The sequence below is a fragment of the Natator depressus genome, chromosome 3 (assembly GCF_965152275.1).
Source record: "Natator depressus isolate rNatDep1 chromosome 3, rNatDep2.hap1, whole genome shotgun sequence".
Taxonomy (NCBI): domain Eukaryota; kingdom Metazoa; phylum Chordata; order Testudines; family Cheloniidae; genus Natator; species Natator depressus.
Window position 1 is genome coordinate 50,320,207 of NC_134236.1, and position 1,153,433 is coordinate 51,473,639.

At 40.8% G+C, this 1,153,433-nt stretch overlaps 2 protein-coding genes and 2 long non-coding RNA genes across 16 annotated transcripts; 3 read left to right on the plus strand and 1 right to left on the minus strand.

Annotated features, from left to right (window-relative positions):
- Window positions 1–33,737: 33,737 nt before the first annotated feature.
- Window positions 33,738–648,059, minus strand: KHDRBS2 (KH RNA binding domain containing, signal transduction associated 2). Of its 11 annotated transcripts, none has more exons than XR_012638769.1 (13): window positions 647,700–648,059; window positions 516,139–516,266; window positions 489,058–489,141; window positions 411,459–411,575; window positions 334,069–334,215; window positions 263,166–263,293; window positions 256,672–256,867; window positions 129,790–129,872; window positions 114,177–114,235; window positions 83,667–83,718; window positions 81,564–81,615; window positions 58,737–58,841; window positions 33,738–33,926 (listed from the first exon to the last, which is right to left on the minus strand). XR_012638769.1 is itself a non-coding variant. In XM_074947897.1 (12 exons), the coding sequence occupies exons 1-11, from the start codon at window positions 647,788–647,790 to the stop codon at window positions 81,591–81,593; spliced, it is 1,110 nt and encodes a 369-aa protein (XP_074803998.1). In that variant the 5' UTR covers window positions 647,791–648,059; the 3' UTR covers window positions 33,740–33,926; window positions 81,564–81,590. The 11 variants fall into 11 exon arrangements, 4 of the variants coding, with proteins under 4 accessions (XP_074803998.1, XP_074804000.1, XP_074803999.1 ...); XR_012638767.1 differs by having other exon boundaries at window positions 33,739–33,926; window positions 83,545–83,718; XR_012638772.1 differs by lacking the exon at window positions 334,069–334,215 and having other exon boundaries at window positions 83,545–83,718.
- Window positions 406,599–482,939, plus strand: LOC141984667 (uncharacterized). 2 transcript variants are annotated; one of them, XR_012638775.1, is made up of 11 exons: window positions 406,599–406,695; window positions 420,402–420,493; window positions 422,397–422,625; window positions 439,183–439,297; window positions 460,949–460,993; window positions 471,217–471,300; window positions 474,946–475,054; window positions 475,905–475,981; window positions 481,732–481,873; window positions 481,972–482,030; window positions 482,771–482,939. It is a non-coding gene; the product is annotated as an uncharacterized LOC141984667 (long non-coding RNA). The 2 variants fall into 2 exon arrangements; XR_012638774.1 differs by lacking the exons at window positions 460,949–460,993; window positions 471,217–471,300; window positions 474,946–475,054; ... (2 more) ...; window positions 481,972–482,030; window positions 482,771–482,939 and adding an exon at window positions 448,135–449,097.
- Window positions 484,243–499,280, plus strand: LOC141984668 (uncharacterized). The gene is made up of 3 exons (XR_012638776.1): window positions 484,243–484,376; window positions 485,290–485,464; window positions 499,178–499,280. It is a non-coding gene; the product is annotated as an uncharacterized LOC141984668 (long non-coding RNA).
- A 223,432-nt stretch (window positions 648,060–871,491) lies between the features above and the next one.
- On the plus strand, window positions 871,492–1,113,303 carry LOC141984669 (isoaspartyl peptidase/L-asparaginase-like). Of its 2 annotated transcripts, none has more exons than XM_074947901.1 (7): window positions 871,492–871,642; window positions 885,026–885,246; window positions 934,112–934,254; window positions 977,694–977,857; window positions 1,067,162–1,067,280; window positions 1,086,017–1,086,127; window positions 1,112,951–1,113,301. In XM_074947901.1, the coding sequence occupies exons 2-7, from the start codon at window positions 885,054–885,056 to the stop codon at window positions 1,113,163–1,113,165; spliced, it is 945 nt and encodes a 314-aa protein (XP_074804002.1). In that variant the 5' UTR covers window positions 871,492–871,642; window positions 885,026–885,053; the 3' UTR covers window positions 1,113,166–1,113,301. The 2 variants fall into 2 exon arrangements, with proteins under 2 accessions (XP_074804002.1, XP_074804003.1); XM_074947902.1 differs by lacking the exon at window positions 871,492–871,642 and adding an exon at window positions 872,205–872,407 and having other exon boundaries at window positions 1,112,951–1,113,303.
- The last annotated feature ends 40,130 nt before the right edge of the window (window positions 1,113,304–1,153,433 follow it).

The window sequence follows — 1,153,433 nt, forward strand, 5'->3', positions numbered from 1 at the left end:
CGCATGCTTTCGCCATAGTAGGGAAGCTTGTGTATGGGGTGTGACTCCTCTCTTCCTTGGTCCCAGCTGTCTAGGAAACTGTCCACTGTTCTTCACCCTGCTAGCTCAGCAGATTCTACAGTAAATTCAGCTGTCAAGGACTTTAAATATAAGTCAGCTCCATATCCATACACTGTTACTTTCACAGGTTTCAAAAGAGCACATTGGTAAGGAATAATTCTGATGTGGAGTATTAAATTCAGGAAGGTGAATTGAACTGACTTAACTTTCGTTCAAGGATACCTGCTCCTGACTCTTTATTACAAATGTACTGACAAGTTGACATAATATTCTTTCTGGGTTGTTTTTGTTTGTTTTACACAGAATGCCTGCTGACCTAAAATTGTTGTCTTTTCCTTTGTAATAAAATAATGTACATTTTTTTCTTTAGGACCTGCTTTTTTTATTTGTTTTACTGTTTTCTGGAGGATAGATTTCCAACAGTCTCTGAATGCAGAGGTAAATGCATCTTAACAAAGGCCACTCATTTTAATACCAACTTTCTGCAGCACTGCACAGTGTGTTTAATGATCCTTGAAAATTTCACTATTCTGTCTCATTAGTGTCTCTCCTAGGAGGAAGTGGTGGCAGTGTGGAAAAATTGTACATCTTGTAGATCTTGTACATCTTTGGTTGTACTATTGATTAAGCCAGTCATTGCAGTAACAGAAAACAGGACTGACATGAAAAAAAGATTTTTTTTCTTAAAGAATGTAAGGTCAATTGATATTAAATTTGTTTCCAGTAACCTCCTTCCCTTCCACCCCTTTTACTAACATGTTGCAATGTTGTTCTGACAATTAATATAAAGGATTCCTTTTTTTAACTGACTGAGGCTCGTTCTCCCCCAGAGTGATATTTTCCTTTAAAAAAAAAAAAGCTCATCACCGTGTCCATGCATTTCATGACTCTCTGTAGTCACCATGAAAATCTCTGCAATTGTGCCTTTGAAAATAAATGTTACCATGCTATCTGCAATACGGCATTTACTGTACTTAGTAGGGGAAATTGCACAGATGCATCCTTGTTACTGTTACCAGGCTTATGTTGGGGCCAATTCTACGCTGTTGAAGTCAATGGTAGTTTTCTCATTGATTTTAATGGGAGTAGGCACAAGTCCTTTAGGAGTGAAGTAGTTGTACTGTTAACCACTTGAGGATCCAGTACTTTGCTGCTAGCATGTAAGCAGTTATTGAAGTTGATTGAAACAGGATAGGGAGTTCTCTCTGAACAAGCCCAGGAGGAAGGAGGGGAGCTGCAGGGGAGGACTGCTTACCTAAGCCAGGGAGAGGAGCTGCCCACTGGTTTTAGCAGAAGAGGAGGAGGAGCTGTGCTCCGCTCCCCATTCATCGAGCCCCTTCAGTCAAGGGAATACATCATAACACTCTTTGTACTATTCCTTTCTAATCTCAAAGCCTAATTTCTGGGTGCTGATAAACATTAATCTTGCCTGCATTTCTGCAAAAATAATCATCTCATCTTTGCTTTTGGAAGGTGAGTGGACACCATCTGCCCGGAAGGAGCATCCTAGTCAAAGCAATGAGGTTCCATCTCTTCTGCTGCATGCTGTGAAATCATAGTGTGGAATTTCATCTTTCAAAAGACATTCAGATAGCTGCAGCCAGGGGTGCTGGAACAATTAGTATAGTGGCAGTGCTGAGAGCCACTGAACCAAACTGTAAACCCTGTATATGATGGAAACCACTTCAAGCCAGGGGGTTCCAGCACCTATGTCTGCAGCAAATTTTTCTGTTTCCTAGAAATGCAAAATAATGAAGTGGAAGAGGCAATGGACCACATGGTCTGAAGAACATAATGTTTCTTACAAATTATAATAATGCATTCTCATTCGTGCAACCTTTTAAGCCAATCCAATTTTTCTTGCACTTGAAACTCCATTGGTTCCTTCCAAAATACCTACAGCAGCTAGTAAAATTCTCTTTCTATGTTCTGATTTCCATTTTGAAATATCTTTCTTAGGAGAAGACTGTTTATGAAGCTGGCTGAAGAAACTCAGTAGTACTATCATCTGGTTATCCAGCAGATGTGGCTGCAGCAGCATTATGAGGCCTGTTCCCATCCATTTCACTATTGCCACTAAACAAATGGTCTGTCTAGAATCAGAGTCACCAATGTCTCTTAGGGAAAGAGAATCAATTGATATCACTATATTACTCTTGGAACTCGATCAGAAACGGACAATTTGCTTCTGATTGTGCAGAACACTGTAACTGTAGGCAATGAAATGCATAAGTTTCAACTAACTCATGGTAGACAGCAGATGGGACCAAGGAAATACTTCCTGATGAGATTTGTTTTTGAAAAAATGGAGAAAAAACTGACTGTTAATCTAGAGGTTCCTTTTCAACACCAATTTAATATCCATTTAATAATAGTAAATCAGACTGGAAACAAGGTGTAAATTTTTAACAGTGAGAATAATTAACCATTGGAATAACTTATGAAGACATGTGGTGGATTCTCCATCATTAACTATTTTTAAATCTTGGGATGATTTTCTAAAAGATATGATCTGGGAATTACTTTAGGGAAGTTCTCTGGCCTTTGTTACACAGGAGGTCAGACTAGATGATCATAATGTTCCCTTCTGGCCTTGGATCCTCTGAATCTATTGTTGCAATATCTTGATTAAATTTCAGGTTGTATCAATTATTCCTCAAACCAGTCTGAGCTAGTGAAATACTAATAATGCATAGGAAACAAAGACAGACAATGACCTCAAGCTAAAATTAGATAGTACTAGATCCGGAAAGACTTCAGTCTCATTTACATACTGAGTAAATAACACTGCATACTTAACACCATGTAACAGCTTTGCAGAAAATACTATATACCCTTGTGAATAAAAGCTTGTGAAAAGTACACCAACTACTTGGGGACCTGACAATCCACATTACACCATAATACACAGTATATCTGTGTATATATTTGTGTTTAACATTCCTGCACCACATACCACTAAAGAGACTTAAATGAAATTGCTATTGTTGATGCACTTGCAGAAGACCCAATGAACTCCAGTGGAAATTCCAGTCCCCTCTGTTATGGCATCCACAGCATAGAGGCCCAGCTTCATGTTTATCTGTGTACATTCTGAAGAAGAAGAATACTTCCTCATGTAGCTGTGTCCTTATCTGGCAATGCTGTCTGTTCCCTAGATTGAGCTAGTTGAGAAGTAGTTAACACAACTCAAGATTATATAATTGGATTCTTATTTTAAAAGTCATTATCACTGTAAATAGCAATGTCAGCATGGGTCATTGGGAATCAGTAAGCTCAATTTGGCTCGTTGGCAGCTGTAGAGTTACTGCTGGGAAACAGAAGAAACCAGCCATAGGAGAAGTAGTTCTTTCCTTAGGTCTGAGGAGGAGAGTAGAGCATTTCCCGATTCACTGCACCTATACACATTCCAGGACATGTCCCAAGGAAGAAAGATCAACTACTGCATATCTGTAGGCCTTTAGGGAGAGGAGAGAACAAGATCCAAGGGAAAGAAATCATGGGGATGGGGGTGTTCCTCTCTTACTGTGGACCCCTGGAGGACAATAGAAGGGAAGAACCCACAAATATGTGGGTTCTCTCCACTATCCATTAGCCTTGGAGTCAAGAGGAAATAATCACCTCTGAATTTTACAAGGCTCATTGCGGCAAACCTTGAACTTTACCAGGCTTGCTAGCCACAGTGATTTTGTGTTGATATATCCAATTCTGACTAGCCTATTTGGAATTGCAAGGATTGTGAAGAACCAATTCTGGGTCATTGGTGGCCAAGGAGCCAGTGTGGTCCTTTCGGGATCCAGGATTTTATGTAGGATTGTTTGGGGCTTGAGACCCTACTTAGACCGAGGGCCATCATTAAGGCTGCATGGTTCCCAAATGAGCCTCCCTCCCAAAGGCTTGGGTTGAGTTGGGGCAGCTACATAGGAGAGTTTTCTGTGCTCAGGCTGATCAGGAACTGTAGCTTTTGTAGCTCCCCAAAAAGCCGCTCAAACCTTTCAAGCAGATGTACTGGGGAGTCAAAAGGGGTAAGGATGGGAGCACTGAGGGGGCAGAGTTAAGGTAGTTTTGTTCTGGGTACATTAACTGCGAACTACCAGACTTGGAAATGTTCAGGTTTCTTGTAAGGCTCAAACTTCTGACTTTGTAAGGTGATTTTTTTATATCTAGATTTTTTGGGTAAGGACTTTTACCCTTCAGTTACTGGTATGTTCTTTCGGCATTAAATCCAGCCAGATGAAGCTTTTTGTCTGGGATATCAAACACTCTGCCTAAAAACTCCATAACCACTTGTGTAATTTGCATATTTACTTACCTATAAAACACAAATAAACAGTACAGAAATAAAAGTTAAATACAAATTAGGATTTAAGCCCATAAGCAAAGCACATTTGGTGTACTTGCATGGACTTTAATGACGGTTTGCCTATTATAGCTGAGATAACTTGGCTACTTAAATATTTTCAGCAGTTTTAAACTATAATATCTGCTTGTCCAAGAGAACAATACAAAGTCAAGTGTGATAGTCTGAAACAGGGAAAATGCAGTCGTTAATCTACCTCAAACAGACCTAATGATACATCTGCTGTTTCACTGGGAACACTTTTGTTACTGACAAAGGACACAATTGAGAGACTTAGGAACTCATGTCTAACTGACAGCAGTTGTGAGACTTTTTCAATGAGATCACAGGAACACAGATTTAAATAGAATCTCCCAGCTCTTAAATTAAGAAAATTAACACTGGTTATTTCCTCTCTTGGATAGTGCTGTAATTCAATGACTCAAATGTTATTTCAGCCAGTTTTATTTTAAGCTATATCTTAAACATAGCAAGTTCTTGCTAATAACACTTCTGTTATACCTTGTACGAATAAAGTTAATTACTCTAAAAGCCTGATCCAGTTTTCATTGAAGTCAATGGGAGTTTTGTCACTAAAGAGGATTTGATCCTCAGGGTGAAATTCTGGCCCCAGTGAAATCAAAGGGAGAACTCCCATTGACTTGAAGAGGGCTAGGATTTCACCCTAACAGCATAGCCAGTTTTCTCTGATCCAGGAGGGATTTTTTTTTCTTTTAAGGAATATTTTCAGTATAGAGTGAGCCCTATTAACTTGTAAACAATGCATAATTTCATTTTAGAAAGGGGTTACCAGGAGTCCTAAAAGATCTAACAGGTTAAACCCAAATGCCTATTCACATTCAAATCCACATATGTTACATTTCAGGATTATCTTTGTTGTCTGCTGTAATGTGAGTCTCCATGCTGTCTTCTATGTTCCCTTTTTGAGTATGCAAACAACATTATCCTGTTTGTCAGAAGAATGAAGTAAACTCGATTAGATTTGTTCTCCATCTGGGAGACGGAAATTAACTTTGAAAATGATTTAAATCACTAGCCTGGGAAGGGACTTTTGCCACTCTGAGTTCAATAGTGCAATTTGACAGAGCCCTCTGTCAGATTTCTAATGCATAATGTTAGGTGAAAGGGATGAAAATGCAGTAGACACTTTAGATTAGATTAGTTGAATTCCTGTACTGAGCTCATTTCATGTCTTTTTACAGTTCTATCAGACAGAATGATGGGCTGGCTAAACTAGAAGAGCTGGAGTGGAACTGGGGCAAATGCATAGGCCACTTTCCTCCCACCACTCTACCCTGCATCGGGGTAGAGACACTTAAAGTCTCTGCACACCTGGAGTTCAAGAGCTTTTGTAAGATGGTACTGTAGGTGCCATTAGCCTCTTTTGGTGCTGGAAAGGCTGGAGTTCTCAGGAACTATGGGCCTGAATTCCCTCAGCTGAGCCTGAGGCTAGTTAATGAACCCAGCTGGGCTGCAGCAGAAACTGATTGGCTGACCCACCGGATTGACTGCATTTAAGCTCAGCAACAGCACCAGGTTGCTGGCTACTCAAAGCTTATGTCCCTAGCTGCAATCAGCCCTGTGCCTATTGCTGCTGTAGACCTGTTCCTGCCTTGGTCCTAACCAGTTCTAGTGTGCTCCATCCCTGTGCCCTTGTTTGGTTCCTGACTCTGTCTCTGAACCTTGGCTCTGACTCCTGGTTCCTGACTCTGGCTCTGGCCCTTGGCTCTGGTGCCTGGTTCCCATTCATGGCTTTACCAACTAAAACAAGCCCCAGTTCTAATGACTGAACCAGCCTCCAGCTCTAACCACTTGGTCCGATTGCTCACACCCTGGCCCCGACAGTAGGACATTATTCCATCCCACCCCTGGCCAACAGATCTGAATCAGCATGAGAAAACAGGGGAGTGCATGTGTGATGCTAGCAGACCAGGTGCCAACTCTTTTCATTGTGGCTGACCATACGTACTGAGTCACTTCAGTAATGGCCGTGAAGTATGGTGGTATTCAGTATAGACACTCAGATTGCTATGCTTTCTTTGTCCGGTCTTACAACTAGCTGATAGTTTATCCATGAAGTCCCGAAGAAGCTCAGTTTTCACACATATCCCCATGCATTTGCATTTCTTAGCATTTATAGCTAATAAAGGCAAGATGTAACTAAAATCTTAGATGCTTTATAAAACTACTTTATGCGTAAAAGAAACATAATATATGAGAATAAGAATGATATACGAGTTTGCAACAATAAATTCTTTAAAGTGATCTGGGAGAATTGTACTGAAGGGCATTATAGAGTGATTGACGTCATCATTTTATGGATCAAAGGGTTGACAGGAAGAAGGTTGTAGGAGAAAAGGATTTGAAGATGATATCATCAATATTACAACAGTTAAAAGATGCAATGGCAGTATCTTACTGACCTGCTGCATTCAAAACACCGTGGACTGATTTGCTTGTTTCAACAGGATAAGGGAAAAGTTTGTGCGTATGTGCGTTCAGTGGTTAAGTGAATGTTCATATGCTCACACACACACAAATGATTACGTGCACACAGAGAGAGAGCACAAATGACTTGGAGAATCAAGAAGATACTTTTATGGTGAAGAGGAAACTTAAGGCTTAACCACTCTGCCCTGAAGTTCGGACTGCAAGGGTGTGAATAGCAGTGCACATCAAACTGCTGTGCTAGAACTCCCCCATATGGATGCTGCTGGGGTGAAATAAAAGGGTTCTTGGTTTGCATTAATGTAGTCATCTTCAACTACATTTGTGTTTGTGCTTGATAACATCCACTGGGGGGGAAAGGGGGAAGGAGAAGGGAGGGGGCAGACACAGCACGGTGGTGCACACTGCTATTCTTTTGTTCTCCAAACTGCAGAGCAATGTATACATGCTCTGAGTTTCAGAAGTCAGGAATAAAAACACTTTTCGTCTACTCTCTGGGGCATCTGCTCTCAAGATTAGTCCCAATATTGTTTTGCAAATAATATATTAAAGAAAATGTGAATTAAAATCTCTCTCAGGTATTTTGCTGGTCCTCCGCATTACAATAGTGTCTGAGCACTCCACAAGACCACTGTAGATAGAAAAGTACTAGTATCCCCATTTTACAGATGGGGAACTGAGGCACTAAGTGACTTGCCCACAGCCACAAAGGAAGTGTGGTAAAGCAGGAAATTGAACTCCTGTCTTTCAACTCCTAGGCTAGTGACCTACATCCTTTCTCTCTTATTCATGTCTTCTGAAGAGGCATCCATAGCAGCTCTGCAACCGTACCTTTGAGCTGTGTTGCACAGGGTGTTAAAATATGGTTGTGGTGATCAATGTTCCCTCTAATTTTTGACAGGCCGTGTGCGCAAAAAATTGCTTCTGTGCAAATTTTTGACAGGCCGTGTGCGCAAAAAATGGCTTCTGTGCAAATTGTGCTTCTCTGCAAATTTTTGTGCTTGCGGTGTTTCGCCGTGTGCGCGGGGTTTAGGATCTGTGTGCATGTGCACAGGTGCACAGCTTAGAGGGAACAGTGGTGCTGATGCTGAGTGTGTTCTGTCCCTTCATGCTGACTAATGCCATTGATAGCCTTCTCCACCTGGCCTGCATTTAATGTAGGTCTCACGTCAAGCAAGAAGTTACAGTGTATAGGAGTGGTGGTCATTTGGAGGGACTATGAGTAATAAACATGAGAATGCTTCAGCAATCAACCTCAGCCTGAACTCTTTAACCCAGAAAAGTTCCCATAAATCCAAGGTGCCTGGTACTTTTCTTCAAATACCGAACACCAGAATCACTCGTCTCACAGGTTATTTCTTGCTTCATCTCATTAGCCCTTTCTCACTTTCCCTGCATATGGTTTCCATGGTCATTATTGCGCTGCATTTTTATTGCTTATTAAATGTTTAAAAACTTTATATTTTATTTTTCACATTTAAAAATAAAATACGTTTTGCAATGGGCAAATCCCATCATTTTAGATTTTCTAGCCCCGTGAATTGCTTCTGATGCAGGAAGGCACTTCACAGAATGCCTGGGTTATACAGAAGCAGTGATACACTTGTACCACTAATAGGAATGTGACTGTAAGGTACACATTTTCAGGTTTGAACATTTAATATCCAAGCAGAGAAGCAGAAGGGCAAAAGATTTGGAGGCACGAACCGTATAAATTGTGGTCTTTCTTTTCAGAAGAAACGTGGAGGATAATCAAAATCTTCTGCTCTCATCAGGAAAAAGAGAAAATGGGTGATTCCCTCCCCCACCCTTTATGTGATTTGTATAGGGTACTGCTATATTGCTACTGCACAGAAGGCAGATCTACATGCTTACGTGCACGTGCACACAAACCCACAGAGGAATGTCACTTTATATGTTGGCTTTTGCTTAAAAGAAGGAATTTTAACCAAATTTGCAGACTGGGAGGAGGGGAAAATATTAAAGACATGATAAAGGAATAATCACTTTATGGCTGATTTGAGTCTTGAATATTTACTATGCTGCTGGTAGCAGCTCCCTTTGGGTCACTTGTTTACCAAGCCTGTTGAATTTATATGCCCTGACAGGGCACGGCTGAAAGAGCTGTAAGCAGAACATCAAATATGGCTGGAATATTTGCAACGGGGATTGTCAAACTTCATCCCATTAAAGCTGTGTCTTCCTTAACAGAGATGACTTTGAGGTACCTTTTCTGCTGAAATTATGTAGCACAGATATTTCAAAAGAAAGACACAGAGGATAAAAAGGACTTCACATATTGATGGAAAGGTTGACCCTTGCTCTCCAGATCATGTAGGGGTTTATTTCGGAACCAATTTCACTAAGCAGGGCTGCCATGCTGACACCCTGTCAGACCTCTTGCCATATTCTGCCATTTTTCCTCTTAATTTAGGCACAAAGATAAAAAAGCAGCCGGTTGGCTTTGAGGAGTATTTCAAAAGTAGTTTTGTGTCAATCATAATATAATTGACTACTAAGGGAAGGCAATATTTTACATGACTTCTTATCCACTTAGATTTCCGAAACACCGAATACAAATTATTGCCATTGTTCTATTTCACGATTAATTGTGCATGCCATCATTTGTGGTTGCACTTGATTAGAGCTGAACTGGGACGTGTGTAATATCTTTGTTGTCTCAAAGGATATACATAACCAGTTTCTCAAAACTACTCAGCACCCGTGGGACAATGGGAGCCGCTCATACTTAGCACTCTGGGTATCTGGCTTTGGGACCCAGTCTGCCTCCCATGAGGGTATAACATTTAATAGTGCCTAAATCTCAGATCCTTAAAGGTATGTAGTACATCTAAATACTGGTGAAGATCTGAGCCTAAGCGACTTAGGAGCCTAAATTTCATTGATTTTTAATGTGATCTAAGAGCCTCAGTCACTTGGTGCTTTTGAAAATTTTGTCTGAGTGCCCTCAATATGTTGGGAGTTGAGCACTTCTCTGGATTGAGTTCTTAAGTGCTACAGCAGCACAGTGAGGTGACCAAAGAAAGAGTGTTGTCAGCATCAATATCTATGATATTAACACGCTTCATATCACCAACAGATTGATTGTGCCTGGACTTCTCAGGTATACGAGGGCATAAGGGGAAGTAAGAACCTCCATGCAGAGTGTGGGTTATTTTAATCTCAGCAGGCACTGAGCAATTACTGCTCCCCTGCCCTGGAGCAGGAGGTCAGGGAGTGAATGGAATTGTGGCTCTGCCCACAACGTGCCAGCTGGCAGAACTGAGGGGAAGTTAACGGAAGCAAATTACTGCCCACTAGAAAATGTGTGTGTCTGTAGGGGAGGGAAATAAGGAAGGGAATTGGTTTCCTTAGCCACAGTTCTTTCCCTGGGATACTCCTGCTGCAACACAGCTACACATCATTCATTACTATTGCCTGTTTCCTTGTGGCAAAGTCTAGACCCAGAATGAGTCGTTCCATTCAAGAGGATAGCTGGTGTACAAATATATTATTTGCGGGGTAGACTTTGATTCTGGCTGGGGACCTGCACAGGGGCATAAGGGGCAGTAAGAACCCCTCTGTGGGGTACTCACATCTTTACTTCAGATGTACAAGGCTTAATAGGAGGTGTGCACCTGCTTGCTCTCCCCTGGAGAGGGTGGGTAGGGATGTCAGCGAATGGGGGTGAGGGATGTAATAGTTGGCAACTGGCTTAGATCGGCAATAGATTATTACTCTCCTAGAGCAAGGTGGGGAACAGGGAGGGAGTTGTGGCTACCTTGGGCACAATTCTTTCTCTGGCATGCTCCTGGAACAATACAGCAGTGTGTCTCCGTTTGCTATGAGCTGTGTCCTTGTGACACAGGGAACAGCTACATGTTGAGCTATGTGTACTAGCTAACATAGTAAAAATAGAAGTGTAGCTGCAAGTGACCAGTCAGGCTAGTCATTCAAGTGTCTACCTAGGGTCATGGACAGGATCAAACTCAGCCGGGTAGGCACTCCTGCCACTTGCACAGTCACAGCTATACTTATACTTTTAGCACTCTAGCTCGAGCAGAGCTAGTGCAGGTATGTCTACCAGACCTGGAAATCACATATCTAGCTCGAAATGCAGACCTACCCATAGTCTAGCCCAAGGTGGATATGGTGGCAGAATCAGGCCCTAAGTAAAGTACAGTACAGTATGTAATTTTACTAAAGAATAACAAATATTGATTGAAAAAATATTGATTTTTCCCCGTTTTCATATAGCTCTTCCAAGGCATGTATGAGTTTTTTTAATGCAGTCTTTAACTACAGTGCCCTGTCATTCAAGGTTTGTATGCTTCTGCTGTCAGTGCAACCAGCCCTTTAACTGAAACGAATGATAAATGCCCTATTATAACACTCAATTTTTCAAGGTTCTAAAAACTCTTGGTGAAATAATGAGATTTTAGAGACCCTTTATTTTTATGACATTTTTTAAAAAACTAAATCTGACTCAAAAAGTAATGCCATCAGCATACTGGGGAGCAGCAGACACAGTCCTAGTCTTAGAGAAAGGTTCCCAGCCTGCAATCACAAATAGGAAATAATGCATTGTTTCACTGTGTGCTTGAAAGTCTGCACATTTCACTTCTGATTCACCAAGATAGCTCAGAATCCAACGATCCGATACACTAGGATTCAAGCTGGTCTAAACTTAGTATACTAGAAACACACATGCACAGGAGAAAAAAAGATGGATCATGAAAAGATTGCAGGCATTGTTAAAAATGATCCATAACAAAGAATAGTTACCCAGTGCTGATACGACATGAAAGTCTAATGGTATTAGCATTTTTCCTTTATGCTTTATTAATGTCACATCACATTTAAATTCTACTAAGCATAGTAAGTAAAGTAGTTTATATCTAATATGAATTCAGACTGACACATTTAAAGGATCAAGCTGGAAAAGAAAATCACCCTGAGATACAGTACGTTAGCTATATGGAGTGCTGTGCACTGCTCTGATTATCCTGACAATTGAATGTCACTATTGCTCTGCTCACATATGGCTGAGAATGCATCTCTGTGACAATAAAATCATGCTTCCAGAAGGCACTTTGGAAATAACTGTTTAGATCGTTCCCAGTTGTTGTAGCTGTGTTGGTCCCAGGATATGAGAGAGAAAAGGTAGGTGAGGTAATATCTTTTATTGGACTAACTTCGACTGGTGAAAGTGTCAAGCTTTTCAGCTCCACAGAGTGACCTGAAGAAGAGTTCTATGGACCTTGTTTCTTTCACCAACCAACGCTGGACCAATAAAAGATATTACTTCACCCACATTGTCTCTCTAGATAGTTCAGTATATTTTTAACTTAAACTGCCCCACCCACACCCCTATATTATGTTTTTACAAGGGTACAAATGCAAACAGAGGAAACAAAAAGAAGGAATGGAAGACAAAAGTGTATGGATCACTTCATGTACCAGTTGTAGAGAGGCAAACAGGAAATGATATGCTTCTTATCCTTAACACTCAGAACAGGGTTTCACAATTTCAGGGATGGAAGTATGAAAGGTATATGCTATTTCAGATTCTCCACATAGTAATGTACATTAATGGCAACAAAATGCCTGATCTTGGCTTCAATGAAAGCTCAAAGGGATCAGTGTTACTCAGGAACAGGAACAAAATCTTAGTGTTATCTTTTATTAAGTATTATTATTATTGTATTTATTATTACTCTAGTGCATAGGGGCCCTAGTCAAGGCTCAGGACCCCATTGGTGTTGTACAAACAGAGAACAAAAAGACAGTCCCTACATGATGTGGTGTATCAGGCCCTTTGAGGCCCCCTGCTGGAGGCCTTGCAATCCTACCACACCCCGCCCCAGGGAAAAGCGGGAGAGGTGGGTCCTCCAGGCTGTCTAGAGAGGCTGCAGAGAAGCAGCCAATCAGAGCCTAGCAGGCTCATATAAAACGAGCTGCTGGACAAAGTAGATCAGTTGCTGGCTGGAGGGGTGAGGATGGCACTCCTGGCTAGGAGCAGTAGTTGTAATACGTGGCCAGAGCAGTTGCTGGCTGGAGCTAGAGGAGCAAGAAAGGTACTCCTGGCAGATGACTGGGACTCAAGCGAGACTTCAGCTGTGAGGTGAGTGTGAAGCTAAAAGTGCTGGAGCTAATAAGGGAAGTGGCCCAGGGAAATGCGGTAGCAAGTAGTTAAAGGGAAGCAGCTGCCACAGGTAGAGAGGCCTAAGCCCAGAGAAGGGAGCTTAACCAAGCCCAAAGAAGGGGGCAGAAGACCCTGAAGAGGTTTAATTGAACTGTGTTAACTGTAGAAGGGGGTTGAATTGAACTAGTGGCTCAGCTGAAGAGCTGGGGTCAGGAAGGTTCACTACAGACACAAAGAGTCACCAGAAAGGGGCCCTGTGGAACTGCGCCATAACAGAGCAGGTACCATTGGAAGCTAGCCCTGGAGGGGCTGAGGCTAATCAGGGTACTGTGGTAGGCCCTGTGAGACCAACTGAGAATCAAGCCCGGAGACAGGGATACAAACTGAGAAGTTACAGAGGACATCATGAAAGGCCCTGTTGGACTTGTACCCTAGAAGGGGTCTACTTTGTTTGTATATCTGCAAACTGTGTGTGACTCAGCCTGAGGACCAAGTCACTGAAAACCTGCTCAAGAAGTTTATCTTTTAACAAGGGTCACCACAAGCAGAGTAAAGCTGAGAGTGCAGGTGCAGACACACTAGGCCAGCCGGGCGCTCATGTGAGGTCACACCCTACTCAAAGAGCTTGCAATCCAAGCACAAGACAAGAGACAACAGATGGATACAGACAGATCGACAGGGGAGTATAAAAAATTAGTATGGCTGGCTGGAAAAGAGCATTTCCATTTAATAAAAAATCCTGAGGTTTTGAAATTTGTTTTCATTCCAATTAAGAATGAAAATGAGACCTGTCAAAAAATTTTCACAAAAAATGAGAGGCCCACCCGAGAATAGCCAAAAGCCTGGTGATTTGGGTACTCGCTGGGGATGTGTTCAAGCCCCTGCTTTGAATCAGACAGAACTGGGAGTTGAAGCTACGTCCAGCCCACATGTGTACCCTGACATATGGCTGCTGTAGGGAGTCTCCCTGAGGAACCTGTTGAAACTGATAAGATCTAACAATGACACAGTATCAGCATGATACAGTGGTCTATGATACAATACTTTAGTTGTCATATATTATATTTACTTGAACAGAGTTAGATATTATACAATGTGATCTAACTCCCCTAAAATATAAAGGGGGATGGACTGGATGGTTTAGTGGATTTGGTAATGACCTATAGGATCTGAACTTTTTTGGTTTATAAACAGACAGTGTTGTAAATAGTCAATGTGTTGCTTGGTGACCTACATGAAATGAATAGGTGGTCCCAGTGCAATTCATAATGGACAGATATCCACATTTCAAAAACCACCATCAGAAGTGGCCCTCTGACAGATGGTCTTTGCTCAGATCCCCAGTATTAAATAGGCAAAGAACCTGAACTACCTTTTCACCCCCATGGTGATCCTTCAAGGTCAGGCTGAAGCATATTATCAGGACAGTGAGGGGAAGCTTGCATTATCTCTTGCCCTTACTGTAGCTGGTCGGGGGACTTCATTCTCTAACACTGTCCACCCAGCACCCCAGCACAAACACTAAACTCTCTTAATTACTCCACCACACACATGTGCCACCCCATCCATCTCTTTCTGTCTCTCACGGACACATACACCCCCCTCAAATAATATCACAGCTGCTACCATTACAACCAGAAGTGTGCTATTCTGTTGAAGAATTTCAGATACTTTTAAAATTTAAACCACAGGACCAAATTTTCAAAATAGGTGCCTAAATTTAGGCATTCAAGTCCACTTAAGTGGTCAGATTTTTCAAAGCTGCTGAGCATGCAGTAGCCTCCAATAATTTATGTGGGAGTTGTGGTTGTTCAGGACTCATAATATGGGCGAGGAAACTAGGACACAATGGGTATAATGACTTTTTCATAAAACATTTGTTGCAGAGCCAGGAATACAGGAATAGAAACCAGATGTCCTGGCTCTCCCAGTCCTGTACTTTATCACTTGGGAAAGCAAGAAGGTATAAATAATTCCATGATATCAAGGGGTGGTTGTAAACATTCTAAAAAACCTGTTTTTGATGAAAAATTAGCTTTTTTCAATTAAACAACATTTTTCACGAAAAGTGTTTGTTTTCTTGAGGAAACTTTCTTTCTTTCTTTTTTTGGTTGAAAGAGTATCTTAAAAACAAAAATATTTTGATTTGGATATGCTGCCGTGATGTCTCATGGGAACTATAGTTCAGTTGCCTCATGTCACCATTCTCTTCTATGAGTGGGGCTCTCCAGGCAGAGAATCTCCCAGGATGCATTGTGGCCATGTGACTCCTATTATGTACCACCTCCCCTCCCCAAGAAGGGAGACTGTGGTGCATCATGGGAAATGTAATTGGCTCAGGGGGAGTGGCCTGCTGCAGAGAACTGGAACATGAGGCACCAGAGCAGCATGCTGGAATCAAAATATTTCAATTTTTGATTTTTCACCAAACATTTATTAAAGCGTGTGTGTATATAAAATAAAGCAAAGCGTGGCTGTCTTTAAGCACACACCATTCAAGTTCTGAATGGGAAGACACTTCATTTTTTTTTCCAATGGGAAAATAACTTCCAATGAACATGTATGGCACAAGGTGGGGAGTTAGACTGGATGGAGTCTCTAATGGCTGCATGCAATAAATAACCCTATTATCTATTGTGTATGATGCATTACCTACCCTAGACACAGTGTGATTAAATTGATTGCTTTAACTGTGACAATCTTGTCTTTTGCATGTTTGTCAGACCCCTAAAATTACTGGAGTGTATTTTCTTTTAAAAATCAGGTCTAGGAACACAGTACAGAATTCCTGATGATTGTTTAATTGCATGCTATTCCAAACCAGGAAAAGTCACTGTTTTATGGAGAACCATTGGAAGGCAGTAGAAGACCTCAAAAAGCAGGTTCCCTTTCAATCAGTGAGGTATCTTCTAAAGGGAAATGCTTAAGCCATGATCACTCATATTTTAAATTAATCTGGCTTAAACTCCAGGGTACTGTATGGAACAACCCTGTTCTTTCAGAATGCAATAAGTAAATGAACTGTTTTTTCCATTTTTAAATATTTGAATCTTTGATTTCTGTGTAACACCATCTTTTGACATCTGCACATTTCTAGCTGTTCCCATACTGACTAGAAATGTGAACACTCATTGAGAAGGAGCAGAATTCAAAATAAACCATAGAACTATGTATGTCTGAGTCTACATGCAGAGATATGAGAGCAATCGGCTGGGTAAGAATCCAGTCTGTGACAGACATTATGAAAAAAATACACTATAAAAACCCCAGAGTATTAGTAAGGAAAGTAGCAGTAATCCTATATCACAGGGGTGCCGGAGCACATCAAGGCTTTCCATTCACTTTCGTGCTTGGTGCACATACAGAAAACATCTAGAGAGTGGCATTGTGATGCATGCTTTTTGCAGATGTATTGCCAATGGGGGAGAGCAAAGAGAAAGTGGAAGAAGATTTAAAGACAGAGGTGCACACCTGAAAGAAATGCACGAAAATCAGCAATGAAACTGTGTATAGGGTCTGTAGATTTGATACCTTGCAGGAAGACAAGACTGGAGATCTGGGAGGGAGGGTAACCACTACAAAAGGTGCAGAAGTTCACGTACCTATGTAGGATAGTACAGGATAGTTGCAAACTCAATGATGAGCTTATAAGCAGAAGTGGAAAGACATCACTGGAGAATGCCTATCAAACTGAAAAGAAAGATCTGTAAGATGGTAATTAGGCCTATACTTTTGTATGGCTCTGAATGCTGGGCACTGATGAGTCAGGAGCTGATCTTGAATACAGTGGAAATGAAAATGTTAAGACTGATGCTTAGAATTACAAGGATGGACAATGTTCAAGATGAATTAATTAGAGGAAGTGTGAAGGTGATACCTGTTATTGAAAAGCTGAGGAAATCCAGGCTTAGATGGTTTAGGCATCTTTAAAAAAATGGAAGAATATAAGGGAAACAGGGTGTTACCCCTCCCCCCACTTCTAAGATCAATAGAATGGTTGGAAGACTCAAAACTAGATGTTATACAAAGGATTTGATTGGTTGTGGTGTTTACAAGGAACTGATTCAAGACCAACTGGAATGGAGAAGGACTTAAAGAGCCGACACCAAATAGATGGGACTAAAGCTAGAAGATGAAGATAGGGGTGTTGTGAAAATAAATGTTAAAGATTGCAAGCCACTCATATACTCCAGTAATGGGGGCTGTGTAAGTATTAAATAGAACATCACCAGGAGATGATAGAGTGGAATGAAGAGCCGTGAACTGTTAACACGTCAGGGACTGCCAGCTAACAGAGAGAAACAAATTGGAGACGTGTGTAGAAACTAGTTATGTTTGCACTGCAATAGGGATGCTTGATTACATGAGGCTAAAGTCTTTGTTTTGCATTTAGGGGGAAATCCTGGTCCCTCACACAACCAGAACAAACCTACTGCATGAGGGACCAATATGACTATGGGGTGGAGTCCTTCCCTTGAGCCAGAGCTAGGGGATGGTGAGCAGCACAGCAGGGTCACTGTTACTACAGCCTATGGCCTTCAGGGCTCTCCCTATCCAGGGCCACATGCAAGTCAAAAAATCTGCTCACCTCAATACCATTATTCATGGAGTGTGCTGCTGTGCTGTCTTCTCTGGTTTCTCAACATGCAAGGAGATGTGGTACCTCTTTGTATGGTTCCTTCAACATTCTTGGTGGTCGCAATGAATTATGGATCTTCCATCTTCCAGAGGGGAACAAGCCACCCTCACATCACCCTGACACAGTGGTGCAGTGGGGAACATAGTTATACTGTGGAAGGGTATCTGGACCAATTTCTTGCTGCTTTTTACTAAGGTAGAATGCAGCAGCTATCGGAGTAATATTAGGCAGGTGAGACTCCATGTTTTTGAAACATAATTCCATTTCAAATAATACTTTACTGTTTGTTGCTTGACAGGTCTAGCATCTTTCACTGAGATGCTTTAGTCAGAAGAGGGATTACATAAACCATGTGGTAAGCAGCTTGCTATTTAATACATAAAAAATTTTTGTTTAATGTTCAAGATCATCAGATAGCCTTAGTGACTTTTCTTTTGTTAACATAATGAACGTAAATTTAGCCATATCTTTTGGAGTGTTGGTAAAATTCTATTACAATCTATGAAAAATCAAACTTTGGAGAATATGGATTCTGTAGAACACAGCATTAGCCATTTATTTTACCTGGATTCACAGCTAAGATGAATCAAATTTATAATTCTATTTGATACCACAAGGTGTTTCGAATGCCACAGAGGAATGTGTGCAGAGGCCTGTTGAATTGTGTCGGGTGTGATGGCCTGGAGTTCACTCAGCCACCACCTCCAACCCGAACAGCAAAATTTTCCAATGTTTATGTTGAAAAAATGAAAACACTTAAGTGGTAATGGAGACATGGTCTATGTAAGCAAAACTATGTCACTTGGGGAAAACCACACACCTCTGAGCGACTTACATTTCACTAGTATATGTGGTAGAGTGCACAGTCCTATGTTGGAGGGAAACTTCTTCCACCAACATAGCTACCATCGCTCGTCGGGTGCTGTTTAATTATGTCAATGGGAGAGCCGTCTCCTGTGGGAATAGAGCAGTTACACGAGAGATTGTACCGCAGCACAGCTACATCGGTATAGCTGTGCCACTGTAAGCTCTCTAGTGTAGCTATAGCCTTAGATAATGGTCTCAAGAAAATATCAACAGTGAATTCTTAAAACCAGAGTGACTAGCCCAGCCCACATGTGAAAATCTGAAGAAATGCCACAAAAAATGGGACTTGCAAATGTTTGGGATTAAGAGCAGAAGGAAACTGTAAAAGCTGAGAGCAGATAACAGACATTAATAAAGCCCCAGTGGCTTGGGACTTTTCTGCTTGAGAGATCGCCTCTCTCTGAGTGCCAGATTGAAAAGGGGCTGGAAGCAGAGCATGCCCTGTCAGGGGCTCTCCATTCTGGAATAAACTCCACAAGCTATCCATAATAGCCCTGCTCTGTTGGCCTTCAGAGCATGCTGCAAGGCCCCTCTGTTTGCCCCAGCTGCTGTGGAGGTGAGGTTTAATAGAGGTTAGAGCTGCATGAGTGAGGGGCATTTGTATTTTATTGGAGGTGAGTTCTACAGGCTGTCAAGGGTAAGCTGCTATTTAATTTTATTTTCATTCTTGTAACTTGTGGTGGGAACACTTGGAACCATGGCTAAGTGCTCCTTTTATTGTTGTGTGTGTATATATATCCAAATAATAGAAATGGTTAAAAAAAGATTAGGAGGTTAAAAGCAATGGATACAGTAGACTGCTGGTCTCCCATTCTTCAATCTCCACCCTCCATGATTATCTCAAGGACATTTGATTACCACATCTGATTGGTTAACAACCTTGCAAAGTTTTAAGTATAATTTCAGAGTATTGAGACTCTCTATTGGAAACATGCTAGGAAATTGAATGTCACTGAAGTACCAACTCATAACAACGAAGGATGATTTCCTAATGGGTTGCTTTTTTTGTCATGGTTTTATTGATTACAATTGTATTTTAACTGATGGCAGGTGTACATAAGGCTTTGCTCAGACATGTTCCCTGTTTAACTGAAAAATATAATCACTTTCTAAGCATTAAAAATCAGTTGCTGGAAGTTAGTAAAAGTCAGGTTAGAAATAAGACACCTTTTTAACAATGAGGATAATTAACCACTTCAAGAGCTCAGCCAGGGAAGTAGTAAATCCTCATTGCTCTTTGGGGCAGATCCTCAGTTGATGGACGGTGTCATAGCTCCACTGGACAATTTACGATAGCTGATTGGCCTCAAACTTTAAATCAATAGTTGTTGCCTTTTTTCAAAGGCATGTTTTAGTTCAACCACAACTGGAGGGTTTTTTTAAATCAAATTTTCATAATTCTGAGTTTTGTTTTTCCTCTTTGTCCCCCTTTTCCCTTTTTTGTCCATAAAATCAATAGAATGATGACTTCCATGATTTTCTTTTTCCTTTTGGGAAAAGAGTCACAAAAGGAAACATGGAACTCAATTCTGCTGCTCAGTATTTTTTCAAAATGTACAGTGACAGAATTGCTGTTTTCACTTTCCCTTTAGTCTCTGTAGTGTTGCTAGTGTTAGAAAAGATTTGAGAAGTCATAGTGGAAAAAGGAAAGTGAGCATCATTCATTCTATTGCATTCAGTGCCCTTCCCACCCCCGCAAAAAAGAGCAAATCTGGTAGAAAAACTAAATCCATGGGTTTTTTTTTTACATTTCAGAATTATTTATGTAGTTGAAACAAAAAATTCAATTCAATACAAAATGAAAACTTCCCTTTTGTTTCACTTAGAAATTTTCTACAGGAAAAAATGATTGAATGACATTTTCCAACATTCCCACCCCCTCCCCCCCCGAAAATTAATTAATTTTTTAAAAATCCCTTTTAGGAGTCCCATTTTTTCAGCAGGAAAAGTTTTCTGTCAAAAAATTTCAGCCTTCTCTCGATACAGGAAATTTAAAAGCGGCACAGGGCTCTAAGCACCCTCATGGCAGGCAGGAAATCTCAAATTCTAATTTCTCTGCTATTGATTCTCTTTGTGGGTAAGGGTAACTTCCTGGGGTAAGATGCTCAACTTCTGTGTGTCATTTACCCTATCTGTAAAGTAGGGAAATTAATAATAATTAATTGCATAGAGAATGAATAACTGAGTGTGAGTAATATGCTATGAAGACAAAAAGTTCTATCCATTTTAGGAGCTAACATTATTATTGACTCATACCAGCATCATGTTAATGTAGGCTTGATCCTGCACAATATTAACTGGAGGGTTGTTCTAAATTGTGTTGACTGTAACACCTTCCAAGAGCTGTTTCAACAGCTGGGAATCACTGGAATGCAAGAGCATCTAGCCACACTCCTTTTTCCTCAGTCCCCAGCCCCAGAGTAGTGCAAAGCAGACTTGTGGGGGCCAAAGTGTAGCAGGGAAAAGGAAAAATGGCCACAATACAAGGAGAGTATGTGGGATGCCTCTATACCACATCAGTCCCTGGCTGTATTTTCCACCCCTTTAAACCATTAGCAGCTGGTGTGAAATCAGTCCCAAGTGCTAAGTTGGGGCATAGGGACCAGCCCTGCATACAGCCATAACAGGATCAGGGAGGGCATTGAGCTTTCAAGGCTTCTTATCATGCAAACTTCCCATTACTTTTGTGTGCAATTTGGGTTGGTTGAATACTGAGTCTGTCTGTTCATTGGTACCCATGGGGTTAGAATTAACGAGAGCTGAATTTCTTAACCGTGACATTTTTACAAGATGTTTGTAAGCAAATACTTCACACGGGTACATTCACAAGGCAATTATATCTTCCAGAGTGGCTAACTTAGTGGTTAAATCAAAATGAGTTTAGTACCTAGTCCTCACAAACAGCTGGGGCAATGTGCCTATTTCAAAGCTTGTGGCATTAGAGTTTCTCTATACGAGAACCAAAAACAATGACTCATATACGAGCTGTTTTTTCAGCTTACAGTGGTCATGACAACTATTTAAAGAGTCAAAATTTACCACACAGCATTAGCTGGGACTCCACACCAATTATTTCTTATTCAACAGAAAACTGCATTAGCCTGGAGACAAGGGGTGGGATCCAAAAGTGGGACTAAATGCCACTTTGTCTTTGAGTCCACCCAGATTCCACTCTTAGAGCTCATGCACACAAGATCAGATTCGCTTGAATCTGCACCTACACCCCTCACTCCCTCTTATTTACCATCAGGGATGATATAAGAGGTGGGGTTGATATCTGGTAAGATACAACCCACATTCTGTTCAGTTATGCTGTATGGAACTCATGGTGTCCACATTCCTTATTAGCAACTTGCTAATTTTGCTAGCTACCTTTTCACAATTTAAAAGTTCATTATAGGTAGCGTTTTGATAGGTTTTCTTTATTACTGTTAATTTAGTTAAGAATAATAAGGTTGCAACTCTCTTCAGGGTATTTCTTGTCTCCTACTGTACAAGGGGCATATACTCCCTGCATATCCGTCCTTTGTATAAGCATGTATCCTTGTTCATGCCTAAAATGATGGAGTTCCTGGGCTTCAAAATCTGTCTACCATATGATGCTGCCATACCCATCAGTGATGAGCATACTCATTGCCCTACAGTGCAGGTGATGGATATATTCTGGCTTGATGCTCAATCTGCTGTTCCTTTCCAAAGGACTTCAAGGACAATGAAGCACTGGGGGATACCACCTCCATGTTTTTTCTTGAAAAACAGCTGACCTGCGTTAGGCCTCTAACTCCAGAAGAGGGTTCACAGCTGTGACTCACAGAATGGGGGGGGCCCTAGGGTAGGAAATGGGTGTCTCAGGCCCAGAGTTAGGTCCCTAACTCCCTTTGTGTGGTGGGGCATAGGCCATACCCATCTCTTCAGCATTTCCTGTTGCCTAGCTTAGATGGCTCCCAGCTCAGTGTGCTGGTTTCTGTCAATCTCTTCCCCCACCAACCTCCCCACCCCCATGCATTGTATAGAGAGCCTGGGCACCTAACCAGGGTTGTGAATTGCACTTGGTAGCAGGGTGAATAAAAGTAAATTGCTGCAATGATTAGCTGAAATCCCTCTTGTACATCCCATTCCAGCTTGGTAGCTGTTGTGGCATGATATCCCCAGTAAAAAGTTATTCTAGCCTCTTAAATTTAATAATGGTAATGAATATACAATAAGAAAAAAGTAAATTGTGACCAACCCTATCTTTAAGAAACAGTAACTCATATTTTTAAAGTGTTAAGTGATGCTTTTACCATCGTATGCCCATTATTAGTTTGCTTATTTATCTTTAGTAATAAATAAATATCCAGGTAGAACTGCTGAATAACTAACCTAACAAATAAAACTTACAGTAACAATGGTAACCAAGCAACAACACTAAATATATCAAATGGAGATATTTCGCATCGGTCAGACAGGTGAAACTACAAAAGTCTCTCAGCTCCCTTTTTTTGCCCAAGAACATATCCTCATTCTCCCCCTCTCCTCCCCTAAAAACACATCAACTAGACATTAATATTAGAAGCAGCTGTGTGGCTGAAACTTGATGCATCACTTCTATTTAGCTAGGTTCCTATGTTGCCCTCTGTTGCCACAGTATCTTTCATTCGTTAATTAATTTTTCTTCACAACCGTTCTGTAATGTAGGTAAGTATAATTATCCCCATTTTTACAGATGTAGAAGTTAATTAGAGAAAATTAATCAGTATGGACCAGAAAGGAAAATTTCACCCAAAGTGTCATTTCCCACCTTGCAAGAGGTGTTTGCAAATATGCATCACAGAAGCAGAGCATAGATAACTGTCCAGGATGAACCCCAGCCTCTCATTTTATTATGAAGAGTAAGAAATGAAGATTCAGAATGAAAATTTCAAAAATGCCGAAGTCCCATTGACTGTCAATGGGCCGTAGGCTCCTAAGTCACTTAAGTACTTTAGAAAATATTGTCTTAATTGAAAGTACAATACATAATTAGGTAAATATGATTAGTGAAGTGTCATTGAACCTCATATTTGTTCATTTCCCAATTCTGTCATCCTTCACACAATATGGTGTAGTAAATCTTGATGTATTATTGAGTAATTGTGTCTGGCTCAAAAGTTGAAGGTGTTGACAAAGCCCTTATCTTGCTGTTACAGTAGTTAACAGTGATGTGTAGTCTATGGTTTCCATGAAGTTATGTTTGGTTTACTCCAATTGCAAACAGCCACACAACATACATTTTTATTGTTTAACACTCATAAAAATCGTTAAAGCATTTGAAACTTAAAAAGTAAAACTTCGTGTTAGCAGTTCCCTTATTCCTTTTAGCTTACGAAGTCTGTTTAAATTCTTTCCTGACAGCCTTTTAGATGGTATTTCCAGTGGTACTGAGAATGCCTTTGTTGGGAGAAAGAGCCATTTCAGGTGGTAGCGCTTCAGTCTGATTCCGTTTCATAAGACGTACACACAGGAAGAAAGAACAGCAAATGACAGAAAATGCATTTCTCTCGCTGAAGCTTTCTCACTTGCAGTATAACTGCTGAAAAAAGTCACAGGTGCAGCACATGGGACATGCCCTTATTAGCCACTCTAGACCCAGGCAAACCTTTACTAGAACCAGACTAACTCATTGCTCTTAGCTTGCTTTTCCTAGCAATTACCGCGGCCAGTGGGAGCTGCAATTGGCCGAACCTGCAGACACTGCAGGTAAACAAACTGTCCTCTCCTGCCAGCTGATTTCCCTGATGGGCCGCGTGCCAAACATTGCCGATCCCTGCTCTAGAGACATCCACTTTATTCTATTAATTTACTAAACATTGCTTTGGAAGCATGTGATTTCTCAGTCTGCTTTCTCAGCCACTCCACCCCTATGATCTATACCCCCAATGCCGCTGCAATCAGTGGGGGTACTGTCACTCATTTCAGTGGCAGCAAAATTGATCCTTTATACTGTTATCTCCCTGTCTCTTTCAGCTCTACTTAATGAGAATTCTTTTAGTTAAAGGCTAGAAGAAATTAGCTCAGTGTATATTTCTCTCGCACGTGCGTGAGATGTTCTCTCTAGTCTAATAGAGAGAGAACATTTAACAATCTTCCTCCCTCCTTCCCATTAGGCTAACAATTACACATTTTTTCCAGGATGGCTTGGGGAACACAGTCTTTCAGCTGGTGTTTTTTATTAACACTGAAGGTAGAAAAAGACTATAGGCTGATCTCAATTTCACATATATGGTGTAAATTAAAAAAAAAATCTGTTCAAGTCATTGGTGTTACATTGGTATAAAACCAATGGAAGTGGATCAGAATCCAGCCTCATGTATTTTTCAAGCCCTTGTAATTGTAAACTGGACACCATCAAATTAGGCCTGAATAAAGACAGGGAGTGGATGGGTCATTACACACACTAAAAACTATTTCCCCATGCTAATTTTTCCCCCCTACTGTTACTCTCACCTTGTCAACAGTTTGAAATGGGCCATCCTGATTACCATTATAAAAGTGATTTTTCCTCCTGCTGATAACAGCCCACTTTAATTGGATTTGTCTCATTGGAGTTGGTAAGGCAGCCCCCATCTTTTTGTGGGGTGGGGTGTGTGTATTCCTAATGTATTTTCCACTCCATGCCCATGAAAGCTTATGCCCAAATAAATGTTAGTCTCTAAGGTGTCACAAGTACTCCCCATAATTGTACATGTAATCTCACGATCTCTAATAAGAGGTAAGCTTCAGATATAATGCTGGATGCACATAATCATCAGACTCATTACAATTTTTCATCTCTTTATGATTTATAGTTGCCCTTTCAACACACTTTTCTGTCTATTTTTTTAAACTTACTTTTCTCACTTTCTTGTATACAAACATCATCATGTTCTTCAAGTTCAGAAGTTCTGGCCTCAACATACAGAAGCAGAATGCCCCTGGTTTTCTCAAGTCTACATTTCATTACAGAATGTAGAAATAACAAGCCTCAGTAACTTCTCTGTGCTCTAGCTGCTGAGGATAATTGCACTCAAATTTAACAACTATTTTAGTTCCTTTTATTATTTTTTTAAATCCTAAAGTCAGACCTGGCTGATCTGTGTTGTTTATCTGTTAGAACAGATATCTTTAAAAGTTAAATGATAAATAGAATAAGAGCAGTCTAGATTTCTGTATTCCAAAGGAAAATTAATTTTAAACACTGATTTGGACCATCTGAGGTTGTATAGAAATGGGTAAAGCTAATTTAACTAAAATGGAAACAGGTAAAACAGTAATTGCCTAAAATTCTATTAGTAGAAAGCACATGGCAGTGGGTTTAAGTTCACCTAACTAAGAAACTAGCAGTTTCATATATTGTAACAATACAGTCCTTTGAACTTTCATGTTGCATTCATCAAAGGATTTTAAAGCAGTATGAAATCATTCATTAAGCCTCACAGTGACTCTGTGAGTTAGACAAATCATATGGCATTATATGTTAAAGAAAGCACAGAGTCAAATAAGGTAAAAAAATCTGACATGAAACAAACTGTACCATTGAATCTCTATGGCTAGAATTTCTATGCTTGATTAAAGAATATAGCAGTAGGGATATCCTACTGACCTGACCAGGATGGTGACAGTGGTTGTGAAATGCTCAGGGAGGTTAGAGAGGCTACAAAAGTAGAAAATCAATGGGTGATTTAAACTACCCTACATTGACCAGGTAAATGTAATCCCAGGTTGTGATACAGAGAGAGAATTTCTAGACACCATTAATAACTACTTCTTGGAGCAGCTAGTCCTAGAATCCACAAGGGGGGAGACAATTCTTGATTTAGTCCTAAGTGGCACACAGGACCCGGTCCAAGAGGTAACTGTAGCTGAACCGTGGGGTAATAGTGACCATAATCTAATTAAATTTAACATCCTTGGGGGAGGGTTAAATGCCTGCAAGTAGCACAGGGATTATTCAAAAACATCAGACCAAATGTATATGGCAACTAAGAAAAGACAATAAGAGGACCAAAAAATGCCACTATGACTGAACAGCAGATTAATGGAGGCCATTAGAGGCAAAAAGGCATCCTTTAAAAATTGAAAGTCAAATCCCAGTGAGAATAATACGAAGGTGCATAAACTCTAGCAGGTTAAGTAAAAAGGCAGGCCAAGAAAGAATTTGAGAAGCAACTTGCTAAACACAGAAGAACTAACAGTTAGAATTTTTTTTAAGTACCCCAGAAGCAGGAACACTGCCAAACAGGCACTGGGGCCACTGGACAAGCAAGGTGTTAAGGAACATTCAAGGAAGACAAAGCCACTGCAGTAAAGCCAAGTGAATTATTTGCCTCCATCTTCACTGCAGAGGATGTGAGGGAGATATCCACTTCACAGCTACCCTTGTGGGTGAGAAATCTGAAGAACTGTCCTATGCTGATGTGTCTATAGAAGCGGTTTTAGAACAAATCAATAAATTAAACAGAAATAAGTCACCAGGACCAGGTTGTATTCTCCCAAGAGGTCTGAAGGAACTTAAATATGAAACTGCAGAAATACTAGTTGTAGTATGCAATCTATCACTGACACACACTTCTGTACCAGACAGCTGGAAGATAGCAAATGTAACTAACTTCAGTAGTGGGCAAATTGGTAGAAACTATAGTAAATAATAGAATTATCATCTCCATAGATAAACATAGTTTGTTGGGGGTAAGAGTCAACTCAGCTTTTGTAAAGGGAAATCAGGTCTATGGACAAGGCTGATGCAGTGGCTATAGTGTATTTGGACTTTGAGCAAGCCTTTGACAAGGCCCTTCAGAAAAGGCTCTTAAGGAAACTAAGTAGTCATGGGGTTACAAGAAAGGTCCTCTCATGGATCAGTAACTGGTTAAAAGACAGGAAACAATGGGGTAGGAATAAATGGTCAGTTTTCACAATGGAGAGATACTGAAACAGCAGGGTCAACATAGTCATGAACGATCTGGAAAAGGGCATGAGCGGTGAAGTGGCAAAGTTTGCAGATAATACAAAAATTATTCAAGGTAGTTCAGTCCAAAGCTGAGTGTTACAGAGGACTCTCAAAAAAATGGGTGATGGGGCAACAAAATGGGAGATGAAGCTCAACATTGATAAGTGCAAAATAATGCACACGGGAAAAATATAATCCCAACTGCACATATAGAATGATGGGTTCTAAATTAGCTGTCAACCCCTCATGAAAAAGATCTTGGCATCAGTGGGGATAGTTCTCTGAAAATTTAAGCTCAATGTACACAGCAATCAAAAAGGCTAACAGAATTTTAGGAACTATTAGGAAAGGGATAGAAAACAATACAGAAAATATAATGCCACTACATAAAGCCATGGTTTGCCCACTCCATGAATACTGTGTGCAGTTCTGGTAATCTTTCTCAAAAAAGGATATAGTGGAACTGGTAAAGATTCAGAGAGGGGCAACAAAAATCAAGGGTATGGCACAGCTTCCATACAAGGACAGACTATAAAGCGTAGGGCTGGTCAGTTTAGAAAAGAGATAACTAGGGTGGATATGAGAGAGGGCTATAAAATCATGAATGGGGTGGAAAAGGTAATGAGAAGTGTTATTTACCCTTTTCTACAATGCAAAAACCAGGGAGTCACCTGATGAAATGAATAGGCAGCAGGTTTAATACAGACAAGACACATGAATAGGCAGCAGGTTTAATACACACATTTCACAATTAAACCGTGGAACTCATTGCTATGGGATATTATAGCGGCCAAGAGTAAAACTGGGTTTTAAAAAAGAACTAGATAAGTTCATGGAGGATAGGTCTATCAGTAGCTATTAGCCAAGATTGTCAGGGATGCAAGCCCATGCACAGGGCAACCCTAAAGCTCTGAGAAGCCAGGAGAAGAAGACTGGGTGGATCATGCCACCTGCCCTGTGCCATAAATTCTCCCCTGTGGCTCTGGTACTGGCTACTATTGGTGGCAGGATTCTGGGCTAGATGAACCATTGGTCTGACCCAGTATGGCAGTTTGTAAACATTTGCTTGCTAAAAGCCACCCACACCAAGAGGCGAGTTGGGAAAAGAACTCAGGACTCTCGACTTTTCTTCTTTAACCACTAGAAAACATGCATTCTATTGACAAATAGGCCTTGTTTACACTTGCAATGGCATGTAGGGCATGTGTAGCTAGGTGCCGCAGGGAAAAGCAGGCTGTGTCCACACTCACTGTGGTGTATAGGGACATGTATCAGTGAAAGACTCCAGCAGCAGGACACTACAATACTAAAAAATAGCAGTGTAGATGTGAGAGACACTGCGTGGGAGTATAGCGAGCTGTGTAGGGTAGATTCTGGTATTGCTGTACTCTGCTCACGTTAGCAGTGCCTCACCATCTACGCTGCTAGGTAAACCCATGTTAGCTGGGCAGGCAGTGTCTGTACTCTACATGCCACCATAAGTGCAGACATACCCACAGTTTGAAAGAAAAAATGAGCAACTCCTAGATAATAACCCTGTAGAGCATTGGTTTAAAATGGAGTTTTTCCTTGCCTGCATAAAAAGTTGCTGTTTACCCCCATTACCACCTTATAAAAAATGTTGTTTAAAGAAATCCTCTCTTTTAATAGCTAAACCTGTCTGGTGCTCATGTTCTTCTGGTACAAATGAATGACAGCAACTATTTAGCAGTGTGGATTTTATTTATATCTTGTGCTTGCACAACTTCAGTTGCTTTATGGTCTAACTCTACAAGGCAGGTCTATCTAACCTGAATTTATTGGTGTGCAGAATAGTGACACCTCTATAGGGGGGTGTCATAAATATAAAGGGAAGGGTAAACACCTTTAAAATCCCTCCTGGCCAGAGGCAAAACCCTTTCACCTGTAAAGGGTTAAGAAGCTAAGATAACCTCGCTGGCACCTGACCAAAATGACCAATGGGGAGACAAGATACTTTCAAAAGCTGGAGGGAGGGAGAAACAAAGGGTCTGTCTGTGTGATGCTTTTGCCAGGGACAGAACAGGAATGGAGTCTTAGAACTTATTCTAGCTAGAGATGCGTTAGATTATGATTTCTTTAAATGGCTGAAAAAATAAGCTGTGCTGAATAGAATGGATATTCCAGTCTTTGTGTCTTTTTGTAACTTAAGGTTTTGCTTAGAGGGATTCTCTGTGTTTTGAATCTAATTACCCTGTAAGGTATTTACCATCCTGATTTTACAGAGGTGATTCTTTTTACTGTTTCTTCTATTAAAATTCTTCTTGTAAGAAACTGAATGCTTTTTTTCATTGTTCTTAAGATCCAAGGGTTTGGGTCTGTGGTCACCTATGCAAATTGGTGAGGATTTTTATCAAACCTTCCCCAGGAAGGGGGGTGCAAGGTTTTGGGGAGGATCTGGGGGGGAAAGACGTTTCCAAACAATGCTTTCTCAAAAATAAACCTGGTTGGACGTTTGGTGGTGGCAGTGGAAGTCCAAGGGCAAAAGGTAAAATAGTTTGTACCTTGGGGAAGTTTTAACCTAAGCTGGTAAAAGTAAGCTTAGGAGGTTTTTCATGAAGGTCCCCACATCTGTACCCTAGAGTTCAGAGTGGGGAAGGAACCTTGACAGGGGGGTACCATGCAGCTCACTGAAAAGAGAAGCTATTGGGTTGACCTTTTTTTTTTTGTGACTAAATGATTTTCTGAATGAATTTAGTGCTCATGAAAGGTGATGGATTGTTAGGCCTGGAGACTGAAATCTTCTATGTAGCTATAACATGGACAATCACAGTGTGAACTGTCTTACATCAGACCTGTCAAATTCACAGGTTGGACTCTGTCTTTTCAGACACATCTGTGAAAGAAAACCCCTCTTATTGGCTGTCTTCCATAATATCCAGCCTCCTGGGGAAGGCAGCCAATCAGAGCTGCTGTAATGTAGTTAGGGCCATCTTAGTTCCTCAGCATGTGCACCAGCCCATTCTCATTTTCCGCCTCCCCCCTGCAAGTGTAGAGCTGGGAGTTGAGTCTGCAACTCCAGCTGTTGGTCTCCCCTTCCAGGCTTTGACTGGGGACATGGGAAGAAAACCTTCAGGCCAAAGCAACTTGAAAAGGGGTAAGAATATGAAGGGAGAGAGTACCCCTCCACCTCATCCAATGGCAGAGGAACTAACAACCCTGTTCTATTTCCACAGATCAGAATTAGTGTAATTGGTGACAGTGTTGGGCTTTTTCCAGGCATCCCATGCACTCTACACCTCATTGCCCACACCAAGGGAGAGGAGCTGGAAGCCCTGCACTGTCACCATGTGTTCTAATTCACCCATCATTCATTTATGCAAATTTAAATCTACTGGCTTTTTGTTGGCCAGTGTTGGCAGGTAAGCTATAGGGTGCCAAGAAGGTGCCTCAACTCTGATGTAACGTACAAGGCAAGTAAAAAGACAGTGGGCCCAATCCTATATCAATTGAAATATATTGCTGAACTGCCACTGATTTCAGTGAGATTCTCTCTCTTCAGTGGAGCTTGCAATTCAGTCTCCGTGCTCATTCAGTCCCTGGCCTCTCTGCTGAGAATGTCAACAAATGTGCCAGTTAGTACTAGTTGGGGTGGTGATTTCTGTGATGTTGACACCTGTCCACTATGAACTGGACTGTGACCACCTCTGTATTTCCCATAGGATGCTGAACTGCTGGTAGTAATGGTGACAGATACATTAACTGCTGTGTGCACACTGGTAAATCAGACAGAATCTACTGTCTCTAAAAATGCCTTTGATGTCAAATTATTTTTACTTCTCTTTAATAATGCAACTGCTTTCCTTTCATGGATCGTTCGTGTATTTTCCAATTTATAGTTTATTTATACATAAAATACTAAATAACGGGTTGTGTGAGAGAAAAATACAAAACAAATGCACGTACATCCAAAGCTAGATTTGTGCACACAAAGGAGTACATTTTCAGTGAGGCCCACTATGCAGCCTCTCCTTGTGTGGGTTTGCAAAACAGTCTATTGTAGATTGGTCCATTTATTTCAGAATCCATTAAAAAGAAACCCTCCTTGTTTTAAAAAAGCTCAGTGGTTTATCATTTTCTGCTCCCTTACCAAACACCCTCCACTCACACATCACCTTCCTCTTTCTTCTCCTCTACCTCAGTCTTGCTCCTATTTTAACAGGAGACTCCCCCCACCCATCTCTTGTCATCTATGTATAACTAAGGAGTTCTGCTCATAAGAAATCATGTGATCCTCTTCCTTGGGGATTGTGTCTATGGTGTACATGTGACTATTCTGAGTGTTTTCAAAACATAAATGAGCCTTTATAACTTCTCATTTGCATGAGGTAACTAAACAGTGATGCCTCTGGTAGTCACAGTATTTCCTAGGAATTTCCTATGCTAAGCATAGTGAACTTTGGGTAATGCTACAAATGACAACAGTAATAATCTAATCACAAAGGCAAACATGAAAAGACTATAACAAACACCAAAAGAGTTACCTGATGTTCCATTCTGGTTTTGTTATAAATATTGCACTCCACTGTGTGACTATACAGCTAAATAATTTTTAAAATGCATAGCATGAAAAGTGTCCTATCGACAGCTGAAATTCTCCATCTAATCATATGCTTTAATGTTGTTTTGTCCCTCTCAAGGAAAAAAGGTATACAATGAAAACTATGATGATTTCTTAGTAGCATGTTTATATGCAGGCAGATATATTGGTACAAATTTCAAATGCAAGGAGGATGTTAATGGATTTGTGTTATAAAGATTTAATAACTCCACAAACAAGGTGTCATGCTATTTACTGTTTTGTATTGGCTGTATACCTGCATCCTCATATTAACAGTGGGCGCATAATAACAGAGGAGAGTTCAGTACAGCAATTTTAGTTTCATAACTAACAAGTTAGGTTAAGTTACAAAGAACCAGACATAATGCATTAAACTGCACTTTGCAGAATTTTTCTAGACACTAAGAAAACATTAATTTCTATAGGCACTAATGAAATGAACAGCCATTAGGGATTTTTATGTGTAGTTTTGCAAAATCTTTGAAGTTTCAGAATACACTGCGGATTGTGAATACATTCAAAAAGTATTCTACCTTATAGCTGAAAACAAAGGATGACAAATGCATTTGCAGTCTCTAATGGAAAAGGAAATCACCCAAAGAAAGGGGGAAAAAATCACTTTTTCTACTCAAGGCCTGGAAATTGTTTTTGGATCAAGTCACCTGATCTCCCTGCTTCCTTATCACTGAACTATGGCAGGTCAATCAGAGAGGACAAAATAATGTGTATGACTAGGGTGAAGCTCAAGTACCAGTGCAGGGTTGTTCACTTAAAACCAAAACATGAGAAACCAAAAATCTCCTGATGCTGTCATGTCCAAGCCACAAAACCTAACTGGCTTTCCTCAGCAAGATGTTGAACTTAAAAGTATCATGAAGATGGAATTTCTTCAGGCATATTTCCCTGAAAAATACATATACAAACATCACTTTGTCTTCTCTTAATTTCTACCTGACAGCTCTTGTGCAGGATCCACCCATACCAATAACACTAACAATATTTAAAAGCTAGTTATGGTTCGAAATAATTTAATGTTTTTGCATAACAGCTTTTAACATTGCTAACACCTCAACTGTAATTCTACACGTTGTATCAAACTCCTCAAATATCGATCTGGATAAGCAAAGGGTTTTTTGGCTAGTCAGCAAGAGCGCTGCTTTTCAAATGCCCACCTTTAATTTTAATTACATCATTTGCTCAATAATTAGAAATAGTCTTGGCCAAAAGAACCTTAAAGTTGTATTTAGGTGTTGAAAAATGTAATATTTCAAATTCTTATAGTTTAGCTTTTGTTTCCTCAGACCTGTAGTCCTAGAAGAAGAGTCTTCATGTGTGTGATGACTAAACTTGACACATCAGATCATGAGAGTTTCATATGTTTAGCAGTTTGTTACTAAGCTACTGGATGCACTGTAAATTCCTTTGCCTTAAAATGTCCCAATACTTTGAGGAAGGAGCAAATGTAAAACAGAGATGCAATCTGTGAACTAAAATGGGCATTGTGTGATTTCAGAAGGAAAATATTGAATTCTAAATGATATCTACTGTACATAGCTATAGATACAGATAAAATGCATTATACGAGTATGAACTCTTTGGTATAGTTTAGGTCTTTGACATACAAGTAGGATCCACATTTGGAAAATTACAACAGGAAGAGCTTTATTTCACAGCCTTGTTATAATCTTTGTCACAAAAAAGAAATAAAGTTGTTCCATTTTCAGCTCTTGATTAAAATTTTTTTTCACTGAAAAATAGTGCCATAGTATTACACTCATATATTCTTGGAATAATAAGGATGTAATGTCCCATTTTGACCTTTCAGAATGCTGCATTTTGATTTGCTTGTCATAACGTTTCTTCCAATGTTACAGTCTTATTAACCTGTGGAAAGAGAATGGAATGAGAGGCAGTTAAGATACAGAATACTGAGGAAGATCTAAGTAGTACAACACACTTGTGTAGTTCAAAGAACATAGCATACATTAATATTTTTGGTATTTCATCATTATTGCATCAGAGCCTAACAGGAATGCTGAAGTGGTACATATTTAAATCATCATGACAATTCAGAAACTGTAATCTGCATATCTTCAGAGCTTGTATCTGCCTGACGGGGTAGCTACTATAATCCGAAAGACTACATATTTTCAGTGTCTTTAGAAATATTTTAGAAAAGGAGGAATTAAAGTATTTTATCACAATTCCAAAAATAGATATTTCAATAAAAGTTATAGCGTATATGAGTGAGGGTCAGTTTCTGCCAGCCTTACAAAATGTCATAGAGTCTTAGGCCGGTCTACACTAGAAAATTAAGTCCGTTTAACTTCATCAATCCAGGGTCTGAAAAATCCACACATTGTTAAGCCGAACTAAGTCCCCAGGTAGACAGACCTAGCTATCGCCTTTTGGGGAGGTAGATTACTTATGCTGATGGTAGAATCCCTCCCAGCCGTGTAGGTAGTGTCTACATGGAAGTGCTACAGCAACCAGCTGCAGTGGCCCAGCTGACCTGCTGTTGTATGTTAAGTGTAGACAAACCCTTAGATTCATAGATTTTAAGACCAGAAGTGACCATTAATTATCATCTAGTCTGACCTTCTGCATAACATAAACTAAAGGACTTCTTGATAATTTCTGGATCAAGCCCATAACTTGTATTTGAGCTATCGCATATCTTTTAGAAATCTTGACTTATAGCCTGCAAGTGATGGGGAGTTTGAATTGTTAATGGTTAATAGCCCCTTTTGTGCCGTAATTTCTAGTCTGAATTTGTCTAGCTTCAGCTTCTCACCATTGGTTCTCATTATGCCCTTTTTGGTTGGATTACAGAACTGTCTGCTATCACAAATCTCTTCCACATCTAGGTACTTCCAGACTGTGATCAAGCTCTCAGCCTTCTCTTGGATAAACTAAATAGACTGAGCTTCTTTAGTCTCTCCCTATAAGGCATGTTTTCCATGTAGCTCTTTTCTGAAGCCTCTCCAATTATTCTACATCCTGTTTGAATTGTGGGCACCAGAACTGGAGATTGTATTCAGTAATGGTTTTACTAATGCCATACTTGGAATACCATCTCCCTATTCCTACTTGATATTCCCCCGCTTACACTTCCAAGAATTACATTTACCCTTTTCGCTAAAGCATTGCACTCGGACCACATGTTCAAGTTGTTATCTACCATGATGCCTTATTCCTTTTCAGAGTCACTGGTTTCTAAGATACTATTGAAGAAAGTGGGGCTACTCACAAAGTAAGATACTACTCAACATGAATAAAGTGGCAGAATCTGGCACTATTTATAATGCTTTCACTTCACCTGAGACTTCTTAGTATAAATAAAAATGTCAGCATTCTTCCCAATGTCAGTGTGATACCAATTCAAGCTACACCATGATAAAAACTTCTATGAGGACAATATTATCTACCTTAGATAAATGGCTTGTAACTTTCAATATGTCTTGCTTGTTTGCCTTAGCTGCTTTGTCTTGCAATCTGTGAATACGTGGACGTTTTCTAACAGATGGGAAAACTAAACACTTTAAGCTGAAGTGCTCATCCTTTTTACTGGATTGCAAGCATAGTAGCAAAATGTGGTTTCAAGTAATCTCTGACCTACAGACCACCATCTCTGGTGCTGACAATATACAATTAAATGTCCATTCAATAACACAATGCCCAGTTCAGCAATGGTCCTCTGTGAGCAAAACCTACATCAATGTAATTTTAAGGATGATTGCTAAGAGCTTGTGGTGACTATTGAGCCAATTTGTTGCGGAGCTTTTAGCTTACAATTGTTTTGAAAGGTTACACTCACCAGTACAATGAAAAATTAACACTGAAAACAAAGAAGCATGACATATATCTAAGGTGTGAGTTATTAAAATTCATACATTATTTCAAGTTACAGAGTTGTGTGACTACTTCCTACCTTTGGAAAATGTAGTTTGAATGTCAAAATGTCCATTTAGAAATTCTCATGATTTTTACATATTGGTGGAAATACATTTTTACTGATTCTTCAGCAACAAAGATAATAGGCCAGCAGTCCACATTCCAAGACCTAGCATTAACACTTTCTCTCATATACGACCGTTCACAGTTTTGTAGGTCAGTAAGGCTTAATTCACAAAACGACTAAGGTGCCTAACTGTCACTTTTGGCATCTAAATCAGGTCCCACTGGGGATTTACAAAACCCTTGTTGAGTTGCTGCTGAACACTGTAGGCACATACCACTGTAGCACCGACCTTTTGGAGGGGTAAAAGTTCCCATGGCGCCTGTGTTTCTGTCTCTGGGCATGCACACTGCAGCCCGGTGCCCAGATGCCTAAGCCCCAGATAGATGCATGAACAAGGGGAAATTGGAATTCTTCTGCCTAACTTGCCTATAGGGCCTACTCCAGCAACCATGCTCACACCTTGCCTTCCAGACTGGCCCCCCATAGATGAATTTACGCAAAACAGCCAGAGCAGAATGATGATGTTGCTCAATATTTTTAGCCCACAGGTTAGGGTACTCACCTGGGATGTGGACAACACCCTCAGTCCACCAGAGGGGGAAGAAGGGATTTGATCTGGGATAAGCCACCACTCATGAGAATACTCTAGCTATGGGATAAGAGATTTTCTGATGCGGGGCCTCCTCAATCTCGCCTGTTGAAGCAACAGGAGAGACCGAGAAGCCCCACTTCTGACTATCCCATAACCCAATGGTTCGAGCATTCACCTGAGAGGTGACAGATTCCAGTTAAAATCCTTTCTCCCCTTCAGCTGGAGGGGGTGCAGGTGACTTGAACTGGGGGGTCTCCCATGTTGCAAGTGAGTATCCTAATCACTGGGCTAAAAGTTCTGAGGGAGCCCCTGCCTGCCAAAATGGAATAGGCACCTGATGCCAAGAGTGGGTTTGCAGCTGAAACACCTGAATAGAGTGAGACTCCTATTTCTAAGAGAAGGGAGGGCTTAGCACACACCCTTCAGCTCAGCATCTCCAACTGGTTAGCTTAGCTGAGGTGCCACCTAGAATTCTGGGTTTCATTAATCCCATTCTGAGGCACCTCTCTCCCTCCATTCCATATAAGGAGTCCTGGTGAATACCAGTGATTTTCCAAGTGCCTAAAAGTTAGGTGTGGCAATGCTGAGTGTCACAAGTTAACCTAAGTTACTTTGTGAATCTAGCCTGAAGTGTTTTAAAAGCATACAGTAAGAATCTTTTTTTATTGCCTCTTATCAAAGCTAAACATACAACAGGAAACACTATATTGCTATAACACCATCTGCAAAACAACTGTGGACAATGAAAGAGGCAATTACATAATTTCGTTCATGTGATTTGCATCATTCCACAAATAGCAAAGGATGAACACAGCAATAGAGTGACAGGCAAGGACACTTGGATTCATCTTTAGACAAAGGATTAGGATCATCAAGAAAATCAATGAGTACAAGTTTTATGCAGAGTCCCTCTCAGATACATTCTCCTCTAGATGTACACATGTAGCTCCCGCTCCTACTGCAAACCCTATTATTATACCATATACAACCAAACACAGGTTTGTGAACAGTCTTTGCTCTCGCATCTATAGACATATAGCTATGAAGCCCAATCTGGTTGTTATTTTGTGACAACCTCTATCCCAGGATTTATTTTCACTTACCCCACTCACTGCTTATAATAACTGAGCTCTTGCCATTCAGACTGCAACACTCTTGGAACATGCTTAAGAAATCTCTATTCATTTTAATATGGGAATGGGGGCTTAAACAACTCATAGAATGTCAGTCAGCGAGGGTGATGGGTGAACATACTGAGGTATTTGTTGATGAGCTCGCCTTCTATGTCAGAGAAATATACAGAATAGTTGACTGGCTTGAATATTCACTTATTATTTAAAAAAAAAAAGGGAGAACATCAGGGTCCAGACACCCCAAGTGGAGAAAAAGAAATCTAAACCCCACAGAATAAGCAATTGCATCGGTTGTATACAATGTTATTATGTATAAATCTATATCAAGTAAGGTCTTTAACGAAAACTTTTAATGGTCTGAACTTGAAGGTCATTAGGAGATATGGATCCATGTTATAGTTAGGAATGTATGTATATGTGCAGAACATTGTAATTGTAACTAGGATGCAGCTGCATCATCACCTCACAATAGCGGGTGAAGTAATCAGGCAAGGAGGGACACCTCTCCAGCGAGTTGCTTACACAGAATTAATTGCAAGCACCTAGCATTGTAAAATCTAGTGAAAGACAATGGTGGACCATTAAAGTTAATGGAAAGACATTGAAACTGAAAAGAAAACCCCAGTCTTGGAAAACTAAGGAAGGAGGGAGTTTCCCCTGCTCTCTATAACCATGAATACCCGTAGTCTGAGAGATCAGGAAAAACCACCTCTAAAGTCTGTTAAAAGGGAAAAGGTGAAGTGAAGATGGTCCTGAAATTGAGGGCCAGCATCTAAGCAGGATGCTGTCTGTAAAACACTGGATCCCCTCCAGGACACAGGGCATGATGGGAAACTATACAGAGACAACAGGTAACTTGTATTAAATAAGGAAATTTAGTTAATATGGAAATGTAAAGCCTCAGATTGCATCTTTGTGTTTATTTTCTGTGTAACTTGTATGTGTTTGGTTTTCCTTACTATTTCATCTGTGAATCTATAATTTTCCTATTAAATAAACTTTGTTTATTTTTAGCCCAAGCAGGTCTCTGTTATGCAACTGTGTGAAGTGCATGTCACAAAGAAAACTGATAACTGGGGGCAGGTTTACTCCTTTAAGGATGACAAACCAGAGGGGAAAAGTCCAAGTGGCTGGTAGTTAAGAACTCAGGGAGATGGATTTGGGGGGACTTGGACCAGATGGGCTAGTGGGATGAACCTACAAGGAGTAACCTGGTGTACGGAAACCAGGATTGAAACCTTTATGCTTGTAAACTGGCTACAGCTGTCAGAGCCATAGCAGCATAGCCATGGGCGGTGGGTGAACCATGGGCTCGGGGAGGCTAGCCCCCAGCCAGGCACACCCCTTCCAACTGAGGCCCCGCCCCTTCTGCTCCCTTTACCCCCAAAGCCTAGAGGCCCCCCCCCCAGCTGCCAGGCTCCCCAGCCCTGAGTCGCCTGAGCGCCTCCAGCCCCCTCTCCCCCAACTCTGGGCAATGCGGCCCCAGTGCCAGAACCCCCCCCGCCCCAGTACTAGGCGGCCCCAACTGCCCTAGCCCCAGCCTCAGCAGGATTCCCTTCTTGGAAGAGGAGCAGCCTGCCTGGGAAATGGCCCAACTAGCTACAGGAGGGGGCCTGGAGTGGAGCGTGGCTGGGGCCACATGGGGCTGTTTGGGGAGGCACAGCCTTTCCCAGTCTATTATATGCGCCACCCATGAGCATAGCATTAAGGTACCCAAAGTTACAGTAACAGAACTCCTGACTGGTCTGGCTGATCCCAAAACATCACAGAGTGGCCTACTAGAACCTCCAGGAAGGGAAGAAACCTGTCTCTAGCACTCATCAGGGTTGGGGATGAAGGTGGAGAGTTAAAATCAGGAGCTCTTTTCTCCTGCCCATTCCTAGCTATGTTTTTAACATATTCCTTCCTGGTTATGTAACTGGAGCCCACACTAATCATGCTCTGCACCTAAGGGCAAGTGATGAACTCCAGGGTAAGGGAGGGAGTAACTCCTGTGGCTGTGCAGCTAAGCTGCAGCGACTGGATGGTCCACGGAAATGGGAGTACTAAACATGGGTTTTGATAAGCTCATTTACATTAAAAAAAAGAACAGGAGTACTTGTGGCACCTTAGAGACTAACAAATTTATTAGAGCATAAGTCTCTAAGGTGCCACAAGTACTCCTGTTCTTTTTGCGGATACAGATTAACACGGCTGCTACTTTGAAATCTCTCATTTATATTGCTTTCCTTCTCACCTGAACAACACAATACCACCTTGTGGCTATATTCTGTCAAATAGGATCATTAGTGACATTTTCTAAATTCTGAAATCACTTGACCGAGGACTTCGATAGTTTCTCTCTCTGTGTAATTATCTTATTTTGTTAACTCTTAATATGCCACATCAAATTAATAAGGAATGTAATAATCAGGCATGGACGCAATAGACATGTGTCTAGGACCACAGTGTCTGAAGTCAGGTAATTATGCCAGAATTTCTGCTTTCATTAAAAAACAAAAATTGTAAGCCCTCACTAAGGTTATAAAAAGCTTGAAAACTCATGCAGTGATGTCTGTCTGAGTCTGCAGACAGACTGAAACAGTAGCTCAGAGACAGACAAACTACCCATGAAGCTAAATGGAGTGTTAACTCCAAGATATGCTGCTAAGGGGAGCCCTGTCAATTCCACCCTAGGAAATGAACAAGGATTCTGTATGTGACAGGAGGAAAAAAGAGCAGCAGGCCTTGCTTGCTCACATGCAGCTAAACCCTTTCCATTAGGTCAATGATGGGGCCATCTCTGCTTCTCCAGAGTGGGGGAAGCAGGGATCCCTGCTCCACCACTGATGCTCTTCAGGGGATGGGGAGTCCTGCCACTATAATTCGAAATGCCGATGAGCCTTTGGCCCTAGGGCAGGGCTACAGTGGCAGAGCCATGAGGGACCCTTGTTATGATGCATGTAGATCCCTGGCTTGCCTTAATTTGGCCCTGATAACTATGCAAAAACATAAAAGTCTTCATTTTCAGAAGTGCTGAAACACCTGCAGTCAAGGACAGTTGTGGAAGCTCATCAGCTTTGCAAATCAGGACTTAAATATATGGAAAAAATAATTTTAACTTATATCACAGTATTTAATGAATGAACTTTGCTAAGATAAAGACTTCATCTCTAAAATGCATTGAAAAGGAAAACTTTGTCATGCAAAAATGTATTCCGTTTCCCATTTGGCACAACACAATTCAGTGTGCAGTGATGTGTATATATATACACACACATACACTGTCATATACTTTTACATCATTTCAGAGATACATTTTAAGAAGGTCAGCTTTTTTTATTTCTTCATGCAGTGGGAACAAAGTAACTCGCCATGACAAAAATCAGGCCACACATGAAATATTTGGAAGTGTAATCATACAATTGAGGGTCAAAATGTACTAGGGTAGAAACTATAAATACAAAAGCAATGAACCAAGTCAGTTCTAGCCTCAAGGTTTGATTCATGATGAAATATGTTTTGTTATTATTTCCTAAGATCTTATAGGTTTGAATAAAAGTGCACAAAAAAACTGGATTTCTCCTGAATGATAATAGTGTATGGATTACTTCAAATTATGAACATCAAAAATCATAACCACTGGAAACAGCTTTTTTCAGTGTTGAAAGCACCGCATACATGCCGAACAGATGAAATTTACACAGCTCATTATTTAACAATAGCAATAGCCATTTTACTTTATTGCTGGGTTAAACGGATGTCACATAAAATTGCACTGAATTTTGAAAATGGAAATTGGTGACTGTTAATGCTAGGACAGAAGGTATTTTTCATGCTGCCTAGGATTTCAGATTTCTTGGCCAGGAACAGAAAAGAAAAAAGCCAAAAATATATAGATTTTTGCATAGGTCAAATGTAATCATTGTTATAATTTGGGAACAACGTGGCTGTCCTACTAAACAGTTCTAGAGATTGAACATTCCCCCCATCTTGGTATGTATACTCCACTGAATAACAATGAATTACTTTTTGAACGACCCTTCCTTTCAACAGGACAGAAAGAATGGTTCCAGGACTCTATTTGTGCTTATGAATTGTGAGAACATGGAAATGAAAGTGTGAACAGGGTTTATGAATGCAATTAGCACATCACTGTTCATGTTTTCACTGCTTGATTTTTTTTTTTAATTTAATTTTTTTTTTTCATTTTGAAACTTGATTTTTAGGGTTAATTTGATGCAAGTGGACAAATCCTCCCCTTGCTTATACCCGTGCAACCCAACAGAAACCTGGCCCTGGGCACATGCACTGTATTAGAATAGCATGTAAGAAGCTTATAGCACCAGAATGCAAGAACTGACAGATTTATACTACATAACTAGTGTATGGTATCATGTCTAACAGCAGCTGTGAGTTTGGAGGACATAAATTCCAGGTCTGTGGGAAAAAAAGATATGGCAAAGTACTAAAGCCTGTTTATAACTTTATGTATATGAGTAGTCCTATTGACTTTACTGAGACTACTCACATACTCACAGTTATACATGTGCTTAAGCACTTGGCTGGGTCAGTGCAATCTATGTATTTTAAAAAGAAAAACCCTTTTATTTATGGAAAATACTATGGTACTAGCCTTGGTAGTTTGCAGATTCAGGACCCTAGAGCCTGATGCTAAACCTTTGAAGTCCATAACAATCTTTCCGTTGACTTCAGTGAGCTCTGGATTAGGCTCTAGGGTCCTGAATCTGCAAACTACCAGGCATAATACTGACTCTTGTGAATAGCAGCATTGGCTTTCAGTACAGTGTAAAGAACATGAGCCCTGCAAATAATGTCAAAAACTGAGAAAATATGAACATAACAAGGCCATATGGGCTCAGATCAACCATCAATATTCTGTGTTTTTATGTTTAACACAACAGAATTTTAGACACAAATTTTATAATCCTTGCTGCTGCGAGCAGTCCCATTGAAGCAGTACTCAGGAGAGGAAAGGTCTGCCTAGTTTTTTAAAAACACACTTTGTTTTATTGTTCACATACATTAACCTCCAAAACAAGTATAAGCAAATCTTATCATAATCTATATTTGTTACCTTTAAGGATCCTGTTGTGTTTCGTCAGCCTCTTATTATCTGTGATTTTTATGTTGTTCACGTTCCAAGAATGGTAACTATATATTATAATATGTACTTGATCCTGATACAAGGCTCCTTGTCATATTTTTTTCAAAGGATGTCTCATATTTTATTTCTTCATGCCATTATTATGTTGGGGTCGGAAATCTGTCCTTTTCCAAAGACAAGCTTCCACTTTTCTGGGTTTGCATAACTGAGCTCTTATTGTACATTGTGTCACCCATAAACACTTTATTGGAAAGACTCATTGAGGTGGCAGAAATTGTAGAGGAGAAGATTCTTGTACCAGCTGTTGGGAGACTATAAAGGAATAGTTAGGGTTAGCCCTAGGTGTTTGCCGTCCAGGGCAGAAAACAGGTTTGGTGCTCACCCCTCCACAATTTCCACAAATGGCTGACCAAAAATACACACCAAAACACAAGTGAGTGGCTGAGAGATGTGTCCTACCTCCCCGATGATGATTTGGCATCCCCCAGAAATTGGTGGCCAGAGCGACTGCCTGCCTCTGGGAACAGTAAGGCTGCCAGTATTAGTTGAGGCAGTGGAGATGTTGATATACTATCTAGAAAATATTAGACCCTTGCAGTACATTGAACATTGACATTTCTTTCTGCGTTTTTAAAACATTTCTTCTTGTCACTTTTTCCAAACAGAGCAGGTGTGTTGTCTGCAGGCCTCTTGACCAATTCAATCTTCCTGGGAAGCCTCAGCAAAAATAAGAGTCACCAAGATTTTTTAGTGGAGAAGTAGTGTAATTTTTTTTGGTAGTGCTCCCAGAAGGAAAAGTACTCTTCATACAGGATGGTGCCGTAATGATATTTGTAATACAGCTGGTCAGACAAGTTGTAGGAGGACTAGAAAAATTAGTTGATAGGGGCATATTATATACATCACTGTGTGTTCACATGTGGCATTCCACATCACTGTCAGCAGGGTTTTCAAGGTCTCTGTCATAAATATAAAGGGAAGGTAAACACCTTTAAAATCCCTCCTGGCCAGAGGGAAAATCCTTTCACCTGTAAAGGGTTAAGAAGCTAGGATAACCTCGCTGGCACCTGACCAAAATGACCAATGAGGAGACAAGATACTTTCAAAAGCAGGGAGGAGGGAGAAAAACAAAGGGTCTGTGTCTGTCTGTGTGATGCTTTTGTCGGGGACAGAACAGGAATGGAGTCTTAGAATTTAGTAAGTAATCTAGCTAGAGATGCGTTAGATTATGATTTCTTTAAATGGCTGAGAAATTAAGCCATGCTGAATAGAATGGATATTCCTGTCTGTGTGTCTTTTTGTAACTTAAGGTTTTGCTTAGAGGGATTCTCTATGTTTTGAATCTAATTACCCTATAAGGTATTTATCATCCTGATTTTACAGAGGTGATTCTTTTTACTGTTTCTTCTATTAAAATGTTTCTTTTCAAGAACTGAATGTTTTTTTCATTGTTCTAAGATCCAAGGGTTTGGGTCTGTGGTTATCTATGCCAATTGGTGAGGATTTTTACCAAACCTTCCCCAGGAAGTGGGGTGCAAGGGTTGGGAGGATTTTGGGGGGAAAGACGTTTCCAAACAACGCTTTCCTAATAAAAATAAACCCAGTTAGACGTTTGGTGGTGGCAGTGGAAGTCCAAGGGCACAGTGTAAAATAGTTTGTACCTTGGGGAAATTTTAAGGAAGTTTTAAGGAGGTTTTAGGAGGTTTTCATGCAGGTCCCCAAATCTGTACCCTACAGTTCAGAGTGGGGAAGGAACCTTGACAGTCTCATTCTACAATGATCATTCTTTCTCGATATTTGAATGGAGCAAGATTTGACCTCAAGTCATCTCTGGTTCTGCCTATAAGACTTTCTGAAACTCATCAGAGGGAATTCTTCTACTCTACCTGGTAGTGTCTTGTGGCCACCATTAACAAATCAGCATGTACAAGCAAGTACTGACAGGGGCCTCCTAAGTCGTACAGATATTCCTCTCAGTATAGGGAACTATGGGGCATCTGAGAAACCATGTGAGATAACTGTCAGTAAATACTGACAATTCAATGACATCCACTGAGGTTTATGGATAAATTGATCCTTTTTTGTTTCCATAAATTGTTTAAATCAGTTCCTTTTTTATTTGGATGGGTTCCCCATTTATTGCATGTATCATGTTTAATCTTCACTGACTTCAGTGAGGAGCCTTGGAGACTTCAATGAGTATGTACAGAAGTATACTACTACTGCATTCTGAGCATGCAACCCTATTTTAGCATGTGTTCTCCTCTCTATGCACCTGCACCTCCTGAAACGGTGCCTGATCCTCAATAGAGTGCATCATTCACTCCAGCACTGTCACACTAGAGCTGGCTAACACATGACTACATTCTGCCCAAAAGTTTGGTGTTCCATATCTATGGGAATGCTGCAAATGTGAGCTACGTTTTAAAACAAAAATAATTTCTGTGGCAGAGAGGGACAAAAACTGTGGAAAAAACCAAGAGCATAGGAACAAAGGATGTGACATACCATGTACCCAGCAAGTCCAGGATCTTGTCTCTCGAATAGTCATTATCTGATGCATTCAAGGAAGTTGAAAACTCCCATAATGCTTCGAGCCAATTGTGCAGTGCTGTGTGGGGAAGTGGGATAACCATGTGTAGGAGGAAGGATTCCTTCCTGATCTCTGTGGGTAATCAACATCTGACTTAAAAAGTGAACTTTGCATGGTATCTTCTATTCAGCTAGTGGTTAAACAGCCAGTCACCTATGAAACAATTTGCTGTCCTCTGTCCTTACTGAAGTAGGCAATTGTGCAGTACAATGGTAGCTGAAACTCTGTTTTGACAAATAGTGAATAATGCACATTGATAGGATTAATACTCATGTACAATACTGGGTTCTAAATTCACTGTAACCTCTCATGGCAAGTACTTAGGGGGGACTGAGGGATCATTGTGAATAACCAATGGAAACATCTGCTCGATGCACAACAGAGGTTCAAGACACAAACAAAATATTAAGTAAATATAATGAGATAGTATTATAATCTTATTATTTTCTATTTTATTGATCAATGGTCTGCCCTCAGCTTGTTAGCAGAATCTGTACAAACTTCCACTGACCTCTAAGGAAGAAGTTATATCATTGCTGAGAGCTTTTGAAAGGCCTACACCTCATCTCAAAACAGACATAGCAAAAGTAGAAGGTAGTCTGTGACAGGCAACAAAAATCATAAAATAGAATAGAATCCCACTGTCTGGGACACTCTATCGCGTATTCTGGGGAATTATAGAATTCATCACAGCCCACTACCCTGACAGTTCTTGTAGTCAGGGCATGAAGCTGTACTCCATTCAGGGAGTGTTAATCTTCCCACCATTACCTTTGGATGGGCTTGTTATGTTAGTTTTGTCCATTAACCCTTCATGATTGCAGTACTGAGGTGTGCTTTACATTTCTCATCTGCATAAGGCGTTACTATGGTTAACCAATTTGCTCTCTGTTGGTTTTCCGAAGAAAGATTTGAATATTCTACCACAGCCTTGGTTGTTTTTAACTTCTCCAACTAGGCTCTGTTCAGAGGCCCTAGCACCGGATTATCCATAGGCGTACATAATATAAAGTGGGAGCATATTTTAAATTGGGTCTGCAAGTAGTATTAATTAAAAATAGCCTTATCTGCCACTGTCATAAATATAAAGGGACGGGTAACCACCTTTCTCTATACAGAACTATAAAATCCCTCCTGGCCAGAGGCAAAACCCTTTCACCTGTAAAGGGTCAAGAACCTCGCTGGCACGTGACCATAATGACCAATGAGGAGACAAGATACTTTAAAATCTGGGGTGGGGGTGGGGGGGGAGAGGGACAAAGGGTCTGTCTGTCTGTGTGATGCTTTTGCCGGGACCAGGTCAGGAATGCTCTTCAGAACTTCTGTTAAGTTAGTAAGTAATCTAGCTAGAAATGCGTTAGATTTTCTTTTGTTTAATGGCTGGTAAAATAGCTGTGCTGAATGGAATGTATATTCCTGTTTTTGTGTCTTTTTGTAACTTAAGGTTTTGCCTGGAGGGATTCTCTATGTTTTGATTCTGATCACCCTGTAAGGTACTTACCATCCTGATTTTACAGAGGTGATTCTTTTACTTTTTCTTTAATTAAAATTCTCCTTTTAAGATCCCGATTGCTTTTTCATTGTTCTTAAGATACAAGGGTTTGGGTCTGTGTTCACCTATGCAAATTGGTGAGGATTTTTATCAAGCCTTCCCCAGGAAAGGGGGTGTAGGGCTTGGGGGATATTTTGGGGGGAAGATGTCTCCAAGTGGGCTCTTTCCCTGTTCTTTGTTTAACATGCTTGGTGGTGGCAGCATCGGGTTCAAGGACAAGGTAAAGTTTGTACCTTGAGGAAGTTTTTGACCTAAGCTGGTAAGAATAAGCTTAGGGGGGTCTTTCATGCAGGTCCCCACATATGTACCGTCGAGTTCAGAGTGGGGAAGGAACCTTGACAGCCACTGTCTTTACTTTTTCTCCTAAAGTGCCTTCCAATCTTAGGATTTGGAAAACTCTTTGACATATGCAGAGTCTTTAAGTAGGTATACAAGTTCTGCTATTCCAGGGTGATGCGTGTTGTTTACTTGTCCATCCTTATTTCCTGATTAGGTCCTGATATTGGCATTCTCAGGAACAATAGGAAAATGTCACTATTTCACTGTCATGCTCTGGTCTGATCTAGCATCAGTAGAGGTTCCTGATTTGATAGCATTTTCTCCTGGGTGATTCCTATCTCAATACAATGTTAAGGCTGACCCACAGCTGCTAGTTTTTGCAAGAAGTTCATCTGGTCTTAAAGGCTACGACTCTGCCCAGGTTTCAACTCATCAAATATTCCAAGGTCTTCACTGTGAGATAACTGTTAGTCCTGCAGCCTCCATCTGGGGAATTATGTGAGAGCGGCTGCCACAGCAACTGGGAAAGTCAAAGCCAGCTTCCAAATACTGAGCTGAAGTTGCTGCCTCCTGTATTGCTTCCCTCTAGCTACCTAGAGGCACAGCAGCTGCCCATTCCTCCTTGATCCCTTCCCCTGCTAGTCATTGCTCATTTGGAACTGGCAGTAAGATTTGCATGATAGAACCCCTAGGGAATGTGGGTGGTGCAGATAAGCTGCCCACGGACTGTATAACTGAGAGTTCTGCGTGGGGCCTGGGCAGACATTGTGTGGTAAAGGATGGGCATTCAGATGGGTGAAAGGAAAGATGCATGGAAAATGGAAAAGGCCCTTCTAAGATGGAGGAAAGTTGACAATTTTAATTGTGGGGGCCCATTCACATAAAGTTAAACCCTTCTGTGAGGAAACACCAAATGCAGTGCCCATTTCTCCACTGGCCAGCTCCCACACTCTTGTCATCATCCCCAGAGAAACAGTATCATTTCACAAGCCTCACTTTATGAAATGTTGGTATCTTGAGTTTTTTGAACATGACTGATGGAGCTCAGAGACTTTCAGAGGACACATAATATTTCAAGGAGTTTATGTAGGTAGATGGTTTCTAGGAGCAGTAATGGAGTCATCTTTATGCTCTGTTTTCAAATGGTCCCACTGGTTTATCAGCACTGCCCATGTTCCTCTCTGGTCTGTATGTGTACAATATTTTCACAGATGCAGTGTCAGTGCATAGTGCAGCTCAAAACAGAGATTCAGCACACAATGGAGAAGGGCCTGCTAAAGATGGTGGACAAGAGAGGGAAGGTAACCTCAGAAGGAAGGGGACAAAAGGGTGAAGGGGACTGCTGGAGGGCCAGGCACCCTCCTGAAAAGGAGATGGACTCAGCTGATCTGGGAAGTAGAAAAGAAGAGCTGATGACGATGGACGCCTCTTGATAGTGAGGAACAAATTGAACAGTGGGGAAGGTATATGACACTTTTCTAATCGATGGAGAGAGAGAGGCTGCAGGACTGTGAAGTTGCTTGCCAGGATAGATGGAGCAGCATCACCAGTGTGAAGCTGTTTGTCTGCATCATGGCACTAACAGAGGGCCTCTGTACATTGCTGCTCCTGTCACCACCAGCAAGGAGCCTGATATTCATGCAACCATTCCCTCCTGCCCCTCCCTCAGATGTTACTGAAAGAGTCCTCCAAGCATCCCCATCAGTGCTTCTCATGCTCCCATTATTTATCCACTTTGGTAACATCCTACAGCTCCTGAGCACACCCTTCTCCTGATTCACTCAAAGAAGCATCTCAAGGCCATTGAATTCCTCTCAGCCTATTAATTAATACTGACAAAGGTGCAGTTTTCACAGCTCATTGTAATACTCTCCTTATTCACAGCTTCAGTATAATTAACATTTTCTATCTGTAAGTGGGAGATTGGTCCGGCTATTGTGGGGAACTTCCTGACTTCTATATTACCCCAGTGGAATCGGATAGCAAAAGGATCTGAGTCCTTGCTCCAACTCCCTTTACCCAGATGCCTGCCTGACTTCAAAGACTCCTCTTCCACTTTCCCATCCAGCAGAGTCATTGTAACCCTGATAAGGCTGGGCCCAGGATTCCTCTTAACTGCCCGTCTCGGCTGGGTTGCTCAGGACAGAGGCTAGGTTGTCCCCACTCTGGGATACACTTTCCTTACTGGTCATTTCCCTGACCCAGTGATCTCTACATTGAGTTTAAATCAAACTAAATTTATTAAACAGCAACTGTAATGACATAAGGGAAAAATGGAAGAGGTTAAAAGATCCAGGAACCCTGCCTTAAGGACCCAGGGACACCATACACAATAGTCTCTGGAATTTAAGAAACCGTCACAGTCTATTCCTTACACCTCCCTGGCTTCCCTCCCAGGCCCTGGCTGTGCTGCATGGGTACTCACTGTACTCAGTTCCAGTATTACTTGCAGCATGGCAGGTTTCTGCTATGCCGGCTCCGGCCCCACGGCTCCCCACTGTAGCTCAGCCCTGGCTCACCATCAGCGTGGCTGGTATCTGCTGCTCTCTCTCTCCCTTACTCAGCCTTGGCAGCCCCAGCTCACAATGAGGATAGTCCCTGGGCTCTTGGCTCCCTCATTGGACTGCCTGCCATCTGTCTGACTTGGAGTGCTGGCCTCTCTCCACTGGTCCTGGAGACTGTCAGTCTCAGGACCCTGACTCCTATTTGGCCCTTCCTCTTTCTCCTGGTATTGGGAGGGGGCCAACCAAAAATCCATTAAGTTCCATTAAACGGCCAACAGCCCCCTTACACATCATTCAGCCCTGTTATATGTTGGACTTTACCTAAATGGATCCTGGACTTCAGAAAAAGCAGACTTTGACTCCCTCAGGAAACTGATGGGCAGGATCCCCTGGGAGAATAACATGAGGGGGAAAGGGGTCCAGGAGAGCTGGCTGTATTTTAAAGAATTCTTACTGAGGTTACAGGAACAAACCATCCTGATGTGTAGAAAGAATAGTAAATATGGCAGGCAACCAGCTTGGCTTAACAGTGAAATCCTTGCTGATCTTAAACACAAAAAAGACGCTTACAAGAAGTAGAAGATTGGACAAATGACCAGGGAAGAGTATAAAAATATTGCTCAGGCATGCAGGAGTGAATTCAGGAAGGCCAAATCACACTTGGAGTTGCAGCTAGCAAGAGATGTTAAGAGTAACATGAAGGGTTTCTTCAGATATGTTAGCAACAAGAAGAAAGTCAAGGAAAGTGTGGGCCCCTTACTGAATGAGGGAGGCAACCTAGTGACAAAGGATGTGGAAAAAGCTAATGTACTCAATGCTTTTTTGCCTCTGTCTTCACGAACAAGGTCAGCTCCCAGACTACTGCACTGGGCAGCACAGCATGGGGAGGAGGTGACCAGCCCTCTGTGGAGAAAGAAGTAGTTCAGGACTATTTAGAAAAGCTGGATGAGCACAAGTCCATGGGGCCGGATGCGTTGCATCCAAGAGTGCTAAAGGAGTTGGCGGATGTGATTGCAGAGCCATTGGCCATTATCTTTGAAAACTCATGGCGATGGGGAAAGGTCCCAGACAACTGGAAAAAGGCTGATGTAGGGTCCATCTGAAAAAAGGGAAGGAGGAGAAACGGGGGAACTACAGGCCAGTCAGCCACACCTCAGTCCCTGGAAAAATCATGGAGCAGGTCCTCAAGGAACCAATTCTGAAACACTTAGAGGAGAGGAAAGTGATCAGGAACAGTCAGCATGGATTCACCAAGGGCAAGTCATGCCTGACTAATCGAATTGCCTTCTGTGACGAGATACCTGGCTCTGTGGATGAGGGGAAAGCAGTGGACGTGTTGTTCCTTGACTTTAGCAAAGCTTTTGACACGGTCTCCCACAGTATTCTTGCCAGCAAGTTAAAGAAGTATGGGCTGGATGAATGGACGATAAGGTAGATAGAAAGCTGGCTAGATTGTTGGGCTCAACGGATAGTGATAAATGGCTCCATGTTTAGTTGGCAGCCGGTATCAAGTGGAGTGCCCCAAGGGTCAGTCCTGGGGCCGGTTTTGTTCAATATCTTCATAAATGATCTGGAGGATGGTGTGGATTGCACCCTCAGCAAGTTTGCAGATGACACTAAACTGGGAGGAGAGGTAGATATGCTGGAGGGTACGGAGAGGATACAGAGGGACCTAGACAAATTGGAGGATTGGGCCAAAAGAAATCTGATGAGGTTCAACAAGGACAAGTGCAGAGTCCTGCACTTAGGACGGAAGAATCCCATGCACTGCTACAGACTAGGGACCGAATGGCTCGGCAGCTGTTCTGCAGAAAAAGGACCTAGGGGTTACAGTGAATAAGAAGCTGGATATGAGTCAACAGTGTGCCCTTGTTGCCAAGAAGACCAATGGCATTTTGGGCTGAATAAGTAGGGGCATTGCCAGCAGATCGAGGGACGTGATTGTTCACCTCTATTCGACACTGATAAGGCCTCATCTGGAGTACTGTGGCTAGTTTTGGGCTCCACGCTACAAGAAGGATGTGAAAAAATTGGAAAATGTCCAGCAGAGGGCAACAGTAATGATTTGGGGACTGGAACACATGAGTTATGAGGAGAGGCTGAGGGAACTGGGATTGTTTAGTCTGCAGAAGAGAAGAAGAGGGGGGATTTGATAGCTGCTTTCAACTACCTGAAAGGGAGTTCCAAAGAGGATGGATCTAGACTGTTCTCAGTGGTAGCAGATGACAGAACATAGAGCAATGGTCTCAAGTTGCAGTGGGGAGGTTTAGGTTGGATATTAGGAAAAAATTTTTCACTAGGAGGTTGGTGAAGCACTGGAATGCGTTACCTAGGGAGGTGGTGAAATCTCCTTCCTTAGAAGTTTTTAAGGTCCGGCTTGACAAAGCCCTGGCTGGGATGATTTAGTTGGGGATTGGTCCTACTTTGAGCAGGGCATTGGACTAGATGACCTCCTGAGGTCCCTTCCAACCCTGATATTTTATGATTCTATGATTCTAAACATTAGACATATAGGGCTGTATCTCCCTGAAAGTACCAGCAGTCCTCCATGCTGCACAGACAGCCTATGCAGGAGCCCAGCCTATCCAGGAGAGCAGCCAACCACCACTGCAAGGTCAAAGAGGGAAAGCAAAAGCTCCACAGCAGGGATTTGCACAACATCCTGGAGAGAGAGGACAGCTCACATTTTAATGCCCCTTATACATCACAATGCTCTTCTCAAGGTCCTGTCCTCTGCTTCTGTCTGGGACAGTAGAGACAAAGGCCAAAGGTCATTTAGAGAGAGATATAACTCTCCTGTACAGTGAAGAGGATGTTGGCTCTCTAATTTCATAGTAATCAGGATTGGAGGGTATATGTGAAAGGGAAAGCTTTGCCTTGCCTTGGCATTCTAGTGCAGCTGTGTCTGCTGACATTGAGACTTCCTTAGTTGATCTGAGATCTCTCTCATTGAAGAAAAGGAGTACTTGTGGCACTTAGAGACTAACCAATTTATTTGAGCATAAGCTTTTGTGAGCTACAGCTCACTTTGCTCAAATAAATTTGTTAGTCTCTAAGGTGCCACAAGTACTCCTTTTCTTTTTGCGAATACAGACTAACACGGCTGTTACTCTGAAACCTCTCATTGAAGGATTATGATAGGGAACCCCATGAAAGGGAGTGTCCCCTCTTCCTAACCTGGTTACTAATATTTGAAGAGAGAGGGTGTGGATAGAAATCATGGCTGCATAGCCCCTCTGCATATCCTCGATGGATTCTGTTGTTTCTGAGCTGTAAGACAGAGATAAGTTCTTTGGCCTTTGAGGCCTTTTCAAATTACAGATAACAATAGAGAAGAACCCACCCCCTATAGTATTCCTTGAGGTTGGTATACAACAGAACCTTCATGTGGCCATCAAGTGTATAATATATCTGTACTGTGTTGCCTATTTCATATGAGATAGCATGGACAATGGAGGATAGGTCCATCAATGACTATTAGCCAGGATGGGAAGTGATGGTGTCGCTAGCCTCTGTTTGCCAGAAGCTAGAAATGGGAGACAGGGGATGGATCACTTGATGTTCATTTCCTCTGGTGCACCTAGCATTGACCACTGTTGGAAGACAGGATACCTTTGGCCTTACTGAGTATGGCCGTTCTTACCTTCTTATGATTTATATTCTATATGAAATGGTCAGTTCAATAGGAAATAATAATAAATAATATTATGTAAGAATGAGGGGATGCGGAGATCATGCTCAGCATGTCTCCTGATGTTAGTCTCAACTGGCAGCTGGGCTGGAGGAGTTAGTATTGGTGTCATGCTTTTGCAAGTAGTATCCATTAATAACATGATGTAGGCCCTTCAGCTGTGTAGCTGTGGAAGCTACATGGAGTTTCTGCAGGCCATGAGACATGAAGGCTCTTGTAATCTAAGGAAAGCCCTTTTGGATGTAATGGTGATTTTTTTTTACTGTAAGATTCCCCTGCTGAAACACTTACATTGCAGCTATATTTAGAAAAGGGTTTATATAAAAATTCATCATCTCACTCAAAAGTTCTATTCCCTCTGTGTATTCACCATCATATTTGATTCTTTAAATATTAGTGAGGTCTATAGTGGATTGTGGGGAGCATTCTGCCCTTTGCTCTTCCTCAAGTGAATCAGAATTGAATCAAACTCACTCTCTCTGAGTTGTATTGCTTTGTGTTCCTGATAGCACTACTCAGCCATCACAGCCAAGAGACAGCGAGTTGGATTCTATTTTGGCTGACTTGGGGAAAAGCAAAGGGCAGAATATGCCTGGAAGACCATTGTAGACCTCACTATGCAGATGTATGCACTTGGATGCTATGGGCTAGGTTCCACCTCTTAGAATATGTCTACACTACAAGCGCTAGGGCAGCACAGCTGCCGCATTGCAGTTATGCTGCTGTACCACTGTAGTTTACACATTCTACAATAAGGGAAGGGGTTTTTCGTTGCTTTTGGTAATCCACCCCATCATGAGGCAGTAGCTAGGTAAACATAAGAATTCATCTGTTGACTTAGTGGTGCCTATACCAGAGCTTAGGTTAGTGTAGCTGTGTCTCTCAGGGGTGTGAACTTTTTACACCCTGAGTGACATAATTAGATTGACCTAAGTGTAGACCAGGTCAAAGACACAACTCATAGTAAGGGGTGGGGAGTAGCTGTCATCCCAGTAGCATCCCAGGGAAAGAACTGTGATTCCTCCCTTGTTCCGTGGGTAGTATGTTGCTGCTGGCTTATAACAGCAGCAAATTACTATTCTCCACCATCCTACTGTGGTTCGGTGCTTCTGGCCATTCTCTTACTTAATCTGTCCACTTGCTCCACAGGAGGAACAAGCAGGAGTGCAGCACCCAGTAACCCCTCCATGCCCATATACAACAAGGTCTAGCTAAACTGGTAGAGGTGCAAGAAGTTGGTTCTCTTTCTCCCTTTCAGGGTATATCTACACTAGAAACACTACGGCACAGCTGCACCTCAGCAGCTGTACTGCTGTCAAGCTCTAGACACTCACTACAGAAACAGAAAGGGTTTTTCTGTCACTCTAGTAAATCCACCTTTCCAAGAGGCAGTAGCTAGGTAGAGAGAAGAATTCTTTCATTGACCTAGCGGTGTATACAGTGGGGCTTAGGTTAGCTTAATTACTTCACATAGGGCATGAATTTTTTCACAGCCCTGAGTGATGTAGGTAAACTGACCTAACTTTGTAGTTCAGACCAAGTACTAGACTACATGCCTGTGCAGAGGGGTAAGCCATAATCCATTCCTTGGGGTACTGTGTAAAACCCTAATACACTGAGCTACATAGATCATCAACAGAAGTGTCAACTCCATACTAGGTGACAGGTTTCAGAGTGGTAGCTGTGTTAGTCTGTATCAGCAAAAACAATGAGGAGTCCTTGTGGTACCTAAGAGACTAACAGATTTATTTGGGCGTAAGCTTTCGTGGGCTAGAACCCACTTCATCAGATGCATCAGATGAAGTAGGTTCTAGCCCACGAAAGCTTATGCACAAATAAATATGTTAGTCTCTAAAGTGCCACAAGGACTCCTCGTTGTTTTAACTCCACACTAGTTGCACATCCAAATTCTGCCATCAGAGGACCAGTACAATTTACTAAAGAGGTGTAATCAAGGGCATAGGTGTAACTGAGGGCAAAATATGAAGGGGATGGGATTGAACAAGTGTAAGGGAAAGGATTTGCTGGCCTGCAGAAGCATCACTATTGGTGTTGAGACATAAGCCACAAAGAACACAGTTTGATTTTCAGATTTCAGGTAGAGGTTACGGAGCTGGCAATTAGAAAACCAGCTTTTCATTGCGAAATGGATTAAATCTGAACTGGAGACACTGAAAGATAATAAACCTGATGCCTTTTTTAGAGTCACTTTTCACAGTAGAATTGTACTTAAATAGAACATATTGCCACTTTATAAACCACCACGTGGGAGAAATAATTGTATATCTTAGTAGTTTTGTATATTAGGAAGTCCTCGAATATACAAATACAGGATTATTTATCCTTAATTATTATGATAGCAAGAGAAGGGTTTTTGTTTGTTTGTTTTGTTGCTTTCAATATCCAGTGACCTACAAAGCTTGGATAAATGCCACTGTTCATTCACTAGAAGGCTTATAAACATCTGTGTTTGCTTCTGCAGGAGTGATAGCTGCCTGGAGATAACAAATCTGATGATTATTTCAGACATAGAGGATAAACAATACTCAAGATGATGCCTCTAAAGTGCCTGGCACACATTTACAAAAGATGCAGACGTTACCACTCTGTATCATATTCACTGTAACAACCAGAACAGACTCCAGAATGTAAATTCCACTGGAATAATACAGTGAATGGGGAGCAATTGAGAAAAAATGGGGGAGTAATTTCCTTTGTGAATCAGATTAGGTCCACTGTATTGCGATGTGAGGCATAAAGCTTTGTTAAATGGCATGTGACTATTTTATAGTTTCCCCCTCCCTCTTTCTCATGTGTATATTTAGAAATATTTACCTCTGTGGTTAACAGTGAAATCATTCAGCAGTGCACAATCTTATTCATTTATCTAGTCAATTCATTAAAAAGTAAGATAATTATAGGGGCATAAATTTGTCTTGCATCATTACCATTAACATTTAGGGAAGGTATAGTGTGGTGTCCAGGGAGTGGAAAATACACTCATGAAATATTGTATCCATTCACTGAAGATTAATAATAATAAAATCAGTTTACTCTCCATGTTTTAATTAATGCAGCATAATGTTAGGTTTTACTGCACAAGTTATTTTGAAATACTTGTACATGAAATATATTTTCGTATGTTTAGTCCTTCACCTGATATTCACTGATCTCTAACATCTGCATGTTCTGATACCACAAAGAAAAAAAATTACTGTTATTTCCTCAGCTGAGTCACTTTCAGGATGTTTCGAGGATGTCTAATAGATAAAGACATTACTTCACTATATGAATATGAATCTCTGAGACTTATCTCCTACTTTGAGTGACAACAAAAACTGTTCAAGTGTTTCTTATACTAAAAAGATTTCAAATCAAATATTTTAAACAGAGTAAGATTAATACCAAACTGTACATAGAGCTACTACATAAGTATAGTATAATATTGATGAATAACAACAGTAACATACATAAAAGGAAGAAAATACATTTAATTACATTTACGGTGCTGTGTATTGTCTTAAAGACACTGCCACTTTATCAAATCTTATCACAACTTATTCCCAATGTTACAAGATGACATTAATATATTCAAAAACTCACATTGGAACTATCTGCTTTTTTCGCTGATGACAAATCGCATACGACGTGTGGAAGAATACCCTGAGAAAGGTCTTCATGCTAAAATTCTCAGGAATTTAGCAACTTATTTAAAAAATAAGTTGCCAATTGTTTACAAAACAACAACATAGATCGAGTCCATTTGTGCAATGCCAAATCAGAGTCTATAGTCTGCATGAATATTTAGCAGAGGTGACATACATCTGCAGTCAGTCTAGTAATATAGTGCCTGTTTCTGCTGCCCTAACTCAGTTTGGACTGAATTCTCTGCTCATTGAAATTGGTGCTGTTCCATTGACATTAATGCTATAGTGCCAATTTATATCAGTAGGGAATCTGGCCCATTGAGTAGCATTTTAGTCCACTGGAAGTCCCATCAAATGTAATGTATGAGTAAGAAGTTGGTAAGAAAGGGTCAACAGTAAAAACCATATGTTTAATGCCCATTATTTATATACCAAGGGTCAAACCATGATCTTTGCAGAAGAAACTCGGAGGGTGGAGTTTCCTGCAATCATCTTGTTGGACGTTCAGGTGTTCCCTGTGTGGCAGGTAGTGCCTAGGGCTTTCCTAACCAATGGATGTTCTGAGATACATGGATAAATCTCCTCTAAGGATGGATGTGTTGGAATCTCCATCCTTAGAGGTTTTTAAGGCCCGGCTTGATAAAGCCCTGGCTGGGATGATTTAGTTGGTGCTGGTCCTGCTTTGAGCAGGGGGTTGGATGGACTAGATGACCTCCTGAAGTCTCTTCCAACCCCAATCTTCTATGATTCTGTAATTCTATGTGTATTCACCAATGCATTCATCATGACAGCAAGGCTGGCTCAGGAACTCTGTATGTCCTTCACTTATTCTGAGGATAGTGGCTTTCCTTTTGCACCCCCCTCAACCCTCCCACTCCCACAGCATAGAACCTTGAATCCAAGTAGATCATACATAGGGATTCCCCTTTGCTCAAAGGACTGGGGATAGGGATGACACCACATTGTCTCAACACTCTTTTTACAAAAACTGGGCCATTTTTGTGGGTCTTCCACTGTTGTAATCCCCTCTGCAGAAAATGAAGGGGAGGGAATGATCTCACCCCATATAAACTGCAGACCTAAGGTATATTGTAAGCAGTCGTGTTATACAATGAACACCTCTTTTATTCAGTCATGTTCCACTCATTGTTTAGAGAGAGTGTGCTATTGTGTTTAATTTGGTTATAAACTAGAAGACAGAGTCACACAAGAACTAGGGTTCTGGCAACCCAGCACACTGCCAAGCCAAGTACAGTCACTCTGGTCATGGAGTGGGAAAATGCAACTATGCAAGTGACTTGACATCTCCTAAAAGTAAGATGTTGATTTGATATCACACAGGCTATAAACAGTGGATCTTAACTTGAGGTTTCAGTAAATACGTATGTATGACAGCTGCCTTCCTTTAAAAACCAGTCAGTCACTAATATTCCTGGTGGACTACAGCATTTCTTAGGAGTGGCTTCCTCAATTATTAATATATCTGCTGCTAATTTTATCATGCAGAGTAGGAATTTGTCCCATCACTAAATATAAGGCAAGTTTAGTAGAAATATAGAAGTTGTCAGCACATGAGAGTCAACACGTTATTGCTATACTGCAGCCATTTATAACAAAACTAAAATGAGCACTCACTTGTTTGGCATTAATTTAATGTCCCACTTAGCTCCTATCAGATGCAAATAGCTGCTTCATCTGTTTAAGCATTTCTTTTCGTGCACATAATGAAGTGCTCTGTACCTGTCAAGTAAGCAGAATTCATAACTGAAATAAGAAATGGATGAGGAAATTCAGTGTCCTTGTTAAAAAATATTAAGCCTCCAAAGGGACAGTGTCAGATTTATTCCAGCCATTGGTTTCCTTTTATGAGGTTTACCTACCTGCCACCTCCCCCCTGCCCCCCATAGAGCCTTTTGAAACATGGCATGCCAAAGACATTGCTGAAAAGGCTATTAATTCAATGTATGGCAAAGTTAACAACAGCTGTAGTTGTCAAACATACTCAAAACAAAATAAATTAGCCAGCCAACCTCTTGTATTTAAGTGGTTTTTATATTCTGTGTTTTAGAAAAACAGTTTAATTTTAAACAGCATTCTAGTTATGATCAGCCTCTCTTGAGGAAGTTTTTTATGAGAATGAATGGAGATAATGACTACCATTAGTCTTTGCCATTAGCATAAAGCATGAGGAACTCTACAAAATTTATAACAGGCTATGACATGACTGTAAAAATATGACTTTCTAACACTTGCATATGCTTTTGACTACAGCTGGTTGCTATTTGGTGACGTTAAATCTAGTAATAGTATATTTGATAACATGTTCATCATCGGGTCTAATTGTTTCCACCACAGGATGTGAAGCTTTATGTCCTCTATCAACCAAAAACAAACAGTCATCCTGCTTAATGGCTGTTCAATTAATGTTTATGGTGCTACTTTTATACCCTGAGTTATCTGACAAATAAACTCCAAGAAGCAATTTAAGACCCTCTGAAGCTTAATGGGATCCCAACCAATATTAAAAATTACTACAAATTTCTATACAATCCCACACTTGCAGATGTGAAATGGGAGACATTTATCAGTGTTAGACATCTTTTCAAGGACAGCAGGATTAATTGTGAGAGGGAAAGGAAATCAGAATTGTAGAGACAGAAGGTCCGTGTAACTTCAGTTTGGTTAGCTTGAAATTGCTGATCTGACCTGGGCTAAAATGGAGAAGACCTGGTCAGATAAAGGTCAGCCTCAGTTCATCCCATTGCAGAGGATAATCCTCTAAAGCTGATTTGCCCTCTATAATCTGGATGCTCTCCACCTATTCAGAACTCTGCCTCCTTTGTATAAGAAACTGGATTGATTAAAAAGAAAAGAACAGTTCAATAACGGGTTTCTCTCCTGCCGCTTTGGTGCATATTAATTCATCTCTCTCCCTTTTGTAAAAAGCCTGTAGAGAGCAGTGTAAAATTACCGTAAATATGTTTTCACTGGAGAGCTGCCATTGTTCTAAATTATGAAAGTAAATGATTTCTGGTTTGTGCTGTTAATTGTATAGAGCAGTAATATATTCATCCAGCGCTTCCCATTTTAATTCAGGCTCCCTGATCTCTGGCTTCTAATGATGTATTACAAGTGTGTACTTCTCTGACACCTAGGTAATTAATCATTAATATTTCTCAGTCCCCCATAGTAGCTGGACACAATTAGACAAGAAAGAACAGACTTGAGGGGTGGTGAAAATTTATTTTCAGAAATCACACATATTTTCACACCATAAACTTTGCTCGACATCCACTGCTGCAAATATATTTTAATAGAACTGCTGTTATTGTGGCTCCCTTCCCAACCTCCTAGCAGTTTTAGTAGAGCAACATGAGGTTTATAAATAGGGAAAATGCAAGTTTAAAGGTTGTCAAGCCTTCCTGACAACTTCCCACCAGGAATGCAGCCGAGAAATGACAAACTTATCACCTGACTGGCTGATGTTTAAAGCTCACTGCTTTTGATTAAGCCGCAATGAGCCTTCCAGTTTGGAGTTCATTTTCCGTTTCATAAACACCACTTCACCAAAAATTATGCAGTTGATCTGATTTGAATCTGATTAGTTTAACACTACAGTTTTACTATTTGTAATAAATAAAGGTCACTTTCATGGTGTTACTGCACATTAAGAAACATTTTAGGAGGGTGGCAGACTTGTTTTTATTTCTCATGTATTATTGTTTGACACGTTTAAAAAACAATAGTGATATATTTTAACAATGTTGCTTGTATTTTACTTGCACAGTTGTTGTGTGTAACTATATATGTAGTCATATTCTGGTTCACCTCTGCTCTGGTGTGAGGACTAAGCAGTAAGCAATAGATCCCTTTAAGGGTACAGTGTTGTGACCTTGACAGGTGAGTTGACCTGATTGCTAGCAAGAAAGTCAGTGGTAAGCTTAGTAGCCAAGTTCTTTAATGGAAAGCCCCTGTATTAAATTGTATCGTGTAGACTTTGTGACTGATTCTTTCAACAACTTGCCCTGTAAAAGTGCAGCCACCACAGGGGACTGCAAGAAACACTGCATTACTATTTCAATACCATCTTACTTCGCAAGAGCAAATTCAAATACTCTGGGAAGCCCGATGCACTTTTATCTTTTGACATCCTCGCAGTTTTGTGTCCTCTTATATAAAATTATAGCCTCCATTGATCTGCATTGCAGGCTTCAGTGGTAAAAAGCATTTCATGTCTTTGGGCCACAATTTTCTCTGATTGGTCAGTTTAGAGACAGTTGAGAGGAATTGCACTTAATCAGAAATAAATTTTGAGTGGTGTTAGCCTGCTTATAAAAGTGATGCACTTTCTCTATAAAGGCTAAAAATCACATAGGGCGAACATGCACATTCAGGACTCTGACCTGAATGAGAGTTGAGTGCACAGTCCAAAGGCCAAATATGATCCTTGCTACACTGACATTAATACTCTAAACCCCTTTTATAAGCAGGAGTGTCTGCCCATCCAAATCTACGCGATGTTACTGAGCTGCATACAGAACCCCACACTGAGATATATGGGTAGGGCCCTACCAAATTCACGGCTGTGAAAAACATGTCATGGACCGTGAAATCTGGTGCCCTGCCACAGGCTCCTACCCTGCACAGGGTTCCAGCTGCTAATCATGGATGGGGATGGGGAGGGATGAGACTCTGTCTTCCCCTGCAGGTGCTGCTCCTAGGTTGGATCAGACCCACCTCCGGGATCTCCCCCAGATGCAGGAAGCTCTGCGGCTCCAGCTGTTTACTCCCCACAGGGGGAAGCTGCAGCTCCAGCTGTCAGCCCACCCACTCAGGCAGAAGACTACAGGGAAAACCAGACGTATGGTAACCCACTCCCCATACCTTATGACCCTCACTTCTGCACTGCTGCTGATGGTGGCACTGGCTTTAGAGCCTGGCGCCCCATTAGAGGCCTTCCTCTCCAGCTTCCCAGCTCTGGAGGCAGCACCTCTGCCAGCAGCAGGGCAGAAGTAAGGGTGGCAATCCCACAACCTTCCCCCCCCCGCCCAATAGCCTCGCAACCTCTCATTCTGACCATTTTTTGGGTTGGGACCCTCATAGTTACAACACCATGAAATTTCAGATGTAAACAGCTGAAAACATGAAATTGACTAATTTAAAAAAAAAAATCCTGGCAGTGAAATTGACCAAAATGGAGGTGAATTTGGTAGGGCCCTATACATGGGGAATTCTGTGTAAAGACTGATGTGAAGATATTGCTCTCATTGTTTTACATCTATCTATCTGTCTGCTTCCATGGCCACCATCATCTTATACGTGACAGCAGAAGCAAATACCAGTAGACTCAGAGAAATCAAGAAAGTTCAGTGTTCAGCACCTGGGTCATTGGGCCCTTTGTGACTAAAATTTTCAGTTAATAGTGTTTCAAATTATGTTGCTGGAAAATAGTGACATTAAAAATAATCTACCTGATAAAATCTAAAACATATACATGTTTAGAGTTCTTTACTAGGTCAGAATTATAGGATTCCAGTTTGCAAGGAGACAAGTGCCTTATTCTTACTGGAGGGACTACTATGATTATTGCAAATACTGAGGTTAATTAACTGCAGATACTTATTTAGGGCCCAGGTCATTCTCCAGCATATGCTGCTGTGCAGGAGCAGGTGGGGGACTTAAGAACTGAAATGGAGGCTCTTGTGTTCACCCCAGACCTTGGGTCCAGGCATGTTGGGGTAATCAGGTGTTGCATGCCTTGCGCTCCATCCTGGAGCCAGTTGTTAAAGACTGGACATACAGGGGTGTGTAGTTGGCAGAACCTGGCTCCATGCCCCAGTATACTCACCATCACTCACAGCCAATGTAGAGGACAAATTACTAGCCATTCAGGAGCAAAGTGGGCATAGAGATGAAATTGTGGCTTTTTGACAGATGCTGCACTCCACCCCATACAAAGGACAGATTATACATGCACATTCTAGTGCCTACTTACCTAAAACAGTTGGCAGTTTTTAAGGCTCACTGCCTGTCTCTGCTTTGAAAACTATAGATAAACAAATGAAAAGGTAGACATTACTATCAGGTAACTTGACCGTGACTGGGACCATTACGTGTGTTAGGTGCTGTACAAATAAATAGGAAGATGCAGTCACTAGCCTGAAGAATTTATCATCTACGAGCTTCATGTATACCACTCAGAAATTATACTGGAACTATAAAAGTTTTCCATAGTCACATGTGTGTTTATATAACACAATGATATTGCTGTTTGTCTCCCCTTTCCTCTGATACAATTCTGAAATATATTTCTTCAGGAAGAAATTGTGTAGAGTGTATCCAAAATATGGTGTCTGAAATTAGATATATATATAGGCATCCAAATAAGTGACTGTTGATTTTCAAAAGTGCTCAGCAATGAGCAGCTTCTACTGACTTCAACTGGGACCCCAGCACTTTTGAAAATCTGACCACTTATTTAGGTGCCTTAATATGAACCTGAGAGCCTAACTTCAGGCACCTATTTTTGAAATTCCTCTCCCAGGTAATTATATTTCCCTACCTCACAGAGGTGTTGCGAGGATAAATCTATTAAAGATTGTGAGGCACTCAGATGCTATGATTGTGGGGGCCAGTTAAGTATCTAAGTATCTAAGATATATAAAGTACCTAAAATATTTCATTAACATTTTTAATTACAGATTAAATGAACTTTCTTGATTTCTCTAAATCTACTGGTATGTGGCTTCTGCTGTCACATATAAGATGATGGTGGCCATGGAAGCAGGCAGGTAGATAGATTTAAAACAATGAGAACAATATCTTCACATCAGTCTTTACATAGAATTCCCCACGTATAGGGCCCCAACAAATCCTGAATGTGCATGCTCGCCCTATTCAATTTTTAACCTTTATAGAGAGAGTGCATCTTTATAAGCAGTCTGACAGCCACTGGGGAATCTTTCCATAAATCCTGGGATCTTACCACATAACAGCTCCAATGTGGTGCACTGTACAAATGACCTTACCCTTACTACCATGTAACAAAGGCAAAAATATTTTCTCTCAAATTTATTAAGAATTTCTTAAAATGTATTTTCTGTACCATTAAATTGTAAAAACTATTTTGTTTTCCTATTTAAAAGCTTCCACAGGTCTATCATGCTAAAAGAAATCCAAATGCTCAATACCCAACAGGAGCGGGCTAATTCCCTTGAAGCTACAATAACTTTACTGTTAGGTCGTTTTAAGAAGCATAATAGATAGGACACTGGACTGGGAGTGAGCAGATCTGGATTCTATTCCCAGCTCCATCAATGACCTCTTGTATGATTTGGGGCAAATAACTTTACCTTTCTTCCTCAATTTCCCATCTGTAAAATGGGAATAATAATATTTAGCTTTCTTAGAAAAGCAAGTTGTGTATATGTTGAAAATATAATATAGTAGAGCTTCATATTATTAAGAGTTTGTTTGTAATAGTAACATAATTTGTTACAATATGGGTAAATCGCTCAAAAGACTTCCAGATTTTCTGCCTTTACTGGAAGAAGGAATTTTGCAAAACTCATTCTGAGTTTTCCCAGTTTTGGAGATGTGATAAGTCTGAATAGATGTGAGGGCTTCTCCATGCTATCTGGACCTCAGGCACCTCCAAAAAACAGTTGAGGAGATTTCTGGTATAATGGCTACTTTCAAACAGTCAACATTTGCAAGTGGTTATCAAAGGTATTTCACTTATCCTAAATATAGGGAACCACTCTATTTCCTTCTCCTGGTTTGTGTGGGGATAATAAGAGAAGAGCATCTTGTTTTGTGCTTTGAGTCCTGGGTAAAGCCAGGAAATGCAGAGGTAAATGAATGTAAAAATAACTTTCTTTAGGATGTCATACTGGAGATGACTTCATAGGGCCAAAATCTGCCCTTGTATAGGCCACTTGACTCTGAATGTAGAATTTGGCCCAAATGTTGAGAAAACTAAAGGCCAGATCATTGTCCCCCAGTTGCAGAGAACAAACCCAGAAACACAGTGGCAATGTAGGGTTTACACTGTACATGAGGGCTAAGATACAGAAAGCCCATGGAGAGGGACTCTACACATTCCTATATCCCATGGAACTGAGCTCCATGTCAATTTTCTATGCATGGACACAAGGGAAAGATTTGTGGTTAGACTAGGGGAGTGGAGAGGGTATGGGCAATAACTCCATGTACAGGGTATTTGTGCTACTTCCATCTTTGTCCATCAACAGAAGCTGAAGGGTTGCTCCATGCTAGCTGCTGTCAGTTGAAGTTGAAAATGCTGTTCTTTGGCTCCATGCGCAGTTCCCTGAGTGCACAGCCTGTTTCCTCAGAGGGTTTGGTCCTAAATGATTACAAATTCAAGTCTCAATGTCCCGTCTAGCCCTGCATTTCAATGATTATATGAAAACCTTAGCACCTACATCTTTATACCACATATGATGTTAGATATGCATATTGCATAGAAAAAATCTACAAGTTGAAAGGTCAAACACTGGGAAGTTAGGAAATACTGGATTTAAGGTTACCAGTACAACTTGGAGTGTGTTCCCTTTTGTGGATGCATTATGATACACTGTTTAGTTACAGGATCACTTATTTTTTCCACAAGATCCAACTCATCCAACTCCCTGAATGAGTTGGCGGTATTGCTCTTTGTCCCCATCATTCAATGTGTGACTCCAACTCTTATTTACTGTATTCCAAGCAAACCCTACACAGATTATGGCACAGGCGCCAGCTTCCAATTTTCCCCAGGGGTGCTCAACCCGTACTCAGCTTCAGGCCCTGCTCCCACCCCTGCCCTGCCTCTTCCTGCCCTTGCTCTGCCTCTTCTCCACCTCTTTCTGCCCCCTCCCCTGAATGCACCCCATCCCCGCTCCTCCTGCTCCCTCCCAGGGCCTCCTGCACACTGCAGAACAGCTGATTGCAGCAGGCAGGAGGCGCTTGGAGGGAGGAAGAAGAGTTGATTGGCGGGGCAACTGGTGGGAGGGAGGTGCTGTGGGGTGGGAGGGAGCTTGGCTGATGGTGGGGGCTAAGCAACCGCTAATTTTTTTCCTTGGCTCCTCCAGCTTTGAAGCACCCATGGAGTTAGCGCCTCTGGAATATGGAATTATTCACCTCCTCCTGTGTTTTTTTATGGTACATTGCTGTAGTAGGAGATCTCACAAATGTTAATAAATATATTTTCACAATACCCTGGTGAAGTAAGAAGTTTTTTTTTTTTTTTGTTTTTAATTCTTTATCCTCTTGCACCATCAGGTGGATAGGGCATAGTTTCTGTCATTTATTTTGGTCTTGTGCTGGTCTGTTCAGGCTTCTAAGTGTCATATTAATGGATCCGGCTTCTTTCTCAATTGTTCTACATAATGTTTATCTAGGGTGCCCTTTTTTTCTCTTTGCAGATGGTATCCATGTTATCACTTGGCATGGCATGTTGGTAGCCTCCTTAATGTGTGTCCTAAATATGTCATTTGTCATCTTCTTATCATATTTGATACTCTAGATTGGGTTGCTCTATTTAGAATTTCTCATGCTGCAACAATCTCTTTCTAGTGACCTCTGAAGATCTTCTGCAGGCATTTACTTTGAAATAAACTGATCTTCTTATCAATTTCTGCTGTAGATTTTCATGACTCTGCTCCATAAAGGACAGAAGTGATGCTGTATTTGTATTTAGTATCGCGGGTGGCCGTGGTAGTCTGTTTGTCTGTATCTGTATTTGTATTTTTGTGGCAGTGCCAATCATGTTAATTTTCTAAATCTTACCAATTTTAAATTTGTTTGCTGCTTTTGGTATTCGTTACTTGACATCTAACATGGTGTCACTACCATTGCACATCTCCCTCCCTAGATAAGTAAAATGAATTACTTCTTCTTGTGTTTCTTCATCCACTCTAATGGTTACTTTTGGGACAGTGAAAGACATATTTTTTCTTCCCCTTGTGGATGAACAAACTAGCTTCTTTTTGTTGTATCTGCCAAAAGGCGGGTCTTTTCTTTTATTAGGTGATATATAGAACAGGACGATGTCATCAGCAAAAAATGAGGTCATCCAATTATACTTTATCATGTAACCATAAATTCCTCTGTTGCCTTCTGTGGTTACTTTCCTCATGACATACTCAATGACCTGTGCAAACAATAGTGCGAACATAACACACCCTTGCCTTATTCCAATTGTCACTGCAAAACATTGGCTAATGTCATCATCTCTGACTGCACATTTGGTATTATGATACAGATCCTTGATGATTCTAATTATTTTTGCTGGTATTCCATAGTATGCCATAATTCTCCAAAGACTGTCTCTGTGTATGCTGTCAAAGGCCTTCTTACGAGATTACAGTCAACATTTGCAAAATTCTCCCCTCATTTTGGATATCTCAAAGTTGTATCACTCAATGGGGGCCTGGTTTTTGAGTACCAAGCATTTTGAATAGCACCTTGTGTATTCAAAACACTACATAGATGCTACGTAATTAATTTTCACCACACTTCTATAAGCAGGGAGTAGTATTATCTCCATTGACTGCAGAAGCTGAAAGATAAATAACTTGCCCAAGACCACACAGTGAGTCAATGGTACAGCCAGGATTAAAACTTTTCACGTCCCAACCCTGTGCTCATTCCTCCAGACCACACTGCCTTACTTCCAAAGGTGCTGATCATTCACAGCTCACACTTCAGTTGCAGAAGCGAGCGCTCAAAAATTCTGAAAATCAGGCCACAAGTGTTTTGAGTTGGGTGCGCAGCAAATGACCACACAATTAGCAGCCCCACGTGAACATTTTGGTTTAAATGACTCATCCAGCATCACTTCAAAGCTTATGATAGAGACAGGGCTAGAATTCAGTTCTTTTTTGGGGGGAATACAACTGTATAAATCATAAGACCATCCTTTTTCTTCCTGCAGTTTCTTGATTTATCCTCTACACACCTTCAAAATTCAGTAACACATGAGGTAGGGAACCACAGACTACAACCTAATTTACTACACAACTCTGTCTCATTCCCTGTGCACTAGCCATCCTGTGCACTGAATGATACAGTGGTTCTGTGGAAAAATGGTAAGTGATCATGTAATTAAAGACTGTATCAAAATGAATGTGTATGAGAGGGCAAAATTAGGGTTACACAAACAATTTTAATTTTCGTATTTCCTGATTTCGGGTGTCTCACTTTACAACCTCAGTAATATTCTTTTAGCACAGTATTTTAATGTAATTTCTTAGGTTTAAAAAAACCAGTATAGTTTACTATGTGATACTTTAATACCTTCCCCTCCATCCACAATCAGGCAAGATTTTAGGCCTTTAACAGTGCACACAGACCTCTACTGTTTGAGATAAAGGATTAAGTGTAATAGCTAGCAGGAGGAGTAGGCTATTATCTTCTGTGGAATGCCCAGTTGAGCAGGATGCATCACACTGAAACAGTGAGTTACGTAACCATGAGTATCCTCAGTTTATAGACAGGACAGCTTAGTACTTACATTTAGCAGATTTACTCTGAAGACAGTATGGTTAAGTGGTTGAGTTAAAGATTGGGTTGTAGTCTCAACTTGTGTAACCTCTCAGTATAATGAGATGCCTTTCATAATAGTAAGGTCTGTGAAGGGCTCAATCTTATTTATACCAGTCAGTACAAGTAGTGAGATGCAAACTCATGGTCTTCTGGATCCTAACCTAGTGCTCCTTTCCATAGGTCAAAGGGAATTTGTATTGATGTGTGTGTGTGTGTGTGTGTGTGTGTGTGTGTGTGTGTGTGTGCGTGCGCGCGTGGTGTTCAGAGGTGGGGGAGGGTGGCGAAGAGGGAGGCAGAAGAGAAGAAGATTTCTGGGCAGGGCATGCACAGTACTGATGACATATTGAGGCATTTTAGCAGTGAGCTACTAATGGTAATGGTGAGTTTTGACAGCTCATAATTTGCCCAAACCTGAACAGAGCTTCATGAAAAATGTGAAAGGCACATCTGTGACACCAGGGGAATCACCCTGAAAAACTGAAAGTTTCTGCTGCAAACCAAAGAGGTGTTACAGATTTGCTTAAAAAATGGTTGGAAAACTTTTATAATAGATTGTGTTAGGCAAATTAAATATAAATATCACACACACAAAACTAAGTTACAAGACCATTATGAAGATTGCAAAGTCAAGCGCTCGCAAGTTAGGAAATTCCACAATTAAGGTTGCGCATGTAACCTTAATTTTTTAACCTGTAATTTTTTAATCCCAGGCTATTTTTTCCATAGGACCCTTGCCTCATTCAGTGCACAGGATGGACAAGTCTCAGTTACCCAATAGTTATTCAGTGTTTTGTTTTATCCTTATTGTTCAATGTGTGGTGGTAGGCTTTATTTACTGCATACTATTCAAATCCCACTCTGAAGATATAATTATTATTGGCCTCATGGTGTTTTCTATGGAGCTCACTCATGAGAGGATCTGAGTGCTTCACAAACATTAATTAATTTATTTTTATGAAACCCCCTCAGACGTGAGGGGGCGGTGGTAGTCCCGTTTTGCAGATGGGGAACTCAGGCACAGAGAGATTGAGGTCAAAATATCCACTAATTTTGGGGGCTCAATTTGTGACAACTGTTTTTCAGACGACTTAGCATTATATAGCACTTTGTATAATATGAACAGCACTTTATACAGCTCCTGCTGACTTCAGTTGCCATTGTGAATGCTCAGCACTTCTGCACCTCAGGATCTCAAGTTGGCATCCAGAAAATGAGGAACATACTATTAGTGACCGCCTGTGAAAAGTCTGATTTAAGTGACTTGGTTAACACCACACAGAAACTCGGTAGCAGAAGCAAGGATAGACTCCAATTTGTCAGGGCAGCAGTCAACTGCCTTAACTGGGGACAGTCCTTTCTCTTCCCGCAACCCTTTGCCTCCTTCACTACATCTTTTTCCATCCCCTGGAAAACTGCCTAAATTTGAGCAAGTTATAAGTCTTTGAAAAATTGCAGTTCCCAGTCAGTGGATACTTTGATTTTAACATCTAACATTTCTGAAGATTCCAACTTTTGCAACTAACTTTTGAGTCTTTGACTTTGCAACCTTAATAATGTGCTTTTAAACAGTTTTTGAGTGTATAGTTTTCTAGGTTTTTAAAAAAGCCAACTGAAAAAACAGAAAGTCTTTCATTTGGTATAACGTTGACACCTGCATGGGTCAGTAGCAGGGTTGGAACCTTTAGATCCATAACATGGACCTCTGCCACTTGAGTTATGGAGTAACTGATAACAGTAGTAGGTTGTCAGCTCTATGTGCACCAGTCATTATCAGTCTGGCTTCATAGATATTTGCTGACAGCAGAAGAATGGTGAATCTCAAGAATCTTGGGTTCCATTTCATGATCTAGAGGAGAGTGTTCTCTAGTGGGCACAGACTCTTCCACCTGTTTTCCTTGAGATTGACCCTTTCAGTCCCATCCCTTCCAAAGCTTCTCAGGCCCAGTCTTATGTCTTCTCAACCCTGGGTCCTTTTTGCCAGGCCATTCTCCTTGCTGACCCAGTTCCAGTCTCCACTCCTCAGGCTTCTCATCCCAGCTCCATCCTCCTTGCCCAGCCAGTTTCAGTCCCCACTTTCCCCTAACTCTTTAACTCCAGTCTCATTGTCCAGCCAGTCCCAGGTCACATGCATGGCTCCTCATGTGCTCTCCCCCTTCCTCCTGCTCACTGGCTCTTTGTTTCAGTCTCTTTATCCCAGACAGTCCCATTTCTTCCCCTGCACCCCAGCTCCTTGTCATGTCTGTCTCTTTTCCCCACCTTCCTCCCATTAATTCCTAGTCTCAGTCTCTCTGTTCAGGCAGCCCCCACCAGCTCCTTATCCGAGCTCAGTGTCCCTCTATGGCTCCCTGTCTCACTCTCCTTGCCAGACTAGTCCCAGTTCCTTCCCTCCAACTTCCAGTTGCAGTTTCACTCCCCTCACTCAAGTCCCGGTTGCACCAGATTCCTCGTCTCAGTCTGCTCCTTTCCCTCCCCCAGTCTGGTTTTTGTCTCCTCTGCATTCAGATCAGATGACTTCCTCTTCCATGCTGCCTGGGTGAAAGTGCGGGTGGGGGTGGTCATTGACAGCACAGAAGAGACAGGCTCCCTGCTCTCAGTTCCAGTGCCATGCCCATCCTGCTCCCCACTTCCCCCCATCAGCCTGGAGCAGTGACTTCAGGGAAAGTAACTCTGAGCCCTTGCAGTCCTGGGTTGGAGCATGTTCAGTTACTCAGTGGGGACGGCACATGTACAATGTAGTCAGCACTAGGAGCTGTGAGAGGCTTGAGCACACTTAGTGGGATGGAGTTCAACTCTCCCTCCTTGTTCTCAGAAACAAAGAAACCACTTGGCTGAAATTTCCCCCCTCCCGTCTGAGGCAGACACTTGACATGGAATATTTTAGCCCAAATGGTTAAAAGGTCCACAAAGTATCCGGCAACCTGAATAATAGGCCATGTTACCAGCCCCACCTATGATTTATTTTCAGCAAGAGTGAGAGAAGAGAACATATGATAGTGCATGGCAGTATATACTTTGTCTGCAAGAGTTTTGGATGGGAGCTATATTCAAAATGGGAAAAGCCAGCAGTGGGTCGCCTCAGACAAGTGCTAGTGCAATTTTTATGCAGGCACTACACTACATAAAACTACTTTTACTCATTTGAAAGGTATTGGGACTATTTTTTGTAAACTATCTGTTGTAAAGCAAGGTGCCTCAGTTACCATAAATTCAACTTTACAGGTCTCTGAAGGAAGGGAAAAATAACTAATACGTTTAAAAGTACCCCTAAAAATAACATTGCTAGCTCTAAAATGGTCACATCTGTGAAGTCTCATATTTTGAAACTTTCCAGGGTCAGATCTCATTGGGAAATAAGCAATGGGTAGTGTTGGGAAAGCAGGAGTCTCCTGTCCTTTCCAATGGTGTGGCACTCCCATTTCTTGCCTTCTAGGGTCATAAAGCATCAGACACATACCATGTGATTGGCAGTATAAAAGCCTAATTAAAATAGAATAGAAAAAAATATCAGTAAAAGCCTTTTGGATATAATTATATCCATGTGTAAGAGTTCAAGGTGCACATTTAAGCTGCAGTGCTGCAAGCTGCTCTGCCTGGGTATATCCCTGTGCATAAGTTCAGCTCCACTGAAATCCACGGGGTCCGTGTGGGTACAGCACACCTCCCTTTGTAGAACAGGCCTTAGCTGCCACAGTCAATTGCATTTCAAAGTTCATGCAGTGTTTCATTTTCTAAAACAGCTTCTCAGCCTGACCTCCACCTGCTGCGATGCAGCTAATTACATTCCATTACATGCCATTGACCTGGTCAGTGGGCTTAGGTAAGTCATTTAATTTCTCTGCTCCTAAGATTACCCATTTCTAAGATGAGGATTCTAATACTTACCTCCTTTGAAAAAGACGTTGAGATCTATGGATGAAAAGAGCTTTGTAAGAATGAAATGCTGCTGTATTGTTGTTTTTGTACTAGTCTGGCTCACATTCCAGCTGGTGACAAACTCCCGTATGTACACATCTTTTAGAAGCTTTCTTAATCTAGCACTTCACCTCTTTCATGGTGGCAGGTGGGTTCAGAAATATCGCTCACTGTGTTGTGTACAATGATGGCATCCACATCTGGATTCAAATATTTGTCCCAATATAATTTGGACAATGACTTTATTAACTAAAGAGAAATGTCTGAAGAAATGCTGTCTCATCTTATTAGCCCAAATTCTATACCAGTAAATGAAATCCTTATATAGTTTTAAATAATTCCACTGTTACTCTTATAAACAAGTAAAATTCACCTGTCCTTGGACAAAGGCTGAAAACGTAGGGTTTGGGGAGGGGACAGAATCCATTCCTCACTTCCATGGCCAAGCTGGGGATCATGGCTGTGGTACATCCCCTCCATAGCTTCTGGTCCAGGTAGAATAGTGGTGTCTGCCCATCTGCACCCCTAGGCTGGGTTTTGGGGCCATTACCACTCAGGTACGCCTTACACACTTGGGTAAATATCACCCATATTTAATATTTCTTGTGTATCTGAATGTGCTTTTTACAAGGTAAGAAGAAAAAGCATCACATAAGTGTCATTTCCCTTTTCTGGACAACAGCATAACTTCTCTGGGGTACAAATCTGATGGCTCTTGCAAAGCTGAGGCAAGTTGGGGACAGGGAACATAAGACATACTTACTATGGGGAACTTCTATGTCTTGTGCTATTCAGAAGGTCATACTTGATGATCACAATGATCCTTTCTGACCTTGGGAATCTAGGAATCTAAGTCAACTCATCTACTTGCATAGACTCTCAGGGACTACCCACAAGAGCAGTTTCTGACCGGGGAGCACAAGAATTGCTTCCCAGCCAGTGACTAAAAACACCCGAAAGACAACAGGGATGATCAGGGCAAGTTGTAGTCATAGTTGTTATCCCTCTCCACACACACACTGAACTGTGGAGTGGAGTTGGCACACTAGGGGATTTACCTGCCTCATCCTAACGGATGGCTCTGAGTGCACACTTCCCATGTGCAACTCTAGGCAAGAGTGCAAGCTCTCCCAGTACCCCTCCTGGGGCAGTGCTGCTCCATACTGCCCATGACACAGGCCTGAGGTAAAAATGCCACAGTCTTGTCCAAAATAATATTTTGGGATAAATTCTGAACTCCTTACCCCTTTGTTACTCAGGCAAAACTTTCACTGAACTCAGTGACTGAATAAAGATGTCAGCATTTGACCCTCCATCAACAAGGTAACTTTTACTAAATGGAATCCAAGCTGATAGAACAGTGGTTCTCAAACTTTTTTTGATGGGCCCTCCTTTGAAAATATTTCAGGCTGTGATGACCGCCCCTCCCCTCCAAAAGTGATGATTCCCGCATACCAGGCCACCCTTACTTCTGGCTGCTGCTGGGGGCAGCGGCGGCACTGCCTTCAGATTTGGGTGCCTGGCCAGCAGCTGCTGCTCTCCAGCTGCCCAGCTCTGAAGGCAGCGCAGAAGTAAGGGTGGCAATGCTGTGATCCCACTATTACAGCCTTGCGACCCCCTTTTGGGTCAGGACTCCCAGTTTGAGAAACACTGTGATAGAGCATTCTTCTCGCTTGTTTATAGCTTTACATCATGCACTCTAACACAGACATAAAAAAGATGTATAATATTCAAAATGTCATACAGAATAAGCAATAAGCTGTCCATTTAAAACACTATTACCATACTCTGTCTAGGTCTATATTTTATCAGCACTTCATTTGAATGAGAATATCCTTGATAATCTTTTGTAGCTGCTGTAGGTATTCAAAGGAATATGTTCCTTTGGGAAGCACAATAGAGACAGATCTGCATGTGACAGACCTTTCAACTGGATTTGATTGGTGGCAGCACAAAATTGTTATAAAGTCCAAGGAGAAACATAATGAATTAGTGGTTGGGCATCCAACACAGAATAGTAAGTGAATCCAGTGAACTCTGTTTTGTCTTTACAGTTTGGCCTGTTTACTCTGCAGAAATATCAGGGAAAATCCCAGAATGCTAAGAAAACCAAAATGCACAGCTCAGCTGTTTTGCTTTCAGAGTCTCTGATTGCTGTTGGGACACAATGTGTAATCCCCGAAATGTAAAGCAGAGTAATAAATGTAGCCACTGGTCTCCAGTAAATAAGCCATCTATCATCAGCTAACACATTCAGAACAGCATGCCAGCTATGATACAGTCAAGTAAGCTCATACTTGTAGGTTGTCTCCATTATTTGTCCTTAATGATAGCAATGTACTTTGATTAAGTTAGGAGTATTGTATAATGGTAATAGAATAATATATATAGCACTAATTTCAAAATAAAATTTGCTCTCATCAGGACGTTAAAACACTTTGAGGATTCTATCTGCATCGTTGTAAATTTAAATATTTCTAAAGGAAATCAAAACATTCTGACAGTGCCTATACAGCATCTTGGCAAGCCCTTCATGAATAAACAAGACTTTGTTTGTTTAATCACCTTTTGCAGCCTCTTTACCTCCATTTTTTCCTCTTAACACATGAATGCCTGCCTCATCCAAAGATAGCTTGAGTCTGAAATTGACCTTTGTTCTATAAATGAGAGTTCTGATTTACAGATTGAAATATGAAAGCCTGAAATTTCTTTCATGCTTATTGAATTTTAAGAATGTTTGTTTTCTTTGATACAATGGAATTTATATTCAAAAGGTGATTCAGTTGTTCTAGAAAATGAAGCATTCATGATTTTTCATAAGTACTGAGTAACCCATTTACTAATATTTATATGATCAAAATGGTCCTTTAAATAGTGATATGTTCTAAGTGGGGTTAAAATAATTATTGCTTCTCAATTTTAAATTCACATAGTCTCTTTATATTTCAGAAAGTGACTTTCATTCCACCACATACATGTTTTTAATAGATTTAGGGTAATACAAGACACATATTTCATTGCTTTGGAAACTTTTAATAAAATTATAGTAAATCAGTTAGGCAGATAGGGATCATCTAGGGTTTAGAAAAAAATGATAAAATTGTAACTATGTCACTATGGATATCCTCAGTTCATCTATGCATTTCTGCCTTTAGAAACCAGTTACCCTACAGAGTAGGTCCTCATTACAAAATGTATATACATTCAAAACCAAACTATGTAAAGTACTTCTAATCATTATTGTAATTTTTTCTGGACAGGAACTCTGACTTGTTTAATCTCTTTTGTGGTGCCAAGCCAAACATTACAGGGCCAGATCCAAAACCTATAGAAGAAGATGGAAAGCCTTCCATTGATTTCAAGAGGCTTTGGATCAGGTCCATAATTAATAACAACAATAGTGATTCTACGAATGAAATAAGATAATAAACCAGTGAACAATAGTTTTGGTGATTATCTGTAAAGCCCTAACTGGTCTGAGATAGTTACCTGAGCAACTTTTCTAAATCCATGGCCTACACTATGAAGATTGTCTGGGATGCTCTTGCTCACAGTACTTAGTTTCTAATTTTTTATGGCAAATTGTAGGGTATTCTCAGGTTTTCAATGAGCAGAGCAAACTTCAGAACACAATGTCAATCTCATCTTTCTATTTAGCATTCAGGTGATTGTCTTCTGGTTTTATTTTGGTTTGGCTTGTTAAAGGGGGCTGATATGTACTTTGTCTAATATTGCTGGTGACAGTTTTGGTAATGTGGATCTTTGTTTTTATGACAGCTTTTATAGCACATGTAATTTATATGTTTCTATTTTTTGTAATAAGTGTACCTAGTTGCTATGGCACGAGGCACTAAAACAAATTAACAAACATATTGTGCCTCTCCCAAAAACAAATATTATCACATCAAAAAAGTTCAGATTTATGTTTTGATATAATGAAAAAGACACTACTAAAAATTACTGACCTGCATTTAAGATAAATTTACCAAACCCTATCTCAGAATTTGCCAAATCTTTCAACCTATTCCTATCTGGAACCCACAATTGTATCTCTACATCCTCTTTAAAGAAATCAGGTGACATGTATGAAAAAGTCCTGTAGACTTTACTATCCTTTTATAGAATTATTGAATAACCGAGAATTCTACTGTAGGCATATAATTCTCTGTTCCATTCCATGGAATGGTCTAAAAGTAGTACAGAAAGAATATAATTATCTATTAAACTCTGTAGGGTGGTTAAAGTAACTTCCATAGAACTCTGATGCCTTTATTCTTCTTACACTTTGTATGGGATTTTTCCAGAACAGTAGTGATGCTGGGAGACGGTGCATTGCAAAAAAAAGCCTAATCCTGGAATCCCTGTTTATATTTCACATAATCTTGACTTTACTGATGCACAATTTTTTCCCTCTGCAGCAAAATCCAGACAGAAATACCCTCCAGAACGTCTGTACCTTATTGATTCACATTCCCTTTTCAGATCTCAACAAAACATTTTCTCTCCCATGCTTTTACCTCTAAATTTCAGTCTCTCATCCTGCCATTAATTTTTTAACTTTGCAATTGTATTATTCAACTTATCCAAGCCTTTTGACTACTGTCTATTAGCAAGACAACATGCAAAAGAAAATGATTCCATTATTGTACATGATTGATTGGTCCCTAGAAGCAACCTTCACTCACATGGCCCAAATTATTTTTTTCCACTGAATAAAACAAAACACTTCTTTCATTGTTCTTAACCTTATCATTTATTTGGACTATAATTCTGAAAGGTAGTTAATGTGCTTTTGCTAAAATATCAAGTCTTCTAATTGGATAGACCCATACAAACATACTAGTCTTGATCTTCAGTTATGGTAACTAAGTTGCTGTATTAAAATCCCAGATCCTCAGCCCCATGCCCAGCCTAAGTACTGGCTGGCTGGGCTTTGGGTTGCTGTATGGCTTTAAGAAGGGAAGGAATCTTTCGGCCCATGTTGCCAAGTCACTATTTAGTAGCTACTGCAGCTTTAAGGCTGCAACGGTCACCATGACTGTGACATGGCCCCTCTGCAGATAGGAAAATTTGCATAGTAGCAAATTCACGAGTCCAATCCTACTCCAGATGCTATGGAGCACAGTGCTTTGTCTCACATGGGGCATGAACCCCCTGTGTTGACCCCTAGTCCTACCACTTTCAACTTAATGGATACAAACATGTCCCATTGCAAGGACACACACTGCGTTAGTTTAGGAGGGGGTGGTATTTGATAAGGTGAAGTGGTTTGGGCAAGATCTGTGGGTGGACTTGGTATGACGAGTTCATTTTATATGCAAGTCACTCATTTTTGCTCATTTCAACATTGCTGTATTAGCTTATATTCAAGTATATAGGGGTAATTGTCCCCGCATTGTGGAATTAATTCAATCCAAACATTGAGAAATGTCTGATAGTGTAAGTGAAAGACCTGCTGATAGCATTATAGATATACTGTAATATTGTTTTCAAAGAAGCCTGGGAGCCCTCACAAACTAGCAGGAGGCGTGAGCTTCTTGAAGGTTCAGGCCCCATATACCATATTTCCTGAGTTACCGAATATATTAATATGAAGATCTAAAAGGTTCTCATTTTATTTCAGAATATAATGATGTAAGATGAGCTCTGATGGAAAAGGTATCGTTACATGAACCTCGCGGATTTTCCATGTTAAAACTGTTGCTATTCTAGGGACATGACTCAGTTTATCCCGTCAGCTCCAACGGCACAAGTCTGCAAAACCCAGGCTCTTGAATGCCTGGCCACAGAAAGTCCACCAAAAAGGAGGGCACAGGAGTGCAACCTTCCTGCAGCCTTTACTCTGCCAGAAATCTGTAGATGGTGATGCAACCCTGAAAGTGGGTAGGTCCTGCGTTGGCAAGCCAGAAGATACTCTGATTCATCCCAGGGAGCTTTTGCTGACAGTGATCAGACAGCACCCTGAACTGATTTTTAAAGCTGCCTCCTACCTTTGAAACAATTCACCCCTCAAGGTCACCTGCTTCTGAATGCACAAGTAGCAGTGAATCTCCTCCCATTGTAGTCTTAAAATTCTGTGTGTAACACTTCCAGTAATCACAGTTTTGCATCAATCCCACTGAATCTGTTCAAAGCAATTAATACTTGGAATACATCTTGCTTATGTTTACATTACAATAGTCTACCCAAGGAATCCCTAATGGACGAAACAAAGGTTTTTAACCAGGTGAACATGTACTGGATACTGCAAATCATGAAAGAAGAGCATTTTTACAAAGAAAGCAACTGTATGTTAAAAGAGAAAGCTATAAAAACAATATTCAACTTTGTATCATTTTGGGAATATTTTTGTATAGTTTTGTAAAATAACAGTCTAGAGTGACCAGGCATTTTTCTTTTAACTAGTCAGAATAAAAATGCAGTAATGTCTTTTTAAGATGAAACAATTCTGCACAATAAGTCAACTTTAACAAATAGCCTTCTAATGATTTCAATGGAAATTCCAATTTTCAGCCCTTGCTTCTCTTCCTGTGTATTAAACACGCTTAGTTTAGATGAGCAAAACTAGCTTTTTTGATATTATGAAGAAAACTAATCAGGGTTTGAATCCTGCTAACTAAAACTTGCCTGTTTGCTAACTAGCACTTCACAATCGATAAAATTGAACAGCAAAGCATCTACATATTTTCTGGTGATGACGGTTGATTTCAGAGCTGTAGAATCATGGCTGACCATAACATACACTGGATGTTTAATATGGAATGCAGAGTAGCTTGTCACATAAGCTTTCAAGATGGATGACAATTAGACTGAACATAGCCCCATGTAATGGTTTCATAAATTAGTTATAGGATGGATTCCTTATTAAGAAGATAAAGTTTGCTGGCTGTAAAACACATTGGGAATGTGAGAAGAAACAGTCTGTGATAATGATGAGTAAGAATGGTATGTAAACCTGTGATCTCAAGGTATTTTTTCATATTTTCTTTTAAAGAAATAAACAACTATTTCACCTTCTTTGGGGGGAGGGATGGCTCAGGGGTTTGAGCATTGGCCTGCTAAACCTTGTTGGGGGAGGCATAGCTCAGTGGTTTGAGCATTGGCCTGCTAAACCCAGGGTTGTGAGTTTAATCCTTGAGGGGGCCATTTAGGGATCTGGGGCAAAAATTGGGGATTGGTCCTGCTTTGAGCAGGGGGTTGGACTAGATGACCTCCTGAGGTCCCTTCCAACCCTGATATTCTATGAACTATTTGCATAAATATTTACACACACTGAATTATGCTATTTCCTTCCAAGTACTACACTGATTATTTTTGAACAAGTAGAATATTTTACAACAGAGCGTTGTCCTAAGGGCTCGATTCTGCAACTATTTTACTCAACACAAATAATGGTTGCAAAATTGGGCCCTGAGACAGTAATCTTAGGTGACACTATGCTTCTATCATACTGTATGTATTGGGCCACATACTCAAAGGAGCTACTCCAATTTGCCCCAAATAAAGATCTGACCTATTGCTGAGTAATTTAATTTACACTATTTGGGCCTGAATCTCAGTTACATTAAGGCCTGATCTATACACAGTTTTTGTATCGGTATAACTATTTTGGTGAGGAGTTTTATTTCTTTACCATAATAGTTATGTAGTACAACCCAAAATATATACACAGTTGTACCATATAAAGATGCTTTATACCAGTATAGCTTATTCCCTTTCTGGTAGGAGAATAAGCTAAACTGGTATAAAGCACCTTTTATACCAGTATATCTCCCTACACACCAAGGGGTTTGTATTGCTTTAACTATAACAGATAATTACAGCAATACAACTTTTGTGTGTAGACATGACCTAAGGTTGTGTTACACCACTCTGACACCAAAAAGAGGTCTTAAAATGGATGTACCTGTATTTCATGCCAACTTCTAAAGGTAAATAAGTATACATAAGAATGAAGCACTTTATTTATTATTAGTATAGAAAACAACCCATGTGATGTACAATCTGGTAAAAAAGGCCAAATCTTGATTGATTTACTTGCATAAATATTGAATACACTGAATACATTGAAATCAAAGAGACAACTCATGTGGGTTAAAATGAGAAGGATTTAGCCCAAAGTGCGGAACCATTTTACAAACCAGTTTAGACAAAAGTTCACCACTATTACACATATTAAGTTCAAAGCTGTTTGATGGGCACCTATATTTTTGTATTTTGTGTGTGATGAGGTTGAAAGTACCGGGTAGTTTGACAAAATCAGACCTGATGCAGAATTTATCTGATGTCTCCAACACAGATATTTTTCTTTCAGTGTAAACACTAAAAAATAAAAAATAAAAAATCTGAAGCCCATTTAACATTATTACCAAAATACTTATTTGCCTTTAAAAACATATTGACCAGAAAACCAGAGAAAACCAGGCATGCCATTTCAAGTTCCTAACATCAGCCATTATAAAGTATGACACTTAAATAGTTCCTAAGTAAAAGAACTAATAAACAAGCTCCATATCTTTCTGCACACTTCCTACTTTATCATAGAGGATAACTGTGCATATTTTGAAAAGCAATTTGTAAGCCAGGACTGTATCTTTTCACAAGGTAGTGCAGACCAGATGACTTGTTTACTTCCAAAATGTTCATATGTTTTTCATAAAGATGAGCTCCTGTCTTTAAAAGAATAAATTACAAAGTGTATAATGTTTATTTTAAAAACATTAGGTTCGGGAAATGACTTTGCAGATATCCCATATGCTGCCACTCATTTTTTCAGCAATCAAACAATTCTCTCAACATACAGAAGAGTATCACACAAAACAACAGCAAATTCTTTGGTGACATTATACCTTCACCAGCCTTTTATTTAAAATTGGAAAGAATTATTTATGTGAAGCTTCTACTTTAAAATGTTCATGAAAAGAAATACAGAAAAATATATACAATTATTGTCACAGAGGAAAATAGACTCAATTAAAAACAATCAGGTATGGCATAGCTTACCTGAACACTTCTCAATACATCTGCTGCTTAGCTGTCCATTGCCTGTGCGTCCCTGAAATAGCGAGACAGAACAAACTCAATGTAATCAATAGGTAACCTACTGAATCCACTGTAACAACATTTCAGATTCAAATGGCAGGACATATGCTTCACAAACTATTCAAAAAAGTTAGCATGCAACTCCAGCTGCAAGAGATTTTGTTCACAAACCGAACAGCAATAAGCCTGTCTTTGTTCTCATCAAAAAAGTAAACCAATCACATTGACAAAAAGCCACCTTAAACAAAAAAACTGTATTTAAAGGATTAACAGTTTTGGCATCCCTACCATCAAGTCTTCAGGTTTTTTTCATCAAAATTTAGGTTATATATTTGTTGTTAGCAAGAGTTGCATTACTATTATTGTTAATTTTAGTTCTGTTTATTACCTTCAGGGTTATATCTTGTAAAATAATTTTGTTGCCACTAGTTAATGTTAATTAGTTGTTTTAATATCCTATATACCTATTTGTTATGGTTTGGTAGGTTTACTTTTTTAACTATCAGTAACTTAATAACTGAGAATATTTAACATTACTGTTGCATACTCAAAATTACAGAGTTACTATTAGTGTTACCTGTTTAACGTTTAGTCATCCTTTGAGTCCTGCGACATATTTCCTTAATAATCATCAGCCATCAAGTCTGATAGTCTCAAAAGAAATATCAGCCCTCTAAACTGCCTTCAAGGGCGGTGATATTTAGCACTGAAAATTACAAATAAAGTTTTTGAAGTTGAATAGCAATAACTGGGCAGTGACACTGATGATTTGTTTGTCAAGACAGATTGTTATATACTATGCAAATGCAGTCAACGCACTCCTCTGAGTGAAAACAAGTATGTGAATCTATGCAATGCTTACATGTTGAATGGGATATTTAATGTGCGGGGAAACTCAAAGGTTGAAGAACTAGCATTTAGACAGTCTAACAGTGGTAAGTGGTAATCTTACCTCTTTAAACTCCATTACATTCTCACGAGAGACATGCTAATACAAACAAGTCAATCAGAGTTTGTGTTTAGCAAGATCAAGCTTAGAGGATAGTTTAAAATCCATTTATTGTTCTAAAGCAATTTTTTCCATTAACATGTTATACATTAGTGTTTACTAACCATGATTCATGTAACAGTTTAGTTTGTTAACTTTTAAATTATTTAACAACCATAAGTTATTAATACAACTTTTAAAGTCTTACACAAAATTCTTAAAACAAGCTTGGGTTCATTTTTGTAATTTTTATATATAAAACATTTTAGGCATCTCTTGAAAAAGAAATAAAGCAGGCATTTAAAGCTAGAAAACAAGTAATTCCAAATTTAGTTTGTTACAAAAGGTTTCAGCTTTATTGACAAATTATGGCAAACATATTTGACAAAATTATGGTTTCCTATTTAGAGAAGCTTACACATGGAACTTTATGTGATTTTTTTTAACAAATACAGGTTAAAACACTGAACAAATTCAGTTAGCTACATACATACAGTAGCTGCTTGTTTTCAACCCCATTAAAACAGCATTTAAAATTAAATTTACAAACTTAATATCGAACATCTTAATCTAACTAACATATATTAAAAAAGACAGGTTAAAACATCTTATCTACATCTTGATTACTGTCTGGTTCAAAATAAAAAAAACTCATATTACAGTCTTCTAGCAACCCTAAACAAAAACTCAGCCTTAGCTAGTATGTAGAGAGACTCAAGATCTGTAACAGCATCATGCTTTCTTTTTTTTAAGTTACACACAACAATGAATAACAACCAAGAGAACATCATCCTTCAAATGGTTTATAGACAATGCTTGCCAAAGATATTTTTTAAGTCCGTGTTATAAAATAATACTAATGCCAATGCCACTCCAATGTTATAGGAAATACAAGTAGTACACGGGGTAATCATGAGCAGTAATCCCTAGGATAGAAAAGAAATGGACTATTACTTGTCTTGTTGCTGTTTATGTGGAGACCACAGGCTATTAATTGTCTTTGAGTTGAGGTCACAGATGAGGAGGACCTTCAATATCTACCATAGGGGTGTTCCCTGTAACCCCCTCGGGCTGACCTTGGAGGTGGTGCCTTTAGGCTGGAACGGGTTGTGGCCCATTCTTCTTGTGCTAAAAACAGAAGAAGAGAACATTTTTTGTAAAAGACTAAATCTGAAAGAGCAAAAAGATATCAGAGGCAGTGACTGTCAAAGATCCCAAGGATCCTGCTTGTGTGTTTAACAAACACAAACTGAGGGTGGCTTTATCATCCATTGCTTTGTCCTTCCTAGCATCTTAAGAAGGTTTGGTTGTCCGCTTACAGAATTTGTAGTAAAGATTAGCATATCTCATTCCTTCACTTTCAGCAGAGTGTGAATATCCAGTTTACTGGTAATGCAGTCAGCTCTGGAAAAAACACAGCATTAGCCTACCAGCTCAGAACATATTCTATACAGAGCTTCTGACATCCTAAGATAAAGCACCAAAGGGAATAATATTTTATGCCGCTGATATGGAGATTAGGAGTTGAATCATAATTGAAATACATTTGATTTTCTACTTCCATTTTGGACCAAAAAGAGGGAAATGAAATAATGGAAGGAACAATACTCGGAAATGAGGCAAGTGCATTAAGCGAAGAAGCTCTACCTCCTAGCTGTTACTGTGGGTGGCAGCATTCCCATCAACTTCTGAATGAGTTTTGTTCTCATGACCGTGAAGTACACTGAAAAAGAACTAAGTTAATATGCTTAACCCTGGCAGACTGGAATGAGGATTGTGTTGGTCTATTATTATAAATCAGATGTGTACGAAAATTAGCTCTCCTATGGCAGCAGACATGAAAATGAGAGCCCAAGAGGATAAAAAAGAGGTATGTGCCAATGATTAAAGAACTAAGCTCAGACACAAAACCAGGAGCTCTAATCCCAAATCTCACACTCAGCAATTCAGCCAAGCTACATGCTAGTGCCTCCCTGTGGTGGATGTCCAGTGCAGGTACTCCATAGGGAATGGGTACAGTGGTTAAATAAAATGGATTGGAAAATGATTTAAAGGTGGCATTCTTTAAAGGAGTGGAGAAAGGGGGTTCAGGGCTCCCACGACTTGTCAACCCTTCTCCAGTATAGCCCCCCCCCAACCCTCAAACGGGGGGAAGTGTTGAGGTCTGAGCAACGGATTAGCTGGGACCTGAATGGGAAAGGGGGAGGGCTGACAGGGCCCTTGAGTATATGGAAATGGTGACAGAATTACCTGAACTGTAAAATTTTGTCTGCCAGGCATTCAAGGATGAAGTTGTGGCCTTCTTAAAACCACATCCAGTGCTCCTGTATTTCTTCTGATACAGCTGGAGAAAAGAGGACTTTTTGCTGGCACAGCCCTAGGTATAAATACCCACCCTGCTCTTCCCATTACCTGTGGCGGAGGGGATAAGTCCTCCTGCCAACCGAGTTTGGCTGAACTGCTTCCTGCCTCTTCCATGAAGCAAATTCCCTCTCTAGGGAGGAAGGGGCCTTAAAGGGGGCAACAACCCCTTTTCTTCTAATCTGCTGGCCAAGCCACCCTTGCAACTCTCTTTTCCTGTCAATCTGGACAAAGGGTTCCACCAGCTCTAAAACCTTAACATTTACAACACTGTGCTATCTGAGATACTACATCTGTGGCCTGTAAGCAGTAAATATAGCAGTATCCTTGAAACCACAGGATGGCTAATGTAGACTTTTTACTGACGATTATTGTGCTGATATTACATGTACATCGTGAAGATTAATATTTGTACTATTATAAGTGCTAGGAATTCTTGTGTCTGTTTTGGGGGAAAATTTGCATATTTGGACTTGCATAAGAAAATGGGCACCTGGAAAGAAAAGGCTGGAAAGAAGTTTGAAAGGAGAGTCTACGGTAGCTAAAAGGAAGCCAAAGGAAAAGATGGGTTGACATAATCAAGAAAAAGCCTTGAGAGCACAATAAAAAGCAGGGGAAAGGTAAATTGCAAAGAGTGGAGAAGTCTGGTATAGTTGTCTTAAAACAATTAATTGAGTGGTATCTCAAAATATATGCCCTTTACCCTAGCCTAAAGTGAGAGTATCTTTCTTCACTTACAAGACAGGCAATGTAATGATACAAATTGGACTATTCAATTCCATAAATTTTGACAGGGACCAGAAAATTATTTCATCTACTTAGGTTTAAAATTTAACTACTTCCATCTTTACAAATGTACATGCTTTATTTTTCATATATTTAGTATTATGCAAAATGTGTCTCCCTAAGAAGGCAGCCACTTAAAATGGATTTCCCTGGTCAAGACTGACAAAGTAATAGGATGATTCCCTGATTCTTCTCTTTATCTGCCCTGTTATGTGGAATTGGAGACATGTAGAGCACTGCTGAGTTCTCCAGACTCAATGTGGTAGGTAATGCTCACTTTCCCAGGATATAAGTGAGGTGGGATTGGCTCCTTTAGGCACACAAATCTAGTGTGTGGTGCTGAGCAATACTAAGAGGGGGACCCTAGCACCAGCAAAGCCTGGAGGAAAGGCTTGGGTTTGTGTTTCCTTTATTCTGTGTTAACTTGTTAAAAAAACCCAACCCCCCTCAACCCCCCCCCCAAAAAAAACAACAAGAAGGGGGTGAGTTGTGAAGCAACATATAATTTGTTAGCTGTTTTGGATCAGGGTAGAAACCCTACTTGTTCATGGATGATATGTACATAATTTTACTCTGTCGTGTAATATTCTAATTTAATTCCTAACAAGCTCAGTGGGGCCATTCTTAAGCTTTGTGGGACCCAAGATGGAGCTTTGAGGGGAATCTAACCATTTCTTTTTTGCCCACTTTCCCCCACTTCTAGAAGGGGGAGATGGGGATATGAGATGTCTAGTGAGTGCCTGGCCACAGAACTCACCAAATCATGAGTTGCCATGTTGAGCATGTATTCTTTGTGCCTTAGGTCCACCGTGAGCATTAAAGAATATGTAGTCATTTTGTTTCATTTTTTTAAAAATCACCAAAACATGAGACTAAAACTTTCTGTAGCAAGGAAGATACGTACAAACATTATAAAAGAAGATTAAAAAATCAAGAGGATATTAATAATAATTTTCCAGAAAGATAGCCATATTGTCTGAAATTTAGCGTGCTGTTTGATTTATAGAATGATACTCTTGAATTAAATATAAAGTAAAACTTTAAAATCTTCATCTCCATTTAGAAATGTCACAATTTTTCTTTTTTTAAACCAGGATGATTATAGTGGAAGGGAAAGAACCTTCTAGAACAGTCGGAGTGTTGAGGTAATGGTCCTGTATTTCAACTGGCTTCAGTTACTGTAGAATACTTGCTGAAGCTGTCTCCTCCATTCTTTCCTTTGATAGTTTATTCATGCACTTTATTTATGAAGGCGATAAAGTGACAAACAATCGAGTGAAACTAACATGTACAGAGAGTTCCATTCTGCCCTATGTCTTAAAAAACCCTGCATCAATAAAAAAACAAATAACTGGGAAAAGTAGTTGTATCTTTGCCTGCTTCCCAGGCCAGCAACATTTACACTATAAAATGCCCTTTTTCTTTGAAAAATCTTTTTTGCACATCTGGTGAGTCCAAGATGATGGTCAGATATGGTCAGTGTTCCAACCATACATAAAACCCTACATAGGATTGGATCTAGTGTGATTATGTCTACTCTTCACAGTAGAGTACCTCCTTCTGTCTGCTGAATCCATAATATGCTTCCTAGTCATTTCCTTACATTGCATAACATAGTAATCACAGTGAGGAAGGTGAGAGAAGTAATTTTGAACTGAAACTCTGTGGTCAACATACATATGATATGTGTATGCATGTTGCTAAACTGTGACTTGGCCTCCACTCCTACACAGGCAAAAAAGGGCCCACTTTACATCTCTAGATGGGTAATACCTGGTCCTTAGGCACGGGTGTGCAGGACAAGAGGGATGGTACAAGCCCACTTTACTGCCCAGTCAATTAATAGTTAATTGGCTAGAGCTGTGGGTATTGTAATTTACTGCGGATTAGAGCTGTGCAGGAACCAGAAGGGCCATTTTGCAGGAAATTTTGAAATATGTTTTCATTTTGAACTGGAACAAAAACAAGGAATTTTGAAACTGCCTGAAAAATGAATCAAAATATTTTGTTCCAATAAAATTGAAACACTTTGTTCCAGTTTCAATTTTAATATAAAACACAATAAAATTCTAAAATGCCATTTAGAACCAAAAATTGAAACATTCCATTCTGATAAAGTCAAAACAAAACATTTTATGAAATGCTTCATTTCAATTTGCTTTTGAAAATGAAATTTTATTGAACTTGACAAGTTGATATGGAAAGTTTTGATTTTGATGAGAGCATTTTCTGACAGAATAACATTCAACCAACTCTACTGTTGGGCAGGCCAGCAGCAAATTACCACCCCTCGGGAATAAGGAGGAAGCAGAGGAGGAATTGTGCCTCAGAGGGGTGTGAATTAATCAAAATGCCTCCCGGGACTACTTCTTGGTTGGTGCTTGAAGTCTCAGTCTAGTTCTTATGATTTTAAAATGTGTCTGAAACCAGCAAAGCTACTTGCATGATTTGTCCCCACATTGTCCCACTTTGTATGTGGATGAGAGCAGAATCAAGACCTACAAGTTTATTCTACCTGAAAACTATATCAGCTATAGAAAATTAGGAAAGTGTGATAAGAAAAGTGTAATACAATGTTTCTTTTTTAACAAGCACACAAATGGGAGGAAATTATAAAAGGGAAGAGTTATAATTATTTCTGTTAAGTGATATTTTCAGTATTAACAAGTCAACACATTAACTGCTTATTCATGTAATGTAAAATGCAATTCTCTAAAGAGGGCAACTCCATTGAAGTCAAATGGGTTGTCCTGCTTTCACCAGGGATGATTCACCAGGGATAATAGAATGTAGATGTGGAAAAATCTAATAGATCTCCAACTTCATTCCTCTGCAAGGGCAGCTTACAGTCCTCTGGATGAGGAAATTTCTTCCTGTTTTAAAGATCACCTTGTATCAAAAAAAGATCAGCTTTAGGAAATGTACATGAGCTAATTCTAATGTAAATGAACTACCACATATCTTATAGACTATAAATTGTTCTAACTTCTGTTTTAAAAAGAAAAACAATTCCTGAAGTTCAGAAAAGAATGCTTTGTAGTCATTTGTCTTTGAAGTTTGGCATGCAGAGCCTATTGTAGAGATCACTTGGTATCTTTTTAAAATTTCAAAAATATGAAAATGATATTTCATAAAATGTTCCACTCAGAACACATATGACAACTATTATTGCGCTTTTATTTTGCTAGGGACTACAAGCATTTCTGAAACATGAATCCAGTCTCTCATAAGAAGTCAGGTCACTCATCATTTTCACAGCTGATTAATCGGAACATCTAATCATAGCAGGATACTGCAATCACAAAGGTAAATTATATTTCAAAGGACCCAGAAGGAGCAATAATATGTAAAACTATTTAGCTTGACCTAAATAAGTGATCACATTTTTATTTTTAAAACATCACTGATGTTTGTGGTTAGTAAGTGAATAATTGGATAGCTCTAGAGTAAACACATAGGCAACAGAATTTGTAACGAAAATACGTTTTCTGAATAAGGAAACACAAAAGGTATGGAAACAAAAGTGAAGATATAAATGATGCCTTCTTATGAAAAAGAAATATAATGTTAGCATGACTTTTGCTTTTGAAAAATACAGTACTAAAGTATATCACATAGTCTACTATTCTTTCAGAAGGAATGACTTAGGGTTCTGTTGCACTTCCCATCCTTTCCTCCCCCTGAGATGTTCAGAATGTTCTTTTGTGGATTATCAAGGTTTTTATGGTCACACAATACCAAAGTTTACTGTGGAAAGCTATCACCTGGAGGGCTGAAGAAGTGGCAGACAATATGATATAAACCTAAATCCTCAGGTCTCTTACACCCGAAGGGGAATAGTTTCCTATATACTGAATTTAAAAGTACAGACTCTACATTTTGTTTCATAATACCCTTTGAAAATGGTATTTTGCTCTATATGTGCTGCGGCTTCAATTACCCTTTGCTGAAGTGTGAGTGCCTTTCCAGGGAAACCTTGGGGAGATGTAAGATGAAAAAAAGGAGAAGCAATTTATTTATATAAATAAAAATGACTAAAATAACAACAGGCACACTAGGTGCACAATACAAAGACAAAATAATAACATTTGCCCACCTCAGGGTTCCTCCAATACAGGAGAGAAATCTGCAGTCCTTTAGCCAGAGTTCACGTAGAATTAAAATGACATTGCATCACCCAGATGACTAGCTTATTTTTACTGGCAAACATTGTTCCTAGAGCAACTCTCTGCTGCTTTCTGTACTCACATCTGATTTTGGGAAAAGAGGAAAGTCCTAATTTGCAGCCCATGGCTCCCTGCTCCATCCCAGGTCACATCTTCTCATGGCAATTAAGAGTTATTCCCTAGCCTTCTACCTCCTTAAGGGAGTATAGCCGATTTTTGCCAGCCCACGTAGAGGGGAAAGTCATCTTTACCCTAAGATAGAGGAGGAACTCAGCTAGGGCCTATATATCATTAAAATGAATGACACCAATTTTTCTTGTTTGCTAGACCAAAATAATGAAATGTGCAGGCCGCATCTTAGTTGTACCCTATTGACAGCAATATCAAGTAGCAGGCTCAGAGTTGTAGGTGTTAAGAGAGCATGTCCTTGGGAAAAAGTAGCTAGCAACTGCTTTTGGTATGCCACCAGAAGCTTCCCTGTTGTACCTAGAGGGTCAGATTGTAGCCATTCCTGATGCTACAGACAACATTTCTATGCAAATCACACAAGGGATCTGGAACTAGAAGCCTAAACCTTCAGCTTGGAAACCACTTGAGCTCCAGTAGCTGTTAGTAGTTTCTTTCTTGCGGAAAGAGCCAGACACTAGGGGGGGGACATTACACACACTCACTGATCAACATTATGCCCATACATTACAAAGTGACATTCTCAGCCACTAGCTGAGCTTTAGCAGCAATACTGGCAGCCATCTTGGAGACAAACAAAGGAATGAACCTCTCAGTTTAACTCTGGACCTGAAAACCTAGAGGGGGAGAAGAGCAGACAAACCATCTAATCAAAGGTCTTGCCAGCGCAGAGCAGTTCTCTGTTGTAGATTGTATGGTTTGTGCGGCAATGACTGTCATTTTCCATATAGTTGTGCAGCATGTGGCATAATAGAGCTCCTCTCTGGTTGGCCTCTGTGTGCTATTACAATAAAAATGAAATACATTTTCCAGTGTTTTGTGCATTGGAGATTATTTTTCAGCTGCCTACATCTGAGGATCAGGAAGAGTTTCCCGATGTGCAGCCTAAATTTTACCTTTGTTAATTTCATCCCATAACTATAAGCTTTACCCTTTTTTACTTTCAATAGGATTTCTCACACTAGAAAGCACTATGTGTGGTAGTATCCCTAAGATGGAACCAAAACAGACTATTCCAGTACTTCCATTAGGTAACAATCCCATCCCAACTTTGCTGTGTATCAGCCATTTATTTATTTATTTATTTATTTATTTATTTATTTTCACAATCAGGGAGAATCACCCTAAGTGTTTTGTTCCTCTATATCAGAGGTGTGCAACCTGCAGCCCACGGGCTGCACGCAGCCCGTCGGGGTAATCTGCTCTTGGGCCACGAGACAGTTTGTTTACATTGACTGTCCACAGGCATGGCCACTCACAGCTCCCAGTGGCTGCGATTTGCTATTCCTGGCCAATGGGAGCTGAGGGAAGTGGCGCGGGACGGAGGAACATGCTGGCCACCTCTTCCCCGCAGCTCCCATTGGACAGGAACGGCAAACCATGGCCACTGGGAGCTGTGAGTGGCCGTTCCTGTGGATGGTCAGTGTAAACAAACTGCTTTGCGGCCCGCCAGCGGATTACCCTGATGGGCTGCATGCGGCCCGTCGGCCACAGGTTGCCCACCACTGCTCTATATGAATGTGTCCTTCCCCTCCATATTTCATTCTAGGGTTTTTTTTCTCTCCCCCCTCCCTTTACTCCAATCCAAATGCCTTTCTTTTTCTGCCCTTCAGAGACACAACAGGTAAATCCCACTGCAGGAAGAGCAGCACCTTTTCTCTCAATCAAGTTAATCCACCTAACACACCACAAGATATGCATTATCTCCAGTTTAAAGATGGGGAATAGGAAACAGAGAGGTGATATGCCTTGCTGTAAATCACACAGTGAGTTAAAGGAGATTTAGCATTAAAACTCACTCATTCCTGACTCCTGGTTCACTAGACAATATTTCCTCTTGCAATGTTGCCCAAGTGTTATACTAAATACTGAACACATTTTAATATCACACCTACATGAGCACTAAATGTGTTTCAGCATCAGAGTTAATGCAATGAGGTTTCTTTATCATAGGTCACCGTGACTGTCTCATTTAATGGCTAGCAAGTCAATAGCTTTGTGTTTGCCATCTAGGAAGGCAATAGGCATAAGATCTGGTGTCAGTAAAATAGATTGTGATCAGCAATCTAAGGATGTGAAACACACACACAATTATGACAGAGCAATGGTACAAAGGTACTAGCTCAGTCTCAAATGAATCAAACCAGTGATCTAATTTCAGCGCCTGGTTCAAAAACTGGCAACCAGCCGAAGGTGGAAACACCAGTTAGTCAACAAGCAAGTATGCAGTGCTCTTTCATGTGGGTCAGCGGCAAAATAAACATGGTATGTTCAGTATGAAAAGCACAGCATACTGTGCAGGTCACACAGGAAGGTAAGAGCACACAAAATAAATCAGTTATCTTCTATCTACACTAAAGTTCATACAGCATTTCAATTAGGCTGAGTCCATATTATTTCGCCAGTTGCATACTGTAAGTTTTGCCTTTCTTTCCCTTCTGGTTTACACTCACCCCTATACGCATTGTCCTACATTTCCATGACCTTCCTTCTGGCCCAGTATAACCACTGCTCTCAAATTAGATGGGGCCTCTTCCTTTCACCTCGGGTCTCTGCAGTACTAACAGTTTTCATTTTATTTTTAAATGTAGTTTATCTTTTAAATCCATATAAAGGGAAGTTATTAACAGCCGAGGTTCACACTACTGTTATATCTACGTTTTGAGGAGTGTGGAGCTACCCTGCTCGAGGTACTATAGGGCAATTCTGTATAATGGAGCAATTCTCATCCACCCTTCTTTATGATAGTAAGTGATTTTAAAGCAACAAAATGTTTCTGGGTGTTAAGAAAAACAAGCTGACCCACCATGTTGCCATTTCTCAAGGTCCCACAAGGAACCTCAAATTTAAATTATGGGTTTCACTATCAAAAATAAAAATAATGCCTGTGAAATGCCAGTAAAATCTGCATATTTCCATGTGCTAGTAGCTTGAAATATTTGAGCAATCTTGGTAAAATATTCTACTTTGATTATATTGATTCATCCAGACCCAGCAAGGGTCAAAGATTTTCTTCTGATGGGCTCCGTACCAACCATGTTGTTTTATGTACATGATACTACATCACCTACTGCACAGAACTGCACAGCTTCCTGAACCCCAGTTATAGATTCTGTAACTCACAACAGCCTGGTGTTGGGTAGCTCAGGTAGGGATTGTGCCTCAGAAGACACAGTGTGCTGGGGGAGCATGCACAATGTCTCTCTGGAGGGTGCAGCCAACCCTGTGCACCCAAGCTAGCTCTGCTGGCCATAGCATGGCCATGGTCTCTCACCCACCTTGTCTCATTTAGGGTAGATCAGGCACTAAGGCATCAGTTCCTACATTCTTTGGGGCATAGGGATTGTAACTGTCCCTGGTGTTTGCATGGTTGGATGCATTTGGGGGAAATGCTTTTGCATTCTTGCCAACTCTGTGCATCTGCACAAAGGCCAGGGTGCATCTAGCCCCTGTGGGGAGTCTTCCTGAATGGATCATTCTGATTCATAAAGGTCAGTTTTTATTATTACAATTGCATGGTAGTACAACTGAAAATGAGATCCTTTTTGTGATTTCCTTACTGTAATAAAAAGACATTCCCTAACAATGTGGCCTTTTCTAGTTAATTTTATGTTCAGATTTATTAAAAAAGAATACTAAAAAAAATACTTTATCGAACAGGGAGCTCAGAAGCAGAATACTGAAGTGACTTATTTCTCCCACAGCTTTCACATACACATCTACTTAGCTGCATCCCTGATATGCTCTCTTTTTAATATCTTCTTTTCTATGGGAGCCCACAAATGCTGCTACTTCTGGGAAGGAACAAGTTGCAGTTACCACTACAGGACATGAAATCTGGATTTGAAGCCAGATCTACTGGAATCTAGAGTTTTGATTCTGAGCCTTTCACATGTGTTCTGACACATAGTACATTCCAGAGTGAGGGGTAATTTGACTTGAAGGCCATATGGCACTCAGAAAAGAGGCTAGCATGATCTCCGTGACAGAATCACAAAGATAGGGGTCTGAAAAGGGAATGTGAGACAGTGGAGGTAGAAAACTTGTGGAAATGTTTTGACGATCACAAGAAGAGAGAGGCTATTAAAGGACAGTGTGGAAGTATATACTGGAGGGGGTGAATAGAAAACTTACAGAATCGAGATTATGGAACAGAAGAATAGAGCTAGTCAGAGATGTTGCGGCGGGAAGGAAGGGACAGGAGAAGAGAAGAGTGAGCTTGAAATCTTTCTACAGTACAGATAAACTATGGAGATGTATCCAAACTTCTGAGTACTCATGTGAACCTTAGACCTAGGTGCTCTAAAATTTTTGAGGTTTGCACATCAACAAACTGCCTAAAAACAGAGAGAGTTTGCCTGGCAAGACATTATTACTTCCTAAATGTATCACTTGTCTCTTGTGATTAAGATGGAGGTGTCAGTTGTAACTCTACTGTTAAGGTTGCTTAGAGATTTGCAGCTAAAGCAGAATTTCCATTTGCTGCTCTGCAGTGAATTTTCCAACGTTAACACCCGTACAAAAGAGATTATAACTGAATTTGTGATATATGTTTCATGCAGTGCGGAGGAAGAATCTGCCCATTCAGAATATTGAAAATCCATCATTTTTTAAATCTCATGTTTCTTTCGATCTCTTGAACATAACTTAAGTGTGATACTGTAAATGAACTGAGGCTGAGGCATACAAGATTACCAAACTGCTTAGACTGTCTGATGCTGCTCCCTCTGTATCTTATGCCCAGCCTAGCTTCCCTTCGGACAGACATACTAATCCTCATGCTCTGTCTGCCTCCTTGGTTACCTAGCTACAGCCTGCTAGCCCCCATCCTTAACTATCTCTGTGCCTTGCCTTCTTCATGGCTCACCACTCCAGCCTTCCTGAGACAAGTTAAGCTACAGCAGTGTGAGTCCCAGTCTGATGGACCTGGTAAGAGTTGTTGGACCAGGCCTCCCTCGTGGTGGTTTGAAGGAGAATTGTCCTGCATAGCAGAGTAACAAGATTCATTTTTCAGGTGACTTTGCCTGGAAGCCTTCCCTATTCCCTGCCCAGGTGAAGGGCTGGGAAAGGCTGAGAGAGCGGAGAAACAGAAGAAGACTTCTGGGCAATATTTCCTGACAAGGGAAGCTTGTCGCTAAGCTACAAAGGCAACTTCTCCATTTGAGGAACCTCAAGGTTCACCAGAGGACCCAACAGATTGTAAAAGTTCAATCAAAGAGGAACTTCAGCTGCTACAGGTTTAGATGTCCAAGGAAGGCTTGGGCAGAGGGAAGAGCATGGAGAAATGGAAACAGAAAAAGAATGAGGGGCTGCCAAGAGCTGTAGCCAGAGAACCAAAAAAGGAGGCAGGGGAGCATGGCTAGTGATGTGGTACATGCACAGGCTGAAGCGCTGAACTGTGGGGCCAGACTATTAGCAGGGAGTCCTGGGCAGCCCTTGCTCCCCTTGGTTGTTGGCAGCTCCTGTCCATCCTGACTCCATAACTTCCTGCACCATTGCCCAGCCTTTCTCCTCAGTCTCACCACTCTAGTCAATTCCTCCATCCTTGGCCCCTAATCACCATCCAGTTCTAATTTTCAGCTGTGATATTATCAATGCTACCAAAAGTCAGTGTTTAAAAGTTGAATGGAGGAAAGGAGTCAGAGAGCATAAATGGAAGACATTGATAGGTCCAGGGGGAAAGGGCATGGAAGAGGAGTTGCAGAAGACAGAGGGAATGGAGACCACAAGGGCAACAAAAGAATGGGATGGCAGCTTGAGGAGGTTTGGAAAGGGTCAAAGGAGGAAGCATAGGGGGAATGCAGGATTTAGGGGATAAGGCCGTGGGCTACAGAAGAAGAGTAGGATTTCAGAATGTGGGGGTCATGCTGCAGGGCTAAGAGGGAAATAAATTTCATTTTAGTGATTATGAAAAAAATAAGGAAATTTCCCCACATACAACTTTGTTAACTGAGAATTGAGGTTGTTGAAGGAATTTCTTATTAACAAAATTATTAAAAATCACCAGACGAGATCATCTTAATAGCCACACCTCCCAACTCACATACATTACCAACCATGCATCCCAATATCCAACAAGATTCCTCACCCCTACACAATCCCCTTTGCACTTCAGGTCTATAATAGGTCATTACTACCTAGAGGAAAATATGAGGTGAGACTTAAGGTTGTGTATCTGATTGTGTGTGGTTTTCAGAAACTGAATATACATACTGTAGGTAGCATGATGGAAATGTAAGAGAATTTGTTATAGTGCTGAGGAGTCTGAGTGTATTTTGGTATAAGGCATGTGTATTGCATTGGGTGTGGCTATTAATATTGTCTTGACTAGTGATTTTCTTGATTTTTAGTGATTACATTGATGGGAAATGCATTTGATCAATTATATGAATGAGTTAATGATGTTTTCCTGTGGGAATATGTATGAATTCATGAGCAGAGCCCTTTTAATTAAACTGGATACTTCTTTTAGTTTGCTGTAAGTTTAGTGTGAGTCAATATTTGGAACCCACTATTAAATGGGAAACTCAAGTTAATTGTCATTATCACTAGCTGCCACCATCCTTGGTTTTTGATCAATTGACAATTAAGTACAGTTTTAGTATTTCAGTACTGTTAGTGAAAATTCACATTGCCTCTTACCCATTATGTTAATTGGTTTTTGAATAAGCTTCCTGTATCTACTAGAGACATTGCTTCATTTATATATTGGCTCAGACACATGGTTAGGGATGATTTTGTGGTTAGTTGCTAGTATACTAGGCAGGAGAGGTATATTTTAGATCTATTGTTTCATTGCATGACTTATATTCAGAAATTTGATTTTAGTCTTGTTGGACAGTCTACCTGAAAAGAAACCTTAGTTTCTCTAAATGAACCCTTAGGATTTTATGACTCAAGCTCCCATTATTAGCTGCTAAGATGCAATCCTCCTATGTATCTATGTGCCTAAGTACCTCTGAGGATCTCAGGCTAAGTATGTACTCCCATAGCAAAGGGAAAATTATTTAAATAAAATTGTTGTTTTTATTTTGCTATTTAGTACCAAAGCAAGCTTAGGAGCATAGGACTTGCCATAGTAAATTAAATACGTGGTCCATCTAATCCAGTATCCGGAAGGTTCAGGGTCTTAGATATTTGTTGTTGTGAGTCTCTGATACTGTACATATTGGAGACATTCTTTTCTATTTTTCACTCAGCATTTCAAAACTTTGTAATGGAATTTTCCAGCATCATGGCTAATCCTTCCGCAAATGCAAACAGTCAACAAATATAAGTGATTCAAAGGCAGATTTTTTTAAGACATAGAGTAAAACTGTGTTACAATAAAAGAAACATGTATTAACTGCATCTAATTTGCATATGAAGATGTTATTTTCTAATTCAAATTTCAATTCTATTCATTGCTAATTACCAGCAATAATGGAGACATGAGCTGGCAATTTATTTAACTTCTCAATATTGCTTGCACAGTTTTCTATTCTGTTTTATTCTTCCAGGGTCAATTTCTGCAGGACAGGTGGCCAGGAAGAGATAAAATTGAGCTCTGGTGTTTAGACAGTTAAAAAGTATATGATAGTAATTAAGATCATGGTTTAATTTGATTGTGTGCAGTATTGTTGTAGCCATGTTGGTCCCAGGATATTAGAATGACATAGCAGGTGCGGTAATATCTTTTGTTGATGAGAGAGACAAACTTTTGAACTTACACAGAGCTCCATCCAAATATCCCAAGAGAACCTGCTTCAATACAGAAATAAAACGCGTTCCGACTAAACACCCCTAGATGTTCCCTCCCACCCAACATTTGAATCCACACGGGGCATCATGAAACAACTACAACCCAACAATGGGGATCCCATCCTGAAAGAAATGTTTCCTGAACCACATCTTCTGGCCTTCCAAGAACCCCCCAGTCTCTCCAAGCTCATCGTCAGAAGCAAGATCCCCACAGACCAGGACACACCAACTCAAAGCGGCCCCAGACTCTGCCAGAACAACAGATGCAAACCTTGAAGACATATCTCCACTGCTAAATGATGAACATCCCCACAACACACCTTTCAAGATCCAAGGGTCCTACACATGTGGTGTACCTCATAGTTGCAAATATTATTCATCACCATTTTTGACAATCCTCGTCAAACATCTCAGAACAAGAAATATTTTTGTAAAAATCAAAGTTTGTCTGTGGATAACTTGCAAACAGAAAAAAGGGTGAAATACATCAAATAAATTATTCTCTACAAATACTTCACCCAGTTACAGTATGGAGCAGAGAAAATACTGAGAAAAGGCTGGATTTGGGTGATGTTATATGCATTGAGGCTCCAGTTTTTATCTGTAAGTGACAGAACTTTCTTTGTTGTGTTAAAACTTCTATAGTAATTATACAGATTCTGTTACCTAAGTATGGTTTATTAAAACATAAAATTAGATTAGTTTGTCATATATAACTTGTAAAGGTTTCAGACCTTTACAAATAGCAGGAAATCTGTCATTAACAATGTGACACATCTGTTAAACTAAACTAAAATGTGTTGAGATGAGATTTAATTGTAGCATCTTGTTACCATAGTTTAATTACAATAATCATAATTTTCCTACAGTATGCTACAATGATGAGACACGCCATTAGCTGTGTTATTGTGAGATAAGTATGGACACAACAGCATGGGATTGATTTCCCCTTCACCTTATTTCCAGAAGAAATGAGCTTTCTATTAATGTGAGATTGTTCAATGTGATATGTTCAGTGACACTGTTGTCATGCCTGAAATAATGCAGATGTGTTATCACTATATACACCACCATATTACAGGAATATTTTTTCTTAGTTTCTCAAAATGTACAATTCTTAGAGTGAAAGGCAGTAAAATACTTGGTGTGAAATACTACATATGATAAGAATGGTTGGCATGATTAACTTATTCTTATACTGTCATATAAAAGTGATGTATAATTCAGGAATAATAGGAGAAATGGAAAGAGCCTCTTTCAATAAAAATTATTCTCTTTTCTTGTTATACATATTTCTATGCTGTACTATCATAATATATGTAAGTGCAAGTGGTTTTGGATATACACTAAGTTCAAAGAATATGACAGGTTTAAACATAGAACTTTTCAAAGAATTATAACTTAATTAAAACAGGGATTTGACAATTGACATTAACTTTAATATCATCCCCACAGTAGCCATCATATCTGAATTTAAAATGCTCTCACATTTCTTACAGATTTTAAAAATCATAACCTTACAATGTAACTGTGCAGAACACAATGCCATCCACAGCCTCAAAAACAATTCTGACATCATAATCAAAAAGGCTGACAAAGGAGGTGCTGTCGTCATCATGAATAGGTCGGAATATGAACAAGAGGCTGCTAGGCAGCTCTCCAACACCACTTTCTACAAGCCATTACCCTCTGATCCCACTGAGGGTTACCAAAAGAAACTACACCATTTGCTCAAGAAACTCCCTGAAAAAGCACAAGAACTAATCTGCACAGACACCCCCCTGGAACCCCGACCTGGGGTATTCTATCTGCTACCCAAGATCCATAAACCTGGAAATCCTGGATGCCCCATCATCTCAGGCATTGGCACCCTGACAGCAGGATTGTCTGGCTATGTAGACTCCCTCCTCAGGCCCTACGCTACCAGCACTCCCAGCTATCTTCGAGACACCACTGACTTCCTGAGGAAACTACAATCCATCGGTGATCTTCCTGAAAACACCATCCTGGCCACTATGGATGTAGAAACCCTTTACACCAACATTCCACACAAAGATGGACTACAAGGCGTCAGGAACAGTATCCCCAATAATGTCACGGCAAACCTGGTGGCTGAACTTTGTGACTTTGTCCTCACCCATAACTATTTCACATTTGGGGACAATGTATACCTTCAAACCAGCGGCACTGCTATGGGTACCCACACTATGCCAACATTTTTATGGCTGACTTAGAACAACTCTTCCTCAGCTCTCGTCCCCTAATGCCCCTACTCTACTTGCACTATATTGATGACATCTTCATCATCTGGACCCATGGAAAAGAAGCCCTTGAGGAATTCCACCATGATTTCAACAATTTCCATCCCACCATCAACCTCAGCCTTGACCAGTCCACACAAGAGATCCACTTCTTGGACACTATGGTGCTAATAAGCGATGGTCACATAAACACCACCCTATACCGGAAACCTACTGACCGCTATTCCTACCTACATGCCTCCAGCTTTCACCCAGATCACACCACGCGATCCATTGTCTACAGCCAAGCTCTATGATACAACCACATTTGCTCCAACCCCTCAGACAGAAACAAACACCTACAAGATCTCTATCAAGCATTCTTACAACTACAGTACCTACCTGCTGAAGTGAAGAAACAGATTGACAGAGCCAGAAGAGTACCCAGAAGTCACCTACTACAGGACAGGCCCAACAAAGAAAATAACAGAACGCCACTAGCCGTCACCTTCAGCCCCCAACTAAAACCTCTCCAACCCATCATCAAGGATCTACAACCTATCCTGAAGGACGACCCATCACTCTCACAGATCTTGGGAGACAGGCCAGTCTTTGCTTACAGACAGCCCCCCAACCTGAAGCAAATACTCACCAGCAACCACACACCACACAACAGAACCACTAACCCAGGAACCTATCCTTGCAACAAAGCCCATTGCCAACTCTGTCCACATATCTATTCAGGGGACACCATCACAGGGCCTAATCACATCAGCCACAGTATCAGAGGCTCGTTCACCTGCACCTCTACCAATGTGATATATGCCATCATGTGCCAGCAATGCCCCTCTGCCATGTACATTGGTCAAACTGGACAGTCTCTACGTAAAAGAATAAATGGACACAACTCAGATGTCAAGAATTATAACATTCCAAAACCAGTCGGAGAACACTTCAGTCTCTCTGGTCACTCGATTACAGACCTAAAAGTCGCAATATTACAACAAAAAGACTTCAAAAACAGACTCCAATGAGAGACTGCTGAATTGGAATTAATTTGCAAACTGGATACAGTTAACTTAGGCTTGAATAGAGACTGGGAGTGGATGGGTCATTACACAAAGTAAAACTATTTCCCCATGTTTATTTCCCCCTCCCCCACACTGTTCCTTAGGCGTTCTTGTCAGCTGCTGGAAATGGCCCACCTTGATTATCACTACAAAAGGTTTTCTCTCCCCCTCCCTCCCCCGCTCTCCTGCTGGTATTAGCTCATCTTAAGTGATCACTCTCCTTACAGTGTGTATGATAACACCCATTGTTTCATATTCTCTATGTATATCAATCTCCCCACTCTATTTTCCACTGAATGCATCGGATGAAGTGAGCTGTAGCTCACGAAAGCTGATGCTCAAATAAATTTGTTAGTCTCTAAGGTGCCACTAGTACTCCTTTTCTTTTTGCGAATACAGACTGACACGGCTGCTACTCTGAAACCTGTTAATAATAAATGTTTTCGAAGGGATATTAAACTGCATGTCTTAGGCTTAAACCAATCTTTAAATATTAGAGACCAGGACAAGACCTAATGTAGGAGTCAAGTTATCCAATGTTTCCCTACTTACACCTTCCTCTGAGGCTTACGGTAATGGCCCCTGGCAGAGAGAGGATATCAGATTAGATGGACCTTGAGTCCACTCCACTATGGCTGTTTCTATGTCTCTCCCTCAAGTTCAGTATAGCACTTTTTCTAGATTTATGTTGTATATGTACAGTGGAGGTAGCAAACAAAAGTTACTTTCCTCCATTCTTTTCTACTCTGGGTTCAGGTTTTTATACTCTACCAATCACCATAATATCTGATATCCTATGTTCTTATTTATTATTAATTATAATTCTGGATATTCTTGATTTCCATATCTATGTTCAATCACATTTTAAATCTTGCCAAGTTCTTGGCCTCAATGACTTCCTGTGACAATGGGTCCTCCACACTCTACTTATGTGCTTTTGAAAAAAATATTTCTTCTTGTTGTTTTTGAATTTTCTACCTTTAAATCCCATTCAATATCTCATGTTATGAGGCAGACAAAACAGAAGTTGCTAACCTGCCTTCTCTAAATCATTCATTATTTTGTATTCTTTTATCATGTTCCCTTTTAGTCATCTCCTTTCTAAGCACAGCTTAATGGTCTGCACAGGAGATTGGAAGCCAGGAACTCCTGCCTTCTCATGCTAACTCTAATACTGACACAGTCTGTCATCTTACACATGTCATTTAACCTCACTTCCTCAGTTTCTAGCCAGCCATCAAGGGAGTCCAAGAAACAGGGCGTCCAGGAGTCTTAAGGCTTGTGTATATGACAAATTAGTGCATGACAAGGTGGGGGCAGTGCTCCAGCATGCAGCACACTAAATGGCTGTGTGGACTCTGCTGCTGCGCACTAAAAGTTCACTAGTGCGCTTTCTGTACACTGTTTCAAAGATCAGTATGTAAAAGGGCATTAGAGAATCTTTAGCACACAGCAATAGGGTCCACATTGACAGCAAGTGCGCTGCACACTGAAGCTCTGTAGATTTATGCCCCAGCTTGCTGCACACTAACTTATCCTATAGATATGCGCTGAGTGGAATTAGGTACTGAACACTAAATCTATCAGCAGAAGTGGCAGTTAATTAATATACTGTAGCATATTCAAAAATATTGACCTACAAGTATACAGGATATTGCAAACAGGGGAGTTCTTGTGATATCAGGATTTCTTAACCATAGTATGCTCCATAGTATGTTCGGTTTGTAAACTAGGCAATATTCTAAATAATTAGGGCAAGATACTAGTGAAAATCAGCACAGCTCTATTGACTCCAAGAGAGCTACACTGAATTACATCAGCTGAGTCTCTTGCTTTTAGTCACCATCTAAGTTACAGTTATGAAGGGAAAGATCCCTGTGTTCCAACTACTTGCATTATCATATCTGCAACTTTCTAAAAAGATTATCATATTAGTTTGTTTGATTTCCTGCATTTGAACGCTTAAATGGAGATAGATTGGTAAAACACAGTGGCAAAAACCGTGGCACCACAAGCTAATTGAATTTCAGGATCAATGAATGACAATATCTGCATTACTGATGGAACTAAGCAGTGAATTTGGACTTGATACGGTTATTAGAACAAACTCATTATCTTTACAAAACGAATGCTAACAATTGATATTTTCTTTCAAAATTTACAAAATGTTTGTCTCTGTACCGTGAAACATGAGGTCAGTATGATTTCTTTGTGGCGTCATTTTGCTTTGATAATGGGATAGATTAATCAATTGTGGGCTTTGGTTTCACACTGGGATAGTGTGAAAGCATCTCAATGCATCTCAATGCAAATGGGAATGCTTATGTTCTCTAATGGAGTTGAAGGGAGATATCCAAATAGCATGATTTAAGGTACAGAATTCCTATTTTTCGTTATCCCATACACACTTTCATTTCACCTTATATTTCAGATCTATATATTCATTTTTTATTCTTCCTTGTTCAGCACAAGCTGTCGCCTTTACTCCAAATAAAGAATAAACATGTTTCTGTATCCTGCAAGTGCTGATTTGGTATATAAACAATGACTTTGCATGGGAATAGAATATTGCTGTCTATTTTAGCTGTCAGCCCTACAAACATTTGGTTACACAGTGTTGCTTCTACAGAACTTCGCTTAGCCAAACTAATCACACTTTAAAGTTCTCTTAATGAACTGTTGGCTGGGTAATCTTTACAAAAATAGACAATCAAATCATTTTGGCAGTATTTTGGAACTTTGATGTCTTACATCCAAAAGAATTATATTAAATATTTACATTTGTATTGTTTAATTAAAGATGGAATTATCCTAAAATTAAACAACCAATTCTTTACATGTGAACACTTAAAGCTAAATTGCAGTGGAAACGAAGCAGAATTATATGGCAACATGAGCAAATATGCACACACAAAAATACAAAAACCCTGAATAATTTTATTGTAATGAATACCTAAGTAGTTTTCATTTACTCTGATGTGTTCCTATGCCAAGAAAGTGTCTTCGATACTTGGTCCAAAATGAATGCGAGCCCAAGTGACAAAGATGTTAAGGGCTAGGTGGCGAGCAGCCCTGTGCAGATGTGTAGCAGGATGGATGGGGAGGCAATACACTTCTCCCTTACTCCCTAGTACTTCTACAAAGAGGGCAATCACCATTATAATGTCCTGGGGACTTTCCTTCTAGATTCCTATCCAGGACTGTCAAACAACTAAAGATGAAACTACCCCCAGAGAATGCACCCCAGGTTTTCTGATTAGTCCAGCTCGAGGGACAGGATTCTGGGCTATAAGTCAGTGCTTATGCAGTTCGGACATGATCAGTAAGCTTCACAGGTATAGGATTACCTACATATCATATCTCAGTGTCTTGATTGATTTAAGTGGCTACCTTTAGGGCAAAATAACAAGACTCGGAGAGAGAGGAGGAGCACAGGCTGCAGTAGGGGCTTTTCCCAGTGCATCATGACTGTCTCTGCTATAGTTATTCTGATTATGCTACTTCATTTTAAACCATACATTTTACTTTACTATGCTTATAATAAAACAAGTCATTAACTTCATGTTTTGCCAGACACCTTGCTGAAGGGCAACAGCACTAGAGGAGAAAATGCAAAATTATGTAATTATGGAAAACAATGGGTACACATGGAAATAGCATGTATTCATAAATTAATCCACTTGCATATTTAACTGTATGAAGTTCATTATAAAATATGAGCACCTGTATACAGTTAAAAAGACACTGTCACCCCGGTTTATGCTCCCAAATTTAGATCCAATCCTGCAAGTGCTGAGCACCTCTAGCTGAGTAATGAGTGCCTTAAACACTTAAGGGAATTAGTGGGAGGTGAAAGCACTCAGCATCTTGTGAAATGCATTTAGTAATTTGGGGGACTGAGCTCTTAGTTTTTTAAATGGTGTTTCCCCAAAAAGCTTTTCTTGTTAGTCTTATGGCAAGGTCCAATATATTTAAGTGAAAGGATTTCATCTGCATCAACTCCACAGTCAATCCAAAGAAGAGGAAGGGAAGCTCCCTAGAAAGAGAGAGACTGACAGTGGGAAAAGTTCTTCTTACATTGCTTTTGGAATTTAATAGGATGATATATCCCTGCTATCACATTATACAGGATGATAAAAAAACAAACAAACAACAACTACCTAAACTAAGACTATCATCATCTATGTGCAGAAAGAATAGCAAATATGGCAGGCGACCAGCTTGGCTTAACAGAGAAATCTTCGGTGAGCTTAAACACAAAAAGGAAGCTTACAAGAAGTGGAAACTTGGACACATGATTAGGGAGGAGTATAAAAATATTGCTTGAGAATGCAGGGGTGTAATCAGGAAGGCCAAAACACAACTGGAGTTGCAGGTAGCAAGGGATATGAAGGGTAACAAGAAGGGTTTCTACAGGTATGTTAGCAACAAGAAAAAGGTCAGTGAAAGTGTGGGACCTTTAATGAATGGGGGAGGCAACCTAGTGACAGATGATGTGGAAAAAGCTGAAGTACTCAATGCTTTTTTTGCTGCGGTCTTCACAGACAAGGTCGCTCTCACACTGCTGTCCTGGACAACACAATATGGGGAGGAGGTGAGCAGCCCTCAGTGGTGAAAGAACAGGTTAAAGACTATTTAGAAAAGTTGGACATGCACAAGTCCATGGGTCCAGATCTAATGAATCTGAGGGAGCTGAGGGAATTGGCTGATGTGATTGCTGAGCCATTGGCCATTATCTTGGAAAACTCGTGGTGATCGGGGGAGGTCCTGGATGACTGGAAAAAGGCATATATAGTGCCCATCTTTAAAAAAGGGAAGAAGGAGAACCCGGGGAACTACAGCCTCACCCCAGGCCCTGGAAAAATCATGGAGCAGGTCCTCAAGGAAACCATTTTGAAGCACTTGGAGGAGAGAAAGGTGATCAGGAATAGTCAACATGGATTCACCAAGGGCAAGTCATGCCTGACCAATCTGATTGCTTTCTATGATGAGATAACTGGCTCTGTGGATATGGGGAAAGCAGTGGATGTGATATATCTTGATTTTAGCAAAGCTTTTGGTATGGTCTCCCACAGTATTCTTGCCACCAAGTTAAAAAAGTATGGATTGGATGAATGGACTATAAGGTGGATAGAAAGCTGGCTAGATTGTCAGGCTCAATGGATGGATTGCACCTGCAGCAAGTTCACAGATGACACTAAGATGAGGGGAGAGGTAGATACACTGTAGGGTCGGGATAGGATCCAGAGTGACCTCGACAAATTGGAGGATTGAGCCAAAAGAAATCTGATGAGGTTCAGCAAGGACAAGTTCCGAGTCCTGCACTTAGGATGAAAGAATCCCATGCACTGCTACAGGCTGGGGACTGACTGGCTAAGCAGCAGTTCTGCAGAAAAGGACCTGGGGGTTACAGTGGATGAGAAGCTGGATATGAGTCAACAGTGTGCCCTTGTTGCCAAAAAGGCTAATGGCATATTGGGCTGCATTATTAGGAGCATTGCCAGCAGATTGAGGGAAGTGATTATTCCCCTATATTCGGCACTGGTGAGGCCACATTTGGAGCACTGTGTCTAGTTTTGGGCCCCCCACTACAGAAGGGATGTGGACAAATTGGAGAGAGTCCAGCGGAGGGCAATGAAAATGATCAGGGGGCTGGGGCACATGATTTACGAGGAGAGGCTGAGGGAACTGGGCTTGTGCTGTCTGCAGAAGAGAAGAGTGAGGAGGGATTTCATAGCAGCCTTCAACTACCTGAAGGGGGGTTCCAAAGAGGATGGAGCTCAGCTGTTCTCAGTGGTGGCAGATGACAGAACAAGGAGCAATGGTCTCAAGTTGCAGTGAGGGAGGTCTAGGTTGGATATTAGGAAACACTATTTCACTAGGAGGGTTGTGAAGCACTGGAATGGGTTACCTAGGGAGATGGGCAGAGACGGGCTCCATCTTACGAAGAGAGGGAAGAGCATCTTTGCGAGCAGGCTGGCTAACCTAGTAAGGAGGGCTTTAAACTAGGTTCACCGGGGGAAGGAGACCAAAGCCCTGAGGTAAGTGGGAAAACGGGATACCGGGAGGAAGCACAGGCAGGAACGTCTGTGAGGGGAGGGCTCCTGCCTCATACTGAGAACGAGGGGCGATCAGCAGGTTATCTCAAGTGCTTATATACGAATGCACAAAGCCTTGGAAACAAGCAGGGAGAACTGGAGGTCCTGGTGATGTCAGGGAATTATGACGTGATTGGAATAACAGAGACTTGGTGGGATAACTCACATGACCGGAGTACTGTCATGGATGGTTATAAACTGTTCAGGAAGGACAGGCAGGGCAGAAAAGGTGGGGGAGTAGCACTGTATGTAAGGGAGCAGTATGACTGCTCAGAGCTCCGGTACGAAACTGCAGAAAAACCTGAGTGTCTCTGGATTAAGTTTAGAAGTGTGAGCAACAAGAGTGATGTAGTGGTGGGAGTCTGCTATAGACCACCGGCTCAGGGGGATGAGGTGGATGAGGCTTTCTTCCGGCAACTCGCAGAAGTTACTAGATCGCACGCCCTGGTTCTCATGGGTGACTTCAATTTTCCTGATATTTGCTGGGAGAGCAATACAGCGGTGCATAGACAATCCAGGAAGTTTTTGGAAAGCGTAGGGGACAATTTCCTGGTGCAAGTGCTAGACGAGCCAACTAGGGGGGGGAGCTTTTCTTGACCTCCTGCTCACAAACAGGGAAGAATTAGTGGGGGAAGCAAAAGTGGATGGGAATCTGGGAGGCAGTGACCATGAGATGGTCGAGTTCAGGATCCTGACACAGGGAAGAAAGGTAAACAGCAGGATACGGACCCTGGACTTCAGGAAAGCAGACTTTGACTCCCTCAGGGAGCAGATGGGTAAGATCCCCTGGGGGACTAACATGAAGGGGAAAGGAGTCCAGGAGAGCTGGCTGTATTTCAAGGAATCCCTGTTGAGGTTACAGGGACAAACCATCCCGATGAGTCGAAAGAATAGTAAATATGGCAGGCGACCAGCTTGGCTTAATGGTGAAATCCTAGCGGATCTTAAACATAAAAAAGAAGCTTACAAGAAGTGGAAGGTTGGACATATGACCAGGGAAGAGTATAAAAATATTGCTCGGGCATGTAGGAATGAAATCAGGAGGGCCAAATCGCACCTGGAGCTGCAGCTAGCAAGAGATGTCAAGAGTAACAAGAAGGGTTTCTTCAGGTATGTTGGCAACAAGAAGAAAGCCAAGGAAAGTGTGGGCCCCTTACTGAATGAGGGAGGCAACCTAGTGACAGAGGATGTGGAAAAAGCTAATGTGCTCAATGCTTTTTTTGCCTCTGTCTTCACTAACAAGGACAGCTCCCAGACTGCTGCGCTGGGCATCGCAACATGGGGAGTAGATGGCCAGCCCTCTGTGGAGAAAGAGGTGGTTAGGGACTATTTAGAAAAGCTGGACGTGCACAAGTCCATGGGACCGGACGAGTTGCATCCGAGAGTGCTAAAGGAATTGGCGGATGTGATTGCAGAGCCATTGGCCATTATCTTTGAAAACTCGTGGCGAACGGGGGAAGTCCCAGATGACTGGAAAAAGGCTAATGTAGTGCCAATCTTTAAAAAAGGGAAGAAGGAGGATCCTGGGAACTACAGGCCAGTCAGCCTCACCTCAGTCCCCGGAAAAATCATGAAGCAGGTCCTCAAGGAATCAATCCTGAAGCACTTAGACGAGAGTAAAGTGATCAGGAACAGTCAGCATGGATTCACCAAGGAAAGGTCATGCCTGACTAATCTAATCGCCTTCTATGATGAGATAACTGATTCTGTGGATGAAGGGAAAGCAGTGGATGTATTGTTTCTTGACTTTAGCAAAGCTTTTGACACAGTCTCCCACAGTATTCTTGTCAGCAAGTTAAAGAAGTATGGGCTGGATGAATGTACTATAAGGTGGGTAGAAAGTTGGCTAGATTGTCGGGCTCAATGGGTAGTGATCAATGGCTCCATGTCTAGTTGGCAGCCGGTGTCAAGTGGAGTGCCCCAGGGGTCGGTCCTGGGGCCGGTTTTGTTCAATATCTTCATAAATGATCTGGAGGATGGTGTGGATTGCACTCTTAGCAAATTTGCGGATGATACTAAACTGGGAGGAGTGGTAGATACGTTGGAGGGCAGAGATAGGATACAGAGGGACCTGGACAAATTGGAGGATTGGGCCAAAAGAAACCTGATGAGGTTCAATAAGGATAAATGCAGGGTCCTGCACTTAGGACGGAAGAACCCAATGCACAGCTACAGACTAGGGACCGAATGGCTAGGCAGCAGTTCTGCGGAAAAGGACCTAGGGGTTATAGTGGACGAAAAGCTGGATATGAGTCAGCAGTGTGCCCTTGTTGCCAAGAAGGCCAATGGCATTTTGGGATGTATAAGTAGGGGCATAGCGAGCAGATCGAGGGACGTGTTCGTTCCCCTCTATTCGACATTGGTGAGGCCTCATCTGGAGTACTGTGTCCAGTTTTGGGCCCCACACTACAAGAAGGATGTGGATAAATTGGAGAGAGTCCAGCGAAGGGCAACAAAAATGATTAGGGGTCTGGAACACATGACTTATGAGGAGAGGCTGAGGGAACTGGGATTGTTTAGTCTGCGGAAGAGAAGAATGAGGGGGGATTTGATAGCTGCTTTCAACTACCTGAGAGGTGGTTCCAAAGAGGATGGTTCTAGACTATTCTCAGTGGTAGAAGATGACAGGACAAGGAGTAATGGTCTCAAGTTGCAGTTGGGGAGATTTCGGTTGGATATTAGGAAAAACTTTTTCACTAGGAGGGTGGTGAAACACTGGAATGCGTTACCTAGGGAGGGTGGTGAAACACTGGAATGCGTTACCTCTTCTTCCTTAGAAGTTTTTAAGGTCAGGCTTGACAAAGCCCTGGCTGGGATGATTTAATTGGGGATTGGTCCTGCTTTGAGCAGGGGGTTGGACTAGATGACCTCGTGAGGTCCCTTCCAACCCTGATATTCTATGATTCTATGATTCTATGGTGCAAACTCCATCCTTAGCGGTTTTTAAGGTCAGGCTTGACAAAGCCCTGGCTGGGATGATTTAGTTGGTGTTGGTCCTGCTTTGAGCAGGGGGTTAGACTAGATGACCTCCTGAGGTCTCTTCCAACCCTAATCTTCCATGATTCTATTCAAGTCAATAGTTTAAAGTGATTTCTGTAAAACCTGATTGGTTCTATTCCTGCTCAGTTCCATAGGACTTTTACATAGAGGCACATACTCTTTTCTATTTCAGTATTTTGCTTAAACATGCTCCCTTAATGCTTGCAACCCAAACAGGGAGTGCTGAATAAATTGAAAGAAGGAGCCACAGCCAGGCTCCACCACAGGTTCTTCTAGAGGGCATAGGAGAACCTATATTAGCCTACTCCAGGAGGAAGGAAAGGGTTCTGCTGTGCAGGAGCCCAGCTGGAAAGTTAAGAAGTCCATGCTAAGAGCTCTTATCTGGGGGACAAAGTGGTGCTGTAATGTTTTTAGAGTACTTTGAAAATCTAGAGAGCCCTATAGTACATATAAGTGCTATATAGTAATATTGTTATTATTTGCTGGAGTTTATATAGTGAGACTGAAGAATGAGAGGATTCTCACATTTTGAGGCTCATCAGCCATCCCCTGGAAAATTGACTAGGAAATGAGATTGTAAAATGCTGTGTGGGAGCAAGTATAGAGTGGAGGAAATGGCTGATAGGGCAAACTTAAGAAATCAGGAATCACATGGGCAGAGATGGGTAATCTAGGGGAAAAGACATATCTTGTGATGTTTACAAGGGATGACAAGGAAAGTGGGATGGGCTGTGAAGGGGTAAGGAAATGGAGATTTTCTAGGGGTTTTGAAGGGAGAAAAGGGATTAGGCATTATGGCTGGTGATCATGATTTGTCTATGTGGTGGTCTTAATCAGGGTGGGGGGAATTTAGTGTTACAGAAGAGTGGGCTAGAGAGAATGGAATAGATATGTTTGTGGAGGCACAAGAAGACATGAAGCTATCATTAGTTCCTGAGCTGGGGTGAAAGAGAGAGAGAGAAAAAAATAGTCTTGTCTTGTGTGAGGTGCTGCAAATATAGGGGAGGCTGAATTCACACAGTATTGGGGATTAGGAAATTTCATGGAAGATTACACAAACAGGGGTAGAGAATTGAGATCTACTGGACAATGAAGGGTATATGTTATGTAAGGATAGAGAATGAGGTGGAGCCTGACTGCTTGTGGATGGGGTGGGAAGTGTTTGAAATAATTGGGTGAGGAGAAGAGATATAGTGTGTGCACAAGAGAACAGTAATAAAAAAGATAAATGCAGAATACACATACATTGAGATTAACACAATCCATTTAAATCCTTGTTTCTTTAGGAAGAAGAAGAAAAGAGCGCACACAGAGGCTAACAGAGTGGTGCATGAGCAACATTATGAATGTACTAGTGCATGTGAACCAGCAGGAACCAGGATATAGATTAAAATGCTCTCCATTTTTAGGGGAAAAAAGTTGAAAAATGGTTTCTCTATTTTAAGTTTCTAGCATGTTGTTAATAAAACAGGTATAATAAGTAAAAGAGACTGGAGCAGGACTAGGACCAGGGAAGCAGCAAGAGCAGGGCTGGAGCCCAGCTAGGAACAGGGCTGGAGCAGGAGCAGGAGCAGGGCTAGGAACAGGGCTGGAGCAGGCTAAGGCCTGGGGAGTCTATTGCCACCGCTGGGCAGGAGAGAGTTCCAAGTTCTGGAGTGACATTGAGCACACTGAGCAGCTGTTCCTCCTGTGGGGCTTATACACCTGATCTGGGAGTCACACGACCTGCTCCTACCTTGTGGATTGGCTGGAGCCTAACACCGGAGTGACTCATAATCTTACAATAGTGATCTTATATGAGCAAGTTATGAACCTTAAGTAATTAGCCTTTTCAACAACCTGGATAGGAAAACAAGTACTATCATCCTCATTTTACAGACAAAGGAATGGCAGTAGAGTGGTGTCACTTGACCAAATCTACAGAGAGAGTCAGTGTCAGGAACAGGTTAAGAACTCAGGAGTAGCGGGCTCTCAATCCTGGGCTCACATCATTCTTCTCTGGGTTACTCAACCCTTTAGCACAGTGGTACCCAAACTTTTCCTGTTGTGCCCTCCCCTTACCAGTAAAGGTATCTGTCCACACACCCCTCCATAACTACACAGTTGGCTCAGCAGAGGCGCTTGGGCTGAATGCGGAGGTGGGGGCAAAACTGGGGAGGGCGGTGGAGCTGGGACCAGAGGAATAGTTGGCCTGGGGACAGAGAGGGAACGAGGGCAGAACTGGGCTGGGAGCAAAGCAGGGAGTGGAGCGGAGCTGGGGCTGGGGCCAGAGCTGGACTGAGGGCAGTGCAGGAGGCAGAGCATAGCTGGAGCTGGGGCTGGGCTGGGGGCAGAGTGGGGCTGGGTGGCGCTTCCTCCCTGCCCACCATGGGGGCTGACCTGGCAACGCACCCTCCCGAACGTTCCTCCATGCCCCCCATAGTTAGGGGACACTGCTTTTGCAGCATTTTTGGAAGAGATTATATTCTTTTTACTCAAGATGATAACAGCAAATAAATACACAAAAGAAACAAAACCAAGGGTAACTGACGTGCACACATCCATATGAATACACTAATATTATTATTTGTTTAGCACTGAAAATGTGCTTGACTGCACATTGTATAAAGCACATGTATCACAAATACTGATCACATACAAAAATAAGTTATTTCTGATTATGCAATGCAATTATTTTGACAATGTCCCTTAAGAAACCATGATTTCAGTTCAAATACAAAGGATGATTTCAGTTCAAATACAACTTTGCATTGCCCTAAAATTTGCTTCACAGCTGCATGAATAAAATTATCATGCGCTTGGAATTTTCATTTCCAGCATCATTCTCTTGTCTTGTTGTGTGTTTTGGAAAACACCATACACATTATTATAGTTAATAACTAATAATACATCAAATGTTATACTTTGAACATATTGGGCCACACCCTCATCTGGTGAGAATTAGCATGGCTCTGTTGACTTAATTCAAATTATGCTGATATACAACGTCTGAGATCAGGCTCATATCTTCCAACTGAGTGTAAAAAACTACTGCAAAACATTCAAGAGAAATAGAAGGAATGGATTTCAATGCACCATCTAAAGTAATATTTAATGCCTGATTCTGGACCAGGAACCCATTTACCCAAGTAAATGGGCCATGCACCGTGGAGTTCATTGGGCAACGCGGGAATGAATCCTTCTTCTAGGTCACAATGCTACAGCGAAGCTGCTGTGGCACTGGTACTGTAGTCTGAGAGAGGCTGCAGCAAACCCTGTGGCTATACCCTGTCCATCTCTCTGGGGAGCTTTTCTCATGATCTGTGCAGCCATGGAGCCATCAGAACTACCACTAACTTCCCAGGTGCACTGGGGAAGAGGGAACCCTTTTGGAGCAAAGGTGTCCTTTCTCCTCACATCCTCTTCCCCCCAGTTCCAGCATGTTCAGGCATTCTGTGACTGGGAAGTTTGGAGCAAGATTTGATCCATAGAAAGTTAAAAATTACATGGCATTTTGCAGTGAAGTATTTTAGAACTCTGGATTTTAATTGGAGTTGTTGGTACTATTATTCCAAGAATAAAAAAATCTTTTTGACTATGTTATACTTGTTGCTTGAGATAATGGATATGACAGCAGGAGAGACACAGTATTGTTGTCACATCAATAAGACTGACAACTGACACTGCAAAATATACTCAGGCACTAATCAGCAAGCTCACTGTTGCTGTTAAAATTGATCTATGTGATTAATTGCGTTTGAAATTTTGATCAAAATTGATCTGTTCAATTTTCTGGTCCCAGTTCCATAAGTTAAATCTTACCGCAGAATTACACAAATCAATTTAGTTTGGGCTTCTGTAAAAGCAGAGCAAAAAAGAAGGTAGAAGTAATTTTGGAGCTGTCAGTGACTGATTGGTTTTTTGATTTCACACTTTTACTTAAAATAGAACAGGCCTTACCGTAGCTGTCATAAGCATCTTCACTTGTTCCATGACCATAATCATAATATTCAGGCACACTGCAATAGATTCAGACAGCAAGAAATGTTACTATAATCAGAAGGAATCAACACAAAAGCTTAAATGGTAAACAAAAGTTAAAATATTATTACCTTTATATGCAAGCATAACACAGTCAAATGACACTGTGCAAATATAACCTGGAGGGGACATATTATATTTCTTATTTTCATTTATCTACTAATTTTAAAATAAAATCATTCCAAAAATATGTAAACATAGGAATTATTTTTCAAAGATGTGGCAGAAGATTAGAGATATAAATTCAATTCACAAGAACAAGGTGCAGTCTTATAATATCCTGCCCTAGGGTTTCCTTGTGGTTTAAAAGTTCATCAGAGCTTCAGCTCAGAAGAAGCACACTGTCCTCTGGAACCTTAGTAGGCCTTCTCCTTTCAATCCTTCCCTAAAGATTGAGGCCCTCCATTGACCAGGAGCCCTGTTCGTTTGCTAGATCCAAAAGGGAGCTTTAGGTTAGACTAAACTCAGGATTTTTAATCAAAAAATCTTTTCTTTGTCCTCTGGAGAATCCAGTTTGAATTAGTATATGCATGTCTCTCCAAGGCTGATAACTGAGGAAGTTTATTAGCATCCCTCTTCCTTAATAGAGAAGTACATACAACACACATACACAACTGCATTTTTAATACTGTGTACCTAAAAGGTGTTAACCTAATTCAGTAAGGTTTAACTTACTCAATAAAGCTTATCTTAATTCTACAAAGTTTGTTCAGGATATTACAGGATATTACAGCCTTGTGTACTGAACCTTAAGATGCTTGCTTTTACTGAGGACTTTGGCTGTTTTTTCCATTTTTCAATTACACTTCCTGCAAAAAGAAAAGGAGTACTTGTGGCACCTTAGAGACTAACCAATTTATTTGAGCATGAGCTTTCGTGAGCTACAGCTCACTTCATCGGATGCATCCGATGAAGTGAGCTGTAGCTCACGAAAGCTCATGCTCAAATAAATTGGTTAGTCTCTAAGGTGCCACAAGTACTCCTTTTCTTTTTGCGAATACAGACTAACACGGCTGTTACTCTGAAACCTGACTTCCTGCAAAGTTGGTCTGCCTACATTCCATACAAAGTGAAGGCCTGATTTTCCACAGCCTTATGGGTTTCTATGATTTTCTGTGACCTCCGTGAATTTTGCAGCCCTGGTGTGGCTGACCCCAGGACTGCCCCGCAGCTGGTCCCTGGCGCTGCCCTGGAGCAGTGGTCTGGGACCAGCGGCGGTGGCAGTAGGGCCCCGGGCTGCTCCCACCCCCCGCCCAGACCAGCGGTGGTGGCAGCTGCGTGGCCCCGGGCTGTCCCCCGCCTGGATCAGTGGTGGCAGCAACAGGACCCTGCTTTACCCCCGCCCGGACCAGTGACAGGGGACCCGGCTGCCCCCCGCCCGGACCAGCAGCAGTCTTCAGGAGTGTCTTCCTCCCAGCAGGTAAGATTTAGTCACAGATATTTTTAGCATAAGTCATGGACAGGTCACGGGGCTGTGACTTTTTGTTTACTTCCCATGACCTGCCCATGACTTTTACTAAAAATACCCATGACTAAAATGTAGCCTTAACGTTGGCAGTGATTTGCACCCAGTGCAAAGTAAGTGTAATAAGTTAATAAATGAATAGCAGATTTGTTTTTAGACCTAGTTTGCACAGACCTAGTATACAAAGTGCAAGGATGTGGAAAATCAGAGCTAGTTTCAAAACTACTGCTTGCCAGTTATTTGTTTGTTGATCAACAATGATCACGTATGGTCATAACAACAGGTTATCAAAAAATGAAGAGGCCATTTTAGATCATTGTTGCATGCTGCTAATTAATGATCTGCAGCTATTGTCTGTAATGGGCACCAGCATATCTGTGAAGCAAAAATGGTAAACCATAGTAACATGGAGATTGAATTAGTCACATTTTAGCTTTACTATTATTATTATTATTATTTATAATTCGTTTTCCAGTAACACCCTATGTGCCCCCAAATCAGGATCAATTCCCAGTTTGCTAGGCACTGCCAATGAAAGCCTACAATCTATCTATATTACTGAATTGTATTTCCCCCACCCTCAGTGAACTAAATACAAAATATCACATTTCCTGGTAAGTTTTTGGTTTTTGTTTGTTTTATTTGAACTTTTTCATTAAAGGCTCCATCTGATAGGCTCTCACAAAGATACCAAAACCTCCATGGTCACCTCAACATTATGATGACATTGCACCCCATAATGCTTTATGGAAATATGCTTATGAATGTATATATGACATAACTGGAATATGTTATATGCTACATATGCTGTGTAACATATCTCTGCAAAGGTTACAATCTACTGAATATATTCATCCTATTTGTATGCATGTATCATTTTTGTATTCAAAGCTACGAATATTGGCTGTGTACTTGTTTGATTTTAAGTAGCCTTAGTAAAGCATTTGGTCAGCTTCTTTAGAAAGGAATTTGCAAGTCAAGTGCCCAGTCAAGAAACACTTAACTGACAATGGATCTTGGAAGACTCTAATCCACATAAGAAGTCTTCCTAGAGATGTTCAAGATAGCATGTGGGCAATGGCTGCTGCCTGTAAAAACTGAGTCATGTATGGACATGTGACTTGCCCATGTGACGCCAAAACTCCATCTTGGAGCTGAATTTTGCATAGGAGAGAGGAGGGGGTCTCCACCCACAAGAGAAAGTCCATTTAAGCCCCTGGGAGACCCCACGCTTTTGTCTTCAGCTGGCTCAAGAAATAGCCTCTCCACCCCCAAAGGATACCTGAAAAAAACTGGAACAAAGGACAGCAATCACAGGGGAGTGAGTGATTGTTGGACCCAGACTAGAAGGAGACTAGTCTGTAAAATAAGCTTACTGGAACATCTCTGAGGGTGAGATTTCATCTGTAATCACTTTCTCACTGTATTGGGCATAGACTTGCATGTTTCATTTTATTTTGTTTGGTAATTTACTTTGTTCTGTCTGTTATTACTTGGAACCACTTAAATCCTACTTTTTGTATTTAATAAAATCACTTTTTACTTATTAATTAACCCAGAGTATGTATTGATACTTGGGGGTAGGGGGAACAGCTGTGCATATAAGCTTTATGCAGGGTAAAATGGATTTATTTAGGGTTTGGACCCCATTGGGAGCTGGGCATCTGAGTGTTGGAGACAGGAACACTTCTTAACCTGTTTTCAGTTAAGCCTGCAGCTGTTGGGGGAGGTGGTTTAGACCTGGGTCTGGGTTTGTAGCAGGCTAGAGTGTCTGGCTCAAACTGGCAAAGTTCTGAAGTTCCAAGCTGGCAGGGAAAACAGGTTAGAAGTAGTCTCAGCACATCAGTTGGCAGTTCCCAAGGGGTTTTCTGTGATCCAACCTGTCACTATTGCATTATTACTTTGGCTATTTTCCAGGAGATTTAAAAAAAAATATTGGTTAACATTTGAATCAGACACATATTTAACACTGCAGAAAAAAAATCCTATAAAGATAATAGAGTTGGGCAAATAATTTTTAACAATTATTTGCTTAGACACAATTTGACCATTGCTGTAGACAAAATGCCCATAATCGCATTTTGAATTTGTTGAATGCAATTCTTATTTATAATTGTTCCTGGAATAATTCTTAAGAAAAAATTCATGTACTATAGCTCTCTTGAGAACATTCATTGCAAGTATCTGATATTTGACATTGAAGCTGTTTCAAACAAACATGTTTGTTCCCTGACTGGCTAGGTAACATTTTTATAATCAGATTTCCAGTGCAAATACTAATGATTTTTTAATAAAAGTACATTTTCTATAAATATTCTGTAATATTTCCTAAAAAAAGTCACTGTTTCAGCAAGCAGGTTTTCAGGTGCTCAGATACCGCATTGATATGGACATATAAACACTTAGGACTGATGCTAAATATTCTAGAGCTGACCAGGCAGAATATAACTAATATTCTATTGAACATACTAGCCATGCTATATGGTTCTAGTGATTTGATTGGAAAGTTAAATGGAATCATGAGAGCATAACAAGAGTGATAAAACAGGGGGTTAAATAATCAGTCTTATCATATTCAGACTTCCTACAGTTTAGACCTAAAATATGCTCAAAACAGAGAGCTGACATGTCAGATATGGCAGATAACAGTATGAAAAATCTCATGTAATGTGATTTAAACAGCATAATTTTGACCTATTGACTGCATTTCTGAGGAAGAGGATGGGAATAGTGATGGAGTAGCAGAGTTAGGAAATAACAAAACAAACAAAAACAAAAAAAATCACCTCTTGCAATCTCCAGCTAATTGAAATAAATCATTTCCCTCCAATTCACTGTATAAAACAAGTGACTCTAATCTATACACTTTGGGGACCTAATCCAAAAGCCATTGAAGTTAGTGGAAAGACACCCATTTATTTCAAAGCTCATTGGATCAGGCCCTTGAATAGAAAATAGACAAACAAATATGAAGCCCGGCAAAATGTAACACCTGCAAGAACAGTTAAAATATCTTGCTTCTATACAATTATTTTACTTTGATTAATGGAGAATACCCACTCCATCATACACACTAATAAGGGAGTGAAGTCCTATTACAGTGAACATATGGAACTTCAATGGCTAATGAACAGAATTCAAAATGTTATTGTACAAACCAGTAATACAGGAAGCAAGCTGTATTATATTCTGTAGAGGAGGAGCAGTTTGTGATATAGTAAATATTTTATGTTTGTGAACACAATACTTGTTAACATAGCTCACTGAAAATGTCTAAATGGTATTTCAAATTCCATGTTAACTCACATTTAGACGGTATTTTGAGCAGTAGCTAAGTGAAGTAAATTCACTTCTTGACATGAACCCGACTTAAACTCTCATCTCCTGAGACAGGCTGCTGATTCATTAATCCACTCTATTGTAAACCGTGTTGAGTATACATTGCAGTCCATTAAATACATTGTTGACCATTGGCCCCTGAGCTGATCTTGGAGGGTTTATAGTTTGGGGTAAAATATAATTTATTTGCTAAGCATGCTTATAGGAATAATAATGGAAGTTATTGAAGCTGTAACACTAAGTAGGAAATCATTAATAATAGGGTTGCTAGGATAATATTAGCAATGCAAGAATTATAGGAAGTTGCTTGTGGTTAGCATAACTGATGAAAAGCAGCACTTAGTTGGTGACCCATAGTTGGGTCAACTATTTTTTGCCTTCTAGTGATAAGAGAACAGGCAACTGACCATGAACAGGTACACCACAAACTTTTAACATTTGACATAAAGAGTTTCAGGACTTTTTGCAATTTTGTTACAAGGCAGACCACATTGATGCAAATTACTTAGGTACTGGAAGCATAAATATAGTTAGCTAGAAAGACCTGTATGTAATAAGATGGGATGATATTGCTGATGCATATGGAAAAGGTGAGCTGATGTTGCCTGTGTCCATGTGGACTGAATAACCTATGGTTATACATGATTTGGAACTTTCCTTGCTTTCTTGGGTATGTCCATTTCTAGAACAGCATGTTGCCTGACCTGGGACCAGTCTCCTGATGTGCTCCACTTACCTTTTCTTCTCCCCTTGTTTCTAATTGTCTCCGTAAGATTGTAAGTATGCACAATGTAAGACTGCCAGTATGAACAGTACAGGAAACCACTCTACTGTATTTATCTTATTCTTATACTTATGTATATTGATTTTTCTATTATTTTAATTATATTTGTTTGAATTAACAAAAGCTTATAAAGTTTGTGTGTGTGCTTCACCAATTTTATCATCTTGATTAACTTCAACTAGTCACCTGAGAAAGGACCTTGTATTTGTGACAAGTGCATGTTATCCCAATAAAAAAATTATAATTCTAATAATTGATCAGGCTACGACATATATTTGTAAAAAATCATTTTCTAGTAACAATATTGAGAAAACCTGGACTGTAAAAAAGTGGCTGTCAAGGTTCCTTCCCCACTCTGAACTCTAGGGTACAGATGTGGGGACCTGCATGAAAACCTCCTAAGCTTACTTTTACCAGCTTAGGTTTAAACTTCCCCGAGGTACAAACTATTTTACCTTGTGCCCTTGGACTTTCGCTGCCACCACCAAATGTCTAACCGGTATATTACTAGGAAAGAGTCCATTTGGAAACGTCTTTCCCCCCAAAATCCTCCCAAACATTACATCCCCTTTCCTGGGGAAGGTTTGATAAAAAATCCTCACCAATTTGCATAGGTGACCACAGAACCAAACCCGTGGATCTTAAGAACAATGAAAAAACATTCAGTTTCTGAAAAGAAGGATTCACAAGAACTGAAATCTAAGGAGGAAGCTTTTAATTGGCTCTGAGGCTGTCGTTCAGACATTAAATAATATTTTGTTTCAGAAACAATACATTAAACCAGTTCTAAATTATAGTTTTGATTGACCTGGGTGATCTTTAGTTGGGATTTATAACCAAACAGACAGTGACATCTTTAGATCCCTTTTTAAGATTTATAAGGGTTGATTATTTGTTGTATTAATCAAATGTTTTAACTAAATTGGTAATTTAATTTCAATCCAGCACTTAGACTAACTTGTTGCTTTGACCCTGTTGCTCTTAATTTGACGGCTGCATTGTTTTAGTTCTCATGAATCCACACTTTATTGATAATATGGGTCAGCCACTCCAAGACGGAATCCCCCCCATGCTCAATCAGCTAAACAGCATGGCCATTGTTTAGCATACAGGCTGCTACTTTGTACCTCCTCAACAGTGACATCCTCTACATTATATGGCAGTGCGGTCACTGGACTCTTTGCATCCTCCTGGTGCTGCAATTAAGAAGGTCCTGAAAGTGTTCTTTCCATCTTCTCTGACATCCTGCCTTGGTGTTCAGCATGCTACCACTTTCTGGTGCTTTGTGGGTTCACCCATCATTCCCATATCAAGTCCATGCCTGTATGTTCTTCCTTTGAAATCAGTGTCAGAAAAAGGAGTCTGGTTGCAGCACAAAGCTCGAGCAGTTGCTCACAATTCTTGTTTGTGGTCGCATCCATAAAAAATGCCCAACACTTTCCAGCCAAGCTGTTTGAGCATACCAGTGTGGCATTGGCCCGCATCAGTTAACTAACACTGAGACACACTTGTATTCTTCCTGCTTCCTAGTATGGCCAGGCAAGAACCTTTGGTATAACTGCATTGGCATCTCCTATGGCTGAGTGCATTGCCACCATTCCTGTACCATCAAAAGGCTTGGTATATCAGTGCTTCCAGCTACCCAGTAAAGGGGGTTAAATCCCAGTGGCTCTTGAGGCTTTAGCCTCTTATTGAGGCTCAGTGTAATGACACACTGAATGTATCAGCAACTTAGCACCTGGGAGTCTTTCCTGGGAATCCCAAAGATTTGCACTTTGACACAAAGAAATAAAGCCTCAGCTTGACAGATTAGTGCTGGTAGAACATTTGCTGTATGGAAATGCTCCCTGCACTCCTTCACACTCAGCGTAAAAATGCTCATCGAATTGTGCGGTGTCTGTACCCTCCCCTTTGCGTCCTAAGACTTGAAACATCATCACTGACGGAATGATGTTAGTTATTACACTGTCTATTGGTACATCCCTTGAACTATTTATTGTCCATTAGCAAGATTTGAAGTTCCTTTAAAATTCTACTTTTATATAAATATCGTTATGTAGGACTTTCATCTCCACCCACCAACTGCAGCTCAGTGTTTTGTGATAAAAATGATTTTGGGATAAAAATGATGAGGTGATAAATTCGGAATCTACCTTTTGGAGGCTCATTTCTCTATTGTCCATTCTCTTTTCTGGAACAGCTGACCCTCTTTTACATTTAATGGGTGGGGGAGAGAATTTTTGTATATCTATATAATAAGAGGTATGGGAGGTCATGCTTTCTGCTATATGAAGAACTAGTTGAAAAATAGAGCTTGTTGAAAATGACAATGATTTTTTGAAAAAACAAACAAAAAAATGAAAAAAAATGTGCTTTCCACAAGTTTTGAGAATGAGCAACTTTTCATGAAGATATATATTTTTAAAATGTTTGCTTTAGAATTATTTTGCGGGGGGGGCAGGGATTGTTGTTCCTTTCTCCTTTCCCTCCTTTTCTCTTTTTCATTTTTCCATTTTGCCACTAAAAAGAGTGCAAAAAGGTAAAACAAAGAAGTAAAGAGAGAAGGAAAAAAATCAAAGCCAAAAAACTAAATTAATATTCAATTTTTTTGCAAAATAATATTTGAAAGTATTTTTGTGAAAACTTCAATAAAAAAGTTTTCGTTCTGAAAATTTCAAGAGATCTGAGAGAATATGCTGGGGCCACTGATGTACATTAAATTAGAGCATGCTTAGTGGGGCAGAGGCCTTGAGTCAGCTTACAGGTGCCTAAGAAGATCAAAAAACTTAAAATATAGGAGCGTTTTCCAACAGGACTCAGGCTGGAGCCATGAGATTCGGGAGTGATTCTTGATTAAAAGTATCATCAGAGTAGGATTATTACTAGAGCAGAAGGAATAATTTATTTGACAAATCTAACCTCTTTTTCTGCTCCTGGAGTATCTCCCCATATATTATTTCTTTGAATATATTTGTTATTCAGATATATTTTATTATTAATCATTTGTTTTGCAGTTGCAACCAAAGGTTCCAATCAGGATCAGGGCCCCAAGGTGCTAGGTCATGTATTATATTTTATACTATAAATTGATTGCAAATGTTTCAGTCTGAGCAGTGAGTGCAGTACACAATATTAATAATTTGGGGTGTGTTGCTTAATTGAGTGTTCTGATTAATCGTTTAGCTCCAATCCTGCAAACTTGCTTAAAGCTAAACATGTGAGTAGTCTCAATAGAGCCAAAATGTCAATGAATTACTCACATGTTTAAAGTTAAGCATGTGCATATGTGTTTGCAGGACATGGGCCCTCGTATCATTCTGTTCACTGACTGGATGAATGTACATGAATCTAATGTTTGGTTTCTAATAAAACTTGGTTCCTGACTATTCCCAGAAAATGAACACAAAATGACCACGGCCTAAGAACATACAAAAAAAAAATCAAGCAAATATCTATGGAAATTCTTTTGTCATTCATCTAGTTCTTGTTATTACCCTATTTTATAGAAAGGAAAACAGAGGATCTGATTCTGAGAGCTCCAGTTTGATAGTGTTCACAAGTGTAACAGGGAGAAATAATTCTCTCCACTGTAGAAATCAGTGGGTTAAATTCTATACCAGTAGTATACCTGAAGAGTACACAAGATAATCACAGTGGACCTTTCTGGCCCTCAAATCTATTAAATTCTGATCTTATGCTAACATAAATCAGGAGCAACTCAGTGGACTTAATGGAATTACACCAGTGTAAAAGTGGATGAGCTACAGAATTAGGTCCCAAGGTCACACAGTGAATCAGTGACATAGTCTGGAATAGAAACCTGTCTCCCATTTATATGCTATGACTACTGACACACTAATAACTGCTGCATCCCCCAAATATGCTCTCTCTCACATGCACACACACAAAACATGAGAGAAAATCATCATCAAGTTCTTTGGAGTTTTGTAGAAAATGATGGATTCTAACGATACAATTTGCCAGACAAATGGTCCATGATCGCTGTTCAATGATCCAGACGAGAGAGAGAGAGAGAGAGAGAGAGAGAATTTCTAGAACGGTACAATCTGCTCCAAAAATGTTATTAGTGGGACATCAGACATAAGAGTGGAGAACTATGAGGAAAAAAATGTTCCAAGAATTTTAGAGGATGCAAGTGATTTAGAAGACAAACTTTTTTCTACTTCAAAGCAACTCAATTTGATTCAGTTTTGCTCATTGAATCAAATAAATGAGAAGTGGCATTTGAAAACAGTTTCTGATGATGAATGCTGTAAGTGGATTGCAGTGAAGATACATAAAATGTCATCTTTTAGGCTTGCTGCTTTGATTGATTTCAATGGTTTGAAAATAAAATGCAGGGAAATCTTTATTTATGAACAGGTGAATATAAGCACAAAACCAACATAAAATACAGCATAGTATAAATACAATGCAGACTGGTTAAAATGGGGAGAGGGTTCAAGAGAGAAAAATTATAGAGAATATGGTATTTTACCAAGAACCATGCAACCACTCTCCCATCTGTTGCCTGGATTAGAGCTAGCTATATATTTTGTTATATGGTAATATTCAGAGATGCAAAAGTGATAGGCATATCTATGTGTCAGCAGGAGATATAAGAAAGAAGGACCCTGTTGCAGGAATTAGAGGTTATTCAAAGTACTATAGACCAGAATTGATACCTTTACTCCTGGGTACCTTAATCTGCAACTACTATGAAATAGAAAAGGAGTACTTGTGGCACCTTAGAGTCTAACACATTTATTTGAGCAAAAGCTTTTGTGAGCTACAGCTCACTTCATAGGCATAAATAAATGTGTTAGTCTCTAAGGTGCCACAAGTACTCCTTTTCTTTTTGCGACTACAGACTAACATGGATGCTACTCTGAAACCTGTTAGTATGAAACAGTAATTTATACCATGCAGCTAGTCACACTGAAAACACTGGGGCTAATCACAGAGTAAGGCACTATTCCACATAAGTAAGGGTATCAGATTTTGGCATTATGGATTTATTTCAACTTATTTTACAATCAGGGAAGATATCTATACCTATCTATACAGTTTACTGCTGAATGCAGTCAGGACATATACATCTGAATGGAATTTACTGAGGCTCTACAGTATGCACGGGAGTAAGCACCTGCAAATAATACTGAAAGTGTCTTGACAACAACTCCGTATCTTTTTCTTTTATGTCTTTTGAAAATATTTGCTCATCAATAATTTGGTAGGAAATTAAATCTGTTTGTGCTCTATTTCGTTTCTATACTTAGCATGTCTTCCACTTTAACAATAAAGAACTTGTACAGAAACAAAACCAAGCCCAAGTTTTTCTTTTGTGTTCATTGTGCCCAGTACAGGTACACTGCTGGTTACTTGTATTAAATGAAGAGAGATTTCCCTCCTTAAGTGGGAGGGGGATCCAGTGATGGAGTTTCTCAGTTCTGCTGTGTGGAGGTTGCCCTCAGAGTATTGCATCTGAGGATTGGAGAGGAAAAGGAAAAGGACATCTGGTCACGGAGCGGAAAAGGACATTTGGTCACAGAGCGGAAAAGGGAGTAAACATCTCGTCACACCTGCAGAGGACTCTGCAACACCAGAACATGTAGCAGACTTCCAGGCTTCCTCCACAAGACCACGTAAGTAGGTGGATAGGCAGCCAGGTGATGGTTTTCTGTTAAAATATCAGGGCAAGGGGAACTGATGGATTAGTGATGAGCTATGAGAAGATTTCCCCTCTATAGTGGACATCATTAAAAAGTCAAAATTTGCCAATAGCTACCTTCCAATGATACCTGTACTGTACTTTACATAGGGAAATACTGAGATATCTCCGCTACTACTGTGCCCTGTGATCTGCACTGGCTCCAAATCCATTTTTAGATGTTTGGATTGTAAATTTTGGGGGGCAGGGATGGTCTTTTTGTTCTACGTGCACAGCACCTAGCACAGGGAGGTCCTGATCCATGACTAGGGTTCCTAGCCATTATGGTAACATTGTTGTAATCATCTACATAGACATGGATGGCCTGTGACCTGGGTATTAATCACATAGATTTTCTCTGCTGTTGTGGCAGTTGTGATCAGCTGAATGGTCTTGGTGCTGCTCCATGGGATTCAACTCCTGAGGAAGAACAGCACTGGGACACTCTTGCTTCTGACATTCATTCCCTCTTGCAGTCTGCCAGAGCCTTGGCTTAGTAATGTGATGCAAGACACATTTTGTTCACTCTGTCCTTTCTGTCATTTTGGCCTGTGGTAGGGGAGTACCTACTTCATCCATGGACATGGATGCCAGAGGCAAGACTGACAAGATAGTTTTTGGCAACAGTTTTCGTTTAATTTTTGTAATATGCACCCAGATATTACAATGAGGGTCACAGGATATTGTTTAAGACTAAAAATAAAGCAATACCGACAGGCGTATTTCTTTAAGAAGGTGCTGTGTAGCTAGAACATAGTCTAAGTCCCCTGTGATGTGGCGATTGCTGTTTCTTCCTGTTTTTTAATGATTAGTACAATAAGTGGACATGTGTAATTGTGTTTTTGCTCTCTAGACACTCTGTTAAATATTTTGTTTCTAATTTGGTTTGTATTTTTAGCTAATTCTGCCTCATTGCTACATACATGAGAAGAAAGTTATAAGAAAAAGTTAATTTTATGCAGTATTGTGTAGAATTATCAGATAGATTATAATCTGAAGGATATGCACGCATTTCGGTGGCTGTATTAAAATATCTAAAAGAATAAGAGTTGATATCATCTCTATTATAAACTGTCCTGAAGGTAGAGACTTGGATCACTTAATATGTTTTGATTGCAATATGCAAAATATATGCAAACCAGCTGCTCAGCCCATTAATGATACATTCAAGAACATTCACTGTTCTAGTGCTGGAAATGTCAGATTCACTTGTAAATGTTCCTAATCAGGAGCAAGGAGAGCAGGGTGTGAAATAGTAGCCTGGTACACTCGCTCTACACCCCCTGGGAAGATGTAGCTAGTGTCTAGCCCCTTAAACCTGTTGGAGCAGGCCGGAGAATCCAACCCAGTATTTTTTTAATTTAATATTTCTTTAAAATTTCATTGAAAACTACTCCAGCACAAAACAGATATTGGGCCAGATTCTTCTCCCACTTAAACCCGTGTTAACTGGGGTAATTCCTCAAAAGCCAATGGGGCTGAGTGATGCAAAAGAGTGGAAAGCAGTTGGATTTTCCCAGCAGAGAACTCCTTGGTGTGTGGCAGCTCTCAACAGGTGCACAGGTAGTACAGCTGACTCGTGTGATGCACCCTCTGCTCAGCGGTGGTGCATGGTCACGGCCATAGCAACCCTTCAACCCTTCCTTACTAAAAATTAGTAAGTAACTGCAGGAGAATAGAATCATATTTGTATCTAGTGCCTCATTTTTCCATGGAAGGGTTATAGTTAATCTATATCTATGCTACCAGCATATGCAGCCACATTCTGCAGCTCTCATATGAATAGTCACACTGAAGTCACAGCTGGAGGACCGAGACTAGAATGTAAGGCAAAAGAACAGTGGCGATCCAATTCTACATCATTTAAATGAATGAGACTTTTGCCATGACTTCACTTCAGCAAGTTTGGGCCCTAAATGTATAGACTATTGAGTAGGAGACATATTTCTGTTCTAATGGATACATCTAAAAATGCTCTTTTGGTGTGACCGCATACAGTACATATGATAGGTGGCATGAACATAATTACATGAAAAGAATAACCAGGAAAAAAATCCCTCCTCAAATTCAATAATGTTGTAAATTTAATCTCTGTGCCTGAATGCAGTCTTTAGATTTACAATAGGCCTGAGTAATTAAATGAACTTGAGTCAGTTCTGCAGAAACTATTGCTGCTTGAATGAATAGTGCAAGCTATTAATATAATATAGTTATTAATATAGTTATTAATATTGTATTATTATAACATTTGTGTGGAATTAGAAAACACTTGCATCTTCATGGCAGTATACTTAATGCCACTGCAGGAGCATAGACATGGATATATAACTGCTGAAAAAACATCAGTTTTTGCGTTATATTTTTGTTATGAGTATTGATCAACAGAAGTCCAATGTGACTAGTCACATGAGACTACTGATAATTCAACTGCTGATATTAGGCGGAATTCTGTTAAATGAAAACGACAGCTGTCAATCTGAAGTTCTCTGATACTATACTTTTCATAGATAAATTCATATTAGCAATAACCCTACTGGAATTTACATATGTTATCAGATCTCTCAAAAAGTTTACAAGTTCAGGCACTTTTACACCATCATCCTTCAAGTTATGGGTTAATTTTTGCAACCCTTACATTGTGTAGTGCTTCACACTGCTAGTGGTCCCACTGAAGTCAGTGGGACTATATGTGGTATACAGGGAACTTGGATTCCTGACACCTTTAGCTCTTCAGGGCAGCCTCTTGGCTTACAGTTTTTCAAATGGTGGCTGTGAGAGGTAAGGATGCCTACATGTGGCCATATATGACATACAAAACAGAAACAAACAAACAATGTATTTATTGCTTAGGAACATAATATGTATTTTGAATCCTTTGCTGCTAGTTCACTTTTGTGAAAAATGTCTGCTAAACCTATGTTAATAAATATTAGTTTAGTTAACATAGTTATTTTGATTCCTTTTTAAGTCTTCTTTTTGATACAAGACATCTCTAGTGGTTGTAGCTTGAATATAATGCATTTTTTCTCATTAGTTTAATGTCGGTGGGCCTGGGGGGTGTATTTGCCTATGAACATGTAGCAAGTAATATACCACTACTTCTGAAGTGTGGTTAAAGTATACATGAAAGGGTAAGCATTCACATATTACAAAACCCTTTTAACAGCTTCACTGGTTCTACAACAAATACTTGCCAAAGGCATTGCCTTCTTATTCATCTCAAGTACCACTACAGCAGTTCTAGAGCTGAAGATGGTTCTAATGGGCATCTTCATCAGTGAAGTACTCAGCAGTGAACATGTTAACTTTAGGACCTGCAATCTCTGAAATGCATAACTCTCTACAGGAAAATTTGTTTGTTTGTTTGCCTGCTGGAAACCCCACTAATTAAGTAAGATTTTTATCTTTCCCTTCTTACGCCTTTATTTGTAATTCTGTAATCTGACCTCTATCCTTCCCGCAGCTCCCATTGGCCAGGAACAGCGAATCGCGGCCATTGGGAGCTGCGAGTGGCCATACCTGCAGATGCTCAAGTAAACAAAGTGTCTTGCGGCCCGACAGGGGCTTACCCTGAACAAGCTGCAAACCAAGTTTGGGAACCCCTGGGATAGAGGAAGGAAAGAGACCTGCTGGGTCACTGAGTCTAGTCCCCTGCTATCACAACCAACCGCATCATATAATCCTGTTAATAAATTAATCAAACTGTCTTAAAAGTAGATGGGTTGTTTGCCCTCAAACCTAAGGTTACAGACATAAAGTATTGCAGTTGTCTTTGTTAGTGTATGTTGACTAATCACAAGTGTTTACCACCATCATTGTTATTTACTACTTGTTTCTGGTAGAGCTCATGATGTGCTATGAGCTGTACAAACAGGAAGGAAAGTATGATATCTGCCTTGAAGACTTTACACTCTAGAACAAAAACTCAGAGAAACACAAGGTAGAGGAAAGGTATAATCACTTGGATTTGTTTTTAAAATTAGGCTAAAATTTGAAATGATTCTAGAAATGTATTTTTTTCTGTATTTTTTCCTTAATTCTGGTAATCTTGTATGTTAACTCTGGTAGCCTTTTTTGATGATATTTGATTATAAGTATTTCAAAAAATTATGCAGATGTTTTGAGGAATTGTTTGCTGTCAGAAAGTAAGATTTGAAATTCACATTATACAAAACGCATCGGAGAACAAAGGCTCGGTCATTTGAAAACACAATTTATAATTATGATTGCTTACCTCTGTGTTTGGGTGGCATAACTGTTATCATATGCCTCGTAGCTTGGGTCATCATATTCACCCCCATATCCATCATCATATCCCTATGGGAAAAATAATATACCCTATTTAGAAGATTGATAAATAAGGACGTATATTAGGCTGCAAAAATTATGTATTAATGTATAGATGCTATATTTTCACACAGGATTGTTTACATTATTATGCAGTCTATGAGACCAGAATTATACACCTAAACATGCTAACAATAAGCACATATGATGAAAGAATAAAGAAATAAATTATTAATTTGAGAAGTTAGTATATCCATTGATATAATGCAGTGCACTGTTGAAGGAACAGCTTCTCAACCAGGTTCATTTAGAATACTGACAGATGCTAATGAAGACAGTTGTTTTCTTAGGAATTCAATATTACAAAAGTTTTTGTAATTATTTATAGGTGAATTATAACCATTGAAATGAACAAATGGTGAAAAATATATTGATCTTAGAACACTGTTAAGAATGTTGTTATTGAGTATAAAACCATAACATTCAGTCCTTTTTAAAAAAAATATTTGTCTAGGTCTGGGCAAGAAGCCATGATAATGATCATTCTAAATAACCTTTATAACAAACACCTTCAGCTTTATTGAGCATTCCAGGCTTTTTCACAGTGTTGACAATATGACTTTCTATTACAAGTTCAATTACCAAAGTGTGTTCAGTGAAGAAAGAAAGAAAGAAAGAAAGAAAGAAAGAAAGAAAGAAAGAAAGATTACTTAGCACTAATTGTGGACATTCACTCTTATGGGAATCACCCACAGAAGCTATTGAGCTTCGGAAACCTTCCAGAAAAACAGTGCACCTTGGGACTGCACAAGCTTCACCCCCACGAAGCAACAAATGTTCAGAACCAAGGTTCTAATAGGCTGTGTGGTCCCCATACATCTCAGTTCTTTCTGCTAAAGCCCAGAATCCTATAAGAGTAGAACTCCAAAGGAGAGAGAGGAAGATGGACAAATATTGTGAATATATGGAAGCCACTCTTTCAAACAACTACATTTACTAGGAATTGACTGCATATTCTTTTTCTTATGTGGGATTCTAGCTATCAGTACAACACCTTGACTCCAGGAATGTGGGCTGATGAGTTGTAATTAATTTAGAAATGCATTCTCAAATTAATTGTCAGATGTAGATATCACGTGAAGAGAGGAGCCCTGAGTGAAGGTGTATATAGAGCACTCGATAGCAACCATGCAGTTTTCTATAATGGAAACCTTACTGGGGATAAACCATCAAAGCCACCTTAGTTTTAGTAGAATGAGCCCTAAGACCTTCCAGTATGGGTAGACTAGCCAAAGTGCAATGTGTTTCAGTATGTATCATTCATTTTGAATGGCTCTGCATGGAACTAGTATTTCATTTACTCTGATCTCTAATAGATACAAACGTTTTGGTGACTTCCTAAATATCTTAGTATTATTCAAATAAAAAGAGAACTCTTCACTTTCCTAATATGCAGGTTATAGAACTAAATTTCCCAAGGTAAGAATGAAGTTTTGGAATGAAACCTGGGGTATTAATGGTCTGGTATAGGTGGAACACCAACTACATAAAATTACCCCAGAGAGCCTGAAAACTAAGCATTGGCTTCTAGTGAAGAATGTGAATCACCAACGGCGCAGTTCCCTAGTCCTATGAACTGTCTAGGTAAACTTCTGAGCTGTCTTGGATGGTGCTGATGCTGAACCAGGCATCCCCAGAACACAAACTCTGAATCAGATGACTCAGATACATCTTCTAGACCAGAAGGAGACCTTCATTGGATCCCTCTGTTGAGCAATGGGTACTGTATAGAAGATGTTAGTTCATCACTGTTATGTTCATAGCCTACATGCAGACAAATTAGATAAAAGCATAAATTCCCTTGCTGGATGGCACACTACTTTATTTTTTAGAATTCAGAATGATAACACACAAGAATCCAAAACACACAGAGAGAAAACTGGCTGCTCCCTGAGTCAATGAAACTCAATTCACCCTACCTCACTTTAAGCTGGCTCTTTCATTACTGATTCTGATCGCACACTTTCCTACAGAGACCTCTTGCCTGCAAGCATAAGCAGGAAACCCGCTCCACAACCCTCAATACACCACCGTCAACACCGAGGGACTTGCACAGTCACCAAAGCAGGGAGAACCTCATGGAATCAGGACTGATATCACTAGAAGGGCCAAAAGCACCTTAAGAACCAAGAAAGCCAGAATCAAGACCAACCTAGAATCATGGCAATGATTCTTATTTCTCCTTTGGGACAGCAGTGAGTCCCCTCTTCTCTGAATTCTACTTCCTCTTACCGTTATACTTGAGGGCAAAGGACCACAGAAATGGAGGCTTCCACAAACATTGCGCCTGACCAAGCCCCCAGATATGAGGGAGGAAGCTCAGTACCAACAACAGTCTGCTAAACAAGAGGACTTCTTAGTGCTCTGACAGACTCCAGAACCAAAGAACCTGCAACTGCGGGACCAGCTGGTTCCTGCCTGGGAGGGACATCACTGGAGTCCCTGCAGTAAAGGTGTTCAAGCATTGGCAGACAAAAATGCAGAATGACTTGTAGCACTGAAGCAGCCCAGGAATCCGAATCAAAACATTTCGCCAACTTGGAGGCAGATGAAAAGGCTGCTCCTGGCAATGAAGTCTTCTGTTTCCTCATTTGTAAGGGCTTTGAAACAAATGAAAGCCTAATCTGTCCTTGGACAGATATGGGGCTCTGACTAGGTGGTGACTTATAGGACCTCAGTCATGAAGAAGGCTAGAAACCAAGCATGAACAGTAATTCCTAGGTAATGGTGTTCCTCAAGGTAGCACACATGTTCATCCAAATCCAGCAATATGGAAAAGATATGAAACACGCTACTGAAGTGTGGCTGTTTGGAGTAGTTATGGTGGCCTGGAGCTTAACTAGAGAAAATGTGGGAACCTAAATGGTGTAACAGCATAGAAATAACTTAAAATTCCTGGCACTACCTAAAAGCTCTCACTCTTTACCTAAAATGTCTAAACTATAACAAGATAACTGGAGATTTTTTGGTTAAAAAAACAAGAAACTTTTTCTAGGCATAGAGAAAAAGTTCCTACACCCACAGCTAGACATGAAAAGAAGGAACTGGATTAACTAGGGGAAACAGACAACAATGAGCAAAGCAAACTTGTCCTCTGCTCTCCACGCTGTCTTCCCATAGAATATTGAGTCAAGTTCAAGGTCTTGGTCGTCTCATCTTCAGATGCCCAGTGGTCTGGAAAAGCATATCTAAAAGATTACCTAAAATTCTGAGATTGAAGACTGTGGCTGACAACTCTACTCCTCAGGAGTTTCTACAGTAGGGGTAAAGCTTGTCTGTTCAGGAGACTGAATTTTCTCAGGGGAAAGTACAAGATTCTGGAATAAACTGACAGCAATTAAAGACTATAACAAACTTCACCACCTTGCACTTCAAGTGCAAGGCACACTTTTTTCGACCTGCCCTCTCTAATATAAACACAGAGCAACATGTACATTTAAATGCCCCCTGCAAAAATAAATTAAAAAATATGAAAAATAATCAAAACAAAACATTACATTGCACGCACAATTCTCCCTCTGAGAAGAGGATGAGAGAAAGAATGAACCACATGTGCTAGACATTAGTCACACTGCTTAATACATTACTGAAGACACTGAGATACTACAGTGATGAGGGCAGTATAAGAACCTATATAAAACAGAATAGATAAGGAAAGCATCTCAGTGCACTTGCCCACTGTATTAGAGGAAAGGTAAGGGAACAAATTATCTTACACTAATGCCTCAGGTGGTTCAATGCTCAGCACCAGTAGAGCAAAGAACAGTTAATACTTGACACTTCTGTAAATTCAAGTTACAGATTTGAACAGTCTCCCTAAAGGTTCAGAATATATCAATATGGGGCCGGTGGTTCAAACAGAACAACTGGAAAATAGGGATAAAACGTGTAAAGTTCCAACAATTCAAAAATAATATTTCTGGTTCAAGATTCTCACTCTACCTCATGCTATTTTTTTGGAAGTGAATTCTCACTTATTACCACACGTGTAACACATTATTAGCACCATTTCAAATAATTAAGTATAATGTAATAATTTCTAGTTTCTAGAACTCGTAAGGAACAAACTACTACTATCAAAGATACATTAAACTAAACAGGACAAAGCACCATGATATATATACACTGTAAAGCAGAAGCCTGCATTATTAGGGCAATAGAGTAAATGACTTAGGGGATTTCCAGAAAGATTCCCACTGATTTTGTAGTAACGTGTATGTATCTTGGAGGCAGGAACACAGGTTGCAGGAGGGAACAGTCTGAAGAAGGCACCAGAGAGCTAGTGTGGATGCACCTAGTTGGGATGTTAGCTGCACTTGCAGTATCTCTGTAAATAGTTCTCTTAATAAAGAGCCAGTTTAGTTTTACAGGTATGGAATCCTTTCACGTGATTACCCAATATGTGGTTACATGAAACAGATTTCAGTGGAATTTGGATCAGATATAATTCTATTAATTTAACCAACTTTTCTTTCAGAAATGCCTTTCACATTTCTGTTGCCTATATAAGTTCTCACAAACCATTTTAATTGATGTGTGTAATTGTCAGGTGGAATACTTCCCATACAAGGAGACACTGAGCCAGATCAGGGGTAGGTCAATTTATACTAGCTGAACATTTATTCTCTGGTATAATCACAGAGTATTAAAACACCTGTACAATATCTATAAACTGATAGAGTCAAACTGCATGGCTTCTGTAATGGAAAAAAGTCCTTCTCTGAACGATCAGAATTCTTTGAAAATGTTAATGAAATTGCAGGTAAGGAGGACCCAATAGACATAGTTCGTAGAATTCCAAAAGGCTTTTGATAAGGTTTGATTTTCAAGGCTCTCTGTGGGACTAGTTCTGGTTGCCTGAGAAACCATCCCTCCCTCCCTCCATGATCAGGCTCTCTTATGACAGCTGCATTCCACTGGAAAGATGATGCTATCATCTGGTAGGGGTAGGCTTGTGACTGTGGGAAAAATAACTTTCACACAAAATGGACCACAGCTAAGGAACTGATAGAACCAGCAGGAATAAGCATGACCACAAACTTCATCATATTCATAGCCAACTATAATAGTCACCTCTTCACCCCGGCTTTCCTACAACAGTACCCTCATTCTCACAGATTCACTCATTAAGTCTAAGCTTGCTTCTTGGGGACAGGGAAGAGAGAACATTTTCATTTATTAAAGTACTAGGATGTGCTCTGACACTACAGTGATCAGGAATATATAGACAGATATGGATACATATGCAAAGAAGAGAACAGAAATACACTTCTGAGATTGTATTGGGACTAGCAATGTTATTTGTAGTTATTAATGACTTTGAAGAGGAAGTGGATCATAATTAGGAGATTTAAATAAAAATCTGTTGCACATAGTGAATTCTAAGGAAGGGGATGAGAAAGTGCAGATGAATCTAAGAAATTGAGTAATAATAACATTTTACTTACCAAACCTTCCCCCATCTCCAAACACACACACAAATGTCTTTGAAGATTCTCAATACAATACATGAATTTAGTAACTGGGAATAACCAAACTTAACAACTAAGTATAGTGGATCTATACCCATAAGTACTTTAAAAACAATAAAGATAATAAGCGTAAAATATGGATAAACATAAAAACGGCAAGACAATGTAAGAATTGCAAAATCAGAGTAATAAGTTGTGGCCTTCATATCACCTTTAAAGAATAATTCTAAGAGTTGGAGTCCAGGGCACTTAGATAACAAGGTGGTAGGTGACTTAGAAATACGTACCATAAGTAAGGGCTACCTCCCCCAAAGACATTTTGTCCTATTAACAGAATCTTCCTTGTACTAGGTTTTAGTTGATCCACCATGTACCATACCACTGAGAAGAATATGTCCAAATACTGGGAGAAAACAAAACCCCAGAAAGGGCTAAAATTGAAATTGCAAACTGGTGTACCAGAGTGTAGTTTTCTATAAAATACTTGTGTGTGTACTGAGCTAAAATATAAAAAGGGGAGATGATGGTGAGACATCTTTGGAAGAATGTAAGAACTCTCAATACATTTTGGAGTCAACAAGAAGAGGTTTGCATGCTGTTTTTAAAAGAACAGTATGTGAAGGGTATGGAAAGACAGTTTAGAAAACCTGAACTCTTAGTCAAACATGCTTCCAGATTTAAAAAGAGTAATCTCTTTCTGCTGTATTTTATAGCATTTTAGGCACTTTTATATACACACACAGTATACATTTTAAACAAAGAATTTAATACTGTACACAGGAATGATGATTGTGAAGCTTGGTTGAGGTGGTGAAATCTGAGGGTGGAAGAGCGTGGGATATTTCCCAGGGAATGCCTTACTGCTAAATGATGAACTAGCACTTGGCTGAGCCCTCAAGGGTTAACACATTGTTGTTAATGTAGCCTCACACTCTATAAGGCAGCACGAGTGGAGCGGGGGAGACAGCATGGCAGACAGAGACAGAGACACACACTCTGTGTGTGAGAGAGAGTGAGATGCGCATTGTCCCTTTAAATACACTGACCCCACTCTAAATACATTGCCTTTTTAAGTAGATCAACAAGTTGAGACAGCAGCTGCTGCCAGCAAGCTCCCTCCATCCTGAGCCCTGTCGTGTCCCCGCCCAGCTCTATGGAGATGGGGTAAGCGGGGGGCAGGACCAGGGGGGAAGGGGACACCCTGACATTAGCGCACCCCCCCCCCCCGCCGGCAAAGCAAGCAGGAGGCTCCCGGGAGCAGCTCCAAGGCAGAGGGCAGGAGCAGCACATGGCAGTGGGGGGAGGGACAGCTGAACTGCCGGCAATTGATAGCCTGCTGGGTGGCTGCCCCGCAGGGAACTTAGGGGAGCGGGGAGCTGATGGGGGCTGCCAGTCCACCCTGGTTCCAAGCCCCCACCACCTAGCTGCAACGGGCTGCTCTTTTTACAAGCAGAGGACAAAGCAGGCGGCTGCCAAACATTATAAGGGAGCATTGTGCAACTTTAAATGAGCATGTTCTCTAATTGATCAGTAATGTAACAACAAAACAAAGTTAACCGGGATGACTTTAAGTGAGGAGTTACTGTACCAACTTTTCTTTCAAATTTTCATCGAGTTATTATGCTCTTTTTTAACCAAACAGAACAAAAAGTATGCAAAATGTGATTGACAGCATCATGCACATTTGTTTTGTATTTAACTGAAACTTTTCAATCAAGTTTTCAGAATCTTCATAGAATGGAGCCTACATTATTGAAAGTACATAAGTCTAACTCCAGTTATTGATATTCTTTATCATTGTTAGTGTTCTTGGACCACTCAATACTATATAACTCAATGACCATTGACATTCTTGAGCATCTTATATCCTCTGCTTTGGGCAGAATCTTTACATCTGTAATTATATTGAAATATCAATGTTATTGCTGTTGATATGCAAATGATATCCAGCTATGAATTACTTGACTGTTGAGATACCAAGATGTTCCTTACTGTTCATATACCTGCTTATACAACATACCAACATTCCTTATTTAAAATCTAATCTCTTAAATCTTAAGGCTGATTTTTTTTTGAAAGAGGTTTCAAAGCACTTTTTAGAAGAAGATGTTGCAAAAAGAGAAGTTTCTTCCTTTACTACTGTTCCTGGATCAGCAAATATGTAGTATCTTTTGTGTTATTTTCAAATACATGCAATAGGAGCAGTTTATTGAAACAATTATGTATATGAAACCATATAAAAACTGTATTTTATCCAGAACCACGTTATGAGAAGTTAGATTTGAAAATCTACCAAGAAAACACATGCACACGTAAGGGTTTCTTCTGTCAAAGCTGTGAATGAACTTAGTGTTCTTGAACATGAGGAACTAATGGCATGGGCTTGATCTAGGTACTGTGTGTGCTGGTGATGTGCAGTCTAAACTAGGTACTGTGTGTGCTGGTGATGTGCAGTCTATCACACACAGTTCAGCCCGCTTCCTTACTTCAGCCCTTCAAGGTCTAGTCACAGTTGAGCAGAAATTATCAAGCATGCTGAATTATACCAAAATGTATGGCTCTTTTTGCAAAGTGAAAAATGGAGACTATCATGAGATGACTAAACATTTTCACTCAGAACATAAACTGGATTTTAGGCCCTGATTCAGCCAAATACTTAAGTAGGTGAATAACTTTAAATATGTAAGTTTTTCCATTGACGCCCACTGGACTACTCAGATGTTTAAAATTACTCATGGTGCCTAGGTCCCTGGCTGAACCATAAGGCAGATTTTCTGAAGATGAAAGATTTGTGCACTAACACAGTGTTATTGACATTATATCCTAGTTATTATTTTCCTAAACTTTCATTTTTTTTATCTTGAAATGTTTCTTTTCCAAAACATCTCTAAAGTAAGGCTCCCATCTTAACCCATGTGAGGTCCCATTGAAATGAGTTGGGCTGTGCATGGCTGCAGAACTCTACCCAAGTGGAGCGAGTTGCAGGATTTGGGCCTAAGACATATTTTCAAACCCTAGGTAAGGATATCAGCGCTAATGAGGCCAAGTGATTTTCTTAGCAAGCTCCAAAATAGTAAACAAATATTCCTATTATATATGGCTTATATATTAGTTGTTTATTAAGTTATTTGACATCAATCATATTTTATAGTAACTACCAGTGTAGTGCTTAAGCAGTAATTCAACTAGTGTTTTCTTCCAAGACACTGATTCAGTATATAGCACATTGTTGTTTGCTGCTAATCACAGCTGAGTAAAGAGGAACCACAAAATTCCAAATGGCGCTATCTACTGTACAGGAATAAAGAACAAAGCACCCATATATTATATTCCAATGGACACAGACAATAGAGTATTAGAAAAGATATTTCCAGTATGATACTCTCTTATTCTGTACTCAAGCATTAGATCCAGTATAAAATTTCTTCTTAGTTTTAAAAGCTATGCAAAAGGATTTAACTTACCAAAAAAGATTTTCATTCTTTTAGAAGAATTACTGCTTAAAGGTCAAATCTAATTAAAAATAAACTATTTGTAATTATGATTGTAATGGAGTGACAAGCAAAATAGTGAAAATAATGGAATTTTATTGATTGAAAGTCATGACAGATAGCCTTGAAATTGATATTATTGCCTATAATTTTTGTATTTAGAGCATACAATCGCAGATATTAGAGACAGAAGAGAATTAGATTGCATATTCCAATCCTTTGCCAGGGTAAAATTGTTTCTTCCAGCCTATTTTCCAGGGCTTTGTCTAATCTAGTTTTAAATATTTCAAGCAGTAGGGATTCCACTATTTCACTATTCGACAGTCTAATAGATCTTGCTGTCAGGATACCTTTCCTAATTTCACCCCCTACTGCTAAATATGTCCCTTTGTGTCACCCTCAGGCCTTTACTTCCTTAGTGTTTACACCTTTCCAATATTTATTATTTATTCATTTAGATGTATACAAATATTAAAATGAGGCACCTATCCAAAACCCTCTGCACCCTGGGCACAAACAAAAATATTAAGAAGCAGGTAAGCTCATAACAGACAAAAAAATTCAACCCTCTACAGAAGTGTCATAAAACTCCTCACTTCTACACAGACTGACGCCCGGTCAAATCCCTCTGAGTTTGGGGCAACACTCTACTCCCAGACCCTTAAATCAAGGGAGATCCAGCACAAGTGCTTCCACTGAGGTACGGCATGAGGAAGGAGGAAGATTTAACGTGCCTTTTAGAGCTTTATTGGTCATAACCAACACATTAAACTCCATCTGGAAAGCACCAGGAAGCCTGTACAGATCACAGAGGTTTCACGTGATGTTGACAAGATACTCTGCTTACAAAGTGAGCCACTGAAGTCTGCATGAGATTTAATTTTTGAATGTCTTTAAGGTGCTGCCTCAAGGTGTCAAAGTTATGGTTCACGGCAGCCAGTTTGGCATGCAGAAGAAACCATCATAATCTTGTAACTGGGTGTGGATGGTACTAAATTTTCATGATCATCGAGCAGCAGTGGAGGATCTTTCAAAACCCCCAAAGGTAGTCAATAGGCGGACCGCTGGCCAAATCCGGACGTCCAGACACTTTTGAATGGACTCCAAAATCTTTTTATTTACTTATTATCAGCATCACTGTGGTTTTTTATTATTATTTTCTTCTCTGGAGTCTGGACCTTGACTACACCTTGACCAAGACATTTGTACCTTGACAAAAAATAATTGACTACTCCTTTCCCAGATTGTGACAAGCCACAAATGGGAGATGCAAACATTCAATTAAAGGTGGAGAAATCATCATTGCTATTTCTTCCCCTTGCTTTCACAGCTGACCAACATCACCTCAGATTTATCTAGATTTAGCTTCAACTCCAACTAGCTCTTATCTATTCCCCAAAATCTACCAGACACTGGACCAGGTGTTCAGTTGCATTAGCTGAGTTAAGTGCAATAGAAGTATGGAATTGTGTGAAAATTCTGCAGGCCATGCTTCCGAATTAACTCTCCTAATGCCCTACAATGAGCAGGAAGGGGGAAAAAATTAAACTTTTCAGACCACCACTGGAGAATACCCCTAAGAGAATATAAATAAGTGCCCCATCCCACACTCTTGGAATATTTAGCCAGGAGAGAATGGATCCACCCAACAGCAGTGCCGTCTTTTCCTTTCCACAGTCTGCAAGGAAGTTAACAACAGCTAATGATCAATGGCAGTGAAGGATGCAAATTAGTCTAATAATATCAGCATGGAAGCCTGATCTTTATCCATCACCAGAAGGAGATCTTCTGCCAATGCCACCTGTCCTGTAACCAGATTGACAAGGTTTAAGGATATATGGGGAAACTACGGGATCAGAGGGGTCTCTTGCCATATCCTCCTCTATAGTGTAGATCAAGTGTGGAAGAGGAGATAGATACTTGTCAGTAATTAACCACATTGTCCGGGTCAAGGGTTACTTACATAATTTGCCAATAATGCACAGCAGCTATCTGTAGATGTTTATTATGTCACATATTGTACAAGAACACAGAGGTGTTAAATATATAGAGCTGAGCAATTTTTTCAGACTAATAGTTTATTTGTTGAAAAATGCAGTTTCATTTTATCCAAAACTATTCATGAATTCAAGACAAATTCCCTGAATAGTTTCAACCAATTTTTTTTTTTTTGGGGGGGGGACTTAGGTCCCATGCATAAGACAACTGGAGGATGAGCTGCCGCCCTTAATAATCTTGATGAGGATACTCACAGGATGTGGGATACCTGGGTCATTTCCTCCTTCCTTCCTGTGGTGAAGGGATTTGAACTTGCCTCTCTCACATTTCGTGAAGCACCCAAATCACTGGGCTATGGGACATTCGAAGGCAGGGCTTCCTCAATCTCTACTGTGGAAACTATTCCACTTTGTATAAAAAATTAGTCATTGGATTATTTGATTCACCAACATTTTTTAGAATTTTTATGTTTCAGTTTGATCCAATCTGGTTTTTTTTTCAGAACTCCGAGCAAACCAAAAAAAAAAATCAACTTTTTTCATCCAGCTCTAATTAAATACTGTATTTCAAAATAAGAGGGTCAAACAGTTATGAGGATCTGCTTCGGACTGACTTCTCCCTAATTCCTTCTATTTATTTTGGCATATTTACCTGTTAGAAATTACCTAAATACTGTATTTAAGAATATTTTGAGACCCACCAATCCATTGATAATTATAGTCATACTAGCTTGCTCACTTTATCTTATACTCATTAATGCTATAGAACAAGTATCCTTTTAAATCAGCAGGATAGGGTTCTTTTCAGTGATATTAATATAGTAGAGAGAGAGAGAGAGAGAACTGTATTGGAATATAACAAATCTAAGCACAGCTGTGCCTATTACAGTAATCATACAGCCGATTTATTCGAAAGCATGGCATACACTGTTAAAATGAGTCAAGTTCTTACAGGAAACAGGTTTCTAACTTTCTTGCATTGTATGTAGTAGATTAATATATGTTTTTAACACCTTCAAAACTTATTCTTTTGTAATTGCAAAGCTTTTAGCCCTTTAGCTTACTCATATGAGTATGAGTGCAGAGGGTTTTGAGGCTGTTGTTAATGACAATGGACGCTACAAAGGGTGGAAGCCAGAAAGTGATGTTCATCATAATTCAAATCTCTGGATTTGAGCTCAATCTTTTGAGCTCTTCTTTTTAACAACCCTATTAGATAAACAGTGTCAAATGTGACAGCCTGACTGCCTTCTAAAAGAAAATGATGTTCAAAAATATCGTTCTTCAGCGATGGATGCTGAAGCGCAATTTAGACTGCAGAGATCATTCTTTTACTCATGCACTTGCAATGTCTTGTTTTTTATATGAATGAGTTTTGCTGTCATTCCTCAGACCTTCTCACTAATCCCCAAACCCGTTTAGCTATATACTTGACACTGAAAATGACTTTATGTGATTTCAGTCTTCAATAGTTTAATTTGTGAAGCACGCATAGTAAGTCAATCCCCATTAATCGTTCAAGGAAAAAACATGCACACGCACACGAGCAGAAACTTGTAACATCATAAATTCCTAGACACAACACATTTCTGTTGTCTCTCTTAGCTAGTTGGGAAAAATATTCTTTCATAAGAAGCCTTCTACTCTATCATCTGGTTGCACCCCCTGGTACTTTCGGTTATTATTTTTCTTTGTATACCATGAAAGATTTTTAACTTTAGCCTTTGGTTATTTTCTGTTGATGCAATTTTCAGCCCTCCCTTTGTACAGAGGGCTATTTGTACACAAGGCAGCAATATGTTTCAGCTAAATCCACTTAAGAAAAGGAAACAAAGCTAATGGAGCTGAAAGAACAAAAGTGGTTTGCTAATGATTAATTTTTTTCTAAACCCTATTTCAACATTTTACATTTGTGTACTTTACATTACCATTGCCGGTTATTATTTGTTTAGCTCCAACAATGTGCTTAGCACTGTGCAAGACATAAAAATAAAAATAGTGCCTACCCTTCAGACCTGGCATCCTTCAAAGCCCATTGAAGTCAATGGGAGTCTTTCCATTGACTTCAATGGGTTTTGGATCAGGCCCTCCAAGTCAAGCACAAAGAAGATACAATGTATGCTTTGGGGTGATGTTTATGTGAAGGGGGCGGGAGAGGAAGAAGTTGCAAAAATCAAGATGGGAGATATGGGTATGTACACACATTTTAGCCATCAACACAGAGAGGAAAGTTCAGTGAGCATTAGAACACTATCTGCAGAGCCGACCCGTGCCTGCCAATGGGGGAAGTGAGCATGCTCAGTACAAGCCAAGGAGCAAATCTGGGTGGGGAATGACGTGCTCTGCATGACCCCCGCCATGCATTACCTCTCACTGTCTGGATGTGAAGGGAGGAACTAAAGATGACCCCCTGGTTGCAAGCTTGAGTGGCAGAGGTTAAGGACATCACTAGCATTTTTAAAGCTTCCAAAGTGAACGCTTTTAAAAGAGGTAGTTCTTCATTGCCAACTTCTTAGAAATAGCAACCAATGAATTTTACATGACACTCAGAGATACTGGCAGCTTATAGTAGAATCAAGCTCTTAGAGGGACTCAGTGGGAGTCTTTCTATTTATTTCAGCAGGCACCGGATCAGACCTAAAATCTACATACTGCATGGTTTTGTAAATTCAGTGCCAAAAATGAAAAAGATAGGCAGAAGAAAGCTTGCATATGAAAATGTATTGGCTGTCTCCAACAATCAGGCTACTTACTGGGATGTGAGCTGAAAGGCAATTGATGGTTTCATTCATTCCAACCAAAGCAGCCTTGAGGCTAGTGATTCTCTGTTATAATTTTTTACGTAAGTTTAAGAGAAACCAAATCCTACCAGGCTCATGATATCATTTGTCATCTTTCAGCTCCTATCAAGCTGAGTCTATTGTCCTACAAAGGGGCTGTTGTATCATTATTTGGAAAATCTCGATCTGTTAATGCATCCAAGAAGGGAAAGGAAGAACGTTTAACTGTGATGATAATGGTCAACAGTACACATTTATCATGTTTCCCTTTCCCATTAAAGATGGCAGGATTGAGATTTCATCAAAAGTTCCCAGATTTCTAGATTCACTTCCTTTACCCAGAAACTAATGATCAAGGAAGATTTTTAACATGTTGCATGCATATTGAGCTGCATGTATACCATCAACATTAAATAGGTGCTAATGCTCTGATCCTCAAAGGTATCTAGATGACTAATCCTCCTTGGTTTCAATGGGAGTTGGGTGTCTAAATACCTTTGGGAATTGAGGGCTGAAGTGGTGAATGGGGATAACAATACTTACTTCCTTAGTAAAGTGCTTTGAGATCTCTGAATGAAAAGTGCTAGGTAAAAGGTAGGTATTATTATTAAACTCAGAATCAAACTGAACATTCTGAAAGACTAGAATCTTGCTAAGAATTATAACAAGTAATAAGCCCATCTGTAGCACTTTATATTGCAAAGTACTGTACAGACATCACCAAAATAATGCTAATGTGACTAATTAATTATTAGTGTTAGAATAAAGATCATGAGTTGCATCAGTGGCCACAAAAGCTGAACAGTTGACTTTTAAAGCGTGGTCAGATTTGCCAATTGGATTATGCTTTTCCCCCACCGTGGTACCATTTCATTCTGAACTGAAAGTAGAAGTGATGTGTGCATTTATAAGCACAATTTAGTTAAAATTAGAGCAGACAGACAACGCAGACTGAAAAAATCACTGCAGCAATTAAAGGCATTATTGCCCCCTCTGCTTTGACCCTCACAGAGCCAGAGAGTCTTAGAACTGAGAAGATCAAAGGTCTCGCTACATACTGGGATGTGGAGGCCCAAAGCACACACTTTGGATATTAGGGTGGGCAACATAAAATTTACCTGCTGGATGGCAAGAAAGCTAATGGTTTAATCAAGAAGAGACCCACACATACGCCAAAATCATGTCAAATGGCACAAGAAACTTTTCTTCTAGGAACAGGACTGAATTTAGTACCATATTCATCGCCTGGTACTTCAGTCTCTCCATGCTGTTGAAGCCATGTTACTGATCCAGGACTTTCTTTCTAGCAGGTGGCTCTAGAGTGGACTAGTTCAGGGACAAGGAGAACAGAAGATGAGTGGAGATGTTGTGGCAGATCCTCAGCTGGTATAAACTGTAGTCTGCGGAGCTACATTGATGTACATCAGCAGAGGATGTGTACCCTAGTATATGTCTGAGGAAGAAGCTGCTTTCTGTAGCGCTACTGATTCAAACTGGAATGGTGACCTGTTTATTTCCTTTCAAGAAGATTTGTTTCTCTATCGTAAGTAGTTACATGGCCCCCATTAGTGCAGTAACTGAACACCTTACAGTTTTTAATGTATTCACCCTCACAACAGTCCTCATGTGAGGTAGGGAAGTTCTATTAACTCCATTTTACAGATAATAATATCTAGTTCTTACATAGCACTTTTAATCAATATGTCTCAAAGTGTTTTATAAATGAGATGAGTATCATTATCCCCGTTTTAAAGAGGGGAAACATAAAGCACGAAGAGGTGAAGTTCCTCGTGAGGAACTGAGGCACAGACACTGAATATATTTCCTGAGGTCACAGAGGAAGGCTGAGGCAGAGCAAGGAACTGAACTCACCTCTTCCAAGTCCCAGGCTAGCGCTCCAAGCTCTGAAACATTCTTTCCCTGCACCTCTTGCAAGATTAGGTCAGAAAGCTCCTGCTCCCTTACATGGGAGTACAGAGGGGAGGAAATCCCAGGTCCTCCAATAAGCAGGCCAGGCACACTTGCTGCAAACTGTATAATCCCAAGCCAGTTTTGTGATGTTATGGCTCCTACATGGCACAGTTTATCTCTATCTCTTTCCTTGGAAGCAATCTCCCAAACAGTGAAACCCTGCAACCCCTTGCCATCCGCCACTGGGTTTCACCGAAGACACCTGAGGTGATAACCAGGGCTGTCAATTAATCACAATTAACTCACGCAATTAACTCAAAAACATTAATTGCAATTAGTCACCCTTTTAATCACGCTGTTAAATAATAGAATACCAATTGAAATTTATTAAATATTTCTGGATGTTCTTCTATATTTTCAAATATATTGATTTCAATTACAACACAGAATACAAAGTGTACAGTGCTCATTTTATAATACTTTTATTACAAATATTTGCACTGTAACAATTGATAAATAAAAGAAATAGTATTTTTCAATACACAAGTGCTGTAGTGTAATCTCTTTATCGTGAAAATGCAACTTACAAATGTAGATTTTTTTTGTTACATAATTGCACTCAAAAACAAAACAATGTAAAACTTTAGAGCCTACAAGTCCACTCAGCCCTACTTCTTGTTCAGCCACTCACTAAGACAAACAAACAAGTTTGTTTACTTTTACAGGACATAATGCTGCCGGCTTCTTATTTACAATGTCACCGGAAAGTGAGAACAGGCATTTGCATGGCACTTTTGTAGCTGTCATTGCAAGGTATTTACGTGCCAGATATGCTAAACATTCGTATGCCCCTTCATGCTTCGGCCACCATTCTAGAGGACATGCTTCCATGCTGATGACGCTCATTTAAAAAATATGCGTTAATTAAATTTGTGATTGAACTCCTTGGGAGAGAATTGTATGTCTCTTGCTCTGTTTTACCCACATCTGCCATATATTTCATGTTATAGCAGTCTCGGATGATGTCCCAGCACATGTTGTTCATGATAAGAAACTTTCACTGCAGATTTGAAAAAATCTGAGAGGGATGAGGTGTGGAGCATGCTTTCAGAAGTCTTAAAAGAGCAATAATCTGATGTGGAAACTACAGAACCCGAACCGCCAAAAGAGAAAATCAGCCTTCTGCTGGTTGCATCTGACTCAGATGATGAAAGTGAACATGCATCGGTCTGCACTGCTTTGGATCATTATCAAGCAGAACCGCTCATTAGCATGGCTGCATGTCTTCTGGAATGGTGGTCGAAGCATGAAGTCATAAATGAATTTTTAATGGATCTGACACATAAATATCTTGCGACGCCACCTACAACAGTGCCATGTGAACACCTGTTCTCACTTTCAGGTGACACTGTAAACAAGAAGCAGGCAGCATTATCTCCTGCAAATGTAAACAAACTTGTTTGAGTGACTGACTGAAGAAGAAGTAGGGCTGAGTGGACATGCAGGTTCTGAAGTTTCACATTGTTTTATTTTTGAATGCAATTTTTTTGGGTACATAATTCTACATTGTAAGTTCAACTTTCACGATAAAGATATTGCACTACAGTACTTGTATTAGGTGAACTGAAAAATACTATTTATTTTGTTTTTATAGCACAAATATTTTTAATCAAAAATAAATAAAAAGTGAGCACTGTACACTTTGTGTTCTGTGTTTTAATTGAAATCAATATATTTGAAAATGTAGAAAACATCCAAAAATATGTAAATAAATTGTATTCCATTATTGTTTAATGGTGCGATTAATCGCGATTAATTTTTTTAATCGCTTGACAGCCCTAGTGAAAACTGGAAGTCCAAGCTCATTTGCTCATGTTTATTAGAAGTTTGCAAACAATAAATAACACATTGTAACAAGAGCAAGTATCATGGGAAAGGACAAGAGTCTTGAGAAAAGACTTTAGAGGGAAACACTTTGGATGATCTCGAAAGAAATTGTTAGCTAAGATAACGTTGGAACAGAAGAGGAAAAGATTTATTCTAAAAAGAGCATCTGGAAATAAAATAAAATTTAAAATGCATAATTTGGGAAGTCAAAGAGCTTTGAGTTCCCAAAGGAGTTGGCGGATGTGATTGCAGAGCCATTGGCCATTATCTTTGAAAACTCATGGCGATCGGGGGAGACCCCAGATGACTGGAAAAAGGCTAATGTAGTGCCCATCTTTAAAAAAGGGAAGAAGGAGGATCCTGGGAACTACAGGCCAGTCAGCCTCACCTCAGTCCCTGGAAAAATCATGGAGCAGGTCCTCAAGGAATCAATTCTGAAGCACTTAGAGGAGAGGAAAGTGATCAGGAATAGTCAGCATGGATTCACCAAGGGCAAGTCATGCCTGACTAATCTAATTGCCTTCTATGATGAGAGAACTGGCTCTGTGGATGAGGGGAAAGCAGTGGGCATGTTGTTCCTTGACTTTAGCAAAGCTTTTGACACAGTCTCCCACAGTATTCTTGCCAGCAAGAAGTATGGGCTGGATGAATGGACGATAAGGTGGATAGAAAGCTGGCTAGATTGTCGGGCTCAATGGGTAGTGATCAATGGCTCCATGTCTAGTTGGCAGCCGGTATCAAGTGGAATACCCCAAGGGTCGGTCCTGGGGCCGGTTTTGTTCAATATCTTCATTAATGATCTGGAGGATGGTGTGGATTGCACCCTCAGCAAGTATGCAGATGACACTAAACTGGGAGAAGAGGTAGATACGCTGGAGGGTAGGGGTAGGATACAGAGGATTGGGCCAAAAGAAATCTGATGAGGTTCAACAAGGACAAATGCAGAGTCCTACACTTAGGACGGAAGAATCCCATGCACCGCTACAGACTAGGGACCGAATGGCTAGGCAGCAGTTCTGCAGAAAAGGACCTAGGGGTTACAGTGGACAAGAAGCTGGATATGAGTCAACAGTGTGCCCTTGTTGCCAAGAAGGCCAATGGCATTTTGTGCTGAATAAGTAGGGACATTGCCAGCAGATCGAGGGACGTGATTGTTCCCCTCTATTCAACACTGATAAGGCCTCATCTGGAGTACTGTGTTCAGTTTTGGGCCCCACACTACAAGAAGGATGTGGAAAAATTGGAAAACATCCAGTGGAGTACAACAAAAATGATTAGGGGTCTGGAACACATGACTTATGAGGAGAGGCTGAGGGAACTAGGATTGTTTAGTCTGCGGATGAGAAGAATGAGGGGGGATTTGATAGCTGCTTTCAACTACCTGAAAGGGGGTTCCAAAGAGGATGGATCTAGACTGTTCTCAGTGGTAGCAGATGACAGAACAAGGAGTAATGGTCTCAAGTTGCAGTGGGGGAGGTTTAGGTTGGATATTAGGAAAAACTTTTTCACTAGGAGGTTGGTGAACCACTGGAATGCATTACCTAGGGTGGTGGTGGAATCTCCTTCCTTTGAAGTTTTTAAGGTCAGGCTTGACAAAGCTCTGGCTGGGATGATTTAGTTGGGGATTGGTCCTGCTTTGAGCAGGGGGTTGGACTAGATGACCTCGTGAGGTCCCTTCCAACCCTGATATTCTATGATTCTATGATTCTTTTCATCCTCTGTTCATATTTTTATACATATATTTGGCCTTTTACCTTACTCTAGACCCAGACTTAGTAATAAGTGCAGGACTGATCTGCTAATACTTTGTATTTTAGTTAACTATAATAATCTGATAAGACAGAGTAGTGGTTTCTGTTATTTCCTGAAGCACATCCATACACCTGAATCAAAAAAGAAGTTGGAAACATTCTAGTCTCATACCATAACAAGAAAGTGGGAGTTCTTAAGCTTTCTGCCCTCTTGGTAGATTGTCGTTGTTATGCTGTCCTAGTTTTCTGATAAAACCTAAACCTAAACATCTTGGCAATTGAAAGGATTAAAATCGCAGTGCCTGAGACTAACAGCAAAAGTAGGAGAGGTAATTTTATATGTCCTGAATGGGGTTTCCCTCAACATTTTAGAATTTTTTATTTTAATATTTCATAAAATGTTCCCTCAGATGTTGCAATATGTTGTCGTCTCCCTTCAGCTGTTTCTTTCCAACATAAGAGGCGCCTGAAGAATGCAGCTATATTAGTACAAGCTCTTACTGAGCTGCAAAATTTATCATATATAATAATTAGCAAGAAGTAGCCACAGCTTTGCAATATGATTTTAGAGGCATTAAATTTAAAGTATTTTATACTTGTTATAAATTATTGGAAATGGCTATTCTTATCATAAAGGATTTCCAGTCTGGAAAAAAGCTGTTCAAGCCAAAGAAAGGAAGTTAAGACTGTTTGCACACAATATTTGTATGAAGGGTTCATTCACCTTTCAAACTTTTCCTCTAATTGTTTTGCTAAATCTGAGTGTGGAATTGTTTAAATTAAAGAGACAACAGTCTTTCTCCACCATCCGTTATTTTGCTTTCAAATTTTGTTTTTTCTCTTCTCTCTTTGGTGCTGTCCTTTGCTCATGGACTGGGATTTATAGAGCAAACAATGCCACAGTGGAAAGTAAGAAGAGATTTTTCTCTTTTAAAAATGTTGTTCCCGCCACCCCCAAACCAGTTACTATATATTCATTTCTTCCTGATGTGACAGGGTCAGGCCAGATGGCTACAGGAGAGTGGTGGAAGGTAGATACATTAGCCCCATATTAATCAGGTCCCTTTCCCCTGGGTAAGATAACAGGGACTATTCCAGAACAATCAGGAACCTGCTAGAACCAATTAAGGCAAGCAGGGTAATTAGGACACCTGGAGCCAATTAGGAAGCTACTAGAACCAATTAAGGCAGGTGGGCTAATCAGGGCACCTGGTTAAAAAGAAAGACCTCCTTTCAGTTAGGGAGAGGAACGTAAGGAGCTGGGAGTGAGAGGATGTGCTGCTGGAGGACTGAGGAATACAAACACCATCAGGCATGAAGAAGAAGGTCCTGCAGTGAGGACAAAGAAGGTGCTGGGGGGAAGTCATGGGGAAGTGGCCAAGGGAGTTGTAGCTGTCACTCAACTATTACAGGAAACACTGTAGACAGCTGCGATCCACAGGGCCCTGGGCTGGAACCTGGCATAGAGGGCGGGCTTGGATTCCCCCCATTTCCCCAACTCCCTATTTGACCCAAGAGGAGTTATATCAGAGGGGAAGGTCTCTGGCCTGTCCCCGACCCACTAGGTGAGACAACAGAGACTGCTCTCCTCCCTTTCCCTCAAGCTGGCCAGTGATGAGGTTCGCTGAATGAATGGCAAGTTTGAGCCAGTGGCAAAAGTGGCCAAATTGAGGGCTGCTGTGAACCTCTGATGCAAGCAAATCCACCAGAAAGCACAGGACCCGCCAAGGAGGAGGAGGAACTTTGTTACACTGAGTATATTTTCTCCATTTTCAGAAATTACCGCTGATTTTGTCCTTTTTGATCTCTTTGAGGGTTGTTCTATCCTTACTACTATGTCAGGGAGCTGGATGTATGAAAAGAGAAAGCAGTCTTCTGCATGGCTTATATCTTTCTCTCCTGGATTATTCATACCATGAAATGAACATACCAGTGATGATATAATCTCTGTATTTTTGTAATGTTAAAAGGAAACAACAAATAATGACATATTGGGTCTAATCCTGCTCCCACTGAAATCATTGGCAAACTAAGGAATCATAGAATCATCAGACTGGAAGGGACCTCGAGAGATCATTTAGTCCAGTCCCCTTCACTCATGGCAGGACTATTATCTAGACTAGTGGTGAGCAACCTGCAGCCCGCGATCCACATGCAGCCCAACAGGTTAATCCACTGGCGGGCCATGAGACAGTTTGTTTACATTGACCGTCCACAGGCACGGCCGCCCACAGCTCCCAGTGGCTGAAGTTCGCCATTCCTGGCCAATGGGAGCTGCGGGAAGCAGCATGGGACACAGTGACATGCTGACCGCTGCTTCCCGCAGCTTCCATTGGCCAGGAACGCCGAACCGCAGCACTGGGTGCTATGGGCAGCTGTGCCTGCAGATGGTCAATGTAAACAAACTGTCTCGTGACCCTCCAGGGGATTACACTGATGGGCCGTGTGCGGCCCATGGGCCGCAGGTTGCCCACCACTGATCTAGACCATCCCTAACAGGAGTTTGTCTCTAACCCACTTGTAAATATCTCCAGTGATGGAAATTCCACAAACTCAGAGCATTTCTCTAGTTTGTCCAGATTGGCACTATATTTACCCTTTTCCAGCCCTCTGGAATTTCTCCTATCTTCCATGAGTTTTCGAATATACTCACTAATGACTCAGATATCTCCTCAGTCAGCTCCTTGAGTATTCTAGGATGTATTTCATCAGGCCCCACTGACTTGAAGACATCTATTTTTTCTAAGTAATGTTCCCTATTTTAGCCTCTGATCTAACCTCATTTTCATTAGCATTTACTAGACATCCAATTGCTACTAATCTTTTTGGTGAAAACTGAAACAAAAAAGTCATTTAACACTTCTGCCACTTCCACATTTTCTGTTACTGTTCCCCCCTGCCTCGTTGAGTAACAGGCCTATCCTGTCCTTGGTCTTCCTCTTGATTCCAATATATTTGAGGTGTTTTCTTGTTACCCTTTATGTCTCTAGCTCGTTTAATCTCTTTTTGTGCCTTGGCCTCTCTAATTTTGTCCCTACATACTTGTGTTATTTCATTTGTTTATATCCATCCTTTGTAATTTGGCCTAGTTTCCACTTTTTGTAGGACTATTTTTTGAGTTTCAGATAATTGAAGATCTCCTGGTTAAGCTAGGATGGTCTTTTGCCATACTTCCTATCTTTCCTACACATAGTGAAATGCTCTTGTGCCCTTAATAATGTCTCTTTGAAAAACTGCCAACTCTTTTGAACTGTTTTGCCACTTAGACTTGCATCCCATTGGGTTTTACCTCCCAGCTCCCTGAGTTTGCTAAAGTCCATCTTCTTGAAATCCTTTGTCTTTATTGTGCTGCTCTCCCTCCTAGCATTCCTTAGAATCATGAACTCTACCATTTCATGATCACTTTCACCAAGCTGCCTTCCATTTTCAAATTCTCAACCAATTCATCACTATTTGCAAAATCAAATCAAGAATAGCCTCTCCCATAGTAGATTTTGTCGCCTTCTGAAATAAAAAAATGTCTCCAATACATTCTAAGAATTTGTTGGATAATCTGTGCCCTGCTGTCTTATTTTCCCAACAAATGTCTGGGTAGCTGAACTCCCCCGTCACCACCAAGTTCTGTGCTTTGGATGATTTTGACTTCATTGACTTCAGTGGAAGCTGAATTTGGCTTATCAGATTAACAAGCAGAATAAGAAATACACAGAGGAAAAAAGATCTGGGAGACTGCAAATGTAGAAATACATTCTGAAAAAGAACAAGAAACGATTTCCCTCTGTTTAAAAATTACATTGATTTTAGCTATGATAATATAACAGCATCTTCCAGTTGAGGATTTCAAAGGTGTTTTACAAACATTAATGAGTTAAGCTTTTTAACAAACCCATCAAATAGAAATATATCATTATCTCCAACATACAGATGGATAAAATATCGAAACAGAGGTTAAATAGTGTGCTTTAAATCATACAGTAAGTCTGTGTCAGAGCAGGGATTGAAACTCTGAGCTTCTTTGATCACAATACCAACATCTGCTCTAAATATTACTTGGGCTAGTTCTTGCTTTCATTAGCATCACTGGCAGTTTAGCTATTGATTTTAACAGGAGGAGTAGTCCTTTTGTGAATGTTTGACTAGGCATGCAATTCTATCATTAGGAAATCCTTCAACAATCCATGACTAGGAACTAGAGAATCATGATTTTTTTAAAAAAAAGTTTTAAAGTACCCTAGAACTTTACAAATAGTTCCAATATTTTGCAATGCAAGTTCTAAATTTGTTCAGAATACACTTTAACCATGTTGGGGAGGGGCTAAAAAGAGTGTGTTTTCAATCATGTTAGCTCGGTCAAGTTAACGTAATGTGACTGAAAAGCCCTGACAAGTTTCCCTCATAACCTACAACATGCCCAGCTATCACACCATCAAATGTGTTAGCCTGCACATTAACAGGGTTGCACATTCAGCTGTGTTACGCTATCTTGATTGAGCTGGGACAGCTGAAACACATCCCATTTTGCCTGTTAGGACATACACTTTTTGGATTCCATAAGTGTCTAACATTTCTTGTCTCCCCTTGAAACCCACACTTAATTTGCACTGACATTTATTGGCATTACACATTTATAATGAGAGAGGATAGAATTCTAAATACGATGACAAGAAGATGGAAAAAGTTGGTAGATACAACTAGTGATGCTTTTGCTGTCTATCAATCTGTCTCTGAGACCTGAGTGAATATTTCACAATGAATAATTTATCAGAAAGATTTAGTCTCTTTTTGCTTGTTGAAATTTGTGGGGAGACTGCAATGTTCACTATATGAAAATATTTGCAACATTTAAAAAATTATTTCTGCCATATGGATTGATTATGAACAGTTCTCTGAGAGTCTTCAGTGTTCACTCTTTCATCTGTATTATTTAATTGTAATTAGTCAGACAAGTCACACGTTCTATATTGGATGAGTGAACATGTACTTCAGACAGGAATATTTGCATATATGTCTTTACAATTCATTTTCTTTGAATATATATGCCAGTTAGAGTTGTCTGGAAAATTCAGTTTTTTCTCCACAAATTTTTTATGTTAAAAAATAAATCCCCTTTCCAAAAAAATTCTATTTCCCAAATTTCAGGTTTCCAGTGCAAATATACAAAATGACAATCATCATTTCATTTCAAGAAAAATATTTTAAAATTAAAATGATGGTTTCACTTCAGTTTAAACTGTCATTTCATTTTGGTTTTTGGAAAAACAGTTTTTTCACTTTTTCTGGATTAGGGGCTGCTCTCCCCTCCACCTTTTTTAACGTGGAAAATAGTACGGAAGAGTATAAAAGCAGGGTTTTCCCACTTTCAAAACACTTCCAAGCTTTTTCAGTGAAAATCAGGTTCAAACTAACAAAGGGAAAGTGAGGACAAAACCACAAAAATCCCCAAGCCAAAATGAAAAACTGAAACTTTCTGGTTTTGAAAAACTGAAACAAAATGGCATTTTAAGGTGAGACAGAACAAAAATTTTCATTTAGTTTAGATATGGTGATTCAAAATGAAATTTGTCTTTTAGCATTTTCCATTCAGAATATAGAGAAGTTTAATCAAAATCAGTTTTCTGTGGAAAATTATGACAGGAAAATTTTGGTCAGCTTTAATTAGTTTTAAGATAGCTCATGAAAAGTTAACTCAGGGGATGCAGATTACTTTTAAAATTGGAGCAAAGAAAAGCTTTTGAAGTATTCTCAGAACTTCACTTACTTACTACTACCCATGGAATCTCTCATTTCTAAAATCAAAGGCAATATGAATGGAACATTCTAGTTTTAGAAGAGCTGTTGTGTCTCTCTCCATAATGAGAGACAATGAAATTACATTCAAAAGACTCTGGACTGGTTAGGTAACCTAAGTACATTCAGGATGCCACATGAATTCAGTTCAGTTCAGATCAACTATGTAAAACAGTGGATATGGTAGCCCAGAAAAGAAAGTAGAAATTATAAATGGGGAAGTTATTTAACACATAGATTAGAAAAAAGAGGATCTAAAGAAATTTCCTAAAATGTCTGTTTGCTTTAAATTACACAGGATAACAAACCCATGTTAGTTTACAACAAATATCACTTTTAAGCACTTGCCATCAAAATATTAGCTGCTTGGCTGCTTATAGCTCTCATTGGAAAAAAAGAATACTAGTCCAACCACAGAGGAATGTTTTAAAAAAAATAGGAGCCAATTACACACCCAGCAAAATAGACAGAGGACTTAGACATTTTGTCTAATACTCAAAGTACATTCACTTGCAAGAAAACCAGGACACATCCAATTTTTATCGAATATTAACATTTGATAAAAAGAAAAGGAGTACTTGTGGCACCTTAGAGACTAATCAATTTATTTGAGCATAAGCTTTCGTGAGCTACAGCTCAAGTGTCTCTCAAGTGAGCTGTAGCTCACGAAAGCTTATGCTCAAATAAATTGGTTAGTCTCTAAGGTGCCACAAGTACTCCTTTTCTTTTTGCGAATACAGACTAACACGGGTGCTACTCTGAAATCTAACATTTGATAGACATGCCTGTCTATTAAATGTGTGCAATCAGAGATTTCATTCAATTTAATAAAATTGTTAAAACCAACATGTCAGAGGGGTTTTAATGATGGTCACTCTGTAATATAACACCCTGTTAAATAGAGAGATCTGATGATTCTGTTCTGGTATAATGTCTCTTTAATCAAACACTCACTATTGTAATGATTATTTTGTTTCTGACATTTACCTGGCAAGGATTTGTAAACTATGTTCATACTTCCTAAATAAATCAATCAATCGTAAACAAATAAAAAGTATCAGCGCTTACACCTTCCACAATGTGGTACCTTAGATATGCTAGTGCTTCACTGTGAGATAGATATCTCAGAGACTGTGGTATGGGGATTGTTACTGTTTTTAAAAGTTGAGTTTTTAGTGGGAATCCATGCGGGAGATTTCACATAACAATATGTATGGTAGTGGTAATAATTGTTAGTACTTACATCAGTCCTGATCCAAAGCCCACTGAAGTAACGGAGAAGTCTCCCACTGAGTTCAATGGGTTTTGGATTGGGTCCATAATGACTTCTGACTTCACCCGTTAATGTCTCTAAGCTATTTTGAATTCCCACAACATACCTGGGAAGTAGGAATCTGACCCAAATATTTTAAAACTATATGTGATTTTTCAACACTAAGGAATATAAGGTACGTAAGCAACATCTGTAGTCAGTTGGAATTGATATATCAGAGACGGATTAGTTCAATTTATTTATTTCTCAGGATTTTAGGAAATGTATACATATTTTGTTGGGAACAATCCAATGTTCAATCTCTTTTGTCTTTGCCATTATGTACAATGAAAACATCTTTGACAGTACATAGTATGGAACCAACAAAAACTGTTAAATCCAATATAAACCTTTTCTCTTTGACGTATATAGGGGACTAGAATCCTCTCGAAACTCATGGATTATATGCACATAATCCTTATCAGTGTTAATGTTATCCCAACTAAATCTCTGAAGATCAAGATTAAAATATATCCCTGAGTTCAGAAATGCTTCATTTTTCAAAATCACCTAGGTTGGTAAGTGGGATTTCCTTCAGATCCAACACTGTTACAAATAATGCAGTCAGCTTGTGCAGTATCATGGATGCTAGACAGATCTGTTTCACTGAGTTGAATCTTTATAGTTTAGGAACTGACTGGGTCACAGAATCTATTAGGGGGAAGAGTTTTTCCTCTTTGAAAGACCCCAGAAAGTGGTGATGAGTAACTGCTCCTCTTCTTAAAGATACCTCAGCTATAGAGTTCCATAGGATTCAACTTTATCACCTCTCTTGTGCAAATTTTGTGCAAGGTCACTATCAATTATTATCCATATGATACCATTACCCAGCTTTCTCCTTCTTGTCTAGGATTGATTATGTGATCTCCCTGCTATTCTTAGGAAATAGGCACTTCTGTGAAAAACAGCTGGCTAAAGCTCAGTCTCAGCAAGAGAGAGGATGATGACTAGCAGAAGGAAGCACTTTGAGGAACTGTCAGGAGCTGTGACTAGCCTCAAGGGCATCCACACTCACATTGTCAAGCTAGTCAAAAATCTCAGACTCATCTTTGCACCTGGAATTTCAGAAAGAAGTTTTAGCCAAAAATGCTCTCTCCCCTTTTTTGCTGGCTAAAAGTAAATCCTATCCTTTTGGATGAGGACTTACCTACAGTAAACAATGTGTTTCTCACATCCAAGTAAGATTACTGCAGCATGTTTTAAAATGGGTTTGTACCTGCAACAAACAGTTCCTGCTTTTGTCTAGCCTGTTTTCTAACTGTGTATGATGGGGTGGACTAGGGCCAGAGACTCCCGGCTGGAGGCCTCAGGTCCTGCCACACCCGTCCCAGGTAAGGAGCATGTCCTCCAAGCAGGTGAGAATGGCTGCAGGAGAAGCAGCCAATCAGGGGCCAGGAGGGCCCTATAAAAAGGAGCTACAGAGCCAGAGACAGGGCAGTTGCTGCTTGGAGCTAGAGAAGAAAGGACTGCATGCCTGGCTGGCTGAGGGAATTTCAGCACAACGGACAGCTAAGTGTGGGCAGGGAGCTGGGGAGCTAGAGGCTCCTGGCTAGCTGCTAGAACTGAGCCAAAGACAGTTTGCTAGCAGGGACTGGAAGAGCAATGAAGGAGCCTCTGCCTGGCTGCAGACCCTGAGTAGGGACTGAGCCTGGGGAGGGTTACAGGAAGATAGTGTCTTCAGGGAGGAAGTCCTGGGAAAACAGCCCCATACCAGGGCTTGGACTGGTTTACAGACTGCAGACACATCTAACCAGAGGGGTGCTCACGAGAGGTGGGTGCCAACCCTGTTACATTTGGTAACGGATGCAGGGATCCTTTGGACTGACCCCCTGATTAACAAGGGGCACAATTCTGAAAGAGGTGATCCACCTGTTGGTGGCAGGCCAACAACAGCAAGAGCAGCAGCAGTGCACCCAGACCGTGCTGATGCAATTAATGGAAAATGTGCAGATGCAACAGGAGGCCCAGTCTGCAGCACAGCAACGGTGGCAGGAGATCCACTTCAACCAGCAGGAGTAGATACAGAGGTGGTTGGTCACACCACACCTGAGAACCCAGTTGGTGATGGAACTGGTGGCCGTTTGGCTCTGCGTCTGGTGAAGCTCAGACCAGATGATGACCCTGAGGCCTTTCTCCAGACCTTTGAGTGGGTAACCAAGACAGCAGGCTGAAAAGAGTTGACTTGGACAGCCTGCATAGCACCGTTCCTGACGGGTGAGGCACAGGCGGCTTACTGAGTGATAAGCGATGAGCAGGCAAGTTCTGACCCTGTGGTGAAGGCAGCCATTTTGGATTGGCTAGGGCTGACTTCAGAGATGTACGGGCACTAGTTCCAGATGGAATTGTTTGCATGAGGGGCACGGCCTTGGGTATTGGCCCAGATGTTATGAGACCTGGTGACACTCTAGCTTTGCACAGAGACCAGCTAGGTGGAGAAGCTCCTGTATCAGGTGGTCCTAGAGCAATTCCTGAAAGTCCTGGGAGGGGCACAGAGCTGAGTTAGGCGTTTCCAGCTAGCCTCAGTGGGAGAAGCAGTCGAGTGAGCTGAAGCCTACTTTGAGGCTGAAGGAGAGGAACGGCCCAAGCTGTACAGTAAACTGAGAGGGATTCACCAGGGGGTGACCCCAGAAGGCTTGCAGGGGGAAAGACCCCAAAGGATTCTAAACTCAGGAAGTGCACCACAACAGCAAGGGGTTCAGAGAGCCTTGCAGCCTATGGGAGGTACTAGTGGGAAGGAGCTAGGAGACCTGGCAGTCTGCTACAGGTTTGGCCAGCCCAGGCATATTAAAAAGCACTGCCCAGTAATGAAATGTGACTACATGAACTGTTATTACAGTAGAACTAATCAGTGGGGGTCTACTTTGAAGGTCAGGGTGGTCCAACCATTGATAGTGACAATCAGACTGAGAGGAACTATGGTTAAGGGTGTGGTAGACTCAGGGTGTGGGTACACCTTGGTTTGGGAAGACCAGGTAAGGGCAACTGGCCTAGTCTGAGCCCACCTAGTACATGTCTCCTGTGTACATAGGGAGACCTGAGTCTACCCTACAGCAGATGATGGGCTGGAGGTACAAGGCCAGGGAGCTCGACTCCATGTTACTATGTTCAAGGATATGCCTTGGCCTGTAATCTTGGGGAGAGACTGGGTCATCTACTCAGACCTCATGTGGGAAGGACCCGGACAGTGACCCAGGACCGAGAGGGTCTAGGCCCAGATGGAAAAGAATGCAGAGGGGCTGGGAGCTAAGGTAAGGAGACCTCAGAAAAGAGCCAGCAGTGAGACCAGAAAACCTCAAATGTGAGGGACCCACTCAGAAAGTGCCATCTCCAGAGAGAAAGTTATTAGCCAGATGGTCTGGGTAGAGAAGGAATTGGCCTGGGTACAGGTGGAAGCCAAGGGAGAGAGAGGAACAATGCTTAGCCTTAGAGGAAGCATTGGCCCTGGCACAGAGGGAAAAGGGTCAGAGGGCCCAGCAGGATACAATAGAGACCTAGGCCCAGCAGGGTACAGTAGGGACCCAGACAGAGTTCAGGGTCCAGCGGAATACTGTGGGAACTCAAGCTAAAATACCCAGTGTGCTAACAAAAGGCAAAAGAGAAAGGCTGTGATAGAGAACAGGACCCTAGAATAGGGAGGGGAATAGTGCAGGCCAACTTTATAAGCTCCCTCCTAAGAGAGAATGACCTGCCGAAACACCTGGAAGCAGCAGAAAAGGAACTGGAGGATCTCAAGTTCAAGAATGAGCAGCTGACCAAAGAGCTCCAGTTCACCGTGGAGGAAAAAGAGTGCTTGCTCCACATGGTGTACAATTATGAGACACAATTAGAGGTTCGGTGTACAAAGACCCCAAAGCCCAGGAGGTGAAAGTGAGCTAAAGGACCATGAACACACACTCCAGGTAAGAAAGACCTGGGAGAGCAGACTCTGGACACCAGGGCAAATCCTGGTCAGAAGCTCTCCAGACAGTGAGTCCTGGGGGAGGGAGCTCTGATTGAAAGGGAAAGGACTAATACAGACTCTCAAGAGGCCAGAGTGAAAAGGACCCTGCTAGATCAGGGCACCAGAAGACTATAACTAATAGCCCTCCAGACAGAGAATTCTGGGAGGGGGAAGACCTGCTAATGTGGGGCAAAACAGGGTAAAATGGGAGAGTACCCTCTATAGAACTACAACCACAATCTTGTTGGGGAGGGGAGGATTGATGTTGTGTACTAGATCCAGAGGCCCCTGGCTGGAGGCCTCACCCATCCCAGGTAAGGAGCAGTGGAGAGGTCCTCCATGCAAGCGAGAGTGGCTGCTGGGGAATCAGGCAATCGGGCCCAGGAGAGCCCTATAAAAAGGAGCTACAGAGCCAGAGACAGGGCAGTTGCTGTTTGGAGCTGGAGAAGAAAGGACTGCACGCCTGGCTGGCTGAGAGAACTACAGCACAATGGGCAGCTAAGTGGGGGCAGAGACTGAGAGAGAGAGAGGCTCCTGGCTGGCTGCTAGGACTGAGCCAAAGACAGTTTGCTAGCAGAGACCAGGGGAGCAATGAAGGAGCTCCTGGCTGGCTGCGGACCCTGAATAGGGACTGATCCTGGGGAGGGCCACAGGAATATAGTGTCCCCAGGGAGGAAGCCTGGGATAAGGCCCCATACCAGGGCTGGAACGGGTTTAAAGACTGTGGACACACCCAACTGGAGGGGGCATTCACAAGAAGTGGGTGCCAACTGCATTACACTTGGGCAAACTTATGATAAAACTTCTTACTAATGTTTTCAACCCTATATTGGCTACCAGTTAAATTAAAGACATAATTCAAGATCCTTATCCTTATCTTCAAACCTTAAAAAAAGGGGATACCTGGCTATGACTAAGACCTCTTTTTCATATGGAGACCTCTTTTTCATATGGAGACCTCTTTTTCATATGGAGACTTTCATATGGAGACATCTGAGGAAGCTATCCAGCTAGGAAGAACTACTGTCACACCAACGACAGAGGAAGATACGGCTCTGTGACAGGGAGGACACTGGTTGCTGCTTACTTCTGGCAGCAGGCAGTTCTTCATCACTATGGTCAGTTGGCAGTAGGGGTGAAAAATCATTATGCTGCCCTGGCAACGAGGGGTGAGGAATCACCCCCATAGGTGGAGAAGGAGAAGCTCTGTACTTCCAAGACTGGAAGACTTGAGCCACCCCTCCTAGGAAAAAACATAGGGTGGTGATGGTTGGTGACTCCCTTCTGAGGGGGACGGAGGCACCCATTTGTCAACCTGACATGAAATCCCAGGAGGTGGTGCTCCCTGCCAGGGGCCCATATCTGAGATGTTATGGAGGGATTGTCGAGGATCATGCAGCCCTCTGACTACTACCCTATGCTACTCATCCATGGGGGCACTAATAATACTTGAAGTATGACCCTTAGTAGATCAAAAGTGACTACAGGGCTCTGGGAGTAAGGTTGAAGGTCTTGGGAAACAGGTGGTGTTCTCTTCAATCTTTCTGGCCAATGGTAGAGGCCCAGGCAAAGACAGATGCATCCTGGAGGTGGATGCCTGGCTGCCAGGAGGGTTTCAGCTTCATTGACCACACAATGCTGTTCTGGGAAGAAGGACTACTAAGCAGAGATGGGGTCCACCTATCAAGGAAGGGGAAGAGTATCTTTGGATACAATCTGGCTAATTAAGCAAGGAGGGCTTTCAACTAGGTTCAACGGGGACAGGAGACAAAAACCCACAGGTAAGTGAAAAACATGGAAACCTGGGAGAAGGGTCAAAATTTGGGGGAGCATGGGCCATTATAGCAGGGACAAGAGAGAGAGATGAGGGGAAATAAAATCCATATCTTAGATGTCTGTATACTAGTGCGAGAAGTATGGGGAATAAACAGGAAAAATTAGAAGTGCTAATGAATAAACAAAATTATGACATAGTTGGTGTGACGGGTTTAGTCATAGAGACCCCCTTAGGACTGTCACCTGACGTGCTGAAGTTACCTCTGAGCCAGTTTTCCCTGCCAGCTTGGGACTCTAGAACCCTGCCTGGGTCCTGTTTTCTTTAATATCTTCATAAATAATTTAGATAATGGCAGAGAGAGTGCACTTATAAAGTTTGCAGATGATGCCACACAGGGAAGGGCTGCAAGTGCTTTGGATGATAGGACTAATATTCAAAATGATCTGGACAAACTGGAGAAATGGTCTGAAGTAAACAGGATGAAATTCAATAAGGACAAATGCAAAGTACTACACTAAGGTTGGAACAATCAGTTGCACATACACAAAATGGGAAATGACTAAGGAGTACTGCGGAAAAGGATCTGGGGGGCTATAGTGGATCACAAGCTAAATATGAGTCAACAGTGTAACTCCATTGCAAAAAAAAAAAGTGAACATCATTCTGGGATGTATTAGCAGGAGTGTTGTAAGCAAAACACGAGAAGTAATTTTTCTGCTCAACTCCACACTGATTAGGCCTCAGCTAGAGTATTGTGTCCAGGTCTGGGCTCCACATTTCAGGAAAGATGTGGACAAACTGGAGGAAGTCCAAAGAAGAGCAACAAAAATGATTAAAGGTCTAGAAACATGACCCATGAAGAAAGATTGAAAAAGATGGGGTTTGTTTAGTCTGGAGGAGAGAAGACTGAGGGGTGACATGATTACAGTTTTCAAGTCCATAAAAAGTTATTACAAGGAGGCGGAAGAAAAAATGTTCTTGTTAACCTCTGAGGATAGGACAAGAAGCAATGGGCATCAAGGTTGCTTTAGGTTGGACATTAGGAAAAACTTCCTAACTGTCAGGGTAGTTAATCATTGAAATAAACAGCCTAGAGAGGTTGTGGTATGTTCATCACTGGAAGATTTTAAGAGCAGGTTAGACAAACACCTGGGATGGTCTAGATATGACTTAGTCCTGAAATGAGTGCAGGGGACTGGACTTGAGAGGTCCAAAGACAATTCCAGCAGTCCATCTCCAGCATGGATGTTGTGGGAGCCAAGGGCAAAGCATCCATTGTAGATGGCCCTCAAGCTGTGGAATTTGCTTCTGCTGGATATCAGGCTGATCTCAGGTCTTGCCACCTTCAGGGAACATTACAAGACCTCACTTTGGTCATAAACACTTTAGAAATTCATGTAATATTATAATCAACAAATAATAAATGAATACTTTTACTACTCAATCTAGATTAATTGTAAAGAAACATTATGTTTATAGAATTTTCTTCAGAATAATTATTTAAAATACATCTTTATAGTCAATACTAAATATATGTATATTTATAGCAAGAAGGCATGGATGTAGAAAACAGATGTTTGATTCTGTATAATAAAGATTAGAAGAAACAGAAACATGGATTCAGACTGAACTGCCATTGCTACAATGACGGTTTCAACAGAAACACCAAGCAATCAATTAGTCATGCAAGTGACACAGTGAAATGCGTTGGGGGAGGGATACCAATGTCACTGTTAGGAGAACCAAGATAATGGTCCTGCTACTATCTTCCTTATAGAAGTACAACTCCCATTCTAGTTATAAGGGCTGTCACAATCAGACTCAATGTGTTAATTGTGTGGGTTAGTAGGTCATTAAATCCAATTTCTTTTCCATATACTTTCTATAAATTTAGATGGCTTCCCCTTTTCAAATCTTTGTATTTGGTGCCAAGCTGGTCCGTAAGGCATTTGTTGTTCTCAATTATTAATCTGGGAGATGTTATGCTCCTTAGTGACTGCAGAGTCTGTGAAAACAATCTGATACTTTCCATTTTCAGTGCATGTTCAAATTGGGATTTTCCACATTGGGGATGGTGCTCAAAGGTGTCATAAATTAACTCCAATTTCTTTCTGTAGAATTTAGGAAGGGAGTCTGAAATAACAGCCTGGAGGAAAGGAATTCTTTGGAATCCAGCAGTTCAGGTTTGCCATGTCAAGGTGTGGAAAATGTATTTGAGATGAAAATATTGGAATCTATAAACTACAAGGAAAATAATAATGGAGTAAATTTTCTCTTGAGATACAAATGAAAAATGAAATAGAGAATGCCAAGAAAAATTGGGAAAACAACAAAAGACCAGTTCCTGATAATTATGCTCTCATTTGGAAAAGAACATAGTGATATTGTAAAGTTCTATGACAGTAAAAGCATCCAAGAGATTGGTGTGAAGCAGAAAAGGAGTGCATTATGCAAGGTATCTATGTTTTCTGGTGATATAAATAAAAAAAAATGTTCTTAAATTTGGATAGAAGCATAGCAACCACATATGGCTGGTACTCTTTCAGAATCCCTATGCTATTATGTAAAGCCAAAGTGCTGATAATATCTTTGTAGCTGTCAGATGAACTGTATACATTTATATTTTGATGCCAACTGTCATTTTCTGTCACACCCACAGGCAGCATGCAGTGAAAATGTTTACTAGAACATGTCTTTGTAGCAGTGCAACTTGCTGATATGTAATAAAATACAAGGAAGAGCCTTTGGAACACCAAATTTGGAGACATCAATTAATTCATCAGTAGCATAGGTGTGTGACAAATGACCACAAGCATTTCAATGATCAAGGAAGACTTGTTTAGGGTGGTACTAGGGATTATAATTAAGAATAGTTGGATAAAATTCAATTAAGGTTAATTTAAGTTTAAATATTAAGAGAAACTTTTTAATAGTGAAATTTATTATACAGCAGAATGATTTTTCCAAAGGAAGTGTGGAGAAACCATAGTGTTGGGATATTTAGTGTCCTACTGAACAAAGAGGAAACAATTATGCACAAGAAGAAGGCTTGACATAATAAGCTTTTCTGTCTCTAACTACTGTGATACTAAGATTCATTTAATTAAGACATCCTCACAAAAACACTCTCAGATTTTTTTAAAGTCTAGCCACACTTTTTTAAATTGCTCCATCATGATGCACTAGCCTAATGGTGCATTATACCTTGTTGTCATGCTAATTTATCTATATTAGTTTATGTAACAGAGAATATGCTGGCATTTAATTTTTTAAGGATTTTTTAACACGTTGGAAGGCATGGGTGTTTCAAAAGGGACCCTGGATAGAAGTACGTACTGTAGTATGTCGCATTATCCTTAATCTCTCCATGGTTTGTTTTTTTCTTGTTATGAAAATATCGTTTTGCTGCTATACATAATTTAAATCAGCACTCCAGGAAGGCAACTGGACACGAGGCAGCTTGTGTAAGATATATTTTACTTATGTTACTCTGAATGCTTTTGTACAATTACCATCACATCTTTCACACAGATCATTCATTCTTGGTCTCTTCTCATATGCCTCACAGAAAGTGAAGAATGAAGATGGAAAATATTGCAAGAGAAGGTATTAACATTCTGCTGCTTGTGCATGTGCTCTGATATAAGAAGATGTTGATGGGCAGGGCAGTGGTTTCACCCATACTCATGCTCTGTAATCTCAGGACATGTTTTATTGGGAATATAGTCACCTGATTTTAACAGATGATAAAGTTAATTTGATTCAGAAGACAGCAAAATAATAATAATAAAAAAACCCTACACCCCAAAATTCCTGCTAATATACTCTGGGAGCAAATTCCTTCCTGATAACAAATTTGGCAGTCAATTTCACCCTGCACAAATATCAACATAATCTTCTAATCCTATTTATACACTTAAGTACCAGTGACTTGCCATTTTCTACTGAATGTGAGTTATGTGTATTCTAGCTACTGGAGGGAACCTTCACATATGGACCTCTCCTCTTCTGTGATGGCCAAACAAACATGAAACAATGAACAAAAAGTAAGGAAAGAAGGACGCCAAAATGAACCACAATTATTTGTTGCCAGAAAACAGGAAAAAAAGACCACATACCTTAATTACTGACAACAAATCTTCAATTGCAGAAAATAATAAATTACGCCATAAAACCAGTACAAACATCTGCAAATGGCCTCTATTAAAATTGGCCTAAATTTTCAATCCATTCTAAGTTATCTTAAGTATTTTTATGCTGGAGGAGAATAAATTACTTGCTCCAGTGAAATCAGCAAAGACATATTTCCTGACTTCAAGTACAACATGTAAGCTATCAGGTACACTTATGGGAAAAGCAGTTCCAATTTTAATCAGTTTCTCCGTAAAATGGCAAAATCTTTGTCTGCAGTCTTGTTTCCTTTACATTGTACAAAACTGAAGAATTCTAGAACTCAAAAAGAAGACCTCAAATTTAATAAGCTTTAAAGACAGAAGAATAATTTTTAATTTAAGAAAGGACAGTGATTCTTGGCAATCACAAATTGCATAGTGTGGTCTGATCACAAATCTATCTAATTTGTACTTCCTTTGATACTACCATTTCTTTAAAATTATGACCAATATTGGTTATGCTCTACTTAGAATGTTAGAAAGGACAGCAACTTACAAATCTGATTCCTGAGTCAAAACGTTACCTATTGCTGGTAGAAGTAACATGTTAAGATTATTATAATTGAAGGAGATTACAGAACCCCCTTCCCCAGTTTATTTACTTGTACATCTGGCAGATGTTTGTGTAATGCCAGTCTCATAGTTTGCCTGTGTAGTCAGCTTACCCATTTGGTTGTGTGGATTTCTGACACTGCAAAACAGAAGAAAGCAATTTTTTTTAAAAAATCAGGAAAAATGGTGACTGTAAAGGCACAAAAAATGGCAAGTAGACTGCAGGCCAAGTGTAGTTCCTGAAGTTGATTTTCAAATTATATTTTGAAACTGGCTAGATGTCAAGTTTATTGTGTCCCTTTAATAGAGATAGAGGAAGTCTAGTTTGCAACTTTTAGACAAAGTAATAAATTGTTAACATAGCACATGTCCCATTAACAACCTTTCATCACTTCACTGCAGTCCAAAAAAGTTGTTGCTTGGTTTCAAGAGAGTCAAGTGTTTAATACTTTTGAAATACAAAAAAAAGTCCCTTTACTGCTATTCCTTCTTCCCATCATCTAGGGTCAACTAATCATGCTAGCATCCACCATCTTTCTCTGTCTGAGTCAGCACTAAACAGAGTCCACCTGTTTACCATCTTCTTTGATGCAATCCATTCATCATTTCCTTGCCTTCCTCTCTCTCTTACCTCCCTCTCATGCCATGCTATCTTAATCAGGTCTTCTTGATTCATCCTCTATATGTGTCTGAACGAGCAAAGTCATATTTCCTGGAATTTGTCAGCCACATCATTGATTTTGAGTTCCATCCTAATGCATTTATTTTAAAATGTGACTCTTCGTATAACTCTCTTTATAGTTTTGAAGACATCTAATCTCAAACAACTGTAGGTGATGAATCCACTATCTCTTTATCATCCATACTTCAGCACCATACAGGATTGTGGCGTGGGCCATTATCCTACACAGCTGGACTTTCAGTCTCAGTGGCATACATTTATCATACATGACACCTGAGCTATTATTCCACACACTTTCACACACCCAAGTTGTGTTTGTATCTCACATTCAAAAGCTTGCTGTTTTCTACATCCTAGCTACCAAGTTACCTGAACTTGTCAATGCGGTTTAATTAATTCCATTAATCTCTGTATCCAGTTCCCCATGGCACCTCTACTGACCCACATGACTTCAGTCTTCATTATATTCATTTTCATGCCATGCCTGATTAGCTGGTCATACTACTGGTTTACTGTTTTCTCTAGGCTTTCTTTTGAGGATGCCCTTATTGGTATGCGATACGCATATAGCAGCTTCTCACCTTTTCCCATTGAGATCTTCTTGCTGACATAATGCATCAATATGATAAGCAGCAAGCAGACTTAGGGTCAACGCCTGGTGCAATCACACTTTCACTTCACAGGGACTTGTTATTCTAAACCATATTTGGATCACTATTTTAGGTGACCTACAAATTTCCTCAGTACTGGTGTGAGCATCATTCTGCCCACTTTATCATGGGTGTTTTCTAGGTTTATAAAAGCCAAGAAGCTATTCTTTTGGTACTCTAGCCACTTCTCTATCACTTGTCAAATCACAAACAGGGCATCTGTGGTTCCTGTCCTTTCCTAAAACCAAACGGTCTTGTTCAAAGAGAACTTCCATCATTTGCCTAATCCTAGCATCCAAAATGTGTGCTAGTATCTTCATCCCATGTGATGCTAACTACACCTATCCATTGTTCCACCACTTAAGGGAAACCAGAAAGGGGTGTGAAAACAAATACAAAGAAGCAAAGCGAGCTGTTGAGTGGGCAGTGAAGAAGACCAAAGAATGTGCTAGATGATCTGTACACTGAACTTGCAAACTATCCACAGCTGGCTGGGAAAAAGATCTATAACACTGCAAAAATGGGTTGCAAAGGGAAGAAGGATAATATTGCAACATTATTTGTAGATGGTGACCAGGGAAGACTGCTAGTAACACCTGAACAAGCGAAGGAGAGGTGGAAACAATACTCTGAGAGTCTTTTAAATGGGGTAAACACCTTTTGGGTGCAGTTGCCCACATGTGAGCCAAATGTGGTGTCTGAGTCTGAAATAATGGAGGAACAGGTGAAAAATGCCATCCAGAAAATGAAGAACAGTAAGGCAGTGGGACCTGATGAAGTGACAGCAGACCTAGTGAAAGTTTTGGGTGAGAGAAGCATAAAATGGATGAGCAGAATGGTTAAAGTTGTACGGCGAGATAAGAGAATTCCCAAAGACTGGTGCAGGAACTTGTTTCCTGTTTTTTTCCAGACTAGCTGACCATGTGCACTAGAATAACTCTATTCTAGATGGACAATTTTCTTTTGAGCTCTGAGTCCACCCAAGCAGATAACCAGACTATGGGGACTGGCCCAGAATTGGGGACAGCCTGGGGTGTCCCACAGTGTCAGCCCCCTACTCTCAGAGTCCAAGCTCCAGCTGGGAGCAAGGAGCTCAGGAGCACTGAAAGCTGTGTCTCAAGCTGAGACTCTCAGGGCTTCCAGGGTGCCTGGCTCCCAGCTGGAAACCCTGAGAATCCTGGCTTCAGTCCCGGCCATGGCAGTCCACATGGTGAGGCTGTCGAGTCCGGATGCCCAGGCTTCATAGCAGCCCACCAGGCACACTGACAGGAAATCAGACAGATGTCCAATGCAACCCTGCCTGACAGACTGGTTTCCAGTGGAATCTTGTATGAGTTTTGTAGGAAGTTGGTCGAACCTGGTACATTTCATGTAACATTTTGGGTTTGATGAATCAGCATTTTCTGATAACCCCTTGTTTTGGAGGAAACAAAGTGCTATTTTACACCTCTTTTTCAAACACAAGAAAGTCACTGAAGAACAGCATTTCAGACTTAACTCTGAATTTCCTGACTTATTGTCATTTAAAGCTAGAACACTCTAAGTTTATTCTATGTTAATAGTATCTGTGTGCATATAAGTACCATTCAGCAAAGACCCCAATATTTCCTTAAAGCATAAGAAAACTAACTGTTCATATGCATGTTTGTTTGTATATAGCTGACGTCTAATTGTGAGATATTTATGTAGTATGTCAAAAATATCCCTGTCTTGTTTCTGCAACTGCATATTTTATGCAAATTTAATGTCCTCTTGTTCTCAAAGATAGACAGCCTGAGATCTAATTATGTCAAATGTTCTTGTATAATAAAATCAGACAATTTTACAATCTGTCTACCAACACAAGTTTCTTCCTTACTCTAATATGCTCAGGTGGAGGGAATTTCCAACTACAACAAGCTTTCTGCAACCAAAGTCACTAGATTATTTTCTGGACAAATTTACCCAGAGGTGTCTGACCCTGCCATGAGTGCCAGAGTAGGGGAAGTTGAATGTGTGTACTCCCACAGTAGACTCCAAATATCAATATTTCAGACAAAAGCAGGGAAGTATTTAAAGAAAAGAAAATATTAGTCCTGGCAGAAAAATGGCAACTGAGAAATTTACATTCTTGAGTTTGAAAATGGGCATTGTGATTAGTCAGAAAAAGGGCCTGATCTAGCAAAGTACTGACTTTTTCCCACGAGGAGTCCTGGTGAAGTCAACGGGAGTTGTTGGCATTCTGTATCTTGCAGGACTGAGCCTGAAAATGATCAGTGTGTCCTGGTGAGAAGTTTCGATTATATCTAATTGTTGTAAAACAGAGGAAGCAGTTCCTGTCGCTCAATGTTTTGTCCCATGTGTTTAAGATTAGGGAGACTGCCTGATGGGATTCGTTACAAGAAGATCTTAGAGGTTTGGATTCGAAAACTGTTACCTCTAAGGGGGTAGTGAAATCTTCCTGTTGTATCTGCATATAGTATGTATTGTAATCACCATTACATCAACCTATCAAGGCCTGTAGTGCTACTGCCCACTAAACATTTAAGTTCTGCTTAACTTTGCATTTAAAGGCCAAAAAATGTGCTAGTAGATTCCCAGGAAAAGTGGGAAGATGGTGGCGAACAGGGAGAAGACCCTTGTCTCTGCCCCTCTGGGCTCCCAACAACCCTGATGGTGGATCCTCTGGGAGGAGGGACAGAAAAAGAAAGCAAGGACCATGTCTGCCTCTCTGGGCTCCCAGTAGCCCAAGAGGTGGATTCTCCAGGATTAGGAAGGCAGAAGGAGGAAGCAGGTCCTTGTCTCTACCTCTCTGGCCTTCCAGCAGACTGTTTCATATAGTGGCTTTTAATGTTTAAATTATATCAAAAGTTAATGAGAGAAAAACACCCCATTAGTGTATTTCCCATTGATCGCAAGTCAGCTTTTGTGTCTCTGACAAATGTTTTTTGTTTCTTTTTTTAAAATAAAAAAAACCCTACAGATTGTTGTCAAACAATCAATATTTTCTCCAATTCTGGGAATGAGTCAAAACAAAAATAGATGAACACTACAGGGAAATTAGTAATACAGAAATGGTTGAAACTTACAAAGCAGAAATTGGATAAAGGAAAAGCTGCTGCATCCTCTTTGTCTAAGAGCCTCAAGGCTTTCTTTATAGGGCACAAGAGCTAAGATTAAATACCTGTTATCACTGTAAATGTGCCAAAACAAGGAAGCAAAACTAAATTTCTAGATGAGAGAAGTAGATGAAACATAATGCAGAGGAAATGTATGGAAATCATCTTCCAACAAATCTGCAATGAACACCCTCTCTTACCCTCCCACTGCCCTCCACATATGGTAGGAAACTAGATATACTGTATAGAGAAATGTGTTATAAACTATTGTGTTGGCTCAAACAAAATCTCGCCTTCTGAAATATCATGCTCATATATTCAAGCAAGCAGCATTAATCAGCTTTGTGAGAATACAGAAGAATTGCTCTTAAAACTCCTCAGCTAGTTCCAGTCATTAAACAGTAGAGTTTTTTTCAGTGTTTAAAGGTTATTTCAAATCTAACATGCTCACAGCTCTTCTAATTAGCCTGCTCAGCTATAGTACAGCTGTGAAAAAAAACAAAACAAAACAAAAAACCCTTAAGTATCCCTGCTCAAATCCTCAACTATCTCCTTTTTGAGGGATTCATGAAAAGCAAAATATCAGGTATTTCCAAGCCAATTGTTTGTACCCATGTTTCCCATATTTCTTCCCAACTTGTTACTAATATTGGAGTTGTTCTTAACAAGCAAGCTTGATATCATTTGATAAGTCAGCTCTGTCCTTGCCAGTGATGCGAGATTGAACTGAAAGCTAAAGCCAGACCACCGGTGGCTACAACCTTCTCAGAAATAATAGACTAAAAATGGTCAGGGCAGATCAATACTCATATCAATACATCAATATGTGTCCCTCTTAGGGAAAAAACCCATGCACTGCAGAAACGTATGTTGGTGATTCATTAGGTAGAGCTGAACTAAATGGAGCCAATGTCCAATATCATAGTGTTAGGAAACACTCTGCTTTTGGGAGACTCTTGGTTTTTGATGAAATGGTCCTGACCACTACCTTTGTTTTGTCCCCACACTGACATCTTTACCACCATCTAGTCTCATGTCTTTCTTCAGAATGAAATTTATTATGATCTCTTACTACAGGACCTGAGATAATTCAGCTTTTCAAAAGGTTTGTAGTCTTCTTCTGTAAGTGGGCACCCAGCACTCCTATCTTCCCTTGCTTATGTACACATGAACAAAAACAAGTCAACATATTTAGGCAAGAGTGAAAAATACATTGCTTAATTGGAATGCAGCAATGACATCTGTGTGTAACATCCTGGAATCAGGGTACTTGTTAAGCTCTATTTTTATCCATAATAGCCAATCTGCTCCACGATTAACTGACTTTTTATTTTATTAGATGATGATTTATAGATTTTCTGCAATTATTTTGATTATATAAGGTAATGTTCCAAGGCATTAAAAATCAATACATACAATCATACAATTCCCCTATGAAAGCAAGCAACCCTAAACCTTATAAAATCACAAAAGGAAGATTACTAAAGTAGAAATACCCATGAAAGAAACACCCATACATTAGGCAAATTTTTTCCATTAAAAAAGATGGCTAAAGGATTTTTTTCACTGACTGTTAATATATTTGGGACATCATGGGACCGTGGACACAAATGTAAAAGATTTAATTTCTTGTTAGTCTTGAATAAATTTCTATTATGCTTATGATTATTTAAGGCAGTTCAGCTGAGCTTTCTGCTTCTAGAAGGGAACATAAAAATTATGTGCATTTAAACCTACATCAGGTGGGCCTGACCCTACTGTATGACAAGCAGAGCATATCAGTAGTAGTAACCTAGTTACATATCACTTCCATTGCATAGTCTGGCAATACAGTTATAATTTCACATGATACCTTGCAAAAAACAGGGCTTTGGATCTACCTTCACACCCCCCGCCCCACTATGACCTGTGTTTATGTTGTTGCTACAAGAGCAGTAAAAGGAGGAAAGGGTGCATACTAGCAGAGAACCCTCGACACAGCACATACACACAACTTCTCCCAACACAAATTTGAAGTCAGCATCTGGAATATTTATTTAAAGCATCCTTGTACACTACCTCATCATATATTATTTATTTTTGAGGCCATGAACAGTCTCATCATTAGAACTGGTCAGAGAAACTTTTGATGGAACTATATTCCATTGGAATATGCAATTCTGTCAAAATCTAAATGCTCTGCAAAATCTGGTTGATCCCTGAAAATTCATTTCAGAAAAAAATGGGGGAGAATATCCAAGAAATATCTTGTCATGACATTTTGGGAATACAACCTTTCGACTTTTTGTGTCAGAATGACTTTTTGTTTGGAAATGTTATTTATTTTGTATTGCCAGATATACTATAATATAAAACAATATAAGAAAGTAAAAATTGAAGCAAAATGAAATCAAGTTTGTCAAAACAGCATGTTTCAATCAACCTGAAACAATTATATATTGGAATTTTCCTTTGTGGAGAATCTTGACATTTTTGGGGTTTTGTTCTGATTCAGAACAAAGCCACAATTTGAAATCTCAAAATACTTTGTGAAATGGAACTTCTGTCCTCTGCACAGCTCTATTCATTACCTTGCATCACAGCTCTCAAATCACAGCAGCACCGGTACAAGCAAATCTGGGAATTAAGGCTAGTGAGGTCCATACAGACTTTTAAATAAGGGTGGTTCTAATGATTGGGGCCACACACAGAAATCTGGATGTCTCCATCAGCATCCTCAATCCTCCCACACCCAGACTGCAAATATATATTTCAATTTTTAATATGAATGACTACTATGTTAGCTCCTCAGCATTCTTCAGGAGGAGAGTAATTCCCTCCTGCTGTTAGTAAACCTTTAAAAGACTGTCTATAGTTGGAAGACTCCTAAAGCTCTAATTATAAGCAGGAGAATGCTCTAATTTTTAAAGAATGATTTATTTATCTCATTTTTATTCATTTTGTATTTGCTGAATAATTTCTGCGTTTAATGCTTGGGCTGTGGTAAGTTCAATGTAAGTACTTGATATTTAAATTTCAAGCTGTTTTGCCTGGAAACATGGTATGTTTCCATTCCATAACTCTGTGAGTAACTTTTAAAAATAAGTTCAGTTACAAATTTCAAATTCATTTTCAGTGACCACTCTCCAATATTTGCTTAAATTTTACTGTTTTTTATTTATTTGTTTGTTTTCTGACTATTCCTGCTAGCAAGCTCATTTGCTGGAGTCTTTGAAGGAAACAAGAACAAAATGGGGCTAAGCACTGTTGAAGGGAATTTGTTTAAAAAGTTTAAACATTCATGAATTTTTTCATAGTGTGTCCCCCCCCCCCCCCCGCTGTAGATGCAATTCTGTTGATTTACTACCAATAAAAGTTCCAAACTGAAAGTTCTTTTGTCTGTTTCTCTTCTTTGCTGCATTGGCATACAACTTGTGTAACACAGCAGAGCATCAGGCCCAGAAAGTGGTTTGCAATCTGATCAGAACCCTAAGACACAATACTCTTCTGTGCACTCTGTCAGAAAGCTGGAGTGCCAGTGGCAGAACACTTGCTGTGTGTTTGATGGATTGCATCCTACAGAATATTACCATTCCTATGTAGTGGCTGTGTGTCAAGGCCAAGAAATTTTACATCTGCTCAGTAATAGCATCTGCAAAACACAGACCAGTGGAATTGTTCTGAGCTCCGGGAATTCTAATTAATCTGTTCTGGCTCAGCGTGATTCAGGTGTTCCTCAATGCATGAAAATATAAATTATTTCTAAGATAAAAACTTACAACTTCAGACAAAAAAAATCCTATTATAACAGCTCTATGGAAATATTATTGAGGCAGAAAGGAGAAATAAATGATCACTATAGCTTGGTTTTCACCTAATTTTGCTTATTGGGTTTTGGGCGTACTTGGGGAGTTGTGATCAGTCACTTGTGGAAAGAACCTGTCTACTTCATAGCTGAGTCAAATCAGCAGAGAGACCTTGCTTCAGTTATTGGGGAGGGCTGTCAATGCCTGTCTCTGGGAAGGCAAGCTAGAAGTCGTGCTTAAGGAAGTAGTAGTTAGGTCTTTGCTCTGAAAACTGTACTTGTCTATTAACAACTGTATCAACCCCCACCAGGTCACAAACCTCCCATTTTTCCCAAAGGTGCTAAGGAGCCTGCTTCAGCCACAGTTAGATTCAACAGATTTATTTGATCCCTATGAATCTAGGTTCAAGTCTTAATATAGTAGTAGGAAAGGAGAATGGGCTGTCAGTTTCCAACAATCTCCTTCCAGTGACTGACAAGGGTAAAGGGCCTGTTTTGTTCCTATTCGACCACTAGCTTTCAGTACCTCTGACTGATAAATTCCCTGTGGGATCATGGGTGGAATGGCTGGAATGATAGCTCTCTGGCTTTTCTCCTCCTCTCCAAAAGGTTGCACAGGACAGTGCTGTGTACTCGCTCTAACTTTCTGAAGTTCCTTGCATGTCTGGACTCCCCTTCTGTTCAATATGTATCTGAAGCCCCTAGAAAAGATTGCAAGACTTCGAGACGCACTGATCAGAACAAGGGAGGCTGTGAGGATACTGCCATTTAAGAATGTTTTATCTTTAGCTTCTGTATGGCACTTAAATATCATGGTAATAGTCACTTTAAAAATACCACAGATAGATGATGTCATCAATGTGCTGAAGATACTCAGCTCTGTCTTCTTTAAATTGGCTCCCAATTCTATAGTCTCAACATATCTCTACGTATCTCACAAGGACAGGGATCCAGCTGAGAATAAACTGGTTGATTAGACAGAAATGGTGTTTGATGGTAAGGGGAGGGAATTGGAGGAATGGTGGGTGCAGTGTCTGAACCATACACATGCCCCTACTGAATGGCAGCTTCAAACTTTCTTTCCTCATGGATTCTCAGATAACAACAGTGGTCACTAGTGCCTGTTATCATCTGTGGATCACCAAGAGAATTCTGTTGTTCCTATGTGGATCAATCAGTAGTTATTTGTGTCTCTGTCATCTCCATGCCTGATTACTACTCTGCCTAGAACTACCCATAAGGACCAGGCAGAAGCCCCTCCTGGTTTTTCAGGGCAACATGAACACTTAACATCTGTTGTTAGGTTTCTGTATTAGCTTTCTGTTTACAGTTCACAATATTGGCCAGTGAGTCCTGAATGATCTGTGACCTATGTATTTAATAGGAATTCTGTATGAATTACATGCTAATGCCTTCTCTGCTGTCATGATGGGTAAGACTGTCTTGGAGACTCTTGCGTAGCTTTCTACGTTTTAGCTGTTTAAGGCAACAAAGCAGAGCTTTCTCAGCTGACATCCCTCATCTTTCGAATTCACTCCACTTGGCAGCCCAAGTCTAGTGACCTTTAAGGACACTATGTAAGACTCACTTATTTTGTTTACTATTTGAGTGACTGATAGATTTTGTTTTTACAATTTGTTCCTGCCATTTTGTACTTTGACCTCTGCAACTGGAATGAGTAGCTGTCTTGGCAACTGAGACTGAAGAAATAAATAAAATAAATAAAGTGCACGTAATTATAATATACTGCATAGTGCTGTGACCTTAGTTTTTTCCCTTTAATTTTTTTTTAACTTCCATTTCTCTCCTCTTCCCTTGATCTTTCTGTTTGTTGCCACTCTTCTGGTACCTGCCTCTTCCTTTTACAAAGTTTTGGTACCAGGAAGTTAAGTTTAGATTCTAATGTTATCATACTGGGCTTTGGTACCAAATTGTTCAGGCACACATGGCCACTAATTGACTTTGATGGGAGCCACCTATTCGCACCTAAGGGCAGAATTTATTTCTTAGGAATAGGGGGAGAATCCATACTTTAATCTCAACTCACAAAAGTCAGATCTGGGTTCCACAGAAATTGTAGCCAGCCTACTTGACAGGATTAGTTGTTTTTCCTCTTATTACAGCAGCTCTAGGATGCTGCATGATTCTGAATCAATGCTAAATATCCCACAACAGGCATCTCATCAACTCAGCAGGTGTCCTATTCAAAGGAAATTTTATCTCCCATAATGTAGTTTTTCACTGATTCTTTTTTTCTCCTACAAACCTGCAGCAAAAATGATATTGTACAAATAATACTGTTAGATGGAGGGAAACAGCAAGTGGAAAACTTAATTTAGAACTGAAAATATAAATGTGCATAGTGCTGCATCTGAATTTTGGGATGAAAACTTAACTATTAGAATACAAGTCATCTATAATGTATAATCAAAAGAGCCCCCAACATGCAGTACTATACATTCTTTTCCATGCAGAGGGAAAATCTTTTCTCTCAGATCTGTACGATCGATCTCAGATCTGATAGTCTGCTTTCCCACTGATATCAGTGGAGTTCTGCACAGCTAGGGGGAGCAGAATATCAGAGATGAGATTCATCATGACCTAATTTAAGAATTTATCCAGTACCAGTAAATGACTGGATGCAGGAGATGTAGGAAAGTGTGTGTGTCTACACATACGCACACAAGTCTGGGGGGGCATATGTTCGTTGGGTGCAGAGCTCTTAGAAGTTCTAGAAAATAGGGGTATATATAGTCAGTGTAGACTTAATCAATTGCATTTGTTAATAATTAAATATATATTCAGCAGCTTTTCCCAAGAATTCAGTAATCTTAAATTCCAGAAAGTATTTTAAATTAGAAATTAACAAGACAAATTATTTAGGTCTAAATCCTGGCTCTAGATTATGTGATAGTTAAGGATATGGTATCTCCTTACTACCACTTTATTCAGCTACACAATGATCTGATCAATCTGCATGGTGGAACTAGGCATTGCAGGATTCTTTGAACTTGCAAAACCCTATCATAGCACACTGCCCATGGAAGCTGCAAATGGATTGTTATGTCTGACGCCAGCAGTTTCTATTCTATAGTTTTCTTGACAGCGTGGCGTGAATATATGAACAAATATATTCCACGTGCACACTATATGAGACGCATGTGAAAGTATAGATCAGGATTGAGTCTCAGATTGTATACTTCTGCCACAAAGCCTACAAGAAGTTAGCCAGCATATACTTGGCAGTTGAAGAAAGTTGATATTTATTCATTTATGTATTTGTAATATAAATTTGTATTTATGTATTTGTAATATAAAGGAAATGTATATAGATTTGACTATCTCCTTTTATCACATCCTGATTTGGACCACATAGTAATATTTATAACTTGTAGCTAAAAGCCTGTGCTGTTGGATGAATGTGGTAGTTGAGCCAAGTAATCTACCATCTTTGCAATCTCCCTCCGATAGCCATTGAAACTTTGCATACAAATAAGCTGTAAAGTAAGGGTAGTGATTGGTTGAGTCCCCTCTGATTTGTAAATTCAAAATGGCTGAGAATTAATTGGACAGGAACCTAGTGATGACTGAACCTGATACTCTGAACAGCTTGTAGCTGTTTTTATCTCTTCACACAGACTCAACAGACATTCTAGGCTTCAGAGTGACACACAGGGACAGCCCTGGAATCTTATTATATAGATAATTAACAATTTTAATGTACCACAATCCTTTAAATGAAAATATTATTATTACTAGATGATCCTTAAAGGACCCCCAGGCATTCACTCAACAACAAAAATAGTAGTTGACATCTATGAAATGGTATTAGCTGCAGGATCAATTTGGATTCAGTTTGAAAAATCAACTGACAATTTCAGTTATTGCAACTAATAGATATCCCTTACCCAACTGAGAGAACTGCAGGCCCTTGGGCCTACACTAGGAAAATACCCACAGTTTAATTAATGCTCTCCCATTTACCACTCTGATGTACCACTTGTTTCTTTTCAGCACAGAAAGATCAAGTATTGTACCTGCAAGTTTGCATATCAGTTGGCGGAGGGAGGCAGTGCAAAGCATGCTCTGATTTGCATTGTTGATTAATGCAGGAGCTAAGGGCTTATTCAGTTTCAGTTGGTGGTGATCCATTGTTTACAGGTTTAGGCAATTTGGGTACATTGTCTAATTCCTTCATTATCTTCCTCAGCCAGAACTCATATAGTACTCATGAGAGTGGTTTCTGATCTAAACACCACTGCAGTATGCAAACAAATATTTGGTAAATCCACTGACATTCCTGGCACTGGTATAATCAGGGATTTGTCAGCAAATAGCATTGCTGTGTTGACTGGGAGCAGGACAGTGTGGTTATAGTTAGTAAGTATTAGTGTCATTACTCCTAGTCCAACATATCACCTTAATCTACCCTTCTCTGATAGCCAGCAAAAGCACTGTGGGTTCTTAAATGACCTTTATCTGTGTATCATATGCTACATGTCGGAGCCTTGACCCTTGAAGTATCAGACGGCTGTTGCTCCCTTGGTTGGCTGATGTAAATAGAGAGCCTGTGGGGGAGGTTATTAGATTTACTGGCCAGACGAGATGGCAGAAAGTGAGCAACCACTCCATATGCAACCAGTGATGATTATGAGGTATTTACACACCACAACAAGCATCTGAGCAATGAGGTGGCATGGAAGGTCAGGATAATGTCCCTCAATAGATCACCCACATTACAGAAAGATTCTGACTGAGGAACAAGAAGGTGCTCAGAATTAAGGGCTTGAAGGACAAAGCCCTGCCTTTCTGACAGAGGCAGGTTTATATTAGACACACCATTTCAAAGATTGCAGAGCTGTTTGAAAAAAGCCAGAGTCAATAGCTCACATTTCAGACTTGGGAATGCATGGAGCTGAAATTGGGCACTGTGGTATATGCTCACTACTGCTTCCAATGACATTGCTGACCAACTCTTTAGGTCAGGAAACCTCCCCCAAAGTCCAATGGCTGCTTCTTTTGTCTTCTCAGGTGCAAAGAACGAGATGAACAGGGAGAGGGAGGAGGGGTGTCTGCCCCTCCTTTTTATTGTTTCAGTCCCTCTTTGAAAAGCATTTCCAGCTGAGAACCCCAAGAGACAGGAGGTCAGGTGGAGGAAGGGGATGTTATAATGTTTCTTTGCTAAATGCAGATCTCCAATTATAAACAATATACACCCAATATACATTTAGATTAAAGTTAACACACCTTAATTTAACAACTTAAGGAAACATGGTATAACAGGCTGAGATTGAATGTCATTACTAATTTAAATCCGTGGGGAGCAGTTTTTGGTGGTTTTTGGTGCGTAGGGCACCAAAATGGCTAGGTACAGCCCTGGTTACATCCACCTGTGAGGGAGGAGAAGGAGGAAGGAAGGCTGGTTATACTCTTTGAGACAGTATAGAGGTTTGGAACAAGAGTTTTCTGCTATAACTTTAAGAGGTAAGCACTTAGAGGAATAAGCAACATAAAAATAATTTTCTGTGGCAACACTGAGGTCCACTGTATTATTATCAATAATAATTAAACTGAAAGCTCCTGCTTTCCCAGTGACTGGCTACCATTCACCTCCTTAATCTCAAATTCCACTGCAAAGCCAGGCTTCCTAAGAACATAAGAGTCATGTCATGTGCCTGGATACTGTTCCAAGACAACCAGGAACTGTTTTGCATCACAGATGACTGATGCATTGGTGGAAAGGACCCCTTCTGTGCCCTGATGGCTGCCTCATTCCCTGATGGAACTCTGAGAAGAAACATGATAGTATCCAGGACTCTGCTATGTTAGAGAATTCTCATGATTTGCAGTTAATCCCAGAAAGTCCTTTAAGCAGGCAGAGATGGCTGACTGACTGACAGCTGTGGTCTTCCCAATGGTTTTCTGAAAAGATCTTGCTGCCAGGAGCCCAATGGTGCTGTCACATAAATCATCAAAGGTACAACATAACTGTACCATGTCTGACTCTCCAGATGTCATGTAATTCCTCAGAGACTCAGTATTATCTGTGTATCATATCTGTGCATTTAAATGCTTGACTACTGACCTATACATCCTTTTCTGGAGCTATGGCTGGGGTCTGTGCCATCCAGAATCTATGGGTCGCCTCCACCATGGTTCATCTTTTTCTCATCCTGAATTTGGCCTAAATGTGCACAGGAATCATACTGCTGATAAATGAACTGGCCAAAATCATGCTGTAAAGTGAAAGTCTGGTTTGAGGCGGCTCCCCTTGGGCCTGATCCAAAGCCCAGAGAAGTCCATGGGAACTTTTCTGTTGATTTCAGTGGGCTTTGGGATCAGGGGCCTTGTGTGTACACATAAAGGACAATTTCTGGCACAAATTCTTGGTGCTCAGTTACCAATTGCACCTAAATTCCCTTGAAATTTAATTGCAGCTACATTGCCTTCACTGCCGCTCTTATCCCTTCTGCCAGATGCAATTTTGGGTGTTTTCATTTCACTCTAGCAACTTCTGAAGGCACCTCTTTTACAAATGAGCTGTTGCTACTAAAGGTACTTGAAACCTTTCACAGCATATGCCAGGCCCCAATTTGATGGCTCAATGCTTTCAAGATATAGCTGTGTATTTTACACCCTTTCTGGGCAAAAATTATAAATATCTAGGGCCAAATTTTCAAAATGTTTCCTCCATTCCATTTTTACTGCATATACAGCACATGCATAGTGCTGTGGAAATTATTATAAACATAGAAAAAATGTGTGCAATAACTTAACATCTTCTACAATATCATAACATATTGGTCAGGGTTATCATGTATAAAATGAAATTAGCCCCCTTTTACTACATTACTGACATATGTTTATGAATAAACATTTTCTTAGATAATTCACAATGATTCTTTCAGTTAGCCTTTCGCGGGGGGGGGGGGGGGGAAGAAAGACTGAGTAAAGAGCAAATACCAAGTCATGTTGTAAGTGAGCCTCTTATTGCTACCTTCACGGAGATAAGAAGTCAAAAAGCACTAATACCTGACAAATGTTTTGCAGTCCTTTCATGTAGGCAGCCGTAAAGCAGGCATAATAAATCAATAGAACAAATTGTCAGGCTAGTAATGTGGCTTGTGTTGTGCTGCTTCTCATTAAATGCAGTGGCAATTGAAGAAAAGCTATTACTGAATCCAGCATTCTTAATGAGATGTGCTACCACAATTAGTTTGCTGCCCAGGTGTATACTCTGACATTTAGTTAGCCAAAAGCTAGAACAATTTTTCATGTGACAGAATTTAACAAAACAAATCTCACTAGGTAAGGACACTACTAAGCCATGGCAACTTTCTTGAAATAATTACTGTGTTTTTAAGATAAAAATGACCTTCAAAATTTAGCTTTGTTTTGGACATGTCTAGGGCTAATCAATAATAAAGTCCAAACCCAATGTTTTATTGATACTTAAACTAATGCATTTTGATAAATCCTTTCATTATCCCTTGCAAACCAACATCAAGTTCAAGTGGCATGCTGAGCAAATGTCAGTCTCTAAAAATTGGCTGACAAAATTTGATGAAGCTTATCTGACATACCACACTTAAGAATCTCTTATGACACACATCATCTCCTCAATCATTTAAAGGTTGGGAGTAAATATAACAGGCTATCATCATCCCATAACTTGGCTTAGAATTACATGTAATAGAAAAAGGGTGATTGAGTCACACACTGCACATTTGAGGATTTTTCCTCTGTAATGCATGTGCCCAGGAACATTTTTGTGAAACCATATGAATGAAAACATTTCATTGTGGTAATATTATTATTCATAGCCTGATGAAGATTTACTTTGGAAGTGTATAAAGCCTCTCATTCCTAGCTTATGTGAATTCTTCCCATCAGTCCGAACATTATGGGTGAACTGCTGGCCCTATTGAAGTCAGTGGTAATAGTCCCATTGATTTCAATGGGGTCAGGATTCTCCCCCATTTTTTAAATCAGCAGTAGACAGAAGGAAAGTCAATTCTCTACTTTATGAGAATTTTAAAAAATGTATGTAAAATAGCTTTAAAATATCCCTGTGGTTTGGAGTACAATTCTGGACAAAGTTTGACTTCTGAGTTAAAGATTCTCTGTACTAGACAGGCCCTGTCTCTTATTCTTTGCTTAGGGCTTACCTAGATGAATAGATGGCATACAGCAAGCTGGGCTGCAAATCTACATCACACTAGTCTGGGAGGACTCTGCCACTGCACACTAACAGTTCCATAATGCACTTTGACATTTTCCCATTTAAAGGTGGAATAGATCAAAGCACGTTAGAGAACTTTTAGTGCGTAGTACCAGGATCCACACGAAGAGTTAGTGTACAGCACGCTAATGAGCTATAGCTTTACACCCTAATTGGCCACACACTAACTGTTCATCTAGAGAGAAGCCCATAGAGAGCACATTGCAAACACTACCATGGCATAACAATAATTTAGTTTGCGTGGTCCCTTGCTTGCACAAAAAGATTTCACTGTAAGTTTCACTTAAGAGTCTGTTCTCCTTATAGGTTTATTTAAGTACTACTGAAGTCAATGGTAGTTACACACCTCTAGGAACAGAAGTAGCTTTAGGATTTTGTGTCATATAAGTCAATATATCTCCTGGATTCTTATATCACCAAATACATAGTCCTTCTTATGGCCACCAACATGCCTCAATAGAGCCAAAATTGGTTAATTTGGTAGAATATATTATAGCAAAAGAGAAAAGCAACATAAGAGAGTAACGAAAAATCACTTTCTATTTAGGGTTTAATCCTATGATGATGGAAGTTAATAGCAAAACTCCCATTGATTTCAACGGTGCGGCATTAGGCCTATAAAGAATTAGGAATATATTTAATAAAAGGGAGAAGCACTGCAAATGTTTATTTTCCTTGACTCTGAATCAATCCAACTCCAAACCTCTACCACCATGTCTTGGATTAAGGGAAAATAAAAGTTAAGTGGGTGAACAACTAAAAGGAAACATTTTTGCCCTGCATCCATTATTATCATGTTCAGGATGTCATAGAGAAAGGTAGAAAAGCTGGAGATGATGTTCAACCCCAAAAGAAACCAGTACAGTTGGTACTGTGAGCCTCTGGCATAGTAAAAAACTGTGGTCACATTTATTGTAGCATAAAGGAAGATACTTCAGTTATGCTACTAAGAAGCAATTAACTTTACTACAGGCAAGCTTTGAATAATGGTATATCACTGTGCACATGTTTTAGAAGCACCTTGAACCCTGCTGGTAAAATTAGCTTTCTGTAGATCTCACTAAAACCACAAAAATGGTAAATATCCCTGCTTCCTGAAACAGAAGTGGAGACCTCCCTAAACTATTCGCTCTACTGTTATGTAATGATGAATCTCAAAATATATATTTAGAAACAATGAAAAATGGGGTTGCACGTTGTGGTAGGTTTGGTGAACAACAGCTGGGACATAGAATCATAGAATATCAGGGTTGGAAGGGACCTCAGGAGGTCATCTAGTCCAACCCCCTGCTCAAAGCAGGACCGATCCCCGACTAAATCATCCCAGCCAGGGCTTTGTCAAGCTGGACCTTAAAAACTTCAAAGGAAGGAGATTCCACCACCTCCCTAGGTAATGCATTCCAGTGCTTCACCACCCTCCGAGTGAAAAAGTTTTTCCTAACATCCAACCTAACCCTCCCCCACTGCAATTTGAGACCATTACTCCTTGTTCTGTCATCTGCTACCACTGAGAACAGACTAGCTGCAGATACTACAGTGTAGGTGAGGAACTGCAAAATCTTAAAAATCCCCCTCAGTAGAGAGTGAGACAAAAGTCTCTGCCCAAGACAGACGAAGGCTGGGAACCAGAAGTCTAGAGTGGGTGTCTTTAAGGGACCATGAGGGGAGAATACAGGTGCAGTTGCCTTGAAACTGTGACAATCACAATGGGTAGAACTGGGATTACAAGAAAAAACAGTGTTATTTTCCACTTTTTCAAAGCTGCATCCACAAACCAAGCTCCACTTGAGGTGCCATTCACAATTGATTGTACCTATGTTCAAATACTTTAATGCATATTCTTGGTGAGCTTCACTGGGCTTGGCTTTCTATCTGTGTGGCTTAGATTAGGCTCTGTTGAACAGCTCTGGGTACAACCTTGATGCCCTATTGGGCTCTCTGGAATCGCCTCCTATGATGGGAGTTGGATGCCTCGCAGACCTGTTCCCCGCAACACATTTGGTTTGATGACTTTTCAGGTCAGATTGGGGGGGAAATGAATGGTTGGATTCTTCCAAGGGACATCCGTTTGTGACACCACAATGAGATGCCACTATCAGTAAATTTATGCAGATCTCCATAGTACAATTCTCCCTCTTCTTTCTCATGTACTTTGATCAGCAGTGAAATAGTTAACAATGCTGACATTTAAATTATCATTGAACACTTGAATCAACACCCCACTGAGAAAAATAAGAGTAGTTCATACTTCTGAGAATTACATTTCAGGCTATTTGCAAACTGAGGCAGGCATCACTACATCCATTTACACTCAGTTCACATTTTCAAGGTTTTCTTTGCAACCATAAGGAGCACAGACTTATTTTTAAAATGAAAGTTGAGATTCTGGAGCACTGGAGCGAAACTTCAAAACTGTGCTTACTGTGGGCTGCTCTTCACTACGGGGAGATCAACGCTGCTGCAATCGATGCAGCAGGGGTCGTTTTAGCGGGTTTAGTGAAGTCATGCTAAATCGACAGCAGAGCGCTCCCTGTTCGACCCCGTTACTCCAGCTCTCCAAGAAGAGTAAGGGAAGTCGACCAGAGAGCGTCTCCCATTGACGCAGCGCAGTGAAGACACCAGAGTAAGTCAACCTAAGCTATGTCAACTCCAGCTACATTATTCACATACTTGGAGTAGCATAACTTAGGTCGACTTACCCTCATAGTGAAGACAAGCCCTAAGTTCCCACAATCTGGCCCACATTAAACCATGGTATTGACTATTTGGTAATGTTTGGAAAATATCAAATTTTTAATGGCTTCTACAATACACCACTGCTGCGTAAATCAGCCTTATTCTGTTTTATGAAGTCTTTCTGAATAGATATTAGCTGATTCATCCAAAAATGTTGAGTCTATTACTGCTGAACATTGGTTCAATGCAGTCATATTTGATTTTATGCATCTGTGCATCAGCTAAGTATCTATACAAAAGAATTATTTCTGTGAACAGCTTATGAAGGTATTTCATAACAGTAATGAGACAATTTTCTTTGGCAGATAACAATTAGCTTGAGAATTTGACTTTTCCCAAAACACAGTGAGAACTGAAAACCAAATGAATCATTATTTTGCCATGAGAATTTAATGTTGGAGTCTTGGAAAGTAAGTGGAACTTGAAGTATTGCTTACTCTCACACAGTTTTCAAGAAGATTTACAAAACGTAAACTCCATGTTCAGATATCTTCTAAACCATGGGCCAAATTCATCTCTGATGTTACTCAATTTGCTTCAGTGAAATTACCAGAAGGATGATTTCCCACTGTATATACTTGCAAGTTTCATGTGGGTCTCGTCTTCTGTTTTATTTAAAAAAACAGACAAACAAAAAAATATTAAAAACTACTGAAGATGATGCCTTTCAGGATTAAAAATAAACAACAAAACACTAGCTGTTCCAGAAAAGTAGTAAGTAGCATGAAGTCATTCCTGACTATTCTTTGCTACCTGTGTAGAAATTCACAAACATCTCAATTCTTGTCAACTTTCTTTGTTTTTTGATTTGTAATTTACTGTATCAAACATCACATTAAGCATATTACTGAACAGCAACAGAATGCTGATTATGGAAAAAATAAATATGATATACCACTAGCTTGCAAAGGTATTGCAGGAACCTGGACAGAATTTTTTAAGCTGAAGGAAAGCTCTAAATAAAACCTTTGCCCTACTTCATAAATAAAAGAAAATAAATTGGAATTGAACAGATAAATAGTAATTCTTTTAGAAGGGTTCAGATAATAGGTGATGAGCAGCACAGAAATGCTTACAACTAATTACAATATTTAAATATATTTGGGTTGGAGATACTTTTTCATCTCACACAACTTCCTCTTTCGCACATTAAAAAAAGCAGCTGGGGGCAATTATCAGCTGTTAGCTATTATTTGTCAGCAAAAGAGACCAAGTCAAGGCTGTGGTTTTGTATGCAAAGCCCTGAAATCTCACCCCACTAACCTTTACATGGACTTACAACTCAGTGGTGCATAATAAGTACAGCCTCCACTTAATGAAGCTAGATCTTTATATTTTTTAACACTCCTTTGGAAAACCAATTAACTCTGGCTCTATTGAACAACCTGAACAGGAAATAAATCAAGTGTTAAATCATTGGTGAAGAGCCAAGACTTCCTGTAATTAGAGTACTGATATGCCCAGGGCTGACTATGTGGTGCTCAGTATAATAGACTGACAACTTCTACTGTCCAAAGCAGTATTTGTTATGTTCCCCTTGTTATACAGGTTAAAATCCATCAAAAATCCCATACTGAATTTATCTTTTGATTTTTTTGTTCACTTCTTGGTGATTTAGAAGAAGTACAATATCAGTTTTTAATCTGAAAAACTGAAGTAGCTCCTTGGTTTTGAATTATATTCAATCTAAACATTTTACTGGATACATACAGTCTGTTAGGTGGTAATATCATACATTTCCTCAAGAAACATTAACAGGTTCATTAATCATCAATGCAGTGTTTTCAAAGAAACTGGCATAATGTATTATGTCAGATGTTACAATGTGTTTGTTATGACGGATTGCTATTACATATTGCAATTATGCAAGTTTTTTCCACCCTTGGGACTCAAATTCAGCTAGAATGTTCAACACTTTTCATTTTTTTCATATTTCAGATATTTTATATGTATTATTACCCAAAATCCCAAAGCCCATTGCTACCCTCACTGACAAAGTTGAAATGGGAATACAGAATTGGATTTCTCTGCTTTGTTTCACTGCAAAACCAGATTCGACTGTTTCAGTGCACCCTTAAAAACAGTTAGTCATTCAAGGCTGAGAGTGAGAGTTAGGTCCTAAGTTTTTCTGCTACTGCTTTGAGCAAAACACTGGAATGTGTTACCTAGGGAGGTGGTAGAATCTCCTTCCTTAGAAGTTTTTAAGGTCAGGCTTGACAAAGCCCTGGCTGGGATGATTTAATTGGGGATTGGTCCTGCTTTGAGCAGGGGGTTGGACTAGATGACCTCCTGAGGTCCCTTCCAACCCTGATATTCTATGATTCTATGATTCATGATTCTATGATTCTACGAAAACTGTGAACTCCTTTGTGCTTCAGTTTACCATCCTGTAAAATGCACATACTGTAATAGTACCATAATACCTGCTGCATTGGGTCATTGTATGGCCTTGTGATTGTAACAAACTTTGAGAACCTCAAATAGAAGATTTCACCATCCAATATCTGAGTACTACCTTCTTGATCTTCTGACCTGTGTTCTCTATATGAAGGACAGCTCAGTCTTCTAGTGTTTGATTTTGAAAGATTAGCTATACTTTAGTCAATTATGATGAACATTTTTTACCCTATAAATCTTTCAGGGAGACACCACACTGCCCTGTCCCTTTTCCTTTCTCTCTCTCTGCCTCCCTGCTTTGCTTTCAGCATGTGGGGGTTGCTTCTTCTCTCTTCCCCTCCCCCTTCCTTCCTTCCTCATGGACATGCATGGGAAGGGGGACTCTCACATGCTGAAACTGTGGCCTAGGTTCCAGGACCTTTCCCACCCATGCTGCCAGGGGTGGGGGGAGAGTAGTGCTGCAGTTGGTGTTTGGATCCCATATGGTGATGGTGGGGGGCTTGATATAGTTTGCGGCCTAGGCAGGGTGACCAGTGTGGGCTCCCTATTTCAGCTCCACCCTGCCCACCTTTAATCTAATTGCTAGATCTCTGGTGATACTAGGTGCTATGCTGATTGTCAGTTTTGGGGTCTGGAAGGGATTTTTCCCCATATGAAAAAAATGGCAAACTTCCAAGTCAATGTTTCTTGGCAGGCTTGAGGGTGCAGAGGAGGCTTCACACTTAATCTCTGATTTATGTAGAGCAGGGTGATAGGTGCACAGTTGAGATCTGCACTGAAGCAACCCTGCCAGATAGTTTGGGGAGGGTTACCCGTTAGGTAAGTTTTAAATAAAGCTGCAGCCTCTGAATTTAACCATACTATGGTGTCTGCCTCTCACTGCTTCTGTGTCCACATCAGTGTTTCTTGGTATACATATGTTTCAACTTTAAAGCTAGCTGGAAACCTTAACTGGAGGGAATAAAGTTTTTTTGTGTTAATACATTCCCAGTCAGAGGCCACGGGACCCAGAAGCTGGGTTCTAGAGAACAGTACAAATTTAAATTCCTCTCGTAATGATGATATAGTACCTGCACTGAATATTTCAAGTATTAGAGCTAAAAGTTGGAGTGAATTAAATTTCATAAGAGCCAGCTGAACTATTCATTATGGATGATATTCATTACATATGCAGCATCCAATCTTGTAGACATGGCTGGGCATAAAGCTAAGTGTAAGAAATAGACTGCTGTCTATACACAGTAGTGTGAACTACGCTTGGTAGTAAGTGTTTATATATTATATATATCTTTACTCCCTGACCATTAATCCTACACTATGGGTTGGGGTTTAGGAACAGCTAGGATGTGTTCACAACCTCTAGGGATTTCCTCACACTGGGTTCCAGCCCAGTTAAACTGGCATTATGGCTGCTTTATATCGCTGAAGGAAGATTAAAGGAAACCAGGACCCAGGGCCCATCATGATATGGGCCATCTCATAGCTCTGTCCTTGTGTCTCACCCTCACTGGGAGAGGTGGTAGCAGCATGGTCTTCCTCTTTTCCCTGAGGCAGGAGCAGTAGCACGGGGAACCCTTCTCCTCTCATTCCACCCTAAGGAGTGGCAGCAGAGACCCTCTCAGGAATAGAAAGGGCAGAAGTAGGAGACCCCTTCCCCTTTCAGAGAGGCAGGGATAGCAGGAGAAAGGCCCTTTTAGTGCTCACCCCAGCAGAAAGTGGCATCTGCTTGGGTGTGCGGGTAAGGCTTTCTACACTCTTATTCTGGCACAAACACAGTTCTTGCTGGAGAGCAGTGGGTCTCAACATTAACATCTCAGTGAGAGTCCTGGAGCAGGTTACACTGCTCAGAGCCATTGTTTCAGGCTCTATGCAGACACAGGCAGATACCACTGCATCACTTAGGCTTGGGTTTCTGTTCTCAAGCTTTTCTTTGCAATCATGAGCAGTGGCGGATTAGGGGTTTGTGGGGCCCTGGGCCAGAGCAAGTGGTGACCCCACCCCACCCCTTCAGCCTGCAGCCCTCCCCAGCGCTCCTGCCATGGGCTTGCCCTGATCTGCCCACCCAGCATTCCTGCCAGGGAGCAGGGTTGGAGTGTAGGGCCTTCCCCTGGTGCCTGGCAGGAAAGCCGGGCAGGTGGAGTGGGGCAAGCCCCCACACCCTGACCCCACTCCCCAGCAGGAGCGCAGAGGAGGCGGAGCAGGTCAGGGTATGGGGATGCCCATTTTTCCAGGGGCTCCCCAATTGGCCAGACCCCTGGGTGTGGGGCACGTTGGCCCAGTGGCTAATCCAACACTGATCATGAGGGCTAGAAACTTAATTTTTCTTACTATTTTGGTATGATTCCGAGCAGCCATAGGATAGCTCTTACTTATGCCAGCTGAAGATCGGTAAAGCAGAGCTTCTCCCTGCTCCCACTCTGTTGTTTTGAAGGTGGGATGTTGCAAAAAAGATTTTTTTAAAACGATGATTAACACTTTTCCCCCTGTCCATTACATAAAAGCATCTTGTCTGAATAACCCCAAATCTGTTTCGAAAATAAAATATTTCTGGCCACAGACCACACATATAATGAGAATCTGAAAGCCTTTTATTTTGTGTTTGCAAAGGAGAGGACCAAATCATACTTTCAATGGAAAGCATCCCTTAAATGTCTGTAGTTATTATTACTTATACATATTTATATAGCACAGCCACTTAGCCTAGTACTTTAACGGGATTAAAAAAAAAACAAAAACATGGTCCTTGCCCTAAAGAATTTACAATCTATACTTAGTCAAATATGGAAAAATGAGATAACACATAAAAGTAGTAGTACATAAGGACATAGGCATTGCCACACTGGATCAGCCCCAAGGTCAATCCAGTCCATCATGCTGTCTCTGACAGTGGGTAGTACCAAATGCTTCAGAGTAAGGTGTAAAAACCCTGCAACAGGCAGCTGTGGGATGATTTGCCCCCCCCCCCCCCAAATTAGGTCTCATCCTGCTCTCTAATAATTAGAGACTGACTTAAGTCCTGGAGCATGAGTTTCACTGTTACGGGGCTGCTTGCTACTCTGTCCCGTTCCATGTGTCCCCTAGTGCATTCTTTCAGGTTTAGGCTTAATGCCCTTCTTTGTCCTGAGGTGGGATTTCACAATTCTTGGACTCTCAGCCTAGGATCTCGGTACAACACCCTATCTATGCCAATGGCTTATTGCTGTGCAGGTCTGACTGAACACCTGGATTTTTGTCCTTTGGGAGCTTGTTACCAGTGCTGGCTAGTGACAAAAAGCCTTCTTAAAACAAGTAGGTTTATTGACCAAGTGCAACAAAGCATTAGAGAAAATTATTTTAAAACAACAAAAGCCTGCATGTATGTTTAGACTTATCTAATATTATTCTTTACTAGAAGCAAATTTAGGACAAGTCTACAATAGTAGCACTGTACTCAGAAAAGTAGCAGAAGAAATTAGGACCTAGGCCCCACTACCCCTCATTTCACCCTGAGTGAAATAAGCTATGTCGGCAAAGTACAGTTTGGCTGAAATAACCATGTCTACATTGGAAGCTTTTGTTGGTACTCTTATGTTGGCCAGGGATCCCACCTCACATCCCTGACCTACTTAGCTATACCAGCAAAAGTTTGTAGAGTAGATCTGGCCTGAGACTTCTCTCTTGAGTTACAGGAACTGAACAGACCCAATTTGCTTTCTTTTACCAAGCCCTGGAGTTCCTGGGACTCAGCCTGGGGTCAGTTTATCTTCCAGAGACAGTTTCCTAGTCTGCTCCTCCTTTGCAGAGAAACACCCCTTTCTATGTATACCTGAGACTAATTTCCATACTCCTTAAATGCCTGTACAGGTCCTTGGTGTAAAATCCTTTTACCACAGCCTGGTTATTCTCAATTGACCAGCCGAGCCATCTAAGGTGATGCCCCCATGATGGTTGCTCCACTGGATAGCAATCAGATATTTTCATCAATCCCAAGCCCAGACGGGACCACTGTGACCAGTCTGATCTCTAGTATAACACAGGCCACAGAACTTTTCCAAAATAATTCCAAGAGCCTATCTTTTAGAAAACAAACTATCCAATCTTGATATAAAAATTGTCAGTGACATAAAAATTGTCAGGAGAATCCAGCGTGACTCTTGGTAAATTGTTCCAATGATCAGTCACTCTCACTTATCTAGCTTCAGTATCCAGCCATTGGATCTTGTTATACCTTTCTCTTCAAGATTGAATAGGCCATTATTAAATATTTGTTCCTCATATAGATACTTACAGACTGTAGGACTGTAAGTTCCACAGTCAACCTGTGGAACTGCTTGCCTGAGGAGGTTGTGAAGGCTAGGACTATAACAGGGTTTAAAAGAGAACTGGATAAATTCATGGAGGTTAAGTCCATTAATGGATATTAGCCAGGATGCGTAAGGAATGGTGTCTCTAGCCTCCGTTTGTCAGAGGGTGGAGATGGATGGCAGGAGAGAGATCACTAGATAATTACCTGTTAGGTTCAGTCCCTCAGAGGCACCTGGCATTGGCCACTGTTGGTGGACAGGATACTGGGCTGGATGGACCTTTGGTCTGAACCAGTATGGCCTTTCTTATGTTCTTAATCAAGGCACCCCATAACTTTCTATTTGTTAAGATAAATAGATTGAGCTCCTTGAGTCTATCATTATAATGCATGGAGTACTTGTGGCACCTTAGAGACTAACAAATTTATTTGAGCATAAGCATTATTTTGTGAACTACAGCTCACTTCATCGGATGCATTCAGTGGAAAATACAGTGGGGAGATTTATTTACACAGAGAACATGAAACAATGGGTGTTACCAAAAACACTGTAACAAGAGTGATCAGGTAAGGTGAGCTATTACCAGCAGGAGAGCGGGGGTGGGTGGGGGAGAACCTTTTGTAGTGATAATCAAGGTGTTGCAAGAACATGTGAGGAACAGTGTGTGTGTGTGTGGGGGAAATAAACATGGGGAAACAGTTTTATTTTGTGTAATGACACATTCACTCCCAGTCTTTATTCAAGCCTAAGTTAATTGTATCCAGTTTGCAAATTAATTCCAATTCAGCAGTCTCTCATTGGAGTCTGTTTTTGAAGTTTTTCTGTTGAAGAATTGCAACTTTTAGGTCTGTAATCGAGTGACAAAAGAGATTGAAGTGTTCTCCGACTGGTTTTTGAATGTTATAATTCTTGATGTCTGATTTGTGTCCATTTATTCTTTTACATAGAGACTGTCCAGTTTGGCCAATGTACATGGCAGAGGGGCACTGCTGGCATATGATGGCATATATCACATTGGTAGATGTGCAGGTGAACGAGCCTCTGATAGTGCGGCTGATGTGATTAGGCCCTATGATGGTGTCTCCTGAATAGATATGTGGACACAGTTGGCAATGGGCTTTGTTGCAAGGGTAGGTTCTGTTGCAAGTGGTTTTGTTGTGTGGTGTGTGGTTGCTGGTGAGTATTTGCTTCAGGTTCTCTGTGTATATAAATCTCCCCACTGTATTTTCCACTGAATGCATCCAATGAAGTGAGCTGTAGCTCACAAAAACTTATGCTCAAATAAATTTGTTAGTCTCTAAGGTGCCACAAGTACTCCTTTTCTTTTTGCGGATACAGACTAACACGGCTGCTACTCTGAAACCTGTCATTATAATGCATGTTGTCTAATTCTTTAATCATTCTTGTGGCTCTTCTCTGAACCTTCTCCAATTTATCAATATTCTTCTTGAATTGTAGACACAAGAACTGGATACAGCACTCCAGCAGCAATTGTGCCAGTATCAAAACCAGAGGTAAAATAACCTCTCGACTCCTACTTGAGATTCTCCTTTTTCTGCATCCAAGGATCGCATTAGCCCTTTTTGCCACAGCATTGCACCAGGAGATCATGTTCAGCTGACTATCCATCATGACCCCCAAATCTTTTTCAGTCATTGTTTCCAAGGATAGAGTCCCTGGTCATGTAAGTATGACCTACATTCTTCGTTCACATTCACATTTAGTCTTATTAAAATGCATATTGTTCGCTTGTGTCCAGCTTACCAAACAACCCAGATAGCTCTGTACCAGTAACCTGTCCTCTTCGTTATTTACCATTCCCACAATTATTTTGTCATATGCAACCTTTATCGGTCATATTTTTTTTCTTTTCTTCCAGATCATTAATAAAAATGCTAAATATCATAGGACCAAGGATGGGACCCCACTAGAAACACAACTGCTTGATGATGATTCCCTGTTCACAATTATATTTTGAGACCTATCAGTTAGCCATCTTTTAATCCATTGAATGTGTGCTATGTTAATATTATAGCTTTATATTTTTTAATCTTAGTGCCATGCAGTACCAATTCAAATGCCTTACAGAAGTCTAAGCGTATCACATCAACACTATTACTGTTATCAACCAAATTTGTAATCTCATAAAACAAAAAGATATCAAGTGTGGTTGATAAGATCTATTTTCCATGAACCATGTTTACTTGCATTAATTATATTACCCTCTTTTAATTGTTTATCAATAAACTCTCATATTAGCTGCTCCATTATTTTGCCCAGGATCGACTCAGGCCTATCGTTACCTGGGTCGTCCTGTAAATATTGGCATTAAATTAGCTTTCTTACAGTCTTCTGGAAGTTCCCTGGTGTTGCAAGATTTATTGTAAATCAACATTACTGGTCCAGAAAGCTTATCAGCATGCTCTTTTAAAACTCTTGGATGCAAGTTATGCATACCTGATCATTTCACAATGTCAAACTTTAGTAGCTGCTGTTTAACATTCTCCTGAGATACTAGTGGAGTGGAAAGGTATTACCATATGCTATGACTACATCATTGGTTTTTGCCCCAAATACAGAACAGAAATATTTATTGAACACTTCTGCCTTTTCTGCATTATTATTAATAATTCTACCTCTTTCATTTAGTAATGGACCAATCCGTTGTTAGGATTCTGTTTTGTTCCTAATATATTTTACTGCAAAGGATTTTTGGGGTCATCTAGTTAACAGCTGCCTGCTTGGAGCAGGATTTTTCTTTACATTAATACCTCAAGTGTTGAAGCCGATCATTCCTTATAATCCTCTACATGATGGTATCTCATTTATTTTCCTACATACAGCAACCTATTGCCTAATAGCCCTTGCTCATAGGAAATATTGTCTGTTGTTAAGCCTACACTTTGTATGCTTTAATTATATTTTTACAAAATATTCTCATTACAATGCCATTCTCTTATGTCAGGAAGAAATTCATGCTCTAATTCAGGGTGTGCTATATACTGCAAATTTCAGAAGAGATCAGACATTTCAAACATGGACCTGAACTTTTAGAATGATAAAAATAAGTATTAAATACATAAACTCTTCTTTTATAATCTTTTCTTCCAGTTTTTCTCATCCCTTCACATTTTTCTTATCTCATGTTTCCATCCCTATCTCTTCATTTCCCTAAATTCATTAACATGACCCCAAGAAGATCTCTTCATCTCTTTTTTCCCCCTTTTGTCATTCTGTAGGGATTGTGGTGGTTGTAAGTTTATTTTGTTGATAAGGTTGAGGGGGTTTTGTTATCTTTGTACCCCAGTCTCTTTGCTCTCTTGAAACATAAGAATAAAAAGTGTAAGCTAACATAGGTAGGACCCAGTAATGGACACTAGAGCTGTGTCTGAACCATAAATCAAGATCCAAAATCCCCCAGGTTTGGGGGGACTTCAGCTCTAGATCCAAACTTTGTGGATCAGACTCCCTTTACTTAATAATGTTGGGAGGACCACTCTCCAGGTGTGTCAACAGATATACCTCCTGCAGTTGTACACAACCAAATGTTTTCACACATCTGGCCTCTTTCTACCACCTATGCTCCAATGATATCTCAGAATGTGGATCCTTCATGAGCAGTCATTTCTTCTTGCACCTCTCTCACATTCCTAGGATGTACTTTCTGAAGGCAGGCTCCTCTAGGATGGTCTGGAGATGGCCTTTTATAGAATTCAGTGTTAGAACAAAATTTTCATTTTGAAAGAGAGGCCATTTTCTATTAAAAAAAAGTTTTGATGGGGATTTTCTGAGCCATCCCAAACAACTTGAATAAGGTGCCAAAATTGGGCCTAATGTAAATTTACAAGATGGAAACTAGAGGCTTTTTCATTGTTTATTAAAATTAACTTCCTCTGCTAGTATACTAAATATGGAATGGATTAATCATTTTCTGCATCACACATTTTGGATAATATATTTTTGCTACATGGGTTTAATTAATTCATCTTAGCAATATACTGTACATATAAATTGGATTTAGTGAGTTAACCCTATTAATAAATATTCCATCAGTTTGAGCAGTATCCCAGTCCCTGAATCCCTTCACTATCTCCCTGCATAGTTCCACATGGAGTCAAAATGCCTCATCGTCACTTTTTACTCTAGGCAGCTGTGCCTCTACTTTAATCCCTTCATGCCCCATTGCTATGAACCTCACAACTGGTGCTCTAGCCACCCTTGACAACTTGCTGCTTGCCTTGTCTCTTCCTCCACTCTTATACAGTATTTATTATTGTTCTTTACACCTGGAATTACATTCATTTTCTAGTGGCTCATTTCTAGGTCTTCTTTAAATCACTCCTGAAAAAACACTTCCACCTAGATTTTTACCCTTGACCTTTGCTTCTGTGTAGTCTACTCCTCACCTTTTACCCTACTTCATTCTCCATTAAGCACATGATCAGAATTTGTGAGATTCAATCGTCACGATATTATATAACTAGTATTAGCATTATTTTTTAAATCCTCATACCTCCTTTCCCTGCCTTGGGGGAGTGTTTAAACTAAAAGCTGGGAGAAAGCCAATAGAAGCTGAGGACCACATAGCAAGAACAGATACAGCTGTTAAAGATGTTGGTAATACAATAGTATCTGTGTATCTAACAACAGGTAGGACGGAAATTGCAACTGAACTAGAAGAGACACAGGAGAAGAACACAGAGGTATATTTTGTAAAATCAACAGGGTGTCAGATAAAGGAATTAAGTATAAAGAGGCATTTAGTAGAGAATAAAAACTATAAATGTCGATATGCAAATGCAAGAAATGTAAAAGCAAAAATAGGGAATTAGAAAGCTTTTCAGTGGACATGGATCTTAATATAATAGGAATTACAGAAACATGATAGAATGACAAAAATAGGATACTGTAGTACCAAGTTAGAAAATATATATGAAAGAGAAAGTAGACGAAAAATGTAAAAGCAGTAGCTCTATGTATTAGGAATTCCATACAATCTATCAAGAAAAAAAATTCTTAGTGGAGAGGTTCACAGATTGAATTTATAAGGATACAAATCCCAAACTGTAAGAATGTGAATGATAGTAGGACTATAATACCTGTCTCCTGATCAAGAAACAGAAATTGAATTTGCAACATTGAGAGATCAGACACAAAATCTAACAAAATGATAATAATGTGGGTCTTCAACGACCCACATATAAACTAATCTAATGGCACAACACAGCACAGGACAAAATTTAGAGAGAATTTCTTGACACTTCAAGTGATTACTTATTGGGACAGAAAGTTTTAGAGCACACAAGAACAAAATCAATTCTTGACTTACTTTTAAATTACACACACACACTAATTCAAGATGTGACAATAGCTGAACTCCTAAGTAATAACGGCCACAACATAATTAGGTTCAACATCCCAGGGGCAAATAGGGTTCCAAAAAGTGTCAGAGTGACACTAAACTTTAGAAAGGGGGATTTCAGTAAAATGAGAAATTTAATCAAAAATGTCCTAAAGTTAAAAGTTAAGGAAATAAAATCTTCAGAGGTGGCATGGATGCTACTTAAGAAAACCATGTACCATCAGTGGATGTGTACCACTCAACTAAAAGAGAACCAGGACAGCAAGGAGTAAACCAGTATGGTTCTCAGAAGCAAGAAGTCTGTGAAAGAATCCCTGGATCCAGGTATTAAAAGGAACAATTAAGGAAGAAAATAACATTTTTCAGAAGCTAAATGACTTCTTTGTATCAGTATTTATCATCAAGAATGTTGGAGATACCAACCCCAGACCTGTTCATTTTTAGTAATAAAGATGAGGTGCTTTCTGAGACTGAGGTATGAGAAGAAGAGGTGATGGAACACACTGATAATTTAAAAAGCAATAAAACACTGACTCCAAACAGTACATCCAAATGTTCTAAAAGATCTTAAGTATGAAGTTATTGAGCTATTTATAAAAAAATATGCAGTCTCTCATTAAAATACATCTACTGTTCCAGATGATTGGAGGATAGAAAATGTTATATGTACTGCTCTAAAAGTAATCCAAGGAATTATAGGCAGTAAATCTTACATCTGGTAAATTGATTGAAATAATAATAAAAACAGAATAACAAAGCACCTGAAAGATCATGATATGAAAGATTCTAATCAGTATGTTGCATGCAAGGTAAAATCATGTCTCTCTAATCGCTTAAGAATTCTTTGAACATGTCAATAAAGTAGTGGATAAAGGACAACCAGCTGACCTATTTAGATTTCCAGAAGGCCTTTGACAAGGTCCCACACTAAAGGCTACAAAAGTAGCTAAGTAGTCATGGGGGAAGAAGCAAAATATTGTCATGGATCAAAAACTGGCTGAAGGAAGAAAGCAAAGAGTAGTATTAAATAATCATGGCAAAAGGTTAACAGCATGGTGCCACAAGACTCCATACTAGGTCCTCTGTTGCTTAATATATTTATTAATGATCTGGAAAGGCAGGGGCTGGTGGTGAGTAGTGAGGTAGCAAAATCTGTTTACGACATGAGGTTATCTAGATTAGTGAAGACTAGAGTGGACTGTAAAGAAGTCAAGAGAGAACTAAACTAAGTAAGGCATTATCTGCACCAAAAACATAGGTCAACTTAACTGCATTGCTCAGGGCTGTGAAAATTTTCACACCCTGTGTGGATATTGTTAGGTTGACCTAACCCCCATAGTAGACATAGCTAAGTCGATGGAAGAATTCTTCTTATGACCTAGCTACCACCTCTTCAGGGAGTAGGTTTACTACCATGATAGAGAAAAACTCTGTCAATGTAGTGTCTACTCTACACTACATTGCTACAGCAGTGTAGCTGTACCAGTAGCACCGGCGTGCTCGCAGTGTAGAAATACCTTCAGTGGATAGCCAACATGGTGGCAAATTAAATTCAGTGTTGACAAATGCAAAGGAGTGTACAGTGGAGAAAAAAAATGGAACTCATACACATTTCCAGTTTCTAAATAAACTGTAGCAACTCCAAAAAGTGACCTGGACATCGCTGTAGACAGCTCGGTGAAGACCCCCTGTTTGATGTGCAGCTGCAGTCAGAAAAGCAAAGATGCTGGTAGAATGAATAATATTATAATCCTTTATATAAATAAACAGTGCAGCCTCATCTGGAATACTTCATGCAGTACTGGTCACTCCAGCTCAAAAAGGATATTGCAGAACCAGAGGGGATTCATAGAATGGCAACAAAGAATAATCAAGGGCATGGAAAAATTCCAATATGAAGAGAGATTGAAAAGACTGGGCTTATTTACTTTAGAAAAGAGACAAATATGAGGGCACTTGATGAAAGTATAAAGTTAAAGAATAGACTAGAGAAGAGAGATTGGGAACTTCTGATCTCCATCTCTCACAACATAAGAACCAGGTGACAATCAATGAAATTAAAATGTGGGAAAGTCAAAACCGATAAAAGGAAATACTTTTTTGCACAACATGTAATTAAACAATGGAATCTATTGCCGCAGGAAGGAGTTGAGGCCAAGAACTTAACAAGGTTCACAAAGGGATTGGAAATGTATATGAATATCAGGATTACCACAAGTTCTCATAATTAATGGTAATAAAATGCTGTGGAAGGTCTATTAAACCTCATTGATACAGATGCAGGGGTGCCTGCTGGAGAATGTGGATCTGTACCCCAAACTATTTTATGTATTGGATTTCTGAGGTGGTGTATTGGAATGCCAGAGTGAGAAGGCAGTTTCATCACACCTCCCCCTCATGCTCAGAGTCTGAGATTGCAAGCCATAAAAGCTGAATGATAACTTGGAATTGTTTGAGAACACTTTACTAGATGCCCCAAAAGCCACAACTGAGAAAGAAGGTGGTATTGGTTAAAAAAAAACAAAAAACCTGGTTTAGATGGTGTCATAAATATAAAGGGAAGGGTAAACCCCTTTAAAATCCCTCCTGGCCAGATGAAAAATCCTCTCACCTGTAAAGGGTTAAGAAGCTAAAGGTAACTTCACTGGCACCTGACCAAAATGACCAATGAGGAGACAAGATACTTTCAAAAGCTGGGAGGAGGGAGAGAAACAAAGGGTCTGTGTCTGTCGGTATGCTGCTTTTGCTGGGGATAGACCAGGAATGGAGTCTTAGAACTTTAGTGAGTAATCTAGCTAGGTATGTGTTAGATTATGATTTCTTTAAATGGCTGAGAAAAGAATTGTGCTGAATAGAATGACTATTTCTGTCTGTGTGTCTTTTTTGTAACTTAAGGTTTTGCCTAGAGGGATTCTCTATGTTTTGAATCTAATTACCCTGTAAGGTATCTTCCACCCTGATTTTACAGGGGTGATTCCTTTACTTCTATTTACTTCTATTTCTATTAAAAGCCTTCTTGTAAGAAAACTGAATGCTTTTTCATTGTTCTCAGATCCAAGGGTTTGGGTCTGTGGTCACCTATGCAAATTGGTGAGGATTTTTACCAAACCTTTCCCAGGAAGTGGGGTGCAAGGGTTGGGAGGATTTTGGGGGGAAAGACGTGTCCAAACTACGTTTCCCAGTAAACCCAGTTAGAGTTTGGTGGTGGCAGTGGATATTCCAAGGACAAAGGATAAAATTAATTTGTACCTTGGGGAAGTTTTAACCTAAGCTGGTAAAAGTAAGCTTAGGAGGTTTTCATGCAGGTCCCCACATCTGTACCCTAGAGTTCAGAGTGGGGGAGGAACCTTGACAGATGGGGAAGTAAATAAAATAAATAAATACATAAATAAGTAATATATATATATATATTATTTATATATATATATAACAATATATATATATATATATATATATTGTTTAAATATATATAACAAATGGAAGAAAGAGGAACTGGATAGTAATGAACATATAACAGAAGGTAGGAACTATAGAAAATCGATAAGAAAAAAGGGACACAAGGAGAAATCTATGGCCTGCAGAGTTGAGGACAATGTGGAGTAATGTAATATTCAGATTGAGTAAAGGCATTAGGCCCAAATCCACAAGATGACCTACCCCATTGGACTACAGGATATTTTAGAGTGACTCTCAATCTCCTCTGCTGAAGTTGTTCCACTGAAATTGGAATTCCAATATGTATTGGGCCAGAGGATGAATAGGAATGAATCTATAGTTCAGTGGTCTCGCCTGAGAGGTGGGAAACCCAGGTTTAAACCTCTTCTCTTCATCAGACAAGGTGTGCTTGTGTGCATAGGAGGATTGAACCATGGACTCCCACATGTTTGGTGAGTTCTCTAATCACTGTGTTGAAGGTTATAATGAAGACCACTCCTGGGCTTTTTTGTATAGAGTTAGGTGAGCTTTATGAATTGTGAGATAGGCAGGGCAATGCCTATCTTCACCTGGTTTGAGGAGCACTCTTGGGTTTAGAGCACCTACATTGAGGCATTATGTGCAGACCCAGTGGCAGAAACTTAGGCAGCTAAGGGATTTTTACAGCAAAAATGTAGGTGCCAAGGGACTTTAGGCACTTCTAGAGTTAGATGGAGGCTGAGCAGGGGTTTTGAGACTCTCATTTTAGAATTAGGGGCTTAAGTCCTTTTGTGGATCTGGGCCTTGGAACCTGGCTCTCAGTCTTAACTTGAAGTGTCATTTCCTTTATGGGTTTTAAGCCAATGATTTTTTTTTAATGAAGTGTTTTTTTCCCTTTCTGCGCATTATTACAGTAATATACAAAATGTTTAAAATGTAATTACTGAAGTTCCTACAGACCTTTTCTCAGCACGGACATCAGGATGTGCACCATTTGCTATTCAGCAGAGTCCTGACTTCTCAGTGTGAACACTATTGACACAACAGTCCATAAAAATGCTCTTGAAGAAATAATTGTTTATCATGTAATCATGTCATGTAATGATTGCCTATCATGGAGTTTTTAAATGAACATTTCATATTCAGTAGATCTTGTCAATTTTTTTCAAATACAAAACATTTCCACGAAAGTGTGGCCATTTTGAAAGAAACAAATGATTCACAAAAGCATGTTGCTTTTTTAAAAAAAATTCTGCTTTTTAAAAAGCTGTGATAGAAATCTTAAAATGAAATAATTTGGCCTATAACCTGCCAAAACTTCTAGAAAAGGTTTTTAATAACTTTCACTGTGTACCTATAAATTATCCATCCAAAAATCTTTTGCATAGAAATTGCAAATGTGGAGACAGAATAAAGTAAATGGAATTTTCTAACAAAATAAGGAATGACTAGAGGTAATGTATTGATTGTATATTACAATTTCATAATTACTTCATTTACTACCTATGTTTTAAAATGTAATTGAAGCCATTGCAGAATTTCCAGTCTACTGCACCAGAACCTCACAGAAATGAGGCATCTTCACAGAATTTAGGTCCACCTTAAAAAAGTATCAGGGGCCAGGTAATCTCAATCATATACCCAAAAGTCTACAAATTGTAGGATGTATTGGCTTGAAAGCAGACTAGTGGGAATGCTGCAATTAGCAGCAACTGCTAGTCTGCAAAAAGTGTGCACTTTGCTGCTGCATAGGAGTTGAGACAGAGTGCATTGTAGGGATGGACAGTTTTTCCAAAGAAAATGAAAATCTGACTATATTTCGTTACAATGGGAGCTGCAGTGGTCCTGAGTACTTTTGAAAATCTCTCTTGGTGTCTCCCAACATTGCCATGATGAATCTTGCCTGAGCTGACTGATCCTTCCGTAGAGTATGTATATGCTAGAAGCTCTGCTCCTTCAGCCAGGGCAGCATTTACCTCATTTATCTCTAATGAAAGAGAGGATTTACTTGCACAGACAGACACATCCGTCCTCAGCTGCATGCATGGTGGGCTTACACCTCAGTGAGCTGATGAGCAAGATGAATACTGCGTTATCATAGGCAGAAAAAAAATTCCTCTCCAACTCAACTATTCTTTTAAAAAAAGCCTTAACAAGACAAATAACTTATGTGCACTGGTAATAAAGAAAATTTTATACAATCATATTAATTCCTCCTTTCAATAAAGCAGATAATTTGAGTTTAGACTGTATCACTCTAGATTTAAAGTCCTGAAAATCATTCATATGGCCATGCAGAGTTCAAGGAAATATAAGTGGAATCAGAGGCAGTTCACATGATAACACTTTCAGGGAAATGCTACCTCAGATTTTACATCAGAATGTAGGCTTCTTAAATGCTCCTAAAAAAATGTAGACATTATAGTTGAGCTACACAAGAAGACATTGTTAAAAAAGGTGTTTTTTTAACCTTAAACATAGTTTGATTACAAGTAGATTCAGCAAGATTACAGTATTTATTTTTTGGGTAATGTCTTGCTATCAACACTATCATGGTAGTAATTTTATTAGTTAAATGGTTTTCAACATTGTCTCTGTGCAATGTACATTAACAGCAAACATGGTATGAAAATTAAAGTTAAGCGTCCTGATAAGCAGCCTGGAAAAGGAATACTATCTGCTTGTAAATAAACCCATTTTCCAATTCTATGTATCCTAAACTTCATAATTAACCTTTATCATGAGGCAGAAGTGTAACTCAAATGGGAATAAGCCCATTTTTATTAATCAGCAAAGTGACTTCACAAAGACATTTGTAATAATGTAGCTAATAAGACTATACTTCACATAGAAATGAGCATATTAAAGATGATCATTCATGATTACAACTAATTTCTGTATTGTATTTTCATGTATTGTATTCAGTATTGAAAACTGTAGAATTTAGAAATGAATAGTCAGATAATTTCATTTATCATATGCAAGTATGGCACAACATGTGAAGTAATCTAATTTTATAACGTTTACCATAACATTTCAGAAGCACAACCCTGATCTTTCTAAACTGAGTGGCAGTATGGACCATACAGTTAGGAATAACAAATAATTACACTAAGACAATTTATTAGCAGGCTGCACCCCATAGATCATATTTGCATATCCAGGGAAATGTAGTAAAAAAGAGGGCAATATTAAATATGCAAATCATTCAAAATACTTCTGTGTAAAATATTACAGAAACGTACACTTTGTTCCCAATTTAAATGCTGATACACAGGAATGATTCCTACTGATTTTAGTGGTAGGTTTGCCTGCATGATAACTATAGTATAAGGCTCTTAAAATGACAGTATAGGGATCTAAAGTCTAAACTACATGCAGCATACAGTTATGTTGAGTTTGTGAATTAGCATTAATCACAAGAGATCTTTTAGAATCTGTAGTGAAATTGGCTTTTGCATGACATATTTTAGGGTCAACAGGACCCTTGCTTAAAAAAGAAAATTAAATAAGATTAAATCCTATTACATAAACCTGCTTGCTTTATAATACTTTATTAAGAAGGGGTAAATAGGATTTATGCTAATCCACAGTTTTATATCCGTAATCCCATTTCTACAGTGCTTTATTACTTAGGCTTTACTATGAACTTGTGCAGTCTTTTCAACATTTTACTGAGTTTGTTAGACCTTTATGTAACAAAATAGCAAGGAAGATTGCTTGGATTAGGCATCTTTCAAGATCTATAGAATTACAATTTGTATGGTCTTTACTTGACACCAGAATGAGTGATCACTATTTGACAAAGACATGACAATTTGTTAGCACTGCTTGCTGGCCTGAGTGACACTTTTCCATTACCCATATTCTTCATCTTGGAGTCTTTTGAAAGCTTTGGCTTCTGATTAAATTCTAAAATGGGCAATTGCTGCAATCTCTATGTTTTAATATACAGGTATTAGAAATAGGTTTGAAGATGTTACTTCATCCTTGCATTTTGGAAGGCTGTTTTTAATACTATATGTTCAACTTTTATCATATATCCCCTTATTCAGAAATCTGTCTAATGTCACATGCATCAATCAATTACATGCTAATTTGCCTGACATTTGGTCAGAAGGCAACATACCATCCAAGTACAAATTCAACTAGACCCCAGCACATACTCTGCTTTCATTAATCATTCAAGGTTCTTGGACAAGACAGCTATTAAGAATACAAAAAGTCGCTACAAGGACAAACACAGCACCAGGCATCTTGGTATGAAAATTGCACTATATTCCTGCTAGAAAATATCCTGTTTTGCTTTTGAAAACTCTGATAATTTCAGCAAACACCCTTCCTTATGCAACTGCATGCACCATCGACCTAATTTCCAGGAGAACTGTATACGTTTTTTGAAGGGGGGAAGGAAGAATGACCCTACCTGAGGTATGCAAGAATTAATTCTCTTCCCTGTAACTAACCCAGATGAAGTGTACATATACACATACACTCCCTCTCCCCCAACGGCTTTTTTTACCTCAGTATTTCTTCTTTATCCACAGCAGTTCATGCACACGGTAAGCTACTGAACCTGCCACACAATGTAACATTACCCCACTTCTCTTGAAGACAGAAGGTCTGATTCTGATCACAATCAAAAACAACTTGCTTGAAGTCAATGAAGCTGCTTTGGTGTATGTATAACCAGTGTATGTGAAATTCCATTGACTTCCATGGAGTTACTCCTAATTCTCACTTGTGTAAGTCTGAAATTAGAATCAGGCACAGTTTCTCATCTCTACAACTCTCCCAGTCCCTGCTATTCGAAAGGCATAAAAGTCCTAACGCTGCCTCCACACTAATGTCTTTGCACTTGCTTTCAGTGTGATCTCAAGATGTTTCTTCACCTGTCATCTTAAACTAGGCCTTGCTGTCTGTCATCCTGAAGCCTTGTCAACCTTTTGATGCAGAATACTGCCAATCTCAGAAACTGAACAGCACTGAGGCAGTACTTGTAGGGGTAAACTCCAAGGAAAATTGAGGTGTGATGAAGAAAATGATGATGGTGATTCAGGGAATGGGACATTTTAAGTCAAAAAAGAACCAATTTCTCAGAATAGCGGTAGGGAGCATTGTACTGCTACTGGTCCCTTCTGTTAGACAGACTTTGGGGTCCTGATTTGTAAAGGTATTTAGGTGCCTAAAGATGTAGATAGGCACCTAAGTCCCACTAGGCACCTATCTGCATCTTCAGACACCTACAATTCTTTAAAAATCTGGTGTTTCATCATTAAAAAGCTCATGCATTTTCTGCAAATCTAGGGTTGTTAATCCTGGTGTCTGAACAAAATCGCAACTGTGTTATAAATTACCTAAATATCACCTAACTAAATTCCCCTTCAATTTCAGCTAGGTGTGGCAAGGGTTCTTAAACTTTTTCATAAATTTGTGGACCATATTTTAACAGAGACCTTGTCTGATATAATGCTTCCCAATATCAGTGTGACAACTACAGCCAGAGCTGTCCCTAGGGTACGGCGAATCAGGGTGACCGCCCTGGGCCCCATGCTTTGGGGGCCCCCATGCTTCGTGAGGAGGCAGTTGGGCGGGGGGGGGGAGAAGGAGTCCCCCTACCAACATCCCCCTCCCCCCCTGTGTGTCCTGCCTGCCGGCAGGCCCCACCAATCAGCACCTCTCCCCCCCTCCCAGTGCCTACTGCCAATCAGCTGTTTCATGGCATCTGGAGGCGCTGAGGGGGGAGGGGAAAGGAGCGAGGGTGCAGCATGCTCAGGGGAGGGGGTGGAACTGGTTGGGGAAGAGGCAGGTTGGAGGTGGGAAGAGGCTGGGTGGGGGCAGGGTGGGGGTAGGAACAGGTAGAGTGGGGTCGGGACCTGGGCGAAGCCAGGGGCAGCATCCCCTGGCAGATAGAAACTCAGTGCCTATGTCCCAGGCCCCAGACCCCCCTAGGGATTGCCCTGACTACAGCAATTGTTTACATGAGGAACTAATACTAGGAAAGTATATATTCTTAGCCTTTGACTTCCAGAAGCTGGGACTGGACAACAGGGGATGGATCACTCAGCAATTGCCATTTTCTATTCATTCTGAAGTATCTGGCACTGGCCACTATCAGAAGACAGGATACTGGGACAGATGAACCATTGGTCTCACCCAATATGGACATTCTTATGTGCTTTTAATTCATTCTAGCAGCTAGAAATCAGAAGGAGGAATCATCACTATTTAACCAGTCATCTCTTCATGAACCATCAGAAAATGTTGCATGGACCACTAAGAAACCCCGGAATATGGTATTTCTTTTGACGTCCTACCCTAACCTAAAGTACTAATGCTGCTCTGTCAGGAAACAGGTACCTGTTCTAGAGAGCTAGTACAGAGGCCTTGCTCACTGAGGATCCTGATGGACCTATAGATTTTGGGAGCAGAACTGCATCCTGCTTAAATATTAATTCAACCCCACATTCTCCATGGAATGATTTGGGAATAACTCCAGAATTGGGGCCTCATAGAGTTCTCCCTTCCCTGTCCCCACCCCTCTTAATTTTTACTTGGTCCTTACCTAAGAATATCCCTGGGATTTCACCTGAACAAGGGTCCAGTATTAGCTGCCTCCCTTTTATTTTTACATATTAAGATAGCAGCAGAATTTAAATTCTAGAACCACGAGTCACAAAGTTGGGAATAAACACAGGAACCTACAGTGATAATGTCATAGGGCCAGATTCTGACACCTTTACTCACAATGAGTAAGTAAATTCCAGCAGGGTAATCAGTTACCTATGTTCCTTACCCAATACCTAATACCGTACTAATATCTTACTCTCAGATTACGCCCATGAGTTCCGATGGGGTCATGCATGGAGTAAAATTTGATGCAAGGATGTCAGCATCTGGACCATAATCATGAAGTTACAAATAGTTAAAAATAAACAAACAAACCTTGTGATTTTACTATCCTATCACTGCAAAATTTCTGTCTTTGTTTACTACATAAAATATATTTCCTGTATTAATTTTTCAGTTAATGATAAATGTAGGTAGAATGCTTTTCTTCCTGACTTTAAGAAAATAATTTTATACTTCGATTTCAATCCCAAATGTTATGATATTACTGTAAAGCATTACAGGAGATTAGCAATGAAGGAGAAAATCTTTTTCATAACAATTATTTACAGTGCTAATAAATGTACAGTTATTAAATCAATCAAACAAATTCTGGTGGTCCAAATCAGGCACTTGTGTTCCTAACCATAGATAAGATAGATACTGCAGAGGCACAAATTATATTCTTCCACTTATCCTCTATATTGGGATATGCAACTTTGCTTCATGCCACTTGCATGTATCTTTGACTAGCAATTCCAGACTACAGTTGGCTCCTTTTGTGTTTGTTTTATTAAGAGAAATATACACGCTAAAAATAACTGCTTCAGCATTAGTTGTCTTCTATTTACAGTGGTGCTGTCTTCTTCTACAACCTTGCAGGTTCTCTTACTGAAAAGGCTACTACCATCATGACAGAATGCAACAAATGGCAACATCCAGGTATTACTACAAACTGTTCCACTATATTAGTGCTCCACCTAAAAACTAAAATCCATGAGATGGTGCAGATTTAAAATATATTACTTTATCACATACAGAGTGCTAAGAACGTAAATGATGTTTTACAGAATACATACAAAGGAGATCCTTACATCTATGTCAGACAAATAGGATATACATGACAACAGTGAATATGCAAGGAATGGACACAGTGCTAGTGAGGAGTTTAATAAAGGAAGGCATGTTTCATGAAAGAAATTTTAAAAAGAGAATTGAAATAAGGAAGGTTGGGCATTTGGTAAAAATCTTAAATTAATCCAGGGTAATTGTGGATAATAGACTTCCCCAAAAGACAGTCCTTTCTACCAGAGATGCCCAACTACAACTAATCAAACTGTGAATGGGGCCCCTCTGTCCACAGAAAATAATGATGCAAATGCATTTTCCAGTTGTCTACAATACTTAAAATGGATATTTAGCACATCGCTACTTATTAGTAAACTGAACGATATTCCTTAGTACGTAAATGATATTAAAATTAATATGCACATGCAGCGTGTACTCCAAATTCCTTTTAACCACTAATAAATACATCAGATGATGAGATGTTTACTTAAAAACACAGAGCCAACTTCTCATAAAATTTTAATTTTTTAATATCCACATGGAAGTTTATTTCCCCCCTACCGATTTTGTGTTTTTGATTTTGTAAGCATTTGGTTTATTATTCCAGTGTTTATAAAGAAATTGAAATGAACATTTTTTTCTTTTTAATACCACTAGCCACAACAATACAGAATGAACACTCAAAATAAGAGGTCTGTGGAAAAACGCACCTGAAGGTGGGAGGAATGTTTTCCATGCTTTTGGAGCCATGAAAAGCTCAAGACTCTAGAGGTTCATGGAGGATCAACTTCTCTCTGAGTGTAAGGGGCGCAATGTGTAACTACCTAATCACCCAGTACTCTATAGCTTATGGATAATTTGTATGTACCTGTACAAGACTTTGAAATTATTTTTTAATGAGCATTAATTGTTTTTACCACTGACCCATAGTTGTGAAAATGAAAAGCACAAAAATGTGAACATTTTCCTCATTTATATAGTTTATATATAAACATAGTCCCCTCCTGTCTTGCGGTATCTTACAGGGAATACAGTGCTATGCCATGTCTCCTTTACACCACTCCATCAGCACACAGGGGATTTAAAGCTACCATAAAGAGGCAGTTGGGGAATCTCACATAGGGAGATACCCATGTGTTGTGAAGCATGCATCTGGATGAGGGAAAAAAAATCTTCAAATGGTCTCTGCTCTATTGTCTTACAGAGGTGTCTGGAGTAAAATTTAAGCAGAATTTAAGAAAGAATCAATCATGCCATGTCAGTAAACCAAAATTTTGTATCTGTTTGCAAAGTACACTCAATTCTTTAAAAAATCATTGTGATTTTTTTTTCTAATCAAAAGATCACTAAGGGATCCAAGAGGAACCCTAAGCAAAAACAGTGTATATTCACATGATGGAGGAAAAAATGTGAAATTTAGGTTTTAAACTGGAAAATATTTTAGGCCAGTGTCAGGGAGGGGTTACTACCCGTAGATAAGCAGGTATGGCCCTCCCAACTCAAGGATGTTCTGAGATATCTATAAGGAAAATCGAGCAGATCTTGTAGGAGAAGGGAACATGCAGATCTCATGGCATTGTAGATGCACCAGGAAATTTCAACTTCCTTCAACTGGGAAGGGCCTGAATTGCAACTTGGGTCTTTCCCAGTATGCCAGGCTAATTTCCTTCTTTGACAAGGTCACTCGCCTAGAGGATGGGGGAAGCAATAAATATGGTGCATCTTGATTTTAGTAAGTACAATGTTGAATGTAAGACATGGGAGGTAATTATCACACTCTACTCGGCACTGGTGAAGCCTCAGTTGGACTACTCTGTCCAGTTCTGGGCACCCAACACCTTAGGAAAGATGTGGGCAGACTGGAGAGAGTCCAGATGAGAGCAATAAAAATGATAAAAAGTTTAGAAAACCTGACCTATGAAGAAAGGTTAAAAAAACTAGCCATGTTTAATCTTGAGAAAATAAGAGTGGAATGTGATAAGGGCTGTTATAAAGAGTACTGTGATCATGTGTTCTCCATGTCCACTGAAAGCAGGACAAGAGGTAATAGGCTTAATCCCCAGCAGTCGAGATTTAGGTTAGATATTAGTAAAAACTTTCTAACTACAAGGATAGTTATGCTCTGGAATAGTCTGCCAAGGCAGATTGTGGAATCTCCATCATTGGAGGTTTCTTAAAACTGGTTGGACAACACATGCCAGGGATGGTCTAGATTTATTTGGTCCTGTCACGGTGCAGGGGGCTGGATTTGGTGACTTCCTGAAGTCCCTTTGAGCCCCACATTTCTATGGTCTTATTCTTGGATTCTGCATCCCTCAGGAATCATGCTGCCATGGCTTCCCTGCCTTTGCCCAGACCCCCTTGCCCCCGCACTCCCCACAAGGAATTTGAGGGCATGGCATAGGCAGCCACCTAAATTAATGCTTTCAGTGTCAGATTTCAGTTATGAAAGAAAATCTCAGTAGGTTTGGAAGGGATTAATGCTTGTTAGAGCATAACAGACTGGCCATGCCCTCTCCCCATCCAGTCATTATTTACACACTTCTGTCTGGGAACAGGGCTTTCAGAACAGCCTGAGGAAGGGAAAGGATGCCTGGGTGGCTGAACTCCCTTCCTCTGACAAAACTTGGATCAAAGGAAAATGCTGATGCCTGATACCTGTGTAGTCAAATCACTTTGTAGTCAAATCCTTTTCATGAATCTCAGGTTTCCCATTTGCTAAATTAGGATAATAACACTGATTTACCTTCCTCACTTACTTAAATCAATTACAGTTGTAACATGCTTGGAAAATATAAAACACTATAAAACTGCAGGTTTATTTCCAGCTCACAGGTGGGATGGAAGGACTAACCAGTTAATATCTGTAGAGTACTTTGAAAACGTTAATGTGCTCTCTGGGATTGACTACCTTTTTGTTTAAGGATGTTTTACAGTGCTAGAATGCCATTGATTTCAATGGAGTTATTCCTAATTTATACCTATGTAAGTAAGCCCAGAATCAGGCTTTATATGTAGTAATTTATAACTTTTTCTTTGTGTTTTACATCAGATTCAGTCAAAATGAATCATATTTGTCATACAACCGGTTGAATTCTCAACAGATTTGCACTACATTACATCCATGAACCAACACAACACACGGTTATAATTTATACACCATTAATGGGCAATGGGGCAAAAGGCAATGGAGTGAGAGGATACACGTGACTGCAAACAGTGCCATAACTGTCCAGATCTCACTGGGATTTACAGATTTTGTTGTGAGTAGCTTCAAATTAAAGATAAAGAGAGTTTAGCAAAGATTGCAGTTGATATTAATATCTCAGAAGGGCATTAGCTGTGAATATATAAATATCAATACATTGATTGTTTGCCTGTGTCTATACTCTTGATTTGATTTGTAACTGGTATTATTTGATCGGTGTCTTTTTGTATGGTTCCTTATTTTTTACATAGTTAAATACAGTGACTCTTGATCTTGTAAAACAAACTAATATAAAACAGTGATTTAGTTTCATTACCGACAGCATCTCAGAGCATATTTCCCAAGACACTACTATATCACACTGCACATTACCTCAGTTGACAGCTTTGGGGTTGTGTTTTATTAAAATGTTAAAATATCAGCAATTTATCTTTTAACCATAAAACACATTGTATATGTGGTCAAAAAGTGGTCTCTGTAGAAAATGTTTTCATTCTGGGGGAAAAACACAATTTAACAGTTCTTTGATAGCACTCTTCTCCCAGCTATGGCCTCGTATTAAAAATCTAATAAAATCCAAAGTTTGAAGCTCTTTACTTCAAGGCTTAAGGACAATGTGGTCTGTCCAACCAAAAACAGATTCTGTGGCTACTAGCCTGTAGAAGCTCAACAGTTTTCCTGGACTATGCAGTGGCTATTACTTTGTCTCAAGAGGCAGGCCACATGTCAATTTCTGTATTCCTACATTCTAAGGCCAGGAGAGACCACTGTTAAAATCTAGTTTGACCTCTTGTATAACACAAGCCATTGAACTTCCCCCAAATAATTCCTGTTTGAACTAGAGCATATATTATAGAAATACATCTAATACTGATTTTAAAATTGCCAGTGAAGAATTCACCACATGTCTTGGTAAGTTGTTTCAGTGGTTAATTATCCTCACTGTTAACAAATTTGTAACTTATTTCCAGTTTGACTGTGTTTATCTTCAGCTTCCAGCCATAGGATCTTGTTGTACCTTTGTCTGCTGGACTGAAGAGCCATTATCCAATATCTGTTCCCCATGTAATTACTTATAGACTGTGATCAAGAAACCCTTAAACCTTCTTTTTGTTAAACTACATAAATTGAGCTCCTTGAGTCTAGCACTATAAGGCATGTTTTCTAATCCTTTAATCATTTTTGTGGCTCTTCTCTGAATCCCTTCCAATTTATCCTTCTTCAGTTATGGACACCAGAACTAGACATGGTATTGCAGTAGTGGTTGCACCAATGCAAAATACAGAGGCAAAATAACCTCCGTATACCTGTGATGAACTGGGGCAATATTGGTTCAACTTTTGAATTCTGATGGATAATGTGAAGTTGTATAATGAAAAACTGCTGGATGATGAGTGCCTATTTGTATGTAGATACATCACTGCTGACAGGCCTGTAGCAGATATGCACCAGACAGGGACAATGGGAAACACTTAGAATTGAGGATGGTACTTAAACCTCACAACAGGTTATGCTAAAAAAAAAAAAAAAAACAGAAAAAAAAACCCAGCTGTGTCCTTAGGAAAAAACTGTTTAACTGATTCCTGTGAAGTGGGGGAGTGAAGGTAGGAGCCATGGAAAGTTAGGAGAAAGAAAACAAAAGAGGCTAGGTGACCAGGAGGGGTTTAAAATAAAGACACACATAGGAACAGGGGCCAGACAGGAAGAAGATGTGCAGAACAGGAAAGACCAAGGTCAAATAAGCTGGATAAGGAGCTCCATGAGGGAAAGAGACCAGCCCACATTCAAAAGTCTGCATGAGGAGGAGACACCATAGCTGCCTGCCTTCCTGGACAATGATGATCCCTAAAAGAAAAGACGCCAAAGGGAAAAGTGTGGTAGAAAGGGACATGCATGCAATGTTTATTGTTTTATATGATCTGTTCTCTTCTGTCAACCTCCCTCAACTGCCCAAGTAATTCCAACTTTAGGCTCAACTTTCTTTCATACAATTTCTACCATGATAAGCAGGTGACTTCAGTGGAGTTAACTCCACATTTACCATGGTGATAGCAGAATCAGGCCCATGGCCTCCAGTCAACCCAGAAACCATTGATTTGATAGGGGGAAACTCCCAATCAAAACCACTAATCCACCATATCAGCCTTCTTAAAATTCCTTTTTTAGTCCCACCTCAGATATTCTGGCTTCAGTACACTGCTCTCTGATAGTGACTCAGGTGGAAATAGGTAGTGAACTGAAACCACCAATAGAGATTGGCTTAGTGCTCCTATGAACTGTTAACAAAACTAGTCTATACAAAATAAGCTAGTGTTAGCATTACCCTTTCCATCCTTTCCACAACCCCATTTATTTGTTTGGGTAGTCTTTAAATTTATAAACACTTTTGGGGCAGATTGTCTTTTAATGTTTATATGTATATCTATATACAGCTTAATATTATAGATCTCCAGAGAGATTGGGGCCCTTAGATACTTCTCTAGTACAATTAAATTAATAATGAAACTTTATGACAGTTTGGCTCATGCTAACAATTGTGGTGAATGCCAGATTGATGTCAGCCATGAAAGAAAATGTAAAATAGCTGTGTGACACAAAGCTGGAGACTCCCTGATTATTAATTTGATTACAAAGTTGTGAACCCTAGAGAAAGGGGTGCATCAGATTCCCTCCTACTTGCCACTCCCTATAACCAATTGTAATGGTGGAAATGGAGTTTCCTCACTTTGGTCATAGAGCCCTGAGTGGCTTCCCCTATAAATTGGTGGGGGCATAGGGTCCCACATCACATCTGGCAAATCCCCACTTATGTGAACTTCCCACTCCCTAGCATGCAGGTTTTTTTCTTTCTTTTCCAGGCTCTCTACAACAGATTTTTCTGTTGTGTGTACTCTTAAGACCAAGGCCAAGTTTTAACAGTTTTTGGAACATGGTGTTAAATGTGGTTTGTCTTTGTCATGTTCAGCGGCACCAGTTGCTAACACTCATTGTTAGGAATGGGTCATTTCTCTAGTGTAGATCAGGCCATAGTGACAAGTAGACATCTAGAAATAACTAATTGTTACAATAATAGAGAAGTTACATGGTAAGTTCTTCAAGGTAGGGTCTGTTGTATGTTTATACAGGATAAAGTTTTCAGAAGGGCCTAAGTTATTTTGGCGCCAAAATCCAATTCTCAAGGGCACCTAAATCATTTAGAAGATGTAATCCCATCAGATTTCTTAGGTGACTTAGGGGCTTTTGAAAATGGAACTTAGGCTCTTACAGCTTCATAGGTATTCCCAGGAAATTTGGGACCAAAGTCACTTAGGCACTTTTGAAAATGTTACCACACTGCCTAGTGCAGTGATGGGCAACCTGCGGGCCACACACGGCCCGTCAGGGTAATCCGCTGGCATGCCGTGAGACAATGTTTACATTGACCATCCTGCAGCTCCCACTGGCCAGGGTTCACCGTTCCCGGCCAATAGGAGCTGTGGGAAGCAGCATGGGCCACAGGGACATGCTGGCCGCCGCTTCCCATAGCTTCCATTGGCCGGGAATGGTGAACCAGGGCCACTGGGAGCTGCGGGTATCCGTACTGTGGATGGTCAATGTAAATACTGTCCCGTGGCCTGCCAGCGGATTACCTTGACGGGCTGCATGTGGCCCGCAGGCTGCAGGGTGCCCACCACTGGCCTAGTGAAATAGAGCTGGGGCCTCTAGCCAGGACCCCAATAATAATAAATAACAGTGGTGATATCACAGTTTTAATATGCTTATATTGGGATTCAAGGTTTTAGTTATCAAGATATATAAATTAAGGTTTTACTTCTCATACTTCTCATAAACTGATTTTTGTCATAATCCTGACACTTGGTATTGCTTGATTGCATACCACAAATTGACACATATATTGGAATGTACATGTACATTTCTTGAATTCAATATTTTTTTAAAATAGGAATTTGGTTACTTAGTAGTGTCTGCTTTTAGTTTTCAAGGTTGGGATTATTTAAAAATGACAAGTAAATGCAGTATTCAGTTTCCATTGCAGTTACATTTTCCCAGTTACATCATGAATCATTTACTACCATTGGCAATGAAATGCAGACTTAGTATAGTGGTATTTATTCTAAAACATGCTCATTTGGAGCAGTAATTGTTCTGCTACCAGGGCACAACCCTGTATAACATCCCTTTAACAGTTTTTTTATGAAGATGGAACTTTAATTTTTCCAGTAGCTACAAAGTGCAATGCATGAGTACCTTTCCTCATTTGTTTTTCTATCATGTATCACTACCCAGAGGCAATCATTAGCTAATTTGCTGATCTATGGTTGCAGTTTATGAGTGTTAAACAATACTGAACCATTGCAGTTTCTTTCTTAGCTCTATGCCTGAGGAAGAATGTCTGTCCTTTGTATTCTTAGCTATGTAAAGCAAATGTACCTCATCCTGTGTGTTCTTCATTTCTATGACATCTGAAATTGCTTTCTTATTACTTTCCTGTTTAATTTAACCTAAAGCATTGTTCACCTTGCTACCGTCTCCCAAAGCTGCTAGGACAAGCTATACTGTCACCTATCACTAAACAAGGTCAATATGTAATAGATATTACTTATGCAGTGTCCCAATAATACATGTGCTGAAAAGCAAATTGGTTACTGCTGGTTTTCTGATAGGACCCAGGATCCTAGCTGTGTGAGGCAGGTTTCAGTATACAATAAAGCACAAGAATCCACATTCAAAATCTGTTTAAAAAAATGAGAGTCTACCTATTACCTTTGCTTATTTGCCCTGAATAGTAACTCTGGAAATCATGGATGATTCAGAGATGAACCTGTTAAATGTGTCATTTATTTACTTATACTTTTATATTATACAAATGTAAAACATCAAAAATTATCATTTCAGCTTAGGTTTCCAAACAGAGCCACATTAACCTTTTCAGTTAAGATAGTTTTTTTCTACTTTGGTTATTCTGGAGAAATTTCCAGGGCCTGGATTTAAAAATGTGGGACATTTCTGAATATGACCCTATGTATTCAACTACAGCGGAAGAGAAAAGCCCAAACTGAGTTTCTCTGTAATTTCACTAATTTTATTAGAGATGTGCTTCTTTATACTAAGCATAATTTAGTTTATTTATGGCTCTTTTAAAATCTTTCTTAACCATTTTCACCCAGATCTTGATTATTCAGGGGTATTAGATACCTAACACCCACAAATTGATAACTGTTTGATTAAGCTAACTCAGGATCCATTAATAATCTTGCAGAATTTCAGCATGTTTATTCATAGAATTTATAATTAGAATAGTTTATAATTAAAATTAATCATACCCAGTGCAATGTAGTTCTCTGATTCAAATACTTTTCTTTCCTTTCTTGAACCAGCTCCCCATTCAAATGTTCACTATAAAATTACTCCACAGAGAAAATCTTATTGTTTGAATCTAGAATGCTAGCAGAAGCATTAGTAATCTTTAGCTAAGTTATTATCAAGCTATCACACTGTCGCAGAACATCTTCATTTTCAAAAATCTGGCAGTGGATGGATGTACTGCAGTTCTTATGCAAATCTAAAGGAAATAACTTTATATTGGTGACCAAGAGAAAAGCTACTGCTTTCAAGGTTTCTGATACAACTTCCAGCCCCATTATAGTGTTAGAAAAGGAGAATTGTTCAGTTTAGCCCTGCAATCAATAAGAAATTAAAACCCTAATTATTCTAATAGAGTATTTGAACATTTCTCTGGCATTCGTGCAAGCTAATACTCTGTAGTCTTCTCCTGGGAAAATTTCAGATTATAGGTGACCTGAATATGCCTTTTGTCATCCTGATTCTTTTTGGACCCAAGCCTGAACAGGAGTCTGTGCTGCCTGACCCTTATATCGACACAGAGTCTTTCAAAGACTGAAACGCTGTCTGTTGCGCGCACGCAGGCGGGGGGGGGGGGGGGGGGGAGAGAGGGAAGGGGGAGAGAAGGGAAGAGGGGTTATGTTTGGCAGACTTCAATATAGTAATTCCGAAGTCAGCAGATATCGGGCTTTGTGTTACCACAGCTGGAATTTTAGCTGATTCTTTCTGGTGTCCATATACAAATAGCTACTAATCAAGAAATCAATCAGAGATGACATGACTAAAAAGACTATAAGTGTGTACAATATTTTTAATTTTAGAGTAAACAAAGTGAAAACTCATCCAGAGTTTTCATTTATTATTTAAAATATAAACATATTAGATGATAGACACTGTAGCTTCGTCTGTTGCTTTCTTTGTATTCACAGCAAAAACTTGTATAACGGCAATCAGTGTTATAGATGACTAAATCATAAATTGAGGCTCTTCGAAGTACTTACTTGTATATAAAACAATATACTTTATATGCCTGATGCCTACTTCACCTTTATCTCTCCAAAATTGCTGTTTTGGTATGAACTTTGTCTCTGATGTAGTAGGAAATACAAAGAACTGTGGAAAATGTGATGATGACTCAAGATGTTGTTGCATAGGGGCCTGTGTATACACTATAGATAATACAATTGTAACCTGTGAATAACATGAGGCATACTATTCATATAGTTAGTTTATTCATGTCTACCTCTCCAAACATTAACCATTTCTAATGACGCATGTGGAACATGTGAGCATGAACATATATGGATTATAACAGTAAGTACCTAACGTTAATACATTATTGTAGGAATTGTGGAATATATTGCACAAAATATAAATAGATCAAATACTCAGATTTGTTTACAAATATTTTAAAATCCACCAAGCTAATCGTTAGCACAATATGTAATAGCTCAAGAGACACATGTTAAAGTATTATCTTAGGACTCTTGTACCCTCAAACACTGAAGATGGGAGCAGCATGACATTCTTAGTTTTTATAAAGGAAAAAAAGCACAAAGATCAGCAGAATCACACTTATTCATATTAGAGTTGATTTTGGCCCAAAGGGTGCTTACTGTAAGTAATCACAGCTGAAAAAACAAGAGAAGCAATGGAACTCATTTTCTCCAGTCATGATCCCTGCACTAGGAGCTGGAAGGGTCCGTAGAGTAGAACCACTAAGTCATCTCTACCCCAGCTGGGGATTCCTTCTATACTGGATAAATTCTCATAAGACCAATTAAATTGGCTTTCTGGCCCTTCTGCATTACCGAAATGATTCAAAGGTGCTGAAGGGGGACCAAGGATCTGGCCCACTCTCAGCATATTCATTAATATTGGATTTTAAATTCAAAAACAAATAGCTACTATTCAAACATATGCCTCAGAGGATTGTCCAGAAAATTGGTGCCATTTTAAATAAAGGTGGCCTTCATCCTAGCAAAAGGGCAATATGCAGAAAGAATAACTTCCCAAACTTTCTGTGCTATACTGCTGTATATTAAAATTATTGGGTCATGTTATCAAAGGTATGCACCAAAGCCACAGCTGTAAAACCGCAAATATGCATTTGCTATGCACATAAACAGCATGAAAAAAATAGTTATCTGTATAGACACAATTTGCATGTCTAGAAACCTTTGTGTGATGTGTTCTGTATGCTCATTCAGACATACAGTTTTAGTTACTGTAAAATGCTATGATAATTCATACAGAGCAATTGTATTGCTCATTAAACTGGGCTCATCTGAACAACATATGTTTTAATAGAGCCAAATGCTAGATAGGTTTCAGAGTAGCAGCTGTGTTAGTCTGTATTCGCAAAAAGAAAAGGAGTACTTGTGGCACCTTAGAGACTAACAAATTTATTTGAGCCTAAGCTTTCGTGAGCTACAGCTCACTTCATTGGATGCATTCAGTGGAATGCATCGGACAAAGTGAGCTGTAGCTCACGAAAGCTTAGGCTCCAATAAATTTGTTAGTCTCTGAGGTGCCACAAGTACTCCTTTTCTAAATGCTAGATAATACATCTAGGAGAAAAAGAATGTAGGATGGCTGACTGTATGCTGAGAAGCAGTGGCTCTGAAAAGGACTTAAGGGTCACTGTGGAAAACCGACTGAATATGAGCTCCGAGTGTGATGCTGTGGCTAGGGAAGATTATGTGATCCTTGAATGACTAAGCAGATAAGAATATTGAGTAGGAGAAGGGAAGTATGGTAGCAATTATGACTGTCAATGGCATTAGTGAGACCATTACTGCAATACCATGTCCAGTTCTGGTGCCCACTTCAAAAAGAATGTTGAAAAATAGTCTGTATTATACAGGAGGTCAGGCAAGATGATCACAATGATCTCTTTGTTCTGATGATTTTTTTTAACTTCACCATAAAATAGATATTTAGATATCTGTGTGCCTCTGTACCATGTGATGGGGAATAGTGCCCATCTGGGTCCACGGAGGCCCTGGGGTGATTGTGCCTTGGAGATCAGTGCTCCCAACTCAAAATTCTGTTTCTCTGTATCCTGTGATGGATTGTTATTGGGCTTAGCTGCATGTATCCCATACTCCAACTTTAAATTGAGAGTGCATATGTGGACCCACGGCCCAGCTACTCAGGGGTATTACAGATAGGGCATATTACACTAACCACTTTTGAAAAACAGAATAATGATCTGCAGGCTAAAAATGTGACAAGCTTCCAAAAGTTCTGACTTTCAAAGCCTTTAGGATCTGAAACACTGTAATATGCTTAGTATGTTGTCTTGAATGCTAATACATTCAAAATCCTCTATCAACTCACACCTGTTTCATAGCTTTGATGGTGTCTAAGCAGTGTAAACTATGATGTTTTTAGTAAGGGCAGATTTCTCCATATTTTGCAAACACCTGGTATACAATTTAGGAACAGGAGTTGAAAAATTAAATGCTAAGATAAATTGATCGCAAATGCACTTTAAACTTTGTCTGGAAATCCTGTATTTAACTTACAGAATATAAGGAAAGAATACAAATGTTCTGTCTAAGCCGGGGTAGGGGGGGAGGGGGAGACAGCCTGTAAATCTAGCCTATCATTAAGATAAGACAGAGAGGTATAGTAAATAATTTGAGTCAATCTAACTTAGAAATTTTCACTTAAGTTGACTTTAACTTAATATATGCTGGAAGCCTGAAATAAGAGTCATTTTTGCATATCCCTGAAAAATGACAGCTTTTTCTGACAAGAAAATGTATTTAATTTAATGATAACTCACGTGGGATGACATTGCATCGAGGAAGAAGAGATTTATTTTGAGGTTTTTAAATCTCACTGTAAAATTTGCATAAAAACTTTTTCTAAACAAATGCATTAGCTGTACTCATATAAAAAGAGAACAATCAACCTACTTAAAGAAAACACTATTTGATATCTTTCTGTAGAAGGAAATTTAATACAAATTACCACCTAAGTCCTGTTCCACTGAAGTCAGTGTTTTTTTCCCCACAATTTTCACACACACATGGTATTTTCAACAGTTCCTCCAAAATATAAACTATATAACATTGAAAACAAATGGAAAATGCACTAAGGGATACTCGGAAAAAAATGGGTATCTAACACAAATGCATCCTACTGTCCTTACAAGTAAAAATTAAAGAAAATCACCAACAAGTATTCCATGAAATATGAATAACAAATCTTACCCAAAAGAAAGTTTAACAGCAAAATATTCCAATTCCTAGAATTTTAACCTTGTGTCAACCAACATTTCATTCAATCCACAACTAAGTTTCATACTTAATATTAAACAAATATTTTTCATATATTAAAGTTATCCTAAAAACGACTTCATATACCCTTGCTTCGGATGACATACTTTGTCACTTATAAGTAGGATGGCCACCCCAAACTCATGCTGATGAAACCTATATTCCATACCATTATGCATCAGGGACGGTGAAATTGCCCTATTAGACAGATCAAAAGTCTGGTAGCTTCTTTTCTGAAAGTGGCAAGAACCAGATGCTTTAGAGGAAGATGCAAAGAACCCAACGTGATTAATTATAGAAGTAAGGAGTGGTACAGAGAAGATAAATCAGGTGCTCAACTCTTGTAAGAAAAGAAAAAAGGGACATGCAATCAAATTGATTTTTAAAGGATATTTTTTCACATAACCGACAGCTTGCTAGCAAAAAAGAAAGGAAAAAAAGGAATAGTTATTTATATGGATAACAAGAACATCCACAGTTACATTAGATAGAAAAGATTTATAAATGATATACACCCTTATTTGTTGGGGGCATAAACCAACTTAAGTAGTCTTCCTGTCCAGTCTAAATATTTTAATTCTCTCACTTTCCACTACAGAATCTTTTGGCCTAGCTTCTTTATTAAAAACAAAAATACACTTTTCTAAAATTTACTGTAACAGTGCTCGTTTTTCAATGATTTTTCTCCTATAGAATACAGAACATGTTTCTATTGTGGGCACTATTAATAGTGGAGCTGAAATATTTTTTCATTAAAAATTACTTTTTCTCAAAAAATTAGTGACATTGGGTCAGATATATAAAGCTATTCAGGTACGTAAAAATTAGATAGGTGCCTAGTGGAATTGACAAAAGTGCCTAAAGAGGTTAAGAGGTGAAGTCAATGGGAGTAAAGAGATTAACCTGCTTAGTAGTACTACTCCCCCATCTCTACAGCCTAATCTGTCCTTCATGTATAGTTTCTTTTCAGAAAATGCAGTATCCCAGTGATTTTTGTTATACATCATGTTTCAGTAACAACTATTCCCATTGAGTTCCTCTTCCATTGCTGCGCATGCTAGTTCATCTGTTTTTGCTTTAAAGCTTTATCACATTGATCTTTATTATTATTATTATTATTATTGAGCATGTCCCTATTCCTACTTAACCCCTTTATGTTGCATCCCTGTTACTTTTCTGAAATCCACAATTCTGACCTCATCCTATCTCTATTCAGGTCCCATGCTTTCCCAGTCAATATTTTTGTATTACCGACCTCCCTATCAAATGTATCCCTCAAAATCTGTCACCTTTCCCTGAGATTTAAATAAAATTTAAACTTTAAATAATTGCCTTAAACATTGTCAATTGTTCACGCTAGTCATAGGTTGAACCCACCACTTCTCTATAGGCTCTCCCTTCTGCAGAAAGTTTCCCAATGCATAATAAAGGTTTTTTTTTCCCTAATAAATCTAAATTTAGTTTCCAGAACCTCACTTCTATCTATTGCTATGCAACTGGTATCAATATGTCAATATGGCCTAGGAATATGGCAGCAGCAGCCTGTGCAGGGAATAATGTGGCTGTTGAGTTCCTTTTCTCTTCCTCTTCTCTGACTACACCTCCTGGTAGTGGGAGGAGATGAAGGCTGGCACTACAAGCAGAACAGCAGACATAAAATACAGTATTTTGGGGCTCCACACTGCTCTTATCTAAAAGCAGCCTACTTATCCTGTACTCCGGGGGGTGGGGTAGGGGGAGGAGAGGAATCAGCCCAGTGCAAATGGCCTATATAAGTCCCTGGGTACCATTAGCCCCTTGTTAAGAGTTTCAGTGGGACCAAGTAGTGCTTAGGGTCATGTATAGACCCTTTGCACTGGTGTGGATTTTACCCCTTACATATTTGTGACTGCAAATTTTAGGGCTGTTCACATTTCACTTATTCTGAATGCTTTATTAGATTGTATATTAAGTTAAAATAATATCAGACAAATAGCATACCATAACGTACTGTAAATAATGTATAACTACATTCAGGACTCATGTAGCTTTTTTTGGTGTGGTCAAATTTATATAATTTACAGTCGGGCACTGAAATGTGTATCTTGTGATTTCGCATCATAACTCATCACAACAAACAGCAGGGGAGCTGCTCACTCCTGCCTCCAGAACTACAGCTACTCCCTCATATGTGTTGCTAGTTGCTGGTTTGTACTAATGACTGAAAACGAGTCGACATTAATAGGAGACAAATATTGTAGAAATAAATAATGCTACAGTGAAAAAATCAAAATGGCAACTACAGGAAACTGTTACGTAACTGAAAGATTAGAGAGTAAATATGATTCTCAACTGTCCAAAAATGTTTAGAGATTTTTTTGTGCTCATTACTGCTAAAATTAGTAACAGTTTCAGGATGAGAGAGAGATTTTTGCACCCTTTCCGAACATGTTCAGACACTTGCCAAATCAGGTTAGTTTCATCATGCAGATTCCCTGGTTGTGTTTTTTGTGTCAGCATTGCTCCCTAGGTGACACCAGAACTGCCTGAATAGTGCAGATGTGCCATTTCGTTAAAAACAAATAATTGTCTTGAAATCCAGTGAGTTTCTGGGAGTTGCTTTCCATACCATAGAGCCAAAAGTTAATCATAGAATCATAGAATATCGGGGTTGGAAGGGACCTCAGGAGGTCATCTAGTCCAACCCCCTGCTCAAAGCAGGACCAATCCCCAATTAAATCATCCCATCCCATCCCATGTTTCACTGGGAAACACATCCCGAGTTTTCAAAGATAATGGCCAATGGCTCTGCAATCACATCCGCCAATTCCTTTAGCACTCTCGGATGCAACTCGTCCGGCCCCATGGACTTGTGCACGTCCAGCTTTTCTAAATAGTCCCTAACCACCTCTTTCTCCACAGAGGGCTGGCCATCTACTCCCCATGTTGCGATGCCCAGCGCAGCAGTCTGGGAGCTGTCCTTGTTAGTGAAGACAGAGGCAAAAAAAGCATTGAGCACATTAGCTTTTTCCACATCCTCTGTCACTAGGCTGCCTCCCTCATTCAGTAAGGGGCCCACACTTTCCTTGGCTTTCTTCTTGTTGCCAACATACCTGAAGAAACCCTTCTTGTTACTCTTGACATCTCTTGCTAGCTGCAGCTCCAGGTGCGATTTGGCCCTCCTGATTTCATTCCTACATGCCCGAGCAATATCTTTATACTCTTCCCTGGTCATATGTCCAACCTTCCACTTCTTGTAAGCTTCTTTTTTATGTTTAAGATCCGCTAGGATTTCACCATTAAGCCAAGCTGGTCGCCTGCCATATTTACTATTCTTTCGACTCATCGGGATGGTTTGTCCCTGTAACCTCAACAGGGATTCCTTGAAATACAGCCAGCTCTCCTGGATTCCTTTCCCCTTCATGTTAGTCCCCCAGGGGATCTTACCCATCTGCTCCCTGAGGGAGTCAAAGTCTGCTTTCCTGAAGTCCAGGGTCCGTATCCTGCTGCTTACCTTTCTTCCCTGTGTCAGGATCCTGAACTCGACCATCTCATGGTCACTGCCTCCCAGATTCCCATCCACTTTTGCTTCCCCCACTAATTCTTCCCTGTTTGTGAGCAGGAGGTCAAGAAAAGCTCCCCCCCTAGTTGGCTCGTCTAGCACTTGCACCAGGAAATTGTCCCCTACGCTTTCCAAAAACTTCCTGGATTGTCTATGCACCGCTGTATTGCTCTCCCAGCAAATATCAGGAAAATTAAAGTCACCCATGAGAACCAGGGCGTGCGATCTAGTAGCTTCTGCGAGTTGCCGGAAGAAAGCCTCATCTTATGCATTGGTCTGAAGAACAAGTCAAAAATATTTTATTTCACAATGGCCAGAGTTGGAAGGGGAGAGGATGCCGTTCTTGATGAATGGAAAACCAAGCAGGCACACAAGCTTTTTAAACTCCACGATAAACCAATAATAACCATCCATGATTATACAATATATATACTTAGAATTTCTTCAGGATTATAAGCCAAACAAATATGGTGAATTTGAATCACATGCTACAATAAGCAGATTCATTATTTGGTTCCTATAATATCCTTAAGAAAACTTTCTCGTTCCAACGTCTCATAAACTGGATCTTAAGTATTTGACTGAACTTTTTTATTGAACCTTTTAATCTAAGCAGTTTTAACATTTTCCTAGACAATGACAAATAGGCATTTTATTCAAGCTAATAACACAATGTTAGCATTTGTCAAAATACTGTATTGCATTACAAAGGCTATCAAAAGACTACAGGAAATGTTCCTGCATTTGTGAAATACTGTCCTATATATCTTCCTACTGTATTTTCCACTGCATGCATCCGATGAAGTGGGTTTTAGCCCACGAAAGCTTGTGCCCAAATAAATTTGTTCGTCTCTAAGTGCCACAAGTACTCCTTTTTTTTTTTGTCCTAGAAATATCCTGGCAGACATTCTATAGTTATAGACTATATATACAATCTATAACTATTTCATTTTCAAATAACCTGCTTTTATAGATTGCTGGTCAAATTCTGCCCTCAGTCATACCTGTGTAACCTGCCGAACTTGGGCCAGAGTTTGCCTATGTTTCTGGGCATTTAAAAAAATTAAATATCCTGGATAGTGTACTAAGATTTTTATCTTATCAAAGAACAATTTTCAGCTTTGTTCTATTTTTTTTACATTGTTAAAGCAAAGATGAAGGGGAAGGAAATTGGCAGCTGCATGGTGTACTTGTTCATATAAGACCTGACCCCTCAAAATACAGCGTGCCCAAACTGGCATTGAGTTTAAGTACACATCACCATATTGGGGCATATTCTTCATATACTTCAGAATGTAAAATGGAGATATACAGAATGAGGGATTGCACTAGAGGTCACCAGTTATGCTGATGACACCTAAAAACTTATTTAAGCAAATAAAGTGACCAGTAGGTTCTGCTGGGAAAGGACAGAGGTGTCTTCAAAGATATAAAAACAGAACTGAAGGCACGTATCTTTTTAGTATAGTCAGAATGATGAATATGTCTCCCTTAGAGTCTAATGCTGTGACATGCTGAGTGCTTTCAGCTCCCATTGAAATCACAAGGAGTTGACTATAGTCAATACTTTCTAGGATTAGGCCAATTCTTTCTGTTCACTGCTACCTTGCTTTTGTTGTTTCTCTCGATCCCCACCATTATCTTGTTTCTTCTCTCTTTGCACCATTATTCTTCCACACACTTTCTCTCATCTGGTGTCATGCACCTTCACCCTTGGTAGAGCTTGCCGTCTGACTGGACACTCCCCAGGCTATTGTGTTTGAAGCCCTTCAATCCAACTGCCTGGTCCTTGGAACTACCCATGATGCTTCCCCATAGCTTAAGTCCAGCCCTTCTTAGAACTCCAGAGGCATAGCACTCTGGGGTTACAGTTTAATTCTTCAGAATTAAATTGAATTCTTCCTGTGTGATTCTGTGAGTTCCATGAGTTTATATGTCCCTCTACCAACACCTGGTTTCTTTGCTCTGCTGCTAGGGATTTTCCACTCCACCTCCCTGTAGAGAAATTGGAGGGACTAACTTCTCTCAGCTTCAGCCAACCCATTTTATCCCAGGTATTCACTGATTAGGTGACCATCTAAGGTTTAATGACCAAATATTGTCCCTGGTCTGGCAAAGATGTGTTACAGCCCCTGTTAGCAAATGGTGTATTTCACATCCACATGTAGGCATTCCCTGATACAACAATATCACAATAACCATTTTGTAACATCAACCAGAATGATAAGTTGTACACAGACAGATTCCCCATATCACAGATGGGCTTTCAAATTATATTCCTGCCCTGCAATTTCATTTCTCCTTGAATTTCCCCACATCTGTGTGGCTCCCCTCTTTCTTTACTTTTGCCCATTTGCTTCCTCCTCTCTCGTAGCAATCCCTCTCAAAATGTGTCGGTCAACCTTCTCCTTCCCTTGCATACTTCCATCTTCTCCTACATTCTTTGTTCCCTTCATACTATTTCTCTCCCCCACCCCAAATAGTACCAAGTTATTACTATTTCTTAATCTGACTGAGCACTTGAGAACAATTCTGTTCTGGGAAAAAAGGTGTCCCAGTGCCTGCCCTGATATATATTCTTTTAATGTGCCTTTAGGTGTCAGAAAACAGTACCATATGTAATTTTTGTACGGATTCTTTCTATTTTTCTTCCCAAAACATAACTAACCATTTACCTCAGAAAAATCAATATTGTCTCAAAAAGCTGAAACAGTATGATTTTCCAGCGTGTCATCACCTATAAGACTCCAATACTGCCCTCCTGTAGATAATCCAATGTACAGCATCTGTAGTTTTTCAGACTGATTACACTGCAGAAGTAGTTTAGGTGGTTGAACAAGATATACATTATAGGTCTGTATAGAATGCCAAAGTATAGTTGGGAGCAAGGGTTGCTCATACAAATGACCTTTATTCTTTGCCTTCAGCACATAAAGACTTCAGAAGTCAGATAGGAGTTTATCCATCTTTTATCCTTTTGCTCCTTTTCTTTTATTATAGGTACTCATTTAGGGACCGGTTTTTCTATTGACTGCAATATGAGAAGGATAAGGCATCTGGCAGTGATGCTGATGTCTGTGAATTGATCACCTTAACATACTAAATGTTTTCACACAAAATGGGAGTCAACGGAAGACAACCCAGAGACTAGAATCTAGCAGTTTTTAAATCCATTGCTTAATGTTTTGGGGATCATTTTAATCTTTTCCCCCACTTTCATTTGCTCTCCACATCAACATATATCTTCCAGAAATTGGCAGTTTAAAACCATCTAAAAATGAATCTGTTGTACAGATTAAAGATAAACTTACTTCTCTTTTAGGATGCTACTGTTTAATTAGCTTAATTCTACATATGTTCCTATATATATGGTCTGGCGGTCAAGATGCTGGGGTGAGGCACAAGAATTCTGGGTTCAATTCTACAAACTTCGTGTGTCACCTGACATAAGACACCTATCCTCTCTAGCCTCGCTTCTACATCTGCAAAATGGGAATAATTAAACTGTTCAGGGCAGGAACTGTCTCTGACCATCAGTGGCAGATTAGCCAATGGGCCCTGTGCCCAGGGGACCTGGCCAATTGAGGGGCCTTGGAAAAATTGGCAGCCCCCCCAGCAGAAATCTGCCGCAGGGCAGCGGAAGCCATCAAGCCCCAACCCCACTCCCCAACAGAAGCACCGGGCGGGGAAGGGCAAGCCCCTGTGCCCCAACCCTAGTCCCCGGCAGGGGCAGCATGGGAAGCCCTAGCTCCTGGATTGGCTGCAGCCCTGGGACTGGAGGAACTCTGGCTGCCCTCTGTTGCCTCAGGGTTGGGGGAGCTCTCACTCCCTGCTCTGGCCCCGGAGCCCCGGTGTGGGGGGACAGAGCTTCTCTGGTCCTTGGTCCACAGTGAAGGCGCAGAAAGGAGCAAATCAGTTCGGGGGGCGCAGTATGGGGGTAAAATGGGGTGGAATTGTGGGTGGAACAGGGGTCGCAGGCAGAAGGTGCAGAACAGGGGCGAGACCACAGGCAGAAGGGGTGGGGAGGGGCCCCCCACTTGCTCTGGACCAGAGCCCCACGAAACCTTAATCCGCCTCTGCTGACCATGTATTTGCAAAGGACCTTGCTTCTCAGCTGGATCCTCAAGAAACTAACAAAATACAAATAATAACATCATCCTGCCCATCAGTGTGGTATTAGAATGCCTGACGAACACATGAAAGTGCAAAGAGAGGATAATAAGGTTAGGAATTTGTGCTTTTGTTGGAGAATTTATGTCTCCAGAATTTCCCTACATCTAAAATTTTACTTCAGTATAAATGACATGCATAAATCTATAGGAATATTCTGATATTAAATCAGGGGTAACTCATTTCACTATAGATGTCTCTTTCTTATAAGAGAGCTTCACCATATCTGAGCTTCACAGAGCCTCCAAAAGGTTCGGTTCAAGTTTGGATGTAAGAGCAAATGAAGGTTTAGAGAAAAAGGAACAGAACTGATCTGCCCATCCTTAGTGCAGACCAAAGATATGTCAAAAAATGTACATAAAATGCCTTTGGGCCTATTAAAGCCTATTGTTTCTTGAAGAACAGCCATGTATTATTTGAATTTAATTAATGCAAGAAAACCTCATTTAAACGTCAAATAAAACTATGCGAACAAACTGGATTTATATACTGCCTTGATGAGGCCCATAGCCCCTTGGCTCCCTTTGTGATGACTACACTGATAAAAACAAACCATATAGAAACAAGATACATATGAAATGTCATTGATCTTTCATTTGCTCTTTGTTGCATCCCATCCTCAATCACCAGCCTCTATGTTGTCCATTTAGAATATACTTTTTCAAGGCACAGATCTTGTCTTTAAATTTGTCTGTAAAACACATAGTACACACTAGGTGCTACATAAATAACATATTATAAAATTAATATAGCTCCTAGGGGGTTTCATAGGTGGGCAACAGAAAGGAAGATGAAAGTTCTGTTAGATTTTTTGGTGTTTTTTCTCTCTCAGTGTAAATTCCTTGCAAGCATTTTCAGTAGTCTCTCCTACATATTATGCTGAAAAGAGACTCTCCTCTAGGTGTTATGCTGAAAAGAGCAGAAGTATCTTTCTCATTCTACACTCATTCAGTGTCAAAGATGCCTGCAAACCACAAGCTATGTACATTGCACTGAGATTCATAGGCGACTCCTGTATCTGAAAGGCTTCATCTCTCAAAGCTTTAGATATAATGCACCAAGACTAAATGAGCCGCAAAAGTCACTAACTCTAATTAGGATGACAGGTGAAAAATTCTAAGGGAGGATGGATGAGGTGAAACAAAAGGTCAGTGAGATGGAGAATGTAGTATGACAAAATTATTCTTACTAACAAAAATGGCTTTTCAGTATAGTCAACAAGACTGAAAATAAATCCAGGTCAAGTATCTCAAGATCATCAACATCCCAGAAAGGGCAGCAAGTTGGGTGAATCAGCAGCATTTATACAGTAAGTGACTTTTGGATTTAATGGAAGGTGAGAGAACAATACTTACACTTTTATTTTTACTGCCAGAAAGTTCTAATGAATGAATAGTCCTGTGGCAATAGTGACTCTTATCTCTGTCTTAGTTGCATATTGGAAGCCTGAGTTTAAATATGCCAAACATGCTTCTTTGGTTTCTCTTGTGCATTTTCTCTATATGGATCATAAATACATGCTGATCATTATCCATATTTGGGATTATTTAACCAACAAGGTAAGTCTGTGCACTTAATGTAAATACACTATAAAACATAATCAATACGGTTTTCTTAGATAGCCTTCAGAAGAAGCACTGGTATGCAGAAGTACTTGAGGAACTGTAGAATTTGAAGATTTGAAGAAATTTGCGAGTAGAGAGAACTGGATATGCATTTATTGCACACACAACTGGTTATATATCTTATTACCTATTTGGCAATTAAAAATAGACTAAAATATTCAGTGACAATGATCTATTAGATTATCTAGTCCAATGAGATATTTTTCCTATTGTAAATATTTTTGTAATTTCGCTGAGCTGAATAATATATGTTACAACCTGCCCCCCACCCACACCCCCCGGATGAACTCTGACTCTGTTGGGAGTGGACTCAGTCAGTAGATCCCACATGCTTCTAGGCCCCCTCGATCTGTGTAGTGATTGATCACTGTACCTAGCTCTAGGTCTCTCAGGCACATTGCCAGATACAGACATCATGTCTGACCACCTTCTTGGGCAGTTGGACCCCATAGTCAAGCTGCATTAGACTCCAAAACCCGTGTCTCAGTCCTCCCACATTCCTCATGTATGCCTCCTAGGAGTTCAACCTTGCTGTGGGCACTCTGAGCTTCTTAATGTGCCAGGCAAGCAAAGAATACAGGCTTAGCAAGTTTCAGAGTAGCAGCCGTGTTAGTCTGTATTCGCAAAAAGAAAAGGAGTACTTGTGGCACCTTAGCGACTAACACATTTATTTGAGCATAAGCTTTCGTGAGCTACAGCTCACTTCATCGAATGCATTCATAGATGGGTTGGCCAGGGATTGAGAGACATTTTTCCACTGAATGCATCCAATGAAGTGAGCTGTAGCTCATGAAAGCTTATGCTCAAATAAATTTGTCAGGCTTAGCAAGGGAATTTTTAACCACAGGCCCTTTACACTTTAACAGTACTAGAACAATACAGATCTTTGGAAAATAAAAGACAGTCCTGCATGCACTCCCCCCTGCGTCTGATCTTGCCCCTTCAGGGAATCCCAGGTCAGTGTTCTTAAATTGGACAGCCCTTCCAGACTCTTTAGCTGGGTCTTCTTGCATGTGGGGATGCTTGCCCTTCTTTTGCAGAGAGACACCCCCCCCCACTTTAAATACAGTCTCTGACCCTCTTTTCCCCTGTATCCAGACTGAAAAATTCCAGTCCCTTCCCCCCAGTCCAGCTTCCATATATAGATGGGTTGTCCAGAGATTGAGAGACATTGGTTTAAGGCCATGGACTATTCTATACCAGCTTTTCAGACTCTGTCATTCAAATAAGTGTCAAGCCCCACTACAAAATGTATTGCAACCTCCACTGTGATGTAGAGCAGGAAGGTTACAATAGAAAGTGGAGCCCCTGAAAAGAAATGGAGTTCAGAAAACAAAATGGAGTTCACAGTCTGGCACTGACATACCCTCAATAGGTCACAGTATATAATACAAATAGATCAACAGCCTAATAAAAAAGTAGTTAATTCACAATATAATTTACTGAAAGACTAATGAAAAGTCTGCTCTTATTTCTAGATTATTAACCTCTACCAATTTTAACAGCAGCCACCATTATTTTAAAAGACAAGAGTCACTCTACACAGAGAATAAACTAGTTGAATATGGAACGTGCTAACGGACAGTGGCACTACACTCACAGGCTGAGTCGTCAAGAACCTGGTGACTTATTACTGTTGTACTATATGCCTCAATCATTGACACACTGGTCCACAAGCAGCCCCTCCCTTCCCATCTCCCATAAAGCTCTCATTGGTTTTGTGACACCCTGCACCACATGAAATAGAAACACAAGTGCCATTACCAGAAAACAAAAGGTTGAAATAGACAGATTGAAACTCAATCTATTTCCCCAAGGCTATGCTAAGGCCGTATTATAGGCAAAGAGAAGCTTCCTCTGAGCCTCCACAGAAGAAGCCAAATCCCACCCGAAGGAGTTGTCCCATGGTGGTAAACTGCTTCATTAACCATGATTGCCCAATTCATAGCAGATTGCTGCACCACAGTCTGTGAATAGCTGCCATCCTATTTAACTGCGAAGGCTTCTAAAACTTCATGGACCTGTTCCATTTATACTTGCCAACAAACTAACCAGCCTGCATCCCCGGAATTAAGTACATTTAATTCCCAAGAAATACTGGACAACATGAAGAATATTCAGCCCAAGACCTGCCTTTCCTGGCAGATGAAAGAGTTATGAATAACTAGTGCCACTCATTACTGAAATAACCAATGCCTTATTCATTGAAGGAATATTTCCTTCCTTCTTCAAACATATAATAATTCAAATAGCTCTGAAGAAACCTACCCTGGGTATATTAGTTCTAGCCAAATACCACCCAATATCAAACCTTCAGTACCTGAGCAAGCTTATAGATAACCTAGTCAGTGGCCAACTACAGTCACATCTAACCAAAGCAGATATGCTAGACTCAGTTCAACTTCTCTCACCTCTCAGCTGGACTACAACAAAGCAATATACCTGGGCACTAATTCATCAAATCTTAGAAAACTCCAACTAGTACGGAACATGCCTCCTCAGCAATACAGGCCATTGTGAGCACACCAAATCTGTCCTCCTCTCTTTAGACTGGCTTCAAGGTCTTTGTCCTTATCTTCAAGGTGCTCAATGGCCTAAAAGATCACCTGAAGTTCTCAGATCAGAACCGTAGTAATAACCCCCATTTCTTAGGCACAGCGGAACTTTCTATCATAAGAGTAAAGCTTGTCTGTGCAGGAGAGAACTGGGAGCCAGTCCCAGATTGTGGAATAAGCTGCTACAGGAAACCATCTCAAATCTCACCACATGTGACCTAAATTGAAAGTGCACTTCTTCATCCTTTCTTTCTCTAATATGAACATATAGCGGTGTATAGGAATTAAGAATAAAACCTATGAAAACTAAACACCACGCAGCCCATACAACTTTCCCTCTGAGGAAAGGATAACAGAAAGAATGAACCACATGTGACAGATGTTAGTCTAATTGTTTAAAGTATTACAGGAAGGAGCTCAGATACTGTGGGGATGATGGCATTATAAGAACCTCTATACAGCAGAATAGAGATAAGATAGGCTGTTACTTACATTGTAAATTCTTTAGGATGGGGGAAACTTTTTGTTCTGTGTTTGTACAGCACCTAGCACAATAGGATCCTGGTCCATGACTAGGGTTCCTAGGTACTATGGTAATATAAATAAATAAATAAATAAATAAATAAAATAATAATAATAGTTTACAGTGTAATCACTGAAGAGGAAGAAAGCTCTTTTGGTCTTCCCTGGGTAAATGATGATTTGGGCAGGATGTTGAAAAGTGTTTAAGTAATTTAGGCGCATAGTCCCATTTACTTTCAGTGTGGTCTACCTTCAACGAGCTCCTATATATTACACAGAAATAGGTTAATTCTTACAATATATTGTAGATGACTGATAGTGGGATTATTACTCATCCACACAAAGCATGACATGTGAAATCACATCATCTTATTATTGAGCGAAGAAATTATTGTCACATCCAGACACAATCATCATTGAAAGGCTGTCAGTTAGCTGTATAGGTTCACTTTATAACTTCTAGAATCGATAGAATATTATGTCATTAAATTCATGCAGTGCATGCTTCTTCAGCAGCAAAGCACAAGAGCAACTCATATGGTGACTGGCATGCTTTGAAATAATCTCTACATTCATGTTCTGTTCAACAAACTTCTTGCCTGAAAGATGTATGATGTGATTTCCCCTCCTTCCCCCCGTAATGAATATAACTCCTGAGTATTTGACCCCTTCAAGCTGCTTACACAAGTCTTGGTGTTGTACATTTATTTTCACTTGAACCTCTTCAAGGACTGTGAAGGATAAACAGCTGTAATCTTCTGAGTCAGTTTGTACTTTGGCTTGCTTTAGAGCAGCGTTTCCCAAACTTGGGATGCTGCTTGTTCAGGGAAAGCCCCTGGTGGGCCGAGCCCGTTTGTTTACCTGCCGCGTCCCCAGGTTCGGCCGATCGCAGCTCCCACTGGCTGCGGTTCGCCGCTGCAGGCCAATGGGGGCTGCGGGAAGCGGCGGCTGGTATGTCCCTCCGCCTGTGCTGCTTCCCGCAGCCCCCATTGGCCTGCAGCGGCGAACTGCGGCCAATGGGAGCTGCGATCAGCCGAACCTGCGGATGCAGCAGGTAAACAAACCGGCCGGGCCCGTTAGGGGCTTTCCCTGAACAAGCGGCATCCCAAGTTTGGGAAACACTGCTTTAGAGGTATTTCTCTTGCTAATTTAAACTCCCAGAAACATTATATCAATTATTATAGATCAATTACAGCTGCATTGCATTAATATATAGGCAATAAAATATTTATCACTGGCAGATTTCAATTGTCTAGTTTGTCTCACCAGAAGGACACTTGCTCACACTAACAGGGTTCCTTAAGATAATAGAGCCACACTTGCAAGTTAAGGAAGCACCTGGATCCTGGGGGAACTCTCTCTAGGAGAGGTTGAAAAATTAGTGTGAAGGTTACATCTTATATTCCAGAGACATTCTGGGTACATTACACAGCAATTAAACACCCACCGCTGGCCCAGGTCAGATGACTCGGGCTTGCAGGGCTTGGCCTGTGTAAAATTGCTGTGTAGATGGTTGGGCTCAGGCTTGGGCCTGAGATTTGGGATTCTGGGGGTGGGGAGATCCCAGAGCCCAGGCTCCAGCCTGAGCCCAAACATCTGCACAGCAATTTTCAGCCTCACAGCCCAAGCCCCACAAGCCTGAGTCAGTTGACCAGGGCTACCTGCATCATAGAATCATAGAATATCAGGGTTGGAAGGGACCTCAGGAGGTCATCTAGTCCAACCCCCTGCTCAAAGCAGGGCCAATCCCCAACTAAATCATTCCAGCTAGGGCTTTGTCAAAGGAAGGAGATTCCACCACCTCCCTAGATAACGCATTCCAGTGTTTCACCACCCTCCTAGTGAAAAAGTTTTTCCTACTATCCAACCTAAACCTCCCGCACTGCAAGTTGAGACCATTACTCCTTGTTCTGTCATCAGCTACCACTGAGAACAGTCTAGATCCATCCTCTTTGGAACCCCCTTTCAGGTAGATGAAAGCAGCTATCAAATCCCCCCTCATTCTTCTCTTCCGCAGGCTCAACAATCCCAGTTCCCTCAGCCTCTCCTCATAAGTCATGTGTTCCAGTCCCCTAATCATTTTTGTTGTCCTCCGCAGGACGTGTTCCAATTTTTCCACATCCTTCTTGTAGTGTGGGGCCCAAAACTGGACACAGTACTCCAGATGAGGCCACACCAGTGTCGAATAGAGGGGAACGATCATGTCCCTCGATCTGCTGGTAATGCCCCTACTTATTCAGCCCAAAATGCCATTGGCCTTCTTGGCAACAATGGCACACTGTTGACTCATATCCAGCTTTTCGTCCACTGTAACCCCTAGGTCCTTTTCTGCAGAACTGCTGCCGAGCCATTAGGTCCCTAGTCTGTAGTGGTGCATGGGATTTTCTGTCCTAAGTGCAGTACTCTGCACTTGTCCTTGTGGAACCTCATCAGATTACTTTTGGCCCAATCCTCTACTTTGTCTAGGTCCCTCTGTATCCTATCTCTACCCTCCAGCATATCTACCTCTCCTCCCAGTTTAGTGTCATCTGCAAACTTGCTGAGGGTGCAATCCACACCATCCTCCAGATCATTAAGGAAGATATTGAACAAAACCGGCCCCAGGACCGACCCTTGGGTCACTCCACTTGATACCGACTGCCAACTAGACATGGAGCCATTGATCAATACCTGTTGAGCCCGACAATCTAGCCAACTTTCTATCCACCTTATCGTCCATTCATCCAGCCCATACTTCTTTAACTTGCTGGCAAGAATACTGTGGGAGACAGTGTCAAAAGCTTTGCTAAAGTCAAGGAACAACATGTCCACTGCTTTCCCCACATCCACAGAGCCAGTTATCTCGTCATAGAAGGCAATTCGATTAGTCAGGCATGACTTGCCCTTGGTGAATCCATGCTGACTGTTCCTGATCACTTTCCTCTCCTCTAAGTGCTTCAGAATTGATTCCTTGAGGACCTGCTCCATGATTTTTCCAGGGACTGAGGTGAGGCTGACTGGCCTGCAGTTCCCAGGATCCTCCTTCTTCCCTTTTTTAAAGATGGGCACTACATTAGCCTTTTTCCAGTCGTCCGGGACTTCCATGCTGCAGATCTTTTACTCCAGTGTAGATGTACCCTCTGTGCACAGAACAAGCTGCTGCGCATTGCCCCCTTAGTTCTCTATCATATATTTGGAAAGGGCACTGTGATGTGGTGCCTACCCCACACAGGAATAGAAGGGGTTAATCGTGCCCTGCCCCAGAAGGGCAAGCAGGTCAGAGAGGCAGTGTGAAGCACAGCCAATCAGGGAGGAGTTGCAGGAAGCAACCAATTCAGGCCCAGCAAGCTCAGATAAAAGGGAGCTGAGGGTTGAGTAGGGGCAGTTGCTGCTGGGAGCCCAGTGGGTAAGGACTGCGCCCCTGGAGGGCTGAGAGAACTAAGCACCTTGGACAGAGCAGCTGCTAGCAGGGATCAGGGGAGTGAGAGGGAGCTCCTGGCTGGCTGCTTGGACTGAGCAGCTGAGTACCTTGAGGTAAGGGTGAAGAAGGTGCTAGGGCCGTGGGAAAGTGGCCCAGGGAAATATAGCAGCATTGAAGGAGATTACAGAGGAGCAGCAGGAGGCTGCTATTTAAAGGGTCCCTGGACTGAGCCCTGCAGTAGTGGGTGGGCCTGGGTCCCCCTCAATCGCCACTGGGGAAGTGACTGGACTGTTGGACAGAGATTACCCCCCCACATACCCCAGAAAGGGGAAACACAAATGATGACCTAGCCAGAGGGCTGAGTTGCAAAGAGGATACTGTGATTCTGGGAGCTGAGAGAGGAGCCGTAGGTGGGAGCAGAGATAGAGTGACGGTTTGCAGACCATGGACATGGGCACTGATCTCGAGCTAACTCCCAGCATGACCAGGAGGAGGCATCAGTCTAGCAATGAGGGCTGCAACCTGTGAGGGGCACATTGCCGATTCTCCCTTCCTCATAGCAATATCCAAGAGGAAATCTCTATCCATGGTTCTCCTGATTCTTTCATAAATATACACAATCTGTATATCACGAAAATCACGAAAGTTCATGCTCAAATAAATTTGTTAGTCTCTAAGGTGCCACAAATTCTCCTTTTCTTTTTACAATCTGTTTCTATTCACTTTTCATTTTTCACCGAGGGCTTGGAATCTGCCCCACCATTCCCAGCTACCAAAGGATTTTGAGACTATTGTAGGAAGGACTCAGAGATCACATTACGTTTTGGGCTGTGTGTGAGAGGCCCAACCAAAGGGTATCTCTGGAGCCAAGGCTTGACCCAGACCAGCAGAGTAATTTTCTTTGAAAAAGTAATTTGCTTACCTAGTCTCTAAGGTGCCACAAGTACTCCTTTTCTTTTTACCTAGAAGTGTAGCTGTTCACACTCACGTCTCCTCCTCATTTCTTAAAGTGCTGCTCTAGCTCTACAATGCTGTGTTCATGGATTTTCACCTCATTAAATTGCTTGTACCTCTAAATCCCTGCTCAGAAGATGGACTATAGACATGAGCAACATGCCAACTGTATACACACAATGTGTCGAATACCTAGGTTATACCTCTATAGTATTTGAGCATACAGCTCTACAGGGATAATGAGTACTGGGAAACTTATACGTTGTCTGATCTTATGTGTCCTTTGAGATTTCAGCAGTTTTTTAAAAATATTTTTCTAAATTTTATTTGTCTCTTTTATGCTTTCTTTCCTTACCCAGTGTTTTTGATTACTGAAGCTACTGCCCTGTTATTTGCTAATGCATTTGATGTTATTGTGAAAATCCTTTTTGAGTAAGAAAATCATGAAGAAGTCATGTAATTCTGTGCTTGTATCAGGCATCCTAAAATATAGTAAGCATAATAGAGAAGACACTTGGAGTTTAGAAATTTTGGTTAACAAAGGTATCCACAATTTTTTCATTCTCATTTTATAAGGACAAATAAGTCAGTATAATACAAGAAAAGTAAAATTCCTGTAGAAACACTTTCAAAGTTTAACCAGAACTTTTAGTAAATCAAGACCATTCACAAAAAACCCCAACATTATTATATGTCAGAATGCATCATTTTGAAGAGAGGGAAAATACCTGTGCAAGAATTAAAGCTATGCTTTAATCAAGACCATTCACAAAAAACCCCAACATTATTATATGTCAGAATGCATCATTTTGAAGAGAGGGAAAATACCTGTGCAAGAATTAAAGCTATGCTCCTGCCAAAGATAATTTTCTAGTTTCTAACTACACCCACTTAACATCTAATTAATTTAATATAAAGCATTCAGACACTCTCACAGTGGTAACAAGGATACATTGTGTGTAAGAACATCATGTCACCAAATACACACAACAAGATCTTCCCCCACTAGAGGAAGGAGTTAAGGAACATGTCAACAAAGTAGGGAAGTTATTACACACAATGACTCATTTTAGTCCTCGTTAGTTACTTTTATTCAGCAGAATTTACTTTAAGCAGTTTCTTGGATAGTATCAAGTAATCTGTCTGCTTACCTCTGGTGCCAGAATATATATGAGTTATGATCAAAGAAGAATGAATTTTGATAATTAGAAAATGAAGGCTTCAGTTCCTTAGCCACAATATTTTTTTTCAGAACACCACAGATTAATTGCTCACCTCTGTGGCTGGGCTGAGATCTGGGAGAAACAGCAGCTTGATCCCTTTAAAATCTATTTCTTTCCAAGCAGTATTTTGTCTCAAATCCCTCTGATCAGAAACAGTTATGATGGTACTTCCTACTTGGGAATTTTTATGAGCTTTCCTCCTAAGAACGTGGTAGGCTTTTCCAAGTAGATAGAATTTTCTTTTACATCTAGATTTAGAAATTTTGTCACAACATTTTCTATTAAAATAGGGGTAAAATTTGGAAAGAAAAAAACTCTACCTTTGGAGTACAAGGCTATGCCTACCTATATTTCCCAACAGTTTTGAGCATGGGGGTATACATAGCAGTGAGCATCAAAGTTCTGAACTTTAACTCCCATGTGTGGATGCTGCAGGTGTGGACCAAAAGGTTCCAAGTTCACATTCATGTAGTCTTGTTTGAAGAGGAGTACATTAACATGAACTAGGAACCTTTTAATTTGTGCCCACAGTATCCACGCACAGGAGTTACAGTCCAGCACTTTGGTGCACACTGCTGTTCACACCCACATAGCCTGAAATGCAGGGCAGTGTACATATGTCCTAAGTCCCATGTTCAATACTGACTTGGGCACTTAGGAGCCTAATTCCATTGAGATTCAGTGAGACATGGACTCCTAAGTGCCCAAGTCACTTTTGTGCCCAATGTGGATTCTGAGGTTGCAAATTAAAAGGCTCCTAGTTTGCATTAATGTAAACCTATTCAAACAAGCCTACATTAATATGAACTAGGAACCTTTCAGTTTGCGCCTGCAGTGTCCACACAGGATTTACAGCACAGCACTTTAACGTGAACTGCTGTTCACACACACCCCCCCTCCCAGTTTGAACTTCTGGGCAATGTAGACACAGCCTTAAGCTCCTAAATTATATGGGCTTTCCTCCCAAAATTTTACCTCTACTTTTATAGAAAGTTTTGTGACAAAAATTTTATATTTAGATGTAAAAAGATCCTAAGTCCCATGTCCAATACTGACTTGGGCACTTAGGAGCCTATGTCTCACTGAAAGTCAACAGAATTAGGCTTCTAAGTCTCCAAGTCACTTTTAAAATGGGATTTAGGAGCTTAAATTACTTAGGTGCTTTTGAAAATTTTACTCTAGGTCTGGATCACATTTCCTCTGGAGATTAGAATACTTACATTTGTGGATTTCAGTTGACTTTCTATATATTTTAACTGGTAGCCTAGAACTATGATGTCCTTTATTAGTAAAGATTTTGATGATGTATTTGTTTTACATCCACAATGTAAAATTGATCTCCTGGATTAGCTCCTTCAACTCAGTCTGAAATTATCTGTCTGTTTCCTACAAGTGGTTCACTGTGACTGGATCCAGATCTTTAGGAATCATGTAGTGACTGATTATGTTGTTCTTAAAATGGAATTTGTGTTGCTTTTGTAATCCATTTTATCAAGTACATGCATTGTATGAAATATATGAAAACTGAATACGTTTTATGTTTAAGATCTACATTAACAAGATTTTACATAAAATGCTGTTTCTGACGGATGATTTTAGCCACACTCATAGCTTACAATTTGTAAACGTGCTTTAGATAGAAAGGAAATAATTAACTTGAACTTTATTCACAAGACACACACCAATTATTTGTAATGGCAATTTAAAATCCTTGACATTCGGCCAATTCATCCCTGGTATGACTCAATTGAAGTGAATTTGAAGTGAGATGAACAGAGACCACCATGTTTCTTTGAACACATATACCTATATTTGTCAAGCTATGTAAATGCATATAGCCATGCATTTCTTATTAACTACAATAGAGAATCATGTGGGTAACCTTTACTATCATTTATATTACAGTATCATCCAAAATAAGCCAGACACATAAAAAGTACAGACACATAAAAAGACAAAATTGTTTGTACCAAAGCTCTTAATTTTTTTTAGAAAACAGAGAAATATACAAAGGGTGCGGGGGGGGAGGGGGGATATATACAAGAAAAAAGCAAAATATTGCATGCTGGCTGTTTGTTCTGTTTTGTATTAAATACAGATTTATGGTTTTATGACAAGTATGAGGGATGGTTGGGAGGGTGTGCGTTGGACTGTGAGATTTGCGTTGATTTGTGTGGGTGTGAATAAGACGTATGCTGTGGTGAGGGTTATTGTGTGTTTGGGGTTACTGTGTGTGCTGGCTGTCTTGATTTGTGTGTGGGTTGTTCTTGTATTGAATTATATGGGTGTTGAATCGACCTTTGAAGAACTGTGGCAGCTGGGCCAAGTAATCTGCCATCTGTGCAGATGCCCTCATATCACTAGTCATTACATCCAATGAAATCTTTGCACGCAAATAAGCTGTAGATTGAAGGTGGTGATTGGTGTCATTACCTCTGATATTACCATGGTCTAAGACAATTGGCATAGTTAGATACATATCTTACTGTTTTATTGTGTATGTATATATAAATATATTGTGTGCACACGCGCGTGCGCACACACACACACACACACTTGATCCCTTATTGACCCTCTAGCAAACCTTTTCCAGTTGGTTAATTTCTTATAGGCACCACAGTAGAAATGATTCTAGAGGAATCTGAATGGGGAACTGGTAGTGGTTTTACAGACCAACTCTGGGAAGGTGTTACTTGCGCAGAAGGTGGCATCATTGCAGGGCTGGCTTTACCATGGGGCAAACTGAGGCGGCCACCTCAGGTGCCAGACTGTGCAGGGGTGCACCAGTAGGACCCAGAGTGTAGAAAATTGTGTCTGCTGCTGGTGCATAGGTATTCTCTCTGCTCTAGATGCACAGAGACAGTGGAGTGCTGTGCTGGAGGAAGGAGGGCACAAGAGACATAACAGGCAGGCAGGAGAAAAGGTGAGAGGGAATAACAGAAAGCAGCAGGAGCTGCAGGGAGAGAGAGGAGGAGGAGCCTCTTAGGTACCTCTCTAGCACCCTCAGGAGCCTGGACTGATTAACACCAGCTTCTCAGGAGCTTCCTGTTTCCTGCTGCTTCCCTGAACCCACTTGAGGAGAACAGGCAGTCAACTGAAGTAGTAGGAGCCAATTAGGCCCTTAAGACACTGATATCTTCCCTCACTCAGGCCCTGCTACCAGCCTGCTCATTTGTCCCCTTCAATTGAGTATTGAGAGCCACTATAGCTGGCACAGAACAGCAGTCATGAGTGAAAGGAGAAAACGCCCCTCTGGGGCAGCATTCAGAAAAAGAAAGAAAGCAAAGGAAGCTTTTCTATCTAAGCAGGAAGGAGTTCTCCTGAGATACATAGACACAAATGTTCACGGTGAGCCTTCTGGCCCTAGTGAGGATGTGATCAGGAGATGCCTGATCTTCCAGTTAGTCAGAATGCAGGTGATCTGGCAGCTACTGCAGCATCCATATCTCCATCTCAAATGGATGTAACCATGCACATTCCTGAAGAAAAGTGTAGATCAGAGAAGAGTGTGGTGGAGGTGCAAGAAACAGCTGCTGCTGAGTTTAGTTCCTTAAGTCTCGATGATCCAGGACTGTGGACCCACTTGAGCAGTAGCCTGGGGGAATTCCTTGTACTGCATGGGCCACAGCAAGTGAAAAACTTCATATTCCCCGAAGACAATGAAAATAGAAGTTTCCATCCAACACATTACTGGTGTGAAATCCCCAATGGTGACGAAGTGGAGAGACCATGGCTTATGTACTCAAAAACCCAGAATGTTGCATACTGGTTTTGTTGCAAACTCTTCCAGTCTAATGTTCCAGCCACATTGGGTTCTACAGGAACAAAGGACTGGAAAAATCTGGCATGCCATGAGAAGGCAGCAAATCACCAGAGAGCATTCCACAGGTGGAAAGAGCTTGAGATGAGACTAAGGTTAAAGGTCACCATAGATGATCAGCATCAAGAGAAGATTGCATCAGAGTCTATTTACTGGCAAAATGTTCTGAAAAGGCTCATTGCCATTGTGAGAATGCTTGCTACCCACAACCTAGCACTGTGTGGCACTTCAGATCAGCTGTATGTGCCAAACAATGGAAATTTCCTTAAAATTGTGGCCCTGATGTCTGAGTTTGATGCTGTACTCCAGGAGCATGTCAGAAGAGTCACAACCTAAGGAATGTACACACACCACTACCTTGGAAAAACAATTCAAAATGAGATCATACAGTTACTGGCAACAAAAGTCAAACAGAAGATTGTGGCAAATCTGAAGTCAGCAAGATATTACTCTGTTATTCTGGACTGCACACCTGACATCAGCCATACAGAACAAATTACTTTAATGGTGCGTTTTGTAACAACAACAGAACCTAGTGAAAATGTCCCTGCAATGGTGACTGTCAGAGAGCATTTTCTAGAATTTATTGACATTGATACTACATGAGCTGGTATGACAAATGTGCTTCTTAAAAAGCTGGAAGATACAGGAATTGCAATAGCTGTCATAAGAGGTCAGGGCTACAATAATGGCGCCAACATGAGAGGAAAGAACAGAGGAGTGCAGACACAGATCTGAGTTAAACCCTTGAGCTTTTTTGTCCCATGCAGTTCTCATTCGTTGAACGTGGTGGTCAGTGATGCAGCATCAGCTTCTAGTGAGGCTGCTGAATTTTTTAATGTAATTCAAAGCATCTATGTAATTTTCTCTGCCTCAACTCATCGATGGTAAATTTTGAAGCAACATCTGGGAACATCCTCTCTGATACTGAAATCACTGAGTGCAACACAATGGGAAAGTCGAGTGGAGGCGATAAAGCCTATCAAACACCAAATTGGGAAGATAGATGATGCCATAGTTGCCATTATGGAGGTTAATGTTATGAACTGTTCATGGGAGAGGGAAATGGAATCACCAAAAACATACATAACTTCAAATTTCTGTGTGGCTTAGTGTTGTGGCATGACATACTATTTGAAATAAATGTTGTAAGCAAGAGACTCCAAGGTGTTGACCTTGATATATCTGGAGCAATGGAACAATTGGATAAAGCAAAGTCATACCTATAGTCTTACTGGTCAGATGAGGGATTTCAAAACATTCTGAAGAGTTCACAGAAATTGACAGAGAAACTTCGCACTGAAGCTATTTTCCCACCCATTCAAGAATACAAGAGTCACCGAAGAAGACGACATTTTGATTACGAGGCATGGGATAATCCCTAAGAGACCCCAAACAACATAAGATAAACCAAATTAAATCCACCTTAATTATGAATTACAGTATCTACACAGAGACTTGATGCAGTTTAATTAATCCACTTCAAATTCACACCTTTAGTTAATTCAGATTAATTTTACTGGATGTCCCTAAGAGACCCCAGCCCTGGCTGGGATGATTTAATTGGGGATCGGTCCTGCTTTGAGCAGGGGATTGGACTAGATGACTTCCTGAGGTCCCTTTCAACCCTGATATTCTATGATTCTATGATTCTAATTCAAAGTTGAATTCTTTAACCAGGTGCTAGATTGTGCAGTACAGTCAGTTGAATGTCTCATGCAACTCAAGGAACACACTAGTATATTTGGGATGTTGTATGATATTCCAAAAGTCCTCACTATACCTGAAGAAGACCTACACCAGCAATGCAGGGCACTAGAGACAGTGTTGACACATGATGATATTGATGCAAGTGATTTAGGTGATGAACTGAAAGCCCTTTCAAGGTACATTTCAGCGGGATCAATTCCAAAGGCTGTTATGGAATATAAGTGCACAAATAAGACGACCACCCTCTTTCCAAATGCTGATGTTGCTCTGCGCATACTTCTAACACTTGCTGTAACAGTTGCCAGTGGAGAACGCAGCTTCTCCAAGCTGAAGTTAATAAAAACACATCTACGCTCCACAATGACACAGGAGAGGCTGGTTAGCCTGGCAACCATCTCAATAGAGCATGAGCTGGCCTAGACTGTGGACCTTCAGCAGAAAGCAGTTCAAATCTTTGCAACAAGAAGGCGCAGAAAGCACCACTTTGATTATTCAAACAGATAAAAATGCCAGTGTTTACTATGCAGACAAGAAAAATTACATATGCTGTTCAGGCATTTGAAAGTTAAATGTTCCTTAAAATTTTTGAACAAGGCATTTTAAGTTGTTAGTTCTCCTTTTTTGGGGTAGGTAGCAGAGCAGTACCATGAGAGGAGTAGAACAGGAAGAAGGCAGAATTGAGACCTTTCAAAGTTTTGACCCAAGCGAGGGGCATGAGGGCGTCATTTGAGCTTCCTGTCAAAGGTGCCAAACTGTTGTGGGCCGGCCCTGAATGTCTACTTACATGAACAAATGTATATATTTACCAAAAATAATGGTCCCATATTTGAACTCTAAGAAAAATGTCTTCAGTATACAGTATAATGTTTGGAACTCTGAAGTGGAAAAGGATGTGTGTGTGTGAACACCATCATTCAAAATTAAAGTGACTTTAATTCAGTTTAGTTTAATTCACTTCCAAAGTAAATTAAGATAAACCAAATTAAATCCACCTTAATTATGAATTACAGTATCTACACAGAGACTTGATGCAGTTTAATTAATCCACTTCAAATTCACACCTTTAGTTAATTCAGATTAATTTTACTGGATGTCCCTGTGTAGGCAAGTCCTAAAACACAAGGATCAGAGACTAGAGAGTTTAGAGGAGTGCTAATTTGATATGGAACCTTCTACTTCAAGGCAGCTGTGTTCTCAGTCAAATCATTAACGTTTGACAGCCATTTGGTGAGAATTAGCTGATTTCCTAATGGATAAATGTTCTTATCACAGACCCTTATTGGACATTCTAGAAGAGTTCAAGGAGTGAATGAATGCAAAGATTAAAGATTGCCACTGAAGAACATTATTGGGAAAATAGGTCCAATTTTATGACCGATGAATTTCCTTACCTCTTATTTATTTCAGTGCTCAGTACTTTGCAGGGTTGGGCCCAGACATTAGTAATAATGACATGAAATTATTTTTGCTGTACCTCTTCTGGGAGATATAGAGAAAACTGTTTTCCATGGAGGTCAGTATGGCTCTATTCATCTGACAACATTCACTTACAAAATAAGAGAATTATCATCAAAATGCTATGTATTTTAAATGATATTAGCCATGTCTCAGCAATAGCAGCCATAGTGATGTTAGAATCTACTGAAATATTGGCCAACCATCTTCTCATCAGGTGAAAGAAATTCTGTGTGGAGGAAGAATATTTTTCCTCTCCAATCTTCCACTTTATTGCCTCAGAACCATTACCCTGAATCTTCCTCTTTTACTGATTACTCATGTCGCTAAGAGGCCTTCAGGTCAAATCTGAGGTGTTAAGGTTTATAACCAGATCAATTTTCAAAACATTTTTACTTCAATTCTAAAAGATACACTAAATCTGCAGCCCTTTTGTAAAATATAACAGCTCAGATTATTTTAGAAATGAACATACTTGAGAACCATATGAAACTAGTTATCTGACATTGGGTTTATAACATTTCTCGGAATGACACAAATACTTTAACACAAGCAATAAAGAGTGATGGAACTATGGAAGTTAAAGCTGAAAAAGACCCACCACATCATTCAGTCCTTCTCCTTGCAAATGCAGGATTGTTCTCTCCTGAACATTTTTTAGTGGTTTGCAGTCTAGTTTTAAAAGCCCCAGGTGATGGGACTTCTACCATTCTCTTTCAAAGTTATTATATTTATCCTAAATTCTCAGTCTTAATTCCATCCCATTGCTCCTATCTAAAATATACAATACTAAGGCTGCTCTATACGATTGAGTAAAATTAGATAGTACCAGCAAAAGTAGGTAGCTTTCTAAGGTGTTGGTAACATGAGATACACACACAAATATTAGGAGCTGAGCTCATTAATCATTTAGCAAGATTCTCACCCTACATAGGGCCTCTGTCAACTACCATTGAACAGTTACATTTGAAAAACAGACTTTTTTTGTTAGTATCCACCTGCATCTATGCTCAGTTGAACAGTGTGCTGAAGCACAGGCCTACCTTTCAATTAAAAAGGCAGGTGGGTCTTGAAATTAAAATAATCTGTTTCAACCCATCAAATATAATCACAGGAGAATGGCAGAGCAGCTTAAACATTTAAGTTTAAAGAACAGCAAGAACTCTTAGTTCCCGCCATACTTGAGCATATGGGACATGCATAAGCGAGATTATCTAACCTACTTTAATCAAACAGTTGTTCTTTCTCTCTATTTGTAAAGGACCAAGCACTTTCAGTATCCTCAGAAAATGACAACGTGCATCAATATCATTGGTACAAGGATGATACGCAGAAAATATAAATAACTGCCAAAAAGCTGAAAAGGAGAGCCAGTAAAGTTGTCTTGATGAAACCTTTTATTCCTTTAAAAACATTTTGTCTCCAACACTTTACATTTCTACTTTTTTCCAGACAGAGACAGACAGACACGATAGCCCTGAACCTGCAAGCATACCCCCGTGCCCATATAGTACCTCATTAACTTCAGTGGGGCTCCAGCGGGCATAAGAGCCTTTCCAAATGGATTAGCTGGCACGATCAGAGCATACATTTGACATAGATAAGACAGACAGGTGTGCATACATCTATGTCAACATATATGGATGTATTCTGAAATCTCGACCCACATAAACATTGTTATGTATGTGTGTGTTTGGGGGAGAGGTGGTGCATGTGTGTGTGAAAATTCAGACAATATTAGATTTTTCAGCTTGTTTTGTATGCCAGAAAATTTTTAGCATACTGTTAGTACAGAGAATGGGATTTCTGCACCCACAGTAGTAATACACTATACCCATCATTCTAAGTGCAAGACTATCTTTTAAATGCAACTGAAACCCACAGCTGCAAATGCATTACATACACTCAGAGAGAAAATTGACTACAGAAAAAATGCTATACTTATCAGGCCTTTTATTGGACCAAATATTCTTTCCTCTCTTTTGATTAGCCTGAGTGACCATTATGTTCATTTTTAGAGGCAATTGGCTAAAAGGCCTGTCAGCACTTTCTTTCATCAAACAATGAAGTAAATGTGTATTCTGTAACTCCTTTGCCTTCAATATATACTGGTAATTGGTTAAAATGGGGTTTGTTTCATAAGAAGCTTTTCCAAAGTTGTTAGATGACAACAAATCATGAACAAAACTCAGTGCCGAAGATATATGATCCATAAATGATAAAGACATTCCGTAAAAGTAAACAACCGTCTATGTTTAAAACATCCACTTCTTCTTAGATTTCTATATACCTACAGTACTCTTTTGAACAGTCCATAAGTGCTCTAATTCAATAGGATTCCTGAACTATAATTTATTGTATTAGTTGTATTAGTGTAGTGTATATGTTAATCTGCAGTAAATATTACTTATAAGTAAACATAAAACACAGAGCAGTAATACCCCATTAACTAGATGTGTAAGGAAGAACTGTGCGTACTTATATAATCAGCAATGTGGTTGTATTATATACTAGAACCTCACTTAAACTGCAATTTAATGAACTGGAAACCTGCCCTGAACATGAACATTTGGTTTGCAGTTCACTGAAGCACACACCAGTAAGATTCTGTTGATGTCGTGGTGTCAGGATTGGTGTGGGTGATGTCAAGCTTCAGTGATGGGCCTAGTCCCTTTTCTGGTTCTCTATAATGACCTGAAACAAGACTAAGGATCGCATAACTGTCTGGTGATGCTGGTACTCACTAGTCTGCAAGCATCAACAATCTACACTGGGTTTCCTTCATTATTGCAGATTAATGAGGTTCTACTGTGTGTGTCTGTGTCCTTTTTGGTTTCATTAACCTGGATAACCCTTAAGCTTTTATAGTCCAAAATTATGTTAACATTTTTAGTGGTGCTGCATGATCTAGAACCAGATGAAACATTTCAAAATGTTGTAAGAAACACTATTTGTGTGATTTTTCATCCCTAATGAAATAATTTACAAATGGATCTCTCTCAAGAAAGCCTGTTCACAATAGCCTTACAACTTTATTTCTTGAACAATGTTCAGATAAAGTTTGAAATGAACATCCTCATTTCTGGACCACCCAAGCTTTTGCAAGTAACCCTAACATAAAAAGCAGAAAACTGTCTGAGACAAAGTCGTGATAGTGTTTTGCCAATTAGTAGCCAAAAAATAGCTTTGTATACAGACTGTTTACTATCTGGGAAATTGCACAGTGATCAGTTGTTTGACAACTAATGGATATTGGAAAACTATTTTTGTTCATAACATCCTTATTAGCTATTTGGATTGTGTTTGGTCAACAAATGGTATATTATGTTATGTAGATGCATAGTATGTGTGTTTTTATACATGACTAAGTGAAGGCCAGATATTCTATTGAGATCTGCCCTTCATATAGATTTCTATACAAGAATATAAATATTTATTAGGCTGTTGCTGTATTAGCATTATTAGCCCTAAGTTATGTCTGGCAGGGGAAAAAATGAAATCCTTGAGCTAGAAATTTGGCATCTAATGTCTCAGTGAGGAAGGGTATTCATTTTGAAAAATATGGGTGGAAATAGTTAGGATTTCACTTTTAAAAATATTTTGAGTTCTTGTGGCAGGGATGTAGACATAAGATTATTACCGTATATAATTTTGTGACTGAAGTTTTGCTTATGAACTACAAATAATCATTAGTCTCAGATGAAGAAATTCACTGAACAAGGTCTATTTTAAAAAGGATGTTAAGGCTGTGACAGTTTCATGAAGGTGAAGATTCAGGTATCTATACTCAAATTAATTGACACCTTATTCCATGAGCAGTCCCATTGGCTTGTATTGTTAGTATATAGGCCTGTTTGTTAGTCTGGAATAGAATTTTGGGGTTGACTTTTGATACTCTATTATCCTTACTAACATATGTGAACAAAGAAAAAAGACACAGTATATTACATCTGCCCACAAGCAGATGGGGTGAAACGAGATAAGGAATAGAGCTAAAGTGTTACTGGCTATGGTGGGAGTATAATATACGAGCATACACTGGAAGGCTGCCTGACTCCTCTCTCAAATCCAGGTCAAGCAACCAGTTAGGAGGAGCAAGGGGGGATGGAGAGGAACGTATATGGAACACAAAAAGCCAAAGAAAACTCTGGCCTTGGCCAGAACACAACATCACTCCTTACCCTTCCCATGGGATACAAAAGAGGTGGTACCAAGCCCCCAAACTCATGACCCTCCAAAACCGAATATGACCAGAAGTTGTAAGGGCCCATGGACGTGCACTGTAGGTCGCACTAAGAAATATTTGGGCGCACTAAGAAAGAGGGGGTATAGAGAATGGGAACATTGGGAAAAGGCTCTGAGGTGTCAGAGCTATGGCTTGCTTGAAACTAACCCCAATAAACATTGCATTGCCTGCACTTTGGGCTTCGGGTCTTCTGTTTCTGTCTACATGAGAAGAACCACAGGAGGGATGAAGGGAAAGCTCCTAACAGTCATTTTTCTGTGTGATAAGGAAATTGGAATCTCAACCCAAACCAGGACATTACACAGTTCAGTATGAAACCTCTAATACTGCAGGTATTTAGACATCGATGGCTCACTGCTGAGCTGTAAAAAGAAAAGGAGTACTAGTGGCACCTTAGAGACGAACCAATTTATTACATTTTCTTTTTTTCTTAATTCTATTTTTATGTGGTTTTTTGTTTGTTTGTTTGAAGTGAATCTGTTACATCTGTCGGCCAAATTCTCCTTTCGGTTACACTGGTGTGAGTACAACTAACAAAACAATTTAGCTTGATCTCTTTACATCCATGAAACTATCACTCATAATGTTCTTCTAAAGTCCAACATATAGTCTTCCAGATGATATAATCATCACACTGTTTATTGCTATTACAGTAAAAATACAATTTGATTTTTCAAGTCACAGAAGATATTAGTTGAACATAGCTTAGCTCTTTAAGTGCCTTGGGCATAATAGCTAAACAACCCTATTTAATCAATATGCTGGTCAGCCATGCAGATTCCCTTGTCTAAAATTTCAGCTTTATTCAGGTAATCTTTGGTCTCAGTAGATTTTTCATCATTTTTAACAAGCCAGAATGGACACAGAAACAAATGGACTATAGAAAATGATAGTCTACAACTTGTAAAATAAATTCATATTTGTATATAACTGTGTTCAATCTTTTTCATTCTTTTAAATGTATTTGACTTGAAATATTTCTCCTCAACTGTCCTGACCCCACTTCCCATCAAAATCCATTGGGAATGTTGCAATTTACTTTAAAAGTGGGCAAGATCAGGCATAAATATCTCCATTTAATGCATTGGTTAAGGCACTGAGTTGGATACAAATGTTTAATGAAGTAAAGGTCTTTACACTCAGTTTCTATCCACATTCTAAGTTGTGGCAGATACATTGATTTCAATACCATAAAGGTTTTAGCTTAAATGTTAAGCAAAAGCCTCCACAAGCACAGTTTGGGAATCATAGTCACATAAGAATATTAGCTGTTCTTTTCAAATAATGTTAAAAGGTGACAATGTGTCCCCTATTGTTAGGCTATTCATTGCTTGTGCTGCTAGTGAATAAACAGTAGTATATTTGTTCCAGTTTGTCTGAAAACTATTGAAATACATAATTAACCATTAAAGCCTAGAGTAAACAGTTGAATGTGACATTTGCTTTCTTTCATTTTAAATAGCATGAACTGTGCATCACAGCGGAAGAACAGCGCAACATTAAAAGCATAATCTATCTCATTCCCTGTGGTTCTTTTTAGGGACTTTCTGAAAAGCATTGTTTTGCACTCACTCCAAAAGATAAACAAGCTATATCTTTTGTAGTTATCAAGAGATATGTTTACTTAGTTCTAAAGGTAAAAGGAAAGTAAGAATATTGACACCTAGGACATGTCTGCACCAGATTAAATTCAAGTAGGTGATCATGTTAAAGAATAAATTGCTTTCAGCCATTTGTTGGGTGTGCGGAAAGAACCTTACATGAGGCATATTTATTGTTTGGACAAGAGAACATTTTACAGGGGAGTCTGATATTCCACCATCTGATCCTTAAGGAGAGTGGAAACTTTGGTAGAGTAAATTAATTTTGTGCTTTCATTTCAGCTGAAATGGTGCATTAAGGACGTGATCCAACATACACTAAAGGTAATGGAAAGATTTCCACTGACTTCAATGGGCACTGGTTCTGATCCAACATATTGCGGACTCCTCCCAGTTTAGTCCAAGAGTGGAAATTGAAATCAAACTTGGATATCTTAAGATAAATTTAAGCCATGGATTTATTTAGCTTTGAAACTGAAATTGGCCAATGCTCCTAGCTTTTGGGGTGGGGGTGTGGGGGAAGTGATGAAGCAGGTTTCTCATTCTAGGTTTCAGTCAGAAATTGATTATAGCTCTTTACAAAACAAAAGGAAGAACAACAAGCATCTGCTGAGTGAAGGAAAACTAATACCACAGCTCCTAAATGGCTTCTGAATCACGGGAGGTAAAAGGCAGCTTCACAGTCAAATGCCTTTCACAATGTGACCTGAAGCCAACTATGAGTAGCCTCCAAAAGTCTCACCTTGTTTTTTAAATATTGTAAGATTGTTAATTTTACCATTATATTTCAGGCAGATGATAAAAACTGAAGGTTCAACCAAGCAATCTTAAGTGGCTTAATGAAAAAATGACAGGAATGCAATCCTGTCTCACAGGCTTCATCAGTAAAGGTGATGCTAAACAACTGAAGTACTCTCAGAGCTCATTTTTATTTGCCATCTCCTACAGGGTCACACTAAGAGAAATGCTGTAAGAGGTTGAGACAGAGTGCTGGTCAACAGCAGCTGATCTGGCACTCTGATCACAGTAACTTCAACTAATTGCCCCATGCATACCTGAATATGGGAACTATGACAAACTGATAGATTGAAGATGGGAGATGGACCTCTGCCAGGATAATGCTGTGTTCTATGGCAAAGTACCATAGTTAGATAACCTCTTGACACAATAATAGCAATCTGTCCTCACCTCTAGCCCCCGCTCCCCTTGGCTGTTCAGATAGAAGACTGCCACCATATTATCTGATGTGGCCAGCATTGTCTGACTGCAAATATCCAGAAGAAAGGCCATACATGCCTTGTATACAGCCCTGAGCACTAGAACATTAGTTTTCAAAGCCCTCTGCATTATAGACCCTAAGACTTGCTCTGTGAGATTGCTTATATTGGCCCCCCACCTGAAGGTGGAGGTCTCTGTGATTATGGTCCTTGAAGGTGAATTGGGACTGTGTGGGTCTCTTTTTGCACACATTGCTTTGGTCCTTCCACCAATCCAGTGACTGGAAGACCACGAGAAGGAGATGCACCATCTTATCCAGGTGGCGTTTGCCTGGGCAGTAGACCAAGGACAGCCAGGCCTGAAGCTGGTGGAAGTGGTGGTTTCTGTTGGCTGATGAACCTGCTAGCTGCCATAAGACCCAGTGACATGAGTCAGAATTGTGCTTGCATCAGAGGGAATGGCTATCTGTCATATCCAACAATGATATCATGGCATCTCCTGTGTTCTTGTGGCTGTATAGTCTGATCTGCGAGGAGAAAGGTCATGAACAGATATCACATAGGCTACGCTGTCACTTCACCATTTGCCCATTGTGTAGGACTTTCTATTTTATGATGCATGAATGCCTGTGTCTGAAGATTTTTAAATGTGAAGACCGTTGCTCAGATGCAATCTCACACTCCCAGTTGCTGCAATTGAAGACCAGTGGCAAAAAAGGTCACAACAACTGGCAACTTCATTAGCTGCAGTGGATAGCCATTGATGTCTGCTGTGCCTTGCCATGCCTTACATATTTCACAATATGTTGTTGCAGTGCCTTTCCTGCCCTTCAACCTAGAGGTCTCTTTCATCTGGTTGGACAAAGTAGACTTAGTATGCTGGGGAAAGACATTTCCCCTCATAGTTACCTTCTAACTGGTTTAGCCCGCCAGTAAAAGTGGTGTCCCAAGTTGTGGCTGCTGACACAAATAAGTAGCTACTTGGAGTCAGAGGTAAGAGCTAGATGGAAAGGGAAGACCAGTGAAAGTACTACTCAAAGAGTGCAATTGTTCTGACTTGGTACTATCTCTCTTTGTAGACCCCATACGCTGCCCTTTATATCCTCGGAATGCACGAGGAGAAGATGGGCACATGCACTGCCCTATTAGATACTGCAGACTAAAATATTCTCCCATGTGTGCACTGGATGTTCTCTCACCAATTGTGGAATATGTATATGTAGTAGCACACAAAGAACTGATCCTCATTTCTCACTTGCAATCAATATCATAGTCTTTCACTTTGACTGAAGGGGCTGTGGTTTATCTGGACTCTAAAAATGCATGAGATACTGGTAAATCGTTTTGACACTCTATTGATTTAGTGGGGGATTTGTATTGATTTAGTGGGGGATTGGTCCTGCTTTGAGCAAGGGATTGGACTAGATGACCTCCTGAGGTCGCTTCCAACCCTGATATTCTGTAATTCTATGATTCTATGACACTGAATATCTTTTACCACATTTCCTTCCTCTGATTTCAGAGATTTTCTAATTTCTGAATTGTCTATAAACTATGTTCTTATTGATTTACCTACTGATAGTTCTATATCACGACTATTGGATGGGGAAGAAATGTTCATATTACATTTTTAATTACTGTAGTTTAAAAAATCGGACATTATATTTGATAATACTTTCCCTCTATTTGAGTGTTTGTTGTTATCGTGATAGTTTCAGGTGGGAACATTAACAAGGATCATTTGAAAGACCTTATGTTTACAACATAATAATTTTCAATACCTTATTAAATATTTATTATGGCCTCAGTTTTCCTGATGATTGTTTGAATTTGCATGTGTCCTCCTTGTACCCATGATACTCTTAATTTTGAATACAAATAGAGAAAACAATAAACTATAAAAGAATGAAAGAATAGTAATCCAAAGCATAAAAAGTATACACAAAAAATTGCTATTTTTTCCACAAAGGTGCAGCCTTCTATTTTTTAAGAACTAACCTACAATAAATAATGTCTTTTATATGCTTTTTGGAATAAATATATTACTCATTTGTTAGGCACCCACCTTTCTTGTGTTATTTCAAAAGCCCACTTTGAAAGTTTAGGATAACTTTTTTTAGAATTATAAAAACTAGGCCAGATATGTTTTCAACTGGATTTCTTTTTTATATTTCTGGAAATCTGCATACATATTTAGAGTGCTATATGTATGCTATATCACCACACATTTTAAAAACACCTTTTGTCAAGAATTCCTAAGTGTTTTATGTATGTAAAATCATATAAGGGGGTAGAAGCAGCTCAACAAGACAAGTGAATGCATCTTTTTCATAGCACAAATTAAATGCTTAGACAACACTGAATATCAGTCTTCACAACACATGAGCCCAATCTTTTAAGAATATATTGATGAAATAACTTTGTGTGCTTTTCCCATCTCCATTCATTTATATTTAATTATTGCAAAGACATACGCCCATGAAAATATAAAGACAGCTGGGATAACTCAGCCTATTCCTGTCCATAGCTAATACTTGTAAAATTAAAAGATACCATCAAATGATTTCCAGTCACTTAAATCACAGTTTTTCATGCACAGTGTATAACCACCAGTGAAGGGTATGTGGTACAGAGTAGGCATTTATTGGACCTACCCAGTGTCCTCAAATACAGAGGTACCTGTAAGTTGCCAAAGCAGTTTGGCTCATATCAATTATCAAAATATATAGTTACTTACATATTCTTCATAGGCCTCATGTGCTGGAGGAGGGGGTGGTCTGTAGCCTGGGACCGCTGGAGTTCCCCTTGCTCGAGGGGTTGGAACGCCCCTAGCTACAGGAGGAACTGGGAGTGCTCCACGTGTCACTGGTGTCCCTCTAGGTGTTTGGGCACCTCGCCCAGGTGGGGGAGGAGGAATTGCACCCCCACGTCCTCTAAGAGAAACAAAGACGTGAAATTAATATATTGACATGTACTTGAGGTGAGGACATAATTGTTATCCAACCTTAAAGGCTCTTATTCTCTTATCACAGTTTAAACACACCACATACCACAAGCTTTTAGCAGCACCTGAGAGTTACACTGCTAAGAGCTTTTAGGATACATCTGAAAATGCCTCAAAAAGGAATATGTCAGTAGGTTTCATGAAAAGGTAATAAGTTGATAGGGCTGTGCAACCTTTGCACCTGATTCCCTTCTCGCTTACCCTGGTGCAAATCAGAAGTAATTTCATTACATACAGTGGAGTTGCACTGATGTCAAAATAGTGTGAGGAAAGAATGAGGCCTTTCACTTGCAGATCTCAAAGCACTTTACAGTGGTGGGGCATAATTATGATGCTCATTTTACTGCTGGGAAACTTGTCAAACAGAGGTTTAAGCCATATTGGGTATGTCTACATTTCAGTGTAAGCCTACAGTTAGAGGAACTCAAGCCAGTGAGTCAACAGTGTGCCCCTGTTGCCAAGAAGGCTAACAGGATTTTGGGCTGTATAAGTAGCGACATTGCCAGCAGATCAAGGGATGTGATCATTCCTCTCTATTCAACATTGGTGAGGCCTCATCTGGAGTACTGTGTCCATTCACAAGAAGGATGTGGAAAAACTGGAAAGAGTCCAGCGAAGGGCAACAAAAATGATTAGAGCACTCGACTTATGAGAAGAGGCTGAGGGAACTGGGATTGTTTAGTCTGCAGAAGAGAAGAATGAGGGGGGATTTGATAGCTGCTTTCAACTACCTGAAAGAGTGTTCCAAAGAGGATGGATCTAGACTGCTCTCAGTGGTACCAGATGACAGAACAAGGAGTGATGGTCTCAAGTTGCAGTGGGGGAGGTTTAGGTTGGATGTTAGGAAAAACTTTTTCACTAGGAGAGTGGTGAAGCACTGGAATGGGTTACCTAGGGAGGTGGTGGAATCTCCTTCCTTAGAGATTTTCAAGGTCAGGCTTGACAAAGCCCTGGCTGGGATGATTTGATTTGGGATCGGTCCTGCTTTGAGCAGGGGGTTGGACTAGATGACCTCCTGAGGTCCCTTCCAACACTGATATTCTATGATTCTATGACCCTGGGTTAGAGAACCCAGGGCTTGAGCATCTGGACTGATTACCAACCCAAGGGTTAACAATTTTCTAACCTAGGCCCAAACGCAGGGCTCCAGCCTCCACACAGCAGTATGTATACCTGAGTCCAACCAACCATATCCCTGACTTCCTAGTGCCCTCCTGAAATGTGGCTGCTCTACCCTGTGCTTGTGGTGGAGTGTGGGAAATCTTGACTGTCCGCCAAACTTACCTTCTCAGTCTTCTCTTCTCCAGATTAAACAAACACAATTTTTTCAAACTTCTCTCATAGGTCATGACCTTCAATCATTTTTGTTGCTCTTCTCTGGACTTTTTCCAGTTTGTCCACATGTTTCCTGAAATGTGGCACTCAGAACTGGACACAATAATTGAGTTGAGGCCTTGTCAGCATGGAGTAGAGTGGAAGATTTATGTCTCGTGTCTTGCTTACAACACTCCTAATGTATCCCAGAATGTGTTTGCTTTTTTTGCAATGATGTCACACTGTTGACTCATAGTTAGCTGGTGATCCACCAGGACCCTCAGATCCCTTTCTGCAGTACTCCTTCCTAGGCAGTCATTTCTCATTTTGTATATGTGTTACTGATTGCTCCATCCTAAGTGGAGCACTTTGCATTTGTCCTTATTGAATTTCATCCTTTTTACTTCAGACCATTTCTCTAGAAAGCTATTAGGTTGGTTTGCAAATGCTAAGTATCATTATTATAATACTTAGGTCTACACTTGAAAAATAATGTGGGGTGGGTGCTCAGCACTTCTAAAATTAGGCCATTACTATTTAGGTGTCTACAGGCCTGACCCAGCTCCAATGATGTCAACGGAGGCTTTTCCATTGACTTCAGTGGGGGACTAGATTGATCCCTAAATATGGATTTACATGTCTAACTCTAGGCATATACATTTGAAAATTTTGTCCTTAATCCCTGTGTAACTGTATACAAAGAATGTGTGATCCTAAAAAGTTACATCTCATGTGAGGCTCTATGTGTGATCCTAAAAGTCTACATCTCATGTAAGCCTGTTTTTCTACAAGTTTCTGCTGCTGATACTGTAGATTCTGAGTAGGTGTGACCTTTCTGCAATGATTTTACATGTTCTAGTCTACTGTGCTTTGCCAAATGACTTGAAGTCCAGCTATTTCATTTGCTGAAATATTTTTTAGAGTTATTCATTGAAAAAACTACCTTACAAAATACAATAGCATTTGTAGGATGTAAATTTGTTAAAGGAAGTCATGGGGCATTCATTGAAGTAAACAGAACTACACTAATTCATAGCAGTTGAGGATCTGGCCCCACATTTCAAATTTGCCATTTGTGTATTTTAATTTCTATTGCTGAAGGGATATTGCCCAAAATGTTATAATGTTTTTCATTTTTTAACTTGAATTCATTGTTTTCAATATTTTCTTCATAGTTTGAAAATGATTAAGCCATCCATGATGAATGGGTCGGAATTCTGGCCAAGGAGGAATAGAGAAGAACAATTACTTCACACCATTGAAATGAGATCGCTAAGGCAGAAGCTATGTAAGATAACTTATAGGCTATGCAGTGAAATGGTACAATACATCATCTAGGTAGCCCCCATCATGGAAAAGCTGTGGGAGTATCACCTGAGATGGTTGGGTCATGTGAGATGATGAGACATGGGATATGTTGGTCAGAGTACAAAATCTAGTAATCACGGGACGATGACTAGGAGGAAAACCAGAAAAAAGGTGGTTTGAGACACTGAAGGAGAATATGAACAAGGCCACTGATGGAAGACAGGATGCTGGGCTAGATGGACCATTGCCATTCTTATCTTCTTATATCTGTATGCTTGAAAGACAAAGAACATGAGTTGCCAACACCGACAAACAGGACATGGTGAAGGCAAAAAAGAAGTTTGAAAATGTTCTTATCCTTTCTGTTAGAGTCCTTTTCAATTTATCAGACATTGACTTCCTCCCCGCCCCACTTCATATTTTATAAAGTTAAAGCCAATATGGGTCTGCTCTATTTACTTCCTTGTTTGTGAATCAACAGGATCAATTATGTCAGCACTGCCCTGGGAATGGGGTTTGGTAGTCAACTTTTGGTTTCCTTTGTGTGACTTTGCAGTAACAATGTAAAAAATATTGCATAGACAGTAACTATTGTATTTCCAAAAATTTATTGACAGGATGGTGGACTTCTAAGCTGTATTTAAAGCCTGGAAAAATACCCCTCACCAGATTGCAGTAGTGGGGAAAGGTGAATTTTGCAAGTTAAACCATTTAACAATATCCTTTAAAATAACTGAAAATTCATGTCCTTTTTTCTGCCTCTTAGTCAAATCAAAGGAATACTATGAGAAGCAAGATCTTAATATGCTGATTTCACATTTTCAATGGCAGGGGCAAAAATCTGCAGAAAAAATGGTGGTGTTGTTTCCATATAATACAGGACAGAGAAGAGATATTGGAACAGTCCAGGAAGAGGTCAGATGGGGCATTCACCCTCCTCAGCAGACACATTCGCCCTCCTTGTCAGACACACAGAAGAACATAAATTGTTGCACAAAAGTCAACATGGCTTCTGTAAAGGAAGATCATGTCTTACTAATCTATGAGAGTTAATAATCTATTAGGGGGTCAACAAACATGTGGACAAGGAGGATCCAGTGGACATAGTATACTTAGATTTCCAGAAAGCCTTTGTCCCTCACCAAAGGCTCTTCTGTAAATTAAGTTGTCATGAGATAAGAGGGAAGATCCTTTCATGGACTGAGAACTGGTTAAAAGACAGGGAACAAAGGGAGGAATAAATGGTAAATTTTCAGAATGGAGAGTGGTAACTCGTGGTGTTCCCCAAGGGTCAATCCTAGGGCAAATCCTATTGAACTTATTCATAAATTATCTGGAGAAAGGGGTAAACAGTGAGGTGGCAAAGTCTGCAGATGATACTAAACTGCTCAAGATAGTTAAGACCAAAGCAGACTGTGAAGAACTTCAAAAAGTTCTCATAAAACTAAGAGATTGGGCAAGAAAATGGCAAACAAAATTTAATGTGGATAAATGTGAAGTAATGCACATTGGAAAAAAATAACCCCAACTATACATACAATATGATGGGGCTTAATTTAGCTACAACTGATCAGGAGAAAGATCTTGCAGTCATTGTGGATAGTTCTCTAAAGACATCCACACAGTGTGCAGCTGCAGTCAAAAAAGCAAGCGGGATGTTAGGAATCATTAAAAAAGAGATATAGAATAAGAAGGAGAATATCTTATTGCCCTTATATAAATCCATGGTATGCCCTCATCTTGAATAGTGCATACAGATGTGGTCCCCTTATCTCTACAAAGATATACTGGCATTAGAAAAGGTTCAGAAAAGGGCAACTTAAATGATTAGGGGTTTGGAACGGGTCCCATATGAGGAGAGATTAAAGAGGCTAGGACTTTTCAGCTTGGAAAAGAGGAGACTAAGGGGGGATATGATAGAGGTATATAAAATCATGAGTGGTGTGGAGAAAGTGAATAAGGAAAAGTTATTTACTTGTTCCCATAATATAAGAACTAGGGGGGTCACCAAATGAAATTAATGTGTAGCAGCTTTAAAACAAATAAAAGGAAGTTCTTCTTCACTCAGGGCACAGTCAACCTGTGGAACTCCTTGCCTGAGGAGGTTGTGAAGGCTAGGACTATAACAAGGTTTAAAAGAGAACTGGATAAATTCATGGAGGTTAAGTCCATTAATGGCTCTTAGCCAGGATGGGTAAGGAATGGTGTCCCTAGCCTCTGTTTGTCAGAGGGTAGAGATGGATGGCAGGAGAGAGAACACTAGATCATTACTTGTTAGGTTCACTCCCTCTGGGACACCTGGCATTGGCCACTGTTGGTAGACAGGATACTGGGCTGGATGGACCTTTGGTCTGACCAAGTATGGCCGTTCTTATGTTCTAAGAGGTCTGCTCTAATGGTACAGTATCCCAACTACAGTGATATGAGCTGGAGGAGGCAGACCTTAATAAATACAACGCTTTGAGAAAAAAATCAACATAATTTAGTATTTTATCATGTGTAAGAGTGTGCTAAGTGTCTCACAATATGGATATTTAAATGTGATCCCTCCCCCTAATGAACTGAAGGGAGAGTAACAAACAGTATGGGGACCTTTGGGGAACAAAGGACATGGACAACATAAATCAAATAAATGGATTAATGAATATTAGTCAACAACATGATGGATGCAGGAGGTTGAAGTTTCTTTTCTTTTCTTGCTTGCTTGTTTTTTAATTAAAAACAGACCTATATTAAGCTCCATCCAGAAATGAATTTATGTAGGTACAGGGGTCAACCTGGGTTAAAGTATTGCTTTAGATGGCTAATTTCCTGTGGGCTTAAGAGTGGAAGTGGGTCTTAAGGAGCAATACAAGTTAAAACATATAGTGGCCTTGTGAGCAAAGGCAGAGTGATATATAGTTACAGTGAAAACATGAAAATATCATAGAGAATCAGGTAACACTTGGAAGGATTGTGCAAGCCAGTGTAGGGCACAAATTTTAGCTAATCCAATTAGAACTGATACTATATACTGTAAATAACATTATTTGTTTAATAATGTTATCCTTTATGGAATTAACAATGCCTAACAATGTAGCACAGAATGTATTCATTTCATCCATTAGTGAATTTGCAGTGATAATGTCTCAGACCTTCCAATACAGATAAACAGCTCACACTGCAGTGTGTGTGTGTGTGTGTGTGTGTGTGTGCGCGCGCGCAAAGAGAGTCCTTCATTTTCCTCAATCTGGAGCAGGCTGTATAGTCTAATAAGGCTGCTCTGAGTTACACCTGCTGTCAATACCCCAAGATGATTATCTGTTAGTTGGGACTCAACAGGACTTAAGTTAGCTCCAGCCATGCTGCCTGTAATAGCGAAACTGACTCTGTCATTGGAGAAATCCCTTACCTTGGATGATTCTTCCACAACCAGATACACTGGCACAGCAAGACTCTGGCAGCATTATGGCCCTAACATCTGTGAATTGTGGGTCATAGACTTGGGACTGAAACAACCACATACCAGTGTTGAGGAGAAATATATTTTGGCTTACTGACTATGTTAATAATCAGATTATAACGAGCATGTGTGTTTCAACAGGCTGCATAAGAGAACAAAGTACCTTGATGGAGCTGCAGGTGGTACCCGGATTCCTCTTCCACGAATGCCCCGTCCACGTGCTGAATCTTCAGAACCATTCAAGTATGACAATTCTCTCAACTGCTCCTGACGGATTTCATCATTATAGTCCTGAAAGTTAGAAGACAGAACTGTCTGAAGTTTTGGTGTGTAGATTTGGCCTTCCTGTCAAACCATCCTAAACCTAAACTCTTTGTGGTCATACACCTTTGCACATGCAAATCACTTCTGTTGCAGTTTTCTGGCACTATCACGTGTGCTGAAATGATAGAAATTATATGTGCAACAACTACTTGTCCCTGATTTGTGTATATATCTGGGGGCTGTGCATGTAGCTTCTAATACTTGGGAGCATTGATGTAAATGTGTTCACAAAGTTACTTACACATTACTTATCACAGATTGTAAATCTGTATTTTGAGAGCTACGGCGTATGAAGGACAAATGTAAAAGGGTGTTCACATACTATGGTGCTGATCTCAAATAGTGTAGTGGCATAAAAAAATCTAGTAATATACATAATTTCTGGGGTATTTCTTAATTGCTTATTTTTAAAAATCCCTGTCTTCTACTATCTATTCCAAAACACAGACTCCATTTTGACATTATTCCCTGGCAAATTAAATTGGATCAACCTGACTGATAATTTAATCATGCCTACCAGTGAATGTAGGAGTATTAAGTTGAACCTCCACTTCCATACATCTTTACTTAATTTTTCTCCTGAGTAAAAACAGACTTTATGTTACTCCATATATCTTCTTAGCAGGAGAGCTAAATTGAGCTCTTTTTAGAGCACAGAAATGGCACTGCTAAGTAATAAACTCGTATCTCATGATACAAGGAAGACCCACTTAGCCGAAATCTTAGAGAACCAACTCCACAGCATTCCTAGCTTTTTCTGGATAGTAAGCAGATCAAATGAATTTCAGTTTTTACTGATACAATATTATATAACATGGCCATCACAGACATTTTTTATTTAGTCCACAGTATTTATTTTCTTAGTCTTAAGCAGAATTCCCTTTTTCTCTAACTCCCTTGCTTTTGTAGCTAACTCTTGTGCTTGCTGCTAAGGGTATAAAATTCTAATGCAGTTGCTGGCTTTCTGACAATAGAGTGTGCAACAGTTAATTAGTATTTCAAACATGAAAAGATTATTGAATTTCAACCCTCCAGTTTTTCCATCCTTGAGGAAGCAACTGATCTGACAAATAACAGCATTGACTGGCAGATGAGGATCAGAAAACACAGCCTGGAGTATACCACAAGTGACACTTCTTTTTAGCAGAGGTTAAAAAAAAATCCTCGCAGTCATTTGTGTACATAATTAGTACTCCATTCACTGACTGAGATCCACAAGCCAGCCAATAGACACATGGAACCAAGACTCTGCTCCTTCCCTACCCTTCCCCACACTAGCCTTGCATACCATCCAAGGAGGGAGTAAGCCATCCTGTAGCCCTCCTCTATTCCTGAGAGTTTGGAGCCAAGATCTAGGTAGTCTGCTTAGGGACATAAGGGGGATTCTTACTTCCTTGTAAGAGATTGTACCCCAGAACACAATCTAACACTAAATTTCCAGTGAGCAGCACTATAATAAAACATATTAATGGAATTCTAACTTTAAAGGAAAACATCCTTTTACTATTATTATTAAAATCAAGCCCAAATAATGGTTGGCAGGTGACACCATGCCCCAAATCTTATTGCACAGTGTTCCCTCATTATGTCATTAGTGGTATTGCACCAAAGCATCCTGCTAGATCAACCTGCTGTGCAGTAGATGGTCGGAAAACTACACATAGCATCCAACAGGTAACATTTACAGATATAACCAGACATCTTCCACTGTCTATTGAGTAATGTTATGCTAACCACTTGTGATGATGACAGTTTATTTCAACATTAAGACATCAACCTAGACTATTTGGTTTGCTCCTGAATTCCCAGAGAAGTGCTGAGGGGTCTCAAGCACAAACATGAATTAACCTTATCCAAAATAAAAGGCAAGTTGGGATGGAAGGAATGGAAAAGACAGTGAGGCAGGGAGGCTGACACATTCTGGGATACTGCTGAAAAGTATCCCTACCAAGAGACATAGCTGTGCAAAAACAAAGCTCCTCAACTCAACTGGTATCAAAACCTGTAGCTAATGTATTTGGAAGGATATCCTGAAAGAGAGTGATTTTAAAAGTTAGAAATTCTACAGAGATCATTTATCATGTGTGCCCTTTACAAAGCCTAATAAAAAATGTAATCTTCTAAACCTGAAGTCTGAAATTTTAGACTGTGATGCTTACTTCAACTCCCTCATTAAATAGGAATTTAGCACTGAATTAATCTTTCATAACTACTACATGAGTCCAGCTAGCAATAGAGTATCTGCTGAATATTTAATTGTAGCTGAGTTCAGTGCCTAGCATTTGAGGAAAAATTATGCTGCTGATGCATCAGATACACCTAATCCCAAGTGTATATACAAGAGTGAACACAAAATGTTGCACATAAGACATACCTGTACTGAACAAAGAATAATGAGGTATTTACATACTTTATATAGCATTTTAGAAAACCCTCACCCGCACATGAAAATAGACTCCCGAGTGATAGGTGTTTTGTCCGGTACTAGTCTTTTTTTCACTAATTGTGAAATCTCTTCTCTGATAATCTAATTTAATCTATATCTTTTCCTGACAGATCGATGTTGTTTATATCAGTAAAATATTACGGATGTCCAGTCACTCTGTCTCACTAAGAACGATAATAAGAGTACCATCTACTTTATGATAGAAATGATGGACATTTGCTTAAACACTAGACACCTGAATACTTAGGCTTCTACACGGGTACCTTGACTTTCAAAGGTGCTGAAAATTCCAGCACATTCAAAAGGACTCAGTATTTCTGTAAATCGGGCCACATAAATGTCTATATGTGGATTAACAGGAAAAAGACATGAATGTTTGATCACTGACTTTAGCAATCACTCACTCATGAAATATATGAACACAGTTGTCTAAAACTATCAAAATAATTTATTTGATAATCACATCACAGCTAAGAACATGTGAACCCATTTAAATTAAATAAGAACCAATCAAAGCATGTACCTAAAACTCAACCAAACATCTTTGAAGATTTAAAAAAAAAATCTTAGTAGATCTTGAAACTTGCACACTGAGAGGTTCCCCAAACCTCTCTTTTATTCATTCTGCACCTAATAAGATACTATTACTCACATTCACTACACAGCTAAATTAGCCAGGCATGCATGTGCAGTCTAGCCTACCTTTCACTATAAATATTGGTAAAACTAGACTAGCAAGCAGAGCTCTTGATTCTGCAAACACCTATCTACTAGTACCTAGCAGCCAAGTCACTTTACCTCTCTTAGCCTTATACTCTGTTGAAAAAAGTGTCTGAGAAATAATGCTTTGTACAGAGCTATTTCATCTTCAGATCTCAAAGGCCTTTACAAAATTAAGCATCAGTAGCCTCATTTTACAGCTGGCCTAAATATGGGGGTTTTAAACAATTTGTAAGAGAAGTATCGCAATCTAGTGTATTAGGTATAAGGGGAGCAAAATCACGAAGTCAGACTTAAATGTGAAGAGGCTGTCACTTCGCCACAATAAATTAAACACCTTCAGAGCCAGGAATAGAAATCTAGTCTTACATCTCCAAAAACACAGACCCCTATTGCACAAGCCAATAAAAAGCCCCTCTTAGCTACAGAATATTCTTTTGCAGCTTTATACAGCCAATAGAGAGCAACATGTTTACATACACGTTTAGTGACCAATTCTGTGTTATTCCATTCTTGTGCTCAGCAGAAAAATAGGAGAAAAAGGGAAAGATGGATTTGCACTGCCTATATTCCTAGGCTATGATGGGGCCTGCCAGCTTCCAGAATAACTTATAACAGCTTCAGGGCTCCATTGGATATTCCATTCAACTGTCTTAACCATTCTGTAGCTGAAGGAAGAAGGAACCAGCCCACCCTTGCCAATGGGTGCAGCCTGCATGTATGTGGCCTACATCTTCTAAATGGCCACAACAGCAAAGCAGGGAGTCACAAAGGCACCACATATAGTCATTAGCAGCACATCTGATCACTGCCCATCTGAAGTGATTGGGCTTTACATAAAGATGGTGTGGAAGGTAAAACCAGGGGGCTGTCACAAGATAGGCATTGGCTATGTTTGAAACTTGTTCTTGACATCAAGTAGGCCACCAGGTAGAGATATTGAGATTCCTTAGTGCAGGGGTTCTCAATCAAGAGTGCGTGTACACAGAGGTCTGCCAGAGGTACATCAATTCATCTAGATATTTGTCTAGTTTTACAACAGCCTGCATAAAAACCTCTAGCAAAGTCAGTACAAACTAAAATTTCATACAGACAATGACTTGTTTATGCTGCTCTATATACTATACACTGAAATGTAAGTACAATATTTATAATCCAATTGACTTATTTTATAATTATATGGTAAAAATGAGAAAGTAAGCAATATTTCAGTAATAGAGTGCTGTGACACTTCTGTATTTTTTTTGTCTGATTTTGTAAGTCAGTAGTTTTAAAGTGAGGTGAAACCTGGGGCACGCAAAACAAATCAGACTCCTGAAAGGGGTACAGTAGTCTGGAAAGGTTGAGAACCACTGGGGGAATTGTCCAAACAGGGTGTCTTGAGCAAAGATGGTGGCTCAGTGGATTAAACACATCCTTAAACAGAGATAGATATTGCATGTCTTGCTTTAAGGAACAAATTCTGCAGATAATAACTAACAAATTAGCTGACAGGAGCACTGTATCTAATTCCTACATAAAAGAAAGAAAATTTAATAAATATTAGATTCACTCAGCTCTAATACTAACATGTTCTGACATCTGTTGACAGGTCACTTAACGGACGCTGGTTAGGTTTAAAATTTTAATGTATATTCTTACTTTTTTTTTTTACTAACTCTGTGGAGAGAGAGACCCTGTTCTATCCCAGCTCTGGGAGGGGAGTGGGGGCAGTGTGATATAGCGGGGGCAGATACATTTGGGTTATATATAAGATCAGAATGGTCATACTGGGCAAGGGTCCATCTAGCCCAGCATCCTGTCTTCCAACAGTGGCCAATGCCAGGGGCTTCAGAGGGAATGAACAGAACAGGTAATCATCGAGTGATCCATCCCATCATCCACTCCCAGCTTCTGGCAATCAGAGGCTAGAGACACCCAGAACCTGGTGTTGCATCCCTGCCCGTCCAGGCTAATAGCCATTGATGGACCTATTTTCCATGAACGTATCTAGTTCTTTTTTGAACCCTGTTATAGTTTTGGTCTTCACAACATCCCCTGGCAAATAATTCCACAGGTTGACTGTGAAGAAAAACTTTCTTTTGTTTTAAATCTGCTGCCTATAAATTTCATTGGGTTACCCTAGTTCTTGTATTATATGAAGGAGTAAATAACATTTCCTTTTTCAATTTTTCCAAACCATTCATGATTTCATAGCCCTCAATCATATCCTCCCTTAGTCATCTGTTTTCCAAGCTGAAAAGTCCCAGTCTTTTTAATCTTTCCTCATACAGCAGCTGTTCCATACCCCTAATAATTTCTGTTGCCCTTCTCTGTATCTTTTCCAAATCCAATATAGATTTTTTCAGATGGGGTGACCAAATCTGCATGCAGTATTCAATATGTGGGCATATCATGGATTTATATAGAGACAATATGATATTTTCTGTCTTCTTATCTATCCCTTTCCTAATGATTCCCAATATTGTGTTACTCTTTTTGATTGCCATTTCACATTGAGTGGATGTTTTCAGAGAACTATCCACAACGACTCCAAGATCTCTTTCTTGACGGGTAACAGCTAATTTAGACCCCACCATTTTGTATGTATAGTTGGGATTATATTTTGCCATGTGCATTACTTTTGCATTTATCAACATTGAATTTCACCTGCCATTTTGTTGTTCAGTCACCGGTTTTGTTAGGTCCCTTTGTAACTCTTCGCAGTTTGCCTGGGACTTAACTATCTTGAGTAATTTTGAATCATCTGCAAATTTTGCCACCTCACCGTTTACCACTTTTTCTAGATCATTTATGAATATATTGAACAGCACTTGTCCTCGTACAGACCCCCGGGGGACACCACTATTTACCTCTCTCCATTGTGAAAACTGACCATTTTTTCCTCCCCTTTGTTTCCCATCTTTTAACTGGAGTGCCTGGCAATGCTTTCAGGATCATCTAAGGATCTTTAATTTAATGACAAGCCTTTTGTTATCTTAATCACCCTGCCCCTGTTTATAAAAAAAACTCCCTGTCCCAAGGGGGAAGCTGGGAGCACAGAACTCATCACATATCACACTCAAGCTGTGTTGCAGTTAAGAGCTCCATCTGAGGCTGAGGTGTGCACTGTGAGCAGACCTCTGGTATGAAATTCAGGGGGGCAAGAACCACCCCCCCATGGCAGTAAAGCAGGGGGAGTTGATATTGGACAGAACCAGCAGTCAGGCCAGGTTTGTTATGTCTCATGGTACCTGTTATACGCATGGTGTCACTAGGCTGCATGTCTACTAGTCTCAGGTGAAGAGAGCTATGCCACACTGGAGGAGCACAATACCAAATAATTGCACAAGGTAAGCTCAGAATGTCTTAGACTCTGCACATTGGCTCCTCACGTGGAACTGGCTAGTTTGCTGATCAGGTTGTTCCTTGTCTTTATTTTCAGTGAGGTTTTAGTAGGTGTTCCTTGAAAGTCAGGGTACAGTCCAGTTTAACAAATAGATACACAGGTATTTGGTCATGGTCCAGCTGTGTCCATTCACAAAGATGTTAAGATGTTTGTAGGCCTTCATGTGGCATAGATGGAAGCAACTGGAAACTTTTTGGTATTAGGTTTAAGTCTCCATCTTTTACAATAATGGGCCATCTTCATGTCAGCATCAGGACTTCTTCTACATGACTGAAATCCTGCTCCTGTACTGTTGAACAGATGTCTGTGTAAATAAAACTCCTCACAGTGGTGCAGGAAAGGCCACTTGTAAAGAGGTTGAAAAGTGTCAGTGCTAGAACTGAGCCCTGAGGCAGACCATTGTTCTTGGACTTCCAGGTGCTGTTTATTTGGAAGACAAAAACAAACAAACAAAATATGGAGCTGATGGCTTTTCAGCAATAGCTCCTACCAAAGTGGATTGTCATGGCTGTGGACCAATGACAGTTTGTAGGCCAGATTGTGTCATATGCAGCAGTAAAATCTAGGATTTCTGCATCTATCTCTGCCTGGACGGGAAGCCATTCTTGATGTAGGTGGTGAAATGCCAGCACTTATCACAGGTCTTATGGTTTTATCTAAAATCTGCTTGTTCTACTCTCAGGATATCATCAATTCAGTATATCAGTCCTACCTGTCCCACCATCTTTGGGTAAATCTCCTTCACTTCAGATGTGCAGTGATCAGACATCATGGGCAATTCTTTGAAGGCTAAGCCTTTCAATTAATCTGTACATGCAGCTTAGCAAAGAATATTCCCTTTAACTCCCTCTGTGGCCTTGGGGCCTCCTGTAGATAAGAGCTACAAAATTTGGAGTGCTGGAGTAGCTGACACCTCATGTATCCTTTATTTGTCACATGAAAGCACTGTACTGTTCAATTAACTGCAATGACAACTTAGAATTGGAGGAGAAGGTTAATTTATTTTACTTTGATTGCATTTACTTATTTTCCATAGTGCCCCAGCAGGGGAACCCACAACCACAGTCCAAAATCCCAAATCTGGAAGGTACAGGTGTGTATTCTAACTTTACTAGACTTCTGAACCTTTGGAAGGTAATATATTACAAAAAATTTGTCGGCACTAGCTTTTTTATTACATGTTAAAGTTTTAAGGGTACACCATTGACAAACTAGCAATGTTAAATTCAACCCTATCTTCACCTGAAGCATGAGATGAATGGACTTTTCATATGGTAAAGAATAAATGTTTTGATAGAACGGGATTTCATTTTCACAGAGCAACAAAATGTAATAAAAGCTTTATAAGACTGAATCACCTTTATACTTGATTTTTCCACATACAAATTCACATCTGTTTCTTTTGCAATAGAGATCAATTACATCATTTGGAATCAGCAGAGCTGCAATTGTTCAATACAACTTTACACTCCATGTCTTTAATAATAATTGAAGGCTCAAGATATAATATCCGATACTCTGTGGTTGAGATATCTCATCCAGCCAAAAAATGAATACAAAGTTCAGCAGAACTGTGGGAGCTGGTTTTAGCCCAACTTGCATGGTATCCAATAGTGGTAGCATATGACCTTAACAACACACAGAGAAGCTAAAAGTAGACAGCTGTTTTCATATCCCTAGACAAGACTCATGCTCTCTCAAGGCATATTTAATGTGTATGTCTGGTCTTTTGGTTACCTACACTCATGCCCATCTGTTAGAATGGCATTATGCCGATTCCCAGATTGGTCCAATTATTTTGCTAGAACATAGGTGCCAGGTAACGATGGATTTAGATGGACAGCCTGCAGAGCACCACAAATGATGATCCTTCTGCCAAATGTCCTCTTCTCTGACTGTCGTATCATATTAGTGCCACATGCCTCTGTACAGTTGATCATATATGTCAGCACTTATGTAAAAGCAGTTGGAGTACATGCAGACAAGTACTCCAAAAAATAGTCAAAAACATGAATATAAGCTCCTGAGCTCAGGACAAAAACTGCATTTCAACTACTAGGTGAAAGGGGCCTGGTCCTACCAAATTCACAGTCCATTTTTTGTAAATTTCATGGTCATCGCATTTTAAAAATATTGAATTTCAAGCTTTCAGATATTTACATTTTAAATTTCACAGTGTTGTAACAAACCATGAATATGTATCTAAAAACGACAAAATATAAACATGTAAACCCAATGATGACTCCCTCCCCAAAAGTGACAATCTCCCATATCTCTGGCTATCCAGTTCTGAAAGCAGTGCAGAAGTAAGGGTGGCAATACCACAACCACCCTACAATAACCTTGTTACCCCCTTTTGGGTCAGGAACCCCAGTTTGAGAAATGCTGCTCTAGGGTAAAAGTACACAAAACACCAGATTTCATGAGAGAGATCAGATTTCATGGTCAGTGACATGTTTTTCACGGCCATGAATTTGGTAGGGCCCTCGGCATAACCCACACTAATAAATATTGTGCCACTTCACACACAACACAAACAAAAAATAGTGAGTGTCTACCTGCTTACTGTCTGTCTGTGGGATAAAATTAAAGATCAAAACCACATAAAACAGACGATACACATCTCAGTCTCCATCAGAACGTGTTTTGACCAATGATTTTGCGCCTATAAATGCCTATCGGCAGAATGCAAGCAGATATAAGCCAGAGTCATGTATGCTTCATTTTGACAGCTGGGGGATTTGTCAGCTTGCCACAGACTGCACTAACTCTAGTGTGGATGTCGTTTTTCTCTTTAAGCATGCACAATTAAATATGCCTGGCATCGTCAGCACAGGACACCATACTTTACAGGCATCAAGGAAGGGAGAGGTGACATCTTGCTTCTCAGCAGTGAGAGGGAAATTGCCAATGTCTTGAATGCAAGTTCTGTGTGGGTATTTCCATGAAATTTGGTCCAGCAATATGAGATTAGTCATTGCTACAACAGAGCTAAAGGAGCCTCAAGGAGTACTGATATTCAAAATGATTAATTTTTAAACTAAATAATGCATTTAAATATCTGCTCAGAAGATTATTACAGTCAGGAAGTTTTTCCTAATGTCCAACCTAAACCTCCCTTGCTGTAATTAAAGCCCATTGCTTCTTGTGCTATCCTCAGAGGTTAAGGAGAACAATTTTTCACCCTCCTCCTTGTAAGAACCTTTTTATATACTTGAAAACTATACCCCCCCCCACCCCCCGCAGTCTTCTCTTCTCCAGACCAAACAAACCCAAGTTTTTCAATCTTTCCTCATAGGTCACGTTTTCCAGATCTTTAATAATTTTTGTTGCTCTCCTCTGGACTTTCTCCAATTTGTCCACACATTTCCTAAAATGTGGCACACAGAACTGGACACAATAATCCACTGAGGTCTTATAAGTGTGAAGTAGAGTAGAAGAATTACTTCTCGTGTCTTGCTTACAACTCTCCTGCTGATACTTCCCAGAATGATGTTCGCTTTTTTTGAAACAGTGTTTCACTGTAGACTCATATTTAGCTTCGGACTAGAACCCCCAGATCCCTTTACCATTTTGTATGTGTGCAATTGATTGTTCCTTCTTCAGTGGAATACTGTGCATTTGTCCTTATCGTTTTTCATCTTATTTATTTCAGACCATTTCTCCAGTTTGTCCAGATCATTTTGAATTTTAATCCTATCCTCCAAAGCACTTGCAATCCCTCCCAATTCGGTATTGTCCACAAACTTTATAAGTGTTCTCTCTATATGGCATTATCTAAATCATAGATGAAGATATGGAACCAAACCGGACCCAGAACTGATCCCTGTGGGACTCCAATCAATATGCCCTTCCAGCTTGACTGTGAACTACTGATTACTTTCTGGGAACAGTTTTCCAACTAGTTATGCAACCACCTTATAGTAGCTCCATCTAGGCTATATTCCCCTAGTTTGTTTATGAGAAGGTCATGCAAGACAATATTAAAAGCCTTACTAAAGTCAAAATATACCACATCTACCACTTCCCCACTATCCACAATGTTTGTTACTCTGTCAAAGAAAGCTATTAGGTTGATCTGACATGATTGGTTCTTGACAAATGCATACTGGCTCTTACTTTTCACCTTATCATCATCTAGGTGGTTGCAAATTGATTGCTATTCCCCTTTTTATAGACTGACACTATATTTGCCCTCTTCCAGTCCTCTGGAATCTCTCCTGCCTTCCATAAGTTTTCAAAGATCATTGCCAATGGCTCATTCATCTCCTCAGTGAGGTCCTTAAGTATTCTAAGATATATTTTAGCAGACCTGCCAACTTGAAGACATCTAACTTGTCTAAGTATTTTTTAACTTCTTTCCAGTTTTAGCCTCAGATCCTACCTCATTTTCACTGCATTCACTATGTTAGATGTTTGATCACTACTAACCTTTTTGGTGAAAACTGAAACAAAAAAGTCATTTAGCACTTCCGCCATTTCCACATTTTCTGTTATTGTCTTTCCCCCTTATTGAGTAACGGGCCTTCTCTGGCCTTGGTCTTCCTCTTGCTTCTACTGTATTGGTAGAATATTTTCATGTTACCCTTTATGTCTCTCACTAGTTTAATCTCATATTACATTTGAAAACCTTTCGGCAATCAAGATCAAATTTCAGAGATTCACCTCAGCTTTGCTCCATTTTTCACCTTTGCCCTCTCCACTTACCCACAGGCCCAAAGACACACATTGCCTTAGAGCTGACTTCTGAAGCTGACTTCAGCTCCTCCTGCTGATGGTTATATTGTGCCATCTAAGTCAGCCAGCCTCCCCAGTCACATAGCAGTTCTGGATTAACCATTAGGAACAAAAGGCCCGTGCCTAGGTCTGCCAGCTGTGGGATCATGTAAGGGCATCAATGATATTAATACAGAGTATGCTTGAAGGATGATGAGGCCATCTACTCCTAAAGGGGTTTTCAAGGAGCCCCCCCTCACTCCAGGTGCTCAGATATCCACCTGGACATAAGAGGCCCTATTATTCATCTTCCTGTGGCTATTGAGTGGGCCCAAGATGCTTCTGCTCCACAGATGGCTAGGGAGGGATGTGTGGCTACCACTGTTGCTCTTCAGATGGCTGATGAGAAGGTAGGTCCCAGATGCTGCAACTACTGTTAGATTAATATATCTTGAGGCCAGAAGTGGTCATCTAGTCTGACATCCTGCAAAACAGAGGCCCCAGAACCTTAGTCATTAATTCCTGCATCAAGCCTCTTGTTGAACTACAGTGCATGTTTCAGAATGACATCCTGTCTCATTTTAAAGACTACAAGTGATGGAAAAAATATCATATCATTGGTAATCTATTCCAATGGTTAATTATCAAATGTGTACTTTATTTCTAGTCTGAATTTTCCTAACTTCAACTAACAGAGATAAGAGACAAAAACGACATTTGAGAGACAATGAAAATAGGAAGAGGAGGAGGGAGAAATTCACAAATGTTAGGCCAGGAGTGATCATTGTGATCTCCTAGTATGGCTTCCTGCATAATACACCACTGAATTTCACTCAGTAATTTCTGCCTTGATCTGAACAATTTGTGACTGAAACTATAGGATCTCTGAGAGTGGAGACCTTAAAGATTTAGCTGACGGAAAAGACAGGGGTAAGCAAGGAAACTGGGACACCAAACCAAGGGATGTAAATTGAGCAGAGCTGTGGCTAGAGGAGCAGTGAGGTGATGACAGCACCTTACAACTTAAAAATATGATGTATGCTAGTTTGTCTGTATGTAGTCAACTGACTGTACAAGTATTTGTGATTTGTTTCCAGAGCATGTTATTCCATTTAAAAAAAAAAATATCAGTGCAGACCAGCTGGCTTCAACCAACTCTTTCTTCTTGTACTCCTACTCTCCATCTTTCATTTTTGACTCCTCACACAGAAGTCCCTTTCTTTATTCACATGCCTCCATTAGGCACACTTCTGTGAAGTCTTTTCATGATAACCCAGTTATGACAGGAACTGAATTATTTTAAGTATGTAAAATATAAATCCCAAACCCAACAGCAGACATGGAACAAAAGCAACTGATATACAACACCTATGCACCTTTTGTTTATTGTGTATTATTCTCCTTTCTTTCTTTTAATGGGACTTAGGTGCCTAACTCACTTTGGCACTTTTGAAAATCCCACTAGGGATTTAATTGCATCTTTATGTGCTTAAATACCTTTTAAAATATGGTCCTAAGTCACTTGGGTGCTTTTGAAAATTTTACCCCTAGTATCTTATCTGCCAATTTTACTGCAGCGTTTTTACTGTACTCTGAGCTGCTATTTCCAGAGCATTTCCCACAGTAATTCTATATCACTTCTTTGTTCAGTACGTGCTTTTTCTCTCTCTCACACATACACACTTTAAATTAATTAAGTAGAGGTGCAGAGTTTACAGAAGAGAGGGAAATAACCAATCAGGAATTGAGGATGAGTAAGAAAAAGCAGTGTCAACAAACAGAAATATTGGTTCTGGCTGATGCAGCAAAGATTGTTTGGACTGAAGTAAACAATTTAATAAGAGAAAAGTGATTTTTGCATATTGAAATACACCACCCATACAGTATGTGAAGTCAGCCAAATATTTCTTTTCCCTCTCCACAGATAATGCCTGTTAGAAAGGCCAATGAAACAATTCAGATTATTTCAGCTATCTACACACTGACTGAGAAAACTAAGGAAGGAAGCTGTGGTAGGCTGTGTTAACACCATACTTATCTAGTGCAAGAAGGATTTAATAGTCTCTCCTTGAAAAGGACTGAGACCATCCCATCTCCACAATACCTGTCAGTAATATCAAACCCAGGGAGAGGTTTCTCAAGGAGGGCATAGAAAAGGACAAAGTGGTCTTCTGACATGGGCTGCCTTGATGGAGGGATTTATATTGAGGCAGAAAGGACCTGATGGTGGACTGAGACACTAAATCTGGGGAGAAAGCTTAGACTGGACTTTGTTTTCTTATTGTCTTTTCCGACAAACAAATGAAAAAACACCACGCAGGAAGTCTGAGTTATCTTACATGGGGTACATGTTTTAGAGCAGTTACCTGTGCACAGAAGTAGTGCAGGGTTGAATTCTTGCACTGTATATTAACAGACAGCCAAGTCAAAGGCTATTCTGGATCATTTAGACAGTTGGCTTCTTGCGCAAGGGCCACCTTGTAGAGGCCTGAGCCCATTACAAGACACAATGGTAACAGTTTATACTAATGGTGTTAATAGTCATACATAGTAAAATTCAGAAATAATCCAGGTCTGATCAATAAAACCAAAGGTGGAGACCATTTTAGATTTAATGATCATCTAATCAGGTACAAAATGCTGGTCACTGTTTCTATAAAGGGCAATAGGGGCTCTTCTGCCAAATATGGAGTTTGCAGGATTGGGTCCTATTGCAGTAATAGTGTTCTGGATTTATCAGAGTAGATTTTGTAGAAATGCAAGCTGAGATAAAGAAAAATAGCTGGCATTTAAATAATAATACTGTTACTCCCTCTTCCGGCATTATGTTATCCTTTCTTCCAGGACCATTGCTGAGCAGTAGCAGATATTGGTGTCTTGCAGTCTACTTCCCAGTAGAGAAAAAATCAGAGACATAGGCTAGTCTACACCGGGGTGTGTGTGTGTGTGAGATCGATCTAAGTTACGCAACTTCAGCTATGTGAATAACATAGCTGAAGTCGACGTACTTAGATATACTCACCGCGGTGTCTTCACTGCAGTGAGTCAACAGCTGATGCTCCCCCGATTCCACATCTCACTCTGGGGGAATACCGGAACTGATGGGAGAGCGTTCAGTGGTCGATTTATCTCATCTAGACTAGACCCCTGCTGGATCGATCACTGCCCGTTGATCCTGCGAGTAATGTGGACAAGCCCATAGAGTCTGGTGTATTCAAAGTGTAATTTGTTTTATTTACCCACACACCAGTTCTGAAACAAGATGGTCAAACAGCTTGCAGGACAATCCTTTCTTCCAAGAATCTCAGTCCAGCACCAGTGCTTGGTTCCCAGGGAGTAACTGTCTGAAGATTCACTCTAATCAGAGACCAAGCCGGAGGTCATAGCTCCTCAACACAGAACAGTAACCGAAACTAACCGAAGCATCAGAGTCACATCTTCCCAAGAGCCAAAACATATTTGCATGCTAAGAAAAAGGACTTAGAAGACTATGTGTAACAATGGCAGCTGGTGACACCTGCCATAAGAATACACATGTAATCTACACCAGAAAAGTTAGAAGTATTTAAAAGCAGTTGGGTCAACTGCAGTCAGAATTAATTCCAGTAAAATTAAAAATGCAACAAACCAATGTAGTTCTATAGGAAAGTATGTGGAAGTATAAGCATGTCCCCTTATGTCCCAAGGTTCCATAGCCAAGGAATTTGCTGTGGAACCCAGCCCTTTGCAGAAAATTTTGCTCCATAATATTTAAGCTTCCATTCATGGTGGTGAAGATAACTTTGAAAATGTGAACTACGATTACACTGATACAGTGATGACTCTGCAGATAGACAGAAACAACAGCTCTGAAAGGTGGAAAACGCTCCTATTCATTTCAAATTGGGTGTTAATGCTGAAACCTAAAGAAACAAGGTAGGTGAGGTCATATTTTTATTGAACCATCTTCTGTTAGCGAAGAGACAAGCTTTCAGCTACCCCACAAGAACCTAAAGATGACAATTGAAGTGTCATCATGCTTAATTATTTCACTTGGATCATTTTGTCATAAAAATTCAGCTAAGATGCTTATCTAACAATCCTAAACTTTGTCTCAGGCACTCCCATGTGCAAAAAGCCCCAACTTCCATATCCTTCAGCTTCTCCCTGATAACTTTCATAAGAATGGTTTATAAAAAAATCAGCAAGATGCAAAAACCTGAAAATCTAGGGACTAACTAAAATATGCTTTAAAATATTGTGCAGCTGTGAGGCTCACAGATTAATCATTTACCATCAGCTGTAAATTTGTTGCTATTTACTTTCAAGTACTCTTTATTCTGGTACAATGTGAAAGCATTATAAATAAGAGGCCCAGCTAACCTTATCTATCGTGTTTCCTCTTTCTTTTTTCTCTTACATTCTAAGTGTTTATTTATTTGGTTTAAAATAAAGCAGCATAAAATAATGTGTTGCGTAGGTTTTAGACACTCTTGCCATTAATTAAAAAAATAATTTTAAAAGTTATTACAAAACATAACCCCGGCACATTTCCTGCCTATCATCAACATACCAACTAACTATCAGAAAAACATATTACATATCAAAATATCTCAACCCCCTTATGGTACCACAAAACCCTATGCAGTTGCTTCAGTTTCTCTAAATACCTGCTCAGATTGACTTTACACAATGTCTTTGGGGTCAACAAACTAAAAGGATTTAACATCAAAAGACAAAAGTGAAGTAAACTCCTAAATTGAGGAGCCCTTCTAGAGACCGTCTAATGGAGGACCAGTTTGAGCAACCCTGCTGATCCCTAGAGTGGTATTATAGCTTGGGGAGAGGGGTAGACTCTCAGCTGCCTGGCAATTAAGAGTTTTATGGGTCAACACCAAAATCTTAAATTTCAGAAACCAAAAAGCATCCTGTTCTGAGTCTGGAACACTTAAGTTACATGTTTGTATTCAGAAACTCCCTTAACAAGTGAACCACAGCATTCTGCACTAGATTGAGCTTCCAATTTAATTTACGGCAAGGTTGCCCAACCTAAAGCCCGCAGGCCGTCCACAGCCCACCAGAGCATTTTGTAAGGCCTGCCGGTTTAAAAACAATATACTGACAGCTGATTCATAAGCATTTTGTCATGTTTACATCATTTTAGTTTACACAAGTGTGTAAATAGGTTGTTTCTATGTACAGTATTGTCTATCTAAATGCATATGAAACAAGCTGCACCTAAAATATAAATCAATACAGTTGACTTTAAATCTTATAACAATATGTAGAATCTGTTTGGCCCACAGAAGGTTGTGCTTAGGTTTATGTGGCCCTCCTGTGTAATAAGGTTGGGCCCCAGTGTCTTAAGGTATAACTCCACGTATAGTACATGGGACAATACTGCAGTCTACAGGCTGACAGAAGCATGGTTCACAGTAGCAAGGTTTGCTTCCTTGAGGAACAGCTCCAGCCTCTTGGAGAGATGCAGATTGAAATAAGTAGCCCTGGTCACCACTGACTCTCTAGTTTACTCAGGATGTGTCTGATTCAGCAGCATACATTTTCCTTTAAATTCATTCTTGTCTCCTCAGACCTCCAGTTTATTTTCTTATGAAGGGAGTTAATTATCCATTGCCTGGTATTTTTATATACACAGTATGATAGAATATAAACAAAAGTGAAAAGAAATCATGATGATTTCAATATTGAATATTAAAGCTTCTATTTTGAAAGTAGATAAACAGATTTCCCCTGAGTAAAAGGAATATAAATATTACTCAGTGTTTTGCAATAGCTTCTGAGCAACATGCTTTAGGAGTTATATACATACACTAGCAACTGAAAGGACCCAGCTCGTAGAAAAGAGAGGAAGGATGGTCCATTGGTTAGAGTGCTAGCCTGGGGCTTCATGGAAACCTGATCCTCCACAGATTTCCTGTATGATCTTTGGCAAGTCCCTTAGCATCTCTCTGTACCTTGATTCCCCATCTGTAAAATGAGAATAGCAGCTCTTCCCTACCTCACAGGGGGTTTGAGAGGATAAATACAGTGTAGATTGTGGAGCACTCAGAAGCTATGGTAAGTGGGACCATATAAGTACTTAAGATAGAAAATCTGAAGGTCACAATTCTCCTTACAAAATATATATTAAACAAGAACACACATTATTTGTGGCAGGTTTTACTACTATGGCTAGAGCACAGGTCATGGTAATTTATAACTCAACCTGGTTACTCAGCTATTGTAATATGTACATTTCAACAGATTAATTTTTGAGACAGATGATTACTTGGTACATACAAAATATGAATTTTATTGTTCTTTTTTCTGGCAGCAAAGCAGACAAAGCTTATGTGACACCACAAAAAAGTAACAATAGCAGCTCTGTTTCTGGGACACAGATTTATTTCCTTTTCCCTTCTGCACTGATTGTAATTTGTTTCTAAATCACTTGGCAGTTTGTATATTATAAAAGAAAAACCCCTCTCGCTTGTAAATTGTTCACTTTAATTAAAAACAAATATATCGGCTTAAAAGGAAGGTATACTTAGGTATTTTTAGAATACACAGTTCCCATCAAAACACAATTATGTAGATTATTATTTTGAACAGAACTTATGAACAAAATTAGTGCTACTCTAGCCACTGCTTCCCTTCTTCAAATCCACAATTTTATTAGAAAATAAAGAATGCTCAGAATGTAGTAAACAAATCAACAATGAGACTTAGAAACTAGACTGTTTATTTCTTTTCTAGTTAGAGTCACAAGGAATTTTAGCATGTGAGTACACAGGACTCCTCCTTGCATAAACTTGGGTACATGCTTAAGGACACAGCTGAACTGTGGCTCCAGTGACAATTTTGTACTAGAGTGCTTATCAACATTTGCAGCTAGCCCTTTAGTAACTTCTCAGAGAACACATCCATTGAGTTCAATAGTTTTCCCTGAATAAGGAATTCAGAACTGCATTGATGATGAGGTGCCAATGAATTATAGCTTGGTTGAGAAGCAATATTTGCACTGTGGCTGACTCCAAGTACTACCTCTTCATATTTAAGTCAAACATGGTAGTTAGTGCTACTTGGTTTCTGTTGTTCAGTCATATAAATATTCTCAAAAATTATGAGTGGCTCTAGACCTTCTTATGTGGTGACTCCATTGCTGGAGGTCTGAAACCATGGTAGCTCATTCTATAAGATCCTCTACTAATCTCTTTGTGGATGAACAGTCCTTTTGATCCATCCAGAATACCACATCATCCATCCAATATTGTCTTTTTTTCTGCCTTATGTTCTTCTGCCATCAACTTTCCCTTCCAGTACACATAAACATGCATCACCTGCTGAACCTCTTAAAATGTATCCTGTACATCATTTTTTTTCTTTTAATAAAATCTCTAACTAGTGTTTGCTGAATTCCAATCATCTCCAATATTTTTTCATTGGTTACACAGTCTAGCCATGTTTTCAAAATTCTTCTATAACATGATCATTTGAAGGACTGAACATTCTTTATTATTTGAATTGTTTGAATGTCCATGTTTCACAGCTGTAATTTAACAGAGACCAAATGTAAGTTTCTATGAGGTCCTCAGATTTGTGTCCCTTCTCATCAGATGTTTAACCTTCCAGAATATCTCTTTTGCTCTTGATATTCTGGTGCTGACTTCTGCATCTGATCTTCCATCTTGATGCTTCCTAAAGAACAATAATTTCCCACTTGCTGTAAGGCTGTGTCATTCACTGGAATCTGGCATGTTTTCCTAGGATCCTTACATACCAGCACAATTACTATCTTTTCCACATTCAACTCTAGAACATATTTTTTCCATATACATATATAATCTCCACTAACTTCATCAGACCTTCTTCTGAATCCGGTAACAGCACAATGTCATCTCCATAGCTAATATTATTCATCCCATTTTCCATTCATTTTAATATCTTCTGTTTCTTCCATTAATTTAATCAAACACTCACTATAAACGCTGAATAAAGTTGGTGACATTGTACAACCTTGTCTCACTCCTCTCTGGATCCCTATTAGATTTTAATTTTCATATCCCATAATAATAGCCTTCTGATTCCAGTATAATTGTTTTATTATTCGGAGTTTGTATTCATCAATCCCTACAGAACATAACAAGTTGAGCAATTTGTTGTGGTAGATTCTGTCAAAGGTTTTCTGGAAGTCAATAAAACACAAGTATACTGTTTTCCCCATTTCAGTTGATCTTTCTAACATGAGCTTCAAGTTCATAATGGCGTTTATAATGCCTTTTTAACATTAGAAACAGTATTGTTGTTCACTTATTTCCTTATCAATCTTCACTTTTAATCATTCTTGAAAAACTTGCAAAGGTATCTTAGAGGCATGCGATAAAATGCTGATTGTTCTGCAGCCTTTACTATCCATAGTGTTAGCGGGGGGGAGGGGGGGGTTGTGGAGAATTGTATACACAGTGAGGTTGAAAAGTCTTCCAACAATTCTCCTGCCTCAACTATAGTCTTTATTTCCTTTGGCAGAGCTTTCAAGCCTTCATCCCCTATGCTTTTTAACAATTCTGCCAGTATTCCCTCAAAACCAGTGTTTTTTCATTTGGAAGTCTTTTTATTACTGACATGATTTTCTTCATCCATTATTGGTAGGCTTTCTTGATTGATCTCTAGTTGAGGTTTTTCAGGCCTATAACCACGATATAGCTCCTTGATGTATTCTTGCCAGCTCTCATTATTGTCTTTAGGTCCATCATATATTGTGTATTTTTGTCCTTAATGGTGGTATTAGTCACCTTTCCTCTGTAAGGCTCTTATTTTTTTGATATATCTCACTTTGTTTTTTCTCTTTATCCAACTCAGTTTCTTTGCATTTCTCATTCAGCCATTCAGACTTTAGTAATCTGCATTCATTCTTTATCATTTTATTTAGTCTTTAGTGTTCCTTTTTTTTCTATTGACAAACTTTCCTTCTTTCATCCATCAGCAGAATGATTTCATCTGTTGTTTATGGGTTTTTGTTAGCGATTAACTTCTTTTCTACATGTTTATCTGCAGCTTCATTGATGGAAACTTTCAGATGTTCTCAAGTCACATAGTCTTTGTTTTCATTAATGATCCGCAACATTTGTTGCTGGTAATGACTTTGTCCTCTAGATACTACAATTTTATTCTAACCTTCTATAAAGCCTGATCATGAAACTCCTAAATGTCACTGTGGAGTATATAGTAACTACTTTAAACTTTATGATTTCCAAGGATAATGTATTTTAGCCTTATAATATAAAATGTTTCAATACAAGAAACACAAATGTGACAAATCCTTAATTATTACAAGCTAGTAATTAACTCTAATTTATGCAATGTTTAGCCTGTTGATTTCTTGAATCAGGCGAGTCAGTATTGTTGGAGACTCTTCCCATTTCTCCAATTAATTCAAATAATTTACCCCTAAATTTAATTTTAAAAATAGATGCTGATTTCTCTAACTCTTCATCTCTAGCCTTTAAAGGCAAAGTTTGGTATTGCTCAGCTCTTCAAATCTTGACATTTATATTTCACAATCATCAGAAGAGAAAATTTAATTACACACTAAGAAGCAACAGTAATGTCATCTTCTTAGCTCTCCTACACAAATGAAAAGTTCTTTAAGTAGAATTTGACAGATTAAGTTGTTTGCCTTTTCCATATTTTAAATTCAATGATTTTAATGGCAATATAGTATGATGCTGTCTATAGACCAGTTTATACACCAAAATCAGGATAGCTATATGTTATCAACATTACATTGTGCATTTAAATTCCATTTACTGAGCAAAGCTAAAAAGCATTTATTATTTATAATAAAGATTTTAGCAAAGATGAATAATAGCGAGAGATAAGATGAAAATTGTTAAAGGATTCATAGCACCTGTAAGGTACTGAGCGCTATCAATTTCTATTGGCGTCAACAAATCTTACCTATATTACCTATGAGCAAACATATATTTCACTGAGGTGCAAGCCTTAGCCCCAGAACACTTACAGAGATAGAACATTCTGCTCCAATTCTTTTCCAGGGGAAAAGCCAGCTCTGGCCAGGCTAATTTATTGGAATTACAATGTTTCTTACCCAGAGTTCTACATACTGTGTTTTGTTGCTTGATTTGGAATTTGTTTATGGTTTTATTGTATGAATGGCAATAGATTGTTACTGTAACTATACTCATGAAAGGACATTCCAGGGTATATCTTGTGTAGGGTAATCAGTGGGTCAACACAGAGTTTACAGGTAGTGGACTCTGTGGGATTCAAGTTGAACAAGAGATAGGGGTTATGTCCCAGAGAAAAAGGACTCTGTCCAAGGATTCTGTTTTGTTCTAAATCCTTCAGATAGAGAATCTAAACCCTTTGTGAAGTGATTTTGTGGAGCTGGCTGAGCCAGGTGGGACTGGCAGTCACAGAGCTGACTTCACAGCAAGGACAGACCAGACCAGCAACTGCATAGCTGAAGTCACAGAATTGGATCAGGTAGTTGCATATAACAATGAGACTTGGAGGTTTAGACTTCTCTGGACTAGAGCAGACAAGTGTAAAACACCACTCCTTGATTCTCCAAAATACCAGTGTAACTAGACCTAAGTTTTAGGTGAGTGGGGATTGTTGTGTGGCTAAGTTCTGAACCTCAACACACTGAATTAATACTTGGAATAATACCGTTTAACATACTCCCAATATACTGCTTGGGTTTTGCTCATTTTCTTGTGTGCATGCACATCTATATTTACCTCTTTTGACCAATGAGGTTAGACAATGTTTGGCGTCTTGCAGGCTGTTTCCATTAGAAGCAGAAACTGATGATGAGTCAGATTTTTTTTGATGCAATCTTGTTTTATTTACCCAGAATGTACATACATTCCTGTTTCCCTGAACACAGTAGGGATCAAACAGCAGGACATAGTTAATTTGCTCATAGTTCCAAGCTTTTGTAAAGCCAAAAACTCATTTTCTCCTTGCTCTTTTGAAGGGCAATGCTAGAAGTGTTTCTGTGGCTGTCTCTGGGGCTTCCTTGCTGTGTTGTGTGCGCGCTTCTGTAGTGGTTCTGCTGCTTCTCTCTCACATGCAGCTCCATCAAACAATATCCAGCCCCCTACATTCTCATTCACACCCCAGAAAAAAACCTTCAGAATGCAAGGTTCAGCTCCTACTTCAGCCTTTCCTTGGCCTGTCTTTTGGGCAGTAGTTCCAATTGTTCAGCTATCTATTCCATAAAAGATCTTAATTGTTTAACCTGGATGAAAAACAGAAGTTACGACCAATAGCTTCAACTAGGTTTCACCCTAACCCCAGCATAACAATACACGTATTGTGCTTCTTTTGTTTGGTTTCTTTCCCTTGAACCTCAAATAGAAAGGTAATGTGGGGGCTCCATGCTCCCAAGGACTCCTCAGTGCTTGTGAGTGGAGAAGTACAACCTAGAAAGGTGACCAGGAAGGTTATATTTTAATTTTCCAGAAATAGGAATAAGGCTTTGGGTGGGAGTTTAAGTTATCTTCTTTATTTTTTTAAAAGGACCGCTAGATAGACTGAACCCACACCTTGTTTTTGCTACTGGCACCTGATAGAAGGGTTACAGGGCAAATCCTAATTTTGCAGCTTGGATACAGCTCTACTTGTTACTGTGTTCTAGAAAAAGAGCAAATGTATGTAATGAGGCAGACAGACTACTTGACTCAAGGGGCAATGTTCCGGTGAGCCATTGCTGCCACATGGATACTTATGGCACAATTACCAGTGCAGTCATTTGTTAATGGATAGAAGTTGACTTGAAATCACATTAGTGTGCTCTTGTTTCAAAAAAGCAGCCAGAATTTACGCTGAAATCTTATTTAAACTAATGAATGATATCACTACAATTGAAACCCATTTCCTCCAGTGTTAAAGGAAACCTTAAGTTTTAGAACATTAAAAACAAATTTTGGGCCATACGCATAATCACTATAAAAGCATGAAATTGAAATGATTCATCCCTTGTGATGAATTAAGCACTGCCAAAATATGGGATGAAGTCAATTGATCCATACAACAGGATCTGTGCAACTATCATCACACTCTCCTGCATACATAAATTAATTCTTATCTACAACATCATATCCACCTCCTTAAACTTACATTTAATCTTTATAGAATTCATGTTTCTTTCTGATTTAATATTTTCTTGCCATGAAAAGTTACATTTCAGAGTCAGATAGTAAAATACACTACACTAAGGATAGTTTAGTTTTTGACTCTGTCCTGCTTTTTAATAGAAAAGACAACACATATTTACAGCAATGTTTCCAAAGCAGAGTGCAGCAGATGTGCCTCCATAAGTGTGTGGCCACAAAAATCTGAAGACACACACATTTGCAGAGAAGTTTGCACCTATAAGACTGGTAATTTTATGTGCAATTGTGCACCTCTGAATGAAATTACTCTTTTTATATCTGCAAATGCAGACTTTTCAGTATGCCTATTATTCCCCCCTTTGAAAATCTGTTACATTTCTAATCTTTTCTCTACATGCTATACCGTTTTCTTTGCAATAGTTTCTAATGCAAATAAATGAAAAGTATTTTTTTTTCAGTTACAAGTTTATACAAATACACACTCAGGCACACTTAAACAAAGTACAGAATTTTGATTTATTTTAATGTTCTTTCTAGTTACCTAAACTGTGTGAAAGGAGAGCCATGCAAAGCTATTTATGCAATTCAAATGCAGGTACAAAATTGGAGGGTTCATATCAAAAAGCAAAGAAGTTGGTTAGTGTGTTGTTCTGAGCAAAACACTTTTTCTCTGAATATTGTGAAAAAAAATCACAAACCCAAATATGCTTAGGGGCTGAGGAGAGAAAGGCAGATTGAAAGGTAGAGAGTCAGGGTCCTCAGTCTCAGAAGCCATCCTGGAAAGCTTTTGACAATTTCACGTGCAGAAAGTGAAACTGAAAAGAGCCTATCAGACAGCAGGAAAACTGCACTTTGATTCTCCTCTTGGGAAAAAATCAAAATTTTCTGGCAAAATGGAAATTTTCCCACAGAAAACTTCAGTTTTGTGAAAAGGCCTTTTTTTGTCCGAAAATTATTCTGACAAAATTTCAGCCAGCTCTAATTGTAAATATTTTCAATACATAATATATTCTGCCAGAAGTTGTCTATACAAAATTCAACAGGTAACTTGCTATCTAAGTATAAAGTTAACAAAGCAGATCCCATAGATTAGTACAATACCAGGAACATGAAGCATGTTTAGAAGTCTAATGATATAATCTGGTTTTCATAGTAACCTACAAAAATCATTAGGAAAAGGCTCTCTTTTTTTCATAAAGGAGGATAGTTGGCTTTGTCTTGCAGTGCTGATAACTGATATGCTAGCTTAACTGCTCTATGTGCGAAACTGCTGCTTTGTCACATTATAATTCCCCCTCTCTGGATAGCTCCATGATTTGAATCGCTTGCTATTTAACAAGGAGTGCTGAGGTGGAAAATTCAATATATTACTCTGGCGGAAACTATGGTAGAGTCATCACCATTGATATTGCAAGCTGCCTTCTAAAACAGATGTTGGATAATGAATTTCCTGGATTAGGATAAAGTACTGAAACACTTACTGGAAGTTAACATAACAGACTCAAAAATAGCAGAAAGACATTTCTCTATTTAAGACATGAATGTGACTAAAACAGCCTTTTAAAACCAAGGATGAAGATTTAAATCAGACAATACCAGTGCTTCATAATTTAATGCAAATAAAAGCCTGATATAAAAATATAACTAATACACTCCATGTTCATCTGCCACAGACCAGTAAAATATAACATTTTGCCAGTTTTAATTTACAAAAGCTAATTGGTTTGGGGAGGTTCTGGACTAGTGTGTAGAGCCATGGATGCTGACTTCAGAGCCATGGGTTCTATTCTCAGCTCTGCCACTAGCCAGCGGGGTGACCTCGGGCAAATTACTTCACCCCTCAGTTTCCCCAGCTGTAAAATGGGGATAATAATGCTGTTCTCCTTTGTCAAGTGCTTTGCAATCTATTGATGAGAAGTGCTATATAAGAGCTAGGTATGATTACCTATGTCCTGTAGACTCATATGTGAAGTGAGGGTCTTTTACATTGAGGAATAAACAAGTTCTGTATTTTCTCCTATTAAATCTTGATAGGTTTTCTTTAAAGTACTGTACTCCATTGTAACCTTGCAGGTTCAGATGCTTCAGTTCCATACTATGGTGAACATGAACCACTACATTTAATTTGATTGTCAAATAAAGGAAGCTTCAGGCAAATCTTGACAGGATCAAAGATCCAGTCCAGATAACATTCAAAATAATGCACACGCTTACCTAAAGCACCTTAGCTTATTGGGTATGCAATACTGAGTAGGAAATCTTGCAGGAATAGATTCTCTCAAGTTTTGCTACTGTTCTTCCTACTTTTTGGTCTGGAAATACTGTGGCAACTACTTCTTGGGGTTATCTTTGTAAAGTATGAACCATTATTACTATAACTCATTAGTGGTATTACTACTACACATCTACCACTTGCCCAGACTGAAACCAAAAGTACAGGAGCACTTGAAAACTGAAAATTAGTGGTGATGGAAGAAAAGTTATTTACATACATTTGAACCTCAAATACAGTATGATTTAGGTTGCATTTGTGTTTTGGATAAAGGCAAAAGTCTTATTTTATCCCATTTGGTTGGCTAATTGCTAGCTGAAGTATCTGTAGTTTCACTCATGCAGAATTCATTCTTTAAAAGACATGGATTGTGTAAGATGAAATGTCCTCTGGGGGTTCTAAGCTACATTTGCCTTTAATTTTATTACGTCAGGAAGGAAATTTGAATGCTAGATCATTTCTGAGATGTACCTGTGCTCTTATTTATTAAAGTACCACAGTTATAATTTATACATGCCTAGATATTGTCTTGTGTAGAATTAGAGTATTGTGTATTTACTTTTCTAAATACTTAGAACAATAAAAGAAATAGTGTTTTTACAGGTGTTCAATACATCTCGGTCAAGATGGAAACAAAAAAGCTTGTTCTCCACAATATTACATTACAAAACGACATTAAAGGAATATGATTAAGGTTGCAAAGTCAAGCATTCAAAAGTTAGGAAATACCAGAATGAAGGTGCCTGGGCAACCTTAATTCAACCTCATTGTGTGTATGCATTATGACGCAATCTTTAACATGATTTTTTCCCACAGGGCCCCTACCTCATTCTGTGTAGAAAATGGACAATGCTCATTTAATGAGATGTTATTCAATGTTTTGGTTTCACCTCATTGTTCAATATGTGTCCCCAAGCCTTATTTACTGCCCACAATTTAATTTCCTCATGGGCTTTGCTATGGCACGCATCACTAAAGTATCTGGATGCTTCACAAATATTAATGACTACCTTCCCAACACCGCTGTGAGATCACTGGGTGGTCTGACCCCAGTTTACAGATGGGGAACTAAAGCAGAGAGAGATGAAAATCAAAAATATCCACTACTTTTGGCTACAGAATTTGAGATGCCCATGGCTTGTTTTTTTCTGAAAATTTTGCATTACATGCATTGCATGTAATTTTGCATTGCATTAACATTTCTATGTTCAAAGCGCAGCTCTGATTGACTTCAGTTACAGTCTTGAGGGTTCTAAACTTCTGGAAATCAGGTCCCAGAGTCTCAAGTCAGTCACACAGAAAATGAGGAACACGCAATTAGTGACCACCTGTGAAAAATTTAAGTGGCTTAAATGAAAAGGTTTACGTGATTTGTTTAGCTTCACATAGGAACTCTGGCAGAAGCAATGACAGAATTCAGTTCTCTAAGGCAGCATTCAACTCCCTTAACCATGGGAATCCCCTGCCTCACTCACTACGTTATGTCCAAATTTGGCCACAGATGAGACAGAGATCCGACAGACAAGTCTCTTTCATTACACAAACCAGATAAATCCTCAGACGAATCATCCTGTGCATTGAATGAGGCAGGTCGAAAAAGTTGTACGTGATCATGTAATTGAAGACTATCATAGTGCACAAAGGAAGCCAAATTAAGGTTGCACAAGCAACCTTCATTCTGGCATTTCCTAACTTCTGAATGTTTGTACTCTGAAACATAATTAATGTTCTTTCAACATAGATTTGTGTGTGTAGTCTCCGAGGCCAGATTTTTTAGCGCAGTTCCTTGAATATTAATTTGACCCCGAATAAGTAATGTCTGATAATGTAGTATGTTAACATTTTATTGTAACTTTGCCTCAAAAATTTTTAAAAAATGAGTAAAATGATTTAAAAAAATGGAAATTTCATTGTGTGACACCCACATGAGTCATCAGCAAGGTTCATGGTAATTGGACTTCTCTGAATTAATTCTTGCTTCATGTCCAATAACTGTAGTTGAACTAGAACATATAGTGTAGAAAAACATATGACTATTTAAAAATTTGCATTGATGGAGAAACCACTACAACCTTTCATAAATTGTTCCAATGGTTAATTATCCTCAATGTTAATTTGCACCCTATTTCTAACCTGATTTTGTCTAGCTTTAGCTTCTGACCACTGGATCTTGTTACACATGTGTCAGCTTGATTGAGGAGTCCTTTGTTATTAAATTTCTGTTCCCCATAGAGTTACAAATTACTGGGCTCAGTAAAGGGGTAACCAGATGAAACTGAATGGCCTTGGGTATACAGAAGTAGTAGGTGATCATCCCTTAAGTAGACCAGCACTAGAGTGAGATGAGACACACACTTTGCAGTGGGTTTCACGGTCATTTGCTGACAGCAGAGGAAAGGTGAGATTCAGGAGCCTTGAGTTCCATTCCTGGATCTGAAGCCACGCATGCACGAGTGGGCACAGATTCTTCTGTCCATTTCCTGCAAGTGTGACCCCTTCTGTCCCATCACTTTCAACCTGTCTTGTCTCTTCCCATCTCTGGCTTCTCATCCTAGTCCCATTCTCTTCCCTTAGCCAGTCCCAATATCTACTCCACAGGTTTCTCATCACAACCCCAGGCTCCTTGCCCAGTACGTCCTAGTCTCACTCTTCCAGAATATCCATCCCAGTCCCAGGCTCCATGCCCAGTTATTCCCAGTTCACCCTCCAACCCTCCAGTTCCTTGTACACAGTCTCCTTGCCCAGTCAGTCCCAGTTTTGCCCCTTTTCTATTTCTTTATCTAATCTGTCTCTCTTCTCCTTGGCCTCCAGCCATCTTGCCTTAACTAACATTTCCCATAACTAGTGGCTCCCAGTCCCAGTCTCCTTCCTCAAGCTCCTCATTCAATTTCTGTGTCTTTGCATTCCCCCCTCAAGGATGTTTGTCCAGTATCCCCCTGCTCCAACTCCCACTTCCCGCTCCATCCTCTGCCAGCTTCCAGTCCTAAGCCCAGCCACTCCTTTCCAAGATCCAGCTGTTGTCCCCTCTGTATTTGAATCAGGGCCAAGGGGAGGGTGGCAGAGTGTGTATGTGTGTGGGAAGGTTGGCGCTGAGAGAACAAGAGAGAAATCTCCCTGCTCTCTATTCAGGTGCCCAAACCTGGACCCACATCTGGCATGGCCCACAGCAACCCAGAGCTGCAATTGGTTGGAAAGTCCTTTTCAGCCCCATTCTGGAGAAGGCTTAGTGTGAAATGGCATCTCCAGGAATTTAGCTTTTAAAATCTAAAATATCTCTACCGAGCATGTGTGAACTCTGACTTTTGAAAATGGCTTTTAACTTGGCCAAGTTTGGGCAGTTTTTCAAAGGGATAGCAAAAGCACATTCCTGACACAAAGGCCAATCCTTGCCAAATTTCAAGTCCCTGCTACAAAGCATGACTTTTCAAAGAAAAGCTAGATGTTTCAGATAAAAGGTTGCCAGAATTTTTTAACATGGGATGGGCAAAATAATGTATTTTCCCCTAGTCACTTTCTCAGAAACGGCCCAACTGTTTTGACTGAAATGAAAAAAAAAAAAGAAAAGAAATAAAAGTCAGCATGAAGAAGACACCTGATATGGAAAATGTCAGCCTGAATAGTTAAGTTTTGGCAAAGTTATAAGCAACTTAAAAACAAGGTGTTATAATAGGAAGTGTTGGGGTGCTACCAGCTCTTACAAATTTTGAGTTTCCTAAGTAGTGGAATTACATTACTGGTCATGGAATCAGTAAATAAACTGGATTTCCAGTAATAACACCTTCATTCAGTTATAATGAGATCAAACCTAGAATACTATATTTAGTTCTGGGTACCTCAGTGCCAGTACATTAGACTAATTGGAAAGAATTAAAAGAAGAATAACAAAAAATACAAAACTGAAAAGAGAATGGAAGCAATAACCAATTATTTATTGGTTGGTTTGATGATTGGGACAACTGTTTATAGTATAGGAAGTTAGCATTCCTATCACACCAAGAGATCCCATATACCTACTATCTCAGATACAGCTTCCTGTATATCATGATATCACAGCTTTTGTTAAATGTTACCCTTGATAGAGTGACTAGTGTATATGAAGAATGCAATTAGAAATGAGGAACAAGAAATCATTTATAGTCGTACAAGGGGACATAATTAGAATTAAGAGTTTAAAACTGAGAAAACAATCACTTAGGTTGGTTAGTAAGAAAACATTTCTAACCATGATATTATTTTATTTCTCAAACGTATTCGCACATAGAGAATGGAGTTCTGTTTTCCCAGTGGTTTCTTTTGCCTTTAACTACAAGAAAAAGGCAAGTTATGTAGACAGAAAAAAATATATCTGTGGTAAACAATCCAGCTTGAACTATTTCAGCACATAGTAAGATGAATACTTTATTTTTATTTAGTTTTTTAAAATATCTTCACCTTTGAATTTGACATTTCCTAGCAGCTGGTTGCATTTAGGTCGTGAGGCAAAGATGTGGACTCGTTGCTCCTTCAGACAAACATTAACTTCCAGGAAAAGCCCTCCATGAGTTGGTATTGATTAATTATTATATACAATAGGAAAATAGTGTACATGATGGTTTACAATAGTAAAAGCTGCTAAACAAAGAACAAAATCTCTCCCTTAAACATTTTACCTCCAAAAGGCATGAGTGCACACAAAGTAATGCATTGCGATAAAATGTAACACCAACCATTGGATGTTGTCTCGATCAGGCTTGAAGTGATATGAAATAGGTTTCTCTAGTTTTATTGGAATGATAGAACTATTAAATTTCAGTAGATTTTTAAAATAACTTGCATAGCACATGGTTTCCCAGGAACAGTGGACACAATTCTCCAAGCATATAGGAATGTTTTCAAATGCAATGGGTTCTTCAAAGGAAAGCTGCAACTGGATGTAGACCCCACATTGAAACCTGTGTGCTTACTATGAAGGAACTTTCCTCTGGCATTATGCGATCCACTATGCAAGTAGCTTGCAAGTCTGTGTTCTCATAGCACCTGTAGAGGCCAGTACACTCTGGGTGAGCGGCATGACCAAAACAGTTCACTGCAGGTATTGATGAGATGAAGGACCAAAATCCAGCTACTAATGAGGAGAGACCTGATGCAGCCAGAAGATGGAGATCCTGCCAAAAGGAGATGGCCAACAATTGGAGAAAGCAAGCACTAGAGTACAACAGGTCAGTCAAGACCCTATTAGCCCTGGAGACAGACCTCCTGGGAGGAGCTAAGCATTAGAGAAACACCAGTAGTGGACTAAAGGAGTCATGAGGGTACAGTGGCACCCATGTCATATGAAGTGACTACCCAAGACGGTCAAATGATCTGAAGGAACAAGAGGCACTTACGAGGCAGCAGGCAACACCCAGCGATAGCCTACAGAGATACAGAGATCATCACAGAATGGAGAAACAGAACCATCCAAAGGCCACTCCTACAAGGGGGAGTTTGCTAGATTCAGACACAGGTGACAGGAAGACAGAGATAGTCTCAACAGACAACCATACCAGAAGTGACCTATCTCAAAGACTATGTAACCAGCTGAGTCTGTGTGGTAAAGAAGAAACTCCAACTTGGCTATGTGCTAGCAACCTCTGGCTGAAGCTACAAAGGGTGGGGGTGGGGGAGTTGAGTGTCAATTATTTGCTTTTAATATGTATATTGAAATGTTTGTAAAATAGGGGAAATGTATCATGATTTAGTTAAACTAGAATCAGAAGGCTAATGTTCCCTGGAGGGACTGTAATTGACAAGACACCGGTGGAACAGGGAACACAGGGAGCTAGGCTGAAAGCAACTCAGATGCATGGACAGAGCAGTCCACAGGATTTAATAGTTTCACTTGTTCAACTTAAACCACATTCAGCTTCACTTTTTGTGAAAGAAACAGTCTACATACAGACATCCTGCAAAATTAGCTGTGAGACTGAAAACTGCATCATGTGATGTGCACCTCCGCTTAGGAGCCGGACTTGCTTCTGGCTGCTTCCGGGCCACAGTGCGGAGTCAGGACAGGTAGGAAGCCTGCCTTAGCCCTCCCGCTGGGCCACTGACCGGGAGCCGCCTGAGGTAAGCCTGTACCCCAAACCTGAGCCTCAACCCTGCCCCAGCCCTGAGCCCCCCCAAACCTAGAGTCTCCTCTTGAATCCCAAACTCCTCATTCCCAGACCCACCCCACCCCAGATCCTGCACTGCCAACCCAGATCCCATACCTCCTCCCACACTCCAGCCCCCTGCCTCAACCCACATCCCCCTCCCACATTCAGAATCCCTTAGCCCCACCCCTCAGCCTGGAGCCCCCTCCTGCACCCCAAACCCTTAATCCCTGGCCCCACCACAGAGACTGCTCCCGCCAGATGGAGCACTCATCCCCCTGGACCCCAACCCCCCACCCCAGGCTAGAGCCCCCTCCCACACCCTGAACTCCTCTGCCCCACTCCCTAGCCTGTAGCCCCCTCGTGCACCCCAAACCACTCATCCCTGGCCCCACCCCAAAGCCCACATCCCCAGCCAGAGCCCTCATCCCCTTGTGCACCCCAACCCCTGCCCCAGCCTTGAACCCTCATTTCTGGCCCCACTCCAGGGCTCCCACCCCCAGTTACATCCCTCACCCACTCCCACATTCAAACCCCTACCCCAGCCCAGTGAGAGTGAGTGAGGGTGGGGGAAAGCGAGCCACCAAGGGAGGGGCCTCAGGGAAGGGGCAGGCTAGGGTGTTCGGTTTTGTGCAATTCGAATGTTGGCAATCCTACTGGTGCATAATTGATACCCAGTCTTGGAATGATGCCATCATCATGGAATGATGACTACAAGAAGTGAGGGGGAGGAAGTATTTAAAGAGTAACAGGGGAGTCCAGATTATAGTGGCCTGAGTAACCATAGGAACTTATCACAGTCATTGTTGTATCCCCATTTTGTCCCCTTCATTTGTCTGTTTATGACACTCATTTGTGTCACGTCAGTTTTAGCCAGTATGTTCTTCTGGTCAGGGATCTAACTGTAGGTGTTTCTTGGAGGCATTTAATAGATGCTCAGTACATAATAATACATTAATAATAGATACTTAAATGATAAAGAATTCAATGATGATACCAAGACTGCAAGCCTGAGTGATAGAAAGCATATTGTTGTTATCAGGGATAGAAAATGGAGGGAGAGGAAAGGATTCAGGAGCAAAGATAGTAAATTCAGATTTAGAAATATTGAACCAGATCCTCAACTGGTGTTACATCGGTTTTGCTCCTCTTAAGTCATGGCATTATATTGATTTACACCAACTGAGGATCCACTTGGTGGCAGCAGGAAACCCATGAAGAAATAGTGATAGGCAGAGATGTGAGAATGGAGAGTGTCAGATTAATTTTGGAATCAAGGACAGGAAGGTGACAGTTGAACCCCCCAGGAATGAATCGAACATACAAGCATAGAATGTAGTGGGAGAAGGAGTGGAAGAACTGGGAAGAAGGCATGTGAGAGAAGTGGGAAAAACTGAACAGAGGAGCCAGCCAGAGACTCCAGCCATTAGGAACAGAAACAAATTCATTCAGATTCTAAAGCCAGAAGGTACAACTTTGATCATCTAATCTGAGCTGCTGGATTACATAGCCCATAGAACTTCCCTTAAAATAATTCTTAGGGCATATCTTTTATGAGAACATTATATCTTGTAAGTGATGGAGAATCCACCACGACACTTGGTGAGCTGTTCCAATAGTTAATGAGCCTCACTGTAAATATAAAAAGTCATTTCCTATATGAATTTGTCTAGCTTTGAATTCCAGCCACTGTATCTTGTTATCCCTTTGCTTCTAGATTGAAGAGCCCATTATCAAGAATTTGTTCTCCATTCAGTTATTTATAGGCTGTGATAACAGAACCCCTTAACCTTCTCTTTGTTAAGATATATAGATTAAAGTTTTTGAGTCTAACTATAAGGCATGTCTTTTTTTCAATCCTTCAATCATTCTCATGGCTCTTCTCTAAACCTGCTCCAGTTTATCAACATCCTTTTTCAACTGTGGACTTGAGAACTGGATGAAGTATTCCAGCAGTGGTCACACCAGTGCCAAATACAGAAGTAATATAACCTCTCTACTCCTACCTGAGCTTCCTCTTCTTATGCATTCAAGGACTGCCTGAGCCTTTTTGGCCAAAATGTTGCACTGAGAGCTCATGTTCAGCTGATTATCCATGGTGACTTCCAAGACTTTTTCAGAGTTACTGCTTGCCAGGATAGAGTTTCCCTTCCTGTAAGCATGGCTTGAATTCTTTGTTCCTAGATGTATAACTTTATATTTGGTCATATAAAAACACATATGGTTTGCTTGTGCTCAACTTACCAAGCAATCCAATCATCCTGTACCAGTGAACTTTCTTCTTCATTATTTACCACTCCAGAAATCTTTGTCTCATCTGCAGACTTTATCAGTGATGATTTTACAGTTTCTTCCAGGTCATTGATAAAAATGTTAAATAATGTTGGGCGAAGAACTGATCCCTGTGGACCCCACTGGGAACACACACACACACACACAGTGATGATTCCCTATTTACAATTACATTTTGAGACCTATCAGTAGGCCAGTTTTTAATCCATTTAATGTGTGCCACGTAAATTGTATAGTGTGTGGTATCAAGTCAAAATATCTTATAGAAGACCAAGTATATTACAAAATGAAAAGGAGGACTTGTGGCACCTTAGAGACTAAAATTTATTTGAGCATAAGTTTTCGTGAGCTACAGCTCACTTCAAGCAGCCATTGGAAGGAAAGGGTAAAATGGAGCCCTGCTGGGGCTACCCTTCCCCCAGAACTCTTCTGGACCATACCAGCACAGGGGAGTTTCCCCCACATTCTGGGGGCACTAGGCCCCAGGTGATACCTCCCCTCTCACTGCCATCTGGCCTTAGGGGAAAACTGTAGAGAGGAACCAGCGAAAGACTCCTGCCAGTGAGAGCAGGGGCAGCAGCAATCAAACAGGGACTTTGGACTTTTAATTAGACTTTCTCTGCCTTGTTCTGATTGGCTGTTTGCTCCAACTCTGCCCCTTCCCCATCCTCACAGTTTCATCACAACAGGTTCACTCAACACCTGCCCTTGCATCATCTCCTTCCCTACATTGTCCTCCTACCCTCCCCTCTCTTTGGCTTCTCCCATCCATGAAAAACTAACATGACATTTGCTCACATCACATCGTTCACTGTGGTTGGGTGTTAGATCCCGTCTCCCATCCTGTGTTGGTCTTGCTTAGTTAAAATGTCAACTCTTCAGAGGAGGGGCCATTTACTACTCTGTCTGTATTCTGCCCAGCACAATGGGGCCCCATTCTTGGTTGGCTCTTACACACTACCATAATAAACATGATTAACAACACAGCTAGCACATTTCCCTAGGGAATGGGGAGATGGACAGGACAGAAGACAAAGAATTTAACATAAAATGTTAACTCTACTATCCTACAGAACTGAAGGAAGAATTATAACCCTGATGCTTCTATAGGCTAGTTCAAAACCATTTATATTGAAGATCAAACTATTCAATTCAATGGGCTCTCAGAAATAATCTGCACAGCATCTATATGTTTCATTACAATTAAGGAAATTTCTATAAGAGCAATTTAGACTGTGGAAAATCTTACTAGAATAATTTAGGCTGACCTGGAGGATATACTATAGGGAGTAACCCCACATTGTCAGAGAGATGGATTACATGACCTACTGTAAAAGGTCTTATTCACCTTTAGCTTCTAATAATTGTCTTGCTCCCTAGAATATTACAGTCCTATGTAAATCAGGTTAATATTTTTAGTACTTAGTAGTACGTTAGCAGTGTTTTTTTTTTTAAACATAGTAAAAGTGACTGGTTTACTCTGTGATATTATGGTCAGGGCTACTGTTGTACAAAATCCAGGCTCTCTAACATGACTTGATTGCTCATTCATCCAGATCTTTTAAATGTATTAGCCTGACAGGAAAGGTACTTTAAGGCTTTCAAAGGCAGAATTACTAAAATTCAGTATAGTGTAAATTACTGAACACTTTTATGTGATGTACATATCTACTGGGCACTGGCCATAAAGTGACCTTGGCAGAGATAGTTACAATCACATTTAAAATGTACAATTTAACGTGAAGCAAACAAAAAGGTATTTATCACATCAGCTTCTGCACAAGTAATCACTCTCTTTTTGATTTTTTGGCACCTAGTCAGTAAAGTTCACAAAAGTATCACAAAGGTTCTATAATTACAGTTATTATAGTCCAAATAGGTTAGCTACAGTAATGTAAAAACATTATCTCTACAACCACCCATGTACCATGTTCAATTGACAAAATAGTTTCTCATAAAGATTCCATATTATCCCATAGATGTCCCAGTGAGAATACTAGAGTGGGTGGCATCTTACAGGAAAAAAATATATTTTTATTGTAAGGATAGGGTTATACAGTATGTCCTGATGCTACAACATTGTCTGTTGCCCAGTTTATCTTTTAAAAAAGCCTCAGGAATTTAACACAATTTGGGAAGGGGGGTTATATGTTTTACTCCAAGGGTCCCACTGGAATATTCAGAGTAATATAAAAGATGTTGAGATGTTTGCCTTGTATGTATTGTACAGTAAAGACCTAACTGCCATCTACATCAAAGATTCCACTGTTTCTACATGCAGAGCCTCCTCATACAGCGTAAGCCTTGAGGAGGCCTATTGTATTGTCAAAATTAGTAGTGTATTTTGAACAAGAGGGCAACAAATACAGAAAAATTATGATTCATCCAGAAGTTAGAGTACATTGAGGTACAGTAGTGTAAATAGCAACTGAGCTAAATCCTTTTCTCATTTTTACCTGTGCAACCTTTGTGACCTCAATGCACTCACACAGCGTATAAGTATTTATACAGATTATTTTTGTCATTGATGATTGAACTTGAAGTGAGTCTTGTGCTACTTGCTCTCTAGTCTCCTTTTTTCACATTTTATCTGGCAGGTCATTGGCAACCAAGGTGATCTCTGGGGCCAGAAAGTGTGTGTACATGCATTCATGTGTACATGCACAATATTTTGAGTCTAATCATGACTATAGCTGGTCAAAACATTTTGAATTTTGAAATTTTTGAGAAAAGGGACACACCTTTCACAATATTTTTTGTGAAAAAAATGTCCTTTTATTGACCTCCTACAAAAAAGCAGCAGATCAGAAGTAGCTGTGCTGCTTAATGAATTCTTCTATTGATTGGGTTGATGGGCATGTTTTGATGTCAAATGTAAACAAAATCATATTGAATACATGTTTATTTGAATCCTCTCTGAATTTGTGTTGCTAAGGAATTTTACAGCTTAAAACCTCACTCTTCTTCTGGTAGTTCATCGGAATGGTTGTTTTGAAATGTGTTGAAATAATCAAATGTGTGCACTACATTAAACAGCAAAATTCTTGTTATTTAACTTGTCACTAACCCTAGAGATGTTCAATTGTAATTGCTGTCATCTCTCTCTCTCCTTTTTACCAGTGTTTGGCAAAGAGAACTGTCAAAATGCAAAACCAAAAAACCAAAACCAATTTAAAAAAAAAAACACCTAACACCTTAAAAGGCTACGATTCTGTGCCCATTTTAGTCTGGGGCAAAATATCCATGGACTTCAACATGAATAGAATCAAGCCCAAAATGGCCAATTTATTTTCCAGAATTTCTCCAAATGCTTCCTTAGTCTAGTGCTGTGACAAAGCCAGATAATGTACCAACTGATTTCAAAAGACTATGCTGCTACATTTGCTGATCCTCTGAAATAGTTTGTTTTTTTGTCCAGTGACACTGATGTCCTTCAGCATTTACGATATTTTAAAGAGCAAACTATTTATTAAACATTCATCTCAGCAAAATGCTTGTAAAGGTTCAATGTTCTTTCTTTTTCACAGAACCCATCATTTCTATTAACAAAGAGAAGAAAGCATATGACCCATGCATGGTGCAATAACAGAAACAACTTGCTGATGTTGCTTTTAAAGACACAGTTGTCATGACCTGTGACTATTTAGAGAACATAAGAACAGTCCAACATGTTGCACTCTTAAAAGCCATAACAAAATTAAGAGGTCCTGATCTTGAAGTTCTTTGTCAGTCAGAATACTGCTGTTCTCAAGCCTCGGTGGGTGGGTTTACTTGAGAGCCTGAGCTCCAGCCCATGCCACAACGTCCACCCTGCTATTTTTAGTGCGCTAGCTCAAGCCTTGCTAGTGCATGTCTGTCTACTCGGGCTGGGAGGCTCACTCCTAGTTGCAGTGTAGACATAGCCTAAGGGGATTTATGTGTTTTTGTGCGTACTGAGGTCAAAGAGAGTTCTGACCCTGTAGAGCAGTGGTTCTTAACCTGGGGTGCACGCACCCCCTGAGGGTGAAAGATGTCCTTTCTGGGGGTGCGAGACATGCCAGATTTTTTTAGAAGGTAAGTCATCGAAAACACAAATTAAGCACAGGCACGTAAGTACAACTACTTTGTTTCATCAAACCTATGTATTTATTAACATTATACATTTTTTAAACGATTACTGTAATATACAAACAAAAAATATATCTAGGTTTAAAGAACTGACCTACTTCAATGATTTTTGAAAAGGGGTACGAGAACATATTTTGAGAACCAAAGGGGTGCAGGCTGCAGTAAAGGTTAAGAAGCACTGCTGTAGAGCAATGCTGGATCCAGCCCTTAGAAACCATTGGCTAAATCAGTGGTCCTCAGTCTGAGGTTCACAAGCTGCAAGTGGCTCTTTAATGTGTCTTCTGCAGCTCTTTGCAGCACATAATATTAAAATGCTGTCTGATTTAATTAACAACCAATCAGGATGCTTTTACTATGTTATTAACCAATTAAGTTATCAACTTGCACTGAGTTATTAATTTATTATATATTCTACTATAGTAAATAAAACAATGAATTCACACTACTGTGGCTCTTTTGGGTAATGTTGATTGCTAATCTGGCTCCTGAATCACAGGTCTCAGTATCACTGGGCTAAATTATACTGTCACTTACACCAATGCATATGCAGAAAAATTACATTAGTCAACAGAGTTACTTTGGATTTGCAATGGTGTAAGTCAGAGGGAAATTTGGTCCTTTGTCTGAAGGAGAGGGGAAGGGCAAAGCTTAAGCCTTAGCAATAATGAATCACAACTCAAAGATCTAATTAAAATTTGGGGGGAAGAGAAAACCCTTTTAAGTTCAACAAGACTTAAGAAGAGTACTGTATATGAACAGAAGAAAAAGCAGAGAGAGAAGAAACCGATGGTGTTCAAAATATCACAAGTGAATAAGCAAGATAAGGAACAAAGTTGCCACAAAATCAAAAACTGTCAAATAAGTACCAAGAGTAACAAAGAGATACTCTGGCAGACTCAGACTCCACAGGCATCTCAGAGTGCCACCAGGCATATTACCGAGAAACACGGTTTGTTAGGATGGCATTGTTTTATAATGACTCCAGCAACACTTGCCAACCTATCTGCACTCTCTCCAGCTGCTATTTCTTGTCACTAACATCATCTGTCTTTAGGTTTTGTGGGGTCCTGTATGAAATCAGATCTGCAGGCCCACAAACAGATGTCCATGCTGCACACATCTTGGGGTCAGGGAGGAGAGTATTTCATAGCCAGTGGCAGTAGTGGTATAACTGCTGAATTTTCATCTGATTGCAGATGAGAGCAGGGAATAGCGGAGGTCCAGAACCTCCATGCAGTCATTGCCACTGTACATCACAATTCAATAAAAATAGAATTTTAGCATCTAACACCTGATAAACTACTGGAAAAAAAACCCATCTGTCTATCTTGAGGTTTTCTGGTTACTTTTCTCCTTGCCCATTTCTTTATGCATGCTCTGCCTTTTTCTTTATATCTTGGCTCGTTTTTTTTTTTTTGCAGAGTCCATGCTCTCCCATAGAGTAACTTTCCGTGAAAACTAAGTGTTTATTTATGTATGTAAAGCTTTCCATTGCTCTGGCTATAGGACATCTTTTTTCTGGATTGATATCTCCTATCTTTTCCCCTACTTTTCTATTTTTTACCTATATAAAAATGTGTGCTCCCTGCCTCTCAACCAGTATTACTTTTTACATTCTTTAACCCTTCATTCTTACTTTCCTCTCTTCCTTTTGTTCAACCTCTCTCATTTGTTAAACCTCTTCCACATCTTCCCTCCATTCCTTTGTCTGAGTCTCACACTATTCCCTTTTTCCTCACACATCTTCTCTTCATTCCCCTCCCCTCAGTCATTTTTCGCCAGTGTGTTATTCCCTGCTTATCTCTTCTCCATGTCATTCCTTTCCTTATGATGTATCTCCATTCCCTCATCCTTCCTTTCATTCTAATTCCACCTCCACCTTGGTCTAATATCTCCCTTCTACTCCATCCCTTGCTGACTTCAATCCCTCATCACTGTTGCCTCCTCTTTCCAAGCTCCATTGGCTCCTCTGCAGACCAGGGGAGGAGATTGGGAAAAGGAGCATTAAACTTCCTCTCCTGCTCACAGCACCTATGGCAGGGCAGGAAACTTTGAAGGAAAGTGTCCCAGGGTATGGATATTTTAAGGGTAGCCAGCGGAAACTGGTCCTAGGTCAGCCATGAGACCAAGTAAAGCAATACACATGACCAGGGCCAGCCTTAGCAGCCCTTCATTCAACAATTCATATTTAGAGTCAGAGTTTAAGGCCAGAAGGGACCAGCAGATCGTCTAGTCTGTCCTTCTGTATAACACAGGCCACACTCACCACCCAACACCTGCACACTAAACCCAGCAACCAAAATTAGACCAAGATATTATAGCCCAGGGGGACTAGACAATTATGTGCTGCAGTCAGAGAATAAGAGGGACTGAGGTGCATCAGTGCTCAAGGCCCCTGCAACAGCATGGAAAATGATTACATGAGATATACCCATTAATCCTGACAAGTGACCTGCACCCACATGCTGCAAAGGAAGATGACAAAAATCAAAACAACCAGGTCACTGCCAATCTAATTTGGTGAAAAATTCCTTCCTGACCCCACATATAGCGATCAGTTAGACCCTGAGCATGTGATTAATATTATTTTAATCATCTGCTGCAGTATTGTGTCTAGTATTTTTAGAGAGTCACTTATCCCCTCCTCCACTTTGCAAATACTACAGTCATTCCTTTTCTTTCAGTGTCCTCAGAACACTGTATTGTAATCAGATAATCTATTCAGTTTCTGCCCAGTGCTTTCTTCTGTACACTAAATAACAACTGTTTTCCCCATATACGGGATAAATGACCTGCCAGTATTCCACATGTAGCAAATTCTATGCCTTTGAGTTACAAACACATTTTAAGACGTTTGTTCTGCTTAATATAGCCATGTGTTTGTCATTCTTCATAGTTCTTACTCTTTGCTTACATTTTTTGCCCAGCCTGGCTTGTTTCATCGTTACTATCATCATTTGCAGAGTTATGTGGACATAGGACCTTCTTACTAAAGTCTGCCAATACATAGAATTAGTTTCATCAAGGATAAATAGTTTGATTAAGTTCATACCCTGAGTCAATGGCAGAGCTTGTATTGGAATTCACAAGTTCCTATCCTAATGCCTACTCCTGTCTAATTAACAGAAACCAGACTATTGGGTGGATTCATTTCCATGAAAAGATGTGAAACAGCATCTAACAAGTATAGCTCTAGTGCTGTTGGGCCTTGTAGCCAGGTTGAGTAGCTTATTTACACATGAATTCTGTGTGTGTAAGGAAGAAATCTATGACCCTTGAAGGATCAGCAGGAAAAAAATTGACACCAGATAGTTTCAGTGAGGAAAACCTGATGCTTGCTTTTCACAAACAGTGAAATGTGACTTCTTATGCAAAGCCCCTGAAATCATTAGAGACCAGTGGCTCAAAGGGAACTCTCAGAGCATCATGATAAATACATAGGCCCCTGGGGCATGGAGGAAGTTCATCTCTCAAACACAGCAGGAATCTGATAACAAGAGGTTGTGGGGCCAGTCGACCACCTCCAGCTATTTCATATTGAAAAATGCTGTCAAATGAATGTGGATGGGATTTGTTTTAAAACCAGACAGAGAAATGGGAAAAGGAGGAAGACAAGCAGTGTGAAGGTCCAGGCTCCAAGACAGCTCCAAGATATGCTTATTTACTTATTTTTTAGGTGTAAAGGTAAAAATTTCAAAAAATACCTATGTGACTTAGAAGTTTAAGTCCCATTTTTGTGAAAGCCAGGATGACATGAGAACACTGTAACTGAGACAGTAACACTCAAGAGGTCTGCCCATCATGTAACTAGAGAGTGGGATGTTGATTAGAAAGGAATGCAGGACCTTAGATCTAAGTGATAATTCATGACCAGATAATTCAGCCTGGTGGGGTTGTGCACGATCTCCCAATGGGATCAGTAGAGCACTGCAGGGAGCATGTCTCTTTGTGGTCGATTCTGAAACACAGAATCCTAGTGGATGGAAAAGGCAACTTGCACTAATGCAATTTTCTCTTTCTTGCTAATAAAGAAATGATGTGAATGACCACTTGAATCAACATCTCTGATTTGGATACAAGAATTGTGAAGGTCCTTGATGCATAATAGATACTGGATTTCCTGAACAACTGTTGAGTTGTTTGAGGAGACATCAAGTGCTCCTGGCTTCTAAGTGCTCCAGGCTTCACTGGTTTAAGTAAAGAGAACTGGAAGCATGTGGATATCCCATCTGAGTCAAAACAGGACTGTTCTGGGTTAGAGAACCGTGTGGATACCTGTCACAACCATATCATGTGAGATGCTATGTAATGATTATTTCAACGGGAATTCAGAATCTACTGATATTGTCTCATGGAGACAAGCCATGAGCATTCACGGCCACCACTATTCCACGCAGGGTTCAAAAATCTGATGACTGTCAAATTCTTTTTGCCTGTCTGGTTGTGTCCCAGAACCCTCCACAAGGTGTGCAGACTGAGATTAGCCATGGCAAACAAGGGTCCTATGTGTTCCAGTCCTCAGGTTGGAGATCAGCTGGAATCTGAGCAGTTTAGTTTGAATCCAAGTGATTCCACTGCTTGGCCAGTTTCTCAAATTTGTTTTTGGACACCTTTCACAGCAGTGTCCTTCATTAACTGAACACTCAGATAAGGGAACAAGCTTATACCCAGACTATGTAAACAGGCTGCAACTTCTTACCAATTGAATGGTGAGAACTAGCTCTGCTGATACCAGCTCATAGAGCAAAGCATTAAGGGCAAGTCTACACTAGAACTGGAGAAGCAATTTCCAGCTTGATGAGATATACCCATGCTAATTCTGATCAACCTAGTGCACTAAAAACAGAAGTGTAGCAGTAGTGATGCAGGCTGTGGTCAGGGCTAACTGCCCATAATCCTGCCTTGGGTTCCAGATGGGATCATGCTCTGGGCAGCTAGCCCATTCTGCTGCTTGTGCTGCCACAGCTACACTTCTTATTTTAGCATGATATGCTAATCAGAGCTAGTATGGGTATACCTCTTCAAACTGGAAATTACACCACCCAGCTCCAGTCTAGACATACCTGAAGTTGACAGAGCTGATTCTTTAAGACTAAACTAAGACATGTCTGGAGGTAGGAGAAAAACATTGGAAGTGGCAGGCATTCCCAACTTAGTAGGAAGTAAATCAGGCAGCAGAGACTATTACCCTCTCAGAATACAGGTCTAAGGGACAGGAGAGGACAATCACACTGACAGGAAATCATTCTCACCTTTTTGAAGACTGGACAACCATTATTTGAAGCAGCTTCTCCCTAATCAGACCGTGACAAGTGGAAACAAGTTGCTGAAAACAGTAGTGTCCTCCAGGCACATGGGAAACTGCCTTCGTGGAGTGAGTGCCCAAAGACAATGACCTTCATTCCATTCAAGCTGGTCAGATGAGAGAGTGCAGAGGTGGCCAGACACTTCTGTGGATCAGTGTTGTGGTTCTAGAAACCCAACACCAACCATCAGCAGTGCATCAATACAGGTCTTGTGGGTACGCAAGTGTCTGATGGCATTGGTCTATTGATATTAACGTTTTAGGAGCCCCAGAACCACCCACTTCTGGTGAATCAGAACGTAGGCACACCAAGCACCCCAGCACTTATCACGCATCAATCAGTGCACTTATACTGAGTCTCCAAAGGTAACAGCACCAGCTGCCACTGGCCAATCACCAATGAGGCTTGTGAGCTCCCCAAAGGAGCGGCAAACGATGCCTTAGCACTGAGCCTGTTTAACATCAGCAATAGTAAATAAATCGACACCAAGCTTCATTGTCACTAGCCATCTTTGATGCATTGTCAGACACAGAGGCAATGGCTCATAAGTCTCTCTTGTGCTGAAGTATCAAATGGAACTGACGTGATGCAATGCCATCTTAGTAATGCAGACAAGTCTGTAGTAATTTTATATCTGTAAAGCTCTAATGATAATGCATGTTCAAAATTAGTGTTGAGAACAAGACACTGGGTTATTTTTATGATTGTTGTTCTCATATTATCCATACTTTTTGTGCAATTAGAGGATATGTTGTAGGATAAAATGAGGTAGGCAAGAAGGTTCCTGGACTTCATCCCTCTTTGGTGGTTACTACTGCTTAATCTCTGACAGAATTAAATTTTATCCTTAGCTCAAAAATACATTGAAGAGAATACGCTGATGGCTTCAGAATGTAGTAATTACATGAAATGGCATGGATTTACAGAAAATCTTTCTGAGGATACTTTGTTCTCAGGATCTTCCACAAGGGACTGCATCTATTTGCATATTAATTAATTCAAACATTGCATGAAATAAAACTACCTGTTAAAGTATTAAGCATATTTTATTTTGAGTGAGTGAATGCAGTGAACCCTGGAAGGGTGAGAGCTCCATTCTGCTGGTGACTAGTGGCAAAAGAGACCTCAGAATGGGAATGTGCACTCTGGTGAAAGTAATTAAGCTAACTGCAACCAGTTAGGTACATTTAGAGGGAAATCTAAATTAATCCAATTGGTGTAATTTATACTTTCTTCCTGCCTCCTCAAAGTGCACTATATCCAGCATTGCCAACCCCAAACTTCAAAAATAAAAAGTAAGACCAAAAATAACCATGGCCTTGTTTTAAAAATCATGAGATTTAATTATATTATAATTGTGCCTTTATCCGTCTGTCTTCTGATGTTGTCCCCTTTTGGGGAAGCTCAATTTCCATGTGATCATTTCAGTATGAGGCCCATCATCATCATCACAGTAATAGCAGAGAGTAGCAAGGCAGAAGATAGTAGCAAGGCAGCTAATCAGGTTACTGAGTAGGTCATTGCTGTATGACATCAGATTGGTTTTCTCATAAAATTCTGAACATACAGATTTATGTACAAGCCAACCACAGGTTAACCAGGTCTGATGTTAGTTAATAAAACCTGAAACTACTCTCTGTGCCAGATTTCTTTTGGCATGAACATGGAGAAAAAAAAATTACACTGCATAATTTGTGCCAAGCTGCATAGCTTTGTAAACTAATTCTGAAAATGCAGTATGGCGTTTATGACAGCCATCTGTTGAGATCTCTTTCTTTCCTGCCCAAATGAAATTAAAATATTGGTAGACATTATTTCTACATGGAAATTGGAAACATTAATAGGATTGTTTAGGTTGCATAGGCTTTTATAATGTAATATATACAGTTACTTTATAAAATTATAAAATAAGTGTTACACATAAGAAATCTGCCTTTATATTATCTAACATTCTTGAAAAATCAAGTAAAGAGCTCTGGTCAAAATTGTAAAAGTATATTGGGCTGCATTAGTAGAAGCATTGCCAGCAGATAGAGGGAAGTGATTATTCCCCTCTATTCGGCACTGGTGAGGCCACATCTGGGGTACTGCATCCAGTTTTGGGCCTCCCACTACAAAAAGGAGGTGGACAAATTGGAGAGAGTTCCAAAGAGGATGAAGCTCGGCTCTTCTCAGTGGTGGCTGATGACAGAAGAAGGAGCAATGGTCTCAAGTTGCCGTGGGCGAGGTCTAGGTTGGATATTAAGAAAAACTATTTCACTAGGAGGGTGGTGAAGCACTGGAATGCGTTACCTATGGAGGTGGTGGAATCTCCATCCTTAGAGGTTTTTAAGACCCGGTTTGACAAAGCCCTGGCTGGGATAATTTAGTTGGGCTTGGTCCTGCTTTGAGCAAGGGGTTGTACGAGATGACCTCCTGAGGTCTCTTCCAACCCTAATCTTATATGATTCTATTAAATGGTTAAAGACACGTCATCCATCAAATTATTGGCAAATAAACTGTAGGAAAGAACCCTTCACTGACAGGGCAGACTAGGTACCCCTATAGCTCATTCCTATAATTAATTTCTATGATTCAAATTCTCACTGCAGTGTTCTGACAGCTACCAGCAACATTTTGAGAGGTACATAAATAGAAAATCATGGGGCAATTTCTGGGAACTTATAAGCCTTGCAGTCATTTTAAAGGGGACTCTCCAAAGTTTTCACAAATGTCTAAACGCGTACAAAAATGTGTACAGTTTAAGTAATGGTATATGTTCTTTTATTTTTTGCAAAATTCTTCAGTGGAACACCTTTTCAATAGTCTCAACATATGGCTTTAGAAGACTGTGATAGAAGGTCTTGCCATTCAAGACCTACCTAACCGAACTGTAACTGATGTGGTCTGAACAAACTCTTTGGGAAAATGGACCAAAGCACTGCAATTATCTTTAGAGGGCAATAACTTACTATAATGGGAAAACTTTAGCCCTCCAAAACTTGGAAATCATTCCAATGACAATACAGCTGACATTCTTTCTAAAAGTGCAAGATGTTAGTCTAGATACTGTTTCTGAATAGTATCAGAAAGTAGTGGATTAAATCTATTTCCCAACTACTTATCATTTAAAACAAACTGTTGAAGATATTCACAATATATTTCAAATATTTTTGCATCATTAAATATCTTTCTAGCATACATGGTAGAGGTAGCACTGCCATCCTAGACCCTCTCCAATATGGCTTCTGATTCTTGTGTTCAACTGAAAGTACTCTTGCAAAAGTCCAATGACTTCCTCTTATCCAAAATCTCAGCTAAAACTCCCACCTGGGCTCTCAACATCTCACATTTTGATCACTTCAACATCTTTTACTCTGCCCTTGACAAATGTAATCTTGCCCTGCTGATAACCATTCCGAATGCTGCTGAAAAGATCATTTTCCTAGTCAATTGCTTTGACCATGTAACCCCTCTTTGCACCAATCCACTGGCTTCCTCTCCTCTCTCATATCAAACATAAGCTACTTGTCTTCACCTTCAAGGCCCTTTCTAAGACAGCTCTATCATTTCATTCATACACTCATCCTTGTCAGAACCTCACATGGGAATTGCCATTACCTCCTACATAAATGGAAGATGAAGGACAGTCCAACATGCTAATGTGGAGAAGGCATCCAAACCATGGAACATCTAGTGAACTGCTGCTACTTATCATAGAATCATAGAAGATTAGGGTTGGAAGAGACCTTAGGAGGTCATCTAGTTCAACCCCTGCTCAAAGCAAGATTAACACCAACTAAATCATACCAGTCAGGGCTTTGTCAAGCCGGGATTTAGAGAACTGGATTATATCCCTGCCTCTACCACTGAGTCCCCATGTGATGCTGTGCAAAATCACCTAAGCAAAACTTTTCAATAGTGGACACTAACTGTATGCAACTCATTTGCTGGGTTCCCAACTTGAGACATCTAGGATTTGATTTGCAGAAGTGCTGAGTACTCACAATTGCACACTGAAGTCAATGGGAGCTGTGCTCTAAGTAAACAAAGTGCTATAAATGGTAAATTCTCTGAAGAATAAGGACATAGGTAAAATTGGGCCCCCAAAATTAATAGACACTTTTGACCTTAATCTCTGTGTCTCAGTCCCCACGCATTGCAGTCAAGAAAATACCATGTAAACTCAAAGGGAGTTGTCTGAAGATTAATAAATTAATGTTATATATATATATATATATATATATATATATATATAAGTATATATATGCTTCAGTGATGAAACCCTATAGGAAAGCCCATGAGTAAATTAATCATTCTGTACTCAGGAAGGGTTTGAATAATATGTAGTAAATAAGGGACAAGGCCACACATTGAACAATGAGGATAAAATATTCTTGGGGCCTTTAAATTTCAGCATCCTCCCAGCACTGCCCTATAAGCCACAGTACTGACAGAAATCTCTGCAGCATTGCATATTTCAGTCTTGCCCCAACATGTCCCTATGCCAGAGTTTAAAGATAGGCTCTTGGAAGGCAGCCTTACAGCTGTCTTCCGCAGTGCTTGTGCTGAGAAAAACCTCCACCAGCTGTAAATGGGGCTGTGATGGCTCCTCCACTCATGTTTCCATGTGGTGTACAGGGGCCAGAGCGGGGAGAAGGGAGTATCTCTACATCCTCCAAGAGTGATTGTCATCATTTGGAATCATGGCAAATAAATCCTTGTTGAAATCTGAATGGTTTTACACCTTGACTATTTATGATCATTCAAAAATAATAATGCTTAAAACTGAAATAAAATACAGTAACAATAATTTTTAACGCTGCTTAAAATGAATTATGACATCATAGACTACTGCCAGGTCCCAGTACTCCACCTCTGCTCCTCCTACAAATAATTTTTCTAATTGCCTCTTTTAAAGGCACACAGATTTGTTTCACAGGAACAATCCAGCACTGACAGAGGGAGTGGAGATTACACCTCTATCCCGATATAACGAGGTCCTCGGGAGCCAAAAAAATCTTACCGCGTTATATCAAACTTGCTTTGGCCTCGAGCATTTTCGTTATTAATAGTCACTTCCCGCCCCCTGACTGACCCCTCAGAATCCCCGACCCATCCAACCCCCGTCCCCTGACTGCCCTGACCACTATCCACACCCCCACCCCCTAACAGGCCCCCCGGGACTCCCACGCCCTATCCAAAGCCCTGTTCCTTGTCCCCTGACCGCCCCGCCCCCAGAACCATCTGAACCATCCAAGCCCCCCTGCTCCCTATCCCCTGACCACCACCCCCCAAGACTCTCTGCCCTTATCCAACCCCGGCCCTGCACCCTTAACACGCCACTCAGAGCAGCGTGTCGGAGCCAGACACTCTGATGCGCTGATCCACTGGAGTGCGCAGCCCCACCCCGCAGAGCACTGCTTTACTGCGTTATATACAAATTCGTGTTATGCTGGATTGCATTATATCAGGGTAGAGGTGTACCACTATGGGTCTTTCCCATCTCTAACCCCATGAAGTTATAGTTTGTGTTCGTTTTCATGCTGAGCAATTTTTTATCAGTCATATTGGTAAAAAAAACAACAATCTAATATCATCCAAATCAGGAACATTTCTAGGTTTCTTCCAAGCTCTCCTTGGATGCTTGAACTCCTGTAACATGCTTTCATAACTTCCCATTTGGGCTATTATATTTTATTCTTCGAAGGGATTTTCTGCTATTTCCCTCAAGTGTTTGCAATTATCACAGAACTTGGCAGGTAAAACACTCACAGGAGCCAGACCTCTGAACACATCTTCCAATGATGTTCTCTAGCTTCCAGGAAAGCAGTGAAGAAAGCCAATTTATATGAAATGTGTCTGAATAAGTAGCACCTCCTTACCAAATATATCTGATAACAATGGGACACATTTTCAATTGCTCTCGCTACAGCAAGTCACACACACATCAGTTTGAAAGGGTAACTTTTTTCATTTGTGTGCTAAGGTATTTACACACCTAATTGCAAAGTTGAAATGCCTATTTACATGTACAAAAGCTAAAAATCTACAAGTAAAGGGATGTATGTGCAATTTGTGTAAATTGTTTTTGAAAATTTGGCTCCGGTTGTCTACTGTTTCATATCTTCTGATATTTCCAACACCAGTTGTTACAATTATTAATGCTCCCAAACAAAGAAATGGGAGAATTAATTAAATTCTCTTTTGCCTCATGAATCACTAACAAAATTGTCAGCCAAGTTCTAAATGCAGAATCTATATTGCTGGGGATGGTGCAAGATGTACAAATACAGCTTGATTTGCTGTTCCCACTTAGATTTTGCAGTACTGGCAGTTTAAAAAAATGCTTTTGTCTTGTAAATTTAACAAGTTTGATATGTTGAGGGGGAATAAATAAGGAACTGATTTATTATTTACAGTGGAGTGTCAAATAACGTAATAAAAATAAGTATCAACCAGAGACCCTAGCCCGATCAGGCTTAAATTGTGCTAGGTTCTCTAGAAACAGATAGGGGCTTGAACCAGAGTCCACTAAAGTCAAGGGGAATCTTACTGTTAATCTCAGGTGCCCTGGCACCAGTTCCTTAATAAAAGACATTCTTTGACCTGAAAAGCTTAAGACTGTTTTGCTCACCTAAGGGCCAGATTCCGCCACCCTTTCTAACATTGAGTATTATAGTATCTTACTCTGTGAGTAGTCCCACCGATATGAGTGGAACTATTTGTGGAGTGAGAGAGGTACTTCTTAGCATTAGTACAAGTAACAAACTAGCCCTTATAGTGCATCTGTAAAACCTTGTTCCCTCTTTTTTGCTAGTGCTAATCAGAACATTTCAACGCAATTACATTTCAATGAAAAACAAATGTTCTAATTTTTACTTCCATTTACTGATTAGTTCTCTTTGCAACATGAAAATGTAGCATGAAAAATGTAACATGAAAATGAAAAAAGTTAATTTTCATCATCAATGTAAAGTTTTAACATAAATTTAGACAGGACAAAAGTTGAAGCAAAATCTTTTATCCGATTATTATGATACTGCTTACACAAAGATTCTCACTTGCACTTTCTGTCTAAACCAACCAACACATAAGCTATAAAAACTCCTTAATAAGACTTTGCTGGTTCTTCATTAAGGTTTGTCCCTGCCATTCTGGATTTGAATATGTATCAAGGTCAGTGGAACTGGAGCCAAAGGACCAATATTCCATAGAGGGTCTGCTATTGATGGGACACAAATGGAACAGGGAATTGCAGGGAGTTAGGCTGGAAGCAACTCAGCCACATGGACCGAGTAGGCCACAGGGTTTAATAGTTTTGCTTGTTCAACGTAAATTGCATTCAGCTTTACGCTTTGTGAATGACACCAAATTAACTTGAAACTAAGTAAAACTTCAAAGGTGTGAAACCATATAAACCAAAAATCAATGAGTTTTATCAAAACCTGTACAAACTGAAACCAGCAAGGTTTATGCAGATCTAAAATTATCTTGCTGTGCTAAAGGATTCTCCATATACATTTTTTAAAACATTTCTTTGCCCAGTTTACTCCAAGTGAATCTGACACGGAACTCACAGCATAAGAGACATAAAACCAAATTTCATTCTTAGCCCTGGTCTACACTAGGAGTTTAGGTCGAATTTAGCAGCGTTAAATCGATGTAAACCTGCACCCATCCACACGATGAAGCCCTTTTTTCGACTTAAAGGGCTCTTAAAATCGATTTCCTTAATCCACCTCTGACAAGTGGATTAGCGCTTAAATCGGCGTTGCCGGGTCGAATTTGTGGTACTGTGGAAGCAATTAGACGGTATTGGCCTCCGGGAGCTATCCCAGAGTGCTCTACTGTGACCGCTCTGGACAGCGCTCTCAACTTAGATGCACTGGCCAGGTAGACAGGAAAAGGCCCGCAAACATTTGAATTTCAATTTCCTGTTTGCATGGTCACCTGCAGCTTGCCACGCTGGCCAGAGCTCATCAGCAGAGGTGACCATGCAGAGCTCATCAGCAGAGGTGACCATGATGGAGTCCCAGAATCGCAAAAGAGCTCCAGCATGGACCGAACGGGAGGTACAGGATCTGATCGTTGTATGGGGAGAGGAATCCGTGCTATCAGAACTCCATTCCAGTTTTCGAAATGCCAAAACATTTGTCAAAATCTCCCAGGGCATGAAGGACAGAGGCCATAACAGAGACCCGAAGCAATGCCGCGTGAAACTTAAGGAGCTGAGGCAAGCCTACCAGAAAACCAGAGAGGTAAACGGCCACTCTGGGTCACAGCCCCAAACATGCCGCTTCTATGATGAGCTGCATGCCATTTTAGGGGGTTCAGCCACCACGACCCCAGCCGTGTTCTTTGACTCCTTCAATGGAGATGGAGGCAACACAGAAGCAGGTTTGGGGACGAGGAAGATGATGATGATGAAGTTGTAGATAGCTCACAGCAAGCAAGCGGAGAAACCGGTTTTCCCGACAGCCAGGAACTGTTTCTCACCCTGGACGTGGAGGCAGTCCCCCCCGGACCCACCCAAGGCTGCCTCCTGGACCCGCCAGGCGGAGAAGGGACCTCTGGTGAGTGTACCTTTTAAAATACTATACATGGTTTAAAAGCAAGCATGTGTAATGATTAATTTGCCCTGGCATTTGCAGCTCTCCTGGATGTACTCCCAAAGCCTTTCCAAAAGGTTTCTGGGGAGGGCAGCCTTATTCCACCCACCATGGTAGGACACTTTACCACACCAGGCCAGTACCACGTACTCGGGAATCATTGTAGAACAAAGCATTGCAGTGTTTGTTTGCTGGCATTCAAACAACATCCGTTCTGTATCTCTCTGTGTTATCCTCAGGAGAGTGATATCATTCATGGTCACCTGGTTGAAATAGGGTGCTTTTCTTAAGGGAACATGCAGAGGTGCCCGTTCCTGCTGGGCTGTTTGCCTGTGGCTGAACAGAAATGTTCCCTGCTGTTAGCCAGGGGAGGGGGGAGTGAGGGGCTAGCCACGTGGTGCGGGGAGGCAAAATGTGACCTTGGAACAAAAGCACATGTGCTGTGTATGTAATGTTAACAGCAAGGTTTACCGTGAAAGAGTGTAGCCATTGTTCTAGAAAATGTGTCTTTTTAAATACCACTGCCTCTTTTTCTCCACCAGCTGCATGTGTTTCAATGATCACAGGATCTTCTCATTCCCAGAGGCTAGTGAAGATCAGAAGGCGAAAAAAACGCACTCGTGATGAAATGTTCTCTGAGCTCATGGTGTCCTCCCACACTGACATAGCACAGACGACTGCGTGGAGGCAGACAATGTCAGAGTGCAGGAAACACAATATGACCGGGAGGAGAGGTGGCGGGCTGAAGAGAGTAATTGGTGGGCTGAAGAGAGAGCTGAAGCTCAAATGTGGCGGCAGCGTGATGAGAGGAGGCAGGATTCAATGCTGAGGATGCTGGAGGATCAAACCAATATGCTCCAGCGTATGGTTGAGCTGCAGGAAAGGCAGCATGAGCACAGACCGCTGCTACAGCCCCTGTGTAACCAACCACCCTCCTCCCCAAGTTCCATAGCCTCCTCACCCAGATGCCCAAGAACGCGATGGGGGGGCCTCCGGCCACTCCAGCACAGAGGATTGCCCAAGCAACAGAAGGCTGGCATTCAATAAGTTTTCAAGTTTTAAAGTGCTGTGTGGCCTTGTCCTTCCCTCCTCCACCACCCCTCCTGGTGCTTCTCTCCTCCACCATCCCTCCCGGGCTACCTTGGTAGTTATCCCCCTATTTGTGTGATGAATGAATAAAGAATGCATGAATGTGAAGCAACAATGACTTTATTGCCTCTGACAGCGGTGATCGAAGGGAGGAAGGGAGGGTGGTTAGCTTACAGGGAAGTAGAGTGGGTTTCATCATGGAGAAACAAACAGAACTTTCACACCGTAGCCTGTCCAGTCATGAAACTGGTTTTCAAAGCTTCTCTGATGCGCACCGCGCCCTCCTGTGCTCTTCTAACCGCCCTGGTGTCTGGCTGTGTGAAACCAGCAGCCAGGCGATTTGCCTCAACCTCCCACCCCACCATAAACGTCTCCCCCTTACTCTCACAGATATTATAGAGCGCAGAGCAAGCAGTAATAACAATGGGAATACTGGTTTCGCTGAGGTCTAACCGAGTCAGTAAACTGCACCAGCGCACTTTTAAACGTCCAAATGCACATTCTACCACCATTCTGCACTTGCTCAGCCTGTAGTTGAACAGCTCCTGACTACTGTCCAGGCTGTCTGTGTATGGCTTCATGAGCCATGGCATTAAGGGGTAGGCTGGGTCCCCAAGGATACATATAGGCATTTCAACATCCCCAACGGTTATTTTCTGGTCTGGGAATAAAGTCCCGTCTTGCAGCTTTTGAAACAGATCAGAGTTCCTGAAGACGCGAGCGTCATGTACCTTTCCCAGCCATTCCACGTTGATGTTGGTGAAACGTCCCTTGTGATCCACCAGTGCTTGCAGCACTATTGAAAAGTACCCCTTGCGGTTTATGTACTCGCCAGCTTGGTGCTCCGGTGCCAAGATAGGGATATGGGTTCCGTCTATGGCCCCACCACAGTTAGGGAATCCCATTGCAGCAAAGCCATCCACTATGACCTGCACATTTCCCAGGGTCACTACCCTTGATATCAGCAGATCTTTGATTGCGTTGGCTACTTGCATCACAGCAGCCCCCACAGTAGATTTGCCCACTCCAAATGATTCCCGACTGACCGGTAGCTGTCTGGCGTTGCAAGCTTCCACAGGGCTATCGCCACTCGCTTCTCAACTATGAGGGCTGCTCTCATCTTGGTATTCTTGCGCCTCAGGGCAGGGGAAAGTAAGTCACAAAGTTCCATAAAAGTGCCCTTACGCATGCGAAAGTTTCGCAACCACTGGGAATCGTCCCAGACCTGCAACACTATGCGGTCCCACCAGTCTGTGCTTGTTTCCCGAGCCCAGAATCGGCGTTCCACCGCATGAACCTGGCCCATTAGCACCATGATGCCCACATTGCCAGGGCCCCTGCTTTGAGAGAAGTCTGTGTCCATGTCCTCTTCACTCATGTTACCGCGCTGACATCACCTACTCGCCCGCTATCGCTTTGCCAGGTTCCAGTGCTGCATATACTGCTGGATAATGCGTGTGGTGTTTAATGTGCTCCTAATTGACAAAGTGATCTGAGCGGGCTCCATGCTTGCCGTGGTATGGCGTCTGCACAGAAAAAAGGCGCCGAACGATTGTCTGCCGTTGCCCTGATGGAGGGAGGGGCAACTGATGACATGGCTTACAGGGTTGGCTTACAGGGAATTAAAATCAACAAAGGGGGTGGCTTTGCGAGAAACTAAAGGCCCCCTCAAGGATAGAACTCAAAACTGGGTTTGGCAGGCCGTTGATTTCACAGAGGGAAGGAGGAGAAAATGAATACAAAACAAATCTGGTCTATTTCTTGTTTTGAGCCACTTCATCTATCTTTATACATCTTGCTGGCAACAGACTGTGCAGTACGACCGCTAGCTGTCATCATCTCCTGGGTGCTCGACAGAAGACGGTGCAGTATGACAACTAGCCATCATCTTCTGCTGGCTGGAGGTTAAAAGACAGTGCACTGCCAGTAGGACTGAATCACCACGAGACGAAACTTAAAAGGGAAATGACCTGGCTGAGTCACTCCCATGTTTGCCCAGGCGCCCGATTAAAAGAGCACCCAGGACTACATCGATGACGGCTACCAGTCATACCGCACTGTCTGCTGCCAAAAGGCAATTAATTGCTGCTGTGTAGCAATGCAGTACCACGTCTGACAGCACCCAGGAGACATACGGTGACGGTTTGCTGAGCGGGCTCCATGCTTGCCATGGTATGGCGTCTGCACAGGTAACTCAAGAAAAAAGGCGCAAAACGATTGTCTGACCCTGCTTTCACGGAGGGAGGGAGGGAACGGGGGCCTGACGATATGTACCCAGAACCATCCGTGACAATGTTTTAGCCCCATCAGGCATTGGGATCTCAACCCAGAATTCCAATGGGCAGTGGAGACTGCGGGAACCATGGGATAGCTACCCACAGTGCAACACTCAGGAAGTCGACGCTTGCCTCGGTACTGTGGAAGCAGTCCGCCGAGTTAATGCACTTAATGCACTTAGAGCATTTTCTGCGGGGACACACACACTCGAATATATAAAAACATTTCTAAAAAACCGACTTCTATAAATTCGACCTAATTTCATAGTGTAGACATACCCTGACAGGGGAATTTTTCAGTAGGAAAACACTTTCAATCTTTCATTTCCCAGCTGGTCGGAGATAATTATAATGTTATCAGAAGCTTTGTGTGATGGAATCTATTGTTAATGTTTTAACATCTCCCACAGTAAAAATTATGAAAACAATCATGCCAATGACATTCTCCTTCCTCTTCCACAACTTTTTTTTATATCTGATTAAAAGCCTAAATATAGATACATAAGCCACCCAGAAAAGACAAAATAAGCTATTATTCTTTCCTGCTTCTGTTTATTTTGTGATGGTTGAGAGTTGTTGGCTACCAGATTTACACAATAACCATCCCTTTGCTAAGTTTTAAAAGTGTAACATTTTAAGATGACAGGTCAAATCTTAATTCTGGGAGTAAAGGAATGTGCAGGCCTTTTTTTCCTGCAAATCAGGTCTCATCAGGTTAGCCTGACTGATCTTGGATGTCCCCTAGAGCTTGGATTTGTCAACAGTGCATGCTACAAGGCCCATTTTTCATAGTTTCACAGAGTTTAAGGACAGAAGGGACCATTAGTTCATCTAATTTGACTTCCTATATTTCACAGGCCATCCAGTTTCACCCAGAAACCTCTGCATTCAGCCGAACGACTTTAGTTGGACTAAAGTATTTCAGTCCTCATGAGACTTAACTATTGTGTGCCATGGACAGAGACCAGGAAAGAGCAAGGTTCAACATGCAGGGCCCCTGCAATACCAGGAAACAGATTAGGTAAAATATGACCAGGCGGTCCAGGCACAGGACGATACAGTCCCTGCTGATCTGCCTTAGAGGAAAATTCCTGCCTGATCGCTGTTGGAAAATGTCACAAGCATGGGTCACATATAGTGAATGAGTGTGGACGGGCCAGGATATGGCCTATGCTAAACGATCTGTCTGTGGCCTAGTCTTTGCTCGACATGTTGCCTTGCTAATTTGTCCTTATGTGAACTTGCTTAATAATGCTTATAGCTGCTGTGTAAGACAAAGGTGATGTTTTGAACATAGCATGTATCCAAGTTGGAGGATACTACATAGATAAGAGGAAGTTATCAGTACAATGGACATTCAAAATGTACTGCCAAAAGGAGATTAAGGAAAAACAGGAAATCCGCTAACAACGAGTAAGTGGTAGGTGGCCTGGTCAGCATGCATGATCCATGGTAATAAACCAATTAGAAAATAGATAACTACACTGAAATAGTGTGGACAGCAAAAGTTATATAAAAGAGAAGCTTGTGCATGCATATCGTTATGGTTATTATGCAAGTTATGGTTATATAATTGGATGGATATACATATGCCACAGTGGAAGAGGTTAGCTGGATCACCATAGGAGAAATCCATCATGACCATTATCCTTTTGTATATCTGCCATTCATTGCTTTAATAGTAATTGTAATCACAAGGCATGCTTTTGGTTCAAATAAAGGTTTGAATTAATAAACCTGAATGTCTCATCACTGAGTGTGATAGTTTTCCCCCAACATCCCAAATCTGGGGATAAGTTTGGCCCTGAACTTGTGAGCAAGATACACCATCCAAGCATCTAAGGAAGAAAATTATGTGTACCACCTCAGAGCACTGCTTCACTCGATCTGTTATCCCAGCTCCAGCTGTGGCCAATCTTTGGCCAAGCTTCAGAGGAAGGTGGAGATAAACTCAAAATATATCTAGACCAGTGTTTCCCAAACTTGGGACACCGCCTGTTCAGGGAAAGCCCCTGCTGGGCCGGGCTGGTTTCTTTATCTGCTGCGTCTGCAGTTTTGGCCGATCGTGGTTCCCACTGGCCGTGGTTCACCACTGCGGGCCAATGTGGGCTGTGGGAAGTGGCACGGGCCGAGGGACGTACCGGCCACCACTTCCCACAGCCCCCATTGGCCTGGAACGGAGAAACGCGGCCAGTGGGAGCCGTAATCGGCCAAACCTGTGGACACGGCAGGTAAACAAACCGGCCTGGGCCGCCAGGGGCTTTCCCTGAACAAGAGGCATCCCAAGTTTGGGAAACACTGATCTAGACAATTGGGCATTGGGGGGAAGTCCTTCCTGACCCCTGATGACCCCAGATGTTATAGGGATAATAGAAACATGGTGGAATAGTGGTCATGACGGGAGCACAGCTCTTCTTCAGAGCTCTGTGTAAGCGCCAAAGCTTGTCTCTCTCACCAACAGAAGTTGGTCCAGTCAAAGATATTACCTCACCAACCTTGTCTCTCTAACATTCTGGGACCAACATGGCTACAGCAACACTGCATACTTGTGGAGTTGTCATTTAGTGTTGTTTTGAATGTTGCCTTCACATTTGAAAGAGTGCCCGGAACATAGGATAGTCAATCAATATGAACTGAAATGAACTCCTCATTGCCTCCCTTCAGATTATTCCTCCTTGCAACCAATACCTTAGTTTTCCCTTACAGAGGGACCACAGAAGCTGGGGAGGGCCTTTCCCCTCCACTCTCTGACGTCGTTTTGTGGTAGCACAAGACTGGCAGAGGCGTAGTCTCAGGCTCTGCAGTTACTTCTGAGGGATTTTCTCCTCAAGCTTTTATTCAAGGGCCAATGGCTGAGTATCAATATTGCTTGTGAAGCATTAGCCAGCTGTAAGCATGAAGCTCTTCATGCTCAAGATTTGGTTAGACATGATTTGTACTGTAAGCACTTTGAGATCATCTAATGAAAAGCACTATAAAAGGACAACTATGGCAATTGGTAGTAACACACAGTGAATGCCATACTGTACTGCTGTATCACACGTGATAGATATAGATTTTTCATCTCTTCACCTCTGGCTTTTTTCACCAAACAACAAATTTTATTTTCTTGTGTTATTTATGGGATGTGAACCATTAGGGTCAAACAGCACTAGACATCACAGCTGCATGTTCGTTCACAGGCTTCAGGTAGGGAAGCATCTCAGTAGTGCTTTGTCAATAAGCTAAATCATGCCTTCCTAAATCAGCACAATGATGGAGGGCAATCTGTACTGAATATGTTCCAATTGTATTTCACTTGACACTGTAGAACAGCAGACAGATTTTCAAAGGTATTAGGTGCATGCAACTGCATAGCTGAAATCAAGACACTACAGTGATTTACATCAACTGCAGATCTAGCCTTGCCTTTGCATTACAATTGAAAAACCTTTAACTTTCCATCTGAAAAACAGGTAGAATGGAAACTCCTTTGATGAAAATAATCTACTAATGAGAACTCTTGGGCAAATCCTGATTGAGTTACTTATGTGAATGATCCAACTGATTTCAGTGTAAGTACTCATTTAAAAAAACCAAGACAAAATGTGATCCATTTATTTGCTGAGAGCAGTAAACAGAAACAAAGTCTTTTGAAAGGTATTTAAACAAAAAACAAGTCTAATGAAAATAGTTGTCCATGTTAATGCAAATAGTACCAGTGCACATCACTTAATCAGGACACGGTAAATTAGGAAATTTGGTTAAATGGAATGTGTCCTAGGGAGCAGAATTAAACCAAATGAGATTTAACTGGCAAAGGACAAAGGTTAATTGGGATGATAATTCCACTTAATTGGTACGCCCACAAGCAGCTAAAGTGGTCAATGATGCTCTGACCTGAATATGTCCTTTTCTCTCCTCAAAAAAGTTGTGCCAGTGCGAGTTCAGTAAATAAAACTGCTTTAATTCCACATCTTGGCATTAAAATAATGTTTAAAAGTTAACTCTCTTCAAATTGCCATCATCATATGGCACTTTTCAGAAATTAGGTGATGCTGGATTTTTCTAATCCAGTACATTTAATCTCAGAGTGAAAAAATATTACCATTAGTCTCCTATTAGTGGCAGAACTCTTTTACTTTTAATTCTTTACTAAGCCATCAGATTTGATGTTAACAAAGGAAAGAAATCTGATAAATTGTGAGAACCAGTTCTGGTACAAAATCCCCTTAATGTAAATCTTTACTTGGGATGATAAAACATCCCAAAGGGAATCCTAATTCAGAGAAAGTATTGAGGCGCATCTACAAAAGTATTATTAATTATTATTAGTCCTGTTTATTACTCCCTAATGGATACTTAAAACAAAAAATGTAGCCAACCGAGTATTGACAAGCCAATCAAGCTTTTGTAAGAGGTCTATATATTCCTGTCATGTGTGTTCTACCACTTCAAATGGAAAGGTATAAGGAGAAATAGCAAACCATTCACCAACTGTTTCCCAATTTAATAGGATGACATATGCATTTACTGAACTAAGGAAAAAGAACTGAATTGCATTCAACATGTAATCCAAAATAATTCCTTTAAATTAGAATGTAATTAATATTATGGCAGAAGGACCCAAGCAGGTGCTCAGCTAATCTGGACATGATTCAGAGACATTTTCCATTTGACACATGAAGTTACTTTTTAAAAAAGTGATGTTGGTATAGAACAGTCTGTGCCATCAAATAACATAAGCCTCAGTGTTCTAGTAGAAATAAGATGTCTGACCATGGGAAGAGATGAGCTCCTTGGGATGACTGATTAGCCAAGTGAAAACAAAGATCTCTTTAAGCAAACTGTAACATATCCACAGTGATTGAGACACAGATGGAGATGGTTAAGCCAGGCTCTCATGTAGGTAGGCAACAGCATGACAGGGACTCGTACAATTTAATAATGTGCATCATAGCAACACATTCAAAATACTGTATCAAAGCAGTCTGTCAAGCTTCCCATTGTACAAAACAAATTTCAGAGGCTTATACTGCCACTGTTTTAACTATACCTGGCTTCAATTGTAGCTCAGCACACAAGCTGTCACCTGGGATCCAGTTTTGTTTTATGGAATAGCATAAAGTTATTAACTGCCTTTCAAAACAAGGTATGAAGAGGAGTGTAAATGATCCAACACACTAGTGCTCTCTGTCTCTCATGTGTATACAGGGTATAAACTTCAGTAATTTTTAAAAAAATAGAACCAATTTAAGACATAGCACAAATCTCAATGAAAATCAAATTAAAAAAATATTGTAAATGTAGTTCCTTTCACTGATCTTAACAGATCATTTTGAGGATAATGTTTGGGCAAGACTATACCTGCCTTACCTCAAGAATGTATAGAGCTCTTAGGTCTGTCACCAAAATCTCAGGATTTTTGATGATGCCACGACAGCAGTGGTATGGATAGGATATCCACAAGTTTTGCAGCCATTGAAATGATGCTGAAATAGATTACGGACCAAGAGAGATGGGTCTTGTCCAGGCATGCCCAAAGAAGACAGTCCACACTGTTGTCCGTACTATCGTACGGAGAGGATGTATATGATTTAAGACATCAAATTTTTAATATTTCAATTTTTCAAGTTGCAGAGAAAGAGAGAGAAACTGGGATGGAGTGGTGCAGGTGGTAATAGTGCTGGAGTCATTCAAAAGGGAAATCTGAAGCTTTTCACTTTCCCAGATGTGGCAGAAATTAGCAGAGAATGCAAGATCCAGCTGACACTTCCAATGACAGGTGCATTCCCCACTTTTCTCCCAGTGTATGAATTGTCTTCCATGTATCTTTTTTTTTTACTATCTACCTGTGACCTTAAAAGCCCATTCACTTGAATCTGTGATTCTCTGTTCTTTGTTAATAAATTTATTCTCTTCTTACTTGAAATTCATGTCAGTGCTGTGATAGTAAGTAGCATGCACCTTCTCAATTCAATCAAGTAAGCTGCTGTGCACATACTGTCTCTTTGGAGGCACCACACTTGGTAATTAGTCTGAGTTTTCAATGACAGGAGATGGACACTACAGGGGGATGCTTCTGGGAAGTTGCGGAACGGAGGTACACCAAGTGTTAATCTGCAAAGGCAAAGAAAGGGCTGGCAGAGTCCTGAGGTTTGTCTAGGGTGACTAACAGACCGGAATGGGTGGGGGGAAGTGAACAGAGAGCTGCCACCCGGTTTAGCACCAGTATGTCTCTCTCCCCTACTAAAAGCAGGGGGGTAACTCTCACCTCCTGTCCTGGAAGTTACCCTCTCACAATCAGTTTATTTCCCGGCCTATTGCTATATTTAGTCCTACTCTTTCTATAATGTATTTCCTTCCCAGTCATTTTTTTGTTCACTTCAGTTCCCCTCTCCTCTCAAATGTGGGCTGACTCCCCTACCATTCCTCTGTGCTGTCTTCCCATGCCCCTCTTTATCAACTTGTTCCCTTCTTCATTTATCACTATAATTCTATCCCCTGATTCCTCTCATTTGTATCTTCCCACACCAAGTTATATGGTTTTACTTCTCTTCCTTCCTTTGTCATAAGGGTCTCCAACCATGGCCAAATCATGAGTCAAAGATCATCATCAGCTTCCACCTCTCCCCCCAGCCAACAGTGCTAGCGACAAAGTGTTCTCTACAGTGTTTCGTGCTATTTCTCTAGAAGAAGGAAGCATTATACAGACCAAGAAACTTGTGCTACTCCTGTCACCAGAGAGTGAGTAAAGAGCTCCCTCTTGACACCTCTTGTATCACTCAATTTTGTCCCAGGACTTTATTTGTGAAATGAATGTTGACTTCAGGTATACATGTGTGCTTGTTCAAATTCTCCACCATGGAAACACTCAAATCTGAGTACTGTGCTTATTTATCTAAAACACCTGGGCAACTGCGTCATGGTGGTTTGAACTGTATCACAAATCTGAGAAATAGGCAGACAGTCTACATAGTGTCAGATTCATAGATTTTAAAACCAAAAGGGACCACTAGATCATCTAGTCTAACTTGTATGGAATCATAGAATATCAGAGTTGGAAAGGACCTCAGGAGGTCATCCAGTCCAACCCCCTGCTCAAACCAGGGCCAATCCCCAATTTTTGCCCTAATCCCTAAATGGCCCCCTGAAGGATTGAACTCACAGCCCTGGGTTTAGCAGGCCAATGCTCAAAGCACTGAGCTACCCCTTGCTACCCTCCTAAGAGCTTCTAAATTTAGACAGCCACTAAATTTCATGTAGGCTATGAATATTACCTCTCTCCATTGTTAGAAACAAAGGCATTTCTTCTACTTCAGAAGCCTTCTAGACCTCTGCTGTTTACATACAAATTGTTGTACACTTCCCCTCATGAACATGAATCCTCCCCTCTGATAAGGGATATGAACAGATTCCAAATGTGTTCCCCACCCTCCCCTTACACTACCCAGTTCAGTTGAAATAATTGGCTTACTTTTTCCCCACTGTGGAAATGTGTGGGTCCCAGCTGCTCCCTGCCCCCCTCATTGAAGCAGGTGTGCAGGGTTACTGCCCTGGGAACTGCAGGGCACTAGTGGATGTGGGGCCAGCTGCAGACAGGGGCATGGGACAGGGCTAGCTGGAGGCAGGGGGCGCGGGGCTGGCTGCGGGCAGGGCAGGGGGGTGCGGGGCTGGCTGTGGGCAGGGCAGGGGGGTGCGGGGCTGGCTGTGGGCAGGGGCTGGCTGCAGGCAGGGCAGGGGGTGCGGCAGAGGCTGGCTGCGGGCAGGGCAGGGGGTGCGTGCGGCAGGGGTTGGCTGGATACAGGGCAGGGGGTGCGTGCGGCAGGGGCTGCTGCGGGTAGGGCAGGGGGTGCGTGCGGCAGGGGCTGGCTGCGGGTAGGGCAGGGGGTGCGGAGGTGGCTGGAGACAGGGGCTGGCTGCAGGCACGGGGTGCGGCAGGGGCTGGCTGCAGGCAGGGCACGGGGTGCGGCAGGGGCTGGCTGCAGGCAGGGCACGGGGTGCGGCAGGGGCTGGCTGCAGGCAGGGCACGGGGTGCGGCAGGGGCTGGCTGCAGGCAGGGCACGGGGTGCGGCAGGGGCTGGCTGCAGGCAGGGCACGGGGTGCGGCAGGGGCTGGCTGCAGGCAGGGGGTGCAGGGGTGGCTGGAGAAGGGGCTGGTGCGGGCGGGGGGTGCAGGGGTGGCTGGAGGCAGGGCAGTGGGTGCGGGCAGGGTGGTGGGTACTCACGGGGAGAGCAGCTCGGAGCAGCCCGAGCAGCAAGACGCAGCCCAGGCCCAGCAGAGCAGTTGGGGACCCACCAGGCAGCAGCGGGAGCCCGAGGGCCAGGGGAGCAGCAGCAACAGGGCTTGTGCCCAGGGCCACGCGGCAGCCCACATGGCTCCTGCAGCACAGCGCCCCCGGCTGCCGGAGGAGGAATTACATCACTTCCCGGCCGGAGCCCATCAAAGCCTCAGCGTCCCCTGCAGGGAAGCGGGTTAACAACCGGTTCGAAAACTGCTTCAAAATTTAACAACCAGTTTGCGTGAACCGGTGCGAATCAGCTCCAGCTCACCACTGCCCTTAGGCAGTACTAAGTTGCTGGAAGAATTCTGTCAACCTAGCCACTGCCTCTCAGGGAGGTGGATTAACCACAGCTATGGAAAAACCTCTCAAATCATGGTAGTGAGTGTCCACAATGAAGTGCTACAATGATGCAAGTGTATTCAGATGAACCTGGGATCATTCTCTCCTTGTATAACTAGATAAAAAAGTTATTTTTCAATATTGCCAACCCCCCACAATTTCATCTTAGGTCTCAAACTGTTTGGTGTTTTTCTTAAAGCCACAACTCCTGGAGCCATGTGATAAATGAAAGTTAAAATTCTCTTGTAAAGAAAGTTTCCAGCTCTCATTGTCTTGGAGAAAAAAATTGAAAATGTGACCCCTAACCTCCCCAGCAGCTCTTAAGTATTCCCCAGAATCCCTACAAAGGTGAGAGCCTGGTTTACAGTTTACTTCTTTAGGGACACATGATTGCAGAAGCCAATAGACACAGGCTGAGCAAAAGGTTTTTGACTCACATCCTCTATACTTAATAGACCATTTAGAAACACAACAAAACATTCTGAACACAATGCCCCACCCTTTATCTCACCCTTCCCTTGGGAGTTCTTGGGCAGGAGGGGTTCTTCTCTGCCCCATCAGGCTCCAGAAGCAGCTCCCCTCAGCATAAGATGGTAAAAATGGCCAACAAAAAAACCCAGTGTAGAGCTGCTCCTGCCCTGTTATAACCTTCCAATCTCCTCTGTCATATGACCTCCTGATTAGCCTCAACAGTTGAGCTCAGATCCCTTCCAGGTGATTTCATTGGCAGGTGAACTCTCCCCTGATAAATCAGTCCTCCTGGGTAGGAGCCAACTATTATTTAATGCTGTTCCATTTTAATGAAGAACATTTAAATTAACAATCCATTATTGTTAGTCCTAGTTCACTCTGTATCCCAAGGGATTACAGTCCAATATGGAGGTAAAAGGACAGAGAAGGCAGACAAACCCCACATTAAAAAATGGAGTTTGCAGTCTGACAGACACATATAAAGAGCCCCCAAACATCAAAGAGTTAATAAGGTGTACATAGACAGATACTTCAAATTGTCACAGTTCCACAGCTGATCATGGCTCATCTGACCTCTCCCGTTTCCATTATAGCTATATCTTATCACAGAGTGTACAAATCAAAACATAATGGAACATATTCTCCCCTCAGTAATTGCACAGAGGACTTGTGCAGGCAGGTGGGAGTTCTGTGCAAAAACAGAGAGAACATAGTCCTGTGAGATCAATTGCAAAATAAGACTTATCTACCTGTTATTCAAGGTTTGAAGAAGGCCAGATCAGAACACCCAAATGAGGGTTTTCAGAGCCATATGCTGGCCTCAATTCATTGTAAAATAAATTTAATATATGGTCCTTGAATCAGGTCCACAGTTTTAAACCCTTGTCAATCAGTAAACTAGTGAAGGTTGCAGACCTTTACGGTACAATGATTTGTTTAAAATTCCTGTTGGATGGAGTCCCAAAACACCACCTGCTTGTTGGCTTCAACGGGAACTAGCTTTTGCAATATCCAGTACCAATACACATTTTCTGTCTGCGAGTGTGGGGTGAAATCTTAGCTAGCAAAAGTTTTAATACTATAATTGGACAAGACTGAAGATGAAAATAAAGTGCCATTAAAGGAAAAACACACTTGTTTGTTAACTTTGAATCATGTAATATATAGATCATTTTAATGCTCTCTCTACTATCCCCACATCCAGTCTGTATTGTTTTGATTTCTCTATTTTTTTTCTACACTTATGTAAATATGAAGTCTCATTAAAAGCTTATGTTAAATTACCAAAACATCTTTTCATGTTACTGATGCAAACAGTCAATCATTCTGAGGACAATATTCCACTTAAATTTAAAGTAAAAAAATACCATAAGTAAGATGAAAGCTCATTTGTATTCTTTATCAGGTCACTGAGTAACTATAAATAAATGGGTAAGGTTCTTCTTTAAATCCTGTAATGGAATAATAGCTATTTGGTGCCACAATTAATTATATTTTATAAACACAGTATCATAAAACAAATTAAAGATATACAGTAAACAGGGAACAAAGAGGAAATTATCTAGTGCAAGCTTTTTGAGCACATACATTGTAACCAATCAGTTAATAACTGCTTTGTTGGTTATTATAAATCTGAAATGAAGCAGAGACAGGATAAATCTAATAACCAAGTGATAAAGTGTAGTCGTTACTTGTTGGTGTGATTATTGCTACTGTAAACCAAGTTCTAAACCTTCTGACTAGTCTGTTTTTTATATCTCCCCCAATACAGCTTTTAGCAGTGCTCAAAAATGCATCACATTTCTTATAAACAAATAAGTGCAGCTCACAATGTTAAGCTGTGCAGTATTTTAATATTTAAGACAGTATTTCACCAAAGTTTTATGTTATCATGACCACATTATTCTACCACCCTCCTTGTTCTCCTAGGACAGAGATATTTTGCATGGAGGTAGAACATAAGATGGGTGATTGAAATATAGATGTGTAAATCATCACAATAATTCAAGATTAAGATAGTAGTCACTTTTGTAAGTGGTATGTACAAGAAAAAATAAGCAAGCTAAATAAGGCTCCTGGCAGGACTATTATTGCAGTAAATTCTCTGCTGCTTATTTGTATTGTTTCAATAGGACCACTCACAGAGTATGATACTACTCACCATGAACAGGGGCTGCAGAATCTGGTCCATAGTTAAGGAAGTATTAGTATTTCCCTTCTTTACAGTAAATTTCTCTCTCTCACACCCCACCCCACACACCCTCATTATGTTAAACAAACATTAAGGTTGCAAAGTCAAGCACTGAAATTAGAAATGCCAGAATTAAGGTTGCTTGTGCATTATGATACTGTTTCTAATTACAAGATCACATACTAGTTTTTCTACAGTATTCCTGTCTCATTGGCTAGGTCTATACTATGAGCTAGTGGCGTGATTCCCAGCTCAGGCACATATTCTTGTGCTAGCTTGATGAGACCATGAGTCTGTATAATAGTGTGGCCACGGTAGCATGGGCAGCAGCAGGAGCACCACAATTTAGCCATGCCGAGTACATACTCCTGGAGTTCAGGCAGGTTTGTACTCAGCGCAGCTAAGCTGTGTGGCCACTGACTGTGCTAACTGCAGCTACGCTACTATTTAAAGTCTCAGTAGCTGTAATGGAACTAGCATAAGTACATGTATGTGAGCTGGAAATCACACCCCTTGCTCATCGTGTAGGCCTGTTCATTCGTTGCACAGAATAGACATGTTCAAGGGATGAATCAGTATTGTGTGGTAGAGGAAGCTATTGCCCATAGGACTCCTGCCTAATTGGTTGCAGAAGTTGGAAGGCGTGTAATGAATGAGGCAAGAGATTGTAGAATGAGAAAGGACGGTCTCATGGATAAAGGCATTTGAATGATGCCCTGGAGCCTTGTTCTCCCAAATGGCTTGCCTGTTTTGGTTAAAATTACAAACAAACAAACAAACATACAAAATCAGCTTGAGACAGACACCCAGCATGGAAAAATTCAGTCCAAATGGTTATAGTTTTGCAAAGTTATAAGCAACTGAAAATAGAATCTTGCAATAGGAAGTTTCAAGCAATCTTAATAGTAGGCAGTGCTATCAGACTCACCTACATTATAAACTCCTCCAAACCAGGGATTATTTTAACTATAAAAATTCACTCTCTGAAATTTGGCACATCTACATCATTTAGCTGCAGCTAAATTGTCATTCCAAGGTACATTGTCTATTTGTTGTTGCTGCATTGATATGCCCTGCAATATTTTATCAAGACTGAATTGCCAACAGGCAAATCAGTTGAAACTATAGTAAAGACCAAAATGATCAGACACAGATGAACACGATCTCTTGGGGAAGAGTCAATATGGCTTTTCCAAAGGGAAATCATGCCTTGACAATCTATTAAAATTCTTTGACAGTGTCAACAAGCGTGTGGACAAGGGTGATCCAGTATATATAGCGCTTAGAAAGACTGACAAGGTCCTACAACAAAAGCCCTTAAGCAAAGTAAGCAGTGATGGGTAAGACGGAGCGTCTTCTCATGGATTTGTGTCCTATCTTTTAACTAGTTACTACGTGTAGCAATAAATGTTCAGTTTTCAGAATGGAGAGGTAAATAGCAAGGTTCCCCCATCAATCTGTAATGTACCACTGTTCAACATATTAATAAAATTATCTGGAAACAGGGGGAAACAGTGAGCTGGCAAAATGTGCAGATTATACAAAGTTACTCAAGATAGTTAAGACCAAAGCTGACTGAAGAGTTACACAGTGATCTCACTAAACTGGATGACTGGGCAATAAAATGGCAGACAAAATTCAATGTTGATAACTGCAAAGTAATGCGTATTGGCGAACACAATCCCAACTATACATACAAAATGATGGGGTCTAAATTAGCTGTTACCGCTCAAGAAAGATATTGGAGTCACTATGCATAGTTCTCTGAACATATGCGCTCAATGTGCAGAGGCAGTCAAAAAAGCCAACAGAATGTTAGGAACCATTAGGAAAGGGATAAGTAATAAGACAGAAAATATAATGGTACTATGTAAATCCATGGTACACCCACACCTTGAATATTGCATGCAGTTCTGGTCATCCCATCTCAAAAAAAGATGCATTAGAACTGGAAAAGACAGAGAAAGGCAACAAAAGTGATTAAGGGTATGGAACAGCTTCATATGAGATGAGATTAAAAAGACAGGAACTGTTCAGTTTAGAAAAGAGAAAACAAGGGGCAGATATGACAGAGGTCTATAAAACCACGAGTGATCTCAAGGAAGTGTTATTTACCCCTTCACATAAACACAAGAACTAAGGGTCACCCAATGAAGTTGATAGGCAACAGGTTTAAAACTAACACTTCTTCACACAACATACAGTCAGCCTGGGGAACTCATTGCCAGTGACTGTTGTAAAGGCCAAAAGTACAACTGGGTTAAAAAATAATTAGATATGTTTATGGAGGACAGGTCCATTTATGGCTATTAGCTAAGATGGTCAGGGACACAACCCCATGCTTTAAGTCTCCCTTAACCGCTGACTGCCAGAAGATGGGACTGGACAATAGGGGATAGATCACACAATGATTGCTCTGTTCTGTTCATTCATCTGAAGCAACTAGCGCTAGCCACTATCAAAAGAAAGGATACTGAGCTAGATGGACCATTGGTCTGACCCATTATGACCGTACTTATATTCTTATTCAGTCCCCTTTATTGCATGATCAATCTGGAAACAAAATGTATGCTAATAAACTGTTTTCACTTCTCATGAATTTGTACCAGTATAAGAGCATGTAAAAGGTTATTTGATTTCATCATTTATATTTCCAAACTGGAAAAATAGTAGTGGGATGAGAACACTTCAATCTCTTTGGTCACTCGATTACAGACCGAAAAGTTGCAGTTCTTCAACAAAAAAAATTCAGGAACAGATGCCAACGAGAGACTGCTGAATTGGAATTAATTTGCAAACTGGATACAATTAACTTTGGCTTGAATAGAGACTGGGAGTGGATGGGTCATTACACAAAGTAAAACTATTTCCATATGTTTATTCCCCCCACCCCACACTGTTTCTCAGACGTTCTTGTCAACTGCTGGAAATGGCCCACCTTGGTTACCACTACAAAAGGTTCTCCCCCTCCCCACCCCCCCGCTCTCCTGCTGGTAACAGCTCACCTTAAGTGATCACTCTCGTTACAGTGTGTATTGTAACACCCATTGTTTCATGTTCTCTATGTATATAAATCTCTACACTGTATTTTCCACTGAATGCATCCGATGAAGTGAGCTGTAGCTCAGAAAAGCTTATTCTCAAATACATTTGTTAGTCTCTAAAGTGCCACAAGTACTCCTTTTCTTTCTGTATTCATTGCATTCAACAATATCTATGCCCTCAGATCAGACTAGACAAAACCCAGCTTTTCTGGTATGTAGCTCATGCCACAACACTGTTGCAAAATCATCATTAATGCAGATTATATATAAAGTAAAACCTTGAATATCAAAATGTCATGCGGTACAGTGAATACATTTGGACAACTGAAATTTAAAATAGTTGCAAAGAAATTAATAGGCAAAAAGGGACATAATTCTGGTTCAGATTGCAAGGAGTTTGGGTTAGCTGAAGTAGTTCTGTATAATACAAATATAAATGAAAGTGAGTTTCCTCCATCCCTTATTTGTCCTGCTACATAGTATTCTAGAATTTTGGGCCCCCGTTTCAGAAAGCACTTAAGCACACACTGGAGTCCTTTTCTGAATAGCGATGGTTTCTGAAATTCAAGCCTGAGTTAGGATTAGTCTTCTGAACTGCAGTAATATTGGAACTGATCAGAATTATTAGTGTAAACGCTGCCAAATAAAATGTTATTATTGTATTTTTAGTTTTGCATGTAAATTCAGAATCTTTTGTATAAAGACATTTATATAAAATGTAGCACATGTGAACAATGCCAGTACAAATATACAATACTCAAGGATCTTAGAGGCATATTTCTACACTGAGGTCCATGACCTATGATCATAAAAAAACAAAACAACCACACACACAGAAGATACTGAAGGAACAATTAGTGGATTGTTGGGCATCTCATAAAATGAATCTTCAGGAGATCAAATTGTTTCCTGAACCAGGTAGGATTTAAAGAATGAATGATTTCAATGTAGCAGAACTAGAGATAATTAGAAAAAAAAATGTTATGAGCCACTTACTGGAACAAGGAATTTTTTAATCTCTTCCAAGGCATGACTCATACGTGAATAAGCTTCCCCAGGTGGAGCAAACACTTCAATTAGAACATGAAGCTCGTCGCTCAAGTGTGAATATTTGGCTTCCCCACTTTTCCTTAGTTCTTCTTCCTGTGAAAAAGGTTATTTTTAGAAATAAGAATCTATTCATTTTGCATTGATTTAGCATTTACAGCTAATGTGACAGAAGGGCATAATCTAAGCAGACTTTCAAACGCTTTGAGAAATAAAAATCTAGAATGAGCCACTTGAAGGTTTAAAAATCACTTGAGTGTTTGAGTGATAAAAGCAGCATAATTATAATCTACAACAGATTGTAATCAGTACAGTGAAAAATGCTAAATACTTCAGAAATACTGAAATATCATTAACTGTAATGCAGAAACTGCATTAGGGAGACAGACAAGCTGTATGATCCTTCACTGTACAAAGGCTTTAAATCCACACATACTTTTACTATGGCCAGAATATTTTAAGATATGGAGATCTGAGTAATTTACTGAGTTCTCATCAAAACAGTGCTATAACTTTTCTGAAAATTGCATGGTATCATTCAGGAGAAGGATGTTTCAGTTGTTAAAGCTCTAGATTTGAAGTCAGGAGATCTGGGTGCTGTTCCCAGTTCTCCCATAGACATCCTGTGCAACTCTGGGCAAGTCGCTTAACCTCTCTGTGCCTCATTTTCTCCATCTGTAACATGGGGATAATAATTCTTTCCTACATCAGAGCAGTGTCGTGCGTCATAATTCAGTAGTGTTTGCGAAGTGCTTTGAGGTCCTTAGCTAGAGAGTGCAATACAAGAACAAATATCGCTACAATGCGCTCCATATAATTCACTGAAAAGATGCAAATTAATGGGCAATTTGTGATAAGGTTACCGCTTATTATGACAACATGATGGATAAGTTTGTCACTACTATAAAAATGCACTGTAAACAAATCTACTGATAAGCAATATTACAGTTGGGAAAGCAGGGACTCAGAAGAAAGGAAATTAAGAGTTAAGGCTGAAAGCTTAACTTTTAAATATATTTTTAGACAAAATCCTACCTACTTCTGTGCTAGACAAGTATATCCCCTTTTATAGATGGAGAAACAATGATAGAAAGAGAAGTTAAGTAACGTCCCCAAAGTCACACATTAAGTCATGGTAGCATGGGCTGAGGAAAGTGTGCTTCACTTGAGTTAAAATGTTATATTAACATGTATGTTTTAGAAATCACATAGCAAAATTTTCTCTTTGAAGTCTTGAGCATAGATCTGCAAGCTCAGTTCATGAAAATTAATATGAACTCAGCAGTATTTAGAAGAGTGAGTTTGTTCAATTGTTGCTGAAGAAATAAAAACAAAATCAAGCTGTCAAGAGGTATAATGCCCTCATACTGGTGTTTTGGTAGGTGAAGATTATATGGCATGTTTTAATTTTTAAGGTGAGGCTCTTCTTTATTTGCATATTATTAAAAGTGAACAAAGTCTTACAGAAAGGTATGTGAGAGTCCATCATGTGATAGAATTTCTCTTACACTAGATCAGAATTTTAGTGTCAGTGACATTAAAACTTTACCACTGAGATCCCATGTAAAAGTACACAGTCAATGAAAGTATATGAGACAGTCTGTTGTGAGATGTTACAATGAATTTCACCCATTGGAATAATTAGATATGAAGAATTTCAACAGAATTAGATTTTGCTATAAAAAAACATTATGAAACCATGCAGTAATTGTTTCAAACTTCAGTCCTATTTCTCTTTGATTCACAACAAAACAAAACACAAAAATTAAGTTCTCAGACTCTTTTAGGGAAAGTTACCAACACTCTTTGGAGTTTTAAAAATGAACTGGATTCTTTTCTAATGAAGTAAAGGGAAAATGTGTCTGGATCACTAAGTTTATTATAGCTTTGCACAGGTAAAAAACAAAATGGACTAATGTATTAATAACGATTTACTGTTGCATACCTCACTCAGCAAGTTTGATATGTGTTGTAGCATGGTAACATTGAGTGCTGAGAAGGATGAAACAATGGGATAAACTCAGAAACGATCTATTTGAACTCTTTATTTCAGACTCCTTCCCAGAAATTCAAAACTCACTGCCAGGCTGAGAGCCTTCTCCCAGCAGCAGCCTTTCTCACTAGTGAATTCTCAGGAGCAGCAGGGAGAAGATAGTGCTGTGCATCTCCTCCAGTGGTATCATCATCAATATTTCTTGCAGGGGCATGCAGGCCAGTTTCCTGGGTTGGGGGAGAGGGAAAGTGGCTGAATTTTCAAACGCACATCCAATCCCACATCAGGGATGGATGGCAGAAGTTTATACTTCTTTGGCCGTAGGAGGAGCAATAAAAGGAGAGGAAGTCATACAGCTCAGGGAAAAACAAGGCAGATTAGGAAATCACAACTTCTGCGAGCACCACGGCAACCTTGCTTCTACATTCATTGCATGAGACTAAGTGATTCAGGATTGAGCATATCCACACATATAACCATGTAGGAGGGACACAAAAGATGCCAAGAACAGCGGCACCACAAAGCCCAGCTGGGACAGAGGTTGTTGAATATTTTTTGCTAGGTCTATCTCATCATGATCTAGAGCAGTGTTTCCCAAACTTGGGATGCCGCTTGTTCAGGGAAAGCCCCTGGCAGGCCAGGCTGGTTTGTTTACCTGCCGCATCCACAGGTTCGGCCGATCATGGCTCCCACTGGCTGCGGTTTGCCGCTGCAGGCCAATGGGGGCTGTGGGAAGTGACGGCCGGTACGTCCCTCAGCCCACGCCACTTCCCACAGTCCCCATTGACCTGCAGCGGCGAACCGTAGCCAGTGGGAGCTGCAACTGATTTAGTCCATAGTATTTCACCCAGGAATTGGTGTAGTGGAGGGAATTATTCTTCCCTGTTTAAATGTATGCTGTTGAGCATAATAAACTCTAGTTCAGTCACAAGTTATCTTTTGAAAAGGTGTCCAATGTCAATTTAAAGACTTCAAGTGACAATGACTATCATTTCCCTTGATAAGCTGTTGCAATGATTAATTACTGTCACTGCTAGAAATTTGCCCCTTATTTCCAATTTAAATCTTTCTGGCTTCAATTTATGGTGCTGCAGAAGCAACTCCTAGTTAAGGTTAAAAACATTATCTAATTAATGAGTTGCAAAGTGCTTTGAAGATGAAAAGGACTATACAATTGCTACAGTAAGTAATATTAACTAAGCCAAATACCAATCCTACTCTAAGTTTTTTTTTTCTTTTCTTTGTTAAAAGCCTCTTTCTGCCTGAAGTTTGTCATGTGGAGACAAATAAGATTCAGGGGGATTAATCTGAGGTTTATTGAGAAAGTCAGCTAACTTTTTTTTAAAGAGCTACATCAAAATGGTGTAGCTAGGAACTTCAGATATGGAAGAAACATAGAGCACAGGAGTAGTGTGATATGGTTGAGAATGTACCATGGGGCTTATAAGCACCATGGAAATGTCAACATTTTGGAGTTTCATCAAGTCCCAAAGGAATTTATAAGTTTCTTCACCAGCTTTGTGGAGCTCATAAGTATTATGGAACTCACAGGTATCACCACCATTTTATACATGAGGAAACTCATACCAAAAGGTGGATTGACTTGTCAAAGCTATAAGGACCTACCGCACACACAAGACAGAGAAGAGCATAATGAACTATGAAAACATGCTAAGGAATGCAACAAATTGAGAAGCTGATAGAATACTTAGAGACATATAATGGTGGAGGCCAAGTCAAGTTTTTTGTGGAATCTTAACTCTTTTTCTATGAAATATATATAACAAAGTTCTCAAACATGTGTGCCAGAATTACAAGCCCAAATGCATACTTATGCATCTGCCTTTCAGAAGTCAGGGGAGCTCAGGGCACCTTATTTAAGTCACTACTAATTCATGTGGGGGTCCAACTTTGGCACCCAAGTCCAAGAATTTTGGCCTTGGATTTTTATTTTTTTAAGGTTTGATTTTGTTTATAAAATGTATTCAGTTACAAAAGTCTCAAGATTCCTGTGAACCATTTCCCCAACAAATGACTTTAAAAACAAAGTTAAATTAAAAATTCTCACCGCAAACAATATTTTACACACACACCCCTCCACCCCCCTACCCAGGGGTGGTATAGAAGGGAAGTGGGCTTCCTGGACACAGATCACTATCATCTCCGGCTATCATCTCCTTGATATTTAAGTCTGGAGAACATTAGCTCAGGTACCCCAGATTACACCAATTGCCCTGTTAGTGTGCAGGAACTGAGAGCAAGGCAATCTCTCAGACATGCTTAGTTATTTAATTCACCTGGGTATCTTTCTCCTTAACTCCTGTTCACAAATAGAAAGGTCCATTTTCTGCATAGTATTCATCAAGGAATTATAAATAAATACATATTTCTTATTTATTTATTTATTTATATACATATATCTATATATCTTTGTGGGGTTTGGATGAAAGCATAGTTGAGCCCACATTTCACATTGTGGCTGGCATCTATTAAAAAACTAAACAAAAAAACCCTCTTCCTGACTATATATCAGTGACGTCCAAGCTTTTCAGTCTGAAGCCTAAGCATGTTATTTCCAAAAGGTCAAGGGGCCACAATCAATACTTTGGGGCAGATTCTGTGGCACCCTCCATTCCCTTCGTGTGAAGGCAGCACAGACAGCTCTTATACATCTATCTCTGTGGCCTGCAGCACAGGGGTCATGTCAGGGTAAAACTGGTTGAAAGTGTTCAAAATTGGAAATTGTGTGACAAACATTTTCCCCTTTTAAAACCAGGTCCAGTCCAGGGCAGGAGGGAGAGTGGCTGGTGTGTGCTGCACTTGGCAGCTGACGTATGATCTCATGCAGGCCAGAAAATTGGTGCAAGTTAACTCAACCTAGGCTAAATTAGGCTGAAGCAGGGAACTAGAGAGCCATAACTAGGGTGACCATATTTCCCTAAACTGAAAATGGGACATGCAGGACTGGTGCGAGCCACCTCGTGTCACTGCTCGTCCACCATGAACATTTCTCCATGTCCCACAATTGAGCCAAGTAGCAGAGATGGGGGGTGTGGGAAGAGGAATGAGTATCGGCTGGGATCTGGGCAGCAAAACAGGGTGAGTACTTTGGAGCTCAGAGCCAGGTGGTGAAGCTATTGACTATGAGCCAGCTAGTGGGACATGCCAGAATAGCAAAGGGGCAGGAAGGAGATTCCAGGTAGCAGGAGGGACCAAGTTGACTGCAAAGAACAGCCCTGGAAGATGGGGGAAGGCCGCAATGCAGGGGCACCATTTCAGATTTTGGTATCGGGAGGGGGAAGAGGAGCGAGCAATAGGGGAGCATGTGTGGTCACTCTCGGCCAGTGGTACAAAACTCAGGGAGGGGGCAGGTGCCTCCCCACCACCCTCCCTAAATGGCACCCCTGCAGGGATCTGGCAGAAGTGGGTGACTAGAGCCAGACAGGTCTTGGTGGAGAGGGACTGGAAAGTGCTCTGGGGACTGGACCCAAAGGACGGTGGGTGGGGAGGACATGAGGCCAGGGTGGGGGCTCCGGGGCCTACTTGGAGTGGGAGGGAGCATGCTATGCTTGCTGCCCCAACACCAGCGGATTCTGTGGGACCCGGTCAGTCACTTACCAGCCGGGTGGCGCAGTAGGCTCCATGGCCCACGAGCCATGGCTCCATGGTCTGGCTGGAAAAGAGTTTGAATTAGGGCCTTGACTGCCCTGCCCTGTGATTGGGGTGTCACATGCTCATGCTGCAGCCCATCGCTCCCTGATTGGAGGGACATGGCATAGCAGAGACATCGGCCAGTCTCCTGTCCCGCCTCATCCCCCTCTCCCCAAATGTTGCTGCTCACCCTCCCTGAATGTTCCTCTATCCCGACCACCCGCCACTTTTTTAATCAGTTGGCAAAAGCTAATGGGACAAATGGCTAGTTTTGCCAAAAAAAGTTGGAACACCAGTGACAGGTCTTAAAAAGGGGACTGTCCCAGCCAAAACTGGATATTTGGTCAATGTAGCCATAACTGGTTGTTGGTTCTCCACATGTCCTCCTTTTACCAAGCTATCATAGGTGGCTATGTAGCAGAGGGGAGCTATTTTTCGTTAGGCGCTCTCCCAGGCTCAGGCAGAGCCAATAAAGCTCCTATCCTGCTCTCCTTGGGGACCCTGTAGCCTAGCAAGTCAGTCTCCTCCTTCCTCCTCATACCAATGAGGCTGATTCAAGCACTTCAGTTTAAAAATGGCAGGGCAGGGAATAGCTCAAAGAACACATTTTCAATTCTTAAACAATTGCAAGTTCAATCACAGTTTAGATCTTCAAGGACCACAAGTGGCCTGAGAGAGAAGATTGGACACCACTGCTATATTAGCTTTGCAAGATTCTTCTTTAAAAAATACAATTTACCCGACAAGTTCACCCAATATTATACTGCACATAGTAAACTAAAAGTTTCTGTTCCATTTTAGCTCCAGACAAACTTCTGTCTCAGTCACCACTGCAAAACGTGTTCCACATAGATGAGGGCCCTCCAAGCATGGGAAGGTAAACGAAGTTTCAGTCCAACAGAATAAAGAGCTGTGGAAGAGTATTGTTGCTGCACATTGCCAGTAGCTCTAAAACACTGGAACTTTTTTAAAAAAGTGAGACCCTGAAAACAAAGAAACAGCTCTGTAACAAAGTCCTGCCCTCTGTCAATACATTGGAATTATATATGGAAAAGATTGAAGTATACGTACAAAAAAAGGAGAGTAGCATTTTCTCTGAATTTGGCAAATACACATATTTAATTTCTATAGGAAAAATAAAATGTGGCAAGGGAAAAGACATCCCAGATATTAAAGATCATGCGTCTACTAATTTTGCATGTGAAATCATCTCACATTTTATTGGTGCTAATGAGGCCCATAAAACAGACAGACAAACAAAAAAAGACAAACTTCCCATAACCCCATTACTGAATGTATTGTGCTTCATTTGGTGTACAATAAAGGCAAAATGATTTCTGGAAAATACAGGATGCAAGGTCCAGACTTAGTTGGTATCTCCACATTCAAATAATTCACCAGCTCATGACAGATATTCAGTGACAAAACAGAAACAAACAAAAATCTATTAAAAGCTACGAAAGGACAAATTTAAGAAATTATTTTTAAAAACCAAAACAATACACTTAAGTGTCCTTTGGAAAGTTAAGGGTCCTAGACTAGAGCGTTAAAAAGAACTAATTTCTGCTTTCACTAGTGTAGTGCAGGACCAACAGATTCAGTAATGTTAAATGTTAGGAACATGTTAACAACTTGTTCCACTTTTCTTAGACTCTGACCACTAAATTCACATTGACTTTGACTGCCTTTGAATCAGATCATACACTGTTTAACCTGATTTCAAACTTGTATTAAATGCACTCATCTCTCTCCAGCTATATTTACTTATATCAAGAATAGACAAGTTCTCTTGTCTTTAACAAACTTGTCAATGTCTTTTTCACATGTTTAAAAGCTAGTCTCCTGCTTGATTAGGACCACAAACAGTCCCACAGAAGGCTAGAAGTTACTGCTAATAAGCTAGATAACAGTCCTAAAGCAATTAATGAAATTGCCAATTATTTATGATCAGAATTCATCTTGAAAATTAGTAGTAATAAACAGACATAATTTTACATCAGACATATTAGGAGACCCTGTAGATTAAAAAACAAAACAAAACAAAACAGAATCTTTCATTGTTGTCAAACGGAATTGTGATGGCTCTTCGGTACCCAAGGCTGAGTCATCTTGTTACCCCCTGCCTCCAGCATGAGGAAGACTTACATGTGCTTAACTGGGTGGCAGCTCCTTGACATCACCAGCCTGTTAGCCACCCAAGCACTCTCCTCTAGGCTATGCCAGCCCTTACTTTGCCTTTCAGGTTAACAGTAGGTGTACCCCAGATCCCAAACCTTTTTGTACTGTTCCCCTATAGCAGTGTTTCCCAAACTTGGGATGCCACTTGTTCAATGAAAGCCCCTGGCAGGCCGTGCCGGTTTGTTTACCTGCCGCGGCCGCAGGTTCGGCCGATCGCAGCTCCCACTGGTTGCAGTTCGCTGCTGCAGGCCAATGGGGGCTGTGGGAAGCTGTGCGGGCCGAGGGAAATAATGCCCTATAGTGTTCAGAAGTTTGGGTCCGCATATCTATTCAGGGGACATCATCATAGGACCTAATCACATCAGCCACACTATCAGAGGCTCGTTCACCTGCGCATCTACCAATGTGATATATGCCATCATGTGCCAGCAATGCCCCTCTGCCATGTACATTGGCCAAACTGGACAGTCTCTACGTAAAAGAATAAATGGACACAAATCAGACGTCAGGAATTACAATATTCAAAAACCAGTCGGAGAACACTTCAATCTCTTTGGTCACTCAATTACAGACCTAAAAGTGGCAATTCTTCAACAAAAAAACTTCAAAAACAGACTCCAAAGAGAGACTGCTGAATTGGAATTAATTTGCAAACTGTATACAATTAACTGAGGCTTGAATAAAGACCGGGAGTGGATGGGTCATTACACAAAGTAAAACTATTTCCCCATGTTTATTTTCACACTTACTGTTCTTGTCAACTGCTGGAAATGGCCCACCTTGATTATCACTACAAAAGGTTTCCCCCCTTCACTTCCCCCCCGCTCTCCTGCTGGTAATAGCTCACCTTTCCTGATCACTCTTGTTACAGTCTGTATGGTAACACCCATTCTTTCATGTTCTCTGTGTATATAAAATCTCCCCACTGTATTTTCCACTGTATGCATCCAATGAAGTGAGCTGTAGCTCACGAAAGCTTATGCTCAAATAAATTTGTTAGTCTCTAAGGTGCCACAAGTACTCCTTTTCTTTTTGCAGATACAGACTAACATGGCTGCTACTCTAAAAACTGCCCTGTAGTGTTCAGCCCCTTATCCACTGAACAGTCACAGAAATACCAGGTCTGCTGTCCCAAAGGAACAGTGAATACATCCATCCTGAGTTCAACCATAAAAGTTGGTTTCTTGCTTAATACCACAAGACAGATATATGTAGAGGGAAAACCAGAATAACTTCAAGACTCAAGAAATAATGAGTAAAGAAATAATGAGTAAAGAAATAAAGTAATGAGTAAAGAAATAATGAGTAAAGATATAATGAGTAAAGATAATTGAAACAATGAGTAAAGAAATAATGAGTAAAGATAATTGAAACAAAAAAGGTAACATATAAAACAAAGTCATAATACTCTTTCTAAAGACTAAATTTTACTGTTTAACCTCTTGTCTAAAGAAGTCTTATTTCACCAAGGCTGGTTCAGATTCATTTTCATACATGTAAATACACTGCCTGTTTACTTCCTAGGTGCAGGATGACAGGATGTCTTCTCAGTTCCCCAAATATAGTCCAGCAAGCCTTTGAAGATTTTTGCAAGATAAGGTTCTCTGCCCCTGCTGTGTGCACTTCATTTTTGGCTTCATATCTGTTGACTTCATATGTAATTGTGTCCCAATTGTGTTAGCTTACAGTGCTTAATTTACATACCGATAGAGAGCCAGACATAAGTGTCTTTTGTCTGACAGGAAACCTGTATCACAGCAGAGGTGGAGAAACAGAATCCAAGAGCATATTTTCAGTATATATATTCACACACACATACACACGTAACTCCTTACGTAGTAGATGTACATATATTTTCCAACAATATTAATGAGCAGTGTTACTTTGGCTTTCATTTAAGACCTCACATGAGATTCTTTGATGTACCAGAATGTACATACCAGAATCAGGATATTCTTCAACCCCCTTGCCAGTTGGCACTGAGGGGTTTGTGGGTCACAATAGCTATAATCTGTCTTCTTTAAGAATCAATACATACTACCCAAAAACAATAGACCTGAATTACTTGAAATACAAAACAGCTTTTCCAAAATGCATATGTCGAAGTTACCACAACAAACAATTTACAACATGTTTGGCATTTAAAACATCCAAAGAGAAATGTAAATAGACCTTATCAATATTCCAATATCCATAATTCCTTTCTATAAACTTCTGGTACTATGAAAATAACACAATTCTTTCCAAAACAAATTTTGAACATGCAACACTCAGGTTTTACTATCTTCCCATATCCAGAAATTGTATGAGATTAACAATGGGCATCGTGACTAGAAGTATATTGAATTACCTGAAAGAGAACATTTTGAAACTCTCATTCACAGGTCTGAATGAATGCCCTTTGTTGCCAAAGGTGAGATATCTTCCAAGGTGGAATGTACAGCAGTCCCATATTTTAAAAAAGGCAGACCTTTGGCATTAAGCCACAGCCATGCATTGTAAACAGTGTGGAAGCTGCACCACTTCTGAGGGAATTGCAGAAGGAACAGTTCCTGTCCAGGCTTCTCTATGGCACAATGGGAAATGCATAAGCAGTATGATCCCTGCTCCAATTGGGTGGATTATGCTTCCAGGGCCCAATTCAGCAAGTTGATTAAGCTCATGCTTAACTATAGACTTAACCAGTTTGAGGTTCTAATTCAGGAAAGCACCTATCCACGTGCTTAAGTCCCATTATAGGGAGAGAGATTTAAACATGCTCTTTAAATTAAGTGAATGCTTAGCCACCCTTCCTTATTAAGGATGCTCTCCTGAATAAGGCCCAAATCAAAGGGATTTGGATGTTGCAACACTAAGCTTTGCAGCACCTAACTTACAGGTGCCTAGCCACTCAGTGGAATCTTTTTTCAGAGTAGCAGCCGTGTTAGTCTGTATTCGCAAAAAGAAAAGGAGTACTTGTGGCACCTTAGAGACTAACACATTTATTTGAGCATAAGCTTTCGTGAGCTACAGCTCACTTCATTGGATGCATTCAGTGGAAAATACAGTGGGGAGATTTATATACATAGAGAACATGAAACAATGGGTGTTACCATACACACTGTAACGAGAGTGATCACTTAAGGTGAGCTATTACAAGCAGGAGAGCAGGGGGGCAAAAAGCCTTTTATAGTGATAATCAAGGTGGGCCATTTCCAGCAGTTGACAAGAACGTCTGAGGAACAGTGGGGGGTGGGGGGTGGGGAATAAACATGGGGAAATAGTTTTACTTTGTGGAATGACCCATCCACTCCCAGTCTCTGTTCAAGCCTAAGATAATTGTATCCAGTTTGCAAATTAATTCCAATTCAGTAGTCTCTTGTTGGAGTCTGTTTTTGAAGTTTTTTTGTTGAAGAATTGCAACTTTTAGGTCTGTAATCGAGTGATCAAAGAGATTGAAGTGTTCTGCGACTGGTTTTTGAATGTTATAATTCTTGACGTCTGATTTGTGTCCATTAATGCAGCCCATCAAGCTCCCTTTGGCCAGAGTGGAACGCCCCTTCCTACCCCTCTGACTCCAGCCAAGAACCAAGCTGCTCAAGCCCTGCAGCTTCTTTTATCTGAGTCTGCTGTGCTGTGTTTGGGTGCTTCCCTGCAGCCTTTCCAGGCAGGCCTGCAGAACCCATGTTCACTGCTCCTTTCCTGCGGTGGGGTGTGGTAGAACTGCAAGTCCTCCAGCAGGGGACCTCACCCCAAAGGGCCTCGATTGCCCATCACATACACAAAGTGTAATAGACTTATGAAGGTTCAGGGCTCATGAAAATAGATGAGGAATCTTTAAACACCAAACTTGTTTTGCTCATTGACAAGAGTTTGAATTTTGATATTAGAAGCCTCTCTTTAAAGGAAGAGATTGTTGCTCTGAAGCAGCAACAAAGAAAGAGACATCTCTCCTAATTGTCTCACTTGCTGGTTAATTACAACTATTTAAGCATTAAAATAAAAAAATAGTGTGACCGTGGGAGACAGTCAGTATTTTCAACTCAGGAAACTGGAAAGTTTGAAACAATCCATTCTAAAAGCTGAATCCAGAGAACCACATTCCTCTACACAAAGTGCACCCTGCTTGCTGCAGACCCAGTGGTGTATACCTATAGGAACATCTAGCACTACAGAATGTTTTTTCCCTAAAGAAACTTTTAATATTGTTATAAGTTGAGTTAAATCTTGTTGAAGCTGGTGGGTGTAACTGCCACCCTTCATTTAAGATAACAGATACAGTTTAGCTGATTTATGAAATAATAATGGCTCCAAACCAAAGAAAAGGTCATTCAGGGGCTTCTCTGGTATTGCTTTGGGGAAGCGGGGGAGTAGGTATGAGGAGACAAGCTGAGAGAAGCACACAACAGAAGGAAGCTACACACACAGCCCTAGCCAAGCATGATGTGGTACTGGATGAGAGAAGCTCAGAGGTTGTGAGCAGAGAAACTGTCTCCTGTTGTTTCATTACTCTTGCGTTCAACAGGACTTTGTACATTCCTTGTAAATAAAAAAGATTGCACAAAGGTCCCTGACTCCATAATCAATTTCTCCTACTGACTGGAACAACATAAAAGACCTCAATTTTTGGCTAGCTGCTCAGATCAAAAGGGGTAACAGTATTTTCAGTTATCTGCTAATTCATTACTAGTACCTTTATTACAGAACAGCAGTCATAATATAACCACATAAAGTTAAGGCAGCTATCTTTCAAATATAGAACTCATTTCTAATATTCTTGCCTGCTATGCTACACATTTGTTTAAAAAGGTACTTTTACTGATCAGTATTTAAATGAGCTGTATGTAGCATCTATAAGTGGCTCATCTAGCAAGAAGTGCAACACTTCAGCCACTTTGCTCATTATATTCCTGGATCAGTGTGGAGGCAATATATAAAACATTTCTCCAAAGGCTTATGTTTCCAATCATGAGCTCAGGAGTCACTTCGGCTGCAAAATATGGAGCTGCCCGACGGAGCAATATAGTCTATGCCTGTATTTGCAGCTTTATATCATTCTGTGCCAGTGGTTCTTCTGTCCTTCATGCATGACTGAACAACAATATTGTTGTGTTTCTGATGAGCCATGTGAAAGTGGCAAGGCCTTCAATCAAGGATCCACGACCAGAACAAGATGCAAAGCCTGGAACTGATCATCCTGTTTAACACAATTACTTTGCAACTGATCCATCCTTCTGTGATCAGATTCCCTCCATCCTGCCTTGTAGCCAAAGAGTGGGGAGGCTTTGTCTGGGTCAGCAGGAGAAAAAACACACTTGCCCCTTTAAGGATTGCCCACGCCTACCCTCTTGGGGGCACTCAGCCTCCTCATGGACTTGAGAAGGGGTGGTTTGTCTGTGGCTGTTTGGTTGTACAGAAGTGGGCAATGTAAGTCTGTCTGCTCGCACACACCCAAAGGGAGGGCATATAAATCCCTTCCTCTTCTGCATTGGGAGAATACCTTCCCCCTTTCCCCACCTCGGTATTAGAATAGGACTAGGTCTTTGGGGCTTTGCTATGGACATCCTGAAAGTCCCCTTTTGGGGCTAGGAAATAATTTTTTCTTCGTGGGCTGTTTTTTTTCATTTTCCTCTCAGCACCCAGGGACACAGAGAGTAGGTTAGGTTGTAAACTTCATTGTCACAACTTTGCAGGTGCCTAGTACATTCAGCAAGGGTCTGGTTCCATCAGAAACCTGAACTGGAAACAGATCAGGAGAAGGCATCCCCTAAAGAAGCTGGGAAGTGGAATTGAGGCTCCTAATGAATGATACAGCAAGGATCCAGTGTCTTTTCCCCAGCCCATTAATCTTCAGATGAAGGGAGGGTAATGGGATCCCTACAACATATCTGAGACCATATCCATGAGGAAAGGGATTGACAGTAGTTCTCCACCAGGTGGAACAGATTACAAAGGAAGGATGACCTGCACTGGACATTGGCAGATAGCTCCCAAATGTACTACTTACAGTTGCAGCCTAGTTAAACCACATTCTGGATGTCTTGACTTCCTATGGTGTCAAACCCAAGGCTTCCATGTCTTTGTGAATGCTGATTAATTTACAAGTAACTGATCAAAATATCAGCTCTTAAACTTGGATTGACCCAAGCCTTAAGCAGCTGTCAGTACTCATTACCTCATTCTGTAAACAAATAGTGGTGGTACACTATCGCCTTGACTACCAGAATACAGGAAACAATGGCAAATTGAAATACTGCAAAGGAATCTCATATTATCTCCTGAATATGTGAAGGAAAATGTTATTTTAAATAGTTAGAGATGAGTCAAATTCTTGAAATAGCTACTGATGGAGGGAACTCATCGTATAAAGAGTTCCTCCTTCTGGGATGTAGGGGAAGAGTTTTACTATCTTACAAACATTTTTTCCATTCAGCTAGGTTCTGCATACTATTTATGAAGAGTACAATATCACATACCAGTAGAAAGGTGTGAATTTTCTCTAAGTCCCTTCCCTACCTACCTACTTTTATGCTTATTTATGGAATAAATTCATAGAATCATAGAATATCAGGGCTGGAAGGGACCTCAGGAGGTCATCTAGTCCAACCCCCTGCTCAAAGCAGGACCAATCCCCAATTTTTGCCCCAGATCCCCTAAATGGCCCCCTCAAGGATTGAGCTCACAACCCTGGGTTTAGCAGGCCAATGCTCAAACCACTGAGCTATCCCTCCCCCCTCAGATTCAGATATCAGTGCCAGTACTGGATGTATCTTCATAAGTTGTCAGTATGCAGTATGGATTTATCAGACAAATATGTTGTAAAATGAGTTTAAGTTACTGTGTAATTTTATATCTGACTTCCACTTACCAAATGTGAATAAAATTGTTTGAAAAAACAGATTTGTCAAAGATCTCAAATAAAAGTGATAACTCACTTTTTTATGAGGGAAAAAATTGCAATTTGTTCATAGTTCACTATGATCTGTAAATGAATCTAAATGCAAACTCTGTAGCATGCTTATCAAATTTCTAATGCGTGATGACCAGACCAATTATATCAATTCACTAGAAAGCTCATTCTCAGTGTGACATTCTATACCTTGGGGAAGCATCCTGTAATCCCCATATTCCTGATTTATATATAATGATGATATTGCATATAAAACAAGTCATGTGAAGTACTGGGGAAAGGTTATGATCTGCTGAAAGTCCCTCTTCTCTCTACATATGTATATCATTAATGCATATGAAGTTATGAGAATTGTGTTGTATGGTTGTCACTAAAATATGCTGTGGATTTGGGAAGTACCCAGATACTAGCTCTCCAGAGACAATGACAAGGGAGGTAAACAATGCCTGGGTGGGTGCTGAACAGATTACTAGCCATTGTCCAGCAGAGAAGTTACAATTCAATGACTCACTTAAGGGGACACAGGGGGAGTATTGCTTCACCTTGTGTCTTTGCAATGCCCACCAGACATGCCTGGATGTGTGGTCTCCAAGCACATGGGACTAAAGGTATAAAACAGAGTATAGGGGACCCATGCGGAGCCTTTCTCCCTCCCCCACCAATGCTGCAATTAGCAACAAGGACACTCAGAAGACTGAAAACTCGAACAGAGGATACTGGCCCAGGTTTCAAGGGTGCAACCTGTGTACTATGAACAGCAATATCCTGTGGGGTGAGGAAAACTGCTTAATCTAGATGTTACTCAGTCTAATAGGGTTGAGAGTTTAGACTGAGTGCTCATATTTTATTTTATTTTGGTAACCACTCTGACTTTTGCCTACCACTTAAAATCTATCTTTTGTAGTTAATAAATTTGTTTAACTGTTTATCTTTGCCAGTGAGTTTGCCTCAAGTGTTTGGTAAGGGTGTTTGCTCAGGTTTACAAAGGCTGATGTACGTCCACTTCCCATTGATGAAGTGGTGAACAAATTAATAAATTTGCAATGCTGTATATTTCTGAGGTACAAGTCTGGGAGCTTGGGGGATTTGGCTGGTCCCTTTCTCTGAGATTCATGAGTGGCTCTGGGAGCATTCATGCACTCTAGCTGGGTGTGGGGTGCCACATGTATCTGGAGGGGCTTGCTGCTTGTCACTAGTAAAGCATTATGAGAGATAGCCCAAGCTGTAGAGTTTAAGGGGGCACAGCAGTCCCACAGACCCAGACTGCACCCAGGGGATCCTATCACACTCGGGACCCATTGGAAAACTGTTCCCAGAGAGTAGTTATCAGCTGTTCACAGTCATGCTGGAAGGGCATAATAAGTGGGGCCCTTCAGGGATCAGTTCTGTTCGATATCTTCATGAATGATTTAAATAATGGCATAAAGAGTAAGTACACTTATAACATTTGTGAATGATACCAAGCTGGGAGGGGTTGCAAGTGCTTTGAGGACAGGATTATAATACAAAATGATCTGGACAAACTAGAGAAATGGTGTGAGGTAAACAGGATGAAATTCTATAAGGACAAATGCAAAGTACTGCACGTAGGAAGGAACAATCAATTGCACACATACAAAATGGGAAATGACTGCCTAGGAATGAGTACTGCGGAAAGGGATCTGGAGGTCAGAGTGGACCACAAGCTAAATATGCGTCAACAGTGTAACACTGTTGCAAAAAGAGCAAACATCATTCTGGGATGTATTAGAAGGAGTGTTGTAAGCAAGACACAAGAAGTAATTCTTCCGCTCTACTCCACATTGATTAGGCCTCAGTTGGAGTATTGTTTCCAGTTCTGGGCACCACATTTCAGGAAAGATGTGGACAAATTGGAGAAAGTCCAGAGAAGAGCAACAACGATTAAAGGTTTAGAAAACATGACCTATGAGGGCAGATTGAAAAAAACTGGGTTTGTTTAGTCTGGAAAAGAGAAGACTGAGAGGGGACATGATAACAGGTTTCAAGTATGTAAAAGGTTGTTTCAAGGAGGAGGGAGAAAAGTTGTGTTTCTTAACCTCTGAGGGTAGGTCAAGAAGCAATAGGCTTAAACTGCAGCAAGGGAGGTTTAGGTTGGACATTAGGAAAAAATTCCTAACTGTCAGGGTAGTTAAGCACAGGAATAAATTGCCTAGGGAGGTTGTGAAATCTCCATCATTGTCTAACCTGCTCTTAAAAATCTCCAACCATCTAGGTCAGAGATGGCCTAGATAATACTTAATCGTGCCATGAATGCAGGGGACTGGACTAGATGACTTCTCGAGGTCCCTTCCAGTCCTATGATTCTATGTCCAAGGACCAGATGTTATGGACATTTCAGGTAAATATGCATACTTCTGTTTTCTTATGTGAATGAAACCTGAGCTCTGAGCCATGCAAGGTATGTCTCTCAATATCTTCTAAAATAGCACTTTGCACAAAATGAGACTCAAATAAGATCCAGGTGTAATTATAGGGAAACACTGCCTCCCAACTTTTACCCTAGAAGCATGGGGGAGGGGAAGATAATTTCTTTTTCTCCTTAACTATTGACTGCTGTACACAGGAGGGGAAGGGAAGAAAAAGAAAGTTTGAGGCAGCTTGGGAAGCAGCGTTCAGCAGACTCTCTCTCTGCACTCTTTGTGTTGCTGGCTGAGTACCAGCTGTTTACCTGAGCTGCTCTTCAGGAAGCTGCCCTTTGAGAGCCTCCAGTTTTTAGGAGACATTCTGTACTCCTGCAGCATTGTATGGAGGCTGTCACTGTGGCTGCTGAATAGTTCCCAAAAGGCATCTGGGTCATAGGAGCAGTTCTTTCCACATCCATAGCTTAAAGGGATGGGTGCTACAAGGGGGTGGGGCACCAGAGTGAGAACCGGTATGGAGGACAGATGCCAAGGGGGACTGATATTGAGGGAAAGGCAGGAAGAGGCTAGATTAGTTCCACACAGTCTATTTTATCTAAGAGAGGTGGGGGGAAAGTGTGTGGTATAGGACTGTGGGCAGGATTGGGTTGTCCGTGATGCTGAAGAGGAAAATCAAACACCCTCAACCCAAATTTTTAGGCAAAGTTATTCACTGATAAGGTCTAAGAAATACCAAGCAACTTTGCCCAAAGACAGATGATTGTCTTTGCCCAAAGATAGATGTGGGCAAAATGCACAAAAACCCAACATGTATTGAGAACTACTCCATGTCAGGCTTCGTCGGACCCACCCGCCATCTGGCCCAACAATGGAAGCAGGGAGAATTCACAGCAAAGAATGTACTGAGTACCAGTGTGCAAACAACTGATATAGGAAACATGAAAGCTAGGGATTTTCCTTGGAGAAAAAGCCGTATCAGGCCTTTTTCCATGGCCTGCTACGTTCATGCCGCCAGTCAGTACATTCATACTGGTTGCAGGTCACTTTTCTTCTGAAGACTCCTTAATAAGAACGAATCAAAGTTAGATTGGAGGAAATGAAGAGGAGTCATGCCTGGAAAACCCCAAAATCCTTCATCTGATTGGTTATTTATGTTATCTCTCTGCTCCAGAGGAAAGGGAGAAACCCATTGGCTGGACTGTAGCAGACAGTCACAGAAAATTTTAAATTATGACATTAAAATAATTTGATCAGTTCAAAACACAGAACAGTATTCTCCATGAAAGGATAAGTATCAGCAATCTCCAAAAAATCAGCTAATTTTACTGCACTAAAAATTAATATTCAATTTGTACTTGAGTTATCATCCAAATCATCCTTGGCAATTAAAAGCACTCTTCCAATTCCCTTTATGCTCCTAGATTTATGCAAAAAGACATAACCTTGTGCACAGACTCTGAGAATTGCAAAACTTTCATTATACAGTAGCCAAATCTTAGACAATCATAAAATATGCAGATTACATCAATTAAAGTGAAGGCCATGTAATGTTACCATCAGTCTGTCACAAATGTTTCTTCCATTGAAATGATTTCCCCAGTAAGCATTCTGACCTGCCTCCAGCTGAAAAGGAAATGATGTATTTGTTTTCTAAATGGTTAGTGTTTTAGTACCTCTGGTATCCCTTGTTGCTTATTTTCAGTACCAGTACAAATGAACATAAAACTGAATAGCAGCCCTTTCTATGTTAGACTTTCTATATTGCTTAGGGCCACAAGGCAAGAAGATTTTTTTTTTCTTTTGGTGTCCAGAAATCCTGAAACATATTAATTGATATTAAGTACTGAGTCCCCCATTCCCCTTCCCCCCCCTCCCAAAATACCCATAAATCAGTCAGGCTCCTAAAATGATTCAGGAGGACCTTTTGAAATTTTTACCCCAATTCTTCAAATCCTTCCCTGTAACAGCATGGCACCCACTTTTCACACGCATCCCTTCTGGTCGAGTACAACTGCAGTCTAAACAATCCTGGCCCTGGTATCAGGCCATAGCCCCTTGTTTTCCACTTGGAGGCAACGGTTTCACCCTCTCTGGGTCCTTCTGGCCCAGCTCTCCAGCTGGGCCACTAAGTAGATCAAATCCCCTTCTGGGAGTTTATGGTTGTCCAATTGTAGGCCACTTTCCCAGTGGCCTATGGGAGGACCCAGACCCATCCACTGCTCCATGTCCCAGCCCTGGGACTCTAAGAATAGCAGCCAAGCACCACAGTCTCCCTTTAACAAAACTGCAGCTCCCATTGACCAGGAACAGTGAACCGCGGCCACCGGAAGCTGTGGGGGGCTGTGCCTGCAGACGGTCAACGTAAACAAAATGTCTTCTAGCCCTCCAGTTGATTACCCTGATGGGCCATGTGCTGAAGGTTGCCAACCCTTGGGCTAACCCCGTGCAGCCTCCCTTCCTGATTGGCTGCTTCCAGTGCAGTCTCTCTAGGCAGTTTGATGGAATTAGCTTCACTGCTTCTCTTCTGGGACAGGTGTGGCAGGACCCTGAGGCCTCCAGCAGGGGGCATATGGGCCTAGTCCACCCAATCACACTCCCATTCTATGTATTCAAGGAATTAAGGGTTCCAGCCTTTAGCAGACACAATTGCACCAATAATGAATAAGACAAAAGGAACACACATTTGTAATACCAAAATTTAAAACTAAAAGGATAATTCTCATTGTCACATATAATGTGAGCCTGAGATGCACTCCATGGATGAATGAGCATTCACAGTGACTTTAAGGTATTAAGTGTTGGCATGATCATTCCCACAATGATTATACAAATTATACAAACATGCTACGTTGCTAAAAAAAATGCAGATTTTGCTATTCATCAAATCATGAAACAGATAATTCAATGTTTCATAATTCTTACTCATTTTGACCTCAGTCAGCTACCTCTATGTTTTGGCATGCACTTGATGTTGCTCATGCTGCAACCATTTGTGTGTGGCTGTTTTCAAATCCAAAACTGAACTGAGGTTTGCCTATTTGCTACACAGGACACAATAACTGCATGAAGTAAAAATGACCAAGTGATTTTTTCAGGTGAGATAATGATTTTATATATCATTTAATAAACACATTACCTACAAGAACAAGAATTGGTTGTGTAATGCTTTTAAAACCTAATGCAACTGGAACATTTTTAGTCAGAAATCCTAACACTGACAAAAGATTGGAGCCATTGGAGCCATGCTTGGCAAATCAAAAGACTGCCTAAACACCATTTCTGAAATTGTATAAAGGATTATAGCTATTATTTTAACCATTATGAATAAAGGCAAAAGCACTGGCATGAATCCGATACATAGTATATATCAATTTTGTCCTTCAAATACTTATTTGTGTTAACTGCTTTTATCTCAGCAATCTTCATGAAAATTGAACCATTTTATGAGATGATACACTGTTGGTGCCACAGTCAGGAGACAATGAGAAGAAAAACTAAGCAATCAGACATACTGTTGAGATGGTGCTATCACCAGTTTCAGACATGCTTTTCTGCCATGCAAAGCAACCTCAACTTTTATTACACTCAGAAACAGTTAGTGATTTCAAAGCCAATGTTGGATGACAGGTTCTTATATGATTTAAGAGGGATGTGTCTAAACTATCAGCGACTCTACATCTGCTTACACTTGCTTTTTACATAAGTTACAGATGGTATAGCAAAGATCAGGCTTCCAAACAAAAAACAAAAATACACCACAGAGATGATTTGATGTTGCTACATAAGAATCAGTCCCCTTAATTAAAGTTCCCAGTGACCTGTGGTATCATCTACATCCTATTACTAGTAGGAGATAGAGGATATTGTTCTGTTTCATTTCGTTCTCTCTATCTTTTTTTTCATAAGATGTGCATTATAAGCAACACATTTGGTGTAAAGTTATTTTCAATATTGGATTTTAGTTAGCTGTGCATGCCATTATCATGTTGCCTTTCACAATAGCACCTTGAATCTGATTCTGCCATAGGGCTTGTTACACTACAAAGACTTACTGGCAAAAGTCCTGCTGTTATAGAGCGGCCAACAGCTATTTCAGCAGAGTACATTCACATTTGGCTGCCTTTGTTAATGCAATGCATCATAAGAACAGCTATATAGAATGACAGCAATGGACCATCTTACCCAGTATCCTGTCTTCTGACAGTGGCCACTGCCAGATACTTCAGTGGGAATGAACAGAACAGGGCAATTATTATCTAGTCTCGACTTCTGGAAGTGAGAGGTTTCAGGATACCGAGAGTATGAAGTTGCATTTGCCAGAGACTGAGTCATAGGCAGTCTTGCCTAATGGTTGAGCAACAGTCTCGCCTACCAGTTAGAGCTGAATCCTGCCAGGATGGTGTCCTGGAGCAAAGGCAAAGGTCAGAGCCATACATCAGAAGCCAAAGTCATAGTCAGAAGGTGTAGCCAAGAGCTGGAGCCAGGAGTCAGAAGCCAAAGACAAAGGGCTAGCCAGAGTCACACTCAGGAGGCATAGCAAAGGGTCAGAGCTGAGAGTCATAAGACAGGACAGGTGGTGGGCAGGGGCAAGCTGGGGCTGGAGACAGACAGGAACAGGATCAAAAACAGCTGCAGGCAAGGAGCACATTGAACAGCCAGAAGACTGCTGCTGCTGTGACTGAGCTTACACATCAGCCTATTGACTCCGGCAGCCAACCAGGTGGTGCAGTCAATCAAACCCCTTCTATCAGGGTCAGCTTCACTCATTGGGTTGCCAGAAAACTGGCTTTGTGGCAAGCTGGCCCCTGACAGGTTCCTGACATTCTGTTAGCTTTTTTGACTGCCTCTGCACATTGAGCAGATATTTTCAGAGACCCCATCCTTTGCATGGATAGTTGGGATTATTGTCTCCAATGTGCATTACTTTGCACTCATCAACATTGAATTTCATCTGTCATTTTGTTGCCCAGCCATCCAGTTTTGTGAGATCTTTTTTATAACTCTTTGCAGTCAGCTTTGGACTTAACAATCATTATTTTTATATTGTCTGCAAACTTTGTCACCTCACTTTTTACTCTTTTTTTCCAGATCATTTATGAATATGTTGAACAACATCGGTATCAGTACAGATCCTTGGGGGACCCCACTACTTACCACTTTCCATTATGAAACCTGACCATTTATTCCTACACTTTGTTTCCTACCTTTTATGCAGCTATTGATCTATGAGAGGACCTTCCATCTTATCCACTGATTACTTAATTTTCTTAAGAGCCTTTGGTGAGGGACTTTCTCAAAGGCTTTCTGAAAGCCCATGTATGCTGTATCAACTGGTTACCCTTGTCCACCTGCTTAATGACCCATTCAACAAATTCTGATAGCCTGATTAGGCATGATCTCCCTTTACAAAAGCCATGTTGACTCTTCCTTGACATATCGTATTCATCTATATGTCTGATAATTCTGTTTTTTACTACAGTTTTAACCAATTTGCCTGGTACCGAAGTTAGGTTTACCAACCTGTAATTCTCAGGATTGCCTCTGGATCCATTTTTAAAAATTAGCATTACATTAGCAATCTTCCAGTCAATTGGTACAGAGGCTGCTTTAAGTAATAGGTGGCAGACCACAGTTAGTATTTCTGTAATTTCATATTTAAATTCCTTCAGAACCCTTGGTACTTATTACTGTTTAATTTATCAATTTGTTCCCAAACGTCCTCTGTTGACACCTCAATCTGGGACAGTTCTCAGATTTGTCACCTAAAAAGAATGGCTCAGGTTTGGAAATCTCCATTACATTCTCTGCAGTGAAGACTGGTGCAGAGATTTAATTTAGCTTCTCTGCAATGGCCTTATCTTCTTTGAGTGCTCTTTTGGCACCTTGAATGCCCAGTGATCCCACTGACTCTCTGGCAGGCTTTCTATTTCTGATGTACTTAAAAAAATCACTGTTAGTTTTTTGTGCCTTTTGCTAGTTGCTCTTCAAATTCTTGCTCCTTTTCCAACAGTGGCTCCAGCTGAAGCATGTTCTGCAGGGCAGGAGGGGTGGGGAAAGCTGGGTCCAGTACTGTCCTTTAACCCCTTCGGGCCCAGTGTGGGGTTTGTATAACCCATCACAGAGGATAGTTGAAAACCCGCATTATTATTAGTTTTTCTCTTTTTGTAGACTCTGTAATCTCACTGAGCATTTCAGTCACTGCCACCCTCCTGGTCAGTGGTTGGTAGTACATTCCTACTGCTATACTCTTATTATTCAAGCATGGAATTTCTATCCATAGACATTCTATGGTACAGATTGATTCATTTAAGATTTTTACTATATTTGACTCTATGTTTTCTTTCACATATAGTGCCTCTCCCCCAGCACAACCTATTCAGTCATTCCTATATATGTTGTACCCTGATATTACTGTGTCTTAATGATTACCATAATTCCACCAAGATTCTGTGATGCCTGTTATATTAATATCATCATTTAATACGAGGCATTCAAGTTTACCCATCTGAATATTTAGACTTCTAGTATTTTTTATATATATAAGCAATTACAAAATGTATCAGTATTTAGTTGTGTGTCTTCCAGTGATGGAATTGAATGGGACTCTTCTTTGTTTGTCTTCAGTTCCTACCTGTACTTTATCAACTTCTATTCTCTCCTCTTTACTAGGCTATTAAGGATCTCTATTAATTATTCCTCCTCTAAGGGATATGTCTGTCTGAACCATGTGCTCCTCCACACCTGTCAGCTTTCCCTCAGTCCTGAGTTTAAAAACTGTACAAACTTTTTAATTTTACATGCCAGCAATCTGGTTCTGTTTTGGTTTAGATGGAGCCCATCCTTCCTGGATAGGCTCCTCTTTTTCCAAAAGGTTCCCCAGTTCCTAATAAACCTAAACCCCTCCTCCCTATACCATTGTCTCATCAACACATTGAGACCCTGTAGTTTTGCCTGTCTAACTGGCCCTGCACACTGAACAGGAAGCATTTCAGAGAATATTACTATAGAGGTCCTGGACTTTAATCTGTGTTACCTAGCAGCCTATATTTGGCTGCAAGGTCCTCTCTCCTACCTATCCCTATGGTACTGGTATCTACATGTGCCATGATCAGTGGCTCCTCTCCAGCACTGCACATAAGTCTATTTAGACATCTCGAGAGGTACACAACCTTTGCACCTGGCAGGCAATTCACCATCAGTTCTTCCCATCATCACAAATCCAAATTCCTATATTTCTAATAATTGAATCACCCATTACTGTTACCTGTCTCTTCCTAATAGCTGGAGGCCCCTCCCCCAGAGGGGTATCCTCAGGGAGAGAGAATACACTGACATCATCTGGAAGGAGTGTTCCAACTATGGGACCACTTTCCTCTGCTCCAGTTTTATGTACTTCCCCATGATTTTCATCCTTTTCAACAGCACGGAGGATGTCAGACTGGGGGGTGGGAACACTCTATCATGTCCCTGAAAGTCACCTCTGTGTACCTCTTGGTCTCCCTTAGCAACTCCAGTTCAGCCATTCTGCTCTCAAGAGCTTGTACTAGGTCTCTGAGGGCCAGGAGCTGCTTGCACTGAATGTACACATATGCCACCTGCCCACATGGCAGGTAATTGTACATGATGCATTCAGTGCAATAAACTGGATAGTCCCCACAGTGTTGCTGAATTTCTGCCTGCATCATTTTCACTCTTGCAGAGGTTTTTGTTTGTTTGTTGTTTTGTTTGGTTACTGGCCAAAGTTTAGAACATGTTTGTTAGGTTGATCTGCTTCTCACACTTCCTTGCAAACCTCTCATTTGATGCTCTTCGGTTGTTTAGGAGCTGGCTTCTTAAACTCCTGTTCTCTTTGAGTTAGCCCTCCCCCTTGTCAAGGGATCCTAAAAGTATTAGGGATCAAAGGATAGCAGACTAGAGCCTCTCAGCCTAGCAAGCTGATTGGCTCAACACACAGCCCCCAAAACAAATGTCAAGCAAACAAGAACATGGCAGGCAAGCAAGCACAGAACAAACAAACTAACTAACAGACAGCAAACTCATCTTTTTTTTTTAGATTTCTACTGTGCCAAAAAAAAAAAAAAGCCCAAAAATCTCTCAGCACCATGGGTGCCTGGTGGCATTTTATAGATAAATAGAAGATGTGGTGCCTGCCCTACAGAGCTTAAAAATCTAGGTTATTGTGTATTACATCCAGGAGGAGTATTACACGCAGCAGTTTCCTTTAAAACCTATTTAAATTGCTTTATTGTATTGTGCTAAAGGAAGGGGAGAAGGGGGAGACCCCTTGATTTTGGAGGATTTCCAGCAACAACTTTTGAGAGCCCTGTTGTCTGCTGACTAGGAGGTCCTTAACTCACAGCACAGAGCCTCAAGAATGAGGTACAGAATGATTTGCTTTATTGATTATATCTGCACTGTGTGAGGATCCGTACAGTGCTCATTAATAGGGTCATGTAGTCACGCATCCTTCACCTGGAAAACTCCCTCGCAAAACTCCCTTGTTTGCCGCTTCTGTTTGGTTACATCCCCACAGAGCGGGACTATGAGTAGGCATCCGAGTGTCTCCCATGCCACCATCCAGTGCACTACCTCATGGGAAAATTTTGCAGTGTTGTGGGACACCAGCACTCCTCTCAGGGAATTTTGGGAGTTTGGGGTCAAGTTCTAACAGTTACCTCTGTTCCATCCCATAATGTACTCTTTTTTGTGCTGCCTTTTAAAATTCCCACTGTTCCCTCTGGTCCCTAATATCAGCTACTTTTTTTCTGAGTCTCTTGGCTCAACTCATTATCAGAAGCATGGATGCTGAATAGATCAGAGCAGCTCTCTTGTCTGTTTCAGAGACAGGGTGCCTGATTCTTTTGTATATACAGAACCAGGACAACTACCACAGCAGCAGGGAAACTGAGAATACGACAGATGGGTGGATGATGAAGACTGTGCGAGAAACTGGCCAGCTGCTGCAGGTATTCTATGACCAGCTGCACACTGTGGAGTAGCAGTACTGGGCCCATGAAATAAGCATCAAGTGGTAGGTTCATATTGTGGTGTAAACCTGGGATGACCCAGCAGTTGCTTCAGAATTTTGGAATGTGGAAAGCTACATTCCTGGACCTGTATGCTGAGCTCACCCCACCCCTCCAGCAGATGGATACCAAAATACATCGAACCAATTGTGCATTAGGGGAAAAATTCCCTCCTGACCCCAGCAGGTTACTGGCTAAAGTCATTGTCTTAATGCAGAACTGCAAGTGTTAGGAGCATATTAATGGCAATGCAGGCAATCCTGTCCTCCCCATGGAACAGAAAGGAAGGGATTCTTAGATTCAAAGACTGCAAGGCAGGAGGAGCCACCATGCAGACCAATCCTCCTCCCTACCTCCCCAAGCAGTAGAATTTCTCCTGGATTAACGTATATGTTTTAGGAAGATATTTAACCTTGTTTTAAAGTCTCCACGTGACGGTGAATCCACCACCTCCCAGGGAAGCTGTTACCCTCACTGCTGGGAAACGCCATCTTATTTCAAGGTTGAATTTGTTTCACTTCAACTACCAGCTACTGGATCTTGTTATGCCTTTGTCAGCACAGGTGAAAAACTCCTCGTCCCCTGCTCCCCTATCAAATCTCCTTTTCCAGGTGTGAGGCCCTATACACAGTGATCAAGTCACTTCCCAGCCTTCTCTTCCATAAGCTGATTGAATTGCTTACGCCTTGTTTTCTAGCCCGTGGATCATTTGTGAACTCTCTCCAGTATTTTCACATCCTTTCTGGAGTGTGGACACCAGAACTGGACATAATATTCCAGTAATCATTTTACAAATCATAGAATCATAAAATATCAGGGTTGGAAGGAACCTCAGAAGGTCATCGAGTCCAACCCCCTGCTCAAAGCAGGACCAATCCCCAATATAGGCTTAAGGTGTTGCATTGTTTCAATGAGAGGAAGTATTTCTTTTTTCCATTTTCAATGTGGTGAGTTACCTTTGATTTTTTAAAATTTTATTTTACTTTTTTCATGCAGAAAATATGTATTTTGAATGCATGAAAGGTATTTGCAACAATAGTGTTTGGGAATGCTTTTAGATTTTTTCCTGTTTCTTTCTGTTGGTTTTGCTTAGTACTGCCAGTGCATGATCTTAAAATAAACTACTTTAAAACAGAATTCCTTTGTTCCCTGCCTACAGGTGTTTGGCTGCCACTTTGAGGGAGGAGGTGAAGTTTCAGGAGTCATGGAGAAATCTTTTTAAAAAGGGGCATGCAGTAATGGAGATAACAAATTACCCCTACTCAAGTCCCTTTCCCCTTCCCTGGTGAGTTTCCCCTCTGGGTTCAGCTGGGTCTCAAAAGAGGTCTGGGCTGGCCATTGGCCCTGAGTCATCTATGTCCCCTTCCTCAATGAGCTCCTCATTAGCGTGCAGTAGTGGGGCACCGTCTTCCAGACATTGTGAGGTATCCACTGTCAGTGGCAGATAGTGGTGGGATCCGTACTCCCTAGAATGTCATAGCTGCAGCTATTATGTGGAGCTCTCTGGTGCACAGCATCAGATATTTCTTGTTGCCCATCTTTGCCTCTTGGTAAAACTTCTGTACTTCTCTCCTCTTTATTCAGCATTGGAACTCATCACCATTATACCCCAGCGTCTGCATCTCCTTTGAAATGTCCACAAAAACATCTTTATTCCTGTGGGAAATTCACAGCCTAACTGGAGCAGCAAACACTTTTTCTAATATCACTGTGATTTGATTTCCCCCAAAGGGCTAGTGGGTGGTATGAACACTGGTGGGGTAACCCTCAAGCACTGGAGACTGTGGTGTGATGATCTCAGCCCTGGTTTGATTTCTATATATCTGCAAAAATACATTGCCAGAATGTGCCAATTTTAAAAAAATCTGTTTTTTTTTCCCAAAGGGGCTGTATCTATGGGAACCCGTTGCTCAAATAGCCTCAAATTGGGGTCACTGACCAATCACTGCACCTCCATAAGGCACAAGGCCTCCCATTATCACAGCTTACATGGTGGGGGGAGTGTGGCTAAGTCCCCCCATTAAAGAATGCTCCCCCAGAATCTGGCTCACACAGGGGTTGTAGGGAAGGAGGGGTCAGACTTCCATAGATTGGTAGGGGCCCACCAGACTTTGGCACACACACAGGAGGGTAGGGTGCATAGTTTAGACACCCCGGGGAGACAGAGATCCCTCTCATGGGGGGAGAGGAGCTCAACCCCTCCCCCATCCAGAAAGGCAAGACTCCAAGAACCTGGCTGACAAGAGGGAGCACATGGTGGGTGTCAGACCTCATAGATACGCAGGGATGCCCAGATCCTGGCAAACAGACACACAGGGAAGGGAGTGGGGCTTGGACATCCACAAAGAGGCAAGGCCCCATTATCCCAGGTCACATGAGAGGTGGCAAGAAGGGAGGCTCAGACGACCCATAAAGGACAACTCCCTCAGAACTGGCTCCCATGGAAGGACCAGGTTGGGAGGTCAGACCTCCATAAATGGACAGGGGGCCTCAGATCCTGGCACACACACTGTGGGACAGAAAGTGGAGCTTACATACCCCTGGGGTATTTTCAAATAGCACTTTAAGTTGATTTCCCCAAAAGGGCTGGTGGGTGGTATTCACTCTGTTGGTGAAACCCTCAAGCACGGGAAATCCTGGTGCAATGACCTGAGCCCTGGTTTGATCTCTACCTGTAAGCAAAAAAAAAAAAAAAAAAAGCCATCCCCCTGAGGACTGTATATGTTGGTAGCCCCTTGCTCAAATGGCTTCAAATTTGGATCACTGGCTGTACTCCATGCTTCCATGAGGCTCACCAAATTTTAAGGCAATCCAATTAACTGTACAGATTTAAGAACACTTTGAAAAGTTGAGCTTCAAGCAGCAAGTGGGTCTGAAGTATAGCAGAGCTGTTGCTCTGCTATAATATTCTATCACGGTGCCAAAATATATAACCAGCAGCTTTCCTTTGCTTTATTGAAAGTACCTTCTATGTGCTCACAAGCTTCAGGTTTTTTTATGAAGCTTATATAGATAAGATAGGAATTAACTCCCCCCCACCCCACTGTTTTCCACGTAATAGGCAAAATATCTCTGAAAAGGCACCTGTAAAAGAAGTCTGAAGCAGGGGCACTGGAGGTGTAAAATTGTAAGCACAATTTTAGAGCCTGCCTATGGAAGTTTGTTGGGTCTGACTTTTGATAATTTATAGTAAAGTCAGAGCCTCAGGATTGAAGTCTGGAAAAAATGTATAATGCTTTATTAGGGATATCAAAATCAATTTTTGTGACTTAGAACTAATGAGGCTCAGCAGAGAACAGTTATCTCTTTAAAATTAATCTTTTCATCTTTTATTCTGGATTTTGGGATACTGCTCCATACTGTGTTGAAGAGCAAATGTATACCTTATTATTAATATTCATGATCCATGACAGTTTTTATTGCCCCAAGCTCTAAAGGCTTGATTCATAAAGGCACTTTGGCATGGCAACACTGAGGTACCTCTGCCTGCTTGGTATTCACAGCTGCAAACTCTCTCAAAATTAAGCACTGGCATCATTTTGTCAGGAAATGCGGGGGAGAGAAAGGTGGATGGCCAGGGGAGAAGAGAAGAGGAGAGGGGAGAGGAGGAGAGGGGCCATATATTGTTGGTAAGTAACTTTAATATTTTAAAAACAACAAGGAGTCCGGTGGCACCTTAAAGATGAACAGATTTATTTGGGCATAAGCTTTTGTGGATAAAAAAACCCACTTCTTCAGATGCCTGGAGTGAAAATTACAGATGCAGCCATAAATATCGAGTTTTTTCATGAAGTTGATAGATTTCCACTTCATATAGCTAAATTCAGTGCCTTGCATAGTGCCAAGTATCAGAGGGGTAGCCGTGTTAGTCTTTTAGTTAGTTTTTGTGGATACAGACTAACACGGCTACCCCTCTGATACCTGGCACCATGCAAGGCACTGAATTTAGCTGTATGAAGTGGGAATTCATCAACTTCATGAAAAAACTCAATATTTATGGCTGCATGTGTAATTTTCACTCCATGTATCTGAAGAAGAGGGGTTTTTTACCCATGAAAGCTTATGCCCAAATAAATCTGTTCATCTTTAAGGTGCCACTGGACTCCTCATTGTTTTTGTGGATACAGACTAACACGGCTATCCCTCTGATATTTAATATTTTATTAACATGTACACTCCTTAAACTTTCACTGAAAGATAAATAGATGCCAGTGCTGTCAATTCATGTATTTTATTTGCCTTGTCCCCTCCAAAATATAACAGAAATCAGGAATGTTCCTTTTAAATAAAAGTATTTACCATGTAACTTACTGTCCACTGAAAAAGAAAATATAGATGAATGATATTACCATAATTTTATTAAAATGAACAAATGGAGAAAAAGCAGAGACCAAAGCTCTACCAGGTTCTATAATTCATGCCTACAGTATCTACAGTACAGTACATGTATTAAGTATTTTTTCTTGCCCTTAATTATGCATATTGCAGTTTCTTGTATGTACTTTTTGTACCCGAATTTCCTTCAATTAAGTAAGTCACATTTTTTTTAGTTTCACTACCTTGATGACTATTGTTTATTCAGATTGCTTAATGATCAGAAGCTAGACTTTCTGTCCCCAGTTAGGCAAAATATTTTAAACATGTGCTTAATTGTAAGAAAATTTATAAGTTGCATTGACTTCAGTGAGACTTGAGAACATGCTTAGGGGAACTTTGCCGAACTGTGCCAAGTATTTTGCTTTTTTTTGGGTTTTCAAATGTTTATCCTGAGTTGCCATATCTATCAGGGTAAAGTTGATGGTTTGCCTCAATTAAAGCAAAACAAACATTTTAATTAACAGATTACAGATGACATATTAGTTTGAGTTTTATATGCTAGCTACATGAATATAAAACTCAATTATTATGCATTACAAGGTATAGTGCATTGGTGTGTAATAGTATAGGTGAGTTTACCAATTATGGGTTATGTTAGTAGTCTTTTCTCATGTGTTCAGTCCCACAAAACTCACTCATGGGAGTTTATAGGATCCAGATTCTGTGAAACACAACCCAGTGCTTTCTCCCACCATACAGTCCCGTGACTGGGTTTACTATTGGTCTCATATAGGATATTCCATCAGACTATCCCAGGCCTCAATGTTTCGAACACTCTCCAAAGTGGTGCGGGACCCATGTTCAAATCCTTTCTCCCACTCAGTCAGAGAGAATAATTGAACCTTGATCTCCCACATCCCTAATGTGTGCTCTAACCACTGGACTAAAAGTTACATGCTAATGATGGCAGATGCCACCACCTTCTTCTTCTCATGCCATCTGTGTGGCATGAGGCACCTTACTCATTCTCCCAAGAAACATCTTAGGTGTCTGTCCTGGAAAGCTGTGGATTGCATGTAGAAATAGGTGCCTCCCTTCAGCCTGGACTTAGGCACCATCTGTAGTAGGAAGAGAGCCTGAAACATAAGCCCTTGTATCAGAGGCCTGAGGCCTGGGCTAAAGAAGCGATCAGAATTTTGCTGATATAAAGCAAAATCAGGCTGTGAGCTAAAGGCAGGCCCTGCTCACAGAATCTGGCAAGAACAGGGCTGATATTGCAAAAACAACCCACATTCCTAAGAGGCGCTAGGCACAGAGCAGTCACGCAAACACATTTCAGAAGGGTGGTACCAGAACACCTTAATACCAACACATTCCCTAAAGATAACAGGAACACGCTGACCTATCCTAAAGATAAGGTCAGGATGACAGTGTAATGGATAGAGATATATAAGGTGATGGGTGATAACCGGCTACATCAGAGTGTGTCAACTAACTGTGTCTGAGCGGAAGTATGTAACTTGTTTGTATTAATATATAAAATGGAGCCTCGGGAGTGTCTCTGTTTAGCCTAAGGAGAAAGGGAAAGTCCTGCTGTTCACTGAGCTTGTCCATTGCTACAGACATACATATATTAGGGTCTGGTAGAGTCTGCGGGACACTAGTACTGTGCTTTGTCAACAATAAACCTGGCCTGGTACTTTTGTACCTTAATGGGTCTTGTGGTCATTGAGCGATTCACCCGAGGTCTACAGTGCCAACTATCTGTGCAGAGCTGGGACAGCACACCAGGAGACCACACATATGCAGCCAAATATCCAACCACACCATCTATGTGAGGGGGAGGGACTGAGAACACCCCTCTCTCACTGGCATCTCTCAGTGGCTAGTTTAGGTGGCTCCCTGCCGCGTATCCTGACCGTTGTGGATTACAGTCTTAGGTGCTTATTTCTCTCCATTAATTGTATGGAGAGCCGAGGCATCTAACTCAGGCTTTGTGGGTTGCATTGTTGTTCCTATGATTTTCTAGGTGCCTAACAGAGGTTAGGTGTTGCAGAACTGAGCATCATAATGCCTAATTCCCCTGGTGGATCCAGGCCTCAGCAATGGATCGTGGCTTTAGGCACAGCCCTGAACAATGGGTAGTTTATAAGCTGCTCCACTGCTGGAGTAGCCCTAAGAAGTACTGTAGCTCTGAGGCACCTTTTGAGGCACAATCCCCTCCCCTACCTTCCCTTCCTTCACTTTGCTCCAGGGAGAAAGTAATTTAATGCTGTCCTATTCCAGCAGCTGTGACAGTCCCTGTCTGACTTAGCTGTGCTAGCCAGCATGTTGGAGAAGTAGAACCTCCCCATTCAAGGTGGAAGGAAGCAGGTGCACAGCACCCGTTGTTTCCTGGTAGACCCTGCAGGGGTATCAGGACAGTTCTTACTCCCCTGCATAAGCACTGTAGTCCAAATCACAATATAATTTTATTATATTCTCCCTTCTCCCTTAGTTATCCCTTATCAATCTCATCACAGCATGAGGATAATGTTTTACAATGGGGGTATGAGGAAAAAATGTTAATATCTATGTACACTTGAAAGAAGAACAGTATTTAACTATTATGTGAGAAAACAAAGTTTCCTTTACACTCACCATTTCAAGGCTTCTCACTTAGTTTAGGGAATGCTTGTACTTGTACTGTTACTGGTTTTGTAACAGCATCAGGAATTTATAAACAAAGGAATGTTCTATGGATCACTTAAATTGGATCAAATGTTTTTTTTTCTCAAGCCTGCACTACCACACGCAGATCTAATTGGCCTGTTTACTTCCAAAAGTATACACCAAAGTTTATAACAAGGGGTTGCTTCAACTTGGAATTGAAGAACAATGAGTGTCTGATTCTGTAGAACAATAGCAACCTGGAAACTGCCCAGAGAAAATATTACATTTTAGTTGAGAGTGGCACTTTCAACATCCATCTCCACTCTCCCTTGTGAATATGGTTAATGAATTGAATTTCAACATATGAAAACCAAGATCCAAAAGCTGGTAGTCTAATATTTCTGAATTCTCAGTGGAGTTAGCCTAGCTAAACCCACATACCTAATGAGAAGAAGCAGCAAGAAATCTGGAATGGTGGCTAGAAGACTTTGAACTGGGATAACTGATGCAACTGTTAATAACTTTTATATGCCACAGACTGGTGGGAAATGAAAACATGAATATTTTCTTTTTTAATTTTTAAAGTTAAATACTTGTTAAAATTAGTGGAAATATTAGCACAAGAATTAACAAGTCTCGATCCACCTAAACATTAATTAGAGTAGATTGTGAGTGTACATGTCACTGTACAAAATGTTAATGTACTGAACAATTAACAGTTTCATTGCATCAAGGCATAAATTGGTACAATACACAATAAAATGGATACATTGATATACAATGTTGCAAAACTTTTTAATGCACCTGTAATTCTGTCTAGACAACACCCACCAATGTGATTCTTATATGAAAGAATTTTAATCCTAATAATAGAGATTGTGAGGTTTTTTCCATTTATTTTTATAACATGAAAGAAAAAGTCCACATAAATGGAAGTATTAATTATTTATTATTTTATTTGTATTATGGTAATATCTGAATTTGTTATCAGGATCCATTGTGCTGTACGAACACAAGTCCTGATCCTGCAAAAGCTTATTCTAATGATTAATTTTTATCATTTGAGAAGTACTTTTGAAGTCAGGGAGGCTACTCATGTGCAAAGTAAAATCTGCCTGTAAACCTTTGCAGGATCAGAACCATACATAAAAAAAGAGCTTAAGCAAAAACAAACAAATAAACAAACCATTACACACATTTTATACTTCTTCACTACCTTGTTACCAGAACACTCAGAAAAAGTACCAAATCACAGAAGAAAGAGAATCAAGGCAGACAATAGAGCATGCACCACAACCTTAACTCTGCCCTCTTTTCACCCTTTTGCCCACAGCTCATTCCCATATGTTTTTTCCCCATCATTAGTGATTGTGGATGTTTGGGGTAATGTTATTGTTGGGACAGGATAGGTACGTAAAGGATTGTGTGCAGAAGGATAGTTAAAGGAGCTGATGGAAGGCTGGCATCCCTAGCAGAGGGCAGAGGTTGCATTATGTGATCTTTGACATATGCTTGCTGTGGTAATGGCATGGTTTGTGCTTGTGGGGGTGAGGGGAGAAGCAGAGGATATGTGCTGATTTTATTTCCTTGCCTTTGTGTTAGGTGTGTTGTATGTGTGTGTAGCCACCCTAACTGCTCCACAACAAAATTTCTGTTTAACACATTTTTGGGGGTTGCATTAGTGGGCTGCAAGTGGATCTGTTTGGAAGGAGCACAGCTGCTGGCAGAGAACATTTTATTCAACACACAGAGGAAACCCTCATGTGACAACAGGTGCACATTAGCCCTTCTGTATTGCAGAATAAAATCTGGCAGAAGAATATAGGTCCGGAGGTAGAATATTTTATGTTCAACTGGCTCCCTTCAACGAATGATGCTTCCATGTGACCAGGCCCCATTAATCAAGCTTATGTGCTTTGCACATAAACTTTCACTTACAATGTTAAAAATGGTGCCTAAATCCAACCTTAAAAAAAAAAAACTGTTGCATGAGATCTATTTAGAATCTACCTCTCTACCAAGTTTTGTGCAGACATACAATGTTTTTAAAGAGATATTCATTAACAATGAAAGTAGGAATGCCAAGGAAAAATTTCACCCAGAGCCTAAATCCAAATCCAATGACTTCCTATTATATATGTATGAAGAGAAACCAAATAAAAACTACAGTGAAAATTCAAAAAGCACCCAGAACAAACTGCGTGAAACCTAATCGAATTGGCTACCTAGTTTTAGAGGAAAAACCCCCATGAATGGATGCTTCAGTTTAAACCTTTTTAAGATCAAAAGCCTAGCTATAGATGAAATTGCTACCTGGTGTCTCCATAATCAGTATTCCATAATTAATCAAAAGAACAAATCCCCAAATAAAAACCAAGCAGTATTTATATTGTAGAGTTCTTCCCTTGTTATATAGTGTAGCCTTTTATTTTATTTAAAGTGAATTTTTTAATGTGGGTTCGACTCTGGCAGCTACAGTTTTCAGCTTAACAGAGTGAAAGTCGCCTCTGCAACTTGCTACGGATTTAGAGTCACTAGGAACCCATAAAGACCAATGATAGTGACCACACATACATTTACAAATACAAGATCTAGTCTATTTTACAAGTTTTATTAAAATTACAATTAAAGTTATGATTACCCAAGCACACAGAAAGTCTATACAGACCTATGCACAAGTTACAAGTATAGTTATACTTACATCCTTAACAACAATATTAGAGTCTGATGGGTTCCTTAGGGATGGTTTCTGTTGGAGTTTTCCACAAGGAGATTAATTTTCCTGCTTTGGGCACCCTTTTATATACAGTGATTTTGTCTAGACCTATATTCTGCGCATGTACATGAAAGTGTTAACCCTTTCTTTCTTATTAGTTTGTGTTTCCTAGAAACATAAGAGACCCCAAATTCTATAGGCTGTGTAGGTTCTTATTAACATAGATGTACCACCTTTATCCGGTGGTTAAGACACATGTTGGAGATAATATTTGCTGTTACAGCATTTTATAATTTAAAATTTTATCTTTCTGTTAGACTTTTGCAATATTACCAGTTGATACCTCTTTTTCCATAATTTTAGGGCATTGGGTTATTTTTTGGTCATTGACTTGTTATTATTTCTTGTCTTAAAGGCCTAAAATAGCTAAGCTAAAATTTTGCACGCCTTAGCCTACAGGTTCTTGCAAATTAGCTTGTCTTACGTATGTCTAATACTTGATTATTCTTTCTACCTACTGCTCAGTCTTATACTTTTATAATCCTACAACTTAACTTTATATAACATACAATGTTTTTATATAATATAACATGTTAGTTAATTGTAACATCACACAATAAATGAGCAATAAACTAAAATCACTGGTTCGGTTTTCTGACCTGGAAGGTGCAGATCAAATAAATTGGTTAGTCTCTAAGGTGCCACAAGTACTCCTTTTCTTTTTGCAAATACAGACTAACACGGCTACTACTCTGAAACATGGTATTCTCAGACACTGAGACATTCTCTACAATGAGGCTTGTAGCAACCAGTATCCTTGTGACTCAGTAAGTGTCAGTTTTCAGGCCAACAAGAAATTGGGGAACAATTTGAAATGAATGATCTACTTTTCTCTGTTATGAACAGTCAGCAAACATTGAGGATTTTACAAATATGTTTGCTTTTTGCAGTTGCTTGATGAATATTTTCTTACCAAGAAAAAGAAAAGATAGATAAAGAGAAGGAGAAAAGAAGTATTATTTGTCCTCATTTTGCACATTTCAGTCTACGAATTAACTGCAAACTTTTCATCTGAAGTATTCACTTTTCATAATTTGGAATTTGAGCTATGTGACTGGTACCCATGTCACATGACTTTGTATCAGGATGACCCAAGCTTTATATCTTTATTCACTGAATAAGTAAGTCACTGGGGCTTTGATTCTTTCAATAAGCAGGGATAGGGCATTTTCCTTTCTTACTTTTACAAGGCAAGCCATTAATATTCCCACTGCCACATTATTTTTGGAGAATGTTGTTGATGCACATACACTAGAAAACAGTTTCTCATTCCTCAGACTTTACACTGGCATCATTATAAGCTATGGGGCCCCAGCATTGCACTAGTTGATGGAAAAATTAAGAAGCGTTCAAAAACGGTGTTATTTCTTTCCATTCCCCTGTGAACAGATGGGTATGAAGTTAAGAGTTTGTTAATATTGTCACATAACACTAGAGCAGTGGTTCCCAAACTGGGGTTTGTGAACCCCAGGGGGTTTGCAGAACATTACAGGGGTTCGCCAGAAAAATTTCGCTAACGGCAGCCAGAGGACCCCAGGCATTGGAGGCAGCAGGTGGGACCCAGTTGCAGGGCGGACAGTCCAGGGCAGTGTAGTTTGGGCTGGCAGCCCGAGCCCTGCCTCCGTCAGTGGGGCAGCTGGCAGCCCGAATCCCAGCGCTCCGCACAGAGCTGGCAGCCCGAGCCCCAGGGGAAGTGGGGCCGGGCAGTTGAGGCCAGCAGCCTGAGCCCTGCCCCCATCAGCGGGGGAGCTGGCAGCCCGAACGCCAGCACTCTGTGCGGGGCTGGCAGCCCGAGCCGCAGGGGGAGTGGGGCCAGGCAGTTTGGGCTGGCAGCCCGAGCCCTGCCCCCATCAGCAGGGGAGCCAGCAGCCCGAACCTCCGTGCTCCATGCGGGGCTGGCAGCCTGAGCCCCAGGGAGAGCGGGGCCGGGCAGTTGGGGCCAGCAGCCCAAGCCCCGGTGGTCAGAGGGACCTGCAGCCCAAGCTCAGTGGAGCTCAGTTGACCGGGGCGGTCAATGGGGTCCAGCAGCAGGAGCCCCATGGAGTGCAGAACCGGCAGCCCAGTCCCCGGCACGGGGTCAGTCGCCTGAGCCCTGTGGTGGGCAGGGCGGCAGCTGAGACCCCAGCTGCGCAGGTGGCAGTTCGGACTCCTGCCCCTGTCAGACAGGGGAAGTGGGCATCGAGGGCAGAGTGAGCAGGGGCCGCGCTGTACATGGGGGTGGTCCAAACTAATTTGTCCCTTGCAGGGTACCCTCGTAGGGACAGACCTCGTGGCGGAAGAAAAGCTGTTTGCGAGCGAAACCAGCCAGAAGCACATTGTAGCCAGTGTAGCAGTGTTAAGGTGGCTCAGTAATTGTCATTCTCTCTGGAGTGCTGTTTTGCTTCAGTGAGACTTGAGTGAATTGTCTCATTTTCTAGTTTGTTGCTTGTTAGCAGTCTCTCTGTGTTATTTTTATTAGAACTTTTGTACACAAGTTCAATGGATAAGTGGCTGAAAAAGGAAAGTGTAAAGACACAAGAATCAGCTAGTGTTTCCTCAAGTCCACACTGTGGAAAATCTAAGTCTAATGATCATGACAGTCCTGGAAAGTCACTTACAAAGAAAAGAAAACATGACAGTGATTTTATAAAATATGGCTTTACATGCATTGGTGATCGAGAACGTCCAAAACCACTGTGTGTGATTTGTGGTGATGTTCTAGCAAACAGCAGCCTCAAACCTTGTCTACTTCAGTGCCATTTAGAAACTAGGCATCCTGCACAACTCAACAAGCCTGTTGATTTTTTCAAGTGAAAATTAGCTGAGAGGAAAGTGACATTACCAGATTTATATCCAAAGCAAGTACTGATAATGAAAATGCACTTGAAGTGTCATACCATGTGAGCTACCAAGTAGCAAAAGCATCAGAAGCCCATACCATAGCAGAGAGCTTGATTGGTCCATGTATAAAAGACGTAATTCATTGCATGCTCGGAGAAAAGGCTGCAAAAAGGATTGACATGGTACCTTTGCACAATAATACGTTGTCACGAAGAATTAATGACATGTCAAATAATGTAGAGACCACAACTGTACATAGAGTGAAAAATAGTCCATATTATGCTATACAGTTGGATGAATCAACTGATGTAGCTAATCTAGCTTTTTGCTACTGTTTGTCCATTATGTGAATGAAGGTATGGTTGAAGAAGTCTTGTTGTTTTGTCGATCATTGGAAGAATGTACAACTGGAGAAGATATCGTCAATCTGACTAAAGCATATTTTCAAGAAAAGGAAATAGATTGGTCTCGTTGCCTAGGCATTTGCATTGATGGGGCCACATCAATAACGGGGAAGTATACTGGATTTGTAGCTCCAACAAAAAAGGTTGCATCAAAAGTCTCTTGAACTCATTGCAGCATCCATAGGCAAGCCCTCGCAACAAAATTCATGCCTGAGGGACTGAAGGAAGCGCTGGACAATGCAGTGAAAATGGTGAATTTCATAAAATCATGGCCAACAAATTCCAGAATATTTCACTTACTTTGTGAAGAAATGGGTAGGATACACAATTGTCTGTTGACCCCTACTGAAGTTAGATGGCTCTCACGGGGCAAAATCCTTGTGTGCTTGTTTGAGCTTAGAACAGAAATCCTGTTTTTTTTCAACAGCCACCCTTTTCACCTTGCCAGCTGTATGGAAAATAATGTCTGGCTCCAGAGCCTAGCTTATTTAGCCGATATTTTCTCAAGAATTAATGACCTAAATTTATCTCTTCAAGGCCTCAATATAAGAGTTTGCAATGTGCAAGAGTGAGTTGAATCCATGACAAAAAAAGTTGCAGTTCTGGGAAAGTTGTCTGGAAAACAATCAAACTGAGTGTTTCAGTAATCTTCATGACTTCCTGGCAGAACATAAACTTCAGTTGGATCAGTGCACTGAAACCAGTATAACTGCACACCTAAAAGGACTTAGCACAGCTTTCAGGGAATACTTTCCAGCTATGTCAGGTGATAATGACTGGATTCGCAACCCTTTTGATGATACCACTTTCACAACACAGATATTGAACACTGAGGAAAAAGAGAAATTGATTGAGATCTCCTCTGACTACGAACTGAAAAGGAGTTTCAGAAATCTGTCATTGATCAACTTTTGGCTGAGTTTAAGAAACGAGTACCCCCTTCTAGCAGAAAAAGCTGCTGCAGTTTTGTTACCCTTTTCAACAACATACTTATGTGAGAAAGCGTTTTCCTCGTACGCACATCTGAAAACCAAATACAGAAACAGACTTGATGCCAAACCAGACCTGAGACTCTATCTTTCTCCAGTGGTTCTGGACTTCCAAGAGCTATGCAGAGCAAAACAAGCGGATCCATCACACTGAGGAAATTTAAACTTAAATCCCTGGAAATATTCGTTTTTAGGAGGGGGTTCACGAGATTTCACAATTTAGTGAAAGGGGTTTGCGGGCTGTTAAAGTTTGGGAACCACTGCACTAGAGCAATCTTTAGGAGTCCATTCTAGGATTCAAAGGAAGTGATGTTAGGAAGGAACTTTTCCAGGTTTAACAAAGGCATTATGATATTAAATTTGTCCCAAAACTGAACCTGTTCAAAAATAAACTTTCACAGAAGATAAGATCAATAGAAAAAGTTACCATGAGTATTAAAAATATCCATTGAAACTTTTTTGAAAAAATAATAAAACTTCCCCATACTTTTTCCAGCATAATCATTGCAACATTGTGCTAATTCATGAAGGACTGAAAGTAAAACTCCCTGAAGACTAACCACAAACAAAAGTGAAACTGACTTGTCTAATCTCCCTACAATTTGAGAGCAAATAAGGAATACATTAGATTCTATCGTGTTTAATGTATATTCAACCTGACAGTGAACCTTTAAGTACAAATTCCAGTTGATGAAAAGAGTCCAAATAAGAACACAAATAGAAAAAAGTCCAACCCAAAACAAACAAAACTAAAACAAAACAAAACCAAAACTTTTTAGCAACCCAAAGCATTGTTTCATTCTACAGGTTCCTCAAGAGTGATAGGACCAGCATCACTATAAATACAATATATTACTAACTAAATTTTCCTCAGAAAATGAAGGAGCCTATAGACACAATATTCTTTGATTGAACCTTGTTTACTGTCTCTTCCAATCAAATTTCTATTCCCATGCTTCTCATAGAGTGATCAGCACTGAAGTTGATACATCAATACAGCGCATAAAAAGGGCTTGCATGACATCACATGCTTAAACATATTTCATCTTTAAAAATAAAAGAAAAATTAAGTAACTAGTAATTTGCTCATTCCATTATTCTGGATTAGAAAATTAGCAAAAAATAAATTGCAATTCTCAATGTCACCAATAGGGTCATACTAGCGATTTTTACAACAATGTATGTTACCTGTGTTGTAAAAAACAGTTTATCTCTAACAAAAAACCTTGACACTGAAAATATATAAATATTCTTTAATAACTGCAAAGTTAGTCCTTTTTCTAATTAGCTATAAAAAGCTACAAAATGAAAGCATACAACCTACACAATAATAATGAAATGCATGTATGTGGCTTGGCTAGATAAGTCATTTTTATTTCAGCAATAATTAAAAAAAAACAGGTTCAAACCAAAGGACATGATTAATCTTGTTGGAAAGATAAAATCTGGATCCTCAAATTAACATAGAAAAACATATCTCTGCACTGAAAATTAATAAAAAGGCACAATTCTGAATACTTTTGTTATTAATCCTAATAACAAATTCATTATAACTTCCATTGTGCAATTACTTTCTCAGGTCTAACTAATAAATGCATATATGCAAGTGGAGTTCCCATCCGGCTTAGAATTAAGTATATATTCTATGTAATGATACACTGTATAAATACATAACACATTTCAGCCCAAAGTTTCTCCCCAGGAATGACAGACAGTTCCCTTTGCCCCTGAGTGAGTCTCCAAACATTTTTATAATTGAGTTAGAAATAAATGAATCCACCTTCTCATAGGATTAAGCAATAATTACACTGCACCTTCATTTAGAATTCAAAAACATGATGATAAAATAACAACAGAGCATCCCTGCATTCTCTGGAGTGATCGTATCTGACACTTTGACTCAGATTCTGGAAGTCATATATGTCTGCACTGGGATAAAAAATCTGTGGCATGGCCACAGCTTGCCCACATCAGCTGACTTGAGCTTGTGGGGTTTGTGCTGCGGGGCTATAAAATTGCAGTGAAGATGTTCAGGCTTCGGATGGAGCCTGGACTCTGAGACCTCATGAAGGGGAGAGTTTCAGAACCTGGGCTTCAGCCCGAGCCTGAATGTCTAGATTGAGTTTTTTAGTTTTGCAGCCTGAGCCCTATGAGCCTGAGTCAGCTGACCCAGGCTCTGAGACTCAGTACTATGGGGTTTTTTATTGCAGAGTAAACATACCTGGACTGACATATCATACTCTCTGTGGGACAGTTCCTGTAGTAAAGCAGATCTGCTAGGAGGAGGAACCAGCCATAGTTGCAGAAGCCAGAATCTACAGTTGACAAATCCACAGATCATTAACCATCCCTATACAGGACTCGAACACTGTATCTTCCTAGCTCCAAACCTTATATTCTGACATAAAAACAGCAGCCAGACCTTGGGTGTGAAGGCCACCTCCTGAGTGCAAATATGGGCAGGGGGTTAGACATGGGTAGCAGCAGCAACTAGAAGTTAGCAGACACAACTTAAGACATTTACAGCACTGATCTCAATGGACTTCATGGAACACCTGTTAGTCTGTGTGCAACTGAGTTCTAATGCAGTAGCAACAGCAGAAAAGTTGCTGTGTGGAAAGAAGGCAAACATACCACATAACTAGTGGTTCTGATTCTCAGTTTTAACCAATAAACATCCATAAGACACCCCAATACAAAAAAAGGATATTGGTGTTTATCCAATAAACATTGGAAAAATACCACAAATTGTTACTTGCATCTGAGGGCTTGTCCTTGAGAGCAGTAATGCAAACTACTGGGTATGATTTCTGAAGCACCCTAATGTGTTGCTCATTAATTGGTTTAGTCACCTCTGGTGTGCGCTATAGGTTTCCTAGTGCACTTTATTGTAGTGCTGTTTGAAACAGTACTCCATTAAAGCACACAGAGACACATTACAAAGAGATTATTCATTACAGTATATACTACTATAAAGAGTAATATATATAAACATACAATACTCATTATAATATATGCAGAAAAAACCCTCAAAAACTGCAGATTTTTGGACATCTCCATAAAACTCAAAAATTACAAAAAATAAAACCTGAAAAATGAAATTAACACAACCCCCAAACCAGAAGCCCTCCCACATAACCATTTTTCTCCCCAACACCTGCCTCAAACTGCCAACTCTCCTAAACAGTGTGTAGGTGGAGGGAAGCATACAGGTTTAAGCCATTTATAAACTGGTTATTTTCTGGCTTCTCCATGTATGTATGAAGTTTCAAAGTCTCATGGCTAAAATATTCCTCTGGCTTTCTAAAAAAGTGACTCCACCAGTATTTGAGAGAGAGCAATTTGAAAATATTATATTTAAAATATTAGGACCAGAGCCGACTCCAGGCACCAGCTTTCCAAGCAGGTGCTTGGAGCGGCAATGAGAATGGGGTGGCAGTCTGTGACCTGCGGCGGCAATTCGGCGACAACTCCACCACTCTTTCCCTGCCACAGCTTTTGTGCGGCAGCCCTGCCGCTCTTCTGTGGGTGGCAGCAATTCAGCAGCAGCCCCGCAGCTGTTGCTGCGGTGGCAACTTGGCGGCGGCTGCTTGGGGCGGCAAAATTGGTAGAGCCACCCCTCATTAGGACTGTCAAAAGATTAAAAAAATTAATCATGATTAACCGCCCGATTAAAAAAAATAATCGTGATTAATCGCGTTGTTAAACAATAATAGAATACCATTTATTTAAATATTTTTGGATGTTTTCTACATTTTCAAATATATTGATTTCTATTACAACACAGAATACAATGTGTACAGTGCTCACTTCATATTTATTTTTTATTACAAATATTTGCACAGTAAAAACAAAAGAAATAGTATTTTTCAATTCACCTAATACAAGTATTGTAATGCAATCTCTTTATCATGAATGTTGAACTTACAAATGTAGAATTATGTACAAAAATACCCTGCATTCAAAAATAAAACAATGTAAAACTTTAGAGCCTACAAGTCCACTCAGTCCTACTTCTTGGTCAGTTAATCACTCAGACAAACAAGTTTGGTTACAATTTGCAGGAGATAATGCTGCCCAATTATTTTTTACAATGTTACCTGAAAATGAGAACAGGCTTTTGCATGACACCGTTGTAGCCGGCATCACATGATATTTACGTGCCAGATGCACTAAAGATTCACATGTCCCTTCATGCTTCAACCACCATTCCAGAGGACATGAATCCATGCTGATGATGGGTTCTGCTCGATAATGATCCAAAGCAGAGCAGACCAACGCATGTTCACTTTCATCATCCGAGTCAGATGCCACCAGCAGATGGCTGATTTTCTTTTTTGGTGGTTTGGGTTCTGTAGTTTCCACATCAGAGTGTTGCTCTTTTAAAACTTCTGAAAGCATGCTCCACATCTCATTCCTCTCAGATTTTGGAAGGCACTTCATATTCTTAAACCTTGGGTCAAGTGAGCTGTAGCTCACGAAAGCTTATGCTCAAATAAATTGGTTAGTCTCTAAGGTGCCACAAGTACTCCTTTTCTTTTTGCGAATACAGACTAACACGGCTGTTACTCTGAAACCAGCTATTTTTAGAAATCTCATATTGGTACTTTCTTTGCATTTTGTCAAATCTGCTGTGAAAGTATTCTTAAAATGAATGTGTGCTGGGTCATCATCCAAGACTGCTACATCATGAAATATATGGCAGAGTGCGGGTAAAATGGAGCAGGAGACATACAATTCTCTGCCAAGAAGTTCAGTCACAAATTTAATTAACACATTATTTTTTTAACGAGCATCATCAGTATGGAAGCATGTCCTCTGGAATGGTGGCCGAAGCATGAAGGGGCATATGAATATTTAGCATATCTGGCACATAAATACCTTGCAACACCAGCTATAAAAGTTCCATACGAATGCCTGGTCTCACTTCAAGGTGACATCGTAAATAAGAAACAGGCAGAAGTATCTTTTGTAAATGTAAACAAACGTGTTTGACTTAGCGATTGGCTGAACAAGAAGCAGGACTGAGTGGACTTCTAGGCTCTAAAGTTTTAGGTTTTTTTGTTTTTGAATGCAGTTATGTAACCAAAAAAATTCTACATTTGTAAGTTACACTTCCACAATAAAGAGATTGCACTACAGTACTTGTCTGAGGTGAATTGAAAAATACTATTTCTTTTATCATTTTTACAGTGCAAATATTTGTAATCCAAAATAATAATATAGTGTGAGCACTGTACACTTTGTATTCTGTGTTGTAATATAAATCAATATGTTTGAAAATGTAGAAAAAAATCCAAAAATACCCATTGAAATTTATTAAATATTCTATTGTTTAACAGTGTGATTAATTGTGATTATTTTTTTTTAATCACGATTAATTTTTGAGTTAATCATGTGAGTTAACTGCGATTAATCGACAGCCCTATAAAATGTGTATATTTAAAAATATAAGTACTTTTTAAGCACTTGGAAAAGACCAGCACATTCACCAATGAGAAGCTCTTAGTAACATAAATGGTTTCTTAAATTGCCTAAAAAGGATTTGATCAGTCAATGTGGAAAAAAAAAGGAAACAACAAATTAAGCTGCATAAACAATAATTAAGCAACACAATACTCCTTTTCGCAGGTTATTATATGCCTGGGTTCATTGTGAGCACCTAAGACAAAAGAAAAACTGTCTTCAGTACTCTCAAGGGGGAGAGAGTAGTATTTTTTTAAAGTAAAATAAAAGTAAATGTATCTTATCCTTAGCTTGACATTACTGATATCCATGTGACAGAAAAGCACCAATAATCTACTACAAATACCATTTGACCCCAGACTTTTGGCCTACAGATATTCCGTTACCTATTACATTTAAGTAGAACTGTGGGAATAATTTGTAATGAGTAATTAATTCACTGAGATTAGGCTTTTTTTTTTCTTCTGCTCCCGGGTTACCTTGGATTGTGATTTATTTGTTATTATTCATATTTGTTAGATTAATACAACAGCCTAAACCTGTAGGGAAGGCACAAGTCCCTCTCTCAGAGAAGTTGGTGTGAGCTGAGGTTAGGAATGAGCTGAAACCATAAAAGGGGTGGTGGTCCTGGGGATAAAGCAGTGGTATGTGAAGACCCCAGGACATTGTTACTTTAAGGACCTGGGATCAGGAGCTCTGCAGTATGGGCAGGGGGGCAGGGCTCCCTTATCTCTTAGCCAATCAGGTGGAGCTCTCAGATGAAGAGGAATATATATGCTGGCTTCCCTAGCAAAACAGGGTGTGTGCTGACAGAAGAAGGAAGCCAGAACTGGTAGGGTCGGCATCTGCTGGGCAGAATAAAGGGTCTGTGGTCAGAAGGAGCATTGGAGATAGGTACAAACTATGGGGTTGCTATGATGGGCCTTGTGTTTGGAAGACTGAGGACTATCTTGAATTACTTTGGGCTACTGACCCAGTTTCAGGGAAGGGCGGATGATTATTCTGAGAAAAAAACTACATATACAGCGCTCCTAAGAGGCCCAGAAGAGAGTGGGCAGATGGAGGGTGCTGAAGAAACACCTCTGGCCACAAGAGAGAGCCAGGCAAATGGCATACCTGCTATAATTAAAATCATTGCATATTTTATTTTGTGGGTTGATGGTGAATAGGTGAAATTTGAGCAGTATTGCTCAAAATCATAATGCATATTCTAGAGCTTACACCTAATTAACAAGATACTCTCATGTCTTTGTAGAATATTGCTCTCTCAAAATCCTTGCAGCATTTTACAGCCAAGCTAGATGTGACCCTCCTTTCATAGACAAGCATGATGCCAGTTTGTCTTCTAGGTGAAGGATTCAGTGTGCTTCTTTGTTCCCTAAGATCTACCAGTCCCACCAGTCTTTATTCATAAGCAGGACAGCCCTTGCTGTTTGTTTCATCCTGTAGACTTCCTCTTTTGTCCATTTTGCAATCTCTTATTTAGACTGTGGCTCAGTAGGTAAATAATGTGTGATCATGCGGAACTTCAGTTTGAGTAACATATACTGGACGTCTCATGCTACCAGTACTAAAACATCCTTGGAATTTCTACACCTTATAGATGACCATTTCCTAACTCAAAAAGTTGCAGCCAACATGGGGGAATTCCATCTTAGAATTTGCCCTAACAGATAAAGAGGACGTTATCAGAGAACTAAAAACTAATGATAGCTTAGGTAAACATGATCATAACATGATCACATTTATAATAGGAAAGCAGAATAAAGTCCAGACCAGAAATATATACTTGGTGCTTTACTAGGGCCAATTTCACAAAGCTAAAAACAAATGAGCCAAATCAGTCAGGAGGAAGAATTGAATCAGAAAAATGCAAATGATCATTGGGAACCATTTAAGAAAACCTTACTAGATGCCCCAAAAGCCACAATCCCACAACTGAGGAAGAAAGCTGTGCTGGATAAAACAACCTTGTTTAGAGGGGAAGTGATGGCAGGTGTAAAATATATACATATATAATAATGGGGAAAAGGGGAAGTTGATAGGAATGAATATAAATCAGAAGTTAGGAACTGTAGAAAATTGATAAGAAAAGCCAAGGGACACAAGGAGAAAATTATGGCTTGCAGAGTTAAGGATAATAAGAAGGAGGTTTTAAACTATATTAGGAACAAAAAGAATGTGGGCAATGGTATTAATCCATTACTAGGTGGAAATGGTAGAATTATCAATAATAATGTAGAAGACACAGAAGTTTTCAATGAATATTTCTGTTCTATATTTTGGGAAAAAACACATGATACAGTCTCATCATATGGTGATGATAACACTCTTCCCATCCCACAAGTATCACTGGAGGATGTTAAACATATGTTACTGAAGTCAGACATTTTTAAAATCAGGAGGTCCAGATAACTTGCTGAGAGAGTCCTGGAGGACTGGGGAAGTTCCAGAAGATTGGAAGATGGCTAATATTGTGCCTATTTTTAAAAAGGGGAAATGGGATGACCAGGTTAATTATAGGCATATCAGCCCAATAAAGACCCCAGCCAAGATAACAGAGTGGCTGATACGGGACTCAATTAATAAAGAACTAAGATGGTAATTTAATTAATACAAATTAATATGGGTTTATGGAACATAGATCCCGTCAAACTAACTTGATATATCCTTTGATGAGATTACAAGTTTGGCTGATAAAGGTAATGGTGTTGACGTAATGCACTTAGATTTCTGTAAGGCGTTTGACTTGGTGCCACACAACATTTTGATTAAAACTTGAAGGATATAACGTTAACCTGGCACACATTAAATGGATTGAAAACTGGCTAACTGATAGTTCTCAAAATGTAACTGTAAACAGGGAATCATCATCAAGTTGGCCTGTTTCCAGTGGGGTCCTGCAGTGATTGGTTCTTGGTCCTATGATATTTAAAATCTTTATCAGTGATCTGAAAGAAAACATAAAATAATCACTGATGAAGTTTGCAGACGACACAAAAACTGGGGTTGTGATAAATAATGAAGAGGACGGGTCACTGATTCAAAGAGATCTAATCATTTCGTAAACTGGGTGCAAGCAAACAATATGCATTTTAATATGGCTAAATGTAAATATATCCATCTAAGAACAAAGAGCGTAGGCCATGCTTACGGGATGGAGGACTCCATCCTGGGAAACAGTGACTGAAAAAGATTTGGGGATTGTAGTGGATAATCAGCTGAACATAAGCTCCTCCCAATGTGATGCTGTGGCCAAAGAGCTAATCAATCCTGGGATGCATTAACAGGTAGATCTTGGTTATGAATAGATTCTACCTCTGTATTTGGCACTGTTGCAACTTCTGCTGCAATACTGTGCCCGGTTCCAGTGCCCACAATTCAAAAAGGATGTTGATAAAATGGAGAGCCAAGAGAATGGTGAAGGGATTAGAAAATATGCCTTATAGTGATAGTCTCCAGGAGCTCAATCTATTTTGCTTAACAAAGAGAAGGTTAAGGGGGTGACTTAATTGCAGTCTATAAGTACCTGCACAGAGAACAAATATTTAATAATGGACTCTTCAGTCTAGCAGAGAAAGATATAACAAGATCCAACGACTGGAAGTAGAAGGTAGACAAATTCAGACTAGAAACAAGGTATACATTTTTAATGCTGAGAGTAATTAAGTACTCCTGAGGACATTCTGTGCCAAAAAATTAAAAATTCTGCAAACAATATTAAAATTCTGCAAATTTTGTCAAATGAATGTGGAGGCTCCAGCATAGCACTGGGGAGCCGAGGCCACTGGCTGCACAGAGGTGGGAGATCACTGTGCAGCTTCCCCAACCCCCGGCAACGAACTCAGCAGTGAGCCTGCACCCAAGCATGACATAGTGCAGGGTCCGGGTCTGCCCCAGAAACACCCCAGGGCCCTGCCCCTCCATGCCAGGTGCATCAGGCAGGCTCAGCAAGGCAAGATCCAAGTGTGGAGGGGCTTATTGTGGGGGGGATCCAGGTGTGGGTTGAAAGGGTTCTGTGCAGGGCAATCTGTGGGCGGGTGTCTCAGTGGAGGATCTGGGTGCTGTGGGCGGATCTAGATGCACAGGAGCTTGTTGGGGGATTCTGGGTGCAATGGTAATGGGACTCTGCAGTATGGCCCAGGTGAAGGTGGATGGGACTCAGCAGGGTGTGTGTGTCTGGGTGCAGGAGGAATAGAACTAGGCAAGTGGGGTCTGGGTGTGTTGGGGTTAGTGGGGGGTAAATATCCTGGGGGAGTGGGGCTCAGTGGGGCTCAGGTGCAGCTGGTTGGGGCTCGATGGGGTGGGGATCCGTGTGTGTGTGGCTCATTGGGATGGTTCAGTGTAGGTGTAGGGCAAGTGGGGCTCTTTGGGGTGGGGGGTTCTGAGTGCAGGGGAGTGAGGTTTGGTGGAAGGGTCTGAGTATGAGGGGGTCTGGATGTATAGGGGTTGGGCAGATGGGGGAACAGCTCCCTGTACAGGTATCCCTCCTCCTGCAGCTGAGGAGTGATGGGTGCAGCAAGCGGGTGAGGGGAGTTCGCAGAGTTTCCTGCAGCTGGGGGAGAAATCTGGGGGTGGGGCCAACTCATCCCTGGATGCCATGCAGGGGAAGAGGAAGTCCCGTCCTCCCCAGCTGAGCCGGGACTAGCAGCTGAGCCTGGTGCAGGGTAGGAGCCACCGGCCAGGTCTTCCCTATTCCTGCCCCCTGCCCCACAGTGATTTACCTCTCTGCTGGCTGCCCTGGGCACCCAAAACATAGTGCTGGGGAGGGTCACATGACCGTTTTTGTGGTTTTCTTTTGCTTCCTTGTCAGAAAGTCATTTTTTGTGGGGAAGCAAAGAAATCTGCAGGGGACATAAATTCTGCAGATGTGCAGAGACGCAGAATCCACAAGGAATAATTAACTACTAGAACAATTTATTCTCCATCACTCACAATTATTTTGGGGGGAGTTCATTGGCCTATGCTATATGGAAGGTCAGACCAGATGATCAGAATGGTCTCTTCGGGCCTTAGCATCTATTGATCTAGTTGTGATTGGCCACATGGTATTGTTTCTGTTCCCTAACTGGATGAACACACAAGCATTTTTGGCACATGCATGGGGAAACTTAAAAGTGGGTGTCTGTGAATATTGCTGGATGTGACTTAAATTTGTATTCTGTAAATCTTTTTTGCTAGTAAAAGTTGATTGCTCAAATACTACTGGCAAGCTAACACAGAAGGGGCATGATACAGCATGATAATTCATTCATTGTTTGCCTCTTCCCTATTAATTTTTGAGATATCCAATGCTATCCTCACCCTCTGCCCCTATGCAGCTCCCTGAAGCCTTACCCTCCTCGAAGGGAGGCATGAGTCAGAAACTCCTTACCCCTCTGTCCTGCTGCTACTAATCTTTATAGCAAGGTTGGGTGTGCTCCCAAATGATTATTTTTTACAAAAGAGAAGATATGAGATGCATGCATGTACAATTTTAAAAGAAGCGCAACATTTAAAAGATTATAATGTGCATTTTTATTTTTATAATATTTAAATAGGTTTTGTATGTTAATTAATGGACCTGTGAATGCACCAATCCTCAGATTCTATGCTTCTCTTCTGTTCCTTTGCAATGGCCAGGTGATTTGAAATCGTGACTCCCAAAGTGGGGGGAAAAAACATGAATATGAGAAAATCTAAATGGTAAAATATGTGGAGTATTTATGTAAATAGTGAAATGACCTTATGTAGTGGGACTACAGTCTAGCTGATAGGTGTGCATAAGAACAGTCAAGAAAATGCATGGACAGAGAGGAAAGCATGGAGTGGATATCTTCTGCCCCAAATTTGTCTCTGCCTAAAATCTGCGGGGAGGTTGCTCAGCGAGCTCTCCATGAGAGCAATCTTAGAGAAACACAGAAGAGTAGGGCCAAGAGTGCATGGCCAGAATATGTGTGCATCCTCATAATCAATAACTATAATACCCAACAGATTATTCATGTGTACAACATTTTTGGGGACTTTTATGTGATAAGCCAGAATTTGGTTCAGACTCTTAATGTACATCTTATTTAAGAGAGAACACCAGAGACTGGAATCTTCAATAGCTAATCGAATTATAGTTTTCATTTAAACCAAGGAGATTCAAAGCACATTCACTGGAACATTAAATCTGTGTTCCCTCTGTTCATTTCAGGGGGAAAGGATGCAGTCAAATCTTTATTTAATTTTTAAAAAATTATTTGTATAGTTTTGGTTATAGTTATAATCTTCACCAATGACTTACCCTGACAATTCCCCCATGCTACTGTGATTCTGTGTTTGATTCTTTTTAGGGCATGAATGCCATTGTGGAATTGTAGAATCATGTAAATGTGTGAAGGGTCTTTGTAGCAGATCTGCTAAATCCTATCATCATGACTTATTGTGGCAGCCTCTTGCTGCATTATAATAGTGTTATATAATCTTGATGCCTCAAGGAGGATTTCTTAAGGTGTTGACACCTTGGTTAATTAAGAGTGACTATGGTATGGACTGTAACATAATTACAGGATATCTTGGCATGATGCTTTTTCACAAACAACAAAGAAGTCGAATATTTATGTATGCAAATTAACTTCTCTCTCCATCTCTTTTGAGAGGGAGGGAGAGACCTTGGTGTGAATGGGTACACAGGTAAAGGATCTGGTATAATAGTATACAGAATATATCTATTCCTATTGTGTTTCCTCAGCTGGATTGCATGTATGAATGTGTGTACTTTTCTACCCAGATTTAAAGAGGAGAACTGTTCAGAAGTAAAGCAGGTCAGTTTTTTTCTTTTGAATATTTGGATTTTTTTTTATTATTTTGAGTTTTCAAGAAAATTGGATGTTCTGTACTCAGGACTGAGTAGATGGTGCTGTGCCTGAATGCTTCTATGATTGCTGGCTATTGTTTTTTCCATGATTAAAGCTGGGCAAAATATTCATATAATGAAATAGTTTGTTTAAAACAAAAATGTTAAATCTGCCAAAGGAGGCTGATAGTTTGGTGTCCAAATGACAGGGCTGGGAGCAGGAGGTCATGATTCTCTTCTTACCTCTGTCACAGATTGGCCATAATATATGTAGCATTTTTACAGCACTTTACCAATATTATTTTGTAATGAATGTGCTCCAAAGAGACATTAGCTGTCCCAAATCACTAAGCAAATTAGTATTAGGATTTGCACCTAGGGCTGCTGGTTCCCATGCCTAGGCCCATTCCTTTGTGCCACCATTGCCCCACAAGCAACTTGCTTAATGTTTCTGAACCTCAGTTTTCTATTCCATGAAATGAGGCTAATACATATGGCCGAGGACATCTCAAATCCTGTATATATTCAGATTGTACGTATAGTAAAAATCACTGTCTCCCATCCTACCTATAGGAAAATTGAGGCTTCAAGTACTTAAGTGCCTTTCCTGGGGTCAGTGTTGCCCAACAGAATAGGCACAGGTGGAATCAGAAGATATGACTTCTCACACTGCTTCTGGAGCTACCTTGCTGTATTGCTTTGGTAGTCACTTAAATTCTCTATGCTTAATCCAGCAGACCACATGCCTTCTGATCATCATCAGCACCACCCTCTTCTTCTCCAGCGTTTTCAACATTTACCAGTGTGAGGGTTTTTATGAAATGTTATAATCTTTCCTTAAAAGCCCTGATTGTTCATGAGTCTTTTCACATATAATAGTGAATTATAGCAATTGAGAAGTGATGCCCTCTTGACCAAACCAGATAACGCAACTTTGTATCTCTATATTTTAAAGCATGAAATGCTTGAAGGAACCATTATGTCCCAATATGCAACATAGTTTTAAATGGCGATATTTCAAGTTCTTCAATGAAACTACAAGCTCTGTGAATTAAATTGGGCTGTCTCTTCTTGCACAACCTTTGGCAGACAGCTTATCATGTGATTCTGACAGAGGAGTTCACAGAAGAATGACTCAGTGACTGCTATGAATCCTGAATAACTGCTGTGTCAGCTTTAATTGGAACGACACTTAATTTTATTGGATCTTGCTAACAAGACTACCATGGGCATGCAAAAAGTGTTTCTGAACACCGGCCGTGTGATCTACATTGCCCACTTTATCAGTCTTATTCTGGAAATGAACACTGACAGCTTATAAGAACTTGGCACAATGCTTTCTCTTTTAAAGAACTAGGCTGCTAGAGCCAAGTAATCAGAGAACAGCAAAGGGGTTTCAATCTCAACCAGAAAGACATCCTACCAATTCATATCCACCATGTATCCTGTAGACACACAAGAGCTCATAACTGAATACCACTGAATATTTGGCAAAATATTTACCCACGCTCAAAAAGCTGGTAAACAACATTTTATGCAAATTAAAACAAATCAAAAAAATCAACAGACTGAAAAGACTGGGAACACTACAGAATGGGATATTTAAGCCACACTGATGAAAGGACATGCAACACAGTCCATATGAATTCTAAACTCTGCAAGGAACTACAGTGGTCATTAATACTAAAAGGTCATAGCATAAGTTAAGGCTGTATCAGCTCCAGGTTACTTTGATTTTGGAGCCTCTTCTGAAGCAGGAAATAACAGGCTTGCAGAGGTTGATATATGTCCAGCAAGTCTACTGAGATAAAGAAATACATGTTTCTCTATTACAAAACATGCTGGTGAGCAATGAAAAATAGGAGAAATTGTATAGCAGGCTAAGCATTCTCACCGCTGTCTGACTGCTTTATCCACACCAAAACCACAGGCATGTGCAATCATGACAGTTGAAAAGCACCCAGATTAGAGAAACCCATTTATCCGTATCAATCTATACCAGTGGATTTCTGCATTTTCACAAACACGTACAGCAAAACCAAGTTGCCAGATTTAGCTAAGGTGGCCAAAAAATTAGTTTGCTCACTAGATACCACAAACACTGGTTTAGAGGTAGGAAAGAAGAGTGTGAACCAAAACCTTTAATCAGAACTCACCTGGACTTTGGGAAGTTTGGATTCAGTTCCAAACGTCATGGCTCTAATCAGTCTAATCAGTAATCAGAGCACATATTTCTACTACCCATGTTATGAAACACAGCCAGAAACAGGAGCTGGCATTACATTAGAAGAAGAAATTCAAATTTTCATTCTTTTCTAACATAGGTTATATACTGCAATCATGTCAGTGATAATGTTGGACCTTTTGTTAATCAGGCAGATTTGCTCATTGTTTATTTTATTATTGCTAGATCTGCTGTCAGTAACAATGCTACTTTATAAAGTTGTCTTTATGTCACCGTTATTTTATTAAGAGGCTGATTATATGATATTTGCTAAAGAACAATTTCTGTTTAATAATTTATATGAAAATCCACAAGAAAGTAAACTATCTTTCATACACTTATCCCATATTATCCTGAATATCTTACACTAGCCTACAATCTCTATATTCTGCAGAAAGGTGTCTGTCTCAATTTGTTTTTTTAGTATTGCCCCACATTGTTCAAAATTCCTTGGCACTGTCATTGTTCAGAAAGACATATCAAACATCTCTGGTTATCTGTGTCAAGCCTAAGCTATTGAGAGCACAGTATTTAAATTATGTATGCCTGAATTGATATTCTGCCAGCAACATTCAGGTGAAGTAGCCTAAAAATAACACGCCTCTATATTATTCTTTAAATATGATATTCAAGTTCATGCTGCTTTGGAGGAACAGAGAACTAATAAAAAGGGACCTAGAACAATTAGGAATATGGGCAGAAAATAATAATGAGTGTCACTAGGTGCTGTAGTTCTCGTTTGTACATGAACTTAAATATTAAGTACAGTTAAGCAATTTACTTACTAAATTTTAAGATGAACTGTCTGAAAATTATAATTAAGAATCAATTTTTACAACCTATCATTTTTTTTCATTCATTTTGGTGACTCATTTCCTTATAAAATACTTTCTCATATCTAGCTACCATAAGTTGCAAATGAATGGTTTTTCCTCCTATTTAATTCTCCCCCTTTTTTCCTCATGAAAAAAGCTCACTCCTTTGTATAAGTAGTGACTCTGACTTGAGCTGTCAAAATACAGCCAAAGGCAAACACCTGGATGGCATGCGAGTACATTCATGAATAAATTGGGCAAGATATTAAGAGGATAAAAAGTAATACTGGAAATCTTGATAACAACCTCAAAACTTAAGCAAAATTGGAAATTGTTCCCAGTCTGAGTGAACGGAAACACCTCATATCACTTGCTCTTCACTTTCAGCACTGTCTTGTGGCGAGGGCTCAGGACAATGATAATGGAGTTTGGAGTAAGAGGTATTCAGTTCTACTACCACAGACCCTGATCCTTAGCCACTGAAGAATGGGCCCATATTATAGGTCATATAAGGGTTGTGGTATGGAAAGAGGAAGCTTCCAAAAATGTGAGAAACTGCACTGACTTCCTTTTATAATATAAAAGAGCTTACCAGGGGGATGAGAATAAAGAATAGAAGCAAAAACCTTACAGTGAAATGCAAATTCAAACAATATAAATAATCCAAGAACCAAATTAATGACAGCAACAGTCCAGATATACCTTAATAAAGTAAACCCTAGCTTCAAGGAGGAGTGTTGGGGGAATTTCTGTCTGAAAGAGGGAGATACAGATTGCTCTAAGGCAAGAGACAAAGGGACAGTTCAAAATCTACCCCAGCTGCTCCCAGAGAGCCTGGAAGCAGTTTCAAGGAAGCGCCTGAGTAACTGGCTAAGAAGAAGCCATGAGGAAGAACAAATTCAAGGTGGCTGTGATGGAATGTTCACCCTACACCAGCCTCAGAAGGGTAAATGAGATGGAGAAGGGGGCCAATTAACTTGATAGGCCATACCATACTGGAACTGGGCTGGATATGCAACCCCTGATTGGGAATAGAGCCCAGGTAAGAAGGAAATGGTGGGGCTATGATAAAGCAAGGAAGTTGGCAGTGGAAGGAGGGACTATGGTGTGGAGGTCCTACACTCACTTTCTAGCTATAGAGCAGTAAAGGAGGAAACTAGGGGAAGAACAGAAGCTTTGGTGTCCTGGCCTGGCATAAAGGGCATACCCAGAAAAGGGTGGAGAAAGAGCCATACAGATGTGAAGAAGGAGAAGCCCAGGGCAACAGTATCTAGTTTTGGGACACTGCAGACCTTGTCTGCTGGTTCTAGGGTTCCCTCAGTCAGAACCTGGGGTAATGGGTGGGCCTGGGTTCCCCTGCCAACCACTGAGGAAGAGGCACAGACCAGATAGTGGAGAAGACTGCCTAAGATGATCATCCAGTAGGACTTTGGTACCCAGGAAGGGAAGAATTATAGTGACCTGGCCAGAGGGCCAAGTCACAGTGAGAGAGAGAGAGGTGGCGAGGCAGATGAATGAGTGGCTGAAGCGGGTGTCAGACATGAGTGGAGTTATTCCCCAGAGCAGCCAGGAGGAGGTGCCCCTAACTGGTGACCGTACCCCATGACAGTGGGGGTGCAGGAGTCTGCAGGCTGGTGAAGACACTGACAAGCAGGGCAAAGATAGAAGCAGCCCAGGGAATTTGCAAAGAGATTGAGGCTGGCACAGCAGAACCAGGGGGGCACAGGGGGCTCGGGCATGCACAATGGAAATATTATGGGGGCTGATCTATGTCTGCCCCCCACCCTCCTCAACCCCTGCTGATGCTCGAGCTCCCCCTGTGCCACTGGCGCCTTGGCACACACACCGATCCTCAAACCTCAGGCCCACGTTCAGGGCAATCCTTGCAGAAACCAACAAGGGAACAAGGGAGTTGTGGCGTATTCTCCATCGCTAGTAATTTTAAAATCAAGATTGGATGTTTTCTAAATGATATGCTCTAGGAGTTATTTTGGGGAAGTTCTATGGCCTGTGTTATGCAGGATGTCAGACTAGATGATAACTATGGTCTCTTCTGGCCTTGAGAATCTATCAAGGTGAGCTTCTCCCACCTCTGGATTGAAGGAAAATCCTCAGCTGCTTAAAACAGGGCCCCAGAGCTGGAACCTGGAGGAGAGGATAGGCCTCGGTTTCCCTACCTCTTCCCAGATCAAGATGGGAAGTACAGGTGTCTAGAGTGAAAGAGGCCAAGAGCTATGTGTTCCAGACAGCGGCCTAGGGCCAGCTTGGTGACCACTATACTTTGTGTTCTTTTATTTTGGACGTTTCTGTTAACTCTGCAAAAAGGGAAAGGAATGGACTGAGACGTGATCTGTCTGGAGGCCACAGAAGCAGCAAACCGTTTTGGAATCCGGATGAACAAGGGGGCAACAGAGTGATAGAACCCCACATCCCAACATGAGGGGCACTCTGATGGCAGTTGCACATCATAACAAGCATAGTAACTTCCCATTAAGGCCAAAATTCAGTGAGGCATGTGTTTAAAGTTAAGAACATGCTTAAGTTTCATTTAGGTGCTTTGTGAGATCAGGGTCTAGGTGTTGGGGGAAAATTAAGAGTCTTAATCCCAAACAATCTCAGCTAGTTAAATAGGATTCTTTCTAGTAGGGTTTTTTTGGTGGGTGGGGGAGGGTGGTGGGAAGAGGAGGGGAATGAGTAGATTGGCACCAGAGCAGGAAAAAAATAACTTAAAGGCAATACCAACTATGCCCCCAGGAACTGGGATTACATGGACATCAGCTGCACAAATGCGGCACTGTGGCCATCGGGGCTTTTCTTGCAGCCACAGCCTCCTGGCCTGTGACTTGGGGGGGCAGCACTCCCTCCCTGGTGCTCCTGGATGCACCATCTTGGTGCTGGTTTCTGGGGCTGCCAGGAGGGGACATCTGGGGCACAACGCTGGAGGAGCAGGCAACCGGTGAGTTCCCCATCTTCCCAGGGGTAGCAAGGCTCAGGTTTTTGGGCTTCAGTCCTGTGGTGGCTGGGCGACAGGCTCTGGCTGCGGGGCTTTGGGTGCCAGATCCTGGCTCTGGCTACACAGCGGCAGGCCCCAGGCTTCAGCCATGCGGCTTCAGGCTCCGTCCGCCAGCTGCAGGGCTTCAGGTTCCAGCTGCTTCCCCTGGCCCTAGCTGCTTCCCCCGGACTCTCACCCTCCACCCCCATCCATGGCTAAATTTGTCCCCAGGCTTGCCAGGGCTGAGTAAGTCAACTGTGAAAAGTTGTATGTTGTATGTTGATACTTGTATGTTTGTTAACATCACATTTCACAACAGACTTACTAGCCAGCAATAAATAAACTACAATGATTTGAATGTGTATATATGCATATTTATTTGCTTTTGCTAAAGTTAATTAAGTATTTTAGGGAAAAGTGTTAGGGCAGCAAACAGCGAGAGTTGGTAGCTGCACTTTGAGATCACCGAATAATTTGTCCTGAGAGCCCCTGCTCTAGGAAGACAGAATGCTCTAAGACAGAGGTATTAAATAGACAATGCACTGCCCCATGGTGGGATGTCTTTGGCATGCAGCTTTGACCTTCTTGCTCACATGCATTTCCAAATTGTAAATAAAGGCAGTGGATTTACACCAGCTGAGGAACTAGCCTTATGTGTGGATAAAATATTATGCCAATAAAAAAAGAAGGTTTGGAAAAAAAACCTGATAAAAGTAGGATGAAAAATAAACATGGGCCCAAGTCTCAACAGTAGGAACTAGACGTACATTTTGTTAAAGGCAGGGTGTCCTGCCCTGGGGTGATCAGCAATTTATGAAGAACAGGGCCAGCCACAACTTTCCACTTGACCTGAGCTTCACAATTTTTTTGATTTAATACTAGTACTAATATGTAGCTTTTGTAAAGCACTTTGAAGGTATTAACTAATTAATGCTCACAACACCCTCAAAGGTACCAGGTAAGTATTCTTATAATCATTTTAACAATGGGAAATCCAAGGCCCAGGGAAATGAAGTCACTTTTCCAAAGCCATGAGGCAGGTCACCAACTGGACCAGGACTAGAACTTGGGTTCCTACTGACTCCTATTTCTGAGTTCATACCAGACCTAAGGATTCAATTCAAGCCTATCGCCAGTAAAAATAATTGAAAAGAAAAAAAACAGATTTTCAAATATTGTCTGATCAGTGAAAAATATTTTGTTTTTTTTTCTATAGTCATATTCAAAAGAATGACTGTCCAAAGCTGCACTTTTCTAACTACTTTCTAGAAAATAAAATTAAAGCTCATGCTCCTATTTCCTTGAAAAGATTCTCATGTCACAATGTATGTAAAATTAATATTTCTCTTCTTCAGGGAAGATGCAAGGAAGTTATTTTTTTTCTAGTAATGTATGGCTACAAGCAGAAGTAAGAGACTGTGCACATTTTCTTTAAAACTGTTATTGAGAAACCACAAATTACTGCAGATTGCACCATAACTGTGCCAAGATGAAGTTATAGCTATAAGTTATATTGATTCTCATTGGATATATGAAGAAGGGACACTACAGTACAACAGTAATCAATCAGAAAAATAATCTAGAGGCTAATCAATGTCCCTGAATAAGAGAACATTAATCCCCGATGGAGATATTACAAACACAATAATATCTACCTTAGCTATCTAAATTCTACTCACCAGCTTCTCCTATTATGTTTATCAAGGAATCGAATTTCAGAGGGCTCCAAAGAGCTGTTGTTTCAAGTCTGATTTTTTTCATTATTCTATTTAATTGTGTGCACTGTAATTTAATTTAATTTAATGCTGTCTCTATTGTGGCAGTGCAAAATTTCTTGTAACAGTAACCCATTAAAGAATATTAAAAGTATTTATCATGGTCCTCAGGAGCACAGATAACATTATGCATGGAAAACTGGGATTTAACATAATTGCTGCAAATAATTCAAAACAGTCCTTTCTGTGTTTATCTATATGTAAAACAGCAAGAACAATAATCGTAAAACAAAACGCAGCAAGTTCAAAACTAGTCTTTATGGAGCCCCGTGCAGATAAATAAAATATTTTGGAATATAAATCACTAGTCTGCAGAAGTACAGATGGGAAAAGCCATCAGCAAGAAAGATCTACAGTCCCCAAAACTGCTCTAAGTCATCAAGTTCAGATACCTATGCTTTCTCTGTCTCTCAGGGTTTTTTTCCTCTCTCTCTCCCTCTGATACTGTTTCAGGCTTTTTTAAAAAAATAAAATAGAACTTATGACCTGCTCTAAAAACTCACATTGATTAGGCCCTTAGGGCTTGATCCTGCTCCTGTTCAAGTCAGTGGGAACAATCACCACTGGATTGAATAGAGGTAAGAATTTAATGCTGGTAGGAGGAAACAGATTGACCATGGTAGACATTAAAGCCAATGGTACGATGCTAGTTTACACCAGCTGAGAATCTGTCCCATCAGTTCCAAGTGGTCTGAAATTTGCAACAGCTTAGCACAGATCTGGATTTCAAAGCTCAAAATTCAGGAGAGTCTGAATCTGGCATTTTAATTCGCCCCACTGTGGGGCAAACTAGAGGAAAGTTGGATCTGGTTTATGCAGGGGCTCATCTCCAATTTAGAACTTATATGTCACTGTATATCAGATACATGTTGCTTTATTTATATATCTTGTGCTGTCAAACAAGGTTGACAACAAACAACAGAAGACCAGTGAAAATGCATGACTGTAAACATAGCCATGTGTTTCATGAAGCTCTTTTCAGGCCAACGTCTTACTGAGATGGAATTGTTACAGATAGGCAAAGCAAAAAATAAAGAGCATTTTACTCTCTAGAAAGCAACTATCACTTTCTCTCTCAAAAGAGCATCCTGACACTTCTTTGAGAACCTCCTTCTGCCCCACAAAATGCCTTCTTTGATGCTCCTTTAGAAACGCTGTCTTGATAAGCACACACCATTCATTGAACCTAGCAGGACATTGTGTTAGTAAAGTCATGTTAGTAAAGAGTTGCACCACACTTATGCCCGCTGTTGGTTGACCCAATATGTTTTCCCTTCATTTCCTTTTTTTAAGAAGTCTAGACTCTCATGGAATAGACTTCTAGTGAAGCATGAATTCCTAACTCTTTCTCACTGGGCCAGGGATATCTAACATTATTATATCTTATTATCTGAATGTGACTGACCTGAGCTTTATCAAATATTGCCTCATCTGCACTCAGTACCACTATAATAACAAGAAAGGGAATGGTGGAAGAGACACAAAGGGTTTTAATAGCAGAGAAAGAAATATGTGCACTAAGGGGGAAGAAAAAAAATAAGAAAATAAGATAGAACACTAAAGTACTCATGCCTTATTGTGATAGACGCAAGGAGTTCAATCTATTTAGCTGAACAAACAGAAAGTTAAGGGGTGACTTGATTATGGGCTAGAAGTAGCTACATGGGGAACAAATATTTGATGATGGGGTCTTCAGTCTAACAGAAAAAGGCATACAATGAGCCAATGGCTGGATACTGAAGCTAGACAAATTCAGACTAGAAATAAGATGTCAATTTTTAATAGTGAGAGTAATTAACCATTGGAACAATTTACCAAGAGTCATAGTGGATTCTCCAGCACTCACAATTTTTAAATCAAGATTGGATTTTTTTCCCTAAAAGCTACATTCTAGGAATCATTTTGTGGAAGTTCTGTGGCCTGTGTTATACAGGAAGTCAGACTAGATGATCACAATGGTTCCTTCTGGCCTTAGAATCTATGCATTCTACTTCTCACACTGGAAACTCCTTAGAGTTCCAGGAAAACCATAAAAGGCCATTCTTGAGGTATTTCATCAGTTTTTACTTAAAACAGAAAAAAACCCTGAAGAATCACCTCAGGACTTGGCCCCATGGAAGTAGTTTAATTTATCAGTATTAAAAAAGAAACCCAACAAGTAACCAGCCTTTTTTGGAAACAGCAATATGAGTCTCACATCTATACTGACAGAGCTGTGAAATATGAGAGTCTGTTCTAACATCAGATGCGAGGGAGGAGATGAAGACTTTTAATATCACCACTGTGTTGCACCAGTAATAAAATAGGGATCTTTCAGTGTCTGTTCAACGTCTGATGTAATTCTTTGAAGAGTGTCCCTTTAGAACAATGTAATTTTCTAAAGTACCAGCCCTCGAGTGTGTAATTCTTCAGAGAAGGTTCAGTTGCCCTCTTTGTTATTCAGTTTTGAAAATGCCATCATTAATAACATGGAAATATTATACTACTTCATGAATCAATTTAGCAGAAAATGTTTAAAGTGGTGCAGAGGGCTTAATCCCTATGACACATCTAGTGTCTAGCACTGCTCTCTCTCTCCCTCTCTCTCTCTCTCTCTCTCTGATATCTCTGTTGTTGCGTTCCCCCTCTCTGACTGTCACCTTGGCTCTTCCAGCACCACCCATCAGTCCACCTCCACCCTCTATCACTCAGACTTTCTGTGACTTCCAGTCCATCAGTGCTTGAACTTCTGCACCTAAACCAGACTGGTCTCCTTGTGTTGAAGCTAAATTGTCTCACCTGTCTTTCTGACATCTCCTTATGGATGTTTAGTTGTCAGCTGAAGCTCAACATAGCTAAAACAGAGTTCCTAATCTCTTCTCCTCTTCTCCCCCAAGTACTCCTTGCTACCTCCTTTCTTGATCATTGTGGACAACATCACCATCCTTGCCTGTCACTCAGGCCCTAAACCTGGGCATCATCTTAGACTCAGGTCTCTCTCTAGAATGTCACAGCCAGTCTGTTTATATCTTGTTGTTTTTTTATGCATGGCATCTCTAAGATATGGCCTTTCTATCCGTTCTCTGGCCTTGACATTGAAAACCTAGCCCTGATCACATCCATTCAGAATGCTTCTGCAATGATCATTTTCCTAGCTGTTGCTTTGATCACGTCATCCCTCTCTTTGCATCTCTCCACTGCCCCCCTTCCCTAACACGTAGATAAACTGCTTATCTTCATTTTCTAGGCCCTTCGTTAACTATTCCCACCCTATCATCTGTCATTTGCTTATAGAGATATTGACTCTCACCTCTGATGGGGCCTATGATGTCAGCCTCAATAACTTATTAAATTTTCTCCCATGCTGTCCCTCCAGATAGGGAAGAGCTCCCCGTAAACGTCTACAAAATGAACTCAGCATCCTCCTTCAAAACCCTCCTCAAAACTTGTTTCCCATGATGCTTACAAAACACTTCATAACGGTTAGTCTTCTGGTGTGCTCACACCACTGCCTATCATGACGGCCAATAAAGTCTCTTTGTTTCCTTGTAGTCCTCTATCTGTTAGTATCCACCTGGTAGATCTTGTCTAGTACTTAGACTGTAAACTCTTTAGGGCAGGAACTGTCTTTTTGTTCTGTGTTTTTACAGTACCTAGCATAATATAGCCCTGGTCCATGACTAGGGCTCCTAGACACTGTGGTAATACAGATAATAAATAATAATGATAATACCTTACTATCTCAGAGTTAATAGGCAAAAATCTACATTTTTCTTCTGAACTTCATCCTCCCACACAGTAAAATATTATGGGTGGAATTTTGTGTCCACTGAAGCCAATGGTAATCATAAGCAACCATAAGAACAGCTATACTGGGTCAGACCAATGGTCCATCTAGCACAGCATTCTGTCTTCCGACAGTGGCCAATTCCAGGTGCTTCAAAGGCAGTGAACAGAACAGGGCAATTATCAGGTGATCCATCACCTGTTGGTCAATCCTTGCATTTGGCAGTCAGAGGCTTAGGGACACCCAGAGCATGGTGTTGCATCCCTGACCATCTTGGCTAATATTCACTGATGGACCTATCCTTCATGAACTTATCTAAATCTTTTTTGAACCAGTTATAATTTTGGCCTTCACAACATCCCCGGCAAAAAGTTCCACGGGTTTTCCACCAGTCCTTTCTGCTTGACAGGGAAAGATTAAAAAAAGTGAACATGGTTAGCCCTGAGAGAGGGGACCCGATAATATTCTACAAGTATGATAAGGGCTTAAAAAGGGTTTATAAAGAGGACAGTGATCAATTGTTCTCCATGTCCACTGAAGGTAGAACAAGAAGTAATGGACTTAATCTGCAGCAAAAGAGATTTAGGTTAGATAGTAGGAAAAATCTTTCTAACTATAAGGGTGGATAAGCTTTGGCATAGGCATCCAAGCCAGGCTGTAGAATCCCCATATATGGAGATTTTAAAGAACAGGTTGTACAAACACCTGTCAGGGGTTGTCTAGGTTTAGTTGGTCCTCCCTGAAGATGGGGCCTGGGCTAGATGAACTCTCAAGGTCCCTGCCAGCTCTACATTTATGTGATTCTATGTTCAATCTGATAGCTTGGTGCCTAGCAGCTGCACTGCCACGCTACTGCTCTGCTAGTGGTTCTTCTGTGTGTAGGGTCATCTCTATCCTTGGTGGAGTGGGAAGTATTTGATTCATTAGGTGAAATGAAATATTTTACTCAGTTTGTCTCTTCTCTAATGAAAAGCCCCCATTTGTAATAAATTATTTAAACAGTACCTGAAACTGGAATAGGAAAGCAATTAAAAGTTAATTCAGTAACTGACAAAGACTTCACTCATGGACATGGAGCTTCCATAGTGAAATTCTATATTGCACTGCATGCTTATTCTCCAGTTTAAGAAAATAGTACTGGAGGGAGGGAGCGGGGGAGGGATTGGGGGAGCAGCTTCCAAACAACTTGAAGAAAAAAAATACATGAATATTTATAAACACTGGGTGAAATGAATTAAAAAAAATAAAGCGGACAAAATACAAATTAGAGCCAACAGAGTTTGTCTAATTAAAAGTAATTTATATTGAGGGGGCAATTAACCCAATGATATCCAGAGGATTTAACTCAAGTACTGTAATTACCATTTAAACTAAAACCTATGAATGAGAGCTCACTGGCCTGCGTGACAAGTTCTAACTAAGTAATTACAGATTTACTTCCAAATCCTGTCCTTCTGAAGTAAAAATCATGGATCAAGTGAAAGATTTTGGAATATCTGTGAATACTACTAAGGTGCTGGGAGCTGTTTTGTAATTTAACTTTTTGCCCTCTGTATTTTGGCTATTTATTTATTTAGATTTAAAATTCTTCACAAAAGAATGCCTACCCAGAGTTCTGAACACCCTTGACATATATTTAAACACACAGTAAAAGAGATTATGGTTGTAAAATAACTTTGTCCTTCTGCTCTGTCGCTCATGAAAACCTACCATAAATTGCATGTGGGTGCTGGGTGGTGTTGGTTGTTACCCGGGGTTCTTTCAACCCAAAGCTCTTGGTAACTTTTACTCTGTGCGAGGTGGTGTCAGGAAATAAATCAGGGGAAACACAGCTGTCCGACCAACAGATAGCTGGCACAAACAGGAAAACACAAGAATGCTTTCACTTAAAGCTAAACTTTACTTAGTCTCAAGTACTTATACACATGTCCGCAACAGGTTAGCTAAGCCTGCTGACTTGGCTAATTTACAGCCTGCTGACTTGGCAGCTTTTAGCAATAAGCCATAGTGGTTTCAGGCACTTGACTGGTTTGCCAAAGTCTCTCCATACAATTTCCCCACCTTTCACACAAGGGGGCCTTTACATGATCGCTGTCACAACTTTTCTGGATGCGCCTGAGTTGAGATCCAACGAAAGCTCAAGGCTCTCAGCCGAGACCGAGCAAATTATTATCTTGTTGGCATCCCATACTTAGCATACCAGCATAGCAATTGACAAGCGATCACCTTAGCCTCCTTTCCCAGTTGAGGGAGGAGCAACAAGTTCCATATGTTCCTTACCCGGGGGTACAAGTGCCGGTGGCAGTAACCACTGACTCATCTGTCGGGGGACTTGCAATTGCCAGATTTTGCACCATATCCAGCATGTCATTAGGCTGGTAACAAAAACCACTACTATTTGGCACCCCAAGATTACTATGATGGGGTGTAGGGCCAAATTCAGGATACCTGTGCCAGTGGGGAACCATCCCAATAACACTTCCCACCAGTGGTGTGACAGGTTCTGGTCAATTCTTGCAAATACCAATTTAATTTCATTGGCATTATGATACATGGTAACCATGACTCTGTACCCTTCCTATTTTGCAGTATGTAATTGGTTCTGTAAATCAGGGTGTATAAGCGATGTTTGTAAAGCAGATAAATCCATTCCAAGGGGCACAGGTTTTACAATAGAATACAAAGTATACGATACTTTTAACTGACTATATTTAAATTTGGGTACATGAAATTCGAAATCACATCCCCTAATTGCTATAATATGACAGAAACATTTATAGCATAACTTCATTTGTCTGCCAATACCTCTATGTTAGTAGCATCCAGCACTCCAGCTTCTAATCCAGTTCCACCCAAAGCAGTTCAATACATTTCTTGGGAGCCTTTTCTTTAGGTTACCCACCCCTCCTGGCTGCCAGGCAAAATCCAATAGCATTCAGTAGTTCACACTGAGATAGTATTAGGGCTGCTATACCGTCACTGGGCCTTTCTTTCCTTATATCCAATGTAATACAACACCCAGGTGCATTCAGCTGGGCTCGCATGCTGGAAGTTAACTAAGAAGTAAAAATTGGCAAGTCTTATTCTTTTAGTAACCCATATTTTTACATACCCTTTTTTCCCCTTGGTAATTTCACTTTGTGCTTTAAAAACTTTTTATGTCCATCCTTTTATTCCCACCAACAGATACACCTTGTGTCTCATGCATATTTTGCTTTTAAATGTGCCTTTACCACCTAAGGATGTTTCCCTGTTAACAGACTGGCATTTCTGAAATACAGTTAAAATGCTTGTTAATTCTTTTCTGCCTAATGTAGTATCTCCTTTCACAAATATCCTTGCTGATTGAATCATAGAATCATAGACTTTAAGGTCAGAAGGGACCATTATGATCGTGTAGTCTGATCTCTTGCACAACGCAGGCCACAGAATCACACCCACCCACTCCTGTAACAAACCCCAACCTATGTCTGAGCTACTGAAGTTCTCAAATCGTGGTTTAAAGACTTCAAGGTGCAGAGAATCCTCCAGCAAGTGACGCATGCCCCACACTGCAGAGGAAGGCGAAAAAACCCCCAGGGCCTCTCCCAATCTGCCCTGGAGGAAAATTCCTTCCCGACCCCATCTAACATCCCATCACAGGCCATTGGGCATATTTACCGCTAATAGTTAAAGATCAATTAATTGCCAAAATTAGGCTATCCCATCGTACCATCCCCTCCATAAACTTATCAAACTTAGTCTTGAAGCCAGATATGTCTTTTGCCCCCACTGCTCCCCTTGGAAGGCGGTTCCAGAACTTCATTCCTCTGATGGTTAGAAACCTTTGTCTAATTTCAAGTCTAAACTTCCTGATGGCCAGTTTATATCCATTTGTTCTTGTGTCCACATTGGTACTGAGCTTAAATAATTCCTCTCCCGCCCTGGTATTTATCCCTCTGATATATTTATAGAGAGCAATCATATCTCCCCTCAGCTTTCTTTTGGTTAGGCTAAACAAGCCAAGCTCTTTGAGTCTCCTTTCATAAGACAGGTTTTCCATTCCTTGGATCATCCTAGTAGCTCTTCTCTGTACCTGTTCCAGTTTGAATTCATCCTTCTTAAACATGGGAGACCAGAACTGAACACAATATTCCAGATGAGGTCTCACCAGTGCCTTGTATAACGGTACTAACGCCTCCTTATCTCTACTGGTAACACCTCCCCTGATGCATCCCAAGACCGTATTGCAGGCAAAACACAGGAATTACCACCATACTTTCCTGTGTTTTTGTTCTATAGGCAGGCCAGGTTTCAATGGCTCTTACCCTTTAAGGGTTTAGGGGAAATTATTCCACTATTCAGTTATTAAATTCATGAGGTGGTGTACCTCAGTTTTTCTTCTTATACAGCAGACCAAGTTTGTAATATTCTTTCTGCTGTGCTAAGCTTTAAGTGTATTCACAGGTAATAGCTGAGAAGTATCATTACCATATGACCTTAAAGGTTTTTTTTTAAAAAAAAAATCATACACACTATCCATTGTTACAGGGGTACTTATTAACATTAAATGTATCCCAATATTTAATATTAACATCAAATCTATTAAAAACTTCAGATTTCAGCACTGCATACACACACAAAAAGAATATTTTTCCTACTTAGGGTTAACCTGTCCCTCTCTTATTTTTAGGTTTGACTTCTTTTTCCACCTTCCTCTATCAGTAAGGTAATTTGCATTTTCACAAACACTTTCTCGCTTGCTTTTGGATCCAAAGCTATCAGCAGGTCAGAGACCCTCTCTTAAAAGGGGACACAATCAACTTCCACCTGAGTTTTGATTTCTTTTCACTTTCAACTTCTGCTTCCAAAACACACCGTGATCTGAAAAAGAAAACACAACTCTGGCTCCCTTTAGAGCCCAAATAGGATTTTAGTTAAGTAGCATGTTTTGTTTGCATTTCTTTTACCCCTTCTACTATATACATTGCACATGTCCTGGGAAAAATGCACATTCCTTTCATAGTTTAACTTCTATAACATTATATTAGCCATATCAATTTTTACATAAGGTGTAACAGTTTCTTTTGTGCTCACACAGTTTTCATGTACCTTTATCAAAGTGACAGTCTGATTACTCAGAGACACCTTAAGGCTCAGTGTTTCTAACGTTGCTTCTTTTTTTTTGTGCACCTCACCCCTGCTGTTGCTCCAGAGGGGCAGTGTCTTTTTTAACTTCTTATACTACAGCTCTTATCTGCTATTTTGTTACCCCCAAAAAAGGATCCAGAATTTCTCCCCATTCTCCTGGGTTTGACAGCCCTGTTGCAGCCAGGACTTTGGTCTTTTTAAAAAAATATTGAACTGTATAAAGCATTGAGGTACCTTAAGGGTTAAATGCTAAATACCAAAGCCAAACAACACTAGGCACCTTTGTCTGGCAAAAAAGTGTTTCTCAGTTTTGCAACTCTGAATGAAAGTTTCACATGGCTTTTTAGTGGTGTTATTTAAAACCAAACCAAACCAAAAATTTATCTTAAACCCACAAAATAGAGTTTCACAAGCCAAGAGCGCCAGCCTTGGTCCCAAACACTCCACACATTTACACAATATATCTATACACACACACACACACACAGATACAAGCATACTCTTCTGCCTCACATCCCTTACACTGCTTTAATTTTTACACAGATGTACATAGATTACATTGGTATATATCTGGGGTCAGGTAAGTTCCAGTAGAAACCCCTTTATGTTCTTTTGGCAAATTTGACTAAATTGTTCAGTCAAATGATTCAAAGCAGATTGTCTTTTTGCCTGGCTTATTTACAAACATTCCTTTGGAGAAGGGCCCATTTTTCCTTCAGAATGGCTGCAAAGAAACCAAGAATTCTTTTTCTATAACATTTTTTCTGTTAACATTTGTACAAGGTTCAACTGCTTAATTCCCTCCAGCCTCTGCAGAGTTAACTTCTCACTCTCTTTATCCATTGCCTGCCTGCTTGTCTGGGCCTGATCCTGTTTTCCTCCCTGAACTGCCCCTTCCCATGGGCACAGGCTTTGTCCCACTAACCATTTCACAAGGAGGGTGGGCTCCTCAACTAACCCCCACCCATCCTGGTCCCTTTTCTTTGTTCCCTTTCTTTCTTGTTGCTCTGGGGTGGTCATTCTGCCAGATAGGTAGCGACCCTTTCCGACAGAAGGCACAGGTACTTTGCTATTGTTTAATGTGTTAGACTTTATCAGTTCAGTCCAAAAGCCCTTAGGCTGCCTGCAGTGTCTCCACTGAATTCGTTACCAGCACAAAATTCTCTGTTACTCACACATTCAAGGGCACCCACCTTTATCCAGTTCCTAGGACTCCAGGTAAAAAGCACCTAACTTTACCTCTCTGTGGGCTCTGGGCTCTACTCCTCCATGGGCTCCAGGCAAGTACCCATTCCCTGTGGACTCAGAGCAAACTCTCTTTCCCTGTGGAATCTTTTGTGGGTTTACGGGGTCTTTTACCAGTGAAAGAGCCTTACACAGTAATATACTACATAACCTCTACTTCTTAACAATCACCAAAACAGAATGCACACACATACAGTGCTTACCACTCCCAATAAGACAGATGGACTTTTCCAGATGGCCAGTCAGAATCAGGTCCATCTGGGGGACTCCAGTTTCTGCACGGTGTCATTGGCAGAGTGTTAAGCTCTGGCAGCTCTGATCTTTGGGGCTGTGTCCTGGAGTTGGTTCCCTGTCTCTGGACATAATTTCTCCACTCGAGCAGGCAATCAGCCTGAGTTCTGAGTCCCACTAACGGAATGTATCCGTAAATTAACTCGTGAACTGCAACACGGGAACTTGTAGGGAGCGACCCCACCCTGCCGTCTTTTACCTCCTATTGCAATGGACAAACTACAAACTTTGTACCATCCATCTCCTTCCTCTCTACCAATCCTCGCTAGGGCCTCCAAATTCTGTTTGAATTCCCCGTACACTGGTGGCCTGTGATATACAGGAGGTCAGACCAGATAATCTGGTGATTCCTTCTCGCTTTAAAATCTATGGCCACATTAATACTCACTCTTTCTCCCCTGCTCCTACACATTTTCTATTTTCATTTTGCCTTGTTCATCACATTTATTGTTAACCTGGGATGACAACCTGTCCCCTCTCACCAATCGTGTCCATCAGTATAAATAGCATTATCCAAAGTACAGTCATATTTCTGGGTAAAGACCATGATCCCCAAGGATATTCTCACATGTTCCTGTGAAAGCTCATCCCAAACAACACTTATCAAAAATAAAAGATATTTTGATTTGGCTAAATATCACATAACTTGGGTGCTGGACTGTGCTTATTATTGTGAGCTTATTTGTACTCCTCTTATTATCATTATTTATTTGTTAAGCACCAATGATGTGCTCAAGACTACAAGACCAAATAAATGCAGTCCTTACTCCATGGAGCTTACAATTTCAAGTATACTCATCATCATTTACAAAATTAAAGGTTATGTAATAAAGCACTCAGTGAACATTCTAATGTTAGCATGGACATTTTAGTGTTCTCTCTGGCCCTAAAGAAACTGTCCAGCTACAGAACTAGTGCTGTCTCCTTACCATATCAGACAGGAAACCTGACTGGGGAAATGTTAGGTTTTGGTGCAGTTGGCTCCTAACCACCTTTTTCAATCATCTTACCCAAGAAGGGAGAGATGGAAGATGGGATGGTCATCAAGTAATTTTTACCAAATGATTGTCTCTTAAATACTGGCCAGACTATCACGTGTTTAAGCATTGTTTGCTACTCGTCCTCCCTGAGGGTAATGTAGACAACTTAGTGAGTTCTGGACCAAGGAAGACCCTATAGCTTCCTATGCCATCCATTCACATCTGGAATCATTCATATCCATTCTGTTCTCTCACATATGCTGTTCTGAAACAGTTAAACAATATGAAGTATACTTATCATTTATACAAGGTAATTATTATTAAAGGCTGTTACTCTATACATGAAAATGAAACCCGGGAAACATGGAAAGATCAGTCCAACCCAAAGATTGCACTCCGTTCTCTTTCCCTTCCCTTCTGCAACACCCTGTGATGGGGGAAAGGATTCCTTCACTAGACTAACCCAAAAAGTAAAAGACCTGGCAGTTGTACGGGGAGATTTTGGCAAACCAGTAAAGTGCCTGAAACCACTATGGCTTATTGCTAAAAGCAGCCAAGTCAGCAGGCCATAAAGTGGCCATGCAGCAAACTCAGTTTGATCAAGGCAAGAGGGGAGGGGGTTTTGAGTGCCACAGAAAGGGCAGCTTGACCCCGCATCCTTCCTGATAAGAATTGTGTCGAAGTTGCTGATACTTGCATTTTAGAAGAGCAGACTGTGCCCCAGGAATGTCTATTGGGGCCTCAAGGCTGCAAACTCTGGAAAAACCCACACCTGGTTAATCAATAATCAGAAGGAGCCTCTTGCTTGCCCATTGGAACTGCTTGCTTAACAAGTTTTCTTTAAGAGACATGTCATTTGATTACTAATGTATAAATAAGGGGGGAAAGTTTGAGGTAGTGGGACTCTTCAGGACTGGACTCTCCCTCTGAATACATCTTGTGTTCCCCACTGGCAGACGGGCTGCCGCTGTCCCACTCGAGACCCACACAGCTTCGGTAATTATCGAGGGTTGGGGGGTGTTTTACTAACCTGTTGCAGACGTGGGTAAGTGCTTGAGACTAGGTAAAGTTTAGCTTTAAGTGAAAACATTCTTGTGTTGTCCTGTTTGTGCCAGCCATCAAACCGTGTCTCCCCTGATTTATTTCCTGACACCACCTTGCATAGAGTAAAAGTTACAAAGAGCTGTGGGTTGAAAGAACCCCAGGTAACAGCGGTGGCCAAAGGTCTCCCTGAATCCTCTAGAGGGAACCAGTCCTCTCTTCTCACAGAATAGTTATTCCAACCCACAGGGGACACATCTGCAATTTGATAGAAAGGACTGGACTCAGCACAGGGGGTTGCAGTGTGTAGAAAAGAGGGTCCTCACTTATTGAACACATGAAAATAACTTTATTTCCATGTAGAAGTGTATGCTTAATAGCACATAATTGCTTGCTTTACATGCATTCTTTGCAGATTTAGCTCCTGAAAATAAAGTTTCAAGCAATTATTAACTCGGATAGCATTGTAAATCACGTACAAACTTTATGTGGATTGATGTCCCTCAATTGATTCTACTCATAATCAAATTCCTCTTATCTACTGATTTTTGTTTTCTTTCACAACCGTCTTCAATGAATTAGAAGAATGGGGAGGAAGAACAAAAAGATGGGCAATTTAATATGACTTTGTTTAATCTCATCACTATCAGTTCTGATGAATGAATTTGCATGTGTATAATACTATACTACTATAGGAGTGACAAGCTATAATGCTATCATGTGAGTCAGCAAAATAATGAGAGTTCTCAGGATGGAGAGCCTGTTATTTCAATCTGTCATAAGATCTCATTGGAAACTGGCTGTTCTCTTATGATGAACACAATTCATACTGATCAGTGCTGCATCAATTGTGTTAGGTAACACCTTCTGTAGTCAATTTAAAAATATATGCTGTTATTTAGATACTAAACATTTTGAAATTCAATGATTTAGAGTAGAGTCAACATTAAAATCAGAGTTCTGGGTAACCAGTCTCAGAGAAAAGTGTTTCTAAAAGACAAACTTACCTCCTGTGTTTCCAATGGTAATTGCAACTTCTTGTATCAACTGGAGCTATTTTAGTCCAGAACTATGCTACTCTGTCCCCTTAGGCTCAGGGCCGGCTCTAGGTTTTTTGCCGCCCCAAGCTCTGAGAGCGCAACTGCTGCCCAAGCAAAAAAAAAAGAAGGAAAGAAAAAAAAGGCTGGCCGGAACGCCGCCCCTGGAAATGTGCTGCCCCAAGCACATGCTTGCTTTGCTGGTGCCTAGAGCCAGTCCTGCTTAGGCTGCATCTATCACAGAAAATTGAACTGTTGCTAATTAAGCTGGTGGTATCAATTTAATCACAAAAGTGCAGGATATCCACTTTTGCCATGCTGATCTGGGTAAAGGACTGTTGCCCATTAATGCTCTGCTATACTGTTCCCGTAGCATTGCCCTCTGGGTGCTTATCCCACAGTTCCCAGCACAACTTCTGCGGTACACAGGGTACATTTGAAGCTGCTCACATTCTTCATTTTGAGTTTGTCTTATTGCCTACTTTAAATGGATTTGTCCTGCATGAGGAGTCACACATATATTGTGTGGGGTAGGGGCTACCCTTAGAGGCAGTCTGCCTGGTTGAGGTACAATGTTTTCTGATGCACTGGGGTTGTGCATGGCCACAGCAATACTCTATTACAGAGTGCAGTGTTTGTGCACAAACACCTCTAAGGACAGGGCGACACCCACAGGCTGATGAAGGAGCAGGATTTCTCCCTACCCACCCTTTCCAGTCCTTGCTACATGGTTGGTGATCATGTGGATGCAAAAAGCTTCTGTGGCATGATAAGACCACAGACACAGACGGAACGTCCAGCCAAAGCTTCTTAAGGACCTAGCTAGAGATTGATCTAGGTGGTGCTCAATCTGCAAGGAAGCTACATCCCTCTGGGATTTGCAACAGTGATGATGATGGCCCCTCCCAGTCTCATTTACTTTGGATAGTACCACTCTGGGCACTAGCCTTGTTATAGTCCTTGTGCCCTCTAAGTTCATGGGCTGTAACTGTGTAAAAGAGCTGGGGTGGAAAAGAAGAGCCTTCTTACTCAGGGCTAGGCACACTATGGTCCTTTGTTTGTAGCCTATGTTCATAATCAATTTCCAAATGTTATTCCCATCCTGCTCGGTATGTTTTCCTGCTTCTTATTCATTACTTCATTTGCATAAATCTCCCCACTGTCAAATCCTCCAATTTCTCATTCCTCCTCCATGCAAAATCCATAAAATTCTCTGACAACTCCATCATTTCAATATTTGTTTGTCATAGATGTTCATCCATTTGGAAAGAGCAAATCAGCAGATAAGTCCACTTGAAAATATGTGTCTAAGGACTTCAGAGCGGATACATTTTTCATCTTTTCCAACAGTCATATCACAAAAATTGTGTTCCCAGTTCTCTGATTCAGCCCAGCTGCAGCCAGCACAGGACTGGAGAAGACGAGGGCAAAGGCAGCTTTAATCTGGCCAGCCACTTTACCTGATGCACAGCTGCCCATACACCCAATGGATTATTCTAACAGCCAGGGATCAGGCAGCAGCAGTGGCACCCAGGCTGTGCCATCTATTGCTACGGACTGAGAGAAAGAGGTAGCATGCTTGAGATTACCCTTGCCTGGGGAATCCTTGGGGAGTTTGTTAAGCCTTGTTCTTGCCAACTATACCCAGAATCATGCAAAAAGTCAGAGACAAATCTAATGATAAATATTTAAGCTCAGTAAAAGTATGTTTTACTGCATAAAGGAAGCCAGTGGATGTTTTCCTCCAAGAAAGCTTGTTTGAAAATGGCAATTCCCCTCCCATCCTTTTCTGTGTAGCAAGGCTTAGGCTATTGTTTCTGTTCACAATAAAGTCCTCCCCCCCCTCAGTTTTCCAGGATCTGTCTCTGGCACATCCTGTCTGAGAGAACTACTTTGGCTATACAGTCACCATTAGTTGTCCCCACTTTCCTCTCATTGGATCCTGGTTGGGTGACCAAAAAGCAAACGTAAAAAATCAGGACAAGAGGTGAGGGTAATAGGTGCCTATATAAGGAAAAGCCCCCCAAATCGGGACTGTCCCTATAAAATTGGGACATCTGGTCACCCTAATCCTGGTAACAATGATTCATGTGTTTCAGGTAATTTTTTTATCTTTCATTCTAATTACTTGGGGATTTTGTTTTCTTTTCAGTCATTATGATAAGGTTAAACGGACAGTCACTTGCAATGACCTGTTTTATTAGAATTTTTTTATCACTACCATACTTTGAAACATCGTTTCTTACATCAGTCTCATGGAACTGAGTTTCCATGATGTCCATTCTCAATTCCAGAACATCTAAGGATTCTGTCTTGTTTTCCAAGGAGGAAGAGTACCTTGAATTTTGATTTTTCTGCAGTGCTCATAGAATCCAGCCCTTTGTGTTGTCTACTGCAGTTAGTAATGTCTAATATATCTTGTATTGTCAGATCAGATTCATGAGACAGGATAGGTGAGGAGGCTGCCTGTTTATGTCCAAACACTTCCTGATCTAACAGGCCTTTCACACACCTCTTTTCAGGTCATTCCTCCTCTTGGCAATAATAATCTGAATGGGTAGCTGGGAAAGGAGCTGGCAGACACAATACAAATGTACATTATTGCCACTTCAGCAGCATATGCATTTACTGATCTGGAGAGCAATTTTTTTACAGTACCAGAAGTAGGTTCAAGGATTATAAAATATTCTACTTGTCAATAACTGAAAATAAACTCTTTGATCTAATCAAACCATAAAAAAAGCCATAAAAACAAGATTGTCAAATAGATAATTAAAGTCCTTCAGTGACCAATATCTTAAAGAAATCTGTGGCAAATTGATATTCATTTTATGTGGGAAATTTGGCTTTAAATACTAGGGATAATATTATTCATAACAATAGCATTGTATTGGATGGTTCATCTCTTTGTTTGCTCATTTGTTTAATTTTGCCAATGGTCTGATAATACCAATGTGACTGGTGATGTGGAAAAAAATGAGTCACCAAAACCAAATAATGTCACTCATAAAAACAGTAGAATGCTGGTTCGTTTTTATTTTATCCTGGCCCTGTCATTTTAACTGCTGAAACAAATAGCACTGGTGACAGAGAGAGCCACTAAAATATATGTCAATGTAAAATATAGATCAGTGGAATGAACAGTTATTATTTGCTTGTCGAAGCAAGATCAGATGGTATGATGATAAGTTACGCTACAGTATACAGTCAGAGTTAAATAAATACATTCAGAGTTAAATAAAGTTGCTTTAGTTTTATAGGTTTCAGAGTCATCTTACAGAGGAGTGGCATAACAAAGTGGACATTCCAAACAGCAAGGATAAAACATGTGCCATATGGTGTGTTCCTTTCAGTGCTATTTAAAATTTTTCTTCCAGGATGTTGAAACTCTTTGTTTCAAATATGTCTTATCTAATGAATATTTAAAGGAGAAAAGGGCAACATTCCTAGACAAATATTAAACAGCATGGAGGACAAGAATAAAACTACACAAAGCACATTTACACATGTCCAAATTATAGCAGTAAGGTTCACAAACAAACCATTGCCAGAAGAAGATAGATGTAAGAATAGTTTTTAATTAGTAATTTTTTAATGTAAATTAGCCTTTTAAGAAGAGTCCACTATATATAACTTTATGTACACTTAATGTTATTTAAGATCAGAATTCATGTACAATACCTTAGCTTTATCCCTCATGGAACCTTTTCCCAGGATAGACATTTTTGCACCTGTCTCCTCCTGTAACCTCTTCAAGGAGTTTCCTCTTGGTCCAAGCAATTTCCCAACAAAATTGAACTAGAAAGTGAATAAAATATCTGGTTTTAGATAAAGATGAACTAAAGAGATGATGTTCAGAACGTGCAATAAATATTGGTAAGCAAGTTACTGGAGAAGGAAAGGATAACATATTGGCTTCAGTAAACATATGTTTCTAAAAGGATAATTTTCCTTTCTTTTAAAAAATATGATTTAGTTCTAGGGATTAAGTCCTGAGTATAAACAGGCTGTGTACCAAGCCTGGGGTTTGTGGGAGAACTTAGGCATCCTCCTCTCTAGGCCTAAAGACAGCAGAAGTATTCATGATTCCTGTGTTCTTCTTGTGTGTATGTTTGTAGGGGAGAACAACCAAAGGCTCATTGTAATCATAGATATACTGGAATCACTTCTATTACTCCCCTTACCCATCTCCCAAACTCCATGGCTGTTTGGGCACAGGGAAACCTGTGGATCTCTTCTCTCCTGCAAGTTGGTGATGTGGACTTGAGCCTGCCAATTCCATACAGTAGAACTGCACTTGCTGAGCCTGCTTTTCTCTGTTTTTGCCATGTTTGGGGTGCTCACTAAGGGGACAAAACTGCCCCCAAAACACAGTAATGTATGTGTGGGAAACTTCTTGAAGTTAGTGTACTGTACCCTGTGTATAACTTTTCACATAAAGAATCTGACACATCAGAAAAGGGCAGACAAATAAACAGTGACAAGTTTTTAAAGTGCTAGAAGTTTGAATAATAAGATGGGTGAACACAGTGCCTTGTGTTAAAGGAGGATATTGATATGATACGCATCACAGAAACCTGGTGGAGTGAGGACAATCAATGGGACACAATCATTCCAGAGTACAAAATATATCGGAAGGACAGAACACGTGGTGCGGGGGGTGGTGGTGAGCGGCACTGTATGTGAAAGAAAATGTAGAATCAAATGAAATAAAAATCTTAAATGAATCCACATGTTCCATAGAATCTCTATGGATAGTAATTCCATGTTCTAATAAGAATATAACAGTAGGGATCTACTATCGACCACCTGACCAGGATAGTGATAGTGATGATGAAATGCTAAGGGAGATTAGAGAGGCTATCAAAATAAAGAACTCAATAATAGTGGGGGATTTCAATTATCCCCATATTGACTGGTACATGTCACCTCAAGATGAAATGCAAAGACAAAATTTCTCAATACTTTAAATGACTGCTTCTTGGAGCAGCTGGTACAGAACCCACAAGAGGAGAGGCAACTCTCGATCTAGTCCTGAGTGGAGCGCAGGATCTGGTCCAAGAGGTAACTATAACAGGACCGCTTGGAAATAGTGACCATAATATAATAACATTTAACATTCTTGTGGTGGGAAGAACACCTCAACAGCCCAACACTGTGGCATTTAATTTCAGAAAGGGGAACTATGCAAAAATGAGGAGGTTAGTTAAACAGACATTAAAAGGTACAGTGACTAGAGCGAAATCTCTGCAAGCTGCACGGACACTTTTCAAAGACACCATAATAGAGGCTCAACTTAAATGTATACCCCCAAATTAAAAAACACAGTAAAAAAACTAAAAAAGAGCCACTGTGGCTTAACAACTATGTAAAAGAAGCAGTGAGAGATAAAAAGGCATCTTTTAAAAAGTGGAAGTCAAATCCTAGTGAGGTAAATAGAAAGGAGCATAAATACTGCCAAATTAAATGTAAAAATGTAATAAGAAAAGCCAAAAAGAAGTTTGAAGAACAGCTAGCCAAAAACTCAAAAGGTAATAACAAAATGTTTTTTAAGTACATCAGAAGCAGGAAGCCTGCTAAACAACCAGTGGGGCCCCTGGACGATCGAGATACAAAAGGAGCACTTAAAGACGATAAAGTCATCACAGAGAAACTAAATGAATTCTTTGCTTCATTCTTCATGGCTGAGGATGTTAGGGAGATTCCCAAACCGGAGGGAATCTTTTGCAGGTGACAAATCTGAGGAATTCTCACAGATTGAAGTGTCACTAGAGGAGGTTTTGGAATTAATTTAGAAACTTAACAGTAACAAGTCACCAGGACCAGATGGCATTCACCAAAGAGTTCTGAAAGAACTCAAATGTGAAATTGCGGAACTATTAACTATGGTTTGTAACCTGTCCTTTAAATCAGCTACTGTACCCAATGACTGGAAGATAGCTAATGTAACGCCAATATTTCAGAAGGGCTCTAGAGGTGATCCTGGCAATTACAGACCAGTAAGTCTAACATCAGTACCGGGCAAATTAGTTGAAACAATAGTAAAGAATAAAATTGTCAGACACATAGAAGAACATAAATTGTCTCGCAAAAGTCAACATGGCTTCTGTAAAGGGAGATCACGTCTTACTATCTATTAGAGTTCTTTGAGGGGGTCAACAAACATGTGGACAAGGGGGATCCCATGGACATAGTGTACATAGATTGCCAGAAAGCCTTTGACAAGGTCCCTTACCAAAGGCTCTTACGTAAATTAAAAGTTATCATGGGATAAGAGGGAAAATCCTTTCATGGATTGAGAACTGGTTAAAACATAGGGAACAAAGGGTAGGAATAAATGGTAAATTTTCAGAATGGAGAGGGGTAACTTGTGGTGTTCCCCAAGGGTCAGTCCTAGGACAAATCCTATTGAACTTATTCATAAATGATCTGGAGAAAGGGGTAAACAGTGAGGTGGCAAAGTTTGCAGATGATACTAAACTGCTCAAGATACTTAAGACCAAAGCAGACTGTGAAGAACTTCAAAAAGATCTCACAAAACTAAGTGATTGGGCAACAAAATGGCAAACAATATTTAATGTGGATAAATGTAAAGTAATGCACATTGGAAAAAATAACCCCAACTATACATACAATATGATGGGGGCTAATTTAGCTACAACTGATCAGGAGAAAGATCTTGCAGTCATCGTGGATAGTTCTCTGAAGACATCCACACAGTGTGCAGTGGCAGTCAAAAAAGCAAACGGGATGTTAGGAATCATTAAGACAATTATTAAGAGAATAAGACAGAGAATATCTTATTGCCCTTATATAAATCCATGGTACGCCCACATTCTGAATACTGCATACAGATGTGGTCCCCTCATCTCTACAAAGATATACTGGCATTAGAAAAGGTTCAGAAAAAGGCAACTAAAATGATTAGGGGTTTGGAACGGGTCCCATATGAGGAGAGATTAAAGAGGCTAGGACTTTTCAGCTTGGAAAAGAGGAGACTAAGGGGGGATATGATAGAGGTATATAAAATCATGAGTGGTGTGGAGAAAGTGAATAAGGAAAAGTTATTTACTTGTTCCCATAAATAAGAACTAGGGGTCACCAAACAAAATTAATGTGTAGCAGGTTTAAAACAAATAAAAGGAAGTTCTTCTTCACTCAGTGCACAGTCAACCTGTGGAACTCCTTGCCTGAGGAGGTTGTGAAGGCTAGGACTATAACAGGGTTTAAAAGAGAACTGGATAAATTCATGGAGGTTAAGTCCATTAATGGCTATTAGCCAGGATGGGTAAGGAACGGTGTCCCCAGCCTCTGTTTGTCAGAGGGTGGAGATGGATGGCAGGAGAGAGATCACTTGATCATTACCTGTTAGGTTCACTCCCTCTGGGGCACCTGGCATTGGCCACTGTTGGTAGACAGGATACTGTGCTGGATGGACCTTTGGCCTGACCCAGTATGGCCATTCTTATGTTCTTTTCCTTAACGTGTTTTGTGTTAAATTCAGCGGACAAATGGCAGAATGCCTCAGCCAGTGGCATGTTAATAGCTGGTTGTAAATTGGTCAGACAAAAATATGCAAATGACAGGGCAGCCTGACTTGTATCACTCTGGTATTCTTCCATAGAGCAAAAGGAATGTATCATAATCCCACTTAAAGAATCAAGTGGTAGAACGGGCAGGGTTGGAAGGAATATGGGAAATACAGCATGACAAAAGGAAAGAGAAACTTAGTATATGCTGAGGTGGTCCAAATGACCCTCAGATGACTAATAAGATGATGTAAACATCTCACCATATGATGTATACTCAAATCTCAGAGCACAACAGAATTTAGCCTCACAAAATACCTAGGAGATAGGGGGTATTCTTGTCTCTATTTTACACAAGAGAAAAATGATGCACAGATTAAGTGGCTTGCTCTACATCACAAGCTGTCTGTAGTCAACCCAAGTATAGAACCCAGGTAGCCTGAATCTCAGTCTTGTACTTTAACTATAGATCACGGATAGTTACACATAATAGCATAAGAGGTACTTGTGTAAATCACACACTATGGATGAATTTCTTTATCAAAAATATAAAGGGGAGGTGTTTTCTCTTAATATATAATCACTAGCATCACAGCCAAATTAAACACTTATGGAAAAACTCTGCTGTCAGCTAAATCTGTGTAGCTGATTTCAGCAGGGTTCACAGGTTTTATTGGAAGTAGAATTTGACCCCTAACATTAGTCACAGGAAACACATATATTGAACTTCCCCACAAAGAGAGCTCAGAGAACTGACAGAAAAGCTACACCCTTCATTTGTTTTGAAAGTCCATTCACTAGTCTAAGACCCTCTGATTGTAATGTAGTATTGGACACAGAGGTAGAATCCCGAAGGTTCAAACAAACCAGAGTGTATTACATATTACTCAGGAATCATAGTGCCTGGACTACACCCTGATCCAGATGGGTACACTTCTGGCCTGGAATGTGCCAATACCAGGTTTCTTAAAGGAACATTCCATTAGACTGCTAGCAAACCACATCACTTAGCAAACCTGACAGACTGTCTCTCTTCTCAAGAGTTTGTTCAACAGTTGAGAGGTGCTCAAGCTGGCACTCCCGTGGGATATGGAAGAGAGGACTGGTACTCTTAACGAGGGACCTCAACTTTGGAATTCACTCTGCTGATTGGCCTGAAACAACCCTAGTTGGTTGTTGACCTGTAGAGTATACTGCAAAGTCCAACTATTTGGGCAGGTGTCTGGGGAGGTCTGAGGCTCTGGTGGGAGTGTGGAAATAAGGAAATTTCAGTTTATGGACTAAAAAGAAAAAAGAAAAGGAGTACTTGTGGCACCTTAGAGACTAACCAGTTTATTTGAGCATGAGCTTTCGTGAGCTACAGCTCACTTCATCGGACTGGCTTTCTTTGTGAAGATTGTTGGCTTGCTGCCATTTGTGCCTTTGAGTTCCTTTTATATTTCTTTATTAAGGGGCCCTAGGGCCTGGGTTAGGTGTTCTTTTATTATGTTGCATGTTGAAATAAAAATAAAAATAAAACAAACATTGGTGACATAAGGAAGAAGGAATAGTAAGGACCCGGTTTCAAACCTAACACTGAAGTTTCTAGATATTGTTAAACAATATTTATCCATCAGACTATATCAGCTCCATACCTGTGTAAATATGCATTCAGGAAACATACAGGTTTGTATTATGGTTTTCCAAGACACAGCCCTGCTTATGCTGTGTGTGAAGTAAAAGCACACAAGCTCAAGTCCCTGTAGCTATCCTATCTGCTGAGCACAATGGCAGGCAAGATGACTGTGATGGTGTAACAGTGGGCACTCAGAAGAGGTTCTTATACGGCCTTTGTGAGCACAGCATAAATTTCTCCTGTGCTAGCTGCATCTCACAAGGCAGTACAGAAAGATAAGGTGTGACTATGCACTATTTCTCCCTTTTCAGGGTATCTACTGATGCTCAGGGAATTCAGTATGTGGTATAATGGCTGTCCTTGAACTGGTGCACAAATAGGGGGAGGGCACCCATGCAGGTCAGCCAAAATTTGGCCTTCTTTGTTGTCCGAATAGAAAGGAACTTCTTAGAAGAAGCATATAGATGATGACCATTTATATTTATGCACATTATAAACTGTCTAATAATTACCTGGAAATGTTATAGCCTAAGGGACTGATCCTGCAGAGATGAGTTGTAGGCTGCATAAAATATGTACATAGTGGATTTTACAGACTGGCATTACACTGCAAATAAGTATTAGGGCATGTTTAATTCCATCAACTATATGGTACCATGCAGGCAGATTTAATCCATGTCTTAGACACTCTCTTGAAACATGCATTATACAGTAAGCAATGTTTACAGTTAAATAACTTAATTGTTTTTAATGTGTGTTCCTTTGCCCCAAATTCCCAAATAGTCAAAGTACCATACCAGAAATTCTACTATACTGTTTTCAGTTTTTTGCAGCAGTCAAAAAAGCTAACAGAATGTTAGGTACCATTAGAAAAGTAATAGATAAGAAAATATCATAATGCCTCTATATAAACCCATCGTCTGCCCACATCTTGAATATTGTGTGCAGTTTTGGTTACTCCATCTCAAAAAAGATATATTAGAATTGGAAAAGGTACAGAGAAGGGCAACAAAAATTATTAGGAGTATGGAACAACCTCCATATGAGGAAAGATTAAAAAGAACTGGGACTGTACAGAGAGGACTAAAGGGGGATATGATAGAAGTCTAAAAAATCATGAATGGTGAGGAGCAATATAATAAGGAAGTGTTATTTACCCCTTCACATGGTATAAGAACCAGGGGTCACCCAATGAAATTAATAGGCAGCAGGTTTAAAACAAACAAAGGGAAGTACTTCTTCACACAACACACAGTCAACCTGTGGAACTTGTTGCCAGGGGATGTTGTGAAGGCCAAAAGTATAATTGGGTTCAAAAAAGAGGTCAAGAGATACCAAGATGGTCAGGGATGCAACCCCATGCTCTGGATATCGCTAAGCTGCTGACTGCCAGATGATGGGAGTGGATGACAGGGGATGGATCATGCAATAATAACCCTGTTCTGTTCATTACCTCTGAAGCACCTGGCATTGGCCACTGTCGGAAGACAGGATACTGGGCTAGATGGACCATTGGTCTGACCCAGTAGGGCTACTCTTATGTTCTTATTTTGTTATGAGAATACCATGCTGCTACATATAGCAGCTTTTCTGGCCCAACTCTGGCAATTGTGATGGGATAATCATAGTAGGTAATTAAGAAGTGTATCACCTCTTGATATGCATGCATGTCTCCTGTTGGTATAAAAGGCAATTTTGCAAACATATAAGGTCAAATCCTATTCATCCCCCAATACTCTGTAGCCATGTACAGCCCACTATATTGTGCAACCAGTGGAAGCCTGCACAGTAGGGGGAATACCTCCACCACACACACACACACACACACACTTTTCATACTAGAGCAGGTTTCTGTTTTAGGCAGGGAGATGGGGAAAGGGAGGGGCAATAAATAGTGAATCCATGCCGACAGGAAGTTCTGGAGATCTTGTATACCAGCAGAGGTATGAGGCTGCTGCCAGAGGCTACTGCACTCCTGAGACTACATCAACTTACAAGTCCTCTGATAAGAAGAATGCAATCTCCCATAGCACTCCCTTGCATGGGATCTCTTCTTCTGGGCTTTGAACAGTGACCAGGCTCTAGCCCATGAAAAGGAAAATAGACTCTAACTGAAACACTGCAAGGAGACCTAGGGCCAAATTTATACCTGGTGTAATTCTATTAAATCAACTGAATTACAGCAGAGACAAATTAGGTCCGAGCAACCAAAACAAGAGTCATTAAAACTGCAGTATCTCTAAAAGATTTACTTATGGCAAACATTTTATTATGCATTTTTTATCCTCAGAAATGCTGGGAAGCTCATATTTACAGTGTACTTGAAGAGGATGGTGCAATAATTGCCTGGTTATTTATTAGCTCGCATCAATCACCTAAATCTACAGTGAAAATACATTTTTGGCATAACTCCATGAAACAGATGGTCAGTGACTCTAGATAAACATCTTCCAGAGTACAAGTCCATACGGATATAACATACTATTCCCTCAGTCTTCATTTTAGCTATTTTCTGTCAGAATTTGGTAACAAGTTGTGCCATTTAAATAAATGAATATAAATGAGTCTTAGCATTAAAATAAATGTTCAGGTTACAAATAATTGAGTTTAGTCTCTGATGTATCTTTATTTAGGTAAATTGAATCAAGTCTTTCCCGAGGTACATTCCAATAGCTTTTTCTCTTACTCCAGCGGTTCTCAAACTTCATTGCACCACAACCCCCTTCTGACAACTAAAATTACCACACAACCTGAGGAGTGAGGGCCCACCTGAGGAGGGGCAAAAGCCAAAGCTTGAGCCCCACCACCCTGAGCAGAGGAGCCAAAGCCCAAGGGCTTCAGCCCCGGAAGGGGGCCTGAAGCCTGAGCCCCACCACCCAGGGCTTTAACCCTTGGGCTTCAGCTTTGACCCTGGGCAGTGGGGCTTGGGCTTGGGCTTTGGCCCCGGGTCCCATCAAGTCTAACACCAGCCCTGGCGACCCCATTAAAACCCAGTCCTGACGCACCTTGGGGTCTCAACCCACAGTTTGAGAACCCCTGCTCTAACCTATATATTAGCAGCTATGATTCTGCATTTTGGGGGCCAGATTCTGCCATTCTTATTCACATTGTATAACTACTTGTTGAATACTGTGATTAAAACCAACAGGGCTGTGTACAGCATCTTTTTTTTTAAATGAGAAATTGGCTTATCTGCCTGTGATAGGAGGGAGGGATGGGGATTCTGATTTTTCTATCAAGGATATTTTATACATGCTTTTTCTTGAAATGTTTCTGTATATTATTAAACTGTTGCCGTGTTTGACCACAGAAATGGCATTATTCCAGTGGTGGGTGAAAGGACATAATGCTTCCTGGAGCTGTCCAACATGCAGTGCATTGTGGCTTTTAGCCCCCACCATGGTTGGCCAGCTCAGCCTGCCAGTGCAGGAGGTCACAAGGCAGGGATGAATGGCTCAGCTTCCTTTTTGCACATTTCAGAACAGAGTCTCCTGTTGTCGCTGGCCCCCTATACATGGACACAGAAGGGCAGAAGTCTCCTGTACAACCTTGCACATCCATGCAAATAACAGGTATATCTGGGATTTATCATCACAATCCCATTTTTCACTTTCAGAAACTTTTTTGGGATGAAATTTGCCAGGCTTGGTCTCTGTCTCTAGGTGTCTTTTTATTAGTATTGGAGTAAAAAATAGCTGAGGTTTGACATTTGATCCAATATGCTTGATTTCATAATCACATTTTATCTTAAATACATATACGGACAGTACTATATCTAACTTTGCTGGAAACCCTGTATTATTTGAGAAATAGTATGTGATAATTTAATTAAAGACTATTACAGTTCACTTTTTTTTTTGCATTTCATTATTATTACTAATTATACTTGCAGCAGAACTTATGCAGAAATCTGAATGTTCAGAGCACTGTACAAATATTTTTATTTTATTATTCAGGTTGTGTACATAAAGCAAAGAATTATTTTAATTTGAATGACATATGCAAACTCATTAATATAGCTCTAAAGAGATGCTACCAGCTTGGAAAAAGCTTTCAAAAACATTTTATTTAGAACCAATTCTACTTACACTTTATATAATGCATTTTCTATATACTTCCTGCCAATTTTGTATTACTGAGGACATGCATGAAACTTTGATCTTGTTCCTTTAGATCTTAGTTTCCTGTACTACTTCAACAATTGCAATAACAAAATCTATAGTTTTAACAATTTTTCATGAGGCACTGACTGCTCTTTAATGACAAACTGTTCAGTAAGGCCTTAGTGTTTCTTATGAGGCTCTGTGCATCTTGAACTCACGCACTTTCCCTAGCATTTCCCTCGCCCTGAAAGTCATAGAATCATAGAATATCAGGGTTGGAAGGGACCTCAGGAGGTCATCTAGTCCAACCCCCTGCTCAAAGCAGAACCAATCCCCAGCTAAATCATCCTCAATCATAAGTCAAAACACATAACCATACAGTGAAATCCTACTGGGTTACAAATTCTGGCTGGTGCTGAGCACTTGCAACTCCAATTGAATTCAAATAGGACATTTGCCTGAGTAAGGACACAAGATTTGACCAGCAAAGTCAAGATTGCTTTAACAGATTTTTAAAAAAATAATATTTCATATATGTGTGAAGTCTATAAAGTAAATATATAAATAAGAAAAACGGAACATTAAACTTTAGCAAATTACATACAATAGAGTGTAGTACAAAATAAGAGAAAGTGGGAAAATCTCATGGTGGATCTATTGCTATTGTCTATGAGGTGAAATGTGCTTTTGCTATATTGCCATAAACAGGAATGACCCTAGATATTTTTCCAGCAAGGATAGAAAATGTTTTTGCCCTCCCCGTGTTGCCCTGAAGCAGCCGAGTGAAATAGGAGCATGGTGCCCCCTGGAAGCTGATACGCAGGGTGAATCCACCTGTTTGCTCACCCCTAGAACCAGCCCTGGCCATAGGCCCCAGCTAAGGGACAGCTCATAGTTGCATTGCCCCAAGAGCAGATGCAGAACTAGATTGTGTTGCAGTCTGGTCCCTAGTTCCCCCACTTGCTTTGGGGAAAGGGCACCAACCCTACACCTTGAAAAGATTGTTTCCACCAGTGTGCTGGCTCAGCTATGCTGGACAGCATATGGCATGGGTGAATACTGCCACTCCCCTCCCTTCCTGACTATTCACTGCCCACTTGTGTATGATGGGAAGTGGTTGACCCAGGCAGGCTGCTTTCCCCACACCCTACATTTGCAATACCAGTGCAGGAGACAAAGGGGGTTCCTTACATCCAGTTATTTACTTCAGTAGGGGAGTTAACATCTCACTTGATATTATTTTAACTGAATATCTATCTATATTCTGAATACATTCTGTCACTTGATGTGGAAATATATGATTTCTGTGAAGAATCAATCATTATTTGAAAATGCACATACAAGGAACATAATTTTTCCTTTGTCGTGACAGGGTATACCTGCCCTGCACTGGGCCAGAAGGGGTTAATGCCATACTATGGAGTGAGGAAGCCATGCCTCCTTTACCCTGCTCGGCATGCTCCAACTGGAACCACAGTATAAAAGGGAGCAGCTCAGCTCAGTCTGTCCTGACCAGGAAGTAGAGTGGACATGAATTGCAGTCTCCTGCCTGGGAGCTATCGGAGCCCCAGACCATGGATGCCAGGCCTGCTGATACCCAGGTGAATACCCCACTGTCTGTGGAAGCCCACAACGGGAAGGAGTTGTTGTGAACTTCACCTGCCAACTGCCTCGGGGAACAGAGGAACTGTGGGCTACGGAGCAGGGAGACAGACATTGTTCCAGTTGCAGTACTGGGAACAGAGGTAGCATGTTTCAGAAGTATCCCTGCTGACCCAGTGGCAGATACAGTTGCCGCTGATAGGGCCCTGGGTTAGGACCCAGTGGAGTAGGGAGTGCCCTGGTCACTCTATCTCAGACGCCACTCGTAAGTGGTGGCCCACCCCCCTCTGGCCACTACGCCATACTGCCATACGCTCAAGGGTGGTCCTAGTAACTCTGGCTGCTAGGTCATACTGCCCTGCACAGAAGGGCGATCCTCCTGACTTAGCCATTGTGTCATACTGAGCTACAGGGCCTCAGGACAAAGGTAGGCTACTAAGCTATACTTCATTGCACGGAAGGGTGGTCCTACTGGCTCTGGACGCTAGGCCTTACTGACCTGCATGGTAGGGCTGTCCTATTGACACTGGCCATTTGGCCATGATGTCCTGAATCTAAGGACAGCCTCTCTGACCATTAGGTCATACCGCCCTGGTGAGAAGAGTGGTTATTTGGCCTTGGCCATAGGATGATAACACGCCCAATGGGTAATGGGGTATACCTGCTCTGTAACAATTTTTTAATTTGGCAAATTGATTGCTTAAAATTATGCACTAATTGCCATTTGGATTAACTGCCCAATTGGATTACCAAAGCAGAATTTTTTTTTTTACCTCATTTGAGTGCAAAAGGATTTGAAAAACAGGGTGGGTTGCAGTTTGGTGGTTGATGGCATGCCTTCTAGACATGACATAGTTGTGCTTTAGTTAAGCCTGAGATGAGGCAGATACAACAATTATTCCAGGTCAATATCTGGAAGGAAGAACGAAGCATATTGTACATGACAAATGAGTGGGAGAACATGAGATGGAGCCAAAATGGCTAGGCACCCTATAGACAGAGATGAAAACATTGTGCCGGAAAGAAGACTTGCCACATAAACATCAATAATAGCCATAAAATGAAGTAAAAAGGCTGCTGCTCTAATACTGTGCAATGATGCCATAGCATTTTTCACTCGCAACTCTTTCTTTCAGAGAACAGGATTTGGCTCTCTTTGTAGAATAGGATTATAGAGTTTATCTCCAAAATGACATTACTGAATGCCTCAATTACATTTATTAACAAACCTATTTTTAACTTAATATTTACTTCATTTTGAGAACACTGCATTCAGCAGTTTTATGTACAGAAAGCAATCCAGTAACAGAGTGTGAAGGGGTCTGTAGACCCTGCCTGCATTGGAAGGACAATACATTAAAGGTGTGATTTTTTTAGAGCTGGTTTCAACAGAAATTGCACATGTTCAGCATCTCTAAAAAAATTATAATTTAGAATTGTTTCCCTAAACAAGAGACCAATCACGAGGTATAGTCTCTCACTGTAGGGATGCTGTGAGGGATGACACATGTTCCATCCAGGGATGACTGGTTTTGTCCTTAGGATAAAACTAATTAAATTGGGAGAGGCCAGTCACTCAGCATGGAAGGAAAGACTCTACCAGAAAACAAGAAAGATTTTTTCACACTCCTAACCAAAATGGCTATGTGGGGAAAACTTTTAAGTGTGGCCCAGCCTTGAGTGGCTCCATAATCAGGATAATGATTAACAGCTTGTAGCTCAAAATGTTCCTCACCAGTTTTCCTCATACATTGCAGGGGGGGAAATAACCTATGAGGGTAATATTCTACAATGAATCCATTGATATAAACAAGCACACACATAAACATTATGAGCATTTACAAAAAGAAAAGGAGTACTTGTGGCACCTTAGAGACTAACCAATTTATTTGAGCATAAGCTTTCGTGAGCTACAGCTCACTTCATCGGATGCATACTGTGGAAAGTGTAGAAGATCTTATTATATACACACAAAGCATGAAAAAATACCTCCTCCCACCCCACTCTCCTGCTGGTAATAGCCATCACTTTAGATAAGCTATTACCAGCAGGAGAGTGGGGTGGGAGGAGGTATTTTTTCATGCTTTGTGTGTATATAATAAGATCTTCTACACTTTCCACAGTATGCATCCGATGAAGTGAGCTGTAGCTCACGAAAGCTTATGCTCAAATAAATTGGTTAGTCTCTAAGGTGCCACAAGTACTCCTTTTCTTTTTGCGAATACAGACTAACACGACTGTTACTCTGAAACCTGAGCATTTACAGTAAACTATTTCTCCTGAATATATTGCAACGTGCTCTACCTTCTAAATCTACACCCCAGTTGTGTAAGCGTACGTTTAGACGTGTGCTAGCGAGGCTAAAGCTAGCATGCTAAAAACAGCAGTGTGCATGCTATGGCTCTGGCTGGAGCTCAGGCTCTCAAGCCTATGGCTCTCAAGCCTTGCATTTGTCAGTCTACAGATTTTGTGGGCATTGGAACACATGTTAAAAGAAACTTCCTTTTAAAAAAAATGTTCAAAGCGATTGGCAAAATGTATCTCTTTTTAACGAAATTGGGCGCAAAGTGAGAATTCACTCTGAAGCAGCCAATATGCTTTGCAAGCTCACCAGAATATTTCCGATAGTTTACTTTCAATAAAACACATCTTGCTTTTTAACCAGGTAGATTAAATTGCAGCAGAGTGACCAAAACAAGACAGAATATTCTGTTACTTATCTCCAAGATGAAAAACAAGGTATTTTTGACACATATAAGTATTTAGCAATGTTAGCACTTTAAAAATATATGGGTATATAATAAATGACCTTGCATTGAGGTGAGAATATACAATGCTAAACCTGCAACAAAATTGCATTCAGTAAATAACACAGATTTACACTGTCATAGCTGTGGCTTCCCCATTCAAAATTCCCCACAATAACTATTCCATGTGAAATGTATTTCTATATTCTTCTAATTATCTCCTTCCAAAAAATCACCATCAGAACCATCATGTGTTTTCAACATTAGAGTCAGATGAAAAACTGCCCTGTTAAAGTGGATTATTTTACTTAAATGTCACACAACATCAATCTCTTTAATCTTCATTTTAAGCATCTGGATTCACAGATATTTGCCTCAGATAACAATCTTTAATCTTTTAATCCTTCATGTCTTTTCTTATAAAACATAATGACATCCCATATTTTGCCAATATTTGTGCTTATGTCAGGGAACTGGTATATGCAAGTATAGTTTGCACTGCGACTTGTTAAATGGTTGTAGATGAGGAGTTTGAATCCTGCCCATTCCTATTCTTACATTTATGCCTATTTCAAGTTTAGAAAAGTGTTCAGATTAAAGGAAGCATAACCTGCTTTTTAGTCTGATTGTATCCCTTTGGCAAATCTAAGACAGATAAATTCCACTGACTCAAGTGAACCATGTGCCAGGTTATGCAAACTCCTATATTAGTCCTTACTCACTGTGACAGATCTCGGGATAGTCATGGCTGTGAGTTACCTTGTTACCTCCTACATCTAGCAAGAGGGAGTCTAGCTCATGGTGGCTGGACATAAGCTCCCTAACACCACCAGCCTTTCAGCCAATCAAGCACTCAGCTCTGGGCTATGCCAGCCCTTTCTTTGCTTTGCAGGTTAATAATAGGTGTGCTCCAGCCCCCAAGTCCACTTGAAGCATTCACCTGTGATGTGAAGACCATGGCTACTCACAGGAATCCCAGATCCTCTGCTCCCAAAGGAGCAATGCACCACAGTATACCAGTTTTACCTTAAATCACCACTCTTCTATAACACACAGGACTTGTGAGCACTTATAATGAAACAAAAGAAGGTCTGTTACAAGAAAGAATCAAGATTCCCCTAGAAACAAGAGAAACAGATGTTTATAATACAAAACAAGCTCATAAAATGAGAACTAGGAACTACACTTATTAATAGTTACCTTTTCTGTGTAATAAAGTAGATTCCCCCCACTCAAAGTTCAGTCTTTTGCAGAGCTGGCTGGCTTCTCAGGAGCCAATCTTTTATGAAACACCCCTGCTCAACAAGATGTCTCCTCAGTTAATGGACACAGAGGGTCTTTCTCTACCCTGTGATATGATGAATCAGTTTTTGGTCTTCATTCCCAGACAGGGCAATCCCCTGTCTCTTATAATGTAATATTATGTAACCTCCAAGTTGTTTTGATGTTTATAGGTTGTCTTTGATATTATCCCATCATAGATTCTCAAGACAAAATAAACCAAATATATCATACATATTAATATGTAACTTTAAATATTATATAACTTTTATGCAGATCATCTGTAAATTAGAAATAAGCAAATTCCAAGAGATTCAGGCTTGCTATTTATCTGCAAAGTCTAACGAATCTAGAACATTAATATAATCTGAAAACATTGTAACACTGCAGTGTAAATACCATCATATTATGACTCCAACTCAGTAAAGCCTCTATTCCATGAATGAAAATAAAATAGCAGAAGATCTTCTTATTGGCAAAAATAGTGCCAAATAATGAAGAGTCCTCTGCTCTAGGATGCCAAGCTGATGAGCAAGCAATGTCACCACAGAATTACCAAAGGAGCCCATCACTGGAGTGGAGAGGAGAGTACCAGCTACATAAAAATGTAAGAATGGTCATATTGGATGAAACTAATGGTCCACCTAGCCCAGTATCCTGTTTTTCTACAGTGGCCAGTGCCAGATGTTTCAGAGAGAATGAACAGAAAAACATCCACTGGCAATGAGTTCCACAGGTTGACTTTGTTGTGTAAAGAGGTACTTCCTTGTTTTGTTTTACACTAACTGACCATTAATTTCATTGGGTGACCCTTGGTTCTTCTGCTATGTGAAGGGGTAAATAACACTTCCTTATTCACTTTCCCTACACCATTCATGATTTTATAGACCTCAATCATATCCCACCTACCCTTAGTCCTCTCTTTTCCAAGCTGAACAGTCCCTGTCTTTTTAATTATCTTCATATGGAAGCTGTTCCATATTGCATATGATTTTTGTTGCCCTTCTTTTTACTTTTTCCAATTCTAATATATATTTTTGGAAATGGGACTGTCATAAATATAAAGGGAAGGACAACCACCTTTCTGTATACAGAACTGTAAAATCCCTCCTGGCCAGAGGCAAAACCCTTTCACCTGTAAAGGGTTAAGAAGCTAAGATAACCTCACTGGCACCTGACCAAAATGACCAATGAGGAGACAAGATACTTTCAAAGCTGGTGGGGTGGAGGCGGGGGGGAGGGGGGGGGGACAAAGGGTCTGTCTGTCTGTGTGATGCTTTTGCCGGGACCAGGTCAGGAATGCTCTTCAGAACTTCTGTTAAGTTAGTAAGTAATCTAGTTAGAAATGCGTTAGATTTCCTTTTGTTAAATGGCTGATAAAATAGGTTGTGCTGAATGGAATGTATATTCCTGTTTTTGTGTCTTTTTGTAACTTAAGGTTTTGCCTAGAAGGATTCTCTATGTTTTTGAATCTGATTACCCTGTAAGGTATTTACCATCCTGATTTTACAGAGGTGATTCTTTTACTTTTTCTTTCATTAAAATTCTTCTTTTAAGATCCTGATTGCTTTTTCATTGTTCTTAAGATCCAAGGGTTTGGGTCTGTGTTCACCTACGCAAATTGGTGAGGATTTTTATCGAGCCTTCCCCAGGAAAGGGGGTGTAGGGCTTGGGGGGATATTTTGGGGGGAAGATGTCTCCAAGTGGGCTCTTTCTCTGTTCTTTGTTTAACACGCTTGGTGGTGGCAGCATAGGGTTCAAAGACAAGGCAAAGTTTGTAGCTTGAGGAAGTTTTTAACCTAAGCTGGTAAGAATAAGCTTAGGGGGTCGTTCATGCAGGTCCCACATCTGTACCCTAGAGTTCAGAGTGGGGAAGGAACCTTGACATGGTGGCAGAGAGGTGGGATCATTTTAAGATTTTTTTTTTAGATAATTTTGAGATTTTTTTTTCAGATCTTTTTGAAGCAGAAGTACAGTAGGATTTTAAAAGGACATTTTTTTCCCTTTGGGCTGCTTGGAAGCAAGTTTTAACTAAAAGCAGTTAGAGTTTTTTTGTCTCTGCCTGGGGGCCAAAGCAGCAAGCATAACAAAGGGATTTGTCTTTTTTGAGCTGGAGTTTTCTCTTCCTCAAGGCAGGGTAGTTAACCTCCTGCAGGGAAATTCACAAGTTTTCACAGACCTGAAGAGGGTTGGGTTTTTTTAGCTAAGAGCAGCTAGTGGGTTTTTCTATCTATTTGCCTGGAGACAAAGGATTTTTCTGTAGGCTGAGAATAGCTATCAGAGAACATAGGTATCACATTATAGCACAAAAATTTTACAAGCCAGTTTTTTGTTTTTTTTTTAACTCTCGGGTGTAAAGTTAGTTAAAAACAGAGAGGCTAAGATGACAAAACCCAAGGCAGAAAAAGCCAAAGAGGCTGCCCACAGGAGAGAAATGGAAGCAAAGGAAAAAGAAATGGAGGCAAAGGAAAAGCATGCACTGGAGATGGAGAAGGCAAAGGCTCAGCAGAATAGCAATCCTTCTCCAGGTACCGCTTCACATCCCACCTACAAGGCAGGCGATGATACTGAGGCCTTCTTAGAAAACTTTGAAAGGGCCTGCCTTGGGTACAGCATCTCTACAGACCGATACATGGTAGAGCTGAGGCCACAGCTCAGTGGACCCTGAGCAGAGGTGGCGGCTGAAATGCCTAAGGAACACATGAACAAGTATGAACTGTTTAAAACGCAGGCGAGAGTCAGAATGGGGCTAACACCCGAGCATTCCTGTGGGTGTTTCAGAGCCCTAAGGTGGAAACCAGATGTGTCATTTACCCAACATGCCTACCACATTGTGAAAAATTGGGATGTCTGGATATCAGAAGCAAGTGTTAAATCTCCAGAAGAGTTGCCCTTCCTAATACAAATGGAGCAGTTCTTAGAGAGTGTTCCTGAGAAAATAGAAAGATACATCCTAGATGGGAAACCCAAAATTGTAATTGAGGCGGGGGAGATTGGAGCCAAATGGGTGGAGCTGGCAGAAAAGAAAAACACTGGTCGCAGTTGGAGCGGATACCAGAAGGGACAACCTCAGACCACACCCTACTACTGGGGGAAGCCCAAGGCCCCAACTACACCCCAAGGAACACTCCAGACACCTTATCGTCCTGCCACACTGTTCTCCAGCAACCCACCTCAGCCCAGTGACCCGTCAGCTGGACGATGTTTTAAATGTAATGAGCCAGGGCATATAAAGGCCAACAGCCCCAAGAACCCCAACAGATTACAATTTATTGCACCGGAATCACACCAGAGGTCCTCAGGCCCAGATATCTCCCAGATACCCTTGGAGAGGAGGGAAACTGTGAGTGTGGGCGGGAAGAAGGTCATCGCGTGGAGGGACACCGGAGCGCAAGTGTCGGCTACCCATGCTTCCTTAGTGGACCCCAATTTAATCGATCCAGAGATCCAAGTAACAATTCAACCCTTCAAGTCCAACTCTTTCAATTTGCCTAGAGCCAAGTTGACTGTTCAGTACAAGGGCTGGTCAGGAACATGGACTTTTGCAGTCTATGATGATTATCCCATCCCCATGCTGTTGGGGGAAGACTTGGCCAATCATGTGAAGCTAGCCAAGAGGGTGGGAATGGTCCCACGCAGCCAGGCTAAGCAAGCTGTCACGCCTAGCTCTGCTCCGGAAACTTGTACCAGGACCCGGTCAGAGGTAATGGAACCAGACCCCATGCCAACGTCTGCAACAGCAGTAGTGGATCCAGTCACAGAGACCCAGACAGAGCCAGTCCCCAAACCAAAACTGGTGGAATAGCCAGCACCAGAACCAGTACCAGCACTGCATCCAGTGCTTGCAACCTCAACACCAGAGGTACCCACCGAACGTGCACTGGCAGCAGCCCATAACCCTACACAAGAGGCTCAGCCGGAGCCTGAACCCCAAAATAGTGAAACAGCGGAAAGCGGTTCACAGTCAATGGAAGCAGCCCCATCCCCTACATCGCTTCCAGAGGGACCAAACATAGGTCCACAATCCAATGAGGAACTGATGTCTCCAGCATCAAGGGAACAGTTCCAGACCGAACAGGAAGCAGATGAAAGCCTCCAGAGAGCTTGGATGGCGGCACGGAGCAACCCACCACCTCTCAGCTCTTCTAATCGATCCAGGTTTGTTGTAGAAAGAGGACTTTTATACAAGGAAACTCTTTCTGGTGGACACGAGGAAGACTGGCATCCTCAGAGACAGTTGATAGTTCCAACTAAGTACTGGGAAAAGCTCTTGAGCTTAGCCCATGATCATCCTAGTGGCCATGCTGGGGTGAACAGGACCAAAGACCGTTTGGGGAGGTCATTCCACTGGGAGGGAATGGGCAAGGATGTTTCTGCCTATGTTCAGTCTTCTGAGGTGTGCCAAGGAGTGGGAAAACCCCAAGACCAGGTCAAAGCCCCTCTACAGCCACTCCCCATCACTGAGGTTCCATTTCAGCGAGTAGCTGTGGATATTCTGGGTCCTTTTCCGAAAAAGACACCCAGAGGAAAGCAGTACATACTGACTTTCATGGATTTTGCCACCCGATGGCCGGAAGCAGTAGCTCTAAGCAACACCAGGGCTAAAAGTGTGTGCCAGGCACTAACAGACATTTTTGCCAGGGTAGGTTGGCCCGCCGACATCCTCACAGATGCAGGAACTAATTTCCTGGCAGGAACTATGGAAAGTCTTTGGGAAGCTCATGGGGTGAATCACTTGGTTGCCACGCCTTACCACCATCAAACAAATGGCATGGTGGAGAAGTTTAATGGAACTTTGGGGGCCATGATACGAAAATTCGTAAATGAACACTCCAATGATTGGGACCTAGGGTTGCAGCAATTGCTCTTTGCCTACAGAGCTGTACCACATCCCAGTTTAGGGTTTTCACCATTTGAACTTGTATATGGCAGAGAGGTTAAGGGGCCATTACAGTTGGTGAAGCAGCAATGGGAGGGGTTTACACCTTCTCCAGGAACTAACATTCTGGACTTTGTAACAAACCTACAAAACACCCTCCGAACCTCTTTAGCCCTTGCAAAAGAAAACCTACAGGATGCTCAAAAAGAGCAAAAAGCCTGGTATGATAAACATGCCAGAGAGCGTTCCTTCAAAGTAGGGGACCAGGTCATGAACTTAAAGGTGCTCCAGGCGCCATAAAATGGAAGCATCATGGGAAGGTCCATTCACGGTCCAAGAGCGCCTGGGAGTTGTTAATTATCTCATAGCATTCCCCACCTCCAACCGAAAGCCTAAGATGTACCATATAAATTCTCTAAAGCCCTTTTATTCCAGAGAATTAAAGGTTTGTCAGTTTACAGCCCAGGGAGGAGATGACGCTGAGTGGCCTGAAGGTGTCTACTACGAAGGGAAAAGTGCTGGTGGTGTGGAAGAGGTGAACCTCTCCATGACCCTTGGGCGTATGCAGCGACAGCTCAAGGAACTGTGCACTAGCTATGCACTAATGTTCTCAGCCACCCCAGGACTGAGTGAACGGGCATACCACTCCATTGACACAGGTAATGTTCACCCAATTAAAGTTCAACCTTACCGGGTGTCTCCTCAAGCTAAAACTGCTATAGAACGGGAGATCCAGGGTATGTTACAGATGGGTGTAATCCACCACTCTGGCAGTGCATGTGCATCTCCAGTGGTTCTAGTTCCCAAACCAGATGGGGAGATACGTTTTTGCGTGGACTACCATAAGCTAAATGCTGTGACTTGCCCAGATAACTATCCAATGCCACGCACAGATGAACTATTAGAGAAACTGGGACGGGCCCAGTTCATCTCTACCTTGGACTTAACCAAGGGGTACTGGCAGGTACCGCTAGATGAATCCGCCAAGGAAAGGTCAGCCTTCACCGTACATGTAGGGCTGTATGAATTTAAGGTACTCCCTTTCGGGCTGCGGAATGCATCCGCCACCTTCCAAAGACTTGTAGATGGTCTCCTAGCGGGATTGGGAGAATATGCAGTCGCCTACCTTGATGATGTCGCTATATTTTTGGATTCGTGGGCAGAACACCTGGAACATCTACAAAAGGTCTTTGAGCACGTAAGGGAGGGAGGGCTAACTATTAAGGCTAAGAAGTGTCAAATAGGCCTAAACAGAGTGACTTACCTTGGACACCAGGTGGGCAAAGAACTATCAACCCCCTACAGGCCAAAGTGGATGCTATCCAAAAGTGGCCTGTCCCAAAGTCAAAGAAACAGGTCCAATTCTTCTTAGGCTTAGCCGGATATTGCAGGCAATTTTTACCGCAATACAGCCAAATCGCCACCCCACTGACAGACCTAACCAAAAAGAAACAGCCAAATGCAGTTCAGTGGACCAAAGAGTGTCAGAAGGCCTTTAACCAGCTTAAAACGACACTCATGTCTGACCCTGTGCTAAGGGCCCCAGACTTTGACAAACCGTTCCTAGTAACCACAGATGTGTCCGAGCGTGGTATGGGAGCAGTTTTAATGCAGGAAGGACCGGATCAAGAATTCCATCCTGTAGTGTTTCTCAGCAAGAAGCTGTCTGAGAGGGAAAGCAACTGGTCAGTCAGTGAAAAAGAATGTTATGCCATTGTCTACGCTCTGGAAAAGCTAAGCCCATACATTTGGGGATGGCGTTTCCACCTGCAAACCTACCATGCTGAGCTACAGTGGCTTCATACCACCACAGGAAATAACAAAAAACTTATTTGGTGGAGTTTAGCTCTCCAAGATTTTGATTTCGACATAAAACACATCTCAGTGGCTGATCCATTCTCCCATGAAATTTTCCCAGAATCAACTGGTTAAAATCGTCCTTGAGATGTGGAAAATATTGTTAGTCTTTATACACTTGGTAGTATATTTAGAGATGCATGTGTCTTATTAACTCTGTTTTCTCCTAGAGCTCCAGGAAGATATCACAGCCAGTGTTTCACCCTATCTATGATTTGGGGGGTGTATCATAAATATAAAGGGAAGGGTAACCTTTCTGTATAGAGAACTATAAAATCCCTCCTGGCCAGAGGCAAAACCCTTTCACCTGTAAAGGGTTAAGAAGCTAAGATAACCTCGCTGGCACCTGACCAAAATGACCAATGAGGAGACAAGATACTTTCAAAGCTGGTGGGGTGGAGGCGGGGGGGGGGGGGGGGACAAAGGGTCTGTCTGTCTGTGTGATGCTTTTGCCGGGACCAGATCAGGAATGCTCTTCAGAACTTCTGTTAAGTTAATAAGTAATCTAGCTAGAAATGCATTAGATTTCCTTTTGTTAAATGGCTGGTAAAATAGTTTGTGCTCAATGGAATGTATATTCCTGTTTTTGTGTCTTTTTGTAACTTAAGGTTTTGCCTAGAGGGATTCTCTATGTTTTTGAATCTGATTACCCTGTAAGATATTTACCATCCTGATTTTACAGAGGTGATTCTTTTACTTTTTCTTTCATTAAAATTCTTCTTTTAAGATCCTGATTGCTTTTTCATTGTTCTTAAGATCCAAGGGTTTGGGTCTGTGTTCACCTATGCAGATTGGTGAGGATTTTTATCAAGCCTTCCTAAGAAAGGGGGCTTGGGGGGATATTTTGGGGGGGAAGACGTCTCAAGTGGGCTCTTTCCCTGTTCTTTGTTTAACATGCTTGGTGGTGGCAGCATAGGGTGCAAGGACAAGGCAAAGTTCAGAGTGGGGAAGGAACCTTGACAGGGACAAACAGAACTGCATGCTGTATTCAAGGTGTGGGGGTACCACAGATTCATATAGTGGCATTATGATATTTACTGCCTCATTATCTATCCCTTTCCTAATGGTTCCTATCATTCTCTTCGCTTTTTTGACTGCCACTGCAGATTGAGTAAATGTTTTCAGAGAATTATCCACAATGATTCCAAGATCTCTTTCTTGAGTAGTAACAGCTGATTTAGACCCCATCATTTTGTATGTACTGTTGGGATTATGTTTTCTAATGTGCATTACTTTGCATTTATCAACACTGAATTTCATCAGCTATTTTGATGTCCAGTTACCCAGTTTGTGAGATCCCTTCATAACTCTTGGCAGTCAGCATTTGTTCTTAACTATCTTGAGTAACTTTGAATTGACTGGACACTTTGCCACCTCACTGTTTACCCCCTGTACCAGACCTCTTAAGAATATGTTAAATAGTGCTGTCTCAATACTGATCCTTGGGGGATCCTGCTATTTACCTCTCCCCACTGTGAAAATCAACCATTTATTCCCACCCTTTGTTTCCTATTTTTTAGCCAGTTACTGATCCATGAGAGGACCTTCACTCTTATCCGATGACTGCTTAATTTGCTTCAGAGACTTTAGTGAGGGACCTTGTGAAAAGCTTTCTGAAAACCCAAGTGTCATATTTTGTTGACACCCTCAAAGAAGTTGTAATAGATTGGTGAGCCATGATTCCCCTTTACAAAAGCCATGTTAACTCTTCTCCAATGTAATGTGTTCGTCTATGTGTCTGATAAGTCTGATCTTAATTTGACTAGTCCTGAAGTTAGGCTTACGAGCCTATAATTGCCAGAATTCTTCTGGAGCCTTTTTTAAAAAATGGTGCTACATTATCTACCCTCTAGTCATCTGGTGGAGAGGCTGATTTAAACGATAGGTTAAATACCACAGTTAGTCATTCTGCAATTTCATATCTGAGTTCCTTCAGAGCTCTTAGATGAATACTATCTGGTTCTGGTGACCTATTACTATTTATTTTATCAATTTGTTCCAAAACCTCCTCTATCAACATCTCAATCTGGAGCAGTTCCCCAGAGTTGTCACATAAAAAGAATGATTCAGATGTGGGAATCTCCCTCACATCCTCCGCAGTAAAGACCAATGCAAAGAATTCATTTAGCTTCTCTACAACAGCCTTGTCTTCCTTGGAATTTTTTTTAGCACCTTGATCATCCACTGGCCTCACTAATTGTTGGGTAGGCTTTCACCTTGTGATGGACTTAAAATATTTTTTGCTGTTAGTTTTTGTGTCCTTAAGTAATTGGTCTTCAAATTCTGTTTTGCCCTGCCTAATTACACTTTTACTCTTGACTTGCCAGAGTTTATGCTCCTTTCTAGTTTCCTCCCTAGGGTTTGACTTCTCATTTTTAAAGATGTCTTTTTGTCTCCTACTGCCTCTTTTACTCTGCTGTTTCACAATGGTGGGATTTTTCAGTCCTCTTACTTTTTTTTTTAATTTGCTGTGTACATTTAGTTTGAGCCTCTATTATGTTTCTTTTTTTAAAATCCATGCAGCTTGCAGGCATTTCCCGACTGTTCCTTTTAATTTCCCTTTATCTTAATTCCTCATTTTTGTGTAGTTTTCCTTTTTGACATTAAATGCTACTGTGGTGGTTTTCTTTAGTAATTTTGCCCTTACAAGGATGTTAAATTTAATTACATTATGGTTGACATAACTGAGTGGTTCAGCTATAGTCACCGCTTGAACCAGATCCTGTGCACACTTAGGAATAAATCAAGTTCTCTGCCCTTGTGGATTCCAGGACTAGCTGCTCCAGGGAGCAGTCATTAATGGTGTCTAGAAATTTTATCTCTGCATCCCATGCTGAGGTGACATGTACCCAGTCAACATGGGGATAGTTGAAATCCCCCATTATTATTGGGTTTTCTCTTTTTGTAGCCTCTTTAATCTCCCTGAGCATTTCACAATCACGGTCACCACCCTGGTCAGGCAGTCGGTAGTATATTCCTACTGCTATACTCTTAATATTCTGGCATGGAATTTCTATCTATAGGGATTCCATGGTACAGTTTGGGTCATTTAAGATTTTTACTATATTTAACTTCCTTTCACATATAGTGCCACTCTCCCAGCAGCACAGACTACTCTGTCATTCCTATATGTTTTGTGCCATGGTATTACCGTGTCCCATTCATTATCATTTTTTGCCCAAGTGGGAAGCAGCCTGGTAGCTTATGTTCTAAGGACAGTGCAGCGTCTTTTTGTTTGGCATTGTGACATCATGATGATGTGTCACAAACTTCATCATGTTGTCATATAAAATTCTCATAGTGTGATACAGCTTTATGATATTGAGATGTTATAGTCTGATGAACATATTTGCAATAGTTTTATTTAGATTGGCAGTTCAAACAGAGCTGGTTTGACAAAGTACTTCCCTCTACTCACCTAAAACCCAACCCTCTGGTCACCATGCTTACTGAAATCAAGAATGTCTGAAAAAGCATTTAATTTTACAACATCCAGTGGTGTGTAGCATGATTATCAATGAGATGTAACTCATGTTACAGCCAGTAAGTACGTGTCATAGTCAAACAGACAACATGTCACACTTCAATTTGAGTTATGACATAAAATGCTGCATCCTTTTCATGTTAGGCATAAACAATTTCCATTCTGGTGCTTTCTCTCAGACATAGTGGTCTGAAACAGATAAAATGAAAAAATATTTCAGGAATGTGCTTAGATTATATTCAGAGATTCATATGTGAGGACCTGATATTGTTTGGTTTTGGGGGATGACTCTATAAAAGATTAGACTTTCCATATGTGCACCTTTTCCCATCTCTGACAGTAATTGCATGAGATATTTTTCATTTAAATCCAGATTACCATATCTGAAAGATGGATGTAATCACATTTACTGTGTATAGGCAGTGGAGGAAGTTAATGGGCATTGCTTATTTCACCATGCATATAGAATACAATGAACAAACATTTCCCTCACATGCTTCGTTTAGCTAGTAGGATAAATGAATTGGTTGGAGAGCTAATACTATCCCACTTTTGGTCAAGCCATGACTCATTTTGCAGATCATTATGCAAAGACATGCCAAGGTAGTTGTTCTTACACATTTTTGGGGTGTAATGCTCTTCCAGACCTATCGCTCTGCACTCAGGCACTATTCAACTTACAAACTCACATTATTCTATTTTGGTGGTACAAACAAGAGTATCTGAGTTCAAAATTGGGTCATTCCTGTTTCTCCTTGGTTTGCTCATTAGAAATCCAAAGGTAAAAATATTTTATGAGTATCTGATAAAAATTATCTAAAAAGTTACTATTTTTCTTTTTCTTTCTAAATATGATTTCCAAGAATAGTAATGCAGGTAAACTCAGGAGCCTCCAAGTTCCTTGCATTCCTGCCCAGCATATACAATCCACAATTGAATTGAAATAAATGATTCATTACCAAAATGGCTTTTTTTAAAGCTAGTAATACTATTTCCCATGTTTCATTATTACTTTCCCATTAAGAAGCATTATGTGTATTCAGGACAAAACCCATTCAACATAACTGGGTGGAGGGGTTGGGGAAGTGGACGTAAGTTTTTTCATTTTTATCTATTTAATATACATCTTGTTATTTACGTTATCATTATAAGCTTCTGAGACATAATCATAAGCCTTCAGCTTCAGCTAGCTGGAAAATTCCTTAGTGATAATTTTTCTGGAAGGTTGCTACACTGTGATGAATAACTGATTATTACCAATACAAAAGCAGACTAATTTGTTCTTATATAATATAACAGGAGAGGGGAAAATGAACAGTTTCGACAAAAAGATAATAACTGGTTTAAAATTGTTTATAGCAGGGGATTTACAACAGGCATGCAAGAAAAATGACAAGAAATGTGTTAAATGACATAATTACTCTTAATTTGTATAATCTTAGCCCACTGTATACCCTAATGTTCTGGAAGAATATGTGCCATTAAAGAAGAAAAATGCATTTAATGTACTCTGCATTTCTACTTCTGTTCATGTAAAAGGTTTTTAAGTGCTTTGATGCAAAATGCCAAATGACATACTTCAGAGACAATCAATATTTTTTTCATTTGCTACTAAATGTGAACATGCTTGTGTGTCATTGCTGGTAGATTTGCACATAGATAAATAAGTCTCTTGTATTTTAAAATGATCTCCATCTCAGAACCTTTACTGTAATGTCTTATTTCTCTATAAGCAGAACACAGCCCCAGTTGACCTGCAAACTAAAGGTAATCAATGTGCCGGTGTCTCCTAGCAAAATTTAGTACAGCATATCTGAAAACAAATACTGTAAATCAGGGTCTAAGCAGCAACGACAGTTTATTATTAACCATAAATATCTGTCCACTGTACATAAAATGGTTCCCTATAACTCAAATTTCTCTGTGATGCTGGAAATTATAAACCAGAAAAGGAAAGCCTTATAGAATTTCACTAAGGAAAATATGTTGAGTTATTTTCTCTTAAAAGCAGGGTCCACTTTATCAGCTTTTTCATCTTATGCTGTATCATTAGCAATTTTAACACAATGAGCCAATTACTCTGAGCACCCACTTGTTTTTAAAATGAGCATGCTCAGCTAATCAGCTCAGTTTCCTTTTAGTTATAACTGAAAATCTAATCCCATTATATACGAAAAAAATCGCTCCTGGACCACCTGTTAGGTAGAAGATCCAAGTTCCAATCACAGATGACATTTTTTTCACTTACCAGGACTGTAGTGTCTCCAAGTTTCTGTAAATAAGTAACATTTGTGGCTTTGTTTTTCAGAACTGAAAATCCTTATCTACATTAATGGGAGCATCCTGCACCGATTTCTATACCAGATTTAACCAACATATGGCATGCAAAATACAGGCCAATGGTGGAGACCCAGTAAACCAAGGTGAGCTCCCAAAGAATTTGAAGTCTTCCTGGTGACCCTAATCCAGATCCAAGCAGTGTCATGTGGGTCTCTGGGAACAGAACTGAAGAGATAATTGGCAGGTATCCCCTTTTTACATGCTTGTCTAAAGATGAGCAAAGGGAGCTACAGCTCATCAATAAGTCAAGAAACTGAACCTTTCAGAGTAGGCTATATAGGTTGGATACTCAGCTGCAGCTGAACAGAGCCTGAAGATGAGGCGGCTGAGGAGGGATGTGCATTAGGGAGCCACACTCCTAGCACACCAGGTACTCTGGTATAGGATGTAGGATTGAGGCAGAAATCTCCATGAAGTTTTTTGGCAGAGATTTCTCTATAATTGTTCTGCCAAGGAATGGGGTTTGATACATGTAAAATGGTTCAGGGACCAGCCGCAAACTCTGCAGATACCCCGTGTATCCGCCAAATCACCTGGCACTGAGTAGCTAATTTTAATTTTACAAATACATATGGAGCCAAATAAAACTCTTAGTTATGCTAGCATAAATTCAAAGTAACTCTGTCAATTTCAGTGCAATTATTCAAGAGTCACAACAGTATAGGTGAGATCTGAATTTACCTCACATTTTTAAAATACCAGGATTTAAAACACATTTCACCCTATAATTAATCATTTTAATGGTGAGAAAGGATTATTATCTTTGATTCTTCCAGGTTTCTGGGCTGAGCTCAATAGGCACAGTTTTCTTTTAAAGGAAACATAAAATGAATTGGGGGGACGGGAAGGAAGGAACAAGCAAAGGACAATAATTTAAGCAATATTCTAGTATAGGGAATGGTAACCATTTCTAAAATCAAATGTAATGTTAATTACAGTGGACTGTTCCCCTCTCCAAATGCTGATTGTCAAAATCAATGCTCTCCTTTTGTCCACAAATTATATCAGGCTTAGGAGAGACAGGCAAAGCTTTTAATTGTAGCTTCATAGAATCATAGAATATCAGGGTTGGAAGGGACCTCAGGAGGTCATCTAGTCCAACCCCCTGCTCAAAGCAGGACCAATCCCCAATTAAATCATCCCAGCCAGGGCTTTGTCAATCCTGACCTTAAAAACTTCTAAGGAAGGAGATTCTACCACCTCTCTAGGTAACGCATTCCAGTGTTTCACCACCCTTCTAGTGAAAAAGTTTTTCCTAATATCCAACCTAAACCTCCCCCACTGCAACTTGAGACCATTACTCCTTGTCCTGTCATCTTCTACCACTGAGAATAGTCTAGAACCATCCTCTTTGGAACCACCTCTCAGGTAGTTGAAAGCAGCTATCAAATCCCCCCTCATTCTTCTCTTCTGCAGACTAAACAATCCCAGTTCCCTCAGCCTCTCCTCATAAGTCATGTGTTCCAGACCCCTAATCATTTTTGTTGCCCTTCGCTGGACTCTCTCCAATTTATCCACATCCTTCTTGTAGTGTGGGGCCCAAAACTGGACACAGTACTCCAGATGAGGCCTCACCAATGTCGAATAGAGGGGAACGATCACGTCCCTCGATCTGCTCGCTATGCCCCTACTTATACATCCCAAAATGCCATTGGCCTTCTTGGCAACAAGGGCACACTGCTGACTCATATCCAGCTTCTCGTCCACTGTAACCCCTAGGTCCTTTTCCGCAGAACTGCTGCCTAGCCATTCGGTAGCTAGTCTGTAGCTGTGCATTGGGTTCTTACGTCCTAAGTGCAGGACCCTGCACTTATCCTTATTGAACCTCATCAGGTTTCTTTTGGCCCAATCCTCCAATTTGTCTAGGTCCCTCTGTATCCTATCTCTGCCCTCCAGCATATCTACCACTCCTCCCAGTTTAGTATCATCCGCAAATTTGCTGAGAGTGCAATCCACACCATCCTCCAGATCATTTATGAAGATATTGAACAAAACCGGCCCCAGGACCGACCCCTGGGGCACTCCACTTGACACCGGCTGCCAACTAGACATGGAGCCATTGATCACTACCCATTGAGCCCGACAATCTAGCCAACTTTCTACCCACCTTATAGTACATTCATCCAGCCCATACTTCTTTAACTTGCTGACAAGAATACTGTGGGAGACCGTGTCAAAAGCTTTGCTACAGTCAAGAAACAATACATCCACTGCTTTCCCTTCATCCACAGAATCAGTAATCTCATCATTGAAGGCGATTAGATTAGTCAGGCATGACCTACCCTTGGTGAATCCATGCTGACTGTTCCTGATCACTTTCCTCTCGTGTAAGTGCTTCAGGATTGATTCCTTGAGGACCTGCTCCATGATTTTTCCGGGGACTGAGGTGAGGCTGACTGGCCTGTAGTTCCCAGGATCCTCCTTCTTCCCTTTTTTAAAGATTGGCAGTACATTAGCCTTTTTCCAGTCATCCGGGACTTCCCCCGTTCGCCACGAGTTTTCAAAGATAATGGCCAATGGCTCTGCAATCACATCCGCCAATTCCTTTAGCACTCTCGGATGCAACTCGTCCGGCCCCATGGACTTGTGCACGTCCAGCTTTTCTAAATAGTCCCTAACCACCTCTTTCTCCACAGAGGGCTGGCCATCTACTCCCCATGTTGCGATGCCCAGCGCAGCAGTCTGGGAGCTGTCCTTGTTAGTGAAGACAGAGGCAAAAAAAGCATTGAGCACATTAGCTTTTTCCACATCCTCTGTCACTAGGTTGCCTCCCTCATTCAATAAGGGGCCCACACTTTCCTTGGCTTTCTTCTTGTTGCCAACATACCTGAAGAAACCCTTCTTGTTACTCTTGACATCTCTTGCTAGCTGCAGCTCCAGGTGCGATTTGGCCCTCCTGATTTCATTCCTACATGCCCGAGCAATATTTTTATACTCTTCCCTGGTCATATGTCCAACCTTCCACTTCTTGTGAGCTTCTTTTTTATGTTTAAGATCTGCTAGGATTTCACCATTAAGCCAAGCTGGTCGCCTGCCATATTTACTATTCTTTCGACTCATCGGGATGGTTTGTCCCTGTAACCTCAACAGGGATTCCTTGAAATACAGCCAGCTCTCCTGGACTCCTTTCCCCTTCATGTTAGTCTTCCAACTGTAAAGGCTTGAAAGAAGTAGCAAAGCTACAGCAAGATGCAAGGACATCCCTGAAGAGCTCTCACCTTTCCAGGATCCCCGAACTCCAAGAACTCCCTGGCGTCCTGATACAGTTTTCCGTTGAACTACAAACAGATGGTAACCAAGCAGCTGTGCCTAGCACTTGAACTAAAATGAACAAAATGATGTTTTGAGAAACAAACAAAACAATCAAATAAACAGAGCAAAGGGGAAGAGGAGGTACAAATAAAGTAAGGCAGAAAGTAAGCAAAGATAAAGGACCAAAATAGAAAAAAATATAATTTAATTAATAAAAATATTTAAATAGCACATTGCATAAGGATAGCATGGGGAATACAGACCATTTAATAACTCCAGAATGTTTTTGGTGGGTAAAATTACCAATTTTTGCTTAAATATATGCAAACACAAGTGAAATCAACCTCTATAGCTATATTACTAGGAAGCTGCAAAGTACAAGAGTAGCTAAAATTTCTTAAGAGTGAGGTCTATTAAATTGGGAAGACCCATAATTGGGACCATTCAATATTAGACTGGACAAAATACTAGTAAATGCATTGTGGGAAACATCTTGCAATGGCAGGGGGTAAGCCAGAAAACCTAATAGGTCTTTTACACCTGCAAAGAGTTTCAAAATGTGTAACTCAACTCCCCACCTTGAAGCAAGTGGGTGCAGCATTGCCTTCACCCTCACAATGAACTATATACAATATCTGAGCTGGCACAAGGGATATTAATTTTTTTGCTAGTGTAAGCCAGCAGCAAATTAATATCCTCCTCTTCTGTGCCTCACAGAGCCCGTAGAAATCTGTATGCTACCCATACATAGGTCTTATGACTTTTGGTTCCTTAACGGAGGTGGTCGGAAAATGGAAAAAATGTTGGCAAATTTTAGTAATATATGGCAACTTTCAAAAATTTCTGATCAGCTCTATTCTTAAGGGGTCACCTTGATCTCTGCTGGATTCCTGAAATTATCTTGGTTCTAGAAGTCAGCTGCTGAAGCCTATAAAGATGCTCACCTGTGGAACTCCTTAGTTTTTACAGACCAGATATCCACACACTCTTTGGTTGCTTTCGAAACCCAAGAACAAGATGTGTTTATGGTCTGTGATTTTAATTAGGTTTCATTTTGATGAGATTAACTGTGATCGTCGGAAAGCTCTATGCGGACTCCGCATTAATAGGCAAAACATAATTTTTAAATATATTTGATAGGTAAAGAAGAGATTTTCCTTTCTTCTTTTCTCCCATAATTCCTACACAGGATCAGTTAATCATGCTATGCACTTTATAAAAGAGAGAAAAAGGATTTTTGCCAGTCCTTAAGCACTTTCATAAAACTGTAAAATGGGTGGGAAATCATTTTAAATAAAGATATTTGAAATAATTTGGATGGAGAAGGAAATAATTTAGACTTCCTCTCCCCGCCCCACCGGTCCTTCCTCCCAGATCAATGCCTCCTACATGATATCAAAACAAATACAAACAGCAGGTGCCAGAGCTAGGAGCAACCCGAGAAATTAAATTGCAATAAATCACTAAACCCAGGGGGTATTTCATCCAAGTTCATTCCTTCTGAACTGATGAATGAATGCTAACAAAAATATATAATTTGTTTTTAAAAACAGTTACTATACTAGAAGAATGCAAAATAGCCAGTGTTATATCTGTTTAAAAAACACACACACAAGCTAAGGTAAATCCCAGAAATTACATGGACCAGTAAATATTAACTCTTTGAAGTTTGAGAAAATTGTTGAATAGCATTACACAGTAACTAGATGATATATGATAGGAACAAACGAACATGATTTTGTGAAGGAAAAACATGCCTTTTTAAAATCTGTTGGATTAAATGAAAGATTCAAGGAAACGGGATAATTAACTTAATCTTTTTCAATGTGCTTGGTAAATTCTCTCTCAAGAGGCTATTAAGGAAACTTGGTAGCCACAGGCCGTGAGGTAAAATTTCCCATCATTGACTGAAAAGAGGTCAAGAGCTAGGAAGAGATGAATGGCGACAATTCAGTGTGCAGAAAAGTCAATACCAAGGTGTTCCATAGCTAGACAAGGAACATTCTCCCTTCTGTTACTCTTTGCATTCTTACACATAAAATCTTTGCACTCCCTTATTAAGAAGGGAGGGAAGAAATGTGCAATGGTAGTGCACACTGCATCCTTCCAAAAGATGGCACCTCTTTCACTGTGGCCTTGAATTCTAAGGGACCACAGAGGTATTTTGGCTGAGTAGGTCAGGATGCCTCTGGGGACTCCCATAGCTATGAGGACCTTCTGCTAATGCGGGCTCAGCCTTAAAAACACAATATAATGCTTAACTGGGAAGATGAAGTAAACAGTAAGAATGCAAAAATATGCAGTTTACACACAATTATTTAGTTAATCAAGATGAAGGACAATTTTGACGAGCTACAGACCTAACACAAATGAGCAATACAATGGCAAATGGAATCCAGCATAGACAACTGCAAGATACCCCACAGCAGAAGGAATTACCGGTATATAAATGACTTATATACAATGATGAATCTAAAGGCTTGATTCTGAAATGTGCTGAGCCTTCTGAGAAGTACTTACACTCCTTAGCTCCTACTCAACACTAAAGCTAAAGCCACTTCTAGCACCTCTCAGGGAGTGTTCATTATTTTGCAATATTGAGCTCTAACGTAGCTGTAGCATGTCAGAGAGAAAATATTATCTTTTGACATAAACAAAGCGTGGAAAATTTCAGACCTAACTGTGAATGTTCTGCAAAGTTTTGCAACCTTAACTATAGCAGGCACTACTTTTCCAACCATAATATTAGCCCGGATTTGTAATTGCTATTATACATTCACCAAATCATCTTAGTCTAAAAAAAAATCTGCCAACCATAATATTACCATAACCAACCATAATATTAGCCCGGATTTGTAATTGCTATTATACATTCACCAAATCATCTTAGTCTAAAAAAAAATCTGCAATATCACATATTTTATTGAAAAATAGGCATTTCTGCTATTAGCAATTGCAGTTTTAACTGCACTGTTCATTTTAGTATTTTAAATTAACATCATCACAGGGATGGAGACAGTACAATGAAAGCATATATATTGTGAGGCTTTCTTACAATGTTAGTGTAGTTTTTAAGAAGGAAATTTTATTTTAGTAAGCAATCTTAATGGAGCAGTGTGTGTATTTACAACTATGATATCTTAAATTTATCAGAATATGTCTTATCTATTTCAAATAGAGCATATTGTATTAAATACCTTATTAAATGTAATCTATTATAGAAACATAACTTTCATGACAAATCAAATTACTATAAATGTTTGCCTTTCCTTTCTAATAAAGGTAGGTGGTTCACTGTATTTGAAAAAAAAAACTTCCACTCCACATATATTAATGATGGTAGAGGAAAGAAAACCCACAACTAACTAAATAGCAAGCAATGCCAGCACCCAAACAAACAGCTAATGGTTAGGAAATCAGGTAATTTATTAAGAAGTAGTACATCCCTGTTGCTTATTAATTGTGCTCTTTACCGCTCTACTGGAGACTAGAGTTAAATTTCCATTCCCAATCCCTAATCCAAAAAGAATTGGTAGTGCTAAAAAGCCAGCATGCTCAGTGATCTCTCAGCCAATTAAGGAGAAGCATTAACAGCTTCTGAAGGATATTTTCATCTTGATTTTCACAGATAAATGAATAGAGAGTTCAAAGGACAGCCTCGGTAGTAGTAGGTGTAAAATGGGGGAAAAAAAGAGTTTATCCTGGTATCTTAGACGAAGACAAAGGAATCTCACAGGGAAAGAAGTCAGTTAATAAATTACAGTGCAGGCTTGTCAGCTGCTAAACAAGTGGCATTATGGGGGGAAAAAACTGCTAGCATGATCCTCCTTCAAGGTGCTGAGTGCCCTCAAGTCCAACTTAAGATAATGTATGTTGCAGGAACACAATATTTTTAACAGCATTGAGCTCTTAGTCTGCAACTGCCCTTGGTCCCTGCCCCAAATAGCTTACAATCTAAGTTTAAGACAAGAGATAACAGGCGGATACAGACACACAGACTGGAGAGTACAAGGAAACAATCAGGTCATATTGGTCATATGAGAGATAATGGTCTCAATACACTAGCAGCCTAACCTTTGTCAAATGTTTTGTAAGCATCATGGGAAAGGAGAGTTTTAAGGAGGGATTTGAAAGAAGACAATGAGTTAGTTTATGGGGAGTTACTCCCAAGCATGAGAGGCAGCATGAGAGACAGCCCAAAGGTCTTTGTTTGAAAATGTAACTACTGGGTGATGGAGGCTGACATCCTGCGAGCGTCAGAGGTGGGAGTCAACCTCTCTGTACTGAATGAATGATAAGGAGGATGGGATAGGTCATGAAGGGTCTTAAAAGTGAAGATAAGTGTTTTATGTTAATACGGCTGTCAGAGGGTTAGATTGTTAGTAGCTCTGCACAACTGCTCAAGGAGATGAAAGGGTAGAACTGTCCATTGTGCACTGTCGATTGTGCCCATATACAAAGGCTGGCATGTCATAAATATAAAGGGAAGGGTAAATCCCTTTAAAATCCCTCCTGGCCAGAGGAAAACTCCTCTCACCTGTAAAGGGTTAAGAAGCTAAAGGTAACCTCGCTGGCACCTGACCAAAATGACCAATGAGGAGACAAGATACTTTCAAAAGCTGGGAGGAGGGAGAGAAACAAAGGGTCTCTGTCTGTCTGTATGCTGCTTCTGTCGGGGATAGACCAGGAATGGAGTCTTAGAATTTTTAGTAAGTAATCTAGCTAGGTATGCGTTAGATTATGATTTCTTTAAATGGCTGAGAAAAGAATTGTGCTGAATAGAATGACTATTTCTGTCTGTGTATCTTTTTTGTAACTTAAGGTTTTGCCTAGAGGGATTCTCTATGTTTTGAATCTAATTACCCTGTAAGGTATCTACCATCCTGATTTTACAGAGGGGATTTCTTTACTTCTATTTACTCCTATTTCTTTTAAAAGTCTTCTTGTAAGAAAACTGAATGCTTTTTCATTGTTCTCAGATCCAAGGGTTTGGGTCTGTGGTCACCTATGCAAATTGATGAGGCTTTTTATCCAACATTTCCCAGGAAAGTGGGGGGTGCAAGTGTTGGGAGGATTGTTCATTGTTCTTAAGATCCAAGGGTCTGGGTCTGTAGTCACCTAGGCAAACTGGTGAGGCTTTTTACCAAACCTTGTCCAGGAAGTGGGGTGCAAGGTTTTGGGAAGTATTTGGGGGGAAAGACGTTTCCAAACAGCTCTTCCCCAGTAACCAGTATTAGTTTGGTGGTGGTAGCGGCCAATCCAAGGACAAAGGGTGGAATATTTTGTAGCTTGGGGAAGTTTTGACCTAAGCTGGTAAAGATAAGCTTAGGAGGTTTTCATGCAGGTCCCCACATCTGTACCCTAGCGTTCAGAGTGGGGGAGGAACCTTGACATGGCACAAGGAAGGTTAGCATCTATATTACTGCTTGTCCTCTTCGAGATTGTGGTGAGGGTAGGAGTTAGGACAGGTGAGGAGTGGATTAAAAAGGTAGCAGCACCATTCTCTCTAATGGTTCCAGAGGTATGGTGCCTACCTCAGGTTTAATTGTGAGTAAATCACGTTCCTTTGTGTGCAGTTTCTTAATCCCACCATTTAGCCCAGTATCTGTATCTAACGCTATATAAACTTTCAGTTCAATTTTTCTACCTGCATTTTATCTTTTTCTAGCTGCTCTCAAGAACAACTCTAACATCAGCAAAATAGAAGTCAGAGATGACCTGAGTACAAAATGGCTATTGAACTGAATTGAAAGCACACATTTCATACAGTGTTTTCTTAGCATAGTTATCACTATTATGAAAGCTACAACATGGAAATAAAATGCCTTATATCCAGGTAATGTAGTAAAACTATTCATAAATTGGAGGTAAATAGCTGTTGGGATGAACCTTTGTTTTAAGTCTTGCTGTTTAAGACATTAAAAAAATAAGTTAAGGGAAAATTAAAATGTTGTTACATGAGAATGACAATGCTGTATGCCCACATAACTATGAGTTCTTGAAAATAACTTTACAAACCCTTTGGTGAAACAATTTTGGGGGAGGTTTGAGAGGTAGCTGTATTACTCTGTATCAGCAGAAAGAACGAGGAGTACTTGTGGCACCTTAGAGACTAACAAATTTATTTGAGCATAAGCTTTCGTGGGCTAAAGCCCACTTCATCAGATGCATGCAGTGGAAAATACAGTAGATAGATAGAACATGAAAAAAATGGGGGTTGCCATACCAACTCTTAATGAGACCAATCGATTCAGGTGGGCTATTATCAGCAGGAAGAAAAAAAAACTTTTGTAGTGATAATCAGGATGGCCCATTTCAAACAGTTGACAAGAAGGTGTGAGTAACAGTAATTTTTTTGTAGTGAATAATGGGCTTTGTTATTTAGATAAATTGAGACTAGATGACAAGTCTTATTTATTTTAATACTGGTAAAAGCTAGTCAGTCTTTGCATGTGTAACCCACACACCTGCTGGTTCATATCTGATGGATGACTTACATTTCAGGTGAACATTGTTCTGACTTATTTATACCTACTATATGAATTCTCCTATTTGATATGTCTTAAAGTGAATGGTCCTAAAATCAAAAGTTGTAGTTTATTCTCTGCATCTCAGATCATAAATTAATGCTTTTGATTGTTAAATAATGATGTTTCCTACAAGATTTGACATAAGACAATCAAAAATATATAAAATAAATAAATAAAATAATAAAAAAATAAACTTTTGAAGAACATTTGTAACATCCCTCTCACAAACGTGTACATTAATTTAATTTTTTGGAGAAATTGGTAATTTTTGAAAACGGACTAAAAACCCAATATCTCTAACAGAAATGAGCTGAGCTATTATTTATTATTTCTATAGGAGCATAGGTATACATATCTCTTTAAATACATAAAAATATTGCATCCCATGACTCAAAAAGCCTAGAGTCTAAGTGAAAGGAAGTTCTATCCCTAAGATACAAAGACAGGCTTCCTTTTATTTAGAAAAAAACTTGCTGGACCTCATACTGAGCTGCATTTCAATCCCTTTGCACAGTATTGCTCTCGTGGCATAAAGGGGTTACAAAGCTGTTGGATATTTCAAGTTGGGATACAGTCACTTTGGGGGAGCCCCCATTTTGCTTCTGAGTGACCTCTTTGCAACTCCCAAAAAAGGAGACACGTGGGCAGTGTTCCCTCTAATTTTTCCCGCACATGTGCAGAATGAATGTTGTTATGTGCACCAATATGGAGGTGACGTGTGACATATCACCTCCATTATTGGTGCACATAACAAAATTCATGTGGTGGGGGTGGGGCTGAGGAGTTCAGAGTGTGGGAGGGAGCTCCGGGCTGGGGCAGAGGTTTGGATTTGGGGGTCAGGGCTCCAGCTGGGGTGGGGGCTCTGGGGTGGGACCAGGAATGAGGGGTTTGGGATGCAGGCTGCCCCAGTGCTAAGGTGGGGAGAGGGGACGCCCCACAACTGTGTCTCCCCACAGCAGCGTCTGGGCGGGGGGGGAGAAGTGCCTCTCCCAACTGAGGCAGCTCCGGAGCTGAGGCCGCAGGATACGTGCCCCTCCCCCAAGCCACGGCAAGGCTGGGCCGGGGAGAGGGCCGGGACAGGGGTGCCTCTCTCCCGTCCGTGGCAGGTCCAGCCCTGGGTTGGGGGTGGAGTGCCCTGCAACCATCCACGGCAAGTCCTGGCCGGGTGGGTTCCCTGAGCATCTGCACAGCTTAATAGGCGCTAACAGGGAATTTAGCATGTGGGTGTGAGGAGGAGGGGAAACTGGGCATAGTTGAAGCACATTATAATCTGGAAATCCTCAGCTGTCACATGGGCTCTGTGAGGCTGTTACCAGGTATTTTAGATTAGCCTTTGGGATGTTCCGAAGCTCACCGTGGCCAGGGCTGATGCAGAAAAAAGTCCAGGAACAGGGAACTGCAACTGAATGATTTGAAACTTCTCATCCCCCACCTGTGGCCAGCAGAGTTGGCACAGCTGAGACTCTGTCCCACTGTTTCTAAAATGAATAGTTTAAAAAAATAAAATAAAAGGATTCAGTTACGGGGGAAAATTGTGAGCCTGAACAAGTTTTGTGAACCTCTCCCCCAACCCACCCAAAATTAGAGAGATTTGCTAAACCATCTCCTCCAGGAGATTCAGTCATCTCTAGGTTAGATCATTTAAAATTCTATACTCCACCACCACCTATACACATAATATATTACAAAAAGTCTGAATGATCACTTTTCTTTTTGTTTGTTCCATGTTATTGATTCATTTTGAGAACCATGGAAAGGGGATCAGAGAAGAATTTAAAGTACTTCAAACTCCCTCTTTATTATATTTCTTCCTCTATTGTAACAATCGTTTTCTCTTAATACTAAGAGTTGTTTCATTCAGTAATGAAGTTCCAGTGTGTTTTATTACATTTTAAAATCAGCTAAAGAGCTACATGTGCTTTAAACTGGTGATATAAAAATGGAAGGGATACCAGATAACTATAAGAAAGTGTTTGATGGCTTTAGATGCCATTACTGTTCCAGGCAATCTGCTAGATCCTGAACTTTCAAATTTCCTAGCACCCTCAGCTCAGTAATAGTTGCCAGTTCCTAATGAAAGTTGAAGGTAGTCAGTAACTTGTGAGAGGTGTTCAGCATCTTACCAAGCATTTATTTAAGAATGCTCAAGACACATATACTAGAGCTTTCTATAACAGAGATTTATTAAAGGGACATCCAGGAAAAGAACTGCCACCACCACTGGTATGTGATGTTCCTGATATGTCCACTAAGGGACAATTCAGGGAGTAAAGTACTACACAACACAAGGCTGGATTATTAGGCCCTTAAGCCATTCTGCAGACTTCATGACCAATTCAGAGTCATGGCATTGGTGCATGATCCTCTATTTGTAAGACTAAGGACAAGCTATCACAATCATAGAAGAGGCAGGAGATTCTGTTTCTGAGTTTGGTGCAGACACAAAGTGGGAGGGTAAAGGTGTCTCTGAGGCAACCTGTGCCTCCATATTCTGTCCCTCGTTGGTACATGCCTTGCCCTCAGCAAAATTCAGAACTGCCTTACAGCTGGGTTTAAATTGTGTCACTTGTACCGGTTCACCCTAGGGGTCATTACATTAGCTAAGAATAGCTCAAGCATCTGCTTTGGCTATGCCTCCACCTTTTCTTGAGGCACTCGTTATGTAAATATTAATTTTTTGTTAGTTGATATCATAGTCTCGTGAGGCAATGCTTAGTTCAAAAATAAGGTATTTCATCCACAAAACAATGTAATTTAGTGAATTTAGTGAATTAAGTTCCACTCAAATCTTGAAGACAGCTATTTCAAAAAGTATATATTTTGTTTCTGCTGAGATGGTAGATTACATTTTTTCGTAATTAATCCAATCCCAGTGTTCACACTTTGCTCTTAATTAAGGCTGCCTAATTGCTAGCTTGTTGGTTCATTGAAGGAAGCTCACAATAATAAGGTATATATAATAAAATAATAAATAATAAAAATAAATAATAAAAAGGGTAGTTTACAATCCACCAGATTTTTTCCCTAATAAACAGCAGACACAAATGTTCTTTCATGGTTAGTTCAAGTACCTCTCTATTTTTAAAATTTGATGTCTGGTTATTCATATTTATTAGAGGTGAATATTGGTATTGCAACTCAGGTAGGAAAGGAGGCAAACCAAATCAAAATGAGCTCATAAAAAGACCCCAAAATAAATAAAATATTCACTAGATTCTGCATATTTATTCTATCAAAGAATCCAGCACTTTAGTTCCTCTGGGAAATTTTCATTGAAATAATGAATATCTTACAACACTTGCTAATATCGCCTGAGTTTTTAACTATGTGCATTTTTGATGGTCAATCCAATAAACTGCCTGTCTTCTACTATTTAATAATCAACTTAAATATTTTACAAAATGTATTTGTTCTTTTTGTTTAGGCTCCAGTCTGCTAGTACACACACCTACGTTAGTATTGATTTCTCAGTGGGGTCTGTGATGATGTATCCTGATGCAGAATTTTGGCCTTAAGTGGGGAAAAACAATTTGTGTAATTAAATAAACGTTGTATTTTCAGCAGCCTTCAAACAATACAAATATTTCATGAGTGGGATCTTGCATGCTGTATTGTTATTTGAAAATAGGGTGACCAGATAGCAACTGTGAAAAAACGGGACGGGGGCAAGGGGTAATAGGCGCCTAAAACAGGACTATCCCTTTTAAAACGGGATATCTGGTCACCCTATTTGAAAAGCAAGCAAAAATTAACAGGGCACGTCTATCATTTCTGTTTTGTGCTAAAGAATCACAATTTTAAACTGTATTTAGCTTCACTCATCAGTGAAGCACTTCACTAAGGTTCATAGCCTCATCTATGGAAATATTATTTACATTAGGCTGTCAGTTACTTCAGCCATTGCTCTCACCTTCTCCCCCTACAATCAAATGTTATTCTATTTATAGCCTTACCTCCCAGAAACACACTCCGGACTGCTCTACTCCTTTTTACAGAGTATTTTTCACTAGGAAGCATAGTTTGTTAGCTATCAAAATGTCTGTTTCTTCCTTGATGCAATTGGTATCAGTAGGGTCTAATAAGTATACATCTTCAAACCCTGCTCAGCAATGTCAACAGATAATGATTACTTGTGCTGCCATCTCAGAAGAACTAAAAAGATTTAGTGTACCATTAGATGAAACTAGCTTTAAATATCCAAGGTCATGTAAAAGATTTTGGATTTGTAGAGTCATAAAATATTTTGATTTTTTGTTACTGTAACACATTGAGACATAACCATATGAAAATACACTCAGTGGTATAATTAACCTATATTTACAGCTATATGATTAATTCTTTAAAAATAAAGTTAAGTAGGCTATACTGTACAGTGGACTGCTGCAGCAGCCTTTTAACTGCTTTTTGCTGACCTAAAGAGTAGTCTAGACATTTACTGAATGATTACCATGGTGTCCATATTAAAATAATCATATATCCCATTGTTGTTGTAAAATCGTGAAACAAAGCTTGCTGTTCTTAGCACCTCTTCAGATAATACCGTGTTTCAGGTTTTATGGGAGAATTTTTTTATAGTTCCCTATAAAATCAATTTTTTTTAAAAAAAAGAATTTGTTTATTCCTTCATAGAAATCAAGTAAAGGAGAGAACTATTTCCATGCAGTGGGAGCAGGTTTTCAGTTTAATTATAGTGGCACTATAGAACTGTTGATGCAGTTTTGACATTTCCATTATAAACTCTTATTTCCGGTTATAGTAGAATGGAATTGTCTCTGCCAATAAGGTCACAGAGACACTTACAGTTACTGATGTATAACTAATATTTTTCATGAATGCAAAAATCCTTGCACTAATTGGCTGAGAAGATCTGATCTGCATAATCTCTTACATATCTTTATCGATAACTATTGTGTGCAAATCCCTTAACTATGATTGGTTGACAGCCATTATTAGCCAATCACAGCATAATAATTTGCACAACCACTGTATGTTTATTTCGCAAGAAGTGCGGAACGAATATGTAAATCATTTTGCAGAGGCTGCTCTACTCTGTTCAGATCGGTTCATAGTTACACAGAGTGCCTGCTTTGTGCACACTACAGAGGAAACATTCCAAATTTCACATGAGAGAATAAAATACACAGAAAGCAAACAAACTGGGCTGTAAAATTGTTAAAGGACAATTTGCTGTTAATCAGAAACCAAATGAATGAGAGCTGCTGCTTTCCTCCTTCCTATACAACCTGTTGGCCATGGTCACTCCTCCCCTCTCCCCAGCACTTTCCCATACTTTTATAGTTGAGGAAGGCACTTGGGCCAAAAGGAGGATTCCATATTATGCTTGGGTCATAAATATAAAGGGGAGGGTAACCACCTTTCTTTATACAGTACTATAAAATCCGTCCTGGCCAGAGGCAAAATCCTTTAACCTGTAAAGGGTTCAGAAGTTAAGGAACCTCGCTGGCACCTGACCCAAAATGGCCAATGAGGGGACAAGATACTTTTAAATCTGGAGAGGGGGAAACAGGCTTTTGTCTGTTGGTCTGTGTGATACCTTTGCTGGGAACAAATCAAGGATGCAAGCTCTCCAACTCCTGTAAAGTTAGAAAGTAATCTAGATAGAAAATGCATTAGGTTTTCTTTGTTTTTTGGCTTGTAAATTCGCTGTGCTGGAGGAAATGTGTATTTCTGTTTTTGTGTCTTTTTGTAACTTAAGGTTTTGCCTAGAGGGATTCTCTATGTTTTGAATCTGACTGCCTGTAAGATGATCTTCCATTTTGATCTTACAGAGTTGTTCTCTTATCTTTGTTTTGTTGTTGTTGTTCTTATAATAAAGTTCTGATTTTTAAGAATCTGATTGAATTTTTTGGGTCTTAAAAATCCAAGGGGTTTGTGCTCATCTTGTTTATTCTCAATCCTCCCCAGGAAAGGGGGTGTAAGGGTTTGGGGGGATATTTTGGGGAAATAGGAACTCCAAGTGGTCCTTTTCCCTGGTTCTTTGTTAAAGCACTTGGTGGTGGCAGCGTTTTACTTAATCCAAGGGCAAAAACTTTGTGCCTTGGGGAAGTTTTAACCTAATCTGGTAGAAATAAGCTTAGGGGATCTTTCATGCGGGTCCCCACATCTGTGCCCTAGAGTTCAGAGTGGGTGAGCACTCTTCATCCTGAATGAGAGTGAGATCCTGTAGAAAATGTGTGTGATCACGTAATTACAGGCTGTAATTAAGGTTGCAAAGGCAACTTTAAATCTAGCTTTTATGCTACAGTCACAAAGGGACTTAGGTGCTAACTGCCTTTTTAGGAGTCTTTATCCAATATTTAGGCACCACTGACATTCACAAAACTACCAGCTATTTCTAACCCAGTAGTTGCCCTAAATTTCTATAGGCACTTAAGTTTCTGCCAATGGGCATCCATAAAACTGGCTAAGTCTTTATACCACCTCACAGCTGATGAGCTGTTTGGAGCCATAGCTCATTCCTAAGCTTCAGTTGGAGTCTCAAACTAGACATTTGCTGACTTCTTGCCTGATCCAGTAGGCATGCTCTGAGCACATGTACCCTGCACAAAGGATGGCTGTGGACAAGCAGATTGGAAATTTTGGAGGCTGGCTGGCATGTCTGTATGTCCTGGAATGACCAAGCCCAGTGACTAGGGCACTCATTCAGAATGTGGGAGACCCAGATTTGAATCCCCACTCTGCTTGATTTTGAGCAGAGACTTGTACCCAGGTCTCTTCTATACCAGATTAGTGCTCTGAACACCAGACTATCAGGTGTTCTAGCGCAGTGGTTCTCAAAGCCGGTCCACCGCTTGTTCAGGGAAAGCCCCTGGCGGGCCGGGCCTGTTTGTTTACCTGCCGCGTCTGCAGCTTCGGCCGATCGCAGCTCCCAGTGGCCATGGTTCACGGCTCCAGGCCAATGGGGGCTGCGGGAAGTGGCGCGGGCTGAGAGATGTGCTGGCCGCCCTTACTGCAACCCCCATTGGCCTGGAGCGATGAACTGCGGCCAGTGGGAGCCGCGATCGGCCGAACCTGTGGACGCAGCATGTAAATAAACCGGCCCGGCCTGCCAGAGGCTTTCCCTGAACAAGCGGCGGACCGGCTTTGAGAACCACTGTTCTAGGGTGGGTCTCTCTCAAATCTCTCCTGTTCAAGCTCTTCCACTTTGCGTAAATAACAATAAATATATTGAATGGAGCAGGAGCTTGAACCTGACTCCCCCACATCTCAAGTGCGTACCTGGACTGTAGAGCCACTCTCTCTTTCTGGTCTAATGAATCCAAATCAGGTAGAGGGATATGAAAACAGGTCTGACTCAGGCTGACACCAGTAGTTTCACACCAGTGCCAAATACAGAGGTAATATAACTTTCTTCTTCCTATCTAAGATTCCCGTTTATACATCCAATGATCACATTAGTCCTTTTGGCCACAGTGTTGCAGTGGGAGCTCATATGCAGCTGATTATGTACAATGACCCTCAAGCCTTTTTCTGACTCCACAGACCTCCACCATTAGAGCTTATAGTGTAACAGCAGTAGCAAACTTATACTATATTTGTACCAGCCACCTGAGGGGCATTGAGACATATATATTGCCAGTGGGTTTGACAGCTATTTGCTAGACAGACAAGAAATATCCGGGTTATGGAAAGCAGAGTTCTGTAGTGGTTTGGTTATAAACCCTTCTGCCCCAGCCCCCACAGTTTGTTTCTGTCTCCTGGGCCTATCTACTCTTCCCTGCACTGTGCCTCTCTCCACTTCCTGTGTTCCTAACCTGGCCCCAGTAACCTTCTGCATTCAAGTTAAACTGACTCTTACATGTTGCCTGGATGCCAGAGGTGGGGTCATTGAGACTATAGGAGAGACAGACTTCTATCTTGCCATTCCAGTACCTCACAACACAGCAGCTCCTGGTTATAAGAAAATGCAAATACAGGGAATGTCCTGCTCAGCCCCAGCATCACTGGGATGGAGCATGCTCAGTTGGCTAACAGGTAGCAGCTGTGAGGAGATGCTCATTGTAGATGGAATCTGCAGAGAATAATACTGCCAACCTTTAAGAAGCCTCTATTAGCATGTGCAAACTGAAATTTTCAGAGGCTTATAATTTGGCCAAATTTTGGTGGATTTTCATGGTGTGGGCAAAAAGTCCCTCCTGCCTAATTTCAATTTTAATTTTCCCCAAAATGAATGACGGTATTAGGGCTTCCCAATTAAACATTTGTGAGAATTTTTTAACATGAACAAACCAATGTATTTTTCCTTAGTTTCATGCTTGGAAATTTCTGAATGCTTTTGGCTGAAACATTCAAAACAATTCAGCCTAAGGAAGACAGGGAAATCGAAAAATTCAGCCTCAGAGGTTAAACTTTGGCAAAATTATGCACAACTGAAAACAGGTTCTCTTATTGTAAAGTGTTAGGCAAACCAAGCTATGGATTTATCAACCAGGTCTGACTATAATTCCTGTTGTTATAATTCATGACATTTCCCTATTTTTTTTTCCTCTTTTTCTGGTTGGGTGTGCGGGGGCATGGGTGGACCGGAGGGAGTATGGGAAGGTATGCAGCAGATGACCATTTTCTGTATGTTTTATTGTTTGATTGTTAACTCTGTCCATGACATAAAACTGCTATTGCTTTTTAAAGGTTAGAATGAACAATGTATTATGTTTCTGAATTGTATTTCATGTATCTGATTTAGCTCCTGATCCTGCAATCTGATATACACAGGGCTAGACCCTTAACCCTATATGAAGTCACATTAGAGTCAGTGGAGTTCTGTATACATGCAGACATGGGTTAGACTGCAGGATCAAGGCCTTAGAGTGTAAGTGCTTTGGGGAGGGATTATGCTTTCCTCTACATTGTAAAGAATATACTGACTGACTGCAATAAATGAATCATTCAGTGAAATAACATAACATGATATAATGGTATCTTTAAGGAAAACAAAAGGAAATTAAACACTTAAGATATGTTTAAATTAGTATTCAAGTTGAGGAAAAACCCCACAAAACATATTTGTGATTAAAATTACCCTTTATATATTCTCATCATGCCTGTGCTTATTATTTTGCAAAGGATCTCCTTGTACTGAACAATATTAAATGCTCCTAGAAAGACACTTATCAACACAACTTATATGCTGTATTTTGCAGCATTTATGTAGTATTAAAACTATAATCTCTTTCTAAAAAGACTTCCAAGGTACATATGATTATTCATTTATTTTTGTTTAACAACATGAGAAAACTGCAACAAATAAAGGGCGACTGAATTTATAGCACTCAGGGACAAAAAGACTACCTACATCAGCATATTACACAGAAAATGAAGGGTGTTATAATGACAGGTGAAGTACCTCGACACAATCGCATTATGCTGATACTCAAAAAGCTGTTGATTGCCCAGCCTCTGACGCTGGTAATACTGTACATTTGTGCATATGGGGATCATTTTGGATGAGAGGAAAACCAATTTTCACACTCCCAGAAAACAAATTACTCGTATAGCAGGTCACTACAGTTACAATGGCAATAGCTGTATGCAACTAGAGTACAGAAAGAGAATCTAACATAAAGAGATTAGATAGGAAGACTATCCTATCATTTTAATTAATATTTTCAAAAGAAATAATCTTTAAACAAAATATATGGAATAATTATAATTTATCATTTGTTTGTGCCTTAACACATTACAGTAAAACATGTGCATTTCTAACTTTCAACATTGTTTGGCTTATTCTAGTTTCATAACTGACAGTTAAGTATTTTGATACAGATTCTTAGTGATAAACAACAGAGACGGGAAACGGTTAGAATTTGCATTTGACTTCTTCGTACACAGAGAGTTATTTAGCTCAGTATCTTCATTTGAAAATCTTCAGTGTAATCATAAACAAACTGCAAAACCCGTAAGATCCCCCAAACGAACAGCCCTAAGTGCCTATCTGGAGTTCATTTCTAGACATGAAAAAAATTCAGAGAAACCAGATGAATAAGTCAAATTAATAAGCAAGAAATTCACCCTTATCATTCTCATATCCTGATTGCAGTAGTAGAATATTTTGTTTTGGATTTACTTAGCCATAAAAGAATACACACTTTTGATAGGAGCGAATGTAGGCATTTGGAGATTAAAGAAACAGAAAACATAACTTCCTGGTCTGAGGATTTCATTTTGAAGTGTGGACTCACAGGGTACACTTCAGATCAAAACATTTTTTTTTGGTAACCACACATTAAATGGCCTGTGTACGCAGCAACCCCTTCTATCAAGTTAAGGGAAAATAGTGTGGGTGTAGAGGGCTAGCACAAGGCCTATGTTGGGCTGAAATAGGATTTATGTGGGTCATAAGCACTGTGTCAGCACTCAACTCAGGGGTCTGAGTGCTTAATTTACCCTGAACTGTTTCTCTTGGAGGGAAGCAGTGAAAGCAATGTAAGAACTCTGGAAGCCTATTCTTTTCTGCAAAACAGTTTAGGAAGTCCCTCTGATTTAGAGTGCAATGAGACAATTTCAGTGTAAACCGGATTTAATGAAGGTGTCCTTTCTGGGATGGCATAACACTTAGGAACATATTTCCAGGTATCCACAGTTGGTGATTTGAGCCTAATTATGAAATATAGAGTTTAAAATTTAAATTGGGCCAGCATTCAGCTTTTCAGTGGGAGAACATTATGACCTAGAGGTTCCTGAAAAGTTTCAAGAGTCTTTCAAATCTCTGTGGGCAGCCAGAGGCTAGAGTAATACTTCAGAAAAGGCATGTCTACACTTACCGGTAGATCAGCACTGCTGCAATCGATGCAGCGAGTGTCGATTTAGCAAGTCTGGTGAAGACATGCTAAATTGATCCAAGAGCACTCTCCCATCGATTTGTGTACTCCACCTCTCCGAGAAGCATAACAGACGCTCTCCCATCGACACAGCACAGTGTAGCCACCACAATAAGTGGATCTAACTACTTCAACTTTAGTTATGTTATTCATGTAACTGAAGTTGCATAACTTAGATCAATTTACCGTGGTAGTGTAGACCAGCCCTAAGTCTCAGCTTGGGACCTTACTAGAGGTGTCTACTATTGTCAGGAATCTCAGACTGTACTCATGGGTTCAGAGTGCCCAATAGATGCCAAAACCAAGGATACAGCACTGCTGTTCAGACTAACAAAGCAAGAGTTGAAAAGTGAACTAGGATACAATATATAATACGATGTTTCCCAACCAGTCGGGTGCTACACTAGCTTAACAAATTGAATTTCCTGGGCATGCCAGCAGTGTCCAATTTCTGGTGTATGCTTTAACCTGAAATGGATCCTGGGTTGCTTCAAAGGCTATTCTTGGGGGAAATGAGCTTCTACAGAGCATCATGGTCCTACCCAGAGGTTCATTATTAAACACCAGCTCCATTACTAAAGACTGTATTAAGTTGAAAAACTCCCAATGATCAGAAAGGCAGAAAGATTGAGCCCTGAGATAAAGAAAAGTAGCCTCATGTACCATTCCCAAAATTCTGACATACCCAGTACTCATAAACATATTAGTGTTTGGCAACAATTGATCAAGTACTTAGCACCTGTTAGCTAATGATTAGATAAAACTTGGGAGGGAAACTAGCTTTCTTATTCTCATAAAGAACCTGTAGCATTCATAGAATCCCAGTTCAAATGGTAATCTATTTCCACATATGAGAGTCAACGCCAACTGGGACATCAGAATACGGAGGGTTGCAAACTCAACTTTTTGGGAAATGTCATTGCTGAACATTCAGAGGGTTTTGTCTCAGTCTGCTAGCAGACAGACTATCCCAACTGTCTGAACTGCTGTAGGAAAACAATAAGATAATAAAACCTGTTTTTGATGGTAATAATCCTAAAATCATTGCCATAACTGTGAGATTTTTCATTTAGTTTAATCTAGTAACACACACAATCTATTTGCTTCTTCAAAGCTGTTTCATAACTGCAGGAGGAACTCTGGAGCAGATGTGATAGTGGTAAGTTTTCAATGAGTTCTTATAGTATTGAATTTAATTCTGGTGCAAGGAGGTTAATTCAATACACATATTACATGTGTCTTTTTGTGTATAAGATGTTTGGTTTTATTATTGATATTGGACAGTCCACTGTGCTTAGTTTTCACTGGCTTAGAACTGCAACGTTTTGCCTGCAGCAGAAAATAAGCTGTTTCCAAAACTCTGTGAGGTCTTCCTGGTGGAGAGAGCTCCAGGAGCAGGAAACACATACTGCTGCTAAACTGAGGCCTGCTTGTGACTGAGGATGAGAGGGACTGGGAATGAACTGAAACCTCAGGGCCTGATGTACTGAAAGTTGCAGTGTTATTGGTTGAGCTACGAGGACTTTTCCTTCCTGGTAGACTGCCCTGAATCTGAGTCCAGTGTCCACACAGATTGGGAATGTGCATGCTAACCTAAAAGACATCGTTGAAAGAGGCAATTTTTAGTGAGCTGAGATACACAGTATAACCAAAGGGACTTAACTCTTACCAAGCAGAGTTAGAAGGCTGCAGTGAGGGTATTTCACAGTTTAAAACAACATTGCAAAAACGCTACAATGTCAGTTACTCTCTCCATTATATAAACAATGAACACATTCATGTGCAAGATAATAGGCACGTTAAATAAGTCAATGTAGAAAAAGTGATTTGGACTGCATCATCACACAACTAATCACTGACCACTGGCTGATAATTGCTGATAAATGTAAATATAATAGGCTCTTCTGATAAGACTCATTGCATCAAGGTTAGAGGTTCAGTGTGGTCAGACATTTTTACACTTAACCAACATTTTCTGCTGTGCTGAGTTTTAGGGTAGTGTATCATTTCCTGGAATATTGACAGAAAGTCCTTGGGGAACTGAAAGTAAATGTAAATGAAGAATACTGTTGTCCTGCATTTACCACAGTAAATATGTTTGTTCAAAGAAAAAGACAGCTTGTAGTAGAAGTAATGCCAGTTTGCTTGTACCAGTTACACTGGATTTATTGTTCAAGATAGTTCAAATATATGTGAAAGTCATCCCTCTAATATTGTGCAGGCCAGTGTGACCTTGGATTAGGGACCACTTGCAGTGAATACCAGCTGCACAAACAAAAGCAGTACAGAAGAAGTAGTATTACTTGGAAACCTAACTATTCACCTATTAAGGAATTGGTGTACCTTGATCATTGTGTTGGTACCTCTGCTTTTGACTCCTTTACCCACTGAACATTCCAGGATAGTGAAAATCTGTTTTATGTCAATTTGATAGTTACATTCTATCATTGTTCTTCCCACATGATGTGAAAAATCAGTTTTACATCAGGTCTTATAAACTAGCCTAATTGTAAATGTTTAAGGCTCACCTGTAGTACTCCTTTATAAGCAGTCTGTTTTATATATTTTCTCTTCATCAGCTGCAGTGTTAACAGCAGGTAGCAGAAAATTGACAGGATGAAGAATGTACTCACTAACAGGGAATTTACATATCCCTAGCTCATGCATCATCACAGCTTACACAAGTTTTAATGACTCTTCTGAACTGACAAGATGATGATTCTCCCACTCTATGGGACTAATCAGAACCAGTAAAATGCTTCAGTGACCAAAATTGGAGTGAAACTTGCATAAGTGGTTATCTTGCATTAAAGACAAATGGGGATACTGTAGGTTCATTTAGTTTCTCTCAATTACAATATCCATTGAAATAGAAATCCCTCTCACAGAAGGCAAGGCAGACATGTGGAATTCAAATGGAATAGGAAAAAAAAGTGGAAATAATCTAAGTGAAAAAGACACCTGAAATGTATACACTCTAAGTAGTGCATAGAACTGTCCTTCTGCTGCTGTTATCCTTTATTAACAAATAATATACATGATGAAATTTCCCAAGGAACAACAGCCTGTCTACACACTGTCTACAAATGAATAATTTGTGAATAAATCAAAATGATCTTGTGCCAGGTTCAAAATTAAACAAAGAGAGTCTGAATCTGTTACTGCTACAATAAATATTTCTAAACCAAAGCATCAGATTAGCACTGAAGATTAAAGATGGAAGATGTCATCTTTCTTTTTCTTTCAAAATAAAATACTATTTATATTTTCTGTGATTTCACCAAGAAAGGAACACAAAATAGGTTAAATTAACAGATGTCTCTAGAAACACAACACCTCATATGGTTTTGAAGGTCAGTGGCTGGCCAGTGGCCACCCAGTAGACTAATCTATCCAGAATAATAACCCAAAAAAACCAACCAACCAACCAACCAAACAAACAAACAAAAAAGCCTTTCTTCCTTCATCAGGCCTAATATAAATAAATAAAAGATCCATGCTCGGGAGTTGTGGATCTGTTCAGAGGATGGGAAATTCATGTAAATGAGCTCCTCCCTACGCAGATAATATATCTCCGTAGCCAAATCTTCCCCTTTCCTCTGGAACAGCTCATCTTAGAAAAGGCAAAGCTCCAAACCTCTGGTGCCTCCATGGGCCAGCACACTGGGCTGGTGATGTTTGGCTGACGACAGCCCTGGGGGACCACATATACTCAATCCATTCAGGCACATCCTGTGCAGACATTGGTGTGAGCTGCAGGTGTGGCTCAAGTGGGGCATACAGTCCTTACTGTGTCCACTAAAATTGTAGTAACAAATCTTGTAGTTATAAGTTTTGAAAATCTGTCACTTACCTTTTGAAAGTGTGACTATATATAGCTTGTATATAAAGCCATAAGATTTGATAGAATTAAAATGTACATATAATTGTCCTAATATCTCCCCACAAATTACCTCCTGCTCAAGTAGCATAACATTTTCCCTTTCCACAAACGTAGGAACAAATAAACTATCTACAAATCTTATAAATTAGCTCCAAGGCTTTTTTTCCCTGCATAATCCCTTATATACAAGCAAACAGAAGTTGACTCTTTGTCCTTAGAGAGTGTAGTATTTCTGACAAACAACACAGGGTTCTTTTTTAATCATCATGGAGTTATGTAGGAAAAAAAAACAGTAAATCCACACTGATTAAGTGGTGGGGAAATAAATTAGCTTAAGCAACTCCATAGCAATCCTTCCTTCAGGAGCATGTTTTTGTTTCCCAGTTTCTGCTCTCCCCTGTTTTTTTGTTACAAATCCTATGAGCACTGTCTAATTTTTTAAAACAAATCTTTTTTTTTTTTTTTTACAGATCTCCCTAGGCAAATTATTTTAATGGAATTTACTCAGATTTCAAAATAACAATTCCTGTTCAGCAACCAGACTGTAAGGGGTATTGTATTATAACAGCATAGAGGTCTAGCTCTCTCCTCCTCTGTGTGCCTAACTTGTATAGACACTGATAGAAATTATGTACCATATGGAGAGCAGAATAAACCTCACAATACACAACATAAGAAGAAACAGCAACAATATATTATTCTACAACCTGACATTCTTAATTATTTTTGGAGACTATAAAAATATTAGAGAGAGATATAGATGCACACAAACACAGACACAATGTGTGTGCATAGCTACCTATGTGACTGCAACATTAAAGATAACAAAAAGTAGGGAAATGCAAAAGATAAATGACCACCACAATATTAATGCATTCATCCTCTGTATCATCTTGGGGGACAAGAGAGTAGAGGGGTTGTTTTTTGGGCAGTGTCTTTTTGTGTGTGTCTGGAATATATATGTAACAACACAAATAATGACCATTATGCAACATATTTAAAAAGACATTACATATAAAATAGGAAGAAAACAGTTAATATCTTCTTGTAGGCTTGTATGCTTGACTCACATGTCCATGAGGCACGTGATCTTTTGCATTTCAATACTTTTGTGATATTAACTGTGCAACTAGAACATTACATTAATATGGTCTTTGATCCCAGGAAGTTTTATGTAATGAGATTACTCACGTTCATAAAGTTAAGCACAGGCATAAGTCTTTGCAGGATAGGAGCCATGTTAGTTAATTTCCAAGGTTTTGTGTGAATGAATGAATGAATGGTCACTTTGGAAAGCACAGGTATGTTTTCTTGTACCTCCTGTCTAGTGTCTCTATGAAGTATGCACTATTTTAACTGCATCATTAGTATATATACCAGTGGTGGGCAACATGCGGCCCGTCAGAGTAATCCGCTGGCAGGCCGCCAGACAATTTGTTTACAGTTGCCTGGCCGCCCACAGCTCCCAGTGGTCGCGGTTTGCGGTTCCCGGCCAATGAGAGCTGCAGGCAGCTGTGCAAATGTAAACAAATTGTCTGGTGGCCCGCCAGCGGATTACCCTGATGGGCCGTGTGCGGCCCCCGAGCCGCAGGTTGTCCACCACTGATATATATACACTTTATATAATACACATTTAACAGGGGCACTGGGTCATTGTTTACAAGAAATGTATCAATGCCTGAGGAGGTCAGCCTGGGATGACTTCTCCACTTAGGTAAAAGCATCATGAGGCTTTTGTGCCCTTTTCCAATGCACCTTGGAGAGAGGCCAAAGAGATAGCCGGAAATCTGAAGAAGAAAATACCAGTTTCCAAGCACAGAAAGTGATTGGGTGAAAATCAGGCTACAATACAGAAAAAATGGCAACCTTAACAACAGCACTCATTACTAGCTAGAGCTGACATCTAATTATATCCACCTAATCATTCATTTGGCTGGAAGATTGCAAAATGCCAGCTTTCCAAGGGTTAAATTTACTAAATTATGTTAATTATTTTAAAAAATTAAATGTAATCTCTCAAACAAAATGACATTTTGACAGTGAATACTTAACTTTCATTCCACATTTACACAATTTACTTTGTAACTGAGTAAAAGGTAAGGTTTGGAATAATTCAGTGACAGATATTTATGTGAAGAAATGGGCAAGAGTTTTGAGAAATTAGAGATGAAAAAAGCTATAACAACACAGGCCTTGATCTTGCCAAGTTCATGAGCATGGACAGACCACTGCACTAGCACAGAAACCCACTGATATGGGTGGTATGGGCTCTGGGAAGGAATATATGAGTTTGAAGGACCACGGCCAAAGAGACCGGCCCACTGAAAATGCAGGATATAGTTCCCCAACAGAGAATGTCTCAAATATTAATGTAATAAAAAACACCTGAACTTAGCTGAATAAGAAAAAAGAGATTTATGTTGTATGAGCACTAGTGTGTGTACCTACACAGATATGTTATATAAATGAATGCCTTGAGCCTTCAATATGTTTCATGAGAACAGATCTGTGAATCCACATGCAAAAAGCTGCAAGATTGGTCCTAACTATCATAACTGACTTAGTTACATGCAAAATATCCAAATCCCCCTCCCTTTAAAATATATTCTTGAAAAATAAAAATGAGGACCCAGATTCTTCCACATTTGTTGAGGAAAACATGTGCAAGTGAGAAAAGTGGAACTAGAAAGGCTGAAAGCAGATGCATACCACATGGACAAGAATCCATACCATTCACAGTTAAAGGAATAAGCATAATGGCAAAGTAGGGCATATAAGCAACTGCAAACTGGTTTAGCTGAAAACCATCACATCTGACACTAGAGAGGGGAATAAGAGTGTGCTATGGGCAGCCAACAGACAGAGAGAATGTATACATGACACAGTGAAGGCTATTTAGTGTATACAAAAAGGACAAAGACAACATCAGTTACGCAGGTTTGCTTCTATAAAGCTTTATAACTAGCAATGGGGTAAGAAGGTGAAATGTGATGGTGTGCAAAAGAAAAGACACCTCTGACTTTAGTAGAGCTATGCCAATTAATACCACCTGAGGATCTGGCCCCTCATATATAAGGTGCAGGTTTAAAACTTTAGGGCCAATTTCCAAAGTTATTTAGGTGCCTAACGATACAGATAAGTGCCTAGTGGCAGAATGCCAAGTTACACATCTAACTTGATTTTCAGATCTGCCTAAGTGAGTTAGGTGCCTATTCTGCTTAGGTGGTTTTAGAAATCCCACTAGGCACCTATCTCAATCTTTAGGTGCCTTAATACCTTTAAAAATCTGGCCCAAAGATGATATTGACACCTAATGAGGACAACAATAACATTACAAAGGACAGAATAAACTAGTGTGTGAGGTCCTAGGCAACAGGACGGACATGCGAGAAATTGCTAGACCAGCTCCTGTTAATGCTCATTTACTCCGTACAAAAGTTAAGTATAAAGCAGTACACCTCTGTGTGTGTTTTGAAGGCCTGACTATGTTGCAAACCAGCTCAGCTTACAATAGGTGCCCAAAAGAAAACTCCTATGTGTCTCTCAATATGAATAATAAATTCTAGCTTGTGGCCCTCATTTTTATTGTAATTCATTATTTTGTTTTTAAAGAGTACGGTGGCCCTGTTTAACAATGGCCATCTGAAGATGGTCAGGTGCCACTATTTCCATGGAGATACAGAGTGTCATGACATGATATGTAATATGTTGAGGCCACTTCCTCTTTGTGAAAAGAGACGAGAGTTTATGCCAGCCTCCATCTCAGTTGTTCATCTGGCTGTGGTATGGGTGGAGAGATGGCAGGCAGTGATTTTTCCAGATTCTAATTCCAAACCCTGTGTCGAGCAAGAGGTAATAAGAAAAAAAAGATATTGTGAAAAATCATGATACAAATCTTAGCAAGATTTAGGAAGAGTATAGATAGGCACTATGCTGAAGAAAGTGGTAAAAGCACCCCTGTACTATGGGCAGTGGCTCAAGAGTCACAGTTTAGCTATCCATTAGTCACAATTTAGCTATCCATTTCTTTCTAAATCTTTTGACTATATTTCAAGGTTTAACTGTTTTCAGTTCTGCATGTTAAAAGTTGCCATACTGCCATGCATATTGATTGCTGCAGCTTGTAGAGTACAGTGGTGTAAAGCTGGGGACAGGAAGGGCTGTTTCCATAACCCATGGCTTACTAAGTCTTCCTTACAGATAGCTTAAAATAATGACCATGGAAACAGCAAAAGCGTTTGATATTTGCATATCTTGTCATCCAGAAAGTTTAAAGCACTGTTTTTATAGGCTGCAGCTTTAAAGAAAACCTGAGAAAAAAGGAAAAGACACCGACATGCTTGGGGGCTTTAAGGACCCAGAAAAAGAACATGGAGTGGAATTAAAGTATAACCACTGTTCTTCTTCAGAGCACAATAACATGGGCATTAATTTTACAGGGGACACCTTGAGGGCAGATGGAGAGCTTCAGTCCATCAACTGTATCAATTTGACTGCAGTAGCAAATTCCCCACCTTGTTACCCTAAACAGATGGAAGTTTAGACCTTCTAAACTTTTTTTTTAACCTGTAATTTTAATCCAGTCAATACTAGTCTATGTTTCTTCTTTCATCTTGTCCTGGATATAGGATTCCCTATCACTTATTGAGAGGAAGTGTTTTCCAGAAGACCTAACCCAGCACAACATGAGGTTGCTAGATTCATAGTGTCAGGTGGCTTTTAAAAATACAAGTTAATAATTGATCAACTGTAGCATTAGAAAAAAGAATGGTTCACATTTAAATTGTCCTTTTTGGCAAATAATTTGTATACTGCCAAAACACCAACCAACCAGCCACCACAAAAACTTACAGAAGAACAGTATAACCCAGTAAATGGAACAGCATTCTTCTAAGGCTACGTCTATACTATGAGCTAGGGGTCTAATTCACAGCTCTCACAGACCTGTTGTCTTCGAGCTAGCACACTAAAAATAGAAGTACAACCACAGTGACATGGGCAGCTGCAGCAGCAGCACAAGCTAGCCATCTTGAGTACATACTCGCAAGATTCAGGCAAGTTTGTACTCATGACAACTATCCCATCCTACCACTGCTGCCGCCCTTTCTACCACTGCAGCACTATTTTTAGCATGCTAGCTTGATGAGAGCTAGCAGGAATACATCTAAGCAAGCTGGGAATCACCACCCTGCAGCTTCTAGCGTAGGTGCAACCTAAGAGAGAGTGGCCTTAGGCCCTGATTTAACAGTCTATCCCTATTCAGTAAAACACTTATACAAGTGTCTAATTTTAGTGTTCTTAAGTACATAGTTAAATGCTTTGCTGATGGGCTTAAGCATGGGATGGACTAAAGCATGTGCTTAAATACTTTTGCTGAACTAGATTCTTAGGGCCTGATCTAAAGCCTATTGAAATCAATGAGAGTGTTTTTTAAACCAAGCACAGTACAGTTCATGAGGCTGCATGTGCTTAATTAAGTCACTTTTCTGAACCCTTTATCCTAGGGAGGCTGTGCAATCAATTAGTCAACATAGGTAAATTAGAGAAGCTTGAGGTTTCTTCTAACTTGCTCCAGTGGCCGATGGAACTCAGAGGCTTATACTGAGCTAAGGATAAGCACAGCGCAGGGATAGCCTGGCCCTGCCTTCTATGCCCCACTGTGCGTAGCTCTGGTAGCATTAAAGGCACTTTGAGCTGGAAGCATAGTGCAAAGGGGCCATAGCATGGCACAGGATCTGCGATCATAATTTTAAAATACATTTTATAATTGGTTCCAAACTTCCCAGAATTTATTCCCCCCAGAGCTGAGATGCGCCTTGTGAAATTTCAGGGGCTCATTGTTTTTTAGGGAAAACGATAGGGAGTGGGGAAGGAGGGAAATTAGGTTTAACTATAGAGTTGCTGCATAATTAACTGTCAGGATATGAAATAATCCTGTCTGCCTGGAATAAAGGGAAAGAAGATATGAAGAGTTAGGTTAACTGTCCAGAGATTCCAGATTATATACGTCTATGTACATACTCCCACAAAGATATTACTTGTGTGGAGTACGGAGTCTAGTTACGAGATAACAAACCAAAGCACAGTTAATACAACTAACACTGGAAGAGAAGAAGGAGGATGAGGAAAAGAAGAACAACCACCACTTGATTGAATTTTTGAGACCAACACCATTTTATAATAATAATAGTAAGGCAGGTATCCTATAGTAAGACAAATATGGGACTTAGCTTTTAAAACCTAAGCCCACTGAACACTTAGAGCTTCAAAAAGTGACCATTCATTTTCTCTGATGTTCATTTGCAAAATCTTTACCTAATATATTCTCATTCACAATATTTCATTGACTTCCCAAGGATTTTATTATGCTTGCTGTTTCTAATCCATTGTTTTTTGTGATAAAGTCATTTTCCCATTAGGAAATGGACTAAAACTATCAAATCATTTCACATAGGCCACTGAACAGCTGCCAGGAAGTAATGACTTTCAGTTGCCTTTTTTGCTAGGTTTGTTTTCAAACCTGTGACCTGGAAGTGAAAGACTCTGTAGTCCCCTTTAAAACATCCAGTCTCTGCCATACTTGAACATTTCAATAATCAAATACCCTGAATAGCGTACTATCAACTAAGTGAAAATAAACTCCTTCACATGAAATGCAGGCAGCTAATTACTATTAACTGTTTCTTCCGGCATAAATAATAAATTATTGTAACTGAATTGTTGATGACTAGTTTACAGTATTAAAGTATAATGAAAAAAATACTGTTTCTATGTTCTTGCCACATAAACCTTGCATTCTTTGTGTTTTGTAAATCATATGAAGGATTATGCACAGTGCTGGCCAGCAAGTATTAAAGATCTGTTTAGTTTGGTTTGTTTATATACTGCACAGTGAATTGTGTTTGCATATACACTAACAACCTGACCTTTATCACCTATGCACCACCCAATATAAAAAGATTAATATAAAAGTAGAAACAATTTTTGAAGTTTGTACATTAGGTGACTATATACAACACAGTGCATTATTGCTTTGACTTATTTGTACTGTGTAATTACTATGCTGTACCTCAAAACATTAACAGGAGACAACTCATTCTCTTACAAGAATGATAAACACAATGTATTTGACTCTATCACCCATGATTAATAGGGTCTTTTTTATTCATGAAGTTAGATGTCAGACTCGACTGAAAAATGTGTATCATCTTAAATGTATTTATTCCAAAGCTTGGTAAAATTGCTCTACATTGCAACAGATGGATATAATAACAACCACATTTCACTGTTTTATGGATTAAAACAGAATGTATGTCAAATGATGACCTTAAACTTCCCGTGTTGAAAATTTCATTTAAAAATTGCCAAACAAAGTGGCTCCCAGAATAATCCATTATAAATGATTCATGTGAAATCTTCTACAGTTTCCAAACCATAATCCTGAAAAAATACATCCTTGAAGCTTCAAAATTATAAATGTTGGCATTCCTGTGCTCCAGGCTAACATCTTCGGTCCTGCCCATAGGAAGTGACTCCTGGGACTGCATACTGCTGCTGCTGTATGATGCTTTTCTGCTTTCTGGGTATACTTTCTCTCCTATTTTCTCCTCCTAGTTACATTTGGTTTATTTTAAGGCCTGTAAAATGCTTCTTTTTAAGACATATGATTTCTGTGTGATAACTGTTAGGAAATTTATATTAATGCTGACTTAATGTGGCTTTTAGAGACAACATGCTCCTCTTCTGAAATTTCTAAAATATTTTTCTGGGTCAGTGAGTGATTCTTTGAATTGATTTTGACCTAAGGAAGCACTTAGGTCATTTTTGTTTAAAAAATATCTCCCAAAAGTAGTGACCACTTTTGAAAGCTTTGTCCTTAATGTCTTCATAAGAGAGGCAAAAAAAAAAGAATAAGAAGGGAGCACTGTTAGAAAAATGCTCAACTGAAAAACTTCTCACAAAACCAAAGGGACAGTTAACAAGTGCAAAGAGATTATGAATTGATTCACAATTTCTGACTCCGTCCCTGATTGCATTCAAAGCCAATAGACTGGCGGATGAATCCATAGCTTTATCTAAATCTACTTCTGCTGTGACACCAAAAGTATTGTTTGAACCAGGGACCATGAAATCAATGGATATCAATGAGCATAACACCAGAGTAATGCAGCAGTGAATCAAGTCCCATATATTTCTGACATACAGGGCCTGCATGGAAGGTTTGATATTTCTGAATCAAAACTAGACCCAATGTCTGCTAAAATGTCACAATGAGTCAGCAGTGATTTTATTTTGAAAGAGATGGGGCGGAGAGTCATTTTAGAAACTGATAAACAATGCATCAAAGTACTTCTGGCTGTTTTAATCAAAGATAATTACATTTTTGCATAGAAAACTAGAAATTTTAGAAACTCATGCCAAAAGTTCTAATGTCTGGATACTGAACATACTTTCAACACCTGAAGGGGGAGACCTTTCAATTGAATTCTTCTTTGTTAGACTCACTGAATTATTTTGCTGTCTTTTCAAATATCAAAGATTTTAGAATTCCCAGAAATGGATCTACAATTTGTTTATTATTAAACTAAATCTTTGTCCTGGCACAAAGTATTTGCTTCTTCTTGTAGTCAAGAAAGAATCATGCTATGTGTGGTAGAATAAAGGGACACACAGTTCACACATACTTGAGAACATATATTCCAACATACTTCAAAAGTTATGCCAGACATGCTCTTGCTGCTTAGATCTGCTGCAGTTCTCTGTGCAAAACTGAAGTTATCTGTAGATCAAAAGCTGCACAAATACTACGACTGGGGTGACTGGAAAATATTTTAATGTTCTCTGACTTACCAAAAGTAAGCTTCTTCTGATGATAGTTCTGAAACTGGAATATCAGGCTTAGTACCAGATTTTGGAAAACAGAGCTTGTTAACAATTAAGGTCCCTATTCAGTATGTCACTTTAGTGCCCTCGTGGCCAAGATGGAGTCTGCTCGCAAGCAGCTCTGGCAAAGAAAAGGCATGTGCAAGAACGCAGCAGGAAAACCCCCTTCCACCCCGGGGACACCTGTTCCAAACCCCTGGAGTGAACACACGCACACCAGAATAATACAATGAATATAGGAAAGGGAAATACTTATTCACAGAGGGATGAATGGAGAAAAACCACAGAGCAGAAGATAGGGGGAGCAGTAAAACAAGGTTACATTCAACACGAGTTCCCACAGGCTCAGTCAATGGTTCAGTAACTCCCCACTTAACGTCCTCTCTCTTAATGTTGTTTCCATCTTACGTCCCTGCTCAATTACAGAACAAGCTCCATTTACAGTTGTACAATGCTTCGCTATAACATCGCTTGGGTGCCTGCTTTGTCCACAGCTGGCAGCCCCCTATCAGCTCCCTGGCGCCGCCCCCCCCAGCACCTCCCATCCGTCGGCGGACCCCGCAGATCAGCGCCTTCCCCCTCCACCACCCGCCTCCTGCCCGTGGCAATCAGCTGGCTTGCGGTGTTCAGGAGGCAGGGGAAGGAGGGGGAGACTGCATGCCGTGTCCTCGCTCCTCCCTCCTGAACGCCGCAAGCCAGGAGGCGGGGAGGGAGAGGGGAGGAGTGAGGACGCGGCATGCAGAGTAAAGGGGGGGAAGAAGAGGCGGGTTAAGGGTGGGGGCTTGGGGGAAAGGGTGGAGTGGGCGGGCCGAAGGTTGAGCCCACCACCGCCGGTGCTTGCAGAGTAGGGGAAGCTGCCGCTGCTGCTGCGCAACGTGCTTCTCCTAGCCTACGGCACCTTCAGCCTCTGTGCCTGCCTGATTGTCCCCAGTGCCAGGGGGCTGTGCCTGTGTGGGGTAAGGCGGGGGCACCTCCTAACTATAGTACTGTACTGTATGGCAAAAAAAAATTCCCTGGAACCTAACCCCCCCATTTACATACATTCTTATGGGGAAATTGGATTAGCTTAACATTGTTTCACTTAAAGCCGCATTTTTCAGGAACATAACTACAACGTTAAGTGAGAAGTTACTGTACACAGTCTGAAAGGGCAGACATTGAGCAATGCATCTGCACTCAGAGTTCAGGAGTCATGGGTAAAGTTCCAGTCTGGGAGTGAGTCGTGGGTGCTTCTGCTTATCTTTGGCGCCAGTAAACTTTCCCCAACAAACCACTCTGGTGCCGTCTTCTGCCATGCTCTCTGCAAACCCACACAGAGTGACAACCTCCCCACTTAACTAGCTAACAACTTCCCCTCCTTATTCCCAACGCAAAGTCGCAAGCCCCAGTACTCACAGCCCCACGCAGCTCTGGACAACAGAGCTTTGTCCTTCTCAGCACAGTGCTCCTCCTGGTTCCTGTCCTGGGGCTTTCCCAATCCCTGGCTTTGGGCAGGTTCTCCACTGCTTCTTTCACTCTGTGGGGGCCTGCTTGCTGTAGACCTTCTCTTCTGGAGCTCTCTCTCTCTCTCTCCACACTCCCAGCCCACAAACAGCACTTCCTCTTCATGGAAGAATCAGCACTTCCTTGCCAGCCCTCAGAAAAAAGTTTTAAAGGGGCCATGCTCTCTGCTCTCTGGTTACATGAAAAGACTTATGCACATGGTAAACTTTATGCAATGTGTATAGTGCCACTGGCATCAGTGACACTACCCACAGTATGTAAACTTAAGATGTGTGCATGTCTTTTGTAGGGTCTAACTCTTCAGTATAGCTTTTAGGCCATGTTTATATGTGAACTGTTAATTTTAAATGATCATCTGTAGTCCTGTTCTTTTCTCTTTTCCTAAGAGATTTAGAGATCTTATTCTGGCGAAAACTCAGACTTTACTATGATAAATTATTTTCTCAGTGATTTGATTTTTGTCACAAGGATATTTTTTCATCTGAAAATAATATATTTTAAAAATGTATATTGTCACGATTTCTCTATATAATCTAAATGTAATATTTGATAACTGAAAATAATATGTCATTTTTCTGTAGGTTAATTATACTGAGTAAATATCAATACAAATACAAACAAATAGTGCCATATCTATTTTGCCATAAAATCAGTAGGTGTCATTTTGGCCCTAACCCATCTATGCAGTACCTTACTACTCTCCATAGCAACAGAATCCTAAAACAGATTCTTCAGGAAAAGCTGTCCCTTCTCCCACTACCCCCAGAACATTCACAGAGCTGCTAAGTAGCACCCAAACTCTGTTCCTTTGCAGAAATGATACTTCATGGCTCTGTTTTTAGGACTTTGAAGATAACGTGAGAGAGGAACAGCACATGTGTTATGATGAGATGGATTTGAGAGAACTCCCAAAAGTAGCTGGCGGCCAGGAGCAGGACACTACCTTTCAGGGTAAAAATTCTCTGCCTGGGAAGTTTAGATGTGAGAGAAGCAAAATGGCCCAAGAGTGACAAATGTGTGTTACTTTTGTGAAGTTGCATGCGTCATTTGGAATTTTTAAATATCTCTTCTTGCAACTGCTTATTTGTGAACAAAATCTTGTTACCACTTTGCATTCAAAATTCCAGTTGATTACACAAGACATTCCAGATATGGAATAGCATACAATACGCAATAAAGTTATTAACTTGACACCAGGGAGAAACAATGGGCTCTACGGGAATATCTGATCTAGAATTCTATTATACCTGATTTTTCAGTTGTATGAGAGTTTTGCTTTTATGAGAACCTTTGGGGTATTAAACAATTTCAGACCAACTCCAATGACAGTTTAATTATGATAAAAATGATGAAAGTCTACAGACATATGTATGCAGGAAGTAGAGCTGTTTTGGCTCTGTTCTCTTTAACATTTTGCATGAAAAGTTTTTTGAGATATGTTAAACTATTTGGCCTCAGTTAAGCAAATCCCTTACCTAGATACTTAAGGCCTTTACTGATTAGAGATGGGATTACTCATGTGCTTAATTTAAATACACATTTAAGAGCTTTGCTCTTTTGAGGCCTTTTTGTATCATGGGTTTGATCCTGCTCCCAGTGAAATCAATGGAAAAAAATGTCACTGACTCCAATAAGAGCAGGATTGGGCCTGAGAATTTTTCTTATTCCCATCATAGAATTGTATTGTTCTGCACTGAAACTGAGCAACAGCAAGTACATAGAACTGTTTTGTTGTTTTTTCCTAGTTATTTATTTTAAGCTGTTCTTGTAAATTCTTCTCTCTCTGTGTTTTATGTTTTAGTGAACAGGAGCAGCAAACAGGGGAGTTTTGGTAGAGAGTTCTCCAGGTGAAGGAGGAGAGACTATGTGATCCTTGGGGTAAGTTTGTCTTTTAGTTTGTTTGTTCTGTGTTTGCAATGTTCTTGCTTGAAGACTATAGCATTATCTGTTTTGGGGGCTGTGTGCTAAACCAAGTGGCCTGATAGGATAGTGAGAGCTTACTACCGAGGCTCTAGACTACTATCCTTTGATCCCTAACCCCTATAGGGTCCCTTGACAAGGGGTCGGGGCTATCTCTGTGAGAACAGGGGTTTAAAAAGCCAGCTCCTAAGCTCACAGAGGGCAGCAAACAAGGGAGTTTTGTGAGGGAGTTTACAGAGGAAGTGTGAGAGGCCGATGTACCTAACAAACATGCTCTATCTAAACTTTGGCCAATAACCCCCACAAAAAAACAAATCAAACCAAACCAAACAACCTTCAAAAGTAAAAACAATACAGGAAGGAGTCCAGCAGCAGAGAGGAGGTTATACAGTTTATTGCACTGAATGCAGCATGTAAGATTACCTGCCTGTGGGCAGGTGGCATATGCGTGCATGTGGGTACAAACAGCTTGTGGGCCACAGAGATACAGTATGAGCTTTTGAGGCCAGAGTGGCTGAACTGGAGGAGAAAAGGGAGACACAGAGGTACACAAAGGATAATTTCAGGGTCACAGTAGTTAGTAGAGCAATCCTATCCCCATTCTGACAGCCGATGTGCTAGTAAGGAGAATGAAAGTCTAGGGGAAGGAGAGCATCAAGCTGGAGTGAAGGGAAACAATCCCAGAATTGGAACACTGCTTCCAGATGATGTCATGGTATCCCCTCATACTGAGGATACCTCTCCTGGGGACAGAACCCCAGTTATTAGGAACAGACAAGTAATAGTAATGGGAGATTTGATTATTAGAAATATGGTTAGTTGTGTTTGTGATGACTGAGAGAACCTCATCTGACTGGTGAATTGCCTGATAGGTGCAAAGGTTGTGGATCTCACGAGACATCTAGACAGACTTATGTGCAGTGCTGGGAAAGAGCCAGTGGCTGTGGTACATGCAGGTACCACTTTCATAGGGAAAGATATGAGAGAGGTCCTGGTGGCCAAGATTAGCTGCTACGTAAGAGACTAAAACCTCCATGGTAGCATTAGCTAAAATGCTTCCATTTCAATGTGTGAGGCCAGAAAGACAGACAATACTGCAGTGTCTCAATGTATGGATGAGACAATGGTGTAGGAAGGTGGTTTTAGATTTATTAGTAATTGGGGAACCTTTGGGAAAGGAAGAGCCTATACAGTAAGGATGGGCTCTGCCTAAACCAAAATGGAACCAGATTACTGCCATGTAAGATTAAAAAGGTTGTAGAGGATTTTTTAAACTAAGGGCTGAGGGAAAGCCAACAGGTGTGGAGGAGCACATGATTTGGGCAGAGACCTCCCTTAGGGATGAATTTATTAAAGGGGGATTTCTATATCTTAGTAAAGAGGAGAGGATAGAAGTTGGTGAAGTATAAGTAGTATAACGAGGGGGTCACCAAATGAAATTAAAAGACAGCAAGTTTAAAAGAAACTAAATGAATTATTTTTTCACACAACGCACAGTCAACCTATGGAACACCTTGTCAGAGGATGTTGTGAAAGCCAAGACTACAACAGGATTCAAAAAAGAACTAGATAAGTTCATGAAGGATAAGTCCATCAATGGCTATTAGCCAGGATAGGCAGGGATGATGTCCCAAACCTCTGTTTGCCAGGGGCTGGGAAAGGGAAACATCGACAGCTGTTGTATCACTTGATGATTACCTGTTCTATTAATTCCCTCTGGGGCACCTCACATTGGCCGCTATCAGAAGACAGGATACTGGGCTAGATGGATTGACCCAGTATGGCCATTCTTAAGTTCTTATGCTAGTGAGGAACAGTGAAATATAAATCAGCCCCACTGAAATATAACACATGAAGGTAAGGAACTGATTATTGACAAAATGTAAAAGTGCTTATATACAAATGCTAGAAGTTTAAATACTAAGATGGGTGAACTAATGTCCCTGGTATTGAATGAGGATATGGATGTAATATGCATTGCGGAAACTTGGCGGAATAAGGGTAATCAATGGGATATGATAATATCAGGGTACAAAATAAGTCAAATGACAGAGCTGATCATGCTGGTGTGGGTATGTCACTATATGTGAAAAAATCAGAGTCAAATATAGTAAAAGTCTTAAATGTATCAAACTCAACCACGGAATCCCTATGAATAGAAATTCCATGCTTGAACAAAAAGAGTATAGCAGCAGGAATATACGACCTGATAAGGTTGGTGACAGTGATTGTGGAATGCTCAGGCTGAAACGAGAGGCTACAGAAACAGAAAACCCAGTAATAATGGAGATTTTCAGCTACCCCCATTTTGACTGGATACACATCTCCTCGGGACAGGATGCAGAGATAAAATGTCTATACACCTTACATGATTGCTTCTTGAAGCAGCTTGTTCTGGAATCCACAAGGGGGAGGCAATTCTTGATTTAGTCCTACGTGGAGCACAGGTTCTAGTCCAAGCGGTGAATATAGCTGAAATACTCCATCATAGCAACCACAATGTAACTAAATTTAGCATCCTTGTAGGGCCAAAAATGCCAGAGAAACTCACCACAGTGGCATTGAACCTCAAAAGGGGGAACTACACAAAAATGAAGATGCTACTTAAACAGAAATTACAAAGAACAATCACAATGGTGAAACATCTGCAAAATGAATGGAGATTATTTAAAAACACCATAATAAAGGCTCAAACAAATATGTATCCCAAATAATTATTAATAGTAATCATCATAATCACCATCATCATCATAAAAACAGTAACTGTTTATAAGATAGGAAACAAAAGGTAGGAATAAATGGTCAGTTTTCTCAATAGTTAAATCCACAGCTGACTGCAAAGAGTTACAAAGGGACCTCACTACACTGGGTGACTGGACACCAAAATGGCAGATAAAAATCAATCATAATAGGTGCAAAGTAATGCACATTGGAAAAAATAGCCCCAACTATACATTCAATATGTTCAATATGTATAGTTCCATATGAACAGAGAGTCAAAAGGCTGAGATTGTTCAGCTTAGAAAAAAGATGACTAAGGGGGGGATATGGCAGAGGTCTCTAAAATCATGAATGGTGTGCAGAAAGTGAATAGGGAAGTGTTATTTACCTCTTCACACAACACAAAAACTAGAAATCAAATACAAATAATAGGCAGCAGGTTTAAAACAAATAAAAGGAAGTACTTCTTCACATAATACATAGCCAACCTGTGGAATTAGTTGGCAGGGGATGTTGTAAAGGATAAAAGTATAACTGGATTCAAAAAATAATTAGATGAGTTCATAGAGGATAGGTCCATAAATGGCTATGAGCCAAGATGGTGAGGGACACAACCCCATGCACTGAGTGTCCCTACACCTCCAGCTACCAGAAATTGGGACTGGATGATGGTCTGAATCACTCAACATTGACTTGTTCTGTTCATTCCCTCTGAAGCATCTGGCACTGGACACTATGCGGGACAAGATACTGATTTAGATGGACCATTGATCTGACCCAGTATGGCCATTCTAGAATTTATACTGCACAGCAGGGTTCTGTCTTTCCTGCACAGAATTAAAACAAGTGTTTCATGTAGCAGAGCACACACCATATTAGAGGCAACCACTGGGGGGAAAAAGTGCACCTAAACAAAAGAATAATTAGGAGTAAAGAACCTCTTGGCACAGGCCACCTGCATCACTGAAATCAATGTGGTTGGGAGAGCAGCTGTCGATGAGCTGTCACTCCTCTGGGCAAAGGCTTGACTCCAATCCCCAATGCACAAGTGTTGCCATGGAGGGGGAAGTAACTTGTGTCAGCAAAAGAGCTAGTACAGATTACTTTACCTCTGCAGCAAAAGAGGGAATCAGGAAGGAGATTGTAACTTCCAGAGTTTCAATCTGGTGCTGGCACAGCCCCTTTGTCTGGATGGATTGGACAGTTACAATCAAGCCCTTTATGTTTAAAAATGATTTTATAATGAACAATGCTTCATGTAAAATACATGTCCATCTGGAATAAAATCTTTACTACAGAAGAGCCTAACATGATATAGTTTCTAATTTGAATTCTTGATGGATACAAGGCAGTAATAGATGTCATTAAAGAGTTTCTGCTTTTCTCCTGCTAAATTCTATGTGTGCAACCTGTGGAGCCCTGAATAATACTGTGTATTTAATATGGTGTTGGGGCTCATTCAGTGATCTGCAGATCTTTTTCCTATGGGTCTTTGGAGAACAGGGCCTGATCCTGTATGTATCCTGTAAATTGCTGAGTACCCTCAACTGCCAATAATTTAAACTCACGAGAGTTCAGGAGTCTTGGCACCTTGCAGGAATTGGGCCTTGGGAGTTCAACTATCACCACTGTAGACAGCCTTATAGTGAGATTTAAAGAGCTCAATTTATTTAGTTTATCAAGATGAAATTTCAACTGTGACTTGATTAGGGTGGGTGAGTACCTTCATGAGGAGAAAATACTGGATACTAAAGGGCTTTAATCTAGTGGAGAAAAGCGTAACAAGAACAAGTGGCTGGAAGTTAAAACCAGACTCATTCAAGTTAGAAATAAAGGGGAAAAGTAACAATGAGGATGAATAACCATTGGAACAGACTGCCAAAATAAGTGGTGGACTCTCCAATTCTTCTTGTCTTCAAATCAAGACTGGATGCCTTCTTGGAAGATATGCTTTAGTCAAACACAATTGTTAGGCTCAATACATGGATAACTGGGTGAAATTCTTTGACCTTTGTTATCCAGGAGGTCAGAGTAGATGATCCAATGCTCCCTTCTGGCCCTAGAATCTATGAATCCAACCCTGCGTATGTTGAAGTTTTCATAGAATGAGGAGGAGGTAGGAGGGAGTGAAGAAGAGGAGTCATGCATAAGGCTAAGATTTTGTCATGTATATTTTTAGTGAAAGTAATGGGCAATAAAGAAAAATTCACTGAAGCCCATGACCTGTCCCTGATTTTACTAAAAATATCCATGATAAAATGGGAAGGGACTGGGCAGCTGCGGGGTGGCTGGGAGCTCTGGGTCCCCCACCACCCATGGGGGCTCAAATCTCCAAGGGTCCCCCTGCCACCAGCTGCAGAGTCCCACTGCCCCCTCACCAGTGGCGGGGAGCTGCGAGGGTCCTCCTGTCCCCCACAGCATCCGGGAGTTGTGGGGTACCCCCCTGCCTGCAGCAGCTGGGAGCTGCAGGGTACCTCCACTGACCATGGCGGCTGAGAGCTTGGGGGCCCACTGCCTCAGACAGCAGGGGTACCTTACAGCTCCCTGCCTCTGTGGGAGGAGGCGGAACCTGCGGCTCCCAGCCTCCAGAGCTGAAGTCATGGAGGTCTTTGGAAGTCACGGATTCCATGACTTCCGCGACCTCCGTGACAAAACTGTAGCCTTAGTCACGTATACTCCAACTTCAGAGTCTCTATATCTAGACCACCATCTCAAAACTCTACTGTTTCAGCGTAAGGTAACTGAGAAGAAGCCAGATGCTCTTACTAGGTCTCGTGTTGTTTTCAGTATAGAAAAAACAAACAAATGAAACAAACAAACAAACAAACAAACAAAACCTGTTGTTTCAAGTGCCCAGTATTAAAGATGCATATTAGTCTGGCAAAAATAAGAATAAACTGAAAAAACTGAAATGAACATTGACATTTTATATATTTTTTTCAACTCTTTGAAAAATTCTCTCATTTTTACAACTCTCTACCTTCCAGCCAGAAGTGAAAGAGCCAAAACACAGCAGGAGAGACTATTCTCAGAGTACCTCCAGCGTAAAGTATGGGAAATCTCTTTAGGTCATGTCTTCTTAAATGCTTTCCAGCCTAATTTTGCAGACCAAAAGGCTGCATACTTCAGGTAAGATTCTAGTATGCATTTTGATGTTATACTAACAATATGTATTTGTTATTATTACTACTACATTTTTTTTACCAGTTGTGTTTTGCATGAACCAGAAAGGAAACAAGAGGAACAGAAAAGAGAGGAACAGAGCATCATGAAGACAAAGTGTAAGGTAATCAAAATGGTTTCAAAATGATCAGGTTTTTTTTAAATGCATCTTTTGTTTTGAAAGCAAAGTGTAATTGTGTATACTGTAGCTTACAAATTACCCTAATACATTTTGATAATTAGGGTACAAAGGAATACCAGAGTTTCATTACAAATGTTTTATTATTGTTAGAATGACTTTTGCCATTAAAATATTTGTTCATAATATTTTATTGCGTTATCTCTTCATTGGTGTTATATTCTTAATCTGACCATTCAGATGTCAGTTGCCTTTGATAAATAGATACGGTTACCTCATTGTTTGCAGGAATCCCTAAGAATGCCCTACAATAGGAATATGCCAAATATTGTGGCTATCTTATCCATTTGTCTAAAGCAAAATTGGCAAGTTTTAAGAACAAACACTGTAATAAGGATGTAAATCAATTATTGTAGTGACATGCTGATTGAGACTGTGTACAGTCTAGGAGTGTGGGAGTCTATTGTTTAAGACATGACAGACTGCTCAGCTGCGTCATGAAAAAGCAGAGAATATCTATAGTGCTAATCAGTTGAGGGCCCTAAACTGAAGCTCATGAGAATTGTTGATTTCATCGGGGAAGATGATTATAAGACAAGTCATCTGAAAGAAATCCATCTGAAGCTGGGGATAGTGTATAAACTGCTCTTTTTTAGAAAGAGGTTTCTCACCTATATAGGTAAATAATGTTTTTGAGATATGTATTTCATTTACATATTTCACAGTGGGTGAGTGCACATCCAGTGAACATGCATTGGAAAATTTTCTAGTCAGCAGCACCTACTGGAGCGGTGCCCATGCCCTTCCTTTCCTTGTGCACTTCACCAGGGCATAAAAGCTCCACCACAGCTTTACCTCCATGACAGCCCATGACATCAGGACTCCAAAGCAGCAGGGAAGGTAGGTAGGTTGTAGACTATGTATATGAACTACACATCTTGAAGATCATCCATTACCGTACAGAGAAGTAACCTAAGTAACCTCTTTTCTCTTCTTTTGAGTAGTAGTCTGTGTACATATTCCACAGCTCGTGACACCCAAGCAGTAGCCCCCACTGGGGGCAGTTACAAAGCATCTGTGTAAATATGATTTTTAACCCACATCATCCAAATCTTGTATCTACCCATGCCATTTGCCCTAGCTTTGTGAATGTGTATGTGCATAGACAACCAGGTTGCTGCTCTGCAAATATCCTGGATAGGCAGGTTCACTACAGAAGCCAAAGAGATGGACTGTGCCTTGGTGGAGGGGGCATGTACTCTGCTTGGCAGTTGCCTGTCCAGTAGCCTGTAACATGACCTGATGAATTGGGAAATCCAGTTTGATATTCTTTGCATAGACATGGCTTGTCCTTCGATTCGCTGTGTAATCCAGAAACAGCCTGGGACATTTCCGAAAGGGTCTTATCCTGTCCAGGTAGAACAATATGATTTTGCTGATGTCCAGAGGTAAGGCAAAGAGCCATAGTTGCAAAGGAGGCATCTATCAGTTTTGAAAGGACAAGATTAAGGTCTTATGCTGAGGCCAGATCTTTGATCAACAGGTAAAATCTGAAGATGTCTGCCAGGAACCTCTTTGACATGGAGTGGGAGAAGATCAAGGACTGGCCAATTGGTGGGTGAATCATAAAATGGCTGCTAGGTAAACCCAAAGTAAGCTCAGTAAGAGACCAGAGTGCTTCTGGTGCAGTAGGTACTCCAGGACCTCCTGAATTCCTAAATGCATGGAGGAAATCCAGTGTTGTTGTGCCCATTTTGGAAACTTAGAGACATAGTGGAATTTTTTCTGCTACTAATAAGAATGTGCTGAACATTTCATAAGCAGACCAACTCTACTTGTGTCAACCAGCAAGCATCCACACCAGCAGGTGGGGGGAATTCAAGCTTAGGTGTAGCACCAATCCACCATTACAGACTAGAATGTCAAGGATCCAGGGTAGAGAGATTGGCAGTACTAGAGAGAGGTCATGGAGATTTCTGAACCATGTTTGCCTTGGCCATACCAGGCTTTCTGGCTTTCTCCCACTTGATCTTTCACAGCATCTTGGGCAGCAAGAGGGATGGATGAAATGCACAGAACAGCCCAACCATCCCTTGGAGGATAAGGCATCAAAAAGAGTCAAGACTGTGGCCTCCCATGAACAGAAGTTCAGTATGTTGGACATATGTTGTTCATTGCTGTCATGAAAGTTTTGTGTGGGCATCTTCCCATTGATGGAAGATGCCCTGAAGGATTTTCATGTGAAGCAACTACTCATGATTGTCACAGAAGTGCCTGCTCAGGCCATCTGTCTTCATACTGTTCACCCCAGGGAGATGGACCACTGACAAGGTAATGCAAAATCTCAGAGCTGGATGGCTTCCAGGCACAACACCTGCAACCTCCCCCTCCACACCTGTGTTTAGGTAGAAAAATGCTGATATAGTGTCTGATATCACCAAGACTGCCTGGCTGTGCATATCCAGAAGGAAGGTTACATATGCCCAGTATATGGCCCTGAGTTCTAGAATACTGATGTGTAAAGCCCTATCTGTAATGGATCACATGCCCTGAGCTGTGAGATCACCCATATGAGGCCATTATCCAAACATGGAGGTGCCAGTGATCATGGTTCTTGAGAGCAAACTGGGACTGTATGGGACCCCCTTGCAAACATTGCCCAGGTCCTTCCAGCAGTCAGGTGCCATCTATTTTCCCATTTGGACATCGGTGTCAGTGATGCTGAAGTCAGCCACAGGGGTTTTGCGATCTCCAATAGCCCCTTGTTGATTGGGATCACTACACATCTAGAATATCACGGAGTTTGTGTGGCATGTCCCACACATCCTCAGTAGGTATCTCTAAGGCTGCTGCTGCTCATCTCATGAGATCTTGAAATATCTTCTAGTCCTTAGGAGTGGCAGATGACTGATCTGAGCCATAGCATCATCTGGAAGTGATGAGGTTGTGGCCAGTGCTATCTGGAGCTCACCCTGGATCAGCTGCATCAGAGCAGCCCACTCCTGGCACAGACAGATCCAAACACTGGCACAGGGGTGACTGTCTGCGCCACAAGTATTGTGGAGAGGCTAATCCTGTTTGGTATTGGCTCCGGTGCTCAGGGAACTTTCCCTAAGTTTTGAGACAATATCTGACAGTCAGGTAGTCTTATGTGGCCTCAAAGTTTGATCTGGAGAGGGTGATTTTTGCCTTTTCTCCTTCGTAGACGTGCACTTTAACTCTGATCTGTCTCTGTGCTTCCCAGATGACAAAGCTGCAGGCCTGAAGGACCCTTCAGACATGGTCAGTGACAGAATGGATTGTAATGTGAGGGCATAAACACAATAAGCCATGCTGTAAGCAGCTCCTATAGAACTGCCTAACAAGGAAGTTCCACCATTTATTAAGATCCCTGCTGCAACACATCCTGGTCATCTCTGGTAAGTGTGGAGGTCCAGAAACTCATTATTTCACATCTCCCATTATTTATACATTTTATAAAGGATTAAACCTTAAATTATAAACCAATGTATGTACAGACAACAGTTCAAAATATACTTCAAATTCTATAAAACTATTTACAGTACTATGTCTCCTTAACAATTGCATTTAAATAATCCTGTGCAGTATTCTAAAGATCAGGTCTTTGAGGGTCTCTGATCAGTCTCCATACCATGTTCTCACTTCTGCTGAGTTTGTGTGTGGAGTTAGAGTTCCTTTCTTCATTTTACTGGAAAATATTGAAGATGAACCCAATTCCTCTAGCAAAGTCCTTTCAGAGTCTGCATTAGATAGGATCTGGGAGTTTCTGCCAAGTTTCAAACAGTGCCAAATGTCTTGGAGTGTTTGAGCCAAACTTTCCTTTCTAGTCTCAGATCAGGTAGTGCTTTTGTTCTGTGCTGAACTTTGAAGTTTTGCTGTTGCCAAATTTTATTTCAGTATCGTGTTTGTGAAATTCCTTCCAGTCAGACATCTTAAATTTAAGCGGTATCAGTGCCACAGGTAAAGGCATCCTTAGTCATCTTCCCATCAGAAGTTTTCCTGGAGATAGTCCAGATGAAAGTGGTGTTGACCAATATACCAGGAGTGCTTTATATGGGTCCACTGATTTTTGCGTAAGTCTTTTTAAAGTTTGCATTGCTCTTTCCACCTTCCCATTACTCTGGTGCTAACATGGATTATTAGCATGATGTTCAAAATCAAAGTCCTGTGCCAATGCTAGGAAGTTTTCAGAGTTAAACTGAGGCCCATTATCAGTTCTTAGTACTTATGAAACTTCATGTCTTGCAAGTATTGACTTTAGTTTCTGTATGCGTTGTGCCAATGAAGTCTGTGTAGATATAGCTAATTCAATATATCTGGAGAAGTAACTGACTACAATAATGTATGTGTGTCCTTTCCAGAAAAAAAGCAAATCTGTGACTACCTGCTGCCAAGGTCTATCAGGTAGCTTTGTACAGAGTAATGGTTCTGGAAATTATTTTTCCCCCTTTATTTTTCCCCCCCTTTTACATATCTTGCAGCCCTCTACTAAGGTCTGAATTTGACTACTCAGACCTGGCAACCATATGGACTGTTATGCTCATGCCCTGCACGTGTTTATACCATGGTGTTCTTCATTGAGTTTGGAGACACTCTCTTTCTGAAGTAGCACAGGAATGAGAATGCACTGTCCTTTCAGAAGCAGGCCATCAGTGATGTAAAGATCATTTTGGGCCTGACAATGTGGTAGTAGGACTATTGGACACTGACTCCTTTGACCCAACCTCTTTGGCAGAGTTGAATCAGTTTCTGCCAGTCTGATCCTTTAGCTGTTCATCTCTACTTTGCTGAATTTGGCTGGCACATGCTGGAGTTGCTGCCCGAACAAGATCTCTGTAGACTTTGACATACCTCATGTGTCCATCGTTCAGAGGCATGACTGCCATTCAGTATTAGCAATTCTTAAAGCTCAGGGATCTGTGGTGGTCAGCCATGGGTGCCAGTACTGCAAGTGACTGAGTGGGGAGAACCCTTTTTCCCCAGAGTGCCCCATAGACCTAATTAACTAGTGTAACTGAACTGCTAATTAATAATTGCTGAATTGGAGATAAATTCTGAAGAGAGTTGCCCCAACAACTAGAGAAAAAACCAGGTGCGGCTCCATGCTTTATACCCTTGCAAAGTGCATGAGGAAAGGGAGGCCGCATTGTGCTACCCCACTAGATATTGCTGACTAGAAAATTCTCTGACATGTGCACACTGGATGTGCATCCACCAACTGTGGAATATGAATACTGACTAGCATTCAAAAAATATACTCTGTTCTCTGTCAGCATCCATTTTCTGGGATGCACAATAAATCCATAGTGAAAATGCAAAAATCCAGTGATACAATATTATGTATGTAGCTTCCTTAAATCTTATAGAAATCTGGAAAGAAAACTGCACTTTTAGGACCATCCCTTGAGAAGGTGCACAAGGGTAGTGGCAGGGGAGTCCTTCTGCTCCCCTAAAGGCTATAGCTAGAACCAGAGCTAGCGATATGATTCGCAGCTCAAAGAGAAAGATTTGCACTAGCTCTCATTGAGCTAGCATCCTAAAAATAGCAGTGTAGCCATAGTAGCACAGGCAGCAGCGAGTGGTGGCATGCGTTAGCTGCTCTGCATAGAAACCCACCTAGAATCCATGGGTTCTTACTCAGGGCAGCTAGCCCAAGCGGCTACTCACCCCTGCCCATGCTAACATGGCTGCATTCTATTTTTAACATACTAGCTTGACAAGAACTAGCGCAAGTTATCTCCTCAAGCTGGGAATCACACCACTAGCTCTGGTGGTGAGCTCCAAGTGTAGACATAGCCTAAAAGGGAGAGGGTAGGGCTATGACCAATAGGGCCAGTACCTTCAGGAACTCCAGCAGAGCCACAGAAGTTTCTCCATTCGTTGTACTGTGCTTTCGATCGAGTCCTATCTATCTAAAGTATTTATATGGCTTCCATTGTAGTATTTGAGCACCTCCCAGTCTTTAATGTATTTATCCTCAGAACACCCCAATAAAGTAAGGAAGTGCTATGAAGTGCTTTTACAGATGGTGTACTAAGGAATGAAGAAACTAAGGTCCAGATCCTTAAAGGTATTTAAGCACTTATCTCAAACTGATATGGGAAGTTTGACATCTAAATACCTTTGAGGTTCGGGGCCTAAGTGTCTTCCCCAAAGTCACCAAAAAAGGGGCGGGGTCTGGGGAACAGGGAACTGATCCCAGGTCTCCTAACTCCTTGACTATAACCATACTTACCCTCTAGCTAGTGAGAGGAATATTCTATTTAGGAATATGTACTGCCCCTACATACCAGGAAACTCCCGAAGGCACAGCTTCACTTAAGGCACAATCCCTTCTACAGCATCATGACTCTGCCCTCACCCTTAGTCAGAGCTGTGCCTTTATGGCATAAATGAGTCTTTAGTCTCTAAAATAACTATAATTAACTATCTGGCATATACTGATTTTATCAGGTGTCACATTAGACTTGTGATTCAAGTTCTTCATCCCTTCTTGCTTTGTGTTCACTGCTGTTTTAATGATTATAGATTATTTATAATTGTCTTGGTATACATACATAAATACAGTCCTATTTTAGGACTCACACTACATTTTATACAGTCTCTGTCGGTAGTGAAGGAACGTGTGCAGTGGGGAATCTGTTATTCTCTCATTACTCTTAGCTAAACTTGACAAGTGTTAATAGCCAGTAGGTTTTCAGAATCTTTTATAGTTTTCAGAGTGCTATAATGATTGATCACTTTGTTCAGTGATAAATTCAAAGTCAAACTGATATCACTGAAATAACTTTAGAATCTCCTCCTTCCCCTCAACAGAGCTCCAATTAATGCATCCTAATAATCCTATTTATGATAGTAAGCCTCATATACACACTTCACATTATTAGTATTCATTTTCTCATTTGACTAAATAGGTATTTTGAGGTTGCAGTAGTCATAATACAAACAGTAACATAAAAAGTCATATATTATTTAAACGTATTCTTGTTACCTCTTTGCAGTGAATATGTGCTATGAAAGGTGATTCATTTGGAGTTTCTCTCTTGCCAGCTGTAGTGTGAAAGTAACCAAGCCTCTGTCAATGAAATATTTTCCAAAAGTTAGGTTCACGTTATTTACAGACTAATTCTGCTGTAGGAGAGTGTTACTTTAATTTTACAATAATTAAAGGCCTGATGCAAAACCCATTGAAATCAGTGGGAGATTTTTTTCCAGTGGGGCTTTGGATCAGTCCCTAAAAAATGAGTATTGAAAAGAGGTAGGGGAATAACAAAAAGTTTGGTTATTTGAAATGGTCAAAATGGTACAAAAATAGCTTTATCATTACTATTGTTGAGTCTGTGTTTCTGTGCTATGTTTAGTTATGTTTTATTTTTATCAGTCACTCCTATGGAGTATAAATTAAATTTGCTTTGGTTGGCATAGATTTGGTTGTGCTTGTCATTTGTCCATACTCTTATTGTTTACAAAAATCAATAATGATATTTTTCTAAAAGGTGCTCATGTTCTTGAAATAGTGTAGGTCCATTTGGAAGACTTTCAAAGGTTACTGATGTGGGAATTTCTGCTGAAATAAAGAATTCTGAAGTTAGTGTCCATCAAGGAATAAATTGTTACATATATTTGAAATATTTTATAAAATATTATAAAATGAAATATAGCAACTTGACGACACTTTCCAATCATAATTTATTTTTCTTCCTTGTTTATGAATATTGTAAAGAAGCCAGAGACACAGTGTGTAATGAACTGTAAAAATGATATTACAAACTCAATAAACTCTGGGTTTATTATTATAATATACAACATCACACTTATGTTTCTAATAATTTATATTGTCATTGTCCAAAAGAAAATATATCCTTCAGAGATCTATAAATTTATGGACTCATCCTCAAAAAGGAAGTAACGAAGAAGACCCACTAGCTATCTCATTTAAAACTGGACCATTAAAAGCTCTGAATATATACTATTACTATACTCTGAATATATATATATATACTAGTATAATATATACTAGGTCAGTGGTCTCCAAACTTTTTGGATCACGCACCCCCAGGGCCAGCTCTAGGGAAGCAAAAAAAAGAAAAGAAATGAGCTGCCGTCGGCACGCCACCAAAGACGGAGCAGGGAGAGCCGAGCTATCGCCGGCGTGCCGCCGAAGAATCAAAGGTCCTGGAGTGCTACTGCCATCGTTCTGGCGGTGCTCCTTCGGTGGCGCTCCTCCTGCCATGCACCCCCAGGGATGGTCTTGCGCACCCCCTGGGATGCGCGCACCCCACTTTGGAGACCACTGCTATAGGTAATAATTGTGAATAGGCAGGGGATGGAAAAGTTAATAGGCCTTTCTATGCCAAATTCCACAGTCCTTTATAAAGCAAAATATATACTGTGACGGGGCAAGGACAGATGGCTATACAAAAGTACTGGGAGACAGATATATTAACCCCAGGCTAAATAAATCCCTGTTACCAGGATAAGTAAATGGCAGCTGCTCCAGGTCAATTAAGACACCTGGGGCCAATTAAGATCTTTCCAGAAGGCAGGGAAGATAGCTAGGTTGATTGGGATGCCTGAAGCCAATTAGGGGCTGGCTGAAACTAGTTAAAAGCCTCCCAGTTAGTCAGCTGGGCGCGTGTGTCAGGAGCTGTAGGAGGAAGCCACGCTGTTGTAGGAACTGAGCAGTACAAACCATTTCAGGCGCAAGAAAGGAGGCCCTGAGATAACAGTGAAGTAGATATTGAGGAAGTGGGGGCTGCTGTGGGGAAGTGGCCCAGGGAATTGTATGCATCCTATTTCCAAAAAGTCGGCTACCACAGTTGCTACTATTAGGGTTCCTGAGCTGGAGCCCGGAGTAGAGGATGGGCCCGGGCTCCCCCTCCCCTCCCCGATTAATCACTGAGACTGGGAGACAACAGAGACTGTGTGAGGGAGGGTTGCTTCTCCTCACCTCCCTTGCTGGCTTATGATGAAAATGGCTCAGTAGGCTGTGACCCTTGCTTCTAGAGAAAGAAGGGCTACATAGAAGATCACAGTGAGCCTCTGAGGCTAGCAAAATCTGCCAGGAAGCGCGGGACCCATGGAGACAATGACAGAGCTTTGTCAAAGTACTGAAGTCAGTGGGAGTTTATTTTGCTTCCAAAATGATTGCAGCAGTTTGTCACTCATCTCTAAGTCTCAATGAGGAAGAGCAATCTACCAACATATTCATATGTGGGAGAGCCTCCACCTAGGAACCTTCTCCTTACTGTACAATGAGACAGTGGAGTGATCACCCATCTCTTCAGCAGAATTCCTTCCCTAATTCCTACACCCTGGATCCTGCAAACAAGGGGAGAGCTGGATACATCCTCCTCCTTGGCAGACCGCAGATGTGTGAAAAAGTGAATGCAAACATGCAACACTAGGTCACATTAAGTTTTACATGGAGCCCCAATGAACCGTAGAATGACCCCTTAAGGGGAATTCCAGGTAGGTACAGGGAGGAAAGCCAAGGCAGATGGTTCTAGTGATGACAAAATGGTGAAAGTGCAGCAGGGAGCCCATGAGTCAGTGCACTGGCACAGAAGCAGCATGCAGATGGTCCTGTTTGGAGAAAATCTGTAGATTCTGTGAGCCAAACTCTCTATTCCACATTGGGGCAAGTCCCTTCTTCTTTGAGGGAATACTCTCAGAGAAATGCCTTGAGGGAAACCTCACAGAGCTTTCCTACTCTCCATGTCCCATCCTGCAGGCATTTTCATTGGAGGAGGAAGAGATCTCCCCCTATGATTCTATGATCTCTTGCAAAAAATAATTATCTTTAGAAGGAAGGCCAGAAAAAAAAATATTTCAAAAGTAAAAGCAGTTTTCCACTTTCCCTCCATCTTCGGTAATCTCTTCTCTCTAATGATATTATGAAAAACATGATGTTAAGTGCTCTGGAAGTCATCTTGCCTTTTTATGCTAATATGATTCTTACAATCTCAAATCGTGACACATGTAATTATGCCTGAAAGAAATAAACCATCTCCTCTTGCAGAAGCTAAGAGAATACTAAAATATTACTAAAACACGATCTGTACTAGTTCTAACTTAATTATAGTGACACCCTCCATGCCTCTAGAATTCTGTTTCTGTCAGCTTTTACATGATGAACCCCTAATTTCAGGGGTTTATAACTCTATTCTACATAGTTTGGCTATTTTTATGGGAGTGCACAACACAGCAGTTAATGGTTTGATTTGCTATTTTTTTCTAAAAATGGCTTGACTTTTAGTTTGAAATTTTGTAGCTCATTCTGTTATGTGCTCTAGTCTTTTGTGGGTCTTAGGAACAAAGTCAAAAGTTAACATCACAGGTTATGTCTACGCAGGATGAAAGACCCATGTCACGACTGTGGCTGGCCTGAGTCAGCTGACTTGGGCTTGCAATGCTTGGGCTACAGGGCTAAAAATTGCTGTCCAGACTTCAGACTTGGTCTGGAGCCCAAGCCTGAAGGTCTACACAGCAATTTTTCAGCCCCAAGCCTTGATAGCCCAAGTCAGCTTTTATCCCTGTGTAGACATACTTATAGGAATCTATGATGAAATAGAACCATAAAGGTATGTCTACACTTCACACTAAGACCAGGCTCTTATTGAGGTCTGAGCACAAGCTGCCCCCTCCTTCCATCAGACACAAATCAATCTGACTCAAAATAGCAAGCACTGAGATGGGTTGCCCCCCATTCTGGGGTGCCGCCTGATGTACTGGGGTCCCACTGAGCCCGCCTGTTCCATGAACCTGGGCTCCCTCGCCCTATCCTGTTGTGCCAGGCCCTCAAGCCTCTTCAAGCACACACATAAATAGGGTCACATCCAGCTGCAAAGGCACACAGACACTGAGATCAGCTCTGTGTGGGAAGACTCAGCTCGGGATTGCCCAGCACTCAAGTGCACACCTCCTTTGGGGTGCAAACCCAAAATTATATTGTCTTGTGCTGGACAGAGATCTATACAGCATAAGATAATGGAATTTGCTCCCTCCCTCAATGTGGAGGAAGAGATGCACAGCTTTTTATCCTCTCCTCCCAGTTATGAATTACACAAACTGGTTTTGGAATAAACAAAAAACAAGTTTATTAACTACAAAAGGTAGATTTTATGTGATTATAAGGGATAGCAAACAGATTAAAGCAGATTACTGAGCAAATAAAACAAACACACAAATGAAGCTCAATACACTAAAAAAATACAAATGGCTACAAATAGTAATTTCTCACCCTAAAAGTTGTTTTAAGCAAATTGCAGGATTTCTTTGTGGACAAACAGCTCTTGCTTGCAGTTTAAAACTCCAAGTATATCCTTCACAGGCTAAACCCAGCCCAGGTTCAGTACTTCCCCTCCCCCCTTCCCTTTGTCTTTGTTTCTTAGATGTCTCCAGCAGTCATCTTGGGTGGAGATTCAGTGAAGAATGAACCAAGATTAACTCACTCCTCAGCCTTAAATAGGATTTTCGTATGGCGGAAATCCTTTGTTTCCCAATTTGACTCCCACCCGCTCTTAATGGAAAAACACTAGAAGTCCAAGATGATGTTCAGTACCAGATGACATGATCACCTGCCCCTGCTTTGTTCCTTGCATCCAAGGAAACTTCTCAGGAAGGCGGGAGATTAGTATCTTCAGAGACCTATTATTCCCCCTAAAGGCCCATCCAGGCTGTTTGCATACTGTCTGGTGGGTGTTCCCCAGGTGAAAACACAGTTGTAATTGTTCCATAGTCAATATTCCTAACTTCATATACAGAAATGATACATGCATACACATTGGATAATCATATTCAGTCAATCATAACCTTTCCAATGATATCTCACATGACTCAGCTTGCATAAAATACATCTTAGTTATGACATATTCATATCATAAGCATATTTCAATGAAGAATATGGGATGTAATGTCACACTGAGGACCTGGATGGGTCAGAGCCGCTGACCTGCTGTGACTTGGTTACAACTCCTCTGTGGACACAGCTCAAGCTGCAGACCTGAGTCAGATGATCTGTATAATGCAGTAGCATACCTGTGAGACTTGGGTTCAGCAATTGTAAGACATGGCCACTAAAGTGAGGGCTTGGAAACAGCAAGTTCACAAACCTGGGTCCAACTGACCTAGATTTACAATGCAGTGTAGACATACCCAATCCCCCTGAGTTTCAGAGCCTGATAAAGAATGTTTACAAGGCTATATCTACTGCTGTAGTATAAGCCCCATGAACCCAAGTCTGTATACCTGGGCTCTGAGACTCACAGCCATGGATGTTTTTTTTGCAGTGTAGACAAGTGTCCAAAATGTGGTTTATGTGCTTGAATTCTAAGACTGTATGTTAAATGAATAAAAGGGGATGTGAGGGGTCTCACATACTCAGCACCCTCACCCACTAGAGCAGAGTCAGCCATTAGGCCAGAAGTGGAACTGCTATTTAATAGTCTGTAGTATCCCAAGAAGCCTATATGTGACCTGAGTAGCAAGGAAAAATTGTTGCATATTGGGGTTATAGGATTTGCCTGTGTGAATGCATTGATCTAGCAAGAGAGATCTGAGGAAAGCAACAATATGGCTTTCCAGAGAAGAAAATCTAGGTAGACACTTGAAAGGCAATGGGTAAGCTGCTGGTTTCAAAGATCCCATCTCCAGCCTGTTTTAAAGCCTGTTTTCCCAGAGCTGGGAGTTATTAGATCAAAGGGCTATCAACAGTTAAAAAAGTGTCTTGGTTCTTACGAACGGGGGTGATTTGTCAGGGACGTCCCAGGAAACATCAGTGCTCTCTGACAAGGAGTCAAGGTGACACTCTGAGAAAGTGTCTCTAGGGATCTATTCCTTCTGGGGGCCCCATGTGGAAGATGGCTACACACCTAGTAAGCAGGCATGAGTACAGACTGCTTTATTGTTTTTAAGATATGCTTTCTCTTAAAAACTTTTGTTCTAAATAAATGATATGTTGTTTTAAGGAGGCTGTTTGGTCACTGACCACCACCGTCATTGCCCGAATGGAGCACAACTGCAGGATCTGAGCCTAAATCACACATGCTGAGGTGATGACTATTAGTACCAGGTGTAGCTAATTAGCTCATTTTATCATCCATTTATCATTGTGCTATTTGGTGTAATTGTCAATTCATATGCCATTTAAATTGTAGGATTACAGAAGTATAAGATTGACAAGTATTTAGGAGTAATGACTGTGTATTAGGTATATAAGTAAAACATGGCTGGAGTGCAAGGCCTACAGGCTGAGGTCTGTAAGATTTTAGCTTAGCTGTAATAGGGCTGTAATGGGGTCAGCACCCATCTCTTGTGAGCACCCATTTCTGGTCGGATGTGAGCTTGCTGTTTCTTAGTTTTTTGAATGGGGTGGCAACCACCTCTCATGAGCACCTCCTTCTTGGTTGATGATTTCTTCTGTGGGTTCTCAGCCCTCCGCTTGAGTCACACACACTGTCTGTAGGTGGAACAGTAAAAACAAACACCTTCCAGGGTATACAGTCTTTACCTTCCATAAAGGCTTCCTCTCTGGAAACACTAGCCTCTATGCCAGGCCAAGAGGGCCCATTGTGGTATCCTCTGTTGGTGTGTCCTTTTCAGCAGCCCCGCTCCTGGGCTCAGTCTTTAAACACACCAACAGTACCCTCACTTGGTCTGGCTGGGCTCGGCTATTGCTCAGTCCCCTCAGCCAGCCAGAAGCTCATTCTTAGGATCTTTGGCAGCCCTCCCTGGGCTCAGACCTGCCCACACTGAGCTGTCCGTGGTCCTGCTACTCTTCCAGCCAGCCAGGAACCTCTTCCAGCTCCAGGCAGCAACTGACTGCTCTGTCTCTGCTGCTTCTTTTTATATGCTTGCCCTGCAGCTACTCTAGGCTACCTAGAGGACTTCTCTATCTTTTCTGGGGCAGGGTGAGGCAGGGCCACAAGGGGGGCCAGCAGGGGGCCTCCGTATCTAGTCCACCCTGTCACAAGGCCATACGTTTAAGATCACTTGACATGAATGGGTGATCTAGGAATAACTCCATGCCAGTGAGGTCATAAGATTACTGTAAAAGATGTACCAATAAGTGATGATACGGAAAACTAGATTGCAATAGACCTCAACATATTGTGCAATGTCAGGAGACACCTGGTTGTAAGAGCATGAAATGCCCTGGCCTGACCACAGGTAACATCTTGTGCATAGATGCTAATGAGAATAAAAGGAACTTGAAACTACTTGAAAAATGGGGCACCAAAATACTCATGGGGTGTGGAAGTACAGATAAGGAAAAAAGGTTTAAAACCCGCATGCAAATTCATAAGGTGTTCTGTATAGAACAACAATATGAAAGAGGTTCCTTGGTTTAGTAAAAGTGGGAAGACGCCAAGAGACAACCCCATGGGGAACTCCAACATGAACCATCCCTCTATCAATTGTCTGTTGAGAGATCCATCAGACTATAGAATATCTTTAAGGATGTGAGGATGACCACAGTCTTAGTCATTGCCTGGGTTCTTGTAGGATTTACATATACATTGGTAAATGTAACTTTACTTATTGCTTTAATAAAACTTGTAGTACAGATAAGATTTTGTACTTGTGATTGTGACTGTGATCACTATCCTTGGACCTCATGCATTCCTGGAGTTTCCAAATCTGAGAAAAGAACTAGTGGTGATTTTCACTCTACGTAGCAACAGGAGCTGAACCCATGGAAGTTAAATACAAAATTACTAAATTCAATTTAAATTTGTAAAAAAGGCTACACTGGCGTCTGCACTCAAGGCCTGGTCAGAGTGGGAGAATTGCATTATTTCACCTGGAGCCCAGTGATAGCTTGAGGCCTAAGACCCGGAAGGACATGTATTCATTGAGACCAGCAGGAGTCACGGGTGCAGTTCACTCAGTAACTGTTACAATCCATTAAAATAGCTAGCTCATAACTTTGACAGGGTCAGAGATTTATTAGGGATTAAGATGAAACCTTAACGGGGAAGTGCAGATTTGGCATAATCTGTAGGGTTTCTTGCCCCTTTTTCTGAAGCATCTGGTACTGGCCAGTGTAGGAGACAGGATACTGGACTATATGGTTCATGTGTATGATCAGGCTTAGCAATTCCTTTTCCTATTACTCTACTTTTCTCCACACCATCTATCTGTTATTATCCAGTGACATCTCGCATTGTACTTGTTGCATGTGGATCACAGACCACACACCGCCCATCCTCCAAACCATGATGGGCCAGAGAGCTAGTTTGCTTTGACCATCCAACCTTTAAGTGCTACAACCCCATACCCCCAACCCCCTAAGATCTACTCTTCCACTTGCCAAAGAAAACAAACGGCATCAATCTAAAAACTATGGAGATATGAACAAAAGAAGCTCTGTATTAGTCACTTCCCTGATACCATTCCAGTTTGGGTCAATTTTGGGATAGCACCATCAGAAATGAGTACAAATCCTTTACCCCTTCACATTCTCTTCAGCAGGCTTCATCGTGCTGATATTAAGGGGCATATTGGGCTTGTCTCTAATACAGCTGTGCAGGAAGGCAGAGGTAAGTCTGACCTCACCCCCTGCATGCCCATATTTGGGATACTCTGGATACATAGGGAGAGCAGGCGCTGCGTCCCCAGTACTCCTCATGAGCAGGTGGGTTAGGAAGGGATGAAGAGAGGCAGGGAGTGGCCCAAGCCTTGGTTCTGCCCCCTCAGCAAGGGGTGAGTCCTCTCTGGGGCTCCTTCTGGTGCACCACAGCTATGCTCTGCCCTCTCAACAAGACATTGAACAAAGTCTCAGTCTTGTCCTGAACCAAATTTGTATAATTTCCAGGATGTAGAAGTCTGTCTCAACTCTCCTTTTTCTTTGAACATTGTAACAAGGGTCTACAAAAAATATATCTAATAGCATAAATGTATGGGTACAGCTGAAGATCCAGAGAAGCTGGCATGGTCATATAAATCTGACAGTTGCTCCATTTAAAAAAATTTCTCTGTTTAAAATAATAGCTAGAGAAAGGTTTAATTCTCTCTTTTTGAGTTCACATAATTGAAAATGTAATATATTTCAATGCACTGTACATGGAAGCCCATGATTAGTAAGCAAATGGTGTGTGGTCATGCCATTTATGCCATTCTGTACATACCATTTCCTATCTTAGAGTAATTCTTATTAAATAATATTATTTGTCTTGATGCCATTTCATAAGGACCTAGATAATAGGGCCACCACCTAACTAAAATGGATAGCTTGGAATCTATTTCTTGTCATGTATTTAATCAGTTTTTAAGTCTGTTTTGTTGGAACACCTCTGAGACCTCATGTCCAGTAACAGAGATAGCAAGAAAACAGTTTCATATTTTTTTCTATATGGGATTGGTAACCTTAATAATCCATAGATATATTTGATCTAATTAAATAGCTAGCATTGAATTGGAAAAAAATTAGTTCAAATTCTGCAATTAGTTTATAGCATATCTTCTTCTTCTTGCATCCTAATTCCAGACTCTGGAGTTAGTCATTCTTGAATGGACCCAATTTCCTATTTCTCTGCTCCCAAGTGATCAAATTGTTTGTTTTATCTTGCTCTTATTTTAACCTCCACTTTGTCTGCCCCCTGGATTATCAAACCCCCCACCTATTGCTGACATCCATATTCTCTACTCTCTGATCAAATCCTCCTACTACTTTGCTCTTCCCCAACATGCTCAATAGAAATTCTGTTGTAGACCAAGGGCAGTATATGACCCCTTGTTTCTGTTCTATTAACAAGAAAGTATTTGGTTACCTATTTTCTCCTTTTTCAGCACTAGGAAGCCTATTTACAATAGGCATGATGATGGCTTAAAGCTGAATTAGATTATAAAACTTTAAAGACTGGAATTGAAAAGACATTATGGAAGGAAACACCAGCTTTTTCTCTCTCGCACACTGTTATTCAAAATGAAAGCATTTATGTGTATGCAGCCTGGGCCAGATTCTTATCACATTCACACCAGTATCATGTCACTGAACACACTAATTTACTCCAGTGTAACAAAGGATACCTTCTCAGACTAAACAGACAGCTGGTTTCCACATTGTACAAAATGGTAATATAATCTATTCACACTATTTCTCTTCAAAGGTGTTTAGGAAGATACTAAAGGCCTGAATCTTTGAAGATCCACTCCTTAGAAGCACTGAACATCCTCAGCTCCTGTCAGCATCTACCTCCTCCAATCACGCCCTTAAAGAGAAGGGATACTGATCAAAGCTGGTTTTGTAGTTTTCAAATATTACCCTTATGTTAATGAATAATAAACAACATTTTAACTAAATTTATTTTTGTCTTTATGGTTTCAGGGTTACATAGAATGTATCTGTTAATTTCAAATACAAAACTGTGAAGTTAAAGGAGGAGCCCTTCCTCATCTTATCTGGACACATCCATATGTGCAAATACTTCATGTCAGGTGTTATGTAACTAGGGAAGATTTGGGGGCTCTGCTCTTTCTTATAGGGTATATTTCTGACTAGAGGAATGGAAACTTTGTTTTTCAATCCACGGAACTCCTCCACATGCTTCTGCCAGGGGACAAGCTTTCTCCCTACCCACACACCCCTACAGAGGAAGACAGACGTTCTACCTATTAAACTTTTTGATCTCAGAGGATCTACCAGAGGCAAGGGCTTCCCCACTGCTGCTTACCCCAACCCTCCCTCAGTTCTTCTAGGAAATGTGCTGCCAGGATAATCTCCCAACTCTGGCAACCTCTGGAAACCCCCTCCTTGATGTGGTGAGGTAACCAATTCCAGCCATCTTTGAATCACCCCTCAAACCTCAAGTTACTGCAGACTTTGGCCCCTCTTACACCCATATCTGCATCTAGCAGAGTATGGCTACCCCTCAGATCTGCTGCTTGCCACCTGAGTTGTTGGGGAGTATGCTGCAGAGCTCTCCTCCCTATTGTTCTCATCTCCTCCACTCAAATGCACAAGGATCAGTGATTTGGATCCTATTTTTGTTAGGGAACCTTGTTAAAATTAATATGCCTATATCAATGAAACTCTAGCAATTATGTTGACAAAATACAGCATATTACGTTGGAAATAAGCTTCAGTGACTATTGCTGTCCAGTAGCTAAAGGAAATGAAATCCCATATATCAATGGAAAGTTACATCAATGCTTTTAGGGAATATTTACATCATCTAATGTAATATGGACACAGAATCATAGAAATGTAGGGGTGAAAGGGATGACAAGAAATCATCTAGTCCATCCCCACACACTAAGGCTGGATTAAGTATACCTAGACCTCTCCTGACAGGTGTATATCTAACCTGTTCTTAAAAATGTCCAACAGTGTGGGTTCCACTACCTCCCTAGCTAACCTGATCCAATGCTTAACTATTTTGATAGACATTTATTTTTCCTAATATCTAATATCTAATGTAAATTTTCCTTGCTACAAATGTCACTGGTTATCTATTGTCCTGACCTCAGTGGACACGGAGAAAAATTGAACATTGCCCATTTTATCACATCCTTTTACATTCCCTTTTAAACTAAAGAGTATGGATAATTGATCCTTGGGAGTGCTGATAAAATGGTAGATGGGAAAGGGGAAACAATGGAATAGTGATGCTATATCTTAGCTATGCAAGCTTGTCAAAAGCAAGATAACAGCAAATGATTTTTCAACACATTTTAATAAAATCATAAAAACAATCTGTATTAAAAAGCCCTGAAATGTATATTTACAGAACATAATCAGTACTGCAAAATCCATCCAAAGCTCAAACCTAGGAAAGAATCTCTTGTTTGTTTGGTATTAGAATCTCGTTTTTGTTTAACATTAGAAAAACAAATTAGCATAGAAAAAAAATTGCTGAGGTTTGACAGACACCGAACTTGATGCTCCCCTAGCATGCACCAGCAGAGACAACTGCAGAAAGAGAAGCTTGACATACAGTGGAAGGAAGATACCACAGCATAAAAAGTGCTCCTTCATTGCTCCCAAGCCTGCAAAGCCCTCTGCACTACAATCACGTGGGTGAGGCTGTAATGAGATTGTGTGGAGATAAACGGTGAAGGAAGCCTGAGGAGCAGAGGCTCTACACAGCATGTTCCCCTGGAATAAGAGATTAAAATTTATGGCAAATTGCAATGCATATTTAATGCTGTTCAGACCAATTCCAGCAATCTTTGACTCACCCCTCAAACCTTCTCCTCCTCCTGCCTCCACTTCTCTCTCTGCACAAGATCTTGCTTATTTCTTTCAAGAGAAAATTGACAAAATACAAAATGCAACATGACCTGCTGCCTGCCCTTGGTTCCCCTGCCCTGTTTTAGCTCTTTCCATCTTTTCCTTGGTCACAGACACCGAAGTTTCTCATCTGCTCTCCTTCTCTAGCCTCTCCATTTGCCCCAGTGACCCCATCCCCTCGCATCTGCTGATCTGCCTTGTACCCACTGTGATCCCCTCCTCTTACTCATCTCCTTAACCTCTCACTCACCTCTGCCAAACATGGATTAGTCTCTCCCATTTTAAAAAAAACAACCAAACCTTGACCCCACTTGCCTGTCTATCTGTCTCCCCATCCTCTTCTTACTTTCCTCTCTAAGGTTATTGAATGCACTATTTACAATTGTGTATAGTTCCTCTCCTCCAATTCCATCCTAGATCTTCTCCATTCTGGCTTCTGCCCCTTCCACTCTACTGGAACTGTTCTTGCCAAAGTCTCTAATGACTTCTAATGACTAGCCAAATCTCAGAACCGTACTGCATCCTCATCCTCCTTGACCCGTTAGCTGCCTTCAACACAGTCAACCACGTTCCTCTTAAAATCTTCTCCTCCCTCTGCCCTCTCCTGATTCTCCTCCTACCTCTCTAATTGTTCCTTCAGCATGTCCTTTGGAGGATGCTCCTTCTCTTCCCTCCAGCTTTCTGTGGGGCTTCCACAAGTATCTGAACTTGGTTCCCTTTTCTTCTCCCTCTACATCTTATCACTGGGTAATCTCATCCACAAACACAAATTCAACTACCATCTCTTTGTGGCTGATTCAGAGATCTACCTCTCTACTTCAGACCTGTCTCCTGCCTAAACAAAAATCTCATTCTGTTTCTCTGACATCTCCTCGTAGATGTTTAGCTGCCAGCTCAGGATCTACATGTCTGAAACAGAACTCTTAATCTTCTTCCCAAACCCTCTGAGGTAACTTCTTTCTTGATCATTGTGGACTACACCACCATCCTGCCCATGACTCAGACCTGTAACCTGGGTATCATCCTCCATATGGACTTCTCTCTAGATCTTCATGTCCAGAGTATGCGTAAGTATCACAGATTCTTTCTGCATGACATCTCTAAGATATGGCCATTTCTATTCACCCACACAGCTAAAACTCTCATGCAGTCTCTCATCATCTCACATTTTGATTATCACAAACACTTTTTCTCTTTCCTCGATAAATGCAGTCTTGTGATATCCATTCAAAATGCTGCTGCAAAGATAATTTTCCTAGCCTGTCACTTTTCCTAGCCTGTCACATCAAATTTCTCTCTGCACCTTTTTACTGGCTTCCCCTTTATTGTATCAAACATAAGCTACTTTGTTTTCACTTGCAAGGTCCTGCCCAACGTATTCCTACCCTATACCAATCATCTTTCATCCAGTATTCAAAAGCTGACTCTTGCCTCAGATCAATCCATGATGCCAGCCTCTGTTATCCACTTGTTAAATTTTCATACAAGCAACTTTGTGCTTTCTCCCATGCAGCCCCTAATGCTTGGACGAAGCTCCATGTAAACCTCTGCAAAACTAACTCATCCTCCTCCTTCAAACCCCTCTTTAAAAATCTAATTTGCTCTGAGGCCTACAAAAAACTTGAGTTTGCTTAGACTGCTGGTGCACTGAAAGAGACCACTGCTTATCATCTCATTCTTTCCTTGAACTCCTCCATCTGTTGGTATCTGTCTGTGGTCTCTTGTCTTATACTTAGATTGGGGCTGGGACTTTATTCTGTGTACCGCACCTACCACAATGGAGTCTGGTCCATTATTGGGACTCCTAAGCATTATGATAATACAAATGAAAAAGAACAACAACAACAGTACGACATGAACTCAGAGTTGGTAGGAATGCTCAGTGGTGGTAGCTGACTCTCACTAGGTTTCTCTCACAAGAGAAAGAAGGTCTCTAGGAGCAATATAGGGATTTCTCAGTGCTACCAATATGATTTTCTTCACAGATCCTTTCTTTCTGGGATATGGCATCTGTGTCATTGCCCCATGTACAAAGCCTCAAAACCTTCCCCCGTATGAAGCATGAGTTCAGAATTGTGCAAGATGACATTTTCAGAGTGACCTGACTCCTATGCACGCTTCTTACAAATTATACAATGAAAGGAGTACATTTAGGCCCATGTCCTTAATTTGTCCTTTTTACTTAGGTACTCTTGAAGTCTCACATTAAAGTGTGATGTGTTGTGTTATGTCATGTGTTGCAATAATTAGGACTAAGAGAATGAGATCAATACAGAGCCTCAGCAAGTGTGTTAATGTTTTACTTGACGACTGACTTCAGAATTTATAATAACCCTCTGCCAAAGCTGGATAAAAAATTAACATAGATGACTATTTTGTAGTCAGTTTCAGACTTACATACAACAGAATAACAGATTTGTTCTGAGATGTCAAAGGAGGAAAAAGACCTTTTACTTTGACAAAATTTTAATATGGTTTTGTGGCAAGTACAATATCCAGATTGCAGTCAGGAACTGATTAGCTCTTGCAGATTCTGAATTAGTAGTACATTTGACCAGTCTAGACTAGAACAGCATAGGAATAAGAAAAAATCTGACGAATATAGGTTGCAGTAACAGTTTAAAGTGCATATTTTGATTTTGCTTACAATGAGTCTAGGATTAAAAGACACTGGAACAAATTTTCTGCTGAATTACACTCTAAGCAATCCAATTGACTTCTACAGGCTGTGAGCTAAGTACACAAATATTCATTGCCTCATGAAATCAGTCACAGTGCACAATATAACCCACAATGTTGGAACATTTCCCCCTTTACCCCCCACCATTGAATTTGATAGTTTTCCTGAACATTTAATTCTTAAATCCTACTTCCAAACACATATGATCCTGCACCACATCCTTAATTTAACATGTTTTATATGGATTACAAATAAACCTTAATGATTTACCTACCTTGTTTTCCAATTACTAAGATCTGGGCATTAAATACAAATTATAAAATGGCTACTAAAAACTCTAGATCCCCATAAGCTGATGGAATATCTGTTCCATATAGTTCCTCATAATGAGGCATAGAATATAACCACATAACTTCATGGGAAGATCAGTATAATGTTCTTTAGTATTCTGAACCCCCCAAATATGAGCGTTAAATGTTGTAGAGGAAAATTTATTCCATTATGAAATAACTGGAGTAAAACTTTTATATTATTGTCTGAAGATTCTGTGCCATTTCAAACTTCCCAATTAGAATACATCTTTATTAATGGAAGTTATACATGCAACTCACCCACACTTAAAAGAAAGAACAGATCTCTTATTCTATATGTTGGCACTATTTCAAATGGAAAAGCCTACTTCAACTGTATTACACCTCCTTCAATAAATATTTTGCTTTACGTCTTTATGCAAAACATACTCATATTTCATCAAAAAGCAAGGGAAAAGGTGAAATATGCTTCTATATTTGGAGGCCTGTTCTCCCTTTTCTAAACAAAATGTTGGTCCTGTATTCTGAGTTTGTGTGAGTGCACATGGGAATTTATAATGATCATTATTATGATAAACACAACAAAACCCACATTCATGTTATTTGACTGAGATAAAATGAAGGGTTACATTTATAAAGCATTGCAGAAACTTTAACTGTGGATCTCTAATTAAATCATATCTATAAAACCAAGTACACTATTTTAAAATGTACCCAGAAATGTTTTGCTTATGAAGAACAGAAATGCAGGCTCTTTTGCAACAAAAGTAGCTGAATTAACACAGACGTATCAAAAAGATCCACTACTTCCTGATAATTTCATTTTCATTAGGGAAATAGCAATTTTTTGATACTGCTGTTTTAATTTCCATTAAGCTGAAAAAGCCATCACCTTCAAGCCCTTCCTCAAAATGTAACTTGGCTGTAATTCACACATGAAACCTGATAATAGCTAAAATTACGCATATCCTATTAGAAAAGGAGGACTTGTGGCACCTTAGAGACTAACCAATTTATTTGAGCATGAGCTTTCGTGAGCTAATAAATTGGTTAGTCTCTAAGGTGCCACAAGTCCTCCTTTTCTTTTTGCGAATACAGACTAACACGGCTGTTACTCTGAAACCTGGCATATCCTATTATATTTGCTATCCAGTCTCCTCCACGCAGCCCTCTTATTTGTTTCATTCATCAACTATGGTTTTTTTCAGCGCAGAGGCTGTTATTTATTATATCTTTGTATAACGTCTAGTGCCACAGGGCCCTACTTAGTTTGGGCCTTTGGGTGCTGATGCAACATAAATGTTAAATAACAGTAATTGTTCTTAAAGTGTGTCTTGAAATGTTGTGGACAATACTGAATTCATAAAAGGAGAAAGTCAATGTAAATCAAAGGACTGTAATTTAGCTCCCCAGCTTGTAATTGTAAGGAGGATGAGTTCAAGGGACATAATATACAAGTTGGAGGTGGAGGGATATATAAGAAGAAAAGAAATCTATACTATTGTAAAAAGAATTTTTACATGATTTTTTGTCAAGGTAAAACATCTCTAATTATGGGCCGGCTTTTGTGCTACTGGCTTTTAATTAGTGTCTGTCTTTTTAATTATGCTGTTGAAGATTTATATAGCCCTGGATAGTAAAATGAAACAAAGGGAATCGAGGATCTAAAAGTTCATCTGGAAGACATTGTCATTCTTTGCAATAAGGAACAATTTGATGAAAGTGTGTCTCTAAAAGCAACCTGCAAAAAATAAAATACTTTAGTACCCCATAGAAGCTGGCTAGTACAATGGGAGTTGATTCTAATAGAAATGCTGTTAAAAATGTTAAAACCAACACGGCCAAATTAAATTCTCCAAGCATTGAGCAAAATTCCCTCAACCTGGAGCTGATCATGGAAAGGAAGGAGCTAAGGTGGTTGTTCCATGCCAGCCATTTGATAATCTCGGGTCTTAACATTTGGACTCCTGATGGTGGACTACCACTTTTAGAGCTACCATTAATGCAATGGTCAAAGATGAGGTCCTAGGAGAGCTGGTAAGAAAATAAAATAATAATAATTAATAATATAGTTACTTTAATTGTGAAATTTCATTTCTATTTTTATTGAAATACCACATTCATCTGCATTTTCTGAGCAGCTTAGATTTTTTTAAAATCGACAGACTTCTGGATTCTCTGTTTGTGTTTTCTCTGCATCATGGACTCTTTTCCTATTGGTTATTTCAGTAACCATATACCTCCTTTAAAAATATTTCCCCACAAATTAGGGTGTCCAAGGAACTTTGAAGAGCAAAATCAAGTGTCTGAGGACACTGAAGAGAGGGAAAAGTGGTAAGGCAACACCCTCCCTGTTATTTAACTCAACTGTCTCCCCCTCTTCCCTTCCCCTCAAAATTCTTCCTAAGAGCTAGTGTATTAAACATTACATCCTCCTGGGATAGAGTTCCAATGCTTTTTGGTACCGCCAACCTCAAGCATTCAACAGTCATGAGTCCAGCCCCTCCGCCCCTCCAATCATGAGCTTTTAAAAATAATACTGTATGCATCTTCTCAATTGTCCCATGATATAATAGCCTTTAGGGGTCATATTATCAGCCTTTTCCTTGCAATCATGGGGGGCATTTTTTTAAAATAAAAGCTGAACTTTTCATGTAATCACAAGAATTCAGGATTTGGGGCTTTAAGAAAAGCATCAGCTATCATAAAACTTATGATAAAACTGCAAGAGTTGGCAACGCTGTTTTTTTCTAATATTTATGCTGAAACTTGTGCCAACGGTTCTGGGTAAATATTAAACTTGGGGGAGGGGCTATTTCCTGACTGATAAAGAAACTTGGTATCACTGACATCAGTTTGTGAATCTAAACTAAAACTAAACTAAAACTAAAAATGAGACTTGTGTGAAAAAGTTGCCAGTTTAGTGACTCCTGCTACCTATCAAAAGCTGGTAGAATGCAAACCTTTTTGGGTGTATGATAAAGAACCTTTTACTTAAATAATTTAGTCAGCACCCCCTTTATAATGTAGCACAATGGAACCAAATACATCATAAAATATCAGGGTTGGAAGGGACCTCAGGAGGTCATCTAGTCCAGCCCCCTGCTCAAAGCAGGACCAATCCCCAATTTTTGCCCCAGATTCCTAAATGGCCCCCTCTAGGATTGAACTCACAACCCTGGGTTTAGGAGGCCAATGCTCAAACCATTGTCCCCTCTTTCATTATGAGCTACTCTTCTAAAAAATGCCATCAGCTTAGCTAGACAAGAGTTATTCTTCCGATCCAAGTTATTGATTACTTAGTTTCCAGTATTTTTCCAAGTATGTAATCTTTTCACTTCTTAAAAGATAAAAGTTGAAGTCCCCAATCTATAATTAGCCTTTTAGCTTTCCTTTTATAACAAATATCAACCTTCATCCAATCCCTGGGAACTTTTCCTTGCTTGAGTGGCATATCAAACTCTCCTGCTTCCATATATGTCAACAAGGGCCTCTCTTCATTTCTGGTTACAGCAATACTCCCAGTTCATACTCGGTTTCCTCTGCAATTCTAATATCCTTTCACACCCATCAATCACTGCCTACTGCTCCCTCTACTCACTTGCTTAAAAAGGGTTCCAAACACACAAATCACCTGGAGATGCTTAACATAGCAAGAGTTGCTGTGACAGCTGGACGGATAGCTGTCAGGCTCCCAGGAGAGTAACATATAAAAGGAAGAGGATGCTAAGAAAATAAAATCACCATCTTCTCGAGTGGAGTTGTGCTTCTGTGACAGAACAAGGGCAGGAAACCCCAGCCTTCAGAATAAATTCTGTGGCTCAGGTGAGTGACCACGAAAGTTATTTACATGAAGGTATGAGTTTATGAAATCTGAGAAGATACAAACATTATTCAATACAAAATAACAACATTTTATAGAATAAATGTAATATTAAAGACAATAAATTATTTATACTTAGTACATATTTTCCCCTAGCTTGTTCACACATTTTATAAATTACTGCTTACACAAAGCGGAAACAATGAACAAATCCAGTTTTCACACAATGGTGAAATCCTGGCTTTATTGAAACCAAAGGAAAAACTCCCACTCACTTGAATGGGGCCAGGACTTCCCCCAAATTGAACAATCTTGCAGTTGATATTGTGCACTATACACATGGCCAAATTTTTCAAACCTTTTATGGTACAAAGGAGCACATGTACAAAGCAAGGCTTAAATGCTATACTTTTTATATGAATGCTACAGCAAAATGAGAATAGGAATTGACATAACAAAAATTAAATGCTACTAAATGGAAAAACATCTGCATTATGTACACAGCAGATTTGAGACTTGCTTCATTTAATGAAGTGGATGCAGTAATTTACTAATTAGAAAAATTGCACACTAGGATGAACTTAATGTTATTTCAAAGGGAAGTTTTTGTCTTTCTTCAAAATAAAGCATAAAAAGTAAGGAGTGATTATGGATGGGCAAATGGATTTTTGATGTATTTGAAGAAAATGCATACATATGGAAGTTAGGGGAAAACATTCTTAGAACTAAATGGTCCATCTCTGCTCTAATCCCTTGTTCTCCTTACACATATGCACATATTGCCACAGGGATAATGTCTGTAATAAAATGTGGTCTACACTACAAAATAGTTTGAGAACTCTTGGTCAATTGTATGAAATACGCCTGGTCTTTTCAGTGTATATATATTGGTGATGCTTATTTGTGCAATAAAAAAAGAATTGATGTTGTGACAAAGTCAAGCCAGACAGCTGCAAGAGGGTCCTGGAAGGTAGATATATTAGCCCTAGAATGTTAAAGGCCTTTTTTCCTGCAAGCTGATAAGCCATTATTTCAGGCCAATTAGGGATACGTGAATTACTAATTAAGGGCTGCCTGAGGCTTTTAAAAACCCTCCTCTGGGGAGAGCAAGGGAGGAGACAGGCAGGCAAACAAGCAATCAAGCTAGCTAGCTAGCTAGCGGAAGTAGGGAAATAGGCTGTTGCAGGCTGAGAGCCTGTTCTCCTTGCAATAGGGGAAACAACCAAACCTGAGTGCCCACTAGGGGAAGGACTGACACCCCAGGGCAACCAACCGGGCAACACCTTGCATCAGCGAGGGGGGCAGCAAAAGGTACCCCCCAGGTTTTTGTTTATGAGACGGTTTCCTTTTTGTTTGGTGGAGGATCACCCCTTAGGCTGACACTCAGGCCTACCCTGAAAATATGACCAAGGGAGCAGAGAAGAGGGAAGGCAAACCCTGCCTGAGTGGGGTTGATTATCCCAGGCCCGCCATCGCCTGAGGGGGAAACACTAAGTCTAGTAAGAGGAAAAGGGGTGCCTTGCCACAATGTATTCTATACAAAAAGACTTGTGTACTTTGCTGATCTTCTGCTGCTGTTTTAACAATAAAATGTGGAAGGTACTGAACTACCAAACCTTATAAAAACGTAGACAGCTACAACAAAGGGTTCCAACGGCATCTTCCTCTTAGCTTGTGAGAACACCCATTCAATAAGAAGAGAGTGAGCTGTGTGTGTGTCTGCAGATGGGAAGACTAACGGACTGAGGAATCTACAGTATTACTCGCTATTTCAATTGAATTAAACACACTCAAAAAGGGAAACTATTACTTGGCAAGAAAAATGATAGTCTGTGCACTTTATTTGAAATGGTTAAAAAAGTGTTCCATATAAGTCAACTGGGTATATCAATAGTATAGGACTGAAAGATTTCTGTGATTTGAAGAAGGGTATGAAGATCTTGTTATGGGACTTTGTGATAATCTCCCCTTAGCCATTAAAAAATACATTCTTGCCATTGTGTGCAATGTGCTGCCTTCCATAAGAGGTAAAATGTGCCATTCAGAAATATGTTTATGAGCCCCAGAAATAAGACATCTCTGGAAAGGAATGACTGAAGTACACATAGATCGAAAGTGAATGAGCCAGAGACAACAGTTGCTCCATTACAGGGATTGCCTGGAATGTCATCAGGGGCACTGCCAACATTCCTGCCTCATTTTGGGCACTCTTGTAGTATATAGTATTTTAAACTAAGAACCTGTCCCCCATATGCAGTATATCTGATTTGCAGAACAAGGCTGGACTTCAGAAAGTGAGCACATCATCTATAGTTCTTCCTATACATAGTGGTGCCACCAGAAGCAAAGCCATATTTAAACATGGCACTTGCTTGCAGGACGCTAACAAGGTTTCTTTGGCCAAAAAATCCTTGGATGAACCGAGTTATATGCTGGCTTCACAAAAAAACGAAAACAAAAAAAACCCTCTCTATTTATCTATACCATACTGTTTATAAAAGTGTAACGTTAGTGCCCTCGTGGCCAATATGGAGTCTGCTCTGCAGGCAGCTCTGGCCAAGAGAAGGTGTGCACAGAAATGTAGCAGGGAAAGTCCCTCCCACCCCAGGGGCACCTGTTCCAAACCCCCCAGAGTGAATACAGACACACACACACACACACACACACAGAGAAAGTACAATGGATATAGCAAAGGGAGATATTTATTTACAGAAGGATGAGATGAGAAAAACAACAAGGGAAAATATAGGAGGAGCAGTAGAACAGGGTTGCATCCAAACCAAGGCCCCACAGGCCCAGTGGTAGCACAGTCTGAAAGGGCAGACACCGAGCAATGTGTCTGCACACAGAGTTCAGGAGGCCTGAGCAAATTTCCAGTTCAGTGCTGAGTCTTGGGTGCTCCTGGTTGTCTTCAGGGCCAGTAAACTTTCCCCAACAAACCCCTCCAGTGCCCTCTTCTACTACTCTCTGCAAAGCCACACAGAGCGATAGCCTCCCCACTTAACTAGCTACAGCCCCCCTCCTTATTCCCAATGCAGAGTCACAAGCCCCAGTACTCACGGTGCCATGCAGCTCTGGGCAGCTGTGATACTGGGTCCAGCTCCGGCCTGTCCTTCTCAGGCAATTCCCCCCGGCACAGTGCTCCTCCTGGCTCCTGTCCTGGGGTGTCCCTTATCGACCCCCTGTTTCTCCCCAGCTTCAGGAAGGTTCTCTGCTGCTTCACTTTGCAAGGGCCTGCAGGCTGCAGCCCTTCTCTCTCTCTCCCTGGCTCCATAGCCCCACCTGGAGTTTTCCTCCTTTCTTTCATTGCTCCCAATCCCCCCTTAGGAAAAAGATTTAAAGGGGCCATGCTCTCTAAACCCCAAGGGGTTCAGACTAAGTTAACTCCTGTACTAGTCTATACCTAGGACCTCAGTAAGTGAAGGCATATCTTGAAGGGGAAAGTGAGTGATGATACAAGAGACAGCTGCACACACAAGTTAGGTAACAATCAATATTTAACTATAAAATCCAGAGAAAAGTAACAAGCAAACAAATGAACAACACATTATTCACCTACAGTAGATAGGTAGCTAGCAACACTCATAGAACATACATGCTTAAAATAGCCATCCCATGTCTAACCCAAAAACTTTCTGAGGTACAAGGAAGCTCCCAATAAAATATAAGGACTTAAGTAAGACAATCACAAGTTTAAAAGTTGTCTGTTTTCCCTTCCATTTTTCCATGACTCGTGGCTGTCCCTCTATTATTTCCATGACACTTTTTTTCTTTTCTCGTTCTTATCTAGTGTTTTAAATTATTATTTTATGTCTTTTTCTTGCCTCTCTTTTCTTTTTCTTTGCAAAGAAACGTGTTTTCCTCTTATTCTTCATTGTCTCTTGCAATTACATTCCTTTCGGTTGCCCAACATCCCTCTTTGCTCTTTCCTATATTAACATACTCTAAGGGTATGTCTACACAGCAATTAAACACACACAGCTGACTCAGGCTCATGGAGCTCAGGCTACAGGGCTTTAAAATTGAGGTGTAGATGTTTGGGATCAGGCTGGAATTATCCTAATATAGACTACAGCTGGATTTAGGCTCTTTACAACTCAAACTCACATAATCTGTAATTTACATTCCTCCCTTACACATCAGCTCCAAGTTTGTCCCACTGAGTCAAACTAAGGCTTGGCCTACACTTGCAATTTATGTTGGTATAACTACATTGCTCAGGAGTATGGATTTTCTGTATCCCTGAGCAATTCAGTAAACCAACCTTAATCCCAGTGTAGTCAACGCTATGTCAACGGGAGGGCTTCTCCCATTGACATAGCTACCATCTCTTGGGGAGGTGGAGCATCTACACTGACTGGAGAAGCCCTCCCGTCGGCATGGGTAGCATCTTCACTAAAGTTCTACAGTGGCACAGTTTAATCAGTGCAACTGCACTACTGCAGCCTTTTAAGTAAAGACAAGCCCTAAAAGACTAAGGGAGTTGTGAGTTATACTAACTTCCATGCCTATGGACTAGAAGAAAGGAGTGGTGCAGAAAAAGCAGCTAACAGGAGGCCATAAGAACGTGTAAATTAAAGACTTCTGTTTAAATTTAGCTAGGAAACAGTTGTGAGAAGGTGTAAATTAGGCCTTGTCTACATAGGGATTGAAATAATCAAACTGGGGGTAATTAACACCTTCAATTATTTTGGTGAAAGTCTGTGTGTTGATACTTTAATTTCAGAATAAAAGTATTCTATTTCAGTGTGCTGTGAGTTACACATAAATAGAATACTTTTGTTCTGAAATGAGAGCATCAACGATCACAGACTTGCAACAAAATAACTAATGTTCTGAATTACAACCAATTTAGTTATTTTGGTTTCAAGTCCTTGCAGTAAATTAGATTCTCTTACATATCAGATCTATGAGTAGGTGAGTGCAAGATGCTACCCAACACATCACCTCTGATTTTGGCCATCACTCTTTATCAGCAGAGGCATTTTGACATCTTCTCCTTAGAAAGAGTTAAAGAGTTAAATCTTTCCAGAATGTAATGTTACTTCAAATATAATATAAAATCTTTGTAAACACACCTCTTTGCATTTTGACACATTTAAGTTGCAGAGCTAAACAAAGTTGCAAGTTCAAAACCCAGTACTATCACTTTAGTATTTCAGCTGGCTTGTCTAAGTTGGAAACTTTAGGCTCAAGGATCCTTCCTTGCTTAAAGGAAAATAGGTTTGTGCCCTTAATTGACATAATAATATTAGATAGTTATCACTAATCATGATCTCTGATGTTTTTTCTGCTGTCTCCAAGCAGCAACTTCAGGAATCAAATGATAGACACATGAGTGCAGATAAATTTATAACACTCATTCTGCATCTTGAAGAGCTGTTTAGATACTAGAAGCCTGTTGTGTGTTCAGTTTAATTTTAATCACCTCTAGCCATCTGCTTCTGAAACTGACTTTAGCTGGTCTATTCCTGTTATACTCTGGATAGTGATGCTCAACCTGTTTATCTAGAGCTGTGTTGTAGCGCTTTATGATCCCATACGCAGTATAAAATAGGGCTTCAGTGGTGCAGAGGCCTTGACAGGGGCAAATTGCATCCAAAAACCTGATCTGTTGATTGGCAGCCCTAATTAAATAACTGGGGCATATTTAGGTAACATTCAATGTATTTTCTTCCCCACAATCTGGTCAGGTGTTTTGATCCAAAGTTTTGTGCCCCCCGGGCACACCCAGCAGACATGTATAGCTCTCCCCCTTCTTTTCAGATCCCCTCCAACAGTGCTCATTAGGAATTTTAAGTTTGTAATAGTTTATCAGTGATTGCTGATCACTAAAATAATTTTCTCGTAGAATACAGCACATAGAAGAAGCAGATCTATCTGGCCAAATAATATACCATTTGATTTAAATTTTTGTATGGCATATCCTTTTCCCATCTTCCCAGAAAGGTAGGTTTCACTCTAATGAAGGGCTCTGATAAATGCACGAAATTATGCCCTTGTTGCCCAATTTACACATTGTATGTTTTCTAGAATAGCATAGTGTTGGAATCTCTGATGAGTTAACATACTATCTAAGCAGTACAGACATTTATAAAAGGTAATCCTGGGCTGCCAAACTTAGCTCCAGTTTGATGATAACTCATTAATACTTTATTTTTACATATTTGACCTATTTAATGAATCCTTGAATCTTCCCAATCTTGAAACTTCCTGGCTTCTGCTGTGGATTGCATTCCAAATTCTTGCTAAGCAATCAATTCTAATGTTTCAGTTTGTAGACTGAGCTCTAGTTTGGGTGTCAGGAAGAAATATCCGCTAATCTCTATGCACAGCACTACAGAACTGGCTAGCAACGATTTGGAAAATTTTCACTTCCCCAAATGTAACTGATGATGGTTACTACCAAAGAAAGGACACTGGATCAAACTGACCAATAGTCTGATCCAAACTGGCAAATCCTATGTTTCTAGAAAGAAGATAACAGATAGATGCAAAATACATGAAGATTTAAGAACTATACATTCTGAAGACAATGTTGGCAGGAAATCAATAACAGAAATTTCAGAGTCTATTTTATATTAATGAAAAAAATTCCTTACCGACAGTACAGATAATTTGTTTGACTGCTCAAAACATCCAGAAATATTTTATAATTTACATTTCTCATTAACATAACAAGTTAATTAAAGCAAATGAAGGTTAATTTAATCAGACACCGGTACTGTATTTGAATAGATTATTGCATTTATCTATTAAATAGTTTGTCTTTTATTCTTCTATCCTCATTAAGCAGTATTCTGAATAATTAGAATATCAGAAATAACTTTTATAAAGATACAGTATTACTATATTCTTATTAAGAATTTCAGGTCACCTACAGCATTTATACAAAATGTTACAAATCTAGGCAAACTATCTCAGGCTATGAAGCAAGAAAGTAATTCTTTATATCACTGTGTGCGTTTCTAAGGTCTTTACCATTTGGATGATTACATTATCTCAGTTTTATATTCACTATTCGGGAGGTAAATGTCATCTTGAATCATTGAATCTCAATTTTTTACACCTTTCCTTTTGGTTGATAGGCTTTTTACCCATTGTAATTTATTACTATTACTGGTGAAAGTATAAAACTAAAAAACTGAGAGCGTAATCAAGGCTAATGGTGAACCAAATACCATGTGATAATAAATTAGCAAGAAAAAATGCTTTAGAGACAAATTGAGAGGTTTACCATTTCAGGTTGAATACTGTTACAACAACTGTTTATGTAAAATACAAGTCTGTACAAAGAAAATCACATTCTCTTCTTTTATGTAAAAATACAACATGTCTTGGCTCTTTATTATACAGAGCTATGGAGAGGCATTTTCAGCTTAAGAACCTACACTTCTGGTGAACGTAAGGTAATTGTGGGCTCTTTCATGACATAAATTTTCATTTATCATGACATATAATGGGGAAGAGACCAAACTACTAAATTAGAATAAGCTGTGACCAAAGCTGAATGAATTTTACAGGAAGGCATGTATATTGTTAAAGTCACTGCCCGTATTTATCCCATAACTGTTCCGTTAAATTAGTATAACAAATGAAGAAGCTGCAGTGCATTTGAGCTGACTTTTCACAATTATTGGCCTTGCCTTTATATTCTTGCTGTGAAATTATATTCTGTTCTCAATTTGGTCATTAAGTTTATACAACAACTAGGACAAATACTGCAGTCTTTATAAACGAGAAACTCCTTTGGCAAATCAGTGAAACTTTTCCCTGATTAAGAACCTGATCCAAATGTAAAGACTTCCTTTGATTTCAATGGCTTTTGAATAAGGCCACAAGTTACAGTTTGGACCAGACTGCCTAATTACAGCAAAATCCAAGAATGAAACTGTCATCTGACTTTTAAATATCCTGAAGCCCTGCACAGTGTTTCTAAAGTCAAGAAACAAAATAATTAAGCATATGGTTTGTCCACTTCTCTGCGGTGAAACACTAACACTATATTAAATTAGTTACAGTACCTTGGGATACTGTTTGACAGGGATCAGTACTCTTTCTGACAGCTTTATGTTTTTGTTGCTGATGACATCAAGGTATTTCTTTTCTTCATCTTCCTTTTTCCCATCAGAACCCTGAAATTTTTCAATTTCTGAAAATTTTAAAAAAAAGAAAGCAATCAGTGAGGTGATATTTGTCATCCTCAGAAATTCTACTACACATAATATGACTTTTTCTTGTATTTATAAAAATATGATGTAATTCGACAAAAATCCAAAGAGTTGTAAATTTTGAGTTGTGTCTGGTCTTACTTAAGTCAATTTACAACTGGTTGGTTTTTTGTCCAATTACATCATATTTTTATAATCCTGCACCATTAACTCCAGTGAAACTAGGATTTGATACAAAGAGTGGCATTTAGGAAGGGAGGTTTAAAAGCACTCAGCATTGTTTAATTCTGCTCCCACTGATGTGGACGGTGGAACCCTACTGATTTCAATGGGGGGAAGAAATAGGCCAGTGCTGAACATTTTTGAAAACCTCACCTTTAAACCTTTACCAAAGATTCCATTTAGTCAGCCCAATCTGAGAAGAGAAGCACTTTGGCTATGCTTGATGGACCTCTGTAAATGAGACCTGCCACAGTCAGTAAGATTGCAATTGTTTAGCTTACAGTGAAAGCATTCAAGAATGAAAGAATCATCTTGTCATTACTGATATTTTCCATGCAAGTGTAATTTTCATGGAGGTCATAAATGAAATTCAGGTCACTTTTCCAAATGAGATCACTTTCTTGTGTGTGTGTGCATGCAGACATCTGTGTTTATTTTTTATAGTGGTTACTGTTAAAACAAACAATTTTAATCTGCTGATCATGCCAATAATAAAATATCCTGTTGGCTTTTTAATTTAGATCTCATGAAAAATTGGGATTAATAAGCTATTTATTGGACTGTAGTTAGTAGTTAGCAGTTACCAGTTCAGGACCAACACTTTTTTTTTCACTAAAAAGCTTCTTATACTACTTTTAAGCAGATATTAACTAATTTGCCCCCTTTATTTACTTGATACGTACAATTAAATCAAGTGACAGGATCAACTGTTACACTACATAATATCTTCTCTGAACTAAGATCAGGGCTGTTAGGTGACATAGTTCAGTACACAAGGGAATAATGATATTTAAAAAACACTTAACAGTTTCACAAAATCACCCTCAAAATTTATTCAAATTCACTTAGTTATGAACAATGTCACGTACATTGACAACTGGTAGTAACACTGTCAGCAAAGGCTAATGATAAACAGCAACATATCACTTTGAGGAGATGAGTCTAGGGATAGAGCTTAGTGATATCAGAGGGCATGATTACAAATTCAATATTTCTAGCAATATCATTATTACTAGTTATTAAGTGTAGTGCCCAGGATATTATAGGTGCTTTCGAAACAAAGATTCCAGAAGGGGCAGTCCCCGATCCTGAGGAGTTTTCAATCACAAAGCAGAGGCAGATAACCAGAGATGAGTGGAAGGGGAACAATAATTAGCAACATATATGCAATTACTCTGTAAGCACCAGGACAGAGGTGTGTCTAAGATACCACCATCTTCAGTATCTGTGGATAAATGTTGATCTTTTAACATTGACTACTCTAGGTCCAGCCTTACTTAAAACCTTCATTATTGATCAGCACTTAAATGTCACACTGATAGGCACCTTAGAAAAACAGACATAGAATGGATCTCACATAGGAAGGAAACGGTGAGTAATTTGATTTTTCAGATGATACTAAATTTGAAAGAGAGACACAAATATTATTCAAGACAACGAAATTGACTCATCAATACTCAAAGAAATAAAATGAGTTCCAAAAATGAGTTCCAATTTGGAAAAAAGCAGCCTAATATACTTGGAAACAAATGTGATACACAATATTCAATGGGAGGGAGAACTCAGGAAAGAAGCATGGCTGAAATAGTATGAGTGATAATGGACAGTTAATTAGGCATGAGTTTACACATCAATATATGGCAGCAAAAATAGCCAGTGCATTCTACAGTAAACAGGTATTCTCATACATAGTTCTAATGCAGCCATACAGGGAATGTTCAATTTGTGGATTTTCATTACCAGAAAAATGGACACACTCCTGAGGGGGTTAAGAAAACATATAGCTTGTTTGGAAGTTGATTAAGATGACCAAACAGCAGGAAGGGAGAGGCATTATTTAGAGTGGTGCACAGAGTCATAAATAGGAGTAATGGGATCAAATTAAGAAAGGGACTATTTAGGCTGCGAACCTGGAGATGTTTCCTGGCAGGGAGAATGATTAGACTGTGAAATATTATCTAAGGAAAGTGGGGAAAGGCCCGTCACTATGGATATACAAATGAGACTGGGCAAAGCAAATGTAAATGTGCAACATGGGTAATTTTGAACCAGCAGGGGAGATGGACTGACATGTCTAACCCATCTCTAAAAAAACAATGAATCTATAAAAAGAAAAGGAGTACTTGTGGCACCTTAGAGACTAACAAATTTATTTGAGCATGAGCTATCGTGAGCTACAGCTCACTTCATCGGATGCATTCAGTGGAAAATACAGTGGGGAGATTTATATACATAGAGAACATGAAACAATGGGTGTTACCATACACACTGTAACCAGAGTGATCAATTAAGGTGAGCTATTACTAGTGGGGGGGGGGGGGAAGAAAACCTTTTGTAGTGATAATCAAGGTGGGCCATTTCCAGCAGTTGACAAGAACATCTGAGGAACAGTGGGGGGGGGGGGGGAAATAAACATGGGGAAATAGTTTTACTTTGTATAATGACCCATCCACTCCCAGTCTCTATTCAAGCCTAAGTTAATGGTATCCAGTTTGCAAATTAATTCCCAATTAGCAGTCTCTCGTTGGAGTCTGTTTTTGAAGTTTTTTTGTTGACGAATTGCCACTTTTAGGTCTGTAATCAAGTGACCAGAGAGATTGAAGTGTTCTCCAACTGGTTTTTGAATGTTATAATTCTTGACGTCTGATTTGTGTCCATTTATTCTTTTACGTAGAGAATGTCCAGTTTGACCAATGTACATGGCAGAGGGGCATTGCTGGCACATGATGGCATATATCACATTGGTAGATGTGCAGGTGAACAAGTCTCTGATAGTGTGGCTGATGTGATTAGGCCCTATGATAGTGTCCCCTGAATAGATATGTGGACACAGTTGGCAACGGGCTTTGTTGCAAGGATAGGTTCCTGGGTTAGTGGTTCTGTTGTGTGGTGTGTGGTTGCTGGTGAGTATTTGCTTCAGCTTGGGGGGCTGTCTGTAAGCAAGGACTGGCCTGTCTCCCAAGATCTGTGAGACTGATGGGTCGTCCTTCAGGATAGGTTGTAGATCCTTGATGATGCGTTGGAGAGGTTTTAGATGGGGGCTGAAGGTGATGGCTAGTGGCGTTCTGTTATTTTATTTGTTGGGCTTGTCCTGTAGTAGGTGACTTCTGGGTACTCTTCTGGCTCTGTCAATCTGTTTCTTCACTTCAGCAGGTGGGTATTGTAGTTGTAAGAATGCTTGATAGAGATCTTGTAGGTGTTTGTCTCTGTCTGAGGGGTTGGAGCAAATGCGGTTGTATTGCAGAGCTTGGCTGTCAACAATGGATCGTGTGGTGTGGTCTGGATGAAAGCTGGAGGCATGCAGGTAGGAATAGCGGTCAGTAGGTTTCCGGTATAGGGTGGTGTTTATGTGATCATCGCTTATTAGCACCGTAGTGTCCAGGAAGTGAATCTCTTGTGTGGACTGGTCCAGGCTGAGGTTGATAGTGGTTTACAGTGGCACTTTTAGTCTTCAAATAGTTTTTTCAACCCCAATTTAGGAAGGCACTTAAGCATATACTTAACTTTAATTTTGACTTTAATGGGACTTAAGGACAAGCTAAGGGCTGTCTTGAATAGGGATGATTTCCTGAACTGAGGCTTTAACATTAACTAAGTTATTCTCACAATATCCCTGTGTGGTAATTAAAGGAAAATTATTATTTCATAAACAGTAAAATGTAGCCTTTGGCAAGTCACATGGGGCAATATTTTTAAATCTGAGTGTTTAAATTTAGGCACTCAAATAAGCTACATGATTTTCAGAGGAGATGAACATCGACAAGTCCCATTAACCCCCTGTTTCCTCTGAAAACTCCTCACTATAATCATAGCAAGTAGTCTCTCTTTTAGAATATGTTTTTAAAAAACTGCTGCACCCATTTTCTTTAGTGCATGAGTATGAACATGCACATACTGAGAAGCATTCCTCACCCTCTATGAACTGCAAAATGTTTTTGAAAATAATCAGTTTCACTAAACAAGTTTATTTTGTCCCCTACTGCTGGCAGTGGACATTTTACTCAGAGGTTGTACAGTTAAACCAATTGCAATCTTGCTGAAATATAGGTTAACCAGTTAGATTTATTTCATTGGACCAACATTAAACATTCTTAAAGTGCAGATACTGACTATTAAACCAGTGCAAGAGTAGATACCATTTACTGAACTGTATTGCCTACTTCTGGTGCCAAAAATAATATCATTTTACATCAAAATTGCTGCTACCAACAATAGGATCAATAATGCCAATTTTCAGCAAAAAACTTCCCCAAAATCTGATCTCTGTGACAGTACACTAGTGAAAATTATAAGTGACTCTAGCAATTTAAATGGAGTCATCAATCCAGATTTACAAAGATAAAAGTGAGTGAAAAATTTGACCTTGTTTTTCTGATACACTTCCTGCCACGGGGACATGGTTCAAAAATTCTTGTCATCATTAGGACCTTCGAAACACACTGCAATTAGCAAAAATTAGTTATTTCCTTAATCACTGATAATGTGTCTTTGCTTTATTGCAGTGATCAGCACCAGGGTAAAATCCTGGTCCCTCTGAAGGTAGTGGCAAAACTCCCATTCACTTCAGTGGTACCTGGATTTCAACACTAGGTCTGTAAAAAGTAAAAAATGTAAAATATAAGAAGTGGGTTTTTTTTAACTTAACAGGTATAGATATGGCTTTCCTTTTTCCATTGAGCAGGTATTAAGTGAATCCTGACATATTTTGGTTTACAGTATATGGCTCTTCCACAGAAAACCATACACACCATTTGGTATAGAAAGGACTTTTTCTGTTCACTGTATTTCAGTAGTGTGCAAATTTGAACAATTGCTTAAAAAAGAACATGTCTCCCCATACCCACATCCTTATCTTAGCAGTTTATCAGAACATCTTGTGAAATTCCACAGTTCTCTTTAATCCACCACACCTTCAAAGGACCCACTTCATGACCCACTGATTGACAGGCGTGAGATCGCACTGCTGCTTATTATGCTTTCCCTTGGTCTAGCCACAGAGCTCAAAGGGATGCACTTACACTCTGCCCCATCACTACAGGGCTGATTATGCTGCTGTTCCAGTGATTAGGTTTGGGTCCTCAATTCTTCATGGAAGGCAAGTCTCTGATACTAGACCTTAGGGCTGGCGGTGAAACCTCCTTCCCTTATAGTGAAATTTAGCCACAAATAGATGGCCAGCATAAAGCCTATGTACCACTTATGGTTTAAGTAGGATTTAGATGATGCATAGGCCCTTAGGTCAAGATCCAAAAACTGCTGAAGTCAATGGAGAGACTCCCATTGATTTCAACTGGCTTTGGATCAGACCTTTTCTGAGCAACTGCTTGACACTAGAGGGCTATTAAAACATCCAAAGAGTTCTGGAATTAGAATAAGGAAGGGGAAGATGTGCCAGTTCTCAGAGTAGATACAATGCATTCATGATGAAACTAAGATATAATATAAACATAGGGGAAGTGAGCAGCACAATCTTATATGCTCACTCACTTTAAGAAAACAACAACAAAGCCTCCCTCCATAATGCACATTCCCTATCTAACCCCATCAACAACAGAAAACCCACCCTCAGTGCAACATACGTTATGAAAATACACTCAACAACTTTAGTTTTTAAAACAGTATTTCTTTTATTTTTTTTTCAATACAACCATTAGATGTTTTGTTTTTGCTAAAGGCCAGAGATACTATGGGATTTGAGAATAGTTAAGAGGGCAGGTCAATGAGCATCAGCATTGATTCAACAAGAAGAAAAACAAGAAATCCAGTGGAACATTTTCACCAACACTGATCCTACAAGAAAGGGGAAAACAGGAAAGAAAGCAGCTCTTGAGGAAAACTTCACACATTTTCCACCCACTTTTCCTCCAAGTTAACTGAATTAAAGCAAGAAGACAGATTGCCATTCAATTACCTCCTATAGTACCTCTCAATCCTCAAGAACACTTCATTCTTGCCTTTCATCAGCAACACATATAGTTCTCTTGCACTTTCCTTCTGTACAATACACATTCATCTTATCTCTCTTAATTGGAAGAGAGCACACACATCACAGTCACACAAGTGGTCAGGTCAAAACCAAAGAAGAGTTGTTGGGTTAGCGAAATCTCTTACATTTTGGAAGACATATTTTTTCAAAAGAGAAAATTTATATATATATATATATATATATATATATATATATATCTCTTTGGTCAAAAATATTTCTAAAATGTAAGGGATTTCTCTAACTGAACAACTCTTCTTTGGTTTTGACCTGACCCCTGATGTGACTGTGATGTGTGTGCTCTCTTCCAATTAAGAGAGATAAGATGAATGTGTATTGTATTGTACAGAAGAAAAGTGTAAGAGAACTATATAATGTTATATATATATATATATAAATGTATGTATAATGTACTATATATATATATATATAAATGTATGTATAATGTATATTATATCTTCTTGCTTTCTCATATATTCTACAGTGCCCCAGTGTCTCCTATGAATTTCACAGGGGAGGAAAATTACCTTCATCCTTTGTCTGCCTGACCTATTGCAGGGTGGGAAAAAACACACCAGAAAGAGAGAGTGGCTCTTGTTCTTTATAAACTATCTGCTTTACTTTTACAATGCCAATAAAATTATGTTAATTATAGTTCACTTCACTGTACTTGACATGTATTACAAAACTTGTGTCATGAATATAGGTTTTTCTATTAAAATTCGGCACCCCACAGTAAAAACATCCCCTTGCTATACGTAGAATCATGTCAAAACTCATCAAAAAATAATGTTCTTCTTGTCAGCCTGTCCAACCTACCATAACATGGAATCTACAAACACCTCCTTAATCTGTCACCATTTGCTTCACATTTACAGGAATTATGCCAGCACTTACCTAGCTTCTTCTTGGGGAGCTAGCTTTTCAGTTTATTATATGACATTGCAAGTGGTGGCATGTCGTCATTAAAAAAACACAATTTGCTCAATTTAACTATTTTCAAGACTATTTTCAAGAATGTTCTATTTCCAATTGGGAGAAATGTTCATTTCATCTGTGAATTATATCCACTATCTCTTGCATGTGCCTAGCAATGTGTATCCAGTGTTAGGAGACATATGTTTGGTGCCCTACATACATAACTTCTAGGTGAGTGGAAGTGTGTGGGTGAAAGTATTTGAATGAGAAGAGAGTGAGTGTGATACTGTTTATAAGTACTTTTGTGTAATCACTTTGCCATATCACTGAAGATTCTCTTTTATTAATGACATTGTTATTACTATTATATATAGCACCATCAATGTGCATAGTAGATAAAGGTGGATTTCCTGCCCCCAAAGTCTTCACAGCTTAAATTGTAAATGTAGCTAACAATAATTCTGTGGGTTGAAAGCAAACACTAAACAGCTCCAATATCAACAACTGGGCAAATGAAAGTAAACTGATTGCCTGGAATCCCTGAACAGGGAACCTATCAAGAGAGAAAAAAGAACCAATAGGACCCAAATGATGGATTAACCCAAAAAATCAAATCTGGACAGCCAGTCAGAGCTAGAAGGAGTTACTGGGCCAGTACAACCAGCCACAATCCCTGGCAAATCTGTCAATGGCTGAATCCACCAACCCAACAGTGACATGCATCTGCTACCCCACACACCCTACCACAAGCTGGAATCATGAGAGAAAGAGAGAGAGAGAGAGCAAGAGAGAGTGTCTGATTGTGAGTCCGAGCAACGAGAACAAAGAGGAAGGCGGGAAAGGAGATGAAACTCTGTGACCAGAGGGATACAACTGAATTAGAAGTGTGACTACCAGTCTTACCTGCTAAGCCTTATACAAGAAGTCAGGGCAGAGGACCAGGGCTTGAGCAACTCCAGGATCTTCTTCACTCCAAAGGGGAAGGTGACACCAAGACAGCTAATGCTATTTGCGCTACACTCTTCATGCATGAGGGGGTTCCAAGGTGAGAAAAGACCTGGTCTGCGGGATTCAGAATTAAACAGTATTCCCAGACAGGTAAAATCTCACACACATTTGAAGGAGGTATGTCAATGCCATAATAAACTCAAATGACACTTTGGAGCAAGGGTACAGTATTGTGGGAGAGAGGGGTGATACATAAATGTATTTGTATGAAGAGCTGTAAAGTGCTTGAATCAATATATATTCTTAGCGCATGTACAGTAATTGAAACCAATAATTGTTTACTCAAAATCTACAGAAGAATCCAACTCTGTCCTCTTAAACAGAAACAAAAAAACAAAAAACCCAACAATAACCAAGCACCTGCCACTAATCCCTCAGGAAGAAAGCCTTAATACTAGGGCTGTCGATTAATCGCAGTTAACTTAAAAAATTAATAGCAATTAAAAAATTAATCACAATTAATCACACTTTTAATCACACTGTTAAACAATAAAATACCAACTGCAATTTATTAAATATTTGTGGATCTTTTTCTACATTTTCAAATATACTGATTTCAGTTACAACACAGAATACAAAGGGTACAGTGCTCACTTTATATTACTATTTTTATTACAAATATTTGCACTGTAAAAATGATAAACAAAGAAATAGTATTTTTCAATTCACCTCACACAAGTACTGAAGTGCAATCACTTTATAGTGAAAGTGCAACTTACACAAGTAATTTTTTTTGTTATTTAATTGCACTCAAAACCAAAAAAAATGTAAAACTTTAGAGCCTACAAGTCCACTCAGTCCTACTTCTTGTTCAGCCAATCACTAAGACAAAGAAATTTGTTTACATTTACAGGACATAATGCTGCCAGCTTCTTATTTACAATGTCACCTGAAAGTGAGAACACATGTTTGCATAGCACTTTTGTAGCCGGCATTGCAAGATATTTACCTGCCAGATATACTAAACATTCGAATGCCCCTTCAGGTTTCAGCCACGATTCCAGAGGACATGCTTCCATGCTGATGACACTCATTAAAAAAATAATGTGTTAATTAAATTTCTCACTGAACTCCTTGGGGGAGAATTGTATGTCTTCTGCTTTGTTTTACACAAATTCTGCCATATATTTCATATTATAGCAATCTCGGATGATGATCCAGCACATGTTGTTCATTTTAAGAACACTTTCACTTCAGATCTGACAAAAGAAGGTACCAATGTGAGATTTCTAAAGATAACTACAGCACTCAACCCACGGTTTAAGAATCTGAAGTACCTTCCAAAATCTGAGAGGGACGAAGTGTGGAGCATGCTTTCAGAAGTCTTAAAAGAGCAGCACGCCAATGAGGAAACTTTAGAACTGAATCCCCAAAAAAGAAAATCAACCTTTTGCTGGTGGCATCAGATGATGAAAATGAATATACGTCGGTCCACACTGCTTTGGATAGTTATCAAGCAGAACCCATTATCAGCATAGACACATGTCCCCTAGGAATCTAGAACAGTGGTTGAAGCATGAAGGGACATATGAATCTTTAGAGCATCTGGCACATAATTATCTTGCAACACCAGCTACAACAGTGCCATGTGAACGCCTGTTCTCACTTTCAGGTGATATTGTAAACAAGAAGCAGGCAGCGTTATCCCCTGCAAATGTAAACAAACTTGTTTGTCTGAGTGATTGGCTGAACAAGAAGTAGGATGGAGTGGACTTATAGGCTCTAAAGTTTTACATTGTTTTATTTTTGAATGCAGTTATTTTTTGCACATAATTCTACGTTTGTAAGTTCAACTTTCCTGATAAAGAGATTGCAGTACATTATTTGTATTAGGTAAATTGAAAAAATACTATTTATTTTGTTTTTTACTGTGCAAAAATTTGTAATCAAAAATAAAATAAGGTGAGCACTGTACACGTCGTATTCTGTGTGGTAACTGAAATCAATATATCTGAAAATGTAGAAAACATCCAAAATATTTAAATAAATGGTATTCTGTTTTTCATTAACAGTGCAATTAATCATGCAATTAATCACAATTATTTTAAATTGCTTGATAGCCCTATTTAATGCATAGGTAGGCCTTTCAGGATATTCAGGAAGTTGATATATCTGAGATCTTATCTGTGGGGAAGTAAGATCCAGAGTAAAGGGCCCATGACTGAAAAAACATTGCCCACAACCTCCTCCACTTTAAATCATTGGACTACGAGCTTGCGCAAGTCCACAGGTTTCAACTGTCACAGTATAACCAGAAGATAGATGTAATTTCTCATGCAGCAAAGTCCCAAGCCATATTGAAGCTTTATAGGTGAAAAGCTACACCTTGAGTTACACCCAGAAATGAGCTGGAAACTGGTGCAAACCGTGAAGCTGAGGTTTTGTGTGCTCTCTGCAAATGGACTCCCACATGCAGGTATTCCACTGCATTCTACACTAGATGCAGTTTCTCAGTAGTAAGCTTCAAGTGTAACTCCACAGAGAGTACATCACAATAATCCAATCTGGAGTTGTCAAGGTTCCTTCCCCACTCTGAACTTTAGGGTACAGATGTGTGGACCTGCATGAAAGACCCCCCTAAGCTTATTCTTACCAGCTTAAGTTAAAAACTTGCTCAAGGTACAAACTTTGCCTTGTCCTTGAATCCTATGCTGCAACCACCAAGCGTGTTAAACAAAGAACAGGGAAAGAGCCCACTTAGAGATGTCTTCCCACCAAAATATCCCTCCAAACCCTACACCCGCTTTCCTGGGGAAGGCTTGATAAAAATCCTCACCAATTTGCATAGGTGAACACAGACCCAAACCCTTGGATCTTAAGAACAATGAAAAAGCAATCAGGATCTTAAAAGAAGAATTTTAATGAAAGAAAAAGTAAAAGAATCACCTCTGTAAAATCAGGATGGTAAATACCTTACAGGGTAATCAGATTCAAAAACATAGAGAATCCCTCTAGGCAAAACCTTAAGTTACAAAAATACACAAAACCAGGAATATACATTCCATTCAGCACAACCTATTTTACCAGCCATTTAACAAAAGGAAATCTAACGCATTTCTAGCTAGATTGCTTACTAACTTTTTACAGGAGTTCTGAAGGGCATTCCTGATCTGTTCCCGGCAAAAGCATCACACAGACAGAGAGAACCTTTTGTCGTCCCCCCCCCCCCACATCTTTGAAGGTATCTTGTCTCCTCATTGGTCACTTTGGTCAGGTGCCAGCAAGGTTATCTTAGCTTCTTAACCCTTTACAGGTGAAAGGGTTTTGCCTCTAGCCAGGAGGGATTTTATAGTTCTGTATACAGAAAGGTGGTTACCCTTCCCTTTATATTTATGACAGGAGTAGACAAAACGTATGCATAATTCTGGTTCAATGCCATCAGAACTGAAAGATCACAGCATCCAAGAAAACACAGATTAAATTTGCCACATGTTAAAGAGATGATACACAACAAGACTTCAGTAAAGACTGAAATTGAAGGCTCTGATTAAAAAAAAATAGTAAGTGCCTATGGCAACTATTTGTGATGAAACTATATCTCATTTGTGCAAAAACAGAGAATTCATAATGTTTACAATCCATTAAAATATATAAAAACATCCAAGTTATTCTCTCGTATCTTTTTGGAAGTAGATTTTAAAAAGAACTCAGCATCCAAAAGCTCCGACATGGAATACATGATTGCTGAATTCTGGTGGGATTTTCTGTTTGTTTGTTTTTAGAAGTCTGGTGCATCCTGTCCATCTTTTACACTGTAATCTCTTAACACCAGAGACTGATTTTATCTTTTGATCTTGCACAGTGCTGAGTGCATTGGCCCAAATTCTGCAATTGACTCTATGCAAGTAATCCCACGTGCCAATGTACTTTCTCACTGACCAGTAGAGCTCTGTGGAGGCTGCCCATGCAGATTCAGCATCTGCCCATGCAGATTCAACTGCAAAATTGGGGGCACGGTCAGCAATAACTAATATAATAATGATAAATAAATATTAAAAATAATGATTAATACTGCATAAGGACATTTCCACGTATCCATAGTGATGATTATTAAAACATGCAAACTATTCCAAATAGTTCCAGGATCCTTCATTTCATACAAAATAAGGCTTTTTTAAAATTAATTGATATTCTAATAAGTTAATTATAAATGAGTCATTCATCACTGCATGTTGCTTTCTCAAGCATACCAGGATACACAGTGTACAATAAAAAGTAACATGATGTAACATAATTTTTGTATCTGTAGAGAAATTTAGAATACACACTTATTTACATAGATGTAGAAAAGTTGTAAACAATTCCAACATTCCAGTTCCAAGACAAGAACTAAAATTTGCTTGATATTATAAGACTAGAATGTATAAAATCTATTATAAAATACACAATAATAAACCTGAAAAAACAAACCAAATAGCTTTGTATTTGACGCAGATTTAGAAAATAATCAGAAAAGCCAAATGACTCAGTGTAAGAAAAGTGTTCCTTAGGGTGACTGTTACAATTTAATAGCACATTGTTATGTATTTGACATTAACTTCAGAAGAAAAAGACTAATGGATGGACTTCGCCAGACTCACACTGAGTAGAGACTTACACTACAAGTGGCTCTACTGATTAAACATGACTAAGGGTGGTGTAATCTGGCCCTTAGTTTGTCAGTAAAAAACATATATGACCTTTCAAGTTCAAAACAGAGCCTGCCGCCCAAGTGTCACATTTGTGTAATCTATCCTCATCCTAGACCATAAACCTGTAAAACCTGTGGAAAATCCTGGATTTCACTCCAGCTGCACAAAAAGGATAGAAATAGGGAAAAACACAGGTTGTGTTTCATTGCTTGGTTACTGGATATACTTATTGTGGTGAGAACTATATATTAGCTGATCCTTTCACACAGAAAAAAAAAATTGATGCTGAGTTTTATGATAGAAGCAAATGGCCCTGACAAGACTGTCCTTAAAACCAATTAGCCTTCTAATGGAAATAAGCCTGTTCTCTAGGAAACAGCAAAAAGGAAAGGCTGGCTAGAATCTCTGAATAAATAGTGTATGGCTCACTTGAGGAATTTCAAACGTCATTCAATTACTACCCATAGCAATATTGCATAACCATAAGGACAATGTTTTTGCCATTGTTTGGAAATCAAACAAAATCCAATACATTATTTAAAGAGCTCCAAATCCAAGCTAATTAAAATAAAATTAAATTAAAATAAAATTAAAATAAAAAGAAAGCACCAACAAAAAATAATGACATCAAATAGGGAAGATACAAACACCCTGAAGGACATTTGAATTCCAAATTCAGTAAATGCTGGACAGGCTTGTTAAGGAAGCAAAGTGTCTCTATTAGAGGTAGAAAATAAGAGAAAGCAGGGGATAAATACTTCATTCCTCAGCCTCATGAATCAAAATTTTTCTGTGCGTCTCCATAAACACAAAACTAGACATGCATCTACATGTTAATATTTTAATTTTTACCAAAAAAATCATTCTAATAAGAAATTGAATGTCACGGTGTTAACATCAATAGATTCCCTTGGTGTTGGGACCAAAAAGCTATATTACCTTCAAATTATAATATAACCGGAGCTGTGAGTCTGTACTGTCAATTCATAGTTAGATCAGTGGTAGATTAAACAGGATCTAGGGATAATAATAATAATAATTTTAAATAGCTATTGAGGGTTGCAAGTAGAAAGATCTATTCTTCCTACATTTAAAAATATTAGCACCAGCTCAGAGACTATGCTTCCTGGGGATAAATTTGCCAATAAGTTTCACAATAAAATACTCCATGCAATAATAGGTCTACACTAAATATGACCACATGAAATATGGGCACTTTATGATTAAGCTAACCAGCCAATGGATAAGTGAAAGACATTGATGGGGCCTTTGTCTCCTAGTTAAGAATGACAACAGTTATTTGATGCCAGCACAAGAGTGCGAAACATATAGAAAAGATTTGGAATTGATGGCAAGTGGGAGTGGTGACCCAGTAAAATACAAACCTTGATTTAGTCAAGGATTTAAAGTAATGCTAGCTAAAATATATTAATAATCTTCATTGCTTTTGGGAGAATATTGATATTAAAAAGTCAGAGAAATTATATCATACATTAAATATGCCTTTCATGATTTTTTTTATAAAGGGAGAAAGAAAGCCACAGGTAAAATTTTAGAGACTGACCTTCTTATAAAGTGTCTTTGAAGTCACACGTATCCCTTACTGGGGAGACAGTCTGTATGGACCACAATGGAGGCTCGATATCACAACTGTTGTATTGGCAGAACTGGTAGTGTGCCGTTTGCTAGCCAGTTGGACTTTAATGAACAAATCCCCTACAGCATCTTAGAAAGCCTTATGAATATGCTGCCAGTTAGGTGAAAGGCAAGTTTGAAAGCTGCTAATATTTATTATATTTGATTCAATATTTCTTTTATCTGACAAGGATATCAGTCAGGAAAAGTGAGTTGTAGGATATAGAGATTTACTGATTGAGTCCAGAACAAAAAGAAAGGAAAACACACAAATACAATAAGCCATTTTAAAGCGCATTTCTTTTGTGGAAATGTCTCCCCAGTTTTCTCTAGCCTTGGACAACTTTGATTCTGATGATTGAGAGAAAAGAGTTAATTATCAACTGGGATTTCTCTAGCATCCACCACCTTAAGGTCCATCCAGCAAGGCACTTAAACACAAGCTTAAGTGACTGGTTGGATTAGGCTGTAGTGAAAATACTAATGTTGCATATCTTATACATTATGATTTATAAGATCTACTTTACAGGACATAATACTTTCAATTCTGTTTAGTTCTATCTGGATTTTGGTATGTTTTGTATGCTTCTAGCATAAAGGGATTTGCAGAAAAAAGTTCTGGAAGATGTTTTGCATCTGCACATATAAAGAAATAAAAATACGGGGCTTGCAAAATTTACTAGACCTCTCCTTGCCAGAGGCATACACCTACTAGCCATTACATTGGTAGGTATGAAAGATCAGGGATTGAGAGGGTGACACCAATAAAGCCCATAGGCAGTGCCCTGGTAAGATACCCAGTACTCTTTCCCAGATGCTGGAAAGTGGAGGATAGTGCTGAGATTCTTAACAGGGTGCTCTCTCTAGATTCTGATAGGGGGCTGCCTCTTTTGGCAACTAGCTCGTATGTGCCACAGTTCAAAGCAAATCTCCCCTCTGTGTCCAGCAAGGGCACCCACTGTCAGGCTTCTGGCTCCCCAGACATTGCCTTTCTTGGGTGGACACCTGTGTCTCTCTCCCTCTTGATAGGCTGACCAGTTCCCTGCCTTCACTGCATCATTCCCAGCAAAAAAGGCAGTCTGTCTAAGCAGACCTGCTTCACTTCTCTCCTCAGAGATGGTACGCCATGTAATTGCTACAGTTATAAGTTACCACATAGCTCCTTCTAAGAAAGCCTATTTTATTCTTAAGGTAAAAGCAATACAGAGAAAACATTAAACAAGAATCTGCATAAATGTTCATTATCAGCTTATCAGAGATCACCGTAACAACAACATGGGTTCTGGTAGGTGATTAATCCTTAAAACCCCATAAAGGGGTCTCTTCTGTGGTCACAAGTCCATAACAGCCTCAGCTCAGAATAAGCCTACATGAAAATTTAATGGAGCAGCCTTGATATAGTTCAGAGGTCTTTGAACTGGAGTTTCCAGGAGCAAGTAATCATATTCTGTGCCCACGACATAGCTTTAAAAGGCTGGCTTCATATGTGAGAATTTGCATATCCTTACTCCTGAATACTTTCAGGAACTCACTTTCCATGCATTGTCCTAAACAGTTTCTGAAGTTTATAATGCTTCCCAGAGATTCCAGTCTTCGTCCTAAAGAAGTTCCATTCAATCCCACATTAGCACATAAACATTTACATTTTTAATTCATTGAGCTCCTAAAATACTTAAACTTAATTCAATAAAGTTTGTCCAGGATACAGCAGAAAATTGCCATCTGCATGGATTGGCAGACTTGGCATGGTGATTTGCCTGCCAGGTGCAATAGCTGTGAATCTCTCAAGACATCTAGACAGACTTATGTGTAGTGCTGGGCAGAAACCGGTGGTTGTGGTACATGTAAGTGTCCATAACATAGGGAAGTATAGGAAGGAAGTCCTGGAGGTCAAATTTAGGCTGTTAGGTAAGAGATTGAAGTCCAGGACTTCCATGATAGCATTCTCTGAAATGCTTCCAGTTCCACCGGCAGGGCCAGATAGACGGGCAGAACTGCAGGGTCTCAATGCATGGATGAGATGATGGTGTAAGGAGGAGGGGTTTAGATTTATTAGGGTCTTGGGAACCTTTTTGGAAAGGGAGAGTCTATACAGGAAGGATAGGCTCTTCCTAAACCAAAATGGAACTGGGTTGCTGACACATAAAATTTAAAAGATCATAGAGCAGTTTTTAAACTAAGGGCTGGGGGAAAGCCTGCAGGTATGGAGGAGCACGTGGTTCAGACAGAGACATCTGTTACAGGAGGATCTATTAATGGAGATTCTCTATATCCTAGTAAGGAGGAGAGGATGGAAGATGATAAAATGCAGGTAGGATATGATGAGAAAAAGTCAAATGAAAAGAAGTCCCATTCAGTTCATTCTTGACACCTGAAATGACTGTTTTGTGGAGCAACTAGTCCTGGAACCCACAAGGCAATTCTTGATTTAGTCCTAAGAAGAGCACTGGATCTGGTCCAAGAGGTGAATATAGATGAACCCTTGGTAATAGTGACCATAACATAATAAAATTTAACATCCCTGTGGGGGTGGGAAAGAAATACCAAAGCAGCCCACCACAGTAGAATTTAATTTCAGAAAGGGGAACTACATAAAAATGAGTGAGTTAGTTAAACAGAAATTAAAAGGCACAGTGCCAAAAGTGAAATCCCTGCAAGCTGAATAGAAATTTTTTTAAAGACACCATACATAATAGAGGCTCAACGTAAATGTATATACCAAATTAAGAAAAAAAAAAAAAACATGGTAAGAGGACCAAAAAAGTGCCACCGTGGCTAAGCAGCAAAGTAAAGGAAGCGGTTTGAGGCAAAAAGGCATCCTTTAAAAAGTGGCAGTCAAAGAAGCTAACAGAATGTTGAAAATCTTTAGGAAAGGGATAGATAATACGACAAAAAATATCATATTGCCTCCAATTAAATCCATGGTGCACCCATATCTTGAATACCGCATGCAGATCTTGTCATCCCATCTCAAAAAAAGATATATCGGAATTTGAAAAGATACAGAAAAGGGCAACAAAAATTATTAGGGGACGGAACAGCTTCCTTATCAGGAGAAATTAATAATACCGGAACTTTTCAGCTTGGAAAAGAGACGACTAAGGGGGATATGATAGAGGTCTATAAAATCATGACTGGTGTGGAGACAATAGATAAGGAAGTGTTATTTACTCCTTCTCATAACACAAGAACTAGGAGTCACCAACTGAAATTAATAGTCAGCAGGTTTAAAACAAACAAAAGGAAGTATTTCCTCACACAACACAGAGTCAAACTGTGGAACTCTTTGACAGAGGATGTTGTGAAGGCCAAGACTACAACAGGGTTAAAAAAAGAACTAGATAAGTTCATGGAGGATAGGTCCATCAATGGCTATTAGCCAGGATGGGCAGAGATACAAAACCATGCTCAGAAGTTCCCTAGCCTCTGTTTGCCAGATGCTGTGAATGGATGACAGGAGATGGATCACTTGATGATTACCTGTTTTGTTCATTGCCTCTGAAGCCCCTGGCATTGGCGACTGTTGGAAGACAGGATATTGGGCTACATAGACCATTGGTCTGACCCGGTATGACTGTTCTTATGTACTAAAGCCAAGAGAGATTATGCTTGCTTATGTTTATATAGAAATGTGTTGAAATGTAAGAAGGTCCAAAAATCTATTTCCTAAAAATAGGCTTGACAAATCTTATTGAATTAAGTTTAAGTATTTTAGGAATCTGATGTATTAAAAATACAAATGTTTATGTATTATTGTAGTACTGTAAAGTAAAGTGAGACCATTCTGAAGCAAGTTGGAGATAAATTAGGGCATAAACACAGATCATGTTGTAAACATATTTTGGTCCTAACTGACTTTTACAAGTGTTTTAGATATAATATTAACATTTGATAGTTATTGGTATAGTATTTACAAGGATGCTAATTAATGTATAATGTTAAATAGCCAATGAGAACAGAAAATATTTAATAATGGTAAAAAGGATGGATTTAATGTTAATTAATTAAGGGTATTATTATAAATTATTATAAAGAGTAGCATGCTAAATTTAGATTAGGTGCTCCCATCCTCCATCAAGACACTAAAAAGAAAAGGAGTACTTGTGGCACCTTAGAGACTAACCAATTTATTTGAGCATAAGCTTTCGTGAGCTACAGCTCACTTCATTGGATGCATACTGTGGAAAGTATAGAAGATCTTTTTATACACACAAAGCATGAAAAAATGGATGTTTACCACTACAAAAGGTTTTCTCTCCCACCACCCCACCTTTTGTAGTGGTAAATACCCATTTTTTTCATGCTTTGTGTATATAAAAAGATCTTCTATACTTTCCACAGTATGCATCCGATGAAGTGAGCTGTAGCTCACGAAAGCTTATGCTCAAATAAATTGGTTAGTCTCTAAGGTGCCTCAAGTACTCCTTTTCTTTTTGCGAATACAGACTAACATGGCTGTTACTTTGAAACCCATCAAGACACTGTTGGAGATTTGGGGACTGATCATCCCTAAATGCATCATTTTACTTGGAGTGTCAGTATAAATGCAGTCTATGGTTATCCTGTAATGCCTGTTTGCTTAACTAACTATTGTATATTAAGTAAAGTTTTTAATTTTTTTCATTTATTGTGTCATTCACAGCCCTCCATTAAATTAAATGATCTATGACTGCCCTGGAGGATCAAATTCATCTTGGTTTTATTCCTTTTTTTTTTAAATTACTAATTGGGAACACAAATTTAAGGTTAAGGTACCTGAAAAAATGTGAATCCTTGTAGCTGCTCACTCTTTCCCAGGCCTAGAACCATTTGGCTGATTCAAAGATGTCTGCTATTCTACTCCTTAGGGATCAACAGAGTGGGTGGGGATGGAGTTTTATGCTGTTATCCAGCCTTTTTTATGGTCCTTCTTCATTATGAATACTTCATTGTCTCCCTCTGCTGCTCACAACTTTGCTTACAAGTTATGGAATGAAGATGACATCATAAATTGAAGCTATGCACATTACTGAAGCCGAAGATGAGATGCTGAGGTTCAGAATGATTGTGAATTCTTGCCTGGATTGCAGGTTCTTTGATTTTCTAGTTAGCTAGCATATAAGAAAGTTACAGGTTTCTGATCAAAAATCCATCCTCAAAGTCTATGAATGGAGTCTACAAATACTTAAAATGTGGTCTCTCAAGTTCTTTTCAGTTCCTGGGCTCAAAACATATGTCATATGTGAAAAAGTGATTGCAAAGTGCAGCTCAGTAGCAAAGACCTGATAGATCACATCCCATCCATACCAGCAAACAACTGTGGGCAATCACTGAGAGTTGAGGACAACCAGAACTTCTCAGGATTAGGACCTTTGCTTCTAACATGTGTTTGCTAACACTTATGTAATTTCAGTGCTGAGCAACATAGGGACAGGAATTTACTATGTAGTTTGTAAACTGTTTAGCATGACTGGGGAGCAATCTTCAAAAGAGGAAGAAAAGCAAAAGGTATAGTATCAGTATGTAACTCAGCTTTCATGAAATCATTCTGTTATAGATTATCTTCCATTACAGTGTGGTTTAATCCAACTATAGCCTTTTCTCCAGTATCCCATTCCATTCCCCGTACTGCACTGAGCCCCTCCAAGCTGCCAAGTAAAAACAGTTTTTGTAAATTTTTAATGGTGGATGGTTCAAGAGTTCTCAGAGAAAGTTTCTGATTAAGTGGTAATTCAAGTAGCTAACACTAACATAAATTTGTCTCACATTAACGTAAATTTCTACCAGTCCACAGGTAAGTGGAAGAATAAGACTCACATAATACTCCAATAAATTGCATGAACTATGTTCATGAAAATTATGTTTTAGTTAAACAAAGTGCCATAAACAATAATTTAGTTTGAATAACCAACATAATGATAGGCAGAGTGCTACAATATCACTTTGTATAATTCCATGAGAATATTTCCTTAGAAGTCACCTGATAAACAGGCACTGTTTATTCAGACTAAAGAGCTATCCTTACGGAAATGCTGCTTCCAGATGCATTTGAAGTTATTTTAATTTATTTCCAAGAATCTCAGAAATCTAATCACATTTTGCATGCTTTATAGTTAAGAATCAATTCTACTGAACTGAAAAAGATGAAATGTAATTAATTCAAGCACAATTGTGAGAATATCTCTCAAAGAATTTACATTGTTTATTGCATTCACTGTGTCCCATCTCCTCTCATTGTTTCATTGAATCAGTTCTTCCAAACTAGGAAGACAGTGATGTATTGTTTAGTAAGCATTCTAAGCAGCCTTGATTCCTCAGCATTAATCACTCCACTCGTTATTAATACATATATCATCAACATGCACATTAGGCTTTATTATGGTAAAATTCACGTCTCACAGTTTGAAGAGGGTCACTGGAAAAGTACACATTTCTAGGAATTCATTATTCACCCAAAAGATTACACAATATTTCATTATAAAGAAAGACTATTTTACGTGTTTATAGTAGGATTTATAGTTTTTATTTGTTTTAATTTAATTCAGTTTTAAAAACATTTAAATACTACTTAGAATGTGAGGACACAGATAATTCCCTCTGGGTAAATTAAACTTTTAATTTAAGGAGTAAATAAAAATTTTACATTAGAAAGACCTTAAGGTCTTAATCTATAAACTCTACTGAGCACCACATATAAGCCCCAGTCCTAATGAGCTCCATGCAGGAGGACTCTTGCAGGATCGGATCCATGGTGCACACTCAGAGGTCACATAACTTCCTGTACTGCTTGCCAATTGGCGTGAAAACTCAATAAAACAAGATATTTTGTTTAACTGGTACATAAGTCCAGGTTTGTTTTGGGTTTTCTGGACTGTTTTTTTATTTTTTTGAATGTGTGATGAATACTGAACATTTTTGCAGGATTTTCATGGAAAATGATGGAACTCATATTTTTTCCTGACACACATGAATCCTTTCTTTTCTTGTTACGAGCAACTTCATTATAAGCACCCGTGTTGACACATGACACTAGATCACCAAAATATAAAAAGATTTTGTTTTTGTTTGTTTAAAAGGTAATTCAACCATCATTTTGTTTGCTTGCTTGTCCATTAAGGATATTCAGTAATTAATAAAATCTAATAAAATGGATGACTATGGATCTTATACACAATCTATTAAACACAATAGCACTAAAGCACTTTGGCACCCAAGTCTCACTGAAAGTCAGTGTGACATAGGATCCCAAAGCCCAGAGCAAAGGTATTTGGGTGCCTAACTCTGATTAATTTCAACGGGAGTTAGGGACATACATTTAAAAATCTAGTCTTAAGCACCTAAGTAAATTTTAAGGATGGGACTTAACCTCCTAAGTGAAAAGAAAAGGAGTACTTGTGGCACCTTAGAGACTAACCAATTTATTTGAACATAAGCTTTCATGAGCTACAGCTCACTTCATCGGATGCATACTGTGGAAAGTGTAGAAGATCTTTTTATACACACAAAGCATGAAAAAATACCTCCCCCCACCCCACTCGCCTGCTGGTAATACCTTATCTAAAGTGATCACTCTCCTAACAATGTGTATGATAATCGAGTTGGGCCATTTCCAGCAAAAATCCAGGTTTTCTCCCCCCCCCTCCCCAGAAACCCACTCTCCTGTTGGTAATAGCTTATCTAAAGTGACCACTCTCCTTACAATGTGTATGATAATCAAGGTGGGCCATTTCCAGCACAAATCCAGGGTTTAACACGAACGTCGGGGTGGGGGGGTTTGGAAAAAACAAGGGGAAATAGGTTACCGTGCATAATGACTTAGCCACTCCTAGTCTCTATTCAAGCCTAAGTTAATTGTATCCAATTTGCAAATGAATTCCAATTCAACAGTCTCTCGCTGGAGTCTGGATTTGAAGTTTTTTTGTTGTAATATTGCAACTTTCGTGTCTGTAATCGCGTGACCAGAGAGATTGAAGTGTTCTCCGACTGGTTTATGAATGTTATAATTCTTGACATCTGATTTGTGTCCATTTATTCTTTTACGTAGAGACTGTCCAGTTTGACCAATGTACATGGCAGAGGGTCATTGCTGGCACATGATGGCATATATCACATTGGTGGATGTGCAGGTGAACGAGCCTCTGATACTGTGGCTGATGTTATTAGGCCCTGTGATGGTGTCCCTTGAATAGATATGTGGGCACAGTTGGCAACGGGCTTTGTTGCAAGGATAGGTTCCTGGGTTAGTGGTTCTGTTGTGTGGTGTGTGGTTGCTGGTGAGTATTTGCCTCAGGTTGGGGGGCTGTCTGTAGGCAAGGACTGGCCTGTCTCCCAAGATTTGTGAGAGTGTTGGGTCATCCTTCAGGATAGGTTGTAGATCCTTAATAATGCGTTGGAGGGGATTTAGTTGGGGGCTGAAGGTGACGGCTAGTGGTGTTCTGTTATTTTCTTTGTTAGGCCTGTCCTGTAGTAGGTGACTTCTGGGAACTCTTCTGGCTCTATCAATCTGTTTCTTCACTTCCGCAGGTGGGTACTGTAGTTGTAAGAATGCTTGATAGAGATCGTGTAGGTGTTTGTCTCTGTCTGAGGGGTTGGAGCAAATGCGGTTGTATTGCAGAGCTTGGCTGTAGACGATGGATCGTGTGTTGTGGTCAGGGTGAAAGCTGGAGGCATGTAGGTAGGAATAGCGGTCAGTAGGTTTCCGGTATAGGGTGGTGTTTATGTGACCATCGTTTATTAGCACTGTAGTGTCCAGGAAGTGGATCTCTTGTGTAGACTGGACCAGGCTGAGGTTGATAGTGGGATGGAAATTGTTGAAATCATGGTGGAATTCCTCAAGGGCTTCTTTTCCATGGGTCCAGATGATGAAGATGTCATCAATATAGCGCAAGTAGAGTAAGGGCGTTAGGGGACGAGAGCTGAGGAAGCGTTGTTCTAAGTCAGCCATAAAAATGTTGGCATACTGTGGGGCCATGCAGGTACCCATAGCAGTGCCGTTGATTTGAAGGTATACATTGTCCCCAAATATAAACTATTTTACATTTGGGGACAATGTATACCTTCAAATCAGCCCTTTTCTTTTTGCGAATACAGACTAACACAGCTGTTACTCTGAAACCTCCTAAGTAGTACTTTACATTTTTTTATCCTATATCTGTCTAAGGCAGGGGTGGGCAAACTTTTTGGCCTGAGGGCCACATCGGGGAATAGAAATTGTATGGTGGGCTGTCAAGATTCCTTCCCCACTCTGAACTTTAGGGTACAGATGTGGGGACCTGCATGAAAGACCCCCTAAGCTTATTTTTACCAGCTTAGGTTAAAAACTTCCTCAAGGTACAAACTTTGCCCTGTCCTTGAACCTTATGCTGCCACCACCAAGCATGTTAAACAAAGAACAGGGAAAGAGCTCACTTGGAGACGTCTTCCCACCAAAATATCCCCCCAAGCCCTACACCCGCTTTCCTGGGGACGGCTTGATAAAAATCCTCACCAATTTGCACAGGTGAACACAGACCCAAACCCTTGGATCTTAAGAACAATGAAAAAGCAATCAGGTTCTTAAAAGAAGAATTTTAATGAAAGAAAAAGTAAAAGAATCACCTCTGTAAAATCAGGATGGTAAATACCTTACAGGGTAATCAGATTCAAAACATAGAGAATCCCTCTAGGCAAAACCTTAAGTTACAAAAAGACACAAAAACAGGAATATACATTCCATTCAGCACAGCTTATTTACCAGACATTTCAATAAAAGGAAATCTAATGCATTTCTAGCTAGACTGCTTACTAACTTTTTACAGGAGTTCGGAAGAGCATTCCTGATCTGTTCCCGGCAAAAGCATCACACAGACAGACAGACCCTTTGTTCCCCCCGCTCCAGCTTTGAAAGTAACTTGTCTCCTCATTGGTTATTTTTGTCTGGTGCCAGCGAGGTTATCTTAGCTTCTTAACCCTTTACAGGTAAAAGGGTTTTGCCTCTGGCCAGGAGGGATTTTATAGTTCTGTATACAGAAAGGTGGTTACCCTTCCCTTTATATTTATGACACGGGCCATGAATGCTCACAAAATTGGGGTTGGGGTGTGGAAGGGGGTGAGGGCTCTGGGGTGGGGCTGGGGATGAGGAATTTGGGGTGCAGGAGGGTACTCTGGGACCAAGGGGTTCGGAGGGAGGAGGGGGATCAGGGCTAGGGCAGGGAGTTGGGGCAGGGGAGAGGCTCAGGGGTGCCGGCTCCAAGTGGTGCTTACCTCAAGCGGCTTCTGGAAGCAGTGCCATGTCCCATCTCAGGCTCCTACTCAAAGGCATGGTCAGGCAGCTCTGCACGCTGCCCGCTGGCAGGCACCGCCCCTGCAGCTCCCATTGGAGCACTTGGGAGCTGGAGCGGGGCCATGCCGCGGCTTCCAGGAGCCGCGTGCAGCAGGCCCCGACCCTGCACCCTGTCTGGAGTGCCAGAGCAGGGCCAAGCCATGTGGTGTGGTCCCTGGCTTGAGCGCCGGTGTGAAGCCAAGCCATGTGGTGCAGCCGGTGACCCAGCTTCCTGGCTTGAATAACCCAGCACCCCTGCTGGAGCAATCCCCGACTCAGCACCCAGGCCAGAGTGCCGGAGCAGAGCTGAACCACGTGGTGCAGCCCTCGAACCAGGGCCCCACCCAGAGTGCCAGAGCAGGGTTGCTCTGTGTGATGTGGCCCCCTGACCCAGCGCCCTGGCTGGAGCACTGGAGTGGGGCCGAGCCGCATGGTGCAGCCCCCAACACAGAGCACAGGCTGGAGCGCTAGAGTGGGGCCAAGCCGCGTGGTGTGGCCCCTAACCCAACACCCGGGCTGGAGCGGAGCCGTGGTGTGGCCTGTGACCCAGCGCCCCCCCGCGCGCCGGAGTGGGACAAGCCCCAGACCCCGCTTCCCAGCAGGAGCTCACGGGCCAACTTAGAACAACTTGTGGGCCGCATCTGGCCCACAGGCCGTAGTTTGCCCACCCCTGGTCTAAGGGTATGTCTATACTAGAGTAAAAGACCTGTGGCACTACCAAGGCTGGCCAGGTCAGCTGACTTGTGCTACATCACTATCAAATTGCAGTGTAGATGTTCAGGCTGGGGTTGGCATCCAGCCTGAGCCCCAACATTTACACTACAATTGTATAGCACCAGAGCCTGAGCTCCAGAGCCCAAGTCAGCTGATTCGGGTTCTGAGACTCAGTGCCGCGGGTTTTTTATCACAGTGTAGACACACCCTTTGTAGCGGAAAGAGTGATAGGGCTAAATAATAATTGTGAAAACTTGACTTGCAAATACTTTTAAATTACTTTGGGACTGAATAAAAACTAATTAGAGATGTTTGATTTTCACTATGGTGATGACATAGTAATTTGAAACTCTTCCTTCATGCAATGATTAGTTATGTGAATTCTCTACAATAACATTAAAAGTTAAAAACAATATACTTAGATGGAAACAACTGGAAAAAATGCAATGGCCACACATGAAAGATTCGCAAAAAGAAAAGGAGTACTTGTGGCACCTTAGAGACTAACAAATTTATTTGAGCATAAGCTTTCGTGAGCTACAGCTCACTTCATCAGATGCATTCAGTGGAAAATACAGTGGGGAGATTTATATACATAGAGAACATGAAACAATGGGTGTTACCATACACACTGTAACCAGAGTGATCAATTAAGGTGAGCTATTACTAGTGGGGGGGGGGGGGGGAAGAAAACCTTTTGTAGTGATAATCAAGGTGGGCCATTTCCAGCAGTTGACAAGAACATCTGAGGAACAGTGGGGGGGGGGGGAATAAACATGGGGAAATAGTTTTACTTTGTATAATGACCCATCCACTCCCAGTCTCTATTCAAGCCTAAGTTAATGGTATCCAGTTTGCAAATTAATTCCCAATTAGCAGTCTCTCGTTGGAGTCTGTTTTTGAAGTTTTTTTGTTGACGAATTGCCACTTTTAGGTCTGTAATCAAGTGACCAGAGAGATTGAAGTGTTCTCCAACTGGTTTTTGAATGTTATAATTCTTGACGTCTGATTTGTGTCCATTTATTCTTTTACGTAGAGAATGTCCAGTTTGACCAATGTACATGGCAGAGGGGCATTGCTGGCACATGATGGCATATATCACATTGGTAGATGTGCAGGTGAACGCGTCTCTGATAGTGTGGCTGATGTGATTAGGCCCTATGATGGTGTCCCCTGAATAGATATGTGGGCACAGTTGGCAATGGGCTTTGTTGCAAGGATAGGTTCCTGGGTTAGTGGTTCTGTTGTGTGGTGTGTGGTTGCTGGTGAGTATTTGCTTCAGGTTGGGGGGCTGTCTGTAAGCAAGGACTGGCCTGTCTCCCAAGATCTGTAAGAGTGATGGGTTGTCCTTCAGGATAGGTTGTAGATCCTTGATGATGTCCTTCCTTTACTCCTTAATTCTGTCATAAGCCACCTCCACTCCTTCATGCCTTGCCACTTTTGAGAGCACCATCCTCCCTTTCATTCAAGCTCATAACTTGAGAGTTATTTTTGATTCCTTCCTCTCCCTCACTTCTCACGTCTAGGCTGTGTCCACATTTTGCCATTTGTTTCTCCATAACATTTTTAAGATCTGACCATTCATTAATTTCATTTTTGAAAAGTATTGAAAAGTAACTCTATAGATATGGCATCGTGGAGCTACATTTATTTTCGCTCCGTTTCTTTAAAAAACAGGCTCAGGTTATGAGAAAACATTTTCTTAACTTCCATCTGTAGAAACTTCTAACATTCCAGTCCCCTCTCAACCTTTCCACCCCACTTTTTTCAGGCATATCACCAGTAATAAGAGTTGTGCAGGGTAAACTACACCCTTATTGACATCTGTGCAGTCTCATTGCCCTCAAACAGCTTGTACAAATGTTTACTGAGTGCCAATCAGTTACAATTCTTTTGATGATATACAAGTAGTAGTAGCACCCAGCTCACTTTTTCCTCTCACTCTGCAATGGTAACAAGAGCAAAAGGAATAGAAACATATTTTTGTCACTACAGTAAACAGATATGACTGAATATACATTGGGCTCAGGCCAAGACTCCCTATACAATGAATGGAAAGAGAAAGATGCCAATAGAAATGAGTGTGTCCTGAGCCTCGTCCCTCTCACAGAGTTCAGCACCTAAGTCCATGCTGCACGGAGGCGCTTATCTGTGCTCCCAATCCATTGGTGGGGACCCCTTTGCTGGAGTCACCTAAACTGACGCCTAAACTGTTTCTTGTGATAATGAATTAGGCTCCTGGCTAACTCCACACAAACAACAGGTGGTGGAGGGCTTAGCCTAGTGGTTAGATCAGTTATCTACAATGTAGAAGATCCCAGTTCAATTCCCATCTCTACCTGATGAGTATCCTAGTGGCTAGGGCACTCACCTAATGAGATGGGATTTGAATAGGGGTTGCCCGTCTCTCAGGTGAGTGCCCTAGCCAATAGACTATAAGATATGCTGATAGGGGTCACTCTGTCTCACATGTTGAAAAATTAAATATTAATTGGGCCAGAGAAATACTGAGATTCACTCTATGATCCAGTGGTTAAGGTCCTCATTTGAGCCCTGCCAGCAAGATAGGGGAAGGAGATCTGATCTTCTCCTATTTTGAGGACTGTGCAGGGGCTTAGACAGGAGTTAGGGATCTGGACAGCTACAGTGAGGCAGCAGTGCACTTACCTAGAGGCAGAAACATAAACACCAAAGGAACTTTTATTGTGAAAATGTAGGCGGAATGAATTTAGGCAGCTACAGAGTTAGGCGGCAGCCAAGCAAGGGTTTTGTGGAGCCCAGGGAGACAGGTACTAAACACTGGGACACAGGTACTAAAAGCTTTAGTCCCTTTGTGGATGTGGGGCTAAGTGAATTTAAAGAATATAAGTAACTCAAGCTTCCTTTTGATCACTTATCTTGTAAATTAAACCATTTGAGACCTTTAGAGCCAAATTCTGCTCTTAGTTACATGGCTATGAATTCAGAGTAATTTCAAAAATTAATAACAAATACTATTTGCAGGTAGTTCCACCAGCAGAATACGTTGTTTTTTATTCCTCGTATATATGTTGAGTATACTGTACTCAGTGTCTTCAGCTCCTATTCAATTATGTGGAAAAAGGACACTCCGTATACCACATGAGATGCTCAGCACCTGGCCAGATCAGGGCCTTCGGTATTATCTGCCACGTTCATACAGAAATAATTCCAAAAACTCAATCTAAACTAGACATCTACAAAAAAAAAATGCAGTGGAAGTTCAAAAGAGGATCCATGAGTTTTGATTGTAAACAAAGCATTCTCAGGATAAAAATTTTCTGACCAGAGTAAAGATGGAAGATGACACTGAAACGCTGAACAAGTCAATTATAAATGGGAGAACTTGTATTCACGAGGAGAAATAGTGTTATCTCCCTGTGCTAGCACAAGAGTAGTGTGATTTCACTACTCCAGTCTAATGATGAGCAGAAGTAAATCTCTAAAGCAGTGGTACACCAGCTTATAGTGGAGACCTATATGCATATTCATTCATAGGCCTCTGTTATCTTGCAGCACCTTACATTAGGAGTACTTGTTTTTATTACAGAGGTTAGGCCACTTAATTAAAATGTATAGAAGGCAAGGAGACTTTCCCATTTAGCTAAATATCCTGATTCAATTCCTTCTACTGATGGGTTACAGGAATCCATTTAAAACAGTGCAGATAATTTAAAATACAGAAAATTATTTTATTAAATTTATTTATTTATTATTTATTTCATATATATATGAAATTTAGTTTTTTGTATATATAAATGTATATACGTAGTAAGGAGAAAGATCACAGGAGTACTTTCTCATCAGTTTTATTATTGCATATTTACTTCATTACCAATAAACTGGCCTCACAGAACTGGAACACACCATACTCAGCCTTAAAAACATTTTTTGATTTTTTTCACCCCACCAGGATTCAACAGTTAAGTGGGGAGTTGAATTGCTGATTTTAAATGTAAGAAGGAACTATCACCTTATGTAGAATTTTCAGACTAAGGAAAATATCATTATTTTATGCAGGTCCACTAACACTCAGGACTTCACCTGTACCTTTTGCACCAGCCTACTTACCCACTTTCACACCTCGTCATTGTAAGTAACCTGACCATTACTGCTAAATAATGGGACTGAAAATAAAGCTCCCTTGTTTCCGGCATCCCAGCTGAAGCAGCAGTATGATATATAAGGTTGCCCAGATTTGAGAAATGCCCTCTTTGAAAGCAAACATCCCAATTAACCATGCCCTGATGAATTGGCTTACACTGTAATAACTTATATGTCATGAAATATTTAATATACAAGAAAATGTATAATCCACAATGAAAATGTTGAACCAAATTGTTCAGACTGTGTGCATTTTATTTCTTAAACTAACTGCCTTTCATCTGCTTACACATCTGTCTCTGCAAATCTTAGCAGCTGGACAAAAGGAACATCTGTCAATCTGTTTCTATGAATGTTCAGAGCAGAAAGGGAACTTGGGCAAACCTATATTGATTCAAGCACACTGAAGAATTTGTCAGATGCGTAGATTAGCACAGGAAATAGCCTCTTGGGATTAGAGAATGCCAAGGGCTCATTCTTAAAGAAGAAGAAGAAAATTTCCAGGAGAGTTCTGTGTTGCAAGTCAATCAGTTCTAGTTCTGTTTATGCTCCAGTCAACACAAGAACTTTAATCTGATCCTAGACTAAGGAAAAAGTCCTTGTTATTTTAGGAATATTTCTCTTTCAACTAGCTATATGCTTTTTCCCTAATATACCCTAGTAAAATTTGATAAATAAACTGACATTTTAGAAATGCAAATAAAAATTACATTACTTTTCGCAAGTCTTTTGGTGTGTGCTGGATGTACTCATATCACCAACAACAGTTGGCAGAATGTGCAAATTCATCTTTTTATTTCTATAGGGTTAAAAAAATAGAAGTCCAAACTGTACTTTTGCTGGGAAATAGGCCCAGCAATCTCAGTCCTGGAGAAGTCGAATTTTTGATCACCCCTGTGAGAGTTAGTCCCTACAGACTGCCCATCTGGATGATTGAGGCCAATATTAATGTCTATTCTAGTTTCAGTCACTTAAAAGGAGGCTCCTGATAGGAGTAAAGCTTTGTTAATGCAGCACCACAAGTGGAAAGAGGATAGGGCTGTACGTGAAAAATAGCTAAATAATTAAAAGAACAATGCATTAGTGAAAAGAAAGGACATGCACTTTGCAAGAGGAATGCAATCTTCTGTGTATTTTTATTTTGTTCTGACTTGTCACAGTCCTCCAATAGTTTAAGTGTTACTTCTTCCTTGGCAGTGAAGGCTGTTTTTTGTTTGTTTCTTTGCTTGCTTTTTTTAATGTTAGCATAGAAAGGAAAGTGAAGCACCTTGACAGCTAGCAAGCTATCTACGGGTGATGTGAATTTGGGCTATCACACACACACACACTCATATTTCATTCTATGAAGTTGGAAGGTAGGGGCAGGGAGGGTTGGAAGTCTGAGGTAGATGGAGTTAAGGGATGGGTTGGGGAATTAGAAGCAGAGAGCAGGGAAAGAGACATAAGGATCAATAACTGGGGGGAGAGAGAGAGAGAGGAGGTGATGGGAAAAGGGCCATGTCAAATTATGGCAGATTTCTCTTTGAAGGAGTCAGCAAGATTCTGGATAAAAAGTGGGTAATGAAGGGTGTAGACTTCAGAAGTGAGTCAAAGGTGGAGAAGAGATGTCTGGATTATAGGCACTGGCATCAAAGAGAGAAGAGAAGCAGAGATGTTTGGGAGGAAGGTTGAAAGGGAGAGGACAAACTTAGAACCGACCACATGTTTTTGAGGAATTTAATTGTTTGTTAAGATGCACATTACTTTGCACCAGTGTGCAGTGAATTTCATCTGCCACTGTGTTGTCCAGTCAGTTTTCTTAGGGTTATACTGAGCCTTTGCACATAGATGAGCTATCCTGTGAGGAGGCCTGTGGAGGAATGAGACTCAGAGTGTCACAGTTCCTCCCCTGCTCTTGACAGGGGTAGAGCAGTTTACTATAGTACTTTACCAGGTGTAACATAGTCCCCTTGCCCTGGCTGAGAGCCACTGATCAGCGAATTAGAGTATTGAAAACTCCTCCCAGTCTCCTCCCACTACCTTCCCCCTCCTCTTGAGCCCAAGATACTGGGAAGCTGAACAAAGGGGAAACAGAGGGGGGCCCTACATGTTCAGGTTGAAGCCAGCCACTATCTAGCCCATAAGTTCCTCTCAGTCTTCTCAAGTCAACGGATCTAAGCATTTATGTCTCATCTCCAAATTTTGCCACCTCTCTTGTCCCCCAACAGTAATGAACACATCAGAGACCACCAGACCTGTTGTCACACCCCAATGCTGCTCCCCACCCCCACTCCCTCAGGGAGTCTCCAGGGAAGGCAGATCAGCATTGTATGTGGCTAACACTGTTGCAAGCATCGCAAAGCATTTTGAGGAGGACTACAAATGTGTGAGCGGAGAGTGGAAGTTTCCTTTGCAGGTATGAGAGGCCAAGGGGGGGGAGAGAGAAAAAAGAACAGCAGAGAACGGGTTAACTCAACACTTCAGCGAGCTCCGTGTAAAGATAAGACATTGGCCCTGGCCCAAGGATGTTGCTCACAGCCGAGACTCTCAGCTGCCTGCCAAGAAAGAGGGGGCCCCGAAAGCCACTGGCAAGCTGTAAAAAAGAAAGATCAACTAAACAGACCTGCAGAGCCAGCCCATAACAAGCAAGGCAAGTGAAGGCCAACACGAAGGAAAACAAAGAGAACAACAGAGTCTAGCTGGTTTTGGGAAAGTCGAGGAGGCCACAGCAAGCCGGTTTAGACTGACACAGAGAGCACCAGGAACAGAGGTCGCGGAATGAAACACCCTCAAAAGAGCCCAGGATTTAAAACCCTCCTGAGAGCTGGACCAATTCGGAGAACACAGCAGATCCTTGGACAACCTGTGTGCATAGGACAGACCTCCCATCCACCCATCCACCCTTCCCCCCTTTTCTTCTGTCGTTACCCCCAGACTTGACCAGTCTGAGGCGTGCAGCTGTGGGTATGAAAGTGGGTCAGGGTTTGAGCACTAATGCTTCTTCCTTCCTTTGAGTGACATGGAAGCAGTTCCCAACACTCACTGCTGTTATTTTATTATTTTATCAATAAAGCTTTAAAATGTAGACACTTGGTGTGTACCTTGTCATCTCCTCCCCAAAAGATCCTGCGGCGTCAGCCTGATCACCTGACGTGGCAGCAGATTGGTAACAGAAATCTGTCACACTGGCACACAACCTTAGGGATGCATTAACCACCTCTCATGAGAATTGATGTTTTATTCCCTTTCTCTTTCTCAGCCAGTTTCTAATTGACAGATCTTTGCCTTTCAACTCATAACTATGTAATTTCCTTACTAGCCTCTTGTGAAAGACTTTATTATAGGCACTATAGGTGAAAGCCCAAATACAGAAAGAAAAATCTGATAACCTATCATCTGTCTTCTTTAACATTTTTTTATGGAGTCTGACAAATAATCCTAATATATTGGAGAAAAAGTGGAAGTGAAGCTGAGGAGAAAAATTTCTACAGGACACAACTTGGTCTGGCATATATACTGCAAAGAAGAAATGCATGTTGAATGAGCCATCTGTAGCAGTTCAAAAATTGGGAGACATAAAGATCAGGCTTTTCTAAGAGACACCCTGCAAGGTAGCTGCCAAGTGGAAAACAAAACAAAGAGGACCCATCACACTTTGCACTGGTGATGGATGAGTGGGAAGGTTCTAAAAATAATGCCATGTACCTACAGGCCATATTTTGAGAATCACTGCTGTGATATTACACAGGTGTTCCAAGAGGTATAAGGCATTAGAGTCAAGCCCAGTCAGAAAAAGTTTAGGGCTATATCACCAGTTCAAATGTTATCTACATCCCAATTCAAAACACATTTTAAAACAAGCAAACAATAAAAACACTTTTCCACAGTGATGATTCATTTTAATGTTTGAAAAAAATACTATATTCTCTTTGAGATAAAGTGTCTAGCTGCTAGTGCAATAGAAAGATCATCTGTGATCCAAGCTAAAGAACACTGTTTCATAGAAAGGGTCCTTTGAAGGCAGTGTAGCGGGGCGGGGGGCTAGAATGCCTCGATCACTGTTATTTGGGGCACCATTCTCTAGTATAAGTAAAATAGATAAACAACTGAACAGAAAGATATCAGACTTATTATTCTTTTTGTATTGTGTTCTCTATCTTTTTTCCTTAGAAAATGATGTGGCTAATATGGACACTACAATGACTGAGCACTCAATTGCTACATGCTTCAAAAGAAATGATATGCACATTAAGGGCCAGCACCCTTATTTCAGCCATCACACTATAGCACATGAAGAAAAGAGGATAGGTTGACTGCTGCAATAAGAATATGATGTCCAGTGTGTCCATTATGTGGAGTCCAAAAATGCCCCAATTATTTATTCATTTAATTGAATCTCTTGGCATAACACAATGTGTCAAAACAGGCTGTATGTGAAATGTGTGCAGGGTGGTTATCAGCCAAGTCACAGAAATTTCACAGATATTTCTTTATGATACACACTGTACTTTGGGAATTGTCTTCCATGAATTCTTTGTCTCTTGAACTGCATAGAAAATATTTAATCAAGGCAATTTCTAAGCATCTGAAAAGAAATGCTGCAGCACAGACTATTGCTTTTATTAATAGATCAACAGTCTGAGGAGGCTGCAATGAGGATTTGCTAAAGATGCTTAAATGACACAGTCAAACATCAGCAATGCAGAATGGGTTAAACAAATGAAACTGTAATGGAGGAGGAAGCATTCAATGGGAGAAGTATATAGTGATATGACAAAAGTTCTTATAGCAAATACATACCATGTGGACTTGTATGATAATACCCTTTGCGAAAGTCCTAAATTAGAGAGTAATATCAAATGGTTTACTGCTGGCTGAGCATTAGTTAGATATATTCTAAAACTATCTTGTTTATGGAAAAATGAATTTAGTCTTTATGAATGGTGCTTGATGGACAACACTTGAACCTGAAGTTTTTTGTCCATTGAACAAATACAGTACTATACAAACATCAGCAATGCAAACTTCTCCATGCTGTCCCTACCAATGTGCCAATTCAACATGGACCTAATAAGCTCATTTCCATGCTAAATGGTTAGGTCATTCTCCATGCTTACTTAGGGCCAGATTCTACCAAACTTATTAAGGATGAGAAGTACCTTAATCCGCTAGTGTGAAATCAATGGGATTACTCAAAGAGCAATGTATTACTCAATTTGAATAAAGATGGAAAAATCTGACTCTTGTTTCTTGATTTCTCTTCAAAGAAAGATTCCAATGGTAGCAATGATATTCGGACTATGCATATGTATCCACTAAGATTTGTTACTACTCTTATCAATTACAAGAAAGCAAAATATTTCTTTCAAGTTAATTCTTAATTTTGCTTATTATAATAAAATAGATTGATGTGACAAAAGCTCCATTTCTTTATGTGATATATATGGGTCTTTCAATTACCTGTGGATCTTACACACATAGGGCAGCTGAGGTCATTTGGAATCCTCCTTTGTTTGCCACCCAAGTTTGTTTGTTGTGGATCTGACAAGTGGAGTTTATCCAGGAATAAGGGTATATGAGCATACTATATAAGATCTGGATCTAAAACTCTTCACCAGTGGGAAAATAGGTAGGTGGAGAATTTAGGGATAGGTCATGAAGGGCTTTAAAAGTGAAGACAAACCTCTTAGGTTTGATCCTATAGAGAGGGGCAGACAGTGGAGGGATCCAAAGAGAAGGGTGGCACTGTCAAACTGATGGGCTAGTAAAATGATATATGCAGCAGCATTCTGAGCAGATATGAATAGGGCAAGATTGTATTTGTTGAGGATAGGAGAGAAGGATGTTGCTGTAATCAAGACTTGAGATGATGAGAATTTGAATGGGAGTTTTAGCTGTGTGGTGGATGGAAAAGACCTGTCTTAAAGCTCTCCCTTGAGCACCTCTACTAGGGGAGGGGGAAGTTGGGCCAGTGTTCACTCCTGATTCACTAGGAATCGAGGTAATGACCCTATACATGCATCTAGGCCTGATACAAAATCCATTAAAATTAATGGGAGTTTCTCCATTTAATTCAATGCACACTGGATCAGGCCCCAGTACCATTACCAACTGATAGACATTAAACTTGCACTGCAATACTCATTACCAGTCAATATCACACATTCCATTCAGAATGATGCTGCAAACCATTTTTCTCCCATCTTTGAATTGAAGTCTGAAATATGGATGGCTCCAAAACACACCTTCTGACAGCAATATTTTAAATAACCAAGCTGAATCAGGTAATGCAGTTGTTCAGTTTTGTTTTTGTTTCACACATATTTTATTTCAAATTTTGTTTCCCTTCTTTTAGCAGATTTGTATATCCTCTGTACCTTAACATAATGCAATATGAACTCACACAGGAAAATGATAACAGACAAAAACACCCTATCACTTGTGGGTGAACACTTTTCCCAAAGTGATCACTCTCTATCTGACTTATCAGACCTTGTCCTCAAGGGGAACCTGCACAACACTTTCAAAAGATGAGCCTGGGAGCTTAAATTCATAATTCTGCTAGACACTAAAAATCATGCACTGAACAGAGGCACTGGATTTATAGTTTATTACAACAAACTGTAACTCACTAACCACTTCCCTTTGTCCTATGAAGGCAGAGGTGTTAATGAGCTACTCTACCTTGAATGGTCCCTTAGAATATGTGCTATCTACTTACCCTAAACAATCTGTTCCACCTTTCATTTAGTTGTGATCCTGGAAGTACCTTTTCCAGATCTGAAGAAGAGATATGTGTAGCTTGAAAGCTTGTCTCTCTCACCAACAGAAGTTGGTAAATAAAAGATATTACTCACTGACCTTGTTTCTCTAATATGGTTATGACAGACAAAGGGAGGAAGTAAGATCTAGGTCCAGGATGTTTTGTTGTTTTTTTAAAAAAGCCACCCCTGATTTCTTCAATCTGACAAAATACTGGGCTAAAGGTAACTCTGAACCATGATTAACAATGATGTTCAGAACCCTCAACTTTGAAAGCATGATATATTGAAAACTATGTTGTATATCATGGATATGTATAAGACAATGTGAATACAGAACAACTGGGAACAAGTAGAGAAAGAGTCAGACCAAAACCCAGTATGTCATCAGCATACACTACCTGCTGTGAATGTTTTGTGGGATTTTAAACACAAAAAGGTCACCAAAGCTCAGTAGAATGTCTGACTTTGTGAATAATAGCAAATGTTCTTGAACCGATCATGAATGCTCTGATACATTTTTACCATTTCATCAGAAAAGTCCATGCCCTGGGGTCACTTTCAAATATTTGCATTTTTGCTCCAAGACTGTTGATGAATGCAAATTAGTCTTTTTTCTCACTGGGTACAAATGGCTATGAATTCATACTGAACTATAGCAGAAAAAATGAATGGTAAGTGTTCATATTAAACATGAATGGAAACTAAAGAGTGGAGCAGATTCAAATGGAAAATAAGCTCTTGGGCTAGTGGCAGCAGAGATATCTTTGCCTGTTAATAAGTTATCTATTTACAGTAGCAGTGCTTTATTTGTAAATGTAAATGAACCACTTGAAACAAGCATTAGTGTACATTTTAATAGTTATTTTAATCATTAGCATTGAGAGATAAATAAATAATCTACAAAGACAATAACGTGAACGCTGTAGATGTCAGATTTACGAACTCAGCAATGAATTGTTGTGGACTAGGTTTGTCATCATCAAGTTTGGGAAAAATCATTGAGAAGTCATAGTAAACTGAGGAAGAAGGGAAAACACTCACAACAGATGCTAGTCCCATCACTAAATTACACTTCTAGAAGGCATTCAGATACCACAGTGATGGGAGACAAATAATAATTGGTATAGAATAAGATGGTAGTCATTTCACAACCAAGTAATGAAAATCCAACAAAAGTAATATCTGGGTTTTTTTTCTTAATAACCTACCAAACTTCTGAATATATTTTAGTTTTAGCTTAGCTTCACACTTTACCCAATGCTTTACCTAGGTGTATGTCTACATTTAAGCTGAGGAAGTGTCTCCCAGCTCGAGGAGACATAAACACAAACACACTAAAAGCAGAATGTAGCTGAAGCAGTTTGAGTGGAAGTATGGGCTATCTGCTCCAAAAAAGTGCCTAGGGTCTCTGATGGGCACAAACTCTGGGCAGCTAGCTCATCCCACTGCTCGCGCTGCCGTGGCTAAATTCTAATTTTAGCCTGCTAGCTCGATGAGAGCTAGTGCGAGTATGTCTCCTCCAGCTGAGACTCACACCTCCAGCTCCAAGTTTAGACATAGCTTATGTCCTGGTGGTTTCTTATTTTGCCTCCAAAACTTTATAAAAATGGGTACTGGTCTGTACAAATGGCATTATCTTACTCCCAGATCTTCTCCTTGTTTTTCTCCTCTTAGCACTGCACAGACAGCAGTTATGCAACAGTGAGATGGATTCTCACAGTACGAATCTTCCACATTGTTGTTCATTGATTTCAAATTGCATGGCCGAATTCTGGATCAGATTCTGGCAAGCCCCTATATGGGTGCAGAAATGAATAGATTTGCAAGGAGAGTTCCTCCTGCTTGCACTCCTGCACAGGAGCTGATTAGAATCATGATAGGGATAGCCTCTGTTTTTTTCTACATCTTCAGGCACTAGATACCTAAAGAAAAGGGACCTTTACCTTCTGCCCTAGCCTGACAATGAGTGAAAAGTATAATGTAACCTTTTCAAGAGTGATGCAGCAAGCATCTATGTGCAGTGTCTGAGACTCTCTAGGAGAAATTTTGGTTGAGTCAGCGAGAATTGTTCCAGAGAACTCCAGGTGCTTCGTGACCTTGTGCATCCCTTCCAGCACTGCTAACAGTACACAGCACATGACCTAGCCCTTACATGTGTGGAGCCCAACTGAAGATTGTGAATAGGACTGCATGGGTGTAGTAACTCAAGGCAGATGCCCGTTGAAGTCAGCACAATTGCTATCCTATACATCCCGTCAATGAATATAGCTCTTTTTCATACTGGATCTGTTTCTTTGTGGGAAACAATACCATCAGCTAATTTTTACCATTTTAATTAAGTTAATTTTCTACAACTAATACTTAGCCTGTTAATTTGAAGTGAGGCCAAGTTCACAATAGGTTATGAAAATGTCTTTGTTATGTACCTTCAGCTGAATTCAACAAATGTATACTGATATGCAAAAGGGGCAATTAAGAAGAGTAACCATTTTTTGAGCTACCAATTTGCAAATCTCATCACTCACTGATCTTCAATCTAACCAGCTCTTCTTAAGGTACTGCTATAATAGCGTAAAATTCTATCCTCTGGTGCACATGTGCTGATTCCTGTTCAAATCAACTGGAACTGAAAACACCAGTTTCAAGGTAGCATTTGGCACAGGATGTCTAGTCCTTATTACAACCATGTTACAAGAAAAAGCGTTCTGATCACTAGTCAGTAATATTTACATGAAAAACTAATTTTTGGATCATATTCTCCCACTACAGGCTACAAGTAATTCCCATATAAATCAATGAAAGCCAGTCACATCCTTCCATAGAAGAATTGGGCCCTTTATTAGGACAAGCCTGCAGACATTCATAACCAACTAGTTATATCAGTTGTACCAGCTGCAACTGCTATAGTGAAGGTTGCAGAAGGTTTCATTCTAATACCCTATTTTCACATGCTGACAACTGTATACAAAGTCATCTTTTAGGGCTGAACTCTTCCATGTTTTGAAGACAAAATATTCTGGAAAGACTAACAAAATCTCCTCACCTATTAGAAGAGTTAGAAGAACAATGCTTTTTCTCCATTAGGAAAAACAAATGCCTTACTACATTTTCTATAGTGATAACTCAAAAAGAGCTGAACTTTGTACCTTCATGTTTAGATTATAAATGTAGACAGGCCATAATGCATTGTGGAGAATGGAAAATATGGCTTTATATTTAAGTCATTTTGCGTTTGAAAATGCAGGATGGAACATGGGCAATAGAAATATTTAACTGCTCACTTAAAGACTGATGTACTGCACAGGTGGTTAACTGTACAGCTGTTTGGTTACAGGAATTTACAAGCTCATATGCTACAGCAAGTGTAATTTCTGGATGCATAACAACTTCAGAGCAAGAGATAGATCTTGCAAGGTCAGCAAGTCATTTATCTCTCGACTAAGGGGCTTTTTACAGGAACATTTTGGCTCATTAGTGCCATAGCATGTGACTTTAAAAAGCTCTGTACGTGAGGCCAGCAGAATTGTAAACTGAAAAAGCTGAATTACTTGATCTTTCCTTTCTTCCCCTTAAAAAAATAGAGGAAATAAAATGCAAAAACATTAGCCACACCATACATGTCTAATATTTTTAATTCCTCTTTTCTTGTTAAAGTTTAACTTTGACTTACTGGGCAAAATCCTCAGCTAAAGAAAATCAGCATAACCCCATTGATTTAAATGGGCCTACACTGATTTTCACCAACTAAGGATGTGGACTATGATTTTTTATTTTATTAATATATATAATAAAATATCTGGCCTTTAGAGAGAGTTTCCCTGACTTTGAGTGTTTGACATCAAAACCCTAATGCTCTGTTGATGATTGTTCATAGCAAAATAAAAGCAGCTTTCTTTTGAATAAACACATAATGAAATTTCAAAAGTGGGTGAATTGTTCATGAACATTATGCTTAAATTTCATTTGAGATTAAAGATATTCCTGCTATTTTTATGAACTTTTAAGTCCTATTCTTTTACATGGACATTTTAGGATAATTACAATACAACATCCATTCAAATCAATGAAATGTGAGGATGCAGCCAGATAAAAGTATTTCCTGTGAGTACATTCAGGAAATGCATTTATCCCATGCAATCAGCTTCATTTATGCATTTGGTTGAGCTAAACAAATATTATACCGAATCCAGTTTTTCCCACTGTGAATATGTTAAATAAACTTTGATGGATGTATACGGACATACAAGTGCTCTTACAGTTAACCACATTTTCTTAAGTCAAATTCATCTTTAAAGGAGTTAAGTCAATTATTGCCCTTGTAGTATCCTTGTTACATACTAAGGCAGTTGACATAAACAGGACCCTTCCATTGAATAAGCCTCAATTTCCAGAATTACCAGCTGGCAACATAACCAGTCCTAAGGGCAGTACTGTCATGATGTTACTGGTACTGACACATCCATTCAATACATGTGCCATATCACTTGAATTTATCTACAATGACTGCAAAATCTGGATGCTGCTATTTTTTCAGTATTGATTCTATCACCACACAGGCAATTTTTAAAGTCGTTGGCAGTCTTTCTCTTTCAAAAAAAATAATTTGAATCTGTGTTTTTTATGATACCTTTAAGCAATGGACAAAATATTAAATTGATCAACAACTACTTTCACCATATTTATCTGTAGTTTGCTTTCAGGCAAAAACAGATGAAGAAAACAAAAAACAGAAATGGCTGAGCTCCTAAAATATCTGCTGCCAGAATACTGGAGCCAGATCCTGGCACATGTCAGAGTCCATTTGCAGCAGGTGTAAATTGTCTGAGGATTTCCTCTTCATGAAGGGATCTCAGCTGCCATACTGTTATACCATCCCCTCTGACCCCCTCTAGGCATGTGGGAAGGAGGACATTGGACCAAAGAAGGGTGTTTAGTGGCAAAGCTGGAATATACTGTGCTCAGGTGATTCTTGGAAGTGTAATAGACCCCAAAGGTTGGTTCTAGTTGGAACCTGCCCTCAGGCTGCTCTAACTTATACAGGAGGCTGCTTTAGCTCCTGGCCATTTTTAGGTTCATGGGGGTACCTAAGTGGTTTAGGTACCATGTGATCTTACTGTTGGGTCTTCCTGTAAATCTAGACATTAATAAAATGAAATAAAATTTTAAAGACCTTGTGTTTAATACAAATCCATTTGGTTCATATGAAAAAGTTTCTGTAAGAAAAAAATCTAGTACCAAAGTATTAGCAAGAAATGTCAAATCAGTGACTTAAAGCCCACTTCATCTTAGTTTATAAATTATGTATATCTTGCAAGCATCTCAACTGTACCATCTGCAAAATAATAAGAAACAGAAATCATTAATGAAGTGTCTGTGCAAGCTTTATAACTTAGAATCTTCAACTTTGATCACTTCTTAATTTTCTTCTCAGTTCTGACTATCAGATCAAGCAACTTCAATGAACGTAATTTAGCTACTGTATGTTTTTCTCTTTCTAAATGGCAGTAGGTCTATGTTTTATTAAAAATGCATTTACTCATGTTTATTAGTGAGAAGGCTGAAATAAATTACATTGATATTTTAATGTACCTCTGAGCCACTAATCTGTCTTGATTGCCTTCTGATGAATTCTTTACAGTGCAATGTTATAAATATTTCTTATACACATTAATATGCCATTTTTTCATAATGAATAAATGAATTGTTGAATAGATTAATATGTTTTGAAATCTTTTCCCTCTCAAATGTGACCAATTGCTAAATCATAGACCAAGGGAACCAAATCTTGGGTATGTTATATATCTGAGGTCATCCTATCCTTATTTTTCCAGACAAAGAATGATACCATTAAGAAATAGAAAGAAATATTTGCTTTTAACTTATTTCAAATTATTTTGTAAGCTCATGTAAATATACATACAAATTAAATATACATATGGACAAAATTCTCTTTTTATTTATTCAAGTGCAGGTCCCACTGACATGAAGAAAATTGAGGACACAATGTAGCCTCCACAATACAGGATTTTAAGACATTCTTAAATGTCAAAGTAACATGATGGGAACCAACAACTATAGTATCATTAATAATGCAAATAATGAAGCAATTTAAAGAAGTTATGGGCTGGATGAATGGACAAAAAGGTGGATAGAAAGCTGGCTAGATCATTTGGCTCAACAGATAGTGATCAATGGCTTGATGTCTAGCTGGCAGCCAGTATCAAGCGGAGTGCCCCAAGGGTCGGTCCTGGGGCTGGTTTTGTTCAGTATCTTCTTTAATGATCTGGAGGATGGCTTGGTGACCCTCACCAAGTTTCCAGATGACACTAAACTGGGAGGAGTGGTAGATATGCTGGAGGGTAGGGATAGGATACAGAGGGACCGAGACAAATTAGAGGATGGGGCCAAAAGAAATCTGATGAGGTTCAACAAGGACAAGTGCAGAGTCCTGCACTTAGGATGGAAGAATCCCATGCACTGCTACAGACTACAGACTGAGTGGCTAGGCAGCAGTTCTGCAGAAAAAGACCGAGGGGTTACAGTGGATGAGAAGCTGGATATGAGTCAACAGCCCTTGTTGCCAAGAAGGCTAATGGCATTTTGGGCTGTATAAGTCGGAGCATTGCCAGCAGATCGAGGGACATGATCATTTCCCTTTATTCAGCATTGGTGAGGCCTCATCTGGAGTACTGTGTCCAGGATGTGGAAAAATTGGAAAGAGTCCAGTGGTTGGCAACAAAAATTATTAGGGGGCTGGAGCACATGACTTATGAGGAGAGGCTGAGGGAACTGGGATTATTTAGTCTGCAGAAGAGAAGAATGAGGGGGGATTTGATAGCTGCTTTCAACTACCTGAAAGGGGGTTCCAGAGAGGATGGATCTAGACTGTTCTCAGTGGTAGCAGATGACAGAACAAGGAGTAATGGTCTCAAGTTACAGTGGGGGAGGTTTAGGTTGGATATTAGGAAAAACTTTTTCACTAGGAGGGTGGTGAAGCACCTCAATGGGTTACCCAGGGAGGTGGTGGTATCTCCTTCGTCTGAGGTTTTTAAGGTCAGTCTTGACAAAGCCCTGGCTGGGATGATTTAGTTGGGGATTGCTCCTGCTTTGAGCAGGGGGTTGGACTAGATGACCTCCTGAGGTCCCCGCCAACCCTGATATTCTATGATCATCAAGAAAAAAGGGAGGAGCAAACAATAAATAAATCAAACTAAATGCAGATACATCCCACAATCAAAACAATAATTTATCTATAAGAATGGTAAATACACTAAAACATAATGAAAATTAGTAGAAGTTAATCCCACACATGTTTCTCTCAGTTTCCAGTAATTTAATGGTAACAAAAGTGGCAGGAATTTTATAATTATCCCAAAAACAAGCATAAAAAATCTAGAATTTCAGAATGAAGGCTAATCTAAGATATAGAAATGCAGTGTTAGGGCACTCATACAACCTTGTCTGTGATAAATATATCATGCAATAGCTATTATGATTTAATGATTAAGGCATTTTAGGATTTGTCATCCAGGATTACATTTATTTTTGAAGACATTTGTTTTCATACTTCTTTTCACAGTGTCACTACAAGAAAAATGTAACTGCCTAAGAAACCGTGAAGGCAGACTGGACAGTGCAGGGGGTGGGTTGGTGGTTTGAAGAGTGAGAGCAGCACTGTTTGAGTGGTATAGACTTGAGATGCCTGGGAAAGGAGTTACATCAGAGGGTCAGGGTGAGTGAATAGAAATGGATTAAGGGGAGAGGAAAGAGGGTTATATGCTGGGGGTTCCTGTGCTGGAGAGACTGGGTCTGTTCAACAGGCATGGGTCTGAGTTGGACAGCCCAATTTCTCTGGCCAAAGCATCAGTGCTTGAAAGCTCACCATGCCACTGAAAGAGCAAAGCTGGCGAGGTGGGGCAGGAGCACAGGGGAAAGTCCTTAAAAAGCACAGAGACATCAATGTTCTGGGACTGGTCTTCTACCCTCAAGCCCCTCTGCCCAGCACTAATCTTCCTAACCTGGTCCCTTCCATGGACATAGATTTCCTCTGCTTTTCCCACATCTATAGTCTTTTCTCCTTGACTCCTATCACATCACCACTTTCTCTTCTGCCCCTCTCTCCTCTCCTTACATTCCACCCCAGCTTTCTTGACACCAGAAAGCAGCAAAGCGGGGAACCAAGGGAAATGGTTATGTGTGAGGAGGGCATAGGAGTTAGTGGGGATGTGAGAATGTCAAAAGAGACTAATATTCTATGATTCTATTATTTTAATAATTGGCTGAGTTACATTTGATGTTACAATGGTTCTAGTGAAGAATGACTTGGGCTGTTAACCTGGGCCTGCCTTATATTCTGTTTCATGACAACAGTCGTACACAACAATTGTTAACAATTTAGGTTAATTATTTCTTCATTGGTTGCCTATGCATGAGATTTCAATGAGTTTTAACCATACAGAGTGTTTGAAGATTCTGTTTTATTCCATTATTAAGATATTTGTGTGGGGAGGAGGATGGCTCCAACTCCAGTGCTAAATTTCCAAATGTGTCCATTTAAAAATAATTTTAGATTGCAAACCAATCAGCTGCTTTACTTTATATTCTCAGACAATGCATTCAGAGTTCAAAGAGTAAGTGCTGCAGCTGGAGAGGATACAGTGTATTCATCAGACATCACAAAGAGGTTGATTCAAAATTCAACTTAACCTTAATCGTAAAGTTGTGACTGGCAACTCCATAATATTACATAACTCTACTATTTAAACAAAAATGGGGGAGGTTTCTTATACTTCTAATGCAGTATATGATTCTTTAGCTAGCAGTGAACTGAAAAAGAGCTGTAATGTCTCTGGCATTCTGATACATGGGCTAAGGCACTGGTTCGCAAACTTATTTGGTAGGGCCCTTCTTCTTTGTGTTTTAGTTCCCTCCCCACATACACAAGTAAATATACTGTTTCAAAATCAACATGCAGCTCTCAAAAATATTAAAAACAGTAAGGCCAAACAGAGCCAATGATCCATTGTAATAAGAGCAAAAGCAAAACTGTGATTGTCGTTGATGCTTACAATTAAATGTGCACGTTTCGTTGTAGCAAGTGGATTAACACACAGATGATAATTTTGTCTAATGCTGTGTAAGCTTAACAGAAATCTGTCAAAATGCACAGTGCCATCTGAGGACCAGATATGTCCAGAGGAATCAGCTTTGCTAGTTATTTATTGCTTTGGGTAAAATGTGCTTAGTAAGTCTCCCCCTGCAAAGCTTCTCACACACACCCAGAATACATTCTGTGCCCCCCCACCAGGGGGACCTCTCCTCAGTTTGAGAATCTTTGGGCTAAGATACTCTGAAGACGTGATCCATTAGCAGATCTCCCAAATGTCTGTGTATTTTTCTTTAGAGTCAACCTGGGTAGTGGAAATCTTGCAATCAGTGTGAATCCAAGCTGTGCCAATCCGGCTCTTGTATGGTTATCTATATGCTCACTGGTCATATACATGCATGTGTTGGTGCAGTGCTCTTTGTTCCAGCTGCCAATTTCAGAATTTTGTCAATTAATCTCCAGTCTGATTTTACACTGAATAATGGCCTAGCTTTGACTAATTTTATGAGAAGCACATTTATGTTTGTATTGGAAGATCAGAGTCATAACAAGATGATGCTTCACTGTGGATGAGTTATTTCCCCTCCTCCCCCCCAAAAAATTCATTTATCGTCATTTGAATTATAGTAGTGCCTAGAGGCCCATCAGATATTGAGAGACCATTGTGGTAGGCCAGTGGTGGGCAGCCCACAGCTCACGGGCCGCCAGACAATTTGTTTATATTTGCACGGCCGCCTGCAGCTCCCAGTGGCCAGGAACAGCGAACCACAGCCACTGGGAGTTGGGGGCGGCCATGCAACTGTAACCAAATTGTCTGGCGGCCCGCCAGTGGATTACCCTGACCCGGTTGCCCACCATTGCACGAGGCAAATTACATCCTATATAAGCAACAGTTCCTTCCTCAATGGACTTACAATCTAATTGAGCAATACAGAAAAATGGGGAACTCAGAGAGAGAGAGAGAGAGAGAGATTAAATGCCTTTCCTTAGGTCACAGAGGAAGTCTGTGGCAGAGCCAGAAACAAAATCCAGCTCACTAGAGTTTCAATATAGTGCCTTAACCACAAAAATACAAAAAGATAAAGAATCATGTGCTTGATTTGCTGTCAAGATACATTTACTGTCACCAGGAGGTCCAGGCATGAAAAGGCATGTGTTCAATGGGATGGAGTATTTTGTGGAATGTCCCAAGGCATGAAATGGAAAGGAATGTCATATAACTGTTTTTCAGTGGTCATTGGATATGCCACCTTGACTGCTATCACAAGCATTGGAGTGGCATAGATGAAATTAAGGGCAGAAACATTGATATTGTGTGTGTGTGTGTGTTTGTGCATGCGCACACATGTGTGTGTAAATTCTTATATATTTCCTTGGTGCTTTAAAATGGCCAAGTTCACAAAGCTGAAAACAATAATGAGCCAAATCAGCTGGGAAGAAGAATTTAATTTAAGCCTGCCAGTGTGAATGATAGATGAGAATTGTTTAAGAGCATTTTACCATGTATCTAAATAGACACCATCTCACAACAGAGGAAGAAGGCTATATTGATGAAAAACCTGAACTGGTTTAGTGGGAAAGTGAAGGCAGCAAATATTTATATATATAGCAAATGGAAGAAAGGGGAGGTTGATAGGAATTAATATAAATCAGAAGCTAGGACTTGTTGAAAATTGATAAGGGAAGCAAAGGGTCATAAGGAGAAATCTATAACTGGCAGAGTTAAGGACAATAAGGAGTTTTTAAAGTATATTAGGGAGAAAAATAATTTTAACAGTGGTATTGTTCCTTTACTAGATAGAAATGGTAGAATTATCAACAATACTACAGAAAAGGCAGACGCGTTCAATAAATATTGCTGTTCTGTATTTGGGAAAAACAGATGAAGTAGTCATTGCACTAGTCTCTCAGGAGGATGGTAAACAGCAGCTACTAAAGTTAGCTGTTTTTAAAATTAGCAGGTCTGGATAACTTGCATTTAGGAGTTTTCAAAGAGCTGGCAAAGGAGCTTGCTGGACCATTACTACTGATTTCCAATAAATCCTGGGATGTTGGGGAAGTTCCAGAAGACTGAAAAAAATCTAACACTGTGCCAATATTTACAAAGGGTAAATGTGAGGATTCATGTAATTATAAGCCTCCCAGTCTGATATCGATCCTGGCAAGATAATGGAGCAGTTGATACTGGATTTGTTTAATTCTTTATGAAAGGAGAGAAATATAATTAATGCAAATCATTAGACATGAGTCTCTGGAAAATATATCTCGCCAACCTACCCTGATTTTTTTGATAAGATTACAGTTTGGCTGATAAAGATAATAGTGTTGATGTAGTATACTTTGACCTGTATTGAATGACTTTTTGATGAAAAAACTAAAATGATATAAAATTAATAAGACATATAGTAGAGAGATTAAAAGCTGCGTACCTGAGAGGTTTCAGATTGCAATTGTAAATGGGGAATCATCTAATGGATATGTTTCTAGTGGGCTTCTGCTGTGATCGGTTCTTGGCTTCATGCTATTTAACATTTTTATCAGAGAGCTAGAAGCAACCATAGAATCATAACTGATAAAATTTGCAGACGACACAAAAATTGGGTAGTGGAGAGGACAGGTCACTGATAAGAGATAATAATGGAGCAAATCTACAGCCCATTTTACCTCCAGGCCTTCCTTTTATGACAGAGTAGGCTCGTTTTCATGGGAAGAGTTTGTGGCTCAAACAGAGCCTCGGGCAATCCTCCCTCTTTATTTCCTAAGATAAGACAGCACCCAGTTCTGCATCTGAAGCATCCGTCTGTAAGATAAATTATTTGGAGAAGTCTGGACTGAATAGGACTGGTTCTTTACATAGGAGTTCTTTCAAATTTTGAAAGAATTTTTCACAGGCCTCGGACCAGTGTACCTTTTTGGGGCAGTTGTTCATGACTAGATCTGTGAGAGGTGCTGTGATCATCCAAAACCTCAGTATAAACTGGCAGTAGTAACCAGTGAGTCCCAAAAACCCCTGACCTGTTTCTTGGTGGGAGTGAGTTGCCTACAGGGCCTGAACTTTATCTACAAGGGGCCAGATCTGGCCTTTCCCCAAAATGTATCCCAGCTAGGTGGTTTATTTTTTCCCTATTTTACATTTTGCAGGGTTCACTGTTAGTCCAGCCTGCCATAGGGACTGGAGCAGGGCTGCAACTTGTGCCAGATGTTCTTTCAAGTTTGGGCTGTAGATGACTATATCATCTAAATAGGCTCTGGCATGTGAGTTATGTGGCTGCAAAACCTGATCTAAAAGGTGTTGGAATGTCATGAGTGCCCCATAGAGTCCAAAGGGCATAATTCAAGACGGGTAGAGGCCGAATGGAGTGGCAAAAGCATTTTTTTCTTACGAGTATGCTGTGGGTGGATTTGCCAATACCCCTTCGTTAAGTCTAATGTGGTGATATACTGAGCTTCGCCCAGACGGTCTAGCAATTCATCTACGCAGGGGTAGGCATCACAATTTGGAGATTGCATTGACTTCCTCAAGTTGATGTAAAATCACACAGTGCCATGTGGCTTTGGGACTAATATGACAGGGCTTTACCACTCGCTGGTAATATGGTAATATTTGGGGTTAGTGGGCCTTTAACCCCTCCTGCTGCCAGCTGGGAGAGGTGCTCCCCCTTCTAGCCATAGGAAAGTAGTTGGGCAGCACTGAGTATAGGATGGGGGAAGGGGATGGTAAACACTGACTCAAACGGTGGGTGTATGAGGCAATAGATGGGATAAGAAAGGAACCACTCATTCAGGGGAGCAAGGACAGAATGGATTGGAAAACATCAGTGGAAGGGAGCGGGGAGGTTCCAGGTACTTAGAAGGGGAGCAGATAGGAAGAAGCAGGAAAAACTGCATAGTCAGCAGATGAGAATGCAGAAACTGGTGGATGGGAAGGTGCCAGACAGTCAGTATTGGGAAGCCTTGCAGCTCCACTTACACAAAATAGACATAATTCATGGAAACTGTTTGTTTACTTATGAGAGAGAAATATTTAGCCAATAATTTCTTAATATACATATGATTTCATAAAATAAACACCAGAAAACTGCAAAGAAGAAAATGTTAATTGGTTTAAAATGTGTAATAACAGTATCGTTTTAATCAAATATTTCAGAAACCAATCAAGAAATTCAACACCCCTACCATCCTCCTTCAAACAAGTCTGATCTCATCTTAGCAACAGGAAAACAATGTAATTAAAGGTGTATTTAAAAACATACAGCTACTTCGTTTAGCTCCAAATGTGATTTGTTTTAAAGTTATGGTAAATTATGTTATATGTAGATTTCTCTGAATCCTAAATATGTCTGTGATTCAGTAATGATCTTGAATAATGTGCCAAGCTTTAAGCATAGGAGTAATCCCATCAAGGGAGTTCCACTATATAATTTGATGCTATTAGATATTTTTAAATAGCCAAAGATTATGTAAGACCGACTCAAATATAATATGTTGTTCTTTTTTCTTGCGCACATTCTACTGGTTTTGCAGCAGCAACAGATAACTAACAAGTACTGTTCCCAGAGATATGCCAACATCATGGATTAATAATAATTATGTACACACAAGAAATGACATTTATAAAAAAATTAATTTCAAACTCCATTAGGGTATGCATGGAAAAGGCTTGTGCTTTCAAATTGGAAAAATGTAAATGGTGGTAAATATTTCAAGCTTCCCAAAGTGTATTAATAAAGTATAAACACATATTTATAACTGTAAAATACATACTACAATATGTACAAGGTGGGTGAGGTAACATCTACTGGACCAACTTATCTTGGTGAGAGGGACAAGCTTTCTAGCTACCCAGAGCACTTCTTCAGGTCAACTCAGCTCTGTGTAGCTTGAAAGTTTGTCTCTCTTACCAAGAGAAGTTGGTCCAGTAAAAGATATTACATCACCCACCTTGTCTCTCTAATATCCTGGAACTGACATGGCTACAACAACACTGCATAATATAATGTGTCCATTTAAAGTGAAGGAATGATTTTGAGATCCAGATAGTATCAAGTAAGCCCTTTGTGTGTTTTTTCCCAAAATTGAAAGGGAGGAAACAAAGTTAACCACCCAATTTTATATCCGATGGCGGACATGGCCCCAGTATTACCAAAATTGTGTTCTAAAGCTTAGAAAACTGCCAAAGCAAATGTGATTCTTGGAAAAGAGCAATGGAGTTGTACAAAGAGCAATGGAGTTGTATCATTTTTTACTAACTTATGCTGTTTATGTTTTCAGCCACCTTAAATTTTATGACGATCCAGAGACTCTCTTAAATTTCTTCAGAAATATCTCAGTGAGTTCTAGAGTCTGAACAAATAATAAGTGGGGAAAAGGTCAGCCCTGTTTGGTACTTCATATCAAAGAGAGGACGAAAGCAAGGACTGGCATTTACTATAATTCTGGATAAGAGGCACTGAAATATCAGATAGATTAGAAAACTAATTCTCAGACCAAAATAGCATTAAAACCTTTAAAAAATGATCATGCCTTCTTCCAGTTTCAAAGTCTTTTCAATTTTTGACTGTTACTACAGCATACAAATTAAAGATCTGTTATTAAGCTCATTATGTCTTTTATGAAATTACATAGGGAGGCTATGTTAACCAATTTTCAAAGAAGTTTTCTTGAAAATTTAAGTATTTGAGTTTTTGCCTTGAGTTCCCACTTCATATCCCCCAAAGTGAGCATTTAATATTGTAATCAGTGTAATTACCTTTGACACTTGCATTAAAACTATATGTATAAAAGCAGCTTGGAAACCTCCTAACAATCTGGTTCCTGAAATCACATTCCAACATCACACAGTTCTTCATCAAATAAATTATTAAGATGTGACAAGTTTAGCATTATGTCATCACTACAACATCAAATAGCAAGAAAAGATGAACTATGAAGAAACATATTATTTCTTCACAAAAATATTTTAATTAGCCAAAACTAATTAACATAACAGCAAGCATGAAAAATACATTAAAGTCCAATGTGACTGACAGCTTTAAATAGCATAAGAGTCTAGTGAATTTTAGAATCTAGTTAACCTACTTGTTTTCCTTAGAAAAAATGTTCTAAAAATGACATTTGTTCGTTTTCCCTTATATGTGGAAAAACTGACAACATCACTCCATATTACTCCATTTGGTTGTACTGGATAAATTCAGAGGTAGCCCAGATAAGTGCTTCAGGCTTTGATAATGTTGTGACTAAAACCTAGGATGCAGGTTTGCCACTGGCTTTGTAAGCATTAGCAGCTTTTCTGATTACTACTCTATTATAAGTGCAAAAGTAAAACTAGCACAAAGTGATGCCCAGAAGTCACTATTTCTGAAGCTGTACACCCTGGAGAATATGTGCTGTCAGAAGAGAATAAGCCACCCATTAAGTGCCAATTACTAAAAGCCACAGTGAGCTATACACTTACACTTTGCAGTTAAGTACTGAGATTTCAAGAACTGGTGTTGATAAATTCATGACAGTTACTAAGCCAAGGATATGGCAAACCATATGAATTTCCATGTGTCACTGGGTAAAAATTGGCCTATATGTGTATTTTCTGTTATGTATTATAATAATATTTCTACAGTAATTGTTTTCAAAACAATTAGAGATTCATATAGAATATGCTATGAAATGTATTGTTAGGAAAAAAGCCAAAACAGTAAGTCCTTTCTGAGACTCCTGAATGCTAACCAGGCAGGAACTTTTTCTCTAGGCATTTTTCTTTAAAATAAACTAGGTGAAACACAGAACAAGGAGTAAAAAATCTTGCTCAGGTACAGCCAAAAAAAAAATAATCCATAAAATTGCAGGAACACTCTACTTCTCACTGTCTCTCAAAACTATCAGACAAAACACCAGAGCAGATTTATTCTGTTAGAAACAAAAAATCTTAAACTTATTCCATGTAATGACAATACAAAAATCTATGCTACTTCTGTCCCTGTAACAATTAAACCTCTACACGGTATCCCCAGAGATGTGTGTCATGAGTAATTTTGAAGTTTTGACAAATATATCCAACACAACACAATACACACACACACACACACACACACACACACACACACACACACACACACAACTGGTATAAAACTATAATAGACAACTTGAAATAATCCACACAAGCAATAGAAAGCTACTGCTAGCTATTCTTGCCCATCAGACCCTGATTTGGGAACGTTCAAATTAGCAAGAACTGTATTGAGTTTCACTTTTTTCTATACTAAATTACACCATTTCTAGCAACAAACTCAGGAACAAATTCTGCCATTTGAAGATTTGTATGCTTCACTTGCAAATTGCACTGGTTCACTGTTCACCACCAGAATAAACAAATTACACCTCTGATTTTGGCAGATGTATGTTTTGTATTTCAACCATACATGATCCATGTTTAACCAATACATGCCCATCTGTCCATTCCAGTGTGGGCTTTCCGGGATTTCTTTCATGAAGGAGGCCACTGGCAAAATTGATCAGTGTGATCTGAGAAATAAACAACAATAGCGGCCAAACAGTTTATTTAATATATGTTTAAATCTGCGTCATTACAATCACAATATCTATCTCTACATATAGTATATCTATATCTTAGCAATAATACAACAATTTGCACTGAGGTTGCAATACTTCATAGCATGTCTCTCAGTACAATAAATGTCATGATGAATGTTGGCCTTGACCACAACCAAAACCCCAGCCATACACCACATTTGATCCTTCTGACATTTAACAAAATCCTCCAATTTCTTCTCACATTTAGCAAGAGCATATGTCATTCTCTTCCATTCCCTCATGCATAATATTCAGCAACAATGGAGTAAAATAATTATTTTCACTATCAATAAAAATACTCAATTTCCTCACAGGTGCTAAAAATATAGTACATATATCACACTCTATTCATTGATTTCTGGACCCCCAAGTCTCCAGGGATTGCCAAATATCGCATAATAATCCCAAGTATTAGATCTAGTATTTAGTTAAAATGTGTAAAACCTAGACAGCTTCCCACTGGACTCAGATCTGAGGAGACTCAAGAGTGTAAAGTTATTCTATACAAAAAAGCCTCTAGCCAATCAAAAAAAAAAAAAGAAAAAAAAAACCCATGGCTTTCAGTGCCAGCCAAGTCCCCCAAGTTTGCAGATGACTGCACAGAAGACTGATCTATCCGACAGAATGGGGAAAAAAATCATAGCAGCTCCACAGTCACTCAGGAAGAGGGGATCTTTGTGTTAATCAGTCCCCCACCACCTTTACACTACTCTACAGCTTACGTGGACCTCACACAGTCAGAATGTGATGAGCCCATGCAAATCTTTTGTATTGAAAAATATAATCTTTCACTGGAGAATGGAGGAGTGAATGAAATGGGGCAACTGACTTCTGACATCAGTGGAATGAGGAGGAAGGCAAGAGAGGGATAACTTCTCCAACACAAAGTGCGAATTCCTCCCATTGTAGGGTGAACCAATGTGCACTGATCATTATTGATCATAAATAATCTGCAGCCTGATATGGCTCTCCTTAATTGAATTCTATAACAGAGCAATCAACCAGTAAAACTTTCTGTTAGGGCCAAGTGGCATTTTTAGATTTTCTTTCCTGGCTGCCCAATTGTCCATCAGTCAAGGATTAACTGTTCCCTTTTGTTAGGATACACCCAACAATTCATTTCCTATAAATCAGACTAATATCTGTCTCATGTGTCAACTGTGATGCCAAGAGCCTGTAACTCCTTTCCTGGTAAGAGTTCAGGCTTGGGCAAACATGTAATACAAGTTTTGACATTTGACATTCACTGTTGCCTGGGAAATATCACCTCAGAATCATGTGCAGCCTTCATGGATGTATTGCCTAATGATCTAAAAAGCTAAGTCTGAGTTGGGTAGAGCAATCCATCAAAGCATGTAAGTATATGCCCAATAGTTCCAACTGAATAAAACATTTAGTAAGTGAAATGAACAGAATTACTCCCATGCAGAAAGTTAAGCATGTGCCTAAATCTTTGCAGATTGGAGCCTAAATTACCTCCATAGTCAACTTGATGAGCAAACAAAATAAGAAAAAATTGTTTGCTAAAAGAGCCTTTAAAAAAAACAAACAAAAACAAAAACACATACCCTTACTAAGATCTGCCTTCCAAATATGGCTCACATACAGATCTGAGCACCCACAAGTTTTGAAGGCCGAAGGATATCAGTAGTTCAAACGTTTGGTGTAGAGACTGCTGTAAACCTCCTGAATGCATGACATTTTATAGATTTCAGAGATGTAGTGTAGATATGACAGACAAATCTGACTTTATAATACAGTTAAAAGTACTAACAAATATCTTCTAAAAACTACATTTCTCAAGGAAAAACATGAACAACAAAGTAAATAAACTGGTCTTATTTAACCGTGTAAACAATTCTTTTAAAGCTGCAAGTCTATGAAAAGGGGAGGAAAAGGCCATATACAAATATCAAGTGTTTGGGACTGCAGGTTTTTACTGTAGCTGCCCTCCTAAAATGGAAGCCTCAAGATTGTGCAGCACTAAATTTAAATGCCATAGTCCTGTGTGAACTATAGCAACAGCATACTGTGATGCACCTCCAGAATGCTAGTTCTTTCAATGCCTAAATTCAAGTGCATTAGAAAAAGGAACTGAAAATGTCAGAGTGAAAAATTCAGCATTTATGTTTCTGTTCATATTACGCTACTTCTAGGTTCTGTAATGGACAAAGTTTATGTTTTGTAAAATGAATGTGCGATAAAGATGAAGTTAAATATATAGATGATAATATTTATGGTTTCTATAAAACAAGGCACAACAGAGCAGGGAGTAGAGTTTACTTTGTACATGTTTCTTGTGTAGTATAAAAAGCTAATCCTCCTTCCACTGAAACCTATGACAACTAGTTATTTCTAAAAACTCCTATTAACTTTTCTGATGAAGGATCAGCCCTTCATATTTCTCCCAAAGAAGTGGCTCTTTAAAAAAAAAAGTAGATGGAGGATAAAAGGTTAATCTTATGCTATAGCTTGGAAGATTACCCTCTTCCCTTCTCCTCATAAAACTCTGAAAAATGACATCTTTCCCATGATCAATCTTTGCAATGATCAGCCTTCACAGGGTAATTTGTTCTGGAGTAGGATGCTTGCATTTTGTTTGCATTAAAAAAAACCCTGATTGCTCTGAGGCATTTCCTCCTGGCACTAATAGGATTTAGAAGAGATTTAATTGAAGCATGTAACATTGCCTTGAGTGACAGTTCATAGATAAAGTAAATCTGAGCTACTATTTCAGTCTATCAGTGGTATGACAAGGAAGCCAAAACGAAAACTAAAGAAAAATTACTGCATATTTAAAGATGTATTTGGAAATGCTACATTACACAGAGATTGATATACTTGTTGACTACTCACCAGCAAAAGATGTTGCTTACAGGTACAAACTAGGGAGTGTTGTTTAGTGGTTAGAGCAGAGGACTTGGAATCAGGGGATCTGGATTCTTCTCTCAGCATTATCAATAACTGGCTGTATGGGCAATTCATTCAAGTGTTCATTTTCCTTTTGACTAAAATGGGGAAAAATGACTTACCACAGATTGTTGTTATTTGATGCATGATTGTAAAGAATTTTGCAATCCTTAGGGCAATGAGTTATGTACAGAGCTGTAACAATACAGTGATGGCCATTAGATATCGACCCTGCGTTGCATAAGAGAAACTGAAGATTTCCTGGACGGATGTCAGGATAGGCTTCTACGGGCACAAGGTTCTGAAGATTCAGAGCAGGCTGCACATCGGGGACAGAAAGATGGTGAAGAAATTGGGCATCATGTGACCTCCAGAAGAAAAAAGGGGAACGTCCATGTACCAGCAGGGCAGACACAGGTAAGTAACCGTTTTCATGTTCTCTCCACAGATCCTAATGCGGAGAGTGGACCAGATGATACATCTGAGGGAAGGGAGAAGAAGGAGACTCCGCCGATTGGAAGGCATGGGATGCACTGTCCTAGGGTTGGGGGTTCCACGACCACCACTCCCAAGAGAAGGAGGCGGGTGGTGGTGGTCGGGGACTCTCTCCTCAGGGGGACTGAGTCATCTATTTGCCGCCCCGATCGGGAAAACCAAGAAGTCTGCTGCTTGCCAGGAGCTAAGATTCGCAATGAATGACCTTGAGCGGATCACTGAGGACTACGTGGCTCTGGGAAGAAGGATAAAGGAGTTTGAGGTGTAAGTGGTGTTCTCGTCCATCCTCCCCATGGAAGGAAAAGGCCTGGGTAGAGACCGTCGAATCGTGGAAGTCAACGAAAGGCTACGCAGGTGGTGTTGGAGAGAAGGCTTTGGATTCTTTGACCATGGGATGGTGTTCCAAGAAGGAGTGCTAGGCAGAGACGGGCTCCACCTAACGAAAAGAGGGAAGAGCATCTTCGCAAGCAGGCTGGCTAACCTAGTGAGGAGGGCTTTAAACTAGGTTCACTGGGGGAAGGAGACCAAAGCCCTGAGGTAAGTGGGGAAGTGGGATACCGGGAGGAGGCATGAGCAGGAGCGCGTGAGAGGGGAGGGCTCCTGCCTCATACTGAGAAAGAGGGGCAATCAGCAGGTTACCTCAAGTGCCTATATACAAATGCACGAAGCCTGGGAAACAAGCAGGGAGAACTGGAAGTCCTGGCACAGTCAAGGAATTGTGATGTGATTGGAATAACAGAGACTTGGTGGGATAACTCACATAATTGGAGTACTGTCACGGATGGATATAAGCTGTTCAGGAAGGACAGGAAGGGCAGAAAAGTTGGGGGAGTAATACTGCTCTCTTACGTACAGTGCGACTGCTCAGAGCTCAAGTATGAAACTGCAGAAAAACCTGAGAGTCTCTGGATTAAGTTTAGAAGTGTGAGCAACAAGGGTGATGTCGTGGTGGGAGTCTGCTATAGACCACCAGACCAGGGGGATGAGGTGGACGAGGCTTTCTTCCGGCAACTCGCAGAAGTTACTAGATCGCAGGCCCTGGTTCTCATGGGAGACTTCAATCACCCTGATATCTGCTGGGAGAGCAATACAGCGGTGCACAGACAATCCAGGAAGATTTTGGAAAATGTAGGGGACAATTTCCTGGTGCAAGTGCTGGAGGAACCAACTCGGGGCAGAGCTCTTCTTGACCTGCTGCTCACAAACCGGGAAGAATTAGTAGGGGAAGCAAAAGTGGATTGGGAACCTGGGAGGCAGTGACCATAAAATGGTCGAGTTCAGGATCCTAACACAAGGAAGAAAGGAGAGCAGCAGAATACAGACTCTGGACTTCAGAAAAGCAGACTTTGATTCCCTCAGGGAACTGATGGGCAAGATCCCCTGGGAGAATAACATGAGGGGGAAAGGAGTCCAGGAGAGCTGGCTGTATTTTAAAGAATCCTTATTGAGGTTACAGGGACAAACCATCCCAATGTGTAGAAAGGACAGTAAATGTGGCATGCGACCAGCTTGGCTTAACAGTGAAATCCTTGCTGCTCTTAAATACAAAAAAAAAAAGCTTACAAGAAGTGGAAGATTGGACAAATGACCAGGGAAGAATATAAAAATATTGCTCGGGCTTGCAGGAGTGAAATCAGGAAGGCCAAATCACACCTGGAGTTGCAGCTAGCAAGAGATGTTAAGAGTAACAAGAAGGGTTTCTTCAGGTATGTTAGCAACAAGAAGAAAGTTAAGGGAAGTGTGCGCCCCTTCCTGAATGATGGAGGCAACCTAGTGACAGAGGATGTGGAAAAAGCTGAACTACTCAATGCTTTTTTTGCCTCTGTCTTCACGAAGAAGGTCAGCTCCCAGACTACTGCACTGGGCAGCACAGCATGGGGAGAAGGTGACCAGCCCTCTGTGGAGAAAGAAGTGGTTCGGGACTATTTAGAAAAGCTGGACGAGCACAAGTCCATGTGGCTGGATGCGTTGCATCCGAGAGTGCTAAAGGAGTTCGTGGATGTGATTGCAGAGCCATTGGCCATTATCTTTGAAAACTCATGGCAATCGGGGGAGGTCCCAGATGACTGGAAAAAGGGTAATGTAGTGCCCATCTTTAAAAAAGGGAAGAAGGAGGATCCTGGGAACTACAGGCCAGTCAGCCTCACCTCAGTCCCCGGAAAAATCATGGAGCAGGTCCTCAAGGAATCAATCCTGAAGCACTTACACGAGAGGAAAGTGATCAGGAACAGTCAGCATGGATTCAAGGGCAAGTCATGCCTGACGAATCTAATTGCCTTCTATGACGAGATAACTGGCTCTGTGGATGAAGGGAAAGCAGTGGACGTGTTGTTCCTTGACTTTAGCAAAGCTTTTGACACGGTCTCCCACAGTATTCTTGCCAGCAAGTTAAAGAAGTATGGGCTGGATGAATGGACTATAAGGTGGACAGAAAGCTGGCTAGATTGTCAGGCTCAACGGGTAGTGATCAATGGCTCCATGTCTACTTGGCAGCTGATAACAAGTGGAGTGCCCCAGGGGTCGGTCCTGGGGCCGATTTTGTTCAGTATCTTCATAAATGATCTGGAGGATGGTGTGGATTGCACCCTCAGCAAGTTTGCACATGACACTAAACTGGGAGGAGTGGTAGATAAGCTGGAGGGTAGGGATAGGATACAGAGGGACCTAGACAAATTGGAGGATTGGGCCAAAAGAAATCTGATGAGGTTCAACAAGGACAAGTGCAGAGTCCTGCACTTAGGACAGAAAAATCCAATGCACCGCTACAGACTAGGGACCGAATGGCTAGGCAGCAGTTCTGCAGAAAAGGACCTAGGGGTTACAGTGGAAGAGAAGTTGGATATGAGTCAACAGTGTGCACTTGTTGCCAAGAAGGCCAATGGCATTTTGGGATGTATAAGTAGGGGCATTGCCAGCAGATCGAGGGACGGGATCGTTCCCCTCCATTAGACATTGGTGAGGCCTCATCTGGAGTACTGTGTCCAGTTTTGGGCCCCACACTACAAGAAGGATGTGGAAAAATTGGAAAGAGTCCAGCGGAGGGCAACAAAAATGATTAGGGGACTGGAACACACGACTTATGAGGAAAGGCTGAGGGAACTGGGGATGTTTAGTCTTCAGAAGAGAAGAATGAGGGGGGATTTGACAGCTGCTTTCAACTACCTGAAAGGGGGTTCCAAAGAGGATGGCTCTAGACTGTTCTCAGTGGTAGCAGATGACAGAACGAGGAGTAATGGTCTCAAGTTGCAGTGGGGGAGATTTAGGTTGGATATTAGGAAAAACTTTTTCACTAGGAGGGTGGTGAAACACTGGAATGCGTTACCTAGGGAGGTGGTGGAATCTCCTTCCTTAGAAGTTTTTAAGGTCTGGCTTGACAAAGCCCTGGCTGGGATGATTTAGTCGGGGATCGGTCCTTCTTTGAACAGGGGGGGATGGACTAGATGACCTCCTGAGGTCCCTTCCAACCCTGATATTCTATGATTCTATGCTTCTATGATTAAAAAGTTTACATTTATGAACTCTTGTTCATAAATTTTAGATATTGGAAAGTTTTTCCTTTTGTAACTGCAGGGAGAAGCCTAAATTATCTCACACTCCACAGTGTGGTAAGTGCTAGTCAGTGTTGATTTTGTAATGGCAACCATTGTATTAATATTACTACTACTGCATGTTGGTGCCAGTGAGTACAATGTTGTCAAGGTTCCTTCCCCACTCTGAACTCTAGGGTACAGATCTGGGGACCTGCATGAAATACTCCCTAAGCTTATTCTTACCTGCTTAGGTTAAAAACTTCCTCAAGGTACAAACTTTGCCTTGTCCTTGAACCCTATGCTGCCACCACCAAGCATGTTAAACAAAGAACAGGGAAAGAGCCCACTTGGAGACGTCTTCCCCCCCCAAATATTCCCCCAAGCCCTACACCCGCTTTCCTGGGGAAGGCTTGATAAAAATCCTCACCAATTTGCATAGGTGAACAGAGACCCAAACCCTTGGATCTTAAGAACAATGAAAAAGCAATCAGGATCTTAAAAAAAGAATTTTAATGAAAGAAAAAGTAAAAGAATCACCTCTGTAAAATCAGGATGGTAAATACCTTACAGGGTAATCAGATTCAAAACATAGAGAATCCCTCTAACCCATTTCTAGCTAAATTGCTTACTAACTTTTTACAGGAGTTCTGAAGAGCATTCCTGATCCGTTCCCGGCAAAAGCATCACACAGCCAGACAGATCCTTTGTTCCCCCCGCTCCAGCTTTGAAAGTAACTTGTCTCCTCATTGGTCATTTTGGTTTGGTGCCACCAAGGTTATCTTAGCTTCTTAACCCTTTACAGGTGAAAGGATTTTGCCTCTGGCCAGGAAGGATTTTATAGTTCTGTATACAGAAAGGTGGTTACCCTTCCCTTTATATTTATGACAAGTGTCCTGAATGATAATAGATTATGATGCTAGACTGAGAGGCAGCAAAATTCCCCACATTCTGAGATAGTTATAGAAGCCCTGCCCTCACCTTTTTGACCAGTTGTTAACACCAAGCACAAAGGGGAGAGAAACAGCCTTATGTAATCTAGTTTGCGTGGTAACAATAGCCTTGCAAGTCTGCAGATTATCAGCGTCAACATAAGCATCAGAGTGGGGGGATATCTTAGGCCACTTCTCATAGATGTTTTTGTTGTGATATTTCTGTGGTTCAAAGAATATGTGAATGCAAAAGCCATTGTGGATGAGAAATAGATGTAATCCTACCAATATTGGCTGTCCCAAACAAACAGTATAAAATCTAACCCAATTGCACTACTGTTCTCTTAGTACCTTTTCTAGACCTGAAGAGGAGCTTGAAAACTTATCTCTTTCACCAACAACAGTTGGACAATAAAAGATATTACCTTACACACCTTGTCTCTCTAATGTATGTAGAATGTTGAAATTTGACTTTAATCTCAATACACATTTTTAATTAAAAAAATAATTAGGTCTGGCTATGAATTTCAATAAGGCTTATCCAAAGCTACTTATAATTTTATTAAAAATTTTATATGAATATATTAAAATACTGCAAGAGCTCCTTGTTAAGCTTTTAAAATAAAAAAGTAAAATGTTCAGTAAGTCTGTGTGCTACAGTTTCTAGAGGGGACAGAATAAATCAAAACAAGTTTTTAAAAATTTTAGCTAGTAAACACTGAAAACAGCAGTATCCAAGAGCTACTGGAGAGCTACTTAGTCAGTACAAGGACCTGCAGTCAAACACAAAATATACACAGGCCTGATGCCCTGACACTGCATCCAAATGCATCACATCCATGCAACACAGTATCACATTTTAGTTCAATGATACAAATTCCAGACCATGGCACTATGATTTTTCTATGCCTCTCTATAACTCCATTTGACACATCTACTTTCTACCCTCCTGGCTACTACAAAGAAGGGGGCGAGGCAGTGTTCTCATCTCTGAGAGTTTCCCTTCCTTGCTGGCTTTCCAGATGGACACAGATCTTTGCTGATCCAGTGCATTAACTATTATATTATTTTATGGTAGGTGCTTCTCAGAAAACAATGAAAAACACTGATTAAATTCTAAATTTCAGACATAACACAATATGGGATGGTGAAACACAGTATTGAGGAGATGGGGTTGGAGGGATAAGGGTTACAGCAACACAATAACCGCACATCTATGCACAATATATGCATATCTTGCTAGCTGAGTTAATGTGTTGGTTTTGTTTATTTTATTAAAGAAAGGGAAATAAAATGGTGAATATTAACAACTCACTTCTTGTGGGCATTGTGAAAGAATGGGGTTTTCAAGACATGTCAAAGGAACCACTCAGGAAGTGACTTAAAGCATGCCTACAACTTTAAGCATGCAAGCAGTTCCCTTGACTTCAGTGGAACTACTCCCATGTTTTAAGTCAGACACATGCTTAAGTAACTTGCTGAATTGGGGCCTAAGTGGTATGGAAAAGGGGTATCAGTGGAAAACATCAAAGGTGGAGAGGATGGGATCAGATCAACAGCCTAGGAAGATCACGGGGCAGATTCTTTGCCACGCTCCACTCCCTCTCTGCTGCTCCTTCTCTCACTCCTACTATATTTGATCCATGGTTAACCTCTCACTTCATGTCCATCTGTAGTCAGCTAACCTTTAGCTTGGGCTTGAGCCATAGTATTTTTGAGTCTTGCCCCTCCCTAGAGGAGAACCCACTCCTGGGCAATCTTATTGTTCCCAGTGGGAGTTCAGGTAATGCCTAGGGTCTTTTCAAAGCCCAGTTTATAGTCTCCTTGTTTCTAACCCTGTCGACGTTCCCCAGGACCCACTGCAGGTCACTGGCTAGAAGCAGCCCTCCGGGACCTTCGCTAATACTGAAAGAAGTAGTGTCTGTCTGCCTGAACCAGGAGCTGGGGGTTTGGTGGGGGGGAGGTGAAGAAAAAGGTCAGTAAGTCCCTCAGGCTGAGCTCTCCTTGTTACTGGAGCTCACTAGCAGTTCTTGGCAGATTACCTGTTCCCAGAAAAACTCACTCCCTTCTCTGTGACCAGTCTCACACTTTTAAGCTCCAATTCTCCAGGTGTAGCATGTTCTGCAGGCATGTTTAATTGGCACAGCTTGAGTGGAGGAACACTTGTTAGCATTTCCACAAGAAGGATGGGGCATGTCCCATCGTACCATCTCTCCATTCCCTCTGGTCAGATCCTTTCACCAAACACATTTCTTCCACAAAATCTTCCTAGCCTGGTTTTAGCAACAGTATCTCCAAAACTTTCTCCATACCATGTCCCATATTGGTTTTGATCTCTTTAAATTGTAAATCACTTCAGGAGAAGGACAATGCCTCACAAAACTTTAAATAAGACACAATGTGCTATGGAAATAATTAATTACACAAATCATAGTGCTCCTCTCGAAGACAGTTCTGTTGTACAACTGTCCATTTTATATAGTCTGATCAGGTGGATATTTAAAGTACAAACAGTGACATTACTGACTAGGCAGTCTTAAGATTCAAGCCAACACAACAGCTGAATTATTGGGTCCAAGGCATTAATGCTATTGGAACCAAGAACCATGGATAGAATTTTTCATTTGGACTGTGAAGGTGTAATTTTGGAAAATGGTACAGAGAATCCAGTAGCTGAAGGCAGGTCATTACTGTGACTTGTTTTCATATAGCTACAAAATCTTTTAAACAGCCACCTAGCAGGTGGTAAGGCAGGGCAATTTTAGAAAGAACCTGAAGTTTTGCAGAACCTGCAGTTATAATGGCTTGAGCTAAGGATAACATTTTCACATGTTTATTTTTAAACACACTGATATCATTCAATATGTTCATATACCTAGGGAGTAACATGGGGTTCATGATAAAATTATATGCCAGAACTCTCTGTGGACTTTTGACACCTCTTTTCATGGTCATGGAATTTTGCTAATATGTTACATCAACAAACCAACCACTATTTTATTACTTATTTACGTGCAAGAAATTTCTGAGTATGTTACAAAAGGACCAATTCTCTGTGCTGAGGGTCTGTCTGAGTACCATTGATGACTGAAAACAAGAGTTTAAGAGTCACTGCTCTGTTGATGATCAGGATTGACTGGTGAAGTTGTATTTATGAATGGAGCTGAGTTGATGTCATATTCTCACAATAGCACACCCTGAACCAAACCACAGGCTTACATTTTCATTTTTCCATGTGCCATTATAAAATATGTGATAACTCTAAAGTTTCAACCAATGTTGAGGTAGGGTACAATGAGAATTGTTTCAACTTTTTCTTAAACAGGGCAATTTAATAGCTCCTAGCTTCACAGATCACTAGTATATTGTCACTTAGTGAAATTATAACTGTTTTTAAAAGAACAGTTGATAGCATAGAATCATAGAATATCAGGGTTGGAAGAGACCTCAGGAGGTCATCTAGTCCAACCCCCTGCTCAAAGCAGGACCAATCCCCAACTAAATCATCCCAGCCCAGGGCTTTGTCAAGCCTGACCTTAAAAACTTCTGAGGAAGGAGATTCCACCATGTCAAGGTTCCTTCCCCACTCTGAACTCTAGGGTACAGATCTGGGGACCTGCATGAAAACCCCCCTAAGATTATTTTTACCAGCTTAGGTTAAAACATCCCCAAGGTACAAACTAGTTTACCGATTGTCCCTGGACTTTATTTCTGCCACCACCAAGCATCTAACAAATATAACAGGGAAAGAGCCCACTTGGAAACGTCTTTCCCCCCAAAATCCCCCCAAGCCTTACACCTCCTTTCCTGGGGAAGACTTGATAAAAATCCTCACCAATTTGCATAGGTGAACAGAGACCCAAACCCTTGGATCTTAGGAACAATAAAAAAACAATCAGGTTCTTAAAAGAAGAATTTTAATGAAAGAAAAAGTAAAAGAATCACCTCTGTAAAATCAGGATGGTAAATACCATACAGGGTAATCAGATTCAAAACATAGAGAATCCCTCTAGGCTAAACCTTAAATTACAAAAAGACAAAAAAACAGGAATATACATTCCATTCAGCACAACTCATTTTATCAGCCATTTAAACAAAACAGAATCTAACGCATATCTAACTAGATTGCTTACTGACTTTTTACAGGAGTTCTGACCTGCATTCCTGCTCTGGTCCCGGCAAAAGCAACACAGAGAAAGAGAGAACCCTTTGTTCCCCCCCCCTCCAGCTTTGGAAGAATCTTGTCTCCTCATTGGTCATTTTGGTCAGGTGCCAGTGAGGTTATCTTAGCTTCTTAACCCTTTACAGGTGAAAGGGTTTTTCCTCTGGCCAGGAGGGATTTAAAAGTGTTTACCTTTCCCTTTATATTTATGACACACCACCTCCCTAGGTAACTCATTCCAGTGTTTAATCACCCTCCTAGTGAAAAAGTTTTTCCTAATATCCAACCTAAACCTACCCCACTGCAACGTGAGACATTACTCCTCGTTCTGTCATCTGCTACCACTGAGAACAGTCTAGAGCCATCCTCTTTGGAACCCCCTTTCAGGTAGTTGAAAGCAGCTATCAAATCCCCCTTCATTCTTCTTTGCTGCAGACTAAATAATCCCAGTTCCCTCAGCCTCTCCTCATAAGTCATGTGCTCCAGTCCCCTAATCATTTTTGTTGCCCTCCGCTGGATGCTTTCCAATTTTTCCACATCCTTCTTGTAGTGTGGGGCCCAAAACTGGACACAGTACTCCAGATGAGGCCTCACCAATGTCGAATAGAGGGGAATGATCCCGTCCCTCGATCTGCTGGCAATGCCCCTACTTATACATCCTAAAATGCCATTGGCCTTCTTGGCAACAAGGACACACTGTTGACTCATATCCAGCTTCTCATCCACTGTAACCCCTAGGTCCTTTTCTGCAGAACCGCTGCCTAGCCATTCGGTCCCTAGTTTGTAGCGGTGCATGGGATTCTTACATCCTAAGTTCAGTACTCTGCACTTGTCCTTGTAGAACCTCATCAGATTTCTTTTGGCCCAATCCTCTAATTTTTCTAGGATCCTCTGTATCTTATCCCTACCTTCCAGCGTATCTACCACTCCTCCCAGTTTAGTATCATCCGCAAATTTGCTGAGAGTGCAATCCACACCATCCTCCAGATCATTAAGGAAGATATTGAACAAAACCGGCCCCAGGACCGACCCCTGGGGCACTCCACTTGACACCGGCTGCCAACTACGAGCCGTTGGAGCCATTGATCACTACCCGTTGAGCCCGACAATCTTGCCAACTTTCTACCCACCTTATAGTACATTCATCCAGCCCATACTTCTTTAACTTGCTGACAAGAATACTGTGGGAGACCGTGTCAAAAGCTTTGCTAAAGTCAAGAAACAATACATCCACTGCTTTCCCTTCATCCACAGAATCAGTAATCTCATCATAGAAGGCGATTTGATTAGTCAGGCATGACCTTCCCTTGGTGAATCCATGCTGACTGTTCCTGATCACTTTCCTCTCGTGTAAGTGCTTCAGGATTGATTCCTTGAGGACCTGCTCCATGATTTTTCCGGGGACTGAGGTGAGGCTGACTGGCCTGTAGTTCCCAGGATCCTCCTTCTTCCCTTTTTTAAAGATTGGCAGTACATTAGCCTTTTTCCAGTCATCCGGGACTTCCCCCGTTCGCCACGAGTTTTCAAAGATAATGGCCAAGGGCTCTGCAATCACAGCCGCCAATTCCTTTAGCACTCTCGGATGCAACTCGTCCGGCCCCATGGACTTGTGCACGTCCAGCTTTTCTAAATAGTCCCTAACCACCTCTTTCTCCACAGAGGGCTGGCCATCTACTCCCCACGTTGCGATGCCCAGCGCAGCAGTCTGGGAGCTGTCCTTGTTAGTGAAGACAGAGGCAAAAAAAGCATTGAGCACATTAGCTTTTTCCACATCCTCTGTCACTAGGTTGCCTCCCTCATTCAGTAAGGGTCCCACACTTTCCTTGGCTTTCTTCTTGTTGCCAACATACCTGAAGAAACCCTTCTTGTTACTCTTGACATCTCTTGCTAGCTGCAGCTCCAGGTGCGATTTGGCCCTCCTGATTTAATTCCTACATGCCCAAGCAATATTTTTATACTCTTCCCTGGTCATATGTCCAACCTTCCACTTCTTGTAAGCTTCTTTTTTATGTTTAAGATCCGCTAAGATTTCACCATTAAGCCAAGCTGGTCGCCTGCCATATTTACTATTCTTTCAACTCATCGGGATGGTTTGTCCCTGTAACCTCAACAGGGATTCCTTGAAATACAGCCAGCTCTCCTGGACTCCTTTCCCCTTCATGTTCGTCCCCCAGGGGATCCTACCCATCCGCTCCCTGAGGGAGTCGAAGTCTGCTTTCCTGAAGTCCAGGGTCCGTATCCTGCTGCTTACCTTTCTTCCCTGTGTCAGGATCCTGAACTCGACCATCTCATGGTCACTGCCTCCCAGATTCCCATCCACTTTTGCTTCTCCCACTAATTCTTCCCTGTTTGTGAGCAGCAGGTCAAGAAAAGCTCCCCCCCTAGTTGGCTCGTCTAGCACTTGCACCAGGAAATTGTCCCCTACGCTTTCCAAAAACTTCCTGGATTGTCTATGCACCACTGTATTGCTCTCCCAGCAGATATCAGGAAAATTAAAGTCACCCATGAGAACCAGGGCGTGCGATCTAGTAGCTTCTGCGAGTTGCCGGAAGAAAGCCTCATCCACCTCATCCCCCTGGTCCGGTGGTCTATAGCAGACTCCCACCACTACATCACTCTTGTTACTCACACTTCTAAACTTAATCCAGAGACACTCAGGTTTTTCTGCAGTTTCGTACCGGAGCTCTGAGTAGTCATACTGCTCCCTTACATACAGTGCTACTCCCCCACCTTTTCTGCCCTGCCTGTCCTTCCTGAACAGTTTATAACCATCCATGACAGTACTCCAGTCATGTGAGTTATCCCACCAAGTCTCTGTTATTCCAATCACGTCATAATTCCCTGACATCACCAGGACCTCCAGTTCTCCCTGCTTGTTTCCAAGGCTTTGTGCATTCGTATATAAGCACTTGAGATAACCTGCTGTTCGCCCCTCATTCTCAGTATGAGGCAGTACTTTTTCTTCCCGGTTTGTGAGCAGCAGGTCAAGGAGAGCTCTGCCCCTAGTTGGTTCCTCCAGCACTTGCACCAGGAAATTGTCCCCTACACTTTCCAAAAACTTCGTGGATTTTCTGTGCACCGCTGTATTGCTCTCTCAGCAGATATCAGGGTGATTGAAGTCTCCCATGAGAACCAGGGCCTGCAATCTAGTAACTTCCGTTAGTTGCCGGAAGAAAGCCTCATCCACCTCATCCCCCTGATCCAGTGGTCTATAACAGACTCCCACCACATCACCCTTGTTGCTCATGCTTCTAAACTTAATCCAGAGACACTCAGATTTTTCTCCAGTTTCATACCGGAGCTCTGAGCAGTCATACTGCTCTCTTACATACAATGCAACTCCCCCACCTTTTCTGCCCTTCCTGTCCTTCCTGAACAGCTTATATCCATCCATGACAGTACTCCAATCTTGTGAGTTATCCCACCAAGTCTCTGTTATTCCAATCACATCACAATTCCTTGACTGTGCCAGGACTTCCTGTTCTCCCTGCTTGTTTCCCAGGCTTCTTCCATTTGTGTATAGGCGCTTGAGATAACTTGCTGTTTGTCTGCTTTCTTAGTATGAGGCAGGAGTCCTCCCCTTTCACATTCTCCTGCTCGTGCTTCCTCCTGGTATCCCACGTCCCCACTTACCTCAGGGCTTTGGTCTCCTTTCCCCGGTGAACCTAGTTTAAAGCCCTCTCACTAGGTTAGCCAGCCTGCTTGCGAAGATGCTCTTCCCTCTCTTTGTTAGGTGGAGCCTGTCTCTGCCTAGCACTCCTCCTTCTTGGAACACCATCCCATGATCAAAGAATCCAAAGTCTTCTCTCCGACACCATCTGCGTAGCCATTCGTTGACTTCCACGACTCAGCGGTCTCTACCCGGGCCTTTTCCTTTGACAGGGAGGATGGACGAGAACACCACTTGCTCCTCAAACTCCTTTATTCTTCTTCCCAGAGCCACGTAGACCACAGACCTGCTCAAGGTCATTCTTGGCAGTATTATTGGTGCCCATGTGGAGAAGCAGGAAGGGGTAGCGAACCGAGGGCTTGATGAGTCTCAGCAGTCTCTCTGTCGCATCGTGAATCCTAGCTCCTGGCAAGCAGCAGACTTCTCGGTTTTCCCAGTTGGGGCAGCAGATAGATGACTCAGTCCCCCTGAGTAGAGAGTGTCCCCGACCACCTAGCATGCACTAGCTGAATACAGACAGATTATTTCACGTCTATGGAACAGTGTAGAAGAAAGCAAAATTAATCTTCAGGTTCAGAAATTTTAATCTCAGTTATTCAAATTGCAGAACCAGCCATCATGGTGTATCATTTCCGTCTTTATGATGAGAAAGATGCTTCTTGTTCTTTAGTGTTAAAAAATCTTGTGGGTCTCCTAAACTAAACTATTTCATAGTAATTCTGCTTATCTGTGAGCCACATATATATTTTAAATAGAGATTTTAGTTATAAAACTTGAAATTTTAAAGCCACTCCCAATTTAAAAAAAACCTGAAAAACAGACATAAATAGTACTTTATTATAAAACATATTATATAAATGTATATGGGACAGCTCCTCAGCTGGTCAATGGAGCTATGCCAATTTATACCATAAGAATATCTGGCCATATTTAATGTTTTATATTAGTGGCAGGTAAGTATTATATTTTGAATAAAATAGACACTTTGTAAAATTCTTAAATATGAAAATGGCATTACATTTTCAAATATTTTATTTTGTGAAACATGCATTATTTCTTCAAGTAGATTTTAAGTGAAATAAGGTTTTAAAAACCTGGTAATCAAATTTATTAATCCAGTCTCAGATGCAAAATAAGATTCAGAACTAAATTGTTTGTATAAACAGCAGAGGATATAAAAACACTAGGTGAAAGAAAATGAACAGCTGAGAGCAGATTGAATACACTGCTGGAATACTGAACAGCACCAGCACACCCCTAATGTTAACAATTTCAGTCTAGCCAGTTGCAAAGAGTTTTACAATATGAATCTTCACTGGCAGGGAGATCACCAAATATTATTTATCTTACTTCAATTATGCTACTAATGTATATGATAATTATTTATTATGTATATTAAAGTAGCTCCTAGTAGGCCCCATTGTAATATATACCCTACAGACACATAGTAAAAGAATTACTATCCTGAAGAGCTTAGACTCTAAATAGACAAGACAGAAAGAGTGTATTTTCATCCCCACTTTGCAGATGGGGAATTGAGACATTAAGACACTGATGCACAAAATGTGCTTAAGTCCCAGTTTTAGGTTCCAGGGGGATGCATAAATCTCCTGCTGAAACCCAGTAGGCACCTAAACTCACTCAGCACCTCAGTTGCACATAGTAGTTAGTGGCTACTCACAGATTACTGTCTCCATTTAGCTCTTTACGGAGTTGTCAACTGAGAGGGAGTTCACAGTCATTTTTATCAGTGGATGTTTGCACGTTGATGTGAGGATCACTGGTATTTTAATTTCAAGTGAAATATATTGGAGTGAGTATGTCTCTTTCACAAGATACCAATTTGATTTCTGTGTAAATATTTGAGGATATCTCCTCCAGGGAATATCCGTAATTCAGATGATCCTCTTGATCACTAAAGTTTATTTTCGGACTTTAACACTGTAGGCCTGTGTGTGCGTGCAGATATGCTCACTCAGCAACCGAGAATTTCCACATCTGGAGAGTCTATGAAGCAGCAGTTACCAGATCTCACAGTAGTATTAACTTTTTCTTAAGACATGGCCTTCATTTTCACAAACTTCAGTGATAATTATTAGTGAGACATATATTACTCTTTAAGTCAATCCATACCTATCTTTTGAGTAAATGTTGTATCAATGTGAATGTGCTGGAGAGGCTGTGAAAAATCTATCTGGAGCCTTCAAGTAGGTGGGAAAACCACAATTCTGCATTGCAACCAAGTCACATCTGTGCACTGCTTCTTATCACATATCCAAGTTTGTCGTTGCTGACTCCTGCTACCCCCAAAGCCAACCATAAACAAGGGAATTTAATGTATTGCTTTTAGATGGAAATTTTAATGAATTACACTGCCACCAAATAATCCTTATTGACAGGAATATAGTTCTCAGTGTTATCATCCATGTCTCTCTATATTATGGTAGCAAGAATCAAGGGTAATCACATTAGAGAGCCTTCTCCTCTCAATTAATCTTTCTCATAGACATGAGCAACAGACACAAGGTGTCAAATTGCTTTCTGGCATAATACCATTGACTTTAATGATCAATTACCTGGCACTGGCCTCAATGTCGATGTGCTAAAAATTAATTTAGACAAGGTGCAGCAGAGTTACAAAAAAAAGTTTGTTCTTAAGTCTAGCAACATACTAAATCTAAATATATACAAAAAATCCAGGGAGGTTATTAAAACAAGAGTGACCTTTATACACACTATAAGCAATACAAAACACTTTATTTATACAGGTAAAAAACAGATCAAAACAACTTTCATTAACCAAACAATTACTAGGCCTTATCTAAATGCACTTCTATATCGCTCCTTATCAATAGTCTCACAGCAATATAGGTCATTCTGGAGAGTTCTTTCAGGTGCCTGTTCAGATTCTTTGGAGAATTTTTAGTACTTTTTTTTTTTTTTTTTTTTTTTTAGTCTTTCAGGTACTCTCCAGGAGGAAAAGATTTTATTTATGGCTTCATTTTCTTAGGCTCTTCAAGATATCCTAAGTTTTTTCTATCTATTCCCTTTGCAACAAAGAATCAAAGATCTGTTTGTATAGCAACCTGCATGAAACTTGGAAGGAGGACCAGAAAGAAAGAATTTGGAGGTGGTAGCAGGAACTTAGTCTATATACACATAGCTAGCATGTTATCTGCAGTTGCAAGATCTCTTTAACTAGTACTCTTATTAGAGAGCCAGTTTATTTTTACAAGCATGGAGTCCTCTCAAGTACTCAGAGTGAAGTACATGAAACATGGTGGTTGTGGTCAGGCTAGTGAAATCCATAGCAAAAAAGTGTGTGTGGTTGACAGGCAAACAAAATAGCACCAAGAAACAGAGCAAACAGACAGCATGAAGGGATATGGACCACAAGGACTGCTGGATTTCTATACAGATAAGTAGACCAATTTACAGATATACATATATATAAAACCACCTTGAACAAGCATGGAAGCAAGAATTGAGTCTGTATTCCCCCCATGGCCAGCTGTGTAAAGATGAGAAAATTATGGTAATAATTTTCATTATTTCACTGGGGAAAAAAGGGTGAGAAATTTGACAGACATGACAGACACAGTTGCCATTAATAATGCCTAAAATATTGGAACAGCAGATCCAGGTGTTTGATGAGTACTGTGACCCCAGACAAAATGAGACTGTAGAGAGACATTGGTTTTTTCCCCTGAAACCAAGAAACAGAAAGGGGAATAGACACTTACTTTACAGAGCTGAGAACTCTGGTAACCACATGTAATTCTGGAGACATTAAAGATTCCTGTATTAAAGACAGGATTCCAGTTTATAGGAGATGTTGTTGAAAGAAACAGATCTAACTCTAGAGAAAGGCCTCCAAACAGCAAGGACAGATGACCTATCCAGGAAACGGATCAAAACAATGACAACTGTTACTGCAGAATAAGTGCACAGGATCAAGCCAAAGGAACCCAGGATCAGACAGTAACAGACTGGCTAAGAATGCAGGCATCGTGTTTCAGTGTATATACAGCAGAAAGCAACACAAAAGGCAGAAAGAAAAATGCCCAGCCTTTGGGCAACAGTGTAAGAGTTGTGGGGAACAGAACCACTGTATGTCCCAATGCTGCAGCTACCCCAGGGAATTAAAAAATCAGCAGTGTATGCAGTGATTGAGGACGTGGAGACTTCCAAATGAGGAGAAAAAAATTTGCAGTATGACTTTAGCAATTCCAAAAGGGTACATATCCAGCAGAAGAGTGCCAGCCATTCTACTGTCAAATTTGCAACTATGGTATTAGATCAAAAAACAATTCAATTCCAGATGGATTGTGGACCCAGCTGTAATATAATCCCAGCAACACTGTTAAGCAGCCATATTAGATTGGAGAAATGTGTCCACGTGCTGATGCTGTACAATACAACCAGGCCAGTAGAGAAATGGAAGGCTCTCAATAAGAAACACATTACATAACAGATGTTTATTATTTTGAGATTATAGTATTTTATGCAAAGGTGAACCACTCACTGCTGGGGAGCCAGGCAGTGCAAGCCATGGATTTGATTATAGTGGAAGCACAGAATATCCTCAACATGAGAGATGAAGAAGAATAGTCACGGTTGTCCCTGCCCGGCATTGTAACAAAATATAAGGATATGTTTCAAGGAAATGGACACAGAGAGAGAAAACTGAAGTTGGAAATAGAACACCAACAGCGGCCCATGAGACAGAGTTCCAACAGCTCTGGTGGGGACACTGAAGAAGGAACTGGCAATCCTACAAAGAGGCATCGTTACACCCATTGAAAATAGCACAGAATGAATCAACAGCCAAGTACTGGTGAAAAACGTTCAGGTAAACTGAGGATCTCCTAAAAGCATTGAACAGAGCACTCCATGATGCAGTGTGGGAATGGACAGAGAGCTAAAAACAGGCATTTGAAAGAGAAAGAAAAGGCACCAGTCCTAAAGTACTACAGCCGGGCAGAACAGCTAGTGCTACAGTGTGAGGAGGTCTACAAGTGACACTGATGCAAAGCCAGCAGCCCATAGCGTTTACTAAAACTTGTCACCCTCCTATATGAATCCTTCTGTTGCTTCCCTCTGGACCTCTATATAATGAGATAGGAAGATGCTGAGGCAATATTATGTGTAACTGTAATTCTCCCCGCCCCCCCCGTTCTTCTTGCACCTTATCTTAACTCTTTGCCAAATCACAGAGTTCTGTCTTTTCAGGACATTTCACAAAGCATTCTTCAGAGCTATACCTCAGGGCTATTGTATGTAAAATCTTGATAAATGGATGTTAATAATTTCCCAGTCAATTTCATAGAGAGAATTCCATACACCTTTTTAGCAGAACAAAGATTTAAGGCACACAGAAAACAAACAGTGTAAATAGTAGAAAACACTGAAAACAGTATTTGGAATACTACAAATATCTATTAAACAAAAGTTATTAAACAGTAAATGTACTGGTGTTCCTTATACCCCACTTTGTTGCTATTACATTTATTCAAATACAAGGTTTCAACACAACATCTACAACTCTATATTTTAGAGCACACAAATTAAAACTTATTGCCCTCTGATCCTCTTTCAGATATGAGTTCTCAGTATTTATGGTGCGATTATAATATGCAGTGTGTGCCACCTGGACTTTTCAGAGTATGGGGAAATTGGCAGCATCTCTGTCTTTCAAACACTTCAGAACCCTGTCAGCAAACAAACAGTCTGAGGATCTCCACAGGTAGCAGCTTAATAGATTTCTGTCTCTTAGTTACTGGTGAAACAGAAATCTGTAGTCTGTATCCAAAGTGGTAGGTGTGTTGGGATCAGCATTTGAATATCTGCTCCCTGGATCTCTACAAGGCTTTCATTCCAAAAGGCACTATTCTCATCCTGTAAATTCAGCTAAATCAGTTAAGAATGAACAAACCCTCATCTCCCTCAGCTTTGCTCCATTCTCTCTTTAACTGAGGCAGAATTCCAGTTTAAAGAAGTTAGCTGATAGCTAAAGGTAAATTCCATAAGCTCTGTAGTCCCTGCAGGTAACAATTGCTCTCCCCCTCTCAATCCAGCTCTCCCTCTTTAGGTCCACCAAACACACTGGGGTGGGCCAAACATTATCCTAATGGAGGGCTTTCTGAGTAAGTAAAGCTAGAATGGCATTGACCTGTATTCAGAGTGGTAAAGAGATTGGGACCCAGCCATCATAACAAAAACGTTTCCTGGTCCTGCATAAGTCAGCCCCTGAGTTGAAAAGGCTGTCTCTAACTCCTATATTTATAATCTTTCCCATGTGCTCGGATTGGCTCAGCTCTCAGAGGGTGACTAGGGATAACTCGTAGGGGGGTTGCCCACAATGAACACTTCCTATACAGCTTCAGAAACAGCTATTGAACATGTCTAGTAACTGCCACATCCCATTTCTGGATGTTTCTGGGCCGTTCTAGCTGAGCTGCCCTGCTCTGTACTCTGCATGTGTGCAAAGACACAGAATATCCAGCTAAAATCCATCTCTCCTCCCCACTGGTTCTCTTCCTTTCTTTGGGAGAAACAAAGTCAAATGCTGCCATATAATGCATATAGGTTACATCTACGTGAACTTTAAAACTTTGTGTTCTTACTCTAAACTCCCTCCACAGGTCCTCTTGTTATACTTCATCTCTCATCACAGCCCCTTCCCTCTCCACTCCCCTAATGATAGCCTTTTGCCCCATAAATCTCTTTCTCCTATTTCAGTCTCTGCACTTTTTTGAGGGTGCCTCTTACATGGAATGCTCTCTCCAAACTGCCACACCCTATCCTTACTTAAATCCTTACTACAATCTCATTTCTTCTCTGTTGCTCATAAGAAGGGGCAATTAAAATTTTAAAAACCTTTTTTAAAAATAATAAACCACACAACACCTCTCCCTCCGACCCCACCCCCACCCCCAACATATTGATTCTCCTTTGGGTTTTCTAGTTCATCTGGTCTTCTCTGTGTCTATGCATTAGCTTGCAAGATCCTCAAGGCAGGGACGGTCTTCACTCTGTGTCTTGGACTTATACAACAATAATAGGGACTGGTGATGGCTACATTACTCTTCAGCAGCTTCTGCAGACCTACCTACAGAACAGCACTGTCAGTGGCCTCAGACGCTGTGGTGATGAATTTCTATCAGTGCTATGTGCAAAAAACAAACACAAGCACTTGTCCTTTCAACTTTCCCCCCAAGATATTCAAAATCTAAATTCCATTTCAAGATATAAAAATAAATCTTTGTGCCTACATCTTTCAAATTTTGGTAGTACCTAGTGGCAGGGGAAACACAGACTCAGAACTTTGGTTCCTATCTTTCAAAAAGCTAGATACCTAAATATGGATTCAGGTACCTTAATTAGATGTCCAGTGTTTGGCATCCACAAATTCAGGCTTTAGAGGTCAATTTTGAAAATTTACAAAGGTACAAGGAATACCCATGAGAGTAGGCCTTTTACTGGTTTTACTCTTTGTTCTACATGCTATGTACCTTTGAGGAATGAATAAAAAATGTTTTGCTTCAAGATGTTGTTTCTGGATTTAGGCCCCCTAGCTTGAAAACTTTTGTTTTAAGTGACATGACCAAGGTCACTCAGCAGGCCCATGATAAAGCCAGGATAACAATTCAGGAGTTTCTGGCTCCCAGTCCTGAGCTGACTTTAGTAGAAATCATCTATTCATCGGAATTGATGTTCTATTGAAATCCACTCCTGGAATTCATACTATGTAAGTGCAAAGAATATTTTTTTATTAAAACATACCAGAACTTACTAGGCTAGAATGGATATCTACAGAGACTCATTCCATTGGTTTCACTAGTTTAGAACCTAGTCTGTGACCTCCAGCTGTCGCAAGATGGGGGGCACAGCAGCACAAACTGCCCACAGCCCCCTCTCTGCTACGTCCTGAAGCATCTCAATGTAGCACACACAGTGACTGGGGAAAGACTGTGAAGTGTCAAGGCCAGGATGGCCATGAGGTGCATTTAAGTAATTTGACCAAAGTCACTGATCAGCAGCAGAGATGGAAATAAAAATCAAGGTGTCCCATTCCCTTCTTTTGACTAGTACAGGGATCGGCAACCTTTGGCATGCGGCCCACCAGGGTAACCCTGCCGCGTCCGCAGGTTCAGCCAATTGCAGCTCCCACTGACCACGGTTCACCACTCCAGGCCAATTGGGGCTGCGGGAAGCAGCACGGGCCAAGGGATGTGCTGGCTGCCGCTTCCCGCAGCCCCCATTGGCCTGGAGCAGCAAACCGCGGGCAGTGGGAGCCGCGATCGGCCAAACCTGCAGACATGGCAGGTAAACAAACTGGCCTGGCCTACCGGGGGCTTGCCTTGGTGGGCCACGTGCCAAAGGTTGCCGATCCCTGGACTAGTATATAGAAATCCAAGGCCTGATTTTCCATTGCCCTACACTGTGTATTGAAATTTATACTTGTGAAAAAATACTATAAAATGCTACTTTTCTGATTTGGTATCATTTTATGCCCACTTTACAAGGTTAAAAAGAATACACAAGGTGCAGGTCAATGGTGAATCAAGTGTCCTCCCTCTAATCTCTTAATATTTATTTATTGCTATGTATTCAGCCTATTAAAATAACCAAGCCTCAGTATTTGATTCAATGCCCTGTAGAGGCAATTAGTGCCCTGGGTTGACTATAGACTTCATAGAGCAGTATTTCATATTATAGGTTTTAAATACACTCTGCTTTGATTTCACAAATATCGCCTTGGTTTTGTATTAGGGAGAAGGTAAAGAGGTGGACTAATTAATTTTCCTGAGTACCTCATGTAGAGAATTAAAAAGTTATGTATAGTATTTTTAAAGTATCATATGCCTCTCAGATTGTCTGATATTAACCTGCTTAAATGGGAAGAGACTATCAAGGACAAATTCAACAAGAATGAAATAATGGCAAAGATAAGACATCCTCAGATACACACCTCCAAAGCAGGTTTGATAAATGGCTGAGCCATCAGTGGAAAAAAAAAAACCTACGCATTTGGATCCAGCCAGGTTAGAATGGTCCATTTTTCCCCAAGTCTAACCCTGGGATCCAAGGGGATCTAAAACCTCAAAGACACTAGAGAAGGAAAAGGGTTTGGGTGAGGTAAGAAGGGCTATCCAGTGCTGGGAGTGCAAAGCTAACAGGCTGGCAAACACATTGGAAAGAGATAGAAACTGCAGCAGGATCAGTCTGCTTTCTCCCTGCCAGATATGGAGTTAGCTGGGCTGAAGGAATTTACAAAGGTATAAGGAATATCTATGTGTGTAAGCCTTTTGCTGGTTTTACTCTTTGCTCTACATGCTTTGCACCTTTGAGGAATGAATAAATAATGTTTGCTTCAAGATGCTGTTTCTGGCTCACTACAAACACAGGCTCCTGATGGGAAATTTTTGCAGGTGCCCAATCTGAGTTGGGCCTTTGTCATTAACATGGTTGGGAACCAGGGGAGCTGCAGCTAGAGATCCAGTCTGAGAGTGGCTGGCCCACATGGTTGCACTCAGAGTGCAGTGCAGAAAGCTAGGCTGACCACCTAAAGGGTGCATGTGAGAGGGACTAAAAAAAGAGGTCTAAGGGGCAGTTCATCCTGCAGCCGTTACATCTCAATTGAGCACATCCATAATCTTCTCCTCTCCAAGATAAATAATCCTTGTTTTTGCATATTACCATGATGTGTCAGCCCTGCCATAGTTATCTATGAAAATCTTCAAACACCATTAAAGTGACTAACCGTGTACATAGTAGTTCCAGTAAAGTTATCCCATTTTTTGTTATGTAATATTTAGCATATAATTTTTTGACTATTTTGGTCAATAAGCATTATTAATTAATTATTCTTATACTTATTTGTTTTGTGGTAACACTTAGAAGCCTAGATTAGATTAAGTCCTCTTTGTGGTAGATATTGTATCATAGATAGGCATGGTAAGTGGCAGTCCCTGCTCAAAGGAATTTAACCATCAATATATATTTATTTGTCCAAATTAAATATAAACTGTCATTGTGCAGCCCCTTTCCCCACAATGCGTTTCAGTCTGTCTGGAGTTTCTCACAATCTGCACAGCTTTTAATTTATAGCATTAGAAAGTTTTGCCAAAGCATTGCCAACTTCCTCCTCAGAATTATTATTGTGAAATAACTCTGGCCCCAGTGCCGGCTCTTTCCACGCTGAGAAGCAGACATGCACTGTGACTGTTTCCTATCAATGTAACCCATGACTATACTTTGCCCCTTACTCTGTGGTTATTCATTTTCTTTGTAGTCTAGTATAAGGAAGCCTATCAAAAGCTTTATGAAAATCCAAGTACATTATCTCCAGCTGGTCATCTTTATCTACTTTTATTAACTTTTTTAAAAGAACTCTGGCAGGCTGAAGAGGCACAATTTTACCTTACAGAAGCTGTGCTGCTTTGACCCTATTAGATTATATTTACCCAAGTGTTCTACTATTCTGCCCTTAATTAAAGTTTCAATCAATTTCCCGGAAATGGTAGTGAAGCACCCTGGTCTGTAATTCCCAGGATTTCCTTTGGCTTCTTTTGTTAGAAAGGCACCACATTAGTGACTTTGCAGTCTTTTGGAACAATTGCTTCTTTTAAAAATATAGTATACTTTGTACTAGTGTTTCTGCCATTTCCTACATTATTTTGTTCAGATTGATTTATATTTTGTCACAGAGCATAGCTCTTTTCCTGCCTTCTCCTCACAGAAACAGCATGGAGTCCTGTGGTTGTTCCTTTGCTGTATCCTTTCAAGTTCCCTCCACCACTTCTGCAACAATCTAGGTACAGCACCAACAGTGCTTTTTGTCCCTCTCCCTAAGACCTGAGGGGAACAGAGGTCTCCCTTCCTTGAGGCCTCCAGTAACTAAGTTCAACTAGCCCTGGACCCCTCTCTCCCCTGGCCCTTCCTTCCTGCCTCTTTATCAGCCTTGGGCCAATTGGCTCCTTATCCCAGCCAACTAGCCAGCCTGGTTGTCTAATTACACCTGTCAGCCTTCTCAAGGGAAACTAATTAACATCTGAGTGATCAGAGTGTAGCCTCACCTGTTCGCACCCTGCACTCTTTCACATATTTCCATAATACTCTAAAGGTACATGCCGGGGGGGAGGGGGATTCACAAGAGGGAATCAGGTTCCATAATGCCCAGCATTGCAGCACCTAACATTTAGGTGCTCTACTGCCTAGTGGATTTCACAACCCTGAGTTAGATACCTAAGAATGGGGTTCATAGCAGCCAGCCCACCGTGCAGGCAACCACCTAAGATATCCAATAAGAAATGTTAAGGGGTTGTGCCCTAACCCCATCCCTCAAAGGGATTTAGGCACCTAAGTCCCAGCCACAGAGAGGCTCTTATCTTGATTTAGGATTCACAGGTTCACATCCTGGAATTAGGCACCTACACCAGTCAGTTTCATCCCCTTCCTGATCACAGGATCACAGAGCCTCATCTCTAGCCTGAGCGCAAATGTCTACACTGCAATTAAAATGTCCCATAGCTTGAGCCCCATAAGCCCAAGTCAACTGACATGGACCAGCCATGCATGTTTAATTGCAGTGTACACAAAACCTTAGGCATTTTAGGTGCCTAGAGGTTTAGGCTGCAGCTGAGCAGGGATTTTGTGAATGTCAGGAGTCTATAAATTCTATGCAGTGAAGAGAAATATAGTCTACAAGAGGATCTTGATAAATGGACAGATGTGTTGGAGAGGCATGGGCTCAAAATAAACTGAGGAGAAACAGAGTATATGCTATGTAATTTCAATGATGTAAATACTGAAGACTTATCATTGAAATTAAATAGGCAAACAATATCAAAAATTCAGTTTCAAGTATCTTGAGTTCCAGAATCCAGGAAAATGGAGAACAAAATTAGAGCTAGAATAAAAAATATTTAGCTCAAATGGAGAGAGATAAGTAGTGTAGTATGTCACAGGAAGATACCACTAAGATTAAAAGGCAAAGTCTGTAAAATAATTGTCTGTCCATTTTTAATATATGATACGGAGTATTGGACAGCAAAAAGAAGAAACCTGAGCAAATGATCCACAGAAATGCAAATGTTGAGATGGATGAGTGGTATAAGAAAGGAAGACCATATACTCAAAGTAACAGACAAACAAAATGAATCAGAGAGTGTGGGCTCAGATAGTTGGTCATGTAAATGCAGTCCAGAAAACTATATGGATAAGAGTCCAACAGATCAAGACTGAAGGAAAAAGACAGAGAGGCTGTCCCTAGAAGAAATGGTCAGATGTCATAAAGGAAAATATGTTCATGCCAAACCAGACTGATTTTCTTCTTCGATAGGATAATTGATTTGGTGGATAGTGGGAATGTGGTGGACATAATATACCTGGACTTCAGCAAGGCATTTGACACAGTCCCACATGACATTCTGATAAGTAAGCTGGAGAAATGCAGGCTTGACAGAACTACCATTAGGAGGATACATAATTGGTTAAACAACCACAAGCAAAGAATAACTATTAATTGAATGATGTCAGATTGGAGGGAGGTCTCAAGTGAGGTTCCACAGGGATTTGTTCTGGGTCCAGTGTTGTTTAATATCTGTATAACAGACCTGGATGTGAGCATAGAGAGCATACTTATCAAGTTTGCATATGACATAAAGCTAGAGAGTGATGCCAATACTTTGGAAGACAGAGGTAAAATTCAGAGGGATCTTGATAAATTGGAGAAATGGGCTATAGAGAACAAAATGAAATTAAACAAAGACAAATGTAAGGTGCTACACTTTGGGAAGAAAAACCAAATGCACAAATACAAAATGGGGGAAAACTGGCTTGGCAGCAGCACTGCTGAGAAGGATCTGGGAGTTGTGGTTGGTCACCGCCTCAACATGAGTCAGCAATGGATGTTGTTACAAAAAAAGCAAATGTAATTTTAGGTTGCATCAATAGAGGCATAGCATGCAAGTCATGAGAGGTGACAGTACCACTCTACTCAGTGCTGGTTAGGCCTCAGCTGGAGTAGTGTGCCTGATTTTGCTCACCAATGTATAGAAAGGATTAAAAGAAACTGGAAAGTATCCAGTGGTGACTGACAAAGATGATCAAAGGGATGGAATGCAAGCCATATGAGCAAAGGCTGAACAAACTGGGTATATTTAGTTTGGAAAAGAGGAGATTAAGGGGGGATATGATAGTAATCTTCAGATACTTAAAAGACTGCCACAAAAAAAGATGGAGAAAAGTTGTTCTCTTTTGCCACAGAGGGCAGGACAAGAGGCAATGGGTTCAAACTACAACATAGCAGATTTACACTAAATCTCAGGAAAACCTTCCTAACTGTAAAAACAGTAGAACAATGGAACAGATACCTAGGGAGGTTGTGGAAGCTTTTGCACTGGAGGTTTTCAAAAGGAGGCTGGATAGCCATCTGTCTTGGATGGTTTAGACACAAGAACTCCTGCATCTTGGCAGAGGGATAGAGTAAATGACCCTTGAGGTCCCTTCTAACCCTCTGATTCCATGATTCTGTGTTAGCATGTGGTATGATAGAGGACTTGGCACTGAAAAGAACATTTTAGAGGGAGAGGATTTATAGAGCACTCCCCATTTGATGGGATCAGTGCAAGGAAGAAGAAGAATAGCACCTAAATATTGGACTTAGATGTCTAAAGTGTAAGGGAGGTACCTATATTCCCCTTGTGAATCCCACCCACAGTTCTTTACAAATACAGAATAGACAAAGTCCCTGGCTTGTGAAATGTATTATCTAATTCATATACACAATTAGAGGAATACTATCCAGTTCTAATTTGGTTTATATTTTATTTAATCTGATGTTTGTAGGAGTATAGGATATGGACATCCATCAAACATCAAAGGAATACATTTTTGAAATGGTATACTGCTTTGGGGATGACACTTCTACTTTGGCATCATGAAAGAATGGATGTAAAACAGGCTAAAATAGGCAGTATTAAAAACCCAACTACTCATCCATGTAAATATACCACCAAAATCTTTTTCCAAAATAGGAAATAACTATCATTTTAAAGATTTGTGAAGTATTTGAAACATAATAAAAACACTTAAAATGTGCCTTTGTTATAATTTATGAACATGCAATGTTTCATGTCAAACTTTTCATGTCAGTAAAATGTGTAGTCAAAGCAAGGTGCAAAATTTTACACACTAAAATTTTAAGGCAGGTTTAAGTGGTACAGTTCAAATATTAATATCTATGGGATTGAATACATGTTGGAAAACATATGGCTGATGTCACAAAGTATTTCTTCTGGTTCTCTGGCTAAGCACAAATATTTTGGTTTGTTTTGTCACAAGGAGTCTCTGATGCTCTCTGACAAGTGGTGGTGTTTGGAGGTGAGGGGGAAGAGACAGAGAATGTCTTGGAGGTAGGTCTACTGACTCCACTGACAATCATGGAGGCGTGGCTTGGTCTAGTAACCATCTCTGAAAACACCAGGCAGGAAAAGAGCCGCAATCCACCCAAGGCACTTAAGGAAGTAACAAGCCAACAGTCAAACCTTTAAGAAAACAACACAGATAGCGTGAGAGTTGGGGATGGATTGTGTGGGGATAGAAAACTACAACACCTTTATAGTTATGTAATATTTTGGATGCTTATCAGAACTCAAGTCCACAGTTTTGGGGGTCCCCTGTGACTATCTTTATGCATACTTGGCAGAAGCTATGCCAATTTACACTGTCTGCTCCACTGTATTTAGGAGGGCTAATATAATTTACACACTTATTGATTGTTTGACTATGATACTATTTGCCTGGCTTTTTTGTTTGTTTGTTTTGCTTTGCTTTGTTTTTTGTTTCCTTCTTTTAGTTCCCACGTAGTCCCAGAACTATGGCACAAATTATTTAAACTGGAAAAGGAAACAATTATTTCACTTTGGGATTAACAATTAGGCAGAGAAAAACTGCATCCGGGGCTACCAAAAATGCCTGTGTGAAATCTATACACTGGTAGCCCTCTAGTGTGTTTGGTTAAATATACAGCTGAGCATATGGGTAAGATGCTTTGGTAACATATTCACAGCTAGGAAGGGATCCTGGATGGGGACTGGGGCAAAAGATCTGCCTAACTCTTTTCTTATCACCCAATTTTTTTTCATATTATGGCTTACCATCTCTACTCCTGTAACTGATTAATCATCAATGCTTTGAGTTTTTTGGTTCATAGTGAGGAACAAAGAAACAAGTGTGTCCACTCCTGCTGTTTTTTTGTAGTTGCACCTCATACTTTTTCTATGTAAACACTGATCTTTGGACCACATTACAACTTGGCAGCTCATAAATTATGGTGATCTCTCTGCATCTTGTCTGTCTTGTCTACATTCAGCCATATACACGCTATACTGTTGTTAAATGCAAAGCTTGGACTTTTTATTGTCATCTTCACTTGTTGACTGGAGGATCTGCATGGGATATGACAATTCACCTCACAAACAAACATGTGCATCAGTGACCTCATCACTGGTTCCTGTATATAAATGTGAGCATGAACTGGGTCAATTTAGAGGAGACAACATGGACAGGGAGCAGGGGGTAAATAGCTTCATCAGCACAATAGATTTCTCTCTTTCAGACTCACTGTAAAATAAATAAATAAATAGAGAACTAGCCATTATACCACATCTTCTTGAAATTTTATGCTCACATTTCAAGCAACTGTAGCATTTCACAAAAAAGTAAAAATGTCAAGGAAGCAAAATCACCTGAAACAAAACAAATTAAACTACCTTAACCATATTTTGTTGGATTGTTTTTTTTTGCCACTTCTCATTTTACAATTTTTAAAAAAATACCCACATTTCAAGATAACTGAGTGACCGTGTCTTAACAAATACAATTATCAGTAAAATAAAAATGTATTAATGTGCCCTTGTATGCAATGATGAGATTACTGGGACTACTCACTATGTATGGTAGAAAGGTTTGTTTGATTAGCATTTCCTTTGCTACTTCTTATAGTCTTAGTGCAACAAACCAAACACTTTGAGTATTAAACTGAAGTTTAAATAAGTAGGACTATCCAAAATTCAGCGTAGCAGAAGCTAAGGGCCTGAAGCTCATGGAAATTTCTCCACTGATGTCCCTGGGCTTTGAAACAGGCCCAAAGTAACTTAAATATCCAATTAATTAATTTAGTAGGGTTTTATTGTTTCTTTTTGTTTTAACGTCATACTAGGGTGTTATTCTGTTATACCAAGGGGAAGTATTCTATACATCAGAATATACTTTTTAGATATTACATCTAATGCCCTGATTCTAAACTCAAATCCAAGCACACAGACCCCTGTATCCATGTTGAAACCCATCAGCAGGGATTTACCCACACAGATCTGATCACAGGAGTTTTGAAAATTTGCATGAATTTTATGAACACTTGTCTTACTATGTGAAATTATATTTTGGATTTCTTTTAATGTTGTTATGTGAGAAAGAGGAGATTTTATGTCTTATTATGACCAGAACAAGAGAAAAATGCTGTTAAATGCTTAAACTCTGGTCCTGCAACCATAACTCATGCTGGCTTCATGCTAGTAGGACTGTTGAACCTTCTTGCAGTATCAGCCTTCTCTTACCCATTAAGCACTAGAATACCATGGGCACACATAGATTGTATCTGGGCTCTTCAAACAACTCAATCTATCTTTATTGATTTTTGTTGTCAATAATACAGACACAAGCAGTTAAAGCTAGAATTAAAGAATTTCACACTGTACCAAAATTAAACTTCTCAGCCTATTTACATTTAAATTACATGGTTTACCTTCACTTGGATCAAATATTCAAGCTAAGCTGTTTAAAATGTATGCTTTTATAAAATACAGTACACATTTAAAATGTAACTTACATTTTCAAATCTCCAAACACCATGGAACAATATTCAACTTTTGTAATAATATATACATTTAAGATTAATAATGTACATCTCTACTGAGTATATGATACACAAGTTATTTGAAACTGGCTTGGTTCTAATGTGCACTATCAATGCAACGGACTCTTTGACTAGATGTTACCAGGCATGTTTGTTCTATTGAACCTATTAGAATAGGCTATTTTTTAACTATTGATAAAATTAATGGATCCGTTTAGCTAAAAGTGGAGTAATAGGATTGAACTGAGTACAAGACACTAAGGAAACAGAAATTATACAATGCATGTATAGACCCAGTGATCCACTTAGTTTGCCTAAAATAAGAACTCTGTCAAGAATATACACAGGGCTAAAGATTAAATTAAGTGTACATACAGCACTTGGGTAAAAGCTATCAAAACTTCTTAGAAGAATAACAGGTTTTTTTAAAAAAAGAAAAGGAGTACTTGTGGCACCTTAGAGACTAACCAATTTATTTGAGCATGAGCTTTCGTGAGCTACAGCTCACTTCATCGGATGCATACTGTGGAAAGTGTAGCAGATCTTTTTATACACACAAAGCATGAAAAAATACCTCCTCCCACCCCACTCTCCTGCTGGTAATAGCTTATCTAAAGTGATCACTCTCCTTACAATGTGTATGATAATCAAGTTGGGTCATTTCCAGCACAAATCCAGGTTTTCTCAGCCCCGCCCCACACAAACCCACTCTCCTGCTGGTAATAGCTTATCTAAAGTGACCACTCTCCTTACAATGTGTATGATAATCAAGGTGGGCCATTTCCAGCACAAATCCAGGGTTTAACAAGAACGTCTGGGGAGGGGTACGAAAAAACAAGGGGAAATAGGTTACCTTGCATAATGACTTAGCCACTCCCAGTCTCTATTCAAGCCTAAGTTAATTGTATCCAATTTGCAAATGAATTCCAATTCAACAGTTTCTCGCTGGAGTCTGGATTTGAAGTTTTTTTGTTGTAATATAGCAACTTTCATGTCTGTAATCGCATGACCAGAGAGATTGAAGTGTTCTCCGACTGGTTTATGAATGTTATAATTCTTGACATCTGATTTGTGTCCATTTATTCTTTTACGTAGAGACTGTCCAGTCTGACCAATGTACATGGCAGAGGGGCATTGCTGGCACATGATGGCATATATCACATTGGTGGATGTGCAGGTGAACAAGCCTCTGATAGTGTGGCTGATGTTATTAGGCTCTGTGATGGTGTCCCCTGAATAGATATGTGGGCACAGTTGGCAATGGGCTTTGTTGCAAGGATAGGTTCCTGGGTTAGTGGTTCTGTTGTGTGGTATGTGGTTGCTGGTGAGTATTTGCTTCAGGTTGGTGGGCTGTCTGTAGGCAAGGACTGGCCTGTCTCCCAAAATTTGTGAGAGTGTTGGGTCCTCCTTCAGGATAGGTTGTAGATCCTTAATAATGCGTTGGAGGGGTTTTAGTTGGGGGCTGAAGGTGACGGCTAGTGGCGTTCTGTTATTTTCTTTGTTAGGCCTGTCCTGTAGTAGGTGACTTCTGGGAACTCTTCTGGCTCTGTCAATCTGTTTCTTCACTTCAGCAGGTGGGTATTGTAGTTTTAAGAATGCTTGATAGAGATCTTGTAGGTGTTTGTCTCTGTCTGAGGGGTTGGAGCAAATGTGGTTGTATCGCGGAGCTTGGCTGTAGACGATGGACCGTGTGTTGTGGTCAGGGTGAAAGCTGGAGGCATGTAGGTAGGAATAGCGGTCAGTAGGTTTCCGGTATAGGGTGGTGTTTATGTGACCATCGTTTATTAGCACTGTAGTGTCCAGGAAGTGGATCTCTTGTGTGGACTGGACCAGGCTGAGGTTGATGGTGGGATGGAAATTGTTGAAATCATGGTGGAATTCCTCAAGGGCTTCTTTTCCATGGATCCAGATGATGAAGATGTCATCAATATAGCGCAAGTAGAGTAGGGGCGTTAGGGGACGAGAGCTGAGGAAGCGTTGTTCTAAGTCAGCCATAAAAATGTTGGCATACTGTGGGGCCATGCGGGTACCCATAACAGTGCCGCTGATCTGAAGGTATACATTGTCCCCAATTGTAAAATAGTTATGGGTAAGGACAAAGTCACAAAGTTCAGCCTTTAAGTTATGTTTTATTTAAATTGAACCCAAGAAGTTACAAAAAAAGTGCAGTTTTTAATTAAGAGTTTTTTTAAGTGCCATACTTTTAAAACCATATTTCCATATTGTTTCCTTGCAATTTCATCTTCTAATTATAATTTTCCATTACCTGGAAGACTTAATGCTGATTTTTTTCGATGGCAGCTTTAGCCATTTAAAGACTGCAGATCAAACAAATCTTTAGCACTGCAGGTTGTAATACAGTAGAACAGACATTTTGACTGTTGTTCAAATGCAATTATCTTCTCAACTGCTATGAATTTGGGCTTATGGTTGGTATGCTTTGAAAGCTCAGGTTCATGAGCCCGTATTTATTGGTGTCACAGAGATAATTGCATTTGATTTTCTTTCCTTTGCCAACTGCAAGCAGTTCCAGTAGCAATTTTATGATCTGACCTAAATGTATAAATGATTAGCAAAATGTGACTTGGCGAGTGGCAGTTTAATCACTGCCTGTAGCCCATCATGCCTTAAAAGATATAATACATTTTAAAAATGAAACGCTGGAGATGAAATGCTGGCCTCTTTCCTGCAAGGAAAGAACTCCAACATACAGAAGCAGAGATATTGTTGGGGGGAAAAATTCATACTGAATATGAAGGACACTTATGCCAAGCAGGAACAGACACCCAGCTGGCAAATGTGATCATTGCTAGAGATTAGTACAGCTCCAAGCTGTATTAATTTTAATGTGAAGCTATTTTTAAGCATTCGCATTGGGTTAATATTTAGCCTTGCTATATCTTGAGAAAGAGCTAGTGGTGCAGAGATACACTTAAACAACATGGCTCTTGTCAGCAGGCAGCTACAGTATTAGCTCTTCCCATCCCACTCTATTTCCAGGAGGATAGATAGATAGATAGATAGATAGATAGATAGATAGATAGATAGATAGATAGATAGAGTCACAGAATTGGAGGATTGTGTGCTTTGACTAAAATTGTGTTAACTCTCTCAGGGTGATATATACTTCAACTACATTAGAGGCTGAATAAGCTGGCTCTATGTAAGCAAAGTGCAGGAAAGCTGAGGAAGCAAAATCCACAACACAGGCAAGAGAATGAAGGCTGCTGTGCATACCTCCAGTGCCATAGCTGCTGTTCCAGTCTATGGACAGGAATAACAACCAGAGCCCTTTGGTGTTGGGACCCCTAGATCTGTTTAAGTGTGGATACTTTGAACTTTTTCTTTCTGTGCGGGGTCAACATAAAGTTCCTGTCAGTGCATGTATGGAGTCCTCTAATAGCCTATATAATCCCTATAACAGGGCTTAAACAATTCCAAAGGCTTAGAACTGGCCTCATCTACTCCACAGGTGATTGTCACCCTCAGTGAGGTTCAGAAGGAGGCCTGAAATTCTACTGGTACTGAGTTCTACAAGACATTGGCTTAGAATGGCTTATAGCATTTCTTCCCTCCAAGTGTGCCCTCTTGATTTACATCTTGAGTAATTCATTAAGGAGTTCTAAACCTGGAAAAAAATCCCACTGAAGCCAAAACTATATTTAACAAAGTGAATTTGTTTAACAATGACTGAAAGAATGTAGTACCATGTTTAAGCTCTGATTTAGTAAAAAATAAAAGCACAGGGAAGACAGCATGAACAGGTTGTTCAGGTGTGAGATATTTAAACTGATTTTATAGTATAGATTTCTAAAACAATTATGTCCAATTTGGGAAATCAAAAACATACATTAATAGAGTTTAACAATAGCTTCACAATTTCTAATGACTAATCTATTGCTGCCAATCTTACACTTCTGGGAAGGAAAAATTAAAGCTAACTGTTAAGGTTCAAAAAAGTTATGAGACATACACTAGTTATGAAGGACAAATTCCTACTTTGAGCTCTTTGAAGAGAAGTATGAAGACTATTCCAATGCAGCTGAGCTCCAGGCTAATAGATATGGCTGAACAAGTTTCAGTAATAATAATTCCAAATGCCAATATATAGGCTGGTTCTCAGCCATCCAACATTTCTGCAACACTACTATCTACAATTTCCTGCAGCTGAAAGAAAGAAAGAAAGAAATGGTTTCAAAAAGACTATAATAATGGTGTGTCCCATTGTATTCTGCATATCCATTGGTGGCCCTTCTGCAAATAAACGTGCCCTAAACCTGTACTTTCCTTCAGTTACAAAAGGCTGATGTCTTACTTATCTTTCTCTTCCTGTTTATTCTTCTTCCCCCATCACAGTTTCAGTTCTTTGAAACTGGCTCTGCAGTGCCCACCAGAAATCATGAAGCAACAGAACACTGAAGCCCTGTTTTCAATCACAAATTAAATAGTCTACATACTGCATGGTAGCCAGCAGCTACACTGCTGATATAAACAAAGAATCTGAAAACTATTTTTACAAATGGAAAACAAGTACTGCAAGTTTAATATTCCAGAATAAAACTGATTGAATTATGGAAAAGAACTTGTTACACCTGTTATTTTTTTCTGCAAACTAGAATTATGATAGGGTGGCAAAGGAAAACTTTTATATTTATCTTAATTAGGAAATAAAAGATTTAGATAAAGTAAGTGGCAGTTGAAGGGCACTCAGCACTTTACAAAATCAAGAGTGGAATTCTGGCATTGCTGACGTCAATAGCAAAACTTCCCAGTCTTTAGAGGAAAATATGATTTTGTGTGAAATAAAATGTAATTTTATGTGAAATAAAAAAGAATAAGATCCAAAAACAAGAGGGCACTAACTGAAATTAAGAACAGACTAGCTGTTAAAGGAATTCAGGAGAAACTTTATAGCACATGGAGGAATTAGCATGTAGAACACACCAGAGTCACCAGTGGAAATTGCAACTGAACATATTAAAAAAGAGTTACTGTAGAAGAAAACAAATTACAGTCTATACAGATAGGTGCAAGGACTAAACCGTGGGTTACAGAATTATAGAAATTATACCAACACACACACACACACACACACACTCTATCCTGCTTGCCATACTCATGCATATAGCTCCATTAACTCCCAGGGGACCTCCCAGGGGACAAATACAGAGAACAAGATTTTGGTTCTAGTCTTACCATACCAACACAACATTATTCGCTATAGTTGTATCTATTCTTGATGTAAAAGCCTCAAGTGCTGGAGCTTCCCCCACATCCCATGGGAGGCTATTCCATAATCTGATAACTTTTGCTGACAGGATTTTTTTCATGATATGCACCTACATTTCTACCATTCTTAATGTTATCCCATTATTTCTAGTTACACCCATATGTCATCCCCAAAATTAACCTTCTTTTAACACACTTCGATTACTATATGTTCCACTCTTTGTCATGTAGTGGAAAAGCAGCAAATTATCATCTATCTATCTATCTTTAAATTGCAAACAAATACTCAAAGTTTTGAAAATTTAAACACTTTCAAACTGGTCAACTAACCACCCTCAACAGGGGTTGACTGGACTCATCACTATCCTAGGCCCCTTAATTGGACTAGGCCCCTTAAATGTTCTTTATTATATGATGATCTCATCCAGTCCCCTAATTAGTCCTTGCTGTTATATCATATTGCATATTTTTATCTAATTTGTTGGTCTCTATTGGCTCTCCATTGCAACATTTGTGCTTCCCAGGCTTTTCCTCTTAATACAAGATCCACAGCCTATGGAAGTCTTTTTGCTGATCCGAGTGGATTTTGAATATCCAGATTATTATTATTTTCACCATGATGTATTGTCTGAGACACAATGGGCCAAATTCTCCTCAGCTCTAGTAGTGTCTATCAAAAGTAATTCTTTTGAAATCCACCTGTAATAAGGAAATATGTGTCTCAATTTGTTGTTTCCTGTTCATATTTCTAATATCCCCTGACCCTTAAAGATGCTGGTAATTTTACCTAGTGTCAAAACATCTTCCAAGCTAGCGTCATCAGCAAATGTTACTAATATACTCTTTCTAGATCATTCATAATAATTTTATACAAGACAGAACCAAACATGGATCCTTGCAAATCATATGACCTTCTTCTGTCCTGAGACGTTAATCTTTAAAGTGATTTAATATTTTAACTATTTTATATAAATTACTCAGGAGAAAATAATGTATCATGTAAATCTTTTACAACTCACTGCCTTGAAATAATCTTTTAAAAGATTTTTAAAATGTGCCTTTTGTTCCATCCTTCTCTAAATATTCTACTGCCTCAGATGCTACTATAGATATATAAATACCAGTCAGATTGGTTTTCCCATTCTGGCATTTCATCTATGCATATGAAAAACTGTCTCTTCAAATCAAGTACAGTACCATATCTAAAGAACACGAGGGATTTATTTATTTAGATAACTATATATTTGATGAATCTGTACAAATTTTATAGAACACATTTTTAAACTTTAGTCATGTCTTACAACCAATACTAGAAAGTGCTCATTGGTTTATCAGAAGGACATCTGTATAACTTACAGCCCTCTACACGAAATGTAAAAAAGGACCTGGTAACTATCCCATAATAACCTAAAAGACTGTGAACAGGAACTCTTTATATCTTCTTTGAAACACAAATAGAAAATTCAGGGGAACTGCATTTATTTTATGAAAATAAATGGTTTTAATATGATCCTACCATCAAGGCTATGCAGAACACTACCATAAAGAAATCATGGCATTGTTTCAAATTACTAAATGATCATTTAGTCAGGGTCTCGCAGAAGGGCCATTGAGGAAACCATTTTTCCCTGTGGTAGTTCTTAATTATTTTTTATTAACTGTGGCATACTGTTCTGGCACTTGAGGCATGGAATTGAATGGGAAGAAAACACACTCTTATCATTTATAATGATAAATGTAAGCCAGCCTACAGGTGCTATTGTGTCATCTAGTAGAGTTTCTTAGAAAAATTCTGTGGAAGACAAAGTAATTTTATGTCATGTTAGGAACAGATATAATCACATATGGATTATAACGTTGAAATAAATTATTAATTGTATACAATCTTCATCAGAAACATAGATTTTAAGATTTTGAACTGATATCATGTAATTATTTAATTTTGGTCGGTCTGATCATTACTATTCATTTGAACTTTTCTCTTTAAATAATAAAATTTAAAATTTAAAAATAAACCTTACATAAATTCTTTCAGGTGCACACTGACTAATTTATCATTTCTTTTTCCTTACACTTTTGTAAATCAAACTAATTACTCCCTAACCATCCTGTATAATATTATCCCTAGGATGTTGCTTTTTAGGTTTTATTTGTACAAACACACAGGGATGATGGGTGTCATTTAGAAGTCTGATTCAATTCCCATTGAAGTCAGTGGGATCTGAATGAGGCTTTTGGTTTCCTGCTCAGGTTTCTGGCAGTTCTTTTCTCTCAGTGGGATCTTCTGTGATCAGAACAACATTCTTTAGGCATTAGGGTGTCTGTGTGTTTGCGTCAGGGAAGCCTGGCTGTTTAAAAATAGCCAGAGCCTCGCGAACCAGCTGAGCGGCAGCGAACCAGCTGAGCAGTGGGGACAGCAGAGCAGCTCACAGCAGGAGTTTGCCTGGGAGTTCGCCTGGAGTGAGCCCAGTGAGGCTTACATCTTGCCAACTTCTCTGAGGAAGCTCATAGTAGGTAGGTGATATGGAAGGGGGGGGTTCAGCTGTTGTGACCTGCACTGGATGTGCCATGTTTGTCTTTCTTCCACAGGACAGAAGCAGCTTTGTCTGTACAAAGTGCAAGCTGGTCTCCATATTGGAAGAGAAGATTGAAGGTCTGGAGCAACAGATAACGACCCTGCGTTGTATACGAGAAACTGAGGATTTTCTGGACAAAACTCAGGATAGGCTTCTAGGGGCACAAAGCTCTAAAGATATAGAGCAGGTTGCACAGAGGAGCCAAGAGGCCAGTGAAGAAGCTTGGCAACATGTGACCTCCAGAAGAGGTAAGCGGAATGTCCGGGTTCCAGTAACACAGACACAGGTAACTAACCGCTTTCATGTTCTCTCCACAGGTACCATTGCGGAGAGTGGACCAGATGATATGTCTGGGGGGAGAAAGCAGAAGGAGACTCCGCTGGTTGGAAGGCATGAGATGCGATGTCCTGAGGTTGGGGGTTCCACGACCACCACTCCCAAGAGGAGAAGGCGGGTGGTGGTGGTCGGGGACTCTCTCCTCCGGGGGACTGAGTCATCTATCTGCCGCCCTGACCGGGAAAACCGAGAAGTCTGCTGCTTGCCAGGGGCTAAGATTCGCGATGTGACGGAGAGACTGCCGAGACTCATCAAGCCCTCGGATCGCTACCCCTTCCTGCTTCTCCACGTGGGCACCAATGATACTGCCAAGAATGACCTTGAGCGGATCACTGCGGACTACGTGGCTCTGGGAAGAAGGATAAAGGAGTTGGAGGCGCAAGTGGTGTTCTCGTCCATCCTCCCCGTGGAAGCAAAAGGCCTGGGTAGGGACCGTCGAATCGTGGAAGTCAACGAATGGCTACGCAGGTGGTGTCGGAGAGAAGGCTTTGGATTCTTTGACCATGGGATGGTGTTCCATGAAGGAGGAGTGCTGGGCAGAGACGGGCTCCATCTTACGAAGAGAGGGAAGAGCATCTTTGCCAGCAGGCTGGCTAACCTAGTGAGGAGGGCTTTAAACTAGGTTCACCGGGGGAAGGAGACCAAAGCCCTGAGGTAAGTGGGAAAGCGGGATACCGGGAGGAAGCACAGGCAGGAATGTCTGTGAGGGGAGGGCTCCTGCCTCATACTGGGAATGAGGGGCGATCAACAGGTTATCTCAAGTGCTTATATACAAATGCACAAAGCCTTGGAAACAAGCAGGGAGAACTGGAGGTCCTGGTGATGTCAAGGAACTATGACGTGATTGGAATAACAGAGACTTGGTGGGATAACTCACATGACTGGAGTACAGTCATGGATGGTTATAAACTGTTCAGGAAGGACAGGCAGGGCAGAAAAGGTGGGGGAGTAGCACTGTATGTAAGGGAGCAGTATGACTGCTCAGAGCTCCGGTACGAAACTATGGAAAAACCTGAGTGTCTCTGGATTAAGTTTAGAAGTGTGTGCAACAAGAGTGATGTAGTGGTGGGAGTCTGCTATAGACCACCGGACCAGGGGGATGAGGTGGATGAGGCTTTCTTCCGGCAACTCACGGAAGCTACTAGATCGCATGCCCTGATTCTCATGGGTGACTTTAATTTTCCTGATATCTGCTGGGAGAGCAATACAGCGGTGCATAGACAATCCAGGAAGTTTTTGGAAAGCGTAGGGGACAATTTCCTGGCGCAAGTGCTAAGGGAGCCAACTAGGGGGGGCGCTTTTCTTGACCTGCTGCTCACAAACCGGGTAGAATTAGTGGGGGAAGCAAAAGTGGATGGGAATCTGGGAGGCAGTGACCATGAGTTGGTTGAGTTCAGGATCCTGACGCAGGGAAGAAAGGTAAACAGCAGGATACGGACCCTGGACTTCAGGAAAGCAGACTTCGACTCCCTCAGGGAACAGATGGCCAGGATCCCCTGGGGGACTAACATGAAGGGGAAGGGAGTCCAGGAGAGCTGGCTGTATTTCAAGGAATCCCTGTTGAGGTTACAGGGACAAACCATCCCGATGAGTCGAAAGAATAGTAAACATGGCAGGCGACCAGCTTGGCTTAATGGTGAAATCCTAGCGGATCTTAAACATAAAAAAGAAGCTTACAAGAAGTGGAAGGTTGGACATATGACCAGGGAAGAGTATAAAAATATTGCTCGGGCATGTAGGAAAGATATCAGGAGGGCCAAATCGCACCTGGAGCTGCAGCTAGCAAGAGATGTCAAGAGTAACAAGAAGGGTTTCTTCAGGTATGTTGGCAACAAGAAGAAAGCCAAGGAAAGTGTGGGACCCTTACTGAATGAGGGAGGCAACCTAGTGACAGAGGATGTGGAAAAAGCTAATGTACTCAATGCTTTTTTTGCCTCTGTTTTCACTAACAAGGTCAGCTCCCAGACTGCTGTGCTGGGCATCACAAAATGGGGAAGAGATGGCCAGCCCCCTGTGGAGATAGAGGTGGTTAGGGACTATTTAGAAAAGCTGGACGTGCACAAGTCCATGGGGCCGGACGAGTTGCATCCGAGAGTGCTGAAGGAATTGGCGGCTGTGATTGCAGAGCCCTTGGCCATTATCTTTGAAAACTCGTGGCAAACGGGGGAAGTCCCGGATGATTGGAAAAAGGCTAATGTAGTGCCAATCTTTAAAAAAGGGAAGAAAGAGGATCCTGGGAACTACAGGCCAGTCAGCCTCACCTCAGTCCCTGGAAAAATCATGGAGCAGGTCCTCAAAGAATCAATCCTGAAGCACTTACACGAGAGGAAAGTGATCAGGAACAGTCAGCATGGATTCACCAAGGGAAGGTCATGCCTGACTAATCTAATCGCCTTTTATGATGAGATTACTGGTTCTGTGGATGAAGGGAAAGCAGTGGATGTATTGTTTCTTGACTTTAGCAAAGCTTTTGACACGGTCTCCCACAGTATTCTTGTCAGCAAGTTAAGGAAGTATGGGCTGGATGAATGCACTATAAGGTGGGTAGAAAGTTGGCTAGATTGTCGGGCTCAACGGGTAGTGATCAATGGCTCCATGTCTAGTTGGCAGCCGGTGTCAAGTGGAGTGCCCCAGGGGTCAGTCCTGGGGCCGGTTTTGTTCAATATCTTCATAAATGATCTGGAGGATGGTGTGGATTGCACTCTCAGCAAATTTGCGGATGATACTAAACTGGGAGGAGTGGTAGATACGCTGGAGGGGAGGGATAGGATACAGAAGGACCTAGACAAATTGGAGGATTGGGCCAAAAGAAATCTGATGAGGTTCAATAAGGATAAGTGCAGGGTCCTACACTTAGGATGGAAGAATCCAATGCACCGCTACAGACTAGGGACCGAATGGCTAGGCAGCAGTTCTGCGGAAAAGGACCTAGGGGTGACAGTGGACGAGAAGCTGGATATGAGTCAGCAGTGTGCCCTTGTTGCCAAGAAGGCCAATGGCATTTTGGGATGTATAAGTAGGGGCATAGCGAGCAGATCGAGGGACGTGATCGTTCCCCTCTATTCGACACTGGTGAGGCCTCATCTGGAGTACTGTGTCCAGTTTTGGGCCCCCCACTACAAGAAGGATGTGGATAAATTGGAGAGAGTCCAGCGAAGGGCAACAAAATTGATTAGGGGTCTAGAGCACATGACTTATGAGGAGAGGCTGAGGGAGCTGGGATTGTTTAGTCTGCAGAAGAGAAGAATGAGGGGGGATTTGATAGCTGCTTTCAACTACCTGAAAGGGGGTTCCAAAGAGGATGGCTCTAGACTGTTCTCAATGGTAGCAGATGACAGAACGAGGAGTAATGGTCTCAAGTTGCAATGGGGGAGGTTTAGATTGGATATTAGGAAAAACTTTTTCACTAAGAGGGTGGTGAAACACTGGAATGCGTTACCTAGGGAGGTGGTAGAATCTCCTTCCTTAGAGGTTTTTAAGGTCAGGCTTGACAAAGCCCTGGCTGGGATGATTTAACTGGGAATTGGTCCTGCTTCAAGCAGGGGGTTGGACTAGATGACCTTCTGGGGTCCCTTCCAACCCTGATATTCTATGATTCTATGATTCTTAGCTTCTACTCTGCCCACCAGTTGACCTCTAAGCACAGAGCTACTTATTGGCTCCATAGCTGTTCTGCTTTCTTTGCAGCAACTGGCCCATCTTTCAGATATCCAGTCCCTATAGTTTCATTGAGTGAAGCAGGGACTGCTGATAGTGGGAGGTTAGATAGAGAAAGAAAGCGGGTCTGGAGGAGAAGGAAGATTCTGCTCCAGGCGAGGATTTGCATAGGATAGGATAGCCGAGCTTTATTCCTCCCCACCAACCATAGACACAACCCCACACTGAAGACTTCCTCAGATCCCTGAAACTGGCTATTCTTGAAGTCTCTGAAATAAGGATGCTCATAGCTCAGCAAACAACATTGCATTTGTACTCTTTGGTGAAGGATTTTATTTTACTGCATCACAAATCACCAACATGTCTCAGCCTTTCCTATTTTTATCACAAAATGTGTGGGTGCTCTCAATATATCTCATGAAAGACTTCTCTCCTCATTTCACTATTGTACAGTAGAAGCCTAGGAGAAAGCTCAATGTCAAACATAATAACAAAGGAAGATCCCAAGAGAGAAGTTAATGTTCCCAGACACTAATGTGGACCCTATTCCCACAGCTTTCTGCATGCTCTGTAAAACCATCCAAAGTTCCAGTTAGAGGAGCAGTATTGTTGCTACTATCTTGCTCCTAACTTCAGTATCAACAGGGAATTTTCTAAGAAAACAACACCATCTCTTAGAGAACAACATTAGAAAAGTCAGCAATACTATTGAATGTCACAGGGAAAATACCCCTCCACTTCATCTTTTGCCACTGAAAGAGCCAGGAGAAATAACAAGATATGAGAACCTCGAAAGGGTGTTACACATAGAATCTAACATAAGATTATAAAATATGCATCTAACATAAGAACATAAGAATGGGCACACTTGGTCAGACCAATGGTCCATCTCACCCAGTGTCCTGTCTTCTGACATGGCCAATGTCAGATTCTATAGCGGGAGTGAACAGAACAGGGCAGTTTATTAAGTGATATACCCCCTGTCATCCAGTCCTCGCTTCTGGCAGTCAGAGGTTTAGGACACCCAGAGCATGAGGTTGCATCCCTGATTATCTTGGCTAATAGCCATTGATGTGCCTATCCTCCATGAACTTATCCAATTCTTTTTTTAATCCAGTTTTGGCCTTCACAACATCCCCTGGCAATGAATTCCACAGGTTGACTGTGGGTTGTGTGAATTACTTCCTTATGTTTATTGTAAACCTGCTATTAATTTCATTGGGTGACCCCTAGTTATTGTGTTATGTAAAGGGATATATAACACTTCCTTATTCACTTTCTCCACAACATTAATGATATTTTAGACCTGTATCATATCTCCCATCTTTGATGAACAGCCTCAGTCTTTTTGATCTCTCCTTGTGTGGAAGCTGTCCCATACCCCTATTTTTTCTGTGTCTGTTCTCTGTACTTTTTCCATTCTAATACATCTTTTTGAGATGGGGTGACCAGAACTGCACACACTATTTGAGGTGTGGGAGTACCATGGATTTATATAGTAGCATTGTGATATTTTCTGTCTTATTATCTATCCATTTCCTAATGGTTCCTAACATTCTGTTCGCTTTTGTGACTACTGCTGAACATCAAGCAAATGTTTTCAGAGAACTATCCAAAATGATTATAAGATCTCCTTCTTGAACAGTAACAGCTTATTTAGGTCCCATCATTTTGTATGTATAGCTGGAATTATGTTTTCCAATGTGCATTGCTCTACATTTATCAACACTGAATTTCATCTGCCATTTTCAAAAAGAAAAGGAGTACTTGTGGCACCTGAGAGACTAACTACTCTGAAACCTGAAATCTGCCATTTTGTTGCCCAGTCACCCACTTCTGTAAGATCCCTCTGTAACTCTTCACAATCAGCTTTGGACTTAACTATCTTGAGTAATTTTGTATCTTCTGCAAATTTTGCCACCTCTTTGTTTACACCTGTTTCCAGATCATATATTAATATGTTGAACAGCACAGGCCCAGTACAGATCCTTAGGGGACCCTACAATTTACCTCTCTCCACTCTGGAAACTGACTATTTGTCCCTGTCCTTTGTTTCCTATCTTTTAATCAATTAAATACCTTCCCTCACATCCCATCACTGCCTACTTTGCTTAAGAGCCTTTGGTGAGAAACCTTGTCTAAGGCTTTCTGAAAGTCCAGTACACTGTATCTACTGGATCACATTTGTCCACATGTTTGCTGACACCCTCAAAGATTTCTAATAGATTGGTGAGCCATAATTTCCCTTTACTAAAGCCATGTTTACCCTTCCCCAACATATCATGTTCATCTATGGAGGTCAGACTAGATGATCATAATGGTGCCTTCTGACCTAAATATCTATGAATCTATGTGTCTGAGAATTCTGTTCTTTACTACTTGTTGGCTCCATAGCTGTAGTTAAAAACAATTTGCCTGGTACTGAAGTTAAGCTTCTCTGCAACGGCCTTGTCTTCTTTGAATGCTCCCTTGGCACCATGATCATCCAGTGGCCCCACTGACTGGCAGGCTTGCTTTTTCTGATTTACTTAAAAAATACCTGCTGATAGTTTTATGTCTTTTGCTACTTGCTCTTCAAGTTCTTTTTTGACCTGCCTAATTATACTTTTATACTTGATGTGCCAGAGTTTATGTTTTTTTCTGTTTTCCTCAGTTGGGTTTGACTTACAGTTTTTAAAGGATGTCTTTGTGTTTCTAATTGCTTCTTTTACTCATGTTCACTGTTCCCTCTAAGCTGTGCGCGTATGCGTGTGCACACAGATCCTAAACCTCTGTGCACACGGCGAAATACTGCGCACACAAAAATTTGCACAGAAGCACAACAATTTGCACAGAAGAAATTTTTTGCACACACGGCCTGTCAAAAATTAGAGGGAACATTGCTCTTGTTTAGCCATGGTTGCATTTTATTTTGAATCCCTGTTACGATGTTTTTAAAAAAGCTTTCATGCAGCTTGAAGACATTTCACTTTTGTGACTGTTCCTTTTCATTTCCATTTAACTAGCTTCCTCATTTTTGTGTAGTTCCCCTTTTTAAAGTTAAATGCTACTATGGTGGATTTCTTTGGTATTTCTATGCCCCCCATGCAGGGATGTGAAATTTAATTACATTATGGTTGCTATTACCTAGTGGTTCAGCTATATTCACCTCTTGGACCATTTAGGATTAAATCAAGATTTGCCTCTCCCCTTGTGCGTTGCAGGACTAGCAGCTCCAAGAAGCATTCATTAATGATGTCTAGAAATTGTATCTCTGCATCCCATCCTGAGGTTACATGTTCCCTGAAAACATGGGGATAGTTGAAATCCCATTCCACATTATTATTGGGTTTTCTGGGTTTTTTAGCCTCTCTACTCTCCCCGAGCATTTCACAATCACCGTCACCATCCTGGTCAGGTAGTCAGTAGTATACTCCTACTGCTATACTCTTATTATACAAGCATGGAATTTCTATCCATAGAGATTCCATGGTACAGTTTGATTCATTTAAGATTTTTACTATATTTGACTCTATGCCTTTTTCACATATAGTGCCACTCCCCTACCAGTGCAATCTTCTGTCATTCCTATATATTTTGTGCCCTGGTATTACCGTCCCATTGATTATCATCATTTCACCAAGTTTCTGTGATGCCTGTCATATCAATATCCTCATTTAATACCAGGCAGTCAAGTTCACTCATCTTAGTATTTACACTTCTTGCATTTGTATAAAAGCACTTGTAAAATTTGTCAGTATTTAGTTGTCTGCCTTCATGTGATGTAATTGAATGGGACTCTTTTGTTTGACTTTCTCTTCAGTTCCTACCTGTAGTTTATCAACTTCTATCCCTTCCTCTTTACTGGGTTAAAGAGAATCCCCATTAATAGATCCTCCCCTATGGGATGTTTCTGTTCAAACCATATGCTCCTCTGCACCTGTTGGCTTTCTCCCAGCCCTTAGTTTAAAGACTCCTCTACAACCTTTTTTTAATTTTACATGCCAACAATCTGGTTCCATTTGGTTTAGATGGACCCATCTTTCCTGGATAGACTCCTTCTTTCTCAAAAGGTTCCCCAGTTTCTAATAAGCCTAAATCCCTCCTTCCAACATCACCATCTCATCCATGCATTTTATCCCTGCAGTTCTGCTCCTCTAACTGGCTCTGTCATAAATATAAAGGGAAGGGTAAACCCCTTTAAAATCCCTCCTGGCCAGAGGAAATCTCCTCTCACCTGTAAAGGGTTAAGAAGCTAAAGGTAACCTCGCTGGCACCTGACCAAAATGACCAATGAGGAGACAAGATACTTTCAAAAGCTGGGAGGAGGGAGAGAAACAAAGGGTTTGTGTGTCTGTCTACATTTTGTCTTTGCCGGAGATAGACCAGGAATGAAGCCTTAGAACTTTTAGTAAGTAATCTAGCTAGGTACGTGTTAGATTATGATTTCTTTAAATGGCTGAGAAAAGAATTGTGCTGAATAGAATAACTATTTCTGTCTGTGTATCTTTTTTGTAACTTAAGGTTTTTGCCTAGAGGGGTTCTCTATGTTTTGAATCTAATTACCCTGTAAGGTATCTACCATCCTGACTTTACAGGGGGGATATTTTTTTATTTCTATTTACTTCTATTTCTATTAAAAGTCTTTTTGTAAGAAAACTGAATGCTTTTTCATTGTTCTCAGATCCAAGGGTTTGGGTCTGTGGTCACCTATGCAAATTGGTGAGGCTTTTTATCCAACATTTCCCTGGAAAGGGGGGGTGCAAGTGTTGGGAGGATTGTTCATTGCTCTTAAGATCCAAGGGTCTGGGTCTGTAGTCACCTAGGCAAATTGGTGAGGCTTTTTACCAAACCTTGTCCAGGAAGTGGGGTGCAAGGTTTTGGGAAGTATTTTGGGGGGAAAGACGTGTCCAAACAGCTCTTCCCCAGTAACCAGTATTTGTTTGGTGGTGGTAGCGGCCAATCCAAGGACAAAAGGGTGGAATATTTTGTACCTTGGGGAAGTTTTGACCTAAGCTGGTAAAGATAAGCTTAGGAGGTTTTTCATGCAGGTCCCCACATCTGTACCCTAGAGTTCAGAGTGGGGGAGGAACCTTGACAGGCTCAGTGGGTGGAACAGGAAGCATTTCAGAGAATGCTACCTTGGAGGTCCTGAACTTTAATCATTACCTAAATTTGGCCTCCAGGACCTCTTTGCTACCTTTCCCTTTGTCCTTAGTACCTACATATACCACGTCCACCAGCTCCTCCTCGGCAGTGTACATAAATCTGTCTAGATGTCTCAAGAGGTCTGCAAACTTCTCATCCAGCAAGCAATTCATCATGCAGTTCTCCTACTCATCAAAACCCCAACTATTTACATTTCTCCTAATAGATTCCCCCATTATTACTGCCTGTCTCTTCCTAATAACTAGGTTCCCTCCCCTGGAGAGGTATTCTCAGTGTGAGAGGCTACTACGACATTATCTGGAAGGAGGGTCACAACTATCAGATTGTTTCCCTCTGCTCTAGCTTAATGTTGACCTTCTCCAAGACTTTCATTCTCGTCAACAGCATGTCATTGACATCATTCTGGTCAACAGCTGTCAGACTGGGGATAGTATGACTCTACTGTGTCCCAGAAAGTCTCATCTGTGTACCTCTTTGTCTCCCTTAGCTCCTCCATCTCAGCTACTCTGGTCTCAAGAACCTGTAACTGGTCTCTGAGGCCATGAACTGCTTGCACCGAATGAAATCATATGCCACCTGCCCACCAGCAGGTAATCAGACACTGCTGCATTCAGCCTAATGCAGTCAAATCACACTCTCCTATTATGAATAGGATTTATTGTGCAGAAGGGTTAATGGCAAAGAAATGTCACTTTTCAAGAAAATTGTGGACCTGGCTTCTGTCATATCAGACAGCATAGTCCTGTGTACCAGATTTATACAATACAACCTGTTTCCTTACTGTTCATAGATTGGAAAGCAGTGACCATAAAGTGCATCCTCCAAAGAAATCAAGTGATAAGGGGAGCAGTGGGAGCGAGGATGTCCCTGATGTCTAACCTCTGAAGATGCTAAAGGGTCATCAGGATTACCAGACTCACTACCAGGTGATTGGGCAGGAGATGGATCTCTTTTTGTACCTGTTGGGGAGAAGTCAGTTACAGGATTTTTGGGGCTCTCTGTAGGTTTGAACAATTTGGATAGAACCTCCATATTTCTGGATGCATTTCCAAAATAGACTCCTTGTCACTAAAACTTATATGAACTTTTGCTATGTGGTGGCAGGTTTCCTGCATTATTATTATGAAACATTTACATCCAGTACCCCTGTAAATTTATACAGTACTTTACAAACACAGATAAGACACAATTCCTACCCCCAGATCTTATCATCTAAATAAAACAAGAGAAACATACAACATAGGACAACAGTTCAGGAAAAGGGAGAGTGCAAAAATTACTGATGAGGAGAACAAGGAAGGAAAAACTACTTGAAGAGAGACTTTTTAAAATAAATACTTGAAGGAGGAAAGAGAGGTTGTTTATAAGGCAGGGGAAAAGCCAGATTCAGAGTGCAGTATAATACAAGACAAAAAGCTAAGAGTGGGAAAAGGGAGCAGTAAGGCACCAGGACTTGGAGGATCATAAGGAAAGGCAGGAGGGGGGATAAGGGTAGACAAGAAGAGGGCAGGATTACAGGACTTTGAAGGACAAAACTCAGAACTTAATTTCTTATAACAAAATTGGACATAAGAGCAGGAAGAAAACCAACCCCCCAGAATTAGCACACACACAAAAATCTAACCTGGGGACTGTTTTTTCACATGCTCCTATATGTATTTTGGTAATGCCAATGGATGGTTTGCTTCATGTCTCCTAACCGCTGTAATACTTTGGCTTAATTCTGGTAGTTGGGCTTGATGTCGAGGTGGCTGGGTTGTGTTTAGTGGCCTATGATATACAGGTGGTCAGAATAGACAATCTGGCCTTAAACTCTATGACATATGCTGTCATGTACATTTAGGAAAAACTGGAGCTAGTTTTCTCTTTGCTGCTATGCATATTTTGGCTGTAGCGGGTGGTTCTGGCTAATGACATACTCATATACAGTATATTGGTTTGCAATGTTGGGATGAGTTTAGAATTAAAATATGTTATCTATAGATATTCTCCTCGCAGTCTTTGGAGCAAGTCAAGGATGATTTAAGGGGGAAAGGAGCTGATTTTATCTTGATAACATTGTAAGTCAGCTGGGGTAAACTGGAGAGCCAGAAATCCTTCATATCCTATAAAATTTGAATACAAACCCAGAACACCAAATAAAAAGGTCCTAGGAAATCCAAAGAACATTGCAGTTTTTGCCAAAGTAAAAGCCCATCTCTATGTTCTGTTCATAAGGGTTGTTCCCTAATGTATGTTTACTAGTATTTCGTCAAGTCTAGTTTTAAATGCCCCAAGTCATAGTGTTGCCACCACTTCCCTTAGAGACTATTCCAAAGAGATAGAGTTTAACAAACATACCAGTTCTCTTGCTCAAGATAACCTGTACCACTGAATTGCAAAATGATCTTAGAATTTTGATCTTAAAAGGATTCAGTGCCAGAATGAACCCAGGCAATTAAAAACCCTATGGTAGGTTTGATTATAGCAAAGTTGTTTTTAAATTCAGCTGTTCCAGCTGATTTAATTTAAAATGTATTTCTCTGAATGTTATGTATACAATTGAGAAAGGCAGGCATTTTCTTAAGCATATTTTGTTTGATTCTGTTTTAACTAGTTTTTTTAACTTCAGCTTGCACACAATGATTTCCTGATAGCATGGTTTTAAAAATATCATAACGTACTGTCTAAATGGGAATGATTTAATAGCAACTTAAGTCACTAGACTTTCAACTTTTACTTTCCTTTTTCACTGACCTAAGAATTGGCAAATGTAATTAAAGTAGCCTACATCATCTTTGCACTTCTTCATCCCCTGAGGAACCTATTTCTGTTATAGAAGTTTGTGGTTCAGCACGCTCTAGGGAGGAATTTGAATCCTCCAATTTCAAAGACTTTCATAGGGCAAGGGTATATTTTTGAATGGCTTCTTTCTTTTTATGAATTCTGCAAATTGTGTCCTTAGGAAAGAAAGCTAGGTTTAGTAGTAGTAGAGGTGTGGTAGGTTTCTCCCTCATCATAGCAGTGGCTTATATAGTAGTTGAATTTCTGTTCTGTGAATGACTGAAAACAAAAAGCACAGAAGAAGCTTCAAGAAGAGCTCTATCCTATATCTACAGTGCATACAGGCAAGTTGCATCATACACGCATTTAACTTACACGAATTCAACTATACGCGCTCAGCAAAAAAAAAGAAAAATAAAGAAAAAAAAAGAAAAATAACAATTCCGCCCACCATTCCACTCAATGAGCGTATGCTCCGGAGTGAGCGTGAGATGGGAGATGTGAATCTCCTGTTCCCTCAGTCGGTCGGAGTTCCCGCATACCTCTCGTGGCGGTGGAGTACAGGAGTTGACCGGAGAGTGCTCAGGGGTTGATTTATCGCATCTAGACTAGATGCGATAAATCGATCCCCGCTGGATCGATCGCTGCCTGCCGATAGTGTGAGCATCTTGCCACACTGAGTGGATTCTAGTACAGGGGTCGGCAACCTTTGAGAAGTGGCATGCCAAGTCTTCATTAATTTAAGGTTTGGCGTGCCAATAATACATTTTACATGTACAGGGGTTGGCAGCCAGAACCCCAGACTGGCAGCAGAGTGCCACCAAAAATCAGCTTGCGTGCTGCAGGTTGCCGACCCCTGCTGTACAGGGTTGTACAGTATACACAAAACCATGTACAGTATACTGTACTCTACTTTATGGGCGATTTAAGGGATTTTCAAGGGTAATTTTTACTATATGTGATTTTCGCCTTACACGCTGACTTTAGAACCTAACCCCCACGTACGATTTGACTCGCCTGTATATTCTTGCAGCCTCACAGAACCACGCTTTTTATAGGACTCCTGTAATAGGTCAGTCTAACAGCCAGCTGGCCTAGTGATCAGGCAGTGGGTCCACAGTTCTCCCCATCCTGGAGGGAGCCCTGCCAGGTCACATACAACAAGCCTCAGTCCCTCTCATGTGTCCCTCTTTCTCCCTTTGGGATTCTCTCATGACAGAGGGGAGTTGGACCTGTGCCCTCTCACTCCAAGAGGTCCCAACCAAGGGCCCCAAAGGGTTGTTGCAGTGTCCAGACCGCTCATCAGTTCATCCCAAGTTACACTCCGCACCCAAGTTACACTCCCCACCCCAGCCATGCTGTGGCTTCTTTGTTTGGGGGATGGTCACAGTGTTAGCAGTATCAGCATAGTCTGCCAAGGGCACAACTTCCCCTCCTTCAGGGCTCTCTTGAGGAAGAATATGGATCACTGCTTCCAGAGTGGCCTTTCTAATGCTCTAGTAATTCTTCCCACACCTCCATCAGCCTCACTTTCATGTAACGCCTTCCACCCTGTCCCTGGCCTACCAGTGATCCTCTGAACTGTCCCTCCACCTGGAGCATGCCCTGAAGCTGCTGAGGGGCAGGGCCTCCAGGGCCCAGTACTGCCTCATGCTCTGCTCTGCTTTAGTGTGGGGTCTGTAAACCCCATCACAACTCCAAAGATAACTGCTCTACACCTTGTGCAAGCTTTTGAAGTGCATGTAGATGCAAGTCATGGCAAAATGTGTCCCATTAGCCTTTGAAAGGTTTCTGAACAATAACAGAATACATGAGTGAAAAGCAACTATTTTCCCCTCATTCCTTTCCCCTCTCCCCACTCCAACATGTTAACAGCTCAGTCAATCAGTGAAGTATATTCCTCAGTGAAGGGTCAAATTTCAGAGTAAACCAGAAAATACAGAATCCATTACCAAACTTGGTAAAGATTAAAGGAGTTGGTACACATCAAATAGGAGCTTTTAGATACAAGATTCTCACTACAGGGAGTGCGAGACTCAGATTCAGACTTACACAGGTGCAAAGGGTTGGGGAGAACATACAAATGGCCCTTTAAAAACCCCACCCTTTCTGGAGCCCATATAAGGACGAGCCATAAACGCAGGTCCTTGTGCACAGAAGAGGGTACAGACTGTGTCCTCCTCCCCTTCTAGTGGTGTCTTCTATTCATCCTGGAGCATCTTTGCAGACACAGGGAATAGCACAGTATCACCATTCATTCCTTTCCATGGCTTGTTCCTCTAGTAAGTCCAGCCTGATCATGTCCTGAATACAATGTCCATCCATCTAGTTGGTGGTCGGCCTCTAGGTAGGACTGACTTTGGTTGCGTTTGGATTATTTTCTTTAGCATCCTATTATTTGTTTGTCTTCTGCAGTGTCCCTGCCATCATAACCTTTTTGATTTTAGCCAATAGCATACCCTGATTTCACATCATGCTCTCTTTCAAACATCTTAATTTGTCCTCAGATCTTTCCATTTTACTCATGCCATCTTTTGAAGAACTTTCATCATTATTGCTTCCAGCCTTCTGATGTCTGCTTAATTTAATGCAGTTGCTTCCAGAAAACAGCTACTAAAGGAGAACAGTTACTTCAATGAACAACTGGAAACCGGTGGTGTGTGATCAGATTGTCATAGCAAGGATTCCTACTTCCAACAGTAAACTATGTATAACTGTGATCTGGTGTTACATGGCAACAGAAGCAGCAGAAGAGAAAGAGAAGAGCTGGATAGCATTGTATATGAGATTCCTAATCATGATATAATTCTTATAACAGGAGATATGGATGCAAAGGTTGGTAGCGGAGATAGTAAGAAAATGATCAGTGTTGGACAATATGGCATTGGGACAGCAAATGATAATGAGGAAAGGTTAAGAACTTGTTCTGAGATGCACAATTTGATTACTGGCGATACTTGGTTTTCTCACAAAGACCTGTACAGGTGATGTGAACTCACCAATGGCCAAACCAAAAACCAGACTTACTATCAGCAAAAGGCATAAATCGTCACTGTTGGATATACAGAAGTGCTGACTGTGGTGGTGATCATGAACTATTAATAGGAAGGATTAAGTTAAGGTCCAGGAAAAAGATGTGTGCAACTGGAGCCAAATTTGATCTTCGTATGTCTAGTGGTGTAATAATTTCCAAATGGAAAAAAGGGTAAATAGAGGGCAGGGATATGTTCCCCAAACCTCTCATAAAATAGAACAGCCCTAAATGATTAACTATGCTCTTTCTCCAGACACATACAGCTATCAACGTGAACCTAAAGTATAAAACTGCTTGGGCACAAGATAAGAATCATCCTTAAAAATTAACTTTGAATTCTTTGTTTCTCAACCACAAGCATCCATCTATTCCACCTACTAGTGAATATCTAGGATGCTAGTAAAGTTCCACAAAATAACTGAAAGATATTCCTTTATCAGTGTACCCAGCCAGATACAAAAAGTCCTGCTTCTTCTCCCATTTTCAGATTTCTCTCCCTAAAACATAATATTATGATAACACCTATGCAATTAGGAATCTAGCATTCAAGTTTTCCAAACAAGACACTCAGAGCTATAGCCACAGAAGAATTTAAGTACCTAAGCCCAACATGTAGGTGCAACTGAGATTCTCAAAACCCTTGCTCAACTGCTGCATAGCCCTGGAGGCCCCTAAAATTCATACATGCCGAAGTTTGTGCCAGGAAGCATGCACACAGCTGCCTCAGTCTAGGTGCCCAGCTCACGTCTAAGCCCCAGCAGGATCTTCACACTAGGCAATGCCCTGCCTATCTTGCCTTCAGGGTCTGATCCAATAGATTTTCTCAGAGTGCACCTAAAGTCACATAAAACAGCTGCGATGGGAAAAGAGAGGCAGCACCTCCCCCCCCCCCTTATAATGTGGTATCTCCGTTGTAAGGGTACTCACCTGTGATGTGGGAGACTTTTTCCCTAAGTGGGACAAGAGATTTGAACTTGGGCTGCCCACCGCTCAAGTGAATGTGCTAACTTCTGGGCTATGGGATATTTTGATGGCAACCGGGTAGAGGGGGTTCTCTCTCAATCTCTTCTATTGAAGGGCTCTCCTGGGTATAAATATTTAAATATGCATTGGGCCAAAGAAAAAATGAGTGACACTACAGTCCAAGGTGGGAAATGCAGGGGCAAATCCCTGCTTCACATCAGCCAATGCAGGGAAATAAACCGGTGTCTCCTACATCCTTGATGAGTGCTCTAACCAGTGGAATAAGGATATACAAGGAGGCCTCCCCTGTGAATTTCTTGGGGAGGCGGTGGAAAAAGCACTTAGGTGCATAACTCTAGGAGAGGATTCATGGCTAAGAATCCCAAGCAGAGAGAGGCACCTCCCTCCACCCCAGACCTTTGGTGTGTAACTCCCTGAGATGGATGGATCTACACCCCTCTCCTCAGCATTTTCTACTGGTTAGTTTAGGCAGATGCCCTCTCAGTGTGCTGGCTTTTGTGGATGCCATTATTTGGTACCTAACTCTCCTGTTGCATTGTATAGGGAGCCCTCCCGACAACATTCCCTGCATCCAGAACTGTGAAGGAGACACACATTCACGCCCTGGGGGCACTAGATTCAGGTGGTGCTTTCCCTCCTCCCGCCACATGGCCTTGGGGGAGAACTTCAGAGAGCCACCAGACAAAGACTCCAGAGATAGGATCAGTAGCAGCAGGGACCTATGGACATTCCAGTCAAAGCTGCTGCATGTTCTCTGATTTTCTCTACCCTGTGCTGATTGCCTGTTTGCTCCAATCTCCCCTTCCCTCATGATCTCTTCAGCTCAGCTTCACTCCACACCTACCGCCTCTCCTCCTCTGCCCTGCCCCCCTTTTCCTCTTTCCCTTCCATTTAGCTAGAATAATTAAATAGTGGTGTATGCCACCATCACATTGTTCACTCTGCTTGTGTGTTTTACCCATTTTCCTCACTCTATGTCTGTCTTGTCTTATTAAGTAGTATTGTCTCATCACTTCCTTGTATTCCTCCATCTGTCTGTAACCATCTGTTGTCTCTTGTCATATGCTTAGATTGCAAGCTGTTTGGGGCAGGCGCTGCCTTTTTTGTTCTGTGGTTGTACAGCACCTAGTACCATGGGGTCCTGGGCCATGACTGGAGCTCCTAGGTACAAAGGTAATACAAATTATAAGTAATAATTAATAAATAACTCAGAGCTGTGGATTCCACTGGGTGGCAATGTGCCTAAAAGTTAGGCATTGCAACACCTAAATTCCTTTTTGGATCTACCCCTCAGATTACTTCAGTAATTTGCATTTCTAGCCTCCAACCACACCTAATATTTGTTATTTATCACCAGTGCATTGGCATGGTCTCACAGAAATCCTCATGGGAGAAATTTGGGTACCAACTTCGAGGATAAATACCTGTATCAAGATAAGGCCACTACCTGGACAATACTATGATGAGCCCCTGAACCGGCAAATGTTTTTTCTATCGATGCGCCTTAGGTTACAAAACTTCAGCAATTCAATATAAGGGAGGTTTTTAGTATTCAGCGGTCAGGGACTTGTTACAACATTCACACTGTTCAGTATTCAGATGAAGGATTAACTGACAGAATGTTTTTTATCAGGAAGATTGAGGGGTGCATGAGGGAAATATGTAAGCAAAGAAAGTGCCCTGTATGTGTTTAGATAATTTTCTCTCTATAAATGACCTTGTTCCAAGGAAAGAAAGAAATGGGAGTTACATGACGAAATTTGGTAACTTTTTGTTTAGGATGTTAGCCAAGTAATTCTATTCATTTTTGACTAATAAATAAAATGTGATACAAAACATTTGTGCTTCTGGGCAAACCATAAAACTAGTGGATAATTTCATCTATCTAGGGAGCAAGTTGTCATCAAATGGGCTCAGCCAGCGAGACATCCTAAGGAGAATCAGTTTAGCAACCTCAGCCAGGAAGGACCTGCATAGGATCTGGAGTGAAAAGAAGGTGAAATAATACACAAAAGTATGGATTTATCAAACCTGTGTACTTCCAATCCTCTTATACAGACCTGAAACATAGGTAATGCTTAATCAAGACAGAAGGAGGATGAAGGCATTTCATATGGGTTGCCAGAAACAATTACTGGGCATGTGATGGTTTGATTTTATCAGTAATAATGATGTTTTATTGAGAGCTGGCCACAAGAGGATTTACGTCTTCATTGTTCACCACCAGCTGGCACTTTTTGGTCATATAGCCCACCTCAGAGACAAAGTCCCTGCACACTGAGCCCTGAAGATCAGACTTGAGATCAAAAGAGGACTGGCAGCGGCCATCTGGTCTTCTTCACTAAACTGAAGGAGTGGTAGATACACTGGAGGGTAGGGATAGGATACAGAGGGACCTAGAAAAATTAGAGGATTGGGCCAAAAGAAATCTGATGAGGTTCAACAAAGACAAGTGCAGAGTCCTACACTTAGGATGGAAGAATCTCATGTGCTGCTACAGACAAGGGACCGAATGGTTCGGCAGCAGTTCTGCAGAAAAGGACCTACGGGTTACAGTGGACGAGAAGCTGGATATGAGTCAACAGTGTGCCCTTGTTGCCAAGAAGACTAACGGCATTTTGGGCTGTATAAGTAGGGCCATTGCCAGCAGATCGAGTGATGTGATCTTTCCCCTCTATTCAGCATTGGTGAGTACTGTGTCCAGTTTTGGGCCCCACACTACAAGAAAGATGTGAAAAAATTGGAACGCATCCAGCAAAGGGCAACAAAAATGATTAGGGGACTGGAACACATAACTTATGAGGAGAGGCTGAGGGAACTGGGATTGTTTAGCCTGCAGAAGAGAAGAATGAGGGGAGATTTGATAGCCGCTTTCAACTACGTGAAAGGGGTTCCAAAGAGGATGGATCTAGACTGTTCTCAGTAGTAGCAGTTGACAGAACAAGGAGTAATGGTCTCAAGTTGCAGAGGGGGAGGTTTAGGTTGGATATTAGGAAAAACTTTTCCACTAGGAGGGTGGTGAAGCACTGGAATGCGTTATCGAGGGAGGTGGTGGAATCTCCTTCCTTTGAAGTTTTTAAGGTCAGGCTTGACAAAGCCCCAGGTGGGATGATTTAGTTGGGGATTGGTCCTGCTTTGAGCAGGGGGTTGGACTAGATGACCTCCTGAGGTCCCTTCCAACCCTGATATTCTATGATTCAATTAACCTGGCTGCACCAAATCAGTAATAACCCTGTGGAGCTTTTAGACACCTGGAATAAAGCCATACAACATGGACATGGACATTCAGCACTACAGAGACTTGCTGTTTAAGAGTATTGTTGTTGTTGGTAACCTTCACTCAGAGGGAGGATACAGAGAGATCTGGATTGCTTGGTAAGCAATATGTGTTTTAATACAGCTAAATGTAAATGTATACATCTAGGAACAAAGAATGTAAGTCATCTTTACAGGATGGGAGACCCTGTCCTAGGAAGCAGTGATTCTGAAAAACTTTGGGGAGTTATGATAATTAATTAGCTGCAAAACTAATGCAATTCTTGGAAGCATAAACAGGGGAATCTTGCAGTATGATCTCATCAGTTCTAAGTAGGATCAGGGCTAGTTATCCGGAGAAAATCTAGGATAATACAGGAAGTTGTGTTGGTGACTCAGAGGGTGAGTTCCCATGCATCACTACTGAACTAATGGAGAAAATGCTGCTGGAAATTTCACCATTTGGATGAGCTATAAGACTCCGCATATCCCCCCTGGTAGCCATTCAAATTCTCAAGGGTCTTCAATATCAACTCCAGCATGCTGGCCAGAGTTGCTGGTAATAGTCTGCTGGTAATAGTTTGATCACTTAAATTCCCCTCACCATTTCAATTGTATGTTTAGTATTCTTCATTTCCTGTCCTGAGATGCTGTGTAGCATGGTGTGCTGCTAAACCCAAGCTCTATGATGTACAATATGTGTGTATAAGCATTTAGGAATCTTTCTAGATTAGAACTTTGATATAAATATTAAAACTTATTTGGAAGTTAAACATTCTGAAGACGAGTTGACTGTGGGCTCTGGGAAGTATTTTTAAATATGAAAGATCGGAGTTAAAGTTTGCCTCCCCCTGCTGACAGAGCCTAAAAATCTAGGCTAGCATAAAGCACTTCACGGAAATTAAATCATCAAGTTAGGAACGTATCTTTGGTGAACACTGAAGAAAGCATGTCACTTTCCCACAAATAGCAAACAGGAAAACCTTGGGAAAAATGCATCAGTCATTTGCTCTCTTCATTCACAAAGTGTGTTTTCTTTTTGAATTCCCTTCCTTAGAATCTAAACATCTGGAGACAACCCATGCTCTAATGCAGTTCAAACAAAACATTGGAGTAATACATTTAACCTTCAAAAATAAAAATTAGACAGATATTGCAAAGTTAAATTTAATAATGTGTGGTGCATCTTCAGTGCAATCAGTATTATTCAGATGGCTGTATATAGTACCATCATGTTTCCCCTTGTGATTATCTTTGGGTCCATAGCAGTGTTGTTAATTTTTTCTTTCTGTTGCTTTCACTGTGGAACTGCAATAGTTTAACCATAAGCCTCGCTTTCTTTCTGCAATTCCCAGATTCAATATTTGACTCAACCAAAGAAACATCAAAACCTAGAAAATATTCCATACTCCATTTCCTTCATTCTTTTCTCCTGTTTTCTAGTGCTATTTGTTAGCAGAAGATTTCCTCCTTTTGCATAAAAATCACTATATGAATGCAAAAAATAAATAAATAAAGCAATGACAGCAGTGAGATGGACAGTAGAGTTGAGGTATAAGTAAGCAGCCTTCTTTGCAGTTCTGAACTTAGTACCAAATCCTGCCCATATATATGTGCCAATGGAGAGCGTGACCCAACAGAACTGGTGCTAATAGAAGGAAGCAGGGTTTGTGTGATCTTATGTAGGGGAATGATGGTTCCTCTTCTACCAATGTCTAGGTACCTAACAGCACAGAAGATTTTTGGGGAGGTGAGGAAAAAGGGAAAAATCCTTCACTATGTTAATTCATTGGCTACCCTCCACCATGGAGAGGAAGGATGGTCATGTAGTTAACGTACAGACTGGGACTCAAGAGATCTAGATTCAGTTCTCAGCTCTGCCACAAACTCCCTCTGTGACTGTGGGAAAATCAATTAAATTCTCTGTGCTTCAGTTCTCCATCCCTCTGATGGGGATACTATTACTTATCAGGGATTATTACATATCCTCATATGGGGTACTATTACTTTTTTCAGGGACTGTCTTACTTTGCATGTGTACTGTATGCGTGTGTGTCAAACATGGGACTGCTTTTTTTGGGGTGGGTGTAAATTATACAAGCAAAATTTCTGTAAATTTCCATCTGTACAGCAGCTACAGAGTGTTCTTAGCTCAAAACAATGAGTAAATTCAGGCAGAAAATCTGTAGGCTAATTCTGTTTTTCAGCAAAACAAACTAAAATAATGGTATTAAATATGAATATGGAACCAGACTTCACCTTTTATCTACAGTTCTTAGTTTTAAAAATAATGTAGAGCTAAATTCTGCTCTTGCTTGTACGAGAGCAAGTAAGCTCAGAATCAGGTCCATCATCTTTTCAAGAATTAGAAAGGGATCTATATGGAGACTTGTTGGCACAGTGATTTAGGGTACAACAGCTATTGAGCTGTGGAGAATGTTCTTCCCCCTTCATCTACAGTCACTTGGCTTGTGCCAGTATTAGGTATTATACATAAACTACTGCAGAACTGCAGTTGAGTGAACTCAGACAGTTAATGTAAGAATGTGGATACAGGGTAACTTGTTTCATTTTCTCTGCAAGCTTGTGTAAACTTACTGGAAACATTAAGCTATTTGCCATTATTTGTCAGAAAATCTTCAAGTCTTTCTCAACTCATACATAAAGTTACAGATAAACAGTAATTTGGTAATTAGTGGGAAAGCATAACACTAACCCTGCATTCCCCATATAGCCAAAATTTCAATGAAGTCAGTGGAAGCTGTGTCCACAAGGAATACAGGATTGACTCCTATATGTCCGGCTTTTACACTAGGCCACAAACTTTGAAAAGTCAGCTTATATGGTATGATGTTTGGACAAATATTGTGCCAAGTTAGATCCAAAGAAAATGGTCTTCTTTCCCTGCTTAGTTCTAGCACTTCAATAATTCATCCTCTCTTTTTAGTCAATAACAGTCCAATCTAACTCATTAAAGTCAATAAGTGTCCTTCCAGGGTCTGTAATGGGAGCTAGATCAGACTTTAAGATTCAAGACCTCAACCTTATTCTCTTATTTTGATAAATATATTATAAATGGCTGAACTAGCTGAAGCAATCTCGGAACCATTAGCAATTATCTTTGAGAACTTATGGAGGACAGACAGATGGTAGAGGACTGGAGAAGGGCAATCATAGTGGATCATACAGGATCCAGAAAATAATAGACCAGTCAGCCTAACTTCAATACCTGGAACAAGTTACTAAACAATGAGTGTGTTAGAACCTAGAGGCTAATACGGTTATAAGGAATAGCCAGCATGGATTTGTCACGAATAAATCATGCCAAATTAACCTAATTTCCTTCTTATAAAGGCTTATTGACATAGTGGATGGAGGCTGTGGAAACCAGTCGACACGATACATCATGATTTTAGTAAGGCTTTTGACACAGTCCCACATGACATTCTCATAAACAAACTAGGTAAATGTGGTCTAGATGAAACTACTATAAGGTGGATGCAACTGGCACGACGATCATACTCAAAGAGTAGTTATCAATGGATCGCTATCCAAATAGGAGGGTGTATTTGGTAGAATCCTGCAGGAGTGAGTCCTCAGTCCAGTATTATTCAATATTTTCATTAATGACTTGGATAATGGAGTGGAGAGTATGCTTATAAAATTTGCATATGACAAGCTGGTAGGGGATGCAAGCACTTTGGAGGACAGGATTAGAATTCAAAACAACATGGACAAATTGGAGACCTGGTCTGGAATCAACAAAATGAAATTCAATAAAGATAATTGAAAAGTACTTCACTTAGGAAGGAAACATCAAATGCACAATTATAAAATTGTATAAACTATACCACTGGCTAGGTGGTAGTATGGCTGAAAAGGATCTGGGGTTATAGTGGATCACAGATTCAATGAGGCAATAATTTGATTCATGTGAACAAGGTTAATATCATTCTGAGATTTATTATCAGGAGAATAGTACATAAGACACAGGAGGTAATTGTCCCACTGTACTCAGCACTGGTGAGGATTCAGCTGGACTACTCTGTCCAGTTCTGGGCACCACACGTTAGGAAAGATGTGGACAAATTGGAGAGAGTCCAGAGGAGAGTAACAAAAATGATACAAAATTCAGAAACCCTGATCTCTGAGGATACACTAATAAAACTGGGCATGTTAAATCCTGAGAAAAGAAGACTAAGAAGGACCTGGTAGTCTTCAAATACATAAAGGGCTGTTATAAAGAGGACTGTGACAAATTGTTCTCAATGTCCACTAAATATAGGAAAAGAAGTAATGGACTTAATCTGCAGCAAGGGAGAGTTAGCTTAGATATTAGGAAATACTTTCTAATGATAAGGGTAGTTAAGATCTAGAATAGACTTCTAAGGGAGGTTGTGGAATCATCATCACTGGAGATTTTTAAGAATAGGTTTGACAAACACCTGTCAGGGTGGTCCTGCCTCAGTGCAGGGAACTAGATTTGATGATTTCTCAAGGTCCCTTCCAGACGTACATTTTTGTGATTCTGTGATCAATATATACCTTTACCTACAATATTCAGGTTGATTCTCCTGTCCTGCCTTTTACAGGACACTAGTGTAAATGGTAAAATATCTTCAAACCAGCCAAAAAACCCTGAAATAAATAAATGGTGACCTTGCTTTAAAATGTTTTATAATATTTAATTTTTTAATCACTGTATTTATTATATAAAATAAAGAGAAAACTAATCTTTATTCTAATTTTAAATGCCCCATTTAGCAGTCTCATTTCAGTTATATCAATATTTTACCACACATATCACTAATGAGATTCAAGTTCTGATAGTGCATCAAACCAGTCTGACACCCTCAGAATTCTCAAATGAGAGTCATTTTACCTCTTTTCAGTTCATTTCCCTTTACAGTTTGAAGTGGACTTTTGGCAAATGTGCGTTTAGAAACTAATATAATTTGTGGATAATATATGTCATTTTTAAAAATATATAGTAAGTTAGCTATATATGAAAATGTACCATCTTGAACACTGGAGACTGTAATTCACTGTTTAGCCATAGAACATACAACAACTGGACATGCTTTCCAAGGTGTTTTCAACATGTCTGATTCCTTTTCTGGAATGACCCTTACCCCATAGATGAGATAGAATAGTTGAATTTTCAACCTCAATCACTCCTTGAGCTCTCTGCGGAGACTGCCAGAAAGGTAGTGCCTATTGTGATGGTAGTTTGAGCATTTTAGTTAGAATAATAGCAACTCTCTAATTCAGAGGACAGATCAAAATGTTTATAAGTTTTATCTTTAACCAAGAGGCACAATGTTCAAAGACCTGGTCAGATCCACTCTTATGGACATAGAAAGTGCCAGGTTCACGGAGTACTTATGAGGGATCAGATTTGATGGAGCTCATACTCAACACCATACTGTACAACCAAGGCACTGAATTAGGCCTTTGGAATGGATCCATTTATATTCTATTTTAATATGGTATCAGCTCTGTCATCTAAAATCATCCAGTCCCACATTAGGAATATGAACATGGACAAAAAGTATAGCCTGCAGAGATGACTAACTTTTACATAGTCTACACCATGCCTTATTAGAGAGATTGTCTTGAGGATCTCCAACCTTCCCATTTGCCATTTAACAGACCTCCTGTAAACATACAACAAATGTAGCAAGTACAACAACTGTTTACATGGAAAACGTAATAATTGGAAAGAATTTAGGATTGTGTGCTGTCTTTAATGCAATAAGTGTTATGCTGTTTTTGGAAAAAGGAAATCACAACATCATTTTAATTTTCATTTTTCTCCCTCTAACAAAGGTTCTGTTCCTATCTCCCACACTACTCCTCTGTGCATTCTTTCCAGTCACCTGGTTCCCTTGTCCCCTTGGAATACACTACCCAGTCACCTGATCTTCTTCTACCACTGACTTGTTCCTGTCTCTGCAGCTCTCCATGACGTTTATTGATATAAATAAATAAATAAAGGTCCTTCCCAGGTCACTTTGTTCATAATACTGATATAGTCTCATGCAAAATTGAAAGGGTTCATTAAGAGAAAAAAGAACTAATCTCAAACTGTGTAACTAAAAGCTACAATAAAGATTAAGGAATTCTAATTTACACATTAAAGGAATTTAAATAAAAAGCAAATCAGTGATTCAGTAATAGCTTTTAAACTATAATACCCAAATATAGTGACAGTCACCTGTCTAACCATAATATTTCAAAAGGTTTATAACTTCTGTTGCAAGGGAGAGATTTCTGTGGCTGATTTGTACAGATTTGGCAGCATCTTTATGGTGGGAAGTGTGTGTTTGTGTGCGTGTGTGTAAGCAATTATTGTTCAGTTATAAGTATATATATGCACAGCACTGATACCTATAACATGTCCCCTAACTCACAGACAAATACACTAACTTCAAATTCATAATTGTTCATGGAATGTTTGCAGAAGGTTAAAATAGAATTTTGAACCTTCTTTCCTTATTTTATATTAAAATAAATACAGTTGATTTTAAATGCTTAGCAGCTGCTTTTATCTATTCATTTTAATTAATCAAAACTTAATTGTAAGATTTCAGAACTCCCTATTAAACTTTCAAAATAAAATAATGGAAAGGTTGAAAATGTCTGGCTTTCATCAGTTTCCTAAGGTGGGGGTGAGTGAATCTATTACACCTTTTAAATTGCGATTTGTCTAATTCCCTGCACTTCGTATTCAATTCTCCCTTAGCTTTCTCTCCACCTCCTTCTTTGAGTCATTATCTCCATCCTCTTTTTTTTAATATTAATTCCTCCTCTCTCACCCTTGCATTCTCCTTCATTTTTTATCTCCCGTCTCCTTCATTTTTCTGTTCCTTTCCCCCCCACACACACCCCTTAAATATATTTGTTACTGGTACCTAGTAAAATATCTTCCAAATAACTAAAGGTTCTGAGAAATAGGGAGAGGAGTAGATCAAGAAGAAGGAAGAAACCATGGAGCGTTGCTGCTGGTTTGCAATTCATTTCTATCTCCAGCTCTAGATTTTGTTGGGTTTGATATAGCTGCAGAATCACATTAAACTCATTGTCCTGGGTGTATTTCAAACTCATTCCTCTCTGCTTTTTCTCTAATTAGATTTCTCTTTCCTCTCTTACTGCAGGAACTTTCTACTTGAGTTAACAGTACAAATGGTTAACTGTAGAAATGTGCTTTCTTTTAACTTGGGTAAGAATGAAAAAACAGCCAGAATCTCACTCTTCTGCTGTCTACTCCAGGCACATTATTTCAGATGACTTGTACTCTTTAAGCAATAACAGTGTTTTTAACTGTGCAATAGATGTTTTGTAGTGCCACAGATTGGTATTGGGTGTACACACGACCATACCATGGTCTACCTGGCAATTTAATTCTTCTCGAAGGGGAACTAGGGACACAAAGTATAGCATCCGATGAAGTAAGCTGTAGCTCACAAAAGCTTATGCTCAGATAAATTTGTTAATCTCTAAGGTGCCACAAGTACTCCTCTTCTTTTTGCGAATACAGACTAACACGGCTGCTACTCTGAAAAGTATAGCCTGCATGTCTTTTTGTTCACTTTCCTTGTTGACATTTTTCATTGTAACCTTCAGAGCTCCTTGTTCTTTTCCCATAGATCACTAATTTATTCCTCACAGGCAGTTTCTGCAAATTGCTCCAAAATCTGGATTTATACAAGCTGAAGGAAGTAGGCAAAAAACTCCAAACACTAATATTAACAATAATTCAGAAGTACCACAAAACTGAATCAAAAAATGCAAAACACAGGTCACTTTGCAGTAGTAACAGCCTATCTGAATACCAATCAAAACATTGCAGTGAAAATCAGAGTGGGGAAGAGAAGGGAAAAAAAATCTGATCACAGAAGGACAAGAATAATTGCCAAGAGCCTTTGAACACAAAAAGGTACATGAGCATCTGCACACACATTGCACATATATGCCTAAATCCAGACACAAACCATCAGGAGGATATGCCTTTCCATTTTAAAAATGTGTTTTAATAACCCCTAATAATTTAAATACCAACACTGGGGAGACAATTGCATAAACTTTTGGGGAGCCTAGATTGCTTGGTAGTTGTTTTGTGCTGTACATATATCAGAAAAATAGATATTATGTATCCAACATTATCCCTCTCTTTCATGCTGAAAAGTTGCAGAGAGATTGAGATGGAGGAACATCTGTTAAAATTATCCTTAGCTTTATTATAATTTATTTAGCACCCAAAATGTCAAAAGGGAATGCAGAAAGGCAAGTCGTCATTTAAAACCGTTTGGTACTGCTATTTGGTACTGGTATTTCACCATAGGAATGTAAGAACAGCCATACTGGGTGAGACCAATGGTCCTTCTAGCCCAGGATCCTGTCTTCCGACAGTGGCCAATGCCAAATGCTTCAGAGTTAATGAATAGAACAGGGCAATTATCACGTGACCCATTCCCTGTGGTCCAGTCCAAGCATCTGGAAATCAGAGGGGTAGGGACACCAAGAGCATGGGGTTGCATACCTGATCATCTTCATTAATAGCCATTGATGGCTATGGAGAAAGTCCAGAGAAGAGCAACAAAAATGATTAAAGGTCTAGAAAACATGACCTATGAGGAAGATTGAAAAAATTGGGTTTGCTTAGTCTGGACAAGAGAAAACTGAGGGGAGAAATAATAGTTTCAAGTACATAAAAGGTTTTTACAAGGAGGAGGGAGAAAAATTGTTCTCTTTAACATCCAAGGATAGGACAAGAAGCAGTGGGCTTAAACTGCAGCAAGGACAGTTTAGGTTGGCCATTAGGAAAAACTTCCTCAAGGTCAGGGTCGTTAAGTACTGGAATAAATTGCCTAGGGAGGTTGTGGAATCTCCATCATTGGAGATTTTTAGGAGCAGGTTAGACAAACACTTCTCAGGGATGTTCTAGAAAATACTTAGTACTGCATTGAGAGCAGGAGACTGGACTTGAAGACCTCTCAAGGTCCCTTCCAGTCCTATGGTTCTATGATTTAAAGGACATGGTAATATCTAGGATTATTTTGTCTGGAATTTATGGTAGAAGAGTTAAAGGGGATTTGACCAAGGTGTTTAGTATTATGAAGGATCCAGTCTAGCCCCTCCCTGTACTATGCAATTCAAACTTGATTTGAAACTCCTAGTTTGTCTGGCCAGACCACAAAGCCCCATGATATATGCAGCCTCCTGAGGAATGCATTCTAGAATCAGTTCTGCTCCCTGGTGGCTACACTATATTCCACACCCTTAGGCCTTAAAGCTAACTACTCCTCACTCACTCTTATATGGTCTCCATGGGATATGCTCAATCCAAGGGATGAAAAGAGGTCAGGGATAAGGAAGAAGGATGAATGTATATACTGAAATGTGTCTCCTTGTGCTCCTTTTTCTTCTTTCAATTCCAATGTTGTTTAGGTATGATTAGTCCTTACAATACACTAATAGTTTACATTATACACACTTTAGTAAGTCCCCTCCCATTCCTTTCTCTTCTTTCAAAAAAGTTTTTACTTTTCATATCTCTACAAAATGAATGAGTAGATGAAGAGTGTTAAGGGAAAGCACTAAACTCTTCCCCCTGTTAGTGCCATTAACTGAGGGAGAGGGAATGAGCTTTGAAAATGAATACAATTAAAAATCACTCACTTTGTGCAAAAGACTTAGCCTTTCTCTGGACTGCGGTTGGGATAATTTCATTTCATTTCAATATAATGGCTGTTATATTTTTTAAAAATAGTATTTTACCCAGTCAGTATGCTCAGCCTAGGGTACCGCTGCTGGGAGCACAAATCTCACATACTGTGTTTGCATTTTAATAAAGATTAGTCATGAAATTATCCAACAATTCCATGTTTATGCATTGTAACATAAAAATCAACACATCCTTTGCCTCAAGCCCTAAATTTATGCCCTCAGGTGTAAGGAAGGAATTGTTGTATTCCATTTACAGCACTACAGGTGTGGCTGAGTGCATTAACTTATATGTGTGAGTTCCAGCTTTCTTCAGGAGCAAGTGTTGGTCACTGCTGGAGGTGAAATACTAGACTATATGGACCAATGAATGGCCTGATTTGGTACAGCAAATTCTGTGATCCCATATATGTAGGCTATGTATTGCCCAAAGGGAGAATGCATTCACAACTCAAGAATTTCTGATACCTTCAGTTGAGCTCAGTTGCACCCCATTCTTCGAGTAGTCTAACTAATTTCAAATAGAACAACTCACAAAATCAAGCACTACTCAGTGTAAGAGTATCAGAATCTAGTCTTTAGGTATTACACCTATATTTTCCTCTCTTTGTAAAGACAATTTACTCTGTTTCAAAGTACATATTTTCTAAGATCAGAGATCAAATTGTTCTAAACTGCTTCTGACCTCAAAGGAAGCGGTTATTTTTAGTCCATTTTTTCTCACTCTTTTTTTTAAAGATAGACATAAAAATTGGCCTAACAACTTTTTCAGAGTCCATATAAACCCTTTCAGAGGCAGCTTCACCTGTGTCATTCTTTAACGGTTTTAGTCTGTTTAGTACTCCCTAAAGTGACTTATGTTCAGGGCACTCCTTGCATCGTATAGTAAAAGACAAAGATAATTTCTGAAACTGTTAAACTTCTGAGTATACAATGTTTGGTAATATTCATCCTGTTTTGAATAGCTAAGTAGTCCAACTGATATATCCCATTAAAAAAACCATGCTACAGTATAAAAGTACTTCCCTTTTCCTTGTTTATTATTCTAACCATTATATTTAATTTTCTCAGCCAATAGCACAGGATATGTATATAGTAATTGATTCATAAACCATTAAAGGCTATGAAGGAAAAACTCCCACTGACTTCAGTGGGCTTTGGATCAGGCCCATAATGCCTAGCACATTACTACACTTTAGAAATAATACATAATAATATTATTTAACTTGCACTACCTCTACTTGTTTCTTTTCATTTAATAAAAACAAAAATGTAGATCAATCATAAACTTAGGCAAAATGTTAAAGACTGACCCAAAATCATTGTTTGCAATGAACACAAAACTTTTAAAATGCTAAGGAGAATTTGCATGGTTTCTTAAGTTAATTTTTTAATTATTTACTTTGTTTCCAGGGGCAACAAAGTAAATGATGATTAATACAAACTTCCTTCTTTGTCAACTCAGATATCCTCTCACCTGATGTAAACATCAGCAAAAAAACATAAAAATAAAAAAAAATCACACACACAAAACACAAAAAACAAGGAGGACAACAGCAGAAAAAGTGACTGTAGATTATATTAATGTATGAGTTTGCTTTAACATGTATATTGATTTCATTTTAATTTAAAACTATATTTAGACAATGTGAACTAATAAACTCTCACTGCTGCTGTCATAAATATAAAGGGAAAGGTAATCACCCTTCTGTATACAGTGCTATAAAATCCCTCCTGGCCAGAGGCAACATCCTGTTACCTGTGAAGGGGTTAAGAAGCTCAGCTAACCTGGCTGGCACCTGACCCAAAGGAACAATAAGGGGACAAGATACTTTGAAATCTTGGGGGAAGGAAGGCTTTTGTTTTGTGCTCTTTGTTTACATTGTTGTTCTCTCTTGGGACTAAGAGAGGCCAGACAGAAATCCACCTTCTCCAACCCATCCTAATCCAAGTCTGCAATATTGCAACCTGTATAGGTAAGCCAGGCAAGGCGGATTAGTTTATCTTTTGTTTTATGTGAATTTTCCCTGTGTTGAGAGGGAGATTTAGTCCTGTTTTCTGTAACTTTAAGGTTTTGCCCAAAGGGGAATCCTCTGTGTTTTGAATCTGAATACCCTGTAAAGTATTTTCCATCCTGATTTTACAGAGATGATTTTTACCTTTCTTCTTCTTCTTCTTCTTTTTTTTTAAATAAAATCCTTCTTTTAAGAACCTGATTGATTTTTCCATTGTTCCAAGGTCCAGGGGTTTGGGTCTTCGATGATTTTGTAACAAATTGGTTAGGATATTATTCTCAAGCCTCCCCAGAAAAGGGGGAGCGTAGGGCTTGGGTGGGGGGGGATATTTTGGGGGAAGATGTCTCCAAGTGGTCTCTTTCCCTGTTCTTTGTTTAAAACGCTTGGTGGTGGCAGCATACAGTTCAAGGACAAGGTAAAGTTTGTACCTTGGGGAAGTTTTTAACCTAAGCTGGTAAGAATAAGCTTAGGGGGTATTTCATGCGGGTCCCCACATCTGTACCCTAGAGTTCAGAGTGGGGAAGGAATCCTGACAGCTGCTAAGACTGCAGATATCAATTATCTAAAAGCTTATTATACACTACTAAATAAAAATTACAGAAGTGTCTGAGGCCTAACTAAAGTAAATCACAGAATTAACCAATAATCTTCCACATCTTCGATAAAGATATGATCTTCATGTCATTAGACATTACAAGGGAAAGTAATTTGCATGCAGTGACCTTATTATTGCCCCAAGATTCATATTAGAAATATATATTAATGATCCAAAACCACCTTGTTATGTAAAAAGCAAATTAATTTCCAGGGGTCTCAAAATAAAATACTGTTAGTTGTACAGTAGACCCAGTACATTAATCTGGTAGGAGGCAAAATGCAAATATACTGAGCCAATAATTGTGATGCTGGCTACAGCAATTACTGCAGGCTTGTGTCAATGATAGTAGTAAGGCTCAAGGGATGTGGAGGCTGTATGACTTCATAACTGTTGAATGGATGGCCCTGGTCGTTCAAAATTGCTCAATGAGAGTGAGCCTATATGGAGCCCAATTTATTTGATTAGGGCTCTGGGCAAGCTCAAGGTCTGCTCCCATGGAACAATTTGCAGGCATGGGCCTACACTGAGACTTATATGAAGGTCAGTGTAACTCAGGAACCACTTAGTGCCAACTGGTATAGAATTTTACAGGTAACCCTTGGATCACCTACGTGCACAATAATTCACCCCAGGGTGGCATGTAAGGTCTCTACCAAGAACCAAGAGCCCATTGGTCATCATAATCATTGTAAAATGTATGAATAGACAATATTTAAGAAGTTATGCCTCTATACTGGAAATGATGTTCTTAAAGCCTTGAAGTTAAAGACAGATCACCAGGAAGTGACATGCCTCTGACAGGTTCCGTTCAGCCAGGGTGGGAGGAGGGTAACAGATGCTTATATCACTTACTGGTCATTGTGTATTGTGTGTCTCACAATCTAAGTCTATTTTCATATGGAGTTACTAGCTAAGCAAGATGGCAAAAATCAATAAGAGATCATGAAATCTACGGGAAGAAACACACAGCAGGAGGGTGTACGGTTTATGAATAAATACCAAAGGATTGTGTTGATATCTCTGGGGTTGCAAAGAGACTTATAGGATTGTGCACCTAGGGGACAAGCTGGCAGCATCTTTGTCTCATGAAAAATAGGAATACAGCTAGACTTGGCTGAAAAATGCTGGAAGGACTGTTAGGTGAGCTTTGGTCCATAAGACATGTAAGTACATAGTTAAATAAGTCTATGATCTAGAACACGGGTTATGATTTTTTTCTCTATGTAACCATTTTTTCCAATATTTCTACTTGCTATCATTTGAATCGCTCTGCTTTATTAAATAAATTGTTGCTTGTTTTCACTATAAACATATCTAAGTGCTGTGTGTTTAGCTGAGCAAAGATCTGAGATGGAACTGGTAATCTGGAGTGCACGGTTTCTTTGGGAGCAGCGAAACTGTGAGTGTCCAGTGGAACAGGGGCTGGACACTTCAGAGAGATGTGCGGAAGGCTGGAACATGCCTATCACTAACCTGTGGAGAGGTGGGGCTTGGGCAGGCTGAGAGGGCAGTGCTTCTGGTACTCACGGCTGATGGAGTTGTGGAGCTGACCCACAGCAGACATAGACAAGAACACTCAGACAGAGGGCAGGTTGCAGTGAAGTGCCTCACAGCTTTGGGTAGCCCTGAGAAGCACCACAGCCAGATCTTCATGTAGTGTAAATTGTTTTATCCCCACTGGCTTCAGGGCATCATTTGAAAATCCGAGGCTAACTGTATTGTCATGAAATATAGAACTATCATTCTAGATATTAGAGAGAAATTTCCAATGGGGGCAGGTATTTTTGTTTTGACTGGATTTTCTTCCCTTGGGTCTTTGTACTCTTTGTGCTACAGGTGAGCTTGCAAGTGTCTGTTACATCACATCTTGCAAGACATTTACACAATCACACATGCATAGCCCATGCAATATTTGAGTTATCTCCAGGCAATTTTTATTTGTCTCTACACTGATGATCTGACTGAGTGTCCAGTTGCTGACACTCTCTTACTAAAAAGAATGATAATACTGTTGTAAGACAGAAATTTTTTAAAAAGCAAAAGATGATTTAGTAGCTTGTAGGTTGCTATAGGTCACCTACATTTACACATCATGAATCACACAAGCATGTTTTCATACATATTCATAGATATTTTAATCATCTTCATGTTTGTTTATACTCATGCAAAAAGTTTTTTAAAAAAAACACATACATCATATCATGTGCTCACCTAGAGTCTGTGCAGCACCTGTCACAATGGGGCCCTGGTGCTACTGGCATACAAACAAATATTATATATGGAAGGTGCAGGGTACAGCTCAAAAAGTTTTCTTACTGTTTTATTGGTAGGTAAGATATTACTTGTTTAAAACAAGTATTAACTATTCGTATATACTAACGGGGAATATCACATTACTAGAAGCAGTAGTATCTTATTTATCTGTAAAAAAAAGTTAAACTACAACCAATTTACAGTACAATCTATCAATACAAGCCATCAAAGAGGCTGTTATTATTCTGACTTTTATAATAGGTGGCTGCATAATCAAGTATAATAAATAAAGAGAAACTCTCTCTCAGGGACTTGGATTTTACTGGCTGATAGACCAGGGTACACAGCCACAATTAGCATAGGTTTCACTGTATTTAGGTGACATTATTTTAATAAATGATTTGAATTTTGGGGAAATATATTGAATAAATTATTACAGAACTGAATATTCATGTTTCACAAGTTTTTCTAATAAAACATTTGTGAACAGTTTCCCCATCTCTAACAGTCTGATCATGATTCATAGATTCCAAGGCCAGAATGGACCTTCTGTATCACACGGAGCAAAGAACTGCCCCTAAGTAATGCTTAGAGCATACATTTTATACAGACATCCAATCTTGATTTAAAAGTTGACAGTAATGGCAAGTTCATTGTGACCCTTGCAAAATTGTTTTGATAGTTAATTATTCGCACTGTTGAAAATTTACACCTGGTTTTCAATCTGTATTTGTCTAGCTTCAATTTCCAGCCACTGGATTGTGTTATACCTTTCTCTGCTAGAGTCAAAGCCCACTGTTAAATATTTGTTCTCCTTGTACATATGGCTAATTACTCTCACTTAAAAATGTATGCTATATTTCCAGTCTGATATAGGTGTCATCTCTACAGGAGCAGGATAATGATCCTCAGGAAGGACTGTGTTGTGGTGAAGGCCCTGGACTGGGAGTTAGGACACCTCAGTTCTATTCTAGACAGTGCTACATATTTCCTGTGTGATTCTGAGTAAGTCATTTAATTGTTCTATGCCACAGCTCCAAAATTGAGATAATACTTCATCTGTCTGTTAAGAATGTAAGTTCTTTAATGTACGGATTGTCTCTTACTATTTTTATCGCAGTGCCTACCACAATAGTTGGGGTTCCAGCAGCATAATAATAGTACTCTCTACTTCTGTTGGATGCTGATTGCCATCAATCTTTGCTAAGTTAAATGGAGTTTGTGTGTGCTTAGCACTGACACTATCTAGTCCCCAGACTTTAACTACATATGCATGAACCCCTTCTCTAATTATGGAAAAAGACATTAAGGGGAAAATATATAATCACATTTTAAATAAGTTATACAAAATCAATAAGATGTATAATGTTCTTTAGAAAAGTTGATGAAGAAACAAAATGATATTATAATGCAATAAGTTGCTTTAATTTGAAATTGTATTTATGGAGTGTTTATCTCTTGTATGCCTCTCTAAGGATTCCACAGAAGCTTGTCTACTCTCACATTCAGGTGTTAGCAAGTGACATCAAAAAATCACAGCACTTTCAAGTCAGAGTGAATGCTATAGGCTCTTAACTCTGAAGGAAAAAAAAGACAGAACATTACAGTACTGTGCATTTAATTGAAATCAATTGCCAATCAAGAGGCATGATAAACAGTAATTAAAAAGAGTAGCTGGCTGCTATGAAGATTTTCATATGTTATTTTCATACAGTCAAAATCCAGAATCTGAGGCCATGGCTCCAAAACAGACATCCCATAGAAACTCAGTGGTATAGGAAACCTTTTACAGTGATCCAGTGTTTTCTACCTGTGAGGCATCCAGATGAATTTATGTCTGTTATACATACTTGCCTTCTAAAGGAAAATCTATGGCACTTTTATAGCCAGTAGTAACAAGTACATTTGTTCCTGCTGCTTTATCTGTTGCTCTCATACTTTAATTAAACTGTTTTAATAGTCATTTTATGTAAAAATCTAAAATGGATCTCTAGAAAACTTGACAGATAGTGTTTTGAAGGTTAATATCAGGTATCTGCTGTGAATCCTACATTAGCAGTCTCTACAGCTTCCAGAGACAACTTACCTTTGTCTTTTTAAATATTCAGGTACACTTAACCCCAGCTATACTCAAAAGAAACCAGTAAAGTATTAATTTACTCAATCTCAAAAGTTATCTGAAATGCAACTTTTGCATGAACTGCAAGCTCAGAAATGACACTTTTTTATTTGGCTATACTTTTCACTTTCAATTATACATTTCATGTGTTCTCTCTCAAATGCACTCTTTCAGTAGATACTTCCCCCTGCTGGGAAAAGATCAAATTGCAGGGTGCAAGAAATATGCCCCTTTGAGCAATAAGGAATTTAGATTCATCATCTGCAAATTAGTATACCAGCTGTAAAAACTATTGTGATTGTTTCTGCAGCAGCAAGATAGGTATTATAAGTATATTAAATGTGTGTCATTATACACACTGGACTTCCCATTATCAGACAGAAGCACTCGATGAAAATCTAGATTCAGTAACTTTATTCTCAATCAGTAAACCATGTATTTAATAAGACAATATGAAGGCTGCTGACCTAAGAATTGTTTTAAGTGCTAGCATAAAAAGTTCTAAATGCTTATGAATTTGCTTAAAGACATATGGAACTTTGGAAAATTATTCACTTTCCTAGATTTTAGGGTAGTTTACATTTGTGATGTAATATTTTAATAAGCTCATTACAGGTTTCTTTGTCTTAGTTTCATTTCAGATTTGGATACAGAATCTTGATTTATGCTTCATTGTCACTACTTCTCTTTTACATTTGTATCCAATTTAGACCATCTTTTAAAGAATCAACAATATACACAAGAAAAAGCAATAGAGAGCATGAGGAGAGTTTAACTGATTGTACTACTTCTGTTCTTGAAGTCCTGTACAATAAGGACTGTAGTCAATAACTAACTACATAGTGTAGTAAGAACGTTAAAGTTTTAAAGTCTTCCTAATTAAGTAATTTAGCTGTCTTGAAATGCAGAAAATGTAGTTATATCACAAGCACTGATGATATAATGAAGACCAATTTGTGTCAAGACAATACTTTAGATCACAGTACAAACCTAAGAGAAATGCATCAAGTCCTTAGTGAAATGATGTCATGAAATTGATATGCCATACAAAACAGAAAAGTCAACTGACAAAATGCTGCATTATAGATATAGTAGTGGATTTAGCTGTTATCATATAAACCGAAACATGATACTTAAACATGGAAAACAAGATGTAAGGAGTTTAATGAGAACCTAGCATCTGTCTTTGTGTAAATAAAATCAGGAACCATATAAAAGTCCTACCTAAAGAACCTATCCAATTGCAATACCCTCATTTGCTCAGTGAAATAAATCATTTTAATTACAAATCATTAAAAGACAGGCATTTCCAGTACTGAAAAATAAAATATACACCTTCATATATACAAATACAATTCTCAAAGCTGAAATTTGCGAAATTAATGTTATAAGTTACTCCATACAATGGCTAGCAGGAGCTATTCGTGAACAAGCTTGAAAAAAACTATTGCTAATAGAGCCGGGGGACAACATGCATCTCCCTATATAATAAATGTTCTCTGCCTTACTACAACAAACATAGAAAACACAATCCATACTTTGCAAAGCAACTGGTCGTTGGTTATTTCCATGTACAGTAGACACAAGAGAGGGAATAACATCTTCCACAGTGTTTCATGGTCAGCGATGAAATTCTGGTTTCCTTTCTAGTGTTCAATATTTCTACAGAAACCTGTGAGTGACGAGCTTAAAGAGCAACTCTGCACTTGAGAAAGGCTGCAGAAATACAGACTATAGTTCCTATACACACACTCTCTCACTAGCAATGTGCTGATCACAATTTACTTTAAATGCCCCCCACCCTCCATCTTTCCCACTTCAGAAGTGGGCATTTCTGTGAACGCTGCACTCTCTTGCTCATGTCACTGCCTGCGATGGCTAAGCCGATTAGTCATTCCTCATCCCGATAGCAAGTCTCAAGAATCTTTGCTGGTATTTCTCCCATCTGAGAGGTTTGGTCCCTCAAAAAAAAAGGGGGGGGGGGTGGCTTGCCATCTGCATGCCTGCTCCAGGGCGCGGAATGCCTTGGCTGAGTCCAAGGCGAGGCGCAGGATTCCGGTTGCTTGTACATGGCAGCACACGTCCCCTGGCTAAGAACACAGCAAGGCACCGTGAAAGAGGCGAGACACACGCCAGGAGGAGCGAAGTCTTACCTTCAGCCAGGAGGCGCATTGCATGAACAAAGGACGGGTCCAGGCTGTCCTTCTCTGCCATCAGCTCGGGCAAATATTTCTCCTGCTCCATACTATCGCTGCTGCTGCTGCTCTGCACTTGGGACCGTCTGCCTGCCCTAGGTGCTGCTCGGATGCAGTGGCGTGGTGGCTTGGCCGGCTGCTTATTGTTGCCTAATTCCCTCCCCCCGCTCTGTGCACCTGGGCTCTCTCCGCTCCGCCGGCACGGAGCTGGCCTGAACTCCACCGGGGTGCCCTGCCCTGCGCTGCGCTGCGCTGCCCCTCACAGCCACCGCGCGCTCCGTGCGTGCCTCTGCTCCTTCCACTGAGGTACAGCCTGGTCCCCGCGGCCTTAACTAGAGAGGCGGGAAGAAGGCCCCCCCCCGCCTACCTCCCCACCCCGCTCATTGGTGGCTGCGCGCTGGAGGGCGGAGACCCGCAAGGCGGCGGTGCGCGGCTGCTGGCTCCGGCCCCCGCTGCCGGGGCTGCGGGCGAGGTGCGCAGGCTGCGCTCGCTGGCCAAGGTGCTGAAGCAGCGGGGAGGACGGAGCCGCCTGGGCCAGGAGCTGGGGCAGCAGCACCCAGAAGGCGGGGCGGCGGCGGCGGCGGGGGGAGGAAGGGGGAGCGTGCGAGGCTCCTGAGGCTCCCTCACACCCGCAGGGCGACATAGGACGATTCCCAGGGTCGCACTGAAGCCCTGGGTAGCCCCTGCCCTCCGCGGGCTAGGCTTTGGGGGAGCCCGGGTGGTAGGTGTCCAAGCGGGGGGGCGGGGAAAGGATTTACAGCAGCAAAAGCGCTCCCTGCCCTTTAGTCCCACACTCGCGCATCTCCCCGCGCCCAGTCACAGGAGGGACGGGGAAGTTTGACTGAGCCCAGACGCCCTCTTCTCCCAGGAACTTTTTGCGGGTGCCAAGCGGATGCGACACCTGGCCCAGCTGGGCTTAGTTAGCCCAGAGCCCAGGAAGGGGCTGGGCGCAGCTCCGTTACCGAGGGAAAAGAAGGCGGCTCGGGGAGCTGTTACCTGGGCGAGAGCAACTCCCCTGAGACTGCGAGCGGCGTGTCAGGAGCAGGTCGCGCGCGCGGCTGCTTAAACAGGGCAAAAACCGCGGCGTCCCGGGGCTCGTGAGCACAGCGGGAGGGACAACTCTCCAGGGATACCCCGCGGCGCACAGGGAAAGAAGGGGAAGGCGACGCTTCCCTGACAGCGGCCCCTAAAGCTCCCGCCTTCCAGAATGAAAGCGGCTCTGCGATTAAAGTGGCTGCAGCAAGAGTAAATAAAACGGAATGTATTGTCATTAGAGCTGAACATTAAGTAAACAGTGACTAGAGTTTATAGTAATTCACCCCCTCCAAAAAATTGTTCTTAAAAAAACCTGTTAATACATGGACAAAGATCCCCGGGGCAATTTGAACCCCAGTTAAATTGCAAAAAACGACATTTTCTCAACACTCCTGTGTCTGCTTTTGCTCAGCGTCTAGGTGTAGCTCTCTTTACTTTTGACTTAAAATATTCTAATTGTATCAGTCAAATGACCAAACACCCTGGGTGTACTAATCCTGTTGTGGAGTGAGAGAAAGAGGAAGCAAATGTAAAAGTATGGACTGTAAATCTGTCAGCATATCCCAACGGGTCCTGGAGCCATTATAACCACCATGACCGAGAAACTTGAGCTATGATGGCATCTATACCGCAAGAAAAATGCAAATAGCGTTTCCACACCTTCCCTGCTATGTGTTCATAGTTGAGGGATTACACTTATTTACAAGAATATATTCAAAATGTCTCTCTGGCTCATGTGTTATTGTTTCGAGATTCTTCTTGAAAATTTTGAATTTATAGAGTTTGATTCAAAACACTTACGAAACAGGTCATTCACTGATAATAGGACTGTGTCAACCAGGGTGAGTGATCCAATCAGACTATTTCAGATTGAAAAAAGAATGAGGGGGGAAGAGAAGATGAGTTCTTCTCTTTTTAATAAATAAATAAATAAATAATAACAACAACAACAGCTTAGAACTAGATTGTGAGCCCCTTGCTTCTGTTGGTCACTATATACCCCAAAAAGTAGTCTTTGATTAGTTTATAGACTTATGGAAGATGGTATTATAGGGTTAATGCTTTATCTAAGAATGTCACACAGTATGTATAGCTATAAGGACTTAAATGGCTTAGAACAGGGCTAGTCAATAAATAGGTGGGCCACAGGTCAAATCCATACCACCAGGTGCTTTTGAATTCATCCTGCATTTATTATCATTGTTATTTTTTGTTCTTTTTTGGTGTCTGAACGTTGACTATACCTTCCTAAAAATAATTGACGACCCCTGGCTTAGACCTACCCTACTAAGAGACCATCTTTCTCCTCATGACACATTGCCACCTTTACATTCATTGGAAAAGCTCAAGCTGGATTCTCCTGATTCAAGAAAGAGAAAGAGGGGTGGTATCAGAGGGCCTTCAGTGCTAACCTATGTCCTCCCCACTCTGAAATAGCCCTGGTCTTTTAGCCTTTAGGACACACTGCAGGAGTGACATAGGCAGTGGGCTGCTGCAGAGGGTAAGTTTTGTTGGGAGTTTGATCTGTAATGTAGAGGAGTTGTGTTCTGCTGGCTGTTCAATTTTACTTGTTCCATGTAATTTATGGAAGGGCACCTAAAGCCTTGATGAGATTACTCTTTGAACTTTTATACCACTCTAAAGTGGCCTCAGCCAGTAAGAGCTTAAATCACATTAACTTTCAATGATACTTAAACTGCTAAGTCACTAAGAGGCTTCTGAAAATTTTACTTTAAATCTCATTTTAAAAAAATATTTCATGAAAGTCTGTCAGACATGACATACAGATTTCAGATGACATTTTAATCATGAGGTGACTGCTTTGCTAGTTAGGAGCTTGGATGTTTGCTATATCCACTAAAAATCAAAAAATGTATTTTACATTTGTTTGGTTTGTTGTTTCAGATTAAGCAAAGTGTTTCTGTGTTTTAATAAGTCTAATAAAGAAGAGATCACAGCAGACCTCTGAAAGAAGCAGAGGCTCTAAAAGATCAGCAACAATAGTTTAATACTTTGAACACCAGTGCATGGATTTACTATCCCCTTACACTCTTGTATTGATAAGAGAGTATGTTAAACAACCATCCTTACTGGTGAAAGCTTTATGATTACCTATAAGTGGCAAAAATGTAAAAAAAAAAAATCTAATTAAATCATAAAAAGTGTCCACCTGCCCTCATGGTTTTTTTGCGGGGGAGGGGATGGGGGAGCTGTAAGGAGGGGAAGTCAGTATTAAAATTATAAATTCTTCTTAGATCTGTAAAAAGGGTTTTCTACTTGCAGTTTAATATCAAGAAACTGTATAAAAGGGGAATCATTTGAACGATTACAGCCAGAGATAAACATTCTCCACTTACTCTTAGCAAGAAGCATTACTCCAAAGTAAAACTGTGATGACACTGATTGATCCTTGGCACACCTACCCCTGTACTCAGTTTCCTGCCCCCGGGCTTCAATTCTTGAACTCAAAGGACAGCATAGGTGTGTATATGTCTGCATGTCTCCAAAGCTTCTGGTTATATATTTTAAAAATTAGAATTAAAGTTCCAGAAGTCCACTAATAATATATAGCAGCATTAGCTACCTAATTAGATTGTCATTAGAAATAAAAGAGTTTTTAATCGATGGCCTCCATTTCTGGGTGTCAAGTTTTAGGGCCAAAATGTACACTCACATGTATCTGAGAAAATATACAGTCCTAGTTGTGCAGACAAGTTGTTTGCCTGAGTAGTCACATTAAGGCTTGTCTCTCTCACCAACAGAAGTTGGTCCAATAAAAGATATTACCTTACTCACTTTGTCCCTCTAGTCACGTTAAAGTCAGTCAGTTTGACAATTTAGGTCACTAGATTTACTCAGGAGCATGTTCACAGGATCAGGGCCAGCTCCAGGGTTTCTGCTGCCCGAAGTTGCAAAAAAACCCAAAAACTTGCCGCCGAACGGGGAGGCGGAATCCTGCCCACCGACCATGGAGGCAGAGTGATGGTGCGGCCACTGAATTGCCGCCAGCAACCGAAGAAGAGTCGTGTCCCTGCTGCCGAATTGCCACCAAGCGCGAAACGCGCTGAGACGGAGCGGCCGCCGAATTCTTGCCGCTGCCGAGGGCGGATTGCCGCCCCAGAGCCCAACATCCTGCCGCCCCTTTACATTTGCCGCCCCAGGCATCTGCTTGGTTCGCTGGTGCGGTGCCTGGAGCTAGCCCTGCACAGGAACAGGCCCTTTGATACTTAAGGACAGATATGTTAAAGGTATTCTGCACCTGCAACTCCTATGACCCTCGTCTTTTTTCTGGGCTCCTGAATGGACTATGGCTTGGGGGAGGAATCAGATTTAGGTGTGTCTCATCAGCTGTGTGAGTCTTCACCCTTTTACCCATTCTTTTTCAAGATTCCAAGGCCAGAAAGCACCATTGTGATCATATAGTCTGATCTCATCATGACTAGGACCCTACCAAATTCATGGTCCATTTTGGTCAATTTCACAGTCATAGGATTTTAAAAATCATAATTTTCACGATTTCAGCAAATTAAATCTGAAATTTCATGATGTTGTAATTATAGGGGTCCTGACCCAAAAAGGAGTTGTGGGGGGAATCACAAGATTATTTTAGGGGGGTTGCGGTACTGCTACCGTTACTTCTGCACTGCTGCTGGCGGTGGGGCTGCCTTCAGAGCTGGGCAGATGGAGAGTGGCGGCTGCTGGTTGGGAGCCCAGCTCTGAAGGCAGAGCCACCACCAGTAGCAGCGCAGAAGTAAGGGTGGCATGGTATGGTATCGCCACCTTACTTCTGTGCTGCTGTTGGCAGAATGCTGCCTTCAGAGCTGGGTGTCCAGCCTCCCAGTTCTGAAGGCAGTGCAGAAGTAAGGGTGGCAATACCATGACCCCCCTGCAACTTTTGGGTCAGGATCCCCAATTTGAGAAATGCTGGTCTCCCCTGTGAAAATTTGTATAGTATAGGGTAAAAGCACACAAAAGACCTGACTTCCTGGGGGAGACCAGATTTCACAGTCCCTGACATGTTTTTCATAGCCGTACATTTGGTAGGGCCCTAATCATGACCCCTAGATTTTTTTCAGAATCAATGCCTCCGAAGGTAGAATCTCCCATCCTGTAAGCTTGGACTCCAATTTTTGTCCCTACATTTGGGATCAAGGTGGAGTGGGGCAGCAATAAGGATGGGAGCAAGGTGCCTTGCCGATTCCCCCCCCCCCCCCGCACATGATTCTTCACTAGTGCCTCGTATAATCCCTCCAGTTTGGGAGCTACGATCTTTGTTTATGTAGGGCCCGATTCAAAGCCCATTGAACTCAATGGAAAGACACCTATTGATTTCAGTGGATTTTGGATCTGCTCGTTACTATCTTAAACAGTGAAAAAATCAGAGATATAGAACAGCCTCATTAAAAAGTGTATCATTATTTGGTACTTTTCTCACCATATCAGCTAATACCATATTCCTTGCTGTCACCTTGGTCACTACCCAGACAGCTTCCACACTGCCTTCATTCCTCAGCCTAGGCTCACCCTCTGAGTCTGCCCCCTCTTTGCTGTTACTCCCTTTTATATCCTCCCAGTCACACAGCCAATTGCCCCATTAGCCCAGTAATCCCCAAGAGAAGTTGATTAATTATCTTCACTTAAACCTGAACTCTTCACCGTGCCCCAAGCTCAGTGACTGGAGTGCTACTAGTAGTGCTATGCCACACTTGCAATATTCCTTATATGCCCACAGCTCCAGTGGAATTCGATGGGAGTTCCAGGGGTGTCCAGGAATGCAGGATCATGGTGTTAATTTATGTGATCTGTGTCACAAGTTCCCAGTATACCAAAAACATGCATCAAATGAAATTATCTACAGTACAAGTCTATTTAACATTTATAGTGCTTAATATGCTGAAATGAAGAAATAACTGAATGGATGACCCATCATAGGCACAATTAATGGAAATACAATTTCCCTGAAAGGCACATAAAAGCAACAATCCATAACATAAATGAAGCCAAACGAGTTTTGATTTTTTAAATCCCAAAAGCCAAATAGTAAGTCACCAATAAAAGGTAGAAAATCCTTAAATAAAATTAATTAGACCACAAGCTAGAAAGGCTAAACACACACAGAAAAAAATAATAGTCCAGAATGCCTAGTCACTCTCTTCTCCATCACACTGATGATTCCACCATTGTCAGCCTGTAGAGAAGACAATCCAATTTTTGACACAATTTCTCTCCATTTTTCACCACAATCAGCTGGTCACCAAATCCTACCCCTTGCTTGTTCATTCTCAAAGTTTCATTTTCCTTTCTATCTCTGCCATCTCTCCACTAAACTATTACAACCTTGTTCTTGCTGACCACCTTTATTCCCACCTGATCCCCTGAAAACTGCCAAACTGCTGCTAAGGGAATCTTTATTGTATACCTTTTGATCATATCACATTCTCCACCTTTACCTCCACTGGCTTCTTCTAGATTCCTACATCAATGATTGCTTTTATATCCTTTTTCTACTCTCTTACAGGTGCTCCTTACATTTGCAACACCCATTCCATCCAAGTATGAAAACTACCCACTCTGTTTAAATTCCTCTTCAATACCAAAATCTTTCATAAAGAATGACAGTCATAATCCCAATTAAGTCCTATTATCTAACAACTTGAACATACATAAGCCTGTACTCCTCTGTTATGAGCACAGTGGCATGGTGACATTTTTTTGGATACCTGATGCTTTATGTGCCTATCTACTCTTTATTTTTAAACTATAAACTCCTCAGGGCATGTATATAAAATGACATTTTAGTATGCAGATCCGTTTCCTATGTTTATTCATATTTGTTTACTGACAAAAAGTTGTGGGAGGTTTTTTTGGTGTGTGCAGGTTTGTTTGTTTTTTGGCTATTTAATTCCTGCTATTAATAGAGAAATATCATAGCTCTGGAAATAGAGCTTGATTCTTTTCTGGGACGCATGTTTGTGTGGTGTAGGCCACTTAGTGAGCACTTCCTCGTGGGAAGGGGTTGCTTTGCAGGCACCATGCCCCGTTAGACTCCTCTTAAGGCCCCTTAAGAACTCCCCACCATCTTTCTTGCAGCTGACAACATGCCTGCCCCTGATTTAACAAAAGAAAAGGTTCAAACAATCCTCAGAGACTGCAAAATAAAGTCCATTACACAACAGTCAACTCAAATTCTTCTGCCACACACAAAGCTCTTCCTCTGTCCCAATCTGCTCCACACAAAGCCACCAGTTACAGCCCTTTCTGGCTGACCTTCTGGCCCTAATTTTCTTCTCCTGTTAACCGCACCCTGCAGCTTCCTGCTGCTCTTTATAAAGGAATCCTCTGATCCACCCCAGGTTTGCCTCTTAAGTAAATCAGGGTTGGCGCCTTAGCCCTCCAGCCCATAAGGGGCAAGCCATCCTGGTAGAATCTGAAATGTGTGTCTTAAGTACACCTCTAAAGTTAATAGCATAGAGATATTAGAGTTATGGGCAGGAAATAGTGATAATAATCAAGTTGGTTAGAGTGAGGATAATGGAACTGGGGCAGGGGGTGGGAAAGCATTCTGTGCAAGGAAGAAGTCTGGAAAGAGTAATATTTCCTAATTATTTTCTTTTACCAATGAATCTACTAGCACTATTCCAAGGTAAATAAGCCTCATCCCTAAATGAGGGATGCAAAAAGCATCCGAACAGCAAGACAGAAGTCGAGTCACAATAGTAGAATTTCATTTATCTGAGTCCCAGCCCTCTGCCCCAACCACTCTCTTCTTGTCTTTGATTCCCATCTGTCAGCTCATCAGCGACTAAGGGGCCAAATGAAGTCTTTCCAACACTTTCCTTCTATCTTGTACCAGCTTCATGGCTTTGTTTATCTTCAATACTTTTTGTTCTACCATTCTTTGGTCTTCCTTTATTTCTAGTTCCTTGCACTCTGATATGTATCACCATATATGGTATCCTTTTCAGATCCATTCTTGACAGATATCCAAACCATTACAGTCATCTTTCTTGTTATTTCTTGCCTAAGCTGTTTTCTCTCTTCATTTTTTTATTTTCTGCAGTGTTGAAACTCTCAGTATTCCCCTCTGCCAGTTCATTTGTGCAGTCAAAATCTTTTGTTCATCATCTTTGCTCATATTCCAGCATTCTGACCCATAGAGCAGTAGTGTCATGGCAGTTGTCTCATATACGCTGACTTTTCTTTTTATCAAAATGTCTTTAGCTTTCCAGATCTTGCAGAGTTTTCTGGATTCAGTAGCGGCTAATCTGATTCTTCTTTGTCTGTCATTTTAACAATTCCCATTCTTCTATACTAGTCCTCCACGTTACACCATGATTTTCCACTTGTTCTAGTTCTTTCTCACAGAGTTTGATCTTTACCTCTCTTTCCTGTCTTCTCCTTGCCATATTTTTGTCTTCTCCATGCTGATCTTCAATTTGATTTTTTTGCTGTCCTGGTCTACCTTGTCACATACTCTTTGTCAATCCTCCTTGGTCAATATCATCTGTGAACCTAAGGTTATGCATTATCTTACTACATAACTTGACTCCTCCCATTTCATCTTTCAGTACTACAGCACTTATTGCTTCAAGTACCACGCTGAACAAATCTGGGATTAGCGTGCAACTTTATCTCACAGCTACAGTCATCCTGAACCATTCCATCAGCTTCTTGTTTACTCTCAACACTCTCAACTTGTTGTAGATATTTTTCAGGCATGCCATACATTTGCATAACTTGCCATAACCCTTTTGCCAAATGCTATCAAAAGCCTGTTTGAAGTCTATAAAGTTGTTGTAACAGGTCCACTTGTGTTCTATGCACTTCTCTTATATCTGTCTTATCACAAAATAACTGATCTATTGTACTTCATCCTGGTCAAAATTCAGCCTGTTCCTCTGCAAGCATCACTTCCACATACCTCTTCATTTTCCTCTGCAACAACATCTTAGTGAATGCTTTTCCTGGCACACTCAATAAGCTTATTCTTCTCTAGTTTTTGGACTCACTCTTATTTCCCTTTTTATAAGTTGGTACTTTTATCACTTTCCTCCATTTGCTTGGCACTTGTTCTTGTTTGTGAATCTTATTAAATAGCTTATGCATTACCTTTAATGTGTGTTGCTCTCCCGCTTGCAGCAACTCTGTTATTACAGTGTCACTTCCCAGTGACTTTCTTTTTCAAGCTTTCTATTGAGATCTTTACTACTCCTTCTAAAAATTCTCGCATCTGCTGTCCTTCATTTTCCAGGACTGTTTCATCTACTGTGTACAGCTCTTCTGAATCTACTGTATTGTATTGCACATTTTTGGGAAAAAAGTGTGACTTCTCCTCTTATGGAGTTCTAGTATAGTAAAATATGTACTGTCCTTACAATGGAAAGCTTTCACAGTAAGTATGTACATCAGAGAAGTGACAAAAAGAGGATAGGTAATTAGAAATTTGTTCACCCTTTTTAGCATACTCAAATGGAGGAAGGCTTGCCAACCAGCAAGCCAGAACTTTTAGCCAGGTTCTTTGAATACTAATCTGATCCTGAATAAGTAATAAGTAATGTATGATGCAATATGTTAATTTTAATGTAACTTTGCCTTAACAAAGTTTTTAAAAAATTATTTCAATTGCTTGTTCATCCTCAATTATTTGTCAATATTTGCCTTTCATCACTACCATCTTCAACTCATATGTCCCACTCAGTTCTCATATCTTGAGATACAACCTTTGTGTCACAATTCTCTTCACATATTCTTTTGCTTCTTTACATTATTTGCTTATTCAATTGTTTCTGTCTTTCTTAACTTTTTGTTTTTAGCTCTCTGTACTAAGCTCTTAGACGTATGTCCTCCTTTTTATTTTCCTTCAGTTTCCTATACTTGTCACTCAAGTGCAGCATTTCATCCATTATCCACCTCTGTTTCTTCATTTTGGTCTTGTAGCCCTACACTTGTTAGCTGCTCTTGTAATCCCATTTACACAGTTCCATGCCTCTTCAATGTTAATTTCTTCTTTCACCAGAGACCTGATATTTGTCTGCATGGCTTTTTTGTATTCTTTACTGATATCCAGATCTTTCAATATGCCCATCTCATAGATCTTACTCCTTGGCACTTTTTCGATTGCGCTCAAGCTCAATTTCATTGATACCCGCACTAACTTGTGATCCAATATCAGCCTCAAATGATCTATATGACAACACACTTGATTTCCATCTGCGGTTCACAAGTACAAAGTCTGTCATGTTTTCATTTGCCCATCAGGTGATATCCATCTCCACTTCCTCTGTGGCTTTCTTTGCTGAATTAGCATGGACATTATCACCAGGTTGTTGCTTTGTCTATTACATTTCCGCTTTTCTGCTCTTCCATTTTCTTCATGCAGTCCAAATCTGCATATTGCTCCAGCCCAGGAATTCTAGTCTGATCCTATTTTTGCATTAAAATCTCTCATCGCCAGTAACACATCTTCTCTTGAAACTTCTTATACATTTTTTTGTAGATTATAAATGTTATCAATTTCTTCTTTGGTCACTGCTTATTGTAACTAGTCTGGATTTGATTCTGAATCTTGCCTTCAGCATATGGGGAGATTCTGAGTTAAATGCCATAAAATCATGGATTGCCTTTGGCTTTAGAACCAATGCAACTCTGTCCTGCTACCCACCATCTTCTCTTCCCGGTGTCAGTATCCTAAGTTTATTGTGGTAGAATTCTCCTTTGCCTTCCCATCGACTGATGATTTCCCATTCAGACCTTTTCAACTCATGCATCCCTTTGCCTTCCCATCGACTGATGATTTCCCATTCAGACCTTTTCAACTCATGCATCGTTATTGCAAGTACTCCAGCCTGTTCAAATAAAGGTCTTATCCTTCGAGTTTGTCACATAACTGTCCTGTGTATGTTTGTTCTGATCATGTATGTTTTTCACCCACCTCAGTTTGAGCAGCAAATATGGCCCTTTTTGTCCAGCTTACTTTTCTTTCTCTTTCCAGTCTTCCTTTAGTCTTTATAGTCCAATATTTGCCAAGTGTTGGACCATGACTCCTTGGATTTGTGGCTGACCAGTGTATCATAACCTGTCTGCAGCACTGCTCTAAGCTATTCACTAGCCTGGTCCAGCACTATTTTGGCCAGTGTTCCATTTTGAAAGTTATTTTGCCAGTTTCACCATAGGACACTCCGTGCACTTGGAGAGCCAGATGTGCCATTACGCTAACAGCTATTGCTGCTAGCTACCCTCACTAGGTTTAGCATGCCAGCCAAAGCAAGATCCGTGCAGCTACTTGGAATCACTGCCCAGACCACTGCACCACACTATTTGGCTAATGTTGAAAGAGAGCTACCAGTTATTATGGATTGCAAGTTAGACATGCAGTTTGCAATCTAACCTGACAGGAAAGGGGCCAATAGAATTTGTAGCTATATAAGATCTATTACATGGAGCAGAAGAAATAGTTCCTCCTACTGAAGTATGGTATAATTGCACATGGAAAGCTCCATTCCATTTCAGGCACTAAAAATACAGAGAAAAACAGGTGTTCAAAAACAGACACTGAAATTTTTTTATGGGAAAAAACAGAGTTGAGTATCAGGTTTCAGAGGGGTAGCCGTGTTAGTCTGTATCAGTAAAAACAATGAGGAGTCCTTGTGACACCTTAGAGACTAGCACATTTATTTGGGCATAAGCTTTTGTGGGCTATAACCCACTTCATCAGATGCATGGAGTAGAAAATACAGTAAGCAGGTATAAATATACAGCACATGAAAAGATGGGAGTTGAGTATATACAGTTTGAAAAAGCAGTACAAAAGTGGGATACAAGTCTACAACTGTATGAAGAGCGTAACACATCAGGAAAGGAGAAAAATTATTAAACTGGTATGAGGGATAGAACTAGAAGTAGTAAGATGAAATTACTCATGGGAAAATGTTGACTAAATATCAGGAAATATCCTTACCATTACATTATTTATTAATAAATAATAATAGGGCACTGGCCTGGGACTTGAGAGCGCCAGGTTCAGTTTCCTGTTCTGCGACATACTTCTTGTGTGACATTAAGCAAGTCACTTAGCATACATCTACACAGCCGCTGGGAAGTGTAATTCAGTAGAATACATGCGCTAGCTCTGCTTGGGATAGCACCCCTAAATTGGCAATGTAGCCACAGCTGCATGAGCAGTAACTTCAGCAATTGAGCCATGTACAGGCCCACTTGACTCTCTGGTTGTATACTCAGGCAGCTAACCTATGCCACTGTGGCCATACTGCTATTTTTACCTGCTAGCTCAAGCAGAGCTATTGCATGTACATCTGCCCAATCTGGGAATTACACTTCTCAGCTGCTGTATAGACATTGCTTTTATCTCCCTGTGCCTCAGTTCCCTGCCTGTAAAATGGGGATAAGAGTTCTCTACTTCACAGGTGTGTTGTGAGGCTAACTATATGACTGTGAGGTGCTCAGATACCATGGTAATAGGGGCCATAGAAATACCTAAGACTAACCATGTTTAATACAGTAATGCATTAGCCCAACCAAGAGTGGGGTCCATAGTGCTAGGCATTGTACAAACTTTGGGAATAAAAGAAAACAGTCCCTGCCCTGAAGAGATTACCATTTAGATCAGAGGTCCCCAAAGTGTGGGGGGTTTCCCCTAGGAAGGGGTGGAGGAATGTCTGGGGGGGAGGGGCTTGGCGGTCCCAGGCCAGCCCACAGGGGGTGGGGAAGGAGCACCACCCAGCCCTTCCCCACCTGCACCTGAATCCCTGGCTCCCGGGCATGTGCCTAGCCCCATTTCTCCCCAGTCTCAGAGCAGGTCCGCTCCCAGCCCTATGCCAGCCATCAGCCTTGGCCGCTGGCTGGGGGTCCATTCCTGGCCTGGGGCCAAGGCTGGGGGCAGGTGCAGGGCCAGAAGCACCTGTCCATGGGCCCAGCTGGCAGCCCCCACCTCAGCCTGACTGCGGCTCTGTTCCCACCCCCAGCCTCAGCAGTGGAGAATAAATAATTGACAGTTCCCTTTTGAAACTGAGTTGGCATTTGTGTTATAAACTGTGACAGGGTTTAATATCTTGGCTCATTCCATTTTTAAACATATGTTGCTGAAATTTAGTATACCTGCATACAATTGTTTAAAAGATGAAAATGTTTGCATCTTAATTTGATTTTTATAAAAGAAAAGAAAAAGCTACGCTACATTTCAGTTCCTTTTTTGGTGAAGCTATCAGTAAAATCATATTGATTGAAGAAGAATATGAATTACAGACCATTAACCTTTAATCTGTTTTAAAATAACATTTTTAAAAACATAAAACATGCTTTAATTATTAAAACGGACAGTCTTAAAATTCATTGCTCTATTTTTGCACTTTATTCAGTTAACGATGAAAAAACAGGCCAGTTTTACTTTTGTTTACAGTCAGGTACTTGTTTTTATGCCCTAGTGTAACCCACACACCTCCTGGGTGTGGTGTTCTGTCCCATCTAGTGGCAGAAGCAGAGAGAGAGAAAGAGAGAAAGAGAGAGAGAGAGAGAGAGGAGTTTGCTCCACAGCCTGAGCTAAGAGCCACATGGCTTTTAGCTCATGCTGTAGAGGCTCATGCACTAAGTTCCAGAGGTCCCAGGTTCAGTGATGACCAGGGTCTGTCGGTGTTACACTAGCGTAATGCTATGTTAAGGAAAAGTTAGTATATGTGACTCCATTTTGGTTTGGGGCACACCATTGTCTAAAAGCAAGCACATCATGCACCAGGAGGAGTGTTCCTTAGATACTGCATTCCTGTGAAAACCCTCCCCCTTGTTTCCAGCCTGTCTCAACTCCTGGTTTCTGTTCTTTGGCTGTTCCTAACTCCCTGCCTCCTCGCCTTGGGATGTGGGCCTCCCATCCTGATAAGAAAGGTTACTGATGCATTGCTTTAGGACCATGTTGTGTAGCTGAAGTAATAGTTTAGCACGGGGAATGTACCTAGCAGGGATAGGTGGTAGATAAGGAAAGGGTTTGTCTATTGGCTAAGGTTTCTGATGCACGAGGGCAACATGCTTTGCTAAAAGGTATATAATCTTTGTATAACCTGCATTCGGGGTCCCCTTCTCACTAGCAGGGGGGCACCACGCTCGAGCGTAATAAACTTAATATCTTTGGGAACTCTGCAGTTGTGGACTTTGTTTGTGTGCCTCAGCCTAGACTCGAACTGCGCGTGACCTATCAGGTATAATTCGCAACAGTTCTTGGCGACCACGAAGGGACTCTAGGCTCGCCCCGATGAGCGAGACCGCACTCCTCCTCTCGGACAGCTCCAGCCGGCACAGGGTGAGTTCACCTTTGAGAACTCTGAGGAGTGGGAGTGTGAGCCGTCGCTTAGGCGATAAGGTGGCACATTTGGTGTCCTTTTTGGTAGCCCATTTTGGGTTCTGGGCAGAGTGTAAGTAAGGGGACCCCTTTGGCTGAAATTCTCGAGAATAGGAGGAATATTTCTGGTACCCATGGGTTAGGTAAAAAGAAAGCTGTAATCTTGTGCAAGGTTGAGTGGCCAGCACTAACAACTCAAACACCTCTCGAATGGCCACCGGATGGGTCCTTTGCTGGGGAAAAATTAACAGCACTTAGGAAAAGTCTGGAGGACAAAGCTCCAGCCCAGATGGATTATTGGTATGTATGGGACAACTGGGCTTATGTGCATGCGAAAGGACGTCCTCTTTCCTCCTCCTTTTCTTATTTATCTTAGGGGTCTCCAGCCCCGCTCTGTGCTATGCCTGCTTCTGCCCCTCCTCCGGCTTACCCTCGGCTTTCTGACTTATGCCTATCACCTCCTTGCTTGCCACCCCCCAACCCGTACAGGCCCACTATTGACCCACCGGATGCTCTGCAAGCTCCCCTCGTTCAACAACCCCTTGTTAGCCATGGTACGGATGGTGGTGAACAGATAGTTTTCCCCCATGTTCACCGCCCCTTCGGTCCAGGTGATTTAGTAATATGGCAAGAGCAGATGCCCCGCCTGTGTGATGATCCAGAGAAGGTTCTGCAAACCATTCGGTCTGTATTTACTGCGTTCAATCCTATGTGGGGAGATGTTCAGGTAATCCTGGACACACTTTTCACCCCTGATGAGAAATATTCCATTCTGGATGCCAGTCGGCGCTGGGCAGGGGAGGATAATATCCGGACTCCTTGGCCCCTGACTGATCCTGACTGGTATCCCAATATGACTGATCAAATGGGCCTTTTAAAGGCTGGTAAAAATGGCCTTTTGGAGGCTATATGCAAAGCTGGTAGTAAAATGGCTAATTGGTCTAAAATTCGTGAATGCCAGCAGGAGCTTAATGAGCACCCCTCCGCCTTTTTGGCTCAGTTGTCCAAACAGGTTTGCGTATATGGGGGCAGTATAAACCCTGAGGCGGAGGAAAACCATCCTGTGATGGTTTCCTTTTCTGTCGATCAAGCAACATCAGATATAAAAAAGTGTTTCTCTAAACATGTTCCCGATTGGCTGGGAAAGCCCTTACACGAAGTAGTGCACCTGGCCACTTTTGTGTTCAATAGTAGAGATGAGGAAAAGGCAAAAGAAAAGCGTAGACAGAAGAAGGAAGAGATTAGTATGCTGGCAGTAGCATTGCAGGTACCCTTTGGCAACCGGCCCTGGCAGGGTCGAGACGGTTCAGGAGGGAGGGGTCATGGGCGAGGAACGGGTCAGGGAGGAGCATGGAACAGGGGAAGGAACGGGAACTGCGACTACTGCAAACAGCTGGGACATTGGAAAAGAGAGTGCCCCCTGCTTCCCCGAGGGGCTCCTTGGAAAAGTCAGGTAGAGACTAATTCTTCCTTCCCCCCTAACACTCCCCAGGACCTTGTTGACCCCCAGTGACTAGAGGTGGAGATTTTGGGAACCTTGGGAGAGTTGGAATGGGATTTGGGGTTACAGGTGCAAATTTATTTAAAAATTGGGGAACAGCTTGTGACTTTTTTAGTAGATACCGGTGCCACCCTCTCCACTTTAACTTTTGTTCCAGGCTCTCTTTCCGATACCAAAGTTTGGGTGCAGGGTATAGAAGGCAATCCATGCCCGGCTCCCCTATCCTACCCTGTCCCTGTTGAGCTTGGTTCTTTAAAGTTGTCACATAGATTTGTTGTAATGCCAGAGGGCCCTGTGAACCTTCTCAGGCGGGATGTGCTGAGCAAACTGGGGGCACACATATATTGTGCCCCTGAGGGGCTCCGCATGTCCGTCCCGGACTCGGCTGTTGCTTCTCTTATGGCATCGGTTACCCCTGTTCCTGATGTCCCCTCTGAATTGTCCAGTTTTCCACACAGTTTGTGGAGCACGACTTCTACCGATGTAGGCCTTCTTAAATCAGCCATTCCAGTTAGTCTGGAAACAAGGGACGGACCGCCTCCCTCCGTAAAACAATACCCCTTGCCGAGAGAGGCAGAAGAGGGCATTTCACTTCTTATTGACAGCTATTTGACTCAGGGGATTCTAGTCTCCTGCAGTTCACCCTGTAAGACTCCCATTCTTCCTGTAAGGAAGCCTAAACCGGGACCGGACGGGCGTCCAGTCTATCGGTCTGTTCAGGAATTACGGGCTATAAATGGTTATGTTATAGCCCCCCATCCAGTTGTCCCTGATCCGAGCACCATTTTAACACTGATTCCTCAGTCGGCCACTTGTTTTACTGTCGTAGATTTGTGTGCGACATTTTTCAGTATTCCTTTGCACCCCAATTCTCAATATTTGTTCGCGGTCACCTGGAAGGGCCAGCAGCTAACGTGGACGCGTCTTCCCCAAGGGTTTTCAGGATCCCCCACTATTTTTTTCCTGGATTCTCACCAAGGATTTAAAAGATATTTTCTTGCCTAGTTAGTCTGTCCTAGTTCAATATGTGGATGATTTGTTAATTGCTGCCTCTGATGATAATGCATGTTTAATTGACTCTGTTGTTTTGCTTACTGCCCTAGCCAATAAGGGTCATCGTGTATCTCCATCCAAATTGCAGCTGTGCAACGATCAGGTAATTTATTTAGGCTTTGTGATTCGGCCCGGAGAGTGTTTGCTCTCTCCTGACAGGGTGCAGGCAATTCGGCATTGCCCGCGCCCGGTTACAAAAACGTAGTTACGGGCTTTCCTGGGGGCTGCGGGGTTCTGTCAACCCTGGATAGTGGCTTTTGGGGAACTGGTCAAACCCCTAGTCCAGGCCACCACAACATCGACCCCTGATCCTGTCTCCTGGACCCCGGAAATGGAAGCCGCTTTTGAATCCACCAAGAAGGCTCTGATCTCTGTGCCCGCCTTGGGATTCCCGGATTACGGTAAACCATTTTCTCTTTTCACTCACGAACACCAGGGGGTGGCCAGCGGCATCCTTTTGCAATACCTGGGGGATCGCCCAAGCCCCATAGCCTATTACTCAGTGCAGCTGGACCCTGTCATTTGGGGCTCTGTCTCCTGTGTACGATCCATTGCCGCTGCCATTGTCATGGTTGAACGATCACGACCTATTGTTTTGGGGCACCCTCTGACTGTCTGGGTCCTTCACGAGGTTGAGGTTCTCTTAAAACAACATTCTACACAGGCATTGTCTCCACAGCGGGCTCATAAATATGAACTAATCCTGTTGGCTGCTGACAACGTTACTGTAGGCCGCTGCAACGTCCTCAATCCAGCCATGATGCTACCCCTCCTGGAGGACGGTACCCCTCACCATGTATGTATGGATGTCGTCGCACAGGATGGTAAGCCTCGCCCGGATTTAGCTGACACCCCTTTAACCAAGCCCGATTTACTCCTTTTCACCGAAGGGTCCTTGTACTATTTAGATGGCCACCGGGTCTCGGGCTATTCGGTTACCTCTCAGGCAGACGTTATTGAGGCTGCCCCCCTACCACCTTCCTTCAGAGCCCAGGGTGCAGAGTTATACGTGCTTACCAGGGCTTGTTTGTTGTCTTCAGGAAGGACTGTTACTATTTACACAGACTCTAAGTACGCTTTTGGTGTTTGTCATGCTACGGGCCAGCTCTGGAAACAATGAGGATTTTTAACCTCCTCAGGCACAAAAATCGCTAATGGCCCTCTAATTTCTGCCCTTTTGGATGCCATTCAGGCCCCTCGCCAGGTGGTGGTTGTTCACTGTTATGCACATAGGCAGCCTAACACTTTTGTATCTCAGGGCAATGCATTAGCTGACTCAGCTGCGAAGGCTGCAGCTCTACAGCCCCCCCTAGTTTCGGCTTCCCTCCCCCGAATATGCCCTTCCCGCCTGCTGACTGTACGCTGTTGTATGCTGATGTATTCTCGGAGGAGCTTCAAGACTGGAAACACTGGGAGGGATCTGAGGGCTCCAATAAGGTTTGGCGAATCGGGAACAAACCTATTCTCCCCCGTCGTTATCTACTCCCAGCTGCTTATTATCTTCATTCCTTGGGTCACGCTGGTATCCAGGGCATGGCGGCTGCTATACTAAAAGCTCAGGGTTTCACCACCTCCTTGTCATAGTGGATCAACTTTCCGGATGGCCTGAAGCAATACCAACCAGAAAGGCAGATGCAAGATCTGTGGTAAAGTTTTTAATGAAAGACATTGTACCCAGGTTTGGTGTCCCTGAAGTCATCGATTCAGATCGGGGCTCATACTTTACTGCAAAGATTTTGGAGGAATTGTACCGGTGCTTGGGGATTATCCGACAATTACATACTCCGTACCACCCCCAGTCTGCAGGGTCAGGTGGAACGCATGAACCAAACAATAAAGACAATGGTAGCGAAGTTCTGTAAGGAGACCGGACTTAAGTGGCCAGATGCCTTGCCTATAGTCTTATGGCACATAAGATGAACCCCACGCATGCCCCTAGGCCTGTCCCCTTTTGAGGTGTTGTTTGGGAGACCAGCTTTAGTCCCGGGAACTTATGTTCCTGCACATGCTAGCCTCTTGGATGGAGATGAAACTTTGGCCAGATATGTTGCCAGACTGCAAAAGGAGCTGACTGACAACCAGTCTGAATCTCAATTGTTTCAAACTGCACCCTTAGGGTTACAGGTTCATTCTTTTAACCCAGGGGACTGGGTAATGGTAAAAAAGATCCCCCGCACCGCATCCTGGAGCTCCGGTGGGAGGGGCCGTACCAGGTTCTGTTATGTACTTATTCTGCTTTACAAGTTGCAGGTAAAGGTTCCTGGATCCATCATAGCTACGTTAAGTTGGCGCTGGGACCCCCACCTGACCCTGACAAGCCATCGGACGAGCCACTTCATGAATGAACACCACTACCAACCCATGGACTGAGCTTTCCAGCTATTGGGACCTTTACAGCCCACCAGGACTTCTTGTGTTCCTGTTTATTGGACTTACATTGGTGGTGTTGTTTTTTGTATGGTACAGAGGAGGATGCCGACATTGGTATGGTTTGCCTGGGGGGTCCTCTCCCTATTCCCAAGTCCAGTACAAGGATGGGAGGGCAATAGCATCTTGAATTTAACCCGCGCTATAAAACAGGGTGTGAATCGAACGCAGTGTTGGATTTGTATTCATACCCCCACATATTTGGGTCTGGGGTCCCGTTGGTAGGGGTACCTATCCCTCTTAATCGAACACTCCAAGCTAAGCTATGGGTAAACACTACATTTAACTGGGATGTTATGATCCAAAGATGGTCTATTGATATGGTGGCCCAGGGTAATTATGCTTTATGTGTGTCATGACGTAAGGGCATGGAAAATACAGTTTGTGTGGAGAATTTTGTGGGGTGCAAGGACATTACCCAGATCAGCTCTGGTTTGACAGGCCCCTCCACCTACTCCGGGGCACCGTGGCCAGTCCCTGAGGGGTCTGGCTGGTATTGGTTATGCAATCACACAGCCTATAAGGTTCTCCCGGCAGGATGGCGTGGTACATGTACCTTAGGGGCTATAGTACCCGCCATGACAGTATACCAGACCCTGACCCAGTGAGAGATCCACAATCTAGTATGGAGAAACCGACAAAGTATTCCTTTAAACCCTCTTTCACAACGGCCCACAGGCTTTCACTCCTTTGTGCGTTAGTTTCTGCCATGGTTAGGAGTAAGTGAGCTAGAAAAAGCTATAGTTAACATTTCAGCTGCTTTGGAATTAATGGCAAATGCTACTGCAGACGCCTTATCTGCCCTTCAAATTGAAGTAACTCAGTTATCCCAAACTAAATTGCAAAACCGCCCTAGCACTGGATTATCTCCTTGCAAACCAGGGCAGGGTTTGTGCTCTGGTTAACTCAAGCTGTCATGTATTTGTAAATCAGCACCACACGGTGGAAACTGACATCCACATCCTCATGCAGCAGGCATCCCTATTCCACCATGTCAGCCTCGACAATACCAACGCTGGATTCCAGGAAGTCTGGAACTGGCTCACCTCATGGCTCCCAGATGTGGGTGCTTGGGGACGGCGTATATTGTATTTAATTCTTTTGGCTGTTATTGCTTTTGTGTTATTTTTTGTATGCCTACAATGTTGTAGTATGTGCTGTCGGCAACTGCTAACCCTGCATCGCGGTTACTCAGCCCTGATATAGCCTACTGACATACAAAAGAAAAGGGGGGACTGTTAAGGAAAAGTTAGTATATGTGACTCCATTTTGGTTTGGGGCACACCATTGTCTAAAAGCAAGCACATCATGCACCAGGAGGAGTGTTCCTTAGATACTGCATTCCTGTGAAAACCCTCCCCCCTGTTTCCAGCCTGTCTCAACTCCCGGTTTCTGTTCTTTGGCTGTTCCTAACTCCCTGCCTCCTCGCCTTGGGATGTGGGCCTCCCATCCTGATAAGAAAGGTTACTGATGCATTGCTTTAGGACCATGTTGTGTAGTTGAAGTAATAGTTTAGCACGGGGAATGTACCTAGCAGGGATAGGTGGTAGATAAGGAAAGGGTTTGTCTATTGGCTAAGGTTTCTGATGCACGAGGGCAACATGCTTTGCTAAAAGGTATATAATCTTTGTATAACCTGCATTCGGGGTCCCCTTCTCACTAGCAGGGGGGCACCACGCTCGAGCGTAATAAACTTAATATCTTTGGGAACTCTGCAGTTGTGGACTTTGTTTGTGTGCCTCAGCCTAGACTCGAACTGCGCGTGACCTATCAGGTATAATTTGCAACAGCTGTAATGCTTGCCTTGTCAACATTGCAAAGGAATTTTGAAATGCAAACAAAAACTGAAAGTAAAGAAAACATACAAAATGGATGCTTGTTTGCCATGGCTAATGTAAGCCAGTCAGAGAATACCAAGGGCAGCAACTGATAGATATCAGATGCTTCCCTCAGAGAATGTGAGCACCACACAATCCTGAATTACTCTATGGTTTGAAACCATGGTTAAGAAAACATTTTACTCACAATCTGTCACCATCAGACTTCTTCCAATATGTCCTCTTACCTGGATTTGACATAGTAGCAGTGCTAGTTTCACAGATGGCACTCCTCAGACCTATGGACAGATTCATATTAGTGCTGTTAGCCTGAGTGGCAACCTTGTCTTCCATTGCTCAGGAAGCACTGCTGAACCTGCTGTGGGAACTAGAACATAGGAATGAAGTTTCATCAAGGTAAATTTGTTCCTTTATAAATCTCAGATTGCAGAGGATTGTGATGAGCACTTGCTCCCCATTCAAAAGGATCCATATTTGCAAAAAAATGTGAGGGATGGAATAGTTGGTAGAACTAGCAAGAAATGTGACTTCACCCTGTACTGTATTGCCTTCTGATTGCCATGTGGTCCAAGGTCCTAATGGAATCTTCCTTTGGTACCCAGTTAGCAGCAGTGGCCACAAAGCCATCTCTTCACTTTTGACTGGCCAGTTTATTCAAGTAGTTCCTCTCAGACATAAACCTAGCCATAGTGATCCATACTTTTGTCACTCTAGAACTGAACTACTATTGTGCAATACTTGGTTTGACCTAGACAACTACCCACAAACTTCACATGATTTAACATGCAGCAGTCTACTTAGTAAGTGGAGTAGACTGACAGCAGCACACCATGCCAATACTCTGTGTTTATAATTGCTACTACTCCCAATCCTGGCTTCAGTTCAAGGTCTTGATCCTTATCTTCAAAGCCCCAAATGGGTAGGGCCTACCTATCTGACAAACTGATTTATCTGCCCTTCTCTTTGACAATAATATTCAGCAGAAACAGTATAGCTGATGAAGACCAAGTTCAAACTTTCAGAGGTCAACTGGCTCAGTATTTTCTGGAAAGGACCTTAATTTGCTGCCACCAGAAGTTAGGGTGAACCCAATCTTTCATCCTTCAGATTAAAAGTAGCATCAAATCTTTCAGTGAGCATTCACCTCCCCCTCTGTTAAATGTTCTCAGCAATTTGTTTCTGGAGAACTCTTTAATATTCAGTGGTGCCTAGATACTGTATTATGGTGACAGGCCTCTTAAACATGTGCATAACAAACCAAGATGGTTGGGAAATTTCAAAGAAGATCATGTTTCAAAGAAAGACAAACAAAAGTTTTAGAAAGTTTGTGAAAAAAATATTTTTTCCATTTTCTGACCAACCTCAACAGTAGATAAAGCAATAAAGACATTTTAAAACTCAGCAAATGTTGTTAAATCTGCTCATAATGCTGAAGTTTATTTGCTGGAGAAAAAGGGATTGTGTTAGCATTTTTAAACTCCCAGACTATTGATTGCAGCAGTGTGTTACATTCAAGATATTCACTTTCACCTAGTGAGAATGAGATTTTTAGCACCTGTCTCTCAGGTCTCTCAGAAATATAACTTTCCATGATTATCAAGTTTTAGTCACCTATTTTATCCAAGAACAACTATCTAAAAGTAAAGCCAGAGGTTCTATTTTAAGATTAGATCAATTCCAGTTGCAATATCTATTTCAGGGGGTTTTATCACATAGCATACAACCAATTTTGAAAAGTGAATTGTGAAGCTGTACTGGATTCCTGTGTGGGCTATGCAGAATTTTTTGCTGAATGGCCTGACATAAAAAGTGTACAGTTGTTTTTTTAGTTATTGCTAAGCATACCTGTCCCGCATGAGTCTGTAATTTCTGTCTGATGTCACATTCCCATATAAATCTCCCAACAATATTTGCAATATTTTTCACTAAGGAGCTGGGGTGATAGAGATAGCATTTTCCATTTTGGCTGGATGTAGGAGGATATCCCAACAGAGATATAGTGGGGGTCGGATCAATTCAGTTGCCTCTTCAATGCAGTTCATTAATTAGGTTTTCATCTTTGGTCTGGCAGCAACGAAAACAAGATTTTTTTTAATAAGCTGACAGCACTGTGAATTTAAGTCATCTAGTGGCTTTTCATTTGTATCACAACAAATAGATTTGCTTTATTCTGAGAGGTGCGTTGAATTACAGCTTCAACAATCGCATGGAGTTAGTGGATGTTGAGCCATTCTTTTTCTGGTTAGGGAGTTAAGTGCAATATCTTACTGTTGTTTATAGGAAATAATTCTACAGTGCTATGAACTCCATGATTACAGATTTTTAGTGGGGGGCATGGTGGAAATTTAGGGATAGATTTGGACACCATTGCTCATGTTGAAAAGTATTTTACACAATGAGTTGTCCCACTAAGGTCAACTGCTTGTAGAGTAGTGATATCACAATATCAGAATTACAAGTTACAAAATATTTCTGATTAGTATTTATATAATTTTAGCACATGTTTATCATAGAATCATAGATATGTAGGGCTGGAAGGGACCTTGAGAGATCATCTAGTCCAGTGCCCTGTGCTGAGGTGGGACCAAGTAAACCTAGACCATACCTGACAGGTGTTTGTCCAACCTGTTCTTAAAAACCTCCAATGAGGGGATTCCACAGTGTCCCTTGGACACTTATTTTAGCGCTTAACTATCCTTATAGTCAGAAAGGGTTTTTTTTCTAATATTTAAAACCAGTGGTTCTCAACCAGGGGTACACATATGCCTGGGAGTACACAGAGGTCTTCCAAGGGGTACAACAACTCATCTAGATATTTGCCTAGTTTTACAACAGGCTACATAAAGAGCATTAGTGATGTCAGTACAAACTAAAATTTCATACAGACAATTACTTGATTGTACCGCTCTATATACTATACACTGAAATGTAAGTACAATATTTATATTCCAATTGATTTATTTTATAATTATGTGGTAAAAATGCGAAAGTAAGAAATGTTTCAACTAGTTTTGTACCTACTGTATAGTAATTTTATATAGACCATATTTGCCTAGTTTGCTTACAAGAATGTATTTGAGTTCTTTCAGCACTCTTGGATGAATGCCATCTGGCCCCGGTGACTTATTATTGTTTAATTTATCAATTTGTTTCAAAACCTCCTCTATTGACACCTGAATCTTGGACAGTTCCTCAAATTTGTTACCTAAAAAGAATGGCTCAGATGGCAGGCATTTGACTCTTATGACTGTTCCTTTTAATTTCCATTTAACTAGCCTCCTCATTTTTGTGCAGTTCCCCTTCTTGAAGTTAAATATTACTGTGGTGGTTTTTTTTTGTTATTTTTGCCCCCAGACGGATGTTAAATTTAATTACATTATGGTTGCTATTACCGAGTGGTTCAGCTATATTCACCTCTTGGACCAGCTCCTGTGCTCCACTTAGAACTAAATCAAGAATTGCCTCTCCCTTTGTGGGTTCTAGGACTAGCTGTCCCAAGAAGCAGTCATTAATGGTGTCTAGAAATTGTATCTGCTCCCATTCTGAGGTGACATGTACCCAGTCAATATGGGGATAGTTGAAATCCCCCATTATATTATTGAGTTTTCTATTTTTCTATCCTTTCTTATCTCCTGGAGCATTTCATGCTGGTCAGGTGGTTGGTAATATATTCCTACCGCTATACTCTTATTATTCAAGCATTTCTACCCATAGAGATTCTATGGTACAGTTTGATTCTTTTAAGACTTTTTTTTACTATATTTGACTCTATGCTTTCTTTCACATATAGTGACACTTCCTGTCCCTCCCCCCCAGCTCCCAGCACGACCTACTCTGTCATTCCAATATATTTTGTACCCTGGTATTACCACGTCCCACTAATTATCATAGTTCCACCAAATTTCTGTGATGGCTATTATATCAATAACTTCATTTAATATCAGGCACTCAAGTTTACCCATCCTATTATTTAGACTTCTAGTATTTGTATACAACACTTATAAAATTTGTCACTATTTAGTTGCCTGCCTTCAAGTGATGTAATTGAATGGAATTTTCTTTATTTGTCTGTTTCTCTTCAGTTCCCCCTGTACTTTATCAACTTCTATCCTCTCTTCTTTTCTAGGATATAGAGAATCCCTATTAAGCAATCCTCCCCATCTTAAGGATCCACAGACATTGCTTTTGCTTCTTTGTGCCATTCTTTGCTTCTTAAGATTCAGAAAGACACGTGAGAATCAACTAATAAACATTAAACCTTACTGAGTACTATATAATCATTCTTTGGTGGAAGTTGCAGGTGATTTGCTGTTCTTAGAATGTGATTGAAATTCAACCATTCACAAAGCCCAAGAGCTTTTCTTTCTGAGGCTGGAGAAAGAAGTCAGGGAAGTTGTTTCAAATTACATTTTTAATAGTAATTGTTGCTTACCTGGCTAGTCCTAGCATAGTTTGCTGATATCCCATTGATCTTTGTATGTATTTATTTATTCAAAAGACATCTATGGATGAAGCACAAGTAGCTGTGAAGGGCCACAAGAACATTTCCTATATATTTAAGTAATCTTACCACTTTTTCTTGTATAGGCCTTCATCAAGCTGGCTTTAATAAGGCCAAACCCAGTACTGATTGACAGAAGCTGGACAGGCAAAAAATGAAAAATCTGGTTCAGAGGGGAAACAGAGTAGAGGCCTCCCCTTGACTACTATTGATCTAGTCCCATTGAGGTCAACATTTGGGCGCTTTCAAATATTCAAGCAATTTGCATGTATTATATTTGCTCCAAATATGTTGTGACCTGAAATAATTTCCACATTTTAAGCTTGTATGTCTTATAGTCTTTAATAGTAAGATGCATAAGTTTACATCACCTTGACCCCTTGTAAACTGAAATCCACCTGTGGAGCATATGTGGCAAATTAGTAGTGCTTAGCACTATGGCTTGTCACTTATTTGTATTTTTGAAGGGTGTCCACTAATGCAATGTATCTGTGTTTTCATTATTCACCTCCTCTTTTTTAACAGTTACTATAAACAGTTTAAAAATAAGTTGCTGCTGAAAACAGGAATATCATACATTTCTTTCTTTTAAAAAGTTAGTTACAGAATGAGCAGTTTTGCTAGACTAATTTTCATAAAGACACCTTTTTTTAAGGCCATAAGGGATCATTATATCACCTAATCTGACTTCCTGTGTAACACAGGCCAAAGAATTTCACCCTATACTGAGCCCAGTAACTAGTGCTTGACTGAAGCATACCTACCAGAAAGGCATCCAGTCTTGATCTGTAGATATCAAGAGGTTGCAAATCCACTACTTCCCTTCACAGCATAATGTACCAGTTTTCATTCTTTGCATGGTGGACAGAGGTCAACATTACTAGAACACCACACAAATTATTGATACAATCAGCTTCTGCAGGAATGGAGGCCAGATCCTCAACTGTTGTAAATAAGCACAGCCCCATGGATTTACCATCACCTGAGAATCTGGCCTAGAATATCATTAGTCACAAAGAATATCACTAGTCACGAATAAGTTGTGTAGGGAAGATTTTACCATGCTGGCTTACATAATACTTGATTTATATTTATATTTAATTTAGAAGATAACATGTGCTGTCCTGAAAGGGTGTCATTTTAAAAATTACAATTTTGCAGATCTCTAGACAATGTGTAAAATAATTGCATATTGTATTTTATAAAATGTTACTAATCAAAATCTTATAAGCCTTATGAAGTCTTCTCTTCCCCTTTGAAATACTTGGAATACTAAACAAAATAATAAAACCCACCCTCTTAAAACAGAAATTTAACAAGCTGAGGGGGTCTCATTGGGCAAAACGTGCTGGTGGAAGGATGGATGAGGTACAGACATCAAAAAAATAGTCCTGTTAAAAATGAAAGTGACCTTTTGGGAGAAAAAGAAACCTTTCTCCCTGGCTTCTTTTTTGAAAGAAGCAGGGAGCAGGGAGATAAGATAAGGACCAAAAGAAAGTGTCCTAAATGTCAATACACCAGAGACTGGATCCCATTCTAATCAAAGATGTAAACATTGGGACCCTACAAAGGTGTCTAGTGAAGTTTGGTTCCATCTACTGAGTGCTTGTCTGGAAATATAGAAGTGAAGAAATCTTCTACTTATTGTCAAAAGGTTTTATCACAATTTCTGTGGGCTTGAAGACTCATACTGCCTGAGACACATTTGAGCATTTCCAGTCAGTCTTCCCTCTTTGTATAATTTAAGCCTGGATACTGCACATGCTAAATTTTGTTCACATGAGTAGTTTAACTGGAAGTGACGACCCATTGATGCTATTTATGCTAACAAAGTTAAGTTGTGCTCAAGTCCTTGTAGGATTGCAGCCTTGCTTTGTTTCCACATATATTTGAAGCATTATGTTCACCTGTGCAACCATTACTCATGCTGGTGGGGGCCTTGTAGGGCTGAAAGTGCTGGTGGGAAGGATGGATGAGATACATACATGCTGGTGAGTTCTTCCTTATGTGAGTGGTTATGTAACACCGACGGACCCTGGCTGTCATTGGGTGGGATCGAACCTGGACCTCTGGAGCTTAGTGCATGAACCTCTGCTGCATGAGCTAAAAGCCAACTGGCTGTTAGCTAAGGCTGTAGAGCAGACTCATTTAATTCTCTCTCTCTCTAAGTGGTCTCGGTGCCACTGGATGGGACAGAACATCACACCAAGAAGATGTGTGGGTTACAGTTACATTGACTTCAATGGAACTAATCAGCTAAGTAAGGGTCACATGGCCATTCCCTTAATATTTAGACTCAAATGCCACACTCTAGTCTTAGCATACCTAATAACCATGTATTCACAGCCTCCATAGAGTGAGAATATGAAGAGGAGTTTCCACTGCAGAGAAAGCAAAAATTAAGTTCTTAGTTGGTCATCACCAGATCCACAATCTTCCTTCAACCTTACCTGATACCTTTGGATCTTACTAACATCCAAAATAACTTGCAATGGTAGATAATTGGGGATTGGTCCTGCTTTGAGCAGGGGGTTGGACTAGATGACCTCCTGAGGTCCCTTCCAACCCTGATATTCTATGATTCTATGATTCTATGAATAATCACAATACAGGAACATGGTCAAGTGATTTGATTCATGTACTTTCCCTGCTTGAAATTTAGAGTTTCATTGGGTTCAGATGCACCAAGAAAAGACCATAGATTGTGGATGTCTGAAAACAATAATTTAACAGGAAAACTACAAGTAACTATTTTTCCTTCTTTTTCTACTTTACTTGAAAATAATTTAATATACTTCTGTTAATTCTGATTTTTTTGTCCCATGAGACAACTCAACTTTATCTACGTCTCTATTTCACTTTCTTTTCTTTCACCCACAAAAAGGCTACAGTTAACACATATTCACTTGCTTAGACTGTTAATAATCAGATTGTTTAAAAGAACCCCTTGATAGATGTCCGTGTAATTAAAAATTATCCCTTGGTGATGTTGTGCTCTAGTTCAGTAATTAACTTATTCCTAAAAAGATTGTCACTATCATGTTCTAAGTTAAAGTATAAGTTGTGTTTAGCTATAAATGTAATTTAAGTGGTGATTTTTTTTTACTTAATGATTGTTAATCACAGTCCTGATCTCTAACGTGGAAATCATGTTCCTGGGACTACTCATATGAGTAAGAATGGAGGGAGTAATCAGGTGGAAGTTATACTCCAATAGAACTAGTGGAACTTTGAGACAGTTGGACTATTCTGCAATCTGGTTCTTGTAATATTAAATAAAAATAACTCATCCATATGTTTAATAAGAATGTCAATAAACTTTATGTATTTAAACCCTTCCCCATAACATATAGAGTGAAATCCTAGCCCTACTGAAATCAACGGGAGTCAAGATTTTACCCATAATATTATGTGTCTAAGATACTGTGGAGAAAGTGGGAGTCTATTATTTTTATATCAGGTGAACCTCAATTTGCTTATTTGCTATAATCCTGCCTGACTGGAAGGAGTTAAATCAAAGGAGGCTGTTACAGGAAAAGCAAACAGGAAATACAACAGTGGCAGAGATAAGGTACAGTTCAGGAGATAGCAAGGGTCCTTGAGGACATCGTAGGGAAGCTACTAATTGGGAAATAACCCCTGCCTGGCTACAGCTATGTTGGCAAGGTTTAATTCTTCCCAGACCTGAACCTAGGATCAAAGCAGATACTAAACCTTAACGATGATGGCCCAAGGAAGAAGGGAGGTTGAGTGTGAGCAGCAGTCCAGAGTGAAGATGCTGACAGGACATATAATAGGAGGAAGAGAATACAGCAGGACTGTCTGCTTCTCAGAGACTAGAGATGTAAGTGGGCTGAATGGAATGTACCAAAGCTTGCAAGAAAATATACAAACAGGCCTTTACTCTTTTTCTCCTTGACTCGGATTGTGATGTACCCTTTGGGAGAATGAATTAATAAACAATGCTTTGTTTTGGGTCACATGAATTAGCTGCTGTCACCGGTGCAAAACACAACTGGGGCCCTATCATGTTGCCATGATTGGGAAATAGAGGCGCAGACACCCAGAGCTGCAATTCCAGGGTGGTTGAAAATGTGGTTTCTCCCTTGAGATTGATGGAGGAAGCTAGGATTGTCATCTAAGGAAGGGCGGGGGGACTCAAAAGAGACACAAAGGGGTCTAAACCACAGCTCGCCCTATGACCGAGACATCCATTCAAACAAATAGAATATTAACGCTGGCAATACTTGGCAAATTGGGAAACACACACTTGCAGGACAGAAAAGGCCAGATTTTCAATTGTGCCAAAGTTCATGCACCCTTGAATTCTGATACATGTACACATCCTCTGAATTGAAAAAGCTTATTTGTATGTGTGTATGATAATTAGGCCATATGCTCATTGGAATTTGCATGCCATAAGACATTTGAAAAATCAGACCTAGTGTACTGTCTGTAGTGTTTTCATGAAAGCATGACTTATATTGTCTTTCTATGGGTTGTTAATGACCCACCCCATTTATCTCATGATTCTTCCCCTTCTCATTTCATTCTACTTGAAGGGCAGTCACTCTGTTCTTATGGAATGTTTCAAGCAATCTCCAACACTTCCTTTTGTAGTGGCCCATTTATGCAAGGTGCTGAGTGATTCCTGAAAGGTAATGAGCACTCTCAACTCTTATTGATTTCTGTCCTCCTCAATCCGAGTTGAAGGTGCTGAGCAACTCATAGGAATGGAACCTTGCAGAAAGGGACTGTGTGACAGGGGACTGCCTCACTCCCATCTCTTCTCTCGCCACAAACTGCATGGAGACCTTTTTTTTTTTTTGCCAAACACCTTGTGCAATTTATTTACTGTGTCTCCGCCCCACACACAACCTTTACAAATGTGTGCAGCTCTCTACAGCATACACTACTTAGCTCACTCAGCCAAGATATCTTCCCTCTGAGAGAGCTCTCCAGGCTCTGACTCTCAATAGCTTACAAATCTCTCTCCTTCCCCTGAGCACTTCCTTCCTTTGCCTTTCTACTTTCTGGGCTAATGGGTTAATTAGCCTTGTACTTGTCTCCCACCCATCCCCAATCTACCAATTAGGCACAGCTTTGCCCCTCAAATTTACTCTGGGTGATTTAATTGGTAATCCAGTGATCAGAGTGCTGGTACAACTACTGTTTTCAAGCACTCTGTCACAGATTGCAAGGCTTGCTCCTTTCTCCCCTTTGGCAAATCTCATTACTAGCTTCAACCTGAGACATCACTTCTATAAAATTGACAGTATTATCACACAGTAGAAGTATGACTGACATACTAATAAACCTAGATTTTCACTACTCTGACATCTTATTGGTCAAAGGAAGCACAACAGATATAATCATTGGTGAAGTATGCCACTGTTAAATGTTCTGTCTCTTTAAGAAGTAAACCCATTAACCCCATACAAATAATGTTTATTGTAATAAATAACAAACTCTACTTTGTCTAGTACAAATATTTCATATATGAAGAGCTTGTCCCCTCAATTTAATTATTAGTTAACCCTCCCCCCAATGCCTATGTGCTTTTAATTCTTTTCATATTAGCAGTATTTTTCTGCAGTTAGGAAGCCAACAGATTCCAAAGTGATAAAGATGTTATTCTTCTAAAGACGAAACCTTGTATTTTCAAGGGGCGGGAAGAGACTATTTTAGAAGCAAATCTAAACACCTGCGATATTTAGAAGCACCATCAAAAGAAGCACAAAAGAATATGCCTAGTGGGCTTTGAATGTGTTGTTATAGAAGAAAAAGTTCAGAGCTATTGCTCCTGAACATTCTTATTGTTTGTTTCTTATTTAGGATTTTGTATGCCTCATAGATCAACTATGTTGCCTGGGATCAAAGCCAACAGTTTCCAGAAGAGGATATATATATATTGATATGGATGAGTAATGAGAACCCTCATTTGTTTGCCTTTGAGGAGCCCTGTTACACCAATCAGAAGTAATTGTCCTAACTCACTGCTTATATAGATTGAATATTGTCTCCAGACTCCTAAATGACTTTTAGTACTGTAGGTGGATTATTATAGCTATGAAAGAGTGGGTTTTTCATTTTGAAACCCATACAGTACATGCAACACATTAGTTTTCCTCTCAGTGCAATGAAAAACCTTAATTATGACCTCCTTCACAAACACATAGTATGCCACACACACAACCTTTTTTGCATACTTCAATATTTACTAGTGTTCCTGAGGTTAAGCAACCATAAGGTTAAAGTTTGGGTTATACAGTGAGGGAGATTAGGGTGTTGTATGTAGTGTTTCTCCTTATGAGTAAGAGGCAGAAGGGAGTTTCTTATAGAAGTGTGTCACTGTGTGTAGAAACATGCTGTGTAGGTGTTTGATATGGCTAAAAAGTGTCCCAAAACTGGGCTTTTCCTTGATTTTAAGGCTTTGCATTGGGTAGATGGTACAGTAAAAGCTTAACTAGGGAAATACCTAATCTAGCTACTCTGTTTTCCAAGTTCTTTAAACCTGTGGTTTAGTAAAAACTAAATTGGTTTTATTTAAATAAAATATAGTGTAAAAAACCCCTCAATCGTTCTAATAAATTAGCACTGACATATAATGGTGTTAGAAGTCTCTCCATTCATGTTGCTTTCAAATGAAGTACTGTGAACACTAATTACTAAGAATGTAATAATCACATTAAGGAATCACTATACCATAACATGGACCTTTTTTATTTGAATGCCTGGTTAACTGCAGATACAATAAAATATTCTGCATCTGTTAAATATTCTTACTTTTCACAGTAATCATTCAAAAGCATACATCAGAACTATCTATTAGTGCTGGAATCTAGTCACTATTTGTAGCAGAATGAATACAAATCAATAGTTTTGTTGTATGCTTTGACTAACCAAGATTGATTAGAATATGGTGACAATCTGTCTAGGCAACACAAACAGAAAGCTTGTCTTTAATTGGTGACAGGATACATTTCAGAGTCTTTTCCTTTGCAGGGTCAATCAAGTACATTCCCTTATTGAGTTTAGTTACGTCATGCATGCTTCTGATGTATCATTTTAACCTGACATTGTTTTCCTAGTTATTTATATTTTTGCACCACAAGTGGTATTCACAAAACCCATAAATACATTTTACCATACTCATGTAATGTATTAATGATGTTCTAAATGTGTATGTAGGTATATATTTCTAAAGAATATGCACACACATACTCTTTTGAAATAAAAATATGTACTCTCCTCAACTTTAGCCAACTGATAATACCAAAACTGAATTGGCCCATGGGGCATGCACAAATTCAGAGACTATCTCCAGAAACCTTGGAATTAAAACTGTGTGACTTTAAATTAGCTACAGTAAAATCCGCACCAATGTAAGTTCTTTTAACACAGTGTATCCAATGATCCATGCAAATACTTTCAAGAACCTTTCTTTAGATGAGAGAGACTACATTATTCAGATTAGCTCCATAGTCCTCAGTTCTTCTCCCCTTTTTGAGTTGTGTAATTGCATTTAGGTATCACCAAGTCAGGACTAAATTGCCACTTGTGGACCTTGTTAGACTTACACTGTTATTCCAAAAATAAAGAAAAAAAACTCTTTGTTAGACTTGCACTGTTATTCCAAAAATAAAGAAAAAAAACCTCTTTCTAGGAATCTTCTGAGTCAGCAAAACATTAGTTTCTCTGCATGGAGCACACTATAAATCACTTTAGAAAAAAATGGATAAGATTAACTGCAGCAATTCTGAAGTGTGTAGTGAATGTAAAATTGAAATAGATGACTTTGGGGACATAGCACAGAAATATTTAAAAAACCAGAAATTCTGGGTTCATGTATCATCTGATTTGCGGGAACAATTAGAAGTCTCTGACCCCATGCAACCAAGAGGTTTACCAGTTTTTCAGCAAGTGATCATGCAGGCTGTCATTTTATGCCTCCTTAGAGGCTCTAATTCAGCAATGTACTTAAGCACTTGCTTAACCTACATGAGTAATCTCAGTTACTTCAAAACCCAAGGTCTTCTGAGAAAATGTGATCTTCTAATGTATGAACAAAAACCTGAACTTTCATTCCCTAAACAGATGTCCACTTTCTTCACTCCTAACTGGAGTCAGTGGAGTTTGTGTTTCTTTAATAGACAAAAAGTCGGACAAGGATCAAATGAAGTAAAATGTTATTGGATTTTGTAGCTCTGTGAATAATTAAAAACAGGAAAGCTATTTTAGCTGTTTATATTTTTATTCTCAAAATTACTATAACATTTCAAATATTGGTATTGTTTGTTGTACATTTCTTTAAATAACTGTTCATAATAGTTAAACTTGGCCAAATTCTTCTCTCAATCTCACACATCCAGAGTGACTCCACTGAAAAAATAACCAAATTTGAGAGTTGACTTTGTCCCATTATAATTATTTTAGTAATGTAAGTGTATCTGGGGCTGAACAGTGGGGAATCTGTACTAAAAATTAACAGGTTCCTCCCATAAGGAACACACAACAGACCCAATTCTGTAATGAGCTCCATGTGAACAGAGCCCTTAATCACTGAAAGAATGTGGCCTAAGTACTATAAGTGAAACCAGTACTGTAAAACGCAAAACAGAACATACATAATGCTCCACACCCTGCAAATCTCACACAGGCTCCCACTGACTTCAGCAGGAATTTGGACTGAGTATAGATGGAAAGAATTGACCCAGAGCGGGGTGTGTATGATGAGATGTGGAGGTTGATCTAAAAAGTGCACACCATATTGACAAATTAAGATCTCAAGAAGGAAGTGACAAAAGGATAAGAAGGGCATTCACTGTATTCGCTAAATTCAGCAATGCATGGAAATAAAAGATTCACAGTACCAGAACAAAACTGAAATTTTCAATTCAAACAATCTCAGTGCTAAAATATGGCTGCAAGAGCTGGAGATCTAACAAAAAGTTAGACAGAAAACTAGACACTTTCTAAAATAAAGTGCCTATGAAAGATCCATTGGTTGAAAATATTTCCTCACCAACAAAGAGATCCAAGAAATCACCAACTAGCAACTTATCTCCACTAGACTCGGAAGAATGTGCTGAACATATGTGGGGCACGTACTCTATATGCCAATACACAGACTCCCACATGAAGCTTTCAAGTGGAAGTCAGCTAGTGAGGAAACGAGAGTGTCTAGGAAAAACCATCAGTAGGGAGGGCAGAACAGACAATATCAACACAGCAGATGGAAGCAGCCACATATGACAGAGGAATGGACGAGACTAATTTCTATGCTATGTGCCAACACTGGCATGGGAGGGATGTAAAAAAAAAATTGGATTCATGTTCATGCTGGGCAAGTCTTGTTTATTATATTACATAATTTTCTATTAATGTAATTTGTTAAGGTTACAAAATCAAGTTATATCATTTCAGAATTAAGGTTGTCTGTGCAACCTTATAAATGGTTTAGTACCCTAGTCACACATGGGTGGATTTTCATAGGAGTAGCTCTTGATGTCAGGGCTAACCCTGTCAAATTTCAGGTCCATGCGCCAAAGTGTGAAGGTGCTAGATCTTTAAGAGAAATGATGGTAAGAATTTATTAGCATTGGCAAGACAATGACTGAACTGCTTTTCCTGATATTTAAAAAAAAAATCAGCTTGAAGCAGACACCCAGCATGAATAATTTCAGTCCAAACTGTTTATTTGGCAAAGTTACAAGCAACTGAAAACAGAGTTTTATAATGGAATATAATAAGCAACCTTAAGTATTGGCATTGACGCCATCTCTGTCTATAATTTCACAAGAGGAGTCTGATTTAAGAAGATATTTCTGACTATTTTGACATTTAGCCATTCCATTATAGTGGGACAGTGTCACTAATATAGTTACATTTGAGACTAGCTACCTGTTCAACAGCCAATTGTATAAAGTAAGCTAAAATCCAATTGCTTACTAAGATTATCTTGAAACTTGCTTTAATTCATGGGGATTTGCAATAGGGCTAGTGGTGTAAATTTCAAGTTGTTTGAGTTAGAGGTACCTGAGATATGGCAACCCTAAAAAATAAGAGCAGTAAAATGTTACTGTTCTTACATTTTTTTGCACACACCTGGGACTCACACTATGGGTCTGAACTTTGCCAAGTTGATATCTCCTGCTCAGGATTGATTTCAGCTAGTATCCAGCATCCAGGGCCCCTTTAGGCAAGCAATATCACAAAAGTTACTCTGGGTAAAAGTCCTTGACAGCTTTCTGTGAATGTATATTAGCTGCTCTTCTGCAAGGGCTCCTTTTGGAAATTTTTCCCTGAAAGCAAAGATTCTGGTTTAAGAACCAATACTTCTAAAATCTAAAATCCTCATGTTAACTCCAATTTTACTTAAGAAATATTGTCAAGGAAAATGATGTTAATTAAGTAGAGGGAAGGTGAAAGATTCTAGTAAGCAGCAGCATTAGGGTAATGTAATCATGCTGCACGCCCCTCACTCATTTCCTGAACATTGGGAATGAGTATAATCAAGGAAAAGCAAATAGTTGCATTTCTCATCATTGTTACCATGCTCCAATAGGGTGCTGAGCATCCATCAGAGAGAACACTTTTCTAAGGACTGGCTTATGGTCGACCTTAACTAACATAGAGCCAGGATAGTGTTGTCAGTCAAAACAGTAACATGTTTATTATGAAAAATTAATACAAAACATATTTCAACTTTCTACAATATCCAGTCTACATTCCTCAAGTGTTCACATCTATCACAAGAACGGCCATACCAGTTCAGACCAACGGTCCATCTAGCCCAGTATCCCGTCTTTGATAGTGGGCAATGCCAGATGTTTCAGAGGGAATGAACAAAGCACTCCCATTATCGAGTGATCCATCCCCTGCCATCTAGTCCCAAGTTCTGGAAGTCTGAGGTTTAGGGACACCCGGAACACGGGGTTGCATCCCTGGCCATCCTGACTATACTCCATGATGGACCTATACTCCATGAACTTATCTAATTTTTTTGAACGCAGTCACACTTTTGGCCTTCACAACATCCACTGGCAATGAGTTCCACAGGTTGACTGTGCATCGTATGAAGTACTTCCTTATGTTTATTTTAAACCTGCTGCCTATTAATTTCATTGGGTAACCCTTAGTTCTTGTGTGATGTGAAGAGGTAAATAACACTTCCCTATTCCCTTCCTCCACACCATTTATGATTGTATACACCTCTATCATATCCCTTCTCAATCATCTCTTTTCTAAGATGAACAGTCCTAGTCTTTTGTATCGCTTCCTCACATGGAAACTGTTCCATACCACTAATCATTTTTGTTGCCATTATCCAATTTTTATGCCTTTTCCAATTCTAATATATCTTTATTGAGATGGGATGGCCAGAACTGCACACAGTATTTATATGTGTTTATACAGTAGTATTATGCTATTTATAGTCTTATCTCTCCATTTCCTAATGGTTCCTAACATTCTGTTAGCTTTAACTGCATTGTACATTGAGTGGATGTTTTCAGAGAACTATCCACAATGACTCCAAGATCTCTTTCGTGAGTGGTAACAGCTAATTTAGATCCCATCATTTTGTATTGTGACCGGGCAAGGCCAGATGGCTATAGAAAAGTAGTGGGAGATAGATATATTAACTCCAGGCTAAACAAATCCCTGGTACCAGGATAAGTGAAATGGCAGCTGCTTCAGATCAGTTAAGACACCTGGGGCCAATTAAGAACTTTCCAGAAGGCAGGGAGAATGTTAGGTTGATTGGGATACCTGAAGCCAATCAGGGGCTGGCTGAAACTAGTTAAAAGCCTCTCAGTTAGTCAGGTGGGTGTGTGTGTCAGGAGCTATGGGAGGAAGTTGTGCTGTTGGAGAGACTGAGTAGTACACACCATATCGGGCACAAGGAAGGAGGCCCTGAGGTAAGGGTGAAGTGGAGTTTGAGGAAGTGAGGGCTGCTGTGGGGGAAATAGCCCAGGGAATTGTACATATCATGTTTCATAAAGGTCAGCTACCATAGCTGATACTATTAGGGTCCCTGGGTTGGAGCCTGGAGTAGAGGGTGGGCCTTGGCTCCCCCACACCTTTGCCCCCTGATTAATCACTGAGACTGGGAGACAACTTCTCCTCACCTCCCTTGCTGTCTTATGATGAAAATGGCTCAGTAGACTGTGACCCTTGTCTCTAGAGAGAGAAGGGTTATGTGGAGGGTCACAGTGAGCCTCTGAGGCTAGTGAAATCTGCCAGGAAACGTGGGACCCATGGAGGCAAGGACAGAGCTTTGTCACAGTATGTATAGTTGGGATTATATTTTCTAATGTTGATTACTTTGCATTTATCAACACTGAATTTCATCTGCTGTTTTGTTGCACAGATACCCAGTTTTGAGAGATCATTTTTTAACTATTTGCAACTTGGTTTTAGACTTAACTATCTTACATAATTTTGTATTATCTGCAAATTTTACTTCACTGTTCACTACCTTTTCCAGATCATTTATTAATATGTTCAACAGCACTGGTCCCAGGCCAGATCCTAGGCACATTCCATGACTATTACTTGTCACTCCTCAAAGTGCTGTACTTCCTTAGAAAAAGGAGTCAGAAGGAAATATCACACTAGTCAAATTAATCACATGACCCTTTGCTAAAGGGTCATAACACCTCAAATGATATTCCTGTAAAAAAAATCCCCTACAAAGCCCCTATAAACATTTAACAATTATTCTCTAACCCAGTATTTCCTAAACTTGGGATGCCGCTTGTTCAGGGAAAGCCCCTGGCGGGTCTGGCCAGTTTGTTTACCTGCCGCATCTGCAGGTTTGGCCGATTGCGGCTCCCACTGGCCGCGGTTCGCTGTGCCCAGCCAATGGGGGCTGCGTGAAGTGGCGTGGGCCAAGGGACATACTGGCCGCTGCTTCCCACAGTCCCCATTGGCTGGGCACAGTGAACCATGGCCAGTGAGAGCCGCGATCGGCTGAACCTGCAGACGCGGCAGGTAAACAAACCGGCCGGGCCCGCCAGGGGCTTTCCCTGCACAAGCGGTGTCCCAAGTTTAGGAAACACTGTTCTAACCCAAAAGACAGAATTTATCAACCTTTTAACCCCTGTTAAATGAGAATCATGAGTCAACTGTGACTGTAATGATGCTACCAACCCAGCAAGATGGTGCTGTGCCACATGAGGGCCAGCAGTCGAGTTAGTAGGGCAAGTTGGAGCCATTTGGTCAAAGGGTTTGTCTGACACAGGCCTTCCAATGAAGAGCTATTTTAATAGTCAACAGGCACAGGAAGATTGTCTTGAAACTGGTGTGCCAAAAGATGGGCTAGAGTACAGTTTGTGTTGCAAGTTTGGGGTCATTTACTGAAGGACTTTCTGATCTTTGTCTCCTGCCCCCATTATGAGCTACTTTTAATTTTCAAAATGCTTTAAAATGTATGTGTATAGTGAGATCCTCTTGAATACTGGTATGCCATAACAGGTGCACGGGGATGTTTCTTGATGGTAATTTGGAGACATATAGCCAAGGGATTCCTCAGATACAGCCCCCAAAAAAGGAACTGATTTTAATATTCAATTTGCTCTAAAAACTCACCTGGATAGTGAGATTGTCTTGAAAATTAGTATTCCACAATGGGCTGAGGTAAACTTTGTAAAATGGGGACAAAAATACCCACTGAGAGGAATGGATAAATTCACTTTCCTCACATCTCATGTCAGGCTATATTCATCATCTTTATGGGGTATTTGAGTATTCGGAAACCCTACCTTTGAGATGAATGGGCCACTTCAAACCTTTACTTCAAACCTTTCTTTACTGCAAAGCCTCGTCCCTCTCCCCTAGCTGCCAAAGTAGAGTACAGAGTCTGAGGCTTCCATTCATTTCCTGGATTTCAGAGTTTAATTAGAGGTCCACCCAATGTTCTGGAAAGGTGCCAGTCAACCTTAACTTTGAAGTGTTTTGGGCAGGGAATAGTTAATGGAGCAGCAATTACCTCTGAAGATTTAGGATCTGTTAATTAAAAAGAACAGACATCTTCTGTATGTAAATACTTTCTGTATCAAGAGAGGAGTGCTATATTTTTATAAAATATTGTAAGTATTTATTTGCCTTGGGACATTGCTGGGTTTTTAACTTACCGGAAATGTTTCACTACACAATGGAGTGAAACAACAATAATCTCCATCAATCCCTGTTGATATGTAATTTGGAGAAAATGCATGATTATAAGGAAATGAAGAATGGAAAAAACAAGTATAACTCACACAATCAAGCTAAGAGTGATTCAGGAATGGAAAATTTTATAGCAGTCAAGCATGTTATTCTAGCCTCTGAGCAGGAACTGTGACCTGTACCCATAAGATTTAAATTGATTTTACTCCTCTCAGCATAAATTACCCAACATCCTCTGTGAACGATCACCAATGTCTGAGAGTGAAATTTTGGGGTGGAAGTATCAGAGGGTGACCAAAGTTCTTGAGGGAAAATTCTCCTGTCATACACTGAAAACAACTGCCTCTACATTATGTACATAATATAAAGGAATAATTCTGTAAGGGCTAGCTAACTGTGATAGTGTTTACTATACCCCTACTCTAGGTGTATTGAAACCCTTGTGGTTCATTAAAAACCTAAGACGGTATTGGCATGCCTTTGATTCTTTTTGATTATTTTAAATTTGAACATAACAAGTGAGATCCTCAGCTGATGCAAGTCCATTAATGTCAGTACTGTGTTCTGCTGAATTGGAGCCCGGATGAGAAAATAATCCAGCCCTGGAATACAAACGGTCTCTGACTGTTCAGAAGAATAGACAATACCATTTCAATCTATTGTCTCTCTGCTGAGATTAACAACCAAAGATGTCAGTGTTGGTGGCTAATGATGTGCGTCCATTTAGAAGATGCAGACTGTAGCAGGGCCTTACCTGATTCAGGCTCTCACTTTCCTCTTCACCACCAGTGAATCTCTGTATCCCACCCCTTTAGGGAGTCTGGTTCATTAACATCTTCCATGCTCCTCTCCTAGCTGACTCACAGCTTTGGTGCAGGGTTCTTAGTCCTGTCCCCACTGAGACTTTCCTTTTAATAGTCTCCTCCTCCTTCCTTCCTTCCTACATGCTTGTGCTCCCCAGGCCCTTTCCCTGGGAACCACAGAGAGTCTCTGTATGGAGCTGCTCACACACCCTTCTGCTTCTATGAGTCTCTCCCTTGAATAAACTCACGCAGCACCCATACTCCTCAGCAGACCACATTCTTCCATCCTGTAACCCGTGGACTAAGAAAGAACCTACTTATGGGTGAAGTAAATCCAGGACCTCAAAGGGTCATCTCACCCTGTGACACAGCTCTTTCCCCAGAGCCTTACCCATCTGAAAGCAGGTTCTTTCTCATTCCAAGCACCTGTGGAGACCATTTCAACCTGTCAGAGATGAAAGTGAGCCCCAACCCCATTAAAAGGCCAGTGCACGCTGTGATAGAGACCATCAGCTCATGTAACTTCCATAAGATCTTAACGGCTCTGGAAAATAATACTGATAACACAGATATTTAATATACAGAAAATATTACAAATACTTAACCTAATTTATGAAAAAAATCAGTAGACAGAAAACTATCAGCAGTGTTTGTGCAAATCTTGCAGATCATATGTATAAAACAAGTATGTGAAACTGCAAATTTGATATACATGATATAGTGCTACAGAAAGGGGAAAAATACTAGATTCTATTTCATAGTTTTTTTTAAGAAAGTCTCCTATTTTGTTGTTTAATAAGAAATTCTGATCTAGTATAAAAGAGAACCATTGTCCATTAATAAGATGAGAATACCCTACTGTATTTCTTCCAATTACTTTGATTTAACTATTTATAGAACTGGATTCTATATTTACCTTCATAAACAAGATGTAAATTATCAGCCATCATTTAGCCAGAAAAATGTATCTTTAAGATGGATTTTTATAAAGCACGAGGACCTTGAAATCAAACTTTCAGATTTTTTTCTTAAAGAGTACTATTTTATTTTGAGGTACTTATAATGTCATTCATCATTAAACAGAAATAAATGAGGATTTTGGATGGAGCCCAAAATGATTATTATCACAACATTAGCTTAAATAGATCTGGAAAAAAGAGGGAAAATATATATTTTTTTCCAAACAAGAACCATCGTGGTCACAAACAGGTCCCAGGGAGTTGTGACCACATAACCCATCCCATGCTGCTATGTTGAATGGGAACTGGCTCTCATATAGCTGGATGGGAAGTTGAAGGGGCCCTGGGATTGACAAGGGAGCAGTATAGAGAAGGCTGAAAACCACTGTCCTAAAGAATAAAAATTCAGACCAACTACGCCACTTGAGGACTACAAATTGATTAACACATTAAGTCAGAAGGGACCATTATGGTCATCTAGTCTGATCTCTTGCATAAAATTTCATCCTGTAGTTGGAACCCCTTAAACTCAACTTGTATAGCAATGAGTGTTACCAACAGAAGCACAATCCTGTCTGTGACCCTGGTTCTGTCATTAAGGATGAGACATGATGGTGGTTGAAGAGTTACAGGAAAGTGATGGCTTTGCACTTCTTTTTGATTTATAAAATTCTAAGTGAACTTACACAAGAGATAATGTACATTTTTCCTTCTTTTTTTAATAACTATCAAAAAATGAAAGCACAGGACACTGAATGGCCCAGATGATTGGCAGTTCAATATTTTGCCTCTTGCTCACTAGTTAGCAATTTGGGCCAGATTCAATCTTAGAGATGTTTTTCAGCCTATGTGAAATGAATTTGCTGTTAATCAGTTCACTTTCAAATGTACAGATATCAACACTAGAGAACAATACAATTGGCATTAATTGGATGCCTTTCATAGTAGAGCAGTATAGGATTTAGGAACAGATGTTTAAAGGTGTTTAGGCACCTAAGGATGCAGCTAAGTGACTAGTGGGATTTCAAAAACAGCTTTTGAAAATCTCACTAGGTGCACATCTGCATCCTTAGTTGCCTAGATATCTTTAAAAAAAATATCTGTTCCTAAATGATCAAGGAAATTGACCACTACTGCTTATCCTTGCAGCTAGTTGCACCATTTCATGGCTGGAGCACACTGATGGCACAGTAGAAGACACCTATACAGCTTTCCATGGTTTATGACTAGAGACTTTAGATGCCAGGGCTGTTAAAGCTAACTCTTTCACATGCATTTAATTTACATGAAAAATCATAGAATCATAGAATATCAGGGTTGGAAGGGACCTCAGGAGGTCATCTAGTCCAACCGCCTGCTCAAAGCAGGACCAATCCCCAATTAAATCATCCCAGCCAGGGCTTTGTCAAGCCTGACCTTAAAAACTTCTAAGGAAGAAGAGGTAACGCATTCCAGTGTTTCACCACCCTCCCTAGGTAACGCATTCCAGTGTTTCACCACCCTCCTAGTGAAAAAGTTTTTCCTAATATCCAACCTAAACCTCCCCCACTACAACTTGAGACCATTACTCCTTTTCCTGTCCTCTTCTACCACTGAGAATAGTCTAGAACCATCCTCTTTGGAACCACCTCTCAGGTAGTTGAAAGCAGTTATCAAATCACCCCTCATTCTTCTCTTCTGCAGACTAAACAATCCCAGTTCCCTCAGCCTACCCTCATAAGTCATGTGTTCCAGACCCCTAATCATTTTTGTTGCCCTTCGCTGGACTCTCTCCAATTTATCCACATCCTTCTTGTAGTGTGGGGCCCAAAACTGGACACAGTACTCCAGATGAGGACTCACCAATGCCGAATAGAGGGGAATGATCACGTCCCTCAATCTGCTGGCTATGCCCCTACGTATACATCCCAAAATGCCATTGGCCTTCTTGGCAACAAGGGCACACTGCTGACTCGTATCCAGCTTCTCGTCCACTGTCACCCCTAGGTCCTTTTCCGCAGAACTGCTGCCTAGCCATTCGGTCCCTAGTCTGTAGCTGTGCATTGGGTTCTTCCGTCCTAAGTGCAGAACCCTGCACTTATCCTTATTGAACCTCATCAGATTTCTTTTGGCCCAATCCTCCAATTTGTCTAGGTCCCTCTGTATCCTATCCCTGCCCTCCAGCGTATCTACCACTCCTCCCAGTTTAGTATCATCCACAAATTTGCTGAGAGTGCAATCCACACCATCCTCCAAATCATTTATGAAGATATTGAACAAAACCGGCCCCAGGACCGACCCCTGGGGCACTCCACTTGACACCAGCTGCCAACTCGACATGGAGCCATTGATCACTACCCGTTGAGCCCGACAATCTAGCCAACTTTCTACCCACCTTATAGTGCATTCATCCAGCCCATACTTCTTTAACTTGCTGACAAGAATACTGTGGGAGACCGTGTCAAAAGCTTTGCTAAAGTCAAGAAACAATACATCCACTGCTTTCCCTTCATCCACAGTACCAGTAATCTCATCATAGAAGGCGATTAGATTAATCAGGCATGACCTACCCTTGGTGAATACATGCTGACTGTTCCTGATCACTTTCCTCTCATGTAAGTGCTTCAGGATTGATTCTTGGAGGACCTGCTCCATGATTTTTCCGGGGACTGAGGTGAGGCTGACTGGCCTGTAGTTCCCAGGATCCTCCTTCTTCCCTTTTTTAAAGATTGGCACTACATTAGCCTTTTTCCAGTCATCTGGGACTTCCCCCGTTTGCCACGAGTTTTCAAAGATAATGGCCAATGGCTCTGCAATCACAGCCACCAATTCCTTTAGCACTCTCGGATGCAACTCGTCCGGCCCCATGGACTTGTGCACGTCCAGCTTTTCTAAATAGTCCCTAACCACCTCTTTCTCCACAGAGGGCTGGCCATCTTGGCCACAGCTCCCCATGTTGTGATGCCCAGCGCAGCAGTCTGGGAGCTGTCCTTGTTAGTGAAGACAGAGGCAAAAAAAGCATTGAGCACATTAGCTTTTTCCACATCCTCTGTCACTAGGTTGCCTCCCTCATTCAGTAAGGGGCCCACACTTTCCTTGACTTTCTTCTTGTTGCCAACATACCTGAAGAAACCCTTCTTGTTACTCTTGACATCTCTTGCTAGCTGCAGCTCCAGGTGCGATTTGGCCCTCCTGATTTCATTCCTACATGCCCGAGCAATATTTTTATACTCTTCCCTGGTCATATGTCCAACCTTCCACTTCTTGTAAGCTTCTTTTTTATGTTTAAGATCCGCTAGGATTTCACCATTAAGCCAAGCTGGTTGCCTGCCATATTTACTATTCTTTCGACTCATCGGGATGGTTTGTCCCTGTAACCTCAACAGGGATTCCTTGAAATACAGCCAGCTCTCCTGGACTCCTTTCCCCTTCATGTTAGTCTCCCAGGGGATCCTACCCATCCGTTCCCTGAGGGAGTCGAAGTCCGCTTTCCTGAAGTCCAGGGTCCGTATCCTGCTGCTTACCTTTCTTCCCTGTGTCAGGATCCTGAACTCAACCAACTCATGGTCACTGCCTCCCAGATTCCCGTCCACTTTTGCTTCTCCCACTAATTCTTCCCTGTTTGTGAGCAGCAGGTCAAGAAAAGCTCCCCCCCCCCTAGTTGGCTCGTCTAGCACTTGCACCAGGAAATTGTCCCCTACACTTTCCAAAAACTTCCTGGATTGTCTATGCACCACTGTATTGCTCTCCCAGCAGATATCAGGAAAATTAAAGTCACCCATGAGACCCAGGGCGTGCGATCTAGTATCTTCTGCGAGTTGCCGGAAGAAAGCCTCATCCACCTCATCCCCCTGATCCGGTGGTCTATAGCAGACTCCCACCACTACATCACCCTTGTTGCTCACACTTCTAAACTTAATCCAGAGACACTCAGGTTTTTCTGCAGTTTCGTACCGGAGCTCTGAGCAGTCATACTGCTCCCTTACATACAGTGCTACTCCCCCACCTTTTCTGCCCTGCCTGTCCTTCCTGAACAGTTTATAACCATCCATGACAGTACTCCAGTCATGTGAGTTATCCCACCAAGTCTCTGTTATTCCAATCACGTCATAATTCCTTGACATCACCAGGACCTCCAGTTCTCCCTGCTTGTTTCCAAGGCTTAATATATAAAGGATAAAATCCATGAAAAGTTCTGTTGATAGATGTTTGGCTGCATGTCTATGTGTTTGCTCTGTATGCTGCCCCAGCTCTGCACAGATAGTGGAGACAGCAGACTTTGATTGAACTGCCCAATAAATCCACAGACTTGGTTTTCAGCGATGGAACTTGGTCAGGTTTATTGCCAACGAACCACGGTGCTAATGCCCTGGCTCAATGGTTACAGGTACACTAACACATGCATCTTTGTGACAATGAACTGGCTCAGTGAATGGCAAGACTTTCCCTTCTCCCCTCAGCCATACAAAGACACTCCCTCTGAGATACATCTTTATACACACATACAAACAAGTTGCATGTTGCCCACTTGACTTGGCTAGTTACTGCCCTCTGACGTACCTAAATACCTACCGTCTGATGTAGTAGGGTTGCCAACCCTCTAGGTTTGGTCTGGAGTCTCCTGGAATCAGCATCAATATCCCAGTGATTATTGAAAGCAGTCCAGGATATTTTAAGAAAATGACATTGTCATGTGGGCGGGGGAGGGCGGAAATCTCCCAGAATAGCTTCAGAGTTGGCAACTCTGGTAACCCTATGACGTAGCTAACCACCACCCATTACCTTGTACCTGTTGGTTCAATCAAAACATCTCTATCCATAATGTTGTTATCCTTGCCTTATCTTTAAGATGGGTCAGAATGTTCCTGTTACCTTTTGGGGAATGTGTTGGTATCAAGGTGTTCTGGTACCACCTCTCTGGAATGTGTTTGTAGAAATCTGTGTTTTTGCACTGTCAGCCCTGTTCTTGCCAGATTTTGTGAGCAGGCCCTGCCTAGCTCACAGCCTGACTTTGCTTTATATCAGCAAAGCTTTGACCACTACTTTAGCTCAGGCCCATGCCTCATACTAGGCCTCTGATACAAGGGCTTATGTTTCAGGCCCTCTTCCTACAAGCTGTATAACTAGAGCATTAGGTCAGCTTAAGTATTTTAATAGTTTTTTTTTTTAATTTGCCTGTTCGTACTTGAAGGACATCAATATCTACCTACATATATATTGATGTTCCTCAAGTACATACAAGCAAATTTAAAAAATATCTAGTAAAGATTTTAAGCTGAACTAATGGTATTGAGGCAGCAGTGCAGACACAGATATGAATAGATAAGTAACCTTGGCCTCTTTTTTTATTTTTTATTTTTTTTGCCTCCCAACAATGAAGTTCAAGTGCCATGAAAAACTTGGAAGACTAGAAGCAAACAGTCACTACATGACTGCCACCTACTGACAAACCCATGGAGTAGCATTAGCCACAAGTAACAGATCCATTATGAGAACAACTATAAAATGACTGAGCATAGCTATCTAGAAGGAGAAGAATTTTCAACTCCCAACCCATATACTACTGCAAGGCAAGGCACTCAGATACAGTAATTGGGATGCAACCATAAAAGTTGTGAAAAATCAAATCTTTGCAATTTTGAAATTCAGTTATGGTATTTATAAAGACTTAAAAGCGGCTTATTAAAGTTCACATTCTTTGCTAAGTGATTTATGTTCATTTCTTAGGAGAAAAGCTTTGAAAATTGCTGTAGCTTTGGGAGTGTAAATCAAATCTTTCTGTGATCTGAGTGCTTGTTTCTTAAAGATAACAATATAACTTGTTCTATGCTGAATTGTGTACAATAATACAGTAAATGTACAGGAAATGGCTTCTTAAGTGTTTGTGAACTTAGTGGGTATTTCCTGATATGCCATTCATTTAATCAGTCATTCAGTGTGGAGGTGGGGCTGAATGTCAACACTGCAGCATTAAAGCACTGTAAAGATTTATGTGTTCAGACAGATCACAGATTATGTGAAATGCTGTGTATGAAATATAAGATGATGTAACACACACAATATTTTCTAGGTCATAAATGAAACCTATAATGATGGGGGGCTTTGTCAGCAGGGATAGAAACATTTTTTTGACAACAAGTATTCTACATTTTTTGTGGTTTGAGAGCACAAATAAAACAATAAGAAAGGAGACTGTTAGATTTCTCATCAGAGGACCTACTTGTGACAATGAAGATTCCAATGGTTAATTAACCTATAGTGGAACAGTTTCAACAGGAGATAAATCCCATAACCTAGTGATTAGGACACTCACCTGAGAGGCAGGAGACCCCCTATTCAGTCCTTTCTCTCACTCAGCAGAGGGCACAGGGAGGGCTTGAACCAGGAAGGTGTCTCTCATCCCAGGTGAGTAGCCTCACCACTGGACTAAAAGTTAAGAGGGAGCTCCTCCCCTTCCTTCCCCCCCACCTCCATGTAGGCACCTAACTCCTAGAGAGGGTTTGCAGCTGAAACTTCAAGCAGATTCTGGGCTGCAGTGGTGTATCAAACTCCTTAAGAGGGGCAGGGCTTAGGACAAATCATCTCCCAGGTATAGCCCATTGGCTAGCTTAGGTGAGGCAACCCCTAGTGTGCTGGCTTTTGTGTATTCCATTTTGAGGTACCTATGTCCCTCCATTCAGTGAATGGGGAGCTTAGACACCTAATTCAGGCTTTGTGAATCCCAGTGTTTTCTGGGTGCGTGAAAGTTAGGCATGGCAATGCTCAGCATCACCACACTTCAGTTCCTTTGTGGCTCTAGCTCTTTTTTTTTCATTAGCACAGCACATTACACTCAGATGAATTCAACTGAATGCCTTCCAGTTTTCCCAAAAGATTATTTCTAAATGTAATTGTTTTATACAAAAGGGTGAACACGGATATGTTACCATGGTTTTGACTGTTGCAAATCAATATGAATATACTCTTACAATTCAAGCAGAAATATAGATAGCAGTCATACTATACTCCCAGGTGGGTCACAAAAACCAGGATTAATCTGTACCTTGGAAGATTAACTTCATAGCAAGCTGCCTGCTTTGAATTAGTATATGAATCAAATAATCTTCTCCCAAATTCAGTATAATATATATGAAACCCAGTCACATGAAACTTTTGCAGTTAGTTGTTAACAGAATGGAAAAGGAAATGAGAAACATTATATTCTTTTAATACCAAACAGAAACATATATCTGGTTTTAGTATTGAACCAAATACATGTAAAAACATTTGATTTCCTGAAAGCTTCTTTAGGAATCGGAGACTCTACTTGATCTGCCTAATGCTTCTTAAAAAAAAAAACACCCCAGGAGTTTCACATTTACAGAGCTTTTTTACAGGCCTGCTCAAATAGACTGACACTGAGGCTTTGTCTACACTACCCACCTCTTAGCGAAAAAGCTGTACCGCGACAGCTGTGCCATTAAAAGGCATGCAGTGTAGCTGTGTTTGTCAGCAGAAGAGCGCGCTCCTGCCGACAAAGCACCGTTCACACTGGCATTTTTTGTTGGTAAAGCTTTTGTCATTTGGGGAGGTGCTTTTTTAACATCCCTGAACGACAAAAATTTGCCAACGAAGTTCCATGTAGACAAAGCCTAACACTTTGTCTATACTTTAAATGCTAGAGCAGAACACCTACAGCTGTGCCACTGTAGTGCTTCAGCATAGAAACTACTTATGGTGATGAGAAGGGTTCTCTCATTGGTGTAGGTGCTCTACCTCCCCAAGAGGTGTGCGCAAGGTTGATAGAAGAATTATTCTGTTGACCTAGCGCTGGCTATGCTGGGGTAAGGTCAGCTTAACCACGTTGCTCAGGGATGTGAATTTTTCACACCACTGAGCACCATAGCTGGGTTGACCTAACTTTTTAATGAAGGCCAGGCCTTTGATTCCATTTGGTGCGCTAATAGGGAAGCTTTGTTACTTGCAATAATGTTTATATCTTTTGTGGACCAATCACCAGAATATGGCATTCCATCTATCAGAGACCAACAGCATATGTAAGGCTGGTCTACATTACAAAGATTGGTCAAGCAAATGACATCGCTCAGGGGCGTGAACAAGTCACTCTTCTGAGAGAGACATAGTTAAGCTAGCCTAAGCCTCAATGTACACACTGCTAGGCAGGCAGAAGAATTCTTCTGTTGATTTATGTACTGCCTCTGAGAGAAGTGGATTTACTACAGCAATGGAAGAACCCCTGAAGCTGTGCCACTGTAGTGTTTCTGGTGTAAACAGACCCATAGACATTAGACAGCAAATAACAGTAATGTGTGGATTATCAAAGCTGCCTCTCAAACACCAAGGAAAATCTCTGTTAACAATCCTTAGAGGCTCTCAGACCTGACTGATTCTTAAGCCAATTCTACGAAACAGACACTGCAGGTGAAATCCTGACACCATTAAAGCTAATGGCAACACTCCTATTGACTCCAATGGGGCCAGGATGTCAACTTTCATACATGACAGGTTTCAGAGTAACAGCCGTGTTAGTCTGTATTTGCAAAAAGAAAAGGAGTACTTGTGGCACCTTAGAGACTAACCAATTTATTTGAGCATAAGCTTTCGTGAGCTACAGCTCACTTCATCAGATGCATACTGTGGAAAGTACAGAAGATGTTTTTATACACACAAACCATGAAAAAATGGGTGATTATCACTACAAAAGGTTTTCTCTCCCCCCACCCCACTGTCCTGCTGGTAATAGCTTATTACCCACAGGAGAATGTTGGTTCGGGGGGGTGGGGGGGGGAGAAAACCTGGATTTGTGCTGGAAATGGCCCACCTTGATTATCATACACATTTTAAGGAGAGTGATCACTTTACATAAGCTGTGTAGCTCATGAAAGCTTATGCTCAAATAAATTGGCTAGTCTCTAAGGTGCCACAAGTACTCCTTTTCTTTTTTCATACATGAGTGACCCAGGCTGCTGTTAGGACATAAGATGGTGCAGGAGGGAAAGTGGGAAGATCATTTCATTAAGACCCATCCCTTTCTGACCATGGATTTTGTGTAAGGGAAATACTACAAATAATGAAACTTTTTCAAATGCACTTAATTCTTGAGAGCTTCTAGAAGAAAGTTAGGTAGGACCTACAATTTTAAGCTGAGACCATTTAAACTTCCAAAAACTTCTGCTTTGTTTAACTCCTTGTATGATTTATTCATGTGAGGATTTGTGATAGAATGAATGAACTTTTAGATTTACTGCATTTGAAGTATTTCTTAGTTAGTTGCTACTTTTGAAGTGTTCTCATTAGAGAGCACTCATTTTAAGCATCATGTTATATCAAGCAATTGTAAGATGTCTATATTTTATATTATCGAACAAACCCTTTTTATCTTCAAGAGATTTTGATACATTAATACAATATTCTAACGGTATTCTATTTGTTGGAGCTATTATAGATCCTAATTTGCACCTTTCATGTTCCTTTTCATGTTTTATTTATGCTGAAATGTCAACCATATAACTAAAAAATGGTCCAGGAGGAATATTAGACAGTTTCTTTACTTTGAAATAGGAACCAAAATATATCCGGATACTCATCTACACAATGATATTTTTGAAAGTGAAAAAACAAAACATTCTTTACTGAAGTCTCCACAGACACTTCTGAGCTCGTTTAAAATGTTTCAAGCAATAAGTGACTGGTTTTTGACTTGAAAGAATCAGAAATGGGAAAATTAGTAGTCAATGATTTTGGATTGTAGAAAAATTTCATGAGAACAAAAAGAAAAGGAGTACTTGTGGTACCTTAGAGACTAACCAATTTATTTGAGCATGAGCTTTCGTGAGCTACAGCTCACTTCATCGGATGCATACTGTGGAAACTGCAGAAGACATTATATACACAGAGACCATGAAACAATACCTCCTCCCACACCACTCTCCTGCTGGTAATAGCTTATCTAAAGTGATCATCAAGTTGGGCCATTTCCAGCACAAATCCAGGTTTTCTCACCCTCCGCCCCCCTCCCCCCACACAAACTCACTCTCCTGCTGGTAACAGCCCATCCAAAGTGACCACTCTCTTCACAATGTGTATGATAATCAATGTTTCATTGTTTCATGGTCTCTGTGTATATTATGTCTTCTGCAGTTTCCACAGTATGCATCCGATGAAGTGAGCTGTAGCTCACGAAAGCTCATGCTCAAATAAATTGGTTAGTCTCTAAGGTGCCACAAGTACTCCTTTTCTTTTTGCGAATACAGACTAACACGGCTGTTACTCTGAAACCTGCATGAGAACAGGGACCTAAGAGGGAGATTTTCAGAGGCACAAATGACATTTAGGCATTAACTTTAAATTGCATTTGGGTAGCTAACTGCCAGTGGTGCCTTTGAAAGTCTCCCCATATAGAGTTATTTATGTTGCATTAGAAGTGTGCTAGATACTTACCAGAAAATTTATTGTATTTCTAAGACTACCTTCATGGCAAAACTGACTCCCATGATTGTGTTTCTATGATGGATTTAGCTCAAGATTTTTATAGTGCTAGTGCTCTTAATTATTTGTAGCACATTGCTGCTTTGAGATCAGAGCCCATTGTGCTATGCACCATACAAGAGACTGTCCCTTCCCTAAGATTATATTCTAACTAGACAAGACAAAAAGAGAGTGGAGAGGAAAAGGGATAGAAAATACAAGCACAGCAGTCACTGCAATGGGCGGCAAATATCATGCCAGTCTTACAATATTTGTTGTTATGCTGTGTTTTGTTTTCTTAATTTAAATTTTGAGTGCTTTGTTGGACCGGATTAGCTAAATAGAAGTGAAGGAGAGCTGAAGGTTGGGAAACAAGGGGGATAAGCAAGGAGGGAAAAGGAGGAAGGAGTGGAGTATGGAGGGCAGGTGGAATGAGGGTGAAATAATTCACTGTTATGAAGTGATAGGTGTGGGTTGAAGTAAATCGCCAGTCAGGATGAGGGAGAATATGTCCAGAGTAACAACTGAGAGAAGAGTCTGACATTTTAAATCCCTAGCCTACATGGGCTATACAGAGAGTTTTGTGAATACACAGCATTCAGCCCAGCGCTTTTTAAATGTAATTCAGAGCACCGTCAAAGTTAGCCAGATAACAGATTAAGACTCTGATCCTGTACATGGCTGGACTTCAATGGGACTTCACACAAGGGCAGGGGTCCACTAAATGGAGTATCTTACAGGACTAGAGCTTTATAAATTATCTTGTCCATTTGCCGTCAGCTCAGAATTGTTCTTTACAATATGTTCTCAAGTGTTTACCAATCTAGTATTGGAAAAGATGAGCAAAAAACTAAAGACAGGTGAAAAACATGGCAAGCTGTGAAAAGGAATAGCAATCATTCCCTTGGATATTATTAAAGGCATATTTTACAACTGGAATGTTAATTTCTGACATTCCAACTAAATTTGCCTTTTCTTAGTTTAATCCTATTACTCCTAGTTATGATCCAGTTTAATTAACAGTTCCTTTCTGACACAGTATTTACCACCTTCAAACACTAAAGGCCTGTTTTTCAGAGTTCCTGGAAATTGCACTTCCCTCAAACTTCTGCTAGATTTGGGGGTGTTCAACACCTTTGGAAAAATATCAGGCTCTTGTTTTTCTCATTTGTGACCAGTAATCTGGCACAGTTGCTACTAAAAATCCATGACAATTTGAGTAAACAAGGGCTTTAAGCATTAGCCATCATTTATCCAAGCTACTGATGCACTTATTTAGTGTCTGGAGTTTTAATGTTGGTCTTTGAATTTCCACCACTTGGTGTACATTTTTCTGGTATTTCAATGCCCAGCATTGAATGCAATATTCTACATGATGTTCCACCAGAAAAGTAAAGAGAATATTACTTTCTTGTTCTAGGGTGAGGTGCCATTGAATATACCCCACAAAACAGAGTTGATGGCCATTCATTTTTTTTCTCATCAAAGTTTCAATTTAATTGTTAGAAGCAGAAAACCAATTTCAAGACTGTAAGTTAAATAATTTTATTTTTTGGTCCTGTAATTTCTTAGACTGGTATCAGACTTACCTGAAAAAGAAAAACAACATGGAACTTAACAAGATTTCATATTGTGATATTATACTACTTTGCTTGGGCTATGTCTGCAAATTACAGGTCTAACTTCTGTAAGCACCTGATTCCAAAGAATGCATAATAAACCTTTGCTCTTTTAATATCATGCTATATTTTGACAACCAACAGTAAAACAACTGTTCAGTGTGAACAACTTCTGTTTCCACTGAAATCAGCAGACAGAAACTGTAAATAATTGTTACATGCCCTACTGATAGTACCAATTAGCTAGCATCATAGAAACTGCAGTAAATAAGTACAGAGTGTTTTAGCAGGAATTCAGAGGTCTGAATTACAAGCAAGATATGCAAGCCTGAATGTGCTAGCAAGATAAGTTTTTTCTCTTGCTACTTTTCCACTGCCTGCAGAATATGTAATACTTAGAGGCCAAGTCATTAGACTACCATATATTTGTAGCCTTCTGAGCGCCACAAACCTTAGGGGGGGCAGATATTGCCAGCCCTACCCACTAATAGGAAAAAGATCTTTGCAATATAGAAGGTAAAACAGAAAACTCCATGAAACTAAGATATATACAGCCAGGCTACAAGAGAGAGAGGGTCAGTGCTCGGAGATATGAAATTCACCCCTTGGCAAAGGGCAGGTACAAGGCCAAATAGACTATGTAAGCCTCACTTAAACCTACTAAACAGGACTTAAGTGAGAAGAAGGTGGTACCCCAGCCTTATGCTGAAAGTCTGCCCAGGGGTGAAATTCACCCATAAATGAGCTCTCTAAATCTTGTGTTGCACAGTGCAAGAGAGGAGGACAGACTGGTGGTTAGGGAACTAGCCTAGGACTGGCAGACATTGGTTCAACTTTCTGCTCTACCATAAACTTCCTGCATGATCTTGGGCAGGTCACTTAGGGATCCACTAAAGGACTTAGGCATTGCAATGCTGAATGTCATGGCACCTACCTTTTAAATGACTAAAAAAAAAAATTAAAAACAACACAGCAATTCACAAAGCCAAGTTAGGCACCTAGGCTCTCCATACAATGAATGGGGAGAAAGAGGTCCCATAGAATGCAATCCACATAAGCCAGCATGCTAGGCAGGGAGCCATATAAGCTGGCCAATAGGAGATGCCAATGAAACAGGTGTGTGCAAAGACACACACACCCCACTGCCCAATGACTATGTAAGTATTTATCCAGTCATTGGGCCATAAAGAGTGTAGTCCAGTGGTTAGGGCACCCACCTCTCAGGTGATCCAGACCTCTGCTCCAACCACTCTTCTGTTGAAGCTGTTCCACTGGATAAATAATGAGACTGAGACAGCCCTATAAAATATCCCATAGCTCCATGGTCAGAGTGCTCTCCTGAGAGGCAGGATTTGAGCAGGAGTCTTCATTCTCCTCATTCAGGCAGGGAAGGAAAAGAAAATTGAACCCAGATCTCTCACAGCCCAGGTGAGTGCTCCAGACACTGGGAGTTGTAAGATAAAAGACAGCACCACTTCCTCCTCCTGCCAGATTTTTAATATGACACAGTCCAGTAGGTAGCCTCTGAGAATGCCTACCAGATCAGGCCTCACATGCTACTTAGGCAGCTGAACATCCAGCTTTGCCTCGTTTGTGAAACGCATTGGGGCATAGCTGGGAGATAGGTGTCCGGACACCTAGAGGAAGGCAGCAGGGTATGAGCACAGAGGCAGAAACATAGGTGCAGAGGGAACTTTTACCCAAAAAAATAGGTGCTGAGTGAGTTCAGGCATCTAGCTTCAGCTTCCAGCCATTGGATCTTGTCATGCCTTTGCTTGCCAGATCACATATTTGTTCCCTGTGCAGGTGCTAATAAACTCTGATCAAGTTCTCCATTAACCTTCCCTTTGTTAAGATTACTAGACTGAGCTCTTGGAATGGACATAATAGTATTTCCCTACTTGACAAGGCTGTTGTGGGGATAAATACACTGAAGATGGTGAGGTGGTCAGACATATGGTCCCCCTCATCATAGTAAGTACCTAAAATAAACAGCTTCTAATTCTTCATAATCCTCTTTCCTCATATGCATTCCTTTCTGCCTAGGACAGGGATAGGCACGTGGCCCACCAGAGTAAACCCCCTAGTGGGCTGGGCCAGTTTGTTCACCTGCCGCGTCCAAAGGTTTGGCTGATCGCGGCTCCCACTGGCTGTGGTTTGCCACTCCAGACCAACTGGGGCTGCAGGAAGCAGCGCGAGCCAAGGGATGTGCTGGCCACCGCTTCCTGCAGCCCCCATTGGCCTGGAGCAGCAAACTGTGGCCAATGGGAGCTGCGATCGGCCGAACCTGTGGACGTGGCAGGTAAACAAACCAGCCTGGCACGCCAGGGGGCTTACCCTGGTGGGCCGCATGTCAAAGGTTGATGATCCCCGGCCTAGTGCCATCAGCCACAGGAATGGAGTAGCTCCCTCTGCAGCCTAAGGAAGGGAAAAGCATAGCACTATCTCAGTTTAGCATGAGCAACACCCCATATTTAATATTTTTCCTTGGCAGTAATGAATGCTGAAGGTGATGCCCTCCCATGGTCATTGTGTTGTTTGAAAGGAGTGGCCATTCTTTCCCAAAATGCCATTATGTAGGGAGCCCTTTTCCATTGGTGGAGTCAGGGGACCAAAGGGCGGACTCTCTTTACTTCAATAATGATTATGTATTATGGAGGTAGGATTGCATGAGCTCTGTTTGCTGCTTGTTTACAGGGAACCCAATACTAGTGGAACTAAAGCCCTATTACAGGTCACTGTTTCTAGTGCCCCCCCCCACCTAACAGCATGGGATGGCTCTGCAGCAGTCATGCCTCAGTTTCCCCTTCTTAGGTCTCCTTAAAACCTCCACAGTCCAAGGTAATAAAAATGAGATTCACCCCTTCTGGGGTAATCTTTCACACAGTTCTCTGTGTCCATTTAGGCCTCAAATCCTCTTTCTTGAAGAAGGGAACTCCAAAGCCCTGTTTCCAGGGCTTACTTTCCAGGCCTTTCTCCTTGGTGAGTCCAAGTACAACATAAGGCAAAATGGTCTTCCACCCCTCCTGGGCTTCATTCTACTTATACAAAGATTTTCTCATTCTTTACCAGAGAACTAACCATTCCCTAACCATCAGGGCTTTTCTAGTCTCTCCTCTACCTTGGAAGGACACTCCCAGCCCTACTTAGTGGGAGTCCTTTTCTCTCCTGCTTTCTCCAAGTCTTCTACAGGACTCTGCTTTCACTCTGCAGCCTTTTCCCCCAGGCCTCTAAGCTAATTAAGGTAGAGGCCTGATTGATGGTCATGTGACTCAATCTCCCCACCTGAGAAGGCAAGCTAATTGTGTCATAGGTGCAGATGGGCCCATTGCCCCTTGAAAATTCTTCTTCAGTTCTGTCAGACAAGGAGCCCACATGTGCACTATGACATGGAAGAACTAAAACAAGCACTTAAGCAAACTCCATAAACCTCTTACACCCTTGCATCACAAAGCTTTATTTGTTTTTCTATCATTTACATATTTTTTAATGGAAACAAACTTCCCTCCTTTAGTGACCGCAAACTTTTGTGGCCAATATAAAGACCCCCATAAAAAGGTTTCTATAAGTGAAATCCAGGCAAACATAATGCTAATTTATTGCTATTCAAGGGGGACCATAATAATATGGAAGTATATTAGCCTCACTAGTACTCTTTTACTTTATTAATAGAAATGCAAAGTGACTTTTATTATTAAATGACCTTATAAATTATTATTTAACTATCAACTATTTATTAATATAAATTATTTATTTATCCATTAATTATTTTATTTAATATTTTTATGGCTACTATTAATCACTTTATTAATAGAAATACAAAGTACTCCACTTAGGAAGGAACAATCAGTGGCACACATACAAAATGGGAAATGACTGCCTAGGAAGGAGTAGTGCGGAAAGGGATCACTAGGTAAATATGAGTCAACAGTGTAACGCTGTTGCAAAAAAAGCAAACATCATTCTGGGATGTATTAGCAGGAGTGTTGTAAGGAAGACACAAGAAGTAATTCTTCCACTCTACTCTGCGCTGATTAGGCCTCAGCTGGAGTATTGTGTCCAGTTCTGGGCACCACATTTCAGGAAAGATGTGGACCAATTGGAGAAAGTCCAGAGAAGAGCAACAAAGATGATTAAAGGTCTAGAAAATATGACCTATTAGGGAAGATTGAAAAAATTGGGTTTCTTTAGTCTGGAGAAGAGAAGACTGAGGGGGAACAAGATAATAGTTTTCAAGTACATAAAAGGCTGTTAAAAGTAGGAGGGAGAAAAAATGTTGTTCTTAACCTCTGAGGATCGGACAAGCAGCAATGGGCTTAAATTGCAGCAAGGGCAGTTTAGGTTGGACATTAGGAAAAACTTCCTAACTATCAGTGGTTAAGCACTGGAATAAATTGCCTAGGGAGGTTGTAGAATCTCCATCGTTGGGGATTTTTAAGAGCAGGTTGGACAAACACCTGTCAGGGATGGTCTAGATCAGTGGTTCCCAAACTTGTTCCGCCACTTGTGCAGGGAAAGTCCCTGGCGGGCCTGGACAGTTTGTTTACCTGCCGCATCCACAGGTTCGGCCGATCGCGGCTCCCAGTGGCCACAGTTCACTGCTCCAGGCCAATGGGAGCTCCTGGAAGTGGCAGCCAGTACATCCCTTGGCCCGCACGTCTTCCAGCAGCTCCCATTGGTCTGGAGCAGCGAACCGTGGCCAGTGGGAGCCACGATCGGCAGCAGGTAAACAAACTGTCCAGGCCCGCCAGGGGCTTTCCCTGCACAAGTGGCAGAACAAGTTTGGGAACCACTGGTCTAGATAATACTTTGTCCTGCCTTGAGTGCAGGGGATTGGACTAGATGACCTCTCAAGGTCTCTTCCAGTTCTATGATTCTATGAAATCTATGCAAAATGACTACAGAAAGACAAAGTATGGTGATCACCATTAAAAAGTCAACACTTAGCAGCTGTTGGTATCATATATCACAGTTATTTCCTAATTTTGTAGTTAATTTTCCATGTTGGAAATACATAGAGATCTACATATAGACCTACTGCTAAACATATCTGATCAGACCAATATTTTCAAACTTGGCTGCCTGAGTTAATGGCCTGATTTTCACCCATAACCACAGCAACCATTGACATCAACAGGAGTTGTGGCTGTTTAAGCATCGCTGGGGAAGGGTGGAAAGACCATCAAGCTACTGATTTTGGAGCCAAAATATAGATTTAATTCTGAATATTAAGGACCTAAGTATTAGGTGTTAAGCAACAAACAATATGCAATGGTCCCCATTCTGAATTTTTCCCCACAGAATTGGAAAGGAGGGAGCAGAAGCAGTTTGAAGCCATCTTTGCAGACCTTATATTCTCAGGATAGCAATGTTGTCTCCCCTCCTCACAATAGTTGAGGGAGAAGGGTTGCCAAGAGTGTCAAGTCCCCATCCCCATCCCTCCTGCTGCCTCCTGCCCAACTTCAGTCTCTGAAATCTTTTATATTTAAAAATATTTCATCCTAAACTTGCAACAGAATCCTGTCAGGAGACTGGTCCTAGTTTCAGATAAACAGGCATCACTTGTAGAACCAGTGACTGCTTTTACAAGTGCACTAACTGATTCTACAAAACTCTCCAAAGATGTGTTTCCTCCAGCTGGCCCCAGGAAGAGATTGAATAAAAGGAGGCTGCAAAGTTTGTGGTTCAGTGAAATGCATTTTATGTCAGACACATCTGCAAAGAAACATATTGTTCTCTATCCCTCTTTTTATTCAGCAGATCAGCATTTTATCACCATCAAAACACTGCCAGCATAAGGTACTCTGTTATCCTAGGTTAGTGATATAAAACTTGCTTTTTTATTACTGTTGAGTTCTTCGTGCCAGTCTTCATGCACATATTCGTAGTTACATAAGCAAACGCAGGACAAATCAATTACCTGCTTGTGATTAACTCAGTTGATTCCCTTTTTCTTCACTGAAATCTCTAAAGACCCACTTTACCATAACACCTATTAGAAAGCAGCTGACTAACGATGGCGATGTTTAGAGGTAATAGGTGGTACAGCCTGGCTCTGCAGTCACCCACCCACATTTCTCTCAGAGTTCAGAAAACTCCCCTTTAGGTTTAAAGGACCCTGCCAGGCCTTATGACTAAGAGGATGTCCTGACAGGTTTCTTCTTCCTCAGGACAGCTAGCCCACAGCTCCTCTTGTTGACCATTAATTCATTTCAGCTGTTCACCAGTTACCCCAGTTGGCCCATTTTTACCTTAGTCCTTTCTCCCTGGGTTGGGAGAGCACAGCAGGCAGAAACATTCCCCAGCTGGGGACTCAGAGAATCTCTCTCCTTACAGGTCCAGGCCTCTTTCAAGATGTTTGCTTGTTTTATTCTCCTTTGACTCTCTGGGGTTTCTCTTTTATCTCCAAGCCTGGATTGTTATGTGGCTACACCTAGGGAGTAGGGAAATAAGTCACCATTGGGGCTGGACTCATTACCTCTTAAGAGGCCAGTCACCCCATGACAACAGTATGTAGTACTGTTGACCATTTTTTTACCTGAGTGGCTGCCCAAAATTCAGGGTCCTACAGATCATTTCAGTAAGGAAGAGAAATTGATGTGTCAGGAGTTTCTCTGATGCAGTGCTGTTTATTTACAAAGAATGCACACAAAGTCCAGGGGCTTTTCAGTGCTGAACTACACCAAAGCCTTACGGTGCGGGTAGGGTGTCAGGTGTCCATGACCTGGAAGGTGTTTCAGTAGTTAGACCTTCTAGACACTCAGACACATGGCTGTGTGAAAGGGTATTTTAGTGGGCTGACAGGCAAGGGAAAAGTTTTCAGATTGTTTAAGTCTCTGTACCTGAACTAACAGTAGTAGTTCCTGTTTGGGCCCCAGGGGCAATCCAATCAAGAGTCAGGGCATCTTCTCCAGGCAAGACTCTATTCAAGCAAATAGGAATCTGCAAGCTTCCAAGCCAGCCTCAGTTATTGTCTCTCATTGGGACCCAATTGTACTGGCTCCCTGCCCGGCCACTGCTGTTCCCACATAAGTCGCACACAGATGTGCAACCCCACTCTCGTAACATCTATTCCACACATGGTTCTGTGTACAATTCCTGGAGGGGTGTCTTTGGATGCCATGTGGCTGCTGCTTCCCAAAAGAGCCCATCCACTTGTTGGTTTGGGATCTTTCCCCTTACCTGGCCAGGGGGGAAAGGAAGTATAGTGGAGAAGAGGCTGATGGGAATTGTAGTGACCAGCTAAGCAGATCCATCATCTTTGTTCCCCAAAAGAAAAGGAGGACTTGAGGCACCTTAGAGACTAACCAATTGATTTGAGCATAAGCTTTCGTGAGCTACAGCTCACTTCATCGGATGCATTCACACAACAGGAAACAGCATTTTTCCTCATAGTTCCAAGTCTCTTTCAGCCAGCATTCAGCCACAAGAGATCTCTGTAGGCTTTTTCACAGGGTCATGCTATCAGGTCTTGTTAGGGCTGTGTCCTTGGCTTTCTGCTGCTTCTCTGTATCTGTGGTATTTTTTGTTGCTGCTTTCTCTCAAACACTCACATGACCTAAAAAGCCATACCGAGTAACTCCCATCTCTCACATATGCCATGCATGTCCCTGTGTTTTAGGTGGAGGCTTCTATTATTTCAGCATTCTGGTTCTGCAAAGGAACTTAATAGTTGGGGTTTTTTTGCACAAAGGGTGGCTGTTATGCCCACCAGCTTCAGTGAGACTTAACACAACACATAACAATACACTGTAAGTGTTGCCCATTGTATTTCTTGTCACTCTTTCATGGCTTTTTAATGGCTTTGGACTGGAATTAAACACCCTGGCTCTGCCACTGCCTTTCTGCTTTACCTTGGGCAAGTCACTTAATATCATTGCTTCAGTTCCTCATCTATTAAATGAGAATAATACTTACTTTCTCCCACCTCTTTTGTCTCCTCTGCTTAAACTGTAAACACTTTGGGGCAAGAATTGTCTCTTACTATGTTTTTATAAAGCAACTATCACAATGGGAACCAGAATTTGGTTTAAATCTCTGAAATGCACTAATGTAATTTAAGTAAGTAAATAAACACTATTATCCCTCTACTTCACTTTTACACTGATTCAGAGTTGATTAATTTCTTTTGAAGTTGTTCCAGCTTACTTAAAGAAGAGTCTTGGCATAGACCTATACTACCCTCAGACCTTGTCACCTTCTCTCTCATGGTTTGTCAAATTCTCCTGCTCTATGCTGTTCTTTCTTTTCCTACTCTCTCCCTTTGTTCCTCTGGCAACTTTATATGCTAAGGGCCAGATTTTTAAAGGTACTTAGGCACCTAGAGAGGCAGACAAGGTACCTTACTAACATTGATTTAAATGAAACTGAGGTGCTTAGACTCTTTTGAAAATTCTGCTAGGTGTGTATCTGCACTTGCAGACACCTAAATGCCTTTACAAATCTTCCCTTTAGGTGCTATTCCTGTAAAGATTTAGGCCTATGTTTAACTTACACAGGTGAGTAAAGTCTCAGGGACTACTCATATGCATATAGTTAAGCATGTGTATGACCCATTGCTGGATCAGGGCCCTAATCACATCCTTGGGGAAAAATGTAATTTAATTTAATTACAGTTTGGGTACAATAGAAGCCTACCCTTGCATGCAAGCAAACTGCTAATTTCTCTTTTAATATTTATATAATTTTTAAGGTATGCAAACTTTGAATTAAGGTACATACAAAGTTTTAATTGCATAAAGAAATAAGTATTCATTTTTTATATTTTAAAGTCTATAAATCAACATTTATTTTGATAAAAATTCAGGCAGGCAACACCATGAAATGTAGTTCATTAATTATTCCCAAGTCAGTTAGAGCCTTTCAAGTTTCTAAATATTTTCCAGGGAACAATTTCTCTGGAGTTGGCAGCTAATTCAGACTTGATTTTCTTTCTTTTCTGGTGTTTACCCTGAGCATATTTGGTGATCCCAAGCTGCAGCTACACACTGACATGTCTGCTAATGGAATAAAAAAACTAAAGGTAGGTCTACACATATGGTGGTGTGTGGAGTACAGACACCGCATGCCCAGCCAGCACAAGTATAAATAGTGGTGTAGATGGCAAGGCATTGCTTAAGCAAGTAGAACAGAGCACCCTACATGCATATATATTCCCTGCACAGCTCTCTACATGCCAAAGCAGTCACTCCCATGTCTACATTGCTAGTTTTAACAGTGTGGTGTCCCTCTCCAGTGGAACAATCTGACAATGAGGAGCTACTGAAGCCATTCTCTACTGCTGCCTCACTGCTGGAGCTTTTCACTGCCATGTGTAGCTACACACAGCAGAGTGTGGAGATGTAGCATGTAGCTACACCTTCCCTACACATGGCTCTGATTTAAGGCAAGTATAGACATGCTCTGAATCACATTCATTCCTGCTCTGGCACCAGGTAGAAAGAGAGGGAAAGCAGTGTACACATCCCTTGTTCAAGGTCTGTGGGGCTAGTGAGGCCCATGGTGTACCCGTTTCAGAGGCTCCTGCGAGATCTGAATGGCTCCAACAGCCTTCTAGTCCAACCCCACCTTGCCTAATCCCCAGAACATTTCATTTGCTCAGACCTGCTGTGCAGGCAGCAGTGGCTCTGTGCCAGTAAGAGTTCTTTCTCTTTACCACGAGTATTTCTGAGGAGAAGAGGATTCCGTCTGCCCTGTGGCCCCTTTGCACCAAATAGGCTGGTGTAAAGGGCCCTACGACAACACTGAATTGGGCTCAAGCTCTCTAGAATGGCAGAAGGAAAGTCAGGAAAAGAGTTCATTGTGAACAGTAAGCTCTTCTGACTTTTTGAGTAGAGACGAGGCATACCAACCACCAGCCTGGAGAGGTGACCGCACGATCCACTGTTATCATCAGACAGATTACGAGAATGCAGTTTCCTCTGCAGGTAGTAGCTGAACCTCTTATTTCTATTCACTAGGTCAGCAGAGCTTTTCAAACTCATTCTCCTTTGAAGCAAAGAGCTTCTTGGCATGCCTCAGAATGGAAAAAGACCACATATCCAACAACAGGACAGAAAATATTTCAGTTATTTTACTTGCAATATATTTTTTCCTTTAGGTCCCAGAATCACAGATCTTAAGCACATGTTTAAAACTAAGCATTAAGAAGGTGATTAAATGCTTTGCTGACTTGAGGCCTGGATCACTGGTTGCCTTTCATAGGCAGGAAGCTGAAAAGGCAATTTAGGAATATGCTGGCATCGTGCCTATTCCAATTTTCATCACTGTTGTCAAAAAAATTCAGATTCCAAGGCCAGAAGGGACCACTGTGCTCATCTAGTGTGACCTTCTGTATAACACAGGCCATAGAATTTCCCTAAAGTAATTCCTAGAGCATAGCTTGTACAAAAACATCAAAGTTCGATTTGAAATGGCCAGTAAAAGAGAATCCACCATGACCCTTGGTAAATTGTTCCAATGGCTAATTACTCCCACCGTTAAAATATATGCCTTATTTCCAGGCTGAATTTGTCTAGCTTCAACTTCCAGCCACTGGCTCTTGTTACACCTTTCTCTGATAAATTGAAGAGATCCTTATTAAATATTTGTTCCCTGTGTAGGTACTTATAGACTGTCATCAAGACACCCTCTGACCTTTTCTTTGTTCAGCTACATAGATAGACTCAAGGAGTTCTATCACAGTAAGGCGTGTTTTTTAATCTTTCAATCATTCTTGTGGCTCCAGTTTATCAACATCCTTCTTGAATTGGGGACACCAGATTTGGACACAGAATTCCAGCAGCAGTCATACCAGTGCCAAATACAGAGGTGATATAACCTCTCTTCTCTTACTCGAGATTCCCCTGTTAATGTAACCCAGGATCCCATATACTCTTTTGGCCACAGAATCACACTGGGAACTCAGTGTTCCGCTGATTATCCAACACAACCACCCAAATCTTTTTCAGAGTTACTGCTTCCCAGGATAGCGTGCCCCATCCCCAATTGCCTACATTCATTATTCCTAGGCGTATACAATTACTTTTATCTATATTAAAATGCATATTGTTTGCCTGAGCCCAGTATACCAAGCAATCCAGATTGCTCTGTGTTAGTGATCTGTCCTGTTAATTATTTACCAGTCCCCCAATTTTTGTGTCATCTGCAACTTTATCAGTGATTTTAGGTTTTCATCTAGGTCATTGATAGAAGCATTAAGTAGCATAGGGCCAAGAACTGATCCCTGCGAGACCCCACTGGAAACACACTCACACAATGATGATTCTCCATTTACAGTTACATTTTGAGGCCTGTCAGTTAGCCAGTTTTTAATCCATTTAATGTTTGCCATGTTAATTTTATATCATTCTAGTTTTTTTAATCCAAACATCCTATGGAACCAAGTCAAAAAGCTTACAGAAGTCTAAGTATATTTCATCAACACTTTTATCTTTATACTTTTTTGATATGATTATAAGTCTGGTTGATAAAGTTTGATAGGATCCATTTTCCATAAATCCATGTTTATTTGCATTAACATTACCCTCCTTTAATTCTTTATTAATCAAGTCCTGCATCCTCCACTCAATTATCTTGCCTGGGATCAATGCCAGGATTACCTGGGTCATCCAGATTAGCCTTTTTAAAAAAAAAAAACTTGGCATAACATTAACTTTCTCCCATCCTTCTGGAACTCCTGCAGTGCTCAAGATTTATTGAAAATCAACATAAATGGTCCAGTGACCTTCTAAGACAGATTTCTTAAAACTCTTGGATACAAGTTATCTGGACATGCTGCTATAAGTATTTGCATATTAACTCCAGTATTTGAAATGGAATTTTGATTTCACTCTGATGTAGGAACCCAGGTCTTCAATCTGCCCTCACTTAGGCTGGTATACATATGTCTGGAGTAACTCAGCTGAAGCCAATGGAACTAAACAGATGCAAAACTGGTTTATGTGAAAAGATAATTAAACTTTCAGGATCTACAATGAGTGTGAGGATCACTGGAGGCATAGGTGCTCAAATATTATGGAGATAGGAACAACCAAACAGATTACAATTAGTTCAGGAATGAAATCGTGGGAAATCAGCAGAGGGTACTGAACCAGTTAAGAATTAGATCAGGACTGTTGGTATAGAAGAAAGCACTAATAGGAGCAGGCAGATAGAAAATAAGACAGGGACTGGATGGTAGCCGGAAAAGGTTAGGATTGGATCAGAGTTTGGTTCAGGAAACCTTGATTCAATCTTGTTCCTTTCCAAACTGGAAACCCACATTTAAGACAGCACAACAATGAACACTTTGTTGGCCAGTTTACAATCATGTTTTCATTTGCAAACTTTTTAAAAAACAAAATGTTAAGATTGAAGGAAGCTCATCTGAGCTCGACTAAACTTCTCAGAAAATCTCGACCCTAAACTCTTGGCCTAGGCCTGCAAAATAAATCTCATTAAAGACAATAGGAAAAGAAATTTGAATGCTTAGATTCGGTTATCTCCCTCTTAGTTCTCTTCACTCAGCATTTTATTTATATATTTTAAAAAATATATATGAAAACTATATTTTTCATATATTTTTTCATATTTTTCATATATTTTCCTCATCATTTGGGGCATCTGTGTATAATGTAACAAAAATGCATACAAATCTGCCTCTTTCAGAATGCATAAAAAAAACAGCTCACTGTCAACCACCCAAATCAGTCAAATACCTGTGAACAAGAGACTGAATCCTTCCCAAGCTGAGCTGGTTTCAATGGGAGCCAATACAAGACCAAATCGATTATTTTTGTAGAGGATGTTAACAGGTTAGATGGTGGTCAATGCTCCAACAGGACTTCTCTGTAATTACTGTATCACAGCTATAGATGTTTGACAGAATCCTGGCTCTTGATCCTTCCACAGTTTAGAACAAAATATGAACCTGCCATTGTAGAAGCTAATCATCACACGTACATCTTCAGGACCACTCAAGGCTGAACCATATTAGTTTAAAAACACACTCCTTTTAGGCCCAATATATTCCCCTGATACAAATTACTCAACACTTTTGGCATCCCAAGATGACTGTGTTGCATGTATCTCACCAGCATAAGAGGTGAAGCATAAACTCTGCCAAACCGAAGGCATTGCTGGTATTATTCAACTTGATGAATGATGCACATTTTTCAAAGCAAGTATAGTTTTGTATTCACCCCACAAATGCTTAGTTGTGCACTTTGAGTCTTAGGAACTGACCATTTCTTTGCTCAGAGAATATAGGAGTATCTGCACATATAGATATTATGCTTATTATTTATTATTATTTGTACAAGGAAACAATGAGACTTTATTGGTCAGCATGACAGGCAGTGGTCTCAGCACACCAGTAGTATAACTATTTTGTTTTTCTAGGCATTACGGCAAAGGAAAGTTTTAAGGAGGGACTTGGAGATGTATAATGTGGTAGCTTTGTGAATATTTACAGGGAGCTCCTTCCCAAGCATGAGGGGCTGCTTGGGAGAAAGCATGAAGGTGTTTGTTTGAAACTTAACAAAGAATGAAGGAGGCTGGCCTCACAATTGTAGGCAGGAGATGACATTCCAACGGTGAATGAGAGGTGGTACAGTGGGGATAGGTCATGAAGTGCCCTGAAAATGAAGACAAGCAGCTTTATGTTTGATGCATTGGGGAAGGGGAATCCAGTGGAGATATGCAAAAAGAGTGGAGACATGGTCAAAGCAGTGGCCTACAAAAATTATCTTTGCAGCAGCATTCTGAATGAGTATGAGCAGGGCATGAGTATATTTGTCCAGGGCAGAGAGAAGGATGTTGCAGTAATTGAGATGCAACCTGGACAAGAATGTTACCTGTATAGATGTATAGGAATGGCCATGCCTTAGAAATGTTATGTAGAAAGAATTTTGCAACTTCTCATACAGCCTGGATGTGAAACAGAGAGAGAAATGTCCATGCTGAAAATGATACCCAGGTTGCAGGCCTGAGTGACAGGCAGAATGGTGGTGTTGTCCATCATGACCGAGAAAGGAGAAGTGGGGAGGGCTTGGGGGAAAGATAAAGAGTTCTCTTTTAGGCAGGTTGAGCTTGAGCTAATGGCTAGACATACATGAGATGTCAGAGAGACTGGCTGAGATTTTACTTTGGACAGAAATCTAAGACAGTTCTGGAATAGAGAGGCTGATCTGTGACTCATCAGCACCGAGGTGGTGGTTGAATTTGAACATGATTTTCAGTGCCCTTTCCCCTTTCCCCAGGAAAAAAAAAAAACAAATAGAATCATGGCCCCACAAGGTCTCATTTTAATTTTGAATCTTTCTAACATCTGCCAATTTTCATTTGGATGTCTTCTTACAACTCCAGTAAATCTCAAAAATCAAAACTGGCTCTTGGTATTTCTTTTTTCCCCAAGGCACCTTCTCAGTTCATGCAACAGTTTTCCCCCTTGCCCTTCCTTCTGCAACTAGCCTGCTACTATGATTAGAGCAAAATTCTCCCCTGTGTAGAGAGCCACTACAAGGTCAGTGCACCACTTCAGTCCTGTTTTGAGAGCTTAAGTAGGGCATGGGCCTCAAATTGGCCCTCTGCACAGGGGAGAATTTCACCCTTGCTGAGGAAGTTGTTCTTTCTCCTATATGTGTAAGGTAACAGATATGTGTTACACTTCAGGGATAGCTTTAGTTTGCCGAATGCATATAATCAGAAGCTTGCTCACACATACAGCATTTAGAAGCAACAAACCTAGGCTAGCTTCTGTTTTTTTTCTGGGGACTGAATTTCAAATTCCAAAAGCTTCCAAATGCACAGAGGAAAATAAAGTTTTGAATAAAGACATTTTAAAGGCATCTGATTCCAAACATGCATCAAACTACAATCTCAATTGCTGATGGAGGAGGCCTTTCTATGCCCATGACCTAACCTTTTCAGCCCTCCCTCACTTTATACACCAATCTTCTTTAACTATAAAAAGGTACAACACAGATCAAAGAAAATACCAATTCTAGCAACAGATACAGCCCAAAAGATAAGCTTGCCCCACTCCACTGACACAGGCATAGCACATACATTTGAAATGTTTAACTGATGATAAATAGATTTCTCTGAATGCTGCTCCATCCTGCAGGACAGTAGATTGGCCAGGCACTTAAAGTTATAGCCAGGCAAAGTCATATATTTTCATAATATGACATTTCACAAAAGTAAATATTGTGCATGAATGATTGAACTCACAGTCCCTTATCCACCTATCAGAAGAAAAATTCAGTGAGGCCTGGTTGTGGCTGACATTTTTAAAAAGACATGAGATTCTACTGTGAACATTCTTGCTACTTCTATCCATGCCCCTCCACCCCCTTCTAGCTTAGTAGTCATGTAGCTCTGATTCTCAGGTTGCCTAATAGTGGGGTTTGCCAGTGAGAGGTTTGCTTAGGGTGTCTAGGATGGAGGTGTTCAGCAATATGCAATACAATTTCAATCAGCCACAATACCCAAAACTGTATTCAATGCAGCAATAGGTGAGCTGGTCCTCATTTAAACCCTGCAAAGAAATCCACAGACCTGGACCTTTATACCTACATGATATCCCACTGATTTCAGAGTGAGTGTGTATGCATGTGACATCCAACTGTCCACATTTCATGACAAGAGCAGGGCCTTTGATTATTCTCTGGTGAAATTCTAAAACTCACCAGAGGCCAAATTCTAACAATAAATATTTGAGTCACTTGTTACTATGACATTTAAGTAGACAATGGGTTTGTATACACCTACATGAGGGCAGAATTTAGAATTCTGGTTTACTTTGTGTGCCAGCATTTTCTCTCAGGTCTCCATGGATTAATTCCAGGTGGGTTATTAGGTAAATCCTGTATTAATCCATGTGTTTGAGATAGATCTATGGAATTTCTGAAACTTTCCAAGAGTGGTCTTTGATTTTGGCATACAGACTCAGCTTCGTAAAAGTGGCAAGGGTTAAAAAAGATTGAAAGGTTGATAGAAGACTTATCAATTTGATTAGAAATTCCTGGCACATAAAAGTCTTTAGAAGATATGTTAAAGCTCAAACACTTTAAAAACACATTCTTCATTAACTTTACAACACAGTTTGACACTGATGTGGGATACAGGAATGTGAAATAGAAAGGAATTTAATAGCAGGCCAAGGAGAAAGGCAAGAGAATTACAGCCTTTCCCTACTTTCACTGAAATTGCTATTTCTCCCTTTTTAACTCTCCTTTTTTCCTGGCTGCACAGAAAGCATGTGCGAGATTACAGACGCTCCCTGACTTACGCAATCATTCCGTTCCGGAACACCTTGCACAACTTGAATTTTTGCATATGTTGGAAACGTATACCCGACCATTACGCAAAAAACCCAACCAACCAAAAAAAAACCCCACCCCTCCTATTTCTAGCTTATGGAACTTTTTCCGTATATGCGGATTTGCGTAAGTCGCATCTTGCATAACCCAGGGAGCGTCTGTATTCTTGTTTCAGTTTTCTTTTGCTATTCCTCTTTTCTGTCCATCTTGCTGGTAGTCATAGCTACAGTGACCTCAGCTCTCCTCCTCTTCCAGGGGTTTACAAGGATTTCTTAGCTTACTCTTGCAATGGTACTTTGCAATGCCAGCTCTTCTCACTGAGTTACATTAAGAAATGCAATGATGGTGAAGGGACTGTTTGTCTCAACTGCCTTTCCTTTTGCAGTGCTGTAACTGACAGAATCCCCAGAGCAAGCCTGGAGCAGTTACCTTTTCCTCTTCACCATGGTAATGGTTCCTGTCTGACAAGGCTTCCTTCAGTCTCCGTTCCATTCCCCTCAGTATCATTCTGGCCTTGTCTTAAGTTAGCTTGAGAATGATTTTTTAAAATAGCTCCTTTACAGTCACTCAAACCAGACAGATTGTGGACAGGAACATCTTTGCTACACTTGCCTTACAACCCATCTCTGAGTCAGCCTGCCCCTACCCAAGAGGTTTGCACTGTAGTGAGTAACAGGACAGTGCCAGCCCAGAAGATGTACTCCCTCTAGGAGAATGAGGAAGCATAGTATCATGCCCTGGCTTCTCTGCAGCATTTGTTGGGTCTTGTCACAAGATCACTAACCAGTTCTGCTCCTCCCTACTACTAATGAGATGGGGAGCCAGAGTCAGGCTCACTGCTCTTAGAATCACACCCCTAAAGCTGCCTTGTGTCCAGTTCCAGCTGAGAACCAGGTATGTCCTTTAAAAAGGGAAGAGGAACAAACATTGGGAAGGAAGACACATAAGTTATCCTGTCCCAGGGATTAGCCACTGTTGCATACGGGGCCATAGGGTGACTTGGGACTACCTCTGGGAACTTGGACATCACCTCCTCTGGCTCAGCACATTGCACAGTCACATCATATTATGGATCTATTCCTCCTAAACTACAGACCTGGAAATCTGCCTTTTGAGATAAATCCTGCCCCACAGAAGTCATTGGAACCTTTATCACTGCCTTCAGGGGGAGCAAGATTGGGCCCTTAATGCAGATTTTCATGTGTGCAGACTGAATTGGTCAGGTTCTACTCTGTAATTTTACTTTTATTCATTCAGAAATGGATGCTGGGCTTACAGCCACGGCATCTAAGTACCTTACATTTCATTTCAAAATGAGGAACATATTACCTGAGTCATCTCTGACTGGTGACTCAGTATTGCTGCCCTATTATTTGCATAGTCTCCCATGCCTCGATGGTAGCTAACTAATAAAACACTCACCATAAATTATTGATAGCTTTACCAATAAAGTTATAGATAGAGAGCACACAGATTAAAAAAATGCTTACTTCATAATCTTTTTCAGCACACTGGGATGATGATGTATTTGTCCTTCCTCTAATTCACTGTGCAGTTTCCAGGCATCCCAGTAAATGAAGTGACCAGATTTTTTTTCCTGCACTCACACTGATTTCAGGTATTAGCTGGCTTAATAGATACACAGCTGCCATAAACTATTTACATATATATAGTTTTCAGGAAATCAACTCCCTATGTATGGCTGCTTATCTACAGCTGATAAAATGACTCCCAAGGTACAGAAGCTCAACTTGAGTGGATACCTGCAGCACTCTAGTGGCCATTCTTCATAAATGCAGTGCCAGAAGTTAGAGATGATAGTGGACAGTAAAGAAATTTTAAAAAAATTGAATGGGCACAGCGATGGGTGAAGGATCTGAAAATGAATAATATAAGACTGTGCACACAAATTTATTCAGGCAAATATTTTAATTTAGCAGCATTCTTGTTCTACATTACAAATATAAATAAAGTAGTTTTGGAGCAGAATGCATTTTATTTTGTGGTTATTTTATCTCTTGATGCACTAGTTCACCAGTTCAGGACAACTTAATTACTGTGAGCTTTACATAACTCTCATTTCCTTTAGCCAAATGACTGTATGAGGTGAACCATAGGCAATAAAATTGGAAAAGACCTAATAGGTAATCTAGTCCATTCTTTTACCAAGGTAAGTTGTTCTTTTCTACAATATATTTTCTAGCATTTTGTAATGTCTACTTTTAAGTGTCTAAAGTAATGGAGCTTCCATCCCTCCCTTTGGGAGACTATTACAAAAATCTAATAGCTCCAAAAACATTTTGGATTTTTGTATTACTATTCAGCCTATTTTTGTCTTTGTTTAATTTCATTCAATTTATACTGACAAAGTCCCCAAACATAAAAGCACTAAAGTACTTTTATACAAGGAAATGTGTCTGCAAAGGTGACATTGTAGCATTTCACATTACATTCTTTCCCTATCTACATTGTCTTAATCTACCCCTCACAAGAATATCGAAGCTCCAAATTCAAGGAGTATAAATATAACTGCTGTTAGATTATTAGCTGATCCTCCATCATTTGGGTCATATTTCCTCGTGTTTATTAGAGGTGGAAGATATATAAAGGAAGGAAAGATACCCCTTTCCACAGCTAGATGCATGCCTTGATTTTGAACTGGAAAAGACATTCAGATACCAAAAGAATGGATGTGGTACAAGACCCTGGATAGAATCAAATGAGAAGACAAGACACAAATTCATCGTGATCTTCCACGGTAGGAAAATGCTCAAACCATGGGCCATCCACACAAAATTGTTTCCAGAACCGAAGACCTTCACCCCGTCCTCTAAAGATCCTGTTAACTATAGGATTTATGGTATGGTTTGGAAAGAGCAGCTGGTCTCTGAAGATGAGGTTCAGTACCAGAGGGACAATCTGCAGTTGAGTGGGGAGCCAGCCTGGCTCGTGGAACACCGTTGTGATATGATCTCATCTGTTACAGAAGGAAAGTTGCTGCATGTTGGCCCAGCTGACAGGTCCACGGTGAGCTTCACAATTCCTCAGTTTGACTAAATGCAGCAGTCCTGTCTGGAGGAGACAGACACACACTGTTATGGGAAGGTTTGTGCCCTGGAAGAGAAGGAACAGCCTCCTTGCTGTGAAAATTTTTGGCAGGGGGCATGAAAATCACTTATTTATACTCACACTAGCTCAGTAAGAGCTAGCACGCATATGCATACTGGAGCGGGGGTGGGGACGGGGGAAAATCACACTCCTAGCTCGGTGCGTAGACCTGGCCTTGGTTATCAGACCCTGGTGGGGAAGAGCTAGGGGATTTTCATAAAGAGCTGAGTGTGCCGATTGGCGAGGGAGATAGAAAGGGCCCTTGTTTTCTCTCTGGGAAGCAGACAGGCTACTCTCAGGTTGAGCTGGAGGCAGGAAACTTGACGAGCTGTAGCCTGAACCCCTGAATGAGGGGAGGTGTGTGCCAGCCCCTGGACAGTGGGGTTGTTGAGGGCACAGGAGCCTTTGATGATGTGCGGAAAAGACTACAGCAGTCAAGGTGTGCCTGTGAGGAGGAGCTGGCCTGCGGAGCCTGGCTAGGCTGAAGGTTTGTTCTCTGTATATGTTACTGGAGGACTTTGGCAAAGGACTCTGTGGCTCTGGAAGAGGCTGGATTCTATAGAGTGGTCTGGCTGGAGGATCAGGGCACTCCAATAGCTGGAGGAGGCTGAAGGATAGTGGGGGGCGAGGGGGAATGAGACAAAAAGGAGCTGCAGTGCCACATCTAGCCACAAGGGGGGTCGTGTTAAGGTGGCACCCTTTGTTACATGGTGTCGGAGAGAAGCAAATCCTCTGGGATTTGTCTAAAGCAAGTATGAAGATAAACTAATGCAGCTCCATTGACCACTGCCAAGCCACATAGATGGGCCGGCAGTTCAGTCATTTTGGGTGACTCTGTTGAAGGCAGCTCGTAGAACAGGTAGTATTAGCATGGATGTTTGTCCTTTGCCTGGGACCATAAGGAAATCTCACGGTAGAGCACTCAGGGTCACTGTTCTGCCACATTCATGTCTGAAGCCTAGGAGGGAGTGAGGCACAGGCCCTCAAGCATATTTAGGTGCCTAACTCCCACTGAAATCAACTACTAGATACTCTAGGAAACTGGTGGAGGTCAGGTATTGCTGGAGAGGGTTGGCTACTACCCTGTCCACACCTTTACTCAGGAATGGTAACTAATGTCTTTCTTTGATACTACCACCCCATCTCCAACAATGACCAACAATCTCGGATACTGATGTAACTAGGGCCAACAGCAATGAAGATCAATTCCCATTGGGGGATATTCAAAATGTAACTTTTAGTTATTTAGAGCAGCCCCACTCTAAAGCAAACTTAATGGTGTCTTCTTTGCATTGCTACTTCTGTGCAGCCATATAAGCATCACAGGGCCCAGCAGCAGCAGAGGGGTGTGAGCACCACAGTTTGAGGCCAGGACACAGGCAGCTTGCCAAAGAGATACAGATGGGGAAGGGAACCAGAACTGAGGAGCAGGAGAAAAAGCAAGATGACAAGCATGAGCTGGGGCCAGTCTAGGTTGAAAGCAGGACTCTCTTAGTGAGATCAGCAAAAGATTCTTCCCAGCCCCTACCAGTGTTACATGAAGTGGCATGTGGCATCATTATTACAGTAGCTCTGTGGGGGGGAAGGAGGAGCAGAGGAATAATAAAAAATAACCAGAAACAGGTAGCTAAAATTGTGTATTTAAGAACTAAATCTATAGAGGTTAAATATTAGAGGATCAGAACCTGATCTAGTGTAAAGAGAAAAGGAGTACTTGTGGCACCTTAGAGACTAACAAATTTAATTGAGCATAAGCTTTTGTGAGCTACAGCTCACTTCATCAGATGCACCTAGTCTAGATCACCATAGCCCCACTGACTTCAATGGATGTACACCACTTCACAGCTGCTGAGGATCTAGCTCAGACAGTTTTATATAGGGACTATTTTTCGTAACCACTATACACCTGTGTGAACTTTGCTGTCTAATAATGAACCATTTGATTAAAAACTAAACTTTTTAGAAAGTGGAACAGTATAGTCCCGGGTGCATCTTCATCAATCAATATACTGAGGTGAGCATGCCATAGAATGCCAGGCCAAAAAGGACCACCAGATCATCTAGTTTGACCTCCTGCATGTCACAGGCCACCACCACCAGCCAGCACCTGCACATTAAAACCAGTGTAATGACTGATCAGTGGACATGGTTATGGTGCAGTACATACACTTATACTATAGGTATATAAAATATGCCGATCTAGGTGAGGTTATATGCCCCATACTGGTGTGCTGTCAGATAAAAAGACTCAACAAATAGGTCTTTATACCAAAGCATTCCCTCCCACTCCCTCTCCCCCCCAAAAAAAACCCTCACTTTCCTCCTCACTCCTGAGATCCATGGATAACACTAAAAAGACTGTTATAATCAGGGTCTGGAAAATCCATACACCTAGGCCCATTACTACCACTTTAGGAGCAGCCGAGGTGGGAAGGAAGAACAGAGGCAGTTTTCATCTTTTTTAGTGTTTCAACTTTTCAGCAGTCAGAGGGAGCGTGTTTGTGGGCACTTCACAGCCAGATGCCTAGTAGCTGTGAAAACTAGAGTTGTGAGACTAAGTAGCAATAACATTCCACTTACAATACCATAGAGAAGTCCATGGTGGCGGAAACCCTCCCCAAAAGGCAGTAGCTTGGGAAAAGAGGAGCAGAGATGCCCAGGCATTTTGTTACCATATGACAGACTTTTGTCATAAACAAACAAACCCTTAAATGACAACAGTAAACAAGTGTCCTCCTCCCAGGCACCCTCTCATGGCTTCAGGGTGGGCCTGCAAGTGGGCCCTCACTTCAGTTTCCCTCTTGATAACCTGAGCAGGGGCAGGACCTCAGGGCAGAGCCATGGTCCAGGCACCGGTGCCCCCCGCCCTGTAGGGAGCTTCATTCTGTGCTCCAAAGGTGGCGTGCCATTCATCTTTCCAAAATTCCTGTGGTATAAACTTTGTACATTTGTCCCCTCCATGGCCAGCCTTTTTTGGGGAGGCTTAGCCTCCCCTAGGCTCTTATGTGTGCCATCCATACTTCTGGGGTGCAGCCCCACTCTTCCCAGCAGGAGCTCCCACAGTCTTTCTGGTGGGAGCATCCCTCAACGGTCCAACTCTCCACTAAGGAGACATCAGCACATAAGCCCCTCTGCTTCTCCCCCTTCCTTCAGCCGTCTCTGGGCCTCAGCTCTGGCTCTTCAGTTTAGCACCAGCAGGTACCTCCCGCTGCCACCTTCAACCTCCGGCTTGGGGCTGCCAGCCAGCAAACCCCTCTTTCTTCTCTCCTGACTTCAACCTTCTGCCAGGAACCACCCTCTATCTCTGATAACTCTCATCTCCTGCCTGCCTGACCCTTTATAGCCCCCAGGAGCTGCCCCACCCTCTTTATTGGTGGAACTGGGAACACCTGAATTGGAACAGGAGAGCTGAGCCCAGCTCCATTTAATGGGCATTACATTAACTTCTGGCAAAGAAATATAAGTACTCCACTCCTTAAAATGATAAGCCACAAATAAAAGAACAAACAAATAAAAAGCCAGAAGAAATAAACTCAATATCTGACAGCCTGTCAGTTACATAAAACCAAGCTGCCGAAGCAACAGACAGCTGTTGCTGAGGCAAACCGAGGACAAATGTAAATAAGTTACATTTTCTTCAGACATTCTTGTCATTCATCTTTCCAAAATCCCTGTGGTATAATCTTTATACATAAAGGCAGGTAGTAGAATACTAGCTATATCTATACCCATATTTCATCCCACTCTAATAGCAACTCACTAGTTCTGAAATGTGTTTTGTCTCTCAGGTTACATCTTATCTCATGTATTTTTGCTCTGTACACTCAGAAGGTGTTAATCTTTTGTACCATAATACCTACAACAAAGCAATGAACCTTTATTATTAATGTTTGCTGAATTTGTTTATACACTTCCATACAACCCCACCTGCCAATTCAACAGATTCTAGGCCTGTGGCAGGAATTAAGGGTCATAGCACAACTATGCCCCAAACTATAATCCTTCTTACCAGAAAGATTTTCTTGCATGCTATGAAGCCTCTTTTGTGGATTATCCACCTGCTGCCTGGAGAGAGAAAGTCTCCATCTCTGCTGGGCTGTCTCATGCATTGCACATGGTAGATTGCCAGTCACATTGGTTAATGAATTGTTCAGTCTCAGTTCTCTGGACAGATCCACAATTTCTCAATATTTTCCCCCCAGTGCTGCAGAAGATTCTAATGAAAGTAATGGATGACACATGAAGCAGTCGTTGGCAAATATTTCCCCTCAGACCTTCATACCATAGAATTATAGAAATGTAGGGCTGGAAGGGACCTCAGGAAGCCAAAAAGTCCAGCTCCCTGCACTGAGCCAGAACCAAATAAACCTTGACCATCTCTGATTGGTGTTTGTCCAAACTGTTCTTAACAACCTCTAATGATAAGAATTCCACAACTTCCTTTGGAAGCCTATTCCAGAGTTTAACCACCATTACCATTAGAAAGATTTTTCTAATATCTAATAACTAAATCTCCATCTCTGCAGACTAAGCCCATTACTCACTGTCCTTCCTTCAGTGGACATGGAAAACAATTGATCACTGTTATCTTTATAACAGTCATTACCATATTTGAAATCTGTTATCAGGTCCCCCTCCCAGTATTCTTTTCTCAAGCCTATACATGGCCAGTTTTTTAACCTTTCCTTAAAGGTCAGGTTTTCTAAACCTTTTATCATTTTTGTTGCTCTCCTCTGGACTGTCTCCAAATTATGCACATTTTTCCAAAATTGTGGTGCCCAGAACTGGACTTGGTACTCCATCTGAGGCCTTATCAGTGCTGAGTACAGTGGGACAACTACCTCCCATGTCTTACATCCGATGAAGTGAGCTGTAGCTCACGAAAGCTCATGCTCAAATAAATTGGTTAGTCTCTAAGGTGCCACAAGTACTCCTTTTCTTTTTACAACATTACTGTTAACCTACCGCAAAATATTAGCCTTTTTTGTAACCGCATCACATTGTTGACTCATTCAATTAGTGATCCACTATGACCCCCAGATCCTTTTTAAAAATACCAGCACCTAACCAGTAAGTCCCCATTTTGTGGTTGTGTATTTGATGTCTCCTTCCTAAATGAAGTACTTATCTTTATTGAGTTTCATCTTGTTGAACTCAGACCAATTTGTCAAGGTTGTTTTGAATCATAATCCCATCCACTAAAGTGCTTGCAACCCCTCCCATCTTGTTGTCATCTGAACATTTTATAAGCATACTCTCCACTCCATTATACAAGTCATAAATGAAAATATTGAACAGTACTGGACCAGGAACTCACTCCTGCAGATCCCTGCTAGATACACCCTCCCAGTTACACAGTGAACCATTTATAAATACTCTTTGAGTACAGTCTTTGAACCAATTGTGCATCCACATTATAGTAATTTCATCTAGACCACATTCCCTTAGTTTGCTTATGACAATGTCATGTGGGACGATGTGCAAAGCCTTACTAAAATCCAGACATATAACATTTACTGCTTCACCCCATCCACTAGGACAGTAATCCCTTAATTACCCTAGGATGAATTTCACCAGGCCCAGCTGACTTGAATAGATCTAACTTATCTAAATATTTCTTAACCTGTTCTTTCCCTATTTTGGCTTGCATTCCTTCCCTGTTGTTAATAGTAATTATGTTGAATATCAGGTCACCATTACCCTTTTTAGTGAAGACTGACCCATAATAGTCATTAAACACCTCGGCTTTCTTGATGCCATCAATTATTAGCTCTCCTTTCCCTGCTTAGTAAAAGACCTATGCTTTTCTTCATCTTTCTTTTGCTGCTAATGTATATAAGGAACCTATGTGCTTGTGGTATTCTTTTGCACTCCTCCTTAGCAATTTGTCATGTTTCCACATTTTGTAGGTCATTAAAGAGCACCAGATTGGCCTCTGACTATTCTTCCTATCTTTCCTTTGCATCAGGATAGCTTTCAGTTGTGCCTTTAATATTGTCTCCTTGAGAAACTACCATCTCTCCTGAACCCCTTTTTTCCCCTTGGATTTTCTTCCCATGGAACCTAACCTACCAGTTCTTTTAGTTTGTTGAAGTCTGATTTTTTGATATCCATTGTCCTTATTCTGCTGTTCTTAATTCTTCCTTTCTTTAAAGTAATTAAATATATGATTTCACAGTCACTTTTGCCCAAATTGCCTTCCACCTTCAGATTCTCTACCAATTCCTCCCTGTTGGTTAGAATCAAGTCTAAAGTGGCTGAACCCCTAAAATGGCAGTTCTTCCACTTTCTGAAACAAAATGTCCTCAACACAATCCAAGAAAATATTGGAAAAATTGTGTTTTGCCATATTACTTTTCGAACAGATGTCTGAGTAAGTCCCCCTTTGCTACCAGGTCTTGTGCATTGGATATTTCTGTTATTTGTTCTAATGCCTCATCAGGTAGTAGCAGGAGTGTTGTAAGCAAGACATGAGAAGTAATTCTTCTGCTCTACTCCACACTCATTAGGCCTCAACTGGAGTATTGTGTCCAGTTCTCGGTGCCAAATTTCAGGAAAGATGTGGACAAATTGGAGAAAGTGCAGAGAAGAGCAACAATAGTGATTAAAGCTCTAGAAAACATGACCTATGAGGAAAGATTTAAAAAATTGGGTTTCTTTAGTCTGGAGAAGAGAAGACTGAGGGAGGACATGATAACAGTTTTCAAGTAAATAAAAGGTTATTACAAGGAGGAGAGAGAAAAATTGTTCTCTTTAACCTCTGAGGATAGGACAAGAAGCAATGGGCTTAAACTGCAGCAAAGACAGTTTAGGTTGGACACTAGGAAAAACTAAGCACTGGAATAATCTGGGGAGGTTGTGGAATCTCCATCATTGGAGATTTTTTTAAGAGCAGGTTAGACAAACACTTGTCAGGGATGATCTAGATAATACTTAGTCTTGCCATGAGTGCAGGGGATTGGACTAGATGATCTTTCAGAGTCCCTTCCAGTCCTACAATTCTGTGATTCTTTGATGTACTTTCTTTTCCTGACTTGGTGGTCTGTAGTAGACTCCGATCAGGTTGTCACCACTATTTTTTACTCCTTTTATCTTTACCCAAAGACTTTCAATTAGTTTGCCATTTCCATGGTTCCAGCATGTTCTCTAGCATCTAAAAGCCTACAGGACAGTCTAAGGCAGTGGTGGGCAAACTGCGACCCCCAGGCCACACACAGCCCATCAGGGTAATCCACTGGCAGGCCACAAGACTGTTTGTTTACATTGACCATCTGCAGGCACGGCCACCCACAGCTCCCAGTGGCCACTGTTCGCCGTTCCCATCCAATGGGAGCTGCAGGAAGCTGCACGGGCCACAGTGACGTGCTGGCCGCCGCTTCCCACAGCACTCATTGGCCGGGAACAGTGAACCACGGTCACTGGGAGCTGCAGGTGGCTGGGCCCGTGAATGATCAATGTAAACAAACTATTTCATGTCCTGCCAGCAGATTACCCTGATGGGCCACATGCAATGTGACCTGAATGTAGGAGGAGCAGAGAGACAACTGCAGTGCAAGATTCTCTGATAATAGCATGTCTGCTGTCAGGAATCTTTCTGAAAGTCTGCTTTCAAAAAAACAAAAACAAAACCAGACTATTGAATTACTGCTTTCAGCCTGAAAGCAAAGCAGTAAAAATAGCTATATGACAAAGTTGTATATAAGGGCTTTGATTTGTGAGTCAGATCTGAATCTAGAGAGAAAAAATCTCTTCCAGGAGTCCCTAATCATTGACTATCTTGCAAATATAGTAGATGACAGTAAATCTGTTGCAACCATTTAGTGACATGCCCCAGCATTAAATTTTCCTTATTGTCTCTAAAGTCAGGGACTATGGCATGCTAGCTAGTCTACCTCCTTAACAAAACTGGTAAATGACAAATAAGACTCATTTTGGAGTATTTTAAGTTACTTAGGGTCAGCCTCTCAGCTGGTTTTAATTTTCACTTCAATAGAGTTATGGTGATCTATACAAGCTGAAGATTTGGCCCAGAATCTCTATTAATGATTCCTCTTGTAGCTTCAGGTATCTAGCTACAAAGCTGAAAAATTTACTAGGTTGGTCAGGTCCTGGCCAAAGTTCCTGAAAACCACTAATGCTTGGATGATGGAAGAACGAATAGATTATGGATTTCTCTTGTCAGAGAAGACAAAAATGACTTGATAATGGGTGCAGTATGTGTATGTATATCTATCTGTATAGATTCAGTATATATTCCAGGTTATATATAATCATATTTTGTTTTATTTTATCTACAGGTGATCAAACGCTTGAAGTTTGAATCCCATCCTTTCTTAAAGTTTGCACTGAAGAGAAGTGTGGTTTAATAACCTTTTGTGACAGCTGTAGCCATCTACATGCCAGTCAGGCCAAATATATTATAGGCAGAGCAATGCCTATAGTTGCCTATGTTCCATCATAAGGGTCTCTCTCTAGAGAAATGGAGTACTTGTGGCACCTTAGAGACTAACAAGTTTATTTGAGCATAAGCTTTCGTGAGCTATAGCTCACTTCATTGGATGTATTCAGTGGAAAATACAGTGGGGAGATTGTATACACAGAGAACATGAAACAATGGGTGTTACCATACACACTGTAACAAGAGTGATCACTTAAGGTGAGATATTACCATCAGGAGAGCCAGGGGGGTGGGGGGGACCTTTTGTAGTGATAATCAAGGTGGGCCATTTCCAGCAGTTGACAAGAACGTCTGAGGAACAGGGGTGGGGGGGAGGGGTAAACGTGGGTAAATAGTTTTACTTTGTTTAATGACCCATCCACTCCCAGTCTCTATTCAAGCCTAAGTTAATTGTATCCCACAGATCTTGGGAGACAGGCCAGTCCTTGCTTACAGACAGCCCCCCAACCTGAAGCAAATACTCATCAACAACCACACACACCACACAACAGAACCACTAACCCAGGAACCTATCCTTACAACAAAGCCCATTGCCAACTGTGTCCACATATCTATTCAGGGGACACCATCATAGGGCCTAATCACATCAACCACACTATGAGAGGCTCGTTCACCTGCACATCTACCAATGTGATATATGCCATCATGTGCCAGAAATGCCCCTCTGCCATGTACATTGGTCAAACTGGACAGTCTCTTCGTAAAAGAATAAATGGACATAAATCAGATGTCAAGAATTATAACATTCAAAAACCAGTCTGAGAACACTTCAATCTCTTTGGTCACTCGATTACAGACCTAAAAGTTGCAATTCTTCAACAAAAAAAACTTCAAAAACAGACTCCAACAAGAGACTGCTAATTTGGATTTAATTTGCAAACTGGATACAATTAACTTAGGCTTGAACAGAGACTGGGAGTGGATGGATCATTACACAAAGTAAAACTATTTCCCCATGTTTATTCTCCCCCCACCCCCCACTGTTCCTCAGACGTTCTTGTCAACTGCTGGAAATGGTCCACCTTGATTATCACTACAAAAGGTTCCCCCCCACCCCCCGCCGGCTCTCCTGCTGGTAATAGCTCACCTTATGTGATCACTTTCATTACAGTGTGTATTGTAACACCCATTGTTTCATGTTCTCTATGTATATAAATCTCCCCACTGTATTTTCCACTGAATACATCCGATGAAGTGAGCTGTAGCTCATGAAAGCTTATGCGCAAATAAATTTGTTAGTCTCTAAGGTGCCCCAAGTACTCCTTTTCTTTTTGCGAATACAGACTAACACGGCTGCTACTCTGAAACCTGTCTCTAGAGAAGTGTAATTTTGTGAATCATTCTATTCTATCCCATTTCAGCTTTTATAATGCTTTCATTTCTATGATATCAGAATGCCTTCAAGAGTTAAGAACAAACAGGCTAGATTCCTGAAGCCACAAGAGGAATCATTAATAGAGATTCCGGGCCAGAGCTCTTAGAGCTTGCAGACCATCCTGATGATACATCAAGGAACACCTCCAATTGCAGCAATATCATAACAAGCTCTCCCTCTGCCTATCAGCATAATCTCTGCCTTACTCTGGTTTAACACCAGTTTTTCCTCTTCTGTTTGCTGATCTCAACCAGATGCTGGGCTACATGGGTTACAGTGATGTTATCCCAGTGTGATGGGTTGGATCACAGAAACTCCCTGGGAGCTGCCACTTGATGTGCCAAGACTACTTCTGCTCCTGCTTTCCCTGCCAGCTTAGGACTCCAGCACCCTGTCTTGCTGAGCCAGACACACCAGTCTGCTCCAACACAGACCCAGGGTCTGATCCACATGCCCCAAAGCTGCAGGTTTGATTGAAAGCAACTTAAGAAGTGTTCCTGCCTTTAACACTCAGATGCCTAACTCCCAATGCGGTCCAAACCCTAAATAAATCCATTTTACCCTGTATGAAGCTTATACAGGGTAAACTCATAAATTGGCCGCCCTCTATAACACTGATAGAGAGATATACACAGCTGTTTACCCTCCCCTCCCCCCAAGTATTAATACATACTCTGGGTTAATTAATAAGTAAAAAAGTGATTTTATTAAATACAGAAAGTAGGATTTAAGTGGTTCCAAGTAGTAACAGACAGAACCAAGTGAATTACCAAGCAAAATAAAATAAAACACGCAAATCTATGTCTAGTACAGTAATAAAACTGAATACAGATAAAAACCTCACCAGTTCCAGTAAGCTTTCTTTTACAGACTATTCTCCTTCTAGTCTGGGTCCAGCAATCACTCACACCTCCTGTAGTTACTGTCCTTCTTTCAGGAATCTTTGGGAGTGGAGAAGCTCTTTTTTTAGCCAGCTGAAGACAAAATGGAGGGGTCTCCCAGGGGTTTAAATAGACTCTCTCTTGTGGGTGGAGACCCCCCTCCTCTCTCCTATGCAAAGTCCAGCTACATAATGGAGTTCTGGAGTCACCTGGGCAAGTCACATGTCCATGCATGACTGAGTGCCTTACCAGCTAAGCCACATTCCTGGGAAAGCCCAGATGTAGATTGGCATCTCCAAGCTCACTGTTGGCTTAAGGGCTTCTTGACTGGGCACTTACTGAGAATAGTCTTTTCTCAGGAAGCTGACCAACTGCTTCACTAAAACCTACTCAGAATCAAACAAGTATGCAGCCAATATTCATAACTTTGAATACAAAAATGATACATGCATACAAATAGGATTAATAGATTCAGTAGATCATAACCTTTACAGAGATATGTTACATGGCACATGTAGCATAAAACACATTCTAGTTATGTCATATATACATTTATATATATATATATATATATATATTTCCATAAAGCCTCATGGGGGGCACCGTCACACCAGGGCTGTGAACACAGAGTCAGATTAAGTCCCATATGGGGAATTCAGGCATAGATACAGCAACACATAGACCCCACACTGTCAGGGAGGCATCTGTCTCTACTGCAGTTAACAAGTTGTGTGACATTGGTACAGTTACCTTTGCAGCCCATCAATCGAGATCCAGACCCTTCTCTAACTGTTCGGGAAACCATCAGAAGCAAGCTAGTAGAATTTGGCAGCTGTGATTATCAGTTGCTGAGAGGTCTGAAATCCTGTATATGAAAGGTAGCACTTTATCCATTTTCTAAAAGCTGGTTTTCAGTTTCTTTTAATAGGTAAATCCATTTGGTGGAATACAGATAGTTTGTCTCCAGTTATTAAAGGTCTATAGATTTCTTCACACCTTGACCAGTTCTGTACACAAGTGAGAAATTCTTTGACTGTTAAGCACCTATATCTAATTCTCCTGTTAGTCTGGAGAAAAGTATGCTTCTATTCCCTCCTTCTCCATTTGTCTATTTCAGGAAAAGGAATGACTGACAAATCCAAATCCTGGGCTAAAAGCTAAAAGGAAATAGAGAAGTGGAATTAGTCCACTGTAGACTTTAGCTGATTTTTAATCTATGTTCTAGCACCTAGAAACTATAGCAAAAGATAAATTCAAAATATGTAGACTAACAGAAGATATAGATTCCTTTTGTTCTATTAATAGCCAAGATGTCTCAGAAGATTCTTTCCATTCACTGGGACTTTGGGAGTTAATAAACTCTTAATACTTGCCACTCGTTCAAGGAAATTTCATAGTGATTATTTCTTTTTCCATTGTATTAACTGTGTGATTCAAAAAAATTTTGATTTACAAGGCTCGTAAGTCTCAATATCTGTATTAAGTTCTCAACTATTTTTGTTCATTATATGTTTACTTGTTCGTACAGCTAAATGAATTAAATGAATTAAAAGGCATGTATGTTTTATATTAAGTCGTTACATATGTATAGAACACGTATATATGTTTTTATTAACCCTGTGGGGAATAGTAGAAGCTTATGCTACTCCAGGTGTCCTAAGCTTTTGCAGCAGTTGGTTGAAACTCAGTAAACAGGGGGAAATAAACTATCTTAAAGTAAGTCTGATTAATTTATTTTAGGCATTGGCAGAGCAAATTTTTTAACTGATATTTAAATGACAAGGTGTTAAAAATGCTGTTTTTATTCCCCAGAAAAAAATCCAAATATCTGTTCCTAAACTTAAACATTTTTCGTTTACTATACGTTGCCCAATGTCTTATATTCAATCTTGAAAACTGAAGGTTTTGTAGTATATATATATATATATATATATATATATATATATATATATGCTACAGGAGTCACGATACAACATAAATATATATTGCATTATATTAGTATTTTTTAAGTTATTCAGTGCAATACTACATGATCACCAGTGCAATCTACATCAGAAGGATTCAATTAAAGTTTCAAGGAATATTTAATTTTAATGATTTAAAAAAGAGAAAAGAAGATTATTAATTCTTCTTCTAGAGCATTATGGGCTGTTGTATTAATTTAGATGGAATGTATGGGTCCAAAGAGTCAAAGGTGTTAACATGATCATGAAACTGCCAAAAATTAAACAGTTTGAAACAAAGTTTGCGGTTTAGTGTACAGAGACCTCAACTTACTTAGTATAGGTCTTGCTGGAGCTCTAGGCTAACAGTATAAACCAAAGGCAGTGAACCAAAGGAGGTCCTGTCATAATAGTAATATCTAGGTATTAGCTAATAAAGTAAGCATATTCTCGACCTGAGAGTATATTACAGGAACACACAGCATTCTCAAGTAACTATGTAAACACATTTCGAAGAGATGGTACAGGGGGACACAGACTTCTCCTAAGATCTGAATGAGATGACAGGATAACGGAGGAGAACGTTTCATGTTATGTTGATTGAGCTGGTAACTTGTGAGCATACATGTGTTAGTGTACCTGTAGCTACTACGGGGCATTAGGACTGTGCTTTATCGACAATAAACCTGGCCGAGCACCTTCACCACCGAACCGAGCCTGTGGTATGCATAACCCCAAGGTCTTCTGAATCAACGCACTGTGCTCTCTGCTGGTGCAGAATATATGGCAGCTCCACAAACAGCAGAATAGCAACACGAGCAACACCATTGTTCTGCTGTTTCTGGAGCGCCTGTGTATTGGTTTTTACTGTTAGCCATGCCTAGGGCCCCTGCAAGGCGTACATTTAGTACCATGACAAACACCATTAAATAGCCTTCTAACTTTTTATTAAAGATACAGAAAAAGAAGGAAAAGCAGTTAAAGCATTTGAAATGTAAAGTACTATGTAAGGCTTTCATTTTAACAATGTCCCTTGTTCTCTTTCCCTTTAGCTGGAGAGAGATTTTAGAAGGAGAAACCCATTTGACTGACAGTCTTTTTGATGGCATTAAAGATGGCAATAAATGTTGTAATCCTTCTGCAAGTCAGAGGTGGCAGCAACATGGGCCGGGTTCAGTATACAGTATAGGGATTCCCTTTCAACAACACAAAACCAGCTCAAGCCCCCACCCAGTGATCTGGGACAATTATACACCACCTCTTGGGCACCTCTAAGAGGCAATACTTCCCTTCTTGCAAGCACAGAGTCTGAGTGTAGCAAAAAACTTTTAATAGAAGGAGGGAAATAATGCAGCATTAATTTGGGGAAACACCGCAAACAGGGTTTATAAACATAAACCATGATCAAAAGACCCACCACCCAGTAAGTTGGGCAGTGTCCTTTTCCCCTCTGGTTCTTAAGTCCAGCAACCCAAAAGTCCCTTTAACATGCCCGTCCATTCTCTGCATCCCACTCACAGTTGCTGTCCTTAGACAGTGCCTTCCCAGAGTTCAGAGGTACACCTGCAGAGTTCACCTCCCACGCTGGCTGGAGGAGGGGGTGTTAAGGACACACCTTGCTCGCTGTACTGCTCAGGCATTCACCTGCTGCCCCTCTCTGTGGGGCTCTGCTCTGGCAATCTCCACCAGCTGCCCTGCTGGCTGCACCTCTCCACCAGCTACACTGCTAGCCTCTCACCCCGCCTCCCTGCCCACTGCTCTGCCAGCCACCCTGCTGGCCACACCAAGATGTCTTTAGCCCCCCCCCCCCCGCCACTTAACACAGCTCTCAGTGATTTCAGCTCTCATTTACTTCATTTGTTAATGGGGGAGCCTCACTGTTGATGCACGCTGGGAAGTCTCTTGCATCAGAGACATTGTCCCAAAGCAGGTCTAGTACTTAGACCTAGGTATCAGTGATTTCAGCTCTGCAGCATGTAACAAGACTCTCAACTGAGTCTAAATTAGCTCTGTTATTACACAGTGGAGAGTGGAAGGGTCAAATGGTGTCTGTGGCCCTTAGGCAAAGCCCACACCACCAGACACAAGTACCTGTCCCCACCATCTTTCAACTCACTGGACTTTGGAACCCATGTCCCCTGCCTACCAAATGCCATTTATTTCAGGGGGTATCCCTCAATCGGGAAATGGCAAGTACAGTTCTGCTGCCCTTGATACACAGAACAAGGATAACAGCCATTTATAACTCCTGTCCCAATAACAAGGAGACTGGGTATCCCACACCAGCCAAAAGTGACCATTTGGGCAAGCAATCCCATCATGCTGAGCACCTAGGCAGGGTGGGTGTGTCCATGCAAACGAGATCAGCTCCAGAAGTCCTTTTCCACAGCTCATCACTAGATATCAGGGGAGAGCTCATTCAGACTCTGCTTATGCTGTCTTTTTGGTGAAGAGAGAATAACTTAGCCAACATGGGCTGGAGTTGTTGTTATTGCTGTTGTTGTGAAAGTCCAATCACATTTCCCAAGAAAACAAACACTCAAAAGGGGAGAGAAAAAGAAAAGCAAAGATAGAAAATGTAGCTTACGTTGACTTTCATTTGCAACCTCACTGCTAGAAAAAACACAAGCCTAGCTTATCAGCAACTCTGAGATCTGGCCAGCTTGTACCAGCATCCAGGATCTTTAGGGCACTGATTTTAGTTTTCTCACTCTGGTAACAGACTCACTGCAGTGTTGCAAAATATAGAGTGTTTGCTAACGAACAGTAACTCTTATTAAACAGAAGGCAAAAGGGGGGGGGGTGGAAATAAGTTAGGGAAAGAAAAGATCACACAGGTGAAGGGGGAGGAGACAGTCTCACAGCCCAGGTGGATTCTGGGATTTAGCTAGAGCTGGTGGAGGTGCTGGCATCATCTGGGTTCCTCTGTCTGGCCTGATTTGGTGAAAACATCTCTCCAGCTTAGGACAAATAAGGTTGAGGATACTAGGAGATGGTGGGAGTGGTAGCCATGATGATAAATCTTGCTGCAACGATTGTTGGCAGACACCTTCTGCTTCTGGTATTTTTCCCAAAAGTTTTCTTTTCAAGAACCCCAAAAGGGAATGTTGAGAAGAAGAGTCCATCTTCTCATTATTATATCTACCAATAGGCCTAATTTCTGAAACACCAAGTGTGGTTTATCAATTTCTGGTCCTGTACTTCTCTTGTTTATCAGTCATAATCTTAACACAGTCCTCGAGTAATATCCGTAAAACCCTTTTTGTTCATGTTAATTCAGTCTTTGTCTCCTCCTTTTTGCAACTTTCCCCATCAACATTTGTAATGTAGGTTTTTGAGACATTTTATGAACTTTCACACACTTTTCATGGTTGTCTTCACAATTAGGATAAATTTGCAGGACCAATTATCATAACAGAGCCAGATTTTTAAAGGTAGACACCCAGTCAGATTTTCAAAAGTGTCAATGTGCCTAACTCCCACTGATTTCAGGTGGGTTTTTGAAGACTTCACTGGGCAGATATCTGCATATTTAGGTGCCTAAATACATGTAAAAATCTGGCACTACACCTTTACTTACTCATTTATCACAAATGTAAGTGATAATATTGATGTGTTCTTAAGAATAAATTTCTAATTAAAGTGTCAAAATTAGATATATCCATGTTACCACAGATTCTAATAGGAAATGAAGCGCCCTTTAGCCAGAGCCTTCTTTAGTCAAGTGACCTTTGTGTGACAAGCAGACACTTTTGTTTCTGTGTATAAAAATGAACATATTAAACCATCTACAATAATCTTGCTGTCAGTAATATGTAGGTTTCAGAGTGGCTCATGGGAATCTCATTTTTTCCTGTATGTCTGACAGAGACCATGATTGCTACTTTTTTCTCCAAACAAACATTTGAGGCCATTAAAAAAGACCCCCTTGATGTAACTTAGTATAACAAAGTATATGTTGCCTGACCTTGACTAATGGAACTGTAGAAATGTATCATATCCATGGAGTAGGAACACAATGTATAACAGAAATACTTAAATCATCACTATTTCTTTTTCTCACTCTATATCAATTTTCCAGATAGCCATCCGCTTTATAGCATAGTAGAGATGAGCAAATGACTAAGTGATATAAATCTGAACTAAGAAGGAAAATGATTTGTTATTTCAGATTACTTTTAAAATGATGAAATGTAATAATATCCCCTTTTAAAATTATTAAGATTTTATGTAAAGGAGGAAAGTATTTTATTCTGGATACTCTCTCTCACTGTTAATGACAATCAGAGAGATAGAGAGAGAGAGAGAGAGAGACAGCTTATCTTGGTTGTTTTTCTAGCAATTCTTCAATATACAGCAATGAGAATTCTATACCGCAGTAATATGAGCAATGATAAATTATGTTAATTTATTATATATTAGTGTTAGGCAAATTCTACTGTGCAGTAAATCTAAAACATTCTTTGCTTTGTTTGATTTCACATCTCAGATTATTCTGTCACTTTTGTGCATACAGATATGAATGTTATTTGCATTACATTTTGTTCTGTATCTATGTACTTCTAACTTTAAATGTCACTTACATATATGGGACCATCGCTTGCAGTCTTTCTGGGACCTGCCTTGCAGAAGTTTCAATGACGATGCAGAGAGACTGAAGGATCTGGACCATAGTTTGTAGTTTTATCATGCTTGTGAACTCTACAGACCTTATAAACTTATTATAAACAACAGTATACAAATGTTACTCATATCATGACTCATGTCATATTGCAAAAGATAGGTTTGTCTAAAAATAAAAGCTTGGAATCTAGTGGGAAAAATAGTGTGATATTACCAAACATTTGGAAAAATATTTTTAAAAAATGAGAGATCAGATGAGCACCAAAAGTTGGTATATGTCCTTGTATTTTCAGAAATTACCTTGTTGATATTTAGCTACATGCACACAAACCAAACCGAAGTGATATCTATAAACTACTTAGCTAATCATAGGGTGGTATTCATACTGAGTATCCCAAAAAACAGGGAAAACTATAGTAAAGGTGTCCCTAGCCTCTGTTTGTCAGAGGGTGGAGATGGATGGCAAGAGAGACATCACTAGATCATTACCTGTTAAGTTCACTCCCTCTGGAGCACCTGGCATTGGCCACTGTCGGTAGACAGGATACTGGGCTGGATGGACCTTTGGTCTGGCCCAGTATGGCCATTCCTATGTTCTTAAAGACATCCGCCATTTAAGAGACCAGAGATATTTTAATGTCAAATTCCTACCTCATCAATAGTACTTACCTATCAGAGAAAATTCAAGTATGTAACCTTTCAGAGAAAGTATATATTCCTGCTAAAAAAAAAAGATTTTAATATGTTCAAATTAGGAATAGGAATTACCAATCTGGACCAAACCAGTGGATTCTCTTAGAGATGTAAAGGATTCTCTGTCACTTTAAAATCAAGACTAGATATCTTTCTCAAAGATATGCAGTAGCTCAGCCAGAAGCTATGGACTTGATGCACTTGGTAAAATTATATGGCCTGTACTATGCAGGAGGTTAGACTAGATCATAATAATCACTTGTGGATGTATACTTGATGAATCCCCAACAATTACCAAACTATACCACTGAATGCAGCTGGCGATCTGTTTCTGATGTTTGGTAGTATTTATAATTTGCCCTAGTTAGTCTGACTGTAGTTGCTAGTTATACAAATGTCTAATTTGTTTGGCATCTTAAGATTTTTGCCTCAAAAACTTCCTGTGCCAGTGAGTTCCACATGTCTCATTTATGTTCCATGGAGAATTTCCTTTAATCTGTTTTACATTTGATTCTTTTGGGTTATGTGCAGAACTCTTTCTCACATGAGAACATAAAAATGACTTTTCCCCTCAAGCCATCTACACAATGACTTCAGTGGGACTACTTGCGTAAGGGCTCACCAATATGAGTAGGGATTCTGTAGTTAAAAGGCCTACTTACTCCTGTTTTATGAAGACTAGATTAATATATTCCAAGGCCAGAAGGGACCACTGAGCTCATCTAGTCTGACCTCCACAGCCAGAGAACTTCCACAAAATAATTCCTTTGAAACTAGAACTTAAAAACAAAACAAAAACCCAGTCTTGATTTAAAGCTTGCCAGTGGTGGAGAATCCACCACGACACTTGTAAATGGTCCCAGTAGTTAATTACCTTCACTGGTGCACCTTATTTCCAGTCTGAATTTGTCTAGCTTCAACTTCCAGCCATTGGATCTTATTACACCTTTGTCTGCTAGACTGAAAAACCCATTATCAAATATTTGTTTCCCATGTAGGTACTTATAGACTGTGATCAAGTCATTCCCTTATTCTTCTCTAAATAGATCAAGTTCCTTGAACCTATGACTATAAGACATGTTTTCCAATCCTTTAATCAATCTTCTGGCTCTTCTCTCAACCCTTTCCAGTTTATCAACATCCTTCTTGAAGTGGTGACACCAGTAAATAGGAAGGTTAAACAGAAATGCCTGACAGCTCTCTGCATTTGTTTACATGCTGTACAACTACAACATCTCCCTTATGCTTGCGTTAAATCATTATGATACGTCAACATCCGGCTTATAAAGATTCAGTATTTCAATATGATTCAGTATTTTCCATAGGCCACCAATCATGATGGTTTATATTCTGTTGTAACTGGGCCATATGACTGCCCCATGCAAAAGATGAAAGTGAAGGTTCAAAGCAGACAGATCCTATAGCACTAAGCATGTGCTTAATGTTATGCATGCAAGTAATCCCATTTTCCTTCAGGGGAGACTACTCATGTGCTTAAAGTTAAGCATGTGCTTAAGCACTTTGCTGGATCAGTAACTAATATACTATAGTTAATATAAAAGGGACAATATTTTTTCTTCTTAACTAGTTTATGCTTCTACTCTTGTCTTTGCTGTTTTGCAAATATCCTTCCATAATGCAGAATGATATTTTTGCATATGTGCATGTTTTTCTCTTGTGGTAATATAAAACTGTATCTTGCAAATTTTAGTAGGGTAGAACCGCTACATCAAACTTTATTATGTTTTAATTACTCCAGTTTCCTTTAGATATTGATATCTCTATAAACATTTATTGTTGAGATAAAAACAAAATGGTGTGTCTTACTCCCTATGTCCCATTATAAAAACAAGGGAAATATGACAACTAAAATTTGATGCCATTTTTAGGAGGAATTCCGAAGATTTAAATGATGGCAAAAATTTCAAATACAGAACCCTATTTAAGTATCTTCAGGAGCTTTTGATCATTTATTTCGTATTAGTTGAGAGAAAAAGAGTACTATTGGATGTCTTCTGAATATGTAAATCACCCAGTATTAATTAGCTCCAGCAGCTCTATATTCTAAGTTTAAGAACTGAGCTAAGGCAATAAGAGCAAATCAGATCTCAGTAATTTACATTTTTATAGTTCTTCCTAAAGAAATCTAGCATTGAATTTTACTGCCCAGAGAGAGCATAAGCTAATATATAAAAAAAAATGTACTTATTATTCTTGCTTTAGACTTTGCTTTTAAACATGATCCCCCTCTTAACTATTTAAAAATCTACAGAATATTCTACAGCTCTGAATGGTAACATTTTGTACTGACATGTTATGAGGTTCACATTCTGTTCGGGAGAAAGAAAGAAAGAAAATAGGCAATGGGAGGCAGGGGAGAAAGTGAATCAGACAGCTGTCAGCAAAGGAAAAAAAGTATAATTTTTCAAGGAGCAGAAGGCTGCAACTTCTAATTAAAAATGAATGTAATATATTTACTGTATATACAGCATCCCGCTTGTGCCAGAATAGCTAACTTCTATGCCTAACAGATAGCATAGGTTTCCCTTTAGCTAGAAGGACTTTTAAAAAAATGATTCCCCCTCAGGAGGGAAGAGGGTATAGGTTAAATTACAAGGGCCTGATCATCCTGTCAATTGCACACATGCAACTTCCATTAACTTCAATGGGCCCCAGGAGAAAAAGCTTCACAAACTCAGACTAGTATTGCAAACCATATAGATAGAGAGATTTCCAAAACTCAGGCTCCATGCATTTTATTCAACACTACAGTGCTGAGATTAGCACACATGTATCTCAGGGTAAACTTTAGCTCAGGGATAGCATCATTTCTAATTGTAGAATTAGGTCTCCATTCTGCATATTTGGTGCACCATCTCCTCCTTCTCTCCCCCCATTCCCAATGAAACAAGCAGATGTTCTGGATTCCCAGCAACTGCATTAGTCCATTAACAGACTGAGGCTATGAGGTAAACTCTGTCCTTGGAAGCTCTTGTGTAACTCCCATTGGAATCCAAGTGCATGTCTGTACTGGAGGTTAGAATAGGCCCCAAGATATATATATTTTGGTCTTCAAACTCTTGCGAAACAAAACAAGTCCTAGTCTACTATTATTTACCCAATATGTATCTCAGACTTTTCCATAATGCAGATGATTCGCAGAGGCTTTTGTGTGGTTTTGATGGAGTTTAATTGAAAATATGAAATACTTTCCAGAAGTATTGCACGTCAGAGAATTAATTAGATATGAGTGATATACACAGCTCAGAAAATACAAGTAAGGAAAACATCCGTGAAGAAAGATAGACCCTGAGCATGTCAGCAAGAATCAGCTGGCCAAGCACGTAAGAGAGAGAATCCATCCAATGCCCCATCTCCATCTGTGGCCATCTCTCATGCTTCAGAGGAAGGAGCCAACAACAAAACAAAACAAAACCCAGTATTCATATTGGAGCAGAGGGGAAAGGAATCCCTTCCCAACCATTCACTGCAGACATACATACTGATGTTATATTTTTAAGTCTACAGAGGACGTTCACTAATATTCTTATTAAACTAATAGTCTGAGATCAGAGAATCCAGGTTTACACTTTTAGAATGGAACTCCCATTGCATCTGTACATATGTGATTCTCAAGCTCTGTGAATGTATAGCCTCATGATTTTGCAATTACCCTAATGTCCAATAGTCATCTTGTTCTGTATCTGATGTACCCTTTATACCCGTAACCATTCTATCACGGTTACTATCCACTTACATCAGTAATCGAGTAATATTAACCACATTTTCAATCACAGTGCAATAATTTTGAATTATTGTATGTCCCTATTATTACAGTAGTCAAATAATATACTCCATTTTCTCATCATTGTTTTTCACATGCAAAAATATTTCCACACAGACACATAGATCACACATTGGTAGCATGGAATAAAATGCAGTACTTACACACTTATACATGAACAATACAGCATTAATTACACTCTGTCAAATATACCCTTACACTGCCACCTGCTAGAAAGAGTCAGGGGCTCAAAGACTATGAAGATGGTACAAATCCCCCATTCATTTCCGTGGGAGATTCATGAACCCTATTGCTCCTGCTCCATTGTGCCAGGCTGCTTTTTAATATATTTGGCACGGTGGTTTGTCACAGTAAATGTCATGGAAAGCATTGTCTGGTCAGAGGGAGGTGGTAGTGAGTAGGGAGGCAAAGGCTGAGTTAATAATAAAAAATGCCAGAAATCAAAAGATCACATGATTAAATCTAAAAATATTCTTTAGTTCCGCAACAAAAGTGTTATTAAATGTTTTAAACCAGCTGAACAAGTAGATACAATTCATTTATTTCTGCTAACCAAGGGCCGGATCCAAAGCCCATTGAAGTATTTCTATTGACTTCAGTGGACTTTGGATCAGGCTTCTGATGTCTGATAGTTTAGCACTGAAGCAATGGTAGCCCAGAAAGAAGGGCACCAGATAACAGTGGTTGCCTCTTCTTTAAAGCTGCTTCCTTGCTTCAGAATCTGCAAACGTTGTGGCAGCTGCAGTACTGAAAAGATGCTTCATAAATCAGCTGTGTAAACTCTGTGACTTTCCTCCCAAAATACCAAGCAATGCCAGAATATGTGATTCCTGCCCCATCACACATCACTATCCAAACCAATTATTAGAGTTCCTGCTCTCAGCATCTCAGCTTTAACTTGACGTGTCTGAAGGTTTGCACTGAAACTGTTAGCAATTTCACTGGGAAACTGGAGAGCTTCAAGACTTCAAAAAGTGGGAAAAATCTTTGTCCTATGACTGCAGAGGTGTTCAGTGCCCACTTCATTATAAGTGGTCTCCTACAACATGTGTGAGCCCCTTATACGTAACAAGCTGTCCCACTTTGTATTTAGCTGTGACGCTCTGGTTACCTTCTCTGGACTTAAAGAGCTCTGTGAAGTTTGGAAGCTATCCCTTCCACTAGCAGAAGTTATGTCCAGTAAAAGACATTACCTCACCTATCTTATCTCACTCATATCCTGGGACCAACATGGCTACAACAACACTGGAAACAACTGAACTAGATAAGGCATTCTCAATTTATCACAGAGAGAATAACCTTACATCTTGCAGAAGCAATGTCCTCTCTGGCCACATTGATTAGCAAGGGAAGCGGATTGTCAATTAGATACTAAGCCCTTGCCATGTCAAGATTTCTCTGTTAAGAAACACCTTCAGCAGGGTTAGCTTGCATACCCAGACATGCCTTCCTTAATCCAGAGCCTCTACCTTACATTCCAAACCAGTTTTCTCCAGACACCTTACATTTGGACTTGCTGCTTTCTCTGAGAGATGGTCCATTAAGGACACAAATACTCTTAATGATGATTAATAGACAGCTTTCAGATGCTTAACTACCATGCTCAGAGGCTGCATTTCACAGGCTAATCTGCACATATCTACCCCAGCCAGTTTCTGTATCGTCCTTTCAGATAGGCAGATCACCCATAACCTATCCTGCTTCCCAATATAGGAACACAGGACTGAAAGGAAATTCCTGGGTGACTGAATTCAGTTGCCTGACATCACAGGCAACCCCAATCTATAAACCCATCCTTAAACTTATCAGGCTCCATTTTAAAACTAGTTAGGTTTTTTTTGCCTCCCACTACTCCTAACTGGAAGGCTGTTCCATAACCTCACTCCATTAACAGTTAGAAACCTTTTTCTAATTTCCAGGCGATACCTATTTGTTCTTGTACCAATATTGTCTTTAACTTAATTAGCTCTTCTTCCTCCCAGGTGTAGAGCACCTGATGTTTTTATAGAAAGCAATCATATCTCCCTCTTAGGTTTCATTTTACTAGGATAAGCAAGCCAAGCTCTTTTAGTCCCCTCTGGTAAGATAGGATTTCCAGTCCCCTGATCATCCTACTAGCCCTTCTCTGTACTTGTTCAGTTAACTTCTCTCTATTTCCCCAACCAAGTAGTTTTAACTTTCCCATGTTATGGTTTTAGCTTTTCTGCTTGGACTGAAATAGCCAGATTGTGATAGGTTTTCCCTTTTGTTTAATTCTGGCCCAAACAAAAGTACCAGACATCTTAGCAGAGCCTACTCTTGGGATGTTTGCAGGCTCTAGAGATTTGGATTAGCTTTGAATAAGCCTACACACTTTGGGGGCGCAGCCCTCAAACATTGTAAGAGATACCCATTATAAACCGTAACACATACTTTGAAGCAGGGAAGATATACCATATACAGAACACAACTCTGATCCACTTATTATTCCATTAATCACTTAATTCACAATAATTATACACTTTCATAATCAGGCACACAACTCATTTATATATAAACACAGTACAACCTAATTGCTTTGATACAGCTTCTTGTCCAACAGACCAAATCTGAAGGGTATTAAATCCAAAACTAATGCAATGTCAAGGTTGTACAGTTAAGCAATGAAAAGTCACAGAATGTGAATGTCAGAGTTGAACATTCAGTCTTAACTCTGTCCTTTTGCACATATTACATTGTGATAGTCTTTAATTGTATGATCACAGGTTATCACATAATGCATTTGAAAAAGGCTATGTACTCAACCTTAATTTTGGGGTTTCCAGACTATTGGGTGCTTATCTGTATAAGCTTAACGTAGTGTTGCATTTTAATTTATTTTCTCCTTTAGAAAATAAAAGGAAAAGATCAGAAAAAGAAAAGTAACCAATTTAGCAAAGAGCTACTTTTGCTATAACTTAGTGGTACCATGCGGATAAAGAGAAACAAAAATATATTACTCTTGCAGGCAATGAGAAGGCAGAGAAGGGACTGGGATAACAAGGAGTTGAAAGAGCAAGAACTGGGAAGATAAGGAAGGAAAGAAGGGGACACTTTGTGGTGCACCTCTCTGCATTCAGGAGAACTAGCTCTCCATGTAGGAAAAAATCTCTGCACCTGGTCTTCTTCAGGAACACTCCTTCTGCCAATGACCCTCCATCGGCTCAACATATGCCAAAAGCAGTAATCAAGGGTGTTAACCACCTCCCACAATTTCTGGATGTCATCAGTATGACAGTAATAAACCAACCAAAAGATGCCTTCTGGTAAAACTGGTTCCTTTGATTATACATATTGCTCCCAAACGTCAGCTTCAGGCAATATACAAACGTCTCAGAAATATTTTTCCCTTCAGGTAATATCTTACTGTTATTGCCCTCTGAACCAATCAATGTATATAATATATACGTGGTATACATTCAGTATATGCTGAAGGAACACTATCTACTTGACATCTAGTCAATTAAAAAGTTTATTAGTTTCAGGGACTTTACCAGCTCTGAGTCTCTCTGACAATATTTGTGGTTTTACAATCACATTGTCCTGTTTTTTTAAAATGGTTCTCTTTCTACGATTGCTGTTTGCTGTCATTCTTCCACAAAGAGGTAATTGAACAAAGTCCTAACCTTGCAAACTCTTATGCACATTTTTCACTTTATCCATTGAGTTCAGTGAGACTATTCGCTTGTATAAAGTTCAGCACATAGGCCACTGCTTCCAGAATAGGAATCTCTGGCCTGCACACTGCTGCCTGCAGATGGACCTTTGTATTCAATCAGAATCCCAGTTAAATCAATACAACCCCACACAGGAAAAAGGGTCTTGCTGTAGGCATCACTCTGCAGAACTGGGGCAGATGATTTCACAGGAGAAACACTACAGCAAAACTGACTATATACAATTTGCCCTTGAATGCATATAATAAGGCTAGGTCTACACTTGTGTGATTCCCAGCTGAAGCAGATATCCTTGTGCTAGCTCTCATCAAGCTAGTGTGCTAAAAACAGTAATGTAGCCACAGTAGCATAGGCAGTGGTGAGCAGCCGCTGTGCTGAGTACATACTCACGGGGTCCAGGTGTGTGTGTACTCAGGGCAGCTAGCCTGAACTACTGCTCACACTGCCTGTGCTACTTCGGCTACCTGGCTATTTTTAGGGCACTAGCTTGATGAGAGCTAGTGCAGGTATAGCTACTTGAGCTGGGAATCACATCTCCAGCACCAAGTGTAGACATAAGCTTATTCGCCTCAGGTTATTTAAGCTATCAGGCTGATCAATATTGTCTCTTTGTTTCCTTGTACTCCCTCCATCTGTCTCTTGTCTTATACTTAAGACTGTAAATTCCTTGGAGCAGGGACTTTTTATTCTGTGTTTGTACAGTGCCGTGGGGTCCTGGTCCTTATGATAATGCAACAAGATGTTGTTTGCCTCTAATTTTTCAGTATTGCTAACTCCCATGATTTATCTTGAGTATGGTGATATTTGGTGTTTTTCCTAAAGCATTGTTTTCTGGAGGCATGTAGATTAGGTGAGCTTTTATTTAAAACAAAAGTAATTTTCTAGGAAAAAAGCTTGAAAACACGACTCACTTGAACACTGAGGTTCAAAAACCAGAAGGAAAATAAAAAACACTCCTTTATTATTATTCTTTTAAATCTACTGATTTTTAAAGCTAATTTCATGATGGGGGAGGGGCTGACATACTCATGGGGTTGGCAATACTGTTTATTTCATGTACAATAATCTTCGGTATTTCTTGTTGGTTTAAAAAAAATCCTTTCAGATAGAACTGTGATTTTGTAAATTCAAGGCATCCCTTTTAAATATATCATAGCTGTACTTATAGCTGCACAATTAAGATTTTTAAAAATCAGACAGGGGAAAAGTTAAGATTCCTTCATCAGTATCATATCACTCCCATTTCATATCATATAAACGTGATGCAGTATATTTTACAAACTAAAGAGTATAGGCCCATTCTGGAAAATATTTGAACACGTGAGTAGTTTGTTGCAAATAGTGTCACTGAAGTCAATGAGCTAGACGATTTCAGACTGGAAATAAGGCATACATTTTTAACACTGAGGATAATTAACCATTGGAACAATTTACCAAAGGTCATGGTGAATTCACATAACTTGCAATTTTTAAATGAAGAATGGATGTTTTTCTAAAAGATATGCTTTAGGGGAAGTTTAATGGCCTGTGTTATATACAAGGTCAGACTTGATGATCACAGTGGACCCTTCTGGCCTTGGAATCTATGAATATACTTGTGTGTAAAGTAACTCATATGCTTGTCAGAGCCACTCCTAATATATTTAACAATAAAAACAGGAATAGGAGTTGTTATATTTGGGAATGTAGCCAAGTTGCATTTCCTACCTTCTCTAGTTTTCGCTGTACATACTTCATACGTTGCATGACAGGGCTGTGAACAATCTATTTTTCTAAATTAAAAAAATCATGACTAGATTGCATAGGTGTCAATTTCCTGGGGCACAGATATTTGTTTGATTGTGAATTTTTAAGTCTTGCACCAGTGCCTCTGTGAAGTGTGCATGCTTTTTGCTGTTGTATTGATAGATGGGCACTTAGAGCTCGGAACAGAAAGGAACATAGGTGCCTACAAAAGCACTTGGATTCACAAAGCCTGAATTAGGTGCTCAGGCTTTCAATACAATGAATGGAGGAAGATAGGTGCCTAAGGCTATTTCTACACTTACAGCAGCATATAAAGCATACACATTGTATGCCCAGCTAGCTTGAGTATAAATAGCAGAGTGTGAGGCATTGCTTAGGCAAGTAGCTTACAGACATACCAGAACCTTAGGTCATGTACCATACTTGGCTCTTTGCATACCCATGCAATGCCTCCCATATGTACACTGCTATTTTTAGCAGTATAGTGTCCCGATGCCAGACCCTTTCCACGCTGCTACCCCCATTCCAGAGCTTTCACGGAGGCATGTAGCTACACACCACAGTGAGTGTGGATGCAGCCTGCTTTTCACTGCTGTGTGTGGCTACATGTCCCCTACATGCTGCCACAATTGTAGACAAGGCCTAAGAGTGGGATTTATAAAAGCCAGCTTGCTAGGCAGCTCTCTGTCTAACATAGACAATGGAAGATGCCAAGGCAAGGGGTGTGTTCTATGTTCCCCCCACTCAGTGAGTTCAGTTTACCAAGGCCAGGCTGGAGGGAGATACCCCCCGCTGCTTGAGATTCTTAGACATGATTTACACTACAGAGTTAGGTCAATGGAAGGCAGCTTACATTGACCTAACTATGGGAATATCTACATTTAAATTTCACTCCCCGGATGTAGCTGCCCCGTTACGCCGACTTAATAACTCTACCTCCGTGAGCAGCAAAGCCTCTCTCTCTGAGTTAGGTACCTACACTCTTTGGGCAGGAGGAGGTGCTTCCTCAAAATGTTTAACTCAGTGGTTAGGCTACTCATCTGGGACATGGTAGATCCCCAGTTTGAGTTTCCCTTTCGCCTGGGGTAGGGGGGAGAGGGAGGAGAAGGAATCTGAACAAGGATCAGCCTCCTATCACCTGTGTGCTCAAACCGCTGAGTTAGGGAATATTCTGATCTGGGGCTTGCTCAATCTCTCCTGTTAAAACTGTTCTACTCTGGATAAATAAGGAAAGAGTGATTGGAGCAGGGGGACTGAACTCAGGGTCTCCCACCTCATTGCGCTAACCATCAGGCTGCTGAATCAGTCTCATGCCTGTATGCTCACTCTCTCTCTGGCCCAGGGACTGTTTCATTCTCCTACATCCCAGGTGAGTACCCTAAACACCAGGCTAAAACTTATGAGGGAGCTGCTGCTCCGAGTGAGCTTACATGCCAAGCCCAATCTGATAAGCAGGCTCAGAGGTGCTTAGTGGCTATGCCCCACTGAGTTAGGTGGATAATTACCTGTCTTCCTCCCATTTGTGCATTGCACTGGGGATTAGGTATCTGGAGGGCAGCAGTGTGCATGCTCTGAAGCAGAAACATGGGTGTCTAGGGAGCTTTTCCTACAAAACCTTTGGAACTGAGGAAGTTTAGGTGCCTACAGGGTTCAGCGGCAGCTGAGTGGGGTTTTTATGAATACTAGTGGAGCCTGATTCTGGGATTTAGGTGTCTGAACGGCAGTTAGGCACTTAAATCCCTTTGTGAATCTAGCCCTTAGGCATTGCATTGATTCACATTCAAGTTTCCTGTCACCCAGTGGAATCCTCAGCCCCAAGTTAGGTGCAACTGTCTATGTATTACATGAGGACAGTTAGGTGCTCAAAAAGGGTTCACAGAAAACAGCCTGCCTAGCTAGCCAGTAGCCTAACTCTGGGCTGAGGGAGGCACCTCCCACCACTCAATATTAACAGCTGCGAACCATCTTCTGGACTTAGGCACCTGCCTAAGGCAGGTCAGCCCTTTCTCATTAGCAAGAAGTGGTGGTGGTGGTAATAGTAGTACAACAAACACCACACTCTTTTATACCCAAATAGTTACCTGAAATGTAGAAGACAGGTTCAAATCTCTCCCTGTCTGATTTGGAGTAGGGACTTAAAGATTTCTGACTGCACATGTGAGTGCCCTGACCACTGGGCTAGACTGTCATTAACTCTCTCTTACTAAATGAATATTTAATCATTTACACAAAGTAAAACAACTTCAATAGGAGACACTCACATCAGAATATCCAATGACCTGGTATAATTTGGGTACCAAGGAGATGGAAGACATGGGTTCAAGTCCCTGATCTGAATCAGGCAGAGTGAGAATTTGAACCTGGATATCATAGAAATGTCGGGCTGGAAGAGACGTTGAGATGTCATCTAGTTCATCCCCCCACCCAGCAGATGCAATACCAAGTATGCTTATATCAGCCCTGACACCTGTTTGTCCAAACTGTTCTTAAAAACCTCCAGTGATGGGAATTCCACAGTGTCCCTTGGTAACCTAATTTAGAACTAAACTATCCCTACAGTTAGAAAGTTTTTCTTAATTTCTAACCTAAATCTCCCTTCCAGCAGATTAAGCCCATTACTTCTTGCCCTGCTTTCAGTGGACATGGAGAACAATTGACCAGTCCTCTTTATAACAGCCCTTGACATATTTGAAGACTGTTATCAGGTCCCCCTCAGCTGTCATTTCTCGAGACTGAACATGCCCAGTCTTTTAACCTTTCCTCATAGTATCATATTTTCTAAAACTTTTATCATTTTTGTTGCTCTCTGCTGGACTCTCTCTAATTTGACCACATCTTTCCTAAACTGGGGTGCCCAAAACTAGACACAATACTGGGGCCTCACCAGTGCCAAGTAGAGCAGAACAATGACCTCCTGTGCCTTACATACAACACTCCTGTTGATACATTCCAGAATATAAACCTTTCTAGCAACTGCTTCACATTGGGTACTATTCAATTTGTGATCCACTATCACCCATCAATACTTTTCAGCAGTGCTACTGCCTAACTAATTAGTCCCTATTTTCTAGATATACATTAGATTTTTCCTTCCTAAGTGGAGTATTTTGTACTTATCTTTATTGACTTTTCATCTCGATTGAAATGATCTCAGACCAATTCTTCAGTTTGAATTCCCATCCTATCCTCCAAAGTGCTTAAACACCTCCCAGTTTGGTGTCTCTGAAAATTTTATGAACATATTCTCCATTCCATTATCCAAATAACTAGATATGCCCTTGTAGTTTGACAGTGAACCATTCACAATGACTCTTTGACTAAGGTCTTTCAACCCGTAGAGTAACTTCATCTAGACCACATTTCTCTAGTTTGCTTATGAGACTCTCATGTGGGACTATGCAAAAGCCTTATTAAAATCAAGTTATCACAACTACTGTTTGCTCTTATCCACTAACCAGTAACCCCTGCCCAAGAAGAAAATTAGGTTGGTTTACCATGATTTTGTTCATGCTGGCTACTCTTGATAATCCTATTATCCTTATGCTTACAAACTGATTGTTCAAAAAACTGATTGTTCAAAAGTGTGTTTAATTTTCTCTCCAGGTATTGAAGTTAGGTTCCCTGCCCTATAAAAATGTGTTTAAATAATTTCCAGGGGCCTCTTGGTCCCCCATTTCAAAGACAGGTACTATATTTGCCCTTCTCCAGTCCTCTAGGACCTCACCTGTCCTCCATGAGTTCTCAAAGATAATTGCTAACTGTTCAGACTTTGTGACAACTAGTTCCTTAAGTATCCTAAGATAAATTTCATTAGGCCCAGCTGATCTGAACAGATCTAACTTACTTAAATATTCTTTAACCTGTTCTTTTCCTGTTTTCGCTTGTGTTCCTTCCTCATTAATTGTTTTGAATATCTGATCATTATTATTCTTTTAAGTGAAGCAAAATAAGCATTAAAAATCTCACCTTTCTTAATGTCATTAGCTCTCCTGCCCCAGTAAGTAGATGACCTATGCTTTCCTTTGTCTTTCTCTTACTCCTAATGTGTTTAAAGAACATCCACTTATTGCCTTTTATACCCCTTCTTCAACGTAACTCATCTTGTGCCTTAACTTTTCTGATTTTGTCTCCACATGCTTGTGTTATTCTTTTGTATTCCTCCTTAGCATTTTGTCCAAGTTTCCACTTTTTTAGGATTCCTTTTTTATTTTCAGGTCTTTAAAGTATTCCTGTTGGAACCATATTGGCCTCTTACTATTCTTACTGTCTTTCCTTTGCATTGAGATAGTTTTCAGTTGTGTCTTTAATATTGTCTTCTTTAGAAACTGCCAGGCCTCCTGAATTCCTTTTTCCCTTAGATTTTCTTCCTTACCTACCAGTAAATTCACAACCAATACCTCCTTGGACCCATACCGTTTCCAGAATATATTTGTGGAAATCTTCCTTGCTGAAATCCAATAAAAAGCAACTGATAACTTTGTCAAGCTTCCTTTTCTAAAAATTGGAAGCCTCATAACTACTGACAAACTGCTTTTGAGATGAAGACTGTGGTACGCTCCTCTGGCACTATGGAACTTTTTACAATACAGGTAAAACTCATCTGAGCGGAAGACAAAGTTTTCTCAGGAGGTGATCCAAGGCTGCAAAATGAAATCCCACAGGAACCAAATACTAGCATAAACCTCACCACCTTCAACTTTAAGTACAAGGCATATTTCCTTGACCATGTTGTCTCTAACATAAATATATAACTGTGTGCACGTGTGCGCGTGTGCATGAATACTTTTATCTATCTCTAAATTCACAAATAAAACACTCTGCTACATACATTTCTCCTCCTTGGGAGATGATGAAATAAGAAACTTGTGGAAGATGTTGGTTATGTTGCTTAGTGTGCTACAGCAAGGTATTTGGTACTACAGTGATGAACATGGTATAAGAACCTATATAGAACAGAAAATTAATTATTTTTTACATCGTTACCCCTAATGTCCATTAATGGGCACTTGAATAGTTGAAACCATTTTTTTAAAATTACTGATAACCTTTTGATGACCTTTGATGGCTCGCTCAAATTAGAGAATTGTTTCCTTTTTAGAAGCCCGTAATAATCACATGATGTCATTTATGAGATAATATGGTAATGAATGAGTGTACCAGATTTCAAGACTGTAGCTTAATAAAGACATGACAACTAATTGTGTTGGTGAATGATCTTTTACAAGCATCTACATTTTGGAAACTGTATTTAATGTGAGCTCAATTGTATCTTTTAGGCACAGCTCTGTGTTGAGGGGCTGTGTTTAGTCGCATTGCATCATGAGCAGATCTGGGAATTCTGCCTGAATCTGCTGCTCTCCATACCCTTTGTTGGAGTCTCTTGCACTTCAGGGGGTACAAGGAGAGAGAGGTCCCTCTGCTTTGGGTACAGAGTCTCTAATTATGCCCCACTAATGGGCAGCAGCCCACAGATGATGTTGGTTGGTTCTTTTTGCACCCTTGAAGTAGGTGACAACAACCTGGCCCTTGATAAAGCAACTCCATCAAGGTAACTGAAGTTCTCTACCTTTTTTTCCCCACAGCTGCAGATAAATATCTCTGAAACTTACCAAAAATGTAAATAAAGAGTAATATGGTACCTCCAACGTTAATAAACTTAAAGGTGCTCTAAGCTTAGTCCAGTACAGTGTAGGCCATTATCACAGAAGCATTGATTGTGATCTTCCTGTTATGATTTTTGTTTTTTTCTTAAAAATAAATCCGTGATCTTTAATTTTCTTTGAAAAAATGTGTTTAAACACAAAATAGGAGCTGTGCATTTTACTGGACATGACTAAATGAGTCCTCTATAGTGTTACAATAATTGATGCCTTGGTATTTAAAATCTAGTGAGTTTCTTAAAAAATGAAGTTTGAAGGTAGGAGAGAAATGTGTGGACTTTAACAGTTATTAGGGTGTGTTTTTAGTGAGTAGTATCTCAGTGGAATTGTGGTGAATTGCAGACTTCTGATAAGGTTTATTTATTGATTCAAATATCTTCTGCACATTTAAAGGAACATATGTAGAAGTCAATAGATACAAATTTTGTTTTCTTATTAATTTATTGCCATAGGTCAGCAGTTCTCAAACTGTGGGGCATGACCCCTAAAGGGGTGCAGAATAATGTTTAGGGGGAGTGCGTGGCAGGGCAGAGGCTAGCCCCCCTGGGGTGCAGGGTGGGAGCGCCACACTTCATCTTACACTGTATAGATCTCTATAGAATGCAAGACAATATAATTTTGGGTTTACACTCCAGAGGGTGTGTGCAGCAGAGTGCTGGGCAATTCCCTGAGCTGAGTCTTCCCACACAGAGCTGATTGCAGATTGTGTGATTCTACAGCTGGGTGCATCCCCACCTGTGTGTGCAGCAGGACAGGGTGAGGGAGCCCAGGCTGGTGGAACAGACAGGCTCAGTGGCACCCCAGCACATCAGGTGGCACCCCGGAACGGGAGTCCAACCCGTCACAACCCCCATCCCCAGTTCCACCTGCAGCTCCTTCTTCATCCCAAGCTGCACTGCTGAGGAAGCCTTGGCTGTGCAGTAATGGGGGGAGGGGCGGTGCAGACAGATTCATCTACTGGGAAGGGCATGGGGCACAACTGAAAAAGTTTGAGCACTACTGCCATAGGTAATAAACCTGCATTTCTAATTTGCACCACAGGAAAGATTTCTCAACATGTTAAAATGATTGTACTGTTACAATTGCTTGATATGTTGTTTTCAGCTTTCTTTCTTTAAAGGGAAGCTTTAAAGCACATTATTTAACTACAACATGTTTCATATCACTGCATTTGTCAATCACAATTTAATTGGTATGCATGAAGTAATTATACCTCTTGTCACAGTGGGTATTGTGCTGCTCCCTTATGATTTTTTTTTTAAACCGCTGCAATTAAACTTGGTGGATTTTAAAAAGTTTTCAAGTGTACATCTTGTTTAAATGGCACGGCTTTCAGTTCAGTTGTAGTTTTGAAATGAATACGAGCAGAGAATCCCCACAATGTCCTTGCAATAATGAACATGCAATACTAGCTGTCTGGGGAAGGGTATTCTTAATATAAAAAATCTTCATATAATGTATAACTCGAGTTTGTTCTCTGCTGCTGCACTATACCAGTTGTGCAGGTCAGGATAGGAAAGGATCACAGTACTTATAATTCTTTTACTGTTTTTCTTTCACCTTCCTAAAATTGTGCAAGCATTGTTACTTTTCAAATAATAAGTAAAATTGAAACCCTTACTGCACATTGGACTAAACTGATAGTGGGCTATTTGTCATGTTCTGGTAGTTTCCATTTGTTCCACTGACACCATAGTTCAGAAGCAAGCTGCACGCTTCCTTTAAAACACTTTGTTTCAATAAAACAGCTCTGCTAACAGATGAATGTGAAAGTCAGGGATATCTCTTATAATCTATTCTGTTGTGAAACTTTGCCTCCTTTATATAGTACATGGGAGAACAAATTGAGCTGTTAATTGCAATAGTAAGATTAGTCTATGGTGTACCTAGTGTACAAGGTAACTATCAGATCTCACAGATTTCTCTCTGACTAGCTATGCTCACGAAATAATGGGGTGATTGTCTCAACTCTTTAGATCAGTGGTGGGCAACCTGCGGCTCATCAGGGTAATCCACTGGTGGGCCACAAGACAGTGTTTACATTGACCATCCGCAGACACGGCCGCCCACAGCTCCCAGTGGCTGCGGTTCACCATTCCTGGCCAATGGGAGCTGTGGGAAGCAGCGTGGGCCACAGGGATGTGCTGGCTGCCACTTCCCACCACTCCCATTAGCTGGGAAATATGAACCGCGGCCACTGGAAGCTGCAGGCGACTGTGCCTGCGGACGGTCAGTGTAAATACCGTCTCGTGGCCCGCCAGTGGATTACCTTGGTGGGCTGCATGCAGCCCACGCCCGCAGGTTGCCCACCACTGTCCTAGAGGATAATAGGGTTATAAAATTGGCCAGCCTGAATTTGTCAAGAACAAATAATGACAAACTAACCTAACTTCCTGCTTTGACAGGGTTATTTGACTAGTGGATAGCAGGGAAAGCTGTAGATGCAATATATCTTGATTTTAGTTATTCAGTAGTTCACTTTCAAACTGGGAGGGCATATTTTGTGGGGTCTTGCAGGGGTGTGGTCTGTATCTGGTACTATTCAGTAATTTAATTAATGATTTGGATAATGGTGTGGGGAATATATTTATACAATTTTCAGATGACACCAAGCTGAGAGGGGTGCAAAGTATCTAATTTAGGCTAGATATTAGGAAAAACTTTCTAACCATGAGGGTAGTTAAATTCTGGAATAGGTTTCCAAGGGAGGTTGTGAAATCTCCATCACTGGAGGGTTTTACAAATCGGTTAAACAAACACTTGTCTGGAATGGTCTAGGTATACTTTGTCCTGCCTCAGCGGAAGGAGCCAGACCTCATGACTCCTTGATATCTTTTCCAACCGTATGTTTCTGTGATTGGGATAGTGCACTAAAATTAATTTCAACATCACATGTTGCTAATGCATTTGCTCATGGACAACTGTGTGTTAGTGAAGCCATTGGTATAAAGGGAAGTGACCTCATCTCCCACACTGCCAATTTTTAAAGAAATGTTAACAAAACGTTGTCCTGATATCAGTGAACCTCTTTGCCAGTTTCACAGTGTTTTAAACTTTAGTGCAATTACTTCATTCCATTTTAGCTATACATTAGTTATATTATCACCAGGAGGTGGGATAAGCTGCATATTCGTGAATCGGGATTGATGATTAAGATCCATTTTCATGTAACACAGGCCCCATGTTCCAGTTGAAACAATTAAACTAAATTATTCCGCTGCATCTAATAGTCATAGGCACAGCAAGTGCACCGCAGATGCTAAGGCTGATAGCCATGTCAACCCAGAGTATAGACTGCTATCAACTAATATAGTATATGCCTGATGTGTAGAATTCAGAGCAGTAGTATGAAATCACATTTCCCGCTTTGGTGACCAGTTTCTCTAAATATCCTAAAGGGAAAATATAAATTAAGATCCAATACAGCCTGCTCTGACAAACAACTGATGTTGATAAGAAAGATTTCTCTTAAAAATACCTTGCAAGTCAATTTGAACAGCTAGTGTTACTACAAAATTCTTAAGACTACAGTTGCTATGGTGATTTGCTGTTACCTGGAAGCAGGAACTTTCACCACTGGTTATATTCCTACATCATACCTGTCAAGGGGGTGCCAGGACAGCATGTTCGGTGTGATGCTCTGTTATTTTTTACCGTGAACCACAATTTTCAGGTAATGCAGTGCTGGCAGTACTGTCATCATTTACTGCATTATGCTTTCTCTCTCTCTCACTGACTCCTATAATCCCACTAAAAATATGTATTTAAGAATAAAGTTTACAGCCATCCAAATCTTTGTGGGTTTTTTGTTGGTATCTTGCGAATCTTTTTTTCTGATCAGCATTCAAGTTCCTCTTTAAAAGGTATTCTTCGGAAATCTCTGGTTGCGTTTGCTACTGTGTGATGCTGAAAATGTACACAGTAACATATATAACTAATAATACATCAAAAAAGAGAACTCCCATCACCGTTGATTGAAATTGTGCCTCTACTCCACACAGACAACACTGAAAAAACTGCCCTAGATACAATACACAAAATATGAACACTGTCCTGTAAATACAATGCTGAACACAGCTTATTTTTGTGATTATTCCCATTCATTTAGGTGGAACTGCTCATAAAAATTAGTTTCTATACCTAGTAATAACTGCCTGCAGGACTAGCCTTTAGTATTGTACATAGAAAAAGTGAGAACCACACTGCTGTAGGCAAGTGTTAAATGAACTAAAGACAGAAAGTGGATGAGCAAGTCACAAGTGAAGAGACAATAAAACTGGAAGAATTAAAAGCTCCAACTATGCACGTATTGAAGTCAATGGAGGTTTTGCCATTAATTTGTATGGGTGCAAGATCAGGCCCAAAATGGGGGCTGAGAGAGGGGGAATCTGCAGACTCTGATGGCTCTTACATTTGAACTTTACATCAAATACAGTTGTCTAATTGTGTCTTATTTTTATCCCTTCCAAAGTATATTACCTGTAAAAAAACATAGTAAAATATCTGGGAGACTTAAGAGTGTTTTGAGCAAAAACAGCGATACAACTCTTTGTGAGAATTATAGAATCACTTCTGTTATGAATAGTCATATCTTAAAGTCAAAGGGGAGTTTGTGGGAGTAAGGATTTCTAGACTTGTCAAAGATGATAAATTTGATACTATTATATCAAACATCTTAGCAATGAGTCATGAGCAAGTAACTCCAGATTTGACACCCCACCATCAAGTAAGGTTTTTAAAAGCCATATTAGGGACAGGTAATTTCAGGATTCCGTGCAAAAATCATCCAATTTGATACCATTTCCATCTCAGCTACAGGTGCTTTGTCTTCTGATGCCTAGAAGACATTCTGTGGAGATGAGTGGGAGTGCATGTTTAACACACCAAAATGATTTTACTTCAGGAAAAACTACTACATTTCTCTTGTTACTGTACATTAAACACTTTGGAACCTTGAGGCCTAACTCTCATTGTTCTGACTGACTGACTAGATGCTGATAGATATGGCTGCTAGTATAACCAAGACACCAACATGAATATTTCTGTTAGATTAAGGAGTAGTAGAGATGAATGAGATGTTGCTCATCGTGGTCTATTCAAAATGGTCTCCCTCTATTTTTTAAAAATTCATTTTATAATGGTGCTCTTTTATCATTTCAATAAAGATGTGCCCAATGGGCTACTGATTTCTTATAGCCCACTCAGGCCCTATAGTTCAATAATAAGTAAAATGGAACAGCTTTTCCATTGATTTACTGAGTAGACTAACTACTAAAAACAAGCCTATAAACAAAACACCGTATACAAGACAATGATGTATCTCAAGTTTCACTCTATTTTATATTGTCACACATCAAATATATATGAAAATTTTGGGTCAGAGGTCAGGCACGTTATGGAATTTTTGCTGGACTGAAGTGGGGACCTATATTATAGCCAAGAAATACCTGGCCCACAAGTCATTAGCACCTAACTAATCTTATGCAAACATATATGTATATAGTGAAAGTGCCTCAAATTTCTATACACAATTTCTATACTCACACAGATACAGACATCATCTTCCTCTCCAGATGAAGATCATTCAAAATAGACTGAAGGTAAAAAATCCATTGCAATCGACATACTACACTGACTATGGAGAGAGATTGTGCTACCCACTTTCACAGAAACTGAGGAACTACCTGATCAGCATCCTGTACAGCAAACAGGAGAAGATCAAGAACGAGCTCTCAAAACTGGAGACTCTCATACAAAACCAACCTTCCACACAAACTTCCATGTGGCTGGACTTTATAAAAACAAGCCAAGCCATTTACAACGCACACTTTACGTCTCTACAGAGGAAAAAGGACAGTAAACTATCTAAACTCCTACATGCCACAGAGGGCTACAACAGTGGTACCCTTAATCACCCAACAATATTGTTAATCTATCCAACCACACACTTAGCCCAGAATAAGAGTCTGTCTATCTCAGGGACTCTCTTTCTGCCCCACCACCCTCATGCACATGATACAGTTCTGCGGTGGTCTGGAAACCTACTTTCACCATCTCTGACTCAAGGAATATTTTCAACACACCACTGAACAGTGCACTGACCCACAGGAATCTTCCTACCAGAAAAAGATTCTGCGTGGACTCCTCCTGATGGTCAAAATGGCCTACACACAATGCTTCCACAGACTGGCACAGGCTGAAATAGTGAACAAACAGCATCACTTGCCCCATAACCTCAGCTGTACAGAACACAATGCCATCCACAGCCTCAGAAACAACTCTGACATTATAATCAAAGGGGCTGACAAAGGAGGTGCTGTAGGCATCATGAGCAGGTAGGATTATGAACAGGAAGCTGCCAGACAACTCTCCAACACCACATTCTACAGGCCACTATCCTCCGATCCCACTGAGGAGTACCAAAAGAAACTACATCATCTGCTCAAGAAACTCCCTGCTACAGGACGGGAACAAATCTACACAGACACAGCCCTAGAGCCCCGACTAGGGGTCTTCAATCTGTTACCCAAGATCCATAAATCTGGAAATCCTGGACACCCCATCATCTCAGGCATTGGCACTCTTACAGCAGGATTATCTGGCTATTTGGACTCCTTTCTCAGGCCTGACGCTACCAGTATTCCTAGCTATCTTCGAGACACCACTGACTTCCTGAGGAAACTACAATTATTGGTGATCTTCCTGAAAACACCATCCTGGCCACTGTGGATGTAGAAGCTCTTTACACCAATATTCCACATGAGGATGGACTACAAGCTGTCAGCACACCCGGTGGCAGAGCTTTGGGACTTTGTCCTCACCCACACCAAACCAGATTTGGGGACAATCTATACCTTCAAGTCAGTGGCACTGCTACTGGTACCCACATGGCTCCACAGTATGCCAACATTTTTATGGCTGACGTAGAACAACGCTTCCTTAGCTCTTGTCCCCTAGTGTCCCTCCTCTACTTACACTACATTGATGACATCTTCATCATATGGACTCACAGGAAGGAGGCCCTTGAAGAATTCCACCAGGATTTCAACAATTTCCACCCCACCATCAAACTCAGCCTGGACCAGTCCACAGAAGAGATCCACTTCCTGGACACTACAGTACAAGTAAGTGATGGTCACATAAACACCACCCTATACGGGAAACCTACTGACTGCTATACTTACCTACATGCCTTCATCTTCCATCCAAGACAGATCACACGATCCATTGTCTACAGCCAAGCCTTAAGATACAACCACATTTGCTTCAATCCCTCACACAGAGACAAACACCTACAAGATCTCTATCAAGCATTCTTAAAACTACAATACCCACCTGGGGAAGTGAGGAAACAGACTGACAGAGCGAGACAGGTACGCAGAAATCACCTACTACAGGAAAGGTCCAACAAGGAAAATAATAGAACACCACTGGCCATCACATACAGCCCCCAGTTAAAACCTCTCCAGCGCATCATCAGTGATCTACATACAACCTATCCTGGAAAATCATCCCTCACTCTCACAAGCCCTGGGAGGCAGGCCAACGCTTACATACAGCCCCCCAACCTGAAACAAATACTCACCAGCAACTACACACCACAGAAACATCAACCCAGGAACCAATCCCTGTAACAAACCCTGTTGCCTTCTCTGTCCCCATATCTACTCTAGCGACACCATCATACGACCCAACCACACCAGCCACACCATCAGAGGCTCATTTACTTGCACATCTACTAATGTGACATATGCCATCATGTGCCAGCAATGTCCCTCTGCCATGTACATTGGCCAAACTGGACAGTCTCTACGTAAAAGGATAAAAGGACACAAATCAGACATCAGGAATGGTAACATACAAAAGCCAGTAGGAGAACACTTCAATCTCCCTGGACACTCAATAACTGATTTAAAAGTAGCCATACTTCAACCAAAAAACTTCAGAAACAGACTTCAAAGAGGAACTGCTGAGCTACAATTCATTTGCAAACTTAACACCATCAATTTGGGCTTGAATAGGGACTGGGAGTGGCTGGCTCACTTCAAAAGCAATTTTCCCTCTCTTGGTATTGACACCACATTGGGATTTTACACATAATCAGTTGCAAGTATGTAGTTGTTTATCTTCATTTATTAAAGACAGAATCATTAATACAGGTCAAGATGACCTTATTGCCTCTTGCATAAAAATATCATAGTCCATAACATATTTTCAAAGTCCTACTTGTAGCAGACAACACAGAGCATGCAGGAGTCATGTAATCTTAGGACCTAATCTAAACATCACTATCCCTAAGCAAGAGTTTGCTAATATCTGGATCTTTAAAGGCACAATCATTTTCCACAACCCATGTTTTTTATTTCATTATTTAAAAGAGCATTTAAATCTTTATGATTATCTAGAGCTAAACTGAAGAACTCCACCACAGTACTTAGGCAGGTCATATCTTTGAATGTAGTTTTATTCATAAACAATTTTCGTCTCAAGAAAACAGTGAAAATTGATGTCAATTAAGCTATATTTTTATAATGATGTTTGTAGCCTTCCCAAGTGGCAATGGGAACTATTTAAGAATTATTGGATATTCTTATTGCAATTATGGTTAGATCAATAAGGGGATGCTGAGAAGACTTCTCTCTACTAAATTAAAGGTTTCAGAGTAGCAGCCGTGTTAGTCTGTATTCGCAAAAAGAAAAGGAGTACTTGTGGCACATTAGAGACTAACCAATTTATTTGAGCATAAGCTTTCGTGAGCTACCGATGAAGTGATGCATCCGATGAAGTGAGCTGTAGCTCACAAAAGCTTATGCTCAAATAAATTGGTTAGTCTCTAATGTGCCACAAGTACTCCTTTTCTTTCTACTAAATGAGTGTCTGACCTAATGCCCTGAGCTACGTCTTATGTTTGAAAATGAAACTGAAAGAAGGAGTACTAGGAAAAAAAAATCAGTAGATGATTCTAACGAACGCTTAGTTTAGGAATGAATTCAATCTTCAGCCATCCCCTCACAATTGCTGTCATAGGCTCACGCTCATTTATTTATCCAGGCTTACTATGACACCGCAGTATTTTGGAGAAGATGGATGAGAATTCAGATCCTTGTTCCTCTACAACTTATAGCTGCTAACTTTATATCGTATATTTCTTGGCAAATCTCATCAAATGTATACTGAATTATTATAATCCAAGTGGGGGTTTATAAAAGAAGAAAAAAGGAAGAAAAATAAGGTAAAAAATATTAGGAAAGAGGGATTTAAAAAAAACAAAAACAAAAACAAATGAATTTCCACAAGTGAACCATAATTTCTGAGGTACTCTCATTTCAATGGATTAATTAGCCACATTGAACTGAATGACAAACTCAGTCTAATAGAAGCATGCTGAGGACAATAGTTTTTAATTTCTGTCTGCATTTTGGTCTCTTATAGTCCTTAGTACCAAAATAAACCTACTTTGTTTTTCTTATGTCTATGAAGAGATATGTGCATGCTTCGAGCTATACAAATAAAGAATAAACAACAGTAATAGATGTTGCTACATGGGGATATTATCAGCCTTCTTACTAATAATCTCTGATGCAGCTGGCAACCTTATCTGAAAGAATGTCTGTCTGTTGCATATGAATATGGATGCACCCATGGGGAGTAAAGTAAGCATGGTGACCTTGAATTTAGAATTTAAAAACAAACAGCAAAGTACTGCTATGATTCTTCAGAGGTACAGCACCATCACCTTAATTTGTTCTCCAGTGTGTTGGACCCATATGGTAACCCTGCTTTTGATCTGAAGGCCCCAAGCTCTTCCACTCACAGTAGTTAGGTGCTTAAAAATAGTATGTACAAACAACTGCCATATTATATATTTGTATGGGTACACACACTAAATACCAAAATATTTTCCACAGTTAAGAGCACTGCAAAAGATAAGCAGTCCACAAGGATACTGATTTACACCTATCATATACAATCACCAAATGCACTTCAACATCATGATGACTCACTTCAAAATGCTCTTTCAATCACTACATTTCCCCCTGAGCAGAACATATCACGTCCCAGTACAACTTAGGTGGTTTTTTCTACTTAAAATCTAAACAAGTTCCTGAAATGACCCTGTTCCAATAATCTAAGCAAGTGACTGAACTAACCTTTAAAAACAGGCCAGAAAATCAGAGGCACAATCTAGCTAAGGCCAGTGTCCTCTCACCTCTTACTTCTGTTCTGTGCCTTCCTTGAAAGGCCTCACAAGTCTGTACTGAACACATCTTGGATACAGCACTGCTGTAAAAGCAACAGATGAGGGAAGCAACAAAAGATTGCAGTTTTTGGAGAATTACAAGGCATGTTTCAATGAGATATGAGCAAATGCAACTTGTCTTATTTGCAATTGAGACATTGGACAAAAGAATAGCAGAAATGCAATAGGGTTCAAAATGGATTTTGCAATCACTTACACTTTCTGATTTATAATTCCCTTCCTACCCCCAAAGTTAGCAAAGATTTCTTCAGTAAGATTTGGAAAGTTATTGGAGAGGCTTGGCCATTTTTGTTATTGGATAGCAGAAAAAAAAAATGTCATTGTGTTGAAAAAGTGTTTTCAAACAGCTGATAGAACTGTCCTCAAATTGTAAAGAAGTAAGAAAAAGAAAACTCAAAAAACCCCAAACCAAAACAAAAAAGTTCTGGGTGGAGATCATGTTTCAGTCCCATATAAGATTTTTTTCAGAAAGGTATGATCATATGAAAATGGTGTTATAATGAAAGCCCCAACATAACCTTAACTATAATGAATAATGTCAAGTGACATATATTTAAAGTATGAAACTTCTGCAAAATACACAGTGCATTGCTGAGTGGGATATTTTTTTAAAAATTGCAGAACTAATTATTCATTCCCAATAATACCACTTAGCATTTCTATAGCACCTTCTAACCAGGAATCTGAGAATACTTCACAAATATTAATACACTATAATCAATAGGCAAGGAATGATTGCCTTTCTTGAGCTGAATAGAAACAAGAAAATGTATAGTAAAGTACATGCATTCATCCATCCATATATGAGAGGTAAGATGCATCTGTTTCATTCTATAAGCGGTCATGACCAAGGATTTTAAAACAATGTAACTCCCTTGGTAGAAAAGACAGTGTGCTGGGCATTTTTTATGAGTTCCAGGAAACCCTCACACTCAAGAAATGGGCACAAGCTATAAAAGAAATGTTTCTTCCTGTTTTTGCTGCTCTTTTAAATATTTCTACAACAGTTGCATGTAAGTTCACGAGGGAACTCTGCCTATACTCCGCCCTGCCTACCACAACACTGCTGAACATGGTAAAGGAACATTGGATGTTATGGTACCTTATTTATGACTTACTATCAGTATTGCTTGAATAGGCCCTCCTCCTTCCTTCCTCATAGTACACTGCTTAAGGTCTGTTAGCTGTGCAGATATTTCTCCCAAGCAAGTGCAAGGTTATTTTGTCAAGTGACTTCTAAGAACCGATGTTCTTTGTGTACTCTCCTTTCATCTACTGACACTCAGAAACAGCAGATTAGTTTTCTTCTGTCCTGTTGCTGGAGAGAGAAAAAAAATCCCTACCATGCTGTGGGCATTATTTCCAGATTCCTCAGCAATGGTACAGTTAGTCCTGCTTCTTCCTCTTCTCTACTCCAGTCCAATCCACAAAGTCTTTTGCATTGCTAATCACCAAGGTATCATTCCAAACAGCATCAAATAATACAACAAGCTGAATTTGACCTCTAACTCCCTTCCTAGTTCACCATTGTGGTAAGCTATTTGAACTTGTTGGGGGCACAAAACAATTTTCATTGTCAGTAAGATACATTGTCAAGGCTGATTCCCGACTGGTACCCTGAAGCTCTTTCACATCCCAGCCCCTTCTGGGGAAGAGTTGAGAAAGAAAGCAAAGGAAATCAGCTGCTGCCAACAACTAATTTAACAACATATGCACAAACCTCTTAAGACACAAACATCCAATTCTGTTCTTTAAAAAGGTAAATTTTATTTTTAAAAAAGAAAGAAAATACATCTGGGAACTCAGGCTATTGCTAGATTTTAAAAAGAGCAACTACAAGGATTAAGCACCAAGAATAGCTTTCTTGAGGTCCAGCTAAAAGATTACAAGCAAACCAAAAGCAGTTGGGGTTAGCACAGGGGAATCCACAAGCCATAAAGAAATAAGAGGGAAAAACCTAATTATGTCTTCCTAGACATTTCCTGATCTACTTGCATATCTGGGGTTTTAAATGAGTAGTTTCTAGCTATGATACTGATGATTTTTCATACCTGGCCCAAGCTTCTTACAGCATAGCTGCTGCCCTGACTGCCTCACCCTGGGAGAACAACCCCAGACAGACAAAAGGAGAGTCTTTTCTCCATTTTAAAAAGTTCTAGCCTTCCCATTAGCTCTTTTGGCCAGGTGCCCACTCACTTCCTTTTACTATGCATAGCAGTGAGCCTTTTTAACCCTTTACAGGTAGCGCAATTAGAGAACAGCTACTAAGGGGGATTTTATAGCTACTGACGGGCTGGGTGTCCATAAAGGGGAGCAACTCCTTCTCCCTTCATTTATCACATACTGTCAAGGTTCCTCCCCCACTCTGAACTCTAGGGTACAGATGTGGGGACCTGCATGAAAACCTCCTAAGCTTACTTTTACCAGCTTAGGTTAAAACTTCCCCAAGGTACAAATTAATTTTATCCTTTGTCCTTGGAATATCCACTGCCACCACCAAACTCTAACTGGGTTTACAGGGAAATGTAGTTTGGACACGTCTTTCCCCCCAAAACCCTCCCAACCCTTGCACCCCACTTCCTGGGAAAGGTTTGGTAAAAATCCTCACCAATTTGCATAGGTGACCACAGACCCAAACCCTTGAATCTGAGAACAATGAAAAAGCATTCAGTTTTCTTACAAGAAGACTTTTAATAGAAATAGAAGTAAATAGAAGTAAAGGAATCACCCCTGTAAAATCAGGATGGTAGATACCTTACAGGGTAATTAGATTCAAAACATAGAGAATCCCTCTAGGCAAAACCTTAAGTTACAAAAAAGACACACAGACAGAAATAGTCATTCTATTCAGCACAATTCTTTTCCCAGCCATTTAAAGAAATCATAATCTAACACATACCTAGCTAGATTACTTACTAAAAGTTCTAAGACTCCATTCCTGCTCTATTCCCAGCAAAAGCAGCATACCGACAGACACAGACCCTTTGTTTCTTTCCCTCCTCCCAGCTTTTGAAAGTATCTTGTCTCCTCATTGGTCATTTTGGTCAGGTGCCAGCGAGGTTACCTTTAGCTTCTTAACCCTTTACAGGTGAGAGGATTTTTCCTCTGGCCAGGAGGGATTTTAAAGGGGTTTACCCTTCCCTTTATATTTATGACATGCCCCCCAAATCTCAGCTAGGGTGAAACACTGGCTGGGATTTCTTCCTGGAGCTCTAGGAAAAACAGAGTTAATAAGACACATGCATCTCTAAATATGCTACCAAGTACATAAAGACTAACTATTTTCCACATCTCAAGGACGATTTTAACCAGTTGATTCTGGGAAACTTTCACGGGAGAGTGCATCAGCCACTTTGTTAGAAGCTCCTGAGATGTGTTGGATGTCGAAATCAAAATCTTGGAGAGCTAAACTCCACCGAAGAAGTTTTTTGTTATTTTCTTTGACGGTGTGAAGCCACTTCAGTGCAGCATGGTCGGTTTGCAGGTGGAAACGCCGTCCCCAAACATATGGGCGTAGCTTTTCCAGAGCGTAGACAATGGCGTAACATTCTTTTTCACTGACTGACCAATTGCTTTCCCTCTCAGACAGTTTTTTGCTGAGAAACACTACAGGGTGGAATTCTTGATCAGGTCCTTTCTTCATTAAAACTGCTCCCACACCATGCTCAGACGCATCTGTGGTTACTAGGAACGGTTTGTCAAAGTCTGGGGCCCTTAGTACAGGGTCAGACATGAGTGTCGCTTTAAGCTTGTTAAAGGCCTTCTGACACTTTTCGGTCCACTGAACGGCATTTGGCTGTTTCTTTTTGGTTAGGTCTGTCAGTGGGGCGGCGATTTGGCTGTAGTTCGGTACAAATCGTCTGTAATAACCGGCCAAGCCTAAGAAGGATTGAACCTGTTTCTTTGACTTTGGGACAGGCCACTTTTGGATAGCATCCCCTTTGGCCTGTAGGGGGCTGATAGTTCCTTCACCCACCTGGTGTCCAAGGTAAGTCACTCTGTTTAGGCCTCTTTGACACTTCTTAGCCTTAACAGTTAGTCCTGCCTCCCTTATGCGCTCAAGGACTTTTTATAGATGTTCCAGGTGGTCTGCCCAGGAATCCGAAAATACGGCCACATCGTCAAGGTAGGCGACTGCATATTCTCCTAATCCCGCTAGGAGACCATCTACAAGTCTTTGGAAGGTGGCGGGTGCATTTCGCAGCCCGAAAGGGAGTACATTAAATTCATACAGCCCGAGATGTGTGGTGAAGGCTGACCTTTCCTTGGCAGATTCATCTAGCGGTACCTGCCAGTACCCCTTGGTTAAGTCCAAGGTAGAGATGAACTGGGCCCGTCCCAGTTTCTCTAATAGTTCATCTGTGCGTGGCATTGGATAGTTGTCTGGGCTAGTTACAGCATTTAGCTTACGGTAGTCCACGCAAAAACGTATTTCCCCATCTGGTTTGGGAACTAGAACCACTGGAGATGCCCATGCACTTCCAGAGGGGCGGATTACACCCATCTGTAACATATCCTGGATCTCCCGTTCTATAGCAGTTTTAGCTTGAGGAGACACCTGGTAAGGTTGGACTTTAATTGGGCGAGCATTACCTGTGTCAATGGAGTGGTATGCCCATTCAGTCAGTCCTGGGGTGGCTGAGAACGTTGGCGCATAGCTAGTGCACAGCTCCTGGATCTGCTGTCGCTGCATACGCCCAAGGGTCATGGAGAGGTTCACCTCTTCCACACCACCAGCACTTTTCCCTTCGTAGTAGACACCTTCAGGCCACTCAGCGTCGTCTCCTCCCTGGGCTGTAAACTGACAAACCTTTAATTCTCTGGAATAAAAGGGCTTTAGAGAATTTATATGGTACACCTTAGGCCTTCGGTTGGAGGTGGGGAATGCTTTGAGATAATTAACAGCTCCCAGGCGCTCCTGGACCGTGAATGGCCCTTCTCATGATGCTTCCATTTTATGGGCCTGGAGAGCCTTTAAGACCATGATCTGGTCCCCTACTTTGAAGGAACGCTCTCTGGCATGTTTATCATACCAGGCTTTTTGCTCTTTTTGAGCATCCTGTAAGTTTTCTTTAGCAAGGGCTAAAGAGGTTCGGAGGGTGTTTTGTAGGTTGGTTACAAAGTCCAGAATGTTAGTTCCTGGAGAAGGTGTAAATCCCTCCCATTGCTGCTTCACCAACTGTAATGGCCCCTTAACCTCATGGCCATATACAAGTTCAAATGGGGAAAACCCTAAACTGGGATGTGGTACAGCTCTGTTGGCAAAGATCAACTGCTGCAACACTAGGTCCCAATCACTGGAGTGCTCATTTACGAATTTACATATCATGGCCCCCAAAGTTCCACTAAACTTCTCCACCATGCCATTTGTTTGATGGTGGTAAGGAATGGCAACCAAGTTAATTACCCCATGAGCGTCCCAAAGGTTTTCCATAGTTCCTGCCAGGAAATTAGTCCCTGCATCTGTGAGGATGTCGGAGGGCCAACCTACCCTGGCAAAAATGTCTGCTAGTGCCTGGCACACACTTTTAGCCCTGGTGTTGCTTAGAGCTACTGCTTCCGGCCATCGGGTGGCAAAATCCATGAAAGTCAGTATGTACTGCTTTCCTCTGGGTGTCTTTTTCGGAAAAGGACCCAGAATATCCACAGCTACTCGCTGAAATGGAACTTCAATGATGGGGAGTGGCTGGAGAGGGGCTTTGACCTGGTCTTGGGGTTTTCCCACTCTTTGGCATACTTCACAAGACCGGACATAGGTAGAAACATCCTTGCCCATTCCCTCCCAGTGGAATGACCCCCCCAAACGGTCTTTGGTCCTGTTCACCCCAGCATGGCCACTAGGGTGATCATGGGCTAAGCTCAAGAGCTTGGCCCGGTATTTAGTTGGAACTACCAACTGTCTCTGAGGATGCCAGTCTTCCTGGTGTCCACCAGAAAGAGTTTTCTTGTATAAAAGTCCTCTTTCTACAACAAACCTGGATTGATTAGAAGAGCTGAGAGGCGGTGGGTTGCTCCGTGCTGCCGTCCAAGCTCTCTGGAGGCTTTCATCTGCTTCCTGTTCGGTCTGGAACTGTTCCCTTGATGCTGGAGACATCAGTTCCTCATTGGATTGTGGACCTATGCTTGGTCCCTCTGGAAGCGATGTAGGGGATGGGGCTGTTTCCGTTGACTGTGAACCGCTTTCCGCTGGTGCACTATGCTGGGATTCAGGCTCCGGCTGAGCCTCTTGTGTAAGGTTATCGGCTGCTGCCGGTTCAGGTTCGGTGGGGCCCTCTGGTGTTGAGGTTGCAAGTACTGGATTCAGTGCTGGCAAATGGTCTGGTGCTGGTTGTTCCGCTGGTTCCGGTTCTGGGACTGGTTCCATCTGGGTCTCTGGGACTGGATACACTCCTGCTGTTGCAGACATTGGCCTGGGGTCCAGGTCGATCACCTCTGACTGGGCCCTGATAGAAGTTTCCGGAACAGAGCTAGGCCTCACGGCTTGTTTAGCCTGGCTGCGGATGACCATTCTCACCCTCTTGGCCTGCTTCACATGATTGGCCAAGTCTTCCCCCAACAGCATGGGGATGGGATAATCATCATAGACTACAAAAGTCCATGTTCCTGACCAGCCCTGGTACTGGACAGGCAACTTGGCTGTAGGCAAATCGAAAGAGTTGGACTTGAAGGGTTGAATCGTCACTTGGATCTCTGGGTTGATTAAATTGGGGTCCACTAAGGAAGCATGGATAGCTGACACTTGTGCTCCGGTGTCCCTCCACGCGGTGACCTTCTTCCCACCCACACTCACAGTTTCCCTCCGCTCCAAGGGTATCTGGGAGGTATCTGGGCCTGCGGACCTCTGGTGTGATCCCGGTGCAATGAACTGTAATCTGTTGGGGTTCTTGGGGCAGTTGGCCTTTACATGCCCCAGCTCGTTACATTTAAAACATCATCCAGCTGGCGGGTCACTGGGGCGAGGTGGGTTGCTGGAGAATGGGGGGGTGGGACGATAAGGGGTCTGGAGGGTTCTTTGGGAGGTAGGTGGGGCTTTGGGTGGCCCCCGGTAATAGGGTGTGGTCTGGGGTTGTCTCTTCTGGTCTCCGCTCCAACTGCGACCAGTTTTCTTCTTCTCGGCCACCTCCACCCATCTGGCTCCAATCTCTCCTGCCTTGATTACAGTTTTGGGCTTCCCATCTAGGATGTATCTTTTTATTTCCTCAGGAACCCCCTCTAAGAATTTTTCCATTTGCATTAGGAAGGGAAAATTTACTGGAGATTCAACACTTGCTCCTGATATCCAGGCATCCCAGTGTTTCACAATGTGGTAGGCATGTCGGGTAAATGACACGTCTGGTTTCCACCTTAGGGCTCTGAACCTCCGACGAGAATGCTCGGGTGTTATCCCCATTCTGACTCTCGCCTTGGATTTAAACAGTTCATACTTGTTCATGTGTTCTTTAGGCATTTCAGTTGCCACCTCAGCTAAGGGTCCACTGAGCTGCGGCCTCAGCTCTACCATGTATTGGTCAGTAGAGATGTTGTACCCAAGGCAGGCCCTTTTGAAGTTTTCTAAGAAGGCCTCAGTATCATCGCCTGCCTTGTAGGTGGGGAACTTTCTGGGATGGGGAGTGGTACCTGGAGAAGGATTGCTAGGGTTTGTTGGTATATTCTGCTGAGCCTTTACCTTCTCCATCTCCAGTGCATGTTTTCTCTCTTTTTCCCTCTCCTCCTCCACATGCTTCCTCTCTTTTTCCTTCTCCTCCTTCTCCAGCCACATGAGTTCTATCTGTCTTTCATGTTCCCTTTGTTTTTCCTCAGCCTGAAATCTGACTAATTCCAGCTTTTGTTGAGCCATGGATTTTATCATCCTAACCTCTCTGTTTTTAACTAACTTTACACCCGAGGTTTAGAAATAAACAAACAAAACTTGGCTGTAAAATTTTGCTGTGCTGGAATAGAATACCTATTCTCTGATAGTGATTGTCAGCCTACAGAAAAAGACAATTCCCTTGTCTCTGCTCTGGCCCCAAATCAAAGCAAAAAACCTCCAACTACTTGGAAACCTGCTTACCAGCAGCCCAAACGAAAAAAAAAAATCCTTTTCAAACTTGTGCTCCTTGTAAAAAAATCAAAATCCTAAAAAAAAAAAAAAAAAAAACTCTGCCACTTTTGTCTCCAGGCAAATGGGTAGAACACCCCCCCCCCCCAATTTACTTTTAGGGAGAAAAAAAAACCAACAAACTTCTGGTTTACCAAGACTGTGAATTTCCCTGCAGGAGGTTAAGTACTCCAGGCAAAGAAAACCTGCAATTCACAAAGATAATCCCCTTTTGTCTCCACTCTGGCCCCAAAGCAGAGAAAAAACTAGCTGCTTTCCAGCAGCTCCAAAGGAAAAAAAAATTTCCTTTTTACAATCTGTATTTTTAGTTCAAAAAATCTCAAATTGATCTCAAAATGATTTCAGGTTAATCCCACCACTCTGCCACCATGTCAAGGTTCCTCCCCCACTCTGAACTCCAGGATACAGATGTGGGGACCTGCATGAAAACCTCCTAAGCTTACTTTTACCAGCTTAGGTTAAAACTTCCCCAAGGTACAAATTAATTTTATCCTTTGTCCTTGGAATATCCACTACCACCACCAAACTCTAACTGGGTTTACTGGGAAACGCAGTTTGGACACGTCTTTCCCCCCAAAACCCTCCCAACCCTTGCACCCCACTTCCTGGGAAAGGTTTGGTAAAAATCCTCACCAATTTGCATAGGTGACCACAGACCCAAACCCTTGGATCTGAGAACAATGAAAAAGCATTCCGTTTTCTTACAAGAAGACTTTTAATAGAAATAGAAGTAAACAGAAGTAAAGGAATCACCCCTGTAAAATCAGGATGGTAGATACCTTACAGGGTAATTAGATTCAAAACATAGAGAATCCCTCTAGGCAAAACCTTAAGTTACAAAAAAGACACACAGACAGAAATAGTCATTCTATTCAGCACAATTCTTTTCCCAGCCATTTAAAGAAATCATAATCTAACACATACCTAGCTAGATTACTTACTAAAAGTTCTAAGACTCCATTCCTGTTCTATCCCCAGCAAAAGCAGCGTACCGACAGACACAGACCCTTTGTTTCTTTTCCTCCTCCCAGCTTTTGAAAGTATCTTGTCTCCTCATTGGTCATTTTGGTCAGGTGCCAGCGAGGTTACCTTTAGCTTCTTAACCCTTTACAGGTGAGAGGATTTTTCCTCTGGCCAGGAGGGATTTTAAAGGGGTTTACCCTTCCCTTTATATTTATGACACTTACATAAAACCAATTCTAGATGATTCTCTGAATTTTCTTCCTCTTGTGCTTTTTATTCTTTTAAAATTTAATTTAAATACATTGAATATATGTTTTGTGATTTACTATGCTAACTGTTCTCTTGACAGTGTGCATTAATTTCATTTTATATGTAACCCTTCTGTTTCATTATCCTTACTCTATCTCTTGAATCTTGATCTTTGTTAATAAATGTATGATTGTCTTCACTATAAATATATCTTGGTGCTGTGGTATTGTACAAGGAGCTGATCCTAAACTGAATCATTCAAGCTGGTGTGGACACTGTTCTTTTGGGGACAGCATACCTGGCATTACTGTGAGTGTTCAGTGGATAACGAGATGGACATTACAGGGGGAACACTTCAAAGCCTCAGGGACTGGGGTGCAACTATTGTTAACCTGCAAGTCAAAGTAAGGGCTCACATCATCCAGAGTAGATTTGTTGGGTGGCTAACTGAGTGGAGGTATCAGGGAGCAGATACACAGTTAAGCAGTAGCAAGTCTCTCTCTCTCTGGAGTCAGGGGGGTAACAATGTCACTCTCAGTCCAGGGTACCCCCAAAATTGTCACATGCACAGCTGGTACCGAGGAACTTGCCATGTAAAAAAAGTGGCAGGGATGTTATATTAATCTGCAGTTTTGGAATCTGACAGGCAGCTTGGTTGCCTCTCTTGTCCCTTGAGTCCCATGGGATGTGTCTTTTAACTTTGCTAGATACTGTTACAAATCAGGTAAAGTACACAGTATCTATGCATTGTGCTGGAGCAAATCCAACCCCTTTTTGATGATCAAAGGCACACAGCTGCAAAAACGCTGGCAATAGACATAGCTCTCAAGCTGTCTGCAAAGCCTACAATAAGTGAAATGTTTGACAAAGAAGAATATGAGCTGGCAAAATTGCTCGGTCTGCATTTTAAGGGGAAAATTGAAATCCTACCTCTATAAACTTCTGATATTAATCACTGTAAGGGTGCTACTATATACAAAGTCTTTGAGAAACCATTCTCTCCCGCCAGGAGTCTTCTGGCTCAGAATCTGAGCAGGTTCTTGAAATGACCCAGTTTGAAAATGACCTGAAGGCAAAAGCAGGAAAAACTGTTTTTTTTTTTAAATCGGTTGGTCCTTCATGTATAAAACCAGAAGTAAAACATGTATGCATATTTGCAGTATCTATTCAGAATGATCAGTTGACAACTACAGTATCAGTACTAAAGTCATCTACATTTATAATATACCTCAAACATAGGACAACAATATATAGATACAACCATGGAGTCTTTATTCTATAAGGAAAGTACAGAATGACTATGGCTATCTTTAGGAGGAGGGAGTGTGATCCGAGAGTGCGAAAGAGTTGGCGAATACGATTGCAGAGCCATTGGCCATTATCTTTGAAAACTCATGGCGATCCGGGGAAGTCCCAGACGAGTGGAAAAAGGCTAATGTAGTGCCCATCTTTAAAAAAGGGAAGAAGGAGGATCCTGGGAACTACAGGCCAGCCAGCCTCACCTCAGTCCCTGGAAAAATCATGGAGCACGTCCTCAAGGAATCAATTCTGAAGTACTTAGAGGAGAGGAAAGTGATCAGGAACAGTCAGCATGGATTCACCAAGGGCAAGTCATGCCTGACTAATCTAATTGCCTTCTATGACGAGATAACTGGCTCTGTGGATGAAGGGAAAGCAGTGGACATGTTGTTCCTTGACCTTAGCAAAGCTTTTGACACAGTCTCCCACAGTATTCTTGCCAGCAAGTTAAAGAAGTATGGGCTGGATGAACGGACTATAAGGTGAACAGAAAGTTGGCTAGATTGTCAGGCTCAACGGGTAGTGATCAATAGCTCCATATCTGGTTGGCAGCCGGTATCAAGTGGAGTGCCCCAAGGGTCGGTCCTGGGGCTGGTTTTGTTCAATATCTTCATAAATGATCTGGAGGATGGTGTGGATTGCACCCTCAGAAAGTTTGCAGATGACACTAAACTGGGAGGAGAGGTAGATACGCTGGAGGGTAGGGATAGGATACAGAGGGCCCTAGACAAATTAGAGGATTGGGCCAAAAGAAATCTGATGAGGTTCAACAAGGACAAGTGCAGAGTCCTGCACTTAGGATGGAAGAATCCTATACACCGCTGCAGACTAGGGACCGAATGGCTCAGCAGCAGTTTTGCAGAAAAGGACCTAGGGGTTACAGTGGACAAGAAGCTGTATATGAGTCAACAGTGTGCCCTTGTTGCGAAGAAGGCCAATGGCATTTTGGGATGTATATGTAGGGGCATTGCCAGCAGATTGAGGGACGTGATCGTTCCCCTCTATTCGACATTGGTGAGGCCTCATCTGGAGTACTGTGTCCAGTTTTGGGCCCCATGCTACAAGAAGGATCTGGAAAAATTGGAAAGAGTCCAGCAGAGGGCGAGGGCAACAAAAATGATTAGGGGACTGGAACACATGACTTATGAGGAGAGGCTGAGGGAACTGGGATTGTTTAGTCTGAGGAAGAGAAGAATGAGGGGGGATTTGATAGCTGCTTTCAACTACCTGAAAGGGGGTTCCAAAGAGGATGGCTCTAGACTGTTCTGAATGGTAGCTGATGACAGAACAAGGAGTAATGGTCTCAAGTTGCAGTGGGGGAATCATAGAATCATAGAATATCAGGGTTGGAAGGGACCTCAGGAGGTCATCTAGTCCAACCCCCTGCTCAAAGCAGGACCAATCCCCAATCAAATCATCCCAGCCAAGGCTTTGTCAAGCCTGACCTTAAAAACCTCCAAGGAAGGAGATTCTACCACCTCCCTAGGTAACGCATTCCAGTGTTTCACCACCCTCCTAGTGAAAAAGTTTTTCCTAATATCCAACCTAAACCTCCCCCACTGCAACTTGAGACCATTACTCCTTGTCCTGTCCTCTTCTACCACTGAGAACAGTCTAGAACCATCCTCTCTGGAACCACCTCTCAGGTAGTTGAAAGCAGCTATCAAATCCCTCCTCATTCTTCTCTTCTGCAGACTAAACAATCCCAGTTCCCTCAGCCTCTCCTCATAAGTCATGTGTTCCAGATCCCTAATCATTTTTGTTGCCCTTCGCTGGACTCTCTCCAATTTATCCACATCCTTCTTGTAGTGGGGGGCCCAAAACTGGACACAGTACTCCAGATGAGGCCTCACCAATGTCGAATAGAGGGGAACGATCATGTCCCTCGATCTGCTCGCTATGCCCCTACTTATACATCCCAAAATGCCATTGGCCTTCTTGGCAACAAGGGCACACTGCTGACTCATATCCAGCTTCTCGTCCACTGTAACCCCTAGGTCCTTTTCCGCAGAACTGCTGCCTAGCCATTCGGTCCCTAGTCTGTAGCTGTGCATTGGGTTCTTCCGTCCTAAGTGCAGGACCCTGCACTTATCCTTATTGAACCTCATCAGGTTTGTTTTGGCCCAATCCTCCAATTTGTCTAGGTCCCTCTGTATCCTATTCCTGCCCTCCAGCGTATCTACCACTCCTCCTACTTTAGTATCATCCGCAAATTTGCTGAGGGTGCAAGCCACACCATCCTCCAGATCATTTTTGAAGATATTGAAGGTTTAGGTTGGATATTATGAAAAACTTTTTCACTAGGAGGGTGGTGAAACACTGGAATGGGTTAACTAGGGAGGTGGTGGAATCTCCTTCCTTAGATATTTTTAAGGTCAGGCTTGACAAAGCCCTGGCTGGGATGATTTAGTTGGGGATTGGTCCTGCTTTGAGCAGGGGGTTGGACTAGATGACCTCCTGAGGTCCCTTCCAACCCTGATATTCTATGATTCTGTGATTCTATGATACTAGTTAAAATACTGGACTAGGAATCAGGATACTTATATGATTTGTTCCTCTGCAGCTAACTTAGACAAGTTACTTAACCTATGCATTTCAGTTTCCTCATCTGTAAAATGTGGATAATGAAGTGTTGTGAGGCTTAATGTTTGTTTAAAACTTTGAGATCCTTGGATGACGGGCTATTTAAGAGCAAAACAATATTTCATACGTGCCATGTTTCTGTATCAGAGTGACTCATAATTGGGAATTCATGCCAAATTTATTTGCAATGCTGCCAGGAGCATCCTATGGACATTTTTTTTTTCAGTATACAGACAGGTCAATGAAAATCTTTTCTTAGATTGTAGCTTTTATCTCCGTTACTATGGATTCATCCTGCAGGGCACAGAACACTCTGGCCCTGATCCAGCCAGGAATTTAAGTAGGTATTTAACCTTGACTTCAGTGGGAATATATATGTGCTTAAAGTTGAGTATCTGCCTGTGTACTTTGAGGGATCAGGGCCAGAGTGCTCAGCGTCTTTCAGGATTGAGCCATACATATCACTCATCTCTCCTCAAAAACAATCTCTCTAGCGATATTAGTTTGTTCCTTATTCCTAGCCCATCCTTAACTTCTTTCAGATTGTCATGAAGAATGATGAATATGATGAGCATGGTTTTACACTGATCTATCCAGAACTGGGCTCAAAACAACAACTCACTTCAAATAGCTTGCCAAATGGCCATCAGCATTACCAAATGTCAGCTACTAGTGACCTGGGTAGGAGGTGAATCAGGCACCAGTAACTGAAAAGTTGTTGGCTTATTACTATTTTCATGAGACATCCACACAAAAGCAAATTATATATGGATTTTTTTTTAAGTACGGACACTTAATAATGAATAGAAGTAACAAATAAGAGTCAGTTCTCTCATGTGGAATTCTTATGAACAGGAAGACCATTGCTCATTATACGGCTTTTAAACTGCTATAAACATATTTAAATCAAAATCATTTTTTTAAACCAAGCAAGGACATTAACTTTCAATGAGGGCTGCCAATGTCACTTTTTAAACTAGAGATACCTTTACTGTAGCCTTGACTTTAAATAAAATATTTTAAATTTGAATATTACTTTTGCAAACAAAAACAAAACAAACACTTATTCATCTCAAATGGCCAAATCACAGTAAAAGAAAATTATTTTTTTTACTAAGAAATGGAATAAAAAGTGTCCTCAAATAGACCATCCCTATTATATACTATGGTGGGAGAAGTAAAAAAAAAAATCCTTAAAAGGTCAGGGAAGAAAGGATCCAAGTGACTGAAAGCAAAATAGTATTTAATTTTTCTTAAAGCACAACTGCCAATAAGACCATGTGTCTAGATCAATTGCATGGTATGATTTACAGAGTTGCACACTTTTCCATTGAAAGTCATGAAGAAGGTGGCATTCCCACCCTGCTCTGAATAAAGCACACACATTTAGTTAGACTGACCCATAAGGCCCTGTGCAAAGGATGATACGCAGCAGATCCACAATTCCTTCCCTGATCCCCACTTGGTTGGGTGTGAAGTAAGTTACTGAAGCACTGAAAAGGGTGACATTTGCTTCCATCTGGTGCCAGCTGAGCTCACTGGCCAGCGTGTTGGGCACATCCAAGACAAAGCTCTACCCATTCTTTGTTCTTTTCACCCCATTCCCCACCTGCAACATGAAGCAGGGAGGCGGGGGACGGGGGGAGTGTGTGACAATCTGTATCCCTATGTCCACCCCTTTTCCAAGACTACAATAAATTTTGTACAAACTTTGCCTTGTAAGGTATCGTCTGAAAACTCTTACTGAAAACTTTACTGATCTTTATTGTCCTGGTAAAATATGTATGGCAACATCTCCTGTATGATGTTACTAAAACATATTCCAAATCTGCAGAAGCAGCCACAAACTAATTTCTCGGGAACAAAAGGCAAACTGATACCTCAGCTGGGTGTCAATGAAATCAAATGGACCAACACCTCTTTGGCCATTCTTAGGCAGGAAAAGGGGTCTGAGCAAGAAATTTACATCTTGGTAAAGAAACAGCTGGAGGTTCCCATCCCCACAGACTTTCTGTCTCCTGAAACCCAGCTGGAGATGATTCTCAGGCCTTGTCTACACTGGCAAGTTACTGTCCAGTAAAATAGCTTTCTGCGGTGTAACTCCAGAGGTGTACACACTGCCAAGCCGCTTTCTGCGCAGAAACTCCTCAGATGCAGTGTTGCAAAAAACCCACCTCAACGTGAATCATAAGCCTTACAGCGCAGAGGGTCCAGCACTGTATTGGCAGTGTAAACACATTATAGAGTAAAAATCAACAAATTGGCCTCCAGAAGTGTCCCATAATCCCTCATGTGGCCGCTCTGCTCATTGTTTTGAACTCAGCTGCCCTGGAGACATGCGCCCCTCCCCTTTCAAAGCTCCATTTCTGACAGCCCTTGCGTGCTGTGCTGATCTGCTCCGGAACACAAAGCAAACCATTAATGTGGAATGCTCATGCTGTTGAACACAGAGGCAGGCGTGTGTGTGTGTGTGTGTGTGTGTGAGAGAGAGATTGCTGTGCAGAGAGATGGGGAGGGAGGCAGGGGCTGATGTTGGGGTTTCCCCCTACCCCTGCCTCAGGACTGGTTGCATCCTGCCGCTGTATGAACTTACAAGACAACATGCTGATATACTCTCTGTCCTCCAAAACACTGTCTCTCCACCCCCCTCTATACGCACACACACACTCACTCACTTCAGTTGAAAAGCAGCTGGCAATGTAGTAGGATGCCCGTGGAAAAATGGCATTGGGAAACCTGCATCATGTGATGCTGAGCCTGTCCCATGAGGCATTGCAAACCCTTCCCAAAGCACCATGCTGCCAGTTGCACAGTGGGATAGCTACCACAATGCACTGCTCTCTTTGCCGTTGCAAGAGCTGCTAATGTGGATGCGCTCCACCGTCTAAAGGAGCACAGTGTGGACACACAACAGCAGTTTAATTCCAGTGCTTTAATAAAAATCGTATAACTTGTTGCATAGAAACTTGCCAGTGTGGATATACCCTAATGAAGAAAAGGTATAAGAATGGGGAACAGACGTCTCAAGATATCTCTCCCTTCATCTCTATTCATGGCATTGACAACACTTGAAGGACAAAGGATGCATCACTGGACTGGGGAGGGATCTTGGAAGAAATAATTCAGCCAGTAAGACTGCTAGAATATGTGGTGAGAGAGACTTTTGCTTTGAATTCACTTAGCTTGTTAAGTTAGGTGTTAGTTGTGTTATACCTTATATTTCTTTGTAACCAATTCTGACTTTTATGCTCCATTACTTGTAATCACTTGAAATCTATCTTTCTGTAGTTAATAAACTGGTTTTATTCTTTCATCTAGACCAGTGTGCTTGGATTGAAGTGTTTAGGAAACTCCATCTGAGATAACAGGATTTGTGCATATCATTTTCTATTACTTTACATGCTGAAGGCTGTGTGTGGGCAGACCAGCAGTGGTTGCTCTCACAGCAAAACAGTGTAAAAGGCACCCCAGGTTAGAGAATTGAGGGGACACAGCTGTTCAACCGTCCAGATCGTACCCTGGGTAAGTCACAGAGTGTCAAGCATGTAATGCCTGCTCTCCGTCCCACATCAGGATCTGGGATGCAGGGAGCTGTAAATACTATTATAGCAACATACTTAAGTAGGTGTTCCTTTTTAGGTATGTATCGCTATATGTGGGTCTTGCCTCAGCACAGGAGGATGGACTAGATGATTCCTCAAGGCCCCTTCCGGTCCTACATTTCTGTGATTCTATGTAAATTATCCATTGACTCCAATGGGACTACTGATTGAGCATTAAGCCTTTGTTTCAGTGCTTTGCTGTAACAGATCCCTAATGTATCCACACAGAGGCCTGGGGTGGGGTCTTACTCCCTCTTACACAACTCCATTAGGGCCAATGGTAATCTGGCCAATCAGAAAAGGTCATACTTATCCCTTCCTGGGCTTTGGCTGTATCAGTAACTCAAATCAGTAACCTCGTTATCCCTAGCCTGATTCTTGCTTGCATATTTATACCTGCCTCTGAAAATTTCCACTACATGCATCTGAAAAAGTGGGTATTCACCCACAAAAGCTTATGCTCCAACATGTCTATTAGTCTATAAGGTGCCACAGGACTCTTTGCCGCTTTTACAGATCCAGACTAATACAGCTATCCCTCTGATACTCAAATAGAAGATAATCTTCAGTTTAAGCTTTCTCCCCAAACCAGGCTGTTTCTAGAGGTCTGACTCCCTTTGGCTACCCAAAGTTCTCTCTGAGCAGAGGCTCAAACCCACCATTTATACAGTGATGTTAACAGGCCACATTTGCCATAATGACAGGTTTCAGAGTAGCAGCCGTGTTAGTCTGTATTCGCAAAAAGAAAAGGAGTACTTGTGGCACCTTAGAGACTAACCAATTTATTTGAGCATAAGCTAGCTCATGAAAGCTTATGCTCAAATAAATTGGTTAGTCTCTAAGGTGCCACAAGTACTTCTTTTCTATTTGCCATAATGAGTATGTAGAACTTACTCAACAGCTTTATGCAGGGCACTAATTCCTGCTAAAAGGTTGGGTCAACAAAAGAGCTTTGCATAGGGCTATATATCCTACTCCCCTATAACAATCAGTTGCTATAAAACTGTACAGGGATTCAGGGCGCTGCATAGGGTTGCTTCTTAACTGATAATGTTTGAAATGCAAACTGATAAGAAACATTAAAAGAGTTACTTGAGTAGTCAAACATATCACTGCAGATCATCATCCAGATACATTTGTTCATTAAAGACAAGCCCTGGATAGTGAGCATGACTCTACTATTCAGATAAATCTGTATTTAGGCAGGCCATTAAAAAATGCATTAACAATTTTAAATGCATCATTAGGCATTATTTTATTGCTTTTACCTATGCATGAGAAAACTCAATAAGTAGCAAAGAAAAATGTAAGAACTATGATTATACATTTTTATATTTACAATTTATGTATATTGATCTAGTTATTTTAAACCAACAAATTAATTATATAATAATGTTAGCATCAGCAGTAGGTAATAGATTTTGTTGTTCATGTAAATAAAGAAATGGTTGGCTATATTTTTTAATATTGGGATAGTTTTTAAGCTCAGCCTAGTTTTAAATCTCCCAAATGATGGGGCTCCCATCATTTCTTGTGGGAGACTATTTTACAGCCTAATACATCTCACTTCTAGGATATTAAGCCTAAATTGTTCATTTCTTAATTTCATTTTAATATTATTATTTGTATTCCTTGGTACTATCCTAAATTATTCTCTCCCTCATTGGTGTTAATACCTTGGTAATAACATATGAACTGGTAAGGTACTATCCCAGCCCCCTGCACATAACCATCTGTTACCCAAATGGAGATGTTCAGCTCTCTTCAGCCCTGATCCAGCCAAGACAGTCACATGCTTAACTTTACATACTGACTTCACCAGGACTGACCCCACGCAGTGTACAGAGTTAAGCATGCATAAGTCTTGGCAGGGTAGGGGCAATATTCTTTCCTCTTAAGTCTCAGAAATATGAAGGATGCATAGCTAACATGGCAATAGGAAACATATAGATGCCTATAATAAATAAATGTAGCCTTTCTGCCAACTATTTTAGTTGCTTTCCTCTGACCTCCTTCCAGTTTGTCGCCATTTATGGTAATGTGGTTTCCAGAACTGAATTCACTATTCCAGATATGGTGGCACCATACCTATATAAAGGAAGAGTCTTAACTCCATGCATCATGTTGGCAGGCCGACAAATTATAAGCTAATTTATTTGAGAAGTTTTTAGATACTACAGTGATAGATGCTGTAGAAAGCCCCAAATTAGTCACTTTGTGCCTGCAGGGCAAAATGTTATTGGATATTTTTCTGCTCTATCTTATTTGCTACACCCCTAAATGTCTTTTGCATTATTTTCAGATTTCTCCATTGCATTGACTATCATTGTTTCTTCTTAATTTTCCTTAAAGGTGCTATTTAGCTGGTATGTTTCCAAAATGAATCTTATTTTATTACAGTCTGCCAAATTCCTAATCTCTCAAGAACCTGGGTATGAATTCTACCTTGTCCGGTGTGTGCAAATCCTCCTGGTCTTGGACCTGCTCTTGGTTGTTTTTGCAACCACATCTCATTAGAAAATAGGAGTATATTTGCTATCCAATGTGACCCACTGCTGTTCATTACTCTTCTATGATCATTTCCCAGGTTTTTTCCTCCCATTAATGTATGCATTGTGTATTTTTTCTTCTGAGATTTAGGAGGTTGTATTTGCAATGTGGAGCCCATATTTATTATTGTTTATATGGACCAAATTCTCTGCTAGAGTAACTACACTGGCTTTGATAGAATTACATCAGAAGAGAATGTGATCCTTTGTTTCTAATTTCACTAGGTTTCTTTGTCTTAAGTAAAGTTTACTTTTATAATTCATATAGGATATGAGGTGGAAAATGAGTGGTATGAACAGAATTAAGTTTCATAAAACCATTCTAGTAAAGAAATGCAAGAAAGAATAGTTTTATAATTTCCATGGGAATTTTTTTAAAACTACTGAAAATTATGCTCTTATAATAAGAAGAATGGATTTTTGCATGGTCTTTTGGAAGCACTAGACAAAATTTAATAGTTTGGACGCAACTTCAAAATATCAAAGTATTCCAGCAGTAGCCAAATGAAATCTTGAATTCCCTTATCTTCATAAGCACAAGAAACTCCCAAGGAGTGCAAAGCTATTTTTGACCGTTTTCTGGCAATAAACTAATGATATCTATAATGTGAACACAATCAATATTCTACAAATACCAAACCCAAAAGAACAGTGATTCAGAATATTAACATGCCAGGGAGTAGAGCTTTATATACTCACACCCATTTATCACCTTGTATTATAAGATTTATTTTGCCCTTTACAAAATCATGACTTTAGAGTAAGTTATGTTCTTGAAAAATCACAGTTATGGGCTGCTGCTTAACTTGTCAAAACAACTCAAGCCAAATGAAGCCTAAATATGGTGAAATATAGGCCTGTTCCATCACATTATAAGCCTGTACATAACAGACTGATGAAACTACAAGACAATAACTGAGTGCAGAGTGTTGAGCTACTATGCAAAGATCTGAGACCCTATCCTCAATTCAGTCTTGAGCCAACTTGGCTGGCCATGACCTATGTCCTCCACTGATGCAGAGGCAACATACTTAGCACCAGGCCTCACATCACTTGAGCAACCGCAGCCCTGACTTCTTTGACAGACTTTGAAAGGAAGTGTTGTCCCTTTGGCCAAACAGAAAGCCAAAGTTCAAGGCCTTGTGGGCTGGTACCTGTTTGGATAAGGAGTCGTTGACACTGAATTGGTGGTATATTCTTGATGTAATCTTGTTTTTTTTCCACAAAAATGCACACAAAGTCCTGTTTCCTTGAGCAGCAGTAGGAATGAAAAGGACTTTTTGTGGCTTCCTCCCACAAAGTGTCACAGCGTGTAACCAACCCTTAGCCTCTGCATTTGAAACCTCTAGGGAAACCCGTTAACTCCACACTGCCTTCTGGGCCATATGTTCTACTGAACAGCGTGGGCCATTAGCATCCCTCCACAATACCCCTTTAACAATCCTCTGATTACCTCCAAGGCCAACAACCTTTAATAAGTGGTCATCAGCCCCTTTGACAATAATAAAAGGGCTGCACTACCTGGTCAGAACCACTTTCTCTGTTATAGATATGCTGTGCTACCAGACCCCAGCTCAAATAGTATTCACACAGAGCCAGATTGCAGGTCCCTTATTTACACTGGTAAGCATTTATGCACATAGTCCTATGGAAAATCAATGGGATTGTTTGCATGAGTAATCTCCCTGCAATCTACCCCCAAATCTTATAACCATGGTATATGTAACTGCTGTACTTAGTACATTGTAGCAAACGATTCATTTTATCATTCAGTTGTGTTATCGTTGCAGTTAACTCACATGTTATTTCATATGTAATCAATTCATGATGAATAGATAAGTAGGATGGGAATATAGGAGTGTTAAGGGTATAAGTAACGTAAGGCAGTACATCTTAACAAAAAAAGCATTTGTGCATCAGAATAGTCACATTAAAGAGAATAAACACTACTAGGAGTGTCCTTTCAATAAAGTCTGGAACAAGATTTTCAATTGTGTCCCTATAAGCTAATTTCATATACAAAAACATCCTTCTATGCGTCTAACATAAAGATATAAACATAGGCCTCACACAGTTTATTTATTTCCTTTAAAATATACAAATGAAAGTACAAGCATAGCTTATCCTCACCACTGTCTTAGAGCACCCTTCTTTTCCCAGTCAGATTCCACTGAAGAGTGCATATAAATATTTAAAAAGCATAGTTACACAGCAAGGATGCAAAATTGCTGAAAAACAGGAGTGCTGCAGAAGATTTCCAAAGTACCTGTCTTCCCAATATGGAGTGGAATTTTAGAAAAACAAAGTTTTAATGTATCTTTTTCAGCATTTTCAAACAATTGTGCCTTGAATGGTAGCACTGCACATAAAGTAAAACTGTTAAAGCTGCAGTGAGATAAAATATAAAAAAATACAAAAATAGGTACAGCTTCTACTGTGCCTCACAGATCACTTTTATAACTAAGAAGAGTTAAAATGAAGAAGGTACTCTGATGGCAGAAAATTCAGCCACAGTTTAGAGAGGCTGCTATCACAAAGACTAAATAGATGGCTGTTGCGTAGTTCAAACAGCTAAAGGCCCCAGTGGGACTGCTGGTGGAATATAGTACTTTTCCATGCAGGTAAGATTGGCAGAATGAAGCCTTAAATAATTTGGGCCCAGATCCTACAATCCATATGCAAGGAAAATTCACATTAAATACTGACAGAATAAAAACTGCAGGATTGGATCCCTATAATCTGTAGAAATGTAAACAAAGTGTATTTCTTTGATCTATCCTAAGACTAGAATATGCTATTTGCATGCATGCTACAGGGGTGGTACCTAAACTGTGGCTGCATTTTCTGCCATCAGAGTACCTTCCTCATTTTAACTCTTCTTAGCCCTGGTCTACACTAGGAGTTGAGGTCGAATTTAGCAGCGTTAAATCAATTTAACCCTGCACCCGTCCACACGACTAAGCCCTTTTTTTCAACTTAAAGGGCTCTTAAAATAGATTTCCTTACTCCACCCCCGACAAGGGGATTAGCGCTGAAATCCGCCTAGCTGGGTCGAATTTGGGGTACTGTGGACACAATTATACGGTATTGACCTCCGGGAGCTATCCCAGAGTGCTCTGTTGTGACCGCTCTGGACAGCACTCTCAACTCAGATGCACTGGCCAGGTAGACAGGAAAAGGCCCGCGAACTTTTGAATTTCAATTTCCTGTTTGGCCAGCATGGCAAGCTGCAGGTGAGTGCAGAGCTCATCAGCAGAGGTGACCATGATGGAGTCCCAGAATCGCAAAACAGCTCCAGCATGGACCGAACGGGAGGTACGGGATCTGATCGCTGTATGGGGAAAGGAATCCGTGCTATCAGAACTACCTTCCAGTTTTCGAAATGCCAAAACATTTGTCAAAATCTCCCAGGGCATGAAGGACAGAGGCCATAACAGGGCCTGTCCAGATGCAAGGAAAATTCACATTGAATTCTGACAGAATAAAAACTGCAGGATTGGATCCCTATAATCTGTAGAAATGTAAACAAAGTGTATTTCTTTGATCTATCCTAAGACTAGATCATGCTATTTGCATGCATGCTACAGGGGTGGTGCCTAGATATGTCTCCCAGAGGCATAAAGGAAGGACCAGGAGGCATTGAGCTTCAGAATTGGGTGGACGGAGTGGGGGTTGTGACACCCCTTTATGTGGTACAGCATACTTCCTTGTACAGCTTCATGAACTTGCAACTCAGCTCAGTTGCCTGGCATGGGATACTTACCCTATCCCTATCCAATAGTTATCAGAGGGAAACATCCAGAGTGCAGGTTGTACATTTGCTTGGGGAATCAGGGCTGCAACTGTGGCCGGCCCCTATGCCCCACATAACCGGGGGTATCTTTACTTTCTCCTGTGGTCGTGCAAGGGCTAGGCATCATCAAGCTCCTAATAAGGAGTCAGTGGTAAACACCACAGATTTTGATATCTAAGAATTTTCTACAATGAATCCAAAACATTTATAAATGTGAATGATAAAGTTAGAAGACTGCTGTTTACCTCTTCTATGTCTAATGCTGGAGTAAAGGGCCTTAATCATGTCCCAAAATGACAGTACTATAGTCTTGCTTGCAAAGAGCTTATATAGATGAAAGAAGCACTATAATTGTAGTGCATTGCTTTCGGTGGCAGAATACTCCCATCACAGACACCAGAAGTGATATCCATTGACTTCAGTGGAGCTGAGAATTCACCCCAGGATTTCTGATTGGGGAGTGATGCGTATTCACATAAAACATACATTTACTCTTCTCTCAAAAGATGTACTTATAACAACAAAATCCCTAAATCAATAAATTAGTCATAGGACAAAGAATAGGATACTAAAGATACAATCTTTATGTAATGTTTCCTCACTCGCTCTTAGACTGATTACTTTTCTACTTACGACAAAGTGAAGTTAGGTCAAAAATATCTTGGCCAAGTCTGGAGCAAGTCCAGACCACAGACACCTCTTTGGAAAACTTCGGGGTGGGGCGTTTATTTGTTTCCAGTTATGCTACTATAAAGACATCTTAGACTAGACAAAAAGACATCCTGCAATTAGGCAGATTTGAAAGTTGTAAACCAGTTTCACTGTATACAGCCCATTTCATGTGTATCCCAGACTACAAGACAGGTCAACAGCAGGTCTGTACACAGATAGGCACTGCTTATCCTGAACAGAGTAACTTTAGTGCTGTGACTGTGTTAACATCTTGACTCTAATGCATGGTGAAACTCAGTTTAGTTTGCAACTGCTTTGCACAAGTAAGCTAAAAATGCGTTAGTACTTAAGTGAAAAACTCTTTCAGAGGCAAACAAGGCATTCCCAGCTTTGTTTAACAGACAGTTTTAAAACTGAGAAACAAATATCCACATTTAGGATTTATTCTGGGCTCTAACTCTCATGATTTGGAGAAAGCTTCTTTTTTTTTTGGTGATGGTCTGTAGCTACTCCCGATGTACCACATCCACATGCACAGTATCCACGTAAACCAAAGTGTATAATATTACACACATAGAAATGGACAGAGCATTTTGGACAGTTTTTGAAAGTCTTATTGGTTGGCTTTTGTTTTTGTTTTTTAAAAAAGGAAAAACTGAAGCTGGCCCACTGTTACTGCTAATATTCTATCCTACATCTGTTAAAGATGTTATCTGAATTTGGAAACAAAATGAATCAGCCCCAAGTAAGCGTGTTTAGAATGTTTATTTAGGTTCACTAAAATTGGAGGATAGACAGACAATCACCAATGCATGTTTTATTGGTCCATTGATACACATCTCTGCTGTTTGAAGACACAAACACTACTCACTATGCCTCCAAGATGTTCATTTGGAGAATGTACTATTAAGTCTTACTATAAAATGGAATTAGGAAGTAGGTAATCTGATTTGCTGAAATCACAGCTGTGTGATTGCACTACTGCCATCCCACAGGGATGACCTTATCATGACCCTAGCTGTCAGAATACTGACTTTGAAATTTTAAGATTCTTTGTCAGTGTATTTTCTACTTGCTGTAAAACAATACAGAATCATTCTATCATAGCAAAAATGTATTCCAGTGTATGCAGTACTTTTCTATAATTTGCACTTCCTGCATGGATGAAAACACTTGGACTTTGGCCTTTTGCTTCACATTATACATGAGGTATATGAACAGTGGACAGCATTTCAGGCCCTGAAGTGTCTTATTTCTGTAATACATGATTAGGTAGAAATAATGTAACGTCTGCCAATCTATTTTTTTTATCATTCTTTTGACAGAATGGGGAAACATTTTAAAACTATGGGTAAAATGCTATCTTAGCTGTGGAACCTTCAGAATAATATGATCCCTCCTGAGTCACTGTCCTGTCTTCCAGTAACTCATGACAAAACCACAATAAAATTTCAAGGACTTCAGCATAAGAAATGTATATTAATAATATAATGGTAAATAACACTATGGTATGACTTGATGGCATCAACACACTTGCAAGAGTCAATGAAAGCAGAGCAAGATTCACTGTTGACTGCATCAAAAGCACCACTTGCAAAGCACAGAAATTACTGTCAAAGTTCAAACATGGCCCAGAGCTATTCCATAACTCTGGAAAAAAGAAGTTGTGTGACAGTTCTAAGGTGGTATGAAGGTTTTAGGGGAGGTTTAAACTCATTGATTAAGACAGTTCTTTTTGAATTGCACCTGATGACAAATTACAGGCACAGTATGTCAAAGTAAAAGTTGGTTTATGAGGCGTAAACAGCTTGTTACATAGTCAAATTCAACCCACAACAGCAATAATCTTACATCCAAGGACTTGAAAACTCCTTCACCTTTAAGCCCTATAAACAAACATTACTACTTTTTATTAAGGATAGTCAAATGATAGTTTGGATAAAAGAGAGCTAGTACATCTTAAAACTCCAACAGAAACATGGCTTAATCTTTGAAGTTCAAAAACATGGGATAGGGTATTTTTTTTTTAATTTTGCACTCCTGGTTTTGGAATTTAAATACTATTAAATACAAAAACTAGTTTTAATAAAATAAATAACATTCTCCCCATATCTTAAAGTTATCCTCCACTCTTGGTGATATCTACAGTACAAATGCATAGATAGCTTACGCATACTTGTAGCTACACAGTTCTGCTCCAAATATATTGCTTGTGGTGCTTGTACCTGAAGGTTCACCTTGAACTTAGTCAAATTTAAATGTTCTTGAAGAAAACTATAAACTTGCTTTAAAAGTATTTTATTCTAGGGAGGGAAAAATAAACTAGAAAACTCTAGGGCTCTGTCTGCAATGTTCTCCACTCAAGTGGATGCCTGCATCTGTGTGCATCCACATTGTCCTCAATGGGGTTTCACTGGGGCATAAGGGGCTGTGTGCACAGGGCTCAATGCAAGATCAGGGCCTAAGACAAATTATAAAAGAGCCAAGGGTACAAATCACCCCACTGATAACTGACTGATTTAGAAAGGGCAAAGCAGATCTAAAATCTTTCCCAAGATCCTAGTCATAAATGACACTCTTCTCTAAGATAAGAATCTTTATAGCTCTATATTGTACACCTCCACTCTAACACTCTCACACTCTTTACACACACAGAACTCCAACTGCTGTGAGTGAGGATCACATGCATGTAACAGAATAATACCAGAGCTGAGATACACTCTAGATCTGAGAAGAATATTTTGCTCTTCTTAAAGTCTAAAATAACTTTCCTTTAATTAAATCTGAGAAGAATATTTTGCTCTTCTTAAAGTCTAAAATAACTTTCCTTTAATTAATAAAATTCTCAATGAATTTTATTAATTAAAGGAAAGTTAACTTCAGGAGGTTAAGGGCAAGTGGTGAAGATATTTTTGGTAGTGAAGGAATAAAAAAAGAAAAAAATGTTTTTATATAAAAGTAAACAATATACAATTTTTAAAAATCAATTTCTGTTTGTCCAGTAAAGATGTTGTGTTTAGGTGTTATACAATAGTGCTTCTATTGAGATTAAACACACTTATTTTCCACCTTGCATAGGACAATTTGCAACCACATAGCAATCTGCCACTCAGTGATGTATTTGCCCACAGAAATCACTACTAGGTAGTAGATACAAAGTGGTGCCATGCAGTTCTCTCTAGGGGCAGTCACAATTATTACAATGATAGTGATAAATAATACAGCACTGCATTCACTTAAGTACATTTTCCCCATTTATGCATTGCTACTGGAACAGCAGCACAAGACAAGCATATTTTCTTTCTGCTTTTTAAACTGTATTAACAAGATGATTTTATAGAAAAGAAAAATGCCTAGGACGGAAAGTACTAGTGTTTGGATTTTATTTTTTATTCTGTAATAAACCAGCAGGCTGCTAAACATTAATACATTGGGTTTAATTAAGCAAAAGCCAGAGTTTTACATTCGATTTGTGGTGCATGACTGAGTTTCCTTGGTTTTGACTACTGCTGAGTGATTTAGGAGCCAAATTTCGAACATATCCTCTTTCTACTAACACTTTGATTGGGCAAACCCAACAAACTAGGTGCAATATAATTTTCTCCAGTGCCCATTTGACACATTTCAAGACAATAGTGGCAGTGACACAGAAATGAAAGCAGATTGGTTACCATGAGGCTTGTTAAAACATTATGCAAAGTATCTGTATAATCCAGTAACTAAGGGATTAGTTACCTCAGTATTTATCCATGTATTAGGATGGCATCCATGTAAGTTGCTGTGATCCTATTGGCTAGAAATGTCTGGAACAACTTAAATTGGCACATTGTTGCTACTAATAGTCTATCCTACATCTGTTTGATCAGACTGAAGAGAGAGTTGTGCAGAAGCCCAGCTTGAGAGAGCTGCAGGAAATTCATTCTGTCTGCCAAGCATTGGACTGCTGCATGGCTCTCTCTGCATTTTTCCCCCCTGTATTTTAAATACAAATTAAATATTCACTATGAACAATGGTGCTTCATGATTCTGAAATACATAAGTTAACGGATCAAACATAGAGAGGAAATGCATCTGTTCTTTGCTTAGGCATTCTCATGATCATTTGCAATCAGAATTATCAATGTGCTTCTATCCATGACCTGTCGGTGGGTGAGACAGATGATCTGTCTTTTGCATTCTTACCACTTTCACCTACTTCTCACTCAGTGAAGCTTCTCAGGAGGATTAATTGTATTAGATTTTTTGCTTGCCATTTCTCTATGATACAGATACATTACAGCATAGTTACAGCGCCATTCTATTTTTTTTATTTGTGTAATTACCTTTAATCAAATAACTAGAAGCATAATGCCATGCCTAAATTAGTAATTATTCCTTTAGTCTCATACTTAACACATGTTTATATTTAGAATTCTGGTACATGAAATACATGGTAGCTATATTGTGATTGCTCTGAAGTTACACTATTTGCTACATGAATTATCACAGAATCTTAATTCATATCTTTATCTGCATGGCCAAATTATCATGTTTAAAGTGAACCTTTATTCCTGTATAATTACTAACTGATCTATGTACTTACATCTACAATTACTACGGACCCTGTTACTCCGTGTTTGTGTGAGGGGAATGGAGTACATTTAACTGTCTTCTCACTGTTGTAATGTAGTTACTTGGAATTTTCAGATGAAAAATTCATTTTTCTCTGTATTTACATGGATCTGGGCATACTCATATATATCCCTTGGAAGGTACAAGAAGGGTTCACTTCTGGGGATTGCAATTACAGTCTGTGTTTACAGGAAAAACAATACAGCTCCGGCAGAATTAGATATGTTTCTGTGTTAAGTAGAGGGGGAAAATATAACTTCCAGCAATCTCAATTTCTTGTTGTCTAGACAATACAGTGAGTGCACAGGAAAACAAGTCCATGTGCCCAGGAGTCAATATTGCTTAGAAATTAGCATCTTTTTGAAACTTCTTTGTGATGAAGAAACTTAAGTAAATGATTTCCAGATCAACGATTCCAATTATTTTGTGCCTCTCTCTTAAAGGGGTGGGAAAGTCTTCATGCTTCAACTTTCCTATAAAGTAACTCAGAGGCATTTAAACTCCATTTAGGCATGTAGAATCCATTACTGCTTTGACTGGCCTGTCACAGTCACCCATATTATAAACTAAAAATATTTATCAAATTAGTTTCTGTTAGGAAGACATGAAAACCATTCTTTTAACAACAAGTAATGGGCCCACGGGCCCTGTTCTCTGTCTTTACAATACTAAATCTTTGTCTAGCTCGTACAACTGATGCTGCTTTTAAAGGATAGGAATATGTCCCAGAAATCCTGAAATCTTTTAAAACTAAACTGTGGAAAGTGGTACTTTGTGCTGCTATTCAGCTCTGAAAACTTTCCTATCAGTATCCTACTCCTCCCTACTTCCTATTCTATCCTTTAGCACGTACGACAACGGGAAAATCTAACCTAGCATTGTTAGAGCAGACCCACTCAGAAGAGTAAGAGGCACTTCCATCATCTGAGGCATGTTCAATACCAAAAGAGGGCAAATATTCAAGGCTTAGATTTCTCTCTCTAAATAAAAATAAAAAAAAACCTGTTTTGTGAGGAAGAAGAGAGACCGTGGTGAGTAGAGGCACAGGCAGGCAGAGACAGTGTCTGAGTGGGAAAAAATGTAAAGTGAGAGCAGCACCCAATATGTGGATTATACTACAAATATCCCATGTTGCCATTACAAATATTACTTGTCATAAAACTAATTTCTTAAACATGAAAGTTAAATAAGCAAAATAGAACACACATGTTCTGAACATGAACTCTTAAAATTGGCTAAATTTAGTATGTCATTGGGGGTATTTATGGGAATTGTGTTTTAAATATGTTCTCTTAGTACAAAGTCTGGTTGTTACCTGTGATATGTTATCTGTTGCCAATTTAAAAGTTTTGTTGGGCTTTTGGCATTTTTTTCATGTCAAAAACCTCCAGAACTAGGTCAACTACCATCTTTGTCTTAGTCCCTGAAGACTCAGAAAACAGTGTTAGCATTTTTACTTCTAGTTTTTCAAAAACTACCACTATGGCAGATTTATCAAAGGAGACACTTTCATCAAACATGAACAGCAGAAATTGATTGCATTTTCATTTCAGATGCAATATGCATCATGGTGTAGCAGCAGCTGTGGTCAGAACAGTGGATATCCCTCCAATCTGTTCCTTTTTAAGCTTCCTGTTACTGTAGAATGTTGTATTAAATGAGAAATAAAAATCCCTTCCTCTATTTAGTCTCTGTAAACAATGTTTACTTTGTATTGGTTACTCATTATGGTAACTTCGCAGAGGGAAACATTTTGAGGAGCTTGACAGGTAGCTGAAATAACCACTGGTTAAGGTCACACAGCCTCACAGTGTCAAGGTGCAAGCAGCCTTAAGATTATGCTAAACGCTTCACAACGTGTGGAGCTTTTGTATAGAATGCCACTTTGGCAAGCACTGAATTCTACCTCAATGGCTGGCCACAGTGGCGGATTAATGATTTTGCCGCCCCTAGGCCCAGAAATAATTGCTTCCCCCCCAGCAGCTCACCTCTGCTCTGCCTCCACCTCCACCTCCTCCCCTGAGCGCGCCGCCGGGTCCTGCTTCTCCCCACTCCCTGCCAGTGCTTGTGCGCAAAACAGCTTTGGAAAGGGGGGGAACGCGGCGTGTTCAGGAGAGGAGGCGGGGCTGGGAAGGAGATTTGGGGAAGGGGACCAATAGGGACAGGGAAGGAGCATGGAATGAGGGCAGGGAAGGCGTGGAGTTGGGGTGGGGGCGGGAGCGGGGGCAGAGGGCGCGAACCGGCATCGGGGGAAGCAGCTATTATAAATTTGCCGCCCCTGCAAATTTGCCACCCTAGGCCTAGGCCTCAAGGCCTTGAGTTGAGGCCTAGGCCTTTTGAGGCCTCGAGGCCTCAAGGCCTAGCCTAGGCCTCGTCGGCCTCGGCCTTAGGCCTCGTCGGCCTCGGCCTAGGCGTTAATACGCTGCTGCCTGGCCAAGAGACTACATCCTTCCCTCTTTGATTAGGATCTTGCCACAAATTCTCATCCATGCCTTCATTAATGCTAGGTTAGGCTACTGCAGCTCTATGCAGGGGTGAATTGGAGTGTTATGTAGAAACTATAACTCATTCTGCACATAGTGGTCATTCTCTTAAGCAGCAAAGATGGCTCTCTCCACTTGCTCCTGTTTCACTTCTGCACTGATTTAAAATTCCTGGACCTAAACTAGAGGACATTGTCTATGAGATGGCTGGGTCCTAATATTCAGATTCAGTGTCATGATCTGCAGCCCTCAACATAGTTGATCTTCTCAAAGTCTGTTCAGCTAGAAGAGATCCAGGTTCAGACTCTCAGGCCCTGGAGGCAAGTCTTCCTCCAATAACACCACCACCCTGACTAACATCTGACAAGGATGACAAGAGATATTAAAATGAAAAGAGGAAAAAGAAAAAGGGAAAGGGAAAGAAAATGAAAGACAGCTGGAATGGGGAGAAGATGGACAGATAAGATCAAATTATGTACTTAATGTTAATAAACTGACATGTTTGGTGCCTAGACACTACAGTTATGGATGCCTTTCAAACACATTTAATAGGTTGAAAAGAGAAGCTAAATTCATCAGGTGCTTGTTGACTCCAGAAAAACAGACTCCTGGCTCCAATAAGGGGTGTTGTACTCTAGAGTGATATGTAAGAGATTATCAATGAAGTACTCTGTATTTCGGATAACAAAGCTTAGGCAGTACAGTTTGACCCAATAAGTACTTGTTCACAGCACAACATCTTTCCTCTTATCTAGGTGCTTATATAACCCAAATCACTGTACTATTTCAATGCTTATGTCCAGTTGTGTGTGTGTTAAACAGGAAACAATTTCACTAAGATTTGGCATTATTTACTTCCCAGATGTTAATGGATACTTAGTGGGCATTACTCTCCTTTCAATAGATAATGTTGGGTAGCGTTCATTCACTCATTTTATTCATTTACTTTCTATTTATAAGATGTTCCTATTTCTAGCCTGCAGGCACATTTCGAATAAAAACCTCATATGTTTTAATTGTATGTTACTGAGACTGAGACAAGATTACTTGCATCAGAGCAAACTAGTCATCCTTCTGCCAAGTCTGATATTTGACAATGTAGATGACACATTTAAACATATCTGCTCCAACAAAGGAAGTCACTTAAGATCAAAGCATTTAAACAATCCATTTGCAATGTGTTGTGGGAAATTTGAAGATAACAGCAGTTGCTAGTATCCTTTTGCTAAACAATGTCAAAACTAGTGATAAACAACACCAAGATTCTTTCTAGCATATTTTCACCCACATGCATCCAAATTTGAAATGAGAGAAAGTCACTATATAAACTACTACTAATTGCAACTTCAAAAAAATTAAAAGCAGTCCCTAAGGTCCAGCCTACACTAGAAAATAACTGTGTCGGTCAGGGGAGTGAAAAATCCACATCCCTGAGTGGTATACTTAAGCTGACCTAAGCGCCCACATAGACGGAGCTACATCAATGAAAGAATTCTTGCATTGACCTAGCTACCAGCTCTCAGGGAGATGGAGAGGGAGAACCCCTCCCGTCATTGTACGTAGTCTACAGTGAAGCATTACAACAGCACAGCTGCAACCGCGCAGCTGTCTGCTGTAGCATTTTAAGTGTACACAAGCCCTGAAGCTCTAGTATTTTATTAACAAGTTGTTGGTTACTGCTGTGTAAAGATAGGCTGTCATCATTGCTGACTGTCACTACTGCAATCCAAGGCATACACTACCTGTGGTCTGTTAATAAACTAATATATACCCATTGAATGTCTGGATTTTGTATTTATCCTATGAAGATTTGGGGGATCTATGGATATGGGATTCACTTCTTAGCCAAGGGGTAACTTCAGTTTCCTTGTCATCTTCATAAATGCCTGGGTATTATGTCAAGGGCTATGCACATATTATGAATGGACCTAGAGATATATGAAATGTGATACTCTATATCTTGTTCACATAAATCTTTATTTGGTTGTACTATTGAAGCAATTGACAGAGCTCTGAAAATATTTTCCTGGAACCCTGAATGCTTCTGAAATGGGGATGGGTTCAAGTTTTGATACAAAACATAAATACAAGCCCAGGTCCATGAATGTTTACAGATGTGAACCAATGCTTATCTTACAATCTGCCCTCAGACTCTTGTTCGTACTAACCTCAGATGTCTTATTAGAGATCAGAGGCCTAATTCCTCCCTCCACTTTTGTCCAGGGACTTCAATAGATGCTGGCTGGCAGCTCCACCCAGCAGTGGCAAGGGGTGGGAACAAAGCATCCAGGTAAGAGACACTGTCCCTCCCAATCCATAGAAAAATATTCCAAGGGAGGGTTGAGAAGAAGCAGAAATAACTTTGTCTCAATAAGATAGTGTGAGGAGGAAACACTCCATCTACAGAGTTTTACTAGAGATATTATCCTACAATTCCTGCTGTTTTCTGTATGCAAAAAGCAACCACAGACTTTCAGTCTGGATGATAATTTACATATAAGGTAAAAAACAAAATAAAGATTAAAAAAAACTTTCCATTAAAGAGCACTGAGATTGTAAGTTCTCTAGGGCTCGGGCTGCCTTATATACAATTTCCCTTCTGAGAATTCCTTGTTGAGACCTCTAGTTCCAATCATTCCTGGAAACCAAAACTTCCAGAAATCCACTGAGACTAGGCCAAATCCAGGAACAAGGTGTGCTGCACCTGCAGTCTTCCATAAAGGATCAGCGCACCCTATTACACAATATGAACCACCTTCTCTGTGCTACTATACAGAATGTTAAATTTACTCATTTGATGTATGAAAGATGAACAAGTTACAGCTGCCTTTGGAACCATTGCTCTGAGTTTCTTAATACCTATGCATTTAAGATCATAATCATATTACTGCTTTCCCCTCTCCCCTTTTCCTCCCATTTCATTTTTTGGGTTAAAATAAGAAGATAATTTAGGAATTATGATGGACCAAACATTCAGAAGAAAGTTGCATTTATGTGAATGTTCTCACATGTATACTACAAATCACACGTCATTAATATTTATTATTTGTATAACAACTGAAATGAATGCACATGCATTGACTTCACTGTGTATAGCTACAGACATAAGTATGTGTAAATCTGGATGTCTGTGCCCTGGCATATCATTAGTTTTAGTTAAATTGCGTGAGCTGTGTATGCATGGGACAGGTTTACAAATACTTAACTGTAGTTCTAAACCAAATGACAGCCAAACTTTGGTTTTTAAATTCCTTTTGAATGATCCAAACATCATAATATAAATGTGAAAAAAATACTTTCTTATGAAGGACATCACCATTTCCCCTCACATTCTTACAGCTCAGAAAAGAATCTTACTAAATGTTAAAAAAAAGGTCCATCTTTGGCCTGGGAATAAACAAGAACCCAGAGATGAGTCTTTGAAAAAAGTTACAAATACCTGAAACTAGTGGCTTTTAAGGAATGTGCTTGCTCAACCACAAATCCATAATTATGGCATCATTAATAGTATGCAACTATACCCTTCTATAGTGTTCATTATTTACTAGCAAGCATAAAAACAAGTTTCTCTTTATTGTAGGGGAAACAAGGTTTTGCAGCAGGAACAAATTACATTTATTGAAAGAGAGAGGGGAAAGCTCAGGTTTCAATCCTGCAAACAGTAATGCATCTGCTTAACTATGAACGGAAGCCCCATTACAAGATTGCTCGTGTGTAAAATTAAACATGGCTATAATTGTTTTGCAAGCCCAGAGCCTATGAAAATTTGAGGCTTAGAAGCCACTGAAGTCAGTGGAGCTATGAGAATTTACAGCAGCTGAGGAGCTGCCCCTGTGTCTGCTCTGCACTGAGGAAATGTATCCATAATTTCCCACCAATTCTAGTACTTCCAGTTCAGATGAACCTGTGTAAAAAGTGGTGGGTGCCCCAGCATAGACAAGGCTCCAGTAACTGGAACCATTTTCAACAGAGTTTTAGTCAAAGCTGCTATAAGGTAAGTTTCTGGTAAAAATGAGTCTAGAAGTGGAAACAGTAGGGCTTGTCTAAACTCAAAAGTGAATTCACATTAAGGTAGGATGTGGATTTAAAGTGCAATAGATATTCCTGAATAACTCCAGGTGTGGTCACTCTTATTCCAGAATAAGAGTGTCCTCCCATGTAGTTATTCAGAAATAGCTATGTCCGATTAGTTATTCCTAACTAATTCCATGTGTAGACATGCTATTAGCTATGTTGAACAAGTGTTAAAACTTTGGGGGATTTTTCTGTTATCTATAGAAGGCCTGATTCTTTACTCCTTATCTCTTGAGCAAAAAGAAAAGGAGTACTTGTGGCACCTTAGAGACTAACCAATTTATTTGAGCATGAGCTTTCGTGAGCTACAGCTCACTTCATCGGATGCAACTTCATCTTGCATCCGATGAAGTGAGCTGTAGCTCACGAAAGCTCATGCTCAAATAAATTGGTTAGTCTCTAAGGTGCCACAAGTACTCCTTTTCTTTTTGCGAATACAGACTAACACGGCTGTTACTCTGAAACCTATCTCTTGAGTAGTCATCTATATCTGTGCAAACTAGATTAACAATGCCACCATTCTGATTTGCTAGTGTTTCACACCCATTTCGCACCTGGGGAAATTACTACAAAAGTCAGCAGCAAATCTGGCTCTGAGTTACTCACAGTCCAGATACATAGCTTCACTACAATGAATAATCTGTTTTTATATATTGCCAAGAAACTGTTCAAGGAAACCTGACAACATTTCTACATCCATCTAAAACCTACTGATGGAAAAGGTCATGCTATGTCCTATAAATATGCCTCATTTAGTCTTTAGCTACCTCATGTTTTCTACTTTTGTCATTTTCCATAAGATTACATATGGAGACAGGAAAAACGGTTTAACCATCACAAAATCTTGCAGAAAATATCAAGGTCATCTCCATTCTCCACAGAAATAAATCCCCTTTAAAGCAAGGTTTTGAGCTATAGTGATATCATTGTTTCATGACACCATAAAAATTTATGAAAGCGGAGTTATATTTCAGAATCTCATTCTACAAATTTAACAACTGTTTAGAGTTTATAGATAATGCCACCAGTTTATTGGTGCCTGCAGCATGCTAATGTGGTCATCTTAGTTTGCTTGCCCTCGTTGTCTCCTCTTAGTTTAATTCTTATCCATTTTCAAAATGCTATTGACTTAAAACTTATTAATAATTGATTTAGCTTTCTCTTTTTGGTTTATTTCTTATTAATAATCAGTTGTATACTAACAGAAGTTATCTGCTGAATTTCTGACAAAAATAAGAATTTTAGTACTTGCAGGATTCTCTCCCTTAATTATTCACATTAAATTTTATCATCCAATTATTTTTATTTTAAATTTGTTTAGATAAAGGAACATAGATACATAAATTATGAAGACGTGCTGTTTTACTAATTGACCTTATGTCTTATATCATTTCCTACTGGATAGTGTTAATCAGTATTTTTAAATCACCATATTCTATTCTAAAATCTATTCTACTATTAAAATAGTTGATATAATATCTGAGCGTTTTAAGTAACAATTTGCTCGGGTAACATACCAAGTTACCTTTCTATTTCTTGAAAAGAATGGTTCTATGTTTACCTACTGCTAGTTAAAAATATATCAGTCACTTATTACATATATCACATAGATCTGTAAACACACACACACACACACACACATAAGTAAGCTACCATTTCATTTAAGCAACATGATACATTAAAAATAATCATTGCAGTCTGAAGCGCTAAATATCAATGTAATTACTGAGCTATGTGGTGTTTCCATTTCTTTTTATCTTGCAGATGATTTTTTGTATCATTAATTATTTTACTGCTGACAGATTGTTTCAATATCCTAAAATGTGATTCCTTTCCTACTAAAAGTAATTCTTATAAAGCTCATGTCCACTGTTATCACAATACTATTGATTTTACTGATCACAGATGTCCACAATCAAATCTGAAAAATAGTCTACAGGAGCTTTATTTAATTATTGTTGTGGTAGCATACTGATGATTAGATGGACTTGACAAAAACATTTAAAGGTTACAGATACACAAAAATTGCAGCTCCTGACTTATGCCCCAATTCTTCAGGCTGCTCTGCACTGGTGTAAGGGTCTGCCTATATGTAGCAGTTTACAGGATTGGGGCTTTCAATATTTTTAGATTAAGTAATAGTAATACTTTGCACTTACAGAGTGCCTTTTACATGAGGAGCCAAATATTACGTGGCCTCAACTATCCTATAAACTAGTACCACACTTCTTTGATAATATATGATACTGATCAAAAATTTTAAGGCCAACATTTTCAAAAGGGGCCACTAATTTTGAGTGCCCTAATGTCTGAATGGCCAATATGAGATTCCTGGGGCCTGATTTTCAAAGGTGCTGAGTGCTCTCAGTGCCAATTAAAAAAACCAGATCATCCAAACACTCATCAGGTTAATTATTTGTGCTAAATCACAGCACAGCAAATTAAGATAGTAACAAGAACATAACTGAGAAGCAGGTTTTCTGCACTACAAATTTTCACTTGCCTCTCCGAGGACCTTAACTTAGAATCATCTTTCGTAGGATCTTTCCTGAAGCTCAGTATACCTGCAATGCTCTATTTCCTATGCTTCCAGAGAACAGTAGGTGGAAAGCATGGAATGCACTGTTTTGTTACATCTTGCTGCCTATGACAAATTTTTTAGCAGTGATATGATCATCTGCTAAAAATCAAAACAAAACAAAAACACACAATATAATTATTTTCATAAATAACAAAGAAACCAGATTATCAGAATAGTTACTAAGACTTAAGAACGTTACCAATGGAGCTGGAACAAGAGTAGCAGACACCTTGGATTTTAGAAATATGATTTATTTGTCCTCTGCTGTTCAAGTAACTTAATAATTGTTCAGTCCAACTACATACGTAAAGGTCCAAATCCCTTCTCACTTATATCAGTGCAACTGCGGTGACTTCACCCAGAGGCCCTGCTCCTGCAAACAATTATTAATCCTTCTGACATTCAGCTTTTCATCCTCTCTAAAAGAGAAATAAAATACTATCACCAGTGCTATGACACCTTCTCATGACATATTTCCATGTTCTTTTTTAAAAAAAAAAACTGTTTAAATGCTAGTAGTTCAATGGGACTTCTCATACTCATAAAATACCTCATAGTATAGACAGTGCCAAAGATTCTCTGAAAAACCTCCGCAGCCACTTTATTACTGAATTCACATTACCAACATTTGTCCTCCCCCAGCTTGTGAGCACTGGATCAAGGCCTACACAGTGAAAATGCCCAGATTTGGCTTCTCCAAGATGAGTGTTTGCCCACTAATCAATACGAAATATTCAGAGTTTAAAAATGATTATTACACAAGCAACTGATAATTACCCCTCCCTCAGTTCTGAAAAGTGACTGTGTAAATGTAACATTGTGAAGTTCCAGGTTTATTGTTTTCCAGAGAATCTGTATTAAATGTGCACAGTTTACAAATAATAAGGTTTTTATTGTTGCCAGCCCTGCAAACTCAACCTGGAATCTCAGTCAAGCTGGGTTCTTTGTTTCACCATTAGTAACAATGGTTCTGTAGTCAAATTATGCTCTCAGTGACATCTCTATAACTCTGTAGAAATCAATGAAAGGGCAACTGACAATTTAGGTCTAGACAGTAGAGTTATAATCAACCTTAATATAAGGGGCAGCAGGGTAGCTGCACTTCCTCAGGAGGAGACCAGAGAACAAATTTGACTCATCAGATCACATTTCACCTGTTCACCCCATGCTCTGGGGCTGAGGCAATAAGCTACTTTGCTTCTTTCCATAGAGCAGCTTACTCCCAGTCAGCTACTCTAGTCATCAAACAAAGCGGAAGGGAGCCAGGACTCCATTATCCCCAGTCACCCCGCTTTACCCTCTCACTGGCCACTGCTTCACAACTGGGAGAACCCAGCAAGGAACCCCCGCTCTCCTCTCCATGGTCAGAGTCACAACCTAGGCAGCACCAGGCAGAGGGCTAAGGAGTTTTACTCCTCCACATTCTCCTGCATGGCCAAATAAGGGCTGTGACAATCTATCCCTTAGTAAACAATTGCATTGATTCACAAGGGGAAATTGAACACAGCTCACTCTCTGTTAGTTATGTTGGCTCCACAGTGTTAAATGGAGTAAAAAGCAGCACAAAGCTTTGTCACTAAAATAAGCAGATATGATGCTAAATGCACACAGAAAATAAATCTATTGAGTAAGAAGGCACCAATTTTAAAAAGTTACATTTCAGTTTGTGTAAGCTCTCTTCAAGCACAATATTTTAGAGAAAAATGTCTAACCCTCCTAAAATACTTTTGATTCATGACAAAGGTTGGTTTTTAAAAAAAAATATGAACTCTTTTGCTACCTGACCCCTTTGTAGGTGCATGTTCTCCTTTCCTCCTCTGCTTGATTTAGCAGGACTGAAAATAATTAATTTCATGTATCTGGCAGTAACTAAAACATACATTCCAGAATTACAAGCATTTCCAGGAGTTATATAGTCCTTTGGCTTTTTAACATTGTTGAATATACACAGCTTTTTTCCTCCATCACAAAAGATGGAGTTAAATATTTGGCTGTGACTAAACAAGATTAAATAATGACAGGATTATCTGACTTTAGGCAAACTGTAAATTATTTACAGATTTGGTTACAAAACAAAGAAAAACATTAAATTTAGAGCTAAAGAAATTCAGAAGAGAAAAGACTATTCCAAGAGCATTAGTATTTGTTCTTTGGGCCATATACTGCCCTTAATCTGCAAACACCACTGTCAAAGGAAATGGCATGTGTACAACAAGGGCACTATATGGCTGTTAAACAACTGTATATAGGTTGAGCTTGTGCAATACTGTACATTGTAAGGCACTAAATGTATTAAAATAATCATATTGTTTGGACAGTTAGATTGGGAGGTTTGTTTTTTCTTAAGGACTTCCTAGTTTTGGGTTATGGTCAATTTTTGTATCCCTTTCAGGTATAATATACCTGAAATTAAGGTTACAAGGAGCTTATTCAGTTTGGGGGAGAGGGCAGATCAAAGTTGATTTACACCATTTTAATACATAGCCCTTTTTATTAATTTTAAATCATCGTTCAAGTGCTAACGTTACCAAAGTGAATCCGAGCTGAACTCTGGAACATTGATTAATGGTTTCAATAAACAGTGTAAAAACTCTCACTCCAATCCTTCAAACGCGTAAGCACATGAGTAGCCTTATACATGTATGTAATCCCATTGAGTATACATACATAAAATTACTCATGAATTGGGTCCATATATGATTTTGTAGACAAATCTGCTATGACAAAAGGACCCATTTCACATTTAAAAAGTCTTTTTAGTCCTGTTAAATAAAGCAAATACTTATAAAATACTACAAAATTATTTGTAAATGCATTGTTACTCTTGGGTATGTACCTAAATATCATAGCTAAAATTTATACCTAGAGACATACAATCCCACTGACTTCAATGGGGATACATGGGTATCACTGAAGGCAGAGTTTGGCCCCATACTTTCCACTTCTTTACTTTTTAGGAATGGTGAGTAAAATTTTCAAAAGCATCCAAGTGATATAGGAGCCTAAGTATCATTTTCAAAAGATAATAAGGCACTAGGAGCCTAAGTAATGAAACTTAAGAGCTAAATGCTTGTCACTATTGAAAATGTGACCTAGGCCTTCAGTAGCCAAATCAATTGTAAAATTATCAAAATGGCATATCTATCACGACACCAACCCTCATGCACTATATCCCTGCAATTTTAGAAATGGAAATGTCACCCAGAGTGGAAAATACTGAACTTTATAATGGTGAACTGAAAAAAATATATCCTTTTTGATCAGGGCGAATATACTATGTTAATGGATCATTAATTATGGGAGGTGAAAGGGATTAGAGCTTTACACTGCCGGAAGGATTACACTCAATTGTAAAATTGCTTCACTCTAGTTAAATTGGGGTATTATCTGTGATGTGCTAAGGGTACATGGAGCATATGAGTAAGTGTGTTTTTTTGGTATTTTTATAAATCCCAAACAAATAAATAGAAAACTAATGTATTATAAAATGGGATAGAAACAGAATAAGTTATGAGATTTGATACCCCAAATGTCCCTCTGTTTTGATATTTTTATTTAGTACTGATTTTGGTTTTCAACCCCTCCATCATCTGTCTATTATTTACATGATTTTTATGGGAATTAAAAGGAATATTTATTTAGAGAGGTGCAGGGTAGAAAGTTATTGATCACAGCAGGCTCCTGGAGCAATTGTACTAGACACAGGTTTCAGAGTAGCCGCCGTGTTAGTCTGTATTCACAAAAAGGAAAGGAGGACTTGTAGCACCTTAGAGACTAACCAATTTATTTGAGCATAAACTTTCATGAGCTACAGCTCACTTCATCGGACGTATCCGATGAAGTGAGCTGTAGCTCACGAAAGCTTATGCTCAAATAAATTGGTTAGTCTCTAAGGTGCCACAAGTCCTCCTTTTCTTTGTACTAGACACAGATTGTAATTACTGAATACTGTACATTGGTTCATGAATTAAGGGAACAACCAACCCAAGTACAGAACAAAAGGCTTGCAGTAACTGAATTGTTGCAATTCAGCTTCAGCATCACAGCATGGGTAAACTGCATTTCAGTACAGATTCTGTCCTCGTTTCCACTCCTTAATAAATAGTATTTCAGGCAGAAATCTTGCCAACTGCTGATTCTTTTTCTCAAACAGGTTTTATGTGTTTTCAAAGTATGAAACAAACAGTGCCATTAAATTACATTATATTTAAGGAAAGCATACAATTAAGTATACTTCTGGAACCCAAATGCCTATGCTGCATAATTAAGTTTTCTTTGTGCATGAAAACAAACATTTGTGCTTCAAACTTTGCTACTAGGGAGAAAGAATCATATGACATTGTAGTTTGTCATAGTTCTTTTATGTCCTGAAATGTTGGCTGAAACACTGAGTAGTGGGTCGCTAGTGTGATACAGTATCATGAACTGGTAGTAGCCACTCCATATTTAAAGTTGATGCTATTTTCCCCTCATTTCACTATTAGATAAGCAACATATTTCATAACCCTACACAGATTAAGTATTCCAATTCTATTCATGAAAAAATATTCTATTTCAGCAACATTTCACACTGTGAGGTTTCCTAGTACACAGCTATATTGACTTAATGTATCATTGGACTCTATCCCTCTTGAAGTCTTCACTACATATATTAACAAAGAATATATAAATATGACAGTATTCATCTAACCTTATGTTTCAACTGTAGAATTAAACAAGGCAGCAACATGTAGAATGGATGGACAGAGTATATTGTGCAAGGGGAGAGCACATGAGGAATGAGGTTACATCACTGAAGAATTGGGTGGATCACTTCCCTTTTTCATTCAAATAATTTCTTATTTAAAAGACAAAAATTTTGTTAGAAGATCACTATGTCAAGGTGTGACCTAGACTCCACTGAAACATATCACTTTCAGCCTTGAAGTTCAATAGTTGTGAATTTTTAAAACATTCCTAACTTAAATTATCTTGCCTGTGAAAGAGATCTACTGATTCATAATTTTGCTTTAAACAGAATCAAAACAAATATAAGATGGTCTAATATAAGCTAGCAAGATTAGACTCCATTATATCCATATAAAAACAATGACCCTGCTTTCACTAAAGTTAAGGTCAAAATTTCTGCTGCGTTGAATGGGAGCAGAATCAAGCCTCAGTTTTGTTTTTCATTTTTTAATTTGCTTTTCCATCTTTGCGGGGGAGGGATAGCTCAGTGGTTTGAGCATTGACCTGCTAAACCCAGGGTTGTGAGCTCAATACTTGAGGGGGCCATTTGGGATCTGGGGCAAAAACTGGGGATTCGTCCTGCTTTGAGCAGGGGGTTGGACTAGATGACCTCCTGAGGTCCCTTCCAACCCTGGGATTCTATGATGATTTTATCACTTTGCTTTTCTTTAAATTCGCTGCTAACCATCATTCTTATGTCACTTGCTTTATACACTCAGAATTTATTTTGTGGGACAGGTCAACATTTTGACATTTGTTTTTATTCTGAATCAGAACAAAAAGAAATATTTTCAAAATTTCCCACAAAATGAAATTTCAGAACAATTCACTTTTGTTTCAAAAACAATTTTTTTTAAAAAAAAATTATTTTGTGTATTGTCATTTTACATTATTTGTGACATGTCAGTAGTAGTCATATCACAGTCAATTCATGTATTATAATAGGATATCCTATTATAATACATCTACACTGAGGGCTAGATTCACAAAGAAACTTGGTTGTGGTGACACTGTAGAAAAGACACTAGGATTCACTGTGGATAAATAATGTTAAAAAACAATTGCACAGGATCCTGGGACTCCCAACTCCCAGGTGAGTGCACTAACCACCAGGCTACAGAGTCACTGTCATACCTGTGTGCATGCTCTCTCCCTCTCCCCCTCTCTCTCCCTCTCCTCCCCAGTGACTCTTTCGTTATTAATGGCACAGTTTCAACCAGAGAGAGTGAGGAAGGCCCACATCAGAATATCCTATACCCCAATAGTTACATCATTCATTTGAGAGGTGGCAGATCTCTGTTCAAATCACTTCTCCCCCTTGGGTGGATGGGGGACTTGAAACTGGGGTGTTTCCCAGAATCTTAAGCAATGTGCTAAAAATTATGAAAGAGGTCCATTCCCACCCCCGCCCCGCTACATCTGAAGCACAGGTACCTAACTCCAAGAGAGGGTTTGCAGCTAAGAATCCCAGTCACTGGAAGGTATCTAAGTCAATCCAGACTGCATGGAGGCACTGAACTCCCTGAGAGGGGCAGAATTTAAGACACACTCTGACATCTCCCATTGGCTAAGTTGGGCAGGGAGCTAGTTAGCATGATGGCTTTTGTCAGTCCCCTTCTGCAATGCTTAATCTCTATCCTTTCATTGTATAGAAAGCCTAGGCCAGTGGTGGGCAACCTGCGGTCCGTGAACTGCACGCAGCCCCACAGGGTAATCTCTGTGACCTGTGCTGCTTCCTGCAGCTCACATTGGCCAGGCATGGCAAACCACAGCCACTGGAAGCTGCAGGCGGCCATACAAATGTAAACAAGCTGTCTGGTGGCCCGCCAGCAGATCACCCTGACGGGCTCCATGTGGCCCACATGCCACAGGTTGCCCACTACTAGCCTAGGCACTGAATTCAAGCTTTGTGAATCCCACTGATTTCTAGGCTCCTAAAAATTAAGCATGGTGACACTCAGGGCTTTTCTACACTACAAAATTAAGTTGACTTTATATTAATTCGACCTCGAACCTCCAAATTAATGAAGTCAATTGTGCGTGGCCACACAATGTTCATTGCCTAGATGGAGTGCATCCTCACTAGCAGCACCTGCATCGATGCACAAAGCAGTGCATTGTGGGTAGCTATCCCAAAGTGCAACTTGCCGCAGTGTGTTTTGGGAAGTTTGTGCAATGCTTCACAGGACCAAAACATTGTTGCAGGGGAGAATGGGAACATTGCATTGGCATCCCATGATGCACTCTGCTCCCTCCCGCATATCAACGGCAAACTACCCAGACATTTTCGCGCCATAAAACCGCCGCACTTATGCCATAACGCCAGAAGCATGGAGCCTGCTCAGTTGTGCACTGTTGCTGTTAGCATCTCAAACAGCTTGTGCCTTCTCCTGCAGCATTTCCAGAGCCAAAGTAGGGCCCGCTGTGCAGAACATAGTGATGTCCTGCAAGCAGCCCTGCTGCAAGCCATTGGAAAAAACAATTCACAGTTGCTGCTGGCAGTCACAGAGGAGCTGCACTCTGTAGAGAACCATTTCTGGTCCCATGAAACAATACTGACTGGTGGGACTGTATCATTTTTGCAGGTATGAGATGATGAGCAGTGGCTACAGAACTTTCAAATGTGGAAGGCCACCTTCTAGGAACTTTGTGCAGAGCTTTCCCCTGCCCTGCAATTCAGCAACACAAAAATGAGAGTTGCTCTGACAGTGGAGAAGTGAGTGGTGACTGCTATTTGGAAGCTTGCAATGCCAGACGGTTGCCGGTCAGTGAGGAATCAATTTGGAGTAGATAAATCAACCACGGGCGCTGCTGTGCTCCAAGTTTGCAGGGCCATTAATTGACTTCTGCTATGAAAGGTAGTGAGTCTGGGAAATATGCAGGACATAGTGGATGGTTTTGCAGCGATGGGTTTCCCTAATTGCAGTGGGGCAATAGATGGCACATATATTCCCATCTTGGCACCTGACCACCTTGCCAAAGAGTACATAAACTGAAAGGGATACTTTTCAATGGTGTTGCAAGCGCTGGTGGATCACAGGGGGCGTTTCACCGACAGCAGTGTAGGATAGTCAGGAAAGGTTCATGACGCACTCATCTTTAGGAACTTGGGTCTGTTCAAAAAGCTGCAATCTGGGACTTTCTTTCCAGACCACAAAATTAACATTGACAACACTGTTATACAACATAGTTATCCTGGGGGACCCAGACTACCCCTTGCTCCCATGGCTCATGAAGCCATACACCGCCCATCTGGAAGCAGTAAGGAACGGTTCAATTATAGGCTCAGCAAGTATAGAATGGTGGTTGAATGTGCCTTTGGTCATTTGAAAGGTCTCTGGAGAAGTCTACTAACAAGGTTGGACCTTCGTGAAGAGAACATCCCCATGGTTATAGCTGCCTGCTCTGTGCTCCATAATATCTGTGAAAAAAAAGGGGGAAATTTTCCATGGGGGTGGGCAGTTGAGACAGATCCCATGGCAGCCATTTTTGAGCAGGCAGACACCGGGGCAATAAGAGCACAGCCAGGGGCATTCCATATCCATGAGGCTTTGAAAAGCCGTTTCAATAATGAGTCACAATAATGTGAGCTGCTTGTCTGCACTGTGCTTTCCCAAACCTTCACCTGGCTTGTATCACTGTCCCTGTAAAGCTAATCCTCTGCCCAAGCCCACTGCTTCTACTCAATAAAGAACATTTTTTTCTCGAATCCATTTACTTTATTTAACAAACATAAGTAAAAAGGGAGAACAGAAAAAAAAAAAGGTAACCTTGGGGAAAAGGGGTTGTAAAGTTGGAGTGGGAGAAACATTTTCAGCTGTGTAACATAGCACCACATTACAGACCATCAAAGGTCTGTGAATGGGCACCTTCTGTTCCTTGTCCCCCCGCCCCCGAGTTAAGTGAAAGGGATAATGGACTTTTCACCCACGCCACATGGAACGCTTGGGGGAAGGTGATTCTGCGCCAGACGATGATGGCTGGCTGTCTGCCAGGGTCTGCAGAGGGACTCTACCCTCCTGCTTATGTTCCTGCAGTTCAACCAGATGCCTCAACATGTCTGCTTGGTCCCTCATAATCCATAGCATCTCAGCCTGCGCCGCACGCTTTTGCTCATTGGAAACTTTCCTGCTCTCCATGTCCATGTCTAACTTCTAGGACGGTGAAATCCTCTATGCTCTCAGCTCTGTGGCAGCTGTCCCAGAGGCATTCATTATCTTGGAGAATATGTCCTCCTGCATTCTCTTTCTCCTCCTTCTAATCACTGAAAGTCTGCTTTCAGGTCTTGATGACATGCCAAAGGACACATTTCCAGCTGTCAGTCAGGCAAAAAATAAAGGAGCCATTGTACATGAAGAAAATGTTTCCATAGCAAGGCCATTTTCATAAACAAAAACCTTTATTACACTAGGTGAAAGTCATAACAGAACCAGAATCCATAACCATTCACTGTGCCATTTTGCTGCTCCAGCCATGGTGCGTACCCCCCCCCCCCCGGTCATGGGTGACCTCACTTTTCGTGACGTTTATGGCAGGCTCATGTTGGGAGCAGAGGTAGCTAGTCGAACAATGGCACTTCCCCATAAACAGCTTCCTGTGGTGCTATGAACGAGGTGTGTGAGGGGGAATGTTTTCACTCCAAAATTGAGGAATCTCTCATGTGGGGCCCCAGTCCCCTGTCAGCCACTTTAAACTACTTGCCAACCCACGCTGAGCACAGTAAAGGCACATTAGCGGCTGCATGGTTTGGCATTCTGGAATATGGGGGCGGGAAAGGGTGGGTCTACGTGCCCTTTTTTCCCATGTAAATACACTTTTAATGAGAACTTCCCCCGTTTTCCCTAGGCCACCCTATGTGATATCTATCTCGTGAGGGTAACAGAGGCAGAAAGAAAGGAGATGCTGCAAGCATCTGAGTATAGACCCGGTCCTTATGCTGCTATGCCATGTACCGCAATGATGCCAGCAGTGTTAATTCAGTTACATGGGAGTTACATGGGAAACATGAGTTACATGGGAAAGTGTCCTACCATGGTGGAAGAAATAAGACTGCCCTGCCCAGAAACCTTTTGCAAAGGATTGCAGAGTACCTGCATGAAAGTTTCCTAGAGATATCCATGGAGGATTCCCGGGCTATCCCAGTCCACATAAGGTGTCTTTTCCAGGGGCTACCCTCCGTGTAGCTGGAGCGGCCTCTTGTAAGCAGAGAACCACAGAACCTCACTTTTTCTTCACAGTAAACATGCAATACCACCAAATGTGTGTGCCTGTTAAAGTTTAACTAGACTTTCATTGTAATTGTATACTCACCAGAGGTGCCTTCCCCGGCATCGTTGTCAGCCACCGTGAGGTCCTGTAACCAACAGGACTCCAGGGTTAAAAATATTTCCTGGCTCTCGGGGAGAACGGATCCACCGCTCGCCTGTCTCCCATTCTCCTCCTCCTCTTCCTCATTCTCCTTGTTGTCCCTAGACTCACACATCTATGAGGTGTCCACATTGCTTGTGGGGGTGCTGGTAGTGTCACCCCTGAGAATCGCATGCAGCTCGTTGTAGAATCGGCATGTGTAGGGGTTCAGCACCAGAATGACTGTTTGCCTCCCTTTGTCTTCTGGTATGCTTGGATAAGTTCTTTTATTTTCACACGGCACTGCTGTGTGCCCCTCGTGTAGCCCTTCTCCCCCATTCCACAAGCGATCTTTGCACCAATGTCAGCGTTTCTCCTGCTGGATCGGAGCTCTGCCTGCACAGACTCTTCTCCCCAAACAGTGATGAGATCCACCACTTCCTGTGCAGACTAGTAATGAGAAAGTGTTGAGAGAATGCGGAATTGGTCAATGGTATGCTTGGCTGATGCAGCAACTCATGCTGTTGGATACCATCAGGTGGTCGAGGGACATTTACATAGAACACATCACTGGACATCGGCAATACCAGGAGGGATGAGCTGGAGTGCCAATGAGAAGCACAGTGGGGAGAGTAACTGAAATACTTTCCTTATGGTTTGTATTTTCTAAATGGACAACTGTCATAAAAATAAAGGGAAGGGTAATCACCTTTCTGTATACAGTGCTATAAAATCCCTCCTGACCAGAGGCACAACCCTTTCACCTGTAAAGGGTTAAGAAGGTAAGATAACCTCGCGGGCACCAGACCAAAATGACCAATGAGGAGACAAGATGCTTTCAAAGCTGGAAGGGGGGAAACAAAGGGTCTGTCTGTCTGTCTGTGTGATGCTTTTGATGGGAACAGATCAGGAATGCACTCTCAGAAACTCTGTTAAGTTAGTAAGTAATCTAGCTAGAAATGCGTTAGATTTCCTTTTGTTTAATGGCTGGTAAAATAAGCTGTGCTGAATGGAATGTATATTCCTGTTTTTGTGTCTTTTTGTAACTTAAGGTTTTGCCTAGAGGGATTCTCTATGTTTTGAATCTGATTACCCTGTAAGGTATTTACCATCCTGATTTTACAGAGGTGATTCTTTTACCTTTTCTTTAATTAAAATTCTTCTTTTAAGAACCTGATTGATTTTTCATTGTTCTTAAGATCCAAGGGTTTGGGTCTGTGTTCACCTGTACAAATTGGTGAGGATTTTTATCAAGCCTTCCCCAGGAAAGGTAGTGTAGGGCTTGGGGGGACCCATTTTTTCATGTTCTGTGTGTATATAAATCTCCTCACTGTATTTTCCACTGAATGCATCTGATGAAGTGAGCTGTAGCTCACAAAAGCTTATGCTCAAATAAATTGGTTAGTCTCTAAGGTGCCACAAGTACTCCTTTTCATTTTGGGAGAAGACGTCTCCAAGTGGGCTTTTTCCCTGTTCTTTGTTTAACACGATTGGTGGTGGCAGCATAGGGTTCAAGGACAAGGCAAAGTTTGTACCTTGGGGAAGTTTTTAACCTAAGCTGGTAAGAATAAGCTTAGGGGGTCTTTCAAGCAGGTCCCCACATTTGTACCCTAGAGTTCAGAGTGGGGAAGGAACCTTAACAACAACCTACCCTAAATTCTCAATTACTGAGGGACAATCTTCACTCATTGATATATTTTGCTTTCCACAACTAACTCTCTGTACAACTGTTCATGAGTGATGTACCTGAGTATTTGGATTCTAATATTGAAACTGTATTATTAACTTTATTCACCTAACTTTGGGTTATTGCTGATTATGCACTATATGTATCTTATTACTTTTAAAACAAACTTTTGTATTTGTGGATACTCTAAGCACTATACCCAGATTATGACGAGATAACTGGCTCTGTGGATGAAGGGAAAGCAGTGGACGTGTTGTTCCTTGACTTTAGCAAAGCTTTTGACATGGTCTCCCACAGTATTCTTGCCAGCAAGTTAAAGAAGTATGGTCTGGATGAATGGACTATAAGGTGGATAGAAAGCTGGCTAGATTGTTGGGCTCAACTGGTAGTGATCAATGGCTCCATGTCTAGTTGGCAGCCGGTATCAAGTGGAGTGCCCCAAGGGTCGGTCCTGGGGCTGGTTTTGTTCAATATTTTCATCAATGATCTGGAGGATGGTGTGAATTGCACCCTCAGCAAGTTTGCAGATGACACTAAACTGGGAGGAGAGGTAAATACGCTGGAGGGTAGAGATAGGATACAGAGGGACCTAGACAAATTGGAGGATTGGGCCAAAAGAAATCTGATGAAGTTCAACAAGGACAAGTGCAGAGCCCTGCACTTAGGACGGAAGAATCTAATGCACAGCTACAGACTAGGGACCGAATGGCTTGGCAGCAGTTTTGCAGAAAAGGACCTAAGGGTTACAGTGGACGAGAAGCTGGATATGAGTCAGCAGTGTGCCCTTGTTGCCAAGAAGGCCAATGGCATTTTGGGATATATAAGTAGGGGCATTGCCAGCAGATCAAGGGACGTGATCGTTCCCCTCTGTTCGACACTGGTGAGGCCTCATCTGGAGTACTGTGTCCAGTTTTGGGCCCCACACTAGAAGAAGGATGTGGAAAAATTGGAAAGAGTCCAGCGGAGGGCAACAAAAATGATTAGGGGACTGGAACACATGTGTTATGAGGAGAGGCTGAGGGAACTGGGGATGTTTAGTCTTCAGAAGAGAAGAATGAGGGGGGATTTGATAGCTGCTTTCAACTACCTCAAAGGGGGCTCCAAAGAGGATGGCTCTAGACTGTTCAGTGGTAGCAGATGACAGGACGAGGAGTAATGGTCTCAAGTTGCAGTGGGGAGATTTAGGTTGGATATTAGGAAAAACTTTTTCACTAGGAGGGTGGTGAAACACTGTAATCCATTACCTAGGGAAGTGGTGGAATCTCCTTCCTTAGAAGTTTTTAAGGTCAGGCTTGACAAAGCCCTGGCTGGGATGATTTAATTGGGGAGTGGTCCTGCTTTGAGCAGGGGGTTGGACTAGATGACCTCCTGAGATCCCTTCCAACCCTGATATTCTATGATTCTATGATTCTATGTACAGACACTCTTTTCTTAACCTGTGTACTATATAATTTTTTAACATTAGCTTTAATAAAAATTTTAAATCTGTCACTCTAGTGGCTAGATAATTGAGAAAATGCTATGGCTACTACTGCCCTGAGCTATCCCTTAGTTCCACTTGCTGCAGCCTGGAGCGACTCACACCAAGACCTCATAATGAGAGTAGGCTTGGCCTAACAGCAGAAATTGTGGCATGGGGAGTTTCTTTCCCAAATGCTGCTGAATAGCCAGAAAAGGCAGGTAGGCTCACTACTCTGCAGGAGGTGCCACTGGATCTCTTTTCATCATCCTAACTGCCAAAAGATGAACGCTGGGAAAAATAAACACTCTGGCTTCCCACAAAACCATTAGGAGGGAAGGGGTATAAACCCTAAGAGCTCATTTCAACCAAAAAACTTGCAACGGGAAGCAGTAATTTAGTGGTCTTGGAGCCTGTTAAGGGAGTGTGTCCCGTGGAAGTTGGTGAGATTTGCTAACTGCTTTTGCAGCTTGCACAACTCCTCAGCTCCCAAGTGAATATAAAGAGGTACTGACTGAACTCCCCCAGTTAAATTTGAGATTTTTTGCACAGTTCTAGTCAAGATCTCTGTTTATACATATTACATACACACATAAAATCCCCCTCCCCTTGTTAAAAGAGCATTATTTGGCTTCCAAGTCAAGCACTCAAAAGTTAGAAAATGACAGATTTACAGCTGCCTGTACAAGCTTCATTCTGCCCTGTGCAACCATTCTGTGCACCAAATGATGCAGGGTCCTGTGGAAAAAATACAGTTACATCATTAAAGACAGGTTCATAAGGCATAGACAGCAGGGGCCTGAATTAAGGTTGCACAGGCAACCTTAATTTTGGTGTTTCCTAAATTCTCAGTGCTCTGAGCACTTTGCAACCTAAGTAATGTTCCTTTCGTGTGTGTTTGTGTGTGTTGGGGGGTGATTTCCTAGGGTTTTTTGGTTGTTGTTGCTGGTTTGTTCTTAAAAAAACAAATTATATTATGTGTAACCAACAGCTCCCCGATAAATCATCAGTTGGGTCTGAGTCATGAAACTTCAGCATCATATTACAGATTGCTCTCACCTGAGACACTGGACTAGCTGGCAGGGGCCACAGTCAAAATGGGAAGGGCAGTTTCATAGACTCATAGATGATTAGGGTTGGAAGAGACCTCAGGAGGTCATCTAGTCTGTCCAACCCCCTGCTCAAAGTAGGACCAATGCCAACTAAATCTTCCCAGCCAGGGCTTTGTCAAGCCAGGCCTTAAAAACCTCTAAGGATGGAGATTCCACCACCTCCCTCGCTAACCCTTCCAGTGCTTCACCACCCTCCTAGTGAAATAGTATTTCCTAATATCCAACCTAGATCTCCCCCACTGCAACTTGAGACCATTGCTCCTTGTTCTGTAACCTGCCACCGTTGAGAACAGCCGAGCGCCATCCTCTTTGGAACCCCCCTTCAGGTAGTTGAAGGCTGCTATCAAATCCCCCCTCACTCTTCTCTTCTGCAGACTAAACAAGCCCAGTTCGGTCAGCCTCTCCTCGTAAGTCATGTGCCCACCCCTCTGACAGTTTAAAGCTGTCATCCCCTCCACCCCCTCCCCCTTTCTCTTTTCTCTCCTACGTTCTTGAGAGTTGAAAGGCTAAAAGCAGCTCCCTATAAAAACAGCCTGAACAGTTGCAGTTTATCTTGTTAGCTGTGCTTGGAAAGGGAAGGAGTGACTTCTTTTTTCCATGCCTCCCCTCAGAAACACACCCATCTGTAGCACTTAAAATGAGACAGGTTGCAACTGGTCACAGAACTGGGAAATAAAATTTCTCAAGAGGCAGTCCACGTGCTGATGAGTTTGCATTCTGAGAACTGCCTGGAGGGGAAGGGGGAACCATCTGATTGGCTGGTCTTCCACAGGTGGCAAGTAGGGAAAGCAGACAGTCAGGCTGAGGAGTGACACAGAAGGAGAGAGAGGAGCAGAGAAAGTTCACCAACTCAGAAATATTCTGCTCTCCCCCATGAGGAACAGGATTACTCTTCTGTTCCTCCCCCTCCCTTTTGGCAACACCCAGCCTGGGCAGGGGGAGCAGGGACCTTGCTACAGCTTCCCCAGTCCTGGAAAGGGAAGTGGTGGGGAAGAGCCCTAGGAGCTGCAGGCAGAGTGCAGGTAAAACTGGGGCAGTAGACCTAATTTGGGAGAAGAATTGATATGGAAGGATGAGAGACCTGCCCCCCACACACTTTTTTTCAGACCACTTTAAGCATTGCCCAACATTCTTCCCTAGCCTACCTGCTTTGAGACCACCTTCCTTGTCCTCGTCCTTCATCATGCCTGATGAAATCATGTATTTTCTTTCCCAGGAACTCATTGCCTTGCCTCCCTCAGCTATCTTCTCCTTCACTCCCCTCCAGTGGTTCCTAAGAACAGTCCCCAGTCCTCTCTCTCTCCTTCCTCCCAACTTGTCGCACTCTACACGTGTACTCTCATCCTCAAAATACCCTCCCCACTGGACTTCCAGGAGTCAGCAGTGGTAGATGGCTGCCTAGACTTAGAGCTCCTGCTCAGCCCCACTAAAATCCATCCACATCCACTATACTAAGGCCACAGTTTTTAATCTCTGGGTGTGTCATCCTGCTCTTCAGCATCTTAGTAGCAGATGGAGCTCATTTTGGACACACACTGCCTTCCTCCCCAGACTCTCCACATACTATGAAGAAGTAGAGGCTCTCTATGAGTGCTGAGCAGGGCGCCGCTCAAGGAGGAGACCTTGATAGGCCTGGAGCAAGTTTATAAAATGCCAAAGCAGATACTACAAGAGCAAATCTTGATTAAGAAAACAGAGGATATCGCTGCAATTAAAGCCATGACTGCAGCACACCAGGTCAGTTTGCAGGGGTTATCTTCCAGGACTTGGGAGGCAGAAACTAGAATATCTACTTTACATGACAATGTGAGCTCTGTTAGGATCACTATAGACCAGCAATGGAATCTGATCCAAACACTTCAAGATAAGATCAATGACCTGGAGGGCCCATCTAGAAGAAATAATCTGGGAGTGGTCAGGTTCCTGAGAAAGTCGAAGAGGGCAGGCCAGTAGAAGTTTTGTTTAAGATAATGCCCAAGCCCAAGGTATTTATACTTAAATTCCTAAAACACAATGTAAATTAATCTATCCTTTAAAAGCCCACAAAAAAAGAAAAGAAACCTGAGCCGGAATGGGCATAAGATACTGACATTTTTCAAGTACAGTCAGGATGTACCTGAAAAAAAAAAGCCTGTTCAAAATGGCAAGGAAGTTGGCCAAGGAGAATGGACTGACATACTTTATAGCCTTCCTTGCTATTTTTTCAGTCAAGCAGGGTGGCCAACTCCTTAGCTTCTGCAAACCTGGAGAAGCAGAATTAATTTTTTTCATTAAAGCTAATGTTTAAAATCAAATTTACACAAGTTAAGAAGGAAGGAACTGTACATCTGGGGTCAGGCTTGAGTTATGAGAAGTTACAAGTATCAATTACAACATTCACAATATACATGCGTAGCACATAACCAGCATAGACCCAGATTGGGGTGCAGGAGTTTTTAAAGCGTCAATGAATAAGTGATCTCGGGTATGCCACCCATAGAATGTATTTAGAGTCCAAGTCAGTGTTGTTGTAGCGAATAGGTACACGGATGGGATGCATCCCTTGGTTTGTCAGGGGAGGACGTGGGTTACTTTCCCTGATCAGTGGTCTTGTTTACTCGTCCTAGTACTGACAGTGTCCCGTGATGTGCTCCGTGTAGATGTCTCTGGACCACCTGACAGTGTCTGACGCCATGAGCTGTCTCATGAGCCAGGCGTAGCACCAACCGACTGTGCATGCTCTCAGCACCGGCTTGTTGTGGGGGTCCCACGCACCCAAGGCTCCCACGACCAGGGCATGGATCTGGACCTGGTAGTCCTGGACTCTTAGGGTGTTGGCCAGTGGGGTGTATTTCAATACCTTCTGAGCTCGGGCCTCGTGAAAGGCCTCATGGAAGGCCCGGGGACCTGTTTTCAAAAGGCACTGTGATGTCCACCATGAGGATCTTCTTCTTTTCCTTGTCAGTCATGACAATGTTGGGTCACAGTTGGCTGTCCATTCCAGGGATGGCGGAGTTGATGGTGATATTCCGCAGGAACGGCGGGATGGCTTTCACCAGCCAGTTCTGGATGGCATTGTGGTGGTGCCTCCAGGCTCCGGAGTGGTGCTTACAACCACACAGGACATGGGGCGGAGTCTTGTTGGAATAGCCACGCTTCCTGCAGCGCTTGTCCTGGTTTCCATGGCAAACGGCGCCATTGAGGGGAACGCAGTTGAGCAGGGCAAAGTGGATGAACTGCCAGTCGGCAAAACTGGTGAAGCTGCCTACTCTCATTGTAAGGTCTTGGTGTGAGTTGCTCCAGACTGCAGCAAGTGGAACTAAGGGGTAGCTCAGGGCAGTAGTAGCCATGGTTGCTGGCGTCCCACTTGCTGGTCATCTCGAACACCTTGCCCTGGTCCGGTTTCCACTTGAGGTTTTCAGCGTAGTGGCAGTGGATGGCATCTTTCAGGGTCCTTTCCAGCATCGTTCTGGTGGTTGCGGTGATGAAGGTGTGGTCTGAAGTCTTTATGCATGGCATCAGTACTCCCAGCTCCCAGTGCTCCTCGTACCACTTCTAGTGACAACCAATCCTCTTTCCTAGGCGTCTCGAGGTGTTGTGGGTGCAGGACCAGAGAGAGGACAAGTCTCCCCCCTCTCTCTACCTATGGGAGAGTGCTGTCTCGTCTCACATCCGTGTTGTGCCCGATGGTCTTGAGGAGGTTGCTGAGGCGTCTGGTGAGGTTGCTGAGACATGGTGGTAATCCCCCTCATGGCAGGGTCCAGTGTGGGGATTCTGGAGACAGGACTGGCTTTTTTGGTGGCGTCGTCCTGTCAGTCGGTCCTCGAGGTGAAGGTTGTGCTTCCCTTGGCTGGCAGCTGGTCCCCCTTAGGCATTGTGGCTCTGGGGATTCTGGCTGGGTGCTTGAAGCCAGAGCTTTGGTGGGGGGTCAGAGTTTGGACCCACAGGGTGTCAGCAGAATTGGCCGTCGCTGTCGTGAGGGGTCCCTTGCATGTGGTTTGGTGATACTTAAATTTCTTTTGAATTTCAAAAGGTAGGTCGCAGCGGCTACACCAGAAGTTGATCTGCTTGTTGTGGGCTTTCCGAACGTGCTTGCTGAGGGCCCCGAGGGTCTGAACTCCACAGGAGGGAAAGCAGAAAGGGCAAAGGAGGAGGCCTGTAGGGGATCAGGTACTGGAGGTACCCGTCGTTGTGACGTGTTAGATCACAGAAACCCCCTGGGAGCTGCCACCTGATGTGCCAAGACTACTTCTGCTCCTGCTTTCCTCCCAGTCAGCTTAGGACTTCAGTGCCCTGCCTGGATTGAGCCAGATGTGTTAGCCTGCTGCAAACCCAGACCCAGGTCTGAACCACGTCCCTTAACAGCTGTAGGCTTAACTGAAAGCAGCTTACAGAAGTGTGCCTGTCTTTAACACTCAGATGCCCAACTCCCAATGGGGTCCAAACCCTGAATAAATCTGTTTTACCCTGTACAAAGATTATACAGGGTAAACTCATAAATTGTTCCCCGTCTATAACACTGATAGAGAGATATGCACAGCTGTTTGCCCCCACAAGTATTAATACATACTCTGGGTTAATTAATAAGTAAAAAGTGATTTTATTACTTACAGAAAGTAGTATTTAAGTGGTTCTAAGTAGTAACAGACAGAACAAAGTGAATTACCAAGCAAAATAAAATAAAACCCGCAAGTCTATGTCTAATCAAACTGAGTACAGATAAAAACCTCACCAGTTCCAGTAAACTCTCTTTTACAGACTAGCCTTCTTCTAGTCTGGGTCCAGCAAGCACTCACCCCCCCTGTAGTTACTGTCCTTTGTTCCAGTTTCTTTCAGGTATCCTTGGGGCTGGAGAGGCTATCTCCTTAGCCAGATGAAGACAAAATCGAGGGGTCTCCCAGGGGCTTAAATAGACTTTCTCTTGTGGGTGGAGACCCCTCCCCCCCTCTCCTATGCAAAGTCCAGCTCCAAGAGGGAGTTCTGGAGTCACCTGGGCAAGTCACATGTCCATGCATGATTCACAGTTTTTACAGGCAGTAGCCATTGCCCACATGGTATCTTGAATTTCTCCAGGAAGACTTATGTGGATTGGAGCATTCCAAGATGCATTGTTCCTTAAGTGCTTCTTTATTGGGCACTTAACTTTGCAAATTCCTTTCTCCAGGAACAGACCAAATGCTCTACTAAGGTTATTTAGAAATCAAGCCAGTACACGGCCAATATTTATAACTTCAAATACGAAAATGATACATGCATACACATAGGATTAATAGATTCAGTAGATCATAACCTTTACATAGATATGTTACATGGCATATGTAGCATTGAACATATTCCAGTTCTGACATATATATTCATAAGCATATTTCCATAAAGCCTTACGGGGGGCACCGCACAGTCGTAGATTCATAGATAGATTCATAGATATTTAGGTCAGAAGGGACCATTATGATCATCTAGTCTGACCTCCTGCACAACGCAGGCCACAGAATTTCTCCCACCACTCCTGCGAAAAACTTCTCACCTATGTCTGAGCTATTGAAGTCCTCAAATCGTGGTTTAAAGACTTCAAGGAGCGGAGACTCCTCCAGCAAGTGACCCGTGCCCCATGCTACAGAGGAAGGCATATTCCCCTACCTCGTCCTCTGTGGGGAGGACCGCTGTTGTGCCTGCAGATTCATGGGGTGGTTTCTCTCAGTCTGGCAGAGTAGCTTGAAAAGGTGAGGTCACTTCTGGAGAGGCTAGGCTCGCTGGCTGTGATATCTCTTTGCCTGGTAGGACAATGTGTAGCATAGAGATCCTGGGGCATGGAGTGCATTCCCCTTGGAGCAGCCTACCTCCAAGCAGCAGGGCAATAAATAGCATCAGGGTCCTGGGTCGAGGAAGTGGTTCCTTTGGTAGCATCCCTCTCTGGAGCAGCAGGGCAGTGATCTGTATCCTGGTCCTGGGTTGTCGGGGCGGGGGGTCCTCTGGTAGCAGCCTTTTCTGGCGTAGCAAGGCGATGAGTAACTTCTGGATCCTGGGCAGTGGGAGAGGTTCTCTGTGGGTCTTCCTCCTCCTGAAGAGCTGGCAAGATGTTGTTGCTCCTGGCTGTGAGGTCTGAAAGAGCCGTCCTTGTGGCACAAGGTCTCCCTACAGAGGTATCCCTAGGGGTTTTCTTCAGCCAGTACACCATCATAGGACCTAACCACATCTGCCACACCATCAGGGGCTCGTTCACCTGCACATCTACTAATGTGATATATGCCAGCATGTGCCAGCAATGCCCCTCTGCCATGTACATTGGCTAAACCAGACACTCTCTACGCAAAAGCATAAATGGACACAAAGCAGACATCAAGAATTGTAACATTCAAAAACAAGTAGGAGAGCACTTTAGTCTCCCTGGACACTCAATAACAGACTTAAAAGTGACAGGTTTCAGAGTAACAGCCGTGTTAGTCTGTATTCACAAAAAGAAAAGGAGTACTTGTGGCACCTTGTAGCTCACTTGTAGCTCACGAAAGCTTATGCTCAAATAAATTGGTTAGACTTAAAAGTGGCAATTCTTCAACAACAAAAACTTAAGAAACAGACTTCAATGAGAAACTGCAGAACTGAAATTAATTTGCAAACTGGACACCATCAAATTAGGTCTGAATAAAGACTAGGAGTGGATGGGTCACTTCAAAAAGTAATTTTCCCTCTGCTGATACTCACATCTTCTTGTCAACTGTTGGAAATGGCTGACGTCCACCTTAATTGAATTGGCCTCGTTAGCATTGACACCCCACTTGGTAAGGCAACTCCTATCTTTTCATGTGCTGTATATATATAACACAAAATACAAATATGTGAGGTGCAAAGCTAATTGAGGCAAAGCATGAATCATATTTTCCTGGGGAAAAGGAAGAAGTAGAAGAATATGAGCTGGACAAACTACTGAGGGAGAAGGAGGGACACAAAGCAAAATCGGAGTTATGAGATATATTAATGTGAAGGTAGAACTACTAAGGCTGTCAAGCAATTAAAAATATTGATTGTGTGATTAATTGCACTCTTAAACAATAACAGAATACCATTATACCAGAATTTTGGATGTTTTCTACATTTTAAAATATATTGATTTAAATTGCAACACAGAATACAAAGTGTACAGTGCTCACTTTATTTTTGATTACAGGTATTTGCACTGTAAAAAAAAGTATTTTTCAATTCACCTCATACAAGTACTGTAGTACAATCTCTTTATCATGAAAGTTGAACTTAAAAGTGTAGAATTATGTACAAAAAACCCTGCATTCAAAAATAAAACAATGTAAAATTTTGGAGCCTGCAAGTCAACTCAGTCCTACTTCTTGTTCAGCCAATCACTCTGACAAACAAGTTTGTTTACATTTGCAGGAGATAATGCTGCCTACTTCTTGTTTACAATGTCTTCGGAAAGTGAAAACAGGCGTTCTCATGGCACTGTTGTAGCCGGTGTTGCAAGATATTTATGTGCCAGGTGTGCTAAAGATTCATATGTCCCTTCATGCTTCAACTACCATTCCAGAGGATATGCATTCAGGCTGATGACGGGTTCTGCTCGATAATAATCCAAGCAGTGTGGACTGATGCATGTTCATTTTCATTATCTGAATCAAATGCCACCAGCAGAAGTTGATTTTCTTTTTTGGTGGTTTGGGTTCTGTACTTGCTGCATTGGAGTGTTACTCTTTTAAGACTTCTGAAAGCATGCTCCACACCTTGTTCCTCTCAGATTTTGGAAGGCACTTCAGATTCTTAAATCTTGGGTCAAGTGCTGTAGCTATTTTTAGAAATCTCACATTCGTACCTTCTTTGCATTTTGTCAAATCTGCAGTGAAAGTGTTCTTAAAATGAACATGTGCTGGGTCATCATCTGAGACTGCTATAACATGAAACAAATGGCAGAATGCAGGTAAAACAGAGCAGGGGATATACAATTCTTCCCCAAGGAGTTCAGTCACAAATTTAATTAACACATTATTTTTTTTAATGAGCATCATCAGCATGGGAGCATGTCCTCTGGAATGGTGACTGAAGCATGAAGGGGCATACGAATGTTTAGCATATCTGGCACGTAAATACCTTCCAATGACATTGTAAATAAGAAGCGGGCAGCATTATCTCCTGTAAATGTAAACAAACTTGTTTGTCTTAGTGATTGGCTGAACAAGAAGTAGGACTGAGTGGACTTTGTAGGCTCTAAAGTTCTACGCTGTTTTGTTTTTGAGTGCACTTATGTAACAAAAAAAATCTACATTTGTAAATTGCACTTTCACGACAAAGAGATTGCACTACAGTACTCGTAGGAGGTGAATTGAAAAATACTATTTCTTTTGTTTATCATTTTTACAGTACAAATATTTGTAATACAAAATAATGTACTCTGATTTCAATTACAACACAGAATACAATATATATGAAAATGTAGAAAAACATCCAAATATTTAATAAATTTCAATTGGTATTCTATTGTTTAACAGTGTGATTAAAACTACGATTCATCTCAATTAATTTTTTGAGTGAATTGTGTGAGTTAACTGCGATTAATTGACAGCCCTAACCACTACTATGTTTAAGATTGCATCACAACTTCTGTTTAAAGGTCAACCTTTCTAAGTCCTCTAAAATTAACCATACTTTTTTGGATTCCTTTGGAATTTGGTGTGCCCCAGGTGTGTGTGTATGGGGGCGGGGGCAGTAACCGAAATTTAGGGTAGTTTGAGCTTGAGGCTGCAGAGGTATAGGGCCCCCCAAATAGCTATTTTTAAAAGAGTTTCCAGATGGGTTTTCTGAGGGGTGTGAGGTGCTTTCCCCCCCCCCCCCGCCCTCAGAACTAGATGTAAAACTATTGACATGATGCAGGTCAAAATGGTCTCAATCTGCTACGTTTTTTACTCAAGGTAGTGCATGGCACCCACTAAGCCTTTGGGCCACTCATATTGTGAATGGTATTTAAGAACACACACACTTCTTTGTTTTGCATAGATATGCAGTCTGGAAGGATTACAGTGCACACGAACCAATTTTTTTTTTTTTTTAAAAAAAGGGTTTCTTGGCAGCCACATTATGCTTGTCTGGGCAGCTCAAGGACGTGTGCTGATGCCATTGGCCTGCATGACCACCCTAGTCCAAACCTTTGCATGCCAGTTTAAGAAAGAAAGATTTAATAACTCATGTTGCTTGTTACAAGTTGTCTCTGTTATAACAGAATATGTTTTTATTTCATGACAGGCTTACTTTGCACACAATGGAATAGTCAGCAGCTGATCTAATCAACATTTTTATTATACCACGTGTGGAGGAGCTGGAGACAGAACTTTTGTGTGTGCATCAGAGGTGGGGGAAGACAGGGACAGAGGGAGGGGTTGTCGCTTCACAGGGGTTGGGCAATGAGGACAGGTGGTAGGCATGCCTTGGATTGATTGGTTGAGAAAATCTGTATATTATTAGCCCTGGGGAGGGGAGGGGTAAGTGGTTACTTACTGAGCTCAGGGAAACATGAATATTTCCAAAGGCACACTGTGCAGAGCTTTGGAGCGCAGATACCTTGACCACTGAGGGAAAAGACATATGTGCATTGCCATCATGTGGGTTCTGGGAGTTTTCTGGATCACAAGATTGCAGAAGTTTGCGAGAGAATATGGTGTACACCAAGACATGGAGATTACTTTCTCAGTATACAGGCAGGACCTGCTATTTACTACTGCTTAAATGACTATTAACTTTTAACAACAACATAACTTTTCCTGTTTTTAAAAATACAGGGAAATTCAATGGCAACAAATGATAGTAATGCAGAATTAAGGTTGCTTGGTGGCATGTTGTCCCCTTGCAGAATGCTGAGCAAAACTCAAACTTCTGAAAACCAAGAAATGCACAGCTAAGGTTTCACATGCCAACTTTGAGTAATACACATGCCCTCTTTGAGTAATACACTAACAGAAATACCTTTACTTTGCCCAACCCACAGTTGCTGAAACATACAAGCTCTTCACCTCTTTTTACAACCCATTCATTCTCTCCCACACCATCCCATCTAATACTATTAAAGGTCAAAAAGGAGGAAAAAATTGCAGATGCAGTCAATGTATTAATGGTAAATGGTGGAGGCCCTACTTGGGCCTGCTTGATAAAGGCCTGTGTCATATGAGGACGTGTGGATGACTTTGAGGTGTGTGACAGAACTGCAACTGCGATATAAGGAGATCTATGTTTTCCACTCACTTGTGTAAGGAAAGGAAAGAGGTGCATGGGTACCTTCAGGTTGTAGCGTGCATCATTTCAACTGTGTAGGTTATGTGCAGGGCACAGGGCTTTTATTAGGATGGTGTCAGCAGTGAGGTGACAAAGGAGAAGATTTTAGTGACTACGTGCATGTGTAGGTTAAGATGGTATCCTGTGAATAAGCGTAAGGGAGGAGTGAAAGGCTAAGTGTTTCTTAAATTGTACACATGTTGTATTCTTTCGGGGGGCTTGGCTAAGTGTGTGAGTGATGCCAGGGAGCTGGAACCTCTTGAAGCTTGCCACTGAGAGTATGCTCATACTGAGGCATTGCTTGAAGAAGGTACAAGGAAGGTGGTTTGGCAACTTTGTCCCCTTCCCCTTTTTTGTTCTGCATTGTATTGAAGAGGTCACTGCAAAGAGGGAGGTTGCAATGCAGCATCCCCTTTCTGCTGCATTGCCAAACTGAGCAAATATCCCCCCTTACCCACTGCAGGGAATGTGGATGACTGAAGGCTCCCCTCCTGTGTCTAGGAAACCATCTTAATCATGGTCTCCAAGGAGAAGAGTGTGGGTAATGTGCCCAGCTGCTACTGTCCAGGGCCAGCAGTAATGCAGATCTGGTAAGTGACTGCACCATGCATGGAAGAGAGGGGGATAGAACTCTGGTCCCTGCTGCTAGAAAACATGGAACCCCCATTGTGCCAGCAAAAGTGGAGTGCTAGCACCATTGGAGGTCTGAGGCTGCATGGTTCCCCATTGTCTCCTCCATGGGCTCAGGGCTCAGATGGAGGGAGATGGCTCAAATCCCCCTTATGCTGCCCTTATTTCTGGCCCCAGTGACATCAAGAGCAGCCTTGAGACTGCTCTATCTTGTGCCCTGCCCCAGGAAGACAAGCTCTGGCCACACTCCCTGATCCACCCCCTATACCACTGCCACACCAGCTGGGGATGCCCCTGCCCATGGGGGATTCTCCGGGAGAGGCGGTGTGTGTTCCCACCCTCTTTGTGCTCCGAGAGGATATTAAGGGGCTTGGGAATCAATGAAAATGGGTCCATGTATGTCTCCAAGGGATGCAGGCTGAGCCAGCCCCTTGTCACTCTCCCCACGGGCAGACTTCATCATTCAGACCTCTAGTGAATCATTCCATCCACACACATCCTCCCCTCCACACACACACAAGTTCCCAGGGTCTAACAGAGAGGCAGCACTGTGGGTAGAGGCTGACATCCCTCTGCAGAGTCAGCTGGAGAGAGAAGCCTTTGAGTCAAATGGTGAGAGATCATCCCATTTCTGTGATGAGGGGGGGAACTTGGCTGATCCTTTATGAGGTGTGGGGTTATGGGAGTTGGGGGGGCAGCAAATGGGCATGGCTAGCAAAGACATGCTCCCTCTTGAATAGTATAAGGGCCCTACCATCAATCAAACCCTAACCCCGCCCCTTGACCCCTTGACCCCACCCCTTGACCCCGCCCCCTTGACCGGAAGCCCCACCCTATCTGGGGTATTACTTCCGGGGCCAAGGCTGCCACATGACCGGAAGCAAGGTGTGTCATGTGACCTTCCTCACCCCCCCAACCCCACCCCTTGACCCCTGCCCCCCTCCACCGGAAGTCCCGTCCCATGGGGGTATTACTTCCGGGGTCAAGGGCGGCACACGAGCGGAAGCAAGGTGTGTCATGTGATCCCTCTAACAACTCCTCCCACCAACCTCTACCAATCGAGAGAGGTTTCGCCCCTGTAGGACCTCCCCAAGAGGAGATTTAACCAATCAGGATGTGTTCCGGGGGTGGGGTGACCCGACCGGAAACGATTTGCTTGTGACCCCTCTAACAACTCCTCCCACTGACCTCTACCAATCAGGCCGCCCGGAGACCAGATTTGACCAAAATAGGGCACATTCGGGGATGGGGTGAACTGCCCAGAAGAGGGGCGTGTGACCCCTCTGCAAATCAGAGTGCAGCACCATCACCCCATAAGTCCCAGCGTCAGGCGGAAGAGGCGGTCTTTTACTGAGAGCGCGTGTTTTACAAAGCTTGGAAACATGGACTCCTTCACCACCCCCGTGAGAACTTCAGACTTTGTTTTAGCCCCGAGGGCCTTCGACAAACCACGGAGAAAGCGCTACATCAGCGACAGTTCCGAGGAGGAGAAGGGGGCGATTGAGGAGAGCCCTTTGGCCCAGCCATTGATGGATACCCCGGACCCTGAAACCCATCCGCTTGTGGGGCCCCGCGATGAACGTGATGGCCTCTTGTTGTCCACCCCCCTGGAGGAGGAAGGTGATCGCAGCTCGGGGAAGTCACTAGTGGACAAGATGAACGGAAGAGACAACGCTCAGGTAAATGAATGCTTAAGAGGTGCCGGTCGAGGTTGGGGGTGTAACGGGGCTAGAAACCAGGGATTGTGTAAATCAAAAACCAAGCAGTGGGGTGCTGACGCTGTTTCTTTTTTGAAAAAATCTCTCAACAGCTCGATGATGCCTTTCTGGAGGCCTTTGAGAACTTACACATGGGTAGCCCTGTGGGAGTAAATGTATCATGCATCAGCTGTTTTTGCTCAAGTGTGAGACGCAGATCTCAAGAGGAAAAGGACAAAAAATGGAAGAATGAACCAGCACAGACACCCTCATGTTAGGAGTCATGGCATCCATTTTTACAGGCCGTTGTAAAAGGTTGTGTTAAACCAGGCGATTAATAAAACTTATTTAAATGTGTTCATATGAATGTTGTCCCCCACCCACACTTGTGTTAGTAAAAGATGGTACCAGTAACAGTCATGTCTCCACGGGCGTCTCTGTTAAAGAAAATACATTACACCCCCGGGGAAGTTGGGAGCTTTGGCGGGGTGAACCCTCTTTTTCAAGTGGCCAAAAAGCATAGTAAAACTTTAAATAGAAGACAGGTAACAGCTTGGCTTTCAGACCAGGATGCTTATGCTTTACACAAACCGGCTAGAATACGCTTTAAAAGAAACAAGACCATTGTTTCGGATGTGAATGCGCAATGGCAGGCAGATTTGGTGGATATGCACCGGTTCTCCAAACACAACAGCAATTTTAAGTACATCTTAACAGTGGTAGACATTCTATCCAAATATGCCTGGGCCTTAGGCCTAAGGGACAAGACGAGCGGGGAGGTAACCAAGGCCTTTAAAGCTATTTTTAGCGAAGGGCGCTTGCCTCAAAAATTACAAACTGATTGGGGGAAAGAATTTTTAAACAAACCCTTAAGTAGATTGTTAAAGTGGCACGGCGTTCACCATTTTGTTACTAATAATGAAGTCAAAGCAGGGGTCGTGGAGCGATTTAACAGAACTTTAAAAACTAGGATGTGGAGATATTTTACAGCCAATAACACCTTTCGCTACATCGATGTGTTACCTGACTTTATAAAGAGTTACAACCAGAGCTTTCACAGAACTATACATACCAGACCCACTGATGTTAACCCTTCAAATTCTCTGAAGGTATGGAAAATGGTTTATGGAGATGGTTTTAAAATAAAACCAGTTGTTGCCCCTTTTCGAAAAGGCGACCACGTGAGACTATCTAAAACCAAAGGAGCTTTTGAAAAAGGTTATGAACAGACGTTTACCGATGAGACATTCATAGTGGATGAAGCCTTAACCAGGGGTCAGAGACCTGTATACCGATTAAAAGACTACGAGGGTGAGACAGTTACTGGATCTTTTTACCCTGAAGAATTACAAAAAGTAAACCCCAAACGAGACAGGATTTACAGGGTTAAAAAGTTCTAGCGGAGAAAGGAAAAGGGAGAAAAAAGCAACTACTGGTAAAATGGTTGGGGTGGCCTGATAAGTTTAACAGCTGGGTGAAAGCTTCTCAACTCTGTTACATTTAGACGCAAACAAACAAAAGTTATTCCTCCCTGCAAAGACAGAGAAGATGAGCGACGACGGGTTTTACATTACTTTGCCCAGCAACGCCAGCTCTGCAGTTTTTCCCCAAAACACTAGCTCGAACTTTACAATATGGCTAATTAAACCCTTGGATCTCTGGGGTGCCTGGGAGGTGGGGTTAGTGGAAATACAATACCCGCACAGATGGAACACTATCAACGAAGACACCCTTTTTGAAGTCACCTTTGGAGATATGGCATGGAGTTTCATCCTACGACGAGGTTATTACGCATCCATACCCGAATTACTGGATCATATGAACAGTATCATAGCTCGTCACCCCGGACCGCCTGAGATGGTCATGAACTACGACCTTGTGGGTAGAAAAATTAGACTTAAATCCACCGCTTTTACTTATATGTTTTCTACCAGCGGAGAGCTAGCTAACATTCTGGGCTTGGGCCCCAAACACAGCGTCCAAAAATTCCCTTTCTCGGCAGACATTACAGGGGGTTTTAATTCCTTGTATCTGTACATGGATATCATAGAACATCAGTTTGTGGGGGACTTTTCTGTTCCCCTGTTATGTTGTGTCCCCGTCCAAGGAAGGAACAACAAGTTTGTCACCATCACCTACGATAAACCTCATTACGTCCCTATCAGTAAACACCACATCGACACCATTACCACTGAAATAAAGACAGATCAGAACAAAAGCGTCTCATTTCGCTTTGGCAAGGTGATCATCAAGCTACACCTGCACCCCTGGAGAGAGCGAGTTTTCTAAAAAAGCAAAACAGTATTATGGCGATCCTAAAAAATTATGGTGACCCCAACGTCTACAGAAACTATTACAAAGCCCAGGCATGATACGCCCTTCCCGGATATCATGGAGCCCCCGTGATGTATGGGGCAGGCGTGGGTGGAATATTCCGTAGCCTCTTTCGAAAAGCCGTACCACTTTTGAGGAGGGGCCTAGAGATTATTAAACCCCACGTAAAAACCGCCGCTCAAAACATAGCTAAAGACGTGGCAGGTCACGTCTCCCGCGCTGTTCTGGAGAAGGTGGGGAACACAGCTTCACAGGAAGGATCGGGGCTGATGCACATTAAAAGGAGGAAGAAGAGAAAGAGAAATGCGTCATACCCGCGAAGCGCAGGTCCCCCGAAACCCTTTAAAAGAAGGACTTTGACCTGCAGGGTTGGCCATAAGCGAAAGTCCAAGAGGAAGCCTTGGCGAAAGAGGAAACACTCGCCAGCTAATACGAGAGATATATTTTAATCAACATGGCTTTCGTTCACTGCGGGTCTGAAGAATGCACCAAATCCGAACTAGACTTGTTCCAAATAGCCCCTACGCAGACCAGCATTGAGAAAAGCATCTACATTGAGGTGCCACCTCTGTCGGCTGCTATGGAGTCTGCCCCCATTGCCTTTTTTATAGCAGGGAATGGCGTAGATTATATGGATTTAAACAACACACTGCTGTACCTGTGTTGCAAGATTGTAAAAGGAGACAGAACTGAACTCGACGCGGATGCCGAGTGGGCCTGGTGAATTGCCCAGTGGCCTCTATTTTTAGTCAGCTGGATGTCACGCTCGGAGACTGCCTTGTAAGCCAAAGCAACAACTGTTACCCTTACAGGGCCTTTATAGACTCGGTGCTCAATTACAGCAATGACACCCTCGCCACGCAATTTTCCGCTGGCCTCTTTTACATAGACACTGCCGGACAACAGGAAGACACAGACTTGGATGGCAAAAATCTAGGGTTTGTGAGGCGTGCAAAGCTGACCGCTCAAAGCAGAACAGTAGAGCTTCTGGGTCATCTACACAGCGACCTGTTTTTTCAAGAAAAACTACTGTTGAACGGAGTGGATGTGAAAATTAAACTGATGCGCAGTAAAGATCCTTTCTGTTTAATGGGCAGCAGAACCGAAGGCTTTAAACTGCGCATTCTATCAGCATCCCTTTTTGTGAAGAAAGTACGGGTGGCCCCGAGCATTCGTCTGGGGCACGCCGAGGCCCTGCTTACCGCTAATGCCAAATACCCCGTGGACCGTGTGGGAATGAAAGTGTTTAGCATCCCTGCGGGCAGCAGGGTCAGTAACCAGGAGAACCTGTTCTTGGGATAGTTACCCAAAATGCTTGTCCTGGGGTTCGTGGATAACGATGCCTTTAGCGGAAGTTACGCTAAAAATCCCTTTCATTTTAAGCATTACGATATTAATTTTGTGGCCTTGTATGTGGACGGTGAGCAGAAACTGACCAAGCCTCTGCAACCAGACTTCGAGGCAGGACGCTGCGTGAGAGAATATATGAATCTGGTACAGACGGCCGGTAAACACATGAAAGATCGTTCTCTGTTAATCGACCGTGAGGAGTTTGCACAGGGTTACACCATGTTTGCCTTCGACCTATCCCCCAACCAGGAATGTGCCGATCACTATTCCCTGATTAAAACCGGGAACCTGAGAGCAGAAATTCATTTTGGGAAGGCTTTAACCATTACCATCAATATGATCGTGTATGGGGTTTTTGACAACGTCATAGAGATAAATCAGAGGAGAAATGTTCTGTTTGACTACATGTGAACATGGACACCGTGCAGCTCTCACATGTCTTATCAACGGACCCTTACACGAAAAAGAATTTCTTAGACGTGTTTCCCTGCGATTGGCTCCCTGGAGGCAAGCTGTCTTAGAGACCCGTAGGTTTGGTGGTCAACATGCATCCACACAACCAACCGGGTGAACACTGGCTTGCCGTGTGTCTGGAGGAGCGTAACCTTGGAGAGTTTTTTGACTCATACGGGCATCCCCCAAACAGTGTGTTCTTTCCTAAAAGCATTATGAAATTTAAAAAAAAAATGCCACAGACATTGTGTTTCACAACAGACAATTACAAGACCCCAGCTCTGTTGCCTGCAGCTATCACTGCATGTTTTTCTTACACCATCGTAGCAAGGGTTTATCTTTTGACCGGATTTTAAAATTGTATTCTAATGACTTAGTGCAAAACGACCGGATGGTGATGAATTTTGTAAAAAATAAATTTAAGTACTTGGCCATGCCTAGCCTTGCTCAAAGCATGTTTCAACAAGCCCAGACATGCGTATCTTGCAATGATTTTCATAGTCATGTTACCCAATAAAGCACCCCAGGTGAGGGGTTTAAAGACAATCGATGTTTGGCATGTTTTTTTTAAAAAAAAAAAAACAAAACACAATGACCCAATTCAGAAATGTTTTATTTAAAGCAAAACATTACCGGTTTAAAAAAAAAATAGAACGTGTAAAAGATTACAAACTGAGCCATTCGGCTCTTTTAGCCAATTTTTGTTTTTTAGATGGCAAAAAAGGGGTCACTGTTTCTTGGTCCACACCGGTGTCAGCGATCGAGACCTTGAGGCGTTCCAAAAGATCTCTGTTGGTCGCGTTGCCCATGACGGAAGATGGTATGTTCAGTTCCGCCATGGCATTCATAAACACATCCCATCCTTTAGGTACATGTCCGCTAGGAACAGAGCGCGTCTGGGTGACAGCCCTGACTCAGTCGAGCATGTTAGAACCATTAACCACAGAGCCTTTGTACGCAAAAGACCCTTTATCGGTCCATGAAGAAATGTTTTTATCTTGGCCCAGCTTATTTAGCAATACTGATGCATTTTTCTTATAACGCTTATTCACGTTATCCAACAACTCCTGAGCAACAGAGTCTGAGGTCTTTGGTGTTTCGGAGGGCTTGGCAGTCACACTCTGTTCCTGTTCTGGTAGAAACAGACTTATTTTTCCTTTGTCCACATCGCTCTGCTTCACGTACGTTAGGTACCTTTGAAGCACGATGCTGTAAAGTTTAGCCTTTTCATATTCACCTAAGTCAGTTCTTTGAAGAACAGATTTCATTTCAGCATCCAGTAAGCGTGTTGTGGTCGTTCTGATGTTTTCCTCTGCCGGAGGGGGAGCGCTTAATTGCTCCAACTGCCAACTGGGCACTAGGTACATTTTTTCTGCATACTCCATTATCGATTAGTTAAAAGCCCCATTATCAGAGGGATAGCAAAACTTAACAGGGGTCCGATAAACCCCCCAGACTGCTTCACCAGACGCTTCTTTCTTTTAAGTGAAACCCTTTTATTACACAAAGTTTTTATAAGCGTGTGTTTCTTTTTCAGCACACGCACTTGCTTCTATGTTAAAGGTACGTTTCCTTTTAAGGTGTTGAGTGCTATTTCTGAGATGGCTGCTACTAGATCGTCAGAGGCTGAACACAGTATAGCCCTCCTTTGCTGCGGGGACGATTTGCTAAGTAATTTTAAAAGGCCCAGGTTTCTTTTCACGCAGCTAGACATGTTTTCAGTCAGCAACCCCGGCTGTTAAAAAGGGGCCTGCCAATAATTCATCTCTTTTTATACCGGGCTGTTGTTCTTTTTAAAGTATAAACTGCCGGCCAGTCTGGAGGGAAAAGACCAGTCCTTAGCCTATAAGCTTCTGGTGTGGAAGCATTTAAATCCACCACCAGGTAGCCATAAGGCCTTTTGGTAGCATCCTCAAAAGCTTCTAGAAAGAACTGAGCTTTGCCGGGGTACATTTGCCGAGCGAGTGTAGCAATTTGTAATCGGTCCCTGGGTTTTTGAACAGAACCATGTACTTTGTGTTTAGGTTAATAGTGCGACTTTTTTTTCCCTGGCAAAATACGTTCTGAACTATATACATAATGCTCAGGTTCCTGTGATGCACGTACTTGGTAAAGGCTTTCTCGATTTCATCGCTTTCACAAGCGGAGTTCATCACATCGTCTATGATAATCATGTTCACTTTATTGGTAGGAAACAAATGGTCATCGTCAAAAGCATCAGGCAGACCCTCCACAAAATTGATAAAGGGGTATTTACAGAGCAGTTCTTTATACAGAGGTTGCCAACAACTGTAACACTACACAATATTCTCAGGCGTAACAGACAATGTTTTTTTGGCATTATCCAATACATTTTTTATAAAGTAACTTTTCCCGCAGTTGCTAGGCCCCGCGAGAATTGCAGAAAAGGGGTGTTTCCACTTCGTATCCATTTTTCAAAAGCCGTAGGGCACGGTTTTAAACCCTTCTGCTAGGACCCTCTTGTTGTAAATGACTTTCTGTGTTTTTTAAGGGTTTTTGTCTCTATTTGCCACTGATTTGTGTTGCTGCACCTCTATCTTTTTTGAGGGGTTTTCTCGCAGACCCGTGCAATAGTCCAGGACTAGATCTTTCAAACTGTCAAAGTTGATCTTTTCACAGTTTGCTACGTTCAGGGTAATACCTTTGACCTTCATACAGGCCTTTCCTCCCGACAGTTTATACCCGTATGTTTTTGGGCCTGCCGACACAAACTCGGTGATGTGTTGATCTGGTGGGATCTCACTCGTGAGGCCCCCTAAATAATCCCCCAGAGGGGGATTCCAGGCCCCCTCCCTTTTCACAAATATCACCGAGTCAGTGTCGTGGTACAGGCACCGCTCTTGCAATCCGTCTAGGAGGCTGTATAGTTCTAAGCGGGCATAAGCAGTGGTGAAACAGGCTATGAAAACATTGGTATTGCCAGAGACAGAATAACGGTCTTTTGCGTGCTTCCAAGATACGCACGCTGTTTCATCGTCGATAAACTCACAGGATGAAACCTCGTAGTTGGGGGAAAATAGGTACTGAAAGAGTTCGTCGGGGTCTCTCACGATGCTGGTATTGGGTAGGTTGATTCTTTGGCCGAATTTACCCCACAGAGAATTTAAAAACAGTTTAGCAATTTGGCGTTTAGCGGGGTTTAGCCTGATCTCGTGTCGGCGTAAAAGCACGCCTTCTTTCTGGTAGAAATCGTTAACATACTTATTTTGTTTGTCTTCGTCTGTGCACCAGCTGGGATACCCTGAAGCCTCTTGTTTCTGGCGGAAGTGTAATTTTATGTACTCTGAAAAGAGTTCATCAGATTTTTCATTAAAATGCCAGATTTCATAGATTTTAGCCACCATGTACCCATTTGCTATGGCTGCGTTCAATTCCACCGTGCACCAAGTCCCCAGGATGGCCCTCTCCTCGTCAGTGTGGGTGCACATCTCCTGCTGCTCGGTTTCCGCGCAGGTTCGGCATAGCGGGAACATAAGCTTGCCACCCACTCTGACAGGTAACAATGGGAAAAAAGAGGCCTCGTGGGGGGTACACTTTAACTTTTGCAATTCCAAAATAATTTGCAAGGGGTCCAAATTTGTCATAAACTATATCGGGGTGCCCAATAGGGTAGTCTTTGGTTTTGTTTACAAAAGGGTACAAGCTGGTAAAATCATAATAGTGGATTTCTTCGCCAGGCTTAGGTTTATAATATAGACGGATGGTGTTCATCCTCCCCCCAAAAAGAGCATCCCTAGGCATGAGAGGCTGGGGTAACTGGGCTCGGTTTAAAAAGCTTGCAAGCTCCCTGTCTGTTTCTTTCATCACCACCCACTCGTGCTCCCAAAGAGTCCTCACTACAAAACCAAGCCGTTTTAGATAGTTGGTCTTGAGCTGCGTCTTGTAATAAAGAAATCCAAAAGTTGTACCCATCATAGGGTTTTGTGCTTTTTCACAATGACAGGCGACACAGCCGTGAAAAAAAAACCCATTAAACTCAAAGGCTGTGTGTACCCCGTCAATATTGGCATAACCGTCTAAAAAGTAGGGGCCTACCTGTAGTTCCCCACCCTGTAAAGCGTGCCGTATTTTATATTTTCTTTTTGAGAGATATACAACAGCCACTGGATAGATGGGGTCGAATATCTCTTTTTCTGTCTGTGATAGTTGTCTGGAGGGAGAAGAGCTACCGTGTTAGGCTCCAAAAACATAAACCTGTACATAGCCATGCAGACAGATGCTAGCGTTATGTACCGGAATGGATCTATACACAGTTTTATCTCAGTGAATTTACCGGGTTCTCTCTCTACTAGATCGACCTTCTCCATCATATTCATAATTTCTTTTCTGTATAGGATGCAAGCCTGTCTCAAAATTTTTACATCCTGCTGGCAGTAATACGCAAGCTCTTTCTGCAGTTCAAAAGTCTCAGAGCTGTGGTCTTGATACCAGTCAAGAAACTCTGCTTTTTCACCGGGAATCATGCTTTCTACACCATAGTGCTCCACACCAGGCATACGCCCCACATAATTTTGATTTTCTAAAGTGTTAAAAAAATGTGGAAAATACCCTTTGCAATCTTCAAACCCCATCGCCTGCGGGAGCTTGCTAAGCTTCATGGGCAAGAAGTTTAAAGAGTCTATAAAACGAATGCCAAGGGCCTTAACTTCCACGCACATTAATTTACTACCCTGAGCAATCAATTCTATGCACATCTTTTCCTTCAGTAACTGTCTAACGCAGAAATACGCATCATAACCTTTGGAATTGTGTGCTAGGAACGTGTAGTCCCGGAACTCTTTGCCAGTAAAGGTCTTAACAAACATAGAAAGACATTCGTCACCCTTAAATTCCCAGGATTTTTCCGGCTTTAGGGACATCACAAAAATGTAATTGGGAGTGTGCAACCCAGTCTCCTGCATGCATTCAAAATCATAAAAAATATACTTTTCTGATGATTCGGGCTTTCTAAGGCTGTCCATAAAACAGAGGTGAACGTCTACATCTCCAACGATCAAACCCTGACACTGCTTACAGCGCCTCCCTTTACACCTGTGCCGCTTGTCCACGTACGCCTGACACTTATCGCACAAAGTTTTAGACAGGCATTCAACTTGGTTTTTTGACGCACAGTTGACATGTCTGTCTAAACACTCTTTGGACCGACAATACAGTTTACAGCTAGGACACCTCAGCTGCACACCCACGTTGTCAGAGCATGTTGTGCTCAAGCAGAGGTGGCAACGATACCTACAAGAATGGTCGTGACTGTACACCGTGTGGCAAAACTCACAGTAATTTTTCGCTCCAAACAACTTTTTCACATCCAGAACCCCATAGTAATGTTCATCGTGCAACAGGATAAAATAAGTCTTAGGGTACACGGGGCCCCCCGTTTTAAAAAAACCCCAGCCACCTTTCACCGCATACAACACCACATGTATGTTAACTCCTAAATGCTGTTCAAACTTTGCTACGTCACTGAGCATAACCTTTTTTTCATCTGACCACCCCAGTTTCTTGGCAACTTTCTCGCCTCTGCTAACAATTCCGCATCCGTAGGTTTATGACCGGCCATGACGGCCAAGAGCCCTCCCGCAAAACATAGATTGGTACCGGTATAAGTCAGGTCTACTAAACATTGTATCTTTTTATGAATAATCTGACTACTAAGGATAGAATTTAAAACTCTTCAAGCGCCCCCACCCCTATTTTTTACAACTGTCACAACGAGGCGCAACGTACCATCGAGATGCAATTCTCTATTGCACTGAAGCAGCTTTGAGGTCTGATTTAAGAAATCCTCAGCGGACAGCTCATCCCTAGTTCTTCTGACCGAAAACAAAGGGTTAGTTAAACGACGGCTCTCTAAACGTAACTGTATGTAATCATCAGGGCCTATCCTACCATTAACGTCATCAAGAAGTAGCTGTATCCCTCTGTGTATGGCTTCAACAGCCTGTTGAGCTGAATTTATTTGCTCAAGATGGACAAAATGAAACTCTTCACAATACACCGACCCCCCAAATCTAGGTAATTCATGTTGCCAACTTCTCACTCTCTCCATATACATCTCTGCATTTTCAGGGTTACTTGGGGGTTCCTCTACGGAACCATCAATGGCATCTTTTACATCAGATACTAATTGAGAGCCAGACCCTGAGACGCCTCCCTGTGGGTCATTGGGAGTAGATGGGACCCCGTCTAGAGAACTCTCTGGGGAATTTTCTAAACCAGAGTCTGATTTTGCCTCCCCATTTTCAGACAGGCCAGTCTGAGAGCCTCCAGTAGGGGGCGTCTCTCTTTTTTTTTTTTTTCCTCATTACCTCTTTAGCCCTTTTTAAAATTTTTATGGCGACCCTGGCCTGGAACTTTTTGGCAGCCATCTGTTTATCCCCCAAGCGCTGTCCACCCTTTTGTTTACACGTGAGCTGATGTGCATCCTTGAAGGTACCCCTTTCCACACCTAGACATGCCTGATCAGAGCCACCCTTTCCAGCCCCCCTTTCTTTTAGGACCCCTGAGGATTCAGCCTCCACCAGTTTTCTGAACAAAGCGTATTTTTTCCAAATTTTTTTAGAATGCCGTGGTTTTAGACCCCCCGAGGATACAACATCCATCAGTTTTCTGAATGACGCATCAATCTCTCCCCAAATACTAGCATATGGGGGATCTGTGACAAGCTGATGGTTCTGGGAGAATGGCTTGTCGGTCCTTGGTTTTTTATTCACAGCCCCTAGAGCGCCTGCTCCGGGTTTGTGAATGTGTGTGTTTCTGCGCACATTCAGAGCTGCTACAGCGCGTGCTCTGGGTTTGTGAATGTGGGCGTTTTCACTCACAGTTTTCTCAGGGCTTGGTGTGGCGGTGGCCACTGAGGAACTGGAGTTGTGTTTGCAGGGGTGTTTTTTACCAGAGTGTTTTGTTTTGTCCTTGGGTTTGATGTAAATGAGGTTTGGACTGGCCTGATGCTTCATCTGCACTCTTGTGCTGCTTTGCGTTGTTAAAGGTCTCAAAGCAGATTCCTGGTTCTTTGGTGGTTCTCGGGGGGATGCCCTGGTAGCTCTCACTACAGGCTTGTCAGAAGGGCTGCACGTGACTGATTGGGGCATGGGGAAAAAAAGAGCATTTTACAAAAACGTAACTTTGCCACCTCTCACACCTGCACCTATGTATTTACTTGAAATACAAAACCTCATAAATTAACCAGACTGATAAGCAAAATATATTTACCCGGCTTCATCCATCCGTCCGTCACTGATACTGGTGAATTTTTCTTTTCAGTTGTCTCTTTCCTTTTTCTTTTGAGCATTTTTACCCCCTCAGGTTTTGACCGTACTGTAAAGCAAACAACATTCTAATAAAACACATGAAACCGTCTAGTAAACTTTAAAATAAAAAAAATATATATTCATGAGGGTATTTTTTCTATTTAAAAAGCCATAGCTTTAAAAAAAAATAATCCATTTCAGGCTGTACCACAAACACAGGTTTTGAGTTTATTTCTACCATTTTAAAAACAACCCCCACAGATATTTTTTTTAAATACATCTCATTTTGCAAAGTAAAAAAAACTGTTAATTGAAAACACACCATCACCATCAGTTTGTAGACAGGTGGTTTTTAAAAAACACCTGTTTTACACACACACACACACACCATGCTGTTTGCAACAAAATATTTTCAATAAACCCACATGCTTTTAAAAAGACCCCCTGGTTGTTTGTCCCCTGCCCCAGCCATGTGTGCTTGGGGCCTTTGGCTTTTAAAAAAAAAAGCCAAAATGTTAGTTAGTATTAGTCCCAAATGCCCCCAACACCCCATTTTAAAAAACAACAACAACAACAACATTGTGCACAGTAAAAAGCCCTGTTAGTTGGAAACAAACCATCAGTTTGCAACCAAGACCTTTTAAAACCCTGCATCTAGGTCTTTCACAGACCCCTCTCTCACTCACACACACACACACACACAACCCCAGCAGCTTTATAAACACACCCTTACCATCAGTTTAAAACAGTTTGCAACAAAATAATTTTCAAGAACCCACATGCTTTTAAAAAGACCCCTGGTTGTTCTGTCCCCCGCCCCAGCCATGTGTGCTTGGGGCCTTTGGCTTTAAAAAAAAAAAAACAAGCCAAAGTGTTAGTTAGTTAGTATTAGTCCCAAATCCCTATTCAACCTATGTAATACCTGAAGTTATTACTTAAGTTATAACTACAGTTAAAAATGGTTTTTACCGTGGCCTGGTGATGAACTGCAACTTAAAGTTACTGGTTCCATGCTAAACAGATCACACTGCAATAAAGATAGACACCATTATTTACTCAGACAGCATGGCCAAAGCATGGCATTATAGAATATATATTTTCAAGGTTAAAAACAGGGAACATACCTCTTTTTGCAGTCCAGCAGCAATTCAAGAGAGTTTCTGTTGAAAGAGACAGTCTCCAAGCTACCTGAGCTTTTTATACCATCCTAACTCTTTTGTTTCAAAGTAGTTAGCAGGTTGATTGGATCACCCTTCCCTAGCATTCCCTTTTTTGTGATCTGGGGGAGGTGTGGGTATAAGTTTTTCTGCACAATTGGGCTGCTTTTCTTTTTTTTTAAGTTCTGAGGTTTTTATACTATCCTAACTCTTTTGTTTCAAAGTAGTTAGCAGGTTGATTGGATTACCCTTCCCTAGCATTCCCTTTTTTGTGATCTGGGGAAGGTGTGGGTATAAGTTTTTCTGCACAATTGGGCTGCTTTTCTTTTAAGTTCAAATACATTTTATTTTTCCCCACCCCTGTAGGGCCTTCTTATAGTAACCATTTCAAGTGAGGGACCCTTTGCAGATATCAATGAATGTCTTGGGGCTTGTTTGTATTTAAAAAAAAAAACAACAACGTGTTTTTCATGCTTAAAAGATTGGTGGGGTGGGACCACCTCCCTTACTATGGGTTCACCCCCATCAAAATTAACCCTATGGCAACCAGGGTGAGTAATCACAGTCACCCTGGCTATTCAGTGAGGGGTGGGGGTGGTTAAACCCATTCAGTTCAACAGAATAAGTCAGTTCTATTTTACTCAACCACATGTCTGAACCATCCCTGTTTTTTTATTGTAAACACATTTTTAGGATTTTTTTTCCCTTCCCACAAAATACATTGCAGCCTTCTTTTTTTTTTTTTTTTTTTTTTGCTATCAGTGGGTCTCTCTTACACAAAAGACACAAGAGCTAGGTTCTCACAAACAATTTTTTTTTTATTTAAAAGACATACAGCTCCTTTTTTTAAAAAAATGTAAAACTACCAAGTTTTATATTGCATGTTTGGCCCCTCACCATTTTCTAACTTAATCCTTTTAGGTTTCTTACAAATAGCCTTTTTCTTAAGCAGGGTTTTGTAACTTTTTGTGCTGACCAGACGGTCAATATAACGCTCTAAGCAGGCATCTTCCGGTTTGGTCATTTTCTTTAAAACATGGTCAGGGTCTCCACTGAATTGCACAGCATTTATCAAGATCACCCCTTGCGCTAAATGTTCTTGGGTTAGGCACAGACATTGCATAGCATAACCTATGGCAATAACTGTGTTTAATAAGCTTTCCAAGCACAGCTCAGCACACAGGCCCCGGAGCTTGCAGTTTATATCCACTGACGTCCAAGTCACACAGTCATGGTGCCGCTGGCTTGGTGCATCTATGACACAGCCCTCACAATCTTCAAAAAGCTTTTCCCTTAGACAGTGATTAAGAACAGCATAAACAGCAACGCGTACAATAGTCCGCATGACTTTTTTACGCTCACGACGTGGCACTGGCTCAGTCAGTTCCATGCCAAGCCTCCTCCTAAACTCCTCATGGCTGTCATCCTCGGAGTCCTCTTCAACATTTTGTATCGGCGTTGAGCAAAAACAAGGGGGGCCCAGTTCATCTTCGCTGCTTGGTGCAATGCTGTCCAGGGTCTCCGGGTCCTCTAGAAAGGCATCATTGAGCTGTCGAGAGATTTTTATTTATTTATTTTCAGAAAAAGAAACAGCGTCAGCACCCCACTGCTTGGTTTTTGATTTACACAATCCCTGGTTCCTAGCCCCGTTACACCCCCAACCTCGACCGGCACCTCTTAAGCATTCATTTACCTGAGCGTTGTCTCTTCCGTTCATCTTGTCCACTAGTGACTTCCCCGAGCTGCGATCACCTTCCTCCTCCAGGGGGGTGGACAACAAGAGGCCATCACGCTCATCGCGGGGCCCCACAAGCGGCTGGATTTCAGGGTCCGGGGTATCCATCAATGGCTGGGCCAAAGGGCTCCCCTCAATCGCCCCCTCCTCCTCCTCAGAACTGTCGCTGGTGTAGCGCTTTCTCCGTGGTTTGTCGAAGGCCCTCGGGGCTAAAACAAAGTCTGAAGTTCTCACGGGGGTGGTGAAGGAGTCCATGTTTCCAAGCTTTGTAAAACACGCGCTCTCGGTAAAAGACCGCCTCTTCCGCCTGACGCTGGGACTTATGGGGTGATGGTGCTGCACTCTGATTGGCAGAGGGGTCACACGCCCCTCTTCTGGGCGGTTCACCCCGTCCCCGAATGTGCCCTATTTTGGTCAAATCTGGTCTCCGGGCGGCCTGATTGGTAGAGGTCTGTGGGAGGAGTTGTTAGAGGGGTCACACGCAAATCGTTTCCGGTCAAGTCACCCCACCCCCGGAACTCATCCTGATTGGTTAAATCTCCTCTTGGGGAGGTCCTACAGGGGCAAAACCTCTCTCGATTGGTAGAGGTTGGTGGGAGGAGTTGTTAGAGGGATCACATGATACACCTTGCTTCCGCTCGTGTGCCGCCCTTGACCCCGGAAGTAATACCCCCATGGGACGGGACTTCCGGTGAAGGGGGGCAGGGTTCAAAGGGCGGGGGGGGCGAGGGGGGTCACATGACACACCTTGCTTCCAGTCATGTAGCAGCCTTGACCCCAGAAGTATTACCCCAGATGGGGGCGGGACTTCTGGTCAAGGGGCGGGGTCAAGGGGCGGGGTCAAGGGGTCAAGGGGCGGGGTTAGGGTTTGATTGATGGCAGGGCCCCTTGATCAGGGGGCGGGGCTAAGGGGTCAAGGGGCGGGGTCAAGGGGTCAAGGGTGGGGTCAAGGGGCGGCGTTTGTGTTTGATTGATGGTAGGGCCCTTACACTACTCTCGTGAGCAGTCAGTGGTGTGGGGTGTCCTATTGCCCTCTCCAGGTGGGAAGGGAAGTCTCTCCCCAGCCCAGTTGATGGGTGGGGGGAGAAGCTGGGGTGGATCCCATTAGGGTGTGGATGAGCTTGTTTTGGGCTGGTCCCCATTGGGGTCATGCTAAGAGGCCGTGTCCCAAGATGAGTGGGGAGAAGGGCATACTGTAGCACTGAGGGGGACCTTCTCCAGACACCAGTGTTGGGGAAAGTAGCCTCAAGGCCGCTGTAGCTTGTACTCTGCTCCATCCACGGGCCCCTGGGGAGCAGAGAATAGACACAGTTTAGTGCACTCTGGGATCCTGTGGGTGAATGTGAATGGGTTGTAAAAGCATTTCAGAAACTCAGGTTGGTAGAGTAAAAGGTATGTGTGTAATGAGGTGTATATGAAGGAGGGCAGTCTTGGCTTGCATGGTCTACCTTAACTATGTATTTCTGGTTTTCAGAAGTCTGTATTTTGCTCAATTCAGTATTCTGCAAAAGGAGAATATACCACCAAGCAACCATAACTCTGTCTTAATGCAGTTTTTTGCAATAGAATAAAAGCTGCATAAGGAGAACTGCAAAATTTGGAAATGAATGAGACTACTAGCAAAATAATAAAATAGCGACTAAAGTTAAGCTCTTCTGCAGATACAAAAATACCTTGCTCTCCATTAGAGACTAGGGCCTCAGATATTTTTTTTTCCTGTCTGTAGAAACTCTGTCCTGGAAAATATATTCTAAATCCAAAACATTCAGAATATTAAATGCTTGAAATTTAAATCAAGGGTCAAATATTTAACAATTTGAAAGTCTACATAAATGGAACTTAAATCAATGTTGCAGTCCACAACCTATAAATTAAAAAATATAAAATAAAAAATCCTTTCAATTCTATTTAAATTGAATTTAAAAGATGTACAGTAGCTGAAAGATGTACAACCAGACACTTGGTTTCACATTAACAGACCTATTTGGTTATTGGAAGGAAAAAAGTCTCTCTGCACTAATTATCCAAACAAAGTGGGTGTCTTTTTTCCATTTAATGTTAAGACAGTGTAAAAGTCATACAGTTCTTTAATCCCTTCACAGTTGTTGCAACATCACTTTCTTTTTGCAACAGAATATCCATTTTAATAGCTGGAAAGAATGCTGCCCTGGAGAATTCTACCTAATACACAAGACCTACTTCAATAATCAGCTTTAAAGTATGAGCCTACTTTAACCTGACTTTGAAAAAATGATGGTGAAGGGTTTTAGATTCCTTGATTTCTTTATTTCTACATCACACTTACTCAATGCACATGTAGAAAGATGTTTTTTCTGTCTGCCAGATCTGCAGCCTCACCCTGGTTTCTGAAAGTCAAGTTGGGTTTCTCTATCTCCTGCAATAGAGACTCAGTAATCCAGTTTAGGCTATCAGAGAAGACCTAGTTTTCTTTTCACTTATTTTTTCTCCACTGGCTTTAACTGAGCTACTCCTGATTTGGGTGCTGATTCATCAAAGTACCTTATCAGATGCATAAATTTAATCATAAAACATTGAAGTCAATTTACAAAGTTGAGTGTGTACTTAAGTGATTAACTGAATTGGGGCCGGAGTGCTCAGCACCTTGAAAGATCAAACCCAAACTGAATGGAGAATGAGAACCATTGTCTTCAGAATATGACTCTTGTACAAATACCCCTGACATTATATAAAGGCAGTGGGTGAAATTTTCTCTCAGTTGAAGCTACTGCCAAAATTCCCAGTGGCTCCATAAAAAGAAAACTTTTCATTTTTAAAGCAGAATAAATTTGATATGTAAAGCAACACCATATTGTATATAGGACCCCTCAATGTCAATTTTAGAAAGTTACTGTTCAGGGTAGGATCATATTATGTTTAAATCCCCCAAGTGAAGTAACCTGGAGAACATTTTCAAACCCTCCTAAACATTCTGTCTGCAATTCTAACTGAAGACAAAGAGGCCATTTTGATGTAAGAGTTTAACATATGTAGAATAATTCAGGCCTAATGACCACAGCTCTGTGAAAAGGGGAGTGAATGAGAACATCTTACATTATCAGTCAGTTCAGTGAAAGTGTTAGAAACATACAACTCAGTGTAGGATGGAAAATAAACTAGCAGTGGAATTGAATAAAGAGGTGCTGAAACATAAGATAATATTTAGGGCTGAATTCTGCTCTCTTTTCTCAAGCAAAATTTGCATTGACTTCACTAAAATTATTTTCATTTTGAGTTGTCTGGTGCATGTGTGTGTTAAACCAGCTTGAACAATAATGACTATGTAAGAGAGGAGAGAGGGAAATAATGCATTAAGAAAAGAAAAAGCCAGTAAATGCTCAGAAAAACAGATCAGACAAATTGCCACTGGAGAGAAAATGATGTTGGCACTTGATAATCCTTACAAATCTTTTGAAAAAAATTAACAGGTAGAAAGATGCTAAAATGAACACAAAGTACGTCTGGTGGGAATTTTGTATAAAGTAGTAAATGGACAGAGTGAGAGGATGGAATGTCCATTACACAACAAGATAGCTCATTTAAGTGCTTTAAAAATATAGGCCACAGGAAAATATATATAGGCCACTGGGTACCAAAGCAGCTTAGAAATGGAGAGTGGAAAATAAGGGATCACAACCACAAATAGTGAACATATCAGATTCTGTAAAGTACATATCACAATGGGTTTGGGGGCTTTACCAGCACTCCAAATCTACACATACAAAACGACACCAAAACTCCTTCTTCCTCCCCATCCAAACAAACAAAAAACCCAATAGAAAATACAGTCAGAAAAAAGGCAGACTCTTTTGCTATGTATGATTTGGAGAAACACTTCACATAACATACCATTTTACTACAAGTATAGTGCTTGACTGCACCATTTATATACAGACCATAGAAAGGGGAACTGTTCTGGGAAGCTGGATGCCCACTGGAGCTTCTAAGTGCACAGAAGCTGAGTGTCTGCTGTTACTCTCTTTACGGGGAGCTGCTTAGTCCCTCTCCCTCAAAATGATCAGTCAGGTCTGCTGACTGATGTACACAACTGATGTACCCAACTCACCTCCCCAATCTTTCTTAGCCCCTTTGAAGCTCACGTTCCTCTTGGGCAATAGAGAGGGAGCAGTTTCTGCTCACCACAATATTCATGGGGTGCATTTCTGCTTGAATCTTACAAATGACCATGCAGGAGGGAAGGAACTCCCCTTTCTTGCTCCCACTATGCATTCACTTAATCTGGCCATTAACTGGGAGGAGGCTCCACTGTACTGTAACATCAAGATTAAATATTGTGAGGTGGTCAGGCCTTGCTAATAAGGGCCATATAATACCTGAGATATATAAACATACTTATAAGGATGGCTTCATGCTTTTTTTCTTAAATTTCAGTTTTCATTCATATATTTTATTTTGAATTAAAAATCCCCCTGCAGCGTTTGCAGGCTGGACAGTGGAGACCAATGCTAGTGCATGAGCCCCAGAATGAAGAACTGACTCGTCTTCCTAGATCAACCTGAGGGAAATGCAAAAAAGAAAGCAAAGTGCAATTCTGCTTTCATTGATCCAGGGTGACTCCCAGTCAAATCAGTAAGAGTAGCATTCTTTTCAGTGAGGGCAGAATTAGGCCCAACTTGGGAAGTGTAAATTGGATTTTTTTTAAATTCTTTGATTTAATAAGCTAAGATGTAACAGAAGACAGGAATTTAAAAGAGCACTTGATTCTCCTTTACACGAAAGCCTATTTACATCCACTTTAAGGCCCCTTAATACTGCCTGAGCTGTGAAAAGTGCTTTAGTGTAATGAAACAAAAACCCATGTTTTTTAACCAGACAATGCCCTTTTCACAGAACCCTGTGATGAGGATGATCTCAAACATAGTTTTACTAAACTCTCTTTAGCTTCAGCTAGTTCAGTTATAGTGTGGACAGAGTTTTACAGGTTTTACAGAAAACCACAATAGTCCATTTCCCCAAGGCAATTCCATAATCGCTTCCAGAGGGGCTACTTCCAAACAAGTGCAGCTAAACCATGATTCATTGGCCTCTAAAGAGCACATAACTGATGTGTGGTGTAACATAGTTGTGAAAACTAATTTAAAGTTGAATTGTTGTGCACAGAGCATAATATTCTTGCACTTTTCTGTTTTTGTTATTTTATGTACCATTTAACAGTTAAACAAACAAACGTTTTCCAGTAGCATTTTGCTTCTGTTTTAAACAACTTGAAACAATGTAATTGTACAACACAAAGAATAAAGCATCAATATGATGTTCTATGAGCAGATGGTATGTTAGCCTGACCTTGTTTATCACTGGACCACATCCTGTGACAAGGTTTTATGAAATGACTGCAGCAGTCCCTGGCTACTTTCCTTGTGTCAGATTTCGCTCTCGTCTTCAAGTAATACAATTGTAAGATAATAGTGGCATTTCTGACAGTTAACCGTTGGGTGATTCTGTATCCAAGTGCACAACTTTGCTTGAGACCCCTTTCAAATACTATAGTGGATGCTTCTAGTAAGAGATTATCTGGTCTTCCATTTTACTTTTCTAATCTACCTTCATTAAAAGTGTTGATGTTTATTTTGAACACTATGCAATTACTATTAAACAGAGCATGTGATTTGCTTAGCTCCTTGCATGCTAACAAAGAATTTGTTTAAGCTGCCTGTGTCCAAAAGATCCTTATTTGAAACTTGATGTACTGTAATGATCTATCATCAAAAAGTAAAAAGCATAGACCAAATGTAGCATCCTCACAGGTGTAACCTCATTGTTTCTGGACATAAAATATCCCAGGAGGATTAGTTAGTATCTCATATTATGCCTTTTTAATTTCTGAGCATTAACACATTTTTTCCTGCCTATCATGCTCCTTATATGCTGCCCTTTTTCCAAATCAAGCAGTTATTAGATCAACATATATTTAAAGAAACAGCAACATTATTTACTACATGTGCATTTTACTGAAAAATATCAATGATCAATTCACTTCCACTAGAAAGACTTTAATTTTAGCCTGTAGGTCACAACAGAATAAATGTTTCCATTGTTCTTTTCTGGGTTTTTTTATACAAATATACAAATTTGTTTATTTATTATTTGGGTAGGAGACCTCCCAGAATACTATTAATAGTTACCTTTATAGTATATCTAGTAAAGGGGGAACACTTACCCCCTTTGGAGGCTGGTCTTCTGAAAATCTTCCCATTTTTAAATCTATAGTTTGGGTCATCCAGATGCTGCCCTTTCAAAAAAGAAAATACTTAAACCCCAAAGCTGGCAGATCTCAGCATGCTGTAAGGTCAGCAGACGTTCTACCAGATTATACCCTTTATTTTGGCTAGACTTTGTATGTGAATATGGCTTCAGTTGAGGTTTACACATCTGCACTTGAGAAAGACGTTGCCAGTGTTCAGACAATAGCAAGTCCCATATAGGTGCTAGATTTCAGTTTGTTTACTTTTTTTGTGCTAATTCATAGTGCCTCATTCGGGCTTCAAAACATAGTCCTGTCTCCCTAGTAATTCTATTATATGAAAAACACACTTATTTATGTTCTAACTAGGAGGAATATCTGTATTATCTGAAGCACAGTTTTGTTTGATGCTAAACCTCCCCCCACAACAAAATAAAACAAAAAACCAAAGTCACAAACTGTAACCCAAAAGATAATTTTACCAGGGATTATCTCAGACAATATTTGACAGAAATGTCACATCATAAAGCTGGGCCAACAATGCGTAATGGGAAAGGTGTATATGGAAGCAGAGTGGTGAGAACCTACATATGGTTCCTACATATGGAACCTACAGTAACATATTTTGACCAACAGCATCCTCAACAGAGGCCTCATCCTGCAATATGCTAATTATCTTCGGCAATCACTGACTTCATTCAACACATCATAGGAATGGGTACTAGATAACGATTCCTATGTAGGGAAGTATTTCTTACTCATTTTTTCTGTTGGGATTGGAAGCAGGTGGTCATACAGCAGCTTCCCAGTAAGCTGAAATTACTGCTCTGTGCCATCTCCTAATGAGTTATGTATTATGATACAAACTTAATTACGTGATCATATATTATTTTTTGCACAGTACCTCTGTATTCAAGATAGTTAAGTGCAAAGATGACTGTGAAGAGTTACAAAAGGATTTCAGGTTTCAGAGTAGTGTTAGTCTGTATTCGCAAAAAGAAAAGGAGTACTTGTGGCACCTTAGAGACTAACCAATTTATTTGAGCATAAGCTTTCGTGAGCTACAGCTCACTTCATCGGATGCATGCAGTGGGAAATACAGTGGGGAGATTTATATACACAGAGAAAATGAAACAATGGGTGTTACATACACACGGTAACTAGAGTGATCAGGTAAGGTGAGCTATTACCAGCAGGAGAGCGGGGCAGGGGAAGCGGCGGGGAAAAAAACTTTTGTAGTGATAATCAGGGTGGGTTATTTCCAGCAGTTGACAAGAACGTGTGAGGAACAGTGTATGTGTGTGTGTGGGGGGAGGAAATAAACATGGGGAAATAGCTTTACTTTGTGTAATGACACATCAACTCCCAGTCTTTTTTCAAGACTAAGTTAATTGTATCCAGTTTGCAAATTAATTCCAATTCAGCAGTCTCTCGTTGGAGTCTGTTTTTGAAGTTTTTTTGTTGAAGAATTGCCACATTTAGGTCTGTAATCGAATGACCAAAGAGACTGAAGTGTTCTCCGACTGGTTTTTGAATGTTATAATTCTTGACCTCTGATTTGTGTCCATTTATTCTTTTATGTGGAGACTGTCCAGTTTGGCCAATGTACATGGCAGAGGGGCATTGCTGGCACATGATGACATATATCACATTGGTAGATGTGCAGGTGAACGAGCCTTTGATAGTGTGGCTGATGTGATTAGGCCCTATGATGGTGTCCCCTGAATAGATATGTGGACACAGTTGGCAACGGGCTTTGTTGCAAGGGTAGGTTCCTGGGTTAGTGTTTTTGTTGTGTGGTGTGTGGTTGCTGGTGAGTATTTGCTTCAGGTTAGGGGGCTGTCTGTAAGCAAGGACTGGCCTGTCTCCCAAGATCTGTGAGAGTGATGGGTCGTCCTTCAGGATAGGTTGTAGATCTTTGAGGATGTGTTGGAGAGGTTTTAGTTGGGGGCTGAAGGTGATGGCTAGTGTTGTTCTGTTATTTTCTTTGTTGGGCCTGTCCTGCAGTAGGTAACTTCTGGGTACTCTTCTGGCTCTGTCAATCTGTTTCTTCACTTCAGCAGGTGGGTACTGTAGTTGTAAGAACGCTTGATAGAGATCTTGTAGGTGTTTGTCTCTGTCTGAGGGGTTGAAGCAAATGTGTTTGTATCATAGAGTTTGGCTGTGGACAATGGATCGTGTGGTGTGGTCTGGATGAAAGCTGAAGGCATGTAGGTAAGTATAGCGGGCAGTAGGTTTCTGGTACGGGTGGTGTTTATGTGACCATCGCTTATTAGCACCGTAGTGTCCAGGAAGTGGATCTCTTATGTGGACTGGTCCAGACTGAGGTTGACAGTGGAATGGAAATTGTTGAAATTGTGGTGGAATTCCTCAAGGGCTTCTTTTCCATGGGTCCAGATGATGAAGATGTCATCAATGTAGCGCAAGTAGAGTAGGGGCATTAGGGGATGAGAGCTGAGGAAGCGTTGTTCTAAGTCAGCCATAAAAATGTTGGCATACTGTGGGGCCATGCAGGTACCCATACCAGTGCCACTGATTTGGAGGTATACATTGTCCCCAAATGTGAAATAGTTATGGGTGAGGACAAAGTCACAAAGTTCAGCCACCAGGTTTGCCGTGACATTATCAGGGATACTGTTCCTGATGGCTTGTTGTCCATCTTTGTGTGGAATGTTGGTGTAAAAGGCTTCTACATCCATAGTGGCCAGGATGGTGTTTTCAGGAAGATCACCGATGGATTGTAGTTTCCTCAGGAAGTCGGTGTCTCGAAGATAGCTGGGAGTGCTGGTAGCGTAGGGCCTGAGGAGGGAGTCTACATAGCCAGACAATCCTGCTATCAGGGTGCCAATGCCTGAGATGATGGGGCGTCCAGGATTTCCAGGTTTATGGATCTTGGGTAGCAGATAGAATACCCCTGGTCGGGGTTCTAGGGGTGTGTCTGTGCAGATTTGTTCTTGTGCTTTTTCAGGGAGTTTCTTGAGCAGATGGATTTCAGAAACCTAGGTGACTGGGTAACTAAATGGCAGATAAAATTCAATGTTGATAAATGCAAAGTAATGCACTTTGGAAAAAATAATCACAATCTTGGAGTCATTGTGGAGTTCTCTGAAAACATCTGCTCAATGTACAGCAGCAGTCCAAAAAGGTAGCAGAATTTTAGGAACCACTAGGAAAGGGATAGATAATAAAAACAGAAAATATCATAATGCTGTTAAATAAATCCGATGTATGCCCAGACCTTGAACACTGCATGCAGTTCATCTCCAAAAAGATATATTTGAATTGGAAAGGGTACAGAGACGGGCAACAACAAAAAAATAATTAGGGATATGTAACAGATTCCACATGAGGAGAGATTAAAAAGACTGGTGATTTAGGTTGGACTAGGTTTTAGGAAAAACTTCCTGTAATGGTGGTTAAGCACTGGAATAAATTACCTAGGGAGGTTGTGGAATCTCCATCATTGGAGATTTTTAAGAGCAAGTTAGACAAACACCTGTCAGGGATGGTCTAGATAATACTTAGTCCTGCTAGGAGTGCAGGGGACTGGATTAGATGACCTCTCAAGGTCCCTTCCAGTCCTACGAGTCTATGATTCTATAAACAATTTTCATTTTTTAGTTTGCTCATTTGTGATGTTCAAAATCAATTAATGTAAATTTATCATTTTATTCACCCCAGAATTTCTGCAGTTTCAAAGGAAGAACAATTAATTTTAACATATACAGGATTGATGCTTATTTCTGAGTTAATAATCTTCTGAAATTTTCCAGTGAAAATGGGTGAAGTTGGCCATCAAATAATATGAACAATATTGGAACAAGATTATGGAGCATCTGGTACAGATGCAAGTGTTATATTTACATCTCATTGGAATCCAGTCTATGTATGACAAACATCCGTACAGCAAAGGAACAGTTAAGGTCAAATTTTTTCCTCCATGTCCGTCTGTTTGAGATAGTATAACATCATGAAAAACAGTATATCCACCTACTTTTGATCAGTCACATCCCATGTGGAATTTTTCCAGTGAAACTGAAATTTACACCATTGCAGAGTGTCTGCACAAGACAATATGGATCACATATGCCTCTCTTAAGGCTAATGTTAAGGGCCTATGTGGTAGCCATTTGTACTGCAATCAATTTCAGTCCAAATGTATATATCAGACTTCAGTGAAAATACACCAATTTACACCAGCTAAGAATATGACCCATGAATCTAGAGATGCACAATCAGTGGATCCTAATGTATATGTAGTTGCTGCTGTTATCTGCTTAGAAGCATAACTAATGGTAATTTCTGAAGATGAGCTGCACTGCATAACCAGCCATTAATATCTGCATATGCCCCTGAATATTTTCATGCTGATAAACAGAACTTATACAACTATTCTATCATCTGAGCTTCAATATTCTACCGAGTCAAATGGAGATATATCAGTAAATGATTCACTTTAATCAACTCTTGTCTTGACAAAAGTACAGCATGTACTGAAATTTTATGTATCAATCCTCTTGAAGGAAATACACTATGTATTTTTAAAGCATTGGGAGAGGGGTGTAGTGATACCTTTAAATTCACTGTATTGTAATCTGATCCCAGCCCAGTCTGGTGCAGTAGGTATTAGGATGTAGAATACACTGTAGGAGCAGTGCAAATAAAAGAACATGAACTCTAACTCTAATGGTGTGCCTTAGAGTTTCAGGAAGATAATATTTAGCAGAAATGCAGGTTTGTTTTATACTTTGCATTTTTTATATACCCATGACATCTGAGTAATTTATAGTCTTCGGTAATCATTACTAATGTTCTGCTAGGATGTATTCTTGCTTGGTCTATGTAGAGAAAATATTAATGGGGCAAATATTTTGGATCTCTGCTCTTTTGTGGTCTGTAGGAGTGAGTGTTGGGATGTTACTATGATTTCATGAAAGTGATGGTTCCCTAGGATGCCTGTGATAATATTTATGACTATGATGGTTTTGTTAATCAGTCCAGTCTTTCATAAAAACAGCTCATCCATCTGAAGAGGTTACATGAAGTGGTTTATTATACTGAACAGCAAAAATGTAGATTATTCAGACTTTAAGGGAAACATATACATTTGAATGAAAACATATTTTTTAAAAGACAGGTTTATTTTTTGCTCTGCTTTATAATCAGTCAGTATAGAGATTTACCAATTACCCCAGCATGTGCTGAGCTATATTTTATAATAAATGAACAATCAAGAATTCTACTATAAATTATTTTCTAATCCTTTTATAATGCAAGTATTTGAACATGAGGGTTTTATTAGCATAATTCACCTATAGAGCTGCACAGCAAGTTCCACTGTAAGAGCACATATTTTCTTTGCTGACAATTATACAATTAATGATCTGGATGATGGGATGAATTGCACCCTCAGTAAGTTCGCAGATGACACTAACCTGGGGGGAGAGGTAGATATGCCGGAGGGTAGGGATAGGGTCCAGAGTGACCTAGACAAATTGGAGGATTGGGCCAAAAAAATCTGATGTGGTTCAACAAGGACAAGTGCAGAGTTCTGCACTTAGGAAGGAAGAATCCCATGCACCGCTATGGACTGGGGACCTACTGGCTAAGCAGCAGATCTGCATAAAAGTACCTGGGGATTACAGTGGAGGAGAAGCTGGATTTGAGTCAGCAGCGTGCCCTTGTTGCCTAGAAGGCCAACGGCATATTGGGCTGTATTAGTAGGAGCATTGCCAGCAGATAAAGGGAAGTGATTATTCCCCTCTATTTGTCACTAGAGAGACCATGCCTGGAGTATTGTGTCCAGTTTTGGGTGTCTCCCCCTTCCCCCCCACCCCCCGCTACAGAAGGGATGTGGACAAATTTGAGAGAGTCCAGCGGAGGATAACAGAAATGATTAGGGGGCTGGGCACATGGTTTATGAGGAAAGGCTGAGTGAACTGGGGTTATTTAGTCTGCAGAAGAGAAGAGTGAGGGGGGATTTGATAGCAGCCTTCAACAACCTGAAGGGGGGTTCCAAAGAGGATGGAGCTAGGCTGTTTTCAGTGGTGGCAGATGACAGAACAAGAAGCAATAGTCTCAAGTTGCAGTGTGGGAGATCTGGGTTGGATATTAGGAAACACTATTTCATTAGGAGGGTGGTGAAGCACTGGAATGAGTTACCTAGGGAGGTGGTGAAACCTCCATCCTTAAGAGGTTTTTAAAGTCCGGCTTGACAAAGCCCTGGCTGGGATGATTTAGCTAGTGTTGGTCCTGCTTTGAGCAGGGGATTGGACTAGATGACATCCTGAGGTCTCTTCCAACCCTAATATTCTATGAAGGAGACTTAAATTTAGAAAAAGATCTCCAAATATGCAGGGCAGCAGAAACTGTGAAAGCACAAGCCAAAGAGGTGAATCCAGCAGATGGTGTTATCCATTTACTAAATGCAAAGAATATAGCCAGAATAAGTCAAACTGAAGAGTGGAACCACTCACTTTGAAAACCTCTATTTGAGGAAAGACTGGGTACAGACAGTCATATGGAAGGTGTGGATTACAGCCTGGCCTCAAACAGTGTGATGACTTTGCGAAACTCTGTTATCAATGTGGGAAAAATAAACATTTTGTAAAATGCTTCAGTTCCCAAGTGCAGAGAAGTCAAGTGTATTCACTTAAAGACAATGTGGTTGAGGAGTTTTCATAGACGTACTGGAATCCAGCAAGCCTGGTGACAAGGACTGTATCCTGCCTATGACAATGAATGGAACAATTATTTCACTGAAACTGGACACAGGATCTCAGGTTAATATTCTGTCTGAACAAGATTATGAGAGATTGAAAATATGACCAAAAATGGGACCATCCAAAATGAAAGTAACTGGTTATTCTGGGATAAATATACCAGTGAAGGGGAGGTGCATTGCTAGCATCAACCATAAAAACACCATGTACAGGCTCCTGTTCACTGTAGTGCCAAAGGAGGTGACACCAATTTTGGGCCTGGCTGCATTTGAGAAACTCAATCTGATAAAATGTGCTCTCTCACTACAAGATCATACTGAACCTGACTATGAGGCACTTTTTCTGGAACACCATGACCTATTTCAAGTGTTGGGTTGCTTGCAAGGTGAATATACAATCTGGATAAACAAGCAGGTCCCTCCAGTTATCCATCCATGTAGAAAGGTGCCATTTGCACTCAGTGATAAACTCAAGAGTGAGCTTGCAAGGATGGAAGCAATGCAAATACAAAAAAATCAGGAGCCAACAGAATGGGTGAGCTCCCCCATCATTGTGGAGAAAAGTAATGGCCAGATATGCATATATTTAGATCCCAGATACCTCAACAAGGCTGTAAAAAAAAGGACATTTCAAACTATCAACCAGAGAAGGGATTATGGCTCAGTTTGCAACTGCTTAAGATTTCAGTAAATTGGATGCATCCTTGAGGTTTTGACAACTAAAATTAAATGAAGATAGCTGTGCACATTTAATACCCTATCTGGAAGATACACTTTCTTACGTTTACCCTTTATCATAGGCTCATCACAAGAAGTGTATCATAAAACTATACCTATTATCTATGAACATATTAATGGTTTTGACACTCAGTGGATCACCCCATTATCTGGGGCTCAGTGAAAGAGGAGAATGACTGTAGACTTCAGGGAGTCCTGGGTGCAACTAGAGCAGCAAACTTCAAAGTAAATAGGGAGAACTGTGTTTTGGGGGTTATAAAACTGACTTTTGTTGGGGACATTATTTCCAGTGAAAGTGTAAAACCTGATAAGAGGAAGATCTGAAATGATGCCACATCACTATCAAAGAAGGATGTTCAATAGTTCCTGGGAATGGATAATTATGTTGGAAAATTCATACTATTCTATCTACCAAAACAGCATTTTTCAGAACTCCTAGAGAATAAAAATGAATGGTATTGGGGTACAGAACAGGAGGAATCCTGAGAAGGTTTAAAACAACAACTGATGCAAGAACTAGTGTTAAAGTTCTATGTACCAAAAAGGCCTGTTAAAGTTTCAGCAGATCATAGAATCATAGAATCATAGAATATCAGGGTTGGAAGGGACCCCAGAAGGTCATCTAGTCCAACCCCCTGCTCGAAGCAGGACCAATTCCCAGTTAAATCATCCCAGCCAGGGCTTTGTCAAGCCTGACCTTAAAAACCTCTAAGGAAGGAGATTCTACCACCTCCCTAGGTAACGCATTCCAGTGTTTCACCACCCTCTTAGTGAAAAAGTTTTTCCTAATATCCAATCTAAACCTCCCCCATTGCAACTTGAGACCATTACTCCTCGTTCTGTCATCTGCTACCATTGAGAACAGTCTAGAGCCATCCTCTTTGGAACCCCCTTTCAGGTAGTTGAAAGCAGCTATCAAATCCCCCCTCATTCTTCTCTTCTGCAGACTAAACAATCCCAGCTCCCTCAGCCTCTCTTCATAAGTCATGTGCTCTAGACCCCTAATCATTTTTGTTGCCCTTCGCTGGACTCTCTCCAATTTATCCACATCCTTCTTGTAGTGTGGGGCCCAAAACTGGACACAGTACTCCAGATGAGGCCTCACCAGTGTCGAATAGAGGGGAACGATCACGTCCCTCGATCTGCTTGCTATGCCCCTACTTATACATCCCAAAATGCCATTGGCCTTCTTGGCAACAAGGGCACACTGTTGACTCATATCCAGCTTCTCGTCCACTGTCACCCCTAGGTCCTTTTCCGCAGAACTGCTGCCTAGCCATTCGGTCCCTAGTCTGTAGCGGTGCATTGGATTCTTCCATCCTAAGTGCAGGACCCTGCACTTATCCTTATTGAACCTCATCAGATTTCTTTTGGCCCAATCCTCCAATTTGTCTAGGTCCTTCTGTATCCTATCCCTCCCCTCCAGCGTATCTACCACTCCTCCCAGTTTAGTATCATCTGCAAATTTGCTGAGAGTGCAATCCACACCATCCTCCAGATCATTTATGAAGATATTGAACAAAACCGGCCCCAGGACCGACCCCTGGGGCACTCCACTTGACACCGGCTGCCAACTAGACATGGAGCCATTGACCACTACCCGTTGAGCCCGACAATCTAGCCAGCTTTCTACCCACCTTATAGTGCATTCATCCAGCCCATACTTCCTTAACTTGCTGACAAGAATACTGTGGGAGACCGTGTCAAAAGCTTTGCTAAAGTCAAGAAACAATACATCCACTGCTTTCCCTTCATCCACAGAACCAGTAATCTCATCATAAAAGGCGATTAGATTAGTCAGGCATGACCTTCCCTTGGTGAATCCATGCTGACTGTTCCTGATCACTTTCCTCTCATGTAAGTGCTTCAGGATTGATTCTTTGAGGACCTGTTCCATGATTTTTCCAGGGACTGAGGTGAGGCTGACTGGCCTGTAGTTCCCAGGATCCTCCTTCTTCCCTTTTTTAAAGATTGGCACTACATTAGCCTTGTTTCACAATCTGGGCTATGTTTCACAGTCTGGGCTAGGTGCAGTGATTTTACAGAGGATTGTTGGCAACCACTGGCATATGAATCCAAATCAATGACTGAGGCAGAAACCAGATACGCACAGCCTCAGAAGATGCTTTTAGGAATATTACTTGCTTGTGAGAGATTCAATCAGTATATTTATGGACAGATAGTGGAAGTTGAAATGGACCACAAGCCCCTGATAGCGTTATTTAGCAAACCGCTAAATGACTGTACCTTAAGGATTCAAAAAATGATGATAAAGCTGCAAAAGTATGATTGTTTGTGACCTGCATACCCGGTAAATTCATGTTCACTGCTGATGCGCTTTCCAGAGCAGTGGCTTCCATGAAACCAGAGAAGACTCCAGAGACAGGGATGCAAGCCTATGTAGATCTGATTGCAAAGTCAATTCTCATAGCTAACAGGAAACTGCAACAAATAAGAGAGGAAATGGAGAAAGATGAATCATTGGAAATCCTTAAAGAAGTGGTAATTAAAGGGTGGCCTGAAGAAATAAGCAGTTGCTATCCAAGTATAAGTGTAAGCAGTGTCAGGATGAGCTCCACCCTGACATCTGGTGGTGAGGTGTGGCAAGTTGTGGAAAAAAAAACTTCAGGGGCTGATCTCATTTGCATAGGCACACCCACGCCGCCTAGACTGAGGCCATAGCTGCCCAAATGGTCACTTCGGCTGCTGTGGGATCCCCAGTGTCTCTGTTATTGGGGCAGGAAGAATAAATTGTTATTACCCTGATTATGGGAACTGTGCTTGGAACTGTACTTGGCCTTTTGCTATGATGGAGGGACTCACCATCAACTAAGTAGCACTCACTAGGCAAGGGTCATGGGTTCCAAAACTGTGTGAATTGAGAGAGACTTGAGACAGGTATTAGTGCCTGGTGGTATGGGCCCCTTTGTGAGGGCCTGAAGCACCAATTGCACCTCTGTCTCTCTCCACTGTGGAATGTCAGAGCTAATTTTGGGTCTATTAAGAGTCTTGCTACAGGTACTATGCTGCATTCACTTTGGCCTTAAGGTGCACCAGCACTAAGGCCCCCACTACTATGAGCTGAAATCACTAAGAGCTGAAATCACTGAGCACTGTGTCAAGTAGTGGGGAGCCGGAAGATCTAGAGTGCAGCGGTGTGTTTGTGAGACGGCGAGCTGAGCAGAACTGTTTGTGAGACGGCGAGCTGTGCGGAGTGGAGCCAGTCGTGGTGGAGCGGAGCTGTCTGTGAGACAGCGGTGTGTTCGTGAGATGGCGAGCTGTGCAGAGCGGAGCCATTCATGAGACAGCCAGCTGAGCAGAGCTGTTCTTGAGACAGCGAGCGGTGCAGAGCAGAGCCGGTCGTGGTGGAGTGGAGCTGTTCGTGAGACAGCGGTGTGTTCGTGAGACGGCGAGCTGAGCAGAGCTGTTTGTGAGACGGCGAGCGGTGCAGAGCGGAGCCAGTCGTGGTGGAGCAGAGCCGTTTGTGAGACAGCGTAGCAGAGCAGAGCCCTGTGGGGCAGTCAGCTTCAGGACACGTAAGGTGCCCCTTGCCCCTTTTCCCCACACACAGGCACATTTTAGCCAGACTGGGGAGTAACACTATGCAGATGAACTTTTGAACTCTGGGGCTGGACTTTTTGGACTTTGGGTGATTCGTGGATTGCTGGACTCAAGAGACGTTTGGGTGCTGGGACTCAAGAACCCGAGGGAAAGGGGCATGCCCCAATTTGCTTGGGGTGGTTTTTTTGCTCATGGGTTGTGTTATGAATCCTGTTGGTGGTGTTTCCCCAACATAATGCCACATTGTTTCTCTCTGTTATTAAAAGGCTTTTTGCTACACTCAGACTATGTGCTTGCGAGAGGGGAAGTATTGCCTCTTGGAGGTGCCCAGCGGGGGTGGTATATATTTGTCCCAGGTCACTGGGTGGGGGCTCGAGCCGGTTTGCATTGTGTTATTGGAATGGATCCCCTAGATATTGAACCCGGCCCTTGTTGCTGCCAACTCTGATGGGCAGAAGGGTTACATTTTTGGGGGCTCGTCCGGGATGCCTGGGTCAGTACCCCTCGCAAGCACCTGTTGAGTGATCCACTACATTGGAAAACAATTTATATTTTTTTTGTTTGTGCTTATATTTTGAGGAAATTACTGTTGTATAATGGCTAATTTGTCAGGTTTGTTGGGCCCTGGCTCAGCTGCTTCTAGCTCAGAGGCTGCAGCCTCGGCTGATGATTGGACAAAAGCTCTGGGGCAAACATTGGAAAAGGTTGTGCTGTCCCATGCTGCGTCAAACTCTTGTCGTAAGTTAAGATTATTTGCTGGGGAGGAGGAGTTTGAACCCTGGTTAGAGCATACCACTGAAATGCTGCAAGAGTGGGCCGTACCAGATGCAGAAAAGCGAAGATGCCTCATAGAGAGCCTTGGCGGCCCAGCATTAGATGTGATTCGCACCCTGAAGCTCACTGACCCTGGGGTCAGTGTGAAGGACTGCCTAGAGGCCCTTGAACACAACTTTGGGAGCGTAGAGGACCCTGAAGACAGCTACTGTAAGTTCCTTAATTCCCGACAACAAAAGGGCGAGAAGGCTTCAGCCTACATACAGAGACTGGAGAGACTGCTTCAGAGAGCTGTCATGAGGGGAGCAGTGACTGCTGAGCAGATGGATCAGACCAGACTGGCTCAAATTGTAAGAGGAACTCAGTATCAGAACCCGATTCTACTTCATCTCCAGCTAAGAGAACGACGGGAACATCCCCCAAGTTACTCCCAGCTGATAAAAGAGGTCAGAGAGGAGGAGGAAAGGCAGGCTGCAAGTGAGTTTTGGGAAGCCCAAACATCGGATCCAGCCAGCACAACACCACTGCAAGCGGCCAGTGTACTGATGGTGAGCACCAGAGAGGAACTTGCCCAACAAATGCAGGTCCTGACGGAACGGATAGCTGAGCTGCAAAGTAGCATTGACCAAGTTAAGACTTCCAGGAATAAGAAGCCTCAAACGGTGGCAATTGAGAAGCCCGCACTTAGAGCCACCATCCAACCCAGGCGAAGGGGGAAATGTCAATTCTTCTGCTACCAATGTGGTCAGGATGGACACAGTGCTGCCAAGTGCCGTAATGAAGAAAACCCCTCCTTAGTGTATGGAAAGCTGAGGATCAGTTGGGAGAGATCCGGTAGCTGCCAGAGGGTCTGGGGACGGGGACCCCCCAGGTCTACAGGATTTGAAGATTCCCCCAGAAAAGACTGTCCAGCTGGGATCCCCGCAGGACTGATAGGGCCTCGAGCAGAGGTCACGGTGAGGATTGAAGGGGTGGAGTGTAAAGCAGTGCTTGACACTGGATCTCAAGTGACTATTATATTTCAGTCATTCTACCAGCAGATGCTTAGGCACCTGCCTATACAGCCACTGACTGGCCTTGGCCTGTGTGGCCTCAGCATGGATGAATACCCCTACCAAGGGTATGTCATAGTGCACCTGGAATTCCCAGAGGAGGTTGCTGGGGTAAGAGAAGAGGTAGACACAGCTGCCCTAATATGCCCTGACCCTAAAGGGACCTCTGATATGTCTGTGCTGATAGGGACCAACTCCAGTCTCTTCAAGGTACTCGCGGATTACTGCAGAAGGCGGGCTGGGGACCAGTACCTGAATACCCTGATGATCCATACGCTTTGTGCTGAAGCCTATAGGAAAATTGAGAGCGCTAAAAGGGAGACATCTGAGCTACCGCTTGGGGCACTGAAGTACGCGGGCATGACCCCCTTAGTAGTGCCTGCAAGGACGGAGCAAGAAGTGCTTGTCATGAGTACCTGTCTGAAAGGCAGTAAACGGACGTTAGCAATGATAGAGCAGCCGATGGGAGGAGAGCTCCCTGAAGGAGTGCTGGTCCCCAGTGGAGTCATAACTCTACCCGTTGAAGCCCAGGAAAGGGTGACTATACTGATTGCTAATGAAACGAGTCGTGATGTTGTTGTGAAGCAAGGACAAAAGATAGCAGACCTCTTTGAGCCTGAGTCGATTGTAAAACCCCAGTGTGAAACTCAAGTTCCCACAATAGACCCAGCAAAGTTTGACTTTGGAGATTCACCAGTGTCCGAGGACTGGAAAGATCGCCTGAGGAAGAAACTTTGTGAAAGATCCAAGGTGTTCTCACTGCATGAGTGGGATGTGGGATGTGCAAAAGGAGTAGAGCACAATATCAGACTCCATGACTCTCGACCTTTCAGGGAGAGATCTAGGAAGATTGCTCTCTCTGAGATGGAAGATGTGCGACATCATCTTCAGGAGCTGGCTGCGAATGGCATCATTACAGAGTCCCGCAGCCCATACGCCTCACCCATTGTGGTAGTCCGTAAAAAGAATGGGAAAATTCGGATGTGTATTGACTACCGCACCCTAAACAGCCGTACTGTGGTCGACCAGTACACTATGCCTCGAGTGCAAGATGCCTTAGACTGTTTGTTGGGAAGCCAGTGGTTCTCTGTGTTGGATCTTCGAAGTGGATACTACCAGATCCCTCTGGGAGAAGAAGATAAGGAGAAGACAGCCTTCATCTGCCCATTAGGGTTTTATCAGTTCGAACGCATGCCCCAAGGGATTTCTGGAGCACCTGCCACCTTTCAACATCTCATGGAGAAAGTTGTGGGAGACATGAATTTACTGCAAGTGTTAGTTTATTTGGATGACCTGATTGTGTTTGGAAGAACCTTAGAGGAGCATGAAGAAAGACTTCTTAAAGTGCTTGATAGGTTGGAGGATTATGGTCTGAAGCTTTCAATTGACAAATGCCAGTTCTGCAGAACCTCAGTGAAGTATGTGGGTCACATCGTGTCCCAAGAGGGTGTGAGTACTGATCCTGATAAAATAGAAGCACTCACTACATGGCCACGTCCAAGTAACTACAGAGAACTCAAGACCTTTCTCGGATTTAGTGGCTACTACCGCAGATTTGTGAAAAACTATGCTACGATTGTAAAGCCTCTGAACGATCTCACCAGGGGACATCAGTCCAGCAAGAACAAATCTAAGTCCAAGAATAAGGGGAGGTCTCCAAAGCCCCCTGTGCAGAGACACTATGGCCCATTTGAACCATTTGGGCCACGGTGGGATGAGAGATGTGAAAGGGCTTTTCGAGAAATCATTACTTGCCTAACTCATGCTCCAGTCCTAGTTTTTGCTGACCCAAGCAAACCCTTTATCCTGCATACTGATGCCAGTTTGGAGGGTCTGGGAGCAGTCCTGTACCAGGAAGTGGAAGGCAAACGTAAACCTGTAGCCTTTGCCAGCCGAGGATTGTCTGATAGTGAAACTCGCTATCCCACCCACAAGCTGGAATTTTTGGCCCTGAAATGGGCCATCACTGAGAAATTTCGAGACTACTTGTATGGTGCTCAGTTCCAGGTGTGGACAGACAACAATCCACTGACTTATGTGTTAACAAGTGCTAAGCTGGATGCTACAGGGCAGAGATGGGTGGCCGCCTTGGCTAGCTATGAGTTCAGCATTCAGTACCGATCAGGGAGAAGCAATGTAGATGCAGATGCATTGTCCAGGCGTCCACAGGCTCCAGAAGTTGCTGTGATACCCACAGATGGAGTGAGAGCTATTTGCAGTGTGAGTCGCCGAGAGCCAGAGGCCCGTGAGAGCCTTCAGGTATGTGTTGCAGAAGCTTTGGGCCTGCCCCCTGAATGCATGCCTTCTGCTTCAGTGAACTATATTGCATTGGACCAGTCTCCTTTGCCCATGCTCAATGCAGCTGACTGGCAAGAAGCCCAGCGGCAAGATATTGACATTCGTGATACACTACTTGCCAAAAGGGAGGGGCGAAGCCCAGCTGCGGTTGTCCCACCTAACCCGGAGGGTAAACTACTATTGAGAGAATGGACCAAACTAAAACTGATTCAGGGAGTGCTACACCGAATGACCACTGACCCTTTACAAAAACAACGAGCACAACTAGTGCTGCCAAAAAAGTACAGAGCCCTGGCCATGAGGGCTCTGCATGATGACTTTGGGCATTTAGGGATGGAGAGGACCCTGGAACTTATTCGTAGTAGGTTCTATTGGCCCCGAATGGCTGAAGATGTTCGCAGGAAATGTGAGACTTGTGCTCGATGTGTTCAAAGGAAAACTCTGCCCACGAGGGCTGCATATCTCAAGAACATCACCAGCAACAAACCTTTGGAATTGGTATGCATTGATTTCTTGTCTGTAGAGGTAGACAAGAGGAAGGTTGGGAACATTCTAGTAGTGACTGACCATTTTACACGGTATGCACAGGCATATCCCACACGTGATCAGAGGGCCACCACCGTCGCTCGAGTATTGTGGGACAAATATTTCTCAGTCTATGGATTCCCGGCTCGGATACACTCTGATCAGGGGCGGGATTTTGAGAGTCACCTTCTGAAGGAGGTGCTGAAGATAGCAGGAATCAAAAAGTCTAGGACAACGCCTTATCACCCCCAAGGTGATCCTCAGCCAGAGAGGTTCAACCGAACCCTATTAGATATGTTGGGAACTTTGCGACCAGAGCAGAAGGCAACCTGGAGCCAGCATGTCGCATTTCTGGTGCATGCCTACAATGCCACCAAGAACGATGCTACGGGAGTCACCCCATATCTCTTGATGTTTGGGCGAGAACCAAGATTACCCATAGACTTGTGCTTTGGTGTATCAGAGGATGGAGATAGCTATGAAACTCACCAGCAATATGTATCCCGACTAAGGGAAAAGCTGCGGGATGCTTATCGCTTAGCTACCGCTGCGGCTCGGAAGAACGCAGACCGCAACAAACATCGATATGATGCTAGAGTGCGTTCGCAGGAGCTCCAGCCGGGGGACAGAGTCCTGCTGCGAAATTTGGGTATTGCTGGCAAACACAAGATAGCTGACAGATGGAAGGCAATACCTTACCTGGTGATGGAAAAGCTGGGAGATCTGCCGGTCTACAAGATCAAACCTGAAGACGGCCCAGGGCAAATAAAGACGGTGCATAGAAACCTTTTGCTCCCTGTGGGGGAATTGGTAAGCATCCCTTATGAGACGGGCCACAACAGGGCAGCCGGGCAGAACAGAGGTGCTAGACCAAAGCCGCCATCCAACACAGACAGCGGGCCCCCTGCAGCTAACTTACCCCTATTCTGCACATCTGAGAGTGAGTCTGAGGAGGAAGACACAACCCTGGTGTATCCTGGGATGGAGACAAGATTTCAGACTCGATCAGCTGAACTAAACGAGAGTTTTCCCTCTTCCGCCCTAAACCCCATGGCGGAATTATTTAGGCCCCTTTCTGACACCCCGGTGCCGCTGATGAGACCCCCCTGTGATGAGACACACAGGTTATTGGACAATGGAGACACACAGGTAGAGGATGCCCTGGGCACCTTGGACCCTCCAGCGTTAGAACTAGGAGTGCAGGGGCCTACGCCAGTAGCCGAGGGACCCTCCAGGGAAGCCTCTCCATCCGTCACTCAAGAGGATGTTCCCCCTACCTCGGCAACAGAGAGTCTCAATAGACGAGACAGGGTGATAAGACCAGTGAAACGGTTAACTTATGATGCACCTGGGGTGACTAGTGAGGAGCCAATACATTTAGCACACAGGCTTGTGGAAGCTAAAGTGGGCTTCCTGAGGCCCTTTGGAGGAAACCAATGAGTTGGTATAAAGGGCGTGTGATTTGTCGGGACGACAAATTCTCGGCTGGGGGGAGGATGTAAGCAGTGTCAGGATGAGCTCCACCCTGACATCTGGTGGTGAGGTGTGGCAAGTTGTGGAAAAAAAAACTTCAGGGGCTGATCTCATTTGCATAGGCACACCCACGCCGCCTAGACTGAGGCCATAGCTGCCCAAATGGTCACTTCGGCTGCTGTGGGATCCCCAGTGTCTCTGTTATTGGGGCAGGAAGAATAAATTGTTATTACCCTGATTATGGGAACTGTGCTTGGAACTGTACTTGGCCTTTTGCTATGATGGAGGGACTCACCATCAACTAAGTAGCACTCACTAGGCAAGGGTCATGGGTTCCAAAACTGTGTGAATTGAGAGAGACTTGAGACAGGTATTAGTGCCTGGTGGTATGGGCCCCTTTGTGAGGGCCTGAAGCACCAATTGCACCTCTGTCTCTCTCCACTGTGGAATGTCAGAGCTAATTTTGGGTCTATTAAGAGTCTTGCTACAGGTACTATGCTGCATTCACTTTGGCCTTAAGGTGCACCAGCACTAAGGCCCCCACTACTATGAGCTGAAATCACTAAGAGCTGAAATCACTGAGCACTGTGTCAAGTAGTGGGGAGCCGGAAGATCTAGAGTGCAGCGATGTGTTTGTGAGACGGCGAGCTGAGCAGAACTGTTTGTGAGACGGCGAGCTGTGCGGAGTGGAGCCAGTCGTGGTGGAGCGGAGCTGTCTGTGAGACAGCGGTGTGTTCGTGAGATGGCGAGCTGTGCAGAGCGGAGCCATTCATGAGACAGCCAGCTGAGCAGAGCTGTTCTTGAGACAGCGAGCGGTGCAGAGCAGAGCCGGTCGTGGTGGAGTGGAGCTGTTCGTGAGACAGCGGTGTGTTCGTGAGACGGCGAGCTGAGCAGAGCTGTTTGTGAGACGGCGAGCGGTGCAGAGCGGAGCCAGTCGTGGTGGAGCAGAGCCGTTTGTGAGACAGCGTAGCAGAGCAGAGCCCTGTGGGGCAGTCAGCTTCAGGACACGTAAGGTGCCCCTTGCCCCTTTTCCCCACACACAGGCACATTTTAGCCAGACTGGGGAGTAACACTATGCAGATGAACTTTTGAACTCTGGGGCTGGACTTTTTGGACTTTGGGTGATTCGTGGATTGCTGGACTCAAGAGACGTTTGGGTGCTGGGACTCAAGAACCCGAGGGAAAGGGGCATGCCCCAATTTGCTTGGGGTGGTTTTTTTGCTCATGGGTTGTGTTATGAATCCTGTTGGTGGTGTTTCCCCAACATAATGCCACATTGTTTCTCTCTGTTATTAAAAGGCTTTTTGCTACACTCAGACTATGTGCTTGCGAGAGGGGAAGTATTGCCTCTTGGAGGTGCCCAGCGGGGGTGGTATATATTTGTCCCAGGTCACTGGGTGGGGGCTCGAGCCGGTTTGCATTGTGTTATTGGAATGGATCCCCTAGATATTGAACCCGGCCCTTGTTGCTGCCAACTCTGATGGGCAGAAGGGTTACATAAGAGCTATTGGAACTGCAGACATGAACTTACTGTGATAGATGAGGTGATTTTCAAGTAAGGTTGTAATTCCAATGAGCCTCCAAAAAGAAATGCTACATAAGATCCATGAGGGTCATTTAGGAATTGAGAAGTGCAGACAATGAGCACGAGAGGTGCTTATTGGCTGTGGATAAAAACTGGTTTTTATGCTTGAAATACAAGCCATGCCAATAGGCAGACCTCATCCAGTTCCACAAAGGCCTTATGAGAAGATAGGCACTGACATTTACCTGGCAATCAAAGGATTATTTAATAGTCACAGACTGCTATTCTCTGTATCCAGAAATTTGCACACTGACAGTACTAATAGGAAGTCAGTGATAGCTGGCATGAAGGAAATATTCTCCAATCATGGAATTCCAGATGAAGTCTTTAGCGATAATGGACTGCGATTTTTCAGTGCAGATTTTTGGCAATTTGCCATAGATTGGGATTTTCATCACAAAACATCAAGTCCAATCAAATGGATTTGTGGAAAGGTCTATATGGGCAGTAAAGAACCTTATGAAAAAGACTTTTGTCAGTGGGGGTGATTTGTATAAACCTTTATCGGTTTACCAAAGTATACCTCTGAAGAATGGCTTTTCTGCAGCTCAGCTGGTAATGGGAAGAAGGACCCAACCTAATTTACTAATTACTGATAACCTGCTGAAATCTCCTAACAATGAAACCATATGGAAGATGAAAGAAAATCAGAAGTGGAAGCAGAAATATTATTTTGACAAAAGTCCCCATGATCTTCCATCTCTTAACCCAGGTGATAGACCAGGGGTCGGCAACCTTTCAGAAGTGGTGTGCCGAGTCTTCATTTATTCACTCTTATTTAAGGTTTTGTGTGCCAGTAATACATTTTAACCTTTTTAGACGGTCTCTCTCTATAAAGTCTATATTATGTAACTAAACTATTGTTGTATGTAAAGTAAACAAGGTTTTTAAAATGTTTAAGAAGCTTCATTTAAAATTAAATTAAAATGCAGATCTTATCAGTTTAGTGCAGTGGTTCTTAAACTGGGGTGCATGCACCCCATGGGGGTGAGAGATGCCCTTTCTGGTGGTGCGAGACATGCGAGATTATTTTAGAAAGTAAATCATCGAAAACACAAATTAAGCACAGGCACATAAGTACAACTACTTTGTTTAATCAAACCTATGTATTTATTAGCATTATACATTTTTTAATGATTACTGTAATATACAACATTTTTAAGTTTTTAAGTTTTCAAGTTTTTAAGCTAATTGTAGTATAATTTTTGATAAGGAGTGAAAGAACATATTTTGAGAACTCCAGACCATCAGCAGGCTGAGCGGGGCTGGATGTAGTGTATTAACTTGCTCCCCATAGGGAGCTACTTACCATGTACTATTTACATCTGCCAGTCCTGATGCTCTGAGCGGCATGGTAAGGGGACGGGGAACAGGGGTGTTTGGATAGGCATGGGAGTCCTGGGGGGGACCTGTCAGGGGTCGGGGGTATGGATAGGGGTTGGGGCAGTTAGGGGACAGGGAGCAGGGAGGCTTGGATGGGGCGATGGGATCCCGGGAGGCAGGGCCGGCTCCAGGCACCAGCTTTCCAAGCAGGTGCTTGGGGCGGCAATGAGAATGGGGAGGCAATCCATGTTCTGTGGTGGCAATTTGGCGGCAGCTCCGCTGCTCTTCCCGCCATGGCGGCTTTTGTGCAGCAGCTCCGCCGCTCTTCTGGGGGTGGTGGCAATTCAGCGGTAGCTCTGCCGCAGCGGCAGCAATTCGGCAGCGACTGCTTGGGGTGGCAAAATTGGTAGAGCCACCCCTGCCGGGAGGGGGCAGTCAGGAGACAAGGAGCGGGGGGGGAGAGGTTGGATGGGTGGAGGGCTCTGAGGGGGGCAATCAGGGGGCAGGGGGTCCTGGGAGGGGGTGGTCAGGGGACAAGGAGTGGGGGGTTGGATGGGTCAGGGGTTATGAGGGGGGCAGTCAGGGGGCGGGAAGTGGGCCGGCTCTTTGGGGAGCCACAGCCTTCCCTACACCAGTGTAGTGTATTAAATTTCTCCCTGTAGGAATGTGCTACTTGTGGTGTACTACTTACAGCTGCCGATCCTGGTGCTACGCAAATAGCACTTTCCTATGGGGAGAAATTTAATACACTACACTGGCGGGCAGAACCCCAGACTGGCAGAGGCCCGAGCAGCTCAGCCTGCCACCAGTCTGGGGTTCCGTCTGCTGGCTCCTGACAGCCAGGGTCCTGGCCGCCGGCCCCGCTCAGCCCGCTGCTGGCCTGGGGTTCTGTCCACCCAGGCCGGCAGTGGGCTGAGCAGGGGTAGTGGCCGGTACCCTGGCAGGCAACAGTATGCCAGTAAAAATCGGCTTGTGTGCCGCCTTTGGAACATGTGCCAAAGGTTGCCGACCCCTGTGATAGAGTGTGCCTGAGGAATCACACCTCTAATACTGGGGGCCAAAGGGGTACCATTAAAGAACAGCTGCATCCAAGGTGTTATATAGTCCCTTTGATTATGGCAGAATCTGTCTGGATCTAAGAGTAATCACAGAAAGTTCTAATACATTGACAGTAAATGTGGACTTTGGTATTTCCCATCTGACTGATCCTTTATCATCAACCCACAAAGGAGAAACTGTCAAGGAACAAGAGAACAACTCAGACTCTAATGAAAGGCTGATACTGAGAAGAACAGTATCAGACTGAACCTCCTGAAAGACTCATAGAGACTTGCTAACCTGCCTGAAGAAAGGGTGTTTGAGAAAAGTGAGTGGCAAAGACTCACTTAAGAGTGATGTGCTGGTAACCTCTCTTCTCTAGTTTCAGAGCAGCAGCCATGTTAGTCTGTATCCGCAAAAAGAAAAGGAGTACTTGTGGCATGTCGCTAAGGTGCCACAAGTACTCCTTTTCATCTCTTCTCTAGGTAATTGGCACATTGTACTACATGAGCTGAAAATTTAATGCATGTGTCATTAGATAGTTGTTAGCTGTTATATATATGTATATATATATACACACATACACACAAGAGTTAATTTGTTTTTCTTTAAGACGGAAGATGTAGAAATATGTTTGTAGAAGATTATAATTTATAGATACTCCCTTATAAGGGACAGTATTATCAACATGGGAATTTGTAGATGTGCCCTGGAGGGGAGGGTTGGGAACATCGCAGGGCTTTGTGCAGCAGTTCACCAGAGATGCTCTCCAGCTTGTTTTATTAAAATTTTATTCCTTTCCCATTCACTGGTTTGTTATTTAATGTACCCCAAGATCATTGCAATTTTGATTTAAATCAATCCACGCTACATCAGCTGTGAAGAACCAGCAGTGCAGAGGAGTAGAGCCTGCCATAAGAAGCACATGAGGATTTTGAGGTTGTTGGGGGATTAGGGTTCCCAACCCACCAAGATTTTCTTGGAACCTCCAAGAATTAAAGATTAATCTTTAATGAAAGATTATGTCATGTGACCAAACATTCAGGAATATACCCAACCAAAACTGGCAACCTTATGGTGGATGTAGCAATGAAAGTGTAAAGGAACGGGCAGGAGCAAGTTAGGGGAGGTAGATGAGGCTCCTGCTTTTCTCCTCCAATTTAGAACTCTGGGCAATTAAACTTATCCTGAAAATACTAAGAGTAAATAGCACGGCTATTTTCATTTATTTATAGGAATTCTGGCATTCTAAAGGTCTGCAGAGATTTGCTATTCCTGCAAGTAGGCAGTTTGCAGCATTTTGTAAATAAGCAATGTTAATAATTAATGTCATAATAGTTCTTTGAGGACTCTTGACTTGGGAGGTGAACAGCTCAGAAAACTTCATTTTAACTGTCTGAGTTTTAGTTATACATTTACCAGGCTTTGATAATAGTTAGGAAATACGCAGACAAAGGCTGGCATTCAGTTTTGGATTTGGAAGTCTAGGATTAATACTTATCTGTGCTGCATTTTACTCACATTTATTGTGTTCAGGAGTCTTCTAAGGACTCTATGAGGCAGAGCTGTTTGTGTGACTTGAAGGTAAGTGTGCTTTTTAAGAGTATTGCTATTTTGTATTATATAATCAGGAATGTGTCTCTTCCATAACGTTAGCTCACTCCTGTTCCTCTAGCTTGTATATCAAAGTTATTTGGTGATTATATTTAAAGAAAAAGAAAACAAATAGACATGGAGGAAATAATGTTAGCTTTCTCTTCTGCTAGGGATTCCTTCTTGCCTGAGCGGGGTCCTGTGCCCTTTTAGCAGTGCTATTCTATGTAGAGCACTCTCCTGAGAGAATAGTTCAGGGCCTATATTCTTTTTGTGAGCTATACAATATGTGTTCTGCCATGCCAGCCTCACGTGAGGTGGATTTCTAGTATCCGTGGTGGTAGCAGTCTTGTGTATGCTTCTGTCTCTTTAAGGCTGGTCTGGAGGAGTGGCTCACACAGGGCTGTCTTGGCCTGGAAATTGGCAGGAGGAAGCTTTTCTGAGCTGTGGCTGAGGGCTGTAGCTGCCTATTGTGCTGTGCTGCTCACCCCTCCCTTTCACATACACCACTCCTTTTCTGAGCCTCTTTCCCAGATCCATAGCAGCCTTTCCCGGCTTTGGTTGGCTCACTGCCCACTGCTTCTTTGCTGCAGCTGCGGAACTGCTTATAACTGAGCTTCTCCACTCAGTCACCCTTAATTCTGTGCCCTTGAGTAAAGCCAGCAAGCAGTCGGCCTTCTCTTGGGCCTCTGCTGCAGCAGTGCTACGCAACAACTGCCCCACCTGCTGCTTGAGGGCTCTGGTTCCTACCCCCAGGTAAGTCACAGAGGGCAGCTCTCCTCAGACCTACCTGGGATCAGCTTTTGGAAGGGTGTTATGAGGTAGCCCTCATCTGCAGTATTAACTGAGTTAACTAACCTGGGCCTTTCCCTTGTATTTCCTCCTCCCCTCCCACTATGCTGTATAGGACTTCAAGTAATTCAAGTCAGGTCAATCTCTGCAAAGTAAGTGTTCATTACCACATGATGTTGTAGGTAACAGATTGTTCATAACACAGGCGCCAACTTCTCCTGGCGCCTGTGGGTGCTTGCGCCCCGCCCCCATTCCAACCTCTTCCCCTAGAGTCCCAGCCCCAACTCCGCCTCCTCCCTGTCCCTATTGGACCCCTCCCCAAATCCCCGCCCCAGCCCCACCTCCTCCCCTGAGTGCGCCGCGTTCCCCCTTTTCCTCATTCCCTCCCAGCGCTTGTTTCGCGGTGGCAAACGCTGGGAGGGAGGGGGAAAAAGCAGGCACGTGGCGCACTCAGGGAGGAGGCAGAGGTGGAACAGAGGCGCAGGTGAGCTGGGGCGGGGATCTGCCAGTGGGTGCAGAGCACCCACCAATTTTTCCCCTCAGGTGCTCCAGCTCCGGAGCTCCAGCCCATGGGTGCTCCAGGCCCGGAGCACCCACAGAGTCAGCGCCTACGGTTCATAAGTGTATTGAGCCGAAATTATTGATGTCATAATTAGGATGGTGCCCTGTTATACTGCATGCTGTACAGACATAAATGTAGTTTTTCCTGAAAACCTTACAGTGCAGTTTAAGACCAGGCATGAAAAGCGAGTGTAAGAAACCATACTTAAAGGCGTGTGAAAAGAGTGGAGGGTCTATCACCCGCCCCCTGCCCCAAGGTCACTTCTGCTCTGCCAGCCCCCCTTGTCAACTCTGTCCCCCTCCCTGCCCTTTCCCTTAACCTCTGTTCCTTTTACAGCTCCTAACATTCTACATCCACCTCTCCCAGGCCTAGGGGGAGGGTATTGCAACAGGTTTCACTCTCCCCCTTCTTGGACCTGGTATTGCGGGGAAGGCTAGGAGAAGCCTAAGAATGGTCATACTGGATCAGACCAAAGGTCCATCCAGCCCAGTATCCTGTCTGCCAACAGTGACCAATGCCAGGTGCCCCAGAGGGAGTGAACCTAACAGGTAATGATCAAGTGATCTCTCTCCTGCCATCCATCTCCACACTCTGAGAAAGTAGAGGAGCTGTTCTGTTGTTCACAGGAAAGGAGGAGAAAAACAGAGCTTCCCTGATCTCCTGGGCTCTTTCTACTTCCCCTCTCCTCCAGGGCGAGGGACCCGGAAGGCTCCTCTGCTCTTCCCCCCTCCACTGGCTCAAGGGAACTCTGGACAATAAGAGTAAAGCTCTGCTGTGCAGGAGATAAAACTTTATCCACGGGTGGTCCCAGACTGTGGAACTAATGGTCATTACAAACCCGAGTGCTACTGGTTCCAACTCAAGTTCGAGGCACAGTTCTTTGACCTTACCTTCTCTCACACACACACACACACACACATAACAGATATTTTAAAAAAAACAATCTACCAAAACAAGACAAAGTGCACATGCTCTACTTATCCTCTCCCGCAAGGGGAGGAGAGAACAAAACACACAACAGATGTTAGTCATGTTGCTTAATGACTTTCTTGAAGGTGCTCAGATATTATAGTGATGCATGTGGTATAAGGACCTATATAGAATAAAACAGTGTCAATGCCTGAGGGGAGAGAGCTCTACCTGCTTTCCGCAGCAGCCCAGGAGGCTTTCCCCACTTGCCCCAAAATATAGGCAAGTGGGGAAAGCCACCAATCGGAGCACGTTTTTCCTCAGGCTGTACTAAACGTGTGTTCCCCTCCACAAGCCAACCTGCTTATTTGAAATTTTATTTTCTGGGTCAGTGACCTGGAAAGCTTTAAGCACTGACACTAGGAGAAAAGGGGTTAGAAAGAAGAAAGTTTGCTATAAGCGCATGTGGGTACAAAGGTAAGCAACTGCACAACTTCGATTAATGGTGATTTTTTTGGAGGATGGAGCAAGGTACAAAGTGAGACTATGGTGAAAGAGGGAGGAGTTGTCATCGGTTGACGGGTATGTGTGCTCTCTCAGTATGCTGTCCCAGCCCTGTGCAGATAGTTGGTTCAACAGACCACAATAGTACTCTGACTGCTCCCCACACCAAGGTGCAACCTGGAACTGGGGTACCGCTGAGCCCTGTCTCAACAGCCTGGGCTCCCTCTCATACTGTGCCTGACAAGCTGCAGACCTCTCCCAGTCCTACACTCACACAAACCTTTACACCAGTAGGGACACACTCAGCTGCGGTTACATGAAGGCTTGTCCCCAGTTCCACAGCCTAGGACCCCAGAGCTGTACCATCTTGCCCTGGTCAAAATCCTGAGCAGTATAAATGTATTACCCAGTCCACCCCTCCCTCTATGTGGAGAGGACAATGCCCCAACCCCTGTGCCTGAGCAGATTCCTCACACACTTCAAGCAAACCATACTATTTTAGGTATAAATATAAAACAAGTTTATTAAATATGGAAAGATAGATTTTAAGTTATTACAAGTAATAGTGATTATAAGTGATAGCAATCAAAGATGGCTACCTAAGAAATAAACAAAATTCCAATCTAAGTCTTATAAACTAGATAGGATTTGAATCAAGCAGTGTTTCACCCTGTTAGATAGAACAAACAGTCCATCAAGCATCCATACATGGGCAGGGCTTCCTTCTTTCCTGCCTGGGACCCTCCCCAGTTCAGCCTTTGTTCCTAAGATGTTGTGTTGTAGGGGAGTGAGGCCCTGTCATGATGTCACTTCCCCCTTTTATATCTTGTTCCAACATGCTGGAAAGATCTTTTGCTGTGACCCGAGTCAAACAGTTCCCATTGTGTAGTGCTATCTCTGAGAGGTTTCTGTTGTCCCCAGTTCCTGGGGTAATCCTTGTGAGGGTGTGTATCTCCTCAACAGGCCATCAACATTGTTTGGCCTTTTTATTGTTGTACCTGAAAGGCTGCTTGTGCGTGTTCCCGTCCTCACATGTTTCAGTAGCACATACATAGCAAAAATTTATAACTTCCTATACAATGAGAGCACATACAACTTAACGGGATATTAATGTTCAACATACAAAAACTTTTAGAATGATACCTCACAAGGCATATGTTGTACAAAACATATCAATATCACCATGGTGAATATAGGGTGCAGAATGTCTCTTTGGGACAGAGTGTCATAAGTACTACCCAGAAAGAAAGACCACGGCACTGTTCAGTGACAAATGCTCTTGGCCAGGTTTATTGCCCTCAGGGCACAGTCCCAATTCCTTGGATCTGTGGTTACAAGTAGGCTAATACACGAGTATCTAATGGCAAGGAGTGGCTCAGTCATGAGGTACCCCAATATTTATAGACTGAGACAAACAACTTACATACCACCTTTTGTATTTCATGACATCTGCTTGTTACCTCCCCTTGTATCTTGCTCCAGGTGTCTCAGGCAAAACATCCCTATTCATCACTTCAGTCAAACCCTCTTATCTGGTGTTAGGTCAGGATGTACCTTTGTTAATCTTTTCAAGTGTGTTCGCACGCATACCCAGTATCTGTTACTTCTTAGGAGTGCCTATGTTCTTGCAAAACTAGCAGTACCCTTGCCAAGTTCATGTATCAGACAGTAAAACTTGTAAACATCTGCTTTAATACATGGCTTTAATATGGTTCAGGCCTCAGATCTTATACCAGGCCCAGTGCTCCAGGCTCTCTCTCCCTTTCTCTCCCCTATAGGAGTATACAGAAGAATAGGATAGATTAGAATAATGCATTTTTGCAAGTTAGTGGGAAGACAGTGGAAGAACTGTAATAGCTAGCCACACACAAATTTTATTATGCCTTGTTAATTTTCCATCAGTTCAAAGGCCTATAGGTGGAAACCTTGCTCAACCGCAAAATAAAGAAAAGTAATTTAAGCTGAGAAGTATTTTCAAAATGCAAGTAACATGTAGAGTGCTGTAAACTCTTTGAAACTATGAGCCAAATATTTAGGGGCAATTTAAAGCTTTAACATACCAACTGCAGTTATAAGAATCCCTTCACTACTAGCTGTGCACCTGCTGCCATCATTGTTGAGAACATATTTAACTTTAAAAAAATCAGAAATAATAGTTTATCTACTGTCAGTATAAATAACACCAAGTATTACTATAACGAAAAGCAAAGTCAGGAAAAAAAAAACCACTTTCTTCTGTTTTCCTCCTCCATTTCTTTGGGAATTTGACTGTGCTTTGTGTCTACTTAGCTTGTACTCCTTCCTCTGCACATTCAGTTTGCAGCTGATCTACATGGGCAGGCACCTTCACTTACTGTAGTTGAAGTAATTATTACTGTTATAAGCTGCAGGATTGGGGTTTAGTCCACTCCCCCATTGGTTTGTGATTTTCAAACAGCAATGTGAGACCAAACATTTTAAAACCAGGAAATGGTAATTGTAAACTCACAAGTATTGGCAGGTGATTGATAACAAGTGTAACACCTGGGTAGAAGGGTGGACTCTACATAATTAGCCATACCCAAATCTGTTCATAGCCCCGGTTCCAGGGCTCTGTTTATTATCCCAGAAAGAAATGGTAGAGAGACAATATAAAATAACAATCTCATTCTCAAACTACATTGTGCCCCTCAGCCTTCTGTAGCTTCCCAGTCAGAATCTCTACTCGCCCTAGGTGGATCCACTTCATAGTGCTCTGTTGTATTTCAAGGGGAATGTTCTCCTCTAAACCCCTAATTGATATCATCACCTGATTTTGCCTAGCTAGGTTAGATGATTCCCAGCACCTGCCTGCTGGGCTCCTCTCCAAAACAGGGTTGGGTGCTCCTTAAAGGGGGTAGACCCCAGTATTACAACGTGCAGAAACTTTTAACTTATATTTTTGAACTGATTATATCTCATTCTATGCTGTCCTTTTAACATTCAGCTAGAATCCATGGACTTCTAGGACAGCATAGCAAGTTCACTTTATTTTAAACTGTTCAGAACTTTTGGTTGCTTTGAAGCATTTTATACACAAAGGTCTGAACTTATGTCTTCCTAGTGAAACCTATCTAGTGTTCAGTTAAATAATTGCTTTCCCATATCTGAGGAGAAATGGTTAAGGAATAAGTTTTGTGCTTGAAAATTACAGAGCGGGTGAATGGGGTGTTAAACAAACCAAGTGCAGGGTTAGTGATATGCAAATAAATGGGGAGAGTGATATGGAGAGGGACAGCAAGGTGGTGCAAGGAAAGGGGAAAGAGATGGAGATGGGGAAAGGTCTGCAAAATGAAAAAGACACTTCACAAACTGATTTGTCTGCCTTTCCAATTTATGCCTATGCAACTCCTGAGAGTTTATTCTAGGTAGAACTGGTAGTGCTACCTACATTTAAGATTTTCCAATACTTCACATTATAAATGTCTGTTTTCAATTTCTTATATTTCTGCCAAACTTCAACGGTTCAGGTTGAAACAACACCACTTTAATTCATTCCCAGACCATTATGTGTCCTGTATGTTGAATGAAGTCCTATGGAAAAAATAGTATGTGATCATGTAATAAAGGCTTTATCATGATGCATTTACAGAAAGGAGGGGAAAATTAAGATTGCCTTAACCCTAGCATTTCCTAACTTTTGAATGCTTGACTTTGTAACCATAATGTTCTTTTAACATAGTTTTTGTATGTAATTTGAATATATAGGAAGACTGTTTATGTAATATAAATTTCATTTGGTCTGGTGTTTTGGATTTTCTGGTGCATTTAACCTCACAGATTATGCAAACTTTGAAACATTTGGCTGGGACCCAGTAGGAAAATCACGACACCTAATGGGCCCCTTCTGATCCATCATAAAAGTATGATAAAGGATAGAACACATCAGAAAAGGACCAGCATTCTAATAAACATACTGTTATGACCACTGCTTTGTCAGTTGTCACATGCTTTGAATTATATAGTGCACAAAATTCTGTATAAATGTACATTCTAATAATTACATATTCAGGTATTCACCATTGAATGTACAATCCTTCATTCAGACTATCAAATCAAAATTGTGTTCTCTCCAGGAGTACAACTCAGAATGCAACCTGCCCTCTGGAATTTATGACCTGGGATTAGACCCAAGAAAGTGGGGTTCTGAAATTTGCATTGTTTAGGAATTTTCACTTTTCTCTTTAAGGAAATGGGGGTTTCCCTCCAAAGTTGGGTTGTGAGCGGAAGCCCTAATAAGAATGCTTCTAGTAGACCTAGATTGGATCACTTAAATTGCAGTGCCAGCCTTCAAGAGTTGGTAACCCATCGGAGACAACAAAAGGGAAACGGTTACAATTTTTCAAAGCAGGAGTCAGTATTAAACTAATGGAGAAGCACATAGCTCTGCTATTACACATCTGTGCCCCTACCTACATACTGTCATGAGTCTTCTAGCACTTTCCTGCTTGAGCCATGCACCCCTGCTAACTACATTCCCTTCTTGCCCATCCTGCTTCACTCTTCCTTCCACGCTTCTAAGGGTATGTCTGTACTGCAATTAAAATGCTGAACTGGCCTCTGCCAATTGATTCAGGCTCCCAGGGTTTGGGCTAAGAGACTGATTAATTGTGGTTTATACGTTCAGGCTTGCCTCTGTGAAGTGCGAGGGTCCCAGAACTTGGGCTGCAGTTCAAAACCTGAATGCCTACACTGCAATTAAACCCCTTAGCAGGATCCCTGGGCGCCCGAGTCGGCTGGCATGGGCCAGCAGCATATTTTTAATTGCAGTGTAGCTATACCCTTCGTGGAATAATGTCCCTAATCCTGTATGCTACACAAGCTTATTTTTTTTCTTATTTCCTCAGCCTCTCCCACAATAACCCACATTCCTGTCCAAAACATACAGCATCAAAATTACAAACAGCAACATAGAGATGAAATCCTTTCCCATTAAAGTGAATGGGATTTTTGCAGTTTACTTCAATGGGGCCAGCGTTTCACGCATGTGTACAATGGGAAAAACAAGCAATCTCTTAGCACTTCCTGAAGCCTTACTTCTCTGTGCCTAATATCATGTCTCTGTGCCATGTCATATTTAGTTTTCCATACTGCGAATAGCACATACTGTTTAGTGTTATGTACATAATAGATTGCAAGCTCCTGAGAAGCAGAGTTGCTTGATTCTTTCTGTAAAGCATTTTAGCCATATGTTGTGAATTTTATAAAGATACTAAATTATTGTGCTGTATATAGCCCACATACGCCTTAAAAATATAAAACTCCACAATTTAAATGCAAAACTTTTGTAAGAGGAAAAACAAGTCCTGACTTTGGTTTTGTTCACTCAGATTCCTATATTGAAACTGCTTTAGTTATAAGAAGTAGCATTTCTGTAGAGGAATGATAATTTTCTTCAGTATGCTTTGACTTGGAAGTAATGAAAATAAGGAAAACTTTTCATAGTACCCTAACAAAGGCCCTGATTCAGCAAAGCATTTAATTACCTGATGAATTTTCATCATGAGTTGAACTACTCACATGCTTGAAGTTAAGCATGTGCTTATGTAACACTGACAGACCCTGGTCGTCATCAGCTGGGATCCAACCTGGGACCTCTGGAGCTAAATGCATGAACCTCTACTGCAGGGATTGGCAACCTTTGGCACACAGCCTGCCAGGGTAAGCCACCTGGTGGGCCAGGCCAGTTTGTTTACCTGCCGCATCCGCAGATTCGGCCGATCACGGCTCCCACTGTCCGCGGTTTGCCACTCCAGGCCAATGGGGGATGTGGGAAGCGCTGGGGCCGAGGAATGTGCTGGCCAGCGCTTCCTGCAGCCCCCATTGGCCTGGAATGGTGAACCGTGGCCAGTGGTAGCTGCGATCAACCGAACCTGCGGATGCAGCAGGTAAACAAACTGGCCCGGCCCGCCAGGGGGCTTATCCTGGCGGGTCGCGGACCAATGGTTGCCGATCCCTGCTCTACTGCCTGAGCTAAAAGCCATGTGACCCTTTGCTAAGGCTGTAAAGCAGACTCATTAATCTCTAAGTGGTCTTGGTGCCACTAGAGGGGACAGAGCACCACACCCAGGAGCTATGTGGGTTACACTTACATGCTGTGCTGAATTAGGGCTCCAGGGAGGATGTCTAATTTCGTTCATACACTAAAATTATTATGTAACACTTGTAAAGACCAAAGAAAATATTCAACTACTTGAGTTGGCACTCAAGTAGTTGGATTGCAGATTAGTAACAGAATTACAAATGTAATAATCGTTATCAACTGCATTTAAGATCCTTTTAAAAATACATTAAAACTAAATTTTTCTTGGAGAAAGTTTTGACTCACTTTGTCTGGCTCTCATATCAAAGGTACTGCACAGAAAAAAGAGGTTCACTGTTGTAAAGCATTTGCCATAAATTGTTTGGAAATAAATATAATTAAGTGATTGTAACCATATACATCTATGTAAATAGCAGTGGCCACTCTGTAATCACTGCTTTCTCTATTCCATTTTTCATGCCGCAAATAAATATTGTACTGTGATGCTTGTGTCCTACTTCCACCACAAACATTAGTTGTGCTTTTAAAATTCCTCTTCTCTCCAAGTGTTCTTATTATTATGGAACATTGTGATAACTATAATTTAGCTAGGTTTTGCTATTGGCAACTCTGTTTTAAAGAGCTGTAAACATGTTTTAAAACTAATGTAGGATACACTGAAATAGAACACTTTTTTTCAAACTGATTTAGCATAATTCACTATCATTAAAAGATGCCATTTTGTACTTAAGATGAGAACTATTTCTTTTACTTAATTTACATTAAACTTGCTGGTTCACTGAAAGGCACTTGGTTTTTCAAGCAAAATTCCCATTAAAATCAACAAGTAAATATTGTATAAGAGTTAATGAAAACAAAAGTGTTTCACTGACAAAAAAATTCAAACTTACTTTCCCCCATTGAACTGAAATACAATTAAGAAATACAGGTTCTCCAAGTTGCTATGAGTCCTTCCATATTGTAAGACAGGGGACAGCTGAAGCATCAGTAAAGGCAGGAAGGGAGCCACTAAAACAGTTTTGCTTTGGTGAACTGGTATTGGCCAGGGATTTCTGAGGGAAGACAAAGCACTACTAGTTTTGATCATCCTCAAAACCAAATATACGACTTAATTACCAGCACCCGTCCCTTTTAAATGGAAGTACCATCTATCCCCACTTTCATGTTACAGTTGTTCTGGTGATAGCCCACTTTATGAGTAAACTCCACTGGATTTTTGGGCGCTGCAGGGATCTTTTAGCTTAGGTATGAGGAGCATTGCTGCAGAGTGAACGAGGAAACCAAAACAACCCCAGCCACTAAGGAGAGAGAAGCAACCAACTTAATCATGAAAGTTATTTATAGCCTGGTAATAACCATAGGGGAGCCAAACAAACAAAACAGTTATAATATTAAATCTAACCTAAATTTGATTATAAAAGTCAGGTTTACAAAACTATAACTGATCACACAAGTCAGGGTAGGAAAGCTATACCTAGAGAGAGAGAGAGAGCTGGGTTCTCACCACTCCATGAAGCTTGAATTGATCAGGGGTCCCAGGTGGTGATGGAGCTGAGGGTCCGGAGTGCTGGAGTCAGGCAGAGCCCCCAGGACGATCAGTCAGGAGAAGATGAAGTCCCAATGAAACTGATGCAGATTTTGGATCCAGGCATCAGAACACTTACTTGCGTATGGATAGGAGTTTTTGTAGAGAAATAACAATGGTGCAAGGGAGAACACTAGATTTGCTTATGTGTAAACAAGGGAGTATACCAAAGTTGTTTTGTTCAGGCTAGTCCATGGGATCTGATCATTCCTTGCTTTGGGCCATGTTCCTTGGAGGGAGCTCACAATGCAATTAGGGAGCTTCACTATTTTGGATACCAATAAAGGATTTATTACTAGAATTGGTCTGATAACGACTGAGCTGGGTGTGTGCAGGCATGGGTTCATTAACATGTGGACCAGAGATCCCCATCATGCAGTGCTTCCCTGCTTTTCTGATCCCAGAATTCCATGCGGTTCTTTCCTTGGAATCTCTGTTCTCCATTCTATATGCTAATGGAGATGCCTCCTTGTCCCATCTTCGATGCAAATGAGGCTAGGGGAGTTTCCTTAATCCTGTCATCCTTATCCCAGGGCTTTATGTGTGTCTCCCACTGCCTTTTCGTTGCTTTTTGTCAGTCTTTTTTCTGATGCAGATTTGGTTCAAGCAGAGACTGGGGAGTGGGAAAGGTCTTTCAGGAGTCAGACAGGCTGGGTACTGTGTCCTGGTTCCCCAAAAACACAGAGCTGCTAGGTAACACATCTAATTAAGCAGCAGTATTTGCCATTATCACTGAGCTTCATTATGGTCTATGAAAACATGCCAATGTTATGATGATGAAATCAGTATAAATGCTTAAATCAGGGATCTCAAACTCAACTCACCATGAGGGCCACATGAGGACTAGTACAATGGCCCGAGGGCCACATCACTGAAACCTTTTCATACAATGATACAAAAGTATAGTCAAAAATGAAAAAAGTGAAGAGTAATATAGTATGCGATTAAAAGTCAATGTATTAACTTTTTAAAATCTGTAATGTGAAGAGGGGTTTTAATAAAATATAAACACTCAGTAATGCACCTCACTCAAATGATAAAAATGCATTTACTTTTAGAATTAGTTTGGTTAAAGCCCCCGCCCTCTGCCCCAGGCCCTGCCCCCAACTCCACCCCTTCCATGAGGCTCTGCCTCTGCCCCGCCTCTTCCCACCCCTTCCCTGCCCCCATTCCAACCCCTTCCCCAAAGTTCCACTCAACTTCTCCCCCTCCCTACCCCTATTCCAACCCCTTCCCCAAATCCCCGCACCAGCCCCGCCTCTTCTCTGCCTCCTCCCCTGAGCACGCCGCATCCCGCTCCTCCCCGCTCCCTCCTGGATAGTCCAAAGCACTGCCAAACAGCTGTTTGGCAGTGGGAAGTGCTGGGAGGTAGGCAGAGGAGCAGGGACGTGGTGCTCTTGGGAGGGGAGGGGAGCTTGGCTGCTGGTGCAGTTGGTACCTATGGCGGGCTGCAGGAAATAACTCCCTGGGCTGCATACGGCCTGTGTGCCACATGTTTGAGACCCCTGGCTTAAATTATAGTGGAGTGCCAGCTCTGTTACAGTTTAGAGTTAAGACCAGCTTTCTATTTAAAACTGGACTCTTCTAAGTGCTCTAAAACACTCTGATGTGTCATCATGGAATTACCCCGAGCCTGCCTAAGCCTGATGACTCATCCCTGTGCCAGCAAGTGTAATAAATCATCAGAGCCAATTACCTCCGGTTCTTGTGATAGACCATTCAACCAGGGTTCAGCCAATTCACATGTGAAGGCCCAACCATGTGATCCCATGAAGGTATATAGGCTCCTAAAACAAACTGTCTCTCTAGTTTACTTAATGTTGCTATGTGGTTGGGAATGCTTCAGTTGCCTAGTAGTTTTAACAGACAGCAGCTGTGCTAGCTAGTCTCTACTCCTTCCTCACCTGGCTGCTAGACAATTATGTTACAAGAACGTTAGGCTTGCAAGGACCAGTCCTCAAAAGTTAGGAAATGCGAGAGTTAAGTTTGACTGTGTATGTGAAATAGCAATTTTTAGAGGTTTACAACTCAACCAAATCTGTGTGGATTTCCATGGGGACAACATATGGCACCACTTTGATCCCAGGTATACCCCCATCCAAATTTCATGTTGCTATTCCAAAGCCTGGAGGTAATAGAGCTCTTCAAATAAATGTTTAGGAAACTACTTAATGTTGGGAAAACTACTTATTTCCCTTTAACCTTCTTACTAGAAATACCTGAACTGTCTTCACTGAAGCTTCCAAAAGAATTCAACATGAAGCAGAGAGCAAAGATGGAAACTATAGGTCTGAAAGGTTAAATTATGGAAAAGTTCCACTGAGAATAGGAGCTTAAAATGGAAAGTGTTAGGTATTCTTACCTAGAGGTATTGCTTCCAATAACATAGCATTTTAAAAAAATTGTATTAGAATTATATTTGTTGAAACCTGGTGACATATTTCACATGAAATTTTGTGTCTCAGATTTTGTTTTTCTATGTAATTTGAAAAAAAAAACCTTTTTTTACATTAAAATGATGTGAAACTTCTTATTTGAATTTCAAAGGCACTCTTGCTCCAAATTTGCCTGTCAATTGAGGTTTGATCTCTGAAAGATAGTTTAATATGTTAATAATTCTGTAATTGTGTCAGCCTCAATCCTCTAAGGAGATACACACAAATAAAAGGGTTTGCTTACTCAGAGCTTCCTGTAAAATCTATTTAATTGTGTAAAAGCAGAAGAAGCGGGGGGATGGGGAGATAAAAATTAATCTTTGATACTTATAATGCAAGGAACTATTCAGAAACTATGGGCCTGATCCTGTAACTAGACCCACCAGGTTGGAACTCTACGCATGTGCCAACACATACAGTGAAAGTAGGATTTGAGGCCTAAAAGATTCATTTCTTAATGTTCCTGAATGTTGTTCTGATGTGCAATATTAACATTAAATTGAAAAGGACCTGCTTGTTTCAACAGATACATCATCTTTGGCGATCTGGTTAAGATGGGCACAAATCCTGTTCTTGTAGTCCATGGTGGAGCTTGGGCAATACCAAATGAATTTGCTGAAAGAAGCATCCTGGGAGTGAAAAATGCAGTTAAGAGTGGCTTTGCAGTGTTGGAAATGGGAGGAAGTTCAATGAAGGCTGTAGAAATTGCTGTGCAGGCCTTAGAAGATGATACTGTGTTTGATGCAGGTATTGTGACTTTAAAAAAATCCAAACTCTTAAATACTTTAAATCATCTTAGTTTTGATATATCCACAATGTTGCCTCAAGAGTTCTCTCCATTTTGTGTTTATCTTTTATGCTGCTTCTTAAGTGTTGTTACATCTGCCCACCAAAGATCTTTATTTACACATTTCCTATGGAGCTGATTCAGTGCTGGATGATATGTTTCTTCTTCGTGCTGTTCAGTAATTGCTATTTTTTCAAAAAGTATTTACTGTTGTATGGGTGGTTGAGAGATTTATAGCTAAGGTTGGATTTTAGCAGATATCCTCTTGCTTTTTAGCAAGGGTAGTGAACAAAACTTTGAGGCTTTTTGATGTTTTCTCTGAATATTTTACAATTCAATTTCAAGGTTTAATCTGTTAAATCAGAGTTCTTAATAATATCAGTCCACAAAACAAGAAAAAATCCTATAGGTTAATAAATGTTTAAACAACTGCCATTACTGTGATGCTTCCCAGGGGTATGCAGGGTTGTGAGGCACCTTGCTACCACCTGTCCTTAGCATGAGGGAGACTTGTCTGTAGAGGATGGATACAAAATTTATATCTGTGGATACAAAATGGATATCTGCAGGGTTGAACCATGGGGCAAAAGCAGCAGCATGTCAGGCTACTGCTCACAGGAGCCAGCACCCAGCCCAGGCTCCTCTGACATGGTTGTACTGTCCCCAGCCCTGCCCATTGGGGCTGGCACCAAGCTCACAGGCAGCTGTCCCTGGTCATACTAGTGTGTGCAAGTGGCTCATATGCTCCCGGACAGGAGACGTGGACTGTTGTGCGGAAGGGATTGCTGTTTGGGAGTGTGTGAGTCACTTTGTTTATAGAGAAAGCAAGTATAAGTTTATTTAATGCACAACAGAGTTCAAACTATAGCAAGCAGAAATATTGAAAACAAAGGGCTAAATATAAAATAAAAACTTAACATGCATACTAGAGCCTAACTTACCACCAATTCACTGCCATGAATATAGAGCAAAACCTCACCCCAAATCCAGCCAGCCAGGCTTGACTGGGATCTTCTGTTCATGAGACAAGTCGAACTGTCTTCTTGCCTCCTCAGTGGAAAGATCCAGAGTTTGTGCACTTATGCACCTCTCTGCAAGCTTGCACCCAGAGGTCCCTGGGTCCATAGGTGCCGTGTTTCTAATCTGCCGGGGTGTGCTACTCCCCCGACCCATTTTGCCTTGGTCCCATCCCACTCCACCCCTTTGCCCCAAGGCCCCACCCCTACCCTGCTTCTTTTCACCCCTGCCCTGCCCCTTCCCCTCCCCTGAGCACACTGTGCCCTCTTTCCTCCCCCCAGTGCCTCCTGATGCTGCAAAACAGCTGATCCACAGCATGCGCTCGGTGGTGGGAGGGAGGTGGAGGTGCTGATCTGTGGGGCCCACCGGTGGGCAGGAGGTGCTGGGAGGAGGGGGAGGTGCTGATGGGGGGCTGCCAGTGGATGCTCAGCACCCACCCTTTTTTCCTGTGGTTGTTCCAGCCCCAGAGCACCCATGGAGTCGGTGCCTGTGCCTGGGTTCCAGTTAATTAATCTCTGTGTGAATAATGACAGCCACTTAAAAACACAAGGTACCAGGGACTGCTTCAGCTTGATGGGAAGGATGGTTTTTTTGCTAGGGTATAGATGATGATGTGCAGTTCCATTCATGGACTGGGTAACCTCCCACCTAGAGATCATCAACTTCAGGACATCGTGGCATGGAGGGGAGGCTGGAACTGGACCTGAACTGGGAACAGGATTTGGACAATTGCTGGTGCTGCAGTCAGACTTTGGTTGTTCTGGAACCTGCTGGCCATAAGTCCCAGCACGTGCTCAGACAGGTCCCTCTACTGCTGGTGCTCTTCTTGCTGTTGCTGGTGGTCCTGCCACTTACGGCATGGCAGTGGGAGATGCAATGCACAACCATCCTCTCCAACGTGCTGTCATCTACAGCCCGATTCTTCCAATCCCATTCCAACACCTCTCTGCAGATTGAAGAGGTGGTCAGATCTTGATGAAATCCCCATGCATCTTCATCAACATTTATTCCTTCTACATCCAAGGTTCTGGTTCCTGGTGTTGTCCTCCCAGGTGAATGCCTCACTTGCATTGAGAATAGTATATTTTTCTGTCTGGAGGGGATAAAAGTTTTTCCTCTTTAACTTTCTGCATCACAGGCTGGGAAAAGTGACAAGGGTTTTCTCCTGGGCATTCATTCTCCTCCATCTCTGCGTTTCTCTGCCTTGAAGCTGCTTGGTCCTAAGGATCCTCCCCAACTTCGCAATGAGAAAATCTATATTTAAACTTTTAATTTAAAAAAGCAGTTTGAGGGCTTGGGTGTGTCAAGCAACAGCAGAATGGTACTGGTGATAGGGTTAGCCTGTGGTGGTGCTGGAAGATGTGAACTTGCTTGAGATCCCTGAGTGGAAGAGAGAACACTTTTTTTTCCCAAGCCTCTGGGAGAAAACTATCCTCCTGTGTCATCGAGCTATTCTGTTGTCTGGGGCGACTGATGGGCAGATTAATGACTGGAGGGATTTCTCAAGGCATAGTATTGCCAGCTGGTCAAGTGTGGCGTTGCATGTGCTTCCTGCCTCAGTTTCTTCCTCCCCCAATTTTTCTTTCTCTCTCCCCGAGAGCTTCATATAGCTCATCTCTCCAGCTGAGTCACTCTCAAAATTCAGTCCCTTTTCAGGGTAACAAAAGTCCAAACAACCCAAAAGTATTCTCCTCTTCAGCCCACCTCTGGACTCCCTGTAAGTGCCTGCACTCTGGGGCAGAACACTGCCTCCCATGCTCTTTCCCTGGAGACCCCTCATAGTCCCAGCCATTCTGTACTGCCTTTCAGTCTTTCTGGTTCAGTTTCCCTGAGTCTCAGGCTGCTTCCCTAGAATCTTCCAGCCCCTACTTCAGGTGTCTCCCAGAGGAACCTAGCTTGCTACCTCAAACTGAGTTTTCGCAGTCCTTTCAAAGAAATCACCCAGCTGATCAGGACCAGCTGGGGTAGGAGGGAGTAGTTAATCCAACACAAATGTGTCTGAGCCCAGCTACCCTTAAATGACCACTCAACCTGTGACAAGCGGACGAGTGAGCTACAAAAAGTGGAAGGATGAAAAATTTTCTCTGCTAAGAAACCTGATAGACCGTTTGGAGTTCCTGCTACATGAGAAGTACTTCTGCATCATTATGAAGGGTGGACTAACATTTAGACCAGTTTAGACCTAGTTTATTATCCAGTAGCTTAAAACCACCACAGATTCCATTGGAAGAACTGACACGGATCAGAGCCCTTGTGGAGATGGAGGGTGCAAGGTGAATGATCTCTGGTAAACTTATTAGGATGCAAGTAGGTTCTTTTATTATTTTTAATATGTCTTTGGAGTAAAATATGCTTGCTCAGAAGGAACCAGGTGGTAACATAACATTACATTGTGTACCATCTCTGAGGGGAGAAGCAAAATAGGCCTGCTTAGGCAGACTATCTTTTTCTGGGAATAATACCGTGAAGGCAGGGAACTCTTCAGCCTCGAAATACACTGGTCACCAGGGAGAGAGATTCAGATCTCCACCCAAGAAAGGCAACAGCTAGGAGGCCGGAAGGCTGAGAGTGCTCATTCTTTTCCCTCCCCTCTCTTTCCTCTTAGTACACATGCTCATGTTTGATTGTTGCCTCTTCAGTTTCAGCCTTGCTACTGCTGCTCGACATACCTCTTGCATGGTGTCACAGTTCAGGGCAACTGCACCTGTATTTCCCCTTAGTGGTCCAGCAGGGGCAGCTGGATGTTGGACCTGTATTTCTGACAGATTTTGCAAGTGCTCTGGAACTTGATATTCCACAAGCCAGGAAACAGACCTTTTCCCTAAGCCAGTGTTATTTTCTGAAGTTTGGGCTGCCCTTAAAAATGCTAATGCCAGTTTGAGAAAAAGCACGCTGCTATGTATGCCTGGTGTAACTGTGCTTGTCCCTGTGTTTGCTGGCCTTGCTTGTCTTGTATTGCATAAAACTTCTACCCTCCCGCATACAGTACCCTGCACGACTGTAACAGGCGGTGGTGGCCTTTTTTGTTGTCTATCTCCCTGACCATATCAACAATGTTGAGTTATTCTCATACCCATCTGAAGCAATGGTTGTCCTTCTGGTCTGTTCCTCCATCTCCTCCCCAAACGGATTGGACTGGCTGTATCACGAAATGGTGAGTGTCTGCTCTGCCTCAGTCAAGATTTCTGTGGACAGCCCTAGTTTCAGCTCCTCCTCTGAATCCTCAGTACTTGGTTGCCTCCACCCCTTGCATCCTGGACACGTGCCCAGGGTACATGGTCTCCCTGCTTTGGGCACTGCTGAGCACCCAGTGCAGCTCCTGATAGAAAAGGGGAGTTCTGGGCTGGGTGTTGTGGTTCTTTGCCTGGCAGTACAGATTCTTCAGGAATTTTAACTTCTGCTGGCACTAAGGTCCAGTTTGGTGGATCTCTTCATCTGACTTACTGGAGATTCAATTACTAGTCTTGCACTCAAATACATGTGTCTTTCTGGCCTCATACTACATGTTCTCAATAACTTTGATGTCTGCCTCAGTCCAAGTAGAAGCATGCTGATTTGCTTTTCTGGATGTCATATGATTTGAATAAGTGCAACAGGAGCACTATACAGATGTTACAGTTACAGAAAGTTGTGTACTAAGGTAGGGTCCAAATACCAAAGCAGGTTATTTATACTGCCTGGAGTTGACTTTATAGAACTAGGGATAGGTAGGTAGACACAACAGAGGCCCCAGGGGGAATTTTGGAAAGTTGTGGGGGGATGTGTCCGTACAGCACATAATAGCTCAAGTGTCAGCAGCACTTGATCTTCAGTGGCCCTAGCTCAAGTTTAAAGCACCACCGCTTGAGCTAGAGATTTTTCTATGTGGATGGGAGTCAGGTTGGGGTAACACTCAAGTTATATCTTGAGTTAACTTTGCAATAAAGCCAAGACTTTATTCTAAATGTTCATAAGTATCCACCAGGTCCCAGTCCTGTAAACTCAAATGAACATGCTTAACTTTACTATTGTGAATTGTTGCATTGACAGCAATTGAGTTACTCACAGTAGTAAATATAAGCACATATGTAAGTGTTTGCAGGATCAGCAACTAATTTTGGGTGCCTCCGTTTTTTAGCTTGATTTTTTTAAGCTCAGCATCCAAAATCTTACACACTCACAAGAGCACTAAAGAACATTCTTTCCTGACTAGCTCATGTAAAATGCCAACTGTTTCTCTTTGCGTTTTTAATATAATGTAAGTTGGAACAAAGAGTTTATGAAGTTTGATATTTATTTTCATTTGATTTTTTTCCTTTACTGTTCTGTAATGTGAAAATGCCCGTTCTGTTTTGTGACATAGTTAAAGTGAAATTATTCAGTTGTCACTGTGGTGTTTCTAATAGCTGAATTCTGCTGTACTACAAATAACAGGGATAAAAATATTCCCCTTCTTTTCTACTTGCCGGAAGGTATAGTAAGGAGAAGATAGAATTTGACTTAACGCAAGGAAGTTTAAAGTTGCCCTCTGGCTGGCGATTCCCCATCAGACACTCTGTACCCTATTTTTCATCTCTCATTTTTCAACCCAATTGCTTAGCTAGAGTTTTTTTTATTTTTACTTCCGAGTGGCAGTAGGAAAGAAACACTGAAGGAATATTTCTTTCCGAGAAGTAGATGGGCATAGATGCAACTGAGGGTAAAATTTGACCCACCATCACTTTCCAAAGGTGAACCAATTAAGTTCCACTAGGAGATAAGCAACAAGATGCTAACAAAATGAAATGCACAACCATTAGTAGTAATAATAATAATGAAACCCCATTCCACTGTTCACCTCTCTTTCTTTTCCTAATCCTTATGTGATATTTTTTTTTGTGACGTTCCCCTGGTGTTATCTGGACTGGTGACTCTGGGAGCCAGCCTTACCCTGCTCTGCTGTGAGAACCCCCACTCCTGGGATGTTCATGCACAGCCTCTGGCATGTAAGCTGCTCCTTGGATTGTGCAACCGAATGACATTAGCCAGTATCTCCAGTCGCAGACACAACCCTAGGAACCTCCATCTTGCAGTGTCCAGTTATGCCCGCTGGACGCTGCAAGCTTATATGAGTTTATCAATTTAACAAAGAAATTGATATGCACCAGGCTTGTTATCCCAAGGGGAGTCTCTGACATGCTTCAAAACAAACTCAGGGCTTCAGGTAGAATAAAGAAACAAATTTATTAACTACAAAGATAGATTTTAAATGATTATAAGTCAAAGCATAAGTCAGATTTGGTCAAATGAAATAAAAGCAAAACACATTCTAAGCTGATCTTAACACTTTCAGTGCCCGTACAAACTTAGATGCTTCTCACCACAGGCTGGCTGGTTGCTCTTCAGCCAGGCACTCCCTTTTGATCAGCGCTTTAGTCGCTTGGTGGTGATGTTTGTAGATGGAGGTGGTAGAGAGAGGAAGAGCATGGCAAACATCTCTCCCTTTAATCATGTTCTTTCTTCCTTCTTGGCTTTGACCCACCCCCCACCCCCTTCAGAGTCAGGTGAGCATTACCTCACCACAGTCCCAAACTGACCAAAGGAAGTGGGGTGACTCACTCGAGAGTCCAACAGATCTTTGTTGCTGCCTAGGCCAGTGTCCTTTGTTCTTGTGAGGCTGGGCTGGGTTTGTCCTCTACAAGCCCTGTTGAGGTGTGAACTGCCCCTCTGCTCTTGGAGAGTTCTTGCCTGGGCTTGCTTTAAGCAATGAGGACACATTTTCAGCCTCATAACTATATACATGAAATTACAACCTATAACATTACTATAACAACAATGCTCAGTACATCATGAGCCTTCCGAAGTCACCCAACATGACAAACTTTGCATTAGATACCACACAATCATATTATAAGGATGAACATGGGGGTGTAGGGTGTTCCCCCGAGGTCACATTTATCATTTCCAACTCCCACCCATTTTGCTTTCCCTCCATTCTTTGTTTTCCCCTTCCTCTCACTCCTATAAATTTTCCTCTCCTCTCACCATGGGCCTTAGGGCATGGCTACACTTGCAGATGTAGACTGCCAGGAGTTAAACCAGCCTTCGGAGATCGCAGCAGGGAAAATGCTGCAGTGTGTTCACACTGTCAGCTGCAAGAGCAATGACGTGGCCACATTAGCAGCTCTTGCAACGCAGTGCATTTTGGTAGGTATCCCAGTGTGCAAGTGGCTACAGCGTGCTCTTCAAATTGGGGCCGGGGAGGGTTGGGGTGGATGGAGTGTGAAAGGGAGTGCGTTGTGTGTATTTGGGGGGAGAGACTGTGTTTTGGGGCACAGAGAGTGTGTCAGCATGCAGTCTTGTAAGTTCACTTGTGGCAGAGGGAAGGGGGAAACCACAATATCAGCCCCCACCCCCATGTGTCTCACACACACACACACACACACACAGGCACAGACACCTGCCTCTGCAGCAGAAGCATTCCACAGTAATGGTTTGCTTTGTCCCGGAGCAGATAAGCATGTCGGCTGTCAGAAACGGAGATTTGAAAAGGGATATCCGCATGACTGCAGCTGAGGTCAAAACAATGACAAGAGTGGCCACTTGACTTCAAGGGATTCATAGAATCATAAAATATCAGGGTTGGAAGGGACCTCAGGAGGTCATCTAGTCCAACCCCCTGCTCAAAGCAGGACCAGTCCCCAATTTTTGCCCCAGATCCCTAAATGGCCCCCTCAAGGATTGAACTCACAACCCTGGGTTTAGCAGGCCAATGCTCAAACCACTAAGCTATCCCTCCCCCCAATTATGGAATATTTCTAGAGGCCATTCACAGCACAGTAAAGCAACGTGTTGTCCACACTGACACCCGGGAGTTTCAGCCAGGGCGCAGCAAGCTTTATGCTTCTCGTAGAGGTGGATTACCAGGAATGCTCCAGCTGCAGAGTCCAGGTGCTCTACCTGCCTTGCCAGTGTGGACACCTCAGGAGTTAGGGTGCCCGGGGCTGATTTAATGCGCTCTAACTTGCAAGTGTAGCCAAGGCCATAATCATAAAGATCCAGATTGCTTGTGTGTAACTTGTAGCTACATTTTTCCTTCCACTCTCCAGTCTTCCATCTCCACACCTCAGTTTCGCTTGTACTCCTTCTTTATCTTCTTTATCTTCCCCCTTGTGTTCTCTCTTTCAAACAAATATTAGGACAGGCCTTTTTGGAGCTGATTAGGGACTTCATTAGAGAGAATGCCCAAATTTTGAGGTCTTTTAAAGTTAGTTCAGTTTCAGGGAGGAAAGGCAGATTAACATCAGAGCCAGTGACGATTCATCAAATGAAATTCAGGAATGGAAAAAATGTGACACAAAAATTCTTTTTTGAAGAGAGTTCTTGGTCTATCACCTAGCATTTTAATTTCTGGGATCACATCTTTCCCTATTATTCATTCCATGTTTCTTTCCTTTCTTGCCATTATCCTCCCTGTATTTCTATTTCTCCACATATCTTCCTGTATATTGTGAGACTTGTGACAAAATAACAATAGTTAGTAATATTTAATTTTTCTTCTTAAAGACCCTGATCCTGGAGTCATGTTAGTGTGTGAAAACCTCAGCTTTAATTCTTTTGAAAAGAATGTTTCTAGACACCATGGTGGTGGAGAAAAGCTTGGAAATGTAAACCCTAAATGCTCAAAAACTAAAAGGCAAGTAAAGTCAGCTAGTGAACCACCTGGCTGGGTGCAGTCAAAGGTGGCAGTAGAAAAATAAAGGATTCTCTGAGAATATACTTAGTTATAAAAGGAATTTGATAATCAGCGTACTTTCAACTCCTAACTCTGGAAGAAATAAATAGAAAATGTTGGAACTGAAACTTCAACCTTTTAGACACAATATATGCCTCTATATAAGGCACTGGATACTGTTCCTTATGGTACCTATGGTCCCAGAAAAAGTATTCCACAAGAAGGAAGCAGACACATTAGAGGAACTGGATGACCACTTATGTTGATGATGTCCTCGTCTGGAGAAACCAGAGAGAGGCATGATGACTTAAGTGAAGATGCTTTGAAATTTAAAAACCAGTATGCCAGGTAGCACATTAGAGCTCAACTGTTTGAGAAATGTTAACTCAAATAAGGCATTAAACAAAATGACACCAAAATAGAGGCTATTCGTGCATGTGCCAATGCCTTAGAATATACAGAAAATGCAGGTTTCTCAAAGTGATCTTTCCTAATTCCTGTCACAAGTGTTCATAGTTATTAGGCCATTTAAGTGCCTAATTCAAAACCCATGAAGTCAACTGAATCACATTTCAAGGGAAATCATTCATTTTAGCCACAAAATTACTTACAAAAGCAGACCGAGAGTGTCTTTCTATAGTGGCTTTTAATTATTCCTGCAGTAATTCTTTATAGCTTGTTCAAATGCAGTTTGTTTAGTTTAGTTTGCTTAGTAATCTGTACCAACCAATAATACAACATACATTACATAAAATGTGTCTGTTCTGTAAGTGAATGAGTATGGAACCAACTTTCCTGTATATATACTCACAATTTTGAATTAAAAAGTCACTTTCCATAAAGACTCCTTAGTAGTCACTGAAAACTAGCTATTTTAGTGAACATGGCTGACAATAAAATAATTTGCTGGAATAGCTGTAAAATGGATCACAAAAGAGGTTTGGACACAGCTGGAGTGAGTTTGTCTGAATTCATTTAAAATTGTTTGCAGTATTCACCCAGTCCTAGAGGATGAGGATTTATTTGCAGGAGGCCACATCAGCCTACAGAGTATTTGAAGTACTAAGTCACAGAATTATAGAAGGTGATAACAAAATTGATAAAAATAATAACCCTTTTCACACCACCTAATTAACCTGTGAAACTCATTGCCCAAATATATCACTGGGGTTTTGAAGGTATTAAAAAAGGACTGCTATGTGGAGAGAGGGTACAGCAGCCAGAAATCCTACAGGGAGCATTAGGAAGGTTTGCCAGAATAGAAAGCTTTCCAGATGACTTTCTGAGCCCAGCAGCCATTTTCACAGCTGTAGCTCTCTAGGAGGCTGTGGGGAAGACTGCATAGAGCCATAATAGTGTAAACAAGTTAAGTAGATGTTATTGGGAATGGGAGGGAAAAGAGCAGGCAAATATACAGTTAGATAGTTCAGGGCTCCTACTGGACCTCATGCAAAACTGTAGGTGGCTCTCAGGTTCTTTGCATACTAGGTTAAATTCTAATGCACTTAAGGAGTTTAGTGTACAAATATTTAGCTGTGCACATATGTACATCTCAGCCACCCTTAGAGATACACGTTAATCTCAGGCCAGCTCTGTTGAATAGCAAACTGTCATTTACTTCAATGAAAGCAGGGACAAGGGCTGATCAGAAGAGGTCACAGGATTTCCCCTCCCTCCATTCTGAGATCATTCAAAAATGGCTGGATTTTACTTGCTGAGTCTTTCCAGATCAAGTTCCCTTTCTGCAGAGAAATTAAATTTTGGCTTGAAAATTAAAAATTTCAGCAAGTTTGAATAAAAAGAAGGGATTCTAACAAGCTGTTTTATAGCTTTAAATCTAGCGGTTTGTAGGAGATGCCTAGTAAAACGAACCAAGAAGAAAACAGATATGAAGCAACAGTTTGTGGTACGAACAGAGTCTGAGAGTAAGTCTACTTCCAGCTGGGAGGTGTGACTCCCAGTTTGGTGAGACATACCCGTGCTAGTTCTAATTGTGTTAAGGCGCTAACACTAGAGGGTAACTGTGGCAATGCACATGGTGGCAGGGGCTACCCATCCCGAGTACATAGGCATCCAACAGACCAGGCACGTAGTCGGGTCAGCTAACCCTCTTGCTGGTCACAGTGCTGTAGCTACACTCTATTTTTAGTGCACTAGCTTGACCAGAGCTGATGCAGGTGTGTCTCCTAAAGATGGGAATTGCACCCTCAGCGTGAAGTGTAGACATACCCATAGTTATTCTATTCAAAAGTAAATTATGTAGTTCAAATTTCTTTCCTTGGATAGCTCTGTGCTGCAGGAAGCAGCAGAGATTCAAAGTAAAAGTTGGACTAGAAATATTAAGATAATTAGTAACTGATTCAGGTCCAGGAACAATTTTTTCGGCTGACCTCCATTTGTACATGTAAATCACTCATGTGCCCAACTTTTTGCCTACTCTCCTTTGCAAATGGTAGAATCTAAAGACATAAAATATATTTATATACATGTAAGCGGGGGAATAGTCCTGCTATCGTGGGGAACTTTCCTGGCTTCTGTACTACCCCGGTGAAGTGGGCTAGCAAAAGGATCTGAGTCCTCGCTCCCACTTCCTTTACCCAGTTGCCTCCCTGCCCTTGAGGACTCCCCTTCCAGTCTCTTGCCTGGCAGAGTTCTTGTAACCCCAACAAGGCTGGGCCCAGGATTCCTGGGGGCTCGACCCCCCAACCCTGCTGTGGTCACCTAGGACAGCGGCTAGGGTGTCCCCACTCCGGGGTACTCTCTCTGCATTGGGCACTTCTCTGATCCACTGACCATTACATACAAGTTAAAGCAAATGCAAGTTATTTAATCAACAATTAATTTTAAAAAGAATAAGGAAAAATGGGAAAGGTTAAAGGAAACACATCAACCCGCTCTGTGGCAGGCAACATCACAAACAGCGTCTCTGGAATGTCAGGGCAGTTCACAGTCTGTTCCTTGTAAGTCCCAGGGCTTCTTCTCAGGCCCTGGCTGTGCTGTAGGGATGCTGTGGGTTGGACACTTGCTCTGGTGGTGGCCACATGCTCTCAGGCTCTAAGTGGTAGGACCCTTCTTCCCAGTGTTGCCCCCGCCCTGTCAGGGTTATGATCCAAGCCTGGCCTGCAGAGCCTCTTGGGTGAGGCATCTCCCTGTGCTGGGCCCGCTGCCCAGGGTCCCCCTCGCTCTCCGCAGCTGCTCACTGCACCCAGCTCCGGACTGCTCCAGCCCCAGCTCCACCACTCTGTCTCTGCACTGCTGCTGCTGCTGCTGCTCTGCCTCCAGCTCCTTGGGCTGCTTCTTTAGCTCCTCTGCCTCTGGTTGCTACAGCTCTGCTCCCAGGACAGGTCTGCTCTGCAGGCTGCTTCTGTGACTCTGCTCCCAGCACTGACCTGCTTCGTGGGCTGTTTTTCTGGCCCCTCTGTCTCTGCTTGCTGCAGCTCTCCTCCCAAGTCTGGCCCCTCTGTCTCTGCTTGCTGCAGCCAGGGAGGAGAGCTGCAGCAAGCAGAGACAGAGGGGCCAGTTTTTCTGGCCCCTCTGTCTCTGCTTGCTGCAGCTCTCCTCCCAAGTCTGCTCTCTCTGGGCTGTGCCTCTGGCTTTGGGGCTGCAGCTCTGCTCCCAGGACAGGGTCTGCTCTCTCTGGGCTGCTTTTCTGGGCCCTCTGGATCTGGCCCAGCTCTGCTCCCTAGCTTAGCTTGGGCCCCTGCTTTCTCCTTAGCTCGGCCCCACTCTGTCTGACCTAGGCAATTCCAGCTCACACGGAGGACGGCACCTCCCTGGCCTCCTGACTCCCTGATTAGCCTGCCCGCCCTGTAATTCAGGCTGACTTGGAGCATTGGCCTCTCCCCATTGTTCCTGAGGATGATCAGTCTCAGGGTCCTGATTCCCCATCGACCCTTCCCCCTTTTTAGTACTGGGAGCTAGCAACTAAACCCCCCCCCCGAATGTTAGTAAGGGGGCAACAGTCCCCTTACATACACACCAACTGGAAAAGTTGGTCCCCAATATAGCATTTCAACCCCCCTAATAAGACCTACATTACTGCCTCATGCTCAGACATATGACACATTGAAAAGTTTTTAAAAGCTGCAATGAACAGAAGCAGGTCAGATACCTCTGAAATGTTCAATTTACACACAAATAGGCAGACAGCCTATAAACCATAAGTGAAACCAATTGTAAACCTCTCCACGATGGTCTATAATAGCCTAATAAAAAAGTAGCACTACAGCAGAGCTGATAGTGGAGATAAGCCCCTAGCTGTTCTGACAATAGATGTTATACAGCTCAATAGAATAAGGGATCCCATTTTTATTTAGGTTGGGAATGTACTGTGTGCAGACCGTTTGCAAAGAAGGGCCTGATCTTTTTTTCTTTTAACATGCAGATATTGTACTGTATTAGACTAACCACTTCCTAAATCACTATTTCAATTAATTTGTGTCTAGGCATCTGTCAAGCTTCCTTCCCCACTCTGAACTCTAGGGTACAGATGTGGGGACCTGCATGAAAACCTCCTAAGCTTACTTTTACCAGCTTAGGTTAAAACTTCCCCAAGGTACAAAATTATTTTACTCTTTGCCCTTGGATTTCCACTGCCACCACCAAACTTTATCTGGGTTCCTGAAAAAATGGAGTTTGGACACGTCTTTCCCCCCAAAATCCTCCCAACCCTTGCACCCCACTTCCTGGGGAAGGTTTGGTAAAAATCCTTACCAATTTGCATAGGTGACCACAGACCCAAACCCTTGGATCTTAGAACAATGAAAAAGCATTCAGTTTCCTTACAAGAAGACTTTTAATAGAAGTAAAAAAAAAATCATCTCTGTAAAATCAGGATGGTAAATACCTTACAGGGTAATTAGAGTCAAAACATAGAGAATCCCTCTAGGCAAAACCTTAAGTTACAAAAAAGACACACAGACAGGAATATTCATTCTATTCAGCACTGCTATTTTCTCAGCCATTTAAAGAAATCATAATCTAACACATACCTAGCTAGATTACTTACTAAATTCTATGACTCCATTCCTGTTCTGTCCCCAGCAAAAGCATCATACAGACAGACACAGACCCTTTGTTTTTTTCCCTCCTCCCAGCTTTTGAAAGTATCTTGTCTCCTCATTGGTCATTTTGGTCAGGTGCCAGCGAGGTTACCTTTAGCTTCTTAACCCTTTACAGGTGAGAGGATTTTTCCTTTGGCCAGGAGGAATTTTAAAGGGGTTTTACCCTTCCCTTTATTTTTATGACAGCATCATTGCCTTCTTTATCAGCTATCACAAACCTAAGGCCCCAAACACCTGAGATAAACCATGCATCTATGAACTTTTGTATGATAGGATATTGGATTCTGGATCTCCTTATTAGAGTCAAATGAACAAACACTTGCTCAGTCAGTATGCATAAGTCATTACTGTGATTGAACTAAAGCTATGCAGACTTTACCATTTTTGTTTAGCAGAATTACATACAAAAGTTTGTTTTTCTATGTGATTTTTTTCATTACCACTCCTCACCTCCACTGATTTTAATTAGTAACCGTTTTAATGAAATCAATATTTTTATGGTGAATACATAATTTTTTCTGTACATTTGATTTAAAAGTCATTGTGGCTTGGACAGTTTCACTCAAAAAACTTGTCTGCATTTGTTCTGAAGGAGGAAGGTGGGAGTGAAAATTCCTGAATTTGGAATGATTTTGTATTTATTTACAGTCTAGTTTAACTCAGATCAGCAGTGCTTTATAATGGAAATTGCTTCATAAATTGCAATATATTTGAAATATGATACCCCTGAGTTGGTCATTGGCAGCAGAGACAGAAACTAGGATCTCTGAATCTAAAAGTATGGCTTCTGATACCTGAACTAGAAAAGCAGAGATGGGGACAGAGAGCCTCTCTGTGTATGTATGGGCTATGCACTCTCCAAGACTGGAGAAGCTTGGCCCCAGCTTCAGCAGTTCACCCAGTTCAAATTCCCATATGTGCCACCACTTGTAACCTGACATGCCTGGTACACCATTGGCAACAGGGTTTAAACCTGAGAACTCTGGATCTTAAAGCATGAGCTTCTGCTACCTGAGCTGAGAGAGACAGCTCTGCTAGCTGAAAAGCTGCATGCTCGTCAGCATCTGAGTGTTCAGCCACTAATGGGGGTCTGAGGACCACACTGAGTAAGCGTGGGTTACACTGTGAGAGTGGAGCATGCTACTGAGGGTGCTGATGTCTAGAACTCCATGTCACTTCTGCTGGCTTACACAGAACTATCTCAGAGATAAGCTGAGCTTTAACAAAACATCCTGTGAAAGGTAGAAATGACTATAGCATGGGCTGGGTGTGGTTTTTCCTTCCAGTTGGTTAACCTGACTCACTTCTCTCCTTTTGCTTCTCTCAGCCCTACATAGTGTATGCCTTATTATTCTCCATAATACCTGTGGCAGCTCTCTAAAGAATGTCTATTATAGGTAGGTTCTGACAAACAGCAAGATAGATTATAGAGGAAAAAAAGTGCACAGTGACTGTCTTTATCTACAGCTTGACGATTGGTCTGTATATACAATATTGCACTGTGAAAGTAGAAAACTGTATGTGTCTCTGTGGGTGCCATTCAAAAATCAATATTTACCAATAGTTAACACATCACAATACCTGAAATATTGATGTTTTTCTTTTATGAGAAGGGCATGCTTCAGTTTCTCAGATATTGCTTTGTGATAACTCTTGGTAAGAATTTACTGTTTATGTCAACCACTCTACTACAATGCATTGCCTGAGAAGGTTGAGCTGAAGGTAACAAGTTTGTCTGTACCATTATTCTCTGTGAAGTACAACAGAGAACATATTAAGGCCAGCAAAATAGATTGTGTTTAATAAAAACACAATAACTGATCATTAGGCTTTCTGCCCTGCACTTGGCCATGACCATCTATCATGGATTAAAGATGTTAATGTCCCTGTGTACACTAGAGTTTACAAACATTGTGGTTTAAAAGGTGTCAGCTAGCAAATTTTGTTACACTCAGTTGCCTGATATCGACAGAGATAGAGTGGGACTGCTTTAACCCTAATGTCTGTCTTTTCTTCCTCATTTTAGTAGTTCCTCGATTTGGTGTCCTCATCCAGACATTTACAACAACTAAAATGTTCTGTAAGTTTAAAGTAAAATTACTACTGAGAAACACAGGGAGAAAATAGTGATAGTCATATAATTCTGTCAGGTAGACACACTGAAATTTAAAAAGATCTCCAAGTATAAATTATATGACTCTGTAGGAGCCCCCTTGTGGTGTGGCAGTCTCCCCTGCCTCCATTTCCCTTTGACATTCAGGAATAATCTAATTATACTGTCTTTAAAAATGATATAACCCACCCTCCTGGGGAGTTCTAATTTATTGAGCATTATCTAGTTCCCCAAAAGACCCACCCCCGTTTTGGTCCTCCCTTGGTTAAGGGCTCCAAGGTCCTCCTCTGGACTGTGAGTTTCTTGGCCTGCCCTCCCTGGTGTGCAAACTCTCCCCTTAAATTCAGGATTTCACAGCCCTTCTTTTGGGGATTGTGACCTTGCTGAATTCTTCCTCTCAGTGGGCTATTCTTGACTAGGCTTGGAGCCTGCTTTTTTATTCACTTGGCCAGTCATCTAACCATTCCCTCTAGCCTTCCCAGGTGGGTCTAATGACTCAAATTTCTGTCTCGGCTGACTGGGAGAGAGGGGAATCTTGCTCCACCATCCCTAAAAGTCTCCTGGTCTCAGGGCCTGTGTGCAGTCTGGAGTTAGCGACATGATGCTGTAGAGCAGTTAAAGGAACACCCAAATTGTGTGTTGTGTCACATCACCATGGTAACTATTGGTTTTGATTATTTTAATCTGTTTGTAATACCGTGATGGATTTATTTTAAATGGAAATTTAAACTCCAGATGATATTTCCCATCAGAGCAGAGTATCAGTTTTAAAGTAGGTCCTATTTGGGCTCTAAATAATACATTGCTTTAAACCAATGATTCAAACTTAAGTGTGAAATGTTAAATGAAGGCTATAGTTTAAGATGAAATTTAGGAAAACTAACTGGTTCTCTTTATAGGACATTAAATGCTGAGACAGTCACAAAGATTTATGTGATGATATTGACTCATTTATATAAAGATGCTGAATGTAGTTATAGGAGCAGCTATTAAAATATTCAAAGTCATCTGCTTACAAAAGGACAGTAATAAAAACATTCAGTTTCTTAGTGGAATAATAAATGGGATACAGGTATTAAAAAATGGAAAAGAGCCCCTAAATAAAGCTGAGAGGTCACATTTAATAACAGACTTAATGGAATATAAAACATTGAGAGTAACAGCTCAAATGGTTATAAGAGGAAAAGGAATATATTGGCATACATTTTACTCAAGTATTAAATTTAGAGCTATGGCTCCTAAGATAATGCACAAAGTCAAGACTAAAATTAGGGAACTAAAACTGATACTTAGGGCCAAATTTTATCCTTGGACTTGCATGCACAACTCCTGCTATCTTCAGTGGGAGTAATTTGCCATCATTCCAGAGCAGAATGTGTCTCTTTGTATAAAAAAAAAAAAAGCTAATTTGCAAATAGCAAAGTTTGTAGGGGAGGCGGACAAGTACATTCTTCTAAGGAGTTCATTATTTAGGATTTCTTTTCCCATTTCCTCCCTCTTTTTCATCACTAATGCTAGATCTAAACCCTCTGAGAGTCAGTGGGGTTCCTTGTATTGCCTTCAGTGGACTTTGGATCTAGTTCTAGGACCTCAAGATTATTAAACAGGGGAAAGTATGTTGATGTAATTATAATAATTTAACTTTTGAACCTTCTGATTTAGTTTTTAAAATCCCCAAAACATTTTTAACCTTGCCACAATAAGTATGTGAGAGAGGCCATATTGCGTTAGACCAGTGGTCCATCTAGCCCAGTATCTTATCTTCCAACAGTGGCCGGTGCCAGGTACTGCAGAGAGAATGAACAGAACAGGGCAGTTATCAAGTGATCCATCCCCAGTCTTCCAATACGAGGTTCTGGTGGTCAGAGGTTTAGGACCACCCAGAGCATGGGGTTACATCCCTAACCATCTTGGCTAATAGCCATTGGTGGACCAAACCTCCCTGAACTTATCTAAGTCACCCCATATTAAGATATACATCTAACAGCATATGAAATAACTACACATACTTGTGAGCAAGAAAACATTTGTTGAAGAAACTTGGGTCAAATTCATCCCTTGAGTAAAAGTACCAAAATCAATGGGTTTAAACTAGGGATGAATCTGGCCCCTTAAATTTAGAATTTTCTGACTTATTTATGTTTAATGTCTCAAACATAATATTAACATAGAACTTTTATTTCATGTTTTTAAAGACAGAAGCAAATTGAAAGAGAAGAATAATCAAAAATCTTTTGTTAACTTAATTGAGTATCTTGCCCTCCAAAATAGCTGAATAAATGTTCTGGAAGCTCATTATATTAGTGCTCTGAAATAAATTCACTTCTGAACCAAGAGAAATCAAATATGCTACTGAAGATAAAGATGTTAGTCTTGAAGAGCCATTTCAACAATACCAATAAGTGCATATTATCTTTCTTTCTTTTCGTGCGTAACACTCTCTTGGACATTATTTTTGAGAAAGTTCAATAAATGGAAAACAGGGGTTTAGAAATGAGTGCCAGCACAACTGTAACCATAGTGCTGCTATTAGAGACTTTTAGATGTCCTAATTTAATTATTCAAAACTCATTTTGCATATGGGGATCCATTGTGCTAGGCATTATACAAACACAAAATAAATGAGTCACAGTTCTACATTGCTTAATAGCATATCCGTGAAATTTAAGAACTATGCGAACATTTGGTACCTATTGTGGAAATGGGACTAGTCATCTTCAGGTGAGTTTAATAACTGGGGGCGAAAGCCGTGGTGAAGGTGAAAAACTGATGGATGTCACATCTGTCACTCTGAGAAACTGAAGAGATCACAAAGAGGGCTAAATCTCATATAGGTTTATTGGCAGGACATGAAGGGGATTGTGACAAGTATGGCAATATCCTGCACAAATGTTATTGAATTAAATTTAATTATTTCAGGAACTCATTGTATTCAAAACACAAATGTTTGTGTTACTGTGGGATTGTATGTAACTTGTCTAGGAGACATGGCTAATGAGCTTCAAAGGACTCTTTTACACAATGGGCTAAGACAAGAATGAACGTTAGTTGGGAGGGTTTCCTAGAAAATACTTGGGAGGAGGTGAATACAAATGCCCATTTCTGGACCTGATCTTTTGAAGCTTTGCCCTGGGGAGGAAATCTACATCTACGAATTACCTATGCCCAGTATCAAATGGACCAAATGGCATAAAGAAGTAACTCAGATTCATGGGGCTTCTTGTTGTGAGCAAAAGGAGTTATGAACTTGTGATCACAGGAAAACCCTGAGCGGGGGGGAAAGGCGGAGAGGAAGGATTTGAAGGACAGTTCACTGGCCAGTGCCCTTGTTGGAGTTAGGGGGTGATCTCTGATAAGTTTATCAGTATGCGTGTAGGTTCTTTTACAGTTTTAATGTTTTCTCCATTATACTCTTACATTAAGAATAAATGTGCTTGCTTATAAAGTGCTGTGTGGTAACTTAATTGTGGGCAATACACTATTACTATCGCTGAGGAGAAAAGTAAAGCAGGCCTGCTTAACTGGCCTGCAGTCTGATTTTGCTGGGTAGGCAGGGAATTGTGCAGCCTGAAAATAACCTGGTCAGGAGGGACAGAGTTGGGTGTCTCTGCTCAAAAGAAACTCCAAAGATAGAATCCTAAAAGAGTGGGGCCTTCCTGGACCATAGGGGGCAATACAGGTGCATTTGCCCTGGAGTGTGAGAGAGAGATCTTTTTTTTTTATTTTGTTTACTACCTCTCCAATTCAGTATTTGTTGGATTAAGCCAATAAATTACATGAAGAATTAAAGTGCAGGTCCGTTCAGAAAAGTGATCACAGAAAATGGCATTCTGGGATTCCATGTTTATTTTTCTATTGACTGAGTTTAAATTTGCTTAGTTTATAATAACATAAGAATAGCCATACTGGGTCAGACCAAAGGTCCATCTAACCCAGTATCCTGTCTTCTGACAGTGGCCAATTCCAGGTGCCCCAGAGGGAATGAACAGAACAGGTAATCATTAAGTGATCCATCCCCTGTCGCCCATTCCCAGCTTCTGGCAAACAGAGGCTAGGGAACCATCCCTGTCCATCCTGGATAATAGCCATTGATGGACCTATCCTCCATGAATTTATCTAATTCTTTTTTGAACCCTGATATAGTCTTGGCCTTCACAACATCCTCTGGCAAAGAGTTCTACAGGTTAACTGTGGGTTGTGTGAAAAAGTAAGTAAAAATATATTTTTCCGAACTGCTAGCCTTGCAGAATCAACCAGGAACCTGAAAAATCTTCTTGGTTCTTTCTTTCTAATACTTCATCCCCGGTAATAAAGTGTCTGAAGCCAGATTATGCCTTCTCTTACACCATTTTCTTGTGATTATGCCCTCCATGTAACCTGTGCTTTCCTATTGCCTTTAGTGGGTGCAAACAGGTATAACTGGTTGGCTCTGTGTTTAGAATTTAGAAACAATTCTATTGATGATGTGAAAGAAGGAATGGAATCCAGCTCAGTCCTTTTTAAATGGTAGGTAATCCCAATAAAAAGGAGTAAAAGCATATTTTTTCTCTAAAGTAAGCAGGATCAACTCTGGATACATGCAGGTAGCAGATCTGATTCATAACAACATGTAATATTCTTCAGGCTCATTTCAGAGTAGTATGGTACTTTTAAATGAAATCCTGTTCTAGGATTTTAATTACATTGTAAAACTTTGCATTTTTCTCCATTGGGATTTCAAAGATTTATAGTTAATTTCCTGGGAAATAGCCCTTAGAATGAGTATTTCTCATGATGAAATATTCAATGAAGGTGTGTAAAAGAATAAATGTTCATTCATTTGGGGAAAAATAGAAATAGGTGGAAATGAGATGTAAATTTAGGCAAGAATTGGTTAAAAAACTGCTTGAGCCTCCTGGAAAACTTTTGAAAATCCTTCAATTTGTAAACAATTCTACTGTCCTACTTTCATTGCTTGTTACTTAGGAACACATTCTGTCTAAATCCTATCCTTTTGGGGAAAAACAGTGATCTATTTGTGTGCTGTGAAATTTGTGGTGTATTTCCAGAAATTTGCATATTGCAATGGTGGCAGAATATCCACCGTATCATGACTTTCCTCATATGCAGTTTGGCTATGTGCATCTGTCTGCGTGAGCTTTACAGAGCTACATTTAGAAACATCTGGTCATTCTTCAATCAATAATTAGAATCAGATCTAAAGTTAAACCTAAGTTTTTATATTAACTCCAGGTACCTTATTCAGCCGTGAAAAGATAAAAGTATGTAGCTTTTAGATATTTTTTAAAGTAAACTGAGAATCTTTGTGACAGAGTTATATTTATTTGAAGTCAATGGGAGTTTTGTCATTGCCTAAATGGTACCAAGCTTTAGCATTGTAAGATCTTCCCAATCCCTGAATGACATTGCTGTAGCAATCCAATATATAGTACACCTGTTTTTTCTGCATTGTAATGAAGTATTAAGCAAAGCAAATTGCTAAATATTGTGGCATGCTCTGGAAGTTGCACCTGAGGTGGTGCCCTTTCAGCCTTGATATCAAACCTTTGACATCTTAAATCAGTGTCCTTCCAGATTAAGACTAAGCAAGAGGAGATTTATAACAGTTTAATGCTGCCCAAACTTAAATGTTGTAAAATGACATGGCCAGCTTCCCTTCAACCAAGCCCTCATTTCTTTACCTAGGTATCAGAAAGGGCTCTAAACATCTCAGAGGTCCTCAAGAGCTACTGGAGTCACATTTTTCACCCTGTGAGCACATGCTTCCCTAAGCCACATTTTTCCCTTCTGAGGGACTAGCATTTATAGGCACATGTAATCAGATTTGTTGGGGGGTATATTTTGCTTCCTAGTCCCTGCTATAATTATAGAAATGTAGGTCTGAAAGGGATCACAAGAGGAAATCTAGTCCACCCTCCCATACTGAGACAGGATTAAGTAAACCTAGACCTTCCCTGTTGTATATGTAACCTGTTCAATAAACCCTCTAGTGACATGGATTCCAGAACCTCCATACATAACCTGTTCCCACAGCCTCCCTTTGTAACCTGACCTCACTTGATAAATCCTCCCAGTTTGACAGCAAACCATTGAAAACTAATCTATCAGGTTGTTTTTTTTTTTCAACCAAATGTGCACCCACTTTATAGCATAATCACTTCGTTTTTTCTCAGGTGCACAGGTGTATTATTCCCATCTGTTGCCAATTCTTGTGATTTTATCACAGGTCTCAGGATATTTATTTCTGGAGTAATTTGAATATGTGAGAATCTAATTTTTCATTTTAAAACAAAAATAGGTTTTAACTCTCATAGTTGTTGTGGGGGAAAAGCTTGAAAATGTGACGCTGGGGTCCCTGAAATATTCCAAAAACCTGAAGGCAAATAAAAAAGAACCATAATGTTCTCTTTAAAAATCTTGTGAATTTTAAGTCAATATCATGATTTTGGGGGGCCTTACTCATGAGTTTTGAATGCTTAGGGTTGTGGGTCATGTCACACCTAGTGTATGTTTTGTACATGTTGTCAGAAGCAGGGATCCTAGAAAACCTTATGGCACAGAAAAACTTGGAATTTGCATTTTTCTAGAGAATCTTTACTTTTTAAATTTTGTGAAAAAATAAAATCATATAAGGTAGAACCCCATGCCACCAGTATGCACACAAGAATATGGGATATTGATGCGTTAGCCCCAAGTGGTGGGGTTCCGGCTGTCAGCCCCAAGGGGGCGGGGTCCCATTGTCAGATTTCATTTTAATCGCAAAATCAGAGAGTTTTTGTTTTTTTATCGTGGAAAAGTAGGATCCCCAGTCATAAGTCAATTAGGTGTGGCTTAAGTCAATTAGATCTGGTGATTTATTGAAAGATGCAGATTTTAGGAATCATACAGTAAACTACAACCAAAAAGCACATGTGTGAGCTGCCTTTCATTGTATCTTTCAGGACTGGTTCATGCTGCAAAATGATGCAACCCTTTTTAGAAATTTGGATGAACAATTTCAGTTCCATTGGTCACATGAACTTTTACAAAATATTTTTTAAATGGCATCCTGTTTACTTATCCCAGAAGTTTTTACAGAACATGCAAAATTAATTGCCAGGAAGTTCATTTTTTTCATGCATGGAGAAGTTTCTTTCCATCGTAAATGTGGATTCTGGTCTGGGTAAAATGAATACAATTTTCCTTCACATAACAAGCAATATTGGATTAAAATATATTTACCATTGAAGAAAATCTTTTTGTATCTATTCATAATCCATTCAGTGGTTTGTAGATCCAAACTTCTTCAAAGAATGTCAGAAATCCACATGATGTCCTTGAGCATTACATTGCTCTTTCAGATCTCTGATTTAGCTGACAGATGTGTACAAACACATCAGAATGGACAACACCTTAATGACTATGCAGCTGCAGATACTTAAGAACACATGCTAATCCTACAAAGCTTGATATTTTATTTATACTATAAATATTCTCCAATATCATGTTTTTCTGTTGATAAGATCTTTTTTCTCCCTGATTTTAACTGCTTTTGTTCAAAGTACTCTTCTTCTCGGTACTTTTACAACACATTTGTGGAACATGTGCAGATAACCATCCTTTTCGGAGGATAGAAATATATCAGTGGATCTTCAATTAAGTCTGGAAGCTGCCCTTGTCCCCGTAAACACATACATAAAGCCAAATTTCAGAGCTCTGCAGTGCCTGCCTGATGGTATCATGTAGCCTTTAGAGTTTATCTTCCCTGCTGATTATTCCCCACCAGAAGTCATAATCCTGTTTGTGATATGATAATCATTTCCACAGAAACCAATTTTGATGCCACAAACAGGAGATTATGACTTCAGTCAGAAAATAAACAGCAGATGCAGTTTAACTCTTAAGAATTAGAAATCCTGTTTATCTACATACATCTCTAATTAAAAATATTATAAGGCAATTATATTATATGAACCGTTCCCCACCACAAAAATGTATGTACATTTATTATTATTCAAAGTTGTCCATGAGCATGAGTAGTCTAGTTTATAAACCATACAAAAGTAAATTTTACTTATTTGTCAAAGAAAATTATAATTATGTTAAGCTAAATGATTAAAACATTAATTTTAACTCCTTATTAAACGTAATCTAGAATAAATTTTAATTGAATATAATAATAGTAACAATGATAATTTAAGTACTGGAATAGGTACACAGGAATTTTTCTTTTTTAATGTTATATAAAGTATATTAGATACTATAAATGCCTGAGTTTAGTGTTGGATTTGGGACAGGTTTCAGAGTAGCAGCCGTGTTAGTCTGTATCCGCAAAAAAGAAAAGGAGTACTTGTGGCACCTTAGAGACTAACAAATTTATTTGAGCATAAGCTTTCGTGAGGTATCTCACATTTATATTCAGTGAATGAAAAGTCTTTCAGTGGGTAGCTCTTTGTTAAGAAAAACCAGAAAGCAACAAATTGTATTTTGTAAAATATTGATTGACGTGAACTAAATTAGAGATTGGCTGAACCAGTTTGGGTATCAGAATGGGGTGCATGGGCACATTATACACACTTACTAACCACTGCTCACAAACCATCTTCCTGCTGAAGGCAGGTCATTTAGTTCAAATGGCTTTCTAAGCCTAATGCCAATAAAATACAGTTGAAATGGGAATGTGAATCAGGGGAGAAGGGAGTTTTTCTTTGCTTTTGCATGCTCCTCAAACCATTTTTATATCTTTTGTAATGATTCTCACTTTTATGAAGATAAGCCAATCCATTCATCCTGACTATGTTACTTTGTAGCTCATTCTTAATTTTTCCCCATGTATTGTTTTTCATGTGATAGTCACCTGATCAGAATTATTTATAATTTAATATTAAACTCAGCCATATGGCTTCCACTTGTCAGGCTGGGGTAATAGCTGGAGGAGAGACTGTGATGGGTTCCTTCCCACTCTTCAGGGTGCCACCTAGGATTGGGGTACCACTGAGCACGCCTGACCCACCATTCTGGGCTCCCTTTACATTGTATTGCTGAGGCAAGCCAGCCAAGCCCTCCCTCAGGCTTCAGACTGCACTTTACCAGCACAAATACAGCTAAGGGCACACCCAGCTGCCGCTATACACACACATGCTGAGATCAGCCCTGCATGGGAAGGCTCAGCTAAGGAATTGCCCAGTACTCAAGTCCACACCCCACTCTAGAGGGTAAACCCAAAATTGTGCTATCTTGTGATGCCCAGAGAACTGTAGAGCGTAAGCTCGTGAAATTCGCTCCCTCCCTCAATGAGGAGAGAGAGAGAGATACACAGCTTTCTGCCCCAAGTTGATTTCCCCACACACTTGTTTTAGATAAAACTACAGCAAGTTTATGAAATACAAAAGATAGATTTTGAGTGATTATAAGGGATAACAAACAACTCAAAGCAGACTACCTAGCAGCTAAAACAAACATGCATTCTAAGCTTAATATACTAAAGAAACTGGTTATAAGTAGCAAATTCTCACCCTAAATGTTTCAGGCAGATTGCAGAGGTTTTTGAAGGCAAGCTGCACTTGCTTGCAGCTTAAAACTCCATATATTCCATTCACAGGTTAGACCACCCTCTAGCCTGGGTTCAGCCCTAGTCCAGTCTTTTTTTTCTCAGGTGTTTCCAGAAGTCCTCTTTCTTGGGTGGGGAATCAATGAAGAACCTCTGATGATGTCCCTCCCTTGCCTTAAATAGTCTTTGCATATGGCAGGAGTCCTTTGTCTCCCACTTTGATTCCCAACCCCAGTCAGTGGAAAAACACTAGTGTCAAGGTTCCTTCCCCACTCTGACCTCTAGGGTACAGAAGTGTGAACCTGCATGAAAGACCCCCTAAGCTTCTTCTTACCAGCTTAGGTTAAAAACTTCCCCAAGGTACAAACTTTGCCTTGTCCTTGAACAGTATGCTGCCACCACCAAGCGTTTTAAACAAAGAACAGGGAAAGAGCCCACTTGGAGATGTCTCCCCCCAAAATACCCCCCCAAGCCCTACATCCCCTTTCCTGGGGAAGGCTTGATGATAATATCCTCACCAATTGGTATAGGTGAACACAGACCCAAACTCTTGGATATTAAGAACAATGAAAAATCAATCAGGTTCTTAAAAGAAGAATTTTATTTAAAGAAAAGGTAAAAGAATCACCTCTATAAAATCAGGATCATAAATACTTTACAGGGTAATCAGATTCAAAACATAGAGAATCCCTCTAGGCAAAACCTTAAGTTACAAAAAGTAACTTTTCTGTATGTAGAAAAGTGGTACCCTTTCCTTTATATTTATGACAACTAGTATTATCACAGAGTCCAGTACCAGGTGACTTGATCACATGTCCCTGCAGCCATAACTCAGAGGCTGTTTGTAGCATCCCCAGGAAGACGTCCGGGTGAGAGATTAGCATCTTCAAAGACCTGTTGTTTTCCCTAATGTCCCTTCCCAACCAGCCATCCAGACTGATTGCATTTTGACTAGTGGGCATTCCCCAGGTGTAAACACATTTGTAATAGATGCATAGACAATATTTCTAACTTCAGATACAAAAATGATACATGCATACAAATAGGATAATTGTATTCAGTAAATCATAACCTTTGCAATATATCTCACATGCCTCATCTTGCATGAAATACATCATAGTTATGCCATAATCGTATCATAACAATATCTCGATGAAGATTATGGGGAGTAGTGTCACAGATACCTCCAAGAAAAATACGAGGCTGTAAAGGACATACTTTTGGTGAATCAGTGGGTGACTCTTTTTTTGAGTTGGCACAGTACAAATGCCCCATCATAGTGCTGAGGGAGGATTAGCCATTATAGAATCATAAGACTGGAATGGACCTCAATAGGTCATCTAGTCCAGTCCCCTGCACACATGGCAGGACTAAGTATTATCTAGACCATCCCTGCCTGGGGTTTGTCTAACCTGCTCTTAAAAATCTCCAATGATGAAGATTCCACAACCTCTCTGGGAAATTTTTTCCCATGCTTAACCACCGTGATAGGAAGTTTTTCCTCATGTCTAACCTAAACCACCCTTGCTGCAGTTCAAGCCCATTGCTTCTTGTCCTATCCTCAGAGGTTAAGGAGAATAATTTTTCTCCTTCCCTCTTTTAACAACCTTTGAACATGTCCTCTTTGGATTCCCAGTAATGACTAGAATATACATGGCAAATACTGAAATTTATGAACTTCTGAGTAACTAAACAAGTGCAAGAAATAACAGGGATAATGAATCACAGAAGGTACTTTGTTCATTTGTTTGAAGTGTATTCATATATCCCAAGGTCTGAAGGGACCATTGTGATCAAAGAACCTGACCTCCTGTATAACAGAGGCCATAAAATTTCCCCAAAATGATTCCTAGAGCATAACCTTTTTTGAAAAACATCCAATGTTGATTTAAAAATTGCCAGTGATGGAGAATCCACCATGACTCTTGGTAAGTTGTTCTAATGATCCCAATGATTAAATACTCACTGTTTAACAATTTATGCCTTACTTCCAGTCTGGATTTGTCTAGCTTCAACTTCCAGCCATTGGACCATGTTATACATTTCTCTACTAGGTTGAAGAGTCCATTATTTGTTTTCCATGTAGATACTTATATACTGTAATCAAGTCACCCCTTAACCTTCTTTTAGTTAAGCTAAATAGATTGAGCTTTTTGAGTCTCACTATAAAGAAGATTTTCTAATCCTTTAGTCATTCTCATGGCTCTTCTCTGGAACTTCTCCAATTTTTCAACATCCTTGTTGAATTGTGTCAAGGTTCCTTCCCCAGACATGGTATTCCAGCTGCGGTCTCAGCAGTCTCAAATACAGAAGTAAAATAACCTCTTTACTCCTACTTGAGAATGTATTCAAGGATTGTATTAGCTCTTTGGGCTACAGCATCACCTGGGAGCTCATGTTCAGCTGCCTATCCACCATGACCCAAAATCTTTTCCAGAGTCACTGCTTCCCATCCTGGAAGTAGCTTGTTCCTAGGGGCATTCATTTACATTTAGCCATATTAAAATGCATATTGTATGCTCGTGCCCAGTTTATCAAGCAATCCAGATAGCACAGGATCTGGTCCAAGAGGTGAATATAGCTGGAGCACTTGGTAATAGTGACAATAATATAATTAAATTTAATATCCCTGTGGCAGGAAAAACACCACAGTGGCCCAACACTGTAGCATTTAATTTCAGAAAGGGGAACACAAAAAGGTAGTTAAACAGAAATTAAAAGGTACAGTGCCAGAAGTGAAATCTCTGCAAGCTGTGGGGGAACTTTTTAAAGACACCATAATAGAGGCTCAACTTAAATGTATGCCCCAAATTAAAAAACACAGTAAGAGAACCAAAAAAGAGACACCGTGGCTAAACAACAAAGTAAAAGAAGCAGTGAGAGGCAAAAAGGCATCCTTTAAAAAGTGGAAGATAAATCCTAGTGAAGAAAATAGAAAGGAGCATAAATGCTGGCAAATGAAATGTAAAAATACAATTAGGAAGGCCCAAAAGAATTTGAGGAACAGTTAGCGAAAGACTCAAAAAGTAATAGCAATTTTTTTAAGTACGTCAGAAGCAGGAAGCCTGCTAAACAACCAGTGGGGCCACTAGATGATCGAGGTGCTAAAGGACCAGTCAAGGACGATAAGGCCATTGTGGAGAAATTAAATGAATTCTTTGCATCGGTCTTCATGGCTGAGGATGTGAGGGAGATTCCCAAACCTGAGCCATTCTTTTTAGGTGGCAGATCTGAGGAACTGTCCCAGACTGAGGTATCATTAAAGGAGGTTTTGGAACAATTTGATAAATTAAACAGCAGTTAAGTCACCAGGACCAGATTGTATTCATCCAAGAGTTCTGCAGGAACTCAAATGTGAAATTGCAGAACTACTAACTGTAGTCTGTAACCTATCATTTAAATCAGCTTCTGTACCAGATGACTGGATGATAGCTAATGTGACGCCAATTGTTAAAAAGAACTCCAGAGGTGATCCCGGCAATTACAAGCCTCTACGCCTGACTTCAGTACTGGGGAAACTGGTTGAAACTATAGTAAAGTACAATATTTTCAGACATATAGATGAACATAATTTGTTGAGGAAGAGTCAACGTGGTTTTTGTAAAGGGAAATCATGTCTCACCAATTTACTACAATTGTTTGAGGGGGTCAACAAGCATGTGGACCAAGGGGATCCAGTGGATATAGTGGTAGTTAGATTTTCAGAAAGCCTTTGACAACGTCCCTCACCAAAGGCTCTTACACAAAGTAAGCTGCCATGGGATAAGAGGGAAGGTGCTCTCATGGATTGGTAACTGGTTTAAAAAATAGGAAACAAAGGGTAGATACAAATGGTCAGTTTTCAGAATGGAGAGAAGTAAATAGTGGTGTCCCCCAGGAGTCTGTTCTGACCAGTACTATTCAACATATTCATAAATGATCTGGAAAAAGGGATAAACAGTGAGGTGGCAAAAATTGCAGATAATACAAAATTACTAAAGATAGTTAAGACCCAGGCAGACTGGGAAGAGCTACAAAAGGATCTCTCAAAACTGGGTGACTGGGCAACAAAATGGTAGATGAAACTTAATGTTGATAAATGCAAAGTAATGCACATTGGAAAGCATAATCTCAACTACACATATAAAGTGATGGCGTCTAAATTAGCTGTTACCACTCAAGAAAAAGATCTTGGAGTCATTGTGGATAGTTCTCTGAAAACATCCATTCAATATGCAGCGGCAGTCAAAAAAGTGAACAGAATGGTGGGAATAATTAAGAAAGGGATAGATAATAGGACAGAAACTATCATGTTGCCGCTATATAAATCCATGGTATGCCCACATCTTGAATACAGTGCGTAGATGTGGTCGCCCCATCTCAAAAAAGATATATTGGAATTGGAAAAGGTTCAGAAAAGGGCAACAAAAATGATTAGGGGCATGGAATGGCTTCCGTATGAGGAGAGATTTATAAGACTGGGCTTGGAAAAGATATGGTTAGGGGGAGATATAATTGAGGTCTATAAAATCATGACTGGATTAGAGAGAGTAGATAAGGAAGTGCTGTTTACTACTTCTCATAACACAAGAACTAGGGGTCACCAAATGAAATTAATAGGCAGCAGGTTTAAAACAAATAAAAGGAAGTATTTCTTCACACAGCACACAGTCAACCTGTGGAACTCCTTGCTAGAGGATGTTGTGAAGGCCAAGACCATAACATGGTTAAAAAAAAACCTAGATAAATTCATGGAGGATAGGTCCATCAATGGCTATTAGCCAGGATGGGCAGGAATGGTGTCCCTAGCCTCTGTTTGCCAGAAGCTGGGAATGAATGATAGGGGATGGATCGTTTAATGATTACCTGTTCTGTTCATTCTCTCTGGGGCACCTGGCACTGGCCACTGTTGGAAGACAGGATACTGGGCTAGATGGATCTTTGATCTGACCCAGTTGGGCCATTCTTATGTTCTTATGTTCTCTATATCCTTGACCTGTCCTCTTCATTATTTACCACTTCCCCAATTTTTGTATTATATGCAAACTTTCAGTGATGATTTTACGTTTTCTTCCAGGTCATTAATAAAAAAAATAAACAACATAGGGTTAAGAACTGATCCCTGTGGGACCTGACTAGCAACACACCCATACAATAATGATTCTCCATTTATAATTATATTTGAGACCTATCAGTTAGTCAATTTTTAATCCACTGAATACAAGCCATTTTAATTTTATATCTTTCTAGTTTCTTAATCAAAATTTTAGGCAGTACCATGTCAAATGCCTTGAAGAAGCATAAGTATATTACATCAACACTATTACTGTTATCAACCAAATGTTTAATCTCCTCAAAAACTAGTTTAGTTTACATTATTTATGATACTTCATATTACACTAATAAATGTTCTGTAGTTTATCTTGAAATAGTAATGAAGTCTAAGAAATATAAAACCTTATTACAGTACCCTGCTATTAAATTTGTGTTGAGAGGAGGGAGATACCACCATTTTTGTGTGAACAACTTCCTCCTCTTGCCTCCTAACTGCCTTTTCTCTCTCCTCATCCTTTCTCTGTCTGTTATCAGAGAATCTCTCTCCTTTGACTTTTCCTCTCTGTATTCCAGTGCATTAATGTTTTCCTATTTTGAATAAATCATTTCACTCCTATTTTCTCTTTTATCCTGTCTACTAACTCCTCTTTGTCTGGCTGTGCTGGAAGGAGGACAGGAGACACTGGATGTGCTTTAATTGGGTCACAACTTTATTCTTAAATGTCTGGGAGTACCCCACAGATAAAAGCATGCAGTGCAGGTAATCATAGCCATCGACTCCATGGGTGCTCCAGGGCTGGAGCACCCACAGGGAAAAAATGGTGGGTGCTGAGCGACAGCCCCCCATCAGCTTCCCCCCACCCTCTCAGCACGTCCCGCCTGCCAGCGGGCCCCATGCCTCCTGCTTGCCGTGATTAGCTGTTTTGTGGCAGGCAGAAAGTTGGTGGGGAGAGGAGAGGAGCAAGGATGCAGTGTGCTTGGGGAAGGGGGCATAACTGAGCAGGAAGAGGCCGGGTGGGGGTGGAGCAGTGGTGGGAAGAGGCATAGTAGGGGTGGGGTCTCGGGGGCAGGGGTGGAGTAGGGGGCAAGGCCTGGAGCAGAGCCAGGGTTCGAGCACCCCCTGGTACTTTGGAAAGTTGAGGCCTGTACAGTTAATCCCATAATTATTTCACTTTTTATACCCGGAGGGCTTCCATCATCCCTCCCCCTTACCCATCTTGGTCCCCAGCCACCCTACTGCTGGGTCCTAACCCCCCCCTCAAATGAGAGTTAAGGGGGGGTGGCTCCCTGCCATATCAGTCACAGGAGCCCTGAAACCTGCCCTCCACTATTTCTGCTCCTTTAAAGAATACCTCCTTTAAGTTCTTTACCAATCCATATTATCTGATCATTCTATCCCCACCCTACAGAGTACCTGCACTGGACATCTATCCCACATTTACATAATGAATTGTGACATCATAGCCTAACTTCTATTTCATGTTTGCCCAATTTAGCACCCCCAAATCTGCTATAGTGAAAATAAAAAAAAATCACTTTGCCTTGGCAAATCTGGCTGTGATGGAACAATTCCTTTCCAGCCCCTGAAGTAAGAAGCGACTAGTGCGCAGTGCCCACAGCAGATCCTGACAAAATCCAGTATTTCACCACTTCCATGGGTGGCAGAGTGGGTGCTTCTCTGCCTGGTCCAGGTAAAAGAGGGCTTTTCCTACACTGGCATTGACCTATATAGTCCCCCCTCTCTTCCAGTTACCTGTGGGGGTGGGATATATCAGCGTCCCCTTGCTAACCTGTTCTGCAGCTGAAGCAGAAGAAAATCAATCCCAGGCTCTCTAGCCCTTAAAGGGGCGCAAACCTTTTCCAACAAGCCAGACAATGGCCCCCACCACTTAACATGTGATAAGGTCATTATCTCTAAGTGATAAATGAGTGAGTCGATACAATGTCTTTCTTATGCTGTGACTTGCCCTCCTTCACCTATCTCCTTGATACCACCCAGATTGGCTTCTGCTCACAACAGACTGTGCACTGAATGAGGCAGGGGTCCTGTTGAAAAGTAGTATGTGGACATGTAATTAAAGATTGTGTCATAATGCATAAGCCCAAGGGGGCAGAATTAAAATTGCACAGGAAATTTGGCATTTTCTTTCTTTTGAGTGCTTGTCTTTGCAACCTAAATGTAGCTTATGGGATATAATTTCCTTTTAAAAAAAAAGGAAAAACGTAAAAACAAATTCTAATATGCACAACTGTAACATTCTATGATGCATCATCGTTGGGGTTTCAACCCTGAATCTTCATTCAGCACAGACTTCTACCACTTGAGCTAGAGGACTACCTTTGTAATCTGTCATCAGAAAAAAACCATTATCCCAGAGGGGGGATATGCTAATGATGCCAAGTTGTCAGTGTAGTCGAAGAAGGCATGGCCTGGCTCTGTTACCTTACCACCAAATTCATTATCAATCCCAGGAATGAAGGAATGGTATCAGCTAGCAGAAATATGCTTCTATGGTGTAATGATGAAGAAGCTAATCTGCAGTACACTCATAGTAGAACTCTGGCCAGAGCAAATGGTGTTGGACAGTGACATGACACTAGAAAAACTATGATGATGTCCAAAACCAAAGTATGTCCAGCAGCAGCAAGCCAGGATTAGAAAGGTCAAGAGGAAGCAATCATACACTGATGTTAGGTTAGAAATGTTCATGATACTTAATGGAAGAGAGAACTGCAGCAGAGGGAGAAAAGCAAACGTGCTATAGGGTGCACATAAGTTCAAGGAAAGCCCTAAACCTTTGCTGATGCTTTAATAATCCATTGGTCTATCCAATTACAGAATGCCATCCAAGATGCTATTTCCCATGACTGTCAGTGAAACGGCCATTTTTAGAAGTTGCCATTCATTCCCTCATACAAGACAATACAGATACAGTCTCTTTGAGGAGACAGCAAATCATAGTATACAGCAGTTAGTCTAACAGTGACTTAGGCCACATCTGTACTACGAAGTTAAGTCGACTTTATGTAAGTCGACATCAAACCTCTGATTTAAGCAAGTCAATCTTGTGTGTCCACACCACGCTCATTACGTTGGCAGCGTGCATCCTCACTAGCAGCGCTTGCATGAATGCACGGACCACTGCACTATGAGTAGCTATCCCACAGTGCATATAGCCAAATTGTATTCTGGAATTCTGAAATGCAATGCCTTATGTGACTAAAACAGTTGGCGCAGGTGGTTATGGGAACATGGTGTTAGCATCCCATGATGCACTTACCTCCCTCTGTCCCTGAAATCAATGGCAAACAAACCAAGGCTTTTTCATCCCTTTTTTCAAAAGCTTGGATTAGCCATGGACACCATAGCATGATAAGCATGGACCCTGCTCAGCTGTACACTCTTGTTGTGAGCATTACAAATACCTCACGCCTTATCCTGCAGTATTTCCACAGCTGAGACAGGAGCTGTCGCGCAGAACAATGTGATGCCACGCAAGCAGTCCCACTGCAAGCCATAGAGCAAAACAACTAGTGGTTGCTAGGAACAGTAAAGCCTCAGCTGAACACAGTTGAGCACCATTTCTGGTCCTTCGGAAACAAGCACTGACTGATGGGACCGGATTGTAATGCAGCTATGGGATGACAAGCAGTGGCTGCAGAACTTTCGAATGAGTAAGGCCACTTTCCAGGAACTCTGTGCAGAGTTTTCCCCAGCCCTGAAGTGCAGCAATACTAAAATGAGAACTGCTCTAGCAGTGGAGAAGCGAGTCACAATCACTCTGTGGAAGCTTGCAATGCCAGCTGCTACTGGTCCATGGGGCATCAATTTGGAGTGGGTAAATCTACCGTGGGATCTGTTGTGATCCAAGTTTGCAGGGCCCTCAACAGACTTTTGCTAAGAAAGATAGTGACTCTGGGCAACGTGCAGACATAATGGATGGTTTTGTCCCGATGGAGTTCCCTAACTGCGGTGGGGCTATAGGCTGAACACATATACCTATCTTGGCACCAGATCACCTTGCAAAAGAGTACATAAGCCAAAAGGGATACTTCTCAATGGTGTTGCAAGTGCTGGTGGATCACACTGGCCATTTCACCAACACCAAAGTGGAATGGTCAGGAAAGGTGCATGATGCGTGCATCTTTAGGAACACAAGTCTGTTCAGAAAGCTGCAAGCAAGGACTTTCTTTCCAGACCGCAAAATAACCATTGATGATCATGAAATGCCAATCATGATCCTGGGAGACGCAGCCTACCCCTTGCTTCCATGGCTCAGGAAGCCATACACCGGCAGCCTGGACAGAAATAAGGACCAGTTCAACCATAGGCTGAGCAAGTGCAGAATGGTAGTGGAATGTGCCTTGGGGTGTTTAAAAGACCGCTGATGCTGTTTGCTTGCTAGACCTCAGTGAAAGCAATATCCCCATTGTTGTTGCTGCCTGCTGTGTGCTCCATAATATCTGTGAAACAAAGGGAGGAAAGTTTCCACCTGGGGTGGGGGAATGAGGCAGATCGCCTGGCAGCCAATTTTGAGCAGCCAGACGCTAGGCAATAGGAAGAGCACATTGAGGGGCTCTGTGTCTCTGTTAGGCTTTGAAGACCAGTTTCAGCAATGAGCCAGAGTAACGTGACAGTAATCTGTGTTGTTCCTTACCAAATATTCCATTGCATTTTCTCCCCTGTAAACTCCACCCCCAACCAACCACCGTGTGTGGAATGAATAAAGAGCCTTTTCTCCAGAATCCATTTAGTATTATGATGCACACAGACAGCAAAGAAAAGAAAGATAACCTGGGGCAGAAGGGCTGATAACACTATGAGGGGAGAAACAAGGACAGCTTGCTTACAGATTCACTGCAATAACAATCAAAGGTCTGGGAATGGGCGCCTTCGGTTCCCTGAACCTTCCCCTGGCGTTGAGTGCAATGGATATCAAACTCTCTCTCCCCCACCCTGCCTCATAGGACATTTGGGGTAGAGGACTGAGAATTGGATGATGATGGCAGGAAGTTCAGCAATGCTGCAGAGGGAATCTAACAGCCAGCTCAACCAGATGCCTCAACATGTCTGATTGCTCCTTCATAATCCTCAGCATCTCATCCTGAGTGGCGCGCTTTTGTTCCCTGCATGCTCTGCTGTCCTCTGTCCATGTCCAGGTTCTCGGACAGTGAAATCCTCCATGCTCTGAACTCCATCTTTCCAGTCTTGGAGGTGTACATTAACTCATTGAACATATCCTCCTGAGTCATCCCTGTCCACATAAACAGTCTTTTTTGGAGAGCACCCCCTGCGTAGCTGCAGTGGCCACTGATACCCATTACACTTCCTTTTTTGTTCAGATTAAACATAAAAATAATAGCATGTAACCCCTACCGTTTTATTGGAAATGTGCATGCACGAGAGATGCCTTCCCCGGCATCACACTTCGATGCCAATTGGTCCTGTGAAGGGATGGGCTCCAGGGTTAAAAACAGTTCTTGGCTGTCAGGGGTACTGGATCCTCCACTTGCCTGCCTCCCATTCCCCTCCTCCTCCTCTTCCTTGTCAACAAGTCCTCCTTGTTGTTGACCTAGGTGGCCTGGGACTCCTGGGAGGAATCCACTTGCCTTTTGGGGTAGTGGTGGGGTTACCACCGAGAATCGCATGCAGCTCCTCATAAAAGCAGCAAGTCTGTGGGGCAGTACCAGAAAGACTGTTCATCTCACTTGTCTTCTGATACACTTGCTGAAGTTCCTTTATTTTCACATGGCACTGCTGCATGTTCCTGGTGTAGCCCTTCTCTCCCATGGCCTGCGTGATCTTGGCATAGATGTCAGCATTTCTTCTGCTGCATCAGAGCTCTGCCTGCACAGACTCTTCTCCCGACGCAGCAATAAGATCCACCACCTCCTGTGATCTCCATGCTGGTGTGCGTTTGCGGCCTTGAGTCTCTATGTTCAGCTGTGCTGGCAAGCTCTCCATGCTGACGAAACAGGAAATGAAAATTCCCTGGGCTTTAACAGGGGAGGGGCTGATTCCTGTGTACCTGGCTGACATACAGTGGAGTAGAAAGGGGGAGAGGCAGAGGAACCCAGGCCCACAGTCTCCTCTGGGTTCCAGCCCAAGGACCCTGTTTTCGGTGGATAAGGACTCCTACACTTCCCTGAGCTGCTCCTAACTTCACCCTTCTTGTCAACATTTTCACCAGGTCTCTGGAGTCTGCTAGCCCTGCCTGCATTTATGGATCCTCACAGCTTTTCCTTGGCCAGCTACGAGGGTACTTTCTCAAAGACATTTCCCACCCCTTTTCTGTAGCAGCTGAGACTGTATTCTGAGCAGTCCCGCTGTCTCTTACCTTTTAAAACCATCAATATCTCCCTTCTGCAAACAGGAGTTCCCATTCAGCCCTCCCTTTGGGTCTGGGTTTGTCTCTCAGGCCTCTTGTCTTTTGGATAGCCAGACCTTCCTTTCCTCAAGCAGGAGTTCCCACACAGCCCTCTTCCTGGAGCCAGTGTTTGTGTCTCAGACATCTTGCACTGGAATAGTCAGCTTCCTTCAGCTGAACACCCTTTCTTATTAGCCTTTCAATCTGGAGAGTTCAGTGGCTCATCCTTCTCTTGTCAGTGTCTGCCCTCCCTGCAAGGGAGGGAGGCAGCCCTTTATGCTGACCCTTTTCTCCAAAATTTTCAACCCTGAATGGTTGGGGAAGAAGGGAGCCTTGTCCTGCCCACTCTGCCAGGCTCCTAGTCCCAGGCCTTTAAAGAAATAGTACCTATCTTTCTCCCAATCTCTGATTATTCCTGGGACCGCTTTTTCTCTAGCCGTATCCTCCACAGGTCCTCATATAATCTTTATTGGGTCTTTCAAAATCCTTAAAGGGCCATGTGAGGCGGTGGGGTGGGCTGAGCACTCGGCACTAGTACCCTTATGAGGAGGCCACCCTGTCACACTTGGTCTTAGTGGAACGTCCGGACTGTCTTGATGGCCAGATAGCCAATGAGTTTCCTTCATATTAACTTCAAGAGTTTTCTATTAATGGGGAAGGCTGCATTAATAAGGGAATCTGGGGCTGGGTGACTCACATACAGCAACGTGGGAGCTCTTCACAAATCATGAAAAAAAAAAATAAGGAATTCCCAGGGATTGTTTGAGTGCTCAGAGATTTGGTAACCTGGATGCTCTATATGTCTTCAGATATTGAACCAGATAGACATCTACATGTAAACACCTGCAATTGGTCAGCTCAGTCCATAGTAAAGGAGTGCTCCTGGATTCTTCAGTGACACTAAGCTATCACACAGCAGCATCCATGAGTAATGCCTACTATCTTTGGCTTGCTGGAAACTTCTGTTTCATCTTAAGATGATGACCAGACCTCAGTTATGTACGCCTTTGTCATCTCCTGTCTGGAATACAGCAATGCTATATACCCTGGCATGGAGCCATCAGCCTTTAGGAAATTCACACTGTAGTCTCCTAACCAACACAAGCTACTGCAAGCACATCTGGCCTGTCCTCTGTTCTCTACACTGGCTTCCATAGAATATGGACTCAAGTTCAATGTCCTAGTCCTTATCTTTAAAGTGTTCAATGGCTTGATCCAGGCTATCTAAAAAATTACCAAAAGCTCCAGGATCAGGAAGCATGGTTGACAGTTCTGCTTTTTGGGCACAGTGGGACTCACAAGGTTTAAGCTTATCTGTGTAGTAAACAGAGTTTTCTCAGGGGCCAGTCTGAGACTATTTAATGAACTCCCACAAGAACTAAGGACCATCACAAACCTCTCCTTCTGCCTAAACCAAACACTACACTGAAAACAATTATCCCCCCTGACAAGAGGATGAGAGAGAGAGAGAGAGAGAACAAACCATGTGACCGATGCTTAATGGATTACTGGAAGGCGCTCAGATACCACAGTGATAAGGGTTGTAGAAGAACCTATCTAGAATATAATAAAATCTTCAGTAGGGATAGATATGTCTAGCTCATCAGCTGCCTTTGAGCTTGCCCGCTGTCTTTTGTATCTCTCTGAATGTGTATCTCTGACTTCCTGTACCAGCTAGCCATGGGTAACCTGGTGACTGTAACAAGCATCCTGTCTGTAAGAGAATAATAAACCCCAGAGAAGCAATGTCTGCCTCTTTTTAACCAGAGGATCAAGGACTGTTTCAGATAATAAATTTCCGTAGGAGAACAGGATGTGGACTAGAGGCTAGCTTTAACACAAGACATGATGTTAACAAAGTGGTTTTCCATGGAAGGAAATGTTTTGGTTCAAAAGGAAACTTGTATACTGTAGAAAAGCAAATGAAGTGTGAATCCTATAATTCTAACAACAATTGGAGAGGTTTTTTGTCAACCAGAAATATTTTAATGTCACTATAGATTCTGTGAACTTCAAACCAATGTCTAATCAGTCAATATCATCTCCCTAAATTATTTAGTAAATGCACAAAGATAGATCAAACGTTTGATAATACCAGAAGCTCAGCAGTGGGTAAAATTGATTGAATGCACTTTGAGCATGAATAAAAGAGTTTATGATTTATTGACACTCTGCAGATTAATCTGAAGCCACACTGAGCAGTGAAGCAGAGTAGTAAGCTTGATTTGTAGGAACTTTAAGAACAATCTGACAGGAAGGAAAAGGAGTTTGATCATGCTTCTTGACATAAAGTATTTTTTGGTAGTTTCCAGTGATTTTGTAAAATGTTACATGTAAATGATGGAAATTGTTTTGTAATGAGTCCTTTAATGCAGTGCCTATTGTAGTTCCATTATTCAGTTTAAACTATGAAGCCTATCACTTTAAAAATACTAAAGAATGTATAGAAAATTGAAAAAAAATGAGTAATCCAGACTCACCATATACTATTATAAAATTGGTAGTCAAAATGATATGTTAATAATTACTGTATATGGCTACTAATTGATCATTCATCACTGATAATACAAATTAATTAGATTTAGCAATCTAACCCACTTTTTCAATTTTATGAACTCCATCTTTAAATTTTACCTTGTAATATTAAAGGAACTTAATCCTGACGTGAACATGAACTGAAAACTCACATCAAAACATCACTGAAATCTGGATTTGAATTTTGTAACTTTCCGATTCCATAGCTTTTCTTTCCAATTTTAATCCATCAATGTGTTTTGCTGTGAATGAGTCTGGATAAAAGTTTGGATTATTTCTGTTCTGTCTACATAAATGGGGTTTAGATGACACTGAGAGATTTGTGTCAGTTTCCAGTGACTTTTAGATTTGAGTACTACATTAATCGAAAAATATACAAGGTAAATCCATCGTAACAAGTAATATGGACATAGGGATCATGGGGGCAGTCACGCAGTAATAGTTATTAAGTGTTTGTGATAAAATATATTTTTAATCTTTCTATTTTGTTGTTGCATGAGTATGTGAGGCAGTATTGAAATGGTGATAGGTGAAAAGTTATCTTTACAGAGGATATATATGAGATCCAACAAGAATATCTGGGATTTATTTATTGCAAATACATATTTCTTCACAAAGAGGGATTTCACAGAGCACGCATGAAGCTTCAAAATACCATGGCAAAAAGACCAACTCAATTCAATTTCTCTGAACAAGTACCACACTATATAGACAATTAAGTCGTTTAGCTGGGTCTTGTAATTGAAAACAAAAGTTCTATTTGAAAATCCTGCAGAATATTTCCATTTGACGGATCATCTTGACAAATGTAATATTTTCATTCAGAATTTGGTGCTGTTCATTTGCATTATCAAATAATATAGAAGAAAACATTTTTAAATGGAAATATGGAATGAGTTTCGCATTTTCAGAATAGAATAACAGTTGCGAATTTGACACATGATATGTCATAACATGAACTTTATCTTTGCATAGCAATATCCACACAAAATATTAGTTTCATATCTGAATGCAGTCTACCAATGCAAGAAAAATAATGTATATTACACGTGGTCACAATATATAACAGAGCAAAATCTCCAGATGTAGAAGGTAAGAATAAACAGGAACACTGTGGATAAGTTTCAAGGAGAATGATTGAACACAAGGAAACTCAGAGGCTCAGGAAGTAAGTTTGATTTTTATTACAAAGGTCAGGTGTCATAGGGCAGAGAGAAGAGACAAGTCTTGAAATAGGATTTTGAAAAAGTCAGGGAGTTAATTAAGCACAGAGAGGCTGTTCCAGATGATAGAGCAGCATGAAAGAAGAACATACCACCAACTGTGAAGAGACGAGAAGGGAAAACAAAAAGAACTGTGATATTTTAGGAGTATATACAGCAATCTTGAATATAAAAACAGGTGAGGTCAGAAAACTAGAGTGTGAATCAAAGGAAATCTTAATGTCTGGGGACCATATTCAGACCTTGTATAAGTGGGTGCAAGCCTGTTGACCTGAGTTTAGCTGTACTGCTCATACCATTTCTGAATTTGGCCTTTGGAGGAAGATTTTGTTTCTTGTTCTGAAAAAGACAGAAAGTTAAAGAAGATATTGGGAAATGGAATTTTACATTTCCATTTTTAAATACAGCAGAGAAAAGACATGACATGTTGTTTCTGAATTAATTGAAATTCAGGAGTGGAGACACAGAGACAACCACAGATAGCTGGCGAACTAATCTAAATATAGTGTCTATAGCACTTGCCATCTGATTGCAGGCACTGAAAATTGTACTTCTATGGTCCAGCCTCACTGGCTTGTCTTGAAATGAAATAGATTTTTTATGTTCTGGGAACTGGGGTTCAAATGATCTACTGTCTTCCCAGATGACTATTATTATTTACATAAGACCATAAAAATGGCCCTACTGGGTCAGACCAAAGGTCCGTCTAGCCCAGTATCCTGTCTTCTGACAATGGACAGTGCCAGGTGCCCCAGAGGGAATGAACAGAACAGGTGATCATCAAGTGATCCATCCCCGTCACACATTCCCAGCTTCTGGCAAACAGAGGCTAGGGACACCATTCCTGCCCATCCTGGCTAATAGCCACTGATGGACCTATCCTCCATGAATTTATCTAGTTCTTTTTTTAACCCTGTTATGGTCTTGGCCTTCACCACATCCTCTAGCAAGGAGTTCCACAGGTTAACTGTGTGCTGTGTGAAGAAATACTTCCTTTTATTTGTTTTAAACCTGCTGCCTATTAATTTCATTTGGTGACCCGTAGTTCTTGTGTTATGAGAAGTAGTAAACAGCACTTCCTTATCTACTTTCTCTAAACCAGTCATGATTTTATAGACCTCAATCATATCTCCCCTTAGCCGTCTCTTTTCCAAGCTGAAAAGTCCCAGTCTTATAAATCTCTCCTCATACGGAAGCCGTTCCATACCCCTAATCATTTTTGTTGCCCTTTTCTGAACCTTTTCCAATTCCAATATATCTTTTTTGAGATGGGCTGACCACATCTGCACACAGTATTCAAGATGTGGGCATACCATGGATTTATATAGCGGCAACATGATAGTTTCTGTCCTATTATCTATCCCTTTCTTAATTATTCCCACCATTCTGTTCACTTTTTTGACTGCCGCTGCATATTGAATGGATGTTTTCAGAGAACTATCCACAATGACTCCAAGATCTTTTTCTTGAGTGGTAACAGCTAATTTAGACCCCATCATTTTATATGTATAGTTGGGATTATGCTCTCCAATGTGCATTGCTTTGCATTTATCAACATTAAGTTTCATCTACCATTTTGTTGCCCAGTCACCCAGTTTTGAGAGATCCTTTTGTAGCTCTTCCCAGTCTGCTTGGGTCTTAACTATCTTTAGTAATTTTGTATTATCTGCAATTTTTGCCACCTCATTGTTTATCCCTTTTTCCAGATCATTTATGAATATGTTGAATAGTACTGGTCAGAACAGACTCCTGGGGGACACCACTATTTACCTCTCTCCATTCTGAAAACTGACCATTTGTATCTACCCTTTGTTTCCTATTTTTTAACCAGTTACCGATCCATGAGAGCACCTTCCCTCTTTTCCCGTGGCAGCTTACTTTGCGTCAGAGCCTTTGGTGAGGGACCTTGTCAAAGGCTTTTTGTCTTTTCAAGTGGTCAGAAATCTTTTAGATGCCTGCCAGACAAGTAAAAACATGACCACAGGCCAAAAGAGCATACCATGTTTGACTGAGGTAATACTACAGTGTCTTAGCAGATAAGATTGGGAGGAAGAGGAGAAACACAAAAAGTAGACAATAAAATGACATGATTGCTCCATTATGCACATACATCTCGATAGTTAATGATTTGGGTTCTTCTGAAATTATCAGCATTGCCCTGCCTCTGATGTGCAGCAAGTTATATCTAAAGGAGAAAGTATGAAAGGCTACATCCTTAGATTTTAGGCAGTCAGCACGAATAGCACTTAACAAATAATACTCCATAGAAAATATGAAATAAAAGCTCCATTACTAAAATATTAAGATTTTTCTGGTTTTGGAAAGCTTGTTAGAAAGAAAATTAATATCATTTACAACCCCCCATTCTGAGAAATCAGGACCCGAGTTCTGTCTCACAAGCTGAGGTATGGTCAAACAGTCTTAAAGAGATGGAGAAAGCATGAGACTGCATTTTGGTCTGACTTTCTGTTTCCTTACGCCTAATCTTGTCCCCAAGCATCTTGTTTGGAGCACTACATCAGATGGTGAAGAGCTGTACAGAAAGAAAACAAGGCAGTCAGAAAGTGAGGAAAAGACCAAAACTTGGAAGGAAATGGAGATTTGGGCATCGTCAGCATTGAATTTATACTTAAGGCTGAATTTAAAGTTAATGTGATTACTGCGGAGATAAAGGAAGAAGGAGACACGCCTCGGGGACCTAATTCACCCCGGGTGTTCGCTACATCCCACCACCCAACACAGATGTAATGAGGTCAAGTGGTGTCTGTATAAGATAAATAAGAACTACTAATTATTCCTCAAGTAAGGTTTTTAATGATTTTCTACTATAATAACAGCATAAACAAAACAGAAAAAGAAAAAGCAAAGACCAATATTGGATAAGAATTCATACAAATGGCAAGTTATATTGGAGACAAGTACAAATACACGTAAAATTACTATTCATCAAAGAGCTAATGAATGACAACTGTACATGCATTTGTGTTGACAATTTATACTAAAGACAAGCACAAGTACATGTAGAGCTGTTATACACCAAGAAGCTAGTGAACAGCAACCTCACATACACTCGTCCTGATAGGTTATACAGAAGACCCTGAAGACCCTGAAGACCAGCATATGTAATGCTATCATCCACCCTTTATCTATTGCTAGTTTTATCCTATAGTATCGATACAACTTGAGATCAGTTCCGCTCGAGCACTCAGACTTCTTTACTCCATAGACTTACCCTGCATTCGTCCGAAAATACATTACCCTTCAGTCGGCCATTTTCTGCACTGGCCAGGTACAGACAGTCGAGAAGTGCACGTCCCTTCGGTTCACGGGGTGTGGGCCAGGTATGTAGTATGCCCAAGACACACACTGGCTTTGTGCCTTCGATTTATCTGATCTGTTGGTCGTGTTTCAAAACAGATCAACCAATCAGGGTGGACCACATTGCTAATGTGGTCAGTGTGGTTGCCCCAATTGTATAATTGATGCATACTTATCTCCTTATAGCCAATTGTCAGTTAATCATACAATTCAGGCCTATTTATCTTTTGTAGTCAATTGAGTTTTAAGTGTGGTTAATGTGGGTTTGCTTATTTCATAGGAGTCAGCAAAAAGTTGCCTGGTTGTAGCGCATCTTGACCACAAGTCTTAACTTCCTTTTGCAAAGCTTGCTTTTTAGAGTTTCCGGAAGTTTGAGGCCTAACATTGACAGTACTTTTGTTCAGTTTAAGCTTGACAATACAATTCTTCAAATTATTCACAATTACAGACAATCATAGAGGTAGAGAAGAAGAATTGGTCAAAGAATAAGCACTTGAAGGCGCTACTGTGGAAATGTCACGTGAAAGAGGAGTATTTAATAACAATCACAAACAACAACAACTACAACAACAACCAACAGTAGTTGGAGAGGTAGAAATGGAAGCAGAACAGCTAAATGCCTGAGAAGTTCAGCAAACAATGCCACACTGGGAATGTCATGCTTAATAGTTGTAAGGTCACACAAAGGTCAGGATGGATGATAAGAAGGAGTCCTAGTTAGAAAAGCCGAAAAGGTAAGTAACTATGCATAGAAGAGCAATTTCAGTATGTTGGAAAGGGAGGAAGCAATCAAATAAGTTGGTTTAGAAGAGGTTTTTAGATATACAAGAACATCATTTTTTTCCAAGACCATACAAAGAGGGAACTCTGGAGATAAGCAAAACTAGTGGAGAATCTTACTACTCTTGAGACATCCGCAAACGTGATAAAAATACACACACATCTAAAGCACATGCTGTGCAACCTCAGTCTCTGTACAATAAATTTGCTAAATTCCCTTTCTATCAGTAAACTGCAGAACCTATTAATACATTTCTTCCAAACCTCTTGCACCTTTTGATGCAATAATTTGGTCCCCACTGTAAAGGTTTCCATTTGCAACTATAACAATTTCTAGGTATTCTGGGTAATCAGAAGAAAAGTTCATTCCCAGTCACCATTGGAGGGACAAGGAAAAGGTTAAAAAAATCCCACAAATGAAAACACAATGAAGTTACTGAGTTCCTTTTTCTAGCAACCTTTCAACTCTGGTTCATCTCCTTCTCTTTATGGTTCTCCACCAACTCTTGTCCCTAGCTTTCCATGAGACTGAATTCATCCTAAGTGCAGAGCTCTGCTCAGATCTTGGGAGCGGGAAGAGTGTATCTCCACAAACCTGCACCCCATAGCCTTGGCAATATTTACACCAGCTGAAGGGCTGATACAGGAGGCAGCTGTTCCACCTCCTCAAGCTTTATACCAGTGGAGGGTTCATCTATGCAGGGGGAATTAATTGCTGGTAACCTTCAGGCAGAGTATGTCCACTTTGCACTGGCTCTGTGGCTCAAAGGGTAAATCTAAACTGTGCAATAAGCCCAGGCTCTTACTTAGGTTTGATCTCAAATCCCCCTTCCAGCCACACACAGATGACTATGATTTCAGTCATCACGCAGGACCTTGGTCTTAGGACCCTGCTTGGGGGATAGGTCAGAGCCCCAAGTCCCTCTGTGGCTTGAATGCAAGTCTTATAATTTTGCAGTGTGGACACAGCTATAGCTGCAGACCTGAGTCAGAAAGTGAGTGTAGTGCAATATGAATGCTTTGGCACAGCTGTGAGACCTGGATCCAGCAATTGTAAGTCCAGATTTTCAATGCAGCATGGATACTCAAGTGTGGGCTTGGAAACATTGAGTCCACAAGCCCTGGTCCCACAGATGTGGGTTTACAGTGCAGTGTAAACATTTCCAAAGTGGCCTGAGTTGACTGGAGAGCTGGCCCTGTATTTTTTAATCATGACCACCATCCTGTTCCCAGTTTCTTCCAATCCATGTGATCATTATTCAATACAAAGTTCACCAATAAAAATAAATTTACCAAAGTGAAGATGGTAAAAAAAGATGTGGAAGAGGTCAGAGTACCTGGAACAGTCAAAACTCTGACATGGCTTTTGGAGACGGTTGTGAATCCTGGCCGCTGTGTGTAGACTGTAGTTTGGGACATAAGACAACAACCTGTATCCAGCTGCAGCACATCGTGAGAAGTGTGGGGGAACCACAGTTTTCATCCTGTCAAAAATTTGCATTTGGAATGTCATGTTTTAAAAAGTCAGTTTCAGCAGCCAGCTCCTTGGCTTCCTGGTCAGCTCACCATCTGCCAACTTGCCCGCCTGTTAAGTGGACAGCCCTGGGAGCCTGCTGCCTGGGAAGCCAGGAAGCCCAAGGAGTTGGCTAGCTGAGTAAGTACTACCCAGGAAGCAGGACAGCTAGGAAGCCTGCAACCCAGGGATTCTGGCCATTTAGGCAACTGGCCAGGTAAGTAGCCACCACTGACTGGGCTGGGCAACCCACCCACCTGCAGGCAGACAGCTGGGGAGCTGTCCAGCCTGGGTGCCAGCTTCCCAGGTAGTCTGGAGAACCTAATAGTCCAGAGGCCTGCCAGGCGAGGAGCTGGGCAGCTGGGAGGACTGGCAGGAAACAGGCTAGCCTGCTTGCTGGGTTTCCATCAAAAGTTTATACAGAATCTAATTGACAGAAAGTTTTGATTCAGCAAATCAGCATTTACCAACACAAAACTGAAAAATTCTTGACTAGCTCTATTCAAGGTGGGTTAGCATTCAGAAGTTTATAGAGCACTGGGGACCTGGCTATTTTAAGCTCCTTTCCCAATTTTCACCCACAAAGAGTGGTGCCATTTGGTTTCTTGAAGCATAAGTGTGGTTTTCTGAATTAGGGCTTCAGAGTTTACTTCTTCCTACTGTGGGAGTTGCATTCCATCCTGAAGTTCATGCTCTCTTGTCCATAGAGTTGGACCTCCTGGTTCAGGGATTAAGGCATTCTCAGTAGAACAACTTGAGTCCTGGAATTTCCTCCCTCATGCATTCTGCCCAAGTCCAAGTTTGGTGATTATTATTTTTAAGGGTACAAGTCAAGATACTTTCTTAATGGCTTTTTCTTAATTTGTGCCCTTAGCCTGAGGGTATCCCATCGATAAGATAGGTGGCTGGTTTGTGCTAATTGCTAGACAGATGTTGATTTTAATGTTTGTAAAGTGCTCGGCTATCATGAACATAAGTAGAATATCAACAACCCAAATAAACAGCTTCATTTGTACTTCTTCCTTAACTTTTATATTTTATTTTCCCCTTGTTGTTACATTGAAGTCCTTTGCTTAACTGCCCAGCTATGTCATATACATCAAGTCTGGGAAGGATTTGTTTCTCCATTTAATGTTTTACTTATAGGAGTTACACATTTATAGATACCAGCCCCTAGTGTTATGATACTATTTTAATTTAGAAGCAGATGACCGTTATTTCACTGTAAGCCTTTTCACAGATTTATTGAGTCATAAACCTGATGGTGCTTTAGGGATGCTTTCAAAGGAGAGCAATGAGAAACATTAATGGGAATGTTTGAAAGAAAAGTGTTGCTGGATAGTCTAGAAGTTGTTTCAGGTTTGTAATAATTTTGGGGGTGAATCTGAGTGCTTATGCAAGTGACTGATAGTGTAGGCACATGGCATATTGTGTATATCTTCCACACAAGCTTTGCCAGCATATCCTGCCAGTACTCCTCAGTTCTGACAAAAAGAAAAATTGTGTATGCAGTGGTGTTGTAGCCACGTCAGCCCCATGATACTAGAGAGATAAGGTGTGTGAAGTAATATCTTTTGTTAGACCAACATCTGTTGGCGAGAGACACGAACATAATGGGAAAGTGAGTATGTTTCCCAGATCCAGAGAAGAGCTCTGTGTAAGCTTGAAAGCTTGTCTCTCTCACCAACAGAAGTTGGTCCAGTAAAAGATATTAACTCACTCATCTTTTCTCTCTAATAAAAAAAAATCTTGACATTCCAATCTAGGCTTGCCATAAGCAAAGACTAACAATTGTGCCATGGTTTTCCAACATGGGAAAAATGCCCACTGCTGCCTAGATTGACCAAAATCACTACACATGTTAAAGGTTATGGCCCAATTGAAAATAATAATTATTAATAATAATATAGCCCCTCCCTCACTATACAGTTCTTTTTTTCACTTACTAATAATATCTTTGTGTGAATTTTAGTAAGGCCCCATTTTACTGTTCATTTTGCTTTACACTGATTTTGCATCTTTATTTTTCCTATTTGGATAGAATTCTTCACAGCCATAATAGCCTGTTTGATAATGATTATGTGTGTGGTTCTATGTTTAAACAATGCTGAAGGGGCTCTGAATCTACTCTTTTAAATGCCCCAAAAGCAGATAGCTTAGAAGCATATTAGAAATGCAAAGTGTTGAAACTTGACAATAGTAATCAGTTGTGCCTTGTCTCTAAAATAGTCATGTTTACCTCAGTAGTAAACATATTTCATGTATTACAAATATCTTCCTACATTACTAGAGTTGCTCTATGATCATTGATACTCTTATCTGATTACCTAAAATGTTGAGAAGGGACAACAGTCAATACCACTGGAAAAATGCAATGCCTAACAGGGTTTATGATTTTAGAAACAAGATAAAAGCTTTATGACTCAAAGAAAACAATCAAATGCTTTTTTTGTAGCCACAAGCATCATATTTACTTACAGGATTGTGACTATAAAAGCAAATATCTCTTACAGGAAGCCAGGACAAAAGCTGTCAGAGAACAGGGTAGTAAATAGCTCTGAAATTGTTTTCTCTGCTTCATTTCAAAAGCTTAAGGCTAAGAATGTTTGACCTTTTACAAATGGAATGGTTTCCTGCAGGTCATGGTGCTGTACTGAATGCTGATGGTTATGTGGAACTTGATGCAATCATCATGAATGGTAAAACTCTTGCTGCTGGTGCAGTCTCCTGTATCAGGAACATCTCTAATCCGGTGACGTTTGCTTGTTCAGTCTTGGAAAAGGTAGAGAACTTTTATTTTCTTCATCTGTGCAGTTTTAATTCTAATGTTTCTTGACAGGGGGACAAATAAGATTGTGTAATTGTTAAAAATGCTCCAGAAAATGTAAAGGGGTCAGGGAGAGAAATGTTAAGTGAAACAAACAACAATCTAACTAATCACATCTGTTGTCAGTCATTTGTCACCATGACAAATTAGTGAAATATGTAAGGTGTTTCAACTGAAAATTATATTTTTATTTTAGCATTAATAATTTAAAATTTTAATGAATTTTTTGCTGATTAAAGGCCAAATCTTTGTCCCACTGAGGTCAATGGAAGTTTTTCTGTTGACCTCAATGGGATCAGACTTGGCCTTAAGTGTAGACAATTTTTATTTTTTGGTTTGTTAATATTTCCTATGTAAGCTAATGCTTTCTTCCATACTGCCCCTTATGCATGGAACTAATCCATTAAAGACATTACTTGTGTTCCTTCAAATTCCTCCTGCAGACTCACTCCTGCTGTGAAACCTACAAAAATCAGCCAGCTGATGATGACTAGGTTGTGCAACAGTTAAGGAAATATCTATCTATCTATCTATCTATCTATCTATCTATCTATCTAGCGATTGATCGATCTATCTATCTGCATCATGACCCCTGTTAATCTCCCATTGCAACTAACCGTGGCAGAAACCAAATCTGACAATATGCACTGAGAACACAGGAGAAATAGACATAAATGTCATATACAGGGCACCTAAAGTCATCCGTTTCAATGTGGAAGGATTATTTGCAGAGAAGGCTGATGTTCTGTCTGGTATAAAAGCATATATCATGCTTGCAAGAAAGAGAGAGACAGCAGCCCCAAAAATCCCTAGCATGTATATTTCTGTGAACATAAAAAGCAACATCTGTGGCAGCACAATACTTGTACTGGACAAAAGACGGGTGAAAAACATTGCTGTGAAACACTGTGCTACAATGGAACTCATCATGGTTGAACTTGATAAAATAGCAGTAGTTTCTGCTTACAAGCCACCAGCTGAACAGTTGGCCTGGCCAGCCAACTTTCCCCTGTCAGAAAAACCATGCCTCATCATAGGGGACTTCAATAGTGTCAACACCATCTGGGATACCCCAACAATGACAACAATAAGGAAGGATTTGAGAAGTGGGCAGCACCAAACAACTTGATTTTGCTCTATGACTTCAATGACAAATATATCTTCCAAAGCACATGATGGAACAAAGAGTACAATCCCAATGTACCCTTTGTTGTTCATCAAAATACAGGCAACTTCAAAAAGGAGGTCATGGCAGCAATTCCAAGGTCAAAGCATAGACCAATAAGTGCCATTAGAGGCTATAGTACAGCCCAGAAAAACAAAGTATCTGCTGTGATTCAACTTTAGAAAATCTGACTGGGAAGGCTTTACCTCTGAATTGGATTTATCCATCTGTGATATTACTCTGGCACATGAGCGTTATGGAGAATTTGTCTCCCTGGTGTGGAAGACTTCATCAAAGTACACTATGGCACACTGGAAATTATTTGTACCTGGGCTTTCAGAACAGACCAGCCAACAATCTAAAAAATATTCAGAACTGTTTGACTTGGATCTGTTTGGTGAAGAAACCATTGGACTCAGGAACATGCTTATATGAGAGAATAGAAAGGATCAGTGTGACCATTGGAGGGAGATGGTTGAAACAACAAACCTGTGCTGTAATCGGAAACTAAAGCCTGGGCTAACATTTGGAAGCTGAACCCTGATGGACAAAACCCCAAATCCATTGCCACAGTCTCTCACAGACAAGTTGCACACGAACGCACCCTAAATGGTCAGCCAGCCACAAAGCAAAACAGGAAAAGAAACAAGCAGGAATGTTGTCCACTCCTCAGACAGCAAAGTGCACAATGAGCAACTCAACACTGAGACACTTATAATAGCCATGAAAACTCTGAAATGTGGAAAAGCAACTGGACTCCATGGTGTATCTAATGAATGATTACTGCATTTTGTCACAAAAGTGCAGAATTGGATGTTTGACGTCTTTAATTCTTGCATGGAGACAACACAGACCCCCAGGCTGTGGAGACAGGCCAAAGTGATTGCACTACTTAGACCACATAAAGACCCTAGCTCTGGAAAGAGTTATCACCCAATATCCTTTTCTCAACCTAGAAGCTATATGCACAGATGATCATGTGTAGAATAGAGCCAATAGAAAGAGCAGCTGACTGATGACCAAGCCTATTTCAGCCCATCTCATTCATGCTAAGGCTAAGTTGCAACCCATCTCAGAACATCAAAGATAGTTTCTCAATCTGCAAAATTACAGGGTCTGTGTTTGTTCATCTGCCAGCTGCTTACGACACCATGAACCATTGTGCACTTCTACTGAAATTGGCAAGAATTCTGAGAGGAAGCAAAATGGTCCAGGTCATCTACTCCCTGTTTGAGAATCAATGTATTTTTGCTGAGATGGATGTTCAGAAAAGTCAATGGCATACTCAACAGAATGGATTGGCTCAAGATTCAGTGTCATCACACTTGCTGTTTGATGTCTACAAAAATGACCGACCAGAATTCCCTGATATGTAAAGATTCATTTATGCAGATCACCTTTGCATCACCACCTAGTCAGAAAGATTTGAGGCCATTAAGTACACTCTAAGTGGTTCTCTGAGTGTACTCGGAAAATATTATCACACATGGTTCTTGAATGCTATACCTTGAAAGACACAAGTGTGTTCCATTCACCTGAAACACCATCAGGCCATGTGAAAACTTCAGATATCATGGCACGGTACAATCCTTGATCGCTATGAACATCAGGTGTACCTTGGGTTCACATTAGACTGAATGCTGACATTTAAAGAGCACATAAAGAAGCTGAAAAAAGTGAACTCCAGGAATTGTGTACTCCAGAAGCTGGCCAACACAAAATGAAGAGCTGACCCCTGGAAAACTTTGAGCAACCAGTCTCGCCTATGTTACTCAGCTTCATAGTAACATGCCCTAGTATACTTAAGCCATTCACATATAATTGATACTGAACTCAATAAATCCTGTAGGATCTTCACAGGGACATTGAAACTGACTCCCACGCTGTCGCTGTACTGTCTTCGAGGGGTTGCACCACCATTAGTGCGGTAGGGTGCCTTCAGTACGAAGGAGAGACAAAAACAGGTGCATGATCCACGACATCCACTGCATGGACACATGCCACCACTCAAGAGGCTGAAGTCCAGAAATAGCTCTGTCTCTGAAAATCCTTTACCCCAAAATACCACTGTGGAAGGCTACATAGTAGCAAAATGGTGGGAAATGCTGATGATCATTGAGAACCTGGTTCCTTCTGTCACGGTTCCTTCCCCACTCTGAACTCTAGGGTACAGATGTGGGGATCTGCATGAAAGACCCCCTAAGCTTATTCTTACCAGCTTAGGTTAAAACTTCCCCAAGGCACAGATTTCTTTCCTGCCTTGGGAACCAGTTTAGGTTAAAAACCTGGTAAGCTGCCACCACCAAGTGATTTATACAAAGAACAGGGAAAAAGCCTACTTGGAAACATCTTCCCCCAAAATATCCCCCCAAGCCCTACACCCCCTTTCCCGGGGAAGGCTTGATAATAATATCCTTACCAATTGGTACAGGTGAACACAGACCCAAACCCTTGGATCTTAAGAACAATGAAAAATCAATCAGGTTCTTAAAAGAATAATTTTATTTAAAGAAAAGGTAAAAGAATCACCTCTGTAAAATCAGGATGGTAAATACTTTACAGGGTAATCAGATTCAAAACATAGAGAATCCCTCTAGGCAAAACCTTAAGTTACAAAAAGACACAAAAACAGGAATACACATTCCCTCCAGCACAGCTTATTTTGCAAGCCATTAAACAAAAGAAAATCTAACGCATTTTCTAGCTAGATTACTTACTAACTTTACAGGAGTTGGAAGGCTTGCATCCTTGATCTGTTCCCAGCAAAGGTATACCCAGACAGACAAAACCCTTTGTCCCCCCCCTCCAGATTTGAAAGTATCTTGTCCCCGCATTGGCCATTTTGGGTCAGGTGCCAGCGAGGTTACCTTAGCTTCTTAACCCTTTACAGGTGAAAGGATTTTGCCTCTGGCCAGGAGGGATTTTATAGCACTGTATACAGAAAGGTGGTTACCCTTCCCTTTATATTTATGACACCTTCAGAACAAGTTCCTCCAGGCACTGACCTCAAATGAAAATACTGATATACTCTCGAGTGAGAGCTGGAATGGCAAAGACTGGTGACAGTGTGACCCAAGTGGAAGCTAAGGAATGACCCAAATGTGAATGTGGAGATTCTAGGCAAATGCTTGAACACTGCCCCCTAACAACATACTGTACACTAAGGAACTATTCACAATAAGTGACAACACTGTATTTTAGCTTGTTGCTTCAAAACTGAAGCCACAATGATGATCAAATATTTAATAGCTAACCAATTCAGTCACATGATCCTTTTTTCATTATCCTCAACCTAACTTCTTGCCTTCTCTCCTCTTTTTTGATCACACTTTTTTTTTTTAACAAGTTCTCTCAATTTAGACTGAAAGTGCTTTGGGGAAAGAGTCATGTTTTTGTGTGTGTTTGTACATCACCTGCTATTGGTCTGTCTTTCCTACCTGCTATGGTCTGAGTTTTAAATTGGAATTTGATTCTTATGTTTCCTTCTCCAATTTGTTTCTTTCAAAAAATCCAGGTTTTGTATCAGGGTGTTCCAAACGATCTTAAGCTCCCCTTACTACCATAAGATAATAATCCTGTATGTTCTCAGAGGTTTCATTCCATAGTATATTGAGTTGTTGGAATTAATACTTTTCTTATTTCACATTGCATATTGTATCTTTTATGTGAATTACTGTATTGGTTCTTGGAAAATATATACATGTAGATTTTGAGAAATCCAAAGAATGTGATAATGTGAAGATTATATTTATTACTATATGAGGGGACTAGAAAAACTGAAATGGCAAAATGGCAAAGAAATAATTCATATAATGTGTTTTGTAATAATTTATTTATAGAAAAATACAGAACAATCCGGTGGCTGATGTAAAAGGGATCCACCTAAACAAAGACTTGCTTCGAAACATCATGTGCTGCAGCCTCACCCCAGCCTCACCCCAAGAAATATAGTTCCCTAGACAATTTTTATAATTATAATTAAAGTTGCTCATTACTGTACTAATTACTCAGTATTACTGGTAACACTGCACAAAGAAAGCACTTCAGATAACAATTTGCTGCTTTGATGACTCCATAAGCTAGGGTCATAGTTCACACATCAGATATAAGCATTAGCATGGAATGAATTGCTAGACAATCTTCTTTAACTTTCTTCTTAAATGAGATAGTTAGAGATGGTATTTAAGAAAAAATATCGTTCATACACTTAACAGACAAAAATAATTGTAAAGTAAACAGAGAAAGATTGTTACGAGAACCAAATGGAACTAGTTTCACTGCTCAAATAAAATGAGTGTTCTGGTGGCTGTTCTGTTTCTAAGTTTTGAAAGTATATTGTTATAGCTCAAGTGCAAGTAAAATATGATCCTTAAAGATTTTATTTTTATTTTTAATTCAGCTTGCCATAAAAGTGGCTCACAGAAAAAACATAATGATAATTACACCAGCAAAATTTGCATCTCTGTAGTTAAAGGGCTTCCAGCATTTTCATTAAATACTTCTGTTTTCATAGTCTACAAAAAATACATTGTGGTCATAATCTGCCATAGAACAGATCAGAAGAAAAATGCTTATTTTTGTAAATTAAAGTTTGAAGAAAACACATCAGAATCTTTAGTTATAGATGATCAAAAGAATAGAATGCTTCCCATTCCCACCCCTCCTTTTTTCATTTTTTACAGTTTTTATTAGTTTTCAAAATATAGAAATATTTTTTCTGGCCAAGCAGTCTGATTTATAAGTAAGATGCACCCACTATGGAAGGACCCAAGTTGCTCTGCACAGAAAACACTGAGGATGTTTGTCTTGGCCTCTGGAAGTCAATGACAGTTTTGACAAAATTTCACCCGGGGACTTTGTGGGAGCAGGGGAATCCAACCTTTCAGGGAAGAAAGGTAAGCAGCAGGATACGGACCCTGGACTTCAGGAAAGCAGACTTCGACTCCCTCAGGGAACGGATGGGTAGGATCCCCTGGGGGACTAACATGAAGGGCAAAGGAGTCCAGGAGAGCTGGCTGTATTTCAAGGAATCCCTGTTGAGGTTACAGGGACAAACCATCCCGATGAGTCGAAAGAATAGTAAATATGGCAGGCGACCAGCTTGGCTTAACGGTGAAATCCTAGCGGATCTTAAACATAAAAAAGAAGCTTACAAGAAGTGGAAGGTTGGACATATGACCAGGGAAGAGTATAAAAATATTGCTCGGGCATGTAGGAATGAAATCAGGAGGGCCAAATCGCACCTGGAGCTGCAGCTAGCAAGAGATGTCAAGAGTAACAAGAAGGGTTTCTTCAGGTATGTTGGCAACAAGAAGAAAGCCAAGGAAAGTGTGGGCCCCTTACTGAATGAGGGAGGCAACCTAGTGACAGAGGATGTGGAAAAAGCTAATGTGCTCAATGCTTTTTTTGCCTCTGTCTTCACTAACAAGGACAGCTCCCAGACTGCTGCGCTGGGCATCACAACATGGGGAGCTGTGGCCAAGATGGCCAGCCCTCTGTGGAGAAAGAGGTGGTTAGGGACTATTTAGAAAAGCTGGACGTGCACAAGTCCATGGGGCCGGACGAGTTGCATCCGAGAGTGCTAAAGGAATTGGCGGCAGTGATTGCAGAGCCATTAGCCATTATCTTTGAAAACTCGTGGCGAATGGGGGAAGTCCCAGATGACTGGAAAAAGGCTAATGTAGTGCCAATCTTTAAAAAAGGGAAGAAGGAGGATCCTGGGAACTACAGGCCAGTCAGCCTCACCTCAGTCCCCGGAAAAATCATGGAGCAGGTCCTCAAGGAATCAATCCTGAAGCACTTACATGAGAGGAAAGTGATCAGGAACAGTCAGCATGGATTCACCAAGGGTAGGTCATGCCTGATTAATCTAATCGCCTTCTATGATGAGATTACTGGTTCTGTGGATGAAGGGAAAGCAGTGGATGTATTGTTTCTTGACTTTAGCAAAGCTTTTGACACGGTCTCCCACAGTATTCTTGTCAGCAAGTTAAAGAAGTATGGGCTGGATGAATGCACTATAAGGTGGGTAGAAAGTTGGCTAGATTGTCGGGCTCAATGGGTAGTGATCAATGGCTCCATGTCTAGTTGGCAGCTGGTGTCAAGTGGAGTGCCCCAGGGGTCGGTCCTGGAGCCGGTTTTGTTCAATATATTCATAAATGATCTGGAGGATGGTGTGGATTGCACTCTCAGCAAATTTGTGGATGATACTAAACTGGGAGGAGTGGTAGATATGCTGGAGGGCAGGGATAGGATACAGAGGGACCTAGACAAATTGGAGGATTGGGCCAAACGAAATCTGATGAGGTTCAATAAGGATAAGTGCAGGGTCCTGCACTTAGGACGGAAGAACCCAATGCACAGCTACAGACTTGGGACCGAATGGCTAGGCAGCAGTTCTGCGGAAAAGGACCTAGGGGTGACAGTGGACGAGAAGCTGGATATGAGTCAGCAGTGTGCCCTTGTTGCCAAGAAGGCCAATGGCATTTTGGGATGTATAAGTAGGGGCATAGCGAGCAGATCGAGGGATGTGATCGTTCCCCTCTATTCGACATTGGTGAGGCCTCATCTGGAGTACTGTGTCCAGTTTTGGGCCCCACACTACAAGAAGGATGTGGATAAATTGGAGAGAGTCCAGCGAAGGGCAACAAAAATGATTAGGGGTCTGGAACACATGACTTATGAGGAGAGGCTGAGGGAACTGGGATTGTTTAGTCTGCAGAAGAGAAGAATGAGGGTGCATTTGATAGCTGCTTTCAACTACCTGAGAGGTGGTTCCAGAGAGGATGGTTCTAGACTATTCTCTGTGGTAGAAGAGGACAGGACAAGGAGCAATGGTATCAAGTTGCAGTGGGGGAGGTTTAGGTTGGATATTAGGAAAAACTTTTTCACTAGGAGGGTGGTGAAACACTGGAATGCGTTACCTAGGGAGGTGGTAGAATCTCCTTCCTTAGAAGTTTTTAAGGTCAAGCTTGACAAAGCCCTGGCTGGGATGATTTAATTGGGGAGTGGTCCTGCTTTGAGCAGGGGGTTGGACTAGATGATCTCCTGAGGTCCCTTCCAACCCTGATATTCTATGATTCTATGATTCATATTGGGGCAACTGGCAGAATTGAGAACTGGTTTTGGTTTGTTATATATATTAATATATAATAAATTGTTTGTGCTATACTGTTGGTAGCTGAATATTGTATTTATCAATAAAAAAGGAAATGAGAGATGAAAGGAAAAAAATATAAAAAGATGGATCATGCACTGATATTTTATGGGTATATGATTAGAAACAGGATCAAATTATATGAGTTATTGTTATCTTTCTACCTGTATGTATCTCCTACCAGGGGCTTGCAGTTTTTTTCCTTGCTATAACTCAAATCTGACCTTAAAATCATACATTTTAGTAATACCTGTGAGATACATATTTGGCTAACAAGAGCAAGCCTCTTTATGACAGATAACCAAATCTTGCAGTTATTACTCCTTATGCAGAGAAGTTTCTCATTGGCTTAAAAATGAGAAGAATAACCATAAACCATTCTTTTTTCTAAAGTGTACATTATTAGCTTATCATATATGGGCTACAGTATTATAGGTGCTGATACAGTGGTGATGGGCATGGTAGAAAACTTTAGTTTGGAGCTATTACAGTCAAGTAGATCAAAATCAGCTTTTAAGAATATCTTTACATTCATAAATGACAAATGAAACCCATTTCAGTGTATCATTACACTATTTATAAGTGTAAATATATTTTTAAAAGAGTGCCCCCTCACATTTATTTTTAAATCCAACAATTCTGTGGGTTCAAGAACATGTTAGGCTGCTGACCAAAATTACTTGGACCATCCTTCTCTGTGGTGAGGTGCTGCCCATGTGAAGAAAGCTCAGGTGATTAAGCATCTTGCCTTCTGGCTGTTTTGCATCCTGAATTTGTGGAAACATTCACTTTTCCTTCCTATGGAATGCAATCTTCAGGGCTTTATAGCCATAGTATCCTTTCCTGCACATCCTATGGCTGAATCTCCTTTCTGGCAGAACAAACATAATTTTGTCAAACTGTGTGGTAACTAGGAGAAGTGCAGAATAACTTTCTGCCTATCCAAGTGGTAGTTTGTTGGTGAAGCTTCCTTCTCGCCTGTGTTTCCTTCCCTGTTGTGGCCCAACTTCCCCAAAAATGTCAAAGGAGTAATCTGAACAGGAGAACTGAATCTGCTTCAGGCCTTTACACACAAAGATTCATGAGCTTCCTTGAGGATATGCCCTAATGAATGTCCCAAACTTTTCAGTACAGAGGTCATTCCAGGCCTAATTTTAGGACACCAGGTAATAGAAACTTGGGTGCAGGTCCGTCTCTGTCTCTGCCAAGCTCTGTGCTGCATAGTCCAGTGCCTTTTGGGGAGACCAAAACAAATAAATAAAAAGCAGGATAGAGCCATTGCCATAGCTGGCATCTGTTCTTCTCTGAATAAATGTGGTGGTCCCTTATCCCTCCTCCTCAAATGCTCGACATCAGGCTATTGTTGAGCCATGACCCATAGCTTTTGAACAGGATTTGCTACTATCCCCCATAAGAACATATTTATCTCCTCTACCATGTTAATTGGACATGTGTTACTAAATAAATTATATAAGGGCCTTGATCCTATAAGCTGTCCAACGTGGGTGGACCCACATGCAATAGGAAGCCCTATTGATGTCAGTAGGGTTCTGCTTAGGCAGACTCCTGCACCTGTGCAGGAAAGCTTGCAGGATAAAAGCCATAGAAACTCTCTGTAAACTAATCTGCTGCTTCTTCTAAGATCTAGGAATTATTTTGGGGAATTTCTATGGCCTGTGTTATACGAGAGGTCAGGCAATGATCACAGTGGAGCCTTCTGGGCCTTGGAATCTATGAATCTATTATTTTTATGTTAAAACATCAGGGTTTTCACTCACTAAGGGAGATTTAAAACCCTAATATATATGAAACCCTATCACAATTTTGCTAGAACAGCCCTGGATTATTCAAACTATTTATCATCAACCATTACAGCAATTCATTCTGGGGTTAAGCTAATGAAGGAGATAAATATAAGATGGGAAAGAGAGTGAGAGAAAGGGAGAACATTTAATTGAATTTCATTTGTCTGACAGTCTTAATTCCTTCATACTTCATCCTTCTCTTCCTCTTGAACATCCATCTCAGCAGAAGCTTGGCCAGCATTGGGACTGGCAAACCTAAATTAATTCTTCATGTCCCCTGGCAGCCATCCTTTATGTACCAACAATTTTAGGAAGTTTTAAAGAAATGTCAAAGGTTTAGGTCATAAATTAGAGTATTAGCTCAAATGCAGTCTTTAACTATGCCCAGTATAGAAATCCTAGCTATAGGCCAAATTGTGGTCCAGCTGGAAATGGCTACCTACATGACACTTATCAGCGTGGAAGGGGAAGCAGGCTCTGGTAGCCTCTATGTACTCCTCTTTGTGCAGGTGGGCAGAAGATGATGGGGACTGCGTGGAGCTTTGGATCCCCCTTGACAGAACACCAACCACCATAGCTGCATTACCATGCTGGGGAAAGTACATTGTGCTAGGTGTTTACCAGGTGCAGTTTACTGACAGCTGGGAGCAGCAGAAGGAAACAAAGATAGATTGTAAGTTGGAATTCCTGGGTGTTTTAGTGTCCTTACCTTTGATTGGGTTTGCAAAGCCACAATTGAAACCTATATTTTTTTTTATTAAATAATATAGGGTTCAGGGTTTAATGAAAACCTACAGGTTTGATGGCTACAGGAGCGTGACACTACTCCTCCATATTCTTCATAGGGATATTGTTATGATATGATTATGGCATAACTATGATGTATTTATACCAGATACGGCATGTAACATATAATTGGAAAGGTCATGATTTACTGAATATGCTTATCCTATTTGTATGCCTGTATCATTTTGGTATTAGAAGTTAAGAATATTTTCTATGCATCTATTACAAATGTCTTTACACCTGGGGAACACCCACTAGACAGAATGCAATCAGTCTGGATGGCTGGTTGGTAAGGGCCATTAGGAAGAACAATAGGTCTTTGAAGATGCTAATCTCCCACCTGGGAACCTTCCTGGGGATGCTGCAAACAGCCTCCAAGTTATGGCTGCTCTGACCCTGCAGGGACAAGTGACCAAGTCACCTGGTACTGGACTCCATGATAATACTAGTGTTTTTCCACTGACTGGGTGTGGGACTCAAACTGGGAGACAAAGGATTCCCGCCATATGCAAAAACTATTTAAGGCAGCGGAATGATATCATCAAGGTTCGTTCTTCACTGACTCCCTGCCCAAGAAAGAAGACTGATCGAAACACATGAGAAACAGAAAGACTGAACTAGGGGGAAGGGCTGAACCCAGGCTAGAGGGTTGTCTAGCCTGTCAAAGGAATAACTAGAGTTTTAAGCTGCAAGTAAGTGCAGCTTGCCTTCAAAAATCTCTGCAATCTGCCTGAAATATTTAGGGTGAGAATTTGCTACTTATAACTTCTTTAGTATATTAAGCTTAGGATGTGTGTTTGTTTTAGTTGCTAGGTAGTCTGCTTTGATCTGTTTGCTTTCCCTTATTATCACTTAAAATCTATGTTTTGTAATTAATAAACTTGTTTTTGTTTTGTCTAAAACCAGTGTGTGTGGAAATCATAATTTGGGACAGAAAGCTGTGTATATCTCTCTCTCTCCACATTGAGGGAGGGGGTGAATTTAATGAGCTTATGCTGCACAGTTCTCTGTGCCATGCAAGATAGTACAATTTTGGGTTTACCCTCTAGAGTGGGGTGTGCACTTGAGAATTGGACAATTCCTTAGCTGAGCCTTCCCATGCAGAGCTGATTTCAGTGTCTGTGTGTTTCTGCAGGTGGGTGTGTAGGTGGATGTGTCCCTACCTCTGTGCTGGTGAAAGCGTGAGCCCAGGAGCATGTCTGCAGGTTGTCACAGCATTATAGGATGAAAGGGATCCCAGGCTGGTGGGTCAGGTGGCCTCAGTGGTACCCCAGTTCCAAGCAGCACCTTGAAGTGGGGGAAACCTGTCACAAGGAGAACATTTTAAAATCTCTGGGTTCAAGTCTGATTTCTTTGTCAAGAGGGATACAGTCCCAAAGAATGAGAAAAAAGACAGTGGAGGGTGGGTGAGGTAGAAGATAGCTTCTGGAAACTTTGGGTCAATATATGTCCCTCTCTTTTAATGTAGGTGGTCCTCTATTGGGCCATTCAGGAAGTAGGGAAAGAAATTCAGCTAGTAAACATTGTGCGAATAATTAGAAAATGGAAAGATATTAAAAGCCTGTTATTTGCCATAATATTATGGAACTCTGTATTCTCCTAAAAGAATTCTAGCAATAAGAGTAGTTATTTTCAAGCCATGTAAAGAGAAAGTGAGATGTATTACTCATAGCTGAAATTTATTTAAATTTAGTTATTGTTTAAATATAGAAAAAATAGATTTTTTTAACGTAGCAAAGTTGATCTAAGCTTTAACATGCTGAAGAGCAGTACAGAGCCAATCTGTATTGCATAAAATATCAGCAATAAGGCATTTACTCTGAGGACGATATTAATTTAAACCTTCAAATAGACATATAGGGGGTGAGATCCATGATTGTGTAAACTGGTGTTTTCTTGAAGTCAATGTGTGGAATATGCGAATTTATACCAAGTGAGGATCTAACACTTTTTTTTTAAAATATAATTTTGGTGTATGGTCTTTTACCAGTTGTTTCTGTTTTTCTTTAAAGAAATGTGGGCACCTTCTCTCCCAAACACATTAACACAGAGTAATATTTCATAAATCTTAAGAGGCTTTTCTTTCTTTTATTTGACAATGTGGCATTCAGCTTTAATACAGAATGTACTGTTTGGTTGTTCATGTAGGGCTGAAGCTCAAAAATCTAATTGCCAAGCAATTACAAAGAAATCAATGTAGATAATTCTGCAGCTTATCTGCTGTGTAGGGAACTAAAGGAAAAGCTAGAATACTTCAAAGCATGTAGTGCTGTATTCAGCCTGGACACTTTAAACCTGAAAACTGAAATAAGGATGTATTGTAGAGGCAACTATGAAACCTACAGTGAAAGACCTTGGCCTATCAGTAGCCTGACAGATAAGCTTGACTGATTTAGATTAAAAATTCATCAGCTTCTGATCAATTACCCTATCAGACTTTATTCCCCTATGCTCTGTAATAGTAATATGAAGCTAGCCTGTCCTGACAAAGAAAAATAGTATTAATAAGCACTTTAATATTTAAAGTTTCATTGTCTTAGTAATAGTCCAGATTTAGAAAGCATTTTTCCCTTGACAAAATGGCAACTCACCATTAAAATATTATTTTCTAAAAATGTCATCAAGTCTTAGAAAACATTATTTTGAAAGAATTGGTTTTATTGCACAATACTGCCATCAAAGACTAAGAGCCTTACTATACATTTTCTGAAACATAATTAAAAAGTAGAGTACTGCATTGTAGAGATATATTTTTGTTTGCTTATTTCAACTTTATAATTAAAAAAAACTCTCATGGGAATTTTTATTTAGCTTTTGAACAAAAATATAGCGGGTTTATTTAATTTGCATCAAGAGCAAAAGAATAATTTCCCAAATAAATTTCACAGATTGCCCACTATAAATAATACTGATTGCTCCAGCTTAACTTCCTGAAAAGAGAACCAGGAAGATCAGAGAGAAATGGGTGTGAATTGCCTTCAAGTGCTTTTCATGCAGTAGTTGACTTCTTTTATTTTAGATCTTTTCTCTTTAAATATGACACACACTCTGGTTTCTGTTCCCAAATGCAGTTAAAAAAAATAACATGTTTTTACGTGGTGAGATGTCGAAATATGATTTTTAGCTTGCAAGTTATATATGGACACTGGGAAATTTTCTTTATATGTACAAGAGCCGATCTGAAGATAAGCATTTGGATTTTGCATGGGGTATTACTCAAGAGGGTACTCGCAATCTACATAGGTATGCTGCTTCCTCTCAAAACAGCAGAGACAGATTTAATTGCCACATTATACAATCAGACTCCAGCTCTCTTGTACCCATTTAGTCACTTTATTGTTTAATTCTGCCTTCTCTCCCTTTCTTTAAGTACTACAACTGAACAAATGGAGGAGAAAAAAAGAAAATAAAGCTTTCGTTTATTAAAAATGCAGCTCTCCTCCTACTGCTGAGCTGTGAAATCTCCCCAGCCTTTGTGCATCTGCAGCCGTGAAGCTTCACTCTAATTCAAATAGCTAAAAATAAAAAATCAGCACATCTGTGGAACACAGGCTTTGGCATATTGTGGCCCTCCCACTCATCCCTCCCTCTGGCTTCTGCGCTGATCTGATTGTTAGGAAGAACCTCTCATTTACAATACCCACAGTTCCTTTTCATAGTGCTGGCTTTCTCTGGCTACATGACAGGCCATATCAAGTGATGATCATATGTGGTGATCATATCAAGTTCTCACTGAATTACTGATCATGACTCCATGAGAAACCCGACCAGAAGTAAATGGGTAACGTAACGTGGAAGTCTACAGTGCTGAGAATTCAAAGACAGTAGCCAACATGAAAGATTGTTTTGATAAAATCTGTGTTCTAGTGTATAAGTCTGACATAAGAATGAAAAAGAAGTTTATTTACTCAAATGTAGCTTTTTAAGATCTAAGATAACTTCTCTGAGCGACTTAATATTCAAAGCATGAGTGAGCATGTCTATACCTAGCTGACTACACAGACATGACCTATCATTTTCCTGAGTTGAACTTTAAGAAGGAATCCTTGCATAAAAGATTAATGTGTATTAAAGGACAAATTTTGCCCCTGCCTCCCTTGCTGTGGAGACGTCCCTGTGCAGTTCCACTGTCTAAGGGGGTAGTGCAGGTTTCCAGCTATACAAATGGTACACACTCCGGACATGACACAGAGCTCAATTTGCAGAGGGTAAATGGGCCTGGTGGGGAAAAAAAATTGCTGTCCCCACTCCTGAGTTGCTCCAGAAGTATCTAGTGGAAAGCCTGGAATCTTCCAGATAAATTCACTTTGGAAAACAATTTTGTAATAGCTGCAGTGAGAATTAAACATTTAGCTGAAGACTCTGTATCAGCATGACCTCTCCATCTTCAAGTCTCCTTGCTTGTGGTGCTAAAAGTAGCAAATTAGGGACAGAAAAAAAATAGAAAAAACTACTTTCTGGTGAAATAATTGTTCAACTGATTTTGTAGACAAGACCTGTGAGCACGTGTAGTACAAACACTGTACTTTAGCAGCTGGTCTTAAAACTCAATTCTGATTTCAGATCTACACTATGGATATCCAAATTTTGAAGAAGTTATTTGTTGGAGGGACATGCCAGACCTCACAGGCAGAATCGCTCATCTGCTATTGTCCAGGTAGCACAGGTCTCTAGATTTGTATCTCTCCTCTCCAGAGCCGTAGGTCCACGAAAAGCAGAGATGGAGCTGAGTTGTAGAGTTTGTCATGGGAATAGGAAGGGTGGGTATGGAACCTCTGTTACAGGTCTGGCCTATCCAATAAAAGGGTGGGTATGGAACCTCTGTTACAGGTCTATCCAATAAAATGCAACACAATTTCCTTTTAATTAAATATTTCTATCGTGCTGTTAATATGCACAATCCATTACAGAGTATTGAAATTATAGGGTCCCTGCCTTTGTTTGGCTCAACATATTATATTTACAAACTGCACATGCTCTTTTTTCTGATATCTGAAGCATACGAGGAGCCAATTTATTAGCTATAATTTATTATAGACACTTGGGAATAAATACCTGGAGTCTTTTCTGATGTGTAGCCAATTGAGAAAAGTCTGTCTGCATGAGGTTTTACATACTGTATCTGTCAGTTAAATCAGAGATCCAAATGCAAAATACAGCACTTAGGGACATAATATTGAATGTGGCATTCCATGGAGGACTCTAGGTCCATTAATCAATGAATGGGGGAGCATACTCATCCAGATATGGCAGATCCAGCAGTCCTTACTCGTTGTAATAATGATAGACAGTTTACAGTTGGACAGTGAGACTGAAGTACATCAGTCACAAAAACACAGTAGGCACTTTTATGTTCATAGGTGGAAGTTACCTATAATGTTTGACGTAGAACATAAATATGGAAAAACCCCTTTGTAGCTAGATTCATACACACAGAGAAAAATCAATGCTGTAAACTCCACAAACTTTTCAATGCACAGAGATCTAACGCAATTTCTTTGCAATGCACATCTTTCCTCCAAAGGATCTGCCTGCACAGCATTTTGGAGTCGCCGGAGTGAGCTTCCCAGCCCAGATCCACAGACTCAGGTTAGTGGGGCTCCCACTAGTGCCCTAAAAATAGCTGTATAGACAGCCCTTTGATGTTGAAGCTTATGCTGGAACTGAGGCTCTGATGCTCCCCCCCTCCCTAGGTTTCAGGATCTGAGCTCTATACAGCTATTTTTAGAGTGCTTGTGTGAGCTCCACTAGCCTGAGACTGTCAATCCAGGCCGAGAGGCTCATAAGAACATAACAGCCAGACTGGGTCAGACCAAAGGTCCATCTAGCCCAGTATCGTGTCTTCTGACAGTGGCCAGAGAGAATGAACAGAACAGGTAATTATGAAGTGATCCATCCCCTTCTGGCAAAGCTCCTGTGGGTTCCAAAATGCTGTGCAGACATGCCCAAAGAGGTGACATTTTGCACTTAAAATTTTACCCACCACTCAATTATTTATATTACTTGGGTGCCTGATTTGACTACTGAGATTAGTTAATATTACATTGAAACAATCTGTCCAGTAAACATGAAAACTTTAGAGAGTTATTGGACCAAACCTCATTGAAGTTGGTGGGTGTAACAATCTCTTTCATTAAGGGTAAATGTAAAAAAGCCATTACGTTCCTTTATGTAACCATGTAGCTGAAACAATAGGAGTACTACCCAAAATGCAGGGACATAGCAAGGCTTGGGTAGAAGCTGAATGGTGTGACCCAAAGGGTTTCCCTAGGGACCGATGGAGCAAACTGTAGAACTGTGTTTGTCTGTGAGGGAAGCCAACAGAGAAGACAGAAAGGAAGCACCACCCTCAACCAAAGAAACACTGGTTAGTGTGGTCCTCAGAAAAAGCTAATTAGAGTGCTTTTGGGCAGAGTGTTGGCTGAAACAAGCTTAGGTCTGTGAGCAAAGAATCTGTCTCCTGTTATTTGATTCCTCCTGTTTCAGAGAAACAAGGCTGTGTAAGTTCTTAGAAATAAATAGGATTTCATCAAAGATACCAGACTCCATCAGCAATTTCTCCTCCTAATGGAACAACCCACAGGGCCCTGAACTTGACTAACCGCTTGGTAAAAAGGTGTAATATTATTCACTAAGTCATCTATGTGGGATGTTTCACAAATACATATTTGGATTCTGTTCTTTGGGTTGTTAAGATCAATAAAGGATCTCTGCTTTTGATTTCAAAAACTTTGAGAAGAAAAAGTATAAATACAACCTACTGCAATTGTCAAAAGTTCTTACTATTAGAAAGCACAACTTAATCTTAGTTCAAACGTATTAGTCCTTCAATACTATCTCAATACTGTCTCTTAAAAGTCCATCCTAGCTTGGGTTCTAATAATGTACAGTATTGTTTAATAAGCAATGTCCAAGCATTATTCGATAGGCATTCAGTAAGTCACATCTATACACTAGCTGTAGGCTTCAGAAAATGAATAGAAGCAACTATCAATGGCTCAACCAACCTCAATTTTGACAGCCCAATCCTAAAAATAAATGTTCTGTTTTAGTAGAATGCATTTTAAAACATAAAATATCATTTGGAAAGGGAGGAGGGCCAACCTTGATAATGTCCCTGTAATTCTCCTCAGGTACTGGACATTTATGAGCCATAGCTAACAAACTTCCTAATAATGTTGAATATGAAACCTGAATAACTTTCTGTTCCCTTTTATAGTCTTCACTTAAGCCCCACTGAATTCAATAAAAATATATTCCTTACTTTGTAATACAACTGTAGCAACCTTTAATACAAGAAATATTTTCTTATATTTTCTAAAGTAGTGTAGGTTCTTGTGCATTTATTACAAGCTGTATAGAAGCAGAATTCAGTCTGTCAAAGCAGATGTCCATTCTAAACCTCTTGATCAGACACTGTTAGGGATGGCAGATAGTAGGATCTGTCGGAATCTTCCAACAAAGAGAGAAGACAGAATTTGGGATCATTTTCTAGAATGAACGGGTTTTGGTCCTGTTTAGACAATACTACCTGCCATTTGAACAATGTATTTGATGTTGGACACTGGGTTTTGTCCACTCTACCTTATTGTCAAGAGGCTCTGCATTTTGTTTAAATAGTGTCCTATGTACATTTAAACTTAGAGTACAAGTGATAGTATTAAGGCCAAAATTTCAAAGTTCCTCCTATTTTTTTGAATGTGCAATTTGATACCTACTATTCACATTGCAATTTTAAAATCTGGCCTTCATGTTTTACTTTTCCCAAAGCAAAGCCATTTACTGATTAGCTATAAGTATTACACAAAATATCATTCAACAAATTAAACAAGATATTGATAAATGCTCTTACAAAGTAGTTCAGAGCTCTCTGCAAAAAACTTCCTAAATAAATACATTCACCATTCAAATGCCTGCTGTATAAATGGGTGAATAAAAAGGAAGTATTTACAGTGAAAAATTCAATCACAGCTAGCTTCCCAGCTGTCCATCACCATTCAGCAATGTTTTCCTACAGAGCCTCTGATGTGTTTGTATGCTTTTCCGCCCAATGAAAGATTTAAAAATGGTACTGTACTTTTTCTTGCCATTCTGGTCAATAGAAGGCAACTACAGTTTTATTGCATGGGTCAAACAGCTATTTTAACACTATGGCTATGTTCTAGTTGGCAGTCGGGAAAAAGTGTTAATGATTCCTCCCAACCCTCACTGAAAACATATATAAGCAGCCCATTACAAAAAGTAAGAATAATCAGTGCTGGGGTATGTATGTAAAGACTATTGCCATATCAGGGAACATAAATCAATAAAGATGTGTACCATGCCTCCTTGCTTCTAGTCCGTACCCCAAACTTCTGCAGGCTCTTGACATTATTTTCAGGAGCCATAATAGGGACAGCCAACTTTTCATTGTGCTCCTGCCTCTGCTCTTGTATTTTCAGGCATCCATCAGTAGCACCTGCCAGAATTTGACCCTACATCCCCCCCCCTAAGATTCTAGCAATAAAAAATAATCCAAATCCATGATAACCCTTTACCCAATGCTTGAAGTTATGGTACCTTTCTATCCTTATGTAGCTGCAGTATTCCAGACTAAGAGGATTTTCATCCTGCCACGTGAGTGACAAATGGTAAATGGACCAATTACAAAAGCTATAGATTCCTGCCAATCAAAGGCTCAGTTTGTCCTTCACACTAAATACTCCAGATTGCATTCTGCTTAGGCAAAGTCCAGATGACCTCTCTGTCCTGTGTGAGTTTTCACTCATTGAAAGGAAAATGTAATGGAAAACTCGAAAGAAAGAAAAACAGAAAGAAGTGTCTAACCTGCTTGTCAGGGCTCTTTTCTATCAGCAGTGTTTTTGTCCTGATTGGCAGAACAGACAAAGAACATCACTCACCGACATAAAATGTTTTAGCAGATTCTCCTCTGTGTGACTGAAAGAGCAGGTGAAAAGTAGTTGGGCTGAAGCAAGACACAAATCGGAAAATGTAGGAAACTATAGGAAAGGGTGGCTCCACCTTCGGATCCTGGTCCTACCCTGCCCTAGGGCAACTCACAGGACTTAAAACTTTGTTTTAAAATGTCGTGGCTGATACATGGGTGCAAAGACTATGTCTGTGCTACAGAGGCACAGCTGCAGCTGTGCCATTGCAGCATTATAGTGTAGACACTTGCTGCAGCAATGGAAAGGTTTTTCCATTCCTGTAGCTAATCCACCTCTCCAAGAGCGGTAGCTAGGTCAGTGGAAGAATTCTTCCATCAACCTAGCAGGGTCGACACTGGAGCTTAGGTTGGCTTAACTATGAGTCTCAGGGATGTGAAGTTTTCAAACCCCTGAGCAAAGGTTGACCTAAGTTTTAGGTATAGACTAGGCCAGGGATTGACAACCTTTGGCAAGCAGCCCATCTGGGAAATCTGCTGGCAGGCCGGGACAGTTTGTTTACCTGCCACGTCCACAGGTTCAGCCGATCACAGCTCCCACTGGCCGCGGTTTGCCGTTCCAGGCCAATGGGAGCTGCGGGAAGTGGCACAGGCCGAGGGATGTGCTGGCCGCTGCTTCCCGCAGCCCCCATTGGCTTGGAACAGTGAACCACAGCCAGTGGGAGCTGCGATCGGCCAAACCTGTGGACGCGGAAGGTAAACAAACAGTCCCAACCCGCCAGCAGATTTCCCTGATGGGCCGCATGCCAAAGGTTGCTGATCCCTGGAATAGGCCAAAGTAAAGCCCCAGAGCCCTTCCTTTCCCTCATATTTGATTCATTGATATACCTTCTGATGTACATGAAGATAGCAAGCATTGGTCTAATTCCAGCCCAATTAGATGGAAGCAAAGAAAAGGAAACCATACAAATGCTACTGTTTCCTTCTCCTAGAATGAAGAGAGAAAGTATTTATGTTTCTCATTTGAAGAGTCATCCCTAAAAACATTCCATCTAGATGGCATAACTCTCTAATTAAATTGGGTGTTCAGGTTCTACTTCTGACACCATAAAAAATCTAGAAAAGTTGTTTACCTGGACGTGGCAGGTAAACAAACTGTCCCGGCCTGCCAGCAGATTTCCCAGATGGGCCGCGTGCCAAAGGTTGTGACACAGTACGAACAAACCACGTTTTCACAGTTCTTCCTGGCCTGGAAAAACAATTATGGAAAAATCATATACAAAAGGAGAAAACTGAGGTATTGGGGCTTTGTTCCGAAAACTGATTCAGTTGTAGTAGCCTTGCCTAGGAAATCATCCGTTCCTCTCTACATAATCTACTAGAGTGAAAGATTAAGGTTTTCATGTATATGTTATATTTGTAGTTTAAGGGCAGCTTTCATTTTTTTCCTCCTTTTTGTTGGCACAATCCTCTTATTTGGATTAAACATTCCGGGAAACAGGAGCTAGTTAGAAAAGCAATCATAAGTTAAATGGAGTTACTATGGCAGAAATGTTTCATATTAATTCAGTTCTTGATCAGTTTAGGAGTGTAACAAAGACCATAGTTAGTAATGTGCATTGCTAGCCATTTCTGTGCATGTTATGGATGTGACCAGCTCCTGATCATCTGATATAAATGGGAATTATGATAGAAAATAGAGTATCTCCAGAGAAATATGCTATTTTGCCTTCAGGAAACATACACAAGTGGATGTTTTCACAGAGTCTTTATTAAATTAGTCCTTGTACAGTTTTTTGTGCAAGTTTTCTGGACCTCTTTTATGTGTTTGGTCCAGCATCCTGACTTAAATTAAATAAATATTAGCGAAAAAAGTAAAAGTAGGTTCACAGAGCAAAGACACTATCCTTATTTGTTTCTGTCAGGTTCGTAGAACACTTTGAACACTTGAAAATAATGAAGTAATAGAGCTGGTCAGAATATTTTTGTCCAAAAATAATTTCAGCAAAAATGTGCTTTTTGTCATGAGGGTGTGGGTAAAATCTTCATTTTCAGGTTTGAAAAATCAGGAGTCTAACACCAAAAATATTTTGATAAAATTTTCCATAAATGTCATTGTATTTGTCCTGCTTTACAATCGAAGATCTTGGTCCTACAGCCCTGCCATGATGGCCAAGTAAAGTCAATGGGGCTCTTAGCATGAATAAGCATTCCAAAATCGGGACATAAATTTAACATGCTGTGAAATTTGTGGCTATTGATCAGAATGAACTCTGATTGAGGGCCTGATATTGCTGGCAAAACTGCCATGAGTGTCAGTGAGATCAGCATCTCTCTTTATGACCTCTTTTCTCATATTCCTTCTTCCAGCTGCTTTATAACTCCCTGGCATGCCTTCTGGGTTTTTAATAATTGTTTGTGCCTTCCAAATGGCCATCCCTAGCATGTTGACTTCCTGCATAGACAGCATCTGCTTTTTTTGTTTACTTGACCTGGAAGGCCATGGGTATTTTCTGCTGGACCACACCTTTAGAGATTACATCATGCTCTTAATCATTTAACACTGTAGGGCTTTTAATTACTTGAGGCTTTCTCATGCAATATTTTGTTTATCTGTTTTGGGGGCTATATACCTTTTAGTTGTAACACAAGTCGGCTGCAACTAAGGTTCTGATATAATGTATTTTAATATGCCACATCCACGTCCCCCCCCCATGAATAATATTTGCATATGTTTAGGTTTCAGCTTCTGTTATATTTTTATTACACTGAATTATACCATTTAAAGAAGATTATATCTATCCATTTAATACAGACACAAATGTAGGTGGCAGTATTGCAAGTAACTAGCAGGCAAACTCCAGCAACTGTGTAGCATCACCACAACCCCCAGCACCCGGCCCTGTGGCACAGTCAATTGCTGGATCAGGGCCTTAAAACATAATTTTTATTATAGTTTAGTAAATGACAAACCTACAAAAAGTCTATTAGGATGATGAAGAAAACACAAACTATTTTTTAGACTTTATGGCATTGTATATATCCAGAACATAAAAAGTGCACTATCTTGTACATTTGTCATGTAATAAACTACCCCCAGAATGAAAAGAGTTCTTTTTTCTGACAAAACATAAAAATCTACTATAAGTTCTGTGTTTTACTTTTGTTAAATACAGAAATAAACTTACTAGATCATTTCATTTAATTATTCACAAAACCATGACAATCTGACATCACCTTCTATTTGCTGTATAGAAACCATATAATTTATTTATCCTTTATCAGTTTTAAAGTGAGAGGACTAAAGATAATATTTTGTTTTACTGTAGATCAAAGCTCGAATAAATATGTTACAGATTTCATTGTATATAGATAGACTAAAGCAATATTTTTGACACAATCAGTGACAAAGTCAAGCTCATCAATCTGTTTTCAACAAGTAAAAGGCCTATTTTCAGATTTAGGTTGCAATTTAGAATGAGATGAATGACAACTCTTATGTTTGTGATTTCATATAACCATTGAAGAAGATAAATATGGGACAGTTTTTGGCTATTGGCAGTATATTCTTGTCTTGATGTGCCATATATGGGCTTTTTACATACCTACTTGCCACTGGAGTTAATGAAAATTATCGATGTAACTGTTCTTTTATTATCATAAAACATAGGGTTAGAAGGGACTGCAAGGGTTATCTAGTCTAACCCACTGCAAAGATGCAGGCAGATGGCTATCCAGCCTCTTTTTGAAAACTTCAAGTGAAGGAGCTTCCATGACTTCCCTAGGCAGCTTGCTGCATTGTCCTACTGTTCTTAACAGATAGATTAAATCACAGGAAAAACTTCTTAAATCTGCTATGCTGTAGTTTGAACCCATTGCCTCTTGTCCTGCCCTCTGTGGCAAGAGAGAACATTTTTTCTCCATCTTTTTTATGACAGTCTTTCAAGTATTTGAAGACCACTATAGTGTCCCCACCCCTTTAATCTCCTCTTTTCCAAACTAAACATACCTAGTTCCTTCAGCCTTTGCTCATAGGGCTGGCATTCCATCCCTTTGATAATCTTTGTCACTTGCATCTGGATCCTTTCTGGTTTCTCTACATCTTTTCTATACAACAATGAGCAAAGTACTCCAGCTGAGGCTTAACTAGAGCTGAATAGAGCAATACAGTCACCACCTATGACTCTCACGTTATGCCTCTGTTAATGCAACCCAACATTGCATTTGCTTATTTTGCAACAGCATCACATTGCTGACACATGTTGAGGTTGCAATCCACCACCACTCCCAGATCCTTCTCAGCAATACTGCTGCTAAGCCAGTTATCCTGTTAGCCATTCTGTATTTGTGCATTTGGTTTTTCTTTTGTCTTTGTTGAATTTCAGTTTATTGTCTATAGCCCAGTTCTCCAATTTATCAAGATCCCTTTGAATTTTAGTTCTATCCTCCAAAGTGTTTTCAACCCCAGCCCCTCTCCAGCTTTGTGTCATATTTGATCAGTATGCTCTCTATTCCTACATCCAGGTCATTAATGAAGATGTTAAGTAACACTGAGACTGTATATAGTGAGACTGTAACTTTATTGGTTTATTTCAAAGACAAGATCAGTTCTAGATGTTAGGGGGCTTATTCCTTCACCCACTTACTTCCCTGGTCCTTTTCGCATGAACAGAGAGCAACAATACCCGAAGTCCAAAGGTGCAAACAATTCAATGTTTATTGGGGTGAACTTCCAGCAAGCATGATTCCAGTTTCCTTCCTTAGTGTCTCCCTTCCCAGCTCTGACACCACAGAGCCTTACAACTGTGTCCCTGTTCCCATTCCTGCCCTTAGCAAAACATTATTCCAATTTCCCCACCCCCATTCCCTGTTCCCATTTCCCCCTTTAGCAAAACATGATTCCAATTTCCCCACCCCCATTCCCTGTTGCCATTTCCCCCCAACACACCCACTCACTTCCTGATTGACTGCAGACTATATAGTAAAACTTGAGTTCTGTTTAGCTATACCTTAACCAGTCATTTTCCTGAAATTTAACTAACCAATCCTAACATATTGTAACATGATTATGTAACCAATTATATCCCACCACCTTAATTAGTTTACACCCAGCAAAATTAATTATACAGCAGACAGAAACAATCACAGAACCAGACAGAGATTATACAGACAAACAATAGGGAAATGGGGGCTACAGTGATAGAACAACAAAGAAATGAGGATTTCACATCCCAGCTATTCATAAGTGAGTTCTTGACAGACAGGATGCTATCAAACTAAGTTTCCTTTTACATTTTCTAGGCACTTCCCTTTCTCTGGAGGCGATAGGCATTATCAGGACAGGATTGTATTCCTAACAGCCCAATAGCACCTTATTTCAATGTGACTAGTTTGAAATGTGAGGATGTAACCATTCGCTTCCCAGCTTATGGCTGCCTGTGCTGCTTAGCCAAAGGCCTTAGCCTAAGCACGGGGGCTCAAACTGTCACAGTAAGAGAAGGACCTTACACCGGCAGACAATGATTTTAATTCTTTCTTTTATACCTCTATAACTAGCTAAGTGATAAGAATACACCTAAATTCTTAGAGTATAGGCCTTTACAGACAGGCCTGAATATCTATATCCTAACACTAGTGTGGGACACCTATGTTGATATCTTAGTTGCAATTGTTTTTCCTGTAGTTGTTTTAAATGTACAAGTACTGAAAGACTAGAGACATTGAATATTTTATTGACATAATAAAGAAAAACCAAGCTTTTGTCTTCAGAATTCTTCAGTCTGATTATTCGTTCAACTCTACTAATAATGTATCTGAGAATATATTTTTTTCCTTATTGGTAGTACCCATGGGAAACATTAATCTCCAGAATAATTGAGAAACACTGGCTAAAGTGTTAGTTTTAAATGACACATTAGTAGCTGTCATTTAAATTGATAGTTAGAGACATAATTGAGAGTAATGGTCAGAAAGTAACTGCTCTGTCATTGAATTTTTAGTGCTTTGTTAAATTACTGATCTATTGCAACCTGCACCTTGCTATAGTGTATGATCATAAGATATCAGAACATTTTTAATATGAAACATTTATGGGAACTGGTATTTAAATCTTTTCTATTTTCATATCTTAGTCTCAGATGCTGTACTTCCACTGTAGAATACTAGATGGATGGATGGATAAACCAACCTTTCAGTGGAAAGCACAATTTCCTGCAGGACCCGCAGTGTAGGACTCACTCCATTGCTGAGATCCTGAAAGGAACCAATAATAGGTTTTTATTACAGTATACTGTGTCCTCCTGACATACGTCCCTACAGGTTATGGCAGAAACCTGGACACTGTTAGGTGTTTGTTTGGTTGATTGGGTTTTTTGGTTTGTTTGTTTTTGTTTTTGATGATAGCCTACAGAACTTTGAATTAAATGGTGAATTAACATACGTTTTTATACAGTAAATTGTGTAAAATGTTAGGAAGGGGGACAATACATGTTTCCTGAGATATGGTACTGTTAACAGTTACTAATCGAACTGATTAGATTATTCGTTGTGAGGAGTCTGTCAGATTTGGCCCTTTTACATTCATGAGTTGTCTGTGAACCAAACATGATTTTCATGAATGTTTTTGTTGTGTGCAGTTCTTAGATTTATAACTTTTACAGTTGTGTTTTTTCATATGAATTTTTGTGAATTATTTGTGGTGAGTATTCAGAATTTGGTAGTTGGTCTTTTTGATTTGTCACCTACGTTAGGCCACTCCTTATGGTTTCAGTTACCTGACCGGATAACCCAAACTTTATAAACCGGAGTAGTGCCTGTGGAAATCATCAGGGCATACATTTTCTGTCTCTAAGACAATAGATGCTGTGAATTCCCTATTGAAATGATTGCCTACATACACCACTAGTGTTTACCATTATTATAACCTTCTCTAATGCTATTAACATTAGTACCCAAATATAGCTTAAGCATTAAATACATATTTATTACACCTCATCTCAAACCTGTTCGTTGCTGGAATTATGTTTTCTCTGCTAGGAAACTCAATCATATATTGCCAGAATTTCAACATAATTACCAATATTTGCAGGCTATTATTAAAATAATTAACAAAAGTGATCCGTCTAGAGTAGAGCCTAATTCTCAACAGAGAATGAATTAACTGGGGGCCAGGAAAAAGAGAAGGTGCATCTCCTGTGCTGTCCGGGAGCATGCAGACTGTTTGCCCACCCTACCATGAACAAGGACAGCTGCCGGTGAGCCTGGTGCCTGACCTAGAGGACAGGGCTGGGGGTGGTACAGCTATGCCATAGGAGCTGCCCGGGTTGGGTGTTGACTCCTGTGAGCGGCAGTCTGACACGGTGCTGGTTTTGCTGCTGCAGATCCTGGTAGCTCCGCAGACATCTGCTTTATATCCATGGATATCCACATCTGAGGATATAAATTTTCTATCCACACAGGGACTAGGGAGGCAGCAAGTATTCTGAAGAAGCAGTCCTTAGCTGTTTGCTGCATTGTCCTTGGAACCCAGAGTCGAGAGAATGATTGGATCCCTTTCAAGCCCCTAAGGAAGATAGCATGAAAGTCTCCTCATAAAGGTGTGTAAGGACAATTGAATCCAGAGTGAGGCCAAAGACCTGTCATAAGGTTGTTAGATTATTGCTTGGTTGATCTCTGTTATCCCAGAAGTGGGGCAGGGGAGATGTGGGGGACTAGAAGTGCCCTGGCTGGAGGGCCAAGTCACAAGAAGAAACAAACCAGTTCAAGGTCAAAGCAGCTGTCCGCAAGGGGCACCAGAGGAGAAGACCTTGTGCGCCACGCCCAACCACAAGGGGGTGTGCCATCTGGTGAGGCACTCTTCTGCATGAATATTAAAGACAATGATGTTATGTGATAATACTGACAGATTTCTTAAAACATTGATTGCCATTATTCTCACAGTGGGCTCTATTCTATTCTCACTTAGTCCTGTATTAATCAAACCTAACTTTTTTGGAAGTCTTTGACTTTATACTGGAGTAAAACTGTTGTAAGTGGAAGAATCAGTTCCAGTATTTTTTAAATTGGTGGAACACTGGAAGAACAGCTTTAAACTTTCCTTTAACAAATTGATTTCAGCATTATTATTATTATTTATATTTTTTATGAATGAACCAGCTAGAAATCCAACCAAGATTAAGCCACTTTGTGCTAGTCCCTGTACAAATAGTACTAGACAGTCTCTTCCCTGAAGACTTTGCAATGTAAAAATCTGCTCTTTATGTATTTGAAAGAAGTATGGCCTGAGTGAGGACTCTCAAGGAGGCCTGTAGAAAATTTGGGGCCCCAGTACCTCATGTTTTCTGGTGTCCCATCCCCTCCCATTTCATTCCAGTTACAGGCATTTGGCGAGGGGGCTCCTGAACTCAGGTCCCCAGTAATTGTCAAGATATATATATCTTGGGGGCACACAAATAGGTGCCCTCAGTTAGGTTCCTAAGTCCACATTTAAGTACCTAAATAGCACCTGATTTTCGAAAGCACTCAGCAGCTCCATTGAAGCCAATTGTTCGGAGTCAATGACCTGTGGGGAGCTCAGCATTTTTGAAATCATCCAGTTTATTTGAATGCCTAAAAATGGAGTTAGGAACCTAACTTTGGACATCAGTTGTTGTTTTTTTAAATCTTTGTCTCAACACCCAACATATGAAGGAGGACTGTATTCTGGAAAGAAGTGACTCTGGAAATGCCATAGATGTCATCATGGATAATCAAGTACACCCAAGCTCGAGCGTGAATCTGCCTGTAAGAAAGATAATGCGATCCTTGGATGTATAAAAAGGAGAATATCAAGCAGGAGTAGGAAGTTAGTATTATCTCCACATATCACACTGGTGATATCATTTCTGTTATACTGTGTTCAGATCTGGTGTCCTCGTTCCAATTTTTTACATCCTTTTAAAAGAGAGTCACAATAATGCTATTAATGACAATACCTGTCTTACAGTGAAAGCCTTAAGAAGCTCTTATATATCTTCTTAAAGAGAAGGTTAAGATGTTAGTTGGCATAGTCTATAAGTACCTACACAAGGAGAAGTTTGCAGCAGAGGGCTCTTTAATGTAGCAGACAAGGACATAATGAGATCCAATAGCCGTAAGATGAAGACTAGAAATAACATCCTAATTTTTTAGTGAGCTTTATTAACTTCTGGGGCAAATACAATAAGATTTGGGGTTTGATTGATAAATTACTGGCTAAAACTATATGGCTTCTGTTATGCAGGACGTTAGAAGTCTACATCAAATTGTAAACGGCATTTGTTTTGTGACTTCCTTTTGGATTGTAACCTTCCCTACCACCTTCACTTTGCATTGAAACCTCCATCTTGGGTTAAGATGTCTTAGGGATGTTGAAAAAACAATCAAAACCTGACAAGCACAGTCTATTCTGGACACTGTGTGTTCATGCCAAGAGAGGGATACCTCCTGAAGAGCTAAATGTGAGAGTCGTCAACTATAAAAGACTCTCCTTTACTCCACATTGGAGGGACCCCTGACTCTGAATGGACTCTTCACAGAAATCTATCTGAAGTGGGTCTGTAATCATGTGTTCTAAGCACATGGCTGAGATAACCACCTCGCCCAGAGGTGACTGTTTTTTCTGAAAAGGTTGTGGTTCTCAAAACACAGTGACCCACCTCATTGCTTGAAACAGAAGACCCCTCTGGAGAGAGTGGAGATGGGAGGGAATTTCCATAAAGGACTTGAACCAAGCCCAGGGTCTCACAAAGTTGGGGGGTGACATCAGATTGAGGTGGATTGCTTTCAAAAGTTCACTTTCCTTGAATCTGTATTTCTGTGTGTGTTTTTAAGTGTAAAATGTGTGTGAATTTAAGAAATTCCTTTGCTAAGCCTGTGTTTCTCGGATTTACTACCACATTGTCTCTGAAGGGTATGTGTTGGCATCCTTTTGTCTGCGAGAGACGGCGGGAATTGCAGCCTATGATGTAGATGGTTTGCAGTGTCTCATGTGACTGAATAGTCCAATCTGAAATTTGCATGATCTTTGGCAGTTATTGCAAATGTATGTATCTTGGTTGGGAGCTGCTTGCTTCCTGTAGGCTCTTTTCTCTTCAAGCTGTAGGAGCTAGCTTCTGTCATGGACTTTGATACCCTGATGGAGACAATGGCGCCATTTGTTACGAAGGGTATAACTTTGAAGGGTATAACTAGGAAACCAGAACTTCTACAGGAGAACATGTCTAGGCAACTCAAAGGCTCAGGGGGGCAGATGCTCTGGTTCAAAAACTAGACAGCTGGATTCCAGGGTTGCACTGCCGTAGAAGGGTGTCGGAGATGGGCTCTACAGCTGTGGGGGTGGGTGCGGGGGTTGAGGACCCTGAAATAGGAATAGTGATCAGCTATTACCCAGACTTAAAGTCAGGCATGTGCTTAAGTAGCTTGCTGGATTGGTGACTCAATCACATTACTAAATGAAGGACTTTGCATATCACAGTATATTTTCTAAAAGACCAATGTCAGTGTCTTTGGTCTCCAGCTTTTATTGTTAAAATTAAATGTAATCAAAGAACATATTAAATAGTTGACTATAATGTATTTTATTAAGAAGAGCAACTTCACGTATCAGATGTTTGCCAGAACTCTTGAAAGCAATCCACCTCAGTCTGTTGTCTCAATCACAACAAAACAAAGCTTTAATTTGAAGTACTGTACTTCTGACAATATTAGGACAATCCATGATATTTCAAATGGGACAGGCACCATAGTTGCTTGTAGTTCCACTACTATTACAGATTCCTAGGTATGAAAAGGATTGATACATAATGATACTCTTTATTAAAAGTCGCTTAGGATATGTGTCCTAAAAATATGTAAAAAATAAATCTAATTTAGTTTGACACAGAAATGGAAATAGCCCTGTGAAGTAAATAAACTATATTTGCATATTAACTCAGTCAAAATGTAAAGTTCAAAAATTAAAATATGTAGAAATGCTCTTTCAGTTAACATCGCTACATCTGGCAATGTATTTTTCGATGTGTCATTTAAGACAGATTTTCATCCACCTGCATATGGCATCCAAAATGAGTGTATCACATGGTTTTTGCATAGCAATTTCAGTGGATGTAGCGGGTGGATTCATCCTTAAATATTTTTATTACTGTATATAAAGTTTAGTAATTATTAGGGCTGTCAAGCAATTAAAAAAATTAATCATGATTAATCGTGTGATTAATCGCACTGTTAAACAATAATAGAATACCATTTATATAAATATTTTTGATGCTTTCTACATTTTCATATATTGATTTCAATTACAACATGGAATAAAAAGTGTACAGTGATCATTTTATATTTATTTTTGATTACCAGTATTTGCACTTTAAGAAAATAAAATAAATAGTATTTTTCAATTCACCTAACACAAGTACTGTAGTGCAATCTATTTATCATGGAAGTTGAACTCACAAATGTAGAATTATGTACAAAAACCTGCATTCAAAAATAAAACAATGTACAATTTTAGAGCCTGCAAGTCCACTCAGTCCTACTTCTTGTTCAGCCAATTGCTCAGACAAACAAGGTTGTTTACATTTGCGGGAGATAATGCTGCCCTATTCTTATTTACAATGTCACCTGAAAGTGAGAACAGGCATTCTCATGGCACTGTTATAGCCGGCATCCCAAGATATTTACGTGCTAGATGTGCTAAAGATTCATACGTCTCTTCATGCTTCATCCACCATTCCAGAGGACATGTGTCCATGCTGATGATGGGTTCTGCTCGATAACAATCCAAAGCAGTGTGGACTGACACATGTTCATTTTCATTATCTGAGTCAGATGCCACCAGCAGAAGGTTGATTTTCTTTTTTGGTGCTTCAGGTTCAGGTCGTTTCCACATCAGAGTGTTGCTCTTTCAAGACTTCTGAAAGCATTCTCTACACCTACCTCTCAGATTTTGGAAGACACTTCAGATTCTTAAACCTTGGGTTGAGTGCTGTAGGTATCTTTAGAAATCTCATATTGGTACCTTCTTTGCATTTTGTGAAATCTGCAGTGAAAATGTTCTTAAAATGAACAACATGTGCTGAATCATCATACAAGAGTGCTATAACATGAAATATATGGCAGAAGATGGGTAAAACAGAGCAGGGGACATACAATTCTCCCCACAAGGAATTCAGTTACAAATTTAATTAACGCATTATTTTTTTAATGAGCATCATCAGCATGGAAGCATGTCCTCTGGAATGGTGGCCAAACCATGAAAGGGCGTACAAATGTTGAGCATATCTGGCATGGATATACCTTACAACGCCTGCTACAAAAGTGCTATGCAAAGGCCTGTTCTCACTTTCTGGTGATATTGTAAATAAGAAGAGAGCAGCATTATCTCCTGTAAATGTAAACAAACTTGTTTGTCTGAGTGATTGGCTGAACAAGAAGTAGGACTGAGTAGACTTGTAGGCTCTAAAGTTTTACATTGTTTTATTTTTGAATGCAGGGTTTTTTGATACATAATTCTACATTTGTAAGTTCAACTTTCATGATAAAGAGATTGTGCTACAGTACTTGTATTAGGTGAATTGAAAAATACTATTTATTTTGTCTTTACAGTGCAAATATTTGTAATAAAAAATAAATGGAAAGTGAGCACTGTACACTGTATTCTGTGTTGTAACTGAAATCAAAATATTTGAAAATGTAGAAAATATCCAAAAATATTTAAATAAATGGTATTGTATTATTGTTTAACAGAACAATTAATCATGATTAATTATTTTAATAGTGTGATTAATCACAATTAATTTTTTTAATCGTTTGACAGCTCTATATAATACTAAATAATAATAGTGTGCTCAAGTACTCCTTACAAGCTTTCTTCAGTTAGGAGAAGCAAATATCCATTTTACATGAGGTGGAGTAGTTGTAGCTCAGTGCTCCTGAAAACCACAGGTTTTGTTACTGGTGAGATGCTGTCATAGAAGGTGATATGATCATCACTGGCTGTCACGTCCCAATTTTCTTGACAGTGACATCTGGTTGATCTTTCCAATGAAATGGGATGAGACATTCTCTCAGGAATAGGTGCTTGGCTCTGACCTGGATTAAGTTATTCTGGGTTGATTAGCCAGTTCATTTTTCAAGATAGTAAATCAAGATTTTGCAGATTTTATAACAGAGGAGAAGAATGTTGCTTGGGCCTCCTTTGTGGTCACAGAATGAAAGTATGTGAACTCCTTCCACTGTCTGCAGGGTTCTGGATCCAGTATCCATTTCCAAGAATTTTCCCTTAAGGGTATAGTTTATTGCATGTTCAATTTGCATGGTTTCACAATGATGAAAATTGTTGATTAGAGAGTGAAGTGTGAAGAATGCCATGATTATAGTGGTAGTTGTATGAATACATGTGGAACTCTTTAGCATCCATAATTCCTTGGTCCACCATATGCCCATCAGGGCAGCAAAGTAATGCAAGTATTCATCTGCATGTGCCATGTATTTGTATCATCACATCACTGTATCCTCATGTATATTGCAATAAAGGGACATAATTATAAGGCCCAGATACTTTGCTTACCTATTTTTGTGTGAGAAACAGTGGTTTTTGGATTGAAATAGTAGTACTGATGCAGTCATTATGTTACCAACTCTTCTGTATCTCCTCTGCATGTCCTTACGCGTATTCTGCTGACAGCCAGATGGTATTTATGCCACCTGATCTCTGGGCTGAACAGCTGTCTGGAGTTCAACAGCACCCCTTCTATTCACAGTACATTCTGTAACATTTGTTCAGTATGCTAAAGCTGTCTTCTGAGCTGTATTCAAAACTAGATTGCTGTATGTATTGGATTTTGATCTGTATTGGTAAAGATTCCTCACATGATTTGAAGGCTGCATTCTTTTTTACATGGCATTTGCATGGATTATTCCCTGTTAATCAAGAGTGATATCCTAAGGCCATGTGATACAATGATGATGAGTGCTGTACAAATATCTTGAAATTGAAATGGATGAATAAATACATAAATGCCCCCTGAGTGCTTAGTTTGGTGTGTGGCAACCTCATCTAGAAGCATTAGTGACATTGCTAGGTCATTACCTACTTTGGAATTAACTGTTGGGTGCCTCATTGAATCTATCCATTATATAAAAGAAGCATAGACTCTGGTGTCACGAACATACGGTGTTTGTTTTCTGTTACATCAATTACACGAAGGCTGCTAACACACTACATCTTGGCTGCTTTACAGTATTAATAACCCAGACACAAATATTGCTGCTTTACATTTCTGCTGTTCTTCATTTTGAGTAATTCCCTTGGAATACCAAAATAATGTTTACAAAGACATATGGACATTGTGTTAATATAGTACATGCATTGTAATTGCAAGACATTACAGAGCCTTGCAAGTATCTATTACCAGCTGCACACTTACCATTTTCCCCCTGTGTAGCTGGTTATGCACTTTATTTTCATGGTAGCCAGAGAGTGAGAACCTATCTTGCACACTTAAATGGAACATGATAGTTATGTTTAAGCCCAAGCAGTAATAATTATCTCCATTGAGCGTCAGGTTCAAATCTTTCTTTGTATTCCTAATATACCTATAGCCATTTTGTTCATTTGCAGAAGTTTTCATTTACCTTGCTCGGGTCATCTGTGTGGTTGGGCTACTTAGACGCATCACAGTTAAGACTTTTGTAAGGAGTTAGACTTAGTACTGTATGGCATTCGGATTGAAAAATTAGCACTATACGGTATCAATAATGCACATATTAAATGGAATAAGAACTGGTTGACAGACCTCAAAAAGTAGTTATCAATGGGGAATCATTGAGTAGGGATGTTTCTTGTGGTGTTCCTCATGGATCAGTGCTAGGTGTGGTTGGAATGCTGCATACAGTTCTGGTATCCACGTTTTGAGAAGCATGTGGAAAAATTGGAGCGGGTGCAGAAAAGAGCAATAAAAATGAATTGAGGGCTGGAGAAATTGCCTTACAGTGAAAGACTTAAAGAAATTAATCTGTTTAGTTTATCAAAGAGAAGATTGAGAGATGACTTGATTACAGTTTATAAGCACCTTCACAGGGAGAATATATCCGGTACTAAAGGACTCTTTAACCCTGTATAAAAAAGGCATAAACACCAGTGTTTGGAAGCTGAAGCCAGACAAATAAAAATTGGAAATTAGGCACATGTTTTTAACAGAGGATGGTTAATCACTGGAGCCAACCTCCAAGGGACGTGGTGGATTTTCCATCTTTTGATGTTTTCAGATCAAGACTGAATGTCTTTCTGGAAGATATAATTTTGCCAAACTCATGTTATTTAATGACTGGTGATATACAGGAGGTCATACTTGAGGATTCAGTGGTACCTTTTGGTCTTGAACTCTATAAATACAATCTACGAGCCCCAGAGGGAGGAGGATTTCCCATGGTCACAGAGGTTGCCTTGTCAATCTGTGATGTACATGAGGTGATTTGCAGTTCTCCACAAAGGGAAAGACAGTGAGTCAGTGTGTTTATGTGTGGACTGAGCTGTCTGCAGTCCTATGCTGCTATGGTGACCAGGAGTCTCAGAGAACAGAGTTCTAATGATAATTGGACTTTGTTGTACAACACTACCTTGTTGTGACATCAGAATAATGAGCTGGTACACCAAAGACAGCTGGCTGCAGCTCATAAATGGTATGTCACAAATTAAGTGTGAATCTAACTTGAAAGTGTTATGTTCTTTCAGACTTAGTCCATATTTGATTTGGCTGATTGCTCAATGATTGTTGTTAATGTGAGCCAGACCTGATCTATTTACTGGCTACTAGCGTGTGTGGATCCCTGTTCATCCCAGCATTCCTTGTCCAGGTATTCTATACATGACGCACCACTTCTGGTTGTCTCAGGCTGACTGCCTAATTTATTGTGACTTGTCCTGGATGTAACATGTGTGTTCTCATGTGGATTAACTGGATAAAGAACTAATAAGCCGCTCTGCGTATAGAGCTCCCAACATGTTATAGCAGCTGGCTCAAAGTGTTCGTAGTGTCTCCTCTGCAATTTTGAATCTGCCTGGTGGCAGGAGTGCATGTACCATAGAAAGAACCAAATAGTAAATTGCTTAGGTTAGCCTTTCACCACCATGAATGATGTTTGAGTCCCACTATCAGGACAAAGCATTGTTCGTGTCTATGGGACTCTTGCATAAACCAACTTCCTGGCTAAATGGATTCTCCTCTTTTTAAACTATTATAGGCTGAAGCTGCAATGGCATCCAAAGATTGTAATCTCATCAGGCCTGTTTCTTCTGCCTGCTGTTTCTACTATCTCTTTCCCTTTCTCTCCACAACCCATTTCTTCCTTCTATTCTGTAACAGTAGTTTAGCTTGTGGCAGTATTTCAAAGTAGGCAATGAGAAAAGGAAATGTGGGGAAGTGATTGAACTTGTTGGTCGGGGAGGTAGGTCGGGGAAGGATTTCAGGCTTCAGATGCAAAGACAAACTCATATTTAAGAAGGAGAAATCCCTATAGCCATTGTGCTAAAGGAAAAGAGAAATGGGGGGAAAGATAGTGAAAATCTTCCTCTCACATACACATTCCTCTTTTTTTTTATTTACATAAGGGATTTCTCTGATTTACTGAGGATCAGATCCTAGCTATGCACCACTGAGAGCCAATGCACAGTTGTGGTAATACCAGCAAAAGCCCATACAGATCAAGGCTTTGGACAATCACTGTCCATAGCCATAGGTTATTAAAAGAACCTACAAATGACTAACCTCTTGTAGCTGATAGCTATGTTGTATAGCAGAGAGTCTTGGCATAGTTAGTCCCATTCTTGTGCTTTTCTGTGAGCTTCATAGGGACACATCTCACTTTGCTCTGCTGCCATTAAACCTCAGTCTGGGGGGGGGGTGTATCATCCCTTAATTTTGTGGCTTTTATAGAGATCTATTGCTTGTAATGTATCAGGCGGTTTCTGAAACTCTCTCATGTTGCCATAGTGCTCATCAAATTATCAATGAGTTAGCTTTTCATTGGCAGAATAGTTCCTTTCTTAGGACTGCTGTTGGATATATGTCCTGATTGGTTGTGCCCATGTACCTTTCCATAGCTAACTGAGGTACTGTTCTACCATCCTCCATCTGTGTCCTCATTGGCACTGTACAATCAGAGTGTCCCTTCCCTAATTGTTCATGTGATACATATTGCTGATGCTCCTACACTGAAGCAGGTGTTAGTGGAAAATAGCTGCTGTAGAGTATTTAACATGACAAGGCTATGAATTATGCAGATTTTACCCCAATTATCTTCACTCACTGCCCTTCATATGCCCTAGTTATTCTGTGATAGGAAGTGAAAGGAGTGTGCAAAGAGAAGACACCCTATCACACTCTGCCTCGGCAGCACATGATATAGGACATCTGCAAACACTTACCTGCAAAACCAATAGGCCTTGCGTTTTCTAGGCACAAACTCACTGCCTAATAATTAATGTCAGATGGGATTGGCTGCATTGTATTGAAATATAGTATCAGCATATATTTGAAAAATCAAACCATGGCTAAAACAAACCCTGTAACATCAAATAAACATTCCAGTACTACGAAATGTGAGTATATAAAATTTGCCTGAAATGTTATAATTTGTGTTTGAAGGATTAACGCAATCCACTGTGTTTTAGAGCAATACAAATTCCTCAAACAGTAATAGAGCATCTCTTTAAAATGGATTCAACTTGGTGATGCAGCATGAACATCCAGAATAACAAGATTGTTGTGTTACTCTTCTCATTGCCATTCTACTTCTGTCCCAGGAGAGAAATTAAAATAGTTCCTGAAACATATAGCAAAGCTATAAACCATGTGAAGCAATATCAGCATTTCCCAGAAGCTCTATTTATTGCATTACCAAATTTTTTATTCATGAACTTTGTTCTAATTGTGTTAGTATCAAAGTATATTATTTTTATTGATGATAATAGTGTATGAAAGTAATTATGCTAGTGATTTTAACATATTAGTTTATTTGTAATACTGATAAAATGTAAGCTTTAAAAATGCATAACAAGTACAATTTTCATATTACATATGTATACAGTTTTGCTTCCTAGACGTATTGTAATATTGTTGTAGGGCCTGAGCCTGAATTCCTTGTGCACCTAAATGTCATGTTTAATTCAGTGAGACTGTTAGGGTGCACAAAAAAAGAAAGAGTGGGCCTATAACCCACCGTAGTGGTTTTTTTATTCCTGTACTTCAGTTGTAAACTCTTTGGGGCAGGGACTGTCTTTTTATTCTGTGAGTGATTCTCCTTTCTATGTGCTACAGTCAAATTAATAATAATAATGGAAAATCTTTCTGCCAGTGAGATGCAGGCTGTAGAGTATTCTCTGAGCCAACAGAAGCCTTAGCACTTTGAATAAAACACTGGAAAATATACAATAAGTATTATTCTGTATTGCCAGGGAGATGGACTGGATGATCTAGGAGGTCTTTTCCATCTCTATCATCTATGATTCAGTATAAACCTAATCCAAAAATCATTGGTCAGTTGAAAGACTCCAATTTATTTGAATGGGATTTGAATGAGATCCTATAAGCATTTCAGACTTTGCATTGCTTTTTCTGTGAGCATAAATATATTGTAAAATGTTCCAGTTAATTCCAAATAACAAAATGTTTCCATTGTACTGCACGTGAATCTTAGGGGTATTTGATAATATGAACTGCATTTTATTTTTACATATTATTTTAGTACAAGGAATGTTCAAGGGTAGTTCCAAGAAATATGAGCTTGTATTATTTAAAGCAGACTATAAAAAAATCCATAGTACCTTCAAACCTATATCAACAAAAGTATTATAGATAAATATTAGACTGAGGAACTTGATAAATAAGTTCAGCAACTTGTATTAAATCTGATGCATACTCTCATGGGAAGTTGTTTGACTGAGAAAATTCATGTATAGTAGTACAGTTACAAGTTTAACCACAGATTTGACTCAGAGGTTATGGATTGTGTTGCATAATAGGTAGGCTGAGGTCATTTATCACTTCTCTGTCATGCTCATTGGTTAGTACGCTGGGGCTGTGGTGCTACATATCAAATCCCTAATCCATTTGTGTTAAGAATGACATTTGGGGCTTTATCATAATGATATGTTAGTGTTCCTCCAATACAGTTTTACAAAATGTGACTAGGTTGTTACAGGATTATTATATGGGGCAGAAGCCAGTCAGAAAAAGTATCTTTAGACTGATAAATAATACAGCATTTTCAAAGTGCAGGGTTCTTTTTACCTTGACTCTTTTGAAGTTAAATAAGACTTGTCCTCTAGTGCTGGAGTAAAGTGAACATCTATATTCACCAAAATTTAGTTTTACATCCACACAATACATTGATAGTTTTTGTTTACTTATTTTTATATTTACAGACTTCATTTTCCTATCTAAGCCAGCACATTGCCTGCAAAATATTTCTTCAGTTGAAATATTTTTTTCATGGGATGATTTGAGTAAAAACAAGTAAAACTGATACTGTAGAAAAATGTTCTTCTTTCATATTTCCAACCAAAAGGAATTTTAATTACACTAATTCTAATTCTTCAACACTTGTGGCTAGGACAAGCATCACCACCCTTTATATAAGTACGTGGGCAGCATGTGACTCCTCCATTTGGGGAGACAGGGCGCGCCTGGACCATGGCCCCATCACAAGGCCCACTCCCGTTTGGCCTCCTCCCACTAAAGCCCTGCCCATTGCCGGCCCCGCTTGGCCCCTTCCCCTGAGGCTACCCCCGACCCTTCTTCCAAGGCCCCTGCCTGCCCGCTGCTCATGCCTCTTTGCCCCCTCCCCCGAAGCCCCCAAGCGGGTGGACCAGGGATGGGAAGAGGTGGAACAAGGTCAGGGCCTCAGTGGGAAGAGAATGAGGGGGTCCTCAGGGTGGAGTGTAGGCATGGACATGGCCCAGGAGCCCTTTGGGCGGTGGCACACTCTAAAGGTGGCAGACTGGCTGTTTGCGGAGGCTTACCCTCCCCTTGCCTCTCATATCTGCCGCTCATGTATAAGCGGCCAGTGAACCTAAAGAGAATATGAAATCTAGTAATGCAATTCATTTATTCAGAGTTATATCAGTGTTAAAAAAGGGTACCCATCTATATGATCTAAATACTCTTGACATCAAAATACATTTATGTTCAGTAATTGGGAATAACCCACCACAAACCCCTCTCTCCTTCACACAATTCCCTATCCCTAGTATTACAATTCCATCCTTTCCATTTTCATAGAATCATAGAATATCAGGGTTGGAAGGGACCTCAGGAGGTTATCTAGTCCAACCCCCTGCTCAAAGTGGGAACAATCCCCAACTAAATCATCCCAGCCAGCGTTTTGTCAAGCCAGGCCTTAAAAACCTCTAAGGAAGGAGATTCCACCACCTCCCTAGGTAACGCATTCCAGTGCTTCACCACCTTCCTAGTGAACAAGTTTTTCCTAATATCCAACCTAAACCTCCCCCACTGCAACTTGAGACCATTACTCCTTGTTTTGTCATCTGCTACCACTGAGAACAATCTAGAGCCATCCTCTTTGGAACCCCCTTTCAGGTAGTTGAAAGCAGCTATTAAATCCCCCCTCATTCTTCTCTTCTGCAGACTAAACAATCCCAGTTCCCTCAGCCTCTCCTCATAAGTCATGTGTTCCAGTCCTCTAATCATTTTTGTTGCCCTCCGCTGGACTCTTTCCAATTTTTCCAGATCCTTCTTGTAGTGTGGGGCCCAAAACTGGACACAGTACTCCAGATGGGGCTTCACCAATGCCAAATAGAGGGGAATGATCACGTCCCTCGATCTGCTGGAAATGCAGACGATCTTCTGTCTTAGGAAAAAACTGAGGCTTACATCAGTAATAATATATTCCAATACAATAAAAATACAGTATTCATCAGCATTCTCCATGGGCTACATTCTATTCCCTACTATTTTAGTACAACTGTTGATTTCAGTGCAGGTACACCAATGCAAACATGTAGCCAGATTTTCCTTCATGGATATAGTATTTTCATTGAAAATAGTGAGTGCCTAGATCAGCTTCACATTGTGATGGTTTTTTTAGTTCCAAGGTAGTGATTTTTACATAATATTGTAGAGTTAATCTGTGCCTAGCAGATTCCACCCACATTCATATAGAACAACAACAACAACAACAAACAACTAGATAAATTCATGGAGGATAGGGTCATCAATTGCTATCAGCCAGGATGGGCAGGGACAGTGTCCCTCAACTCTGTTTGCCAGAAACAGGGAATGGGCGATGGGATGGATCATTTGATGATTACCTGTTCTGTTCATTCCCTCTGGGGCACCTGGCATTAGGGTGACCAGATGTCCCGATTGTATAGGGACAGTCCCAATATTCTGAGCTTTTTCTTATATGGGCACCTATTACCCCCCACACTCTGTCCCAGTTTTCATACTTGTGTCTGGTCACCCTACCTGGCATTGGCCACTGCTGGAAGACAGAATACTGGGCTAGATGAACCTTTGGTCTGACCCAGTATGGCGATTTTTATGTTCTTATGACCAGAGGTCCCAGTTCTGTAGTGGATGTAGTGACAACATATTGGGGTGTTGCTTTGTTATGGGAAGTGGCACTTGTGTGTGTTGATATCATCTAGACATGTTGTGATGTAATCTAAATATTCAGAATACTATTAGGTTATATAAATATAATGTTAATACTATTGAACCAAAGTGCTGTGGAAGAAATTACTGCTGTCTTGTGTAGTGGATTGAAAGTACTGTTCTTTTATATTGCAATAATATAAAGGACTTAAAAAAACCTGTCAAAGTATTGGACTTGTTAGCAGCACTGATTCTTTATCCAAAAAATGCAAACTACTTTTATGCTTTTACTTCTCCAACAAAAATTAATCCATCTGTCTATCACAAAATAGGAAGGAGATTCTTGTAATTTATCCCTTATGAAATAAATATGAAAATAAAAGACAAATTAAATGACATAATAAAGCATGAATTGAAATGAAAAACATTTTTTTTTTTTGCTGGTACAGGAACTATCTGCACAAATACAGAACCTTAACAAATTGTGTTCAAATCCAAGGAAAGGATGTCAATGATGGAAAGGCACAAATATCTTTATATATTTTTTTCACCGTAGGGTAATGATACTGACTCCAACTCAAACAAATTAGCACAGATGTGAAGGACTACATAGGAAATCCCAAGGTACTGCTATCACAATTGCACTGTCATCACTGCAGCATCTGATGAAGTGGGCTTTAGCCCACAAAAGCTTATGCCCAAATAAATGTGTTAGTCTCTAAGGTGCCACAAGTACTCCTCATTCTTTCTTCTGACCTAACTCACTCAAATAATGGTCCAGGTCTTTCCTGCTCCTGCCTCAGGCTCAAATCCTCCCTTTTCCCTCAGGGTAGAGAGTAAAAAAAGAGTCACTCTGTGGCTACTGCTGTAGCCCTGTGACTGTAGTGGCTGCTGCTTGCCCCACAGGGACCATGTCAAACCTATCTTTCCTTTGTGTTTGGAAAATGCTTAGTGTATTCTGGGCATTACTACAGTCTAATTAGTAAGAATGTATCTTTCCGATCCTCTTGCTCATGTCCCTGATCTATAGGACATGCAGAGAGTCACCACAGAGACTGGATTTATAGTGGACTTGGTATGTGGACCCTCTGTGCAGGGTCCCCACATCCTGCTCCATTACCCCTGTGCAGATGAGTAGAATAACGCCAGTTCTGCAGAAGGCCATTGAGTAGGCAACAGGATTTCCTTCCATATTTTAAAAAGGGTTTTTTAACTGCTTTCTATTGTACTTTATGGAGAAACATTGTATACAACCACAGAATAGGAATGCGGTATCTTTTGTTCTCAGAAGTGCTGCAAGTAAAGCACAATTTAATAACGAGAGTAGTAATTAATACCATGATACTCATCTGCTGACCCTGAACTTAAGGTAGAGAAGAAAGAAAATAGTGAGAGAAGAAAGAAAAATAAAAAAATGAAGGCAAAGAAAAAAATTTAAAGGAAAGAAATGGGAAAAATTAGACAGTGAGATTTAAATGAGAAAGGGGAGAAATAAAGAGAAGTGAACCAAAATCATTGTTTCTTTTTTTTGGTATCATGCATAATTGTCACAGAGGAAATTAAGTGGGTGACTAAAATTTGCCTTCTTGTAGGCCCCAAGACAAATTAGACTGTACTTCAAACCTTAAGGCTGAGATTTTCAATACTGACTAAGAAATTTACTTGCACCGTTCCCATTAATTCCAGTGGAACTTGGAAGTCCAAATTCCTGAGGCAGCTTGCAAAACATCAGCCTAAGAATCTTTTAAACCTACAGTATATTGATTAGACCAAAAACTCTTTGCCCAATGGTCTGTTTCTTCAAATGTGTTTACAGAATGCCTATGAGAATGGGACTGTGATTCTAATTAGGGCCTCTGGGTGCTAAAGGAATAGAGACTTTAAATATAATAATTTTTAATGTACCATGCGGTTGATAGCATGGAAGATTATTTTTACTATTCTGTTTCTCTCTCTGATTTTTTTTTAGACACCTTATGTGATGCTCACTGGAACGGGTGCTAACCAGTTTGCTGAGAAGCTAGGCATACCTCAAGTGCCTGTAGAAGAGTTAGTAACAGACCATGCCAAAGCTGAATGGGAGCAATACCGCAAATACAAGCAGACTGTCAAATCACTTTTTAACACAGAATTGTAAGTAGCAATTATGGATATGTTACTGATTTGGTTGACACAAACACTAACTCGGATTTATGCCTTTTGAATGAAGCTGCAAATACTAGTATGTCTGGACAAAGGAAAGGAAAATGTAGCATAGATTGTCACATCATATTTGATTTTGTATATTTCTTGTTTTAGAAAAACACATGGAAACTGAAGAAAGTCTTTGCTACCTAGTGATTTCTTAAAATGTGATTTTGTATTGGATCTACTTAGGGCTAGATCTTGGACCACACTGTGCATATTGGGTTTGATGGCTGAACCGTTTTTCATAATTCACATAGCATGTGTACACATGAGGTGAACCTTGAATCTTGAAGTACAAGTGGAAGCAAAGAGAGGGATTATGAGATCAGATCTGGGTGATGGTTGAATTTAGGAGTTTGCTGGCTTAGAGATAATCTTCATCTAAGATTGAACTTCCAAAAGCCCTCAAGTCCAAATGTAGTAACCACAAATGCATCCATCTTGAGACGGTAGGCCCATGGACAAGCACTTCATCTTTATGGGACTAAAGATACTCATCTTCTGCAGGAACAAAATGAGACAAAATAGGGAAAGTAGAAATAATTTTTTATTGAAAGTAGCATCCAGCCTGATGATGTTGGCAGTATTTGTCTTTGTAGGAAATCTTGTCTTCTAGTATTAACTGGTTAAGGGGATTCATATATTGTACAGTAAAAGGAAGTTGCTAAATTTCAGCAGTCACAGACAAACTTATAGGACTGTCTCAGTATCTTTTTGATAATATTGCAGTGGTCATCAATCATGTTTTAATTCAATGTTTCCCTGATAGAAATCTGACTCATTAAGCCACCCACAGATCAGTTAACTGAGAGTTCAACATCATTATGTAACTAATACAGCTTAATATGATACAATGAAGCCACAGATTAACATTATTATAATGAGAAAGGCAGAATTATTCTCTCTGATCTTTTTTTTTTTAAAGCATCTACGTAATTATCTGCACTAGGCTTTCATGTGTTAAATCTATTTATCAGTCTAAGCAAATATTTTACATTAAAAAAACCCTAGTGTGGTTGCATGGTAATCATTGTTGCTAGGATTTGCATCTGGACAAAAATCTAATATATATTATAGTTTAAAACTGATATGTTCTTTGATTGACTACTATATATTTTAAAATATCCAATGGAGATATGTAGTTATAATCAATGTGAATTTTGGCTCAAATCATCCGCTTTTCAGGAAAAAAGTCAGTATAGGGCACTAGATTTCTGTGAGCTCACAGTGTAATACAGAGGGTAAGACAGTAAATGTGGTCCTTGGATTTATAAGAAGGGGAATAATAAGTAGAATTATGAGGGTGTTGTTACCACTGTATATGGCACTAGTGAGACCATTACTGGAATATGGTGTCCCGTTCCTCTGTGGACACAAGATGTTGACAAATTGGAAAGCACTCAGAAAAGTGTGACTAGAACTACTCAAGGTCTGGAAAACCAAGTTTACAATGAGATAAAGAAGCTCACTCTATTGATCTTAAAAAAAGATTAAGAGGTGACTTGTTCGTGGTCTAGAAATACTTACATGAGGTGAAGATTTCTGATAATAGAAGGATCTTTAATCTCTCAGACAAACATAAGATCCAGTGAGTGGAAGCTGAAGCTAGACAAATTCAGACTAGAATTAAGCTGCAAATTTTTTACAGTCCTTCTCCATTACTTGAAGTTGTTAAATGCAGATTAGATGTTTTCTAAATATATGCTCTATCTCAGACAGAAGTTACAGGCTTGATACAGGATCCACTTGGTTAAATGATCATAACGGTTCCTGCTGGCCTTAATCTGTGAAGTTCCCCTTGCAGTTTACATTCTGTTCATCAGTTGTAGGGAAAGTGATGTCCATTCTCTTGAGAGCAAGGGTCTCAGATCCACTGAGAGCCCACACGTCTACTGAGATTTGCTGAAGGACAGGGTTGTCTGAACACTGGCCAGGTGTCCTGGGATTTCCACTGGGGCCTGCTGGGCGATCACATTCAATGTTACGGTCAATGGGACTATGCTACTGAAGATTCTTCTGCCAGCTGCTGCTGATGCTACCCCTGGAACTCCACTTCAGTACGGGGAGTGTTGATGGGGTTTACATCAGGCAGTGGGATTGGCTCAAAAAGTTAACCTAATTTAGTCTATTTCAATAATTTGTATCTTCATATGGCTTAGAGGATAAATATGCTTACCCCTTAGCTCTGCCCTGATCCAGCATTCTCTATACAGAAATCCTCAGTTTGACAGAGGAGGACCAGGGGAGGAAGGAGGTATACTTTCTCCTTCTGTATCCCTGATCGTGTATCTGCAAGATTTTCATGCCCTTCTACTATCGGGAGGCAGAGGGAGGGGGAATGATTTGCCTTTATTTCTTGTCAAAAGCATGTGTGACTCAAATTGCAGGAATAGGACCTTAGCAATGACACTTCTAGGCATAACAGGGTCTCCAAAAAATGCCTCTAGTGAATTTTAGGATTGACAACCACTGCATGGAAGATAAAGTCCTCTGAAGTGTAAGACAGAATAAAGCAAGGATGGATGGTGGTGAGTTATAGAGGACACAGTAGAAAAGAGCAAAAACTGAATCAAAGTTTTCATAACACTACAATGTTGCTTAAAGACACTTGTCAGCAAACATACTAACAATGATGTGCTGACACTCAGCTATTGGTCAATTTCCCCGTACTGCATTTGGGATATAGGGCCTTATTCTCATTTGCATTAAAGCCCCTTTACCCTACTCTGGTAGTGCAAATGGGCCTTAAACTGGGTTTAGTTTATTCCTACTTTAAGGCCCCTTTACACTTCCAAAGCAATGTACAAGGGCAGAAGTAAATAAGAAGTAGGCCCATAAAATGTAATCTATAATTTTAGACTCACTTGTATTAAAGGCATTAAAGTTCAGTTAAAACTATCCTCTCATCTAGAGTAGTGTAACATGTTAAGGTTGATGGAGAATTGCTTTTCTTTGGTTTGGTTTTGCAATGGGCAGCAAAGTGTTTTACCTACCATATGTCTAGTTGCTGTTCCCCCGGAGCCAGCCTTGTTTCTGCTTTACAGAGATCACTGTCACCCATTTTTAGATAGTCACCATTTGTTTGTCATAGACAGGGTCTCAAGAAAGTGGTGAGGGCAATTATTTCCCATTTCTTTGCTAAAACTGGAGAAAATGTGGGCAATCTCTTGGCAAATGTCATCATTATTCTGCTATCATGTAGGATTCACTGGGATGTTCTATGTTATTTTTATTTTCATTACCTCAGAAGCATAAAATTTTCAGCTTTGCTCCCTTCTCATCAGCTTCTCGATTTCTTTCATGTATCTGAAATCAGAGGCAGATGAGCATCGGAGTCTGAAGAGACAGGAACAACCGATGCACACATGCTACAATATAGTAAGAGGTTATTACATACAGCAAAGTAAACTCTCTATACAGTGTAGAACAGGGGCTCACCTGAGCTAATCACATAACATTAGATGGGGTTCTTTGTAAATTGACAGTGCTGGCCAGCCTCTTGAGTTAGTAACGACAATGAGTTGTTTTGCCAAGTGGCAATGTGTTTCAAAATAAATTCATCCCCTATTCCCTTCAGTCCTCTTTTTTTATATCTTCCTTTCTATCTTACAAAGTGGAATGTAGAAAAAGTATCTTTTTCTTCAGACCTCCTTTCTTCACTCCAATTTCCTCTAATTTTCTCTCTCCTTTGCAAAACACTTGCTCTTCTTATCTCCCTTCTCCTGTTCTCAATCTTTTTTTTATCTCCTGCGCTTTCTGCTCATCTCCCTCCCCATCAACTTCCCAGTTCTTTACCCTTCCAATTCTGATTGCCCAACTCTATTTACATAACTTGTAATACAATAAACTAAACATTTATTTTATTATTCTACAGTAACACTGGGCTAAATTCTCTGCTAGTGCAATTCCCTTGAGTTCAACTGAGCTGCACCCATATACACCAGCAGAAAATTTAGCCCACTGTTGTACATATGGCTAGCACCTTCCCTCCTACAGGATCTCAAAGCATAGGTGCAGTCACACAGAGTGTAAGGTCAACAGAAAATTGTTTACCATGGTGATAGACATTTTAGGCCATTAGTAAGTAACCACTCTCACAACAGTACCATGTACCTCTCAGCTGTATCTCCGCTGATGGAAACCTGATTGGAGCGGAGACAGCTGATTTTTTTTAATTCCTCTCCTCTCCTTTCCCCCATCTGGTTTTATCTTTCCATCTGTTAAAAGAAATGCCATGTTTCAAGCTGCCATACCTGAACTCACAGCCTTCCACTAACAGGATTAACAAACACAGTAAAATGGGAAGTTGTTGCTCGTTCCTACATTACTGGGGGGTGGGCGGGGGAGCTGGCGGAATCTGGATTTTTATCACGGATTGTTGATGAATTTGGTATTTTAGGACCAGGTTCAAACACAGATTCCACTGCCTTCTATACAAGCACTGGATGGAGGGGCTGGTGTTCAAACAGTGATAGGTGCTCACAACCTCCACTTTTCCAGTGGGCCTGCAGCCAGCGCTTCCCCAAAAGCTGGGTGCTCTGACCAGGGAAGTGGCATGATCAGAGCGTCTAGGAACATAAGTCACAAGTTAGGGTTTAAAGTGGAGGACTTTAAACGTAACTTTCTCTCCTCCACAGTAGCTTTCCCCACTGGTGCAGAGGAGTGATTCAAGCCTTCCACCCTTTATTTAGCTTGCAAAATTATACATTTGGAGGGATGCTGGGTCTTAGAGAGACATTCAGTTCAACATTCCCTTTCCCCTCAGTTTGTGGGGGGAGAGAGCGCTAAAACTCATTTTATAGGTTCATGCAACATCATGATCCAGCTCCTCTATCTTCCCAAGGCTTCTCCTGCAAAGAAAAAGAGGTTTAAAAAGAAAACCTATTCTGTGTCCATCTTAGAGTGTAAGCTCCTCAATACAGTGACCTATTTTCTTTGTCACAGGTGTGGATGGTATTTTACAGGCAATATAGAAATAACCACCTACAACACCTCTGAAGTATTGCACCTCGGGTGAAGAGATCAGCTGGTGCACAGCACAGCATGCTGTACAACAACGGAGGGACTTGAGTCAGGGACACTATGATAAACCACTATTTTATGCAGAATGCTGTGGGATTCCTAATGTCCAAGCACAGCACAGACAACTTCATTTTGTCAGGCCTCCTCTGAAACTTACTCATTTAGCTCCCTCCAAAGATATCTAGCTCAAAAGGATAAAGAATTTTGTGAAGCTGTTGTTCTAGGAATCTAGATATTTCAAAACTAATGCTTATCACTGCAAAGCCATTCCCTCGAGCTATCACGTCCTTCATGCTGATTGTCCAAAAAAAAACCCCCCAAACAAAAAACAAACACACACACACACTTTACAGAGAGAGGTATAAGGTAAAAAGAAAAGAAAGTGATATTGAGGGAATGGATTCTCTTGCTCAGAGCAAAGGAGAACAGAATGGTGTTCCAGGCCAGTGGGTTAGCACAAGGGAACATATCACTCCATTCCCGTGTAAAAACATGCCAGAGTGAATAAAGCACTCAAAACCACATGCAGGCTTAACAAAAGTAGTGGAGCTCTAGAATCCACAGGTAGCCCACCTACTTTATTGCTGAGCTCCTCACACCTCCTTCCCACATCAGTGGTAAGATAGCCAGCTCTCAGCAACATTGTCATTGGCTGACAGCCAGTTCCTGCACTCACCTGACCATTAAGAGTGCAGAAGCAGAGTTAATGCTGATTCAAGAAGTATTAAATGGGCCAGATATTTTCATGTGGTCTTTAAAAAGCACGTTCTCCATCACAGTAGACTAGAGACGCAAAGTGGTCTCATGACTAGGGTACTGGACTATCAGTCGGGAGACAGTAGGTCTGTTCTTAGCCCTGCCATTTATCTATTTTGTGACCTTAGGCAAGTCATTTTGCCTCTCTTCTCTCCCACCATTTGTCTGTCTTGTCTATTTAGATCTTTAGGGCAGTGTCTGTCTCCTACTATGTATGTATACAGCACCTAGCACAATGGGGCCCTGATCTCAATTGGGCACCTCTAGGAACTACTCTAATATAAACAACAAAGACTATTCTTTTGCCCATGACCCCTTTTTGGTTGTATGGAGTTACTGCTGCCTCAAGCTGCATAGCAGTAACAAGAGGGAATATCTGTCTTTCCTTCTGCCCAGCTCCCTACCATTTTTGAGATTTTTCTCTTTTCCGTACCATGTCATAAGGAGGGACTAAGGGCTTGTCTACACTTAAAGCATGACAGCAGCACAGCTGCACTGCTGTAGCGCTTCAGTGTAGACACTACCTATGCTGACAGGAGAAGTTCTTCCATCGGTGTAGGTAATGCACCTCCCTGAGAGGCAGAGAATTTTTCCGTTGAGATAGAGCTGTCTACACAGGGACTTAAATTGGCTTAACTATGCCACTCAAGGGTGTGGATTTTTTATACCCTGACAATGTAGTTAAACCAGCCTAATTTTCTAGCATAAACTAGGGCTAAGGTGTTCCCCAAAAGATGTCAGAGAATTGGGTTTATAGTGATACTGTTTCTTGGAATGTGCAGCATTTACTTGAGGTGTTCTAAGCATGGTTTGAGATTATCAGAAGCTCCACTGAGATCAGAGACCTGTAATCTGAAGTAAGGAATAGGCTGTTTAATGAAGAACATTGAAAGTTTCTCATTAAACATTCATATTTACACGGTAAAGTTTTTCTGATGTTAACTAATACACACAGCAGGACAAAGATATATTTGTACAGTCACGTTGGACTCCAATCCTGCTGGAGTCACTAAAGATGTCACTTTGCTTTTTAGCAAGATTGAAAGTAACAGTACTGGTAACAAAAAACCACTTCACAGCTCAGAATTAATTCCTGCCTACAGGCTGCACTGAGCCTCATTTAAAACAAAGTTTTTCTCTAGCCCTTTTTCTTGGGTTACTGCTATAAGTCACATTAAGAAACAAACAAACACCACCACCACCACCACCACAACTTATAGGAGTAACTTTTCTAGTTCCCTAAGTATTAAAACTAACAAGTTTGTAATAGTTTCAAATATTTCTCATATTGAAATTACTTCTAACTCAATTGTGAAAGTGTACAGCTTTAAAAGGACTTGAGGTTCAAACAAAATAACAAATGTGATGCTTTTAAATGTAGAATATGACTGTTCCAGGAGTCAAGGATATTAAAAGGTATAATATAAGTTGTCTGCCAAAACCCCCCCCCACAAATATATGCATGTATATGTTGCAAATGGCTCACTGAATTTCTTGTCTTTAATATAGGTATAAAAACTAGATAAGATCTGGAAGATTTTTTTTTATTAAAGCATACATTTCAGACAAATTCCCTTTTCCCAAAGTAATGTCCCCAGAGATAGCCTGCTGTGGGCCCAGATAAGAATTTATAGCTCCTAGTAAGTCAAATTCAGACTTACAGAAAAAGAGCAAACAGATTAAAATCAGTGGGATTGCACTGGGTCACAACAGTAATGAATCTGACCTGCTGACTTCAAAAGGGATTGAGGCATGCAACACCTTTCAGCATCGGGCCCAGACTTTGTCTTATCAGATACAATAGGTGTAATACAAAGGTTCAGGAGTCACCGTGACAGGATTGGCAATAAGGGCAAATTATTAGTTGGTAAGAATATTTTCCAGTAATGTCTACAAAGGACTAGGTTCTCTTCCCTACAGAAAAGTAGGCATGTTCTCTGTTCTGAAGAGCTCACAGGCTAAAGACAGACAAGGGAGGGAGAAGCAGATACTCCTAGGCTGACAAAGGTAGTACTTGACTATGGGTACATCTACGCTGGAGCTGGGAGGTGTACATTCTAGTTCAAAGAGACATACCTTAGCTGTGATTGAGCTAGCTACTGCACCTCTAAAAATATAAATGCATTTGTGGCAGCACAAGGGATGGGAGGGGAGAGCCATACTTATGGTCTCAGATGTGGTGGTTAGCTCTCCTGCTATTCGCATTGCCACAGCTTCATGACTATTTTTAGCTGCTAGCTCAGTCAGAATGGGTCTGTCTCCTCAAAGTAGAATTTACAATTTTTGTAGATATCTTGGCCACATATAGCGGTCAGCATAAGTTTGTGGTCTTCTACTCCCTTCCACAGAGTTCTATCAATTATTTCTCAAACTTGTCAGTGTAAGTCAGCTAGTTTTTCTGTAGACCTTAGTGCAGAAGTGTATCTTCAGGAGAGGCTTCAGAATAGAGGGTAGAGCTGTATAAATGAGCTCAGAAAGGTCATTGCATGGATAAGGAGGAGCATGAAAAAGGCATGGATATGTTTGTGTGAGAAGCTGGCAAATGAGTGGAAAAGGCAGAGGAATTGCTGAGACAGGCAGGTAATGTGAAGTGAGACAAAGGCAGGGAAGAGTTATGCAAATTTGTGAAAGTTGTGATTTGGTTCTGTGGATAAGTTGGAGCTGATGTAACGATTCCAAGTGGGGGTGACATGGTAAAATTGGTGAGCCAGGAATATCATTTTAGAGAGAGTATTTTGTATTGAGTATTTTAGAGAGAGTATTTTGGAGTGGAGAGCAGGCAAATGTGTTTTTTGTGAGCCTAGAGAAAACACTGCAGTTATCAAGATGGGAGATGAGAGTCTGAATGAGTGGTATAGTTTCAGGGCTAGGAAAAAAAACCTTTTCAGACACAGATTGTGTATAAGAAATATTTGCAATTCAAAAATGGCTCAAGAATGTACATTTTCTCTCCCTCCCCACCCTACTGCTTTCATTCCATTCCATCACCAGAGAGGGGTGTCTGACAGGGCCACTCATCTCCTGAGAGTCTCCCATCAGCTGGGTGTGGAGCTGCAGTCCTCCACCACACACACATACATGCCACAGGCACATTGCCTACATCACTAGGTGGGTCTTTAACAACTCAGCCCTCCAGCCAAATGTCACAGTCAACTGTATGAACCCCTTCCGGGGTAGCAAATACACTGTTTGCTCTCAACAGAGTCTTCAGCCATGTCTCTCAGCCCCTTTAAGTCCTGTCCTTCACTTGGGCTTCCTACCAGAGCCTTGTCTTTCTCAGGGCTTAGTTCCACTTCACTAATAAGCCGATGGGGGGACCCAGCCCCACCCACTATTCCAGGTCCCAGCCCAGCAACCCAACACACATCAGCCATGTACTGCTTCCTTCAGTTTGCTGCTGCTGTTTCTTGGGCCTTTTCCCATGTAGTCTCTTTCTCTTCATACTTACCTCAGGGCTCCTCTTCCTCCTTGCTGAATGCTTCTCTTCTTGAGCTCCTGCAATGAGTATTTCAATCATAAACATTTTGACTTCTTCAGAGTTGTTTGTTTTGTTTATTTGGTTTTTGACCAAAACAATTCAATGAAGTTGATACAAATTAGCAAAATGTTTTGGTCAACCCAAATCTGCATTTTTCAGAGAAACTAAAAACAAAACATTTTGTCCAAAATATTTCATCCAGTTCCAGAGAAGTGGGATGGATAAAGTATGTTCCATTAAGTTGGCATTCACCCCTTGTGTGAAATATTTTCATTGTATAATTGTTTACAACATTTTCTTTACTAAGTCCCCACAGTTTCTGGAATTGTCAGGGTCTGAATTGTGAAAAGGGTGTGTTTTGTTATAATGATATTTAAATATCATTCAAAAATCCTCCCTTGTATTACATTACTCTTCACCTCTAGATTAGGGTTGTCAGGAATCTGGTTTTTGACCAGAACACCTGGTTGGAAAGGGACCTTGGCAGCTCTGGTCAGCACCGCCGACCAGGATGTTAAAAGTCCGTTCTGTGGCGCAGCGGGGGCCCAGGGCTAAGGTAGGCTCCCTGCCTATCCTGGCTCTGCACAGCTCCTGGAAGCAGCCACCAGGTCCCCGTGGCTCCTAGGGGCATGGACAGCCAGGGAAACTCCACATTCTGCCCCCACACCAATGCTGGCTCTGCAGCTCCCATTGACTGGGAACCACGACCAATGGGAAATGCGGGGGCAGCACCTGCAGGTGCAAGGGCAGTGCACAGAGCCTCCCTGGCCGCCCATACTCCTAGGGGCTGCAGGGACCTGGCAGACGCTTCCTGGGAGCCGCAGTAAGTGATGTCAGGAACCCACACCCCAACCCCCTGCCCCAGCCTGGAGTCACCTCCTGCACCCAAACTCCCTCCTGGAGCCCACAACCTGTCCCCCCCCCAGCCCAACCCCTTCCCCAGCCCAGAGCCCCCTTCTGCACCCCAAACCCCTCATCCTCGCCCGCCACAGAGCCCACACCCCCAGCCAGAGCCCTCACTCTCCGCCCCTGCACCCAACCCTCTGCCCCAGCCTGGTGAAAGTGAGTGAAGGTGGGGGAGAGCAAGTGACAGAGGGAGGGGGGATGGTGCGAGCACAGGTGGGGCCCTGGAGAAGGGGGGGCCCTCAGGGAAGGGGTCGGGTAGGGGCAGGGTATGGGTGTTCAGTTTTGTGCAATTAGAAAGTTGCAACCCTACTCTAGATATAGAAAAGTTTTCCCATAAGAAATTAAAGAATTTATTAAATTTAAATACCTAGTTGCATTTATAAAATTATGGAAACTAGTTCATCCACATATTTACTTATTTAGACAAATTGGGTTCATCAGTGGCAATATTTAACGTTTACAATATCACTTGTATCCTTTTTAAACTTGATCCATTTGTGTAGATGCATATAATCCTAGGAGAGCATTTGTTTTGCACTGCAAGGTAATTTTGCACATAATATAAATGTAATCATAACAAACACACATTAAAAGGGTCTACTTGATAGATCATTAGATTTAGAAATCAGTTTTATTGTATGCAGATGAAGAGGAATGCAAGTAGCTTTGCAGTCATTCTGGTCTTAAACCATAAAAGATGGAAATTCACTCGGTCACTGAAAAGAGATCTGAAGACTTCAGTCTTTGAGCAATTATAGATCTTGCAATAAGTCATATATAATGGGGAAAAAAATCCTAAAATAACGGTAGTACAAGCAGATTTTCATTTTTTCAACGTTTACAAAGTAGCATCTCTGTCCTGAGTGACATGTGATCAACGGGGCCTGCTGGGATAGCTGTAGTGCTGGACCACAATAAAAATGTGCTATGAAATATTTCAAAGATTGTTACCAATGTTGCCGGCACCCAGTGCCGAGAGGCTGAACAACAGCTTGAGTTGGTTCGCTACCCGGTGTGCTACACCTAATAATTACAATGGGCTGGAGAAGCAGAAAAGTTTATTTGAAGCTTCAAAAAGGTACAGGGAGATTTGAATCTCAAATCCTGTACACAGAGCAGGAAGTTACACAGGCTTTTATACATCCTTTTTCCCAGCATACTTATCCAATAGCAAGCTGCCCTAAGTATCCATATAGCCAGCCAATCCAGTTCCCAGCTAGTTCCCTGGTTCTCTGTATCATTTGTTAAACTATACATAAAGCTGCTTTATTCAGCATTGTTCTTCCATATTTCCCCTGAGTGGCCTTGCTTAGTTTCAGGCAGTCTGACTCCGCAGCATATTGTTGCAGATTCTCAGCATAACTGCTGTGTGTGCTTCCAGGCGGGGGGGGCCAAGGACACTTGGGCCTAGTACGCAGAGCTGCTGCGAGTGCCTCCAGGTTGGGGGGGGGGCAAGGACACCTGGGCCTAGTGCGAGGGGGCTTCATCAACACTCGTGGTCTTCCATCCCCTCGAGTTACCTAGTGGCCATGCCCCAGTGTCCCCAACACCAACGTACGTTACTTGCAGATCAACACATCAAACAGCATGTCTGCCTGTGACATTGAGCTTTCTTTACCTCCTGCATGATGGAATGGCATTCACATTGAACCAATAGGAAACAAATATTCTGGATCAAATTCTACTTCCTCCCTAGGGTCCTCATAAGCCACCTCCACCACTGTCACCCAGCCACAGTTAGATTCTGCCTTTTCTTATTGCTATTGTGCCAATCTTATGATCTTGTTAATATTATCACAGCCTTTGAATCATCCCTGTTGGAGAATGGAAAAGCAAGACATGGCAATACTGCTCAATTCAGATATTTCAGCTTTTTGTTCCTTCCATAAACAGTTGGAATCAGGACACGTTGATGTTTGTTTGATCTTCATAACCTCCATACTGAGCAGATGTGATCCCTTAGAAAATCTGGTAAGAAAAGGGCATGTAATGACAGCTGATGGTAGGCATATAAACCCCACAGTCTATGCTATTATAGCTAATTCATCATAATTCTAATTTACGTCATTTTAAAGAGGAAAGCTACAAAGCAAAATTGAACTGATAAAAGTACTCCAGAAATGACTGAATAAGAAATAAGATACCAAAAACAAGACAAAAAAGGAAAGGAAAGGAAACCAGGAGGAGAAGGCCAAATCCATATCAAACAGTGTTGCAGATTAAGTCTGCATACTGTACAGTCTCATCAGATGTTGAAGTAGGTGTGATCACTGCCTTCTTGCATCTATCTAGTTTGAGATAACTTCCTGCTGTTAGACTCGCTAAGACTGAAGAAAGAATTTCCCACTGTGAGGCATCCTTGTACAGTTTAATCTGAACATCTGGCGAGCATTGAATCCTCTGTGGCCAAATTTAATATTTAGAGACCACAGCTTTTTACAGAGCAATATCATGATGAACATCTTATCCAAATACTCCCAGGGAATTGGTCCAATGATTTTTTTTTGCTGGGTAAGGCTTGTTCCTGCAGGACATACACATCTTTGACCTCAAGCAGACCCATGGTGAACTATGAAACTTTCACTTTCATAGTTTCAATCCTGCATCTGCACATAAATTTGCAACCTAAAAATTTTGTGTGCTGATATAGCTAAATAAAAAGATTCTATTTCAATGACAATAGAGAATTACACCTCTCTATGAATACCACCATAATCCTCACTGGTTTTATATTATATATTATAATTTTAGTATCCCAAATATCTTTATAAAATATATTTCGTTTCTCCAATTCCCCTCCCTGAGAATTACATGAGAATCACAAATTTATTTCCTTTTCCCTGAAGAAGTAAAATGGAAAATTTATTCCTATTCACCCTATGTTTGAATGAGAACTTTCTAAAACCCCTCTCCTGGGTCCTTTACAGGAGTGGATCCACGAATTATCATTGTTTTATTTATTGTGTTTGTTATTTTATCTAATGATGTGGTTGATGTACAAGACACAACTAAAGATAGTGCCTGCCTCAAGGATTTTACAATACTGTGGCTTTCATCTCTAAATTTTGAATCCCTCTGGGTGAGGAAAGCTCCCAAAGATTTACTGTCAGAATCTATAATACATAGCTTCATCCAAAATTGCAATTAATGTCTTCCTTAAATAATGAATGCCATTACTTTGGAGAGAGCCTATACCCGTCCCTAAAGGGTATCTTTCAATCAGACATAATGTTCAGCTGCTTCTTTCAAATAAAACAAGGTAGGCAAGCTTTCAAGTTCTAGTAAATGAAATGGCTAATATTGTGAGATTCTATGGGGACTAGAACCCAGGGCTGTGGGACCACAGACACTGCTGCACTACCACCTGGCAGCCATGATAGTGCTGTGTGCATTATCATATAAACCCTGTGGAGATAAGTACAACAGGAAGTACGACCTTGTAAAGCCAAACTCACAGCTTCCCTCATGGCCCCTGATTGGTCAAGGTACCCTACTGAAGCCCAGGAGAAGTTTCAGAAAGTGTCCATGCAACAATGTGGACTCCTCTGCCAGTTGTAGTGATCTTCTTGGACTTGCATCTTGGCTTGCTTTTGGACTCCTGACCCCAGCTTTGACTCCTGGCACTGACTCCTGATTCCTGAATCCAGCTTGGACCCATGGCAATGTTCTTGGCCTCTGACAATAACTGCTTCAACTCCTAGGTCTGATTGCCACTGCTCCAACCATCTAGACCACCCAAGCCCCAGTCATGACACACAATGTGGAAAATCTCCCAGGTTCAGCATTGTCAAGCACACAATTTTTAAACTTTCCAGACATCTGGGCATGACAGTCCTAGGCCCAGAGCTACAGATAATTGCAAGTTAGTTAAGAAGTGATTTATATTTCTCCTTTCTCACTTTCAAAACACTTCCTCTACAGGTAATTTATTGTGCAGATAAGCAATGGAATAGAAGAGAATCAAAGTAATAGATGAATAGATTCCATTGAAAGTGAAAACTAGCAGAAAGGTAAGATCACTGTATGAGAGGTGATGAAGATGAAATAAACATGAAAGTAACCTGATTCCAACTGTTTATGGAAGGCACAAAAAGCTAAAATATCTGAATTGAGCAGTATTGTTATGTATTGCTTTTCCATTCTCCAACAGGGAGGATTCAAAGGCTGTGATAATATTAATGATTTCTTCTGTGCTCCAACACCCCTTTGCTCCTGTGGGCCAGGGAGAGGATAGTAATCTACTTTTGGCCCTTACTAGCGGCAGACTACTTCCCCCCATGTGCCAGCACTGCTGCCTTAGCTGACATGTTAGAGAGCTGGAGCCAAGGTTCTGCCCACTCCATGCCTCTTCCCAACCAGCTGCTTTAAGGAGGGGAGTAGCCGGTGTACATTGCCCATTTATCTCTAAGCACCAGGACAGAAGGACCAGGGAGACTGCAAAGGGAAATGAGGTGTGTGGTGTCTTGCTTCCCTAACCCCCATGCACAGCCATACAGCCAGGGCTACAAACTGGTTCTAAAACAGTTGTATATTTTAATTTAGTACTGGTGTCCTTAAATATTTTCAAGAATTAAGGAATATGTGCCTGACACCTCTTGATAGAGCAAATATCACATTTTAATGGATTTCATATCTGTATGTCCAAAACTCTTTTTTTTTTATTTATATGTTTGAGGGCTGAGCAGTGGTGTTTTTAGGTAAATTGTTTTTTCAATGAACAGCAAATCAATGCACAAAACAGTGCAGGTCTTTACTATCTAGTTTGTAAGTATGCTGACATGACAGAGTGTTTCATTGCTAAAGAATTACTGTATTAACAACCAGTAATGTGAGCGAAGATGTAATGTGAGCTAAGAACACTTGACAGATTTCAGGCAAAAAACCAGTTATTATCTGTTTATAAAAACTAATTGCATTGAAAAAGAAATTGATTATTGGAAGTATTAAATCAATGTTTATAGTATTTAATCAGCAGACAAAATAATTGTTAGTTTTATTGCTTAAGTTATTATATATATAACTGTTTATATATTGCAAAGCTTTTCTTAACTCTTCAACCTCTGTACTTAATAATCCAGAGGTACAATGAGATAATGATAAAACCAGCAGTCTCATAAATTATTTTCCTGTCTGTAGTTACCCACAAGAAATGTGCTGGAATAGATCTGCAGTAATATTTAACTGCAATGCCATACTTAGATCAATGTTGCTGCAGACGACTCTGAATTTATTTAAAGGAAACCAGCCATCTCTGCAGAATAATGTTCTCATTTTGACTCCCTGCTAGCATCTTCTTCTGTTTGATCCTGTCCTTACAAACCTGTAATCATCAAGTTTCAGGCAGCAGGCTCTTTAATGTGAAAATTGAAATAGCCTGAAAAGATTACTTCCAAACTCAGGTAACATAGGATTGTGCCCTGCAGTGCAGTATGATACAATTCAGAGAGAGAGAGTTGTAGTGCTGCTTAAATTGTGGACATATGGAATGGGATCAAAACAGTCCAGCAGGTATTGTGGGAATGCTGCCAAGAGGATCTCACAGAAGAGTGTTTCACTGTCACCTTCACTTCACAGAGATAAAAGCTTAAGAAGGAACAAGTGAATAGTTCTGGTGCCGATTACAGAAAGTAAGATGAACTCGTGGAGGGAGGCTATAAAAATAGTAGGCTGGAGGTCCTAAGTGACACACTGATAATTTGACGTCTTTCATCCTCTGTCTAAATTTCATTATCGATGACACCTCTGTGAGTGATGTGTTTATGCAAGAAGCTCTCTCTGAACACTGGGAACTCAATTACCTTCTGTGTTAATATGGGTTGATTAGCTAGTGGCCTTCAACGGGGATGCAATAGCCCTGGTCATTTTTAACATCCCTTGAGGATGGTAGCATGTAGTGTGTGTGGATGTACACATGCTGAAAAAAGTATGCTCAGCAGTTTTCTTTTTAAAAAAGTTAATAATTCAGATATGACAAGTTTCAGTGGTGCACTGTACAAAAATGTTCTGTTTTCAAATGAAAGATTTTAGAATATGTGTTAGGTATCGAAGAAAAAATATTGCTATGCTAATTAGTTATTTATTTTCTTGCTCCCAGATTTCAAGCGTAACCAATTTTCTGTTATTATATCTAATTGGATGGAGTAAACAGACTAGCTGTGTGATGATTCTGAGGGCTCATATTTCTCCTGTCCATGACTATGACTAAATGGCTAAAGGCACTTAGTGAATCAGCATTCAGATTATCAAAACAGATAGATATTTAAAGAGACAGATGTAGACAGATATAGAAATAAAGAACCACATTAGCATTTTTGCTTGATTTCAAAGAGAAAATTAATGCAGACCATCTATATTCCCAAACTCTAAATACTTGAGTCATGTTGAATGTTAATATCATTAGGTTAAGTCATCCCCCATCAAATGAGAATGCGCATGTATACTGAGAGCGCTTCATCTTCGGCATTGGGAAAGGACAGTAAAATAGGCAGGCTGCAAACCTTCCCATTACAGAAGGTTTAATCTAAATAGGACTATACTGATCAGCTTTTTGGATAATATTTTCTAAAGGTATATCTACACTGCAATTAGACACCCATGACCAAGTTTGTGGGGTTCATGCTAAGAGGCTGCTTAATTGTGGTTTAGACACTCATACCTGGGATAGATCCCAAGCTCTTAGATCTTCCTACCTCACAGGGTCCTAGAGCCTGGACTCCAGCCTGAGCCTGAATGCCCACACTGCAGTTAAACAGCCCCTTTCCCAAGGACTGCAAACCCGAGCCATCTGGCACGGGCCAGCCACAGGTTTTTAATAGCAGTGTAGACATAACCTAGGAAACCATTCTGTGTATATAATGTATATACCATGTGTATATAACAATAGCAGGTGAAATATAATTTGGAGAAATTCTACACACACACACACACACACACACACACACACACACACACACACACACACACACTCAGAATCATAGAATATCAGGGTTGTAAGGGACCTCAGGAGGTCATCTAGTCTAACCCCCTGCTCAAAGCAGGACCAATCCCCAACTAAATCATCCCAGCCAGGGCTTCGCCAAGCCTGACCTTAATAACCTCTAAGGAAGAAGATTCCACCACCTCCCTAGGTAACCCATTCCAGTGCTTCACCACCCTGCTGGTGAAAAAGTTTTTCCTAATATCCAACCTAGACCTCCCCCACTGCAACTTGATACCATTGCTCCTTGTTCTGTCATCTGGTACCACTGAAAACAGTCTAGCTCCATCCTCTTTGGAACCCCTTTCAGGTAGTTGAGAGCAGCTATCAAATCCCACCTCATTCTTCTCTTCCGCAGACTAAACAATCCCAGTTCCCTCAGCCTCTCCTCATTAGTCGTGTGCTCCAGCTGCCTAATGATTTTTGTTGCCCTCTGCTGGATGTTTTCCAATTTTTCCAGATCCTTCTTGTAGTGTGGGGCCCAAAACCGGACCCAGTACTCCAGATGAGGCCTCGCCGATGTCGAATAGAGGGGAACGATCACGTCCCTCAATCTGCTGGCAATGCCCCTACTTATACAGCCCAAAATGCCATAAGCCTTTGTCAAGGTTCCTTCCCCGCTCTGAACTCTAGGGTACAGATGTGGGGACCTGCATGAAAGACCCTCTAAGATTATTCTTACCAACTTAGGTTAAAAACTTCCCCAAGGTACAAACTTTTCCTTGTCCTTGAACAGTATGCTGCCACCACCAAGCCTTTTAAACAAAGAACAGGGAAAGAGCCCACTTGGAGATGTCTTCCCCCAAAATATCCCCCCAAGCCCTACACCCCCTTTCCTGGGGAAGGCTTGATAATAATATCCTCACCAATTGGTATAGGTGAACACAGACGCAAACCCCTGGATCTTAAGAACAATGAAAAAGCAATCAGGTTCTTAAAAGAAGAATTTTATTTAAAAAAAAAAGGTAAAAGAATCACCTCTCTAAAATCAGGATGGTAAATACTTTACAGGGTAATCAGATTTAAAACATAGAGAATCCCTCTAGGCAAAACCTTAAGTTACAAAAAGACTCAAAAACAGTAATACACATTACGTCCAGCACAGTGAATTTTACAAGCCAAAAAACACAAGGAAATCTAATGCATTTTCTAGCTAGATTACTTACTAACTTTACAGGAGTTGGAAGGCTTGAATTCCTGATCTGTTCCTGGCAAAAGCATTGCACAGACAGACAAAAACCCTTTGTCTCCCCCCCTGACTCCAGATTTGAAAGAATCTTGTCCCCTCATTGGTTATTTTGGGTCATGTGCCAGCAAGGTTACCTTAGCATCTTAACCCTTTACAGGTGAAAGGATTTTGCCTCTGGCCAGGAGGGATTTTATAGCACTGTATACAGAAAGGTGGTTACCCTTCCCTTTATATTTATGACAGCCTTCTTGCAACAAGGGCACACTGTTGACTCATATCCAGCTTCTCATCCACTGTAACCCCTAGGTCCTTTTCTGTAGAACTGCTGCCTAGTCATTCGGTCCATAATCTATAGCAGTGCATGGGATTCTTCTGTCCTAAGTTCAGGACTCTGCACTTGTCCTTGTTGAACCTCATCAGATTTATTTTGGCCCAATCCTCCAATTTGTCTAGGTCACTCTGGATCCTATCCCTACCTTCCAGCATATCTACCTCTCCCCACAGTTTAGTATCATCCGCGCACTTGCTGATCGTGCAATCTATCAGACAGCTGCAGCGGCACAGGAGCTAGCAAACAGAGCTGTAAACAGGGGAGTTTGAGTGGGAGTTCTGTCGGAGGAGAATATTAACAGGATTTAGGTGGCAAGGCTATGACAGATACAGAGGCAGCAGTGGGAGTGACCCATGTAGTGGAAGACACAATGAGGCTGACTGGATGTGGAAGCTGTGGTATGTACATGATCCTGGAGGGGGCACCTGGTAAGAGTTTTGTCTGTATGAAATGCTGTCTGATAGAGCTGATGAAGGAAAAGATCCGAGGTTTGGAGATGCAGGTGGAAAATCTGGTAGAGTTTAGGAAGGGGTTTGAGCAGATTATGGAGGTATCTGAAGGGAAAAGCTCAGACTTGCAGGTGGAATCAGGGCTGGGGAATTCTGAGGGGAGACTGGGTGAGGAAAGTGGTCAGTGGAAGCATGTGACTAAAAGAACCAGGCAGAGGAAAAGACAGGCTAGTGAAGGAGAAATAGAGCTCAAGAATAGGTTTGCGGAGTTGGAAAATGAAGAAGGGGCTCAGCAGGTAGTCACTGAAGGTGGAAGGGCAAGGAAGAAGAGAAGAGCGGCTAGTCCTATAGGAAAAGGGGAAAAGTTAATGGAGATTACACCAAATATGAGCCCCAGGAGGATACAGGATGGGTTAAAGAGGATTACAAGGGAGAATAGGAATGGAAAGAACTTGCGGCCAGCGGGAACAGGGGATAGACTGGAGAATAGCACCGTCACTAGGAAAAGGCAGGTCTATGTGGTTGGGGACTCTTTACTGAGAAGAATAGATAGGCCTGTAACCACAGCTGATCCGGAGAATAGGAGGGTGTGCTGTCTTCCAGGTGCTAAGATACGGGATGTAGACCTAAGGTTGAAAAGGATTCTAAAGGGAGCGGGAAAGAATCCCCTAATTATCCTTCATGTGGGAACAAATGATATGGCTAGATTTTCTCTGGAAAGTATTAAGGGAGACTGTGGTAGGCTGGGGAAGACACTTAAGGAAATCGAGGCTCGGGTGATCTTTAGTGGGATTCTGCCTGTTCCTAGAGAAGGGCAACAAAGGTGTGACAAGATTATGACTATCAACAGATGGCTTAGGCAGTGGTGCTATAAGGAGGGCTTTGGGATGTATGGCCACTGGGAGGCATTCATGGACAGAGGACTTTTCTCTTGGGATGGACTTCACCTGAGTAGGGAGGGAAATAGACTTCTAGGATGGAGGCTGGCACAACTGATTAAGAGAGCTTTAAACTAGGAATTTGGGGGAGATGGTTGGGAGATGTCCAGGTAATCTCCACGCCGGATTTTAGCATTGAGTGGAAAGAAAACGAAGTAAGAAAGGATACAGCCGTGGGTAGGAGGAAGGGCAGTGTAGATACCAGTTTAATAGGTTATACTGGTTGTAGAATGATCGTGCCTATTAGGGTACAGAATGTGAGTGAGGCCAAACAGCAAAAATTAAGATGTTTGTACACTAATGCGAGGAACCTAGGTAACAAAATGGAGGAACTAGAGCTACTGGTGCAGGAAGTGAAACCAGATATTATAGGGATAACAGAAACATGGTGGAATAGTAGTCATGACTGGACTACAGGTATTGAGGGGTATGTGCTGTTTAGGAAAGACCGAAATAAAGGTAAAGGTGGTGGAGTAGCATTGTATATCAATGATGAGGTAGAATGTAAAGAAATAAGAAGCAATGAAATGGATATGACTGAGTCCGTCTGGGCAAAAATTACATTGGGGAAGAAAACTATTAGAGCCTCCCCTGGGATAGTGCCTGGGGTGTGCTATAGACCGCTGGGATCTAATTTGGATATGGATAGAGCCCTTTTTAATGTTTTTAATAAAGTAAATACTAATGGAAACGGTGTGATCATGGGAGACTTTAACTTCCCAGATATAGACTGGAGGACGAGTGCTAGTAATAATAACAGGGCTCAGATTTTCCTAGATGCGATTGCTGATGGATTCCTTCAGCAAGTAGTTGCTGAACTGACTAGAGGGGATGCCATTTTAGATTTGGTTTTGGTGAGTAGTGGGGACCTCATAGAAGAAATGGTTGTAGGGGATAGTCTTGGCTCAAGTGATCATGAGCTAATTCAGTTCAAACTGAAAGGAAGGATTAACAAAAATAAATCTGCAACTAGGGTTTTGATTTCAAAAGGGCTGACTTTCAAAAATTAAGGAAATTAGTTAGGGAAGTGGATTGGACTGAAGAATTTATAGATCTAAAGGTAGAGGAGGCCTGGGATTATTTTAAATCAAAGCTGCAGAAGCTATCGGAAGCCTGCATCCGAAGAAAGGGGAAAAAATTCACAGGAGTTGTAGACCAAGCTGGAAGAGCAAGCATCTCAGAGAGGTGATTAAGAAAAAGCATAAAGCATACAGGGAGTGGAAGAAGGGAGGGATCAGCAAGGAAAGCTACCTTATTGAGGTCAGAACATGTAGGGATAAAGTGAGACAGGCTAAAAGTCAAGTAGAGTTGAATCTTGCAAAGGGAATTAAAACCAATAGTAAAAGGTTCTATAGTCATATAAATAAGAAGAAAACAAAGAAAGAAGAAGTGGGACCGCTAAACACTGAGGATGGAGTGGAGGTCAAGGATAATCTAGGCATGGCCCAATATCTAAACAAATACTTTGCCTCAGTCTTTAGTAAGACTAAAGAGGATCTTAGGGATAATGGTAGCATGACAAATGGGAATGAGAATATGGAGGTAGACATTACCATATTTGAGGTAGAAGCAAAACTCAAACAGCTTAATGGGACTAAATCGGGGGGCCCAGATAATCTTCATCCAAGAATATTAAAAGAATTGGCATATGAAATTGCAAGCCCATTAGCAAGAATTTTTAATAAATCTGTAAACTCAGGGGTTATACTGTATGATTGGAGAATTTCCACATCATCTGTCACTGTGTTGCCTCCCCCATTCATTAAGGGTCCCACACTTTCCTTGCCCTTTTTTTGTTACTAACATACCTGTAGAATCCCTTCTTGCTACCCTTCACATCCCTTGCTAGCTGCAACTCCAGTTGTGTTTTGGCCTTCCTGATTACACCTCTGCATGTTCGGTGTATATGCATGCACATATATATACTTGGTGCTTCACAACAGCTAATTTCCCAAAGCTGAGGAAAATTATGAACAAAATTGTCTTAGAGGAAAATTTTAATGAAAATGGGGAGTTCTTTAGAAGACTTTATTGGATGTTCAAGAAGCCATGATTCCCCAATCAAGGAAGAGGATAACTTTGGCTAAAAGCCCATCCTGGTTTACGTGAAAGAAGCAATTACAAATATAACAAAAGAAAAAAGGGAAAATAGATAGCAGGTTTATTAACTACAGAATATAGTTTTTAAGTGATGATAAGGGTTAGCAAACAGATCAAAGCAGATTACCCAGCAAATGAAACAAACATACAAGCTAAACGTAATACTAAAGAAATGGTTACAAGTAGTAATTTCTCACCCTAAATGTTATTTTAGGCAGATTGCAGAGTTTCTTGAAGGCAAGCTGCTCCTGCTTGCATCTTAAAACTCCAGGTATTTCTTTCACAGGCCAGATACCTTCCCAGCCTGTGCTCAGTTCTTCTCCCTGCCACCCCCCTTTTGTTTTTGTTTCTTAGGTGTTTCCAGTAGTCATCCTGGGTGGGGATTCAGTGAAGAATGAATGCTGATTAAGTCACTCCCCAGTCTTAAATAGGTTTTACATATGGCAGGAACCCTTTGTTTTCCAGTGTGGTCCGCTGCCCCCTCAGTAGAAAAATACTGGTATTCTCTCATGGAGGCCGGTACCAGGTGACATGATCACATGACCCTGCAGCCAAACTTTCCAGGAAGGTGATAAACATATTCTAAGACCTATTGTTCACTCTAATGGCCCATCCAGACTGATTGCATTCTGTCTGGTGGGCGTTCCCCAGGTGCAAACACTTCTGTAGTATGGTTGTATAGTCAATAATCCTACCTTTAGCTACAAAAATGATAAATGCATACAAATAGGATAATCATATTCAGTAAATCATAACCTTTCCAGTGATAACTCACATGACCCATCTTGCATAAAATACATCTTCGTTATGTTACAATCATATTATAATAACCTTTTCATGAAAAATATGTGGTGTAGCATCATAGAGCCCATTCAAACATAATGTGTTTTAATACAGCTAAATGCAAGGCCATACAGCTATGGGAAAAATGCAGGCCATATCTAAGTATTTGGGCACTGCATTCTAGAAAGAAATGACTGTAAATCAGTCCTTAATTTCAAGGCGCTTAGGGCTGGATCCTGAAGGGAGTTAGGCGGCAAAGGGCTGCATGCTTTAAAGGGTGCATAACCACAGGGACAGAGCAATTCTGATTCTCTCTCTCTCCTCTCTCTGGCCCAATAACTATTCCACTATGGATAAGTAATTACATAGTTGTTGGGCCAGAGAGAGAGAGTGGCTCCACAGCCAAGTGGTTAGAGCACCCAACTGAGAGGTGGGATGCTCAGGGTCTAGTCCCCTGGTTCCAAACACTCTTGTTATTTAGCCACAGTAGCATAGCTTCAACCGGAGAGATGCAGAGATCCCCAGTCAGTGTGTCCCATGGTTCAGTGGTTAGAGCACTCTTTGAGAGGTGGGTGACCCCTCTTCAAATGGTTTCTCCCTCTCAGGTAGAGAAGGGGGAATTGAAACTAGGTCTTCCACATCCCAGACAAGTGCTCTAGCCACTAGGCCAAAAAAATATAAGACCAGCAGCATCATTTCTTCTTCCTCCTAAAATGACATAAAATGCATAAGATGCTAAAAAGCATTCCTGGCTTCAGAATTGGGAGCAAACTTAGGCACCTCCAAGACTCCAGGCTTAGTTGGTCATAAATAAAAAGGGAAGGGTAAACCCCTTTAAAATCCCTCCTGGCCAGAGGAAAAATCCTCTCACCTGTAAAGGGTTAAGAAGCTAAAAGTAACCTCGCTGGCACCTGACCAAAATGACCAATGAGGAGACAAGATACTTTCAAAAGCTGGGAGGAGGGAGAGAAACAAAGGGTCTGTGTCTGTCTGTATGCTGCTTTTGCCGGGGATAGAACAGGAATGGAGTCTTAGAACTTTTAGTAAGTAATCTAGCTAGGTATGTGTTAGATTATGATTTCTTTAAATGGCTGAGAAAAGAGCTGTGCTGAATAGAATGACTATTCCTGTCTGTGTGTCTTTTTTGTAACTTAAGGTTTTGCCTAGAGGGATTCTCTATGTTTTGAATCTAATTACCCTGTAAGGTATCTACCATCCTGATTTTACAGAGGGGATTTCTTTACTTCTATTAAAAGTCTTCTTGTAAGAAAACTGAACGGTTTTTCATTGTTCTCAGATCCAAGGGTTTGGGTCTGTGGTCACCTATGCAAATTGGTGAGGAGTTTTACCAAACCTTCCCCAGGAAGTGGGGTGCAAGGGTTGGGAGGATTTTGGGGGGAAAGACGTGTCCAAACTACGTTTCCCAGTAAACCCAGTTAGAGTTTGGTGGTGGCAGTGGAGATCCAGGGACAAAGGATACAATTAATTTGTACCTTGGGGAAGTTTTAACCTAACCTGGTGAAAGTAAGCTTAGGAGGTTTTCGTGCAGGTCCCCACATCTGTACCCTAGAGTTCAGAGTGGGGGAGGAACCTTGACAGTTGCCTATCTCTGTGAAAGGTTTGGTGCTTAGCACATACCCCTCTGGTCAGCTTTGGCTAGTTCAGGCAGCTTCCATTCTAGCATGATAAATTTTATAGATCTCAGTCTGACACCTATCACTCCCCATTCACTATATAGGAGATTAGGCATCTAACTCAGACTTGGAGGATTGCAGTGATTTTTCTAGGAGCCTAAATGTTAGGTGTTGTGGTGTTCAGCACCACAACACCAAACTTCTTTTGAGCACTCACACATGTAAATCCTTTTGAGTGTCTGACCCTTAATAATTTAGACCGGAGATACCTAAAAGTTCCTCTAATGCACCAGAAAGAGGTTTGTTCCTCTGGCACAATGGAACTACCTACCACAAGGGACAGAGATTTCTTTTAAGACAGTTCAAGGGGGTGGAATGAACTTCCTCATGATCTTAGGCCTGGTCTACACTACGAGTCTAGGTCGAATTTAGCAGTGTTATCTTGATTTAACCCTGCACCCATCCACACGATGAAGCTCTTTTTTTCGACTTAAAGGGCTCTTAAAGTTGATTTCTTTACTCCACCCCCAACAAGGGGATTAGCGCTGAAATCGGCCATGCCGGGTCGAATTTGGGGTTCTGTGGATGCAATTCGATGGTATTGCCCTCCAGGAGCTATCCCAGTGGTTCTGGACAGCACTTTCAACTCAGATACACTGGCCAGGTATACAGGAAAAGGCCCGCAAACTTTTGAATCTCATTTCCTGTTTGACCAGCATGGCGAGCTCACCTGCACAGGTCACCATACAGACCCCATCATCACAGGAGACCATGCAGTCCCAGAATCGCCGAAGAGCTCCAGCATGGACTGAATGGGAGGTATGGGATCTGATCGCTGTATGGGGAGATGAATCCGTGCTGGCAGAACTCCATTCAAAAAGACGAAATGCCAAAATATTTGAAAAAATCTCCAATGGCATGAAGGATAGAGGCTATAACAGGGACCTGCAGCAGTGCCGCGTGAAAATTAAGGAGCTCAGGCAAGCCTACCAAAAAACCAGAGAGGCAAATGGCTGCTATGGTTCAGAGCCCCAGACATGCTGCTTCTATGATGAGCTGCATGCCATTCTAGGGGGTGCAGCCACCACTACCCCAACTCTGTGCTTTGACTCTGTCCAAGGAGTGGGAGGCAACACGGAAGCAGGTTTGGGGGCGAGGAAGATGATGATGAGGAGGAGGTTGTAGATAGCTCACAGCAAGGAAGCAGAGAAACCAGTTTCCCCAACAGCCAGGATCTGTTTATCACACTGGACCTGGAGCCAGTACCCCGCGAACCCACCCAAGGCGGGCTCCCAGACCCTGAAGGCGGAGAAGGGACCTCTGGTGAGTGTACCTTTGTAAATATTATACATGGTTGAAAAGCAAGTGTGTTTAATGATTAATTTGCCCTGGCATTCGCGGCCAGTACAGCTACTGGAAAAGTCTGTTAACGTCTCTGGGGATGGAGCGGAAATTCTCCAGGGACATCTCCATAAAGCTCTCCTGGATGTACTCCCAAAGTCTTTGCAAAAGGTTTCTGGGGAGGGCAGCCTTATTCCGTCCTCCAGGTTAGGACACTTTACTACACCAGGCCAGTAGCACGTAGTCGGGAATCATTGCAGAACAAAGCATTGCAGCGTATGGTCCTGGTGTTTGCTGGCATTCAAGCAAAATCCGTTCTTTATCTCTCTGTGTTACCCTCAGGAGAGTGATATCATTCATGGTCACCTGGTTCAAATAGGGTGGTTTTAGTAAGCGGACATTTAGAGGTGCCAGTTCCTGCTGGGCTGCTTGCCTGTGGCTGAACAGAAATCTTCCCCATTGTTAACCACGCGGTGCGGGGAGGGGTGAAGCCATCATCCCAGAAAATTGGGTGTGTATGTGTGGGGGGGGGTTAGTTGGGTTTCTGCTGCATGTTAACCTGGCAATTGCAGCCCCTCCTTTTAAATTGCCAACCCATTTTAAAATGGCCAACCCAGTGGGTGCTTGGTATGTGAAATGAGGTCGCTGCTGTTTGAAACCATTCCCACATGCTTTGAAGGTTAAAGAACCCAAAAGACTGTGGCTTACCATGGCTGCCTGCAAGCCGAATTCTGTTGCCCGTCCCTGCGTGAGTGATCTCTCACACCAAACTGGCATACTCTCAGTAAGAGGCAAAATGCGACCTTGTAATGAAAGCACATGTGCTATGTAATGTTAACAGCAAAGTTTACCATGAAAAAGCATACCCATTGTTCTATAAAATGTGTCTTTTTAACTACCACTCTCCCTTTTTTTTCCTACACCAGCAGCATATGTTTCTCCTTCCCAGAGCTAGTGAAGATTAGATGGCGAAAAAAACGCACTCACGATGAATTGTTCTCTGACCTCATGCTGTCCTCCCACACTGACAGAGCACAGCAAAATACGTGGAGGCAGACAATTTCAGAGTGCAGGAAAACACAATATGACCACAGGGAGAGGTGGCAGGCTGAAGATGGTAGGTGGCATCACCTTGCTGAAAGAAGGCAGGATTTAATGCTCAGGCTGCTGGAGGATCAAACTCATATGCTCCAGCGTATGGTTGAGCTGCAGGCAAGGCAGCAGGAGCACAGACCGCAGCTAGAGACCCTGTGTAACCAACCGCCCTCCTCCCCAAGTTCCATAGCCTCCTCACCCAGATACCCAAGAATGCAGTGGGGGGGCCTCCAGACTCCCAGCCACTCCACCCCTAGAGGATTGCCCAAGCAACAGAAGGCTGACATTCAATAAGTTTTAAAGTGCTGTATGGCCTGTGTGGCCTTGTCCTTCCCTCCTCCACCACCACTCCAGGGCTACCTTGGCAGTTATCCCCCTATTTGTGTGATGAATAAATAAAGAATGCATGAATGTGAAGCAACAACGACTTTATTGCCTCTGCAAGCAGTGATCGAACGGGGGAGGGGAGGGTGCTTAGCTTACAGGAAAGTAGAGTGAACCCAGGGCGGGGGGGTTCCATCAAGAAGAAACAAACAGAATTTTCACACCATAGCCTGGCCAGTCATGAAACTGGTTTTCAAAGCTTCTCTGATGTGCACCACACCATCCTGTACTCTTCTAACTGCCCTGGTGTCTGGCTGTGCGTAATCAGCGTCCCTGCGATTTGCCTCAACCTCCCACCCCACCATAAACATCTCCCCCTTACTCTCACAGATATTGTGGAGCGCACAGTAAACAGTAATAACAATGGGAATATTGGTTTCACTGAGGTCTAAACGACTCAGTAAACTGCACCAGCACCCTTTTAAACACCCAAATGCACATTCTACCACCATTCTGCACTTGCTCAGCCGAAAGTTGAACTGCTCCTGACTACTGTCCAGGCTGCCTGTGTATGGATTCATAAGCCATGGCGTTAAGGGGTAGGCTGGGTCCCCAAGGATAACACTAGGTATTTCAACATCCCCAACGGTTATTTTCTGGTCTGGAAAGTAAGTCCCTTGCTGCAGCCGTTCCCACAGATCAGAGTTCCTAAAGATGTGAGCGTCCCTTGTGATCCACCAGAGCTTGCAGCGCTATTGAAAAGTACCCCTTGCGGTTTATGTACTCGCTGCCTTGGTGCTTTGGTGCCAAGATAGGGATATGGGTTCTGTCTATTGCCCCACCACAGTTAGGGAATCCCATTGCAGCAAAGCCATCCACTATGACCTGCACATTTCCCAGAATCACTACCCTTGGTATCAGCAGATCTTTGATTGCATTGGCTACTTGCATCACAGCAGCCCCCACAGCAGATTTGCCCACTCCAAATTGATTCCTGACTGACCAGTAGCTGCCTGGCGTTGCAAGCTTCCACAGGGCTATCACCACTCGCTTGTGAACTGTGAGGGCTGCTCTCATCTTGGCATTCTTGCACTTCAGGGCAGGGGAAAGCAAGTCACAAAGTTCCATGAAAGTGCCCTTACACATGCAAAAGTTTTGCAGCCACTGGGAGTCGTCCCAGACCTGCAAGACTATGCGATCCCACCAGTCTGTGCTTGTTTCCCGGCCCAGAATCGGCGTTTCACGCCATGAACCTGCCCAATTGACACCATGATGTGCACATTGCAGGGGCCCGTACTTTGTGGGAAGTCTGTGTCCATGTCCTCATCACTCTCGTCACTGTGCTGCAGGCGCCTCTTCCTAGCCTGGTTTAGCTTTTCTTGCAGGTTATGGTTCTGCATATCCTGCTGGATAATGCGTGCAGGGTTTATAGTGCTCATAATTGCTGCGGTGATCTGAGTGGGCTCCATGTTCCCAGTGCTATGGTGTCTGCGCTGAAAAAAGGCATGAAACGATTGTCTGCCATTGCTCTGACGGAGGGAGGGGCTACTGACAACATGGCTTACAGGGTTGGCTTACAGGGAATTAAAATCAACAAAGGGGGTGGCTTTGCATCAAGGTGAAACAGAATAGCCCCCTCAAGGATAGAACTCAAAACCCTGGGTTTAGCAGGCTGTTGATTTCATGGAGGGAGGGAGTGAGGGAGGGAGGCGGGAGAAAATGAATACAAAACAAATCTGGTCTATTTCTTGTTTTGATCCACTTCATCTATCTTTATACATCTTGCTGGCAGCAGATGTTGCAGTATGACTGCTAGCCATCATCATCTCCTGGCTGCTGGGCAGAAGACGGTGCAATATGACTGCTGGCCATCATCGTCTCCAGGCTGCTCATTAGAAGACGGTGCAGTACGACTGCCGGCAGGACTGAATTGCCATGAGATGAAACTTAAAAGGGAAATGACCTGGCTGAGTCACTCCCATGTTTGCCCAGTTGCTCCTGAACCAACCTCACCGAGGTCGGCTAAAAGGGCACCCTTGAGTATGGCGATGATGGCTACCAGTCATACTGCACTGTCTGCTGCCAAAAGTCAATGAGCTGCTGCTGTGTAGCAATGCAGTACCGCGTCTGCCAGCACCCAGGAGACATACGGTGACGGTGAGCTGAGCGGGCTCCATGCTTGCCGTGGTATGGCGTCTGCACGGGTAACCCAGGAAAAAAGGCGGAAAACGATTGTCTGCCGTTGCTTTCCCAGAGGAACGAAGGGAAGGGTGGGGCCTGACGTTATGTACCCAGAACCACCCGCGACAATGTTTTTTCCCCATCAGGCATTGGGATTTCTACCCAGAATTCAAATGGGCAGCAGAGACTGTGGGAACTGTGGGATAGCTACCCATAGTGCAATGCTTTGGAAATCGACGGTTGCCTTGGTACTGTGGATGCACTCTGCCGACTAAATGCACTTAGAGCATTTGTGTGGGGACACACACAATCGACTGTATAAAACGCTTTCTACAAAACCGACTTCTATAAATTCGACCTAATTTCATAGTGTAGACATACCTTAAGAAAAAACAAAAATCCCCTACTTCTGTTCCAGGTGCAAGGCACACTTCTGCACCATTAATTCACTAACATAAATAGGTACTACAGTATATTTTACTAAAATTAATTTTTAAAAATCCACATACAGTTTCCCCCAGGAGAGAGGACTGAAGAAAGAGAACCAGATGCAACAGTTTCTAGTTGCATTCTTCAATGCACCTCTGGAGCATGTTCAGATACTGTGGGGATTGGTGTGGTATACGAACCTAAAGAGAATAGAATTTCACACTTCTCCCCCTTTGTTTCTGCTCTCTCATCCTCTTCCTTATTCTCAGGTTTCAGAGTAACAGCCGTGTTAGTCTGTATTCGTAAAAAGAAAAAAGAAAAGGAGTACTTGTGGCACCTTAGAGACTAACCAGTTTATTTGAGCATGAGCTTTCGTGAGCTACAGCTCACATCTGATGAAGTGAGCTGTAGCTCACGAAAGCTCATGCTCAAATAAACTGGTTAGTCTCTAAGGTGCCACAAGTACTCCTTTTCTTTTTTCTTCCTTATTCTGTTTCTTTTTCGCATCTTATCCTTGATATATTTTGTCATCTCTAGTGCTCTTTCTCTGATTTTTAGGACCTAATTCACCACTTCATTTCTCCAGTTTTACAGAGTTGAATCTCCATTGAAATCAATGTGGTTATCTTGTCATACCACTGGAGTCACGCAGTGGTGAAATGGGCCATTGGTGTCCATTTGTTTCTGTCACTTTTATTTTAATTTATTCCAGTGTCTGTTTTTATTAGTCATTTTTTCTCTCTCTGCTCTTGTGCCAATTTATTTGTCTCTCTCTCTCCCTGTTCCTCCATCTATCATTATTTTCTTTTTCCATATTCCTGCTCTTCTATTTCTTATTTATGCTTCCTGTCCTAGCACACAGAGTTCCTTCACGGATGGAGGGGAGGGTGTTGCATTCCTAAGGGCCTGAAAGACATCTTCAGCTTTAGCTCTTTTTCATTTGAAAGTTTATTCACCTTTATGTTTATTTCTGTGTTTTCAGATTGCTTATTCTCATTACTAGTCATCTGTGTAAACAATGCTGTTTTTGATAGTAAGGATGCACTTTGCTTAAACATAACATTTAAATAATCCTCTCCTGAAGGGACTGCTTTAAGACAACGTCTAACAAGAGATGCACAAGGGGATAAGAAATTGAAAATATAAAAGCTCCCAAAATGAAAAAAAATTAGAAACAAATGAATAAATATATTGCAGGAAGATCATATATTCCAGTGTTTTGGTTTATTTATAGCATTGTCAATTTAATTAAAAAAGATTAGTATATGATAAAGCAATTTATCCAGTTACACTCCTAGTCAGGATTTGGCTCTTTGCTCAAAGTAGAAAACTGAGTGGTATATGGCTTAGCTCTGGCAAACAACATGATGCAAATGTCCTTTCAGAATTTGCATAGTGTCACTGAAATAGCCAAACATCAAAATTTCACCCACCAGAATGTTCTCCAAAGACCAAAATGTCCCCACCCTAGAGATGGATGAATTATTTACAGTAAAAAAAAATTGTGTATGATTTTTTTTTGGTGGGTAGAGGGTTCACATATGTTCTGTGAATATATTTTGATTTTTGCAGATGTGTTTGTTATTTTAATCTGTTTATTGAAGACTGTATATAACATGGGAATGTATTTGTATTTCATGCAATAAATTGTATGTATTCACTTTGATTATTAACTATTATTTATGTGTGGTAAGTGATTGGTTATCTACTTTTCAGGGAAGTTATGAGTTTTAATTAATGTTTGTAAAATCTCAGAGCCTCAGATGAGTGTGATCTTTAAGAATTAACCATGTAGACAAGACCTTTTGTGCCTAAATACCTTTGAGGATCTGGGCCTTCACCTCTGTTTTCCCTCCAATTCTTTTTCTGTGTTCTCTATTTTGTCTATAAGCTCTTCGGGGCAGCAACTGCCTCTTACTATCCACTGTCTATACCAATGCTACTGAGATTGAGGCTTGTGAGCCACCAGTGGCTCTTCATTGTGTCTCCTATGGTTCTTTGCAGCACATATTAAAACACTGTGTGTTGTCGTCAAAGATCGTGACATCGAAAATCAAAAATCAAACCAAGCTACTTGTGTACCAGGCGGTTGTTATCCCTGCTCTTTTGTATGGTGCCGAAACCTGGGTCACACCTGAAGACACCTCAAGGTTGAATGATCATCAATGGTGCCGCCACAAGATCTTCCAAATCAAGTGGATGACCAGTGCACCAACATCAGTGTTCTGTCCCAAGCCAACACCTCCAGAATTGAAGCTATGATCATCTGCCACCAACTCCCTCAAGTTCTTCGAATGCCAGACAGTCAACTCCCAAAGCAGGTCATGTCCTAACAACTGAGTCATGATAACAGTTGAGATTAATGCTTCAAAGATGCCCTCAGAACCAACATGAAGAAGTACAAGACTGACATAAACTTATGGGAAACCCAAGCCCTCGATCAACCAAAATGGAAAAGGACCTGTGACAAAGATCCCAGTATTTTGAGATCCAATGAGGACAACAGGAAATGGAGAAATGGGAATGGAGGAAAGAACAAATCAGAGCCCAACTCAACAATCCAGATCCACCCCTTCTACCAAGAAATGACTACCTCAACTATGACAAAATCTGTGGATCCCAGAGTGGGCTCATTAGTCACCTGTGGATCCACCAGCACTAACTGGCTATCACATTACTGAAGACAATCATCCTCAAACTCCGAGTGAACGCCATCAACTAAGACTATTCTGTCTTCTTCAATCTCTTCTCTTGAAGCTATTCCCTTTTGAATTAAATAGTCATTGGAACAAGGCTGGGACCCTCAATCTCCCACCTCCCAGATGAGTGCCCTAACCACCAGGCTATAGAGTCATTCTCACTTTCTCTCATCCAGTGACTGTATATAGAGACCCTAGGCACCTAACCCAGGGTTTGTGGATTCAAGTGGTTTTCTAGGCACCTCTATGTAAGTCTCTTTACAGATCCAGGCGATTATACCCATTTTACTGAAGGGGAAACTGAGGCAAAGGGCAGTCAAGTGACTTGCCCAAGGTCACATAGTAGGCCAGTGGCCAAACTGAGACGAGACCCCAGATCATCTGAGTCCCACTATAGTTCTGTTTCCACTAAGCCATACTGCATTAGTCAATGTCAATTCAATTCAAAATGGTTTTCCAGGTAAAGATAATGCATAATCAGACTTTTCACAGACACACAGACATCACATACTAACACCATATATGTAGAGCTCATCATGAATTATCACTTGAAGTGTTTGGGAGTTTTGTATTTTTGTTTTTGTTTTTTTACAGAAAATGGCATTTCCACAAAATCATTTTTCCTATGAAAAATTTTGATTTAGTCAAAAAAAATTGATAGTCTGATGGGAAAATCAGAATGAAATATTTCAGGAGAGATCAACCCAAATCAAAACATTTTGGTTTGTTGAACCTAATCAAAACATTTCATTTCAGTCTGGTATGAACCTATGTCCACCTGATCTGCCACACTTCCCAATGGGAGTTGTAGTTTAGGTGCTCCATGCTTCTATTTTCCTCTATAAGCTTTACTCCCTGTCTGAACTACATCTTCCATGATGCATCTTGTTCTCTTCTCTGGTTAAACAACTGTGATACATCATGGGAGTCTCTTGACAGTGGTGCATCATGGAAATTGTAATCTTGCTAGGGAGCCTAGTCCACAGAGGAGAATGTAGGCATGAGACACCCAAACTACAACTCCCATGAGGCACTGTGTTGGCTCAGGCAGATGCAATTAAACCGAGCTGAAATGCAACAGTTCAAAATGATTTTTTTCTGAACTTTCTGTTCCTTGAAAAGTTTTGATTTTTTTGAGTTTTCACACCAATTTTGGATAAAAAACATATATCAAAATATCAGAATTTCCACAGGATGGAAATTCCAATTTTTTACCATCTCTACAAATAGGCACTTATTAATTTAAAATTATTTCTCATTTTTCATGACATTCACCTGTAATTGTAATGATAGGTTAATTATAACTTTACTCTTACTGTACTGTTGTTCTTAAGTTAGCCTAATCAAATGTTAAAACAAGAGCAGACTTTCTATCTTATTACTAAAAATTAACTGTCAGGCTTCTTTCTCTCTCTTTTTAAGAATCTGTCAGTTTAAAGTGACATCATAAATCATGTGTTATATAAAACATCTGTAGTCAGTAATTTCACTAAGTATCCATGCATGCTGTCAGTTATCTTTTCATTGCATGTAAACACAGCTTCATGTGCTTGTGCTACTTAGACTCTGAGCTCTTTGAGGCAATGACAGTCTGTGTTTGTATAGTGCCTAGATATGCCCAACTAGAGTAATAAAATTTCCAGTCTCCACATTGTTAGTCACTTAGTAACTCAGCATTATTTCTAGGCAGTTGAGGTGAAACTTTTTAGTGAAAACACAAATTTAAATAATATATAACTGAACCATTGACTGGCCTTTTCACTCAAGTATACCATGCCTGAGAAGTAATTAACTTTAGAATAACCAAGTTTTTCTTGAGTAAGGAAGTACATGTATATAAGTCTGTTTTTGTTGATTATTTATGCATATAGAAACTCTTCAGCACAGTTTTACGTGGACTGGTTTCTTAAGATAGATAGGCACTTGAGATCAGATTGAGGTGTTATTTAAGCTGCAGTCTTGTTACCATAATGCTGTGATCTTTTCCTTGGGGTCTTAAAAGACAGAGAATTGGTAAAATGTTCATTTGGTGTCATCGGCGGCCAAATGATAGATCCAACTTTCCTTCTCTCATCCTCTTCAGATATGTTTTTTGAAGTGGTTTGTGTTTATTTTTGCTTGGGGAAGTGACTATTTGGGGGCACTATTCATTTTTAAATACCAGTATGTTGGCTGATTCCTTTTTGAAAAGCTGATGTTGGCCAATCAAACTATGAGTTGTATATAATGCATCACATTTGTATAGTCCAATAAAAGACCGTGTGGTCTCATTTTTATGGTTTTATGGTTTCATTGTTGTATCTGCACACCGTTACTGTGAGGTTTGTTCCAAGAACCTCAAGTTCATACATATTCACGTGCAAATATCTTGGGACATCCTGGTTCCACTTTCAGATTTGCTGTGGTTTCAGCAACCAATAGGCACGTGTTTGAAACATCCCTTTATGGGATCCCCTGTTTTAAAATGCAAAGCTATGTGGTGTTTGCAAAACTTCAGTAAGGCCCCTCTGTTTGCAGAGTTGTAGCCTCCTTGAGTAATTTGCAGAGCTCTGTGTTCCTTCTCAGGCTGAAATTTCTGCCAGCAATGTCATTCTTTTGCAGAAATGCCAATGTTGAAGTTTCCTGGTCTTTATATAAAGTCTCTCCACAGGGTCTGATGCTTTATAAACTGATTTAATCAGGTCATTATGTAGCAATATAAAAGTCACTGGAATCATCTGTTCTCCAGTAGCCTTGACTCAGCACCACAAAAATGTTATTTAAAGCTTTAACCTGTGTATCAGTATCTGTTTATTTCTTCTTTAGCCATGAAGTTGGAATAACTTGTGTACATCTGATCTATGAGTTTGTGTACTTCTAAAAACTATTCAACAAGCTTTGTGGGCCTTCAGTTTTTGTGACATAGTTTGGTTGGTTTTGTCTTAAAAATTGTTACTTACAGCACTGAAATCTCAACATAGCAATATACAGTTTCACCTGGTTATTGACCTAAGTTCTTTGATATTAAAACACAATGTTCAAAAGAATGTTAATTAATCCACATTGCTTATTTAAAATAAAAACCTAATATCCTGCTACCCTGTGGTTATGGTCTCCTAGCAACAAAGCTGCTTCTTCTTAATGAGCCTTGTTATTCAAAAGATCTGCATCCAAAATATTTTCTTCAAGCACATTGCTTACAGTAATAGACCAAGTGTACTGACGGTGCTGAAGAAATATTAGAAAAAAGGTCATTTCTTTGGGGAATTGAGGGAATTTAGCACTACAGAAGAACAGTCCCTTAGATTATTAGTATCTTGGGGCACAGAACATGGGGGTTGAGCCTCAGCTCATGTAAACCAGTGTAGTGCCTTTGGAATAATGAAGCTATGCCAGTTTTTACACTAGTTGAAGATGTGGTCCCAAGTCTGTCTTTGTTTTATCCAATACTAAGCATACCGATGGTTCTCAAAAAAATAATAAAAATTAGGTATCCTTCCATTCCTATCTTAATATGTTATGTAGTTTGCCTTTGTGTTTATAATCAGCTACTGGGTTCAACCCCAGAGGCACCTGGATCATCCCTATACAATTTGTATTTCAGTTCTGCATGAGTAAGGAATTTCAGGATTTTTCAAGATGAAAGATGCATAATAGTAGTTGGTATGTATTATTAATATTTTATTATAATTTGAAAGAGATTTGTTTATATAGTCCTTTTAAAATTAAAAAAAATACATATTAAATTTCTCTTGAAACTGACATTTAAGGTCTAAAGGAATGTTTTTATTAAATTTTCAGTTTGTTCTCCTGTGTTTATTGCCTATCGAGGTTGTGCTCTCTAATGGTAACAGAAAAAGACCTGAAAAATCCAGAGAGGTTTCTATTCCAATTGCTGCTGACCAACCAATACAATGTGTGTGTGACCTTGGGTAAATCATTTGACTTTTTATGCCTCAGCCCAGATGGAAAATTAGGTTCAAGCAGAACTTCACTGATAACCAGGTGCCTCATCTGAACTGAATATTACCCATGCAAATGATGTATGTATGCGAACTGTTGTGCTGTTGGAAAACCTTTGCACTATATAGAATAAGGACTAAAGCTCAGATTTTTAAAGGTATTTAAGTGTTGCTCCATTCAACACTGCCAAGCATAAGTGACTTAGACCTGGGCTACACTGGGGCGGGGCGGGGGTTCGAACTAAGATACGCAAATTCAGCTACGATATTTGTGTAGCTGAAGTTGAAGTATCTTAGTTCGACTTACCTGGCCATTCTCACAACGGCGAGTCGACCGCAATGGCTCCCTCTTCGACTCCTCTTACTCCTCCTGCTGAGGTGGAGTACAGACATTGATTCAAGGATCGATTTACCGCGTCTAGATGAGACATGATAAATGGATCCCCAATAGCTCGATCACTACCCACCGATCCGGCGGGTAGTGAAGACGTACCCTTAGGCTCCTAATTTCCTAAATCACTTTTGAAAATGGGATTTAGTCCTCTAAGTCACTTTGTCCCAGATCCTCAAAGATGTTCCCGCGGGATTTAAGGATATGTGTCTTAGGTCTTGCAACACTGAGCAGAGCAACAACTAAAAACCTTTATAGATCTGGGTCTAAATCTCACTTTTATCCCTAATCCTTTGAAGATTTATGTACATGCTTAACTTTAAGTATGTGAATACTCCCACTGAAGCCAATAGGGCTACTCATGCTCATGTTAAGCATATTCATAAGATTTTGCTGAATGTGACCTTCTTTCTGAATGCTGTGGCTTTTATCGACTGTGGTATGTCCCTTTGAAGACATTTAAGAGCCTGGCTCTTGCTCAGGAAAATTTCCCTCTGAATTCTTTGGGAGTGTTACGTCAGTGAGGACTGAAGGATCAAACACATAAGGCCAGATTCTCAGCTGAGTCAGGTCAACATAGATTCTTAGCAGCTTTGCCAATTTATATCTGATGATGATCTGGTCCATATTTTCATCTTCTGATTTAAATCTTAATGTGAATGTATGAATAATGTAAATTATTCAACAGCAAACTTTATTTAATTTCAAACGCACAGAGACACATATACCTTAGATATCAAAACATCTTTTCTCAATATAAATTTCCAAACAGAAAATTGTACTATAAAAGGTAAGGCCATAAGTACTCTAATTTAAAACTACATTCATAGAATCATAGAAGTGTAGGAGTAGAAGGGACCTCAGTAGGTCATCTAGTCCAGTCCCCTGAACTCAAGGCAGGACTAAGTTGTGACTTTGCACTCTATATGATTTTATGAAAATATGTTAATGAGCGTGAATATAATGTAACTGGAATATGCTTCATGCAAAAGGTCTCTTGTAAGGTGTCATTACAAAGCTTATAATCTACTGAGTGTGGTCATCCTATTTGTATAAATGTATCACTTGTATCTGAAACGAGAAATATGAAATATAACTCTGAGGGCCTTTTGTAGTTATGCAAAGTGTTGGCCATTAATAGTGGTTTGGAATCTTGATGGCTCCCATCAACCAGGACAATGGACTGTGGATGGCTCTGTTTGCTTGCAGGCCTTCCTGTGAGTCAGGCTGGGAGAAATGAGGGCTTGAAGTCTTACATGTTCACATGTCACTTGAACTGGAATCCATCTTTAACTTGGTGCTTTTCCATTCACAAGGAGGGGTGGGAACCCAGAGAGGGACAAAGGATTCCTGGCTTGTGCAAAAGATATATAAGGGGGGGTACAGAACAAAGGGGACAGCAGTTATGAGAAATCTCCTAGCTACCACCTGAGCTGGAACAAGGGCTGTACTGGGGAAAATAATTGTGCCCAGACTAGGAAGGCATCCACTCTGTGATAGAAGCGTATTGAAATATCTCTGAGGGTGAGATTTTATCTGTATTCAGTTTTCTTACTGTATTAGGCATTGACTTGTGTGTTTTATTTTATTTTGTTTGGTAATTTATTTTGTTCTGTCTGTCATTACTTGGAACCACTTAAATCCAACTTTCTGTATTTAATAAAATCACTTTTTACTTATTAATTAACCCAGAGTATGTATTAATACCTGGGGGGGGGGGGCGTGGAAGCTGTGCATATCTCTCTATCAGTGTTATAGAGTGCAAACAATTTATGAGTTTATCCTATATAAGCTTTATACAGGGAAAAATGGATTTATTTGGGGTTTGGACCCCATTGGGAGCTGGGCATCTGCGTGTTAGAGACAGGAACACTTCTTAAGCTGTTTTCAGTTAAGCCTGCAGCTGTTGGGGGACGTGGTTCAGACCCGGGTCTGGGTTTGTAGCAGGGTAGCATGTCTGGCTCAAACTGGCAAGGTTCTGGAGTCCCAAGCTGGCAGGGAAAACATGTTAAAATAGTCTCAGCACATCAGTTGGCAGTTCCCAAGGGGTTTTCTGTGATCCAAGCCATCACAAGTAATAACTAGACCATTCTTGACAGGTGTTTGTCTAACCTGTTCTTAAAAACCTCCAATGATAGATATTTCACAACCCTAGGCAATTTGTTCCAGTGCTTAATTATCCTGACAGGGAGATTTTCCTAATGTCCAACCTAAACCTCCCTTGCTGCAATTTAAGCCCATTTCTTCTTGTCCTATCCTCAGATGTGAAAGAGAACAATTTTTCTTCCTTCTTGTAACAACCCTTTAGGTACTTGAAACCTGTTATCATGTCCCCCCTCCTTTTTCTCTTCTCCAGATTAAACAAACCCAATCTTTTTCTATTTTTCCTCATAAGTTATGTTCTCTAAAACTTTAATCATTTTTGTTACTCACCTCTGGACTTTCTCCAATTTGTTCACATCTTTCCTGAAATATGGTACCCAGAACTGGACACAATATTCCAGTTGAGGCTTTATCAGTGTAGAGTAGAGTGGAAGAATTACTTCTGGTGTCTTGCTTACAACACTCCTGCTAATACATCCCAGAATGATGTTTGCTTTTTTTGCAGCAGTGTTACACTGTTGACTCATATTTAGCTTGTGATTCACTATAACCTCCAGATCCTTTACCGCAATACTCGTTCCTAGGCAGTCATTTCCTCTTTTGTATGTGTGCAATTGATTGTTCCTTCCTAAGTAGAGTACTTTGCATTTGTCCTTATTGAATTTCATCCTACTTACTTCAGATCATTTCTCTAGTTTGTCCAGATCATTTTGAACTTTAATCCTAGTCTCCAAAACACTTTCAACCCCGCCCAGCTTATTATCTGCAAACTTTATAAGTGTACTCTCTATGCCATTATCTACATCATTTATAAAGATATTGAGCAGAACCATAACCAGGACTGATCCCTGTAGGACCCCTCTGGGTATGCCCTTCCATCTTAACTGTGAACCACTGATAACTACTCTCTGGGAACAGTTTTTCAACCAGTTATGCACCCAACTTATAGTAGCTCCATCAAGACTATATTTCTCTAGGCTGTTTATGAGAAGATCATGCAAGACAGTATCAAAATTTTTACTAAGGTCAAGATAGACCACATCCACCACTTCCCACCTATCCACAAGGCTTGTTAGCTGGTCAAAGAAAGCTATCTGTTTGGTTTGACATGATTTGTTCTTGACAAATCCATGTTGGTTGTTACTGATCATCTTGTTAGCTTCTAGGTGTTTGCAAATTTGCTTCTTTATCTTTCCAGGTACAGAAGTTAAGATGACTGGTCTGTAAATTCCCCGAGTGGTCCTTATTTTCCTTTTTATAGATTGGCAATATCATTGCCCTTTTGCAGTCCTCTGAAATTTCTCCTGTCATGCATGAGTTTTCAAAGATAATCACTAATGGCTCAGATATCTCCTCAGTCAGTTCTTTGAGTATTCCAGGATGTATTTAATCAGGCCCTGGTGACTTGAAGACATCTAACTTGTCTAAGTAATTTTTAACTTGTTCTTTCCCTATTTTAGTCTCTGATCCTACCTCATTTTCACTGGCATTCACTATGGGAGATGTCCAATTGCTGCTAACCTTTTCAGTGAAAACTGAAACAAAAAATCATTTAGCACTTCTGACATTTCCATATTTTCTGTCATCATCTTTCCTCCCACTGCTGGTATTTTAAAAAAATTGAAAGTAAAGGAGTTCATAAGTTTCAGTTAGTATCCTAGTGGTGGCTGTGTCTTCTCAGTGGAGGGACCTCATTCTGAAAAAATCTTTCCACTTTGGTAGTACAGATCCCAAGTTTGATGATCTTCAGGGAATGTAGCATTTATGCCTGCTCTGGGGCTGCTAAGTGCGGGTATTTGGTGGAGGGAGTTTGGTTTTAGTGGTGGAGGTCTTGTTTCCGTGTCCTGATAGTGGTTCATGGATTTGTTATTGTTATTGTAAGTTCACTTAGGGTAAATGTTGAAGTCTTGATAAAAAGTTAAGTACATAAAACCAAATTTAGGAACCTAATGCTAGAGCTGGCTGAAATTTAACAATCTTGGTTTGCTGTGGATGTTTCAGGGGATATTTATGAATTTGCTTTTGTTCTGATTTGGAATGAAAGTAAATTTACTGCAATTTCTCAGTAATCAGAGATCCCCAAAAATCTCATTTCAGGAATACTGACATATGTTTTTCCTGAAACAAAATGTGGAATTGACATTCTTATCAATTCTGTAGCTGCTGTTCAGTGAATTGATAAAAATGTCAATTTTTTTTAGTTGCTTAATGGCAGGGATTTAGGCTAAGCTTCCTGCTGCAGCTTGGGGGCCAGAGGCTGGCAGTTACCTCCAGAGCTGTGCATCCTGAAACACTGTGTTTGGATGAGACTTTTGTTCAGTCTATAATAGATTCAGCAAAACATTTAGCTACAGCCAATTGGCATTTTCCAACAAAACTATGTTTTGTCAGAAATTTTCCAACCGGTTCTACCTCAAACAGTATTTAGGCACTGTGATGGGGTGTATGAGCCCCACACTGCTTAACTAAGAATTAAAGAACAACTCTGGGCCCAGAAGGCCCTGCCCAGCCACGCTTTGCTGGGCATTGTAGAGAGGTTAGCCGGGGATTTTCTCTCTCTGGGGCGGCGGGGAACCACCCCGCCTCACTAAATTGGGGAATAGGTCTTACGGGGAATTAGTCCAGCCAGAGGAGTCATCCTCTGTGGCCTTTGTGAAGGTAGAAATAACACAGTAAGCCCAGGCCCTAGGTCAGGGTGGGGCAGTGGTGAGTCAGGTGCTCAGGCAGGGGCTGAGCAATAACATATATAATAGCAGTAAGCCCAGACCCTAGGTTCCAAAGGTCCTGGGAGACGTGGAGACTGCCATCCACGAGTTGGGTGGTGGGGGTACGCAGGCCCTTCCACTCCACTGCGTCCCAGCCCAGGGCCCTAGCAGCAGCAGAAGACCCGCTGCTGCATCAGTGAGGATCCTGGCCACAAAACACTGACATGGGTTCTGGCAGTGCTGCAGCCAGACTAGGGTCGGCTGCCCCCTTGCTACTTCCAGACTCCCCCTCTTGAGGTACTGGGGCAGGATGGTGTCCTCAGGGGGGTCCAGCACCATGGGTTCCTCGGGATAGCTGACAAAGGGTAGACTCGGCAACTCCTTCTGATACCTGGCGCAGGGCAGGCTCGGCAACTCCTCTGGGTAGTTGGCATGGGGCAGGCTCAGCAACTCCTCCAGGTAGCTGGTGTGGGGCAGGTCGGGCCAGTCCTCAGGTTTACCACAGGCCATTGGGGTTTACCAATCGCGAGCTAGGCCAGAGGCTTCTGGCCTCCCCGGTGGCGGCTCTCCCAGTGAGTCCTGAGGTTGGGCCTTTATACTTCCGGGGCGATGCCTGACCCTCTGTGGGGTGGGCTCAGAACTTCCTGGCTCTGCCCACTCTGGTGTCCGGAGGGACTCGTCTTTCTCTGGGGTGGCGGGGAACCACACTACCTCACTACAGGCATGCTCACCCTGAAGGCAGGGCTCAAATGGGAGAAGCTCAACTCAGACTGGGCAGACAGAGCAGAGGAACAATTGTGTCCTGCAAGCTACCTGAAGAGAAGCTGCCAGGACGACAGGCAGCCAAAGCCAAGCCCCGCTGCCAAGCTGCCACAGGCCCTTCACCCCAATGAGTTTAGGAATGATGGACTGCGTCTGATAGAGGAAGACACCCTCTCCCCGGAGCATGATCAGAGAGAACTCCAGGGCAATTCCAAAAATGGACAAGTGGCAATGACAGAGGCACCAAAGCTGGAGTAGTAAGTGGCCCACAGAATGGGCATAAGGGTGCTCGCCCCTAGGTCACATGTTTGCACTATTGTTCACAAGTGCCCTGCACTGGAACCTAGTGGTGCATGGAAGGCCCATGACCACTGACACTTATTGCTAGGCAAAACGTGCCACTCTGGGACTTGAATTCTCCAACAGACAGCTAAATAAATTAGGGCTGTCAATTCATCGCAGTTAACTCACGCCATTAACTCCAAAAAATTAATCACGATTAATTGCAGTTTTAATCACATTGTTAAACAATAGACTACCAATTGAAAATTATTAAATATTTTGAAGATTTTTCTACATTTTCAAATATTTGATTTCAATTTACAACACAGAATATGAAGTGGATAATGCTCAATTTATATTATTTTTATTACAAATATTTGCATTGTAAAAATGATAAACAAAAGAAATAATATTTTTCAATTCACCTCCTACAAGTACTGTAGTGCAATCTCATTATCATGAAAGTGCAACTTACACATGTAGTTTTTTTGTTACATAACTGCACTCAAACAAAATGTAAAACTTCAGAGCCTACAAGTCCACTCAGTCCTACTTCTTGTTCAGCCAATCACTAAGACAAACAAGTTTGCTTACATTTATGGGAGATAATGCTGCCTACTTCTTATTTACAATGTCACCTGAAAATGAGAACAGGTGTCCGCATGGCACCACGGCATTGCTAGGTATTTACGTGCCAGGTATGCTAAACATTTGTATGCCCCTTCATGATTTGGCCACCATTCCAGAGGACGCACTTCCATGCCGATGATGCTCATTAAAAAAATTATGAATTAACTGAATTTATGACTGAATTCCTTGGGGGAGAATTGTATGTCTCCTGCTGTGTTTAACTTGCATTCTCCCATATATTTCATATTATGGCAATCTCGGATGATGACCCAACACATGTTCATTTTAAGAACACTTTCGCTGCAGATTTGACAAAATGCAAAGGAGGTACCAATGTGAGATTTCTAAAAGTAGCTACAGCACTTGACCCAAGCTTTAAGAAACTGAAGTGCCTTCCAAAATCTGAGAGGGACGAGGTGTAGAGCATGTTTTCAGAAGTCTTAAAAGAACAACAGTCCGATGTGGAAACTACAGAACCCGACCCACCAAAAAAGAAAATCAATCTTCTTAGAAAGCATAGAACAGGGCCTCAGATTGTCTCAGTAAGAGAAGGCTCTTACACCGGCAGACAGTGATTTTGATTCTTTCTTTTATACCTCTATAACTAGCCAAGAGATAAGAATACACCTAAATTCTTAGAGTATAGGCCTTTACAGACAGGCCTGAATATCTATATCCTAACACTTGGCAGTAGGGGTGGAGCACTGCCTGCTGCCAGAAGTAACCAGCAGCCAGTGTCCTCCTGTACCAGAGCCTTATCCTCCTCCCCCGGTGGCATGACAGCAGTCCCCTCTAGCTGGATAGCGTCCTCAGCCTTGGAAGTCTCCATATGAATAACCTCAATGAATTCCTCATGTGCATGGATGCTCCTCAGCCTGACCACCTGCTTCTATAGCTCTCCCATCTGCTTCCTGAGAGATTCTACCAGCAGGCCCCTTTCACACTGGATCGTCCCCCCAGCCTGGCTTTCTGTGAGTGGGAAATACAGGCCACAGTCTCTGCAAATCCACACCAGGATCTGGGTGGAGTCATCCATGGTTAGGTTCTCTGTCTTCTTGGTGGCATCTGACTCAGATGATGAAAATGAACGTGGGTCAGTCTGCACTGCTTTGGATCATTATTGAGCAGAACCCATCATCAGCATGGAAGTATGTCCTCTGGAATGGTGGCCAAAGCATGAAAGGACATATGAATCTTTAGCGTATCTGGCCCGTAAATATCTTGCAAGGCTGGCCACAAAAGTGCCATGCAAACACCCGTTCTCACTTTCAGGTGACATTGTAAACAAAAAGCGGACAGCATTATCTCCTGCAAATGTGAACAAACTTGTTTGTCTGAGCAATTGGCTGAACAAGAAGTAGGACTGACTGAACTTGTAGGCTCTAAAGTTTTACATTGTTTTATTTTTGAGTGCAGTTATTTTTTGTACATAATTCTACATGTGTAAGTTCAATTTTCATGATAAAGAGATTGCACTACAGTACTTGTATTAGGTGAATTGAAAAATAATATTTCTTCTGTTTCTTTTTTACAGTGCAAATATTTGTAATAAAAAACAATATAAAGTGAGCACTGTACACTTTGTATTCTGCGTTGTAATTGAAATCAATATATTTGAAAATGTAGAAAACACCCAAAATATTTAAATATATTTAAATAAACATTTAAGTATTCTATTATTGTTTAACATAACGATTAATTGTGCAATTGTGATTAATTTTTTTAATCGCATGATTAATCATGATTATTTTTTTTTAATCGCTTGACAGCCCTAAAATAAATAGTTGGCTTTTTAGAGATGCTGAGCAATCACAGCTCTGACTGATCTCACCTAACTCCCTTTCATATGGTCTAAATGAAAAGTACTATATAAGAGCTTGTATTATTATTTTATTATTATTTTACTATTATATTATTAGTCAACATTGCGTCCCTTCCTGTTGCAGTTTATTTTGATGTTATTTTTCTATAGATTTCACTGTTTATATTTTAGCTTTACCATTTATGCCATTTATTTTTGTGGTCACTCTATACAAAGTATGAGCAATAATATTGTTCCTTTAGGACATTTGTGCTAGTAATGAATGCTCACAATTGTTATCCATCATTTAAGTCATTTTTAAAAATCCATGACACCTGTTTTTCATATATCCTAAGTACCTAACAATAATATTGGTCTAATATTTTCATTTACAAATGGTCAATGTACGTTAAAAACTAAAATATACCGGATTTCAGGGTTCAATTTTGCTACTAAGTAGCTGAAATAATGTACATATGTATGGGAATTTCCCTCCTTCTTAACGTAAAATAAGTTTAAACGATACCCTTGACTAAAATTCTGATTACTTAACATATCATTCTTCCTGACTCACATCAACCACAAATATTTTAAACTCGTAAAATACAGATATACTCTAGGGTGGCTGCTAACAAGACAAGTTAAGGTCATGTCTTTTTATACAGAAAGAAAAGGAATACTTGTGGCACCTTAGAGAAGTACTCCTTTTCTTTTTGAGAATACAGACTAACACGGCTGTTACTCTGAAACCTCTTTTTATACAGTTTTAGTCTTTTACTAGGTAGAATTGTTCTTCAGTTGGATTACATTTAGCTGTGCCTTGAAAAATTTGGTTCAGATCAATGTTGTAGGCATAATTTTTACAGCACTTGACAGAGTAATAGCAATGTTGCCAGGTTAAATGCACAAGATTGCTTTTACAGGACTAAATGGATAAATACATAAAGAAATCATACCAGTGTTCTGTAACTCTGAATCACTGTAGCTCATCATCATTCTCCTTTTCTACATCCTTTTTGGACCCCAGTTCAATAAAGCACTTAAGCAAATGCTTGTATTTAGGCATTTGAATTATCCTACCCCTACTCAGCAAAACATTTAAGCACATATTAAAGTCCCAGTGGCCTTAAAGTTAAACATATCAGTAAGTGGTTTGCTTTATCAGACACTTCGAGACTACAGTAACCATATCCCTTTAATCCATCTGTCTATCTATCACTTTCAAATATTTTTCTGTGTTTTCTATTTAAATCTGTTCAAATTCCAATTAATAAACACATAAGAGATTGCAACACTGTAAAATAATATACTGAAATAAAGGAATATAAGTATTTCCTCTAGGAACAGACATCTTTATGTCAACAGATATAGTTGTGCAAATTTCTTTTGAGATATTTTGTTCCTGCATCCTTTGAGTGCTTGTCCCTATGTGTATTTAGTCTATTTCACGTTGTGAATGCACTCCATGCACCTGAGATCACAGAATTTCTTCTTAGCAGTGTCTGCCCAGTCCATGAAAGTTCCCCATGCCTCCTCATGCTCTGCTCTGAAGGTATAAGGGATAGTGCTGGATCACCACCATCTCAGATGCTTCTCACCATCCGCAGGCTGAGACAGAATACTGGTGTTAACTTTGTCTCTTCTGGCTCCTACCTGTAAATAGTTTAGAGATAGATATTTCTGGTTAGTTAGTGTTTTTATTTACTACCCTAACCTCTCTGTTCATGCCTGGTGGGGAGATGATGCCAAAGACCACTGACTTTAGGAACTGTGTGGGTTGCCTGCACCCCTTCCTGGTAAATGTGAAGTAAGACAATCATGACTCCTGTTTTTACTGCCTGGGAGAAACCCATATTCCACCCACATCCAGTATTTGTGAGTTGTTTCCTGAAAGGACAAAGAAGTCATAGGAGATCCATGTCGAGATTTTCCTTTTGGACAAATCTATGAGCAGATTCTGACCAGGGAGACACCTTTGTACATCAGCCTAAGGACAGCAAGAGAGCTGAGGCTTTGGCCAGTTACATGGCTCCCTCTCTCCCATTGGCTCCAGGAGGATGAGCAGACTCATGGGAAGGGCATGAAAAGGAAACTTAGAGTCCATCTAAACAGCCTCTCTAACTTTCAGAGCCTGAGCTCCAGCCCGAGCTGCAACATCAAAGTGCACAGTTATTTTTGGATTGCTACTGGAAGCCCCACTTACCCAAGTCTGTCACCTGTGGGCTGCCACAGGCTGTAAAGACATACCCACAGGCAGTCCCAGAAAGACAAAAGGAAAGATTCCCTATCTAAGTCCTCAAAGAAAAAGCAGAGATCCATGTCCCATCCTAAATCAAGTGAGACCCCATGTCCTGGCTCAGCACTGGCTGCTTACACTAAGAAAAAGGCTTTGGGATATTAGCTAAGGACAAGAGCTTGATGACCTCTGGTATTGGAGGCAGCATTTCAGCACTTCCTGAAGTCCTGTTGAGGGCATCATGGTCAATAATCACTCAGGCAGTACTGGCTGCCCAGACTGTGGGGAAAGAAGCACTTTCTAGCCTTCCCTCTCAGGTGCCAGCCTGTTATTTGGTGCTGGTTTCTGGAACTGAACAATCCATTTCTATCTGGAAATCTGCACCCAACACCAAGTCAACACCCGGTATTGTCCCCTGGATTTCTAGCAGGGGAATTTGGAGGGCCTTTGCCTCCCTTTTCATCATGTCCTAGAAGATCATCAGAGTATGATGGATAATCTGGAATCACTACCTCATCTGAGGAAGATGAAGAGTGGTGCTGACCTCTTGCCTTGGAAGAGGTCCAGGAAGCCCTGAATAAACTGCTGGCCATCCTACACAGGTTGGTCATGAGTAAAGTTGTGCTGATGATTAATGAGGCTATCTTCAAACCAACTTGCACAATCTGGCAGCTGCCAGCTGATATATTCCCCCTCCCCCAAGTAAGCAGGTATCTATCAATAGGCAGGGGGGAGTGAGGTCCTTGCAGCTCTGCATGGACGCCATCACCTTCTGAAATTGGTGCACATCCCCTCCACCAGCAGGTTGCTGTGACTGCCATACACCAACCCGGGGTTCAGAATACCCTGGCCAATTACTTCAGCAGGCACTTCTCCAGGGAACATGAGTGGGAACTTCATGGCCTAACTCTGCAAGTGGTGTTTTGGAATTTGGGTCACCCAACCACAGACCTGTTTGCCTCAATTGCCAGGAATTCTGCTGCTAGGAAAGGTAGGACCCCAGGTTTACTGGAGCATGTTTTCCTAATATGGGGGTCAGGAGCCTTGAGATATGTGTGTGACTCACCTATATGATTTTATGAAAGTATGCTGATGAGTATGAATATAATGTAACTAAAATATGCTTCATGCAAAAGGTCACTTGTAAGGTATCATTACAAAGCTTATAATCTACTGAGTGTGGTCACCCTATTTGTATAAATGTATCATTCTTGTATCTGAAACTAGAAATATGAAATATAACTCTGAGGGCCTATTGTAGTTATGCAAAGTGTGGGCCATTAATGGTGGTTTGGAATCCTGATGGCTCCCATCAACCAGGACAACTGACTTTGGATGGCTCTGTTTGCAGGCAGGCCTTCCTGTGAGTCAGGCTGGGAGGAATGAAGGCTTGGGGTCTCAAAGGACATGTGATCATGTCACCTGAACTGGAATCCATCTTTAACCTGGTGTTTTTCCATTGAGAAGGAGGGGTGGGAACCCAGAGGGACAAAGGATTCCTGGCTTATACAAAAGATATATAAGTGGGTGGAACAGACCAAAGAAGAGCCATCCCTAGCTACCAGCTGAGCTGGAACAAGGGCTGTACTGGGGAAAGGATTGTGCCCAGAATAGGAAGGTGTCCAGTCTGTGAAAGAAACTTACTGAAACATCTCTAAGGGTGAGATTAAATCTGTATTCAGTTTTTATTACTGTACTAGACTTAGACTTGCGTGTTTTATTTTGTTTTGCTTAGTAATTCACTTTGTTCTGTCTTCTACTTGGAACCACTTAAATCCTATTTTTTGTATTTAATAAAATCACTTTTTACTTATTAATTAACCCAGAATATGTATTATTACTTTGGGGGGGGGGGAACAGCTGTGCATATCTCTCTATCAGTGTTATAGAGGGTGAACAATTTATGAGTTTACCCTGTATAAGCATTATACATGGTAAAATGGATTTATTTGGGGTTTGGACCCCATTGGGAGTTGGGCAGCTGAGTGTTAAAAACAGGCACACTTCTGTAAGCTGCTTTCAGTTAAGCGTACAGGTGTTAGGGGACGTGGTTCAGACCTGGGTCTGGGTTTGCAGCAGGCTAGCGGGTCTGGCTCAAACCAGGCAGCACACTGAAGTCCTAAGCTGACTGGGCAGGAAAGCAGGGGAAGAAGTAGTCTTGGCACATCAGATGGCAGCTCACAGGGGGTTTCTGTGATCCAGCCCGTCACAATGTGTTCTGCCAATCCCTGAGTTTCCAAGAGTCCTGAGAAAGATCAGGCAGGATGGGGTGCAGGTTATTCTCATAGTGCCAGGATGGCGTCAGCATTCTGGTACCTCATGCTACTTCAGCTGCTGGCCCAACCTCCTCGCTGCCTACCTCTTCTTCAGGACTTCCACACCCAGGATGAGGGGAAGACTTGCCATCTTGACCCATCCATACTGTACCTGTCCCAGTTTTTGAAGGGTATAGATAGTGTTTTCCCAACAGTGATGAAGCCTTCACTGGTGTGGGACCTGAACTTTGTCATAGCATCTCTGATGGGGGCACCATTCAAACCACTGACACTGTTCTCCCTGCTACATCATTCTATGAAGATGGCTTTCTTAGGATCATCTCAGCAGTAGGGTCAAAGAGCTAGGGGCACTTATGGCAGACTCCCCTTGCATGACCTTCTACAATGACAAAGTGTCAGTGAGGCTGCAACTAAGAGTTCATCCCTCAGGTGGTAATGGACTTTCACATCTCCCACAGCATCTACTTACCCATGCTCTATCCCAAGCTACTTGTCAACATGCCTTGGATGGGCTTAGGGCTCTGGCCTCCTCCTTGCAGAGTACTAGGACATTCCACATGTCACCAAGGCTGTTTGACTGGGGATGGCTTTACCCTTTATGCTTTCCAGAAATGAGACAGAGGCTGTCAAAGTGGATTTCAGGCTGCATAATACTCTGCTGTGATCTGACCAAGGTAACTCTTGAGGGCAGTTTGAAAGCACACTCATGAGAGTCTGGGCAACCTCAATAGCCTTCCTCAGGGATGTTCCTATCACTGACCTTTACAAGGTGGTGGCGTAGGGCTCGACATATGCCTTCACAAAGCACTACATGCTGGTGCAGGCTGCTGCCTTGGATGCCTCCCTGGAAAGAGCAGTGGGACAAAGCTCCAGGCACCCACATCTTCCAGGGGAACACTGCTAGTGAATCACCTGAAGTGCACTACACACAAGGACAGGCACTCAAAGAAGAAGGAAAGGTTACTCACCTTGTAGTAACTGAAGTTCTTTGAGATTTGTTTTTGCTAAGTGTAGTGCACTACCCACCGTCTTTCTTCTCTGTCTCAGATCCCATACTTGAGGTCTGCAGTGGAGAAGGAAATGAGATGGTGGCTGTCTGGTGCTTCCTCTTACAAACTCAGTGTGGTGCATGAGGAGGCCACAGGCACATGTGCAGACCAAGCAGATACTGCTATAAAAAATTCTCTGGTCTCAGGAGCATGGAGAACATTTGCAACCTGAAGTGGATATGCATATATTCATAGCTTCCAAGGCCAGCAGGGACCAGAGTGATCATCTAGTCTGACCTCCTGTATAACACAGGTCACAAAACTTCCCCAAAATAATTCCTACAGCAGATCTTTTACAAAAACAGCCAATCTTGATTTTAAATTTGTTAGAATTGAAGAATCCACCATGAACCTTGGTAAATTGTTCCAATGGTTAATTACTATTACTATTAAAAATTGTCACCTTATTTCCAGTCTGAATTTGTCTAGCTTCAACTTCCAGGCATTGGATCATGTTATACCTTTCTCTGCTAGACTGAAGAGCTCATTTCTAAATATTTGTCCCCCATGTAGGTACTTACAGACTATAATCAAGTCACCTATTAATCTTCTCTTTGCTAACCTAAATAGATCAAGCTCCTTGAATTTATCATTATATGGCATGTTTTCTAATCCTTTAATAATTCTGTGGCTCTTCTCTGAACCCTACCCAATTTATCAACACCCTTCTTGAATTGTGGACCCTAGAACTGGACACACTATTCCAGAAGTGGTCATACTAGTACCAAATACAGAAGTAAAATAACCCTCTACTCCTACTTGAGATTCCTATCTATGCATCTAAGGATTGCGTTAGTCCTTTTGGCCACAGCGTCATACTGGGAGGTCATGTTCAGTTGACTATCCACCACAACCCCAAAATCTTTTTCCGAGTTACTGCCTCCCAAGATAGAGTCCCCCATTCTGTAAGTATGGCGTACATTCTTTGTTCCTGATATATATTTTACATTTACTCTATATTAAAATACATATTGTTTGCTTGCACCCAGCTTGCCAAGCAATCCAGATCACCCTGGATCATTTTCCTCTTCATTATTTACCACTGCCCCCATTTATGTGCCATCTGCAAACTTTATCAGTGTTGATTTGATGCTTTCTTTCAGGCCATTGATAAAAATGTTAAATAGCGTAGGGCCAAGAACAGATCCCTGCAGGATCCCACTAGAAACACACCACTGTAATGATGATTTCCTATTTAAAATTACATTTTGAGACCTATCAGTTAGCCAGCTTTTAATCCATTTAATGTGTGTCATGTTCATTTTATATAATTCTAGTTTGTTAATAAAAGTGTTGTGCAGTGCTAAGCCTTACAGAAGAGTAAATATTTTAGGTCAACACTATTACCTTTATCTACCAACTTCGTAATAAAAAATCATGAAATAAGATATCAAGTTAATACGAAAGGAGCTATTGTCCATAAACCATTTTGATTTGCATTAATTACATTACCATCTTTTAATTCTTTTATTGAGTCCTATATCAACTACTTCATTATCTTGGTCTATTATCTATGTGAGCTCTTCAGCCATCTCATTTAAAACTCTTGAATGCAAAGACATGCTGATTTAAAAATATCTGACTTTAGTAGCTGCTGTTTAACATTCTCCTGAGTTACTAGTGGAATGGAAAGAGTGTTATCATCATGATATGTATATGTTCCATTGACCATCAATTTATCCTTGTGTCCCTTTGCTTCCCTTATGAATTTCCTACAGTTCCTAACTTTTAATTTATTTTCATTACTATCAACTTTCCCTTTCTTCCATTTGCTATATATTAATTTTTATTTTTTATAGCTGCCTTCACTTCTCCTATAAATCAGGTCTTTTTTAGACTAATTCAGCCTTCTTCCTCAACTGTGGGATTGTGGCTTTTGAAGCATCTAGTAAAGTGTTCATAAACAATTCCCAATTATAATCCATATTTTTTTTTATTTTTTTTTCCTCCGAGCTGATTTGGCTCACAATTGTTTCCAGCTTTATTAAATTGGGCCTTTTAAAGCACCAAGCAGAGATGAGAAATTCTTCCTAAAAGTGGGAGGTAATGAGCCCCCCCCCATAGCCCTGGCCCTGCCCCTCCTCTTCTCCCTGAGCCGCCCCCTCCTCCCCCCACCCCAGTCAATCTGGAAGCCAGAGTGGGGAAGCCTGGGCCCCTCCACCTGCCCGGAATGGGGGGGCCCAAAAGCAGCCCACAGCCCACATGCCTGCCCCCGTGTCCCCCACCCAGGGCAGGTGGAAGTCCATGGTTCCCCAGAGCTGCCCACATGGCTCTTACCTCGAACCGGCTCCAGCTTCCGGCCTGGCCTGGTCTGGCTTGGTGGTAGGGCCTGTGGGGGCTGAAGAGCCACAGCAAGGCCATGGTAAGAGATGTCCAGGCAGTTGTGAGGAGTCGCAGACCCTCAATCTGCCCTGGGCAGGAGGCCTGGGGGACTGGGACATGGGCCAGGGGCTGCTCTCAGACCCCCATCAGGTGGATGGTCCGTGGTTCCTCACAGCTGCCTGGGCTCCCTGGTGTACATATACACCTATATTATTGCTCTGGACTTTATTCTGTTTGCACATTATAAATGTGATCAAGTCACAATTACCTGTACCAAAATTATCATTAAGTTTTAGTACTGTGACCAGTTCCTTTTTATTTGTCAAAATTGGGTCTAATATAGAATTCCCCTTTGCTGGATTCAACATATTTTGAGTTAGGAAATTGTGAGCTATAATATTTAGAAATTTCAAGGAAGCTTTAGTACTGGCAAAATGAGACCGCCAACATGTCACTCAAATTGTCGTCCCCCAGGATTACACAGCTTTTTTCTCCTACACAGTAGGTGTGTAAGGAGATAGGTATGTAAGGAGCCAGTCATCCTTTTCCTAAGCTTGCTTTGGTGGTCTATAGCACACACCAATTAATATCCCATCTTGTACTTTATCTGTTAGGACATTGATCCATAAGCATTCAGGATAATTGTCTTCTGATTTATCAGTGACTTCAAATGGACAATGCCATTTTTGACATAGAATACCACTGCCCTTCCCCTTTTGACCACCTGATTATTCCTAAATAGGTTATAACTATTAATGTTAACATTCCAGTCATGCGAATTGTCTACCAGGTTTCAGTAACACCAACTAGATCAAATTTATGCTCATAAAAGAGCAATTCTAATTCCTCTTGTTGTTAATGAGGATCCTACCATTGGTGTATAGTCAATTACAGAATTTCTTCTCTTCTTGTCCATTGGCTCCTTAATTAATTTTGTTCTCAACATCATGTGCGGAGTGCTCATATCTTCCCTCTTTTTACCCTTCCCTTTTGTTATTAGTTTAACACGCTCCTGACTAAACTAGGCAGCCTGTCACTGAAGAGATTGGTTCCGCTTCTACTGAGGTGAAGTCCATCCAAACTATACAGCCCTCTCTCCTTATAGAAGGTGGACCAATGTTCCACAAAACAAAAACCCTACACCACTTACCTAACCAGAAGTTCACACATCTCAAGGAAATCTAGATACTACAAGATAAGTAACTTCTCCTTCTCTTAAAGCCCCAAATCTTGAAGTGAGAATCACAACTCTCAGGTAAAACAAGTAAATTTCTAGTCCTCATGGTTGCAAAGAAAAGCATGCATATCTGACCTGACTGTACCCTAGAAGCTTAAAACCCAAAAAGCAAATAAACTGAATAATACTAATTAAAAAAATCTCATGATTTTTAAGTTGATCTCATGATTTTTCAGCTTGATTCATTATTTTTGAATGCTTAAGGTTGGCAAAACTGGTGATGTGAGTGAAATGAGTGAAAGGGGTGGGTCATAATAGAATATTGCTAGTCAAAGGTAGCGTTAGGCTTCCTATGGCAACTTCACAATCACAGTGATCTGGGTAGCGATGACTTCTGTGCTGAATCTGTGTAACATAAAATGACCAAAGAATTATTTCCCTTTAATTCCTAAATTGTCAAAATTAGTTGCTCACTTACTATTAAGTTGAATAATAATACTATACACTATCATGACAAAGACTGTAGTTACAGCCTATGATGGCTTTGTCAATAGTGTAAAGCTTACATTCCACAAACGTGATTAATAAAACACCCTGGAGAGGAAAATTCTGCATGTTTGTTCATTTGTTTTAGCTTCCTTTGCTTTTAACAGCCATAGATTATAAATTGTTCTCCATGAAGAGCACAGGCGAGGCTGATAAATTTCATGGGTTTGTCATGGTGAAAATATTAAATTTCATGCTTTGTCACAGATTAATAGGAAAAACATATTAAAACTATGCAGACAATGTATATAACTTAAACAGAATTTCAGAATGCATGCTTATGAATAAAGAAAAATAAAACAATACTTTACATGGAAATGGAAAAGATCTATGAGATAGCATAGTTTAGCAATACAATTTTAAGTCTTATAGGAGTTCTTTTTGTTCAAATAGAATTTAGTATTATATTGGGTCCCCTCCTCACCTCCACCCTCACCTGCATGCTAGGCAGAAGTAGCAGCTCTGTGAAGTCTGCCTTCCATCCCATCCTGTGGTATTAGGTAGCTCATACATGAGAGTAAGGGAAGACCTTCTGTCCCCATATCCTTTGTGTGGGCGTGTAGGGGTAGTGGTGACCTAACCCATGATTTTTTTCATACTCAGATATCACAAAGTCTTTCTACAAAGCACTGCATAGACAGTGGTAGTGTAAACTGCACTGAGAGACTCATTGTAATGTCTTTACTGAACATCAGACTCTCAAGCAGTGTAACACCAATAGTATTGAAATGAAGGGCATTCATCAAGTGAGTTGAAGTCTTCAGGGAATTGAACTCAAAATCTTCTGTCTCTGGGGTAAGAGTAAAGTATTAACTGAGACATGCAGACGGCACAAATAGTAATGTTGTTTTTTACTCGTGTAAGTAAAGAATCAGGATTTTTCAGACTCCAGGCATATTACATGGAACTCAAGGTAAACTAACTGCACCTCTGAGCAGGAGAGAACATTAAATTATCTGCACCAGCGAACCCTTGAGAGGTCCTCCAGATGGCAAACATTGTATTCCCTATTTCTGAAAGATATAGTGCAATATTTCCTGTTTAATCCATAAAGATTATTGTGTTGTACACTAAATATTTCTTTGTAAGAACCTCTCTTACATCTCATAATGCTCTCCTACAATATATCACGGTGGCTTTTGCTATATCAGGTGTAATCACACTGAAGTCAATACAGGGCTCATATATTTATCTCCCCTTTTTTCTACTGTATTTTGTATTTGTTAAATTTAACATTTTCATCACTTGTTCTCCGCATTACCTTTCTCAAAATACTATCATGCTCATCCTCATCAACTGAAGCAATATCGTATCATCAATTATATCTTCGCCCAGAATATATCACCAATTATATTTTCTCCCAGAATATCACCACTTGTCTCATTATTCTTTTTCTAAAATATTTCACTGTCATATTTAATCTCAAATGATAATCTGAAAAATCAATCACGTCTTCATGGCATGTTACATGTATATAACAGAGAGGAATGCTCATCCAATTTTATGTGTCAATATCTATCTTTCTCATCTAGTATTATAACAAGCTGCTTTCCTTCTAACTGGTTTTGTACATCGCCTGGTGTCAGTATAGAATGGCTTTCTGGGATGCAAAAACACTCAGTGTCCATTTTTCTTCTCTGTTACAGCCAAAGTGCTGACCCATTCTCTTGCAACGTATACTTTTTTTTTTTTTTTTGTGAAAGACCAGATTCTGCCACCCTTACTCACATTGGGTAAAACGTTACTCCATGATTAATCCCATTGACTTCACTGTTGATTTTAGTGGAACTACTCATGGAGCAAAGTATTATTCAGTATGTGTAAGAGTGAAAGAATTTGGACCTAATTTAACAATTGTTTCATTAAGAATATTAAAAGATATTTTTCAACAACCACATACAACTGGTACAAAATATCTTTCAATGTAAATATTTTGTTCACTCTGAGACTGTCCTCTTCCTACAAACAAAGCAAAATAAAATGTGAAATCATCTTTGGTACCTTAATTTGTAATTCAGTGTCTCACTTTGCTTCAGAGTGTTATAGATGTCACAATAGTTGTGAAAAATGATAACTTATTTTTGCTTTCTTTATTGTCACATTCAGATTCATCACCCCTTTTGACTTAATGGAATAAATTATTTGCAGGTATAAATGGGTGAAAGCCAGTGAAAGCCAGTGGAGCTGTACTTGTTTACACCCACAGAAAATGTATTTCAATGGGTTTTCCCACTTTGGTTTCTTCTAACTCTGACTATGGCTACAATACAGAGCTAGTGCAGATGCTGAGCCGACAGGAGTGAACTCTCCTGTCAGCTTAGTTACTCCAGTCCCCGTGAGTGACGATAACTATGTTGGCAGGAGAAGCTCTCCTACCAACATAGAGCTGTCTACACTGGTGCTTATGTCAGTGTCACTTACGTCACTCAGGGGGTGGTTTATTCACCCTCTGAGCGACGTAAGTTAAGATAGCATAAGCTGGAGAGTAGACATAGCCTCTGAACCTCAATGGCCTTTTGAGTAGATATAATGGTGTTATGCTTGCCTGACCTCTGGTGCCCAGTTTGAATGTGGTGTGAATATGATCCCAAAGTTGTAGATATAGACATAACCCTACCCATTCTAGCTGTTCCTTCCCATCTGCCTGGTTTAATTTTTGGCTTTAATTTTTGACTAAGGATTCAAAGCAAATTTAAATCCAGTTCAATGGGCCAGTGGAAGATTTCACTGGCATAAGTTATTTCTCCAATGAAACAGAGGCTCCACAGAGTGCAGTAAAGTGGTTAATTGCATGTCTTCCATTTTCAGGGAGTTTTACTCCTATTTACATTTGTTCTCCTTCTCCTTCCCCTGGCCTCTTTATTTTATTTTTTATGCAAGATTCTCTGTCTTCAGGCACTACTGCACATTCTGAAGGCCTTCCAATGCCATGGTATTCCTTCCTCTTTTAAGCAGAGAATCAAGATTGGTTGGGAGTAAATGTTACCTCCAAAGAAAACACACCAGGAAAATGTCAAGAGTCTGAAATGTTCTTTACAAATGTAAATAGCTCGATCCTCATGAATAAGCATACACAAGTAACAATCAGAGAAAGGAACATTCTTCTGGATTTTATAAAGAAATTGGGACTTTCATGCCAATATGATTTGCTTACATACTAGGAATTCTTACTGAGGCCTCGATACACTAACTGTTAGCAGTAGTAACAGGAAGCAGACAATTTATCAAACTTTGTGAACAGTTAATTTAGACCCCATCATTTTGTCTATACAGTTGAGATTATGTTTTCCAATGTGCATTACTTTGCATTGATCAACACTGAATTTCATCTGCCATTTTGTTGCCCATTCACCCAGTTTTGTGAAAACCTTTTGTGACTCTTCTCAGTCTTCTTTGGACTTAACTATTATGAGTAATTTTGTATCATCTGCAAATTTTTCCGCTTTACTGTTAACCCTCTTTTCCAGATCATTTATGAATATGTTGAACAGCACGGGCCTTAGTAGAGATCCTCTATATCAGGGGTTCTCAAAGTTCATTGTACCATGACCCTCTTTGGAGAAAAAAAATTATTAAACGACCCCAGGAGAGGCGACCAAGCCTCAGCCCACCCAAGCCCCTCAGCCCTGGGCAGGGGGACCTAAGCCAGAGCCCAATCCCCACCGTTCCAAGCGAGGGGACCAAAGCCGAAGCCCAAAGCCATCAGCCCCAGATGCCAGACCTGTAACCTGAGCCCCTCCAACTGCAGCTGAAGCCTTTGGGCTTGGAATTCGGCTTTAGCCCCGGGCCCCAGCAAGTCTAACACCAGCCCTGGCGACCTCATGAAAATGGGGTTGCGACCCACTTTGGGGTCCCGACCCACAGTTTGAGAACCACTGCTCTATATATCTCTCTCCATTGTGAAAACTGACCATTTATTCCTACCCTTTGTTTCCTATCTTTTAAGCAGTTACTGATCCTTTTGGTGAGGGACCTTGTCAAAGGCTTTCTGAAAGTCCAAGTACACTATATCCACTGGATCACTTTTGTCCACATGCTTGTTGACACCCTCAGAGAATTCTAATAGGTTGTTGAAGCATGATTTCCCTTTACAAAAGCTGTGTTGACTCTTCCCCAACGTATCGTGTTTATCTATGTGCCTTATAATTCTGTTGTTTACTACAGTTTCAACCAATTTGCCTGGTACTGAAGTTAGGCTTACTGGCCTGTAACTTATTCATAGATTCATAGATTCATAGATATTTAGGTCAGAAGGGACCATTATGGTCATCTAGTCTGACCTCCTGCACAACGCAGGCCACAGAATTTCACCCACCACTCCTACAAAAAAACCTCACACCTATATCTGTGCTATTGAAGTCCTCAAATCGTAGTTTAAAGACTTCAAGGAGCAGAGAATCCTCTAGCAAGTGACCCATGCCCCATGCTACAGAGGAAGGCGAAAAACCTCCAGGGCCTTCCAATCTGCCCTGGAGGAAAATTCCTTCCCGACCCCAAATATGGCGATCAGCTAAACCCTGAGCATATGGGCAAGATTCATCAGCCAGATACTACAGAAAATTCTTTCCCGGGTAACTCGGGTCTTACCCCATCTAATAACCCATCACAGGCCATTGGGCCTATTTACCATGAATATTTAATTACCAAAACCATGTTATCCCATCATACCATCTCCTCCATAAACTTATCGAGTTTAATCTTAAAGCCAGATAGATTTTTTGCCCCCACTGCTTCCCTCGGAAGGCTATTCCAAAACTTCACTCCTCTGATGGTTAGAAACCTTCGTCTAATTTCTAGTCTAAATTTCCTAGTGGCCAGTTTATATCCATTTTTTCTTGTGTCCACATTGGTACTGAGTTTAAATAATTCCTCTCCCTCTCTGGTATTTATACCTCTGATATATTTATAGAGTGCAATCATATCTCCCCTCAACCTTCTTTTAGTTAGGCTAAACAAGCCAAGCTCCCTGAGTCTCCTTTCATAAGACAAGTTTTCCATTCCTCGGATCATCCTAGTAGCCCTTCTCTGTACCTGTTCCAGTTTGAATTCATCCTTCTTAAACATGGGAGACCAGAACTGCACACAGTATTCCAGGTGAGGTCTCACCAGTGCCTTGTATAACGGTACTAAAACCTCCTTATCCCTACTGGAAATACCTCTCCTGATACATCCCAAGACCACATTAGCTTTTTTCACAGCCATATCACATTGGCAGCTCATAGTCATCCTATGATCAACCAATACTCCAAGGTCCTTTTCCTCCTCCGTTACTTCTAATTGATGCGTCCCTAGCTTATAACTAAAATTCTTGTTATTAATCCCTAAATGCATGACCTTACACTTCTCACTATTAAATTTCATCCTATTCCTATTACTCCAGTTTACAAGGTCATCCAGATCCTCCTGTAGGGTATCCCTGTCCTTCTCTAAATTAGCAATACCTCCCAGCTTTGTATCATCCGCAGACTTTATTAGCACACTCCCACTTTTTGTGCCCAGGTCAGTAATAAAAAGATTAAATAAGATTGGTCCCAAAACTGATCCTTGAGGAACTCCACTGGTAACCTCCCTCCAGCTTGACAGTTCACCTTTCAGTAGGACCCGTTGTAGTCTCCCCTTTAACCAATTCCCTATCCACCTTTCAATTTTCCTATTGATGCCCATCTTATCCAATTTAACTAATAATTCCCCATGTGGCACGGTATCAAACGCCTTACTAAAATCTAGGTAAATTAGATCCACTGCGTTTCCTTTGTCTAAAAAATCTGTTACTTTCTCAAAGAAGGAGATCAGGTTGGTTTGGCATGATCTACCTTTTGTAAAACCATGTTGTATTTTGTCCCATTTACCATTGACTTCAATGTCCTTAACTACCTTCTCCTTCAAAATTTTTTCCAAGACCTTGCATACTACAGATGTCAAACTAACAGGCCTATAATTACTCGGATCACTTTTTTTCCCTTTCTTAAAAATAGGAACTATGTTAGCAATTCTCCAATCATACGGTACAACCCCTGAGTTTACAGATTCATTAAAAATTCTTGCTAATGGGCTTGCAATTTCTTGTGCCAATTCTTTTAATATTCTTGGATGAAGATTATCTGGGCCCCCCGATTTAGTCCCGTTAAGCTGTTTGAGTTTCGCTTCTACCTCAAATATGGTAATGCCTACCTCCATATCCTCATTCCCATTTGTCATGCTACCATTATCCCTAAGATCCTCTTTAGTCTTATTAAAGACTGAGGCAAAGTATTTGTTTAGATATTGGGCCATGCCTAGATTATCCTTGACCTCCACTCCATCCTCAGTTTTTAGCGGTCCCACTTCTTCTTTCTTTGTTTTCTTCCTATTTATATGACTATAGAACCTTTTACTATTGGTTTTAATTCCCTTTGCAAGGTCCAACTCTACTTGACTTTTAGCCTGTCTCACTTTATCCCTACATGTTCTGACCTCAATAAGGTAGCTTTCCTTGCTGATCCCTCCCTTCTTCCACTCCCTATATGCTTTCTGTTTTTTCTTAATTACCTCTCTAAGATGCTTGCTCATCCAGCTTGGTCTACAACTCCTGCCTATGAATTTTTTCCCCTTTCTTCGGATGCAGGCTTCCGATAGCTTCTGCAGCTTTGATTTAAAATAATCCCAGGCCTCCTCTACCTTTAGATCCATAAATTCTTCAGTCCAATCCACTTCCCTAACTAATTTTCTTAATTTTTGAAAGTCAGCCCTTTTAAAATCAAAAACCCTAGCTGCAGATTTATTTTTATTAATCCTTCCGTTCAGTTTGAACTGAATTAGCTCATGATCACTTGAGCCAAGATTATCCCCTACAACCATTTCTTCTATGAGGTCCTCATTACTCACCAAGACCAAATCCAAAATGGCATCCCCTCTAGTCGGTTCAGCAACTACTTGCTGAAGGAATCCATCAGCTATCGCATCTAGGAAAATCTGAGCCCTATTATTATTACTAGCAGTCGTCCTCCAGTCTATATCTGGGAAGTTAAAGTCTCCCATGATCACACAGTTTCCATTAGTATTTACTTTATTAAAAACATTAAAAAGGGCTCTATCCATATCCAAATTAGATCCCGGTGGTCTATAGCACACCCCAACCACTATCCCAGGGGAGGCTCTAATAGTTTTCTTCCCCAATTTAATTTTTGCCCAGACGGACTCAGTCATATCTATTTCATCGCTTCTTATTTCTTTACATTCTATCTCATCATCGATATACAGTGCTACTCCACCACCTTTACCTTTATTTCGGTCTTTCCTAAACAGCACATACCCTTCAATAGCTGTAGCCCAGTCATGACTACTATTCCACCAGGTTTCTGTTATCCCTATAATATCTGGTTTCACTTCCTGCACCAGTAACTCTAGTTCCTCCATTTTGTTACCTAGGTTCCTCGCATTAGTGTACAAACATCTTAATTTTTGCTGTTTGGCCTCACTCACATTCTGTACCCTATTAGGCACGGTTATTTTACTACCAGTATAACCTATTAGACTTGTATCTACACTGCCCTTCCTCCTACCTATGGCTGTATCCACTCTTACTTCATTTTCTTTCCACTCAATGCTAAATTCTGGCGTGGAGATTACCTGGACATCTCCCAACCATCTCCCCCAAATTCCTAGTTTAAAGCTCTCTTAATCAGTTGTGCCAGCCTCCATCCTAGAAGTCTATTTCCTTCCCTACTCAGATGAAGTCCATCCCGAGAGAACTGTCCTCTATCCATGAACGCCTCCCAGTGGCCATACATCCCAAAGCCCTCCTTATAGCACCACTGCCTGAGCCATCTGTTGATAGTCATAATCTTGTCACACCTTTGTTGCCCTTCTCTAGGAACAGGCAGAATCCCACTAAAGATCACCTGAGCCTCAATTTCCTTAAGCGTCCTCCCTAGCCTAGCATAGTCTCCCTTAATACTTTCCAGCGAGAATCTAGCCGTATCATTTGTTCCCACATGAAGGATAATTAGGGGATTCTTTCCCGCTCCCTTTAGAATCCTTTTCAACCTCAGGTCTACATCCCGTATCTTAGCACCTGGAAGACAGCACACCCTCCTATTTTCTGGATCAGCTCTGGTTACAGGCCTATCTATTCTTCTCAGTAAAGAGTCCCCAATCACATAGACCTGCCTTTTCCTAGTGACGGTGCTACTCTCCAGTCTATCCCCTGTTCCCTCTAGCTGCAAGTTCTTTCCATTCCCATTCTCCCTTGTAATCCTTTTTAACCCATCCTGTATCCTCCTGGGGCTCATATTTGGTGTAATCTCCATTAACTCTTCCCCTTTTCCTATAGGACTAGCCGCTCTTCTCTTCTTCCTTGCCCTTCCACCTTCAGTGACTACCTGCTGAGCCCCTTCTTCATTTTCCAACTCTGCAAACCTATTCCTAAGCTCTATTTCTCCTTCACTAGCCCATCTTTTCCTCTGCCTAGTTCTTTTAGTCACATGCTTCCACTGACCACTTTCCTCACCCAGTCTCCCCTCAGAATTCCCCAGCCCTGCTTCCATCTGCAAGTCTGAGCTTTTCCCTTCAGATACCTCATGTCTTTGCTCCATAATCTGCTCAAACCCCTTCCTAAACTCTACCAGACTTTCCACCTGCATCTCCAAACCTCGGATCTTTTCCTCCATCAGCTCTATCAGATGGCACTTCATGAAGACAAAACTCTTACCAGGTGCCCCCTCCAGGATCATGTACATACCACAGCTTCCACATCCAGTCATCTTCATTGTGTCTTCCAGGATCGCCTCTGAAATCTTTTTTTAAAAATCAGCGTTATATAGCTACCCTCCAGTCATCTGGTACAGAAGCTGATTTAAGTGATACGTTATATACCACAGTTAGTAGTTCTGCAAGTTCCCATTTGAACTTCAGAACTCTTGGGTCAATACTATCTGGTCCTGGTGACTAATTACTTTTTAATGTATCAATTTGTTCCAAAACTTCCACTATTGACACCTCAGTCTTGGACAGTTTCTCAGACCTAAAAAGAATGGCTCAGGTATGAGAAACTCCCCCACAACCTCCGCAGTGAAGACGGATGCAAATAATTCATTTAGTTTCTCTACAATGGACTTGTCTTCTGTGAGTGCTCCTTTAGAAGATTGATCGTCTGGTGGCCACACTGATTGGCAGTCTTCCTGCTTCTGATTGTGATGGAGTGTACGAGAGAACCTATCTGGGCCCAGAAGGCCCCACCCAGCTGCGCCTGCTGGCTATGCTCACATTGGAAGCAGGGCTCAAAAGGGAGCAGCTCAGCTCAGTTTGGGCAGACAGAGCAGGGGAGCAGTTGTGTGCTGCCAGCTCCTTCAGAGAAGCTGCTGGGTGGCTGACGCCAGGCCCCACTGTCAACCACCTTGAGCTCTTTACCTCCTGGAGGCTGGGAACAACACACCACTGCTGATAGAGGAAGACCCTCCAGGGCATGATCAGAGAGAACTCCAGGGAGAATCCAGAAACAGATTAGTGGCAACAATGGAGGAAGTGAAACTATGGTAGGAAGTGGCCCAGGGAGCAGGCATAAAGGCACCTCCCCCTCGGCCATATGTTTGAGCTATTATTCACAGGATCCTAGGTTGTCACCTGGAGGAGCAAGGTGGGCCCAGATTCCCCTACCCCAGCCACTGACTCTCGCATCTGGGTGGTGTTGCCCCGGTTCAGACTTCAACCCCCCAACACAGATGTACTTACAGAAATGTTTGCTGTTAGTTTTTGTTTCTTTAGCTAGATGCTCTTCAGATTCTTTCTTGGCCTGTATTATTATACTTTTGCACATGACTTGCCAGACTTTATGCTCCTTTCTATTTTCGTCACTAGGATTTGACTTCCAACTTTTAAAATGTGCCTTTTTGCTTCTAACACCTCTTTTACTCTGCTGTTTAGCCATGGTGGCATTTTTTTTTGTTTGTTCCTCTTACTGTTTTTATTATTGCTATTTATTTATTGATTGATTTATTTGGGGTATGCACACAGTCTGAGCCTCTATTGTGGAGCCCAATCACAGAGACTCCATTTTACTTACCTCCTGGCTGAGGCTGTGTCTTCTGGGAACCAGTCTTCAGGCTTTAAGCAGGAGACATGTTTTACTAGCCCTTGCATGGCCTCCCCTGGAGGATACCGGGTTATAGAATGTTCAGTGCCTCCACAAGGGGAAGCTGTCTCCTTACCATGAAACTAGGTTTTACTCCCTTCCCCCAGGAAACGTGATAGGGAAACCAGAGCACACTAATGTACTACCACTTAAGCATTAATCAGAGCAATGTTTATAATCTAAAGGAAACAATGAACACAGAAAACTGGATAGTCAAAACACAGGGGATGGGCCATTCACCCTGCCTGCTCTTATTTGAACTAACAAGGAGATAGGAAAACTGAAATAGAAGGTTGTAGTAAAAGGCTGGATAAACAAACACAGTGCTGATAGACTAACAACTTTCCCCAAGGACCCCCAATGAATGGATTTTCTTTATTCAAGGACTAACTCACATCATACTTTATGGGATAGCTAAGAGTGCTGAATACTCAGTGGCAAAATCTTCACTCTTAAGTACGCATATGTTTGCTAGTTTCTGGATGGTGCGGAGAATTACTAGAGATAAGAGGTTGCAGTGATGGTGTTGGAGAGAAGGTACACAAAGCAACAACTCTAATTAAATTGCTGGCTCTAATTAAAATGGGCTCTAATTAAAATGCTGGCAAATGATGCCCAGTTCACCCATGATTTCCTTCCTCCTGGCATTTTTTGAAAGAACAGGATAAGACAATCCCTGTATCCTAATAAGGGTGTCTGTCTTGTCCTTGGCCTACAGTTTTCCATGAATTCTTCCTCAGCAGTCTAAAGAGGTCTTGGATCCTCTATGTCAGCCTCCAAGTCTACCTGACAGTATTACTCTGCTTGGTGCTGATTTAGAAGCTTTATCTGAGTCCTTTGGTCTGCTGAGACTCCACTGGCAATCTGCCTAACTTTAGGGTTCCCTCTCCTCAGCCACTTCTCTAGGAAAAATCTCTTTTCTGATTCATTCAGAAAGGCTCTGATGGTCTTTCCCAATCTCCCTTGGCTACTTTCTAAAGAGGAAGGCTCCCACTGCTCCAGTACAGTAACATTGGAGATTTCACTGACTATAATTTTCAAAGAGGGGATCCATATTGAATAGTTTTGAGGAATGCCGGCAAATATGCCTTACAGAAATTCCACTGTAGTGAAGCAGAGTGGCCTCTCGCCAGCGCAGAGGGGGTTAACTTCCCTTGGGAAGTGCAGTGTCAGGCCAGGAAGTATAAGAGTATATAAGAACATAAGGTTGACCCTACTGGGTCAGACCAAAGGTCCATCTAGCCCAGTATCCTGTCTTCCAACAGTGGCCAGTGCCAGGTGCCCCAGAGGGAATGAACAGAATAGGTAATCATCAAGTGATCCATCACCTGTCGCTCATTCCCAGCTTCTGGCAAACAGAGGCTAGGAACACCATTCCTGCCCATCCTGGCTAATAGCCATTGATGGACCTATCCTCCATGAATTTATCTAGTTCTTTTTTGAACCCTGTTATGGTCTTGGCCTTCACAACATTCTCTGGCAAGGAGTTCCAGAGGTTGACTGTGGAGTAGGGCCTAGCAGCTCAGTTGTGGCTGAACCCTGGAAGGAGGCAGACATCTTTCCCAGAGAGACGAGCCCTTGGCGAGATCCAGGACCAGCCAAAGAGAAGTCTGGCAACCCACTGCCCCAGAAGATGGAAAACCCCGGGGAGAGACTGAACAAGCCCGTGAGCCAGAGCCCAATGGCGACAGAGTGGCTTTAGCAGAAACTGGTAGGAAGTAGCCCAGTTGTGCTGCTGTGGTGTGAGAGAGAAATCGCCTGTTTCCCCACTGACCCCATGGCAGGATTGCCTGCCACTTCTAGAGCCCTGGGCTGGGACTTGGTGGACAAGGGTGGGCCTGGGTCCTCCTGTCGCACCCAACACTTGAGGTCTGGATGAGCATGATATTGTAGGCCTGAGTCATTGACTGTTTGTTGCTCAGCCCACATCCCAAAGGGGCCTGAGTCAGGAACTGTTTACTCATTCCACCCCACCCAGAAGGCTGGAGCCCTAGAGACTGTCTGGTTCTTGCCTGTCCCAACCTGGAGATTGAGGCTATAGACTGTTCCATTACTCAATGCCCACACTTGAGGACCAGAGTCATAGGCTGTTGCTGTGCACCCCAACCACAGGTCTGGTGGAGACGGGAAGCACTAATGGGGCAGTTGCATGGTCACAGGTCAGGCCACCCTGATGAACCTCCAGCTGATGTAACGACTCCCCCAGGTCCATTGGAAGGGAGCATCTAGATCCTGAGAAGGAGGACGCCTACATCCACCATAGTTTTGTACATGCTCTATTCCTGAGATTTTCAGTCTAATGTGTAGATGATATTAGACCTTGCCTACACTGTCAGTGGCAGTATAGCTTAGATTAAATGTGATGACTTGAATTTTCGCAGGTAGGCTGAGGCGATCCTACCCTATGCTATGGGTTATATGATAAGGAGCCCTGTAACCTTGCACTGGAACCCATTAAATGCCTGATATAGGACAGTATGGGTGATGGGCTGGTAGCATTCCTCCCTGTGTTAATGTTTAATAAAAGTTGCTGCCTGCCACTTGACTCCATGCTTATGTCTGTCCTCGTTTTGCTGCTGTGTCCACATCAATTTGGCAGTTTATATGTAATGATAAAGTGGATGTCTCCTATACATTCCTTATCATACATAGATTGCACACTCTTATTTTCCATTCTTTTTTTCTGCTCTGGTAGTCACAGAAAACATGACATGTAGCTGAATTTCCCTCTAGTTCTAATAACTATTTGGAGTAGATGATAGTGATTGTACTTTCTTTGATAAAGTAATTCATACATTAATAATAACTGATATGATGCCTAGTTTATTATTTATTTATGAGCCATAAGACTGTTGATGTTCTCCATCTGTCAGTCATTTAGGTAGGGCTCTCATAGATAATATCTGTTGGCTTTCACATTCTATTTCAGATTCTTAGATGATTCAGTAGTTCTCTTGAAATCGCTGATACATTGATGTAAGTTATGCTTTTACGTCAAATTACAATAAAACATAATTGGTGTTTAGCTTTGCTCCTAAATAATAGCTTGTATATATCCAAGACATTTTCCTTCTTGTCTCTAAAGTTTACACTAGGGATCAAACCTTGCAGTGGTATTACACCTTAACGAGTTGTGGTAGGTACAGTTTAGGAACCTGAATAGTGTAACTGGATGAAGCATGCAGCTTCAGATGCCCGAGCATTCCGTGTTGATGTAAAAGGAGCATAAATAGCCTTCATTTATAGTGGAATGTAGGACCATAAGTTAAAAACCTACAGTGTATTGAGGTCAAAAGGAAAATAAGCCCCCAGACGCAAAGCAGGATGTAAGCTGAACCCAATGGTCATCAGACAAACCCAACCAGGATGCTAGGGGGAAAAATATCAAGGACCAGTGCAGTCCAAATACCCCAGTTAGCACACCCACAACCATGCCCACTGCCGAAGGGCATCTGTCATAGGCCATGCCCACATGAGCCTGGATGGTGTGCCAACTGTATGGGTAAAGAGATAGTCAACTCCAGTGAGGAGCTGGTGGAGTATGGTGCATGACTAAGTATCCACTAACCCAGCCAGTCTCCTGGGATGACAGAAAAACAGAAGGATAGTGGCATAAACAATCTACAGAGATTTTCTGGCTGATGCCTATTTCTGTGGCTTGTATCCATATAGTCTGAACACACCTGAGGCACATTTCATGCAATTTACATTTGCTTCACTGCAGGTTTTCACTTCCCTCTGCTACTTTACATGCTGCATTTTAACTTGCACCCCTTTCCTGAAAGCCTGTGGTTCCCACTGACTTCAGTGCTTTAAAAGATAGATGTGTCTGACAAATTAAAATATGTGCCATTTGTAATTAAAATTATTACTTTAAAATGTGTTCCACTAATTAAATAGTTAATCTCTTTTTGCTTCTTATCCTATTTTCTATTTGGGTGCATTTAATGATTTTATATATGTTTGGCCAAACTCTGCTTAAATAACAAAGTATGACAAATTGTTCTCAAACATAAAAGTAGGCTAAACTTGTAGAATCTACCTATCTGTCTATAAAAAGAACGGCTCATCTAACTGTCTTTACCACACAGTAACTGAAATACCACACTCTTTCCTTTTACATAGACTGCAGGTAGTGGTTGGCAGGTAACTGCATGGTAGTGGTTGGTTAATGTTGATTTTTAATGCCGATCACTGTCTTTTACTTGTACCTTCACTCTGATCAGTATTAGCCAAGGGCCTTGTTCAACGTCTATTTAAGTCAATGACAGTCCTTCCATTGACTTTAGTAAGCATTGAATCAGGCCCCAAATGATTAAGGCCCCAGTATGACAATGCACTTAAAAACATGCCTAACTTTAAGTAGATGAATAGTCCCACTGAAATCAGTTAACCTGAAGCTGAAATGAATGGGACTACAGATGAGTTTAAAATTGCTTACCCGCTTTGCTGGTTTAGGGCCTAAATCAGCCACAGTCAGACACTTTCAGATTAGTCTAAGAGCTGCAACTTCTTACAGCAGTATATTTCCAATATTTTATTTGCTATTATTTTGTTTTCTACATTTCTTTTGAAAACAGATTTTTTTTAAAGGTCAATTCATTGTTCTTTTAAAGGTGAGTAGGGAAGATTTAAATTATATTTTAAAAAATGAAGTAAAATGATAGTGTGATAAGTCTGTGCTGGATATTAACAGAAGCCTGGTCTGTGCATAAATCTTGTTAGCTGCTCTTAGCTTAGACCAGCAAAAAGTATTTAACCACAGTTGTAGAACTTGAAGGAGAAAAACAATATCCAATTAATGGAGATAACTGTACTGTAAAACAGAAACATAAGAGGTACAAATACAGGAAAATGAAACTGCAGGGATGGTTGGAAGCTTATGAAAGTAAAATGAGGAAAACTCACATCAAAACGTAATATTTGGAAAAAAACCAAAACAGAGCCCAAATGAAAAAAAACTGCTTACTTCTAGGAAAAAATGAAGGGGAAACAAAAATAATCCATCACAGACAGCACTAGTAGAAAAGTTGATGGTTTGCATAAACAAAATAAGGAAAAAGTCTAAATAAATCTAGTTACTGTTGAAATGAATAGGAAAACAGCTCCACTTATTTTTTTAAAACTGAGGAAATTACAAAAAATAATGACCTTAAAACTGACATAAACATTTTTTAAAAAATATCAAGAAAGCAGATTTACGTATAAAAAAGAGCAGTTCAGTTTTTCAATCTGCTGAGTTAAAAACCACAGGAGACCAAATAAAGCCATTTCTGAAAAAAATGAAGGAAAATAAAGTAAATATTTGGTGTATTCTGAAGACATGCTATTTTCCTCATATTTCAGGTTGGAAGTAGCCTTAAATTATAATCCTAGTTTTTACACAGCTCCTAATTTTGCCAAAACTCAAATATTCTGTCTGAAATTTCACTTGTGTAGCCTTGGAGGATACTTGCCTACTTTATAAAATTTGAGATCTACAGATGAGAATGGCATATGAGAGTTATGTATGACTGATTGATTAATTTATTTAGAGATTCACAAGCAAAAGTAGATGCCCATGTCACTTTCTAATTGGGTGCAGTTAAATCTGTGGCGGCAAAAAACACTTGTGTTGACACAGGAGGTGAATAAGATACAGATACCAAATGATAGTTATAATGGAGGCCACAAATTTATTGTCTCATAACAAGTTAAACAGAAAGGGGCTAATCACCTCCTACAAATCTACCCATCAAACAGTTCAGTTTCCATGGTGGACAAAATGGTGTCACATGATAAACTGAGCATAAATCTTCGTTAGCTGCTCTCTGCTCAGACCAGCATGGTAAACTGGGGGGGAAGAAGGAGAAGTGGTGGTCCCCTTGTCTCGCACCTGGGATCTGACCCTAGCTGCCAAGATCCCCAAACCCTTTCCTTATAAGAGGGGAATTCCATCCTGACACCAACCCATGGACATTTTGGACTTTGGGGTCTTTGGACTACACTGGCCCTTAACATTCTCTCCGCTCCAACATTTACACAGGCTTTGCACAGGAATAGGATTTGGCCAAATGACCTAACTCCAGATGAGCACGCAACATAAATCAGTAGAAAACAAGTGTGCTTATGTATACTAAAAAAGTCTATTTAAGTGTAATCCCCCACCCCACTTGAGTTTGCCAACTTCTGGAGCTCTGGACTGGGGCTATAAGGAGCTCTAGCAAAAGCCAGATTGTTGCCAACCCCCTTTGCCCCATTTTTACTAGCATTCTTAGAACCAGGAGTCGGGCACAGAAGAAACTATACAGCCCTGCTGGAGCCAATAGGGAGGTTTCTGCATGATCCGGACAAACAGTGCACTGGACCAATGGCAAGGTAAGACTACACGGCCCCGAGGCCATGGTCTGGCTTTTACAGAGACAGAGATTAGTTTCAGTTTTGGTTTGGAAGCTGGGAGAGAAACAGTGCCACTCAGGGAGTCCCTGCTAAATGCCCATTCTTTCCCAAAGGGAGTTCCTGCACTGCTCTGAGATTCTAGCTATTCAGATCAGACGGTTCCAGCACTGTAGTGACCAGCACCCAGCAGAGAGAGCTCTGACTCAGCACCAACTACCAAGAGCCAGCTGAGACTTCAGGAAGATTCCAGACTAGTAGAATCATTGAGCCTGGTTGGAATTAGGAGGGGACCCAGCACCCAAGGGTCAAATGAAAAGAAAGGTGTCTTTTGTTGAAGCTGGCCAACACCACAACACTGCAACATTCCCTCTCTGGACACTCACCCTCAACCTCCATGTGCCTCAGGACGGTGTCAGGGAGATGGGTGGTATTAAAGGAGTTTGTGAGTGTTAGGAAGTACAGAATTGGCTTATTAAGCAATGTTTATTACTTATTGGCTAACCTTAATCCTTTCCTTCTCCAGATCCTATTTTCCTGTTCCCAATAAAGTCACTCCCTCTTTTATTTTGGGTGTGGCATTCCTTTGTTGGAGTTTGTTTTATTTCTTTTATTGCCCCCTGTATACCAGGTTTACATGCCCTGTTACCTAGTCATATTGTTGCTTTTTCTCAAGGGACAGCACCCTGTGTATATGGCACAGTGAGGAGTCACTTTGAATGAAGGCACCAAGAAAAAAGAACCTAGGACCCAACCCATGCAAAGAAAGTTGAGAAGCTGCTCAAGACATTGGTGATAGCAAGCACCAGGGAGAGAAAAGGGAGGAAGCTTAAGCTATGACTTAAGGGAGGAGCTACATAAGAAATGTGTGATTAATCGCAGAGAATGTGCAACTAAAAATTCAGGTTTATACCTCACAAGACAGGAATCTTTCAAAGAGATACAAACTTGTTTTACATAAGCAGACAGAAGTCCTCTTAATGCTTCAGCATAGTTTATGACTGTATATATCTCCATATGTCTTTTCTAAAATCAACCTCAAAGTGAATGCTCAAAAAGAAAAGGAGTACTTGTGGCACCTTAGAGACTAACCAATTTATTTGAGCATAAGCTTTCGTGAGCTACAGCTCACTTCATCGGATGCACACTGTGGAAACTGCAGAAGACATTATATACACAGAGACCATGAAACAATACCTCCTCCCACCCCACTCTCCTGCTGGTAATAGCTTATCTAAAGTGATCACTCTCCTTACAATGTGTATGATAATCAAAGTGGGCCATTTCCAGCATAAATCCAAGTTTAACCAGAACGTCTGCGGGGGGGGGGGGGGTAGAGGGTAGAAAAACAAGGGGAAATAGGCTACCTTGCATAATGACTTAGCCACTCCCAGTCTCTATTTAAGCCTAAATTTATAGTATCCAATTTGCAAATGAATTCCAATTCAGCAGTTTCTCGCTGGAGTCTGGATTTGAAGTTTTGTTGTTGTAAGATAGCGACCTTCATGTCTATATTTGCGTGACCAGAGAGATTGAAGTGTTCTCCGACTGGTTTATGAATGTTATAATTCTTGACATCTGATTTGTGTCCATTTATTCTTTTACGTAGAGACTGTCCAGTTTGACCAATGTACATGGCAGAGGGGCATTGCTGGCACATGATGGCATATATCACATTGGTGGATGTGCAGGTGAACAAGCCTCTGATAGTGTGGCTGATGTTATTAGGCCCTGTGATGGTGTCCCCTGAATAGATATGTGGGCACAGTTGGCAACGGGCTTTGTTGCAAGGATAGGTTCCTGGGTTAGTGGTTCTGTTGTGTGGTATGTGGTTGTTGGTGAGTATTTGCTTCAGGTTGGGGGGGCTGTCTGTAGGCAAGGACTGGCCTGTCTCCCAAGATTTGTGAGAGTGTTGGGTCATCCTTCAGGATAGGTTGTAGATCCTTAATAATGCATTGGAGGGGTTTTAGTTCGGGCTCCAGGCTTCCCACTGGCTCCCAGTCAGCTTTCAGTTTAAAGTCTTCATCCTAATCTTCAAAGCAATTATGGACCAAGCCCAGCTACTTTAAAGATTTAATTTCAGTTGATAAGTTGCTGACACAATTGTGTTCTTCTGAGAAAAGGCAGATTTCAAAGCTGTGGGTGAAAGACATGAGAGCTGAGGACCAAATATTCTTGGTCAAGGGGATCCAGCGATAAAAGAAATTTACAGTAATTAGACGACTCCAGAATCAGGCCAGGAGTAGTAAACACTGTAAAATCTTCCTATGTGAAAAAAGCCTTTCCATAACAAAAATGACACAACATTATCCCCCCTTCAAAAAAACCAAACAAACAAAAATGAAAAAAAAAACAACCATACAAATAAATGAACCAAACCAACAACAACAAAAAGGAACGGAAGAAACAAACAAAGAAAAAACTGCCCTACCATAAACAAAGCTACTATATCCCATAAAGGCAAAAGAGCCAGATTCCATGAAATTCACTTGGCACTTTACTATTAATAAGCAATACTACATGCATGGTGCTCAGACACTGTGGTGATTGGTGGTTGTATAAAACCATAAAGAGGAAGATAGATGAAAGATTTCTCTGAAGCATCAAGGTGTGGACGGACCAAGGATCTGACTTGCAATTCCTATGGATCTGATCTCTATATTTCTATGAATTTTTTCTCTTCCAGTGTTCTTTCTCTGTGTGTTTTATTTCTATACAGAAAATTGCTTGCTAAAAATAATGGAAAATTGCTAGATACAGGAACAATAGTATGCAATAGATTTATGATTACAAGTGCAAATGTGAATAGACATATCACTTGATTGGTGTGATTCTTGGTGTATGGCAGTGGTTCTCAACCAGGGGACATGTATCCCTGGGAGTATGCAGAGGTCTTCCAGGGAGTTCTCAACTCATCAGATCAGTGGTTCTTAACCAGGGATACGTGTACCCTGGGAGTATACAGAGGTCTTTCAGGGAGTACATCAATTTATCTATATATTTGCCTAGTTTTACAACAGGCTACATAAAAAGCACTAGCAAAGTCAGTACGAACTAAAATTTCATACAATTTGTTTATGCTGCTCTATATACTATACTCTGAAATGTAAGTACAATATTTATATTCCAATTAATTTATTTTATAATTGTATGGTAAAAATGAGAAAGTAAGCAATTTTTCAGCAATATTCTGCTGTGAACGTGTATTTTTATGTCTGATTTTGTAAGCGAGTAGTTTTTAAGTGAGGTGAAACTTGGGATAAGCAAGACAAATAAGTCTCCTGAAAGGGGTACAGTAGTCTGGAAAAGTTGAGAACCACTGGTGTATGGGACCATGTATCACAAAGGTAGGCTCACCTGAGTGGCTAGACAGATCAGAGTACTCAAGGGAACTCTCTGTGACTCCATGTTGAGGCTGTTATAGCAGGTGAGGAGTTTACACTTGATAATTGGTTAGTGAAATCTAAGTATAGAACTCACAGCCAGTTTGGGGTTTGTGCCCTTGTTCATAACAGTCTGCCCTGAGGTTGGTACTCACACTCATGAGTTAGTGCAGGCAGCTTGACAAGCCCTATTGAAGCTTTCATTTTATTGTATCTCCTTAAAAGAAAGTAGTATATAGTGTCCCATTGTGTGTATGAATGATGGTGCTTGAAAATAAACAAACTACTATCTTTCAGAAGAGGACATGTAAAATCCCCATAAATAATAATGAAATAGTGTCTCTAACTTCCCATTTAGGATGCTCAAAATGTTTCCCAGAGTTTTTTTTAAATAATGCTGTACTTTTAAAATACAGATTTATTTTCCTTTTTGTCCACTGGATAAAGCTCTGAGATGGATATTATTTGTGCAGTTTGGATTTGAAAATAGTTTTTTTTTTATATTGCCACCTTCTGTGCAATACAACAACACCAGCAACTCAAAAGTCAAAGTGAAGCACAGCTACTGTCTTTTCAAATATTTTTTCCTATTCCATTTAAACATCCATCAAGCAATGATTCATAAGGATTAAAATACCAAAGTGATGGCTTAATTCCTTAGAGTGAGTTTAACTCAAATGGTATAATAAAAGTGTTGACATCAAAAGTGAATTCCAAACAAACCTCAAGTGAAAATCAAATAATTTAAAATTTGAAAGACATCTTAAAACCATGAAAGCTCAAGATAAAAGCACTACAAGTGCACAAACTTACCCGGATTTATAGTAAAGTTCTAACAATCTTAGCATTTCAGGGATAATGTCACAAAAACACGTCCATTTTTCAGTGATGCATATCAGAAGTGAGAGCGAACTTACATATTTATAGCAACCAATCTTTCTGCAAACATCATAGCCCAATTCATCCCTGGAGTAAACTACCTTTTTGGTTAGATTGTAATAATTCTTAAGCCACGTCCTTTTTGTTGTTCAGTGGTTTGTTTATTCAAATCAGTTTCCTATATGTGCTTCAATCTTATACAGGAAAAGTTCACAAGGCAGGCAGGATAATGTGGAGGTTTTCTCCCTTACAAGCCCCTCCTGTGGGTTTTTGCATGATGGGGAAGTGGGATAACCCCAGACCCCTGAAAAATGCTGATCACCAACAATTTCCATTCTACACAATGGGCGATGTAGATGATTAGCCGCTCCTGGGATTCAAAATCTTAATTGCAAATAATACCAACACCAAGTGTTGTGGAAGAAGACCAATATTATTAGTATAACAGATGCTGAGATAGAAAAGGAGGACTTGTGGCACCTTAGAGACTAGATATACCTCTGTTACACTTGGTCATGGTCTGGGGTATAATTCAGACCGGTGAGGGGTTGTCACAGCTTACCCTGTAACCTGGGTGTCTCACAATGCTGTGCTGCTGTCGCTCCCAACATGGGCAATTCACAACAAGCCACCATCATTCAGGTTGCTCTCTGAGTGTCTGTGTGCTAGACAGCCTTGTGTCAGCAGCTCTGACCCCAGCAGCCTGTCTACAGCCCCACAGCGGTTTCCACCAGCCATGGTTACTGCTTGCAGAGTGACCCCAACAAACTCCCAGTCCCAGATTTTCCAAAAACTGTGTGTTCTGCCATGTCTAGCCATCTTCTGGACAGTTCAGAGAAATAATATTGTTAATTTGTTCCTCTAAAGCCATAAAACCACATCACAACTTATTAGCTTAACTGGGGTAAATATACTCTTCCCTTTAAACACAGCACTAACTAGGTTTATGGTAAAATAAAACATATTTGGTTAATAAGAGGCCATGGGGTTACATCAAATAAAAGTGAAAACACACATGTAAAAGTCTAAAACTTAATCTAGCAAGGTACAGGCTTTCTTCAAGATGGTTTCTTTCATCAGCTATTCCTCTTCCCAGCCCATGACTCATTTTCCTTCAGTTGGTACCTTCCACAAAAGTACAAGGTGCTGGTTTCCCTTGTCATCTTTAATGAAAAATCTTTACCTAAGCAGGTTTCTCACCTATATTCAGTTCCAGAGACTTCAGCCCTCCACCTCTTCATTGAAAGACCCATCTTTCTCACCTGGTTTCTGTCTAGTGATGGATACCAAGATGGCTTCAGTCTTTGTTTATATTTCCCAAAGTTCAATGAACTTGTTTCAAGTGGCAGGATGACCTCATGCTGTTATTCCCTCTCTGTGGGCATCCCATCCACCTGTATGACTTCTATGTAAATGCGGCTTCCCATTGTTTCTGTTTCCCCCATGTTTAATTTACATAGGGGACAGTAGATAGCTATGCCATTCCCTCTGGTCTGGCCAGACCGCACAGTCTAATATCAATGAGTATCCATAATTCCTTACATACTGTCAATACATACATTTCACAATTATGGGTTAATCACTATTAGCTTTCAGAAAAGATCTCCCTCTATACACTCTTATAATATAGTAATATTGTATACAGTCAGTTCATTCAATTGCTTATCACTTGAGGTTCAGAACCCCATCTTTATAAACAAGTAACCTTTTGAAATGGATTCATCTGGAGGTTTACCTCAGAGTAACATTTATTCAAGCTGTGAGGAAGGTGACATGGAATCTAGTGTGGACGGAAGCTCCATATGATATTGCCTGTATATGAACCCATGGTACACCCGCATCTTGAATACTGTGTGCAGATGTGGTCGCTCCATCTCAAAAAATATATTGTAATTGGAAAAGGGTCAGAAAAGGGCAACAAAAATTATTAGGGATATGGAACGGCTTCCTTATGAGGAGAGATTAATAAGGCTGGGACTTTTCATCTTGGAAAAGAGTCAACTAAGGCCAGAGGATATTTTGAAGGCTAAGACTATAACAGAGTTCAAAAAAGAACTAGATAAATTCATGAAGGATAGGTCCATCAATGGTTATTAGGCAGGAAGGGCAGGAATGGTGTCCCTAGCCTCTGTTTGCCAGAAGCTGAACATGGGCAACAGGGGATGGATCACTCAATGATTGCCTGTTCTGTTCATTCCCTCTGAAACACCTAGCAATTCTTCAACAAAAAAAACCCTATAAAAACAGACTTCAACAAGAAACTGCAGAACTGGAATTAATTTGCAAACTGGACACCATCAAATTAGGCCTGAATAAAAACTGGGAGTGGATGGGTCACTACAAAAAGTAATTTTCCCTCTGCTGATACTCACACCTTCTTGTCAACTGTTGGAAATTGGCAATGTCCTCCTTGATTGCATTGGCCTCATTAGCACTACAAAAGTAATCAACTGTTGAGAATAGGCCACTTCCACCTTAACTGAATTGTCCTCGTTAGCACTGACCCCCCACTTGGTAAGGGAACTCCCATCTTTTCATATATATATACTGCTTACTGTATTTTTCATTCCTTGCATCTGATGAAGTGAGTTTTAGCCCACAAAAGCTTATGCTCAAATAAATTTGTTAGTCTCTGTGGTGCCACAAGGACTCCTCATTGTTTTTACAAATTGTCTGTTTCTTACCACCTCTTTCCCCTGCTGCCTTGATGGTCCTGTTTCTGCTTATATGTAAATATGGATCTTTGTTGTCTTTGCCTGAATATCAGGATAGGGTCAAAGAATCAAATACACATTAAGATAGTCCTGTTTAACAGCTCCCACCGACATACTTGGTTTACACATACTTCAGTCAAAATTCCAGCATATATTCATAACTCAATACACATCACACACAATGAGTTTTTAGTTTCTAATGATACCTCACATGGAATATTTTGTACAAATATTATGACAACATGTGGTAGGGTGTGAATACAGGGGTACTTGGGTGTCACACACTCCCCTTCTTCCTGCACCTCAGGTTAACTCTTTGCTGAGGCACAGCCCAGAGTTCTGTCTTTTCAGGATTTTTCAGAAAGTATTACGCAGAGTTAAAACCCTGGGGCTATTATAGGTAGAACCCTGTATGAAGGTGTTAATAGTTCCCAGGAAACTTCAGAGAAAAAGTTCTATACATTTTCTTAGTAAACACACTACATTTAATGCACACACAAAAAATGTAAAAAGTTCTTTGAAAACCATGAATAACTTTTAAACAAAATTTGTTAGGCAGTAAATCTACTGGTGTTTCTTATACAGACTTCCCCACTTTGTTGCTATTATATACATTGAAATATAAGGTTTGGACATAACATTTATATTTCTGTACTTTAGCACACACATATAAACACATTCCCCTTTGACCTTCTTTTAGAAATGATATCTAAGTCTTTGTAGAGTAACCATAATATGTAACATGTGTCACCTGGACACTTTAGAGCTCAAGAAGAGTGGCAACCTCTCATTTCTTTTCCAAACTCTTCAGAACCTTGTCAGCAAACAGACAGTCTTCTGGGGTCTCCACAGCTACCAGCATTCCAGCCTTTGGTTAATTATTGACTAGTCCTCAGTTACTGGTGAAACAGTTATCTGTAGTCAGTATCCCAAAGTAGTACAGATTCTGGGATCAGCATTTGAATATCTATTCTCTAGATCTCAATAAGATCTCATTCTACGTAGCACTATCTTTTTCCCATAAGCCCAGCTAAGTAAGATGATTTACATACCCTCACCTCAATTAGCTCTCCCTAGTTCTCTTTTTAAACGAGGCAGAATGCAAGTTTAGAGCAGATAGCAGATAACTAAATGTAAGATTTAGAGGCTCAGTAGTCTTTAGATGTAACAAATGCTTCCCTCCCGCTCTCCTGCAAATCCATAAAACACACAGTGGTGGACCAAACATTATTCCATTGGGGAGCGTCCCTAGTAAATAAAGATGCAATGGCACTCACCTGTGTCCAAAGTAGTACACTGACTGGGATGCAGCCCTCTCAGCAGACACTGTTCTTAGTCCTGCATCAATCAGACACTGAGTCCACAGGGTTGTCTTTAAATTCTATATTTACATTCCTCCATCCCTGAACTCTGATTGGCTCAACTCTCATATAGTGAATGTGTGGGAGTTGCAACACTCTTTGTTCACAATGAAACTTTCCTATACAGCTTCACCAAACAGCTATTGAGCATGTCTAGTAACTGCCCCATCCTACTTCTGGATGTTTCTGGGCCCTTCTAGCTGAGTTGCCCCACTGTGACATACTGGGGCACAATTCAGATGGGGGGCTGTGTCACCCCAGCCCTGCAAGATTGAGTGCCTTACAATGCCTTGCTGTAGTAGCTCCCACCTGGGCCTCTCACAAACAACCTTCCAACATGTAAGTCACACCTTGAGTGTCTGTGTGTAACTGCAGCCTACCAGCTACACCATGGCTCTCACCAGCCTTGGTTATGCTGCCGGCTGACCCAGAAATGTATTTCCTGAACTGCCTAGCCCTCTCCTGGACAGTACAAATAAATTAAGTCAGTTATTCCTTGAAGGGAATAATATGCCAGTTTATTACCTTAAATAGTTACCAGACCCTTCAACTTAAACACACTGAATGAGATAAAACAGTAAAACAAGTTTATTAACTACAAAGAGAGAGATTTTAAGTGAGTATAAGTAATGAGTCATAAAAGTCAGAAATGGTAACTAGAAAAATAGAGATAAAAAACTTACTAGTGTCTACTTAAGAAATTATCTTAGCTGCAAAGCAAATTCTCACCACATGCTCCATCAGAATATTGACCAGACTTTCAGGTCAATCTTTGTACAAGTGTCCAATGGCTGTTTCCTTTTATCTTCTCAAGTACAGAGAATGAGGTAGGCAGGGAGAAAGAGGGGGGGGTCCCATAGGGTGTGTTTTACCCTCTTGAAAAACATTTCCAGCTGAGAAAAGACAATGAGTCTGTGTGGAAGGATGTTCGCTGCTGGGTTTTTTTCACCTTTTTGAACTTTCTTTGATTTCCTTCCCTGCTGGATGACTTTGTTTACTGCTTAAATACAGATTAAGGTAAGCACACATTCCTTTGTTTAGGACAGACCTGTTTGCCAACTTCCACTTGGACAGGGCTGTGGGGTTTGGAACATATGTTAATAAAATCATACAGAGACTCTTATGACGTCACATATAATGTTGCCACACATATTTTATCAGGACAATACTGGCCTGCAAATTATGAGTTTTCAGATGATACCTTACAAGTCATACCTTTTACGAAGATTAGGGTGTGAGTACAGGGGCATATTCCATCACACCTGCCCTGCCCTCTGCATGTGTAGAGGTAAACGGTACTCCAAACAAAAATCCATATCTTCTCCCCCTTTCTTTGGACTAAAATGAATCAAATGCTGCATTATAAAGCGTGTGGGTTGCAATAGCACATGTGGAGTTTGTGGAGTATGGGGAGATTTTGGCAAACCAGTAAAGTGCCTAAAAGCATTGGTAATAGTAGTCAAGTTAGCAGGCTGTACTGAACCACTCTGGCTTATTGCTAAAAGTAGCCAATTCAGCAGATTGCAAATTGGTCATGCAGCGGCCTTAGCTTAACCACGCCACAAGGGGAGGGAGGGTTTGGGTGCCACAGACAAAGCAGCTTGACCCCACATCTTTCCTGCTAAGAATGTTGAAATTGCTGATCTATGTATTTTAGAAAAACAGGAAGTCTGTCTATATGTGCCCCCGGGAATGTTTGTCAGGGCCTGTCATAAATATAAAGGGAAGGGTAACCATCTTTCTGTATACACAACTATAAAATCCCTCCTGGCCAGAGGCAAAACCCTTTCACCTGTAAAGGGTTAAGAAGCTAAGATAACCTCATTGGCACCTGACCAAAATGACCAATGAGGAGACAAGATACTTTAAAATCTGCGGGGGAGTGGGGACAAAGGGTTTTTGTCTGTCTGTGCAATGCTTTTGCCAGGAACAGATCAGGAATGCAAGCCTTCCAACTCCTGTAAAGTTAGTAAGTAATCTAGCTAGAAAATGTGTTAGATTTTCTTTTGTTTAATGGCTTGTAAAATAAGCTGTGCTGGAGGGAATGTGTATTCCTGTTTTTGTGTCTTTTTGTAACTTAAGGTTTTGCCTAGAGGGATTCTCTATGTTTTGAATCTGATTACCCTGTAAAGTATTTACCATCCTGATTTTGCAGAGGTGATTCTTTTACCTTTTCTTGAAATAAAATTCTTCTTTTAAGAACCTGATTGATTTTTCACTGTTCTTAAGATCCAAGGGTTTGGGTCTGGGTTCACCTGTACCAATTGGTGAGGATATTATTATCAAGCCTCCCCCAGGAAAGGGGGTGTAGGGTTTGGGGGGATATTTTGGGGGAAGACGTCTCCAAGTGGTCTCTTTCCCCGTTCTTTGTTTAAAACGCTTGGTGGTGGCAGCATAGGGCTCAAGGACAAGGCAAAGTTTGTACCTTGGGGAAGTTTTTAACCTAAGCTGGTAAGAATAATCTTAGGGGGTCTTTCATGCAGGTCACCACATCTGTACCCTAGAGTTCAGAGTGGGGAAGGGACCTTGACAGGGCCCCAAGGTATGGACACTGTGGAAAAAAAACAACATATCTGGTAAATTGATGACCACACGGAAATCTCTTGTTTGATCTTTAAAAACTGCTTGCTTAGCAAGTTTATTTTAAGAGATATGTCATTATGTTACTAATGTATAAATAAGGGGAAAAGTTTGAGGTAACCGGTCTTCTCAGAAAGGGGTTCTTCAGGGATGCTCCCTCTGGACGCATCTTGTGGTCCCCACTGGCAGACAGAAGCTTGGCCAGCGGAAGCCTATTATGGTGCCACTAGAAGGCCACACTCAGCTTCAGTAATTATTGAGGGTTGGAGGAGTTTTACTAAACTGTTGCGGACATGTGTTAGTGCTTGAGACTAAGTAAAGTTTAGCTTTAAGTGAAAGCACTCTTGTGTTGTCCTGTTTGTGCCAGCCATCTATCGGTCAGACGGCCGTGTCTCCCTTGATTTATTTCCTGACACCACCTTGCACAGAGTAAAAGTTACGAAGAGCTTTGGGTTGAAAGAACCTTGGGTAACACTTCATATGTAATAGCAATAGATCTGTGACTTCCCATCCTCATCTAGAGCAGATTAGGTAGCAAATTTAAAATCAAATGTCTGGGTGCCTGATAGCCACAGCTGTATGTGTGCCACTTACTGGTCAGTTGCAGACTATGTTCCTTTATAAAAGTTTACACATGGTGGGTGGAAGAATAGTCCCCTGGAATGTTCACTGCACAGTTAAGAACATTCATGTGTCATAAATATAAAGAGAAGGGTAAACCCCTTTAAAATCCCTCCTGGCCAGAGGAAAAATCCTCTTACCTGTAAAGGGTTAAGAATCTAAAGGTAACCTCAGTGGCACCTGACCAAAATGACCAATGAGGAGACAAGATACTTTCAAAAGCTGGGAGGAGGAAGAAAAACAAAGGGTCTGTGTCTGTCTGTGTGATGCTTTGGCCGGGGACAGAACAGGAATGGAGTTTTAGAACTTAGCAAGTAATCTAGCTAGGTATGTGTTAGATTATGATTTCTTTAAATGGCTGAGAAAATAACTGTGCTGAATAGAATGAATATTCCTGTCTGTGTGTCTTTTTTGTAACTTAAGGTTTTGCCTAGAGGGATTCTCTATGTTTTGAATCTAATTACTCTGTAAGGTATCTACCATCCTGATTTTACAGAGGTGATTCCTTTACTTCTATTAAAAGTCTTCTTGTAAGGAAACTGAATGCTTTTTCATTGTTCTAAGATCCAAGGGTTTGGGTCTGTGGTCACCTATGCAAATTGGTGAGCATTTTTACCAAACCTTCCCCAGGAAGTGGGGTGCAAGGGTTGCGAGGATTTGGGAGGGAAAGATGTGTCCAAACTACATTTCCCAGTAAACCCAGATAAAGTTTGGTGGTGGCAGTGGAAATCCAAGGGTAAAATAATTTTGTACCTTGGGGAAGTTTTAACCTAAGCTGGTAAATGTAAGCTTAAGAGGTTTTCATGCAGGTCCCCACATCTGTACCCTAGAGTTCAGAGTGGGGAAGGAACCTTGACAACATGTCAAACGAATGTATAGCATCCTTAATCTTTTTCTTAAACTTAAAGTTCTCCATGGATTATAGCTAAACTCATGCCAAGCCATTCAGCCTGGAGAAACTAGAAAATTCTTTGTTGATTTTCATTTAGAAAGAAAAATTTCATTTAACAGGCATGAAAATGTTAACTCACTAACATTACTAAAGGGAAGCAACTCCCAAATGCCAGTACTCATTCACCTTCTGAAACACTCCCATAATCAATAGTTAGGGGATATGGGATTCAGGCTTAGCCCCTGCCCCAAAATGTTGTGGATAAGATTGAAATGGAGGAGAAAGAGGACCTGGAATTATATAGAAAATTTGGGCATTTCTTTTAAGTGTCTAAATATCATTTTAGGAGCCTAACTTTAGGCATCCAGTTTTGAAAATCTTCCATGATTTTGTGTTTCCTTATTCTAGGTGAGCATGAAAGGAGGAGTGGTGAAATAGCATAATAAGACTATGCTCACAGAGCTTCTAGCTCACTTAGGATCAAGAGGTATAGGTTCACAATTTTGTTCTCAATTTTACAGACACAAGAGGCTAAAAGCAACCCTATAATAACCCCAATAATCTTCATGGGGTTATACCAGGTATGAAATTGGCCCTTTAAATTTGGTATGTGAAAATACCATGAAAAATTACCAACAAAGACAACCAAGAAAAAAAAGCAGGCCTCGCAGAGTTCAGAATTAGTTATGCTAAAACCAACATTCTTGAAACCATCAAGCAGGAATAATCACATTAGAAGGCAAAAATATCAAGAAATAGAACAGCTCATCTACCTGAGCAGCACCAGGTTGGCCAATGGAAACCTTAAGAAGGAAGTGACGTCAAGGATAGGAAGGGCATCCACAGCATTTACTAAACTTAATAATGTAGAAATCAAAGATACATGGAACAATCAGAATCGGAACAAAACTGAGAATTTTCAATTCAAATGTAATCTCAGTGCTAACATATGGCTGTGAGATCTGAAGATCTACTAAGATGTTAGTCAAAGAAATAGATGCCTTCAAAAACCAGTGCTTATGAAAAATTATGATCATTGGTTCGAAAGACTTCATTACCAATAAAAAAAGTTCTTTCCACCAGAAACAGAAAGAAGTACTGCACATATTTGGGGCATGTGCAATACACAGATTCCCACATGATGCTGTCGAGTGGAAACCAACTGGTGTGAGGAAACAAGAGCATTCAAGAGAATCCTTAAGAAGAACCCTTAGTAGGGAGGGCAGAACAGTTGATCTCAGCACCACTGAGCAGAAGAAAGCAACAGCAAATGACAGAGAGGAATGTAAAAGACTAATTTCTGCCCTGAGCGCCAACATTGGCTCAGTAACTATGTAATGTAAAGCATATGCCATGCCTGTACATAAAGTGAGGCACAAAATATTTAAAGTATTGGTCATTTAATACATTCATTTATTTAAATTTATTAAAAATTCATAAACCCAAAACTCTGAGTGCATGTACAAAATATTAATAGATGATCCATGAATGTAATGAAAGAATGTGATATACAGCTCAAAGCCACAGAAAGCTACTTTGTAAGAGGGGAATTACTGCATATTGTAAGCCCCAGGACTCTCCAGAGATTGTTTTTTTTGTTTTGTTTTGTTTTTGTTTCCTCTGACCTTACCTGGTAACAGTAAACCTGTGGAAAATAACTTTTTTCTCAAACATGCAAGGTAGCTTTTAATAAACCTTCCCTCCCTCCCCCCAGTCCCACACTCCCTTACTTGGCATGCCTAACAGGAGTGCAGTGTCTACTCTAAAATATCTTGTTATTAGGATGGAGCTTTATGGTCCATTAGGTTAGTTCAATGCAAAACACAGATTTATTTGAAGAGGCTTCAATCAGAAAATTTGAAAAGCAGCTTACCATCTCTAGCCTTTAAAAAAAATCATCTGACCTGATGAGACAAATCAAGACCACAGTGGTGATTTAATGGAGCAATCAGCAACATGTCAGATCTGATTGATGTGTCCCTTCAGAAACCTGACAGGTGATTTGATCCTCCTTGGTGCAGACAAATCTTCCCCTGAAGACCCTATCGCTAACACAAGCTGTGGAAAGACTTTTCTAGTCAACTGTCTTTTATTTTGTCCTTGAATTGAGGTGATTTTTTTTGTTCAACCCTTTTGCTTTGATTTGAATAGTATTGTCCGGACCTAAAGATGTTATTTATGACATAGCATAGCACTTACCTTTCAAAATGTCAAATGTTTAGTCAGGTGGTAAAAAGCCGTTTCTCTCTTAAGGCTAAGGAAGTAATAATGTAATTTTCACAAAACACTAGTTTTAATAGCCAGGAATGTGTTTTTTAAAAAATGAAATTTATACTTCGTACAGAATCAAGGAGCACATAGTTATCTTCTAGTCTGGGCTTTTAGCTGAGCTGATATGGAATGACCGCAGAGAAAGGCAGAGTGCAAATAACAAGCACAAATCAATTGGGTGCTCATTTTAATTCAAAAGGGATACAAATCATTCCACTCTAAGTGATCATTTGGTTGTACAAAGTGTGTATTTTTGAAAGCTTTACTGAAAAGTGTCATAAAAATTATATTTTTAGCTTCTGTCAATGTAAACTACATGAGTTTCTTTGTTGCCTCCGAATCTGTATATTTTAGAAGCTCCCAGTCCTCTCTGCTTTCACGGTTCATTCTCAGCCTTCTCTATAGAAATCATTTTCATGCTTAAGTATATATCCTAATTTGATGTACCAGGCTACAGATGCACAACTCTTGTAAGCACTAATAGAGATTGCCCTATTAAGCCAGGAACATCATAAAATATTATAAATAATTTGCAGTATACATTAATATTTATTATACAACATTTTTATATTAATGTTTGTATAATACTGGGTATATAGTATATACAAATATAAATAAACATTTCATAAATGAGCATGTTCCTTAGAATCAAATTAGTAGCATAGATTCTTCCCTGTGTCAGGGCAACTTTGCTTCTCTCCTCTGATGCAAAGTAGCCCTACAACTGGCAACGCTGGGAAGGGAAGGATCACTCCTGTGTAGAGAGATCCTCTGAGGACATAGAATTGATCTAATGGTGACTACACCACCTCCTCTTCCTGTGATTAACGTAGAAGCTGTTGCTGTGGAAAAGGGGAGCCTGACTCCAGCAATGTCTAGCTGTTCTAACAGTAGTCATTGCAATTAGCAACCAACATTGCTTAGAGCAGACTGCAGCGACAACTTGGAACCAGTCTGGCACACATATGGCCCAGGGTCAGAAGAGTTCAAAGGTGGATTAAAGCCAAATTTGCCTCTGACTCTTTGAGTTGACCTGTATGCTCTTTAGCTGCAGCCTGTGACCAGGACCATTGTCTATATTAATATGTGCTCAAAAGCCAGATACAATAGCAAGGGTGGTGAGAACCTGTGTATTGCATATATTAATTTCTATTTCACATATGTTTGCAAGGAAGTAATTTCTGTTAAAAAGCCTCATGCTTGTAGAGAGAATTGGGAAGAGAATGCCAAAACACATTTCCTTCTCAAAGTCAGGTCTACATGGTGTTTATTTTTCTTTGTGGAGTATAAGAAAAAGTCTGTTTAACCTCTGAGAAATTGAACAAGGTAATCATTTGTAATGCATTAGCAGTAATATGAAAGTTCATATAAAGTATGCGTGATCTGAATCACGAGCCTGGTAAGGTCACATCTTTTTAATGATGTCAATTTGCAATTAAAATTAACTCAAGGGGGTTATTTGTGGAGGAGGGGAGCTAATCTTTAAATGTGCCAGTTGCAGAACTTGCATCCAATCCCAGTCTGACTGCTTTATTAGAATGTGTTTGGTGTGCTTCCCTAACAAAAATCAATTTTAACACCTCTCTGCAAACAATTTCTTTTCTGTAATGATCATTTTCATTTTTAATTATAAATTTAATGTATCAGTGTAGCAAGATACAATTGGAGATTAGAAGAGTATGGTTTACTTTGAAAATGTACATGTAATTGAAAAGTGTTATTAATTGAATAATAATGGATTCAAAAATATATTATATTTTACTGTTATTAAAAACATTTATAAGTTACCCATCATCAGAATATCTGGACACACTGTACTGGCTTAAAATGAGTATTAAATATCCTACATAAGAAGAGCAAAACACCATGATCCCTTGCTGCCCACATGTTTTAGAAGGAGAATGAATATGGAGCTGGTCAGTCAGCTAGAAACCTGTTTACTTCAATAGGGCCAGTATTTCACATCTAAAATTTAGTGTAATCATCTAGAAAAGGTCACAGCAAAGAAAAACAGCTGCAACCTTCTTCTGTCTATAGGGCTAGAGTCTGGAAGATGCTGAGTGCACTCAGCTGTCATGGATATCAGTAAGTGTTGGGTAATCCTCATTTACTAGTGTTGTATCATACAGAACAATTTCAATTTGGATTGAGTATACATAGAGATTGCCAACATTTTGTGTATAACTAACATAGAAAGTAGAACAAAACCCAGGAAAGTCCGTTGCCATAGTGTAAAAGGACAACACTGAGGGACAGTTATTTAATTTTTGCAAGTTAATTCAGCTCTCACCTTTGTTAATAATGGCATTTTTGCCTTACCTATAGGCAGAAAAGCTCAAAGGAGGACTGCCTTGTCAATACTCCATGTGAGGTATCCTGTCTTGACACCCTGTTGATGTATGTCACATATAGTATAGTTGTGAGGCTTAATGTTTGTGAAGTGCTTTGAGATTGTTTTATGAAAGACACCATAGAAGAGGAAAGTAGTTGTGAGTAACAATTTTGTTAGGAGGGATATTGCGCTAATTCAGGAAGTAGTATATGCATCTCACTGAAGCATAGTTACTACTGACAGTTGGGCAAGAAAATAATCGTGGAACACTTGTTAATAGAAAAGCATGAATATGTTTGTACGTAAGAGCAATAACTTGTCCTGATATTATTGGAGACCCCCTCTCTTATAATATTTTATTTTTTATTAATTTTAATTAACATTTTACATTTTATTAAATTTAACTTTATTAAATACATTTTATAAATATGTTTTATACCTAATTTTTACATAAATATTTAGTATAAATATTTGGTTAATGTAGCTTTGAGTCAAAAGCCCCTGAAATTGTGCATATAGCAAAATAGGGAGATATGCTCCTATCTCTGTTGTACCTAGTGGTCTAGTAAACTGTGTATGAGACAACTTTCCAGGTATTCCTAAAATTATAATCTACACTCTGACACTGACTCTGTCTTTGGCTTGCACAAATCAAGTATAGTCTTTGCATTTGGGAACAAAAAGGAGCTAATATTACTTACCTGCCTCCTAAGCACATCACGAGGATTAATTAGTTAATGTTTGTGTAGCTCTTTGAAGATGAAAAGCTCTGTTTAGGTACTAACTGTTATTTTTATGTGCTAAATGGTTATTGTATGGTGATGCTTCTGGCAATGCAGCTGTTCAACTTGGAGTTACAGTATTTTTTTCTCTGTGTTTTAGGGTTCATGACACAGTGGGTGCAGTTGCTATAGACTGTGAAGGTAACATGGCTTGTGCAACGTCAACTGGAGGCATCACAAACAAAATGGTTGGACGTGTTGGTGACACCCCAGTCATAGGTATGAAAAGATTTAGAACAATTAGCAAACAATCAAAAATATTCAAACACTTTTGAAACACATGAGCATAAATGCTGATGGGAAAGCAAACTGGTTAAGGGAAAGTATAGACATGATGATTAAAATTGTGGTGACAGGTTTCAGAGGGGTAGCCGTGTTAGTCTGATCAGCAAAAAAAAAAAAACGAGGAGTACTTGTGGAACCTTAGAGACTAACAAATTTATTTGAGCATAAGCTTTTGTGGGCTAAAACCCACTTCATCAGATGCATGCAGTGGAAAATACAGTAGGAAGATATATATGCACAGAGAACATGAAAAAATGGGTGTTGCCATACCAACTGTAATCAGTTAAGGTGGGTTATTATCAGCAGGAGAAAAAAAACTTTTGTAGTGATAATCAGGATGGCCCATTTCAAACAGTTGGCAAGAAGGTGTGAGTAACGATAGGGGGAAAATTAGCATGAGGAAATAGTTTTTACGTTGTGTAATGATCCATCCACTCCCAGTCTTTATTCAAACCTAATTTCATCCAGACCACATCACATGATCCATTGTCTACAGCCAAGCTCTAAGATACAACTGCGTTTGCTCCAATCCCTCAGACTGAGACAAACACCTACAAGATCTCTATCAAGCTTTCTTACAACTAATACAACTACAAAACCCACCTGCTGAAGTGAAGAAACAGATTGACAGAGCCAGAAGAGTACCCAGAAGTCACCTACTACAGGACAGGCCCAACAAAGAAAGCAACAGAACGCCACTAACCATCACCTTCAGCCCCCAACTAAAACCTCTCCAGTGCATCATCAAAGATCTACAACCTATCCTGAAGGACGATCCCTCACTCTCACTGATCTTGGGAGACAGGCCAGTCCTCACTTACAGACAGTCCCCAATCTGAAGCAAATACTAACCAGCAACCACACACCACACCACAAAAACACTAACCCAGGAACCTATCCTTGCAAAAAAGCCCGTTGCCAATTCTGTCCACATATTGATTCAAGGGACACCATCATAGGACCTAATTACATCAGCCACACCATCAGAGGCTCGTTCACCTGCACATCTACCAATATGATATATGCCATCATGTGCCAGAAATGCCCCTCTGCCATGTACATTGGCCAAACCAGACAATCTCTACGCAAAAGAATAAATGGACACAAATCAGACGTCAAGAATTATAACATTCAAAAACCAGTCAAAGAACACTTCAACCTCCCTGGTCACTCAATTTCAGACCTAAAAGTCTCAATTCTCCAACAAAAAAAACTTCAGAAACAGACTCCAATGAGAAACTGCAGAATTGGAATTAATTTGCAAACTAGACACCATTAAATTAGGCTTAAATAAAGACTGGGAGTGGATGGGTCATTAGACAAAGTAAAAACTATGCTAATTTTTCCCCTACTGTTACTCACACCTTCTTGTCAGCTGTTTGAAATGGGCCATCCTGATTATCACTACAGAAGTTTTTCTTGACTTTAGCAAAGCTTTTGACACGGTCTCCCACAGTATTCTTCCCAGCAAGTTAAAGAAGTATGGGCTGGACGAATGGACTATAAGGTGGATAGAAAGTTGGCTAGATTGTCGGGCTCAACGGGTAGTGATCAATGGCTCCATGTCTAGTTGGCAGCCGGTATCAAGTGGAGTGCCCCAGAGGTCGGTCCTGGGGCCGGTTTTGTTCAGTATCTTCATAAATGATCTGGAGGATGGTGTGGATTGCACCCTCAGCAAGTTTGCAGATGACACTAAACTGGGAGGAGAGGTAGATACGCTGGAGGGTAGGGATAGGATACAGAGGGACCTAGACAAATTAGAGGATTGGGCCAAAAGAAATTTGATGAGGTTCAACAAGGACAAGTGCAGAGTCCTGCACTTAGGACAGAAGAACCCCATGCACAGCTACAGACTAGGGACCGAATGGCTAGGCAGCAATTCTGCGGAAAAGGACCTAGGGGTGACAGTGGACGAGAAGCTGGATATGAGTCAACAGTGTGCCCTTGTTGCCAAGAAGGCCAATGGCATTTTGGGATGTATACGTAGGGGCATTGCCAGCAGATCGAGGGACGTGATCGTTCCCCTCTATTCAACATTGGTGAAGCCTCATCTGGAGTACTGTGTTCAGTTTTGGGCCCCACACTACAAGAAGGATGTGGAAAAATTGGAAAGAGTCCAGCAGAGGGCAACAAAAATGATTAGGGGACTGGAACACATGACTTATGAGGAGAGGCTGAGGGAACTGGGATTGTTTAGTCTGCGGAAGAGAAGAATGAGGGGGCATTTGATAGCTGCTTTCAACTACCTGAGAGGTGGTTCCAAGGAGGATGGATCTATACTGTTCTCAGTGGTAGCTGATGACAGAACAAGGAGTAATGGTCTCAAGTTGCAGTGGGGGAGGTTTAGGTTGGATATTAGGAAAAACTTTTTCACTAGGAGGGTGGTGAAACACTGGAATTACCTAGGGAGGTGGTGGAATCTCCTTCCTTGGAAGTTTTTAAGGTCAGGCTTGACAAAGCCCTGGCTGGGATGATTTAGTTGGGGATTGGTCCTGCTTTGAGCAGGGGTTGGACTAGATGACCTCCTGAGGTCTCTTCCAACCCTAATCTTCTATGACTCTATGATTCTACGTTGTGAAGGCCAAGGCTATAACAAGGTTCAAAAAAGAAATAGATAAATTCATGGAGGATGGGTCCATCAATGGCTATTAGCCAGGGCAAGCAGGGATGGTGTCCTTAGCCTCTGTTTTCCAAAAGCTGGGAACGTGCGATAGGGGATGGATCACTCAATGATTGCCTGTTCTGTTCATTCCCTCTAAAGCACCTGGTATTGGTCACTGTCAGAAGACAGGATACTGGAATAGCTGGACCTTTGGTTTAACCCATTATGGCCATTCTTATGTTCTCTGTTGTTTCAGTGTATTTTAATGTTTGGCATGGGGGCTTAGAGCTGTGGTTCTCAAAGCCGGTCTGCCACTTGTTCAGGGAAAGCCCCTGGTGGGCCGGACCAGTTTGTTTACTTGCCGCGTCCGCAGGTTCGGCCGATCGCGGCTCCCACTGGCCGCAGTTCGCTGTTCCCCCATTGACCTGGAGTGGCGAACCTTGGCCAGTGGGAGCCGCGACCAGCAGAACCTGCAGACGCGGCAGGTAAACAAAGCGGTCTGGCCTGCCCTGGGCTTTCCCTGAACAAGCGGCAGACCGGCTTTGAGAACCACTGGCTTAGAGGAAGCGAACTGTAATGCATAGTTAACTAAAACTATATACTGACTAAGATCATAGAAAGTCTATTGCAATTGTCACTGTGTAAGAAGAAAGAATAAGTGTTTTCAAAAACTGAGAGTAGGGCAATACCTTTTAGTTATCTCACTTCTGAAACTACTAAAAGGAAAAAAAACGGTGATGCAAATTCAGACGTGTATTTTTAATGTTACATTTTTAGTTCAATGAAATCATCATAATATTTGTATAAAACCACAGCAAACTAGCTGTCAAAATGCAGCCGGTGCTTGTCAGCAGACTGAGGCTTACACACAGATTGACTGAGACACACAACAGAGAGCGCATGCTGCAAGCCAGACAGTCTGCTTCTCCCAGACAGGGCTTAGCTCAGCAGACAGGAACTTGCAAATCCTTGTGAGGAAAGATTAATAGCTAGGTAAGGGACTGTGTGTAGGATTCTTTGTGTTAGCCTTCTGAGCTGTGTGCTACCTACCTTTGTTTTAAAGAAGCTGTTTTTTAAGTCACTCATCAGTCATTGTCACAGGCTCCCAGAGCAAAAGGCTTACCAGTGCCAAAATCAGTTGGACCTCTTGGCTAAACATGATTGGGAAACAGGGGGCTGCAACCCAGGGGTCTGGTCTGAGAGTGATTGTACCCCTTGATTTCACCCAGAGGGAGGTGCAGGGAGCTAGGCTTGTCAGCTGAGGGTGAACTCAAAGAGGACAAAAAGGGTTCTAAAGTAACTGTGATGCACAATTCTCTGAGCTATAAGTGTAGCTGTGATAAATGTTTATGCATACTTAGGATTGGGAAAGCTTGGATTCTCTTTCATTAAATTTTTGAAAAGACAAATAATAGTGGCCTGTACTGTGTGAAAAACAGACTAGAAAAATCCATCCACTCTGAGGCATTCAAATATCGATCAGAATTTCTTGACAAATTGGGCTAATTGGAATGAAATTTCAAAGTTGATAGTCTCAAAAGATTGATTTCTAGATTTCTAGGTTTTTTCTTTCCTGGGCATATGTCAGTCAATATATTTATGTCCACTATAGAAATTATCAGGCTGACATTTGATTTCCAGGGGACTGCTTTGGAAGGAATTGTTTTGCCAGTCACAAAGGTATATGTTGAAAGAGCATTTACTGGTCGAAAATATACCACGGCAAGACAAGTACAGAAATATCTTTAAAAGGCACACAAAGGGATAAAGAATAAAAAAGATGCTTGCTGGGCCAAAGGCGGGAAAGGCCAGAGGTACAGCAATGGGGAAAAAAGTCAGATGAAGCAGAACTGCCTGAAAGGGCCTCATAATTTAAGAAAAAGCATACTGCCAAAACCAAAAGTTCCGCCCCAAAGGAAACTGCAAATAATTCTGAGAAATGTTAGGGAGAAAAAAAATGTTATTTTTAAAGCACAAAACTCAGCTAGAGAACTGTAGAAATCATAATACAGGGCTCCTGCTGGTTTGTAATGGCAGAAGAGTCACTATGAAGAAATAGGGCACCAGACATTCAAAACTCTGTCTTCCAGCAGCAGTGAAGTATTGCTGTAACTTCTGCACAAAAGCCCCAGTTGAAAGACCATCAAAGTCACTGAGAGCCTTTCCACAGGCTAGAATGAGGTTTGGATCTGGCCTGTAAGGCAGAAGTAAATCTCCATCAGAGGAGCCCTATAGAAATAGCATTGTTATTTAGCAAAGGATTTGAGTGTGTTCCACTTACCTATTATTTTGCTATTCTTCTTATTTTATAACACTATCAGTAAGTGTGTCAACTTAACACACCAGTAAAAATGACGAGCTCCTGTTCCTAAATTTAACTGAGAAAGTAAAACAGTCAGAGATAGTAATGGAAGATAGTTATTGGGAGGAAAAGACTTAAAACAGTGCAAGATCTTCAGATATGCCTATTGTGTTGTTTACTACATTTTACAACTATGCAGTGTTCACATTTTATGATAAGAGAACAAAATATATACCTAGGATAATCACTGACAGGCCCAGGAAAACATTAAGTAATTTTCATAAATGAAAACTTGGAGTATGTTCCCCTGTTCTACAGTTATGTAGTAAATACTCTTTGAAATATTGGGCAAATCTAGTCTACTGTTTTGTGGCCATGGAGTTACACTGGAGATGGGAGGGGTGACTAGATTGGGCAGACAATGCCAAATGTGTACCCCTGTTTGGTGTTGAGCCTTGCATGGCTCTACAGCCTGAGGTAGGATTTCTTCTCAGAACCCCATACATCTGCCAAGTGCCAAGCCCAGCCACTTGAGCAGGTTGCTAGGGGCAGGATATGTTCCAAAGGGGTGAAATTCACCTATTGCAGAGATCCCACACAAGGCCGTCTGAATCTCTTGAGCCCTTTCTTAACATGGCCTTTAACTTGTGTCTGGGTCACAGTTTAGGCCCCCTGCATTACGGTGAAATTCATCATAAGAAGAACTCATGTTAAAAGGATGCTGTGCAAAAATATAAACAAGTGCCACAGTAACAATAAAACAGTAATGAAAAAATGTGTGTGTGTGTGTGTGTGTGTGTGAAAGAGAGAAAGAATATAAATATATTTGGCAGAGGGTAATGAAGACAAAATGGATATTAATAGTTTACTCCATTGATTAACGTATGATGTATTTAATGTGGAAACAATAAATATACTCTTGTTTCTATAATTCTAAGCATAGCATTAATAGGCCCTGATCACTCCCAAACCATATGATCGTGAAACTTGTTCCTGTATTGCCACATCTTCAGAAAAGCTCAGCTGTCCTCCAGACACCCAAATGAAATGGTCAGATTTACAAAACTGCTCAGTGTACGGCACCTCCCATTGTTTAAAAGGGGAGCTGCTGGTTGCTGAGCATATTTGAAAATCTAACCTCTTCATTTAGGTGTCTAGATGGGAGCTGAGGTCCTCTGAAAATCTTGCCTGGCCCATGTATTTTATCAGATCAACACTTCTTCAAAAACAAGAATGGCTTATTGGTTCATAGACATTTAACAAGCAGAGAAAAACTGTTAAAACAATAGAAACCCAAACACATTCTGTTATACCTAAACTTAGGCTTTCCTTGCTAGGTTAATCAGTGTTTAACTTAGCTCAGACACCATTTCAGAACCAGAGAATCAGCTTGTGTTTCTCCACAACCACTCTCTGTTTCTCCCAGAGTCTCTTCTCTTTGTTTTTCAGGCTGCTTTTATCAGAACCAGACTGTTTTAGTGTCCCATCAGTATCTTCCCGCTCCCCTGGCATGACCAGCCAGAGCTGAGTGGAGGTGAAACTTCAGAGGTAATGACACCTGGACAGTCTGACTGAGTACTGACTAGAGCTAGGTGAATTTTTTCAGTTTAGTAGTTTATTTGAGAAAAGATGCAATTTTGGCATGACCAAAACTATTCCAAAATTTGAGTCAAATTCAGTAAATACTTTTGTCTGAATAAAAAACGATGGAAATTTTTTTAGGAAAAGTTAGAAAGGCTCATTTCAGCATTTTCAGAATGAACTGTTAATACTTCATTCTGAGACACACACCCCAAAAAAGAAAATCAGGTTTAGAAACAAAACAATATTTTTTCAAATTCTTCTGCTCAGCCACAGAAAATTCAATTATTTGCTCAGGTCTAGTATTGACAATAGCACTTTTCTGAAATCATACACTATTTTCTAAATGTAAGTACAGCTAGTCCTTGCAGGACTTAAACCCTTTGGTACTTAATAGCCAGCAATACAATAACAATAAAAGAATAATGATCATATAATATTTATAAACATAAAACAGGTATCTCCCTCATTGATCACAGATATCTCTGCTGACAGTGCCACATATGACAAATGAAACTTGGTAATTTTGTCAGATCTCATAAACTAAACAGGATTAGGTCTGATATTTGCAAAGGAGACTTGGACCATCAAGATGCTTTAAGAAGTGGTTTGGGTGATTCCCTTATGTCTGATTCAGTGAGGTATAGAACAATATCTATGTGTGGTGTTAGGGGGCATGATACTCTTTTGAATGTGATGTAAAACCAAGGCTCTGACCACTTTAAGGTATTAATGATCATGAGAGAGACCAGATGGGTGAGGTAATATTTTTTATTGGACCTACTTCTGTTGATGAAAGAGACAAATTTTCGAGTTCTGAAGAAGAGCTCTGTGGAGCTTGAAAGCTTGTCTGATGAACAGAAGTTGGTGCAATAAAAGGTATTACCTCACCCACCTTGTCTCGCTCATATCCTGGCACCAACATGGCTACAACAAGACTGCAAACTTTAAATGGCAGTTTCACAGGAGAAGAAATGTTTCCCATTTGTATTCTGGTCAAATTTAAATTCAAGGCTTCCTAAATTTTCTTGTAGTTTATTTGAATTAGTTAATATTCATTATCTTCCCTTAACCTCATAGAATCAGACTTTTGATCATCAAGTAAGAATTCAGGAGAAAGTTTCAGCTTTCTAATTAACTACTTATTCCTAAAATGACATCTGTGAACAGGGAATTGTATTCTACGTGGAGGGTGAAATTTACCTCTGTGCAAAGGGTCAACAAAAGGCCTCTATGTCCAATTAACTCCCACAGGCCTAGGACTGACCCTCTGTAAATGGGTGATTTTCAGAGCTAGATTAAAGCAATCCAGGACCCTAGCTATACCTGCATAAACCTGTCTCCTACATGACTCTCTCCTCTGTGCTATGGCCCCACGTCTCCTTGGAGTTAAGAGCTACCCACACAAGAGACATCTGCTGGACTGGCTGGGTCATCTCTGGGTAGGGTGGAGCTTCCCCTCTGCCTGGACCATCACTCTCTGTCTTCAGGTGGGCTGGAGTCCATCTTGGAGGAAGAAAGATTGAATACTCACCCACCCAATCAAAGTTATCAGTGTATGAGGTGGCCCTATCCACACCACCCAAACAGAGCTATGATGGCAGAGCAAGGATCCCCTCCCATAGAATCTATTAGGGGAGTGATGTCAGTAGTGTCTACAAACACCATAAAAAACCCAAGCATGCAAAGGTTAAGGTCCTTCCCTGCCTGCAGACAGTCAAACTAGCCAAACCCCAGTTCAGCTGTGAGAAATGCCAATTATGGAGAGAAACACCAACACCTGCAGTAACTAATGAGGGCAAGCCCAACTATAAAAAGAGAGGAACAGGAAGAGAAGGGACAGAAATAAGTGGGGACATGATTTTTAAATGTATACTGATGGCTCAGAAGAGGAAGGAATGAGTGGAGCAGGAACAGCTTTCTGTGTGCTCGTATTCAGACTCAAAGTAAGTCATAAGGCTAAGTAACTTTATGTCTATCTTTACAGCTGAGCTAACAGGGATATTGCTGGGACAACTTGGGCCTTAGACGTGCAGCCAGCTGCCATGGCCATCCTGTCTGATGCCTTATCAGGGCTTCAGGCACTATACAATGGCAAGTCTGACAGCAGAAACAAAATACTTAATGTAATATTATTGCTAACAACCTAATTGGCACAACTGGATGTTACTGTAATAATGGCATGGATCCCAGCACATGTAGGAATAGCTGACAATGAATTGGCAAACAAGGAGGCAAAAAATGCTATTTAGCCTGAACAAGTTGACCTAGAGTTCCTCTTAAGCAAACTGGAATTTAAACCTTTAATAAAAAATGAGCTAAGGAAGGAATGGCGAGAACTGTAGGAATCTATTTATAGTAAAGAAACATAAGGTTGGACTATGTGAAACATGTAAAGACCAGGAAATGATAAATCGTCTCCTATGGAATTGTCAGGACTAGGAGACATTGATATCCATGAAAGGAGATATTTATATGGAAAACTCAGAAGCCTTACTGGAGGATTGGGCCAAAAGAAATCTGATGAGGTTCAACAAGGACAAGTGCATCTTTGCAACACCTGGCCAGAATAGAAGGAAAATGGAGCCCAATTAAAAAAGCTATCTATGAAATCCAGTGAATGCCAGTCATAGATTCAAGAAGTGAGTTTATTGCACCACAAAACCCCAGAAGAAAAAGAAGGTGCAGAAGAGGTTGGAATGGCTAAGGAGTAACAACTCTCAGCCAGCAAGCCAGCCAGTCAGCCAGTCTCCTTCCCTCTGAGAAACGAGTAACCACCTTCAAGTACCTGTGGGAGGTAAATGGAAATGAAAGCTCTGAGGATCAAGGGCCTTTTATGTTATGTTTATAGAATCTGCCTTTTTCTTGCTGATTTGATTTTAACCCATTGTTGTGCGGGTCAAGGTGAGACCCAGACTGCCTGAACTGAGACTCTTGCACGAGGCTGTGTTCATCACAGCCATTGCAGTGAAGTTTAGAATTAACAACCCATGAAGATGGATGGGGCATTTCACATCTCAGAGTTATTATTTCAGGCTGCCTGAAGACTTAGGCACACATCAACGCAATGGTTTCACTTGGTTCTTGTTTTTAAATATTTTTGTTTAGGTTTTTTTTTAAATGAAAGCTGAGATTCAAATGAGATCATGTGACTCAATGAGACAGGGCCCTATGTATGGACCTGCATTGCCTGGTGAATGTAGCCCTGGTGATTTTTACCTTGACTGAGGTTTTGTGCTTAATTTGAAGAGAATAGTTGCCCAGCTTGAATCCTGCATTAACAAACTATACACAAGTATATAGAAAAGCAATGGCTAAGGCAAGAAATAATACTTACAGAAGATTCAATAAAGATGACTGCAATGATTTGGACAGATATCAAGAATGGACTTGGAAAGGATACCATACCTGACGCTACATACCGACATGGCAGGAATTAGAAACAGAGGAAGACAGAGGTTGAATTGAATAGACACAGTGAAGAATGACATAGAACAAAAAGTTTTAAAGACGAACAGAGCCTTGAAGCCAGTAGAAAGACTACATTTGGGCTCATCATCACTACTGAGCTGACAGATGGGAATAATGATAGAGAAGCATTGGCAACAGACCCATGGGAACCCAAGAACATATCCTCTTAGGGTGTGTCTACACATCAAAAAAAAAAACATGGCTGGCCTGTGACAGCTGTCTCGGGCTCATGGTGCTCGGGCTGCAGGTCTGTTTTATTGTGTAGACTTCAGGGCTCGGGCTGGAGCTTGAGCTCTGGGATCCTTCCACCCCACAGGGTCCTAGAGCCAGCTGCGGGTTTTTCTTTGCTGTGTAGACATATCCTTAATAAAAGTCAGATGAATCAATGGCAGCAGTATTAACACTGATCTCAAATGTAAAGTTGGGGTTGGAGGCAGGTGAACAACAGAGGGGGAAGTTTACTTGGTTGGACAAATAACATATTTTTCATTCAAGTAACCTTAGTTAAGCCCAGTCTTATTGTGAGACAGTTTAGTCTACATCATACTAAATTTAGTCGTATTTTAATTGCTGAGATTTTCTACATCAGTTCCCATTCCTCTTAAAGACTTATTTAACAACGTTTGTGTTTTTTGGTCTTTTATTTAAAGAAAAGCTCTTAAACATTTTGCTCTGATGAGCACTATGTTCAATAGGTTTTCAGCATTTCAAACACACATACATATTAATATAATTTCGGGAGGAATTAAACTAGCAAAATTCCAGTTCAAAGTCTGAGAGCTATGAAGGGTAACAATAATATGCAAAGTACACAATTAATTGTTCTTAGTATTTCCATGATCTGAAGTCACTAAGAAAGCCTGCACACTATTTGTATTAAACCACTGTAGCAGATGGACAGTGTATTTAATTGTTTGTGCAACTACAGTACAGAAATCCCTCCTATTATTTCACAGCCTTGGTGACTTTTCCATGTTAATGCAAGGACCTAAGGTCCCTGAAGGATCAGGGCATAGGGGCTGCCAATTGGCCAATTTCTGCTGGTTTACATGGAGGTTCAGGTAACACCCATTTATTCCCCTTATGGACAAAACTGTGTCTTTATGACTCCTCTGGCAGAGTAGGGGGCAGCAGAAAGATGAATTGCCTCAGTAGGAGTACCTGAAGCCTTTGTGACTGGGGCAGGCTTAATGGACCAGATCCCCAGCTGGGGTAAATCACTGCCGCTCATCTGAAGCCAATGGAAGGATGCTGATTTATACCACCTGAGGATCTGGTCCAGGGGTTCCAGGAGTGCCAGGAAAGTGCTGTTCTCATCAGAAGTCTTCAGGCTGTGTTTTTTAGCTGCAGAGAAGTGGAGAGGATTCAGGGCCCTTCCTTCTCCTCTTCACTTCCTTTGCGATTTCTATTATAGGACTGCGATTGTAAGTATATGCAATCTGGCCCTATGACAGTTCACAATAATGTTCTTTCAATGTTCCACTCTGGCACAATGAATCACTTTGTTATCAATTTACATCTTCTAGGATATAGCAATCTTGGAATTCAGAATCTTCCCTCTTACATTGTAAGCACTTTGAGTCAGGGACCATCTTTTGTTTTGTGTTTGTAAAGCGGCTAGCACAATGGAGTTCTGGTCCATGACTGGGATTCCGAAGCACTGTATGTCACCATCATACAGTGGTACACTGGATGGTTTTTGTTGGGAATTAACTGTGTTACGTGAAAATAACTGTTTTGTCAATTTAATGTTCTTGTACTCTTACATTTTTTACTTACTGTGGAAATCTGTGGTCAGATTTAACTGACCAGATTCAATAATAAGTGATCATGTTACTTCCGCTTGTCTCTGGTAGGATTGCTTCTACAATTTGAAATGTTGGCTGTGAAATTAGTAGTCTTTGTCAACTAATATCAACATACTGGGGTTATTCCTGCACATCTCACGCAGGCAAAACTCCCACAGGCATCCCTTTTCTTAAGAAACATCAACAGTAGCAGGTGATTTGACTTTAATGGATCTTCTTCAATTCACTTTCCATCAAGCAAATGCTTTTTGCTTCATTAATTGTCTACATATATTTATCTTAAATATCTTTTGAGTCACTCTGTATTCACAAAACTTTTTCCAATTTTTTTTTGTTTGTAACCAAGTAGAAATCTTTCACGTGCATGTATTTCATACTGCTGCTGCTCTCCATCAAGATGTATATCTCAAACAGTCATAGGGTTCCTTTTCTGATTTGTTTCTTCATCTGAGGCTACATCTATGCCATGAGCTAGGGGTGTGATTCCCCTGCTCACATACACACATTCAAAGAATCATAGAAGATTAGGGTTGGAAGAGACCTCAGGAGGTCATCTAGTCCAACCCCTTGCTCAAAGCAGGACCAACCCCAACTAAATCATCCCAGCCAGGGCTTTGTCAAGCTGGCCCTTAAGAAGGTGATCAGGAACAGTCAACATGGATTCACCAAGGTCAAGTCATGCCTGACCAACCTCATTGCCTTCTGTGATGAGATAACTGGCACTGTGGATATGGGGAGAGTGGAGGACATGATATATCTTGACTTTAGTAAATCTTTTGACACAGTCTCCCACGGTATTCTTGCCAGCAAGTTAAAAAAGAGCCTTTTTATATGGATTGGATGAATGGACTATAAGGTGGATAGAAAGCTGGCTAGATCGTTGGGCTCAACGGGTAGTGGTCAATGGCTCAATGTCTAGTTGGCAGCCGGTATCAAGCGGAGTGCCCCATAGGTCTCTCCTAGGGCCAGTTTTGTTCAACATCTTCATTAATGATCTGGATGATGGGATGGATTGCACCCTCAGCAAGTTCGCGGATGGCACTAAGCTGAGGGGAGAGGTAGAGACACTGGAGGGTAGGGATAGGGTGCTGAGTGACCTAGACAAATTGGAGGATTGGGCCAAAAGAAATCTGATGAGGTTCAACAAGGACAAGTGCAAAATCCTGCACATAGGATGGAAGAATCACATGCATTGCTACAGGCTGGGGACCGACTTCTCCAGAAAAGGACCTTGGGATTACAGTCCACGAGAAGCTGGATATGAGTCAACAGTGTGCCCTTTTTGCCAAGATGGTTAATGGCATATTGGGTTGCATTAGTAGGAGCATTGCCAGCAGATCGAGGTAAGTGATCATTCCCCTCTATTCAGCACTGGTGAGGCCACATCTGGAGTACTGTGTCCAGTTTTGGACCCCCCACTACAGAAAGGATGTGGACAAATTGGAGAAAGTCCAGCGGAGGGCATGATTAGGGGGCTGGGGCACATGACTTATGAGGAGAGGCTTAGGTAACTGGGCTTATTTAGTCTGCCCTCCTCCCACCACCAAAAATTATACAAACCTGGCACCCATGCCCAGCGCCCCCTGCATGCCGCTGAACAGCTGATTGCAGCAGGCAGGAGGCTCTGGGAGGGAGGGGAAAGAGCTGATCGGTGGGGCTGACAGTGGGTGGGAGGAGTTGGGGGGGAAGGGGAGGTGGTGATCCACAGGGTTGCCAGTTTGTGCTGAACACCCACTATTTTTTTTCTGTGGAATAATTGGTGCTTATGCATACATATGCTCATGGTAGCTATCATTAAGGTAGCATGAGTATAAATAGCAGTGTAGCCAGGGTAGCATCGGTGGTGGGAGCAGATGCATGCCTTCTCCATGCAATACACAAACATGCATGAAACTGATGAGTACATATTCAGCACATCTAAGCTATGCCTCTGTTGCTGCTATAGAATTGCAGAAATATAGGACTGGAAGGAACCTCGATAGGTCATCTAGTCCAGTCCCCTGCACTGAGGCAGGACTAAGTACTATCAAGACCATCCTTGACAGGTGTTTGTCTTAGACCATAACACAGATTCCACAGCCTCTTGTGGTAATTTGTTCCAGTACTTAACTATCCCTACAGTTAGGAAGTTTTTCCTAATATCTTCCTTGCTGCAATTTAAGCCCATTACTTCTTGTGCTGTCCTCAGTGGTTAAGCAGAACAATTTATTACCCTCCTCTTTATAACAACATTTTGTGTACTTGAAGACTGTTATCATGTCCACCCTCAGTCTTTTCTTCTCCAGACTAAACAAGCCAATTTTTTTCAATCTTTCCTTGTAGGTCACGTTTTCTAGACCTTTAATCATTTTTGTTGCTCTTCTCTGGACTTTCTCCAGTCTGTGCTACCATGGCTACACTGCTATTAATAATCATGCTAGCTCAATGAGAGCTATCACAAGTATGTGTAGGGAGCAGGGGAAACACATTCCTAGATCATAGTATAGATGTAGCCTTAAACTAAGCTCCTTATACAGAGCAGAATACTTTTGTCTGCTTATCCATAAATTCTAGCAAAGTAAAGGTTTTACAAAGCTATTCACTGTGTTCTTAGGCACTGTAGGTAATGGGATTTGACCTAGATTCTGGTCTTCAGCATAATGATTGATGCTCAGCTCAAGGCACCAACTCCATGGGTGCTCCGGAGCTGGAGCACCCACAGGGAAAAATTAGTGGGTGCTCTGCACCCACCGGCAGCCAAGCTCCCCGCCTTGCCCCACCTCACCTCCTCCTCCTGCCCTGAGTGTGCCATGTTCCGGCTCCTCTGCCTACCTCCCAGTGCTTGCCACCGCCAAACAGCTGTAGCAAGTTCTGGGAGGGAGGGGGGAGGAGCAGGAACGTGGCACGCTCAGGGAAGGAGGTGGGGAAGAGGCGGGGCCAGGGTGGGGATTTGGGGAAGGAGTCACAATAGGGGCAGGGAGGGGGTGGGGACTTTGGGGAAGGGGTTGGAATGGGGGCGGGAGGGGTAGGGCAGGGGTGGAGACGGGGCAGGGCCGGGGCAGAGCAGGTTCGAGCACCCACCGGTGCCAGTAGAAGTCAGCACCTATGGCTTAGCTGTCCAGCTCTCCTCATGCTCTAATGACCTGTGTATCTAGTATTTATGAGCCCTTTTATGTCCATTCTCTGCCAAAGTCCCTGTTTCTACATACTGAGACATGTATTAAGGTACTTTTGTTTTCTGAACTAGTTTCAAAATTGTGCCATCTACAGTACATGATTAAGAAAGTCAAGTTTTTCCTTCCCAGTCAATTCACCTACATCTCCTAATCTAATCGCCTTCTATGATGAGATTACTGGTTCTGTGGATGAAGGGAAAGCAGTGGATGTATTGTTTCTTGACTTTAGCAAAGCTTTTGACACGGTCCTGGGGCCGGTTTTGTTCAGTATCTTCATAAATGATCTGGAGGATGGTGTGGATTGCACTCTCAGCAAGTTTGCAGATGACACTAAACTAGGAGGAGTGGTAGATACGGTGGCAGGTAGGGATAGGATACAGAGGGACCTAGACAAATTGGAAGATTGGGCCAAAAGAAATCTGATGAGGTTCAACAAGAATAAGTGCAGGGTCCTGCACTTAGGACGGAAAAATCCACTGCACCGCTACAGACTAGGGACCGAATGGCTAGGCAGCAGTTCTGCGGAAAAGGACCTAGGGGTGACAGTGGACGAGAAGCTGGATATGAGTCAACAGTGTGCCCTTGTTGCCAAGAAGGCCAATGGCATTTTGGGATGTATAAGTAGGGGCATAGCCAGCAGCTCGAGGGACGTGATCGTTCCCCTCTATTCGACATTGGTGAGGCCTCATCTGGAGTACTGTGTCCAGTTTTGGGCCCCACACTACAAGAAGGATGTGGAAAAATTGGAGAGAGTCCAGTGAAGGCCAACAAAAATGATTAGGGGTCTGGAACACATGACTTATGAGGAGAGGCTGAGGGAACTGGGATTGTTTAGTCTGCAGAAGAGAAGAATGAGGGGGGATTTGATAGCTGCTTTCAACTACCTGAGAGGTGGTTCCAGAGAGGATGGTTCTAGACTATTCTCAGTGGTAGAAGATGACAGGACAAGGAGTAATGGTCTCAAGTTGCAGGAAAAACTTTTTCACTAGGAGGGTGGTGAAACACTGGAATGCGTTACCTAGGGAGACGGTAGAATCTCCTTCCTTAGAAGTTTTTAAGGTCAGGCTTGACAAAGCCCTGCCTGGGATGATTTAATTGGGGATTGGTCCTGCTTTGAGCAGGGGGTTGGACTAGATGACCTCCTGAGGTCCCTTCCAACCCTGATATTCTATGATTCTATGATTCCTGAGACTCTGCAGCTTTTGGTCATAGGCTTTGAGAGCTTTCTCTCACATGTATTACTGCTCACTTTTTTTCTTGTCAAGAAAGCATCATCATCTTGCAGTTTACAGTCACACACACAATCATCTTCTTGTCAGGTCTCTTGACTAGCACTACAAAAATCTGCTTATCACAGAAATCCATCCTTTCCAAGAGAGCAGAATTCATGTTCTTCTGAGTCTTTGTAATATTTTTGAGTGAATGGAGTGAATATATTGCTTAAGAAAGGTGCCAGTTTGACTGCCGTGCACTCTATTTAACTGCAGATGAAGTACAGCACAGGCAATCTCACTGCAAATTTCTCCAGACTTCCTTGTCAAAGTCTCTCCACCCTGACTCAGGGGCCACCCAGTAAGAGATGAGACCTCAGTCTTCATGCTCATTCTGGTTTTAGACTTGCTATTGATACTGGCAACAAGGTTACTAACTACAGCTCCAGTCCATCAAACACTTACATATGGCCTGACTTTACTCACACGTGTTCTATTGACTTCAATAGCAGTAGTTACATATCTAATACTAAGCATGTGCAAAAGCATTTGCAAAAACACGGTGTATTACGGTGACATTTTGATGTGAATATCTGTCTGCAAGGAACTGGACTGATATTACCATGTCATTCCATATAAGCCATCAAGTAGCTAAAATAACATTTTCTTGGAAAATAAGAACTTTTGACTACTTGAAAGAAAAGAAATATTTTGCATCTATAATACATGGAAAAATCACAGTTGGGGATTTACATAAATTATGAAAAATCATTAACACTTCCAGTGGCTAGCAGCACTAGATAGCTCATATAAAGGAGTAATGAAATGAGCTGATATGCCTTGTATTTATATTCCAGAAATCTTATGGCCATCAGCAGCAACTGTCTGATATCCAGAGGCTATTCTGACACTGTAATTAACACATGGACAATTAGGGTGACCAGACAGCAAGTGTAAAAAATCAGGACAGGGGGTGGAGAGGTAATAGGAGCCAATATAAGAAAAAGACCCAAAAATCAGGACTGTCCCTATAAAATCGGGACATCTGGTCACCCTACTGACAATATCGTTTTATATTCCCTTCTAGATAATAATGATTTCCTTAAAGCAAGGGGAAACAAACTTAGCTTTTTAAAAATATATATCTTGTAAGTTGGAAAATCTCTTCTGTTCAATATTACCTTTTATCTTAAATGAACATTCTTTAATAGTTTTAATTATTAAAGGAATATTTAAAGCCATATTTTCAGCCAGCCTCCCTATATGTGCCCATAGATTTTCAGATACAGCTGTTTGCATATTTCTGCTCAGATTGAATTTCATTTGCATATGCATAAGTTAAGCACACAAATGCAGGTCGTAGTGAATGCAAAAGGATGCACTTGCAAATTTTGTGAGTGTATATATGAGGCCTGCTGATAAATTTGGCCAATTGATTAGACTTCCATTCATACAATAAAAGTCATTTACTTTATGGGTCTTGTGGCAGTGTTGCCTATGCAACTCTTTTTTCTCTTTACATGATATTTTCAGAAAACACATTCATACTATCTATTTTCATACTGCTGAGGAAAGCAAAATGTTTTCAGAAAACTTTTGTTTTAGGGAAAAAGACAAATTATTTCTAGACTGCCTCACTGGTGTGCCAGGAGAATACTAAGATATGGTTTTTGCAAGGGGAGGGGAAGGAAAAGCAACAGATTCAGGAAAGATGTCAAGGCTTCTGCTGTGAAAAAGAGAAGCACTATTCATAAAGGGTGAAATTCACTCCTGAAATTCACTGACAGTGCAGTCCACGGTTGGCTACAGACATGTAGGAAAGGTTTATCAATGAGCTCCCAAATAATGGAATGAGCTGTGACTACATTTGGGTGCTGGGGGAACATTTTCTTTGACTCCTCCCACGACAAAGCACATTAATTACTTCTGTAATGTTCTTCTGCAAATAGGTTTTGAGAATGACATGTGCATTAAATGTAATTGCTATCCTTTTTCAAACTGTGCACTCTGATGGGGAATTAGTGAGGGAAATTATATCACTTACCAGTGCCCGAGGAACAGAGTCAAGTATCAGCCAAAATGGTGGTGGTGGGGTTTTGGAGAGATAAATGGAGATCAGAAGGGTCCTGTGAAATTCACATTTGAATAATTCACTTACATTAAAGAACTAGTTGCCCTGAAGGAGACTTATATTTTGTTTTGGATGCTTCTGAAATGTTAGCAGCTCTTAGGACCCACTCCTTGAAACCCCGATTTATTTGAGTAGTCCTTACCAAAGTAAGGAGTCCCATTGAAGTACAGTGGCTGTGGGAAACCGAGCCATCAAAAGTATCTGCTTGCTTCAGGGTTTGTAGGCCTTAAATGGTAAGTTCCTATTTTATTTTAGGGGCTGTGCAGTGCAAAATAATAAATGTAAAGTATTTCAAAGCTTTTCTTGTGACAATGACTGAGAGTAAATTTGCTTTGTTTACAAACATTTGTGCCAAAATTGCCAAGCAGATTACACTGGTCCATATTATTTACATGCTGTTTGTAAACAGGTTCAGGTGGCTATGCTGACAACCTTGTTGGTGCTGTCTCTGCAACTGGTCATGGAGAGTCCATCATGAAAGTCACTCTTGCAAGGCTTATCCTCTTTCATATGGAACAAGGTAAGATGACCCTCACATTGATGAATGCATCTGCATTGCTTAAATGACATTTATACAATACTCTTCTTGGCTGTAACAAGTAACAATTGATTCTTAACTGCTGAAAGGGAAGTTTGTTTGCAGTAAAATATGTGTAAGAGGACACTTTAAAAACTTCTGAACATACAGAGTTCTCTATTTACTCTTAATCCTATTTCCTAAGCTTGACAAATGACACTGTATACAAAACTGAGAAGAATGCTGGATGCTTAAATAATCAGAATCATACGTATGTGCCTTCAGAAGCTTTCAGTATACAAATAATGATTTGGGGAAAAATATGCAAAGTATTCTGAGACCATTGATTAAATTTAGGAAACAGCATAATAAGTGTAGGAACACTAAGGGCTTGTCTACACTTCCCGGGGGTTCGACATGCAGCGATCGATGCATCAGCGGTCAATTTAGCGGGTCAACCGCCGATCACTCTCCCATCAACTCCTGAACTCCACCTGAATGAGAAGCGCAAGGGGAGTTGAAGGGAGAGCGTCCCCAGTCGACATCGCGTAGTGTAGCCCCCACGGTAAGTAGATCTAAGTACGTTGACTTCAGCTATGTTATTCATGTAGCTGATGTTGCGTAACTTAGATTGATCTCCCCCCTTACTGTAGACAAGCCTAAGTTGCAGTATCTTGTAAAAAAAAAATTGAATCAGTCTGGGCCTGTCATAAAAATAAAGGGAAGGGTAATCACCTTTCTGTATATAGTGCTATAAAATCCCTCCTGGCCAGACGTAAAACCCTTTCACCTGTAAAGGGTTAAGAAGCTAAGATAACCTCGCTGGCACCTGACCAAAATGACCAATGAGGAGACAAGATACTTTCAAATCTGGAGTGGGGGGGAACAGAGGGTTTGTCTGTCTGGGTGATGCTTTTGCCTGGAACAGATCAGGAATGCAGACTCAGAACTTCTGTAAAGTTAGTAAATAATCTAGCTAGAAATGCGTTAGATTTCCTTTTGTTAAATGGCTGGTAAAATACGCTGTGCTGAATGGAATGTATATTTTTGTAACTTAAGGTTTTGCCTAGAGGGATTCTCTATGTTTTGAATCTGATTACCCTGTAAGGTATTTACTCTCCTGATTTACAGAGGTGATTCTTTTACCTTTTCTTTAATTAAAATTCTTCTTTTAAGAACCTGATTGCTTTTTCATTGTTCTTAAGATCCAAGGATTTGGGTCTGTGTTCACCTGTACAAACTGGGTGAGGATTTTTATCAAGCCTTCCCCAGGAAAGGGAGTGTAGGGCTTGAGGGGATGTTTTGGGGGAAGAGGTCTCCAAGTGGGCTCTTTCCCTGTTCTTTTTTAACACGCTTGGTGGTGGCAGAATAGGGTTCAAGGACAAGGCAAAGTTTGTACCTTGGGGAAGTTTTTAACCTAAACTGGTAAGAATAAGCTTAGGGGGTCTTTCATGCAGGTCACCACATCTGTACTATAGAGTTCAGAGTAGTGAAGGAACCTTGACAGCCACTATTTTACTTGGCTTGTTGTGCTGTATATGATCTCTAAAGTTAATATACATCACTACTCTTGTCTATTGTATGTTTGGGGGCAATTTTGAAATGCAAATTCCAAAGGCCCCACTGAGATTCAGAATGATTATTATGGTTCACATTCACTTGAACAGGGATTGGAATTTTATTACAGTTATAGTAATTGGCATATTTTTATGGATTCATTTTTTAATTTGGCACCCACTCAGACTTCACTGCTCATGTGACAGTAGCAGCATGATGAATTACTGTAAGTTTTTTTTATTCATTATTATTAAATTTAATTATTTTTGCTCATGTACCCAGATGTGAACAGCGTTAGTTTTCTAATCTAATATTACAGGCTGTTTTGAAAATATGTGCTGTCAATTAGAGGCATTTTATAATAGAAACGATAAAAAGAATCATTAATGAAAAGTAGTTTGCCTCCCTATGTACTGGCTTCAGTTAATCAAAGGTGCTTTGAAATTGAAATCATTAATTAACTTTGCCTGTTTTTGAACTGATCAAGCACTCTGAGAGCTGCTGAGAAACTGTGAAATGAAGTTCTTCTGAAAAAGAAAACAGCATTAATAGACTGTGTTTTTCCAAATGATGAATTTTATTCTCTCCTATCAATAGCATATTCCTGAAAGACTATTGCATTGTTTGCCATATTTAAAAGTAAATAGGAAAGAGGATCCAATTTCAGGTGAATTCAAGCTGCGTATTTGCTTTGCAGGAAAGCTGGTATTAGAGCTGGGCGAATTTTTTTGGATTAATCTTTTTTGTTACCAAAGAAGGCAGATTTGGGTTGACCAAAACAGTCAGCAAATTTGGGTTGATTCTGGTGAATGCTTTTGGCCTGAACATCTTGTTTTTCTGCCAGTATCAAAATGAACCATTTTTACAGTATCAAAATGAACCATTTTGATTATTTGGGATAGATTTATGAGGAGATTAAGGAAACATTCACAAAACCACTGGTGATGATGCCAGCCTCACACCCAATAGGCAAGTGGTTAAGGTGCTCACTTGAGATGCTTTGAATCACTGCTCTGGGACTTCAACATAGGTCTCCCCACTCCCAGGCACATGCCTTAACCACCAGCCAATAGAGTTATTCTTGTGGCTATTCAGTGATGATTGAAGTATTTTATACGAAGTGGAACTGCTTTGGCAGGAGAGACTGAGAGCAGCCCACTTCAGAATAGCCAATCTCCTGGTGGTTAAGGCACTCAGATGGCGGGGAGACTTGGGTACAAGTCCCTAACTCCAGACCAGTTTTGTGAATCTAATCCTTCATTTCCTTTGGCTTCAGGTGATCCAGGTTCAAATTCCTGCCCTGGAGCAGGGACTTGTGCCTGGGTGTCTTGCATCCTAGGTGAGTGTCCTAACCATTGGGCTATTTGGTACAAAGGTTGGGGGGAATGAAGGGGCATTACCACCTCCTCTTGTTTTATGAATCTAGCCCTTTATTTCCTTTGTTTTTATTAAAAAAACCTGACACAAAATATTTTGTGTGAAACAAAACATTTCATTTGAGCTGAAATGAAACTTTTCTAGCATTTTCAATTAACTGAAAATTCCAAAATATTTGGGATTCAGTTTGACCTGACTTGTTGCTGATGTTTCAGAACTGCTGGTGGACCAAAAATTATTTGTTCACACATTTCTAGCTGGGCTAACCTCATGGTACTGCATTTATTTGTTAAAAAAACATATTGTACATATTAAAAAATAACCATCAATCAATATATATACTTTTCTTGTTTCTCTATAACATTATAGGCTAGCATATTAGATGGCTCTAATAAATCTAAAATAATTTAAAAGAAAGGCCCTTGAAAAAATAAAATATGTTATGGAATAGCCACATGACCTACCCCTGACAGAATGTTGTGAACAGATCTTTGCCAAGAGAGATTTCCTATCTACAACCCCCTTGCAGGATTTACTACAGGAGGGGATGACCTAGGTCAATAGCGGGTATTTTGGTAGCTCTCCTTCTCATGCTGTATTCTCCAACCTTGAATTTCTGTTGGTAAGTAACTGGCAGCTGTATTATTTCCCCTACATGGATTTTACTTCATTTAGATAAAACTCTGTCACTTCATCTTTATGAAGTGAGTTCCTCCTGAATGTGTTTTTATTTTCTCTTGGGGAATCTGCGCATACATTTTAAATGTCATGAGTTCTTGTTTTTAACGGCTTTGTATAATCTTGTTTGCTTCTTTACAATATCAGTTTGAGAAGGAAAAAGTGGGTATATTCCTCCATTACGTTGTAAAATGTTTAATAAATTAAATTAGTGAAGACTCCTTATTTACTAAAGAAATACACAGCTGGGTTAAAACAACCAGGAGTCCTTTTTTTTAATTAAAAAGGAAGGGAACTCACAAAGGAAAAGTATCTGTTATAAATGGATGTATGACAAAGTCTAGATATGTGTCAAATTACCTCTGGCAAATCATGTGATCATATAGAAGTAGTCAGAAAAATTGATCCCAGGGGACGCAATCATCCAGCCCTTACCGAGTAAGGAGTTTCTCCTGGGCATGGCCTGCACAGCTGGGTCCATGGTTAACAGTTGGAAATTACAGAGATCTTCATTTGATGCCCAGACCTACAAGGTGCTGAGAGCCCTCAACTCCCATTGAAGGTAATGGGAGTTGACAGTGCTCAGCTGTTGTGACAAGGAAAATGTGCACCTTTTACTTTTCATAGCATTCTAGAATGATAGCACTCTGCAAGGTCAGAGTTCTGGAGTACAAGATTTTAGATGCTTTTCGTAAAATACAAAAATTTGGACAAAATACTTTTGCATAATTTGTGTTCATTTTAATGGCATTAGAGACACAAGGTAGGTGAGGTAATATTGTTTCTTGGACCAGCTTCTGTTGGTGAGAGAGACAAGCTTACGAGCTACACAGAGCTCCTCTTTTTCTTCTGATTGTCTCTCTAATATCCTCGCACCAGCATGGCTACAACAACACTGCATTACTGCAGTATAATAGTAATAGCCATCACAAAGTAACAGTAACAGATGTTCTCTAAAAATTCCCAAGCATTGACTGTGACTGTATGCATGTTCTCAATGTGGAATAGTACTACAACTTTGCTGTATGTGGGTAAATCTACAGGTAATAAATATAACACTGTACATTCTTTTGGAGTCTTTCAAGCCAAATGACACCAGTCTTATGGAGCTATCCTCTAGAATTTAATTACATGATAATATTTATATATAATAATATTTATATATATTTTAACCATATGATAGAATTTTCTTGTAAGATGGTTTTAAAAAGTCCTATAAAAAAAATGTTATTAGCTATTTAATTCTATAGAATGTTAGAGCAATTTTTATATAATGCTATTACATTTCTATGGACTCCTATTGGTTTCACCCGTATTAAATTCTATAGGGATTTTCCATAAAAATGTAAATTATTATAATTCTATATATAGATATAATGTGTGCATGTGTAACACATACAAATTTACACATATGTACATATATTATAGTTTTGAAATTAATTTAATTAGCAAGAGCATATTTTTTACTGAAAGCCATCATCATCTTAGCTATGATATTTTGAGCCATGTCTTTTTTTCTCCATTTTTCACATATGGTCTATCATTAAGTGACACGACAGCTCCAATTATGTCAGCCTGTCACATTACACAACATAACTGACTGTGTTATGTCAAACCTGACAGACTGAATGAGACATGATTTGCTAATACAGTATAAAAGTTTCTAAATGGTTTTAGCAAATATTTCCTACTATATTTAAACTCAACAAAAATGAATAGCTGTAATTTTTATTTAATGGCATAACTTAGCCCTATCCGATCTGCACACTACAAGATCCTCCATGTATGGGTCTCTCCACTACTGTGCAGAAGTGGGAGAACAGCCACCACTGAGGCACCGACTCCTCAAATCTCCTCCAGAACCTGTGGAGGCCTTTCTACAGGCTCTTGGTGTAGCCTTTATTTTTATTTAAAGTTAGTTTTAATGATGTTATGTTACACCATCGAGGGTTTGTCTCTGGCAGCTACAGTTTCAAGTTGAGCAGAGTTACCTCTGCTTATTTCAGATGTAGAGCTCACAGGAACACATGAAACCAAAGGCAAGTAACACATACAATCAAAAGAACAAGGTCCACTGTCTGTTATCAATTTTATTAAAGTTACCAACAAAGTTGTGAATGTCACAGCATATACAACTCCTAAATATATCCATGAACCAGTATTAACTATAGAGATATTCACATCCTCCTAGATAGTGTTAGGGTCTCATGGGTCTCTCATTGATTGATCATCAGTAGAGGGATGATTCCTGCGGGAGTTTTCCCATAGGAAGCTTAATTTTCCCACTCCGAGCACCCCCTTTTTATAATGTGATTCTGTGTATATGTACATTCTGCACGTGTGCATGAAAGTGTCAACTCTCTTTTTCCTTATTGGTGTCTCCTAGAAACCTGAGAGACTCCATTTCCTATAGGTTGTGTATAGTTCCTGTTAGTCTCATTAAGATTGATGTACAACCTGTATCCTGCAATGAAGACACATGTTAGAGACAGATGTAACTCTGTCGCATTTTTTGTGATTTAAAAATAATCTTCCAGCTAATTTTTTGCAGCATTACCCCGTGGTACCTCTTTTCCCATAATCTTATGGCATCAGGTTATTCTTCGGTCACTTATGTCAGCATTTCTTATTTCCAAGGCCTAAAATAGCGAAGGTTAAAATCTTGCAGGCCTCAGCCTACAGGTCTTGTGTTTTAGCCTTCCTTATTTAGATATCTACTACATAATTATTCCTTTTAAATACTGATCAATCTTATACTTCTATAATTCTGCAACTTAACTCTATTCCTGGTTTTGTTACTGTTGAAATAATGTTACAACAGACTGATTGTCTAACGCTTGTGTTGTAGTTACACATAGGAAGCAACTGGTCAAATGATTAATTAATATGGCCCACTCTGGAGCCGGGGGAGGAGGAGTGGAAATTAGGTGGCCATGAGTAGTGCATCCTCATCTGCAGAGAATCCCAGGAGAAGATAGTATAGTTCTCTGTATTATCACTTCTGTGCAGCCTACCCCTTACCAGAAGACTTTTGGTCTGCAGCAGTCAAGGAACCAGGCAAGAGGGGCTGGGGCTACAATTAGTGAAGAGGCACATGGTCTCCTGCAGATGCGCAAGAATCTTTCGTGTTTAGGGGCATGCCTTAGAATCATAGAATCATAGAATATCAGGGTTGGAAGGGACCTCAGGAGGTCATCTAGTCCAACCCCCTGCTCAAAGTAGGACCAATCCCCAATCAAATCATCCCAGCCAAGGCTTTGTCAAGCCTGACCTTAAAAACTTCCAAGGAAGGAGATTCTACCACCTCCCTAGGTAACGTATTCCAGTGTTTCACCACCCTCCTAGTGAAAAAGTTTTTCCTAATATCCAACCTAAACCTTCCCCACTGCAACTTGAGACCATTACTCCTTGTTCTGTCATCAGCTGCCACTGAGAACAGTATAGATCCATCCTCTTTGGAACCACCCCTCAGGTAGTTGAAAGCAGCTATCAAATGCCCCCTCATTCTTCTCTTCCGCAGACTAAACAATCCCAGTTCCCTCAGCCTCTCCTCATAAGTCATGTGTTCCAGTCCCCTAATCATTTTTGTTGCCCTCTGCTGGACTCTTTCCAATTTTTCCACATCCTTGTTGTAGTGTGGGGCCCAAAACTGGACACAGTACTCCAGATGAGGCCTCACCAATGTCGAATAGAGGGGAACGATCACGTCCCTCAATCTGCTCGCTATGCCCCCACTTATACATCCCAAAATGCCATTGGCCTTCTTGGCAACAAGGGCACACTGCTGACTCATATCCAGCTTCTCGTCCACTGTAACCCCTAGGTCCTTTTCCGCAGAACTGCTGCCGAGCCATTCGGTCCCTAGTCTGTAGCTGTGCATTGGGTTCTTCCGTCCTAAGTGCAGGACCCTGCACTTATCCTTATTGAACCTCATCAGATTTCTTTTGGCCCAATCCTCCAATTTGTCTAGGTCCCTCTGTATCCTATCCCTGCCCTCCAGCATATCTACTACTCCTCCCAGTTTAGTATCATCCGCAAATTTGCTGAGAGTGCAAACCACACCATCCTCCAGATCATTTATGAAGATATTGAACAAAACTGGCCCCAGGACCGACCCCTGGGGCACTCCACTTGACACCGGCTGCCAACTAGACATGGAGCCATTGATCACTACCCGTTGAGCCCGACAATCTAGCCAACTTTCTACCCACCTTATAGTGCATTCATCCAGCCCATACTTCTTTAACTTGCTGACAAGAATACTGTGGGAGACCGTGTCAAAAGCTTTGCTAAAGTCAAGAAACAATACATCCACTGCTTTCCCTTCATCCACAGAATCAGTAATCTCATCACAGAAGGCTATTAGATTAGTCAGGCATGACCTACCCTTGGTGAATCCATGCTGACTGTTCCTGATCACTTTCCTCTCGTGTAAGTGCTTCAGGATTGATTCCTTGAGGACCTGCTCCATGATTTTTCCGGGGACTGAGGTGAGGCTGACTGGCCTGTAGTTCCCAGGATCCTCCATCTTCCCTTTTTTAAAGATTGGCACTACATTAGCCTTTTTCCAGTCATCTGGGACTTCCCCCGTTCGCCACGAATTTTCAAAGATAATGGCCAATGGCTCTGCAATCACATCCGCCAATTCCTTTAGCACTCTCAGATGCAACTCGTCCGGCCCCATGGACTTGTGTACGTCCAGCTTTTCTAAATAGTCCCTAACCACCTCTTTCTCCACAGAGGGCTGGCCATCTACTCCCCATGTTGCGATGCCCAGCGCAGCAGTCTGGGAGCTGTCCTTGTTAGTGAAGACAGAGGCAAAAAAAGCATTGAGCACATTAGCTTTTTCCACATCCTCTGTCACTAGGTTGCCTCCCTCATTCAGTAAGGGGCCCACACTTTCCTTGGCTTTCTTCTTGTTGCCAACATACCTGAAGAAACCCTTCTTGTTACTCTTGACATCTCTTGCTAGCTGCAGTTCCAGGTGCGATTTGGCCCTCCTGATTTCATTCCTACATGCCCGAGCAATATTTTTATACTCTTCCCTGGTCATATGTCCAACCTTCCACTTCTTGTAAGCTTCTTTTTTATGTTTAAGATCCGCTAGGATTTCACCATTAAGCCAAGCTGGTCGCCTGCCATATTTACTATTCTTTCGACTCATCGGGATAGTTTGTCCCTGTAACCTCAACAGGGATTCCTTGAAATACAGCCAGCTCTCCTGGACTCCTTTCCCCTTCATGTTAGTCCCCCAGGGGATCCTACCCATCTGCTCCCTGAGGGAGTCGAAGTCTGCTTTCCTGAAGTCCAGGGTCTGTATCCTGCTGCTTACCTTTCTTCCCTGCATCAGGATCCTGAACTCAACCAACTCATGGTCACTGCCTTCCAGATTCCCGTCCACTTTTGCTTCCCCCACTAATTCTTCCCTGTTTGTGAGCAGCAGGTCAAGAAAAGCTCCCCCCCCCTAGTTGGCTCGTCTAGCACTTGCACCAGGAAATTGTCCCCTACGCTTTCCAAAAACTTCCTGGATTGTCTGTGCACCGCTGTATTGCTCTCCCAGCAAATATCAGGAAAATTAAAGTCACCCATGAGAACCAGGGCGTGCGATCTAGTAGCTTCTGCGAGTTGCCGGAAGAAAGCCTCATCCCCCTGGTCCGGTGGTCTATAGCAGACTCCCACCACTACATCACTCTTGTTGCTCACACTTCTAAACTTAATCCATAGACACTCGGGTTTTTCTGCAGTTTCGTACCTTCTGGCAAACCTCTCTCCCCCTGATAGTATGATGTGAGGAGAGCTCTACAAAGTAATATTTTGTCTCTCAGAGCCCCTTGCTATAGCTTTTATGAGGGGAGGGGACAATCTGCACCATAAATAAGTATAGAGAGAGTGTGTGGGGGGGAGAGACGGACTGAAATTGGTGCATGCTAAAATTGATGCAAACAAGGAAAGCATCATAATCAAGAAGCTGGATATTCACAATTTACAATGATAATGAAATTCTTCTACAACAATAACTGGGAAGGATGTTAAAGAGTAACTGTTAATGTAAATCATATTTTAAATCTGCAGGACTGGATAACTTGGGGAAGTTGCAGAGGACTAGAAGAAAGCACATGTTGTACCGATATTTAAAAACAGCAAAGGGGATGACCTGTATAACTGTAGGTCAGTTAGCCTGACATTGATCCCCGGCAAAATCATAGAAAGCCTGATATGAGATGCAATCATTAAAGAATTAATGCATGGTAGAATAATTAAAGCCAATAAATATGGTTTTGTGTAAAATAGGTCTTGTCAAGCAAACACATTATTGTTTTATGATCAGGTTACAAGTTTGGCTGACAAAGATAACTGTTGACATAATATGTCTAGACTTCTATAAGGTATTCAGTACTGCATAAAATTCTGATTATGAAAAACCTATACAAAATCAATGTACAAAATCAATCCACATCTTATATGGATTAAAAACTGATAGATATCAAAAACTAGGTGTAAATGTGGAGGAGTCATCCAATTGAGACAGTTCTGATAGGGTCCACAGGACTGCGTTCTTGGCCTAATGATAATCTTATAGCTAGAAGAAATCATAAGATCATTGTTGGCAAAGTTAGCAGCTGACACAAACATTTGCTGGTTTGGTAAATAATAAGGCCAAGTCAGTTCTACAGATGTGGATCACATAGTAAATGGGCTTACGTGAACAATGTGTTTTAATATAGCTAAATGCTGAATCGTAGATCTAGGAACCAAGAATGTAGGTCACAATTATGGAATGGGGGGCTATATTTTGAAAAGCAGGGACTCAAAAAAGGACTTAAAGATTATGGTGGAAAACCAGCTGAGCTTGACCCCCCCCGTAACGATGTGGTGGCTAAAAAAAAAAATGTAGCCCTTGGAGGTATAAACAAGAGAATATTGAGTAGAAGTAGAGAGGTGTGATTACCACCGTATATGGCATTAATGAGACAGTTACTAGGATACTTCCCCCTTGGGGAAGGGAATTTTTGTTTATGTGTTTGTATAGTGCTTAGCACAATAGGGCCATGGTCTATAATTGGAGTTTCTAGGTGCTATTGCACTACAAACTAACAAAATAATAATAAAGGATGTTGACAAATTAGCCAGGGTTGAGAGAAGAGATATTAGAATGACTGAGGTCTGGAAAACATGCCTTTTATAGTGGAAGACTAAAGAAGCTCAGTCTGTTTAGTTTATCCCACAGCAGTTAAAGAGGTGACTTGATCATGGTCTATAAATACCTTAATGGGAAGAAGGTAGTAGAGAGTTCCTTAATCTATGAGACAAAGGCACTGAGATCCCATAGCTGGAAGATGAAGCTTGCTAAGGCCCCTCTTTTTTAAAAGTGAGGGTCATTAACCATTAGAACCTAGGGATGTGGTGGATTCTCCATCACTTGCAGTCTTTAAATCAAAGTGGATATCTGTTTTAAAGATATGCTGTAGTTCAAGAGGAAGTTAAGGGATTGGTGCAGGAATTCCATACGGCCTGTATTATACAGGAGATCAGAGTAGACTATGATAATGGTCCTTTTGTCCTTAAAATCTGTGAATCTGTGGACCATTTGATGGGAAGAAGTCCATGCTGTATTCTCAATCCACATGTACACCAAACACTATACAGACTGCATTTCTATTTACAAGTAAAGGCGATATTCTTCTCTCTATTCCACAGGAAAGATTCCTGATTCCACTATTCTGCTGGCATTGTTAATAGAGCTGGTTGGATCTTCAAAACCAAACTATTTTTTGGAGATGTTTCAGTAATGTCTAAGTCGTCATTGGAACTGTTTGTTGCCTCCAGGCAGGGAGAAAGAGACACATGCTCCTGCTCTTACAGCATGTTAGTAATGGTACTGGCCTGGAATTTAGGAGACCCCGGTTCAAGTCTTTGTTCTGCCTGAATTCTAGTGATGTGGAATGATGATTTCTGCTTTGAATTAACCAGAGGCAGGACTTGAACCTGAATCTCCCACATCCCTAACTAGGCTACACATGCACATTTCAAAAACAAACATTTTGATACAATTTTGTTGTTCAAAATGTTCAAAAGATTTTGGTTTTGTTCCACTGAGGAATGAAAATTTCAAAACCTCAATGTTTCTGTGAAAAGAATTGTTATTTTCTAGTTAGCTCTAATTATTAAATATCAGATTCAATATCTAAATCCAAGAAGTAAATTTTTGCCCTTAAAGAGAACTGTTTTCATTCAGATTGTCTCATTAAGGCCCAAGCCAAAGCTCATTTTAGTCAGCGGAAAACTCCAATTGACTTCAGTGAGTTCTGGATTACACCCTTAATGAAGAAAGTATACATCACAATCACAATCCTGTTCAGATTTTTTTCAAACGGAACAATTACTTTTACTAGTAATTTATGTACAATAACATCAGCAATGTCAGCAAGTACTCTAGCAATCTAGTCCAAAGGTCTGACTGAATAACCTCAATTTAACACTTTAGAAATCTGAGAGGCTCTTGTTGAAGAAATTCTGGTAAACGTGGCATGTAATGGCTTTGCAGCAGGCAAAGGAGAACAACATTTTGTCTAACGACAAAAGACATATCATACTTCAGGCACAGCATAAAGGGTCATGGCATAAAAAACAGGAGATACAAAATAACCTTATCTTTGGATCAAAAATAAAATCTTTTTTTAAAATCTGTAGTGAAGAGGAAAGGCTACTCATGCCTGTTGTCAGCCTGCCAATTCTTAATATTGTAGCCCTTTTCACCCTCATCTAATTTTACCTGTCAAATTTCCTGGGATTTTTAAAAGATACAGAACAAATGGCTTGTACAGCAGGTTAGTAGTTGTTAACAGTTGCAAAGATTTTTAATTTTTAAAATTGAAGGAATTTTATATTCTTATGAAAAATCATATAAATAATCACTAACACAGATGCTTGTAAGCGTCTTGCATTAATATAATTTCACACTGATGTTGGGAAGATTATTCTGTACATGTTATATGAGGTCTCTCTGTGTGTGTATTTAATATATGCTAGTCACATATACAATATGTAGGCGAGCTGCTAAATGTAGTGCTGCTAAATGTAGTCTGAACCAGATATAACAGGTAATTTTTTCAGAAGGGAGTTAGGCACCTACCTGCTACTTTAGGCGCTGAAATAAAAAAGTTAGATCCTCAAAACTCCTGCTTAGTTTCTGCCTCACCCTGTAGGCATCTAAAGTCCCAAGGTGCTTATATTTCTGCTGGTAAAGTCCGCAAGGTGCTTGCTGGCAGATTTGTAGGCATGCCCACAGCCACTTTTTAGAAGCTGCCTACCAGCTTGGGTCCTGCATAAAACAATACTGGTAAGGGTTCCACTGCTCCCACTATGATATTTAGTCCAGTGGTAAAAGCACTCATCCAGGAAGTTGGAGACCTAATTTCAAGAGTCACTTTCACTCTCTCTAGCTCAATGACTAGTTAAATATTCTATACATAGTGGAACAGCTTCAACAGAAGAGACTGAGAAAGACACATGCCAGAATATCACATTGCCTGGTGTTTAGGAGAACTCATGTGGGAGATCTGGGTTTGAGCCCCTGCTCCACATCAGATGGAGTCAGGAGTTGAACCCAGCTCTCCTGCATTCTATGTCAGTGCTCTACTCATTGGGCAATTGCATATAAGAGAGCCACCACCACCTCCCCATTTTGCATAGAGCCTGAGCTGATGGACCTGCTCTGAAAAGCGAGCCCCACGGGTAAGATAAATTGAGGATCCCACCAGGCTTTAGATGTGTGCTAGGATCTTGGGCATCAAAACATACATGGCAATGCACATGGCCCCCCAGCAGAAGAGTAGTGCAAGGAACTTTACCAGTGAGAAGTTAGGCTCTTACCAGGTTAGGCAGCAGCTGAGTGGGGGTTTTGAAGATCTAAATTTTGGATTTTGTTACCTCAAGTTGCAATTAGGCACATAAATCCCTTTTGTAGCCCTCTGTATATTTCTGTTGCTAATGAGGAGTTTGGGCATTACTTTGTTGACGCGAGTATACAAGGACTGCCATAGAGGTACCTGCTACATGTAGCCGGACTTTGATTTTATAGTTGCAGCCATGATCCTGCAACAGGATCTTCATGGGCAGACCCTTACACCTGAGTGGCAGCAATGCAAACCTTGCAGCACTGGAAGGAAGTCCAATTAAAAGAAGATGCTATTTTATATCACTCTCCTTAGGAAAAAATCTAGATAACTTTTGAAAATGTTTGTTATTATTTCTCAGTCTTCAAATCTGATTTTTATTGGTGACACACACACTGTGAAAATCTATTCATGTCCTGTTGGGACTTTTTCTGATTTCTTTTGCCTTGTGATACATACAATTGCATAAGAGAAAGACTATGCATTGATTTCTGTTTGTAAGAAATCAGCATAGTGCCCTTTTATTTTCTTTGGCCACTCGATACAAGTCTTTGTAATTGTCATTTTTGATCAACTTGAAAAAAATATTTTTAACATTGAGAGTTAGATCTAAGGTAAAATACTGAAAAGATGCCTAAGTCCTATTGACTTTTAATGAGATTTAGACTTCTAAGGGCCAGATGTTCAAAGGTATTTAGGCACCTAAAGAGGCAGATAGGGGCCTAGTGGGATTTGCAAACTGCCTGAACAGGAGAGCTGCCTAATTACAATTGGCTGACTCCAAAGTGCCTCCTTAGGAGCTTTTGAAAATTCCACTAGGCATCTATCTGAATCTTTAGGCACTGTCACTGTGCCTCAGTGGGTCCCAGCTAAGGATGCCAAATTCAGGACAGACCACTGAGAAACAGGGCAGGCTCACCCCAAACTGGTGTTTTTTCTATCATTAAATTATACCAAGTTAGTAACAAAAGTGAACTTTCATGTCACCTCACTGGTTACAAGAAGTCAAAATGCAGTCTCCTTAGGCATTCCAGCCCTGGGCTCTCTGCCCAGACACTAGACTTTATGATGAGCGGTTACTGAAAAGCAATTTCATTAGTTATAGGGTCCTTCCTATCTGAAGGGACCAGCCACCTAGCCAGGCCAATATATAACTCAGATCTTACCCAATAATAACACTGATGCCAATCCTTTAGTAAAACTAAAAACTAAAGGTTTAATAATAAAAGAAGAGAAAAAAAAGAGTTAAAATGGTTAATAGATCATATACATACAAGTGATTGCAAAGTCTATATATCAGGTTTACAGCAGTGATGGAATAAACTGTTAGCTTGCAAAAGTCTCTCTGGAATCACCCAAATGGTCTGTGGGTCATCAGTCCTTGTGTAGAACTTCCTTGTTAGAAATCCAGTCCAGAGAAATGAAGCAGGAAATGGAGATGGAGATGTATCAGGTGCTTTTTTAAATCCTCTGCCATGTGCATGGAATTTTACTGTCTCAGAGAAAGCCCACAGTCCAGGTGCATGGAAAATTACTGGCCCAAGATGGAGTCCAGTGTCACATGAGCATATCATATGCCCTTATATGCTTTGATGACTTACAGGGGCAGTCATTGCCCATATTCTTTCTCAGGCATCCACAGGAAAGGCTTACCAGGCTGGATGAATTTCTTCAGTGGCCCAGTGTGAGCTGAGTGTTCTTAATGGGCCATCAACACCTAGCTGTCTGGCCCTTACATACATTCAATCTGAAGGGCATTACCCAGGAACACAGCATATGTGTACAATGCATGTACATAGCCAATAATCATAATTTCAGATAAAAAGATTATGCATGGATTTAACCAGCATAGTCGTGCTTAGAAAATCATTACTTTTCCATTGACAGCTTATATGACATACTTTGTACAAGATTTGTTGCAATTATATAACGGTGGTAATATCAATGATATAAATGATCATATTCAATCATACAGCATCACAAGTATCTAAATAACTTAGAAAATCTGGCTCTCAGTGCCTAAGTCACTTTTGAAAATAGGATCTAGGCTCCACAGTTACTTAGGCACTTTTGAAAATTTTATACTGAGCCTTAAGTCTCTCCCCAAGTACATAGCTGCACTGCCCCCACAGGAGCCCTGTTCACCCACAGCTCCTGTGGGGATGTAATTTCCTGCATCCCTCTTTAGGGTACAGCTTACGTTCCCAAAATTTTATTGGCTTATCTCTGTTGGCTTATTAGTTATGAGGGACAAAGTCAATGCTCCTCCTGCTCTCCATCCCACTACATCCTTTCTCTTGGAGTGGAGGATAAGTAACAGCCATACAGTCCCTGCTCTCCCTTCCACACATGATGCAGGGAGTGCTAACGCAGCCACACATGGTCCTTGGGAGCTCCTACTCCCCGGTATTGCCCTTCCATGGATTGGGCCACCATCTGGCCCTTAGACATGGAAAGAGAGAATTGCATAAGCACAGTTAGTGTCATATGCACACACTTTATGAATAACAGAGGCGTGGGACCAGCACCAAGAGAGAATGTTCAAAGAAAAATGAATCACACATTATATTTTCCTGGTAGAAGTGGAGTAGGCAGAACAAAAAAGCATATTGATGAACACAGCAATTAAGGAAAAGAAAGCAGCTTATTGGAAATGTGAAACAGCATATTAAAAGAGGAGGATAATGAAAACTAAACACAAATGAAAAGACTACATTTATCAGCAAGTCTAGGACTGTAAATAAAACATCAAAGACAACAAAGGAACCAGGAAGACATATTTTAAATATATAGGAAGCAAATCATCTACAAGTCTGGTGCTTCAAGCAATTAGGGGCACAAGAAGGAAGTTAGTGACAGGTGTTTATATTAATATTACTAAGTGCTCAATGAAATCTTTGCCTTCATTTTAAAGAGAGAATCTGATTTTCACTGCTTGAAGGCTAGAAGGAAGAGTTATTGCAAAATGAAATAATACAAAACCAAGGTGCCAAACTCTGACCTTATTTACACCAGTTTTACACAGGTGTAATCTTATTGACTTCTATGGAGTTAATTCAGATTTACATTAGCATCAGATCTAAACCAGAATCTGTGGGTATGTATACTCTGCAGCTGGGCACATGCTTCCCAGGTCAAGTAGACAGAAATATGCTAGCTCTGCTCAATCTATCAGGTTAAAAGTAATAGTGTGAGGGGTGGCTTGTACTAGCCGCTCGAGTACGTACCAAGTGGGGGTCTGCACGGGTTTGTACTCTGGCAGCTAATCCAGCTGCAATGTAGACCTACCCTGTGATGTAGTGATGGGAACTGGAAATTAGGGGGTCAGTATTCCCAGGTTCTATTTCTATCTCTGTTATTCAGTAAGGGCTGAACTGTCACCTGCCTTTTTGTGGGTTCACATGGAGGCGCACATGACCAACCACCCCGTGTTGTGCAGCCTCCGCAATGGCTGTCCCTCTGGGATGGACTATTCAGGCCTTGTTTCCTTTGAAGAATAATCCTCTGGAGAAGGAGGAGAGCTCATGTTCCCCCACCACTCTGCAGTGCCCAGCATACTATTGGGCACAAGATATGCCATCCTACTAGGGCTTATAATGGAAAGTTTTAGGTAACCTTAAATATATGTGTCCAATACCAGTTTGTCTATAATAATCTGTGAGTTTCATACATAAGTACACAACTGGGGAGGCTCTCTTTTTACTGGAGTTGTTCATTGGAAGTGTTTTTTCGTGTTGGCTTCATTGCATATAATGCAAAATATTATGATAGAGCCAATTCAAAGTAAGCCATGAAAATGAATACACTACAAGCCAGAGTTGGAAAATGCTCAGTAGTCCCCACTGGGGCCAGATTCTCAAAAGATCTCAGCTGCCATTTAGGCGTCTAAATGAAGAAGCTGGGGCTTTTAGAAGTGTTCTGCATCCTGCAGCTCCCTTTTGCCCTCAGTGGCAGCTGTTGGGTGCTGTGCTCTTTTGACAATCCAAGCCTACAGCTCCAATTTTCTGAAAGGGATCAAACATCCAAAAATGTAGGCAAAGGGGAGCTGGGGATCAGAAAGGAACATTGTATGGAACTCCCAGTGCCTTTGAGTTGCCAGTAGAGGGAAAAGGGTTTGGAACATGTGTAAAACCTTTTGGGAAATCATTTACATGAGTTTCTCTGACCTCTCAAGTAGCTCCACAAAAAGGAAACAAGCAGCATAATTTAGCTTTCTCCAAATAGCTATAAAGCAGTGTCAGACTGACAGATGCAATTTCATGTTTCTGTTGACACAGAAACCTGACCTTTTGGTATTCTCAGAATGCCACATCTGAAACTTTGCCTATCCATCAGAGATTACCAGAATGTCATCCATCACTTATCAAATTTCAACCTTTCAAGTGCCATAGATGGGATCTGCAAAACAAATAAATGCATTACTGTATATAGATTGAGCCAGTCCCATCTTCTAGTGGCAGACCAAAATTTTCTACTCCAGGTGACCTAAATCCCGTTTCTCCTGGAATTTCTAAACAAGGCCTACTTGCTATGGCTGGATCAGAATTCTTTCAACATTCTCATTGGGAAGTTCTCCTTCTCCTCTTAGAACTTGTGTTCCTCACTTTGTGAAACCCAACTCCTCTTCATCATTTCAGAAATGAAAGACTAAACATAAACTTGAAATCAAAACATACTGCAGATTAGATTTCTCCTCAGATTACAGAGCGAAACCTCAAAAAGAAATTGAGAAACCTACTTTTCCCTCTTTGAAAGCTGTTACTTGGATGATTTAAGCTATCTTTTCCAATTAAAACTACCTGGACAATATAGTAGACCTATTCACTGCATATTAAACATGACAGGATTTTCACAACGTCCATCTCAGGGATGCTCTTGGATGCTTTCAAAAGGAAAAGGAAAAAGGAGAAGGCAGAGTTTCCCATTTCAGACTGTAGACTTTGAGTGGCTAAAGCTAGAGGAGAAACACATTAAGAGAAACTCTATAATTATACCTAATCCAACCAGCGTTTGAACTGGCCCATCCTGCAGTGGCGTAGCAAGCTGGTGCTTTTTTGAAGGCTGCCATCGTGTGCTCTGGAATCTATGTTTTCATTTAAAAAATAGGTTTCAGAGTAGCAGCCGTGTTAGTCTGTATATGCAAAAAGAAAAGGAGTACTTGTGGCACCTTAGAGACTAACAAATTTATTTGAGCATAAGCTTTTGTGAGCTACATCAGTTGCATCCGATGAAGTGAGCTGTAGCTCATGAAAGCTTATGCTCAAATAAATTTGTTAGTCTCTAAGGTGCCACAAGTACTCCTTTTCTATTTAAAAAATAGTAAGTCTCCAGCAGATATGGTTGTGAAAAGAAAATCAGAATCTTAACTGAGTGCGTTGTTTTTTTTTTCTGACTTTGCAGAAAGCCTAGAATAATAGCTGAGAGGTCTGAACTACCTCGTCCAACAATCCTTCCCCATGTCTGTCCCATGAGCCAACAGACCTGAGGGAAGGAGGAGAGCCCAAGGAAGCAACAGACACCACTAAAGGAATACTAATTCTTCAGAGCCCAGTGGGGAGTCCATCCCGTACTGAGCAGGAGCCAAACTTAAGTATGTGTACTGCACCAAACAGGAGCCAAACGCAAGGAACCCAGAAGAGCACATGTGTGTATCCAAACGATGCTGCTTAAAGGAGCCTATCAGAGCATCCGAATTTGAGTCTATCTGAGTCTAATAGGCCAAAGTGCTATATTTTCCCCTGGTCCTACTAACCGAATGCACTTTTCTTCACCTGATTCAGGGCCACTCATAATTCAAAAGATTCTTATTCCATTTTTATAGAGAAGACACTTAAGCAGTTGGGGCCAGACTTACCAGTACACTCCATCTGCTTTATGCTGCTTGAGCAATGCAAAGCAGCTGAAAATCCAGCTCCTAAGTTCATTTTCAAAGAAAGTCCGTACCACTGTTCTTTAATATTATGTCCCAATCCTACAACGAGCACTAAGCAGACAGAACTCTGTGCCCACCGGAGTTCATTGCAGGATCAGGATCTTTGTGTTTCTCTTCTAGAACACTTACCCCAAAGTAGTTGTTTATATTTTTAATATGTTTTCCTGCCAGGTGCTCCAAATGTTGGAGGATGTTATTCACTGCTGGCTACTTCCTAACAGTGCTTGACCAGATAAGTGGGTCCTAACCTATAAGAGATAAAATTACAGGTTAAAACAATAATTGTCTCTCTTACCTATTACTGTGTGTTGTGGAGATAGGAGGGCCAGAGATTTGTTACACAGCTTTATGATTCTCAGTTTAATTGAAATTATTATTCTCTTTTTTTAGTGCAACATGCTTTCAGTGGGGAGAAAACAGGACTGAGCACTACTTGTGCTGCAGAGTTGCCACAGATGAATTGCTTCCAAAATTAGTCCAATTCTGAAGACTAGTTCTGCTTGATACTCCCAGAGAAATATCTATAAAAATAAACCTTGGCAAGGTTTTCTCTTCAATTGCTTTATTAAGAGACAAGCTAAGGGTATGTGAGTTCTGCAATTTCCAGACAATTACAATCCTGTGGTTTTTGTTATGCCCCCTCCAAGGAATTTTTTTTTAACAACGACTGTTGTGAATTTAAAAAGTAGAGTTAATACAACCTGACAATTAGCAAGCCTTTCAGCCTTGTAAAATTGATGTTTTTCCTTGCAGGTGTATCTTAAAGGAACTAAAAGTGACAATTTAAATTCCTTCTGCCTAAAGCAATGTCTTTAAATTAAGGGTCTCATTTAAGTAAAAGTAAAACTATTTAAAAATAGCATCAACTGTTGCATATGACGTTTATTGGGGAGACATAGAAGGCCTTTAAAAACAGCTGATACAATCTGCCGAATTTTAAAATAGAATCTAAATGTAAAATAAAATAAAATAAAATAAAAAAGCCAAAGTGTTGTAGCAAAAAAAAAAAAAAAAAAGCAGTAGAAAGTATCAGTGGTAAATGTTTTCTTTGTTTAAAATGTTTTGTAAGATACCAAAAGGCCTGCTGAGCATAGGATGCCCTATAAATAAAGGCCCGATTCTGCCATTGATTTCAGTAGGGCTCCTTGCAGAGTAAGGTGTTACTCAATCTGAGTAATAGTGGAATAATCTGGGCCCCAAAGCATTACCAGCTAAATTGGACCTTTAGGTTCATCCCTGTTAAGGGCTGGTCTATGCTTATAGCGCTGCAGTGGTGCAGTTGCACCAGTGCAGCTGTGCCACTGTAGTGCTTAATGAAGACTCTGCCTACGCCCACGGGAGAGCTTCTCCCATTGGCGTAGGTACTCCACTTCCCTGAGAGACAGGAGCTATATTGATGGATGAAGCCGTCCCGTCAACATAGTGCTGTCTACACCGGGGTTAGATCAGTATAACTGTGTTGCTCAGGGTGTGGATTTTCCACACTCCCAAGGGACATAGTTATACTGACATAAATTTATAGTGTAGACCAAGGCTTTGATTCAATCTACCCCTTTATGTTTGGGGGCCCAAGGATAAGCCCAGGGAAGGAATTCTTATCCATAGACAACAGAAGCAGGACAAAGCAATCCTTTGTTCTTAAAGTTTTATTCTTTTCACCTACATACCTGAACAAGACACATGGACAAACAGAGACTAAGGTGCTGGCATTCATTATTGTAGAGGCAGAAGATAGTTCATGAAGCATAACAGGAAAACAAGTTAAATATAAGTCAGTTTTCCGTAAGTATATACATGTTATATAGCCTAAGGATGCATTACTTATTGCACCCTTCTCCTTTATGGCACATATCCCTCTTTTAAGAGGGGTCTTTTGGGTGATGCTGGCCAGGGAAGTCCAGATACCTTGACTCCAATGAAGCCATGCAGACCAAGAGCTCTGGGCCAAATTCTGTCCTCTTCTATACTGGTGTAAATCTGATAAACACCGTTATGGAAATGTTGTTGGCTACATTCTGATAAACAGAAGTGGTAACCTCAGATGACCATCTCATCTCCAACCTTGGGGCCTCTCATAGCCAACCAGACAAGGAGACAGACACCAGTCCCCATGCAAAGTTCAACAGGAACATGGAAATTAACTGTTAAAAGTGTCAATACATAAATACCCACATAAATGTTTGGATTCTGTTATAAAGATAACTCTTTAAACTGATCAGCAAGAGAAGTTGGTCATTGACCCTATGGCAAAGGCAAATCAATTCCTTATTGAAGACAAAAAAAAGTTCCATTTGTTTTTAGAGATTGGTTTTTCACCTATAACGTGTCAGATTAAATGTGAAATGTTTGTATTTTTCATTTCATATTTTCCACATCTTTGTATACCATCTATTCAGGTGGAATGTGATTAAGCTGAACAGTTGACTTGGGTGTCTTGAAATACAGTACCATGAACACAGAGCAGTAAAGAACATACCAATATAGTTTTGTGCCATCTAGGGTACAACTAATCTCCATAACCCAGATTTTCAATTAATGAGTCTGTGAATTTCAAATTGCATCAGACCTGCACATTGTAAAAACTGACAGCTGGCTTACCAGCATTTATATATGCAGGATGCTGCCTTCTAAGAGATGAGTATGCCAGGAGACTGGTAATCTGTGCTTCAGCTCTGAAGAATATCATAAATCATGCAAGAGATTGAGAATGTAAAATAAAATATTCCTTGCTACAAATTCAAGACTACTTGTGGGTGCATCTTTAGAGCTGTGCAAGGGATTTACACACATGATTCACTGATTTATTCCTTACAATAAAATCCAGCAATTTTGGGTTTTGTGGTAACCTAGCCATGTAGTAGCAGCTGGGGCAAATACATCTTTACTCTACTATGGCATTTAAATTTCTGGATTGAAAAAAAGTGACTGCTACAGTGTACTAATTTTTTTTTTAGAAAGTTCCATTTGTTTTAACTAAACAATCCATTGCTCTAGTGGATTTCATGGAATCATAGACTCAGCCATATGTGGGGTTACTATGTCAAGAAACTGAGAGACACAGTATCCGCTCAGAGGGAAATCCAGGAGAGTGGCAGTTCCTTTCCTTGATGATACCAAAGATCCATGGGATAAGTAGATTGTACTCCCTGCCCCTTAGTTTCTAGAGAGGGAGATTGGTCAGAAACTCCATGAGCTGGTCCTTGTGGAATTTCCTGGACCTCTTGTATATAAATAACTAATTTAATAAAATTGTCACTCTGCTGGGGCTTTCCACCTTTTGACCTTGGTTCTTTTTCAACAGTTTGTTAGGAGGTAAATAATGATCTGAGTAAATATGATTAAAATTACAATAAGTAATTCTGTACCAGACTCCAGACACTGTATTTTGTTAGGAGGCAGGAGAGTGAAAGGAACCTGGGTATCTGCAGTTTTTAATCTTCTTTTAAACATTGCGGATGGAGTGAGTGAAATCTTTTAATACCCCAGTGAAATGGTTTATTTACATCAGAGCTCTACATACCAGACACAGAAATGCTGAATTGAGGGAAAGGGTCATTGTGGCAGAGTGAGAGACCCTCAGTGCACCACTCTGTGCACTGTGGAAGTGTCCCCACATGGGGCAAATTGATGAGGTAATAGTTCAAGTACTCAATGATTAATTAGCTGGGTGATTCAGCTTGTTAGCTGGAAACAGTTAAAAGAGAGGCAGGAGTAGGTGGGGAGAGGGGAGTGAAGAGATGAGTTCAAGATTACAGAGAGCTGTGAGGCCTACCCTTTTCTGTCCAGTGCCTTGGTAGTTGGCAAAGACTTGGGGAAAGCCTTATGCTGTGGGGAACATTTATAAAGCATGCTCTAAATAAAGTTTCAGAGCAGCAGCCGTGTTAGTCTGTATCCGCAAAAAGAACAGGAGTACTTGTGGCACCTTAGAGGCTAACAACTTTATTTGAGCATAAGCTTTCATGGGCTACAGCCCACTTCATCTGATGCATGCAGTGGAAAATGCAGTAGGAAGATTTTATAGACACAGAGAACATGAAACAATGGGTGTTACCATACACACTGTAACGAGAGTGATCAGTTAAGGTGAGCTATTACCAGCAGGAGAGAAAAAAAACCTTTTGTAGTGATAATCAAGATGGGCCATTTCCAGCAGTTGACAAGAACATATGAGGAACAGTAGGGGGGAAAAATAAATGTGGGGAAATAGTTTTACTTTGTGTAATGACACATCCACTCCCAGTCTTTATTCAAGCCTAATTTAATGGTGTTCAGTTTGCAAATTAATTCCAATTCAGCAGTCTCTTGTTGGAGTCTGTTTTTGAAGTTTTTTTGTTGTAATATTGTGACTTTTAGGTCTGTAATCGAGTGACCAGAGGGACTGAAGTGTTCTCTGTCTGGTTTTTGTCCACATATCTATTCATGCGACACCATCATAGGGCCTAATCACATCAGCCACACTATCAGAGGCTCGTTCACCTGCACATCTACCAATGTGATAATACCATCATGTGCCAGCAGTGCCCCCTGCCATGTACATTGGCCAAACTGGACAGTCTCTACGTAAAAGAATAAATGGACACAAATCAGACGTTAAGAATTATAACATTCAAAAACCAGTCGGAGAACACTAAGCCTCTAGTGAACATTATGAGAGATGCCTCTGTGAATGTCTTCAGCATGGTTGGGTAGGAGTGGGAGTTACGGTAATTATTCTCTCACCATTGACATACTGTAATGCAACTTGAACAGTTTTTTTAAAAAAGACCCTAAGACAGATCTGAATTAAAACTCGTATAAAGCAGATGGATGCTATAGTAAGGGAACAAAATTAGAGGTCTAAAAGCACTGATTCCCCACTTCAATTGCATCATTCAATGTTTCAGCTTTCCAGCTGGTGAGAAACACATACTGTCCTAGATATATTTCTCCTATCAGCTGTGGAGACTCCGAGACTCCAACACCCCACCCCATAAAGTCCTCAATGGTGTCTCTTCCTTTTGAAGTCTTCTGGGGAGGGGTATACTACCCAGTATATTAAATATCCCCCAACTCCTTCTCAGCTGTGCTATGCTTGGACTGGCTGGTTCTCTACTAACCCCATCTCTCAGGATCAGAAGTCCCAATGTTTGCTCACCCTATCTTGAATCTTTGAGTGGGCTGCATGGTAAGGTCACTACCTCCCAGCCTTCAACATGTCTCTTCTGGATGGTGGGAGGTGGCTGCCCATCCAGAGCACGTTATTGTCATGCTGCTGCTGAAACCCCACTGACTCTGTGGGGCTCAAAGTGCCCTGAAATCCTCCTCTGCTTTTCTTAGCTGGGAGCTAAAATCTTCTTGGCAGCTTTGCAAATCATTCTGATTGTCTAAATAAAGGATGTGCAGCCTCCCGCTCCCCAGAAGAGATCTCTGATACCTTGGGGTTAAAGAAGTAGCTTTACTATTGACATCGCTACCCAAAATTTCAACATTCAAAGATCCAGGAAAATGGGGTGGGGTAGCACCTGACTCCAAATGATAGCAGGGGCACTGCAATCTAGTAAGCACTTCCTATCCTCTTCCAGAAAATCTGTTCAGATAAGGGATCCAGGGCCTGTTAGGGAAAAGTAGTTGATAGGCTCAGGGATTCCAGTATTGCTGGCAGGATTCAGAGCCAAATATGTTTGGACAGCAATTAGAACAATTTTCACTCCTCAAATGAAGCTGATATTTGGCCTGTTTGGGATATTTTATGCAGTTCATATCTCCTTGATTTGCCCTAGACACTGTTTGCTACCTCTAAGTTGTACTATGAGTGTGATGCATGTACGAGAGGGGCCTGTTCCTAACAATTTTGCCCCTTGTTTCAATAAAGCAGAAGGAGAATTGAGGCTTTCTGAAGAGTTTGTACTTTTCTGAGCAGCTTAGCATTGATCAAAAGCAAGGGAAGTGAGACAAAATTGGGTGCCCACTAAAATTCCCCATGCTTTGTATATGGTGGTGCTGTAGATTTGCCCTGAAGCTACCTAATTATGTTACACATCAAGAATTTGATTACTAATTATTATGTTTGCAGTACTAGCTACAACATGCTGAGCCCTTTGCAAGTTTAGGTAAAAGACAGTCCTTGCCCCAAATAATGTACAATCTTATGTATTTGAGCATGCATTCACTCATGTTGAGCTCTCACTGAGTTCAGTGGGAGTGTGAAACAATTGCAGAATGGTGGTCCCATACCGTGGGTTGGAAAGGAAAAACAAACTGGAAGTAAAATGGAGGTTTGAGCAAAATATTTTTTATACATCATTGTCAGGGTTCCCTGCCCACTCTGAACTCTAGGGTACAGATGTGGGGACCCGCTTGAAAAAACCCCTAAGCTTATTTCTACCAGCTTAGGCTAAAAACTTTCTCAAGGCACAAATTTCGCTTTGTCTTTGAACAGTATGCTGCCACCACCAAGTGATTTAGACAAAGAACAGGGAAAGGACCACTTGGAGTTCCTATTTCCCCAAAATATCCCCCCAAGCCCTTACACCCCCTTTCCTGGGGAGGCCTGAGAATAAACAAGATGAGCACAGACCAGCCTTGGATTTTTAAGACCCAAAAAACCCAATCAGATTTTTAAAAAACAGAACTTTATTAGAAGAACAAAAAAAGATAAGAGAACAACTCTGTAATATCAGAATGGAAGATAATCTTACAGGCAGTCAAATTCAAAACATAGAGAATCCCTCTAGGCAAAACCTTAAGTTACAAAAAGACACAAAAACAGGAACACACATTCCCTCCAGCACAGCGAATTGACAAGCCAAAACAAAGAAAACCTAACGCAGTTTCTATCTAGATTACTTACTAACTTTACAGGAGTTGGAGGGCTTGCATCCTTGATCTGTTCCCGGCAAAGGTATCACACAGACAGACAAAAGCCTTTTCCCCCCACCTCCAGATTTGAAAGTATCTTGTCCCCTCATTGGTCATTTTGGTCAGGTGCCAGACAGTTTACCTGAACTTCTTAACCCTTTACAGGTAAAAGGACTTTGCCTCTGGCCAGGAGGGATTTTATAACACTGTATACAGAAAGGTGGTTACCCTTCCCTTTATAGTTATGACTTTCATGTACATAAGATGAACTTTGCAGAAATCTGATTGATAAACATTTTACCCTTCTGAGTTATTGCAGACCAACTGAAAAAAGAACACCATCAAAATCCATTTCTAGCAAATTGATGAAATTATTCTTTTTTGTGCACTGTATTTTCATTTAGCTTATTCAATGTGTTACTTTTATTCTTGAAGGTAAAAGGAAAGCTAATAAATAATGTCAACGTTTAAAGTATACTATTAACGGTCTTTATATTTTTGTACTGTGTGTATACTGTGTGTATAAATCAGATGTGCTCCTGACACTAGGTAAAACTCCAGAGGAAGCTGCAGATTCTTCTCTTCACTATATGGAGAAGAGAGTCCATGGTCGGGGAGGAGTTATAATTGTCAGCAAAACTGGAGAATGGACAGCACGATTCACCACCAAGCGGATGGCATGGGCAGGCATAAAGGAAGGAGTGTTAATGTATGGCCTAAATCCAGGAGAAACAATTCAAGAAATAATTAACCCCCCCAAATAAACTTTTTTGGGGAGGGAATTTTTACACTGGATGTTATTAGTTTATGCTACATGATTCTTAATGAAGGGTGTATGTATCTGGCATTTTTGGACTAACTTACTTCTTATTCAAGAAGATTCCTAAAAAATGACTTTATTACCTTTAATAAAGATAGTTTTCCAAAGGCATTGTATTTGGTTATTTCAGAACTTTGAGAAAATGCTAAATGCTACATTGAGTCAGTGTTCCATAGGAGTGGTGTTTCATGCAAAATTCAATATCTCAACTGTAGTGAACAAACAAACAAAATGTGTATGATATTCTATGTTTCAGCTGCAACATCCACATCCAACTTGGGTAATTTCAGTAATGTGTGCAAGTTTTTTTCCTTTGCTCTCTAAATGTATCATGTATTCATTGTTGTGCATTTTTAGAAAATTTTAATGACATGGAAAAGTTGAGCTTTCCATCAAGTTTATCCAACTAAGTCTTAATAGCAATCCCACAAGTATATTTTAATGTTTTGTGCTGAATATTTACCCCAAGAATACAGAAAGCAGTAGAACTACTTTTATGTCTTCCAAAATAAGCTATAGACTTTATTTTCTTCTACATTTGAAAGATTGAAATACCCTATTTGTTAAACCACCTTTATGGTCCTTTCATTAATTCCTCCCAAACCCAGTGAAACACATTCTTTCAAGTAGACTGTCCCAAATAAACCACTTTCTGGTAAAAACAGCATTGCTCTCTTCAAGCAATCAAAACAAAGTGGGATTAATGTTCCACATAATGTACAAAATTCAGCGTTTAAAAATCAGCTTCACACATATAATTGCATCAATACCTCCTTATAACAGAAACCTTCATGAGAAAAAGAGCAAAGCACAGACTCTATTTGTGCAAAGGATTCATCTCACATAAAATTTCCCTTTGGTCTGTGCAATCTATATATCTTCACAGCCTGCACTGCAGTCTTTTTTTTCACTGAAGAATTATCTGTCTTACTCAGTAATGAGGTGCACTTTCACAAGTACATTGTATAGATTTTTGTAACAGCATTTCATTGGTTTTGTAATCTTTTTTTCCTAAAAGCAGTCACCCTTTTACAGAAATGTCCAATACTTTGGACTACAGAAATGTTATGAGGCATTCAAGTTTCTTCTATGATCCTCCATACGGTAGAGTTTGAAATGTTTGTATATCTTACTGGTTATGGCTTGCCACTCCATGGATGTTTTCCATAAACACTGACAGATAAGATAAAAAAGATACATTTTGCTGCGAGTCTTGGATCACCTAAAAATAAATTAGCAATCAGATGCTGTCGTTTGTACTTTAGGTTTTTTCCTAAATTGAATAGCTTTGATGTCAGCCGCAGCAATAGAGAGGTGACTTATTCAAATAATCTTGGACAGTAGCAAATTTAGCTTGTGATATTTTATTTTTGCCACACCAACTTCAAAGATATTGAGGAGGTAAACAATTGTGAGGTGCGCACACTGGCTGTGCACAACAAAGACACATAACTTCATTTTGTGCTCACTTTCATACAAACTCTTTCCTAAAACATTTTTCAGAATTAAACATGGTAATACAATTTAAAAAAAATAGGTATCGGCAGAGTGAAATAAATTAAGAGGTATAGGTAATGGAGAAAGAGATGTTTTCAGTCAAGAAGTGAAAAGAGAAAGTAAGTGAACTCGAGAGATAGTGAAGACTGCACCAAAAAGAAAGAGCTGCAGAGAGCTTTTCCACTAAGCATATCAAGATTGGATGGGAGAACAAAGGGAAGGTCAATACTCAACAAGCTGGGAGGGGAACAGAAAAAGGCAAAGTTTATGAGGTAGCATCAGGACTGTGTGAACTGATTGAAATGAACCAACAAGTTTCTCAGAATTTGCACTGGGTTGTGTTTGACTGTCAGTGGTTTGCTCAAAAATATCCTGTCAGGAGCTCACTGCTAGTCTAACAGTCTCCTATCAGGGACTCCAGCATCCACTATAAAGTGTGTAGCAAAGAGTCCAGACATCAGTGGCTAGAGGTGGGATAGGGAGACAGGAAATGTACTGAAAAAAGACATATTAACTATGTTAATGTTACACGTTCCCCCAGGCTGGAGGAGGTGCCTTATGTTTTTCAGGTGTGACAAACTTCCTGCTCTACCTTGGTGGGTCTTGCGCTTACTGACGGATTTGCTCACCTTGGAGCTTCACGGCAGCCCTCAGCTTGGCCGTTTTTATGAATTCACAGTCCAGGTCGACTCCTCCTGGGTCTGACCAGGAGTTGGGAGGATTTGGGGGGAACCCAGGCCCGCCCTCTACTCCGGGTTCCAGTCCAGGGCCCTGTGGAATGCAGCTGTCTAGAGTGCCTCCTGGAACAGCTGTGCGACAGCTACAACTCCCTGGGCTACTTCCCCATGACCTCCTCCCAACACCTTCTTTATCCTCACCACAGGACCTTCCTCCTGGTGTCTGATAATGCTTGTACACCTCAGTCCTCCAACAGTCTGCGTTCTCACTCTCAGCTCCTAGTGCCTCTTGCTCCCAGATCCTCACACGCACACCACAAACTGAAGTGAGCTCCTTTTTAAAACCCAGGTGCCCTGATTAGCCTGCCTTAATTGATTCTAGCAGCTTCTTGATTGGCTGCAGGTGTTCTAATCAGCCTGTCTTAATTGTCTCCAGAAGACAATTACCTTGTTACCTTACCCAGGGAAAAGGGACCTACTTAGCCTGGGGCTAATATATCTGCCTTCTATTACTCTCCTATAGCCATCTGGTCCGACCCTGTCACACAGGATAAATTCTCTCTCTGCAGGGAAGCTGTTTCAGACACACTATTGGGGCTCCCCAACAGCTGGGGTCATAAAGTCCTGATTCAGATCCAGCTCTGCTGTTGCTGCCAGCCATGTCCCCCCTGCTCCTCTCCTTGTAAGCTGAACTCAGGAAATGTGAGGTGCTGTACGTTTAGCCAGGCCATTAGTCCAATTTTAAACTTGACGGTCCTGTTTTTTTTTTAAGGTTTGTCTCCTGTCCAGTATTGATATAAAACCAGATGTGGTTTTGTCTGGTGTTAGGCACAGAGAATGCCATTTTGAAGAGTTTACCACTGCAACCCATTGGTGTGACGTCACACACCATGAATGCAACGTCATGCCAGCAGGGGGACACAGATGGGGGTGGGCCAGTGCTGTTCCTGGAAGTACCTGGATGTCCGGTATTTTAAAGATGTGTGAGTGGCCACCCTGTGTACACTTTACACACGCTTCTAAAGGTCATCAAACTAGAAGTGGTGTGAGACCCTCTACTCACACACTCACCCTGCTCTCTCTGGTCTCCAGCGATGGACTGGAACATCCCAGCAGAGACCAGGAGTGTGTAACGATAGAGCACCACACTCTTGTTTTTGTTAAGTTTCCCTATTTACCTAGGAGACTCAGACACCTACTTGACAGCCAATGAGAAGACAGTGGAAATCAAGCAACTTCTGGGGAAAACAGAGCTATAGCAGGGCTGATTTTCCCCTTCTATCTTTATATCGGTGAAATGCATTGATATAATTAGAGTATATTTCATGATCAAACCTGGCTCCTTGAGTAATAGAAGATTAGTCCCCTGGCAAAAATCCTATGGTATCTTCTTAACATTGTTTGAAAAACCTTGTCATGTAAACCCTGTGTCTGAAGCCCTAGAAAGGGGGAGCTGTTGTATTAATTTAGGTGGAATAAATGTGCCAAGCATGTTACTATAACCCAGTCACTGTCCAACATTAAACAGCGTTAAACAAGGTTCGTGGAGAGACTTCAGTCTGCTTAGTACCATGGCAACCACACCATTAACAATTCTTTTAACCTTTAATTAAAGATAAAGAAAAGAAGAAAAAACAACTAAAATATTTGAAATGTAAAGTATTAAGTAAGGTTTTTATTTTAATAATTTTTGTTCCCTGTTCCCTAGCAGAAGATAACTTTTACAAGGAAATCTCCACTTGTTTAACCATCTTTTAGATGGTATTAAAGACACCTGGGAAACTATATATACCACCCTGAGCACCCTGATAGGCAACACCACCCATTCTCAAGTATTGAGTCAAGGGGGTTGAAACAAAGAACTTTATTTGGGGTGTAGGGGTAAGAGAAGAGATATGGGGGACAACAGAATAAACTTGAGAAAGACAATTTATAAATTAACAATATTAGTAAGACTCTCCCCAGGATGTCTTAGTAACGGTCCCAACTTCAGACTGCCTCTGGTAGTTGTGAGTAGCTTGATGTGTTGTAGCCAATTCTCTCCCCTCCTCCCCCACTTCTATAGGTCTCTGATAGCTTCTCCAAAGATTCAACACAAAGGCAGCTTCAAGCCAACCGAGGGCTCTAAGGCAGTGAGTGGAGCTAAGGTGGCAGACAGTGCAGAGACAGCATTGCTTGGAGAGTATACATTGTATATGGCTGCATGGTCTTATATTTATTATTTGTCAGTTACTATAAACAGATCTAAAAATAAATAATTGTACCATATAAGTAAGGACTTACATAGACTTTGCAACATTTTCTATCATCTTTAGTATTTTGAAGGTATACTACTTTGTATTTCATATTTGGGTATTTGGCTGTTTAGCTTTTGTGGTTTTATTTTACTTCTTTTCTTCTATAACTATTTCAGTATAGTACAGTATCTATTTAAACAAATTAAAACCAAATTTATTTTTCCCAGAAATAAAATGAAATCTGTCCCAACTAGAGTTGGGTAAGAATCAAAAATCCTCATCTGAACTTCCACAACTTGCTGGAGTTTGAAATGCAGATGCAAATTTTGCAGCTTAGGATCATTTGTAGTCCTTAAAGAAAAAAAGAAACCTATTTTATAGGTAAAACCCTGCTTTCTCTATTGTCATTTTTCTACTTATCTAAGGCTGCAGCCTAAGACATGTTAGTTACATGCATTATTGTACATTCCCACTTATCTGTTAGAATTGTAAACACCATCCAATTACACTTACTGGTTAGCTCTGTAGAATCCATTCAGCTACTGAGAACGGAGATGGATTCCTCTGTGGTCCATGCATCACTAGCAGGATGAATGTTTAAGTTCCAGTTATGGGATTGGTTTCTGTCTTCATTTTGTCTTGTGTTTTTTCATTAATGACAAATCAGGAGCACAGGTGTAACTGAGAGCAGGTTTTGGCCTATCAAGACTTAATTATAGGAGATAACGCAAGAGCCAGGAAGAACACACCTTCATTTGCAATTCCCAGTTGGAGTTTTAAAGGCTGGCAGTTACAACCATCCTTTTATTTGGAAACTGAGTAAATCTGATCCAAAGTCTTTCAAAGGCTACAAGCATGGAACCTCACTAATTCATATTTTTAAAATTACTTTTTAGAGTTAGATGTTGGCAGGGTTGCAAGTTGGAAAAGCGGTCAAAACATTTCCTACTGAGATGATCTCTGCTTAGTCAACCATGTTTAATGTTAATATTGATGCACTGTGTTTGGTATTCGATAAGTGGGCATTAGGAAAGATCAGCAAGTCATATGGTTTCTGTAATTTTAGGTGGCTGGATAACTGCTTCTCCTGGATAAACCCCTGCAGTAGATTCATGGACAGTGGGCTTTCTTTCCTTGATAAACTTTCCAGAGCACTGTGAATACAGAAGATCTCCCTTCTGAATCCTGTCACATTATCAAGAAAATGCAGTTTAGCCTGAAAATATGCCAACAAATAATTCTGAGGGAAAAATCAGCCAAAACACAGATATCCAATGGGAGGTAAAAGCCACTAAAGCACTAATGATGCAAGACAGTTGGTCAACAGAGGATATTGAAATAGACATGAGAAGATTGTAATGCAACATGGCAAAGTGACTCAAGAACCCCTTAATGACAACTGGCAAGGGGGTTATAGGAATGTCCTGTTTCTGGTATGTACATTCTGGTTCACCAAAGAATGTCATTAATATTGTTGTGAAATGTATGTACAGATATTATTAAGGAGTTAGGCATATATACTGAAACTCTACTCTAAAATCTGTATCAAGGCAGAGTTGACAAACAGATTTTTTGTCAGACACCCAATGTTTATTCACTGGTCACTCTGTTGAAATGTAAATTAAGTATTGTTTCATTCATAATGGACCACACATCTAAGATCAATACAGATGATGGATTGTAAGAATTTCAGAAAGGAGCTAACAGGTATAGAAACACTGTGGTGGAAGAGAACCTTATCTGGAGATACACTTCAGAGGTTTCCTGGACTATGTTTGGGTAACACTCCGTCATCCTGCACCTAGGAGCTAAACTGACAGTGCGTTTACAGTCATGAAAACCAGATCATAACCAGCCTTGGCTAGAAAAGAATACTGGGTGAGATACGATTTCTTTAAGCAGGAGGTTAGCCTGTTGTCTCTATAAAATGTGTTATGATTTTGTTTTATATGTAATCATTGGTTGTATTATCATTGCTCATCATCTCTTGAATCTTTGTTATTAAACTTATCCTTGTTTTCATGATAAATATATCTAAGTGTTGTAATATTAAGCAAGGCGCTCATTCTGAGTTGAATCATACAAGTTGGCATATACACTGTTCCCATGGAGACAGTTTACCTCGTATTTCTGTGAGTGTTCAGCAGATAAGGGGCTGGGACACTATAAGGGAAAGCTTCAAAGGGACTTGAGGAGTGATATGTGACCTTAATAGCAGGGGTGGGCAAACTTTTTGGCCCGGGGGACACATCAGGATTGTGAAACAGTATGGAGGGCCGGGTAGGGAAGGCTGTGCCTCCTCAAACAGCCTGGCCCCCGCCCCCTATCCACCCCCTCCCACTTCCCGCCCCCTGACTGCCCCCCTCAGAACTCCTGAACCATTCAATCATCCTTGCTTCTAGTCCCCTGACCGCCCCAACCCCTATCCACACCCTCTGCCCCCTGACAGGCCCCCTGGCACCCCAGACCCATCCAACCCCCCACACACTCCTTGTCCCCTTACCGCCCCCTCCTGGGATGCCCTGCCCCTAACTGCCCCCCTGGGATCCCACACCCTATCCAACCCCCCCTTCTCCCTGTCCCCGACTGCCCCGACCCGTATCCACATCCCCGCCCTCTGACAGGCCCCCCGGGACCCCAGATCCATCCAACCCGCCCACACACACACACTCCTTGTCCCCTGACCACCCCCTTTCAGGATCCCCATCCCTAACTGCCCCCCCAGGACCCCACACCCTATCCAACCCTCCCCCACTCCCTGTCCCCACCGAACCCTGGGACCTCACCCCCTATCCAACCCCCCCTGCTCCCTGTCTCCTGACCGCCCCGCACCCCGAACCTCTGCCCCATCCAACCACCCCACGTTCCCTGACTGCCCCCGGGACCTCCTGCCCTCTCCCCATCCCCTTACCATGCCACTCAGAGTGGCAGGACAGACTTATTTGAAAGCCTGGGAAGTGGGCGGGCACAAGCCACACTGCTGGCGCAGCAGCGTAGCTGCGGGGGAGGGGAGACAGCGGGGGAGGGGCCGGGGGCTAGCCTCCCCAGCTGGGAGCTCAGGGGCTGGGCAGGACAGGCCCGCAGGCCGTAGTTTGCCCACCCCTGCTAATAGCATGTGAACGGAAGAGGGCAAGGGGCTCCCTGCTATTGGGTAGTGAGTTTCAGCTGGCATAACCAGATCAGCATACCCCACTTCACTAATGTCATAAACTGTATCTGATATGTGTTATGTAAGGTATCATTGGAAAACTAACACAGTGATCATTAATATTCTTGAATGATGTATGTATGGTTAACACCCAAGGGAGCACACAAATATGAAGGAAAGGTGGAACTAAAATATATTTACCAGGCCAGTCTGCAGCATGAGTAAACAAGTTTCTCCCAGAAAAAGACAAGCCAGCACCTCCAGCCAGGTGTAAGCAGAACCGATTAGCAGTCACATGTCATGTGGCCATCCATTTGCATCAGAGAGGGCAGGAACAAATCAGTTTGCATTTTAACAAACACCAGTGGTGGAAGAAACCAGCAAGGAACTTCCTTCATCACCAGACTCCATATTGTCTTCCTCACATGTTGAATTAGCTTTATTTTTGGGCAGTAACTTTCAGAAGAATCCATTTCAAAGGTTCACTGGACTATAAAAAGCGGGGCAAAGAACCGCAAGTTATCTTTCACCTAAGAAGAACCAGCATCCCGTTCTTCTGTGGAAGGTCCTGACTGAGAGATAGTCAGAAATGCTGGACAAGGAGTGACTGGTGAGAGAAACCATCTTTTAAAAAGGCTGTTTAAGTTTTAGACTTTTAGATGCATGTTTTTGACTTTTAGTTCTTTTTACCCATATCTACCTTTATTTCCTGTATTTCCTTAACCTATGTCCTGTTGTTAGTAAATGTGTTTTATTTTAATCTAAACAAATCCAGTGCTATATTTTAATTGCAGTGATTGTTTACTCCAGTTAATGTGGCAAGCTGCTAGGCATTGACTCTTTAAAGGTGTAAACAAACTTTATTCTTCCTCTGAATGGTCCAGAAAAGGGCTGGATATTGCAGAGCACATAGTTTTGAGAAAGTTCAGGACTGGAAGTGCATTGAAGTCACATGGCTGGTAGTACACAAAGCTGTTAGATACCAGAGTCTGGCTGGGATGTAACAAGCAGGCTGTTGGAATCAGAGTGCTAAGCCAAAGTGGCTTAACACACAGACCACTCAGTGCATGCTTGTCTGCTGTCTGCTGGTGTCCAGGCTGTAAGCCACAGCAGCAGAGCATTTCAGGCACCCAGGACTACAGGGAAGGCAGTGACACAACCCCTCACTGGTCTTGACTGCATCCCAGAATGTGACAGGGAGGCACAACTATTGTTAACCTGCAAGGCAAAATAAAGGTTGGCATAGCCCAGAGGTGAGTGCATGGGTGGCTAATTGGCTGGTAGTATCAGGGAGCCGACAACCAACTAAGCACAAGCAAGTCCCCCTTGCTGGAGGCAGGGGGTAACAACAAGTGACTCTCAATAGCCTAAGAACTGTTACAGGCAGCAAAAAAAGGTCAGTGCAAATTTGGCTTGCGTTTACAGACTTCTTATCACAGAGCAGGGAAATAACTGTCCCAGTGTATACAACACTGCTGTGATCACACCTGGAATACTGTATTCAGTTCTGGACACCATGATACCAAAAAAGATACTGACAAACTGAAGGCAATTCAGGAGGAGCAAAAAAAATAAGCAGGTGGATGGTTGGGTTACTTAAGGGTGAAGAATGTGGCACCTACCCAGCAAAGCACATTTTAAAGCGTACATCAAACTACTTAACATGCTTAAAAATAAGTATGTGCTTTGCTGGATCAGGGCCAAAATGAGCTAGCTCTTTTTAGATTATCTATAATATTAATAAGGGATGGGTGTGGTAAGAGCCTACAAACACTTAAAGGGTGTTAATGTCAGGGATTTTTTAGGATTGTACAAAAGGGTATAACTAAAGGCAGTTGGCTTAAATTAAGTAAGGGGAAAATAGAGGCTAATTATCTGAGGAAATGTCCTAACAGTGCAATGTTTTAAGCTGTGGATCAGTCTCCTAAGGAAGAAAATTCTCATCTCTTATGACATTTAAAACAGTCTGGAAGAATTGGTAGTGAGAGTGTACTTGTGTTTTAGGCTCATTTGGGATCATTTGCTGAATGTAAAAATACCTCTTAAGAGACGATGTAAGAGGCAGCAGAATGCAGGTTGAGAAACGCTTGGTAAAATTATTTCTGCTTCTAATGTTAGTGGCACTTTAAAGGGATAATGGAACGTGCATGAGCTGTGACTATGCCTTTATCCTCTCTTTGACAATGTAACTCTATGGGGAAGTTGTCAAATAATATAGATTTAGAGTTTTCCAAAAGAGCTTCTTCTAAGAATGGCTCAAGCATTTTTTACATGTTCTTAACAATTGGAAGAGAAAACTAATACTGTTTTTCTTGTTTGTGTTTTGTACTGAACATAATTGATGGGCAAAATTGAGAAAACAAATTATATTAAAATTATTAACTAACACTACTCACAAAAATTCAGAATGAACCAGAAAGTAATAAGAATTGAAGTAAAGATATAATAAAAGATAATTTTCCTATATAGGAAAATCAAAACACTGGAAAATAGCTCTAATTTAGGAGTAGTGGAGTTAGTTGAAAGTGTAGATGGAGGATATTTATTTAAGGATATTATTTTTTTACATTTGATCCTCCCTCAGGACTGAGGGTTTTTAATTCTTTCTCAAGGGTTAATGCTGATTCTAGTTCCAAATTGGCAGTTGTTTCAGATATATTTAAAAAATATTTGTGCACACTCCTATTACACCAGAACCACTGTTCAAGAAGGTTTTAAGATATCTGAGATACTGTAAAAAAGAAGAGTTATAGTATTCCGGTAAAATGCTCTTTTATCGGTCTTAACTAGAGTTAACCAGGCTTGATGTAGAACATTTATATTAAAACCATATTGCTCTTGTATTACTACCAATATGATTGTCTTATACCTAGCAAAGCTGTATATAATGTTAAACGCAGTGGGTAAAATCCTGGCCTCAATTCAGTCAATGGCAAAACTCCAATTAGCTGCAGTAGGGCTAAGATTTCACGCATTTATATAGATGCATATACAGTACATATCACCACGTCTGTCAGAGTGCCACACCTGACTGGTCATCTAGCTTTTCTGCAATCTAAATAAAAAGAAGACTCAAATAAATGTTGCAATTTGGAATGTTTGGACACCCAACAGATGCTCCAGATCTGAGTATGGAACCACTATATAGAGTATTGTCTTGGTACAATATAGATACTGCAGCACTCGGTGAGACAAGACTTGTTGGCAAGTCGCAGCTAGAAGAAGTGTGTGCTGGTTACACCTTTAACTAGATTGGCAAATCTGAGGATAAAGGCAGATGCCCTGATTTGATGTGGTGTGATACTATCCATTCTTCGATGGTCTGCAAATTTGAATCACTGTCAAAAGGTGTTAGCAACAGACTTGTGCTTCTCCGTATCAGTCTTTCTAAAGGTCGTTATGCTTCTGCCATCAGTGCATATGCACTGACAGTGATCCATCCAGATGAGGATAAGGAGGACTTCCATCAAACCTTTCATAGTGTCATCAGGGCACTCCCATGTAATGATAAGCTGATCATTTTAGGTGATTTTAATGCCAGGGTTGGTCATGACTATGCATCATGGGCTAACATGATAGATCATCACCTAGTTGGTAATGCAAACTTGAATGGCTTTCCAAATGTGCTGAGTACAGCCTAGGCATCACCAACACAGTCTTTCAACAGGGCAACAAGTATAAGATGACTTGGATGCATGCTTGTTCAAAACATTGGCACATGATTGATTATGTTATTGTACAGCAAAGAGATCTCTGCAATGTCAGGCTCACTCGTGTCATGAGAAGCGCTTTCTGCTGATCTGACCATAGACTCATGAAAAATCAAATGTCCCTTCATATTGCTCTCAAGCAACATAGACAGAGGCATAAGCCGGTGAAGAAAATCAATATTTCAAGCCTGGAAAACTGTGACAAACAGTCTGAATTCCAAAAGAAACTCATGGAAGCATTTTCCTTGGTTACAGAATCCTTAGTGGACGCTGAGACAGCCTGGAAACATTTTCAGGCACAAAATCATAAGGGTCTCTTTGGGTGCCCTGAAAAGTTTATTTTTGTATGCAGTGTTGTAGCTGTGTCAGTGCCAGAATATTAGAGACACAAGCTCAGTGAGGTAATATCTTTTATTGGACCAACTTCTGTTAATGAAAGAGACAAGCTTACAAGATACACGGAATTCCTCTTCAGGTCTGTAAAAGGTACTAAGGTTGTCACAGCTATATACAAACTTTAACTGATAGTTCAGCAGTTGCTAAACTTTTAATTTAGTTTAGTTGCTAAACTATTGGTTCGATCTTTTATTTAGTTGTTACACTCCTAGTACCTTTCCCAGACCTGAAGAACTGTGTAACTCAAAAGCTTGTCTCTCTCACCTACCAACCAAAACTGGTCCAATGAAAGATATTACCTCACCCATCTTGTCTCTCTAAGTTTATTTCTGTCATTCGATCCTTCCATGATGGGATGATGGCCAGAGTGGTGGAAAATAGCAAGCTATTGGATATATTTCCAATCACTGATGACACAAACAAGGTTGCATGCTGGCTCCCACACACTTTTTTTCCAGATGTGGGTATGGATGTGTTTCGTGATATTGGCCAGAGGAGTATTTATCCAGTTCCACACTGAGGGGCAGTTGTTCAATCTTCAATATCTATCATTGCATGAAGGTGGCAGATTTACTCATTAAGGAACTTTTATTTGCTGCTGACTGTGCACTGGTTGGTCACTCGATTGATGACAGTCAATTTATAACTGATGACTTCATTTGGGCAGTTAATCACTTTGGTTTTACAATCAGCCTAAAGAAGACTGAAGTACTGTATCAACCCATCCTGCGAGATGTGCATCTCTACCCAATTATTAAGATCAGCAATGCTTTTCTCAAGTACGTGGAGATGTTTTGCTACTAGGGAGTATGCTGTCACAGAATGCCTCAATTCATTATGAGATTACCCATTGCATAGCCAAGGCCAGCTCTGTATTTGGAATGCTGTCACACCACCTATGGAACGATAAGGGCATCAAAATAAGCATTAAGCTAAATGTCTATCATGCAGTTGTACTCACAATGCTTTCATATGGTTGTGAGACATGGACAAGATATTGCTGCCTCATTAGGAACTTGATCATTTCCATATGTGTTGTCTTTGGTCTGTTATCAGGGTCAAGTGATGGGCTAAAATTCCCAATATCAAAATCCTTAATCATTGTTGTATGTCTGGCATTCAAAGCATGTTCATAAAAGATCAGCCACACTGGTCTGAGCATCTCATTCATATGACCAGTTCAAGAATACTGAAACACATATTTTATGGTCAGCTAAAGCAAGGCATCTGTTTTTATGTGGCTAGTACAAATGATATAAAGATATACTGAAGTCAAACCTAACAGAATATCAGGTTGAACCCAGCAATTGAAAAGCAACAGCCCATGAGAGAGCAAGGTGGTGGCAGATTTGTCATGTTAACCACTTTGAATCAAGGCACACTAACACTTTAAATGAAAGATGTGAACAGCACAAAGCAGGGATACAACAGCCTGCAATGGCTCTGGATAATCTTGTCTGTCCCACCTGTAATTGTGTTTGAGGTTCTTGCATTGGTCTGATCTCATACACAGATGTTAGCCTGTAGTGTCTGTTGAGTCCTCGTATGTTGTGTTAGTATAAGACTCAATCACACATCACTAAAGAGTAGAGCAGTTCCCTTATACTCTTGTAAAATAGTGCCAATAAGCCCATAACACACTAACACAGATGTTAGGATATAGATATTCAGGCCTGTCTGCAAAGGCCTGTACTTTAAGAATTTAGGTGTATTCTTATCACTTGGCTAGTTCTAGAGGTATAAAAGAAAGAATCAAAATCACTGTCTGCTGGTGTAAGGGCCTTCTCTTACTGTGACAGTCTGAGGCCCTGTTCTTAGGCTAAGGCCTTTGGCTAAGCAGCAGAGGCAGCCATAAGCTAGGAAGCGACAGGTCACATCCTCACATTCCAAACTAGTCACATTGAAAGAAGGTGCTATTGGGCTGTTAGGAATACAATCCTGTCCTGAATACAATCCTGTCCTGATAATGCCTATCACCTCCAGAGAAAGGGAAGTGCCTAGAAAATGTAAAAGGAAACAGCATCCTGTCTGGCAAGAACTCACTTATCAATACTGGGATGTGAAATCCTCACTTCTGTATTGTTTTGTCATTATAGTTCCCACTTTGTTATTGTTTGTCTGTATAATCTCTGTCTGGTTCTGTGATTGTTCCTGTCTGCTGTATAATTAATTTTGCTGGGTGTAAACTAATTAAGGTGGTGGGATATAATTGGTTACATAATCATGTTACAATATGTTAGGATTGGTTAGTTCAATTTCAGGAAAATAATTGGTTAAGGTATAGCGAAGCCGAACTCAAGTTTTACTAGATAATCTGTAGTCAATGAGGAAGTGAGTGAGCCTTGGTGGGAGGGGGTGGGTGTGTGTGAGGGAGAGATGGGAACAGGGTATGGGGGTGGAGAAATTGGAACCATGTTTTGCTAAAGGGGGAAATGGGAACAGGGAATGAGGGTAAGGAAATTGGAACCATGTTTTGCTAAAGGGGGAAATGGGAACAGGGAATGGGAGTAAGGAAACTGGAATCCTGTTTGGCTAAAGGGAGAAATGGGAACAGGGACACAGGTGTAAGGCTCTGTGGTGTCAGAGCTGGGAAGGATGATACTAAGGAAGGAAACTGGAATCATGCTTGCTGGAAGTTCACCCCAATAAACATCGAATTGTTTGCACCTTTGGACTTCGGGTATTGTTGCTCTCTGTTCATGCGAGAAGAACCAGGGAAGTAAGTGGGTGAAGGAATAAGCCCCCTAACAACAGAATGTTCTTGAGCAGTTAGTAGTGAATTGTATTAATAATCAGAGCTATGTTATTGACCTTGGCACTACTTCATTCAATATTAATAACATTTGAAATACATTTTGGTATTATCTTCAAGTGAAATCAATATATGTCTATAATTAGAAATAAGTAATCAAAATCTAATAAATAGAGATAAAAAGGTCTTATTAGCTATGCCAATAAATGATTGTATATTGAAACAGCGTTATAAAGAAGACATGTATTGCACGTATGCACCTATGATGCAATTACACAAATTATGCCAAGTACTTGTTGTGCTTCAATTAATCTTTCCACAAATAACTCTTACTGATGTCAGTAATAATGATTTATATTGACATAGATATGATCCTGCATGTACTCATTGTCTTCAAAAGGTGCAAGATCAAACCCCTAGTGTCTTTCATTCAGAAGAATCCCATAGCTTAAAAAATATGGAAAGCTCTCCCCTCCTGTTTGTAGCATAATTCAGAGAAGAGAATTTTATTGTAAATATATGCAGTTTGTTGCACCCACCACTGAAATATAGTAATATCTGGGGTAAAAATAAAATACAGTAAGCATTTAGCTGCATTAAAGAGGAGAAGAATGGAGGGAGCAGTGAAGCAGACAGCTGAAGACCTCAGAGCAAGAGGGGTAGGAGGGAGGCTGAGGCAAACAACCAATTGGCAGATGGAAAATAATGTCCAGCGTTTGAATTGTCTAATGTCTAGCACCTGTGAAAGTTTGGGATAGGCCTCACACGTAAACCAATGCCAATCCCCAATTGCTTCAGTGCTGGTTCTTGTTGCTGGGGGCCATTCTGTTCCTAGAGCTTAGGTCCAGTGCTGGAATATGCTACTCTGCTTCCTCAGCCCAAAATGGGAGGTGGTGTTGTGACAGGTATGGCAATTTCCTGCAATATCCTGGACAAGCCTTATTAAATTAAATTTAAATACCTTAGGACTCATGGTGTTAAAGATGCAAATGTTTACATACAATCCCACAATAATGCATAATGTCTCTAGGTAGGAGACGTGACTAATGTAAATCCTGTAAAGTGTTATGAGCTTCAAAGATTTCATTGTGCCAGACAAGAATGAACTTTCAGCTGCACGGATTTCCTGGGAAATACTTGGGAGAAGGAGAATGCAAATTCCTACCTCCAGACCCAACCTTTTGAAGCTAAGCCATGAGGAGAAACCCATTGTCTGCTGATATTTGGTCCCAGGGTCCCAGGATCTAAGGCCCAAGTGTCAAAAAGGAGTAAATCACAGATTCATGGGGGATTCCTGCTCTGAGCAATAGGTGTTACAAAATTGTAATCACGGAAAAATCCCTGGGTGGGGTTTGAAAGACTGAATCCTACCAGAACCCCTGATAGAGTTGGGGAGAGGGGTGAACTCTAATAAGTTTATTAGCATGCATGTAGGTTCCTTTATTGTATTTAATGTGTTTTCCCTCTTTAAGAATAAATGTGCGTGTTCAGAAAGAGCTGTTTGGTAACTTCTAACTATGGGCAATTATGTTGTCTATAGGCTCTGAGGAGAAAGCAAAGTAGGCCTAATTTGCTAATCTGACTTTGCTGGGAAACTTACAGTGTAGGCAGGAAACTGTGCAGCCTGGAAATACCCCTGTCAGGATGGAGTGAGACACGTGTCTCTGCCCAAGAGAGGTAATCTGGAAGCCTGAGACTAAGTGCCCTAACTGGACCATGGAGTAGGAATACAGTTGCATTCACCACGAACTGTGATAGCTGTACCTGAGGCCTACCTCAGTTGTGAGCCTGACTGTGGGAAAGTGGATGGAAATTTGTAAAATGGTTTAGTTTACACATAATAACAAATTTTAGAAAATGTTGATGGGAAAAGGTAACAGAAGTCCAACTCAGACTATTTGTAAAATTAGTTATTTGTAAAAATTAGCAAAATTGAAAATAACAAAGACTGAATTAGTCTAAACAAAATTACGTTACCAATATAACTCAAGGACTACAGACCAGTGTGGAACCAGAAGTTAATGGACTAAACTTGGCATGTTGGATGTAAGGCCTGATTGGTAAACAAAATAATGAAAGGATACACTATTCCATCAATCACTCCTCTTTTAGGGCCCTTAAAAAGAAACTGTGGGGGAATGGGAATTTGCAAATTGATTGGGAGAATTCCTGGAAGAAGTGGAAGGCTGTTAGGCCTCCATCCCTCTCCAGGGACTTAATCCTTCACCTAGGGATCCTGAAGTTCACTGCATCATCATGAGATCCAGGCCACAACACACCAATGGGGACATCTGCCCATCACCACTACACCAGTGACGACTCCAACCAGGGACACGTGAGATCTTGCTTGGTCTCCCCTTCCCTTGTGTGCTCCTTTCTGCCCCACTATTTTCCCTTCTGTTCTGCTCTCTCTCCCAGCTTTCAATCTGATCTGGTCCTAAGTTCATAGAATCACAGAATATCAGGGTTGGAAGGGACCTCAGGAGGTCATCTAGTCCAACGCCCTGCTCAAAGCAGGACCAATCCCCAACTAAATCATCCCAGCCAGGGCTTTGTCAAGCCTGACCTTAAAAATATCTAAGGAAGGAGATTCCACCACCTCCCTAGGTAACACATTCCAGTGTTTCACCACCCTCCTAGTGAAAAAGTATTCAACCTAAACCTCCCCCACTGCAGCTTGAGACCATTACTCGTTGTTCTGTCATCTGCTACCACTGAGAACAGTCTAGAGCCATCCTCTTTGGAACCCCCTTTCAGGTAGTTGAAAGCAGCTATCAAATCCCCCTTCATTCTTCTTTGCTGCAGACTAAATAATCCCAGTTCCCTCAGCCTCTCCTCATAAGTCACGTGCTCCAGTCCCCTAATAATTTTTGTTGCCCTCCGCTGGACGCTTTCCAATTTTTTCACATCCTTCTTGTAGTGTGGGGCCTAAAACTGGACACAGTACTCCAGATGAGGCCTCACCAATGCCGAATAGAGGGGAATGATCACATCCCTCGATCTGCTGGCAATGCTACTACTTATACAGCCCAAAATGCCATTAGCCTTCTTGGCAACAAGGGCACACTGTTGACTCATGTCCAGCTTCTTATCCACCGTAACCCCTAGGTCTTTTTCTGCAGAACTGCTGCCTAGCCACTTGGTCCACTGTAGCAGTGCATGGGATTCTTCCGTCCTAAGTGCAGGACTCTGCACTTGTCCTTGTTGAACCTCATCAGATTTATTTTAGCCCAATCCTCCAATCTGGATCCTATCCCTACACTCCAGAGTATCTACCTGTCCCCCCAGCTTAGTGTCATCTGCGAACTTGCTGAGGGTGCAATTAATCCCATCATCCTATCCACTTTATAGTCCATTCATCCAGCCCATACTTCTTTAACTTGCAGGCAAGAATACTGTGGGAGACCATATCAAAAGCTTTGATAAAGTCAAGAAATAACATGTCTACTGCTTTCATCTCATCCACAGAGCCAGTTATCTCGTCACAGAAGGCAATTAGGTTAGTCAGGCATGACTTGCCCTTGGTGAATAAATGCTGACTGTTCCTGATCACTTTCCTTTCCTCTAAGTGCTTCAAAATAGATTCCTTAAGAACCTGCTCCATGATTTTTCCAGGGACTGAGGTGAGGCTGACTGGCCTGTAGTTCCCCGGATCCTCCTTCTTCCCTTTTTTAAAGATGGGCACTACATTAGCCTTTTTCCAGTCATCTTGGACCTCCACCAATCGCCACGAGTTTTCAAAGATAATGTCCAATGGCTCTGAAATCACATCCACCAACTCCTTTAGCACCCTTGGATTCAGTGCATCCGGCCCCATGGACTTGTGCTCGTCAAGCTTTTCTAAATAGTCCTGCACCACTTCTTTCTCCACAGAGGGCTGGTCACCTCCTTCCCATACTGTCAGGTTTCAGAGTAACAGCCGTGTTAGTCTGTATTCGCAAAAAGAAAAGGAGTACTTGTGGCACCTTAGAGACTAACCAATTTATTTGAGCATAAGCTTTCATGAGCTACAGCTCACTTCATCGGATGCATACTGTGGAAAGTATAGAAGATCTTTTTATACACACAAAGCATGAAAAAATGAGTGTTTACCACTACAAAAGGTTTTCTCTCCCCCCACCCCACTCTCCTGCTGGTATTAGCTTATCTAAAGTGATCACTCTCCTTACAATGTGTATGATAATCAAATTGGGCCATTTCCAGCACAAATCCAGGTTTTCTCTCCCCCCCCTCCCCACACACACAAAAACCCACTCTCCTGTTGGTAATAGCTTATCTAAAGTGATCACTCTCCTTACAATGTGTATGATAATCAAGGCGGGCCATTTCCAGCACAAATCCAGGGTTTAACAAGAACGTCTGAGGGGGTGGGGGGGTAGGAAAAAACAAGGGGAAATAGCTTACCTTGCATAATGACTTAGCCACTCCCAGTCTCTATTCAAGCCTAAGTTAATTGTATCCAATTTGCAAATGAATTCCAATTCAACAGTCTCCCGCTGGAGTCTGGTTTTGAAGTTTTTTTGTTGTAATATCGCAACTTTCATGTCTGTAATCGCGTGACCAGAGAGATTGAAGTGTTCTCCGACTGGTTTATGAATGTTATAATTCTTGACATCTGATTTGTGTCCATTTATTCTTTTATGTAGAGACTGTCCAGTTTGACCAATGTACATGGCAGAGGGGCATTGCTGGCACATGATGGCATATATCACATTGGTGGATGTGCAGGTGAACGAGCCTCTGATAGTGTGGCTGATGTTATTAGGCCCTGTGATGGTGTCCCCTGAATAGATATGTGGGCACAGTTGGCAACGGGCTTTGTTGCAAGGATAGGTTCCTGGGTTAGTGGTGGTTCTGTTGTGTGGTATGTGGTTGCTGGTGAGTATTTACTTCGGGTTGGGGGGCTGTCTGTAGGCAAGGACTGGCCTGTCTCTCAAGATTTGTGAGAGTGTTGGGTCATCCTTCAGGATAGGTTGTAGATCCTTAATAATGCGTTGGAGGGGTTTTAGTTGGGAGCTGAAGGTGACGGCTAGTGGCGTTCTGTTATTTTCTTTGTTAGGCCTGTCCTGTAGTAGGTGACTTCTGGGAACTCTTCTGGCTCTATCAATCTGTTTCTTCACTTCCGCAGGTGGGTATTGTAGTTGTAAGAATGCTTGATAGAGATCTTGTAGGTGTTTGTCTCTGTCTGAGGGGTTGGAGCAAATGCAGTTGTATCGCAGAGCTTGGTTGTAGACGATGGATCGTGTGGTGTGGTCAGGGTGAAAGCTGGAGGCATGTAGGTAGGAATAGCGGTCAGTAGGTTTCCGGTATAGGGTGGTGTTTATGTGACCATCGTTTATTAGCACTGTAGTGTCCAGGAAGTGGATCTCTTGTGTGGACTGGACCAGGCTGAGGTTGATGGTGGGATGGAAATAGTTGAAATCATGGTGGAGTTCCTCAAGGACTTCTTTTCCATGGGTCCAGATGATGAAGATGTTATCAATATAGCGCAAGTAGAGTAGGGGCGTTAGGGGAAGAGAGCTGAGGAAGCGTTGTTCTAAGTCAGCCATAAAAATGTTGGCATACTGTGGGGCCATGCGGGTACCCATAGCAGTGCCGCTGATTTGAAGGTATATATTGTCCCCAAATGTAAAATAGTTATGGGTAAGAGCAAAGTCACAAAGTTCAGCCACCAGGTTAGCCGTGACATTATCGGGGATAGTGTTCTTGACGGCTTGTAGTCCATCTTTGTGTGGATTTGTGCTGGAAATGGCCCAACTTGATTATCATATACATTGTAAGGAGAGTGATCACTTTAGATAAGCTATTACCAGCAGGAGAGTGGGGTGGGGGGAGAGAAAACCTTTTGTAGTGGTAAACACCCATTTTTTCATGCTTTGTGTGTATAAAAAGATCTTCTATACTTTCCACAGTATGTATCCAATGAAGTGAGCTGTAGCTCACGAAAGCTTATGCTGAAATAAATTGGTCTCTAAGGTGCCACAAGTACTCCTTTTCCTTTTCCCATACTGTGCTGCCCAGTGCAGTAGTCTGGGAGCTGACTGTATTCGTGAAGACAGAGGCAAAAAAAGCATTTAGTACATTAGCTTTTTCCATATCGTCTGTCACTAGGTTGCCTCTCCCATTCAGTAAGGGGCCCACACTTTCCTTGACCTTCTTCTTGTTGCTAACATACATGTAGAAACCCTTCTTGTTACTCTTAACATCCTTTGCTAGCTGCAACTCCAAGTGTGGATTTGGCCTTCCTGATTTCACTCCTGCATGCCTGAGCAATATTTTTATACTCCTCCATGGTCATTTGTCCAATCTTCTACTTCTTGTAAGCTTGAACAGTACTACACAACACCAGTGCAATATGACAAGACAGCCTCTCCAGCTCAGCCTGACCTGACAGGGTCCAGTAAATCAAAGAGAACAGGTCAACCAGATGATATGCCAGATACCATACCAGGAAAAGAACCAGAGTCCACAGCACTGCTATTGTGGCTGATCTTCCAGCTGGAATTGTGACATCAACAAAAAGCCATATTCCTCCACCTTCACTGTATTGTCTCTTCTCCCCTTTGTGTCTGTCTATTTGTTAAAAGCAGGAAAAGTGGCCCTCTGTGAGGGGGTATGCTCCCCACACTGGCCCTGCAATAGGTGGGTTGGGCCAGATAGGCCAATAAGCTAAGTAGGCTGCAAATGTGGGAGCTTTAGGCTGGAGGCAGCTAATTAGAGAGAAGCTCACCTGTGAGGGACAGGTGGGGTTTCTACAAAAGACAGGAAATTGGAAGCAGATGGGGAAGCGGGGAGAAGTCTGAAGTCACCCCCTGGAAGAGGCAAAGAAAGGCAGCAAGGTACAGGGAATGGACCTTGGCTGCTGTATAGAGAGTCCCTAAGCTGAAACATGGAGTAGAGACTGGGCTTGGGCTCCCTTACCAGCTACTAAGGGAATGGCACTTTAAGGCAGTGAATGGGAAGACTGTCTGCTACTGCTGAATGAAGACTTTGGTATCCTGGAAGGGAGAAACATGTAGAGCAGTGATACTCAGACATCAGTGGTTCAGGAGCCAAATCAGTGATCAACATTACCCAAAAGAGCCACTGTAGTGTGAATTCATTGTTTCATTTACTATAGTACTATATATTCATATTTAAACAGTATGATGGGAAATATTTAGATTTTATATATAATTATTCTCATAGCATGACTGACCAATTATTATTATTTCATCAACTACAATTTGTTAATGACAGTAAAAGCATCCTGACTGGTTAATAACTTAGATGGGTAAATAGTTAAATCAGACAGTGTTTTAATATCATGTGCTGCAAAGAGCCACAGGAGACACATTAAAGAGTCACTTGTGGCTCTTGAGCCTGAGTCTGAGTATCACTGGTGTAGAGTGACCTGGCTGGAGGGCTGAGTCGTGGAGAGGACAGCTGTGGCTCCTGAAAACAAGGGAGGAGCTCTACAGGAGAAACTGACCAATCCAATCCCCAGAACTACCAGGAGATGGCGCCATCCAGCCGTAATACAAGAAGTCGGTAATGGACTGTGCTGACAAGCACCCTGAGGTAAGGGGCAGAGAGAGAGACTGAAAGGTAGTTGAACCTCACCAAAAGGGCCCATAACGGAAAAAGAACCCCTAAGTAAAGGTGAAAATGGAAATGCTTACAGTACAGACTTTTTTTGCTGAGGGAAATTGTCCCCTAGTGGGATTCTGGAGTTGCCGCTCCCATAAAGGAGAGCTGAGAAGCGACAGGGGTGGGTCCCTGCTACGTGGGGGCAGATATTAAAGAACCAGCAGAGACTGTGGGAAGCTCAAGTGTATTTACATGGTGCAGGTAGCTGGTCAATAGCAGCAGCTGTACAGAATCCTGCAGGAAAGAATCAGGAGGAGTCATAAAATCCAGGAATGGCAAGGGCACTCCAGGACCAGGAAGCCAGAGGCTCAACTCCAAAGGTGCTACGGTTGTAGGAGCAGGGAGTGTTAGGGGGCTTATTCCTTACTTACTTATTCCACTTACTTCCCTGGTCCTTCTCGCATGAACAGAGAGCAACAATACCCGAATTCCAAAGGTGCAAACAATTCAATGTTTATTGGGGTGAACTTCCAGCAAGCATGATTCCAGTTTCCTTCCTTAGTGTCCCCCTTCCTAGCTCTGACACCACAGAGCCTTACACCTGTGTCCCTGTTCCCATTCCTGCCCTTAGCCAAACATGATTCCAATTTTCCCACCTCCATTCCCTGTTCCCATTTCCCCCTTTAGCAAAACAGGATTCCAATTTCCCCACCCCCATTCCCTGTTCCCATTTCCCCCACACACAACCACTCACTTCCTGATTGACTGCAACTATATAGTAAAACTTGAGTTCTGCTTTGCTACATCTAAACCAATCATTTTCCTGAAATTTAACTAACCAATCCTAACATATTGTAACATGATTACACCCAGCAAACTTTACACCCAGCAAAGTTAATTATACAGCAGACAGAAACAATCACAGAACCAGACAGAGATTATACAGAAAAACAATGGCAAAGTGGGAACTATAATGACAAAACAATACAGAAGTGAGGATTTCACATCCCAGCTATTGATAAGTGAGTTCTTGCCAGACAGGATGCTATCAAACTAAGTTTTCTTTTACATTTTCTAGGCACTTCCCTTTCTCTGGAGGTGATAGGCATTATCAGGACAGGATTGTATTCCTAACAGCCCAATAGCACCATATTTCAATGTGACTAGTTTGGAATGTGAGGATGTGACCGTTCGCTTCCCAGCTTATGGCTGCCTCTGTTGCTTAGCCAAAGGCCTTAGCCTAAGAACAGGGCCTCAGACTGTCACAGTAAGAGAAGGCCCTTACACTGGCAGACAGTGATTTTGATTGTTTCTTTTATACCTCTATAACTAGCCAAGTGATAAGAATACACCTAAATTCTTAGAGTATAGGCCTTTACAGACAGGCCTGAATATCTATATCCTAACAGGGAGCACCTGATAAGGGAGTGCTCCTGTTTGGAGGGAAGCAAAAAGCCTTACCAGGAGGCAAGGACTGAGGTCAGGGCCCCCAGAGCTTCACCAAATAAGAGGCATTACCCCCACAAGGAAAAGAAAGGCAGTCAGGAGAAGGGCCAGGGTCTGAGGAAATAGAGAAAACAAGAGCCAGGATCCCATAAGAATGGCGGAGAACTGCAAGAGGCAGGTAAAGAAAGGTGAGATGAAATTGGGCGGTGGGGGTGGGGAGAAAATAGACTCCCAAGGAGCAGGCTGTAAAGAAGTAGTCTACAGTCACTCCCTGGGAGGATGGATCCTGAGCTGGCAAACCCAGAAAGAGGGGAAAGCCAGATAGGTAGGAAGAAGCCCAGGGAAACAGAAGCAAGGGATATGACCATACAGACCTTGGCTGCTTGTTATAAGGTTCCTGGGCTGGAACCACCGTGTACCCTATCAGCCACTGGGAAGTGGCACAGGGTGTTGGAGATGCCAGCTGGACAGCTGGTCCAGAAGGACTTTGAATTTCCTGGAAGGGGAGGACCTTAGTGACCGGACTGGAAGGCCAAGCCACGAACAGAAAGCTGCAGCTACAGGAGTGAGAGGGGTCACAGTGTGAAAGAGATGACTGGTAGAAACACCGCCAGAGGAGGGCAGCACTGACAAGATCTAAGCCCCAGAGACACCAGGAGGAGGCACACGTGCAGCAAACGGACCCTGTGACATCACCACTCACATCTGAGAACCAAGCAACAGAACTTTTCCTCCCCGCTAAGAAGGGTTGTCCAACTAAATAAGGGACTCTAATTGATATCATGTCTTAAAAAGAGGCTTTGTTAGGTTTTGGTTAAGTTTGTGTTGCATAATCATTTAATTTCAACTTTAACCTGTGTTATAACTTGTTTTAATTTAGCTTCTTTTACATATCTTAATAAATTCCTAAACTTTGGCATGAATTTCTTAGAGAGATTGCCATGAAACTAACAGACCAAGGTCTCTGTATACCAACTTATGAACTTTATTTAAAACTGTTTAATGTTGGATAGTTTCAGGTTCATGTTTTAACACCTGTAACTCTTTGGGCCCATTTATTCCATCTAAATTAATACAACAGAGGATGCCTGTGGAATGGATTCCTTTATCTTTTTGGCATTGGGTGTGGCAGTGACCCAATTCTCCACCTCAGGTGCCTGTTTATCCTCTCGTCTGCAGTCTCCACCTTCAGGCTGGGCCAGGTTGTGATGTTTTAGGGCCTTGGTCCTCTAGCCAAAGTAGATGTCTTCCCCTGCCAGGGCAACCAAGTGTCCAAAACAATTCAAAACAGTTCAAAACAATTCCTAGGCTTAATTCCAGCCATTCCTGGGCTCAACCATATTTTAATCCATTGTTGCTGGGCTCCATAGTCCTTTGGCCCTCCCAAGCTCAATCTTTTACTCAGCTGATGCAAGGCTAAACAATTCCTTCATTCCCCCTGGGTTAAATAGTCTCTTACCCCGTTGATACAGTGCTAACCGGTTTCTTGGCTCCCACTGGACTAAATAGTTCTTTCCTTGCCCTTTCTAGGTCACAGCTTTCACCCCACTTGCTGCAGGGGAGTCAAAGGAGACTTATTGCACCTTGGAACCCTGAACAATACTGGTGCCAACATGTAGCCAATGGTTTTAGTTTGTTGTTCACATATTGTTTTATGTTATGATTAACTAACACATTATGTCATATATAATCATTGTATGCTAAATAGAGTTAAATTGTAGGATTATAGAAGTATAAAACTGATCAGTAGTTAGAAGGGATAATTATGTATTAGGCATCTAAGTAAGTAGGGCTGAAATGCAAGGCCTACAGACTGAGGCCTGTAAGAGTTTAGCTTAGCCACACTAAGCCATAGGTTTAAGAAATGCTTGACATAAGTGACCAATGAATGACCCTATGCCGCAAGATTATGAGAAAAGATGCTCCACTTGACGTGCTGCTCACAAACAGGGAATAATTGGTAGGGGAAGTAGAAGTGGATGGCAACCTGGGCAGCAGTGACCATGAAATGATCAAGTTCAGGATCCTGACAAAAGGAGGAAAGGAGAGCAGCAGAATACAGATCCTGGACTTCAGAAAAACAGACTTTGACCCCCTCAGGGAACTGATGGGCAGGATCCCCTGGGAGACTAATATGAGGGGGAAAGGAGTCCAGGTGAGCCTTAATGAGGGCGCAGGAACAAACCATTCTGATGTACAGAAAGAATAACAAATATGGCAGGCGACCAGCTTGGCTTAACAGAGAAATCTTTGGTGACCTTAAGCACAAAAAGGAAGCTTACAAGAAATGGAAACTTGGACAGATGACTAGGGAGGTGTATAAACATATTGCTCAAGCATGCAGGGGTGTAATCAGGAAGGCCAAAGCACAACTGGAGTTGCAGCTAGCAAGGGATGTGAAGGGTAGCAAGAAGGGTTTCTACAGGTATGTTAGCAACAAGAAGACGGTCAGGGAAAGTGTGGGACCCTTACTGAATGGGGGAGGCAACCTAGTGACAGATGATGTGGAAATGTGGAAAAAGCTGAAGTGCTCAATGCTTTTTTTGCCTCGGTCTTCACAGACAAGGTCAGATCCCAGACTGCTGCACTGGGCAGCACAGTATAGGGAGGAGGTGATCAGCCCTCAGTAGTGAAAGAACAGGTTAAGGACTATTTAGAAAAGCTTGACATGCACAAGTCCATGGGTCTGTATCTAATGCATCCAAGGGTGCTGACAGCGTTAGCTGATGTGATTTCAGAGCCATTGGCCATTATCTTTTAAAACTCTTGGCGATCGGGGGAGATCCTGGACTATTAGAAAAAGTCAAATATAGTGCCCATCTTTAAAAAAGGGAAGAAGGACAATCTGAGGAACTACAGACTGGTCAGCCTCACCTCAGTCCCTGTCTGGGATGATTTAGTCAGGGTTGGTCCTGCTTTGAGCAGGGAGTTGAACTAGATGACCTCCTAAGGTCTCTTCCAATCCTAATCTTCCATGATTCTATGATGTACTAGTAGGCGATATTATGAAAAAATAACAGTAAGAGTAATGCCTTGCTTACAAGATACCCAGTAGTCACATTTTTATAACATATGCCCTAACCGCAGGGTGCACTATGTGCATAAATTCTACCATGGTATAGTCAGAAACACATTCTAAAAAGAGGGTGTCCAGATTGGGAAAATTGAACTCCCTATAGGAAACTCCAGCAGGACCCATTCCTCTCCTGATGATCAATCCATGAGAGACCATCAGGCCCTAACACTATCTAGGATGATGTAAGTATAACTACATTTGTAACTTGTTCATAGGTCTTTATAGAATTTCTATATGCATGGGTAATCATAACTTTAACTGTAACTTTAATAAAACTTGTAAAATTGACTAGACCTTGTACTCGTGAATGTATGTATGGTCACTACCCTTGGTGTTTATGTGCTCCTAGAGACTCTAAATCTGAAGCAAGTAGCAGAGGTGACTTTCACTCTGAGTTTGAAACTGTAGCCACCACAGCCAAACCCAAATATATCACATTACAAAATTCGCTTTAAATAAAATAAAAGGCTACAAACCCAAAGCCCACACCATTACTGTGTTACCTCATGCTTTTTCCTTCACTTGATTTAAACCTCCCCAGTTATTGTTTATTTGTTTTCTTCTTCCCTTGTCTGTCTTTAGGACTCTTCACAAGTTCCCTTCACTACAGCCCACCTTGGGTTGCCTCCCTAACTTTGTTGTTCTTACCTTGTCTCTGGTCTCTTTTCTTTTCAGGGAAGGGTGCTCCTATTGTTCCCTGGCACATCTTCCCCATATGCTTTACAGCAGCCTAGATTTCCCAGTATCCCTCTGCAAACTACATCTCTCAGAATTCCTTGTTCTGTGATGAACCAGGACCATGTCCATAGTTGGCTTTTAGTCACCCTGCATGCCCTATCACAAACTGCAAGGGTGTGGTGTCCCAGAGGTAAGGTCCCTGCTACAAGCCAAGTCTGAGGCCTCAGCTGGGCTTCCTCTTGTCTTGCTGCCATATCTCCCTGTTGTTACTCAAGGAACTCCCAGAGTGAGGAGGCTAAGGTGGAGGGAGAATAGTTTAGACTTTGTAGGTTTGTACTCCATTTTCATCTTATTTAAACCAATAAGCTGACATTCAGTAATTCTTTTGCACATCTTGTAATTCTGTCATCCTGTATTCATCCACAGGTGCATTATTTACCACAAATTATTAGCAGGTCCTAAGATTGCACACAAAAAATCCCCCAAATATCTGTATCAAATTACAAAACCAACTCTGCATCCCAGAACCAGAGAGAATATACATTATAACTGGAGTGATTGTAAACTGTTGCTATTTTATTTTTAAAAAGATAGGATTACCTGAAAGTTTAGATGTTATTATTTCTTTGCAGAAATAGAAACAGCAGATTGTTTCCTCCCTGCCTTTGAAGACTCTCAAATACAGTAACACATTCTTTTGCAGGCACACAGAAGGCTGATATTTAGGAATTTACAGTAGATAAATTCTCTGGAATGTTTCGGAGGAAATATAATTTAAGCTCTCCCCCCAGCTATAGTGCTTGGCCACTTGTTATTGACGTGCCCGTGGCCTGTTGAAGGTTCTATCTTCTATCAGAGTTAGTACTACAGCCAAATGAAAACTACATTTTAAAATTCTACTTGGGAAACAGATACAGGAATTTTGCTTATAGTTTCTAAAATGTATAGAGGTGTCCCTGATGTTGTTAAAGTTTACCTTTAATGTTACAGATTCTTTGTTAATATGCTTTTAAAGCTGGATTCAAAGGCTACATCTTATTTGGTATATTACAGCTTAGGTAGTATCGGTTCTGCTTTGGAGATTTTGGGGTTTTTTTCCACATATGCATTCAGGCACACTGTTGTTCATTCACTTCAGCAATGAAAGAAAATAGTGACACTTATGGCAGGAGAAAATGTTTTAAGGGAGGTAAGACTTTATTCTGTCTTTCATTGGACAGCTATTTTTCCGACTGTTTATGCCTGACATGGAGCCCATTGCTATCATTCAAATAAAAAACCATTGAGACCTACATATTCTTATTATTTCAGTAGCATATTGAGACAAGCTGAAATGTAATATATTTTTTGGAACTTCTGTTGCCATTACATTTTTACTTTATGGCTTGAAATATAATCATTAGAAAGCAGTCTGAAAATCAACTGTTGGCTTTCGAGTCAGATATATCAGGGTCAACCCCAGAGGCTGTCAGTATAATGAATACAGTACTCCTGTATTGCTGTCAAATTAAACTTTATTTTAATTAACATTGCAATCCTATACTTCAGCTTTAATTACTCTAAAACTTATTCCACTGGTCTCTTGGTATCAATTTTGATGTCCTTCAACTATATATGTGTCTGAAGTGGAGTCTCTGGGCTAGATCCTGGCCCCCACCAAGTCTGCTTTATGCGTTTCTGATGGTGCAAAGCAAACTTACAGCTGGCATAAGTGGTAGTGAAAGGAATCCTTGAGCAACATAGAGGTAATTTAATTGGCTCTACACTGTACCATATATAACTGTATGTCAGGGGAAGCAAGCATGGCTGGAGTGCAGCAGTGTGTAATTCCTGGCTGTGGCAATGGCCCTGTTAGAACAGCCTCAGAAGTGCTCTGACTTAACTTACACTGAGAGTTTAGTTGGGTTTGGATTTGGGGACTATAAAGGTGTACAGCTACTTTTGCCAGCACCCTCAAGTCACAGCACAGAATAGGTCATATGTCTATAAATATGAGTGTGTCAAAATTGGATAGGGTATTTTACTAATAAATGTGAAATATTTATAAATAAAGCAATCCAAAAATATTTCTATTTCAAATTTCTGGTTATTTTTATGTGCACTGACTGTGCAAGTGTTGTGTGGAATAATATGATGTAATTGATGACTGTCAATGCATATGTACAACGGGCTAAATTAAGGTTTCACAGGCAGACTTACTTCTGGTATTTTCTATTTTTTTGAGTGTTTGACTTTCTTATAATACGGGGGAAGGGGAGAGTTGTGTGTAATTTCCTAGGTTTTTAAAACAGCAAATAGAAATTCTATCATCTAACTAATCGTTTTTTTTCAGTCTATCTAATCTATCTTTTTAGTGGACTTCATGAACTCTCTGACACTTCTCCCATTAGGGGGTCAGAACTCTGGTTGAGGTAGAGATTTTTTGGGATGAGTGTGAGGATTGGGAATTTCCTGTAGGCATTCTGACACTTCAGCAGGTGGTGGGCGTCACTTGAGAATGAAATAAATAGTTCAATGCTATGGCATCTCTCTCTCTCTCTCTCTCTCTCTCTCTCTCTCTCTCTCTCTCTCCTCCCCCCCCCCCCCTCTGGTGGTCTCAAGTAGATATTGATGAAGGAATAGTATGCATCCCTGTGGGATCCCAGAGGTGAGGGTCTTCAGAGGACAAGCAGTTACCCATCACCACTATCTGAGTTCTGCTGGAGAAGGCTGATGGAGCACTGTAGTGCTGGGACAACGTCTCCTATTATTGGCGTGTTAGCGGAAAGGTCCAGAGGATCTCCAGAGCATGGAGATCTTACCTGTGTCCATGGCCATTTATGGGATCATCTATTAGTGTTAGTAGAACAATCTATGGACTATGAGGCATCTAGGATGTTGGCTGATGTGTAGGAGCAGGATTTTATAATTGTACTATAAGAATAGAAGTACTAATGTATGTCTTGATTTCATTTTATCAGCTACCCTTTTTGAATAGCAGAAAGGAATGACCCTCTGGGATATTGGTAGGAATGCATCTGACAGACTGCCAGTGTCTGTACTGATGTTAAGGCAGGGATATATTGTCATAATCCTTATGACTGATTATGGTCACCCTTTTGTTTTAGGATAAGTTATAATGTCTACTATGGTTTCCTATATGTATTACAAATTAGGCACTCTAGTTAAATATACATTTCTTTGTTTTAAGGTTTAGTAAGTAAAAGACAGGATTTTGTATTGTGTTTATGATAAATAGATTAGAGAAATGATGAGGGCCTGAAGCCCCAATGTGAATTGTTTTAGTTATAAGATTTAGCAAGACTTAATTTACAATGTATTCTGTATACCTTTGAAGGTTTCTGTGAGAGACTGTTTGTGTGAATGAGGAATGCGTGCATCAGGAAAAGATAAGGTGAAAGCCATCCCAAATGTCCAGATGGTCAAGAAAAAGTGAGAGACTTGGAAACACCAGGAGACAATCAGAAAATATGCATTGTATCCGAGGCTAAACATGTTAGCAGCATTGACGACCTCAGAGGTGAGGCAGGCACCCCCGAAGGCGAGACAACAAATAGGAGGTAATGATGGGAAGCCTATCATCAAATGATAACAGCAGAAAACCCAAGATTAACACCACTTAAGGACTAATGATTACAGGATGACATTGCAAAATGCATGGACTCAAATCGGAATTTACAACTATAAAGATGGGGGGTTTTGCCATGAAACTCTGGGTTCAGTCCTGCAAAACCTTGGAGCATCGGATCGCGACCAACAGAACCCAGCTCCTCACTCGTGTTCAATCTAACTGGCCATTAGATTGACTCGAGCTACAACAGACTGGTAACTATAAAAACATCAACTGGCAGGACTGTGTGCATGATGTGTATGTGTGTGTGACTGAAAAGCATATGCTAACTGTTGTATTTCCAATAAATATGGCGTATTTGCCTTCACTCCTATAAAAGATCCCGTGTGCTTTGTATAGCATAACAGATGTTCCATATTTTTGGAGCTTGGTGGTTACTTTTTCTATCATATTTACACCATATGGATAGTCAGCAGTGTTGGAACCTTTAGATCCACAGCACAGACCTCTGTCACTTGAACTGTAGGAGTAACTAATAGTAGTACATGGTTATCATCCTCTATGAGGACCAGACACTACCTGGGGATGAGAGAGAGAGTTTTCCAGTGAGTTACACAGCTATTTGCTGAAAGCAGAAGAGTGTTCAGACTCAGGAATCTTGGGATCCCTTCCAGGTTCCAGAGGGGTGTGCTCTTGTGATTGTAGACTCTTCTACTCCCTGTCCTCTCCGGCCTTTCACTATCCCAAATCCGTCTCCTCATCTCAGTCTCCTTGCCCAGCCAGCCCCAGTCTCCTCCTCCAGGCAACCTGTCCCAAATGCAGCCTTCCTCCCTGTGCTCCTCATCCCAGTCTTCCTCACAGTTGTCTTGCTCACCCTTGGCCAGCCTCCCCTCCCCAGGCTCCTCAATGTAACCTATAGGTATAGATATTTGCTAGGTAAGGCATATAAGTTAAGGCAGTAATGCAATGAGCCTAAAAGCCTGAACTCCTGTAAGACAATAGCTTAGCTAAAATAATCAAGGCCTAAGGGTCCAAAAAACCCTTAGCATAAGCAGCTACCCAGGAGTAACCCTAGATCATAAGATATCACAAGATAGAATATTATAATAAACAAGAATGACTAAACTGCTGACAGGCAACCACAAGATGCCAGTTTATATCAGCTTTAGATATTTTAAGTTAGGAACATTAGCAGATGTCTGAACACAAGAATGCCATGGTAACTCTTTGACATATATGCTAATGAACTTGAGGTAAAGCCCTAGTAGCCTATGGGAAAAGAGCACCCCAATATTAATAGGATAAGGCAAAGAGGATGAAGCCCATACTGAATTTGGATTAGGCATAGTGGACATCTGCGTAACACATTATAAAAGCTGTATCCCAGCCTTGGGAGATGCCAGGATGCTGGTCACAGGTGATGGTGAGGATGATGACTAACCCTTTGGGTTTTTCTGCAAGGGAGGGTGTGAGCATATGGATACTCAGAGGCAGGATGTTTAGAGCATCATATATCATTTATCTACTTTACTCGGTTGGAATGTTTGTAATTTTGCTAACTGTGCCAATAAAATGCCACTGGGAGAGAATGCCTTTTCTAAATGTAATTGTCTCCTTCATGCATCCCAAGGTCCTCATAATAACTTTAATATTTCTGGGGCTGGTCATGAGGCTGAACACTGCCAAACCACATAATGCCAACCGGGAACTAATATGTAATCTATAGCTCAGGATCAGCTGATCTCAGTCTCCATCTACCCCCTCCATGCCCCCCCACCCCAGGGCTCCCAAGCCCCCTGGATCCCAGTTCCTGTTTCCTTATCCAGCTTATCCTAGTTTCCACCCCAGATTCTTCCCTTCACCCTGGCTCCATCCCAGTTACATTCTCCTTGCCCAGCTAGTCCCACGTGCTCCCTGCCTCCAAGCTCCCACTCTCAGGCTCCCTTCCCAGATGCCTTGTTCCAATCTGCTCCCTCTGCCTTCCAGCCCAGTCTAGTTTTTGTTGCCTCTACATTTTTCCTACTCTCCCATGCTGCCTGGGAGCCAGCAGGGGGAGCATTGGGAACAGAGGAGTTACAGTCTCTGTGTTCTCGGTTCTGGTACCAAGCACCACAGCATCATACAGAACCTGGCACCAGTAATTGCTGGGAAATCCCTATTCAGCCTCGACATCCCTGGGCTGGAGCATGATCATATAAACAGAATCTTTGGAGAGTTTAATTTCTAAACTGCACCAAGTCTCTACTGAGCATGTGTGAAGTGAAATTTTTCAAGGCGTGTGACTTGGCCAAATGTGAGTATTCTTTCACAGGAACAGCAAAATGCACGTCCCTGACCCCTTTGCCAAATTTCAAATCCCTGCTCCAAAGCAAGGAGGTACTACAGTTTCTCAACAAAATGGTTGTATTCATTTTTTTAACATGAATAAAACAGCAAATTTTCCACTTATCTGTCTTTCAGAACCATTTTTACTGAAACTTTACAAACAAACAAAAACCTGAACATGGACATCCAACTTGGAAAATGTCAGCCCAAATGGTTAAAGTTTGGCAAAGCTATTCACAACTCAAAACAATGTAATGGAAAGTGTCAAGCAATCTTTGCTACAGGTAACATTACCATCTCTGCCTCTAATATTGTGTAACATAGCCAGTTCTTCACTTGCAAGATTAGACCTCGAGAAAAAAAAGATGCTGAGAACCTGTTCTTACACAGGACCTGTGAATCTATCTGAACCAACGTTCAGACAAAAAAAATCACTTCTTTCTGTCCAAACTTGGAAGGCTTTGTACAGATGTAGGTACCACACGTCCTGTAAGTTTATGCTGATAATTGCTTCTTCTTCTAATACTTTAACATTATTATTATTATCAAATATATTTGCAGGAAGGTATTTTTTATTTGTAACAGCATTTGTATTCTGAGGTCTGTAATTCAAACAAAGGCACATAAAATTAGTTGTTATATTACAAGTTTCATCAAGTACAGACTGCATGTGTTTGTGCTGTTTATAATTACCAGGCTTACGTTTTCTTTTTTTCATGTTCCTTTAAAGTAATGTCTTTGCTTGCTTTATCTGTTCTGCACTGATTTCACTATCTTTTTCCAGGAAGAACTGACAGATGCTTTAATAAAGAATGGCCAGCTGGTTTATAGACAAAGAGGCACAATCAATTTAGGCTACAGTTTAAAAGTACATAAAACATCTGTACCCTACTAATGAGTTTTAATAGTTTTGCATTTTGTGTATCATACCATTCAAAATATCCATAATTAAAGGAACATTTTGTTAATGAAATCTCCCTCTGAATCGTTAAAAGAAACAACTTTTGCATTTCCTAAAGACTTTTCCAGTCATGCTTGACAATCTTCTTTTTTTTAGTTATTTCAACTTTCAAAATATAATTATTCTGTATTGATTTGCCTGACGTACAAAATTACTCCTTTTCAGTGCTGTCACTATCTAGCAGTTGTTAGTTGTTTCCCATTGTAATGCTGCCTTTGATTTCCAGCGAAGCGATAAGCTAGTGAATCACAAAACGATGGCATAGTCATTTAAGTAGATAGCATGCATACTGAGGGATGGGGGTGGGAAGAGAACTCTGTGTGTTGTAGTCTTATAAAAATATGATTATATAAAATTGGTAGGTATAACTGGAGAATGATAGAAGCCTTCAGGTAAACAAACAAATGGAAAATACAAACACAAACTTTTTTCCAAAAATGAATGATTGTACTCCCCACTAAAGAGAACACTCATGTATTGTATTCCTCAGATCCCAGTCATTCATGGTGAGTATAGGATTTGCAGCCTCCTATCCAGGTCTTATTTCTTCTTGTGCACATGCACCATGTACAAAAGCAGAGGGAAAGCTTTGAAAGTCACCAGAGGAGATGAATACGCGTTTAAGACCATAAATCTGCATCTGGATCTATGTTAGGACAGAAGTTTAGTAGGGCTCTGTACTGGTGCCAGGGTCTGCCCATGTGGCTCTTACTGCAGGAGTAGGACTTTTGGACATTGATAGTAATTTAATCACAGACACAAAAGTTAAAGATGAATGGACCTTGAACAAGCTAGAGATGGCTTCAAAATTCTGATCTAGATAAGATTGCCATTGGCATTTCTATTTTTAAATATTTGTGGGAGACTAAGACACATAGCCCCCATCACTGTAGTAAGTACCATAGATTTCAAACATCCCAGATTTTACAGATGTTTCTGAGAGTTGAGAGTTCACCCTACATGGGATTTAGGCATATCCTTCATTTTGTTTAGTTAGCTATTTAAACACTGTTGATCCCAGACTCGGGCATCCTTGACATACACACAAAAACAATAAACTCCAGTTTAAACAAAAAACAGCAGTCGCCAACCACCGATATTTCTCCACACAAAAAGCAGTCCACAGAACCAAAACTTGTCTACCTCCAAAAACAGAAAATCGGACTCTCCCTAATAAACATCCACATAACCCTAAATTGAACCTCCCCCAGACTTCAGCTCTCCCCAAACATCTGTCCATATAGATGGTGTTTATAGAACACCCTAAAGATATCTGGGATATTTTGGACCAATGTAGGGAATTAATTCCAAAAGTTGAAGGGCCTTCATTGGAGAACACCCTGATGGCAGTTCACTCTTTCTTGTATATCATGGGAGCTCCAGCTAAATCAGAGAGGAGAGTAATTATAACCTTTGCCACAAACTGAAATTGCTTCACTTAAAATATCATGGTCTCAGTCTTCTCTGGATTAAGCCTCAGGAAGCTTCCCCTCATCCACACCCCATTTGCTAAAACACACACTATACCTTATGCTCTGGATGAGATAAAATGGAGGTATTCTGGAGCTGTAGCATTACAGATGTAGGAAAATTTGTTGGCCTCCTTGAAATCAATAGCAAAATTCCCATTGATTTCAGTGGAGCCTTATTTCACCCAGAGTCTTTTTCTCCCAATCTAAACTATTTCTTTTCAATGTAATCAGAAAATGTATCTGCATCCATCTTATCAACTCTTAAAATAGTCTCCCTTGGGAAGTGATAAGAGCCCCATCACTCAAGACATTGAAAAATTGAACTGAACAGAGACCTGAGTGATATATTGTACATTAGGAAACAATATTGTATTAGAAAGGTGATGGACTTGATGACCTAATAGGCCTTTTTCATCTATAATTTCTGTGCTTGTTTTGGCATTACACCCCATATTCTTCATAGAGATATTGTTATGATATGATTGTGGCATAACTATCATGTATTTTATGTCAGTTAGGTCACGTGAGGTATTATTGGAAAGGTTATGATTTACTGAATATGATTATCCTATTTTTATGCATGTATCATTTTTGGTCTGGAGTTAGGAATATTGTCTATGCATCTATTACAAATGTGTTTGCACCTGGGAAATGCCCACTAGACAGAATGCAATCAGTCTGGACAGCTGGCTGGAAAGGGCCATTAGGGAGAACAATAGATCTTTGAAGATGGTAATCTCCCATTAGGAAGGCTTCCTGGGGATTCTGCAAACAGTCTCTGAGTTGTGGCTGCAGGACATTGAGACTAAGTCACCTGGTACTGGACTCCATGATAATACTAGTATTTTTCCACTGACGGGATGGGAATCAAATGGGGAGACAAAGGATTCCCGCCATATGCAAAAACTATTTAAGGAAGGGGAGTGACATCATCGTGGTTCATTCTTCATTGACTCCCCTCCCAAGAAAGAAGACTGCTGGAAATACCTGAGAACAAAAAGACTGAAATAGTGGAGAAGAGCTGAGCCCAGGCTAAAGGGTTGTCTGGCCTGTGAAAGGAATATCTGGAGTTTTAAACTGCAAGCAAGTGCAGCTTGCCTTCAGAAATCTCTGCAATATGTCTAAAACAACATTGAGGGTGAGAGTTTGCTACTTATAGCCAGCTTCTTTAGTGTATTAAGCTTAGATTGTGTGTTTGTTTTATTTGCTAGGTAATCTGCTTTGATCTGTTTGTTATCCCTTATAATCACTTAAAAGCTATCTTTTGTAGTTAATAAACTTGCTTTTGTTTTGTCTAAAAGCATGTGTGTGTAGAGCATAACCTGGGGGCAGAAAGCTGTGTATATCTCTCTCCACATTGACATGGAGGGTGCGAATTGCATGAGCTTACACTGTATAGTTCTCTGTGCAGTGCAAGATGGTACAATTTTGGATTTACTCTCTAGAGGAGTACTGGGCAATTTCTTAGCTGAGCCTATGCGGAGCTAATCTCAGCATCTGTGTGTATAGCTGCAGCTGGGTGTGTCCCTCCCTGTATGTGTGCTGGTAAAGTGCAGTCTGAAGCCTAGGGAAGGGTTCGACAGGCTGCATAACAGTTTAAAGGGAACCCAGGCTGGAGGGTCAGGTGGGCTCAGTGTTACCCCAGTTCCAAGTGGCACCCCAAGAAGGGGGAGGGGAAGCCATCACATTTGTATTAACCTAAATGTCTTTTAATTTTGGGCAGCTAAGCACTTTGAAGGAATAATGGTAAAAAGAGGCTATTCATACTCTACAAATAATACATATTGAGAAAATTATCAGCAAAAGCTTCTGATAATTACTGCCTGCAGGTTACTGGGATGTAGAAAGAAATAGCAGTGCTTTTATAGCCTTAGGATCTGGGGGCAGGGGGGGAACTATTTCAATTTTGTTTATGTTGACAGTTTCATTATTTTTTTTGTATTGAAGTCACATTTTGATTGAAGTTTCTACTGTAGCAGAAATTTTAATGTGTCTGTATTGACCTTTCCTATTAGCAAAAAAGCCTTGAGAAAGAATGAATGTCTTTCTTGTATTCCACATCTTTAATAGGGTTTATTGGGTTCTGTTGAGTACAAAATGGATACCTATAATATCAGCATAAAAGAGAAAAAATCTTGAGCAAATCAATACTACCACTTTTATCATTTTTTTTCTTTTCATTTCTTTAGAACCAAAAACCTGCTTCGTTACCTTTAAAAAAATATCTCTGTATGTCATCGTCAATGTATCCTTGGTAACAATTGTACATCAAACCAGATGCAAGTTCACACCATTTATTAAGTATGTATTTTCATGACTATTTATACAAGTATAATAAAATAACAAAGAATATGACTTTTGCACAGTGAACCCTCAAAGAGGAATAGAAATGAGAAGCATAAAAATCAATCAGGTTTAACTTTGAAATTCTCCACTTATTTTCATTCATATTACCATATATGTGATATTGATGTGAACTCTTCTAGTTATATGGGAATGTTTCTGAATGTCAAAGATTTAAGGTTTTAACTATTAAAAAAGAGAGGCAAGATCTAAATTATTTTCCATTCAGCATCTTTTTTTTTTTAATAAGAGACTGTAGTCCAAATTCATCATCTAGTGACTTTTGGTTGGGGAATTTCAATCATTGATGAATAAATGGCATCCCTATTATGTTAAACTTAAAAACAATTGTTTGACTTTTTGCTGATGGTGATGATTGATGATGATGATGAAGAACTATAGATTTTACCTTAAAATGGCTTTGGGCATGTCTGACTTTCAGTAGTTTCTAACAGAACCTGATTTTCTCTCACTCCTAGTCTGCCTGCAGCTGGGAAATACAATTCAGTATCAATAAGAATAAGATGATAGCTCCACTTAGAAAGAGACAACATTGCCATTCCTTGAACTGAAATGCCGATTCACTGACGGGCATTGATAAAATACATTTTCAAAATTCATTTTCTTTTAATATCCATCTGCCTTTATTCACTACTTACTCATAGAATCATAGAATTGCAGGGTTGGAAGGGACCTAGTCCATCCCCCTGCTCAAAGCAGCACCAATCCCCAACTAAATCATCCCAGCCAGGGCTTTGTCAAGCCTGACCTTAAAAACTTCTAAGGAAGGAGATTCCACCACCTCCCTAGGTAATTCCACCACCTCCCATTCCAGTGCTTCACCACCTCCTACTGAAAAAGTTTTTCCCAATATCCAACCTAAACCTCCCCCACTGCAACTACTTACTCAGATACAATGCCTACTTAAGTCAATGGGAATTTTGCCTGATAAGGAGTAAGGACTCAGGATTGCATCCTATGGACCTCTTCCTTATACAGGTGTAAATCAAGAGTAACTCCACAGAAGCCAATGGAGTCAGTCCCGTGAAAGTGAGCGGTGAATCAACTCCCATATTCTTATTGATCAAATATTTATTTATCTGTTGCTAGAAATCCCAACTGTTTTATTTTAAGGCATTTGTGGTTAAATGACCCTGGAATGTGGGGAAATTCCAAATGTGAATGTTGGCTTACTCTACAGTGTACAAAGAGTGTTCTGCGTTAACCCAGGAGTGGCATTTGGGATGAATTGTTTGAATAGAAAGAGTATACAAGAGAGCTGAAATGTACTACCTTATAGAATAAATAATTAAATATGAATTGGGCCAGCCACAGTAATACTGAATTTATAGCCTGGTGGTTAGGGAACTCCCCTGGGAGGTAGGAGACCCAGGTTCAAATTCATGCTCCAAAACAGGGAGAGCAGGGACTAAAACCTGAAGTCTCCTGCATCCTCACTCTAATCACTAGGATTTTAGCTATATTGGGGAAACGGTCTTGCTCTCTCTGGTTTTCTCTCTGGAGTAGCTCCTTCCTGAACCTGAAAAACCACCCCAAAACATAACATAGGAACATAAGAATCAGAAAAATCAGAAATAAAAAAAAAAATCAGAATTTTCCAACGAATAAATTCTATCCAGAAATTCCTGACGAACTCTCCCAGGAATCCACAACCTCAGAGTGTTGCAGACAGGTGACTACCCTGAAGACTGAAAGAAGCAATGTTCTGTGTTTGTATAGCACTGAACACAGTGGGATCTTGGTCCATGACTGGGGCCTCCTGGGTGCTATGGTTAGACATATAATTAATAATTTAGATTTAGTTCTGGACGTGCATCTTGTTCTTTGATGCCACCATCCGAGAGCTCAATAAATAAAACTAAAATAGAAATACGGAGGTAAAATATTTTTTTACCTTTCATGTTGTATCCTTGTTACTAAGCATGTTTCTCTACATAAATTTCTATAACAGAAGGTCAGCAATGTTTATCATTGTTCCCATGCAGTTTTTTCAGATCACAGGGCAATTCTATCTTACCCTCAGGCCAGAAGGGACCACTGTAATCATCTAGTCTGACCTCCTGCATAACACAGGCCATAGAATTTCCATGAAAAAAAAATGACTTTTTTTGTTTACCAAAAATTAGGTTTTGGGGGAAACTAAACATTTTCATTAGAGCTAATTTGAAATTTCCCGACAAAACATTTTTCTGCCAGTAAATGCTGATTTGTCAAAACCAAAACTTTCTGTGGGAACATGGCAATTTTGACAAAATTCTGATAGAAACCTGCCTGGTTTTCTGACAATTTGTCCATGTGGTTCCTCAGCAAACCTGCCTGGTGGGCTGTTGGGG

Excerpts from the sequence above, each read along its gene's own strand:
- KHDRBS2 (XM_074947896.1), bottom strand. The coding sequence starts at position 647,790 with ATGGAGCAGGAGAAATATTTGCCCGAGCTGATGGCAGAGAAGGACAGC. Across the intron at positions 263,294-334,068 it reads TTAAAAAATTCCTTGTTCCA|GACTATAATGATGAAATCCG; the intron begins GTAAGTGGCTCA and ends TCTAACTTTCAG. Across the intron at positions 129,873-256,671 it reads ATGAGGCCTATGAAGAATAT|GGATATGATGATGGATATGG; the intron begins GTAAGTAACTAT and ends TTTTTCCCATAG.
- LOC141984669 (XM_074947901.1), top strand. The coding sequence starts at position 885,054 with ATGGGCACAAATCCTGTTCTTGTAGTCCATGGTGGAGCTTGGGCAATA. Across the intron at positions 1,067,281-1,086,016 it reads TGGTGACACCCCAGTCATAG|GTTCAGGTGGCTATGCTGAC; the intron begins GTATGAAAAGAT and ends GTTTGTAAACAG. Across the intron at positions 1,086,128-1,112,950 it reads CCTCTTTCATATGGAACAAG|GTAAAACTCCAGAGGAAGCT; the intron begins GTAAGATGACCC and ends TCCTGACACTAG.